Source organism: Puma concolor, chromosome F2, assembly GCF_028749965.1.
Source record: "Puma concolor isolate L17-30 chromosome F2, mPumCon1.1.hap2, whole genome shotgun sequence".
NCBI classification, from domain to species: domain Eukaryota; kingdom Metazoa; phylum Chordata; class Mammalia; order Carnivora; family Felidae; genus Puma; species Puma concolor.
The window spans coordinates 52884965-53819802 of NC_141684.1; the positions used below are offsets into that span (position 1 = coordinate 52884965).

General features: G+C 36.0%; 6 protein-coding genes, 3 long non-coding RNA genes, 1 other non-coding gene and 1 pseudogene across 19 annotated transcripts; 8 read left to right on the plus strand and 3 right to left on the minus strand.

Annotated features, from left to right (window-relative positions):
• Positions 1-210700: 210700 nt before the first annotated feature.
• On the minus strand, positions 210701-757575 carry LOC147572015 (uncharacterized). 2 transcript variants are annotated; one of them, XR_015247038.1, is made up of 8 exons: positions 757299-757575; positions 742175-742392; positions 609175-609255; positions 521398-521540; positions 516952-517110; positions 514155-514320; positions 436164-436609; positions 210701-210791 (listed from the first exon to the last, which is right to left on the minus strand). It is a non-coding gene; the product is annotated as an uncharacterized LOC147572015 (long non-coding RNA). The 2 variants fall into 2 exon arrangements; XR_015247039.1 differs by having other exon boundaries at positions 516952-519230; positions 519262-521540.
• On the plus strand, positions 422922-886689 carry LOC147572016 (uncharacterized). Its single transcript, XR_015247040.1, has 3 exons — positions 422922-422946; positions 883448-883648; positions 883876-886689. It is a non-coding gene; the product is annotated as an uncharacterized LOC147572016 (long non-coding RNA).
• LOC112859557 (non-histone chromosomal protein HMG-17-like) lies at positions 470014-470715 on the plus strand. The gene is given in 2 exon segments (XM_086694938.1): positions 470014-470166; positions 470169-470715. Coding segments are annotated over 2 exon segments (261 nt in total). The 5' UTR covers positions 470014-470045; the 3' UTR covers positions 470309-470715.
• LOC112859827 (U6 spliceosomal RNA) lies at positions 514583-514690 on the plus strand. Its single transcript, XR_003223559.1, has one exon. It is a non-coding gene; the product is annotated as a U6 spliceosomal RNA (small nuclear RNA).
• On the minus strand, positions 581488-582038 carry LOC112859568 (large ribosomal subunit protein uL23 pseudogene; annotated as a pseudogene).
• On the plus strand, positions 757525-800968 carry SNX16 (sorting nexin 16). Of its 2 annotated transcripts, XM_025922820.2 has the most exons (9): positions 757525-757647; positions 759393-759640; positions 759728-759867; positions 768519-768605; positions 771799-771947; positions 786323-786392; positions 796930-797066; positions 797811-797930; positions 798629-800968. In XM_025922820.2, exons 2-9 carry the CDS (start codon positions 759493-759495, stop codon positions 798723-798725), a joined length of 948 nt encoding a protein of 315 aa, XP_025778605.1. In that variant the 5' UTR covers positions 757525-757647; positions 759393-759492; the 3' UTR covers positions 798726-800968. The 2 variants fall into 2 exon arrangements, with proteins under 2 accessions (XP_025778605.1, XP_025778603.1); XM_025922818.2 differs by having other exon boundaries at positions 759393-759867.
• Positions 802004-811864, plus strand: LOC147572017 (uncharacterized). Its single transcript, XR_015247041.1, has 2 exons — positions 802004-804325; positions 804476-811864. It is a non-coding gene; the product is annotated as an uncharacterized LOC147572017 (long non-coding RNA).
• On the minus strand, positions 817985-844573 carry CHMP4C (charged multivesicular body protein 4C). The gene is made up of 5 exons (XM_025922866.2): positions 844206-844573; positions 825153-825330; positions 822191-822305; positions 819117-819282; positions 817985-818929 (listed from the first exon to the last, which is right to left on the minus strand). Exons 1-5 carry the CDS (start codon positions 844393-844395, stop codon positions 818865-818867), a joined length of 714 nt encoding a protein of 237 aa, XP_025778651.2. The 5' UTR covers positions 844396-844573; the 3' UTR covers positions 817985-818864.
• Positions 855411-879976, plus strand: ZFAND1 (zinc finger AN1-type containing 1). Of its 2 annotated transcripts, XM_086695982.1 has the most exons (9): positions 855411-855536; positions 863179-863221; positions 864138-864177; positions 866415-866542; positions 866628-866719; positions 867933-868054; positions 878563-878718; positions 878812-878986; positions 879307-879976. In XM_086695982.1, exons 1-8 carry the CDS (start codon positions 855482-855484, stop codon positions 878980-878982), a joined length of 807 nt encoding a protein of 268 aa, XP_086552108.1. In that variant the 5' UTR covers positions 855411-855481; the 3' UTR covers positions 878983-878986; positions 879307-879976. The 2 variants fall into 2 exon arrangements, with proteins under 2 accessions (XP_086552108.1, XP_086552106.1); XM_086695980.1 differs by having other exon boundaries at positions 878812-879976.
• On the plus strand, positions 881318-883414 carry SLC10A5 (solute carrier family 10 member 5). Its single transcript, XM_086695974.1, is given in 10 exon segments — positions 881318-881830; positions 881833-881910; positions 881913-881999; positions 882002-882055; positions 882058-882254; positions 882256-882423; positions 882426-882555; positions 882558-882611; positions 882614-882767; positions 882769-883414. Coding segments are annotated over 10 exon segments (1218 nt in total). The 5' UTR covers positions 881318-881724; the 3' UTR covers positions 882959-883414.
• Positions 886690-886979: 290 nt separating the features above from the next.
• IMPA1 (inositol monophosphatase 1) lies at positions 886980-922697 on the plus strand. Of its 7 annotated transcripts, none has more exons than XM_086695977.1 (10): positions 886980-887720; positions 888203-888266; positions 891865-891980; positions 892359-892492; positions 894483-894587; positions 896350-896395; positions 898663-898771; positions 900092-900200; positions 919657-919808; positions 920712-922697. In XM_086695977.1, exons 3-10 carry the CDS (start codon positions 891918-891920, stop codon positions 920825-920827), a joined length of 834 nt encoding a protein of 277 aa, XP_086552103.1. In that variant the 5' UTR covers positions 886980-887720; positions 888203-888266; positions 891865-891917; the 3' UTR covers positions 920828-922697. The 7 variants fall into 7 exon arrangements, with proteins under 7 accessions (XP_086552103.1, XP_025778273.1, XP_086552102.1 ...); XM_086695976.1 differs by having other exon boundaries at positions 886981-887720; positions 891915-891980; XM_086695978.1 differs by having other exon boundaries at positions 886981-887720; positions 891918-891980.
• The last annotated feature ends 12141 nt before the right edge of the window (positions 922698-934838 follow it).

A 934838-nucleotide genomic window follows, 5' to 3' on the forward strand; every position in this document is an offset into this window, starting at 1 on the left:
AAAAAACTGAAAAAAGGAAAGAATGCTGTATTTTGTCAAATGCTTTTTCTGCATCTACTGACAGGATCATATGGTTCTTATCCTTTCTTCTATTTATGTTATGTGTTATGTTGACTGATTTGCAAATATTGAACCAGCTCTGCAGCCCAGGAATGAATCCCACTTGATCATGGTGATTAATTCTTTTAATATACCATTGAATTCTATTTGCTAATATCTTTTTGAGAATTTTTGCATCCATATTCATCAGGGATATTGGCCTGTAATTCTTTTTTAGTGGGGCCTTTGTCCGGTTTGGGAATCAAGGTAATGCTGGCTTCATAGAATGAGTTTGGAAGATGTTCTTCCATTTATTTTTTGAAACAGTTTGAGAAGAATAGGTATTAACTCTGTTTTAAATGTCTGGTATAATTCCCCCTGGGAAGCCATCTGGCCCAGGACTCATTTGTTAGGATATCTTTGATAACCAATTCAATTTCTTCACTGGTTATAGGTCTGTTCAAATTTTCTATTTCTTCCCATTTGAGTTTTGGTAGTGTGTATGTGTCTAGGAATTTGTCTCTTTCTTCCAGATTTTCCAGTTTGGTGGCATATAATTTTTCATAATATTCTCTAATAATTGTTTCTATTTCTCCTTCTATTCTGAATGACAACCTTGTTGGATAAAGGATTCTTGGCTGCATACTTTCCTATTCAGTACGTTTTATATTTCCTGCCACTCTCTGCTTGTCTGTCAAGTTTCAGTGGGCAGGTCTCCTACTACTCTTACGTGTCTACCCTTGTAGATTAAGGTCCATTTGACCCTACCTGCTTGCAGAATTCTGTCTTTATCTTTGTATTTTGCCAGTTTTGCTATGATATTTTGTGGTGTTGACCTGCTTTTGTTGATTTTGAAGGGAGTTATCTATGTCTCTTGGACTTGGATGCCAGTTTCCTTCCCCAGATTATGGAAGGTCTCAGCTTTAATTTGTTCAAATATACCTTCTGCCCCTTTCTCTCTCTTTCTTCTTCTTCTGGAACTCCTATGATACAGATGTTTTGTTTCATTGAATCCCTTAGGTCTCTAATTCTCCCTTCATAGACTAGTAATTTCCTTTCCCTCTTTTTTTCAGCTTCATCATTTTCCATAATTTTATCTTCTATTTCACTTATTCTCTCCTCTGCTTCTTCCATCCTCACTGTCACTGTATCTAGTTTACTTTGCATCTCATTTATAGCCTTTTTTAATTCATCATGACTATTTCTTAGGTCTTTGATCTCTGCAGCAATAGATTCTCTGCTGTCTTCTATGCTTTTTTTCAAGTCCTGCCATTTTTCTTATGACTGTTATTCTAAATTCTTGTTCAGATATGTTGTTTATGTCTGTTTGGAGCAATTTTCTTGCTGTCATTTGTTCCTGGAATTTCTTTTCAGAATTCTTCCATTTCATCATTTTGGCTAGGTTTCTGTCCTTTACATGTTTTCATAGCTTGTTATGTGTCCTGTACCTGTGAGAAGTACTATATTAAAAAAGGAGTCATACTTTGTCCAGGGCCTCACACTTCAGGAAGTGTTTTTGGTGTGTGTTGCGTGCACTCTGTTGTTGCACATTTGGCTGTTCTGTCCCACTGGTCAGTCTTCTACAAAGCTTCTCCTTACTGGTAGTGGTGGATTGTTTAGAGCTTCTTCCAGGTGTGCTTTGATTTCTTCAAAGGGAAAGGGCAGGGGGCCTGATTCCATACAAACAGAAAAATGAAAGGGGCAAAAAAAAAAAAAAAAAGACCAAGCAGAGACTCAAAGAAACTAACAGGCTTAATCTAGAGAGGGAGAAAGGAAAATAAAGAGGCAGATATAGAAAAGGTATAAAAAGAATAGAGTAAAAATTCATGATTAAATAGACAAAAAAAGAGAAAGAAAGAAAAAAATATGTAAATAATATGTGCATATGTTATATATAATTATTGAACATAAATCAAATCAGAAACTATGAGCCTGATTCCAAAGGAAAGAAAAATAGGGGGTAGAAAGAAAAAGAAGAGCAAAGAGAAGAGAAGGAAATAAAAGAGAAAAGAAAAAAGGATCAACAGACTAACATACTAAACCGCAGGATAGTTGTCTGTTGGTGCCTGGGACTGGTGGCTCTGGCGGTCCAGAGGAGAGGCAATCTGGTTCACTCAGTGTCAGTACTGCTCCAGTAGACAAGCAGTTGCCACGAACGGAGGGTGGCTGAATGGGTCCCACCTCCACTGGGGGCCGCTGTCCTGTTCCCTGAAGCCCCACCGTGTTGGTGATAGGGAGAAAAATGGCACATTATATTTTTTTTTTTTAATTTTTTTTTCAACGTTTATTTATTTTTGGGACAGAGAGAGACAGAGCATGAACGGGGGAGGGGCAGAGAGAGAGGAAGACACAGAATCGGAAACAGGCTCCAGGCTCTGAGCCATCAGCCCAGAGCCTGACGCGGGGCTCGAACTCACGGACCGCGAGATCGTGACCTGGCTGAAGTCGGACGCTTAACCGACTGCGCCACCCAGGCGCCCCGGCACATTATATTTTTATATATTAACATGCTAAATATTTAATATTAAAATATTTATGTATGTGTATTTCTATTTATATAAGTTTCCATAAAGAAGTTAAATCTCACATGCTGTCCCCTAACTTAATTTGAGCTCACACCTACATCATTCTCAATGTTCTAGTAGTCAATCTCAAATGAAAGCAATGACATAATGAAAAACTGATTCACTCACTATACCATTCTCTGCTCACTATAACTCTGCCTCTGGAGTTAGAAGCTATAAAGAAACACTGGCACTTTACCTTTACTATCAAGAGGGAGTTTTATCAGGCAGAACTTGCTTTAGAGATTTGCATTTTATTGGATGGACAAGTGACTTTGATAGTGACAGATGATATTGAGAGGTTTTCTACAAATGCTTTGTAACTGCCCCTCCACTACCAATAAATATTGTTTAACATTTTTATCTCTGTAGCAACATGCTTTACATAACATATTTAAAATATAAATATAACAATTTTAGTATGTAGGTTAACCAGTGTTTTCACAATTGCATTCCACAGATTAGCTATCTAGATAATACTAAGTACTTAAAACAGGAAACAGGAATAAAACCATGCCATAATTTGAAATTAAGGCAACTAAGGATAATTCAGGAATGAAAAGATAATCTCAGGTACAAAATACAAGACGGGAAAGAGCAAATGGAAAGCCCAATGACTGACATGAGACAGTGCCTAGAGAAAATACACAGCCAATGTGGTATCACCTTGTTTCTGGTACTGTTAACAGAAGCTGATAATCATTTAAGTCTTAAAGTGACAACATATTAGGCTGAGAAGAAAAACAGAATAGAGGAAAACTCTCAATAGCTTTGCTTTGTATTGTGTAATAATTTTTTCAACAGCAAAAAAAAAAAAAACTCAATATTGTCTATAGACCTAGCAGTATGTGGAGAAGAAGGTATAAAAATTCTGGTATCATGTTTACTTTTCTATACGGACTAAAAAGGAAGTGGATCATATTTGGATAAATACAAAGATATTTCAATACTAAGATAATTCTTCTCATTTCTCAATAACATTCCTGCTTTCCAGTGACACTTGACTTCAAGTTTTATTCAGCAAATTATCAACTATTAACTAAATTCCCAGTATGTGGAGATACAGAAAAAAAAAACACCTCTGCTTGTGGAGTTTATACTCTAGTGGAGAACTTAGTGTCTGGTGGGAAGGCATTTTCATTTCCTAGAATGCATCACACTTTCCCAGATTGCTGGTTTCTGAAACAGAGTTTCTCCTGTTTTCATAAACTACTACTGCCCATTCCTACTCATTTTCCAGTATCCCAAATATTACTTCTCCTGTAAGTTTTTATAATAGTACAAAACTGAGTTTAGTGTGCACAGTCATATGTCATGAGACTATCTGATGTTTAATTTATCAGTACTAATACATTTTATTGAAGATGAATTGACTTTCTTAATTAGATTTATAATTATTGTTGGGTCTACCTCAGTGCCTAAGAAAGTGATTGGTACGTAAAAAATGCTAAATTAAATCTATTTAATTGTGAGGCTGAGCAAGTATTGTACCATTATTATTAGGGAAATATTCTCTTGTTTATTCTAAAGTAGAGTAAGAGTAAGGGCTAGCTGTTTCTGAATGAAAAAAAAAATAACCAGACTAATTAATTGAAAAATTTGATTAAACCTCTTTCTAACATTAAAGAATTGGCTGTTTCTTTCCATTCTTGTTTTCATTTTGATATTATTGGGTCATATCAAACAAATAAGTTATGTTAGATGATTTGTCAAACATGCATGGAGAATATGGAGGCTTACACTGAGGAAAATATCTTACTACTTTATTAGAATATAATTAGTAAAACTGTTTCTGTTATGCTACATGTAATACTGCATATAGATTCACTTTAAAAATCAATTTAAACATATAAAGTATATTTATTAACCACATTGTAAAATAAGAAAATGGATGAACTGAGGAGGTAAAAATATGATAAAATTTCTAATTTTAAAATTCATACCTGCATGATCATGGCGAATTTCTTCATTTCTCTGAACCTCTACTCTATTTTTTTAAAAATCAATTTTCTTGTTGTTATGCTATCAAATGATACTATTTAAAATTTTTTTCCAACTTTATTGAGGTACAATTGACAATAAAATTGTATGTATTTAAGTTGTACAATATGATGATGAGATATATATATATATATATACACTGTGAAATGATTATGCCAATCAAGTTAATTAACACATCCATCACTTCACATAGCTGTCATTTTGTGTGTGTGTGTGTGTGTGCGTGTGTGTGTGTGTGTGAGTGTGTGGTGAGAACACTTAATATCTATTCTCTGAGTGGATTTCAAGTATATAATATAGTATTATTAATTATGCTATATATTGGATCCTCAGAACTTACTCATCTATAACTAAAAATGTGTAACCTTTCACTAACACTTCCCAATTTTCCCCATCTCCCATCATTATACTGTGTTTCTTTGAGTCAGCTTTTTTTAGATTGTACATATAAATTAGATCAGACACCATTTGTCTTCTCTGTCTAGCTTAATGCCCTCCAAGTTCATCCATGTTGTCACATGTAGTAGGGTTTCCTTCCCCTGGATATATACATATTGCATTTATTTATCCATTCATCCATTGAGAGACACTTAGGTTGTGTTTGAATCTTAGCTGTTGTGAATACACTGCAATGTAAGTGTAAGTGTAGTTATCTCTTTAGATACTTATTTTGTTTCCTTTGCATATATACCTAGAAGTGGTACTGCTGTGTCATAAATTAGTTCCATTTAAAAAAATATATTTATTTATTCTGAGAGAGAAAGAAAGTATAAGCAGGGGAAGGGAAGAGAGAGAGGGAGAGAGAGAATCCCAAGCAGGCTCTGCGCTGATGCAGGGTTCAGTCTCACAAACCGTGAGATCATGACCTGAGCTGAAATCATGAGTTGGACACTTAACCGACTAAGCCACCCAGGTGCCCCAAGTTAGTTCCATTTTTAATTTTTGAGGAACCTCCATACTGTTTTCCGTAGTTACTGCACCAATTTAAATTTCCAACTACAGTACACTGGGGTTCCCTTTTTTCCACATCCTCACTAACACTTGTCATCTCTGTCTTTAATAATAGCCATCTTAATTGGTATGAGGTGATTTTGATTTGATTTGTAGTTTTTCCCTGATTATTAGTGATGTTGACACCTTTTCATGTACTATGTGTCCTTGGAAAAATGTTTATTCTGGTTCTTTGCTCATTTTTAAATTGAATTACTTGCTATTTTGCTATTGATTTTCTTATATATTTTGAATATTAACCCCTTATCCGATACATGGCTTGTAGTATTTCACATATATAAGGACTAGAGCATTTAAAAGAAAATAAAGTCCTAATGCTTTCAACTTTATACTTGTGACAAACCTTGCTTCTTCTACAATTCTTTCTTTATTGCAATAATTCACAAACACCTTAACAAATTATTTATAAGATGGAAAAGAAGCAAATGGTATACCTTGATTTTTCCACTTCTATATACACTAGATTTGAATGAAAAACTATATTATGAATTGACCCTAAACAGTAATATTAAAATAATCTGATTGTTGTTCTTGTCATCACATTTATAAATGTAACATTACATATGGTATTTAATTAATTTTTCTTTGTTTAAAAAAATCATACTATGAAAAAGTCATTAATGATCTATATGTAAAGTTTCTTTTCTTGGCACTGAATATGCAATGGATAATTTGTGTTGAAAAGTGGTTACTCATAAGATAATGCTGAAATGAACTCTATAAAGGTCATTAGCCTTATTTATTAAAATAAAATTAGGGGTGCCGGAGTGACTCAGTTGTTTAAGTGTCTGACTTCAGCTCAGGTCATGATCTCATGGTTTGTGAGTTTGAACCCTGCATTGAGCTCTCTGCTGACAGCTCAGAGCCTGGAGCTTGCCTTGGATGCTGTGTCTCACTCTCTCTCTGTCCCTCCCCTGCTTATGCTCTGTCTCTCTCTCAAAAATGAGCAAACATCACTCATCATCAGGGAAATACAAATCAAAACCACTAGGAGATACCATCTCACACCTGTCAAAATGGATAGTATTAACAACTCAGGCAACAACAGATGTTGGCAAGGATGCGGAGAAAGATGATCTCTTTTGCATTGTTGGTGGCAATGTAAACTGGTGCAGCCACTCTGGAAAACAGTATGGAGGTTTCTCAAAAAAGCTAAAAATAGATCTACCCTATGACCCAGCAATTGCACTACTAGGCATTTATCCATGGGATACAGGTGTGCTGTTTTGAAGGGACACAAGCACCCCCATGTTTATAGCAGTACTATCAACAATAGTCCAAGTATGGAAAGAGTTCAAATGTCCATCGATGGATGAATGGATAAAGAAGATGTGATACACACACACACACACACACACACACACACACACCCTGGAGTATTACTCAGCAATCAAAAAGAATGAAATCTTGCCATTTGCAACTACATGGATGGAACTGGAGGGTATTATGCTAAGTGAAATTAGTCAGAGAAAGACAAAAATCATATGACTTCACTCATACGAGGACTTTTAGAGACAAAACAGATGAACATGAGGGAAGGGAAACAAAAATAATATAAAAACAGGGAGGAAGACAAAACAGAAGAGACTCATAAATATGGAGAACAAACTGAGGGTTGCTGGAGGGGTTGTGGAAGGGGGATGGGTTAAATGGGTAAGGGGCATTAAGGAATCTACTCCTGAAATTATTGTTTCACTATATGCTAACTAATTTTGATGCAAATTTTAAAAAATTAAAAATAAAATTAAAAATAAATGTTTTAAAAAATAAGTAAACATTAAAAAAACTTAATTTAAAATGCAGTATTCAATTTCTTTGGTTAATTCAAACAACTTCTGTTTCTGTAATAGTTTAGGGCAGATTACATATAAATAATATGAAAATACTCATTTATAAATTATAATGTGTTCAATATATTAGTATAATAATTTGTGATAGAAGCATTTATGCCTATTCCTCAATCTTTAGAATAATTTTAGTCATTGGACATTATTGTAAAAGTCACACCTCACTAAACTAATAACCACACTGCAACAAAATGATAGATTTGCTTGCAATCGCTTTTTGACCAAAGTCATGATTATGTACTAACAGAATGGAAGATAGACAGGATAAAAGGCTCTGATTGTTCAGACCACACACAATAACTGGTAATACACAACACCAAGTAAGAAACACATTATAGTCAGCATCTTATCTTTCTCCAATGTTTTTTATATAGCTGAGATTAATATGAAAAAACATAGTTTAAATTATGTTGGTTTTAAAATAGATAACCAGCTTTGGATCCAAAAAAGGATTTAAAATAACTACAATATTAATGATGAGCATCAGTATTTTCCACTGAACCTCTAAGTGAAGTACACCCAACCAGATTTCTTTCTTTCTTTCTCTTCCTTTCCCAGGAGTCTCCCTAATTTTTCACTGGCTCTGGATTAAAGAAGTATTTTGATGCTCTTTCATTTCCTAACAAACCTGGTGACTGATAAATGTTCACAGAGAGCTTTATGCTCTGGAGAACTTAGATCTGTATATATTAATCACAAGGTGGAAAGTTTATTCCTCTTTTTTTGTTCTGCTTCCCATTGTCAAAACTTGAGCTGATATATGGTATAAGAAAGAATGCAGCAACCTCAGTTCCATGCAATTTATATAACGTGAGCTTGAATTTTTGTTCTCAGGTTGTCCTTCTTGTCTTTGTATTTTGAAGAGGCTTTAAATCTCTCTCTTCTACTTTTTTGTCATTGTCACCATCTTTTGCAGTTTCTTTGGCAGCTTCCTCACCATTCTGTTCAGGTTGTAAAAAATCTTCCTATTATAAATGGCTTTTAACACATCCCCTCTCTTTTCTGCTTTTCATAGCATTCTAACCTTGCTTTGATCCTTTTTCTTCCCTTTCTTTTCATTTCTCCCCCTACCCCAGCTTTTTTTTTTTTTTTTCCCTTGGTTTTCATTCCTAATGTCTCCTTACAGTGACATCAGATTGCTCAGTAGGCAGTTCATATTGATTCGGCTACTGTTTGGAAAGCAGATTTCATTTTAAGTAGAGAAATAGGAATGTCTGAAGACGGACACACTTTGTAGAACAAAAGACTGGGCAGCTGCTTCCAGACTCTTCCTTTTTGGAATACTAAGGAGAGATCTATCTCTTCAAATCCTAACAGTTATTTCACCTATGGGATTTTTTTAAGACCCATAAAAACTTATCAGTAAAAAAACTTTCTGCATTTATTTTCAAGTAATTTTCTTTGAGAAATCGATTCCTTAGTACGTTAGAATTTCTGTAAAACAGAAAATACAAGGGGGGAGGGGCCAAAGCAGGGATTGCTATCAGATCAAATGGGGTGAAAATGTATTCCTTTGGAAGCATGTCCTCATTCTCTTTAATTGAGCCCCTACTTGTTTCTCAATTGTTCTCTGTTGTAGTCTGATAGCTTTCATCCTGACTGTTTTGTTTCTCTCCTATTCTCATTTATAGTGCCAACTTACATTTAGGGCAGTGAGAGTTAACTTGCTCACTGTGACACTGCAATCAATTAATCACCTTTAGCTTTCTTTTCTGCCTTCCTATTGGCTAGTTTATAATTGAGCCATGGGGCAAAAGCCATTTCCAGCCACAGTCTGTCAGCTTGTTCAGCAACTCATTTATTAGTTTGATAAGATAACCTTTTCACAGCAACATCTAATCAAAAGCACCAAATTTAACATACAGTGGAATTATTCAGAAATCCGTGTCTAGATTCTACTTGGGTCAGATTATAATGGTCAGAGAATTGTTCTCTCAGAATTAATTGGGAGTAGAAATGTAGTATGTAGTCCTCTAACCATTATGCTCTGGTTCAAGATGTTGATAATGACTACAGACTATGAGACAGTTGACAGCTAAGTACCTAGAATACAGAAATATTTTTTTCCCTAACTTTGAATTTCACTATGTAAACCTAAACTTACTAAGCCATACACATTTAAATTTTTTTATTAAACAACTATATTCTATGGCAAATTTTATCTTCTTCTGTATTTCATACTATTTAATAGGTAAACATTACCCTGATTTCCCTCTCTTTATATAATTATAATGTCACATAAGAAATACTCCATTTTCTTTAGATTCAAAAGAGATAGTGTAAATCTTCACTATAATCTTTAATTTGAATTATGGGGGAGATTCCACTTAGGCTAGCGGGTACAGCACCTGTACCACCTCACCATACAGATAGTTTCTACCAGGTAAAATCTGTTCCAGAGCACAACAGAATGAAGCACAACATCATGTATTCTCCAAAATCTAGGTTCCCACCTCCTTTACAGAGAAGTCATAGTCCCTTTGCTTATCTTATACAAATTTTGCTTGTTTTGACACATATATGAATTAATTAAAACTACTTTACTGTTATTTTTCACTTTACATTCCTTTCTCCCCTCCCCATGGAAAATATAAATTTTACTTAATTTTTATGTGTAACCAGAGATCCATTCTTATTTGCACTCTTTTCCTTTCTGTTGAGGCGTTAGTACTAAGAAAAGGAAGCTGTAATGATGCCTTTTCCAGATTCCCCTTCTAAAAAGTACTTGCTGCTCAAATACCCCCCTTTAATACAGTGTGTTCTCTCAGCTGCAAGAGATGTCATTGGCAGACAAACCTCAGCTGGCAGCACCCTCAGGGATGGCTTCAGCATCAGAGAACTTCCTCACTCAAGGTCATGCCCTTCAGGGGGTGACCAACATCAAATAACTGATGGAGAAGGGTATATAAATGCTTAGTCATTTCAGCCAATGAAGGACTATTCTAACAGGTTGTTCTGCAAGTGACTGGTTGAGGTTATCACTAGGCCAGGACCAGAACTCAAGTACTCCTGCTCTCAAACCTTGTTTCATGCCTCTCCTTCCACAAGTGTTGATAAATCTGAGTCCATCTCAGTCTCTTTCACAAAGAACACAATTTGTGATATAGGGTAAGTTTCTTTAATGCCTGTCACATTCTCAATCCTTGCACTCTATTTTACTATTCAAAATCAGGGGCGCCTGGGTGGCGCAGTCGGTTAAGCGTCCGACTTCAGCCAGGTCACGATCTCGCGGTCCGCGAGTTCGAGCCCCGCGTCAGGCTCTGGGCTGATGGCTCGGAGCCTGGAGCCTGTTTCCGATTCTGTGTCTCCCTCTCTCTCTGCCCCTCCCCCGTTCATGCTCTGTCTCTGTCTGTCCCATAAATAAATAAAAACGTTGAAAAAAAAAATTAAAAAAAAAATAAAAAAATAAATAAAAAAAAACAAAATCATATATGACTAAAATGCTATTAATTATTACTATAATCATAATCATATAAAATGAGTACTTATTTAGCCCATTAAATGCTCACAAGAGAAGATGTTTAGAATGAAAAAAAAAAGGTTATGCTACATTACTGAGTACTTATAATATGCTAAGCTTATTCTAAGTATTCTTGGGTACCAATTATTTTATGTAATTCTTCAACAGTGAAGCAAAGGGTCATTCGGCATTTAAAGTAACTTGAACAAAGTTGTATGGTTATAAGAAAGTATCAGAACCTAGATTTTAAATATGCAAATCTTGTCTCAGTCTTCCTAGTCTTACATTAACTTTGAGATGTTTAATCCAGGGGTCATCACATATGAGCATAAACATACATCAGAATTGTGGGGAATAAGTTTAGGATTCCCTGGGTTAACAAGGCATAAAGAATTACAAAGCCATAGGATGCTCACACTCAAGTTTGGGTAAACAAGATTAGGCGAATAAGGATAGAGAATGGGGGCAAAGTCCCCCAGGATGGGCGTGGGGCAAAGGCCCACAGAATAGAGAGAAGCAGGGCAAAGGCCCCAGTGCAAAGGTATATAAAGTAAGCAAGATTAGATATTCAGGGCAAAAATGCCCCCCAATTTAGTACTATAGCAGAAAGCTGCTTTCACAGAAAGGAAGGACCAACTTAGTTAAACAGGTAAATAGGGCTATAGACTGCTGCAGGTAAAGCTGCCCAGAGCAGAGCTGATAAGCAAAAGAAAGGTGCCTTATTAACCCTGAGGTTATGTCCTCTGTCTTATCTCCTAGGCCAACTAAGATAAACAGACACAGTGCCTCCTGTCTGCCATTAACAACCATCTGCCCATCTGCCTGGATTTTGTTTTATATTGACCCAAACCCCAAACACCATATATCTTCAAAACCCCCTTTTCCTCATGCCCATGAGTTAATATTCACAGATTCACTGTCTCTTTGTGCACACTCATCCCATTTGTAAGCCTTCTGATCTTAATAAATATGGAGTAAGGACCCTTATTCGGGGCTCTTGTCTTTTCCTGGACATTAGCCATCTCTCACATTTTAATCCTGCATCCACTCTCTTGATGGACAAGAGAGAACTTTAGACCCAGAGTCTATGACAGAAAATCACATGGAATGATTGGAGGAAAATACAGATTGCTGGGCCCCACTGCCAGAGATTTTCAATCAGCCAATCTGAGGTATGGCCAGAGAACTAACATTTCTATCAAATTCTCAGGTGATGTTGATACTGCTGTTCCCGAACCATACTTTCAGAAACATTGGTTTAAATGACAATACAGGCATCCTCTCAATTTATCTGGAAGTGATACTAGTTGAATCAATGATCTAGGAATCTACACTGTATATATGGTCACTAGCAAAATGAAGTAAATGGATATACTACTCTGTTTCTTTAGCTTCTTATGAAACTCCAACTTCTATTGTTTGTATGTAAACAATGGAGTTAAACTTGGATTAAAAATACACTTTGATTTTTATAACTTAATCTAGCTTTGGGGTAACAATTCAAAGATCTGAAAAAGTCTAAGGGATGAAGGCTTTGTGGTGGTGGAGTGCTTTCTTTTTAATATTTATTCTTTCTCTTTTAACACTACAAAGTTTTTTATTATAATTTTTTTAAAATTTTTAATGTTTATTTTTGAGAGAAAGAGAGAGAGATACAGAGCATGAGTGGGGGAGGGGCAGACAGAGAGAGAGGGAGACACAGATCCAAAGCAGGCTCCAGGCTCTGAGCTGTCTGCACAAAGACCAATGGGGGGCTCAAACTCAGAAACAGTGAGATCATGACCTGAGCCAAACTCGGACACTTAACCGACTGAGCCACCAAGGCGGCCCTATAAAAAAAGATTTTTAAACAAGCATTATTAATTTTATAACTAAAGAAAAGATAAAGGAGGAGGAGAAGTAGAAAGAAGAAAACAGAACAGTTAGGCCATTTTACCCAATGACCAAACATTCAAATATATACGCATTTCTGCTGAGATATATATATATATATATATATATATATATATATATATATATATAGTGATAATAATGTGACATATGATATATATAATGTGTAATGTGATATATCCAGTTTTAAAAATTGCCTCACTATACAAAATTGCAAAATAAAATCAGAGTGATTATGGACATATAGGGAAATAATACTCAAAATTTCCTCAGTGACACACTTTTTAAAAAGATAGAAATCTAATAAAAATGGGGGCGCCGGTGGCGCAGTCAGTTAAGCGTCCGACTTCAGCCAGGTCACGATCACTCGGTCCGTGAGTTCGAGCCCCGCGTCAGGCTCTGGGCTGATGGCTCGGAGCCTGGAGCCTGTTTCCGATTCTGTGTCTACCTCTCTCTCTGCCCCTCCCCCGTTCATGCTCTGTCTCTCTCTGTCCCAAAAATAAATTAAAACGTTGAAAAAAAAAAAAATGGTAGCACAGTTTAACATATGTTAAATGGTTAAAGGGGTACCCAGGTGGCTCATCTGGTTAAACTTCTTGATTTCAGCTCAGGTCAAGATCCCAGGGTTATGGGATCAAGTCCTGTGTTGGGCTCTGTGCTGAGCATGGAGCCTGCTTAAGATTATCTTTCTCTCGGGGCGCCTGGGTGGCTTAGTCGGTTGAGCATCCGATTTCGACCCAGGTCATGATCTCACAGCTCGTGAGTTTGAGCCCCGTGTCAGGCTCTGTGCTGACAGCTCAGGGCCTGGAGCCTGCTTCGGATTCTGTGTCTCCCTCTCTCTCTGCCCTCCCCAACTCATGCTCTGTCTCTCTCTGTCTCTTAAAAATGAATAAATGCTAAAAAAATTAAAAAAAAAAGATTATCTTTCTCTCTTAAAAGAAAAAAAAAAGAAAAAGTACATAAATACTATAATAAATATGTCAGTTAATCTTGAAAAAGACCTGATACTTGCTTATAGAAGGAGTGTCAGAATCAGGCAGCTTGTGAAGTATTGGAAGGAACATTATCTAAAATCAAATGTGAAGTTGTAAGACCTGATGTGGATAGGTGTGGCTTATGGTCTTCCGATCCACACAGGCACCAAACATCACAGTTATAAATTGATTGCAATCTTAATCCTAAAACATCTTTTTTCTTCCTTTGAAATGTGGATATTTTGAGGGATACATTTCTAGTAGATGCCTCTGTCATCAAAATTGAAAAGTTGATCTAATGTATAAACTTCTACTTCAAATAATTTTTGTACCATGGCTGGAAATTCCCCCCTGCTCAGATTTCTCATATGCACTAATGGTTTGGCTCAACAGCTAAAGACTTCGGAGATATACCAATGTTTGAAATCACTAAATCAGCCACAAAAGCACGAAAATGAACCACTTCCACAAGGTTTGGCAATTTAAGATCTCTACATATAGTGCTTCCTCTTTGATTGTGCAATACATTTCCAATTTTTTGTGGTTTGTTCTTCAATCCATATGCTCAACTATTCTTAACATTTTCTATCTATTTCTTAAAGTCCAGTTCTTATGACTTTACAACACTTTAAGTTTTTCTTTTGTTTTTGTAACATTGTTTGTGATGTTCTACCGTGTAGATTTCTTTACAGCTGAAGAGATAGCAAATGTTCTGTTGTTTCTTCCAAAATACTTTATTATTTCCATCTTCTCCTCAATACCTGAAGAGTTCCTGTTTCATTCACTATGGGTGTTTTGAGACAAGAAAAATTATTCATGTTTCGAATGTTGAATGGGATATACATATTTGTGTATATGTGTACATATATGCGTGTATATATATACACATGTACATATATATATAGGTATATGTATATATATATACTGGAATAGCAAAATAAAACCTAGTTGAATAACACATACAGTGAACTAAGACCAAGGTAGTTGGTTTGAAGTCTATGCACATGTGTTGTTTTATATGTTCCTAAACAACACAATTCAACTGGATGCAGTTATCTGTGTTTACTTCATGTTTTTCAGGAATGAAATTATACATAAGCAAACATGAAATTTCTATTATATTCAAAATGTTCACTAATGTATCAATTGTGTGGAATGGAATTTTTTTTCAAAGCAAGTATTATGGCAGAATTGACTATATATGCTGATGACTGGATATGATTACAAAATATAAAATCATGGAAATAATGCCTGTTGGAAAACAAATATTGAAGGCATGCCTTAGATTGGTTGTACAGGGTAGCATCTTACAGTTCAGTGACATTTATTTTAATATGTGTTCCATTCTGATGTCTTCTGATTGGATGACAGAGAATTATTTTCCAGATACATACTCAAAAGTTAAAGACTTGGATTTTTGCCTTCTTTTTGTGGTATTTCCTGAACATTTTACACCTTTGGTTGTCAGCAAGTATAAGCATCAATTGAAGGAATTTTGTTGACATCATTTAACAAATATATCCATTAACATGATTCTTATCTCTAATTTTATATTCAATATTTTATTCTAAAAATATTATGCTTTGTTCCACCTGCTTCCATGATTTTAGAGATTGTTAGAATCCTGCAGTTCATTACCCCATGTTATGTATGAGAGAACTCAGCTTCTGAGAGGTAAATTGCTCCCTTCATTCACAGGATTGTTCAAAGATACAGCAGGGCTTATAATATAGACCTTTCTATTTACATTGCTGTGGTTGTTTATATTAAATATAGTTTTGTTCCTTTTTGCAAGTTGCACTCTCTAATCACCATATACACTCTCTGGGATAAAATAACAAGCTTTATGGAAGTCTGGGGCAAAGTAAATCCTTTCTCAAACTCCCTGTCAATTTATCTGAGATGGCTTAACATAAAATCAATCCATTCTCAAGAACTTCTGCCTGACCTAGCCATGCCTAGCAGACAAGGAAAGATGTTTCTGCACACTGAAGTGTAATGTGCAAAAAAAAAAAAAAAAAAACCACACACACACACAACAACAACAAGCCATTTCTGGATTAAAAAAAAATCAACAGAACTGAAACAGCTGGGCATAACTGAAATACTTTGCTGTGGATTTTCACATTTTGCCTTCTTTCCTTCTATAGACCACATTTCCCAAATAGATCTCCCTGACCTGTCAAGTATACACATATCGAAGGGTTTTTCACTCATCACAAAAGGCATAAATAGGCTACTCCCTTGGAGTGAAAAAGACTGAGAGTTCAGTGGGAGTTCTGTCAGTTTGTAATAATGTGGCCAGTTAACTTCCCTGAGCATTTCATTTGTAGGCCAGAGATCCACTCTTGGATTATTGTAAAGATTAAGTAAAATAATATATTAAGAATGACTGTACACGGTAGGCTCTGAAATGTCATAGATATTATCGTCACTTCTACTGAAAATGTAGCATTGTACCTGCTGGTTAAGTATGTAAGATCCAGAGGTTGAGTACCTGAGTTTGTATCTAGACTGCCACTTACTAGATTAATATCTTTTCTCAAGCTCTTTAAACTTGTTGAACATCACCTTTTTTATCTACAAAATGGGGTGGTGGTAATCCTGGAAGTTATTCTATCAGGTTGTTGTAAGAATTAAATGAAATAACATAACATACTTAAAACAGTGTTCGTTATGATTATACCCTTCATCTACCCACCATAAAAATTCCTTACATGATTTTATATGTTTTTCTCAATGGGACAAAGAACACAGACAATCACGCTTAACGTTAGCTACAATTATGAGAGACAAACTCATAATAAAACAATAGAACAGAATACAAAGATCCAACATTTCTGACTACTTTCAATGCTATTTCTTCTCTTTTGTAGCTTAATCTTGATCTTACTATATGACAAAAACTATGATTTTTTAAAGTATAATAAATAAGGCTTAGAGTTCTTCTATGCAAAATCTTGACTATGTAATTTATAAATGCATTACATGCCTCACTGACCAAATATACCTCATACAAACAATTGCATTCGGGCACCTGGAGAATTCTAGAAAAAAAAAAGGAAATTGAAGCATAAAAGGATTTTGAAAGCTGCATAGTGAAACTGTGGGTGCATAAAGCTACACTCTCAGAGAGAGAGGCAGCTTTATGTCTGCAGTTAAAACTTAATCTACCATTATAACTCAAACCCAAGGTCTAATAGGAGAGAGGAGGTGCTGTGTAGTGAGGGTGAGACTTTTATTCATACACAAATAGTAGACGGGAAATACAATGCAATTATACAGAGAATTCCAGGCACAGTAAATAAATGCACTCTCTTGTTATATTTGCCTCAATGTGAAAGTAATATTTTAACATTCTGTTCTCAGCTTTTCAAATTGATTTCTTTTACTTGTCTTACATTTTTAAAGCAAACAAATGCACTTAACAAATAAGTCATTTCAGTTGTTGAGCAGTTAGTACTAATGTCCACCTTATTTGAAAGTGTCAAAACAAGGTTAATGCACATATGTTGACATCTTAATAGCTCTTTATGAGGTAACATCCTTAGGAAAAGTAAAAAATAAAGGGATGGACAGTACATAAAAATCTAATATAGCAGGATAAAATTATAGTAAACAAATGTTCTTTTAGGTTTTGAATTCAGACATAATAGCATAAAATATTTTTAGATAAAAGTTAATAAAAGTCATCAATATATTTAATCAGAAGTTAAACATAATTTTGATTAAAAATATCTTCAATAATATTAATACTAGTGGAACACCTGCATGGCTCAGTTAAGTGTCTGACTTAGGCTCAAGTCATGATCTCACGGCTCATGAGTTCGAGCCCTGCATCAGGCTCTGTGCTGACGATTCAGAGCCTGGAGCCTGCTTCAGATTCTGTGTCTTCCTCTCTCTCTGCTCCTCCCCTACTCATGCTCTGACTCTCTCTCTCTCTCTCTCAAAAATAAACATTAAAAAATTTTTAAAAATATTAACACTAGTGTGTATTAAAGGCAGTATAGATCAGGTAATATGCTAAGAAGTTGTACATTTTTTTTCTTTTAATCTCACAATGGCTTTAGTGATAGGTTTTATTTTTATCCCGATTTAGAAATGAAAACACTGCTAAAAGTTAAGAACCTTGACAAAGGTCACAGCAAAGTTAGAGGAAAAGCAGAAACAAAATATCCTAGTGTGTCTGATTTACTCTTAAACCCAACTATGGTCTAAATTTGTCCCCCCAAAATTCATATGTTCAAATTTAACCCAAAGATGACGGTATTAAGGAATAGGGCCTTTGGGAGGTGCTTAGGCCATGAAGTGGAATCCCCATGAATGAGATTAATGCCTTATAAAATAGGCTGCAGAGAGATTCCCCAGCCCTTCCCACCATGTGAAGCTGCCAGAAGTGAATCAGGAAAAGGGCCCTCACAGGACCATGCTAGCACCTTGATCCTGGAATTCTGGCCTCCAGAGCTATGAAAAATCACTTTCTATTGTTTAAAAGCTACCCAGTTGGAAGTATTTTGCTCTAGCAGCCCAAACAGACTGAAACAAACTCTAATGCATCTGAATTTTTCTTTTGTAGTGACTTTTAGTTGAATTATGCCAGAGAATATTTCAAACCCTCTTACCTATAGAGAAGCCTACTGATTAAACCCACTTTAACATTATTTTCCTTTTTTAAATACAATCTCTAAAACACCCAGATATAAACTTCCATTCCTCCTACTTGTTATTATAGTCAGCTTCAGTGGGTTGATGTACCTCTTAAGTGTCTGCAGGATATGAACTAGTTAAAGCAAGGTTTATGAATTTTCACTGATTCCTCTTCAACAACCAATCCAACCTAGTCTTAAAATAATCAACAGGAGTCTAGTCATTACTCAAAATTTTCAAAATATTCTAGGACTTGAGAAATTTCTTCTCTGATCAAAATCATGTATACTTTTACTTTTCTCACTTCTAACTCCTATCTAACATTCTGTTTGCACTTTATCTCCATTTTTTCTCATATTATAAGCTATCTTATGATTTCACTTGCTTTTCTATTCAGTGCAAAGTACATGAATGCAATTTCAGTGTTGCTCTGCCTGTGTTGCATCTGGATTTAGACAGAGAACTTTACAGACAGAATGTCCGGGTTTTGAGTCCAACTCTAAAACACGCTATGCTTGTAATCTTGGGCAGTTAAATAATTTTTGAAACTCACTTCCTTCACCTTTGAAAATGGATTAATAACAGTATATAAGGCTATTGAAAGCAATGTGTTGAGATAATCCAGGTGACATATGTTGGCTAGCAAATGATCTGTGCTAGTATTAGTATATAGAATACATTTACCAAGCTTAACCTTTACTAAATCTACTAGCTTGGGACAACTATCCTCTTTTTGTTCTATTATTTCAAGGATGCATCTGTATCCTCATTAACCATACTTTCCTTATTATCTTTGAGAGCCAGTTTGAACTATCTCAAAGGAATTTATTGAATACTCAAGAGATGAAGTTTTCCGTCTTCTTTCTCAGAAAGCACTCTAGAATTTAACACTTGACATTTTAGTCCTTAAAATTATTTTTTGCCTACAAGACCTGCTCATCTTTGGGTCTTCTTCCACCTCATCAATACTTTCAGGCCTTTATTGTTCTTCCTTCTATTCAATGAAACTCCAGTGACCTAAATATGTGATTTTTTTACCAAAAGGGTTTCATTGTCAAGGACGATTCATACAAATCATAGACCACACATAACAGCTAACTGTAACAATAATCTAAAACTCCAGGTGCACATGTTCCCCTCTAGAATTCTATATCTATAGGACACAGCTTCCAAACTGGTTTCAGAATAACAGAAGAGTTTTGAATAATGTGTATTAAGTTATCTTAATTCTTTCTAATTTCTTTTTTTCTTCTTGCTCCTTTCACTGGATGAATTCCACTGCCCTGTCTCCTCATCACTGCTCTTTTCTTCTGTTTGATTCAGTCTGTTCTTGAACCCCTCTACTGAACTTTTTGATTAATTTTTTAATGTTTATACAGTTTTGAGAGAGAACAGAGACAGAGAGACAGAGCATGAGCAGGAGAGAGGCAGAGAGAGACAGAGACAGGAGCTGAAGCAGGTTCCAGGCTCTGAGCTGTCAGAATAGAGCCCAATGTGGGGCTCAACTCACGAACAGTAGATCAAGACCTGAGCTGAAGTCAGAGGCTTAACTGACTGAGCCACCCAGGTGCCCCTTCATTCATTTCTTGTATTCTTCAGCTCTGTGATCTCTGTTTGGTACTTTTTAATATTTTCCATCTCTTTATTGAAATTCTCACCTTGTTCATGAATTTCTCCCCCAACCCCAATGAGCCTCTTTATTCCTACTATTTTAAAGTATCAAGTAAATCACTTGTCTCCATTTCATTAATATCTGTTTCTGGAGTTTTATCTTGTTCTTTTGATTGCAACATATTCCTTTTGTTTCTTCATTTTTCCTGACTCTGCTTTGGTTTCTATACATTAGATAAGATAGCCACCTCTCCCAGTATTGAGAAGGTGGTCTTGTGTACATGAACTTTGTCAATCAGCCCAGCCCAATCTTCTCATTGTTTCTCAGATCCTTCTCACTGTCCATGATGTCTTCCCTGTTCAACTCCCCAGCAAGTGACAGTGTGCCAAGACCTATCAGTGTCACAAAGAGGAGGGTCACATTCTGCACCTAGATGCAGGCTGATTAGAAGTGGGACCCTCAGGCATCAGCTGGGAGAGTATGTAGTTAAGCCCCTTCCATGGAGACCTGGGAGATGAGTGTTTTTTGCTTGCTCCCTATGCTGAGCTTGGGCATATAGCTGCAAGTGTTGTTCTTGCACCCATTAAGAACTTCTTCATTTGCTATAGTCATGGGAGACTCATAAATGCAAGTCCTGTTGGCTCTCAGAGCCAGGCAATACTGGAGCCTATCTCTTGGGCAGCAGGCACAAAAGCTGGAACACAAAACATGTATATAATCTTCCAGGGCAATACTGAAGACTTGGAGCAGGCTAGAGGGAGAAGTGGAGGTTGTTTCTGGCAGCTCCCTTGCTCTGTGGGGAGGACTGTAACCATCCACTACACATATGTTATAGATTAGAAGCCTAATCCTTAAGCAGTAACTTTTAAAGTATGTAGACTGATCTCTTTCAGGGAAAGATTGGGAGATGGGTGGTTTTCACTTGTTCCCTCTGCACTGAGCCCTAGGGTAATAGCTGGTTAAGAACTCCTCCTTGTTTGGTATAGTTCTAAGGAACCTGTGTATGCAAGCCACATTGGCTGTCAGAACCATGTGCTTAGGGGACCCATCTCTCAGGTGGCAGCACGAAAGTCAAGGCACAGATGTCTGTATATGCTCCTTTCAGGGAGATACTGGCAAAATAGATTGGACTAGAAGGATACCACATGGGAGGTGGGTGACTGGTTCCCCCAGTCTCCAGAGAGAATCACGCTCAGCCTCTCGATGCGTGCTAAATTAGAAGCATGACCCTCAGGCCTAAGCATCCAAAGTATGCAAATGGCTCCCTTTAGGAAAAGACTGGGAGTTGATCAATTTTGCTTGCCTCTGTGCTGAGCCCTGGTAGGCAGCAACAACTAGTACTTGTGTCCCATTAACTACTGCTTCTTTTTTGCTATAGTCTTGTGGGTTTCATAAATGCAAATCTCATTGACTTTTAGAGTGAGGTGTTTTGTGGGTCTGTCCCTCAGGTAGGAGTCTTGAAACTTGAGGTGCTAAATATGGAATCCAAACCTTTCACTCTTCAGGGAGAAACTCAGGTTTCCTCCCAACTGTATGGCATTGTGTCTGGGGTGGGAATTATGGGGAGGAGTGTGTGTCCCTGCCTTTCTTACCTGTTTCAATATGGATATTTTCTCTTTCACTTAATGTGTAGGAGTCTCTCAGCTAGTTTCTGGATTTCATTCAGAGGTAAAATGCTCTGTCGATAGTTGTACATTCAGTGTGTTTGTGGGAGGATGGGAGTTCAGGAATCTCCTATGTTGCCATCTTGTATGACCCCCAGAAAGCTATGTGGTTTTTTTTCTTTCTTTTTTTTAATCCAGTCTGCCAAATTCTACCTTTCAATGGAAGAATTTAATCCATTTTCATTTAATGTAGTTGATACGATTGAGCTTAAGTTTACTACTTACATTTGTTTTCTATCTAATCGATCCCTTCTTTGTTCCTATATGCCTTCATTCCTTACTTATTTTGGGTGATGTGATTATTTTTAATAATCTTTTTAATTAGAGTTTAATTAGTTATGTCTGTGTCTATTTAGATTTGCTCTACAGGTTATTATATTAATATTTAAAATCAGGTTCACCTTCAAAAGATATTATATGGCTTCAAAATTAATGTAAAAGCTTTCTGAACTGTAAGAGATTTCTGTTTTATATGCTATCGGCCTGCTTTTTCCATTGCTGGAGAGTTATCTTTGCTTTCCATTCCCGCCCTTTCTTTTTTGCCCCTTGCCACCCATCTTCACAGGACAGTTACACAATGTTCAATGAAAGCCCAGAATGTCTTGGGGAGAATTCCTCTTAGCCCTCTGACTTTCCCTCCACTTTTTGATACCCCTTCTTTTATTTCATGAGGACACAGTGTACCATGGAGATTCCAGTTCTTTTGCCATGTCTTTGGCCTTTGGCAACCATGCTGTCTTACACTATAGAGAGAGAGAGTCCCTGAATGCTTCAAAGAAGATCTTACTCAGATTTCAAGCCCTGTCTGCAGCCATCAGTGTACTACTGACGGGCATGGAACGAAAGTGAGAAAAATTGGGGAGGTGACTTTAGACTGATTCTGATACTTGAGTTCTTTGGGATTCCAACCCATTACACAAATCAACATACGGCTATTAATATTCTCTGGCTTTCCTATCAATGATATGTTTATCTTTGTAATCCTCTTGCATCCATGGGTAAAAGCAGCTGTGGGTCTCTACTAAAAATGGCTTGTTAGTGCTCAGAATTCAGCTCTTATAGTTTTCTTTATGCTTCCAACATTAGTTTTTAATGTTAAAATTCTGTGGCTTACATGGCGTGTTCTCTTTGTTCAGGTGGAAGTGACAGTCTTGTATTTCCCACATTATAACTGGTAATTGTCTTTTATATTTCACTTAACACTATATTTTCAGCTTCTTTTCACGAATGTACAATTAAATCTATTGTTCATGTTTGCTGCATAACCCATGTTATAATAATCCTCTTACCTAATTTTGGCCCCGTAAATTGACTCCAAATCTGTGCAACCACCCACAATGTTAAGTTGACTCTCCTTACATAAGTCTGCTTGTGAACTTTTTTTGTTAGCTTCATTGGGATGAAAATGTTTTCTATGATTTCTTTCCAAGGAAATTGTTATAAATAAAATCTGAGTTGACTTTTCTTATAACTCTTCTACTATACCTTTTGAGGGCTGTATTGGGCACATCTTAAGTGTCTCTTCAGATTTTGTTGATTTTACCTGGTTCCTAACTCCAAGCTCCTCACTTGGCCTCAGTCACTACCACAGCAGACCTCCTCTGGACAGACCCACTTGAGATGGCACGAAAATGTCTCTTATCTCTCTGGTTCACCTTCTACTTCATAATTCCACTGAGAATCAATACTGCAGGGCCTTATATCTGCCTTCTTAAGCATCTGCTAAACATTCTGAGTTAAGCAAACATTGCCCAATGGGAGACAAAAATGGGAAGAAGTGAAGAAGATAAGCTACATTTTCCCTTGAAGTGTTCCATGGCAGACTGTCTATGGCATTTGCCCAAAGATTGTAAAATTGCACCTGCTGAGTCACCTACTAAATCCTGTTTGTGGCTCATTATAAGGAAGTGACCAGTGTCCCAATTCAGCACCTTGCATTTGCCTCAAACTCTCATTGCTTTCTTTCTCCCTCACTTTCACTGTCCAGGATTTTATCTTCAAAATAAGGCTCTAGCATGTATTTTTTGCCTCTATTTCTAGGGAGCTAGAAAGACATAGTGGTTAATAGTGGATTCAGATCAGTTTCACTGACCAGCCTCTTCCTAATGGTATAGTTTTTGAAAATCATTTTATCTATGTAAACTTCCATTTATCATTCTGTAAAATGAAAATAATACTAATAAACACTTTCTTGATTAATATCAATGCAGTTGAGAAGTCCTAGATAGGAGGTAAGTAAGGCAGGCTGACTGGTCAGTCTCCAAGTACCACCTGCCTCCATTTCATATCCTTTATCCCAATTCTGTGAACTGAAAATCATAATAGATGGTGACAGACCCTAGGAAAGACCAATGCTTGAGGGTTGGTTGGGGAGAGGGGAATTGAGAGTAGATTGCAACACTAGTGCTCTCAGACAGCCAGCTATAAGGAGGGGAAAAGTCATACTTAAGGAAAATGAAGCAGACATGCAGAAAAAAATGTAGCTACAAGAGATCATGTGATGAAAATGATATCTGACACGATTGTCGATGGCTTATACTTTATAGTTTATGGTCCCAGCAAGAATCAGCTATTACTGCTCTGGTTTTCCATTTGTTAACCCAGTTTTCCCATTTTCCAGAAGCAAATTTGCAACAGTTTTCTATTATTTACAACCAGCATTTTAATTGATGTAATTTCTAATATTTTTCTAATCTTAACATCTTTTCCTCTCATTTGCCTAATTAGTTCATCTTGCATTTTATGTGCTTGGGACAATGTTTTTATAAAAGATTTTTCTTTTCATTTTAAGCACAAAGGCACAAACATACAGATATACAGTAATGGATTATTGCTAAGGTTTGTAAAGACAAACCTATATTTGGGTAGAATTGCCTTAGCATCTCTAAGCATAATGCCTGGCACACAATTGTGCTAAATAAAATATTGGTCTGATTGAATTGGATGGCATTTATAATATGAATATCGGAAAAACTCACAGAGTTCATTCACTATCGAATTTGCTAGAAAATGAATACATCTGGTAAATGCATCAGTAACTGAGATATGGAGGAAAATATATTTATGGGAACCTAATATGTGTATGTTTTTGATGATTTTGCCTGAAACTTTGATATCATCTCTAAAATATGAACAAATGTCAAAAAATGTTATGATAATTTTTATATTAACACTAAATAAAAACATCTTTCTCTCTTTCTCCAAAAGATCAATAATCTGAAAGGTTAACATGTACTTCTTTGCATAATAACAAAGCCAAAAGCACTGGCAAAACTTCAAAATCAATAAAGATATTGGAAAAGTGCTGAAACCCATAGCTACAAGAAAGAAAATGGAAGAAATGACATAAAAACCAATTATTGCTCTCAGGTTAAACAAGATAACATGGAAGAAAACAAAATTTATTGTGACTTAGTGGCTTAAAAACAGATCATACATTTTTTATAAGAACACATGTTGTTTCAATTTTTTCCTTTTTATCTTTGTCAATGCATATCTATTCTAATAAAAAGTTCATCAATCCTATGGTTGTATCATGTGTCCATTGTTAACTAATTCCTAAATTATTGTAAAGCAAAATGTTTTCATCAGCATTTCTATGTATTACATTTTATATTTTGTATTTAAAAATATGTTTATAATATCCCCATAATTACTTCATATTACATAAATAATCTTCTTGGCCATTAACAAACTACTGTTTCTTTCATATGCTTAACACTAGTGAATGCTAATTGCTGCATATTCCCCAAGAACCTGCCTCTTTTGTTCTTTTTTGATATGTATTCCTACATAACTGTGTCTAGGGGGGATGTATGTATGTGTATACTAAAGAGAATGTTTCATTTGTACACTTTTACTGTTGTAGACAGAACTCTTAGCCAGTGAATTCAACCTTATGATCCCATATTATGTATTCTAAACTATTTCTAGACTCTAGTTCTTCAAACATCACCAATTATTTTAAAATTACATACATGAAGAAAAATAATTGGTCATCTATGAGTGGAGAGACAAAATCACTATAGAAATTTTCTTTTCTTAAGTTATGAAATCTTTGTAATTTTTAAATTGCAGTTACAATGGCATTATAAACTTGCTGATAAATATGTGGATAAAAATTTCTGTAAAAAAAATCCTAGGAAGCAAGAATAAACTATGGAGCCTTTCATATGGCAAGAATTTTTTATCTACATGTTTTTAAAAATTGATTAAATTAATGCATTAAGGAATTAATACATGGCATGAATACATGGACATATGAATGAATAGATAAATGGTCATAGAAAACACCTGACTAAAACCATCCCAGGAGTTGAGGTCAAACCGGAACTCCATTTTTCCCCCCAGCTGAGAGATTTGATTTCAGAAAAGATAGACATATATAAAAAACTGATTGTACTGATATGATCAAAAGCATATTTTATATCTATGTATTAAATGCTAGTTACGGATTAAATTCATCACACAAAGAGAAGAGACAATTTTTGTCAAAAGACTTGTTGGCCTGACCAAAGAGGACTAAACTGAACTTAAAAGAACCCATATAAAATTGGTTCCAAATAAAATATCCAAATAAAAATGCAAAAGTTAATATTATGGAAACCATCTCCTCTATTATAGAAATTAGATTTAAAAAGAAGTTTTCTATTAATCCAAAAAACGAAAGACAGTAGGGGCTATTCAGTGATTCAGCACCAAATACAAAAATGGAAAATAAAGTTACTCTGATATTTTAACACGATAAGAATCCTAAAATGTGGCAGTATCATTTTCACACCCACGTTCCTTATGTGATTTTGAACAAAATCACATATTATTAGGTAAAGTGAATTTTCCTTTTACATTGAGAAGATATAATAAACATGTCTGGAATTCTATTATCCTGAGAATGAAATCTCTGTATGAGATACACTAGTGAAGAAAGATGAGAGGGAAAGAAACAATATAGTTGTATGATAATATTACAAACTGGCTGCAAAGAAGAGAACATTTACAACGTGGTCCAGATACAGATAAAAAACCTTAATATAGAAAACAACTAAAACAAACTAAAATATGGGAATTACAAATATACATGTTCTTCTGGAATTCTTATCCTACAAGAGCATATCTACTAAATTGCTCATATCAAATGTAAATGACACTATATCCATTTAGAGTATTTGGAAATGACAAAAATTCTAGAAAATAATCTTTAGATATTTAAATAACTATAGTTAAAGAGAGAGTTCAGCAATATTGAATACACAATACACCTCGACAAATAGAAAATAATAGTGTTCACAAAAAGGCTAGAGCATATTGATTACTTCTTCAATCTATGGTGAATTCCCAGCAGAGGAGTTCCTACATCTTAATGGACAGAAAGTACTCAACGCAATATCAGCTTGATCCCCGTTTATAAATTTTCACTGTTACTAATACTAACGCCAGTACCATTAATTATATTGCTACTACCGCTATCACAATTAGTCTTAGTATATATACAATAACCTCACAACTGCTATCAAAATCATTACAACCGATAATGATAAATATTATCAAATAAAATATGGATATTATATGAATAACAGTAATGAATAAATAGTAATATTTTTCCTGTTTGCCAAAGCTTCAGCTTAAAATTTTCAATATTTAGTCTTTAGATACTTATTGTGGAAATCTTTTTTTCCAAGAGAAAGGCAATACAGGTGGTGGTAGCTAAAAATATAGGCTCAGGAATCTGATGCATTATCTGTAGGATCCTGAGGGATGTATTACAAGCTGTACGTAAGCTTCCTCATATGTAAAAGAAGATAGTAATACCAATTTCTTCATAAGATTGTTATCACAATTAATTTTTATTTCTTAATGCATGTAAAGTTTTTGAGGTGACTAGTGCAGGTAATTGATCAGATTATTGTCATAAGCTTTAGGAAATTTACATGAGGTCTCCACTAATGTGTCTTCTATGTTATGATGTCTTCAATAAATTTGATAAAATTTCTGAGAATCCAAAATTTATAACAAGATCAGTATATCATTATTTTGAAAGATCTATCAAGAAAGAAATATTTTTACTATCTATGTTTCATCTATTTTAAACCACCATAAAATCCAATATTGGCATATCCTACAATATGATAAGAAAATCAATCATGATACTAATAAAGATATGACTGTTCTAATTATGGGAAGTATCTTTTAAAAACAAGTCAATTGTTGGGGCGCGTGAGTGGTTCAGTCAGTTAAGCATCCGACTTCGGTGCAGGTCATGATCTTACAGTTCGTGGGTTTGAGACTCGCATTGGACTCTGTGCTGACAGCTCATAGCCTGGAGAATCCTGCTTCCGATTCTGTCTCCCTCTCTTTCTGCCCCTGCTCTGCTTGTGTTCTGTTTCTTTCCCTCAAAAATGAATCAATGTTAAAAAATTTTAAAAACAAGTCCATTATTATTTATAGGAAAATTGAAACATGACAAAATGTAAAGATTTTCCTGTAAAATGTTAAAAAGGCATTTTCCTCTCGAATTAATAGATTCATTTTTGTGAACACCTTTGGTTTTACCATCCCAGCATCCCCTCTCTTAGAAAATTGTCCCTTCTTATTCTTATAATTGTGGTGAAATTATCACCCCTGGAAAGTACAGACTCCTTCCACGAAAGCAAAGTCCACTGAAACTGTTCTTATGAGCTGATCCACTTTGGCATGGAAAGTAATTGAAGCTTGTGTCAGCTCCATCAGGGGATTGTTTTAATGCCAATGCCCTTGAAAAACTGTGTTCAAGTTGCTGCTTCTTAGATCTCTGGACAATCCCTGGTTCCTTTTCTTCTGAAGGACTTATTTGTCATTTCCCATGGTGACTGGTGAGCTATCCAGGACCATTCTCATAAATTCTGTTTTCCTGCTTCAGTTAGTCAGTGTCAGTTACAAAAGATATCTAAAAGATTCACTTGCAGAAACTTTGTTCAACCTGTGATGATTTCTGCAGATGAATAAAAAATTAATTGGGCCAAGGAAACAACTTTTAACAATCTAATGTATGTAAGAGTAGATTTTTTGAGAGAGAGAGAGAGAGCACATGAGCAGAGAAGGAGCAGAGAGAGAAGGAGACATAGAATCGGAAGAGAGAAGGATCCAGGCTCTGTGCCGTCAGCACAGAGCCCTACGCAAGGCTTGAACTAATAAACCGTGAGATCATGACCCAAGTTGAGGTCGGATGCTTAACCAACTGAGCCACTCAGGTACCCTAAGTATTCTTACTTTTAAAACTACTTTCTATTTCTTTGAATCAATGATAGTTGGTTTGATAATTGCCTTTTTCATTTCATATTCTAACTTACCATTAACAAGATACATTATCTCTTCAGACCAAAAGACATATAAATTGCTCCAAAGTAAACTGTATCAAATGTTTTGAGTAGAATCTATAATTTAAAAGATGTCACTGATTTTCCTTTTTTGTTCATTATTTATTGAAATTTGATGACATGTGGTTAAAAGGCAAGACACAATGCATATATACACAATGCGTATATACCTTTATATATATGTATGTTATTACGATGTAATATGAAAGCATTTGATGTGACTTTGCCATAAAGAAAGAGATTTCTTTTTTTAAATTTTTTTAATGTTTATTATTTTTGAGAGACAGAGACAGAGTGTGAGCAGGGGAGGGGCAGAGAGCGAGGGAGACACAGAATCTGAAACAGGTTCCAGACTCCAAGCTGTCAGCACAGAGCCTGATGTGGGGGCTTGAACTCATGGACCATGAGATCATGACCTGGGCCAAAGTCAGACACCTACCGACTGAGCCACCCAGATGTCCCAAGAAAGAGCTTTAAGGGAAAACAACAACCCCCACCACAACAGACCTTAACTGAGAGGTGTAAATATTTGAAGCAGGCTCTGTATCAACTGTACACCAAAAGGATATGATGTAGAGTCTCCAAATTAGTGTGAAATCAAACACTTGGTCCAGTGAAAATATGCAATCCTAATTAAGGAAACATTTACTATACAGATTTGCAGTTCCTAATTGCAACTCAAAGAAGGAAATTCTGGCTAATGAAATGGAAAAGGAATTTAAATGTGTCGTAATCGAAGAACCAAGGTCAGGTGAAGGACAGCGAGAGCCTCAGTCAAAATGACACCCCAGAATCTATCCTTGAAATCATTGATGTGGTCTCTGCTGAGCTCTGGGCAAGTCATGGCTGCCAACACTGCAAGCACAGAGTACTGGAAACTGTTTCTGCTGCTTCTGTTGTCTACAATCCAGATGTTCTTGTGTAACTGCTACCACCTTCTTGCAGAGCAGATATTCCTATATTCTTTGAATCACCAGTAACGAATATAATGGTTGTATTTGTAGACTCAGACCAGGTTGTGTGTCTATGCTCTGGGTGCAAGAAAGGGTGGGGAAGTAAATATCTGGCAATTTCATCATCTATATTTAGCAGGTGGACTCCCCTCTGCAACAACTACAGGAAATATCCCTAAATATAGGAAGGGTGTTAGATACTGCACAACCAAAACAGTGAGAAGACAAGCTCATTAGGGCTGTGAGTACATAAGACTTACTCAAATTTTATTTTTCTTCTATTCCAATATGATATCTAATAATTACTAAACACCTTATGATCTTATGTATTTAATATAAAATTGCATATAGATATATACACATTAATTTAAAAGCTATATAGGTATACTTAAAATACATTTATATCTCTAATTAAAGTAATATTTATAATTTTATAATTTAAATTAACTAGATTTTTTACTAGATATCTACTAATTACCATAAAATCTATTAGATTTTGCCTTATATTTATAATACTAAATTAATGAATATTTAATAGGTTGAAAAAGATAGTACAGTTACATAAGTAATGCAATTTTCCATTTTACTAAAAAAAAGAGAAACAGCTAGATGAACCACTAAACCACTGAAGGTATTTAGTATTTTTTCCTCAAAGAACGGACTTGTGATGATACAATTTGCATGCATTTGATACAAATAAACTAAAAAGAAAAAGCATTTTCAACCTGTAATTTATATTTATGTTAAGTCTTCACTATAGGGAGAGGAGTGAGGAAGTGGTAACAAGGTGAGAGGATTACTTGGCACATATCTTCTTGGTTCAAACTTTAGGATTGCAATTACATAATATAAAATGTAATAAAGACTATGTAGTGGGAGGGGAATGGGTTACAGTTACCTTAGTAAGGGAAATACTGTATTTATATTGATGAATACAGTGTTGAAGACCAAATCTATATACTGACATAGACAAGGTCTGTTTAATAAACATGGATGGAGGCAGATTTCCTGCAGGCGTTTGGGAACCTGTCAGATATCATTATCTGTACTTAAAATATAACACCACTTTCCAAAGATAGGGAGGAGAATTATAAGAGACACTTAATTCCAGGAAGGGAAAGCTTTGGTGTGTTAAAGTAATCTGACAGCAGTAGGGTCAGTTAAACAAAAATAACCCATGTGAAATGACAGCTCAAGAATTTAACTAAGTTAAAAATAAAGGTACTGACTTTATTGCCAAAACTATAAACTTGACCAAGCACAGAGGTAGTGAAAGAAACAAAAACAAACAAATAAAAAACATCCAGAATTTCTAATGAATAAGTTTTAGTCTAAGACATTCTTTTGATATTTTATCATTTCTTTACCCAAAACACACTATCCTTTCATATTCAAACACACTTATGTAGCGTTCTTATACCAATTTACCCAATATTGAAAGCCCTCTGGCGATCAAAAGCAAGATGGGATTTATAGTGATTAACAACAACAATAAAATTGAGAAAGTTCATCTTAAATAATATAATCTACAGAGAGATTAGAGTGGCAATGGCACTGAGTATGCCTAAATTTTTTTTTTTTTTTACATTTATTTATTTTTGAGAGAAAGAGCATAAGCAGGGGAGGGGCAGAGAGAGAAGACACAGAATCTGAAGCAGGCTCCTGGCTCTGGGCAAACATTCAGCACAGAGCCTGATGTGGTGCTCAAACCCAGGAACTGTGAGATCATGACCTGAGCCAAAGTCAGACGCTCAACCAACTGAGCCACCTAGGCGCCCCTCTTTATTTTAAAATTTTTAATGTTTTTATTTATTTTTGACAGAGAGAGAGACAGAGCACGAGCAAGAGAGGGGCAGAGAGAGAGGGAGACACAGAATCAGAGACAGACACAGATCTGAGGCTGGCTCCAGTCTCTGAGCTGTTAGCACAGAGCCCGACATGGGGCTTGAACTCGTGAACTGTGAAATCATGACCTGAGCCAAAGTCAGACACTTAACCAACTGAGCCACCCAGGTGCCCCTACTTTTGATCCAAGTTCATTAATGCATCCATGTTCATTCATTTACTCAACAAATACTATTGATATAGCAGGAATTATGGATGCAAACAACAAATGAAATATTGTGTCTGCATTAGGGAATCTGTAACTCTTTGGAGAATAATTACATTAATTAACTTCAAATCAAATTTTAAAAAGCCCTTCCCATTAATATAATAACCATGATGACAGATTAGTTGTCTGTAATATTTTTTTCTAATATATGTAGATATAAATGCATGACTCTTACTTGTTTTATTCACATAACATTTATAATCATCTGATGTCCCAGATTTTGGATAACACTGGATTTGAAGGTGAAGAAAGTCATTCTGGTGAAAATTATATTCATAGTTGATACTGTAAATGAGAAAATGGAGTTGATTCATCAACAAATTTGGAGAAAGAGCTTTTAGGCAAAGAAACAATAGCAAGCTTGGAGGAGAATAAATGTGTAAGAGGTTATTTTGATGGGAAACAGCAAGGAGATAGATGTGGTAAGAACACATGTGGTTGGGAAGAGGCACAGGTAAGTCTAGGGGAATAGGAAACAATCAGAACTTAAAAGGTTCCTATATCTTTGTACTTTCCAAGACATCAGAAAATATTTTCTCTTGTATCTTAGAAAAAGTATTCTAACAGCAGTATATTAGAGGTGAGATATAGTATATATTAGATGCTTATTACATTAATATAGGTATAAACTGATGCATGATGTGGGTGTGAAGGAGACAGCTTCGTTAATCATTAATTATAGCATTGGAAGCTGCTGGATGTAGAAACTGACTAAATGTTGTGATAACATTTGTAGAGGTTAATAATAAATTTTCCTTTAAACACTCTGGGTTTGATATGCCTATAGAACATTTTCAGTGAAAAATTTTAGTAGACACATGTATCTATCCAGAGACCAGAAAAGAGGTACATGGTGGTGGCCCCAAACTGTGGGTGAGGTATTAGTGTTCATTTGAAACTAAGGAGATAAATTAAATGACTTCGACAGAGTGAGAAAAGTAAAGAAAAAGATTAAATTCCTCATTCTGCCTCTAGGAAGTTAGAAATAGCCTTCAAAATTACTACCTCCCTTGGCCAATTTTATGCTTATCAAGTATAAAACTTATCTGTGAAATTCACCTGTCCATCACTTCCCCTTGTTCTTTCAACAACAGAAGGCTACTCTGTCTCTCAAGGGAAATCTATTCCATGGAATTCAGGCAGGACCAACAGTGGTTATCTCTGCAGTGAGGGTCAACCAATGACACAGGCTTTAGGAATCATATTTCTGAATCCCTCTGACGATGACATTTAGTTCAGAGATGAAAAGATGAACCAGACCACATCAAGCTGAATTACATGAATGGAAAATCACGTCTAATTTTCTCTGGCAACCTTCTTTCCTCTTTATATTTATAACTGTTGCTATCTTCAGCACAGGTGTAGTTATGCATCATTTTAGATGTTGCTAAATATATGTTACAATGAAAAACAGGGGACAAACTATATCTCAGCTAGTATGGGGGTAAGTATACAATTTATATGTTCTTTCATGCAGGGGTCATGTAGGGTGGCTAATAACTGGACATGTAGGTTTACTAATCTGAGCTGACATGGAGGGTAAAGTTTCACTATTACAAAGTTTTAATTTTGTGTGTGTGTGTAATATAGTATTATCAAGGTATAATGTGATATGTTAAAAGATTTGTATTTTAAACTGAGAAACTGCTAAAATGGTTCAAGGGAGTATATCTCAAATTTCATACAGTAGTTAAAATCAAATGTTAAAAACATTGATTCATCAAGAGGAAGTAGAAAGGAAGAATATAAAACAGCAGCCCCAATAACTAAAAAGAACAGATGACATAAATTGAAAACAAATGCCAAGATAGCAGGCTTCCAGCCCTACCATTCATTACATTATATGTTAATAAATGATATTCTGTGATAAAAAACACAAAATTTTCTGACTGAATAAAAACAAGATTCAACTATATGTTATCATAAGTTATAAATAAAAATAAACCAAAACCACTAAAATTTACAAGCACTAGATCATATACTTATATTAAGGAAAATATCATAAATGAAGGACCTTAATATTAAAGAAACAGCAAAATTCCTACACAAGGCTGTTTTCTAAGGTATTATTTATAATTTGAAAAAATTAAAAACTAGCAAAATATCCCAGACTTTAGAAATTATAAAATTACATTATTGTATCTTGTATATTGTATATAATAGTCATTAACATCATGTGTTCAAATGATATTAATATAAGAAATAATTATAACAGGATAATATTCAAAGAAAAAAGCAGGATATATTATATACCATAATTTTGTTGAAATAGGGAAAACTATAATTATTTAAACTGAATGTCCAAAACATATGTGGGCTTTTCATTCTTTTCCATTATGTTTTTCTATTTTCCCTATGATTTTACAAACAAGTATTCCTTCTATGCAAACAGGAGAAAAAGTTATAAGTTAAATACTTATAGCCATTCTTCCCACATATGATAAGGAAAAAGGTTTCAGGGCAGTGTACCTATAAATTTATAAACTAAACAGATGTCAAAAAAGATCTTACGATTAAATTTTGTTACTATGGCTTGTGGATATGTATACAGATGGGCCATTAGATTGGGGTTGGATTTATTTCTTTTGGAGATTAGAAAACAGTTTTCAGGTCAATTTATCTATTTAAAAAATGTTTAAGGTAGACAATTGAAAGAGACAACTTTTGTTGATAGTCCTAAAGTATGAGAAACTCGTTCATATGAAACAAATACATTCATAAGAAGTATGTGAAACTCGTTTGTATGAAACACATTCGCAAAAATAATTCCATTGTTATCTAAGATTCACTGTTGATTCTTTTTTCCATTTTAAATTATGCTAATTGATATTGCCTACCACAGTACCCAAACAGGCATGACTTCCCATCTTAAAGTCTGAAATATTAAAGTGCAAAAGATGCCCTAACTTTTGATGTATTCAGTTCCAGACATTCAGAGACCTGGTGGAGTCTGTGTTCCTTTTTCACAGGCTACAGCTTGGTCCAAGGGAGGGTCCAAGTCCTAAGCGTGATATTTTCCAGATATTTTTATGGTACTTGCCCTAGGAATCTATACATGCTGAGTCCTGTCCCATTAAAACCACCCCCTTTCCATTATGATATTTCTGTGGATAATGACCACAAGAGATATATTCACTGCATATTTGTTAAAGTTGTATGTTCTTGCAATTTAGAAATGAAATCTCTGCTAAAGCTTGTTGTATTTCATCATTCCATCCCCTACCTAATCTAAAACTCAAGTCTGTACCACCCTTTATCTACTTAATGACACAATAGAGACATAGGTATGTGCAGAGAAATGTGTAAATAGGGATTTTTTTTTCCTGTCAGTACATGCAGTTATGCAATTTTCCTTGGAGGACAAGAATTTTTCTTCATTGAAAAGAAAAACTGGGGCACCTGAGCGGCTCAGTCCATTAAGCAGCGGACTCTTGATTTCAGCTCAGGTAATAATCTCACGGTTTGTAGAATCGAGCCCTGCATTGGGCTCTGCACTGACAGTGCAGGGCCTGCTTGGGATTCTCTCTCTCCCTATGCTCCTCCCCCATGCTCGCTCTCTCTCTCTCTCTCTCTCTCAAAATAAATAAGTAAACTTTAAAAATAAAAGAAAAACTAAAGATTCAAATATTATTGCCAGTTTGCATTTTCCAATAATTCCAGAACAATAACTGATAAAGTATTTGCACACTGATTTAATAATTGTTTTCTTAGTAATTGGAAAATATAGAGAATTAGGAATAATAACAGCTCTGGAACTCAACCCTTGCTTTAGGCAAATTTGTAGTGAAAAGCCAAACAATGGAACAGAAGACATAACTTATGGAAAGTGCTGTAGGCAAGTTGAAGGCACAACTACAAACATCTACTTCGCTTCTGAGGTAGATTGCCCTGCACTATGGGAACAGATGGTTTTCCAGCAATGAAAATGCACATTTACTGACTTTCTTATTTAGATTATATTTGGTTTATACAATTAACGATTCCTTATGCCTAAGATTTGCAATATACTATAATTAATGATATATAAATACATCTATTTAAACAATATAAAAGAACTTTGATAACACGTTTTTACTACCCCTGATTATAAGTGAAACAAAAAACTTTTAAGCAACATTTTACTTCAAGTGCTTATTCAGGGTAAATATTTTAACGACAAAATTACCATTGTGGTGTGGTTTTGAAAGTTCTGAGTAATTCAGCCTTTTTAAAAAACGTATTTAAAAAACCTAAATATAAGGGATTCCCTGTGTATTCAGAATTCCTTAGAGAAGAAAACCATTTGTAATGTAAAAGTCCAAAACATTTTTCTTTTCCACCCTCTGAAATAGCACTATTTTAATAGCATCTTAATAAATAGAATTTATTTTTTAAATGAATAGCAGGCTTAATAGTAGAATCATTTTTTCCTACAAATTTATATTATATATTTTCCTTCCAGTTTTGTCATTTAAAGTTACTTAGTTTTAACAAATTTAAATAATCAAGTAAACATTAAAAACTAGGTTCCGGTTCAGTCACAGGCAGATGAAGGGAGGCATTTGAGGTCTCTTTAAGCTGAAGGGTAATGATCTGATTTTGACTTCAAAAATCCCTATGGGGGCTATTTTGATAATAAACTACAGTAGAGCAAGACTAGAAGCAGGAGACCAGTAAGAAAACAAGAAAACTAAAAAAAAATAGATAAATTTTTGAGTTCCAAAACCACAATCATGATTTGCTTTTATTTTGTCAAAATTTTTTGACTTGAATATTACAGGGAAGGAAATGACTGCATGATTATCAAGAGTACAATATCAACACTAAAATGTCAGCCATCCACATTGTTTGTACACTAAAAAAAACCATGTTTTTCTTAGACATTTTTGGGAGTTAGAGTTGCACACTGAATTATTTATTTGAAATGATATTACTTCAACAATATATATTGTCTTAGATATTTGTTCTTCTTTTTATAGCATGCCTTTCAAGTGTATTTTAAGCACCAAGTGGTTCTGATTGGAAGGAATGAAATATTGGTTTTCTCCAAAATGAACTGCGATAAACACTTGGCTCTCAAAATTCAGTGACAGAAAAGCTTCTGGTTAATACTTTCTTTATTCCTTTTTGCTGGCTCCATAAGCCATCCTCTAAGTTGAGTTTAATGAAAAAGAATTGCTGCATTATGTTCCATTCACACAACAACACAATTGAAATCCCTTTGATTCAAGAGAAATAAATAAGAAAAGCTAATAAGAGTAAGGATATAATGTTATTTTAGGAAGGAAGCAAACTATAAGCACATAGTTAATGTAACTGTTTTCTCACTGAGAGTAACATGGCAATTACTAGGGAATTGCATCTTTTGGCATAACCTTCCTCATACTTTCCCTGAAAATTCAATTATTCATTTCTATACCTGCAGTTCACTGGAGACACAACTCTAATAAACCCAAGATTATAGAAGCTGGCATATTTAATCCTATTTGTCTTTAATGGTTTCAGACATGAGAAAGAAAATTAAACTTGAAAGTAAAGATAAAATGGTAGGCAATGGACATCTCAACTATTACCCTAATGAAGTATTATGTGGAAAAGCACATTCAGGATGTTAGGACTTAATAATGATTTAGCATTAATTTATATTTTCAAATTTTACCATGAGAGGCAGTCTTTAATTTTCCAGTTAACTTTCTAATCCACAGATGGGTAATTGAAAGAAATACGACCAACATGTAAAGTCCATTGTGAATACATATAGATGTGAGAGAATTCAATTTGCAAACACCCACTAACAATCACACAATAGCAGAGACAAGTGGTTAAATTTCAGAAATATTACGTATTAAACTTATGGATAAGACCAAAAATAACTTATTGCATTAACTCATAGAAGTAATAGAACTTTTTTTTCCAATCTCCATAAGAACTAATCATTATTAGTTTAAAGCCAATCAAAAGAAAAAAATTCCAAATGAAGAGTTATCTAAATGTGTTTAATCTGAATAAGCAATGAGGATAATTTTCATTTAGGAGTGAGTCTGCCTCCATTTGACCTCTAAAACTAAATTCTAAAGCTGATATATAAAATCATCAATGACAAACCAACATATTAAAATGATTTAAAATAGAGTGTAGCCAAGTCATAGCTTCTTTCTGTAAACTTAATGTGGCTATTAACAGTTTGTACTAAGAGAGTAAATTTTCTTAATGCATCAAGAATGATTACACATATGGAATAAGTGGCTTAACTGACTTGTGGGTAGATGTCAGAGAATTAACTCTGCAGTATAGGTGGAGAAATTGGAGTTCATAAGGAATCTAAAAAGAAAGTAGTGAAAAATAATTTATAATTATACATTATAAACTACATTTATAATAACAAAAAATAATTATAAGTGAGAAATGAGAGGGAACTAGCAAATTTGTTAGAAGATGAATATGGTACTTTGAAGCACTTTGGTCTGTGAGAAATTCCTGAAGACAGAATGTTCAGAGATTTCAACAAGCCAAATATTTAATGAGGAACTACAGCCATGCTATGCAGCACAGATATGAAACTTCTCTTCAACAGCACACAAATATTTAGCAAAACTTTACTGCATGTTATCCATTTCTATTTAAGTCTCCTGTGAGGATTGGCGAGGGTATGATGAATAGACAATTAAACAGCAGCTAAGAGAGACTAAGTCTAAGATTTGGAATGATACTAGATACAAATAAAGGACAGAAGAAAAATTTTAGAAATTTTGGAGCTACAGTTGCCTTTAAGAAAAAAGCTCTCCAGGACTCTTCAGAATAAATAATTTTAAGGTAATAAACATCAACTGATATATAAGTTACAATTTCAAATATTAAGGTGTGATAATATTGTAATATTAGAAATATTAAATAAGTAATATCTATTTGTCAGGCACTCAAGTAATCCATGTACTTACATGGATTACCTTATTTGACTTTCACAAATAAGATGTCAAATCAATAATACTGTGTCTTTTTTTGTGTGTGTGTCTTGGTGTTTTTTTTCCTTTTTTTTACTTATCAAGAAATTAATGCAGAGTATATTAGGGACACAGGTAAGTTAACAGTAAAATAATGGAATACATGTATTTCAAAGACTAGTAAAAAATAGCCTGGAGTAAACATATTAATATTAGCTGGAGTAGACTTCCACACAATGAGTATTATCAGGAATAAAGAGATATTATATAACAACAAATGGTTATTAATTCTTAAGAAAGATAGATTATTCTAAAGATATGTGCACCTAAAAACAGAGCTTCAGAATACATGAAGTAAAAGTTAATAGAACTAAAAAGAGGACAAGGCAAATTCACATGTAATTTGAGTCTTCAACACTCTTCTCTCAATAATAAATAAAACAAGTAGTCAGAAAATCAGTAAGGATATAGATAATCTGAAGAACAGTATCAACCTAACTGACATTATAGAACACTGCAACCAAGAAGAAATAAATGTATTTTTTTTCTCAGACTGAACCTGATACAGTCACCAAAATATATCATATTCTGAGCCATAAAGCACAAGTTAACAAATTTAAAAAGAACTCGTGTAAACTAAAGAAACACTATAGAATTAAAACCAGGCATATAATCAGAAAGGTATCTTGAAAATCTCAAATATTTTGAAAATAAAATACACAACTTAAATAACTCAGAAAATCTTATGGAAAATTAATTATTATTTGAAGTGTATGAAAACAAAAATACATATAAAAATGAATGATGCAGCTAAAGTAATACTTAGAGGGAAATTTATAGCATGAAAGAAATTTTAAAAAAATAGGAAGTTCTCAAAAGACCAAACAAAAATTCCAAAAAATTAGAAAAATAAGAGTAAATCAATAAACTCAAAATAAGAAAGACAAAGGAAAGGATAATGGTAAGATCAGAAAACACTGATGAAAGAAACTGAAGATGGCCATAAACAAATGGAAATATATACTATGGTCATGGATTGGAAGAATCAGTATTGTTAAAATGTCCATACTACCTAGCCAAGGAAATCTACAGATTCAATGTAATCCTTGTAAAAATACCAATAGCATTTTTCACAGAACTAGAAAAAAATAGTCCTAAAACTTGTATGGAACCATGAGAGACCCCGAATAGCCAAATCAATCTTGAGAAAGAAGACCAAGTCTAGAAGTATCACAATTTCAGATTTCAAGATATATTATAAAGCTGTAGTAAACAAAACAGTATGGTACTGACACAGAAATAGACACATGGATCAATGTAACAGAATAATAAGCCTAGAAACAAACCCATACATATATGGTCAATTAACCTCTAACAAAGGAGGAAGAACATACAGTGAGGAAAAGATAGTCTTTTCAATAAGTGGTGCTGGGTAATCTGCACAGCTAAATGCACAATAATGAAATTGATCGCTTTCTTATATGATATACAAAAATAAACTCAAAATGAATTAAAGACCTAAGTGTGAAACCTTAAGCTGTAGAACTCAGAAGAAAACATAGACAGTAATGTCTTCAATATTGGCTTTACCAACACTTTTCTAAATAGGTCTCTTTAGGTAACGGAAACAAAAGTAACAATAATCTGTTGGGACTACATCAGAATAAAAAACTTCTACACAGTGAAGGAAACCAACAAAACTAAAAGGTAACCTTTTGTATGGTAGAAAAATTTTCAAATGATACATCTAACAAGTAGTTAATATTCAAAATATATACAGAACTTACAGAAGTCAATACCAAAAAAAAAAAAAAAACCCAAAGTCAAAAACAAAAACAAAACAAAGAAACAAAACAAAACAAAACAAAACCAAATAACACAATTGAAATGGGAAGAGAACCTGAATAGACATTTTTCCAAAGAAGATGTACAGATAGCCAACAAACACATGAAAAAAAATGCTCAACACCATTAATCATAAGAAAAAATGCAAATCAGAACCACAATGAGATATCATGTCACACCAGTCAGAATGGCTAGTATCAAAAAGTTAAGAAATAACAAGGGGTGGCCAGGATGTGGAAAATAAAGAACACTAATGCAACCGAGGTGAAAACATAAAGTGGTGCAGTCATTGTGGAAAACAGTATGGAGATTACTCAAAAAATTAAAAATAGGAATACCATACAATCCAGTAATTCTACTCAGTATTTACCCAAAGAAAATAAAAACATTAATTGAAAAAGACATGCACCCTATGTTTATTGCAACATTGCTTATAATAGCCAAGATATGGGAGCAATGTTAAGAGTCCACTGTTAAACAAATAAAGATGATGTAGTGTGTGTGTGTGTGTGTATGTGTGTGTGGGTGTGTGTGTGTGTGTATGTGAATATTACTCAGCCATAAAAGAGAATGAGGTCTCACTATTTCCAATGACATGGATGGACCTAGAAAATATTATGCTATGTGGAATAAGTCAGATGGAGAGAGACTAATACCATGATTTCACTCCCATGTAGAATCTAAAAAAACAAAACAAGCAAAAGCAGAAACAGACCCATAAAGGCAGAGATTGGAATGGGGAGAAGGGAGAGATACAGAGAGATGGGCAAAATGGGTGAAGAGGAGTGGGAGGCACAGGCTATCAGTTATGAAGGAATAAGTCAAGGGGATGAAAGCAGTGACTCTAAAAGGAAAAATTAGACTTCATCAAAATTAAAAACATTTTTAATGCAAAACAAACAAACAAAAATACCATTGAGAGGACAAATAATATTTTCTAGTCATATTTTTGAAAAAGGTCTTATATCCAGAATATATGGTAACTCTCAAAACTCAACAGGAATGAAACATACAACCCAATAAATATATAGGCAAATGATTTAAATAGAAACTTCAACAAACAAGATATCTAGATCGTAAGTAAGCATATGAAAAGATAGCATCATTAACTTTTAGGGAAATGCAAATTAAAACCACAATACAATACCACTGCTCACCTATTAAATGTCATTCTTTCCCTCACCTTCATCCTCCACCTCCACCCCTTGCAAAATACCAAACAATACCAAGTGTTGGAGTGGATACAGAGCAACACTCATACACTGCTGTTGGGAATGCAAACTGGTGGAGCCATTTTGGAAAACAGAAGTTCAGCAGTTTCTCATAAATTAAACATACTTAATAAAACTACCACAATCCGAGATATTTAGCCCATAGAAATGAAAACTCACGTTCACCCGAAACTATATGTTAATGTTTATGGCATCTTTACTTACAATCACCCCAAACTGGAAACAACCTAGATGTCTTTCCACTGGTGAATGGATAAATGAATTGGTATATACATTCTGTGGAAGACTTGGAATACTACTGAGTAATAACAAAGAATATACTATTGATTCACAAAAACAAAACAAAACAAAACAAAACAAAACAAAACAAAACAAAAAAAACAAAAGAACAAAAAACAAAAACCATGGCTGGATCTCAAATGCATTTTGCTAAGTGGAAGAAGCCAGACTCAATTTACTAATATTGTTTGATTCCATTGATATGATGTCTGGAAAAGGCAAACAAAAAATGAAAACAAGTCAATGGTTAGCAGGGACTGGAACTAGGTCCAAAGAGTGACTACAAAGGGAAAAAAATGAGAATATTTGAATTGATGGGACTGTAGTGGTGCATACATGACTCTACGTACTTGCCAAAACAAGCAGCAAGTGTGTCTAGTGAGTATGGATGTGTGTCTAGTGAGTGTGGATGTGTGTTCAAACACTATTGAACTTTATCCTAGACACGGACACAGTTATTAAAAGCACAACTTAATATTCTCTACATCATATAGTCAGTAATTACTAGAACTGCCATTCAAACCCAGGTCTTTCAATTCTGCATCCAGAGTTCTTTTTTACACACCAAACTAAAGTAGCTCAAATCATTAAAGATACTGTATTGTACAGGATAATTCATATTTATAAATTCGCCTTAGTATTTTCCAATGATTTAAAGGACATTTATATTTGTCATCTTGACAAATGTTTGCTGTTTTCCTATATATTATTCAGAGTAGAAGATGCAGTTGGTGTACTATTGACTCCACAAATGTCTTGAAGTATTAACATCTAATTCAGCATTCACAACACATATTTTTAGGTAAGTATCATTAAATTATTTATCAGGGTGCAGTGGTCAAAATGGCTTTTACCATATTACTAAAAGCAGGCTTATAACATGATGTTACGTTTAATCATTTAGAAGGGTAAGCTGATAAAAGCAATTTTCGTTCCATAAAAATTAATTATTTAATGCAATACTGCATTAAAAAATAAATTATTTCTTATTTTTGCTTTGCAGTTATTTTCATATCTCCTAAAGATTTTGTTCTATACATTGTTATTATTACGTTATTGCCTATTCTGTTATTTTATCTATTATTTTGCACATGTTTTTGTGGGTGCCAACAATTGACAGTTTTTATGGTGTCAACTAGTTATAGTAATTTTTGGGTAATTCAAGTTAAAGAACTCACTAGAAGGAAAAGACAATTTCTTTTAAATGTATCCAGTTGAGATCCAGGTACTTTACAATGCATCATTCTTAGGGTCACTTTGATAACTAATCTCAGTATTTCTGAAAGTAGGTCATTTGTTTCCAGGATTATTACCATAATAAGCATGTGTGTGTGTATGCATATGTGGGTCTGTTAAGGTTCAAAACAATGGCATGAACTATTTTTTAGTACCAAGTTCACATCCAGTTAGTTCTTTCCTGTTCAAACAAGGACAAGGGCCCTGGCTCAGTCAGTAAGGTGGCCAACTGTTAATTTTGGCTCAGTTCATGATCTTGACTTCATGGGATCAAGTCTCACATCGGCTCTGTGTTGACAGCACGGAGCCTGCTTGGGATTCTCTGTCTCCCTCTCTCTTTGCCCCTCCCCTGCTTGTGCTCTCTCTCTCTCTCTCTCTCTCTCTCTCTCTCTCAAAATAAATAAATAAATATTAAAAAAATTTTTTTTTTAAATCAAGGAAAGATAAAACAATGAATAAATAAAAAAAGAAGACTGAGGTGATTTTTCTAGGTATTGAAAAACATAAGCAAATAATTGAGACAAAAGTTGATGCTCCTGTTCAACAAGGTTACTATAATTCTTTTTTATTACTAAACGTGTAAATGAAAGGATAAAGTGCTCAAAATTTTGACAGGAAATGGAAAAAGCTACCCTGGAGATTGCCAAGTATAGGATGATGAAATATTGTGGGAATAATCCAAGTAAGCAAGAAGTATTTCCTCAAGATAAATTCTTTCCCTAGTCTGTTAAGGAGTTTCTAAAATTCATTTTTTTCTCCTTTAATGCAGACATTACTGATAAACTTTCATAACAGTATTTCAAGACACGGTGGTTGACATTTCTTTAAATTAATCTGGACAAATGAAGGACAAAGAGTGTATTTTTCCTCTACTGGCATATACGAAGGATTTTGCTGTGCAATTCCTATGAATATTAACAATGCCGATTACTGATCCAGTAGACGATGACGGCTCATTCTCAGCAGTCACAGTCCATCACGTAGAGTCATATTTAGGGACTGTACCATTGCAGGTTATGGTTCTTGGGCACCCTTTAGCTTGCACATTCTTGACACAAAAGACAGTTACAGTGTATTTATAGCCTTTAAGGTCACTGATCATTGATATGATGGACCATTATGTCTCCGGAACGTGTCGGCTGTTGGAACTATTGGTCTATTAACAGAATCTCTCCTGCACTAACACACATGCACTATGAGTCCATCTGCCAAATACCCTTATGAAAGAATTGTTAGAATCTGTTCTGCATACCCACACTACAGTAATTTCAATCGACACAGTAATTCTTCCGTGTATCTATCATATCATACCTGAAAAAGTCCTTGAGTCTCTTTGCCACCTTCCTTATTAATGACCTGCAATATTCTAGTTAATTGTTTTGTAACTGGCTATTATAACCACCAATAAATAATGTTTATAAATCTCTTCATTTTAAGTTAGATTCCCAAAAGGGTCAGATAATTTCATTTAAAAATTTTTCCATTTTTATTAGAAAAGTTTGGGCAAAATAAAGGGCAGTTTTAGAAAAGTTTTGTAGTTTTTAAGGCTTTTTTGAGAGAGATGATTAGTGAGGCCCTATTGTTCTAAACCATTGTTTTCCCTTAGTTATTGCTGAATTTAGCTATTTCTTTTTATGTTTGAGATGCATTTGAATTTATAGAAAAGGTGCAAAAATAGTACACATGGTATATATAGGCTTTTGTCCTATTTTCTGCCTAGACTAATATCTTATACAGCAGCAAAATATTTATAGAATACAAGGAATTAACACTGCCTCATGCTATTTACTAAAGCACAAACTAAATCAAATTTCAGTGATTTTCCCATTAATGTATTTTTTTTTTCTGTTCTATGATCCAACCCAGGATTCCACGTTGCTCTTAGATGTCATATGTCCTAAGTATTCTCTAATCAGCAACACTTTATAGTCTTTCCTTATCTTTCTTGCCCTTTATACTCTTGAACGGTACTGGTCAGTTATTTCTTCATAAGTATCTTCCATTTTGGTTTTTCTAATGTTTTTCTCAAAATTAGATCGTGGTAATGCATTTCTGGAAAGAAGAGTAGAGCAGTTATATGCTCTGCTTGGCATATTGTATCAGAGAATGCATGATGTCTATTTATATTGTTGATGATATTAACCTTGATCATTTGGCTATGAATGGCATCTGTCAGAATTATCAATTTGATCTTACTATTCCTAACAATATAATTACTATGTATTTTGAAAGAATTATTTTGAGACTATGCAAATGTTGTTTCAATTTTTTTTTTTTAATTTTTAAAAAACTGTTTTAATGTTTTCATTTATTTTTGAGACAGAGAGAGACAGAGCATGAGCAGGGGAGGGGCAGAGAGAGAGGGAGACCCAGAATCTAAAGGAGGCTCCAGGCTCTGGGTTGTTAGCACAGAGCCCAATGTGGGGCTCGAACTCACGAACCGTGAAATCATTACCTGAGCTGAAGTCAGACGCTTAACCAACTGAGCCACCCAGGTGCCCTTTTTCTGTTTCAATTTAGACATTCACCTACTCATTTTAGTATCCATTGGAAGATACTTCCTGCAGCCATTTTGAGTGTAGTATGGTAATAGTGATTTTTCTATTTCTTTAATTAAAATCGACATTTCTTACATGAAATTTTTCATAAGGAAGAACTGTTACTTCTTCCCTATTTAGTTCTTTATTCAGTTATCTATCTCAGTACAGACTCACAGATGTTTATCTTAAATGGGGGTTTAAATCCTATTTTTTTTAAATAAAAAATAAAATAAATAAAAAATAAAAATCCTATTTATTTTTTAACTTAACTTACTCCAGTTTTGGCCCTTGGGAACTCTAAGGTCAGCTCTAGTGCATTTTTGATATGTCCATGTTTTTTCATATACCCAATTCCTTTTTTTCTGGCACCACAAATTGCTTGAATTAATTTTGTATTTTCCCTGCCCAGGTCTAGAATCAATCAATTCTCTAAGGAAACCCAATTCCTTTTATTGGTGAATTGTATTTAGGAGTTATGATCTTGGGTGCTAAGTGTGCCTTATACTCCTGAGATGGCACTGCTTTCACCTAGAGAACATGGATGTGTACAACGCCTCATGCTCACACACATACCTATATGTATTTATGATTCTATTTTTCTGTATTTATAGTAAACATTTTTAATCTTTATTTTTGAGAGAGAGACAGAGAGACAGTGTGCGACAGGGGAGGAACAGAGAGAGAGGGAGACGCAGAATCCGAAGCAGGCTCCAGGCTCTGAGCTGTCAGCACAGAGCCTGAGGTGGGTTTGAACTTATGAACTGCAAGATCATGACCTTAACTGAAGTCAGACCCTTAACCAACTGAGCCACCCAGGTGCCTCAGTATTTATATTTTAAAACAATAAGTCTATACTGATACCAATGACTCCAATCCAGCACCACAGGTTTCATTCTAGCCCATCCGCTTTCCTTATTTATAATCTATTTCTCCAAAAGCAGTTTCCAAATTTTTAACTGATACTTTTCTAATAAGCAAATTTACTAATTAGAATACAATATATGTACATCATTCTTTTTGTCTTTAGTCCTACAGTGTTCAGTCAAGTTCTGAATCATCTTGATTAAATTCCATCGCAAAATATAAGGGAGATAATTTATGTAATTTGCTATCTATTGTTGTCTAACAAATTATCCCAGATTTAGTGGTTTAAGAAAACAAGCTTAGTTTTTAACCTTACAGATTCTGTGGGTCAGACATCTGTACATAGCTTAGCTGGGTGCTACCGATTAGGGGCATCTAATGAGACTATAATCAAAATATCATTTGAAGCTGGTTATGTCAAGGTTCTGTGGGGCATAATCCACTTACCAGCTCACACTTAGGACTGTTGAAAGGTCTAAAAAATCCACTTCTATGATTCCTCACATGACTATTGGCAGGCTTCAGAAGATCCACTTCCAAACTCACTCATAGAGCTGCTTAAAGGACTTCAGGTCCAAACTGAATGTTGGCCAGAACTACTCACAACATGGTATCTTGTTTCCACTAGAACAAGAGCTTTGTGAGAGAGAGAGAAAGAGAATGAGACAGAAAGAGTGAGATCACAGTTTTTTGTTAGCTCAATCTCAGAAACATGTCCCATTACATTTGCTATATTCTATTTAAAAAAAAAAGTGACTCACAGGGTGCCTGGGTGGCTCAGTTGGTTAAGTATCTGACTTCTGATTTGGGCTCAGGTCACGATCTCACGTTTCGTGAGGTAAGGCTTCATGCTACCTGTTTGGGATTCTCATTCTCTCTCTCTCTCTCTCTCTCTGCCCCTCCCCTGCTCTTTCTCTCTCTCTCAAAATTAATAAATTAATTAAAAAAATAACACAAGTGATCTACTAAGGCAAAACTATACTCAAGGGGAGGGTGTGACATCAGGATATAAATATCAGAAGGTGGGTACCTTTCAGAGCCATTTTTACAACCTGCCTACCACAAATCACTTTCTGGCTCTCAATGATTCACGTTCATTCCATACAAAATACAATCATTTCCTCTACCGGTTCTCAAAAGTTTCATCCAACGACAGTATCAGTTCAGCTCAAAGTCTAAACTCTTATCAAGTTAAGTCCTGGTATTTATGAGGCTACATTATGAGAAATCTTTACATTTTTTTAATATTTATTCATTTTTGAGAGAGTGTGAGTGGGGGGAAGGGCAGAGAAAGAGAGGGAGACATAGAACCATAAGCAGGCTCCATGCTCCGCGCTGTCATTACAGAGCCCGATGTGGAGCTGGAACTCACAGAGTGTGAGATCATGACCTGAGCTGAAGTCGGTTGCCCGACCCATTGAGCCGCCCCTACATTATGAGAAATCTTAAAAAATATATTTTAGGAAGTAATAAAATAATACCAAGAGAAAATTTGGACCTACAGAAAGAAATGATGAGCACTGGAAGTGGCAAATTTGAGGGAAAATGTGAAAGATATATTAAATCCCACTTATAATCTTTTTAAAGTAGAAATTATAATCAAGTATTATGTGGTTTTCAAAATTTTTAAAAGTATGTATGACAACAACGTGTATGACAACAATTAGCATGAGCCATGGGAGCAGAAAAAGGAAGTATACTTTTATATGGTCTTACATTGTAATTGAAATGGTATAATTTGAAAATAGTGGTAAGTTAACACACACATACACATAAAACCCCAAAAAACCACAAAAATAGAAAGCAAAACAATGCAGTTTAGCTAATAAGCCAAGTGTAAACAAAAATAAATATTAAAGAAAAAAAAAGAAAGCATAAACAAAAAAGTACCAAGTATGGACAAGACAAATAGAAAGCAACCAGCAAAAATGTTATTTTAAACTTGCCCCTGTTGGGCAATGTAAATTTTCCAAATAATCCAATTAAAAGGCAGATGTTAAAAGGAAAAAAAAACAAAAACAAAAACAAGAGTCAACTATGTGTTGTCTATAAGAAATCAACTGAAATATAAAGACATTTGTGTGTTAAATGCAAAGAATGGAAAAGATATACAATGCAAACATTAAGTACACTGAAATTGGAGGGGCTATATTAATCTTAGACAAATTAGATTTAAAAACAAGGGATATAACAGTATTTTTCATAATATGAAAAGGCCAATTTTTATCTTCTTTCATTTGAAAATAGCTAACTCTATTGTCAGAAAAAAAGATAGGCACAAGGGGGATTCAAACTTGGTTAACTTTATTGAAATAACTTAATCCCAATAAAATAGAGCTAATTGTGTTTGTACCTAATAAAAATAATAGAGCTTTAGTTTATCTAAAGAAAAAAGAGAGAGAAAGAACTAAAAGAAGAAATAGACCAATGCTGTTTATAATCAGAAATTTCAACACTTCTCACTCAATAATTGATTAAAATGACTGAGAAATTCAGTAACGATACACAACTCTTGAATAAAACCGTCAAGCAACCTGCCCCAATTGATAATTATTGATAACTTCACCCCAAAACACTGGAATACACATTTGTTTTCACTGTGCAAGGAATATTCTACAAGACAGTACGCCTTCTGGATCTTAAAGTGATTCTTAATAAACAGGAAATACTTGAAATCACACAGAGCATACACCCTGAGAAAATGAAATTAAACTCGGTATTCATTACATACAGATTAACTGACAAAATCCTCAAATATTTGAAATTTAAAAGATATGAATGTAAAATAGTTCAAAAATCACGAAAGATATTTGAGAATATTTTGACTCAATGAAAATAAAAAACAAAGCATATAGAAATATGTGAAATCTGTGCTATAGTTAGATTACATTCTGGGTAAATGGATAGCTTCCTTTAGCACATCTCTATCTCTATCTAACCTAAAAAATACTGATGTTTTCTGCAACCTGCCAGGAAATATCCTCAGTCAGATCTACATGTACATTAAGTTTATTTTCTATTTTTCTATTTGTTCACATTATCTCAGGGTAAAATGTTGAATTTTCTGCCACAACTTAGCACTGTTTCTTTCCCTTCAGCTTCCAATTCATTGATTTTTTTTTCACTTGCTTTAAGCTTTCTTTCACCAAGAGTTCCTTGAAAACAAGCAGATTTCTTCTAAAATTCTCCTCCATGACCTTTCAGTCTCTACTCTACTCACTGTTCAGTATCAAACCAGTGTCACATATTCATGTTTTTTTGTGTGTCAGTGGCCCACTCCCAGTAACAACTTATGTTCAGTGTATCTTTTGCTGCATAATAAACGATCCCAACTTAGTGGTTTAAAACAACCTTTTTATCTTAACTCATGGATTCTCTGAGTCAGGGATATGAACAGAGCTCAGCTAAGTACTTATTTTTTTCTTCATGTAGTTAACTAGTACTAGGTTCTGATGCATTGGTCTGAAGGGTTTAAGATGTCATCACTCACATGTTCATTGTTTGAAAAGGATGACTGGGAAGGCTGGAATCAGCTAGGAACCACAACTGAAACTTCAATATGTGGCCCCTAAACTTACTGCTTTTAGGAAAATTGAAGTTTATTGAATTTCACTAGAGTGAGAATTTCAAGAGTGCTAGATGACAAGTTCCTGTCTTTTTTCTCACAGAACCTTTAGAGTCATCTAGTGTCATAAATACAGCATTCTATCGGTTTCAAGTGAATCAAACATATAACCCAGATTCATAGGTTGGGAATTATAAGCCATCATGGATGGGAGAATTATTGGCAATATGTAAGCAGAAATTACTTTTAAATTTTATTTTAATATATGTCTGATCTCTAGTCATTGACAGAATCCATGTCCCTGATTATTTTGTCCCCTAACCAACTATTTATATTTCAAGAAATGTGTTTACTTCAGAGCTAACAATAGGTAGCTTCTGATTTCATATAAAAACATACCTTTACAAATATGGTGGGTATTGTGGTAATGCTGATGATGATAAGGTAGACAAAGACAGGATATCTCTCCTAGGTGAGAGGCTGCTTTTTGTTCTACAGCTTGTGGAAAAAAAGGTAAAAATACTTCACTCATCAATTTAGATAAAGGGGTTTTAATTAAATGGCATAAAACCCAAGAAACAATAAAAAATAAGATCAGAAATCAATGAAATCTAAAATAAGTAAATAAAAGGTGGGGACAGTATTAAACAAAAGATTATCTTTGAATGTATGAATAAAAGAATATTTTATGACAAGATTAAAAAAAGAGATTGTGAAGACAAACAAAATAGAGAGAGACAATGGGAAAACACCAAGAACACATATACAAAATATATTAGACAATTATTTTGTAAATCACTATACACCAATAAGTTATAAAACTGGGATAAAATACATTTCTAGGAAAAATATTACATGTCAAAATAGTGTAATAAATAAAATACTGATGACAACAATAATTAGTGATGTTTACATATTAAAATTTCTTTAAAAATCCCCATACTAAGCAGATTTAGTCATCGATCTGTTCAAATTATCTAAACCCATGAAATCTCTATCTTATAATATCTTGTAAGAAAATAGGAAAAGAGGAAAGTATCTCCATTTCATTTTTAGCACCTACTAAAACCTTGGTTTCAAAATCGCATTTGAGAATATCTGAAATGAAATATGTTAAAGGCCCAACTCATACATGAAAATAAAATAAACAGGTATGCACACTTAGCTAACACGTGTTAATTATACTAGCAATCCATTATATAATTATAGTCAATTTACATAATTATAAATTAGGAAAAATCAAGAAGAATTGATTACAGAAATGTAAAGATAGATATATTATGGAAACTGTCAATATAGTGGAAACTGTCAATATAATTGATATTAATGGGCTAAAAGCAAAAAGAAATGTCATCTTAACAGTCAAAATAAATATTTGATAAAATATAATTCCTTTTATGGCTAAAACAACAATTTGGATTGTAAGGGAAATTCATACTCAAATTTGTTTTAAACTGTTCTAGAAAACCCACTGTTAAACAGAATATCTCTTAGTTTCATCGCAGAAATGAAACTATTCAGTAAATTGCATTTATACCACATTGCCAAAATATCCAACCAAGTTTTTCCTCTCCAGGTTTCTAGCATAATGCTACAAATAACACTTCTTTTTCTTATACTAATTAATTTCCTCTCCTTGATTTATACACCTCAGTTAATATCCCTATGCTTTTAAGTGCACCTAAACCAGTCCGTATTATCTTGTTTTTTTAATCATATCATTGGTCCACTTTAATACTCTGTTGCTTTTTTTTATTTGCTATTTACTGGGGTTCCTTCTTTACATCTGCATTAATTATGCATTAATTGCCATTTAGTGTTCAATTCTAACTAAGACTCACAGGACTTAGTTTTTACTCACAAAAGAGCTAAATCAGAAACAAATTAAATGAATATCAACAGCAGAAAAAAAAGGACACACATTGAAAATGGTCTGGAGATGTCAACTATGGACTTCTTTCTCTTCCACCACTGAGTTACACAGGACACATTTTATTTCTAGGTCTTGAAACACTTCTTTATCAGCAAACCCAAAGTCTCTTATAGTAAACTGTCACACAGCTACCTTATTACCAGCTTTAACAATAGTTCCACCAAAACCAGTTACAAATCCTGTTGTTATTAACAAACAATGCGTGCACTTGAATGCATGCTGCCTTCAAAATAAATCAGAATCATGATTACAGTACATCATTTACTTCCAGTTGGTATATTCTATAGCCTTGGCTGAGGGTCACCATCATGCTTCAGGCATATCTGAAGATAAGCATGCTATCTATCCAAACCAGCTGAAATTAACCCATGCTATTCAACATCTTTTAATATATGGTGTGCCTCAGGTAAAATTCAATATGTATTGACTTATGTGTCCATGCAGCAAGTAAGTCTATGAAGTTTTACACAGTTTATAATAAAGTGGTCATCTGGGGAAAAGGTCAAATAACTATCTCTCCAGTTTTCCAGTGCAATACCTTAGAAAATCTGACTACTTTAGGAAGACACTGGTATTTGTATGATTTAACCATAACATAATTTACAAATATTTGGTATTTTTTCCTTTCATAAGCTTTATTCCACATATTTAGTTTTTTAAGTTTATTTATTTTGAGAGAGAGAGAGCTGTGTGCACAAGTCGGAGAGGGGTAGAGAGAGAGGGAGAGAGAGAATCCCAAACAGGTTCCCTGCTGTCAGTGCGGAACTGGACACAGGACTAGATCCTGCCAACCACAAGACCATGACCTGAGCGGAAATCAAGAGTCTGTTGCTTAACCAACTGAGCCACCAAGTGCCCCAGATTTATTCCACAGATTTAAGCAAACGTTCATAATACTGCAGAGTCTCTATCTACATGAATATATTTTGGAGGGAATGATGGACTTTAAGACAAAATATAGGGAGAATAAAAAGGAAAGAACCAATCACCTGCAAAGAGCAAGCCTGCAGATATGTATTGCTAAACTTTGTTTGCAAAAGGCCATAGGGAGTTTTCTCAGGGAGGCTCAGGGAGACTGTTAAATTCAGTATAGTTACTCTTTGCTGTTTTTATTTATATTAGGAACACATTAAGAAAATATTACTATGCTGTCTATTCTTAGTACAAATTTAAATCTAAGGCAAGAGAAGGTAATTTCCAGTTTTCAGGACAGCACTAAACTTAGTTTTACCTACTGTTTAACCACCTCAGTGGACACCTGAGAATCCTAATCCCTTCTATGTCTCCAGTTGTGGGGAGGAAGCATACCTTACTAATAGTTAACAAAACACCACAACTCAGCAATTATTTTACCTTGACAATATGGGTATTCCTTTGTTTTGACTTTTTCCCTTGTTAACCTAGAAATTTGTATTTATCTTATTAACGATACTCCTCTTACATTTTTTTTCCTTTTGCAATATAAGACTAATATATGTGTATCCTGGAATATATGAAAAGTTCTCTCTTCTGAAAGCTAAAGGTACAGAAATAAGAATACTTAATTCTTTGTTAGCAAAAACATAATTTTCTTCTTGAACTTAAGTTTTTTTCCTCTTAATGCTAAAGTCACTCTTGATAGGAAACAAAGTCTCCTCACCACTGACTGTTCAAAGTATGAGAACCTGTGCTTCAAATAAAAAGTAATGTAAAAAAAATCATTTAGCTATGTAGTGATAACCAGATTTTTAAGATGGAAGCAGAAGAGTTATTGTCAATAGCCTTTTATAGAACTAGAGTTTTGATCCCTCTCATCATCCCCGTGACTATCCCTATGTAAGATGGAATTTAAGGGCAGTGGTCAATATCCATTTCAAAAGTAGAAGAAATACAGATGAGAACTGAAGCTGTAAAGGTCACTAGTCTCTTCTACAAAATAAGACAAGCCTCTGGGGATTCACAATTCTCTTTAATTCTTCATATCTTGATTTAAGAAACCAATCAATGGCTCAATCAACAATATTAAAGATCTACTATGTGTCTAGCATTATTTTTAGCAACTATTGGCACATCCATCTTACAGTATGTCTACATCAGCAGCCAAAGCATTTTCAGTTGCATGGCAATACAATATTTGCCAATAATAGCTAAATAAATAGCATTATTGAGTGAAATTCAGATTAAGCCTTTATATGTAGAATGTCAGATCACAGTAAATATAAAGTGAGCTGAAGGACAAAAACACTTATTTATGATGTGCCATCTCATGGGATCATTTTTCCCCAAAGTATCCAAAACTGCAATCATTCTTTAATCCTACATATAGGAAAAGTCTAAAATTGTCTTTTATTTTTTTAATGTTTTTTTTTAAAATTTACTTTTGAAGGAAAGAGAAACAGAGCATGAGCGAGGGAGGAGCAGAGAGAGAGGGAGACACAGAATTTGAAGCAGGCTCCAGGCTCTAAGCTGTCAGCCCAGAGCCCGATCGGGGCTTGAACTCACGAACTATGAGATCATGACCTGAGCCAAAGTCAGATGCTCAACCGACTGACTCACCCAGGCGCACCTAAAATTGTCTTTTAAAAGACTCTCATACATTAGCATCTTCTATCTCGAGATTTCTTAACTTGAAAAAAAATGTTATTTATAAAATGAAGCATGAGATTTTTAAAAATCATAGTGTAAATTCTCTGTAGGCTTCAACTATCAGTAAACATAACATTTAAATATTCACACACTAAGACCACTTTTCCCTTCACTTAGCACTACAGAACATATTAAACAAATGGCAAATAATTTAAAAAGCATTTCCAGAGTTTCAATGGGTAACCCATACACCATCTCCAAAGTTCTGTGCCACTTGTGTAATTTTAAAAAGAGGTCCATTATGTATGTAACCAGGTTGGAAAATACTATATACTTAGACCATATTCATTTGGCTATTTTTTGGCCCCTAGATTTAAGACTTTTTTTTTTTTTTTACTGTTACTACAGTTCTGTGGTTCTTCTGTTGGGCATTGAGTTAGCAATTTTTGGTGCAGAGTGCAATCTATCAGCTGCTTTCTTATATCACATTACAATTTAGGTTCTATTTTGTCAGTTTTGCAGCAGTATTTTGAATTCTGCTGGGGGATGTGATATCTCAAGACAATTCTGTACTTTTCCAAGCTATCTTGCCACTTTAAAAGTGTTGTCAGAAGAAGTATTATTTGGAGAAGTCAGTCTGAATTATGCTGCTGCAAATCTGTACCGCACAGCTAACACAAATTGATTTACCAGGAAGCTTGCTGCATTTCTAAGACATATAGCCAGTAGAGCAGCTTAGAGAAATCATTGTTCACAAACCACACATCCAGATACAGAATGAGAATCCCTGAAAACAAAGCTCCAAAAACATTTTAGTACATTTAAGATATATACATTTATTACTAATTTGGAAGGAAAAGAAATGTTCCTTGTTAAAGTAAGGTGCCACTATTACATTTCATGAACTACTTGAAATAATTGCTATGACAATGAGAGAAAACTGGTGTCTTAGGAGATACATGACTCTTTGGAAAAAGTACAGATGGGGCCAAGAAAATGATAGTAGAGCTGACAAGCAAAAAAAAAAAATTCTGTGTGTACGTTATTTCTTTTCTAGTCTGTATAGTCTCAACTCTAAAGACAACTGTGTAAAACACAGATGAAATTTCTTTAAAACACATTAACATTATATTTATAAATCATTGGGCAGTCACCTCAGGTGTCAAATATGGAAGGATTTGACTTCTAGCTAGAGCTTGCCATTGTCTGGTTGCCTGCCCCACTTATTTCATCCACTAAAAGGATGTGCAGGTGTGGATGCATTAAATCCAAGGAGATAATACACTCAAGCCGCTAGGGGGATGATCATTATTAGAAGAGTGTATAATAATTATTGCCTTTTTATTTTCATTTCTTTGTTTGTGGGCTCACTTTTCCTTGCTACAAGATTTGCAACATTTAAAGGAATTGGGTAAAAATGGCCAAGAGTTACTTAATTGGATTTTAGTGTTATCCTTAAGCATTGTTATTCTAGTAAATATTTAAAGATTCGTTATCCAAAATACTAATAGTAATGCTATAATTTGTAATATTTGTCATTTCTTGTGTAAATACATACACCATATGTACATTACCGACTCAATATCATTACCATGATTCTACACAACCAGTGAAAACAGAACACATTATAAAAATGGGCCTTGAGTCGACCTTTCCCCTGAAAAGGAAATGTGTTTTCTTATAATTCTAGATGTTTCAGACTGGCTCGTAGGACAATGCTTCTTTGTAGAGTACAAAAGCTTTACCTCAATCAAACCATTTAAAGACTGGATTAATATGGATGATCTAGTAGATTCTTGGTGAGAACAATGTGAAGATTATTTTTTCAGTTACATGAATATCCAATAGGACAATGATAATTTTTTGTTGTGTAGGTCTGTTCTGTACCATTCTTTAATGTTTGCTGAATTTTCAAATGTAAATTAAATAAGAGAACACTATACTCATTTTTGTTCATAATTTTTAATTAGAGTTTTTAACACATAGGAAAATAGCATCACCAAAGGCAACACTATTCCTGGCATTTTAGTTTCCAATAAAATTATAACTTTATCAGTCATTTATCTTGTCTTATATGCTCCTCTCCACAATACACTACACCAAACTCACATTTCATTCCCAGTGCTACCAAGAATGTGATCTTTTCCTTATTTAATCTCTCACTCTCCATGTTCCATGAGAAAAGCAAGGGGAAATAATCATTTTATTTACTCCATTTCCATTTCCTATTTACAGGCTATTGGTTTTTTTAGCCTTATTTTTAGAGAAGTTTTAGGTCTACATAAACTGTATCAGAAACTGGGGTGCCTGGGTGGCTCAGTCAGGTAAGCATCTGTCTTGACTTTGGCTCAGGTCATGATCTCATGGTGGTGAGATTGAGCCCTGCACTGAGCTCTGCACTGGCTGTAGAGCCTGCTTAAGATTCTCTCCCTCTCTCTCCCTGTGCCCCCCTTCTGTTTGCTGGCACACATACGTGCTCTCTCTCTCTCCAAAAATTTTTTTAAAAATGTTTAAAAATGAAATTACACAGGGGCGCCTGGGTGGCGCAGTCGGTTAAGCATCCGACTTCAGCCAGGTCACGATCTCCCGGTCCGTGAGTTCGAGCCCCGCGTCAGGCTCTGGGCTGATGGCTCAGAGCCTGGAGCCTGTTTCCAATTCTGTGTCTCCCTCTCTCTCTGCCCCTCCCCCGTTCATGCTCTGTCTCTCTCTGTCCCAAAAATAAATAAACGTTGAAAAAAAAAAATGAAATTACACAGAGTTCCCGTATATGTCTCCAAGCCCCACCCTCAGTTTCCTCTATCATTAACATTTTATATTAGGGTTGTACACTTGTGAAAACTGATGAAATATGACTGTATTATTATTAACTAAAGTACATAGTTTATATTAGGGCTCAGTTTCTATGTTGTATAATTCAATGAGTTTTGACAAATTCATAATGTCACTGCCCTTAAAATCCTCCATGTTCCACCTATTCATTGCTCCTTCCCTCCTCGAAACTCCTGGCAATCATCAATCTTTTAACTGTCTTCATAGTTTTGCCATTTCCGGAGTGTTATATGGTGGAAAAATACAATATGTAGATTTATGAACTGGTTTCTTTCATTTAGACATATGCTTTTAAGGTTCCTCCATGTCTTTTCATGGCTTTAAAGGCTCATTTCATTTTATCATTGAATAATACTGCCTTGGATTGGATATACCACAGTTATTTACCCATTCATCTATGGAAGGACATCTTGGGTGCTTCCAATTTTTGGCAAATTTGAATAAAGCAGCTATGAAACTTCATGTGTATACTTTTGTTTGGAAATAAGTTTTCAACTCATTCCAAAAAATACCAAGGAGTATAATTACTGGATAATATAGTAAACCTATATTTAACTTTGTAATGACTGTTAAAAACTGTCTTTTAAAATAGCTGTACCATTTTGCATTCCCAACATCAATGAATAAGAGTTTCTGTTGTTCCACATATTCAACAACATTCAATGTCATCAGTGGTTTGGATTTTGTCTGTTCTAATAGGTGTGTTTTAATATGCAATTCCCTACAACATATGATGTCGAGTATCTTTTCATATGCTTATTTACCATCTGTATATCTTCTTTGGTGAGGTGTCTGTTCAGACCTTTGGCTTATTGTTTAATTGGGTTGTTGTGTTCTTACTGTTGATATTTAAAAGGACAGTATATTTTGAATACCAGTGTTTTATCAGATACGTGTTTTGCAATTATTTTCTCCAATACTGTGGCTTGTCTTTTTATTCTCTTAACACTGTTTTTCATATAAATTTAGTTTTTGTGGGTTTTTTAAAAATTTTAATGAACTCCAACTTATTTTATTTTTGTGTCTCATGGATCATGATTGTTAAGGCTACTGCTTTTATGTTCCCATTTAACATATGCTCATTATGCTATATATAGTCACTTTTTATGTCTTTTTACATTTTGAAATGATTTTAGATTTTCAGAAAGGTTGTAAATATAATACAAGGTTTCCTCTGTATGTCCTTTACCCAGCTTCCCTTAATAAATAATATCTTCCATAACCATGATACATTTATTGAGATCAAGAGTTAGTTAACACCTGTATTACTACTATCAACTGGGATTATTACTACTATCAGCTGGGATTATAAGTTTTGGGGAAAAATGTAAGAGAGGTAAAGTGCCCTCCTCATCATACCAGAAGAAGGGTATATATCAAAGTAAGTTACTACTTGTCATTTTAATTACAATCATTTGATTATGTATGTGTCTGCCAGGTTCTTCTATTTTTCCCTTTTCATACTTTATTTATAGAGGTAACTAATACCTGTAGAGACAACATAAGGGGAGAGAAATAAGCTCTACCTTCTAAAGAAAAGAGTATCGAAAAGTCTGTGGACATATGTTACAATCCACAGTTAAGTTATAAGCACTTCAGGGAAAAGTCTTGGAAACTATGGATGTATCCTGTCTTTCTTTAAAGTTCCACCCACTAGCTTGCTTTAGCATTCATCAGGGGACCTTGCCTGAGGCAACTGTTACTGTGATGTTCTCAGAATAATTTTCTATTTCCTTCATCCTTTCTATATTTATTATTTGAAATTCTTCTGTAGGGATGGATACTCCCATTTATTTATTCATTTAATCACTAATTTATAGCAGGATGGGTTAATGGCTATTTATTTTATTATTTGGGTAGTAATCCAATTCTAAGGCTATTTATTTTGTTGCTTAAATCACACATTTTTAATTACAGAAATACCACACTCCTCAATGTTTAACGTTCTTGCACATTTTCATCCTTAACACTCCTGCTTCCTACTCACATCTCTTCATTCTTCAAGTCTCAACTCAAATGTTACCTTCACTAGTTAGCCAATCTAAATAATCCATTCTGGTTTAAAGGTCCCTTCTCTTTATCTTAATAGCATGAACTGGCATTTTTTTAAGTTATTGATCTATTTTTCTGTTTCTCTAAGGGAACCTGACTGTCTTTTATATGTGTGCCCTTGACACCTAGAACAGTGACTAGTGCAGCACAGGTACTCAATTTGTCTTTTTAGAACTCATGTAATTATTAATGACAGGCATGAAATACAAGCAATGAATTGGGACCATCCTTTCATGAAGCTTAGCTGTACAAAGCAAGAAGGAGTACACTCACAAGGGAGAGATTCAAGTTGGAAACATAATTCAGTTTTGTAAACAGAAATGAACTGAAAGTAATAAAGTGAAAGAATAATCCAGGGAGAAAAGAGGTTAGGATCCTGAAAAGTTCTGTCATGGCTAACAAAGTCAGTCTCCAGGGGAAGTAAAGGAAGCAAGATCACACACACGCGTGCACACACACACACACACACAAATCAAGAAGTCAAAGTAGAGATGTTAACCTTGGTCAGATGCACAGGTAAACGTGACTATGGATTTCCCTGTAAGTGGAAGATGACAGAGAAAGAGAACTGAGAAAGTTCAGAGCAATGATGTTTCTGTGAAATAGAGGAGATAACATGAAATTACAGAAATAAGGTAAGCTCTTGCTTCTCATAGTATAACTAAATACTTCAAGGTTGCCAAAGATGGAACCATAGGGAAAGACGGAGAGGTACTCACCTTTGCCAAACACAGTTTCCTGGTGTTGGAAAACATACCAGTACCTCTACTTAGAAATCTTGCTGGAAGAAATTTTACCATCTCAAACTGCTTTCACTTAAATTTCCCTCACCCCAGCCTACCCAATCCTTACGCGCGCGCGCACACACACACACACACACACACACACACACACACAAATTGACCCTTTCTAAAATCTCATGTTGCATTTGGGAAATTTCATTATAGAACATAATATTTGGTAACATAACACCATAGTACCCAGGTTATATCTAGCTTCCCAAGTAGATCTCTTAGTATTTTCCCCATCTGGACATGGCCCATATCTTACTCCTCTTTACATCAACAGCGCTAACACAGTACCCTGAATATGGTGGGTTGTAAGAATACTTTGCTGGATAAAAAATAACATAGATAATTACAGAGTACACACACATATACAATATTTTATATGTGACAGTATGGGCTTTGTTGTATCCTTAGTTCTTAGAACAGTGCATGAGGAAAAGCAGGTGCTAAATATCTATTTGTTAAATAAATGAGAGAAAATGATCAGGATTTTATGGAGGTCTTGAATTCATTTCTCAGAGGTATAAAGAGCTATTAACTCCCTTTCCCAACACTTAAAGCTAAACAATAAAATATTTCACTAAAGAAGAGAAAACCAATTTCATTTTAATGGGTGAGATTGAGAGACTTGGTAAATTTGAAAAACAGAATTAAATCCATTCCAAAACAATCAGGTAAGTTATTCTTAATGATTGAGAAAAGATTTACACAAGAGGAAAACCAGTCTTAAGAACTAATCAATAGCAAGTACACAAGCATCAGCTAAACAAAATAAACCACCAGGATTTTGAGTGTTGCCAAAGTTATTTTGTAGTAAAGAGTGAAAAATAGTATCAATCCATGTTTTAACAGCATATCAAATTCAAAAGCAGTCCTTAATTGGGGAGTGGGGGGATGGGGAAAACAAAACAAATCTACTATGAGTTAAGCAGGGTTTTATAGAAATCTTGAATAAGAAAGGGCTAAATAAAGCATTAAATCTTAAAAAAAGTAGAAAAAGTGCTGATTTCTCCTTGGCATAATCCATTTTGTCTTTCCAGGGTAGGATCAAAGGATTTGTGTAGACACAGAATATAGGTATGGTTTATGCCCATATGGTGGAATACAAGTATCACTTAGTCAAGATAACTCAACTCATGCACAGGATATTTTTCCTATAGAAAATGCTCTATTTTTTTCCCCAAAAGCGTCCTATATTTTTTTTTTATTTTTTTTAACGTTTATTTATTTTTGAGACAGAGAGAGACAGAGCATGAACGGGGAAGGGTCAGAGACAGGGAGACACAGAATCTGAAACAGGCTCCAGGCTCTAAGCTGTCATCACAGAGCCCCACGCGGGGCTCGAACTCACGGACCGTTAGATCATGACCTGAGCCGAAGCCGGCCGCTCAACCGACTGAGCCACCCAGGCGCCCATGTCCTATATATTTTAATACAATTTTTTGAGTTCCAGCAATAATGTAAAGTATATCTCCTATTAATTATATGTTTTCATATATCATAATTAAGGCTTAACTTTTTACCAAGGCTGAAAAATTGTGTTTTCATGGTATTATGTTTATTTTGTGTTAGAGTAATGTCTCTGGTACCTGTTTTGGTGATACCACTGAACCTGTATTTTTATTGTAAAACTGAGAAACTGCTTTTAAAGTCCATAGAAAGATTAAAATAATTATGTACATAGGACTCCTGGGTGGCTCAGTCTGTTAAGCCTCTGAGTCTTGATTTCGGCTCAGGTAATGATTTCATGGTTCATGGGTTCAAGCCTGTGTCAGGCTCTGCCCAGACAGTGCAGAGCCTGCTTGGGATTTTCTCTCTCCCTCTCTCTCTCTGCCCCTCCCCTGCTCACTCTTGATCTCTCTCTCTCAAAAAAAAAAAAAAAAAAAAAAAACGAATAAACTACAAACAATTATATACCTTAGAACAGTACTTTGTTCTTACTTGGCCATCAGCAAATATTAATCAATTTCTTTTCCCTTTTTATAAATAGACTATCAAAATGTTAATAAGGAATAATTTTGAGAAAGTTTCTAATCAAACAATGCAGTATCTTCTTTCTAGACTGCAACATAAAAATGTCTGGAATTACACAATTCATAATCTACCTATAAAATAGCTCACACTTAAACAATTTTTATTATGAAGAATCTCAATGTGTAATGATAGCATATAAAGTCCTTTAGGAGCTTTATGGTACAATCTGTCAATTTCAACTGTGATCAAACCATGACAATACATTTTTCATCTATATGCACCCATTCTTTTCATACTCAAATGATTTTGAAACAAATTCCAAATACTATGAAATCTTACCAAAAATATTTTAGCACATCTGTATAAAAAATAGTCTATATTAAAAACATCAGCACAAGTTCATCATCTTGTTAAAAAATAATGTTTATTCCTTTAACTAGTTTATTTAAATCTATTTTCAGATGTTTTATGTGTTATAAATGATGTATCCCTTAAGTATCCTTTTCTAAATTTTGGAGATATTTATTCAACTCTGAATTATATGCAATAAAATGCATTCATTCTGATTAGAGATTTTTGATGAATTTTGACAAATATATTCACTCATGTAATCCCAACATAATCAACACATAGATGTATTTCCAAATATGTCAACAGGTTGAATGATAGCATTATTTGTACTATTTTATCTTTACTCATTTTCTATTTATTTGATCTCTAAATTACTTGATCTATAAAATGATTTTCAGTATAGTTCTATATTGCATTTTGTTCATATACGCTTTAAGTCTCTTTTATTCTGTAGATACTACTTTTTAAATATTGAAGAAATTGGGTATTTTGTCCTATAGAATTTCCTAAAGTCTGTATTATTCTTATATTAATGAAATAATTTCATTCATCATGTTTCTTTATAGCTTGTGTTTCCTGAAAATATCCAGATTTGGGCTCATCTGAAAGAATTTTAGGCAGTGAGAAGAAATGATGCTATTTAAAACATTTTAACAAACATGTAAAGAAGGATAATATGAAAAATATTGATGAGGTTCATATATGACATCATATGGTATTAATTGAAAGCTGACCATGAGATCATGACCTGAGCCAAAGTCCAGCACTTACCTGAGTGAGCCACCCAGGTGCTTCTGAAATTCTCTGGTTCTTAATTAGGACATTAAGATGAGGTTGTATATATATCTACCATCTTAATATCTGTTTGTATTTTCTATCTGTTCCTTTTTTAATATTTTCCAATTTATTTTGTATTAACTAAGCATTCTTATGATTCCATTTTATTTATTGTGAATTGGGGAATGATATAACATAGTATTGTCGTTTTTATTATATCCTATGTGTATACCTTATATGTCATTCAACATTGCATATAGCATATATGTTGGAACAAATCAAACAGTAAATACACAAGATCCCACCATAAACACTCCAAACCATAATTGAGAAGGAAATTAAATAATACCTAAATTAACATATTAACATATGTTACATATTAGAACACCTGTGTTGTAAAGATGTGAATTACCATTAAGATAGGCTACAGATTAAATAATTCTGTAATTACTATCTTCTTTTTGACTTTTTAAAATTGAAATGTGTGGCTATTAATAATTATGCTAAGATAATAGAATACATTTTAAGTGTACCAGGCAAGCATGGTTATATGGTCACCCCCCACCTAAATTCAATCAATTTCCATTCAGCAACACAGCATGGTGTTTTGTAGAAACTGACATGATAGTCCTAAAATTTATGTGCAAATCTAACAGCCAAAATTAACCAACACTATCTTGAAGAAGAAAATTAGCGGACCTGCATAGTAAAGGCTTATTATAAAATAAACTACAGCAATTACAATGATGTTGTCTGAACACAAATATTAAGGAAGAGGCCAATGGAAAAATAGAGTCCAGAAACAAAATCACTCATGTATGTACACCTGCTACATGACAATGTTGAAAATGCAGCAAAGGGGGAAATGGCACTCTTTTCACAAAACTGTCATAGGCAACTGTTTATCTATATAAAGCTTATAATTTTGACTCCTGTTTCAATTGAAATGTGAATCTAATCTTGAAAGATAAAACAACAAAAAAATATAATGGATAAAACAGATGTGTATCTTCATAATCTTGTGACAGAAAGTATTTCTTAAGTAGGAAACATAAAACACTCATTTAAAAATTACACTGAATTAGGGCTACATTAAAATCAAAAGTTTGGGTTTATCAAAATAAAAATTTCAGAAATTAACAAATCCAACCAAAGAGCAGAAATATATATCTGGTATATATGACCAGATTCATATACTGAATAAGTAGAGAATTTTAAACTAACAGGTCAACACAAGAAAAATAGTAAGCTTCATAATAACTACTTCAGAGAAGATCTGATAGACGATGCACATATGAAAAGGTATCCAGCATAGCCTATCAGTCATCAGGGAAATGTAAATTAGAACCATACCACTCCACATCCACCAGAAGACTAAAATTAAACAACAACAACATGAAAATTGCAAAATATTTTAAGGAACAGAAGCAAATAAAACTTGTTTTTTGCAGTATAACTTGTTAAAAGCACTTCAGAATACTGTTGTGCTTATCAACTAAGCTGGACATGAACATACTTCTGACAGCAATTCCACTTCCCTGGAACTCTCTTTTTAATATATATTATTATATATAACACATATATTTTCATATAAATTGTTCACATCTATGATAAAATATGGGATTATACGTATGATTATATATAGCATACATATTTTACATATATATGATATATTCAAATAATCACAGGCACATTGTTTTCAATATCTATAAAATGAAAGTAATTACTCGGGGCGCCTGGGTGGCGCAGTCGGTTGAGCGTCCGACTTCAGCCAGGTCACGATCTCGCGCTCCGTGAGTTCGAGCCCCGCGTCAGGCTCTGGGCTGATGGCTCAGAGCCTGGAGCCTGTTTCCGATTCTGTGTCTCCCTCTCTCTCTACCCCTCCCCCGTTCATGCTCTGTCTCTCTCTGTCCCAAAAATAAATAAACGTTGAAAAAAAAAATTTAAAAAAAAAAATGAAAGTAATTACTCAACCACAAATAAGATAAATTGTTGTATATTCAAAAAGTAGAATATTATATAGAAAAATTCACTTAACACATTTAACACATATTTCTTTGTACATAACTTGAATAAATCTCATAAATATTTTCAGGGGAATATTGTCAGACACAAGAGAACATATACTCTGTAGTTTCATTTACATAAAGTGTAAACATAAGATAAATTACTATATACCAATGGGAATCAGAATAATGATTAGATTTAGGATAGTGACAGTTAGTAGGAAATCAATGAAGGCTTCTAAATGCTGTTAGTACTTTATTTCTATGGGTGGGGTGTGGCTTTATGCAAGTATTCATTTCATGACAATTTGCTAAACATCTTTTCTATATCAGACTTCAGTAAGGTAAAATCTTTTATTAAGTAAAATGTAAATATAACACAGCTCATATTCCAAAGCAATTTATGCCCTCAAAGGGCTATATAGAAGATAAATGATGGTAATGAACAAAGCTAATGTTTAGTAACTTGTGGGAACTTTTCTAAGCACTTTTCATATATTATCTCATTTGATCTTCACAAGTGTGTAATTTCTACATTGAAGGCGATTCGGGCCAGAGAGATTTAGTAACCTGTACAAAGTCTCATGTGGTTAATAACTGGTACAGACTACGAACTTGTGTTCTACCCTTTGTAAGGTTTTTTATAGTTAACGATACTCTCAAATATACCTTCTATTGTACCCAAAGTGAACATACATATCAGGATATGTTCTATTAAAGAGACTAGGTCATTCTATATATTCTTCAGTATAAAAATAGTAAACACATTAAAAGAAGCCTTCTGTACTTCTAAAGAATTTTCTTCCTCCTCCTAGACATTATTGGTGAGTAGAATGGGCATGAAAGAAGTAAACTAATATTAGTGTTGTAGAATTGTATGAAGAAATGTTTGCCCCCTTCCCTTTTTTTCTTGAGTGTTCCATAAGTCACCTTCCATATTTGGCATTGACAAATAGAATCTCTGCTTTTGTATCTCATTTTAAAACTTTTTTCTGTTGGGGCACCTGGGTGGATCAGTCAGTTAAGCATCCAACTCTTGGTTTTGGCTTAGGTCATGATTTCATGGTTTATGGGTTTGAGCCTGGCATCAGGCTCTGTCTGAACTGATGGTGCGGAGCCTGCTTGGGATTCCCTCTCTCTCTCTCTCTCTGCTCCTCCCCCACTTGCACTCTCTCTCTCTCAAAATTAAATAAACTTCAAAAAAATTCTGTTTTCATCAGTGCCGCAATTGTCCCATTCTATCCTTTCCCTCCATGAATGCATTATTGCTCTCATATTTCATTTCCCCTTAACTGAAAAAACTAAACTATATCACTGTACTAGAATATTATATTTTACATGTATAGATCCATAACTTTCCATCATTAACTGGGAATAATCTTAATGGGAATCGTCTTAATACTCTACATTTTAAATATGGTATAATACTACTGAGTCTGACTTGCTGATCGTAAATCAACAGTTGGGTCACACGTAATTCATTAAATGACTCTAGGTTATTATGTTGTATTCTTAGGATGACTCTCTACTTTTGAAAATCACCCCACTTGAAACAATAACGATTGTAGGTTTGATTTTTTGAAACTTCAGATTCTCCCACTGTTACTGATTTGCATTATGTGCCAAAAGACCTCTTGACTTCAAACAGTCAAAGAATATGTTAAATAATGAAAGAGTCGCCACAGTGATTTTTCTTTCTCTTCACTCTAAGTTGTCATATTCCACTTTTCTTTAATCTTTCAGTGTCTTTTGAAGTGCTGAATGCTTCATTCTACTTCAGAAGAACACTCACTAAAATATACCTCTGCAAAGATTAGCCACAAACCCCCCAAAGACACTGCAGGCTAATAGGATGCAATTCTTTCCCTTTCTCCTCCCACCCAGAATCTCTTACTTTTTTTTTTTTTTCATACCAAAGAATTTCACCTATACCAAGATCTGTCTGCATACCATGTATAGATTTTATGCTTTTCTGGTACTACCAATAAAAATAAGTAAACAAATTTTCCCATTAGGAGTGTGCAAGTGAATGATGATGTATCCTCTGCTTCTTCTATCACTAATTATAATTTAAGACATTCTTCTTTAAAAACTCATTTAAAAAGTTTCATTCAATGGGATAAAATATTGTATTTTACACATAATACCTGCCCTGTAAGTGAACTTTGGGGCCAATATAATGAAAACTGACCTAATTCGATGAATGTATCAAATTTAATTTTTTTGCCTATGGAATTCTCCATTTTGATGGAAAGAAAAAAATATAGGAAAACCAAAAATGAGCTTCTCAATTCTAAGGTCACGTATAAAAAATGAAGTATTCAGCCTCAATTAAGTAAGTAACTCAACTGGTATAGATCGAAGAAGCCCATTGAAGAGACCCATCAGTTTGTACAGTTGAATGGATGTGCAGTGATCCAGACTGGCATTGCCAGTTGTGAGCCACACTAAATAGTTCTGTCCATCCACAGATGTTTTCATGATAAATAAGGACAGATTCCAGCAAACTGCAAAAGCTGAGTGAAAAATATAAATTGCAAAATATAAAATTAAAGATGGTAAAATTTCTGAATTAAAACATCTAAAGGTTTTCCCCTAACCCAACATTGATTAAGATCTCAAGCAGGTAAGCCAAGATTACTTTAATTCTTGTCATTTAAAAATAGGGTTGGAAGACAAATGTGAATGGGTCTCTTATTTTTGTCCCTTTCACCCCTCACATGCAGGTGTTGTGAGGAAGACAGTTGGTCCCATTTATTTTAGACAATATTTTCAAAGCTATTTTTAGTGAGAAGCCTTGAAATTGAGAAACAGTGTCTCTTCCAAAAAAGACAGATTTCCTTGCAGTTTTGTAAGGATTACTGTCTCTTTCCAGAGCAAAGCCAGGCATTACCATCCAGAGTTATACAGATAATGCATCCCAAAGGCAAATGCACTGTCCACTTAAAAAGATTTGAGTTCTCTAAGATCAGAGTTCCTTTCCTGTAATGCAGCCTACCATGTGTGCAATATCAACTGGCTTTCATCACATAACTGAAAATAGGGCCTCAGGAAATAGAACAAAAATGCTGATTTCTGGCTCCTGCTATTGTTCTCTGACTCAGGAGTCTCATGTCTTCTACCAGCACTTATGAAGGTAAATTAGCATGTTAGTTGACTCTGGCTACATCATTATGGCCCTGGAAACTTCTTTTTGCCGTGTTTTTGGCTTTAAAGACTTTTTGTAGTATGACCATTTATTGCAAAAATCACACAATAATAAGCTGATAGTCAAGGTGTCTAACGGACTTCTCATGATTCCTACCATCCACAGCCATCTACATTCTGGAGTACTGGCATGGCTTTCTCAAAGACTGACTCAAAACAATTTCTGATTCTACCTCTTTTCTTTTCCTTCTGGTCCTTAAACCTTAGTATGGTAGGTTAGTCATTGACATTCAGAGTGTATGTTCTCAAAATGGTACAATCCCTATTGACTGATTTCTGAATAAAAATCAAAACAAAAGGGATGGGAGTTTACAAAGATCCATCTTATAAATTTGAGATCCTGCTCTGGGCATTTTTGGGGCATGATAAATCTTTCTTATCCCTAATAATAATACCTTAGTTAAACTGGTTGATAAACCCTCTGAGTGGCAGCCTAGCCAGAGAGAAGCCTAGAGGATTCTAACTGAATTCTTGCTTAGCTACCTGGATTCCCATGTTAGATTGGCATGGTCTTGTATCATAAGGATAATAATCACATATTTGACTACACTGTTATATCCCTCTACACTGGCCCACACTGATATTTATAAGTTTCGTAAAAAATTCCCTTGGGCGCCTGGGTGGCGCAGTCGGTTAAGCGTCTGACTTCAGCCAGGTCACTATCTCGCGATCCGTGAGTTCGAGCCCCGCGTCGGGCTCTGGGCTGATGGCTCAGAGCCTGGAGCCTGTTTCCGATTCTGTGTCTCCCTCTCTCTCTGCCCCTCCCCCGTTCATGCTCTGTCTCTCTCTGTCCCAAAAATAAATAAACGTTGAAAAAAAAATTCCCTTCACCTTCTTCCACCAGACATTTCTGTACAAAATGTGTGAGTGTATGTAGGAGGTGATTGGCAAGAGTGACAAATTTATTGCTACTAAAATGGAATACACTGACCTTTGGAGTCAAGGGAGAACACAAATTTCAACACTTGATAAAGGAACACCTCGGTTATGAGGGAGAGAAGGACATTTATGATACTTATCATTCAGAATTGCTAACTGCCTTAGAGCATTACTCGTGAAGGAAAATTACCTGGTGCATCTTTCTCAAATTGTTTCAACTGCTTTAAATTTAATTGACTTCTATGTTAGTTATCCCATGCCAGATTACTCTGATCACGATTTGATTATTACTTTAAACCTTTCTCATAGGTTTGAATCAGCAGCAGAGAGCCCTAAAACCTACACCTCCCAAGTAAACACCTTTCAACACTTGTAGATTTCTTCTCAAACTCAATTGCTACTCCTCATATTTCCATGAGGTGAACAAATGCCACTTTGGAAGATATAGAGAGATCTCTACTGGAGGCAAAGGATGTGTTTATTTACCATGTCAGAAGTTACCTATACTCTATCCCATTCCTTCTATTATAGGCAGAATTCTAAGATGATCTCCAATGACAGATTCTTTTTTATAGTCCCCTTCCCTTTGAATGTAGGTGGAACCCACATACATGTTTATCACTCCTATGACTATGTTACATTTTAAGGCAAAAGGAAGCTTATCCTGGGCAGGCCTGACTTAATCAGATTAGCCTGAATTAGTCCTTCAGAAGCAGAGATCACACGAAAGAACGGCAGAGAAATAAATCAGTTCACCTGAGATAATCCCCACATTCATGCTGTGAACTGCCTATGTAGATCACATGGTAAAAAAACTGTGAGTGGTGTCTAAGAGCTGAGTTAGCCTCACAAATCACTAACAGGAATATGGGGAACTCAATCCTACATCTGTAAGGAAATGAATTCTTCAACAACCAATAAGCTTGTAACAGGTTTCTGAACCTAGATGTTACCTTGGGTTCAACTACCCACAGCCACAGTGACACTGTGAGTTCAACCTGGTGAGACCCAGTACACAGAAGCCAACTATCCTGTTATGTACCCAAATTGAAGTGATAATTTATGTTGTTTTAAGCTGTTAAATGTGTGATAATTTGTTACACAAGTCACTGCCTATTATAAGCAAGTCACTGCCTATTATAAAAGATTTGGATTCCTGAAGTCAAGGAATATACCACCCACTTCTGTGTAAATATCATTTCACATCTCTTCCATTGTCTTATGAAGTTTGAGTCCCAGAGAGGTGGCACAAAAAGTTAAATCCATCGCTCTGGATAATCACTAAATCTTGCTCTATTTTCTATAATTGCATACCTGAATTCATTTCATTATGATTAAAAAGTCATTCTGCTTTTGTAGTCATTCAAAACAAATGTCATGATGTCCCATTTATTTTTATAAATAGAAATGTCCAGGGGACAGAAAATAGTAAGTTACAGGACTTCAGCTAAAATTAAGTTCTAAGGTTTCTTTTGCCCTCTTTTTCTCCATTCTATCCTTATTGCCATTTATTATTTATTTTTTTAATCCTCACCTTGAAGTCCTCAGGCATATCAATGACAATAAGGCAAATTGTGAGACTTGGAATTTTTTGGCCACTTTTGACTTTATTTAAATGTCAGATTTTTAAATCTTAGATTTTACTTTCCCTCAGATTTTAGACAGTGTTTTGGAATCATTTGGAGCTTTCTATTAGATGACTATTTGAGGTGAACTTTGAAAATTTGGTTTTTATTCCAGAACCTTTTTTTAATCTGGTGATTGGCCTCCCAGGATTTCTGCTTATCTGTGAAACAGTTAAAAACTAAATATTTCTTAGATAATAGAAAGGACTAAACACAAATTGTTTACCATATGTGGTTGTTAAGGTAATGTGTTAAACTAGTGTCTGAGATTCAAGAATACTAAAGCAGCAGCCAAGAAGTCAAAGTATTAATCCTTATGTGAAAATTAATTTCAATTAAGTAGATGCAGTTTTTGAAGTGAAAATTTAAAAGTCAAAAAGAGCCCTTTTACTAATAATGTAGTTTTTAGTGTAAAAATTAGTTCACTAATGCATAGAGAGATACAAAGACTTCTAAAAAAGTATGGCATTAATTTTAAGGAACCTCAATTTTTAGGCCTTAAATTTTATAGCAAAGGCCAAGTTTGAAAGTTTGCATCCATTACTCATTAGGAGACCACCTGAAACACATAGTTTTACAGAAAAAAATTTTTTATGTTTATTTATGTTCTTGAAAGAGACACACACAAGCATGAGCAGGAGAGGAGCAGAGAGAGAGGGAGACATACAATCTGAAGCAGGCTCCCGGCTCTGAGCTGCCAGCCCAAAGCCGGATGTGGGGCTCGAACCCACAAGCCATGAGATCATGACCCAAGCCGAAGTTGGATGCGTAACCAACTGAGCCACCCAGGCGCCCCAAGAAACACACATTTTAACTGTGATAACTTTGACTGGATTACTTGCACAGTTACTGTGTTCTGATTACTTTGACTACTTTAGCAATTAGTTATTGCTGCATACCAAACCACCCTAATCTTTGTGCCTTTAAGCAACAATAATTTAAGTAGCCTGTGATATTGTAAATTGGCAATCTAAGGTGGGTTCAGATGAATGGTTCTTCTGGTATCAGACATTCTGGGTGGGTTCACTCATCTGTCTACAGTTACTTGGTGACTCATCTGGGAACTGGCAAGTTTAGGATGGCCTCATTAACATGTCTTCTTATTGGCTGGGGGTCAGCTGGAGTGATAGGAATAACTGGGGAACTTGTCTCATTATCTAGTTGGGCTAGCCTGCACTTAGGCTTAAGATAGCTGGGCAGATTTCAAAAGAAAGAAGTACACAAGCCTTCCTTAAGGAAAAGCTCAAAACTAGCAGCCAGTTACTTTTACCACCTTGTATTGACCAAAACAAGGAGAGGGGAAGAGGTAATGCTACCTAACGAGAAGAGTCTCAGAATCATACTTTAGAGGATAAACAGCCATTTTTGCAATCAATCTTTCACACATGCATTATTTTGTTTAGTTCTCCAATTAACTTCTGAAGTTGGTGTTATTATCTCCTTCCTTCAACTGAGAAAACACAGGCTTGAAAGAATTAGTAACTGGGGTAAAGTCATAGTGCACAGCAAGTATTCCAGCAAAGGCCTGTCCTGAGGGTACTCAGCTATCAACTACTATTCTATGCACTCCAAAGTAAGTTTACATGTTTTGAATGGATTTTCATCTAACGTTTGCATCTGTGAGTGCTTACTCAGAAAGATGGAATAGCACAACTGAAATACTTTTGCTCTTTCCCATAAGATCCATTTCAGTATTATTTTTCACTGTTTGGGGGAGGGTTAGGTTATTTAACCTCCCAAATGTTTACTTCTTTCACAGCTATATCAAAAAATATACATATAGGTTAGGAGAGTAAAGAGGAAGGAGAAGAAAATCAGTTGCAGGTGAGGAATAAATCTAGAAATAAAAGTAAATGTAAAGCTATTGTTAAAAATATTCATATCTTAGGAACAGAATTTTCAAGGCTATTTCTCACAGATTTTAATCCAAAGGTTTATGCAATGTCATACATTTTCACAAAGTTTACCATCACTTTCCTTTCCTAATTTTGAGAGTCTCAAGAATAAAATGCCATAACTATTTTATTCTTGAACTTTCTGTCTTTGTTATACTGATTATTGTCTAAATAAGCACTCTTTTCCTGAGGTAGTGATTTCTTCCCTTGGCATTTTTTGCTGTCAACTTTAATCATAGTGATATATCAGAAATCATTCTTAAATGATCCAGGGGACAATGCAGTTTGCTTAATTTTTGGCAATGATAAATCCTATAAATCTCACTATTGTTTATGAATATCATTAAAGTCACATAGAAATGCCAGTATAAGAAAATTCAAACCAGAATTAGAGAAACTCTGTTTCCTGGAAAAGACCACACCACAGTGTGAAGGGAAGTAGTGAGAATGTAGTTGTAAAGCAGATAAAAGGAGGGAAATGATTACAATCCACATCTCATGGTGAGTATGCTAATTAGCAGGTATTCATAACAACAAACCATTCTAGAAAAAAAATATGTGTTAAGATGTAATCAGTCTTGGGGTGCCTGGGTGGCTCAGTTGCTTAAGTGTCCAACTCGATTTCGGCTCAGGTCATGGTCTCATGGTTTGTGAGTTCGAGTCCCACACTGGGCTCTGTGCTGACGGCATAGAGCCTACTTGGGATTCTCTCTCTCCTTCTTGCTTTCTGCCTCTCTCCCACCTATTCTGTCATATTCTCTCCTTTTCTCAAAAAAAATAAATAAATAAACTTAAAAAGGATTTAATCAGTCTTACAAAAGAGCAGATAATGGATTTGGAAACCATACTGATGGATTAGATAAATATTGAAATTAAAGTATAACAATGTAAGTGCTATAGAGCATAAGGGCTACACAACCAGGAAGTTTCAAAACTCATTTTTGGTTTAATAAAGCATATCATTTTTAAAACTCCCTTCCAACTTAGTCCATTTTGACCGAGGACAAACTATCATACTATGCTTGAGAAAAATTATTTTTTAAAAATTTGATATAGTTTATTCATATTTGGATAGACACACTTGAAATATCTACCAACCATGATAACCCTTCTTCATTGAAGGTGTTGCTTAGATGACCAAATGAAGCCACAAACCAAACACAGACTGATTGGACCTAGAGGGAGAAACTGCTGTGCTTATGTTTTCTCCCCCTTCTTTAACCAGAAATCAAAGAAATTCTTTATATTGAGAGAACTGAGAAACAAAATACTAATTAGCTGATGGCTGGAAATGCTAGTTCAGGGCACATAGTTCATTGGTGTGTAAGAAGAGAGGCAGTTTGGAGAGACTATCAATAAATAGAAATAGGGCTTCAGTTGACCTTTCAATAGTTTTCTTTGAAATCAGATCACCTTACCTAGAACACAATCCACTGAGTAGAGTCATGACTATCTAAATGGAAACTTGACAAAAGTAACCTCCCAATTTCTGGTACACATCACACTATTTAGTGAATAATGAAAAAGTAGTTTTGACCAACACTTTTTTGAGAAATTAAAGATATATTCTGTGTGTATGTAAACAATCTAACTGTGGAAAGATTCAGGGGAAAAAAATGCCTCAGCACTCTGATGTAATGACCTAATATCAAGTGTGAATATTGATTTTTTAAATAAGATTTATCAAGGTATCACATATCATAAAACCCACTCTTGTTTAAGTGTTCACTTGGATAATTTTCATGAAGAGTTATGCAAACATCACTATAATCTAATTGCAGAAAAACAAATATTGATTTTTGAAAGAGTAGAAATATCATCAGAGATAAGACACCATGTCATAAAAATAAAAATAAAACATCTAAATATATATATACACATACATAGTATGCATTATATAAAATATATAAAAAGTATATATAAGCATACATAGTATTTATATACATACACAGTACAAGTTCATAGAAGAAAAACAGAGCAGTAAATAAGGCTGGAAAGAGACTGGGAAGGGGGTATATTTCAGATAGTGGTTAGTGAACATGTCTCTGAAGTGATGACCATGGAGTAGAGGTTTGAATGAAGTGAAGGAATGAGCACTATGAATATCTGAGAAAAGAGTATTCAGGCAAAGGACTAAAAATGTGTGTGTGTGTGTGTATATATATATATATATATATATATATATATATATATATATATATAAAGATATACATATAAATAAGTGTATACTTATACACACACACATACACACACATATATAGTTCTTTTTTTCCTGAAAAAAAATATTTTTCAGTTTGTAAATGAAAAACTATAACATTAATCATGGCACATATAAAGGGAAATGAATATTGGTCTACAAACCAAAATGGAAGTCCAAATATAAATCGAAACCAAAAAAAAGGAAAGAATGGAATAAAAATGTAAGATCATTGGGCATAGGAATGAACTGAACAAAGAAGATGAGCTTATTCAGGTGATGGTAAACTAAATATTTGTAGTCAGCCTGATTGATGATGCTCCTGAGCTTTAAGGGGTGCTGTTTTCAGAAAGGATGAAGGTCAAAAAAATGTTACCAAGTATTACAAAAGTTAGTATCCTTTCCCAGTTATCCCTAACCCTCAATTCTCTTTAGCAAAACTTCCTTAATTGCTAGGCTACGTTGCTCAGAATATTCTTTTCTGTCAATGATCATCGAATTCATACATTCATTCACAAATACTTATCCAATTCCTGTTTTGTGGAAGACATCATTTTTTTAAATATATGAGATTTTACTTATTTATGATTTAATTTTAGAATATGTAATGCATTCATATATTTCAAAAGAAAAACAAATCCTGAAAATTATTCATCTCATCCCTGTCCTCCGTTTGCTCAGGGCCCACTCTGTCCCTAGCCTCATTACAGGTAATCAGTGCTGTTCGTTTCTTGGATTTTAGAAATTATTTCTATATTCATACACAAGTAAACACATAGTTTCATTTCCCCTTTTTACATGATGCTCTTTAACACAGTTATATTAGTTGATTAGGGCTGCCATAACAAATACCACACACAAAACAGTTTAGACGACAAAAATTTATGTTCTCCCAGGTCTGGAGGCTGGAAATCCAAGATCATGGTGCTAGCAGGATTAGATTCTCCTGAGGACTCTCTCCTTGGCTTGTAGATGATCTCCTTCACACTGTATCCTCACATGGCTGTTCGTACATCTTTGTTGTCTGTATTCTAATCTCCTCTTCTTATAAAGACATCAGTCAGACTGGATTAGGGTCTACCCCACTGACCTCATTTTAACTTGAGTATTTCTTTAAAGGCCCTATCTGCAAATACAGATTCTAAGGTACTGGGGAGGGCTACCACATATGAATTAAGGATGGGGGAACACAGTTCAGCCTGTAAAAACAGTTCCAAACTTTGCCTTGTTCATTTAACAATTTACCTTGATGGTATTTCCATTTCAGTTTATAGAAAGTTGCTCATTTCTGTTTTGAATTATAGAGTAATTTATTGTATGGATGAACCAGCCAATCAGTCCCCTATTGATGGACACTAGGGTTGTTTCTAATATTTTACTACTGTAAACAATGCTGCAATGAATAGCCTGCACCTATTTCATTTTATACCAGCAAGCATCTCTATAGACAAATTCCCAGAAGTGGAATTGTTGAGTCAAACGTTTTGTGTATATTTGTCATAATGTATTATCAAATGGTCCCTTCTCCACTCCAGCAATGTGCCTCTTCCCCACAGCCACATCAATAAGGTGTACTGTCAATTTTTTGGATGCTTGACAATCAAATAGGGGGGAAATGCTATCTTAAAGAAATTTAACTTGCATTTTTCTCTTAATGAGTGAGGTTGGATTTTTTTTCATATGATTAAGTGTGCAAGGTATCATTTTAAAAATAGGGGCTACAATACTGTAGAATGTCTTCCTTCATGGAGGTTACATCTCAGTGGGGGAGAGAGGCAATAAACAATTAAAGAATTAAATATCATATCAGATTGTGACAAGTTCATAGAAGAAAAATAGAACAGTAAATAAGGCTGAAAAGAGACTAGGAAGAGGATCTATTTCAGATAGAGTGGCTAGTGAACATGTCTCTGAAGTGATGACCATGGAGTAGAGGTTTAAATGAAGTGAAGGAATGAGTACTATGAATATCTGAGAAAAAAAAAAAAACATTCAGGCAAGGGAGTAAAAAAGTGAAAAGCTCCTGCGCTGTAAGCTATGTGAAGAACTGAAATAAAGCCAGAACTTTAGCAAAAAGTCAGATATACTTAGTAGCTAGATTATATTGGATTTTATGAGCCAAGGAAAGAATACTGTTCTAAGTGTGATGGGATTCTAAGCATTGATGAGTTTTGCTTAGAAGTCATGAAATCTGATTCTACACATAGGGCCACATGAATAAGCACATATGTGTATGTCTGCTTAAGCAATAAGCGTTGTTGTACTGGGATACACTGAGCTAAAGAAATAAGTTACCAAAATGTGGCCTGAAGGATTAGGCTTAGGGTAATTACCTACCTAGGTCACAGGCATCTATCTAGAGAGAAAAAAGCTAATTAAAAAGAAAACAAGATATAAATGAGATTGAGTCAGTTTCCTGGCAGCAGAGCAGGTGGTACTTTTTGTTGTCAAAATGAGGTTAAATTGATGAATACTAAAGTTGACAGTGAATATATTATTGACTAAATACACAAGTTTGAATTCAAGCCAGTAAGAACAGCATCCATAGTATACTTATTTTCATTAAAACACAACAATTTTAGGCCTTTATACTTCCCAAATGAATTGGTCATGTAAAACTGCATTTCACATGCCTATCCAGCAGATATACTCTAATGCAATATTTAAATTTTTCCATTACTTATATTTAGTATTTCGGGGGAAAAAGCAAAGAATACCAATATTTTATTCAGTTGTGCTAATAGTGCTGTTTTTTACTATGACTTTGAAAATTCTGATCCCTCTGCTTCAGAGCCTCTCTCATCTTTGGTTCACTCCTACTAATTTCTGGAGACTTAGCTTAGTATTACTTCTTCTCAGAAATGTTGTCTGATATTTCATATGAATTACCCATTCAGCTAAATAACAAATATTTATTGAGCATGAATTATGTGCTTATAGATTATGTATTTATTATACGTTTTTCTAGGCAATAAAAATAGAGTGAAAAACAAGACAGAGTGGACTTAATCAACACAAATTCCAGGGCTCTTAAGAAGCTTACATTCTAGGGTAAGAAACCAAACACTAACACAGCATTTCCTCCTATTCTAGTGTTAATTTCTGAGTGTGGTAGGAAGTAAATTAAAATAATATGACTGAGACCGTCTTCTGGGTGGAAGAGGGATGAGAAGCATGTTACAGTTTAGAAGTAAGAGCAAGTGGGAAAAGCCCTGATATGGAAGTAGGTTTGGCATGTTCAAGGACAGAAAGAACAGTGTGAGACTGGCTGAAATTGATGTTGGCATTTGGATGAAGTGAGAAAAGAAGAAAGGAGGCCAGTTAGAGGATGATTGTAGTAGCCTCAGTGAGAAGTATCGCTTTCTTTGACTTGGAATTTAACACTGAATATATTAAAAAAGTTAATATCTTTAACACTAAAGATATTAAAAAGATTCCAGACAGGTAACAAAGCAGGAAAAAAAATCAATGTGCTGAATATAGGGAATGAGGAAAGAAGTCTCAAAAATTAGTTCTAAATTTTCACTGCAGTGACTGAGTCAGTCATTGGTGGTAATAATAATAATGATGATAATAATAATAATAATAATAATAGAAAATAAGACTCAAAAAAGACTGACGTATTATTGCTCCAATGTGAAGCAGGGTTTTAATGCTAGAAGTAGACTTAAAAGTTCTGTTCCACTGAGTATATACCAGCGTTCTTTGTGCCCAGCCCAATAAGGAAAACTCATTTTCAGATTAATGTTATTAACCACTCAACAGCTTTTAAAAAGTAGCTATCCATATATGAAGAATTATGATGTCTTTTAAAACATAAATGTATTGGGCATAATAAGACTAAAGTTCAAAGAAAAGTATATCCTTATTGGACAAAGGGCTAACATCCAAAATATATAAAGATTCACCAAACTCCACACCCGAAAAACAAATAATCCAGTGAAGAAATGGGCAAACACATGAATAGACACTTCTCTAAAGAAGACATCCGGATGGCCAAAAGGCACATGAAAAGATGCTCAACGTCACTCCTCATCAGGGAAATACAAATCAAAACCACACTGAGATATCACCTCACACCAGTCAGAATGACTAAAATGAACAAATCAGGAGACCATAGATACTGGAGAGGATATGGAGAAACGGGAACCCTCTTGCACTGTTGGTGGGAATGCAAACTGGTGCAGCCACTCTGGAAAACAGTGTGGAGGTTCCTCAAAAAATTAAAAATAGATCTACCCTATGACCCAGCAATAGCACTGCTAGGAATTTACCCAAGGGATACAGGAGTGCTGATGCATTGGGGCACTTGTACCCCAATGTTTATAGCAGCACTTTCAACAATAGCCAAATTATGGAAAGAGCCTAAATTTCCATCAACTGACGAATGCATAAAGAAGTTGTGGTTTATATACACAATGGAATACTACTTGGCAATGAGAAAGAATGAAATATGGCCTTTTGTAGCAACGTGGATGGAACTGGAGAGTGTTATGCTAAGTGAAATAAGTCATATAGAGAAAGACATACCACATGTTTTCACTCTTATGTGGATCCTGAGAAAATTAACAAAAGACTGTGGAGGAGGGTAAGGGGAAAAAAAGTTACAGAGAGGGAAGGAGGCAAACCATAAGATACTCTTAAAAACTGAGACTAAACTGAGGGTTGATAGGAGGTGGGGGGGGGGGGAAGTGGGTGGTGGGCATTGAGGAGGGCACCTGTTGGGATGAGCCCTGGGTGTTGTATGGAAATAAATATGACAATAAATTTCATATTAATGCAAACAAACAAACAAAAAGGCAAAGAAAAGTATGTCTTTAAAGACAATCCAACAATCACAATTGGTAGAGAGGCCATCACAATACAAGTAGTTCTTAAAATTAGTAACAATTAATTATTTAGACATAATTATTTGGAAAAAAGAATCTCTAGACTTATTCTCTTTAGCTATAGCTATAACAACGGTAGTTGAGCATTTATTAGCATTTGTCAAACTGCTTATTTACAAGTGACTGGAAATGACTTTTAAGTGAATAAATACAGTAAATATATATTATAAGTCCCAGCGTTTCTGCATTTTCTTTGTTTCTGTGTTGCTCTTTGCATACCTTAGAAGTGGAATAATGCAATGCTGCTGCTGTAAGTCTACTGCTGAGATTTCCCAACATACCAGTCCACTGAAGGTAGAAATAAGCTTCAATTACAAATACACCTCCTCCACAAGCCTAGAACAATTACTGAGCAGAGTGGGCATTTGATAAGTTGTCAGTTTTCCAGTGCAGCCTACAAGTGTTTAAATAATTGAGTTAGCACTGGAAGAAACATGGCAGAGTGTATCTTTGGATATGATACCGTATTTAATGAATTTCTTACCACTATCATTTAATGAATGCTTCAACTAACATAATTATTTTGTGTTGCTCTGATCATATTCAATCACAATTATTTGTCAGGTATGTAGAATTTGAAATTCAGACGATGGATCGCTAAAATTGGCAAATGTAAGTGTTCTATTAAAATGCTTTCCATTAAACGTTATTTTCTACATTATATTCATTCATTAGGGACCTAATATTTGGATAATTTTTAAAGTTAAATCTAAAATACTCATATTGTGTCTGCTGAAAGAGAACTGGAAGAAACATGTCAAAACTATATTTAGATTATAGTGACAAGAGTGGCCATAAAGAATGTCTGGTCACAATTCTCATTTAATAGATAAACCATGAAGCCTTGTGATGTTAAATGACTTTGTCAAACTTGTATATCTAGTTTTGGTAGACTTGGGAAAAGAATCTGGCTTGCCTTCCTTACTTTCCATCTCTCTTCAGCTTCTTTCCAAGATATCACAGCAACTTACAATTATTATGATTGTACAAACTCTGTTGCCTTTATTTTAGAAAGCCTCAGGTTTGACATATAATATCTTAAGATACATGTTCTTTTACCCCCAATCAGGAAATTATTCTCACAATTCTGAGAGAGAATTTGGCAGGACTGGCAAAAGGCACATTATGTAGTAATTTCTCTTTAGTAAACAGTTCATCCCTAAAGAGTTTCTGAATTTTGTGATTTATTATACACCAGATTGTGGATACATCCCAAGTTCAAGCCTGACCCCTAACTTGGCATCCCATTTTATCCTTGAACCTTCTGGATACTGGGTTTTATATATGTTAAGAAGATACTATTGCAAAAGAATCCTTGACATTAAATATCTTGCTCTCTTGTTATGAATGACTGCAGTGTCCCATAAAATCCTAAGTATCTATATTCAAACAAAATCTTACATGTTATCTCTGTACTAAGTTATAGAGAAGTTCTCACTTCAGGTTTATCAAGGTATTCTCACTATAGTTTTTACACGGAACATTTGCAGATCAATTTTATCCAATACCACTGAAAAGCAAGTAACCAACTTTCATCATACAGAAGAATTTCACAGATTCTTTGGTTCAATCCCCGCCAAAGACAGATATTGATACTTTAGGCCAGAAAGTCTAATGGCAAACTCTAATTATGTAACTTTTCTTATCATAAAGAGATTTGCCTCTGAGGAAACAGACATGGCTGCAAAAGAACACTAGCAGATCAAAAAGAATAAGTCAGTTAGTCAGCCAGATTCATAGCCTGGGAAAGAATGAGAAGAAAGCAAAATCCCTTTATAAAAATCTAAAAGGAAGCCACAATTAGAATGTAAACTTATGCACCCAGTGGTATTATTTTGTTCACTTTGTATCCCACGTACCTAGAAGAGTGTTTTGCTTATATAAATGCTCAGAAAACAATTGTAAACAATTATCAAAAGAATGAATTAATAAAATGATATGATATAATATGAGAATAAAAACAGATCTTAATAGTCAAGGATGATAATTCATCACTGAGTGTGAGATTTCTAGTTGTTAATGCTTTCATTTCTCTATTTTACTAATGTATACTCTATATTATTAACCTCATTTTCCTCTTTTAAAAAAGGCAATTTAATTTTAACAGGAACTGAGGATCTTGCAGTTAATATTTCCCCTGAAATTGCATTCAAATAGCATCTGGGTAAATAAATCTCTCCAGAATGCACTACATTCTACCTAAGACTAAAGATTTTTTAAAGAACTTTAGTGAAAATTTGCACAAAAAGTCACAATTTGTGTCAAAACCCCAAATAAGCACATATCTATTAATAGACGAGACACTCATAACTTTTCTAAAAGCTAAAAATCTTACTGACAAAAAAACTAGTGATGGAAAATGAATAAAGCCTTTTTTTTTTATGCTGAGCTATTTGAATGCAAGCAAGGTTAAGGCAGTCTTTCAAATGAAAAGGTGACACTAACACACACATTCAATGTTTCTCTTTGTATTGGCCAAATTAATATATAAAACAAAAAAGAAATGAGTACAAGTACTATAAACTAGGGAAGAATGCCATTCAATTCCATATACTTCAAGAAATTTCTGCTAGATACTATAAGAATGAGATCAATTGAGTGAAATCTTGTCTTAGTCAATAACTTTTAGGTGACAATATGCTTAATGACAAAAACATGAAAAGTATTAGCATTAGTACTTGTAAGGTACCAGGCACTGTTCTATAAACTGCAGATGCATTAACTTGTTTAATTCTCCAAGCTTCACTCAGTGTCCCTCTAAGAAGAACAGAAACTTTCAGTTACTTAACTAGGAATTCACATTATCACTAATTTTCAGAGCTAGGATTCATCCTCAAGTAATTAAAGCCCAGAGCCAACATCCTTAACTACTCTGTTGTCTTGCTTATAAATTAATGGTTAAATAAATGATAATACATCTATGTACCTTAATTCTACACAGTCATAAAGTGTAATTTGGAAGAATGTTTAATTACATGTGTAAATATTTCCAACTCATAGCTGAGTTGGAAAAAAAGTCTAAATCAGTATGAATGGATGCACATACATACAATATGTTTGGCTAAGCATGGTAACAGCTACATTTGTTTTTTAGGAAGCAAGTGAATGATTTCTTCTCCATACCACTGTATGTGAGAATATTCCACTATTGCTTTCATTCATGAATAAAACTGTTGTATATACAGCAAGCCTGAACAACACAGCAGTTCAGGGTGCCAACCCCCTGCACAGCCCAAAATTCACATATAATTTTTTTTTTTAAGTAGGCTCTCACCCAGCATGGTACCCAATGCAGAGCTTGAACTCACAACCCTGAGCTGAGCTGAGATCACTTACGGACTAAGCCACCCAGGCAACCCTGGCATATAACTTCTGACTCCCAAAAAGACCAATGTTGACAGAAGCCTTACCAATAACAAACAGCTGATTAACACATATTTTATACATTTAATATATTATATACTGTATTCTTATAATGAAATAAGCTAGACCAAAGAAAATTTTAATTTACTACAAACTTTATTTGTATACTGTATTATCAAAAAAAGTCGGCCTAGTGGCACTTGGGTGACTCACTCAATTAAGTGACTTCAGCTCAGGTCATGATCTCTCACGGTTCTTGAGTTCAAGCCCCACATCAGACTCTGCACTGAGAGCTCAGAACCTGGAGCCTGCTTCAGATCCTGTGTCTCCCTGTCTCTCTGCACCTCCCCCACTCACACTCTCTCTCTGTCTCTCTCTCTCTCAAAAACAAATAAATATGTTTAAAAAGTTGACATATAAGTGGACCCATGCTAGTCGAACCTGTGTTGTTGAAAGTTCAACTATATAATATTTTAGTCACATGGTTTTATATTTGAAACAAAAGTAAGTATATGAAAGACAACTAGTGAACTTGAGATAAATAAAACATATATAGAGAGCAAAATATAGTGTTGTAGATAAGAGAACAAGCTTAAAGGAAAAATCCTACGATGATTTTTGATAATATCATTATAATAACATTTTCTACAAATCTAGATTAAAATAGTACAGACAGTAGGAAAGAGATAGAATTTAAGAGAAGATAAAATCATTCTGGCAGACATTTAGCAATTTTTCCTTAGATATCATTATTGGATAAAAACAAATTAAATTTAACTATTATACATATGAATATTAGTAGAATTATAAATAAGATGTCTACCATTCAAATTACATAAAATACAATCTTAATAAGTGTAAAAAGAGAAAAGTTGAAATAAAAAATAGAAATGTGTTGCTTAAAATAAAGCTGGCTAAAACTAAATAATAAATTTAATGATGAGATAATAAGGTAGGATTCTCTTAATGATTAGTTGGGTAATTGAGACCACTGTCTCATTAAAGACCTGGAATTTCAGTGCAGAGTTGGGAGTCATTTTTTACCCTTAGGGACTTCCAGAAATGGAAGGAAAGAGACCTTGAGAATGAACATTCTTGATTATATCAATGTTTAAGACAGTAAGATTGGTGTCTGAGTCTAACAAATGGGTGAGGATAGGAGAAAATAGATATAAAGCAATGCAATCTAGGAGTTCACTTGGGCTTCAAGGAAGATATCAAAGCATCCTCAGCTCTTCTCCAGTCATTTTAATCCATAGTGCTACTATAGCTGGGCTACTGAGAAAAGAAAACTGAATAATATCTAGAGAAATATAACATCATTCTAGACCTCACATAATTCCCCAAAACAATTTTTAAAATATAAATGTATGCTGTAACACATGCAAGAAAAAATAAAGCAACATCTAGCTATGGTGCAGTGAGGACACTCGCAAAGCTTTTCCTCAAAAATGTAAATATGAAGCTAAATACAAATGAAAGCAATCATTTCACTTCTTTGGTAACTGACCAAAGGCATAACATTTTGAGTATTTATGCTTGAAAAACTGCTGATCTTCAGGCAAGAACATTTGATTCTATGGCTTAAAACTGCTCCTGTCTCTCTTTCATCCCTACCATGTGGAAGCTCTATCAGACAGGAAAGGCCATAGAAGTGGTGGGTTTGCTGCTATTTGGGAAAAAAACAAAGTTACTGAAGCAGTAGGTAATAGTGACAGTCAGTGACATCATTGGTGGAAGTGACAACTTTGAGGCTAGGAAAGTGGAGAGTGTCAACAGGTTTTAACTACCTAAAGTTGCATGGTTGGAACAAGCATATGCCTTCCTGGGCCTGTGTACATGTGTAAAGAATGGAGAGAGCCCAAATCAGCTTCACATACCTGGTAAATCCTGAGGATATGCCCATGTGAATAGGAGATGGAATGGAGCCTAATGAAAGTAAAAGATAGAAAGATGTAAAATTGGCCTAAGCTTTCAATGTGTCCCCTAATGCACAACAGAGCCATTAGACAGAAGAAGCCTTGCTAGATTGAGGTAGATAATCACTAATTTCTAATATTTATCTGCCCACAAATCTACAAATGTCTACTAAGGTCTACAAATGTCTACTAATCTACAAATCTATATACTAATGACACCTATGGTCAGATTTAAAAATAAAAACAATACTTTTTTAATTAAAGATATCTGCAGTGATGCACTTCAATTGAGACTGATTTCACAAATTTAGTTTGACAAGTTATTAAAGAAAGAAACAAATAGAAAAATAAACACAAAATAACAAAACTAAATACCATAGGGGAAACTGCTACCACACACTATCTAAAGTATTCAATTTTGAAACAAACAAGAAGTAATCCATATCTTAAGTGTAAAATTACCCATAATATCAGTTTCCAAATGTTCTTATATGTAGTTTTAATAAACAATAGACGAACACTTCAAAACAGCTACTGTATTCAAAGAAGTAAGGGAAAGCAATCTTTAAAAATTAAGTGAAAGTGTGTGAACAATGGAGATAGAAATTATGAAAAAAGATCCAAATGGAATTTCTCAAGTTGAATAGTACAATAACAGTAATTAAAATTTAAAAATTTTACTCAGGTGAAGACAGCAGTGTAGTAGGTAAAACATAGGCTTGCTATGTCCCTTGAACACAGCTTGATAACTATGAAATCATTCAGAATACTCAAGAAATTGAACAGAGGAATGATAGAATAAACTGAAAAACTAGAAGGAAAGAAGAGGCCACCATGAGGAAGGTAGAAATTGCCAAGATGTAGTTTGGGGGAGAAACAGATCATGGGTGCTGTGAAGCGTGGGGAGGGGGGAGCCCTGGTCGCAAAGAAACGTGAGAGAGAGTGGAGCAAACAGGAATAAACATAAGGAAAATACTTCCCCAAAGCCATTGGCTCAGTAAAGGACAGGGGCTGAATTTTGTGAGTTTTTGCAACCACCAAGGCTCAAAGACTGGAGATTCAAAAGTCCCCAAGCTTGGCTGTGATAGAGACCTAAGGACACTGCCCTACTCCTGGAGTGAAAGCAGGCAAACAACACTGGGGTAGTGGGGGTCAACTGTTCTTACTTTTTGGAACATGTATGTAACAGGAAACATTGCCTCTCTAGGAAAAAAAGAACCAGCAGGTGCTTTTTACCTCCCCAGCCCTCAGCATAAACCAATTTCATTAAAAAGCACAGTGCCAACACTGGCTGCCCTATCTGCTTACGTGAAGTCCCACCTATCTGCACAGTATCCACAGGTACTGCTTTTCTCAGGCAAGTGTGCCTAAAGACCAGACCAGCAGGCACCACCCCCAGAAGATTGACACAAACCCCTGCATGCACCACGTCTACTGACACAGAGTTCTGCAATGCTTCAACTCTAGTGGAAACACCATCAAGTTTCTTTTAGCAAGCAGACCAAAGAACACCTAGTTAATAGTATCCACACTCTGGCCAACCTTCAAATACTCCCCACTGAAAGCAAGGAGAAACTCTGCAGAGGACTGACCTGAGAGACAGAGCAACCAACACAGCAGCGGAGTGCAGGCAGCACATACCAAGGCTACTGCCTGAAGTGCTAGGCCCTGGAAATTATATGACCTCTTCTTCATAAAGCCATTACTCAGGAGCAGGAAACATAACAGGCTTTCATAACACACAGAAGACAAAGACCTAGACAAAATACCAAGACAGAGGTTCATCCCAAAAGAAAGAACAAGAAAAGGTCATGGCCAGGGATCTAACTGAAATAGATATAAGTAATACACTTGATCCAGAATTTAAAGCAACAATCATAAGGTGACATGCTGGGCTGCAGAAAAGCATAGAAGACATCTGGAAATTCTTAACACAGAGATAAAAGAGCTAAAAATCAATCAGGCCAAAATGAAAAATGCAATAAACAAGAATGGAAACAAACTGATGTAATAATCACAAGGATAGAAGAAGCAGAGGAACTAATAAGTTATGGAATATAGAATTATGGAAAATGATGAAGCTGAATGAAAGAAGGAAAGAAAAATCTTGCATCATGAAAGTAGACTTAGTGAATTCAGTGACTCCATCAAGCATAATAACATTCATGTCATAGGGGTACCAGAAGAGAAGAGAGAAAAGTGGGAAGAAGGTTTACTTAAAGACATTATGGCTGAAAACATTCCTAATCTAGGGAAGGAAACAGACATCCAGATCCAGCAGGCAAAGAGAACTCTCATCAAAATCAACAAAGCAGACTAACATCAAGATATACTGTAGTTAACTTTAAAAAATACAGTGATAAAGAAAAAAATATGAAAAGCAGCAAGACAAAAGAAGCCTCTAACTTACAAGGGAAGACCCATAAGGTTAGCAGCAGATGTCTCCACAAAAGGCAAACCAGAAAGGAGTGGCATGATATATTCAACTTGCTGAATGGAAAAATTCAGCAGCCGAGAATACTCTATCCAGCAAGGCTATCATTCAGAATAGAAGGAGAAATAAAGAGTTTCCCACAAAACAAAACTAAAGGAATTTGTAACCACTAAACCACCCTGCAAGAAATATTAAAGGGGATTCTTTGAGTGGGAAAGAAAGACCAAAGGCGACAAAAACTAGAAAGGAACAGAGAGGAGAGAGCCAAGATGGCAGAACAGCATGGAAGTTTTTTATGTGTCTTGAGTCCATGAAATGCAGGCAGACCAACACTAAACCATGCTGCACACCTAGAAAACTGATCTGAGGATTAACACCACAATCTGCAAAACCTGAACCACAGAATTCAGCAGGTACATGGCTAGGAGAGGTGAACTTGGGGAGAGAGAAGCTGCGGAGGGCAGGGAGGTGCTTTTGCATGTAGAGAGAGGAGGGAGATGGTGGGGAGAATACGGGAAAAGCACCCCTCCTCAAAAGCAGCTGGAGAGAAAGTGGAAAATTAGAAACAGCTGCAGGGACTGAACTAAAAAGGGAGAAAGAAGAAAGGAGAAAGGACAGAGTTTAAATTCCATTAAGACTGTAAACAGGGAGAGCACAAGGTCTGCCATTCCATAGCTCGATACCTGGCGGTGCTCTGGTGGGAAGGGCGAATCCCCAGGAGCAGAGTGGGGTCTGGAAAGTTCTCAGGCCACATGGGGAGAAGTGGTTCCACTGCTGGAAGGACATTTGGTAGAGACTGTGAGGCAACCAGGGCCCAGCAGACCCCAGAGAATGGCCACATTCGCTGGTACTGGAACAAGGTCATTAAGGGTGAAGACTGGTGCCAGATGTGTGTTGTGATTTTCCGTAATCCCAGAAATGCCACTGCTATGCTATGTCGGGAACTTTTTCTGGGGTGGGCTGGCACCTGGCTGCAGTCTCTGGGCATTGGCAGCAACACAGTACCACGAACTCTTGGGTGCAGCTAGCATTCGGCCATTGCTCGGTGAGACCCTCTGCAGAGTGGGAGGGCGGGGGAGGGGTCAAAGCCGCAGTCCTTCAGAAGTAAGGGGCCAGGGAAAACAGCCGCATCTTAGACAAAACTCAGCAGAGAGGTACTACCTGGTCACTGTCGGTCACGAACAGTGTAAAAGCAGGGAGTGGACGAAAGCTGAAGACAAAGGATGGGTGCGTGATTGCTAATCACAAGAACAGAGTTCCAACACTAGGGACTGGGTAGCTGGGTCATGCCATTTTCACCACTCCCACACATGCACATACACACCTACAAGTGCCACAAGAATCCACCCCAGTAGGCTAGCAGCGCCATCTAGTGGAGAATGGAGATATTACACTAAGCCCCACCCAACTGGGCCAACCTCGCTCGTCAAGAACAGCAGTCTCACCGCCTGCTTAGTTTATGGACTATAAAGCACTTCATAGTCTGACTTCTAGGGGAAAAAGGAAGTAATTTCAGTCGTATTTCAGTCTGTTAGCAGGTCCATCTATTCAATTTTTGTTATTTTTCTTTTTTCTTTTTTCTCTTTTTCTTTTCTTTTCTTTTTCTTGAATACAGAAAGAGAAAAAAATTCATTTTTATTTTCCATTTTTATTAAAAATATTTTTCTTTAATTTTCTTATTACATTTTTTATTCTGTGCAAACTTTTTGAAATTCTATTTTACTTCCATCATTTTATTTTAGTCTACTTCAGTATATTCATTTTTTCAAATTTTCAAAAGATTTCCTTTTTTTCTTTTTTGTTTCTTTCCTTTTTTTGAATACAGAAAGAGAAAAAACTCATTTTTATTTTTAATTTTTATTAAAAATATTTTCTTTTTTTCTACCATATTTTTTACTCTTGTGTAAATTTTTTTCAAATTCTAGTTTACTTCCATCATTTCATTTTAGTCTACTTCAGTGTATTCATTTTTTCAAATATTCAAGTGATTTTTTTTTCTTCTTTCTCCTTTTTTCTCTAATCTATCAAGCCACTTTCAACACCCAGACAAAAACACACCTAGGATCTAGCATATTTATTCAATTTGTGTGTGTGTGTGTGTGTGTGTGTGTGTGTGTGTGTGTTTAATTTTTTAATTTTAATATTGTTAAATTTTAATATTTTTTAACTTTAATTTTTTCTACCTCATTAATTCCTTTTCTCCCTTCAAAATGACGAAAGGAAGGAATTCACCCCAAAAGAAAGAGCAGGAAGAAACAACAGCCAGGAACTTAACCAACACAGATACAAGCAAGATGTCTGAACCAGAATTTAAAATCACAATAATAAGAATACTAGCTGGAGTCAAAAATAGATTAGAATCCTTTTCTGCAGAGATAAAATAAGTAAAAACTAGTCAGAATGAAGTAAAAATGCTATAACTGAGCTGCAATCACGAATGGATGCCACGGCAGCAAGGATGGATGAGGCAGAACAGAGAATCAGCGATATAGAGGACAAATTTATGTAGAATAACGAAGCAGAAAATAAGAGAGAGATTAAGGAAAAAGAGCACAATTTAAGAATTAGAGAAATCAGTGACTCATTAAAAAGGAACAACATCAGAATCATAGGGGTCCCAGAAGTGGAAGAGAGAAATAGGGCTAGAAGGGTTATGTGAACAAATTATAGAGGAAAACTTTCCTAACCTGGGGAAAGACACAGACATCAAAATCAGGAAGCACAGAGGACCCCCATTAGATTCAACAAAAACCGACCATCAATAAGGCATATCATAGTCAAATTCACAAAAAAAAATCAGGCAAGGAGAGAATCATGAAAGTAGCACGGGAAAAAAAGTCCCTAACCTACAAGGGAAGATGGATCAGGTTTGCAGCAGACCTATCCACAGAAACTTGGCAGGCCAGAAAGGAGTGGCAGGATATATTCAGTGTGCTGAATCAGAAAAATATGCAGCCAAGAATTCTGTATCCAGCATGGCTGTCGTTCAAAATAGGAGGAGAGATTAAAAGTTTCCGAGACAAACAAAAATTAAAAGAGTTCATGACCACTAAACCAACCCTGCAAGAAATTTTAAGGGGGACTCTCTGAGGGGATAAAAGACAAAAAAAAAAAAAAAAGAGAGAGAGAGAGAGAGAGAGAGAGAGACCAAAAGCAACAAACATAGAAAGGACCAGAGAACACCACCAGAAACTCCAACTCTACAAGCATCATTATGGCAATAAATTCGTATCTTTCAGTACTCACTCTAAACATCAGTGGACTCAATGCTCCAATCAAAAGACATAGGGTAACAGAATGTATAAGAAAATAAGATGTATGCTGTTTACAAGAGACACACTTTAGACATAAAACACCTTCAGGTTGAAAATAAGGGGATATAGAACCATCTATCATGCTAATCGTCAACAAAAGAAAGATGGAATAGCCATACTTATATCAGACAATCTACACTTTAAAATAAAGACTGTATCAAGTGATTCAAAGGGCATTATATCATAATCAAGTGGTCTACCCACCAAAAAGACCTAACAATTATAAACATTTATGTGCCAAAAGTGGGAGCACCCAAATATATAAACCAATTAATCACAAACATAAAGAAATTCCTCGATAGTGATGCCATCATAGTAGGAGACTTCAACACCCCATTCACAGCAATGGACAGATCATCTAATCGAAAAATCAGCAAGGAAACAATGTCTTTGAATGACACACTGGACCAGATGCACTTAACAGATATATTCAGAACATTTCATCCTAAAGCAGCAGAATATACATTCTTCTCCAGTGCACATGGAACATTCTCCAGAATAGACCACATACTGGAACACAAAACAGCACTCAGCATGTACAAAAAGATCAAGATCATACTATGTGTATTCTCAGACCACAATGCTATGAAACTCGAAATCAACCACAAGAAAAAATTTGGAAAGGTAACAAATACTTGGAGACTAAAGAGCATCCTACTAAAGAATGAATGGGCTAACCAAGAAGTTAAAGAGGAAATTAAAAAGTATATGGAAGCCAATGAAAATGATAAAACCACAACCCAAAAACCTCTGGGATGCAGCAAAGCTAGTCATAAGAGGAAAGTATAGAGCAATCCAGGCCTTCCAAAAGAAGAAAGATCTTAGATACACAACCTAACCTTATGCCTTAAAGAGCTGGAAAAAGAACAGCAAATAAAACCCCAAACCAGTAGAAGACAGGAAATAATAAAGATTAGAGCAGAAATGAATGCTTGAAACCAAAAAAACAGTAGAACAGATCAATGAAACCAGAAGCTGGTTCTTTGAAAGAATTAACAAAATTGATAAACCACTAGCCAGTTTTATCAAAAAGAAAAAGGAAAAGACCCAAATATATAAAATCAAGAATGAAAGAGGAGAGATCACAACTAACACAGAAGAAATAATAACAACAAGAGAATGTTGTGAGCAATTATATGCCAATAAAAAGGGCAATCTGGAAGAAATAGACAAATTCCTAGAAATATATACACTACTAAAACTAAAACAGGAAGAAATAGAAAATTTGAATAGACCCATAACCAGTAAGGAAATCGAATTAGTAAAAAAAAATCTGCCAGAAAACAAAAGTCCTGGGCCAGATGGCTTTCCATGAGAATTCTACCAAACATTTAAGGAAGAGTTAACACCTATTCTCTTGAAGCTGTTCCAAAAAAATAGAAATGGAAGCAAAACTTCCAAACTCATTCTATGAAGCCAGCAATACCTTGATTCCAAAACCAGAGACCCTACTAAAAAAGAGAACTACAGACCAATTTCCCTGATGAACATGGATGTAAAAATCCTCAACAAGATATTAGCCAACAGGCTCCAACAAGACATTAAAAAAATTATTCACCACAACCAAGTGGGATTTATACCTGAGATTCAGGGCTTGTTCAATACCTGTAAAACAATTAATGTGATTCATCACATCAATAAAAAAAAGGACAAGAACCCTATGATCCTCTCAATAGATGCAGAGAAAGCATTTGACAAAATACAGCATCCTTTCTTGATAAAAACCATCAAGAAAGTAGGGATAGAAGGAGCATACCTTGAGTCATAAAAGCCATATATGAACGACCCAATGCTAATATCATCCTCAATGGGGAAAAACTGAGAGCTTTCCCCCTAGGGTCAGGAACGAGACAGGGATGTCCACTCTCACCACTGTTATTCAACATAGTATTGGAAGTCTTAGGCTCTGCAATCAGATAACACCAAAAAATAAAAGGCATCCAAATCAGCCACAAGGAGGTCAAACTTTCACTCTTCGCAGATGACATGATACTCTATATGGAAAAACCTTAAAGATTCCACCAAAAAACTGCTAGAACTGATTCATGAATTCAGCAAAGTTGCAGGATAAAAAATCAACACACAGGAATCGGTTGCATTCCTATACGCTAACAATGAACAACAGAAAGAAAAATCAAGGAAATTGATCCCATTTACTGTTGCACCAAAACCCATAAAATACCTAGGAATAAATGTAACCAAAGAGGTGAAAAATATATACACTGAAAACTATAGAAAGCTTATGAAAGAAATTGAAGAAGACACAAAAACATGGAAAAAGATTCCATGCTCCTGGATAGGAAGAACAAGTATTGTTACAATGTTGATACTACCTAAAACAATCTACATATTCAAAGCAATCCCTATCAAAATAACACCAGCATTCTTCACAGAGCTAGAACAAACAATCCTAAAATTTGTATGGAACCAGAAAAGACCCCGAATAGTCAAAGCAATCTTGAAACAGAAAACCAAAGCAGGAGGCATCACAATCCCATACTTCAAGCTATACTACAAAACTGTAATCATCAAGACAGTATGGTACTGGCACAAGAACAGACACTCAGATCAATGGAACAGAATAGAGAACGCAGAAATGGACCCACAAACATATAGCCAACTAATCTTTGACAAAGCAGGAAAGAATATCCAATGGAATAAAGACAGTCTCTTCAGCCAGTGGTGCTGGGAAAAAATGGACAGTGACATGCAGAAGACTGAACCTGGACCACTTTCTTACACCATACACAAAAATAAACTCAAAATGGATGAAAGACCTCAATGTAAGACAGGAAGCCATCAAAATCCTTGAGGAGAAAGCCGGCAAAAACCTCTTTGATCTTGGCTGCAGCAACTTCTTACTCAACACGTCTCTGGAGGTAAGGGAAACAAAAGCAAAAATGAACTACTGGGACCTGATCAAAATAAAAAGCTTCTGCACAGCGAAGGAAACAATCAGCAAAACTAAAGGGCAACCAACGGAATGAGAGAAGATATTTGCAAAGGACATATCAGATAAAGGTTTAGTATCTAAAATCTATAAAGAACTTATCAAACTCAACACCCAAAAAATAAATAATCCAGTGAAGAAATGGTCAGGGGATATGAATAGACACTTCTGCAAAGAAGACATCCAGATGGCCAACCAACACATGAAAAAATGCTCAAAATCACTCATCATCAGGGAAATACAAATCAAAGTCACAATGAGATACCACCTTACACTTGTCAAAATGGCTAACATTAACAACTCAGGCAACAACAGATGTTGGCAAGGATGTGGAGAAAGAGGATCTCTTTTGCATTGTTGGCAGCAATGCAAGCTGGTGCAGCCACTCTGGGAAACAGTATGGAGGTTCCTCAAAAAACTAAAAATAGAGCTATCGTATGACCCAGCAATGGCACTACTAGGTATTTATCCAGGGGATACAGGTGTGTTGTTTCAAAGGGACACGTGCACTCCAATGTTTACAGCAGCACTATCAACAATGGCCAAGGTACGTAAAGAGCCCAAATGTCCACTGATGGATGAATGGATAAGGAAGATGTGGTATATATATATACAATGGAGTGTTGCTCAGTGATCAAAAGGAATGGAATCTTGCCATTTGAACTACATGGATGGAACTGGAGGGTATTATGCGAAGTGAAATTGGTCAGAGACGGACAGATATCATATGACTTCACTCATATGAGGACTTTAAGAGACAAAACACATGAACATAAGGGAAGGGAAACAAAAATAATATAAAAACATGGAGGTGGACAAAGCATAAGAGACTCATAAATATGGCAAATAAACAGAGTTCTGGAGGGGGTGTGGGAGGGGGGATGGGCTAAGTGGGTAAGGGGCATTAAGGAATCTATTCCTGAAATCATTGTTGCACTATATGCTAACTAATTTGGATGTAAATTTAAAAAGTAAAATTAAAAAAAATAATAAACAAATCTAAGCCAAAAAAAGGAACACAGAAAATCTCCAGAAACAATGACATAACAGGTAATAAAATGTTATTAAATACAACTATCTACCATTATAGATTATGTATCTATTAAATACATTATCTAGCAATAAACTGTGAATGTAAATGGGGTAAATGCTTCAATGAAAAGATATAGGATATCAGAATGGATAAAAAAACAAGACTCATCAATATGCTGCCTACAGGAGACTCATTTTAGACCTAAAGAAACCTGCATATTGAAAGTGAGACCAAAGACTGTAACTAAAGATGAAGAAGGGCACTATATCATAATAAAGTAGAGTATCCAACAAAAAGATCTAACACTTATAAATATTTATGCCCCCAAATTAAAACACCCAAATATATAATTCAAATATAAAGAAACTCATTGATAATAATACAGCAACAGTAGGGAACTTTAACATCCCACTTACATCAATGGACAAATCATCCAAGCAAAAAATAACAAGGAAACAATGACTTTGAAAAACACAATGAACCAGATGGACTTAACCGGTATATTTGGAACATTCCATCTTAAAGCAGTAGAGTACACATTCTTGTCAAATGCTCATGTGACCTAGATCATATACTAGGTCACATATTAGGCTTCAACAAGTACAAAAAGATTGATATCATACCATACATCTTTTCTGACCACAAGACTATGAAACTTGAAGTCAACCACAAGAAAAAAATTGGAAAGACCACAAATACATGGAGGTTAAACAATATCCCACCAAAGAATGAATAGGTTAACCAAAAAATTAAATAAGAAACTAAAAAGTACATGGGAACAAATGAAAATAAAAACATGACAGTCCCAAATCTCTGGAATGCAGCAAAAGTGGTCCTAAGAGGGAAGTATATAGTGATAACAGGTCTACCCCAAAAGCAAGAATAATCCCAAATAAACAACATAACCTTATAGGAGCAGGAAAAAGAAAAATAAATGAAGCCTAAATCCAGCAGGAGAAAGGAAATAATAAAGATTAGAGCAGAAATAAATAATAGAAACCAACCAACTAACCAAACAACCAATCAACGAACCAACCAACAAACAATGAAACAGTAGAATAGATCAATGACACTGGGAATTGGTTCTTTGAAAAAAAATAATAAAATTGACAAATCCCTAGCCAAACATATCAAAAAGAAAGGAAGGAAAAATGACCCAAATATATGAAATCACAAATGAAAGAGGAGAAATAACAACCAGTACCAAACAAATACAAACAATTATAAGAGAATATTATGAAAAATTGTATGTCAACAAACTGGAAAACATGGAAGAAAAGGCTAAATTCCTAGAAACATATCCAACCAAAATTGAAACAGGAAGAAATAGAAAACAGACTGAAAACCAGCAAGAATATTGAATCAGTAATCAAAAATCTCCCAACAAACAAAAGTTCAAGTCCAGATGGCTTATGAAGAAAATTCTACCAAATGTTTAAAGAAGAGTGAACACCTTTTCTTCTCAAACTATTTCAACAAATAGAAATGGAAGGAAAACCTCTGAACTCATTCTATGAGGCCAGAATTACACTGATTCCAAAACCAAAAAAAGACTCCATGAAAAACAAAACTAGAGGCCTAAATCCCTGATGAACATGGATGCAAAAATTCTCAACAAAATAATAGCAAATTGTATCCAACAATAGATTAAAAGAATCATTCACCACAATCAATTGGGATTTATTCATGGGTTGCAAGCATGGTTCATATTCACAAATCAATCAACATGATACACCACATTAATTAAAAAAAAGATGAAATACATATGATCCTCTCAATAGGTGCAGAAAAAGCATTTGACAAAGTACAACATACAATCATGACAAAAACCCTCAACAAGGTAGGAATAGAGGGAAAATACCTCAACACCATAAAGGCTATATACAAAAGCCCCACAACTAATATCATTGTCAATGTGGAAAAACTGAGAGCTTTTCCTCCACACTCTGGAACAAGACAGGAATGTCTATTCTCACCACTGTTATTTAACATAGTACTGGAAGTCCTAGCCTCAGCCATCAGACAACAAAAAGAAATAAAAGAGGTATATAAATCAACAAAGAAGAAGTAAAACTTTCATTATTTGCAGATGATCTGAAACCGTATAGAAAACCCAAAAGACTCCACCAAAAAATTCCTAGAACTGATGCACAAATTCAGTAAATATGCAGGATACAAAATCAATGTACCCAAATCTGGTTCACTTCTATACACCAATAATGAAGCAACAGAAAGAGAAATCAAGAAATCAGTCACATTTACAAGTGCACCAAAAATCATAAGATACCTAGGAAGAAACCTAACAAAGCGGGCCAAAGACCTACACTCTGAAAACTATATGACTGATGAAAGAAATTGAATATGACACAAAGAAATAGAAAGACATTTAAAGAAATAAAAAAACTCAGACACGAACCCACAACTACATGGTTAATTAATCTTTGACAAAGCAGGGAAGAATATCCAATGGGAAAAAGACAGTCCCTTCAACAAATGGTATTGAGAAAACTGGACAGCAACATGCAAAAGAATGAACCTGGACCACTTTCTTACACCATACACAGAAATAAATTCAAAATAGATGAACAACCTAAATGTGAGACAGGAAACCATCAAAATCCTAAAGGAGAACACAAGCAGCAATCTGTTTGATCTAGCCAGAACAACTTCTTACTGGATACATCTCCTGAGGCAGGGAAACAAAAGCAAAAATAAACCATTGGGACTTCATCAAGATAAAAAGCTTCTGCGCAGCAAAGGGAAACAATCAACAAAACTAAAAGTCAACCTCTGAAATGGGAGAAGATACTTGCAAATGACATATATGATAAAGGGTTGGTATACAAAATCTAAGAACTTATCAAACTCAACACCTAAAAAACAAATAATCTAGTCAAAATAATAGGCAGAATTATGAATAGACTTTTCTTGAAAGAAGACATCCAAATGGTTAACAGACACATGAAAAGATGCTCAGCATCATGCATCATCAGGGAAATACAAATCAAAGTACAGTGAGATATCACCTCTCACCTGTAAGAATGGCTAAAATCAACAACAAACTTTACTACTTCCAAATTTATCCACTAACTCACTGTATTAGTAATCACTATGCTTAATGTATTTTGGAGATTATCAAACCAATTCTACAATTGATTTAGAAATACAAAGTAATGAGAATAATTTAGGACCATGGTGGATTAAATTAAAAAAAATAGCTGGAGCATTTCCTTGAACAGATTTTAAACAACCACATTTTGGTTGCTGGTGTTCAACAACCACAGATGTTGGTGAGGATGTAGAGAAAGGGAAACCCTCTTACACTGTTAGTAGGAATGTAAACTGGTGTAGCCACTCTGGAAAACAGTATGGAGATTCCTCCAAAAGTTAAAAATAGAACTACCCTATGATCCAGACTTGCACTACTAGGTATTTACCCAAAGAATACAAAAATACTGATTCAAAGAGATACATGCACCCTGATGTTTACAGTGGCATTAGCAATAATAGCCAAATTATGGAAACAGCCCAAATGGCCATCGACTGATGAATGGATAAGGAAGAGGTTGTGTGTGTGTGTGTGTGTGTGTGTGTGTGTGTGTATATGTGTGTGTGTGTATATATATATATATATATATATATATATATATATATATATATATTTGTGTGTGTGTGTGTGTAATGGAATGTCACTCATGAAAAAGAATGAAATCTTGCTATTTGCAATGATGGAGCTAGAGAGTATTATGCCAAGTAAAATAAGAAAAAGACAAATTTGTCATCAGAAAAAGACAAATACCATTTGATTGCACTCATATGTGGAATTTAAGAAACAAAACAGACAGATGGATATAGGGAGACCAAAAAAAGAGATGTAGGCAAACCATAAAACAGACTCTAACTGTAGAAAACACACTGAGGGTTCCTGGGGAGAGGGTAGTGGGAGGGGATGGTAAAAGGGCAATGAGCGTTAAGGAGGGCACTTGCTGCGATCAGCACTGAATGTTGTATGTAAGTGATGAATTACTAAATTTGACACCTGAAACTTATATTACACTGTATGTTAACTAATTGAAATTGAAATAAAAATTTGAAACAAAAGAAATAATTTTTACTAAGAAGGGCTCAGTTTGAATTGGCAGAAGAATTATTAAGCCCAGAGATAATTAAATAAAAATTATATACTCTCAAGAATATTTTAAAGATAGAGAAAAATAAATAGGCCTCAGAGACCTATAAGGTAACAATTCAGTGTATTAACATATGTGTAATGGTAATTAGAAAGAGGAGATAAAGAAAGGAAAAAAAAATGGGGCACCTGGGTGGTTCAGTTGGTTAAGTGTCTGGCTCTTGATTTTGGTGCAGGTCATAGTTTCACTGTTTATCAGATCGAGCCCCATGTCGGGCTCTGAGCTGTGTGGAGCCTGCTTGGGATTCTCTCTCTCTCCTCTCTCTGCCCCTCCTCTGCTTGTGTGCACAAGCAGTCTCTTTCTCTCTCTCAAAATAAATAAACATCCTAAAAAAATAAAGAAAAAAAAACCCTGAAGAAATAATGGCTGAAAACTTCTCAGATTTGATGAGAAACCTCTATAATTCTAAGAACCATACATAGATACATGATAGTCAACTGCTAAAAACAAAGGTAAATAAGAAAATATTGAAAATAGACAAAGAAAAATTGGTTTATCGTGTCCAAGAGAACATCAATACAATGAACATAGGATTTCTACTTTAAATAAATTAGAGACCAAAAGATAATCAAATGACATATTCAAGGTGCTAGAAGAAACACACACACACACACACACACACACACACACACACACACACACAAACCCTATGAACCAAGAATTCTATACTGCAAAAAATATTTATCTTTCTAAACCGAAGATAAAGTAAAACCATTTTCAGTTAATCACAGACTGAAAAATTTCATTGCTAACAAGGGATGAAACACTAAGGGATGTCCATCAAAATGAAAGACAATGTCTCCAGATGGTGACTCAAAAATAAAAGTCTTCAGTAATTGTAAACATGTGGTTAATATAAAAGACTGTATAGATTATTTTTAAAAATAATTTATTGTTTATATATATATATATATATATATATTTGAATATATAACATTGCTCAGGATAATAAATATAACAGTATATTCTTGGGTGACTAACATTTAAAAATATAGTATAAAATATAGTATATAAAAATATATTAGCAAAAAGAGAGGCACAGAATGAAGCTACATTTGAAAAGATTTCCATATTTTACCAGAATTAAGACAGTATTAATCCAAACTACTCTGTGAATCCTGAACATCCATAGCACTATCTCTTTTAACCCATCAATAAGCAAACAACTCCAAAATATATAGTTAAAATTAAAAAATAGAATTATAATGGTATGCTAAAAATTATTTACTTGACATATAAGAACAGTCAAGTAAGCAGAACAAAAAAGGAGATACATGAACATACAACAAAATAGCAAATATAAAACCAATTATATCAATAATCACACTAAATATAAATGGTCTGGACACTCCAATCAAAAGACATAGATTATTATACTGAATTAAAAAGCAAGATTTAAATATGTAACATATTTAAGAGTATACCTTAAATTCACTGACAAAATAGGTAGAAAGTGAAAAGAAAAAGTGTTCTACATAAACAGTATCAATAAGAGAGTTTAAGTGATTTTATTAATATCAGCAGAACAGACTTTAATGCAAATATTCTGAATGATAAAAAGAAATATCGCATAAAGATAAAATGGTCACTATATCAGAATGGTATAACAATTATAAATGTATACACATTTGAGAATAGAAACTTGAAATTCATCAATCAAAAACTCAAAAGATTTTAAAGAAATAAAAATTCCAACAATATTAGCTAGAGATGTCCTTTCTCCACTGAATAGTTGATAGAATAATTTAGGTGGAAAATCAGGAGGATATAGAAAACTCTAATAACACTATCAATCAGCTTAACTGACATTTATAAAACACTCCAAACAAACTGCATAATACATATTCTTCTAAATTGCGTATGAATCATTCTACAGGAGAGAACCTACAGTAAACCACAAAATAAATCTCAATGAATTTAAATAGATTTAATACAAAGGATATTTCCAGACAAAATTGGAATCAATAAAAAATAAAGAAAAAATGGAATTGAACTGAAAAATCAATCAAAATAAATCAATCATGAAAGTCTTCTCCAACATTTGAAAATTAAAAAAATTCATTTCTAAATCCTTCATTGGATAAGGAAGAAATCACAAAAGGATATTAGAAAACTTTATAGACTGAAGTAGAATTTAAAACATAATTGACCAAGCGAGAAACATGATATTTATACAAAAACAGTTAAGATAATCCCTAATAAATTATACAATGATACTTTTTCAGGTGAATAGCCTAGCAGGAAAATGCATGAAACATAATTGTCATACAATAGGAATTGAAAGAAACAACAACAAAAAGGGAGCATAGTTGAAAACTGTTTAGGATTCCCGGAAAACACAACTAAATTAATACTTGCACATTGACCCTATTTACCCTATATTGACCTATAGTGTTCAATATTTTCTATTACCCATATGTGGCTATTGAGCTCTTGAAATGAAGCTATTTTATAGCAAAGTGTGTTGTGATTGTAAAATACATACTGTATTATTACTACAAAAAACAAATATAAGATAACTAATAATGTACATTAACTGTTATAATATTTTAGAATTATGCTCGAATGTTTATGAATTATGAATAATAGGTGCCTTTTACCAAATTCTTCATATCTCTAAATGACTAAAATAAGCATGCCTTCTTTGGAAAGTTAAGAAAAAATAGGGATATTGAAATTAAAATAAATCAGAAAGATCAAGAGAACATACTTACAACTCCTGTTAGAGCCTCATTAAGGAATTCCACATAGCAATAAAATATTTTTTCATACTCTGGAACATTTATAACACATTATTCTAGACCTATAATATTCTAGACTTTATATGGCATATTTTTAATATTAATTTTTGAAAAAATTTTAATGTCTACTGTTGAGAGAGAGAGATTGCAGGTGGGGGTGGGGGCAGAGAAAGGGAGACAGAGAATCTGAATCAGGCTCTGCACTGTCAGAGTAAAGCCCAATGTGGGGCATGAACCTACTAACTGAAGTCGGATGCTCAACTGACTGAGCTACCCAGGCACCTCAATATTAATTTATTTATATTTTCTATTCCCTTGTTTGATTGTAAATCTATTAGGTCAGGGTTCATGTCTTATTCCTATTTGAATAACACATGCAACTTCCTCAGTGGGTGATTAATGCCACTATTGAAGGCTTTTGTTTTTTCATTTTTTTTTTAAAGTAATCTCTGTGCCCAAAGAAGGGCTCAAACTCATGAACTCAAGATCAAGAGTTTCAAGCTCTACTGACTGAGCCAGACAAATGCCTCAGAAGGCTTTTGATTAATAACTAATTTAAATGAAACATTACATTTCAAAGCCAATTGTTCATAAGTTTTAGATTATTATCACATAGCTCATTTACATTTAATAGATGAACATTGACTATATATCAAACTGATAAAAGCCTCATCTTTAGATAATTTTATTTTTAAATGTTTTATTGGAAAGAGATTCTGCACTGGCTGCCACAGAAAATGCCAAATTTAATAAAGCATTTGAAGGGTTAAAAATATATTTCTTTCCCAGTCTAAAGAAAGATTATATTTATTTCTAATGAATACAGGAAACTTGAGAACAGGTATACTGTCTGCAGTTGAAGCACCAAAAACACAGTTAATTTATTGTAATTCCAGTATAGCTAGCATACAGTGTTATATTAGTTTCAGATATACAATATAGCAATTAAACAGTTCTATATGTTACTTAGTGCTCATCAAGATAAGTGTAGCTAATGCCCTTCACCTATTTCACCCATTTAAAAAAAAAGATGAAACATTCTGCAAGCAATGAAAATGCAATAAAAGAGCAAAATCTGAAGTGTACCACTTATCACAGAATCTTGCATTTAATATGTGCTCTACGAATATTTGCTAAATGTTAATAGCCTTATACCAAATGTTATTTTTAAGAACAAGTTTTTGTTGTCCAAATAGAAACATTTGTATGACGAAGTGTGCCTAGGCAGGTTAAAAACAGGAAGAAGCATTTCTCTCTTCTAAAGACTGAAGAGTCTATAACTTGCTGGAGACAGAAAAATGCAAGAGTTATTTTATCATATGTTTTCTCATGTATGACTGTGATTTAAGTATATATTTCTTTTTAAATTTTAAATTTTTAAATTTTTTTTTAATCTTTATATTTATTTTTGAGAGAAAGAGACAGAATGTGAGTAGGGGAGGAGCAGAGAGAGAGGGAGATACAGAATCTGAAGCAGGCTCCAGGGTCTGAGCTGTCAGCACAGAGCCCGACACGGGTCTTGAACTCATGAACCCAGGAACTGTGAGATGATGACCTGAGCCCAAGTCAGACGTTCAATTGACTGAGCCACCCAGGCACCCCGTTAAGTGTATATTTCTTATTATGATAAGAGGACAGTGCTCAAGGAAAATATGGGCTCCTTTCCTTGTTAAAAAGGAATTAAAGTTACATAATGTATAATTCCAACAATATGACATTCTGTACAAGGCAACACAAAGGAGATAATAAAAAGATCAGTGGTTGCCAGAGGTTAAGAAGGGGAAAGTGATAAATAGGCAGAAAATACAGAAAAATTTGAAGGCAGTAAAACTACTCTGTATCATACTATAACAGTGATTATACTTCATCACATATTTGTCCAAACTCATAGGATATACAACACTAAGAGTGAACGCTAAGGTAAACTATGGACTTTGGGCCATAATAATGTGTCAGTATAGGTTCATCAATTGTAACAAATGTACCACTCAGCAGGAGGGAGGGATGTTAATAATTGAGGAACCACTTGCATGTGTAAGGATAGGGGCTATAGGGGAACTCTACCTTCTGCTCAAAATTACTGTGAATCAGCTTGGTTGGTGAAGCGTCCATCTTTGGCTCTGGTTATGATCTCACGGTTCATGAGTTCAAGCCACCCATTGGGTTCTGCACTGACAGCTTGGAGCCTGCTTCAGATTCTCTTTCTCCCCTCTCTCTCTGTCCCTCCCTGATTAGTCAGTCTCTCTCTCTCTCTCTCTCTCTCTCTCACCTCTCTCTCTCTCTTTCTCTTTCAAAAATAAATAAACATTTAAAAAAATTACTGTCAATCTAAAACTGCTCTATAAAATGGAGAATCTAGGAAGAATATCAACAAATATTTACTACCTCACATATTTTATTATCCTGGTATTATATTATGTTGGTTAAATTTATGTCTATTTTAATAGGCTAAGCAATGCCTAGATAGCAAGTTAAGTATTATTTCTGGGCGTACCTGTGAAGGTGTCTGAAAGAGATTAGCATTTCAATTGGTAGACTGGATAAAGAAGATGACCTTCATCACTGTGGGTGGGCACCAACCAATCTATTAAGAGCCTGAATAGAACAAAAAGGTGTAGGGAATATGAATTTTCTCGTTTTGCCTGAGCTGGGACATTCATTTTCCCCTATTTCAGACATCAGTGCTCCTGGTTCTCCAGCCTTGGGACTCAGATTGAATTACACCACCAACTTTCTTGGGTGTCCAGTTTACAGAAGCAGACCATAGCACTTCTCAATCACACTTCTATAATCATGTGAGCCAATTTCTATAATTAATTAATTTATAAATAAATCTATGTATTTTATTGGTATGTTTCTCTGGAGAACCCATATATATATATATATATATATATATATATATATATATATATATATATCTTAGTCACAAAACTAATTCAATTACCATATAAAAAATAACATTTGAGTATTGGAAAATATATGTTTTGTTCTAAATAATTTTGAGTAAATAAAACAATCTTATCTGTCGAGAGAAAAAAAATCATTTTTTCCCTTGTGACTATAATTTGTACACAATTTCTAGTATACTAGGTATCATGAGCTCTAAAATGTAATTCCCCAAATATAGTTATTTATCCAATTGACAATTTTATACCTATGGTGGTTTAATTTAAAAATAAGAAAAGATAATTACACTTTTAATTTTCTCATTTTCTATAAAATAAAATGTTCCTGACAATAATCTTTTTGCTCTTTGAAAGAAAATTACTATGAGAGAGATGCCACTTTGAGTGGCATTTAAACAGGGTTTTTATTATGTAACACATAGATTATTTAAGTATTATAATTATTATAATTTCTAAACTCATGTGGAAACTGATTTGATTATAAAATAAAGAAAAAAGGAACATGATTTTTTATTTGAATTAATTCAAAACTCTCATTTTCTGTATATATAATGTGGTTTTAGTTTCTATGCTTCTCTTACCTATAACTGCACAAAATGAATAGCTCACATTAAAATTTCTTTTTTAAGCAAAGAGAATCACTTTTCCCTTATCATTATATGACTACCATTTTCTCATCACACACTCTTCAAAATAGACCTTATAAGTTCCTCTGAAGCCTGCTTGTTGATTGCCATGAATTACTTCTCCTCAACAAATAACAACAAATCAAATCAGAGATTAAGTAGTAGCCTGAAAATGGTGTTCTCTGCCCATTTCCTTCTCTCCCTCACCACCTTCAGAGTCAATGCAAAGGGGAAATTCCTCCCACAGTGAGAAAACAATTGATTTAAAGTATAATTTTAATGTACTACACACTGCTCTTTTTCACTGTCTATAGAATACCAAGTAATAGGATGTGTGTTTGTGATGCATTTCTCAACTGCATTTACTGTTTTTTTTTTCATATTAAAATGCAGAGATGTGAAATCGTTTCCAATATAATAAATCAAGTATGTATTATATGTCTATAAGATAACCAAAACAAAGGCAGAATATGTTAGGAATGTAAAAGAGTATTGCAGAGCACTTATAATTGTAGATAAAGAAGTAGATTCTTAGCGGGAAAAGAGCTCTACATATAGGAAACAAATATTATTTGTAATGTTTTTTTTATTTATTTTGAGAGAGAGAGAAAGAGGGAGAACAAGTGGAGGAGGGGCAGAGAGAGAGGGAAGGAGAGAATCCCAAGCAGGCTCCCCACTGTCAGCACAGAGCCTGACCTGGGGATCAAATTCAAAAACTGTGAGATCATGACCTGAGCCAAAAGCAAGAGTCAGACATTAACGAACTGTGCCACTCAGGTGCCTCACAAATAAATAACTTGTAAATAAATCATGAAACACAGGACCAAATTCATTCCAAATTAATGTTTATCCTTCATATCTATCATATGAAGAGTTGCCTAATGGTTAAATGAAAATGTTTGTGTTAACTCTACTGGTGATATGGGTAGCCTAAAGACTATTTCCTTCTATACTACTGCTAATCTGTGGTTCCTGGAGTAATAAAACCCTTCATTCATTTATTCAACAAATATCAATGCCTACTGTTCTAGACATTCAATAAAGATATAGTCCTTGGCCTTATGGAGCTCAGATTATAATGGAGGGATGCACTTTAATCAAAGAAATCACAATACAGATTTAATTTAAGAAGGTAAGAATTATGAAAAAATAAAAAGGGGTAAGAAAATAAATAATAGTTTATTCTACTCATAACAGAAGAGTTTAGAGGAATACCCCTGAAGTAAATGATGCTTAATTTAGAAATTAGAATTTATAGAATGAAATTAAGAATGAAATTTGAGAAACTAAGAGCATGAAAATGAGTAACGCATAGAACTAGAAAGGGTGGGGAAGAGGAAGAGTTAATGCAAAGATTCTGAGGCCAAAAAAGCACAATGTGAAAAAATTATCAAGGATAAAATGCAGATTAGAGTTGAGAATGGAAGTGTTTTAGACAAACCTGGAGAAACAGACAAGAATCAGGTCAGAAGATCTTATGTTACATGTTATATTATATTTTTAATTATTAAAAAATAAAGTTATGGAAGTATTTTGGAGAAGAGTGTAAAAAGTAAAATTGTGCCTTAAATAGACTTGTTTTTTTAAGATTAAGAAGGAATTAGAGGAGTGGAGGAGTGTATTAATATTATAGCTTTATCAGAACTGATTATTTCTTCCTTGGTGGGAACAGAGATCCATTGTTTTACTTGGGAAAAAATTAAGTTATGGAATTAATAGCTACTTTGTTGAGAAGATTAGGTCAAGGCCATCATGGCCTTGACCATAATTTAGCTGATTATGAAATTTATCTTATAAATAACCTATAATAATAATATTAAAAGTTTTAAATATATTGTTATCAAACACTATTTAGTAATTATTCTGTTTGGATTATAGGAAAAAAAGGAAAGACTCTTCTGATAACACTGCCCACAAATACCTTACTGTTCTTAAACTCTTCCTGTGAGGAGTTGAAGATTGGTGACACAGAATCTCTTGTCGATCACACAGCTTTATGTTGGCTTCTCAGTAAGGAACTGAGAGAAATGTCCATGACTGTATTTCTATTTTTAGTAGAATTAATATTTCATAAGATTCTACCTCTGTCTATTGCATTAAACTATAATGAACTGAATTATGCCTGACAGCTGTTTTCCATTTGTGTTACTTTTTCCTCACATAAAAAAATAATAATAATTCACATTGCTTCAGGAACATAAGCTCTGCTTGACAGCTAGCTGATTTTCTGTCAGCAGGCTTGGAGTCTCAAGGAACATTTATGATGGATTAAGTTTAAAAAGCAAACAAATATCAATAAAATAAAAGAGTCTTCAGTCATCTATATTTAATTTTTCTTCACCTAAAGTATACATCTATTCTGGTCAAGTGTTAAATGGAGGAAGTATTTATCGAGCTGTGATTTAATTATTGGAATAGTTGGGCTATTTGTTAGCTGGATCTCCGAAATGGAATCAAAGTTTGGCTAATATTAAAAATATCCTGAAACAAACCTTGAATACTAACTAAATTTAATGAAGTGGTTCTCCAAGGAAATTCTATGTTTTTCATTTCAATTTTACTTTTGATAAAATAAGTAGGATTGTTCAACACTAAGAAACATGTCTATTCTTTCAGATTTTTCTGTTATTATCAAGCCTGAAGACATTTTCTTCAATCAGATTTCATTCCTAGACATTTCAGAGGGTGCAGTTAAAATTCTTTGGCTTACTAATGAGCAGGGTGGCAGCAGTGATGGCCATTGCTGCTGCTGCTGCTGCTGCTGCCTTTCCTCTTTCTCCTCTTCTTTCTTTTCCTTTTCCTCTTTCTTCTCCTCCTTCTCCTTATGACATATATTTATTTTTTTCATTTTTTTAATGTTTATTCACTTTTTTGAGAGAGCGTGTGAGCAGGGGAGGAGCAGAGAGAGAGAGGGGACAAGGGATCCAAAGCAGACTCTGCACTGACAGCAACAAGCCCAATGTGGGGCTTCAACTCACAAGCCAAGCTGTGAGATCATGACCTGAGCTGAAGTCCAACGCTCAACCAACTGAGCCACCCAGGCACCCATGACACATCTTTTTTTAGAGAACTAAATGAATTTTACAATTAAATATATTCACCCATTGTCTTTCTTAACACCCCAATAATTCAACATCTATGGAAGCCTGCCACAATGCATAATTCTAAGTGAAGGTAGTCGTATTAAAAGTTATATAACTTCTTGAAAATGCATTCACATGCACTCCTTGCTATGGCACCTGTAGGAATATCCAGAAATCTTTAAAATCTTTGACCACCTTGGAGTAACTGGGATAGGACTTGCTTTCCTACTAATACAGTAAAGAGATCAGTATTTAAGGGGCACCTGGGTGGCTCAGTCGGTAAAGTGTCCGACTTCGGCTCAGGTCATGATCTCGCGGTTTGTGAGTTTAACTCAGAGCCTAGAGCCTGCGTCAGATTCCGTGTCTCCCTCTCTCTCTGACCCTCTGCTGCTCACACTCTGTCTCTCTCTGTCTTTCAATAATAAATAAACGTTAAAAAAATAAAAAGAGGTCAGTATTAAAAAAACTGTAAAACAACTGTTTTTAGATATTAGAAAAGAGGTAGTACAGGACTGTGGTACATGAGCAAAGGGAACACATATGGAAAGCCCCACATTTGCCTCAAATTTCTGCCCCAAGGCACTTTCTGGACTGTGGTACAGATAAATGGAGTCCAAGCATTTGCATATGGCCTTGCTGAGTTGAAGACTAAGAATGGAGAGTAGGAATAATGAGGGGGCTGATTTGTGAAGTATGATGCAGTAGACAAAAGAGCTAAGCAGGAAGATAGCACCAGAAGTCTACATGACGGTTTCCAATCACCATTCTACTCTCTGTTTTTACAAGTTCAGTTTTTTGAGATTCCACTTATAAGTAACGTCATTCAACATCTGTCTTTCTCTGTCTGACATATCTCACCTAGCATAACGCCCTCAAGGTCCACCCATGTTATTGCAAGTGGCAAGATCTGCATCTTTCCCACGAATGAATAACATTCCATTTTATGTATAAACCACATATTCTTTATTCACTCATTCATTGACAGATGCCACTTATTTCCACGTCTTGGATATTGTAAATGACAGACACTGCAATTAACAGGGAAGTGTAGATATTTCTTTGATACTCTGTTTTCAATTGCATTGCTTTGTATATATACTCAGAAGTGGAATTCCTGGATCCACTTTGGTAAATTCTATTTTCCATACTGGCTGTATCAATTTATACTCTCACCAAAAGTGTCCCAGAGTTCCCTTTACCTCACATCTGTCAGCAACACTGTTATCGCTTGTCTTCTTGATGAGAGCCACTCTAGTAGGAGTGAGGTGATTTCTCATTGTGATTTTGATTTTCACGTTCTTGATAGTAATTATGTTGAGCATCTTTGCAGGTACCTGTTGGCAATCTGAATGTCTTCTTTTAAAAAAATGTCTATTTAGCTCCTCTGACCTTTTTTATTTGATTGTTTGATTTGTTATTAACTTACATAAGTTCTTTATATATTTTAGATATTAATCACATATCCAGTATATGGTTGGCAAAGATCTTCTACCATACATAGGTTGCCTTTTCATTTTGTTGATGATTTCTTTTGTTCAGAAACTTTTTAGTTTGATGTAGTCCCACTCTGATTTTTGCTTTTGCTGGCTGTGCTTTTGGAGTACACCAAAAAAAAAAAAATTGCCAAGACCAATGTCAAAGGGCTTCTTACCTATCTTTCCTTCTAGTTTTATGGTCAGGTCCTATGTTTAAGTCTTTAATCCTTTTGGAGTTAATTTTTTAAGTTGTATAAGGTAGTTATCCAGTTATCCAGTTTTCCCAACACCCTTTGTTGAAGAGACTATCTTTTCCCCATTGGATCTTCTTGGATCCCCTGTCAAATAGGAATTGACTATATACAATGATTTATTTCTGGCCTCTCCATTCTGTTTCGCTGGTCTCTGTGTCCATTTTTAGGCAAGTGCCATACTGTTTTAATTACTAAGGGTTTTTACTATAGTTTGAAATCAGGAAGTATGGTGCTCCATTCTAGCATTTATACCTACAGTGACAGATTGGCGTAACTATTTTTATAAATGTAACTGATGCCATTATGTAGTCAGAAAGTCCTCATTTGCAGGGCTTTTTAGACATTGGGCAATCAAATATAACAACACAAAGGAACAAAGACAATTTGTATTGCACTTAAGGTAATAATTTTGGAGCTCCAGGTAATATAATAATTAATAGAATATGTAAAACATCATTTTTTGTCTACAAGACAGTTTAAACTTTAATTTGTTCAAATGGCTGCACTGATATAATAAAAAATAATCTTGGATAAAATTTCACAATGAAATACATATCTTTTAGGAATGGTCATAAGCATTTATTTTAAATTTTAGAATTTTAAAATTCAGTACAACTGAACAAAGAAAATAAAATATGTCCTTGAATTAAAATAGGTCACATGTCTTTGAAGGATTATTCATCTGTAGTGTGTGATTGTTTATCATGATCAAGGAAAGGTATGAGTTGAATTAAAATTAATACACCTTGCCTTTTTTACACAGGGTTGAAATGTGCAGTCTTAGGTTTCATCTCAACTTATATTTATGTGCTGTAACTCTAAAAGTTTTTACCAATTTAGCTGTCATTCTATTTCACATTTATGGAATAATGAAAATGATAATCTACTTATAAAGTATTTGGAAATCCAGGTACAAAATTGCTGCAAAATAAAAACTATTACTTTAGTAAGATATTAAAAATATTGAATTCTGAGCATCTTGTTGAATATTTCATTTCAAAATATTTCATGTTAATATGTCTCCAGCTAATTTTTTTTTGGCTATACAGGATACACCTGCTTTATGTCTCTTCTGATAAATAACATTTTCCTACTTTTTTCTGTATTCTATAATTTGTATTATTGAAAATGTGTTATTGAAAAATGTAAATCTTGTAGAATAGAGGCCTGGCGATGGCTTTGCCAAAAAACTTTCAAATCTCTATCGACAAACCTTGAAAGTATTATTTGCAAAGTCAAGGTTGCATTTCCTCTAAATTAAATTTTGTTAGCCTATGTTACCAGCTCAGCCAAACTTGGTTTTACTTTCCCATTTTCTTTGAGAAAACTAATCACTTACTTTTGCATCTTTTAATATGCTTTTAAATTATTTCTGTGATTTAGCAAAGTCCTGAGAAGAAACTTGGAAAAGTATTCTTTTGTGTGCTACTACTATAGATGCCTTTCACTAACTTTACCTGTCACTATGACAATATTGTACAAAAACTCTACTGGCAGTATGAAAATTAGTATAATTCATTGAAACAGAGATGAAGTTGAGTTGGTCCTTAAGGAAAGGACCAGACGTCACTTTTTATTTCATTGAGATATACAACCTACAGGTAAGCTTCTTTGGGTTTCTAATGCATTCTTTAATTATTTTATCATTAATCTTCACAAAAAGACTTATTAAATCTGTTTATATATGCTTTGACAACTAACACGGGTGCTAATGATTCAGTCCATGTGTCATTAGATGGTATCTTTCATAATTCTTAGATTTACCCTATACTGTACTTATAAGGGAAGGTATAATAGGTAAAAGAATATGAGCATATATTCTGATATTAGAGAACAGTTAAATACAAATCCTTCATTTAAAAATATATTATTATGAACATATTTCTGATATCTTAATCATCAGGATAGGCTAATTTTTTTAACATGAAATTTATTGTCAAATTGGTTTCCATACAACACCCAGTGCTCATCCCAACAGGTGCCCTCCTCAATACCCCTCACCCACCCTCCCCTCCCTCCCACCCCCCATCAACCCTCAGTTTGTTCTCAGTTTTTAAGAGTCTCTTATGTTTTGGCTCCCTTCCTCTCTAACCTTTTTTTTTTCTTCCCCTCCCCCATGGTCTTCTGTTAAGTTTCTCACGATCCACCTAGGAGTGAAAACATATGGTATCTGTCTTTCTCTGTATGACTTATTTCACTTAGCATAACACTCCCCAGTTCCATCCACGTTGCTACAAAAGGCCATATTTCATTGTGACCAATGTAGTATTCTATTTGTGGAATTTCTTTCTCATTGCCAAGTAGTATTCCATTGTGTATATAAACCACAACTTCTTCATCCATTCATCAGTTGACGGACATTTAGGCTCTTTCCATAATTTGGCTGTTGTTGAAAGTGCTGCTATAAACATTGGGGTACAAGTGCCCCTATGCATCAGCACTCCTGTATCTCTTGGGTAAATTCCTAACAGTGCTATTGCTGGGTCACAGGGTAGATAGGATAGGCTAATTTAAGTCAAGGTAGCAAACGTCCCCTAATCCTAATGACTTAAAACAGTTTATTATTTTTGTTCTTATGCTATATGTGTATTGAGGTTTATTTAGGGAAATGTAAACGGTTCATTCAAGTAATTCATGGAAAAAGTTGAGTGGCAGCCAGAATTGAATATTCTCTGTAATTATTCCAGAAACCAAGGAGAGCTTTAGAAGATTTTGAACTTGCAGTTAAAACTAGTGAGTTAGTTAGGGGCGCCTGGGTGGCACAGTCGGTTAAGCGTCCGACTTCAGCCAGGTCACGATCTCGCGGTCCGTGAGTTCGAGCCCCGCGTCAGGCTCTGGGCTGTTGGCTCGGAGCCTGGAGCCTGTTTCCGATTCTGTGTCTCCCTCTCTCTCTGCCCCTCCCCCGTTCATGCTCTGTCTCTCTCTGTCCCAAAAATAAATAAAAACGTTGAAGAAAAAAAAAAAAAAAAAACTAGTGAGTTAGTTACAGTTAGTCACTTAGGAAGTACCTCTAACCTGTGTTCATATGGAAAACTGTTGCAAATATTTGATGAGAAGTTCTATTGACTACTACATTTATATATCTGAATCCTTTAAAGAAGAAATAATAATACCCATGCCATAGAACTGCTTCTAGGAGTTATTTAGATATTGAATGTAGAATTCTTATCATGATGTAAACTACTAAACTTAGCATTATTTTATCATAATCATTTTTATTTTCAATGATCTGGTAAAAAGAGAATGACTTGCCATTTATAGCACTGTCTTCTCTTATATTTTTTCCTGGAAAATACTGAAACCAATAGTAATTTATTTTTTCATATTGTGAGAAAAATTAAATATTCTTTTTACAAGGTTTCTGATAACATATGCTTTTTCTCACTTTTCCACATCCTTGATTCCATATTCACAACAAATATTACAGATTTAAAAAATAAAATTCCAAACCAAATTATAATATATATTAGAAAACAACTGTATTTTAGTATTGTTAGTCTTTTATCTCTAATTCTTGCAAAGTTAAGTATATTAACCTCAGCTAACAGATGGGGAAACATATGTTCACAAATAGAAAGATAGTTGCAACGTGCCACATAGGTAGCAAATGGCATAGTGAAGATTTGAAGATAAGTCTAACTCCAGAATTAAACTTTTCAAAATATACATCTCTCTGCCTAACAAACTGCTTAGTGCCTTATGGTTTATAGTTAAATTCAGTACACTTGTTTAATCTTTACAGTTCCCATGTTAGATAGGTATCATTTGCATGATACTCATTTTGTAGGATAAGCACATTGAAGTTCAAAGACATAAAAGTTACTGGCTAAGAATCAAACTAATAACTTTTGACATAGTTTTTTTTTAATTAATCAATATGCTCTGACCTGAGACTTGGGATTTATTTTTATTTTATGAGTGTTTTGAAAAGTGGCAATAATGCTTATAAAAAATAATGTGCAGAAGAAGGCTTATAGTTAAATAAGCTTAAAAAAGATTTAGCCTTACTACAGGCTCTCAGAGATTTTAATATCTCAGTGTATATTCTGACTCTCCAAGAAGTGAATATATAAAACAATATAAAGGTTTATGCATTTCCCCATTAGGAATTTCATACAAGCAACCACAGAGTATTTAACTATATATATATGTGTGTGTATATATATATGTGTGTGTGTGTATATATATATACACACACACACATATATATTTACTCTTTACATACAGTTAATCTTTCATTCTTAAAATCTTTCCTATTAGAGATTTTCTGTTTCTTCTTTTTCTTGCTTTCTTGCTTTTTTTTAAGAGGGGAAACAGATACCATTCTGATTAAACAGAATGGAATTATAAACTACTTTTTTATAACCTTATTTTTATTTAATGGATGGAAAAAAGTGTTTTTCCAGAAGAACCACGTTTTTTAATTAACAGAAAACTATTTGAAGATTCAGACATGATAAAAATAATGATTGTGATTATTTTACAGATTCCTATAGTTTATTTTTAAACAACCATTTCAGAGAACTTACTCCTTAGAGAACTATTTATGGTGTGTAAACATGACGCTAATTTAATGCAAAACTGAAGGTATAAATTATATAATTTATATTCCTCCTGAAGACGATATTCATGTTGACATTGCAAAATTCTTCTGGGGCATGCCTAAGAAAGGTTCCCAGGAATAAGTTTACACCAAATATTAATGTGTGCATGAATTATATAACATTTTAATGTAGAGAAGTGAACTTAACTTCCTTTGTGATTTAAAATTAAAATTAGGGCAGGGTGCCTGGGTGGCTCAGTCTGTTAAGCATCCAACTTCAGCTCAGGTCATGATCTCACATTTCGTGAGTTTCAGCCCCACATCAGGCTCTGTGCTGACAGTCCAGAGCCTGGAGCCTGCTTTGGATTCTGTGTCTCCCTCTGTCTCTGCCTCTCCCCTGCTTGTGCTCGCTCTCTCTCTCTCTCTCAAAAATAAATAACATTAAAAAAAAAATTTTAATTAAAATTAGGGCAAATTTAAAAGACCAAAGGGGCTAATGAGACAAAAATGTTAAGTCTTGACAGAGAGTGGAGAAGCAATGGAAGAAAAGGGGGGACGGGGAAGGCAGTAGTATAGTATTAGGCAGTGGAGGAAGAAACTAACTACAGAAACCAAATTTGCATTCAATATGGAGAAGAATTAGAATTAAGAGTAGCATATTTTGGAGCTGAACATATATTGAGGAAATGCAAAAAGAGAATATTGAGCCTATAATTAAAGAACCAAATGTCTGCAGATAAAGAAGCTGCAACAGAACTCAGGCCTCTGAAAACTGGTACGAAGGCCCTAGTTTTCAAGAGTGCATCTTAAGGAGGGTTGACTAGCTGCTACAATGAATCTGGCCATAATTTACAGGAAAAGCACATCTACTTAAAATGTGTTACCTCATTTGTTTTCCTGTTTATAATTTGTGCCCTTAGACCCTCAGATTATAAAAGTATTTTATGAATGAATAGAAGGCTCCAAGTGGGATGATTTGACAGATTCATTTTAGCGGCTTTTGTTATGGAAGTATCTATGCGGCTAGGTGGTTTTTCCTTCATCATGACAAGAATGGCTACATAAATCATGTGATCTCATTCATGTCATTACCAGGTGTGAAGCCAGTTAAAATAAATGATAAAAGACATTTTATGTCGAACAACTTGAGTTTGCTTTCATTTACATCAGATTTCACTGGCCTAAAAATGGAAGTTCAGAAAAGCACAAGTTAGGGTCTTCTATATCTTTCAAATTTATTTTATTCATTTAATTTAATTTTTCATATATATTTTAGCTTATTTACCTTCTGCTATCTATGGGACAACTTGAAGAAAATGCTTTCTGACTTCCTCAGAATCATGGAAGAATTTTATTTTGCAATTACCTAAGAGAGAAAACAAACATATCCTCAGTTCACCCAAATCCTTTATTAAACAACATTATAAGTGAAAAATCTGTTTCCCCTGCTATTATCTGAGTACTCTGCTTAAAGAAACAAATAAACACCCTGACAGTTGACTGACAGGAAATATGTTTTGTTTCCTTTTTTATTCCAGCTTCATTATTTGCCATGGAGATGAATTCTTGAAGTGACAGTTTGTGTTCATTTCAGTTCAGCTGCTCATTGACTTGTGCAACATCAAAATCTTTTCCAAAATGAAAAAAATAAAAAAAAAAAAAACACTGATACCTAGATATGATTCAGCACCAAGCAATTTACATGTTAGGCAAGGACTCTTGGTATTTAAAGATAAAGGCATTTTGAAAGTCCACTGCATAATCTCTAAAATTTTCATAATTCTGGTTTGGCGATATATCCTATTAAACTGCCACCACTTATTAATGGCAATCACAATCTAGAGTCCTTGAACACAGACACCCTGTATCTCATTAAGGCATCTCTTCCCATTCTTCCCGCAAACATGACATTTAGAAGACCATTATATGACTTACATAGATAATTGCTACAAGGTTCTAAGCCGCCTTGATCCTGCTCTGGCTTAGAGTTGTCAGCCTACTGTCAGCACATTCCAGTAGAGCTCTTATTAGTTAAATATTCTTGACAGTGCCTCACAAATACTATGTTTTTAAAATTCGAAAAGTTTAAACAGCTTGACATTTTAAAGGGTATCACTTTCTTTCCTAGAATAATTATTGCCAGTGTCAATAATGTATTTTTTTAAACCTGTGTATGGACAATAAAAATGTTAGGAGTTCATCTTCTACAGATTTATTTTTAAGAAATAATGTGTACTGTTATAAACAGTAGGTGATATAATTATAAATCTGGTCTTTTTTTTGCACATATAATTATTCCTCAATGCTTATTATTCTAAAATCATGTAACAAGAGACAAAACTTGAATAAAATAAAATTTAAAGGTCTGAAAGTTGAGATAAAAGCTAAATTCATGGCAAAACGGCAAGTCTTCACTTCGCTTTGAATGTTGAAAAAGGCTAATTAAAGTTTTAGTCACAGAGAGAGGTAAATCGGGTTGGAAAACTCCTTGTATTCTCACCCACCTTTGAATCCAGGCCTATGATTAGAAGAATAAGAGTGATTTCCATATCTCTTAAGTAAGTGTAGCAAACACAGGAAAATAAATGGAAGGGACACTGCAGAAAATATATATTTTTCAAATGTGAGTAGATTTCCAAATAAAACAGTAAAGGAAGGTAATAATTATTTAAAGGACCTTTAATGATGCTTAATCATATATATTTGAGAATTAAACTAAACACTTTGCAATAGACCTGCATGTAAGAATATTTATCTCTCAAAGTCCAAGAAATGGGCTTGTTTTTAAACTGTTCTGGGAAGCAGAGGAACTTTTTAAGGCAAATAAAATTCCAGCGTTGAACCAGTTTTTTCCTGAAAGTTCTTCATACTGAACAAAAGCTGTTTTTCTGAAACTCATATTTATGGTTGTGGCAGCAAAATGACCTTGCAAAAATATGCACACTCTAAATCTTGGAACCTGTGGATATAGCATGTTATATGGCAAAGAGTACTTTGCAGATGTGAATAAGGTTAAGGATTTTGAGATGGGGAGATTATCATAAACTAATAGGGTGTGATGAGTCTGTTAACATAAGGCCTTAAAAAGAAAAGAATTTTCTCCAGTCAGAGGTAAGAGACATTAAGCAGAAGTGAAGGTCAGAGAGACTTAAACGATGGATGAGAAGGACTCAACCCTGCCATTGCTGGCTTCGAAGATAAAGGCCACAGGCCTGGGGGCACAGGAGGCCTCTAGAAGCTGAGAACAATATTCTGTTGAAAACCAGTAAGGAAATAAGGCCTTAAGGCCTAAAGTGAATGGGGGTGAATTCTGACAACAAACTGAGGGAGTCTGAAAATGAATTCTCCTCCAGAAACACCAGATAAGAGTTCACTTATGCCCTCCAAAGCAAAGCAAACAACCAAGCCTACCTGGATTTCTAAAATACAGAATAGTGATAAATTTATAATAATAAATGTATAGTAATAATAATGACAGCAATATAAAATAATGCAATGTCCAATGGTTTTGTCTTCTGGCACTGCATAGAAACTCTGTAAATCTCAATCCAACTCCCTGGAATTATTTTAAGTTTTCAAAAACAACTTAATGTCTCTGAATCTGCCTTCTATTCCCCAAGCTATAACCCTAAATTCTTTGAATTATTCCTGCATTCCTCAAAAGCATTAATTAATCTCTCTTTGCATAAACTTTGTTTTGTCAGTGCCAATCATAAAGCACGGTGTTCTGAGGCGCCTGGGTGGCTCAGTTGGTTGAACGTCCGACTTTGGCTCAGGTCATGATCTCATGGCTCCTGAGTTCAAGCCCCACGTCGGGCTCTGTGCTGACAGCTCAGAGCCTGGAGTCTGCTTCTGCTTCTGTGTCTCCTTCTCTCGCTGTGCCCCTCCCTCATTCATGCTCTGTCTCTCTTTCTCTCAAGAATAAATAAAACATTTAAAAAATTTTTTTAAAAATAAAGCACAGTGCTCTGTATTAAAGACAATGATTGAGAAGTGAACTGACTGAAAAGCACACTTACTTAACGGTGGAAAGTTGTAACAATGCAAGATTTTTTTTTTTGGCAAACATTTCATACTGTTGGTGGTTTAGCTGTGGTCAATTTATATCTTTGGATATTTCTCACATAAATTTCTCTAATTTTATTTTATTTTCTCTAATTTCTCTATTTTATTTATATATCTCTAATTTATTTCTCACATAAATTTCTCTAATTTATATCTTTGGATATTTCTCACATAAATTTCTCTCTTTGCATCCATTCTTAAAATGATCAGTCAATTTTTTAAAGTCATACCCATATAAACACCAAACACTTCTGCCACCTATACACATACAACTATTTTTGGATCATACAATTTTCCTCTTATTAATTTTTGGTCCAAAACCAATGAGTCAAGACTACTTAAATTACTATACTTTTTTGATTCAAAGAAATAACCAATATATTTTAATAACATATTTTTAGGAAAAAAAATAATCAAATTAACTATGCACATCCATCATAGGTTATATTTCAATTTAGGAATGCTAAAACGTGAAATGAAAATATTCTTAGTAATGTAATATATAAATCATGTGTGTGTGTATGTGTGTGTGTGTGGCTTTACACATATAACTATATAGACACACATTTTATTTTATTTTATTTTATTTTAATTTTTTTTTTCAACATTTATTTATTTTTGGGATAGAGAGAGACAGAGCATGAACGGGCGAGGGGCAGAGAGAGAGGGAGACACAGAATCGGAAACAGGCTCCAGGCTCCGAGCCATCAGCCCAGAGCCCGACGCGGGGCTCGAACTCACGGACCGTGAGATCGTGACCTGGTTGAAGTCGGACGCTTAACTGACTGCGCCACCCAGGCGCCCCTAGACACACATTTTAAAACAATTATATATATTATATATATATAAATATATATATAATTGTTTTAATTTAATAATTTAATAATTAAAAATTAAATTAACAATTTAATAATTGTTATATACATATATATACTATATACACACACATTTAAAAACAATTATATATATTTATATATATTATATATATATTAATATTAATATAAATTTATATAATAATATATTATATTATATATATTATATATATGTTTATATATATAATATATATAATTGTTTTTAAATGTGTGTGTATATATATTATATATATTTATATTAATATAAATTTATATAATAATATATTATTTTATATATATAATATATATATTATATATATATAATATATATATTATATATATATAATATATATAATTGTTTTAAAATGTGTGTGTATATAGTATATATATGTATATATATGTATGTGTGTGTGTGTGTGTATATATATATATATATATATATATATATATATATGATTTGATGTAGTGAATATGACCTCATTTGGAAATAGTATCTTTGTAGGTATAATTAAGTTAAGGATGTCAGGATGAAGTCATCCTGGATTTAAGATGGGCCCTACATCCAATGACAAGTGTCCTTTTAAGAGAAAAGAGAAGATTTGAGGCAAAGAGGCACACAGAAAGGAGAAAGTCACATGAAGATGAAAACAGATTTGAGTGATGTGTCTATAAGCCAAGGCACACCAAGGATAAGATAGGCACAGAAGAGATTTTCTCTTAGAGCCTCCAGAAAGAACCAACCTGCCAACAGCGTGACTTTGGACTTCTGGCTCCAGAAGTGTGGGAGAATAATTTCTGTTACCAAGCTTGTAGTAATTTGTTATGGCAGTCCTAGGAAACTATAATACAGATTTTGTTACCCAGAAGGGTGAGCATCTATAACAAGTACCTAAAAATGTGGAGTGGCTTTGAAATTGGACAATACATAGAGGTTGGAAGAATTTTGAGGCACTTAAAAGAAAAAGCTTAGATTGCTTTCCAGGGTCTACTGGTGGAAATATAGATTTTATAAGTGCTTCTGCTGATGTATGAGAATAAAATGAATAACATGTTACTAGAAACTGAAAAGAGGGCATTCTTTATTATAAAATTGCAGAAAACTTGGATGAACTCTATTCTAGAGTTGTATGAAAAGCAAATCTTATAGGCAAGGAAGTTGGATATTTAACTGAGATTTTCTAGGAGTGTGTGTAAGGTGTCACAGGGTTTATTCTTGATACTTACAATAAAATGGATAACACTCTTGTTTAATAGTATGGGTCTCCTTGACGTGCACAGAAGATCCACAAAGTTTTGAGAATGTTATATCTGCTGAAAGCTTGCTAGGCTGGACTGAAAGATGCAGAGATGGGATAAAATAAAGGAAGACTGTCAGACTTCTAGGATTCTATAGTTGAGAAAAAGGCTGGTAGGGCTATCTGACTATGAGGATGTGCTAACTTTCAAGAAAAGGAATAATGACTTGACAGTAGGGACACCTAAGTGACTGAGTTGGTTGAGTGTCTGACTCTTGATTTCAGCTCAGGTCACAGTCTCACGGTTTGTGAGATCAAGCCCTGAGTCGGGCTTGCACTGACAGTGCAGTCTACTTGGGATTCTCCCTCTCCCTCTTTCTCTGACCCTCCCCTGCTTGCATGCACACAATCTCCCTCTAAAAAACAAATTAAATTTTAAAAAAAGACATAAAGGTCAAAACCAGAGAAACAGAGGCAAAGGTCAGACAATCATGCCCTGAAAATAAAGACCAAAGTAACATTTGTAGGCCCAGAAGATGGAGAATCAACCACAGAAGATTATTCTCTGTCAGTGAAACCTATAGGAATTTGTCCTGAGTTTTGAATCTGCTTATGACTAGGGACTCTTTCATTCCTTCTAATCTCTTTTTTGGAATGAGAATGTCTACCTTTTACCTACCATTCTATTTCAGAAGCACATAGCCTGTTTTCTAAATCACAGGTCTGCAGCTGAATAGGCATTTTGTCCCAAGATGAATCATAACCAGAAATTCAAATACCTGATTTAGATGATTTAGATAATGGCATATGAGACTTTTTGAGTTAATGATATTTATATGAGATTTCAGACTTAAGGTTGATGATGGAAGGTAATAGATTCATGGGAATATTGGGGTTAGTGAATTTATTTTACATACGGGTTGAATACGAATTATTAAAATTGTAGTTGGTTGAATAGTGCTTCCAAAAAATATGTCCAACTCCTAATTCCTGTGAATTCTGACATTTGAAGAAAGGATATTTGCAGATATAATTAATTAAAGGGTGTTGGGATGAGATCATCTTGGATATAAGATGCACCCTCAATCTAATAACTGGTGTCCTTACAAGAAAAAGGAGAGGAAATGTGAGACACACAGACATATTGAGGGGAGAAGGTCATATAAAGATGAAAGTAGATATTGTAGTGTATAATATGCACAGGCCAGGGAATACCAAAACTTGCTATCAGCCACCAGAAGCAAGGAGAGAGGCATGAGTAATGTTTTTTCCCTAGAGGTTCTAGAAGGAGTTTGTCTCCTTACTGACACTTTGATTTTGGACTTCTGGCCCCCAGAATTGTAAGACAATAAATTTATGTTGGTTTAAGCCATCAAGTTTTTGGTAACTTGTTATAGCAACTCTAGAAAAGTAATGCATACAAAAACACTACAGTTAAGTAGTTATAAATTAATTTTTAGGAATTCATTTATACATTAATTCACTAACATGTATTTATTAAAAATCCTTTCTGTGCCAGAAAACATGCTAATTCTGAAGATACCCAATTTTATGGAAAAAGAATCATGTTCCCTAAAATAACAAAATATTTGATGTATTAATGAAATGTCACAAGAACAAACATAAAACTGCAGTACTAATAAACACTTTGAGTGAGACTATATTTCTGAGTGTGTAAGTGGGGTGTTGAGATCATCACTATGATGTAGAGATAGCTGGGCTTCACTCTAAAGGGTCAACTGAGTTAACTAAGTATAAAAGGGGAAGGTGGAGCACTCAAAAAATGGAGACTTGAATTTGCAAAGCATTCGTGGCAATAAGCATCAAGTATGACAGGGACTAGAAGGTAGTAACAGGCTGGAAAGGAGATAATGTTGTTGTGCAATTGAAGGAAGAAGTGGATAAATTCACTAAGCATTTTTCAATCTTTTTCTGCCAACCAATAACCAATAAGAACACTCTCCCAATCTTCAAAATTCCATACAGTTACTTTCCCTATTCTCTCAAGTTAGAGTATAGTCTGTGGGTTAGGCTACACCAGTCAGCATTCATCACTAGTATTTAATCAGAAACCAGAGCAAGAAAAATTAGTAACCTCTCAGATACCTTTCCAGTTGGGAGAGTAAGGAAAACAGCAACAACTATATCTAGTTTCCAGGAGCAGTTTTGGAACCAGTGTCTAATGATTAGTGTCAATGGTATCTCGTGTCTAGAGGCAAAGTCTTTATGCTGAGTATCAGCAGAAAAGTATCTTCACGGAACCCATTTTATGGTTTGATTTGGGTCACTGTTCCTAGCTGTATGGCATCAGAGTGGTTCTCTGTCTCTCCAGAAAATTCTGTGAGCTATCGAATATATTTTAATACTTTGTTTTTGGCTAGAGTGTTTTCTCTGTTTTTAGAATTAAGGGACCAGACCATTTTGGGTGTAAGGACCACTCTAAGGTTGAACAACTTTATTCTAGTGTTGTACACAGAAAATATTGGCACTGAGATATGAAATGGTCATATCCGATTTTTGAAATATCACTCTGGTATAGTGCCAGAGATAATGTAATAGACCAACTGGGAGACCTTTTCAATTGTTCAGGCAAGAGAAAAGATAGTTTGTCAAGAACTGTGGTGGAGGACATGGAAAGAAGTACCTGCATTCAAAAAGTATTTGAAGGAAGAAACTGACAGAGTTTACAATGAATAGCAAAAGGGTCATGGATGACCTTACACTTTTTGGATTGCAGAACTGACATTAATTTAAATAGGACACATTGCGGGGGTGCCTGGTTGGCTCAGTCGGTTAAGCGGCCGACTTCGGCTCAGGTCATGATCTCGCGGTCCGTGAGTTCGAGCCCCGCGTCATGCTCTGTGCTGACAGCTCAGAGCCTGGAGCCTGTTTCAGATTCTGTGTCTCCCTCTCTCTGACCCTCCCCCGTTCATGCTCTGTCTCTCTCTCTCTCAAAAATAAATAAACGTTAAAAATTTTAAAAAATAAATAGGACATATTGGAAAATGACCCATTTGGGGGGATAAGAGAAGGGGATGACTAATGGATTTAGTCTGAGCAGGCTGCATTTGTTTTTGAGATACCCCACAGGAGCTGTCAAACTGAAAATTGAATAAAAAGACCTCAAAACCAGAGGAAATAGTCGGGCAGAAACAGTAAGTATAGGAATCATCTGTGTATAGATGGTAATTGAAGCCAGTGACATGCAAAGAAGAAAACATAGAATGAGAAGAATCTAAAGAATAGATTTGAATCTTGAGGAGTCTATAAAGGAACAGCCAGAGACATAAGATAGAAGAAATGAAAAGAAGGAAGTTGATATCTAGGCATATATATTTTCCTTTCTTTTCCTTTCTCCTTCCTTGTTTCCCTCCTTCCTTCCTCCCTCACTTCCACCTTCCCTCCCTCCCTCCTCCCTTATTCATTTCTTTCTAATATTTAATATCAACAAATGTTATTTTTTTGCTTACAGGAAGGAATTGGCTATTTTAAATAGATATAGAATTGAACTTACTACATTACTCTAAACTAAAATATCAAGAAGAAAAGTTAGAGCAAATCATTTGGTCTATTCCTGTTTATAAGTTCCTTAGTAAAATAGATCTAATAACTACTGCATTGTATATTTAGTAATAGCTGACATTAAATGAACACCACATTGCATTATCTTATTTAATGGTCACAATATTCCTATTTGCAGTGAATGGTTATTTTAAATTTTATAAATGAAGGAAGTAAGGCATAAGAAGAGATCCTTGAATCCAGTTCTGACTCACTTCAAAGATTATACTCTTACTTGTTGAATTGCTTTTTTTTAAATTAATTTATGTTGAGAGAGAGTGAGAAGGCAGAAAAGGGGCAGAGAGAGAGTGGGAGCGAGAGGATCCCAAGCAGGTTCCAAGCTGTCAGCACAAAGCTCAATCTCAATCTGTGAGATCATGACTTGAGTGGAAACCAAGAGTTAGTTGCTCAACCAACTGAGCCACTCAAGCACCCCTTGTGAAACTATTTTATCTCCCAATAAACCCCTTCTGCAACAATTATAAGGTATTCCTGTATACAAGGTCTTATATGTTTTATATACATAGAACTTCCTCTGGGCCTATAAAAAGTAAAATAAAGCCTTTTAAAGTTTTTTTCCACTAAAAATATAGAACTTCCCTACGACCCAGCAATTGCACTACTAGGCATTTATCCACGGGATACAGGTGTGCTGTTTCGAAGGAACAAATGCACCCCCATGTTTATAGCAGTACTATCAACAATAGCCAAAGTATGGAAAGAGCCCAAATGTCCATCGATGGATGAATGGATAAAGAAGGTGTGGTACATATATACAACGGAGTATTACTTGGCAATCAAAAAGAATGAAATCCTGCCATTTGCAACTACGTGGATGGAACTGGAGGGTATTATGCTAAGTGAAATTAGTCAGTCAGAGAAAGACGAAAATCATATGACTTCACTCACATGAGGACTTTAAGAGACAAAACAGATGAACATAAGGGAAGGGTAACAAAAATAATAAAAACAGGGAGGGGACAAAGTAGAAGAGACTCATAAGTATGGAGAAAAAACTGAGGGTTACGGGAGGGGTTGTGGGAGGGGGGATGGGCTAAATGGGTAAGGGGCACTAAGGAATCTACTCCTGAAATCATTGTTGCACTATATGCTAACTACTTTAGATGTAAATAAAAAAATAAAAAATAAAACAAGTTAATAAAAAATATAGAAGTAATATTTAGGGTAAACTGAGACCAATATTTAAAATATTAAATATTACACAATATTAACTATAACTAATCTTAAGTTCCCAGTATCGTGAGGGCAATATTATAAGAAATCTTTATTATTTGTCAGTTACTTGACAGCACATGCAAAAGAAATGTAGAATCACTAGGAGACATCGGAATGCAATAAAATCAAATTATGGAGATTGAACTTATTTATGTGCTTTTATGTATTTTATGTTCATAGTTATGCCAGAGAGAAAGTCTAGCCAGTTTTCAGCAGGAAATTCAACAATGTATCATGGGATAGTTTGTCAATGACTTAAATAAAATCACAGAGAGAATATTTTCTCCTTCTTCCTCCCTCCCTCCTCTCCCTTCCTCTCTCCTCCCCTATACACCCTTCCACCCTCCTTTCCTCTCTCTCTCTCTCTCTCTCTCTCTCTCTCTCTCTCTCTTTATCTGGTCAGTTAATTCCTTCACAAAACAGAACTGCCTCTCTCTAATAGATGCCGAATTGGACTACATTACTCCAAACTAAAATACTAAACAGAAGACATATGGAATAGCAATAAAGCTCAAGATGCTGACAAAACAGGCTATAGATATAAAATCTATAGATTTTATATATAAATATACATGTGTGTGTATATATATATGTATATATATATATGTGTGTGTATATGTATATATATATATATATACACACACATATACATATATATATACACACACACACACACACACACACACATACACACACAAGCATATATAGACATAGATAATGAAAACAGGAAATGTAAATTCCAAATCTGAGGATCAAATGACCAGCTGATGAAAAATGAACAGGAGCACTTTTTAAGAGTATTCTATATGGAGTGCATGAAAACAGTTTGTCAATGCAATAGAAGTTATTGATATGACTTGGATGCCCAATTAAAAAGTCTGTATTTCATGAGAGATAAAGGTAACATCACAACAGGTTTATACTTAGTACAGGCCTCCTATTCTTTTAGCATAATATTGACAAATTTAAATAGTTTTTCCTTGAAAAACTAAGAGAAAAAAAACAAACCAAATTCACTTACATTCTCCATGATTTCTTCTGCAAATTATGACTCTGACAATTGGAGTTAAAAAAAAAAAAAAAGAATTACAATAATGAAAAACAGGCAATAAATGATTCAAGGTGACTTCCAAATGAAGATGTGAGGGCTATTTAAGCATGATATAATAATAGCATTCAGATTTACAAAAGAATCCCATTTTATAATAACAGTGATTGTCTATGTTGAAGATACAATAACTGAAAATCAGTTTAATTTGAAGCAAATGTAATTCGAATTATATGAAAAGAATTACTAATGAATACCAAATATTTAAGCAGGAACAATAGATTTAAAGGTCAAGAATTCATCAGTGATGTTAAATTAAGCATTTTAACTTTATAATTATTCAGTTCAATTTTTCTTACTAAAAATTTCATAATTATGCCCAAATTATAAAGTATAGCAATACTATTTTAAGAATCCTAGCAGCAAATGCTAATGTGTCTTTATACCATTACCAACCTATTTTAAATGCAAAAAATTCCATTGAATTTGTCTTCTCATCAATGTTACTTGTGTCTTCTGAGTAAACAGAAGAAAATTATAACTTTGCACTTCCTCATCCTAAAAATCTATTAGCATGTTATAATCCTGGCACTATCAGCTTATGTTGAAATGGAGGCAAAATAATATTCTGAGGGAAGGGGTAGGTAAAATGGTAATACTTAACTTTCCTTTACAGCACTAGTAATTCTATTAATTTATGATCCTCCCCCCTCCACATTTCTGTTGTTATTAAAATTATCTCTTGGACATAACATCTACCCTTGCTGTTTCTTCTTCAACTTAATCAGATGCCAAATTTAGTTATGGAAGCTTATCTGAACCTTAAAACATAATAAAATGAAGCCAAACTCCAAAATAAAAATTTTCTGTGCTAAGATGCACATACAGACACTTAAGCATTTAAATTTTATCATAAATTCATATATCATACTGTGAATTATTAAATAAAAAGAGTAACTAAAAATTAGTGTCCAAGAATAAGAGTCATGTAGAAAAAAAGAACTTTTATTATAACCTATATATAGAAGCAACAGTTTGAAGAATTGTGAAGTATTTTTAGAAAACTAAGACAAAAATAGGTGAAAATTGAAAGCAACAACAACAAGTTTAGTTGTTTGGGGAAAGAACCAGAAGTGACAGTTTTCTGAAAAATATTACTCTCAGCTAGAGATTTAATTTAGTCTCAAGGGGAAAAAAAGGTACAAAGAAAAGCCATTGTTGTGCTAATTTAATGTTATCTGAGGAGGCATGATCATTTTTTTTCCTTCTTGAAATATATTGTCTCTTAAGGTTAAGATGCTTGTAGATTAAATGGAGAGATTAGCTTTCTTCAAGAAGGGAAGAGGCTAATAATAATGAAATTCACTGGCTTCCTTCATACTATTCTAGATTTTGGACAGTTGCCTAATTTATGCCTGAATGCAATGGAAGCTTTAGGTAGTGTGTACCTATAATATGTGGAACCTAAAAATAGCATATAAATGCAATGAACAGAATATTTACTTTATTTGTCTTTATTACCTAGACATAGAATAAAATATATGTACAATTAACTCCAGTTTAATTATGTTAAAGGTGACCTGCAAAAATATCATAAATTTCAATTGCCTCAGCTATGTGCTTCAGCAGTTAAATATCTCTTCCAACCAAGCCAATATAAGTCAGCAAATAAGCTGATAAATAGTGACCCTTCAAAGCATTTTTTAAAGTCCTTAAAGTCCAACTCTGCCATGTTTTAGTTTTGCCAGTAATATCAGGGCTCACATGTCAGGGACAAGAGCTAACCAGTGGAAAAGTCTGAAGATCTATAAGACCTTACCCAGTCAACTTTTCATTCAGGGAAAAATGGGTTGACGTAATTTTCTTGGTCCTTGCCACACCTAAAATATAGTCATTCTGAGTCACCAGATTCTAGTAAAAGATAATGATGGAATAGTGTGCTATGATACATATCTTAATATGAAATGTTAACTTCAATTTTTAAAAATTTTTAACTTTTAAAGCTAGTACATTTCTAATGCTGGGCCCACTATTTCCTGTTTTTTTTCCTCTTTATACTAGGCAGGATTTTTCAGATAAACATAGTCAATATAGAGAACTAACCAATATATACTGGGGGGTGGGGTGAGGAGAGTAGTTGGGAGGGGATTAAAATTAATCATCAAAACATCCCACATTACATATTCAGACTCCCAAATGTCAGAAAGCTGTAGCTTAACAAAAACTATACTTTTGTTTCCTGGCATAATGCTTTGAACCCACTAGAAAGAAATGTCAGCAGGGTGGACAGTTTCTCTGTATAAGATAAACTCAGCTCTACTTTATTCTGTAATAGAAACTGATTTGCTTCTTTGAAATCTACATATGGGAATTATTTTTAAAACTGCCACGTCATCATTAATATTGAATACTGAAGTCAGACACTGTACAAACAAGAACCCTAAGAAATTATATTATTTCTGTCATTCACATTGTGACACTAAAGATCAAGGTCAAATAACTTTTCCAAAGACAGATATATTGTAAATTCTAAAGCCAAAATGTAACACAGTCTGAGCTCCATCAGAGGCCCTGCTTTTTCTCTGCTTCCATTTGTATTCTTTATGTGTAGTTGCAATCCTACCTTCTCCACCCTAATTCAACTTTTAACATCTAGAGGTTATTTGCTGCTGCCTGCCTCCCCAGTCCTGCTCATAACCACAGCCTAAGAAATCCCTGTTGCCTTGCAATGTGTAGAGCCTTCCATATAGTAGCCACATGAAAAGCACCTCAGGAACAAATCAACACCTGCACTTCCTAGTGAATCCTCTTGTGATTTGATTTGGAGCTCATTTCTGAAACAACTGTGTCTTTCCTCTTCCAAGGTGGTTTTATAACTTATCTCTGGATCAGTGATTATATACCTTCCCCATGTACTTGGGAGTGATTCGGAGTATGATTCCAATTCACTCTGAAGTGCCCCAAAGTCTTCCAAAGGTAAATACAGTTACTAATACATCCTCCAAAACTTCCATTTAAATATTTCCATCCATTTTGTTTGGAGTGGTAACAGATAGATAGAAACTAGTCTTATTTATATATAGTCTTACACAGTTGTTCAATACACTGTTACTGGTCTTGCTTAACTCTTTTACATGTGACTATCTTCAGGCATCATATTGAATTAACTCTTCATTTTGTGTGGAAGAGATGTTCAACCAATACTGACTCGTTTATTTAACGAATGGGCAACAACAGCAGAAAAAGCCAAATTAAAGAAAGGATAATCTAAAAATGGAGAGCAAATATTAAAGACGGATCTTCACAGATGTGGAATGTGTGAGAATTCCACAGGTGGAAATGTAAATTGGTACAACTGCTGTGGAAAACAGTATGGAGGTTCCTCAGAAAATTAAAAACAGGATTCCCATATGACCTAGTCATTTTACTACTAGGTATTTATGCAAAGAAAATGAAAATACTAACTCAAAAAGATATATGCACCACTATGTTTAAAACTTGCAGCATTATTTACAATAGCCAAGACACACACACACACACACACACACACACACACACACACAGGAATTACTCAGCCACATAAATGAAATCTTGATATTTGCAATGACATGGATGGACCTAGAAGGTATAATGCTAAGTGAAATAAGTTAGTCAGAAAAAGACAAATACCATATTTCACTCATATGTGGAATTTAAGGAACAAAACAAAGAAGGAAAAACAAACCAGATTCTTAAATACAGAGAAGAAATCTGGTTGTCAGAGGGGAGATGGGTGTCGGGCGGGGGGATGAGAGATTTAGATAAAGTGGATTAAGGGCACACTTATCTTGATGAGCACTGAGGAATATGTAGAATTTTTGAATCATCATATTGCACACCTGAAACTAATATAACACTGCATGTTAATTATACTTCAATAAAAAAATAAATAAAAAGACAAATTTCCACAGATGTTAAAGACCAATAACTATACTTTTTAAGTGGGTTTTCATTGTGCAGTGCTTATAATCAGTTGATTCCAAAATTTAAAGTAGCCTAGACTTACTTAAATCAAAGCTGCATGCTTTTGTACATTTTATGATAATGCTCTGAAAAACACCAATCGTATTTCAGGAAAAATAAAAATGTTAGAGTTAAAAAATGAGAAAATTAAAATGGATTTACAACTCCAAGGATTTATGATATTCTTTATTTATGAGGGAAAGTCTTTTTGTGAGTAGGTAGCCCAGTTCCCACAGAATTCTTTTACCAGACCAATTCTTTGTCTTAAGGGTTCATACAGATTTGGAAAAAAAAATCTCTCCCACCAAACCAGAAAGGAATATGCTGCTTAATAATTGTGTGTTCAAATCCTCCACTACTGAAGGTGATGTTGCCAATCGTCTTTTAACAAGTTCAGTTTTCAGATGGATGAAGATGAAGAAGGTGGAGGGAAAGATTTTAATTCCTTATCCCATCTTGGTGGATGGTGGGAGATTTTCCTGCTTTCTAAATATTTTTCTCATTACAAAGAGCATATACTTTTTTTTACGAGGAGATATATATAAAGAACAGAATAAAATAATACTTACAGCCCCATAACAGAGAAATAATAATTTGGAACATTTTTATATATATTCTCTAGTCAAATCTCCTATTTCCTATGTGAGCTCAATTGACCTCCCCTCATGAGACTGAGATAAGACTATGCCAAATATTTTTCCCCTATCCTGTGAGAAATTCAATATCTTCTCCAAAAGCACAGTGAACTCACTGAGGCATATAATATGCAAACATATTTATAGTTATATATTTATTATGTTTATGTATTAAATAATATATTTATATTTACATATATAGTTTTAGCTATACATATTTGGGATGGCTAGTCATTTCTGGCTTTGGTTTCTGCTTTCTGCTGTATTCTTTTTCTCTGTTTTGCATTCTGTGATTAGTACTTTACCTATGCTCACCCCACCACTTACATGGAGACATTCATTTATTCAAAATATATTCAGCAAATGTGAACTCTGTGTTAGAGACTATTCAAGGCAATGGAGAAACAACAGTGAAAAAAATATGGAATCCTATTCTTATATTTCAAGGATGGTGAAGAGTACAAGGTGCAGACACATAGTATAACAGCTCATATGTCAGATGGCATTGAATGCTATGGAGAAAAATAAAGCAGGGGAGTAGGTTAAGGGGTTGCAAAGGTAGAGTTTGCAATTTCTAAAAAGTGGTCTGGGAAGACCTTATGGGGAAGGTAACACTTGATCAAACACCTGAAAAGGGTATTTAAAGTCTAAAGATACTTTTAATTGCTATCTCATCCAACCAATTAAAAAAGAAAACTAAAAAAAAAAAAAAAAAAAAAGCGAAAAACTAAGAGGCAGCTGTGTTTAGACGTTGACTAGAGTTTCAGGAGAAACGAAAGAGATTTGCTATAGCAACCACAAAACAAAAAATAAAATTAAATGCCAGATTATATTTTTCTTAAGAATTCTCATAATAAAAGGGTTTAATCCCTTGCAGTGTTAATGAGCCCTCTCTCCCTTGTCTTTCAATCTTCTGAATTTCCTTCTCTTTCACTCTCTATTCAGGATCCCACTTCATTTCCCCCCTTGTTTTTTCCCTTTCCTTGATGTCACTATTCTCTCACCCTAAAATTATGTTCATGAATGAAAGACTATATAGAACATTTACGTGTATAGGGATCTACCTTGTTATTTTTTGCAGTTTACCATCTAATGACATCAGTGTCTCATAATCTACATTTACAGAAATTATGAAGGTACTTTCCTGAAAAAAGACAATTCCATCTTGAAGGTAAATTCTAATTGCTAAAGATAATGTTTTTGCTACACTACATATGAATGTTTATAAGTAATTAGATGCATTTTAGATGCTTTGTAGTATCTTTTTTATTTCATGAAATATTAGCTCTTTGCTGTATCATTACAATTTCAAAAATAAGCTTTAATTACAGCATATCATTGTTTTATGTTCTAGTTCATGCAAAGAATTTCACTATTATAAAGCATTCTAGCTATTTCTATTATTATTATTATTATTATTATTATTATTACTACTACTACTACTACTCCTAAAAATAATGTAGATGTAACACCACATACTCTGGAACAATAATTGCCTGGGTGCTATGGAATCTGAGTACACTTCCAAATAACTGTGAGACTCTGGACAAGTTATTTAAAACCACCAGTCTTCAGTTTTCTTATAAGTAAGGATAATAATACAAATATCATATGATTGTTGTGATAATTAATGAGTTAATATAATGGAAAGCTTTAAGAAAAGGACTTGAAACATGACAATTAAATGTTACTTATCATTATTATTATTAGAATTATGATTACATTTTGGACAAATTTAGTGTCTGATTATTTCATTAGGATTAGAAGTGGCTCTGATGGCTAAAACAAATGTAAACATAATGAATTTAAAGTCATGGTCCTTATAAGAGACTGGTTTCTAGGTATGAATGAGAATACTAACCTAATTTTATTAGTACTGAATAATATGCTTTTAAAATATTTGATGAATTTATAGATATCAATGATACCACATTATAATTTCTATTTATTTTATGTTATTAGGTGCTATAAGCTGTTTTCATATGTTCGTTGGACATTTATATTTCTTCCACCAATAATTATCTATTTATATCTTTATCATTTTTCTATAAAGTTTTAGGTTTTTATAAAATATGTTTCTAATTAGGCAGAATAAATGTACATGTAAAAGGCATGTAAGAGCATCTGCAAACCTTTGATTTCAAGAGCCATTTGACACATAAATCTTTCCAGATAATGGAAATCAAGATGTCTAAATATCACCATCAAGAGAATTATGAAAATTCCTTTAGCAGTCCATTCTGATCTTAGAAAACTTTAATTAGATGTGGCTTTTTTTTATTATACAAAGGGATATCTTCACAAAGTTCCATTAAAAATTGATTTCTGAATGTAGGGTGACAGAAAAAAATTTAATAAAAAGACTGTATTTTTAGAAATTAGAATAATCCAGAACTGGATGTGTAAATGATAAAAGAAAGATTTTTCTCGCACTTACTTTGTAACTTCAATTTATGAAAATCCCAGCAGTGTTCTGTTTAAATTACGGGCTTTACAATGGCCAAATTGAATTCTGATAGCTTACCATTATAAGATCAGTCGGTCAGCCAATTGTTATAGATTATTGCCTCAGCAGCTGTGGATATCTATCAGGGCACTGTGGGAAGCTTAAAATTTAAGGCATATTTAGTTGCACCCTTGTGTGATATAAATGACTATCTTAATATTTAAATTTTCCTCTATTGTGATATAAAAGATATATCTCTATGTACCCTGTGCAAACAGAAAATAGATACATTCTGCAGTTTTAATTTTTCACATCTATTCATTGACGCACTCTGTCTTACAATAATAAGGTTTCTTTGGTTTTCCTTTTGTTATGGGACTCTGTTTATGTGTTGTATAAAGGCTCCATGGAAAACATGAATAGCCTTTCAGTATGAGCATTATTTCTGATGTTGAAAGGAATGCAAATTTGTGTATTAGAAGAGTCTCTGGGGTTCAAGTTTCCACCATTTCTAATTATTAACTTACGGGCACAGGTGAAACAAGTTCGGGATGTCGGGATTTGATTTTCAATTAGATTTCAATCATTTATTCAACCTGTGAGTATAAAAGAAAAATGAGACAACCAGAAGCATTTAAGGATTTCACCCAGACATGTGCCTAGTGAGAAACAGAACAAATTGAGTACTTAGGCTGGGGCATTTTCCAGAATAATATTCTCAAATATTCTAAACAGTAGGAGGACTACTGTGCAACTTGTTGAATCCTGCCAGGTTACGATAATCATTTTATTAAAGTTCCCATTTATCTTTATTTGATATAAAGACATCTATTTTCTTATATAACATAAACACTTGATGCTATTTCTATTTAAAAGGCACACAGCCATCCAAAATAGCATCTAACTACTAAACAGCATAATTATCTATGCAGTTTGATAATAATTTAAAGACAAATTTGACTTGTTGCCTTACTTTAGTTACATCTACAGAAGAATTTAACAGGATTTAAATATGCCCTCACATACAAATCTACTGTACTATTTTGGAGAAAACCACCCACATAGAAATGATTAATACAACAAATCCACTGTATCTTTTTATTTTGGTGATGCTTGTTAATGAAGTATATATGGGATCAGTTCCTGAAGCAAATGCAGTTCCTGAAGCAAAAGTTATTGTTTAGGCACAGAAATGTGTTTTAGTACTTTCCCAAGGGAAAAGAAGAGCATCTAGCAATGCCTGCTCAATTACAGGATACTTCCAAAATAAATTATAATGCAACCTGGTGTTAGAGCCCAATGTATTTACCTTGATTGGAAGATAGATTTTATGACTATTTACCACAGAGAAAAGCAAAGCAAAAATATTCAGCCAATTCCCTGATGGTGTTTCATTAAGTTACTGGTGGATAATTTTGTTTATCATATTATTGCACTCCTGATGATACTAACCAACTCTAAAAAAAATTAGCTATCTTGCTTAGGACTGCTTTGACATATGTTAGAAAAATTTCCATTGAGCCAAGGATAGACCGAATTGATCTTCACACTCCTTCCCAAAGCTGCTCTGAATCAGTCTGTTCCTTTCTAGTTGTCACCTTCAAAGAGACCTTATGTTCTTTCATGAGCAAAATGCTCTATGTTACTCAGGGAAATAAAATATATTGTTTTGTACTATCCTCACTCTTTCTTTTCTTTGAATTAATTGCCCCTTGCTAATTTTCTGGTACTATTTAAGTCTATTCCTTATTTCAAAAACAGTTAATGACTGTGTCAACAAGCAGTCTGAAGAAGGGTTGTATAGCACTGACCCCTATAGCTAAGAAAGCTCAACTCCTTCTACATGGTTCTAAAGGGGTCCTTTAAATTGAGGTATGAATATTAATATTGTTCTCTATTTAAAAGGACAGAAAACAATAGACAGTTAAAGGCCGAAAAAAATGTTTTTTAAAAACTGCAGGAAAGCAGTAATCATATTGGGTAAAGAACTCTTGTCTTAGAAAATCACCCCACTGTGAGCTTACATAAACAGTTGAAGCCACTGGATAGAGCTTAGATAGGTGTCTAAACAAAATAAATAGGGCAATAGAATTTGTAATTCAGATCCAATGCAATGGGGCGGCAGTGATGAGGGAGCATGGGGCAAGCTGAGGGCAAAGTACAGGCTAACAGCACTCCCCTTCCCAGGTGGGATATGTGTGATGGTCCGTGGACACTCCTGACTGCTCAAGAACAGGGGAAAGGAAAGAAAGCAAATGATTGATTGCTAGAGATTACAGTCATGCAGGACAGGAGTTTACAGATAACTTAGTAAACTGCAAGAGAAAGGCAATCTTATCCATAGCCTTATCTCTAGAAACCTGTAGACTCTGTTTTCTGGAGCACTAATATCACCCTCATCAAGATGTAAAGGGGTTTAAGTGCTTGTCATGGTAATGTGGGAAACAAAGGCAAATGAAAAATTAAATTCCCTGCAGCCCATTGACAAGGCCTTGAAACAGGCAGAGTAATCTTCCTCTAGAAGCTCAGCTGCCTCAATGATGACACTAGGGGCAAAAAGGAATCTTGGCTTAATATTATCCTAACCTTCCCAGGATCCTGTGAGTCTCCTTAAACACCTAAAAATTCCTTTGCAAACTTCCTTTATCTTTAACTCTCAAGTATATGTTGGCAATTACACTCCAAGCATATGGCCCCTGATAGACATCTGAAGGGTCTCATGACTGAGGTTTTACTAAACAGTAATAAATGATGTTTTCTTAACAACAGCTAGCCCCTCAAGGTCCTGGAAACCTTGCTTCCAAAATTCCTTGGAGACTTATGCTGTCTCTAACCCCCTCCCAACCTGAGGGTATATAATCTTCATAACCTCAGTGCAGCTCTTTCTGCCAGTGGTTCCTGTCCCTGTGCTTTCATACAATCACCTTTTGTGCACCAAAGATGTCTTCAAGAATTCTTTCTTGGCTATCGGCTCTGAACCCCTACCATCACCCCCAAGCCCCATCAGCAGGAGTTGAGAAAGTTTAGATTTAGGAAGGTATAAAGAGTTGAGGAAGAAAGATCTTTACTGAATGAGGAGTTTAAAAGGCCATGGCAGCCAGAAGAGGCCATGGCTGATGCTACTCCATATTTTCTGCTTGTTTTTTGTTTTTGTAGAACTAGGAAAGATGCCTTTCCATCAGATGAGAATAACACTGGGCCACAGCTCTGGGCTGAATTTTAGACTTCAGTCACCCCTTCAACTCAGCATCCCTGTGCAGGGCACAGTCTGCTGAACTGTGTGGCTATCTGGGACAGGGCTCTGGAGAAAGGGTGAACTGTCACTGATAAGAGTAATGGCCAGAGAACATAAGAACAGGATACCCAGCAGCCATTTTCCAGTCATTCTTTGACCTGTATTATAAAAGAGCTAATTCCCTCTTGTATTTGGTGAGATGATGAGCGAAGTAATGAAAACTTAACAAGAAATCTCGTGTGAGTTATGACCATGTGCAGGTAAGTCCCCTAAGAAACGTCAGAAATTGGGGTAAGGTGTCCTGATAAAATTAAATACAAGAGGATTTTGCAAGGTCGTAGAGGATCTGGGAACATCTAGTTAACAAATCTATAGATTGTTATATCTTAGACTTTTATATTTTAAGGGATTTTAGTTTTTTGTTACATTTAAATGATGAAAGAAACTGAAGTGACTTTAGGAAAATAACAGGGCAGAGGTTATAATTTCTTTTTAGATAATTTGATTTCTTAGCACTCTAATGAATTATCTCCCAAAATGTAAAAATTTCTTTACATTTATTAGTGAATTATTTAAAAGAATATATAACATCTATGGAGAAATAGTGACAACTTCCCCTAATAGGAATATCACAATCTTCTATTCTCATGCCCTCAATGTTACTGAGGAACTCTAAACATTGCAACATTTCAACGTTAATGAATTGAGGCCAACTGATGTCCTTCTCTTTAAATTCTTAATAAATTCACTTATGTTTTACTTCTTTCCTCTTAATTTTTCTAAGAGGATACCCTCCTTCACTTTGACATTTGGCTTTGTCATTTCCTGTGTTTTGTATTTGACTTATTTTTTTTTCTTTTTGTATGTTTATATTTTTTCAAGGAGAGTGGCATAAACTTTTTCCTCCAAGAATTTGTCTTCCTTGGCCTAACCTAAATATTTTCAAGTTTCTCTGATGGTTAAAACATAGGCAAACATAGAAGGAAACCAATACCTCTCCCAAAATCAAACTTCAAAAAGCTTTCAAGGCCTTGCTCCGTTATCTCTTCTGTTGCAATTTGTTAAAGGAAAGAAGTTCCAAACACTAGTTCACCTTCTTTCGCTTCTTAAAAATTTGCATTCTGGATTAAATCTGCCAATATATTGCTGCTAAAATTTCTGTGCCTCCTCATCAATGTATTTTAGTTTCATTCATTAAATACATCACATTGTGTTGTCCTCATATTTTTTACTTCCAAGCATTTGATGTTACTGCTCTTCTCTTTGCTGAATCTCTCTGTTCTTGAATTTACTATTGTACACATATATTACCAATCCCCCTATCTATCTGACTGATATTTATCAATCCCCCTCTGTGGATTTTTTCCTTTATATATTCTGCGTTACACAGTTCATTTCTTTCTTTTACTACTCAGTTTATTTTTGGGCTTTTCTTTTTCACAGATTTTCTTTTATCACCTAAGTGTAAGTGCTATTTGTCCACATTGACAGTCTCGATATTTCCAAATGTCTACTGATACTTTTTCTTAGAAATATTTATCACTTAAGTGAGAATTGTTAAAATAAATTTGTTATCCTATTATCTGTATATCTTTCTCCTTCAGTACATTGTTCTTAAATTCATGGTTCATTCATACTAAAAACACCTATGTAAATTTCAGGAACTTTTCCTTCATATGTCAACTAGATATACGTTTTTCTAGTTTTCCTTGTTATCAATGAAAGATTTGTCCATGAAAACCAAAAAAAGAAGCATACACTGCCTGTGATAATGAATCCAATAATATACATCGTTTATAATCTTGGTCATGGTTTCGTAGCAAGGTTCTTACAAGTTCACATTATTTAGCCATTGTCCTGACTGTTCCATAATACCATTGTTTTCATTTTCCATATCTTATATAAGCAAAATATATCTTTAAAAGGGGACTTCTCCCTAGATATATATGTGTGTCTTCCTTTTCCATAAACTTTTACTAAACAAATGATTACTTTTCACAAGAAGTAGCTGTGGAATAAAAATTTCCATACTCACTTTCAGTACCTGAGATATGTAAAGAGTGTATCTATCCATTTTTCATGTCATATAATGACAAAAATTAATTTTCTCACTTTCAGGCAATTTAGGTCTTTTATGTTTGTCAAATTTGAGACCAATTCTTTATGAGATACATTGTGAGTAATTTTAGTAAATAATTTTAAATGTATTGATATGCTACTCACAATTTATATGTTGAAATATGGAATTATCCTTTTAAAGATTATGACATTTCATACAAATTGAATATATATTATTATAGAAGCTATAACTGACTTATGTGTAGCATAACTCTCCAAAAAGCTTTAACCTATGAAAATATTGGCCCTAGTTTCCAGGGAACATTTAGTAGAACATGAGATTTGATACCCTGATCCAAGTGGCAAATACTGATCCAAAGCATGGAGCCATGAATTTATATGTGAATTTTGTGAATTTTTTTCAAATGTAAAAGAACATATATATTCACATTGTTTTAATTTAAAAGTAAAAAATACCAAATGAAAAAAGAAACTTAAGAAAAAATATGCTTTCATTGGAATTAATCTCATAAACTACTGTCTTATGACATTATTTTTACCAAAGACTATGATACTGAAAATGAACTAACACAGGCATTTTACTTTTAGGATAGACAATTTTGGTTGTATCTGTATTAATATAAAAAAATGCTCTGTAATCTCTAGTTTGTATAATTATTGTAAAAAATGCCTATTTCCCCAGTTCTGTACAGTTCCATATTTGGAAAACTCATCCCTATTGCAAAATAACAAGGCAAACTGTCATAAATACAAGAGAAAATTGACACTATAAAATAGACTTAAACATGTATATATCATGTGTGTAAATATGTTTGTGTATAACATGTAGATAGACATAACTTTACAGACGTAGATATATCTATTTGTGTGTGTGTGTGTGTGTGTGTGTGTGTGTGTAAAATACAATTAAACAATACAATAGACACTGAAGTGGTCTGCCTTATATCTAGGGTCAGCTATTTGTAAAATCTTACTTTTAAGTATCTGCACAAAGTATATTTGTCATGAGCTCATATTTCATTTATCTTATACTCATATCCCTGTTACCTTACTGTAGTGTGATGAAAGTGAAGCACTCTTCTGCTTCCTTGTCCATGTAGGTAAGTCGATCCTAATTTCTATCTTCTTTACTGAAAGTATTGTACTATATCATATAAGGGAACAAAACTTAAATATATACTATATTACTGCTCTTAAGTTTCTTTTTTTTTTAATTAATGTTTATTTTTGAGAGAGACAGAGAATGAGCAGGGGAGGGGAAGAGAGAGAGGGAAACACAGAATCTGAAGCAGGTTCCAGGCTCTGAGCTGCCAGCACAGAGCTCACCACGGGGCTTGAACTCACAAATTGTGGGATCATGACCTGAGCTGAAGTCAGATGCTTAACCGACTGAGCCACCCAGGCACCCCTGCTTGTAAGTTTCTTAAAGCTTAGTACATGTATAGTGAGATAATATGGTAAAGTGGGAAGAGCATCTTCCAAGGAGGATAAAACCTAGTATTATCTGAGTTAACATTTCTAGCAGTATAGCTTTAGGTATCATACATATAAAGCATGTTACTGGGGCCAGATGAAATCTTAGATCATTCCTAGCAACAAAGTCTGACCTTAGCATGTAAGGATAAGTATAAAAGGAATATTAAACCCTTGATGAAGAGGAATTTAAGGATTGCTAAAGACAACGATGCACGTGTAGTAATCATGAACCTCGCAAAATGCCCTTCCCAAATAATATGAAATAATTCACAACTATGAAAATTCTATACAAAATCACACCCTCATCATTATTTGAGGACAATGAATGCCAAAACTTCAAATCAACTGTTAGTGAAAAGAAAATTCAAAACCCCTAGCATTTTGGTCCAACAAGTGCCAGCTCCCACTCTGCTCTCTGTAAGGCCTTGAGGTAAACAAAAGCTGACAGAGGAAAAAAACACAAGGAAGACAAAGAAGGGATACTAGTAAATGGTCCTATGGGAGAACTGAAGCAAGCACCAAAAATATTAAAACTACCCTAAAGTTTAAAATACTAAAAGAGTAACCAGGAAGAGTCAGAGCACAGATATAGAGAAGGGATTTCAAAGTATGTGTTATTTAAAAATACCAGATGTCATGGGCGCCTGAGAGGCTCAGTCAGATACTTAACTTCAGTTCAGGTCATGACCTCATGGCTCATGAGTTTGAGCCCTGCATCAGGTGCCTGGAGACTGCTTCAAATTCTGTGTCTCTGTCTCTCTCTGCCCTTTCCTTGCTCATGCTCTGTCTCTCTCTGTCTCAAAAAAAAATATTTAACTTTTTTTTTTTAAAAATTAGATGTCATAGCAAGGACGAGGCATACAATTTAAAGGGACAGGTTTAGCTTAAAGGGATGGATGAGGTATAAAAACATAGGACCCCAAATGCATAACTTGTATGAAACTAAAAAGGCAAATATGAAGGAAAAGTGTCTTTTAGCATTGAGGTGGTGGAGGGAGAAAGAAGAAAAATGGAGAGATTAAAATCTTGCAAGGCCAAAGTCAACAAGAAACCTCACACACTCAAAATTGAAAGACTTACAACCTACCCAGCCCACCAAAGCAAAATAAAAGAGACAATTAATTCTTCTAATGTGCCCAAACTTTTCCTAGTCTTGTAGAAAATGATACCATTCAAATGAAGATCTAGTAATATTCCCCCTTAAATGAACAAAAGCCGTGTGATGTTAAGAGAAAATATTTTTTAAACGAGGAAAAAATTTCATGCATATCAACTGAGTAAACCTATCCTGAAAACAAAAAAGCATGAAAAAATTATGAGTCTCCACCGTACAGAGAATTAAATATACTCAGATAAGCATTTGACGATATGAAAAACCACCTTGAATAAAAATGTAAGAATTTAGTAAAGAAATTTTAAAAACTGAAAAAGTTGATTTAAGTCAGAAAAAAACTTGCAAAGTGTGATTAGGTTATTTCAAAAACAAACAAATCTATAATTTTCAAGGTGCCTTAGAGAAAATAGACTCAAATTAAAATTCAATAAAAATACAATAAATTAATATAGGAGAATAACCCACATAATGAAAATAGCATAATGAAGCGAAATATTAGGAAGTAGTGGAATTGGAAGACAGACAAAAAAAGAATAATATTCACATAATTGAAGTCCCTGAAAAAGAAAAAAAATAATTAAATATATTTAAAACTATAAAACAAGAACACTTTCAAAGATAGAAAAAATGTTAATCTACACATTGAAAAGGCTTACCAAACACTTGAGAAAAATTAATCCAAAATAATCAATGTCTAAAGATTTTTCCAGTAGAACTATTACATTTCAAAGATAAAGTAAAAATATTCAAGGTTCCCAGACAAAAAGATCAAATATTTCACAAGGGCAAAAAATTAGACAAGCATCAGTCTTTGCAAAATCAATATACAAATCAAGATACCAATGGAGTAGTGTTTTTTTTTCTAAAACTCAGTAAAAGAAAGTTTGAACCCAAGAGTTTATGTCTAGACAAGATGTTCTTCAAAATCAAATATATTAAAAGAGAGTTTTTAAAACAAGAGCTTAGGGAATTTTGCACCTAATAGTCTTTCTTACATAATCTTATGGAGGTTGATGTCATCCAAATAAAAACGGAAAACTTTTGCAAAAGACTGATAATGAGCATTTAATAATGTATGAATGTACATAATACAATTTAAAAATGACAAGGATGAAGGTGGATAATTAATGTTACATTATCTAACTAAGGAGAAATAGTTCAGCTAAACTAACAAATGAGAAGAAAGGAGAAAATAGGAAGAAAGGTTATTGTATAAAGACAAGAAATAGTTTAAAAGATATTAAAGAGTCAAATTAGAAAATACAGCACTAAAGGCATCAATGAATATATAAATCCAAAGATATCACTAGAGCAAAACATACACTTTCTTAAATACTAAAAAGAGTTTAAAAAGAGAGAGATGAGAGACAGAGACAGAGAGAGAATGCAAAGAATATCAACCTAGTTCCAAAGAATAAATTCTAAAATTAATGATGAAAATTTGGGGAGAATCAGGATTTGCATATCTTCAAAATTTCTCTCCTAATATATAGTTACTATTTACAAAGGCCAAGATAATAATTTTACATTGGGGAAACCCGGCAGACCTCACCTTAATTAAGAGATCAAGGTAAAAATCTCTAGTGTTTGACATGATTCACTGAAGATATAATATTATTTCTGTGCTACTTTTACAAAATAATGCATAATTTTATACCAGTTATGAGACAACATCATATAAACTCAAGTTGAAGGACATTACCACATAACTGATCACTACGCTTCAACCAAAGTGTGTTAAAAGTGCCAGAGTCATGAAAAACAAAGCAAGGCTTGAACACCTATTACCGGTACAAGGAGATTAAGGACAACTTGAAGACATAATGCAATATGTGATGACTGACAGTTTCTCGCAAAAGAAAAAGTTGGTGAAATGTGGGTAAGTCTGTAGTTCAGTTAATAGTAATACATCAATGTTAATTTCCTAATTTTGACACAATTTTGAAGTGAATAATCTTTGTAAGTCTAAAATTAGAAAATTTAAATTGAAAAAAATTCATAGAAAAAAATTAACACGAGTTTGGTAAAAAGCTCTTTAAGAATGAAGAGAAAATGAGTGATCTGAGCAAGGTATCATTTCCATAACAAAGGGGAAAATACAATGAATATATTCCATTCTTAAATTTAATCTAAGAGTTAAAAAGACACTTTGCTAATTAGACCATCAAGTAAATGTTAGTTTAGGGAGTCTGCCAAATTTGAGATTAGGAACAAAATCCAATATCCTATTTAAATTAACTACAGATAAATCCATGTTTATTAATTTTTCAAAAGCCAGGGTCAGCAGTGACTACCTAAGCAAGGCACCCCAAATCTGGACAGGAGCCTGTATGGAGCTGGTCCCTGTTTCTCTTCTTTACTATACTCTTCAACTTTCCAGAGTTGCTCCCAGTTCCAGTACTGCTTCCCTTCAGTACTACCAAAACCACCAACGGCTGGCAGTATTTCCTTCATGAATTCACTCAGTTTGTAAGAATACCAAAACGATTGTTGACACCCTGATTTGGGGTGATTCCTACTCATTGTTGGACATGGACTGGGTTAAGGACACTGGGTTACCACTGTCTAGTTTTAAGCTAGAGCTACTTCTGTGGGACCATGAAAAAGGCTTGTTCAGCTCCCTCTTCCAACCACACTCTCACCTCTGGTCTAGAAGACCCTAAAGAGGCAGAACACGGAGTTAGCGTCAGCACCTAATTAATACTGGTTCTATAGTATCTGACTAAATGGCTCATAGATGCAAGGAGATTTTTATGGTATTATTTTCCATCCAAAGCCAAAGTAAATATGTTTGTGACTAGCAGTAATGAATGTATATATCTGTCACAAATATGATAATTTATCAAGTGTTACCTAGGAACAACATTAGAACATAAGACTTCCCAGGTTGCATGCTCTCCAGTTTTCAACATTTGAATTCATTCTATATCAAAGAAACTTCTTGTTCAGTACTTGGAAAGGACCAAAGAAGGGCCTTTTCTCCTTCAGTGTTTCTAATAATGATTTTTAAATGTTGGCATTTATGCATGAGCAGAAGCCACTTTTCACAGGATAATGGAACTGAATTCATCATCTTCTTTTGACCTTTAAATGACTTTTTGGTCTTGCCTCACTTATCTATCTTACTTCTTGGTTTTGTCATTCTCTCTCATCTTCTGAGATCATTGAGTCAGGGCTTCAGGGTGACCCTTTTCAAAGGAAGATGCCTTGGTATTAAGGCCTTGTCTGTTTTGGATCAAGGCTTTAGAGCTTGCTCCCACATAATATTAGAAGTAATATATCAGTTATATAATTACTTTTTTAAAATCCTTAAAATGTGGACTTTCCTATTTCTCAGGTAATGACCTGTGTAGATATCATTTGATGTTTTAATATTTTCCCATGGAGTAATATGTTTTTAATAAAGCTTTCAAAATTCTAACTTTTTACCTAAATTTAATCAAGCAAAGCAGTACTTAGAGAAGGATTCAAAACATAATGGATATACTTCTTTCATATATGTATTATAAGTGAAGAAAATTACCAAATGAGAAATACAAACCATGAAATGTAGAATAGAATTTTTAGAGTCAACTTTATACCTGGAATTTCATACTTAAGACCATCAGAGTGAGAAGGCTACTGGTCTATAAAAAGAAAAAGAAAAAAAAAATCAACCACAAAAATCCTCATGGCCTTTGTAATGCTTTCTTTTTAAAGGTCACATTATATATGTGTATATTTATGTGTATAAATGTATATATTTATATGTTATATATATTCATTGTACAAAGAATGACAATATTTCTGACAATCATTGAATTGTTGCTGTTCCAATAAAATTACAGCTAAGTTACTATCATTTTTATAATTGTACAGTAGGAAATATCGATATAAAAGGATATATAGAGTACCTTAGCAGTACAAATTCTTTTATTTTACATTTAACACAGATAAAGCCTTTTATTTAATGTTAAATTTGGGTATGTAAATTTAAATTTTTGAAGTTGTTTTTCAAGCTTTATAGAGTTATCCTAAAAGTGACTTAATTATCTATTTCACTTTGTATCAGTACAATCTTCAATGAAAACAGAAATTCTATAAATTCATGTTTTCAAGAAATGAGCCCTTTTTTTGTTATACAGTATGGACTGAACTAAAAAAAAATTCTAAAGTAAATGAAATGAGATGGTTATTAGAGGAATTACAGGGTTGTAATTTCAACAAATTAGAGTGTTATAGCATAAAATATAATTTACCCCAATATTTTAAAAGACTATATGTTTTTCTAGATTTATATGGGTTTTAGAAAATTTTAAACACAATTAACCAAAATGAACTTCATGCGTGTGTGGATAAATGTGTGTTTACATCCAAAGCGACCATAACTGTATAAAATATTCACTAAATTTCAACAAGTGGCCCATTAATTATACAATTTTTGAGTGTTACACTTTCTTTAGTTTTTCCTGTGTGTTTGCCAGAGTATGTGTGTGAAGGATTCTGCCACTGTGCCATAAGGTTCATTGAAATTTAAGCTTTCAGTAGCATTCAAAAACATTACTGCCAGCTTACAATGTATTAGTCATTTTGCTAAATGCTGACAAAGTAGACTAATGGTTCCTTATTCAGAAGAGTACACAGTCTGATGAAGGAAACTTTCTTGTATGTGACTGAATAAAGTACAACATACTAAGTGTCAGGAGATTTCAGAGCGAGAGGTGATTTACATTGTCTGGGGAGAGTGCATACTCATTTTCAAAGAACTGGCATTGAATTGGGCTATGTGCAATATTCTTAGCTTTTTACCTCTGAATTCTATATTACCTCAACAAGGGTTCAACCCTGTTATTTTATAATTCTGTAATTCCATTTTGCTCACATGCTTTCATAGTTTTAGAGCCAGAAGATATATAAAGCAGTAATGCATGATGAGGCATCTCCCTGATGATTAGTCTCCTACATATTGGGAATTTATTACAGAATATCAGCCAGCAGATTTCTGATAGCAGAAAACTGGTAAACGCCTCTAGGGAACTTATTTTATTGAGTCTTCTCATTTAACATATGGTGAAACCTGGTACCAGCAGGATATGTTACTTTTTCAAGGTCACAGAGTTAAACAGTGATAAATCAGGACTAAAATTCAGACATTTAGCTTTCGAGTTTGAGTGCTTAGCTTGGTTTACTTTTGTTTTCTAGGCTAGATCAATATTCTGCCAAATTTCATCTAGCTTAGGAAATAGGAGTACCTCTCTCCATTATGCTTGTTAGCTTACTGTCTTCATTAATATTTCTAGAGTAAATTCAGAGAAAAAGAATGATCCACATGTGAACTTTATAGACCGGAGATTTGCAATAATATTCATTCATTTTTTTGTTGTTAGTGAGGTTATGTTTTTGTCACTTCTTCACAATAAGAATTATTTAATATTCTCTGGCCTAATTTCTTTATCTATGAAGCAATTACAAATATTAAGGCACTTGAAATATTTTACATATTATTCTCAGGTTTTTTTATATTTAATTGTGGGTAGTGCTATACTGACATGCTTATATAGATTTTTCTATGAAAATATTACCTAACCACTTTTGCACCTTGAATAGACTTTTAGAATTTTTATTTTGAAAAAAAAAAAATCCTTATCTCATGTTGTCCACAGATTTACACTAGTTCATTTTCACTCTTCCCCTCTAGATTTTTTTGCACAGCCATTTTTGTGAGAAAAAGCTACGCAAGTAGCACATTCAAATGACACCTTTAAAAACTGACAAACATTATTATTTCCCTGATGTTTCCTGTTTGTGACTTTATTTTATTTATTTATTTATTTAGTTTATTTTGAGAGAGAGAGTGCAAAGTGGGAAGAAGGGCGGAGGGAGAGAGAATCTCATGCAAGCCCCAGAGGCCATGCGGAGCCTGATGCGGGGCTGGAACCCACAACTCTGAGTCAGAATCAAGAGTCTGATGCTCAGCTGACTGAACCACCCAGGTACACCTCTTCTGTTCATGATTTTAAAATGTGATCATAAAAGTAAAGCAGTTATTAAAGAGCAACACAACCTCTTCTAACCCTCCCAAATCTCTCCTTACGCTGCACTTGGCATATTGTTACACAATTAAACTACGTGCCACTAATATTGTTCTAAATATTTAGCATAAATAAGTACATCCATTTTAAAAGCAGACCATTTTAATTATATTGGATTAATAACAAGAAGATTCTAAATTATACCAACTTTTTCACGTTTGTCTTTAAATCCTTCTTTTTAAAAATATTTTTAAATGTTTATTTATTTTTGAAAGAGAGATAGAGACACAGAGGGTAAGTGGGGGATGGGCACAGACACACACACACACACACACACACACACACACACACACACACAGAATCTCAAGCAGGGTCCAGGCTCTAAGCTGTCAGCACAGAGCCCGACACAGGTCTCAAACTCACCCACCACGAGATCAGGAGCTGAGCTGAAGTCGGACACTTAACTGACTGAGCCACTCAGATGCCCCTTTAAATCCTTCTTTAATTCAGTTTTCTTTAATCCTTATTTTCTTCTACTTAATCTCATATGTTCTCTTGTATCTTAAGACAGCTTAACTTATTCCTTTATATTACTCATATTCAACATTCTTTAGGCAACGCAAAAATGTTTGTTTTACACAATTTAAAAATGAAGAAGGAAAATGAAAGAAAAAGTGGAAAATTAATAATTTAATAAATAACTGCATTCACTAAAATATTATAGCCCCATGTGTCAGTCTCTGTGCTATTTTCCCATTATCTTGCTGAATATTTTCAATAACTCCATGAGCCATGAATTCTTGTTCACGATTCACAGAAGACAAACTTCAGACTCAGAAAAGTGAAACATCTTGGCCAAAATACCACACACCTTGTCTGTTGGGGAACCCCGGCCTTGCTTTATGCTGCTGCCCAGTTTCATTAAATATAAAGTCTAGAATTTGAATCATGTTCTTTCTTATTCTGTGTTCTATTTCCCAATGTTTAGTTCTTCGTGGTACCCATGGAGTTGAGCAGATTATTTTTATGGTCATAAAAATGAAATTTCTCACTCAACAAGTATTGATCACCTACTCACAGGGGTCTAACTCCCATAAAGAACACAACATATCTTTCTAACATATAAAATAACCACATTTTAAAATATAGTTTCCCAAATATTTAGTATTACTTAAATCTTTAAAGTTTTTTTCTACTTGGATTTTCATCTTATAAAATCCAAAGCATCATTAAATATAACAGATATACAACTGAGAATGAAAATTCTGAAACACTGTGAATAGACAGCAAGTCTAAAATTATACAAAAGTCAGTTAAATGCCTTTGACAGCATCCTGAAGACTGATGAAATCATGCTCCATCAGTTCATAAATGAGTGGGAAATTCAGATCGATGGCCTTCCCCTGAAACACCTTGCCCTGGGCCTAGAGAACAATTCTCCATCCTCTTACTCTCAGCAGAAACTACTTTGTTAACCTCAGCTGCCTGAGGGAAATTTCAGGTAGAGAAGCATTCACAAGCTGGTTCTCATTAGTTTGCTTTCCAGTGTCTGCTATGATACATGTATGTTTTTGCACTTTGTAACAAAGAGAAGGTAGCTATTCTTTCCATTTGCTTCCTCAGGTTGCTAAGCAGACAGACAGAGAGGTACTGAGGCAACAGCACTGAGCAGAGTACTCAGGTCTAAGTTCTACTATTGGTTCTTCCACTGACTGTGTAATGCTTTTAGAAAAACCACAGAACCTCTTGGGGCCTTTGCCCATTGGTGAGCTAAAATTCTTAGACCATTCCTAATCCTTCTGTAAGTCTATGTTTTAAGGATACCATAACTCTGCAAAGTGAACCACAGGCCTGGATTTCAGTGCCTAAGGTATCTCTGGGCACAAAAGAAAAACCCACACAGTAAATAATGTATAACAGTTACTCTGAAAAATGTCATTAAGTGCTTTCAAAACTATAATAAAATACAACATTGAGTATTTAAATAATTATATGAGTTTGAATCAACAGGTAAGACAGGAAACCTAAAATATTGTAAAGTAGTCTTCCTAATAAGTTGTAGAATGTCTTGGGTTCATGCTTTATCTAGAACTAATGATTAATGCATGGGGGAGAAATGAAGTTAACAATAATAATAATGCTAACAGTGAATATTTCTGTCATGTTAAATTCTCATTGTAGTCTCCGGACTTTCAAGACAAGCCCAAGTGGCATTAACATGGTAAAATTGTTTAATAATCCTATAACTGTTGTAACACAATATATCTAAAATTGCTACTGTTAGCCTTTTCAAATGCAGTAAAAGGAATTATTTTTCCTTTTAATTCAATGATGTTGATAGAATACTTAATCATATTCTATTACCCTGAAACATATATTTCCTCAACCGTAATTTATCAAAGATAAAAGCTGTGAATTCCATACCATTTTACTAAAACTACGATCATTGTTTAAGCAGGATAGTAAATTGTTACTGAGAAAAACTACCAAATCATTTATTATGTTATGTTTTTACTGACTTGTATTACATATTTTATGTAAAAACAGCTTTAAAATTTTCTCTAACAATTGTGTTAGGTTTCTGGAAATATTCACAGGTATAATCCCGGAAAGAGCCATTCATTTCACTAAAAATAATAAAGCCATCATCATTTAGAAAATAACTTTAGGGGCTCCTGGATGGCTCAGTCGGTTGAGCAGCCAACTTTTTATTTTGACTCAGGTCATGATTCCACGGTCATGGGATGGAGCCCTTCATCTGGCTCCACACTGGGCATGGAGCCTGGTTAAGGTTATCTCTCTCTCTCCCTCTTCCCCTCCCCTGCTCGCACTCTCTAAAATAAAAAATAAAATTTTTTTTCTTTCTCTAAAATAAAAAAAAATTAAATTAAAAAAAAATTTTAAATAGAAAACGTGGGAAGATTCTTATCTCATTGCTATCGTATAATCTCTTTCAAGAGTAAGCTAACCAGCATAGCATAACATATAGAGTTGGCGAATCATTATATTGCACACCTGAAACTAATATAACATTGTGTGTCAACTACACTTCAATCAAAAAAAAAAAAAACCTAGAGAAAAAGCCACTGGAATTGGGTCTACAAATCAACAGAATATCCATATGACAAACACAGTGTGAAAGGGTCCAAAACAAAGGCCCATGAGAAAAAGAGACACAGATCGTCACCTTGCCTTCAAAGTTTAATAATCTACCTGCAAATTTACTCCATGGAGTGAAGACTATCTTGCACCCATCTCTACCCAAGGCCTGATCAGTGACTAGAATACTAAATGCTATAAAAGAGGGGGAGCCAAGAAGGAAAGCAAGTCTGTGGGCTGGTGAGAGGGAGGTAAAAGAAATCTTACAGAGGTGGGACTTGTGCTGGGTCCTTGGAATCCAGAGAAAGGTGAAGAGAAGTGATCTCAGAACCAACATTGTAACTCAAATGACATTTTCAGGTATCTGAATCATGGATTTTAATTATTCAAGCGAGGGGTATAGCACAGTAATTTACTGAAGCTCGAGCTGGCTCACATAGTAGTTTTCATTAAACTATGAATTGACTTAAAAAAAAAAAAAAGATTTGCTAACCAGTTACCAACGTAGGAATGCCTTTTTAACTCAATACTTTTTCTAGTTAAGAAGAAACATTTCCAAAAAGTAGTCAACTGTAAGACCACACTGTTATTGGTTCCTCCTTGTCACTGGTTCTAATTGTGTGGTCCAAGGACCAGAAGCATTAGCATCACCTGTGAACTTATTAGAAAGACTAATTATTATGCCTCATTCAAACCTACTAAATGAGACAATGTAGGTAGGGGTGCGCCACAGATTGTGCTTTAACAAACCCTCCAGGGATTGTGATGCATAGTAAAAGTGGAGAACCACTGCTCTATGTATATGTGGGTTTGTTTCCATTTTTTTTAAATAGACTTTATTTTTCAGAGCAGTTTTAAGTCCACAACAAAATTGAGCATAAAGTATAAAGAGTTCCTATTTTGTACTCAAGTTGTGCATTTGTTACAGTTGGTGAACCTTTATATATGATTTTAAAAATAAAAAAAAATGTTTTCCTCTGGAAATCATATTTTTGTACCTTTAGAGTTTTTCTTTAAAGATTAGTTTTAAAATAATTTAAAGCATTAAATGGCATATTCATTGTGCCTATGTTTTGTTCATCTCATTTGATAGAATTTATATAGTGATAAAATTGAAGTTTTCATGATCATTTATTGGCATAGGGTGTAATAATGATTGTAAAGGATTCACTGGGGCTCTGAGAATTCATGACATTCCCCCAAGATCCTTTTTTTCCTTGTAGCATCCCATAGCAATCAAAAGTCAAGAAAAAGCAATTAGCAAAAAGCAAAATCAAAAAGCAATCAAATAGCTTTAATGAACTAAGGTGTTATAAAATTTTAAAGTTACCTTTTCAGTCAAAATCTTCCTAAATTATCATTTAGTCACTTGTAGTTGTGTGCCTCTATTACTTGTGGGATAGCTGTGATATATGCATATTCCTGTGGTGTTTAGTATGTTTTAATTTATCTCTTGTTCAAATATTAGAATTTCTGGTAGGTGTCAGACATTATGCCAGGCAATGAGGAGAAACAGAGTTCCAGAAGAACTCTTCAAGAATCTGTCTCACTTATACAAAAAGGAGTAACTTTCTTTTAAATCACTTGCTGCCTAAGTATGTATCTTACAATTCCAGTTTCTCAAAGGCAGAGAGATGAATCTTTAAATTAAGAAATACTTAAGGAGAGAGAGGGAAGATGGCGGCGTAGGAGGACGCTGGGCTCACCGCGCGTCCTGCTGATCACTTAGATTCCACCTACACCTGCCTAAATAACCCAGAAAACCACCAGAGGATTAGCAGAACGGAGTCGCCGGAGCCAAGCGCGGACGAGAGGCCCACGGAAGAGGGTAGGAAGGGCGGCGAGGTGGTGCGCGCTCCACGGACTGGCGGGAGGGAGCCGGGGCGGAGGGGCGGCTCGCCGGCCAAGCAGAGCCCCGGAGTCTGGCTTGCAAAAAGCGGAGGGGCCTGATGGACTGAGTTCTGACAGCAAGCGCGACTTAGCGTCTGGGAGGTCATAAGTTAACAGCTCTGCTCAGAAAGCGGGAAGGCTGGAGGACAAAGGGAAGGAGAGCTGCTGAGCCCCCGGATGACAGAGCTCAGTTTGGTGGGGAACAAAGGTGCTCGCCAGCGCCATCTCCCCCGCCCATCCCCCAGCCAAAATCCCAAAGAGAACCAGTTCCTGCCAGGGAACTTGCTGGCTCCGCGCAAACACCCAACTCTGCGCTTCTGCGGAGCCAAACCTCCGGCAGCGGATCTGACTCCCTCCTGCTGCCACAGGGCCCCTCCTGAAGTGGATCACCTAAGGAGAAGCAAGCTAAGCCTGCCCCCCCTGCCCCTGTGCACCTTGCCTACCCACCCCAGCTAAGACGCCAGATCCCCAGCATCACAAGCCTGGCAGTGTGCAAGTAGCCCAGACAGGCCACCCCACCCCACAGTGAATCCCGCCCCTAGGAGAGGGGAAGAGAAGGCACGCACCAGTCTGACTGTGGCCCCAGCGGTGGGCTGGGGGCAGACATCAGGTCTGCCTGCGGCTCCGCCCACCAACTCCAGTTATACACCACAGCACAGGGGAAGTGCCCTGCAGGTCCTCACCACGCCAGGGACTATCCAAAATGACCAAGTGGAAGAATTCCCCTCAGAAGAATCTCCAGGAAATAACAACAGCTAATGAGCTGATCAAAAAGGATTTAAATAATATAACAGAAAGTGAATTTAGAATAACAGTCATAAAATTAATCGCTGGGCTTGAAAACAGTATAGCTGACAGCAGAGAATCTCTTGCTACAGAGATCAAGGGACTAAGGAACAGTCACGAGGAGCTGAAAAACGCTTTAAACGAAATGCATAACAAAATGGAAACCACCAAGGCTCGGATTGAAGAGGCAGAGGAGAGAATAGGTGAACTAGAAGATAAAGTTATGGAAAAAGAGGAAGCTGAGAAAAAGAGAGATAAAAAAATTCAGGAGTATGAGGGGAAAATTAGAGACTAAGTGATACACTAAAAAGAAATAATATACGCATAATTGGTATCCCAGAGGAGGAAGAGAGAGGGAAAGGTGCTGAAGGGGTACTTGAAGAAATTATAGCTGAGAACTTCCCTGAACTGGGGAAGGAAAAAGGCATTGAAATCCAAGAGGCACAGAGAACTCCCTTCAGACGTAACTTGAATCGATCTTCTGCACGACATATCATAGTGAAACTGGCCAAATACAAAGATAAAGAGAAAATTCTGAAAGCAGCAAGGGGTAAACGTGCTCTCACATATAAAGGGAGACCTATAAGACTCGTGACTGATCTCTCTTTTGAAACTTGGCAGGCCAGAAAGAATTGGCACGAGATTTTCAGTGTGCTAGACAGAAAAAATATGCAGCCGAGAATCCTTTATCCAGCAAGTCTGTCATTTAGAATAGAAGGAGAGATAAAGGTCTTCCCAAACAAACAAAAACTGAAGGAATTTGTCACCACTAAACCAGCCCTCCAAGAGATCCTAAGGGGGACCCTGTGAGACAAAGTACCAGAGACATCACTACAAGCATAAAACATACAGACATCACAATGACTCTAAACCCATATCTTTCTATAATAACACTGAATGTAAATGGATTAAATGCGCCAACCAAAAGACATAGGGTATCAGAATGGATAAAAAAAACAAGACCCATCTATTTGCTGTCTACAAGAGACTCATTTTAGACCTGAGGACACCTTTAGATTGAGAGTGAGGGGATGGAGATCTATTTATCATGCTACTGGAAGCCAAAAGAAAGCTGGAGTAGCCATCCTTATATCAGACAAACTAGACTTTAAATTAAAGGCTGTAACAAGAGATGAAGAAGGACATTATATAATAGTGACAGGGTCTATCCATCAGGAAGAGCTAACAATTATAAATGTCTATGCGCCGAATACTGGAGCGCCCAAATATATAAAACAATTACTCATAAACATAAGCAACCTTATTGATAAGAATGTGGTAATTGCAGGGGACTTTAACACCCCACTTACAGAAATGGATAGATCATCTAGACACACGGTCAATAAAGAAACAAGGGCCCTGAATGAGACATTGGATCAGATGGACTTGACAGATATATTTAGAACTCTGCATCCCAAAGCAACAGAATATACTTTCTTCTCGAGTGCACATGGAACATTCTCCAAGATAGATCATATACTGGGTCACAAAACAGCCCTTCATAAGTTTACAAGAATTGAAATCATACCATGCATACTTTCAGACCACAACGCTATGAAGCTTGAAATCAACCACAGAAAAAAGTCTGGAAAACCTCCAAAAGCATGGAGGTTAAAGAACACCCTACTAACGAATGAGTGGGTCAACCAGGCAATTAGAGAAGAAATTAAAAAATATATGGAAACAAACGAAAATGAAAATACAACAATCCAAACGCTTTGGGACGCAGCAAAGGCAGTCCTGAGAGGAAAATACATTGCAATACAGGCCTATCTCAAGAAACAAGAAAAATCCCAAATACAAAATCTAACAGCACACCTAAAGGAAATAGAAGCAGAACAGCAAAGGCAGCCTAAACCCAGCAGAAGAAGAGAAATAATAAAGATCAGAGCAGAAATAAACAATATAGAATCTAAAAAAACTGTAGAGCAGATCAATGAAACCAAGAGTTGGTTTTTTGAAAAAATCAACAAAATTGACAAACCTCTAGCCAGGCTTCTCAAAAAGAAAAGGGAGATGACCCAAATAGATAAAATCATGAATGAAAATGGAATTATTACAACCAATCCCTCAGAGATACAAACAATTATCAGGGAATACTATGAAAAATTATATGCCAACAAATTGGACAACCTGGAAGAAATGGACAAATTCCTGAACACCCACACTCTTCCAAAACTCAATCAGGAGGAAATAGAAAGCTTGAACAGACCCATCACCAGCGAAGAAATTGAATCGGTTATCAAAAATCTCCCAACAAATAAGAGTCCAGGACCAGATGGCTTCCCAGGGGAGTTCTACCAGACGTTTAAAGCAGAGATAATACCTATCCTTCTCAAGCTATTCCAAGAAATAGAAAGGGAAGGAAAACTTCCAGACTCATTCTATGAAGCCAGTATTACTTTGATTCCTAAACCAGACAGAGACCCAGTAAAAAAAGAGAACTACAGGCCAATATCCCTGATGAATATGGATACAAAAATTCTCAATAAGATACTAGCAAATCGAATTCAACGGCATATAAAAAGAATTATTCACCATGATCAAGTGGGATTCATTCCTGGGATGCAGGGCTGGTTCAACATTCGCAAATCAATCAACGTGATACATCACATTAACAAAAAAAAAGAGAACAACCATATGATCCTGTCAATCGATGCAGAAAAGGCCTTTGACAAAATCCAGCACCCTTTCTTAATAAAAACTCTTGAGAAAGTCGGGATAGAAGGAACATACTTAAAGATCATAAAAGCCATTTATGAAAAGCCCACAGCTAACATCATCCTCAACGGGGAAAAACTGAGAGCTTTTTCCTTGAGATCAGGAACACGACAGGGATGCCCACTCTCACCGCTGTTGTTTAACATAGTGCTGGAAGTTCTAGCATCAGCAATCAGACAACAAAAGGAAATCAAAGGCGTCAAAATTGGCAAAGATGAAGTCAAGCTTTCGCTCTTTGCAGATGACATGATATTATACATGGAAAATCCGATAGACTCCACCAAAAGTCTGCTAGAATTGATACACGAATTCAGCAAAGTTGCAGGATACAAAATCAATGTACAGAAATCAGTTGCATTCTTATACACTAACAATGAAGCAACAGAAAGACAAATAAAGAAACTGATCCCATTCACAATTGCACCAAGAAGCATAAAATACCTAGGAATAAATCTAACCAAAGATGTAAAGGATCTGTATGCTGAAAACTATAGAAAGCTTATGAAGGTAATTGAAGAAGATTTAAAGAAATGGAAAGACATTCCCTGTTCATGGATTGGAAGAATAAATATTATCAAAATGTCAATACTACCCAAAGCTATCTACACATTCAATGCAATCCCAATCAAAATTGCACCAGCATTCTTCTCGAAACTAGAACAAGCAATCCTAAAATTCATATGGAACCAAAAAGGCCCCGAATAGCCAAAGGAATTTTGAAGAAGAAGACCAAAGCAGGAGGCATCACAATCCCAGACTTTAGCCTCTACTACAAAGCTGTCATCATCAAGACAGCATGGTATTGGCACAAAAACAGACACATAGACCAATGGAATAGAATAGAAACCCCGGAACTAGACCCACAAAAGTACGGCCAACTCATCTTTGACAAAGCAGGAAAGAACATCCAATGGAAAAAAGACAGTCTCTTTAACAAATGGTGCTGGGAGAACTGGACAGCAACATGCAGAAGGTTGAAACTAGACCACTTTCTCACACCATTCACAAAAATAAACTCAAAATGGATAAAGGACCTGAATGTGAGACAGGAAACCATCAAAACCTTAGAGGAGAAAGCAGGAAAAGACCTCTCTGACCTCAGCCGTAGCAATCTCTTACTCGACACATCCCCAAAGGCAAGGGAATTAAAAGCAAAAGTGAATTACTGGGACCTTATGAAGATCAAAAGCTTCTGCACAGCAAAGGAAACAACCAACAAAACTAAAAGGCAACCAACGGAATGGGAAAAGATATTTGCAAATGACATATCGGACAAAGGGCTAGTATCCAAAATCTATAAAGAGCTCACCAAACTCCACGCCCGAAAAGCAAATAACCCAGTGAAGAAATGGGCAGAAAACATGAATAGACACTTCTCTAAAGAAGACATCCGGATGGCCAACAGGCACATGAAAAGATGTTCAGCGTCGCTCCTTATCAGGGAAATACAAATCAAAACCACACTCAGGTATCACCTCACGCCAGTCAGAGTGGCCAAAATGAACAAAGCAGGAGACTATAGATGCTGGAGAGGATGTGGAGAAACGGGAACCCTCTTGCACTGTTGGTGGGAATGCAAATTGGTGCAGCCGCTCTGGAAAGCAGTGTGGAGGTTCCTCAGAAAATTAAAAATAGACCTACCCTATGACCCAGCAATAGCACTGCTAGGAATTTATCCAAGGGACACAGGAGTACTGATGCATAGGGGCACTTGTACCCCAATGTTCATAGCAGCACTCTCAACAATAGCCAAATTATGGAAAGAGCCTAAATGTCCATCAACTGATGAATGGATAAAGAAATTGTGGTTTATATACACAATGGAGTACTACGTGGCAATGAGAAAAAATGAAATATGGCCTTTTGTAGCAACGTGGATGGAACTGGAGAGTGTGATGCTAAGTGAAATAAGCCATACAGAGAAAGACAGATACCATATGGTTTCACTCTTATGTGGATCCTGAGAAACTTAAGAGAAACCCATGGGGGAGGGGAACAAAAAAAAAAAAAAAGAGGTTAGAGTGGGAGAGAGCCAAAGCATAAGAGACTGTTGAGAACTGAGAACAAACTAAGGGTTGATGGGGGGTGGGAGGGAGGAGAGGGTGGGTGACGGGTACTGAGGAGGGCACCTTTTGGGATGAGCACTGGGTGTTGTATGGAAACCAATTTGACAATAAATTTCATATATAAATAAAAAATAAATAAATAAATAAATAAATAAATAAATAAATAAATAAAAGAAATACTTAAAAAATATATTTTTGGGGTGCCTGGCTGCCTTAGTCCAAACAGCATGCAGCTCTTCATTTGGGGGTCATGAGTCCATACCCTATGCTGCATGTAGAGATTACAAAAAAGATAAATAAAAATGTTTTAAAGAAACTAAAAAAAAATAAAATATTTAAGTATTTTTATTGAAGTCTAACATATGTAGAAAAATGTGAAAAATAATAAATGTATGGCTCAATGAATCTCTACAAAATAAACATACTCATGTAATATCCATTCAGATAAGGATAGAGAACATTATTGGTACCCCAGATATCTCTCCCAGGTGCCCTTCCAGGCATTAACTCTCTGTTGGATGAGTACTAGCCCAGTTTGTATCACTAGATTGCCGGATTTTACCCTTATGCTTTTCAATTGGCAATTAAAAGTAGTATCGAAAACTAATTTTTCTGTGTTTATGCATTTTACATATTCTGCTATGTATTTGTTATACTTAAAAAAATGCTCCAAAACCCAATTATATCTCCATTTTTATTTCTAATTTTGTGTATGTATACATTTTATTGTACTGATAGTTTCACCTATTATTGGTTTGATCTATAACAAATTATCTATGGGGATCATTTATCAATTCTATTGCTTTACACAGTTTTAAAAAATATCAGTATTTACTTCTTTCATCTTTGTTAATTCTAGTCTCTTATTTCTTTACTTATTATTAAACATTTTGGGGGAGCCTGGGTGGCTCAGTCGGTTAAGCGTCCGACTTCAGTTCAGGTCATGATCTCACGGTTCCTGGGTTCGAGCCCCGCATCAGGCTCTGTGCTAACAGCTCAGAGCCTGGAGCCTGTTTCAGATTCTGTGTCTCCCTCTCTCTCTGCCTCTCCCCTACTCGCGCTCTGTCTCTCTCTGTCTCAAAAATAAATAAACATTAAAAAAAATTTAAAAAATTTTTTTTTATTTAAATTCCAGTTAGTTAATGTACAATGTAATATTAGTTTCAGGTGTACAATATACACCTGATTCAACACTTCTATAAAATACCTGGCTCATCACAACAAGTACACTACTTAATACCCATCATCTACTTTACCCACCCACCCCGACTTCCCCTCTGGTAACCATCAGATTGTTTTGTATAGTTTAAAGTCTGTTTCTTGGTTTGCCTCCTCTGTCTTTTTTTTTTTTTAACCCTTTGTGTGTTTCTTAAATTCCATTTATGACTGAAATCATATGATATTTGTGTTTCTCTGACTGACTTATTTCACCTAGCATAATACTCCCTAGCTCCATCCATGTTATTGCAAACAGCATCATTTATTTCATTCTTTTTTCTGGCTAACATATATATATGTATATGTATATGTATGTATATGTATATATACACACACACATACATATGTATGAATTAGTATTTTTTGTATTTTTTGGGTAAATACTTAGTAGTGCAATTGCTGTATTGTAGGGTGGTTCTATTTTTAACTTTTTAAGAGGAATCTCCATACTGTTTTTGAGTGGCTGCTGGAAGTTGGCATTCCCATCAACAGTACATAAGATTTCCCCTTTCTCCACATCCTTGCCAACACCTGTTGTATCTTGTGTAGTTGATTTTTGCCATTCTGACAGGTGTGATGTTGAGCACTGATGAGTGATGTTGAGCATCTTTTCATGTGTTTGTTGGCCATATGTATGTCTTCTTTGGAAAAATGTCTATTCATGTCTTCTACACATTTTTAGTTGGATTATTCATTTTTGGGGGTGTTGCTGAGTTTTACAATTCCAGACTTTTAAGTTATATTGAAAAAGCTGTAGTGATCAATACAGTATGGTACTGGTACAAAAACAGACACATAGATCAATGGAACAGAAGAGAAAAGCCAAAAATGGACCCACAACTATATGGTCAACTAATCTTTGACAATGCAGGAAAGAATATCCAATGGGAAAAAGCCCCTTGAACAAATGGTGTTGAGAAAACTGGACAGCAATATGCAAAAGAATAAAACTTAAGCACTTTTTTACCCATACACAAAAATAAATTCAAAATGGATGAACAACCTAAATTTGAGACAGGAAACCATCACAATTCTAGAGGACAACACAGGCAGCAACCTCTCTGACATTGGCTGTAGCATCTTCTTTCTAGATATGTCTCCTGAGGCAAGTGAAACAAAAGCACAAATGAACTATTGGGACTTCTTCAAACTAAAATGCTTCTGCACAGTTTAGGAAACCATCAACAAAACTAAAAGGCAACCTATGGAATGGGAGAAGATATTTGCAAGTGAAATATCCAGTAAAGGAGTGTACGAAACAGTTGAATCACTATGTTGTACACCTAAAAGTAATATTACACTGTATGTTAACTAACTGGAATTTAAATAAAAACTTTTTAAAAAGGTTAGTATCTAAATATATAAATTAAGATATACTTCAAAAGTGTAAGAGATGCTATCTATGATGTCTATGCTTTTAACTCAGAGGCAAATTGTGCTAATTGTCAAGATGAGATACACAGCCACTGTATCAAAAGCATTTGATTTTTAAATTTTCCTTTATATTTTTAAAAAATTTTTTTAAACATTTTATTTATTTTTGAGAGAGGGAGAGACAGAGCATGAACAGGGGAGGGTCAGAGAGAGGGAGATACAGAATCTGAAACAGGCTCCAGGCTCTGAGCTGTCAGCACAGAGCCCGACGCGGGGCTCGAACTCACGGACCGTGAGATCAGGACCTGAGATCATGGCCGCTTAACCGACTGAGCCACCCAGGTGCCCCATATTTTTTCTGTTTCATAATTTTTGACTGTTAGTATCAGGTTATGCTACATAGTGACCATTGGTCAGACAATATTAATCTATTTTATATAACCTCTGGTAGTGTTTTCATCTTCTCAAGTGGAAAACTAACACAAGAAATGTGGGAACTATTTGTTTCCAGAAACCTTCTGCATTTGTTTTTGTTTATCTCTCCTCCCACTAGATTATGTATTCCTTTAACTGACATCAGTGTGTTAGCTTGGCCAGATGGTATCCTCTACATTGCGCTGTACTTGTTATTTTGTTTGCTGAAATGATCAAACTAATTGAACTCAGTTCACGTTTTAGACACATGGAGTCAACTTTATCTCTTCCAGTATTGGAGAACTCTTTCCTGAATTGATGCTGCCATGTTTACATAGATCATAGGAGAGTAAACAAAGGGAGGTAATTTTTTTTAACTTGTAAAATAATTGTATTTGGAATCTTACATTCTAGAAGAATATACTCTCTCGTATACATAGAATGTAAATTCTCTATTTAGAGAATGGTAATTAGACTCCAAAAATGAGAAGAGAAGGAAGAGGTTAGAGACGGTGACTGAATGAAAAGATAACCTTTTACTTAAAAAAAGAGCACACCTTGTGTAACCCGTAAAATAATGAATATAGTGTTATGTTCATATAGAGGTATTTTTAATTAATACTTGTAACTGAAATCTTTTTTACAATATAACTTTATTTTATTGGTATGATTCTATAATGAAACAATATGAGATGGAGAAAGGGAAAATGATGGTAAAGGCAATGGTTTGAGTTTTTTGTTTTTGTTTTAATTTTGCTTTGCATAAAAGAACCATTAATTGAAGGTCTGTTTATCACATTCCTGTTGTATTACTTATCTCTGATACACAGGGAGGTTTCCTTAAGAAATACAGAAGAGAATCCTGGGCAAAGGATTATAAGTACTGATTTTGCAAGGACACTTTGATCTACCAAAATTATATGTCCTTTGTTGGAAAAGTCACAAATTTTCCATTTTACAATCCCACTTGCCAGTGTATACTTTTGTTTCTAAATTAGGGGCAGACACAACAGTTTCTAAGGAGTTCAGGGCTGGCTGTAATGTAATAAAATTGCAAGCTCTCCTTATCAATGCAGAGCCATCTGACATTCTTACAGGACATGTTCAGAATAGAGAATGCCTAGCACAATGTTTCTGTTTTCCCTTGACAGAACATATGAATGATTATTTGTGTGAGGGTTCCTTGTGCACTCTGCTCAACTGACCACTCTAGTAGATTGCTCTAAATTAACTCCATGCTCTTCTATGTTCTTCTAGTCCAGGGGTCAGCAAACTTTTTTCTGTAAAGGGCCACATAGTAAATATTTTAGATTTTGCATGTCCTATGGTCTCCATTGCAACCATTCAACTTGACCTCTCATAGCGCAAAAACAGTCATAAGCAGCACAGTAAGAAATAAGTGTCAGTATGTTCAATAAACAAAAATGCATTAAGAATGAAATTTGAATTTCATGTACTTTCCATGTGTCATGTACACTAGTTTTCTTCAACATTTTCAACTACTTAAAAAATGTAAAAGTTATTTTAATCTTTTGGGTTGTATAGAAACAGGCAGTGGGATGGATTTGATTCATGGCCCATAGTTTACTAACCTTTATTCTAGTCAAACATATCATATGTTATGATTTAATTAACAATTTTACCACTGTCCTATAAACTCTCAGGAATTTTGCCCTTCATCTGAATCTCTTTTTGCTTCTTTGCTATTCAGTGAATAAATGAATGAATGAACCAACCCATTGAGGAAAAATATGTTCATAGTTGTGTAAATAGTTAATACATGTCAGTGGCAGACTCCAGAGCTGGAAAGTATGTTTGTGCTATCTGATTAGGATGTTGCTATCCCAGAAGAGTCTTCAACTACTGTTTTGTAGAGAAGTATTATTGAATTTATGTTCATTCTCTGTGTTTATATGCAAGTTAAATTTTGTTAATAAAATAGCATTCTCCCAGTGGAAAATGCTGAGAAAACTGTGGTGAGGAACAAAGAAGAGTTGAGTTCAAAACAAATTAGTCAACGGATTTGAAATGATGCACTGCATTGATTTGTCTCTTAAGTTCTGAGAACCTATCAATTTAATTCTTTCAATGTAGCAAATTGCTCTTTTACATTATTTTTCAGACTTTCCACAGGGAAAAACATAGCAAGTGTGTGTGTGAGAGAGAGATTAGACTTTAGTAGCCTACATGCCTTTTTAATTCTTTTATTTTTCTAATAAAGGAGAACAATAGTATATTTCTAATGCTTTATTTCTGTTGATTAATGCTATTATACTCTTAGTTCCTTTCTTTCTCAAATCATTTATGTTTGATAAGATTTTTTTCTTTCTCTTAAATTAATGTAATAAGTGTTAAAGATATTTTCTCTTACTCTTAAATATTAAAAATATGTTGAGACAGAGAAACATTAACCTTTGTTGGAATATCTTATCCTTGAATATACTCATTGTTATAAAACCAATTTATAAACGTGGTCTAGTTTCCCAAGAATGCTTTTCATGCATCTGGAATGCTCATGTAAATGCTGCTATGTTCACAACATCTTGGGAACAATTCTTTGTTACATAGATTTGGACAAATAGAAAACACAACAAGCATCCACATTTCAAATACCCAGTACATAAAGTATTCTGTGTCCTCCAATTATGTACCCTATAGACAGATTGAAAATGCTCTCAGAACCTCATTCCAAAAGGCTTGTGCCCACATGATTGCTTCTAAAAGACAAACATTTTAGTTGAACCTTTTCAAAAAGCCAGGCAACAAATTATACTTTTCTCTCCATTATGCCTCTACAATTGTGTGAATTTCAGTGATATATTTATATCCTTCTCTTTGTGATGATTTGTCAAAGAGATTAAAGTCCTCATCATGCCTAATGCATGCCTAAAATAAAGATGGAGTCACTAAAAGGCTTTAGATAAGGCCAAAATATGAATGTATTGAATAATTTCTAGACCTAGCAATGCCCTCCCACTTCATGGAACACCTTAGGAATGCCGTGGAAAGTCGGGGTTTATAATCATCCTCTTCTCCACACATGGCATCCGCCAAATATCAACATCCCAAATCATTTATAGGAATGGTCCAACTCAAGACTGATGAATAGGGAGAGTGGTGATGTACTGGCTTAGATTTATTGCTTGAGCTCTTCTGGCTCACCTTTATTCTCCTTCTCATATCTTTTGACCTCTCCCTTGAGTTTTTATAATTCTGCTTTGGGTTGTGGTTTTTTTTTTTCATGCTTAAAGATTTAAGTTCAAGTTAGTTAATGTACAGTATAATATTAGTTTCAGGAGTAGAATTTAGTGATTCATCACTTACATGTAACAGTGCTCATCACAACAAGTGCCATCCTTAATTAATACCCATCAGCCATTTAGTCCATCCCCCTGCCCATATCCCCTCCCCAACCCTCAGTTTGTTCTCTACAGTTAAGAATGTTTTATGAGCCTGGAAGACTCAGTTGGTTATGCATCCGACTTCAGCTCAGGTCATGATCTCATGGTCCATGAGTTTCAGCCTGCATTAGGCTCTGTGCTGACAGCTCAGAGCCTGGAGCCTGCTTCGGATTCTGTGTCTCCCTCTCTCTCTGCCTCTCAAAAATGAATAAAAGTTAAAAAATTTTTTACAAAAGAATGTTTTATGGTTTTCTTCACTTTTCCCCCTCCATGTTTATCTGTTTTGTTTCTTAAGGTCCACATATGAATGAAATCATATGGCATTTGCCTTTCTCTGACTGACTTATTTTACTTAGCATAAGACACTCTAGCTCCATCCACATCATTGCAAATGGCAAGATTTCTTTTTATGGCTAATATTCCATTGTGTGTGTGTGTGTGTGTGTGTGTGTGTGTGTGTGTGTGTGTGTGTATCTGTTTTATCCATTCACCAATTGATTGTGGGATCTTGCTTCAAAACCTTCATTAAATGTGTTTAAACAATTTTCCAAAAACAATTTCAGAGGGGAAGGAGGTGGGGGATGGACAAAATGGGGGAAAAGGAGTAAAAGATCTAGACTTCCAGTTATGGAATAAATAAATCACAAGGATGAAAGATAAAATGTAGGGAATATAGTCAATGGTACTGTAATAGCATTGTATGATGACAGATGGTAGCTACACTTGTGGTGAGCACAGTGTAACATATAGAGTTGCCAAATCACCATGCTGTATATCTGAAACTAATGTAACATTATATGTCAAACATACTTTGACTAATTAATTAAAAACAAACCCCAAAACAATTGCACCTAATTTTTATCTTTTCCTTCTTTTATTTGCTATTCTTCATCTGCCATCCATTTATCTTTTACTTTCTCCTTTTTTTGTAACATTATGCAGATCTTGTATTGATTTCTTTGGGATTACTCATAGGTGAAGAACCAGTGATTTAGGGGTTCATGTGCAAAACAGTGTTTCAAGCTAAGAAGGATTCCCTTCATGACCAAAGACTTTTTTGCCTGTAAGCTATTAGTTTTTAGTCTCCCTAGATAATGGAGATAGGCAGATTATCATTGTTCACAATAAAAAGTCTGTCTTCTTTCCAATGCCAAAGGGACACATTCATACGATTCCTTGGTTTGCACCCCCATACTGGTCATCATAGCTAATAAACCTGCTTCAAGTAAGCTCCTACCATCAATCAGCAGACTATATTCTCTTTGTTATAAACACATGGTTTACAACTTGCTTTTCATGGTAAGTCTTTCACCTGTGAGAAATATGCATCAGTAGGCATTTTCTAATATGAGAAGCACCAGAAATTTCTTTTGGTTTCTACCTATAGGAAACTCGAAGTGAATGTTCTTTTGCCAAATATCCCTAATTTATGCTTTAACATGTTAGGTGTCTTCTAAATTACATTTTGTTTCTTTTTTTCTTTTCTTTATAAATAATTTCCTCTAAAAGCAGACATACCAAGTTAACACCATCATTAAACCGGAAGTCTTCCACTCAGCTCTTCTGGCACAAATGTTGGAATTCTTTTGTCAAAATTTACAGCTTATTTTGGATAGTATTGACTTTGCTATCTTTCAAAGAATGATACATACCAGCTTTTTGAAAGTGCAGAATCTGCCTCTGAGATTATAGGACTAAAATACATATTAAAATGCATCCACAAACTCTGAACATATATTCTCTTTTCTTGTAGGATTTTTAAAACTTTATTGAAAAATAACTAATAGGTGTATGGTATATATTTAAAATGCACAGCATAATGATTTGATATATATACACATTATGGAATGATTTCCAAGATGCAGATATTTAACTAATCCATCATCTTACATAGTTAATTCTTGTGTGTGTGTGTGATGAGAATTCCTAAGACCAACTCTCAGCAACTTTCAAGTATGTAATACTATATTATTAACTATAGTCACCATACTGTACATTAAATACTCAGACCTTACTCTTCACATAACTGAAAATTTGTACATCACCCTATCCCCCCTGATCCCCTGCCATGGTAACCATGATTATATTTTGTTTTTCTATGAAATCAGCTGTTTTTGTTTTGTTTTTGTTTGTTCATTTTGTTTGTTTTTTAAGGGTCTTCATGTAAGTGATACAGTACAGTACATTGTGTATATATGGCACATTTTCTCTGTCCATTCATCTGCCAGTGGACAATTTGGTAGTTTCCATATATTGGCTATTGTGAATAATGATGCAATGAACATGGGAGTACAGATATCTCTTCAAGGTATTTTGTTTCCTTTGGATATATACCCAGAAGTAGGATTGCTGACTATATAGTAGTTCAATTTTTAGTTTAAAAAAAAAAAAAAACTACCATACTGTTTTTCCATAGTGATTACACCAACTTATATTCTCATGTTATGTCAGAAATTGTTTTGTCATTTTCTAGAATTTCTTAAAATGAGGCAAGCTCATATAACATACACTTAACCATCTTAATGTGAGCAACTCAGTGCCATTTAGTAAATTCAATATCCAGCCAACACCACAATACAGACAAAACATCTTTATCATGCCTCAAAAAACTCTCTGTATTCATTAAACAGTCACTATTCATTTCCCCCTTATCCTCCAGACTCTAGGAGCATCAATCTGCTTTCTGTGCCTATGGGTTTACCTTTTTTGCATATTTATGTAAATGAAACTGTATAATTATATTATTTTGAAAATGATTTAATGAAAATGGTGTCAACATGGGTGTTAGAATCCCTGAATTTAACTCTTTATTATACCACATAAATTTACACAAATGATAATTTCATTAAAATTTAATTTCTTTTCAGCTTTAAAAACTGTGTATCCTCATTAATCAATAAGAATCATTTGTAGATACCCAGTACACCTCAGTTCTCTATTGGTAAAAATACATCAATCAAGTTTCTCAAGCATGGTCTTATTCTTTACATAAAATGGTGTTATTTATTCCTTTATTAGATTGAAAAGGTAAATTAAAAATGATGATCATATCACTACTTTCATGGCACACAGTATTAAAATAGTTCTGAGGGAAGTCAACAACTCTATGAAACATAATAAAACTTGTGTAGGAGTCCCAGAAGAAGAGAGAGCAAAGCCGGCAAAAAAATTTATTTAAAAAATAGCTTGGGGTGCCTGGGTGACTCAGTTGGTTAAATGTCTGACTTCGGCTCAGGTCGTGATCTCACAGTCCATGAGTTCGAGCCCCACGTCAGGCTCTGTGCTGGCAGCTTAGAGCCTGGAGCCTGCTTCAGATTCTGTGTCTCCCTCTCTCTCTCAATCTCTTTTTCTATCCTTCCCCCACTCATGCTCTGTCTCTGTCTCTCAAAAATGATTAAACATTAAAAAAATTTTTTTTTTAAATAGCTCAAAATATCCCTATTCTGGGGGAAGGAAACAAATATTCAGATTCAGCGGGCACACAAAAATCCCATCAAAATGAACAAAAAGCAGGCCAACACCAACACATATTGTAATTAAATTTGCAAAATACAGTGATAAAAAAAATATCTTAAAAGCAGCAAGACAAAAGTAGTCCTTAACTTACAAGGGAAAACTCATATGGCTAGCTAGGGATTTCTCAAGGGAAAACTGGCAAGCCAGAAGGGTGTGGCATGATATATTCAATGTGCTGCATGGGAAAAATCTGCACCCAAGAATACTGTATCCAACAGGACTATTATTCAGAATAGAAGGAGAGATATAGATGTTTCCAGACAAATAAAAACTAAAGAAGTTAGTGATCACTAAACCAATCCTGCAAAAATATTAAAGATGACTCTGAGTGCAAAGGAAATGCCAAAAATGACAAAGACAGAAAGGATCAGAGAAAATATCCAAAAACAACAACAAAACAAGTAATAGAATGTTAATAAATACAGATCTATCAATAATTACTTTGAATGTAAATGGACTAAATGCTCCAATTAAAAGACATGTGGTGCCCGAATGGATAAAAGTCAAGACTCATCTATATGTTGCTTTCAAGTCAAGTGATGCATTTTAGACCTAAAGATGCCTTCAGATATAAAGTGAGGGAAAGGAGAAACTTTTGCTTTTAGTTTCTCCAGTTTTTACTTAAATTCCAGGTAGTTAACATACAGTGTAATATTACTTTGGGGTATAGAATTTAGTGATTCAACATTTACAAACAAAATTTGGTGCTCAAAACAAGTGCCTTCCTTAATCCCCATGACCTTTAACCCATCCCCCCCATGAAAGTGAGGGGGTAGAGAAACATTTAACACACAGATGGATGCCAAAAAAAGCCAAAGTAACAATACTTATATGAGGCCAATTAGACATTAAAACAAAGAGTTTAAAAAGAGATAAAGAAGGGCATTATATATTCATAGAGGGGACAATCCAACAAGAAGATATAACAATTGTAAATATTTATGCACCCAACATAGAAGCACCCAAATACATAAGCAGTTCATAACAAACTTAAGAAAACTAATTGATAATAATACAAAAATAGTAGGGCACTTCAAAACCCCACTTATATTGACTAAACACAAAATAAACAAGGAAACAATTGCTTTGAATGACACACTGGACCAGATGGACTTAATAGATACATTAGAACATTCTATCCTAAAACAGCAGAATACACATTTTTTTCAAGTACACATAGAATATCCTCCAGAGTAGATCACATATTGAGGTCACAAAATGGCCTCAACAAATACAAAAAGACTGAAGTCATACCATGCATCTTTTCAGACCACAACGCTATGACTAGAAGTCAACCCAAGGGAAAATTTGGAAAGACCACAAATACACAGAGGTTAAACAACTTGCTACTAATTATTATTGTGAAAAATTATATGCCAACAAATTGGACAACCTGGAAGAAATGGATAAATTTCTAGAAACATATAAACTACCAAAACTTGGTAATAAACAACAAGGAAGAAATAGAAAACTTGAACAGACCAATAACAAGCAAAGAAATTGAATCAGTAATCAAAAATCACCCAATAAACAAAAGTCCAGGGCCAGATGGCTTCAGAGGGAAATTCTACCAAACATTTAAAGAAAAGTTAGTACTATTCTTCTCAAGCTATTCCAAAAAATAGAAAAGGAAAGAAAAGTTCCAAATTTATTCTATGTGGCCAGCATTATTACCCTAATTCCAAAACAAGACAAAGACTCTACTAGAAAATAGAACTACAGGCTAGTATCCCTGATGAACATAGATCTAAATATTCTCAATAAAATACTAGCAAATCAAATCTAACAATACATTAAAAGAATCATTCACCACAATCAAGTGGGATTTATTTATGGGATGAAAGCGTGGTTCAATATTCACAAATCAATCAATGTGATAACACCACATTAATAAAAGAAAAGAGCCACAGGATCATTTGAAAAGATGGAGAGAGAGTATTTCACAAAGTACAACATCCATTTATGAATAAAACCTCAATAAAGTAGGGATAGAGGTAACATACTTAAGATAATAAAGTCAATATATGGAAATCCCACAACTAATTTCATTCTCAATGGGGAAAAACACAAAGCTTTTCCTCTATGGTCAGGAAGAAGACAGGGATATCCACTCTCACCACTGATATTTAACATAGTACTGGAAGTCCTAGCCTCAGCAATCAGATAACAAAAAGAAATAAAAGGCATTGAAATTGGCAAGGAAGATTTGCAGATAATAAGATACTCTGTATAGAAAACCCAAAGACCACCAAAAACTTGCTAGAACTGTTACATGAATTCAGTAAAATTACAGGATACAATATCAATGTACAGAAATCTGTTGCATTTCTATACACCAATAATGAAGCAGCAAAAAGAGAAATCAAAGACTCAGTCTCATTTATAATTGCATCAATTACCAGAAGATATCTAGGAATAAACCCAACCAAAGTGGTGAAAGACATATACTCTAAAAACTTTAAAACACTGATAAGAGAAATTGAGGGACACCTGGGTGGTTCAGTCAATTAAGCAAGTGACTTTTGATTCTGACTCAGGTCGTGATCTCACAGTTTGTGGGATTGAGCCCATATCAGGCTCTGTGCTGATGGCACAGAGTCTGCTTGGGATTCTCTCTCTCTCTCTTTCTCTCTCTCTCTCTCTCTCTCTCTGTCTCTCTCACTCTCTCTGTCCTCCTCCCCCACTCATTTTCTCTTTCTCTCTCAAAATAAATAAATAAACATTTAAAAAAAATGAATATGACACAAAGAAATGGTAAAAAATTACAGGCTCATGGATTGGAAGAACAATATTGTTAACACGTCTATACTACCCAAACCAATGTACACATTTAATGCAATAATAACAGCAGCATTTTTCACAGAGCTAGGACAAACATTCCTAAAATGTGTATGGAACCACAAAAGACCCTGAATAGCCAAAGCAGCCTTGAAAATGAAACACAAAGCTGGAGGCATCACAATTCTAGACTTAAACTTACATTACACAGCTGTAGTGACCAAAACAGTATGGTACTGGCACAAAAACAGACACATAGATCAATGGAACAGAACAGAAAACCCAGAAATGGACCCACAACCATCTAACCAACTAATATTTGACAAAGCAGGAAAGAATATCTAATGGGAAAAAGACAATCTCTTCAACAAATAGTGCTGGGAAAACTGGACAGAAACATGAAAAAAAATGAAATTGGACCACTGCACTATGAAGGAAACAATCAACAAAACTAAAAAGCAGGGCACCTGGGTGGCTCAGTAATTGAGCATCTGACTCTTGATTTCAGCTCAGGTCATGATTCCAGAGTCATGGGATTGAGCCCTGCATTGTCACTAAATGTGGAGCCCTTAAGATTCTCTCTCCCTCACTGTCTCTCTCCCAGTTTTCCGCCCCCTCTCTAAAATAAAATAAAATAAAAAACTAGAATCCATCCAAAGTCCTTTTTTTGGTACTAAATTAGTTTATTTGAAGGAATGGTACAAATGAAAGAAGTTAAGTAGATGTTTGGTACAACTTACAGAAAAGGGAATGGTTACCCTGGCATGCATGCACTGTCTTGGTGACCAGGGAAGTCACCCTTGTGGCTATTGCAAGACAATATAAAGCTTAGCTCCCATTATCACTGTTTCCCAAGGTGTGCTTGTCAAATAGGTACTCTGTCATGCCAGTTTCAGAAGTCCTCATCTTGCACAGGTTGGTTACATGGTCACCCAATTCTTTGATGTATTTCATCTGCTCATTCAGGTAATGAGTTTCAATGAAGTCACACAAATGGGGGTCATTTTTATCAGTGGCCAGTTGGGAGAAGATATTTGCAAATGACATACCTAAGAAAGGGTTAATATACAAAATATACAAAAAACTTATAAAATTCAACAACCCAAAAATGAAGAATCCAATTAAAAAAATGGGCAGAAGATATGAACAGGCATTTCTCCAAAGACATTCAGATGGCTAACAAACACATGAAAGATGCTCAACATGACTCATCACCAGGCAAATACAAATCAAAACTACAATGAGATACCACCTCACACCTGTCAGTATGGCTAAAATCAACAACACAAGAAACAACAAGAGTTGGCGAGGATGTGGAGAAAGGGAACCCTCTTACACTGTTGATTTCCACCAACAAACTGGCTGCAAACTGGTGCAGCCATTCTGGAAAACAGTATGGAGATTTCTCAAAAAGTTAAAAATAAAACTACCCTATGATCCAGCAATTTCACTACTAGGTATTTACCCAAAGAATACAAAACACTAATTAAAGGGATACTTGTACCCTGATGTTTATATCAGCATTATCTACGATAGACAAATTACAGAAATATCCTGTGACCATCAACTGATGAATGGATAGAGGTGGAAATGGAAAACTAGCCATAAAAAAAGTTGAAATCTTGCCATTTGCAATGACATGGATGGAACTAGAGACTACTATGCTAAGAAAAATAAGTCAGTCAGAGAAAGACAAATAACATATTTCACTCATATGTAGGATTTAAAAACAAAACAAAGAAAGAGGAAAAAGAGAGGAGGCAAACCAAGAAACAGACTCATAACTACAGAGAACAAACTGATGGTGGTGGGCAGGATTCAGGTTAAATAGGTGATGGCGATTAAGGCATGTGCTTGCTGTGATGAGCACAGGGTATTGTATGGAAGTTTTGAATCATTGTATTTTACAACTAAAAGTATTATTACACTTTATGGTAACTAAGTGGAATTTAAATTAAAACTTAAAAATATAGAAATTAAAAATAAATAAGTTCTGTTTTCTAAACATTTCTGTGTGTCAGATGAATTAATTATCTTTATAATTCTTACAAAAATTCTTCCAGTTCAGTGTGAATATTACTAACATACAGATTAGTAACTCTAGTTTATAAAATCTTCCTAAGCTTGCACAATTAAGAGGTAGCAGATTCAGAATTCCAACTCAAGTCTTCCTAGGAATAATGCAAAAACTAAGCAATATTAAACACTTCCCTTTTATTGTTACCCACTAGAAACCTTTAGAGACCTAAAGAAAATGAATACAAATAGAGCTGTGGTAATATTCAGAACCCATCTTTCTCTAGAGAAGTCAGCCTTTGGACTCCAAGCCTCCAAATAATGCATCTCCCTGTATTTAGAACAAAGTAATGTAATGATATTGATGGTAATCATAGTATACTAATAAACACTGACATTCAATTGACATATTATATATTACAAACAAATATATGTATATATACAAAACACTTTAAGACTTGTAGAGGGGAACCTGGCTGGCTCAGTCAGTAGAGCATGTAACTCTTGATCTTGGGGTCATGTTCCAGCACTTGCTCTTTTTTAGAGATTACTTAAAAAAAAAAAAAAAAAAAAAAAAAAAAAAAAATATATATATATATATATATATATATATATGGAAGGTAAGACTTCTAGAAATAAATTGCATTTTAAAATATTTTGAATAAATAACTTATTTTGTGTTTAAAAATTATCATAATTAAAATCGAACAAAAAGCAGGAGATAATATAGGATGTTGTTTCTACGCAGAAAATAGTTGAAACGATGCCTGTATATATTAATTGACAAAAGAAAATGATATAAAAATTATAAGGAATTTAAAATCTTCTCTTAAAATATTTTTACATGTGATATTTTTAATTTCAGATGTCACATCATATTTATTAAAACTCAATATTAAATTGTATTTTTATCAAATCTCTTGAAAAAGTTTAACATATTGAATTATGTTTTGATATTTTTTGGTAAAATTTGGTTTTTAAAACTTGATCCAGATTGTTTTGTTTGTTGCTATTGTTTTTATTGCTTTTTTCTTGTTAAAGTGACAATTTATTCTAAATCTCCTGAGAATCTTCCAAAGAGATACCTCTATTTCCAAAAATATAATTTGCCCCTTCATTCTTTGTGATAACTTTTTTTCTGTTCATCTTATAAAAATGATACTACATAATTCTTTTTATTTTAGACAGATAAACTGAAGTACAGTGAAAAATCAAAACAATAAAGCTATAATTTGATCACAGATTTGCATAATTTAATTGCTAAAAGAGTAACACCTATATTCTCCAAAGATGAGAGATTTATCTGTTCATGTCCCTTGAAGTACATAGGTAATCACAAAATAATATCAATAATTCAAAACAAAGTCATTCAGAAAATATGCAATTTAGAGGAAAAACAAAGACTTCAGGGACATGTAATACATGAAATATACAGAATTATGTCAACAATCCTCATGGTAAGTAGTCTAAATATATTGAATTTTATAAAATAAAAAATTATATTAAAATATTAATGACAGCCACCACATTAGAGATGTTGATTATAATTGGATATTCCACGGTAAGGCTTGAATTCCTTTGATGACCAACAAATAAAATACAATGTATCCAGGTTATTTAGCCAAAAATTTTCAGCAAATGAACTGTTAAATTTACTTAGCTACAAAATTAATATTTGCCTGCACTCCAAATCACACCCTTCAAGATGCCAGTGTTTAACCCTGCTATTCAGAAGTAGCCTGTTTTAGTAAATCTCTGTGCTTTCTTTTTATTAATAAAAATGACCACAAATTGACATTTGAAAGTTTAACAAATTCAACCTCTAACAACTCTTCTCTTCAGAACTCAGAAAGAAGTTAATGATGTTTAAAGTCATATGATAAGAGGGATGTAAGATTTTAAGTCTTGCAACATATTACAGCCTGCTTATTATTACAATTGTTGCAACTCATGCCTTATTTTCTCTACTAAGCCAAAGTCCCTGGGTCATGCCTAACTCATTTTCATATAACCTGTGCTGCCTCCTATGGAGTTTAGCACATTATAGTCACTTAGAATTCACTAATTGATTTTCGTGTTTGTGCCCTACTGAGTTCAAAATGTTCAATAAACCTGTTATCAAGTTTTATATGGAATCTGCCTAGGAAAGGAATGATTTTTAAATTATAGTTTTAGATAAGCAATTTTGTAGTGGTATCAAGGGAGTTAAAAACACCTCTTAAATGCTATTAAAAACAGTTCAGCTCAGGTAATTCACATTCCAAATTTCTGAAAGCATCCCGATTATTGGCACTAGGGAATTTGATTCCCAAGCTTCTTGATTTCAAGGCTGAGCCACTGTTGCCTTGACTGGCAATAACTTAGGAGAAAAGAAAACCTTCTTATTCCTTTTAGTCAGCAGGACTTTACCATGAACGGCTTACTGTGAAGTCTATGTCCTTGGCCTTGTCCTTTATGGATGAGTTTGCAGTGACTTCCAGAGATCAGAGAGTTATGAATATATATTAAAGCAATTTTCTCATAAACGTTGTGCAAGTCAGATTTCAGAGAGTTTAACCTATCCTTTTCTAGTTTTAGCTGTTGCTCTTCACACACACATATACACACACAAAGGGGCTTGCTGATGAAAAGACCATAAGTTAACACTGAAAAAGATGGGATATAAATAAATTCAATCTATAAAAAATCTTTCTCCAGAATTCAGAAAGAAACATAATTTTTAATGGCATATGACACTGTGATATAAGATTCTAACAGCATGTGGCATATTACAATCTATTTTATATTTTAATTTTGAAACCCAATGCCTTATTTCCTCTATAGGCTAAGTGTATTAAGCCTAGTGCCACATCTTTTAAAAGTCTAAATCCTTTGTTTAGTGTATTGATTCAACCTAGCTAAGTTAAACTATCTTTCTCCAAATCTTCCTGTTATGGTCCCAGGTTGGGTAGGGTTGGAAGAGTGAGAGAGTACCATTTTGCTCTAAAGGCAACAGGGGCTCTTGAAATTCATGCTTTTGGCCCTGATCTGCCTTCTTGCCTTGGGGCACTGGGAAGCAGTCAGGTAGAATTCTTCCAGATCCCACTGGATTGCCTCCTTTAATAATGTTCCGGGACAAGTTGGCATGCAGCACTGAGGCAAAGGGTGCCTGCTCCTTCTGCAGGCCACCTTCATCATTGATGTTGTGAAAATGTGTTAAGGAAAGGAGTCAAAATTGGAGTTGGGAAGCCATGAGGGAAGGACTCTCAGATATGTCTCACACTTGGAAGCTTGCATAGTCCAGCAGGAGAAAGGAAGATTTCCTCTCCCCTGGCAACAGAAAGTTGTCCATGCCTGCAGCCATGGACAAGCTACCACTACTTCGAACTCTCATTTTCTTCCAATGAACTTTTATTCAAAATAACCCCTCCCAAATTCCTCCTTTCTTTTATAAAAAGATGCTTCTACTCCTTTGTTCTCTGCACTTCCCTATGGTTTTCTATAGCTTGCTTGTCCCAAATTGCATTTCCTGTGTGATTCCTGAATAAACTTGATTTTGCTGGCTAATCACTTAAATTTTTCTTTTAAAAGACTGACGGTGTAAAAGACACAGCTCCTATTTTATCTTCACTGGTCCCATTTTATCCTCATTCTCCTTTGATTCATTGATCTTCTTCTTCTTCTTCTTCTTCTTCTTCTTCTTCTTCTTCTTCTTCTTCTCCTTCTTCTTCTTCTTCTTCTTCTTCTTCTTCTTCTTCTTCTTCTCCTTCTTCTTCTTCTTCTTTAGAGAGACGGGGGGGGGCACAAGTGTGAGAGAGAGACAGACAGAATCCCATGTGGGGCAGAAGTAGAGAGAGAGAGAGAGAGAAGCGGGGTTCACCCGAAGCAGGACTTGTGTTCACCTGAAATGGAGCTCGAGTTCACCCTATGTAGTACTCAAATTCATGAACTATGAGATCATGACCTGGGCCAAAGTTAGATGCTTAACTGACCAAGCTACCCAGGCACCCTGGAGCTTTTCTTCTTCATTGCTGTTCTTTTTTTTTTTTTTTTTTTTTTTTTTTTTAAAAAAATTTTTTTTTTTTTTTCAACGTTTATTTATTTTTGGGACAGAGAGAGACAGAGCATGAACGGGGGAGGGGCAGAGAGAGAGGGAGACACAGAATCGGAAACAGGCTCCAGGCTCTGAGCCATCAGCCCAGAGCCCGACGCGGGGCTCGAACTCACGGAGTGCGAGATCGTGACCTGGCTGAAGTCGGACGCTTAACCGACTGCGCCACCCAGGCGCCCCTTCATTGCTGTTCTAAAGCAACTTCAGGTCCACCACCAGATACAAAAGCAAAATTTTCCATAGTGTTTTTTAACCAACATTAAAATTCTACACTCACTAATAAATTCCATATTTCATATCATTCATGGTGGTTCTACTTCCCCACTCAAACCCATATGTTGGAAAGCACAAATTCTAATACCCAAATATACTTTTCTAATACTGAAATATGCTAGTTTTGTACTAATACAATCATAGCCAATTGAAAAATGCCTACTACTTCACTTAAAGGAAATTTATGAAAAATACTGTTTCTTAAGCACAAATAATTAACAGAAAGCTCATATAGAAAAGTGAATTTCAGACAACATGTAAGTTTTAACTGAGAAATTGCTCAATGTCTATGTTATTCTTTATTTTTAAGCTAATTTTGCTTAAGTCTATCTTTAAGCTATGTTTTCATAAATATTCTAGGGAAATAAAGTTTCTGATACTTGACTTGCTTTAAAATATCTTTGATTTCATGACTGTAATAATTTTGGTGGGGATAGAGTTCTTTGTTTAAAATCATTTTAACCTCAGAATGTTCAAGAGCTTATGCAATTACTTTTTAATAAACATTCCTTTTTTAATGTTTTATACTTATTTTTGAGAGAGAGAGAGAGAGAGAGAGAGAGAGAGAGAGAGAGAGCAGGGAGGCACAGAGAGAGAAGAGGATAGAGGATCCAAAGCAGGCTGTACACTGACAGCAGTGAGCCCAATTTGGGGCTCAAACTCACAAACCATGACCATGACCTGAGCCGAAGTTGGACCCGCAACTGACTGAGCCACCCAGGTGCCCCTAATAAACATTCTTAGTGGTGAAAATAATAGTGTGAATCATTTTGTCATTGTGGTTTCCCTGTGTATGGTGCCTTGAAGTCACTTAGAATTCTCTCTCGTTTCTCGGTATCCTAAATTCTTCCTATGACTTGTCAGGTATGTCTCTCTTCATTCTTCCTTGCCATTTGATAGGCTCCTTCAATTAAAAGCTCCTGTATTTAGGATGTTTTCTTCTTTTATGAATTTATTTAATCATTATTTTCCTTTATTTTTTAACTCTATTACTTCTTTTTGGAATTTTTATTATTTAGCTGTTTGATCCTTGAATTAAACATTTAAGTATTTTATCTTTCCTTCCCTATTTTCCATGACTGTTGGTTTTTGTTCTGTAAGATTTACTCAACACTTTTTCTAACTCTTTTTAGGTTCTAAAGAACTTTTTAAAATTTTCTGCCTGTTTAACCTACTGAAAAGGAGAAGATATGTCTTCAAATGATATGTTTGATAAGGGGTTAGTATCCAAAATATATATAGAACTTATCAAACTCAATATCCAAAATAATAGAGTTAAAAAATGGACAGAAGACCTGAATAAACATTTTTTTCCAAAGAAGACATACATATGGCCAATAGATACATAAAAATATGTTCAACATCACTAATCATGAGAAATGCAAATCATAAACACAATGAAATAGAACCTCATACCACTCAGAATGGCTAGTATCAAAGACAAGAAATAACAAGTGTTACTGAGAATGTAGAGAAAAGGGAATCCTTGTGCACTGTTGGTAGGAATGTAAATTGATGCAACCACTGAAGAGTATGGAGGTTCCTCAAAAAATTAAAAATAGAGTTACCATGTGATCCAGTAATTCCACTACTGAGTATTTGCCCAAAGAAAACTAAAACACTAATTCCAAAAGATACATGCACTCTTATGTTTACTGCAATATTATTTATAATAGCCAAGATATGGAAGAAACCCAACTTTCCATCCATACATGAATGAATAAAGAAGATGTGGTATGTATATACACAATGGAATATTAGCCCTAAAAAAAGGAATGAGATCTTACCATTTGTAACAACATGGATACACACAGAGGGTATTACGCTAAATGAATTAAGTAAGACAGAGATTTCCCTTATATTAACTAAGTCAGACCATATTATTTCACTTATATGTGGAATTTAAAAAAAAAGAACAAATAAACAGACTCTTAAATACAGAGAACGAAGTGGTGGTTGTCAGGAGGAAGGTGTGTGGGGGGAGTGGCAAAATAGGTAAAGGGGATTCAGATATGCAAACTTCCAGTTATAAAATAAGTCACAGAGATGAAAAGTACAGCATAGGAAATACAGTCAATAATATTGTTAACAATGGTGACTACACTTAATTGTGGTGAGCACTGAGCAATGTACAGAATTGTGGAATCACTATGTTGTGCACCTGAAACTAATATAACATTGCATGTCAATGATACTTCAATAATAAATTTAAAACATTCTGCCTATTACTTTTTGTGACACTTCTTTATAGGTAGTCAGTATCTTTTCTAATCTCACTCAGGATATTAATCAGTCTTTTAGGCTTATGTTTTGCTCCATTATATAGACTTGTTTCCTTCAGAAGTAGATGTTCTCTTTTGTTTCATTTGTTTTTAAACTTATGCATTCAGTTTTCCTTAGAATTTTGTATTCTTCAGTTCTCATGTGCTATAGACTGAATGTTTGTGTCCCATCCCCCCCAAACTCATATATTGAAATCCTAACCCCAACATGATGGTATTAGAAAGTGGGTTCTTTGGAAGGTAATTAGGTCATGGGGGTAGGGCCCTCATTAAAGGGATTAGTGCCTTTGTAAGAAGAAATACCAAAGTCTGATCTTTCTGCTACATGCCATGTGAGGATACAACCAGAAGACAAAGATCTGCAAATGAAGAAGTGTGTTGTCACTAGACACTGAATTTACTGGCACCTTGCTGTTGGACTTCTCAACCTCCAGAACTGTGAGATATGAATGTTTGTTGTTTAAGCCACCCAGTCTATGGTATTCTGTTATAGCAGCCCAAATTTACTAAGATACCGCTAACACTTGAGAATGAAAGAAAAGAAAATCTACCTAGTTGCTATATAGATATAAGAAAATTCACTGACAGGTACATTTTACCTTAGCATGATTGGTGGCAATATGGCTGCTATTTATGCGTGGAGTACCCAAACTGCCATTAGAAGCAGAGAAAGACTTAACTTGATGGTATCAACACTAGCTTAGCTGGCCCTAGTTTCCCTGGATACATTTTTTAAATACTCCTTTTCAGAAAAAGCTTGCTTTGTTGCTTTGTCTTCATTAAAATATAGTTTGAACATTATGTTCCAACTTGATTACAGCCATTCCAGTCATTACATCTGCAATCCAAGCTGGCATAAGAAGGAAGAGAGGAGAAAGACACTCCTCTCACTAACATGCACCACCAGAAATTACACACACCACCTTTACATCTCACTGACCACATGTCTTCACATGGCCACACCTTACTAAAAGAAGGCTGGCAATTTAGTAATTACTCTAGATGTTTTTTGGGTCAGCTAAATTTCAGGGATGCCATTGCTGATTAAGAAAGGGAAATGACTATTAGAAGGTAATTTCTAATTCCTATCACATCAAAGAACTAATTATTATGAGCCATTAGGAAGTGTAGAAAAAAAAAGAAGCTAACATTTAAAAAATATCCAGCATAAACTGCATATTCATATCCAATAGTGTCCTAGAAAATTACATAAATGGTATCTCAATTGATCTTTACAGCAACTCTGTGTCAAAGGTATTACCATTCACCAAATCAATAAATTGTTACCTTGATTTGAATGTTAGTCTGATTCTTTTATTTTTTATTTTTATTTTTATTTTTAGAGGGAGAGAAATCAGGAGAGAGGGGCAGAAGAAGAGAAAGAATCTTATGCAGGCTCCACGCTCAGTATGGAGCCCTATATGGGACTCGATCCCACGTCCCTGGAATCATGACCTGAGTCGAAATCAAGAGTCAGATACTCAACTAACTGATCTACCCAGGCACCCCAAACAGTCTGATTCTTAATCCTATATTCATTTTTATGTGATGGTTTATAGTCCAGCAGTTAGACATTTTAAATATTAGAAAAAAAGGTGAAAAATATTGTAAACTACCTCAATCAAATGTGTATTGTACTTAACCAAATATACACTATGATACTATGACAATGTCTTAAACCATATTTCCATCAAGTAACACTCCTAACACATAATTACATAGTTTAATTCATGACATATGAGAATGAAAAATAATATTCACTATATGCAGATAAGATGCATATTTTATTCCAATTATATACGTAAACATAAATTTTCTTAATGATAGATTAATATATCCATGACAAAATTTGTCATACACATTAAAATTCATAGAAGTATGATTTCTTGAAAAGATGTACAAATGGAAAATTTTGCTATGAAAAATGAGATTTTGAAATGGATGCATGTATTCCAATATCTTCATTTAATTTCCAAAGTCTTTTTAATTTTTTTCCTTTTTTTAAGTTTTTAATTAAATACCAGTTAGTTAACATACAATGCAATATTAATTTCAGGTGTACAATACAGTGATTCAGTACTTCCATATAACACCCAGTGCTCATCACAATGAATGCACTCCTTAATCCCCACCATAAGGCAAATATTTTTATTCTTAAAAAAGTTTTCTGCATACATGACATGTCTACATACATCATAATAAAAAGGTGTTTTTATTTTGTTGTTTTGTTTATAAATTTAGAGCTGACTGATATTTACAGTTTGCTACGTTTTCTTCAGTCACACTTTAAATTTGACAATACCTATTTTATTTTATTTTTTTTTATTTTTTTTTTTATTTTTTTTTTCAACGTTTTTATTTATTTTTGGGACAGAGAGAGACAGAGCATGAACGGGGGAGGGGCAGAGAGAGAGGGAGACACAGAATCGGAAACAGGCTCCAGGCTCTGAGCCATCAGCCCAGAGCCCGACGCGGGGCTCGAACTCACGGACCGTGAGATCGTGACCTGGCTGAAGTCGGACGCTTAACCGACTGCGCCACCCAGGCGCCCCGACAATACCTATTTTAAAATGAGTGATGTGATACTTTTATTGGTTTCATTCAGACAAAGAGTAACTTTGCAGTGAGATATAGTAAGTATTAAACAGAAAGCTTACTTCAAAAGGCCATTAAAAACTGTAATCATGAAACAGGTGTAACAGACTCAAATAAGCAGCAGTGTCCTCACTGATTGGTACCAGTTGTAAATTACTGAACAACAGTGAATCATTCTCCTTCATTCCTTTCAACAGTATGAAGTTAGCAAGCACTTTTAGGCCTCAGTAATGAAAGGGAAGGAAGAACACACTATCAACTTGTTGGCACCCTGAATGCTGTTTAATGCAGCACACGGCCATTTGGCAGCCACTTCTATTTGTGACAGTCTATACTCAGGCATGTGTTTGATCCTTCAGGGTGTATGTTCAATATCAATATTAGTTTCTAATATTAGTTTCAGGTAGAGAACTTAGTGATTCATCACTTACATATAACACTCAGTGCTCATCTCCATAAGTGCTCTCCTTAATAGCCATCACTCATTTAAATCATCTCCCTCACCCACCTCCCCTCCAACAACCCTCATTTTGTTCTCTATAGTTAAGAGTCTGTTCTCTGGTTTCCCTCTCTGTTTCTTATTATCCCCCTATGTTCATCTGATTTGTTTTTAAATTCCACATATGAGTGAAATCATATGGTATCTATTTTTCTCTGACTTATTTCACTTAGCATAATACACCCTAACTCCATCCATGTTGTTGCAAATGGCAAGATTACATTCTTTTTAAAGGCTGAGTAATATTCCATTACATATATATAACATTCATATATATACATACACACACACACACACACACACACACACACACATATACAAATACACATATCAACTCTTTATCCATTCATCAGTCAATGGACATTTGGACTATTTCCATAATTTGGCTATTGTTGATAGTGCTGCTATAAGCTGCTATAAGCATATCCATTCATGAATCAGTATTTTTGTATCCTTTGGGTAAATATCTAATACTGCAATTGCTGGATCATAGGGTAGTTTTACTTTTAACTTTTTGATAAATATCCACACTTTATTTCAGAATGGCTGCACCAGTTTGCATTCCCACCAGCAGTGCAAGAGGATTCTCCTTTCACCACAATATCGTCCACATCTGTTGTTTCTTGTATTGTTGATTTTAGCTATTCTGACAAGTGTGAGGAGATACTTCATTGTAGTTTTGATTTGTATTTCCCTGATGATGAGTGATGTTGAGCATCTTTTCATATGTCTGTTAGCTATCTGTATATCTTCTTTGGAAAAATGTCTATTCATGTCTTCTGCCATTTTTTATTATCTTTTTTTTTGGTGTGTTTTTTATAAATTCTTTATATATTTTGGATATGAACCCTTTATCTGATATGTCATTTGCAAATATCTTCTTCCATTCTAAAGATTGCCTTTTAGTTTTGTTGTTTCCTTCACTATATAGAAGCTTTCTATCTTGATGAAGTCCCAAGTTTATTTTTGTTTTTGTTTCCCTTAACTCAGGAGACGTATCTAGAGAGCAGTTGCTATGGCTGATGTTAAAGAGGTTATTCCTGTGTTCTCCTGTAATATTTTGATGGCTTCTTCTCTCACATTTCAGTCTTTCACCTGTTTTGAATTTATTTTTTTTTTTATTCTTTCCTGCTTTGTCAAAGATTAGTTGATTAGATAGTTGTGGGTCCATTTCTGGGTTTTCTAGTCTGTTCCATTGATCTATGTCTGTTTTTGTGCCAGTACCATACTGTTTTGATCACTAAGCTTTCTAATGTAAGATGGAAGTCCAGAATTGTGATGCCTCCAGCTTTGCTTTTCTTTTTCAAGGTTGCTTTGGTTATTCAGGGTCTTTGTGATTCCATAAAAATTTTATGATTGTTCTAGCTCTGTGAAAAATGCTGCTGGTACTTTGATAGGGACTGCATTAAATGTGTACAGTGCTTTGGGTAGTATAGCCATTTTAACAATATTTGTTTTTCCAATCCATGAGCCTGGAATGTTTTGCGTTTTCTTTGTGTCATCTTCAATTTCATTTGTCAGTATTTTATAGTTTTCAGAGTACAGGTCTTTGACCTCTTTAGTTAGCTTTATTCCTATGTATCATGGTTTTTTTGTGTGTGTGCAATTGCAAATGGAATCACTTCCTTGATTGCTCTTTCTTCTGCTTCATTATTGGTGTATAGAAATGCAACAGATTTCTACACATTGATTTTGCATCTTGAGTCTTCACTGAATTTGTGCATCAGTTCTAGCAATATTTTAGTGGAGTCTTTGGTTTTCTGTGTAGAGTATCATGTTGTCTTCGAATAATGGAAGTTTGACTTCTTCTTTGATGACTTGGATGCCTTTTATTTCTTCTTTTGTCTGATTAATGAGGCTAGGACTTCCAGTACTATGTTAAATAACAGTGGTGAGAGTGGACATCCCTGTCTTGTTCCTGACCATGGAGGAAAAACCCTCTGTTTTCCTCCACTGAGGGTGATATTAGCTGTGGGTTTTTCATATATGATCTTTATTATGCTGAGGTATGGTCCCTACAACCTTACTTTGTTGAGGGTATTTATCACGAATAGATGTTGTACTTTAATGCTTTTTCTGGATCTATTGAGATGATCATATGGTTTTCATCCTTTCTTTTATTAATATGGTATATAAAGTTGATTATTTTCCTTATATTGAACCACACTTGCCATCTAGGAATAAATTTCACTTGACTGTGGTGAATAAGTCTTTAATGTACTGTTGGATTTGATTTGCTAATATTTTGTTGAAAATATTTAGATCTATGTTCATCGGAGATATTGGCCTGTAGGTTTGTTTTCTAGTGGAGTTTGTCTTGTTTTGGAATTAGGGCAATGCTGGCCTCATAGAATGAGTTTGGAAGTTTTCCTTCCATTTCTAATTTTTGGAATTGTTTGAGAGAATAGATATTCATCTTATTATTCTTCTTTAAATGTTAGGCAGAATTCCCCTGGGAAACCATTTGGCCATACACATTCATTTGTTGGGAGATTTTTGAATACTCATTCACTTTCTTTGCTGGTTATCAGTCTGTTCAAGTTTTCTATTTCTTCTCATTTCAGTTTTGGTAGTTATATGTTTCTAGAAATTTATCCATTTCTTCCATATTGCCCAATTTGTTACAATATAATTTTTATAATATTCTCTTAGAATTGTTTGTATTTCTGTGGTGTTGGCTGTTATTTCTCTTCTCTCATTTGTGATTTCACTTATTTGGGTCCTTTCTATTTTCTTTTTGATTAATCTGGCTAGGGTTTTATCAATTTTACTAATCTTTTCAAAGAACTAGCGCCTGTTTTCATTGATATGTTCTTCTCAGGGTTTATTTGTTTGTTTCTATTTCATTTATTTCTTTTTAAAAAAAAAAGTTTATTTACTTATTTTTAGAGAGAAAGAGAGTGTGTGTGTGACGGAGGAACGGAGAGAGAGGGAGTCAAGCAGGCTCCACACTCTCAGTGCAGAGCCTGATGCTGGGCTCGATCACAAACTATGAGATCATGACCTGAGCTGAAATCAAGAGTCGGATGCTTAACCAACTGAGCCACCCAGGTTTCCCTCTATATCATTTATTTCTGCTCTAATCTTTATTAGTCTTTATTAATCTTCTTCTGGCTTTAGGCTTCATTTGTTGTTCTTTTTCTAGTTCCTGCAAGTGTAAGTTTAGGTTTTTTATTTGAGTTTTTTCTTGCTTTTTGAGGTAAGCCTGTATTGCTATGTACTTCTCTCTTATGACTATTTTTGCTGTATCCCAAAGGTTGGACCGTCATGTTTTCATTTTCTTTGTTTCAATGTATTTTTTAAATTTTTTCTTTGATATCCTGTTTGACCCATTCATTCTATAGTAGGATGTTCTTTAACTTCCATGTATTTGTGGTTTTTCGAATTTTTTTCATATGGTTGACTTAAGTTTCACAGCATTGTGGTCAGAAAAATGCATGGTATGTTCTCAATCTTTTTGTACTTGTTGAGGCCTAATTTGTCACCTACTGTGTAATCTATTCTGGAGAATGTCCCATATGTCCAAATAATTTTTAAATTTGAATGGCAGCTAAATTGAAATGCTTCAAGTAGTCCACAATGTAAAGATAAAGACTTGGGTGTAGTTACTTGGTAAGCATATTTAAAATATATAAAAAATTGTATTTTCTTTAGAAAATAGCCCTGAATCTTACAAAATGAAAAACTGTATTAGATTTTTTTTTCCAGTATCTGTTATTCAACACTGGTTTGTCATGAATGCATCTTCTTTTACCACATGAGTTTTGGCATGAATAAAATAAAATTAATCCAGAAAAGGATAAAAATTTATGTTTATGTAAAAATATAGATCTAAAATAATTGAGCATGAGTGTCTCAGAACAGTGGTAAAGTGCTATTTTCAAGTATTCAGGAAGAATATTTATGTAAGAGATCAAGGGAATAAATAAAAGCCTCATGTGAGTCAAGGTGAAAGTTACATAAAAATTATATATATTCAACCATCGTTAATGTCATTGCCATATTTGGAGCACTTTTTAAACAAATTCAATGTATTTAAGAAAACATACTCTTGACTTAGTTATGTCACTGAAACAAGTCATCCCTTGAGGTCTTTATTAAAATTAAAATAATCTAAAACATTGACTTTTATATCAAAAAGCTAAAATTACCCTTTCTAGTCAATTTGTTTACTGACCTTTAGAAAAGTCCATATACTGTTAAATATAGGTGCAGTATTAATCCTAATTTAGTAAGTAAAACAAAAGATATGGGGTATTATCAGGAACAATATCACCTATAGAAGATAAACTTCAGAGGTCTACATTTTCTTGCAATTTTATGTGAATTAGATGTAAAAGTGAAAAATAAAAGAGACATAATTCTGCACACATTCCTATTCTTTTATCTTGATTCTGAGACAGCCCATATACATAATCATTCACTAATCAGCACCTGACTATAGATCTTCAAGTCTAAAAGAAATATTACATTCAATGAACTAACTGAAATTAAAACAAAGCCATTGATGTATAGCATTAATTATGCTTTTAACAAATAATTTACTAAATACTGACATTTATTATAATCTTGTTTTCTTTGCTTACTTTGGAAGTGTAATGTGTTATTAATCATAAATATTATGCTAAAAGAATTTCTATCCTGAAAATATAAGAAGTGTTGATATTTATACCTCTTAAAATAAACTACCTTTTGTTCTTGTGTTTAAGAATATAGCCTTTTAAGGGGCGCCTGGGTGGCGCAGTCGGTTAAGCGTCCGACTTCAGCCAGGTCACGATCTCGCGGTCCGTGAGTTCGAGCCCCGCGTCGGGCTCTGGGCTGATGGCTCGGAGCCTGGAGCCTGTTTCCGATTCTGTGTCTCCCTCTCTCTCTGCCCCTCCCCCGTTCATGCTCTGTCTCTCTGTGTCCCAAAAATAAATAAACGTTGAAAAAAAAATTTAAAAAAAAAGAATATTGCCTTTTAAAATAGATGTAATAAATCTGAAAACAAAACTGATTATTTTCACATCATGACTTGCATGTTCAAACCTGAAGGAAGAGTTCTCAGATTAATGAAATATCTTCCCTTTAAGCACTCAAGATACTTTACAAGTAGTCTCATTAAACATTATATTATCCTTGTGTGGAAGATGATGGGTATGATAATGACATTTCCTTTACGGTAAGAATAATCCAGTCGAAGGGATTCTAAATGATGCGTTCTTCTCAGAGTACAAATCAGGATTGGAATTAATATAAACCTCATTGACTTCCAGTTTGGTTTGTTTTGTTTTGTTTCAGTCCATTTAACTCTTGACACCTTGTAATTTTGATTATTGATCCATAATTTTCTGGTATAATTATTTTTGGTAATTTTTTATCTCCTCAAATGATCATGAAAAAATAAAATGAAGCTAAATAAAAAAACCCTTTATTTTGATGTATTATGGGTAAATTTTTCACTGTTTGTGAATACAGATATAAAGGAAGGATTATATAGACAACAAAACTTTGATCATAGTTTAATTTTTTTTCACGAAAAATATGTCCAAGTTACCATTTTAACATTACAATGAAGCAGTAATTGAAGTCAGTATCATTAGTCATGGAAACTATTGTTTAGTTTATTCAGTAGCTATGAATAAGGAGGAAAATTATTAATTTGTACGTTACATGAAACAAAAAGGAATCAGTTAACAATGGCTTTGGTTTCAGGCTTTCTTAGTACACAATTACTTATATATTTCATATTTTAAAGGGCTTAAACAAAGGTATAAATAATACTACTATTTTCTATGAGTACTGGGTACTTACAGAGCATTCAATCCCACAATTTTTTAGATTGAAATAATGGCAAGTGTAGTGTAAGTACACTTTTTCAGTCATTTATCAGTCCAAGGCTGCATAATACTATAAAGTCCTTGACATGAAATACTATCAAGGAACTTGTACAGATATACCTATATGACAGGTAAACAAAATTCATCAGATTTTATATATATTTCTTGATCTGGCTTCTGAAGGTTCAGAGTAATGTGCTGTTCATATTGAGGTTTCTGAACTAAGGAATAAAATCAAACTTTGCTGCTCTTAAAATAAAATACAAAACAAACAAAAAAGCACACAAAACCCTTTAACTTTTACTTTTTACGTAATTCATAAAAAATGCTGATATTAATACTGAATTTATCATGTAGTCTCAGAACACTTATATTCTGTTATATTGGGTTTATTTTGTGGTCCTGCTTCTCTGCACTGTGATTCACTAAAGTGGGGGGATTACAGAGATCCTCAACGACATAGGTGTTAATGTTACTCTATCAACTGCCATTAGTAAGTCCTTGAATGACTGGTTTGATAATCAAAATTACACATTAATAGTTTAACATCCTAGTTTCTAGCAAGGGTATATGCTTGCTGGTGAAGCTCTCATATGAAATATTCAGAACTTTTCCAGAATGCTTATTTTAAAAAGTATTTTTCTGTTTCTTTTTTTTTCTCAAATTCACCATTACTCTGTCTCTCTTAGGCTTGTCCCAGAGAATAGGGTCAATAAATTCCAACCTTTTCTCTTAAACTTCAGGTCTGCAATATTTTAATAACTGCAAATCTAAGATACCAGCAATCATGATTATAAATGTTCTCACTAACTTAATTTCCACTGGGAAGTAAGAGTTGATCATTACTATCTAATTTAAATATATATGTACACATATATATGTAATACACACATATATAAAAATACATAATATATATAAAATATGTAAGAACTTAAGACTTTAGCAACCTGTATGAGTTTCAAGAATTTGCATTTTCTTGACTGCTACTGAATTGGAGCACCATCTAATATATACATTCTGAATGTATATAATATACATTGCCCATTTATTTAATGGGTTATTGTCCTTTTCTTACCAATATGTAAGGTTCCTCATATATTACAATATCAGTCCTTTGCCTCTTGCCTTATGACTATTGCCATCACCATTTGTAACATGCCCCATCTTTATATCTTTTGCTAGACACAAAATTCATCCATTTCCAATGTTAATGCCCAGTGTTAGAGACCAGTAATTGTGCTGCCTTGCTGGGAATTACTGTCCCAGAATCAGTTTCCCAAAAGAGTTGCTGGTAATGCAGTATTTCTCAAAATAGCCCATTAACTCATTTCCCTTGCTGAAAACATAGTAATATTTTAATGCAAGTCTGAGCATGATGATCCATTTTAAAATCCCTCTATGGTTTTCCATTGTTATTATGATGAAGACCCAAATTCACAATTGTTCACAAATTCTGACTCAATCTGTTCCCCTGTATAATGCTCCAGCTTCTCATAGAAATCTTTTCTTTACTCTCTGGTCTACCACCTTGCTCCCTTCCCCTCAGACATGCTTTTCTTCCAACTTCCTTACTTAAGCTCCCAACTTAAATGCCACTTTCTCAAAGAAGGCTTTATTTCTCTCTGGGCAGGTACTTCACTAAACTCTCTCAGAACACACTTAAGACTTTCTCATCTCAACTGGGATTGCCTAATCATTCATGCAATATCTTTTCATGATTTTTGTTTCTTTTAGGTCGTCAGTATGAGGGCAGGAACATCACCTGTCTTGTGCATTCTTGAATCTCTTTTGCCAGCATGAAACCTAGTACATGGTCAATACTTAATGGAATAAGTAAAGGGATAGTCAATGTTATGCAGCAGAATGCCAAATCAGATTAAGGACTTTTCTCTACTGCAAGAATGTTGAAGAGACTTAATATTCAAACTTGTATTTTGGTTTTCAAAGGGAAGGGAAATAATGTTAAGTCTACATTTCCTTGACTGCAATTCCAAAATCCAGAAATGAAATCAAAACTGCTTTGCGATAACTGACTTGGTAATAAGTTCTTGCCTTGACCGAGGTGAGGCAATCTATAGGCTTTCTTTGTCTCACATTTAGTGTGGATACTCATACACAGGTGTAGGGAACTGTCTCATATATAGTATAAAAACTGCATTCTCTTTCAAAAAAAATCAAAGAAAATACCCTAATTCGAACTAACTCATCTCACCCTCCAAAGTTTCAGTTAAGGTATTTTGGGGCTGCACACAGAATTGTGTAACCTTGTTCACAGGACTCTTTTTATTTTTCCAGCCATTCATCTTACTCTTTCCAAGAAGTGCTTATTCCAAGGAATGTCTTAGAGAAACAGAAAATATTGAAAGATAATGTGTGGGGATAGGAGAGAGGTGGGCAGGATTGAAACAGGACCAGATTCCTTCAACTGTAACTCCTGAATCAGGGAGGTGGGTAGAATTAGCCTTTTCACACGAGGTGGACTGACATTCTGCCTCTGTGCTTTGATTGATGGGGATCCTTTTGTTTTTATTCTTTGTGATTTCTGGCAGGTTGTTCATCAATAACACCGTTTTATTATATTATACTACATTTACTTTACTTGAAATATTTTCATGAGAATCTCCAAGGGAAAATGTGGAATATGAATCAGTAACAGCAAGGTTTCACCATCTCTATTCAGAATCTTTTTAATATAGTTATCTGATTTTCTAACCTAGTATAGGCATTTGATGGTCATTACTAATCTAATCTAATAGAAATAATTTAATAGACACTTATTGATAAGGTTATCTTTCCTTTACAAGTATCTTCTCTGTCCCAACTATTTGACAGATGTGTTGCATTCTATATTTCCTTATTTTTTTAAGCAAAAATATGTAGTAGGTGTTATCTCCATGTTTACAAATAAGGAAATTAAAAGTCAGAAAGATTGACTGACTTTCCTAAGGTTGTACTACATGGAGATTCAACTGCAACAGAGGATATTGTGACTTCAAAATCTATCTCACCTAAAAGCACAATGATTTTTTTTCCCTATGTTAAAAAATAAAGATGAAAAGATTAAATATTAGAAAATGCAAGTGAATCAACTTTCAAGATGTGTTAACAAATGGGAGCAGTCACCTGTATCAAATAGTTTCATAAAGAAAATACTTAAGCAAAGAATATACCATAAATCACTTACCATCACATCCCATAGTAAATTAAGAGCTCAATGACAAGCTACCTAATTTAATTTAAGACACAGTGGTATAAAATGAATTGATCTGTAGGTATTGATACAGAGTATGGGTTGTATATTCGGCCAGACTATATGGATTTGAGTCCTACAGCTGTTGCTTATCACCTCTACAAACTCTTGAAATTAATGTTCTGTTCTCTTATTTGTAAACTGGAGGTAATAACTATCCATACATTATAGGATTGTTTTTAGGATTAAATGAAACAACAAAGAAAGTGCTTAAGACCATGATCAGCACCTAAAAGTATTACCCACATTGTTAGCTTTGGTGAATTTGGCTAGTCATTTAAGACATATGTAGAATATATGGAGCATCCATGACCCTTTATTAAAGCAATACCATTTTACCTAATCTGGGTCCTTCTAATGTAAATTCAAAACTAGTAAGACCATACAGATTTATTTATGACAGTTATTTGCTGTAATTATTAATGTGTGCTCTAAATATTTTAGTCAATAAAACATCCTTATAACATTTTATATGACCATTAACCAAGGATTAATATGTATATACAAGGAAAAAATATATACAGATATAAAAAGTATTCACTTAATTTAATAAAAGAAAAAAAACCCTAAACATCTGATTTAGTAGTCTTTATATTCAGATCCTGATAAAAAAAAACATTTGTTTACACTTAAGTTGGAATTATTTCAAATTTTGTGTAATACTAGGTTGAAATGTCTTCAATTAAATGGAATAAAGTAAAAGAAACATGGACATTTTACTAAACATTATTATACAATGTTTGGATATGGTTTGAAATCAGCTTATAAAAGGTTTCTTATGTTCATGAAGCATTCTGTTAAAGTGGTATGATTCACACAAACTTTGATGCAGACTTAACTTAGATGAAGTTTAGCATCCTACTATTTAGCAAAGACCTACAGTTCTTTGAAATTTGCCTTGTTTAGAAAATTATGCTATTTATCATCATTATATTGAAGGATCACTGAGAGTATGTGATGGTACTAAATGCTGCTAGAATTCAAGGGTATAGTTTAAAAAGGGGCCCTGCCCTTGAAATGACTGATTTCCTTAGTCCTTTTCATTAAATTTAAGATCATTGTCCATAATTTGGCTATTGTTGACAATGCTGCTATAAACATTGGCATGCATATGCTCCTTCAAATCAGCACTTTTGTATCCTTTGGATAAATACTTAGAAATGCAATTCCTGGGTCATGGGGTAGTTCTACTTTAAAAATTTTGACGAACCTACATACTGTTTTCCCGAGAGCTCCAGTTTGCATTCCTTCCAACAGTGCAAAAAGGGTTCCCCTTTCTCCACATCCTCGCCACATCTATTGTTTCCTGAGTTGTTAATTTTAGCCATTCTAATAGGTGTGAGGTGGTATCTCCATGTGGTTTTGATTTGTATTTCCCTGATGATGAGTGATGTTGAACAACTTTTCATGTGTCTGTTAGTCATCTGGATGTCTTCTTTGGTGTCTATTCATATCTTCTGCCCATTTCTTCACTGGATTATTTGTTTTTTTTTTTTGTGGGGGGTGCTGAGTTAGCTAAGTTCTTTACAGATTTTGGATACTAACCCTTTACCCAATACACCATTTGCAAATATCTTCTCCTATTCTGTTGGTTGCTTTTTAGTTTTGTTGATTGTTTTCTTTGCTGTGCAGAAGCTTTGTATATTTATGAGGTCCCAATAGTTCATTTTTGCTTTTATTTCCCTAGCTTCTGGAGACATGTCAAGTAAGACGTTGCTGTGGCCGAGGTTGAAGAAGTTGCTGCCTGTTTTCTTCTGTAGGAATTTGATGGTTTCATGTCTCACATTTAGGGATTTCATCCATTTTGAATTTATTTTTGTGTACGGTGTAAGAAAGTGGTCCAGTTTCATTCTTCTGCATGTTGCTGTCCAGTTTTCCCAGCACCATTTGCTGAAGAGACTGTCTTTTTTCCATTAGATACTCTTTCCTGCTTTGTTGAAGATCAGTTGGCCATATGTGTATATGTACATTGAATGTGTATATTGCTTTGGGTAGTATTGACATTTTAACAATATTTATTCTTCCAATCCATCAGCATGGAATATTTTCTCATTTCTTTGTGTCTTCTTAAAATTCTTTTATAAGCTTCTATAGTTTTCAGCATACAGATATTTTATCTCTTTGTTTAGGTTTATTCCTAGGTATCTTACGGTTTTGGGTGCAATTGGAAAGGGGAATGATTCCTCTATATCTCTTTCTGCTGCTTCATTATTGGTGTATAGAAATACATCTGATTCTGTGCATTTATTTTATGTCCTATGTCTTGAAAGAGCCCAATTTCCATTGACCGATGAAGGATAAAGAAGATGTGGTATATATATACCATGGAATACTATTCGGTGATCAAAAAGAATGTAATCTTTCCATTTGCAACTCCATGGATGGAACTAGAGGATATTATGCTAAGCGAAATAAGTCAGAGTAAGACAGATATCATATGATTTCACCCATATGTGGCATTTGAGAAACAGATAAACAAAAGGTGAAGGGAAGGAAAAATAAGATAATAACACAGAGGGAGGTGAATCACAAGAGACTTGTAAATACAGAAAACAAACTGAGGGTTAGTGGAGGGGAGATGGGTGGCAGGATGGGTTAAATATGTGTTGAGCACTTAAGTAGGGCATTTTTTTGAGATGAGCACTGGGTGTTATATGTAATAGATCAATCACTGGGTTCTACTCCTGAAGCCATGTTTACACGGTATGTTAACCAACTTGAATTTCAATTTTAAAAAATCTGATAAAAAAAGATTATTGTCCAAAGGGAAAAATGTTAGATCATAACACAATATTTAGGTTAATTTATTTTAATTCTTCACAAAGAAATATTGATGTTATATCCAATTTCAAATAAATTTTTCAAAACATATTTTCTCATTATAGGACATAAATTTAGAATAAATTCATGTGATTACCTCAGACAAATCAATTTACCTCTCTGAGCTGCAGTTTCCTCATTTCTCCATCAAGTTACTCTTTCATTTTTTATTCATTCTTTCCCTCATTTATAAACATCTGAGTCGTTATCAGATGCCAGGCACTGCTCTAGAATTCTGGGATACCTGAAAGAAAAAAAATTACCTGGTACTTTCATTCTATTGGGAATAATAAAAATACCTAATTAATATTAATTTAATATAGAGCAAATAAGGTGTTAAGTATGGAGAATAATCTGTCTCTGCTCCCTACCCCAATAATTTTCTTTCTTGGTTTTCTGATAGTTTTCTTCATACAAACTTTTAAATTTGTAATTAGATTTAGTTTTTTATGTACTGGAGCCAAGAAGCTGTATCATTTAGCTCCACATTTCTAGTCAGCATTTGAATGAATAAAGTAATGAATGATGCAGAGTAGGCATTCAATTCTAGGACTGAAAATAGGATTCTGTCCAAACAGGTACACATGCAAGAATGATGCATTTTCACCTATCAAACCAGTATACTCTCTGTGTAATTTCTGATAGAGTCTAAAACAAAAGTAGGGATGAATCCAAAGTTTGATTTATGCTATACCATTAAAGGCTCACTCTTTATCAATAGGTGGTATTTTACATCAGACACCAAATTTAACAAGAATGTATTTCTTTTCATTATGGTATAGACTATTTGAGCAGCAGACCTGTCTGCAATTTGGAATTCAGCACTGTGTAGATGAAGTATCCTATTTAAGATAAATTGATATATTTATCAATATGCATTCTATTGTGATTACCTAAAAGATTAATCTGGTATCAATTACCAGGAATTTTACTATGCCACATGCTTAGTGTTCCTATTATTTCCCCTTTGAGAAAGAGAAGCATATACTTTATTAATAAGCAAAACTTAAAGAATGGTGACTTAGAAAATATGCAATAAAATATGAAAGAATTTTATAGCACCAACTTTTCATTTCATTGGTTATCTCTATATCTGTTCTATTCTCTACTTTGTGTTATTTATTTTCTATTCTTGTCTAATCTTCATATTTACTTTCTTCTACCAGCTTTGGGTTTAGTTTGCTTTTCTTTTTCTAGTTCCTTGGGGAGTGGCTAGGTTATTGATTTGAGATCTTTTTTAATACAGGCACAGACAGCTAAAATTTCTCTGAGCATGTCTTTGCTGCATGCCATAAGTATTGGTATGTTATGTATTCATCTGCTTTCATTTCTAAATATTTTCCATTTTCACTTGTGATCTCTTCATTGACCCACTGAGTGTCTAAGAATACACTGTTTACCTTCCACATATTTGAGAATTTTCCAATTTTCCTTCTGTTACTCATTTCTAACTTCGTCTGTTGTGCTCAGAGAAGATATTTTGAATGATGTTTATCTTTGAGACTTGTTCCGTGTAACATATGATCTATTCTGGAGAATGTTCCATGTACACTTGAGAAGAATGTGCATTCAGCTGCCATTAGATAGAGGATTCTATATATGTCCATTAGGTGTAGTTGCTTTCTGGTGCTATTCAAGTCCTCTATTTTCTATTGATCCTCTGTCTAGATGTTGTATCTGTTATTGAAAGTGATGCATTAGAGTCTCAACTCTTATTGTAGAACTATTTCTCCCTTTACTTCTGTCAATGTTTAGTTCATATATTTTTGGATTCTGTTGTTTTGGCATGCATGTTTATAATTATTATGGTATATGATAAATTGACCCTGTCATCAATATATAATATCCTTTGTCTTTTGTAACACTGCAGCCACCCCAACTCTCCTTTTGTTACTACTTTTTGCATGGAATATCTTTTTCCATCCTTTCAGTTTCAAGCTATTTGTGTCTTTTTGTAGTGAATTTTAATTCACTCCTCATTATGTAGAAATACATATATTATTTTTGTGGTTTTTATCGTATTTAACATCTGAAATTTATAAAATTCCAGTTTAACTTGATACCAATTTAGCTTGAAAAGCATATGAAAAATGTGGCTTTCATACAGCTCTACCTCACCCCACTTTATGCTTTGTTGTACAAACACTTCTATATACATTTTGTGGCCAATAGTAAAGATTTGTAATTATTTTTATTCCTTTGTCTTTTCAATCTTGTATTAAATAAAAAGTGGAGTTATAAACCACAAATACAATAATACTGGTGTTTATATTTGCCTGATGTATTTATCTTTTAACAGAGATCCCTGGGTTACTAACTAGTGTCTAGTTTCCTATGATTTCAACCAAAGGACTCTGTATAGCATTTCATATAGGGCAGATCTAGTGACAATTAATTCCTGCAGCTATTATTTATCTCAAACAGTCTTAATCTCTCCCTCATATTTGAAGGACAGTTATAAGTGAAAGAATTGCTGGTTAACATGTTTTCTGTTGTTTTCTCTCAGCACTTTCAATATGTCATGCACTATCTTCTGGCTTCCATAGTCTGATCAGAAATCAGCTGTTAATCTTTTTGAGGATCCTTATACATGATGAGTCGCTTCTCCCTTGCTTTAATGATTGAAGGCTTATAGTGTCCATTTCGTTCAGGATTTTCAGTATTATTTTTTGCAAAGACTGTATTCCTTACCATGTATGGACACTGAAGCCTCATCTTCTTTTTTTTTTTAATTTTTTTTTTCAACGTTTATTTATTTTTGGGACAGAGAGAGACAGAGCATGAATAGGCGAGGGGCAGAGAGAGAGGGAGACACAGAATCGGAAACAGGCTCCAGGCTCTGAGCCATCAGCCCAGAGCCCGACGCGGGGCTCGAACTCACGGACCGCGAGATCGTGACCTGGCTGAAGTCGGACGCTTAACCGACTGCGCCACCCAGGCGCCCCGTGAAGCCTCATCTTCTAAGTTTTTGTTCAGCTAGTACATTGCTAGAGATTTTCTTGAACACAAGTAACTAAAAATAACTAAACAAATAACACCTCCCCCAGCTTTTACAGATGGCTGAGTGACCAGGCACTCTTTCAACACTTAGCCAGGCTTATACTGAGCTTAGGAATCAGGTAGAGGTGGAAAAATCAGTCTTCTCACATCCTTTTTGAGAATGCTTCCTGCTGTAAGTGCATGAACTTCCAAACTCCGCCATACAGAATAGTACTTTGAATGTTCTAATTCCCCAAAGAAATTCTTCCCAGGTTTTTCTTCTGGGCCTTAGGCAATTAAGACATACTACAACCTTTTGTCCCAGGCATCTGTGAACTGTCATTTCATTTGCAATGTTTCCAAGTGATTCTCACCACTTTTCTGGCCTGAGGTCTGAGTTGAATGAAACAGACACAAATGCCTTGTGTTAGTCTTTTAGATAGGTTAGAAAATACACAGGCAATAATTTGTGAACAGGGTGTGGTCTGCTTCTTCTGGAACCAAGGAAGACACTCCTGCACTGGGAAAGCAGGCTTCTCTCTTCAAGACTGGAGGGGGTAGGGCAAAGTCAAGTAAAAACACCACAAAGTTTTCCTACGAGATTGCAAGTTGCTTTTTCCGTGGTCCATCATTCATTTGGTTGCTCTACATCTTTGATGGTTTTCCCGAGTTCTGACAAAGGTGGCCCAAACAGTTTTTGCTTACCTTTCAATGTTTCTCTGAGGAGGAAGAGAGCTTAGAGCTGCCCACTCCTCCATTTTGCTGGCATAATACTTTATTTTAGGAAGAAAAGCTAAACAGGAGAAAAACATGGGAGAGTATACTATCAGAAGGCAGTCCCAGTCAGAAGGCACGGTGACAATTAGCACAACTGACTTGCTCAAAGGTGTCTTTAAGACCAAATTATGGTATATTGTATTTTAGGGGAGAGTAAATTAATGCTACTTTTGTGTTCTGTTTGTCCATTACTCTGAGAAGATTACCCTGGTGTAAATTATGTCCTAGTGATACACACTTTATTTTGATTACGTTGATGGGCTAAAGACTACTTGTAAATTATTTAACACAATAATTTCACTGTTTCCTGACATGTACTGTGCCTGATATATTCTGTTTGCCTCTCAGATTCACCCTGCACTTATGTCTCTGAAGCTTAACTTTTATAAGTCACATCACAGGACACCCATGAGCTCAGGTTCCTGAAAATAGGGAAATCCTTTCCAAAGACCCATGGGAGCAGATACTAGAACATTTATTTCCTTGCTTCCTTACTTTAAGTCTGCCTATGACCTTCAACCAAATGAAACTTTGCTTTCCAAGTTAGCCCTCTCTATTTCCTTTTGAGGTTCCAGAAATGTCCTCTCCTCAAGCTCATCAAAAAGGGCTAGGGGAGATAAAAACCACTCTTATTAGCTTGGGAGTCCTGTTTTCTCATGTAGTTTTCTTGTATCTTCCCTATTTTATATTTAGTCCCTTTATTAAACTCTCCTTCAATTATCTTAATTTTAACTTGCTGTCTGTTTCCAGCTGAGACCATGACTGATAAACATACTAAGTACAAGTCTTTGAAACTTAATATTTTAATTATCCATAAAGATAGCTCCAGGAATAAAAACATCAAAAAGATAAATACCCAGCATTCCTTTTAGGAGAGCCTTATAAAGTTGTTTAGTAACAAAATTATAAAACACATTCTAAACCTCATCAAGACTATACATTCTCTATCTCCCTAAATGCAAATGTGTCTAATTAAACATTTATATTTATAGCTACACTGTAATTATATTACCCATAACTGTATTTGCTGATTTAACAAGATATACTATACCCCGCCAGCATATTAAAAACAGTTTCAAATTAATAAAATAATTGTATTTTTCTAGTTGAATAGTATATAGAAATACCTGTAAAATATATTTTCTGTAAGTGATATTATACTTTGAGCAATAATAAAAATCTATTAAACAAATACAGATCAGGCATGTGGAATATTACTTCTAAATTAAAATAAAAAGAAAGAAACATAACTTCATTCTACACTGGGGTTTTTAAGGTCACATAAGTTTATCTCAGTTTAATTAGAATTTGAGATCCAATTTCAGGGTATATTTGGCAGGTTTAAAATCATATTTGGAGAAACGATAAAATGAACATTTGAGAAATATCTTGAGATAATCATCTTAAAAGTGTGTAAAATAAGATACAAGATGAAGTTACTGACAACTGTATAAGTGATGCTATTTTATTTAAAATAACTAAGGATGTGGGGTGCCTGGATGGCTCAGTCAGTTAAGCGCCTTCCTTCAGCTCAGGTCATGATCTTGCAGCCCATGAGTTCAAGCTCCGTGTCAGGCTCTGTGTTGACACCTTGGAGCCTGCTTGGGATTCTCTCTCTCCTCTCTCTCCTTTCTCCTCTCTCCTCTCTCTGCCCCTACCCTGTTTGTGCTTTCTCTCAAAATAAATAAACTTCAAATAAAATAAAATAAAAACTAAGGATAGGGGCATCTGGGTGGCTCAGTTGGTTAGGCAAGTGAGTCTTGATTTCAGCTCAGGTCATGATCTCATGGTTCCTGAGTCGAGCCCCAGGTTGGACTCTGAGCAGACAGTGCAGAGTCTGCTTGGGATTTTCTCTACCCACCACCCTGCCCCCCGTCTGTCCCTCCCCTGCTCACTTATGCATGCTCTCTCTCTCAAAATAAAATGAACTTTAAGTAAATAAGTAAATAAATAAATAAAATAACTAAGGATAAGCTGACTGAGTTCTAAGGACAAATTAAAGTAACAGAGACAGGTAGGGAATCAAAAATAACATTGTGGGCTTAAACAATGTCTGAAAATAAACTGTAAGAATAATGATAATTATTAAGACTGTTAATCATATACAAGAATTAACTAGTATAAAACTTGAGAAGGATACATGCCCAGTGGAGTTCAGAAAACTGATCACCACTTTGTGTACTCTAAATTTTCTTGGGCATTTCTTGTATTTTATTTCACCAATTATAGATTTCAGGACTGGGCAACATATGCTTAAATTTTACAGGCAAAAAAAAAAAAATAGGTACTGTTTGAAAAGTACCAAGATATTAAAGTTTCAACTCACATTCTCAATCATTTAATGATTATTAAAAATAATCATTAATTATTTTTTTCTGGCATGCTTCACCATGGATTCCCACTTCCATTTTGGCAGCATCTATGGTAGACCTGCAATTATAGCTATTGAAAAGCATGTGTAACTCTATTCTAAGGCGGAAGGTTCCTTATGGGAAGCACCTAACTCAATTATCTTTGCTTGGCCCCAGTACTCAACACATGGTTTGTACAGAGAAAGCAGTCAATAAATTGTTAAATTGAAACATCATGTTGCTAAAAGAGTGAAAATCATCATAAAATAAAGATATCAAATCTATTATTTTTGGAATATTTCCCCTTTCATTTAATATTCCCTGTCACTTGCCAGAAATAAAACTGATCTACTAGTAGATGAGAGAGAATAGTGGGTTTAAAATACAATGATAGATGGTAATCCTTCCTCAACTACTATATAATTTAAAAAATGTAGATAAACCACAATATTTGATTTGCTGAGATGACGTTTCTTTACTTACAAAATTAAGGAATCCAGAATTAGACTGGGACTGAATATTTGTAAAATGTTTGCTTGATAGTATTAAGGTAATATATTTTTTTTTCAACGTTTATTTATTTTTGGGACAGAGAGAGACAGAGCATGAACGGGGGAGGAGCAGAGAGAGAGGGAGACACAGAATCGGAAACAGGCTCCAGGCTCTCAGCCATCAGCCCAGAGCCCGACGCGGGGCTCGAACTCACGGACCGTGAGATCGTGACCTGGCTGAAGTCGGACGCTTAACCGACTGCGCCACCCAGGCGCCCCTAAGGTAATATATTTTAATGAATGCAAATCAATTCATAACATTTTAATTCTAATATATGCATTTGAGGTCATATTTTACAGGTTTGTGGTAATTTTATGAACTATATATTTGCATGTTTAGCATATATTACATGATATTGTTGACTTGTTGCTAAAGTTAAAATCCTGATAAGAAAATAATAAAACATAAATCTGATTACATTGGATGAAAGGATATGTGTATTTAAAGATTAAATATATATATAAATAATTAAAAATGAATTGTTTTAACTTAATGTAATCTGTTTTAACATAATTCATTTTTAATAGATGATCTAGAAGTCCTTCCAATACTGATTCCTGATATCAAGTATAGTGCCTTTACCTAGATAACTTATGCATACATTAAAAAACTGGTTTCTTCACAAAGACTGTGTGTTCAACATGAACATTAAAAATCAAGTTTTTTAAAAAAACCCTAAAAAACTGTATATTTAAAATCTACTTCAGGGGCGCCTGGGTGGCGCAGTCGGTTAAGCGTCCGACTTCAGCCAGGTCACGATCTCACGGTCCGTGAGTTCGAGCCCCGCGTCGGGCTCTGGGCTGATGGCTCAGAGCCTGGAGCCTGTTTCCGATTCTGTGTCTCCCTCTCTCTCTGCCCCTCCCCCGTTCATGCTCTGTCTCTCTCTGTCCCAAAAATAAATAAATGTTGAAAAAAAAAAATTAAAAAAAAAAAATAAAATCTACTTCACCTTATTCACCACCACTTCAAATACAAATATACATTGCTTTCACTAGCCACTTGGTAATATCCCAAATTAAAACGAGCAAACAATTATTACATATTCTATATATTATCTATTATGCATTCTTCTTTTAGTGTTTGCCTTCTAGAACAGACAGGAACCATGACTATAACTCACACTTTATAGTCTAAGATCATCAACTAGAACTCTAATTGTTCTTACCACCAGAACTTAGGTTTTCTCTGTCTGAAGAGACTTATCATCTCTGAGTAAAATAACAACAGAATGAATTTGGGGGGTGGGGGTGGTCAAGAGTCAGTTTTTATTTTTAGTTTACCAGGTAGGTGTACTCTATGTTTGATGAGACAGTTAATAAACACTGTTCTTACCCTCTTCATATCTGTTTCCATCATATTAGAAAAAGAGGGATCTCAAAATATTGTGGAAAGCTATACAATTACTTCCTCAACATTCTTGAAGAAAACTAATATTTAAATTTTTAAGCCTGCTAATAATACATTTGTCTTAGGCTCTTTGGGCTGCTATAACAAAATGCCATAGATTGGGTAGCTTTATAAATAACATAAGTTAATTTCTCACAGTTCTGGAGGCTGGGAAGTCCAAGATCAAGGCATTGGCAGATTTGGTGCCTGGTGAGAGCCTACTTCCTGGTTCATAGGCAGTTGTCTTCTCTCTGTACCTTCACATGGTGCAAGAGGCAAGGGAGCTCTCTGAAGTTTCTTTTTTAAGGGCACTAATCTCATTCATGAAGGGTCCATCCTAATGAACTAATCACATCCCAAAGGTTCCGATACCATCACATTGGGAGTTACGATTTGACAGAGTAATTTGGAGGGAACACAAACATTCAGTCTATAGCAATATTTTAATAAGAACCACAGCACATTTTGGAGGAAAAACTTCTTTGATTAAGTATCATAAATCATTTTTGTGGAAAACAAAGAATGGCTTCAAAAAGTGATCCTTTACTTCTACAGTGAACACTGGACTTCCTGCTGAAGAGCCCCTTGACTTTCTCCATTTGTGTGCATCAGTGAGCAATTTTAAATGAGATAAAATCTAGTCCATATAACAATATCGCACTGAGTTCAAAGACCTATCAAGGCTGGGTGGAATTCAAGTGCCAGTGTCTAATAAGAGGATGGGATATCAAACTAGCAGGTGAACTGCAGCCAAAGAGTTAATTGCCTGGGCACTGGCAGAATTGATCCTGGATTACTCCAAAGAGTATACAGAATACAGGAAAGACACAAGGAACAGAACACTAGTTCACTTGTTAGAAAAATAATCTTTTTATGGTTTGGACAATTTAAACTCCCTTATAATGGGAATTCTTTTTTTTTTTTTTAATATAGGTATCATAAAATACTTTCAAATGTTCACTGGCATCTTCAGAACTCTTTCAAAACTATTTTTGGTTCACTAAATGTGAAGTAGATAAATCAGAACATAGAGTTCATGGGTCAAAACACATTTCTTGAACTATAAAAATGGGATTCTAACCAAAAGTATTAAACGTCAAAGACCATTATTCTGTATTCATAGAGTGATTCAACAGATAATATAGTTATACGATATCTATGAAGAACTAGTGAGATGATGCTTTATTCTTATGTATCTAAAATAGAGTCATGGCTAATTTACAGTGCCATATTTCTTATAAATATGGAAAAAAATTAACAGATCATGTAATATTGTTTAATCACTGTTCTGTATTCTATAAAAGTGCAAATTCATTAAGTAGATATTGGATATTTTCCCTTCACTGCTAATACATATCATCATTTACATTAATTCCTCAGGGATATTATCAAGTAGTTGTTTGGAAGGCATCTTCAATTTTTTGAAAGTATTATGCTTAAAATAACCCAACAATTAAAAGAGCCTGAAACTCACTTGAATACCAAAAGGTTCAGACTTAATTCTCTCCAATGTGTGGAAGTTGTGAATTTAATTTAGTTAAAGCACTGAACTGCATGATTTTCTTTTTCTAAAATGATGGGTACCTTTAGTTGAACTGGACAAATACCCATAAAATTCAAAATTATAAAATTATTTACCTATTATTTATAGATTTTTCATGAAAAAAAAGTAAATGCATGTAAATTCATTAAGATGTAGGAGATTCCTTCCTGTTATGGGTTTAATAGGGGTTTGGGGGAATTCTGAACTTACAGCAGAGCACAAATAAAGATATTCAACACTTTGAGATGTCTTCTACTTAAGTTTACTATGTATCTAAATGAGTCTCATAAGTGCATGTTTTTTTCATAAGTATCAACAGGGCCTCTCACACTCCACAGCCAGAAGAGGACTTCCCTGGACACTCAAAGCTTCCTGGCCTCTTTCACTCATTAAATGAAACCCCATAGGCTTCTCTAGTGGAAGCAGATTCTTTTCAAATATATCAGCTTAACAATGCCCTTAAACTTAAACTTCCTCACTGATTACTTACAAAAATCTAGCACTTCAAGAGAAGCTACTAGTATTTGTCTTTTATAGAGCCTTAACTCTTCTGATGTCCATATCTACAGAACTTGTCTCAGACTATCTTTTTTAAATAAATTCTTTTTAATGTTTATTTATTTTTGAGAGCGAGAGACAGAGCAAGAATAGGGGACACACAGAAAGACTGGGAGAAAGAATTTGAAGCAGGCTCCAGGCTCTAAGCTGTCAGCACAGAGCCTGACGTGGGGCTCGAACCGATGGAGTGGACTGGGAGATCATGGCCTGAGCCGAAGTCTGACGTTTAACCGACTGAGCCACTCAGACACCCCTCAGACTGTCCTTCAATCCTGTACTTTACCTCTTCCAATACATTCTGCTTAATGTTACTGTGGATACTCCAAGAACACTACTGGGCACTTAATGCTTTCTTGCAAACCACAAGCACTAAATGCTTTTTCTTTGGAAAAAGGCTCCAAAGAGCTTTGTTGGCAACTTCACAGAGAGTAAATCATCTGGACTGTCAAATCTGTTGAACAAGTTCCTCAGGTCATTCACAGACACTAAGAAACAGCAAGTTACCCCCGTTTCAACTCTTCTCACTCTGGCCCATAGCTTCTCTGCTGTTGCTGAGGTGCAAGCTTCAGCAGGTAATGCTCATGATCACACACATACCAGACACCCAGCTCCTTCCCTCTCCCTGTGTGTCATGCCTTGCTTTAGGAACCAGCCTCCTTTGAAGGAGCCAAGTAACCATATGGAGGAGAATACAGCTGATGCCTCAAGAATAACTTTGCGAAAAGAAGATATACATCTGGATGTCTTCTTTAGAGAAGTGTCTATTCATGTCTTTTGTCCATTTCTTCACTGGATTGTTTTTCGGGTGTGGAGTTTGGTGAGCTCTTTATAGATTTTGGATACTAGACCTTTGTCTGATATGTCATTTGCAAATACCTTTTCCCATTCCGTCGGTTGCCTTTTAGTTTTGTTGATTGTTTCCTTTGCAGTGCAGAAGCTTTTTTATCTTCTTGAGGTCCCAATAGTTCATTTTTGCTTTTAATTCCCTTGCCTTTGGAGATGTGTCCAGTAAGAAATTGCTGCAGCTGAGGTCAGAGAGGTTTTTTTCCTGCTTTATCCTCTAGGGTTTTGATGGTTTCCTGTCTCACATTCAGGTCCTTTATCCATTTGGAGTTTATTTTTGTGAATGGTGTAAGAAAGTGGTCTAGTTTCATTCTTCTGCATGTTGCTGTCCAGTTCTCCCAGCACCATTTGTTAAAGAGACTGTCTTTTTTCCATTGAATATTCTTTCCTGCTTTGTCAAAGATTAGTTGGTCATACTTTTGTGGTACAATTCTGGAGTCTCTATTTTATTTCATTGGTTTATGTGTCTGTTTTTATGCCAATACCATGTTGTCTTGGTTATTACAGCTTTGTAGTAGTGGCTAAAGTCTGGGATTGTGATGCCTCCCACTTTGGTCTTCGTCTTCAATATTACCTTGGCTATTTGGGGTCTTTTGTGGTTTCATACAAATTTTAGGATTGCTTATTCTAGCTTTGAGAAGAATGCTGGTGCAATTTTGATTGGGATTGCATTGAATGTGTAGGCTGCTTTGGGTAGTATTGACATTTTAACAATATTTATTCTTCCAATCCATGAGCAAATAGATCTACCCTATGACCCAGCAATAGCACTGCTAGGAATTGACCCAAGGGATCCAGGAGTGATGATGCATAGGGGCACTTGTACCCCAATGTTTATAGCAGCACTTTCAACAATAGCCAAATTATGGAAAGAGCCTAAATGTCCATCAACTGATGAATGGACAAAGAAATTGTGGTTTATATACACAATGGAATACTACATGCCAATGAGAAAGAATGAAATATGGCCTTTTGTAGCAATGTGGATGGAACTAGAGAGTGTTATACTAAGTGAAATAAGTCATATAGAGAAAGACATACCATATGTTTTCACTCTTATGTGGATCCTGAGAAACTTAACAGAAGACCATGTGGAGGGGAAGGAAAAAAAAAAGTTAGAGAGGGAGGGAGCCAAACCATAAGAGACTCTTAAAAACTGAGAATAAACTGATGGTTGATGGGGGGGTGGGAGGGAGGGGAAAGTGGGGGATGGGCATTGAGGAAGGCACCTGTTGGGATGAGCATTGGGTGTTGTATGGAAACAATTTGACAATAAATTTCATGTTAAAAAATAAAAATAAAAATAAAAATAAAGAAGATATACAAATGATAGTCTTTTCTCTCCTTTGTCCAACTATTTATAAAATGAAGAAATTTCCTTTGCCTCTATCAAGACTTCTCATGAGATCAACCACCAGTTAACCTGTTCTAAAACTGTGACCAGCTGAATAATGTACTCCCTTAAATAGCTGCTATTTTTCTTCTCTGCTTCACCCTAAAGGTATCTTCTCCCCTACTTCCCTGGTATTGTGCTCCCTACTGAAGTATTAGCACCCAAGTTTTAGCATGGGCTGAAAAATGCACCCAACCAGTAAGTTATTTTTTTTAAATACATCAGTAATGTATTTATAGATTATATAATACATACTACTACTTTCAGTGAAAAGTATTAAATATACGTAAATATTATGTGCTATTGAGAATCCAATCTCTTTCTGTTCTCTCACCCAAGGTTCTCTCATCCTCAAGGTTTAGTTTCAATACATCATGTCCTAGTGTGTATATTATAGCTTATGATATCATTTGTACATTTCAGCTAATGGAAAGGAAATGAGTGGGAAAGAATTAACACAACTATTCTCATAAACATGAATGAGACGTTACATACATACCTTTCTCTCATATCCCATAACCGGCCCTTAGTCATAATGCTTTACTTATCTGCAAGAAAATTTGAAAATACAGTCTTCCAATGCATATACTGTCAACTTATCTCTGAAAGGGCACCAAGAATACACAATGGGGAAAAGATAGTCTATTCAATAAATGTTATTGGAAAAACTGGTTATCTCCACATGAGAAACAAAGCAAGGAAGGAAGGGAGGGAAAGGAGGGAGAGAGAGAAGGAAGGGAAAGAAATTGGACCCTTATCTTACACCATACACAAAAATCAACTCAAAATGGATTAGAGATTTAAATGTAAGATTCGAGCTGTAAAACTCCTACAAGAAAACATATAGAGAAAGCTCTTTGATACTGGTCTTGGCACAGTTTTTAGGATATGATACCATAAGTAGAGGCAACCAAAGTAAGTAAGTAGGACTACATCAGATTAAAAAGCTTCTGCACAACTACTGGTGGAAATGTAAACTGGTACAGCCATTGTGGAAAACAGTATGAAGTTTCCTCAAAAACTTAGAATAGAAATACCATATAGTCCAATAATTCTAATACTGGGTATTTATGTAAAAAAACAAAAACACTATTTTGAAAAGATATATGCACCTCTATGTCTATTGCAGCATTATACTACATCCAAGATATAGAAGCAGTCTAAGTGTCCATTGATAGACAAATGGATAATGAAAACTTGCTATACACACACACACACACACACACACACACACACACACACACACACACACGGGAATATTACACAGCTATAAAAAAGGATGTAATCTTGCCATTTGTGACAACATGGATGGATCTAGAGGGTGTTATGCTAAGTAATATAAATCAGACCCAAAAAGATAAATACCATATGATTTCATTCATACGTGGAACCTAAAAAAAACCAGAATAAATAAATAAACAAACAAACAAGCAAAAGGCAAAATCAGAATTACAAATACAGAGAACAGACTGATAATTGCCAGGAGATGGGTGGGTGGGCAAAATGGATGAAGGGGAATAGGAGATACAAGCTTCCAGTTATGGAATGAATAAGTCACAGGAATAAAAGTCATAACATAAGGAATATAGTCAATGATATTGTAAGAACTTTTTGGTAACAGATGATAGCTACACTTGTAGGAAGCATAGCATAACATATATAGAAACTGAATCACAACGTTGTACACCTGCAACTAATGTAATATTGTATTTTAGCTATGTTCAATATTAAAATTAAAAAGCACAGCAAAGAAAATAATCAACAAAATGAAAGACAACCTACAGAATGAAAGAAAATATTTGCAAATAATGCTTCATATAAAGGGTTAAATTCAAGATATATTAAAAAACTCATGTAACTCAATAACAAAAAATAACCCAAATAAAAAATTCACAAAGTATCTGAAACATTTTTCTGAAAAAAGCATATAAATAGCCAACACATATATGCAAAGGTACTCAGGGAAATGTAAATCAAAACTACAATGAGATATCCCCTCATACTGTTAGAATCGCTATTATTGAAAAACCAAAAGATACTAAGCATTGGTGAGGATGTGGAGAAAACAGAACCAACCTTACATGTTAGTGGGAATGTATGCATTAGTGCGAATGTAAACTGGTACCACCATTATGGAAAACATTAGGGAGATTTTTCAAAAAATTAAAAATAGAACTACCATATGATCCAGCAATCCTACCTCCAGATGTTTATTCAAAGGAATTAAAGTCAAGATCTTGAAGAGACACCTGCTCTCCTATGTTTATTACAGCATTATTCACAATAGGCAAGACATATACAGTATATATACACATACGATGGAATATTATCCACCCTTAAAAAATGAAGGAAATCCTACCATTTGTGACATGGATGGTCCTGGAGGACATCATTCTAACTGTAATAACCTATGCAAAAAAAGGCAAATGCTGTATGATCTCACTTATCTGTGGAATCTAAAATAGTTATAGTCATAGAAGCAAAGAGTAGAATGGTAATTATCAGGGTTTGGGGAGTGGGAGAAATGGAGAGATGGTCAAAGAATAAAAATATCAGTTCTGTAAAATGAGTAAGTTCTGGAAATCTATTGCACATAGCATAGTGACTTTAGATAATAATACTGTATCCTATACTTGAAATTTGCTGAAAGTATATCCTATGTATTCTCGCCACACTCACATACAAGACACACACACACACACACACACACACACACACACACACACACACACAGTAACTATGTGAGATAACAGATTTGCTAACTAGCTTGATTGTGGGGATTATTTCAGAATGTATATGTATATCAAATCATTAATGTGTATACTTTAAATACGTACAATAAAAAAAGAAAATGTACCTTTAGCTGAGAGGAGACATGCCCAACTGAAATGTGTAAATCCTTTTAATAGTGAAAGAAAGTGAAATTACTGTAAAGAGATAAAGTACCTCTGCCATAGTCTCCACCAACCACCCTTATACCCATACACATATTTTCCCTAGGGAGTCCATCCAAAGTCCTACCAAATAATGGTGTCCAGGTCAGAGTCCAAGATTTCTGGACCTTCTGATCAGTCTGGATGTGGTTTCTTGTGGTCTGATTACCTAAAAACAAGCAAACAAAAAATGATAAACACAATAATTAATTCCAATGATTATTATACAGAATGAATAACACACAACAGTGAATGGTCGCAAACAGTTACAAAATCTCGCCAAGCAGTTACTGTGAAAACTGCCTGCTTTGACAGTGGTTAGGTTTCCTTAGTGAACACATCTGCCACAATCTTGTTCTGCTCTTTGCAAGGAATGTCTTTGCCCATTGTTTTCCAAACCATTTGCCTTTGCTCTCAGAATTTTAATTTTATAAAACAGTTTGGAAAAAACATCTACATAATAAGAGTACCATTGAAATGTAAAATGCATTAAATAATTTATTCTGAATGAGAAAGAGAAAAAAAAGGTCATTAGGGAAACACTGGTTTTTCAAAATTCTTTGGAAAGCACTATAAAACAAAGTAGAATTAAAATTGCTTTAAGTTAGTTCCCTTTAGAGAAGTTATCCAAATTTGTTTCTGTATTTCAATTTTAAGCTTTCTCCTGTCCCAAATCAGGCATTATCAACCCCATTTAGAGATTATACAATGATCAATAGTTTCTCTCTATATTAGAAAGCTCAATTTAGAAAAAATTGCGTAAAATTCCTATACAAATAGCAAAAATATATAAAAAAAAACATACAATGAAAATTTTAAAACCTAACTGAAACACATAAAAAGCCATAAATTAGTTGGCAGATATTTTTAGGAAGCAGAAATAGCAATGAAGCAATGGAGATATCAAATTTCTCCAAATTAAACCATGTTCAATCAAAATCATAAAAGAATTTCTATGGGCTGGTTCAATGACGTTTTTTAAAATTCATCTTGAAACAAAAATTCTAGAAGTATCTAAAGCAAACATATTTGAAGACATTTTTGAAAAATATGGAAATAAATATCTCTGCAGTTAAGAAGTCCATAAAATGTACAAAGGAGGTTGAAGACTTAAAAGAACAGATCTTAGTTGCAGAACATTAGGCTAACAAGGATGGGTGATTAATGAATTTTTTTTCTGGACACATGGAAAATAATTACTCATCTGTGATTTAGCAGACAATGCATAAACACCAGATGTTTCTATCCTGCTGTACACCATACAAATGACGTTCTTTATTGAAATACCTTAAATGGAATTAAACTTAAAGAATTTAATAGGGTGATTTCATCTTTACATTAAAAATAAAAAAAATCCTGCCATAACGGTAGCATTTTGAATATGAACAGATCAATTCACTGTTTTACACCATTAAGTTTTGAAAAGACTATTATCAGTTAATTCTTACTTAATTCTATTTTTATTATATCTTTAATATATCTTATATTTAAGGTGCTTCGATGAGATAACACGAAGAGCCCTGAGAATAAAAATATGTAGATTATAGATTTGTCTGAAAGCAAGTTCAATGGCTTCTAATCAAAAATAACTTTTTGAGTTTACAATGTCATATATTTAAGATCTATATATCCTATTATAGACAACTCAATTAAATGGCATTAGTATGATATGTTCAAATATGATTTTCAAAGTATACATCACCTCTTAGGAATTTGGTTTATAATGATGGTATATCACTGTCACCATCACCATTAATGCTTTGAGGCACACATCTTACTTTCTAAAGTCCAAAAGCAACTCATTGCTAAATAGTAAGTATCACAATCTGCTCTATATTACTGATATACTTACATATTTTATTCTTTTTATTATCCTTTGAATAATTGATATATGCAAAAGTATACACAACACACAATTAATTGTTAAAGTAAAAAAAATGAACACTTGTGAACACATCACTTAATACAAAAACAAAATATTATCAAATACAATATGCTTCTTAGCTTTGCTTGTTTTCAAGCTTCATAATAATTGTGTATGCAGTATGCAGTGTTTTGGGACTTACGTCTTTACAAGCTCCATTATTTTTTCATGATTCATATATGTTACTGTATAGTGGGGTAGACAGTAACGTTATTATATGTTTACTTATTTTTTCACATACACTTAAAGACTTTCTTTTTTGACATAAAATGGACATACATTACACTGGACATATTTAAACTATATAATTTGATAAGCTTCAATGTATGGACACAATCCTGGAACAATCATCTCATTGTGATAGAACAGGAATGACTCTCAGACGGCTGATCCAAGAACCATGGAGAACAATGGACTGTAGAGTCACTCCTTGGAGAAGAATTGGAGCTTAAATCAAGAAACATTCCCCAACCTAAGAGTAGTAGAACCTGGCAGCCTTAATGCAGGTGGATTTTATAACTACTACAGACTAGTGCTATATATTTCCAACTCTGTCCCCTGTGGATGGCAGTGTGTCTAAGAGCTAAATCATAAAACTACTGTCCATTATTTGTGTGGAAAGCAGAAAACTTATCTTTTAATTTTATAGGTCCCCTGATAAGTAAGAGTAACTTCCAAGGAGACCCATTTGGACCTGATAAGATAGTCAAGTCTTTGAGCCTGACACCATGATTGGATGATTCATCTGAGTACCTTAAAAGATAATAAATTTTTAAATTTCTTTCATATTACATTTGGGAGACGAATAATTAACGTCAAAGAACTGACTACGGTACATTGAGTGACATTAATGGCCCCAGTTGCTATCTCCCCACATCCTTGTCCTTTGTCCTCTAATTCTGTAGTCTTTCCCAAATGTTTTCACTTGGTTTTCTATGCTTGTTGTGAGTATATAGTCAGAAAACCTACTGGAAGGAGCTAGACTTCTGAAGGAAGGTATTCTCTCTCCCTAGCAAAGCCAAGCTATCCTGGCTGAGAATATCTTAGCCATCCAGCCCTAAATTCAACACTCTGGCAGACTTTAAATGATCTAATACACAACATACAAAAAGACAACACTCAAATTTTTAGAAAAAAATGCAGAAAAACATTTTCATAAACTTAGGATAAGAAAAGAATGTTTGAACAGGTTATAATTTATGCTAATCATAAAAGAAGTAACTAATAAATTGGACAGTATTAGAATTTAAAACTTTTGTTCATCACAGAACACTATTAAGGTAGTGAAAAAGCAAGCCACAGCCTGGGAGAAGGTATTTTCCTGGGAGAAGGTATTTGCCTGGGAGAAGGTATTTCAATTTCTTCAGTTATCAATAAAATGCAACAAAAATTAAAAGCACAAAAAATATCACCAGAAAGACTAAAACCAAAAAAATAAAAATTAGTCAATACTGTTTTGATAAGGATCTGGAGCAACTTTTATAATGGTTGGTGGGATAATAAATAAGTGTTTTGGAAAACTGCTTTTCATTAGTTTTGTAAACTGATCATAGTATACTCCATGACACAGAGATTCCTCTTCCTAGACATACATACAATGTTTTAACAATGTTTCTCATAAAAAGTCTAATATGTACATAATAGAAATGTCTATCAACAAATGATGAATATTTTTATATTATCCATAAAGTAAAACACAGCACTGAAAATTACGAGGCTACTAATGCATACACCAACATGATGAATCTCACAGACATTTTTTGAATGAAACAAAGCTGATACAAAGTAATGTAAATTGCACGATTCCACTTATGTAAATAGAAAAATTATTTATGTGTATATATATATGTTTATGTATGTTATATAATAGAAAAAAATTTAATCCCCAATAATAGAAATCACAAGGGTGGACCTTTAGCAATAATAACTCTGAGGCAGTGATAACTTTGAGGGGTCATAAAAGGAATTTATAATTTTTGGCAAACCTTTAAACAGATGGCAGCTGTAGAAGTTCAGTTAAATTTGTGAAAATTTACTGAAATCCACACTACGGGTTTCTGGGTTTCTGCATGGCTCTGTATATTGTACCTGAATAAAACAGAATATAAATAGCCCCATTAATACCTGTGCATTTACTATCTAAGAGAACTCAGGCAATTTATTAAAGTGTTCATTGAAAATCGGTTTCTTCATCTTTAAAAAGTAAACAAGAACATCTATTTCACAGTACTGCTAAAAAGATGAAGTGGATAACCCATAAAAGCACTTATTCTGATTCCCTATGAAAATACAGATGTTTATAACAGTAAAATAAAATGTTATACATTCTTATTGAGTGACATTTATTTTCTTATTTTCTTCCATATTAAAATGTGAAATATATGAAATTCAATTTAATAGGGACATTAATGCTTACAAATAACTCTTCAAGAAAACATAATCATATATTCTTGGATGCACATTTTATCCTGTATCCTTATGAGCAAGGAAGGCCTGAGACTCTCATCCATTGTTCCACAGTGTGTATGAAAGCACATTAAGAACTGCTGAGCAAAAGTGTTACATAGACTATTCCTGTTAAATTTACTGACCCTAAAGCCATCTGTCCTGAATTGAAATGCTCAGAATTGTCAGTATGTAGTTTATGTGATAATGAATGATGTACCATATAAACTAAACCAAATAGATAGAGTAAGTGGTCCCAAATTCATCAAACGGGACCCTTCTTTCTTCCAGTTTTGGGGCATAATAAAATCTGCTTAGCTGCTGAAAAGATCGATTAACCAGATGTGTTTTGAATCTCAGACCCTAAAATGTGACTGCAGAAAATGAACTATATTAATTCAAAATTTAATGTGTTGTTATGACACATATATTCTAATGTCCTTAAATTATTAGTAAATATTTAGGATATTAAAAATATATAAAGAATAACTTTTAAAAATCACCTGTGTAGGTACCATCTAGTTTAAGATGTAAAACATTATCAATAGAGCCAAAGATGTGTTATGGCTATCACCTACTGTATCCCCCTTTATTTCTACACAGAGATAATCTCTTAAGTACTTTTGTTGATTAGCATTCACATGCAACATTTTTACATTCAGTAATTATATATATATATATATATATGACATATATATTATATATTTAATGACATTTACTGAGCTGAAAGCATAAGTTGTTTATTTTGCTTTTTGCTAGTTTTGAAATATAACTGATTACAGCTATATTATCAGAGTACTGCTGTGGTCACAGCTCATCGATTATGACTACTTACTTTTGCATTTTTATGATACTTTAAATATTCTGAAAGTATGTGTTTATATTTTTTACCTAAGACTTTATATTTTTCATTTGGATTGGAGTAGTTGTTTTCTATATTTATTATTAATTTCTTATTTACTGTATTATTTCACTGTATTCAGCAGTTTAAGGTGTATATTATTTCTATGACAAATATATAAGGGTCCTTTGTATATAATATAGAATAATTTTAATATTTGTCTCTATAGGCAATTGAAAAAGAATAATTTTAGTTTTCACCATTTAAAATTAAATACATCTCAATCAATTCTATCTAACTGTGCTGTTGCAACTAGGTAACAAAATGAGCCTGCTCAACACAAGAAAATGAGAGAGAAGTGTCAAAAGCAAAACTGAAAGTTTTTCCCCAAACTATTTTCCCACTAAGACTCTATCCACCCATATCAGTTCAAAAAGCCTTAGTTCCTCTAAGGGTTTCTAATACTGGTTATGACAGTTCTAAATCCATACTTTACTCTTCTCTTTTTCAGGACTGATTTTGGTGGAAGAAACCAGCAACCTGAGTTAAGTCACGATGTTGGCATTTTCTGACTTTTTCACTATTAGATTTTCAAATATTGAACCATCCTTGTAATTACTGAATGAAACCAACTTTGTTAAGACTGAGTTTTTAATGCATTGATGGATTTAATTTCATGATAATTTACTTGAAGTTTTGCACCTAGATTCATAGAGAAGATTGGCACACAGCTTTCCCTGCCCCTTCCCCTTTTCCTCTGCATGCTTATGTTGTACAATGCTTCAAAAATGATCATACACTTCCTTTTCTCCATTTTGAGGAAAAGCTTTAGAAAGTGGATATTTTTTCTCTTTTTAAATTGTTTCATTTATTAATATGTGTATTGATTTTTTACCAGTAATTTTTGTGGCTACTGATAAATTCAGAGTTCTAGTTATGTTTAAATAATTTTAAGTAATAATTTTCTAGAATATTACTTATTACACTGAAGTTTTCAAATGTATTATCATTAATTATTCAAAACATTGTTCAAAAGATTTTATGATATTTTAAACTCCTTCTTCATCTACAGATAAATCTTTAAAATTATTCCTAATACTGTTTGCACTCCTCATTTCTCATCTTGACCATTGAGACTTAAACTTTCTGTTTGGTAGTATTCCCAGAGGTATTTTTAAAATTTAATCTCTACCATTTGTGTATGTGTTTTGGACTGGATTTTGTACCAAATCCTGGCTTAATTCTATGGGCATTTTTCTCTTGCTTGTTTCCAAAATTCTTGGGCTAAATGATTTTCTAACCTATTTTTAAACTTTCTTTACATTTCAATAAATGTAAGTATGATATAAACATTCATTTAATTGCCAGTCTAGCTCCATCTCACATGCTATAATATTTTAAAATTTAATTATAGTTTAATAATTTTACTGATTTTAAAAATTTAGTAATTTAAACTGTGATTTTATCTATAAATTTATGAATTTACTGGACTACATTTATTCTTTTATTTCTAATTTTTTATCATATTCACACAATGGGATTTGCATGATTCTCTTTCTGTGGAATAATTAATTTTTGCAATATTCTAAAAATGCTTTAAAAGTATAGCTCTTTACTTGATAGAATACTGTTTGTGCATAATCCTGTAAGCAGTCTTATGAAGTATGTTGTTACTAAATTTTGTCTTTACTATTCTGGCCTGTTTGAGCTTTCATCAGAAATTTTTCTTTTCTTTTCTTTTCTTTTTTTTTTCAAAATACCCCACATAAATTTCTTTATGTGATTATTCCATTTACTTGCTTTTATACAGGTTGATATTATGTGCTACATGTCAAGTTAACTTAGAATAATACTTAAGGAGCCTGGAATTAAACTGCATGGGTTCAGAGCATGACCACTGCTCTCTAGTTGTGTGATCTTCAGCAGGTTACTTAAACTCTCTATCCCTCAGTTTTCTCATGCATAAAAGGAGTTTAAAAAGAATATCTAAAGTTTGTTAAGTGGATTACACAAATGTAATGGGATTAAATACTGCCTGGAATACAATAGGTGCTGTATTCAAGCTTAACCTATATTGTGTTATTATACACATATACACACATAAATATGTATGTGTATATGATATGTATTTTGTATGTATACATGAAAGTAAGTTCCTGATTTTTTATATTTTTGATAAATTTTCTTTTTTCATTATTTAACACTTATTCTCTATTAATTTTTCAGCTTTGCTGAAGTATAATTAATACATAAAATTTTAATATATTTAACATATACTACATGATGATCTAATACACTTCTACATTGTGAAAGGATTCCTACCATTGAATTAATCAACACATTCATCACCTCGTATATTTACCTTTTTCCTCTTTTTGATGAGAAGAATTATGTTCTATTCTAATATCAAATTTCAATTACACAAAACAGTATTATCAACTATGGCCACCATGTTATACATGAGATCCTCAGATCTTATTCATCTTATAACTAAAAATGTGTACCCTTTCACCAACCTATCCCTATTTCTCTCATCCTTGAGTCCCTGGCAATCTCCATACTACTATATATATATATATACATGTCAGTTCATATTCTTTTTTTAGTTCCACAAGTGATATCATGCAGAGTGTTTTTCTCTGAATTATTTCCCTTTACAAAATGCTCTCAAGTTTCATCCATGTTGTCAAAAATAGCAGAATGTCCTTTTTTTTTAAGGCCAAGTAATATTCTACTGTGTGTGTACAGTGTGTATTTTGTTTTCTTTAAACTTTACTTATTTATTTTGAGAGACAGAGACAGAGACAGAGAAAGTTGGGGAGGGCCAGAGAGAGAGGGAGACATAGAAATCCCAAGCAGGCTCTGCATCCGCAGAGCCTGATGAGGGGCTCAAACTAACAAACCATGAGATCATGACCTGCAGAAGTTAGACACTTAACCAACTAAGCCACCCAGGTGCCCCCACCATTTTCTTTACCCATTCATCTGCCAACACACACTTTGGATGTTTCCATACAACTACTGGCTATTATGGATAATACTGCAATGAACACAAGAGTACAGATATCTCTTTGAAATAGTGATTTCTTTTCTAAGGATATATACCCAGAAGTGGAACTGCTGAATCACATGGCAGCTTTATTTTTAATTTCCTGAGGAACCTTCATACTGTTCCCAAGTGGGGTATTGAAGTGTTTTACTCTTGTATGCTATTTCTCCCTTCAGATCTGTTATGTTTGCTGTACATATTTAAGAACTGTGATGTTGACTGCAAAAATATTTACAATGATTATATTCTCTTCATGAATTGACCTCTTTATCATTATATATTGACCTTGTCTTTTTTTACAGTTTTTGGCTTAAAGTCTATTTTTGTCTATGTATAACTACCCCTTCTTTCTTTGGATTTCTATTTGTATGGAATATCTTTTTCCATATCCTCATTTTCAGTCTCTCTTTCTTCTTTTATTTTTAAGTTTATTATTTATCTTGATAGAAAGAGAGCATGAGCAAGGGAGGGGCAGAGAGAGGGAGAGTGAAAATCCCAAGCGGGTTTCATGCTGTGAGTGCAGAGCCAGACTCAGGACTCAAACTCACGAACCGTGTGACCATGACCTGAGCTGAAATCCAGTCAGACTCTTAACTGACTGGGCCACCAAGCACCCTCAGTATCTGTTTCTTCTTAAGGCTGAAGTGAGTCTTTTTAGGTAATATACCATTCAGTCTTGTCTTTCTATCTATTCATCCCCTCAACGTCTTTTAATTGAACAATGTAGTAGGGCCTTTGATATTTCCACTTAAAATAATTATTGATAGGCATGGACTTACAATTGCCATTTTCTTAATTGTTTTCTGGATGTTTTGTAATTCTTTTTTGCTTTTTTCCCTCTCTTACTCTCTTCCTTTGTGATTTGATGATTTTCTATAGTGGTACACTTTGATTCCTTTCTCTTTACCTTTTGTGTATCTACTACAGGATTTTGTTTTATGGTTATCATGAGGCTTACATAAAACATCTTATAGTTATAAGTCTATTTTAAGCTAATAACAACTTGCTTTAGATACACCAAAAGCTCTACATTTTTACACCTCAGTCCAAATTTTATGTTTCGATGGCACAATTTACATCTTTTTATACCATTTATCCATTAACAGTATTGGATATAATTAATATCCATTAGAGTTACATTCTTATCACTAGTGTCTTTTAACCTTTATACTAGTTATAAGTGATTTATCCACCACCATTATAATATTAGAATACTCTGACTTTAACAAGTTACTTCTAAAGAGATGCTGGTGACTTCATTTTATTGTTGGAGTGAACTGGAGGGAGAAGGCAAGAAATGCCCAGGAGCTCCCCTAGGCTCTGGGGAGCATTACAGCTAGTCCCTAGATACATGCTAATTAGAAGAGGGACCTTCAGGCAGCACCTTGCAGTGCAGTTAGTTTCTTCCAGGGAAAGACTGAGAGGTGAGTGTTTTTGCCTACCCCCTCATCACTGAACCCAGGGTTATAGCCACAGGGAGTGCTCCCACACCACTTGAGAATTACTTCTTTGTTTGCTATAGTGCTATAGGACCCTTGCACACAAATCTCACAGGCTTTCAGAACTAGGTGTTTTGCTCCTCAGGGGGAAACTGGCAGTTAGGTGTTCCTCCTGAGTGTATAAAGCAATAAGGGGAATGAGATTTATGGTGGGAATGCCTCTCAGCCTTTCCTACATGTTCAGCGTGGGTATTTTCTCATTTTCCCTATGCATAGTAGTTACTCAGTTAGCTCCTAGATTTCTCTTAGAGGAAACTGCCCTGTGTGTAGCCATATATTTGGTGTGTCCATGGGAAGAGGGAAGTTCAGGAGTCTCCTATGTCACCATCTTGGTCCCTCAAACATCTCTGTTAATTTTAGTTCATATTAATATTCATTAACTTGGTTTTATTTTAGATATTATTGGCCTGATATATGCTTTTCCACCATTTATTTTATAGTATTTTTATTGGAATGATGAATCATAGTATATATGCTTCTAAGGAATGAAATGAAAGAATGAGCAAAGAAAAAGAATGAGGTTAATGGATAAGCATCTATGACCTAGTTTGGAAGAACATGCTCATCACAAAAGGGAATTTTACCAAAAGTGACATGTTTGGATTAGTCATTTTGGAGGTAAAATAAGATGATGAAATGTTCTCATTGGTAACAACATGAATGAGTGATTAAAACCAAAGAAGTAATTCTTAGTAAGGAAACTGATGAACTGAGAGTCCATTATTTTGAACACATAAGCCTTGTAGAGAATTTAAACTTCTTAGGGCTACCACAATAAAGTACCAGAGACTGGGTACTTTAAACAACACAAATATATTTTCTCACAGTTCTAGAAGCTAGAAGTCTGAGACAAAGTGTCAGCAGTCTGAGGCTGTGAGGGAAATTCCTACTCCATGCCTATCTCCCAGGTTCTAATAATTTGGTAGCAATTTTGGAAGTGGTTGGCTTGCAGAGTCATCACCTCGATCTCTACTTTCATGTTCACATGTGTTTCCTTATGTGCATGTCTGTGTCTAAAATTTCTCTTTTTATAAGGATACCATTCATATTTGATTAGAGGCCAACTCTTCTCCAGTAAGAAGACCTCATCTTAACTGATTACACTTGCAATGGCACTATTTCCATATAAGAACACATTCTGAGGTACTTGAGGTTCAGACTTCAACATACAAATTTTGGTAACACACAGTTCAATCTATAACATAGATGATTTTCTATAATGATCATGGCAGAGACTATGGTACAGAGGAAGTCCATAAACAAGGACAAAGTATTTAATAAATGAGGGAGAGTAAATAAGAAAATACATTTGGATAATTCAATAGGGGAAACAGCAATGGAAGAAAGATAATAGTATACATGCATGTCATTATGCTCAATGCATCAAGTTGTTTATGTTTCTTTGTTTTTATAAAGTTCATAATAGAGCAAGGGAAAGCAAGTGGGATATACATTATTGTGTTATTATTTGGAAAATACTGCCATTGTTCCCAATGACAGATAAGCTGAAGACAATGAAGAGTAACTAGAAAAGCAAGACAAAAAGTCTTGAAAGGCACTGGGAATACAACAAGGTAGGAAGTTCTTAAGAATCAAGAAAAAAATCTAAATAAAATAATAATAACATTGAAATACATAAACAATTGTATATCAATATGGTAGAGCCACTCCCTAAGGAATGTGGTGAAAACCTCAAGACAAGGGAAGGCAACCTGGCTATGTGCATGTGTGCAACATTCTTCACAACTGTAACATAGGCCGCCTATTCTGACTGTATGTTACCATATATGGGAGACAAAGGAACAAAAATTTTACAAAAGGCAACACACCCACCCCCTCCGCCACACACACACACACACACACACACACACACACACTGTGCTCAGGGCTCAGTGTTTTGGGGTCTTAGCCCACTGAGCCCATGCTGTCACGAATAAAGCTGCTTCCTGGAAAGAAAATCTTTGATGTCCCAACTCTCTGTGTGTGACTGGCTGCTACATCAAGACTTACAAAAATACACAGTAATTAAGACAGTGTTGCAATGGCACAAGGGTTGACGTACTGTTAAATGAAAGAAACTAGAATTCAGAAATAGATGACCTTTAAAAAAGAATCTATTAATTTAACAAAGTTTTTTAAGACTTTATTAAAGTTTATGTATTTTGAGAGAAAGAGAGAGAATGTGAGTAGAGGGGCAAGTGAGAAAGAGACAGAGAGAGAGGGAAAGAGAATCTCAGGCCAACTCTGCGCTATCAGCCCAGAGCCGGATGCGGGGCTCAATCCCACGAACTGTGAGATCATGACCTGAGATGAAATCAAGAGTCAGATGCTTAACTGACTGAGACACCCATGTGCTCCAACAAAAAGTTTAATTTAAAGAGTCAGACAACATTTAAACAGTGGAAAACCAGCTAAGAAGATACTTTTATTACATACACTTGACATGCATAAATCCTATAAAAGAGCGACTCCAGTTTTGAATGTACATCCAAGAAAAAGCATACATGTGTCCTTTGAAAGTCATATACAATAATATTCAGAGGAACAATAATAATAATACATCAAATATTTATTTATAATAATGCATCAAATATCAAACAAGAATAGAATGAATATATACATTGAGATCTGGTAATACAATGGATTATTCCATAGGAGTGGAATGAACAATTTACTGTTATACACAGCACTAATGATAAATCTCACAAATGTAACATTAAACACAAGCAGTTGGCTTTAAAAGAACACTGTTGCCTCTAAGAAGATGGGTGGAAGTAGTAACTGGATATGGGCCTGATAGGAGCTTCTGACTTGATACTATTCAATCTCTTGGCCAGGGAGATGGCTAAATGGATGTTCACTTTGTAGTGATACACTGAGCTAAACACTTATGACCCATGTACTCTCCTGTAAGTATGTTACAGTTCAAATTAAGTTTATTTTTAAAAGTTAAACACAGATGAACTACATCATCCAAGTTTATCCTATTAATGGAAACTCAACCCAGAATAGCAAAACCATTTCAATGTGTCATGTAAATTCCAATGAATTGGTTTTGACACCTTCACTGATATATTCACAAAAACTATAAGGATGAAATCTAGACTTAAACAAGAATGTCCAGAGTACTTAGTGTTTTGCAGTGGCAAAGGAGATTTGAGAATCAGTGTGTCTGTGGTAAATAATATGTCATATTTTAACTAGTTCTTTTTTCTTAATTCTTTACAGGAAACTTACTTTTGATGGCCATATAGGATGTTAGAAGGGCCTGTATTGTAATTTTTGATTCACTGTCTGCTTTTCTCCTTGACAGGGAAGAAGAGAATGTGTCTTACTCATTGTGATGTTGCAATGTCTTGGCAATGTCCAGGTTTAGCATACAGTCTTGAATAAAATTTTAATATCATGGCATTTACCTTGGAAAATTCTTTACCAAGTTCTATGTGTTTTTTGAAATTATATGCTGATAATTTTAAAAAATCACATTAGTTAAGCCAAGTTAAACATGGTTGACATAATTCTAGTATGAGTATAGAAATAGTCTCCCTAACTAGTATTGGTTTCTATCATCCTTTGTTAATATTTTAGTTTCAATGTGAACTCATATAAAAATTACCCATACTAATCAAATTTTCTTCACATCCTGCATGTGCCACTCCTGACAAGTAAAAATGATCAAGAATCTGAGAAAACTCACTAAAGCCTTCTAAAGATCCTATAGACAAGCCTCTAAAGAATTCTTGAATAAGCAAGCATCTCATTAATAATCTTACCAATTTATTTATTGGTTAGTTCATTAAGTTTATGCATGAGCAGTCCTGCTGTTCCTGCAAACCATTTACAAAAGTTGTTCTAACGAAGCACTTCAAATTAGTAAGGCATTCATCAATTAAAAAAAAACTCCACCACTTTCTATAGATTGACATGAACTCTGAATGCCTTACCTAGCCACAAAATTTTGTAAATTTAAGTCCAAGTAAATGAAATAATTTTTTTTGCCTCTCCAGTATTCGTTATTATCACTTATCCTACAATAGTTGATGTGTGCCTGCTCTATAACATGCATTATACTACAATTAATATATATAAGCACACTGCTATTAATCAATTATTGTGATTGCATAAAAATAATGTTACTGATAAGAATTAAATATTAACGTGTGTTTAATATGCCTAAGCCATCATGTTTTGTTTTACATTTAAATTTTACATCTTCATATTGTAGATGAAGTAACTGAGGCTCACCTAATGTAGTAACTTCATCAACCTTATGCAACAAGAAAGTGGCAGAGCTGGAATCTGATTGCAGATCCATTCATCCCGTATATTCATTCACAGTTACCACTGTCTAGTAGCAATACCACCACTATTAGTACTATTTTTCCACGAAATTAACTGAATAATAAAATGCAACTATTATAATACACGTATGTACAACTTTTTCACAGTGTTAATACTTTTCCTGATTGTGATCACCTCTTGAATGGTTAATGTAACTGAAGAAAGATAAGCTATTTCCACATTCATTTAGCGTATATGAAGAGACTCCCTGTTAAAGCTCAGTGGTTGTTCTGCATAGAGCCTGAATCCTCAGTCTCTCCTACGGACGCAAGATAAGGATGAATACCTTTGTTCAAAAATAACTCCTATCCCTTCCCTCCATCTTTTTTCCTTTTACCTTTCTACTTTAAATGACCATAAAACCCAATATAAAAAACTGTTTTGGCCATCCAATTTATATGTACTCTATACATTTAGCACTCCCTAGGTCTTGAGGAAAATCTGAAAGGGAATTTCTTTTCCATGACTGTGCGTTTTTGGATAAAAATCTTACTGAAAATAATGAAAATAAATTCCTTAATAATACCTCGTTATATTTTTTTTAATAACATAGAGAATGATGCATGTAATTGTCCTGACCTATTTATCTCTTATCAGCTTTGGAAATGTGTTTTATTGTTTTTACTTGCAAATTTACTAAAAGGTAATTTTTAATAGTTTCAGAAGATTTATAGACATGCAAATTTAGTACTGAAATATTATTTTTCCCTGAGGAGAGAGGAGAACAAGACGATTATAAATTGTAATAAAACTTAATAGACTTTTATTCTGTTTTTTTATTAAATGGTTTAATGCAGGCTTATTTAGGCTTTGAAAATGCATCTAAATCTATTTTTGTATTAAATAGTTTAATGCAGGCTTATTTAAGCTTTGAAAATGCATCTAGGGGCGCCTGGGTGTCGCAGTCGGTTAAGCGTCCGGCTTCAGCCAGGTCACGATCTCGCGGACCGTGAGTTCGAGCCCCGCGTCAGGCTCTGGGCTGATGGCTCGGAGCCTGGAGCCTGTTTCCGATTCTGTGTCTCCCTCTCTCTCTGCCCCTCCCCCGTTCATGCTCTGTCTCTCTCTGTCCCAAAAATAAATAAAAACGTTGAAAAAAAAAATTAAAAAAAGAAAATGCATCTAAATCTTCAAACCTACCAAGTACATCTGTGATTCCAACTGTTTGATTTTTCTTGCTAAATTTTATTTATGAATTCTGAATTTCTAGCTTTTCAGATCAATGGAAGAAATGGAGTTGAATGTTTGATAAATAGAGATTAAATGTGTTAGGTGACTTGGTCTGTCTGACTTCATTCCTAGCCAAAATGAACATGTACATTCCGGCAGAATTAAAATCCATAAATGCTCCACCAACACACAGTAAAACTGTTTGATTTTCTCATCTGATGGAGCAAAGCTCAGCTTGATCAAACAACTACCCAGCAGGCTCCCCTTTCCCCTCCCCCAACCAATCCTCTTTGATTTTTCTAGGTCCATTTCTATAGCTCAGCCACAAATTGGAAGTTGGATTGATTCATTTCACCCTAGGATTGTTCAGATAGGTCACACAGGTGGCTTAGCTTTGATTCTTCCTTTTATTTTTGGCACTGGGATTAGTTCTTTTCTGTTCCTATCACCACTGGTTATCTCCCCCACTGAGTTTCTCTTTCTTCTGAAGCTCAGATACTTAAAGCAGGATAAGACTTTTTTTTTAACTTCACTGTTTTTATCATCCCAACAATATATCTATTTGTAATGGGAGCCCACCTGTGATTTACACCACCAGAACTAAAACTTAACTGTCCATGAAATTTATTGTATATTGTTTGATTCATTTACACCATGCTATGCAGACTCCGAGCTAAATTGTAAATTTACCCTCACATTGTTTTCAGAGTGAATCATTGGTCATAGTTCATATGCAAATATGAAGTTAGCTGGCTCTTTGAGAATTTTTTATTGCTTCATAAAATGTAAAGTTTCAGATGCTCAGAAACTCCTTTCACCCTCCTGAAGGGTCGTGTTTAATTCTTCACTAGGGAAATATGTTTGGTTATTCTAGTCAAATTCTAGTAAGATAGTTATGTTCACAATCTCTTAATTTTTTTTTAAATGAAAAAGTTTCCTGCCATATATCATGCTAATAATAAGTTGATCAAGCAACATGAAATCTCCAACTAGGCAGAAATTCAGGTGTGGCCTATTTCAGAGTTGAATCCTCTTTTGAGGCTTGCTTAGATTGATGTCTGGAACAACCAGTGCTTCACCCTGCGGCTACTCTAAGAACTTGCTAATTGGTATACATCACCCCAGTCTAGCTTCCTTTCTATCCTGTTGTTCAATAGCCCATTAGCAACTATTGTATTCCATTAATATCTATTTTAGTAAAGAACTTTAAAAAAGCCCTGTTGTGGATAGCCTGTAGTTTCTTAGAGCACTTGCTCTGGAAAATATATGGCTGGCTGTATTTTCAAGTAAAAAATATATAGCTATTTGAATTGAATTTGAGGGTAGATTATCTTAGCATACTTATGCACTTGTATTTTCCCTTGCTTATTATTGTCATCATAGGAAAACTACATTCTTGCAAATGTACTTATTAAATGCAAATCAATTCAAATTAAGGAAAATATGTTTAGGTTCTGTCTGATACATGGCTCTGTAATAGATCGGTTGTATAATTGAGTTTTTAAATATATTAAGCTTTGGGGGTGTCTGGGTGGCTCAGTTGGTTAAGAGCCTGGCTCTTGATTTCAGCTCAGGTCATGATCTCAAGGTTTGTGAGATCAAGCCCAGTATTGGGCTCATGTTGGCAGCCTGAAGCCTGCTTGGGATTCTCTCTTTCTCTCTCTCTGCCCCTCCCCTACTCATTCTCTCTCTCTCCTCTCTCTCTCCCTCTCTCTCTCTCAAAATAAATAAATAACTTTGAAAAATATAGTAAGCTTTAGATAAAGACCAGGCATACACTTATCAACTAAAAGGAAAATACTGTCAGAGGACACAGTGTATTTGTTCTAAAGTTTAATACTGGAATAGGAAGTATTCACACCATAGATCAATCTTGATGTATATAAACTGAATAAACATTGATATTTGTTAGCCATGCTATATCTACAGTGTTTACCTTAAAATGTGGGTCATACTCTATTATTAAATCACTTAGAAAACTCATCATTTCCCTAGTTTAGAGTATGTTCTTGATCAGTATGATTCCTTCATATTCATTATAATTTTTCAGTATGGGTTTTATTTGAATATTTTTAAGTATCATGTAAAATACTGGAGTTCTAAGAGTTTGAAGATGGATGATTGTTATGTTGTAAATGCAAATACACAAAAACTCTTATTATGAATACTGCCTACACATCTGTCCACCTTTTTAGCTTTAATTCTCAGCACTCCTGAACAGGTCTTGAGGATTACAGAGATTCAGAAGAGTGCAAAATGATCATGATCACGCTGGTGTGAATGTTCTATTATAAGTTTTTAATAGTGGTCCTATGCTATATTTCAGGTTCAAAAATACTACCAGAATCCTCTACTTCTGTTCATTTCTCATATTCTTAGAGATCAAGGCAGTTTCTTTAAATATAAGTAATTGAGTCTTTGGCTACCAACTGTTTCACACTCTTTACTACCATACCTAATTTGCCCTTGGTTTTGAGTGCTGGTCATTGACATGAAATTAAAAAAAAAAAAATGTGTGAAGTTGTTTCTAGAAATCTTCACAGCTGAATATATTTTTCAATAGGCATTTTAGAATGTTATATATTACCAAGTTGATGCCTAATATTGGAAGCTATTGTAAAAGGATTTTGATTTTGAAGGAGAAAAATCTTTCTTGTAAATAATAAGTAGTATTATTGGCTTAATTTTATTTAGAAATCATTAATGTGACTTCAAAATAAGTAAAGTAATGACATGTTAGGTTTGCAGAGAGTTAGAATGGAGGGAGGTGAAAGTTAAGTTTATGGTGAATCTTTGCAAAACAAAGTAAAGGTATCTAGCTTATAAGCCACTGATTTTACCAATAATGGGAGGATCTCAATCCATTTTAACCATTTCTTTCTGATGAGAAGAATTTTAACTTTCTTGACTTCCACAATTCAGAATGATCACAAAAATGAATACAGAATTGAGAATCATATTTCTAGATTAAGTTCACACTTGGAATAATACATCAATGTTACCCTATGGAGTAGGTGCTATTAATACTCCTGGTTTATAGACATGGAAACTGAGTCATAGAAATACAAAGTAATGTGACTAAACCTGATGTGTCTCTTTCTCAATGCCCATTAACTAACAATAGATTTAAGAAATATGGAAAAACCGACCTTCATAAAACAGTAAGATTTATCTACATCAGCATTAAGCAGTACAAAAATATAATATATAATATTAAAATAACAAAAAGATATGATAATAATAGACACAAAATCTATTTGAAAACCCAGAATTAGTTTAACCAAGAATACACAAGTCTTCAGGTTTAATAAAAAAAAACATACAAAAGAATGTGAACAAATTCATTGACATTTCATGATTTAGAATGGAATACTATAACCTGAAATCTCTCTATTAGTAGACAAAATTTTCATGTTATAGTTAAAGGAAAGCAAGGAGAGGAAGGAATATAATTTTTGAGTGCTTAAAGACTGTTTTAAATTTCTTATGCTACCCAAAACTATATGCTTAGCTAATCTTCAAGAAAGCAGGAAAAAATATCCAACAGAAAAAAGACAGTCTCTTCAACAAATGGTATTGGAAAAACTGGACAGCAACATGCAAAAGAATGAAACTGGACCACTTTCTTACACCATACACAAAAAAAATTCAAAGTGGACAAAATGTAAGACAGGAATCCATCCTAAAATCCTAGAAAAGAACACAGGCAACAGACTCTTTGACCTCAGCCAGAGCAACTTCTTACTAGACACATTGCCAGAGGCAAGGGAAACAAAAGCAAAAAAGAACTATTGGGACTTCATCAGGATAAAAAGATCCCATACAGCAAAGGAAACAATCAACAAAACTAAAAGCAGCCTATGGAATGGTAGAAGATATCTGCAAATGACCTATCAGATAAAGGGTTAGTATCCAAAATCTATCAAGAACTTCTAAAACTCAATACCCAATAAACAAGTAACTCAGTTAAGAAATAGGCAGAAGACATGAATAGACATTTTTCCAGAGAAGACATCCAGATGGCTAACAGACACATGAAAAGATCCTCAACATCACTCACCATCAGGGAAATGCAAATCAAAATCATTATGAGATACTGCCTCACACTGGTCAGAATGGTGAAAATTAACAACGTAAGAAACAACGGATGTTGGCAAGGATGTAGAGGAAGGGAACCCTCTTGCACTGCTGGTGCAGCCACTATGGAAAACAGTATGAAAATTCTTCAAGAAGCTTAAAATAGAACTACCCTATGATCCAACAATTGTGCTACCAGGTATTTACCCAAAAGATACAAAAATACCGATTCAGATGTTTACATGCACCCCGATGTTTACAGCAGGTTTATCAACAATAGTCAAACTATGGAAAGAGCCCAAATGTCCATCAACTAAGGAATGGATAAAGAAGAGGTGGCATATATATACAATGGAATATTACTCAGCCATTAAAAAAGAATGAAATCTTGCCATTTGCAATGACGTGGATGGAGCTACAGTGTATTATTCTAAGCAAAATAAGTCAGAGAAAGACAAATATCATATGATTTCACTCATATGAAATTTAAGAAACAAAACAGGTGAACATATGGCAGGGGGAGGAAAAAGAGAGAGGGAAACAAACCATAAGAGACTCTTAAAAACAGACAACAAACTGAGGGTTTAGAGGGAGGTAGGTGGGGATATGGGCTAGAGAGAGGGCACTTGTTATGATGGCACTGGGTGTTATATGTAAGTGATGAATCACTGCATTATGCTCCTGAAACCAATATTGCACTGTGTGTTAACTAAATTTAAATAAAAATTTGAAATGAAAAAAATTCCTATAATAGATTCTGTTAGAGATTATTAAAATCAATAATTTGTGTAGGCAATACAAATGACATATGACTACTCTATGCCTCAGGTATTCCAAAAGTCCAGTAAAGAATTTCAAAATAAAGTAATAGATATCTGATCTCACACACCCTTAATTATCTACATAACACTGTTCCATATCTTCATTTCTACTATGTATCATTTGCTAAATAGTATAGTCACACTTTAAATGTCATCATCATCCTGAATCTCCACATCAAGACTAAAATTCAATATTCTTCTCTCTGACTATTCTTTGTCTCCCCTCTTTTGGTTCAGCATTCTGTAAAATCTACCTTCACAGCCAACATTCTTTCTTATTTATATATCCATTTCTCTCCTTGCTACACTCATAGTTCTTCTAACCAGTCTGGATATTCATCTGGCATTTTAGCAACATACATTTAGTACATAAAACCACTCACCTTTCTATCATTTTAATACTTCCCAGTTTGCTCCATTCTCTCCATTTCTATTCTAGATTACATAAGAATGTTAGAAAAAGATGTAAAGTTGGTTTTGCCAAAAGACAATCTTGATGACAGAGAGCATCAGTCTTATGGGAGGAGGCAAATCTAAAGGTTGAATAGTAGAACTAAGAATTGACTTAGTAAATCCAGGAATAACAGAATAGATAAGCCAGGATATAATGGATAGAAGAAATGAGGCGAGAGAAAGAGAAAATAAATAAGCAAAGGAAACAAACAGAGAAAATAGACAGAACCTTATTTTCTCAACCTCAGCATGAAAAAAGCCAAGATCAATATTTGGATCTATATCAAAGGTGGTCTGCTCATATTCCACTTCTGGCTATCACCCCTGTATGATCCATGCTGAAGCTTTAATAAAGTATTAGTTCAGTAAAAAGTATTAGGTACAATTAGGTGCAGAGTTGTATGTGTTTTAAATAGTCTGGGTAGAAAGTTTGGGAGAAAGTTTAGAAATTATTTTGGGAAGAAGTTATGCTGCAGAAAATAAATGTGATTCATGAAGGGTATGAATATGATTTATGTATAAATGAGCTAACTTCAACCTGTTCTCTAAAAGAATATCCTAGTGCTGCTATCTAATTGCTTATGGGATTATTTTTGCATAGAGCCAGTGTATGATATAACCATTTTAACTTGCCTCTATCAGCACTGATGCTCAAAAGGAAACTCAAAATTAGGAAAAAGCAAATAGATACTCCTTTAGTATTACAGGCAATTGAAGTATAGGCAATGTGCTAACTGGATTAATCTCCCTGTTCCTATCATCACCATGGAAGATTGGTCTTGCTCAGAAGAATGTTCTATCCATTTTTGCTATCACTTGGCACTCCCTTCTCACTCTTGACAACTCCCTGTTGAGAAACAGTTTTGTTTCATTTATATATTTTATTCATTCATTCATTCATTCATTCATTCATTCAAAAGACCTTCCAAAGCTTCTACCAAGTTTCAAGTAATATGCCAGATTCTAAAGAAGACAGTAATAAAGGCACAGTCCCTGCCCACAAATGACTCACATTTCAAAGAGCAGAGAGAAGAATCAATAAGACACAATTTACTGTCCATACAGTAACAAGAGTAATTTTTAATTTTTTAATGTTTATTTATTTTTGAGAGAGAGAGAGAGACAGCATAAGTGGGAGATAGGCAGAGAAAGGGAGACAAAGGATCTAAAGTGGGCTCTGTGCTGATGGCAGAGAGCCTGATGTGGGGCTTGAACCCATGAACTGTGAGATCGTGACTTGAGCCGAAGTAGGACACTTAACTGACTGAGCCACCCAGGTGCCCCAGGAGTGATTAAAAACAAACAAACAACAACAACAAAAAAAAACCATATAAATTAGGTCATGTTACTATTTGTCAAAACTTGTTAACTGCTATTCATCCTACTCTGATGAAAACTTGAAACTTTAATCATCATCTCCTGGCTTACAGAGAGCCCTGTGGTACCTGACTCCTTACCTCTTAAACATATCCTTCACTCTTCCCCTCACTACCAAGATCCAGACCTACAGCCCTTCTTAATACTCCACAAAGTTGTTATATTTGTTCCTACTTCAGAGTGAGGGGAGACATTTCTCAGTCTACACAGATTTACAAGGCTAGCTTAATACCAATGAAGTATCTGCTAATGTGACTTTTCAAAAAGATTTCTTCTTGACCAACAAATCTAAATGAGTAACTTCTCCCAATAACATTTTAACATATCATACTTTTATATTTTCTTTGGCACATACGACACTATTTATTCATTTGTGTTCATTTTTCATGTTGCCCACCAAACAGAGAGAATACCAAAGTTTGGAACTGTTTCCATCCATTTCCATATACACATTTTACCTTTGCTAATGAGGCCTAAATCTCAACCTTGGAGGATGCTCTTCTCCAAGTTTGTTCCTTCCTTGAGTACTCTGCTTTAACCACAGAGGTAGCAGCTGCCCCCTCTAATATGCGATTCTTAGATTCTTTAGAGATCTTGTGGCAGCCGAAAAAAATCCCTTTAAAGATGTCTATACCTAATCCCTGGAACCAGAGATATGCTACTTTACATGGAACAGGGAAACTTATAATTGTGATTTAAGGTTCTCAATTTTGAGGTGGGGAGATTATCCTGTATTATCTGGGTATGTCCAAAGTAATTACATGAGTCCTTAAAAATGAAGAACCTTTCTCAGCTGTAGTCAAAGGGAGATATGATGATGGAAGAAGGACCAGAAAAATGCAACATAAAAAGGATTAAACCACAGCTGGCTTTGAAGATGAAGGAAGGGGGTCATGAAGCAGATTGCAAGTGGTCTTTAGAAGCTGGAGAAAGCAAGGAAATGGATTCTCCACTAGGGAACACAGCCCTTCCGACATTTTAGTTTTAGATCAATAAAATACAGGTCAGACTTTAGACAAACAGAACTATAACATTATAAATTTGTATTGTTTTAAGTCACTAAGTTGGTGGTAATTTGTTATAGCAATAACAAAAAACTCAATACAATTTACTGCTTAGTTGTAATTCCCCTTTTAGAGTTAATAGGTCTTTTATTAAATTAAATTCTTTATATCCTTTACATTAATTTTTCCCTATTCAAATTAGTAGTGCAATTTCTGTTTCTTGACTGGACAGAAGTGGTACTGAGAATATTTTCAGGAGATAGACCTTCAAAGATGGGATTTTAGTACTGGTTTGATTGTAGTTTTGGTTTTGAGCTCAAGTCCTAGATCCTTTCCAAGAGTAAATAGGATTGATATAATCCACAGCATACAGTGGGATAAAAATGAATGAAACTGCCCCCTGTCACTGATCATGATAATGTGCCAACAAAAACAAGCATCTTTGGACTCAAATGTTTGCTGCACTCAATTGTGATGGCAGTGGTAGTGACTACAAATCTATATAGTATCTTCACTGGAGCATTTACTGAAAGAAAATGCTAAGCTTATGTCCTTCAGTTCTCAGCTAAAACCACAGTCTGAAAACTGGAGAGCTGGGTCTTCTATTTACTGATTCTCAGAAATCTTACTGGTATCTCACTGATTTCTCAGATGGGTATCATATTAATATCTCATTGATATTGGTGCACTTAGAGATTCCAGATTAAAGCTGTCACTTCATGGAGGTGAAGGTGGCACTACCAGATTATTTAGTTGACTGAAACTTGAATTCATTTGTGGCCTACGGTAGGTGAGATGCATATTCCTAAACTCTCAGTAATGATGTGATGAGGGAATTAAAAAGTCTTAAGGATATAGGGATTAAATTTTATAATAATTAAAGTCTTAAGGATATAGGAATGTTGGCATGGATTTATCACACATGACCTGCAAACTCATACCAAATACACCCTCAAAAGAAGCACATGAGATACTCCTTTCACTAAGGCATGAAGAAATACATAAGTGAATTGAGTATTTCTACTTTTTTTTTTGAGAGAGAGAGAGACAGAGGGGGGTGGGAAGAGAGAGAGAGAAAGAGAGAGAGAGAGAGAGAGAGAGAGAGAATCTTAAGCAGGCTCCACACTCAGCTTAGAGCCTGACCTGGGATCTCATGACCCTGGGATCTCATGACCCTGGGATCATGACCTGAGCCAAAATCAAGAGTCAGATGATCAACCAACTGAGCCACACAGGCACTCCAAGCATTTCTATTTCTGGTAGATATTCTCTTTTATAAGGCTTATGTAGGTATTAAAATACCATCATTGAGATAATCTTTCTAATTTCAGTGGATGTTATGCACTCCATATAATATAGGCCAAGTGGCAACATTTAGCCATCAAAGACAAGATGAACACATCATCCATCAAGGACAGTAATGGTATACCAGTGATCAGAACAAAATAGATACAAAGTGCAGTCAACACTGAAGGGGCTCATGATAATCAGGCAGACAATATAATGTGCTCTGTAGATGTTGATCAACTTCTTTCCCAGAAACCCCAGTACTTTCTGAGCAAGCCCCAAAGTGAAGTGTCCATAAGAGCATAAATGGAGACTGCAGATGGGCTCAACATCACGGACATACATGCCCTTAGCAACTCTAACCTGGCAATTGTTCCTACTAAGTGCCTAATCTACAAAAAGCAGAGATCAACACTAAACTGCTGATATGGCATCAATTCCCAGGGCACTAGCCAGCCACCTGACAGATTGATTATACTGAATCTAATTCATAATAAAAGGGTCAAAAGCCCATCTCACTTGGAATAGACACATACTCTGACTATGGAATTGCTTGCCATGCCAGCAATTCATCTCCCAGCACAAATATCCACAAACTCCTAGATGAATTTCTTATCCATCATCATGGCATTCTTCACAGCATTTATTTTTGGTAAAGGAACTCATTTCAAGGCAAATGTCATACAGCAAAATTTCAAGGCTATGGAAATAATTGATCTTACCATATACTCCATCACCTGGAGGCAAGTGGTCTAATTGGAAGGTGTAATGACTTAGTAAAACCCCAGATTTAGTGCCAGTTGGGAAGCAACTGAATTGTCTTAGAGGATGGTAAATATCTTTGAACTGGAGATCATATTATAGTGCTGTCTCCACTAGATCCAGAATCCATGAGTCCTAGTATCAAAGAAAGGGTAATCACTGAACTTGCTCCTCTCACTCTTCAACCTAATAAGGCACTCCCATAACTTCTGTGGTCTCTCCTGAAAACTTTGAGCTCTGCTGGTTTAGAGGTTTAGTCACCAACGGAAGAACGCTTTCACCATGAAACACAACAATGGTTCCATTAAATTGTAATGTGGGTCTGCCTCATGATCATCAGGGGCTCTTGATGCTTCTGAATCAACAGGCAGATAAAAGGAGTTATCTTCTGGAGTATTGATCCCAATTACCAAGGAAAAACTGAGTAAATGCTACACAACTGAGGGAAAAGAACACTATGTCTAAAACCCAGAAACTTCTCTGAGATGAATTTTAGTACTTAAAAGAAAATTTTAAAAACTAAAGCAAGGGGCACCTGGGTGGCTCAGTCGGTTGAGCGTCCGACTTCAGCTCAGGTGACGATCTCGCGGTCCGTGAGTTCGAGCCCCGTGTCAGGCTCTGGGCTGATGGCTCAGAGCCTGGAGCCTGTTTCCGATTCTGTGTCTCCCTCTCTCTCTGCCCCTCCCCCGTTCATGCTCTGTCTCTCTCTGTCTCAAAAATAAATAAATGTTAAAAAAAATTAATTATAAAAACTAAAGCAAGACAATAAAGGGCTGTTGAACAATCAGATCCTTTGGGAATGAGTGTTTGAGTAACTTCAACAAGTAAAAACCCTAACCAAATGAGGTTTCTGTTGCGAGCAAGGTAATATAGAATGGTAGTAGAAAAGGTAGCCATATGCCAATTATAGACCAATTACAGACTTGTGACCAGTTATGGAATCAAGATATATAGTAGTTTTATTTTCTCTTTGCTTGTCTATATGTGTTTTTATATGCTAGTTATTTTCTTCTACATCCCTGTATTCATTATTAATTTATATACAAATTGTCATAGGTTAACCTTACAATACTTTATATACAAGTTGTTACAGGTTAACCTTAAATTTGTTTTTTTAGGTAACATAATATTCAATAAGACTGTGACAGAATTTGAGGAATAATTTAGTATAGCTAGCAATGGATAAAACGACTCTTGGGAATCAGTTTCTTCACATTTCAAGGAATACTTGACAACTTTACTTACAATAATTGTATCTCTATCTGGTTAAATGGAAACATAGAGTTGTTTTGTTATTACAACCAAAGAAGTAGACTGTGTTACTTAACAACCATTTGCCTCTCAGCTACAAATTCTTCCTTCTTTGTCTTGTTTCTGATACTGAATCTGAATCTTATAAACATTTCTACTTTGCCAGTTGGCACAATGTTAAACTTTGTAAGTAAAAGAGCACAAGAACACTGCAAGAGGAATGGTTCTAGCCCTGGTGTGCTTTTGCTCCTGTTCCAGTGCATAGCCAGCAGTGGTATGCCGGACATCCAGTGGCATTTACTCTCCAGTGAGTTTCATAGGTAGACTAGGCAAGGTGGAGGGACTCCTAGGGAATTTCAAAGCACTCCAGCAGGTGGCTTGTCAAAAAGATTTACCAGATACCCAGTGAAAAGTTTCCCAGCAAGTCTTGGTGGCATTCCAGCAGGAAGCATCCCAGGATGTTTTGCTGGTGCCCCAATGGGGGGCTTCTAAGCACATCATTCCCCAGCAGGCAGTTTCCTGTTTGCCAGCCCTTCCCAGTAACTCCTCAGGCAAATCCTCTACTATCCAATGGGACTACAAGCAGATTCTTTCCAATGGGACTACAAGCAGATTCTTTCCAGTAAGATCTGAGTCTCAGTCTTTGGAGTGGGAAGTCTTTTCTAACTTTGTTTCTTCCTTTGGTTGTGCTCTCAGCCCTAGTAGTAGCTGGTCTGTGTATCTACTATTCTTGCATTCTATAGGGTTCTCTTTATCCCTTAATAGTTAGTTGCTTATAACTAGTCAATAATTCTTTAAATTAAAAGTTCTATGTTCATTTCTGTGTTCTGACTGCACCCTAATACATACACACATTCATATAAGCTCTGCAAAAACAAGGACTTTGCTTTGTTTCCTGCTGTATGCCAAAAGTCTAGAACATTATCTGATATAGAGCAGCATATCAATAAATGTTTGTTGAAGTTATCAAAGTATTGGCTCATTAGATGTAAATTTAAGAAAATAAGTAAGTCAAACATGGCACCCATGTTGTTGCTATAAGAACCTGATTGGATGGTGAGATAATTCTTTGAGAGAAAATAGAAGAGTCAAATTGGGTTCAGATGAACATAAAAAGTTACAGACTTAAAATATTAGTCAGCAAAAGTTTATAGGATATTGGCTAACTATCTAGAAGGTGTAAAATGAGGAGTTTAACCTGGGAAATATCACATAAAGTATTAAGAGTAGAAATAAAAATTTTATGAGCAGTAGCTAGAATCAAAAACATAAGGAAATGGTGATTTGGAAATCAAATATTCCCCATGCTCTTTATGCTCAACTGCCACTCAGTGCCAACTCACCATGGATAAATGTGTTTCTTGTGTCAATGAAATAAATATCATTTATAACAATCTCTTGGCTCTGTACATAATTTTCTTACAATACAACAATAGGTAATTATAAGCATATTTTCCTATAGTTTAAAAAGTAAATACCTACAAGGATATGCATATGCAAGTCACTAAGTTGAGACACAGAAAGGCTAATAAAAATTAGTTATCAAATCACTATAAAATATCACAAATATAAGCAATTCCCTATAAATCACATTTAAAAATTCAAATGGAGTAAAAAAAAATAAAACACAATTTTTGACTACCATATTTACAGAGATTTTTGAAAAATGGTAATTTCTTTACATATGGAGATACTGTGAAATGGTCATACTCTCACATAGCTCACAGAGGTACAGATTGGCTTAACAGTTACCAATATGGATCAAAAATATTTTAAGATGTGTTTTGTTTTATATTCAGAAATATTTCTGAAAACTTTTCCTATGAAAATAAATAAATATTAAGATTGAAATATATTTAGGAAATTGAAATATCTAAAAATAAGGAAGTAAAAATAAATTATGACATACAGAAGATACGATGTCATGATTAAAATGTGGTTATAGAAACACATTTTATGTATAGTCTGCTCAGGTTGCCTTAACAAAACACCACAGTCTAAGTGACTTAAACAAAAGAAATTTATTTTCTCATAGTTCTGGAGGCTGGAAGTCCAAGATCAAGGTGCCAGAAGGGTTGCTTTCTGGTGAGAACTGTTTCCTAAGCTTGCAGAGGAAGCTTCTGGAGGGTGCCTTCTCATATGTCTCACACAAACTGTTCTGTGTGCTCAGATGGAGATCACTGTTGCCTCTTCCTCTTCTAAGGAGGAAACTAAGCCTATCAGATTGGAGTCACACCCTTATGACTTCTTTTAACTTTAGTACCTTCTCTAGAGACCCTATTTCCAAATATAGTAACATTAGGGGTTGGGACTTCAACATGAATGGGGGGAAGGGCACAATTCGGTCCATAACAATATGCAAATATGATCAATGATATATCAGTAAATATAAAGGGAGGTTATAAATTATGTAAAAAGAACAAGCTCATTTTTTAACAATAAAAGCAAAAGACACACTTCAATGTTAATAGAGTCCAAGAGTATTGAGTTATGGATCACTTTAATATTCCTATTTTGTTCTTAATATTTTCTATTTCTTAATATAAGGAACTTCTGCTTACTGTGTAGTAAGAAACAATGGTATTTAAAATTGAATAAATGCACACTGTTTAAATAAGCATGTCGGTATGCCGCGTCATCATATTTCACTAATTCTTCTTGTTTAGGTTAGTTGGAGAAATATGCAAATACATAAAAGAGCATACATAGTATCATACATAAAACCAACCTGAGTGAAATAAATCTCAGTGGAAAGTAGCTCTGGAAAATTGCAGATTAGAGATGGGTGTTAAGGAAACACATTACTAAAAATTTTGAAGAGATAAGAATGTCCGTGGGAGACACCTGGTATTTGTTCTTGCCTAGTATGGACTAGCCACACATGGCTGTGAGGAGGTAGATGAAAGATATTTGGATTCTTTATCTGACAGTCTGCAGCTAGTCATTACAAGCTGGCTTTTATGAGAAAGGTCACCATAACTGTTTTACTACTCACTATTATTTAATGACATTCTTCCTGTTTAACCTTACTGTCCCAGGAGCTTCCAAAAAAAAAAAAAAAAAAAAAAGGCAAACTTTGGGGAAATACCATTTTCCTACATTTGTATTTAGGTGTCTCTATATTCCCAGGAGAAAATTCTAGAGAGAAATCCACAACTTTTGGTAAAACAGTGTTTAACCATTATCTCAACAGACTCAATTCATTTTCAGAGTAGAGGACAAATTCCACTCTTACCTTGGTAACTATTTCTGTAGAAGTTTGCAAAGAAACACTTAGTGCCCAATGTAAACCTAGAAACCCTAATGTGCAAATAATGAGGCAGATTTTTAGAAAATTTTTTCAGAAGATATATTTTTAGAGAAAGTTATTTTCTCCTAGCAGTTTCCACTTATGACAATAAAATTTCTTGTTGCCATAACCTTCTGGTACATTTCTCTGCACACAGTGGGTGCTCAGCAAATGTTGCTGACTAAATCGCATTAAGGATTGAAGTGAAGTCTGGTGATTATTTTCATTTGGTTGCCATGGAAACAGCAGAAAAACCTATTGTTGAACTCAACCTCTTTTGATGATCTCCCCTAGGTAGATGAGAAAACCTGAGGTGTAGGAAGGAGAGAAGCTGGCTGAACCCACACTGAGAAATCCTTCACTGACCTTGACCACATTGCATTAGAATTAACTATTTTGTTTTTCCCTGCTTTGGCTTCTTAATTAGATTATATATTTCTGCAGGAAAAATAACATTTTTAATTGTCTAGTCTGAGCCAGTGATTTGCACACATTCTCCCTCAAATCCTGCAAATAAGTGACGTTAGTTTCCATTTTTACAAAAGGAAAGTTTTTAAAGTAGTGCAAAGTGTCATGCCAGGCAGTAGACCCTGGTGTGTTGATTCCAGCAATCTAGAAAGAACTCGAAGTTGTCACTTTGTACATTCCTCTTTATTGCTCAATACAATCAGCATTCAAAGATAAACAACAACAAAATACTCAACTCTTGAACTGGTATAATGTCAAATTTGCAAGCAATCTTTCAGAGTGTCTAAATTAAACTTTCTCATTTTATGGTTACATGTCTACATTTTAAACTTAAGCTAATAAATAGAACTTTACACACCTTCTCAATATCTCAGCATTATTTTCAGTGATCAGGTAACAGAGATTTCTAGAGATTCTTTGGTCAGATCATAAATAGACTTAAACATATGGGCTTTTAAGGATTAATTACAGAACAGTGACTCCAAAACCAGGATGGACACGTATACTAAAAGGATTTTTTGAAAATTACAGATATTAAATCCCACCTTAAATCTATTTCATACAAATCTCCAGCAATGGAATAACAATTAAAACCAGATAAATAGAAAACTATTGTAACATTGTGTATTACATACTCAAGTAAAAGAGGTTCTTTTAACAAAATAAAACAAGTAAACACAGCTTGATTCATCTGCTTCTGATAGATGTGTATAAATTTTTTGCTTGTAATTCTTTAAGTTCTTACCTTATACATGGTTGTGGATTTGTCCTTTTTGGTTTATAACTCTACAAGTTTTATTTTATACATTTCCAAACCATATTGCTAGATATATCTAGGTAAATTAATTGTTATGTATTGTTGGTGTTATCGTCTCTCTTACAATTGTGTAGTATATTTCCCCCCTATAATTAACATGAAAATAAAATTTTAAAAAAGGACTTAAAAATAGAAATTATAAACCACTATAAAAATAAACAACAAAGCTCCCTATTTTGATTGTAATAATCAGTTAAAAGAAAGAATATACTGGGGCGCCTGGGTGGCTCAGTCGGTTAAGCGGCCGACTTCAGCTCAGGTCATGATCTCGCGGTCCGTGAGTTCGAGCCCCGCGTCGGGCTCTGTGCTGACAGCTCAGAGCCTGGAGCCTGTTTCAGATTCTGTGTCTCCCTCTCTCTCTCTGACCCTCCCCCGTTCATGCTCTCTCTCTGTCTCAAAAATAAATAAATGTTAAAAAAATTAAAAAAAAAAAAAAAGAAAGAATATACTGCTCTAGGATACTGATTAGATATAAGTAAATGTAAGAGATTTTAAGTATTAGGTGAAAATATCTCTTCAATTGTTTTGACCTAATGTATAGATTTTTTAAATCTCATTTGCCATCAAAGAATGAAGGGGAAAATGGCCTACTCACAGGAATCATATGCTAAAAGAAGGGAGGATTGAAATGTCTTTGCCACTCCTGTGTATGTCTATCTACAGTGTCTTAACCTCTTTAAACCTCATCCAGGTTCCTAAATTCCAAAAATAAGAAAATTTCATTCACCTCACAGAGATATTATAAGGATTAAATGAGATAAAAAATATAAAGCACTTAACATAGTACTTGGAAAATCAAGAGTATTACAAGTTAATATTGGCTAATATTTTTAATATTTTAATAATCAGTTAGTAGTACTAATATTTGAGGAGAGTAAATTCATATCTTCAAGGCATGTCAGAACATAAATTAAAGAAAGATGGTACAAAAATTCTTGTTCTAGCTTTAATATTTATTCACTTTTTAATATCTCTCTTAAGACAACCAAATTGCCCACACATGTCTCACCCAATCTCTGAAGAACCAAGAACCAAACAATGATATATTAGTTAGCCTCAGACTACTGCCTCTGCCAACATTCCTGCTGGGAATGGTGCCCTATCCTGCCCTAACCCTCTTACCAATTTTGGTTGTCAAGCGTCAAAGTAGCTCCTGCTTACCACTTTCTACTAAGAACTAGATCTTTTCCTTACCCAAGAATACCCAGCTGCTGACTAGAATAACTTTCTTCAACCTACATAGACCTTCTAGCAAACAATTCTAAATCCACCTGACTTCAAGTATCTCTGCCTTATAAACTGCTCATCCCTGCTTCAGTCTAGATCAGACTAAAAAATGCAGATGTCTGTTTGGACACAATGATTGGGAAAGATAGACTCAGGGACATTGCCAATAAAATGTCATCTTTTTAAGAGTTAGAAAAAGACAATTACTGTGAAAAACTCCTATAAGGTAAAAAGGATTTCTTTTCTGGGCTGAGGATACCTGTGCCTGTGTATGCAGACTGACAAACAGAGCACACACAGGTTTTCATGCTCACCTTCAACTCCTGGATCAGCAGTATGCAGAGCACAGTTTGTGTAACTGTAAGTAGTTGCCCAGGCTGATCATTCTTGGCTAGCACTGCCACAGCATCAGGTCTTCTTGCTCTTTCTGGAGCATATTTCCATCCCCATTACCTGACACACCTTTTGACCAGAACTCTTGGGTTTTGATGAGTAAAGATTCTAAATGAATTTAGCATAAGAAATCTTCAAGTACAATTGATGTCTGTGTTTTCTCCTAACTATCAATATCATGAGATATTAAACTTTCCTACGGTAATTGGTGTGTGCCTTTAGGGGTCAATCTGATAGGATTAATTTCCAAGGTAAAACCATGAAATAGTGGCAGGGACAAAACATGATTATCTTTCATTTAGTGCATGGATAAAGGTGACCCTTTCACTCATAATTGCAAATAGTCTGAACAAGCCATCCCGAAATGGAAAGGTTACCTCAGTTTAATTGTAACTGTGTCCATTTGAAGTGATAAAAAATAGTCACCTAATGAATATCTTATATGAAGATTCAGTCAATTAAAATCTTTGATGGTACGTAAACACTTTCACTACCTATTCAGTATTTTGGTATTTATCAATTTCTGAATGGAGATTTAATATCTTCATATTTTCTGAGAAAGTTATCTAAACTTTTTAAATTTCTAAACTTTAAAAATTACATGCCACATCTAGCTGTAAGCACTCTCTTGACTGTAGGTTGGTGTTTTGGTGGAAAATGAAGACTTTTTTGGTCATTTTCTTCCCTTGGTAAAATTTTAGTGTCTTCTATCATGGGACCTAAGGAAAATCATTAATTTCATTAATTAGTACGAGATTAGGGTAAAATATAACACTAGTTCTTTGTGTTTTATGCTTTATTTCCTTAAAGTATTCAAACTGAGACAGACCTTCAGACGGTCTTACATGGTCAGTATTTAAGGCAGGCAGTTGGACAAAGCAAATGCCATTATGAGTTATAATTATCCTGTAATTAAAGGTAATATGTCATTAGGAAGAAACACAACGTTGTTACATCACAGAGAGAGTGTTCTTTAGCCAGTCAATTGTAATCAATACATCTATCAATAAGATTTTTGTTGTTGTTAATACTGAGGTCTTTTCCTAATTTCACATTTAAATGTTTGTTCTATTGGTTCCTACCCTTAGTCTGCCTAGCTGCTTAGTTATTCTCGTCCCCCTGCCCCCCCCCCAAAAAAAAGAGATTTCTTAGTCTTTATTTTTAGGATATGCACATATATTCTTTCCAATAAATGTAGTTTATTACATTAAAAAATCAAATTCAAAATGAGCATTTCTTCTAGTTATCTATTGTGTGACAAATTGCTCCAAATTTTCGTGATGAAAATCAACAATTTTAATATCTCACAATTTGGGGGGCCAAGAATTTAAGCAGGGATGATTCTTCTGTTCCATGTATTATTGACTCTGACCACTCAGTGATATTCAACTAGAAGCTCCACTTGTCTTGACTGTTCATGATAGCTTCATTCATATCCTTGGTGTCTTGGCACAGATAGCTAGAAGCCTGGATTTGGCTAGTGCCCTCTTCCCATCAAAACTTGGAGCTTCTCCATTTGTTTACTCACAGGAAAGACTGACTTCTTACATGATAGTCTAGGATTCCAAAAGGCCAAGGGAGACTCCAGTCTTCTTAAAAGCAAGGCCTGGATGTATCATAGCTACACATTCACCATACTGCATTGGTCAATGCAGTCATATGAACACCCACATTCAAGGAGGAAAAAAAAAAAAAAAAAAGAATCCACCTCTGGATAGGAGAAATGTCAAATAGCTTTTGGCTATGTTTAGTAGTCTGATGATATCCACACATTTTACACTGCAGAATGACACTTCCTGCAAGTTTCTATTTGTTTTGGGCTGTGCATTTAAGCATAACTGAGCCACAAGAATGGTTCTTGATAGACTCTATGGCCATAGGGTCACTTTTGAGGGGCACACTATGTGATAAAGTTTTACCTTAACCTTTAGAAAATTCTTTACCTAGAAGCAAATTCAATGAACAATTGCTCTGTCATGTTTCTTGAAAGCCACTGTTGATGTGTTCAATCGCAGGGTGATTCTCTGCCTTTGTCCTCTTACTTTTGAGCACAGCAGGAAAGAGGATCACAATCTCTACTGCCTAATCAATGGAATCAGCCAGGCTCCCTGAGTGATCAGATAAACCTGGGTCTTGATGTCACTCTACTGTTACTTGAATCTTTGTATTCACCTACTTAGCTCATAAACCAATAGTTCAAAGACTGATTTGATCTGTAGGCCTTATCAAGTTACTGCCAATTGGAGTTAGTAGTGATTGATTGGCTTTTATCTCTACTACCAATATTTACATGACCATAAGTCATTTGTTCAATGTATGGTCTCAAAAATGTTGTCAAAACTTTTGCCCAAATTTTCCAAGATTTTGCTCAACTGTTGCTTCTTCGCTTCAATAAAAACAAGTACGTAACATACCAATATTACTGGGAAGATATTAGCTTTTATTATTTAAAATAAATTGAATTAAATCTGTTTTTAGTTATGTTGATGATCTGTGGCAATTAACTGAAACTAAATGAACTCAATAGAAGAATAAATATATATAAATAGATTCTCATTCTGTTAATAGCATATTTAACTCCCTGAATCTGAGAATACTTGTTTTGTCATTTTTTCTTTTATTTTTCTTTTCTTACTTTTTTGCCTTCCTCAAAAAATTAAAGATCACATATAAAAAGATATAAAGGTTAAAGGTTGATCACCTTTGTAACATTTGAATAATGCGTACTGAAAGAAAATAGGTGGTGTCATCCATATACAGTAAAGTTTTATATTATACTGTAATACTTTAATATGAGTAAAAATTTCTGAAAATAGTTTCTTCCTCATTTTTATGATGATGCATTTTTAAGCACCTTTTCTATAGACATGACCCCTTGCCCTTCATTAAACAGATGTATTTTCCAGAATGAATGCCAATGCTCCCTTATTCCTGCAATTCAAACGAGTGCCTGATAAATGACGAATGTAAGTGGACATTAAATTTAAATTAATTGGATTGGGCAATCAGATATGGCTAAATAACTGGATGACAGTTGCATGGAATATAAGCTATAAGTTGGGCAATAATTTTTAGTCCTTAATTTCAAATATATGTGATATGATATCCAAAGCAGAATTACATCATGTTAAGACAGTCACAGTAATAATTTCATCTGGATTTTAGAATTGCAAGTTATGTTTCCTGAAGACTATTCATTTTGGAGCAGTGTCATTACTTAATCAATTTTCAAACCAGTATAGTACATTAGCACAGGCTTAATTAATTTAATAAATTTTCTTTATTGATTTATATTAGCTCTTCTAATGTTTGTAAAATGTGTATTAATCACCAGATAAAACATAAATTTAGTTGTTTACATTTGCATGTTCTTAGAATTTCCAATATTTATGTAAACATGTAAATGAAGAAATCATAATTTCAATTTTATAAGATGGTTTCTATAAATATTAATGGAACAACTGACTAATACCATTTAAAGTCCTTAAAAAATGTCAGTTCTTGATCCAGTAGAAATGACATGGTTTACAAAATTAAAAATGCAACTTCCATAAGTCACTGAGCCTTGACTTTACAACATGTACTGACATGATTTTAATTTTTTGAACTTTTGATAAGACCTAAAAAGTTATTTGCACTAAGCAGTCTACTAAGAGAAATATAAAATAAATAGATTAATTAATAAAAGATAAAAGGCAAAGACAATTATAAAGCTGTCTATGTACCTAGGGTTTTAGTTTGGCTTTGCCACTACCTTTCTGGATAATTTGGAACAAAATTCATAATCTCAGTTGCTTCATGCTTAATATTAAGGGCAAAGAATCTTAAGGCCTCCTCCCATACCAGTTTTCTGATTCCAGAAGTTTGTCCTAATTTTATTAACCTACTTTTACACTCTGGCTTGGAGGTGATTACAATGAAAGTACATATGAACAACTATAAAGTAAAAAATGTGTATCTTTAATAATCCCTCATCAGTCTGCCTCTGACATTCTGAGAAGCAGGATAAAAGATTTTTAAAAAGCCCATGCACCATATATCTAAATACTGAAGTTATAAATCAAACTATCAAACTGTTAAATAGAATATGTTCTTTATTCCTATATTGTTAAAATAACTTCAAATTGACCTCAAGGGTCAAATCCCACGCCTGATGGTAAAGGCACTACCTCCATCCTCTTCTCACTATAGATCCATTCCATCCCATGAAGGATCCTATGAGCATTTGTGCAGACTGCTGTATGCTTCCAAGCTCTGTTCACACCTTCCACAAAGAACTCCTGCCCATGTATGTTGGGCCACAGTGGCACCTTTAAGGAGGACAAACGTATTTAAATATGGTCGTCCAAGGACGACTAACTATTGATATAAGGACTCTTGGGAACATAATATCTTGACTCAAATGAAAAAAAAAAAAAATCTCTATTTTGAGGATCCATGATAGAATGTCAGAGAGAAATAAAATTCCCCCAAACATTTATGGATTTATATAAATTTAAATCTACTTAATACTGATGTATACTGTCCTTAGAATGTGGAAGCTTCCTTTCATGAGGGAAGGGCACTGTTAAAGAGTGGTTATACTTAATATTTTTAAGAATACTAGTGATAATGATAATGGTTAAAAGACTCAAAATTTATAATATCCCAATTCATCTCTTGTTTTATGTTTAAGAACTTTACAAAGCAAATATTTTCAAAATTTTGAGAATTTCAGGCCCTCTTTAAATCACAGAGGTTACTATAAATAGTATAAGTATTTATCTTCTATGCAGCTGTTCTATCCATTATTGAGACTGGGGTATTGAAGTTTCCAACTGCTATTGTAGAACTATCTTTTTTTCTTTCAATCCTGTCAGGTTTTGGTTCACATTATTTTGATGGTCTGTCATTAGATGCTACATCATACAAACCCAAATATTTAAATGTTTATAATAGTTATATCTTTCTGCTGTATTGAAACTTTTATTAATATATAATATACTTCTTTGTCTCTTATAACCATTTTTTACTTAAAATCTATTTTGTCTCCTGAAGTGCTCATATAGTATGGACTGAAGATTTTTGTCATATATGGGCACTGAAAATATTTTCTCTACATCTGAGACTTAGTTTTCTACTTTCTTAATATCTATTGAAAAAGAAATATTTTTCATCTTATGAGGCCCAACTTGTAATTTTTGTTTGGTGCTTTTTACTACCCTGCCTAAGAAATCTTTAACTACCACACAGTTGTAAAGATTTTGTTCAGTGTTTCCTTATTTCACCCTTCAGAGTAGTTATCTTCTAAAATATTAGGTTGAACAAAATATTCCATGCCCGTAAAGTTCCTCGTAAATCTTAGTGACTTTTTGGGGTGCCTGGGTGGCTCAGTCATTTAAGCATCTGACTTCGACTCAGGTCATGATCTCAGGTCAGGGTTCATGAGTTCAAGCCCTGCATTGGGCTCTGTGCAGACTGCTCAGAGCCTAAAGCCTACTTCAGATTATGTGTCTCCCTCTCTCTCTGCTCCTCCCCAGTTTGTTTTCTGTCTGTCTGTTTCTTTCTCTCAAAAATAAGCATTAAAAGCATAGTGACTCTAGGGGAAAAAATAAGAATGAGGTTGATTAGGAGGAAGAAGAAGAGGAAGAGGTGGAGGTAGGGCAGTAGGAGGAGAAAGTGAAGACTTTCATACTTCAAACATGTAATTAAATCAACTCTCTAGGAACTTGTTTTTTCTGAGATGGACACAGAATAATTGGCCTTAGTTAACATTAACATTAAGGTTAAAGTACTCCCAGGATTTAAAACAATCTAACCAATCCCTTTATTTTGGAAAACTAAAATGTAATTAATTATCTAGGTACTTAGAATCAATCCACCAGACTTTCCATTCCTTTTAAAATGAATAGCTTTCTGAATATATTAGAGTTAAAAAACAAGTACCTCAAATACTATAATATATAACTAAGAAGCTAAAATAATGTTATTTATTATTACAATGTTAATACAGAAATGATTCAACAGTAGGTGAGGATTTAAAATACAAAATTGTGTTTTCTGTGTTCTCTTCCCTCGATTATCAAAGTAAAAGGTGTACAAGCAAGAAGCCTCCTCAACCGCCAGCTCTCAAAATCTTGTTGCACTTCATTATTTTTAAGGAGATAAATTTAAAGACACATTTTAAAAAAAATTTAATGATTTATTTATGTTTGAGAGACAGAGAGACAGAGTACGAGTGGGGGAGAGGCAGAGAGAGGTAGACACAGAATTCGAAGCAGGCTCCAGGCTCTGAGCTGTCAGCACAGAGCCCAACATAGGGCTCAAACTGGTGAATCATGAGATCCTGACCTGAGCCAAAGTCAGATGCTTAACTGACTGAGCCACCCAGGCGCCCCAAAGACAAAAGTTTTTAATCAAACAGACAGGCAAGACTAAATGATGCTATATTATTTTCTATGGCATGATTCCCAGAAATAACATTCCCTGGTAAGTTAGAGTCAGATTACATATTTCCTAACTGAAATGGAGAGCAAATGAGTTTATAATATATACCTTAAGTGAAAAGAAATCTTTAGAAAACTTTTGAAACCTATTGGGAAAGTGAATTAATGTAAGGCAAAGAAAAGAATGTTACTGCAGTAAGGAACCACAGGGGAAAATGTTCTCACAATGACTTAGGACATTAGAACATTGTCTTTTGGAACATACAATTGTCTAAAACTATTTTTTTATATATGAGTTGTGACAAAAAGCAATACTTTCATCTTCTCAGCTATTGCTATGTGAGAGCAGTGATGGCATCTACAACTATGAGTCAGTGCTTCATTTAGAACACCCATCCTTATTGAAAAACTTATGTCTTTAAAGAAATAGACAGTGCTGGGTAATTTTTTCCCAAAATATTTAACTTATTATCATGCTCACATGCTTTATTTTTCCGAAACAGCAGTTCTTAACAATGCCAGAATATTAAAATCACCCAAGGAGTGATGACAATATTATTAATATTAACAATATTATACTTGGGGCGCCACCCCCAGAGATCATGCTTTTATTTCCTCAAGGGTGAATCCCAAGTACTAGTCTATATAAACCTTCTCTAGGTAATTCTAGTGGGCAGCCAGGATTGAGATCCATTATTGTATCTTTTTTTATTCTCCCCTGAGTTTTCCTTCTAATATCTTAAATTTAAGAGGAAAAAAAAAAGTCTATTCCAATCACCCACAATGAACATAAAATGTATTACTCTATCTAATCTTTATGCAATCATTCATTTATTCAGTTATTAAATACTGAATATTGTTCATATCATATGGTTCCTAATATCAGAATGACATAATGGGAGAAGTCTCTCAGATTCATATTTCAAAGTTGTAAATCTAAACACTTTGCTCTATACTATTGAGATTTCTCCTTTATTATTATTTTTATTTTTTATTATTTTTGGTGTTTATTTTATTTTTGAGAGAGAGAGAGAGAGAGAGAGAGAGAGAGAGTGAGTATGAGCTGGGGAGGGGCAAAGAGAGAGGGAGACACAGAATCTGAAGCAGGCCCCAGGCTCTGAGTTGTCAGCACAGAGCCCGACGTGGGGCTTGAACTCACAGACTGTGAGATCATGACCTGAGCCAAAATCAAGAGTGGGACGCTGACATTTCTCCTTTATTTAAAAGTAAATATGAGTCTATGGGGAGCTTGGGTGGTTCAGTTGGTTAAGTGTCTGACTTCAGCTCAGGGTCATAATCTCATGGTTTATGAGTTCAAGCCCCACATCAAGCTCAGCACTGACAGTGTGGAGCCCACTTATAATTCTCTCTCTCCCCCTCTCTCTCGGCCACCCTCAAGTCGGACCCTCTTTCTCTCTCAAAATAAATAAACTTAAAAAAAAGTGTGATTTAAAAAATATATAAGAATTATACACCACAGCCAAGTGAAACTTATCACAGGTATGCACAGCCAGTTCAACATTTAAAAATCAATTAATGCAACCATAAAATCAACAGATTGAAAAAGAAAAATCACATGATCATATCCATAGATGCAGAAAAAGCATTTGACAAAATCCAACGATTCATTATAAAAATTCTGAATAAATTAAGAATAGAAGGGAACTTCCTCAACTTGATCAAGAATATCTAGGAAAAAAATCTACAGGTAACATCTAAGCATCTGAGTATGAAAAATTTGAAGGTTCTCCATTATGATCAGGAACAAGGCAAGGATGTTCCTCCCACCACTATATTTCAATATCATACTAGAAATCTCAGCTAATGCAATATAACAAAAAATAAAATATCCACAGATTTATAAGAAGGAAATAAAACCATCTTTGTAGATGCCATGATTGTCTATGTAGAAAATCCAAATGAATCAACAAAAGAACCTTCTAGAGTTAATAAGTAATTATAGTAACATGGCAGGATATAAAGTTAATACACAAAAACAATCACTTTCCTATGTACTAGCAATGCATAAGTGGAACTTAAAATAAAAAGCACACATCAGTTGCATTAGCACTTTCAAACATGAAATACTTAGGTATAAATCTAGAAAAATATGTACAAGATCTACATGAGAAAAATTATAAAACTCTGATGAGTGAATTAAAGTAACTAAATAAATGTAGAACTAAATAAATGCTTCTGGATAGAAGTCTCAATATATCAACATGTTATTTCTTCTCCAGTTTATTAATAGTTTCAATAGAATCCCAATCAAAATCTCAACAAGTTAGTTTGTGGATATTGATAAACCAATTCTAAAGTTTGTATGGAGAGGCAAAAGATCCAAAGTATCTGATACAATTTTGAAGGAAAAGAACAAAGTTGGAGGACTGAAACCACCCTACTTCAATACTTACTATAAAGCTAAGGTAATCAAGACTGTGTGTTACTGATGAAAGAATGGACAAACAGATAAACAGGATCAAATAGAATAGACAGCCCTAGAAATAGGTTCAAGCAGATACAGTCAACTGATCTTAGACAGAGGATTAAAGGCAATATAATGGAACAAAAACAATCTTTTAAACAAGTGTTGCTGAAACAACTGGACAGCCTGGATAACCTTGGCTATGGCAATGACTTTTCAGATACACCATCACAAACCACCAAAGAAGTAACTGATAAGCTAGACTTCATTAAAATTATAAACTTTTGCTCTGTGAAATGCAATGCCAAGAGAATGAGAAGACAAGCCACTGACTGGGAGAAAATATCAGCAAAAAGAGCAAAAAGACACATCTGATAAAAGACTGTAACCCAAGATATACACAGAATTCTTAAAATTCAACAATGAGAAAACAAGCAACCTGATCAAAGAATGGGTCAAAAAGATCTTAACAGGCACCTTGCCAAAGAAGATACACATATGGCTAATAATCATTTGGAAAGATGTTCTACATATTTTATCAGCAGGGAAATGCAAATTAAAACAAAAATTAGATATTATTACACATTTATTAAAATGGCCAAAATCCAGAACACTGACAACACCACATGCTGGCAAGGATGTGGATCAATGAAGCTCTCAGTCACTGCTGACAGCAATGGGGAACAGCCACTTTGGAAGACAATATGGTGACTTCTTACAAAAATAAACATAATACTTCCCATGCAATCCAGCAATCATGCTTCTTGGTATTTACCAAAAGGAGTTGAAAACTTATGTCCACACATAAATCTTCACACAGATGTTCATAAAAGCAGCTTTATTGACAATTGCCAAAATTTGGAAGCAACCAAGATGTCCTTCAGTAGGTGAATGGATAAGCTGTGTACATCCAGACAATGGAATATTATTCAGTGCTAATAAGTAACAAGGCTATCAAACCATGAAAAGACATGGAAGAAACTTAAATATTACTTAGTAAAAGAAGCAAATCTTAAAAGACTGCATACTATCCAAATCTAACTATTTGACTTCTATAAAAGACAAAACTATAAGAGGCAGTGAAAATATTAGTGATTGTCAGGGATTTTGTGTGTGGAAGGAGAAATGAATAGTAGGAACACAAAGGTTATTAGGGCAGTAAAAATACTTTGTATGATACTATAATGGTCGATACATATGATACATATGAGTTTGTCCAAACTCACAGAACCCATAATACCAAGAATGAACTGTAACATAAACTATAAACTTTGGGTAATTATGATGTGCCAATGTAGGTTCATCACTGTAACAAATATACAACTCTGGTATGGGATGTTGATAATAAGGTAGGCTATACATATGTGGAAGCAAGGGGTATATGGTAAATCTCTGCATTTTCTTCTCAATTTTTACTATGAACCAAAAAACTGCCATTAGAAAAAATAGTCTTAAAAATCAGTGTCCCTTTTTTCTTTATTTTTATTCTTCTATCTTAAATATGACATTTACAATAGTATTTGTGGCTATATTTAAATGATTATTTTGTTACCCTACTTTTGATTTTGACCTTTATAATATTTTGAAGGATTAAATTTGGAATATACTGAGCAAAAAAACAAAACAAAACAATTTTTAAGCCATAAACACACACACACACACACACACACACACACACACACACACACACACACACTGAAAAAGCCAAATTCTACTATTTGTTTTGATAGATAGGTAAAGAAATGGATAGGTCTCCCTGCCTTTCTTCTAAGCTAAGCATTTTTTCCTTAAAATAAGACTATTATTTTAAAAGACAAAATAATTTAGCTCCTTAAGCCTTAGATAATGATCAGGAAAATGAAGAAACTTCATGAGCAAATTTCAATAACACTCTAGTGAAGATTTGAAAAAAATTTATAATAATTCAAGCCTCTTACAAGCATCTATTAGAAATGTCTTTTAAGCTTATATTGATAATAAAATCAAAACACAATCTGACATGATACTCCATTTCAATTTCTCCAGATTCTCTGAAAAGATGTTCTTTTGTTCATCTTGTTTCAGATGTATGCTTTTTTAACTTTCTATATTTGCCCCTACATGGACATATTAACACTAATATAAGGAACACAGAGAGAGAAAAATGAATAACCAGCAATACAAGACACTCTGTGATATGTTAAATTTATGACTTTGGAAGAGGGCTTTTATAACAAGATAGATCTTTAGAACTAATTCAACGAGATGTCTCAGAGAAGGTGGGGTTACATGGAGGCAAGATTCTCTAGATAGATGTTATGAAGGATATCCCCACAAGGATGACAGCTGAGCAAAGGCAGAGAAGAAGAATGTACAAAGTGTGCTATGATACAATGAACAAAGCATCTGCTCAGAGCAGTGTTTATGTAATGGGAAGAAGGTGCTACCTATAATAGTGTGCCCATTATTCATGGTTCTGTTTTCCAAGGTTTCAGGTACCCATGGTCAACTGTGGTCAGGAAACAGATGATCCTCCTTCTGACATATCATCAGAAGGTCAATAATAGCCTAATGTTACTTCACAATGCCTATATCATTCCTTACTTCATCTCATCAAATAGGCATTTTATCATCTCACATCATCTCACAAGAAGAAAAAGGGTGAGTACAGTACAAGGTATTTTGAGAGGGAGAGAGAGATACTACATGCACATAGCTACTATTATAGTTTATTACTATACTTGTTCTATCATTAGTTATTGTTGTTAATATCTCTCTTACTGTGGCTGATTTATAAGTTAAACTTTATCATAGGTATGTACGTATAGGGAAAAACAGTATATCTAGGGTTTGGTAGTATCCATGTTTTCAGGCAACCACCAGGAGTCCTGGGACATATTCCTTTGTGGATAACTGGGGGACTACTGTATAGTAGTTTCAGATGTTCATTTAAAAAGCATAAAATATAAGAGAGAAGACTTGTCATCTAATGCTGAGGTAACAGGATACCACAGAGATATGTTGGCAGTTATTTGAGCAGATAATTGAAAACTGAAGATATGTGATGGAAGAGGCAGGTTAAGGATACTAATACGGCCTTAACAGGAATTATAGTTTGTTAGCTGAATAGTTGTATTAGTTATCAATTTGAAACCAGACAAAATGCTAGATGATAGAAATACAAAAGGACATAGTCCTGTCCTCAAGCTGCATTTAGGGAATGTATTAGGTTTACAGAGAAAAAGAGCAAGAAGATACATGATAGATGATAGATAGATAGATAGATAGATAGATAGATAGAGATTAGACAGATAGATGATAGATACATTTTTTTAATTGGTTCATATGATTGTGGAGGTTTGACAAAGCCAAACTCTGAAGCATGGGCCAACAGGATGGAGACCCATGGGAGTGTTGTAGTGTGAGTCCAAAAATGGACTGCTAGAAAAATTCCCTCTTCTTCTAGGGAGATCAGTCTTTTTCTACTAAGGCCTTCAACTAATTGGATGAGGCCCACTCCATCCACATTATGCAGGGTAATCTACTTTACTCAGTCTACTGATTTAATATTAACCTTTTCTAAAAAATACTTTCACACAAACCACTAGAATAACATTTGACCAAATATCTGGATATCATGTCCCATACAAGTTGACACATAAAATTAACAACAGAAATCAAAAGGGAAAAACAAAAGGCAGAAGAAAGTGCTTTGTGAACCATTTGTATAAAATATGGCTGAAGCTCAGAGGTTTTAGTGGCCAAGCCTATGGATGGGTACACCATGCTAGAGAGAAAAAAATACCAATAAGCAGCGGTGCAAGTGAAGTCTCAAAAGGTAATTATTCAGTCCTCAGATTAGCCTATAAACCAGTCCAGACAATACTTCATGCCTGGCTCACAACTTAGCACCACAATATCCCTATACCATACTTCTCTACTGTGCACACACTCATTAATCACAACTCAGACACCCAACCAGGTTCATTCCTGTCAGCATTCCAAGCACAGGGAGAAGAATGACCAAAATCTCAGAGTCATTAGAACACATAGATCCTATTCGGGAAACTAAATGTAATTCCCAAAGAAGGAAAACACACTTGGGAATAAGACTGATAAGTGGAAACTAATCAATAGTCATTTAGTTTTATATACTAAGGTGTTTTTACCTTATCATATAATTTTTGAACTATGAAATATTTTTAAAAATATTTACAGGAGAGTAACTTGATCAGGAAGGCATTTGCAAAACCACTATGACAAGAGTTTAGTGAACAGAATGAAAGTGCAAAATTGCCAATAGCAAAACCATTAGTTGTCTGTTGCAATAGTAAGGATGAAGAAGAGATGACAAAGTATTATGAGAATATAGGAACATTTATCAAAGTAAAGCTGAAGATGATAGGATGATAGCCTGGTTGTAATGTCTGGCCTTGAGATTAATGTCTGGGTCAGAACGAAGCCAGAGTCATGTGGGAAAACTGAGAAAATGTAGGGCATCAATTATGATGATGTTGTAATAAACCAGGCATGAAGCATGCTTAAAAATGGTTTATGGACTATTCTAGGGAATTTTTAGAAGGCTTATTTCAATCCCACCTATCTCACTCATGCATAAAAATAAAAGCATACATGATGCTCAATTAAAAATATCAAAAAGAGAAAAAAATAGCATATTTATTTACATCATCAATAATAATATTAAAAATAACATAAATGAAATAAAACAGAGTAATGGTGCCAACAACATCTGCCCCTAGACCTCTACCTCAGGAGGAGATTTTTTAACCTGTAGATTTTCTTTCTCCATATAAATGTAACTGGTAATAAAGATGATATTAATAATTCTACCTGGGCCAGAACTTAGCCTCTGCAGTGACCCCATATTCAACTGCTTAGCTTATGCTTATAAGAGAAAAGTTAGAAGTGTCAAGTTTGTATTCAGATTACCATTTGAATAAACCCAATAAACACTGCAGCAGTCCCAAACCTCGGATGAGATTCAATCTTCTTTAATCAAGCCTGTGCCCCACCTCTAGTCTCTATCTATTTAGAATGGGATGATTTCTCATTGACTTATTTCTTCCTAAGTTTAAAAACTGAGGTCCTATTACCATTATTTCAACTTCTTTATTTAATTTTCAGAAATGTAGTTAATAATAGCTAATCATTTATTATTTCCCAATGCCAGATATTCTTATATTACATAAGTACTATTTAATAGGTAGAATTATCTCTATATTACACAAGAGTAAAGGGAGGTTGTTATAAGTTAATTAATTTGCCTCAAATCATACAGCTAGGAAATGGTGTGGCTGGGATGTGAGACCCCAGCACTCTGATCCTAGAGTTTCATTGCTTAAGTGCATAACTGTGTCAAACCTTTTATCTGGCCAAACTGTGCAGGCCAACGTAAAATATATCTGATCTATGAAACATTTAGAACAAAAGAAGTAGCCATGCTATCAAAAAATTAATATGGAATGTGTTCCTATTTTTTAAATGGGGCCACAAAATCATTATTCTTTAGAAGAAAATTCTCAACACATCAACTAGCACTTTTTTTTAAAGCTTTCACCCTAATCATAATCAGATAATTAGAAAAAGAACTTTCCATGATAATCTCTGCAAGGTGAGAATAACAGCTGAAATTAAAAAGAGAATTTGAGGATTTGTGAAATAGGTAGAAAAGAATTTACTCGTAAATAATGTAGATTGGCAAAGGGAAAGTAGGTATCAAATCAAAGGAAGTTTAAACCTTCTTTAAAGGATATATGTGTAAGAGAAAACGCATACTTGTTTCACAGTTTACAATCTAGACAAGGAGACAAAGCACATGTAAAATCAGTGGTAGACTGTCACTTCTCACCATATTTTCAAATATGGCAGTACTGTGATCATCCTTATTGTAGCTTTGGAGCACATAATTTTTCATTTCCCCAAGCAATTTCACTGTGAACATTTGAGTTGGCACTGAGTGGAATAAAATATATGATCCATTTCTATTCACTTCCCACACTACTCCAAGTTTGGCCAAAGCATCCATATATAATTTTACTAATATTTTATCATAAATCATTCCCCCTGGTCCTTTTCCTTTTTCCACCTCTCTACATTTATTGGGCCTCAGAGAATAACACGACACTGGCAGTCAGAGGTTTCCACTTACACTCGCATAATAAAATGTTCTATCTTTATATTCATACCTTATTCGTTCATGCATTTCTGACTGAACAACAAATCAGTCTTTAGCTGACAGAGCATGTTACAATCTATGAGGGAAGAAGCCCACTCCTAGTCAATGATTTCATAGTAGAATTGAAAAGCACTTCTGCCCCTTTATCTTTCCACACCATTCTTACTATTCCCTAGTTTTCCACAGCCTGTATTTGAGGGTAGGAAGCACTTCCTCACAAAGAATGGGCACTAATTGGGAATTTACATGAAAGAAACAAAGGCTATATTTCCATCAAACTAATGAAAAACAGAATGGAAAGTTCATACACTACACATAGAATATAGCAAATCTAAAGATTCATTTTTCATAGAAGGACTACAAAACATCCAAATAAATAATGAACTTGATAATAAACACCCAGAAGTGGAAATACTTGATTAAATAGTATTTATATTTTTAATTTTTTAAGGAGCCACCAAACTGTTTTCCATAATGAATGTACTAATGTACATTCCCACCTTTATGTTAGAAATGTGTTATTATTTATTAGGAATGTGAGGAATGGCCATTTATGTTTATCAGATTTATCCCTTTTACACATGTCAATCTGATTTGTTGGGATACAACTGTTAACAATACTCTCTTATAATTCTTTTTACTTCTGTAGAATTGGTATTAATGTCCCACTTTTATTTCAGATTTAGTAATTTGAGTCTTCTCTCCCTTTTTTCTTAAACAATTTTGCTAAATGTTTTTCTCACTTTGTTGATATTTTCAAAGAAGCAACTTTTGGTTTTGTTGATTTTCGCTATTTTTCCATTCTCTATATCATTTTCTACTTTAATCTTTATTATTTCTTTCATTCTGCTGGCTTTAGGTTTATTTTTATTATTTTTGTAGTTTGTTAAGTTACAAAGATATGCCCTTGATTTGAGATCTTACATTGTTTTTTGATGTAAGCATTTATAAATTTCTATTTTATTTTACTTTATTTACTCCAAGTTTGTTAGCACATAGTGCAATAATGATTTCAGAAGTAGATTCCAGTGATTCATCCCCTATGTATAACACCCAGTGCTCATCCCAACAAGTGTCTTCCTTCATGCCCCTTACCCATTTAGCCCATCTCCCCACCCACAACTCCTCCAGAAACCCTCAATTTGTTCCTGTATTTAAGAGTCTGTTATGTTTTGTTCCCTCCTTGTTTTTACATTATTTTTGCTTCCCCTCCCTTATGTTCATCTGCTTTGCATATTAAATTCCACATAAGTGGAGTCATATTTTTCTTTAACTAGTTTCACTTAGCATAATACCCTCTAGTTACATCCACGTAGTTGCAAATGGTAAGATTTCTTTTTTTTTTGATTGCCAAGTAATACTCCATTTTATATGCATATCACATCTTCTTTATCCATTCATCTGTTGATAGACATTTGGTCTCTTTCCATACTTTGGCTATTGTTGATAGTGCTGCTATAAACATTGGGATGCATGTGCCCCTTCGAAACAGCATACCTGTATCCCTTAGATAAACACCTAGTAATGCAATTGCTGGGTCATAGGGTAGTTCTATTTTTAACTTTTTGAGGAACCTCCATATTGTTTTCCAGAGTGGCTGCACCAGTTTGCATTCCCACCAGTAGTGCAAAAGAGATGCTCTTTCTCCACATCCTTGCCAACATCTGTTGTTGCCTGAGTTGTTAATTTTAGCCATTCTGACTGATGTGAGGTGATATATTATTGTAGTTTTAATTTGTATTTCAGTGATGGTGAGAATTTTTTCATGTGTCTCAGCCATCTGGATGAATTCTTTGGAAATGTGTCTATTCAGGTCTTTTGCCCATTTCTTCACTGGATTGTTTTTTGGGTGATGAGTTTGAGAAGTTCTTTATAGATTTTGGACTAACCCTTTATCTGATATGTCATTTGCAAATATCTTCTCCATTCTGTTGGTTGTTGTTTAGTTTTGCTGATTGTTTCCTTCACTGTTTAGAAGCTTTTTATCTTGATGAGGTCCCAATAGTTCATTATTGCTTTTGTTTCCCTTGCCTCAGAGACATGTTGAGTAAGAAGCTGCTGTATAAATTTCCATTTTAGCACTGCCTTCTTTGCATCCCATACATTTTGATATGTTATGCTTTCATTTTCATTCATCTCTAAGTACAGTATTTTCTATTTTCTCTTGTTATTTCTTCTTTGATTCATTGATTGCTTAAGAATGTGTTCTTTAATCTCCACAAATTTGCTAATTTTACAATTTTCCTTCTCTGTGGTCAGAGAAGATATTTTGTATGTTATCTATCCTTTTACACATATTAAGACTTAATTTGTGAACTAACAGATTGTCTATCCTGGAGAATGTCCCATGTGTACCTAAGAAGGATTATATACTATGGTTGTTGGGTAGAGTGGTTGTTCTATATAGGTCTGTCAGGTGTAGCTGGTTTATTGTGTTGTTCAAGTCCTCTATTTCCTTATTTATAGGTCTGGTTGTTCTATCTATTATTGAAAGTGGGATACTGACTTTTCTATTATTATAGAAATGTCTATCTCTTCCTCCAATCCTTCAATTTTTGCTTTATATATTTTAATAGTCCATTATGTGTATAAATGGTTATAATTGTATCTTCTTGCTGTATTGAATCTTTCATTAATATATAATGTCCTTATTTGAACTTTTCTTATTTAAAGTATATTTTGCTTAATATTATGATAGCTACCTCTGCTCTCTTTTGGTTACTCTTTGCATGGAATATTTTTTTTCCATCCTTTTACTTTCAACCTATTTCTTTCTTTCGTCTAAAGGGAGCCTCTCGTAGATAACATATAGGTCTGTCATTTTTCTTATCCTTCTAACCAATACCTGTCTCTGTTTAATTTATTTACATCTAAAGTAATTACTGATATAGAGGCATTTGCTTCTGTCATTTGCTTTTTGTTTTCTATAGGTCTTATAGCTTTGTGCTCCTCATTTCCTGCATTACTATCTCTTTTGTGTGGTTGATTTTTTACAGTGAAACACTGTAATTCCTTTCTCATTTCTTCATTTGCAAAATTTTTGTGTGTATATTCTAGAACTATTCTCTTTATGGTTACCATGGGGATTACATTTAATATTCTAAAGTTACAAGACTCTAATTTTAATTTTATCAGCTTAACTTTTTTACCAGCTTTTACATCTTAACATACATGATTCTGATCATTTAAAGCTGTTCCAACTCCTTTCGATTATTGACATCACAAAATTATATCTTTGTACATTGGTGTCGAAACCATAAGGTAATAATTGTTTTTTAATGCATTATAAAAGATGATTTTTTAATGCTTGCAATTTCTGAAACAGTGTCAACAAGTGAAAATACATTGCCTTCTTAGTTGACATTGAACTGCTGATGGTATTTATTAGTCAGGGGTAAATATATGGTTCACCAATTATGAACAATCAATCACCAGGCTTTACTAACAGTCTAGTCTGGGTTTTTTTAGGGTTTCATTTTACATTTGATATTTACTTATCATTATTTCATAATTGTTATCTCCTGATCACAGTAAATTTTGAGTTTGGTTCCTATACATGTTACCTACAAAGTTAAGAATCACTGTTTTCTAAACTGCTCCATTTTGAAGTGAATTAAAAGGCAAGGACTTTTTTTAACAACCTTCATTTTCCACCTCCACAGCTTTTCTTTCATATGTATGGCCATACTTTCCTCCCTTCCCCATTTTAATTTTTCTTGTGTTAAAATGTCTGTGCCATGTTTTATAAATAACCAAAGTAATTCTGTGGTAGCAAAGTTACTATTAGTTTGTTTCAATATAAAAAATGGTGAATAATGGGGCGCCTGGGTGGCACAGTCAGTTAAGCGTCCGACTTCAGCCAGGTCACGATCTCGTGGTCCGGGAGTTCGAGCCCCGCGTCAGGCTCTGGGCTGATGGCTCAGAGCCTGGAGCCTGTTTCCGATTCTGTGTCTCCCTCTCTCTCTGCCCCTCCCTGGTTCATGCTCTGTCTCTCTCTGTCCCAAAAATAAATAAATGTTGGAAAAAAAAAGGTGAATAATATGTGAACTATAGTGAGTAATGAGTGAAATAGTGTAAAAATGCTATGTAAACTCTAAATTACATATTCTATAGTTATTAAGGACCACAATATGCCACATGTTAGGATAGAATATAAATAAACACTTAGATCAATTCTCTCCATTTGTAATAATAAAAGCTAATTTTCTTTTGAGCCTTTATTTCTATGCCAAGCAAGATGGGACTTTACCTAAAACATTAAAACACTTTGCTGAGGACTAGTACCTAAATAAATAAATTTTGCAAATGAAGAAAGGGGCTCAGAGCAATTCCTCCTTTACAAGGGATGGCTTGATGTTAATGTGTTCTAGAATTACTATGTTAAACCTATTCAGGTTATGAACGCTAAGAAGAAGCTACTTCTAAATGCTAGCAGGATGCGTTCAGTTCTTTAGGACAGATAAATTCAGAATATTCTTAAAGAGAACAAAAGCTACACCAGATTAATCATTTTTTTTCTTTCTCACTGTAGAAATCTTGGTGGGAAAAGTGGTTGTTATGTGTTGGAGAATTCCCACCATATTCTTAGCTTATGCATTTGCTCCATAAACAATTGAGTATTTATAGTCCCTGAACCCTGTTTTAGGAGCTGGGGGTCTTAGGTTTATTGTAAATCTCTGTTCTTGAGAATATGTATTTTATACCCAGAGGCATACTATAAGAAGGTATAAACAAATAAGATAAGCTCAAGGATTCATAATGCAGACTCCAAATTTGTAATCCACTTATACAGCTAAATAAAAGCTTTGTTACAGAAAACAAAAGAGATGAAAATTTATTGAAATTGTGATACATCTGCAAATGTTTGGGAGTTTGGCAAGGCTTGTTTCTTGCCTTATTTTAAGAATTCATATTATGACAGGTTGATATAAAAGGCATACTATGCTTTGTAACACTTTATTCCTTCAGTCTCAGTTTCTCTCCCTCTGTTCCATATATATCTTAAGAAGATGGCATGTAAAATGCCACTTTGGGAAAGAGAAGAAAAACCAGGCAGGAGAAGATGAGGGAAACCTGGCCTTGATAAACTGATAGTGAGAAGAAGGTAAAGAAAGAAGTATGCTTTGACCTCCCTGGCCAGACCAAGATTCCCACTGGAAGAGATTTGTGAGATAGCTTGAAGGAAGAAATAAAAGCAAAGGGACTTTGGCTACACTTCCCATTTGAGACCCAGAGAAGAGAGTGTTTTGCAAAGGGTCCCTTTCTTAAGAATCTGAAAGAGGTAATTATATGTTGGCAATTGTCCAAAGTTGCCATACCAGAGACACAAACACACAGAGGCAAAGGCTTAAAGTAGACCACCAAGGCTAGAGGTTAATGAAAACCAGGTTTTAGTAATATGAAGCACCAGGGAAAGAGAGTTGCGGAGCTGAGTCAGTGGAGAGAACTACTAGGTCCTGACTAGGTAGAGAAAAGGAGAAACAAGGAGACAGTTTGCAGACTTTCTTCAGTTTGTAGGATAAGGCCAGGCTGACACATAATACTGGTACATTAAAAGTCATAGACAGAAGACCCAGAAAGTTTCCCAATAATATCCAATCAGACCTGAGACCCCTCTTACTGTGCTGCAAGAACTCCATAGCTCCTCATGCATGGAGAAGCTAACGGGGAAGAAAGAGGGATAAAAAAAAAAAAAGACTGGAAAACTATAAATAGAAAACAAGTCATTTCAATAAGAAAAGTTTTAGAAAACAAATACCAATTTTGTTCTCCATCCCTGGTGGTCTTTGAGATGAACAGTTATGAGGAAACTCAGTCAATTATAAGAAATATAGTTTGAATCATTCTGCATATCTGAGAAGTACTTTCTTTAAAAATTTTTAAACGTTTATTTATTATTGAGAGATAGAACGTGAACAGGGGAGGGGCAGAGAGAGAGGAAGACACAGAATCGAAAGCAGGCTCCAGGCTCTGAGCTGTCAGCACAGAGCCCGATGCAGGGCTTGAACTCACAAACTGCAAGATCATGACCTGAGCTGAAGCTGAAGGCTTAATTGAATGAGCCACCCAGGCATCCCTGAGAAGTACTTTTTCTAAGGGACATTTGATCCAGTAATAGTCAGTTTTTCATATTTCTGTGATAATTTCTATCTGCTATGAATGGGGAACTCAAAATTATTTATGTCCTGAATACAAAAGTTTGCCTATATTTTGGTACTAATTAAATGCTATAAATGGTATTAAAATAGTGATTTTTTTTCTGCTATAACATTACTGTATAAAATGCTGGTTATTGGGAACTTATTAATTTATAGAAAATATATACAAATTCTCTTTTTGAAGTTTTAATATATTTGAAATTAATATCTAAGTAGTATAAATTAATTTCCTTTAAGCAATGTATACACACAATTTAAGAATTCTGACGGTGACATCAACAAAACATCCTTCACTTAGATCTTGTTCAAGATCATCCTGAATTTACCCCTTCCATGGACACACTGAGTCTGCAGCTACATATGGAACAATTTCCTCTGAAAAAAACCTAAAGTCTGTCTGAGCAACAACTACACACTGGGAAAAATGAGAAGAAACCACACTGAAACAGGTAGGAGAGGCCAAGACACAATTTCGCCATAAAAACAATCCTTGATGGAGTGTCTCACAATCAGAAGAAAACTCAAAACCTGGAGCTTCCCTCTGGAGGGAAGGGTTTGTACCCTATATCGAGCACTCCAACTTTTAATAACTGTACCTGAGAGATAAGGCCCCTGCCAATATCTAGCTTTGAAAAACAATGGGGTTCACATCCACAAGACCCACAAAATTAGCCATCTGAGAAACGGCTCCTGAAGAGCTCGTAAGCTTGGACTCACCTGCCCCAGGGCCCAGCTCACAGGCATCTGACTGCACCTAGACTTTAAGCCTCTTTCAAGAGGCTCATTTGCTTAAATTAAAGTGCAGGGCTGAGGGGCAGGCATCTAATTTAAGACACATGTATAGAAGCCTGCTGGAATACTCCAGGATGAAGACTGGCAGGGGTCATCTTCACATTCTCCCTCTGCCTTATTATAGCCAATGGGCATCATTTCTCTTTTTATTTTTCTTTTTTCATTTTCTAATTTTCTTTTTCTTTCTCCTTTTTCCATAGACTACCGTCTTTATACTCCCCCTCTGTCTTGCTATAACCAGCTGGTGCAATCTTCATGCTTTCCCTCTGTCATGCTTGAAAGCACCATTGTCTCCTGAAAGGGAGCTTTTACATGCATCTGATGCCCTGATTTTTGTGGATGCAGTAGAGGACATCCCTTGATCACTTGACTCTGAAGACCAAGGGAGTTTATGTTATTGGGTCCCATGGGGGTATAACAATCAGAGACAGTTCTTCGCAGGCTACCACCCCAGGGCACTGCACAGATAGCAAACTAAAACACACCACCTGTCTTTCTATGTAAGAGGCATATCTGCTTGTCCAGGAGCTTTGGCCAGAGGGGCAGTCTTCTGATTTGATACATATGTAGTGGCCTATGAAAGTGCTGTCTGGGACCATAGGCTGGTAGATCCCATCTTCATGCTCTCTCTGCCTCACTATAGCTCACCAGTATCTCCCAGAAATTAGCTTATATACCCTTGTCTGGCACCTGATTTGTGTGTCTGCCACCAGGGGACATCTTTACATGGCCTGGTTTTGGTTGCCAGCTGGGCTTACACTCACAGGTCCCACAAGATTGTACACAAAGAAAGAGTTCTTAAACAGTTACCACCTCCAGGGCACAGCAAGAGGCAACACACCCAAGAACTCAGCCTTTCTGCAAAAAAAGGCCTATTAGTTAATCACAGTTGCAGCCTGAAGGGCAGGATTCTAATTAAACACACAACTAAGGGTTGACTGTAATCCTTTCCAGAGACTTCAGAGGGTGCCCATTATCTTTGGCTTTCCCATTGCTGCACTCCAGAGTGCCAGTATCTCCCAAACTTGGAGCTCTTAAGTGCATCTTGTGCCTCAGTTTTTGTGCCTGCCACCAGTGGATGCCCCTGGGTTACCTAGTTTTTGTGACCAAGGGGGCTTGTGTTCCTGGGTCCCCTGATACTGTAATAATTACAGAAACCATTCTTGACAGGCTACTACCCCCAGGGCACTACATAGATAGCAGTGAAACACCATCCTATTCTATTTATGAAAGAGGCCTATTTGCTTGTCCTGGAGCTTCAGCCTGAGGGACAGACTTCAAGTTTGGTGCATATCTAGGGGCCTTAAGGAATCACTCTTGGGAACATAGGCTGGTAATGCCATCCTATTGCTCTCCTTCTGCTTCACTACACCTCACCAGTATCTCCCAGAAAAGAGTTTATACACTCATCTGGAACCCTGATTTTTTTTAACTGCCACTCAGATCACTTGTCCATAGTGGTCAGTGGAACTTACACTTGCAGTCCCATAGGACTACATACATTTGCATTATTTAATAACTAATGCCTGAGGTCTTGGCTTCCAATCAACCTGAATTTAGGTTTTCACTGAGATGCACCCCTTTGAGAAACTGGCAGGTCTTAGTGTCTCTTCAACTACTGGGAGATATTTAAAAAAAAACAATAGGACTCTGGGACAAGCACTAGGTTTAAGAGACAACCAAGAGGTAGGGAAAGGTTGAACAACAAGGTTCATCTCCTACACATGACCACCCCTTAAAGAAACCAAAACAGAGAGTCAAGCAAATGAAGAAACAGAGGAAAGTGTTCCAAATGAAAGAACAAGATACAACTTCAGGAAAAAAAAACCTAAATGAAACAGATAAGTGATTTTCCTGATAAAAAGTTCAACATAATAATCATAAAGATGCTCATGATCAAACTTGAGAGAACAAAGTGAGAATTTCAACAAAAAGATAGAAAATATAAGGATGTACCAAATAGAAATCACAGAACTGAGGAATACAATAACTGAACTGAAAAATACACAAAAGGGATTCAACAGCAGACTAGATGTAGCAGAAGAAAATACCAGTGAATTCAAAGACAAGGCTGTGGAACTCACCCACTCAGAGTAGCAAAATGAAATGGCCTGCTTTTATTGATTCTGATGGGAGTTCTCCATGCCTCCTGCATTTGGAAGTCTGTTTTCTTCCCCAGATTAGGGAAGCCATAATTTCTTCAAGTCAACCTTGTGCTCCCTTCTCTTTCCCTCCTTCTTCTGGGACTCCTATGATATAAATGTTATTATGTTTCGTGGAGTTACTGAGTTCCATAAGACTACTTTCAAAATGCAAGATTTTTCTTTCCCTCTTTTGTGCAGCTTCATTATTATCCATAATTCTGTCTTCCATATTACTTTTTCATTCCTCTGCTTGTTCTGTCCTTGTGGTCATTACAGTCAGTCAGTTTCGATTCTTGGTTATTATATTTTTCATTTGGGCCTGATTGGTTATAAATTCTTTAATCTCTGCAGTAAGGGACTCCCTGGTGTCTTCTATGCTTTTTTTCAAGTCCAGCTAGTATCCTTATAATTGTTGCTTTAGATTCTGGATCAAGCATATTATATCTGTTTCGATTAGATCTCTGGCCATGAGTTTTTCTTGTACTTTCTTTTGGGATGAATTCCTCCATCTTTGCATTTTGCCTAGGTCTCCATCTTCTTCTCTATGTTAGGAAAGCCTGTTATGTTTCCTGCTCCTGAGAGTAATGGCTTTATGAAGAAGAGGTCATGTAATGTCCAAGGCCTGGCACTTCAGGAATTGTCTCTGGTGTATGCTGCATGCATTCTGCTGCTATGTTTTCTCTGATCTATCTCTCAGGTCATTCCTCTGCAGAATTTCTCCTTACCTGCAATTGGGAGTATTTGGACCTTGGCCAGAGAGTGGTGAATTTTAACTACGCATATTCTGGTCTGCTTGTTAAAGGAGACCTGATGGCATCTCCACTAGAGCTGAGGTTTTGTATAACTCACATGATGTTCAGGATGCTTGCCTGCCTGGAGACACACAATGCACTTTGGGCTCTATCCCAGTCAGAACGGCTGAATTTTAAAATTCCAAGCTTTGTGAACCTGGTGTGGCAGGGACCTGCACTTGTCTTCTGGGAGAGGGTCACACTGTGCTGTGACTGATACAGGTTTGACCCAGAAGGGCAGTCACAGCAGAGCTCAGGAGCATAGATATGGAGCAAAGCACACTAAGAGGTCAGTGTCCAGGTTAGCTGCCCTCATCAGGTGTCCCTGCACTGATGCTGAGGGGTGAGGGAGGGAAATGTCATCCGCTGGCTATTTTGTCCCTTGTGAGTCAATGATACCTCTCTCAGATGTGTTCCAAGAAGGGGGAGTTGTCTCAACCACTGCATCTCAGGAGATCCTCAGATCCTGCCATCTGTTGCCAGGTTACCTGCCTGCCTTCTCTACAGGGGCATGGCAGTGTCTTCAGGGCTCTATATCAGTCATGCCATGAACCCCTAAAACACTAGTCTTTGAGTCTTGCTGGTTCAAAAAACACAAAAATCAGCCCCTCTTGTTTTCCCAGTCAATGGCTTTGGGGAAGTGTTTTCCTTGTGGGATCTGCATGCTCCTTTCTCACATACACCTCTCTCTATGATCTGGGCTTCTTCCTCTCTATAGCAGTCACAGTTCATTTCTACCGCAAACCATAACTATACCCCTCCTACCTTCCATGATGTGTCCTCCGCTCCCCTTCTAGTTGTGTAGTTTGTTCTGTCAGTCCTCAGATTGATTTCTTGGTTTTTAAGATTGATTTTATATTTATCTAGCTATGTTCAAGGGAATATGCAAGTCTAAGGTCCTCTTACTACCCTGCCATCTTAACTCTACCCCCTAATCCTTGAGATTGTTAAACAAAGGTGAAATCTCCCTTGTTCTAAAAAACAGAAGCATTTTGTTGGCTGATAAAATGACTTAAAGAAATGTAACCCAAAAACCTCTGGACTGGGTATGAACAGTCCAGGTCATTATAGGCCCCATTATTTCTTGATATATTAACCCTGTCTTATTAACCTATTTATGTTACTTGTTAAGCCACTCTAAGTATTTACATTTTTGTTCCTTCTTGTAGAAATCTCCTTAAGTTCATAAACAATTGATAGTAAAATCAAGGGCAGGATATTTTTTCCCTTTTGTTTACTACTGTTTTTCCATCATGGAAAAAAAAATGCCTGGGATATAGCAGGTCTCTGAATTCTTTTTAGAAAGAATCATAATAATACTTATTTTCCACTATAAATCTTTGCATAAAGACTATTTCAACTGCTATTATTAACAATGGTGATGATGTGTTTTCTCACAGAAATGACTCAATTTAGCTGAAAAAAAATGTTATACAATGGAATACCACTTGGCCATAAAAAAGAATGAAGTCTTATAACTTGCAATGACATGGATGGAGCTAGACAGTATTATGCTAAGTAAAATAAGTCAGTCAGACAAAGACAAATACCATATAGTTTCACTCATATGTGGAATTTAAGAAATAAAACCAATGAACATAGGGGGGAAAAAAAGAGAGGCAAACCAAGAAACAGACTCTTAACTACAGAGAACAAACTGACGGTTACTGGGGCGGTGGGGAGGATGGGTTAAATAGGTGATGGGAATTAAGGAGTACACATGTCATGATGAATACCAGGTGTTGTATATAAGTATCAAGTCACTAAATTCTACACCTAAAACTAATATTACACTGTATGTTAGCTAACTGGAATTTAAATTAAAAAATTAAAAAAAGGCTCTGGGCTGATGGCTCGGAGCCTGGAGCCTGTTTCCGATTCTGTGTCTCCCTCTCTCTCTGCCCCTCCCCCGTTCATGCTCTGTCTCTCTCTGTCCCAAAAATAAATAAATGTTGAAAAAAAAAAATTAAAAAAAAAAAAATTAAAAAAAAAACTAAAAAAGAGTAAATGAACTGCTTTTCAAATAAAAATGTGTGGATCTCCTCAGATATCACCTCACGCCAGTCAGAGTGGCCAAAATGAACAAATCAGGAGACTATAGATGCTGGAAGAGGATGTGGAGAAACAGGAACCCTCTTGCACTGTTGGTGGGAATGCAAACTGGTGCAGCCACTCTGGAAAACAGTGTGGAGGTTCCTCAGAAAATTAAAAATAGACTTACCCTATGACCCAGCAATAGCACTGCTAGGAATTTACCCAAGGGATACAGGAGTACTGATGCATAGGGGCACTTGGACCCCAATGTTTATAGCAGCACTCTCAACAATAGCCAAATTATGGAAAGAGCCTAAATGTCCATCAACTGATGAATGGATAAAGAAGTTGTGGTTTATATACACAATGGAGTACTACGTGGCAATGAGAAAGAATGAAATATGGCCCTTTGTAGCAACATGGATGGAACTGGACAGTGTGATGCTAAGTGAAATAAGCCATACAGAGAAAGACAGATACCATATGGTTTCACTCTTATGTGGATCCTGAGAAACTTAACAGAAACCCATGGGGGAGGGGAAGGAAAAACAAAAAAGAGGTTAGAGTGGGAGAGAGCCAAAGCATAAGAGACTCTTAAAAACTGAGAACAAACTGAGGGTTGATGGGGGGTGGGAGGAAGGGGAGGGTGGGTGATAGGTATTGAGGAGGGCACCTTTTGGGATGAGCAGTCGGTTAAGCATCCGACTTCAGCCAGGTCACGATCTCGCAGTCTGTGAATTTGAGCCCCGCATCAGGCTCTGGGCTGATGGCTCAGAGCCTGGAGCCTGTTTCCGATTCTGTGTCTCCCTCTCTCTCTGCCCCTCCCCCGTTCATGCTCTGTCTCTCTCTGTCCCAAAAATAAATAAACGTTGAAAAAAAAAATTTTTTAAAAATAAAAAATAAAAAAATAAATAAATAAAAATAAAGAAACAAAAACAAAAAAACATTGGATTTAACTGAGTGACTGCATTATTAGATTATGACTTCTGTCTGTTAACTAAAAACGCACTCTTAGAAAGTTGTAAATAATGTCAGTGTCTGACCCAGTCTGGCTTCTTTGGGTATGTTTTCCTGAATGTTTCTACATGAACTTTTCGTAAAGGTCTAATGCTACTATTGGTAGATAAGATCTGTAAATATTTAAAGGAATATTATGTTTTCACATTTTGCCAATCTGAAACAAAACTGCCTGTGGTTGAACCACCATTTCTCTATTTAAGTAGATGTGTGACTTTGACAATTACTTAACTATTCTGTGTCTGTTTCTTCATCTATAAAATAAGGTTAATGACAGGCTCTATCTCATAGAGTTACCATGAGAATTAAATGAGTTAATACATTGAAGGAACAAAGAATAGTGCCTAATACATTGTAAATACCTAATGAACATTCTCTATTATTATAAAACAGACTTTAAAAATGGAAACATATGGTTTACTGATTACATCAGTTTACAGAAATACTTTTAAACACATCTTAATACGCTTCCTAAAATGTGCCTCCAAAAACTGTAACTCAGTGTGCCATGTTGATGTAGATTCCTATTCATATGGTAAGCAGTGATTGAACATAGTAGGTGGAGTATTAAGGCCAATTCAAATTTGTTCTTTCAAATAACTGAAATCTACTTCATCACCCAGGTCAGAATATCAATCTGTCACTCAAGTCATAATGTCAACCTTTGTTTAAAAACTACTAAGTACAGCTTATTGTACATCTTGATTAGAATATAAAGTGTACTTATACTCATTTCTTAAATGATTTATTATCTAATTTTAAATGTTTCAAAGCTGAGTTAAGAAAGAATGTAATTACTTCCACAAAATCTACTATCAGGGAATGTGACCAAGTGAAATATTCAAAAGAGAAAAACAGAAAGATTTTAAATGATGAACTGTTTTGAACTCAGAATCATTGTGGAAGATCTTTGCTTCTCTTATTCAATCATTCATCAGAGAAATTACATCTTTTATATGAAACACTTGCAAATGAATTCTTAATAACCAAAGACAAACCACAAAAGTAGGACCAACTGGACTATCAAAGTATCTCTGGACTTCTTTTAAATACAATCTATTTTCAATGAAATTACCTATCTCTAAGAGATTATTTCTGATAGCAATTTTTATAGTTTTAGAAACATCAAAGTTGGAGAGAGAGCAAGTCTACCTGAAAGTGAATAATAAATTTGATTAAAAAGCGATGATCAAAAACTCTAATTTCTCTTGGAACAGCCAAGTATAAGCCTAAAACCTGCTCTCTTACCAATTTGGAAATTTCCACTCCCATTTCTAAATATCCACAGCAACTATATCATTTTGAGGCAAGTTAGGCTTTCAATATTACCGTCATTGAAAAAATAGTATTCAGTGATTAAGAGAAAGCTGACAAACATCTCTCTGCTGTTAACACAACATTTTGGATACTAAACTCTAAAAAGGGACTAGAGAGGGGCGCCTAGGTGAGTCTGAGCCCCATTTTGGGCTCTGTGCTGATAGAGTGGAGCCTGCTTGGGATTCTCTGTCTTCTCTCTCTCTCTCTCTCTCTCTCCCTTTGCTCCTTCCTCTCTCTTCCTTGCTTTCTCTCAAAAATAAAATAAACATTTTAAAAAATAAATAAATAAAACATAAAAAGGGACTAGAGAATGAAGGTGTACAATGGTTCAAGATAAAATAGAAAAATAACCCTCCTTTAGTAACATAAAAAGACAAATGAAATATATATCATTTTATTAATTTACTTATTTATCTATAGCAAAGGAAATATAGTTTTTTCTTTTATTATTTTTTAAATTAAATCCAAGTTAGTTAACATATAGTGTAACAATGATTTCAGGAATAGGTTTTAGTGATTCATCATATAACACCTAGTGCTCATCCCAGCAAGTGCCTTCTTTAAATGCCCATCACCCATTTAACCCATCCCCCCACTCAACACCCTTCCAGCAACTCTCAGTTTATTATCTGTATTTTAGAGTCCCTTATGGCTTGTCTCCCTCTCTGTGGCAATATAATTTATATTGGTCATTTTGAAATGGAAATCTTTTTAGAAAAAATTAAGAAATGTAACCTAGCTTACTTATAATGTGACCTTTATTTTTGGATCATTATGTTTGACTGATTTAATAATGGGCAGACATTTTAGATTAAAATAATAATAGTCTCCATATTTTGGCTATAGAGTTGATATATTGCCATGTACAATAACGTTTATCAATGTAAGTATCACTATCAAAAACAAAGCAGAATAGACTCAATTCTAAGCTCCATAGGGTTAGTTAATACCTTCATCATGTCACATAATTACCATTGCTTTTTTGTGGTGAGATCATTTAAGATTATTCTCTTAAGAACTTTCGAGTATATAGTACATCGCTGTTAACTATAATCACAGTGCTGTGCATTACATCCCCAGAATTTATCTTTTAACTGGAAGTTTGTGCCCTTTAACCAATATCTCTACATTCCGTCCCTGCCACAGCCACTGGTAATCATCTAACTTTCTTTTTCTACAAGTTTGGGGTTTTTTTAGATTCCACCTATAATTAAGACCATACAGTATCTACATTTCTCTGACTTATTTCACTTAGCATAATGTCCTCAAGGTTCATCGGTGTAGTTGCAAAGAGCAGAATGCTCCTTTTTCATGACCAAATAATATTACATTGCATACAGGTGCCACATCTTCATCCATTCATCTGTTGACAGACACTCAGGTTGTTTCCATATCTTGTCTATTTTGAATAGTACTGAAGTAAACATGAGAGTATAGATGTCTCTTTGATACCCTGTTTTCATTTCCTCTGGATATACGCACAGAAGTGGAATTGCTGGATCAATAGCATAGAGGTTCCTCAGAAAATTAAAAATAGAACTATCTAAGCTTCTTCATACACAATCTTTATAATAACAAAATAATCCCAAATCCCATCTCCCCTCCCTGTATCATTGCTGCCACTCATTTTATTCACATAAAGCATACATAAGCACAGTTGCATACAAAAGCATACATAATTAGATAACTTATTGCTATTATTTGGAACAAACTGTTATCCATTCAACCAATAAGAATAACAAAAATAAAGGATTTTTGTCTACTTTCATTTATTCCTTCTCTGATACTTTTCATTTCTTTACAAAGATCCAAATATTTGATCTATATCATTTTCCTTCTCTCTATAATACTTTTTTCTTGTAGTATAGGTCTACTGACAACAAAGCCCAATTTATGTTTGAAAAAGTCTTTATTTCTCTTTCACTTTTTAAGGATAATTTCACAGGGTACTAGACCTATGGGTTTTTCTATCAATACTTTAAGTATTTCACCCCTCTCTCTTCTTGCTTGCATGGTTTCTAAGAAGACAAATATAATTCTTATTTTTCCTCTAATATAGGTAAGGTTTCCTCCCCCCCTTCTAGCTTCTTTCAATGTTTTTTTATCTTTGGTTATCTGTAGTTTGAAAATGATATGTCTAGACATATACACAGATATAGATACATATATTAATGGATAGATATTTTTAGCATTTATCCTCCTTAGTGTTCTCTGAGTTTTCTCAATCTTTGGTTTGGTGCCTGACATTAATTTGCAGAAATGTTCAGTCATTATTGTTTCAAATACTTCTTTTGTCCCCTTCTCTCTGCCTTCACCTTCTGGTATTTCAAGTGTACAGATGTTCTAACACCTTTTGTATTGTCCCACAGTTCCTGAATGTCCTACTTTGACTTTTTTCAGTCTGCTTTTCAGTATGGGAGCTTCTATTAAGATATCTTCAAGCTCAGAGTTTTTTCTCAGCTGTGTCCAGTCTACTAATAAATCCACTGAAGACATTCTTCATTTTTGTTACAGCATTTGTGATATCTAGCATTTTGTTTTGGTTCTTTCTTAGGATCTCCATCTCTCTACTTTCATTGCCAATTAATTCTTACATGGTACTTTATCCATCAGAGCATTCGGCGCATTAATCATAGTTGTTTTAAACCTCTAGTCTGATAATTCTAACATCTTTGCCATGTCTGGTTCAGATGCTTCCCCTGTCTCCTACAACTATGTTTTTTGCCTTTAAATATGCCTTGTAATTTTTCCTGGATAGCTGGGCATAATGTACTGGGTAAAATGAACTGCTATAAATAGGCCTTTATTAATGTGGTGGTGATATATAAAAGGAGAATAATAGTCCTATTATTAGGTCTCAGACTTTTAGTGACCCTGTACCTCCACACTGTGAACATTACACATGCTTCTCAGTTTTCCACCCTGCCTCTTCAATGGGACAAGATGCCTAGATTAGGTTGGGGTTGGGTATTTCCCTTCTCCTAGTCAGTTAGGTTCTGATAAAACCCCAGCAGGTTAGCCTCTGGTTAACTAGTTTCTCCTGGGGGCAGATGTCATTAGATGAAAAAAATGCTCTGGCATATTTCAAAATGGTTCCTTTCCTCTTACCTCCTGCAGATGCATCAGGGGATTTTTCTCCAATTACAGTTAGAACCTGGTAGAACCCCAGGAAGTGAAAGTCCCAAAAGTGTGGCCTTCTCCAACCTCCACTCACTGGTTCTCCTGGAGTTTTTGAGTCTGAGTTGTCCACTCTAAGCTTCCAGTAATTCTTCAATTACTATTCAGTTTCTCTACCCTCTGGGTACAAGTTCCCTTGAAGGTTCTAAGTTCCACTTAGGATTCTCTCTATTTTTCTATCAGTCTCTGATTTGGGGGACAGGGCTCAAACCTAAGAAGCGTTGTTGATCTTTCAGTTTAACTTTTCATTTCTTATAGAACAAAGTAGTGACTTCCAAGCTTCTTAAAAGCCAAACCAGAAACAAAACTTACACAATTCTTTTAAATGATTTTAATGACTTTCATTCCATTAAAAAAAAAAAAACACATTTTCAGAATTTGATAAAGATCTAATGAAGAAAGATCTATCAAATCTTATCATACATATGAAAAGATTGAACTTGGAAATTTAGCAACTTCTCCAAGCCATACTGCTAAGAGTTAGCAGAGATAGAATTTAAAATCAAATCTTTCAGGTGTACCTGGGTAGCTCAGTTGGTTAAGCGTTGGACTTTGGCTCAGGCCATGATCTCATGGTTCACAAGTTCAAGCCCCATGTCAGGCTCTGTGCTGACAGCTCACAGCCTGAAGCCTGCTTCAAATTCTGTGTCTCCCTCTCTCTCTGCCTCTCCATTGCTTGCATTCTGTTTCTCTCTCAAGAAAAAAAAATCTTTTTAATTAAAACCTAATCTTTCAGACTCCAAAATCTACATTCTTTCCACTATTTTGTTAATTTGAAAGTCAGAAACTTCTAATCCCATTAGATCTTGTAATTTCTAAGAATAAAATCCCCAATTAATTATGCTACATCTATTTGAACACCATTACTGATGGAAAACTTGCCTCCTACTAAGTCAATTCATTTCACTGTATTAAAAGAAGTTTTCTATTGCTAAAATCAATATCTTCTTACTTTTAACTTTTGACATTATTTTTAATTCTGTTTTCTGGATCAAAAGGTAATACTTTATATTACAGTAAAGTAATTTACATTAAATATGTAAAGAAAATTACCTGTGCCGACCTCTCTTTTTCAGGTTAAACACATTAGTTCTAAAAATGATTTTTATATTCATGATTTGTTCATTCAAAATAGCACAGGTGTTTTTCATTAGGCACAATGCATTTTTCAAAGGCTCTCTTAAATTTTTGGACTGAGAACTGATTTGACCTGTCATAGAATAGAAGGTATTACCTTCTTCTAGACACATGCTCTTATTAACATACCCAATTATATGCCTTTCTTCTGTTTTGAAAGACATATAATACCATTTATTGAACTTAGATTAATTCCTCTAACCTGTTTCACATGTACTACGTAATATAGTTGGTATTTTATATTTCATACTGGGTTTACCTTTGACATTATTAAATTGTATCTTCTTAAATTCAAACTTATTGTCCAAATAAGTTGTATAATATATATACAATCCATACAGTCTTTTTTGACTGGCTTCTTTCATTTAGCATAATGTTTTCGAGGTTCATCCATGTTGTAGAGTACATCAGTATTTCACTTCTTTTTTTAATGGCTGAATAATATACCATTCTGTGAATATACTAATTTTACTTGTGCAAATATACTAATTTTACTTGTCCACTTAACAACTTATTATCCAAAATAAAATTTAAAAATCCATATATATATAATACATTATATTCTCCCCTCCTGGAAGCATCATGCCTTTCTATTTTGTCACCATGTTACCAATGTCTTCATAATTTTTAATAGGTCTAGTGAGATATATCAAATGATGGACATTTTGGTTGTTTTCTGATTTTTGCTATGTGAATAATGTTGCTATAAATATTCACAAGCCTGTGTGTTGGTGTGTATTTTGATTTTGCTGGAGTATTTCTCTAGGAGGAGGTGCTGTATCATTTGGTAACTCTATGTTTCATACTTTAAGGAAATACCAAACTATTCTCTAGTTGGTGGGAATGCAAACTGGTGTAGCCACTCTGGAAAACAGTATGGAGGTTCTTCAAAAAGTGAAAAATATAACTGCCCTATGACTCGGCAATTGCATTGCTAGGTATTTACCCAAAGGATACCAAAATACAGCTTTGAAGGGGCACATGCACTTGGATGTTTATTGTTGATGCTTTATCAACAACAGCCAAACTATGGAAAAGAGCCCCTGTCCATCAAGTGATGAATGGATAAAAAAGATGGGGGAGAAATATTATATATATATATATATATATATATATATATATATATATATATACACATATATATGTATATATATATTAGAATATTAGTCATAAAAAAGAATGAAATCTTGCCATTTGCAATAACATGGATGGAGCTATAGAATATTATGCTAAGCGAAATAAGTCAGTGAGAGAAAGACAAATACCATATGATTTTACTCATATGTGGAATTTAAGAAACAAAACAGAAGAACATATGGGAAGGGGGAAAAAAGAGAGGGAAACAAACCATAAGAGACTCTTAATGATAAAGAACAAACTGAGGGTTGATGGAGGGAGATGGGTGGGAGATGGGCTTGATGAGTGATGGATATTAAGGAGGGCACTTGTTATGACGAGCACTGGGTGTTGTAAGTGATGAATCACTGAATTCTACTCCTGAAACCACTATTGTACTGTATATTAACTAAAATTTAAATAAAAATTTAAAAAGAAAAAAAAAAAAAGAAAATGTCTCCACCATTTCACATTCCTGTCAATAATATATGAGGTTTCCAATTTCTCCACAGTCTTATCAGACTTGTTATTGTCTTTTTTGTTATTAGCCATCCTGGTGGATGTGAAGTGATATATAATTTTGGTGTCTTGTTTTTTGTTGTGCATTTTTCTAGTAACTGGTAAGGTAATGTTGAGTATCTTTTCCTGTATTTGGGTATCATCTTTGAAGAGATATCTGTATTCAGAAATTCTGCCCATTTTAATCAGATAATTTGTCTGTTATTAAATTGTTATAATTCATTATATATTCTGGATATAAGTGCCTCATCAAATATGCAATTTGCAAATACAATTCTACCCAGTCCGTGGGTCTTTTCACTTTCTTCATAATAATACTTACAGCACAAATGTATTCAGTTTTGATGAACTGAAAAATTCCTATGGTTGGTACCTGTGCTTTGGTTTCATATCTGATGATACAATGCCTAACTCAAGGTCACAAAGGTGAATATTTATGCTTATGCTTTCTTCTGAGAGTTTTATAGTTTTAGCTCTTACATTTAGGTTAAAGATCCATTTTGAGTTCATTTTTGTGTATGGTGTGAAGACAATGTTCAACTTTATTCTTTGGCATGTGTATGTCTAGTTATCCCAGAGCCATTTTTTTTTTAATTTTTTTTTCAACGTTTATTTATTTTTGGGACAGAGAGAGACAGAGCATGAACGGGGGAGGGGCAGAGAGAGAGGGAGACACAGAATCGGAAACAGGCTCCAGGCTCTGAGCCATCAGCCCAGAGCCCGACGCGGGGCTCGAACTCACGGACCTTGAGATCGTGACCTGGCTGAAGTCGGACGCTCAACCGACTGCGCCACCCAGGCGCCCCACCAGAGCCATTTGTTAAATAGACTATTCATTACCCATTGGATTGCCTTAACACCCCTGTTCAAAATTAATTAACCATAAATTTATGTGCATATTTTTTGACTCTCAATTATATTTCACTGATCTATATACATCTTTCTTTATTGCCAGTAATATACTGTGTGACTACTAGCTTGGTAGGAAGTTTTGAAATAAGGCAGTGTGACTCCTCCACAATGAACAAATTTGAACAAATTCTTCATGATCATTTTAGCTCTTATTGAATTCCCAAACAAATTATTATGGCCAGTTTATTAATTTCTGCCAATAGAGAGCTAGAATTTTGATAGAGATTGTACTGCATTCATAGATTAATTTTGGTGTCTTGCCATCTTAACAATATTAAGTTTTTCAACTCATGAACACAGGATGTGTTTTCCATTCATTTAGGTCTTCTTTAATTTCTTTCAATGACATTTTGTAGTTTGCAGTAAAGAATTACTGCACTTCTTTGTTAAATTTATTCCAAAGTACTTTATTCCTTATGAGGCTATTATAAATGGAATTGTTTTCATATTTCATCTTCAGACTGTTCATTGTTAGTTTACATATATACAATTGATTTGAATGTATTGAACGTATATCCTGAACCCTTGCTGAACTCATTTATTAAACAGAACATTTTTTTGTTTGTGTGTGTATGGTTTCTGTGACATTTTCCACATACAATTTTATCTAAGAACAGAGATTATGTTTACTTCTTCCCTTCCAGTATGGATTCTTTTTCTTTGTCCTGTCTAATTAACATGGGTAGGACTTCCATACAATACTGAATAGAAGTGATGATAATGGACATCCTTTTCTTTACTCTTGATCTTATTGGGAAAGCTTTCAGTCTTTTACCATTATCTCTGAGTATTGTTTTTATTTTTGTAGATACATCTTATCAGAACAAGACTTCAAGTTCAACTTTACTGGATGAGTGTATGTGTGTATATGTATGCATGTACTGAAAAAATCATGCAACTTTTGTCCTCAATTCAATCAATATGATGTGATGGTCAGTTCTATCCGTCAACTTGGCTAAGCTACAGTCCTCAATTAATCAATAGAACACTAATGTAGGCGTTGCTGTGGAAGTTATTTTGTAAATGTGATTAGCATCATTAATCAGTTGACTGTAAGTAAAGGAGATTAGCCCAGGGGCACCTGGGTGGCTCAGTTCGTTGGGCAACCAACTTTGGCTCAGGTCATGATCTCGCAGTTTGTGAGTTCAAGCCCCATGTTGGCTCTGTGCTGACAGCTCAGAGCCTGGAGCCTACTTCAGATTCTGTGTCTCCCCCTGTCTCTAGCCCTCCCCTGCTCATGCTCTGTGTCTCTCTGTCTCTCAATAATGAACAAACATTAAAAAAAATTAAAAACAAAAAAAAGAGATTCGCCTGGATAATTAGGGTGGGTCTGATCCAATCCGTTGAAAGGCTTTAAGAGCAGAACTGAGGTTTCCTTGAAGAAAATGAAATTCCACCTGTGGGCTACAATTTACCCAGCAGATTTCAGAGTTGTCTAGCTAACTCCCACAATCACATAAGCCAACTCATTACAATAAATATTAATAAACCAGCACTGGTATAAAGGACCTCATGTTAGTCTTCTTGCATCTAGTTTAATCAAAAGAATCTTTCTAAGTAATCCAGGATATCTCACTGCACGTGAGGGTATTCCATATTTTTTATACCTGACATGGATCTCATCTATCTATTTAGCTGAATGCCTTATAAGAAGAGTGGCAAGTATATGTGGTGTATAGAGATCTGATAATCTTCCTTATCTGTCATGCCACAAATCACAAACATTTTCCTTTTTGACAGAAAAATGAATACAATCTAGAGGTGGGTGGTTTTGCTTTTTCTCCATCTCAAATTATAAACAATGAATTCAAGTATTCACATAAAAACACACAAACAATTATTCTTCCACAAAACTTCACTGAATTGACATTCAAGGTCCAAATTGCTTTAATTTCTTTGTCTAATTTCCTTTTCCTTTGATATATTTTTATGTCACATTCAAAATAATTCAAACTAGAATTATTGAGTTCCTGTTTGGTATGGAGCTACTATATATGAAAAACAATCTATTGATATTTGTTATGCAAACCATGAGGGGCGGGGTGGGAGGGGGAAGGATTCCAGAATTACAGTGACATCTTTGGTCTTCTTAAGGCTGTCCCTCTAAACTCCTCAGCAATTTGAAGACCTACCCTCACAGTAAAACTCCTTGTGACTTCCAAAAATGTGGACTATAATAATCATCAATTTAATTCTATCACTTGGTTGCTGTATGATTTGGGAAAAGTAGCTTCCTAAATTGAGAATTGTCACATAGGATTGTTCTGAAGGTAAACTGAGATAAGCCTAGGTAGTTTTTAAATTTTGCTTTACCTTTATCTTAATTGACTTCATGCTCATGCCTTGTCAATTTAAAATCAATTTAAATAATTTTACTCTCAAGTTAATAAATTCCAGAGTCCTCTTGCAAAGGTGTGATATCCATCCATCCCTGTCCCCAACACACACCAGCAGCCTATTATCTGCCAAGTATTTTAGAACCTGAATTTATGCATAATATGAATTAAGCCTTTAAGGGATTTAACAGTTTAACAACACTCAGCTTTAGTGAACACACAACACTTGAATACACTTTTATTTTATTTATTTTATTTTAACGGGGTTTGCAGAATGCCAGGCCTATTTGTTCTGTCTCTTGGCTCACTAAATTAAATCTAGGTTAGAAACTATAGTACTCAGTTACTCTTAGTCTCCAGAAAGAAGTTCCATAAACACTGACCTACTTTATTGATGACTTTGTCAAATGAGAGTCATAGGATATACCACAAATAGATTATTTTCTGTTCTTGTGACATGCACAACTCAAATCCGATTCAAAATTTTAATTATATGATTCAGTCTTTATCATCATTAATACTGACCATACTTACAGCTCCCTTGGGTGATGGATCAGACAGATGACCTCAAGAGTAGGGCTCCTTACATATGTTCTAAGTCTTAGCAAGGCTCAGTTCCTTAGAGCTCAAAGAAAGACATCCTCCATTTAATAGGAACACTGATTCAGGAAGGTGAGGGTGAATGACTGCATGGTAGTTAGACTGAAAGCTAATGAACAGATGTGTTATAGTCTTGGCTTCTCAGGCTTTCTAAAAGACTTTTCAAATTACCTCCCACGTAAATTGGTGTTAATGATTGTACAAGACTTTTTAAGAAGCACTATGCTTAGACTAGAAGAGAATTTTCAATACTTTTGGGGAAACATTTCTCATCTATATTAAGAATAATTCTTTTCACACCTATGCTCTAGCTCTGCCTCTCAGCAAAAGAAAATGAGCTGCTCTGCATTTGTTTCTCAATGCAAAGAAAGACATTTAATTTTTCGGGCAATGCACGGTAACTTAGAGCAATGTGTAGAATCTAAAACGGAAAATGCATACAACTACAAGATGAGTGGACTCATCTGTGGTCTCACCCACAGACAATAACCCATCCCTAATGACTCATTTTCCTCTATATAAATTGAGAAATGTGACAAGGGTACAGAATGTTTTTCCCTCACAAGGAAAAAAATTTACCTGCAAAGATATGCTAATCATATTAGGCTGATGCATCCATTCGTAGCACATCATTCTTTTTTCTATATTAGGAATCTGCCTTCTTATTGCTACTGTGCAACTGAGAGAAAGAAATGAAGAAGAATTTTTTAATAAAAACATTTTATCTTTACTTTGCTGGAAGGAGGCTGGATGTGAGCTCTCTAACTACAAATTCAAAACCAAATGACAAGAATATAAATAAGAATCTGCTGTGTATATTAACTTTCTATTGTTAATGCTTTTACTAGGGTGTTAGAAGATTATTGCTAGATATAATTAGGAATGAAGAGTTTTGTTTTTTTCAGGTCATAAATTTATTTAATTCTCTTATTTTGTATGTGAGTCAAGCTTTAATCTTTTATCTGTTTTCTTAAAACACTTGCCCTGAGAATCAAGGATTAAATACAAGATATTCTTCTCTGTTTCTCTTCATTCCCATCTGCACAAAGAGTATTCTTTGATGTGTACTCTAAAGCTGATTCCTTTGATTATTTTTTAAACTCCCAGTCTACACTCTAATCAGGTTTTAAAACTATACTCCTGCATTAACATTATGTATGCGTGCACCAGTGCTGAGCTAATGGGCTAGGATGAGTCAGATCTCCATATATTTTTATGTTTTTTCCCCTTAGTTTGTCTTCATTTCAGATTGAAAACTCCCTTTACTTAGCCAATTTTTTAAATGAACTTCATAAATCTCCTCACGTAAAGCACAAGCAGCAGAATTTATTTAAAGTGGAAAACTTTTTCTCCCAATGCACTTTTGTAGATTTTGCTGTAAAGGGAAATCAGTTTTAAACAGGCAGGACTGCTTTACACTGAAAGAAAATTAAATTCTTGCATCCCTGTGCATACTGCACGCATGATATGCTTTCCATATGATTTCTACCTACGTGATCATCACTCAGCACTGAAAAAGCTCAGGGGCAAAGGAAGGTCAGAAAGGTATGAAGAGAGCAACAAAAATCAAGATGAAGTAAAAATGACTTAATTTCCATACATATTTCATCTGAAGTGCAGGCTCAAAAGAGAAAAGTGCTCACTCATCTTCCTCTTCACCAAAGCCTTCCCTGCAGCCACACTTCAGTTAAGTGAGGGTAAAACAGCGTTCTGCACTGAGTTCAGTTAACTTTCTCAGATCTGTTATCACAAGGAATTCTGGTTGCTAGAGGCTCATTTGTCAATGGGAGATACTAGACAGTAATAGTAATGGATAAGTGAAGAGCATTTTATGGTTACCAGGCATATTACCACATTTGTGTCGTTTAATCCTTTCAAAAAACACTCCCAAACAATATTAGTTGAATTATAACTGATGAGTAAACAGTGGCTGAGAGGTTAACTGATGTGAACAAGATCTAGTAATGACCAAGAAGTAGGTAACTGGTTTTTCTGACTCCAAACCCATGTTATTCCCAATACATGAAACTACTTTGAAAGAAGCCTTTGAATATCTTAATGGATAAATATTCTTCTATAAACTGAAAGACACAAATGTCTTTCCTGAAGCCCTACACCTCATAGGGATTGTTTGTTAATGAGCCAATTCTTTAGGGCTGTTCTCTATGTGTGTTCTTGTAGCAGGAGTGTTGTGCCTCCGTGATTGAGCCAGGCCTTTTTTTAATTATTTAACCTATTTATTTATTTATTTATTTATTTATTTATTTATTTATTTGAGAGAGAAAGAGAGAGATGGAGAGCGTGCGCACACAAGCAGGGCACAGGGATAGAGGAAAAGAGAGACAGAATCTCAAGTAGGCTCCCAACAAAGGGCTCAATCTGACAACTGTGACATCATGACCTGAGTCAAAATCAAGAGTCCATTATTGAACCTACTGAGCCACTCAGGCACCCCTATTATTTAACCTTTTTATTTAAATAAAAAATTAATACATACATAATCATTACCAACAAAAAATACAGATAAACAAAAGGAAGGAAATTTAAAATATACATAATCCTATACCGGTGTTTCCTGTTGTTCTTGTTAACTTTAAAAAACTTTAGACTTAAAAGTAGCACAAATAGCACAAACAAGCTCCCGTATAACCTCACTACTTTTCTCTAATATTAACATCGTATATAATCACAGTATAATTATCAACATCAGAAAATCAACTTTGTCCCAATATTACTAACTAAAATGCAAGTTTTATTTTCCACTAATGACATTTTTTGTTCCAGATTCTGATCAGGAGCCCCACACTGAAATCTTTTCATGTCTCCCTAACTCTCTCAGAGTCTGTGATGGTTTCCCAGTCTTTCCTTGTCTTTAATAAACTAAACTCTGAACAGTATTGGCCAAATGCCTCATTTGGTGTGTCTGACATTTTTTCATGATTAGGATGAAGAAATGAATTTTTGACAGGAACATAACAGAAGTATTGTGTCCTTCTCTTGAATCACATTACAGTGTATATGATGTTATGTATCTTAATGGGAAGTTAATCTTGATCCACTGGTGAAAGTGGTGTCTGCTAGGTTTCTACAAAGTAAAGTTACTATTTTCCCTTTGTATTAATACATACATTGAAGATTATTTTGAAACTATGCAAATATTATCTTTGGCTCACTAATTTTAGCATCCATTAGTGGATCTTGCTTGCAACAATCATTAGTCTGGTGCTTTTGTTTCCCCCATTACTTCTATCTTTATCAATTGGAATTCTGCTGTAATGAAGACATATCCCTCTTTCCCACTTATGTATTTATTAAATTATTTATGTGTATAAGCATAGACTCATGGATAATTCTTTTATTTGATAGCATTATCGAAAAAATAATCGCCCCCAAAGAATCCCTAGAATTTATGAACATGTTCCCTTGCATGAAAAAAGATACTGTGCAGACATAATTTAGGTAATGACTGAGCTTGAGATGGGGAGGTTATCCTCATTTATCTAGTGGGTACAATCTAATCACAGGAATCCTTAAAAGTAGAGAACAAAGGAAGAAGAATGGGTCAGGGGGATGTGACAGGAGAAAAGATTTGACCAATTGTTGTTGGTTTTGAAGATGAAAAAGAAGGCCACAAGCACTCATGAAGTGGCCTCTAGAAGCTGTAATCACCTTCTAACATCATCAGTAAAATGGGCACCCCAGCCCTATAATGACAAGGAAGTGAATTCTGTTAACAAAATAAAAGAGCAAAGAAATGGATTCTCCCCTAGAGTCATTAGAAAGGCAAGCAGCAATGTGACCACTTTGCTGTAACCTGCAGAGATCTGAGTCAGACTTTTGACCTACAGAATTTTAAGATACAAATTTGTGCTAAGTCACTAGATTTGTGGTAATCTCTTAACAATAGCAATAGAAAACAAATAAAATCATCTTTTCCTTTTTTCCTCAAATTGTTCCAGCTTTGGTCATTGGAAGCTTTTCATTTGAACTAGGTCTTTGGATCATCTTGATAATTAGTAGCATTTTTCGCATTTGAATTTACTATGCAGTCAGTCAACCTCATCAACAGGAGGATGAAATAAAAAGTCTGATGATTTCATACAAACAGAACTCAGATTACCTCTACAAGTTCAGAAGAAATCCAAGAAGGGCTACAGACAGTCATTGTAATTTTTAAAAACTTAATTTGAATTACTGAAGTATGGAGGCCATGGGTCTTGGCCTCATTTCTCCAATTTATTAAAACCAGAGTATGTGTGTGCATGTGTATTTCTACTTTTACTAGGTCTGAAACCAGTTGGAAAACCAGGAGTAAGCCAGAACTCAAAACAGAAAATAGTTTAAGGAATGTTTTAAAAGGCGGGGAATAAGTCACATGCCTGCTCCTACCTGGCTTGGTTTACAAAGGTTACAGTTAGTAAAATTTTAGGCCTGCCCTAAAGCTTCCCTACCTAATTGGGATAATCAACATTTCTTTAATGGTGATTAATGATTAAATTTCTGCAGTTTGAGATTTGGCTTAAAAAGTAGTATTCTTAGAAAAAGAATGCATTGGTATCAGTCATTCTAAATAACTTATGAATGATATCTACTCCTTCTGAAAAATCAGGTTTTTCATAGGACAATATATTGAGGAAGGTACACTGAACATTTAAATAGGAAGAGGTGCCACAGAGTGAGAAAAGGGGGAATCTATAAAAGTAAAATAATAGACATACAGATCAGAAATTTTATATATTGCAATTTGACTGATTCAGCCTTACTTAATAGGATCTCATATGCCTCCAGACTGGTCTTACAGAACTTAACTATGTTGACAAAAATATATTCCTTAAATTTCTTGAGAACAGACACTATCTTATTTAACTCTGATTTCCTAGCTCAGTTCCTCACACATAATACATTCTCTGTATATGTTTGTGTAATAAATAAATGGATAAAAGACTGAATAATAAAAGAGTCTGGGGTAAATGTAGCAATTGTACTACAGTAAATATTCTCTATAATAACTTAAGTACCTGAGGATGAAGAATTCATGTTTTATAATGCCAATTATCTATAGAAAAATACCCCATATGCAAAACTTTGTGTTTTATTTTTCATTTTTTCTCATAATTGTGCTGGTACAATAATTAAGTATAGTAAGTAAATAAGTGTATATACACACACATATATATATATATACATGTACATGTATATATATATTTATGTACATGTATATATATATGTGTGTGTGTGTATGTATATATATATATATATATATATATGTAGTATATAGATATACTACAGAACAAATCATCTCCATGATGTTAAGAAAGAATACAGAAAAGTAAAAAGAATGAGAGCAAAATTCAACAGGGGAATTATAAAGATATTTTCACTCTAAGAAACATAGTAGATGTGAAATGATGATTAATAAAAACTGATACTACAGGCACCACACGAAAAATAATTTATGTCAACTTGATGTCAGAGCAGTATGCTACCTATGGTCGTTTTTGACAGGGGCTTAAAGAAAGTCTAATCTGAAAGGTTCAGTTAAACCTCTAGATTCAACAGTTCATTAATTTTCTAGGATTTCTTTTTCTTTTATTTTTTTAAATGTTTACTTATTTTTGAGAGAGAGAGAGAGACAGAGAGACAGAGAAAACACAGGTGGAGGAGGGGCAGAGAGGCAGAGAGAGAGGGAGACAGAAACAGAAGCAGGCTCCAGGCTCTGAACTGTTAGCACAGAACCTGATGCAGGGCTCAAACTCAGGAATCGCAGATCATGACTTAAGCCAAAGTCAAAAGCTTAACCAACTGAGCCACCCAGGCACCCTGAGGATTACTTTTCCTTAATATCTTTTTCCCTCTATCTTTTTCTTTCTTTCTTTTTGTTAGACTATTTTTCTTGTTAACAGATTCTACAGAAAGTGTTTGAAAGAAATCATCCATAAATATATTTGCTTTTTTCAGTCCACATATTTTTAGGAATTTGAATGGGGAAAAAACCATTACCTTATGGAAAAAGTCAGAGCTGGACAATACTTTATCAATCTCAGTATTGTTTTCAGGTGATTATTGGATCTGTTTTGCTCCCAAAGTAGCAATCTAATTTCAATAGTCTGTCCCAAAAGCAAAACATCAATAATAATTTTAATCTGTTATTTTGTGTCTGGACCAGAAACAAGTATATAAATTTCAGATTAGCACTGAGGAATTCATATGAGTTGCTAACACCTATCACTTTAAATATTACTTTCCCTTCTTCAATAATCTCCTTTTTTCTTTATTTCTATTTTGTGTATAAATTCCACTGTTGTTTGCATAACAGCAGCTAACATATATATTTCAACTCCTTTTTCTGTGACCATATTGTATAATAAGTTATAAATCTGTCCTCATATGTTAATATTTCAATCTGTTGGTGACCCAAACAACATTATTAACTTTAAGATTCCCGCCTCCATTTCATAGAATATAACTTGCCAGAGTTTGTTATCCATGAAATTTCCTAAGATACATATTTTCCTACAGCAATCACTTGCTGCATAAAATACAGATTTAAGTACACAAAAGAAACAGAATGAAGAAAGACAGGGACATAATTTATGAGATATTAAAATGAAGTCTTTATATTCCACATTTTATCTGGAGTCTAACATCTATAAGAAGTCCTAACATTCTGCAATAGCCTCTCTGAGGGTCTGCAGCACAATTGCTCTGTTCCCTATTCCCAATGAAAGCAGTGTGGAGAAATAGAAGACTGGTATTCACTTAACCAGAAAAGATTTAAAAATATTAAAGATACCTCAAAGTTGTAAAAGTATTGCTAAAGATCCCCCAATGTATGCTGCTCAAGGCATAAATACAAAGCAATTTAGTGATGTAAATCATGACCCTCTAAAACAGTTAAATTTTTACATGATAGATTTAAATACAGAATTATTTACTCAGAAAATAATCCTGAAATAAGTTAAAAAAGCCCAGCATATACCAAACAATATTTGAAATATTAATTATAGCCTATATTGGAAACAAATTAAATGTCCATTTTCAGCTGATCTTGAAGTATGATTTATCCATTAAATGCAGTATTATGCCACCATTATATATATCTACCAAATGTTTGTTTACATAAATGCATGCCATACAATAGTAATTGTATTATTGTAATATTTCAATTAGAATATTAAAATTATTTGTTGAATATGGTTACAATTCTGTTTTTTTAAAGCCACGTGGAGTAAAAAAAAGAAAAAAACTGCTCTAAAAAGTCTTTAGTGATAAGTGGTTTCTTCTTCCTCTTTTTTCACAACTAACTTTTAAATAACTTCTGCCATGACTTTTCCTCAAGCTCTCTTTCTTCACCTTTTCATAGAATTAATTAAGGTAAGTATTTCTCTCTTGGTTTCTGAATAAATATCTTTCTTGGTTTTATTCTGGTTTACTTTTTCTTTTAAGTTTATTTATTTATTTTGAGAGACAGTGCATGAACAGGGGACACACAGAAAGAGGAGAGAGAGAATTCCAAGCAGGCTGCATGCTGACAGCACTGAGCCCAGTGTGGGGCTTGAACTCACAAACCAAGAGATCATAACCTGAGCCAAAAGTCAGACACTTAACCAACTGAGCCATCCAGGCGCCCCTTTTCTGGTTTACTCTTATCCTCTATTCCACTTCCTAATTTAGGTGTATAATCTAAAAATGGAGCTTCCAAATCTAGAGAGTTCAACTATATCTGTAAAAGAGAGACTTCAACTCTATTTTAAGCTCTACTATGTATTTTCTTTTCTCCCCAACTTTGTTGATACACTGTTGATGCTTGAATAATTTAGGGGTTGGGGCACCCTACACCCAACTCTGTGAAATCAAAAATCCACATGTAAATCTGACTCCCCAAAAACCTAACTACTCATAGTTTACTAATGACCAGAAGCATAAACAGTCAATTAACACATATTTTTATGTTATATATATATACATATATATATATATTATACATACTGTATCCTTACAATAAAGTAAGCTAGAGAAAATAAAATGTTATTAAGAAAATCATAAGGAAAAGAAAATACACTTATACTACTGTATTTTACTTCTTGAAAAAAATCTGTGTATAAATGACTCTGTGAAGTTCAAACCCATGGTGTTCAAGGGTCAACTCTCACTGACGTATAATCTTATGTACATTTAAGGTGTACAATGTGTTGATTTGATAAACTTATATATTGCAGAATGATTACCACCATATTATTAGCTGGCATCTGAATCACATCATATAATTTTCATTTTTCTTTTGTGATGAGAACATTTAAGATCAACTCTCTTGTTGATCAGCAACTTTCAAGTATATAATGCAGTATGATGAACTATTATCATTATGCTATATGTTAAATCCCCAGAACTTACTTATCTTATAACTGGACATTTTTACTCTTTGGCTACAAACTCTCCTTCTCCCCAGTCCTCCCTGCACCCTGTAATCACCAGTAGGGTCATTGTTTCTATGAGTTCCAATTTTTTAGATTCCACAGAAAAGATCATATAGTATTTGTCTTTCCCATCTTACTTATTTCACTTAGCATAATGCCATCAAAGTCCTTCATGTTGTCACAAATGGCAAGATGTTCTCTTTTATGGCTGGATAATATTTCATCATGTATATATACACCACATCTCCTTTATCTATTCATTCACAGATGGACACTTAGGTAGTTTCTCTATCTTAGCTATTATGAATAATGCTGTAATGAGAATGGGGTCCAGATATCTCCTTGAAATTCTGTTTTCATTTTTTGGGGAAATACCCAGAAGTGGGGTTGCTGAATCCCATGGTAATTTTATTTTTAATTTTTTGAGGAATTACCATACTATTTTCCATAGTGGCTGAACCAATTTACATTTCCAAAAACAATGCAAGAGAGTTCTTTTTTGTCCACATCCTCTCCAACACTTATCTTTTGTCTCTCTGATGACAATCATTCTAACAAGTATGAGGTGATATCTCATTGTGGTTTTGATTTGCATTTCCCTGTAGACTAGTGAAACTGAGCACCTTTCCATGTACCTTTTGGCCTTTTGTATGTCTTCTTTAGAAAAATGTCTACACAGATCCTCTGCCCATTTTTTTAATTGTGTTTGGTTTTTGCTACAAAGTTATTAAAATGTCCATACTACCCAAAGCAATCTGCAGATTTAATGTAATCCCTATCAAACCCCCAATGGCATTTTTCACAAAATCAGAACAGTCCTAAAATTTGTATGGAACTACAAAAGACCCTGAATAGCCAAAGCAATCTTAAGAAAAAAGAACAAAACTTGAGGCATCACACTTCCTGATTTCAAAGTATATTATAAAGCTATAGTAATCAAAACAGTGCATGGCATTGACACAAAAACAGAGAATAAAATAGAGACTCCAGAAATAAACACATGCATGTATAATTAATTAATTTATAACAAAAGATTAAAGAATATACAATGGGGAAAAGACAGTCTCTTCAGTAAATGCACCTGAAACTAACATGTTATATGTTAATTATATCACACACACACACACACACACACACACACAAATACCCTACAAAAGATCATCAGCAAAAGCAATCCCAGTCCCATAATCTGAAACATCCTCAATTGTGCTTTACCATGGACTTGAAATTTAACCTTCCTCAAAACATCTATGGACTTTCAACCTGGAAGTTTTCAAGAATCATCTCAACCTCAAAACCCACCTCCAAGTTTGAAAAATCCCTAATGGTGTCTGATGAGCAGCTAGGTTTACAAATCACTTCTCTTGTATTTCTTGCTTCAATTTCCTCTTGTCACAGGTTCTAATTAATTTTATTAGTATACCTATATATAATGGAAACTTGAATCCTCTTTTCACTCCATATTCATAAAAGTGTATGGATGGGTCAAATACAATGACATTGAATGAGTGAAAGTAATAAGAAAAAAGATGTGCCTTTATTTTTTTTAAGTTTATTTATTGATTTTTGAGAGAGAGGCAGAGAAAGCAAGGAATGGGTAAAAAAAGAAGGAGAGAGAGAATTCCAAGCAGGCTCTACACTGACAGACAGATGTGGGGCTCAAACTCTTCAACCATGAGATCATGACCTGAGCCAAAATCAAGAGCCAGAAGCTTAACCAACTGAGCCAACGAGGTACCCCAAAAGATGTGCCTTTAGTAATAATCAGGTCTATTTTTTGTCTATACCTTTCAAAATTAACCTTTTTTTATTGATTCCCTATTACTGTAAATCTCATATAACAATGTGGTATGTGGAAGCCTCCTACTCAGGAAGAGTCCCTTACCTGAGAAATCTTTCAGGACTAATTTCACAAGGCCTAATTTGTAAAATTAATACTTGATGTGGTACACTCTGATGTGGTACACTATAGATCACCAGGAGTAATATGGTCCCAATCAAGATTGTAAAGCCAAATCCAAGCTAGTTATATAATCTTCTTTTGATCTTTTAAGCATTTATCTTTCTCAAGAGATATCTGTAATCATGGTAGTTAACAGATCACAATTTAGAGATTGTGAACCATAGCTATATAAGTTTGCATCTTACTAATGAAATAACTACAGAGTAACCCAGCTGCACTGAGACTGAGGCCTTTTATATGACCTTGACCTGGCCAAGATTGTTTCAGGAATTGCCTCCTGTTATACAATATCATGGACAACAGGAATTAACATAATTTTCAAATAATGCCTATCAACACATAGAATACTGTGTGTATTTGTGGTTTTCATTCCTTAAGAAATAGAACAGAGTTTGAAAATAATAATATATGATTAACTAAAATAATAAAATATTGTTACTGCTTTATGAAGTGATATTTAAAAGATGAGAATCATCTTTTCATTCTGTAAAACAAAAGCTACCAAAAAAACTAAAACTGTGAGGAAACCCTGAACTATGTAAATGTGAATTTATTTACCAAATCACCAAATAATGTAATGTAAACTTCACTTCCAAAATACCTGTTGAATCGTACACATTTCTTCATCTCCACAGAAGCCAGTCTAATTTAACACACCATCATTTCATCTGGACTAGCCCTCACTCTCCATTCTTCCTTTACTCTAGTCCACATTCCATACACATAATGTTTTAAAACTAAACTTGGGTCAAGATCAAGATGGACATATGTATATGTATATGTATATTCTACATACTCTAACTCCCCTGAGACACTAATTAAAATTAATATACATTTTTTAATGTTTATTTTTGAAAGAGACAAGGAGACAGAGCACAAGCAGAGGAGGGGCAGAAAGCAAGGCAGAGACACAGAATCCAAAGAAGGCTCCAGGCTCTGAGCTGTCAGCACAGAGCCGCACACGGGACTTGAACTCACGAGCTGCGAGATTATGACCTGAGCTGAAGTCGTACACTTAGCTGACTGAGCCACCCAGGCGCTCCCTAATTAAAATTATTATAAATAAGTGTGCAAAGAACAAATGTGCAAATAATCCTAAAATAAAGAAAACAGAATGAAAGTCACCAATGGAGGAGAGATTTCAACTAATTCTAGTGAAGCATAGTTAACAGACATCACCTAGAATTCTGGGAGGCAATCAGCCCACCTAGTAGATGCCTAAGGAAACTACAAATTCAAAGACAAAGTCTAACAGAAGTTAAGAGTGAGGAATGGAAATGAAAAAAAGGTATTATTTGAAAGTTTAAAAAGAAAAGAGGCAATGATCCCACTACTCTCCTAGACTCTGGCGAAAAATGAAATCCACTAGGCATCTTGATCCCTGCTAAAACAATTGATGGTTATCTTCTAAAGAAACCCAAGAAAATAAAACAAACTGTACTAACTATAAGGAGAGAGCTAAGGCAGTTTCGGTACTCCAGTGTAAAATATTCTGAATTCTTGCACTTAATAGCCTTTTTAAAATAGCCTGTTTGTTCCAGAGTGAGGCAGTCTGTTGAAAATTCTATCTACAAACACATGAATTATAATCATCCTTTGTATCACCTTATATTAAGTATGAATGAATGAATGAGCAAGAATTACTAGATATTTAAGGAAAGCCTGTATTCTGAAAAAAGATGATCAAAACACACACACACAAAAAAGACTGGGGGAGGTGCACGTATTTCAACAAAAAAAGAAAAATTTGAGGGAAACTAATTAGTAAACTCAATGCTGTGAGAAATACATTTAGAGACCAAGAAGAATTTCTTAAAAAATAAAAAGTGCAATTACCTAAATAAAAAGAAACTGATTACAAAATTATTATAAAATAAATCTAAAAAAACCTCTTTAATATAAGCCTATATACCATTTACCACATTATATATATTGTATATATCACATTATATGTATCATATCATATATATCATTTATCATGTTATATATTATATATGTATAACATACATATCAAGTGAATTACCTTTACTTGAGAGATACCATTTGGCTAATGGGAGTTCAAGAAAAAAATAAGAGTGAGAGAATAATAGAAGATAATTTATCAAAGCTGATAGGAGGCATTCATAATCAAAATAAAGACTCTATAAATTATTAAGCAGGGTGAATAAAAATAAGTGACCCACACTCTGAAATTCGGTATTACCAATGATAAAAATAAGATTCCTAAAAGATTCTCAAAAGAAAAAAAAACAGCCTACAAATTAACCTTTTTAAGACTGCAAATAGACCTCTCATCATCAAAGGCAGCTATTAGAAGGGAAAAAAATGCCTTAAAAAAATCAGAGGGAAAATAAAAGAAAACCTTTAGCTAACAGATTAGCAATTAAAAGTGAGAAGAGAATAAAGACTTTTCAAACCACAAAGGCCCTATGAATTTACGTCATACACAATACCTTCTTGTAGTTTTAAAGATGTACTTCAGTAAAATGAAGGGCAATAAAAAAAGGACCACTGAGGATCTTATATACAAAATCTAAGAGGAAAGTTCCAGATGGCCATTAGTCTGCAGGCATATGTCACAATTTTTTTCAATACTGGGCAAGAGAACAGAAGACTCCAGGAGAAATTGTTAGAAAAAATTTTTATCTACATCTATATGACTTATAAAATACTATATGATTTGAGAAACTGAAAGAATATACCATAATAAAGGCAGAATCATAGCAAATACTCTTAGAGTGTTTACTGTGTGTCAGGCATTGTTCTAGGCATTTTATGTATATTAACCCATAAATCATCACAATAATTCTACAAAGGATATAGTGGTAATATCACTATTTACAGACCACGAAATTAAATTCATATAGCTAGGATGTGATTAAGTTTGGTTTCAAATCAGGCAGTCTGACTCCAGAGGAGATGCAGGAAAATTCAAAAGAAGAAATAAAAACAAAATAAACACAAATTTTAAAAGGTATAAAGAAAAGAACACATTCATAGTATACTTCTTGATTCTGCATCAAACAATATTTACATACTCATAGTGTCTAGACATCACTAACTTTTAACTTTGTAACTGCTTAGAGGGACATATCCCCATTTCTAATGTTGCCGTAGAGGAATAGAAATTCTCATTTGACTTCTTCAATGTGAAAAATAAGAGAGAAACACTCCAAGATTCTCTTTTTTCACCACTCTCCTCCCTCTCCCTTTCAAAATTAATAACCAATCTTGATTGTCTCTCTCCCCATGTTGTTTGCTTATATAAGCAGTCTCTGTCTCTTCAGGGAAGGTCTGTAGTTGTTCTGTTCAGTCTGTTCTGAGTTAATTAGCTTTGGTCTCCTACTTTCCAGTTCAATTTTTATTAGCAGTAAAGCAAAGAAGACTTTTAAGTCTCCTCCTCCTCCTCCGCTCCCCACCCCCTCCTTCTTTCCGTCTCTCCCTTTCACTATTCCTCTCTCTCTCTCTCTCTCTTAATTCCAAACTCAGGAGAGCAATAAAAGAGTTCTAACTGCTCATTATTTAGTATCCCAAGAAGCACCATCTTGTATGTCATAACATACAAGTACAAAGATGAAATTCAAATATAAAAAAGTGCAATATGAAGTACAATATAATCACGAGCAAATCCTACCAGACATTTAAAGAAGAGTTAAGATCTATTCTCCTCAAACTATTCCAAAAAACAGAAGAGGAAGGAAGGCTTCCAAATATATTCTATGAGATCAGCATTACCTGGATACCAAAACCAGACAAAGATACCATTTAAAAAAAAATACTACAGGACAATATCCCTGAAGAACATAGATGCAAAATTCCCCAACAACAAAATATTAGCAAACTGCATACAATAAAGGATTATTCACCATGATCAGGATGCAAGGATGGTTCAATATTTGCAGATCAATCAATATCATACACCACATCAATACCACAAAGGATAAAAATGATATAATCATCTCAATATGCAGAAAAAGCATTTGACAAAGTACAACATCCATTCATGATAAAAACACTCAACAGAATGGGTTTAGAGAGAACATACCTCAACATAATAAAGGCCAAATATAAAAAAACCCACAACTAACATATTCCTCAGTGGTGAAAAACTGAGACCTTTTCCTCAAGTCAGGAACAAGACAAGGATGTCCACTCTTGCCACTTTTATTAAGAAGTCCTAGCCACAGCAATGAGACAAGAAAAAGAAATAAGAGGCATCCATATTGGTAAAGAAGAAGTTAAACTGTTACTACTTGTAAATCACATATTATTCATAAAAAATCCTAAAGACTCCACAAAAAATTATTAGAAGTAATGAGTAAAATGGCAGGATACAAAATTAATAACCAGAAATTGGTAGTGTTTCTGTATACTAACAAAGAAGTTGCAGAAAGAGAAATAAAAAAAAATAATAATTTCATTTACAACTGCACCAAAAAGAATAAAACTCCTAGGAATAAACTTAACAAAAGAGGTGAAAGATCTGTACTCTATAAACTATAAAACACTAATGAAAGAAATTGAAAAAAACAAAACACAAAAAATGGAAACAAATGGAAAGATATTCCATGCTCAGAGATTAGAAGAATTAGTACTGTCAAAATTTCCACATTACCCAAAGCAATCCACAGATTCAACGCAACCTTTATCAAAATACCAACAGTATTTTTCATAGAACTAGAAAAAATAATACTAAAATTTGTATAGAACCACAGAATGCCCCAAATAGCCAAATCAATCCTGAGAAAGAAGAACAAAGTTCAAGGTAACACAATTCCATATTTCAAAATATACTACAAAACTATAGTCATCAAAACAGTAAGGTACAGAACAAAAACAGACACATAGATCAATAGAACAGAAAGCCCAGAAATAAATCCATAATTACATGGTCAATTAATCTATGACAAAAAAAAAAAAAACATCAACAAAACAAAAATACAATCTACTGAATGGGAGAAGATAATTGCAAATGATACATACAATAAGCGGCTAATATCCAATATATATATAAAGAACTTACACAACTCCACACACACACACACACACACACACACACACAAAATCCAATTAAAAAATGGGCAGAGGACCTGAATAGACATTTTTCCAAAGAATACATACAGATGGCCAACAGAGACATGAAAAGATGCTCAACATCACTAATCATCAGGGAAATGCAAACCAATGCTACAATGAGATATTACCTCACACCTGTTAAAATGACTAAAATCAAGTAGACAAGAAGCAACAAGTGTTGGGGAGGATGTGGAGAAAAAGGAACCCTTGTTCAATGTTGGTAGGAATGTAAACTGGTATAGCCACTGGGCAAAACAGTATGGAGGTGTCTAAATAAATTAAAAATAGACATACCATATGATCCAATAATTCCACTATTGTGTATTTACCAAGGGAAAGCACTAACTTGAAAAGATAGATGCACCCCAATGTTTACTGCAGCATTATTTACAATAGCCAAGACCAACCTAAGTGTCCATAAGTAGATGAATGGATAAGGAAAATGTACACACACACACACACACACACACACAGATGAATATTACACAACTATAAAAAAGGATGAGATTTTTGAGATTGTGCCATTTACAACAACATGGATGGACATAGAAGGTATTATTCTAATTGAAATAAGTCAGACTGAGAAAGACAAATTTGGAATAAACAAACAAAAAGCAGAATCAGAACCATAACTAAGAGGACAAACTGATAGCTTAAGAGGGGAGGGGAGTGGGGAAAATGGGTGAAGGGGAGAGGAAGATACAGGTCTCTAGTTATAGAATCAGTAACTCATGAGAATAAAAATCAGAGCATAAGGAATACAGTTAATGATATTGTTGCAGCACTGTAATGGGACAAATGGTAGCTATATTTGTGGTGAACACAGCATGATGTATAAACTTGCCAAATCACTAATGTAACAATGTGTGTCAACTATACTCAAAAAAATTGTAGCTATCTCATGAAAAGAAAATCTAAATATGTTCCTGTTCTTTAAAAGTATAATAGTAAAAGACAAGGAAAAAAGTACAACATAAAAGTACCAATTTGAGATGCGAAGGTGCAAAATGTAGGTGCAAGAAAGGATAGAGTTGGTAATGTTTTTATCACAGAAAGTGGGAAGTCAAGAAACACTGATTGTAGGTAATGCCATGCAAATGTATAGCTATATTTTCACCAATATTACTATTTTTCTGAGCTTTTAATAGTCCCACTTTCAGGGTTTTGTCCTCACCATCCACATATCTATTGCTTTACTGTGGGATACAAGCTTCTCAGAATAAGCAGTCCTTTTCAGAATCCTGTCCCTCCTTCCTTCCAACCCATGTATACTCTAGGACATAGGGTTTTTGTACTGATAAATAAAAAATGGAGGTTAAGGAGAGGTGAGGGTTAGGGGCAAAGGCAAATGCTTACTGCCACTTCTCAGAGAGATTCTCTGTCCAGATCTCTCATGTAATTGACACATGCAGGGAGACTTTCATTATGACAAGATGGTGGGGATGGTAAAAAAAAAAAAAAAAGCATATCCTGTCATTCTTCAGGTAATCACTACTTTATACAGTAAAGCTAATTATGTCACACTTATTTCTTACCTTAGTTGAACTTAGCTGGATAAAAATAACTGTCGCATTTCTAATTTATTACATTTGATATTAGTATAATTCTTCAATTTAATAGTATATGGAGTTTCTTTTATGAAACCTCTTCAATTAGTAAGGATTTGAGAGAAGCCCTAACTTCCCTACAATTTCTAGAATTTAGTGGTATAATTTGGGATTTTATAACTGGTATGATAACTTCAATTTGTTTACATTATATATTTTTTCCTTTGAAAAATAATTTTATCAAAAAAATACTTTTAGTTCTGCTTTTCAACCACATTTAAGCACATTTATAAACTTATACATTGAGGATATCTGGATATAGAATGCTTAATTCAATATTTTTAACCTAAAACATGTATGCCTATTGCTAAATTACATACTTTTAATTAATGTTTGATAGACTGTGTTATATATTGTATGTACTTAGTGCAACTTGCTTGAGAGCTAATTATATTTTTGCTTGAGAGCTAATTATATATTTCAGGCTTGGCTATGTGGCTTACATGGCCAGTGAAATGTTAGGGGGAACTCTGAAGATTCAACATGTGAGTTGTGCTTCAAGCCTGGATCTTAGAGTAAAGGGTCATTTATATTTATGTTCATACTCATATATATAAATACACAGAGATCATGTGTATATACATACATATATAAATATAACCTACACACAAAAATATTACATATGCATAGACACACGCATAAATATGCTCACTTACAAATGTCATGGAACAAAATAGATTAGAACAAAAGCAACATAAACAGTGCCTGTTACTGTTTGGTAGGTGTTTCACTCTTTTGTCAGAGTCCACAAGCTGTGATCTTCTTTTTAAATGTAGAGCTATCCCATTCACAGGCTTAGGACTGCATTAGACAGGTTTTTACAGAATAGAGCAGGACCATCCTACATAGGATACAGTGTTCTTTTGTGGGCAACATCTTTCTCAGTTAAGCTGTTCAACCATAGCAGCAATGGTATTAATGAAGAGCATTCTATAGTCCTTTTTCCAGTCCCTTGGTTGGCTGCTGTTGCCTTTTCCCAACTTATGTTTTAGAAAATGCAGGGGGTGTGGGGGAGAAAACTGAAATCTTTGGAATGACTGATTCCTAGGCATCGTTCTTTCAGTTTGCCCGGATTATTAAAATTGCATCAAAATATCATTAACAGGATCATTCCTTATTTTTTGTTAGCATAACTCTGTGCAGCTACAGTTTTGATAATAATTTGTGGTTAAAAGATAAAATTGATTTCAAATTATACTTTTTATGACAGTATTGAATATCCCCTCAGTAGAATAAATTTAATATTAGATAGATGTGTTCTTAAAATTATTGAGCTATTCCCCAATGAGAAGTTTCTTATTGGTTATATTTCCTCTCTTTGAATCTCTCTACTTCACCCGAGACAATGTTCTGTGCCCCCCATCCTGTCCTCTCTTGCTAAGACAGCTATTTATCTCTCCATTTTGTTACCAGAATTTACCAGAAGTTAAATTCTAGTCTCAAATCTGCATTCCCCTTATTCATTAAAGCTCCTTTACTAAATAACATAAACCCTTTTGCAGGTTTTCTACATTGGGCTAATACCAACGACTACAGGAAAGCTAAATTAACATCTTTCCTTTAAATGATCAAATACTTAGTCAGGGCCCTCTAAAGCCCTAGTCTCTACAGACAGAAGCAGCCCCATTTAAAAATGTATTCTCTTCACCCAGAGAAAGCACAAGGAGTCCTTAGTTCATTCTTTTTTCTTTAATTACACATAGATAAGAAAACCTGCCAAGGATGCATAAATAATCTTTAATAGTAATAATAGCTACCAGTATTCAGTATATACACCATGTGACCATGCATTTAAAAACAAATTATCAACCCTTCTCATATTTTTTCCATCCTTCACAGATGAGGAAACTTTTGTTCTGTATGGTTTAGGAAAATGCTCATGGTCTCTAAAACACTGGATGGTAGACGTGATATTCTAATTTAGATATTTCTGGCCAGAAAAACATGTGGGGAACAGAAGAATGGGTGACATTCTTGGTTCTGTCACCATCTAGCTTTGTGACCACTGGCAATTCTAACAACTCTGAACTTCAGTTTAAGCATCTAGAAAATGCAGGGATTAAAATAATCTCTAAAGTCTATTTAAATTTCAAAAATCTATGATTTTTCCAGGGAGACCTGTTGCAAGTATCCCCACTGTAATATGTGCAGAAGTTTATCTATTGCTTTATATTTTTTAACTATACTCATTGCTTATCAATACTTACTAAACTATTTAAATATGCTAACTTAATCAGCTCATAATATTAAGGAAACTCGCTAAATGTACCTGGCATCACTCTTCCACAGAGTACATTATTATGATACTCAGACTTCGATCTTCTCTAAGTTTGCTGCTATATAAAATTGTAAAATGCTCTTTCCACTTAGGAATGATTTCTTGAACACTAAATTTTATTTTATTTTATTTTTTCAGTATATGAAGTTTATTGTCAAATTGGTTTCCATACAACACCCAGTGCTCATCCCAAAAGGTGCCCTCCTCAGTACCTATCACCCACCCTCCCCGCCCTCCCACCCCCGTCAACCCTCAGTTTGTTCTCAGTTTTTAAGAGTCTCTTATGCTTTGGCTCTCTTCCACTCTAACCTCTTTTTTTTTTTTTTCATTCCCCTCTCCCATGGGTTTCTGTTAGTTTCTCAGGATCCACATAAGAGTGAAACCATATGGTATCTGTCTTTCTCTGTATGGCTTATTTCACTTAGCATCACACTCTCCAGTTCCATCCACGTTGCTACAAAGGGCCATATTTCGTTCTTTCTCATTGCCATGTAGTACTCCATTGTGTATATAAACCACAATTTCTTTTTTTTTTTTTTTAATGTTTATTTATTTTGGGGACAGAGAGAGAGACAGAGCATGAATGGGGGAGGGGCAGAGAGAGAGGGAGACACAGAATCGGAAGCAGGCTCCAGGCTCCGAGCCATCAGCCCAGAGCCTGACGTGGGGCTCGAACTCATAGACTGCGAGATCGTGACCTGAGCTGAAGTCGGACGCTCAACCGACTGAGCCACCCAGGCGCTGCTAAACCACAATTTCTTTATCCATTCATCAGTTGATGGACATTTAGGCTCTTTCCACAATTTGGCTATTGTTGAAAGTGCTGCTATAAACATTGGGGTCCAAGTGCCCCTATGCATCAGTACTCCTGTATCCCTTGGGTAAATTCCTAGCAGTGCTATTGCTGGGTCATAGGGTAGGTCTATTTTTAATTTTCTGAGGAACCTCCACACTGTTTTCCAGAGTGGCTGCACCAGTTTGCATTCCCACCAACAGTGCAAGAGGGTTCCCGTTTCTCCACATCCTCTCCAGCATCTATAGTCTCCTGATTTGTTCATTTTGGCCACTCTGACTGGCGTGAGGTGATATCTGAGTGTGGTTTTGATTTGTATTTCCCTGATGAGGAGCAACGTTGAGCATCTTTTAATGTGCCTGTTGGCCATCCAGATGTTTTCTTTAGAGAAGTGTCTATTCATGTTTTCTGCCCATTTCTTCACTGGGTTATTTGTTTTTCGGGTGTGGAGTTTGGTGAGCTCTTTATAGATTTTGGATACTAGCCCTTTGTCCGATATGTCATTTGCAAATATCTTTTCCCATTCCATTGGTTGCCTTTTAGTTTTGTTGGTTGTTTCCTTTGCCGTGCAGAAGCTTTTTATCTTCATAAGGTCCCAGTAATTCATTTTTGCTTTTAATTCCCTTGCCTTTGGGGATGTGTCGAGTAAGAGATTGCTACGGCTGAGGTCAGAGAGGTCTTTTCCTGCTTTCTCCTCTAGGGTTTTGATGGTTTCCTGTCTCACATTCAGGTCCTTTATCCATTTTGAGTTTATTTTTGTGAATGGTGTGAGAAAGTGGTCTAGTTTCAACCTTCTGCATGTTGCTGTCCAGTTCTCCCAGCACCATTTGTTAAAGACACTGTCTTTTTCCATTGGATGTTCTTTCCTGCTTTGTCAAAGATTAGTTGGCTATACGTTTGTGGGTCTAGTTCTGGGGTTTCTATTCTATTCCATTGGTCTATGTGTCTGTTTTTGTGCCAATACCATGCTGTCTTGACGATGACAGCTTTGTAGTAGAGGCTAAAGTCTGGGATTGTGATGCTTCCTGCTTTGGTCTTCTTCTTCAAAATTACTTTGGCTATTCGGGGCCTTTTGTGGTTCCATATGAATTTTAGGATTGCTTGTTCTAGTTTTGAGAAGAATGCTCGTGCAATTTTGATTGGGATTGCATTGAATGGAACACTAAATTTTAAAGACTAACCTTTAAAATCCTTCCAAGCTTTTAACATAAACATATGATTTCAAACCTTTGATTATATTTTCCAGAGTGATATAAAGGATTAAAATGATGAAACATTCAGACTCCACTTCTTCTTACAGTGGGGGAAAAAAAAAAAAAAAGTCAAATGCTCCAGGGTTAAAAGCCACATTTAGTAGCTTTTTAAACACAAATAAATTTCTTTAATATAATGAAGCCATGAACATGTCATTTTCGTACAAGGGGAGATAATCTCCAAATCAAACATAATGTTTACTAAATGTACATAATTATTCATATATATTTTTGATGAATGGAAATAAATATACCTCTTCTTTCCATCTATTTTTTTAAGCCAATGCCTAACCAATTTCAAATAATTTGCTACTATCCTGCTGATTGGCAGTAGATTCAAAAGATTGGTGCACACCCTATCATACTGCGGGATGTGATGGAATGGGAAGTTCTTCATTATTTCCAAGTAAGTGATTGCAGTGATAGCCTCTTAAAAATTGTGTAATTGAAATACTAGCTGTATATTGCTTCAAGCAGGCATGCTTTGAACTGAATGCAATAAAAATCCTTTCAAAACCGAAAAGTGTATTTCCTGATCTCTTCCCTTCCAGTCATCTCACATGATTATGATTATTATAATTTAGCAATTATAGAACTTTTAAAACAGATTGTGCTTAAGCTAAGAACTATTATTACCACCATATTCTGAATTAAGAATTAAGCAAAAAGATTTTATCAGTGAGGCCTCTCAGCCACTCTACCTTCTGTTAATCTGAACACTAGAAGATGAAAAGGTCAGGCCCAACAACTATACATACTGAAAAGCTGTTTAACACAGCAAGAGACACTATTATAGGCTGGATACCAAGTTTGCAGCGTGAAAATGCTGAGCCACTGGCAGTTGTAGAAGTGAACCTTTCCAGATTTAATTAAAACTATACATGAAGATACTATGGACAATGAATCGGACACCATGACAATTACCACAGGCTTTTTGTACTTGGATGACAAAGGAAAGCTATCATTCGGAAAAAGATATTAATTCAGAAGATAATGCTGTAGAGCAAGTTTTTACTGAATAAAAACTGAATGCCTTTTTGCCATTTTCTGAATGTCTTTTGCCAGGATGGGAATAGATGGTAGTTTAAGCATATTTTTACTTTCAAGTTCGTATTTTCTAAATATTTTTATAGCATTTAACAGGGGATGTATATATTCTGAAGCATTTGATAATAATGAAATTTTAATGTATATCTAACAACTTCATTCTCTAGGCTTTGAGAAAGGCTTCTAAATTACTATTCGTAATATTTATGAAAGTACTTTTTAAAAGACTATTTCTAAATAATCACCAATGACTGTGTGGCTACAATTAGTTTTGAGTCTGAAAGTGCAGTAAAGTGTAATTCTCTATAATACATATTTTCAGAAGTTATAAGTGATAGTAAGAACAGCTTTTAAATTCATTCCTCTGATGAGCTACTCTGTTCCTATTTCCAATAATTTTAATATATTTAAATTATAAGAGGTGAAAGAAAAACACAATTAAAATAGAATTGGTATCCACCTAATCCCATTTCAGTTATTTCAGCTGATCTAAAAGACAAAGTAAGAGCAACTCATTTCACAGAACATTCAAAGATCAACATTATATTGACTTTAGTATTATTACTGGTTAAAAGAAAAATCATTTATGTTTTACAGTTAGGCAATATTATGAACAAAGTTTTATTAGAATTATTTTTAACACACAAAAATGTGGAAGAAGAAATTGTGCAAATTTATGCATATGCAAACAAATTATTTTCTTTTGAACCAGTCATAATCTGTGACAAAAATATAATCAACCACTATTCTTGTATCAGGCCTCTCTCACTGGCTTGTACATGTCCATCTTCATGTTCACACAGTGTGCCCTGTGTATGTGTGTCTGTCTCCAAATTTTTCCATTCTATAAAGACACTAGTCATATTGGATTAAGGCCCAGACTAATGACCTCATTCTAACTTGAATACCTCTAGAAAGACCCAATCTCTAAATGAGGTCACATTCTGAGGTCCTGGGAGATGGAACTTCAAAATGAATTTTGGAGGGCCACAATTCAATCCATAATAAACAGGTTCAAGATCTTAACTGGAAATCTGGGATTTCTTTATGTAGACGGTTATGTCCACATTACTCTTCTCCTGTCTTAAAAACATGACAGAATAGTAAATAGCATTTCTGGAGGTCTGCTGATGCCCTTTTACTTTACAGAACCCCTCTCTTACATCTCATTTAGAATGTTATGTAATGAATTCCTTACATGTTATCTGTTTTGTAATTGGGTTTTTTTTTACAGATATGCTTCAATATTAGGCATGTGCTCTTAAACACCAGGAAATGCTTAATGTTCAAAATGTAAATAATATCAATAATGAAAAATAAATGGTTTACTATCTCAGGGATTTTTGGAAAAATTTACAAACTAAAAATCTTTTCATATAACCAGGAAACTTCTTTGCACATATTCACCACAAGAAAACTACAAAGTCATGAACAATATATTTACTTTTATTTTTAATGTTTTTAAATTTGGTTTTGTGAGAGAATAATAGAGCATGAGTAGGGGAGGGACAGAGACAGACAGACAGACAGACAGACAGACAGAATCTGAGCAGGCTCCAGGCTCTGAGCTGTCAGCACTGAGCCTGACGTGCGACTCTAACTCATGAACCACAAGATCATGACCTGATCTGAAGTTGGATGCTTAACCAACTGACCAACCCAGGCACCCCCAACCATATATTTACTTTAAAAAAGTCAACGCATAAGGGGCGCCTGGGTGTCTCATTCAGTTAGTCTGACTTCGGCTCAGGTCATGGTCTCACAGTTCGTGGGTTTGAGCCCCGCGTCGGGCTCTGTGCTGACAGTTCAGAGCCTGGAGCCTGCTTCACATCCTATGTCTCCCTCTCTCTCTGCCCCTCTCCTGCTTGTACTCTGTCTCTTAGTCTCTCAAATAAACATTAAAAAAAATTTTTTTACTTTAAAAAAGTCAACACATAATAACAAACTTTTACAGAACTTTGATAAAAGTTGCATAAAGTAGAATGGTACAAATGTTATTTACACGCTATTAAAATTCTTCTGAATTTCATGTGAATTATATCCCTAGTTTTTAAAATACTCCATTTATCTAGTTTTTGTGCTTTCTGTGGATAGGAAAGTCAGTATTTAAAGCAACATTTGAAAATAGTATAGCATAGACATAAGATGTCAGAGTCTATAAACTAACACATATGTTCAACCTCTAACTCCATCGCCTAATTCCTGGATGACCTGTGGTAGTCATTTAGTTTCTCTGAACTTCAGTTCATCTTGTGCCAACTTAAGTAATGACATATTTAAAGTATTTAGAAGAGTGTTTGGTACATTGTAAGAACTCAACATGTCAATTTTTTACTCTTGAGATAAAGCTTGATTTTATTTTATCTCATTAGTCTACAATTTTGTTTCTCCTTTCAATTTTATGGAGAGCACATACAATTGTAGCATGACTATACGAAGTAAAACTTTTCTACATGAATATAATTTTTGAGATGGCCTTGAGAACATATTTTCTGACAATAACAAAAAACAGCAGAAAATGATAAGAATTAGATGCCTGTAGGGAGAAGTTTCCTTTCTTAATTTTTTAAAGGAAACCAGTTACAAGAAAGAAAAAAAACTGTTTTGTTAAAGCTTAAGTGTCAACAATATGTGGTATGAGACAAGGTCAAGTTTTCTCCTAAAGAAAAAACATAGGCAATAAATTCTGTGGTTTATTGGAAAGATAAGAACCTTGCCAGAAAGGGGTTGTGTAGCTTGAATGTAAGTATCACTTGTTTTATTTTAAGCTCATCTATTGTACCTGATATAAATGTCAAAGACATGACATGAATGCAAAGACTCTAAGAGCTCTAGTAACATAATATCAGAGCTGGACAGGATTAGAGAGCTGGATCAAGCTTTCAATGCCTATAACGCTTATGGCAGAAATAATATTTGGATATAGAATTTAGAGGGTTTATCTTAGAATAGAGAGTTAAAATCAGCTCATCAAATTAGTATTAAAATTAATAGTATAATTCTAACAGGATGGCAAATGATATTTCTACCTTGAATTGAGAACATAAATCAAATCAAATTCAAAACAAAATCATCTCATTTCCCTTAGACAAAGCATGAGAGCAGCTAAACGCTTTTTACTGTGATTGTACTTCCTTCTTACTTCTCAAATCATGACAGTAGCATACTCTTTGAATAATGAAAATAAGGTCTTCCTGTTGCTGTCAATGTTGCTGTTTTCATTTCTCTAGCATTTGTCAGTTTGTTGATGAAAACACTCAGATTTTTATGTTTCTGTATCATAAACACAAATATGATGGATACAGACTTTTCACAGGTAGATGCACAGAATAAACTTTTTAAAAAAATATTGCACTGTATGTTGGCTAAAATTTAAATTAATGAAAAAAAAAAGAAAATGCCTTAGCCTTGCTGATTAGTATTTAGGTCAATAAGTCCTCTTGATTATATGTTGAATGTTTCAGCAAATCAAAATGAAAAGTAAATTGGTGGCATAAAAGTTAACATGCAAGAGTCCAACAAATGTTTTTGAATATATAAAATTACTGGGTATAACATATATGGTATATGCTGAGTTGCAGTATCTATTATCTTATTGATCGCCATGTTAATTTGAATGAACATATTATCTTAGATGATTTGCATTGATTAATAATTGTCATAAATTATTTCAATTAATTTCATGACTTACGTGCTGTTGGTTGACGTTTCAATCTAAGAACTATGTTGTTTTAATATGGAAGCTAGTTTTGATGGCTGACTTTTTTCATCCTCCTTTTTTAGTATTTCTTACTGGTGACCATTAGATTAAAACTGACCAACTGAGAGATCACTTGCCTAATGCAGATTTTTATGAGCGCTCAAATCTGTCCTAACAATCTATGAAAAGATACACTGTTTCATACCTGTGGAGAGTTATCCTGACTTTTCTGGACAGCTACTGTTCCTCAGCTTTCTAAAAGGATGGATTACACAACTTCCCTCTTACCTGGCTACCATACTTGACATTGTCTAGACATTACCCTTCCTGCTCTCACAGCCTTCTGGTGGTCATCATACACACGTCAACTTCAATCCAGGATATAAACTGTGAGGGGCAAACCCTTTATTAAAACAACAAACAGTATTAATTATCAAGAAATTGTAGGTGAGTTCTGTAAGGGAAAAACAACAACAACAACAACAACAACAACAACAACAACAACAACAACAACTGTGGAAGTCATAGACCATTTTGGATGGTAACACTGTTAAAGCAAAGGACCAAAGAGTCACTAATCTGAAAAGAAACCAAATTCATGGTCTTTAAGAAAAGGTTTCTAGCAACTCTTCTTCCACTATTTATTCACTTGACTTTGATCCTACATAGCTTTCCCTTACTTCCTCTTTCTGATGGAAACCTTCTTGGAAGAACATTCAATTTGACACCCCTTGTGTACAGTCATCACTAATTTCCCTCATGGTATTTTCTCACTTCACACAATCCTAAGCAACCCCAGCACATGTCTCTGTAACCAGCCTCCACCCAAAGGAGACACATGGTGATGAACCCCATAAACTCCTTTCAGCTTCCATGAGAATGGGACCCAAATCATAATAACTCTTATGGTTATAGCTAACATTTATTATGCTATTCTTAAAATATCTTGAAGTAGTTATGCTTCTCCTCACCCATTGTACCCTTTGACCAGTTAAAAAGTGAAGAATACAGAACTCCGAAATTATCACTCACTCTTCACTCACTCCTACATTGATATTTGAGTAACTCTACTTTGATGCACAGAAAAAAAAATGTTTCCAAACTGTAAAACTCTTTTAAGTGGACTTTAAGATGGACTTAAGTCCAAAATAGAGTATTATCTGAAATTTGATAGTAATTAGACTGAATTACAGAAAAAAATTTCCATGATTATAAATTTAAACCATGTGCATTGAAGAAAATATGTATTCCTTTTCTTTGTCTTCTATATATGGACATATATAACATACATATTTCTTGTAGTTGTATAGAAAATTCTGCAACTTTCATTTTCATTTCATATTATATTGCAAGTGTTTTCTGATGTTATTTAAAACTTTCATAAAACTTTCCTTAATAGCAATGCCTCTTGATGGCTATGGATTCTGCTGAAAATGGCTATGTAGTTACCTGGTGGCAGAATCCAGAAGCTCTTCTCTCTGCACTAACAGTGGCTTCAGGAACTTAGCAACAGAACTTTGAGGGATTTGTTTCTCTCTAGTGTCTCTAGCCATGTGAAGCAGTACCTAATTCTCTTGGTTTGATTTCCCAGTGTCACCACTCACTGCTTCCTCTCTAGCCAATTGCTTCTACTGGCAAGTGCTAATGCTATGCATTTCTTTCAAATCCCTAAGAGCATATCCAGGAAACCTTTTGCATAATGATACAAAATTATATATTCTTACTTACTTTCTCTGTTTCTATTTGACCTGTTTAAATTTAAATCTTGGCTCAATACTATTTTTAGCTCATGGTGAAATTTCCTATCCCTTTAAGTGTGTCTTCCCAAGTCTTTCATTGTAGAGCCAACAATGATCTCGTGGAGATCTCCAGACTGAGATTTTACATGGATTTGGCAATACTCCCACATTTATCTTCCCCTGAACTATTTCCTATCTTCCTGATGAAGTACTATATACAAATGGAATTCAAAATATATCCATAATTTTCTCACAGTTCCCCAAACTAGATATGTAAAGTAATGTCTATGAATTGCCTGGTTTTACAACTAGCTTATCTCGCAAAAAACAAACACACAAAAAAACAAAAAAAAAATGGTACCCTAGAAGTATCAGCACTTTAATGACAGTTTCATACGTTCTCTGGAGCAGCACTGCCATGGGTTTTTGTAAGTGATCTTGCACTGAAAAATGTAGGGATTTACAAGCACTCTGCTCTCAATATTTGAGAGAACAAGCGAATTGAATGAGTAAGTAGATGCAAAGGAGAGGCATAAATACACATCAAATTTTGCACATTGCTGGTAAGAGCTGCCAAGCATTTATGATGCGTTTTAATTAAGTATAGAAAAATGGACTTATGAAAAAGTTTAAGCTCAACAAGAGCAGGGATATTTGTCTGTTTCATTCACTAATGTATTCTGAACACCTAGAAGAATACCTGGAACACAACAGGAATACCCAATAAATACTTGTTCAATGAACAAATAGTGATTTAAAGAATTTAGTTACCTAGAATCATTCAAAGAACCATGGCAACTGTTCTTTCCAACCCCTCCTCTTATCACCTGTTTTTATGTCATTTGAAATATGGTCTAGGTCCTCTTTGCTTAAAGGAGAACAGAAAAATGCCCCCTTTTGGACAACCAAATAGGACCAATAGCCATCCACAAACATGTATAGAGTAATCCCTATATCATCTAAGCATTATTTTTTCTCTATATGTAGTCTACCTTGGCATGAAATATCTTTAAAAGGAAATATATACAAAATAATGGAAAAACAAATTGTATCCATTTTCCAATAGAAAAATCCATTGGCCCCTTCCAAATATGCTGTTTGTTATTTCTAATTAGACTTTTATTACATAGAGACAACCTCAGAAATTGCTGTCACATTTTATATTAATACTAAAGAAATAATCACATGCAGAGCCCCCAAAACTAGTAATTCTTTCATACTATTACTATAGAATTATTACTTAAATGCATTAGATCCACTGTTTATAAATGTTATGAATTGTCTTGACATTCTTATACAATACTCACATATGATTGTGGTCTATAAGAATCTTGGGAATAATCACCTTCCTAGTTATCTAAGGCAAGCAAAAACTTTGGTTTAAATTATTTTACTATTAGTGCTCTTTCATGAAGAAGAAAAGATTAAGTTATTTGTGAAAGATAGAATCAATTTCTCTTACTTCTGTGTAAGTTCATTATATTTCTATTCACATTGAAAATTATTGCAGCAGAGTTTTATTAAATAAAACTGAATAATGTATAATTTTCACATACCTAAATCACAGTGACTCAGTGAGATATTTGTCCTCAACAACAAAAGCAACAAACAAATAAAAATGACAACAAAACTTACAAGTTTCCACTAGGAAAAACTAAACTGCTTAAAAGAGATAAAAATGAACTAGAATACAGCTTTTCTTTTTTACAAGATGTTGTGAAATAATATAAAATCCACAACTTGCAATGGAAATAGGATTTTGAACCTAGAGTCTTATGTCTATTCAATCAAAAGGATATGATAAAGACCTTTTCAGTCATACAAAGACACAGACTCCTGCACACTTCTGTTTCTCAATCCACATCTGTTTCATTTTCCTCCCAGGGACTTGCTTCTTCTCTAAGGCTTTTATTTTCCGCTTCCACATTAAGTGTCACTTGTAAGACACCATGACACTTCATAGCAGTAATTCTGGCTTTACCTCATCATTTATAAATCCAATTACCAACATCAGCTCAACTTATCACTGTGTATCTTAGTTCGAATTCCTATAGTGAGAGAAACTATTTGACTCAACCTAGATCAGGTACCTGCCTTTGGTTCCATCAACTGTCAGCTAAGATACAGGGGCACCTGGTATCAACATGCCCATCTGAGCTATGGGAAACAGGAGAGCAGAGAGTGCATATTATTTTAGAAGGAGGTAGAAGAAAGATGAATACCTTGAACATACCTAACCAAGGACAGTTTGGTGTGGCACTTTGAATATAAAAGAAAGCACAGACTTTGGAATTAAAGAAGTCTGAATATGCTTAATAACATGCTTCTAATGTCCCTGATTACAAATGTTCAATGATAAAAACACCTAACTCCAGGCACTGGTGTGAAGAATTATATGATAAAACACATGATGTGTCTAACGTATAATAGTGATAGCTTGCTTTCCATACATCAACCAACTAGTTAATTTTTAAGACCAAAGAAAAATGCTCTGTTCTTATATAAATTATTTAAGTGGTTAAGAACACCAGGCTTTAGGGCACCTGGGTAGCTCAGTCAGTTAAGCATCCAACTCTTGATTTCTGCTCAGGTCATTATCTCAAGGTCATAAGATTGAGCCCTGCATCAGGTACCATACTGGGTATGGAGCCTAAGAGTCTGTCTCTCTCTCTTCCTCTGCCCCTTCCCTGCCCACATACACATGTCTGTGCACACTTTCTCTCTAAAAATAAAATAAAATAAAATAAAATAAAATAAAATAAAATAAAATAAAATAAAATAAAATCACTAAGTGGCTAATTATTAAAATTAGTAATAAAAAAAAGAACACCAGGTTTTAGGTGGAGAGGCTATGTTCTTGGAGGGAAAATATATTGAAATCAAACCTACCATCATGTCATTGCTACCCAAAACACGCTCAATTCACAAAAGCATTTTCATTATTGATCTAGAGATTCAAGAGCTTCTGAATTGGAATAAATAAATAGGTGATAGATAGAGGGATGGATAGATAAATAATGGAGATTTTTAGATATCTGTTCCGTAGTTTTCAAAGCCTTCACCTCATTCCACTTAGTTGACTTGTTTTCTCACTGAGAACCAATGTTTCCTCCACCCTTTGGTTCCTTTAGCACAAAAAACCACATCCAACTCATATGTACGTGCTCTTGACATTCTACAAATCCAGAATGGACATTTCTTTATTTACCTAAACTTTACCCAGGCTGCCACCTCAATTCATATTTAAACTGTTTACAAGAGATCTTCAAATTCTGCTAAAGCCTCTACTCACCTCACCTTTTTCTGAACTTCTGTATTGAATTACTATGTGATTTATTAACTTAATTGTCTCCTTTCTCTAGTTACTTTTCATGCATTATTTCTGTCTTCTCAACTATAAGATTAGAATGACAACTACACATTGCACCCAACTTGTATACCATAGAGCCCCTAGTTTAATGTAAGGTGCACCACAGGTAAAGTATTCAATAAATTCTTACTTATTATTTAATCCATACTTTAATTTTTAAAAAAAAATTTTGATAAGCAACACTTGATATGGTACTGACAGTAATAATGCACACATAGATACACCCACACATATGTATACACACACACACACACACACACACACACACAATTCATCTTACAGTACAAAGAAAATATCATGGCATCACTCTTGTAATAACTAGACAACCTAGAACCTAGAAATAAGTATATAATGTTGATTCCCAGTGTGTCACAACTACTGAAATGTAATTTTGATAAAAGCTTCCTCAACATTTAATAGCCCAAAATAGTTGATAGATTTTTACATGTTATAGCAAGCAAACCACTATGTTTAGTTCATCGTACAAAGGGCATACAAGTATTCAGAGAAAATGTTTCATAGAGTTTACTTAATTAAGAACTATTTTCCTAATGACTACAAATAATCATAATACTTTAACAAATAGAAATGAATCTGCTAACATTGTAACCACAAGAAGTAACTTGAATAACAGCTCATTACCCTATAAGTCAGAATAGTAATTGCGAAAATTTGAGCGTACTGTATGCACAATAGTATAGCATCACTTCAAATGAATTACACTATTTTCTCTTAAGAATTTGTAATAATGTTCAATAATAAATAATAACCTGTAGGGCAAGTATAAATGGAGGTGGAATGTAGAGCCGTATTTTACCAGAAACTCAACTCCACAGGCTAAATTGATCTATGCTGATTGCTTTTGCCTGTACAATTTGCTTCTGCAGATAATAGCATAAACTCCAACCCTACTCTCCCAACCTGCCAACCTCAATTGACTTCTCTGTTTACACTGCTTGTTATTAGACACTAAAAAGAGAAACTCTATACTCAACCAACACTTCAATCTGTAGTACAAGCACCTTCCCAAAACAAAGCAATCTATTGAGAGAAAAACATTACTATTGCATGTATTTAAAGGCATTGTGATAATAGGTAAGAGATTAGTTTAGTAGCATTTAAATCTTTTTGTAATTATATGCATATTAGGTGGTACAACCAATAAAACTGAACATTCACACCTCACAGGAAAATTTGTGTGTGTGTGTGCGTATGTGCGTGCAACTGCCACTTATAAGGCAACTTCTAAAGCTCACTTCCCCCATTTCGCTATTTAATCATTTATTTTTATTTTTAATTATTTTTTTGAGAGAGAGAGAGAGAGCGAGAGAGCGAGAACGAGTACGTGCATGCCTGGAGGTGGGGTAGAGGGAGAGGAAAACAGAATCTTAAGCAGGCTCCATGCCCAGGGTGGGGTTGAACACGGAGCTCCATTTCACAACCATGAGATCATGACCTGAGCCAAAATCAAGAGTAGACTGCTTAACTGACTGAGCCACCCAGGTGCCCTATCACTATTTAATAATTTAAAGTGATCCTATTCATGACTGAAACTGGATACAGAACAACAGAGAATAATATTCAAGAGGAGAGAAAACTCCCAAGCTGATGTCCCAGCTCGCAATTTTTTATTAAAGTATATTACAATTTAACTTCCTTTCTTTTTTTAATATTTCCCCCTACCTAGCACTGCCAAGTCTCTTCATATATTTTAAATGCAGACACCATCTTATTATAACCACCATAAGATCTAACATACGCATATTTATTTAGAAATCACCCATTATATTTTGAATGCTAAATGAATGACATGAACCTCAACAATGGATACCCTCTATATTCACTATATCTGGACAGGAAACTGTTGCTGTAATAACCACCTCCAGGCTTCAGTGGTTTAACAGAGTGAGTGTTATTTTCCAACACGGAGCAATCCAGTGCGGGTGTTCCTGATTGCAGTGGGATGTGAGACTTTAGCTTTATACTTGTACAGGGACAAGTGATGCAAAATTGTATGATGTCCATCTCTGCTACATACTTCAACTTTCATCCTTGTTGCCCTTAGTAAGTTTAGTCCAATCTCTTAGTGTCTCTCATGAAGCTGTCATCTGGCTTTTTTTTTTTTTTTTTTTTTTTTTTTGGCCTCTACCTTGTGATTCTCTTCATATTCTTTGCACAGACCACACTGATGTTTTTCCAGCTTCTGAATAATCAATGCTCTTTCTCGTACTTTCTGCAATTTCTTCTTTGCTTCTAGGTGACATGTTTAAAGGCATGGAATATGTCCTATATATGCCACTTTATCCCTAAGACACAGCACATGACTAGCCAACAATAGCTATCAGCATAAAGATATCCAAAAAATGAATGAGGAAAATTATTTTGTACTGTGCCCTGACAACATAAGTCTCAGACTGATTAGAGTTCATAATAAAAGCAAAAAACACAGAAGAAATAGCATATACAACTTTTTCAACTTAATTCTAAATGAAAATGGAAAAGGCATATCACTAATTAAAGAAAAACACAAAAGAAATGAAAAATAGAATGGTTTACATTAACATTTAATACCAAATATCCCTTTATAAAGTTACACATAAAACGAATAAGTAGAAGGCAAATGAAGAACATTTTTGCAACAAATTTCATGGACAAGCCATATTTTTAATGTACATAAAGATTTTATAAAGCATTAAAAACACATTAGAAAAAATGGACATTTTCTTTTAAAAAAATCATTACAAATTGAAAAAAACCTTTTTTTCAAAGTTGCATCTTTTCAGTAATAAAAATATAAATTAAAATAACTGTGTAAGCTTTTGCCCATTAAATTGGCAAAAAAAAAAAAAAAAGGGAGGCAGAGAAGATAATGGTAGTAGAAGTACAGTGAGATAACCACTTCATACATTCTGTGTTGGATTCAAAATTACCAAAACTTTTCCAGAAAGAGATATCTCATATGCATTAAGAGGCTTAAAAAAATATATATCTTTTTAGGGGCGCTTAGGTGGCTCAGTCGGTTAAGCATCCAATTTTGGCTCAGGTCATGATCTCATAGTTGATGAGTTTGAGCCCTGCAACTGGCTCTGTGTTGACAGCTCAGAGCCTGGAACCTGCTTCGGATTCTGTGTCTCCTTCTCTCTCTGACCATCCCCGACTTGTACTCTATCAAAAATAAATAGATATATAGATATATATATGTTTTTACTCTAGACTTCCAAAGGAAAAATTTACTCTAAGTAAACAATTGAGGCTGTGTTTGAAAATAAATATATAAATCATATTTTATAGTAGTGTTTATTATAATACACATTGGACATCAACTAAATTTTCAAAAAAAGGTATATGATTGAAAAAATAAAATATAGTGTGTAATATGAAAAATTATTATTCAGTTTCAAAAAATACTTTTTCCATATTTGGGCTGGGAAACCAGCATTTCTTTTTCCTTTGTGGTATCTACTTTTGTTTATTGCCTAAGCTGCCTGAAAATTCTACTCCATCATAGAGTTTTGCCAGCTCTCCAGAACAGTGCCATAGGCCTGGGCTAAGAGCTAAGGCAACAAGTAATGAGGTAAGATGGTTCCACCTTTCTTTTCTCCTCCTCCAATAACTGTCCATGTTTACACTTGGACTTTGGCCTTGAAAGAAAAAAAGCAATCCAAAAATAGATGTGGTCTATTTCTATGTTTTGGTGTGCCACAATCCTTATGAAAATAATGAAGTAGAGAGCTAGCTTTCTGTTCGGTATGCTTGATGGAAAAGGATGAAATTCAGAGAAGGGAAAAAAAAGGATAATATCCTATAACATTACATGCATCCACATTTTCGAAGGATTTCCCACAACCAATATCAAATAGACATTATTTTTTTCTATTTTGTGGCACCATTAGGACAAATTATAATTTATTTGAGATTTTTTTTGATATATCATGAGGAAATTATTGAATTTACTTTTGAGAAAATTAGCTTTCCAAAGCAGTTATTAAATAATCACACTTGCCATTAATTTAAAATGTCAAACTTAACATATACCAAATACCTAGTACAAAGCATAATACTTTTAGTTATAAATTTTAATTAGGTTACACAATGAAGAAATAGATCAATTTCTTCATTATTTCCATATGGCATTCATTAGTAATTCTTTACGATATGTTTTTTATTAATTATTACAAGTTAACATAATTATACAGTTCGGCATATTACAAATGTTTTGTTAATGGTGATAACAAATAAGATTGTATTTTTTGCTCATCAAATTATGACACGGAGATTTTCGGAGAAAGGAGTTTAGATATGCTGTTTTATCATTATAATGACTATTACTGATGTTCTCTCTCTTTGGTTTATAGTAATCTTTCATTTTAATATGCGCTGCAATTAACATAACATCATGGAAACCACAATAAATGTTATCTTCTTCCTTTTTTTCTGGGTACAGCTTTTATGCAGTCCTTCCTGGTAAATCATATTCTTATTTTAAATCTACAGAGTTTGTTCATTTCAATGCAGGGCCTCTGTGACAGCTGTTCTGAGACCCTAGCAAGTGAATTCATTCATTTAGATGCAGCTACTTCTGAGTAACTTAAGTTGCCTGAGGTTGCCAATGGTCTAAAATGTAACTCTTACTCACTTGGACTGGCCTGAAACTTTTACCATTAAACTAAGCTTGAGGGCTTCAGGAAATCATAGACTGGTCAAGTACTTTGCAATAATCCACTTAGGAGGTAGCTTCCTAGGACCACTAAGGTTAAAGGCAATTTTGTAAGAATTCTCAATTTATAAAGCAGCACTCACTCTTATATGTGTGCCACACTGGACAACATGTGCCTGCTTCCAACATACCTTTTTGAAAAGATGTGAGAACTGCTTTCAAATGAGAGCTACACATATTTTCCAGTGATAGCAAGACCATATTCTAATTTTAATACACTGAACTAAAAATCTCAGTCACGATTCTTTCTTCCCAACTCCATGTCTACTAAATAAAGTGTGCCTGGCAAACTAGCATAATTGAGCCAATCAGTAAAAATAACAAAAGAATAGAGTCAACAGCATTTCACATGGCACTAAACATTTTAGTTGCATTTATTAATCACATGAATCCAAACAGGTAGACACTGTTATCACCACCCTGCCCATCTAGAGATGAGGTAATGGAGGCTTAAGAGGTTTGTCATGGTCACACTGCTAACCTGTTGTGGACCTAGCCTTGAAATGCTAATCCCTCTGAATCTAAATACCAAATACTGCTTAAATATTTAACCAAACATTTCAGGAAGATGGCAGTTAGATACCCTATCTCTGAGCTTAATTTGCTTTCAACGATTTCAGAAAAATAATTTTTTTTTCTGTTTTGTAATATTTCTTAAATGTCTCTTTCTCAATAGCACTAATGCCTTGCAATTTTAATATTTGTTACAATATCTAATATCAAGTGTTGTTGTTGAGCTTTAGGCCTATTTTGTTTTTAGGGAGTACCAAATAGATGCTTGTCAGGAAACATATAATGTCTATGGGTAGCTATTAAGAGGTAGGTAACTCTATCTCAAGTGACAAATACTCTAAATTCCCCTGGAAAAATATGTGCTGAGGTTAACACTATTCCCCTTCCTTTTACAGGCCACTAATAAACAATATAGAAGAGGTGCCATACTTTCCAAGATATCTCATTAAATTCAGAACAGTTTCAGGGACAAAACTTTAGGGCCACATATAGGAGATGTTACTTCAGAGTTCTGGTCTCTCTGGATTGTCAAAAGCTGAGAGAAAAAGAAAGCTTGGCTCTCAATGTTTGGCAGGTCTAGTTTTATTTACAATAAAAGCAGACCCTTGAACTGGGGCCATACACTAGAGCACTTATTGTCTTAGTGTAGAACTGAGAAACAGATCACTGGTAAAAAATGGAGAAATTAAAACTAAAAACTCAAAAGAAAAAATAGAAAAAGGAAAATAAAGAAAAAATAAATTGAAATACAGCAGTTTAAACTCATTGTCCAATAGTTTAATATGTTTGCAATTTTTTTTAAGCAAAGGATATTAGAATATGTGAGTCACTGCAGATCACTACTCTGTTAAGAGTCATACGGAGGTTTGTTATCTGTGTGCATTTGGTCTCACATGTTAAACACTTTGTGATTTGGGGAGCACATTGGTTCCTTTTCCTTCTACTCTTGTAATCCTCCTGCAAATATGAGTATTTTTTTTCTTTTTTAATGTCACTTTCCTCTACCCCATTCTTTTCCGTTCTCAACAATGCCTTAATTGAGTCATATGTTATTTCATTTATGACATATTGCTATGGCATCCTAAGCTGTCTTAGTACTTTGAATCTCATCCTGCCCTCAGCTCTTCAAGCCAATCTGAAATCTTCCTGGAATCATATTGTCGTGGCTCTTTCCAATTCTGATCTGCTCTAGCCTTGACTGTATCTTCACCTGGCTCCAAAGCATCTACCACCAAGAACCCTATCTTGGGTGCAATTGGATTTGGTATCTCCAGTTGCATTACCAATCTTCAGATTTTTTTCAATAGACTTTAACTTCAATTGTTACTCTGATTCCTCAGGTCCCTTGTTTTAGCAGGAATCCTTATACTCCATGTCCAGTATATAAAACTGAGTCTCAAACTTTTCATTGAATTAGTTTAACATTCCAGTCAGGTTGCCTCTAACACACATTCTCCCTGAAATCTACCCTGTGCACTACCATTAGATTTAGTCATTGTTTATGAAAGCCCCACTTTTCACAATAACATCTTCCTACTAAAACATTAAAATATTTTCCCATTACACCTCCCCCCTCAAATCTATTTGTTGTGACATTTTATGTCAGTCAGGGTCCCAAAAAGAGAAGCAGAATAAGTATGAGATAATAAGAGATTTTGCGTTACATTATTGTAGAGCTGGCTGGGTAAGTCAGAAATCTGAAATTGGACATTAGGAAGGATAGGCTGGAATTCTCAGGCATACACTGAAGCTGCTATCTGGAGGCAGAATTTCTTCATCCTCTGGGAAGTCATAGTTCTGCTATTAAGGCATTTCACCTAACTGAATTAGGTCTGCCCAGATTAGCTAAGATAGTCTTGCTTATTTACAGTTAACTCATTATAAACTTTAATCACATCTACAAAATGCCTTCATAGCAACACCAAGATTAGTGTTTGATTGAATAAATGGGGACTATAGTCTAGCCAAGACTGACACATAAAACATACCATTATATCATCCAAATTGAATGAATGAATAAATGAATGAAAAACCATTCACTTGCTACCTTTATAATTTCAGAAGGTAAACCATTATGAGTAGGAAGAAAAGGGAATTTGGAGAAGCTAAAACTAACCAACTCTAACCAAACACAAGAAATACCAGTTTCTTGTCCAGAAGAATTCCTCTGCTACACCAAAATGATCAGCTCATTATCTTCAAGAGTTTGCCTACATATTATATTTTCAGACCTTTACTCAGTATTACATCTCCACTGGTAGGCTCTCCTACCCTACAATCTAAATAACTGAATTCCTTCAAGGTTGAACTAAGCACCACTTGCACAGTGAAGCTTGCTTAAGTGACAACTTGCTCAGTACTTCCATAGCAGGTAAGGTTTACAGTACTAATTTAGCAATTCCCATCCATACCTTGTATTCCTCCAACTAAACTACAATAATGGGTCCATCTGCAATTTTGTTTTCTCTAGATACATAATAGGTCAAAAATGATTATGACCACACTGGTCCCTGTCAAACAAAGAGAACAGTTTCATAAACTCCTCTATTTTTATTAAAAGACTATCTCAATGGCAAAGAAAGCAGAAATAGGTGGAGAGACTAAAATATTCACTGTAGTCCAGTGCAACTGTCTCTTGGTGTGCAGTTTTGGCTGCAGCTGGTTTACTTCCATTTACTTTTGCAGTTCTTTTCCTTTCCTCTCCTCATCACATATGACCATTCTCCAAGAAGCCATACTAATAGCTTTCAACAGATACATCATGTGCAGTTCTTACCCAACATTCTTAACTCTGCTGCACTGCCTGACACTATGCTTTAGTAGGACTCATAATAGCAAGACCCAACTAGGTTCCTGTTACCTCATACTGTTTATGTGCTTCTCCAGAAACATGCTTAATTCCTTTTGATGTTGCTGAGAGTTATTTATAAAGGTGGGACTGAGAAATCATTTCCTAAAGGCATTACAAATGACACTTGCTTTTCAAAATGTTTTTTTTTGTTTGTTCATTTAGTGATTTAATCAAACACTTCTCTCAATTTAAGTATCATAGATTCTAGGACATTAAAGCAGAAAAATGCTATTTACATCTTTTTTTTTTTTCAACGTTTATTTATTTTATTTTTGGGACAGAGAGAGACAGAGCATGAACGGGGGAGGGGCAGAGAGAGAGGGAGACACAGAATCGGAAACAGGCTCCAGGCTCTGAGCCATCAGCCCAGAGCCCGACGCGGGGCTCAAACTCCCGGACCGCGAGATCGTGACCTGGCTGAAGTCGGCCACTTAACCGACTGCGCCACCCAGGCGCCCCTACATCTTTTTTTTATCCCTGCGATAACATGATGATTTTGGTGGTCTATCTCTTAGAATAGCTAGGCTCTAACTTACAAGTTGTATTACAAAATTAAACTTGGTCATTTGTCTAGAACCTGGAATGTCTTCTCCCATTGAAAGATGTTATTAAAGATGTTAATTCCCTGAAATAGGCTAAAAATCTCAAAGTAGACTTAATTCATTGACTTATGCTCAGCATATTATCAATATTTGGGTTTTTTGCTTGTTTCCAGCAAACTCAATTGAAAATGTGGCCATTGTTTTTAGCACAAATTTCACTTTGGGACTCTAGGAACTTCTCTCCCTACTAGGGAAGGCACTGGATAGCTATGTGGACATCCACTGGATGTTTATATGAAGCATGGCCAATCCTGTATGTTTTCTGAATGAATAAATACATGAATGAATAAGCAGGTATTTTTTCTCCAATATTACCATTACAGAGGGCAAAAAGGTTAATAATTCCTTTTTTGGTATCAAGTAGCAAGAACCACATGGAATTTGGGGTTACCTCCTCTTATTGAACATCTTCCTTTGCTGAAATAAATTAAAAAAAAAAAAAACAAAAAAACAAAAAAAAACTAACCTTTCCTTGACATTGCACGGGTAAACTCGCCCAAACTTCAGGCAATTAAAGATGAGGTGTTGGTATGATGGAAGCTGTCTGTATTTAAATAGTTCATTCAAATGAAGACTAGCATTAAAGATTCTACCAGGAGAGCTGACCCTGTTTGTCCTTCCAAAAATCTCAGATCTCTTTCTGTTCCCTTTTTAGAAGATTTGAATAAAAATTGCAGAGCACTTAAAAATATACACTCAGCTGGAAAAAGAAGATAGAGAAAACAAGGGAAAGTTTCTTTGTTTGGTACAAGGGGAAAGAAATGCCTGTCTTTTACATATAAAGTCCATAAACTAATTACATTAAAGGCATACTCAGTAATATCATTTAATAATTTTCCAGGATACTTATGAGTAATTTTAATATATACCTTTTAACCTATACCTCATGTTCCATTATACATAATTATTCTGCTTGCTTATTATAACCTTTAAATTACAATGATTAATCATACATATTGCATAATTAAATTGTGAAAAATGATTAATCATCATTGTATTATTTTTTAATTATATTACATATTTCACTTTAACTAGAAAATGCAAAGTGTTTTAACTCATGGGGTAACTACATTGTTATATGGGTAATAAGCCTGGATTTTATTATAGGTAAAGAAATTAAGGTCCAAGTTAAGTGACTTATCCAAGGTGAAACAACAACATTCCTTGTCCTTGGTCTGACTGAAGAAGAGCTTAGAATGCAAAACTTTAAGCCATTAAAGTTTTTTCAAAACCAAACCAAGGAAAAGCAAAAGGTTTTTCTTTCCAATGAATAATACGATTACTCTTAAAGAATACGTGTTCTTCTTTTCCAGAATCATATGGTTCATATAGGGTTTCAGAGAACAGGACCCTTGAGTATGTCAGCTAAGCACCTATTGACATTAAGCCTGGTTCAATACAGCTGAAACAGCCCCAGCCTCTGACCCTACACAATTCCATAGCATCCTAGGATTGCTCCAGAATGTCTTATTTCATAATGGACTCCATAATTGTCCATATGGCAGTTATCAGAGACCTGTGATCCAAAACACAAATATACCATCTTTTCTATTATAATATCCATCCATAATATAAAATGGAGAGAGAAAAAGAATTTGGAGTTATTTTAAATCACAAAGCAGCTATCTCTGCTCCCTAAAAAAGTAGTTAGGGCACCTGGGTGGCTCAGTTGGTTAAGCTCAATGGTTAACCTGATTTCGGCTTAGGTTATGATCTCTCAGTAATGAGAATTGAGCCCCACATCAGCTCCACACCCAGCCTGCTTACGATTCTCTGTCTCCCCCTCCCTCTGGCTCTCTCTCCCTCAAGCAAACAAAATAAACAAAAAAGTATTTAAATCTCCTCTTCAGTGAACTGCATCTGGTTTAGTTAAACCCATTGGTAGACCTTTTGGTTATTTTAAAAATTAAAACTCAAATGGGGTCCCTGGGTGGCTCAGTGGTTAACTGTCAGGCTCTTGGTTTCAGCTCAGGTCATGATCTCCTGGCCCATGGGTCGGTGTCAGACTCTGCACTAACAGTTTAGTGCAGAGCCTGCTTGGGATTCTCTCTCTCCCTCTCCCTCTCTCTGCCCCTCCCCTGCTCGTTCTCTCTCTCTCTCTCTCTCTCTCTGTCAAAATAAATAAACATTTAAAAAATGATAAATACAAAATAAAAATAAAAACTCAGGCCTCAACTAGGGAAAAAAACCAGGAAAACAAGTGAATGAACAGCAACAACAAATCAGTCTGTTTTAATCTCTTATATAAAGTCATATTCATAATTCCTGAGAAAGTCTTATTGCTGAAGATTAGAATATAGTCCTGCTTACCCCACAGGTTTAGTTGTAGGGAGGGAGGGTTAGGCAGTTAATATGAGATACTTGGCTGGAGGAGTTCACAAGAACTCTGCTAGTTTCTGTTGATTGTAGGCAGAGCACCTTGACTAATTTCCCACCAAAACTACACAGTGAGTGGAAAACATTCCTAAGTAGGTTGGAAAGTTGTAAGAAAGGGAAAATAAATGCTGAGCAGGAAAAATTAAAAACAGATGTCCACTATGGAATCTATTCAACATACTGAGATTTCTAAAAAATGCTTTGGTATCTAGAAGTTAATATGATTTCAAAAATGTAGAGTTATATGTTTACATGTATATGTACCAAAATTTACACACTGGAAAGATACAGCTCAGTTATTCCTCACACTACCTCTTAATAAAGAAACATGGGAAAATCCAGCTAATTATTTTTATTTGAAAAGAAACTTTAAAAAATAAGGATCATATGTAGAGTAGACTAACTTGATGGTAACTTTTTTCCTGGTAAGTATTTCAAATAACAAATTCCCTAAGGTGAATATTTTTTAAAATATCAAAAAACCTTTATTACGCGTAGTCTTCTTACATGCTCTCACAATTTGCCCAATTTACAGTTCTGACTATGAGACTCAAGAAATAATCTTTCTATTTGATGTTTCTGGATCTGACATCTAACTGCAGATACCATGGTTACAATGCCAAGTGTTAGGCATAAAATTGTAGGTTTTAAAGTGCAGCAAAATTGATATATTGGCTTTTTAGGACACTCAGCCACATCTGCACCAGATCCATATTTGTTTATGAAGAAATAGTTGTCTGTAAGATAAGGTGATGTAAACCATTAATTATAGATGGAAGCCAGGAGATAAGGAAAAAGATGATTATTTATATAACCCAGTTCCTTACCAGAATACTGCACAGTGCAAGAGCTAATAAAACTGCTCTAATAACTTTAAACCCAAAAGGTAATTTACATTTTATTAGGTGGAAGAGATTTGAAATTGTTTGTTGCAGAAGATTAAAAAAAAAGGTGGGGGAAATAAAGAGAGAGAAAGAGACTGAAGCTTGAATTAGAAATGAGATTCATGATTTTCCTTTTGATCCACAGAATAACAACTGTCTGTACTGAATTACAACTTCATACAATTTCCCATCAGGTTGTCTGAAAATTGACTCTTTAAATGTGATGATGCTGAAAAATGGTGTCTAAGAAAAGAAAGATTTATTTTTTTAACATTACTATCTCCTGCAGCATTTTACTAATGAGATACACAATAAAATTACATTGCTCATGCATTATTTAACATCACCCCCCACCCCACACACACACAAAGATTTCCATCTCTTGATTTTAGATGACTCACATGCCTGAAAATGGCCCCAGGCATTTTAAATTTTGAATATAAATCACCTATATAGCTTAAGAATATTATTTTAAATAAAACATGCAATTCTCTGGCCTCAATGATATGTGAAAGAAAATACATATTTTTTCATAATTATCATTTCATTTACATATTGTAACATTTCATTTGTTCATTGAACAAATTTTTGAGTTGAGTCAATTGGTACAAGGTCCCATGACCTTGATGTATGATATTGTTTAATTAAATAAAGAAATCATGGGGCTCCTGGGTGGCTCAGTCGGTTAAGCTTCCAACTTCTGCTCAGTTCATGATCTCACAGTTCGTGAGTTCGAGCCCCACATCAGGCTCTGTGCTGACAGCTCAGAGCCTGGAGCCTGCTTGGAATTCTGTCTCCCCCTCTCTCTCTCTGCCCCTCCCCTGCTGGCTCGTTCTCTCTCTCTCTCTCTCTCTCACAAAATAAACATTAAAAAAATTAAATAAAGAAATCATTACTCCTGCATATTCCATACCTCCCATGCAGGGAATTGACAGAAATACTTTGATAACTTGTTGGCATAAATTAAAATATTTATAGGGGCGCCTGGGTGGCTCAGTCGGTTAAGCGTCCGACTTCAGCTCAGGTCATGATCTCGCGGTCCGTGAGTTCGAGCCCCGCGTTGGGCTCTGGGCTGATGTCTCAGAGCCTGGAGCCTGCTTCCGATTCTGTGTCTCCCTCTCTCTCTGCCCCTCCCCCGTTCATGCTCTGTCTCTATCTCAAAAATAAATAAAAAACATTAAAAAAATTTAAAAAATAAAAAATAAATATTTATAGAAATAAGTTACCCATTCCACACTTAAAAGGACCCCGGAGGGGCGCCTGGGTGGCGCAGTCGGTTAAGCGTCGACTTCAGCCAGGTCACGATCTCGCGGTCCGTGAGTTCGAGCCCCGTGTCAGGCTCTGGGCTGATGGCTCAGAGCCTGGAGCTTGCTTAGAATTCTGTGTCTCCCTCTCTCTCTGCCCCTCCCCTGTTCGTGCTCTGTCTCTCTCTGTCCCCAAAATAAATAAACGTTGAAAAAAAAAATTAAAAAAAAAGGCTTAAAAAAAAAAAGGACCCCGGACTTTAACATTTGAGTTACAGAGGAAATATATATTTATGTGCCTAAGTCATGTAATTAGGTATTTATACACTGTGCTGGAGTCAGCTTATTCTGGCTCAAGAGACATGTATAAGCACCTCTTTTCAAATCCATGTTGTTACTAATGTCAAATTTCTGGCTTCAAACTGGTCATGGTGGAAGTATTTACACCAGAGAAATTGTAAATGCAGCTAACCAATGCTTTCTTTGTGGTTTCTTTTGTTTTGTGGTTTTCAGAGAGCCAGCTGGCAAACATCTACCAGCACACCACACCAATTTTGTTTACAGAGTTACGCACACACAAATAAAGTGGTCTTATAAGAGCAACAATCTTTTTGAAATTTTTAATGTTGTAGTAAATGTGGTAAAGTAATGTTGTATTTAGAAAAATCATAAATTATATTTGGCATTTATTTTAAAATAATACGATCCCCCTAAAAAATGAGTTGGCAGGAGAATACAGTACAGATTTTGAAAACTGGCAAAAATATATTTCTAAAGTTGTTGATACAAGTAAGTTCACTTGTATTTTGTTTTATTCATGAGGCTTTCCATTAAAAGATGTTTAGAATAACAAACAAAAAGCAAATGTTTGTATATTTATGTATTTACTTATACTTGTAAGATTTATTAGGGTAGAATTGACATACAATATATTAATTGCAGGTGTACAACACAGTGATTTGACTTCTGTATACATTGTGAAGTGGTCACCACAATATATCCAGTTACCATCTGTTATTTTAAATAGTTGATACAATGCTACTGACTATATTCTTCATGGTGTATATTACATCCCCCAGACTTCTTTATTTTATAACTGGAAGTTTGTACATCTTGATTCTCTTCACCTGTTTCACCCCCACCCCCACCAACACCTCTTTCCTCTGGAAAACACTAATCTGTTCTCTGTATCTATTGGTCTGGTTTTGCTTTCTTGTGTTTTATTTTTTAGATTTGCATGTAAGTAAAATCATGCTGTATCTGTCTTTCTCTGTCTTATTGCACTGCACATAACACCCTCAAGGTCCATCCATGTTGTCACAAGATTTAATTATTTTCATGGCTGAGTAACATTCCACTGAATATATATACCACATTTTCTTTATCCATTCATCTTAGGAACATTTAGATTGTTTCCATATGTTATATGTAAATAATGCAATTAACATAAGGGTGGCATACCTGTTTTCAAATTAGTGTTTTCGTTTTCTTTGAATAGATACCAAGTAGTGGAATTACTGGATCATATGATAGCTCTATTTTTAATTTTTTGAGGGGTGCCGAGGTGGCTCAGTCGGGTAAGCATCTGACTTCTGCTCAGGTCATGATCTTGTGGTTCATGGGTTCAAGCCCTGCATTGGGCTCTGTGCTGACAGCTCAGAGCCTGGAGCTTGCTTAGAATTCTGTGTCTCCCTCTCTCTCTGCCCCTCCCCTACTCATGCTCTCTCTCTCTCTTTCTCTCTCTCAAAAATAAACATTAGAAAAAAATTTTAATATTTTGAGAAATTTCCATATTATTTTCCACAGTGGCTGCACCAATTTACATTCTCACCAACAGTGCACAGTTTGTTTTTCTCCACATCCTTAGCAACACTTGTTATTTCTTACATTTTTTATAACAGCCATTCTGACAGGTATAAGGTAATATCTCATTGTGCTTTGATTTGTATTTCCTTGATGATTAGTGATGTTGAGTATCTTTTCATGTGCCTGTTAGCCATCTGTATGTCTTTTTGAGGAAAAAATGTCTATCGAGACTCTCTCTCATTTTCAAAGCCCATGAAGGCAATTGACAGATACTTTGAGAATACTGAGATTTTTGTTGTTGTTGTTATTGAGTTGTATGAGTTCTTTATATATTTTGGATATTAACTCATTAAAGGATATAGGATTTGCAAGTAGCTTCTCCCACTCGGTAGGTTGTCTTTTCTTTTAGTTGATGGGTTTCCTTCACTATGCCAAAGATTTTTGGTTTGATGCAGTCTCATTTGCTTGTTTTTGCTTTTGTTTCCCTTGCCAGGGGAGACAGATTTTTTTAAAAAATCACTAAGACCAGCTTACTGCCTATGTTTACAGTTTCATGTCTTATTTTCCAAGTCTTATTCAAGTCTTAAACTGATATTGACTTGGTTTTTGTGTATGCTGTAACACAGTTGTCCAGTTTCATTCTTGACATGTGGCTGTCTAGTTTTCTCAGAATCATTTATTGAAGAGACAGTCCTTTCTCCACTGTATAATCCTTGCCCCCTTTATCATAGATAAATTAACTATATATGCATGGGGTTTATTTTAGGGTTTTCTACTCTGTTCCATTCACCTATGCATCTGTTTTAATGCCAAAACCATACTGTTTTGATTACTATGGCTTTGCACTATAGTTTTAAATAAGAGTGCATGATACCTCCAGCTTGTCTTTTCTCAAGACTGTTTTGGCTCCTTAGGGTCTTTTGTTGGTTGCATACAAAGTTTAGAATCATACGTTCTAGTTCTGTGAAAAATGCCATTGGCATGTTGATAAGGATTTCACTCAATCTGTAGACTGCTTTGGATAATATGGAATTTTAATAATATTAATTCTCCCTATCCATGAGCAGAATACATTTCTACTTATTTGTGTCTTCAATCTTTTTTTTTTTTACCAATATTTTATAGTTCTCAGTGTACAAGGTTTTTATCTCCTTGGTTATGTTTATTCTTAGGTATTTTATTGTTTTTTTATGTGATTATAGATTTCCTTTCTCTGATAGTTTGTTATTAGTGTATAGAAACACAACAGATTTTTATATGGCAATTTTATGTCCTGCCATTATATGAGTTCATTTATTAGTTCTAACAGTTTTTGGTTGGAGCCTTTAGAGTTTTCTATATATAATATCATGTCATCTACAAATAGTAAAACTGTTAGATCCCTTCCAATTTACATGACTTTTATTTCTTTTTCTTGCTTAATTGCATACTTCCAATACTACGTTGAAGTGGGAGAGTGGGCATTCTTCTCTTGTTCCTGAACTTTGAGGAAAAGATTTTAGCTTTTCAGCAGTGACTATGATATTAGCTGTGGGTCTGTCATATATGACCTTGATTATGTTGAGGTACATTCCCTCTATACTCACCCAACATCATAAATGGATGTTGAATTTTGTCAAATGCTTTTCTGAATCTATTGAAATGATATGATTTTTATCTTTCATTTGTTAATGTGGTATACCACACTGATTGACTTGCTGATGTTGAAACATCCTTGAATCCCTGGAGTAACTCTCACTAGATTGTGGTGAAAGATCCTTTTAATGTATTGCTGAATTTGGTTTGGTAATATTTTGTTGAGGAATTTTGGGTCTATGTTTGTCAGGGATATTGGCCTATAATTTTCTTTTCTTGTGGTGTCTTTGTCTGGTTTTGGTTTCAGGGTAATGCTGGCCTCATAAGACAAGTGTGGAATCTTTCCCTTCTGTTCAATTCTTTGGAAGAGCTTGAGAAGAACAAGTGTATTAAATCTTTGAAAATTTGGTATAATTCACCAGTGAAGCCATCTGGTCCTGGACTTTGCTTGTTGGGAGGTTTTTGTTAGTGATTCAGTCCCCTTTCTAGTAATAAAACTATTCAGGCTTTCTATTCATGACTCATTCTTGGAAGATTGTGAATTTCTAGGAATTTATCCATTTCTTCCAGGTTGTCCAATTTGTTGGCATATAATTGTTCATAGCAGCCTGTTATGAGCCTGGCATTTTCTTCGTATCAATTGCAACTTCTCTTTCATTTCTGATTTTGAGCCCACGCTCCTTTTTTCTTGGTGAGTCTAGTAAAGGTTTGTCAATTTTTTTTTTATCTGTTCAGAGAACCAGCTCTTAGTTTCACTGATCTTTTGTAATGTCTTTTTAGTGTCTATTTCATTTATTTCTGCTCTGATCTTTATTATATCCTTCCTTCTACAAACTTTGGGCTTTGCCTGTTCTTCTTTTTCTAGGTGTAAAGTTAAATTGTTCAGGTGTAAAGTTAAATTGTTTGAAATTTCTCTTCTTTCTTGAGGTAGGCCTGTATTGCTATAATCTCCCTCCCAGAACCACTTTTGCTATATCCCACAGATTTAAATTTGTCATATCTCTGTTTTAATTTTTCTCTAGGTATTTTTTAATTTCACCTTTGATTTCTTCTATGACCAGTAACATGTTAATTATCATGTCTTTTGTAGTTTTTCTAGTTTTTTTTTCTTGTAATTGATTCATACTATTATGGTTGGAAGAGATGCTTGATACAATTTCAACCTTCTTGAATTTATTGAGATTTTTTTTGTGTGTGTCCTAATATGTGATCTATCCTGGAGAATGTTCCATGTGCCCTTGAGAAGAATATGTATTCTGATAATTTTAGATGTAATGTTCTGTATGTATCTACTAAGCCCATCTGATCTAATGTGTAATTTAAGGCCATTGTTTCTTTATTGATGTTCTGTCTCAATGATCTATTCATTGATGTAAGCGGGGTGTTAAAATCCCCTACGATTATTATTTCTGTTAATTTTTCCCTTTAGGTCTGTTAATATTTGCTTCAGAAATTTTGGTGCTCTTATGTTGTGCATATATTTTTATAAATTTAATCCATTTACATTTAAAGTAAGTAATGATAGATATGTACTAACTAACCTTTGGTAAACTGTTTTCTGTTTTTGTAGTTCCTCTCTTTCTTTCCTTTCTCTTCCCTTTAGTTTCATGGCTGTATTTAGTGTTATGTTTGGATTCTTTTCTCATTAAATTTTTGCTTTGTGGTTACCATAAGGTTCACATATATCACTCTGTGTGTAAATGATAGTCTATTTTAAGTTGATAACAACTTAAAGTTGAACACATTCCAAAACTCTACATTTCTACTCCCCCTTCATGTTTTATGTTTTTGATATCACCTTTTATATCTTTTTATTTTATATATCCTGAGCTACTTATCATAGTTTTAGTTAATTTTACTTCTTTTGTCTTTTAACCTTTCTTTGTTGTGAAGAGTTCATCTACTTCTCCGATCTTTTCCAGAGGGAAAGGATTCATATGTAGCTGTGATTTGGTGGATCCATGGAAAGAAATGAGTTCAGGATTTCCTACACTACTCTCCTACTCACACCCCATCACTTATTTACTTTTATATGTGTAATATATATATATTACACAGATAAGTACCATATTCTTAAAAATAAAGATGATATGTATGTACAAAGCATTTGGTGCACAGAAATTCAATTATTTTCTTAGTATGCCTCTGTAATAGGAAGTTATGGTTTGTAGTTTAATTATAAAAAAGGAAATCTTTCATTAATTTCAAATATTTCCTTAACTGTGACTCAAACTTCATCTGGGGCATGAAAAGGAGTATGGGAACAAATTCTTTTAAGTAAATTTATGACAAAATCACCAAAGGACAGAGTTTAATATATTTTAATAGAGGTATTGAGGGCTTTTACAATCCAAAACATTGTAAGATTGACGAGATCCCTTGCATACTTGTCAGTCCAACCATTTTATTTTGTAAATTAAAAACAAAAACAAAAACAAAAACTCAAAATGAATGAGGAACTTCTTCAAAGTTAGTTAAGCAAGTTCTTGCTACAGAAAATGTGGACCAGCATCAACATTGCCTAATAACCTGTAGGAAATTCTCAATCTTAGTCCCTACCCCAGAATTATTGAAAGAGAATGTGTAGTTTTACAAGACCCCCCACATGATTTATAATGCACTGAATGGGGTTTCTGGGTGGTTCAGTTGGTTGAGCATCTGATTCAATTTAGCTCAGATCAGGATCCCATTGTTGTGTGATCGAGCCCCACGATTCATTCTCTCTCTCTCTCTCTCTCTCTCTCACTCTCACTCTCCCTCTCTCCCCCACACATACTCTGTCTCTCTAAAATAATTTTTTTAATGAGAAACACCAAAATAAGCAGTAACAAGTTTGAGCTAAAAAGGAGACCTGTTCTTACTCTTTGTCTGATTCCTCCACCTCATTATACCACACTCTAGCAAGAGGATGAATTTGTAATAACAGAAAGATAAGCTTTCCTTATTCTATTTGTATTTTCCCTCATGTAGGTTATGTTTGTATATACATATACACATACTGCAGAGACATAAAAAGACTTCTTCCAAGTTGTGCCTCCTTTTTTCAATCTTAGACTGGCCATTTCATAAAAGGACCAGGTTGATATTCTGAAATTCTGTAAAAGTTATCAAAGACAAGAAGAATCAGCAATAGATACAGAAGTGATCTATGATGAAGATGATGATGGTGGTGGTGGTAATAAAGATGTCTGTATTCTGTATAACATGGAGTCACATAAATTCATGAAGATTCATATAGTAATGAGTTTGAGAAGAACTAAAAATGCTGTGCTAATAGCCCTATGCTGCCCTTAAATGAGTGCATAACTTTTCCTCTGACCTGAGTAGTATGTCATTGGAAGAAAAATACACGTGAAATACATTTAGGATCAAGAACAGCAGAGCTTCTCGGACAGCATGTCTCTGCAGTAATGCAGATGGGAGGAAGCTGCCACAGGTTAAACCAATTACCCTACACTAAACTTAATTGAGGAATAATTTATAGAAGGCAAGAAATGTTAATTGAACAATGAATCACTTAGACTGAAGGATAAAATACATGTGGATTGATCACTAGAAAGCAAACAAAAGATTGAAAAGAGCTTAGGAGGGCTTGAGTACCTTGAAACTTAAAGCCACTAAATAAAGAACTTCATGACAGGACTATCAAACATTAGAGCAAGAAACTAAAAGAGGTTGTCAAATCCCAGTGCATGGCCTGGATGTAACAGATGTTTGTGTTTATGTTCAATTATTTCATGTAAGTAGAGTACTGGACTAGGAGAATTCTACAGTACTTTTTTTTTAACAATGTTCTTTAAATACTTTTTCCCCCTTAGGCACATTATGCACAAGAAACTAATACAGCTGTCATTTCAATGGTTGATACATACTAGTGTGGTGGGCATTAGTTAATTTCTTACAGGGCACTCGAAGCTATTCAGGCTACATTTAAGGAGATGGCTGATGAGAGACAGAGTTATGCCTGGTCCTCAGCTCAACAGATATTGGTATAGAATTAAACACAAATCTAGTGCAATGTCAGAAGGGAATTCTGGTCAAATAGTGTTTATGTCACACTAAATTGTGTTACAAGACTAGGAGAAGGAGAGCTAATAGCAAAACACTCAGTTGACTTAAGATCTGTCATCATACCTGTATGCCATTGAAAATATAATTGTATTTATTGAACAGAAATCTTTATTATTTTTTGAAGCAGAGACTTATTTAGAAACTTTGATATTTTTTGTTCATTTTTAAGTAATATGGTGTGACTTGGTCACCATCTTCTAGTTCCCCAACTCTCTAAATTCTATGGCTCCTGGTAAAATAATCTGACAGCCTGACTTTAGCCTTTAGTTGATGTTAGAATGGAAGATTTCCCGAACCTTGTATTTCCCCTGGGAGACAGCACAGAGTAGTAGAGAGGGCTTGGCAGTCAGACAAAATTCTGACTCTGCCCCTTCTTAGCTCCTAACCACAAGCAATACTACATCTAATTTTCAGCTTCCTCATCCTCTTTGCATCTCAGATTATCCTTCATCAGTTTGTTGTAGAGATTAAGTGGAGTAATCAAAGTAAACTGTACAGTGCCTGTACATAAAAGGAAGAAAAAAAAATAGCTGGGAGCTCTTTTCTCCCTTCTAATCTGTGATACTAGATTTCTTCAAACAAAAATCTAAAGTGGCTACACTATGTAATTTATGGGAAAACAATAACTTTTTCCATTTTGAATAATTTACTATTATAAATTGTTGAGAATGAATCACTAGGACCATCTAGCTAACTCTTCCTGAACAGAAGGGGACATATGCACCCCCATTAAAAATTTTAAAAAGTAAAAAAAAAAAATCCAATAAAAAAAATTCCAAAAGAAACAAAAACCAAAATCACAGAAAATGTAATTTCTAATTGTGTAGTTTTCTTAACTTTCAAACTTTGGTCTTCCCACACCTCACCCCATTATATTTTTCTGTAAGGTTGGACTCAATTTAGTGACTGTTCTTACTCTGGGATATGATGACCTTATTTTTATGGAAAATTGCTTTGAATTTTCTTAAGGTAACAGCCATTCAAGTGTAAACACACACTGTAATTTGTTTTTGGTTTTGTTTTGCCAGGAGAGGTTGTGCATGTTTTCAGAAAGCATCTTTCCCTTTCACTGCTTGTTTTTCCTAAGAGATCAGACTGGCGGTGTTATTTTATGTGTTACTTTATGCTTTGTGATTTTTCTGTGATTGACTTCTTGCACTTAAAGCTAAAGGGATTTACTGATGTTAACTCAGGTTTTTTCTTTCCCATGAAAGCTCAAGCTTTAACTAGGCAAATCACAGATGGATAAGGATGCTTCACATTCTATACTGCATCAGGATATGCATAGGACTTTGCAGCAAGAATTTTGGAAATCAGTCAGGAAAAGTTAAACACACATTTGTTAACACCATTCTTCAGCTTGCTACAGATTTCCAGAGTTTGTTGAGAATATACCTCTTGACCCCTAAGAACTATAATGAATTGGCTAGTTTTCCTTGTGCCATTGTTGCTTCGTTCTAACATGAAAGATCTAAACTAGATGAGAAAATGACTTAATAAATGTGAAAACTTTTATCTAATATAAAGTGTCTTTAATATGTACTATGCAGCCTCCAAAATGGCCCCATAATCCCTGTTTCCTGGTATTCATGTCCCTGTGTAGTGTCCTCTCATATTAAATAGGACTGGCTTATTTAACCTACAGGATATTATGGAAATGATGGTGTGTGATTTCCAAGGTTAGATGATAAAATATACTACACTTTATGTGTTGATCTCTTCAGGATAATCTGCTCTATAGGAAGCCAGCTTCTATGACAGGAGCACACACAAGAAGTCCTTAGAAGATATACAGAAATCTTGATTGTAACCTCCTAAGAGACTGAGCCAGAATCACCCAGTTAACCCATTCTCAAATTTATGACCCACAGAAACTGTCCAAGATAATAAATCACTATTTTTGGCATAAGCCAGTAAGTTTTGGAGCAATTTTTTATAGTTAACAAACAGAAAATGGTGGTTCATTCACTTATTCATCCAGTGTTTACAGATTATCTTGTACCATGCACTGTACTAGAAGGTTGAATACAAAGACAAAGAAGCATGCAATTTACAGACCAAAAAAAATGCAAAAATAAAACAAAAAAATACTTTTCTTGGCAAACTGTGTTGTAATGACTTTGACTGTAAAAGCATCATTGCTATAATTCTTTAATCTATGATTAAGTAGCATTTATAAAATCCTTGGGCAAACACAAAGTGGAAGGAAAGAAATTTCCCTCAGCAACCTGGATAAATGCACTGTGATTATTATAACTTTCATTTTCTTTCAAAATGAATCCACGCTAAGTAATTAATTTGATTAAAAACATGTCTCATGATCAGAATCAAATGTCCAAACTTTGACCAGAGGGTTTTGACCTTAGATTCCTTCTTCACCAGAGAGACAGTCCAAGAGAAGGTATCATAATTAGTTAGCAGGAATAGTAAAAGTAAATGCAAATAAAACAAAACACAGAGAACAAAGCTATCATTATATAAATGATGAATGTCTTACCAAAATTTGAAAACATCCACAACAAGTCAGAATAGTTATATAAATCTGAGTTTCAAGAATTACAGAGCGTTATGCTCTAGACACCAAGTTGATCACTAGTCTAATACATTTTACAGATATAGCAAAAGCTGCGGATAAATTACTTTAAGTCACAGAATTAGTTAATTCAAGAAGCAGAAATACAACACAGAGTTTCAATGCAGATTATTTTCCAAACTCCTTAAGTGGCATCTTTGGCTGCTTAAGATCACAAATAACAGAAATGAGGCTGAACTCACTGCTCTGTAAATTCTCATTTATGTTGATGCCATAAACTTTCTGTTGTTTCCTTAGTAGGAATGTCAAATGTCTATTTGATACACAATATACAAAAAGTAAAATAACTTTTCTTATCTCACAAAAAAGAGATAATCTTGTGAATCTGAAAATGTCACTTCAGAAACCTGTATATTCCTTCAAAACTACACTTTAGAGAGCATAAAGAATAGAGATCTTGCCACAGGGCAATAAGGCCCTAAAGTATAACTTTTCAAACAGCAGTTGTTCCCATGTTTAGAGTAAAAAAAACAAGATCTATAAAGCTGCTAAAAATGAGGTGCTAGAACTGGGTGTACTTTGATATTCAAAACTTTTTCACAGGAAAAACTGAGAGAGTCTGACAATAGCATCTGTCAGAATCTTTTACTATCTGACATTGCTCGGAAGGTAAGAACTCAAAGCCTGGAATACCCAGGTTTCGCATACTTGTTTCATAATAAAATTTTAGGCCATAACATAGTGTCAAAATGAATTTCATGATGTTCATTATTGTTTTATTCTTAGTACTATTTACTGTTTCTTAGGTTTAAAATTAATATTCAAGATGTTAAAGAAAATTTGGAAACAATACTTTGTTTATAATTTCAGTGCACAAATAGCGTTATTCCATGTATTAATCTAATAAAAAAGATAATAATCTTCACTTCATCTTTAAAATAAACAAACTAGGGGCGCCTGGGTGGCGCAGTCGGTTAAGCGTCCGACTTCAGCCAGGTCACGATCTCGCAGTCCGTGAGTTCGAGCCCCGCGTCAGGCTCTGGGCTGATGGCTCAGAGCCTGGAGCCTGTTTCCGATTCTGTGTCTGCCTCTCTCTCTGCCCTTCCCCCGTTCATGCTCTGTCTCTCTCTGTCCCAAAAATAAATAAAAACGTTGAAAAAAAATTAAAAAAAAAATAAATAAAATAAACAAACTAAACCACCCTCAGGGTAGTTTTATTACTGCCCAATTATAATTCACCTTAAGTCCACTTAAAATTTAAAAATTCTACTTTATGTTTATATTCATGTATGTTTATATTCATATATTAAGTATGACTTAATAAGCAAAAGGTTTCCAAGTTCTCAAAAATAATTTTGGGGAATCTAGTAAATTAAATTTATATAGTTACTCAAATTATTTTGATTACTTCAATATAGTTTAGGGTGTTGCCCAAACTCCTTTACATTTTTTATATTGAAATCACAAGTCTAAAGTCAATTGTGTATTTTAAATTATAAATTTTAATCTAATAAAATCTCAGCTACTCTAATATGTCAAATTCTCTTAAATATTATGAACATTTAAATGCCAATTACATATATTACTCTTAACCCTACCACCAAAGTATGAATACCTTTGGTTTGATTTATTTTCTCATTTCTATTTTCTTAAAAATTTTTTTTTTTTAACGTTTATTTATTTTTTTGGGACAGAGAGAGACAGAGCATGAACGGGGGAGGGGCAGAGAGAGAGGGAGACACAGAATCAGAAACAGGCTCCAGGCTCTGAGCCATCAGCCCAGAGCCCGACGCGGGGCTCGAACTCACGGACCGCAAGATCGTGACCTGCCTGAAGTCGGACGCTTAACCGACTGCGCCACCCAGGCGCCCCTTTTTTTTTTTTTTTTTTTAATTTTTTTTTTTTTTTTTTTTTTTTTTTTTAATTTTCAATTCTAACTATTCCATACTGAAAAGATACTTATCCAATAAGGAAACATTTTGATGCGTTGTTTGTTATCACACTAATCTGGGGTTACTTATCAGTCATTAAATGGTAGGATATTGGGAGGGAAGGGCTACATATATCTAGAGTGATACTTTCTCCATCAAAGACAGATACACTGAGCCATTTTTCATCTTCACTTTCCTAACTAAGGAGTCAAAGTCCATACTTTTCTCTAAGATAGGATGTTAACTTTCATGAGTTAAGATTTTATAATCCAATATCTTATTTCCTATATAATTACATACTGCTAATATTGCAAATAACTGTCTTTACTGAATTTCTCAGTTCATTTTTCATATTTACTTATGTTCATTTTTCATATTTACAATTAAGGTTATGTTAATGACATTCAATTGTATTTTCCATGTGCTTCATAACTTTGGTGATACACAACTCTGATGTCAGCAAATGAAAGGTGGAAGAGAGATTTGTAAAAGAATCTATACAGAAGTGCAGAAAACAATTTTACAATTGTAAGGTTTGTGGTACATTTAATACTATAATTGGGCCCCACCTCCTGGAATGGTTGAGCAGAGTTGGCTACCTGTGGATGTTTAAGAAACACTTTGCCACAATTAGATCTATCAGAGTGAGGACATGTTTCATACATTCTTTGTATCATTCCTTTTGACTGGATATATTTCCTTATTTACAATTTTCATAATTATCATAAAAAAGCATATTTATTTAGCTTGTGAATTTAACCTTTTATTGAAAGGAATCTTTATAAAGTCGAATACTGTCTCCGTGGTAAGAAGAAAAAATTGGAAATTAAATTATAGACAATAGAAAAGTTTTATTTCTGGTGCCATGTCAGTGACAAGGAACAATTTCTTAAAAGAGATAGTCATGGCAAGAATGTTATCCTGAGAAATAAGACACTTTAAATACCAACCAAGTTGTGTACTTCCGTCTCATATTAGTTTGTTAGGGCCATCGTAATAAAGTAACACAAACTGAGGACTTAAAGAGCAGAAATTTCCTTGTGGTTCTGAAGACAAGAAGTCTGAGATCAAGGTATCAGCAGGGTCATGATCCCTCTGAAAGTACTAAGGAAGGATGTTCTAGGTCTGTCTCCCAAATTGTGGTAGCTCCTTGACTGTGGCAGCATAGCTGCAATGGAATTTTCCCTGTGTGCTTGTCTATCTCTATGTCCAAAATTTCCCTTTTCATAAGAACACCAGTCATATTGGATTAGGGCCCATCCTAAAGACATCATCTTCACTAATTACATCTGCAACAACCTTATCCAAAACAGGTCACGTTCTGAGGTTCTGACAGTCAGGACTTCAACATAACAACTTTGTGGGGGACACAATTCAAGTCTAACAGCAGAACAACTTCAGTGCTATTTATGACTGTTTTCCATAGTGGCTGTACCAATTTACATTTCCTACTAACACTGTATAAGTCACAAGTCATCATTATTCTGGGAGTATAATGGCCTGAGACTTGAGATTTAAAAGTTTTTCCTGGTGGTGAAAAATCTAATTCAGGGGTGCTGGAGATGCTATTGAGAAACAAGTCACTGACTCACACGTAAGGGAATATTTAAGATTCCTAGTAGCAGTAATTCAAAATACTTTTTCCATAAAGCAGAGTAAATTACAAGTATTACAACATTATACTCTTCTGTGCAGCAGTAAAATCTCTAGTGTCATGGATTGGGAAGGGTTCAATGCTCATGGACTGGAAGAATTAGTGTTGTTAAAATGTTTATGCTACCTAAAGCAATCTACAGATTCAATGAAATCCCTATCTAAATCCCAAAAGCATTTTTCATAGAACTAGAACAAATGATTCTAAATTTTTATGGAACCACAAAGGACCCTGCACAGTCAAAACAGTCTTGAGAAAGAACAAAGCTGGAGGTATCACATTCTCTGATTACAAACTGCACTACAAAGCTATAGCAACCAAAACAGTATGGTACTGGCATAAAAGCAGACACACATCAATATAATAGAATAGAGAACTCAGCAATAAATCCATACTTATTTGGTCAATAAATTTACAACAAATGAGGCAAGAATATATAGTGGAGAAAGGACAGCCTCCTCAATTATTTACGTTGGGAAAAATGGACAGCTACATGCAAAAAAGTAAAACTAGACCACTACCTTACACCATACAGAAAAATCAACTCAAAATGGATTAAAGACTTGAATTTAAAACCTTAAACTATAAAAATCCTCAAAGAAAACATGGTAGGCTCCTTGACACCAGTCTCATTGACTGTTTTTAATCCATCTTCCAAAGCAAGAGAAACAAAAGCAAAAATAAATGTTAGTAGATCAAAGACAATTTATTGAATGGGAGAAAATATTTGTAAATCATGTATCTGGATAAGGGTTTACTATCTAAAATATATAAAGAACTCCCACAAGTAAAAAGAAAAAAAAAACACCCCAATTAAAACATGGGCAGAAGATAGATCTGAAAAGACATTTTTCCAAAGAAAACATACAGATGGCACATGAAAAGATGCCCAACATCACTAATCATCAGGGAAATGAAAATCAAAACCACAATGAAATATAACTTCACATCTGGTAGAATGGCTACTGTCAAAAAGATAAGAAACAATAAGTGCTAGGGAGGATGCAGAGGAAAGGGAAGGAACCCTTTTACAATGTTAGTAGGAATGTAAATTGGTACAACCACTATGGAAAACAGTATGGAGGTTCCTCAAACAATTAAAAATAAAACTACCATATTATCCAGCTATTCAACTTCTGGGTATTTATCTAAAGAATACAAAAATAGTAATTTGAAAAGATATGCACCCCTATGTGCACTGCAGCATTATTTACAATAGCCAAGACATAGAAACAACCAAGTATCTATGGATGTACAGACAAAGAAAATGTGATACACACACACAGTTATATATATATATATATATATATATATATATATATATATATATATATTACACACAAACACACACACACACACACACACACCTGCACACAATGGAATACTACTCAACTATAAAAAAGAGGGAAATCTTGCCATTTGTGACAACACAGATGATTCTTGAGGGAATTACATTAAGAGAAATGAGTCAGACAGAGAAAGACAAATACTATATGATTTAACTTATTTGTGGTATCTAAACAAAACAAAACTAATAAAAAAAGAGAACAGTTGATAGCTACCAGAAGGGAAGAGTTTGGGGTGTGGGCAATATGGGTGAAGAGATTCAAATTACATGTTGATAGATGGTAACTAGATTTATGGTAGTGATCACTCTGCAGTGTATACATATACAGAATTATACTGTTGTACACTTGAAACTTAAATAATGTTATATGCCAATTTTATGTCAATAAAAAAACTATCAAAACAAATAAAGTTAAAATATTATGAAAAAAATTATGTGCAAAGTAGAAGCTTTACCCAGAGAAACATAAATTAAATTTTGCTCATCTCTAGGTGTGACAACTTCTATGGAACTCATTCTATTGGGTTTTCTTTAAAAGTTTGTAAATAATTGAAATGGCTATATTAATAAAATTTATAACAAAATTTTGAGAATTTCTAAAGAACTTCTGAAAAACTAAGTAGTATGTGTTAACCATCTAGTCTGTATTAAATCTGATCCTTTTAAGGTCTAAAAAAAAAAAAAAATGACCTAGAAGTCTATGATTCTCCTCAGGGTGTCCCAACTTATCACCTAATTTTACTGATAATCCTTTAGTAAGTGCAATAACCATTCCAAACCTAAAGCACCTTACCGGATAGGCTGACTCGAAGAACTCTGACATATTGAAGAATCCAACAGCCATGTCCTCAATACAGCAAAGTGGAGCCCTATTTTAGAAACAGATATAGGCTCTTCCATTACAAGAATCTTCTTCCCAAGAACTGAGAATCTGATCACATCAACTTCAATTTCATTCCTACCTCTTGTTAACTATTTTTATGACTTTATTTTGCAACTGGATGAGGCTTAGCTGACCTACTGTTTATTTGAGTTGGCTTTCCAGTCTTTGGTTTGATGTCTGCTTTGCCAAGTGTTAGACTGCAGTTGTGTAAGTACATTTACTACAGATTTAGCTCTTCTGTCCTTTCTGGATCCCTAGGAAATCAAGGCTTTGTCTCACCTGCACTGTAAAACGAGGCTACCAGAATTTTGGATTTGGGATTGGTGCTCTGCTGCCCCCTACTGGCCCTAGGCCACACTTTACATAGAAAAACAATCTTGTCAAAAGCCAAGCATTTCTCAAGGGACTATTCTTTTAAGAGCTCAATCAAAGATCTACAAAGTTGACTAATAAAGAGAAAAGTTCTCAATAATATGTATTGAGAACTTATATTCCCAAGCACTATTCTTGGCCTTTTGTACATATTTATGATTTAATCATCTTGACTTCTTTGTGAGATAACTGTTATAAGTAACTAGATAAACTGTTTGAAGCGAGAATTGGAGACATTAAATGATGTGCCTAATAAATTACACATATGTCATGCCTGGGTTTTAATTTTTTTACAGATGTTTGTGCCTGATTTGCTCTGACTCAGGACACATTTTCACTAACTCCCTTGGCTCTGAGTAAATTCTCAAATGCTCAAAATATCATTTTATTCTCAGCAACAGGGTTAAAATTCAGGTTCTGGTAGCAGTTCAAATTATGTTTTCTCTACTGTTCTTAAGACATAGAGCAACGCTACAACAGAAAATGAACATTGGATGTAAAGTTCAAAAGTCTGGATATAAATTTCAGGGCTGCTCCTTGGGCAAGTCATCTAACCGGCTGGAGTCAGTTTCCTCGAATGTAAAAGGAGGACACTGCTCTTTCTATCCCAGCGGGGAGTTGTGTGCATTGTATACACAGCACTGAGAATTTAGCTCTACAGAAGTACCTGGACCTCTCTCACATATCCCATTCTAGATTCCCTAATGCATACACACGTATTGATTTTATTAAGGATCGCAGATTACACATGAAAGAAAGAACACTAATATTTCCCAATGAACAACAGTGTTTATATTTTAAAATTCAAATAATGACTATATTATTATAGTATGTTATATTATTATATTAATCAATACACAAAGAAAGATGTAAACAGGAGAAAAAAATAACTATTGATGCAGGAGCTTACTCAAATGAAAAGACATGAACCTAAATGCTTTTTAATTTTATTATTTTAATTCAAATATAATCCATACTCCCTACCAAATAAGTTATAAGACCACTACTACTGCCACCACTGTTACTACTACAATTATTAAAAGATAGAAAAAGAAAGAAATGATGTTATTACTTTTACTTCAAGATGTATAATTATCACACAGGATGTTTACAAACTTCCTACAAAAGCACACAGAAATCATTGTAATCTTTATATAATATGTAGTCAACTTTTTTTCTGGGAAATATTATCAGTAACAACACCAACTTTCTTCTCCTATTTATGCTATTCCCATGAGAATTAGTTCACCTGTGGTTAATATTTTTTCTTTTCATTTACATTTTAAAACATAAACTAAGTAAGGAAAATAAGTAATATTATTTCAAACACAGAATACTTGTAAATTAATACTTATGACTATCAAACAACTTAAGAGAATCACATGCAAAATCCAATCTAACCAATTCACTCCCTTTTTAAAATTTTTATTTTTTAAAGTTTTTTTTTTTGAGCCCCAACATGGGGCTTAAACTCTAGATCAAGAGCCACATGCTCTCCCGACGGAGCCAGGTAGTTGCCTCTTACCCCTTTTTTAAAAACCACTTTTAATTTACATATATCACTTACAAGGTAAAGTCAAATCTCCTTCAAGGGACATAAAAATCTTTTCATGATCAAGTTCCTGCTTATCTGTTTGTGTTTCTTATCCATTCCCTACCTCATACTTTACAATTCCATCATATAAAACCTATAAAATTTCAAAATTAGAACATTACATCCTTGTCAACTGCTCATCACTCTCCATTCCTGGGTTTCTCTGTAATCCCTTTCTTCATTTAGAGAAGTTTTATTTAGTCTTCAAGAGCCACTATTATTTGTGTAAAAAAAAACCTTTCCAGGAAATCATCCCTAACCTTTCTCACCAATCCAGGCAATAACCAATCTAGTCACAATGATAAATTATATTTAGTTAACAATATAATTCTAGCTCTAGGCTAAGCATGTAACATATTAATTATGTAATCTGTACAATAACCGTATAAAGTAGTTTGTATTATTTCTTTATGCATAATGAAATAAAAACACAGAAAGGTTAATTAACTTACCAAAGACCACACAGCTAGTCAGTTGCAAAGCTGAGAATCCAAATTCAATTAGTCTGGCTCCAGAGTCCATTAGCTTTAACATCTCTGCAAATACTATTTCTCATGTACAACAACACTCTGCTCAAATGATCCCTTCAAATATTCATTTCCAGCCAAGTTTTACCAGGGGAAAAAATGTAGTCATTCATATTTCTATCTATAGCATATTACATGTTAGAGTTATCAATATATGTTTGCTGAACATAACCATGTCTTATTTTTTAAATTAGGTTATTTTTTGGATAAAGGACCTGAATGTGAGACAGGAAACCATCAAAACCCTAGAGGAGAAAGCAGGAAAAGACCTCTCTGACCTCAGCCGTAGCAATCTCTTACTCGACACATCCCCAAAGGCAAGGGAATTAAAAGCAAAAGTGAATTACTGGGACCTTATGAAGATAAAAAGCTTCTGCACAGCAAAGGAAACAACCAACAAAACTAAAAGACAACCAACGGAATGGGAAAAGATATTTGCAAATGACATATCGGACAAAGGGCTAGTATCCAAAATCTATAAAGAGCTCACCAAACTCCACACCCGAAAAACAAATAACCCAGTGAAGAAATGGGCAGAAAACATGAATAGACACTTCTCTAAAGAAGACATCCAGATGGCCAACAGGCACATGCAAAGATGCTCAACGTCGCTCATCAGGGAAATACAAATCAAAACCACACTCAGATATCACCTCACGCCAGTCAGAGTGGCCAAAATGAAAAAATCAGGAGACTATAGATGCTGGAGAGGATGTGGAGAAACGGGAACCCTCTTGCACTGTTGGTGGGAATGCAAACTGGTGCAGCCACTCTGGAAAACAGTGTGGAGGTTCCTCAGAAAATTAAAAATAGACCTACCCTATGACCCAGCAATAGCACTGCTAGGAATTTACCCAAGGGATACAGGACTACTGATGCATAGGGGCACTTGGACCCCAATGTTTATAGCAGCACTCTCAACAATAGCCAAATTGTGGAAAGAGCCTAAATGTCCATCAACTGATGAATGGATAAAGAAATTGTGGTTTATATACACAATGGAGTACTACATGGCAATGAGAAAGAATGAAATATGGCCCTTTGTAGCAACGTGGATGGAACTGGAGAGTGTGATGCTAAGTGAAATAAGCCATACAGAAAAAGACAGATACCATATGTTTTCACTCTCATGTGGATCCTGAGAAACTTAACAGAAACCCATGGGGGAGGGGAATGAAAAAAACAAAAAAGAGGTTAGAGTGGGAGAGAGCCAAAGCATAAGAGACTCTTAAAAACTGAGAACAAACTGAGGGTTGATGGGGGGTGGGAGGGAGGGGGGGTGGGTGATGGGTATTGAGGAGGGCACCTTTTGGGATGAGCACTGGGTGTTGTATGGAAACCAATTTGACAATAAACTTCATATATTGAAAAAAAAATTTAAAAAAAATAATAAAATTTAAAAAATAAAAAAAAATTAGGTTATTTTTTTAACTACATCAAACTTTTTAAGGGGGAAAATGTATACTTACTGGAATAAAGAATATATAATAAAAATTGTTCTTCTGAAAAGAAGTTAGATAACTTAATAAAAGCTATATATAATAATTTAATAAAAATTAAATTTGCAGATAATAAAACATACAATTTTTTCAACATTTTTATAAACCCATGCAATAATATGATGACAAATTTTATGAACACAGAGACTCTAACACACCTTCCTAGGGGAAGGTTGTCTTTCCTTGGCTATTTAGAATCAATGGCACAGACTAAGCAAATATATCACTAAGACTCATGATTAAACATTAAGTCTAACTCTGAACTTCCTAGTAACAAGCAAAAGTATGAAATATAATATGTACCTGTGTGTTTCCACTATAATTAGTCTTAATTAAAATCATAATTTTAATAGTAATTTAAATAGTAACCATAATCACATTTCAACAGCAGATATCTGTATTGGTTTTTAAATTATATAGTAATATATTTCCAAATTATTTGAAGAGAGCAAAACTCTCACAAATTGAGATCATGACCAGAGCAGAGATCAAGAGTTGGATGCTTAACCGACTGAGTCACCCATGCACCTCTAGATTACAGATTTATACTTGTTTGCTTTTGTTCACTTGAAGCAGATATGTCTAGAGTTATTCCAAATATCTAGCTGTGAACACAAGGTAAATAAGTTCATTGGATATTGTTCTTGTGTTGACTATGTTTAACATTTCCAAATTATTTAGATAGAAAACATAATGTTGATGTCTAACAAATAATATACGTATAAGTATTTTAAAATCCTGCCATAAATAATATTATGTAGTTTTCTACATTGTTAATATGCTCTGTTACAGAATTATATCAAGATTTTTAAGATTTCTGAGCACTCAGACCAAGTATGCTTATATGCTGCAACTCTGAATGCCAGGAAAAAGTAAAACTTAACTTCAATATAATTCTTACATTGGAATCAAGCACTTAACCTGTTCATCTTTATAATGAACCAAAACAAAGGAATGGTTTCCTCTGAGTTGCAAACATCTGTTGCTATAATAAAAAGAGAGAGAGACAGAGAGAGATCATTGTAGAGGCCTGAGCACAGTTTCTTTATCTGACCAAAATAGTCTAAACATTCCTCTCAGCATGACTAAACTTTAGACAAGTTTCCTTCTGACTACAGACCCCTGACCTCCCTTTCCTTAGAGCATTTATTTTGGACAACTTGTGATGAGCATTAAATGGAGGGCACTTGTTGGGATGAGCACTGGGTGTTACATGTAAATGATGAATCACTGAATTCTACTCCTGAAACCAATATTACACTGTATGTTAACTATCTTGAATTTAAATTAAAAACAAATAAATAAATAATAAATAAAGTCAGATTATAAATCCTTCCTAAACTCCTTTGAGATATAAATCTTGGACTCTTGCCATTTTTACAACTCAAGAATATCTTTCAAGGCCCTGGAAGCCAAACCCTAAAAATGTAAACATCAAGAATGATAAAGCCCCTATCAACCTATCCCTGGAGGGTAGGAGCCTAAATCTCAAGGGCAACAAGGAGCAGAGATGGTGTAATTACTGTCAACCTACTCCCAAAAGCCCTGTAGTACTTTTCTGTAATTTTTTTTTAATGTTTATTTTTTTGAGAGAGAGCAAGAGACAGAGCTCGAGAGGGGAAGGGTAGAGAGAGAGGGAGACACAGAATCTGAAGCAGACTCCAGGCTCCAAGCTGTCAGCTCAGGGCCCGATATGGGGCTAGAACACAGGAACTGTGAGATCATGACCTGAGCCGAAGTCAGATGCTTAACCAACTGAGCGCGGCCCGTCCTGTAGTACTTTTCTACTAGTGGACCTCAGCATGCTTAAAAACTCTCCCACGTTTTTTCAGTAGAATTCAGCTCAATCTCTCTCCCCTACTGCAATAACCATGAATCTTCTTTGCCTATTTAACTTGTCTATTGCAATTATTCTTGGACATATCAAACACTGTCCATACAAATAAAGTACTTTAATTTTTCTTTCTTCATATCATTCCTTCTAGAGTTAGCAATTGTATAGAGTACTTTTTTTCAAAAAGCAACTTCTTTGAGCTCTCTTACTTAACCAAGTTAGTTTATAGGAATGCTGGATATAGTATAATTATAAATATCGTGGGCAGTCATGTTGAAAATGCCTAATACATTAGCGCAACGTAATCTTTTTTTAAAATACATATTTTATAAGACAAGCTAATTTCTGTTTCTCTGCATTCCATTAATTTTTTTCTAGCTTGATTCAGTAATTTCTCTGATTTGTTTTGCTGATTTTTAGTGGCCTTTTGTAGCAACTTATATAAGGTTTTCTCTCCCAACTGCTCTCTCATTCTTAGTTGTTCTGATGTAATAATATTATTGCTATTTCTATCATTTTATTGATGAAAATATTAATATAAATTGGGATGCAAGGTAACAAACTATTTAAATAATTGCCTTAATTTTGCCTTGCCTCCCAGAAAATAATACCAGGAAAAGCAGTAAATAAAAATAAATGCAAATAAATACATACTATGTTAGAAGGTTTTACGTACCATGTAAAACAACAACAAAGTAAATCAGGGTAAGATATCTTGAGAGAGGGAGGGAGAGATATTTTGAAAGAGAGAGAGATTGATTCATCTTTGTCAAGGACATTTTTGGCAGTGGAGCAACTACTGCCATATCCTTGCCCTCATGTATCCAGTTGAAGAACGCACAGCAGTTCTTCACATTTTAGATGAAGAAAATTATTATAAACCAGAACTCCACAATATTCTTTATTAGTAAAAAGCCTTTGCATTATATACACCAAATAGATGGAATTTTAGTCCACATGATATGGTATTTAAAAGAGAAAAATCAAAATGAGTAACTAACAAGACATGATATTAAGTCAATACAATTAATTATATACTCTTTTTGACAAAACAAAGACATCTTAGAAACAAAGACATCAATATGCAAAGGCAGGGTCCTAAATCACTGAAGAACCAAGTTCTAGAAGAAAAATGTCAAATTAAGAACTGTTCTATGTTTTTATTTTGATAACAAGTGAATGGCATTAATATTTTCAGGTTTTAAAATGTATCAGACAGTCTTTAATTTAAATGACAGAATAACTTTAGGTTTGTGGTAAATTTTCTCTTTTTTTTTCTAACAAACTAAAGATAATTCTCCTTTTGATTATTCCCAGGTCTTAGGTATAGTGATATTTTTTCCCTGAAATTTAATACATTCACCTTTATGCACAGATGGAACTAGTTAACATTTCTTCCATTTCTTATACTCTTCAAACCAATTTAATTTAAAAATATTGAAAGAATTCAAATTACTTACAGTGAATAATTCTGAAGAGAGTCTGGCTTTATCCTTTTAAAACAAAAAATATAAAGAATTATAAATTCATAGATATCACTGAAGAGAAAGTACAGAATGAGAGTCTAAGTCAAATAGGAATCTTTGCATGTATTCATGAGCACGTGTGTGTGTGTGCATGCTAGGTAGAGAAAAACTGGAGATTTCTGGAACACATTCACAGTGAAACAACTCAGTCAATGAGGGAAAGGATGCTCAACAAGAAACCATGACATTGTTGTTACCATAAGCAGCTCGCTCAGGAATCAGGAAGGCCGTTAATAAAAAACTGAATTTCAGGGGGGCTGTCACCAATTAGCTACAGTCTTGGAGGTCAGCTGAGTCACCCGCAAAAGCAGAGGCCTAACACAGAAAAGATGGAAAAAAGGAAAAACTGTAAAAAATAGAAAGGTTTTGGCAGACCAAAAAGTACTGAAACCACCGGGATAATGGTCGTTGATGGTGTCTCTCTGCTTGATTGTCTTGGACTCCTTAAATCTACTTCACTTTGATACCTCTCTTAATTTTGGCAATTGATTAATAAAAAGAATTCTAAAGACATGTGAATCAAAAACTTATCAAACAGGAGTGCCTAGGTGGCTCAGTCCGTTAAGCATCTGACTCTTGATTTCAGCTCAGGTCGTGATCTCATGGTTTGTGGGGTCAAGCCTAGTGACAGGCTCTGTGCTGACAGTGCAGAGCCTGCTTGGGATTCTTCCTCTCTCCCTCTCTCTGTCCCACCCCTGCTCGTGTTCTCTCTCTCTCTTTCTCTCTGTTAAATAAATAAACACTAAAAAAAATTACTTATCAAACAACTAAACTTTTTGCAAAATACACGAGGGCAATTAGGTATCCTATAAGAATTATTCTATGTAATTTAAATTCCTCTGATAGTCTAAGGTAATTAGTCCATTTTTATCAGATTCGTTTATTCATATGAGCCAGATGAAATTTCCTGGAAATTCATATATGAGGACACAATGAGACTGATGACCATGATGCTATGTGGTAGAGAATAAAATGCATGCATTTAATCACATGACCCTTTAGAAAGAGGAAAAATTTGAAAATGTGTGGGAAGACATTTCCTCTAGTTTTTGTATTTTGCCCACACAGACACTAGCTCAAACTTTTATCAAGAGGTTCATAATCTTTTCTTTTATCACAAAAGAAGCAATGAAAACAGTAAGATTAAAGCAGTGTATTACCACTTCCCTGAGCTAGATAGGGTCAATCAGTGTCAAAAGTGACAAGAAAAGACACCAAGGCAATATAGCTTATCAGAGGGAATCTATGGGGCCCTCAAATGAGAAAACCTTGTGAGAGCAATGAAAGAGAGAGAGGTAAAGTGACACACAAAGTAGAGGAAATCACAGTATCGATTTTAATTTTTTTAAATTTTTTTAATGTTTACTTATTTTTGAGAGACAGAGAGAGAGACAGGGAGAGATAGAGCATGAGCGGGGGAGGGGCAAAGAGAGAGGGAGACACAGAATTTGAAGCGGGCTCCAGGCTCTGAGCTGTCAGCACAGAGCCCAATACAGGGCTCGAACTCACAAACCATGAGATCATGACCTGAGCCAAAGTCAGACGCTTAACTGACTGAGCCACCCAGGCGCCCCTGAATTTTTTTTAAGTAAATAATTTGTCTGTGATATGAAACTTAGTAGAAACACAGGGACAATGAGTCTAATTTTTCTGGCTTATTGTATGTTAATCTTAATTATCTGAATATTTAATTTTCTTTACCCGTTTGATCAACACTTGACACAGCTGTGCCCTTATCCAATAAGGTCAAAAGACTTTTACAACCAATTTACTGAAGTATGACTGACATACAAAAAGCTGTACATATTTAATGTATATGGCTTGATCAGTTTGGAGATAAGACATACCTATGAAACCATCACTGTAATCTATTCCATAAACGTATCTATCACCTCCAAAAGTTTCTTACTGCCCTCTGTACTTAATTTTTGTGTGATAAGAATACTTAATATAAGACTTAACCCCTTAGCAATTTTTAAGCATACGATATAGTATCATTAAATACAGATAATAATTATTAATCTTCCTCCCCCTATCTGCTGGTAACTAGCATTCTGCTTTCTGGTTCTGAGTTCAACTATTTTAGATTCCTCATATAAGTGGTATCATACAGTATTTATCCTTCTGAAATGGCTTATTTCACTTAGTAGAATGTCCTCTAGGTTCATCTATGTTGCTGCAAATAGCATAATTTCCTTCTTTTTTTTTAAGGCTGAGTAACATTCCACTGAATGTAGACATCACATTTTCTTTATCCATTAATGTCCATCAATGAACATTAACGGTGCATCTGTATTTTGGCTGGCCTGATTAAAGCTACAATAAACATGGGATTATATATAATCTCTTTAAGATCTTTCCTATTAGTAAGTGCTTAAATGTAAAAGAAAATAAACTGTCAAAGAAGAGGATATGAAAAGGAATATGTAACCTGATACATAAACCTATAAAACGAAATTTCTAAAATTCAAAAATAGGGGTGCCTGGGTGGCTCAGTTGGTTGAGTATTTGACTTTGGCTCAGGTCATGATCTTGTGGTTCATGGGTTCAAGCCCCATGTCTGGCTCTGTGAAGGACAGCTGAGAGCCTGAGCCTGCTTCAGATTCTGTGTCTCCCTCTGTCTCTGCCCCCCCCCCCACACACTCATGCTCTGTCTCTCAAAAAATAAATAAAAAACATCAAAAAAATTTTTTAATTCAAAAATATACTTTGGAATATTTACCCTGGAAATTTTGACAAATATTCCATTTTGCTATTACAAAAAGGGTGGATTATTAAATAAAGTAAATAAATGTCAATCCTCATCTCATACTAGCACAAAAGTAAAATGCAGATCAATTAACATTGTTGATGCAAAATTGAAAATATTTTTTAAAATCTAAAAAGAATAGGATAATTAGATGAGAACCTTTTCAGCAAGGGGAAAAAATACCAAATAAATGTGACAGAGAAATGATTGTTGTATGTGAATATGTATGTACTTTTTCCTAAGTTATAAAATAGATGACATAATATAAAAGGCAAATAACTGGCTAGAGAAAATTGCATAAAATATAATGGATGAACGACCAGTATCTTTCAAAGACTTTACATAAATCTATAATAGATGCAAACCCTGGTAAAAATGTATAAAGAGGGGTGCCTGGGTAGTTCAGTCTGTTAAGCATCCAACTCTTGATTTTGGCTCAGGTCATGATCTCAAGCTGGTGAGATCGAGCACCTTGGCAGGCTCTGCTCCCAAGTACAGGAGCCTTCTTGGGATTCTCTGTCTCCTAATCTCTCTGCCCTTCTCCTGCATGTTCACATGTGTGCACACACATGCACGTGCTCAATCTCTCTCTCTCTCTCAAAATAAATAAATAAAACATCTTTAAAAAACAAAAATATAAAAACATGTTGAACGTGTATAAAGATGTATAAAGGATATTATTAGAAAATATTAAATATGGAGTAAATGAAAATAAATGTTTAACTTCATGTTTACTTAAATCAATGTTAATTTAAATGTTTTTGAAACGATTTCTCATGCTAATATCAAAATTTGGGAAGTGTCTGTGGAAAAAACAGTCTCTTATACTGCTGGTGACAGTGCAGTTTTCCAGGAGAGTAATTTGGAAATACGTATCAACTGATATATTTAACAATATGTGTCTATATATATATATATATATATATATATATATATATATATATATATATGTTAAAAGGTGTTTTGCCTGATGATTACACTTTACACTACACTGATTACTAGAAATCAATCCCAGGGAAATAATCACAAATATACCAAAGTGTTATTAGCTACAAGAATATATATTGGTACACTATAGATAATAGTAAAATATTAAAAACAGCTATTCAACCAAAACTGTGGGGTTTTATAAATCAACTATAATATAGTCAGGTAGTGCAGTTATAAAAAAGAAAACTGTAAATAATAAATGTGTCCTCTCCTTTCTCTTTCTATGTCTGCCTCTCTCTCTGTCTGCCTCTCTCTCTCCCTCTAAACACATTATATGTATTTATCTACAAAGAATGGATTGTATATTACTAATTTTAAGAGGAATCGGTTTTGGGTAGTAGAGTTATAAAAGACTTTACTTTGCTTCGTTATCTTATGCATATTTTCAAAAGCGTTCTGCAATAAATGTGGATTTACTGTATGATACGTAAAATATAAGTTATAAAAGCAAATCTAAGAGAGCTTTCTCTCATATGTTAGTGAGGGAGGATTAAACTAATTAAATGGTCTAAACCTTCTAAAAACTAATGGAAAAAAGCCACTTTGCCATACTGGCTTTCTAAGACCACCACCTCACAATTTAAAATCGTGCTTCAGCATTCCATTTGACAAATCTACGTACTTGTCTAATGATTGCTGAAGAATTGCAACAATCATTGCTGGGAACATTTCTGACTGATGAATCACTCTCTTACAAGTAAGTGCTATTTGCAAACTGAGAGAGTAAAATGATTCTTCCTTATGATGTACTAAATAATAAAATAAAATGTATGTTTCTTAAATCTAAGATGCAGGATTCTGCTTCTTGGTGAAATGCCTTCCTTTCACTCATATGTATGTGTGCATATATTTATGAATTTTCTTTATTAACAAGAACAATGGATTTGGAAAGGGAAAAATATACTGGGAATATCTATAGTATTTTTGCATGCCAAGAGACAAAAAAAATTGGGGTGCCTGGGTGGCTCAGTCAGTTAAAGGTCCAACTCTTGGTATGGGCTCAGGTCATGATCTCAGCGTTCCATGGGTTCGAAACCCACACTGGGCTCAGAGCCTGCTTGGAATTCTCTCTCTCCCTCTCTCTCTTCTCTCAAAATAAATAGATAAACTTTATAACTTCACAAAGATAACTTGAAGGATAATATATATGTATATATAATAATATATATTTAAACTTCTAAATATTTATCAGATCAAATCTTCTATGCCCTATTTTAATCACTTTATTTCACTACTCAGATTTGTTTTCATAACTATTATGTTATCTCCCTAATTGGAAGCGTTCCATTCAAGTGTTTGTACCAAATAAAAACACTCAACCATATGTTACTAAACTTCATCTCTGGTTTTATTACACCTTTGCCCAATTTTTTTCAGATATTTTCCTGAGATGATAGTCTAAGCTCTTTACATGTTATTCAAGGCCTTTCATAATGCAACTCCTACCTGTTTCTCCAACTTCTCTACCACACATCCAAATTTACAGTTTAATCTCAAGCAAATCATGCTGCTTATAAATTTTCCTACATCCACCGTCCCTTCTACCTCTACAGGTTATCCTTTTTACATGGAATTATCATTGCCTAAATTCATCATCAGCTAATTCTACTGAATTCTACTGAAGCATCATTCAGTTGAAGCAACACTACCATTTCCCATAGCAGTCTCCCTCAGTATGACCTAGACAGCATTCTTTGGAGTCCTGTGATGTCCTCTGAAGAAGTCTACCATTTTTCATATCATATTAAGTTGCACTTTTCTATTCATAGGTCTGAATAGGGACATTTGGAAAGCAGGATAACTTTCTTATTTTAATTGTATTCACTGTATGCTTCAGTACATACATAGGTGATAAGTGTTTTTTAAGTCAAAATGGTCCATTTGGGGGGTTCAAATGAAAACACACTTGTTACTTTTTAGCTCTTAGGAATTGAGAAAAAAAGAATGAGAGACAGAAAACTTTAAAGTTTCTATTTTTGGATAATTAGAGTATGATATTACCATATTCTGAGTTGAGAAATATAGAAGGAAGATCATATCTAGGTAACTGTATGAAAAAGTCAGTTTAATAAGAGATATCTGCACTGTGCCAAAATGGAGATGTGCAATAGAAAGTGAGGTAGAGAAGCCTAAACACCAAAGAAAATAAAGGGAAAGACTGTCTCGAGATATAAATGTAAGACTTTTCATTATAAAGTTAAGATTAGAAATATTTTGTAGGATGGGAGGACTTTCATAATTCAATCCTATTTGTTTTCAAGACAGGAACACCATTAGTTAAGAGAAGTATGGTAGATGAGAAGTTTAGGTAAGAACTCAAAATAAACAACCCAAGAGGTGCCTGGCTGGCTCAGTTGGTTAAGCATCCAACTCTTGATTTCAACTCAAATCATGATCTCACATGCCCTGCATCAGGCTCTGTGCTGACAGCATGGAGCCTGCTTGGAATTCTCTCTCCTTCTCCCTCTGTCCCTCCCCCCCTCAAAATAAATAAACATTTAAAAAAAATAATAATAAAATTTAAAAAATAATAAATAAACAACCCAAAAGTATTAGTAAGTAATGCAATCGGGAGTCCCAAGTCAATTGCCTATAGTCGTCAGGCTTGTAACACGAAGGAGCAGAGTGAGACTTAGGTAACAATTCTGGTAATAGAGTGTCATCATGTCTTGTTCTTAGTTCTTCAGCTGAAACTCTGCCTCAGTGTCAGAAAGACACAAGGATTGGATTACTGAAAACAGAGTATCTTATATTAAGGAGACAGCAACTCTTTTAGCAGTCTTTGATGATTTGCACAGAGACATAAAATCTTTGTTACCCAGTATTCCCACTTTTCAAAAGAAGGTGGGAATCCAGATTTTTATGCTAATTCCCTATTTTTAACTATTAAACAGTGCATGAGACAAACAAAAGACATCTCCAGGCTACATCCAGCTGCTGACCACAATTTTGGATCCTCTGTACTATTTGGATAAAGTCGATGTCAAAGATGGTATAGAAATATCTCATTTAAACAAATAAAGCTCCAAACACAGGCAATGATTTCACTTAATTTCAGTGAAACACTAAAATATATTAACAGCAATGTAACTGCAAGTTGGCCAGATTGGGTTTCAGAAAAAACTGTTCTTTCATCCTGATCATATTACCTAATACATATATATGAACATCATTCACTCATCATCTACTAGATGAAAATAAAATGAGAAAAAGAAATGCTTGAGAAATCATAAGATATTTTAAAAATTCATAGCATTATTATTAAAGTATACTAATAATATGGTTGAATTGAAATCAGTAACTTCAATATCATTATTTGTAAATCAGGTCAATTTACATATAGTAAACATAGGGTATATAGAAGTATACAACAAAAATTAATCTCTTCCTACCCTCCTTTTTAAGCAGCAGTCCCAACATGATGCTTCTCACTTCACATCACCACTTAATGAAGAGAGACAACATTTTGGGGGGTGGAGGCAAGGGTGGTTACGGCAGGTAATTTGTAATAAATACTCTCCTAGATATAATAATTTATATTAATATACTTAATTCTAAATAAGTCACATATACCATTGATCAATTAGAAAAATGAAGATGACTCACATTTGATAATTTCTACTAGATATTTAGAAGTATGATACATTCTTTGAACTATAGTTAGTCACCTACCAACCAAAATCCCCAAATCATAGAAGAATGAATTCTGCATGACCTCAATGTCATGTTTAGTAAGGTAGAGCTGGATGGAGAAATATTTTCAAGTTTCATAAAAATTAAAAAAAAAAAAACTTCAAAGAGAAAACATAATCATCTGAAAAAGTGTGATAAAGTATGCTCACTGGAATTGAAATGGTCCTTGGTTAAAAAGTTAAGAAAGTAAATTAAAACACCAAGCACAACGGATAACTTCAGCAATAAAGAATGTTTCACTCCCCCTCACACTGTAAAAGGAAAAGAGTTCAGTCCAATTAAATATTCATTAAACAAAAGATCAAGGCTTTAACTCTTAGATCAAGTTCAAGACGGGGCATGAACTAATGATCCAATAGTTTATATGAATATTAAACACTAAGTAAAAAAATAACTCAGAACTACACCATGGAATGGATTTCATTTTAACTTAATTAACTTATAGTTAATTTTACAATTCTAGGTAAGAAACTGACTGACATTTAACATAATCATATCCAAAATCACATACTGAGGGTTAGTCAATTGATGAGCTGCCCTAAGTTTCAGTAGTTAATAGATGTACTGTGTATTTTTATTATATTGTGGTAATAGTTGTTCTTTACCCAAATCTTTTAGCTTCTTACACATATGAAAATTAAATATGAGCTGATAGTCAAAAATCCATATGTGAATTTAGTTACTATACTTTGCCCTCAAACTTGTGCAAACTTATTTTAATATGTCTATGTATTATTCTTAGAATTTAATTGTTAGTGAGGAAGACACTGCATGTATTAATGATTTGAAATGAAAACTCCCTCCTGAAACCTGTCCAGAAACAAGTGTAAGAAATTTCATTTCAAAAGATTGATGGAATAGAAATACACCCAAGGAAGCTTTGACCAATTTGACATCTTCCTTTTAAAGATTCAGGAAAAAGCAAGGTTAATCCAGCCACAGGCAGATTGCCTCCTCTGAGTTTATACAAACTGGTGAAATGTGCAGGAGGCCTGAGAAGCAGCTGAGAGGTCCAGCGAAAATAATCACCTGCTCTTCATGCCAAGAGGCAACAAGCACTCCAGGTAAGATAAAGTTCCAGACTTTAAATCTATCCTCAGCGCAGCAGGCCTGCGGCCATACCTCCCTCGAGAAGCTGCCTTGTCCATCACAACAATCAGTTCAACCAAAGCATTTTATCCATTTATTTATTTTCAAGTTGTCAACAACATTTTAGAAGGCAAAGGCCGACAAATCTTCTTCCATAAAAGCCGAAGGGATTTGCTACTCCTTTTGAGTAAAATGACCTGCAGACATTTTTGCAAAACTGCTAATAAAAAAGCTGAGTGTTAATATGTTGGCTAAACCAAAAATAAAGCCGTTTAAGTATGTACCAGTATAATATGATGAAATACAGTGCAATTCAGAAAAGAAAAAACTAATAGGAGTAGAGAGGTTAAGCAGAATATAATAATTATTACATGAACTCATTCTCATTTGCCCAGCCTACTGTTTATTCAGGATATCAGGAACTTCTACATTGTAAAAAATGGTATTTGAAATTAGATATGTGCACTTGCACTAAAACACTCAAAGAAAGAATAAGAATTCATATATTCTCCTCAACAGTCTCATGTACCATATTTTAACAACTGCATTAGCTTATGTTTCATACTATGAGCACTTAGAGTTCAACGGTTTCAATGTGCTCTTTTCTATACACACAGTATATTTCAGTCACTGCCATATGATGGGTAGTCAATAACTGTTGAACGTTGTAATAAATAAAACTATTTTAGATCAAAAGATCTTAATTTTGAGTCAATTGAGGGTATTTAACAGACTTATGAGCCCTCAAAATTGTACACAAAATGCCTTTGCTGATGTACAAAAAGTCCATTTTATCCCTGTGGAGAAAATCCACAAAATTCATCATACTTCCAAAGAGCATCATGACTTCCATCCCACAAATGATTAACTCTCTTTTCTTTAAAAAATGTAAAGATATAATCTTTCAAGGCGTATGGTATAATAGAAAGGTCTGAGACTTACCAAAACCCTCAGAAAACCTCATACTTTCACAGTGATTTGTTAGAAACATGTCTATTAAAAAAGGAAACAAAGATGTTGATTAGGACCATTTTTTAAGCACTGTAATGAGGTTTTATCCAATACAGAAATTAAAAAACTATTTTAAACAGCAATAAGAGGTGTAAAGTTTGGAAAGAACTGTAAAGAATGTTATTATGTATAGAAGATATTATCATCTATATAACAAACATAAGATAACACACAGACAATAATTGGAATTAGGGGTGCCTGAGTGGCTCAGTCAGTTAAGTGTCCCACTCTTGATTTTGGCTCAGGCCATGATCTCATCACTCATGAGTTTGAGCCCTGCACTAGGCTCTGTGCTGAGAGCAGAGCCTGCTTGGGATTCTCTGTCTCCCTTTCTCTCTGCCCCCTCCCCATGTGCCTGCGTGTACTCACTCTCTCTCTCTCTCTCTCTCTGTCTCTCTCTCTCTCTCAAAATAAATAAATAAACATTTAAATAATACTAACAGGGCACCTAAGTAGCTCAGTCAGATGAGCGTCTGATACCAGCTCAGGTCATGATCTTCGCGGTTCATTGAGTTCAATCCCTGCTTGATCCGCTTTGGATCCTCTGTGCTCCTCTCTTACCTCCCCCCAACTTGCTCTCTTTCCCTCAAATAAATAAGTGCTTAAAAATAAATAATAATAATAACTTTTAATTAATATAAGAATTCAACAAGATTGCCAGATAACAAGATCAATATTTTAAAACAATGGGAGTTTCAATAAATTAGGGGGAACAAAGTAAAGAACACATAACTTAAAAGATTCATTTACTTCTTAAGAAGCTCAAGTTACAAGAACTCTGGAATATATATAGCATATTTTATAGAAAAATATAAAACTATATTAAAGAACATAAATATTGAATAAGTAGAAATTTCATAAAATAAGTACTAAATAAATAGAAAAGTTCATATAGTTTCTTTTAACAAGGCACAAAAGCATCAATTCTAAAAGAAAATGATAATAAAACTGATTATATTGAAATTTATGTTGCTTTTAACAAATGACACATAAGAGACGGTCTACCCAAAGGAATCAGATATTTTCAGTGTATATAACTAGTAAAGACATAGTATCTAGAAGATGTTCAAAATGTTTACAAACCAAAATTTTTAAAACACACATGAACATAATATAAAGTAGTACTGGGAATAGGCATAGAAGTCAGAGTAGAAGTAGTTATAACTATTGCTAGCATTAGCATCATCATTACTATGGTTATTTAACCAGAACTTTATTTAAGCAATCTTTTCTTCTAGTCCCTTCATTAGATCAGGTTATCATAGTCCTGAGAGGTCTCACCCCAAATCACAAAGACTGCCAAAACTAAAGTGCTTTTTTAAAATCCCAAATCTAAATTTCAGTCTATTAGCACAATACTTAATCCACTGACTCCAATTATTACAAATGCTTTTCTATGCAACGCAATAATTAAGATTTGACCACATGGTGAATAAGGGAAAACATATACTCATAGGATTCAGTATAAAAAGAATTAGCTCGGCCTCAGAGTAGCTGAGTAAGACGCGACCAGTCATTATAGCAATGGCAAAAGAAACTACAACTAAAACTGTGTGGCAAGCTTGGTTATCATTTTAATCAAATTTTATCATTTTATAATTTTGTGGTTGACATCTATAAATAATAGACATTTTAATGTTTATTTATTGTGGGGAGAGAGCAGGTGGGGGACAGAGAGAAGGAGACAGAAAATCCAAAGCAGATTCTGCATGGTCAGCACAGAACCCAACGTGGGGCTCAAACTCACAAACTGAGATCATGACCTGAGCTGAAATCAATAGTCAGACACTTACTTAACCTACTGAGCCACCCAGGCACCCCTCCATTTAAAAATTAAATAGTAGGGGTTTTCATCATATTTTCTAGCAATAAGATTAATGATGCATCTCATAAAGCTCTGAAGAAACCTGGAAGTTTCAAATTATAATTATTATACATGGAAAAAATGCATTTTCATTTATATGCCACAACTCCAATTCAAAACAGTTTACAAGGTATTGGTCTGTCAATCAAAACTTCCAAGGTTGTTATAAGATCCATACATTAAAATTTTTTATATATTTCTAATTATTTGAATTTTTTTCTCCTTATAACATGACTTTCTTGATATCTAATAATGATTTTTGCTTTAAATCTATTTTGGATCATATTAACATAGTCTCACCGAGATAGCACTGTATTATTTTTCACCTTTTTACTTTGAAGTATCTCATTTCTGATATTTTAGAAATGATCTTTTAAATAGTATATAATTAGAATTCATATATTTTTTAAATATTTTATTATTTTTGAGAGAGAGACAGAGCATGAGCAGGGGAGGGGCAGAGAGAGAGGGAGACACAGAAACTGAAGCAGGTTCCAGCCTCTGAGCTGTCAGCATGGAGCCTGATGTGGGGCTGGAAGCCATGAACTGTGAGATCATGACCTGAGCCGAAGTCAGATGTTTACCTGACTGAGCCACCCAGGTGCCCCTAGAATTCATATTTTTATGCATTGTTTATATTTTATATTTTCAAATGGAGCATTTATTCCATTCACATTTAATTTACTACAGATATACTGGGTCTGTATCTACCAACTTCTCACTTCTATTTTTTTTCTTCTCTTCTACGTTCTTTCTTCTCTCCATTATTGTCTTGGGTGTCGTTTGTTTGAATAGGTATATTTTCTCAAATTCTATTATTTTTTCCGTAACTAATTGGACTGTATGCTCTCTATTCTATTCCTTTTTCTATTCCCTATTTCTATTCCCTATTCTAGACTATGAAGATTAGTCTAGAAATAACAACACACATATATAATTGATCGATGCTGAAAATTAATCAGTACATTTATTCTCTTCTTCAATCATATAAGAACCTCAATTACTACTGTTCCTCACTTATATATTATTGTTGTTTGTTTTAGTTCTATTTTGTGCCCCTAAAACTCACAAAACAATATGTTTTGCTTTTAAAAGATTAACGTTCCCTTAGATTTACTACATATTTGCCTCTTCTTTTACTATTCATCCTTTCTCACAATCTCCAATGTCTTCTTTGGTATCACTTCTGCCTCAAATGTATCTTTTAGATATTCTCTTTTTTATGTATCAAGTTTTTATTTAAGTTCTAGTTAGTTAACATATAATGTAGTATTGGTTTCAGGAATAGAATTTAGTGATTCATCACATACATACAATACCCAGTGCTTACCACAAGTGCCCTCTTAAATACCCGTCAGCCATTAATGAGGATCTACTTATTGGTGGAAACATTTTTTATTTTGTCGCCTTTAAGATGTCTTTTTTTTTAAACCCAAATTCTAGAAACTTACTTTCACTTAGAATAGAATTCTAGGTTGGAACTTATTTTCTTTTAGCACATTGAATATATCATGTGTTCTTTGGCTTCTGTTGTTTCTATTGTTAACACTGAGAAGTAAGTTGTCAGTTTGTTATTTCTGAAATCTACAGATTGGTGTCTTTATTTCCAAAAATATCCCAAGCGTTATTTATTCCAATACTATTTACATCCCATTTTTCTCTTTCCTCTCTTTCTAGAACTCCAGTTAGACATATGTTGACCTTTCTTATACCAATATTCCATGGGTTTTTCTTTTATGGTTTCCTTCTCTTATTATCTCTGTTGTATATTTTAGATAACTTCTACTCTTCAATCCTGTAGTTCACTAATTTTCTTACTGCTCATCTAATTAACTGCTAAATGCATCCATTAAGTAATTCAATTTTATTTTGAATTGTTCTATCTTTTATTTCTTAGATATTCTTTTTGGTTATTTTTTAAATCTGTTGGTCCTTTTTTATAAAGTTTCCTGTACTCTGAAAATGTTTTCAAGCTTGCCTTCTTTCAAAGATACTAAATATACAAAGATATTATAATTCAATTATATATGTCTGATAGCTCCAATAGTTGAAGTTTTTGCAGATCACTTCCCCTTTCTAGTGTTTTTATTTTGTTTTTTGATTCTTACATATGGTCAGCTATTCTTTTTTGTTGGCTGTTACTTGTAGAAATTCTTTGAGGTCTAGGATTAGTGGGCTTTCTTCCAGAGAGCATTGGCATTTGCTTTTGCAAGATACCTTGGGAAGAAGACAAGTCCAAATGGACTTAGTTATTATTTATGCCATCACAAGCAATATTAGCTCACATCACACTGGTTATTCTTGCTCTCCCATGTTCCATGAGATAATGCAGAGGCAGGGCAAGGTGAGTACCACATACATAAGAGTCTTTGTCATAGCTAAGGAACTTCAAAATTAAGAAAACTTAATCTTTTAAAGATTTTAAAACCTTCCCAACTTTTCCTATCGGGAATTATTATCTTTACATTCCTGGTCAGAAAAAATAAAATCTTCCCTCTGACCTAGAGAAAGAAATGCTCTTGCTTCTAAATGTCTGCATTTCAGATATAACTGACAAAACCTGTCAGTACCCTTGGTTCAGGAAATATACAAATAAAACAGAATTGTCTCACAACAGAAGTCCCAATACCTAGCCAGCCATATTAATGAGAATAGAAAGCATCTTTTGTAAAATATAATATATGCTATATATATATATATATACTAAAGAAAGTATGTAATAACATGTGTCTAAAAACAAAATAAAATAAGAAACACTCATGTATCCACCATCAGCCCAGAATTCTGAAGGAAAAATATATGTTCTTACAGAAAAGAGAGCAACTTCTTTGAATCCAGAAATAATCATTTTTTTAAGTTTTATTCTTTTATTTTGAGAGAGAAAGAGAAAGCACAAACCAGGAGGGGCAGAGAGGGAGAGAGAGTGAATCCCAAGCAGACTCTGCACCAAGCCAGACTGGGGGCTCGATCTCATGACCATGAGATCATAACCTGAGCCAAAATCAAGAGTCAGACACTTAACAGACTGAGTCACCCAGGCAACCCTGGGAGCAATAACCCATGTTTAATCATTCATAAAGTTAAACATCATTTATTCAGTCCCTACACTGTACAGATTCTGGTGACAAAGGCTTTACAGAAAAGGACTTATTATCAAATAAATATACAAATGAGCATTTAATTACAACAAAGAGAAGAAACATGATTCTTTGAAAATACAATAAAAAATAAATAAAACCTGACCTATACTGGGAGGGTAATGAGGTTATTAGGGAAGACTCCTCTGGAGAAATGAGGCTTCTGTTCAGAGCTATAGGCTAAGTAGGAAAAAAAAAAAGTTTTAATTCTTCACCTATTACTCTGGAAATATAGAACTTATCACAACATTGTTAAATGGAAGTATCAAACTGGGAAGTATGACAATTCAATGACCATACCGTCACTTTTTGAAAGTCAACATTTTGATATATTATAATACTGTTCCATGATACCATTGGTCCTGGGCTCTTCATACTCAATAATCTTTCTGATTATTCTCCCTCAGCCACCCACCCACCCACACCCACACACACACCCACACACACACACAATGAGATCAACTTGCACTCAGCAGCATCTTCTCTTCAGACCAATGGGATGACATCCATACTTAACATTTGATATTCTGACCTATTCTTCAAAGCTGAATCTCGTCTGATTTATTCTAATTTAATAATTTCATAATAAAAAGGGTGAATTGTGCATATTTAATGAATAAAATAACTTATGTAGGGTTTAATAAGCAAAATGAAGTAATAATCCAAGACCAAAGACAAATACCATGCAGTATCTAAAAGGAAAAATATAAATACCACAGAATTTGAATAGTATTTAGGCATGCCTTAAAAACAAACCTTACTGGAATATGTGTGTGTGCATTGCAAAACAAATAAATGTTTTTCAACAAATGTATTTATCTTTCGTTTGTTTCTTTAAAAAAAATCTACTTAGCTAATTCAGGCAAGTTAGATTGAGCCAAAGAATGACCTCAAAATCTTAAAATATATAATCCAAATCATAGAAAGATTTTTTACAGAGAAAAATAATGGAATTTTTTAGTGTACTCCAAAATAATTAATTCATATTTACAGAGATAATTGAAAACATTTATGTACTTTTTTTATGTTCTAAATTTTTAATCATTGCCTTTTCAATCCTTATGAGGTGTATGTGCCTGATATCTGCATGATCTGGAAATACTGACTTGGGCCTCTGCATAGAAAATTTGAGTCTACAAAAAAACCATTTGAATTGCTGTGCTGGAGTGATGGCTCTATACAAGATGTTTCCTCTTTTCTGCCCAATGAAAATCTGGGCACATTATATAATTTTTATTAAGGGCCATGATATGTCACGAATCAGTGAGGATGCTTGACAGATTTTATGAATCATTCTGCAACTGTTCACCAGGCCATACTATCTCCTTTATATTCCAAAGAGGAAAAGAGAATGAGAGAGTTCTACACATTTGTTCTTGTTAACCTAATGCCAAAACAAGTAGGCAGTTAAATTAATAGCTATGCAGAAGAATGAAGTATGTGTGGAAGAATCCATCTCTGTCTCATATTTTAATGTCATATAGACAGGACATCCTGATGTTTGTGTTACTTTATCACACTTCAACCAGTTTTTTATTTATATCCACATTTTATGATTTGCTACATAATTGTTAATTTCAGAGTGGCTTTCAAAAATATAAGTAGCATACAATCCCAAATGAATTTAAACTAGCTGAAAATCTGAGGCAAAGAAAAATATGGTTGAACAAGTAGGACTGAAAAAATTTGAAAGAGAAGACTCTATACTATATACTAAATAATATTAACAACTCAAAATAAGTGCAACAATGACCTTTACAGAGAAGTTTCTTCTAATGTCTCTTAGTATAAAATGATGACAACTCACCAAACACTTCAATAATAGGCAGTTGGGTGGAAAACCAATGTGATCCACATATATACAACTCTCTGAAGCTCTTGACAGGTACTTAGCATGTCTAGAGACATAGGTAGAACAGCTACACTTAAGCAAATAAAGTTGTTTTCAATGTGATTTTTATAGCTATTGAGCAACTCTCAGGTCCAGATTTTACTCTCTGGCAAGTATCTGAAATACAATTATATTTCCTATCATGTACACTGCCATGTGCATCAACAATCTGAAAAGACAGATATTTTCTTGGGGAAAATGAAGAGTATAACAAGTGTTTAAAAAAAAAAGTTTACAAGTGTAGTTTATTCCTAAAGTAGCCTCAGGAAATGTTTTTTCCTACTTTGACACTGACCAAAACAATCATCAACAATTTTAAATATTTTTATTTTTTTAATTTATTTTTTATTTTTTTAATGTTTTTATTTATTTTTGAGACAGAGAGAGACAGAGTATGAGCAGGGGAGGGGCAGAGGGAGAGGGAGACACAGAATCTGAAGCAGGCTCCAGGCTCTGAGCTGTCAGCACAGAGCCTGACACGGGGCTCAAACTCACAGACTATGAGATCATGACCCACGCCGAAGTCAGACGCTCAACTGACTGAGCCACCCAGGTGCCCCAACAATTTTAAATACTTTTAGAATGTAAGTTTTGTATTGTACTGTTGGTTGTCCTAAAGCTCCATATACCAATGAAGGGGCACACAGAACTTACTCAAATTCTTTTCAGAAATTTCCTAGAACTCTTCTATAAAGTGTTCAGTAGACACAGAACTCATGTATTTGACTTTAGTATTCTAGGCAATAGACTATATAATCTTGAACTTTGTGTTTCTAAAATGGGTAAAAAAAAAATAAGATACCCATATCTATAATTTATATTGATAGATGCAATTAACAAATGAAGTAAGAACAGACTACTAAGATTAATGCTTTCAGGATGGTGTCAGGCTTGGATAAATTTCCAAATGTAGAAACTACAAAGAGAGGCACACACTGATTGAGGCTATATTTTATCATGAAACATATATCAAGAATATCAATAAAGAATTAAATCTATAATGTGCTGAATGAGGGAAATGTTCACTGTCCCAACCTTTCTCATTCTAAAAATATATCCTTCATATAGACATACATGTTGTAACTACTACCACAAAATACTCTGTAACAAACCATTCTAAAATTCAGTCACTTAAAACAATAATAATTTACTCTCATCCATCTGTTAACTGGTATAGGCTAAGTTTATCTGGGCAGCTCTACTGATGAAGACGAGGCTTACTCCTGCATCTGAGGGTCTCCTTGTCTGATCTAGGCTGGATTTATTAGCTACAGAGGTTTGGCTCTGCTCCACGTGTCTTATCCTTTCCTCCTGGACCCAGAGTACTAGTCTTGCCATATTCCTTCCAGGTTGAAAACAGAAGCTCCAGAGAGCAAGCAGAAATATGCAGGTCTACTTAGGGCCTGGGCTGGGAATTGGCAAACAGTTACTTCTACTCATTCTACTGACTAAAGCAAGTCACATGACTGAACCCAAAATTAAAGAGAAGGAAACATGCTGAGCCCATAAAGATAAGAGGAAGAGAGTAAATATTTCAACAATAAAATAATCAAATATAGTTAAATATAAAACACACTGCAGCAGTTTCTGTTAACAAATACTTGAGATGTCCATCAAAGAAAAACATTCTATAAAATGGAGTGTTTTCATATAATAGGCAAACTCTATAACCATTTTAAAAAGTATTCTTTCTGTGGGTTCTGTTAACAAACATATCTTAAATAGAATAAAAGAAATGTGTGAGCAGTGAAATAAGAATTACAGCAACAGATCTTCAATCCACTTATATTCTGTTCCCGGAGGGGAATTTTGGTGGGGAACACTCCTAGAAAAGAGAGAAAGCATGTGTTCCTTCTTACAATCTGCTTGTTAATATGATAAATGTTTTCTGCTAGCAGTAGATTCATTTTCTTCTGTATGCTTTTATCAGAACATACCTGGTTTTCAAAGACTGATATGGTGAACAAACCTATAATCTAGAAATGCATTGGCCGTGGCTCCCTAGAAAGCATCCCCAAAGCAGCATAACTATATAAACATGTCTTAGCCTCCTATAGCTGCTGTAACAAACACTATAGACTGAGTGGCTTAAACAACAGATACTTATTTTCTCACAGCTCTGGAGGCCAGAAGTCCATGACCATTGGTGCCAGCAGATACAGCATTTGCTGAGAGCTCTCTTCCTGACTTGTAGTTGGCCTCCCTTTGCTGGGTTCTCACATGACCTTTCGTCAATGTGTACATGCAGATAGAGTTCTCTGGTATCTCATCTTATAAGGACACTAATCCTACTGAATCAGATCCACCATTTTGACTTCATTTAACCTTAATTGGTTCCTCAGAGGACTCATCTCCAAATATAGCTATACTGAGGGCTGGCTTCAACATATGAATTTGAAGAAGACATTCAGTCTATAACAGATCATAAAATTAAGATCTTTCCTGACTTAAAATGTTCTTCCTTTCTTAGTAAGGCATTTATGTACTTCATTTGTTAACCTAACTCAGACTCCCCTCAAGTGAGGGGACAAAGGGCTTGGGAATCATACTGGGAGATCTGAACATCTTCTTGCTTCACCTGTGCCTCTTTGCTATTGAATAACTATTAATAAAGCATAGCCTGAGTAAGATCTTCATTTTGTGTATTTATGACTTGACAAAAGAATCCTCTCATTCTCTCCAGCGTGTACAGTGCTTCAAGAACAATGGAGGATTTAAAATTTTTTTTTTAATGTTTATCTATTTTTGAGAGACAGAGTGTAAGCGGGGGGAGAGGCAGAGAGAGAGACACATATAGAAACTGAAGCAGTCTCCAGGCTCTGAGCTGTCAGCACAGAGCCCAACGCATGGCTCAAACTCATGACCTTAGCCCAAGTCGGATGCTTAACTGCCTGAGCCACCTAGGCTCAGTGCCCCTATTTTTAAATAAAACAAAGAAAATGATGAATAATAACATAAATTGCTTATCATATTTAGTCAGCTGTTTAAAGATATTCAAATTTACTAAGGAGTAAGATCTAACATCAAAATTCAACTTCCCATAGGGGTGCCTGGGTGGCTCACTTGGTTAGGCGACTGACTTTGGCTCAGGTCATGATCTCACAGTTTGTGAGTTCAAGCCCCGTGTCGGGTTCTGTGCTGACAGCTCAGATCCTGGAGCCTACTTCAGATTCTGTTCTCCCCCTCTCTCTACCCCCCCCCCCCCCCGCTCACGCTCTGTGTCTCCCTCTGTCTCTCAATAATAATAAATAAATGTTTAAAAAAAATTTTTTTTAATTCAACTTCCCACAGAATGCTTGTACAGAAAGGGCCTAGAAGAATTAATTTTATTAATCTTAAATTAACAAAATTAAATTTATAATTTAAAAATATAGTGTCTAGCACATAAGTGTTAAAAGGAAATAAAAATTAAAACATATAATTGAAAAATAATGAAAAACAGACTGAGAAAGAATCATAATGGAAATTATAATCTTTGTTTTTAATTAGATTTTATAATGCATGGCATGATCTAAGCCCCTCCATCCACAAAATGACAGGGTTACAATTGTGTTTGTTATATTTATTCTCACCAACTGTGATATTTTGGCAAGTGCTAGTATCATAGCCAAGTATTAATTAATAAATCATAATTCTCACTGTGGGATGCATTTCTTGACACATATACTAATTCCTAAGAAAAATATAAAAAATGTAAAATCTTTTCAAATCTGTAAGCTGGAACTTCTAATTATAATTTCTACAATATGTTCCATAATGTGAAGGTCTCCCAAAGTCTTTGTATTTATGGGTTGAAGGATGCAAAGCTCTTGTTGATGAAAAATTCTGGTCTCTGCCACAGGTGGCATTTATACAGATCAGCACATCAAACTAAAAATAGAAGTTTGTCTTTTAAGCTGTCAAAATAGAGTGACAATTTTTCTCTTATTTTTGATAATATAAGCATATGACCCTTGCTCAGTACAACGTTTAGGATATTTTCTCCTACATTTTAAATATTCACTGGACAATTCAGTCCTGAGATATTTTTAATCTAGCCCCTGAAAATTCTTATTGGGTCATATTAACATACACAAATTACAATATAGTAATTTATACTTCAAGTTTTATATTTTTTTAATCTAACCCCCTAGAGAATCATTCTTTTCTTGAAACATTTTCTCAAAACATCATTCACCATAACTCAATGTACTAACATAAAACCCATTTTATGAATTGCTTAGTTCAGAATTCTCTTCCCACATGCTTCCTCCAATTCACATCCTTTGTAACAATATTAGTTTTTTTTTTTTTTTTTTGAGAGAGAGAGAGAGAGAGACTGAGCACGTGTGTGCACAAGCAGGGGAGGGGCAAAAGGGGAGGGAGAGAGAGGATCTCAAGCAGGCTCTACACCCAGCGCAGAGTCCAATGTGGGGCTCGATCTCACAACTGTGGGATCATGACCTGAGACTGAATCAAAAGTCAGACACTTAACCGACTGAGCCACCCAGAATATAAGCTTTTTGAATCCACAGACAATCAAACAAAACTGTGTAACTTCTTGCCTATATTCCCAAAACTAATAAATTGTGCAAATAATGACCTCACCTTATATAGACCTTTAAAGTGATCTAGAATTTACTTTTGCTTATTTACTAAAATTGCAATGTATATATGCCACTTAAAATATTTTTTTTCAAGTGCAAGCAAAATCAAGGTATAGACGTAATTTTGCTTTGTTTAACATTCGGGTACAAAATCTAACTTGCTCTGATACAGAAGGAGACCACTTGGCTTGAGGGATGTGACTCAGAAATGCAACTCTGCTCTATGATTATCAATGGTAATAAGATAGGCTCCTGTTGAAGAATGTTTTTAACCCATAACAAGTCTATTACTTCCTAACAATCCACAGTGAGCCTGTAATTTATTTACCAAAAAACATTGATTTATATGCAAAAACCCCTTTACATCACAAAAAAATAAATAGCAATCAAATTTAAAGAGTACTTTCCCTTCCCAGTTAGTTCCAAAAAATAGCTCCAGTCTGAACCCAAGCCCCTCCTAGACACTTTGAAGACTCTATTGAAGAGTAGCCCCACAAGTGCTTCTCTCTATAACCCTGATAAAATAATGTAATCTCAGACCCTTTGCCTCTGAGAACAGTAAGAGCTGGTTTTCTGGCAGAGCTGTTATTTTCCTTGAAACTCTACTTCCTGAATCTAAAAATATAAAGTAGCATCTCCTCTGCCAATAAACTTCAATTTTAAAGGGTAACAAAGTGAGTTTGTCTAAGTAAAAATTGTTGCTAATTCATTGAAATTATAATTCTAGCTGTTTAAAAATGTAAATTGGGTGATAATATAATAAATCATCAATGAAGAAGCATCCTATATTTTAATGCCAGCCTGTGGAATCTGGGTACCATAGCCACTAAAGCACTTAAGATAAAATTTATTCTGATCTAGGGATATTCCTGGAAGCAACATAATACAAAACAAAAGGGAGAAATGTTAACACCTTTCATTGCTCTTCATTCACTTTTTTGTGGACTTTTAAAAATAATTTTGATATCTGTCTTTGATATATCATATGGAGATTATTAGTTGCAAATTCTCAGTGAAAGAAAATATTTGGATAAGGTGGTTGGGAATCTCTTCCCCTTTATGATCCAGTGTGCATCAAGAAGAATTTTCTTAGCCCCAGACAGAGGACGGAATAAGAAGCAGCAGGAATCAAGAGAGGTAAAGCAATGGAATGGAATAAAAATAAACAATGCTTTGAAGAAATGTTTTGGATTCGAAGAAGGGAACTATAAATTTATATAGTGGATTTCAACTCATTTTCATATACACAAAGTATTTTTAAGAAGAAATACTATTTGGTTTGATGTTTCCATTTAGCTTTACCTAATTTCCAAAATTCTAATAGAATTAATATTAAAACAGTTAAAAGAAACAAGCATCATGTGTCATCATTACATGTTGACTTAATACAAATATTTATGTGTATATTCCTAATTAGCAATACTTGTGTTTAATGACATTAAATTATATACATTGAATATTTAAATAACTCCTCCCTTTGAGATATAAATAATATATACAGTAATATTTACCTCTTATGTACCTCATCTTGATACATATTTATATCTCAAAGGGGAAAACTAAGGGGAATTAAGGAATTATTATAGGTGAAAGAAATAGGATGGGGAAAGATCTTTAAAGGATCATTTACAGGCTTAGAAATTTACCAAATCAAAAGCATTTACAACCCTGACAAAGCAAAATTCAAATTCTGGTTGAAATAAACCACTTAAGATCATCTTACAATTTTTACTACTCCCAGAAGATGGAAAAATCCAGTATGATCATCAATCGATTTTTTACAGTTTTTTGCATGTAGCATTTGAGGAAACTTCATCAAAATCATGTTTCTGAGTTTATTATTTCAACAAGAAGGAATGCTTCCACAAGGTTTTTTTTATTAAATAATGTGCTTATAGTATGATAATTTATGTCTAGTTCATTAAGCAGGTGTTCTGGGCAAGATAATATAGGGGAAATGGCAAATATGACACACTGTTTTCCATTAACCCCTCTGGCACGGACAGTCTGAAACTCCCCTGTGAAGACTAATCCATTTTGCTTAATGCTTACCATTTTCAGATCCTAGCTCTGGGTGCCAGAAAGGTTTTATGTTTGAAGTACAAGAAAAGTATGTGGCAATTTTGAGCACCTAGTTAGTTAACCCATATGACAATCAATTGATAAAAGCCAAAAGCATCAAAAGTACAAAGGTTCTTTGTACAACTGGTATACACCAAACCAGGATGCTTTATACTCTGTCATTGGAGCAGATGCTATAAATTCCTTTTCATCAAATTAAAGGAAAGATTTTTTAAAAAAAAAATATGACTGCTATTACATTTCAGAAGGCTCCTTAACTCCCACTTACATTCACTTCAGAGGCTATTATTTTTAAAAAGTGGGATTAAAACAAAGAAAGATAATGAATATGATTATCACAATATCTAAACTAGGGGTTACAGGATCACAAACTTCCTCCCCTCTGTGGCCCAATTTAGCTCACAAATTTGCTTTATCACTTTGGATTTAAATGGATTTGCACATTGTACATGAGGTACAGTTTGCCATAACTTCCACCAATCTTGCTATAATGATTCCTAATCTGCTTTATTCATTTATTTGATCTGCTTAATTCTCGTAGGCAATTTAAATTCCATGTAAACATTCATCTCCCAAAGGTAGGGTCTGCTTTCTCCTTTGGTTTTATTTTTTCTAGGATTCAATATTGCAGAATTTAGTATTGTTCACAGTTAGAGGCACTGTAGTCTCAGATTACCTAGATTCAAATCTGAATCAACTTCTATTTGGCTAATTACTTAACCTCTCAAAACCTCACTTTTCATCTTGGAATGGCAATCATATCTGCAGCAATATCTACCTCCTATATGCCAGATTAACAACCAGTGCCAGCTTCACAGGCATGCAACCTATGTACAGAGGCCGACACTCAGAAGGGCTACATGCTTGGGTAAGCATACTGTTGTCTCTGGCTTTAAATTCCTGAGCATTTTTGAACAAAGAGCCTAGCGTTTTCACTTACTAGGCTCTGCAAATCATAGACCCAATTGTGCTAACCATAGAGACTGAACTCTTAACCATTTAGTTATAGAGCTTACTCCATATTACATCTTAAAATAGATCAGTGTGATATCAAAATAAACTTACAATGATATGTAAAGATCCACTTCCCATGACTCATTTTTTTCTTTTTATTGGTTCCATTTTCTCAGTTGTATTTTTCTCATTTATATATTGACTCAAAATTATTGACATTTTTATTCTATAACATTTGGAAATATTTAACGAATTCCTTTGAGTTGCCAGACTGAACAAATAAAAATACAGGATGCACAGTTATATTTGGATTTCAGATAAACAGTAACTTTTTATAAATACATTCCATGTAATACAGTAAAACCATGGATTGTGAGTAACTTGCTTTGTGAGTGTTTCACAAGATGAACAAACATTTCTAATAAATTTAACATGATAAATGAGTGATGTCTTGCAATTCGAGTAGTACATGATGCCAAACCTCACATAATCACACCTGAGCCAATGGTTCTTGAAATTCACTTTGATATCTAAAGGCTTTGGATTATAAGCATGTTTCTGGAACAAATTATGCTCACAATCCAAGGTTTTACTGTATTTGGGAAACACTTGTGTAAAAAAACAATTTAACCTGCATCAGAATTAATAAAAAATGATATTGCATTGCATTTAATCAAAAATGACGGGAAAATTCTGGAATATTACACCAGATTTTTAAGGAAAAAAACACATGAAAATGAAGAATTATGTGGATATACACAAACAGATCTAAAAAAAGAGATAAAGTTATACTAATATGCATTCTTGAAAATACTGACCAGTTCATTATGCCCCATAAAATATTTATGCATGTGCTTCTACAAATAGAGGGGGTACTGTTTTACTATTAGTCTCCAGGGTACACATCAGTGGTCAGATTACTATCTCCCCATGTTTCAAGCAGAAGAATTAGACATACGCTCTTAGACTTATGAACTTAGACTTCCTGGTTATATCTTCTAACTAGCCATTTTGCCTTTCTCCATGAGCAAGGAATATGTTTACTATTTATCTCCACTACATTAAGTAAGGAAAGTCACAGCCTCCTATTTTTTTTTAAAAATCTAAAGTATGTCCGCAAATCTCCAAGGTATATAAGACTGATGTATCAAGAAAGTAATGGAAATCAAGGCTTCAAATTTTGGCTTCACATGATTGTGGATGGTTCTAATTCCATAAAGCCTTGGGAAGACAGCCAAGATGAAATGACAGGTCTCTCATCTTTTAATCTAGACCTACAAAAGCAAAATGAAGCAGCTAATTACTGAAATTATTCAAAGTATTCAGCCAAATATTCCCAAATAATCTGAATTTATCAATGAAAATGTTTTCCTATAAACACTGGTTAATATCTTTCTAAAAATATTGTATTACCTTAATTTCTAGAGATGTTACACAAGTAATTCAAACATGACACATAGTTCCTTCCACTTACTCCCCAGAGTTAAAAGTAAGTTATCTCAAGTCCATATTACAATTTGATTAAGTAAACTGTCATTATATGAATACTCTAAGTTGCCGAAAATGGAAAAAAAAAGTCAAATTTTGGAGTGCCTGGGTGGCTCAGTTGGTTAAGCATCCTACTGGCTCAGGTCATGATCCCATGGTTCATCGGTTGAAGCCCCGCATCAGGCTCTCTGTTGTCAGCATAGAGCCCTCTTTGGATCCTCTGTCCCCCTCTCTCTGCCTCTCCCCTAGTCTGTCTGTCTCTCTCTCTCTCTCTCTCTCTCTCTCTCTCTCCCAAAAATAAATACAATAAACATTAAAATATTTTAAATGACCACCTTCCCACTGTTTCCTCACACAGTTGAGATAGAGAGAGAAAGTAAGCTTTCTGGTATGTCTTCTAAAAAAACCACTAATCCTATGATCTCATCTAAACCTAATCACCTCCCAAAGGCCCTGCCTCCAGACACGATCATATCACACTCGGGTTAGGATTTCAACATGTAAATTCTGAAGGAGTAATTCAATCCACGGCACTAAAGTTTATACTGTGAAACAGAACAGAAACAGCTTTAAAATGATAGGAAAATGTTTTGCACATTTTTCACAACATAGCCCCTAAGTCAAAGATGTACGTACATACAAGAAAACAGAGCAGCTCCTTTCTAGATCCCTGTAAAGCTTTTTGTGGTTAAGACAGAATGTTATTTCTCTGACCTTTACTCCACAAAGCCAACCTATCCTTCTTCTCTCCCTAATAATTTTCACTATCAATATTTTCCATGTAAAACCATCAAATCCAGAAAACACCTGCCGAGATCTTAGAAAACACCTTCCAGTGTCCTAATACATATTGACAGGTACATTCTAAGAAACAGATCTTACAGTGGTTAAAAGCCTACATTCCAGGGGTGCCTGGGTGGCTCAGTCAGTTGAGTATCTGACTTCGGCTGAGGTCATGATCTCACAGTTTGTGGGTTCGAGTCCCACGTCAGGCTCTGTGCTGACAGCTCAGAGCCTGAAGCCTGCTTCAGATTCTGTGTCTCCTTCTCTCTCTGCTCTCTCTCTCTCTCTCTCTCTCTCTCTCTCTCTCTCTCTCTTTCCCCCTCCCTAACTCTCTCCCTCCCTCCCTCCTCCTCAAAAATGAGTAAATATTAAAACAAAGAAAAGCCTACATTCCTGAATTGGCCTGCCAAGGTGTAGAGCCAAGCTCCACCACTTATGACTGTGTGAAAAGTAGTATGTCAGTTCTCCCCCATGTAAAATAGGAAGTAATGGTAGTAACAGCAGTGTTGATTTGTAGGACCTGAGGATTCAATGAGTTAAAGTGTCTAAAGTGTATAGGACAATGCCTGTACACGGTAAATAAATCTACTGGTTCGTACAGGTATCATCTGCAAAGGCTGTGAAGATTACGTCCTATGTCCAAGTCCCATCCAGAGATACTAAATTAAAAACACCCAAGTAGGGTCTAGGACTGTATGTTAGTAAAATCAAGGTGCTGGTGGTTAGTACTGTTTGGGAATTGTTCGTGTATTCTCCAAACAAGAAGCTTATTCAGGGCTTAGTGAAACAGATAACACTTGTAGCAGTGTTTGTTGTTATTTTTTTTACTATATTTACACTTAAAATTGGATAGGAAAAGCATACAGACATTCAACTGTAGTAAAGTGCATGTAATAGTATTTAACTACTGTATCATTAAACAGAGCAGAATCCATCACAAAAAAAAAATCAAACCAAAATAAAAGTTCATAATATAAACAATGTAGTTTTATTCAAATTTCGCCAAAAGAAATAAATGTAGCTTTAGAAAGAACATGGGAAAACAAGGGATAAAGAGCGCTCAAAATACTAAAATGAGAGGAAATTGTTGAAATGAGCAGAAATTCTCAAAAAAAGTACATGGAAATGGTTAAATAAAGCATTGTACAACTAAATAAAAAGATTCTATGTAATTGTCAAAATCAATACTAGATTAGTATATGCATTAATGAAAACATAAAATAAAGTTGTACAAAGGAATATTTTTTTCAAACTGTGATTCAACAACCCTATACTATGCTATGCTCCCCATGGGTGTAGCTATCATTTGTCACCATACACTATTACAACACCACTGACTAGATTTTCTATGTCCATACCTTTCAGCCCCATGACTTGTTCATTCCACAGCTGGAAGCCTGTATAATCTGTTAAATAAAGTTATATTTCATTTTCACACATATAATAACTATCATGGTAAAACCAGAATATAAAAATAAGTAAAAATAAATAACCTCTTATTATACTACCACTCAGAAGAAATTGACACTGAACTTTGTTTGTATTTATGTACATAGATGTATGTATTTATGTTTATATTTATATACATATATGTATTTGTATATGTATACTTACATATATACACTTAAAATATCTTCTGCACTAGTATCATGGTATCCTCATTTGATCTATTGTCACACTTACAAACTCATCTTTCCTCCACTATGTAACTAAAAAGATTATTAAAATATATAAATCTGATTATACTACTCCACTGTTTAAAATACTTCAGTATCTTCTCATATCTCAGAGGATCAAGTCTTAAATCCTTAACATGTCTATGAGGCCACCTGTGCTCAAGTTATGTCTATTTTACTACTTCCTCCTTCTCTAACTACTTTATAATCATACTTACTCTACTTGGTTAAGTCTCTAAGATGTGGCACAATTTTTCTTCCTTTCAGGACTGTAGAACTAACCTCCAAGACCTTACCTACCTGCTGCTTTCCTATCCCTAGATAAGTTACTCATTTTTCAACTCTGTGATATTTTCAACTGAATGGAAATAATGGTTCTAATACTTAAAAAGAGGCAGCAGAATTTCAACTGTTTTTTTTTCTCAAAACCCAAAATAATAGATTAGGCATGGCACTTTGTGAGATTAACGATGAATAAAACAATCCCAACCTCCAGACATGAAGGGAAAAGTAAGCAGAATAAACATTTATAAAGCATTCAATATGTTCTATACACTTTACAGACAAAATCTCATGTAATTACCAAACAACCTACAAAAATATATATTTACTCTATTTTGCAAATGAAGAAAGTAAAGGTCAAAGAGATTGCAAAAGATTCTTAACATCAGAATGGATCTGAACCCAGCAATGTCTAAATCCAAGACATGTACTTTTTCCATCACTCCCAGAACCACAGCTCAGCATCTTATAGTCCACAAATAACTCTAACACAAAGCACAATATAACTGCCATGACAATAAAAGGTGTTGTGGTGGTGCTTGGAAAGAAGTATCTTGTAGGGGCACCTGGGTGGTTCAGTTGGTTAAGCTGTTAAGCGTCTGATTTTAGCTCGGGTCATGATCTCCTGGTTCATGGGTTCAGGCCTGGCGTCGTGCTCTTGCTGACAGCTCAGAGCCAGGAAACTGCTTTGGATTCTGTGTCTCTCTCTCTCTCTCTGCCCCTCCCCCCCTCACTGTCTCTTTCTCTCTCTCTCTCTCAAAAATAAATAAACATTTTTAAAAAAAGAAAGAAGTATCTTTCAGTAGAACTTTAATTGGTTGTTAAAAAACAATGTTAGAGAGGCACAGAAGAGGAATCAAGAAACCTTCCCAAAGGAGGTGGTATTTGAATTGGACCTTATATATCAAGATTTTGAAATGATACAGAAAACATTTAGAAATTAATCATAAGTAGCAAACCCCAAAAGGATAATATTAGAAACAAAAGGCCATAAAACGTAACATTTTACACTTTGATAGGTTTCATACATCCCACCCAGTCCTCCTATACAACATTCCAATTTTCACAGATGATTGGCAGAGAAGGTAAAAGGAAAAGTAGTTAATCAAATTCTTATAGCCTAAGATCTAATAAGTCCCTGAGAAGTTTCCTCGGGGAGATGGAGTATACACTGTCTGTATGTCATATCTACTGAGGACAGAAAGCTGCACTTAAGTAAGATGGTAGCAATGAATGATAATGTTAAGGTAAATGAAAACTAAGGATAGGATAGACTGCCACATATTGATATAGACTGAAAAGAGAGGCTGAGGAGTATCTTTGTTATTCTGAATTAAAATTCTGTAACTTCTGGGAACTCCTGGGTGGCCCAGTCTGTTAAGTGTCCCACTCTTGGTTTCAGCTCAGGTCACGATCTCATGGTTCATGAGTTCAAGCCCTGCGTCAGGCTCTACCCTGACAGTGTGGAGCCTGGCTGGGATTCTCTCTCCCTCTCTCTCTGCCCCTCCCTGGCTTGCACTCTTTCTCTCTCAAAATAAATAAAACTTAAAAAGAAAAACAGTTTTAAAAATTCTGATACCAAGAGTATATCTAAATACACATGGTTTTTGTAGACTTTTTAAATTTTTTTTTTTCAACGTTTCTTTATTTTTGGGACAGAGAGAGACAGAGCATGAACGGGGGAGGGGCAGAGAGAGAGGGAGACACAGAATCGGAAACAGGCTCCAGGCTCTGAGCCATCAGCCCAGAGCCCGACGCGGGGCTCGAACTCACGGACTGCGAGATCGTGACCTGGCTGAAGTCGGACGCTTAACCGACTTCGCCACCCAGGCGCCCCTGTAGACTTTTTAAAGAGAGATCAATAATAAATGTTCTCATGAAAAGATTCTAGAGATACGGAACAAGTAAATTTAGGTAGATCATGAATACAAAATAAATTATGCTTCCAGAAACATTTTCTCAGCTATGTCCTAGAATAAAAGATACTTGGAAATCCTGCTACTTATTTGAATAATAGATGCAGGTTCTACCTGAGAATTTCTTAAAGAGAAATAACTATTCATAATTGTACAAAAAACTTATTTGACAGAAATACATATATAGCTAATTCTAACAAATGATCTTTCCCATATTCACAAGTGAAAAATAACGTTCTGATTGGTTAATTACTATATATACCTCAATAACTATTTTGTTTTTATTGAGTTGAGAAAAAATGGCCATGAATACACCTTGCAATTTAAATCTTCCATGTTAGTAGAAAAAGAAACAGGGAACATCTACATCCCCTAGACTCCACAGGCAGGAACACAATAGCAATTAGTAAACTAGCAATATGGTAAAGTCATATTCCTTGTTCTGTCAAACTTTTAATTAAAAACTGAAGTCATTTCAAGTGACTGAAATTGACAAAGGTGTCTTTCTATGAAGAGATTATCTAATTATCTGAATAAGCTGATAATGCAGACTCCTCATCTCCTCCCTGCTCAGGGGACCAGACGTGGGTGCTCCTTTTGAAGACAAGGTTCTTCTCCAAGGTGGCCAAATGACTGGCTCCTCTTTGAACTCAGCCATCAGTTCAAAGTTTACTTCTTCAGAGAAGTACCACCTTATATAGAATACTACCCGAATACACACACACACACACACACACACACACACACACACACACACACACACTTATAATGCTCTACTATATTAGCATATTTTATTAAGTCAGGGTTCTCAAAGTATATAATCAAAGAACTTCTTGGGGACCATCAGACTTTCTCAAGGGGACTGAAATTCAGGTATATTTTCATAACAATATTAAGATATTATTTTGTCTTTTAAACTCTCATTCCCCATGACTGTACAAAGTATTAAAGTTCAGACTCCATTTAGCAACTAACCTTCAATTTAAAAGCATCTTTTTATGTTATAAAACACACTTGTTTTATTTATTCAAGATATGCTAACATACATGCTCTTAAAAACTTTAACTGCTACATGTAGACCCATGTATGTAACATACAAAATGTATATACTTGAAATGTTCACATACATATCCAAATATATATGCATGTGTGCATAAACACATGAACATTTAAGGTTCTTTAAAGAATGTAGAAAGCATATTAAGAATTTGAGTGAATTCAGATAATACTAGGATGAACCACATGAAGTTGCCAATACTAGACTATGCCTGACCTACAAAAACTGATGTTTATTATGATTCAACAGTAAGAAAAAAGCTTATAGGAAGAAAAGGTAATGGGAAAAGTTTACCTTTTCATATAAATGGGTATATCCATTATAATCAAACCTACTGTCCACGTCTTTTTTCCCCAGGAATTTAACCTTGGACAGGTAGTTCAATCAAACATCTGCCATAAGACCTTAAAACAAATGTTGATGGAAAATCAGCAGTCTTTTCAGCCAATGGGACAGGTGTACCAAGAAGAGCAAGGTAGTTAGTTCTATCAGCTCAGGAAATAGATTGATCCCAAAGGTAATGAAAGGGAGTCTTGACCATCTGCAGTTCCCAAGAAGATAAATAAATCAGATTCAGATGTCTGCTGCAACTCCGGATATGATCAGAATGTCCCTTAATTCTTTATAGCATGGAACACTGGCATATAAGATACTGTTGCCAACTGGCACAAACTGCTCTATTTGGCAGTCAGTCAAGAGAAAGAAGAGGGTTTTTTCCCCCTTACATGTCTTCAATGATGCTTTTATTTTAGAAAATAAAATAAGCAAGGAAGGGTAAGTATTATTTGCATATTAAAGGGCATGATGTAAATATTATTAGTTAAAATAATGAAGTGTTGCATTTAAGATAGAATATCCTATTTGGGGATCATTTCAACATGCATGGGTATGTGGGAAGTGCCCTATTTCTAATATTTCTCTCCATGGGAAGACTTCATTAGCTGCAAAAACCTGCCCTAGCTCAACTCCCTCTCTGACATTTCACCCAATTATGGGTTTGAAAGGAGAACTGCACGAGAATAAATCTTGCTTCTGGTCTTCAAAGTGAGATGCTTTCAGGAAACACATATCCCAATCTGCTTCTCCATGCCACCAATTTTTTTAAGTTTATTTATTTTATTTTACAAGGGAGAGAGCATCAGAGGGGAAAGGGCAGAGAGAGAGAAAGAGAGAGAGGATCCCAAGCAGGCAGGCTCTGAGCCGTCAGTGCAGAGCCCTACACAGGGCTTGATCTCATGAACAGTGAGATAATTACCTGAGCCAAAATCAAGAGCTGGAGGCTTAACTGCTTGACCGACTGAGCCACCCAGGCACCCCTCCATGCCACCACGCCACTCCTCCCTGAGTGGCTAGGGAAAGGTCTGCTCTGGTCCAGCCTTGTTGTTTAGCTATGCTACTTCTCGGGTTCAGTATTGCCCATAAATATATAACTTCCACAAAAATAAAGGTGAATATTCTGACCTCCGTGCACTAACCTTTTCATATTATTTCTCAATTGGCTCATGATCTCAATAGAGAAGAAAAATATTAAGGGCCCCAAGGACCTCAACATTTTGACATAATCAATTTCACTGGAAAGAAACACTCATTTACAAGTCAATTTTTTGAGCACTATTTTGTCTTGAATCTGTACAGGCTTGGAATTAAAGAGGTTGCTGGCCATCACCTTGCACTGCTGCCCAGTGAGCCTGGGAAAAAAGAAAATTAGGAAACCGCTGGCTTACAGATGTTAAACAGTGACTTGCTTCCTCTTCTCCTTTCTAACAGATAAACTGAGGACCTACCTATCTTCTGACAAACAAGCAAACAAATAGGCTAAAACAAACAAAAAACCCATAGAGCTATCCTGCCTTTTCACACCAGGTGAATTCTAATGGATTAATACAAATAAAGGTTGCTGAAATCTGTCTACAATGCCTGGGGCCACCAAACTATAGTGAGAAAACCGAATGCATCCAGGAAAATTGCAGCCAAGACTAGAGTTACAAGAACACAAAACTTCCCTTTACTTAATTTTGCTATTGTAAGACAGTTATGAAGAGTAACTTTGTTCAAATTAAACAGCACTCTATTTTTACATAAGATAGATGATCATAATAGTCGATGACACTTTTTAAGGGAAATGCTGCTGGAAAAATTACAAAGCGAAGCAGGCCTAAACAGCTGCATCTGTTGGACTGGGTCTTTGCAGCTGCACAGAACCCAGGATAAATGACAAGCAATTCTTCTCACTCATTCCTCTATTATTTCTAAATCTTCAGACTCATATTTCATACTTCAATGTCATATTATTCTTCTTACTGAGCTGCCAGGGGAAAAAAAGATAATTTCACTAAAGATGATAAAATAAAGGGGGCGGACTCTGTCATAGGTATGAGAGAGAGAGAGAGAGAGAGAGAGAAATGTCATCTGATTTTAATCCCTGGTTCAAGAAGTATTTTGAAGAGTTTTACCTGGGTCAGCATGTGACCTCTGGAAGAGATAACAGAAGTAAGGTTTCATAACCAAAAAATGAATTGAGAGGTCACATTAACACTGTCAAAGCAGTAAGGTCATATTATAAAAGTGGTACTGCTGTTTCCAGAGTTCCTCATTTCCAAAAATTAAGCAATAAAACGGACCATAGTCACATGAACCTGTCTACAAACAGCAGACAACCCTCACTACAACATAAACTCCTGGAATGCAAGTACCATTATCTGTAAAATAAAGCTGTGAGAATTGCTGAAATTTAAGGTTTTTTTAACTATAAGATTTTCTGTGTCTATTATCTATGTTTATTGTAAGAGAAACAGATGGGTAACAGGCACTTCTGCTGAAGGAAATGTGAAAGAAAACAAAAAGTCAGTACTAATGACAGCTGAATGTTTTATAGAAGAAGGAAATCTACTTATTCTGCTTTTGATTCTGTGCTATTTCTTTTAAGTGATTATACTATTAGCTGTTGATTCTAAAACACTCATTTTCATTGCTTTTCTTTAAATGTGGCAATTAAAAAGATCCATTTTTTAAAAAGCATTTATTATTTTTCCTTATTAGAAAATTGCTAAATGTTCATTGTTTGAAATATAAAAATTCACAAAAGGAAAATAAAAATGATCTATAATTCTATCATCTAGACATAACCATAGTTTACATTTTCTATATAAGAATGTATGTGAAATGTGAAATAAGTTCCCAGATATTGGCTTATCAAGTAGTACTGAAGAGCTTTAAGAATCAGTCCCTGTTTAGAACCAATCAACTACATATTCTCAGTGGTCAAATTGAAACTGGTACCACGAGAATAAAAAATAACTTTCAAACGAGTAATTACTGAGGTCCAAGAACCCATACTGGGAAAACTGGTATAGTGAGGGAAGAAAAAAATTAACTCCTACCCTACAATTTGCTGAGCAGAATGGACCAAGAAACTGAGTGCCCCAATTAAGAGAGTTCCACTTATTCATTACCTTACTAAATGGCATGCCTGCTTAATTGGAATAATCAGCAAGACAGAGACTTAGTTCAGTGCATTTGAATGAGTCCTAATAATAGTTAACTGGCTTGCCCATCTCATTTAAATGGAACACCTGGTGTTATCTCTCAGCCCTGTTTCCAGGAGTTGGCTCTACGATATTTACTAACATAAATGTCTATGGGGCAAGGTTTTTATTGTTTCCTTACTGCTACACCTTAAGGATTGCTAAAAAAGTTTTATCAGTATCCTCACAGACCTTTATCAAGTAACTGCACATCTGACACTGAAAATCCAGAGTGGTAGGCTGAGGATAATGACACACTTGGAGGTTTACTAAAAAGTATATTCCTAAAGAGAGTACGTTCAATTTTATGAAGTACCTATTTTGCAGCCTTATAATTATATATTTATGTCACAGTCAGCTATCACAGTAAAATTTCATTGATAAGAATAAGGAAACATAAAATGTCAACTTCAAATGAGTTTAGTTCAAATTATACAATAAATTTTAACTGCTGGAAAACAGATTCTCTCCTAAACCTGCTTCTTTAGGCAAATAACCATTAAGATTACTGTTCTGGTGGGGATAAACAGTGTAGAAATTTCATTCAATTCAAATCTTACAACCTAAAATTTTTTTTTTAATTTATCTCAATACCATGATCAGAAAAGTCCTTAGTATTTTTATGATTGAAGTACAAAATACATGAAGGCATACTGGTACCTAATAATCACTGAAAGATATGCAGCACTCAATCACTTTTTAATATCCCACAAATAGTTTTTTGGCAAGATGGTGAACTAATGCAGACTACTGGCTCTCTCACCTAAATCTAACCTAGTGAAGTGACAGAATCAACAAAGAAAATGTTGGAACTGAGAAATTAATTGTCAACTTTTAGTAAATTGTTATTTGTGTCCCTTTGTTGGGAAATGGCAGTCTGGAGTGGAGTTCAAAAAGGAAAACTTCTATTATGTTCTTTTCCTTCTCCACATTGCACCAAACTGCACATTGCTCAATGCAATGTGGGAAATGGCAGTCTGGAGTGGAGTTCAAAAAGGAAAACTTCTATTATGTTCTTTTCCTTCTCCACATTGCACCAAACTGCACATTGCTCAATGCACTAATACTATGAGCCATGAACACACAAGTACAACAGGTAATAATACCAGGATAGTTGTCATAGATGGGGTTTTTCTGAGGCAGATGCTGAGGTAGAGTTTCAGGTAGAATGCATTTATTAGAGACCAATACTTAAGAAGAAGGATAAAGCAGGCTTTGACAGGAGAAGTTAAAATATGATACAGGCCTAACACACTTTAGACTTAATGAGCAGATAGTCTGGGAGAAAGTTTTATATCCTGCAACAAGATGAAATGGCCAGGAATTTACATACCCCTGACTTGCTCATTAACAGCTGTGAATTTCTCTAGAAAAAGCACAAACTGGGGGCGCCTGGGTGGCGCAGTCGGTTAAGCGTCCGACTTCAGCCAGGTCACGATCTCCCGGTCCTTGAGTTCGAGCCCCGCGTCGGGCTCTGGGCTGATGGCTCAGAGCCTGGAGCCTGTTTCCGGTTCTGTGTCTCCCTCTCTCTCTGCCCCTCCCCCGTTCATGCTCTGTCTCTCTCTGTCCCAAAAATTTAAAAAAAAACCAAAAAACAAAAAACGTTGAAAAAAAAAAAAAAAGCACAAACTGGTTGAGGCAGCTCTGTGCTTCTGATGAAGACCAGGAAGGAGCAGAACACTGAAGGCTCACCATACTCCTAACAGTTGGACAGTATGTCCTTCCTTCAAGTGAGGTCTGAATGGTACGTCTCATGTCTACCACAGTGGTCTAGCGGCCAACAAGGATGATGAGTAGATAACAGTATCTTCAGAGAGACAGACCCATAGTCACTTAGCTCTTCTAATTTGATCCTTATTCTTTATACTCGGAGGATTAAATTATCATAGTTAAAAAAGATTTGGAAAAGAAAAGTATAGATCAATTTCACTAAAGATTATGAAAGCAACAATTATAAATAAAATATTAGTAAATCAAATATGTGTGTCTATGTATTTCATTTTTGTGAATGAACGCTAAGTGTTAGAACTATTGGTACACAATAACCAAGTGACTTCTCCGGCATTTCCCCATGATGGCTATCTAGGCTCCCCAGTGATGCGAAATTCATGTGGCAGTCGTATTTCTTGTGGGGTGATTCCTCAAAGCATTAAGTTAACAGCAAAGCTTAAAAACATAAGTAAACAAACAGATAACTCTAGGAGCTGCTTGGCTATAATAGACTTACTGTTTGTATTTTACAGTGGTTTTAAATGTCTATGACATGTAGTTACTTGCAGTTTTGCTTGCTGTGCATAGATTTGAAAAAATACACATGGCAAACAGGCAAGTGTGATAAGCTGATGGCCAAAAATCACCACACAATGAGGTTGTAGTAGTAGTCAGAATATTTGGAATTGTAAATATTTATTCATATTGGAAATCCTTGCAAACATAATTTGTTTATATAACATGTAAAATGGTTTGGAAATAAAACCCACTGTGAGAGTGGATATAGAAGTGAAAAATATTTGATAAGGCCAAAGAGAGCAGTGATTATAAACCATAAAATAGTAGTCCTGTGAAGAAATTACATGTTGTCTTAGTGTTCAACGCTGGGGTTACTGAGGAGCCCTCAAGATATGTTCCTTTGTGTCAAAACCTATTCCATTACTGGCCTATTTGACAAGGAAAGTCATAGGTTTTGAGGCACAGGATTTGAGGACAGATTTCTTCAACCACTGCCACTGTACGATCTTGTTCAACTTACCGAGCCTTCTTCAGTTTCAAGTTCCTTATTTGTAAAACTGTTAAGTAGCATACATTTAGAATTTTATGATTACTAAATTAGGTAATCAGTGTTACTCCACATATCCCTATCCATGCCACTTCCTCCTGCTCCCCAATCACTTGCAAAATTGTATTCTTTACTTGATCATACTGCAATTATACTATTACTATTTATTTATTTATGTGTATTATTTCAATGTCTTCCTAGATATATCTTAGCCAATTCTGAGCAAATTTTTTCAAGTTCTTAGATTATTACCATTTAATAGAAAAGGAGGTATAGAAAGATAAGAGTCTTAGCAAAACTCAGCAGTATATTATGTAAGGAAAAAAATATCTAAAATCTGCATCTAAATCCAGTAGAGCTAAAATTATACCTCAAAAGTCTAAGGAAAGCTTTTTAGTGAAGGATTATTGAGAAATTAATATTTCTAATGACTCCATTAGATTCATGAAATGTAGGATGTTTGCATTCTGTTATACTTTTAGGAGAGTAGCATGAAATAAATCATTTTAATAATTTGAAATTCACTTTCATATGTAAAATAGGCCCAAAGACAGAATACCGAATCCAGTTTTATTTACCTTAAAAGACCCAGAAAATGTATCAGCTATATCTAAGTTGAAGCACTGAGTGTAAAACTAACAAAGTCTGTACAACAAAACAGCAATAAAATTTTCTTTTCTCATCAAAGATTGAGTTATTAATGACTAATGTTAAATATAAATTAAAATTGTCTTTGCATTTATATGTCAGTGTATTTCTTCTTTACTTCTTAATAAGCTGTCACTTGAAGTTATTCCAAAATAAATAGCAAATGGACCTCCAGTATTAGAATAATGAGACAGCAATCCAACTTTCTAGGCAAATATATAACACCATTTTCCAATAACAGAAGAAGCCTAAAGAGCAATGGAAATAGATTTCCCTAGCAATATGTGTCACTCAAATCCATTATTAATTTTGTGCCTTACCCAGCACATAGGGGTGTAGTTAAGATTAGAGCTCATTGGATAATTTAAAATTCATAAAGTTTCCTGAGCTTCTCAGAGTAAGGTGCTCTATAAATATTAAATAGTAATAATCATGATAATGATGAAATTATTATTCTAATCTTCATCTTGCACATGCTGTAAGTAATTCTCAGCCACTTTATCATTTGCCTGTGTGCACGTACACACAGCCAGCGAGGTTTTGGGGGGTATTCCCTTTGAAATCAATGGGAGCTCTGCAATCAATTCAACTCAGCAGGGGACTGAGGGAGGTAGAGAAGAAAGAAAAATTGCAGTGTAACACTGAATAAAATCAAAGCAAACAGAAAAAAATAATACAGTTCAATGGTTTCAAAATTAAGAATAAATGAGGCAAGGCTGCTGGTTTTAATTAAAAGAAATAAAATTGTAAATATTATTTTATAGGAAAAAATAAGTATACAAATAATAAATTTAAAAAAAATTTAAAACATCCATGCAATTTCTTGTATAAGAAATGAAAACTCTCCATTCTTTTAAATAAGACCCAAATATGTTCATTTATGTTTCTTGGAAGTTCCTAAACCTTATTTTGGATTTGAAAATATCTCTTCTGTATCATATTTTAAAATCCTCTTTGTGTCTGCTAAAATTGGTTGCTGTAATAGTCCTGCAAAGAAGGTAATAGATTATATTTAAAAAGACAGCCTTCTGCATTACTGAGAACTACATCAGCACCTGTGGCCAGGAAAATCACAAAAATGGATGCCTTCAGAAAAGATGTGATAAAATTTATTTCTTTACAATTAGAATAGCAGAAACTACAATTAGGGTCATGTTTAATATTGAAAACCTGGTACAAGATGCAGGGATGGTATCTTTATGAACTGCTATTTATACAGCTTAAAAGCTGTCTCTTCCCTAATTTTATCTTCAGATCCATATTTAGCCTAGAGATGGAAACCATATTTATAGAAACAATCTTCTTCAGATTCTTTAAGAGGCCACAAACCAACACCTACAAATTTATAGTTTACTCAGCCAGCCTGTAACCATGGAAACAGATTGACCATTTACACAGAGCTAGCCCTTGCAAATTCAACCCTGCCTCCCTGTCTTGAAAACTGCTAACAATGTAATCTGATTACTTTGTCTAAGAATGCATTATCATTCAACCAACCAACCACTCAAGAATGTATATTAAAAAGTTCTTGTTACATTATTGTATAAAGAGGCTTAAAACATGTCTAACACAAAAGTTTAACAAGATCCTTTCTTACAGAATCTTCTTTTAGTGGAGAAAGATGCTGCATCAATAAGACTCTTGATTATGTGCCATCTGCCCGTATTATTCTCCACTTATTTTATCCCACACTTTGTTGTTCCGTGCATCTTCAAAACTGCAACTCTGCCATGCACATGTCCTTTATAACACTGACTTCACATCATCCTCAGCCTCCATGTAAATGTGTGAAGAATGACTATTGACAATTCTTTAAGAGATGAGACACATCATGAGTCTTTGCTGTTAAACAGTGACAATTACTTATTTTTATTTGGTATCATCATTATAAATAACCATAGGATTACACTTGGTACTTTGGTATATCTTAGAGTTAAAATGAAGTCTCACACATATAAATATTGAATCTCCTAACAGTCCTGACAGAAAGAGATCATCATTGCTGCCTGAACAGAGAGAGTTCAAGTGAATTCCAAAAGAATTCAAATATCTTATGCAAGATAAAAGTACATAAATAAATATAAAGTTAGTTTATAGCAGAGTCAAGATTCACTTTGATCTTTTGACTCTAACCATGTCTTTCACTCTACCTAAAATTATTTAATTCCCAGATAATATCCTAAGACAAACTAAACTTTTCTAATTAATCATACTTCGAAAAAATCAAAGTTTTTCTGTACATCTACCTCTCACCATACGTCATTTATTTTTCTCATATGGCCCGTGATGATTACAAAATTTTTTATTATGGCAAAAGCTATGTGATCACATATCAAAGGTTAAAAGATCGTACTAACAAATATCACATGTTTCTTTTTATTGTTACAATCTCCTGCTGAGATAAAATGTATATAAAAAAACATCCTCAACACTTTCTGCCCATGATAAAAAGGTATAATTGACATATTGGAAAAATTAATTACTTAATATTTCTACATACTATAAATCGAGTGCTGTTTTTTTCACTATTTCAAAAATCACAAAACATAAATAGATGAATGAAGAGTAATATACTTGCTCCAGTTTTTATTGGAGAGCATTAAAAATTAAATTTGTTGTTTATAATGAAGATGGAATTCAGGAAAGTATTGCCTGAGGCATTTAAAAAAATATACCAAAAATAAAATCCCTTTAGTATCCCCTCAACTATTATTTATTTCTATATGCAGTGAAACAAAATTCTCTATTACCCTGCCATATTTCTTATATAATTTATCACATTTTATGATTCTCATCTGTTTCTATGTAACTCCTGAAAGGTGCAGAGCATAACTTATTCAGCATATACATAAAATCACAGCACAGGTCATGGCACTTACTTGACAACAGATGAAAAAATAAGTGAATGATATAATTTATTAATATGTCATAAATGTTAGCCAAGGCCAAAGATGCCCATGAGGTTGAGATTACAGTTGACCCTTAGAAAACATGGGTTTGAACTGTGTAAGTCCACTTATATGAGAATTTCTACAGTACAGTACTGTAAGTATATTTTCTATAAAATCTTTTTTCTTAATTTTCTTTAATTTTTTAAATTTATTTTTGAGAGAGAGAGACAGAGTGAGAGTGGGGGAAGGGAAGAGAGAGAGGGAGACACAGAATCTGAAGCAGGCTCCAGGCTCTGAGCTGTTAGTACAGAGCTGGATGCAGAGCTCAAACTCATGAATCGCAAGATCATGACCTCAACCGAAGTCCGACGCTTAACTGACTGAGCCACCCAGGCACCCCTATATTATCTTCTTAATACCATTTTCTTTTATCTACCTTTATTGTAAAAATACAGTTTATAATAGATACAGTATACATAAAGCATGTTTATGTTATTGGTAAACCTTCTAGTCAACAGCAGGCTATTAATAGTTAAGTTTGGGGAGAGTCAAAGGTTATATACACATTTTGACTATGTAGAGAATCAGTGCCCCCACCCCCCATGTTGTTCAAGGGTCAACTGTACTTCAAAGTCTATAACAGATTACACACATTTATGTATATAGATTACATATACACAGAATATATGAACATGACTATATTTAACATGAGGAAAAAACATCTCCCTTGATATCACCTAAGTAAATAAATTTTTATTGGAATATTAATTCCAGACTTTTTAATTTTTTTGATGTTTTAGTGATTTTTGAGAGAAAGAGAGACTGTGTGTGAGAGGGGGAGGGGCAGAGAGAGGGAGACACAGAATCCAAAGCAGGCTCCAGGCTCTGAGATATCAGCACAGAGCCCGGCGTGGGGCTCAAACTCACAAGCTCATGACCTGAGCCGAAGTCAGATGCTCAACCAGCTGAGCCACCCAAGTGCCCCCAGACTTTTTAAAATAAAGTTGAAAGTTTAGAAATGTAAAGAATTTCAGAACTCTATAGGCATAACATTGGAAGTTATTTACAATTCTGATTGATATTAAGCCAGTGGTAAACCAATCCCACATGTGAAATGAGTCAAACTCTTTTAAAACATTAAAAGTGTATTAAAGGAGAGGAAACGGTACTAAATAGTTCATGCTGCTCTACAAGATTTAATTTTTCACAGTGGGAAAAATTTATTTCCTCCAGGAGAGCGACTTACTTGTCAACGCTCACTATATTATCAGATATATTTGTATTGGACCTAAGCCTAGAAATATGGTTTAAGAACTTAAGTTTATAGAAACTGCCTCATATGTCCCCTTGTATATCCACGGCCCTTTACAGAGGCTCTTAAAAAAAAAAAAACGACTTTTACTGCCTATTATGTAAAACCAAAATAGATATTTAAAAAGATATTAAATTGTTTAGAACACTTTCATTAGTTAAAAAGAAAATTTTTTTATGATTTTTATGTTTAATATCATATTAGTTTTCTATCACTGTATAACATTACCACAAATGTAGCACTTACAAAACCATTTCTTATTTTGCTGCTGTAAAGGTCACAAGTTTGAGCGGGTTTCACTGGGTTCACTGTTTAGGGTCTCAAAGGCCAAAATCAAGGTGTCAGCTGACTGGCTCATATCTAGAAATTCTGGACAAAATCAACTCCCAGGTTCATGCAGACTGTTGGCAAAATCTTGTTACATGTGGTTGTAGGACTGAAGTACCCATTTCTTGGTGGCTATCAAGGAGAAGAAGGAGTGTCTCTCAGCTTTTAGAAGATATATTTCCCTCTTGCCATATAATGTGATAACATATTCATGGAAATAATACCAAAAGATGAGAGTCATGGGACCCATTTTAAAATTCTGATTACCACAAATATGTTATTAAAATCTCAGTAGTTAAAAGGGCAAATGATAAAAAAATAACTATATTAATATATGCTGGTTTTAAACAATAACAGGTTTAGTTTAAAAATAAAACCCAGAGGTGCCTGGGTGGCTCAGTCAGTTAAGCATCTGACTCTTGATTCTGGCTCAGGTCATGATCTCATGGTTCATGAGTTCAAGCCCTGTGTTGGGCTCTGCACTGACAGTACCAAAACTGCTTAGGATTCTGTCCCTCTCTCTGCCCCTCCACTGCTCGCTCTCTATCTCTCTCTCTCTCAAAATAAATAAATAAATAAACATTTTAAAAAATTAAAATAAAACCCAAATGAAAACAAAAAGCTATTAACAGTAATTTTAATGATGTGCAAAATTTCAACATACAACAATACACATACAACATAACAATGGTAATGGATTTATACTAAAGATAAAGATTAAAGATACTGATTTACATAGCTAATAATCTAAATAAACCATCAGAACAGTAACCCATAAGACAAATATTGTGGATAAAAGCATAAAAGTAAAAATGATTTCACCACATTAATTTTTTAAATTATTGGAAAGTGTGAGTTATATTTAACACTAACCATGCCAAGATAAATGAGTGTTGAGGTAAAATTTATATATAAGAAAATCTAAACAGATTATAACCTGCCTTTCTTTAAAAGCTGTCAAAATCTTTTTCACCCTGAAATGACATGGATGGATCTAGAGAATATAATGCTAAGTGAAATAAATCAGTCACAGAAAGACAAATACCATATGATTTCACTCATATGTGGGCGTTAAGGAATAAAAAACAAGCAAAGAAAAAAAGGAGACAAAGAAACACACCTTTTTTTAAGTTTTTATTTAAATTCTAGTTAGTTAAGATATAGTATAACATCGTCAGGAGTAGAATTTAGTGATTTATCACTTACATACAATACCCAGTGCTAAACACAAATGTCCTCCTTAATACCCATCACCCATTTAGCCAATTCTCCACAAAACTTCCCTTCCATCAACCCTCAGTTTGTTCTCTATACTTAAGAGTCTCTTATGGTTTGCCTCCCTCTCTTCCCATCCCCCTTCCCTATGTTCATCTATTTTGTTTTCCATAGTCTGGCTATTGTTGATACTGCTGCTATAAACATTGGGGCACATGCATCCCTTCAAATCAGTATGTTTGTATCCTTTGGGTAAATACCTAGTAGTGCAATTGCTGGGTCCTAGCATAATTCTATTTTTAACTTTTTGAGTAACCTCCACACTGCTTTCCAGAGTGACTGCACCAGTTTGCATTCCCACCAACAGTACAAGAGGGTTCCCCTTTCTCTACATCCTCACCATCATCTGTTGTTTCCTATGTTGTTAATTTTAGCCATTCTGACCAGTGTGAGGCGATATCTCATCATAGTTATTTCCCTGATGATGAGTGATGTTGAGCATCTTTTCATGTGTCTGTTAACCATCTGGATGTCTTCTTTGGAAAAATGTCAATTCATGTTTCTGCCCTTTTTTTAACTGGACTATTTGTTTTGGGGGGGTTGAGTTTTATATGTTATTTATAGATTTTGGATACTAACCCTTTATCAGATAGGTCATTTGCAAATATCTTCTCCTATTTTGTCAGTTGCCTTTTAGTTGTGTTGACTGTTTTCTTCACTGTGCAGAAGCTTTTTATCTTCATGAAGTCTCAATAGTTCATTTTTACTTTTGTTTCCCGAGCCTCTGGAGATGTGTCTAGTAATAAGTTGCTACAACCAATGTCAAAGAGGTGGTTGCTTGTGTTCTCCTCTAGCATTTTGATGGTTTCTGATCTCACATTTAGGCCTTTCATACATTTTAAATTCATTTTTGTGTATGGTGTAAGTAAGTGGTCCAGGTTCATTCTTTTGCATGTACCTGCCCAGTTTTTCCAACATTGTTTGTTGAAGACACTATTTTTTTCCACTGGATATGCTTTCCTGTTTCATCTGAAAGATTAGTTAACCATATAGTTGTGGGTCCATTTCTGGATTTTAAATTCTGTTCCATTTATCTGTCTGTTTTTGTGAAAGTACCAAACTATCTTGATGACCACAGCTTTGTAATATAGCTTGGAGTCCAGAACTGTGATCGCTCCAGCTTTGCTTTTCTTTTTCAAGATTGCTTTGGCTATCTGGGGTCCTCTGTGGTTCCATACAAATTTTAGGATTGTTTGTTCTAGCTCTGTGAAAAATGCTGGTGATATTTTGATAGGGACTGCATTAAATGTGTGAACTGCTTTGGGTAGTATGGACATTTTAACAATGTTTGTTCTTCCAATCCATGAGCATGGAATGCTTTTTCATTTCTTTGTGTTCTCTTCCATTTATTTCATAAGTGTTCTATAGTTTTCCAGGTATAGATCTTTTGCCTCTTTGGTTAGGTGTTTCCTAAATATCTTATGGTTTTGGTGCAACTGTAAATGGTATCAGTTCCTGATTTCTCTTCTGCTGTTTCATTATTTGTACACAGAAATACAACAGATTTCTGTATACTGATTTTGTATCCTGTGATGTTGCTGAATTTGTGTATCAGTTCTAGCAAATTTTTGGTGGACTCTCAGATTTTTTGCTTAAGAATATCATGTCATCTACAATGAGTGAAAGTTTGACTTCTTCCTTGCTGATTAGGATACCTTTTATTTGTTTTTATTGTCTGATTGCTGAGGCCAAAACTTCCAGTACTACATTAAACAACAATGGTGAAAGTGGACATCTTGTCTTGTTCCTGGCTGCAGAGGAAAAGCTCTCAGTTTTTCCCTACTGAGGATTATATTAGCTGTGGATCTTTCATATGTGTCTTTATGATGTTGAGGAACATTCCATCTATCCCTACTTTGTTAAGGATTTTTATCAAAAATGGATGCTGTACTTTGTCAAACGGTTTTTCTGCATCTAATGAGGTATCATACTATTCTTATTATTTCTTTTATTAATGTGGTGTATCACATTGATTGATTTGTGAACATGGAACCACCTGTGCAGCCTAGGAATAAAATCCCACTTGATCGTGGTGAATAATTCGTTTAATGTGTTGTTGCATCGACTTGCTAATAACTTGTTAAGAATTTTTGCATCCATGTTCATCAAGGATATTGGCCTGTAGTTCTTTTTAGTGCAGCCTTTGTCTGGCTTTGGAATCAAGGTAATGTTAGCCTCGTAGAAGGAGTATGGAAGTTTTCCTCACCTTTCTATTTTTTTGAAACAGTTTTGAGATGGACAGATATTCACTTTTCTTTTAATGTCTGGTAGGATTCCCTGGGAAGCCATCTGGCCTTGGTCTTTTGTTTGTTGGGAGAATTTTGAATACTAATTCAATTTCCTTGCTGGTTATCAGTCTGTTCAAGTGTCCTATTTCTTCCTATTTCAATTTTCATAGTTTGTATGTTTCCAGGAATGTGTCCATTTCTTCCAGATTGCCCAGTTTGTTGGCATATAATTTTTCATAATATTCTCTTATGATTATTTGTATTCCTGTGGTGCGGGTTGTGATCTCTCCTCTTTCACTCATGATTTTATTTGGGTCCCTTCTCTTTTCTTTTTGGTAAGTCCAGCTATAGGTTTATCAATTTTATTAATTCTTTCAAGAAACAGCTCCTAGTTTCACTGATCTGTTTTCTGGGGTTTTTTGTTTCTATATCATTTATTTCTGCTCTAATCTTTATTATTTGCCTTCTCTGCTGGTTTTAGGATGGATGTGCTATTCTTATTCTAGCTCCTTTAGGTATAAGGTTAGGTTGTATATTTGAGACTTTTCTTTCTTATTGAGGTAAACCTGTATTACCGTGTACTTTCCTCTTAAGACCACTTTTGCGGTATCCCAAGGTTTTGAACTATCGTGTTTTCACTTTCATTTGCTTCCGTATTTTTTTTTAATTTCTTCTTTAATTTCCTGGAGAACTCATTCATTCTTTAGTAGGATGTTCTTTAACCTCCATGTATTTGTGGTCTAAGTTTTCTTGTTATTAACTTCAAGTTTCATAGTATTTTGGTCTGAAAATATGTATTATATGATTTAAATCATTTTGTGCTTGTTAAGGCCTGATTTGTGACCCAATATTTTACCTTTTCTGGAGAATGCTCCATGTGCACTTGAAAAGAATGTGCAATCTGCTGCTTTAGGATGACATGTTCTGAATACATCTGTTAGGTCCCCCTGGTCCAGTGTGTCAGTGAAAGCCATTGTTTTCTCATTGATTTTCTGCTTAGATGATTTTCTGTCCATTGCTATAAATGGGATGTTAAAGTCCCTACTATTACAGTGTGTTCTCAATGAATTTCTTTAGGTTTGTTATTATTTACATATTTGGTTTCTTTCAAGATGAGGGCATAAATATTTACAATTCTTAGATCTCCTTGTCAGTTAGACCCATTTATTATGATATTGGGCCCTTCTTTATCTCTTGTGACAGTCTGGTTTAAAATCCAGTTTGTCCGATATAAGTATTGCTACTCTTGCTTTCTTTTGATGTCCATTTGCATGATAAATGGTTCTCTATACCCTCACTTTCAATATGCAGGTTGTCTTTAGGTCTAAAATGGATCTCTTGTAGCAGCATATAGATGGGTTTGTTTTTTAACCCATTCTGATACCCTATGTCTTTTGATTGGACCATTTAGTCCATTTACATTCAGAATGATTATTGATAGATATGAATTTAGTGCCATTGTATTACCCGTAAAATCAATGTTTCTGGAGATGTTCTCTGTTCCAGTTTTTGTTGCTTCTGGTCTTTCTTTCCCTCTCAAAGGGTCCCCTTTAATATTTTTTGCAGGGCTAGTTTAGTATTCACAAACTCCTTTAGTTTATGTTTGTCTGGGAAACTCTTTATCTCTCCTTCTATTCTGAATGACAGCCTTGTTGGATAAAGTACTTTTGGCTGCAGATTTTCACATTCAGCACACTGAATATATCATGCCACTCTATTCTGGCATGCCAAGTTTCTGTGGACAGATATGTTGTGAAACTTATTTGTCTTCTCTTGTAGTTTAGGGTTTTCTTTATCCTTGCTGCTTTCAGGATTCCTTTCTTATCTCTGTATATTACAAACTTTACTATGATATGTCTTGGTGTTGGCCTGCTTTTATTGATTTTGATGCTCTGGAGTTGGATGTCTGTTTCCATCCCCAGATTAGAGAAGTTTTCAGCTATAATTTGCACAAATAAACCTTTTGCCCTTTTCCCCTCTCTTCTGGGACTCTTATGATACAAATGTTACTATGCTTTATGGAGTCACTGAGTTCCCTAAGTCTACATTCATGATCCAATATTTTTCTTTCCCTGTTCTTTCAGCTTCATCATTTTCTGTAAATTTATTTTCTATTTCACTTATCCATTCCTCTACTTCTTCCATCCTTGTGGTCATTACATCCAGTCAGTTTTGCATCTCAGCTATAGCATTTCTTATTCCAGCCTGACTAGTTTTTAGGTTTTTTATCTCTGCACTAAGGGAATCCCTGGTGTCTTCTATGCTTTTCTCATACCTGGCTAGTATCCTTATGATTATTGTTTTAAATTCTGGTTCAGGCATATTGCTTACATGTGTTTTGATTAGATTCCTGGCTGTAAACTCTTCTTGTTCTTTTTTTTGGAGTGAATTTCTCCAATTTGACATTTTGTCTAGGTTTCTGTCTACTATATGTTAGGAAATCCTTTATGTTTCCTGCTCCTGAGAGTAATGGCTGAGTCAAGAAGTCCTATACTGTCTGAGGCCTGGTGCTTCAGGAAGTGTTTCTGGTGTATGCTGTGTGCATTCTGCTGTTGTGTTGTGGCTGCTCTTTCCCTCATGTCAGTCCTCTGCAGAGTTTCTCCTTGCTTGCAGTGGGTGGTGTTTGGACCTTGTCCAGTGTGTGGTGGGTTTTAACTAAGTGGGTTTTGGTCTGCATGTTAAAAGAGGCTAGATCCTATTTCCCCTAGAGCTGAAGCTTTGAAGCACTCTATTGTCAGCAGACTTGGTATATGTGGGTGGGTTTGTACTGGTCTTCTGGAGGAGGGGACCGCTGATGATGTGACTTTCCAGCATACTTGCCCTAGTTGAGAAGCCCATGCAGAGTGCAGGTGGGCAGGGCTTGGCGTAGGTGGCTCAAGCTTCCACTGTGGGGTACTGAGCTGCTCATTCAAATCAGGCTATCCTGATGGGCAGGGTTAAAAATGGCATCAGCCAGGACTCTTATTCCTAGAGAAGGTAATTCATACCCACCACTATTCAAGAAGTTCTCACAGAGGAGAGGACAACCTCCCCTCATCTGTTCCAGGCTTCCCTAAAGTCCCTGCTGCACTCTGTGTCCAATCCTTCTGCTCACCCCGTGGTGCAGTGCTTCTGTTTTCTATCTCAGGTGCACAGGCTTGACTTCAAATTCCAAATTTTAGAGACCAGGCCCAGGGAAGAACTGTGATGATCCTCTGGGTGAGGGTCTCACCACACTGTAGCTCGTGCTGGTTTGTCCCAGAAGGGCAGTCACACAAACACACAGGGGCTTCGAGTTTATGGTAAAGTGCAGCAAAAAGCCAGCATCCTGGTTAGCTGCCCTCAGCAGGTGTCTCTACTTCTATGTTAATGAACAGGGTAGCAAACCAGCTCCCACAGGCTCTTTTGTCCCTGGAGAGGTAGTGCCACCTTTCCCAAGTGCACTTCAAGAAAGGGAACTGTCTTTCCCAGTGAAACCCAAGGGATCCTCAGACTACGCTGTCCACTCTCACACCTCTGCCCTACTTCTCCACAGGAACACCTCTTTGCCTGCCAGGTTCCACCTAGCAATGGCACAACTTCTAAAACTTTAGTCTTTCAGCTCTGCAAATTTACAATAATCAGCCTGTCTTATTTTCCCTGTCAATGATTTTGGGAAGTGTTTTTCTTATGCAATCCCCTGCATGATGCTTTATTGTGGTCTTTCCTTCTCTCCTCTCTCCCTGATCAGGACTCCCTCTCTCCACAGCACCAGCTATTCTTTTCTCCCCTAAATCACATCTCCACATTTCCTATCTTCCACAATGTGGCCTCTTTTCTTCCTCTAGTTGTGCAGTTTGATCTCTTAGTCTTCAGATTGATTTCATGGGTGTCCAGAATGAGTTGATATTATCTGTGTTCAAGGGAAAAGGCAAGCATAGGGTCCTCCTACTATACCTCCATCTTAACTCCTCCCCTGCCCCAGACTCTTTGAGTGTAGAGAACAAAGTGATGGTTACCATAGAGGAAGGAAGTGAGGGGATAGGCGAAACTGGTGATGAGGATTCAGGAGTGTGCTTTTGATGAGCACGAGGTAATGTATGGAATTGCTGAATCACTCTATTGTATACCTGAAACTAATATACATTGTACATCAACTATACCAGAATTTAAAAATAATAATAATAATAAAGGAGAAGTCAAACAAGAATCAAAAAATTTTTTTTCACTCATTTCCTTCTTGGCATCCTCAAAAATCATCAATAAAATTAAAAAATAAATTTAAAAAACTTATCTTTAATTTAATTATGCAACAGACTCTATCTGCAATTATAATAATAGGACTATCTACAAAGTGGAATGGAGTACAGCCCAAATCCAGAAAACACCAACTACCACATATACTAGTCAATATGTCTGACGAGATACATTATTCTTAAATATTATCAGCTAAAAATAATTTACATAATCCTTAAAAACTCTAAGAATATCCCTTTTATTGAAGCCATGTACAAACATCATTGACAGAAAAATGGCAAAATCAGGGAAGATTCCCACTGGTCCTTAGGAAAAGTGGAGCAAAGGTGATAAAACTCACACATGCAGTCTTTTTCAATTTTCTGTGACTCTCCCTGCAACCAAGGGAAGTAGCAAGAACTTAAAGAATGAAAGAGAGAGGAGAAGCCACAGTTACCATATAGCTACTAACTAAAGTCAGTTCAGCAGAAATAAGCACAAAATCAACAGATCAAAACACTGTTGGCTATCCGATAAAGTCAAAAGAAATATCTGCTTGAGATACTCTTCTAAATCTTTATTTTTTTTATTATTCATGTCATTCAAATCTCTGCTCATATATTCAACAAAGACTCATGCCATTCAAATCTCTGCTAATAACTACCTTCCCTTACCAACTTATCAACAACAGTACCCTTCATAAACACATATACCGACATCTCATCACCTTTTATTCCTTTATTTGCTTTAATTCACATACCTCTAATTATTCCTAAAATCATGTTTACCACCTTTCCTACTAGAATATAAGCTCTATATGAAATATAAAGAATAAATAAATAAATAAATAAATAAAAATATGTGTGTGTGTATATATATATGTATATTTTACTATTTATATCTAACATTTAGAATAATGCCTAGTGTTTGTTGGGCATTCAATATATATTTAATGAGTAAATAAATAGGTGACAAATACTAAAATATTTTTAAATGTATACTTGAAAAAGAAACATCAAATTCATAATAAGAGCTACTTCTGAGAAAAGATCAGAGAGATAGGTAGATACATAGGTAGTAGATAGATTAGGAGGGGAGAGAGACAGAGACAGAGAAGGAAGGGAAAGAAATGGAGACAAAAAGTGAGACAGAGAGACAGAGATAGCAAAAATGTTCTCACAGGCTATGGTTTGCCTTTTTATTTTCTAATGGGAAAGGTCCAAAGAGAACTATAACTTTGGGACAAAATTACATTTCTTTTATGAAAAATTTGAGCTAAAAATGATAAAATATTGACAAATGTTCATTCTGAATGGTAGCCACACAATATTCTCTATGCTGTTTGGCAGTTATAAAAAATTCAAACTTTAAATGTTTCATCGTTTTAAATATGCACAGCAAAACAAAACATCAGCAAAACAAAAAGGCAATGTAATGAACTGCAGAAGGTATTTGTAAATGAAATATTCATTAAATATATAATTAGTATATAATATCCAAAAGACAAAGAACTTACACAACTCAACACCAAAAAACAATCCAATTAAAAAATGGTCAGCGGACCTGAATAGATATTTTTCCAAAGAAGATATTCAGATGGCCAACAGACACATTAAAAAGGATGCCCAACATCATTCATCACTAGGGAAATTCAAATCAAAACAATGAGATAGCACCTAACACCAGTCAGAATAGTTGGTATAAAAAACACACAAAATAACAGGCAAGAATATGGAGCAAAAGGAATGCTCATACACTGTTTATGGAAATGTAAATTGGTACAGCCACTGAGGAAAACATTATGGAGGTTCCTCAAAAAATTAAAAATACCACATTATCAAGTAATTCCATCACTGGGTATTTACCCAAAGAAAATGAAAATGCCAACTCAAAAAGATATATGCACCCCAAGTTTATTGCAGCATTATTTACAATAGCAAGATACAGATGCACTCTAAGTGTCCAATGATAAATAGGTAAAGACTATGTGGTATATATACACAATAAAATATTAGTCATAAAAAAGAATGAAATCTTGCTGCTTGCAACCACATGGAAGGACCTAGAGGGTATCATACAAAGTGAAACAGTCAACAAAACTAAAACACAACTCATGGTATAGGAGAAGATATCTGCAAATGACATAATGATAAGAGGTTAATATCCAAAATCTGTAAAGAACTTATAAAACTCAACACCTAAAAAACAAACAGTCCAGTTAAAAAATGGGCAGAAGACATGAATAGACATCTTTCCAAAGAAAACATCCAGATGAGTAACAGACATGAGAAGATGCTCAACATCACTCATCATAAGGGAAATACAAATCCAAACTACGATGACATACCACCTTACACCTGTCAGAATGGCCAAAATCAACAACACAGGAAACAACAGATGTTGGTGAGGATGCAGAGAAAGGGGAACCCTCTTACACTGTTGGTGGGAATGTTAACTGGTACAGTCACTCTGGAAAACAGTGTAGAGGTTACTCAAAAAGTTATAAATAGAACTATGCTAGGATCCAGCAATTGCACTACTAGGTATTTACCCAAAAGATACAAACATACTGATTTGAAGGGGCACATGTGCCCCAATATTTATAGCAGCAGTATCAATAATAGCCAAATTATGGAAAGAGCCCAAATGTCCATTGACTGGTGAATGGATAAAGAAGTGAGATAGATAGATAGATAGATAGATAGATAGATAGATGATATATATAGATTAGATATAGATATAGATATGTGTATGTGTGTGTGTATGTGTGTGTGTGTATATATATACACACACACATACGCATTTACTCAGCCATCAAAAAGAATTAAATTTTGCCATTTGCAATGACATGGATGGACCTAGAATGTATTGTGCTAAGCAAAATAAGTCAGTCAGAAAAAGACAAATATTACATAATTTTACTCATATGTGAAATTTAAGAAACAAAACAGATGAGCCTGGAGGAAGGGCAGAGGGAAGAGGGAGATAAACCATAAGAGACTCTTAACTACAGAGAACAAACTGAGGGTTGATGGAGGAAAGGTGGGTGGGGGATGGGTTAAACAGGTGATGGGCATTAAGGAGGACACTTGTGATGAGCACTGGGTGTTGTGTGTAAATGATAAATCACTAAATTCTGCTCCTGAAACCAATATTATACTACATGCAACTAGAATTTAAATAAAAACTTGAAACAAAAAAAGTAAAATATTTTTTTAAAAAAAGAAGAAGTCAAAGACAAATACCATAAGATTTCACTTATATGTGGAAACTAAAATAAAACAAATCAGGGGTACCTGGGTGGCTAAGTTGGTTGAGTGTCCAACTTCGGCTCAGGTCATGATCTCGCGGTTTGTGGGTTCGAGCCCCATATCAGGCTCTGTGCTTATAGCTCAGAGCCTGGAGCCTGCTTCAGATTGTGTCTCCCTCTCTCTCTCTGCCTCTCCTACTCACTCTGTCTCTCTCTCAAAAATAAAAACATTTAAAAATTTTAAAATAAAACAAATGAATAAACAAAACGGACTCTTAAACTGGTGGTTGCCAGAGGAATGGTGGGTGGGGGATGGATGAAATAAAGGGATAAGGTATAAACTTCCAATTATAAAATAAATAATTCATAAACATGGAAAGTACAGCATAGGGAATATAGTTAATAATACTGTAATAAGATTGTATGGTGATAGATGGTGACTGCACTTATTGTGGAGAGTACTGAGTAATGTACAGAACTGTCAAATCAGTATGTTGTATATCTGAAACTTAACATTGTATATTAATTATATTTCAATTTAAAAAAATATTTCAAGCATATAAATTTAACTAGAAAATAACAAAAAATTGTTTTTTCACAGATTAAAGATTAATGAAAAACACACACACATATATATATACAATAATAGCAATAACAACAATAAATAGACAATATAGGAGACAGTGAAAGGATCCTTAAAATAAAAATACATACAAAATAAGTGACCGCTACAAGAATATGTATTACATAATGTTTAATACATTGTAATATATAGTATCATATTTGTTACATATAGTAAGATACATTATGAATGGGAAGAACAAAACAGAAGGACTTATAGCTTCCAATTTCAAAGCTTACTACAAATCTCCAGTAATCAAGACAGTGTGATATAGTCATAAAGCTAGACATGTATATCACTACAATAGACATAAGAGCCCAGAAATAAATTTGTACACTTAGGATCAACAAGGATATCAAGACAATTCAATGCAGAAAATGCAATTTTTTCAATTAAAAACTCAGGTATATCTATACAGTCATAAATATACATATTTGTATACATATATAAATATACATATATACATATAAATATACATAATGTAAATATATTTATATAAATATAAATATAAATTAAATATATTTATATAAATATACATATATATATGGCCTATATATATCATAGACCTATATGTAAAAACTAAAATTAGAATATTATTATATAACATAGGCTTAAATCCTTGTGATCCTGGATTAGGCAAAGCTTTCTTACAGATAACACTAGAAACTCAGATTACAAAAGAAAAAAAATAGAAACTGGACTTTATCAAAATAAATCATGTCACAGTGATCATGTCACCAAGGACATGAAAAGACAATCCATAGAATGAGATAAAATATTTACAAATCATATATGTGATAAGGAACCTGTATCCATAATATGTCAAGAACTCTTACAATTCAATAATAAAAAAATTCAATTTAAAAATGGGCAGAGAGGGGTGCCTGGGTGGCTCAGTTGGTTCAGCGACCGACTTCAGCTCAGGTCATGATCTCACGGTGTGTGAGTTCGAGCCCTACATTGGACTCTGTGCTGACAGCTCAGAGCCTGGAGCCCGCTTCGGATTCTGTGTCTCCCTCTCTCTCTGCCCCTGCTCTCATGCTCTCTCTCTCTCTGTCTCAGGAATAAACATTAAAAATTTTTCTTTAAAAAAATGAGCAGAGATGTGAATAAATATTTCTCCAAAGAAGAGACACAGTGGTCAATAACCACATGAAGTTGCTCAATGTCATTAGTCACTTAGAAAATGCAAATAAGACCCAAATGAAATTCCATGGCCACTTAATGCCTATAACTAAAAAGACAGATGACAAGTATTAACAAAAATGTGGAGAAATAGGAACTCTGATATATTGCTAGAGGGAATATAAACTGGTATAGCTGTTTTATAAAACAGTTTGAGAAGTGCCTGGGAGGCTCAGTCAGTTAAACATCTGACTTCAGCTCAGGTCATGATCTCGTGACTCATGGGTTTGAGCCCTGTGTTGGGCTCTGTGCTGATAGCTCAGAGCCTGGAGCCTACTTTGGATTCTATCTCTGTCTCTTTCTGCACCTCCCCTTCTCGCTCTCTCTCACTCTCCCAAAATAAATAAACATTTTAAAAATTTTTTTAAATAAATAAAGCAGTTTGGAAGTTCCTCAAAATATTGAACATAATTATGTTTAACAAATTGTTACCTTATGATCCAGCAATTCCAGGTATACAGGATTGCTGTAGGTATGCAGCCAAAAGAAATGAAAACATACATCCATATAAAAACTTATACATGAACATTCTATGCAGCCTTCAACGTGTTTTGTTTTGTTTTAATTTTTGGGACAGAGAGAGACAGAGCATGAACGGGGGAGGGGAAGAGAGAGAGGGAGACACAGAATCGGAAACAGGCTCCAGGCTCCGAGCCATCAGCCCAGAGCCTGACGCGGGGCTCGAACTCCCGGACCGCGAGATCGTGACCTGGCTGAAGTCGGACGCTTAACCGACTGCGCCACCCAGGCGCCCCTCTATGCAGCCTTCAAAAGAGCGATTTAAAAAAGTGGAAACAACCCAAATGTCTAGCAACTTATAAACAGGTAACTAAAACATGTCCATTAAAATGGAATATTATCTGGAAATGAAAGGGAATGAAGTGAGGATATATACTAATGTGGATGAACCTAAAAACATTATGATAAGTGAAAGAACCCAAACAGAAAAGACAAGATACAGTAAGATTTCATTTACATGAAATGTCCAGAATTGACAATCCCTAATGAGACAGAAATTAAGAGCAATGTTTTCTGGCAGTGAAGGTACTGGTGGGAAAAAAATGAAAACTGTAAAGAGGTACAGAGTTTCTTTTTTGAAGGGCAAATATATTTTAATGTTAGATTGTTTGGTGATGGCTGCATATACTATGAATGAATGCTAAAAAATATTGAATCATATACATTAAATGAGTGATTTTAAATTGGAAATTTAAGATATATAAATTGTATTTCAATGAAGCTGTGGAAAAATTTAAATAGGATCAACCCATCTATTTATTGGAAGGAAAAATGGATGCCAGAGTGAATCAAGAAACAATATCCATTTTTTTAAATTTTTTTAACGTTTATTTATTTTTGAGACTGAGAGAGACAGAGCATGAATGGGGGAGGGTCAGAGAGAGGGAGACACAGAATCTGAAACAGGCTCCAGGCTCTGAGCTGCAGCACAGAGCCCGACGCGGGGCTCAAACTCACGGACCGCGAGATCATGACCTGAGCCGAAATCGGCCGCTTAACCGACTGAGCCACCCAGGCGACCCAACAATATCCATTTTTATGTAGTATTTTGTTTTACTTTTTAAATTTTTTCTTTTTGAGAGACAGAGTGAGAGCGAGAGAGGGGCAGAGAGAAATGAAGACGCAGAACCCAAAGCAGGCTCTGTGCTGTTAATGCAAAGCCTGATGTGGGGCTAGAACTCACAAATCATGAGATCATGACCTGAGCCGCAAGCAAGAGTTGGATTTTTAACTGACTGAGCCACTCAGGCACCCCATGCAGTATTTTAAAACTGCATATAAGAGAAAACTGTTCAGAAATGTCACAAAGAACAGATTATGCAATGTACATCAGAAAGGAACAGAAAGAGTTCATGATATCAATACCATGTAAGAATGAACTCCAGGCAAAGAGCTTTAAGAAAACACGAAGCTCAAAAAAACAAAAGAAAAAGAAAAGAAAGAAAAGAAAACAAGAAACTCTTATATATGAAAATATCATGTAGTATAATATAATGAACAGTTTTATGCCCTCCACCCAACTTTTGCAAATTTAACTTTATGCTATATTTGTTTCAGATTTTTACCTACTGTTCGTTATAAAACTCCATGTGTCCTTCCCTCATCCTATTTCTCTGCTTCCCTCCTTTACCTTCCTACATACCTTGTCTCTAGAGTAAACCAGATGCAATGTCCTATCACAACAGTATTTATAGTTACAATTTTCATAAAAGGAAAAAAAACTATAAACAATATAAATTTATATCAATATGTATGTTGAGAAATATCCTTGCAACTCAATATGTTAGGGAAATTAAAAATGAATGAACTAATAAGACTACATCTACCATCTTAAAAAATACAAATACATTATTAAGTGAAAAAAACCAAGTTAGGATGATATTATTTATGAAATGTTCAAATTCTGCAAAATAATATACAATGCTGGAAAATCTATAAATATATAATAAAGTATTAAAAACAAGTTGAGGAATAATAAAAAATAAAGTCATGTGAATATCTTTAGCTGTGCAGAAGACTTAAATGAAGTCAGTGCATCAATTTGTTCCTTTATGGAGTATGCTTTTTTCTCCTCTTTGAAATTATCCTGGTCAACCACTACATCATAATATGATAATCAATAGTTTCTTCTGAAAGTTTTTAAAGGTTTGCTTTTTTGTATTAAGGTTTTTTTTTTAACATAGCTAGAATTGACCTTGTGCACAGTGCAGTTAAAATCTAAATTTATTTTTTTTCTATAAAGGTTTGTCATTGTCCCAGAACTATTTACTACTGTTGTGGAATGCCCTATTTGTCATGTATCAGGGGTCCATATATTAAATGACTGTTTTGGAGCTATTTTGTTTTACCTATTTTTATTTATCTCCATCCTAATACTACTCTGTATTATCACATATTTATAGTAAGCTTACATATGATATGGAAAGTTCCTCCCAACAACTTCAAAAATGTTTTGGCTCTTCTTGGCCCTTAGATCTTATGTGTAGATATTAAGATTAGCTTGTTAAAATTTCATGAATCTCATAATCTCTAAATAGCATATCCTTCATATTTCAGATATTCTTTTCTACTGAAAAGAAATACTGTTCTATAATTTTCTCCATATACACATTACCATCTTTTATTAAGTTTATTCTGCACACTTCTTCATACCTTCCTTGGGAATATGTAAAGCCTTAATCAAAATACTAGGCAAACAAGTGAAATAAGTCAAACTAAGAAAGACAAATACCATATGATTTCACTCATAAGTGGAACCTAAAAAAAAATGAATAAACAAACAAGCAGAATCAGACCTATTAATACAGAGAAAAAAAACCTGATGGTTGCAGAGGGAGGAAAGTAGGCTTGGGAAAAATGTATGAAGAGAGAGATAGGCTTCCAGCTATAAAATGAGTAAGTCATAAAAATAAAAGGCACAGTATAAAGAATACAGTCAATGATGTAATAGCGTTGTATGGGGACAGATGGTAACTACACTGTAGTGAGCACAGTATAATGTATAGAGTTCCTGAATCACTATGTTGTACACCTGAAACTAACATATCGTTGTGTGTCCGCTACACTCAAAAATTTTAAAAATATGATATAGTTTTTACTAAAAAAACAGTACTGGGCAAACAATACTCATAAACTGTTAGCTTCCATTATTAATGTATATTTTAGTATATTCTGTTAGTTTTTTTAAATATTTAGTTATTTTGAGAGGGAGAGAGTGTGTGTGAGCATGCGCACAAGCAGGGGAAGCACAGAGGCAGAGAGAGGGAGAGAGAGCATACCAAGCACATTCCTCACTGTCAGCACGTGGCCAGATGCTGGCTCAATCTCACAATCTGTGAGATCATGACCTGAGCCGAAATCAAGTCGGACGCTCAACCCACTGAGCCACCTAGGCGCCCCTATACTCCGTTAGTTTTTAACATTGTACAGGAATGCTTTTGAGCCTTTGCATGTTGTTTTTCTACATAAGAAAACTTGCTTCACTTTCTTTTGAGTTCCAGTGCTCTTTGGATTTTCTTAGATTTGTTTCTAGTTTTAATATATTTTATTACTTCAAGAATATACTCTTCAAATTCTAATTTCCTAAATATATCTTGAATAAATGTTTAATTATTTAAATGTTTTCCCTGTATATTCTTCTTTAATATATTAATATTATTCCATCACTAGTAAGGTTTTCCAGGATACAGAATGTGAAGTAGAAAGCTGATTGAGAATCAAATGTTGGGATCACCATCTGTGGAAGCAATGGGTAAGAAACAGGACTGGAAAGAGGGAATAACTAGGCGGTATTGAAATCTCAGTGGAAACACCAGCCACCATCACAAAAAGCTCCAAAGCTAAGATGGGATAGTATATCAGACTTTTCTTAAATTGGCAGGAGGGGTTCATGTATTTAAACTTCCGGATGGACCAGTCATTTGATGCAAGCTGTCCGGGAAAAGGGTCTTGAACTTGAACAAGGGGACTCTCTTTATCCAGTCATTCCTTGAAAATGACCAGTAGCTAGCCGCATTCCCAGGCAGTAGGACCACAGTTTTTAAATCCAGAAGTAATATCTAATGGGACATCACAGTATCAACTAAATATATACTGAAGTAATAGATTTTGTGTTCAACTTCCTTACACTATCAGGATAAACCATATTTGATAATAATGCTATGTTTATATACATATATACACTGATAAATTCAGTTTGCTAATATTTTATAGTTTTATATAATAAAACTGCTGTTTTACTTGCTAATACTTCCTTTCCTATCTCTAAACTTATATTCATAAGTGACACTGCTCTATACTTTTTGTTCATTTACCCATGGAATATTTATTGAGTGCTTACTATGTATCATATACTGTTAGAGGTATTTAGGATATACTTTTCAAGAGTATAATTCTTGGGGCGCCTGGGTGGCACAGTCGGTTGAGCGTCCGACTTCGGCCAGGTCACGATCTCGCGGTCCGTGAGTTCGAGCCCCGCATCAGGCTCTGGGCTGATGGCTCAGAGCCTGGAGCCTGTTTCACATTCTGTGTCTCCCTCTCTCTCTGCCCCTCCCCCGTTCATGCTCTGTCTCTCTCTGTCCCAAAAATAAATAAACGTTGAAAAAAAAATTAAAAAAAAAAAGTATAATTTTTTATTCTGTTTATGGAGAAGCTAAGTATTAATTTCACTTGTTTAACAGCCACAACATACTTCAAAATCTTTATCAGATTATTGTTGAAAATTGTTTTCATCCAGAATAAATTGTTTTGTCTTCTTTTTTTAAAGTTTTTATTTATTTGTTTTAGTAAACTCTACACCCAACATGGGGCTTGAACTCACAGTCCTAAGATCAAGAGTTACGTGCTCTTCTGCCTGCGCCAGCCAATCACCCCAACTGCTTTGTCCTCTTTAGCATGGTATTAAATGTGCCTTAAAATTTGCTTCTAGACTCACATTGGATGGAAGATTTGTTGTTATTAATATGCGTATGTTGTTATTAATACTCCTCCCCACTCTTCTTTCTGTGTGTGATCCTCCTTTGTCTAGCTCTTTTAATAATGCTTTAGCTGACCCTGTCAGATGGTGACTACACTTATCATGGAAGGCGCTAAATAAAGTATAGAATTGTTGAATCACTATGTTGTACACCTGAAACTAATATAATATGGTATGTTAATTATACTTACAATTAAAAAAAAAGAATATGGATTTACTCCCAGTGTGTTGAGGGAAATGGCAGATCCGATCAAGATACCTTGGGCTCTGGGAGGTCAGCGTAACCCCAAGATGAACTTGGAGGCGGTTTTTTTCAGCCATATTTTGTGAATAGGGTGCCACATCTTAATCTCTGTTTTCAAACAATTAAATACATTATTTGAAAACCACTTCTAAGGCTCTTTACTGATAGCAGCTAAATTTCTGGCTTCCACCACTCCTCTATTTACCCAAAGGCTGGCAGGTCCACAAAATCATCTCTGCTCATTGCTGTTCACATTCTGCTCTGTGGAGATGTGCCTCATATTTGAGCCTGGCTGTATCTCTATTTGTTCTTACTATGTTACCTATCATTAGCACTTAGATTTGAATTTAAGCACTAAATTTACCATCTTGTCTTAAAATATCTGAGGGGTACATTAAATGATAAATAATGTAGTACTGCCTTGAACTTCAGGGCAACAATTAATAGCACCTATAATCAGACAAAAAGTTATTTATATAAAGAAAGGAAGAATATATATGAATCTAATAAAATTAATAAAATAATGTAATAATTAGTTCTCCATCTCTGCAGTTTGGAAAGGCAATTCCTTTCATAAACACATAGAACATTTATATTAGTGTTTCAGGCACTTTTTTTTTCATACAAGGTGTATTTTTTTACACTTCGTTTTCATTGCAGTACAAATAACATACTGGAATAGTATTATATTGGTTTAAGGTATACAATATAGTGATTCAACAATTCCATATATCACCCCGTGCTCATCATGAGAAGTGCACTCCTTAATCCCCATCACCTATTTCACCCACCTCCCCTCATTAGTTTGTTCTTTATAGTTAAGAATCTGTTCCTTGGTCTGTCTTTTTTCCCCTTTGCCCATTTCTTTTGTGTCTTAAGTTCCACATATAAGTGAAATCACATGGTATTTGTCCTTGTCTGACTTATTCCACTTAGCATAATACTCTCTAGCTCCACCAATGTCACTGAAAATGGCAAGATTTCATTTGCATGGCTGAGTAATATTTCACTGTACATAAATATTACATCTTCTTTATCCATGCATCTACAAATGGACATGGGCTGCTTCCATAATTTGGCTGTCCTAAGTAACACTGCAATAAACACAGGGGTGCATGTATCTTTTTGAAATAGTGTGGGGTTTTTGTGGGGAGGGGGTAAATACCCAGTATTGTAGTTACTGATCATAGGGTAGTTCTACTTTTAACTTTTTGAGGAACCTCCAAATATTTTCCACAGTAGCTGCACAGTTTGCATTCCCACCAACAGTGCAAGAAGGTTCCTTTTTATCCACATCCTTGCCAACACTTGTTGTTTCTTTTGTTTTTGATTTTAGCTATTCTGACAGGTAGGAGGTAATATCTCATTGTAGCTTTTACTTGTATTTCCCTAATGATGAGTGATGCTGAGCATCTTTTCATGTATCTGTTGACTATCTGGATGTCTTCTTTGGAGAACTGTCTGTTTATTTCTTCTTAGGCACTTTTATATAGTACTTTATTTATGCCTCAAAACCACCTTATGATGTATATGCCATTATTTTATCATTTTAGAGATAAGGAAACCAAAACACATAGAAATTAATTCTAAATAATATCTTCAACTAATACGCAACTGGTAAATTGTGACGAAAGGATTCAAACCTAGATTATCTAACTTTAGAACCAAACTATTCATCATGAGATGTCTGGGGGGAGATCAGCTAGAGATATCTAATCCCCAAATCATCATGTTCTGAAGATGAAGACATAAGGGTCGTATTACTGATGATAATTACACTACAGGAATGAATGAGGTTACACAAGAAGGCATTTGCATGAAGAGCTGAGGTCAAGACTTGGAAAGCAACAGATGTTAAGTAGTGGTTAGAGAAAAAGAAGCCAGCAAAGGAGATGAATCAACTCAAATGAAAGAAGAGACCAAGATATGTGTCTTCCAAGGATCCAAAGTATCCTGCATATAATACAAAATATTTTGTTTCAGGGTTAGAGAAATCATATGATGTTTTTTAAATTCCCTATTAGACCAAACAGAGATAATTTACATGATAATAAAATTCTGCAAAAGCAAATTAGCAATTAAATAGACCAGATGATTCTAGTAAAGTTTAGAAAGTAGTATTTTTCAAATATCATTTAGAATTAATTACATTGACCAAGATTTTTACTACACATAAAAATTCAAATAAATAAATGAAAACCCAAATGAATTAAAACCAGGAAAATTATGACTCATATATTCAGATTCTGGTGAATTACATTAGAACAAGATTTAATCACAAACTTCACTCATCTGGAGCAGCATTTAGTTTAAATTCTTAGTGTAATACTGTTTACATTATTTCAAAAAATGGTGAAATTAGATTCTCAAGAACTGCACATGCTAATTTTTTATAGACTATAGATAAAGATGAATATCTTTCTCCACTTTATTTTTTTTTATTTTTTTTTTTTATAAAATTTTTTTTTCAACGTTTATTTATTTTTGGGACAGAGAGAGACAGAGCATGAACGGGGGAGGGGCAGAGAGAGAGAGAGACACAGAATCAGAAACAGGCTCCAGGTCTGAGCCATCAGCCCAGAGCCCGACGCGGGGCTCGAACTCACGGACCGCGAGATCGTGACCTGGCTGAAGTCGGACGCTTAACCGACTGCGCCACCCAGGCGCCCCTCTTTCTCCACTTTATACTCACATAGTACAATGAAAGTTTCCTTCACATCACTGATCAATATTTGTGATTAAAAAATTATATTTTGTGATAAATTGATAATTGGCTCTGACACTAATCAGTCAGTTCCCCAAGTGCAAAGTCTGCTTTTTTATTTTTATTTTTATTTTTATTTTTTGAGAGAGAGGGAGAGCAAGCAGGGGAAGAGCAGAGAGAGAAGGAGAAAGAGAAAGAATCCCAAGCAGGCTCTGCATTGCCAGCACAGAGCTCAGCATGGGGCTCAAGCTCACAAACCATGAAATCATGACCTGAGCAGAAATCAAGAGTCAGATTCTTAACCAACTGAGGTACCCAGGTGCCTCTGCATCTTTTTTAACTTGCATTTTTATGTCTAGGTGCAGTATAGTGCCCCAATCAGATGAAGAACTCAATCACTACTTTTGAACAAATGAATCATTATAGACAGAATTCTCAGTGTATTTCAAAACTGCTTTGGGGGCAAAATTTGCTGCTGCTGAACAATATACCTTTGTCTCCCTCCTGCCACAGTTTACTTAGATGAAGCCAAAGTGAATGAAGCTCAAAGAAACAAACATCAGATATGCTTTTATGAGGGATAATTCCTGATCTGTCTACACATGCTAAATCAACTAAGTAAAAATGAAAAACTGCATATATTAATCTAGCCACCCAAACAATCTAATTCTTAGCAACTGATTTGAATAAATCATTCTAGTGGCTGAAGGAGTCATTTTGACATGATATCACCTCAGCCTTGAAAAAGGAGTCTTGAATAGAACTGCTGAACTTACTGCTGACTCCTTAGTAAAGCTAGTGATTTGTATACATAAATATATTAAACATTTTCTCTTCCCTCCCAAATTGCTGGTTCTCCTCTTCTCTGGCTCAGTTAAAAACTCCCTCCTCCAAAAAAAACAAAAAACAAAAAACAAAACAAAAAAAAAACAAACAAAAACAAAACCCTCTTCCTTCCTGTCATTCAAACAGGAATCCAAAAATGTTCTCCTTCATTCCCCACATTTAATGACTTTCCAAATCCTGTCATATACACCTTTCAATGCCCTTTTCATGTGTCAGTTTATTCTTATTCTCACTACCCCAGTTCAAGCAATCATCTCTTCTCACTTAGACTATTCAATAGATTGCTACCGATTCTTATTCTAGATTTAGAGAAAAGATTCCTTGGGTTAAAAATTCAGAGACCTGGTTTCTGAATTTCCTGTGCTGTCAACTGATAGGAGCCTCTTTTATCATGTATTATATAAGGGGACTGGACATTCTCAAAATTCCCCTTAAGTCATATTATTTTCCCCAGTTAAATCCTCCCTTCACATTTCCTCCAACTGCATTCTCAAAACAGATCAAATGTCAACTTCCTACTGACATCCTTCCACAGGAACTCAATGGTGCAAGAGAAAGATCCAAATTACTTAGAATTCAACACTATCAAGCACCTGAACTCAACCTACCTTTCCATCATTTCCTACCATTTTCCTTCTAAGCACATGCAATCACAAAATCCCTGATCTGCTGATTCTCAAATTTGCCTTACACTTTCCTTCTTCCATACATTAGCCTCTCTGAGGGACCCTCGCATATAAAACTATGTGTCAGTATATTATCTGTCTTTCAAGAGCTATGCCAAATGCTATTTCCTCCAGGATTCTTGATTCTTGGCTACACGTAGATTCTTCCTCCCCTTTGGATACATCAAGATTTGTTTAAACCTGTATTTACTTTTATTTACATTTTGTTTGGTATTATCAACTAAATTTTTATTTTAGTAGGGACAAAATTTAATTTATTTTGTACTTCTCACAGTACTTATTGCTTTACAATGAAAATAGTATCCAACTGAAAAGTACCTTTAGAAAGAAATATTGCAACTCCTAATTTATTTCCCCCTCCTCCTTTTTTCTTTTCATCATTTATTACCTCTAACTATACACTAAAACATATTTTTTCCTTTTTAAAATAAAGGTTATTTGGAGTACCTGGGTGACTCAGTTGGTTGAGTGCCCAACTCTTGATTTTGCCTCAGGTCATGATCTCACAGTTCAAGGGATTGAGCCCTGCATCGGGCTCTTCACTGAAAGCATAGAGCCTACTTGGGTTTCTGTCTCTCTCTCTCTGTCTCTGTCTCCTCTGTCCCTTCCCTGCTCACACACACGTGCTCTCAAAATTAATAAATAAACATTAAAAAATAAAACATAAAATGAAAGTTATTTGTGTAGTACTTAAATATATTATTTCCTCAGGATACTATATATCCAAAAAAAAGTGCTAAAATCATATATGCTATGATCGTTAATGAATTTTCAAAGAATAAATAGTATTCCTTCATGTTATTGTGAATAGTTCAATATTTTTCACCGATATATATTTGCCAAAATCTACTCGATAAATATTTGAATAGTTTCTAATTGAGAGACATTATGAACAACAAACTGCAATGTACATTGTTGCATACACATTTTGGTACATTCATTTCTCTTTGCAAAATACCTAGAATAGATACAAACGACAGAATTGTTGGATGAGAAGGTTAAGTTGATGTTCAACTTCAGCTAATATTGCCAGACAGTTTTCCAGAGGGGTTATACCAATTTACAGTCCTGCCAGGGGTAAAGGAGACTTCCACTTGCTTTACATTCTTGCTAAAGCTGTGTGGCATACCAGTCTTTTAGATTTTAGCCATTTAGATGGCAGCTTTTGCATCTGCCACCCAAGGGATGGTTCCAGGATCACCTGCACTGAAAACCAATGGGACTTGCATTTTGTAATCATAGAAGAATGTAGCACACAAATAAGCAGTTTTACAGGTTTGTTTATAAGCACTCAATTAGATTATTCCTCCCAAGTCTCAGTGCAGAGGAAGCATACAAAAATACCCATCCCTCAGTCTTTCCCCGAAAGGGACTTGACTATATACACAAACTGCTGCCTGAGTGTCCAGCTTCTAACTAGTCAGTGAGTGCTTCCACTGCCTTCTCCCTCCAGCTCACTGAAACTCTAAAAACAGGTCAACAGGTCTCTGGAAGGAGTTTGTACAAATGACTAGAGATCTAGTTTTTGTGGCTATTGCCACACACACAGACACACACACACACACACACACACACACACACACACACACACACACAATTTTTCCCCTGATGTTCTGTGCTATTACCTTTGTCAACCTGCTTCTGGATTCCATACTTTGTTCCATCAGTCTGTATTTGGACCAATCCCATACTGTTTTCCTTAATGTAGCTTCACTAAACATTTGGATATCTTGCTGTTATTCTTCAAGATTTTCTTGGCTACAGCTGGCCCAAAATTTCTTAGTCCACATAAAATTAAAACTCAGCCTTCAATTTTCACACTCAAAAAAGCATGATGTGGTACTAATAGAGATTACACTGAATTTATAGATCTACCAGGGAATAGTGGACATCTTTACAATATTGAGTCTTTATAAAACTAAGTACAATTTATAAACCTCTGAGTCAAAGGAAGTGAAATAAATTAGCAGACCAGAAAGGAACAAAAAGGATGAATTTAAAATGAGAAATAATCAGTCCTGAACATATCAAGATGAAAAAGTTATTATGAAAAGAATATGAAGTTGCATTCTTTATATCTCCTGTATTAATTGATAATCTCTGGTTAGATATTTAGCTAATTCAGCAATCATAAAGAAATGAATTAACTAGAAGAAATCTGGAGATGAAAAATTGGTAAAAGTCAACACATAAAAATAAAGGAAGTACACTAAATATATACCAATTAATTAAAAATGGTATCAATTTGAAGAACAAAGCACCTGAAATGTTTACATATTGAAATGTGTTTGGTTAAGAAAAAGAGGGTTTGTTTCAAGATAGTTGGCTGATTGGTTTAAGAAGATCACTTGAAATTGAATAAATATGTGGTCAATATTTTAAAAATCTGTAGTATAAGGAATTGTTTTGATTCACATGATCTTCTCAAGCAAAATGCAGAAGTCCAATACCTAAATCAGTTAAAATTATAAACGTTTAATGTGACAAGAATTTTATGGGTATAATCTTAATATCAGTGTCTGTATTTTCTTTGCATCCTTTTCTATGGAAAGGCTTCCAACTGGAACAACTGTGATAAAAGTTTGAACTTAATGATATCTATAATAGCTCCATTCATAGTGAAGCATACGACATAACTTAGATGCAAAACACATCTTAACTCAAGCATAATTAAAATACTTCTAAAACTAAAAGCCCTAAGAAGTGAATTGTCTCATTAATGAAATGCCTAAATAGTCCAAGAAGAGAACAAAACATTCCACCAGAGCATGAGTAAATATAAAATAAATGTTACTGAAGATACACTTCCTCCTAATGAAGTTGCTTTTCAGTACCCTCAATGTGTCAATGGAAGATGACTTTCTGGTTTCAATAGAAAATCAGTCATAATATTTTCCAGATACCCTTACATTGGAGAGCATAATGCTTATAAAAATTATAAACCCAAAAACATTCCCCAAAATGTTATATTTTCCACTAATACACATATGTTCTTCAAAAATACATAGGATAAGAACAAACAAATATAAATATGTTAATATAGAACACAGGGATTTTCATTAGTCTTTCCAGAAAGGAACTTTAAAAAATTTATTATGTAACTTATGAAAATTATGATGAAAATTGTCATGTGGGAACCTGAGGGGAAAATACCTCCCTCAGTCTAAATGTTCAACTCAAAATAAAATATTAAATACAGTTTTCTCTTGAGAGAGAGAGAGCATGCACAAGCAGGGACAAAGGACACAGGGAGAGAGAGAATCTCAAGCAGGCTCCACACTGTAAGTGCAGAGCCTGACACAGGGCTCAAACTCATGACAGTGAGATCATGACCTGAGCTGAAATCAAGTCAGACGCTTAACCAACTAAGCCACCCAGGCTCCCCTTAAATACATTTTTTATACCAAAGACTTTCATAGGCTCAAAGGATCAAATCTTTGTTACAACCTCCAGGAACTACTGTTCCAATATCCTCTCATTTCCGTCTCACTCTTTTCTTACCACATTCTGAAAACTTGGAACCCTTTTAGTCTCTTAATTCACCAAGTATACTCTGACCTCAGAGTTTTTGCACATGCTTTTCCTTTACCTGATTATTCCTCAACACTCTCAATCTAGCTAAGTACTACCTACTTTCCTGGTCTCAGAAAATACCTCTTAAATATCAGCTGCTCAGCAGTATCACCTTATCTATGGTCTCTTTAAATGGTCTCTTTAAAATTCCCTTCGCTTGGGGTGCCTGGGTGGCTCTGTCGGTTAAGCAGCCAACTTCAGCTCAGGTCATGATCTCGCAGCTCAAGAGTTCAAGTCTCGCGTCGGGCTCTGTGCTGACAGCTCAGAGCCTGGATCTTGCTTCGGATTCTGTGTCTCCCTCTCTCTCTGCCCCTCCCCTGCTCACACTCGGTCTCTCTCTTGAAAAATAAATAAATAAATAAATAAATAAATAAATAAATAAATAAATAAATAAATAAATAAATTTCCCTTAAGTATTACAATAAATAATGGTGCATTTATGTTCATTATTTCTCAAGCAAAAAAAAAAATTTTTTTTTAACAAAAGACAACTAGAATTACCAAGAGACAGAGAAAATATAAAATGGATGAGGATTTTCACCTGGAATGATAACCATTGAGAGGTAACAGGAAGTTATAAATTGAGATTGGTAGGAAAAGATGAGAAACATCCATCCAGAGTTCATCTATTTCTTCACCACCAAAAGGCCACATACTTCACTTGTGGAATCAAAACAACTCTAAGATATGGATAAGTAGAAACTGTTTAAAAAGTAACTTCTTGTAATTTTAAATATATTCTAACTTTAACATTAGTATCAAAATGGCCTGTCCATTTCAGAAGATTCCAAATATCTCTTTTAGAAACAAGGTATGGCATGAATGATTGTAGAAATATTAGTATTCTTGACCCCTTTTTTGGAGTAATAAATTCTAGCAGAGATTTGCTTCTCTTTGCTTCATATATTTACTATATATTATAATTACCAGAAACTTAACAGCATATAGTGATAGAGAACAAAATGTTCATGGTTTGCAAAATACAGAAAATTACACCAAAACTTAGAAAAATATAAAAAATTCTACTTGTGTGTTATAACTGTTTCCTTGAAGTACAAATAAAAGAGAAAAAGCACAAATATTCCACTGAAATACAAATAACTCATGCATTTTAAATATGAAAGACATGAGAGAGAATAACCATAAAACATTCAAAACAATGTTAAGACGTTTTAATATGCATAAATGTTAAAGAAAAAAATACCCACTATCTTCAAAATTACTAGACGCTAAACAATTGTATTGTCTTTTAAATAACTAAGAAATTGTGGTAAGAAAAATATGTTTTGCAGAAACCTGTTCTATTTCTCTAAGATGTACATATGGAATTTCCTATATATATGAATTTTCTTGGACCAATTTTAGTAGTTTTAGTATATTTAGCATTCTGGTTTTCAGAAACATAATAAATTTAGAAAAATAGGAAACTAAAACAGAAACACTTAAGTATGAAAAAAGTGCCCACTTCCAGTCTAAGGTCAATGGAGTCACTATATATATAAGAATAATTTCAGAGATCACAATAAAATATTGCTAAGCAATGCAGTACTGCATAACTTCTTAAGAATTCTGTATAGGATGGGTATAGAAGAGAGAAATGTCATGGTGATATACAGATGCTAAGTACCAACTGAGGACATTCAGGGGCTAGATGGCAGTTCTTACAGTGCAAATGATTTGATTTTGCCTAAATAAAATTCCAGAGATCTTAAAGTCAACTGTAAAAATTACCCAATTAGTGAACGAAGGCAACACAACTGATGTACATGCATACTCAAAATCCTAAAAGTTTTTTGGTTCTTGTTGAGTTTCCCACAGTAACCTATAATTGCAATATCACTGCAGTATCGAGGACTCTAAATTTTCTTTTCCTGCATTAACAGAAACAGCCTCCACCCTCTGATTATTAGATGCTCACTAAGTCATCATCAATCAAGTCATACAAATGTATGAATTCTTTCAGGACATTGCCTTGGCTAATAGTCTTCAGACCACAGAGATGGTCTTAAATATTCCAAATTAATTCTTAAGTGTTCCTGACTTTATGTCTGAAATTTATCAGTTAAAACTTAATTTATATTATCTACTGTGTAAATTACTTGAGAAGTAATATTTCAACTGCTAATCATATTATATCACATGTGAACAGAAGATCAAATAAATGGCTTGTTAACAAATAGAGGGGGGAAAATTATGGATTCCTAGGAATAGATAAAGGAGGGATTTTTGAAGGCTGGAATATTATAGAAGTTAATCTTCAGCTACTTCACAAATATATCTGTGACTGAACCCATTATCAAATATTCAGCAAAGAAAACCAGAAGGGAAAAAAATTATTCTGCATTTGAGGTTTAATTTTTTTTGTTTTTATTTGCAGTGGGGGTGGTTGAGAGATATTTTCCTGATAAGCTAGAAAGTTTGCCCACTCTCTTCAGGTAGCTGAGAGATCAAAGAAACTTCAAAGCAAAGAGGAAAAAATTAAGGAGCTGTTGAAAAATCTCACAGCAGCATTAGAACAGGAGGCACTTACTGCTTCCAGGGATGTGTGGCACCTAAGGCCATCCTGTGCTGAGCCAAGATTAAGAATTCGTCACAAGTCAAGATTCAATTTTCAGGTAACTGAGACTGAAAAAGACCTGTGCCTTCACATTCTGCAACATGATCAGCCATTTCCAGCAACATGGCCATTGTTCAGAATCTGAATCAAATCAAATGAGGTATGAAAACTATTCAATAATTTAATGCAAAAAGCTCTACAGCTTTCTTTTTTCCTATGGATTGCTGAAACATTCATTAGGAAATTTTAAATCACCAAATTCATCTCTTCCAAAGTTCACATTGGAACTCTAGAGCCTTGCTAACTCAGTGTGTTCCATAGACCAACAGCTTCAAAATCACCTGGAACCTGCTAGAAATGCAGAATACTGAGTCCCACTCCAGACCTATATGAGAATATATACTTTAAGATTAAAGTGCATTAGATTTGAATAAATAAAAGTTTGAAATACGTTAATCTAAAATCTGCTTGAGAGGTTAACTTAAGTCTATGGGTACTTCCCTTGGAGAACACAGACCACCGATTATTTATGCACAGCACAATGACATAATTGAACATAACCTTAATGGCATGTTTAGTGATCCTTCAAATTTTGTGTTTCTATTGATTCAGAATTTGAGTGAAAGGAGCAAAAGTGGTCCAACATTCTCTTTGGTATTTAATGTTATTTATCCTCCTTCCCAGCTTTTCTCTCTTTCTTAAATCACTTTCTATTACCAAAGTTTTAACACTCAAACACACTCCAGCCAATGATGAGTATTTATATACTAAAGTATTTATATACTAAATATAAATACTAAAGTATTTATATACTAAATTCCTTACCAATATATGAAATATTTTATAATTATAAATAACATTATAAAAGGTATAGCTAGTATTATTAATATTCAAAATATTGAGGTGTATATACAAGATAGAATTTTGGATATGAAATTTGTCTTAACTAGAATATACTGCTGCCAGCTTGCATTTCCACATTAAACTCCTCCCACAACACATATTAAACATAGCCAAAGCTAAAAGCAAAAAGCTTTCTTTACACCAGAAACTCCTTTTTAAACTACGTTCACTTTTTTTTTTATTAATGGCATCACCACCCCACCAGTCATTCTGAATAATGAAGTCACGTCCAGTTCTATCATTCCCATCTAATCAATAAATTCTACTTCTTTTCCACTTCTTCTTCCAATAGCCTAGTTCAGACCCATTTCACAAATCGAATGAACTATGGTAATAGCTTACTACTTGGAGCTTTAAATCTTTAATCTCTACCTTTTCCCAAAATTACTCCACAATAGCAACCATTATTAAAATAAAGCACAAGTTATATCTTGGTCCTCAAAACATTTTATCATACTCTACTACTTATAGGGTAAAGTTTAAACTCCTTATGCTAGTGTTTAAGGCTCTTCACAATTACATATCTCCAGACTCATCTCTTGCCACTGCTTTCATGTACTCTATTTTCCAGCCACTTTGAATTTCTCAACATCTTTCAATGTTCAAATATATTTTCATTCTTTTATCTGTGTGACTTTATCCTGTTCTTTCAAACTGGACTTTCCTTTCTTCCTTCATTCTTTATCTGTCTGTAAACATTTGTCCATGTTTTTCAAGACTGAGCTTAATGATGATGCCCGTATTTGTTTTGTTTTTTTGTTTTCTTCCCTCGTTTATGTTAAATTTCATTATTCTTGGACAATCTCACCCAGTCAACTGTAAAGTCCTTGAAAAAAGAGTTTTTAAATAAATCTCTTCGTTAAATAAGATGTAACACAGTAACATTCATTTAAAATATTTGTTAAACTTAACTGAATATTCAATTTGTTACACAGAGAGAACATTTACAGCTCGTTGAGAGACAAAGGATATTTTAAAAAAGAATGTATAGATACTATAATTAGTATAAGAAAACTGGTCTTGGAAATACAGATTTATGGTTGAATTTGCTAAGCTAAATCTGACACAGGTCATGCATTGTTTTTAAATTATTTTCTGTTGCACAGGGATAGTTCTATGTAATAAGAAGTACGGGAAGACATTTAAAATATCTAAACAGGACCACTACTGGCAAAGTAATATTGATTTCTTCTGATGAGAAATTTTCACATATACCAAAATTTATTTTTCTAATCTACATAATTCCCAGGAATCATACACCTGCAATATAAGGAAATTACCACTAGAATATAGGCCACAGAAAGTCAGAAAGTAAGTTTTGTTCACTAATGTATTCCAATCATCTAGTAGAATGCCTGACATTGAGTAGGTACTCAGTACATATTTGTTATGAGAATGAATAAACAAGTGGATGAATGAATTAAAGGTCATTTTTGTTCATTCAGACTATTGAATCAGGAAGAATAAAATCAATTTCAAATACTAAAAGCATATCTGTGAAGTAGCATATATAAAATTAAAGGAAAATGAAACAGTGAATAGTATGAAGATTTGTATTGGACTTCCTTCTAATATGCTTATACATTGCGTATTTGAATGAAATCACAACTGGAAATTGATTCATATTTCAGGAGGTATTCACATTCTCCTAGCCTTACAGCATCAATGCACTGAACTAGGAGGTCCCAGAGTTGTGATTCTTTAATTCTTCAACAATTGTTAATGATGATGCTGGTACAAACGTATTTAGCACAACCAAAATCAATTAGTCATCCCAATTCTCCACAAATTGTTAGACACTAATTAAAAGTTTGTGGGCAAAAAAAAAATGATAACAAGTCATATTTTTAGTCAATTAGGACTTTCAAGTCAGTCAAGGTGTCTTTTTGTTATTATTCTGTTACCTTAATTTGTTTTCCTACATGTGTTAAGACAGAATTTGTGGGATTACTTTTCTGATAGTATGATGACAACTATATTTTCATGTTTTCATAAATAAAAAAAAAGGATGCTGAATTCAATGGTTTGGGTTTTTTTTTTTAATTAAGACTGGATATTACTAGCATAAAATGAATTTACTGATTCTTTTAGATCTACTTCATATTTGTTATTCTATGTATCCTAAAACAACAATAACAATAAACAGCTTCCGCACTCACACTGTGCCTATGTGTGGTGTTTGAGTGTGTAATCTCATTTTACCCTTTCAAAATAAAGAACTGGTGCAAATGGCATGTCCATTTGAACCTACACAAAATGAGATTTAGTCAAGTTGATCTATTATCCAACGTTAAACAACTGTCGAGGGTGGCAAATAGCCCAGCTAAATGTCAGACCTCAAAGACACGCTCATCATCGTATATACTACATGTCTTCTTTCAGTTTTCTTGATGGTTTTGTTGCCCAAAGATACATAGATAATTGGTCTGTAAGTAATAAAACAATTACCTCTGCTTAAAAACATTTATACATATTAATTTGTGCTAAATGAACTATCCAATTAAACAGATTAACATTACACATGAAGCATGGTGCAGGTTTAGAGTCCGAAATATATATATATATATATATATATATATATATATATATATATATATAGTTTTATTGAGTCAAGGCAAAAATTCTAGTATTTTATTTTGAGCCAGAAATGATAATTATACTCCATCAAATTTTACATGAGGACAGTTAAATATATTCCCATTTAGATCTGGTAATATGAAGAATATGATCAATAGATTTCCTAGTACTGATCCATTCTTGCTTTCATAAAATGAACCCCACTGGTCATGATGGATTAAATACAGTTGGATATCATTTACTGATAATTTACTTGCTATTTTTATATCTATATTCATAATTGAGATTGATTTTTCTATATTCTCTTTGTTAGGCTCTGTTATCAGCATTATAGGGTAGCTTTTTCCCTTTCTCTAGGTTCTAGAAACATTTAAACAGGCTGAAAATTAACTGTTCCTTGAGGATTTGAAAAAAAGTATCTTATAAGATAATCCAAATCTACTCCCTTAAGGTGATAAAGCAACATTCTCATTTACTTCAGCTTTCTCAGGTTTCCATAATGACTTTGTCAACTTTGTTAATTTCCTGATGACTCATTTATTTCACAAAAGGACCCTGAAATTAATAAGATTTTTACACAACACATTTATTTTCATAATTCTTCCATATGCACTTTTAAAGACTTTCTGTCTTCTGTGACTGCCTAAAATAGTTTGAACATCTTTCCCACAGTTGATAGTTCCCGACAAATGAATCACACCTTCCAAAAAGCTTTAAAAACTATATTTTTTCACATCTGTGTCACTCTGGTGCTGACACTAGATTTCAGCTCTGCCACTGAAGGGACCCATAGTATTCTTGTGTTTAGAAGTCAGTTGCATGATAATACTGGTTAGACATGGAAATTCCATCCTACTAGATGATTACGGACTTAATGTTTCCGCTCCTGTTCCCAAAACTCATAAGTTGAAGCTGTAATCCCCCAGTATGGCTGTATTTTGGAAATGGGGATCCTAAGGAGATAATTAAGGTTAAATGAGGTCATAATTGTGAGACCCCAATCTGACAGGATTAGTATTTTTGTAAGACACATCAGAAAGTCTGCTAACCCCCGTCCACCCTAGCACAAGAAGGGGGTCATTTGAACACACTAAACACACAGGGAGAAGGTTTCTATCTGCAAGCAAGGAAGAGACCCTCACCAAAACTTGACGATGCTGACACCATGGCATGACCATACTGACACACTGATCTTGGAATTCTCCAGCCTCCAGAACTGTGAGAAATCAATTTCTGCTATTTAAGTCTATGGTATTGTATAATAGAAGCCCAAGCGGACAGGCAGAGTAAAAAAGAAGCAGAGTAGCATGGTCTGGAGTCAGCAGTAGCTTCAGGCAGCTTCTATACCAGAGAGATAAAGCAACTCCTTTAGGTCAATTCTGTGTTTGGTTATATTGTTGTAGTCCCCCCATTAAGGTTCTATGAGCAAGATACATGCCCTACTAAATTCTTCTCTACTTGAATAAGTTAGAGTGTCTTCTGCTAAGAAACATTTTAAGCATATTTATTGCAGTAGACCACTCGAGGCTGTCTACACCCTAATCTCCAGAATCTGTGAATGTATTATGTAATATGACCAAGGGAAATTAAGGTTGCAGATAGAATTCATTGAGTTTAAAATAGGGATATCATATTAGATTATCTGGGTGGGCCAAATGTAATGAGAAGGTTCCTTACAGGTGGAAGACAGGGTCAGAACAGTATCAGAGTAATGCTGTGTGAGACTCAGTCAGCCATTGCTGACTTTGGAGATGGAAGGGAGCCAAGTGCCAAGAAATGCAGCAGCCTCTAGAAGCTGAAAAGCAAAGGAAATAAATTGCCTTCTAGATCCCCCCCAAGAAACACAGCTCTACTGACACGTTGATTCTAGCATAATGAGAACCATTCTAAACTTCTGAACAATAAGATCATAAATTTGTGTTGTTCATAATGCCAAGTTTGTGAAATCAGAGACAATAGTGATCAAATTACAACCTATAAACTATGCACTCTTACACAAGAAATTTAATTTCTCTTAAGGCTTTGATTCCTTATCTATAAAATGATGTAATAATAATTTAATAATCTATAAAGTTGTGTAATAACTGCCTCAGGGTGGTTGTGAGGATTAATTTACACAATCTATGTTACATACTTAGCAAATATTGAACATATAATACCCCTTGAAAAAATATTTACAAGAATTAACTTTCCATTTATCTATTTTGTCATAATTTCCTTTCATATCATTCTTTCCCTAGCTTTCCCTAGTTCTATTTTTTTTAATGTACTGTAGGCTAATTGCTTGAACTATTGATTGGCTACTCTACCTTCTTTCTTACTTACTAATGAAAGATTTTAAAGTTACTGCCTTTCTCCTAAGTATAGCCTTGGTTGTATGATGTAAGTTTTGGTAAGTAGTGTCCTCATTGTATTTAATTGTTTTTAAGTTGCTTTAATTTCTACTACTACTCCAAAATTGTTTGGGAGGGTTTTGTATTTTGTTTTAATTTTTTTTAATGTTTTATTTATTTTTGAGAGAAAGAGAGAGAAACAGCGTGAGCAGGGGAGGGGCAGAAAGAGAGGGAGATACAGAATCTGAAGCAGGCTCCAGGCTTTGAGCTGTCAGCACAGAGCCCAACGCAGGACTCGAACTCACCAACCATGAGATCAGGATCTGAGCCAAAGCCGGATGCTTAACCAACTGAGCCACCCAGGTGCCCCTTGTATTGTTTTTAAGAATGATTGTAATTTGTTGCTGTTATTGTTATTTGTTATCGATAATTTCTAAATCTTCAACAATAATTTCCATCTGTGTGGAACACAAATCAGATAATATGTCCTGTATCATTTGACTTTTTTGTATTTATAGGATTCGCTTGAGATCCTGTTAAATGGATATTCAACCTCTGTTTCCACAATAATTAACCTTTTTAATAGGTAATCCATAATCCTGCATACTTACTTATAAATTTATGTCTGCTTATTGTCATAAAGGCTACAATTTTTAATATATTAAAATTGTCTCAATTATTTTTCCTCAGATTTCTAGAAGGTATCTTTGTATATATTGTTTTTCTCTGCTATTTACTATTAAAGCATACCATCTCATCATGAAAGCCTATATATTTTTTCTATTTAAAATTTATTTCTTTTCCCTTCCAGGACATTCAATTTGATGACAATTTTGCCTTAACGAACACTGAATTTTTTTTTAATGTTTATTTATTCATTTTGAGAGAGAAGGTGTGCCTACACTGCAAGCAAGCAGGGGAGGGGCAGAAAGAGAGGGAGAGAGAATACCAGAGCCCAATGTGAAACTCAGTCTCAGGAACCTGGAGATCATGACCTGAGCCGAAATCAAGAATCAGACCCTTTCCTGACTAAGCCACCCAGGCACCCCAGACACTTAATTTTTTTAAATTTCCATTTGCCATTTCAACTTTTGCCCATTCTTTGTGTGTGTGTGTGTGTGTGTGTGTGTGTGTGTGTGTGTGTGTGTGTGTGCGCTTATTCTTACGTATACTGGAATTTTATTACCTTTACTAAACCTGAGAGTCTTATCAACATAATAGTTTAAGCGTTTACATTTTTAAGAGATTTTAAAATATGTTAAAATATTTTAACATATGTTTTGACATACACACACACATATTATTCTGTTTTAATTATACATTCCACATCACAGTGGTGTTAATCTTATGGCTGGTTACTTTTTTAAAGTTTTTAACACATCACTGAGGCTGTGACTTAGACAAACCTGAAGGCCAACTATATCAACATGATTTAGTCATTTGTTCCAAAAAAAACTCGGTCCATGAAAGATAAGGTTGTAAACCACTATAGAACTTCACTATTTCATTCAGAAAATGCCCATGACCAATTTGTCAAAGACAAATCTGGTCATCTGGACAAACATTTTGTTTATCTGTCAAGACTCAGTTCAAGATTCCTGCTTTGTTGTGTCCACTCCTAAACTATATCATCACGAATTTAGCCTTATCCCCATCAGATCCCCACCGTGATCCTTCATTCTAAGTCTACAAAACTCCCACCTTAGATTTACACTTTTGAGATAGCAGTAAGACTTTGCAGTATTACCCCTTATTAAAGAAAGTTCTAATAAATGTAACTTTAAAGTCTATAGTGTGAAACATTAAATAGTATTAGAATAAACATGAAGTGTCAACTCTTTTTGAGGATAAGGAATTTAACACTTTAATTTTCCCCTACCCATTCCTACATTACAACACTTTCTAATGTAATATGATTCATGTCAAGGTCATTGTAATTCATTTTACATTTCATGTATTCTCTTTAATAATGATACAGGCTTAGTTTCTAATAGTTGTTACATTTTTATACCTGAATTCTCTCATTTTGAGAGTTTATTTTGGGATTATTTCATAATTAGTCAGAATATTACTGAAATGTGTACCAAAAACTTTTAAACACTTTTCAAAGTAACCTGTAAATGAATCCCTTATTTATTTGAATATTGGTTCTATTTCTAAGGAAATTTATTTGGGTAAAAATTATTTCAAGTCTCCATAAACATTCCCCTCTGATTTCTGGTATTTAGTGTTATAATTTGGGGATTAGATTACTTCCATAGGTAATCTTTTATTCTTCTTTTTATCTGTGTCTTATAGATTTTTTCCCCATGTGTATAGTTGACTTTTCTTTCTGCAATAGAGGTTATTTTTTTTTAAGTCTTACCTGAAGTGGGTGGTAAAATTTTTCCTGAAGTTATTTCATTCTGTATATGTTAAATTTTTTTTTCTGAAGAAACATTTCTCCAACAATAATTTAATGTCTTCAACAATAAATCTAATTATTTTTTATTTTTTTCTCCTGCTGAAACAACTGTTATTCTATTCTCTGTCATTCCTCTTCATTTTCCTTTCTCCCTGCTATGTAGAAAAGTATCTATAGTCAATCTTCTATATCATTATATCAATCTCTTCTTTGGGAATCCTGTTCTTTATTTGGGGGGGGGGGGGGTGAAAAGTTAATTTAGACATTGGATGTTTTGTTTCCTTGGTAACTTCTTTATCTTCTCCCTTTTTATCTTACCCTGTTCAATCTTGAGGTTTTCCATATCAAGGATGTCACAGAGCTTTCAAAAGTAATTTTTACAGTTTCTATAATAGCAGCTCATTTGCAGAGACATTGTCTTTTTCTGAACCTTCATCTTGCTATTTTCTTTCCTTTGATCTACATTTTTTTTTACACTTCTCATATTAAATTTTGTAGGAGTTTTCGAGAGTTGATGTTTACCAAGAGATTTGGTGTTGGTTTGCTTTAGCACTGCTTAATTCTTGGGTGGTGGCTAAATCCTCATTTTGGACTCAGTTGAAAAGCAAGTTAATATACAGAAGTCTCAATCTATTACCAATTTTCAGCAAGTATTCTGCATAGAGCAAAACTTCTTTACTTTCTGTGCCATGTAATAGTTTAGCAATATAACACAACATAAGGAAACCTTAAAAAGCAAATAGACTCCCAAGGAAACAAATTTTATTGAAATACAGAGAGCAATAATCTACTTTAAAAATAAAATATACACTACACATGAATATATGTACTTCTTTATTAGTCATTGATACCAGATCTATTGACAGCTTTCATAACTCCCATAGATTCAAAATATTAATGAGAATAAAAAATACTTTGAGACACCTGAAGTCACTGAAACATGATATCAAAATATTAATGACCTCCACTGGGGAGAAAGTCACAAGTCCTGCTAATATAACTGGTTTATTGCCTACATTCAAATTTAAAAGGAATGCATTTCCATTATAGATTAATGAAATAAAGATTTACTTTTTCCTATCCAATTTCATACACCTCCTGAATTTGGACCCCAGGTTAGGGAACCTGCTCTACGGCTCCAGATTTGCCCTCATAGCTTACTTGAGGGGATTTGGGGCCCTAAATGTTGTGAGAGGGAAAAGACTGCACCCTGCAGCTAGAAAATAATAACAAAAGAACAGAATATATTTCTACTGTCCATCAGGTGATAAGGGCTGTTCCTGGGTTTCTTGAAGTGTATCATACACAGGTTACCTACCAATGGTGTATCTTCAAAGACTTCTGCCATCAATTTTCTCGCCTCTTTTTCTGTATAAGAACCTTGACATATTTGGAGGTAATCTGAAGGTAATAGCTACATCAGGGCTACTATCCAGATGCCAAATTAAACCAAAGGTATATAAAACTATTTTAATTTTACACACAACTACAACATAATTTTCAAGGTATAGCTTGCTTTTTGGAACACCATTCCAAATCTGTATTATATTACAGCTTCATAAGAAAAATTAAATAACTTCCATGAATAAAATGAATCAGAGCTATCCTTGAGTATAGAATCCTGAGAATACCTTTTCTCCAAAGACATTCAATTTTTTTATTTGTTGGAAATACCTTATGTCAAAATACACATTGGTAAACTGAATTTTCTTTTAAAACACACACACATGCACAGACACACATAAGCTCTGATACTGTACTTGAACTACTCCTTGCTTCTTGAAAATCTCAACTATATGAATGAGTACATTCTTTTAGCCATACATTCTATATAAACAGATAAACAGATAATCAATATAGTTACACTTTTGAGTCTTCTCATTCTTGTTCCTATGACATTACCAAACAAGCAGTTAGTGTTGAGGAAAAGCCCCAAGGTACTTTTTTTTTTTATAATTGTAACCTTAAAACTGTGTATCTTCTAAACTGCTGCATGGCCATCAACTAAAGAAACTATCTCAGTTTCTGCCTCATTATAATGACACTCTAGCCTTGTTGATTTCCCATCCAGCTCTGCACAGAACCAAAGAGCATAGGACTAACAACAAGTAACCATAGAAACCAAACTCCATTATGTGTTTGCACAGAATGAAAGAGGTTATACTGCCGTAGAATTTCATTTAAATGAATTTTTCTGATTGTTTTATGAGTTCAGATTCTCTAGAAAAACAAAATGTTCCTCAAGTCAATGGGTTATCTGTCAAGTGCAGGAACTGTGCTATCAGGGAAAATGATAGAATTCCATAAGACAAATATTTTCAAGGTTTTACAACAATGAAACAGGGCAAGCTATCCCAGTTGAAAATACTTGGCAAGGAGCAAAGAAAAGGCTCTCTACTTATTACTGAGCTGGAGAAGGTAATCCTGAGAAAAGGACAACCATTCTAGAATGAAGAAAACTTTATACTCCATTACTGAATTGACTCATTAATGTGACTTTGCTACTCATTTTCAAAAGGAACTAGTAACTAAACAAAACCCACAGAGGGAATCTTTGAATGTCGAATTAATTCCAAAATTAAATATTGCCCTGTTGTTTGTGTCCACTATAAATGTATCAAAATGGTATTTGCAAAACTAAACCAAATATATTCAGCTGAATATAACAGAAAATATTTGGGGAGGCAAAAATATTTCCGCCAAATGATTTTCTTAGTAGAGTTAGGGTAGTCAAAGCTAAGAAGGGTAGTTACTAAGGAATATTATTGGCAACTTGTAGATTCCCACATATTAATTTTTTTTAAATATCTAAGGAAGAAGGTGCTATATCTCTTTCCCCTCAAAATTTTTGCTCTAAATTCCCATCTCCTTTTGATTCTTTTGGGCAAAGTTGGTCTATGTATAAATATTTCTCCACTGACATTTTTTGGTTGTTATAACCGTCTTTGACAAAGAAGGTGCTATACTAAAATTACCTCTCAGTTCCCACACAGAGAAATATATGAGATTAAAAGTTTGAATTATGTATTTGACAATTGTGCAACAGCCAACAATAGAAATAAAGAGATCCATGATGGCTTCCAGAAGACCATGATGCCTCAGTTATAACACCAGGCAGCAACTACCCCATAGCTTATCAACCTATGACTATCTCAAATATATTCTCTTAGAAATTGTTCAGACAGGTTTGGCTGTGAGATATAGCCAACTGGCTCTGATTACTGCATATGATTCCTTGGTATGAACTTTGAAGACCATAAAGTTCTTACCAACATGATAAGGTTGCAAGAGATAGTTTTGTTACTCAAAGCCAACTAAGATAATCAACTATCTTTGAAACACTTGCTCTATCTATTTCTGACACTATTGAAGGGATGTATAAAAGTAAGGTTCTCATCCTCAAGGATCTTAAAGTGTAACTGGCTTACTGTCATACAAAAGTGAAGAGTACATGAAACTACACAAGGGGAACAGAGGAAGCAAGATAGATATAGGAATTCAGAACAGAAGATATCAGTGTAGGATAGAAAAAAACAGGACACTTGAAGAAGGAAGTAGAACTTGACATGTGTTTTAATGGATAAGTAATATTTCAAGAGGAAAAGCATGTATTATTTCCTAATATTCAAATAAAGATGTGATTTCAAAAGTATGGTTATTAAACAGTAAGGTATTCAAAAGAGCACATAAATTCAAAATGAACAGTAATGAATTTGAATTATCTCCAAGCCTGTGATATTTTACAGATGATCTAGGAAACCGGATTTTATTGAAAAAGAAACAGATGTTAAAACAATTATTTTTGTTATGATGTTTTAAAAAATGCTAGCATAACAGTTGAATACTTTAGTGTTTGGTGCCCAGATTTGTTTTCAAAAGCAAGACAATGACAAAAAGAAGTAAACATGTTAGGAAAAGTATAATTATACATTGCACTTTTTTGCTGATACTATTTTTATAAATCTTAAATTAGAAGGCCAGTTAAGTTTTTAATGCTTCTTTCAGTTTTAACCAGAAAAAGTGCAGAGCTGTTAATTTAAGCATCTTTGTTACCTTACAATTCTTGCAATAAATCAAAGAGACCTAAATTAGACACTATTGTCTTTGCAAAGTAACATGGTTGCAGATTTCACAACAATTTTCATAAAATTCTTATTGAATCTCTGAATATTTTATCCCATTTAACAAACTCTTAAGAAGATTTTAAGAAATAAATCACCTCCTTTAATATATATAATGCTTTCTGAAATTTGCTTCATTGGAAAATAGATTAAAAATTACCAATTAATAATTTATAATTACCCCTTAAATTTAGTCAGCATATTTCTTCCTTCTTATAAAGTCGCAACCTCCATTTGACTGAATTGACAGTGCCCATCAACGAATTTATCAGCTCCAGGAATTAACAGAATATTGGCCCTGGGGATGAAGAATTGGTGTAATTGTTCAGGTAACCCACCATTTGTGCTCTGAATGTAGATGAAAACATCATTTTGGATTTGGATATGGCTAGGGATACTTACTGACACCTATGTCATTTTCAGATGTACTTTAAAAAAATTTTTTTTAATGTTTATTTATTTTTGAGACAGAGAGAAAAAGAGCATGCAGGGGAGGGTCAGAGAGAGGGAGACACAGAATTTGAAACAGGCTCCGGGCTGTGAGCTGTCAGCACAGAGCCCCACACGGGGCTCGAACTCACGGACCATGAGATCACGACCTGAGCCGAAGTCGGACGTTTAACCGACTGAGCCACCCAGGTGCCCCATCAGATGTACTTTTGAGTCCCGTTGCAGAACGATGTATTTGACATAACTTGACACAATCTCTAGTGTCTCTCTCAAGCCTTTTATTCATCACAACATGTCCTCTACTGATAACTGGTGTGGAGCAAACAAGATAACAAGTGTGGAAAAGCTCTGAGGTTGATATATCTGCCACTTCTTGTTTCCCCTATTTCCATTACATTCTCTTACAACTGGAAAATTCCTCCACTTTTGTTTAAAAAGATGAAGAACTTTAAATATATAGTTTCAATAATTCTAAATCTTGATTCCCATCCCAGACAAACATTATTCCTATTCTTTGGGTACCTTGCTGCAAGGTGTTGAAGGTGTGGTACAAAGACAAGGTAACCCATGTGCTTTGTGTTTTGAGTTAAGCACATTAAAATGTATATCTACATACTTGTATTAAAATATAGCAAAAAATTAAATCACTAAAAATAAATATTTAAACTAAAACATGGCAAAAAAAAATGACAACTGATCCAGATGCTAGAAAAAAAGATCTTTTTGAAATGTTTCTTTCAAAAATTGGTTGATATTCATTGATAAGCTGCCTTTGATTCTTAAATTAATCTGAATTCATCTATCCATATTACGTTGATTTATAAGTCATCTCAAGTTTCTTTGGGAGCTCAAATTTCAAAAACTATACATAATACAAGTTTATAATTTCTAAATAAAATCTAAAAAAATAACGAGAATCATGTCAAAGATGAACTATTACTATCATGCAAGAACAATTTTTTTTAAATATGAAAACTTAAAAAAACCTTAATTCCACTTTCAACCATGACAGAACCTGCCTTGATACTAGCCTTCTTTCCATAAAAGCAAGAACACTGGAAAAGCACGGAACAACTCTTTACAGATACTGAGAAAACACACAATGCATGGCTGTGATCCTTAAGAAAAAAAAGAAGAAAACACTAAAATCTCCCACTTTTTATAGGCGGACATTTACCAAACTCTGAGCAGAGAGGAGGACCTAAGCAAGTATTGCAGTCTTGCTAGACTATGGGATACAAAGATAGGAGCTGAAGGAGACGGAGTCTGAATTCTAGCCACCTGTCCTGAGAAGCTTAGAAAGTTACATCTCGAGGGAGTGCTCATGTTCTTCAAATCCAGGTGATGTGGCAGAACCAAACTCTATTTTTTGTCTCTTCAGATCTGAAAAATCATTTAAAGCAATGCTGACTTCTTTGCCTTGTAGGAGCTTCTCTATACCAATTTTGTCTCCTCTCCTACTGAGAATAAGCAAACATCCCCTAGTTCATAGGAGGTAAAAGAGAAAACAACCTGCAGAATGTTGAGGCCCAACTCAATTGGTTTGCCTCCTCTTTGGAAACGCAGCCTCTCATCGTTGCCTTAATTTTCATTTTCCTCCTAATAGATATCAATTTTATACAATTAAGTTTCTCCCCAAAATACACTAGTAACATGTGACAGAGAAAATCCTTGAGTTGTCTAATTCTCAAATTTAAAAAATCTGAGGGTCTGGACCAAAAGAAGAGGCGGAATATCAACTTGGAGTCGAGATAACACACACACTGACAGTAACGACTAAATCCAAAGGCGGCTTCACTGAAGAGAAAGCATTTTAAGATTTTAAAAAAATCCCATAAGATCCCAAAAACGTCCTAAGTGTCACTAGCAGTTAATAAAGTTATTCACGCAGAAGTGTATACAACAGAGCACTGCACTTTTTATATTTTGTTTTCACTTTTTGGCGTGGGATGTGACACGGTATCAGCTTCATTAAACAAAATATTTGTAAAAAACATTAAAAAAAAAAAAAGTCTGTACCTTTCATGCTACTTGAGGGGGATGAAGCGGGAGTGGGTGCACGGATGCGTCTTGCTTCCAGGGTTGATGGAGAACTCACCCTGGTTGTGGCCGATAATCTCAGACATGATTCCCATAATGCTGAAGGTCCCTTACAGACGCCCACCAGGTTGTCCACCAAACTAAGCAGGGGGAACACGTCCCTCAGCTGCCTCCTCACCACGGGGCGCTTGCCCCTCAGCTGCCGCCACTTCTTGGCTTTGCGCAGGCGCTTTCGTAGGGAGCGCCGCGCCGGCCGCCAGGCGAGGTCCAGTCGCCGCCGCCTGAGGGCGGTACAGCTGCATCCGGGGCTCTTGGGCTTGTCAGTAACCTATGGAGGTCTGCCCTGCCTCAGGTGAGCTCGCAGGTGTGCTTCTTCTGCTTCACTTTTGCCATGTTGTCAGGTTTGTTTTCGAATGTTAGTTTTCCTATATATATAAAGGAGGAAAGTGCATGAACGTATTCTCTATATATACTTCTAATCTTAACAACGAATTTATTTTTTTTAAGTTTATTTATTTATTTTTGAGAGAGAGGGCAAGCAGGGAAGGGACAGAGATAGGGAGAGAGAGAATCCCAATCCCTGCACTGTTAGTGCAGAGCCTGAGGCAGGGCTCGAATTCACAAACCAACCAACCAACCGTGAGATCATGACCTGAGCTGAGATCGAGTCAGAGGCTTACCCGACTGAGCCACCCAGGAGCCCTTTCAATGTTTTTATTTACTTTTGAGAGAGAGAGAGAACGAGCAGGGAAACGGCAGAGAGAGAGATAGAGGATCCGAAACGGTCTCTGCGCTGAGAGCAGGTGAATGTATTATTTTTACATTCAAAAAGTCAACTATGATCGATCAAACTCTAAACTAGCTGTAGCCAATAGAAATATAACACATCTATGTAATTTTCAAACTTTTAGTAGCCAAATTTTAAAGAAACGGGTGAAATTCATTTTAATGATGTATTTTATTTAACCCAACATATCCAAAATATTATCATTTACACAATATAAAATGATTAATGAGACATTATTAATCAAATACATCTGTCATGTTCTCTACAACACAGTTATGTTGATGCAGTGGTTAAAGTGAAATGTAGTCCCATTAAAGCAATACTTAATAAGGGAAAGTTTTTTAGAGTGGTTTAGTTTTTCAATTGAAGTTAGAACTAAATAAAATTTAAACTTCAGTTCCTTCAGTGTTATTACTCGCATTGGAAGTGCTTCATGGCTGCATGTGATCAGGAGCTACCATCCTGAACAACACAGTTCTAACCTCCCTTGATGATGGAAATTAGTGATTTTCAACAGTCAGTACGTCACTTTTCGAGACGTGTCTATCAGAGAAATGTCTCCCTCAACAGAGAGACACTGTTGAGAATCACCAGTCAAAATGAATTTTCAGTTGTATATCAGAAATTTTTATTAATTTTCAAAACAATAAATAAGTTAATTAAAATAATTAGGAATAATTCTGCAAATCTTTTTTTTTTAATTTTTGTTAACGTTTATTTATGTTTGAGACAGAGAGAGACAGAGCATGAACGGGGGAGGATCAGAGAGAGAGGGAGACACAGAATCGGAAACAGGATCCGGGCTCTGAGCTGTCAGCACAGAGCCCGACGCGGGGCTCGAACCCACATACCGCGAGATCGTGACCTGAGCCAAAGTCGGATGCTCAACCGACTTAGCCACCCAGGCTCCCCAATTCTGCAAATCTTAAAGTCAATTCTCTTGTCATTCTGCCAAATATCAGTACTTCAAAAACCTTTGAGTTTAAAAACCCTATTTTATTTAAAAACATTTACCTTGTACACACTTTGGGTTTCATATTCTCACTATACCAATTATTGAATTTCATCAAGACCCCAGAACATTGGCCATTTCATCTATTCTGGATGATCAGCCTCCTAGTGACTGCATTTTTATCCTTGTTTGAACCAGACTCTGGTCCATTACTTTTAAGTACTCTCTATCTACAACCCACATACCACTTTGTTATCTTATCTTCTATTACACTGGATCCATATGTTACCACCAGAAAATCACTCCATGCATTTGCTTTCTCTGCTTCTATATGCACACTATTAAGCACTGCTGGGAAAAATTGTATCTCTGTGCCAAAACAAGTCTCTGTTCATGTTCAGTCAATGATCCTTCTATTTGTTCTCATCTGTAAATTCTATCGGCCCTTCCACATCGCAGGGTTTTCATCCCTTTAACATTTTCCTCTTTCTGCACTCCATCCCCACACTCATGCACACCTCCATGCCCTTCCTTGACAGAGAAAATGTATCTCCTTAAATTACAGCAAATTTAGAAACCAAGTAGCAGAGAAATTCCAACCTCTTACCTTTACCCACAAATGAATTTATCTTCGTATACCTCTTTACCTCCTTTTAGATCTCACTGAAAGAAGTGCCAAGTTATCTGTTCAAAGTTTACTTTGAACTTCAGTAAAACTCTTAACCCTTTCAGAGACGTTTTTCCTAAGTATCTTATCCCTTTTGTTTTCTAACCTTCCAATCATCTCTGCTGTGTTCAACAAAACATAACAAAAATTCCCATTTTTATGTGTATATTATCCTTTCTCCTTTTCTTCACAATTGGGCCCCAAGGGGGAAAAAAATATTCTCCCTGTATTGTATGACTCTCTTTATCTCCTCTTGATTCCTAGCTACCTTTCCACCTAGCTTATATCCCCACAACTCCACTGAATCTGCTCTCAGTGAGGTCAAGGTTATTGTCCCTTGTGCCAGATGCATCACACGCTTCTGAGTACTTACTCCACCTGACCTGTCTGTGCCATCCGATTAACTCCTCATTTCTCCTTTGGCCTTCCTGACACTGCTTTTTGCTAGATTTTTCTCAAATATCCTGGCCACTTCTTTTCAGTCTTTGGTATTAAATCTTTTTATGATTTCATATTTTAAAAGTTATGAATTTTATTAATGTAAATTTGAAATAACATCCTCAATAGTATAATATGAAAAGAGAACATGGTGGTTTTCTTCTCAAAATCATTCAGCCTATTGACTCGATGAAGAAAATTCACCAAGCCAAATGAACTGATTTGCTTTACCAAGAACTTATACTCTTGGAAATAAAAACTCTATTCTTCAAATGTGTCCTGAGAGAAAGTTATGTAAAAATCTTAATAGCGATATAATCAGACTATTACTACACAATTGCACCATAAAGAATACCAGTCATGGATATAATCATAGAAAATTGCCAGACAATTGCAACATTAAAATGCATCAATCATAGATACAATCACACAAATGACTACAATCAGTAGTAAAACTTAAAGCAATTACAACTTTTTAAGGAATTATTGTGTGGGAAAATTATTTAAATAGCAATACCATGTTTCTAACTTTTAAATAAATGCAAAAGAATGTCTCTGATACATGAATGCATCACCAACAGAAGGGCACTTCTGTGGTAACCTCCAATTTCTTTCAAATGTCCTGGCCACTTAAATATCAACGTATCTAAATGTCAAATCTCAATTTCAAAGAAAAGATAGATGCTAAAATGTAAGAAATAATGTGCGTTGGTATTAAACAATTGTAATTGTGTCCTATAAAAAATGATTTGTAAATTCATTCAGGAGATGCCATCAAAATTATAAGTCATTTAAATTCGTTTTCTAAAAGTGACTTTCTAACTGTTGCAAATAGATATGAGAAATTAATAATACTGTATAAAAAGGAAAAATGTAACTTAAGAGAAAATTAAATGACCAGAAGCTTATAAAGGGGGGGGGGGGGAAGTATGCAAATCACCCTATCTATTCACATTTTAGATGTCTTAAATATTTTTCCTTTTAATTTATTTGTTTGCTGCTTTTGGTCCTCTTCATCCCTACTGACAGAAGTATAACAAACTTAGCTATGTTTGATTTGAGCCTCGTTGGTTAAATGAAAATTCTATTCTGTTGAAATTACCCAGTGCAAAGTTGCTATGAACCTATTCTAGCCAGATAGTAGGTCAGTGTGAGAGCCATTCACTTGTTTTAATGTAAATATGGAAAATTTAAATAAATGTAAGGAATCCAAAATTCCTTACTGATGGAGTAATTTTCCCTAAATATATCTGAATTCTTTACCCAAGAGGAAAGGAGAGTTGTATGTGACTATGCATGGCAGAAAAAGCCACAACAGAATTGTCACATCTTACAAGCTTAAGACTACCAGGACCAGAGGATCACCAGGAAGTGGAATTTATGGCCAGAAAGTCTCATGAAAGGTTGCAAATAGATACAACTTAGATCAAGATAATTCATGATATCAGTCCTGCATCAAGCAATAAGCTAAAAATGTGTATTTTCTTCCCTTTCATATGTCTCCTGCTTTGAATGAATCCCTGTTCCCACAGACTAAATAGAAACTTACTTTTATTGTCAATTCAGCTACTTTGATAGCTAAATAGGCTTTCTTGATCCACCTTGAGAAAATACTATTATGTAAGTAAATAAGCATGTAAATAATATATAGCATATAAGAAAATACACAATTCGTTTCAAATGGGCAAATTACTAGTAAATCCTTGTTTTAAATTCTACACTATCAGAAAGAAATTCCCTTAGCTATGATTTTTATTTCAAAAGAAAATATATTAGACACATAAACTGGGATATCTTGCTTTGGAAAATTAAATATAAAGCCTTATACACTGAAAAATGAGATATTAAAAAAGACCCAACATTGGAACCTGGAAACATAAATGCGTCAAAGGACTTCAGATGAAAAAGGCAATTTCACTCACTTTCCTCCTCTCCTGAATATCAGTGCTATCATTTATTTAATGCCACTAAACTAGCTTGTCAGTTTTTTCTTGTTACTTTATATTGGCAAACATAATAATGTACCCAATTCTTTATGGAGTTTTGTTTATGTGCCAGGCACTTTACCAAATGCTTTGCGTATGTTACCTCATTTAATCCTTCCAGCAACCCCTTTGAGAATTCATCATTTTCCCTATTTTACAGATTAGGAAATTGCAGCTTGGAGAAGATGAGTAAAACTAATTGTCAGAAAAGGTAGAAAGCAAATCTAAATCTGTCTGACTCTGAAGCCTGAATTCTTAACCTGTACAGTAGATGTCCTTCATGAATGACTAAGTTATATCAGCTTAGTTACTGGGAAAAAGTAATTCAACTTTCAAAAGAATATTGCAATGTAATTAAATATAGGAATTTCTAATAATTTGAAAGCATTAATAATCCAAAATTGAGGGTTTTACAAAATAACTAGCAAATTCTCTTCAAAAATGTCAAAGTTATGAAATGCAAAGAAATTCTAAGGAAGTACACGTTAAAAAAAGTAATAAAAAAATGTTAGGATGTCCTTGGAACCACAGTAGAGGGGACAGCCATCTTGCCAGCGCAACCCAACAAAAAGTCCCTAGTAGTAGCGTTCCAGAAGGAATTGGAGGTCAACCAATCACCAAGCGACAGCACGACCTGACGCGAAAAAACCCGGACCTAAACCCGGAACCACAGCAGCTTAAAAACCCCACCCCACCACACCTGGGTGCGACTTCCCTGACTCTCTCTCTCTCTCTCTCTCTCTCTCTCTCTCTCTCTCTCTCTCTCTCTCTCTCTTCTCTCTCCCTGAGTGACGGAACCTCGCCCGAGACCTTAGTTCCCAGATAAATCCTTGGCTGCTAAAATTTTTTAGCCTCTGACTCCTATCTTTACCCTGCCTTACGCCTGACCCGAGAGAAAGAGAGAAAGAAAGAGAGAAAGAAAGAAAGAGAGAGAGAGAGAGAGAGAGAGAGAGAGAAAGAAAGAAAGAAAGAAAGAAAGAAAGAAAGAAAGAAAGAAAAAAAGAAAGAAAGAAAGAAAGATGGATGACAACTTCAGGAGTTATCCTGAATGGATTTGTGACAGAGGGAGAAAAAAGTACCTATTAAGAACACTGTTAGGACAATGGAAGAAATTTAAATATGGACTGTGGATTAGATAGTAGTCTTATGTCAATGTTAAGATTTGTTTTTTATAATTGTCCTGTAATGTATAGGAGTATTGCAACTCTAAGTTTGAAATTATTCCCAATTATATCAAAATTAAAAGTGGCTGATAAATAAAAGTAACCAAAGTAAGGCAAATAGGAAGAAAACAATAGAATGATTGATAAAACTTTATAATTTTTATATTCTGATAATTATATACACTAGGTGATTAAGGAAGAAAATTAGTAAGTATTTTACTATTTGATAAAAGAATAGTATGGATTCCTTGTAGCATATCTCCAGGGGCATCATAGTTGATTAGTATTATTTTTTTTTTTTTTAAATTAAAGAGAATCTCTCAGGGTCTTGCATAAGAAGATTTGGCTAATACTTTAAGAGTTTATTAACTTATGCTCAAACTAATCTTGAATTACAATATAAATCCTTTGAAAGAATATGGATAGTCATGTAAATTCTGTATAAATTCATTGCCACTGTATTTTAAATATTCTCCCTTGATATCCTTAATCCCCGTGTATTATAGACCAATGCTGATGTCTTAACAAGAATGGAAAGAATACTGATTGTTAGTGGTTTTGAATGATACCTAGCTTCAAGCAAAGGTGCAAGATGAGAAAAGGTAGGAAAGCTAAAACTAAAGACTATTTTCCAAAATGATAAAAAATATACAAATATAAAATTATAAAGATGTACCTCAATCTGTTGCTAGTAAAGTACATCTAAGGATATTCAGTATCATATCTTTTTAATTTTGGGATGAATATGAAATTATTTTCAGTTAAAAGAAAAAAGTGACATGAATCCCCTGTTGGTAATGTACTTTAAATATTGCTATTTGGGAAACTTAGAAAACAATTAGACTGTGTAATCATATCTGAATTTAGTAGAGGATCTGAGTTTAGTAGGAGGTAATTTATAAAAGTTCACATACTAGACTACTTCCTCTAAAGTTATCTTTTAGGGGCTCCTGGGTGGCTCAGTTGATTAAGTGCCCAACTTTGGCTCAGGCCATGATCTCACAGTTTGTGGGTTCAAGTGCCGCGTCAGGCTCTGTGCTGACAGTTTGGAGCCTGGAGCCTGCTTCGGGTTCTGTGTTTGCCTCTCACTCTGCCTCTCCCCAATTCATGCTCTGTCTCTCTCTCTCTCTCTTAAAAATAAATAAACATTTAAAAAAACTTTTTGGGAGGTACCTGAATGGCTCAGTTGGTTGAGTGCCTGACTTTGGCTCAGGTCATGATCTCGTGGTTTGTGGGTTCAAGCCCTGCATCAGGCTCTGTGCTGATAGCTCTGGAGCCTGCTTCAGATTCTGTCTCCTTCTCTCTCTGCCCTCCCCCTACTTGTGTTCTGTCTCTCTCTCTCAAAAATAAATAAACACTAAAAAATTTTAAAAAACATTTTTTTAAATACTTATCTTTTAAAACAGTTTTGAGTAGATTTTGACCATATCTTTAAAAAAGATACATGAAGCAAATATGTCAAAATGTCTGGTATATCTGGGTGCGAAAATAGAAATGTCTATTTTCAAACCCATAGAAATGGGTTTCTTTTAAAATTAAAAATTGTTTTGGGTCGCGTGGGTGGCTCAGTCAGTTAAGCCTCTCACTTTGGCTCTGGTCATGATCTCACAGTTGTGAGTTCGAGCCCCACATTGGGCTCTTTGCTGACAGCTTGGAGCCTGGAGCCTGCTTCAAATTCTGTGTCTTCCTCTCTCTCTCTGCCCCTTCCCCGCTCACACTCTGTCTCTCTCTCTCAAAATATAAATAAACATTAAAAAAAACTTAAAAAAATTAAAAATTGTTTAATTTCAAATAATAGTTTCTTAGAAGAGTATCACACTGAAAAATGAGCTGGTATTAGGAGAAAAGCAAAAAGTGATTATCTATTCCCAATCCTTGTTTTAATTTCCTATAAAATGCTGGTATTTGTGAAATCAGGAATCCAAGGATCAGTCAGGACCTTCAATTATCTATGTAATATTTTAACCTCCCTAGACTTGCAAATCTACAAAATTATGATATCTTAGATTCCTTTTAACACTGAAATTGATTCTCACACATACCATAGAAACATTAGCAAGAGAACATGGTTAAAGACAGGATTGTTGGATTGGTATCAGCAGAAATTTGCCAAAACTAACTTAAGTCAAAATAAAATGGAGAGACAGGAAAGGCAGAAAGTTTCAGCATCATTAAGTGAATTGTAACCAGGACCTACCTGAAGAGCAAAGACCACACTAAGCCTTCCCCCCACCCTCTCTTTTAGACTATATACTTTCATCTTTTCTTCTCTGTGTATGTCTACTTCATTTTTATCTTTCTCAGCAGACTGCCTTTCTCTTCTTTTTCATCTACCTGACCAAATACGGCCTCTACAACTTCATCCTAACATTAATCATTGATTGAATAGCCAAGTATACAATCATATCAGGAATAGCAAGTCTTGTCTGACCATCTATTACAATGCAATTATGGTCTCTTGGGCCATGGCCCAGTCATCAAGGCTGCGGAAGCACAATTTCTAATTGCCAGATTCTCCCAAAAAGAGGTCCAGAATTTGGGAGAAAATAAGGCTCAATTCTCTTGCCTCTTCATATGTGATTCCCAATAAATAAGGATACAATTAAATGATTTTTAATATTTCCTTGGACACTATGATTTGTAAGGGAAAAATTTGCATGAGCTTTGTAAGTTTGTAGACTCAGAGGATCACCATTAACTGATGATTGATATTAACTATCCACAGATGTAAGATCCTAAAATTGAGGAGTTGAGCTTTTAGAAATAAGTAAAGGGCTAAATTCTCTACGCTGTAAATTTCTTCTCAAAGACTCTCTGCAGGTATTCTCATCTAAAGAGAAAAATCATTAAGACCTCTGCTGAATGTTCTGAGAATATTATCTTTCAGATACTTGTTCTAAGATTATTCTATGATTCTTATATTATTCTAAGATATTTTCAAGGTTGTTATCCTTTAGATTCCTAGATTGTTCTTGTTTATTATTTTATCTGCAATTAAATGCACTTAAGTTTTAGTTTTAGAATTTATTATGCCTATTAAACCATATCAGAAACTGTTGGTGCCTTAATCAACAATCATCTCATACCCTTTCTTCCTTTAAAAAAGAACAGAGTTTAAATATCTGATGCTTCAGGGCAAGAAAATATTGATTTATCTAAAATACATCTTGATAAAATTACATATGATCTTATGAAATTTGGACAAGGACATGAAGGAAAAACAGTAGGTTTGGGGCAGAGAGGAAAATGTAAAGGACCTGAGAAAGTTTACCTCACTCTAAAAAGGGGACACAAGAAAAGGACATTCTTCTGGCCTTGATCATTTCTTACTTAGAAATATTCTCCAAGTGTGTTTAGACTATGAAGGGGTAAATCCGAAAACAAAATTCAATATGGAAATGTTAAGTTTAAAATAACCTGTGCCTTTGAGAATAATAAGTCATGGGAGTAACCCAACTTAGCCTTTTTGTAGTGAGAGATAGCAAATCTAACTCATGTTTAACCCAGCCTAAGTTGTGTTATCTGTTATTTGAGCCTCATCATTCTATCAATTTTACCGAAGTAGTATTCTTAGTAGTTTTTGCTTATTTGTTTCTTGTACAATATTTTATTTTATTCCATTAATTTTATATCACAACTTCTGGAGGAGTAAAGTGAATGGGAAAGGGGGAGGCACACATTGGAGACTCCATTGTGAAGGGCAAGAATGTAGAAAATTTGTTTTTCTAAAGAAAGAAAAAAAAGAGATGACAGAGTCAGAAGTCAAATCAAAACCTTTTTCCTTGAAATTAGCGCTATCCATTAAATAAACTGTACTTCAATATATTAATAGAAAAGAGAATAATGCCTCAGTGCCAATCCAGAGTAATTTTTTAAAAACATTGAATCAACAGAAAATTGTAGATTTACTTCCATACAGAGCCAATATAAAAAGAAAATAAACAAGGAGAATCAGAACATCTCAGATTATAAAAATTCTCTCTAAAAAAGTCAATAAGCAACTTAATTAATTTACTAATTAATTGAAGTAAAACTTCAACACTCCAAACTCACCTAAACAACCTTAAGTAAATGCTTTAAAAAACTTGAATTATGAATTCTGAAATTCAGAACAGAAATGGACACCTAGGTTAATTCACTAAGAAAATATTTTTAATATTAGGATAAATATTAACATGTCAGCATGTGAAATGAGACTTGATCAAGCTCGGGCAATAAATTAAAGAAAAAGACAAAATCATCTTAAAATACAAACTAAATTATATAGTCACCAAGAGAGAAAAGCTTAAACTCCAAAGTTAATAAGGAACATTTAGGGAAGTCATGATAATACTGAGAGAAAGATCAGAATAATGAAAGAAACATGTTCAGAGAGAAATTGATGAAATAGAAAGAGGCAAAAAAAGATAAAAGGCACAATTGGAGATAATAAAGAATAAAATGAAATAATTGAAAATGTTTTAAACCATAATTCAAAAATTGAATCTATCACCAAGTATCTAAAAAAATCTGCCCTTTAATGTTTAACTCCAATATCTTTCTTTAAAAATAAAGAAAATTATCCTCAGAAAATTCATTCAAAAAGACCGTCTGAAGTCAGTGAAGGAAAATTCCGATGACATGAGAATTTTAGACAAAGATATCTAAACCAAGACAAAGGCAGGACAGGTTATGTTTCATAATTCAAGGAAAGAAAGTGTGAGCCAAAGGCTTTAAATCCAGCAAAAGTGTTTTTAAAGTGTCAAGTCTATACAAAACTGTGTAATCATGGGGTGCCTGGGTGGCTCAGTCAGTTGAGGATCCGCTTTCAGCTCAGGTCATAATCTTGTGGTTTGTAGATTTGAGCCCTGTGTTGGGCTCTGTGCTCACAGCTCAGTGCCTGCAGCCTGCTTCAGATTCTTTGTCTCCATCTCTCTCTGCCCCTCCCCCACTCATGCTCTGTCTGTCTCTATCAAAAAATAAATCAGCATTAAAAAAATTTTTGTTTTAAAAAGAAAGAAAGAAAACTATGTAATCATAAAAGAACTCCAGGAATACTCTATGAGCCTTCCTACACAATCCTTTACCAGTTCACTACAGTCAAGAGATGATTGGAGCAAAATAAGTCAGTCACAGAAAAACAAATACCATATGACTTCACTTATACGTGGAATTTAAGAAACAAAACAAATGAGCAAAAGAAAAAAAAGAAAAAGAGAGAGGGAGGCAAACCAAGAAATATACTCTTAACTATATACAAAACAAACTGATGTTACCTGAGGAGAGGTGGGTAGAGGGATGGGAATGGGTGATGGAGATTAAGGAGTGCACTTGCTGTGATGAGTACTAGGTATTGTATGAAGTGTCAAATCACTACATTTGAACTATAGTACACCTGGAACTAATAACACACTGTATGTTAGCCAACTGAAATTTAAATAAAAACTTAAAAAAAATAAAATTAGTGATAAAAAAGGGCTGAATTAAAGCACCTTTTAAAATGTGAATTGTTATCTTTTAAGAAATCATTGCATAGGAAAAAATTAAACTGTAACATCTTTGAAAGAATGTATGAAACATTGTTAGGGATATTTATTTTTGATTATAATTATTATTATTGAATTATTATTCTTATTTTTTGTTGTGGGCAGAGGCTGTGGTGAGAAAAGATTGTAACAGGACCTAATTGAAAGGTAATGGAAAAAAATCATCTATTATTATAAAGTAGTCTTACTCCTTGAAACATGTAACCCCATTATACTAATGAAATAATGATAACACATTTCATATAGTAGACTCTTTTGCTGAGAAAAAAAATGATTGAAGAAGCTTTAGCAAAAGGCCTGATTTTGAGCTCTAAATATATTTAGTTGTAGATCTAAGATTAAAACAAATTGGGATAGTTGAAGAACAAGATAAAATAGCCATTGAAACAGAAGGATTTAATAATGTTATAAAAACCCTTTACACAACCTTATGCAAATAAATGCCCAAACTTTGATGAAACAAATAACAACTCAGCAATATATAATTTATCACACTTGATAATAATAGAAAGATTAAACAGATAATTTCCATAAAATCAGACAGGGAGAAAGAGAAAGACACAGGGAAAGACAGAGACAGAGTAGAAGAAGAAGCAGAGATACAGAAAAAGTGAGAATTATTAAAGAACTACCCTTGGAAAAAGTTACTAGGTACAAATGATTCTATACAAAATAATATTACATTAAGAAAATAATATATTGGGGCGCCTGGGTGGCGCAGTCGGTTAAGCGTCCGACTTCAGCCAGGTCACGATCTTGTGGTCCGTGAGTTCGAGCCCCGCGTCGGGCTCTGGGCTGATGGCTCAGAGCCTGGAGCCTGTTTCCGATTCTGTGTCTCCCTCTCTCTCTGCCCCTCCCCCGTTCATGCTCTGTCTCTCTCTGTCCCAAATATAAATAAACGTTGAAAAAAAAAATTAAAAAAAAAAAAAAAAGAAAAGAATATATTATGACTAATTAAAGTTTAATAATTGTGAAGATAAAAAATGTTTTATGATACTATATTGATAGATATAAAAAGAAAAGATATATAGGGGCGCCTGGGTGGCGCAGTCGGTTAAGCGTCCGACTCCAGCCAGGTCATGATCTCGCACTCCGTGAGTTCGAGCCCCGCGTCGGGCTCTGGGCTGATGGCTCAGAGCCTGGAGCCTGTTTCGGATTCTGTGTCTCCCTCTCTCTCTGCCCTTCCCCCGTTCATGCTCTGTCTCTCTCTGTCCCAAAAATAAGTAAACGTTGAAAAAAAAAATTAAAAAAAAAAAAAAGAAAAGATATATAACTATCTCTATAGATTAAAGCCTGTGATAAAATTCAACATCCATTCTTGAATAAAATTTACTCAATATTATAGAAATATATACATGTACATATAATACTGTATACTCAGCCCTAAAGCCAGCATCTTAATGTGGAAGAAATAGAGGCATGACTATCAAATTCAAGAACAAGGCAAGAATACTATCTATTTCCCCTCTTACTTCACAATATATTGCAAGTATTGACCATGAAATTAGATGAGAAGAAATAATTAAGACCCATAAGAATCGGAAAAGAAAAAGTCTAAAAAAATAAACTCCAAATGGATCAGTGATATAAATATAGAAAATCCATACAATTACTAGAGAAAAAACACAAGTGTATTCTTTATAAGCTATATTTTTTTAAATGTCTAAGTATAACTTAAAATTCCAATACAATAAAAGGAAATACTGAAAAAAATTCTGCATGCTGTACCCCAACACCCCCCCAAAAAAAAAACCACTGAAACAAAACAGATATCCTAGAAGGGAAAATACTTGCCATATATATCACAGCTAAAACGTGATCATTCAGGGGAAAATAAAAAAAATAAAAATAAGAGCAAAAAAGTATTTTTTTTAATTTTTTAAATATTTATTTTTGAGAGACAGAGTATGAACAGGGGAGGGGCAGAGAGAGAGGGAGACACAGAATCTGAAGAAGGCTCCAGGTTCTGAGCTGTCAGCACAGAGCCTGACACAGGACTTGAACCCATCAACTGGGATATTATGACCTGAGCTGAAGTAGGACACTTAACTGACTGAGCCACCCAGACGCCCCAAGTGCAAAAAATATAAATAGCTTACAAAAAGAGACATAAGAGACATACAGGTGACCTTTAAACATACAAAAAGATATTTAATCATCCATGATTTTTGTTTGTTTCAGAGAGAGAGAGAGAGAGCGCGCGCGCGCGCGTGTGAGTGCAGGCAGGGGAGGGGCAAGGGAAAGGGAGAGAGAGAATCCCAATCCGGCTCCATGCCTAGCACAGAGTTGCAAGATAACCTGAGTTGAAACACAAAAGTTTGAAAACACACTCTGTTTGAAGGCTGTAGGAAATAAATACTTTCATGTATTACTGGTGTGAATACAAAATAGATCTAGCTCTATGGGAAGACTTTGGCAGTATCCAAAAAAACTTCCTACATGTTTACCCTTTCTCATAAAGAATTCACTTTAGGAATTTACCCTTAAGAAACACAAAAATACAACTTAAAAACATAACTCATAAATAGGAGATTGATTCTGCAGCTTTAAACAAAACTATGAAAAAAGTTTCTATGAACTCATGTTGTGATTTTCAGTATAGGCTCTTTTGTGAGAAATTAAGTTCCATAAAGTATAATGTACTACTTTTTTGGATAAAAAAGAAGTGTAGAAATATTTAATAAGTAATGCCTTAATTAAAAAAAAAAATACCGGAAGTGAAAACCTGAAGCCAGTGAAATTAACTTCCTGCCAATATGGGGGACAATGGCAGCATGGAAATGGATACAAAGAAAGAACTTGTCACTTGGAGAAATCCTGATTGCAAGGCTAAGGCAGGAAAAGTATAAGGTAAGACTAGATGGTCTCCTTGTTTACAGAGAGTAAGAAATTTCTTTAGAAAATCATGGGAATATATCTAAAAGATCCTGAAGCCAGCTTGAATAGGCTCCCACTGGCCAAATGTGGAACTGTTTGGGTATCAATATGAATAAGAACATGATTCACTGAAATGAGAAAGGAACCTAAAGTCTATATTGTTGTTAAATAATAACAATTACAAAGTGAAGAGAAGGGAAAGCTCTTCCTTATGGACTAATATCAATTAACAAATGCTGAAAAAATTATAGAACTTAAAATGTATTCTTTTTCACCTATCAAAATAATAACAGAACTAATGGGTGCTGATTATGTAAGTGAATATATGCAGAACATGATATTCATACCCTCATAAAGTTGTTCCCTACAGATTATTTATTAAAAAGAACTTGTGGGGGTGCCTGGGTGGCTCAGTTGGTAAAGTGTCCTGCTTCAGCTCAGGTCATGATCTCACAGTTGATGAGTTCGAGCCCTGCATCCAGCTCTCTGCTGTCTGCACAGAGCCCACTTCAGATCCTAGGAAAAAAATTCACATTGAACTGCATTCCTCCAGTTTAGAACCATTTGAGCTTCATTGTCTAAGATACTGCTAAGATGCTGTCAAGATGGTGTCTCTCTTACTTCAACTAGTTGTAATAAATTTAGCTTTCATATAAATTAATAATTAACAAAGCTTTGCTTTATTAACAGACTAAAGGGAATTTAGTTGTTAAACTAAACACAATGTGTTTAACTAAATACAATGTGTTATTCTTAATATACTCTGGATTAAAACATCTATTAAGGATTTTATTTGGACAATTGGAGGAATTTTAATATGGACTATATATTAAATAATTGTATTTTTCAGTGTTAAATTTCCTGATTGTGATAATTTTATTAAAGTGGGAGAATATCCTCATTTTTTGAAGGTACATTCTCAAATATTTGAGAAAACAAGCAAATGTGATTAAATGTTATCCTTTGGTGAATGTGCTATTCTTATAACTCTTAAATCGATTTGAATTTTTCAAAATAAAAAATTGTGAAAAGTGATGCAAAAAACTTGATAGTGATATGAATATAACTGTACTTTAAAATTCTGGTTTTAAAATTCCTTAATTAGAAGATTTCTAACATTTGAGTTCTTTTGTTTTTATTCTTTTGTTTTTACACTTTATTTCTATATTAATTGGCAAATTTAAATGATTTTTCTTATTTTTCAAAATTTATGTTAAAACTGGCATCTCAACTTAAAAGTGATTCTTAAGTAGTCTTGGGAAAAATACCCATAGCTATTTTTGAGTTGTTTTAAAAATTTGTATTAAAAATATTGAGATTTTGTTACCTAACAAGTGAACCAAAATACTTCCAGCTTAGCAGATGTTAAAACATTTATGAGAAATAATCTTTGACCAAAATGTAAAAATATCCCTTATAAGCATCAGCAAGTCTCTCTTTTCCTGGCCTTATATGACTCACTTAATGGATAAATTGCTCATGCCCTGGGTTTCCTGCTGATTAGAAGTTGCTACTAGCACGATGCACATGAGAAAAATTGCAAATGTTTCTCAGAGACCCACAGAGCAATGTTTTTCCAACTTTGCAGAACATTGCCAAAAATATCTACCTGAATTATAGGCGCCTGGGATGGATATCATCAGAACACATCGCAAAATTTTAAATTAATATCATTTCATTTGTCATGTCGTTACAGAAACTGCCCACTGTGAGGTGGTCAGTCGAGGAGCATAACTACTAAGACCATCTAAGCAAACAGAATATCTAGTTAGATGTGATTTTTAAGCTGAAGAAGTTTATATAAAAATGTAGAGACTGGCTTTTGTTCTGCACAGACCATGATTGGGAGGACAAAAAGTTTTAGAGCTTTATTATCTTTAGCTTTATCCAAAAAAAAAAAAAAAAAAAAAGATTCACAGTTATTCCTTAGCATACACAAAATTTGACCTAAGATACTATATATGCCTGTGAAAAGAGACGCAACTAAGAAAAATATCAGAGACAATATTAAAAAATGGAGTGGTAAGAGGCATAAGAAATAGAGGAGTTAAGAAACCAAAATGAAGAAATGTGCCTATTCCTTCCGAGTATTTTAGAATTCACACTTTATGAATCTCATGATCTATTTAAATAAACCCAAAGAAGGATTCAGTAGATGATGGCAGGTAGTTTTCCAAAATATTCTGCAAATTTATTTTCTCTCATGTCTGAGCTTCAGTCACTATTCTCTCTGCCATGAAAACATTCTTCTAACATCTACTCCTTTACCACTCAGGTTTTGGCCTAGATCTGAGAAATCTCTGAATAATCTTGATTGCCCATCCAAATAATCTTATATTACAAAGGGCATTCCATTTTCATAATGTCCTGGAAATACTGATCTACTTGTCTGTTTGGTCCAACACTTCCATGAATAAAGAGGTTTGCATTCCTCATTTAAATTCTTAGTATATTGTCTGCAACCCCAATAAATCTTTGTTGAATGAGTGCATGAATGAATGAGTGGACAAATGCCTCTTTGTTTTAATTCTAGTACAATTAACATACAGTGTTACATTAGTTTCAGTATAGTGTTTCAGTATATTGGTTTCAATATGGTGATTCAACAATTCTGTACATCTCTCAGTGCTGATCACCCTAAGTGTACTCTTAATCCCTTTCACCTATTTCACTCATCCCCTACCCACCTCCCTTCTGGTGACCATCAGTTTGTTCTCTATAGTTAAGAGTGTATTTGTTTGTTTCTTTTTTCTTTATTCATTTGTTTTGTTTCTTAAATTCCACATATGAGTGAAAACATATGATATTTGTGTCTCTCCAATGGATTTATTTCACTTAGCATAATGTCCTCTAGATCTATGCATACTGGTATAAAGGGCAAAATTTCTTTCTTTTTATGGCTGAGTAACATTACATTATAGATACATACCACATCTTCTTTATCCATTCATCTATTGAGACACTTGGGCTGTTTCCATAATTTAGCTATTGTAAATAATGCTACAGTAAACACAGGGGTGCATATATCTTTTCAAATTAGTGGTTTTGTATTCTTTGGGTAAATACCCAGTAGTGGAATTACTGAATCATATGGCAATTCTATTTTTAATTTTTTGAGGAAACTCCATACTGTTTTCTACAGTGGCTGCATCACTTTGCATTCCCACCAAGAGTGAACAAAGGTTCCTTTATCTCCAGATCTTCACCAACACTTGTTTTTCATATTTTTGATTTTAGCTCTTCTGACAGGTGTGAGGTGATATCTCACTGTGGTTTTGATTTGCATTTCCCCGATGATGAGTGTTGTCAAGCATCTTTCCATGTGTCTATTGGCCATCTGTATATCTCTTTGGAGAAATACCTTTTTGTTTTTAATTGGATTATTTGGGTTTTTAGGTAATGAGATGTATAAGTTCTTTGTATAATTTGTATACTAACCTCTTATTGGATATATCATTTGCAAATATCTTCTCCCATTCGGTAGGTTTTCCTTTATTTTTTTCTTTTGCTGTGCAGAAGCTTTTTATTTTCATGTAGTTCCAGTGGTTTAGTTTGGCTCTGTTTCCCTTGTATCGGGAGACATATCTAGAAAAATGTTGCTATGTATGGCTAATGTCAGAGAAATTACTGCCTGTGTTCGTTTCTAGGATTTTAATGGTTTCAGGTCTCACATTTAGGTCTTTAATCCATTTTGAGTTTATTTTTGTGTGCAGTGTAAGTAAGTGGTCCAGTTTCATTCTTTTGCATGTAGCTGTCCAGTTTCCCCATCACCGTTTGTTGAAGAGACTTTTTACCATTGCATATTCTTTCTTCCTTTGTCATAGATTAATTGACCATATATTTGTAGGTTTATTTCAGAGCTCTCTACCATTCTGTTCTATTGATTTATGTGTCTATTTTTGTGCCAGGACCATACTGTTTTGATTACTACAGCTTTGTAGTGTATCTTAAAATATGGAATTGTGATGCCTCCAATTTTGTTCTTCTCAAGATTACTTTAGCTATTCAGCATTTTTTATGGTTCTGCATAAATTTTAGGGTTATTTGTTCTAGTTCTGTGAAAAATGCAGTTGGTATTTTGACAGGGATTGCATTAAATGTGTAGATTGCTTTGGGTAGTTTGAACATTTTAACAAAGAAAAATTTTAACAATGACAAATACCTCTCTTTAATTGCCATACTCCTGTACCAAAAGGGTCTCCATTGCTGATGCCACCAGTAAATAGTCTAGGGTCCAAGATGTCTAAAAGGTGGCTTCATTGTGATAAGGGTTCTCTGCACAAATAAATAACATCACTGACCCTCTTTTCACATTTCTCCTACATGGATTCCAGAATATTGCTGATTTATGATACCAATGCCATTTTAATGAAGTCACTATTTCAAATATTTTTATTTAATTGGTATTATTCTGTACTCTTGCAAAAAAAAAAAAGGAGAGAAAGAGAAAGAGAGGGGAAGTGGAAACGTTTAAGGCTAAAGGTTAATATGATCAACACAGGCCCCAAATTGCCAATCTTCTTTAATCCTACCCTATTCTAAGATTTATTTTCCTGACTTTCTCTTTGTTAGAATGAGCTTTTGCTTAGAAGTTTCCTGAATCTTATACAAATAGACTCCCACGTCCTCCAATCATAACCATACTTAAGTGACCTTGTATGACTATTATTTAGGTTCATATACAAATTCTACTATCAGAGATGGTATTATTAAATACTGTTGTTACCTTTACAGTTAGCACAGTACTCTCATTATAAGATTTACATTTATATTTCTCCCTTCACGATAAAAAAAATACCTGAAAAAGAGCTTAGAAAGATTTTAGCAATAAAGAATGTGATATTTACAAATGACATTCATCCATTCATTTGTTCATTCAGCTATTCACTCAGCAATGGCCATCAATTTGTTAGAAGTGTTTCAGAATAGAGGAATCATGTGTTGACTAGCAAATAGTGCACCATAGGGAAAGTTACACTACATAGCAGAAGCTTGTTGAAGTGTGAAGTAGTTAACGATCCCATGCCAAGGGCCCTTCCTGATTCCACTTGCTTCTTGGAAATCAACAATTATTTTATGACTAAAGTACCCATTCCATTAATATGGAAGTTACCTCCAATACAGCAATAAAAGGGTAAGGTTAAACCATTTTTTATTTTTCTTTCAGTAGATTTAACATCAGTAAAAACTTTTATAGTATACGGAATGTGGCATGGCTCCTTCTATGTGCAAACCAGAATGTAATTGTAAGAATTATTTACTATAGGAATATTTTTAAAACTAAGGACAAAATCCTTTCTCCAAATGAAATATTGCCCCTGTATCCCAGATTCCAGTTGGGTACTTTAAAACTGTTGATTCAACACTTCCAACCCCTAAAATTCTATGCCCAGAGGAAGTCAGACTCTCTTCTTAGATTTATACAAATTTCTGTGATGACATTTTTATAGATTCCTCTACCTCACTGCCCCTTTTCTAAGAGAACTGCTTCTAAGTACATTGTCAAGCATCTTCTAAGCTCTCTGAGCAATATAAATTGTAAGAAGCATTCATGACTCGATAAACTACAGTCACAGCTCCCGAAACCCTTGGAATTTCTGAAGTATTGAGTGGCAAAGGTATTTCTTGTTATGTTTATGAGGTGTTTTTGGACCCCACTTAAGGAAGTAGGGTGATTACTAGGAGAACAAAGCAGGGTTAAGGTGTTGGAAGTTTCAGTCTCTGGCAGCAAGCAACCCCCACCTCCATGGGAGAGGAGACGGCCTGGAAGATAAATCAATCACCACTAGCTAATGTTTTTCATCAATCACCACAATGTGTTGAAGCCTCCATAAAACCCCAAGAGGACAAGTAGCTTCGGGGTTGGTGACTGGCATGTGGAAATTTGGGGAGAATGGATCACCTGGAGAGGACATGGAGGTTCCTCTTACTTTTCTCCATACCTTGTCCAAGAAATCTCTTCCATCTGGCTGTTCCTGAGTTATATCTTTTTTATTATAAACCTGTGATCTAGTAAGTAAAATGTTTCTTTAAGTTCTGTGAGCTGCTCTAGCAATTTTTAAAAAAATGTTTATTAACTTTTGAGAGAGATAGAGAGCACAACTGGAGTAGTGACAGAGAGAGAGAGAGGAAGACACAGAATCTGGAGCAGGCTCCAAGCTGTCAGCGCAGAGCCCAAGGTGGGGCTCCAGTTCACAAACCAGGAGATCATGACCTGAGCTGAACTCAGACACTTAACCAACTGAGCCACCCAGGTGCCCTGCTCTAGCAAATTAATTGAACCCAAGGAAGTCATTGTAACCTCTGATTTCTATCCAACTGGGAACAAACTGAACTTTGGACTGGGTTCTGAAGTCCAAGCAGGAGGCCATGGGGACCTCTAATCTCTAACTCATCAGTCGGAAGCAGAGACAACTGGGCTTGTGCCTGAAGTCTGAAGTAGGGGCCAGGGGGAGGGGCAGTCTTGTAGACTGAAGCCTTAACCTCTGGGTAGGTAGTGTCAGAATTGAGCTGAATTGTAGGACACCCAGCTGGAGTTCCAAGAATTATTTGTTGGTATGGTGAGAACCTCCAGACCAAAGTGGGAATTGGGTCCAGGAACAGGATGGACTCTCTCTCTCCTTCCTTCCCTTCTCACCATTCTTAGCAGATTGCTCTACAGTACAAAAGTATTTTGTTCTTTATTATACAGAACAATTAAGCATACCTCTTCTCTTACCGCTGGATGTAGCCTAAACAAATCATTAAAACGTTCCTACAATTAACTAAGTCCATTCTTAAAAGCAGCTGTGGCTAAGAAAGTAATATCCCCCCCAACCCCTTTTTCTATTATGTAAAGAAGCTTAACGTATGAACAGTTAAATAAATGAATAATTGCAGCTGAACTGGAAGTGCCCTGAGAACTCTTCCCTCTCATCTCAAACTCCTCCCCACCCAGTGTCAAAATGAAATTCACAGAACTTCTGGGATTACTGTTTCAAAATAACTTCCCAAGAGGCTCTTCCACAGGACATTACATTTATAAATCTGAAAGCTTCTATTACATAACCTTGCTGCCATCTGGGGTAAAGCATTTAGCCAGTAACATAGTTGGTTACAAACTGGTTAAAGCTCAAGATCTACTGATCCATCCAATCACACCAATATAGCCAAAAAACCTCAAAACACAACAACCTATAACTCTTTACTGAAATGTCAATATGAGTTAGATCAAACCTCTTTAAGACTTGAGAAACAAAAAGTGAAATCAAAACTAGAGAAAAAATAGCCAATAAAAGATGGCTTTTTTTTTTTTAATTTTTTTTTCAACGTTTATTTAATTTTTTGGGGACAGAGAGAGACAGAGCATGAACGGGGGAGGGGCAGAGAGAGAGGGAGACACAGAACCGGAAACAGGCTCCAGGCTCTGAGCCATCAGCCCAGAGCCTGACGCGGGGCTCAAACTCACGGACCGCGAGATCGTGACCTGGCTGAAGTCGGACGCTTAACCGACTGCGCCACCCAGGCGCCCCAAAAGATGGCTTTTTCTATGCATATATTGAATGTTTATAAGTTCTAATAAGGTATATTTTAGAGTTGAGTATAGTATATTTTTTTATGATGCCTGGGAATCTATACTCAATACGACAAGATATTTCTGGGTTTATTGTTTGTTTATTTACTGACTGACACTTTTCTTCATTTAATGAACCTGAAAATGTAAAACATTTTATGACACTCATCTCTACCTCTACAAACAGTATAAAACTAGTATTTGTTGAATGCTTATAATATGCTAGACACACTATCTCTATTTTAGAAAGGAGAAAAAAAATAGAGACTCAGAGTTAATAAGTGACTTGACATAAATCATACTCCTCGTGAGTTACAAAACTGGAATTTGAACCAAGTTTGAAATCCAGGCACCTAAACATGACACTGGTAAGTAGTCCTTCAGAGACTTGCACTGTTGCTGACTTTCACTTTGTTTTGTTGTTGTTTTGTTTTGTTTTGAGAGAGAGACAGCACGAGTGGGGGCGAAGAGCAGAGGGAGAGAGAGAAAAAATCCTAAGCAAGCTCCATACTCAGCACAGAGCCCAACACAAGGCTCCATCCCACAACCCTGGGATCATGACCTGAGCTGAAATAAAGAGTTGTATGCTCAACAGACTGAGCCACCCAGGCACCCCCACTTTGTTTTTTACTGAAGCAAAATTTTGTTTTGTCTCCTGCAAGGTTTAATAAAATAAGAAAATGTTTTAAGTATTTACAAATTATTTGATTCAATCAACTTTTAAGCACTCACAGTATGCAAAATTCTATAATTACACTGTGATGAATAGTAAAATAAAGTAACACCATGGGTTTTCTGTTTTTAAAATATAATCACTTTAATTTCATACTTAAAATAACCTTGTGAAATAGATATTACTGTCTTTATTTTAGAAGTAAGTAAACTGAGGCCTATTCAAAATCACTGGGTCCTAAGGTATATACATATTCAACTTTATAGCTACAACCAATTTTCCAAAGTGGTTGTACTAATTTATTTTCCTATCAATAGTGTAAGAGTTCTAGTTGCTTCACATTATTTCCAACACTTGTATATCTTTTTCATTTTAACCAATGTAATACGCATGCAGTGGTAGCTCGCTGTGGTTGTAGCTTTCCATGAACTTACAACTAGTAAAATAAGCACTTTCATATGCTTTTTTGAACATTTAGAAATCCCCTTTGGAGCACCCTTTTGTCAATTTTTCTATTAGCTTTTCTATCTTTTGTGATTAACTTATAGAAGTTCTTTATATATCCTGAATCTAATCCTTTTCCAGATATATGTATTGCAAATGTATTTCCAAATATATGTATTCCTCTACTATGTACCTTGTCTTTTTACTCTCTTAATGGTGTCTCTAATTGAACAAGAATTTTTAACTTTAATGGAATCCAGTGTTTCACACTTCTCTTTATGTTCTGTTTAATAAATCTTTGTCAACTCCAAGGTCATGAAGATATTCTACTATGTTTTCTTTCAAAAATCTTATTGTTTTACCTTTTACATATTAGATTAATTCTGAAATTGAAGTTTATATATGGGGTGAAGTAGATGTCAGGATATAATTTTTCCATATGGATATCCAATTGACTTAGTACCTTCTCTATATCTCTGCAATGTCACTTTTGTCATAAATCAATAGACTATATAAGTTCAATCTGTTTCTCTATTTTATTGGTCTCATTGGTCTATTTTATGCCAACACTACAATTTTTTAAATCATTTATTTTAGAGAGACAGCCCACAAGCAGGGTAGAGGGGCAGAGGAGAGAGAGAGAGCGAGAGCAAGAGAGAGAGAGAGAGAGAATCCTCAGCAGGCTCCACACTCAGCACACAGCCCCACTCGGGCCAGCTTGATCTCACAACCCTGGGATCATGACCTGAGCTGAAAAGAGTCAGATGCTCAAACGACTGAGCCACCCAGGTTCCCCTAACACTACCATTTCATCTTGCTTCACACATCTTACCTCTGAGTTCATTTCACTTCTTTTTGAATATTCTTACAGTAGGTAAGGTGCCTTGCTGGCTTAGTTGGTAGAGCATGTGACATTTGATCTTGGGGTTGTGAGTTCATACCCCATGTTGGGTATAGAGATTACTTTTAAAAAAATCCTTCAGTGGGTTTTGTTAGTGGAAAACTCTGCTTGTGTCTAAATTTTTTTTATTGAGATATAACTAACATAACATTATCTTCAGTTGTACAACATAACGATTCAATATTTGTTTATATTGTAAAATAATAACCACGAGAAATCTAGTTAACATCCATTACCATTGTTACAGATTTTTTTTCTCCTAATGAGAACTTTTAAGATCTTGCAGTTTTTTTTTTTTTTATGATTATTTTTTTATTTTTGAGAGAGACAGAGCATGAGCAGGGAGGAGCAGAGAGAGAGGGAGACACAGAATCCGAAGCAGGCTCCAGGCTCTGAGCTGTCAGCACAGAGCCCGACACGGGGCTCAAACCCATGAACCATGAGATCATGACTTGAGCTGAAGTCAGACACTTAACTGACTGAGCCACCCAGGCGCCCCAATATCTTGCAGCTTTTAAATATATAATATAGCATAAACATTTTTTTCTTTATCCTAACAGATAACTTTAGCTACCTAGATTTACAATTGTATCCTCCCAGTATTCTGAACATATTATATTCTGGCTTCTTTTAATGCTACCGATCTAACTGCTGTTCTTTTATAAATAATGTATTTTTCTTCATCTTTCAGACCTTCTCCTTCCTTTCAACTTCTCTTGCCTCCAATGTGTCCTATATCAGAGGATGTCTGTCATTCATCAATACTGAAATTATCAGACATTATCTTTTGAACAGGCAATTTTACTTTCTGTCTTCAGGTGAAGAACGTTTACAAATTGCATGTTGAATTTCTCAAATGGATAGGTGTCTTAGGTTTTCAATATCTTTATCTCTATATTTCTCTTCCTGAGTAATATATTTGAGTGTATAATACCACAAATAACCATCTATCAATACACACAATTTCAAAGAAAATATCTTTTAATTTCTCAACAACTATTTGATATTTTTCAAAGTTGTCTATCTTTTGGTCATGGTATTTTCCTCAATTTCTATTTTAATAAATTATTTTCTTATGATTTTTGTCATTTTAAAATTATTTCATAGTCACTTTCCAATATTTCTATTATGTGACAAGATAGGGGACAGTGCTACTCTCGATGTACTGACTCTTATTCATATTGCATTGTTTCTTTGTGTCTTTTCATATAATTTTGGAATGAACTAATCCTCACTGGGGCTTTACCTTTTGGGCTCTTTAATAGCTTTGTTGAAAACACAAACTATTGGGGTTTTTTTTCCCATGGGCATTATGGGACTTGCAACACTTTTATGTCAATTCCTTATCTGAATGTTCCCAGATTACACAGGTAGGATCAATTTAAATCCCAAACCCATATTTATGAATTATCACAGGAAGACAATTCAACCTACAGAACACTCCAAAATGGCAATGTTTCAAGTCATCTCTTTTTCCAGGGGATGGATTTTTTCCTAGTCCACCACTTCCCTACGCGTAGCTAGTTGAGAGTTCTGGCATTATTAGGTAAACTAAACTGAGTCTCAGTTACAACTCTCTTCTGTGCTTCTTGGGTGTTAAGACTCCATCTCCTAGTTACTCAGACTGGCTAGTTCCCTCAGAATGGCAAGCAGTGGCAAGGCTCAGCATCAGCTTACACCTTTTCTTCTCAAGGCATTTTCTTTTTCTTTTTTATCCTTAAGGCCTTTTTTCCTAGTAAAGTCAGCCATGAGTTTCATTTAAATGTTAGTGTATTGCACTTTATTTCATTTTGTGTGTATTACATATTATGTTTTATGTATCATTCTTTCTTCCTGTTAAGGTCTCTATAGGTAGTCTAGTTTGCCATATTGCTGGAACTAGAAATTTCTTCCTAATCCAAACTTTATATATTATCAGATTCACTGCGCATTTACTTTTTAAAAGAATTTTTATTTATTTTTATTTATTTTCGAGAGGGAGAGAGAGCACAGTGGGGAGAAGGGCAGAGGAAGAGGGAGGGGGAGAGGGAGAGGGAGGGAGAGAGAGAGAGAGAGAGAGAGAGTGTCTTATGCAGGCTCCATGCTCAGCACAGAGGCTGATGCAGAGCTCGATCCCACAACCCAGGAACCATTACCTGAGTCGAAATCAAGAAGTCAGATGCTCAATCAACTAAGCCAGCCAGGCGCCCCATTGCATACTTACTTTTTATTAAAAAATTATTTGTTATTTTAAACAAAGCCAAGATATCATAGCTAACATTTATAGCTTATCCTTTGTTATAAGCAATAAGGAATACCTCATGCTAAAGTTAAGAAAAAAAAGTTGAACCTTTGTTTTTACAGTATACTTAAAAATTTGATCAGTATCATTCCAGGTCCAAAGTGACCAGGTAGCATGTTCTAAATATCCACATAGCACTGCCTAGCTCCTGTCACTTTCTCACCAAGAAAATACCAACCAAAAGAAGGCAGTCTAGTTATGAGCACTGTTTTACCCATTATCAAGGTACTCTATTGTGATTCCAAACAGATTTATATAGCCAAGGGCAAAGTATGTGTGAAATAACAAATGCAGTTTAACATATAAATGTGAACAAGCTGCACACGCGAGGAAACAAAATCTCCAATAATTTTCATTCTGAAGATTTCCTTTGACTACTTTGTTTACTTTGTTACTACTTTGGTTACTTTGACTACAGTAATAACCAAACGCCACCTTGTCAAAATAGCTTCATATGAATCCCAAAGATTTATTCAGTGTTGACTGACTATAAACTCTTTTCTGATCACTGACGATACAAAGATGAATAACATTTCAGTGCCTAGGCACAATGTTCATAGTCCATAGTCATGATGTTCAAAGAGCAGATGTGTAGCCAGAAAAATACATTACATTGTGAAACACACAGTATTGGGGGACTAGCTTTGACAAGCGTTGGGCATTAATCAAAAGTGGGATATGAAAGATAGGCTGGTTTTGGGGAGGGAGATAGATAAGAGGTTTTATAAAGGAAATGACACTATGCTGAGTCTTTAAGAACAATCATACATTTGCATGATTGGGAAGGGCACTTCAGATAGAAGCAATAGCATATGAAGAGTTCTTTGAAACTAGGAACTATGAATCTGGAATTCTGTTTGTACTTTGTTCTTGATAATAGTGATGAATTTTAATTTCCCAGAATGCCTACTCTGTTGACAGTAATAGATGGTCTTGGGTATTACGGAAAGACATTAGAGAATTTCTGTTAATGTTTATGAATGTATAAAATGAATAGTTGATATCCATACATTCACAAAGTTTTTATTCAAATCAGGGATAAAAACGTAACTATGGGGACACCTGGGTGGCTCAGTTGGTTAGGCATCTGACTTCAGCTCAGGTCATGATCTCACGGCTCGTGAGTTCGAGCCCCTGCATTAGGCTCTGTGCTGACAGCTCAGAGTCTGGAGCCTTTCAGATTCTGTGTCTCCCTTCTCTCTGCTCCTCCTCTGCTAGCAATCTGTGTCTCTCTCTCTCTCAAAAATAAATAAGCATTAAAAAATTTTTTTAAGAAAAAAATTAACTATGAAGAATACAAATTATATAGCAACAGCTCCAGTGTCAGATAGAACCCCATTATGCTAAAGTATAGAGGTATTAGAGATACATTTGGGTGATATATAATAGAATAAATACTTAATAAAGTATAAAAACCTTAGGAATATTTATGAACAAGAGATGAATAGGAAATATTCAAATAACTGAAAAAGAAAAGAAAGCGAGAAACTGAACAATGGGAATTGAAACTATAGACAAAACAATTAGCACTGCAGAGCAGAATCATATAAAGATATTAAGATAGGAAAGATTTATTTGTTATATTATAAAGTATTTTCCTATCACAAAAAACAGTTCTTAATATTGTTCAGACCAACTGAGTTGGAACGAAGAGTGATGAGTACAGAATAAAGGTAAAGGAAATGATACAAAGGTCAAACCAGAACAAGCCATGAATTGGGCTTTTTTAATAGGAATGCACCAAATATGCAAATTATATCTCTGTGTAAACTGTGGAGATAAATCTTAATTTTACTAGTTAAAAAATGTTCATCAAAATTATTAAAATTGAATCTTCCATAATAAATAATGAATCAAAAAGGTGAAATGGATCAATAGAGTAAGATCACAATGGACTCTTATTAACCAGGGATTCTTTCTGTAGAAAATGAGACTAGAAGTAGATTTGGTATAATTACATGACATGGATTGATGGACAGAAGTAGGGAGAAAGAAATATGCGAGTATGTGAAAAACAAAATCCTGAACTAGATCATTGTGCAGAGAGCAGGACCCTGTAAGTAATAAATGTCAGTACATTCACTTGACTCCATTAAAACTGGAATGCTAGAAAGGAGTTTAAATAGAGGGGGAGAAAGTTTCATTAGGTTCTTTAATGCCAACCTAAGTGAGAAATAGTATGAAAAACAAAGACCAATGTAGATTTTAAAACTTCAAGCAAAAGGGTGGAACTGAAAGGGGAGTAATAGGCGAGAAAGAAAGATGTGACCAAAAAAGAATATATGACAACTATTTTAAGTTCCACAATAAAGAATATGCTTTTCAAAGACACCCGTTGCACACAGAAATGAGTAAATACATACTGCGTGAAAGTACACCATGATAGCTTGAGTCAAATATGCATTTCATGACATTTTCAAAATAGAATACCTCACGACTAAGCCAAGTTTTAAAAACGCGAAGATTGTGTGATATTAAAAATTAATCAGAAAAGTATTAATGTGCTTTCTTTTTTACATTTCTGTGTATTTGACTTTGACTTTGTTGGCCTAAGGCATCCTCTATCTATAAGGAGAACAGAATTTCTTACAGGAGAAATGAAAAGAGAAAGAAAATATTAATATTTAATTTCTGGGAAGCAGATAGGTACTCAGTGAAACTGTAATTGTCTTGCACATTAGTTTATTGTATTGATACTTTTCCTGCCCAAATATCCTGGTAGCCGTTTTGCCTTCTTTCACATATGAAAGCCCAAGACTGGCTAGTGTTACTAGATCTCCTTTGCAAGAGTTATTATCTCTTCCACCTAGGACCTATAAGGCAGAAGCCTTGCAGCTCGATAGCTGAAGGAAGACAATATAAAGAAGAGACTGTGCTTCTTCTAGCCTGAAAGTTGGTAAGAAGAATAGGGACAAGGAGAACAAGAGAGTGATAGGTGTCCCTAATTTCCTCTCCCGAGACTTTGGCTCCAACAGGTCCCTACCAACCAGTAGACAAGGAAGATAGCCATTTACCCAAAGATGCCACTTGGGTCCCGGATTGGCAGTTCCCTCTGATGTCATAGTCATTTAAGCCACGTCCACTGGCCTATGTACCTATGTGCTATCATAAGAGGGGAAGAGAAGGTAAGCAGACAGCTTGACCACAGCATGAAGGGACAGATTATAATATTGCATTGGAAAAGTTAAAATAGATTGAGCATTTACTTAAATTTCCTCCCAGGAAGAAATCCAAATTAGCTTAAATACACAATAAGCTAGATTTTTCTCTGCACATTTGAATATGGTATGAACTAAATGTTATGACCCAGCTTTAAATGTAGTAAAAACTACAAGATCACCATGCCCAAGATGTTCGACTTCAACAAATCATCTGAGAATATCATTTGTCAGATCAATAACTAAGGATCAGCTTATAGCAAGACACATTATGGTATTAAAATATTAATGATTATTATTATGACTATATTTACATTCCGCTTTTCTTCTGAGAACTCCAAGACATTCACACACTTAGCTCATTATTGCCTTCCTATTAAGTAGAAAAAACCTCCAAACTCATTTAGTCAGGAAAATAATTTACTTATACTACCAGTTAGTAGCTTAGTAATAGGAAACAACAGTTTTTCTGATCTGATAGCAGTGTCTGATACTTTTATCAGTTCATGTTTTTCATTGTATTCTTTTTTGTAAACAATTTGCAAATGGGAGGGTTCAATTAAATAAAGTATAAAATACTTAGTTTGAGCAGTATTTCTACTGCTACACACTAAAAGAAACTCACAACTGATCTTCTTAAAATGTTCATGCTGATGGGATTTATTTCTAAGTCTTATAGGAATGTCAGATTGAAAGTAGCAGCTAAGTTCATTTATATGCCTAATTGTATATAAGAATCTTTGTCAAAGTGTGGTCCAGGGCTTAAGCTTATTTCATCTGCAAGGTCCTTCTGGCCACTCTAAAATTGATACTTCCTTGTAAATACGGTTTGTATAAATGGTAATGACTATTCCAGTTTAACCCTAATTTACTTTTAATAGGAAGAAATAAATCAAACATCATCTATTCAGTTTTTCAACTAAATTGTGACAGCCTTTTCCACTCACTTCTTTGAAAGGTCTCTGTGTTCATACAGTGTAATTAATGGGGGCACAAGTGGGAGAGTGTTCAGTGCAGAGCCTTTTGTGCCCTTGATGTGGCTTATGGATTGGAATAATGAAGGACAGGTATCCAGGCCAATTCTTAATTTCCTTTTTATTTCAACATTTTATTTGAATGGTGGTAGGAACTATTACTCTAATTTACTAAGTCTTTTCTTTCAGATAGTTATTTTGAAGGTAATTATTAGAAGAGATAAGATATACATCTGTACAGAGAAATTTTCTAATTGCATACAGGGGCTTCTTTAGAATGTTTTATACATATATTTGAACTTTTTATGATCAGTAAATTCACCAATTAAAAAAGCACATACACACAAAAATCAGTCCTAGTCCCAGCCCAATCATTCTGCTGGACACATGCAGAGAGGAAAAGTCCAGTAAGTACTAACTCAGGCAAGGGGTTCATTGTGAGCCTTGCGGAACTTGACCCGCTGACTCATGCTGTGGGGTGCATTCAAGTCTCATAACAGCTTTTCGGCCCATCAGAATCAGCGCTCAATAACTAAAACCTTATTTTACTTTTCTTCTGAGTTCTTGGTTACCCAGCATCAGCAGGGCTATTAATGCTTTCATAGGGATAAAAGATAGTTTAGGAGCAAGAGATGTCCTCCTAAAATAGTTTAAGCAAAGAGTGAAATGGAGTTTGGTGCAAGAATCCAGAATTGTTTTAACCTTCAGAAATAGCAGAAGGCTTCACCAATTTGTGTTCTAAGAGAAAGAAAACTTTAAACATGAAGCTGTATCACACGCCATATAATCTCAGATACAGGGCAAGATAGCTGGTCTATGGTTTTCCTTTACTATCACTTGGAGTCTTACAATCTCTCTACCATACTGTAGGCTATGTAAGGGCAAAGACTTCCTTATTCACCTTTAAATCCTGAACCCCAGGCTTAATGCTGGCACCTTGTCACTCCGTGAATGTTTTATGAATTAATAATTATGTACTTTGAGCCCATAGCAAAGCAAAGAATTGTCTCCTCAGGGAGCACTCCTAACTACTTCTGGTTTAAGTACTCCGGACAACTGCTCAATTTGAATCGATTGTTGCTCAAATGAACTCTTAAAATTCTTAATATGCTTCAGTTTATCTTTTAACAGTTCAGGGGTCAGAAGCAGGAACCAAAGGAGACACCCCAGTGGCCCCCAGGAGCAGTGAGCAACCTTGTGTAGATACCTCTTATGCCCGTGAGCTTGCTGCTTTCTCACCATCTCTGGAGGTCATGAGTAAGTCCTTCTCAGATCCTGGATCCTACCTCTGTGGCTTTTGCATTTTGAGCTTTCAGACTTTATTTAAGCATTTCTCTTTCTGGACGCAGTCAGATTGGGTCCAGATGAGACTGTTTCTGACTTAGAAACCACACTGCATCCAGTGTGAGGCATCAGGTGAATAAAATTTTGAGGCTGAATAAGTAAGGTTAACCTTACCAAAGATAATCCTGAACTACAGTGGCCATAGAACAGAACTTTTAACCATTGTAGATAAGTTTATCCATTTACAAGGTGCCCTAGAGAAAAGGAGGTTTCTGGAGCGCCTGGGTGGCCCAGTCGGTTGAGCATCCGACTTCGGCTCAGGTCATGATCTCACAGCTTGTGAGTTCGAGCCCCACACTGGGCTCTGTGCTGACAGCTCAGAGCCTGGAGCCTGCTTCTGCTTCTATGTCTCACTCTCTCTCTACCCCTAACCCACTCACATTCTGTCTCTGTCTCTCTCAAAAATAAATAAACATTAAAAAATTAAAAAAAAAAAAAAAAGAGAAGAGGTTTCAGCGAGGCATTCAATATAAAAAGTAAAAGGAAACTTATTTTTCCTCCTCTAAAGGTTTTGGTGACCAGGATGAGACCTAATGGGACACCCAACTGTCTCCTAAGCCTGTAGACGGCATCCTGGGAAAATTGGCAGAAGCCAGCAAAGGCTAAGAATTCTTGCCAAAGTCCTCTTTCCCAGATCTTTGATGCCAGGATGACAAAGGAAGGTAAAATGTCACATTGTCCTTTCCTTTTCAAATTCAGATTGTCAGGAAAAAACACTGGTTGGGATCCTTTCCCTTCCAGGAGTAGCTATTGCCTTCTTGCTTGTCACACTTTGTGTCCTGATAATTTGGTTTGGCAACCATTAATTTGGGTGCCCCAATATATGGCCAGACAGAAATATGGGTAGCACCCCATTTGTGGCGAGACATGGCTGGGCAGAAATGTGGGTTGCCCTTCAAATCCCGTCATAACTGTTTTTAATATCTTATATCCTTCAGGCATATAAACTACCATGAATTCTTCCAGATTCTATAGACCGTTATAAAGAGTAATTAACTTGAGGGGCGCCTGGGTGGCTCAATCAGTTAAGCCACTGACTCGATTTCAGCTCAGGTCATGATCTCACAGTCTGTGATCCTCTCTCTCTCTCTCTGTCCTTTTCCTGCTCATGCATGCTCTCTCTCTCAAGTTAGATAAACATTTTTTAAAAGACTAATTAACTTGAAATTCAAGAAAATTTAAATATAAAGATGCATAAAATCAAATATGTAATCCAATTGTTTTTTATCGCTTGCAAAATTGCATCCTATTTTTACATACTCAGCTGTACATATACGTGTATTCATTTTTGAATGATCATATATGTCATATATATATATCTATATCTGTCTCCAGCATAACACTGATATATTCCAGGGAAAAAAACCATTTTCTCCAATACAGTCTTTTCTAAATAAAATCTTCAATCTTTTTCAGAGTTGCCTTTTATTAATAAAAATGTAAAGTTCTTGACATATTGATTTCTATGAATCATATTTTTATTTAATTATCTTTTAATAAAGATATACTTGACATATAATATTATATTAGTTTCATGTACAAAAAATAATGATTCAATATTTGTATATATTGCAAAATGATCACCACAAGTGTAGTTAAAATCCATTACCATACACAGTACAAAATTTTTTTTCTTGTGATGAAAACTTTTAAGACCTATTCTCTTAACAACTTTCAAATATACAATACAGTACTATTAACTACAGTCACCATGTTGCACATTATATCCTTATGACTTATTTATTTTATAATTAGAAATTTGTACCTTTTGACTGTTTTTACCCATTTCACCCACTCCCACCTCCCTGTATTATTATTATTTAGTGATAAAAATCCAGGTATTAATTTATCTTCCCTTACTTTTCTCACATAAGAAATTACTGTGATTCACTCATTTTATTTATATATGTTCTCAATCATATTTATGTTAGGATCATTATGAAAATATTTAAATTATGACAACTTACTGATAAGCTATTAATGGTGGATAAATCATCGAAACTAGAAAGAAAAATATAAGTACTGAAAGTCAGTACAAGCAGTGTGAAGAAGAAGAGGCAAGAATGACTCCCGGACCTACCAAAGCCCATGCACCAGGGCATCCTGCGTCCGGCACCTATGGCCTGCCACTGTCGCCACCATGCCCAAGAGAAAGGCTGAAGGGAATGCTAAAGGAGATAAAGCCAAGGTGAAGGATGAGCCACAGAGCAGATCTGCAAGTTTATCTGCTAAACCTGCTCCTCCAAAGCCAGAGCCTAAGCCCCTGCAAAGAAGGGAGACAAGGAACCCGAAGGGGGAAAGGGGAAAGCTGATGCTGGCAAGGATGCGAATGACCCTGCAGAAAATGGAGATGCCAAAACAGCCCAGGCACAGAAAGCTGAAGGTGCTGGAGATGCCAAGTGAAGTGTGTGCACTTCTGGTGACTGTACAGTTTGAAATACTATTTTTTATCAACTTTTATAAAAATGCAGAATCTTCTTTTAATTATTTTTAAACTATAGTATTAGCACACAGAACACTCCCTTGATGTTTTGAGGGAAGGGTCTATGTAACCAATAGAATATCTCTGAAACTCGATTGATATAGGGGGAACACCTTTCCCTGCTAGTTTTCAGAAAATTCCTCTTGGTTTCCAGGAAGAGGGATTCCTTGATGTTAGCAGACATTAACCATCTTGGCACAAATGTCTTGTGGTGTGGAAAAACTAAAATTCATTTTTTGTGTCTTTTCTTCCCTCTCTGCTTCAACATAGACTTGACCTCTTTAAACCCAGAGACCTGTTGGAACCTGACCCCCTCTCCACAGTGGTTCTCAGTATGTCAGGCATTCTGGACTTTACAGTGTCCCTGGAGATGGTATCTCTCAAAAAAGAGTTCCTTTTTTAGCTTGTGGATCTTCAGATTAATAATTCTGCCATTTTCATTTCATTTCCTAAAAGTCAAGGTCAACTTGTGAAAAGTTATTAAGCAACATGCTAAATGTGAAATGTCAACCCTCCCTCTAAACTTTCCCTGCTCAGAGCATCAAATGAAGACTTCATTGGGTTTTATAGTGGCTTTCTAATTTTGGTAGTCTATTTAAGAAAGCAGTTTGAAAGTTGTATACTGTTAAGATTGTCTCCCCATGTCCTGCCTGAAACACCATGATTGTTTATGAAAAGTAGCTTTAATAAAGCTGGATACAGTTTGTCTGTATCCAATAAATAAAATAAGTCAATATACAATACAGGGAAAGAACTGTAACAGTACATGCAAATTTTCTTTTCATTTATTTTTCCCTGATAAACCTCATGTTAACAGACTAATTGTTGTTTATTCAGCTAAGTGTTCTCCCTGCACTAAAAATATGCATTTACAGAGAGAGGAATATAGAAGAAATTTCCCTTCTCATTTGCCATTGTCTCCTTCTGTGGCACTCCCCAGATTCTCTCCTATAAAGAATTCATTCTATAACTCTAGTCCTTGCAATTCATTGCTTTGAAAGTTAAATAATGCACAGAGGGACTCTACATTTTCAAAAAATACAAGTCCTACACACTCAGCAAAACTACATAACATCTTGCAGAACCTGTTTCTTTAGTATTTTTGTGATTACTGATAGTATTTTCTGATATATTCATTGAATATTCTTGTTATACATTAAGTTTTCTATTTTATCATGTATATCTATATACATGAATAGATTTATAGCATTTACAGTAGAAACTAGAAATTTAGCCCAACATACTTTATCACATGTTATTTAACTGATACATTGGGTCATATTATTTATATCAGAATAAATATCTCAATATATATTCTGTTTAAGAAATCTCTTTTAATTTTTGGTATACACACACACACATACACACACCAAACACACCCAGATAGAGGGATTTTTTTTATGTTATATTTATTTTATTCATTTACATAAATACATGCAGTTTTAACTGCATGCCATCCTATTCCTGCTTGCATATGTGCTTGCAGTTAGCCGAATTTTAAAGTCCATTTGGGATCATTTGAAAGCATTAGCTCTGACCAGAAGTAAGCAGAATAAGCAAAACAGGAAAAAATTAAAACACATTTGCTGACTTTTCTCTATCCTCTAAAGTCACCAAAGTAAAGTTCTCCAAGCTTGGACACTTATCCTTATTTTTTAAATAGTTTTGTGGCTATGCTTCTTCTTCTAAACTAAAGACTGTTATAATTTTATATTCACCTCATATCCAGGTCATTTGGGAATGGAACATGAAGATAGTAAAGAAAAGAATTTCCTTTTCTTGAAGAACTGCATTGGACACTCTCTATATAATGTCTCATTTCACCATTATAAAGTCTGTTGATTCTGAAATTGTTTTTGAAAGATGCAATTAATATTGCATTTGGACTAAGTGATATATTGGGGAAGGAAATAAGACTATGAAGGAGACAGAAGTATGCCATCAAGAACTTGAAAGAACCTCAAACCTTTTATGATATAATGTAGTCCTTATTCCCTTTGCCAATTTATTTTATACTTTAGTGAAATTACTTTCTGATTTGAATCTTTTCTTTTTCCTTCCTATCTTCCATACACATAATAAAGACATCTTTCAAATCTCTAGGTCTGACTATGTCATTGCTTTCTTAAAACCTTTTAATGGTCCTTTCCAGCATATGGACAAGATAAAATGTGTCAACATGACCCTCTATTATATGTGGCACTTGCCAATCTGCACTTTTTCTTCATTCATTCATTCAATAAGTAAGTGACTTAAATGTCTAAACTGAGAGAAAAATATAGCATAGTGATTTAGAACACAGGCTCAGGAAGCAGACCGCCTAGAAGATCAGACTCTGCATGACAGCTGTTTGAAATTGGCCAAGCTACCAAAACCTTCTAAGTCTTGGTTTCTTCCTTTATAAAATGAAATAGGAATAGACCCTACAATATAGTGCTATAGGAAACTAAATTAGATAATCAACACAATGTATGTAGAATAATGCCTAGGGGTGCCTGGGTGGTTCAGTTGGTTAAGCATCTGACTCTTGATTTCAGCTCAGGTCATGATCTCACAGTCATGAGATTGAGCCTTGCATGGTATCACTCTCCACACTGGGCATGGAGCCTGCTTGAGATTCATTCTCTCTCTCTCTCTCTCTCTCTCTCTCTCTCTGTCTCTCTCTGTCTCTCTCTGTCTCTCTCTCTCCCCGTCTGCCTCTCTCCCCTACTTGCACTCACTGTCTCTTTGTCTCTCTCTCTCTCACCCTCCCTCCCTCCATCTCTCTATCTCTCTCCCACGCACACACATGCACACACACACACACACACACACACACACACACAGAGAGAATAATGCCTAGGACTTTGTGAGGACACAATACAATAAAGGCAGACTAGCATAGTGGTAATGATCCTGTATCTAATGGATAACTGTATATAACAGATTGAAGACAGGCAAAAATGGATAGCAAGAGGAGAGATGAGTTAGGTGCCTATTGTGCTATCATCTGACAGTAGATGATGTTAGTCTGGAGTAGAGTGGTAGAGCTGAAATGGAACAAAATGAACATTGTGCTATCATCTGACAGTAGATGATGTTAGTCTGGAGTAGAGTGGTAGAGCTGAAATGGAACAAAATGAACATATTCAAGAAAAATTTGAACTTAGTATGTGTAAGATTTAGTGATATATTAGTTTTGCGGAATTAGAGATGTCAAGGATTATTTCCATTTGTGTGTGTGTGTGTGTGTGTGTGTGTGTGTGTGTGTGTGTAATAGGATGAAGGAAGACTAGGTTTGAAGTAGGACAAGGGCCAGGAAGCAGAATGGAAGATGCTGGAGTTGGTTTTGTATAAGTTGAATTTGATATGTCTTTGAGCAGAGGATAAATGTCAAGTAGGCAACTGAATATACTGGAAAGTATAACTGAGGATGTCTTTGCACAATCTTCAGCTGGGTACTAGGCTCACATCTTTAAGGTCCAGCCTGATGAAATCTCCAAACGCTGTGTGTAAGCAGGCTAGTCAGTCAACAAACTTCTTTTCGCTACTCCTAGTTCACAGCTTTCCTTGAGGTTAAATGTGGCCATATAACTAAATTGTGGTCAACAGACCATGTCTTACTTCTTGGCCTGGCCCATAAAAAATGGACCTCAAGTCTTCCTCATCCCTAGCTGCCTGTCTGATGCCCAGGATCCAGCAATGGACGCAGCCCTTTGGAGATGCCACAACCATAGGATGGAGGCCTTTGAAACACCAAATGAAAGGGGCTCTACCATGTACACCAAATATATAGAAATGAATGAGCAAGAAAAAGTCTACTCTATTAAACCTCTGATATTTTAGAACTGTTTAGTAATTAGCCTCACCTGAAATATTCCTAATTCTCCATGAAATATTAAATGTCCCTCTATGTTCACAAAGCCTCATGACATATTTGAATCATTATACTTTTCATATGAAGTACCATATTGGCTTATAAGCCTGTGTCTCAAAAACAGTAAGTTCTATGACAGCAAAGTCCATGTATTTCTCTTCTTTTTATCCCTAGATCCTAACATGATTCCTAAAACAACTGGTTTTTGGTGAACATTTTAAGCATGAGAAAATGAAATTATTCAGTTCATTCACCCAAATTTTCATTATACTTTCCCCAGGCCAAGTTCAAAGCATACACTAACACCTGTACATTACTAAGGCCCCAATTCCTTAATTGTTTATTAATTTCTTATTTGTATTTGTCTTCCTTGACTTTGTTCCCTAATACTCACAATCGTCTTGAGTTGTCACAAAAATTGAATTATCTTCCACTATATAGTTATTAAATAGACTTTGAAGTGTTAAAATTTACTTTTAGGACCATAACTCTTCCTTATGAAATATCTTCATTTTGTTGCTGCTGTTTTCCTTTCTGTTGTTTCTATTTCAGCCAAAGTAATGAGCCTTTTATTTTATCCTTTAGTTAAAGCCGTCTCCTTTAATATTTCCAAAACTATTCCAATTAATTTAAAAAAAAAAGAACAACAAAAAATTTGGTCAAAAATATTGAATACAAAAAAGTACATTCTGTTTTTTCTTAGCCCTGATGCCTTGCTGTTTTCTAAATTCAGCTTGGCATCTTAAAGTGCCATGAAATAATTAGAGAGATCACAGAAGGCTACCCCTCTCCTTGGCTAGGGAACAAAACATGTCAGATCACCATATGCTACCCCTACTTCAGTGCAACCTTCTGAAAACTCATAAATTTCCAACTTCAGCGTTTCTAAGCAACCACTTTAATATTTTCAACCACGAATTGGATGAAGGCCCCAGTGAAAGCACACAAGGAAAATTCATGGAAATAACCCTAGGAAATGCCATGTGCACTCAAACAAAAGAGAAGGGAAAGTGTGCTTCCTCAAAGGATGTCTGCATGTGGCAGGTGGGTTCTGGTCTTCACAATTAGTGAGCATTGTCCTGTAATAGCAAATGCTTTAATCATCAATAATTTAAAAATGAAGCTTAATGATAAGCTTTCCTCACATCCTGTTGGTGTATTTTGTTTTAGTACATTTAAAAGTATAAGTGACTTAAACATTTTTGTATAAAAGAATAATTTGGCCCTTAGATCTGACTAATATTTTTCAAAGATGCAATTTTATATTTAAGCATTTAATATTTTGTGTTCATTTACTTATATAATCAGTATGGTATAAAGATGTCTGAATTTCATAAATAGGAAATTTACTACAAAATGACAGAATATCCAACTTTTAGTTGTCCAAGATTTATCAAACACATAGTCATGAATTCCTCTGAAAGATATTCAGTAAACCAGTGAAAATTTTGACATAAAGAAACACTGGTTTAATGACTGGTCTTTGGGAATGAAGCATGGAAACAATGAACATGACATCTAGATTTAGAATCACCTAGGTCCAAATTCTAATCCACCACCTACTAGCTATGCGACACTAGTCTAGGCATGTAAACCCACCCAGCTCTAAAATGGATTTTAATACCTATTTGGATTACTATAATGATTAAATGAAAATATACATGAATTCTGAGCTATTGTTATTAAGAGCTATCATTATTGTTTATTTATTATTGACCTGTATCACCCTTCCTAATTAAATGTCCCTTGGGGAAAATCGTGTGAAAGTGTTTTATTCCTCCAAGAAATTAACTCTATCTTTCTGAAAATGCCAGTGTGAAATTCTTCATGCGGTGGAAGAACTTGTCAGGGCGTGTGCTAACCATTTATTCTCCCACAGCCCTCAGACAATGGTTTACTTCCTGCTGTCATTTATTGTACTCTAATATATCAAAGGTTTTTGGCTCATCTATTTTCTTTTTGTTTTTTTTTTTTTTTTGTTTTTTTTTTCAGAGACTCTCTGGCCACAGCAGTAATCAAACTTACCAAGTGGGCGAGTAATGAACAGAAATGTCACATATCCAGCAGGAATCTACACACAAAGCAATCTCCTTATCCTTTGCCAAAATCATATTCCACTGTGGACTGCATGCATTCCCAGAGCAACACAGTAATGCCTCGGGCCCTAAGTGCTTTGCCTCTGGCTCCTCTTTTCATGCCTGCAATTGTATTATTAGAGGTGTCCTCCAGTAGATGTTAGCTTTACTCTCTATTTATTATCACCCAGAAGCCAACAGCTTATACATTCAGGAACAAGGGAATACTTTCCTGGGCTTCTAATATAGTTTATATTTAGTTTGCAGCTTTGCTCTGAAAATTTTATAACTCCACTGAATATATTTTGTTAGTAACTAACACCTATGGCTTGTAATACTTTGGACTTTCAATATGTTTTCACACAAATTTCATTTGATTCTCAGAACCATCCTGCAAATTAGACTGGACAGGTACTATCATAGCTCAAGAGAATGTGATTGAAACTTGAATAACTTACCCAAGGCCACAAAGTGTATTAATGTCTGACTCAGGAGTCCTTTGACAGTAAGTGTCTTTCCTTACATATTACTATAAATTTTTGTAATACAATAGCATGTGATCAATAATGGACAGATAAATGTCCATGTTCCATGACTGAAACATCTGATATATTGTGAGTTTTGTTTTATTTATAGTATTTAATAATTTGACTTTCTTTGTAATCTCAAGTTATGTGCAAAGACGGTAAACAATTGGATTGTAGCCAGCAAATACTAATTTTGATTGTTGTCATGAGAACTATATATCATTGAAAACAATTGTGATGAATCACATAGCTGTACAACTTGTGATATATAATATAAGAAATATATAGTTGACCTTTTTCCCTGTTTCTGACACATAGGTCCTAAAGCCCTTGGAATTTCCTAAGTGGTAATAACACTAGAAGTGTCTTTTTATTTATTTATTTTAGAGAGAGAAGGAGAGAGAACATAGATGGGGGGAGGGAACATAGAGGGGGAGAGAGAGAGAATAAGAGAGAGAGACAGAGAGACAGAGAGAGACAGACAGAGACAGAGAGGATCAGAAATAGGCTCCACACTGAGTGCAGAGCCCAACACAGGATTCAATCCCTGGGATCATGACCTGAGCTGAAATCAAGAGTCAGATGCTCAATCAACTAAGCCACCAGTTGCCCCAATAAAAGTGTCTTGATATTCACAACAAGCTCCTTTCAACTACATCTGAGTTTATGTTAATGAAGTGACATTCTGTAAGCACCTAAGCATGAGGGCTGATTGCCTTGTCAGTACCACCCCTAGACCTCAGGGAGGGAGAGGGACTGGAGGTTGGGTTCAATCACCACTGACCAGTGATTTAATCAATGCTGCCCATGTAGTAAAGCCTCCTTAAAAACCCAAAAGGAGGGGATTTCAAGGGCTTCCTGGTTGGCGTACACATGGTAATTTGGGGAGAGTGGCACACTCAGAGAACATGGAATCTCGGTATCCTTTCCCTATACCTTGCCCTATGCATCTCTTCCATCTGGCTTATAAACCAGTTGTCCAGTAAGTCAAATGCTTCTCTTGCATACTGTGCACACCCTAGCAAATTAACTGAACCCAAGAAGCTGGTTGTTTGAACCTCTGATCTATAGCTGGTTGGTCAGAAGCACATGTGAGAACCTAGGCTTGCAATTGGCATCTGAAGAGAAGAAGCAGTCTTGCAGGAATGAGCCCTACCTGTGAGATCTCCAGGTAGATAGTTTCAGAGCTGAGTTGAATTTTAGGATACCCAACTGACATCAGATAATTGCATGGTAGTGTAAAAACCACCCCTCCATACACATTTTAATTGGAGTCAAAATTTTATATCTATACATTTGAATAATTGAAAAAAACGTTCATAATCATTATCATTTCATTCGGAAAATAACCATAATATTGTGTGAGAAAGGTAGAGCAATTATTGTTCCTATGATAAATATTCAGGAAATCTATATGAAGTGGCAAATGAGTGAACACAGTCCATTTTTTATGAGGAAATTGACTGCTATGCACTGAACCTATTTCTTCTTGAGGCCAGTTCTTCTGACTAGGTGGGAAAGATACTTTCCATTACCCCAAATTCCATTTTGGTTTAAACACAGTCACTACCTAATTCAGGCATTTAACACTGACTTTATTTTATGACACTATGGAAGACAAAAGAGGTAGATTTGGTTTCTGCAATCCAGAAACTTATATTCTAACTGGAATATATTGAGGCAAGAATATGAGTGCAAAAAAGCACAGAGGCATGCAGAATATTTAAAACAATGAATTACTGAGACATATGGATGCCCAGTTCTGTTTATGGCTAGAAACATTTTCATGTGGAATTCTGAAAATTTAGAAGATTAATTGTCTGTGAATGCCCATCAATAGTCAACACAAAAAAGAAGTTGTGAGAAAGCTATGTTCTAACCTGGCAAGAGTTTGAAAGAGGTAAAAACTTGAGGCCACATAGATAAACGTAGAGAAGCTAGAGAGGAGAAAAAAAGAGAAGAAACTAGAGTAAGAGTAAGCTACTTCTAAAAGAATGGAGCAAAGAACTTGGTGGATCTTTTCTCCAGAAAAGCAATTCAAGTGGTGAAAAATATTAAAAAAATTATTTAAAGTCTCTAAAAATTGTCATAAGGATACACAGAAAATGCATAAAAATTCATTTAATAAAAATTATTAAATATTGCTAAGAACAATGAGAGTCTATGGAATTTGAGCCAACATAATTTCTTTAGCTATCTTTAGTCCTCAGCTCCACATTATAAAAGGTCTACCCTAGGCACTTGCAGCCAAGAAAATGGGGCTCCCTCTTTCCCAGAACATATGGTATCATCCCAGGAGGGGCAGGTGCTAGGATTTCTCATCCACAGTCCCCCCCCTCCCCTGGCCCCTGAAGAAGTTCTATTCCAGGCAGGTATTGCAAAGAAGACCCTGGTCTCTCTTTTCCCATCTCACTCCTTCTCTACCCCAGGAGGAGAAAGTAGTGGATACTAGGCTCCGTGACTTCTGCCCCACGACACTGACAGGGTGAAGATTTCAAGCTCAGAAAGGCAAGCCAAGAAGACCAAGGGGTACCATACACACATTCTGGTGTTGACTAGTTAACTACAGATGTCACTCCATGAAAAAAAATGATTTCTACCCCAAGCTCCAGTGCAGTAGCACAGTAGTTCTGCCCAGGTAGAAATGTATATCATAAGGATGAAGAGCTCCTCAGCTCTGCCTATGGAGACTGACCTTATTTGTAACAGGAAATTTGAGAATTTAATGACTAAGAGTGTTGCTAAAACAATGAATATCTTTATGGCAAGCAATTATAAGGAGGCTGGTAACTCCAGTACAAGCAAAATTATAGAGAGGCCAGATGTTTAAAAGAAAGAACCAAGGACATAGAGAGCCCAGAAGAGTCTTCTTATAATCACAGTCAACTTTCAGGGATAGGGAGGCTTTGCACATGCACTAGGTTGCACCCACTCAGAGCAAACAGCAGAATGTAGGGAGGCAGCTTGAAGGCATTCCCAGATGACACACAGACTCATCAATACAGTGCAAAAGTCTGAATGGTAACAGGGGCAGACAAGTTTGACTTTTACTGAAGTCCTCTGATCCTGGAAACAGTCATGGTTAAAGAAATTCTCCACCTTTTGTGTTCTGCAAATGGCTTACTGCAAAGAAACACCCTTTCCCATATTGACACAGTTGTTTACTTTTGACAAGATCAGACACTCTAAATTCCCATTCTGCACCTCATAAATATTTATGCTTGTCCTCATTGATTAATCCAGAACAAAATACTTGTTAACCAACTTTGGTTAAATTTCTCTCCTTACCACCTACTCCTGAACCCCTGGCTCAGACTGAGTCAGCATACAAGTTCTCCTAAACCTGCCCTCCTGAAAATAGGTTGACATCAGGATAATTCCTTTATCTGCTCTCTCAGTGCTCTACCCTTTCATCCCACCTATCCACATTCACTTTTTTCTAGCCTTGTTTCCTCTTCCCGATAAAAGAAAAATTCTTTTTTTTTTTTTTAGTTTTTATTTTATTATTTATTTATTTACATGTAAATATAAATTTACATCCAAGTTAGTTGGCATATAGTGCAATGATTTCAGGAGTAGAATCCAGTGATTCATTCCCTACATATAATACCCAGTGTTCATCCCTACAAGTGTCCTCCTTAATGCCCCTTGCCCATTTAGCCCATCCTCCCACCCACAACCCTTCCAGCAACCCTCTGTTTGTTCTATATATTTAAGTCTCTTATGTTTTGTCCCCCTCCCTGTTTTTATATTATTTTTGCTTCCCTTCCCTTATGTTCATCTGTTTTGTATCTTAAATTCCACGAAGTCATATGATAGTTGTCTCTCTATCACTGACTAATTTCGCTTAGCATAATACCCTCTAGTTCCATCCACGTAGTTGCAAATGGCAAGATTACATTCTTTTGGATTGACGAGTAATACTTCACTGTATATATATACACCAGATCTTCTTTATCCATTCATTATCAATGGACATTTGGACTCTTTCCAAACTTTGACTATTGTTGATAGCGCCGCTATAAATATTGGTGTACATATGCCTTCTAAACAGCAAACCTGTATCCTTTGGACAAATACCTAGTAGTGCAATTTCTGGGTTGTAGGTTAGTTCTATTTTTAATTTTTTGAGGAACCTCCATACTATTTTCCAGAGAGGCTACACCAGTTTGCATTCCCACCAGCAGTGCAAAAGGGTTCCTCTTTCTCCTCATCTTCATCAACATCTGTTGTTGCCTGAGTTGTTAATTTTAGCCATTCTGATGGGTGTGAGGTGGTATCTCATTGTGGTTTTAATTTGTATTTCCCTGATGATGAGTGATGTTGAGCAATTTTTCATGTGTATGTTAGCCATCTGGATGTCTTCTTTGGAAAAGTGTCTATTCATGTCTTTTGCCCATTTCTTCACTAGATTGTTTTTTGGGTGTTGAATTTGGTAAGTTCTTTATAGATTTTCGGTACTAACCCTTTATCTAATATTTCCGTCGGTTGCCTTGTTTCCTTTGCTGATTGTTTCCTTTGCCACGCAGAAGATTCATATCTTAATGAGGTCCCAATAGTTCATTTTTGCTTTTGTTTCCTTTGCCTCTGGAGACATGTTGGGTAAGAAGTTGCTGTGGCTGAGGTCAATTCTTTTTAACCAACCCTTGTTGATGTAGTTGTTGCATTCTCCCTATTAAGTCCCTTTCCTCCCCTTTGCAATAATCCCTTCAAAAAAGTCTCTCTGTACCAAACTGTTTTTTTTTTTTTTTCTTTTTGGCTGTGCTTAAATACAATTTTTGACTAAACTCTGAATGAGCAATAATCTACTCTGACCCAAGAGTAACACCAAAAAAGTCAGAATTTAAAACAGTATCACAGTCATCCTGGAAGACTGTGTGCATGCCCAAAGCTGTGCTTTCCCATGAGAAATCAGAGAAGTATTCTCCAAGCCACTAGTCCCAGACTAAACAGGGGACAAAGGAGCATAAAAAGTCCCTGAACTGATGTAGCTGCCTTTAAGCACACATGTATACCAACAGTAAAGGATAAAAGTATATAACTAAGGGGGCCTAAGCACAATCTTAATCAATAAAATTTTATGCCATACCAGAAGTTTCTCCTAGGTAGTTCAGATAAAAGATAAACAAAAAGCAATCATCATCATCATCATCATCATTAGCATCTTAGCTGGGATGTCAGAGGCTGTACGTGGCAGGGGGAAAAGGCTTTACAGAACTTGTTAATTTGATAAATAAACAAATGACTAACCCTAAACATCTAAGGGACCAGTTACCAAAATATCTAAAATGTTTAGTTTTCAACAAAATATTAGGAAATATGCAAGGATCAGGAAAATGTGACCCATACTCAGGGGCATAAAGCAGAAAATAGAAATTACCTTTGAAAAAGTCCAGATGGTGAACTTAACAGATGAGGATTTCACCTATTATAAATATGTTCATAGAACTAAAGGAAATCATGCACAAAGAATCAAAAAGCTATATATAGTAACAATTTACCATCAAACAGAGAATACTGATGAAGAGATAGAAATTATTTTAAAAAAACAGAAGGCAGTTATGGAAGGCCGTTATTGAAAGTACAATAACTGAAATGAACACTTTGCTAGAGGAGCTCAAAAGCAGATGAACTGGCAGAAGAAAGAATCAACAAACACTAAAAGAGATCAAAGGAGATGATGCAATATGAAGAACAGAAAGCAGAAACAATGAAGAAAATTGCACACAGCCTCAATGAGATGTGGGATACCATGAAACACACCAACATATATGAATAGGAATACCAAAAACAATTTTAAAGGAAGAAAGAAAAAAACAATATTTAAATAAATAATGTCTGAAAGATTTCCTTAATTTGATGGAGAATGTTACTTGACAACTTTTTCTCTAAAATGTTCATTTTTTATTATTTATTTTGAGAGAGAGAGAGGAAGAGAGAGAATAAGCAGGGTGGGGCAGAGAGAGGGAGAGAGAGAAGACCATGCAGGCTCTGTGCTGTCAGCACAGAGCCCAATGTGGAGCTTGAACTCAAGAACCATGAGATCATGACCTGGGCCAATATCAAGAGTCAGATAGATGTTCAACTGACTGAGCCATCCAGGCACCCCAGAATGTTACTTCACAACCTTTGATTAAAATAAATTCATAGGGATCCATAGTTGAATTATTAAAAAACAAAGAGAAAATCTTGAAAGCAACAAGAGAAAGCCAACTCATCATGTACCAGGGAGTGCAATAAGATTTATATTTGACTTCTTATCAAAAACAATGGAGAACACAAGACAGTGGGATCGCACTTTCAGAGTGCAAAAAGTCAACCAAGTATCTTACATTTAGCAAAATTATCATTCAAAACAGAAGGTGAAATAAAGCTATTCTTAGATAGCATCAAATAATAAGGTTGCTAGCAGATATTCCTTACAAGAACTACTAAATGAAGTTATTCATGCTGGAAGCAATCAGTATCAGCCAGTAATTGGAATCGACACACACTTAAAAAAAAAAAAAAAGTGTTCGTAAACGTGATTATGTATGTAATCAAAAAATCAGTATAATTGCATATTTCTTCATCTAAAGAGTCCTTTGGACTAATTTAAGAAGAAGCCACATAAATCAATGTGAATAAAATTGAATAGACTTTTGAAAGGGTGATTGGCATAATTATGTCCCCTCTCCCAAGATGTCATGATCCCATGATCCCTGAACCTGTGACTACCTTACATGAAAAAGGAGGTTTTGCAAATGTGATTAAGACAAAGGATTTGAGACAGGAAGATTATCTGGGATTAACCAAATGGGCCCAACCTAATTACGTGAGTCGTTAAAAGAAGAGACCCTTTCCCAGTTGAGGTTGATTAATGGGAATGTGATTATGGAAGGAAGATCAAAAGGTTGCAATGTAAAAAGAACTTAATATGCCAAGACTGGTTTCAAAGTTGAAAGAAAGGAACCATGAGCAAATGTAGGCATTCTCTAGAATCTGGAAAAGGCAAGGAAACTTACTCTCCCCCAGAGCCTACAGAAAGGAACACAGCTTTGCCTATGCCTTGAATTTGGCTCAGTGAGACCTGTCTCAAACTTCTTACCTACAGAGCCATTAAAGATATAAATTTGTTTCATTTCAAGCCACGATCTTAATGGTAATAAGTTATAGTAGCACTAGATAACTTTGAAAATGGTGGAATCTAGTTAGTAATTTTAGAATACCACAGAGTAAGATAGAACTCAGATAGACTCAGATTGCTTCACCGGTGAATTCTATCAAACATCCAAAGAGAATTCATATCAATCATTCTCAAATTCTTCCAAAAAATTGAGTAAAGGGAACACTTCTCAATTCACTCCAAAAAGCTAGTATTACCTTAATACAAAAATCAGACAAAATATCACAAGAAATGTAACTATAGAACAATATCTCTTAAGAATACAGATGGAAACGTCCTCAACAATATACAAGCATCTTCAGGAATATATAAGAATTATAAGACCAAATAGGACCTTCCAGGAATGTAAGGGTGTTTCAATATAAAATCATTCATATTAAAAGGAGAAAGGAAAAAAACAAACCTAATTATCTCAATGGAAGAAGAAAAAGTAACAAAAATCGAACTCCCTTTTATGATAAAAACACTCGACAAACTTAGAAAAGAACTTCAACTGATAAAAGTCATCTATGTGAAACTCACAGCTAACATCATTCTTGGTGGTGAAAGACTAAATACTTTTCCCCTAAGATCAGGAACAAGACAAAGATGTCTGTTGTCACTTTTATTTAGCACTGTACTGTAGGTTCTAACAAGAGAGATTAAAGAAGAAAAAATAAAGTGCATCCATATTGTACTGAAAGAAAGCTGCCTCTATTTTCAAACTTTATTTGAGATATACTCATCCAGATTCAGGATATACAGTCAATATACAGAATTTAATTGTATTTCTCTACATTAACAAAGAGCATTCTTAAAATGAAATTAAGTAACCAATTCATTTAAAATAGTACCAAAAAGAATAAAATACTTAGGTATAAATTTAACAAAATAAGTACAAAGTTTATATAATAAAAACTACAAAACATTGCTGAAAAAAGAGAATACTTAAATAGAAAAACAATCCATGTTTACAGATCAGAACACTTATTGTTAAGAAGCCCCAATTAATCGACAGATTCAGAGCTATCCCAGTTAAAATCCCTGCTGATATTTTTGTGAAACTATATGGAAATAAAAGGGAACAAGCATAGATATAGAATATATAGAAAAATAAGAATATATTAGGATGACTTAGACTTTCCAATTTCAGAATTTGCTGCAAACTACATTAATCAATATATTAGTGTGGTATGGGCATAAGATAAATGTATATATCAATGGAATAGAATGGAGTCCAGAAATAAACCCTTGACTTTATCATCAATTTTTGTTGTTATTTTTTCATTTTTTAAATGTTTATTTTTGAGAGACAGAGCACTAGCAGGGGAGGGATAGAGAGAGAGGGAGACACAGAATCTGATGCAGGCTCCAGGCTCCAAGCTGTTAGTACAGAGCCTGACATGGGGCTCGAACCCACAAATCATGAGATCATGACGTTAGCTGAAGCTGGATGCTTAACTGACTGAGCCCCCTGGCTGCCCCTATCATCAATGTTTGAAAAGTGTACCAAGACAATTCAATGGTAAAAGAACAGTCTTCCAACACATGGTACTGGAACAAGATAGCCACATGCAAAACAGTGTGGTGGGACCTCCTCCTCACACCATAAACAAAATTATTCAAATTGGATTATAGACCTCAAGGCAAAATAAAGCAAAATCTAAAACCCTCAGAAAAAAACATTAGAGTAAATCTTTATGATCTTGGGTTAGACAAGGTTTCTTAGGTACAACAAAGCACAAATGATAAAAGAAAAAAGATAAATAAAACTACATTGAAATTAAAATCCAAACTTTTATGCTGTAAATGATACCATCAAGAAATACAAAGATAATCCACAAAATGGGAAAAAATATTTGCATACCATATGGTTGCAAGAGATTGAGATAAGAGATTTGATAAGAGATTTGATAAGAGATTGATGAGATGAGATAAGAGATTGATAAGAGATTGGTAAGAGATTTACATACAGAATATAGAGCTTATACAACTCAATAATAAAAAGACAAATAATCTAATTAAAATGGGTAAAGGGGATGGCTGGGCGGCTCAGTTGGTTAAGTGTCCGACTTTGGCTCGGGTCAGGATCTCGCAGTTCATGGTTTGAGCTCCATGTCAGGCTCTGTGCTGACAGCTCAGAGCCTGGAGCCTGCTTTGGGTTCTGTGTTTCCCTCTCTCACAGCCTCCCCCACCCCCCACCACTCACACTCTGTCTCCTTCTCTCTGAAATAAACATCAACAAAATTATTTTTTAAATAGGTACAGGATTTCAATAAATGTTTGTCCAAAGAAGTCATACAAATGGCAAATACAGCAATGAAAAAAATGTTAAATGTCATTAATCATCATAGAAGTACAAATCAAAACCACAAGATATTACTTTATACTCAATATTATGGCTATAATAAAAAAGACAGACAATAACAAGTATTTATCAAGAACAGGAGAAATTGGAACCCTTACCCATTGCTGGGTGGGAATGCAAAACGGTGCAGCCACTGTGGAAAACAGTTTGGTGGTTCCTTAAAAAGTTAAACATAGTTACCATATAACCCAGTTATTCCACTCCCAGGTATACATCCGAGAGAAATGAAAACCTGTACATAGCATTATTCATAATAGCCCAAGTTTGAAAATAACCCCAACATCCATCACCTGATGAATAGATAAATAAAAGGTATGTTATAACCATGTGATGGAATAGTATACAATGACAAAGAAGGGAAGACTGAAACATGCGACAACACGGATTAGGATTAAGTGAAAGAGGTTTATCACAAAAGACTAAAAACTAGATTTCATTTACATGAAATGTTCAGAGTATGCAAATCTATACAGACAAAAGATAAGTGATTGCTTAGGACATCCATAACAGCATAACAAAGGTATGGGCAGCATAACAAATTGACTGCTAATGAAGTTACTTTGGGGGGAGACAAAATATTTTAAGATTATATTGTGGTGACAGTTGTACAGCCCTGTGACTAAAAAGCATTGAATTGTGTACTTAAAATGGGTGAATTGTATAGCATACAAATTATATTTCAATGAAGCTCTCATTAAAAAGGGCATGCTGCTGCTTTGAGAAATGATTAAGGGTCCTTTATTTTTTTTAACTTTATTAATTTTGAGAGAGACAGAGAGAGCACACAACCATGTATGTGCATCAGTGTGGGGAGGGGGCAGAGAGAGGAAAGAATCTCAAGCAGGCTTGGTGCTGTTGGCACAGAGACTGATGTGTGGTTCCATCTCACCAACAATGAAATCATGAGTTGAGCCAAAATCAAGAGTCGAAGTTTGACTGAGCACCCAAGGCACCCCCTGGTTAAAGGTCCTTTGACTAAAAGAGACAGAGGAAGATCAACTCTCTGTAAAATAAGCAGAAAGAAGGAAGGAAGGAAGGAAGGAAGGAAGGAAGGAAGGAAGGAAGGAAGGAAGGAAGGAAGGAAGGAAGGAAGGAAGGAGGGAAGGAAGAAAGAAAAGAAAGAAAGAAAGAAAGAAAGAAAGAAAGAAAGAAAGAAAGAAAGAAAGAAAGAAAGAAAGAAAAGAAAGACTCTTAATTGAAAAAAATGGGGCATTTTATTGAAATAAATAGGAGTGCCTGGGTTGCTCAGTTGATTAAGCATCTGACTTTGGCTCAGATCATGATCTCACGGTTTGTGAGTTCAAGCCCCACGTTGGGCTCTGTGCTGGCAGCTCCAGCCTGGAGACTGCTTCAGATTCTGCGTCTCCCTCTCTCTCTGCCCCTCCCCTGCTCGTTCTCTCTCTCTCTCTCTCTCTCTCTCTCTCAAACAAATAAACATTAAGAAAATGAAAGAAAGAAAGAAAGAAAGAAAGAAAGAAAGAAAGAAAGAAAGAAAGAAAGAAAGAAAGAAAGAAAGAAAGGATGTATAACCAAGGCTTACAAAGGGAAAGGACAATCTCTCCGGAGTTTTGATGGGCAACTTTATAGACATTCTCCAGGTGCTACCATCCTGTGCTTTAGATCTCAGCCTTCCCAGTCTCTGTGCCCCTTTGTTTACCTTGAGATGAGCCAGCTTTGATCACATGCTCAAGGAGATTTTTTTCCCAAAGAGCAGAATTATTTATCTTTTAATTTCCAAACACATTTCACACACAAAAAACAATTTTTCTTAATGTTAAATTCCTGTAATAATCAATCTACCAATACTTATCTGGAAAATAGTTTCAAGTAGGCCACCAATAATCATTTTATCAGCTATTTCCTCTGATTGGCCAAATTCATTCTGTAGTAGTTTTTCTTTGCTTTCTATCAGTGGCTTTGGGGGAACAAAATCTTCCTCTGTATTTGAAAGTTCAGGTATTTTACTTCTCTCGATTGTAAGGGAAGTTATTAACAATAGGACAGGTTTCTCTCTTTCAGCACCAGTGCCTCTTATTTATTTTCTATTAAAAGAAATACCTGCAGAAAGTAATAAACTAAAACAAACAAATAAAACCCAAAGGATATAAAATGTAAAGTTAAGTCTTTTTATTCAATCCAGTTGAACTACCCAGAGGAAATTATTTTTTAATAACAATTTTTCCATTAAAAAATAGAGCTCTATCTAAAGACACTATAAAATGGCTCATAATTTCATCACCCAGGTAACTACCATTATTGTTTTAAGTGAATATATAGTTAATATATGCATTTGGTCATAAAATGATACAAAAAGAAAAAAATTATATATTTTTGATTCTCCTTCCAGACATTTTAACTTCTATTCCCCAATAGTAATCTGTCCCAATTATTTATTTGCTTTTGAAATTGAAAACTTATATATCAATATTTTCAGATTTAGTGCATTCATTTTTTTATTATTAAATATTTAATTTTTATTAGAGAATAGCAATAAATTAATATTTATGTATTCCCCTCTTAGCTTTAAAAGATTTACAAATACCTCTAGCCACATTAGGGACAGTTTACATTTATATATGTTTAGGTAAAAATATTTTTTCCCTTCAACTTACAAACAAAGGCCATAAACATCATATTTCATTGGCAGGGTGGAATTTTCTTTTTATCTGTTAACTTACATATGCATGTTTGTTTTATCTATTTCACTACGTTGAGTTCCTGCAGATGTCTCCAATCTAATGACTTACTATTGTGCTTGAGCCCTAGATTTTGTATTCCATTTTTTGCAGAGTAAAGATCTATTTGAAATGAAGCTCTGGGCCAACAGGTATCCAAGAGGCTACTGAACTCACTTATCAGAATGTTCTGTTCTTTTTCAGCTTACAGAATTTTCTATACTTTCTTGCCTTCTCCCCCAGTAACTTTATAAAACATGTTTTTAATGCTTAATTTCTTATATTTGTTCTTGCTCACTATCTATTCATTCCCTGAACAATATAAATATTTTTCACTTGGCTTTGAACTTTGTATAAATGGAATCATATAATATGAATTCCTTTGTGTAAAGCTTCTTTTGCTCAACATTGTGATTGTAGGAGTTCTGTTGCTGTATAAAGTGTAATTCATCCAGTTTCACTGCTGTATAATAGTCCATTGTACAATTATACAAATACATTTATTTTGTATACTGTAGATGAATATTTTGGATATGGAAGTTATAGGTTATTTCAAAAAAATGTTGCTATGAAAAATTTTACACATGTATCCTCCAACATATGTGTATGCATTTCCTCAAGATATTCATAAGAGTTGAATTGCTGGTTTTACAGTATGTTTTACATATTATGTGTTGGCAAACTGCTTACCAACATGGACTTCCCAGTTTCTATCGTCACCAGCAATATGCAAGAATTTCTCTTGCTCCACATTTTCACCAGCATTTGATTCTATCACAGATTTTTTAATGTTACTAATTTGGTGAGTACATAGTAATCTCTCTATGGTGTTTTTGTTTGTTTGTTTGTTTGTTTGTTTGTTTAATTTAAGTTAGTTCACATACAGTGTAGTCTTGGCTTCAGGAGTAGAACTTGATTCATCTCTTACATATGACACCTAGTGCTCATCCCAAAATGTGTCCTTCCTAATGCTCATCATTCCACCCACCTCCCCTCCAGAAGCTCTCTTTGTTCTCTGTATGTAAGAGTCTCCTATGGTTTACCTCCCTCTCTGTTTTTCTCTTATTTTTCCTTCCCTTCCCATATGGTCACCTGTTGAGTTTCTCAAATTCCACAAATCAGTGAAATCATATGCAACTAGCATTCTCTTATTGGCAATGTGGTTGAACATCTTTTCTTTCATTGTCTCCTCTGCTTCTTTTCTTCTGTTAATTGAATTTTTAGTATCTTGCCCATATTTCTATTGGTTGTCCAAGAGGCTTTTTTTTTTCCTTTTTGAGTGTAGATTTTCATTATTTCTTAAAACTCACCTGGAAGGACACAAACGAGGCTGGCTGGAAATTTTTCTCCCCCCCCCATACATATATATGTGTTTATTATGTTGACATTTCTAGGGAATACCTACCTGGGGAAAAATAAGGAGATATCTAAGAAGCACCAGCAGGAAAATTCTCAAGGAAAAGGAAAATATTAAAGTTAAGATATAAAAAACATAGATGTAGAAGTGTTATCCCACATCTGGAAGCTCATATGGAAAGAAAAAAAATAAAAGAGGTGATGAAATCACGATTAAGACTGTCCTAGAATTAAAAAAAGAAAAAGATGATGTAAGTCTACAAAATGAAAGTTTTCCTCACAAAAAAAAAATAGAATAGAAAAGAAAAAAATAGAGAGATGTGTTTTTTTTTTTTATAAGACCACAATCAAAGAGACAGCAAAAGAAACCAAATAAGTAAATTATAAAGGAACATAAATTGACTCTGGATACAAGATTAAATGGAGCAATATTCTCAAAGTGCTGAAGGAAGAATATTTGAACCTAAAATGTTAATGTCCAGCTAAACTTCATTTAAATGCAAAAACAAGACAAAGTGGGTCTCAGACATATTAGACCCAATTTAAAAATGTTTTTTGAGAAAAAATTCAAAATAAATAGTATGTAATCTCTACCATAGCAATATAATTATTTATTTAGATTAATAGATATGCATCAATAAGCAAAAATATAGATCTTTTAAGGATGTATGCATATCCATAAATACATATTTAATACACCAGAGTGGATGTCCATGGTGGAGGTAGGGATGAATGTAGGAGTGGAAATGGGGAATGAAAAGGAAAAAATACATAAAAATTTTAAAACAGAATTGAGTTGCATAAATTGTTGATGCTGCTGTGCTGTTTGTGTACCTGAAATCCTCCCTCACCCACTGCCAAAAAAAAAAAAAAGAAGGAAAAAAATGTTGCCGTAGAGCACAAAAACAAGCAAACTACAAGGAGACTTTGAATTACACAATTACAATTAGAGAACTGATCACATCACTTTCAGAAACAGATAAAGCTTAATGCAAAATAGGCAAAAACAGAAAATGTTTATTTTTTTTATTTTTATTTTTTTTTTGTTTTTCCAAATTTTTATTCAAATTCTAGTTGGTTAACATACAGTATAATATTGGTCTCAGGAGAATTTAGCAATTCATAACTTACACGTAACACCCAGTGCTCATCATAACAAGTGCCCTCCTTAATACCCATCCCCCCACCCCCATCCCACTGCCCACTTCTAGCCCATCCCCCACCCTCTTCCCTCCATCAACACTCAATTTGTTCTCTCTTGTGAAGCGTCTCTTATGGTTGTTTCCCTCCCTCTCTCTCTTCCACCCTTTCCATATGTTTATGTTTTGTTTCTTAAATTCCACATATTAGTGAAACAACATGGTATTTGTCTTTCCCTGACTTACTTCACTTAGCATAGTACACTCTAGCTCCTTCCACGTCATTGCAAATGGCAAGATTTCATTCTTGTTGATGGCTGAATAGTATTCTATTGAATATATATACACCAAATCTTCTTTATCCATTCATCAGCCAATGGACACTCAGGCAACAGAAAATGTTTAAACAACTAAATCAACAACCATGATTGTTGATTAAGTTAATAATAGATATACACAAGCTACATGTAACCAATGCATCTTTTCAAACACTCAAAACAATAAACAAAATTATGACTACATTGAAGTTAACATTTCAGTTCAAAAAAAAGAGCACCACATACAAAGCTGATAGACATTGCCAGATGGGAAATGGCTTTTTCGGTGTCTCAACCCATCAAGTAATCATATCAGGAAGAAAAAGATACTGTTGATAATATACAACAAACAGAAAATGAAATAGAAATCAAAAATAGCCAACAATGAAACAGCCTACAAAACAAGGAAATCCAAATGACCTAAAAATACATAAAGATATACTCAGCCTCACAGATAATCAGAGAATAATTGAAACAATGAGACATTACTGGCCACCCTTAAGTTTGGCAAAAATAATTATATTCAGGTAATTCCAAGGATTATCAAACATGTGAGAAAGCAGGATCCTTTATTCTCTGCTGAGAGGCCAAACCATTAAGTCATTTTGAAGAGCATTATGCTAGCATTCAGGAGAAATTATGGAGGCATATACACAATGACTCAATACTATGTGAGTCAGAGGAACTATAAGCAGATCCAATAGGGTACAGGTATGAGGCTGCTCATCTCTGCACTGTTTGAGGTAAATAGGAACTGAAGCAACTAAGGAGAACATCACTTGGGAAATGGTAAAGTCAAAGATGACAGATACAGAAAACAGAAAATTATACAGGAGTCAAAAGCAAAGTAATATATACCACACCACATCTCTCTCTCTCTCTCTCTCTCTCTCTCTCTCTCTCTCTCTCTGTCTCTCTCTCTCTCTCTCTCTCTCCAACACTCCATTAGGGATGGATTGAAAATGCAGTGCCTTAACTTGTTCTTATCTGCTATGGCCTTTCTCATTCCCCTACCCACAACACCACTAGATTTGTGGTCTAGAATTTTTAGTTCTTGACTGACGTGGGTTTTTTCCTTAAAAAAAAACAGACTGTGGTTAATCATGAAAAAATTGTATACCTTTCTGACTCACCATTATTTTCCATATTTCTTTTGAATCATCTGGCAAAAAGAAGTTGACTAGATCAAGGTTACTTGATCATGATGAAAGTCTGGACTAGGAAAGTGACAGTGTAAGTACTAAAACCCTTCTCTGATTGGTCATAGAATTTCAGGGTCACTGGAGTGTCTGAGATTAAACCTTTCAAAGGATGATCAGTTCAGCATTACTTGACATGTGTTCTGCCCAAACTTGGACATCATTAGGAGCAGCCCAGCCTGCTACTCTACTCAAAATGTACAGAGTCCTTCTCATCACCACCCCATTTTCCATTCTTCGTGGAAAAACTAATCTTGTCCCAATATTGCTTTAAAATAAGAACAGCTGTTTCCCCACAACCAGTGCTTCCCAGTCTAGAACTTTTTAATATGTGTAGTTATGTCATAGTAGTCCTTTTAGAGTAGAGGAAGAAGGTTGTCTACAAATGCAAGAGTCTGAGCATCCATATCTATGTTAGTTTTACCATGGTGAATCTAGTATAGAAGTCAGCAGTGCAGCTCCAACTAATCCAAAAATTTTAACCTCTTCAGTTGTTTCTGCTTTCAAACTTGTTTGGTCACTTGTTAAGTCTGTATAGTCTTCATGCTGGAATTAGAGATTTTCACCTCATTTACCTGATTTAGCTACCTTTATCTCTTCATTCTAGTACAAATTAATTCCATCAAGCAGTCATCAAATGCAGAAGGTCGAAATGGAGAAGGTAAATGAGTACTGCTTTAAAGTGATGAGGAAATGGGGATATTATTATAGTCCGTACTTTAAAAAATAAATTGATATACTACATCAGCATGCTAAATGACAATTGTAGGTGAACAGTTTTGCAGACTAGCTCCTTTACAGACTAAATGCTTAAACCAGAAGCATCCCTGTACTTCAAGAGTGTTCCTCATTTTTTCCTATTAATTTAAGAGTTCTGTCTTTGATACTAGCATTTACACATTTTTTGAAAAGGGGGGAAATGTATATATTCTGAAGTTGAAATATCTCCCAGCTTTTGACGCCCAGTCAAACAGAGACAATACTCTCAAAAACACCAAAACTTGGGGCGCCTGGGTGGCGCAGTCGGTTGAGCGTCCGACTTCAGCCAGGTCACGATCTCGCGGTCGTGAGTTCGAGCCCCGCGTCAGGCTCTGGGCTGATGGCTCAGAGCTTGGAGCCTGTTTCCGATTCTGTGTCTCCCTCTCTCTCTCTGCCCCTCCCCCGTTCATGCTCTGTCTCTCTCTGTCCCAAAAAAAATAAATAAACGTTGAAAAAAAAATTTTTTTAAAAATAAAAAAAAAAACAAAACAAAACAAAACAAAAAACACCAAAACTTCTGTTTTTTTGTGGAGCAATTGAGACTGTATCACTAGTCCAGTATCACATTTCTCTTGTAATAGATTTCAAGTACAAACCCAGTTCATTCCAGGCATTTTCCAATATTATCACAAGGCAGACATACGAGATTTGAGTTTGCTCTCCGAGTTTTCTTACGGACATGTACTTCTATCCTTTCCCAAAAGTATGCTGGAAGAAACGTCTCTAAGTTAAGCAAATGATTTTCTTCCCAATTTAAAGCTCACACTTATCAAGTCTTAGAAGCAATCAGAATGTATCACCTGATCTGTCTGGTTGAATGCAACCGTATTTTCTGTCTTTGCCCTCTCAGTATTTACGTTGCCATAACATTAGCTCCCACATTATAGGAATTGACATATCACAGTGAATCTATTGCCTGCCTGACTTACTCTTTACTAGCACACAAGTCATCAGTTTGGTCTCAGCAATGGTTACCATGTGTCAGTGGTGGTGTGGTGGCTTCCATCTGTATCTATAGATTTGACAATCTCTCAAACATTGCGATTTTTTTAAAAATTAGAATGCCATAACCTCTCTCTCTACTTTTCTCTCTACTCAATGTTTTATAGTCAATTCTTTCTATTACACACACATAACTTAGAGAAATATGTGGATGCATACAAGTAGGTACATAACCATATATATATTTACGTATCTACAGCCAGAAAAATACTCTAAATCATTTCATTCAATTCCACTTACATTGTATGTATATAATTTCTTTTATCACATCTCGGGAAAGAGCTCATTAAATCTCTTCTTAAATATCCCTAAAAACGTACAATTGATTAACATTTACAATTCTGACAGCTGTAACTACATGTGTTAATTCCCATAATAAATTTAACTTTTTCTATATGTAATATTTACCCACTGGTTCTAGTTTTCCTCTCCAGAACCATTATGAATCACATGCAGTTTTTCATGGCAACTTTATTATGTGCATTTTTGTTTCCAAGACAAACTAAGAACAAAGACAAAATACTTGAACAAAACTGACCAGCCACCAAGCATAGCTTCCCTGCTTTATAATTATCTGAACAATAATGATATGGGAATAAGTTTTTGAAAAACTTATGATAGTATCAATGGAACTGTTTCTAAAGTACCAAAACAGAAAGCAGAGAGCCATTATTAAAAGTAGGATAAACATTCTAGCAGCTTCCTGAAAAATGTCTGAAAAATAAACTATTTTTAATAACAGGGCAAATCCTTAAAAAGAAAAACTGGAAAATAAAAGTCACTAACAGTAGGGAGCAACACGTAAAGACAGATGTGACCTTTCGGTTTTGTTTCAAAGGAGAGTTTAAAAGTTACATAACTCTTTGGATAATAAGAATTCTAAGAAAAAGCTAGATTGAAAGCTGTGACAGATGCTATCACAAAATAAATACCTAAATTATTCTTTTTCCCAAGGGAATGAGTATTAGGAAGAGGAGTCATGTTTCTTTACATTACCTGGGGATACATCTTAGTGACATTTTTAAAAACAGGTTTAAGCATAACATTTAAAAGAGGAATCCTGGATCAATGGTAGCAGCAGGGATTAGGGAGGTAAATTATAACTGAAAATCTATGACTTCTCCTCCCTGGGGCTTTTTTTTTTTTTTAACCTAACTCTTGGTTATTCAAATAGACCTAATTATGCTCTCAACTGAATTCAGTATACTAAAAAAAATGAACAAATAAACAGTGATTGATGATGTTTTTTGAAAAGAACAAAACTTAAAGTCTCAGAATGAAAATATATTTGGTCTGGCAACACATAGTTGATAGCAAAAGTCCATAGTGTTATACAAATAATCTTCTAATGTCTTAAATTTCTTTCCTTCAATTCTGATCTGCCCCCTCTATCATCATCCTGGGCCAGGGAAGCTGGTTTTGTTCCATATGATTACCTAATCAAGAGTCCCCAGAACAATTCAGTTTATTCGTATTCAGATCTTTTAAATCACTTCCACTAATATTATTTGAGCATCTAAATGCCAGGCAGTCTAATTGTTCCTCAAGATATAAAAATCAATAAATATGACCACTGCCCAACAACAGGCAAATATTTATTCACATAATTATCAAGACATTTAAAATCCATCAAGCAATTTTGCCATATTCTGCTTCATTTTAGTTCTGCAAGACTATCCAGGAAGTGTGTGTGTGTGTGTGTGTGTGTGTGTGTGTGTGTGTGTGTGATCCTCAGACATATGATCCCCATCACCAGCACTTATGACTTGGAACATGTTACTATGTCTCCCTGAAACTCATTCCCTTCTCTCTAAAACAGAGTAGTCATGATTCCTCATGAATTGTTGAGGGAGCACGTGATAAAATGTATATGTACACATGCTTAGACCATAAGAATTATTCAATAAATATTAGTTATTATGTTTCAACCATTATTAATTATTTGAATGAATGAAACTTTCTAGAATCATATAATTTTAGAGTTCATGTATTTCAATAGTTCCTTCATAGTGTTCTATGGGTAAAATGGGTACCCTAGGCAATGAATCATTGACAATGCCAAAAATATAACCTAGGATTCTTCATCCCAAGATCTTTTAATTAAAATTTTTGTGTAGTTCCTTAACCTAAGCTTTATGTCCTCACCTCTTTCATCTCTAAGGTGCTTATATATTTTGAAGAGGTTGTCTATAATTTAGACTGCATAGATTGCCCAAGTTTTTATAAATATTTCTAGCAGAAGCAGGAAAAGAATTCAGATACTGACTCCTAATTAACTGCTTTTTAGTAGATAGTACAGACAGGCTCTAAGTAACTACCTACCTAGCTAACTAAATATATATATATATATATATATATATATATATATATATATATATATGTTGGCCTTGGCCAGTTGAAAACACCACAGCAATTAGAACTGTGTTGCAGTGTGAGTAGAATTTATATTGATAGCTTTAAAAAATTTTTTAAGGTTTATTTTTGAGAGAGAGAGAGAGAGCGCACGCACATGCGTGAGAGCATGAGCAGGGGAGGGGCAGAGAGCGAAGGAGACACAGAATCTGAAGCTGGCTCCAGGCTCCCAGCTGTCCACACAGAGCCAGATGCAGGGTTCAAACTCATGCACTGGAAGATCATGCCTGAGCCGAAGTTGGAAATTCAACTGACTGAGCCACCCGGGCGCCCCTGATTTCTTAAAATACATATAGACTTTTATTTTCCAGTTATTGTGACAAAGACATAAAACATCACTGACTATTAGTGACATTGACTTAATGCATAAGAGTCAGGAAGAAAATTTATCTTATCCAGGGTGAATATTTCTATCATTACCAATATAAGTAAAACTCACACATCTTCCCTTGGGGTGGGACCATTCTCAGAAAACATTTTAACAGTGCCATATATTCTTGCAAGATATATGTTATAAGAAAAAAGGTACTATTCCAACATGGAAAAAGACTGGCCTGTGATTGTTAGGTCAAAAAAGACCATGATGCTCAAGATGGCCTTTTTTTTTCTCTTGAACAAACCTCGTATTTCCCCTTCCTCTCTCTCCTTAGCAGAGCTTTCATTCAGATGCACAATGTGACTACCAGGTAACAACCTACTTCAGTCTCTCTTTACTGCAGGGCAATCCTTCATTCTGTCACTGTCAGCATCACATTTTTAAATCCCCAAGTCAAATAATCTTCTCCTCAGGGGCCCACTCCTTTGTTATTGAGCCACTCAGCCTTTCTCATAATTTCTCAAACAATGTATTATTTTACTTTGTGTTTTGCTTCTTTTGAAACAATTTTACTTTTCATCGCATCAGGATGAACATTTCTTCATATCAGGATGAACATTTCCCCAAAAGAAAAACATCCCCACTCCCTGCTCCTTAAACACCAGTTACATTTTTTTCTGTCTTCTCCAGCAGACTAACTTCCTCAAGGACTGTTGGTCAACTTTGTATCCTCCTCTATGATCCAAACCTTGGCAGAGTACCCAACACATAGTATGCACTCAAGGAATGCTTGTTGAATAAATGATTGAATTGAATATTGTGCTGCATTTTGTGTACTACAGAATAAAATTTTGTCATAATGTGGATTCAGTATTTGAATATTAAAATTTTCTTCCTACATGAGTTGGTATATTTTTCTCCCTGATTCAAAATGTGATATAGTTGTGAAACTATGCACATAATGATACTGAAATCATGGCAAATAAGAAGGAAGGAGGACAATTGCTCCTACCTTGAGTTAGATTCAAGTATAGATGATTATGTAGATTCTTTGATCTAATGACCATGCGAAGGGAAACTGACATGTAGTTTTTAAATCAATTCAATAATTTTTGTAATGTTCAGAGGAGAAATTAGCCTCTTAAAAAGTAAAAAAGCATTACCTATCAAAACACAAAAAACAACAACAAATTAGAAATATAAAACTTCAGTAAAGCATGACTGTTACCCCCGAGTGCTATTTAATAAATGCTGCCTAAGATCTTACTCATCAATTATCTTTGCTTTAGTCTCCATTGGTTCATTTCTTTATTTAATAAGCATGTATTAAAAGATAAAGTGGTGGAGAAGTGCCCGGGTGGCTCAGTTAAGCATGTGACTCTTGATTTCGGCTTAGGTCATGATTTCATGGTCATGAGGTTGTGTAATCGAGCCCAGCATCGGGCTCCACGCTGGGCACGGAACCTGCTTAGAATTCATTCTCTCTCTCTCTTCCTCCCCCTCTATCCTACCCCCATTAATGCACTTGCACACCTGTGCGCTCTCTCTCTCTCTCTCTCTCAAAAAAAAAAAAAAAGTAAAATGGTAAGTTGATAAAAGCTTAGATTCAAGCTCTAATGACAGCCTAAAGCTTCCATCCCACTTCCACCCTCTCATTTACAGTGAGAAGCAAGGTGTCATAATTCCAAAACATGAACTATTTCTTAGAGCAGGATAGGAGCAGAAGGGAGAAAAGGAACTAGTCACTTGACTTGAGATCTTAGAGTAAGAATGTGAGTAATGAAGGGAGGGGGGGAAAGCCCAGGAGTTAAGATGAGAGAATGCTACAAATAACTAACCCATTTCATAAATGCTTGAAAATGCATGAATTAATTAAATCTGAATTTGAAGTTTCCACAAACATCACTTAGGGAAAAAAATAGCCAAAGTCACAAGAGTCGTATAGGATCAAGAAAAGTAGGGCATTTTTCACTACCAAAGGCAAGAACTGACTTTCCAACCATTTGAATTGCCAAGCAATAGAGAAGATTCTAGGTAAAAAGTATTACAGAAGACTCCAACAAAGACACTGAAAACTCAAACCAATTCACTCAAACCAATTCATCTTCTTCAAAGATAAATCTGTTCAATCCAACTTAGTATTCATTCAGTATTTTTAAATAATTGATGATGTGCCAATCACTACATTCATCATAGAGTATACAAACATTCATAGTAGACATAATTTTTGCCCTAACAAAGCTTACAGTAAAGTAATGGAAACACATAAATTGATCAGTTAACCAAAATAAATGTAAAATTACATTCTATTGCTATTAATTGAACATATAATCACACTTAGTGAAGGTCACCAGTAGTTTAACGGATAAAAATGCAGAAAGTGGGCTGAGTTAAATAAGGAAAACTTTTCATTTATTTAACAAAATTAGTTAAATGTCTACTATATGTCACAAAAAGCAATGGAGAAAGAAAAAAGTGTGTAAATGTGTATAAGACATACCTCCCCATTGACGGATGAATGGATAAAGAAAATACACACACACACACACACACACACACACACACACACACACACACACACAGTGGAATATTATTCAGCCATAGAAATCAAGTAAATGTTGTCATTTGCAAAAATATGGATGGACTTTGAAGGCATTATGTTAAGTGAAATAAGTCAGACAAAGACAAATACTACTCTCTCACTTAAATGTGGGATGTAAAAAAACAAAACTCATAGATACAAAGACCATTTTGGTGGTTGCCACGGGAGGTGATAGGGGTGGGCAAAAATGGGTGAAGGTGGTCAAAAAGTACAAACTTCTAGTTATAAAATAAATGTCACGGGGATGTAATGTATAGCATGATGACTACAGTTCATAACACCTGTATTGCATATTTGAAAGTTGCTAAGAAAGTAGATCTTAAAAGTTCTCAACACAAGAAGAAAGTTTGTAACTAAGTGTGGTGATGGATGTTAACTAGATTTATTGTGGTGATAATTTTTCAAAATATACAAATACAGAATCATTGTGTGGTATAACTGAAATTAATGTTATATGTGAATTCTATTTCAATTAAAAAAATTACAATCAGAAAAAGAAGACATAGTCCTGAGTCCTTCAAAAAGCATACGACTTAATAGGGAAAATAGGTATATAACCAAATAAATATCGACACACATACAATATGATGTAATAGAAAATATATATAATAGAGATAAGCCTTTGCACATATCTCCATTATATGCACATATAAAAAAGCAATCAGAACACAGAGAAGGAAATGATTATTTCTTTCTTTCCTTTTTTTTTAAGTGTGTGTTTATTTTTGAGAGAAAGAGACAGAGTGTGAGTGGGAGAGGGGCAGAGAGAGAGGGAGACACAGAATCGGAAGCAGGCTCCAGGCTCCAAGCTGTCAGCACAGAGCCTGATGTGACACTCCACCTCACAAGAGGTGAGATCATGACCTGAGCTGAAGTCGGATGCTTAACCAACTGAGTCACTCAGGCACCCTGGAAATGAGTATTTCTTTCAAATATTATTTAAACACTACTTTCAAATGTTTAAATTATTTGTAAGATAGTCCTGATATTAGCTTAGACCCTGTCAAAACTGGGCTATGTGCTTCTCTTATTCTCACCTTCATCCTTCACTGTAACTTCAGTAAGTCCTTCCCACTAATCCAGTTTTGATATAGGCCTACAATCGCATCTCAAAACCCCCATCTGCTAACCCGCCATCGGAGACCAAACTCTAATCCTTGGTCCCACCAAAAATTTAACTCAGTTTACCCTTCACTAACTTGGCTATCCCATTATATAAGTCCCCTCCCCCTGTACCCAGCAACTACTCTAGTCCTATATACTAAACGAAGGTCCCATAAATCTGTCCTCTCCTACTATAGTTAGCTTGTTAGAAATGCATGTTGAGTCCATCTATTAAATAAATATTTGTTTGAGCACCTATAATAAACTGAGCTTGAGAAGTGGTACAAAGGTGAGCAAAATAAAACTCCTATCCTTCATATTCTGAGGAAACAGACACTCAAAAAGGATTAATTTCAGTACCCCATTGAAAGCAAATCACATTAATAAGATGCAGGCAGAGAAAGGAATGCCTAATTCAAATTAGAAGAGATGAGGAGACAGACCTTCAGTCAATGAGGTGACCACAAGTTCCAGTTTGCCCTGAGAAATGCTGGGCTACACTTGTTATGTTGACATACCTCTTTTCCCCAGGCTTTCATTTAAATTACAGGTAGTTAACATACAGTTAATATGTTAATACAGACAATTTCCTTAGAACTGTGCCTGGAACATGGTAAGCATATTCTGTTCACATGTTTTGCTCAAGATTTATTCACAAAGAAATAGTTATTTGTTGAAAAATTTTATAACTGTTTTAAGTTAAAAGTTTGGTGACATAATGTTTATGGAAAATTTAAGACATGGCTTAAGAAGAAAAGAAAATTTTCTCTTTATCCTTGTATTTTGCCAGTTTCACTATGATATGTCGTGCAGAAGATCGATTCAAGTTACGTCTGAAGGGAGTTCTCTGTGCCTCTTGGATTTCAATGCCTTTTTCCTTCCCCAGTTCAGGGAAGTTATCAGCTATTATTTCTTCAAGTACCCCTTCAGCACCTTTCCCTCTCTCTTCCTCCTCTGGGATACCAATTATGCGTAGATTATTTCTTTTTAGTGTATCACTTAGTTCTCTAATTTTCCCCTCATACTCCTGGATTTTTTTATCTCTCTTTTTCTCAGCTTCCTCTTTTTCCATAACTTTATCTTCTAGTTCACCTATTCTCTCCTCTGCCTCTTCAATCCGAGCCGTGGTGGTTTCCATTTTGTTATGCATTTCGTTTAAAGCGTTTTTCAGCTCCTCGTGACTGTTCCTTAGTCCCTTGATCTCTGTAGCAAGAGATTCTCTGCTGTTAGCTATACTGTTTTCAAGCCCAGCGATTAATTTTATGACTATTATTCTAAATTCACTTTCTGTTATATTATTTAAATCCTTTTTGATCAGCTCATTAGCTGTTGTTATTTCCTGGAGATTCTTCTGAGGGGAATTCTTCCGCTTGGTCATTTTGGATAGTCCCTGGCATGGTGAGGACCTGCAGGGCACTTCCCCTGTGCTGTGGTGTATAACTGGAGTTGGTGGGCAGAGCCGCAGTCAGACCTGATGTCTGCCCCCAGCCCACCGCTGTGTCCACAGTCAGTCTGGTGCGTGCCTTCTCTTCCCCTCTCCTATGGGCGGGATTCACTGTGGGGTGGGGTGGCCTGTCTGGGCTACTTGCACACTGCCAGGCTTGTGATGCTGGGGATCTGGCGTCTTAGCTGGGGTGGGTAGGCAAGGTGCACAGGGGCAGGAGGGGCAGTCTTAGCTTGCTTCTCCTTAGGTGATCCTCTTCAGGAGGGGCCCTGTGGCAGCAGGAGGGAGTCAGATCCCCTGCCGGAGGTTTGGCTCCGCAGAAGCGCAGAGTTGGGTGTTTGCGCGGAGCGAGCAAGTTCCCTGGCAGGAACTGGTTCTCTTTGGGATTTTGGCTGGGGGATGGGCGGGGGAGATGGCGCTGGCGAGCGCCTTTGTTCCCCACCAAACTGAGCTCTGTCGTCCGGGGGCTCAGCAGCTCTCCTTCCCTTTGTCCTCCAGCCTTCCCGCTTTCTGAGCAGAGCTGTTAACTTATGACCTCCCAGACGCTAAGTCGCGCTTGCTGTCGGAACACAGTCCGTCAGGCCCCTCCGCTTTTTGCAAGCCAGACTCGGGGGCTCTGCTTGGCCGGCGAGCCGCCCCTCCGCCCCAGCTCCCTCCCACCAGTCCGTGGAGCGCGCACCGCCTCACCGCCCTTCCTACTCTCTTCTGTGGGCCTCTGGTCTGCGCTTGGCTCCGGCGACTCCGTTCTGGTAATCCTCTGGTGGTTTTCTGGGTTATTTAGACAGGTGTAGGTGGAATCTAAGTGATCAGCAGGACGCGCGGTAAGCCCAGCGTCCTCCTACGCCGCCAAGGATAAAGAGAAAATTCTGAAAGCAGCAAGGGGTAAACGTGCCCTCACATATAAAGGGAGACCTATAAGACTCGTGACTGATCTCTCTTTTGAAACTTGGCAGGCCAGAAAGAATTGGCACGAGATTTTCAGTGTGCTAGACAGAAAAAATATGCAGCCGAGAATCCTTTATCCAGCAAGTCTGTCATTTAGAATAAAAGGAGAGATAAAGGTCTTCCCAAACAAACAAAAACTGAAGGAATTTGTCACCACTAAACCAGCCCTACAAGAGATCCTAAGGGGGACCCTGTGAGACAAAGTACCAGAGACATCACTACAAGCATAAAACATACAGACATCACAATGACTCTAAACCCATACCTTTCTATAATAACACTGAATGTCAATGGATTAAATGCGCCAACCAAAAGACATAGGGTATCAGAATGGATAAAAAAACAAGACCCATCTATTTGCTGTCTACAAGAGACTCATTTTAGACCTGAGGACACCTTTAGATTGAGAGTGAGGGGATGGAGATCTATTTATCATGCTACTGGAAGCCAAAAGAAAGCTGGAGTAGCCATCCTTATATCAGACAAACTAGACTTTAAATTAAAGGCTGTAACAAGAGATGAAGAAGGACATTATATAATAGTGACAGGGTCTATCCATCAGGAAGAGCTAACAATTATAAATGTCTATGCGCCGAATACCGGAGCGCCCAAATATATAAAACAATTACTCATAAACATAAGCAACCTTATTGATAAGAATGTGGTAATTGCAGGGGACTTTAACACCCCACTTACAGAAATGGATAGATCATCTAGACACACGGTCAATAAAGAAACAAGGGCCCTGAATGAGACATTGGATCAGATGGACTTGACAGATATATTTAGAACTCTGCATCCCAAAGCAACAGAATATACTTTCTTCTCGAGTGCACATGGAACATTCTCCAAGATAGATCATATACTGGGTCACAAAACAGCCCTTCATAAGTTTACAAGAATTGAAATCATACCATGCATACTTTCAGACCACAATGCTATGAAGCTTGAAATCAACCACAGAAAAAAGTCTGGAAAACCTCCAAAGCGTGGAGGTTAAAGAACACCCTACTAACGAATGAGTGGGTCAAAGAAATTAAAAAATATATGGAAACAAACGAAAATGAAAATACAACAATCCAAACGCTTTGGGACGCAGCAAAGGCAGTCCTGAGAGGAAAATACATTGCAATCCAGGCCTATCTCAAGAAACAAGAAAAATCCCAAATACAAAATCTAACAGCACACCTAAAGGAAATAGAAGCAGAACAGCAAAGGCAGCCTAAACCCAGCAGAAGAAGAGAAATCATAAAGATCAGAGCAGAAATAAACAATATAGAATCTAAAAAAACTGTAGAGCAGATCAACGAAACCAAGAGTTGGTTTTTTGAAAAAATAAACAAAATTGACAAACCTCTAGCCAGGCTTCTCAAAAAGAAAAGGGAGAGGACCCAAATAGATAAAATCATGAATGAAAATGGAATGATTACAACCAATCCGTCAGAGATACAAACAATTATCAGGGAATACTATGAAAAATTATATGCCAACAAATTGGACAACCTGGAAGAAATGGACAAATTCCTGAACACCCACACTCTTCCAAAACTCAATCAGGAGGAAATAGAAAGCTTGAACAGACCCATAACCAGCGAAGAAATTGAATCGGTTATCAAAAAATCTCCCAACAAATAAGAGTCCAGGACCAGATGGCTTCCCAGGGGAGTTCTACCAGACGTTTAAAGCAGAGATAATACCTATCCTTCTCAAGCTATTCCAAGAAATAGAAAGGGAAGGAAAACTTCCAGACTCATTCTATGAAGCCAGGATTACTTTGATTCCTAAACCAGACAGAGACCCAGTAAAAAAAGAGAACTACAGGCCAATATCCCTGATGAATATGGATGCAAAAATTCTCAATAAGATACTAGCAAATCGAATTCAACGGCATATAAAAAGAATTATTCACCATGATCAAGTGGGATTCATTCCTGGGATGCAGGGCTGGTTCAACATTCGCAAATCAATCAACATGATACATCACATTAACAAAAAAAAAGAGAAGAACCATATGATCCTGTCAATCGATGCAGAAAAGGCCTTTGACAAAATCCAGCACCCTTTCTTAATAAAAACTCTTGAGAAAGTCGGGATAGAAGGAACATACTTAAAGATCATAAAAGCCATTTATGAAAAGCCCACAGCTAACATCATCCTCAACAGGGAAAAACTGAGAGCTTTTTCCCTGAGATCAGGAACACGACAGGGATGCCCACTCTCACCGCTGTTGTTTAACATAGTGCTGGAAGTTCTAGCAACAGCAATCAGACAACAAAAGGAAATCAAAGGCGTCAAAATTGGCAAAGATGAAGTCAAGCTTTCGCTCTTTGCAGATGACATGATATTATACATGGAAAATCCGATAGACTCCACCAAAAGTCTGCTAGAACTGATACATGAATTCAGCAAAGTTGCAGGATACAAAATCAATGTACAGAAATCAGTTGCATTCTTATACACTAACAATGAAGCAACAGAAAGACAAATAAAGAAACTGATCCCATTCACAATTGCACCAAGAAGCATAAAATACCTAGGAATCAATCTAACCAAAGATGTAAAGGATCTGTATGCTGAAAACTATAGAAAGCTTATGAAGGTAATTGAAGAAGATTTAAAGAAATGGAAAGACATTCCCTGCTCGTGGATTGGAAGAATAAATATTATCAAAATGTCAATACTACCCAAAGCTATCTACACATTCAATGCAATCCCAATCAAAATTGCACCAGCATTCTTCTCGAAACTAGAACAAGCAATCCTAAAATTCATATGGAACCACAAAAGGCCCCGAATAGCCAAAGTAATTTTGAAGAAGAAGACCAAAGCAGGAGGCATCACAATCCCAGACTTTAGCCTCTACTACAAAGCTGTCATCATCAAGACAGCATGGTATTGGCAGAAAAACAGACACATAGACCAATGGAATAGAATAGAAACCCCAGAACTAGACCCACAAACGTATGGCCAACTCATCTTTGACAAAGCAGGAAAGAACATCCAATGGAAAAAAGACAGTCTCTTTAACAAATGGTGCTGGGAGAACTGGACAGCAACATGCAGAAGGTTGAAACTAGACCACTTTCTCACACCATTCACAAAAATAAACTCAAAATGGATAAAGGACCTGAATGTGAGACAGGAAACCATCCAAACCTTAGAGGAGAAAGCAGGAAAAGACCTCTCTGACCTCAGCCATAGCAATCTCTTCCTCGACACATCCCCAAAGGCAAGGGAATTAAAAGCAAAAGTGAATTACTGGGACCTTATGAAGATAAAAAGCTTCTGCACAGCAAAGGAAACAACCAACAAAACTAAAAGGCAACCAACGGAATGGGAAAAGATATTTGCAAATGACATATCGGACAAGGGGCTAGTATCCAAAATCTATAAAGAGCTCACCAAACTCCACACCCGAAAAGCAAATAACCCAGTGAAGAAATGGGCAGAAAACATGAATAGACACTTCTCTAAAGAAGACATCCGGATGGCCAACAGGCACATGAAAAGATGTTCAGCGTCGCTCCTTATCAGGGAAATACAAATCAAAACCACACTCAGGTATCACCTCACGCCAGTCAGAGTGGCCAAAATGAACAAATCAGGAGACTATAGATGCTGGAGAGGATGTGGAGAAATGGGAACCCTCTTGCACTGTTGGTGGGAATGCAAATTGGTGCAGCCGCTCTGGAAAGCAGTGTGGAGGTTCCTCAGAAAATTAAAAATAGACCTACCCTATGACCCAGCAATAGCACTGCTAGGAATTTATCCAAGGGACACAGGAGTACTGATGCATAGGGGCACTTGTACCCCAATGTTCATAGCAGCACTCTCAACAATAGCCAAATTATGGAAAGAGCCGAAATGTCCATCAACTGATGAATGGATAAAGAAATTGTGGTTTATATACACAATGGAGTACTACGTGGCAATGAGAAAAAATGAAATATGGCCTTTTGTAGCAACGTGGATGGAACTGGAGAGTGTGATGCTAAGTGAAATAAGCCATACAGAGAAAGACAGATACCATATGGTTTCACTCTTATGTGGATCCTGAGAAACTTAAGAGAAACCCATGGGGGAGGGGAAAAAAAAAAAAAAAGAGGTTAGAGTGGGAGAGAGCCAAAGCATAAGAGACTGTTGAGAACTGAGAACAAACTAAGGGTTGATGGGGGGTGGGAGGGAGGAGAGGGTGGGTGATGGGTACTGAGGAAGGCACCTTTTGGGATGAGCACTGGGTGTTGTATGGAAACCAATTTGACAATAAATTTCATATATAAAAAAAAAAAAAAAAAAAAGAAGAAAAGAAAAGAAAAATTAGTTCCTACATGTAACAAATCTGCTCCTACATATAACAAAAGGATGAAATGGTAGATACTCTTTTAAATGTCAGAAGTTTTTTTTTTTCCTCATTTTATTAACATACTCTACTCAAAAGAAAAAGTTTTAAGGAATAACAAGAAGAGAATTTCATTAGAATGATATCTTCATAATTACATACAGCAGAATTATCTCTAGCCCACTAGTAAGAGCCACAAGAAGACGACAGAATGTACCTACCATGTATGTATCATGACTAGCACATCATGACTTTTCCAAATTTCGCTTAAATTTTGCAAGTTTTTATTTATTTTTTATTTATTTTTTTTTTCAACGTTTATTTATTTTTGGGACAGAGAAAGACAGAGCATGAACGGGGGAGGGGCAGAGAGAGAGGGAGACACAGAATCGGAAACAGGCTCCAGGCTCTGAGCCATCAGCCCAGAGCCCGACGCGGGGCTCGAACTCACGGACCGCGAGATCGTGACCTGGCTGAAGTCGGAGGCTTAACCGACTGCGCCACCCAGGCGCCCCATATTTTGCAAGTTTTTAAATACTGCGTTATTTTCTTCAGGTTATTTCCTATCTTTTAAAGCAATTAAATAACAAAAATACACATATTCATATTTAAAGTAGTTGCTGGAGAAATTATAAATTAAATTCAAATGCACACGTAACATTGGACACTGTTGGGGCCCCATACCACACTCCCTAGGCCAGCTCTACCTTCAGTTGTAGCTGTAATGGACAGTTCTTGCATATACCGTATGCTTCCCTCCCCAAGTTCCCAGGGCATCTTACTCTAAAGGCACAGTCCTTAAGTGCAGCAGATACACATCTCTAGGAGCAAACTTCAGTCAGTGAGAGATAAGTGTCAGTGGATAGATGTCCCAGTCTCACATTCATTGGAGGGACAGCTCTGAGGTTTATTCTACATGGTTTCCCACAAGATTCCTAGCAAGATTGAACTCACTTGCCTAGAGTTATAACTAGTTCAAGAACCCACTTTTAACTCGCTTCCCCTCATCCTTGCTTTCCTCTCCACTGCATTCTCTCTTTACCTCAGCATTCTGGGAACACCACACAAATAAGTGATCTGTGCCTAAATCAAAATCTAAGAATTTGCTCTTGGGAGACCCAAACTATGACAAGAATCCTATTATACTAAAACTTTAATCTGATCATCTTTGTAATAAATTTTTGATAAGTTGAGTGGATAATTACATCAGTTGGTCGACACGCTAATAATCCTAATCTGTTTTTAATTTCATGACTTCTTTCTGTTATCATGAGAACTGTGCTGCTCATATGAAAATAATTGCATGTGTCTTAATATTTCTATTACCATACCTAACTCTTTTCATTATTAGAAAGAAAATAATCTTTTGTAACATCTACTCACACGTTCTATTGTAGAAAAGGGGGTAATATTAATGATACTGCAATAATTTTCAAATTTGAAAGAAAATGTATCTCAACAAAAGAATTACAGCTTCTTCACATTTGCATGGCCCTACCTCTCAATCAATACAGCTCACACAATACTTTGCTCAAGATTTATTCAACAAAATAGATATTTTTTGAAAAGTATTGTTCACTTTCTTTCCCTGTCAGAATGTCTGTTGACATACTAGTGAATTGTTTATAAAATGAACGCTGAATCTTCCTTTCAGCTGACAGGTCCCTGTGGTTTGCTGTTTATTAGTTTTGTTTGTTGTGATTCAAAATGCAGGATCTATTTTTCCCCAGTGTTGCTGTCTTTTTTTTTTTCTTTTCTTTTCTTAGTGAAGTAGAAGAAGATAAACAGAATGTTCTTATTTACAAGTAACTACTCAGATGTCTTTCAAACCCACTTTGAATTTCCATTAAGCTCTCCTTTCACGTATCAAATCTTAAAAATGTAAAAGAATCTAATGCAAAACTTGAGAATTTTTTTTTTAGCTCTTTGTGTCTGAGTTGTAAAATATAGAAATTTATTTCCAGGGTCAGAAAAGTCATGTCATTGAAATCTCTTTAAACTGTTGGCATTGAAATGTGAGCAAGACGAATGGTATACTCAAAGCAATTATTTTTAGAAAGAGGCAAATTTTTGTCATTCATCTCCTTACCCATCTATCCATTCATCAAATTTGTATTAAATACCTAATATGCCGGGCACTGAGCTGGGTGCCAGAAATAGCAGAAATGAATATCTCAGTCCCTGACTTGAATAAGTTCAATCGACCTGAGTAAACAAACATGTAAAAGATGATTGAATTTTAATGTGACAGGTGGTATAATAGAGGTATTTTCTGGAGGCTGAGGGAATGTGGGAGCATAGAGTAGAATTTAATTCTCTCAGAAAAACTTCACTGAGGTTATACTTTAGATGAGTCTTGAAGGATGAGTTAGGCAGACAAGAGAAGGTGGACATTTAAGGCACATGCAAAGACAGTAATAAATAACGATTTTCATATTGTATTTTGTTTAGATTTTCTTGGAGAATCCAAATTCTTTGTCCTCTGCAGTACAGAAGTGAATAGGAAATAATCCATGCTGGCCAAGAAGGCAAAGGTATGCCTTGAAGGAATTTGGATTTTATATCATAGGTAACTGGAATTCTAAATTTGACCATTTTAGCAATTTGTGTGTTTTAGGACCTGTGTTGGATCTTAAGTCACTGTGGAGAATGGACGATGGGAAGCATCATTGGAGGGGAGAGAAGATGTGAGAATAGTTAGGCTCCCGCTCATCTTCCCATTATCGCTGCTATAAATGTTACCACATGAGAAGGCTTCCCTGACTATCTCCCTGGTATAGTGACTGCCTCATAATATGATTTTAAGAATAGATAGATAGATAGATAGATAGATAGATAGATAGATAGATAGATAAAAAGAAATATGATAAGGGGTGCAAAAGGTAATAAAGATTTGAAAAGCGGCGATCAGAATGGAATGCAATAAGAAGACATTCAGAAAATATTTTCAATATAAAATCAAAATGATTTGGTGATAAATTTAGAGAAAGTTACGATCATTTTGATATTTTTTAAAGTGAAAGTTAAAAGTTTAAAAATGGGGGTGTGTGGGGAGGGAACTGAAAAGACCTTGGATCTACTAGTTGGGAAACTGGTTTGATGATACTGCTGTTAACTGACAGAAGTAGTAGATTCAGAGGTTGTTGTTGGATGCATTGTGCATGTTGTAGGGAGTAAATAGGGAGTGCCTTTGCATAGAGAAGACTATAAATAAGGTTAGTTTGTAACATGGCGAGTTTTAGATACCTTCCAAGATATTCAGGCAGACATATCCAGTAAAACAGCTGGCAATAAGATAGATAGATAGGTAGATAGAGAGATAGATAGGTAGATAGATAGATAGATAGATAGATAGATAGATAGATAGATGATAGATAGGGATAGATAGATGCATAGAGATAGAGATAAACACTTTAGGAAACAGATCTGAGCAGGGTATACAGGATAATAGCTATTAGTGTTTTCTAGTGATGAATCTGTTTCTAGATGAATCTGTTGTGGATAAGTTTTCCCCAAAAAAGATATAGAGTAAAAAGAATCAAAGGGCATAAGAAGATCTAACAATACAGGACAATAAAAAAACTAGGAAAAGAGCAAAAATTGGGAGTTCAAAAAAAAGTTCTATAGAAAATGTTGTCAAATGTGACAAATGTTAAAGAGATCAAGCAAGGTAAGAAAAACGTGCAATATACAGTTTCTAAATCCATATACTATTTTAGCTGTGGCAATTGATAAATTATGTAAAAATATTCATGTTTTCATTCATTCATTCAAGTGAAAACTAAAAATTCTAAAAGTTAATGACATTAAACACAAAATGTTTCCAATGCTACTATAGACATGGTAATAGGTCATAATAAAGTCATAGCTCCTGTAAGTTGAGACGATAATGTTTTGAATAGAGAAAATGAAATTCGAAGGGTGAATTGGCCACTGTTCATATACTTATATATCCCTTTTTTCTTAAACAGACGACCTTTAGTGTATATTTCTGGTCATTTTATTTAATGTACAAAGTCTCAGAATTATCCCCGAGCATATAGTGATAAATGACTTAGAACTTCAAAGAGAAGCAAGGTTCTTCTACTCTCAAAGGTAATAATCATCTAGCATTCTGTTAGCTAGAATTAATTTTTGTCTGACTAAGGAAGCAGAAATGTAGTGAATAACAAGGCCCTTTGCCTAGGATATATGTACTTATACATGTATGTATAAGACATAAAAACAAAATATTTATTAGAATATATTTTTATATATTAGAATTATATAATATGTATACTAAAAGATAATTATGTAAGCTGAAAGCTGCTTTTATATTTCAAATATATATTATATTCAGCAGTATTTCCTTTTAAAAAACTATATAAATAAAAAATGTTTATCTATAGAAAAGAAATATAGAACCCCAGTGAAATAATTTGTTAATAAAATATTATATTATGCATAGGCATTATAAAAATTGGAAATATTCTCTTGAAGGAAAATATTACCCCTGTTATAACATAAAAATAATATATAATGTTACATGCAACAACTATTTTAAGTATATTTATACAAAAACAAGTTTTACTGTTCTATCTTTATATTTGCATCACTTATGATACTGTAGGCCTCAATCAATACTTCATAATGACAGTGATCATACCAATAATATAAACCAAGTAACCCATACTGCTCTGTCTCTATCAGGATCTTACTATTACCTAAGAAAAAATAGTCATTAGTATTCATTAAGCACTTAACATGGAATGTATTCTATGCTAAATGTCAATCCTTTGTCATCTCAATTAGTAGTTTGAATGATTGTACTCTTGAGGTAACCGTGGTGAAGTGAAGTATTTGGTTAAAGTGACTAGTAAGTGGTAGAGCTGGTTTGAAACAAGTCTTTTTAAGTTTATGTTCTTCAACACTACACTGAAATCAGTAAACTCAAAAGATACTTAACCAATCCATCTCTCTTTAAAAAATGAGTCAATGCTTTCACTTCCAACTTAAGATGAAGGCTGGAAACATGTGTTTGCTTTTTATCCACCTTTCCAATTACTCTTGAAAGATTCTGAAGTACAAAATAAATAATTTCATGCCAGAAAAAAGAGTGAGAGGTGCATTACATTATAAAAGAGATTCCAACAAACTTTTCAAAGATGAAGTTGTATGTGAACAGACTGACAAAGGAAAAACTACAGGGGAAAAAACTATAGGCTAGAATATGCCATAAAAATACTGCTGACTCGGTGTGAAAACATTCACTTGAAAGTAACCTGGGGAGGATTTGGGCTTAAAGTCAACTGATGTAACAAAGCACCAAAGTGAGAAATAAGACTGAAAACAGGAGATTCATTAAAAATATTACATAAAATAAATTTACCAGTCAGCAACCTAACTTCCCTTCCAGAACCTCTCCACAGACAGCCAGACTTTACCCCAGTCATGACACCAGATAGTATACTTTAAAACTATTGAAATAATTCGTTTGAAGAAAGCGAAAGTGGGACTCTAAAGTAAGCTTCAGAGGCAGAAGACCACCGTGATTAAGTCTCTGTTGTTTTAATCCAGACATTCTAATTTGAATCCTAACATGGCCACTTACTAGTTTTGTAATCTTGAGACTATTGCCTAACTTGTCAGTTGCACAAGTTTCTTATCTGTAAAATGGGTACAATAAGAATATCTCAGAGCTATTGCAAGAATTCAATGAATATATACATATAGAAATAAAATATATTTTTAGACCAAGGCATAGACATAGATAGAGATACAGTGCTAAGAATGTTTCTGGCACAAATTAAACACTTTTTCCATCTTTCCTAGATCATTCCCACTGACTTACAAACATATAAATTCTCTCATCCTAATGAAACAAATTAAAACAAAAGCCTTTCTCAACCACACATCCCTCTAATTACAGATCTTTTTTCCAGTCCCCTTTAGAGCTAAACTCCACAAAATTGACAATACAGTAGTGGTATACATCCCGACCCTCACGGGATGCCTGAAGCCGCAGATAATACCGAGCTCTCTGTATATAGTTTTTTCCTATATGTAGATACCTATGATAAAGTTATTTATAAGTTAGGCACAGTAAGAGATTAACAAAAAACCAAAAATAAAATACCACAATTATTAACAACATGCTACGTGAATGTGGTCTCTCTCTCTCTCAACATATCTTAACCAACTGTACTCACCCTTCTTGTGATGATGTGACACGATAAAATGCCTGTGTGATCAGATGAAGTGAGGGGAATGATGTAGGGGTGGTGACGTAGATGTCGATGACTACTGACGTTCAGATAATCCGTCAGGAGTAGGAGCACCTGTTTCACCACTGCCTTTGACTTTGTGTAACTGAAGCTGTGGAAAGCAAAACCACGGCTAAGGACTGCGTTGTCTCTGACTCCCTTGTGCCTATTCCCTCTCCACCTGATTCCAAGCTAATTTTTGCCCCAACCTGTACTCTCAGAATAATGTCTGAAAAGTAACAGGTAAGGTAAAAATGACTTTTCATATTAAACAATCAATACTTTATTAAGCTGGTAAAGCAAAGAATAGAGATCTGATCATATTATCTAGTTAAGATCACTAACAGAACAACAATTTAAAAAGATTTCCTCTGGTGCTTGCTTCAGCAGCACACATACTAAAAACTGGAACCATGAAGGGAAGATTAGCATAGCTCCTGTACAAGGATGATGTGCAAATTTGTGAAGCATTCCCATTTTTTTAATTTAAAAATAAAAAAATTAAAAATTAAAATAGAATAAAAAGATTTCCTCTGACCCACGGACCAGGATTAGGACAGAAGAGGTTAGTGAACTTTGCTTTTCATCACAAACTTCCGACGTACTTAATTGGTACACATATGATTTGAGAAAGTAATTTAAATTTATAACAGCACAAGTCGTTCACTTTCTGCTATTTGTTAGCTACAGAAGCTTCATATTTCCACACAGGAACCTATGAGCTACCTTTCAAAAGAATGAGCTACCTTTCAAAAGACAGTCGCTGGTCTTTTTTATTTTTCAAAGTATAGACTTCAGGAATGCCTGGGTGGTTCAGTCAGTTAAGGGTGGGACGTTGGCTCAGGTCATGATCTCACAGTTTGTGGGTTTGTGGGTTCATGGGCTCGAGCCAGGCATCGGGCTGTCTGCTGTCAGCACAGACCCTGCTTCAGATCTTAAGAATCCTGTCTCCCTCTGTCTCTCTGCCCCTTCCCTATGTGCGCGTGCGTGTGTGTGCGTGCGTGTATGTGCGTGTGCGTGCACGTACGCGCGCACACTCTCTCTCAAAAATAAATATTTAAAAAATATAATAAAAATAAAAGTATAGGGGCGCCTGGGTGGCGCAGTCGGTTAAGCGTCCGACTTCAGCCAGGTCACGATCTCGCGGTCCGTGAGTTCGAGCCCCGCGTCGGGCTCTGGGCTGATGGCTCGGAGCCTGGAGCCTGTTTCCGATTCTGTGTCTCCCTCTCTCTCTGCCCCTCCCCCGTTCATGCTCTGTCTCTCTCTGTCCCAAAAATAAATAAACGTTGAAAAAAATAAATAAATAAATAAATAAGTATAGACTTCAATTATAATTGGATACTTTTATTCAGGGGAACACTTTTTGAATGTTTGGGGACCTGATTTTTGCATAAAGGTCCTGAACAAAGCAACAACCACAGCATTCCAAACTTATGCAATTCCCAGTGACATAATCAGTACATTTAAAAATCATTACATTAATGATATAAAAAACACACAAGAACTTTGCAATAACCATAATAACCAACATTAGCCAATGGACACCCTGTGGCAGGACATGGATCAGAAAATGACCAGAATGTGATATTGCACAGGCTGTCTGTTTTTTTGCAGCCAAACACACTGCAGGTAAAGGAGAGCAAGTGAGAGCCCCACCTGCCTGTCTCGGTCAGCTGAAGTACAGGAAAAGATTGATTAACTCACATGTATGACCCAGGAACAGAGAGTTCCTGTAGCCTGAATTAAACACATACATGCGTGGTTACTTACACACACACACACACACACACACACACACACACACCACATACCCTCCTACATATTTTTTATCTGAAATGATTTCATGTCTTTTCAAGTTGAGACAGAATCAAAAAGGATCCAACACAGGATCTATGTCAAAAACTTATAGTACATAGAAGGAAGAAACAAGAATAAAAAAGCAAATGAAGAAAATTTGCTATGGAGAAACTGAAAATTGAGACAAGGATTTTCCCGATCATATAAAAAAAATATATCTTTATTTTAAAAGAGCTCAAAGCAGTAGGAGCTCAGCAAAGAATGACAGAAAGATGATATATGAGCTGGAATGAAGAGTGAGCCTGTACACTACAGTTCGAATTGATCATGTCTAGATTTTTTTTTCAACTTCCATCCTCAACACAAAGAACTCTGGACAAGTCTCCTGCTCCATGGAACAGATTCCATAAAATGGCTTTCACTCCCTCATTTTACTTCCTGTAAAATATATAAGAAATAAAATCATAGTTCTCATTTTGTAATCATACCACAAAAGGTTTGAGCCAGCAATTTACACAAACCTGTATTTTTCTTGTCTGCAAAACTGCTGATGAGAACATTTTTACCTTGTCTAGACAGCCTTAGATGATATGATGATCAGCACTGGGTTATTTTAACCTTGACTCTAATTTGGAAGACTCTAATTTGGAATCCATGAGGAGTAAGATCAGTTTTCAGTGCCCATTCCAACCAATCATGTTACTTTTGAGTTTTGTAAAAATAATGTAGCAGTGTGTGCTCTTAGAGCAAGAGAGACAATAAACAAAGCTAGAGTTAGCTCACAATGTGACATTACTGTTTCTCTTGCCTGTTAGCTGGAGTGCTTACTTTGAGGTGGGGGGATGAGCCCCCAAGTTGTCCTAGACACCAAGAGAAAAAGCTTAAGACCCTGCTTCTGGACTTTATGGTCTAGAAGAGAGAAGACAATAAGCATTCACCCACTCACCTTTAGACAGCTGCCTCAGAACCTCCTTCCTGCAGGCAGTGCTGAGCTCGATGTGCAGTATTTTGAGATTTAAGTATCTGGTGTCAAGTATTTCTAAATCCTCCAGGAAATTGAAAACGGACTGCAGCGATTTACTTCTACTTTTCTGGGGGAAAGGTGCTAAAACCAAAACATGAATTTTGAAAAGAGAAGAGATCTTAAATGTAAACACATTAGCCTAAATATGTAAAGGAAAAGACTCCTAGATAAAACACCCATTTTAAGCATCTTTGGGGAAATTACCTTCTCTCCATAGCAATATCTCTATTATCTCCTCAAATTTCTAGAAAATAGTCACATGAAAATGTGATTCCTCGATGGCTTTTTGATGAAACAGTGGTGGCCCTAACCCAGAAATTCCTTACTCTCATGATGCCCTATCATCATCTGTCCCTATACTCACTCCTTTGGTCAGCAAAAAGTGGGCAGAAAGAATTACAAAACTAAGTGCAAAGTAGAGAAAATTGTTTATATATTTAATAATAGCAAAAAATGATATGAATCAAAACGATGAATTCTACTGGACAAAGTACAAGCACATGCTAATACCGATAAAAATACTAGGTTTTTTTTTTCTCCCACATTCTTTCTTACTTATGTTAAACAGCAAAATAATAATCATAGCAAATTTTAATGAAGGTGAGATATAAAGAAAAATATTTTCAAAAATAACGTAGACAGTGATATCTTAACAAAGTTTATTTTAAAAGAATAAAGATGGATCTGATAGATATTTGGCTAATGTAATATATTGCAATATGCACATTCCACAGTAGATTATCTAGATTTTGCTCTGGATTTATTCCATGAACATTCACAATAGACCAGATTGAGTGCCTATGCAATTTAGGTAGAAGAAAAATATAGATTAGAAGTAACAATTGACATAAGGTAATTTACACATGTGCATTTCATTATATTTTTGTACTGTGTGTTTCTGATATTTATATAAACTAAAACAAACAAAAAAACCCCACTCAGTTCTATCTAAAAAAGCATAGGCGAAGAGAAGGATAGCTCCCTGGGGGAAAGTGGAATATCACACAGATTACCATTCCTTAAGCTCAACAACTATTTATTTAGTTGTGATTTTTAAAAGTAGGATAAGAATCCATTAACTCCTGTTCCTTCTGGGAAAAAACATCTGATAACTACAGATAAGAAATGTTAATTTTCGTGCTCTAAGCATAAACCAGTGCAAAGATACAGGTCCTGTTTGGTTTTTAAATGCCATTTAAATGTGCCTTTGCATCTGAAATTTCTGCTTAAAATTTATCAACAATGTTGAATGATAAAATAGTAAGGAATAATTTATATTTCATGATCTAAGAAATAATGTCCCCAAAATGAAATTTTGCAACATTTTAGTACATGGAAATTTTGGGTATAGTATTTTGTTGGGAAAAAAATAAAAACAAAAACTGATTGGGAATTAAAGGTTTAAAAGACTCTATTTAGCTGGGGCCTCTGGGTAGCTCAGTCGGCTAAGTGTCCCACTCTTGGCTTCCGGTCATGATCTAATGGCTCGTAGGTTTGAGCCCCGCATCAGGCTCTGTGCTGACAGCTGGGAGCCTGGAGCCTGCTTCAGATTCTGTGTCTCCCTCTCTCTGCCCCTCCCCCACTTATGCAAGTGCTTTCTCTCTCTCTCTCTCCCTCTCTCTCTCTCTCTCTCTCAAAAATAAACATTAAAAAAAACTAAAATAAAAAGGCCTCTATTGAACAAATATTTTTATTTGATATTACATGAAATGTCTGTCTAATACTATATAACACAGCAGATTAAGGGTAGAAGTCAGATAAATTATTCATTTTTTTCTATTTCAAGTGTGGGAATACTGGGAGTTCTATATCTGGTAATACTGTATTCCATATGTTTCAATATTAAACACATATACACCAACATGACCTTTAGGCCATAATATGAAGTGAACCAAATTTATATTTCTCTTCCTAGTTGTTTAATGTATCTTCCCCCCTTCTTTTGGAAAATTTATTTCAGGAAAAGCCAAGAGTACCTGTATGAAATTATTATGTTACTTTTCCCAGAGGAATGCCCATTTTTTGTTATCTCTACTTAAAGAATAAAAATTAACTGAACTTGAGTAATCAGAGGTATCATGTATATAGTACAAAGGGCATGGGCTTTGGAGTAAGACAATGTATGTTTGCACCCCTTACTTAGCTATGCAAACTTAAGTAAGGTATTTAACTCCTCTGAACCACAATTTCCTATTATGTACCTAGATTATGATACCATTTCCTATTATGTACCTAGATTATGATACCATTCTTTTAGTATCACAGGCAAGATTAGCTGGGAAACAAAGCACTTAGCACAGAGCCTAGCACTCGGTGGGGGACAGCTGCCTAGCTATTTATAAGTGTATATGTGTGCATATATGTAATAAGAAAAATCAAAGGATTTTCTCTACCTTTCTTCTTCTCCCCCTTCCCCTCTTCCTCTCTCCCCCACCTCACTTCCTTCTTTTCTGCAACAGGTAAAGCTATATGAGCCATAAAAGAAAAGGTATTGTGTGAAAGTATCTCTTTTTTCCCTTCAACTATAGGACAGCTGTGGTTTTAAAAGCCATGGCCTTATGAACTAGCTCCCTGTATCCTCCAGGAAGGTAAACATATTTGTTTTGTTAACATCTGGTCTTTTTCAATGCCTCACCAAGTTCTGTTATGGGGCAGGGGGAGGGGGGAAAGAAAAATTGAGCTTTGGCTTAGATGGGGTTAAGAAGGGGATATTAAGAGGATACTAGATTTCAGACCCCAGGAATGATTGACTTTCCTAAAAGGAATTGCAGAGTATAATGGTTGGTCCGAAAATTTTGCAGTGAAAGATTCTGGGGGGAGGAAGACTTCTTTAAGGGACACTATTCAAATGCTTAGGACCCATAATGTTTCCAGAAAACTGATGCAGCTGGTCATTTCATGAATCATTTAAGTGAGAACACTTGGTAGCCACATAGAGCTATTTCTGCCAACTCAATTCGTGAATAGGAGTATTTCCCTGACTTTATACAGAAGCTTCTTCTGTCATCTGCCCATTAACCATAACGATGAATATGAGACTTCCCATTCTATATCATTCAGGTACTCAATGCAGACATCTCCCAGCAACTCTTGAGAATTTAAAATACCAACAAAGGTCACAAGACTCCCAACTAAATTCAGAGGAGAAACTCCTGAATCTACATTTTAAGATAGGATTGGGCACAATAGGACACTGGAGAGTGAACACCCTTTATGTATGTATGTATGTATGTATGTATGTATGTATGTATCGCGAGCACGAGCAGGGGAGGAGCAGAGAGAGAGGCAGAAAAAGAATCCCAGTGCAGGGCTGAACTCACAAACTATGAGACCATGACCTGAGCTGAAACCAAGAGTTAGATGCTCAACTGACTGAGCCATCCAGGCGTCCCAAACACCCATTTTTTTTTTTAAATTTTTTTAAACGTTATTTTTGAGACAGAGAGAGACAGAGCATGAATGGGGGAGGGTCAGAGAGAGAGGGAGACACAGAATCCGAAAGAGGCTCCAGGCTCTGAGCTGTCCGCACAGAGCCCGACGCGGGGCTCGAACTCACAGACCGCGAGATCATGACCCGAGCCGAAGTCGGACGCTCAACCGACTGAGCCACCCAGGCGCCCCCAAACACCCATTTTTAATACATACCTTATAATAGCTAACATCTATTTAGCTCCATGTGCCATGTACTGAGCTAATTAATTACATGCACTGATTGTAATTCTGTGGGGTAGGCACTACACTCTTCTGTATTTTACAGATGACAAAACAGAAGCCTAATTTGTTCAGTAAACTGCAAGTGCTTCTCTTGTGTCAGCAAATGACAGAGTCAAAACTCTATTCCAGGTGAGTCTGATCCCAATGCCCATGCATTTAACCACTATTAATGGATTAAAAGAGACTATTACTCCAGAAAGCCAAAAGTGGAAAAGGGACGAAGGTGGGGAAATGGAGAAGTGGGAAGTGGTGCTTACCTTTCCTGAACTCAAACCAGTTAGACAGTTGTTAACCAAGAAGTGAATTCTCTTGTATGATATAAATGAATGTAATTCTCTTGTTAAAAAAGCAGGACTGGACACATATACTTCTGGCAGGATTGGTGTGAGTGTATTTCCCAAATGCACTCTTTTCATTTAGTTGCTTGGTAGGCAATTCCTGCTTTAGCTGCTGTGTTCTCCAAACCACAGATGCACATATGTAGATCTCCATGAGTTTCTTGTGAAGTGCCTCTTCAGAGATTTGAGACAAGGAGATAATCCCCCACCGTAAAATGCACACACACACTCTTGACCCTGGGGAGTGGGAAGAACACAGAGCGTACCCACTTTGAAGAATCTACCTCCCACCACCCAGCTTCTCCGACTTGAATACCTTTATTTCTTTTGATGGGTGAGGGACAAAGTTTCCAATACCAGTTTCAAGCTATCTCCTTTGTAAGTCGTATGTCAGTAGTTTTCCTCAGTTCATTGTATACAGGGAATAGGTAGAATCTCTCCTCAGAGATCTGGCCAAACCTGAGATCATAACAGTTCTATGTTTACAACTATCCCAGAACAAAAAGAAACTTTAAACTCTTTTATTCAACAATAAATCCATCTTCTCATCTCTAAACCTTCATAAGCTTCACTTTTTCGTTGCTGGCTATACAACAGTAGATCTGTGATGAGGGTAATGACTTCCATTGTAAAGCTATGCAAATGAATTCCAAGTGTGCTGTCAAATGATGAAAGGAAAAATGATGATAATTTTATTCTACTTGTTCTAGAGTAAACATTGGTAAACTAATTACACGATACACCTCCACTGAATATCTATGAATGGAGCAAGAGTCTCTGATTACCGGTTTTGTCTTTATTTCTATTTGATAAATTACATTTAATTATAGTGTAATTAGATAACACCTTTAGCATTAAAAAAAATAAGCCATGTAATAAGGTATAATTTCTGAAAACAGCATAAATTCTAAAGATTGTAAATAAAGAGACCACATGATAACTGTGAATTCATCAGAACATTTTGGTTTATATATTTTTAAAAAATATTGCTTTGCATAATATGGAACTTTATTCAGTGTCAATTCTAGAATTCTTCATGAAAAAGCAACTGAAGAAACCAGTCTTACATGCAAATGCATTTTATTTTTTATTTATTTATTTATTTTTCAACGTTTATTAATTTTTGGGACAGAGAGAGACAGAGCATGAACGGGGGAGGGGCAGAGAGAGAGGGAGACACAGAATCGGAAACAGGCTCCAGGCTCTGAGCCATCAGCCCAGAGCCCGACGCGGGGCTGGAACTCACGGACCGCGAGATCGTGACCTGGCTGAAGTCGGACGCTTAACCGACTGCGCCACCCAGGCGCCCCGCAAATGCATTTTATAAGAGGTAAAATTTACCTAGCTAGAAATGAAGCCTTGAAAATTGAAAAAAATAACCCACCAAATTCTCCTCTAATTGACGCTACTAGTTAAATCAAGTAATTAACTAATTAATCACAATTAAACAGTGAATTTCAAAGCCTCTCCTAGTTGACATTTACCAGAAATTATTTACTTTTCTCTCTTCAGTCACCTCCCAACAACCACTGTTTTCCTGCATTTCACATCGAAATCAGCAGGGTGAGATATCTGGAAACCACTTTCAGCCGGGTCCTTTTGTCCAAGGATGTATTTCAATATGTCCTTGTGATGAAAATACAAGAAAATGACAGTGGCTGCTTTCATAACTCACTTCCCTATTCTGTTATGTAAATGCCAGCAGACATGGCTATTGGCAGTAACAGTAGTGAGTCCAAATCTGCTGACTACCAGATTAGAGACAAAGGGACAGAGGAGGGAAGGGCATTTTGGTACCTTTCATCCAACTACTCAAGTATACTATTCCTACCTGTTATCTATTTGGAAGAAAATATTTACCGCATGCCACAGTGACATTTGGGGGACAAAGATAAAACTTCCAGAATACATCAGAAATTATACCTTCTATAGCAAGTTTTGGCATGAAAGTTCTAACATTGTTCTTTTTGATCACTCTCTAGTTATAAATTCCTCTTTGCATGCAACTTATAAAAAGCATCTATACTATATTTTCTCCCTTCAATTTTATTCTAGGGTGATCAGAGTCTCTACTAAAAATGATATTTAAAATCGATTTACCACAGCCATCTGGAATACTGGCCTCATTAAGTGAAGATTCTGGATCATGGTCTCTATCTCCATTCCAACTCCCACGCTTGTCTTAGATGATTCCAAATCAATGTTGATGACCCAAACTACACACCAGTCTTTCATTACTACCTTGTGGCCTCCAAGATCACCAGTTTATCTCATCTAACATCTCCTTAGGCATACTCTGGACATTGCCACCTACAAAACTTCCCCAGCTTTGGAATACTAAATTCAGACATACCTTCCCTAAGTACATCTTCCTACCCTTCCATCTTGTTTCCTGAGCCATTTCTGCTCCATTGGTTTTCCTACCACATTGGGACCATTAATCCATCCACCCCTCTATTTATTTCTATTATAGCAGCTCCCCTTTTCACAATATTGTTCCTGCATAAAGAAAATGATGTCATGTGGCAGTAGTTCCTATTCAGACAAGACACTGAGGTAAGCATTTCTGGCTAGAGAAGTGGCCAAGGAAAAAGAGAAAATGAGAAGAATAAGGACAAAAAGTACACTTAACTGCCCTTTTCCCCCAACCAACTGGTGTTGGACTTCTTTATCAACAGGCCATCAGAGAAAAAAGAAATGAAGACAAGACACCTTTAGATGATGAGAAACATTCATAAAAAGAATTTTGAGCTTTGAACTAATGGAATATTTGCTCCTAGAGACTATGTTAAAATACAAGATTCGGTTATCTTTGTCAAAGTTGTGCTTCTACCCTCAGCGGAAATGGGAGGTCCACCTCAAATGAGTTCAGAACTAAAAAAATTCAGATACACTTTTGCACTTTAAGTCATCGTATGTAATTCCAATCTATGAATTAGTGTTCGTGGTCCATTAGGTTAGTCATTCTTTTGCTAATACATTGAATGCAATTTTCCTGTTGTCCTTTAGTTATATCTCTCACAACATCCTAATCCAGGATGCATCCAGCCAACCATCTATCTCCCCTGTGCAAGCTATGGGGCTAAGAGGAAAATTCACACATACAAGGAGATTAAAACCATTAAAAACTAAATTAGGACATCAATCCTGCTTAGAAATACTGCTAGTTTTCTCTTGTTGACTGTTTCGCCTCCTTACCATTTCTTTTTCTCCTGAGATTATCTCACTGTTTATCTATATATGTCGAAGAGAATGTGGAAGCCTTCAAAGATAACCAACTCAACTTTGCACTACCATACCCATAAGCCTACCTAAAATGTCTCCCTTCCTTTCTACTTTCTCTCTCATTATCATACATCTACTTTCTCTCTCAATATTATAGGAGATATGCAGAGGATGTGTCTGCTGGTTGACTCTCCAGCTGGATCCAGGAAATTCGAGGCTCATTACCTCCTCTCCTGATCTTGGAATGTACATTCTACATTCTGCCCACTGTTCTCACACTAGGAGCCATTTCAAGGATGCAGCATTAAGAGAACACTGTATTACTGAGACCATCTGGACTGTATACATGATTGAACCCCCTTAAGGCCTCTACATAAACTTTTAAGATCCTTGGTGGGCAGATGTAGAGATCTACTTATTTTGTAGTTACTCAAGACAAACCTTGTATGTAAATTCCCTTGCTTACTAAGACTGCCATCTACCAATCTGGAGTGGCCTGTCTCTTTCTTTGGTCTTCTTGCCCTAAGGTGTACAATGTCCAGATTTGAATTTCATCCAGGGAACTCCTGAGGTTGCAAACCAACAGGTATCTCCATTCCTTAAGAAAAGGAATACTTCCTTGATTTCAAACCTAGCTTCTCCTTCTCTTCATAGGCGATCCTCTTTAAGGAGTTTTCTATTTTTAATCGTCTTCAGGGCACCTGGGCGGCTCAGTCAATTAAGCATCCGACTTGGGCTCAGGTCACGAATTCGTGGTTCATGAGTTCAAACTCCGTTTTGGGCTCTGCACTAACAGCTCAGAGCCTGGAATCTGCTTCAGATTCTGTGTCTCCTCTCTCTCCATTCCCCTCTCTCTCAAAAATAAATAAAGATTTTAAAAAATAGTCTTCAGTACTTTTCTTTCTCTCTTGTATCTGCTTTAACCTAAAAATCTGTCACATCACACAATTGATTAACAGCTTCCCTGTGTTCTGCAACTTCAGAGACCAGGTCTAAGGCAACTAAGAAAAGTATCACCTATTTTGTTCCCTGTAGGAAAACCCTACATAACCATCCAAGGAAAACACTACAACTTGATGAGCATGGAAAGGAGAGGGAGGCCCAGTATATGTACATCTTGTACAATGACAGCCTCTTCTCTCTTCATCCTTCCACTCTCCATGCCTCCAACTCCTCCTCATTCTCCAACCACCACAAAACGTTCTTTGTGCTGTTAGAAGGCCCTCCTTACTTTACTGTCTTCTTCACTGTGTTACAGTTCTTCTCTTTTGCATATCCTAATGCAATGGAAAAGTAGCCTTCACAGTTGACAAACTTCCAGCCTCAGACTTAGAGGGCCAAGCTGTAATTTTAGGCTAGGCTTTTAACTACCCCAAAATGGGAACATTATCTTAAAACCATGTTAGATGGTGAATTTCACCTAATCATAGATCAAATACAATTTAAGTCACATGATTATAACCCTTACACATTCCACTATAGAGATCAACTTTCGTAAGGTCACCACCAACATTCATGCTATCTCAGTCCAGAAGGAACTTTTATTATTACTACCTTACTTGACTTCACAAAGGTTTTTGATATGGTTTATTACCCATTCTTATATACTCATCACTTTATAAGCAAACAAAACACTTCAATCCTGTGACCATAAGACCACATTCTCTCCTGATTTTCTCCTCTGTCTTAGGCTACTCTTTTCAGCCTCCTTTCTCAGTTCTTCCTCCTCACTTTGGTTACTAATATTTGATTTGCACAAGGCTCCAAACTAAATTTCATTTTCTTTTCACTCTATCTTCACTTACCGGATGCTCTCAGTCAGTCTATAGGCTTTAATTTTTACATATGTGTTAATTACTCCCAAATGTTTTATCTGTAGTCCAAGTAATTCTTCTGACCTCAGATCCATATAGAACGAAACATCTAAAGTTCATGATCAAACTCAAAATCAAACTCATTATCATCCAATATTTCTCCTCCAAAAAACCAGACTTCTCCATTATTCTTTTAGTTTATAGCACTAGCCTTTACCTCATTATTAACCCAGCAATCTGAGAGGTGCTGTTTCATAAAAACATGTGCATATAGGATAACATAAAATAGAATGTTTTTTACATTCAGAAAAATTTTAGAAAGCCAAATATAACATATAAATTGCTTAGCAAAGTGTCTGACATTGTAACTATTCTAAAATGTAATTACTACCACTATTGTCTTTCACCCACCATTCTCCCTCACTGCCTCTCCAAAACCAATCCATCACCAAATCCTCCAAATACAGATTCACTCATATCACCCTCCCACTCTGCCAATATATTCCAGCTTCACTATTCCTTCTCTCAAATATCCTGAACTCACCAAACACCTTTCCAATTCTGCATGGGCTTCTACACCCTCTGATTTCTCTGAAATCAGAACACAATTGTACACTGCCTCCCATGCCCTACTTTTTGTTAGCTACCTTCCACTTATTTTTTCAGTCCAAGTTTACAGTTTAAAGTTATATTCTATGGAAGCATTATCTGATACCTTCCAATCAGTAATTTCCAAACTGTAAATCATGGCCCACACTGTATTGTGAAATCAATTCAGTGTGTCTATAACCACTGTAATTTTAAACTGGTGGAATGTTTTGTCAGGGCATAAAGTGGGATGGGATGGAATATATAATGCATTGCTTGCAGTGAAGGTAAAGTACTATTTTTTTTTTAATTTTTTTCAACGTTTTTTATTTATGTAAAGTACTATTTTATAAATGTGTGTGTGTGTGTGTGTGTCTGTGTGTGTTTGATGAAAGTATGTTTTTCGTATGGTGAGTCACATCCAAACGTAAGTTTGAAAGCACAAATTGGTAAACCACTCTTCTAACATTAGTATGTTTTCATAATACCAGCATTTGTTTTTTTAGTAAATTTAGTTTCCTTTAGTAAAATGAACACATTCTAGCTGTTATGTGTATATCTGCAATGGAAGTATTTGTCTTACATAAGATTTAGGCAATAAAGTAAGCTAAGGTTTAACTTCCATTAAATAATGTGTCAAAACATAATCTCCATTAAATAATCAATTATCTTCTAAAGTTGAGCCTGCGTCACTGAGGGTTTCTTTTTTTCCACATCTGTCAGGAAGCTATAAAATGAGAAACATAATGATGGACCTTTGGCTACAGGTGCTACCACTGCTAATTTCAGGTTCAGCAACCATTATAAACATGGGCTTAGCAGGCAGACATACCTGTGTTCTAACACCTTCTCTCTTGGGTCCCAGTTTTAAAAGTTTTGCAGAAAAAAAGTCTCCTGACAAAAAGGTCTTACACAGCTCCTTGAAGTTTGTTTTTCCTCATCTTTCTGTTGGAGATAACACTCCCTACCTTACTGGCTTATAAATGTTAAATGGTATAACATACGTCTAGAATAGTGTCTGTCAAGTGGCAGGCGTTTGATAAATGTCCCATTCTTCTTCTCTATTCCTTTTCCTTTTCCAATCCCAGAGGCAATTCCTTTTCTATGTGCAATAAGCATCCTGAGACTCTTGTCTTGGTCTCCTAAGAAAGGCTTTTCTAACATACTTATTTTATAATGTTATTATATTATAATTGAAATTAATTTTAAGTACACTGCAAGTCAAACTAATAGTTTCATGAAGTGTTTCTTAATTTTTTCATCTTATTCATCTTTTCTTCTATTGTCTTATTCATAGCTGAGCAGGCCACCTGTTTGGACCAGACTCAGTAATTCCAGAATTCACATTCAAATATTCCAAGTCAAGTTTGGAAATCTTCTGTATAAGTGGGACTGTTTGCTATCTGATGTAGGTATGCTGTCAGTTTTTAGATTATGTCCATAGGCTGGGAGAAAATAAAGTGTGTCTCAAAAGGAAGATCCTATTAATGGCTCCACCAAAATATGCTTTATGAAATACTTGGAATGGATGTCATGATTCGATTGACCTAACAAAAATATACTATTTTACTCCACTTCAATCCAAGACTGAAGAGTCTATAACATTTCTTAGAATGTCCATGAAATTCTATAAAGATTATCTATTAAAGAAATGAAATGGGGGGGGGGGGATGCTGGGTGGCTCAGTTGGTTGAGCATCTGACTTCAACCCAGGTCATGATCTCATAGTTCATGGGTTCAAGCCCCATGAACTGTGAGATCCCATGAGCACTGGGCTTTGTGCTGACAGCTCAGAGCCTGGAGACTGCTTCAGATTCTGTCTCCCGCTCTCTGCCCCTCCCCAACTTGTGCTCCATCTCTCCCTCTCTGTCTGTCTCTCTGTCTCTCTCTCAAAAATAAATAAGACATTAAAATTTTTTTTAAATAAAAGAAATGAGATGGGAAAAAACAGGGATTTAACAACAATGGAAGTTGTAAGAAAAGAAGCATTTCCAATACTAATAAAAGTCTCATTATTATACAGATAACTGTGGTTAGCAATTTAGGGGAGGTGGGATGTTACAGTTTGATTCTCTTCTCTAACTCTGGAGCCATTGATTTCACATGTCCCTCGATGTGGCAGACAACTATAAGAAAGGAACAGAGGTGAATTAACCATACTACCCACCAAAATGTGCTCAGAAATTCATATTAAAGCATCAAGAATCTATACTAATTCTTTAAAGGTTTTTTTCTTGCTTTTTAAGTGAAACTCTTTTCATCCAGACATGTCTCTGTTTCTGGATGTCAAAAATAAAAAGGAAATTGAGCATAATAGTTTCAAGAGACATAACTTTGAAAGCAGCATCACCTTTTGAGCAATCTAGTCCTCAATTTGTAACAACTCTGATTTTCTAAATGTGCTTATTTCATAACATGTTGAAACATTTTTAAAACCTGGTAACAATATTTATCTGAGTATATTTTTTATTTTAGAATGTGTTAGGCAGACAGTTTGCTCTTGAACAAGGTTACATATTTTTAAAGCTGTTGCACAGAGAATACATAATAAACATAATCACAATTTTCTTTGTTAGACATAGTCATAAATAACTTGATGCTTCATAATTTAATTTAATTTTATTATTATTTTGTTATTTATCACCAGCAAATTCACGTGAGGTCTGAAGTCCTTTATACATGAAGAATATAAAGATATATTCCTTGGATGATTTTCCCAAGAAATAAAATAAATTCTGGCTGTTTTTTAAGCCTATAATAACTAGGCAGGTGTCTGCTGTGTGAACGGAATACAGAAATCACGATTATATAAACTTAAAATTTGGTTGAAATTAGAAAAAAATTATGCTATTTTTTAGTTGATTTGTTAAATCATTGTCACTATACAACTCCACCTGATTCATCTACCTTATGTATTTGATTTTAATTAAGTTCTCTAAGTTCTGTTAGCTAATAGTAAAAATCAGAGAGGCACTAGAATCATAATCTAGATAGAAATTTGACAAAATTCTCTTTTGTAAAAATGTCGAATTTAAATATATTTCTTCTGTTTTTTATCTCACCCCAACAACTGAAAATTCACTGGAAAAATCTCTTAATTTGTGAAAGATGGCATCGAATTATTAAAAAAACCCAAAATATTGGTTATGCTAAACTCTGAATTAAATTTTTCCAATGAAAAACTAAACTAATCAAAATTAATTTTTTTAATGATTTTTGCCACAACTCCTCATTTGGGGCGTAAAAACCAGATCTCTGAAATATATGCTTTAAAAAATATGTTTGAAAACAAATGATTAAATAATATATTTTTGTTTCCTGGACATCTAATAGATAATTTTGGTTGTTTCCTCTTGGGTCCATTTGCAATGAACCATCCTTAACCAAACCCAAAATTCTCACCTTGTATGTCAATTATTAAGAAGAAGAGTAAAAAGAGGGAGAGAGGAACTAACATCATTGGAATTTATAAGTAGGATATAAGCATTATACTCAATACTTTATATTTATTATATTTTATATCATATTATCATATTTATTATCATATTATATGTAACAAAATGAAAATTAATCGAGTAATATATAATACTAAATAGTAGTTTAAAATAGTCATTTGCAATGAATTAGACTTTCACCCTAGATTTTTAAAATGTGGTCTCTCAACATCATTTCCATCACTGGTGACATAATTGGTTTTGTACTAGAATCATGTAGTATAAGTTACTTTCATTTCTTGTCCTCAGTGGCTTTGAAATGTGTATATTTTAAATTAATTATATTTCAATTAATTTTGATTTGCAGCTTCTTTTCAATCATAATGAATTTAGAAAATTAATTAACAAGATGACAACATACAAAAACAGGATTAGGTGAAAGACCCACATCTGAAACCACATAAGAAATAAAATGTCAGCTGTCATTTTAATTTATTGTCCCTTATCACTTAACTATCAAAAGACATAGTTCTGGCATTTAGAAAAATGACAATGTGCATAATAAATGTCAAGACTTTATCCCCCCTCCAAAAACAACTTTATTTTAAAAAGCATAATGACAAAAATGCAGGTATCATGTAATTTGTTCTTCTTTTCACACTATAAGCTTTGCCTAGAAACATGCATCAGCCAAACCTGATATCTGTTGCCTAGCAACCATCTGACAATTGTATGACTTAGATGACCTGGATATATTTCTGACTGTTAACCCTTATACAACTGAGTTAATTAAACACTTAGAAACTCATAGTGTTCCTAGGTAAACAATATTGAAGTGGAATTTAATTTTAACCTTCAACAATTTAATTAGGCTGATTTTCTTATTGAAGGAATTAAAGAATTGGAATAAACATGGTAAAGAATTTTTAAATTAGCAATTATGAAGAAAACAGAATAATGGCTTGAATCTTCTCATCTAGTAGACGTAAGAATAAAAATACACTGCATAACTCTTGTAATTGAAATGAAGCCTCAGTTTCTACAATTATCATCCAATTTATATGCATGCTTATTTATTCAAAATTTCAATGTCAAAAAATCCTGAAAAATAAGATCACTGACATTAGCTCAGTTTTGTCAATGACAGACTTCTCCAGTGCTTAAACAAAAAATCATAAAGTTAAACAAAGAGATGTTAATCTGCCAAGCATTCAGGCAAACATATTAATCTCTAACATAAATATGGAACAATAAAATTAATGATTCCATCTGTTAAAAATAGTTATACTTCCAAAAATACACTTACTGGATTTATTATGTAAACATTCACAAATGAAGGATAAAAAAACAAAGAAGAGAGAGACTAAAAGTTTTTGCAAAACAGTGACATTTAAATAAGTACAATTTTGCCACTTCTTGAGGCTAAAAAAATAATCAAATGCTTTGCTGAACTCTCTGACAACACTGTAATCGTTAAAATGATTATTTCCACTAGGAGCCAAGTGTTCGAAGTTCTTCCAAAAAATTCAAAGTAATTATAAATAGAATAATTTTCATCACATTGGTCAAACTACTATTAAATTTTATGAGTTGAAGTCGGCAAAAAAAAAAAAAAATCTTTGTGTGTGTTTGTATATGTACAGTTACTAAGAACAAAACTAACTGGGTACTAATATATTTAAATTTTTTAATTATCAACATTTATCATTAAGAGTATATTCTATTATAAATAAATAAATTTATTATAAAAAATCAATTTACTGAACCCTGAGTGAAAAAGCAGACTCAGTTGTAAATGGGCCCATGTTGCAATCTTGAAGGACGATCTCTACTAATTGCACAGAAAAACTCTGATTCTCCCAGGATAAAATATAATACAGGTCAAGGGTGCCTGGGTGGCTCAGTCGGTTGAGCATCTGACTTCAGCTCCAATCATGATCTTGTGGGTTCATGAGTTCAGGCCCCACATTGGGGTTTGCTGCTCTCAATGCAGAGCCTGCTTCAGATCATTTGTCCCTCTCCGTTTCTCCCTGCTTGCACTCTCTCTCTCTCAAAACTAAACATTTTTTTAAAAATTTAAATATATATAATACAACTGGATTATATATTGTATATATTGTATCATTGTAAGTACTTACTTGAATATATAAAGTATCAGAGTTTTTTTTAATATGAAATTTATTGTCAAATTGGTTTCCATACAACTCCCAGTGCTCATCCCAACAGGTGCCCTCCTCAATACCCCTCAGCCACCCTCCCCTCCCTCCCACTCCCCGTCAACCCTCAGTCTGTTCTCAGTTTTTTTTCCATTTAGTTTCTCTTTTATTTTTTTTATTTTTTTTCAATATATGAAATTTATTGTCAAATTGGTTTCCATACAACACCGTCACTGCTCATCCCAAAAGGTGCCCTCCTCAATACCCATCACCCACCCTCCCCTCCCTCCCACCCCCCATCAACCCTCAGTTTGTTCTCAGTTTTTAACAGTCTCTTATGCTTTGGCTCTCTTCCACTCTGACCTCTTTTTTTTTTCCTTCCCCTCCCCCATGGGTTTCTGTTAAGTTTCTCAAGATCTACATAAGAGTGAAAACATATGGCATCTGTCTTTCTCTGTATGGCTTATTTCACTTAGCATCACACTCTCCACTTCCATCCACGTTGATACAAAGGCCATATTTCGTTCTTTCTCATTGCCATGTAGTACTCCATTGTGTATATAAACCACAATTTCTTTATCCATGCATCAGTTGATGGACATTTAGGCTCTTTCCACAATTTGGCTATTGTTGAGAGTGCTGCTATAAACATTGGGGTCCAAGTGCCCCTATGCATCAGTACTCCTGTATCCCTTGGGTAAATTCCTAGCAGTGCTATTGCTGGGTCATAGGGTAGGTCTATTTTTAATTTTCTGAGGAACCTCCACACTGTTTTCCAGAGTGGCTGCACCAGTTTGCATTCCCACCAACAGTGCAAGAGGGTTCCCGTTTCTCCACATCCTCTCCAGCATCTATAGTCTCCTGATTTGTTCATTTTGGCCACTCTGACTGGCGTGAGGTGATATCTGAGTGTGGTTTTGATTTGTATTTCCCTGATAAGGAGCGACGTTGAGCATCTTTGCATGTGCCTGTTGGCCATCCGGATGTCTTCTTTACAGAAGTGTCTATTCATGTTTTCTGCCCATTTCTTCACTGGGTTAGCAGTTTGATTATTAGCTACCCAGAGAGGCCTTCCTTGACCATTCCTGCAGCCATTATCACAGCCTTGTTTTGTGTCTCCTGAGACTTTATTGCTGTTAAGAAATCACACTGCTGAGAAAACCGCCAGAGGATTAGCAGAACGGAGTCGCCGGAGCCAAGCGCAGACCAGAGGCCCATGGAAGAGGGTAGGAAGGGCAGCGAGGTGGTGCGCGCTCCACGGACTGGCGGGAGGGAGCCGGGGCGGAGGGGCGGCTCGCCAGCCAAGCAGAGCCCCCGAGTCTGGCTTGCAAAAAGCGGAGGGGCCTGACGGACTGTGTTCCCACAGCAAGCGCGACTTAGCGTCTGGGAGGTCATAAGTTAACAGCTCTGCTCAGAAAGCGGGAAGGCTGGAGGACAAAGGGAAGGAGAGCTGCTGAGCCCCCGGACGACAGAGCTCAGTTTGGTGGGGAACAAAGGCGCTCGCCAGCGCCATCTCCCCCGCCCATCCCCCAGCCAAAATCCCAAAGAGAACCAGTTCCTGCCAGGGAACTTGCTCGCTCCGCGCAAACACCCAACTCTGAGCTTCTACGGAGCCAAACCTCCGGCAGCGGATCTGACTCCCTCCTGCTGCCACAGGGCCCCTCCTGAAGTGAATCACCTAAGGAGAAGCAAGCTAAGCCTGCCCCTCCAGCCCCTGTGCACCTTGCCTACCCACCCCAGCTAAGACGCCAGATCCCCAGCATCACAAGCCTGGCAGTGTGCAAGTAGCCCAGACAGGCCACCCCACCCCACAGTGAATCCCGCCCCTAGGAGAGGGGAAGAGAAGGCACACATCAGTCTGACTGTGGCCCCAGCGGTGGGCTGGGGGCAGACATCAGGTCTGACTGCGGCTCCGCCCACCAACTCCAGTTATACACCACAGCACAGGGGAAGTGCCCTGCAGGTCCTCACCACGCCAGGGACTATCCAAAATGACCAAGCGGAAGAATTCCCCTCAGAAGAATCTCCAGGAAATAACAACAGCTAATGAGCTGATCAAAAAGGATTTAAATAATATAACAGAAAGTGAATTTAGAATAATAGTCATAAAATTAATCGCTGGGCTTGAAAACAGTATAGCGGACAGCAGAGAATCTCTTGCTACAGAGATCAAGGGACTAAGGAACAGTCACGAGGAGCTGAAAAACGCTTTAAACGAAATGCATAACAAAATGGAAACCACCACGGCTTGGATTGAAGAGGCAGAGGAGAGAATAGGTGAACTAGAAGATAAAGTTATGGAAAAAGAGGAAGCTGAGAAAAAGAGAGATAAAAAAATCCAGGAGTATGAGGGGAAAATTAGAGAACTAAGTGATACACTAAAAAGAAATAATCTACGCATAATTGGTATCCCAGAGGAGGAAGAGAGAGGGAAAGGTGCTGAAGGGGTACTTGAAGAAATAATAGCTGAGAACTTCCCTGAACTGGGGAAGGAAAAAGGCATTGAAATCCAAGAGGCACAGAGAACTCCCTTCAGACGTAACTTGAATCGATCTTCTGCACAACATATCATAGTGGAACTGGCAAAATACAAGGATAAAGAGAAAATTCTGAAAGCAGCAAGGGGTAAACGTGCCCTCACATATAAAGGGAGACCTATAAGACTCGTGACTGATCTCTCTTTTGAAACTTGGCAGGCCAGAAAGAATTGGCACGAGATTTTCAGTGTGCTAGACAGAAAAAATATGCAGCCGAGAATCCTTTATCCAGCATGTCTGTCATTTAGAATAGAAGGAGAGATAAAGGTCTTCCCAAACAAACAAAAACTGAAGGAATTCGTCACCACTAAACCAGCCCTACAAGAGAACCTAAGGGGGACCCTGTGAGACAAAGTACCAGAGACATCACTAAAAGCATAACACATACAGACATCACAATGACTCTAAACCCATATCTTTCTATAATAACACTGAATGTAAATGGATTAAATGCGCCAAACAAAAGACATAGGGTATCAGAATGGATAAAAAGACAAGACCCATCTATTTGCTGTCTACAAGAGACTCATTTTAGACCTGAGGACACCTTTAGATTGAGAGTGAGGGGATGGAGAACTATTTATGCTACTGGAAGCCAAAAGAAAGCTGGAGTAGACATACTTATATCAGACAAACTAGACTTTAAATTAAAGGCTGTAACAAGAGATGAAGAAGGACATTATATAATAGTGATAGGGTCTATCCATCAGGAAGAGCTAACAATTATAAATGTCTATGCGCCGAATACCGGAGCGCCCAAATATATAAAACAATTACTCATAAACATAAGCAACCTTATTGAGAAGAATGTGGTAATTGCAGGGGACTTTAACACCCCACTTACAGAAATGGATAGATCATCTAGACACACGGTCAATAAAGAAACAAGGGCCCTGAATGAGACATTGGATCAGATGGACTTGACAGATATATTTAGAACTCTGCATCCCAAAGCAACAGAATATACTTTCTTCTCGAGTGCACATGGAACATTCTCCAAGATAGATCATATACTGGGTCACAAAACAGCCCTTCATAAGTTTACAAGAATTGAAATCATACCATGCATACTTTCAGACCACAATGCTATGAAGCTTGAAATCAACCACAGAAAAAAGTCTGGAAAACCTCCAAAAGCATGGAGGTTAAAGAACACCCTACTAACGAATGAGTGGGTCAACCAGGCAATTAGAGAAGATATTAAAAAATATATGGAAACAAACGAAAATGAAAATACAACAATCCAAACGCTCTGGGACGCAGCGAAGGCAGTCCTGAGAGGAAAATACATTGCAATCTAGGCCTATCTCAAGAAACAAGAAAAATCCCAAATACAAAATCTAACAGCACACCTAAAGGAAATAGAAGCAGAACAGCAAAGGCAGCCTAAACCCAGCAGAAGAAGAAAAATAATAAAGATCAGAGCAGAAATAAACAATATAGAATCTAAAAAAACTGTAGAGCAGATCCACGAAACCAAGAGTTGGTTTTTTGAAAAAATAAACAAAATTGACAAACCTCTAGCCAGGCTTCTCAAAAAGAAAAGGGAGATGACCCAAATAAATAAAATCATGAATGAAAATGGAATGATTACAACCAATCCCTCAGAGATACAAACAATTATCAGGGAATACTATGAAAAATTATATGCCAACAAATTGGACAACCTGGAAGAAATGGACAAATTCCTGAACACCCACACTCTTCCAAAACTCAATCAGGAGGAAATAGAAAGCTTGAACAGACCCATCACCAGCGAAGAAATTGAATCGGTTATCAAAAATCTCCCAACAAATAAGAGTCCAGGACCAGATGGCTTCCCAGGGGAGTTCTACCAGACGTTTAAAGCAGAGATAATACCTATCCTTCTCAAGCTATTCCAAGAAATAGAAAGGGAAGGAAAACTTCCAGACTCATTCTATGAAGCCAGGATTACTTTGATTCCTAAACCAGACAGAGACCCAGTAAAAAAAGAGAACTACAGGCCAATATCCCTGATGAATATGGATGCAAAAATTCTCAATAAGATACTAGCAAATCGAATTCAACGGCATATAAAAAGAATTATTCACCATGATCAAGTGGGATTCATTTCTGGGGTGCAGGGCTGGTTCAACATTCGCAAATCAATCAACGTGATACATCACATTAACAAAAAAAAAGAGAAAAACCATATGATCCTGTCAATCGATGCAGAAAAGGCCTTTGACAAAATCCAGCACCCTTTCTTAATAAAAACCCTTGAGAAAGTCGGGATAGAAGGAACATACTTAAAGATCATAAAAGCCATTTATGAAAAGCCCACAGCTAACATCATCCTCAACGGGGAAAAACTGAGAGCTTTTTCCCTGAGATCAGGAACACGACAGGGATGCCCACTCTCACCGCTGTTGTTTAACATTGTGCTGGAAGTTCTAGCATCAGCAGACAACAACAGGAAATCAAAGGCATCCAAATTGGCAAAGATGAAGTCAAGCTTTCACTTTTTGCAGATGACATGATATTATACATGGAAAATCCGATAGACTCCACCAAAAGTCTGCTAGAACTGATACATGAATTCAGCAAAGTTGCAGGATACAAAATCAATGTACAGAAATCAGTTGCATTCTTATACACTAACAATGAAGCAACAGAAAGACAAATAAAGAAACTGATCCCATTCACAATTGCACCAAGAAGCATAAAATACCTAGGAATAAATCTTCACTGGGTTATTTGTTTTTTGGGTGTGGAGTTTAGTGAGCTCTTTATAGATTTTGGATACCAGCCCTTTGTCCGATATGTCATTTGCAAGTATCTTTTCCCATTCCATTGGTTGCCTTTTAGTTTTGTTGGTTGTTTCCTTTGCTGTGCAGAAGCTTTTGATCTTCATAAGGTCCCAGTAATTCATTTTTGCTTTTAATTCCCTTGCCTTTGGGGATGTGTCGAGTAAGAGATTGCTACGGCTGAGGTCAGAGAGGTCTTTTCCTGCTTTCTCCTCTAGGGTTTTGATGGTTTCCTGTCTCACATTCAGGTCCTTTATCCATTTTGAGTTTATTTTTGTGAATGGTGTGAGAAAGTGGTCTAGTTTCATTCTTTTGCATGTTGCTGTCCAGTTCTCCCAGCACCATTTGTTAAAGAGACTGTCTTTTTTCCATTGGATGTTCTTTCCTGCTTTGTCAAAGATGAGTTGGCCATACGTTTGTGGGTCTAGTTCTGGGGTTTCTATTCTATTCCATTGGTCTATGTGTCTGTTTTTGTGCCAATACCATGCTGTCTTGATGATGACAGCTTTGTAGTAGAGGCTAAAGTCTGGGATTGTGATCCCTCTGCTTTGGTCTTCTTCTTCAAAATTACTTTGGCTATTTGGGGCCTTTAGTGGTTCCATATGAATTTTAGGATTGCTTGTTCTAGTTTCGAGAAGAATGCTGGTGCAATTTGATTAGGATTGCATTGAATGTGTAGATAGCTTTGGGTAGTATTGACATTTTGACAATATTTATTCTTCCAATTCATGAGCAGGGGATGTCTTTCCATTTCTTTAAATCTTCTTCAATTACCTTCATAAGCTTTATATAGGTTTCAGCATACAGATCTGTTACATCTTTGGTTAGGTTTATTCCTAGGTATTTTATGCTTCTTGGTGCAATTGTGAATGGGATCAGTTTATTTGTCTTTCTGTTGCTTCATTGTTAGTGTATAAGAATGCAACTGACTTCTATACATTGATTTTGTATCCTACAACTTTGCTGAATTCATGTATCAGTTCTAGCAGACTTTTGGTGGAGTCTATCGGATTTTCCATGTATAGTATCATGTCATCCTCTTCCGTGGGCCTCTCGTCTGCGCTTGGCTCCGGAGACTCCGTTATGCTAGTCTTCTGGCGGTTTTCTGGGTTATTTAGGCAGGTGTAGGTGGAATCTAAGTGATCAGCAGGACGCACGGTGAGCCCAGCATCCTCCTACGCCACCATCTTCTGCCGGTCCTCTCTGTTCTCAGTTTTTAAGAGTCTCTTATGTGATGGCTCCCTCCCTAACCGTTTTTTTTCCTTCCCCTCCCCCATGGTCTTCTGTTAAGTTTCTCAGGATCCACATAGGAGTGAAAACATATGGTATCTCTTTCTCTGTATGACTTATTTCACTTAGCGTAACACTCTCCAGCTCCATCCATGTTGCTACAAAAGGCCATATTTCATTCTTTCTCATTGCTAAGTATTATTCCATTGTGTATATAAACCACAATTTCTCTATCCATTCATCAGTTGATGGACATTTAGGCTCTTTCTGTAATTTGACTATTGTTAAAAGTGCTGGTATAAATACTGGGGTACAAGCGCTCCTATGCATTAGTACTCCTGGATCCCTTGGGTAAATTCCTAGCAGTGCTATTTCTGGGTCGTAGGGTAGATCTATTTTTAATTTTCTGAGGACACTCCACACTGTTTTCCAGAGTGGCTGCACCAATTTGCATTCCCACCAACAGTGCAAGAGGGTTCCCATTTCTCCACATCCTCTCCAGCATCTAGTCTCCTGATTTGTTCATTTTGGCCACTCTGACTGGCGTGAGGCGATATCTGAGTGTGGTTTTGATTTGTATTTCCCTGATGAGGAGCGACGTTGAGCATCTTTGCATGTGCCTGTTGGCCATCCGGATGTCTTCTTTACAGAAGTGTCTATTCATGTTTTCTGCCCATTTCTTCACTGGGTTATTTGTTTTTCGGGTATGGAGTTTGGTGAGCTTTTTATAGATTCAGATTGGTTTCCATACAACACCCAGTGCTTATCCCAACAGCTGCCCTCAGTTTAAAATCAATGAAATTTGGGTGCCCTGGTGGCTTAGTTGGTTAAGCATCCAACTCCTGATCTTGGCTCAGTCACGATCTCATGATCTGGGCGTTCAAGCCCCGCTTTAGGCTCTGCTCTGATGGTGCAAAGCCTCCTTGTGATTCTCTCTCTTCCTCTCTCTCTGCCCCTCCCCTATTCTCATTGTTTTTCCTCTTTCTCTCTCTCTCAAAATAAATAAACTTCAAAAAATAAAACCAATGAAATCAATTTGTATCATTCAATTAATATATAAAGTTGTAAATGTAATTCAGTTGATGGTTTTTAACCCAATGAAATCTCTTAGTAGGGTTCTTCTAACAAAATTTAAATTGTAGAATTTGGAAGGTGATAGGAGAAAATCAAGATAACCTGATGTTCTAGGAGTTTTGCATCAAATTGAAAAAGAAAACATAACTTAAAAAAATCAGAATCAAGATAATAAAAAGAAAAAAGAATATTCTTGAAGCTAGAGAAGACGAACAAGGGCAATAATAACAGTGAAGGAAAAGACACGAGTGATGCATTAGGAGAATAATTATTATGGAAGTTAATTCTGAAAAGAGAAAGGAAGGGAAAGGTTCCAAAATACAGGTGGAAGTATAGCATCTGTTATTGGGATTAAGGAGTGAAAGTTAATTTAGGGAGTCAATTTATAAACTGGGCTAAACAATGAATGTGTAGGGAGAAGTAGAGAGATGTAAGGTAAATTTCATCTTTGCTTTTTCCTTTTACCTGAATGTAGACAGCTGGGGATTTTCTGACCTTAAAGATGAAGGAAAGACAAACAACCTTCCCATGACAAATTCTCCAGTACAGTCTGACCAAAGTCTGTCCAGGGAGGACATCTGCCGCTGCCAGGGCCATGTTCCAGCTCTGCCCAGGGTATGAATGCCCATGTGTGGGAGGGGGAGGAATCAATATAAATGAGAAGGAGCCAAGAGCAGTTGGAACAAGCATCTTTGCATGCCGTGGTAGAAATGACTTTAAATTTCCCTACCACGCTCTCCTAAACATTATACCCTCTGTGCATGTGCAAATATAAAGGGCACAGAACAGTGGAATGCTGATCCTGTAGGATAAGAAGGGAAAAAGTAATTAACTTTTAATAGATTCAGATTTTATTTTGCTTTATTTATTTTATTTTACTTTACATTATATTATTTTATTTGTTTTAGAGCGAGCACACAAGCTGAAGAGAGGGGCAGAGGGAGAGAGAAAGAGAATCCCAAGCAGACTCCAGGCTCAGTGTGGAGGCCCAAGTCGGGCTGGATCCCACCACTCTTGAAACGTGACCTGAGCCGAAATCAAGAGCAGGATGCTCAACTCACTGAGCCACCCACATGCCCTGCAGACTTTATTTTGCTTTAAAATTGAATAGTTATGACCATTGGATTTTGGTATCAGATAAACCCAGATGCAATACTTTGCATCTTTGCAATCCCTTAGCTGTGTAAACTTGGGCAAATTGTTCAATCTCTATGAAATGAGATTTTCCTTGTCAATTAAGGAGACAAATACTTTAGTAAAATGAAATTAAATGATGTATGCAAAACACTTAGGATAATGCCTGGTGCATATTAAGTGCTTAGAAATAAAGGGGAAAAGGGCACGGTTGGGGACTGCAGGATGAAACAAATATTTTGCACTTATAAACATATTTGCACATTTTCTGATGCTATGTAAATAAGAAATACAAGAGATTTTCATTTTGCATCTACTCTGTACTCAATTTGAGTACATCAATTGAGTTATAGTCTTAAAAATCTTTCTGAAGCCAATACAGTTACTATCACTTACTAAATGAGAAGCCTATCGTTAGAGTAGGCAGTTAGTTAGGTTCTAACAGGATATCTGGAGGCCAGCAAGGAGGAAGTCATGGTCAGCCACTGGGTAAATCAGAGGCCTGTCCTGGCAGCACTCCACAAGAAGCAGGATCAAACCAGACAGGCCCAACATCCAGGCGCCATGGCAGGAAACCCGTGACAAAGCCATTTGCAACAATGTGGATGGAACTAGAGGGTATTTTGCCAAGTGAAATCAGTCAGAGAGGAAGACAAACATCATATGATTTCACTTATATGTGGAATTTAAGAAACACAACAGATGAACATTAGGGGAAGGGAAGGAAAAAAAGATAAAAACACAAAAGGAGGCAAACCATAAGAGACTCTTAAATACAGAGAATAAACTGAGGGTTGATGGAGGGAGAACAGTCGCGGGATGCGCTAACTGGGTAATGGGGACTAAGGAGGGCACTTGGGATGAGCACTGGTTGTTATATGTAAGTGATGAATCACTGGGTTCTACTCCTGAAACCAATACTACACTGTATGTTAACTAACTTGAATTTAAATAAATCAATTTTTAAGAACTACAAATAGAAAAGTAAAAGTAAAAACAAAAAGTGCAAATTCTGCATCCCTAGCCCAGGTAATAAATATTCTGCCTCTTAGTTAACAACTGTCAATGAAAGATAAAAACCCAACCTCCAGGACAGGCAGCTCTACCTCTCTCTCTCTCTCTCTCTCTCTCTTCCTATCTCTCTCTCTCTCTCTCTCTCTTCCTATCTCTCTCTCTCTCTCTCTCTCTCTCTCTCTCTCTCCCTCTCTCCTTCTCTCTTTCTCTGTTAAGCTCTCCAAGTCTCCTATCTTGAGAGTGTACTTTTGCTTTAATAAACTTTTCCCACTTGTGTCGGTCCTATGTTGTGTGTCTGTCCTTGAATTCTTTCTCGTGACAAAACCAAAAACTTTCGGCGACAACTTTCAGAGGGGCTGGGTTGAGGCCCCATGACCTGGCATCTCACTAGTTCACCTGACAACACCATGACTAAAATAATTTTTGTAGTTTTATCAAAGTTGCCTCATCTATCAATTTTTAGAACCTACTTTTGGGTTATGTACTTTTCTAGATGCTTAGTATACAGAACTCAATAATTAAGACAGAATGAAGGCAATCAGCACGAGTCTAACCTGGACTTTGTTTTATTCCAAAGCCTATGCTCCTTTCCTATGCTACTTTATAATTCAAAACAGCTAAACTGAATGCCCTTTTCCCTGGTGGTGAGCAACAAAGAGAATTCTAACAAGGTAGCCACAGTTTTAATCAGCATAAAATATCTAAACCACAGATTGAGTGGATTTAGTGTATAAATCCCAGAGGAAAGTTAATGAAACCAGAATGTTGAATGTTGTTACGTATATATTCAGCCATAATTGGCCAGGAGTAAATGTTAGTTTTATATAAGTGACCAAGCTAAAATAATTATATTGTTTTAATGTTAGCAAGAATTCAAGTTAAAGGTTAATAGAATAGCTCATGCATTCAGTGAATATTCATTGAACACCTCCTAAGTACCAAAGTGTAATTCCTAACTCCTAAAGTAGGAATTATAGAGGTAAAGATTAGCGAGATTAGGAGTCTTACATGAGACATAAGTAAGTAGGTAACGATGACAGAGTGTGGTAGGTGCCACAAGGGAGGAAGACAAGTTATAGAAGCAGATAAGAGAGTAAGAATAGAAACTCATCAGGATTTGAGGGGTTGGGGGGCTGGAATTTTTCTTGACAAAAGGGTATCTAGAATGAGACCAGAAGGGTGTGATGATTAATTGTCTGTCAACCTGACTGGGCTACAGAGAGCTCATATGTTTGGTTAAACGTTATTTTGGGTGTGTCTGGGAAGGTACTTCAGGATGAGCTTAACATTTGAATTCGTAGACTGAATGAAGCCATGTGCTCTTCCCAGTGTGAGTGGGCCTCACCTAATCCTTTGAAGCCCTGAATAGAACAAACAAGCAGAGTAAAGGAGAGTTCATTCACTCTTTCTGCCTGTCTTTCAGCTGGACATTGGTTTTCTCTTGCTTTTGGACTTGGACTCAGACTGAAATTTATACCATATGTATCCTATTGATTCTGTTTCTCTGTAGAGAACCCTAACTAATACAAAGAGTGAATAATAAAGATGGACTAAGGAAAGAAGTGTCTCAGGCACAGAAAATAGCAGGACAAAATCTCAGAAGCAGGACAGTGAGTAATCCATTCCAGAAACAGGAAGTGGTTCGGGGGAACTGCAGCAGGAAATGCTGGGAAGAAGAACTGAGAGATGAGGCTGGAGTAAACAGCTGGAGTAACAAGATCTTAAAAGAAGGAAGATGCGAACCAAGTTAAGGAGCTTAAACTTTAATTTTAGGGTGGTGAGGAGCCATTCACATGTTTTTGGCACAGGGGTGACCTACAAGTAACTCTGTGTCTGCATTCGCATCTATGCAAGAAACAGGCTAACAAAATAGGACGCTTCTGCCATACGGTGGGTAAATGATGCTGATGGCCTAAAAGGTGGGAGGGCTACAGAGCTGAAGAGAACAAACTGGATTCAGTTCAGGAGGTAGGTTTGAGAAGATGCAGTGATTGGCTGGATCCAGGGTCTGTTTATGGAGAAGGAAGAATTTGGCTGATACCCAGTTTTTTCAGAAAATAAGCAACAGTATGGGTGGTGATGCCTTTCATTAAGATTTGTGTGGAGGAAAATTAATGAGTTGAACTCTTCATAATTGTTGTTTAACTGTCTATAGCAAGGAACAGTAGGCAGTTTAGAATGCAGACATGGAATTCAGTTAAAAGACCTAAGTTGGTAGTATAGATCCAGAAGTCTTTGGAAAAATTTGCACTTTGTAATTATAGCCCTTGGAGAGAAAGAGATCCCTCCAGGTGAGAGCACTCACACAGCATTCATATACAGTAAACTCAATGAATATTAAAAACATGTAGAAGGGTCAGTAAGGCACTTTGTATATCTGCTTTCATTTTTAATACAACCCAGCTGTTGCTACAAGTTGTATTAAAGGTAAGGAGAGGATTTTATAGTAAACTGGAATCAAATGCTGAAAGCCATTCTGTGACAACAGGTCATATAGAAAAAAAAATTAGAGAAGGGAATAGCCACCATTGATAAGAAGATATAAAAATTTATTATAACTAGTATTGCTTAGGGCAGCTATTCAAGAAGATACTGATATCAAAGAAGATGTATTTTCAAAGAAAGTACCCATATGTTAACTTCATATAATTTAATGAACACACAAGTGGCCATGATATATTCCTTTTCTGTAAAATGTATTTGAACAATACATCTAGTTACCTGTAGTGAAACATGACTACACATTTTATCTCAAGGTGAAATGTGAAGTTCCCATTTCAAAAAACTTCATCATTCATGAAATAAAATCGTGTCTTGATGGTAATCACACAGCAGATTTCATGCATCATGTCACATTCAATTACTGTTAAATTGGTCAAACACCAGTATGCACTATTAATACAATGGACCAGTCAAAAGGCCAAATGGTGAGTCTAAAAATATCAATATCATAACAATTCATTATCGTGTGCATTTGCTTTTGAAAAATTGTATTTTTTAAATACTATCCCAATAAGACAAATATAGCTTCATTTTCTTCCATTCCAACTTTCCCTTGTTATTTGAAGCTGTGGTTTGCTCCCACTTACCCTTTCTCCCCCTCTTTTCACCTTTAGGTACTTAGTCTCTTGAGAATTACATTAAACAAGCCAATTCCTAGACAAGAATTTTCTCAGCATATATTTAGAGGTGAACAATAAATATATTTGCTATTAAAGTATAAAGAACTTCATGAGAAATGGAGTAAGGAAAAATTGAGATGGAAATATAAGGGTAATAATGTTAATAATGACTAGTATTTGTCACATGATAGTATATGACAGACATTCTGCTAAATACTTTACTTGCTAATTAAAACCAAAAATACAGGGGCACCTGGGTGGCTCAGTTGGTTAAGCATCCAACTTTGGCTCAGGTCATGATCTCGTGGTTTGTGAGTTCAAGCCCTGCATCAGGCTCTGTGCTGACAGCTCGGAGACTAGAGCCTGCTTTGGATTCTGTGTCTCCTTCTCTCTCCGCCTCTCCCCCACTTGTGCTCTGTCTCTCTCTATCAAAAATAAATAAATGTAAAATAAAAAAATTTCTAAACCAAAAATACATATAATAAAATGGTTCAGAAGAAATGGTGGCCAGAAATAGATAGGAAATAATATTTTTTGAACACTAATATTGTGCCAGAATTTTTGTGTATATTACTAAATTTACTCCTCTCTACAACCTTCTCGAGCAAAAATAAGATTCAAAGATGGACATATTTGGCCAACAAATCCGCACGCTTTCCTCTGACTGCTGCTTTTGTCTGTGTCCTGAAGCTTCATGTGGAGGGAGACACTAGTCCTAGGTAGCTCTAAATCCTGCTCTAGGGAAACTAACCAAAGACAAAAAAGACTTTGGAATTAAAAAGCAAAGATAGATTTAAAACAAAATGCAACAAAGATGTCAGAATTGAAGGCCTACTACATAAAGGAAAACAAAAAAAAGACCTAGTCAATGATATAGTCAATGGATATCCAAATTAAGAGCCAGTAAGGAATTTCAGGTAGAGAAAAATGAGGTGCTACTGTTTTGAACTGAAGAGTAAATGTGCTCATATAACTTGGGACACAGAAGATCATCTTTTTTGACAAGAGCCTACAGAAAGAAAGCACATGAAAGACACATTCCTAGATAGCCTCTTTCTGAAAGAGTGAAATATTGTTAGTATTATAAAATACTGAAGCTTTCAACAAAATCTTCCATATATATTTTAAATGATCTGGTAGCAGTTTGAAATATAATGTGAAAATATGGTTACATTTCATTGCATTTAAAGAGTAAATTGTTAGAGAACTTGGACTAAAATAAAAAATATCATTGAAAGTCAAGGTCTTGTCTTACATACATGTAGAAATAAACAACACAGCTATAATTCCAGGACTTTGAGGAAAGACCAAATCAGAAGGTCATTAAGAACTACCTTCTGTGACATAGATCAAAAGAACCTTATTTTGAGACCCACTATATTGTGAAAGAACCTTTCATGAGAAGACATGATTCTAATAATTGTTACTGGATTTTAAAAATATGTCTCATGAAATAAAGGTATAGGCCAAAACCTCTCCCACGACAAATCTATAGAGAAAAATGGCACTGAACATTATGGCTAGGAAGAGAGATAATCAGTAATTCCCATTAGTGGCAGATATAAAGTCCAGAATTTTTGTCAAGGATATGGGGCAAAACACAGGCACTTTACTGACTCATTCTTTCATTGTGGGGGAAAATAAAATTGCAACCTGAAACTGCTTGTCTCTCATTCTAGTTAAAATAGGATTACCACTGAGGTTTCTTTCTTTCTTTCTTTCTTTCTTTCTTTCTTTCTTTCTTTCTTTCTTTCTTTCTTTCTTTCTTTCTTTCTTTCTTTCTTTCTTTTTTAACTGGGGTTTCATTTTAAAAGACTAGAAGTTGACAGCTGGGGGGATGAGATGAAAAATTCTGCTTGACTCTGATAGTGCAATGAGCTAGAACACAATGTTAAAGAATCACCAAAAGAAAGGACCAGTTTTAGTTGGCTCTTCTCATTCACTTGTTAGCAAATACAAAAATCATATCTGCACAACGATCTACTACCCTACACACATCTAGTTGAAGAAAAACAGACCATTAATAATGATACCATTAAACTGCAACTGCAGTACACTCTTCCATTATTCCATTAATTTCCCTTAAATTTGCAGAAGTGTAATTTAACTACCCTTAAATTTATAATCTTTTTTTTTTTAAGTAGAATCCACACCCAGCATGGAGCCCAACATGGGGCATGAACTCATGACCTGGAGATCAAGACCTAAGCTAAGATCAAGATTCCAGAGCTTAACCAACTGAACCACTCAGGTGCCCCTAAATTTATAATCTTAATAAATATTAAAGATTTTTTTCTTTTCAAATTTTTTATTTAAATTCTAGTTAGTTAACAGACAGTGCAATATTGCACTGTCAGGAATAGAATTCAGATTCATCACTTACATACAACACCCAGCACTCATCATAACAAGTGCCTTCCTAATACTCATCACCCATCTAGCTCATCTCCCTTCCACCTCCTTCCATCAACCCTCAGTTTTGTTCTCTATCTTTAAGAGTCTCTCATGGTTTGTTTCCCATTCTCCTTTCTTTTCTTTTTCCCCCCTCCCATATGTTAATCTGTTTTGTTTCTTAAATTCCACATATGAGTGAAATCATATGGTGTTTCTCTTTCTCAGACTGATTCATTTTGCTTGGAAAAATACCCTCTAGGTCCATCCATGTTGTTGCAAAAGGCAACATTTCATTTTTTTGATGGTTGAGTAATATTCCATTGTGTGTGTGTGTGTGTGTGTGTGTGTGTGTGTGTGTGTGTGTGTGTGTATGTGTGTGTGTATACACCCACACCACCCCCACACACACACACACCACACCTTCTTTATCCATTCATCAGTTGATGGACATTTGGCTCTCTCCATAGTTTGGCTATTGGTGATAGTGCTGCTATAAACCTCTGGGTGCACATAACCTCTCAAATCTGTATTTTTGTATCCTTTGGGTCAATACCTAGTAATGCCAATTGCTGGATTGGATTATAGGGTAGTTCTATTTTTAACTTTTTGAGGAACCTGCATAGTATTTTCCAGAGTGTTGCATCAGTTTGCACTCTCAACAACAGTGTAAGAGAGTTTCCTTTTCTCTGCATTCTCACCAATCAGTTGTTTCTTGTGTTATCTTAGCCATTCTGACAGATGTGAAGTGGTATCTCATCGTGGTTTCGATTTAAATTTCCCTGATGAGGAGTGATGTTGAGCATCTTTTTATGTGTCTGTTAGCCATCTGAATGTCTTCTTTAGAAAAAAGGTCTACTCATGTCTTCTGACCATTTCTTAACTAGATGATTTGTTTTTTGGGTGTTCAATGTTGTAAGTTCTTTGTATATACTGGATACTAACCCTTTACCAGATATGTCATTTGCAAATATCTTCTCCCATTCCATAGGCTGCCTTTTAGTTTTGTTGACTGATTCCTTTTCTGTGCAGAAGATTTTATCTTGATGAAGTCCCAATAGTTCATGTTTGCTTTTGTTTCCCTTGCCTCTGGAGACATTTCTAGTAAGATGAGGCTCCGGTCAAGATGAAGAGTTGCTGCCTATGTTCTCCTCTAGGAGTTTGATGGTTTTTTATCTCACATTTAGGTCTTTCATCCACTCTGAATTTATTTTTGTGTATGGTGTAAGGAAGTGGTCCAGTTCCATTCTTCTGCATGTTGCTGCCCAGTTTTCCCAGCGTCATTTTTTGAAGAGACTTTTTTCCATTGGATATTCTTTGTTGCTATACTGAAGGTTGGTTGGCAACCCATTTACAGGTTTTCTATTATGTTCCATTGATCTATGTGTCTGTTTTTATGCAAGTACCATACTATCTTTGATGACTATAGCTTGTAGTATAGCTTGAAGTCTGGAATCGTGATGCCTCCATCTTTTCTTTTCTTTTTCAGTATTGCTTTGGCAATCTGGAGTCTTACTTATGTGGTTCCATAAAACTTTAAGGATTGTTTGTTATATAGCTCTATGAAAAGTACTGGTGGTATTTTGACAGGGATTACATTAAGTATGTAGATTGCTTTGGGTCATATAGACATTTTAACAATTCCATGAGCATGGAATGCTTTCCCATTTCTTTGTGTCCTCTTCAAACTCCCTCACAAGTTTTCTATATTTTCAGAATACAGATCTTTTACCTCTTTGGTAAGGTTTATTCCTAGGCATCTCATGGTTTTTGTTGCAATTGTAAATGGGATTGAGTCCTTGATTCCTCTTTCTTTTGCTTTATTATTGGTGTATAGAAATACAGAAACAGATTTCTGTACATTGATTTTATATCCTGCGACTTTGCTGAATTCATGTATTAGTTCTAGCAATTTTTTGGTGAAGTCTTTTGAGTTTTCTACAAAGTATCATGTCATCTGCAAACAGTGAAAGTATTTGAGTTCTTCATTGCTGATGTGGATGCCTTTTATTTCTTTTTGTTGTTTGATTGCTGAGGCTAAGATTTCCAGTACTATATTAAATAGTAATGATGAAAGTGGACATCCTTGTCTTGTTCCTGACCATAGAGGAAAAGTTCTCAATTTTTTCCCCATTGAGGATGATATTAGCTGTGGGTCTTTCATATATGGCCTTTTTGATGTTGAGATATCCATCTATCCCTACTTTGTTGAGGGTTTTTATCAAGAATGGATGCTGTATTTTGTCAAATACTTTTTCTGCATCTATTGAGAGGATTGTATATTTCTCATCCTTTCTTTTATTAATGTAGTGTATCATGTTGATTGATTTGCAAATATTGAACCAACCCTGCAGCCTAGGACCACGGTGAATAATTCTTTTAATGTACTGTTGGATTTGATTTGCTAGTATCTTGTTGAAAATTTTTGCATCCATGTTCATTGGGATATTGGCCTGTAATTCTCCTCCTCAGTGGGGTCTTTGATTTTTGGAATCAAGGTAATGCTAGCCTCATAGAATGCATTTGGAAGTTTTCCTTCTATTTCTGTTTTGGCATGGTTTGAGAAGAATAGGTACTAACTCTTCTTTAAATGTCTGGCAGAATTCCCCTTGGAAGCCATCTTTCTTTGGACTTTTGTTTGTTGGGAGATTTTAGATTACTGATTTAATTTATTTGCTGATTATGGGCCTGTTCAAATTTTCTGTTTCTTCATGTTACAGTTTTGGTAGTTTGTATGTTTCTAACAATTTGTCCATTTCCTCCTTATTGCCTGTTTGTTGGCATACAATTTTTCATATTATATGAATTTTATTTGTATTTCTGTGATGTTGGTTGTGCTCTCTCCTCTTTCATTTGTGATTTTATTGATTTGGGTCCTTTCTCTCTTCTTTCTGATGTCTGCTAGAGGTTTATCAATTTTATTAATTCTTTCAGAGGACCAGCTCTTAGTTTTGTTGATCTGTAATATTGTTTTTTGACGCCCTTGGCCAGATCCCATCGAAGCAGCACCACAAGCCTGGCAGTGTGCAAGTAGCCCAGACAGGGACCACACCATTCCACAGTGAGTCCTGCCCCTGGCAGAGGGGAATATAAGGTGCACACCAGTCTGACTGTGGCCCCAGCAGTGGGCTGGGGGCTGACATCGGGTCTGACTGCGGCCCCGCCCACCAACACAAGTTACTCTGGACAGCACAGGGGAAGTGCCCTGCAGTTTGAAGCTACCACAGGGACAAGCCACAATGACAAAACGGAAGAATTCTCCTCAAAATAAACTCTAGGAAGTAGTGACAGTTAACAAATTGATCAAAAACTATTTAAGCAATGTAACAGAAAATGAATTTAAAATAATAGTCATAAAATTAATCTCTGGGCTTGAAAAAAGCATAGAGGACAGCAGAGAATCTATTGCTACAGAGATCAAGGAACTAAGAAATAGTCATGAGGAACTAAAAAATGCTACAAATGAGGTGCAAAATACAATGGAGGTGGCCATAGCATGGAGTGAAGAGGCAGGGGAGAGAATAGGTGAATTAGAAGATAAAATTATGGAAAGAGAAGGAAAGCTAAGAAAAAGAGATTAAAAAAAACAGGAGTATGAAGGGAGAATTAGAGAACTAAGTGATGCAGTCGAACGGAACAATATCCATATCATAGGAATTCCAGAAGAAGAAAAGAGAGAGAAAGGGGCTGAAGGTGTACTTGAACAAATCATAGCTGAGAACTTCCCTGATCTGGGGAAGGAAAAAGTCATTGAAATCCAAAAGGCACAGAGAACCCCCTTCAGATGTAACTTGAATCGATCTTCTGCACAACATAGCATAGTGAAACTGGCAAAATACAAGGATAAAGAGAAAATTCTGAAAGCACCTAGGGATAAACACACTCTAACTTACAAAGGTAGACACATAAGAATAGTAGCAGACCTATCTACTGAAACTTGCCAGGCCAGAAATCTTCAATGTGATGAACAGAAAAAATATGCAGCCGAGAATCCTTTATCCAGCAAGTCTGTCATTCAGAATAGAAGGAGAGATAAAGGTTTCCCCAAACAAACAAAAACTGAAGGAATTCATCACCATTAAACCAGCCCTACAAGAAATACTAAGGGGGATTCTGTGAGTGAAATGTTGCAAGGACCACAAAGTACCAGAGACATCACTACAAGCATGAAACCTACAGACATAATGACTCTAAACCCATATCTTTCAATAATAACACTGAATGTAAATGGACTAAATGCTCCAACCAAAAGACATTGGATAAAAAAATGGATAAAAAAAAAAAAAAACAAAAAACAAGACCCATCTATTTGCTGTCTACAGGAAACTCATTTTATTTTTTTTATTTTTATTTATTTTTGAGACAGAGAGAGACAGAGCATGAACGGGGGAGGGGCAGAGAGAGAGGGAGACACAGAATCGGAAACAGGCTCCAGGCTCTGAGCCATCAAGCCCAGAGCCCGACGCGGGGCTCGAACTCACGGACCGCGAGATCGTGACCTGGCTGAAGTCGGACGCTTACCGGACTGCGCCACCCAGGCGCCCCAGGAAACTCATTTTAGACCTGAGGACACCTTCAGATTGAAAGTGAGGGGATGGAGAACTATCTAGCCTGCTACTGGAACTCAAAAGAAAGCTAGAGTAGCCATACTTATATCAGACAAACTAGACTTTAAATTAAAGGCTGTAACAAGAGATGAAGAAGGACATTATATAATAATTATAGGGTCTATCCATCAGGAAGAGCTAACAACTATAAATGTCTATGCGCCGAATATGGGAGTCCCCAAATATATAAAACAATTAATCACAAACATAAGCAACCTTATTGATAAGAATGTGGTAATTGCAGGGGACTTTAATACTCCACTTACAACAATGGATAGATCATCTAGACACAGGATTAATAAAGAAACAAGGGCCCTGAATGATACATTGGATCAGATGGACTTGTTAGATATATTTAGAACTCTGCATCCCAAAGTAACAGAATATACTTTCTTCTCAAGTGGACATGGAACATTCTCCAAGATAGATCACATACTGGGTCACAAAACAGCCCTTTATAAGTATACAAGAATTGAAATCATACCATGCCTACTTTCAGACCACAATGCTATGAAACTTGAAATCAACCACAGGAAAAAGTCTGGAAAACCTCCAAAAAGCATGGAGGTTAAAGAACACCCTACTAAAGAATGAATGGGTCAACCAGGCAATTAGAGAAGAAATTAAAAAATATATGGAAACAAATGAAAATGAAAACACAACAATCCAAAAACTTTGGGATGCAGCGAAGGCAGTCCTGAGAGGAAAATATATTGCAATCCAGGCCTATCTCAAGAAACAAGAAAAATCCCAAATACAAAATTTAACGGCACACCTAAAGGAAAACAGAACAGCAGAGACACCCCAAACTCAACAGAAGAAGAGAAATAATAAAGATCAGAGCAGAAATAAACAATATAGAATCTAAAAAAACTGTAATATTGTTTTTTGTTTGCTTTGTTTCTATATCATTTAGTACTGCCCTAATCTTCATTATTTTCCTTCTGATGGCTTTAGGCTTTATTTGTGGATCCTTTTCTAGCTCCTATAGGTGTAAAGTTAGGTTGCGTATTTGAGACTTTTATTGCTTCTTGAAGTAGGTCTGTATCGCAATACACTTCCCTCTTAGGACTGGCTTTGCTGATTCCCAAAGATTTTGCACTGCTGTGGCTTCATTTTCATTTGCTTCCATGTATTTTTTTGTTTTATTTCTTCTTTAATTTCCTGGTTAACCCATTCATTCTTTAGTAGGATGTTCTTTAACCTTCATGTATTTGTGGTCTTTGCAAATTTTTTCTTGTCACTGATTTCAAGTTTCATAGACTTGTGGTCTGAAAATACGCATGGAATGATCTCGATCTTTTTGTACTTCTTGAGGGCTATTAAAGATTTTTTTATGCAAAAATAAAATTTGTCAATTTCCTCAAGGTTTTCATAATTTTTTTAAAGAAACACAAGGACAAAATTATTTAAAATAGAGAACATTTAAATAACTGTACCTATGTATATCTGCAATTATCTAGAGCTGCATGTATCTTACATAATGAATTGGTTCTTACCCTAGCTTTCCCTTATTTTAATTCATTCCATGTTCCTTCTCCATCACCTGATGTAAATGCCCAGAATTTTACTGTGTTTATATTAAAGATCTCTTGACATTATGCCTTTGACTAAGTGACATGCATAACACACACCCACAAAAAATTTTTAAAAAGGATATCAAAGAAAATCACATGATAACATCAAAGTTTAATATCCTTTTGATAATTTCAAATTTTCAAACTCCATGAAATTTGCTTTGTTTCTGACAGTTTAACCTTGTGAACTACAGCATGTTCTTTTTTTTTAACTATAGAAATTTTCAAACATAAACAAATGTGAGAAAATAGTATAATGGCTACACATTTTATCTACTACTTACCCTAACAATTAACATTTATTAATCTCAGCTTGCCAAAATTACATGCCCTGATTAAAGAAAATAAACTCTGAACCACAAATAAACATACTACTATAGTTTACCTTATACATTATAATTTAGGTTTAAACTGAATCCCAGAAACCCAACAGTTTAATATATTTCCCTTTCATTAAACCACAGAGTTTATGGGATCCAGTTTAAGTCTAAATTTTATGTATGTATACACATACATAATTATACATTATATAACATATATATTAATTATACATACATATATACTATATATACATATACATATATACATACATATCTGTGTGTATATATCCTCTACTCTCTCTTTTAAAAAATGAAATACTTAGTGGATTCTGACTATAAAACATAGTGGAATTCTAGTTCTGGGTCTACCATACCAAACCAGATAAACCCATACAAGTCACTTACATTTTACACTTTCTAGCATCAGTTTCCTCCTTTCTAGGGTTAAGAGGTTAAAATCACCTTCTCCAGCTCTAAGATGTTTTCTCAAGACAACACATTTCAGTTGTGTGCATACCAAATTTATAATTATTATTTGAGATCCTTCTCTAATTTATGTGGCTTTGCCACAAAACATGTATCTTTCTTTCGTTAAAAGATGCAAATTAACTGTTCAAATGTACGGAATATACGTAAAACTAAAGGAAAAGCAACTGATAACCAGGATATATGTTTTACACTGCATCTGTAATTAAATCTTTCTTGAAAATTATTTCAGTATGTCATGAGAAGAATTTTTCAAGAATGTGGTAGAAATTTCTGCAAACTCTCCTAACAGCAATCTGAGACTGCAAAAAAATATATATAAATGAGTAAGATTGAACATACAAATGAATAAGATGAAAAAAAACATTGACTGAGTATTCCCCGATCTAAGGATAGTAAAGAGCCTCATCCCCAGATTAAAAGAAAATACTTCAATTTTGAAGACCCCAATATAACTCAGAACTGGACAGGAATTTGCATTCATTATCTGTGTTCCAGTAACCACAGATTTAGTGGCTTAAAACAACATGAATTTATTATCTTATAGTTCTCTAGGTACAAAGACTGATACAGATCTCACAGGGCTAAAATCAAGGTGTTCACATGGCTGCTTTCCTTTTTGTAGTCTCAGGAGAGATTTGATTTTCTGCTCATTCTAGGGTTGGCAGAATTCATTTCTATATGATTGTAGGACTGATGACTAGTGCCCTGGTTGTCAACAGCTGGGGCCACACTTAGGTCCCAGAGACCTCTTCCTAATTCCTTGCACATAAACCACCACATGTCTGAACCAGCAATGGGGTATCAAATCTTTCTCACATGGCCATTTCTCTTGTACAGAGCCAGGAAAAATTCTCTGACTTTAAAGACACATGTGATAAGATTGTGCATACCTGGATAACTTAGGATAATCTCCCTATCTCAAGGTCAATAATATGAATCACATCTGCAATGAAGAGTCACAGGTACTGAGGATTAGGGCATGGACATCATTGGGAACCATTATTCCACCTACCATAGAACTGCATCTTCAAAAACAGCAGTAATTGGTCTGTTCCTCAAATTCCAAACTCAGTAATAGCACCCTGCATTGCACAAAACTTAAAATAGCTTACCATATTATTTTTGGCTTCCAAATATTTAGGAAAAAAATTGGGAAAAATTCTGACTTCATGGAGATATTGCCACTCATTCATTTGTCTATTTGTTCACCTATTCATTCATCCATTAAATGTTTATTATGTGCTAGGCACTATACCAGGTGATAAGAAAACAGCTATAAATAAAAAAGACATCATGCCAACAACTGCCATGGAACTTATGTCTAGAATTTAGTACACTGGTGCATTATACCCTATATAAGTTTAAGTACTGTGAGTATGTGCTATGAAGGAAAACATACTAGGGTTTTCAAGGCCTTTACTGAGGGAACTACCATAGCATGTGCTGTTAAAAGTGTCTCTGAAGAAGCAACATTAAGTTAAGAAAAGAAAAGATTAAAATGTTGCCTGAAATGTTGATGACCAGGGAATTAAGAAATTGAGGATAAAGAGAAGCCATGCAAGACAAAGAGAATAGCATGTGAACAGGCTCTGAGTTATAAAGGAACATTCTCTACTCCAGGTATAAATAAAAAACAAGAGATAATACAAAGACCAGGACTTCCTGAATATTTGCAGAGTCCAGGTTAGAGTACCAATGTAGACGCCTACAACTCTCCTCCCCACCCCAGATCCATCATGCCCTTTGCAGTTTTCACACACGTGAGTATGGACATCCCACTCTTCATGACCAAGTTCCGTCTATCCTCCCCATCCTTTCATGTTTAAGGATCAGAAAATTTGCTATTGTCAAATGGCAACACTCTCAAATTTGATCCTTGGATTCAACAGAATTGCTAACAAAATGCCAATTAGTGAGATTTTGGCAGAAATTGACAAATAGATCTTAATGCTCATAGGGGAATTCAAGGGACCCAGAATAGCCAAAATAACCTAGAAAAAATAATAGAGTTAGAGGACTCACACTTCCCGATTTCACAGTTTACTATAAAGCAGAGTTATTAAGACACTGTGCTATTTCCATAAGGTAGAAATACAGATCAGTGGAAAAATTTTTAGGTCCAGAAATCAACGGTCACATTTATGATCAACTGATTTGTGACACAGATACCAACACAATACAATGGGGAAAAATTATCTTTTAAAGAAATGGCCAAATGGTGCTGGAACAACTAGATACCCACATACTAAAAAAAGAAAAAAAGAAAAGAAAAGAATTTGGACAACTTACTCAGATCATAGACAAAATTAACTCAACATAAAATAAATGTGAGAGCTAAAGCACTTAAACTCTTAGAATAAAATATAGAAGTAAATCTTCATAACTTTGGACTAGGTGATGGATTCTTAAGATATGACTCAAAAACACAACAAAAGCAAAAGATAAATTGGATTTCATCAAAATTAAAAACTTCTGCTCTGCAAGGAACACCATCAAGAAGATGAAAATACAATCCATAAAATTGGAGAAAATATTTTGAAATCATATATCGGATAAGGGACTTGCATTCAGAATATATGAAGAACTCTCATAAGCCAACAACAAGAAGATAAATAAACCAATTAAAAATAGGCAAAGGATTTGAATAGACATTTGTCCATAGATCATATACAAGTAGCTGATAAGCTTATGAAAATAGGTGCCATCACTATTAGCCATCAGAGATAACACAAATCAAAACCAGCAGACATCACTTCATACCTACTAGATTAACAATGATCAAATAGATAAAAGTCTTCAGTGAGGCTGCAGAGAAATTGGAAATTTCATATACTGATGGTGGGTATAGAAAACAGTCTGGCAACTCCTCAAATGGTTAAACACAGAATTACCTATAACCCAGCAATTCCTCCTAGCTAAGAGAAATAAAAACATAACCACCACACAAGAACTTGTATATGAATATTTATAGCAGCATTATCCATAATAGCCAAAATGTGGCAACAACCCATCTACTTATTAAAAGATAATAAAATCTGGCTTATATATATAGTAGAATATTATTTGGCAATAAAAAGTAAAAAGTAATGAAATACTGATGGAAAACAGTCTGGCAGTTCCTCAAATGGGTAAACATGGAGTTTGTCATCATTAGATTATGATGATGGTTATACAATTGTGAATATACAAAAATTAATATAAAACATTCATTGAATTGTACACTTTAAATAAGGTTGAATTGCATGGTATGTAAATGGTATCTCATGAGAGCTATTTAGAATAGTGTCTATTAGGGGCGCCTGGGTGGCTCAGTCGGTTGAGCGTCTGACTTCTTCTCAGGTCATGATCTCACAGTTAGTGAGTTCCAGCCCTGCGTTGGAATCCATGCTGACAGCTCAGAGCCCGGAGCTGCTCCAGATTCCTTGTCTCCCTCTCTGTCTGCCCCTCTCCTGCTCATCGCTCTGTCTCTCTCTCTCTCTCAAAAATAAATAAATCCTAAAAAATTTTTTTTTAAAAGAATAGTGTCTATTATAAATTTGTGTCTACTATCCTGGCTGTTTTGCATGTTGCTTTCAAATTCATATTAATCTTAGTATGTTTACAAGGATCCCTAGCCTAATGTTAAATGGAAACAGTCATAATGACTATACTTTGTCTCATTACTCATTTTAGAGGAAAGTTTCTAACCCTTTATCATTAAGTATTATGTTTGCAATAGATTTTAGGAGATCCTCGACCCATATCTTATGTCTTCCATAAAGAATTTTCAGACTACCCTAGCCTTTAATCATGTCTTCCTCTTTGAGTGCCTGTGGTATTTATTATCTGCCTCATGGATGTACAGATAATAATCTTTTCTATTCTAATACTGCTTAACACAAAATTACCTTTGAAAAGTAAACTAAATGCCCATAAAACTTGCCAGACCAGGCCGGACCAGCACAAAATGAGCTACTTCACCTCTGAATAACCCACACCAGCCATTTAGCATGTAGCACTGAACAGATTTAAAGTAGCTTTTGTGTGATTATTAATTAAGTTTTATGTACCTTTTATGACTGGATCTTATTTCTCTGATTAAGGTCCTGGTGGCACAGACTGTGTTTATATGTAGTTCCATGGAGTCCTCAAAAAATATTCGTCAAATTGATGTAATACAGTTCTTTTAAAGGCCTGTACTATCATTGCCACCCCAGTGTTTTATATTGTATCCATCACTTCCATTTCTTTATAGGACACACATGATTTTCAGAGATGAAGGAATATAAATTGAGGGCATTGATTTAACCAGTGTGAGCCTAAGGTGGGAGATTCTGCTGTATTTATCAATTAGCACAACTTCAAAATTAGCAGCAAAATAGTTTCGTCGATGAGGCCCTGCAGAATGCCAGTCCATCTGGAAGTGAGGCACATCCTTGTTTACCTCTTATGTTGATTTTTTAAGAAATTTCACTATTCTGCTTTAATGGTCAACTGCTTCAGCTCCAATTCGGCGCAACCACAGAATCAAAACAATTCTAAGGAGCTATTCTTGAGGTAATTCAGGCCTATACTTCTCATTTTGAGGGTAAACAAAGAAGAGAATAAATCATTCAACAAGTTCTTGTAGTGTACTGATATTAGTACTGACTGCAGTTAAACCTTCCCAGTTGTGATCTATTGATTGGACAACGAAACTACGACCTACTTGTTTTGCTTTCCCTTTCTCATTCAAGGTTTTCACTTAATGAACTTGCTGGTGAGATATGAATTGTTACCATTCCTTGGGCTGCTGAGTTAAAAATATCCAGGAATATCAACAGGAATTATAGAGTTAGATTTTTAAAGTCTGCCAGGATCACCATAAAAATGTGAATAACATCTTTAGATCAAATAGTACATAAAAGAAACTTTAGCAATAAAAATTAATAGTGTATCCATTTACTGCCTTATGGTCTGCTGCTTATTGAATTAGTCCAGTTGCTGAGGATAAAATCATAAAGCTTACTAAAGAAAAATAACATAAAAATGTATTTGTTTATGATCTTTCAGTACCAAGAGAGGAATCAAATCTGTGATTTGAAAACCATTTTTCAAAAATATAACAGAATACAGAATAAAAAGCAATTTACCTTTACTCAGTAGGGTATGTTAAGACTGCAGGAATAAAGTGAAGAAACTCTCCACTATGTGCAGTTTTTCAAGGTGAAATAAAATCCTTGTCAAATCCCAGCAGTGAAAGGAAATGAGAAACGATGATTAATAACACTGTTGGCAGGACAAAATAAACCTTGAAATCTAAACAATCTTCCATCACACCGAAAGCACATGAATCTATTATCTCTTCGCATTTTAATTGTCGGTTATTTCTTAAGTACTGTTGAGCTCTGTTTAAAAGTGTGCAAAGATTTTTCAATATTAAAGTAGAATTACAGAAATTATTAGTGAGCCAAATAAATGCCTGATAGTGCCTATTGCTTTTAAGTACGTAGAAATCCCTTAGCTTCTCTGGTAGTCACTTAGCAATTCCTAGATCAACATTGCTTACACACTGTGTCTGACACACTTATAAATGTGCTGGGTAAAGTTTCTAACTACATAAACTAAATTTCATTGTTGTTTGGAATGTCCTATTCTGGAGCCTTACTTGGATTATCAAGCCTATCTTTAAACAAACAACCAAACACAATGACAAATATCCTCCTCTAGAATTTTTCACCTGATTAACAATCTCTTAAAAGTTATTTTTCTTTTTTACCTTTGATTCATAGGTTTTCATCATAAATTGTGCCCACTCTGAAACTGGATACTTCTGTTCCATTTGGGATTGCTCAATGTGAATATTCATTTTCCCAATAAAAAAATTATAGTACTATCAAACTATATGAATTAGCTGTTCTTAACAAATGTATCTCCAAGTGACCCAAATACTTTAGATTATTTTGTTTTTCACACACCATTACTGGAAAGGCGAATGTACTGGCAGGGTACTTGTATCCATGTATTAATTCAGAGATCCAGGTTCACAGCAGCTCTGCAATCTTTTTCTTTTTTTTTTTAATATTTTTATTCATTTTTCAAGGAGAGAGAGAGAGAGACAGAGACAGAGACAGAGACAGAGACAGAGCATGAGAGGGAGAGGGGCAGAGAGAGAGGGAGACACAGAATCCAAAGCAGGCTCCAGGCTCCAAGCTGTTAGCACAGAGCCTGATGCAGGACTTGAACTCACAAACTGTGAGATCAGGACCTGAGCCAAAGTCAGACAGTTAACCGACTGAGCCACCCAGGCACCCCAGCAGCTCTGCAATCTTTAAGGTCACCACTGACTGTGTCCAGGCCCACGAGCCTGAAGGGGAATGAAACACTGACTGCGCACAAGGGGTCCTTAGGAACCAGGACTGGAAATGGCATTCAATACCTCCTCTCACATTACACTGGCTCAAATTTATTCACGAAGCCACAAATATCTCCAAGGGAGGCTGAGAAATAAAATCTTTACTATGTACCCAGAAAGCAAACACAATTTTTGATGAATAACTAGTTACTTCTCTCAGAGTTACATAACTTAAAACTTTGATATTTTTTTAGCTGGATGGAAAGTGTTTGTATTTCATTAAAATCTGACCAATTAGGTCACTTATAAGTTAGTCGTAAATTCTTAATACTTTAGCTGATGTAAAATTTTTATGATGCACTATACCCATTTTTTTGAGATAAGAAAACCTGGACTCAAAATGAGTCATATGACTTAATCTAAGGTCATAAGCTTATCTCATCTTTAACTACAAATCTAACTTTTCTACCAGATGTTTTCAGCATCCTCACTGAAATATAAAGATTACTAACAAAGTAGTGTCTAGTTTGAATCAAATACCTCATGCTAACTTAGGTTAAAACTTGTTGTATTTACTGAAATTGAGAAAGTGTGTGAGAAAGTAATCAATATTTCAGATACATAATAGGTACTCAGTTTCATGTTTTAAACATTATTCTCACATTTTAACAAAGATAAATCTAGGCCCAAATGGTTTCCATAGTGAGTTCTTCCAAACATTTAAGGAAGAAGTAATACCAATTATACACAAGATCTTCCCCCCAAAATGAAGACAGATCACTTTCCATCTCATTTTGTGAGATCAGCATTACATCAATACTAAAAGCAGACAATAACATTATTAGAAAAGAAACTACAGACCAATATCCTCACAAATGTAGACACAAAAATTAGCAACAAAATACAACAAATTAAACACAGAAATACATAAAAAGATGATATGTTAGAACAAAGTGGTTGTATCCTGGAAATTCAAGACGGTTCTGCAACATTCAAAAATCAATCGGTATAATTCATCATATAAACATATTAAAAAAGAAAAACCGTATGATCTTGTAAAAAGATGCAGAAAAAGCATTTTAGAAAGCTCCATATCCATTCATAGTAAAAAACCCAATAAATAGCATTTTTTCTAAAACACTTAGAGCAAACATCATAATTAATGGCAAAAAACTGAGTATTTTCCCCCAAACTGTGGAAAAGCAAGGATGATCACTTGATCCTATTCAGCATCACACCAATAAGGAGTGAAAAGAAATAGGCATACAGATGAGAATGGAAGAGATAATCCTACCACTATTTACAAACTGCATGATTTTCTACTTAGAAAGTCTTTATGGAATCTAAAAACAGGCAGAATTATCAGAGAGTTACAAAGTCACAAATTACAGGGGCGCCTGGATGGCTAGTCAGTTAAGTGTCTGACTTTGGCTCAGGTCATGATATCACAACTTGTGGATTCAAGCCCCGCATCGGGCTCTGTGCTGACAGCTCAGAGCCTGGAGCCTGCTTTGGATTCTGTGTCTCCCTCTCTCTCTGCCGCTTCCTGCTCACGCTCTCTCTTTCTCTCTCTCTCTGTCTCTCTCTCAAAAATAAATGAACAGTAAAAAAAATTTTTTTAAAGTCACAAATTACAGAGTCAATATGAAAATTCAATCATTTTTCAATATGCTAGCAATAAAAATTAGAATTGAAGTTTAAAAAGCAATATTTATAATAACACTAAACAATGAAATATATATACCTATAAATTTAGCAAAATATGTTCAGGATATGCATGCTAAAAACACAAAGCACTGATAAAAGAAATCAAAGGGAACCTAAATTAATTAAGAGAAAGAACAAAGCTGGAGGTATCACAACTCAAGATTTCAACACACACTACAAAGCAGTAGTGGTAATCAAAACAGTATGGTACTGGCCCCAAAATAGACACATAAAGCAATGGAACACAAAAGAAACCACTCTTGGTCAACTAACCTACAACCAAAGAGGCAAGAATATACAATTTATTGAAGATAGTCTCTTCAATATATGATGCTGGAAAACTGGACAGCTACATGTAAAAGAATGAAACTAGACCACTTTCCAACACCACACACAAGAACAAATTCAAGATGGATTAAATATCTAAGTGTGAAACCCGAAACCATGAAAATCCGAGAAGAGAAAACGACAGTAATTTCTCTGACATGGATTATGGCAACATTTTTCTGAATATGTCTCCTAAGGCATGGGAGACAAAAGCAAAAATCTAACAAAATAAAAAGCTTTTGCGCAGCAAAAGAATCAATCAACAAAACAAAAGGCAACCTAATGAATAGGAGATATTTGCAAATAATACATCTGATGACAAGCTAATATCTAAAATATATAAAGAACTTATATAACTCAACACCAAAAAAACCACAATCTGATTTAAAAATGGGCAGATAATCTAAATGAACATTTTTTCCACAGAAGACACACAGATGGCTAACAGACACATGAAAAGATGCTCAACATGACTGATCATCTAGGGGGTTCCTGGGTGGTTCAGTTGGTTAAGTGTCCAACTCTTGATTTTGGCTCAGGTCATGATCTCATGGTTCATGAGATTAAGCTCCACATTGGTCGCTGCTGTCAGCGCAGAGCCTGCTTCAGATCCTGTGTCTGTCCCCCTCTTTTTCTGCCCCTCCCCTGCTCATGCTTTCTCTCTCAAAGAAAAAAAAAAAGCTACACTAATTAAATACTGTGGTTCTGGAGAAAATAGTGACACCCAGGTCAATGGAATAAAGTCCAAAATTAGATCAATACATACATGCTTAATTTATATTTTACAAAGATGTAAGAGCAATTCTACTGAGAAATGATAGTCTTTCAATGCATTGCTCTGAAACAACTGGATATTTTATCTATCTACATTTCAATTTATATCTTATACCCTTCACAAAAATTAATTCAAAATGAATCACAGACCTACATGTAAAGTGTAAAACTATACAATTTCTAGAAGAAAGCATAAGAGAAAATCTGCATTATTTTATGTTAGACAAAAAGATTTTAGATCCAACACTAAAAGCATGACCCATAAAAGAAAACATTAATAAATTAGACTTTGTTAAAACGTAAAACATTTGCTTTGCCAAACATACTCTTAAGAGAGTGAAGAGACAAGCCATAAACTAGGAAGAAAAATTTGCAAGTCACACATATCACAAAGGATTTACACCCAGAATATAGGAAAAATTCTCAAATTCAATAATGGGAAATCAAACAACCCAATTTTTTAAGAGATTTTTTAATTTTACTTTTTAAGTAACTTCTACACCAAACATGGGGCTTGAACCAACAACCCCAAGATCAAGAGTTACACACTCCATCGAGTGAGCCAGGCGTGCACCCCTCAAACAACCCAATTTTTAATAAATGAGCAAAATATTTGAACAACAATATCTTCACCAAAGAAGATATAGGAATGCCAAATAAGTAGATGAAAAGATGCTCAGAATCATCAGTTATTATGGAAATGTAAATTACAATCTCAGTGAGTTACCACTACATATAGATACCACTACATATCTCTTGGAATAGCTAACGTCAGAAAAGCTGACAATATAGTAATTACTGTGAGGGAGTGGGCAACTAAAATTCTCATACATTGCTAGTGAGAGTACAAAATGGTACAGTGACTTCGGAAAATAGTTTGGCATTTTCTTATAAAGGTAAACATACACTCACCACATGCTCTGATAATACAATCAATCCTCATTATTCACATCTGTTTTTGTGAACTTTACCACTTGATGAAGTTTATTTATAACCCTAAATCAATACTTGAGAGGCTTTTGCAGTCATTCAATGGCATGTGCAGAACAATGAAAAATTTGACTAACTCAACATTCATGTTCCCAGTTGAGAATGAACAAGGCAGTGCTCTGGATTCTTGTTTTTACTCTCATAATTGTAAATAAATGTTCTTTTCTTGGTTTATTTAGTTGTGTGGTTTTTTGTTTGATTGGTTTTTTTTTTCCGGTGGGCGTTTTTTTTTTTAATTTTTGTGCTTTTTGTTGTTAATTTTGTTTAAAATGGCATCCAAGTATGTAATTCTTTGTTGCTGTTTAGTATTTCCAAACACACGAGAAGGCTATGATGTGCCTTATAGAAAAAATACATATGTTAGATCAGTTTCATTTAGCCATGAGTTACAATGCTGTTGGCTCTGAGTTCAAGGTTAATGAATCAACAATATATATTAAATAAGGTGTTTTTAACACACATATAACAAGGTTATGTATTGATCAGTTGACAAAAATGTTATTGTGGCCAGAGGCTTGCAGGAACGTAACTCTGCATTTGTCCTAGGAGCAATGTCTCATTATTTGCTAATTCAATGTTGAAGGTGACTTTATAGAGAACATTACTACCACAAGTAATGAGAATTGATTGTGACACTCCTAGGTATTTTCCCAAGGTAAATGAACACTCAGGTTTAAATAAAAACATATACATTTAAGTTTTATAACATCTTTTTTCATAATTGTCCCAAACTAGAAACTCCCTATATTATTTCCATTATTGTCATAACTAATTACAACAAAAGTAGCTGTTTAAGCAACACAAATTATCTCAGTTTCCATAGGTCAGAAGTAAAGCAGATTCAGCTTAGTTTCTGCTTAGAATCTCACAACGCTGAAATCAAGGTGTTGATAAAGCTAACTTCCTTTCTGGAGGTTCTGAGGAAAATATATTTCCTTATACATTTAAGTTGTTGGAAGAATTCAATTCATTGCAGTTGTAGGACTGAGATTCTTGGTTTTTGTTGGTTATTAGCTGAGGGCCATTACCAGCTTCTAGAGACTATCCCATGCCTTAGCTCATATTTCCCTTCCTCTATCTTCAAAGCCAACAACAACAAGTCAAATTCTTCTCACACTGCATCTATTTGACTCGCTTCTGCCTTCCTCAGTAACCTTTAAGGATCTGTGATTACACTGGACTCACAGGGATAATCTTATTTCAAAGTCAGCTAATTATCAACCTTAATTCCATCTGCAATCTACAGTCCTGATTCCATCTACAAACATAATTCCCTTTTATCATGTAATATAACATATTTACCAGCATAATACGAGGGAACAAAGATCAGGGGACCCCAAATCCTGCCTACCACACTATCCAAATGTCCTCCACCTTGTGAATAAATAAACTCCATACAGTGGAGTACTACTCAGGAATAGAAAGGAAAAAGCTATTGATACATTCGACAATATGGATGAATTTCAAATGCATTATGCTAAGTGAAAGAAGCCAGATTGAAAGAGGTTACACAGCGTAGTGCCTATTTATATAGAAAGCTAAAAAGAAGATCAGTTGTTACCTGGTTGAAGGTAAGTTTGACTACAAAGGGGCAGCATGAAGGAGTTTGGGGAGGGAACTGTTACTATCTTGATATAATTTTGTCAAAACTCAAAGAATTGTAAACCAAAAGAATAATTTTCTTCTGTATGAAAATTTAAAAACGAATTTTAATAATTATTCCATTTGGTTATTGGTACTCTTCCTTTGCTTTCAAAGTCCTTACCATTTGACTTAGTAGGTACAATACCAGTATAAGACATATAATATAAGAGAGTGAGTTTTGTTACTAGAACGATGGGGGTTTTTTGGCTTAGAGACAAATCATACTAGAAGAAGGGCCACTTTTCCTCAGTTTCTTTTTCATAGGACTCACATTTTTCACCAAATGATTCAAACCAGTCCATCGAACTGTTCTCATTTAAATGTCCACGTCACGCAAAGAATCTGCGTAATTCTAATCAACTTTGGTCTTCTCTAGATTTTCCCTCTTTTCAACCCATACAACACTTACTTGGGCTTGACCAGAAATAACTCTTGGTAGCCAGGCTCCAAGCACTCTCTAAAAATCAAAACGAATATGTGGTGAAAGTAGCCTATTCTGACAGTAGGTTAAGTTCACAGCCACCAAGAACCTTTCCATTCCTCTGTAAATGGTAGTGTGCTACAAAAGAGCAGGAGTGGTCAGATTTTAGGCAGGGACTAAATGAAATTCCTATGATGTGACTCAACAGCTAACTCCTCAGATTCTCACCTGCCAGGGAGGGCATCATTATCCTGATGGCACAAACCTCTATGTGGATAGTGGTTGTGCTGTTTGCTGGCCGCAAGATTTCTACTCTCAGACTATTTTATATCATGCTTGACTCGATGAGGGGAAGACAAATATAAAGAAAATGAAAACTCAGCTACAAATATCCATGATTGAAATGTCTTCATTATTACTGAAAGGGTGGTGTCCTCACAAAGAAGGAAAGCTGAAATGGAGTTCTGGAGTTACAGGGCTTACACATATATGGCTGCCAGAAGAAATTTATCTGAAATTTCCTAAACCTTGATTAGAATTTCCCTCCATTCAATCTTTATTAACTCATTCTGAAACTTCCAATATTTTCTGTAGCATTTTCTGTACATATATAGGAGACAGAGATATTGGGTCTATAATTAATGGCTGCTTCAAAATTTGCAAAAAGGCTAACATTAGATCCACACTGTCCTCAGCTTCCATATCCCCCCTCACTCCCATATCGGAAACCAAAACCTCTACTGAGAAATAGTCCTTAGCTAACTCCAGCTTCATTTTCTGGGAGTCAGAAGCATCATCCTTGTTCTTAAAATAACCTTAATGCAGGATCTCAGTTCTGATAATTGTGTTTCTTCCTGTTCCTAAGCATCATTCTAGTTTGTATGGCTCCATTTCTTACATTCTAGTTTGTATGGCTCTGTCTTTCTAGCTTAGCTACTGTTCCTAAATTCCTCCTCTGTAATCTGCTCCATACACTAATCACCTACTAATATAAGGGTATTTTTCCTAAGTGCCAGGTTAGTATTTAAAGACCCTTGGGGCGCCTGGGTGGCGCAGTCGGTTAAGCGTCCGACTTCAGCCAGGTCACGATCTCGCGCTCCGTGAGTTCGAGCCCTGCGTCGGGCTCTGGGCTGATGGCTCAGAGCCTGGAGCCTGTTTCCGATTCTGTGTCTCCCTCTCTCTCTGCCCCTCCCCCGTTCATGCTCTGTCTCTCTCTGTCCCAAAAATAAACGTTGAAAAAAAAATTAAAAAAAAAAAAAGACCCTTCTATCCAGTGATAGATATTTTGGGTGCTTGCTGCAAGAGCTTCTCTTCTCTTCTGCTTTTGCTAGATTTTCATTGCCAGATCTCACCCTTGTTCCCAATGGATTGCTCTTCTTCATTTTGCCCCATTTTCCATTTCCCTTTCCAACTGTTTACCTGCAGTTTATCATCACCATTAGATCTTGTTGAAGAGGAGATTAGGGCACTTTAGGGAATCAATGGAATGTGATGAACCTAGTAAGATCACTACCAGAATGAGGATGGGGCTCTATGTGCTAAGCCTAGATGAGACTGTGACCAAAATGAACACAGCTGAGATGGCACTGAGCAATGATGTCTTCGGTAAGCACCCATCTCCCACCTCTGAATAAATTAATATAAAGGCACACATTTCCCCCATCCTTTTCCCTCCAAGTCTTCCCAATCTCTCTAGGTACTTAGTCTCTACTTGACAATTCCATTTGTTCCACTCTCAAAAATAAATAAATAAATAATGTATTACAAAGTTGCATTTTTTCTTATAGATCCATTTTTACTAGGTAAGCTCAAGGAGCTCAGAAAGGAGATGTGCTCAATTTAAACTCTGGGATAAGTACAAACTTTGCCTCCTATGTAGGATAAATCTTCACTTCACCCCTGCAATTGTATCACACTTGTCCAAGGATATAAGTAGGTACCAAAATAAATCCTAGAAAACTAAGATGAAAGGTTCATCACTCATGCCCAATCCATGTGATTATTTGTATACGTACATTTATGTGTGTGTGAAGTACTAAACCTTGAACACATCACCATGGTCCCAGATATTTACCACAATGTAACGACAGTTATGATATAGAAGTTCTTGAATACAGAATGTTTAACTCATGACTCATTTATATCAATCCCCACAGTGAGAGGAAAGCTTCCTATATCTTCATCCATCCATCTACATGATCCCCTGGCCATTGCATCACTTTACCCATTCCTCTGTATAGCCCCAAATGGTAATCAATACCGTCAGATGGAAATCTCTACCATTATCTGTGTACTCTTTCAGAATCAAAGCCTTGGTCTTTCTCTACTGACCACTGCCCCTCTGGCTTTATCAATTCTAGCAGTTTCACTGTTTGTTTAATGACACAAACTAAAAAATTTTTTAAGTTTATTTATTTATTTTTAGAGAGAGAGGGAGAGAGCATGTGGGGGTGGGCCACAGACAGAAAGGGAAAGAGACTCCCAAGCAGGCTCTGCGCTGTCAGCTCAGAACCTAATGTGGGACTAAAACTCATGAAAATGAGATCATGACCTTAGCCGAAATCAAGAGTTGGATGCTTAACCGACTGAACCACCCAGCACCCCCCACCTTTTTTTTTAAACAAACTAAAATTCTTGAATCGTCTGTCATTTCTTTCTTTTGCCTATCCCACATACAAACACTCAGTCAACTTTAAAAAAATGTTTCTCAGTCCATTCTTTATTTTTATTCACATTCCCACTACCTTGGTCTAGGTTCTTTGTAGTCCATTTTTTGGCTATTGAATAACTGCCAAATCAGTCTCCCTGGCCTCAGTTTTATTTCACTCCCCCATCAATCATCCCAGTTTACCATAGGCAGAATGGCTTTCCTTCCTAATAAATGGAAGGGATTTAGTTTTTACCCTACAGAAAGCTTCCAGTGACTCACAACAGAAAATACTCAATATATATCTGTGAAATGAAAGAATAAATATTACTCAGAACATCTACCATGGTACTTTGCACATGAGAGGCACTCAATAATTAGAATAAGTTTTCCAATTGATGTTAATTTTAATAGATCTTAAAAGAGAAGAGTGTACAGAAATCTAAATATTTTCCTCATAAAGAAGGTAATCAGAATCAGCTCTTGAAACATGTCTAAACAATATCCCTGCAATGCTCCTAGATCTTTAACATGATCCTTTTAGAGCAATTTAGTTCTAACTTTATCATTTTCAATGAGCTCATGGTCTGCTTAGTTTCATCAAAGTTTCGCAAAGTGAAATTTCCCATAGGTTCAAGTGTTTCCTCCTAACTCCTGATTCTTTCTGTAAAATTTCAGGCATGTAACCATCACAGCCTGTTTTAAATACAGATATACAAATATGTATGCACACATACATGAAGTTAACAAAGAAATTAATTTAAAAAAATTTTAGTGTTTATATTTGAAGGAGACAAAGTGTGTGAGCAGGGGAGGGGCAGAGAGAGGGAGACACTGAAGCTGAAGCAGGCTCCAGGCTCTGAGCTGTCAGCCCAGAGCCCAATGCAGGGCTTGGACTCACAAACCGCGATGACCTGAGCCGAAGTTGGATGCTTAACCAACTGAGCCACACAGGCGCCCCACAAAAGAATTAGTTTTAAAACATAAAAGTAAAGATTTATTCTTATTGCAATATTTCATTTCTTAAGTAAGTATTCTTTAAAATTCAAAAGTTGAATCGTTTTACTTATTCTTAGGGTAAATTAGGACAGAAATCCCTCATTAGAATTCTAAGTTCCTAAAAGTCAAAAAATACAAAAATGGCACTAAGACATTTAGTCTGTTAGGCAGTTTAATAATTCCTAAAGCATATTACCTGGGTAATATAAATCCCCCAAAGTGAGTATCAAGCACAAAAACAGAGGAAACAATAAAACTACACAGCAAGGATAGAGAGTGCTTTTTTAAAAATTCTTTTTCTTCATTTTTAATGTTACAGGTTATGCCAGTCATGTGTGATAGGTAATTTTATATCTCTAACTGGCAATACTATTTTTTGCAGTGGAGATGGTATATAAGGCGAAAAACAGTATGAATGGTTTTATACGAAAAAGTTCTTTGAACAAAGTTCACTTAAGACCATTTACTACCACAGAGGTAGAAAACTGTTTCCATCATCCACATGAACCCGCACGGCTGCTGTAAGTCCAAAGCACCGTTGCCAAGAGTGATGTGAGTCATTAAGCCTCAAGCAGATGCTAAGACTTGGAAGATCCAGGGCGTTGCACACTGTTCCAGCGTACCACAGCCCATAACTTCTAGGCAATCAAAGGTCAAATGAAGAGAACGCGAGCCTACTATTATGGAAGATTATTTGGCACACACTCTCAATTTTTCTGTCTTCCCTGATGATCAATAGCATTAACCTGAAATGCAATGCATTTTATACAGAACTTGCCATAGGAAGCGCAATTTCTTTAGACAAAACTGGAAAGAAGTGCCTATAACATGAATAAGTTGCTATTGCAAGCCAATTACTCCTTTGGGATGACCGCGGGTGCTCTATTTTTAGTGAAAAGAGACCTAATAATTTCACTAGTCCCAACCTTCACATCAGCACAATCGGGTCCCTGTACGATCAATATGAACATAGAGAACATCCGGTCAGAAAGAAACACAGCAACTGGCATTGCCACCTCACACGCGGAGCCACAAGGGATGGGATACGAAACGGAGAACCATAGACTTCTTTTTGCAAGCTGCATCCTAAATGTGAGCCAGAGGAATGAATATTTATTACATGGACTTTCAAAAGGAAATATTTAAAATTTAAGAGGTGATGAGACAGAAACAGAATGGCAAACATACTAAAATCCATCACATAATTTAATGGTTTTCTAGTATCCTCAGTCTATCCCTCTATAACTTTTCCCTTTCTCCCTTCAAACAGGTTAATTACTACTTTATTGAAAAAACAACTTCAACTCATGCTACTGACTACAGTCTTCTTGAATTCTGCCTTCTTCCCTCACTGTTTTCCCTCAGGACTCCATGCTCCAGCCACACCAGACTAGAGACAATCTCCCAATGGGGCCCACTCTTCCTGGCCTTTGCAGATGATGCTCTCCACTTGAAAGGTTTTCCGTGCTCATCTTCATTTTTTAACTAATTCATAATCTAATCACTTCCTTATGACTCTCCAGTTAGATTCAACTTCTCTATGCTTCTGTTGTTCCTGTTCTTACTTCTATTTCATCATTTTTCATGCTGTATTTTACTTGTCATATTATTTGATTCAAGATTATTCTCTCCTTGAGAATGAGAATTGTGCCTTTTATCTCGCTATCCCTGTCCTGAGCATAGTCCCCTGCATATAACACTTATTGAATAAATAAGTACAAATAAATAAAACGTATCCAAAGCAATGCTTTCACTGTGCTTTCAATCCAGAAATTTAGTTTCTAGGAATTCACCTAACAATTTTAAAATAAATTTCAAAATCAGGAGAGTCTTGGGGTGCCTGGATGGCTCAGTTAGTTGAGTGTTCGGCTCTTGATTTTGGCTCAGGTAACGCCTCCAGGGTTGTGGGATCGAGGCCCATGTCAGGCTAACACTCAGCACAGAGCCTGCTTAAGATTCTCTCTCTCTCTCTCTCTCTCTCTCTCTCTCTCCCCAACCCAGATCTTCTCCCCACATCATGCACACACTCTCTCTCTCAGATAAAAATAATAACAATAACAATAATAATAATAAATTAAAAATAAATACAATCACGAGATTCTTTATAACTTCAGACAGGCATAGGCAATTTCTTACAACTTGTCTTTAAAAAGGCTTTTTTTTTTAAGGTGAATCCCAGATTCAGATACAGAAATGCAGATGTGAACACCTGCACCCAAGTTTTAACAATGATAGAAGATACGAGCATAGCAGGTTTATGGTAGACGACATTTATTAAATGGAATTTTGTCAAGCCAAGCTTTGTGATCTTGAAAGCCTGGGTTTCCCATAACTTAGTGCTGAAAACATTAGAAGGAGAAGCCACATGGGGCAGTTGGGGAAGACGGTTTGAGGTATGAGGAAAAGACAGAGGAACAAGGTGGAAGAACAAAGGAGAACACGGTTTAATTGCTTGAACCGTCTCACCTTTAATCAGAATTTAATCTTTTTGAAAATTGAAAGGGAAAGTAGACAACCTTGCAGAATGACATCTGCAGGCTAACTTCAAGAATTTACATCTAAAGAACTGTTGTCAATTTTTATTCATACTGTAACCTAAAGAACTAAAAGTTTGTATGTTATGTAACAAACTTTTTATGTACACAGTTTGTTAATTCTGTCTATAACTTATCTATTCTTCCTCCAGTGTCCCCCATTGTTTATGTAAGTAAATATCCAATCTAACCTAAAGTTTAGTCTGTTATCAAAAATAGCACTTTGAAATATATTCAGTCTCTTAAATAAAAATGCTTAGTCTTGCAAAAAACTCCTCCAGCTGCTTCTCTCCTTAAGACATTTGCATTGTTCACATGCCCCAGACCAGAGGTAGAGGAGGACAGTCTACAATTCTGGAATGCAGATTCCTTAGCAACCTGCTATAAAGCTCCTTTAGTCTCCAATACAAAAACTGATCCCTTATAAACTTTGGTACACTCTTCTTTGCTTGGACCCATGTTTCTGCTCACGGTTCAGGTCCTGAGGACCTCATCTTACCTCCTACTGGTACTAAAGATAGTTCTAAGGCTTGACTTTGATCCTACTCCTTCCTGGCACAGAGAGTCCATCCTATGGCCATGACTGAAGAGCCATGCTGCTAGACCAGTGCTTTTGGGTCTCCCTAACTATGTTTTCAGTGATGTGGCATGGGTCAGTCTGCCAAGTGCAAATCTAAATTCATCCCAGAGTTGCAAGCAAGGGCATGAAGAACAACTGCCCCCTCTGTACTTGGTGATATTCTTATTTATCTGACATACCACCACTCTAGGTTGAATTCTGAAGAACAGAAAGAGAGACCCCTGCATTTGACTACATCACATACTACTTTGTCTCTTTCATCTGTCTGTTCCCACAAGCATTCAAGACTGGGAAAGGAAGTTCTCCCTTTTTCCTTCTACCTCCCAAAACTTCCCCTAAAACCCAGTGATCTAGCTTGCCAAACAACATTTATCCCATGATCAAAGGGATGTAAACTTTAAACAATTCAGCAAACAATAGCAATGCTTATATGGCAAAGGATAGATGCAAACACCCTCTTTTTGAATTTCAGAGTGAAATCTCTTCCTGGATTTCATGGATGCTTAGGTGAACGAGAGTGAAGGAAGGCTCAGAAGGACAAAATAGGAATCATAAGAAATTTAATCTATTAACATTGTTCTACATATTAACTCTCCCTGGTCCACCTGCACAATTAAATAAAGCACCCTTTGGTAGCAAAAGTTAATTTATAGTAAGCATTGACAAAAAGTAATACGTAGAAGTGATACCAGCACCTGTCCCCTTTTCTACTTTCTTACCCCTGGCTCCAAAGTATGCTGGGATGGATGCCATACACAGCTAAAGCAAAGATCATTGTTTCTCCTGAAACAGTTCAACTTCTAACACTCTCAATTCTGGGTGAAGACCCAGTGGAATTGTGTTGAGTCTCAGGGCACCACCTTGACTAGAGGCAGAGGAACAATTAACACTATTTGAATTAGCCTCAGCCAATGTACAAAATTATACAGTCCCTCTCCCAGTGTCTGCCCATCAGAGTGGAACCTGTTTTTATAGTTCTCTCTCTCCTAAGGCTCTTACAGAGAATTATTTCCTTCTGAGACTCAGAAAGAAGAGACTTATATTGTCGATTAGCTCAACTACTTTATCTTACTTAGAAAGACAAGTTTAATAAATCAGAACATTCTTCTATCTGAATCCTGTCTACCAACATTATGTTATCTTTAATTCATGAGTGTATGTACTATCTGAACTTTGAACAGTAGGATGGCCTTGACTCTTTTTTTTTAATCTCTAGGGGGAAATTCGCATACACAAATTAAAATCTTGTTTCACCTTTTTCATCCCAACTCTCAAGCTGATATATACACACCTCGAGTCTTTAGAAATCAAAAGTAGGTAAAAGAGATTAATGGTGGGGAGCAGAGAAAAAGAAGGCAAAGTTCAAGTCTACTTCTCTAACCACCCTAGGAAAACTGGATGTTCTGTGAAGGATGACATTTGAGAACATAGTGAGAATGAAAAAAACTATTTGCAGCTGTTGAGAATTGGGGCTGAGAGATGCTCCTATACATGCCTAATAGTGACTGGGAAGAAGAAATATTTATTCTGGGTCAGAGTATGATGGAAAACATTTTCAGGGGGTATATGTTATCCGTTTGAGCTGCTATAACAAACCATTATACAGACTGGGTAGCTTATAAACAACAGAAATTTATTTCTGACAGTTCTGGAGGCTGGGAAGTCCAAGATCAAGGCACTGGTAGATTTGGTGTCTTGTGAGAGTCTACCTCCTCAAAGATGGCTATCTTTTTACTGTAACATCACATGACAGAAGGGGAGAGAAATCCCTCTAGAATCTCTTTTATAAGGAAATTAACACCTACTCATAAGGGCTAGTCACCTCCCAAAGGCCCTGCCTCCTAATACCATCACATTGGGGATTAGGTTTCAACATACAAATTTAGGGGAACACAGACATTCACTCTATGGCAGGATATTGGAGAAAAGAGATTCCAACTTGCTAGGATATGTTTTCCAAATTGATCATCACACCCAGAGATTTTGCTCCACAGTAATAGTGTTGCCATATAATGAGGTAAGTTGCCTGGCTCCTATTTAAGGATTCTTTCAAAATAATTAAACTTTTCACTGTCTTTCTCACTAAATCCTGTGAGAATTATTCAATTTAATCTTTGCAAGGTATTATTTCATAAAATTTCTGAAAACACAAAACTCTCTAAATCCCCTCAAGTGTTGGTGAGCTAACTGAAGGCACGTTAAGAGGTGTGCTTTATCACTGGTCAACACTAAATGTTACACTTCACATATACTTGGGGAGAGAAGGAGTGGAGAGCAAGGGAGAGAAAAAGGAAGGAAAGAACCAAAGAATGGAAAGAGAGGGAAGGAGAAAGGAAAGAAGAAACAAAAGAACCGGGCGAGAGGAAGAATAAGTAAATATTAGACAGCATAGCAATACTTTCTTCTTGACTTACATGAAATAGTAAATCTTATACAATTGACGATAGAGAACTCCTCAGGGAGTAACTGAAGGGACAGTGTGCAAAACAAATCTTTAAGCCAATAGAATTCTGAATACTGGTCAGATCTGGGTATTAAGAAAAACCCTCAGATAACAGATTTGCCCATAGCAGACCAAATCTCTCTTCACCAAGTAGTCCCAAATGTCTTCTATGGCTCATGGGGTTGGGGAATGCAAGCTAAAAATTGTCCAAATATTCCACATTTGCTACAGATGCTGTAGTTCTGGAAGCCAATCACTTCACAGTTAATGCTGAAAGAACTGATACTACAAAACAAAGACATCTGTACCCTGGGAGGTGTGTGTGTGTGTGTGTGTGTGTGTGTGTGTGTGTGTGTGTGTGTGTGTATACGTGTGCACAACTATGCGCTCACGTAAGTGTATGGAAGCAAAAGGATAGTTCTTGTTTTTATCAACTTTTGTCTATAATATTGACTTTGAATAGATTCCTTCTGATTACAAAAACAAAACCATCATTAAGAAACTTTGAAAAATACAGAAAATCACTACAAAAAAGAAATAAAAATTACTCATAATGCCATATGTAAGAAATAAGAAATATTAATATTTCAGCATGTATTTCCTAAGATTTTTTTCCACTGGGATTACACTATGCTTAATATTTTTTTTAATGTTTTTATTAATTTATTTTTGAGACAGAGAGAGACAGAGCATGAGCAGGGGAGGGACAGAGAGAGGGAGACACAGAATCTGAAACAGGCTCCAGGCTCTGAGCTGACAGCACAGAGCCCGATGCGGGGCTCGAACTCACAGAGTGTGAGATCATGACCTGAGCTGAAGTCGGACACTCAACCGACTGAGCCACCCAGGCGCCCCACACTATGCTTAATATTTTATAAACTACTCATTCACATAATATTAATCACCCTGAATATTATTATTGTCTGTCATGAAGTATATATTCTTTCACCATGTGTTATTAATGCCTACAAATATTACCATCATACAGATTTAAGGTGCTTTAATAATATTCTTTGGCTGTAAATGCAGTTGTTCATATATTTTTTTTATGTTTGCAATAAAACATTAATGCTCTAATTCACATCCATCATTATTTACTTAGGGACAATTTTAGGAGACAAAATTAGAGATCAAAGATATTTTCATTTAAAGTATTTTGATACAAATTACCAAATTATTCTACACATGTATTCTACATATGTCGTGTTACTTTTACCCTCCTCTATAATGCATAAGTCCCATTTACCTGACTATTGACAACACTGGCTATCGTTTTTCTTTCATTTTTCAAATTTTAAAATACAAAATACATAGATTTTTATTTTCTTTAATCAATTGTGAGGTTAAATAACTCCCATTCTTTTTTTTTTTTATTTTGTATTCTTTTGTTGGTTCGTGTCCTAATCAGTTCTGTTATTTATGTATTTATTGCTCATTCTTTCATTATTTTTGTAAAGGCTCTTTATTTAATAAGAATTTTCACTTTCAAGGGATTTTTGAAGAAAAAAATTTCTGGAAAATACCTCATCAAGGTTTTTTTTTAAGTTTATTTATTTTGAGACAGAGAGAGAGAATAGGCAGAGGAGGGGCAGAGAGAGAGAGAGAGAGAGAGAAAATCCCAAGCAGGCTCCATGCTCTGTGCTAAACCCAACATGCAGCTTGATCTCACGACCCTGAGATCATGATCTGAGCAGAAATCAAGAGTCAGACACTCAACTGACTGAGCCATCCAGGTGCCCCAAGTTGTTTTTCATTGTAGTAAGGACACTTAATGTGACAAATTTAACAAACTTTTAAAGTGTAAATATAGTGCTGTTAATTACAGGCACGATATTGTACAGCAGATCTCTAGAATTTATCATTCTGCCTAACTGAAACTTACATTTTTTAACTTTTATTCATAATATGTTTACATACAAAAATTTTTAGTTTTATGTAGGCAAATATGTCAATTACCATTGTTTTTATTTATTATGGTTTATAATTTGACATAGAGTTCTTATTTTTACTATTAATAATGCTTCCATGGGGCACCTGGGTGGCTCAGTCGGTTAAGTGTCTGACTTCAGCTCAGGTCATGATCTCACAGTCTGTGGGTTTGAGCCCCGTGTCGGGGTCTGTGCTGCAGCTCAGAGCCTGGAGCCTGCTTTAGATTTTGTGTCTCCCTCTCTCTCTGCCCCTCCCCCAACTTGCACTCCATCTCTCAAAATAAAATAAAGACATAAAAAAAATTTTAAGTAATGCTTCCAGCATCAGTATTTAAATAAATGAATTTTTCTACTGGTTTGAAAATTTAACATATTTCATATTCTGATTACATTAAAGTCTGTTCTTGACATTTTTATTCAGATTTATTAATCTAACTGATTTGGTGCCAATCACATGCCGTTTTGGTTATCATGGCTTTGTTTTAAATTCAAGTCTTCAGTAGTGTCTGCATATCTTACTCTTGTTTTTAAAAAAGAAACGAATACCATTACCCCCTTTTTTGTTCTTCCATCACACTTTCGTATGACTTTAAGTTCCAAAAACTGTTTTGAAGTCACATAATGGAACTGAAGTAAACATTTAAATTAATAGGATAAAATTAGCGTCTTCACAATATTCACAGTTCCCATCCTGGAACATGGTATACATTTATTTAATCAACACCCTTTATTATGTCTCAAGTAAAGTGTATTGGCTGTTCACATAGGTTCTACACTCTTCTGGTTCATTTTTATTAGTCTATGAACATCCAGAATTTTTTTTTCTTTTTTTTAATTAGGTAGGCTCCATGCCCAATACATGGGGCTAAAACTCATGAGCCTGAGATCAAGAGTTGCATGCTCCATCGACTGAGCCAGCTATGCATCCCCTGAACATCCAGAAAATATTTTTGAGACACTTTCATGGACCAGGCAATGAGCTAATATATTCCTGGATAAAGTTTTGCTACTAATGTGTATGAAAACTGTTCTCTACAATATATTGTGATCATTGCTGATAAACAACAGAGTTCCTTATTTTTATATGCATTTTAAACATATTTAATTTGTTAATCTTAATACTTTTGAGTTATCTCAAGTTATCTGGATTACAAATCAAGTTATCTATAAATAATGTTAATTTTGCACCATTCTTTCAAATATTGTAACTTCAAATTTGTATGTCTTTATTTTTTTTCAAGTTTATGTATTTTGAGAGAGAGGGAGTACAAGTGGGAGAGGGCTAGAAGGAGAGGGAGAGAGACACAGAGAGACAGAGAGAGAGAGAGAGAGAGAGAGAGAGAGAGAGAGAGAGTCCCAAGCAGGCTCTGCAGTGACAGCGCAGAGCTGGATGCAGGGCTTGAACCCACAAACAGAGATAATGATCTGAGCCAAAACCAAGAGTTGGACACTTAACCGACTGAGACACCTAGGCACCCCAAATTTGTATTTCTTTATAGAATTTGGTAATGGATTTCAGAATAGGATAATATATTAGTAAGCCTAGAATTAACCTTTAATTCAAATTTTCATTATATTATGTATGTGTTTTCTCTATTTTACTTGATTTTTAATTATGAGAGCTTTATTTCATTAGACTTTTCAAGGAAGCAACTTTTGATATTAACCTATCATTTTTGTGATGGTTTTTCAAACTGTTAAACTCTCCCTTTGCCTTATTATTTATGCCTATGTTTTCCTTAGTAGTTATTCTGTGCACTTAAAAAATATTTCAAATAGGACACTTAATGATTTCATTTTCTTTCTTCCTATTTTAATAGTGAAGGTTTTTAAGGGATGAATTTTCTAATTATATGTATGGATACATTACCTAAATTTGGGGTGTTCAAAATGACATAGTTTTTTTAATTTCTAATAACAGATTTCATCTCTGACCATGAGCTACCAGCCTTCTTTGTACAAACAAATTTTTTCAAATTCCTTTCTGTGTTAGAAATTACACTGGTGGCTCCTAATGAATCATGCTCCCAGGATTGAAGCTTGGGATGGTTCTCTCCCATATTGATTCTGGGCTTGCACATGAACTTTGGCCATGCATCAACATGCATGATGTGAACAGAAGGTTGACAAGCAATTGTACACTGGGACTCATCTTCTTGGAACTCAGTCTCCATTCTGTTCTCCTGAAGGGAGAGGACACATGGAAATACATTCCCTGAAGGATAAGATACCACATGGAGGGCAAAGGTAGCCTGGCCACGTTCCCAGCTGACACTATGTGGAGTAATGAGCCAGCCAGTCAACCAAAAGAATCATAAAAAATAATAAATGCTGTTATTTTAAGCCAGTAAGTGTTGAGAGTGTTTGCTATGGAACAATAGAAAACAGAAATTTTTTTCTGTTTAAACTTGATCTGACTCAATGATATTTTTCTACTTAGCCAAGTTTCAGAGAAGAGTTTTGAGAAGGAAGATACTTTTGTCTCCATGTATCAAACATGCCACCCCACCAAGAAGGCAGTAATGTCTACAGTTAAATGTGCATTGGAAAGGCTTTTTTTCCTCTTTTGTTTTCTGGTGCAAATGAATCTTTGCATCATTTCAGTATCATTTTGTTACTGAGCCAATAGAAACATAGGACATGATTTATTAAATATCAATATTCTCAGCATCCTCATATGTAATTTCTAACTCATATCTACTTTTGAAAATACAAGATAACATGCATAACATTTAACCAATGGGTGATTAATTTGTTGTGAGTTACAGACCTTTGTAAATAAACAAGAAATTTGTGCACCCTCTCCTCAGAAAAACACAACCTCACAAAGAAATTATTACATACAATTTCAGCAGTTTCATGGACTCATTAAGGAAAACATGTAGTGATTTTCAAATACAGTTTAACCAACTGATCTGTCCTCAGATAAAAGCTTACCGGGAAGCAACAAAAACAGAGCTTCAACTCTGTTGAAGCAACAGTGGTGCCTGATAACCCACCTGTTGCCTACATTCTTCCATTTGCCTACCCCACACCACAACCCTCCACAGAGCATAGTTTATAAATCAATGTCTTAAAATGACACGATAAAATTAAATACCTAGAAGAAAGATAAATAAATATGAAGGGGCTGGAGCCAGAGAATTTCTGACACAAACTAAGAGCAAGTATACAATAAGGAGAGACTGGATTCATTGTTGCAGTAAAGGTAAAAGAAAATACTGTGTGAATCACTGTGGCCAGAGGCTCAACATGAGACAGCAAATTACCTGCCACTTTAAAAGAAGTTGGATGGCTACTCCAATTAGTTTTATGTGTCAACTTGGCTAAACCATGGAAAGCCCAGATATTTGGTTATACTTTTTTCTGGATGTTTCTGTGAGGGTGGTTTTGGAGGAGATTCACATTTAAATTGTTAGACTAAGTAAAGCAGTTGAACTCATCCAATCAGTTGAAGGTTTAAATAGAACAATAGGCTGGCCCTCCCAGAGTGTGAGAGATTTCTGCCTGACAACCTTCAAACTGGGACCTTAGTTCTTCATGGTGTTTTATTGGGTTTTGAGTGTGTGTGTGTGGGGGGAGGGGTGGGGGGTGTTTGTGGGTTGTTGTTGTTGTTGTTGTTGTTGTTGTCGTTGTTGTTGTTTTGGTGAAAAAATTTATATTTAGATTTAGCCAGCTGGACACAGTTTAGATGATCCCAATTTTGTTGGCAACATCCAAAGCATCACAGTCAGGAGCAGGTCAAACATATGCCCTCTTTCCTCCATGGGGCTTGATCAGAGTGTTGACCTTGGCCATGTCAATGTCATAGCGCTTCTTCACAGCCTGTTTGATCTGGTGCTTGTTGGCCTTGACATCCACAATGAACACAAGAGTGTTGTTGTCTTCTATTTTCTTCGCGGCTGACTCAGTAGTCAGGGGAAATTTGATGATGCCATAGTGGTCAAGCTTATTTCTCCTGGGGGCACGTCCAAAATATTTGGGATGCCTTCTTAGATACAGTGTCTCTGAAGGAATGTAGGTGACAGGAAGATCTTTTTTTGTGTGACTGTGGATGCCTTCCAGGACTGCTTTCTTGGCCTTCAAAGCCTTTGCTTTGGCTTCAGCTTTGGGAGGGGCAGGGGCTTCCTACTTTGCTTTCCGCACCATCTTCATGAAAGCCACTCTTCCTGGTTTTATGGAGGCTTCCAGCCTTTGGACTGGAATGGGCTTTACAGATTTTGGATTTGCTAGCTTCTATAATCTCATGAGCCAATTTCTTATCAGAAATCTCTGGGGCGCCTGGGTGGCGCAGTCGGTTAAGCGTCCGACTTCAGCCAGGTCACGATCTCGCGCTCCGTGAGTTCGAGCCCCGCGTCGGGCTCTGGGCTGATGGCTCAGAGCCTGGAGCCTGTTTCCGATTCTGTGTCTCCCTCTCTCTCTGCCCCTCCCCCGTTCATGCTCTGTCTCTCTCTGTCCCCAAAATAAATAAACGTTGAAAAAAAAAATTAAAAAAGAAATCTCCTTGTATATACTACATACTATACATATGCAGATATAAAATAAAGAGCCCTGGAGAACCCTAATACAACCATATATCCCAGTGTCCAGGACAGACTAGGTTTGTGCCTGTGCTCCAACTATAAATATTAATAGCTCCCCTTTTCACTCACATACGCATCTAGGTTTTGTGGGTTTTTTTAATTTCATCTTTGGTTTTTGTTTTGTTTTCACAAAGCAGGGAGAGATCGTGTTTGTCTGAAATGTGTTACAAAAGGGGACCAGTGTGGGCCCCGCCCTGGTGGGTCATCTGTTTGTTGAGGGCTGTCTTGAGCACAGCAAGCGGCAAACCCCCTGGGGACTGGAGACAAAAGCACCAGTGGGTGTGGAAGCACCTGGGATGTCAGCGTGGACACACGAAAGGGTTCGCTGGCTGAGAAGAGGTGGTTGCTCACCCAGGCCGGGCTATTCCTTCCAGAGCCAGTGGAGGCTGGTGGGGGCCGGTGCCAGCATGGCCTGATTTCGTGCCCCCTTCCAGCTTCGCCCTGCCCCTCGGGCCTGTGGAGGATAAATTATCTGGGCATCCATGGGAAGTCCTGGCTCTCACGAGGTTTGTTCTGTGGGCACAGCAGTATCAAAATGTCCTTGTTTCTCTTAAGGTCAGTAGGTTACACCTTAAGTAACCTGGCAGCACTAGTAACCCCCGAGTAAGCCACAAGGGTGACGGGACGTGGTACTTAAATAACCAGAAAAAGAAAACATATTAGGTCAAGGCAGGAGTTCTTGTTAAATTAACAAAATTCTCAAAATCATTTCTTTCTCAAAGTCAGACTAACCACAATGGTTTAATGAAAATGCTTCACCTCAGATAGACGGAAAAGCAAACTTTGTCTCACATTCACCTTTTCCTCCACACAAGTGGATCTAAAGTTCTAAAGCCTTAAAATATATTACCATTTAAGTTCCATCCTATAGGATTATATCTTCACACTTTGGTTCTTTTTCCAATTAATGGTCCATTTGTGAAATGCATATGTAGTTATTTCGGCTCTGTATGGCTCATTAGAGAGCCTTCTCAGTGATGGGTTTCATTCCCCTTGGTCTGATATGAATGAATTCATTAAGGACATACTATAAAATAACTAATAAAGTAAATTTTGAACATTTAAAAAGAAGTAATATAGCACAACTTACCTTCCTTAAAAAATAATTTAATCTGTTGTGGCTGTTTTAAAGATTTGAATTCAGGAGAAAATTCTTTACAAGTGGTTTTTATTATAACTTGGAACCTGACTCCTCATTCAAATGTGCATATTAATGTCTAATGCATATCAGAGTAACTCCTGTGGGAAGAATAAATGTGTTAGACTGTGCAAGTATAAAGAAGTAAGAATAAACATGAAAACTGGCAGAGGGTCAGATGGGAGGAACCTCCATTCTATTTATCCTTCCCTGAGTAATTTCCCAGTTTGCAAGAAACTATTTTCCCATTTAAATAGTAGAGCTGATCATGATTTAGTCTGACTTGTGGATAAAATCCTGTGTAAATGTGTTGCTCATTTGAATTGAATCAACTGAATCAATTGAAAAATTCAGTCCTTTTTTACTTTTACTTTTCTGTTGTTTCAAGGAGGGGCCAGATTGCACTGATTAAAGAGGGATTTCTTTAGCAAAACTCTCCTACTTTAGACACACTGACAGTTTAATATTGAGAAAAAAAATCCAGATTTTTCATTGGCAAGCAAAAATTAGTTTTTTTCCTCCTCTATTAACAACAAGAAGGTAACAGTAATTAACAGAAAAATATTAAATAAAAAAAAGTAACTGCCATAAGTGCTACCTATACATATGAATTGTATAAGACACATTAAAGCAAGCTTAGGTTGTTAGTTGACAAGTCGTGAGACTGCTCATTTGACCACCAGCGCTATCACTTCCAGGTAAATAATTCAACTGTGTACCAAGACCTGGAGATGCCTTTCACTGCTTTAGACCATAAAACACGATTACCAAGGTGTCGATTGTAAGGCAAACTCCCTCAAATTCACATACGTGCTGTTAGATCAAGCTTCACATCAATCTAACATCTAAAATTCAAGTTCAAACCATATAGACAATAGTAAACAAAACCAGGCATATCATCTTAAAGTACAATGCTAACAAACTTTTGAAGAAATTACCATTTCCAACTTATATTTTACTGTCTTATTGCTACTGAGCTCAGATAGATATTTTTTAAATGAGTATTTCAGTATTGATGATAGGTTCTCTTGTTTTCATATTGCCAAATCACATGTAATTGAAAGAGAGACATGAGATATAGATGAAAAAGTCTATTATTCTTAGCTGAATACTATGATGGTTGTGGAAGAATGTAATAACAAAATATAACAACATATTAGTAATTCCATGATTTTTATGAAATATGCATCAAAACAGACTTCAAAAGGTCTAAAGTAGACCATAAATAAACAACATGAGATAGTTTTCAATTTGTTCAGGTGGCATTAGGTTTTTAATTGATAGGATGGTGAGTTATAAAGTTATAAAGACTCATTTAAGGAGGGAGTTAAGTTGGCCATTTAAAAACATTGTCAGATTTTTTAATCTCTAAATTCGTGTGTGTTTTCTCTGTCTTACATTTCTCATCTTCTCTTTCAGCTATTTACAGCAAGGCATCCAGTCTTGTGTGGCATGAATAAACTATACTCCTAGCAATGCATTACATAACTCTTGCACGGAAGCATATTTTAAAAATATTTAAAATACTTATATTCTAAGTATTTATTACTATATTATTTACTTATTTACTTGTAAATAAGTATTTATTATTATAAAATACTTATATTCTAAGTATATAATCGGCCAGCAAGAAGGCCGATTCATGGATGTAAGAATCAGGGACAGTTGATAAAGTGGGGTCACTCCTAATATTAGCCAACTGGGGCAAGATAGAATGCAATAGGGAAGGTCTTTGTTTAAAAGTAAAAATGCATACTAACTTGATACTTTGTTTATAGAAACAGGAACACAATGGCAAAAAGAAAAGAAAAATGACTGATGGCTTGGCTTTGGAGCTCACTGCAAAGGATTCCTCAAATTGAGTAATCTCTCAAAGGAAAATCTATAAAATCAGCTAAAAAAAATAGCTGAACTTACTCCAAGTATTAGTGTTAAACAAGGTGGTACAAGTATAACATGGCTCTATTTACCACACCCGAGAAAGTCGCCAGGTGATTTAGTCCAAGTGTCTTACATAGAGGGATGTGGCTAGGGAGCAGAGCTTTCAACCCCCAATTTTTACTCACAAATGTTCTTGGGATTTGTAGTAAGCAAATGCAGTGGATGGGGAGTTGACAAAACAGTAAAATAAATAGGAACAAAGCAAGTCCTAGGGCAAGGGCAAGCATCTCTCTTGCTGGGCTAAAATAGCATAGGACCCTGAACTATGGGGAAGTGAGGTCCTCATGAAACACTGACAGAAAGAACTGCTAAGACTGATTCTAGTTAGAGAAAGCCCAGGAAGGTGCATGTAAGTTCAGCAGCGTTTGCAATGGCTCAGTTCCTGTGTGAAGCCAGGAAACCTAATAATGACTCTGCATTGATCATTTGTAGGTCCTTTTACTGGCTTTTCCCAGATATCAGGCTTCTTCTTGGGAAACTTTTCTTGGGATCAGCTGTCAGAGATTATTCTTTTTGAAAACCCTCTCCTTTATATATTTTTGTCCTAAAACCATATACATATACACACACATAGAGAGAAAGGTATTTTCCATATTATTTTTCCATATTTCTATAAGCATCTATGGAAATATTTGCTTCTGCCAAAGACAGAAGACAACGTATCAAAGTCTTTGACCCATCAAATGACAAGTTTCGTCTTGTGTTTCATCTATTCTGCAAACCTACTTCTCCTTTCTCATTTCTGTGCAAACTCTTTTCTGTCTACTCATATCCTTTAAGAAATAGTGCTTATTGGCCCTTAAAATTCAGTATGAATGAAGGAAGATAAATTCCCTTTTGGCTTAATATTCAAATCCAACTAAGACGAAGAAATAGTTGCATTCCTCTAATGCAACAGAGAGAGAGAGGAAGAGAGAGAGAGAAATATGAACATCGATAACCTGCCACTAATTTACTCAAGTCTCCATAGCGCCTACATGCAATAAATATTAAAGCAATAGATAATATTCTATGTTTGAGAACCCAAACTTTGCTTCCCTGGGTTGTCATCCAGAACAGAATAGAGCCATGGTCTTCATAGTACATTTCCAAAGTTAAATTCAGACTCCTGGGGGCGCCTGGGTGGCTCAGTTGGTTAAGCGGCCGACTTCGGCTCAGGTCATGATCTCGCTGTCAGTGAGTTCGAGCCCCACGTCGGGCTCTGTGCTGACAGCTCAGAGCCTGGAGCCTGTTTCAGATTCTGTGTCTCCATCTCTCTGACCCTCCCCCGCTCATGCTCTGTCTGTCTCTGTCTCAAAAACAAATAAACGTTAAAAAAAAAATTTTTTTAATAAAAAAAAATTCAGACTTTTTGTTCATAGGTGAAAACATGTTTCTCTGTAAGTTTGCATATCTTTTATCTCCCTATCTACCCTGTAACCACAGTACCAAAGTGAATCACACTTAGTACAAAGCATTACAGTGTGACTTTGAGAGCCAAAAGTGTCCTTGAGTCCTCCACATAGAATGGCCGCAGTAGTGATAAGGATTTTTTAAACCTCCAAAGGGGGAATGAAACTCAGGAGCCTGAAGTATGGACTGCTAGAGTCCTTTCAACCTGTGCTTTCATTTAGTACATTTGCCTCTCAGCCAACACCAAAGAGGTAACAGTAAGACAATTTATCAAAGCTCTTACCCATCAAATGGCAAGTTTTAGAAAGAGCTTTATACCTCTTTGACAATTTTGCTCTAAATTTCTAAAACCATTTGTATGTCTCCCATGGGGAAGATAGGTCACTTACTTGATCCCTACTTTCAATGTTTCTGAGTTATCCAAGGCTTCTCAATTTTCTTAGACCTTCAGAGTTCTGTAACTCTGATGGTCCAATGGCCCTGTGCCTCTGTAGCTGCTGAAGCCAATTTGCTACCACATTCCATTTCTCCCCTGACATCATCTTTGGTAAGTTTTCCTAAATTTAAAGCTCCATCATCTCACTGAGCTATAGCAAAAATAAAAAGACTAAATAATAATAATAATAATAATTATTATTATTAATTAATTTAAAGTAAACAAAGCTGTACCACTCTCCTGTCCCACCTACTTCATTCCCCCCGAATTTCAATATCCACTAGAAAAAGACTAGATTTGGGGCGCCTGGGTGGCGCAGTCGGTTAAGCGTCCGACTTCAGCCAGGTCACGATCTCGCGGTCCGTGAGTTCGAGCCCCGCGTCAGGCTCTGTGCTGTCAGCTCAGAGCTTGGAGCCTGTTTCTGATTCTGTGTCTCCCTCTCTCTCTGCTCCTCCCCCATTCATGCTCTGTCTCTCTCTGTCCCAAAAATAAAAAAATAAAAATAAAAAAAAAAAACGTTGAAAAAAAAAAAAAAAAAGAAAAAGACTAGATTTGAAAACTCCCTGACTGAACTGGATCTATGAAACTCTTGGCCCACTGACAGTAGACTTCATCCCATCTCTTCTGCACCGTTGCTTTCCACTAACTCTCCTCCCTCACTTTGTCCACATTTGTTTACTGCATAAAACACATTTATTTTCATTAACAGTCTCTGCCCTCTAGAATTAGGCTCAGATAACTGCAAAGTAAAATTAAGATATATTCAAGTTTTCAAAAACTATCAGCACTGCTCTCCTCTTTCACAAGAGATTGAGTGGAGAGTTTGGCAATATGAGGGTTATATACAATTAGGGTAGAAACACAGGTGTTGCCAAACATTAGTGCTGCAAAGTATCATTTTTTAACAGTATCACCTATAGCCCTAGAGTGATATTATTTCCTTGTAAGCAAACATTTTTTTCAGTTAATCCCATACCGGATCATACCTCTGTCAATGTTTGTAATAAAGGTGAGCAGTTTGTTTTTGGCCCCAGGACGTGCTATAAGAAATAAAATGTGCAACCTCCACTGTGCCTTAGGGAAGCATTTAGACATCTGTACATTTTACATAGTCTTTCCTGTGTTGCTATACAAAGTATCACCTTGTCTTCTTCTTTGGTAGCTCTGGGGTAATATACAAAGCTGGTTTTAAGTTACGAAATGCCAACTGGAGACCTCTCAAAGTGTTCTCAAATATAATTCAGTTCTTTGGAAATAGCGATATCAGTTCTTCCAAAATGTGATTTAATTACATACTTACATAAAATGTCATCATCCTAGTACACTTGACATTTTTAACACATATTCTATTCCTGTCATCTATATCAATGACAAATGACAGAATAAAGGCATACTTAAAAATTATATCATCTGAGACATTTCATATAATTATGGGCAATTAGAATTTGTAAAACATTTAAATGAATTTAGCTTTTCTTTAAGAGCCCAGTAAGCTCATAACAAAGCTAAAGCAAGCACTGAACACTCAATCTATCAATCAAAAGGCGTGGTGAGGAGAAGTAGGCACTAGACTGAGTCACGGCACTGCCACTACGTCATCCTCCTCAAGATTATTTCTTCATCAGCAAGACTGGAGGGCTACATTAGAAGCTTTCTGATTCATAACCTCTTAATATTTACTGGGTATCCATGTGTCCAGAACTTACTAGATGCTATGAGGAGTCCAGACACCACTCTCATCTCGAGTTGCTTATAGTCTGTTTTTGTAAGAAAGAAGAAAAACAATAAAGGGCAATTCATAAACAATTACCAGAGTATTTACTATACAATGGATGGTAGCTGACCAGTTATCGGAACTTGAAAAAGGAGACAAAGAAGCAGCGGAAGCTTAAGAACATCCAGATTCTCTTCAGCTTAACCACAGCCTACTTTTCTTAGAAAACCCACTAGTAGATGAAATTACATCCAATTTGATATATATTTATTGCATATTTTCCACATGGCTAGTTAACGTATTTCAACATATGATTTTCCATCCTACTGAATTTCATCACTGTCAGTACTTCTAAACTTTGAATCTCAAGCTCTTTGGAGCCGTTCTTTAGACCTCTCTCCAGTGGTCTGGGCAGTCACTCAAGGTTACCCAGCAACAGAGTGGTGGAGGAGAGTTGGGATGCAGTTTCCTGACTCTTGGTTGAATTCTCCCCTAGGCCTGTGGCCTCTATTGCAACAGCCTCCCAGGTGAGCTCCCTCTTGGCAGTGTTTCCTGCATATCCTGCCACAATAAACCTCCTCAAATCAACTCCTCTCCCACAGATCCCATCAGACTGTACCAAGCAGCCTACGCAGTGAAGAACCTTAGAAATCATCTGATCCTATTCCTTTCCACCATGCAGAGACACAGCCAGTAGCAGGTGCAGAATGACAGGCTCCAGTGCTGGGAAGTGATTACTTAGTGTACTGACACTGGTGGGACTTCATTGCAAATTGGGACTTTTCCCACAATCAACCAACATAAATTCCCTCATTTATGAAATCGAAACATAATTCCTATCTTACAGGTTGTCATGCAAACTAAATCAGACAACATCTGTGCCTGGTATATAATAAGTGTTTAATATGATATTAGCCATATCTTTTTTATTCTATATTTTGATGCTTTGGCATCTGAGACCTTGCTGACCTGGGAGGGGCTGCCCCTCCCAGGGTGAGCTAATTCCCACAGGTAGCAACTACTTGCCTGTAAGGGCACCTTTCAGATGCAAACACAGTGCACACCCCACAAATCTAACCACTTTCTTTATCAGCTTCTCACATTTCAGGCCGCCTTTCACTACCTGCTAGAGCCAAATACCAATGTATGAGGGAGAACCTCTATGCCCCAAAGCCTGCTGACATCCAACTAACCAATCCTAAGGCTGCTTATCTCGCCTTACTCATCCCTTCCCACAATAAAGGATCTTGTCCATATTTCCCTCTTACTCCCTCTGACTTCTGACCAACCCTGGTACTTCCCCATGTGACTCCGTGTTGTATGCCATGTCTCCCATTTCTAAGGATCTATGCCTACAATAAACTGCTTCCTTTATGACAGTCACTTTCGTACCTGCATGTCTTACCATACCTGATTAAAACAAATCCCAGCTACCCTTAAAACAAATGCATGTTTGTTTTCCCTTTTCTGAGCCTTTCCAAGTAATGGTATGTCTTATCCTGAAACTTCAGCATTCCCCAACTGTGACTCCTGGAATTCTCTCTTGCCCTAGTAAATCGATGGCTGATATATATTATGCTTTATGTACCTGTGGCCTGGCTATCTTCCCTGTCCCTCTTTCAGTACATACATTCAACCTCAGGGACAGTTTGCCACATCTCAAGTCCTTTCTCTCTTTGATCTGATGTTCTGGCCTATCTTCTAGCTTTTCCCTGTGCAGTTTTCTTTCCTTAGAATAACCAAAACTTGATTTCAGTCACAAGCCTAGAAGCTTTACCTGTGTAGGTGCTCCAAAACTCTCATTGTACCAAATCTAAACCTCTTAACACATCCAAAAATGAAAGGCAGACATGTGTTAAGAGTAAGAACAATGAATTGAAAACAATTTAATTTGCAAAACTGACTCAGACTATCTGCAGTTCTCGGAAAAATTGCTTAGCCTCTCTGAGACTCAATTTTTCACTGTAAAAGTGCAGATAATAATAGTATCCACATCATAGGGTGGGTATAAAAATTAAATGAGATAATATATGTAAAGTGCCTGATATGTAATATGTCCTAAAAATAGTAATTATTATTGCTGTGATTGTAATTGTGGTTGTTATGATGATAATGTCACTAGTAGTGGTTATTATAAAAATAAGACAATCTCTGAAAACAAACTTTGGAAGCATTTAAAATGTTCCTGTCACTTTGGAAAAGTGTGGCTTAATATCTGGTTTTAAAGTGAAATTATATTTTGGGGCGCTTAGGTGGCTCAGTCGGTTGAGTGGCCGACTTCAGCTCATGTCATGATTTCAAGGCTTGTGAGTTCGAGCCTTATGTCAGGCTCTGTGCAGACAGCTCAGAGCCTGGAGCCTGCTTCAGATTCTGTGTCTCCGCCTCTCTCTGTCCCTCCCCCACCTCCCCTCCTCAGAAATAAACATTAAAAAATTTAAAAAATAATAAAATAAATTCTATTTTTGCAGATCTCCATTTCTATTTAAAAACAAATCTAACTATTTAAATATCTACGACGCAGGGGCAATTCTTATTGGCTTAAACTTATTTATTAAAGGAATAAGTATCCAAGCATTGGATGAATGAGTGTGTATTTGCTTAAAAAATATCCACCTCCAAATATATAAAAGAAAAATAGGGGCGCCTGTGTGGCTCAGTTGGTTAAGCATCCGACTTCGGCTCAGGTCATGATCTCGCAGTTCATGAGTTCAAGCTCCACATCGGGCTCTGTGCTGACAGCTTAGAGCCTGGAGCCTGCTTCGAATTCTGTGTCTCCCTCTCCCTCTGCTCCTCCTCTGCTCATGCTCTGTCTCTCTCTCTCTCCTTCAAAAATAAATAAAAACATTAAAAAAATTTTAAAGAAGAATATTGTGTTCATTTGTATAACTCTGCATAGGTCATCTTTTTTTATGCATTGTCATTTGATCCTTACAAAAATCTAGTAATATAAGAGTAAACGGAGTATTGTGGACATAAAAACACCATTATCATCATTTTACACATGAAGAAACTGAGGGAGGGAAAAGTAATTTGAAATTAGGAGAATGCCTAACTTCATATATAAATGATTTTCATAATAACTCTGACTACTCCAGTGAAATGACTTTTGTGAAGGATGCTTAATACCTCCAAATTACCGAATCCATTAGTCAAGTCTATGTCTTTATCTTACTAAAATACTTGACAACACTGAACACATCTCCCTTCTGAAATATTTTCTTCATTTAGTTTCTTTAATGCTAAATTACCTAATTTTCGTCCTGACTTTGGCCTGCTCCTTCTTGGTCTCTTTTTGCTGGATGTATCTCCTATTCCTGACTTTAAAATTATGGAGTAGCTCAGATCCTTCTCTTCTCTGTCTGTAATTTCCCTTTACATGAGTCCTACTGTTTTAAACATCATCTAAATGTTGGTGATGCCCAGGTTTATACTGTAGCACCTGCCCTGAATCCCAGGAGCTCAGGAATCAGACATTTACTACTTATAGTACCTCTCCATGAATATTTTACACTCAAAACTTAACTTATCTAAAACAAATATATTTAATTTCTGACCCCAATTCTAATGCAATCTCCTCTCCCAATCTTCTCATGTCTAAAATGGTTCTCATCATCCAGTCTATATCTGAAATAGATTAATTTTTCCTAACCTCACAGAAACAATCCTTTGGAAAATCTTGCCTGCTCAAACTGCAAAGTGTATCTTCAGTCTATAACTTCTTTTTTCCACAGCTGCCTCTCAAGTTCAAGTTTCACTATTTCTTACTTGAACTACCAAAATAACTTTTTAAGTGGTGTCCCAGCTTCTATTTTTGCTTTCCCACATTCCATTTCCTACAAAACAGCTAAAATAATTATTATAAAACATACATAAATTATATCACTTTTCTGTTTAAAACCTTAAAGACATCCCATTATTGACAGAATAAAACTGAGCTCAGTATCATGGCCAAAGCCCCCACATAATCAGTTTCTCATTTACCTTCCTGATCACTTTGGCACAATATTCCTCTTCATTTACAACATTCTAACCATAGTGGACATGTTTCTCTGTTCCTTGATCTTGTCAAGAATCTTCCCACTTCAGACCACTTTTTTATAGTGTTCCCCAGCCTGGAATGCTATCCTATCACATTTTCAAATGGCTAGGGCCCTCTCATCTTTCAAGTCTTTGTTCAAGTATATACCCAGGGGTGCCTGGGCAACTCAGTCAGTTAAACATCTGGCACCTGATTTCGGCTCAGGTCATGATCTCGCAGTGCAATTAATGAGATGGAGCCCCACCATGTTGGGCTTTGTGCTGTGACAGAGCCTGCTTGGGATTCTCTCTCTGTCTCTCCCTGCCCCTCCCCCACTCACTTATGTGCTTTCTCTCTAAATAAATAAATAAACAAAATAAATACATAAATACATAAACATTTAAAACAAATACACACACAAACACACACCTACCCAGGACCTACTAAGAGCTCAATTAATGTGACTAAATCAGTGGAACGAATGAAATGTCATCCCCTGAGAGAGACCTTCCCTGAGTATCTGAAGTGTGCTCATCTAAGTACCCATCTCAGTCACTCTCTAGCATACCATGTTTTATTTTTCTCATAGAACTGATCTCTCTCTCGAGTTATTTATTTTTGCACCTCCTGTTGATTAGCTGGGTATGCCACCAGAACAAAGAGTCATGAGAACAGGAATCTTACCTTTCTTACACTCCCCTGAATCTCATGCCTAGAACAGTGACTAGCTTAGAGTAAGATCGGAATGACAGACATTCTGATGAATGAATAAAAAGCGAATGAATAAATGAGTGGTCTCCGTTTTACACATGAAGAAAATGAGGCTTGGAGAAATTAAATAAGTTTTCTAAGATCATCAAGGTCATATGAACTAGTGGCCCAACAAAAATTCCAGGCTGTAACTGACTCAAATTCCTTTCTTTTTTCAATATGCCATGGTAGGTGGCAATTTGAGATCCAGACAAGTTGTATAGCATCATTTCTCCCTGCTTCTTCACATTAAGTTTAAGTTCTGGAAATAATATAAAAGGCAATCAAAGAAAAACTCTGGAAGGTGAGGGGCGCCCAGGTGGCTCAGTCAGTTAAGCGTCTGACTTTGGCTCAGGTCATGATCTCACGGTTCACAGGTTCAAGCCATGCCTCGGGCTCTGTGCTAATGGCTTGGAGCCTGGAGCCTGCTTTAGATTCTGTGTCTCCCTCTCTCTCTGCCTCTCTCCCTCCCCTGCTGGCAATGCTGGCATGCTCTATCTTTCAAAAAAAAAAAAAACAAAAAACAAAAAAAACCTCTGGAAGGTGAAAGAGGAAGGTAAACTGGTTGCAATCTCAGGACTAGAAAAAGAATTCAAGAGGAGGGCAATTTACATGCACTCTCTTCCCAACCTAGCAATAGGAGACAGCCAAGAGAGGCTCTTTTCTTCTGCCAATTAAATGGGAGTCCTTCTGATAATACCAGCCAGTTGTAAGGGGGGGTGGACAGGGAATCTCACTAACAACAAGCTGCCAAGGGAAGTGCTCTACTTCCTTGCACAACCTAAGACGCTTACCAAGAGACACAGTGCAGCTAAGCAACACTGGCAAGAGGGATCCTGCCACAACCCCACCTGGCCCAGGAATCCTAAGTCCCTATGGGCTGAGACTCTCCCACCCCCACCCAGAGACATCTGCTTCCCAACCTTGGGAAATGGCTTTTGCCTCACTTAGGCAGCACCGGCAAGGACCAATAACAACCACATCAGTTCCTAATAAACCAAATGGACCAAAATAACACTGCAAATACTCTAAAAATTAAACTACAGCCCAAAACTATAAGCCAGGACCTAGGTACTAAACAACAGGTATCAGTTTGTTAAATATAAGATTCAAATAATATCCAGACTCTCCTCTCATAATAGATGGAATGTCCAGGATTATATAAGAAAGATCCCTCCTCATGCCAAGGATAAAGAAATAACAACTTGCACGAGAAAGAACAATCAACTGATGTTGACAACAAGATGGTTCAGGTAATGAAATTACTGAAAAGGATTTTAAGGCAGTCATTATAAAAATGCTTCAATAATAAATGATAAATTGTCTTCAAACAAATGGAAAAAATAGACAATTTCAGAAAAGAAATGGAAATAATAAAAATTAACTAAGTGGAAGTCATAGAACTGAAAAATGTCATAGGAAAAATAAACCTGATGGATGTTCCCAATAGTAGTGGAGATAACAGAGAACTGAATCAGTGAACTTAAGGAAAGATCAATAGAATTTACTCAGTATATAAAAAAAAGAGAGAGAGAGAAAATCAACTGGAAAAAAAATTAACAGAGACTGTGGGGTATATAACAAAAAGTTCCAACATTCATATCATCAGAGCCCCAGAAGGCAAGGAGAATGAGAGTAGGACTGAAAAGGTTATTCACAGAAATAATGAGTGAAAGCATCCCAAATTTAGCAAAAGACACAAACCTACAGATCCAAGAAACTAAGTGAACTGTAAAGACCCTGGGGCACCTGGATGACTCAGTAGGTTAAGCATCGGACTCTTGATCTCGGCTCAGAACATGATCTCACAGTTCATGATTTCAGACCGCAAGTCTGGCTCTGCACTGACAACACTGAGCCTGCTTGGGATTCTGTCTCTCCCTTTCTCTGCCCCTCCCTTGCTTGCGTGTGTGTGCATGTGTGTGTACATGTCCTCTCTCTCCCTCTCTTTCAAATAAACTTTAAAAAAACACAAAGAAATCCTTGGCAAGACCCATCATAATTAAGTTTCTGAAAATTAACACAAAATGAAAACCTTGAGGGCAGTCAGAGAAGTGATGCATTACTTACAGGAGAATACTCAAACTAATGACAATGGTCTCTCTCATATGAAACTCTACAGATCAGAAGGAAGTAGCTAAATTTCAATATTATGCTTTCTCTGCAACAAATAGGAAGAATCATTAGCTATCACTGGATATACAGATAAATGTCTGGTGCTACTCACCTAGAAGCAAATTAGATCAAGCTGCAAAATGTGAGAAACAGCTCTGTGCAAATCAATGCCTGAAGTTCCACTGGAGGCATTTCTTTGAGGAGTCTCCTGGGTCTTCTCTAAGTGAATTTCTTATTTAATACATAGCCTACATAATAAATCGTAAGAAGGCTTTCTAAATTTCAGAAAATCTATCCAAACATTTTCACTATATGCAGTAGGCATCAGAGAGAAACTTAATTTTATTTGTATAGATCAGTCAGGATAGCAATGCTAGCTTGGTGTTTCATGCATTTCATAGATGCACGCTCAATTTCCTATGTCGTACTAAAATCCTAAGTTTAGTCTCACCATGCACTGCCTCTGAAAAGGGATAGTCATGCTAGAAATGTACACAGTATTTCTTTTTGTGGATACATATCAAATAGAGTTTTCAGACTTCCTTATAAGATTAGAAACCGCAATGAAAGGCTGCTCAGTATTTAAATGATAGGGAGCTACTATTAAAGACTATGGGGGCAAATGGGATTGCTAATTGTAGCTTCTTTAAAAGTAACTGCCATTATGTGGCCTTGGCATTCATTTTATTTAAAATATGCTTGTTTTATATATACAAAACTCTTTTGATATGATTATTAGGCAGTTAATAAGTCTTTTGAGAACTAAAGCCAGTCTTTTAAATGTCCAGGATATTCCAGCTTTGCCCCTGATAGTATATCCTCAATGAAATGTAACTCGAAAATGGATTTTCTTATCATCCATGAAAAAGTATAAACTTAATCTAGTTTCAATTTCTTTATCTCAATACCCTTTTAATTGGCACTTTGCCTCACCTAATGAAAAAACACCCTCTGTACAATCACAACTATTAGAATCTTATTTTGGCCTTGTCAAGACTAACTGACAGCAAGTTGAGGCTTAAACACTGATAGTTGAAAATCTTCTAATCCAAAAGCCAGTAAAAATCTTCAGTATCCTGACTGAATATATATCTATTATTCTTTATACCTTACTTCAAGAGGATTTAAAATGACAGATAACAAGATTCAAGACAGCCTTAATGCACTTTAATTCTAGCTTGAAAAGTCTTAGGTACTGTGAATTTTTTCCCTCTAAAATATATTTAAATGTAGAAAAGGAGCTAAAGGTAAGTTATACAGACTTCTTAAAGCATACCATTTACTGCCCTTTAAAAAATAATTCAATTTGTCCACCATCCATGGAAAAAAAAAATGTATGAGCCCAAAGCTATGACTGAGCATATCAAAATTCCAGACCTCAAAGAATATATACTCAAAATATGGAGCATATCCACTGGGATATAGCTGATTAGAACTCTCCATTAGCAGCAAAAGCAAAGTAAATCCACAAACAAGTGAGCCTACAACCTTCTGAAACACCCAATCCTATTTTGTTAAAGAGCATAAAATCATGATGCTGGTAGTGAAATCAGAGTTCTGCTGGTAGAGAACATATTAAATAGCACATAACTCACCTAAATGATACAATACCATAGTTCTATTACAAACCACAGTATATACAAGGGTGGGAAAATGCTTATGCTATTTTGCTAAGAAAAAACAAAATATGAAACAGTACTTTTAGCAGCATCCAGATTTTTAATATATCTCTTATGCTCATTCATTGCTTTGTATTAACACGATTCAAGTAAACATACATATAAACCCGGAGTGTGAGTCACAGCAGAGTTTTCATCAGTTTATCCAAATGACCAGTGGTCACATTTTGCTGAGTTTATCATAGTGTATTTTGCCTCTAGTGATGACTTTCGTTTAGTATACTCAAAAGACAGAATTTACAAGGGACATCACCAAGAGGGATGAATGTCCTTTGATGGATGAATGGATTTTGAAATGTGGTTTATATGTACACACACACACACACACACACACACACACACACACACTGGAGTATTATTCAGCCATAAAAAAGAAGGAAACTCTGCTGTATCTGACAATGTGGACAGACCTTGAGGGCATTACAAAGTCAAACAAGTAGAAGGAGTAGGAGACCACAGCCTCTATTCCCCCAACAAAGATCAAGAATTAAACAGCTACCCATGAACAAGACTATCCCTGCAAAAGTTCTAGAGACCACTTAAGAAATATTGGCAACACACTGGAACAAAACATGTGAGAATAACCACATAAAGAGCAAAGGAAGACAGCTGCCTTTTGCCTGTACCATCCCATCTCCCTCACCAGTACTGCTCAGCACCAAGACGGAACTCCTGAGCTAGAAAAATTCCCTCCTGGGAAAGGAGGAGAAGAGAGAGCGTCTAGCTTCCCCAGCCTTTCAGGGTACTGCATGAAAATCCCTCTTCTGTTTCACTCACCCAGAGACCTACAAAGCTGAGTTGCATAGAAATGACTAAGAACAAGGAAGACAAACCAGGGCTATCAATAGCAGCCACACCGCTGGAGAAACTGGGCTTCCCATTGGCCTGCTCTGGAGACAAACCCAGCTGATTTTGCCAGTGAAGAAGGCAATGGTGGCACAGCAGCCGCCACTGGCCTCCACTGCCCTGTGAGCAGAGCAAGACCCAGCGGCCACAGCACTGCACACGGCCAGCCAGGTGCACTGTTGGTGGGAATGTAAACTGGTGCAGCCACTAGGAAAAACAGTATGGAAGTTCCTCAGAAAATTAAAACTAGAACTACCATATGATCCAGACCCCCCATTCTGGGTATATATCTGAAGATGATGAAATCACTATCTCAAAGCATTATCTGGATTCCCATGTTCAGTGCAGCATTATTCACAATAGACAAGACATGGAAACAACTTAAGTGTCCTCTGATAGGTGAATGGATTTTAATGAATTTTAAAATGTGATACACACACACACATACACACACACACACACACACACACACACACACACACACACAGTGGAATATTATTCAGCTATAAAAAGGAAATCCTGCCATCCTCAAGGATGGACCTTGATGTATTATGATAAGTGAACTAAGTCAAACAGAGAAAGAAAAATACTGCATGACCTCACTTATATGTGGATTCTAAAAACATCAATTTCATCCAAACAGTAGAATGGTGGTTGCCAGGAGCTGCAGGGTGAGGGAAGTAGAGAAATGTTGCTCACATGGTACTAACATTCACTTAAGGGATGAATAAGGTGTGGGGATCTAATGTACAGCACGGTAACTACAGTTAACAATACTGTATGATAGACCTGAAAGTTGCTATGAGAGTAAAGCTTTAATGTTCTCATCATAACAACAACAACAAAATGGTAATTATGTGATGCAAATGATGTATTATCCAATCTTATTGTAATATTTCATATAATACACATGTTTCAAATCATTGCATTATATACCTTATGCCAATTATGTCTCAATAGAGCTGAGGGGAAAAAGGAAGACACATAACCTGGCCAGGTTGGAAGAACATGTTGGTGATGTTGTTGTGAGCTGTGAGTTGATAAACTAGAGAAACGTTTGTTCTTAAGAAGTAAATTCAAATGGCCATCACAGTTCAAGACAGGCTTATCTTCAAATAGATGTTATAAAAATCTTCAGAGTCCTCCATCATTTCAGATAAAATCTACTAAACTGAGCATGAGTGACAACCTTGATTAGTGGCATCTAAATCATAAGAATTAAGTCCTATGGTAATGGCCAGAATATAGCTGAGGAAGGTCTGAACTCGTATGTGTTTGAGGAACTGTGCTCTTATTACATACAGATCCTCCGCCATGTACATTCATAATCTCTAATGCTTCATTCACAAATTAGAAACTTGAGGTCACAAAATCTATGTATATTTCCCACTGCTCAAAGGTGTTGAAGGGCAGAGCTTAAATGTTTCAATATCAACTCTTCACTACACAAGACTGATTATGAGATCACATATCAAAATGCCTGAGAGAGTTATAAAGGAAGAATGGGTATGTGACAGGTCATTGCCAGGCACCTACATCTGGGTAAACAGCATCACCAATCTGCCTGCTGCTCAAGATGTACATTCTTTATGCTACTCTCTCCCTCAATAGCTTTATCAATCTATCAGCAAATCTTGTCTAGTCTACCTTGAAATCACATTTCAAACCCCATACTTTGCTCTGTGCCCACTAACCATCACTCCGGTCCAAGGCATAACCATCTCTTGCTTGGCCAATGCAACAGACCCCTAACTGGGCATCCTAAAATTATTCTAGTACATTCTTTGCATAGCAGTCAAAAAATAGAAATTAAATAAAATAACACCACTCCTTACCTACAAACTTACTTGGGTTTACAAGTATTACTTGCAAAAACCTTCATGGTTTAGCCCCTGCTTTTATCATTTCCGTGTCCTCTCACCTATTATAATACTAATCTTCTCACAATACTGACCTTTTTTTGATTCATCAAATGACCAAGCTCATCCTCAGACTTAGGGTCTTTGCACTGAACTGTTCCCTTCTCTCACAATGTTCTTCCTTCCCCCGATCTTTGCATAGCTGCCTTCTGGTCAATCAATTGCATGCTTAAATGTTACCTTTTCAGAGAGACATTTCCTAACCTCCTAAGACCCAGTGACCCGACAGACACTGTCTATCATATCTTCCTATTAAATATCTCTTTGTAACACTTATCATTATTTTATTAGTAGTATTTATTTATTATTTCTTTGTTAATTATTCATCATTCTCTCTCTTCCCATCAGTATGAATCTAATCCAGATGAGCAAAGACCTGTCCTCTTTTGTTTACCTCTCTCATCAGAACAGACTGATATAAATGCCCCCCAAATAATTGTTGACTTCATCAATGATCCTCATTAGTTTTTAGCAGCAGATCCTTCTTTTCTTCTCATCCTACAATCTCCTACAAATATGCAAAATTCAGAGGTAGTTTTGTCTTCTAGTGTTCTATCACAATATCTCCTATTGTCAGAGTTAGCCAAGTGACAATAGACTCATTCTTGTTACCACTTTATTTTCTGTTCTATATATGTTCAGGAAATCCATTTGACTCTTGTTAAGGTAAAGCCATCTGTAGTCACTGAAGATCAAAGTAGATAGAGCCAATGATTTAAGCTCAGAAATTAATAAACAGTAACTCAAAAGAGTAATGGCATGTTGAATGTGGCAAGCAGACATATGGTAAAACAGTTCTAGGGACAACACATGCTAACAGCACAGCAGCACTGTGTTCATGGCTCAAAAAAAAATTAGCAAACAGAATGAATAGCAGGCTAAATGCAAAATAATGAAGGAGAGGAGAGAGGAAAAGGAAGAGAAGAAGGGAAAAGATATTACAAAAACTCAACTATAAACAAAAAAAAATCATGAGCAGTTGGTACTTGTACAAGTATCATAATGTCTGTTCCAATGGTTTCCAAATCAGAACTACCTAGGAAATACACAGTCTAAGGTCCAAGCCACTCATATTCATATCTCAAAAGCTTAGAGTGGAGCCCTAGAATTTTTTTTAAGTTTATTTATTTATTTTGAGAGAGAGGGAGGGAGGGACAGACAGAGAATGTGGGGGAGGGGCAGAAAAAGGAGACAGAGAATCCCAAGCAGGCTCTGTGCTGTGAGTGCAGAGCCCAACACAGGGCTTCATCTCATAACTGTGAGATCATGACCTGAGGAGAAATCAAGAGTAATATGCTTAACTGAATAAGCCACCCAGGCACCCCTAGAATCTATATTTTTGACAAATGTTCCATGTTATTCTGAGTTTGAAAAGCTCTGATTTTGTTCCACAACTTGCATCTTGCAGAGAAAGCAAAGAGCCACAAAAATTCTTGATGCCCTATCCAATAAATACTGAATATTAAGTACCCATGGATTGTTTTAGATACTGAAAGATCTCCTTAAAAGAATTTTAAATACTTCAAAAAACAGATGAGTGAAATGGGTTGGTAGTGCAATTAATACAGAAAGCTGAATATACTCTATAGACATATTTCCCAAGGAGCATTTTACTGTTTGAAAGCACCTCACATCAAGCAAGTGCCACTTCATAACTTAAATGTTTGTTTCTTCTACTTGGGTTCTAGGTAGTTAATGGAGTAAATGAAACTCATAGTGCTCAGTTATGGAACTATTGTAGAAATTAAGTAAGAAATGACTATCTTAAATTCATGGGACTGCTATGTGAGGTCATAGAGGTTGAGTCTAGAGGCGCCTGCGTGGCTCCTGTGGCTGAATGTCCAACTCTTGATTACGGCTCAGATCATGACCCCAGAGTCATGTGATCAAGCCCCATGTTGGGCTCTGTGCTGAGCCCCTCTCCCTCACTTTGCCCCTCTCCCTCTCTTGCTGTCTCTAAAATAAAATTTAAAAAAAGATTGAGCACAGCATAACTCTAGAGAGCTACAGTCACAGAGATTGCAGCATGAATGATTCACCTGAATTGATACAAGGAAACAAACCTGTAGGCTAAAATGGAGAGAGGAAGGGAGAGCCTGAGCGAGAGAGGTAAAGAGCTGAGACTGAGATATATTTAGGATATAAAATGCATATGATTTACATATACAAGTGAATCATGAGCTCATGTGAAGTTGCAGTTACATAGTTGCCATTTCTAATATTGTATGTTCCTAGGATTAGATTCTCTACCTTTACACTTAAATTTCTCTATTATCATTTACACAAACCATATCCTATATACCTGACCCAGATAGTGGGAAAAAAAGGCAAGAGAACTTCAACTTATTAAAAGGATTTATGGCCTTTTTTGAATAAATGTTCTTCTACACATTTTCCAGTGATTCCTGTAGAAATAAAGATATTCTACCAACTTCACTTCTAAAATACCTCAAAAAGAAGAAAGCTTTTAGTAATCAACTAATAAATCATGGAGTAGGCAGTATAAAATAATTATTTCCAAAAAAAACCTTTTTAAAGACTTTTTCAAAAAAGTAGTATTTGCTGTTTCATTTCTGCTGAATTCCAAATCACCATTAAGTATTTTCTACTTAACTTGATTTGACAAAAAAAAAAGAAACTACTGATATAAATAGCAGTGTCCTTTAAAAAAAAAATACTTGAGAATCTATTATCGGTATTCAGAAAGTCAGAAAAGCAAGGAAAAACATTGTTACACTGAAGCATCACCTAAATTAATTTTGTTTATGGTCTCTCTGCTAATGTAGACCAGCTAAGAGAAGCTCCAAATTTAGTATACACAACATAGTCTTCACAGTCCCTAATTTAGTATCTCTAGGAAAAACAACAATCAGTTTTGCATGCATTGATTTTTTTTTCCACCAGACTCTCATGTAGTTTACTGTTCATGACTTAATTATCCATAGTTCTATAACTTTAATAAAAGCTTACTCAATTAAGGAAGTTTAAATTTATTCCAAATCATCTTGCAACTCTTGCAAAAAAGAGTTTACCAGAAAAAAGCTAACAAGGCAAAGGTTGTCCTGTAAGAAGAATTTTTAGTTGTTAATTCAAAATTTTTAAAAGGCAAATTAAAGGTCATTTGTAAAATAGATGACAAGAAAAAATTTTGATGCTTGTGAGAATGAGCAAGTGTTATAAACTACTAATTAAGGAGGGGCGCCTCGGTGGCTCAGTCAGTTAAGCATCCAACTTCAGCTCAGGTCACCGATCTCACAGCTCATGAGTTCAAGCTCTGCTGGGCCCTGCTCCATGTCGGGCTCCATGTCGGGCTCCATGTCAGGCTTTGTCCTGACAGCTCAGAGGCTGGAGCCTCCTTCAGATTCTGTGTCTCCCTCTCTCTCTGCCCCTCCCCTGCTTGCTCTCTCTCTCTCTCTCTCTCTCTCTCAAAAATAAATAAAATTTAAAAATATAAATAAACACAAAAGAACTAATTAAGGAAACATTCTTATAAAAAGAATGAATTAAATCCATGCCTTATGCCAACAACTACATGCTCGAAGAGAGGCCCTATTATATGTTTGGCAGTATTATCATACATCCAGTCGGTCAACCTGAAAACTGAGTCAGAGGTCACTCAAAAGAGCATTGACTAGACTCTGGACCAAGATGGTGACATAAGAGGGTCCCGAACTTCCCTCTTCCCATTACACACCAAATGTACAAGCTACACATGAAGCAGTTATCTCTAAGAGAAATCCAGAAACTAGCTGAGGGATGGGAGTCACAGGGGGCAAAAAAGAAAACATGCATATTGAAATGAGTTAGAAAGGCTGACACAATCTCTTGCCATAAACCCCACCCCCAGCACAGCCACATACAATTGCGATGGAAGCCCAACTCCCAAATTCTCCCTGAGGAGAGGAGTCTGGACTGCACATCTAGTGCCCCAACACCAGCTGCCCCATCTGAGGGATTAACCCCCCCCCACCTCTGAAAACCAAAGAGACATTCACAAGTCCCAGTGGACTGCAGCCAACAAGCACTCACTGAGGCTGTCTCCACAGGGCTCGACACAGAGAAAACAGGTAAAAATCCATAACTCTCAGTGTCTCCCTGGAAGACTGCACACTTTACAAGCTGCTGCCTGAAGGTCTGACTTCCAATTAGCAAGCACCATGGCTGACTGCAATACTGGGGGAGCTGATGGGCACATCCTGTCTTCTCCCTACAGCTCACTGTAACAGTAATACCTAGTCGCCAGCATCCCCCTGGAAGTAGCTTGTTCACACATCTAAAGCCCCAACGTTAGGGGCGCCTGGGTGGCGCAGTCGGTTAAGCGTCCGACTTCAACCAGGTCACGATCTCGCGGTCTGTGAGTTCGAGCCTTGCGTCGGGCTCTGGGCTGATGGCTCAGAGCCTGGAGCCTGTTTCCGATTCTGTGTCTCCCTCTCTCTCTGCCCCTCCCCCGTTCATGCTCTGTCTCTCTCTGTCCCAAAAATAAATAAACGTTGGAAAAAAAAAAAAAAATTAAAGCCCCAACTTTTAGAGCTGCTTTAGGAGAGCATTACGTGTTCCACAGCAAATAAAGGAGAAGTTGCTAAAGTGCAAGCAAGCACTCCCAGTGGCTATTCCCCAAGGGCTCAGTGCAGAGGGAGCAGGCAAAACCCTTCTCCTGGTTTCTCCCTATAAGGGGCTTAACCACATTCTTGTAGATGGCCATCTTTCAACATCTTCACAAGGTCTGCCCTCTCTGTGCGTCTGCATCCTTATCTCCTCTTCTTATAAAGATACTGGTCACGTTGTGGGGCGCCTGGGTGGCTCAGTCCGGTAAGCGTCCAACTTCGGCTCAGGTCATGATCTCTCGGTTTGTGGGTTCGAGCCCCGCGTTGGGCTCTGTGCTGACAGCTAGGAGCCTGGAGCCTGCTTCCGATTCTGTGTCTCCCTCTCTCTCTGTCCCTCCCCTGCTCATCCTCTGTCTCTCTCTCTCTCTGTCTCTGTCTCTGTGTGTCTCTCTTTGTCAAAAATAAATAAACATTAAAAAAAATTTAAAAAAAAAAGATACTGGTCATGTTGGATCAAGCCTATACCAATGACCTCTGTCTTTTGAAGTTTTCTTAAATTTAAATTCCAGTTAACATACAGTGTAATATTAGCTTCAGACATACAATTTAGTGATGCAGCACTTACATACAACACCTGGTGCTCATCACAAGTGCCCTCCTTAATCCCCATCACCTAGTTCATCTCCTTCTCCCCTCTGGTAACCATCAGTCTGTTCTCTATAGTTAAGCATCTGTTGGGGTGCCTGGATAGCTCAGTCAGTTAAGCATCTCACTTCAGCCCAGGTCATGATCTCACAGTTTGTGAGTTTGAGCCCCACATCAGGCTCTCTGCTGTCAGGACAGAGCTCACTTCAGATCTTCTGTCTCTTTCTCTCTGTCCCTTCCCCATTCATGCTCTGTCTAGTTCAAAAATAAATAAACACTTTTTTTAAAAGCCCGTTTCTTACTTTGTCTCTATCATTTTCCCCCTTTGCTCATTTGTTTTGTTTCTTAAAAACTACACATGAGTGAAATATGGTATTTGTCTCTTTCTGACTGACTCATTTTGTTTAGCATATTACTCTCTAGACCCATCCACATCATTGCAAATGTCAAGATTTCATTTCTTCTTCATCTCTGAGTAATATTCCTGTGTGTGTGTGTGTGTGTGTGTGTGTATGTACACAACATCTTCTTTATCCATTCATCAGTCAATGAACACTTGGTTGCTTCCATAATTTGTTATTGTACCCAATGATCTCCTTTAATCTTAATTACCTCTTTAAACACCCCATCTCCAAAATACTGTCACATTCTGAGACACCAGGGTTTAGGACTTCAACATATGAATTTGGGAAGGAACACGTTTTAGTGAGTAACAGCATCTGAAGCCCTCTTCCACATTGCTACTATCAGAGTTCTAGTTGAAAGCCTGTCTCGTGATGTATAACCTGGAATTTCAACCCCAGTCTAATCTGCCTCCCTTATATCTTCCATACTACCCTCATTCTTGCTTTAATTCCCTACCAGGATTTTAAAACAGGATAAAATAGAGCCCTCAGAATAAGATATTTATTGCTGCACATAGTGTAACTCTGAAGAAAGAGTCTACATATGTTTACGAGCAGGTCAAATCCTGGATAAAATAACAATAAAAATAACGGCTTAATAATGGGCTACTTACTATGTGTCAGACATTAAGTGTTTTACAAACATCATTTGATTTAATCATCATCACAACACCATGAATTAAATATTATTACCCTTATTTTACATATGGATAACCCAACACTTAGAAGAATTAGGTAACTAGCAAATGTAAGCCACTATGAAGTGATGGAGTTCATTTACAAACTCCAAAATATAACTGATATTAGGATTCACTGCCTCCCATCTCCCACTTTTTTCAAGGCCACATTCCCTTCAAGTCTATGTTATTCTCATTCTTTTCCTCTCTCTCATTCAGGACTCAAGAGTTTAATCAATTCACCTTGCAGTGTTGAGTAATTTTGTACCATTTCCAAGAGTCTTTGAATTTACAAGAAGACAGCTAAAAGAAACAATGATTAATCAATAACAGTGGTATTCAAAGTGTGGGCTAGGAACCCATGAGAGTCCCTTAGATCTTTTAAAGTGACCTATGAGGTCAAGATTTATTTTATAACATATCTAAGATATTCATTGATTTTTTTACTGTCATTATTTTACAAGTGTATAGTGGACTTTTCCAGAAGCTACATGATAGTTACTATCTCAACAAATGAATGCAGAAGCAGATAAGAAAATCTAGCTGTCTTCTATGAAGCTAGGCATTAATAAGATTTGCAAAAATGAGGCAGAAGAGGAGGAATTCCATTCTTCTCAGAGTTTTTTTTTTTTATTTTGGAAAATGGAATTCTTTTTCATGGAAATATTATTTATGTTAACATACGATGGTCTTATATTTTAAATTTGTTCTCAATTTTAATACAGCAATATCAATAAATTTAACTCACAAAAACAAGAACTTTCCAGGGTGCCCAGTCATTTTTAAAAGTATGACAATGTCCTGAGACAAAAAAAGTTTGAGAATCACTGAACTACACACATCATTCAGTAATGATGAAGTCCCTGTTAGTGGCTCTAGGTCAGTAAAGAAAACATTTTGGAGGAGGTGACATTTCTAGCAGCTTAAGTCTTTTCCACAACAGGAACACCTGCTCAAGCTAAGTTTGTTTTCAAGTTCTCATCACTCTTTCAAGATCTTAAAAAAAAAAGTGTAGTCTACTGAAATTATACCCAACCCTGATGTTCAGGGGCTAAAAACTCATTTGTTTTTAAATCTAACATTTTTAGGGTACCTACCTGAATCAAATTTTTAACACAATCAATATTTGGCAGCACTAGGACATAAACCTAATTTTTCTTATTCCAACTCAAGTGCTCTTTCCCCTACATTGCCACGAAATAATGTTTTAAAGCAATCAATTTAAGCACACCCAGGAAGGAACATCACACCCATTGTGCCAGTGTATTCTCTATCTTTTCACAAACACACACACACACACACTTCCCTACTAATAGAAACGGACAGAAATTTTTATTTTCTGAAATAAAAAGAAAAATCACTGTTTTGACCTCTGCATTCTCGTAGCAAAATAGTCAATTAAAACAATGACAAAAAGTTTCTTGTTTCATTTCCACTGATAATAGCATTATTGAACTACTGAGCCATTACCTTGCACTCACTGTTCTTGGTGTTTTTCATTCAGTGTCTCAATCTTTACAATAACCTGCGAGTTAAGTATTATAATCCCCATTTTACAAATGAGCAGATGCTTTGACAGAGTAAATAACTTGGCACAGATCACATGGCTATTCCACTGCAGAGCTGGGATTCATACCCTAGTTTCTCTATGTATAATGCCTATTCTCCTTCATAATTTTTCTTATTAATAATTCTCTACATGATACATGGATAGAATTACTTGCAGGCTGTTACATGATTTGATAGCCCAAAGTAAGGATGGTGGCTGGAGATTGTGCACAAAGACATGGAGAAAATCAAGTTTTCTTCCTATTATCTACTAGCAGACTTTTTCTTTTAAGACGGTTTTAGTTCCTACTGTGTTATGGTTCCTCAAAAGTTTAAACAATAGGTCGAAGCAAACGAAATTATTGGTAGCAGTATTCATTCACCCAGCTATTCTGAGTTCAGTGAAAAATAATAAATTGACTCTCCTTTTTTAATGTTAACTGAAGCACTAGAGAGACCTCATGCAATTTAGAGAGTATGGAAAGAAATATGGACAGTGGCAAGTACGGTTAATTGAACATTTTATAGAACATTGAGAGAGTTCAGGGAAAGTGCGTTTCCCATTTTTTATCTTCCCATGTTTAATGAAAATCCACCTATTATGACTGCATAGAAAAAGAAGAAATAAAAGAGAATTATCATTTTTATTTCTACTTAGTAGCTCATCCAAGCATTTGAGTTTGTTGGGGCTAGAGGCAAAACATGTGGAGAGTCAGCTGAAAGACAGGAGAGAAAGCAAAGACAGCTGCCTTCAATCTCCCTCACACAAACTAAAACCTTCCTTTGTCTGGCTTCCCAGTTTAGCCTTTAAAGTATATTTTGAAATAGGCAAAGATTTCCCTTCAGTTCCCAGGACTCCTGTTTAATGCTTTATTTCTCTTCTGTCTTTCCAGTTAGGTGCCCCACTCCATTCTCCCTAGAGTATGTACTCTATGCCCAAATGAACTAAAAATGTACCTGATCAGCTCCGGTGGAATACGGTGTCGGATGGCACTTACATTTCATTGACGATAAAAATTGATAGGTTAGAATGAAGCCCTAGGATAAAATTTCAGAGAAGGTGATTATTAATTAGCAGCTGGGTTTTTTGAAAAGCAAGTACAGTCACAGTTACTACCTTTTTAACCTAATCATTACATCTTCAAATCAAATTTTCAGTAGCAAATTGTGTATAAATCTTATCAGTGATTTCATTTTATGCATATTCACTTTCTGATAATTAGGTAACTCTTCCATGAAACATTTTAGAGGACATTTTATTTAATTTTGTGTAGCTTATACATATTAGACCTTAAATGCATATTAGTAAGGAAAAAGAAAAATAGAGGAAGAATCCAAGGGAGGAAGAGAGAAACACTGAACTTTTAACAAGAAAAAACACTTTCAAGGGATTTCACCATTAAAGAATACTGAGATCCACCACCCTTCACCTCAGGAACCCCAGGTCCTAAAAAGAATAACAAAAGTAAAAACCTGATAGGCAGAACTCCTATTGGCCAGAATACTTTTCTGAATGTCAGACCACAATGCAGGGGCATACGGATAGAATCTTGGAAAAAGCATATTTTATTGATAGAACTCTGCTCACCAACACGCACGAAATGTTGAACATAAAAGGAATCTCAGGAGCATCCTGTCCAATCCTCAAACTTACCACTCAAGGAAGAAAGGAAGGGAGGGGTGGGGGGGGGGGGAGGCAGGAAGGGTACTGATGTTCACAATGATAAGGACTTGTTCAAGAACAGATAGCTAGGGTAACACTGAAACAACTCTATAGTCTCCATTTTATTCTCAGTCCAGAATTTTTTTCCCCATAGCTTCACTAGGATTTACTCTGCTTCAGTGATTTGGGCTTAAGCCCACTCATTTTCTAGATACACTCTCTGGAGAAGTTTGGCTGTCCTCACATCCATATGTTCTCTTACTACCTTCCCCCCCGCCCTTTTCTTAAGTTTATTTACTTGAGAGAGAGAGAGAGAGAGGCAGAAGAGAGGGAGAGAGAGAATCCCAAACAGGCTCTGCAATGTCAGCATGGAGCTGACCGCAGGGCTCGAACTCCGAACCATGAGATCATGAACAGAGCTGAAATAAAGAGTGGAACACTTAACCAACTGAGCCACCCAAGGACCCCTACCTTTTTTTTTTCTTAACCAAACAAGGCATCCACATCTCTATGATATTTGATTTCCAAGAATAAATAAAAATGTCAACACCACATGTCCTGGCCATTCTGCTTCTTCTCAGCTCCATTCTCGGCCCTTTTATTGCTCTGTTCTGCATACCGAGATAACTAATCCCCTAAATCACCTAGACACCCTTGCCAACTGACTTCTACCTGGGTTTGGCTAATGGAAGGAAAAAGTAAAAGATTAGAGAATGAGAGGAACACAGAAACAATGTTGTTTCCACAAAGTCCTCCTGCCCACAGCCCAGAGTGGCATCTATAACTACCTCTCCCAATGGCTCCAGCTCACTCAGAACAGCTCATCTCTTCTTAGACACAGAATAGTCCTCACCACAGATCTGGCTCCTACCTAATACATGGGTTTAAGAGCTCTGGTAACACATCTGTATAGAATGATTTCACAAAGTTGGAATAACTCTGACTTTGCCTTAATATCTTATACAATTTGGCAGTAGCTCAATATACCTAGTGTTTGACAAATTACAAGCCAGACAACTGTAGACATGTATGTGCCAACTTTAAGATGATATGTGTAGATCAAGACTATTCAGTAAGCTTGATTACCAATTGATTTGTCTTACAAAATAATTCCATATTATTCCTTCAAATATCAAGCATCCCTAGCATATTTAAAACATGATTTACCAAAACTTGTATTATGCTAGCAAACATTTCTTACCATGAGAAAAAATATCAACATTTGACATGTCATGTTTTAATTTATTAGGCTCCAGTTTTCTTGAGTTTGGAATGCCAAAATCTATAATGGAGGCTCTCCTACTGAAAGCATTATTCAGGTTAATATAGAATAAATAGCAAATATTTGGGTTATATTCTACTGTGGAGCATTTGCCTCATAAGTTTTCTTTCTCTCTTTTTTTAAGCTTATTTATTTATTTTGAGAGAGACAGAGAGAGAGAGACAGAGAGAGAGAGAGAATGAGTGGGGGAGGGGAAGAAAAAGAGGGAGAGAGAGAATCCTAAGCAGGCTCTATGCTGCCAGTACAGAGACCGATGTGGCTCGAACTCATGAACAGTGAAATCATGACTGAGCCAAAATCAAGAGTTAGACGCTTAACCAATTGAGCCACCCAGGTGCCCCTGCCTCGTTGATGTTCTTTTAAAATACTTATGTCAAGGACATTTAAAGAAGGAGGTATTCTAAAATAGTCAGAAGTGTGGAGAACAAAGATAGGACCTACAGATAGATTTAGGGCACCCCATTAGGTGTTTTCCTTTGCATCAATATAGCAGTCATAGGAAGCTATAGCTGAAAGTATTTGCCTTCTCATTATAATAAATGAAAAGTGTTTGACAAACTACACTCAACACTTCAGTCAAATCTGATAAATGTGCACTAATTTATTGACAGTGGTAGAGGAAAATAAAGGGAGAAGTATAAGGAACTTCGTCACCTCATTGTTACCTCTGTGTTGGCTCTGCTGAAAAAGCAGGGGGCGTCCTGTTGAGGGAACTACATCCATAAACACCTGGCAACAAACAGCCCAAGGCAGTTCTAGGAAGGACTCTAGAGAAGTAGCTTCGACAGGAATGACTTTCTGAAGTGAAGACGAAATAAAACCCCTACTTCCCAATAAATACTAAAGCAAAGTGACCTGTGGAAGTTTGGGAGTAAGGGAGGAGGGATTGGCGGAGGAGGCCGGAAATTAAATGACATAAGGTTTTGTCATATCTGTGCAAAAACATCAGAATTCTATTTGTCCATACAAGACAATCCATGTTTTTCCATGAAAACACATTAACAGTAAAATATTTACAAGGGTAATGAATGATTATAAATTTTGGTAAATTTCTCTTAGGAGAAAATCAAAGGTGCCAATTAATATTTAAGGTACATTCAAAAGTGAAAGAGGGGCACCTTGGTGGCTCAGTCAGTTAAGCATCTGACTTCAGCTCTGGTCATGACCCCACGGCTTGTGGGTTCAAGTCCCGCATAGGACTCTGTGCTGACAGCTTCAGATTCTGTGTCTCCCTCTCTTTCTGTCTTTCCTCCACGCCTGCTGTCTCTCTCTTAAAAATAAAATAAAGATTTTTTTTTTTTTTTTAAATGAAAGGAGGGCACCTGGGTGGTTCAGTCAGTTAAGCGTCTGACTCCTGATTTAGGCTCAGGTCATGATCTCACGGTTCGTGGCTTCAAGCCCCGCATCAAGTTTGCACTGACAGTGTGGAGCCTGCTTGGGATTCTCACTCTCCCTTTCTCTCTGTCCCTCCCCTGTGCTCACTCTCCCTTTCTCTCTCTCTCAAAAAATAAACTAAAAAAAATAAATAAATAATAAAAGAAGAGGAGACATAGCTTGGAGAAACATTATTGTAATGCCACTGGTTCACTAGGGGTGATTAGGTATATTTGTGGATACATGTTGCAGTGTATGCTATTTTCTCTTTTTTTTCAACGCGGCTGTCACCTTATCAACTACAGAGTTTGTAAAGGTTTGAATTCACATACACACCTATATGCACACACACTCATTGGTTTGTATAATTCAGTTTAATTTTCTGATGAAACTGACCTAGATAAAAATGCGATTTACAAAATACAAGATATAATTTTATTTTTTATTGCCTTCACTTCCCTGTTGACACTTAAGTTCTAAAACTCTGATTTTGGATATTTCTGTGTTACTTTTTCATTTACATTTCAAACACGTTAACAACTTTGTTAATTATTTGCAAATAGAAAGATGCAACACTAGAAATAGTAATCAGAGGGCAAGTCTGGAACTTGGAGATAATCATGATAATGAGAGAAATGAAATAATTCTCTAGTTTTATCCCTGTAGCTCCATCAAATGAACTCAATAGCAAAGGAGATGATAGTCCTCACCCTACCACAATTTGTAAATTTGAGTTGGTGAATTTAAATCCAGTAAGATATCTTTACATGCTTGTTTATCACACTGGTTTTTGTTACCAGGGAAAATCCAATGAGTCTAAACCCTGTATCTTTTACATGAAAGCTCTGCACCATAAGTGCAGTGGGCCATCTCACAACATCTACAATCCAACATGTAGGAAAATTTGCAATCAAATCACCAGAATGCTTTGCCAAGAGCTAAGCAGGGGAGGGGTTTGGAATAACATAAATGGAAATTACAATCAAGTGAGTAAATTAAAATTGCTTAAAGTTTCCTTCAAAGTCAACTTCAAAGTTATCTTGGAGAGTAAAACTCATATAGTAAGAGAAAGTGGGTAAAGATCTCAGATGAGAAACAGCCAATCTGATACCTTATCACATGTTCCAGGTCTGTTTATATGCTTACTACATAAAAGAAACAATGTGTTAGGCAAGAATACAGAATGATTTTATATATATATATATATATATATATATATATATATATATATGTATGTATACGTATATATACATATATATGTATACATATATCAGAACTCTGCACTGATTATATACATATACATATGTATATACATATACATATACATATACATATACATATACATATACATATACATATACATATACATGTTATATATATATGTAGATCATGGTATACTATATCTAGTGATGATGTCGGTAAAAGTACGTAGAAATTAAAGAGATTAACAGTGAAATAATGGTTTAACAGCTTTTCAACAATCTATCTGATGATTTTTACAAGAAGGAATACTTTTCAATAGAAAAAAAAAAGGTGAATATGGATGGAGCCAAATTTCTGAGAGTCACAACCACAGGAAAGCTAGCTTGCATCAAATTCATCAGGCTCCCAGCAGCTATGATGTCATATACTGAGAACTATGAACAATTTAACTCAAAAAATTTGCTTCTAGACCATCTCAGTATATTCAATAAGGTGGTAGAGATGGTAAATATGGGAATAGAGACTGATTTAAATAATTTATAAAGTTTCACCCATATCAAAACATGCAAGTTGAACACAAAAAATTGTTTTACTATAAAGATTTTTCCTATGGTTCAGGAAGGCATTGATTAGGCTTCTAATTTACTGCTGAAGTGTATTATATTTTCTGTGGAGGAAACAAAACTAAAATGACAAAGTTGATAATTTGTTAGTAACCTTATTAATGGAGTAATTCATATTATATGTTAACTAACTGGAATTAAAATAAAAACATAAAAAAATAGAGTAATTCATAAACCTAGTGTATCAAGCAAATATTCTCCCAAGACTGAATTCTCCCAATTGCTGAACCAATGGCATGCAAAAGTATTAATATTTTTTACTGCAAAACAGATGATTGTTAGGGTGAAAATGAAGTTTGAGAATTGGACATAGAGAGTTACTTGAGTCAGTATTAAAAATTAAGTGAGCAATTAAGAATCTAATTTTCCTTTTTTTTAATGTTCATTTTTGAGAGAGAGCGCACATGCAAGTGGGGGAGGGGCAGAGAGAGAGGGAACAGAGATTTTAAAGTGAGATCTGTGCTGATTATCAGTGAGCCTGATGTGGGGCTCAAACTCAGGAACTGAATCGTGAGATCATGACCTGAGCCGAAGTCAGATGCTCAACGGACTGAGCCACCCAGGGGCCCCTAAGAATCTTATTCTCACTAAAAAAAGTCCTTTGACAATCATTGTCCTGAATCAATAAAAGAGCCAGAGCTCAAATAACCTTTCAATTCACCATATAAAAAGTGGGTCTGATGTCTCAATAAGATGATAAAGATAGAAAAATTTCCACGAAGAACAGCTTTAAAACTTTGCATCATACCATTCTGGGTAGCTGTCTTCAGTGACTGAAGTGGTGAATCTGTTATCTGTATCTGTATTTTTATGGGAGTCTGGAATAAGGTGAAAAAATTACCTCAGGGGTGAATTTTAGATGTGGCTTCATTTCTTTATAATTCAGCCTAACAATCATAATGTGATAGACTCACCATAGAGTAGCATCCACAGTGAACTATCAAATGCAGGTAAAAGATCATTATTTTTCCTAATGGAGAACAATAAAATACTGCTTTATGTTGAAACACATTTAAATATATTTTGGAGTAGAACCAAACTAATGAGACTTACTGTGAAAGAAAGTGTTTCATGGGAATGCAAGCTGGTGCAGCCACTCTGGAAAACAGTATGGAGATTCCTCGAAAAACTAAAAATAGAACTACCCTACGACCCAGCAATTGCACTACTAGACATTTATCTACGGGATACAGGTGTGCTGTTTTGAAGGGACCCATGCACCCCCACGTTTGTAGCAGTACTATCAACAATAGCCAAAGTATGGGAAGAGCCCAAATGTCCATCGATGGATGAATGGATAAAGAAGATGTGGTATATATATACAATGGAGTATTACTCGGCAAGCAAAAAGAATGAAATCTTGCCATTTGCAACTATGCGGATGGAACTGGAGGGTATTATGCTAAGTGAAATTAGTCAGAGAAAGACAAAAATCATATGACTTCACTCATATAAGGACTTTAAGAGACAAAACAGATGAACCTAAGGAAAGGGAAGCAAAAATAATATAAAAACAGGGAGGGGACAAAACAGAAGAGACTCATAAATATGGAGAACAAACTGAGGGTTACGGGAGGGGTTGTGGGAGGGGGAATGGACTAAATGGGTAAGGGGCATTAAAGAATCTACTCCTGAAACCATTGTTGCACTATATACTAACTAATTTGGATGTAAATTTAAAAAATTAAAAATTAAATTAAAAATAAGTAAAGTAAAAAAAGGTGCTTCAAATGAATATGTGCTTATATTGCGTTACTTCAGGCAAAATCTCCAGATGTCGTTCTCTACCCTTACATATCTTTGACCATGAGGAGGTATTTTGTCAAAGCATGTGAAACATTAATGCAGTTGATGCAAAGTTGGATTAAAGCCCTATCTATGTTATTGACCAGTTCTGTGACTTTGGAAATACTAAACTCAGAATCTCAATTTCTCCATCTTCAGTAAAAGATAACATCTAATTCACAGAAATATTTTAACGATTAAATGTAACTGCAATATAAAAGTCAGGAAGCTTGCTAGGGAACAAGCACTGAGGCAAATAATGCCTATAGAATATGGTGAGTGCTGCATATAAATGACTTCAAAACTCTCTAAAAGTACCCAAGAAAGATGGCTGAATTTTTCACTGGGGATAAAGAAGTTACACAGAGAATGCATAATAAAGCACGTGGCCAGAGAAGTTCAGTAAGAAAGAACACAAGTAACCAAACAAAGGGAGTCATATAATGATGAGAGGATTTTCAGTAGGTGATGGTGACAAAATGTTGGATGAGGATTACAGATGAAGGTTCAGCTAATATGTCTTGTATGCATTTTGACTTTACATTATATAAAATAGAGAGTCGGTGGGAAAATATTTAAATTGAGAAATAATTGACATATAACACTATACATTTAAGGTGCACAAGGTGTTAATTTCATACATTCATGTATTGTAATATGATTACCACCTTAGTGCTGGCTAAATTTAACAGCCTTATCATATCACATAATTATCATTTCTTTTTTGTGGTGAGAACAATTAAGATCTAGTCTCTTAGCAACCTAGCTTCTTTGAAGCTTATAATACAGCATTGTTGACTACAGTCATTATGCTGTACATTAGATCTTTAATACTTCTTTATCTACTAGTCACAAGTTTGTACCCTTCAGCAACATCCATTGAGGACAGAATATTGCTTTTAGCAGTCTGGAGCATGGTGTAATAGGGAGACTTACAGATAAAGGAAACTGCCACAATAACCAATAGTCAAGAGAAGAAATGATGATAAAATGATAAAACAACAATTTAGATAATATTAGGGTCAAAAAACACTTTTCTAAAATTTAAGAACACATAAGAAAATGAGAAAAATGTAAGGCAATACACCAAATATAAGCAAAGATACACTCAGAAGAAAATTTATTACAAATTCATAATCTAGCTTTTTAAAAATAAGGTAATCATTGACCTAGGGAAATTATAAAAATAATTAAGTTAAAAAAATAAGAGTAAAGGGGCACTTGGGTGGCTCAGTCAGTTAAACTTCCTCAGATAGGTCATGATCTCATGGTTTGTAGGTTCGAGCCTCACATCGGGCTCTGTGCTGACAGCTCAGAGCCTGGAGCCTGCTTTGGATTCTATGTCTCCCTTTCTCTCTGCTCCTCCCACGCTCACACTCTGTCTCTCTCTCTCAAAAATAAATAAAAAATATTTTTAAAAATAAGAGTAAAACTAAATTTGATTCAAAATGAAAATAAAATGAATCCAAGAGCTTATATTTTCTTTAAAAAATAATGTTGTTAATAAATCTCTAGAAACTCTAGTCAAAAATAAAAGGTAAATAAAATTAAACATGGAAAAGTTTGTCTGATAAGTAGAAGGATTGTTCTTTCAAATTACCAGTATATTAAATGCAAAATTGTATGTTAATATATTTGAAAAGAAATTCATGAAGTAGATAATTTTCTGGGAAAAAAAGTATAAAAGCAACCCAAGTGTCCATCAAAAGTCCATCAATACATGAATGCATAAAGATGTGGCATATTACACACACATACATACACACACATACACACAAATATTACTCAGCCATAAAAAAGAATGAGATCTTGCCATTTGAAAAAACATGGATGGACCTACAGAGTATAATGGTAAGTGAAATAAGTCAGACAAAGACAAACACATGATTTCACTCAGATGTGGAATTTAAGAAACAAAACAGATGAGCAAAGAAAAAAAGACACAAACAAAAATGCAGACCTTTAAATACAGAGAACAAACTGGTGGTTGCCAGACAGAAGGTGGATGGGGAGGTGGACGAAATAGAGGATTAAGAGTACACTTACTGTGATGAGAACTGAGTAATATACGGAATTGTCGAATCATTATATTGTACACCTGAAACTAATATAGCACTGTATGCTATGTATACCTCACATTTAAAAAAGAGAACTAATACAGTTGACATACAGAATGCAAAAAAAAAAAACTTTCAGGGCACCTGGGCGGCTTAGTCAGTTAAGCAGCCTACTCTTGATTTCAGCTCAGGTCATGATCTTGCAGTTAGCGGGAATGAGCCCTGCATGGGCTTCTCTCTCTCTCCTTCTCTCTTGCCCTCCCCTGCTGGTGCGCTACTCTCTCTCTCTCTCTCTCTCAAAATAAATAAAGGTTTAAAAATGCAATAAAAAAAAAAGATTTCATTTATAATGAACTACCAAAGCATATAAAAAAGCTACCAAAAACTGCATAAAATATCTAAGAATAATGCTAATAATAAATATGTGGCCCCATCGAAAGCTCCCAAACGTTACTGAGAATAAATCTAAATAAAATCATTCTAGAGGCATCTAATGGGACTAAAAATAACAGGGAATGAGCTAACTTTGCCAAATCTTATCCAAGTAGAAATATTAGATTATTTGAAACTCACAGATTATTGAAAATGGAAAATAACTGAAAATAATAACAGTATTACGTAGTGCTTACTTTGTGTGTCGGCACTTTTACATATATAACCCACATAATCTTCATCTCTGTCACAGAGGTGCATATAATACTTTTCTGCATTTTATGCAGCAGGAAATGAAAACTCATAAAAGGGAATTGTTCAAGATCACATAGCTAGTAGATTTTGGAACCAGGAATTAAATCCCTGACTCTAAAACCCACACTCTGACCTGCTATGATGGGGACCTCAATCCCCAAAATCAGAGACAGGTCGAATAAGGATGAACATGTCTTTGAAATATGGAAAATGCTTATAATGTTAAATGAAAAGAAACAAGTACTACATTATAAACAATATAATCACAATTTTATTATTTTTGCCCATTTGTATGTTTGTATGAAGAAAGGACACATTAGAAAATATTGGACAAGGATGCCTGGGTAACTCTGTAGGTTAAGCAATCGGCTCTTGATTTTGTGTCAGGTGATGATCTCAGGGTCGTGAGATGGGCCCCTCAGAGGGCCGGGCACTGGGTATGGAGACTACTTGAGATTCTCTCTTTGCCCCTCCCCCACATATTCTCTCTCTCTCTCTCTCTCTCAAAAAAAAATTGGACAGAACTACATCAAACATGTTAACTGTGGTTTGAGGTAAGATTCTACCTAATTTTGAGCTTTTTAAAATACATTCCAAGTTTTTAGTAAGCAACAGGTAGTATCTGTATTAGAAAATAAACAATAAGGCTGAATGTTAAAAATAGGGATAAATGGTGACCATAGATATAAAAAGGTAAAAATGTTTTAAAAATATATTTTATGGGGTGCCTGGGTGACTCAGTCAGTTAAGCCTCTGACTCTTAATTTCAGCTCAGATCATGATCTCATGGCTTGTGAGTTCAAACCTTGCATTGGGCTCCACGCTGACATCGTGGAGCCTGCTTGGGATTCTCTCTCCCTCTTTCTTTGCTCCTCCCTGGCTCCAGCTCATGCTCTCTCTCTCTCTCTCTCTAAAATAAATAAACCTTAAATTAAAAAAAATAAAATAATATTTCACTTTCACTTAACTGAGTCATTCAGACATAGAATGTTTCCCTCTTTAACATTTGCAAAGCATATGAAATCAACTAACAGCCAATCATAACCAAAGCTAAAAATACCCCCCCAATCCAATTCTCACCGGACTCTCCCCTCCTGCTCCCAGACATATGATGCTATAAGCTAAGAGGAATTAAATTTATGAAATATATATTTAGAGGAAAACTCCAAAAAGTTACATATTTACACATTTCAAATAGTATAAAAAGTCTGTTTTAGCCTTTTATTATTCAATTAGTATACACAAATCAGCAAATTATGCACCAATCTGTCCAATTATAGATTGCATAATCCTAGGGCTCACTGCAGGCTTTTTCTAAGCATATTTCTCCAGTGTGGGAAATGAAAGAAAATAAAGCAACTCAAAAACCTTTATATTGTTTTATAACTAAATGGAAACAACAAATAAGCTAGAATATTTTATCTTTTTATTCAAATACTAAAATCTTATTTTTATTATTAAAAGTGCAATATTACTGAAATTTTAATCTAATGAACACTCCACGATAATGATTGATTTAAGCGCCCCTTCAGTACCCTTCTTGGCCTCAAAAACAAAGCCCCCTCAAAAAACATGGATGTTTAACTGTATAATTATCTGGTTGGGTATCCCTTCCAAGGTCCACTTCTCCTAACTCACAGGTCTCGAGTGAAACCTGGAAACCACAAATTGTTCTGCAGTAATAGAATCTTGCCATAATGAAAGTGTCAGTGCCGGCCTGTATCTGCAACCACAGCCACTTTCAGCTTTCAGTTTTTATTTAAAAGGCTTAATTGGAAGTTTTTATTACTCCCAATTAGGCTTTTTAATTAAAAGGAAAAGTTGAAAGAGGCTGCAGGCAAATACGGCGGAAACCCATATCAGCATAAAATCAAAGGAAATAAAAACAAAACGACGCTACTGTAAAACTGCACTAACGGGCGAAGCTTTCAATAATGTTTACCTCTGGTCATATTTAATGTTATGATGATTAGCACATTGACAGTGATGAAGTGGACATGACTGATTGGAAAACCAGAGTGTGTCTAGTGTAACAATAAAATTCATCAAAATGATACTTAAAACACCACATTAGCATTCAAGGCAAAAATCTAACCAAAATGCACAGTTGACAATTCAAGTAGTTAGCAACTCTAATTCACCAACATGGTACTAACTCTACACACTAATGCAGACTCTTAAAATCTCTTTAACAAGCGGAATACTACGTAGAAACAATGTGGATAAGTGTTTATTGTTGTAAGATGATTAGCTTTTGAATGTCTTAAAGTATTTTTTCTTCTGTATAAAACCTTAGCTTGTCATGATTGTCGAGTTTTGCCCTAGTGATGGTTTTTTAATTCAAAATGAAATTACAAGTTGCATTCACTTCTATTTTTGCCATCTTTTAAATTTCACGTAATGTCTTTAGAGCAAAATAAGCTTCTTATATGAAGGTGAGTTCATCCTCAGAGGTAACAAGAGTATGTAGAGATATTAGATCCATATAAGACATGATTTTATAACCAATAAACTTGGCTATTTATCCTGAATTTTATAAATGGTACCAAGAGTCGGAAGAAGATATTTAAAATGACTCTTATGTAAGCTGCGATACTAAAGAAGTTATTTCTTCATATGTCAGCTTTCCAACTCACAGATTAGGTTAATATTTGCTCCCAAATCACACCTACCAAATTCTCCCCAAATTTGGGGGAATAAAATACAAATGTCTATGCAGATGGGGTAAATTTTAGTATGACATCAAGGCTGACAGAAATCTTTGTGATTTATGTCCAGTCATTTAGGGAGCTCCTATTTGGGCAGTTGAAATCTTGACTGAAAGGTAACGCCTTGTAAGGCAGCCCCCTCTGCCTTTTTCTAGAGACAATAATCACGTATAATCTCTTTTAGGAGAAGACATGCACTAAACTTGTGCAAGACTGAAAAGAAGCAGTGGGTATCATTACTGTGTATGTCATGGATTATAGACCTCTTTGCCTCCCTGCCTCGACTTTTGTCCCCCACAATTCATTCTCCACATATCAAATTTTTGTAAGGCATAAATCAAGTCAGGTAATTCCCTCGCTTTACAAACTCTTTTATAGCTACTTATAGTGGCTAGAATAAAATACAAACTCATAAGCATGGCCTATAAAAGCCCTGACTGATCTGGCTCATGATTTTAACCTTATCTTGAGTCTACTCTTTAGGTTGTTTATTTGAGAGATTTCTATTCATCCCTATGAACTTCCCTGTTAGAAGTGCTTTTGTTGCATCCTATTAGTTCAGGTATTATTGTTTTCCCATTTTTGTTTGTTTCAGTATTTTTCATATCAACTTTGACTCACTGGTTGTTGAGGAGTGTATTATTTAATCTCCACATATTTGTGAATTTTACACTGTTTTTCCAGGTATTGAATTCTGATTTCATATCTCTGTGGCCAGAAAAAGTACTTGGTATAAATTCAATCTTTTTAAATGATAATACTTGTTTTGTTACCTAACATATGACCTTACCCTGGAGACGGTTCGTGCTTTAAAAGAATGTGTATTCAGGGGCGCCTGGGTGGCTCCGTTGGTTGAGCATCTGACTTCAGCTCAGGTCATGATCTCACGGTTCATGAGTTTCAGCCCTGCATCGGGCTCTGTGCTGACAGCTTGGAGCCTGGAGCCTGCTTCAGATTTTGTGTCTCCCTCTCTCTCTGCCCCTCCCCTGCTCACACTCTGTCTCTGTCTCTCTCAAAAATAAATAAAACGTTAAAAAAAATTTTAAAAAAAGAATGTGTATTCAGATGCTATGGGAAGGAATGTTCTGTATATGTCTGTTTGGTCCATTTGATCAAAAGTATAGTTCAAGTCCAACATTTCCATTCTGATTTTCTCTCTGAATGATCTATCCATTATTGAGGGTGGGATATTAAAATCCCTTAGTATTACTGTAGTGTTGTCTATTTCCCCTTTCAGATCTGTTATTATTTGCTTAATACATTTAGATGTTTCAATGTTGGGTGTATATATTTACAATTGTTATAGACTCTTGATAATTTGGCCCATTTATCATCATAAAATGACCTTTTTCACTCTTACTACTACTGTCTTTGTCTTAAAGTCTATTTTGTCTGATGTTATGTCTGATGTCTATAGTTACCCCTGCTCTCTTTTGGTTGCCACCTGCATGGAATATCTTTTTCCTTCCCTTCACTTTGAGCCTATGCGTGTCCTTAATTCTGAAGTTAGTGTGTTATTGGCAGCATGTAGTTGGGTCTTATATTTTATCCATCCAGCTGCCCTGTGACTTTTGATTGGATGATTCAATCCACTTATACTTAGAGCAATTATTGATAGATGAGGACTTACCAAAGCCACTATATTGGGTTTTGGCAGTTTTGTAGTTTCCTTGTTCTTTTCTTCTTCTCTTGCTGTCTTCCTTTGTGAACTGACAATTTTCCATAGTGGTATGCTTTGATCCTCTTTATCTTTTGTGTATCTACTGTAGTTTTGCTTTGTAGTTACCATGATGCTTACATAAAAAAGCTTATTAGATGTTAACAGTCTACTTTATGCTTTTAACAACTTTGATCATGCACAAAAATTCTACTCTGCTAGCCCCCTTTTTATGTTTTTAATGTCACACTTTACCTATTTTATATTGGTGTGCTTTAACAAATTATTGTAGTTATAGTTATTTTTAATGTGTATTTATTTATTTTGAGAGAGAGAGAGAGCATGAGCTAGGTAGGGGCAGAGAAAGAGGGAGAGAGAGTGAAGGAGGTGGGAGAGAATCCCCAGCAGGCTCCGCACTAACAGTGCAGAGCCTGATGCAGGGCTCCATCCCACGAACTGTAAGACCATGACCTGAGTCAAAATCAAGAGTTGGACACTCAACTGCCTGAGCCACCCAGGTGCCCTGATAGTTTTTTTATTTTTTTTATGTTTATTCATTTTTTTTTTTAACGTTTATTTATTTTTGAGACAGAGAGAGACAGAGCATGAACGGGGGAGGGTCAGAGAGAGGGAGACACAGAATCTGAAACAGACTCCAGTCTCTGAGCTGTCAGCACAGAGCCCGACGCGGGGCTCGAACTCACAGACCGCGAGATCATGACCTGAGCCGAAGTCGGCCGCTTAACCGCCTGAGCCACCCAGGCGCCCCTGTTTATTCATTTTTGAAAGACAGAGGGAGACAGAGCACAAACAGGGGTGGGGCGGAGAGAGAAGGGGACACAGAATCTGAAGCAGGCTCCAGGCTCTGAGCTGTCAGCACAGAGCCCAACGCGGGGCTTGAACTCACAAACCGCGAGATCATGACCTGAGCCAAAGTCGGACGCTCACCTGACTGAGCCACCCAGGTGCCCCTCTGATAGTTATTTTTAATACTTTTATCTTTTAACCTTTTTACTAGAGTTATGTGGTTAACACATCACCATATTACAGTAGTAGAGTATTCTGAATTTAAATATATACTTACCTTTCTCAATATGTTGTATATTTTGCCTTCATGTTACTGATTAGCATTCTTTCATGTTAACTTGAAGAACTCCTTTCAGCATTTCTTATAAGACAGGTCTAGTGGTGATGAACTCCCTTAGCTTTTTTTGTCAGGGAGGATCTACACGGAGGATCTAACTACAAAGCAAAACTACAGTAGATACACATAGATAAAGAGGATCAAATGTCTCCTTCATTTCTGAAGGACCACTTTGACAGATAAAGTATTCCTTTTTGGCAGTTTTTCTCCTTCAGCATTTTGAATGTATCTTCCCACTCTCTCGTGGCCTAGCTTAAGGTTTCTGCTGAGAAACTCACTGATAGCCTTATGCAGATTCCAATGTAAGTGACAAGCTTCTTTTCTCTTGCTGCTTTTATGATTCTTTATCTTTGATTTTCACCAGTTTTATTGTAATGTGTCTTGGAGAAGATCTCTTTAAGTTGAGATCGGGGATCAGTAAACCTCATGAACTTGGATGTCCATATCTATCCCTAGATTTGGGAAGGTCTCAGCCATTATTTTTTTAAGTAAGTTTTCTGTCCCCTTCTCTCTTTTCCTGGGACTCCAATAATTCAGATTGCTTCTCTTGATGGTATCCATAGTTCACATGGCTATCTTCACTCTTTTTCACTCTTTTCCCTTTGTTCTCTCATGACTTCAAAGTTCTTGTCTTCTACTTTGCACATTCTTTTTACATTTGATGCGTTCTGTTACCGATGCCCTCTATTGAATTTATCATTTCATGTATTATAGTCTTCAACTCCAGAATTTCTGTTTGGTTCCTTTTCGTTATTTCTATATCTCTGTTAAACTTCTCATTTTGCTCATCTATTGTTTCCCTAATTTTGTTTAATTGTCTTTCTGTGTGTCTTTTTTTTTTTTTTTTTGTAGTATATTGAGCTTCCTTAAAACAGCTATTTTTATCAGATAAATTGCAGATATTTATGAACTTGGGGTTAGTTACTGGCAAATTGTTGTGATCCTTTTGCAGTGTCATTTCCTTGATTTTTCATGTTCCTTGAAGTCTTGAGCTGCTGCCTTCACGTTTGAGGTAGCATCCACCTCCTCCAATCTTTACTGACTGGTCTTGGAGAGAAATACCTTTTGTCAGTCCTGCTAGGGATTCTGAGGCTTTCTCAGGTCTTCTACAGATATAAATAGTATTACTGTCTTAATTTTCTAATGTTGTAACAAATTACCACAAACGTAGTGACTCAAAACAACACATTTATTACCTTACAATTCTAGGAGGTTCAGAAGTCTGACATAGCTCTCAGAGAAGTAAAATCAGAATGTTTGCAATGCTCTGTTCCTTTCTAAATGTTTGTATCCTCCAAAAATTTCTATGTTGAAATCCTAATGTGATGCAATTTGGAAGTGGAGCTTTTTGGAGGTGCTTAGGTCATGAAGGTAGAGCCCTCATGAATAGGACCAGTGCTTTTATGAAAGGAACCCTACAGAGCTCTGTAGGCCCTTCTGCCATATGAGGTTATAACAAGAAGTCTATGGCCCTCACTTGATCATGCTGGTATCCTGATCTTAGTCTTTCATCCTCCAGAACTGTGAGAAATACATTTCTGTCATTTATAAGTGTTTTGTCTTAGCAACCTAAACAAACTAAAACACTTTCTGAACCCTCTAGAAGAGAATCTGTTTCCTTGTATTTTCCAGTTTCTAGAGGATACCTACTTTTCAGCTCACAGCCCCCTTCTTCTATCTTCAAAGCCATAATTTCAAATTTCTTTGACCCTTCTTCCATCATCACATTTGTATCTTTAACCACAGCCAGGAAAAATGCTCCTCCTTTTATTTATTTTTTTTTTTTATTTATTTTTTTTTTTTTATTTTAAATTTTTTTTTTCAACGTTTATTTATTTTTGCGACAGAGAGAGACAGAGCATGAACGGGGGAGGGGCAGAGAGAGAGGGAGACACAGAATCGGAAACAGGCTCCAGGCTCTGAGCCATCAGCCCAGAGCCTGACGCGGGGCTCGAACTTGCGGACGGCAAGATCGTGACCTGGCTGAAGTCGGACGCTTAACCGACTGCGCCACCCAGGCGCCCCTGCTCCTCCTTTTAAAGACTGATGTGATGAGGATGGAGCCACCCCAATAAGCCAGGATAACCAAAACCCAGTCCCAAGATCTTTAATCTCAATCACATCTGAAAAATCTCATTTCATGGTAAGATAATACATACACAGGTTCCAGAGATTCAATGTAGGTGTATTCTGTCTTCCCTAATTATCTTCTTGAGTCTCAATTCTCTCACTTTTGTAACAGGAGAAATAATACTTCCTACTTTATAGGGTTATAAGGATAAAATGTGATTATACAAAAGAAGCAATTGGCCCAGAATCTACATATAACTGTGGCTTTAAAACTGTTAGCTACTTTCATAAATAATAACTTGTCCCCGCCATGCCCACTCACTTCTAACAAAATCTACTTTCTCCTACCACAAAATAGTCAGTGTCATTGATTTTGAAACTTTACCTATGACAGATTCTTTTCTACTCTCAGAAGACAATTTTTTTTCTGCTTCTATAGGTTAATCTTAAATCTTTCACAAGCATTTCCCCCCTAAATAAGCAGGAGAGGTGGTACCAGGGGTTATAACTCTACAAATGAAATTTTCAAAAACCACTGCTCACTAATGGGTCCTAAACCCCTGAAAAACATCTTTTATGACAATTCATGGCTACTTTTCAATCCAAATAAACCTCACACTAAAATTCATCATTAACACATGTCTCTTTCCCCTAGGCCCAGAGCTGAAAGCAGTGAGGCAGACAGCCAATCACCAGCTACTTTCGGAGGGCCTGGTGTTACAGTATAACCAGATTGTCAAGGTTCACCTAGAGGATTACCTGCTAAATCACAAGTTTAAAGAAAACAATTTGGAGTTACCCAAGAGGAAACAACACACTTACTTATCTCCAGACTCTCCACACAGACTGTATTAAATTTTCCATAACCAAATTTACTGCAGGACTGAGAACAAGCATGTGATATCTCTGCTGAAAGTTCTTGATATTTGAAACTGCCTTTTATAAAGAAGCTTAAGACGTAAGGTGCAATTCCCTATCTCTTTGGCAAAACTCATTTTTCCCATTGGGGAAAATTGCTTGACCATCTAATTGTTCCAGAGTACAAGGTAAAAATAAGTTCAAAACACAGGACCTAAATTAAACTAGATGATACCGCTCACTGTCAAGATTTTTTTTGAACACTATATTTGCAACGTTTATTTATTTTTGGGACAGGGAGAGACAGAACATGAATGGGGGAGGGTCAGAGAGAGAGGGAGACAGAGAGTCGGAAACAGGCTCCAGGCTCTGAGCCATCAGCCCAGAGCCCGACGCGGGGCTCGAACTCACGGACCGCAAGATCGTGACCTGGCTGAAGTCGGACGCTTAACCGACTGCGCCACCCAGGCGCCCCGAACACTATATTTGATATCATCAAACTGTTCAAGAGTACTTTTAGCACCAATATCTGTGACATTTCTAAATCCATAAAATACAAGTACTCAAACAAGTGGAGGAAAAAAGAAATAAAAGATGGCATAAAAATTGCTTTCTTAACAATTTCCTAATTAAATATACATTGGAATATAGCGATCATTGAGCCAAACTGGTAATGAACTCTTAGGGAACTACTCAGCATTTTTCCAACACTCGGTAGGCACAGCATTAGGTGTATGGTGTAGGAATTTAGAAAACGATAGAATTCAGTGAGATAGATTTGTTGTAGTCAACATTCACAGATGCTAAAAAAGAAAGCATACTGTGTTTGAAAAGGGCACCTCAATTCCCATCCCTGCCTATCAAGTGAAAGGGAAAATATATGAGGATATCAATTGTGAAATGTCAGCATACTAAGTAGGGTATATAGCTCATGTTTCTTGATATGAAAGGGAAAGACCTCAGTGAATGCTATTTGAAAGTCCATCTGCCAGTTATACTGTACCTTCCCATGTTCTATAAAGCCACTCAGGGGAGATGTGCAGAGTGGAGAAGAGCTATCGCAATACATCACCCATCACCACCCACAGCAGTTCATGGGAGTGCTGGAGAAAACTGGATGTACTAGAAAAAATGAATTTAGAAATAAAAAAGAAGAGCTTCAGAATTTCCACAAGAAAAGGAAAAGAACAGAAGTAAATGATAGGGCTACCTTATCCAATGAGATAAGCACGCATGAATGAATGCATATATTACAAGATTTTTTACTAAGCCTAAAACATTGTGATGAAATATAAAAAGGGCCTATATCTTTTGTTGTCCCAATCAAAGTGGGGGGGGGTGGGGATGGGGAGAGAAATGAGCTAGTCCAAAGTGACAGTGCTAGCAGCAGATAATGAAAGCTTGAAATTGAAATGGTGATAAAAACTGTGTGTAAATCCTATAGATTAGATGCATATTTATTTCAGTTACATTTCAGATTCTACTGAAGAGCATGTAACATCTTAAGAATAATTTAAAAATCCCTCATCTTTTCATTTCAAAAGAAAAAAAGGGAGGAATAATCTCCATGGATGAATCTGAATTCATGAATGGCAATAGTTATATCTTAACGTGTTTCTCAAACCAAAGGACCCCCTAATCACTTCCGAGATTTAACAAGATGACATCAAGCTATGAACAGGATCATTTCACACACAACAATATCACAGTCTACCTCTGGGGAGAAAGTGCAGCAACATTATACAATTTAAAAGTGCATGTGAAAAGGGAAAGTGTAACCAAACTACCCAGAGTATGTGACTGAACATCATAAGGTTAATAATGTGTAAAATTTAGCCAAAATCCTGCTGCCCATAGCAGGTATTTTATCTTTTCTTAGAATGTTTAGATGGCTGGAAACTTTTAAAGATAGGACACTGTCATTTGAAATGGATTTTTCTTTAAAAAGATGGTTTTGATATATCACTACACAGCTCCAAAAGTAAATGGGCACCCAAGTGCAAAAAGGGCTCCCAGGAAGACACATTTTCAATACTGACCTGGCCAAGTGTAAGACTGTGGAAAATATATTGAAGTTTGATTTGATGGTCGTCTCCAAAAAAAAAAAAAAAATCCTCTCTCATTGTATCAATGCAAGATAGTGGCATTTGTTTACACTCAATCAATGGAGTGATTTCTTATACTGTAGTATATATCTCATTACCCTGTCTTATTAGGCTAATGATAATTTGGACTAAAATTTACATCTATGAAGTACAGTGGCTTGAGACAGTATAAAAAATATACCTAGTTAATGAAACTCAAAACTTTTATTTGTTTTCTCTTAATCATTTGGATAAGTTGTCTAAAATACTGTCCTCTTCTACTCCATCTTTTGAAATAAATCTGACTGAATACATTTGATTCATTTTTCAGTTGTGTCTCCCCTACCATTTCATATTAATCTGCCATCCTATTTATAGAATAGAGAAATAAAAAAATACACCCCATATTTTAATAATATAAAATGATGGCAGAAAAACATTAGAGGGCAAAATATGTTTCTTTTTTTCATTCCTTCCTTTTAACCAGTTTGGGGGGGGTGGGGGGGGGAGTCTGTCTTGATTGAGCTTTTAATTAGTTAATCTCCCAAACAGGTAAGTCAGTGCTGTTAAGTGCTATTCTGGTTTCAAATAATTACCTGAAAATGAGTGCCTGGGGTTGGATTAACTATAGCCTCATTAGCATTCATCACTATTGCTATAGCACGAAGTGAAAGAAAAATAAAATGAAGAGAGGAGATAAAACTACAAAACCAAAATGAACACAATTTTTTAAAAATCCTGGCACTAGCCATCTTCTCCTTGAACACTTACTCACTGTATAGACTGTCATGGTCACATAAAAGCCCATTCTTGAAACAGACTCATCTGGCACAAATTTTGTACTTGTTTCTGTCTTACATGCAGAGATTCTCACACTTTAGTGGGCACCAGAACCACCTGGGGAGCTTATTAAAAGTTAAGATTCCCAGGACTCAAAAGATTCTGAGGCAGCATGTATACTTTGGGGTCAGAAATTTCCAAACACTGCAGCTGATTCTCATGAGGGCATCAATACATCATATATGGAAAAATACTACCCTAGGGCCTATGGACTATATGTAGCCTCTTCTATACACCTAAAGAAAGAAAGATTTTCTACATATACTCTACATTTCTGTAAGGTAGAAATACAGTCACAATTTCATCTCACCATCTACTACATGAACGATGCTAATGCCACCTACCCTAAGCTGAGCCTCCCAGTGACAGGTCCTCAGTACCTCTGGAAATTATTCATTCCATCTTTGACAACTCCGACTCTTCCTATATTCCTATGTTTGCATATAGATTTTTGTTCTAACCTTTGGAACCATATTCTGTAACAACTATTTTGCTACAATAAACCCTCAAGATGACAGTGTAGGCACCCTGTAGACAGTCCTACCCAGAGGTCATCAGTGAACATGAACACATGAACCCAGTGAAAATGCTCTAGAAGTCACATGAGAGGGCTCATTCTTACAGAGAGATGGGGAGATTTAAGCTATTTGAGATTTAGGTAAAGCTGCTTATGATTATAAAAGATATAGACAGAACAGAGAATGGAAATGCCAAAGAGGAGTATCTTTTCTAAAGGTAAGGATCCACGTGAAAAAATAAATTAAAATGATACGGAAGTTAAGAGTAAAAAGGCAAGGCCTTTTTTCCCCCAGATATGACCTTCCAGCCCTATACTCCCAAAGTAAGTACTTCAACGTTTTCATTTTTAGTTTTGTAACTCGTTACTATCACTACAACATATGTATATATCCCTCTTTATTCATAAATGCCTGAGAGTCTCCCTTGTCTCCTCATCATGAGAGATGAAGAATTTGGTACCTTGCTCTCTTCTCCCTTTCTCCCTTCCACCTACTATTCATTTGAATTATCCCAGTGATTGCCTCTATGACTTTAAGTTATGTAGTTAAATTTCTAGTTCTGAATTAATCGTCTTGGGCAGTACCTAAAAATACTATGAGAAAAGGAAATTAGCACACATCCTTCCTAAAAGTAAGATGTCAAAAATGTTTTCTTAATCACTAACTTACGAGTTCGGTAACTAACCTGAGGCAAACCTATTGAAACAATTCTCTCTTCTCTTCACAGGCAGTAGTAGTGCTGACATGTATACTGTGGAGAATTGTTATCAAGTTTCTAAAACCTTATGTTTGACACAGGTATGAATTTGTGGAACACATACACGTACTAGACTGACTGCATACGTTTTCATTCCAACAGACACTCCTATCTTCTTAAAACTTTGATATGACACATGGTTTTAACTCACAACGTGACTCTAATCTGTTCCTAAAGAGTTTACATGTATCTTAAGGCTTCCTGAGTAACACATTCTATTTCAATCCCATAGAAACCCTTCTTTACTTGACAGGGTCCTGGATTTCTAATCAAACTTCATCAATATGATCCAAGAGTAACAAAACACTTATTGCAAAAAAGGTCACCAACTAATGTCCTAGAACAAAGCAGAGCTATCGATTATGAAAGGATGATTGCTTCTACACAGCCCCACTGGGTTAGTCATGGCTAGAGAAAAAAAATGACAGAAATTGACTCAAAAGCTAACATTAATGAAAGAAATGGCAGAGCCATAGCAGGTACTTAACGAATCACAACTGTAAAAGATTGGAACAGTTGTAACATTGTTACTAAACCACAATGGCAGACTCGCCTGTCAGTCACACACTATTATTCCTAATGGGAATGTGACTATTTTCACCCTTGCTATTTTGAGTAACAACTGAATGAATGAATCAAAGATGAAAAAAATAATACTAAAAACAAACCAAAGAACAACTTTCACAAGAATTTGATGTCATATACAAGAGACAGAATTGTCATTTTTCCTACCACACTCCCACTATGCAGAGCAATCACCTTCAGTATCTTCATTAAGACTAATTGTTGGAGGAGGTTATCAAGAAGACATGACCACCAGTTGACCCTCTAGCTGAACCTGGGCAACTGGAGCCTCCCCTCCACAACTTTTGTCCTTCGAACGTGTCCTGCTTGCCTTTCCCACTCCCAGAAGCTGCTCCAAGGATACAGCCTTGAGACAGAAATGTGGTGTCGAGGCTATGTGGACTAGGTTTGTGACTGAACCAAGTTGAGATTTTTATATAAATTTATAAGATTCTGACGGGTGGATGTGAAGATCTATGTGTCTTGCAGCCATCTAAGACAAGCCTCTTGTTTGTAAATTCTCTTCCTTATTAAAACTGCTACCTATCAATATGGAGGAATCTACCTCTTTCTTCAGTTTCTCCCTACCCTGTGTGTACAAGGACCAGTTTGAAAACCAACATTAATTTATGTAGGTAGGTCAAACTTTGATTTTCCTAGAAATGATTGTTCAATTTTCCCCATAGGAAGTTAGTGTCTCTTAGAAAACACAACTAACTGTACATTTCTCTGAAAGAATTTATGGTAAGGCTTTTTGGAAAAATGTAAATTTTTAGACATGTTTGTAAAATCATGTGCGGTTATGATGTCCATAATGATGTTACAAATAAATATCCTAAAGTAGGCTATTTAATGTCAAAGTAACTACTTAATAGTAGGTATTATATCATGTTATCATAATATAAAACTTTAAATAGATAGGATTTACTTTCTAAAGATAATTAGCCAACAGAACACTCCAAGAGTGCAAGACAAAAAAAATATCCAGTGAGTTTGAGTCAAATATTTCATTAGTACCCATTCAATGGGTATAATGCAGAGAGAAAAAGTCACATTAGCAAACAAACAACAACTAAGACATAACGGGTGGGAAAGTTGAAGGTAAAATATATGTTTAATAAAAATATATATGTAGTTAGGTTCAAAATATTTTGCAAGGCAAAAGGAAACATTTTTTACATATATATTATATACAATATATTATGTATAACATTTGGTGGTAAATAGGCAGAAACAAATAACATTTTAAAGGTTTTATATATTGTTGGCTGTGTAGGCAGAAGACAGGATTATAATAATTGAATTTTTTGAAGTTAAATATTAGTGGCTTTAAAAGAGAAAAACCATTTTAAAAAGTATAATCCATACCTTGATGGTTTCAGATTAGTTACTATGTAAAGAAGAATGACCTGATTATGTGATAGAAAAGTTGTTAAATTCAAGCTTTGTCTTGGGTTTTAGATTTTCCCGAAAGGGAGAAAAAAAAATAATAGCTAACGTAATTCAAAACCCTAATTCTAACTGAATCATTTCACCTCCCTATCTATTCATGAATCAGAAATCTACTACTAGAATATATTCCAGTAGAAAACACTTCCGTGCTCCAAAGACTATTTGATACAACAGTTTTTCATTATTCATAGCACAAACAGGTTCCAAATGGTGAAGAATTCCACAGTTGCAGGTTATTACCAAAATACCAAGAAATCACAATTTATAAATATAAATGATTATGGCTGATTCAACATCTCATCAGAACAATTATTATAAGCGTGAAAAAACAATGGACCCTCTTGTTTAGCACAGAATTTATACTAGCTCCTGGTGAACAACATTTTGTAGATGCTAATTTTTTAGATGCTAACAGGGGCGCCTGGGTGGCGCAGTCGGTTGAGCGTCCGACTTCAGCCAGGTCACGATCTCGCGGTCCGTGAGTTCGAGCCCCGCGTCGGGCTCTGGGCTGATGGCTCGGAGCCTGGAGCCTGTTTCCGATGCTGTGTCTCCCTCTCTCTCTGCCCCTCCCCCGTTCATGCTCTGTCTCTATCTGTCCCATAAATAAATAAAAACGTTGAAAAAAAAAAAAAAATTTAAAAAAAAAAAAAAAAAAAATAGATGCTAACATTCTTGGTTTCAGCAATTTTCACTGCATCCTCTATATTGTTAACTGGCTTGCTAATTGTAGCTACCATTTATTGTGTAATGTAATCCTAAACAGTAGGCCAGAGTTATCACTTAGTGGTTACCACAGATACGTTTAAGCCAACGTTAATTAAGGTTATTTATAATTGCTTCACAAGATTTAAAGTTAAGTTCCCACAGAGGTAATTCTTCTAGTTGCTAGTACTATTCAATTTTCCAGTTCTTACCATTTTCAATGTTTTGTTCCAAAGATCAGGAAAACATAGATGGTCCAAAGAACAAAGGGAGAAAGGCAGAAATATTATAATCATGAAGGTACTGAACTGTATCTCAGTACAGCTCTGAAGGTTCAACATATACTTTCCAAAGCCAGTTTAAGAAGAAAGCCAAGAATCAAACTGATATTCTTTTTTTTTTTTTTTTATTGTTTATTTTTGAGAGAGAGAGACAGAGACAGAGAGTGAGGGGCAGGGAAGAGGGAGACACAGAATCTGAAGCAGGCTCCGGGCTCTGAGCTGTCAGTACAGAGCCCTACAGGGGGCTCACACTCAGGAAGCATGAGATCATGACCAGAGCTGAAGTCGGACGCTTTACTGACCGAGCCACCCAGCTGTCCCCAGATTGATATTCTAATCTAAGATGTGTCACTATCTCTTACATAATTAAGTTCTCTGAGCTTCAGATACTACTACACCTTTGTTAATACTACTTCCCCTTTGACCTGCAACCAAAGTTTATCAGTCCTTCAGGGGTCAAAAAATGTCCATCTTCCTCCATTAAGTCCTTTCTGATTATTTAACCCAATATTGATATATTTCTCCTTTGAATATTTAGAGTTTTGATAACCAAATTTAGCACAGAATGATGTACACCTTATTTCTTTAGAGTAGCTTTAGGTTCAGAGCAAAATTGAACAGAAAGTACAGAGGTTTCCCATATGTCCCTGCCCTATACATGCAGAGCCACCCCACTGTCAACATTCCCCCACCAGAGTGGTACATTTGTTATAGCTGAAGAACTAAACTGATACATCATCACCCAGACTCCACTGTTTACACTAGAGTTCACTCTTGGTATTGTACATGCTATGGGTTTGGACAGATTTATAATGACATGTATCTACCATCATACTATCATAGTCAGTAATTGCACTGCCCTAAAAATCCTTTGTGTTCCGCCTATTTATCCTTCCCTCTTCCACAACTCCTGACAACCACTGATATTTTTTTTTACTGTCTCCATAGTTTTGCCTTCTCCAGAATGTCATATAGTTGAAATCACAGAGTATATGTAGACTTCTTAGATTAATTTTTCTTACTTAGTAAAATGTATTTAAGGTTCTCCCATCATGGCTTGGCAGCTCATTTCTTTTTAGTGTTGAATGATATTCCAATGTCTGGATATACCACACAGTTTATTCATTCACTTACTAAAGGCCATCTTGGTTGCTTCCAAATTTGGGCAATTATGAATAAAGCTGCTATAAGCATATGTGTACAAGTTTCTGGTGGACAAAAGTTTTCAATTCCTTTGGGTAAATGCCAAAAAGTATGATTACTGGATTGTATGGTAAGAATACGCTTAGTTTTGTAAGAAACCACAGAACTGTCTCCCAAAGTGGCTGCAGTATTTTACAGCACTACTAGCAATGAATGAGGTTCCATTGTTCCACATCCTCGGTGCTGTCAGTGTTCCAGATTCTAGCCATTCTAATATGTGTGAAATGAGTGGTATCTCATTGTTGTTTATTTTTAAGTTTATGTATTTATTTTTGAGAGAGAGAGAGCACAAGCAGGAGAGGGACAGAGAGAGGGAGAGAGAATCCCAAGCAGGCTCCGCACCATCAGCACAGAACGTGATGCAGGGTTCTTACTCCCGAACCTTGAGATCATGACCTGAGCCAAAATCAAGAGTCAGATGCTTAACCAACTGAGCCACCCAGGCACCCATGATTGTTGTTTTCATTTACATTACTCTGAAGACAAATGATGTGGAGCATCTTTTCATATGCATATTTGCCATTGATCTATCATCTTTGGCAAAGGATCTGTTCATATCTTTGGCCAAATTTTAATCAAGTTGTTTGTTTTCTTATTGAGTTTTAAGGGTTCTTTGTATATTTGCACTTAGCTTAATGCCCTTCCAAGTTCATTCATGTTGTTTCAAATAGCAAGATTTCCTTGTTTATATGGCTGAGTAATAGTCCATCACACACACACACGCAAACACACACACACACACACACACACACACACACACACACACACACACAATCTAGGCAAGAGTGCCTTCATGGTTTCCTAGATGTTAAGAATGTTTCCAATCCTTTCCTCTAAATCATTTCATTTCAATGTAAGTCCAGTAGGTTCACATAGAATCTAGAGGAAAATCAAGTTCCCTGGTTAAATGGAGGGAGGGGGAACAAAATAAAAACCAACAGGTATTGTGTGACCCTGCTGATGGGAAATACTTCTCCATATTTGATGTGCATTTCCAGTTAAGGGGAACTAATTTGTGTAATGCACATTCTCTTGGCCCTGCTAGTTAACTAGATGATAAATGTGGAAAGACTGACTGGACATGCTCTGCCTAGCTCCCCTCTCTTCCTCCTAAGAAGGAACTTTCTTGCAGAGAACACAAATTTTCCTCTTTTCTATGTGGTTAAGTTTTACCTGGGCAGGTTTCTTGCATGGGCAAGCCCCAGTTCAGAACAATGTGGGGCCAGATGGGGAAATCTGCATAATCCCGGAATTTCCTATTAGCAAGCCTATTTGGCTGACAGATGTAAAGCTACCTGCTCCGCCTAACCTCTGTTGGTATTAAACTTTTTTTTTTTTTGGCCTTGATAGTACTTTGGGGTTTTTTCCCAAAAAAATGTGAATAAAGAATGCTATTAGTTGGACTTCCCGTGAGACGCTCACAAACCCATTTTTGTAAAACTTTGTATGTATGTTTACTTAAAAATCTGAAAAATAATTAAACCAAAGTGATAGAATTACAGACAATTTGGGTTTGCATCTTTGCATATTCTAAACTTGTACTTTATGAAGATGTATTGTAATTATGAAAAAAGGTTAAATCTACATTTTTTAATATAGTGCTGACCTCCTCAGAAAAAGTCCTTTCAGTAGATGTTGTGTGTAGATCCTGAATATTTTAGACATTTAATAGTATTTTAATAACAAACCACCAAATGGACCGTACAGTTGGAGAAGGTCACAAGAAGTCTCAGGCCTCCTATATTACTAAGCACCCTTTCTAATCAGTTAACAGACTCTTGGAGTAATCAAAGAAAATTGTCCTTATTTCTTAGCAGTTACAGATCCACATGACTCTTCAAAAACACATCACTGCATTGCATTCTCACGGTAGATACAGAATCCCTTTGGTCCAGTAGAAGCTATAGTATGCTTTAATGGTGACATTTTCCTCCAAATATCACTAACTTTCATAGAAGCCAGCAGCTTCAAAGTGCTGGGTGCAGCAGGCTTGGAATCAGGAGACATTTATTCCCTCCTCTGTCACTATATTTCTGCTCACTTAGCCTTGTTCCATTTTGCCCATCCACAAAATGAGAAAAATAACTCTTGCTTGTTTCTTAACAAGAGTAGGAAGGAATTAAATGGGAATCTATGCATGAATGCTATGATTTGAGATTCTTACAAATAAAGAAAATATATACACATAAACTTCAGAACTGCCATCAGCGTAATTAATTTTAGCAGTCCATTAGTGTAGACTATGTATTTTGTTTGTTTTTTAACTCAACACGAGTTTAAATATGTGACATTTTCCTCCAAATATCACTAACTTTCACAAAAGCCAGTAGCTTCAACACGGTAGAGGCTGGATAGGTATCAAAATGGCAGAGGAGCCAGCTCTCTGTGTCTAGGAGGAAAACTGGTATTCGACAAGAAATACATTGCCCCTGAGAGTTTCTTTCTCCAATCAAGAAATGAAAAATCACTTGTATGTGGCAAGTTAACCAAATAACAGTGGAAGAATGCCAGTTCTAGGAAAAGACATTTTGATGGATGTGGAAGGAATGAAATGAGATGCCTGCTTTATTAAACAGCAGCTGATCTGTGTTCTACCCACAAGAGGAAGTTTACAAAGGACTAGGACAGTTGTGTCAGGGAACAGAAACCCACAATCATCTGCAGTAGTTTGAAAAGGACAAAAGCACAAAGTACATAAAGCATAAAGAGCATAAAAACAAGTGACATCTGATAAAACACAAGAGACTCAGTAGAAGGGCATTACAGCTTGAAGACAGAAAGCAGCAAATTAGGGTCAAGGAAAGAGCTTGTTTCTATGAATTTGAAAACACTGAAAAGACCAGGGAGGCAGAAAACCCCTTGCAACTTAGCAGGGCTACAGACGTCAAATAGCTGGGAAAGGTTATCTTAAATAGTTTCTTTGCAAGAGTTTTGCTTTTCTTTTTTTAATAAATTGAATTAATGAGCTGAAGCTCAGTGCCCTTTTAAAAAGGAGGCAAAGGAAATAAACCATTGTTGACAAACATAGCATTAGAAGATTGCTCAAATGTTCTGCAATAGTTAAGCTTTCAGCTTGCCACTAAACCCAGCTGTTGACTTAGGGTAACAGCTGCAGGAAGCACAGAGGGTTAAAAGGATCATTTGAAATTGGGAATTAGGTTGTGAGGGTTTGTGTTCTCTTTTTGAAGTGATCATTTGCCCGATTGCATCAGAGGCTTAAAGAAGATCAAAAGCTCCAGATGCTGTAACCTGCTTTGTTGGAAAGACTTCTAATTGAATCAGGCATGGACAGAATATAATTACATAAAAAGTAATAAATCTATGACCAAGATTATTTGGAGCTGCAATGTTTGGACTGCTCTAATTCCTTTACTGTCTCTTTTACAAATCATTGGTAATTAGAGACATGCATTATTTCCAAACACCCAATAACTCCCGTCTTGGATAAGAGAAAAGGTGGTCAGAAAAAATTCTTAGGGACTTATTCTATATTTATATTTTTGTTACAAAAATTATATTCGCATAAGGAGAGAGTGGGTACAGCATGGATATATGGTTATAATGAAAGGGGATAAACATGGCTTCATATTTGAATTTATGACAAAGCATTTGGACAGATCTGGCAAAGCCTAATCCCCAACAAAACCAGATGGAACAGCATATCCATCACAGAGAGAAACTCACAGGAGTTCTTCTCTAGAATTGCAGAAACAAATACTGATTTCTGAATATTTTTTAGACAGTATGCCTGTATATTTGTTCTTCATATCTTGGCCAACACTCTTCAGATAACTTCTGTGCTCCAATTTTGAAAAACGTAAAATGATAGAACAGTTGAGATGTTTACTTCCAACTCAGTATTGACAGTCAGTCAGTCAAAAAATATTCCTTAATATCCACAGGGCTCATAACACTGCCGTGGATACTTGGAGGTACGTATTAAAGAACAGATATTGTTCTGAACCAAAGAAAATGCACAGTAATGATTTCAGTGATATAGGGCATGTATGTTCAGAGATTCAAACCAGAGACCGGCATTAGAAGAAGAAAAAGAAACTAAATGCAGGAGATGCAAGAAGACATTTCTGACAAGAAACTGAATTTCTTTTCTTTTTACTTTTTGTTGTGAGAGAGCCTACCCAGCAACTATTACAGCCAGCGTCTCCTTGCTACATACTGCCACCTAAAGGACAGCTGGTAATTGCTGGATAATAACTTGTTTTCTTTCTTATAGCTAAAAGTAAATGTCCTAATTAATTTCATGATGCCCCTATTTTTCATGCAGCATTAAAGTTAAGTATGCAAATGTACATTCGATCTTATGTCTATTATCATAAAATTAAAGTGTTGCCTAGTGTTTGAGATTGGTTTAAAAAAACTAAAAAAGTCCCTCCTTGTACATAACATTTCATAGCAAGGCAAATTTTTATTCCTGTTCTATTTCACTTCGGGAAGCAGATTATCAGGACTAGGTGGTCAAAAGATTCTGAATAAAGAATCTTCTAGAATGTGATAAACCTAATGTTCAAATGCAGCATTTAAGGGATGTTTTTGATGATGGTGCTGGCTGGCAGTGAGTACTTTTAACTAAATGTCTCATGAACTGTGATGCAATTAGCCATTGTTTCTCAAGGAAAATGTCACTATGTTTATGCTAAAAAGATTTGGAATTTTAAGATAATCTTTTTGATAAGCATAACAAAAGGAAATTAAAAGTAAAAAGACTTTTTAACAAAGCCCTTAAAAATACATAAACTCAACTCTCAGTACCTGCTGAATGTAATAAAATGACCAAACTATCATGGTTATTAGGAGGAGACCTTTATGAATTAAAAGAAACAATTCGGTTCTTCCAATTTGGTAACAAGAACATTATGACATTCTTTCTCTAGAAAGAATTATCAAATTACTTGCTTGAATAGAAATTGATCACATCAGGCCAGAAGAGCAGCTTCCATGGCAACTGATGCATTAGAAGATCCTAGATGTTCTATATCCTCATTTAGCATCCTGACTGATATGATTCAGAAAGATTCAGTAAGCCCTAGATGAACCGAAAGCTAAATTCGATCCCACTGATTGGCGAAAGCTACAGTAAGATTTCTGGTGAAAAAGATCAACAGACTCCCAAAGATGGACTGAGATTTTGTTCAATGGTTTAAATTCATCTTGAAAACAAATTAATCAGAAACACTTTTATATTGAAAAAGAATCTTATTTTGTTCCATGGTAAATGTGTGACTGGAAAGTTCTGCATACATATTTCTGTTATTCAATTCGCATTCTTAAATGCACTAGAGAAGCTGCTTATTTATAGGAATCATGCAGAGTGTCATTTTGTAAAACAGAATATTCTTATAGTACAAATAGTAACAATTTTCTCTCCTCCCTGTATTTGGTAAATAGTGATTTTTAGATATTGAATTTTCTTAAAGTAATACAGCCATAATTTGCAAATAACAAAATGCCAGGAGACACTTTCAGAAGTTACTCCTTGAGAATTCAGAATTCAAAGATACAGCACTGCAAGAAGGAATTTTTACAAGCTGATTATCTCTTCTTTTCTTGTATTATAAATAACAAGCATTTGTGAATTAATCAGGCCTACTGTCAGAAAATAGACATCCTGAAATTCAGGTTCTCAGGTTAAGTTTAACACAGCAAAAATCCAATGGTCTGCCTATATGGTATGCGCCAACTTGGCACCCCAGAGGGAGGAAAATAATACATCAAATTTTGTGGTTAATAAGCTTTATTGTAGCTAAATTAAATTTTTTCCTTTAGTGCTAATTCAAACCTTCAAAATGTGTATCATTTTGGATTGGTGTATATATATTTGTGTGGCTTGCCTTTTGCATCTAGCCATAGACCTAATGAAAGACCCCCTAAAGAAGGATCTTATTTTTAAAACTACAGACAAAGCCCATTTGGGGGTGAGGATTTCTCGCCATACAGTTCCAAGATGTGGTTTGGCAGTAGACATTTTAGTAGGGGATACAACACAGTACAAAACTACTAACCTGGATTCTTTATTCTTTCACAGAATTACTGTCGCTAAGAAGGTCTTTAATCTCCTTGTTTTATTTCTCAGAAAGGTAGTAGTATTTTACTCCAAATAATTTTAAATATCTTTAAATGTTGTATGTAAGGTTCTGCAAGCCAAAAATCACTTTTGCCTGAGATACTAATTCCCACAGAAGAAACCTAGGATGATTTCATCTGCCAAATAACGCGTGGAAAGTGTTTTGCTCAATTTTACTTCCATTTTACCACTGACTTTCACAATTGTAAGAAAAGCCTCATAATAGTTGTGAGTGTTAAAGAAAACATAGAAACTTGTATGCCTACATTACAGGGGAGAAAATACCCATTTTGTGTAATAGCATCTGATCCTTATGGTGCCTATGACAGGCTCTTTACATTTTAATAAGGCATTTATATAACACACTGTTTTTTGAATAGATATATTACAACACTACAAGAATCATGTCACTAGTTTTTACATCATCCCTAACTGACAGACAGAATATCCATCCTGAACCCAGCAGGTAAGGGAAAATGAAATGATGGCCAAAGTCCCAAGTCTGTTCTAAAACTAACTACTATAAGCTCCTTGAGGGTAAGCATAATATCTTATTATCTCATATCCCCTGCTGAGGAGGCTGCTTTGTACAATTTGAAAAACTAAAATAAATCATGGCCTTTGTACCTTCACATCTCCATTATCTTCACACAGTGCTATCTAATTCCACTGTAACAGAAATCGCCATTACGTATTTGCAAATAGTTAAATTTCTGAATTAGAATTAAATGTGGTTAAGGACTATATATATATATATATATATATATATATATATATATATATAGGTTCATCTTCCAGGTGGTTATTGTCTGTATTTAACAAGAGCATTCATTCTCCTGATTCTCCGAAAACTATAAAATGAAATCATCTCAAATGAATAGTTCAAAAGTTTAGATCATCCCAAACAGATGATAAAGCTAATGACAATATGCTAATTTAGTGAAAATTTACCTAAAATTAACCAGAGGACCCAAAAAGGCTCCTATTCTCAGTTTCCTATCACTATTTAATTAATTTCCACAGAAATTACTAATTCCTTCAGAAGAAACCTAGGGTGCTTCCAAGTGAAGGTCTGGATGAGAAACTGTAAGACGCTGTACCAGTAGTTACTCTTGAAAGTGGTCCCAGTGATCTGCATCTCCTGCTTCGCACACCCTACGGAGTCCCCTCCCACCTTGAGCCAGGGATGTGCTGTGTGACCAAAAGCATATGGCAGAAAGAATGGTTGTCACTTCTGAGATTAGTTACAGATAACTGCTGTTTCCCCCTTGGGCATGCTCTCCCTGTGCTCTCCCTTTCTCTCTCTCTCCTTTTCTCTCTCTCTCTCTCTCTCTCTCTCTGAGATATACAGATGGATAGAGAGAGAGAGAGAGAGAGACAGATATATCTCCTTGAAGTCTCCAATTAAAAACTAGCAAGGAGCATGGCTTCCCAACAACCACATGAGCCAATTTCAAAGCGACTCTGCAGCCCTAGGAGAGTCTTGAGCCCACAGTTCGGCTGCAATCTCTTAATTCAGACCCACCAGCTAAGCTGCTCTCTGATTCTCATGACTATCACAGGAATAATTATTTATACATTATCACAGGATAATTTAATATCTCCCAGAAATTGTCAGATAATAAAAGCTTGTTGTTTTAAGCTGTTAAGCTTGGGGATAATTTGTTATACAGAAATTGATAACTACTACAGATATGCAGGCATATCTAGGGGTTTTACGTTTTCTATCAGTGAAAGTATGATTATAGAAGTAAAATTTTAAGACAGCACAAAAAGTAAACATCTAATGACATAAAAGATGATGATCATGATTTGGTTTTCTAGGCTAAGGTTTAAGACTCCTACATTATGGACTATTGGGAAAGGCTGGAAATCTAAAAAAAGGTTGTGATGAATATTTTTTGCTATGATAAAGAAAGTTTTTAAGACCTGAGAGAGGGAAGAAAATGCCCAGATCAAAAGATTGAACTGACAGTATAAACAGTAAAAATAAATTTGACATAAAAAGAATAATGATGAAAGTGATATTAAATAATTCACAGGGAAAGAGTTTGGCAATAAAACCAAGGTCTCTCATGGGTTTGGTTATGGTCTATCTCTAGAACAGTTAAAAATAAGGATGTCCTACAAATTAAGATTTAAAATGTAACCTAAAGAAGTAAGTTGATCTCACGGATATCAGTGAAATATTCATGAGAGATATCTGGTGGGAGATAGAACGTCTGCCCAGAAAAGGAATCAATCTAAAACACAGATGTCACTGAAGAGGAAAGACAAAGAAAAAAATGCCTGGAGAGAAATCCACAGACCTAAGAGCAGAAGCATAATTGGGAACAAACAGGTAAGATTAGGAGGAGTCAAAGGAACAACATCAGTAGGCATGTGGCCTACAGAGTACTTAGCCATATCAAAGTTGGGGATTTCAAAACTGCACAGATGACAAAATAGAGAACGTATAAAGAACTTCAAGTATAATGGTATCTGGAAATGTTATTTTTTCCTAAATGCAAAATATCTGGTAAATTCTAGACTTTCCTTGTTGACAAGTTCATGTTTCACATTTCATAATACCCAAAATACTAACAAGATTTAGAAATGCTTCCATACTGGAGTCTTGGGTGGCAGGGTAGGGGGAGGGTGTGGAGGGATAGGGTGGAGATTAATGAGGAAGGAATCTAGTTTATGTAAGAAATTCCAAACATTAAGGACCAATATTATTCAGTGACTTTTCAAAAAGGAGGGGAAAATTATCCAATGAATATACTAATGATGTAGATCCCTAGAAGAATATGAGAAGATTCTTAGAAAGCAGTTATTTCCAGAAATAACCCAGAGTCACCAAGAAAATTTCCTTAGTTATAATATCCTGATCTCCGTTTTTTTGATAGTATTATAAGACAAATGATCTAGAATATCACTTTTTAAAAGGATATATCCTTATTTAACATATCTTTTGATAAAGTCTCCCCTGAAATACCTATGGAAAACAAAAGAACTATCTGGTTGATAACACAGTTAAGTGGAATGATCATTAGTACTAAAGTATGTTGATTATTAGATTGATTAAATTTTAGTAAGGTTCTAGTGATCTATTAAAAGTGGCCCATTAATTTTGGAGGATATATTAAGGACAGATTTACCATACTATTCATAGCATAGTCAGGAAAAATAAATTTGATGACAGAACTAATTTTTTTTATTAAAAAAGTAAATAACAGGACACATTTAAGGTCCTGGATTTAGATTAAATGAACTGTATACATACAGATTGGGAGACAACGGTTAATTAGTCAACTGAAAAGCATTCTTACTGTATTTGACTAAAATCTCAATATTAGTACACAGAGTGATATACTGAAGAAACCTGTATCCAATATTGTTTAAAATGAAGATTATCTGGGGCGCCTGGGTGGCTCGGTCAGTTAAGCCTCTGACTTCGGCTCAGGTCATGATCTCACAGTCCGTGAGTTCGAGCCCCACGTCGGGCTCTGTGCTGACCACTCAGAGCTTGAGCCTGTTTCAGATTCTGTGTCTCCCTCTCTCTCTGGCCCTCCCCTGTTCATGCTCTGTCTCTCTCTGTCTCAAAAATAAATAAACGTTAAAAAAATTTTTTTTAAAAATAAAATGAGGATTATCCAACTTCTGAAAGGTAAAAGCCACTGTATTCTGCACTGACCAGATAACCTTATGGATATGTTTAGATTTGGGCACTACTTTTATTTTATTTTATTTTATTTTATTTTATTTTATTTTATTTTTTTAACGTTTATTTATTTCTGAGACAGAGAGAGACAGAGCATGAACGGGGGAGGGGCAGAGAGAGAGGGAGACACAGAATTGGAAGCAGGCTCCAGGCTCTGAGCCATCAGCCCAGAGCCCAACGCGGGGCTCGAACTCCCGGACCGTGAGATCGTGACCTGAGCTGAAGTCGGACGCTTAACCGACTGAGCCACCCAGGCGCCCCTGGGCACTACTTTTAAAGGGACAACTGGGGGGAAAAATATAGAAAGCTCAGTGGTGACTGATCACTCATTCTTCTAGTAAGACTTCTGGATATAAGCTTTTAATTGTCTAATCTGTTCTAGACATTATGCTGGGACTGGACATAATAAGATTAAAAATTATCTTATCCTTGTCCACATGAGCATATGACCCAATAGGGAGGAAAGCAAATATGCAGTGTGCATCTGTGAAGACTGTAATGCAAGAGAAATCTGAAATAATTGGAATGCTCTGCCTGGAGGACGGAGTTAGGGGAAAATGAGAGAGGTCTTCAAACACTTGAAAATATGGCTTAAGGGACACGTCTATATTCATGTGTCATACCAAAGGGCAAGGAGGAAAATTACAGAAAGGCAAAATTTGGCCTCAGAACTTTTCAACAATTAGAAAGGTGTAGCAAGAGAGTAGACTTCATATAAAGTGGTAAAACTTTATCTTAGAAAATTTCTGATCAAAGGTAAATGAAAGTTGAAAAAATATCATAAGGATTTGTGCCTCAAGGCATGGCTGATGGTGGTGGTGTTGGCGCGTTTAAATGTATTTAACAAGGAAAGGAGAAGTAGGGCAAAGCGATTTACTCTGTCTCTAAGATTCTTTGATTTCATGTACAAAAACTATGAATCTTTACCTTTATAAAATAAGATTTTCATTTTGGTTGCATGTCAAAAATGTGTAATGCTTCAAGAATCGCCGTAATTTAGGCAGCATATTTATGTAAGGGAAAATGTGTCCGATGTTTAAGAGATTGATTCTGGTGTGCTGTGCCTAACGTGTTTCCTAAAATAAAGCAACTTTTAGAAAAGGTATAGTTAATAGTTTCGTGTCCAAGAGCCTTATAAATCTAAATTAACTCGGATTTAGGATTGTTTTATTTCACATTTATATATAAAATTGAAAGAAATTATGCTATCTAGGAAATCTATTCATTTTTATATAGCTTTTCAGAATTTCTTTCAAAAGATTTTCTCTTGCAGAAAGCATATTCTTTTCATCTTATTCAATGATTCTTAATACTACCTGAGCTATAAGAAGGTGACTGATATTTTCTTTTGAGATTAATTCAAACATCCTCTCAGGGGATTAATAACACAAATTCTAAGCCATTTAGTACCCACCCCCTGCCATGTGCTGCTAGGTCAGCTAAAGGAACCAAAACCTTCAAAACACATGACTTATTTTTCTATTATCAAACACATTGTTTTGACCTATAGTTTAAAAAAGACACTAGCCCATTTACTTCTTGCACAACATAACCATGACACAGATTAAATAAAAGATAACTAAATATTAGAAATCATCCAAAAGAAAACATTAATTAGGGTGCTAATTTTTAAATGATTAAGTAGTAGGTATTTGTTCATTTGACCCGTAAAGTAATATTTTAAATAATTCTTCCATTCTCTGTGAAACTCCTCGGGCAATCCTTCATATCAGTGTTTTCCATGGGGATTTTTCTGTGTAGGCTGTCTCACTTTCCTAAGAATCCTACGTTTACAGTATTTATTGATTGCAGAGAGCCAAGAGAAATACATTGGATGGCAGAACTAATTTTTTTAAGTATATTTAACAGGAAGCATTTAAGGTCAAATTTTACAGACTGCCTCCTGGATTAGTAAGATTTAATTTATGTAACCCAAATTCTTGCCAAATAGCAGAAACACACATACCAGCCTTTCTTATGTAAGGCTCAGCTGTGATAAACCACCTGTATGGAAAACTGCCAACTACTCCTCTAGATCAATGTTTCTCAAATTACGATCTTTGGACCATGGGCACCAGGAATCAACTGCAGTGCTTTTCAATAACACAGGTTCCTGAACCTCATCCTTGATCTGCTAAGTCAGAATCTTCCCAGGTAATCCTTTAAGCAACCTAAAACTTGAAAACCCACATTAAATGTGCCTTATTATATATTTTTTGAAGTTTATTTTTGAGCGAGACAGAGACAGCGTGAGTGGGGGAGGGGCAGAGAGAGGGGGGAGAGAGAGAATCCCAAGCAGGCTGTCCGATGTGGGGCTTGAACCCATGAAACCATGAGATCATGACCTGAGCCGAGACCAAGAGTCCATCGCCTAACCGACTGAGCCACCCAGGCACCCCTATGCCTTATTATATTTTGATCAAGCTAGACAACCAAAGAGCTAGAGCAAGAAAAAGACATATGAGCTCAATGTTGTATTTATTTTACAAACTTTTTAGTTGGACATTGACCATTATATCACATAATTTCCTTTCTGTGAGAACATACAGAGTCTAACTTTCAGGAAAAGGTGTTTTTTTTTTTTTTTTGAAGTTTATTTATTTATTTTGAAAGAGAGAGAGAGAGGAGGGGCAGACAGAGAAGGAGAGAGAGAGAACCCCAAGCAGGCTCCCCACTGTGTGTGCAGAGCCTGACACAGTGCTGGAACCCACGAACCATGAGATGATGACCTGAGCCAAGTCAGACGTTCAACCAACGGAACTGCCCAGGCACCCCACTTTCAGGAAAAGGTTTGATTTTTTCCTGGAAAAAGCTTTACTTTTATCTGATTCATGATTCTTACTTCTTGCTTTGCTCTGGTCACTAAACAGCTCAGAAACAAATTTTAGACCTAGCTCTTACAATACTGTAATACGTAATAAGATGCACTTAGCCAGCTACAAGTTTATTGTTATTTTTACAGATATATAGACAGTAAACTGACTCAAATCCAGTTTTGTAGAAAAGTGGAATATAAATTCATAGATAGGTCAGGGTGCCTGGGTAGCTCAGTCGCTTAAGTGTCATTTCGGCTCCAGTCATGATCTCACATTTTGTGAGATTCAGCCTGAACCAGGCTCTCTGCTGACAGCGTGGAGACTACTTGGGATTCTCTCTCTCTCTCTCTCTCTCTCTCTCTCTCTCTCTGCCCATCTCCCATTTGCAATCTCTCTCTTGTTTGTTCTCAAAATAAATAAGTTAACATTAAAAAAGATAAATTCATATATAGGTCAATAAATCTAGTAATGCAATCTAAGATTACTTTCATTATCTTGATAGCCAAATTACAGTTAACTCTGTCGACTGAAATATACATGCTTTATTGCATACACTTTACCTAGGCCTCCCCCACCTTTTCCTTTAAAATGTTAAAAATTATTTTATTTTTCCCATTCTCCACATCTCAGAAGTGGTGCAAAGGTATCACTGAAAAACCAGGGATTACAAACGTAGGGAGAAATTGGGTCATAGCCACCAAAGGTGAAGTAGAGTTTTCAGGAACAGTGGAGGGGTAACTGAAGAGGTAGACAGACTCATAAACTGGAGCTCTTGTATATAATCGTTTCACCAACAACCTACTTAAAGTCAGTGCCTAACCCAGATTTCAAAACCTTTTTCCAAAAAGCATATCATGAGAAAATTATACAGTGCCAAAATCCATACACACTAAATATACTGTGTTTTTCCCACACTACTAGATTAGTCAGCTGTTAACAAGAAAAAATATATGCTGTCTGATATTAGCTGCTATCTTAATAAATCAACACATGCTAATTTCCAGTGATCACTTTCTTTCATTTTCTTTAGTAAGTTCTCAAACCAGTACTGTACAAATGATCTGTGGCAATGGACCAGTCTGTTGTTTCTTAAATTTCCAATAATCTATGTTGGACTGAATACATTTCACAAAATATCTATTTCACAAAATACAACAAAAATGACATTCTAGAAAAATGAAATAACAAAAAGCAAGATACAACATGCAACTGCATTTTAATAATTTTAAATATTTAAAAATTATTACACGTAACATTCCCAGGCAAATGTCTACAAAGGTTTCTAAAGGCTTACTCTATTTCTGTTCATATCATGCGGAGCAGTAACAGTCTGCAGATGAGCGCCTGTGTGGGGGCCACGCTTTACCTAACTTTCGATAAACAGCTGCTGCAACACTCTACTGGTTTATAACTTACACACTGCCTTTCCCATAAATTACTAGAAAAAGAATTATGCTAGCCCCTCTCAATTTCCCTTAACCTTCTTCTACCCCCCACAATCAGTCAATAACCAGTAAAAGTGAATTAGCAATCCTAGGGCCAAATCCTTTCAGCAATGTGTGACATAACAGAACCAAAACTAATGAGAGTAGCTAAAGGCTCTTTCTCAACTTTGGCCCTAATCTGGGACATCATTTCCTTCTCACCATTATTTCTTCTAAGGATTCCAGTTCAAAGACAGTTACCTTCACCCACCAATATCAGGTTCTTCTGTCAGGGCACAAGGAAAACTGCATTTCTCAATCCTGTTCAAGTTGGGTAAGACTATGTGACTGTATAGCCAACGGACAGGGAGAGGACCTGGCGTCATTCTCCTATTTCTCTTCCCTGGACCAACCAAGTAGCCCAAAACAAACAAATGAACAAATAAAAGAAACAAATTAACCCCCCACTTCCCCCCCAAAAAAATGTTTTCTAGCAGGTTCACTCTAATGTATGATAGAGCCTGTCTCCATTGTTCTGAGTCTCTAAAATATTGTGTAAACCTGAACCCACTGCTGACCTGCACTAAAAATAAAGCATAAGCAAGAAATGAACCTTTGCTGTATTAATTACCTGAGATTTCAGAATTGTTACTATAACGTTATCTGGACTACTGTGGTTAACAGTCTGTTTAAAAAGGAGAGTGGAGAAAGAAAAACAGGTATCACACAAATATTTAGAAATAGGGTATCTATAGTAAAAGTGAAAAGAAAAGGGAAACAAATAATGGCATACCCATATATCAGGAAGACTTAATTTACTCTAGGCTAGGGAGTCAAGGAAAGTCTCCCCGAAGATGTGAAACTTAAATTGAGACTTTAAGTATGACACGGAGTTATTTAGGAGAAGAGGGAAGATGAGCATTTCAGGCAAAATAAACTGTGTATGGTGGTCTGCAAGCTGGAAAACGTGATGTCCAAAATGTGGAAAGGGACCAAGCTTCCCTTCATAAGCTTGGGGACATTCGTGACCATGAGATACCCACCTCAACACGATGTCTTCACCTCATGCTCCTGCAATCCAGTGTTAGACTTCTCTATGATTTTAGGTCTAGTAAGACACCTGTACAAAAGCACACATTCTTTTGTAGCAGTTCTGATTCACCCATTGCTTGAAGAACCTCATGTTCACTGCATGCCTGACACATAGATGTGCCTAATAAATAGCTGATAACTGACGGAATGAATAAATAATGAAGGAATAATTGAAAGAAAATAGTTTGCATGTAGCCTCTTCTCAAGCAAAAATGAAAGCTAAAACTCATATTAGAGCTATTCTAAATTTTATGGTTTTCTAAATTGTGTTCATATTGCTTCTCTCCCAAGGATAGAGAATATCAAATTGACTCTAATACGATATGGAGAAAGGCAACATGAATTATTGAAAAAAATCAATTTTTAAAGAGTAAAAAAAAAAGCCATTTTATTATTGCCTAATACAATAAACACAAATTCATAGAATACTAGCAATGTTAGGGAGGCATTCTACTACTAGCCCTGTTTTTTTTTTTTAAGTTCATTTATTTACTTAAGAGAGGGAGAGAGAGCACAAGCAGGGGAGGGGCACAGAGACAGGAAGAGACAGAATCCCAAGCAGGCTCCACGCTGCCAGCGCAGAGCCCGATGCAGGGCTGAACTCACGAACTGTGAGATTATTACCTGAGCCAAAATCCAGAGTCAGACACTTACCTGACTCACCCACCCAGGTGTCCCTCTACTGGTCCCTTTTTAATGAATCAGTCTCTCTACTATCTACTGGATATCACCTGTATGCCTAGATTTGGAGGAATAGTAAGTAGTCTCTAGAATCTGTGCTACAGATCTTGAAAAACATAAAATCATTTAAAAAAAAAAAAAATCACTGTCCTCAACATGATTAGCTAGATAGACCAGAAGTTACTGGAGATTACCACTGAATCAAAAAAGTGTCTGTTGATGAAAGTTAACATATTTGCATTAACATACTCTTTTATTTTTATTAAAATACATGAAACAAAATTAATTGAAAACAAGTTACTTTCTAAAATTCACACATTTTACTCCCAAATCTTTCTCTGTATTACTATTGTGTATAATAAAATTCCTCTTTGTGAAAGGTACTTACAAATAAAATTGACTTAAATTTGGATATACTCCATGTGAAGAACAAAAAAGTCGAGAAAACATGTAAACAAAGATAGGCTCTTTTTCCTAGACATACTTTAAAGTTTCTGCTCTTCACAAACTAGTCTCTATGACCTTTTAAGTTCCCTTTTTCCATTGGATGATAAGCATTTATGGGACAGCCACCTTAACATTCCATCCATCTCTGACTCAAGAACCATCTCCAGTTTAAGGAAGGTACTAGTATAATGGTAACAGAACAGATCCCAACTGCTCCTTTTTGTAACACTATCACCCTTGCCCTTTCCAACAAACTACCTTTTTAAAATTCTGCTCTTTAAACTGAGAACAAACTGAGGGTTGATGGGGGGTGGGAGGGAGGGGAGGGTAGGTGATGGGCATTGAAGAGGGCATCTTTTGGGATGAGCACTGGGTGTTGTATGGAAACCAATTTGACAATAAATTTCATATATTAAAAAAAATAAAATAAAATAAATAAAATTCTGCTCTTTACTATCTTAGTTTATTTATGGATAACCAGTAATACAATCTGTTTTCAACCTTTAGAAGTTAAGTCATTCAGTTTGAGATTGTCCTGGATATTACTTCCTGATTCTCCTTGTTGATAATTAACAAGACAGTTTCCATGATTATATTTTATATTGATCCATTTAACATTTCAACCTAATGAAGTCATCCTCACTATGGGTACTGTTCCTTTAGGAATCAGTATCAGATTAGTCACTTATGTAATCTTCAAAATCAAGCCAATGTCTCTGCTTGTTGCAACATCTCATCTACCATAAACATGCTCCTCTGAGACAAAATCACTTGAAATAATTATAATTACTTTACCTGTTTTCATCAAAATCCATGATTTTGACCAACTTTATAGTTGCAGTAATGCTGAATCATATTCTGATAAATTATTCTTAATTTGTATACTTAGCTCTGCAAGGCTAGACTCCAGCTGCACAAAGGCAAAGATGGATGGATGCATTCCTCAGCATGAATACGTCTGGAGCATAAGCACTGGGTCCAGTGCCACTAACATCTGAGAGTCACAGTTTCCCATATAGGCTGGGGAGTCAAATGCATCAGTTACCCTCTAGGCTTTCAACTCTTATGTTCCTTTTCCTTCTAGCTACAAATTACCCACATCAGGGAATTATCTCACAAAACACTGCTGAAAACATTAGCAGAATTCCATCTCTAAAAATCTGCCATATTTAATAACACGGCATTCATTTATTCCAACAATGGAGACTTCTATCCTGTTCTGTATTCAAGGAACAATATTTAAAAGCAGCTGATACATACATATGGATTCTCAGAGTAATATTCAGCTTTTTAAAAAATCTACTCCCTCTGAAAGAAAAATCCTTAGTAATGTTAGGGGACAGAGTTAATAAAAAGATTCTAAGAAATCATCTTGTGAGAGGATGACTTTCACTTGAAGTCCTCAAGGGTCTTTCCATCTTCCCTATGGACTACAGTTTAAGCTGATAAATAGACAGGTTCTGCCTCAGCCTGAAAGCCTGTAATTTACTTCTGTGTAGAGAAGTTTAAATAGATTTTTCTTTAACTTAAACAACCTTTTTCATCAGCATTTTCTTCTCATAATATTCACGCATCAATAATGTAAGATGGCTGAGAGTGGAAAGATAACTTCTGCATCTGACAATGCAGCGGACACTCCACCTTTTTAGAGTAGGTCATTGGCATCTTTACAAGGTATAGTGAACGATCAGCAGTGACCTTAAAAGGCAATTTTTGCCCGAAGTAAAATAGTCTGGGGTTACATTCACCTACAACCAAATGCAACTTTAAGGCCCAGAGATCAAAGAGTTCCCATAAATACAAAGAAAACTAACACCTTAGCTCATATCCACTCCGAGTCACATATGAAACTCGGGATCAGAAAGAACTCCAATAATGCTTCTTGTTTTGTACCATGCCTTCAGGAGAAAGGTTTCATCACAAGTAAATTGCAGCCCCTACCCTTCCTATGCCTGTGTCTACTGATGACAGAAGGAGAGAGAATTTGAATTATTACTTTTTTTAAATTTATTTCTTTAAATTTAAGTTACTTAACATACAGAGTAGCACTGGTTTCGGGAGTAGAACCCAGTGATTCATCATTTACCCATAACACCCAGTACTCATCCCAACAATTATTACTTCTGTAATTACTTAAAATTAAGATATAGTAATGTCTATAATTGTATAGTGACTTTCATTTGCAAAGTGGTTTAGCACACATATCTCACACAAGATGGATTTAAAACTAGCAGATACTCAACTTAGAGTTTCAACAATCACTGTGCCTGCTGCCTCTTTCTAAAATCAACATACATCTTGGGGTGTCCGGGTGGCTCAGTTGGTTAAGCGTCCACCTTCAGCTCAGGTCATGATCTAATGGTTCATGGGTTTGAGCCCCATGTCGGGCTCTGTGCTGACAGCTTGGAGCCTGGAGCCTGCTTCAATTCTGTGTCTCCCTCTCTCTCTGCCCCTCCCCCCCTCAAAAATAAACATTAAAAAAATTTTTAAATCAACATACATCCTTACTTGAATGTAAAAAGTATAAATGAAAAATTCTCTCCACATAATCATCTTACATCATTACAGACACTAAACATAGAGTAGTAATAAAGCAAGACAAATGTTAATTCCTTTTATTGGCCCAGACATAATCTCTGGAATCTCTGTCAGGAATACCAAAATGGGGTGAAGGCCAAAGGGCTGGGGTGACGTGAACTAGAGTATAGAAAAAGCCACTCCCATGAGAGGCTAGAGTTAAGAGTGATATGAAGTAATGCACCAACTGCAGCCAGACATTGACATCTTGTGCAATGGGACTGGGAATCCTCTAGAAAAATGAGCACGAAGTATCTGTGGTTAAGTGGACATGCAACAAGTTGGGCAACTGTATCCAAAGAGTGCTGAAAACCACATCAGTGTCTAAGAGAAACAAACGTCCAAACATAAACCATGACTTCAACTTTAGACTTACGTTGGGATTAAAGCATACAAGAGACATACTTAACAATTTTTCAGATGAAATATACCTGAAAGGAACAGCTCAACATGTCAAGACTTAAAATAACTTCCCAGAAATGAAATTTTGGGGTAAAAGTGAATCAAATTTTAATAGGAATGTGTATACTTTCTCATTTTTATTATTTTTAAAAAAATTTATGTTTTATTTATTTTTAAGAGAGTGTGAGTGAGGGAGGGGCAGAGAGAGAGGAGGGAAGAGGATCCTAAGTGGGCTCTGCACTGACAGCAGTGAGCCTGATGCGGGTTCAAACTCACGAACCACGAGATCCTGACCTGAGCTGAATGAAGTCAGATGTTCAACTGACTGAGCCACCCAGGCGCCCCTATTATTATTATTATTTTAACCACGCAGTAGGGAGGCTAAGAACAAACTAATTTGACAGCATTCAATGTGAAAAGCCTTAATGACATTAGTTGACCAAAATTTCAATGAATCAGCAGGACAGTGCAAATACCAAAAAAGGCTGATGTGGTTATGGGCTATATTCCAAAGACTATTTCAAAAGAAGAAGAACACAGTGTTCACATCTTTGAAAGAAAAAAAGTCTGAATCCAGCACATATAAGTTGGCATTTGGAATGTTGCATTTTCTTCCCTATGCCTGACATTTAAAGAGGGATGCTGGTAACGCACAACAGTACTTCCCAAAATGCGTTCAATGGAATATTAATATGTCACAGAAAATAAGGCTACTGTGATCAATTAAGTTTGAAAAATACCAACATCTGCCATTTCAAAGACAGTTTTCTTTAACCCAAGTTCCCTTGGGAAATGCCTATGCTAGTGTGTACAGTGAAGCTCTAAGAAGGGATGGTTTTCAGCCTTTCACAGACGAATATGACCATGGGATCCCTTTTAAAAATGTACCTCTCAGAAGTAGTATCACGAAGGGTGAGCTTTGGGAAACGCTGATCTAAAGTATCTTCAAAAGGTCATGTATCCAGTAAGAAATTTGAAAACCATGTTCTTTGAGGTTTATTTGCAAAAACAAGGCCATTTTAGTTTTGAAAAGAAAAGACTGGCAAGTATAATTAGTGAATTAAAATAGAAGACATTGATTTCCTTCAGTATTGTTTTAATTTAATTGCAATCACTGAGTGGAAAATACAGGGGCATGCTTTGGCTTGGTATAAGAAAGATTTCTATCACCATTTTCTAGGAGTCTTCCACGAGCAGCAGTAAGGCTTCCTAAAAGACTTCAGATTTTCTCTAACACTCATCAGTTAGGAAATCTGTGGAAGAAATATTGTATGGATACAAGCTTTAAATTAAAATGATGTCCAAATTAAGTCCAACTCTATGGCTTGTATTTATGTATAACCATTTGTTCTCACCAATCCACCAATGTAACTTCACCATATTAATAACCATCTTAAAACATATCACTTCCTAGTTCATATCACTCCCTAATTAAAACTTCCAGGGACTCTTAGAGTTAGTGGTTATCAAATAAACTCATTTCCTTAGACTATCCATTAGTCATGTCGTTAAGCATACACATAGGAAAAGTCTAGTGTTGTGTGACAAGACAGAAGTGTTGACTGTGTGATACTGAAAAGACACTGCCTTGGAGATGAGTGGTTCCCAAATGTATCAAAATGGTTGGATGATGATGATGATGATGATGATGATGATGATGATGATGATGGCTTTTTTAAAAGTTAAAGATTTCAGGGGTCTCTGCCCAGAAATTCTGAATCAGGTCTGGTGTACAGCCCCTGCTTTTTAGAAGCCCCCCAGTTGATTCTGATATACTAACTGGTTTTGAATCTACTCTCCTAGATTCAGCTACCATTTGTTTGGAGGGTACTGTGAGCACATATCCTCAGGTCACTTGTCACTATTACATTTATGCCTCTAAAGTGAAAAGTGGTAACACACAGGTAAAAGCTAGGACTCCCAAATCCTATATCCTCAAACTTGTTTCTACTCGAGGTTTGGCCCCAAACCCTCATATGATGAACTGAGCTGGCTTTCTTTTAAATTGCAAGGACTTCATCCAGGCTAGACCAATTTAAGTGGCCTAGATGATGCCTCCTTAAACCTGGGCTAGACTTTGGTTCTGAAATGGATTTCCCTTGGCAAGAAACCCCTCCCATGCTGGCAGACAATCCTAGGCCTATCTTTCCATACCTATTGCAAGGCATTCCAAATATTCATAATCCCAAAGATGAGCTAAAGAATACAGAATATGACTCTATCATACTCTCTTTTCCTGAAGAGAAAGCTCTTTTTTTTTTGGAAACTGCTCTCAAGTAGGGCATTTCCCCCTTAAAAGCTGAGTTGGATGATGAATGGATAAAGAAATTGCGGTTTATATACACAATGGAGTACTACGTGGCAATGAGAAAGAATGAAATATGGCCCTTTGTAGCAACATGGATGGAACTGGAGAGTGTGATGCTAAGTGAAATAAGCCATACGGAGAAAGACAGATACCATATGGTTTCACTCTTATATGGATCCTTAGAAAGTTAACAGAAACCCATGGGGGAGGGGAAGGAAAAAAAAAAAAAAAAAGAGGTTAGAGTGGAAGAGAGCCAAAGCATAAGAGACTCTTAAAAACTGAGAACAAACTGAGGGTTGATGGGGGGTGGGAGGGAGGGGAGGGTGGGTGATGGGTATTGAGGAGGGCACCTTTTGGGATGAGCACTGGGTGTTATATGGAAACCAATTTGACAATAAACTTCATATATTGAAAAATAAAAAAGAAAAATAAATAAAATAAAATAAAATAAAATAAAATAAAATAAAATAAAATAAAATAAAATAAAAAAATAAAAGCTGAGTTGGAGAACTATAAACACTCCCCAGAAGTCAGTGTTGTGTTCACCTTATGGTTTCAGAAGTGTCACCAACATTTAAAATCTTCTATACTTTTGGTTCAAACTACCTTTCTACCTTTATTCCTCTGTTACACTTACCAAAGAGACCTGCTTGTTCTCTCCTGAACACTTAGTCTTTATTCTAATTATCCATGTTCTCTTATCATATCCCTAAGCCTCTAGACATGCCACCTTTTCTAACCTTGGTCCCTGTAAAGCCAACCTTTATTACACCAGGTGTCAACAAACATTTTCCATAAAGGACCAGAGAGTAAGTATTTTTGGCTTTGCCAGTCATACTGTAACTATCATAACAACTTCCCAACTCTGCTGTTATGTAGCATGAAAGTAGGCAAAGACACTGTGTTAACTGAATGGGTATACCTGTGTTCTTACAAAACTTTATTTACAGAAGCAGACATGAACAGATTTGGTCTGCAGGTCATAGCTTGCAAAGTCCTATTTCAGATTCAGATTAGAAGTTATCGTCTCTGTACCTTTCATGAAACTTCGCTCCCTTTCACCCCAATCAAGTAGAGAGAATTTCTACTCTTATGCTCACCTAAAATTTGTACATATTTTTATTATAGCCATTTTCTCATTATACTATGTAAATAATTTACATGTTCAGTTGCTTCTCTAAACAGTGAGTCCATCAAGGATAAAGAGCATGTTTTATTAATCAGCATCAAACAAAACAGCTAGCACCCCACAGGTATTCGATAAATGTTGACTAGTTGAATGAATAAATAAATGAATGAATGAATAATTGAACGACTGAGTAGATGATGACTATAAACGTTAATCTGTGGTGAATCTTGAAAAACGGATAGGATTTAGCAGATGACCCTTGAAATATGTGTTAAGTACTTTTAAATCTAGGAAGAAACAGTTTGTTTTTCTCCCTGAACAACCCCCTTCATTCATTCTATAAATATTGATTGAAGAGTGCCTGCTAGGGGCAAAGCCCTTGAGAATTAACATTCTGCAAAGCAGTGCTTCACAGAGTCGAAGACTATAAAGTCCACTAAGTCATTGTGCCCACTAAATGTGCCTATTATCGTCTGTGCATGAAAGTCCTTTTAAAAGTTAATGGGATCCAAATGCGTATAGCAGAATAAAAGAGAGGAAATACCCAGACCAAATTACACAAGAATTTATGACACTCTATCCTTGTATGTTGAATCAAGGGATTTGGGTTATTGAAGATAGCATTCTAATGAAGTCTTTTCATCTGTTCTACACATCACTGTCCTTTCATTAGCAACACATTGGAGAGGGGAGCATGGCATAGCACCAACATACTAATCCTTTGTTTGAGAAGGTCCCTAGGTCTTTATGGTCCCTGTAAGTACCCTTAATCTTCTTTAATTAACTGTGAATTTCTTAATTTGTATTTTTTTTTATTCTGTCCAATTGGCTCTCCTCATAGCCATCTGCTCTAATGTATATTTCATAAGTAATTTTCATATATTTTAGATGCTATACTATTCTGGCCAATCATTTATGCAATTATTGCTAAAAGGACTGAACAACAATTTCTGTTGGCTGAAAACTTAATATTTAAATGATGATAATCTAAAGATTTTCTTCAAACATCTGTATATCTCAGCTTGGAACAAACACCAGATCACATTAAATTCCTAGCTCCAGATTTTTGGCAAGCGGGCTTCACGTATGTATTAGAATTCTGAGTTTCTACAATGTTCTGTTGAGGCCAGATTAATTGTAATAACTGAAATTTCACTGGCTCTAGGACTATTTGCCAAGGCTGAACTTCCACCCATTGAAAAGTTTCCCAGAGCCAACCTGAGGTAGTTGAAGAATTCCCAGATGTTTTCCATATTCTCATGAGGAAATCCATTCTCACTTGGTGTTAGTCCTTCTCTCCCATCTCTTGGTAGAAAACATGATCAAATTATAAAGCCCTCAAAGTTTACTGCCATGGTAATAGAGGGGAGGAAGTAAGCCACCCTCTTTGTCATACTTGGTGGGGCAGTTTGGGGGACCTATGCCACAACAGTCTACATATTTTCATGAAACAAGTCTATTTTTCATTATAATGCTTTTAAAAACATGTTTATTTTTGAGAGAGAGAGAGAGAGAGAGAGAGAGTGCAAGCAGGGGAGAAGCAGAGAGAGCGAGACACAGAATCTGAAGCAGGCTCCAGGCTCGGAGCTGTCAGCACAGAGCAGGACACAGGGATCAAACCCATGAACCAGGAGATCATGACCTGAGCTGAAGTTGGATGCTTAACCAACTGAGCCACCCATCATTATAGTGCTTTTTATTCTTAACACAGACACGTACATATATGTCCATGGATCAGGAATGGGATCAAAGAGAATTTGCAAACTGCCTTCAGAATAAGCTCTTTCCTCTGATGCCATAGTTTGTTTCTGGGAGAAGTTACTTCCCTGATGCATGTCCACAGGGCCAGTTCTTTCCAAGGGTTCATTTCACTTCCTTAATTAATATAATCAGACGTCTCCCACATTGGCCCTTGCCCCACTCCTGTTTGCCACACTGAAATGCCAGCTTATGCTCAAGATAGAATCCTTGCTACAATATAATGCATTTATCCTGAATGCCTTCTTTAAATTAGTAAAGACTATTCATAAAAGTTATGAATTTAAAAGTATTTACTGAGCACTTATTCTATGGGAGTATTCTAGAAGCTGGAAATATAAAGTTTCAAAAAAGTTAATCCACTTCTTTCTGAATAAAAATGACAAAATATAGGTCACATATATTTATATTACCAATATCTTGCCAGAAAGCACTGCTTCATGAGGAAAAGTCTTTATATTTTAGAGCTGGGAAAGATCTTGATAATGCCCTCAGTGGCAATGTTCTACAAATGAGAATACTTAGGCACAGAAAAATTAAAGGAATTTTGAAAGTCACACAGCTACAAAGTTGAATATTTATTACTGCAGTCACTTAGAAAGACTAGAAAAGTAAAAGTTTGAAGAAAAGGCTGAAAGGTTCATCATGAACTTCAATGTATGTGACAATAACGGGCCCTGGGAGCCACCAGCACCAAGCCAGTAACAAGCACCAAGCCAGTAACAGCAGCATGTGTTAGGCAGGATAATGTCAACCTAATGTATATCATGTTTATATTATTTTCCCAGGGAAAACTTGTAACAAGAGGACGTTGGTCACCAAAAAGCATGCCCAGTCGTCCATGACCTTATTCTCTGCCCTGCACCAAAATCTTAAAGCTCTTAGACAATAAAGTTATTGTCATGCAGTATAATTTCTGTATGCCCACTCCCCTTCTCCAAACTGTAATCTTAAGGAGGTGTTGGAGTTTTTCCTATATTTATTGTACAGTGTCAAAAGATAGGTCAAAGGACATCTTTGAAATTCTCGTAGGCTAAGAAAAGAGGACATATTTCAGTGTCTTCCAAAAACAAAAGGACTCTGGGAATAGGAGCAATGAATTTGGTCTCTGACAGCTCCTCTGTTTGTGATGGTTATTGGTTACAGGGCTTTACTGCTACCTGGAAGTGTAAATTGCACCCTTGGGATTGTTCTGCACGTAACCTTTAACTCACACTTGATAGCAAACAAATGAAAGAGAGGCAATACCATCAGATGTGATGATTTATTTTTAAAGCACGAGTTTTTTGTTTAATATAAATGTAAAAACATAACTTTCCCTTCAAGCCAGCCAGGTAGTTTAGGCAATTTATCAAACTAGAAGCACTGAAGCTCTGCAGTAAGAAAGGAATAAAATGCATTTGTGCCCGAGTAATTGTCTTTCTCTTCCTGAAATCTAGGAAGATAGATTTGGGGTATAGGTGATTCCAAAGAATGATTACAGTCACACAAAGAAACTCCCTCATGCAATTAGTCTAATTTCATTTCATCTTTAATTTTCAGAGGCACTACCACGTAACTAATGCTAAGTCTCCTTTTGCTCTTTGAAAATTCACTGTTTTGTGAATTATTACTTCTTCAAGAACACTCTTGTCAGCTCCTCATTCACATAACGAATGCAGTCCTTTCAAAAGCCATTTTTTTCCTTTTGTCTCCGTTGATGAAAGCTATTTTACGACCTCTGCACAAATCCTGCCCAAACACAAAGCTGATCCACATAGTCACTCTGTAAAGTGTAAATTGTGTTGTGACTACTCTACCCACTCTTTCCCTCAACTATTTACCGAGCACTTATTCTATGGAAGTATTCTAGAAGCTAGAAATATAAAGATTAACATAAATTATAAGCACCTTGACCTCATGGAACCTAATATAATGAGGAGAAGACAGCAAGGGGAGAAGAATAAATAAGCAAGATCATTTTCTTTTTTTTTTAATTTTTTTTTTCAACGTTTATTTATTTTTGGGACAGAGAGAGACAGAGCATGAACGGGGGAGGGGCAGAGAGAGAGGGAGACACAGAATCGGAAACAGGCTCCAGGCTCTGAGCCATCAGCCCAGAGCCTGACGCGGGGCTCGAACTCACGGACCGCGAGATCGTGACCTGGCTGAAGTTGGACGCTTAACCGACTGCGCCACCCAGGCGCCCCAAGCAAGATCGTTTTCAATAACAAAGTGATCTGTAGTAGGGAGGGCAGTTACTTTAAAGTAGGTGTAGAGATATAATCCCCTGAGAAAGTAATATTTGAGCTGAAACATGATTGGTAAGAAGGACTCAGGCATTAAAAGATCTAAGGGAAGGGGCACCTGGGTGGCTCAGTCAGTTAAGTGCCCTTGATTTTGACTCAGGTCAGGATCTCGCAGTTCCTAAGATGGAGCCCCAAGTTGGGCTCTGTGCTGACAGCACAGAGCCTGCTTGGGATTCTCTCTCACTCTCTCTCTCTCTCCGTCCCTCCCCTGCTCACGCTCTTTCTGTCTCTCTCAAACTAAATAAATAAACTTTTTTTAAAAAATCTAAGGGAAAACATTTTGTGTAGAAAAAATAACCAATGCCAAGACACTGAGTCAGGAAAGAGCTCAGCACATTTAGGGAACAGAAAGTGGGCCAGTGTGTTGAACAGAGTGAGTGATGGGGAAATCACAGAGGTAAGTTCTAAGAGGCAGACATGGGCCAGATCAGAGAGCCTTGCAGGTCACTGTAAAGGACTGGATTAGATCATTTCAAGGTGCAGTGGGCAAATATTTTAAGATTCAAAACAAACAAAGACTTGATATGGAAGTCTTCAGGAGGAAAGAAAAGAGAAAGAATGCAGTAATTTATTCTATATTTTGGAATGAGTTTGCCCGTTTGCACAGACATTTTGAAGTTTCAGAATTCAGTGGAATGTTGGTGTAGTACAGCCATTCTACAGACTGAATGCTTTCTGACTGTTTTCAGTTAATTAAGCTTTGATGTATAATCTTGTTCTGAAGATGCATAAAAGTGAAGAGATTATAGCTACCTAGCACATACACTTCCAAATGTTTAGTGGAGACTTCAATGAATAGAAAAAATAACCTAAAAGAACAACTTGAACCCCAGAAACAGGGGCAAATCAGCATAAATGTTTTAAACCTGAAGTATCTTTTGAATCATCAGGGAAATCAAATTGGCAATTAGACCTTCCATTCTCCAACAAATACAGAAGACCCCAGGCTGATTTTCATTATCAACATGACAATCAAATTTCAGAACAAGATATACTTTAAGCTGTCTTGCCTTTGTCTTCTTCAAACACATACTCACAATAGAAAGAAAGTCAAATGAGAGGGCTGTTACATTTAAATTAAAATTTTATATATCACACTTCAGAATCTGGAGTAGATGTAATGTTAAGACATTTCAAAGCACAAAAACATTAAGGAGATAGACTATACACTAAATCCTTTCATCTGTTAAATTCTGCACCATTTTCCACATACTGTCAGAACAATGGGAGAAAACACACAGGAAATTATTTCCAGAATCAGATCAGAAAAATTAAGGACCACTTTCTGTGTAATTTACTGTACACTTTGGAAACAAAGTTCTTAGGCCCCTGAAAGCCTATTTTTTTTTAATGGTTTTTAATGTTTTATTTATTTTTGAGAGAGAGAGAGAGACAGCGTGAGTGGGGCAGAGAGGGACGTAGAATCCAAAGCAGGTTCCAGGCTCCGAGCTGTCAGCACAGAGCCCGATGTGGGACTCAAACCAGCGAACCACAGCGAAATCATGACCTGAGCCAAAGTAGTATGCTTACCCAACTGAGCCACCCAGGAGCCCAACCTCTGAAAGCCTTAATAAACTTTGAGCTACATTTTATGATGCTAAAGGCAATGGAGCTCAAGGCAAATCTCTACTCAAAGATAAAGCTGATCTGATGCACATTTTGAGTGTCCACTATATCACAAGAATTAGAACAGAGAGAAGAACTAGGCTCAAAGTAAGCAAAACTAGTCAACTGAATGCGTACTGCATGAGATACCCCTGCAAATATGGTCCATGTGTCTTTAAAAAGAACTGGAAATTCAACCTGATTCTCCTTGAGAAGAATCCCTCTGTACCCTCTGCCCACTCAGAATATCCTGCCATGTTCCTTCCTTTTTGGTCTTTTCAACTCTAAGACATCTTAGCAGTTTAGATGAGACTCTTGGCACATCATGGTCACTGGTGTGTTTAGGCTTGGCAGAGACTGGGCCTGATGATTCTGTCTTTCTAGTACTTAAATTCTGTTCCGCCTTTTGATCTGAAAGATCAGAGACCCAGAGAAAGATGCAAATACCAAACACCGGCAAAGCCCAAGAATCCCTCAATAGTTTTACCATTACTTTCAGTCAACATTAGGTAAATGTGAACTGAATTTGAATGTTTACTGAATACCTATAGTAGAATATATATATATATATAATTCACAAAATATATATGCAAAAGAAGCAAAACACCAAAGATAATTTAAATATTTGTTTCTGTTTCAAAATTTAAATACTTAAATTCAGTTCCTCTCTGACAATGTTCCTCTGATTGGTCTTATTATTTTTTGTGGGAAATGGAAACTGGAATTAAGTTGAAATATTCCTGAAGAAAAAAATGTAAGATTAGGTAGCCTGCTAATTAGGAAAGAGCAAGATAGCATAGAAGTTTAGCATGTACACTCTGGAAGTAGGTTACCTGGGCTTGATTCTGGCTCTTCTACTTAGTAATCATTAACCTCCATTGCCTCAGTTTCCTTATTTGTAAAACAGGGATAATAATCATACCTGCATCATAGTGCCTGGCAGGTAATTAAATGAAACGATATATATAAAGTCTTGAAAACTGTTTCTGGCATGTAGTTAAAACCATATATACCTGTTAGCCATTATTTTTAAAGTTACAAATGATCAGCAGATGTTGAAGATAATTAAAAGTCAATTTTGGAGACCAAATTTAATGAAGTGTGGGTAAATTACAAGTGATATTATTTAAAAAGTAGTTATGAGACAATATAAGGTAAGAAAATATTATTTTTTCTTAATTTTAACTATAGTAGGGAAAGAAATGCAAATAACAAAAAAAAACATAAAATGGTCTATTAATAAACTGATGATAAACATCTAATAAAACAGGAAATACATTCCTAGCAAAATGGTAACATGAAAAATCATGAACAGAGTTAAAAATAGTTGATATCAAATTGAGGCTCCATCACTGATAGTTAGGGAATCTCTCTGATATTCAGGGGGTTTTTTGCTATAAAATGGGAATATTAAAAAACATTCTCATAAGCTTGAAATAAATATTCATTGAAAGGATGATTGTAAATAGCCCTCAGTGTCTGGCACATAATAAGCATTCAATAAAAGTTTTCTATTCTTTCAATAATGAGGTCATCAAGATCAGCCCAACCTTTCTACAATACCAACCCGCGGTACCATAGTCTGGGGTAGAGTTGGAGATTGAGTCTACAATTGATCTACCCTAGGAAAGCATTGACTGTCCCAAACATGTATCTTAGCAGGTAAGAGCAACTGAAATAAATTTGAAGTCCAAAGAAGAAGAAGAAGAAGAACAAGAAGAAGGGGGAGGAGCACCTAGGTGGCTCAGTCGGTTAAGTGTCTGACTTTGGCTCAGGTCGTGATCTCATGGTTTGTGAGTTCGAGCCCCACATCAGGCTCTGTGCTGACAGCTTGGAGACTGGAGCCTGCTTCAGATTCTGTGTCTCCCTCTCTCTCTGCTGCTCCCTGGCTCACACTCTCTCTCTCTCTCTCAAAAATAAGCAAACATTAAAAAATAAAATTAAAAAAAAAAACAAGAAGAAAAGGAAGATTCTCCTCTCTACAGCTTTATAGCCCAAGATTGTTTTATTACCAAGATTATGCAGATCAATGTACCTTGCCCAAGATTTATTGAGTTTAGTGAAATGTGATGGCCCTTAGCAGACTGGGTTGTCCTCAAGGATAGCCACAGACCTCAAATTATTGAACTGAGACAGATCTGGCAAGACAGAGCAAGCACAAGTCAATTAAAAATAAATCAGTGAGTCTTTATAAACAGTGGGAATCTCTGCCTCTCCTTCCTGTGTTTAACTGCTTGGTGTTCACAGAAGTACACATTTGTACTTCAAGCAGATGCTTCTGCTCTTTCACTTAATGATAAGGGGGATCGCTGGGGTAGGATTGTGGGAAGGTGGACTCCAACAAATGTGGCATTTCACTGTAGTCAAAGGAAAAGGAAATCTGGCAAATAGAATTTTCATAGGCCTACTCATCTGTGCAACTACTTGCAAGAATATTTAAACTAATACTGTCATGTAAAAATATGTGAGCTATATGTTTAAGATTTTCTAGTAGCTAAAGAAAAAATAAACAGATGAAATAATTTTAATAGTATCTTTTTAACTAGATATTTCAAAAATATTACTTCAAGATGTAATCAGTACAATTATTAATGAATATTTTACATTCCTTTATTTTGTATTAATATTCAAAACGTAGTGTATATACATACTACATGTCAATTCAGACCAGCCACATTTGAGTATATTAGCTGGCATATTAGCTCGGATCTAGAGAGTATACATGAAACAAGAACAGTAGACTGGGTTTTACTACTCCTCTTTAATGAACATATTATGTGAGTCTAGCAAAAAACAAAAAACAAAAACCAAAAACCCCCTAGGAATATACCACCACTTGAGATAACAAAACCTAACTTTTTTTTGAGTAAGTTTTTAATCTATTTCAATTCCTAAGTATAACCTAGGTGAGATATATGGCTGCAACCATCTTATTTGGGATTACTCGTAAGAATTTTGAAGTAGTGGGCTCTAAGGGGAACTCATAAATACAAGGTCAAAACCCACATTGATCTACCCTTCAAAGTCATTCTGAAATTCTTTATCAATGTTAATTACAAGTACCTAAGAAGATAGATATTTGCTGAATGAATGAGCAAATGGACGAAGATGAAGAACATATAAGTGGGTAAATTCATAATTTGTATTTTTGCTGATAAAGATTAATTCTATGTTTGTTGAATGATTTTATAGCTATGGAAAGATGATAGGGAGACAGATATTAATATGGGTATCTAAACTTCCTCTTTCAAGTAAAAATTACAGAAAACCTAAAATTACTTCCAAATCAGTTAAGGGCAGGGACTGCATAATCAAGACACAGGCATAGCATAAAGAAATCCAGGATGGACAAAGGAAGATGAAAATTAGAAGAATATTAAACTCATTACTTAAATTTTCTCAAGACTGTCTAAATCTGTTTTCCAAGTGTTCAAAAGTTGAAGAAAAATACTATTTTTACCTTCAGCTATATTCCACTTAAGCCGAAAAAAATCTTAAAATAATCATTAAAACCTCATTATCACCTGTCTGTATTATTATGACTTGTTCTTGCTTCCTATTTTTTCCCATGTTAGCTTATCCAAGACATTAGAGCAAGGTCTTCATACAAGATGCAGTTTTCATTACACTATTTCCATACTCAAGGTCTTCTTGTCTGCTATCAGATCAACTCCAAACTCCTTGGCATCCTAAATCTTCTGTCAGATGCCCACATCTAATAATGTCTCCTGACTCACTACCTCATCAGCCACTCCTCTTTATATTTCTGCACATTCTGTTCCTAACAAATTATTTATGCCCAGAGTCTATGAGAAATGGTGGAGAAAGACATGCCAAAGTGTTCTATGAAATTTCACTCTGTCCTTTCTGAGGCCAGTCATAGTGCCCATGAATCAGCTGCAACAGACAGATACCCAAACCTGGCCAGGGAACAGCTATAAATGTGAAAGAAGAAATTATGGGATCAAAAACACAGGTATGGGCAATCTGATTTTATGAGATCAAAAACACAGAATGGGAAATATGTTCAGCTGACATGTTAGAAACTCTTGCCAAAAATCGAATAAGTAACTAAATCCTGAATCACTGAAGAGTTGCCCAGTGCTAAGGATTCTTAGTAATATTTGAAGGTCTGTTTTGTCAAGGCCAGTAAAATATGCCAAATTAAATGACCTGTCCAGCATGCGAATCAGCCTTGGAAATTTTAAGGAAAGAAGTTTTTTGACATACACAGAAACTCTGCAAATTAACCAAAATCATGGCTAGATGATAATTCTTATTACTTTAACAGGAAGTCAGACCTCAGAATTATTAAGATGAAGTTAAAAATATAATACAGATAACTTGAATCACAGGCTGCTGTGCTACCTTTATTCAGAGAGATGTAATGTCAGTTACATAACTAAATGTAGGAGAAACTCCGTGAAAGTTGATTTGACAATACCATAAACTCCATAAAAGTGGGATTATGTCTGATTCATCCCCCGCTCGATTCCCAGAACCTACAACAGCAGACACCTTAGAATCTGTTTTTCAATTCTTTTAGCTATTCATGACTGCTCAGTGAATACTCTGGGTATCAGAAGTGTGTTGTTAAATGCATCTCAGTCCAGAACCATCTACAGTATATTCTATGGCCCAACAAATTACTCTACTTCCAAGAGTCAAACAATACTCTGGAGATCTGAGTCCTTTATGCACAAAGCTGTGACTCTGAATGAGAAAGAGAATATTTTTTACAGGGAATGCCAATATAATTGTACCCAAACAAATTAAAAAATAATATCATGCAGTTTTTAGAATTTTAGTCTAGAGCTACATAACTGTATGGATTTCGCTGATATGTAGTTTGCTAATTTGTTAGAGTTGAGTTTTTCTTTCTCTTAGAAATATCCAAAAAGCCATGTTGTTTAACAGTGTCAAATACATGGAAAGGGCTATATAAGTTTTATTTAGTATCATTATTGCTCTTTCTAATATAAAATTTTATATAAAAGAGGCATTCTTTTACTTAGGGGAAAAATAAACAATTTATAATTTATAATTAATTATAATTTAATTTTGAAAAATTTAAAGTGTGTTAAAGTTGGCAAATAAGAGGTCTACTACAAGGTAATCATATTAGAACCTCATAAGCTCAATGTATGTCTGATATAATTATGGTCCAAAAAAAAATTCTGGCCAACACTGGTGTAACTACTTTTTTCCACTGTTCTCCTATCCTTAATATGCCTTAATATGCCTCAACTACACCAGGATCATTTGTTATAAAATACTTATAAAAGTCACATTGCATACTAGTCAAAGCAATGTGATATATAGCGCCCCTTTCCCCTACACCCATGCATACATATGCATACATACACAAATGCACAGACACATCTTATTATAGAAAACGGAAGTCACCTAAAATGGTAGAGTCCTACCATTATTAGGTACATATTATAGTATGGGCTGTCTCATTGACTCATAAAGAAGAAATATTAGTATTTCCACTTTACAGATGTGGAAAATGAGTCTCAGATACATAAGATGATTCTCTTGCAGGAAGGTGGAATCAGGATAAGAATCCAAGTGCTTTGCTTCTTTAAGCTCTTTCTTTCTACTCTGTGACTCCACTTTTTCTAGATCTCTGTCCTTGAAATAACATTTCAGGAAATTAGCAAAGCCTCACATTTTCCCTCAAATTAGTTCTGGTACAGAAACACAGGCACACACACAATTGCATATAAAAAGTTTTGAAATGAGGGTATCTAGTCACGTGTGGTGGACATCTGCCCATGTATGAGGCATACCCACTGCGAAGACACAATGAGAGGAGCTAGATAGTTGAAGTGCTTACAAACATATTTTAGAGTCCAAGCCCGATCCCTCCACTTAACAGCTGTGTGAGCTTGAGCAAGCTGTAATTTCTCTAAGCCTCAGATTCCTTGCCTATAAAATGGGTCTAAGAATACTACCACGCACTTCATAAGGCTGTCCCATGGAGCCCTTAGCTCAGTGCCCAGCACTCAGAGCAGTTAAAACAGGCTGTCTCTACAGGTTCAAACAGAATGAGCAGAAGAGCCATTTCTTGGTCCCTAAAACTGCTGTCTAGTTTTTGGAAGCAATGTTTCCCACCACTAACTGTGGAGTGTTTTGCAAAGTGAACTTTGCAGGCTTTCACAATGAGAACCAATTAACTCCCATGCTGGGCTATCGTATACTGGCTGTTGAGAGGACTGTATGGTTGAAGAGGCTAAGTTGCCAAAGTTCAAAAAGCAACTCCCTCAGCTGAGCTACATAAAAGGAGAAAAGGTCACCTTTGACTGACTTTTGCTCTTGGCTATCAAAGGTGAACAGTTTTTTGCAGCATATTCCCCATGTGCTTTAACAGCCCCCCCATGGATGCTTTTGATAGAAGGTTGGAAAGAAATGTTAAAGAAGTGAAATGTCTAAACTAAGCTTCCTCTCTGCAAGAAGCTGCCACTACCTTCTGTTAGAACTACTTCTAGCTCCACTGTGGTGCACCTTGAAAAGGACCCCTTACAAAGCCAAAGATACAAATAAAGAACAAAAATCTCTGCTACAACTCTCCCTTAAAATGCTTTTAGAATATCTTTGAAGGTTTTTGCAAACATTTAGGGACTCATCTGGAAGATTATTCAGGAAGGGATGCCCAGATTTCAAGTGCATGTTGATAAGTTATTAGCGTTTACCTCACACAAGATTTCAAAATCACATAGTTTGAAGGTTAAATAACATATAAGCATTACTAATGTGCACAGTCTCTACAAACTAACCACTGTCTGCATGAAGCCATTATAACCATCTGAAATGAAACCACTCAACCAAAAGAAGTATTTTGGTATGTATAGGGCAAAATAGTTTGTTGGATCGTATTGGTTTTTTGATTTTAATGAACCAACACGGTGCTTTCCTTTCATATAGAAAAGCTTAAGAGGTAATGTTCATTATTATAGAAACATCCACATGGACAAGAAATTAGCAGTTATGGGAAGGGGGTGAGGAGTACATACATCTAGGAACTACAAAGAGATCCAACTTGGACACAGATGGTAGCATTTAAACTTAATTTTATATTCTTCAAAGAGAAATGCATGGAAGTAGAAGTAGACAATGTGCCTTTGCACTTTCCAGTTAACTAGAAAATTCAGTGGCATCCGTTTTTCAAGCATGTATTAAGATCTAATATTTTGTGTGATGCAGCTCTTCATTTAGAAAGAGCTTTCCAAACCACCACCAATGGATAATATAGTTACAATGACTCTTTCAAAACTGATACATTTCAATAGGAAAGCAGTGTGGTGCAGTATTGTGATAAATTGGGTTATTGTATTCAATTCTTTGCTCCTTCCCTATTATGAAATTATTAATCTATTCCCTTAGCCATGTAGTCTCAACAGTTCTTCCCACTTTGAGGATGCTTCCTCACCCCCATTTACATTGGGCTTGGCCATGTGACTTTCTTTGAACTGTTTGTAGATATGACATGAACAGAGGCATTAAAAAGTGTCTGTGACCTTCCAGGGCACCTCCAATAGCCATGACAAAAGTAGACCCCTAGCACACCCAAAATGAGATACATAAGCACACGTACACCCAACACAAATCCGGAGTCAAACCCGGCTGACCCACAGCCTGAAGCAGTTCTGCTCCTGCAGACCCACACATACAGAAGTGAGAAAAATAGACAGGTATTTTAAATTGAAAGCCTGTGAATTCTGGGGTGATTTGTGTAGCATTATTGAAGCCATAGCCCGTCTTTTTTTTTTTTTGTTTCTTTGTTTGTTTTTTCATGAAATTTATTGTCACATTGGTTTCCATACAACACCCAGTGCTCATCCCAAAAAAATGCCCTCTTCAATACCCATCACCCACCCTTCCCCTCCCTCCCACCCCCCATCAAACCCTCAGATTGTTCCCAGTTTTTAAGAGTCTCTTATACTTTAAGCCATAGCTGCCTTAACAAGTATTTAGAATGTGTACTTCAAAGTCAGAGGTCTAGATCTGAACAGCCATTCTGTAGCCTGTGTAACCTTGGGCAAACTTCTTAACATAAACTGTATATGCCTGAGATATGATCACTCTATAAATAGTTGCTGTCCTCATTGACATCACCATCATCATCTTTATAATCAAGCCCTTCCTTCTATATCTAGGCTTCACTGAGTCAATGGTAGCTTGTATGAAAATAACTTGCGTAAAGCAATTACAATAGTGTCTCACACAGAGTAGACCCAATAAATATTTCTTTCCTAAACAATCTTTCCCAAAAGGTAAATGCAGAAATGAGACTCATGATTTTTGTTTCAGGAGCATCCTATGCCAAATAACCACAGTGACCAAAAATACATTATTATTTTTCTTTGCAAAAAGTGATGCATTTAAAGCTACCCTCTTAGTCCACCCCAGACTGAGTCCACCAAACCCCTTATATTTCTCTGGTTCTTAAATCCATCTAATATTTTGAACCCAATAGTCTGTGTAGTACACACACACACACACACACACACACACACACACACACACACGCTATAAGTACTGCTATGAGTCCTCAGCGGGAATTTCATAAATATCTTGGGATATACTATCTTAGGCTGTTTGGACTGCTATCACAAAGTACCATAAAATGAAACGAATGGCTTAAACAAAAAAAACATTTATTTCTCACAGGTCTGGAGGCTACAACTTTGAGATCAGGGTGCCAGCATGCTCAGGATGCTGGTGAAGGCCATCTTCCAGTTTTATATGTGGCCATTTTTTCATTGTGTCTCCCATGGGTGGAAAAACAGATTCTGTTTCTTACGTTTCATCTTATTAAGAACACTAATCCTATTCCTGAGGGATCTACTCTCAACACCTAATTATAGCCCAAAGGCCCTACTTCCTAAAATCATCACACTGGAGCAGGGTGGGGAGTGAAGATTTCAACATGAGTTTGAGGGGGACACATTCAGTCTATAACATCTACCTTGTGGTTGGCACCACTGTGTCTGTTAGACTCTGCTACCACTTCCACTGGGTACCACCATACCACAGTCCTCAGGTCCCCTGCACTGACACGGCTGCTAATTCCATACCATGGCCTTTGCTGGTGCTACGAATGCGGCGAATACCAAAGTACCAAGCTACCCAGTGCTCTATACTAATGGGAGAAACTGATCCCTTCTCTCATTCTTCACAATGTCACAAATAAACCAATGTAATAATCTCTTCTTAGTATCTTACAGAGGTTTTGGTAAAGGTAGTTCTTTCACTCTTTATTCACAATGCTCGCTCTCCTAATACCCAAAATTGAGTCTGTCATAGAAGGAATAGGGAGGGAAGAAGCTGGACTAGAACCAAATCTGAAAGATGGACACCATTCTGTGACTAGTACTGCCCCTCTGGTTTGACAGCTAAAGCTCTGCTTTTGGGTCAACCTTGTTTTCTTTGCCTCTTCCTGTAACAGGAGTTATTTTCTGTAAAGTCCTTTAGTCCCTCTTTGCAAATTATCTTTTACTATACGTAGTCTCACTGATCTACAAAGTCAGACTTATAATAATATTGCCTAGAGCCCCCTGCTATAAACATAGTGCTGTTTAGTCGGTGTAAAACAAAATGAATAAAAGATGAGGACAAAAACTTGAGTCCAAAGAAGTTAGATCGAGATAGTCAGCATTATTTTATTTTTTTAACCACTTGGTTATCTAATAAATATCTCAAACTTAGCATATCACAAATTAAACTCTTGATTCTTCAGGCCACCCCCAAAACCTGCTATTCTATAGTCGTCCCCGTTTGATAAAAAGCAATTCCATCCTACTACTTGCTCAGGCCAAGAGTCTTCAAGTCACCTTTGACTCTTCTGTTTCTAACATTTCACGCGTGAAACATCAACAAATCTTTTTGGCTCTACATGCAAAATATATTGAGAGTCTAGCCACTTCTCATCTTTTCCCTCACTAACTTTGTTGATTCAGGCCCCCATCACCTCTCAGCTGGATGGCTGTAAAAGCTGTCAAAGCGATCTCTGCTTCCAAACTAGACCACTTACTATCTATTCTCAGTAGAAGCCTGAGTGATTCTTTAAAATTGTTAAGTCAGGAAATACCTTTGCTCTGCTCTTAGCCTATTACTCCTTTCCATCTCGCTCACAGTAAAAGCTAATGTTCTTATAACATAATTCTTATAAGACCCTTCATCACCTGACACCCAAGTCCTTCTCTTGCTCACTGTTCCAGCCTATTGATCTCCTTGCTATTTCTTCATTTCTCCAGGTCTGCTCCTATCTTAGGGATTTTATCCTCTGCCTGGAATGCCTTTCTTCTAAATATACTCTTGGCTAACTGCCTAACCTCCTACAAACATGTGGTCAGATCTCATTTTCTCAGAAGTCCTATCTTCACACTACTAACTGCCGTCTCCCAACCCCACTTCCCCATTTCCCTTACCTTGATTCTATTCCTTCATTTTTTTTTCAGAGTATTATCGGTACCTATCATAGTAAATAATGTATCCATTTATTGTTTCACTGTCTTTTGTCTATCTCCCCTCCCTCGTGTAAGCTCCATGAGGGCAAGGTGCTTTACCTACTTTGTTCATTAAACACTGCTAGTCATGAATGAGCATATGAATGAGCATATACTAAAAGGAGGAAAATCAAAATTATTTCATAAAGTAATTAATGTTTATTTATATCAAATAGTCCTTGCCACATCGGTGCTTTGCAGAGGGCCAAAGAGAGTTTTGAAATCTTACAAAACAGTTTTCTCTCTTCAATTCTAGAGTTATTTTTAAAAATATTCTGTCTACACACCAACCATCCTTTTGCACCCACACACGTTCTAATTATTTTATCCATTTCAAATGTCTTACAGATACAAACTTCACATTTGTTGATTCTCTACCTAGTCTCCTGGAACCTAAGAGGTATAAACGAATATGCAAATACCAATTAGTTCAAATGGTTACATCATGATATAATTTTCAGTAGCAGGAAAATGTCAAACACAGCTAATGTAAAAATGATATAGATGACATATGCCACAGAAAGAGGAAGACATTTTTGAACAAATAAAAGTAAAGTTACATATGAGCTTCACAAGAATGTCTTATTTACATTCTCTCTAAAACAGCATGTGCTTCTTCAAGTTCACACATATATCCCAAACATAACATGTCAAAAACAAAATGCTTTTCTCCCCATTCCCCAAACTTTCTTCTTCCTTAAGAAGAAAACCAGCAGTGACATCTAACCAGTTATACCTTCACCTTCACACCTGTTTAATACCAAGTTCTGCCAATTCTACTCCATAAATGTCTCTTAAAACCACACCCTTTTCTTTGTAGTTATTATATGCTTCTGTTATCACACTCGGCCACCATTTCTTGCCTGGACTACAGGGACACACTCTTAAGTGAATATCCACCCCAGGTCTTGCCTTTCTCAAATTCATCTTGCACAAAGCATATTTGATCTTGCCATTCCACTGCTGGAAAACCCTTCAGTAATTTCCCTTTGCTTTAAAAATCAAGTTTTTTTTTTTTTTAAGTCTTAAACATGGCTTACCAAAAAACCTTTGATATCTTAATATTGCCTGCCTCTTAAGATACAAGTAAAGGAAAACTTTTATGTTTGAGTGCAAAGTATACAGTAGGCTATTTTAAGAGAGGTGATTTAAGTTAGGTTTCCCCAGAAGCAAACCATGAGGCTAAGATTTGAGGGCAAGGAGAGAATACTGGAAAAGACTTGGGAAGCACCAGAAAGTCCTTACCAAGCACCGCAGGTGCCTGCCGTAGGATACCTGTTACGAATGAGAACTACAAGTGCCTAAGGGATATGGTGGGGTACCAGCAGCACCTGCTAAAAGGGTATAAACAAAATGAGTCTTTTTCCTAGTAAAACAACCGGGTCAATAAAGGATCTTGAACTACATAACATATGACTAATGGTTGAAGGAATGAAGAATGTTCTACCTAGGGGGAAAAAATTATATATACATACTAAATATATATATAAATAAATATACTAAATATATATATATATATATACATATATATAAAATCAGAAATTTAACTCTCCCCTAAAGAACAGTTAATATTGAGTGGAGGGAAACTGAAAAGCAAATCACTTGGACCTAAAAGTTCTCGTTTATTCAGTTTCTATATTGTAATTCGTTTCCCTTGTGCTCATAAAAAGATGAGATCCGGAATATTTATGACATAGGGAATTATATGAAGGACATGTTTGCTAACTAATCAGTTAGCCTAAAATAAAATTAAATTTGGATATGATCCAAACTCTAGGCTGTGTTTTCCATTTACTATAAAGATATAAAGATTCTCTTGTGATTAAGACATTCTAGTATGTATCTAAAACCTAAACTTGTAATTTTTACGAACTGTGAAACGTTTTAATTAGTTACAAAATATAATGAAACATGGTTATGTAGGAGATAAATAATATTTCTCAAATTATACTTTTTAATCACTTCAAATATTTATTAGTTATTAATGCATGTTTTTGAAGTTCCTGGCCTTAAAGTTCTGCCTTTTGTTCTCAAAACATACTTTTAAAACAGAATTTAAACAGCTAGGACAGTTTTGGGTTCAGAGATGGCTGGAACATTTCACTATCTTCTTTCTCTAGAAGTATGCAATAAACATGATTAAAAATAACAGTGCTCCTGACAGTTTCTAAACACTAACTCAGTGGAGAGCTTTTATACTTTGACACAGAATAACTACCTACAAATTTTGAAATTCTGATCTGTGGTAGAGGGATCAGACTTTCTGTATGGCCATAGGGACAGACTTAAGACAAAAGTGGGAGAAGGATTTCAGTTCAAATGAAAACCGGTGGAGGAAAAAGAGGAAGAGGGAGAGCAGGAGGAGGAGGAGGAGCAGGAGGGAAGGGAGGAAAGAAAATAAAATACTTAAAAATAGCTAGGTTATTTTTAAAAGACTGGCTAAGGCTAGCAGGAGAGTTATCTAAGCATAGTTTTGGTTTGGGAATTAAAAATAACTAGCGAACATCCAGGTGATTGGACCAGATCACTTTCCTAGTCTGTTTCTAGTTCTGAGATCTAGGATTCTAAGATTCTAGGGTTTATTTAACAGTAAATGTGTAAGATGAATCAGAGGAGAGTATGAAGACAGGGAAATCAGTTAAGAAGTATCCCAATAATATGGTAAGAGGTAAAGTATTACTATATAATGATCCTGGAAATAGAGAAGAGCAAAAGACATTAAAACTTTGAGTGTTTACTCCGATGAGAAGGGCAAGAGAGTAAGGATTCAAAGATGACATGAAGGTTTGGAGCCTCTGCCTAAGGAGGTTAGCAACAACTAACAGAAACAAGAATAGAGAAGGAAGAGTAGATCTGGGGGGAAATGACAGATCCGCTGTGAGTTTAAGTTCAGACTTGAAATAGATATAACCAGCAGGTAACTGGAAGTATGAAACTGGAACTTGGAGGAGAGGTCAGGACTGGGCATACAGAAGTGGAAATGCCTGCACATCAATTGTCAAAGCCATCACATTAGAAAAGACTATCTGCTGAGAGAGACTATCGAGAGAAAAGAAAACAAACAATGAAGGATCTTTTCATGCTATCTCAGTTTAAGAAATCATAGGAAGAGGGAAAGAGAAAGAGAGAAGGAGGAGGAGGAGGAAGAAGACAGGAAATGAGGGAAGGAAGGACAATAAAGAAGGGAGGAGAAGCAAGGGAGAAAAGCAGAAAGGGAGGGAAGAGGAAGGAGGGAGAAAGGAGGGAGGGAGGCCACCTCAAGCACAACCTTTGCAGATAATGAGCCAGTAAAATATTTTATATAAAAGAGTAATATAATACTCCTAATTGTAACTAACAAATGAATAATTCTGAAAACTTTATATGCACCATAATGGAATATTCTAATTGGAAAAACTCTCACTGGCAGAATTATTTTCTACTTTCCATATTAAGTGCTTGTGGCAACCTCCTAGTCATATAAGCCTGAAAGTAATGATATGCTGCTTAGTGACGAGGAAGCATCTATTGCTCATTTCAAGTTAAAATGAGATGCCAGTTCAAAATACTGTTGTTGCCATCTTTGCTTATTTGATTTAATTCCTGGGATTTGTAATTGCTGCATTGCTTTACTTCACCTAATGACACTGGATCACAATTATACAGTTTTATGGATTTGAAAAGTGTTTTCGCATGCTTCATCTCTTTCAACTCCGATGAACATCCTGTGAACTAGACAAGGAAGGTCTAATTACCAAAAGGCTTAAGTGACTTGCCCCAACTGAGTTACTGATGGAGCCAGTCCACTACTCCTTTGCTCCAGGGTCAAAACCCTCTGCCTCTGTAGGAAATCGTGGTCTCTTGTTTGTAAATTTGGTTGTGCAGTTGCAGGATTCCTTTCTGAACATTCATACTCATAGAAACACAGAACATAACAGTAAGCTACCTTATATCAACTGATTTGTCCCTTCAAGCAGCAGATGAGAAAAGAAGACAAAGGAGATGTGGGGGCTTGTCCTAGACACAATCAGTTCATTACGACAGCAGCAAGCAGGCTATGAACAAGTTATCTGTTATGTATCTATAAAGGATAAAGATGAAACTAATTTGCAATAAAAGTAACTTTGGGGGTGCCTGGGTGGCTCAGTCGGTTAAGCGTTGATTCTTGGTTTCGGCTCAGGTGACGATCTCATGGCTCGTGGGTTCAAGCCCTGCGTTGGGGTCTGCGCTGACAGTGTGAAGCCTGCTCAGGATTTTCTCTCTCACCCTTTCTGTCCCTCTCTTTCTGTCCCTCCCCTGCTTATCTCTCTCTCTCTCTCTCTCTCTCTCTCTCTCTCTCTCAAAATGGATACATGAACTTTAAAAAAAAAAGTAACTTTGGTTTTTTGTTTGATTTCTTTTTACACTAAATAAAGACATCTGTTGACAAAGGTGAATAAAATTATAAAGAAGTTTTCAGAATCTCTATTTTACAGACTTATAAAATTTTAAACATACTTAATATGAGTCAGCCTCCTCCCTCTTTACTTCTCCCTTTCCATTTCCTGTAAATAACTGGAAGTAGAGAGTGAAACAGTCGGCATCCTAAAGTAACTTCCCGATCTTTAGTCTTACCATTCCATCATCTTCTTACACGTTTTCTTTAACCTATAAAAGTTTCATTCCTGCCTTTAGTTATTGCTCACAATGATCTACTTTGGTTGTTCTCCTCTTCTATCAGAGGCACTCAGCATCACTTCTTATGGAATAATGCAACATGCAGGGATCTGAAGACATCTTCAAGCCATGCACTACTCAACCATTATGTTTCCTTCAACAAGTTAGTGATTCACCAATGGTCAGTTGTGGCGCTGTCTTAAGTAATTTTAATACAATGTATAAAAATGTATTTACCCTTTAAAAATAAACTGGATAATATTCAAGATTATTTCTGGAACACTGCAACTATAATTTTCACACATTTTGATACGCTTTCTTGAATGAGAGATGGAAGACTGTTGTACATCTAGAGATATGAGTTTCAGAAATTATGTTTATACCTTAGGACTGAGTTTCTGTGACTGTTCTGAGCCATATACCATGGTGACAAGAAAGGCTGATAATCATTCTTTAACCTATGCACCGAATCTTCTCTCATGAAACCCAAAATACATTTGTTTGTATGTTTGTTTGTTTGGGGGGGTATAATAATATTTGGCACCATATATCAAACAATTGCTATATGCCAAAAGCTTCACCACAACCTTGTAAACTGGGTCTTACAGAATCCAATTTGTAATTCAGAAAACCAAAGCTCAGTAAAATTAAGTAACTTGTATAATATCACACAGCTAATAAGCAGTAGAACTGGGAATCAGCCAGGATCATCTCACTCTGAAGCCTGTGCTCACGTCACAAGAATAATGATATCTTGGCATCAAGATATATTTCATACATCCTAGGGAGTACCCATAACTGTCCTAGGCTCTCCCTGAGCAAAGACTAACTCAGAGTCAGGTCAGCTAAGTCAGGAATTTAAGTTGAAATGCTGAAGGAAAGAAAGGGGGGAGAGATGGAGACAGGGAGAAGCAGGGGCAGGGAACAGGGTTGGAATGGAAGGATTCAGAAGACAAACAACTTCTCTCTCCCCCACCCCCACTTCCCTTACCCTGGGTGCATCTCAAGTTCAAAATAACTCCATGGTGGCAGCAATTAAATTCTAACAAATGAGGCAGGTGTGTTCTTTTCTAGGAAGTGCATAGGTGGGAGCCAATGTAATAGTTCAATTTCTCTCTTCCACTTTATTGAATATGCCATGCTGTGCACATCACAGTTCTTTAGGACAAATGCATTTCCAAAGAAAAATTAGTCTTGAACATTGAAACTTGCAACTGTGTATATTTTACCAAATGTCAATCTCTATTTGCTAGGTGATTTGAGTTAGTCTGGTTCATTATGCAATTCTAAGCCTGAGAAAGTTATTTCAGATAGAAAAAAAAAAAAATGACTTGTCCCAAATCTTGGACTACATGCAGTTTTCAAAAGTACAACTTAAGCCATTTTCCATCATTCAGTTATAATTTTGCTTTCTATTCCCCTGCTTCCAGCTAGGTTGCAACCTCCTGGCCATAAGAAAAATTGCCTCAACTCTTACCTTAATTCTTCCATTTTCAGATAATTTCAGGTAACAGCACATACTTATTCAAGAGTCTACCATACTATTCTTCTCTCTTCTTAAAAGCGAGTCTGATTTTTTTAAAGTTTCTCTTCAATCTTGTATCACTCTTCATTAAGGATCAAGTGCAACATTATTTATGATCATGTAAAAGAGTACTTCTAGATACAAAAATTTCCCACGAATGGGTATTTTGATTGTCAAATTTTTCCCTGAAACCTGTTTTAATATAATGTGGCAGATTAAATTTAAACCTTTGTTATTCTCTTTACCACGATATTCTAAATGGCTGCTACTGGAAGTGACTTTTGAACACGGTTTATGCCATTTGTGCCAATAATCATAATAATCATAATAATAACATTCATTATGTGCTTATATGTACCAGTGTTTCAAATTAATTATTTCACCAAAGTAACCCAAAGAAGACCATTTCATTCTATAGTTCAGATTATTTCCTTAGCTAAAATTCCAAGTGGAGGGATTCCTAGGTCCTTGAATGTCAGCAATTTATAAACCCAATATATGATTATATCCATAAAGATTCCTTTAAGTATGCTCCTCCCCCCCCCCCCCCAGCAATGCACGAAAACTCTTTTTATTCAATACCTTTGTCGGCATTAGGTAGTCTGACTATATTCTTTTTTCAAAAATTTCCTAATTTGACAAGCAAAAAATGAGACCTCACTGTCATTTTCATTTGCATACTGATAACTCTGTTAGACTATTTTATTTCCTAATTATCTATTAATGTCACTCTGTTATCTACGAGGATCTTCCTAGTGCTGTTGTTCCCAATTTGAAAGAACTCTTTAAATACTGAACCGATTAACCTTTGTCACATTTATTATAAATGGTTATCCCAGTTTAGCTTGCTTCTTAATTTTAGTCATTTTTATTTTGGACCTGCAGCCTTTTTATGTTCAAATAATTAAATGTATTGATCTTTGTCTTTATAAATTCTTCTGTTATAAAGCCATCTTAATAAAAGGTAAATTGTTCATGTCACTCCCCTATTTTTTTGACGTTAAGTGCTGCACTCCTCAGCATAACAAACATGACCTTTGGTGATTTAGTTCGCACAATCTCTTACAAATCATCTTTCCTCACTCTCACCCTTCAACCCTTGATCTAACCTCACCAACTTCCTTCTGTAGAGGCAACCGCTTTCTTCCCACTTCTCATTTGTGGCTCTGTCTAGTCCTTTCTTTTCCTTCCAATACCCACCATCCTCAGCTGCATCCCTTTCTCCTGATCACCTCCTCCTTGTAACTTCAAGACTCAAATCTGTGTTCTTTTCCAGGACGCCCTTCTGAAGCCACTTGCTCTGTAGACACTGGATGATTTCCCCAAATGTGCCATAGCATTCCAAGCTCATCTCCTTCACAACACTTACAGCACTGTGTTGTGCTGTCTCTTCCTCAACTAGATGCCAGACACTCTGCATGGGCCAATATTTACCTCATAGCATTTCCACATTATTTCACACATACTATATGTCAGTCATTATATGTTAAACAAATGAATTAATGACAAAGTTGATGGTGAAGGCTACTGGCATGTGTGGGTACATTTTATTTGTAAAATTATGCAATTTTTTTCATAACACTTGTGTAAAGAGCAGTAATTTGGGAAAACCTAAATGACTTTCAAATCCTTTTACTACTAGAAAACATTTCCTATGGAGTACCAAAGAAAGAGCAATGCTATGTCAAGTAGCAGAAACACCGGCCATCTAAATTATGCCACAGCATCTGGTTGAAGTGTCAATAAAGACAATTGATTATGGCCTTTTGGAAGATGTGCATTTTTTCTTTCTCAATACTACATTTCCTATTTTACTCAATATTAAGGCTTAAATGTTACATCAAGGTAGAACCAAGAGACAACACCATAATAGAGACTTTTAAGGAAAAAATAAAATAAAAGAAAAGCTAACAAGAAAAATCTTGGAATACTGCAGTGTAATGTCAGATAAAAGGTAATTTTAAGGAAATCAGAATAATAGATAAACAGATAGACAGATGATAGATAAAAAGGTTCCATTTCATTAGATACATAAATCATTTCAGAGTGAAGACCACTGATGAGAATTATAAACTTTCCCAATGACTGCCAAGTAAAGAAGTCACTGATCTTTATTTTTCTCACTCCGCCTCATGAATTTCAGCCTGATGAAAATGTTGATTCATTTTCTGAACCTATTCACAAATCACTAACTTAAAAATACAATGGGTGGGTGTGGCAGGGGGAAGGAGGTCCTGGATCCCTTATTGCACCAAGTTTCAAGTTTAAATAAAGTGCTTTGTGAAAAGTGAATATTATTGCTCTATACAATAAAAGTGGTCTCAATAAAACAAAAAATTGATCTTATCTCAATGAAAAACAAACTATGAAATCAAATAAGCATTTTGTATTCTAAGTGTAAAAACATAGTCAGGATTTCTTTTGTATTTTAATGATATGTTTCTAGAATTAGTAAAGCAGAGATAAATACAATAAATCTTAAAAAAAAAATCCAGTCCAAAATATCCTATGACTTCACTCATATGAGGACTTTTAGATACAAAACAGATGAACATAAGGGAAGCAAAAATAATATAAAAACAGGGAGGGGGACAAAACATAAGCGACTCTTAAATGCGAAGAACAAACAGAAGGTTACTGGAGGGGTTATGGGAGGGGAGATGGAATAAATGGGTAAGGGCATTAAGAAATCTACTCCTGAAATCACTGTTGCACTATATTCTAACTTAGATGTAAATTATAAGGAAAGAAAGAAAGAAAGAAAGAAAGAAAGAAAGAAAGAAAGAAAGAAAGAAAGAGAAAAGAAAGAAAAATCCAGTCCAACAGACGAAAATATCCAGCACACATCACTAAATATCTGCTTATCTTCAACAACTTTTGTCCATGTTAATTAAACCTCAGGTCTTCACTTATTTTTTTCTTTAACATAAATGTTGGGTCTTTGGGCTGAATAACACACTTTACTGAAGACTTCAGTAAAGTAACTCACACAACTGAATAAGACATATGCTCTCTTTAAGGAGCTTCTAATTTAATAAAAGTATGAAAGTAAAGTGATAGACACCTTAACTTCAAAATCACAATGGGGGAGAATGATAAACAAATTCAATAATTTTACTCTGCTTAAACTAATATTACAAAACCAATCATTTAACTCACATATTAAAAATGCAAAATGTCTACAGCCATTTAAAAGAGCAATTAATTTTACCAATAAGATTAATGAAATTTGAAACAAGCTAGTTTGTTTCATCTATCAAATTGGAAAAGATTAAAAAAAAAATAATACCCATAGTGAGTGAGAGTTTGGGGAAACAGACTTTCCACTCTTCTGATGAGTGAGTAAATTAATCTAATTTTTACTGAAGGCCATCTAACAATATGAATTTTCAGTATATACATCCTGTATCTTCAACCTTTTTCTTTGCATTTTTTTTTTTTTTTTACCTCTTTGATGCAAGGGAAACCTGACTATTTTCTAACGATAGTTTAAGTCCTAGAAGTAAGGCAGATTTTTTTCTCTCATAACTCCACACTCAGGAGCTAGAAGTGGTTTGGGTATTCTCTTTTATTTCCCCATGCCACTTCCAACTACTACTCTAGTCATAGTTACAAAACACACGCGCGCGCGCGCACGCACACACACACACACGCACGCACACACACACACACACACACACCGTACTATTTGAAGATCAGACTTCACCACGTACCATCCCTTTCTGATGCTGTCACTCTTTTCTGAAACCGTATGGAGCATATCCAGACTAGGCCAGAGACAGTATTTCCATTTGAGTAAGTTCTGACCACCAGGTTGTGAGTGATATTAAACTGTACAACCTCTGGATGTCATTAAAGCACATTTACTTCCACTTATTCCCTTTCTCTTTCTGTAGTCTGCAAGGCAGATGTTGTGGTGCCAGAGTCAATCTCTGGAGGAGGACACTACCCTAGGGGATGATGGAGCAAGGAGGTAGAAAGAGCTTGGCCCTGGAGGATCTTCTGGGGCACAGCTGCCTCCCTACCTATACCACACTACATGACAGAAACATAAGTCCCTATTCTATGCTATTTGAGTCCTGTACTTTAGATGTCTCTCTCTCTCTCTCTCTCTCATCTCGTCTCTAACTTCTATCTCCATGTCTTTATCTCTTTACATTATCTTAGTTTTAGTCTTACCAATCTGTTACTGAACAAGTTGGAGATCACATAGCTAAAGATGGAGCAAGGACTTGATTCCTAATCCTGACTCCAGAGCCAATATCCTTCCCATTTACATTAGGTAAATAAATTCTCAGGGTAACAAGCAACTACTGCTGCAAAGAAATGTGTTATAGTGATCTTCTGGGTCTTCTTGTTCTCCTTACACCCTGTGGGACAGAGAACATTGAAAGTAATATGTTCTTCTTTTTCAGTCCATTTTATCAGACTAAGAAAAACAATACAATAGGCAGAATGGTAAGTCTCTTTCCACTTTCCACAGAAACAGCCTTCTGTCTAACAGAGGGAACATGGCCAAGTCCACAGTGGACCTGGCTATGTTCCAGACAAGGAGTCAAGCTGACTGGCAGCACTGGAAGACTCTTGCTGTGGGACATCCTCGTGATATAACTTCTGACCTCAGTCACGGCCACTTCCCCTTCTTCACGATTCCACTACTGCATCCTTCCCTGCGCAAATCTTAATTTCGCTACGACAAGCTCCTCATGCATTTTTATGCCTCTATTCTCTTCCCTTATTCTTTTTCCACTCATAGATTTTTTTTTACAAAAGTTTATGTGCCTTTTGCTGATTTATTTCTTGCTCTCTGGTAAACGAAATACAATTTGCTTTTAAAGACACACATGGATACCTATATACACTTAAACATATTAAATAAAAGCTCACTAACCCCCCCTCACATACCCAACTATACGTGATAAAGTAAAAATATAACAAAGTTAACATCTAATATAATTGTCTTAATATTTAAATACAACAAAGCAAATAATTTCCAATATAAAAAATTTGGAATTATTTTACTGAATATCATGGATATGCTTTCCTATTTTTTAGTTTAATCCCATGTGGAACATACACAGACAGGGATACATGCTTATCTGATTCACTATGGAGTGAATATGGAGTCTATTTTTTTGTTGTTTTTAATGAAGTCATGGTTGAAAATCCTAATTTACACAAATAGTTTATTGTGAATAGTAGTAATAGCAATGCATTCTATAAAGCAAGAAAATTCTTTAGAGTTCATCAAAATTTATGGTAAAATTAAAATGTCATGACCATTCTTCAGTGTATTTAGAGAATAATGCTATTATATTTCATTTGTATCTTCAAGAACCAAGATTAACTCAATTATTTGTTCAGGACTTCAAAAATTAAGTATATGCTTCATCTCAGTGTTTCTCTTAATCTTTCAAATATCTCTTTTGGATCCTAGAGGAGAAAGCAGGCAAAAACCACTTTGACCTCAGACGCAGCAACGTCTTACTCAAAACACCTCCGTAGGCAAGGGAAACAAAAGCAAAAATGAACTATTGGGACCTCATCAAAATAAAAAGCTTCTGCACAGTGAAGGAAATAATCAGCAAAACTAAAAGGCAACTGATGGAATGGAAGAAGGTATTTGCAAATAACATATCAGATAAAGGGTTAGTATCCAAAATCTATATAGAACATACCAAACTTAACACCCAAAAAGAACAAATAATCCAGTGAAGAAATGGGCAATACATAGACACTTCTCTGAAGAAGACATCCAGATGGCTAACATACACATGAAAAATTGCTCAACATCACTCATCATCAGGGAAATACAAATCAAAACCACAATGAGATACCGCCTCACACTTGTGAGAATGGCTAACATTAACACTCAGGCAACCACAGATGTTGGCACGGATGTGGAGAAAGAGGATCTCTTTTGCACTGCTGGTGGGAATGCAAACTGGTGTGGCCACTCTGGAAAACAGTATGGAGGTTCTTCAAAAAATTAAAAACAGAACTACCCTACAACCCAGCAATTGCACTAGTAGGTATGTATCCAAGGGATACAGGTATGCTGTTTCGAAGGGACAGATGCTCCCAATGTTTATAGCAGCACTATCAACAATAGTCAAAGTATGGAAAGAGACCAAATGTTCATCGATGGATGAATGGATAAAGAAGATGTGGTACATATATACAATAGAGTATTACTCGGCAATCAAAAAGAATGAAATCTTACCATTTGCAACTACGTGGATGGAACTGGAGGGTATTATCAGTCAGAGAAAGACAAATATCATACAACGTCACGCATATGAGGACTTTAAGATACAAAACAGATGAACATAAGGGAAGCAAAAATAATATAAAAACAGGAAGAGAGACAAAACATAAGAGACTCTTAAATATACAGAACAAACAGGGCTGCTAGAGGGGTTGTGGGAGGGGCGATGGGCTAAATGGGTAAGGGGCTTAAGGAATCTACTCCTGAAATCATTGCTACACCATGTGCCAACTAACTTGGATGTAAATTATAAAAAATAAATAAATTATAGAAAGTAAAAAAAAAAAAAAAAAAGAAGAAGAAGAAGAAAGAATAATGTGCTCCTGGGCATAAATGAAATCTTGGGTGAGGAGTTGGAAGCAGACCAGAGTTCAGATCCATCTACCAAAAAAATCCCTTGTGATCTGAATGTATGAATTTGTTGAGATTTCCTGATGGCTAATCATATGCCTTCATGTTAGCAATGACAAAAAAACTAATAGCTGGACACAGTATTAAAAAAAAAAAAAAGGGCCTCTTTTTCATGTAATTGAATTATTCAATCTTGCACTGCATTCATTGAGAAGAACTCCTGGGATGAATTTCTTTGAAATCTATGCTACTGACTTTATTTTCTGATATGTTGACCTTCTTCATCTTGAGACATGTTGCAAGATTGGCAGGCTTCATTTTCTGTGCATCAGATACGGTGAAAGCTGTGTTAAGGCTCCTGTTGTTCAAATGTATTCAGTGTGGATGCCAATGAAGAATTTTAAAGAAATATATATATATATATATATATATATATACATATATATATGCATATATATATATGCATATATATATATATAGGAAGGAATAATTAAAAGCTTGAGAAACAGAAGTGAAATGTAATAACTAATTTTATTTTTTCAAATTGTCATTAAAAGTTACAATGCTGAGACAAAGTAGCTCTGGTGATCACTTGTAACTCTCACTTACTATAACAATTATTTCTCTTGTTATCTCATATATATCTGATTTGTTTAGGTATGTCTTTTCGTTTCAAATTTAGTTTACTAAGAATGCCAAAAATATTATTTAAATATACTAAGTCTCTTACCTAAATTATCACCTTTAGATTTTTTGATATGACAAACAATACTGATACTGGGGCTTCTGATATTTTTAAATAACTCCACTATATTTGCCAGTTATATCTGTGCCCCACCAACTTCTGATTCCTTTATAGTCTTTCCACTTTACTTATATTAATGAAAAGTGCATTGTCCTAATACTGTAGATATGTCTCATCCAGCTGTGGGCGCATTAAATTTAACACAACAACTTTCATAAAATCATCTTGCCATACATCTCTAGCCTAAAATTTTGTAACCTGCAAAACTGGTGCTGTCATCAACTTGGAGCATGAAATCTACATCAGCTGTTAGTCATGTAAGAGTATTGCTTTTAAATATATAGGTCATATTTGACAGGACAGTGGGTTATTAAAAAATAATATAGTCTAAACCTGTAATTTATCACCAGAAAGCCCAAGTACTTCACCCATACCTGTTCAAAGAAAGCTTTTTTTAGCATCTTGGTTGAGACATTGCTTTATGACACGCAATATACAACTAAATTTGTCTCCACTAAGGATTTCTTACTAACAATTATTTTTGAAAATCTACAAACATTTTGGTAATAATTTTTCTTTCCTCGAAAAACTGCAAGTTTCACAAGCTGTTTCTATGTCTTTTAAATTTTGAACGTCTTAAGCTTCTTTCTGTATGCAAGAATATACTGACCTATAATATACAGACCTGTCATTTCCATTGGTTTTCATTCTTTGGCAAAATCATGTATGAAATAACATTCATTTTAAAGTCTTGCACTTAATTTTGTCTCTTGGACAAAGAGCTTAAAAGAAATCAAACTTACCAGTTGGAATTGTGGTGACTCTGTACTGTATCAATTAAGCTAAAACTGAAACTACATTTCCTAGATTTCCCTTCTTATATGGTTCAGCTGGGATTCGTCACATTAAAAATTTGCATGACATTTGGAAAACAGAAGGAAGCAACTCTTCTCTCCCATCTCCATTTTTCTTCTTTCCTTTCTGTTTTGTTTTGTTTTGTGTTTTGTTTTTTGTTTTTCATTTTGAAGGTCAGTGTAAGGATGCCAGGAAACACAGCAGCTCATTCACCTTATTGCTGATCTGCCTTACAGGTGGAAGACAGAAGCCAGGTCCACAGCATCTCTCTCCAGTTGCCACTGGCTTTCCTCCTGCTTTTCCACAAGCTGGGCCAGGTATGTGTGTAGCTCTACGGAAAAGGGTGCCAGCTGCCCTTGCAGGACACCCACATCATCTCACCAGGGGTGGAGATGACATGAGAAAGGCTAGTGTTCAGTATGTCCTTGTTCTTATCTACTTCATCTCCTATCCTCCTCTCCAACAGCTAGTCTGGCTGACCTCTAGCAACACCAGAACCAACACCAGACTCAAGAGACCTTGCACACACACACACACACACACACACACACACACACACACACACACTCATTTCCATTAGGTTACATACACATTTCCATTAGGTTACATAATTATAAAAGGTCTAATCCATACCATAAATACCTTCTTCCATACCACTCATACTGGTTCTGTTTTTCTGACCAAGCGCTTCAATAGTGAACATTTTCTCAATGTTGACTATTTATGTTTCCATACCCAACAGCTAAACATGAACATGCCTCTATAATTTTTTTCACCTCATCCTTCTGCTTCTTCTAATAATAAAAAATACTTATCTAGGGGTGCCTGGGTGGCTCAGTCAGTTAAGCACCCAACTTTGGTTTAGGTCATGATCTCACGGTTCATGAGTTCCAGCCCCACAGCAGGCTCAGAGCCCAGAGCCTGCTTCAGATTTTGTGTCTCCTTCTCTCTCTCTGCCCCTCCCCAACTCGTGCTCTCTCTCTCTCTCTCTCTCTCTCTCTCTCTCTCTCAAAAATAAAAACATTAAAAGAAAATACTTATCTAAAGGCAATCATGTTACTTCAATTAAAATGCCACATTGTCCTAAACTCTAAAAATGTTTTGTTCCATGTTCTCTTATAACACACACACACACACACACACACACACACACACACAGAAACTCCGTTGAAAATCTCAACACTTTGCCAACTGTGAGTCAGTATCTCCTGCATTCTGTTTCTCAATTAAGTGTAAACTGTGTTCATATAAAATTAATTCATTCAATATTGATGCCCTAATTGTGTGATGGTCAGGATAGCATCACGATCATGAGTACAGACTTGTAGAGCCTAACAGCCTGGCACTCAACCCAAGCTCCTCCTATTTGCTGTGGATCTTGGACATGTTACTTAACTCTCTACCCCTCATCCCTTTGTTGTAAAATGGGACTAGGAAGAGTCCTTAAATAACAAACTTCCTGTAATGATTACAAAATAAATGTATGCCAAGTTATCAGAACAGTCCCTGGCATAGAATAAGGGTGTTCTAGGCAATAATTAGTTGCCATTATTATTATTAGCCACAAATTCAGATAAGGCACCAGGGAACACAAGATCAAAGCTCTTTCCAGCCAATGTATTGCATTCGTAACACTTTTTCCACTTGTTTTCTGTCTCATACAAATTACCAGGAGCCACAGCATTAGATGTAATATGCCCTGTTTGTGGTAAGAATCCCTGTGACACATTTTAATATTTTCTACTCCTTTCTATTTGATTTTATTAACATGCTAGCCACATAATTCTTCCTCTACAGAATCTCATGGGCCGCTTGACTTAGGCCCGGGAGCCTGAAACAATTATGATGGGAATGCTAGGGGAAGTTAAAATGAATAGCTCAAATTAATGAGTTTTTGTCCCTGTAGCTTTGATAATCCCCCAAACTGCATGCTGCTACACAATAGGGGAGGAACGAGGTGGCTGCTGAGGAGATTTCCCCAATATCCACTATCATATGTATATTACCACATACTCAGGAGTAAACACTTTGGGAAATTCTCTTTTTCCTCTTTGGACTTTAACACTGTTTAACTCCCATAATACGGGTTATGATATATTTTAATAAAATATCCTAACAGTGTGCCCAAACCCACCAAATGCTGCTCATAATCTGCTAAACTGACCTCATGACCTACTAATAAGTTATAATTTACAGTTTAAAAAACCCTGTATTACCTACAATAGTTAAGGCATCATACCATGCTTGCTCCTGGCTCAGCCACACCAAAAAGAAGGAAAAACAAAAACAAAAAACAATGAAAAGGCCAGGATCATTTCCCAGCGTCCTCATTTTATCCCTTCCTGGCCTTCACCCCCCTGTAATGCCTCTATCAGTGCCTAGCATTTTTATTGTTTAATTCCCCTCTTTCTGGGGCTCCTGGCTCAGTTGGAGGAGCATCTGACTTCGGCTCAGGTCATGATCTGACAGTTTGTGAGTTCGAGCCCCGTGTCAGGCTCTGCACTGACAGCTCAGAGCCTGGAACCTGTTTCAGATTCTGTGTCTCCCTCTCTCTCTGCCCCTCCCCTGCTCACTCTCACTCTCTCTCTTTCAAAAATAAACATTAAAAAAAAACCCTCTTTCTAACATCATAGTTAGCATTTAAGAATACAAACACTGGAGTCAGAGACTGGACTGGAGCCTTAGCTTTATGTCTTATTAGCTCTCTAACCTTGAACTTACTTCTTTGAGCTTCAGTTTTCCCACCTGCAAAAATTGGAATACAATTAACACATCCATAATATTCAAGTGAGAATGAAATGAGATGAGAAATGAAGTACTTGGAATATGGTAAAGGACTCAATACATATGAGCCAAAATCACTGCCATAAAAACTGACTCAAATATAAGATAAACTAATCACTTGTCATTAGAAATGAGTACTCAGTGTTTTCACTTCCAGAGCACTAGATGCCTACAACTAAAGCAAAGAATTTCTATCTACAAAATGCCAAAGATTAGTTACACAGTAAAGCGGGAATTTTTTTTAAATTTTTTTTTTAACGTTTATTTATTTTTGAGACAGAGAGAGACAGAGCATGAACAGGGGAGGGTCAGAGAGAGAGGGAGACACAGAATCCGAAACAGGCTCCGGGCTCTGAGCTGTCAGCACAGAGCCCGACACGGGGCTCGAACCCACGGGCCGCGAGATCATGACCTGAGCCGAAGTCGGACGCTTAACCAACTGAGCCACCCAGGCGCCCCTGTAAAGCGGGAATTTTTATGGCCAAAGAGTGCTTTTCAACATGTCCTAAAGTCATATTACAGATAGCTATATATTTGACTCTACACTTGATGAAAAGAATGAAAAGAAAAAAAAAAAAGAAAAAAAAGCTGAGTTTTCCTAAAGAGTACTAGCAAAATTGCTCTTTGCCTCTGAGTTAGCCTGAAAATATTCAGGGTTAGATCCAAGGAGGTAAATTCTATAACTTTCTTCTTTTAAGACTAATATTTTAGAAAAACAATTCTTGAGAAATGATTACACACTGAGCTCTTTGGAAAACAAGTGAGTTAAGGAGTGAATTAGCTGAATGAAAACCATTTTTAGAATCATTAACAATCTGTATGACCCTCCCAACCCTTCCCCAATGAATCTTCCAATTTGCCACATGCTATTTTATACTTTTGTTAAAATCTATTTATGCATTCACATTACTTATTCACAGCCAGGAGATCAGAGCCCTAAAACAGAAATCACATTAAATGCTGCAGACAGAATGTGGAAAGGCTGTAAAATTACCCATCCATAGTTATGGAGCTGTTATTAACCCTATGGCAAGAGGCCAATTTACAGAAGTTATTTAAAGTTGTCATTCAGAGAATGTTAGCACTCCATTGTGATCCCATATTTTCCACATCAATTACATTTGATTTATAAGTTTTCCCTTTTGTAATGCCTAACATTTAGCCATTGTTAGTATGGCCTTTTGCAGCTACTTGTAACTAAATAGAAATTATACTGTATATTTTGACAATAAAAGCATTGGGTAGATTTGTGTTCTTGTGTTTGATTTTACATTATTCCTGAAAATTCAATTTCCCCAAAATCAACTCCAGTGGGCTCAGCTGCTACCCTTGAGCTTGGTTAGGAGCTAAACTGAGGCACTTACTACTTGGGGACAGGGAAGAGGTAAAGGAAGAAAAGATGAATAACTTATAGAGATGTAAAAAGAAGAGTCAGAATTTAATCCTTCAGGTTTTTCCTTTCTTTTGCTGTTTTGTTATAGGGGTATCTTATGAGTGAACAAAATTTCACTAAGCTAACCAGCCATGGATTCATTCTTAATTCTTGCAAGTTACTATAATAATATATCACTCTTTATTTTTATTTATTTTTTTAAATATATCACTCTTTAAATTGACATTTCAGAACACTGATCATTACACTGAACTGAAATGGTTAAAGAAGACCTAAATTATAACTGGGATAAAACAGGAGCATGACAAGAAAATGTAAACTTGCACATATCTAGCTAATTATGGATGAACTTTTTTGTGTAATTATTTGTTTTAAGATGAACTTAGTATACTAAAAAAAATCCATCCCGTTCCATTGTGATTATTGTTCCTTCTAATGTGTTTGTTAAAAAAAATTATTCAATATATTTTAATGGATTAAAACCAAGCTAAAATAAACAGCAAAAGGAAATCAAATGCAAAGATGTAAGGAGGCAATTACTACTGAATAATTTTTATCATTTAGCAACTCCTAAAAATGCTTTCATAATTTACCATGTTTTCACAATAACACTTATACAATTTTATAAAGTTCAAATCCAAAGAAAATTAAATAACATATTATTTATCTAACAAAAATTGGTCATAAAACTTTATTTTTTTAAAGTTTATTTATTTATTTTTAGAGAGAGATGTAGTGTGCAAGCAGAGGAAGGGCAGAGAAAGAGGGAGAGAGAGAATCCCAAGCAGGCTCCACACTGTCAACGTGGAGCATGATGTGGGGCTCAAACTCACGAACCATGAGATCACGAACTGAGCTGATATCAAGAGTCAGATGCTTAACCAACCAAGCCACCCAGGCCCCCCTTAAACTTTATTTTTAAAAAGCAAATAAATGATACACATTTATTTATAACTAAATGGAAATTACAAATAGAACTATGAATAGTGATTACCACTAGGGGAGAGGCAGGTATATGAGGTAAAGGAAGCATTCAAAGAAAAATGAATGCTCCTGCTGGTTTCTAGGGCAGGGATTGACAAACTATGGCCCATATGCCAAATCCAGCTTCCACTTGTTGGATAAATAAAAATTTATTGGTACACAGCCATGCCCATTTGTTTATGTATTGTCAGTGGATGCTTTTGTGCCAGAACAGCAGAGTTGACAAGTTGTAAAAGAGACCATATGGCCTACAAATCCAAAAATATTTACTATCTGGGTCTTTACAGAAAAATTATGCTGACTCCTGATCTAGTCTACAAAAATAAAGAAGCCCTGGGGCGCCTGGGTGGCTCAGTCGGTTAAGCGTCCAACTGCGGCTCAGGTCATGATCTCATGGTTTGTGAGTTCGAGCCCTGCATCGGGCTCTGTGTTGACAGCTCAGGGCCTGGAGTCTGTTTTGGATTCTGTGTCTCCCTCTCTCTGTCCCTCCCCCACTCACGAGCTGTTTCTCTCTCTCTCTCTCTCTCAAAAATAAATAAACATTAAAAAGATTCTTTAAAAAATAAAGAAGCCCTATAGTAATTATTATTTATGTGTGGAATGATAGGATTTGTTAACCCACTCATTCTCGTCAGCTTTACTCATCCTCATCCCTAATGAGAAATTATTCATTCAGTACAAAATTATATAGAAACAGTGAAAAGAAGGGCAATTGGTATTCAAAGGATTAAGTTGTTTGTTTTAGAGGTTCTCCAACCTGAAGAAAGTAAGAATCCAACATAGTCATTTTAGCATGAATCTTAATTTTGACTACAATAGAATAATAAAATAATTTTGTAGTCACCCATTGAGGCCAACAATATATAAACTGAAAGAGAATTGGGTGCCTGTGTGGCTCAGTTGGTTGAGCACCTGACTCTTGATTTTGGCTCAGGTCATGATCTCGAAGTTGTGGATCAAGCCCCACATCAGGAGCATGAAGCCTGCTTGAGATTCTCTCTCTCTCTCAAAGTAAATAAATATCAGAAAAAGAGAATTTGATGGAAATAGAGTTATTTTATACCATCCTCTAGATTCTAATTAACTTCTTAATTAGATACCAGTGAAATACAATGGTACTTTTTGGTGCTTAACTGTCCCTTCCAGAAAATACAGATCATAACAGTAAGCTTAAATATAAACCACTTGTTTTCAACCCCTGATTTTGACACCCTATCATGCCTTATAAGGGACATTTGGCAAAATCTGGGGACATTTTTGGTTGTCATTCCCAAGGCATCTAGTGAGTAGAGGTCAGGGATGCTGTGAAACATCCTATAATGCACAGGGCAGCCCAGCACTCAATACTGCTGAGGCTGAGACTCTGGATTGGATATGTTGACAATTAGAGTCTATCTTCTGCCAGTAAGGCCAAATTTCAGATAGGTAACACTCTACAAAATTCCTTCTGGATTTGGTACACATGATGCATCATACACAGACACAAAGCCAAGCACATCCTACTCCATTGCTCTATAACAAGAATACTTGAGGCAACTCCCTATAATTCAAACTTCTTGTGTATACATTTTTTCAAGTTAAAAATACTGAAGTACCCACACAATTTGCCTCAGTTCTTTAGTATATTCTGCGTGCAAGGAGACGTGCACAGATATAATTTTTTAAATTATACTAGTTTTCACTCTATCATTTCATGTACATAATGGCTATCTTTAAACAATACGAATGGCAAAAGAAACTTTCATGAGTATGGCTTCAGCATCTACACATGCCTTGATCTATGCCCAAATGATATTAATGAGCACTCTAAGCAGAGTTTCTGGAAAATTACTTGAGCTTAAACAGTTTGGTTGTCACCACCAGGAGAAAAAGAGTGGTTTCAGTAAATGTTTCAGATGTATCCCAAAGAGGCTGTGAACATTTTCACTGAAATAAAGAATCTGTTTTATAATTAGTATTCCATATGTAACCATTCCTTTTTTTAATTTCAGTGAATTAATGGGTATTTCTAATCTTCACAAGAAGATATATGACAGCTTTGTTGTTCATTAAGTGTCTCATTAGTAGGCTCTAGAAAAGTAGGATTCCAAACAACCAAAATCAGTAAATGTTAAGAGACATTTCTGAAACTTTTAAAACGCATGTTATGATGTTCATAATCACAGCTAGCATGTCCATCATTATTTATTTATAGATGTTATTAGTAAAGATCTAGTAGAAACACTTAGGAAAGAAATTGAAATAGTGTCTCCACAAATGAATAAATCAATGTCTTATTCTGTGTGGCCTACTTTAAAAGTATTAGGATTTACAATGTGCCTTAATATTGTATAGTTCATCAGGTGAGATAGGAGACATTCGCAGAATTAATCTTAATCATATCTACCATTGCTCTATCCAGGATTAGCCTAAACAAAATTACGAAACAGAGAATATTCATCTCACCCTGCTTTCTACCCAATATATTTAGAGGCTAAAAGCCCTCTTTTTATTTTTTTATTTTATTTTTAACAAACTCCATACCTTTTGGTCCAAGTTGTTCATGTTTCCAACAGCACAATTATTAAAAACATTGTGTGGCTGACTCTAATATTAGATGAAAACCACATCCACAAATCTAGACAAATAATTCCTTCTCTACTCTGAGCTGCCTGTAAGACTACTGGGACCATACCTGTAAAAGTCCTATTCTTTAAAGGCAATAATTTGCATGGCACGCTTTTAAGATTTTTAAAAGCATGCTTTTCTGTTTGAGGTTCCACCTTAATCTTACATCTTATGTAAACTAATAAAACATTAATTTTAAGTATAGTGTGAAGCTAAGAATGTGTACTGTAATTCCTAGAGCAAGCACTTAAAAAGTAACGCAGAAACGTATGGCTAAAATGCCAGTACCTAAATTAAAATTGAAATTAAAAACATTCCATGAGTCAAATGTTGGCAAGAAAGGAAGAATAAAGGAACCAAAAGCAGAGATGCAAAGAGAAAACAAATAATAAACTGACTGAATAAATCCAACAATATCAGTAATTACATGAAATATTAATGGACTACACATGCCAACAACAGAAATAAATTGTCAAATTGGATTTCAGAAACAAAACAAAGGAGCAAAGGGGAAGAAAAGAGAGAATGCCAAGCCAAGAAACAAATCCTTAACTACAGAGAACAAAGTGATAGTTCCCTGGGGAGGTGGGTTGGGGGATGGGTGAAATAGGCGATGGGGATTAAGGAGGGCACTTCTGATGAGCAACAGGTATTGTATGTAAGTGTTGAGTCACTAAATTGTACAACTGAAACTAACATTATGCTGTATGTTAACTAGCTGGAATTTAACGTTTAAAAACAATAAATAAATGAATGAATGCATGTATGCATGCAAACCCCAACTATATGCTGACTCTTGGCAAAGAGGTACTTCAAAAAGAAAGGACAATTAGGTTGAAAGTAAATAGATCAGGTGCGCCTGGGTGGCTCAGTCAGATGCAGTAGAGCATCCGACTTCGGCTCAGGTCATGATCTCACGGTTCTGGAGTTTGAGCCCTGCGTTGGGCATTGGGCTTTGTGCTGACAGCTCAGAGCCTGGAGCAGGCTTCGGATTCTATGTCTCTCTCTCTCTCTGTCTCTTTCTCTCTCTCTGCTCTATCCCTGCTCACGCTCCGTCTCTCTCTTTCAAAAGTAAATAAACATCAAAAAATTGTTTTAAAAACAAAGAAAGTAAATAGATGGAAAACATAATGCTGGGCTAACAGCATAAAAAGACTGAGTTATGTTACATTAATATCAGATAAGACAGACTTCAAGACAAAATGTAATGTAACCTATGACCTGAGTGATAATGAAAATACAACATGTAAAATATGTGAGATACAAATGAAACCATGTATATAGGGAAATGTATAGCTTTAACTGCTAATATTAAAAAATAAAAAAAGTTTTAATCCAATGGCTTAAACTTCCACCTGAAGAAGCTACCAAAAGAAAAGTAAACTTTTACTATTTACTAAGAGTAAATAGGAAGAAAATAAGAGCAGAAATTTTAAAAAAAGAAAACTGATGATTCAGAAAATGTGAAAAGCCAAAATCTGTTTCTTTGAAAAGATCAACAAAATTGATAAATCACTGACTATACTGATCTAGAAAGAGTGAAAGAGAGAGAGAATGCAAATTACCAACATCAGTGTTGAACAAAGGGTTGTCACAACATATCTTACAGACATTAAAAAGACAATAAGGAAACAATTTGAATAAATAAATGGCAACAATTCTCATTGCTTAATAATAATATCTACTGTGAGGAGCTGTTAAAAAATAATGTACATAAAGATAAAGTAAATAAAATGCTTATGTTACATTGGTGCCAACAATAAACCAGGCCTTATAAATATTGTGTCTCATATAGCCTTGTAATGCCATGGGTAGGAACAATTCATTATGCTTAGTGGATAAGGAAACTGGAGCTTAGAAGTAATAACTAACTTTTCAAGGTTTGCACAGACAATAAAGAGTTGTTATCTGAACCCACTATCTACTTGGCTCCAAACACATACGTCTTTTAAATGATATATAACATGTTGCTTTATTAATACAGATATATTTTACCTCAAACGATCCTTGTAAAACACTGTATCTAAATATTGCCCTCTGTTTTCTTATCATCCCTCACATTCCAAATGTCAAAATTGTATGTGTTGAAAAAAAAATTAGTTGATTTTTTTCCTTTAAATTAAAAAAAAATGCTACAAAGTAGTGGGATAATAATTTGCACCCTAAAAATTCTGAAAGAAATCACAAGTAAATTTCAAGTAGTATGAACACAATATAAAATAACTATAATCAAAATAACCTCTAACATCCCTGGATTAGGAAGCATATTTTACACAACTTAATATCCTCCATAGGAACTAATTCAGTACCTTACAAATTATTTTTAATCAAATTATTTTTAAATTTTTACTAAAAGCTATATTTATACCCCTCAAATTTATGTAAATTAAGTGGATATAATAGAAAAACCATAAAATAAAATTATTAAGAATCATATGAAAATGTAATTATAGTTAGTTAAATTAAAATTTCTAAAGCATCAGACCAAAACATCATCTGGCCTCAGGTCTCTTATCTTCAACAAGATACTAAATAACAATGAAGCAATGTTTCAAATTTCTATAGGAAATTATAATAGATCCTCACTTCTACACATGGAAAATTATAAGTCGACTATGAGTCCAAATCAAAGATATTTCCTGATACTCAAGGACTCAAAACATTCATTCACTATTCTTTCTAGTGTATTTGAATACATATATTTAAACAAGAATGCATACCAATAGATTAAAGTGCTAATATGACAGCTCTGTGCAAAAAGTCAAGAAAACAACTGGTCCAAATGTGAAGACGAAGTCACTGGGCTCCAAGAAGTATTCGTCATAAAGAATGCCATAAGAAACAACACAAAAATATATTTCATTAAAAACTCAGAGTTCACATATGAAGCAAATTACAATGTGGCATGATTTCCAGCAATTAATGAAGAGTTAGAAAAGATAATTCATTTCACCTTAATTCTACAGTTTTCTTCTTCTAACAGCGAAGTCTTAATTAAACAGAGGATCTTTAGGAAGGGAATGCTAGCACACTACTTGGTTCTGAAGCCAAAAATATTGAAATAATAAAATGTATTGAGAATCAACCTATAAAATACTGACATATTTATTTAAATATGATAATGCATTAGTATTTATGTAGATATGGATGTAGATAATGCATAAGATATTTATATCAAATCAATGTAGAGATTAATAATGAAAGACCCAATTATGTTTGCAAAACCAAATGTAAATATTACCAATATTAAAAATGTAAAATTATAGATGGCAAAATTCGAAAACAAATGGCAGGCATGCTAATCATGTCTTACATTAAGGCACAATCAACAGTTTCTGAATTTGATAAAATAATAAATGTTTACATATAATGCTTCATGTTACAAAAAGAATAAAAGAATATTAATAATGTTTGACAATTGAAAGGGTAGAAATGTATTGAATAATATACTTAGCTTTCATAATAGAAGCAATAAAGTTGACATTTCAAGAAATAGATTATTATTTAGATGTATGGGATAAGCCAACAAAAGACCTAACACTAACAGTTGGAAATGATTGCTTGTGACAAGTAAGCATAAAAGACGAAGCTTTCCATCATAAGCCCTTCTGTATTTGAATTCTTAGCGTGTCCTTTGTGTTTGGATAAAAATAAAATAATTTTAAATAAAACATAAAACAAAAAGAAAGAATATTTCATAGATAATAGCAGGTAACCTTTTCTAATAAATGAATACGCTGAATATATTGCCATTGACACGGGCAAAAAGGCATAAAACCCAAGAATAAATTACGTAAAGAGGTAGACAATGGCTGTAATTTATGTAAAATTATTCTATATGCGCTATCATTAGCAATAAAGTAAATATTGATACAAGAATAATTTTACTTCTAAATATTCTGTAGGCAATGCTCTTGTACAAGTTAAAACAAATACAAAGTATCAAAATACTGCTAAGCATTTGTGGTTATAAGTTACTACTGAAAAGATCCAGGCCACCAATAAATCAAGGACTTCAATAAAATTCTTAAAAGCGTAAGAATGTTTAACTATAATCCAGTAATGAGAAATATAAATAATGAAAAATGTTGGCCAGAATAGTCTCCAACAGAATTTCGGAGCAATTCACAAGGCTTCCATTAATGTTAGGTTGTCACCAATTAAGACAATAAAAAATACTACTCCTTCAAAGACAAGGTCTTCGGATTCACAAGCCTTTCTCTCTATTTGTAGTCTCACCCTGTGCCACCCAGAAGCCCAGGCTACTGTCACATAGTTTCAGAAATCTCAGACCTTAAGCTATGTAAGGAAGATGTAATTTAAAAGCTCACAATTACATAATAAGCTTAAATCTTGAAAACGTGTCTTGTAGCCTTCCTAGCTTCAACCCTCCTCTAGGTAGACTGGGGTCACTTTCACTTATGAACACATTCCTTGAATCACCAGGTGCTTTAAAGTACACACTGATTTCCACTGGTAACCTAAGAGTACTCTCTTTCTGAACAAAACCTTGAAAACTAAGTACATTTTCTGTCGGTACTCTGTATCTATAACTTCATTTCATGAAGAATCTACTCTTCTCTCATAGCCACCTGGGGGCTGCTCAATATCTTATGGTAGTGTGGTCTCAAGAATCTTTTTGCTCTAAAATGCATTTCTGACAATTATGATTTTTCAAGTAGATTCTGCTATATTAGTGACGGCTGGATTGTAGGACCAAGTAGTTTATATGGCTTCTGCTATAACTGGGAAATGAAACAGGCAATCTCTATAGGTAGGTTTTTTCAAAGATTTAAGGAGCCGGGCATTCTTAAAATTATTACAAGGAGGCAGCAAGAAGAGATCAGTACACTCCACTGAGTGTTAGGTTAAAGGGGGAGCTGTAATTCATAGTGATCTAAAGAGATAGTTTTACTTCTCTTAAGCCACCATCCATATAGTGCAATTTCAGAACTCAAACAAGAAACATAAAGCAGAAATGCTTTCCAGAAATCCTGAAAAGCACAGGCAATAATATCAATAATGAATCACAAGTATTGACTAGTCACTTTGTGTCAGATACTTCACCTATATTATCTCATTTAAACCTCAAAGAATCCTTTATGCTATGTGCTACTACAATCCTCATTTTGTAGATGAAGAAATTGAGACTTAGAAAGGATACTTAACTTGCCCATATCCAGCAAGGGATTTAAACCAAACAGTCTTGATTCCAAAGTTGATACGCTTAAGCAGTCTGCTACACAGCTCAAGACAGAGATCCACACATAAAAAATAGGAGTGGCAGACAGATTTTACTAGAGCTCAGCTTAAAAGATAGGTATCGATGAAAAAGGGTAATTGCTGGTACTATAAAGGAATATAAGGAAAAAAGAGATTAACAATCTGTTGGATCAGTACTAAATGAAATTGAAAGGTGCGTTAATCTCTTCTGGAAATATCTCCCAAAACTCAAGACTAATAATGGAAGTAATTAGGCATAAATGATAACTAACAAAACATATTAAAGGCAAAGCTAAGAGTGAACACATTTTAAGAGTTTACTTGAAAGTGATTTATATTCAATGAGTACATTTTAATCAAGTTTAAGTCTATTTCTATACATGAATAAAGCATTATAAAGGAAAAAAAAATGACATATAAAAATATCCACTAGATCTAATCTAAAAAATAGACTGATACAGAGATTTGCAAGGAAAATGAAGATGATGGAATAATGAGGTTCAATATTATATTGGTATTAAAGAGTCATGGGGCGCCTGGGTGGCGCAGTCGGTTAAGCGTCCGACTTCAGCCAGGTCACGATCTCGCGGTCCGTGAGTTCGAGCCCCGCGTCGGGCTCTGGGCTGATGGCTCAGAGCCTGGAGCCTGTTTCCGATTCTGTGTCTCCCTCTCTCTCTGCCCCTCCCCCGTTCATGCTCTGTCTCTCTCTGTCCCAAAAATAAATAAACCTTGAAAAAAAAAATTAAAAAAAAAGAGTCATTAATACTCATTTCTGTGTTCAACCTGCCATCTATTTTTCTCTTTTCTAGAAGTGTTATGATTGCAATTACACTGTCCCTACTTGCTAACCTCTGAACCAGATATCCAATGAGACTCTCAGCAGTCTGGCCCAGAGGAAGAAATTATATAGCCTTTGGGGAATATAGAGTAGAATCAACCTAACTGAAAAAAGATTCAAAATTCTACAACTCTAGGTCTACATTGGGATAGAAATTTTCAGGACCCTTTGGAATTGAAATACTATCTTCTTGGAGAATTCTGTTTTCTAGTGTTGTCAATACATTTAAATATTAGGTTAGTAGATAGGTGGAAAGACAGATAAGTGGATGGGTATGTAGGTGGAAAGATAAATAGATTCTAAGAGAAACTGTGGTGAATATGCAATGTAAACTATGATGTAAAAAACAGCGTAGTCAAGGGGCACCTGGGTGGCTCAGTTGTTTAAGCATCTGACTCTTGCTTTTGGCTCAGGTCATGATCTCACAGTTCATGAGACTGAGCCTTGCATCAGACTCTGTGCTGACAGTGTTGAGCCTGCTTGGGATATTATCTCCTCCTCCTCCTCCTCCTCCTCCTCTTCTTCTTCTTCTTCTTCTTCTTCTTCTTCTTCTTCTTCTTCTTCTCCTTCTTCTCCTTCTCCTCCTCCTCCTCCTCCTCCTCCTCCTCCTCCTCCTCCTCCCCCACTTATGCTGTTCTCTCTCTCTCTCTCTCTCAAAAGAAGTAAATAAACATTTTTTTAAAGTTTAAAAAAACAGCATAGTCAAAAAGAATGAATTAAATTTAGAATTTCATCCAATATAATACACTTTTGAGATTCTATCAATAAATTTGTTGCCCAACTTACACAGAAATGTCTGTAGGACATTTTATGGCTTGTCATCTACATATGTAAATACAACTCTGACTCTCTTATTCTCTGAGTTAGCTCAGTTTTTCAAGTTTCTCTCTGGTACGGCCTTTCAACACTGCGAATGCTACACGTAATATAGTATGACAAGATTGTCCATTAACGTGTTCTCTAAAATACCCTTAAGTAACTCACTTAGTACAATATTTAGAATGGTGCAATCAGGTGGGAAATCTTGCTCTTAACTATAGTGACTGCTGAGCACAGACTACAGCAGTTTCCCTACCGCCTTTTATCTGCGTGTTTTCAGTGGCAATTTGTTCCTCCTGGAATTAGGTGCTCCAAATCAAATAAAAATTTTTAAAACAATGTTTTCGTCTTTAGAGAACAGACTTTATAACAAAGAGTATTCTTCTGTTTGCTTTACTGTTTTATTCCTATTATTTATGAAAATGTTCATCACACTTAATCCCCATTAACCGCACAACTATAAAGTTTATTTGAAACTTTAAAATTAATGTAGTAGACGTGGGTTCTTTATTTCAGAAGAGATTTTTCACATGTTACTCTTTCAAGCTTCACTTTTTCTTCATCTAGTCAAAGTGCAACTGTAGGATATACTGTTAAACTACCTTTCTCTAGCCACTTTAAGGAGCCAATGTTTTCTTGCAATGGAACATAAATGTTTGTTTCTCTCCAAACATTATCTATCATGTACAACAAATCTCCTGGGTTTTGTTTTGTATTTATTTTAGGAGGAGGAGAGGGACAGAGGGAGGAAGAGAGACAGAGAGAAAATCTTAAGCAGTCTCCACATTCAGCATGGAGCCCAAAACAGGGCTCTATCTGCCGATCCTAGGATCATGACCTGAGCAGAAATCAAGAGTCAGATGCTTAACCCACTGAAACACCCTGGTGTCCCTGGGGTTATTTTTTAAATGAAGATTTATGAGCTGTTATCCAGATTATTCTGAATCAGAACCTCTGGAAGTAAAGCAAGGTGAACTTTAACAAGCCCCATAAAAGCTCTTTGGACATATTAAAATTTGATGACATTGAATTATAAATTCCATAATTCTTCATCTGGAATCCTAGACTTATTCACTGAAGCTTCATGAGGAAATGAAGAATAAATCAATATATATATATATATATATATATATATATATATATATATGTACATCAAATAAGTTACCAAAATATTATATTCAGACTTTATACTTAGACTCATTAACTATAACATATTTTTATTTTCAAATAAAGAAATAAGCCACACTAAATGAAATTTATGGGAAATTGGATTCTTGTTATTATTAATGATATCCATATGAAAGTTTCAAATGCAGACCCAAAGTCAGATCAGTGAAGTCATCACTTATTCATTCCTCAACAAATCTTGTGCCAATCCTTCTACTAAGTGCTAGGGATATAAATATAAATTAGATTTATTCCTTCCAGTAGAACAAACAGACTAAAAATAGATCTCTGTAATACACTGGCTTAATGCAGGAGTAGAGATATGCAGAGGCATTTTGGGAGCACTGATGAGTATAACTATCCCTAGTTGGGTGGAAATTGAAAGGAAGTGTCAAAAAAGGCTTCTTGGAGATGACTCTTGAGTTGAGACTTTAAATAGAATTATGCCCTAGATGGCTCAGGGAGTTTCTTCATACATCTGTACAGCTTAGTATTTAGGAACAAACTTGAGGGGACATCTTTTATTTTTTTAATGTTTATTTATTTTGAGAGAGAGACAGAGAACGTGAGCAGAGGAAGGACAGAGAGAGAGAGGGACAGACAGACAGAATCTGAACTCTGAGCTGTCAGCACAGGGCCCAATCCAGGGCTCGAACCCATGAGCGATGAGATCATGATCATGATCAGATCATGATCATGATCATGATCGGAGCTGAAGGGGGCGCCTGGGTGGCTCAGTTGGTTGAACATCCCACTTCGGCTGAGGTCTCACTTCGGCTCGGGTCATGATCTCGCAGTTTGTGAGTCTGAGCAGCACATAGGGTTCTGTGCTGATAGCAGATTCTGTGCTGATAGCTCGGAGCCTGGAAACTACCTTGGATTCTGTGTCTCCATCTCTCTCTGCCCCTTCCCCACTCTCACTGTCAATCTCTCTTTAAATTTTTTTTTTAATGTTTATTTATTTTGAGAGAGACAGAGTGCGAGTTGGGGAGGAACAGAGAGAGAGGAAGACACAGAATCTGAAGCAGATTCCAGGCTCTGAGCTGTCAGCACAGAACCCGAGACGGGGCTTGAACCCATGAACCATGAGATCATGATCCAAGCTGACGTTAATAGCTCAACCGACTGAGCCACTCAGATGCCCCTGTCAATCTCTCTCTCAAAAATAAATAAACACTAAAAAAAATTTTTTAAGAGACAAAAGAATAAAGTAGAGAAGGTCAAGTCTTGAGAAATGAAGAGAACCAGGAGACTGCAGAGTTGTAAAGTATGTAAAGCATGATTTCAAATAGGAGCTCCAGCAAAATAAAAGCTAAAAGAATGGCCACTGGCTTAGGCAATTAAGAAGAAACAAGTAGCCTTTCACTCACTCAGTAGGTGAGTGTAGTTGAAAGACAAATGCCAGCAGGTAGAGAAAGTGAGGGAAAACAAATAGCAAGTATAGTTTACTCTTCCAAAGGATGAAAGAAGGAAGAGGGCTGACTAAATTAAAGCTGAAGAAAGATATAGGTTAAGACCATTTCCTTTAGTACATGAGACTTAAATTCTTGAAAGCTGAAGATCTTAAAAATACAAGAGGCAGGGAAAAATAAATGGATTAAGGTCCCAGAACAGAGAGGCCAAGATGAAGTCAAGAACACAGAAGGGTTATTTAGCCTCGGTCAAGAATCCTGACCACCACTGGTATTAGAGGAAAGAACACAGAATCAGTAACCAAACCAACAAGGAAGGCTTGTTCTGAGCAAGGATTCCTACCTGGTTTCCAGAACATAGCAGGACATTGATCTGAGAATGGACTGCCCAGTTTTGGGAAGGGAGAGCAAGGGTGTCAGAAACTGAGAGCAAGGCCCCCATCCAGACCTTTCAGCAGTGACAAAGACCCTGACTAGGGGATTGTCACTGAAGACCTTGTTTTCAGTGTGAGCTGTTATGTCACATTCAGCACACTTACACGAAAGGAAATAAAAATGAGGACGCTGATTATAATGACGATGATTAAAAGAGATGCTCTGATATGTCCCCCAGGTACTTCCCTCAGAACTGTATTCCCCTGGCTGCTAGGAATACTGCTGGCTGACAGCCCTCTCAGCAAGTTAATCTCAGCTGAAGAGGACTGCCTTCCCCACCCTGCACCCCATGACTAGTCAATGCAAGGGTGCAGAAATCTAGCCTCCCTGGGACAAGCTGAAGAGCCTTCCCAGTTTCACTTCCCTACAGGGTCACCTGAGGCCTCTGTTGCTACTAAATAGCAAGCAGTCCAACCTCTCTCTGGGTCCACTCCAACGTTCTTCCCTTCCTCCATAAATGTGGTTGTCAGATAAAATGCAGGACATCCAGGTAAATTTGAAATCTCAGATGATTATATCCCAAACAGTACATTTTATATAAAGAATTAGTCACTGTTTACCAGAAATTTAAATTTAACAATGCATCCTCTATTTTTACTTGCTAAATCTGGCAACCCTACCCACAGGTATTAATTTGAGAGGACTCCCTAGAAAACTCCCTTCACACTAGTCTATCTCACAGTTGGCCTCCTAGGGATTCCCACTTTTAAAATAGTAAATTCTGGAATCTAACCACCTGCTGGATGGGTGGCAATGAGGAACACATGTCTTGGAATAGGTGGAATATAAACAGTTCCCAGCAGTGTAGCAGTATAAATATTAAAACGTTGGTGATGAACTGGGTTGGCCCATAGTGGAAGGAGATGCACTAGTATACGGAATTCATTACTAGTTTGAGAAATAGTAGGGAAATGGTAAATTACAATGACAGTAGAATTGGATGGTTATTGTTGGAGACAACTGATGCTTTAGAAAAAAGATAAATAGCTGAGAGTGCTAAATAGCAATTAAAGGCTAAATATGAAAGGCAGAGGATTTCAAGGAGAACAAGGAGATACCTGGTGTCGTCACCTCTTCTGCGCTGGAGGGGCAATGTATTTATTGGTCTGCTAAGACATATATATTATAGCATATAAATTAAGGCATATTTAAGGTTTCCCTTTCCTTCCCATTGGGCCTTAGCCTAAAAAAGCTTCAAGAGTATTTGATCCATTGACATGAATTTCACATAAAATCACATAGAACAATAGAGGTGTAGCAATAGGCACATGAACTTGAAATTCAGTGGTCGTCTCACATATTGTACCACTCAAAACCTGCCAGCCTGATAGGGCAAAGAAAAGCCTGCTGAAGATATAGCTAAGGCTCCAGCTCAGAGACAATATCCTACAAGAATGGGACACTATTCTCCAGAACACAATATGCACACACATATACACATACACATCTATATATGTACAATGGCACAGCGTTCTCAAGAGATAAATTCATGGATCCGATAAGAGATGAATGAAGAGACAGTCTCACTTGTATCACTACCTGGGAACCACCTGGGCAATTTCTGCTTCCTGCCTCACAATCTGGGGATCTTTGGATTGAGAAATCCTGACTCCCAAAGGAGAAATACTTCTACTAGGGAAACTGCACAAGTGCCACTGAACTTTAAGCTGTAAGTGTCATCCTGGCACTTTGGGATTTATATGAAAAAGGACTAGCAGGCAAGGAGAGAAGTCACCATGCTGGACAGAGGAATGGAACCTGATAAATAGGAAGAGGTAAAGCCACTAGTATGTAATGGAGGCAGGAAGAAATATGTTTGGCACACAGGTAAGCCACTTAGACATTGCTTGTCACTCCCAATTTTGATGGTAAACAGACAAGTACAGAAGCCATGGCCTGAGAAGGGCATGGTGACCAAGGACTTGAGTAGACTTCCTAAGAAGTACTACAGCAGGACAAGAAAAGAATATAAAGACAAAAGAATTCAATAGAAAATATAGAGGTCTGAACAAGCTTTCTCTAAGTTCAGAGTATATTTATTTTTCTGATAGTCTTCTCCTGATTCTCTAAGAATTATGATCTATTGTCATGAAACACAATTACTACATTACAGAGAATGCAAATTAGTGTTTATTGAAAACCTACTATGTGTCAGGTAGCTTTCTCGTATTATTTCACATTAATTCTCATAAAACACCTGTAAATTAAGTCTTGCTCTGTACAGATTAAGAAATTTAGTTTTTTTAAGGTTGATATGTATTTTATTTATAACATACATTAACCACACACATCAAGACCAAAACAAACAACTATAAACATCTGAAGTATAAGGGGGAAAGGCTGGAGAACAGATGCTAGTATTAAGTAGGGGGGGAAGGTGAGGTAAAGAACAAACATGGGAGGGAGTTGCTCCTAATCTTCAAAGTGGTCAGTTGATTTAAGAATTATTCTTGAGGTGCCTGTTTGGCTTAATCAGTTGTTCATGCATCTCTTGATTTCAGCTCAGGTCATGATCTTGAGGTTCATGGGATCAGGCCCCACGTCAGGCTCTGCTCTGAGATCACAGAACCTGCTTGGGATTGTCTCTTGCGCTCTCTCTGCCCCTCCCCTGCTCCTGCTTGTTCTCGCTCTCTCTCTCTCTCTCAAAATAAATAAATAGACATTAAAAAAAAGACTTATTCTTAGATTTAGGTAACTTTTGCTTCAGTGTAACCTTGTAACTGTAGGGATTTGTAAGATTCAGGTAAGTAAGACTTCTTATACATTCCTCTCATGGCTGTGAGGATTCTCTGAGATGTTTGAAAAATACTTAGCTCAGTACCTAACCACATCATTAACCTTCCAAATGTAGTTCCTAATTATATTAGTAAATATTTGACCATTATTTGGTTTTTTTTAGAATATATTTTATTTATTTTTAATGTATGAAATGTATTGTCAAATTGGTTTCCATACAACACCCAGTGCTCATCCCAAAAGGTGCCCTCTTCAATGCCCATCACCTACACTTCCCTCCCTCCCACCCCCCCATCAACCCTCAGTTTGTTCTCAGTGTTTAAGAGTCTCTTACTTATGCTTTCGCTCTCTCCCACTCTAACCTCTTTTTTTTTTCCTTCCCCTCCCCCATGGGTTTCTGTTAAGTTTCTCAGGATCCACATAAGAGTGAAAACATATGGTATCTGTCTTTCTCTGTATGGCTTATTTCACTTAGCATCACACTCTCCAGTTCCAACCACGTTGCTACAAAGGGCCATATTTCGTTCTTTCTCATTGCCACGTAGTACTCCATTGTGTATATAAACCACAATTTCTTTATCCATTCATCAGTTGATGGACATTTAGGCTTTTTCCATAATTTGGATATTGTTGAGAGTGCTGCTATAAACATTGGGGTATAAGTGCCCCTATGCATCAGCACTCCTGTATCCCTTGGGTAAATTCCTAGCAGTGCTACTGCTGGGTCATAGGGTAGGTCTATTTTTAATTTTTTGAGGAACCTCCACACTGTTTTCCAGAGTGGCTGCACCAGTTTGCATTCCCACCAACAGTGCAAGAGGGTTCCCCTTTCTCTGCCTCCCCACCAACACCTGTTGTTAATTGTGTTGTTAATTTTAGTCATTCTGACAGGTGTGAGGTGGTATCTTCTTGTGGTTTTGATTTGTAGGAACCTGTATCTTAAGAAGTGAATAGTGAAAGATATTTTTAATATAATATGTCCACAAAGAAAACTAACAGGACATATGGGCTTAAGAAAGACTGAACAGGGGACTGACTGACAACAGCACTGAAAGGTCCAAATATAAAATTCAAGAGCAGCACTCCACAATACAACTTTCTGAGATGCTGGAAATGTTCAGTATCTGTCTGTTCTGCCCATGATGGTAGCCACCAGGCACAAATGGCCAATAAGCATGTGAAATATGGTTAATGCAACTGAAGAATTAAATTTCTGATTTTAATTAATTTAAACCTGAATTTAAATAGCCACTTGTACTGAACAGCATAGGTCTAAAGTACCCCTGGATTTCTCCTGTGCCTCTATTAAAATGTACCCAGGGGTTAAGATGGCTATTACAAGAAAAACAATGCAATTCTTAATTTCCAGTATAGGACTTCTAGTTCCCTAGCCAGAATTTTCTTCTCTCTCAAGTTCTGACAAAATTGAACCCATTGTATGTCAAGATCTAATTTTTGTTTTTAATTCCAGTATAGTTAACATACGGTGTTACTTTCAGGTATACAATATAGTGACTCAGAAATCATATACATCAGCCAGTGCTCATCACAAGTGCACTCCTTAACACCCATTTCCTATTTTACCCATCCCCCCATGCACCTCCCATCTGATAACCATGAGTTTGTCTCTATAATTAAGAGTCTATTTCTTGGTTTTTCATTCTCTCCATTTTTTTTTCCTTTGCTCCTTTGTTTCTTTTTTTTTAAGTTTATTTATTTATTTTGAGAGAGAGAGACAGAGAGAGTGGGGGAGGGGCAGAGAGAGGGAGAGAGAATTGGAAGCAGGCCCTGAGCTGTCAGTGTGGAGCCCGATGCAGGGCTCAAACCCAGGAACCGTGAGAGCATGACCTGAGCTGAAACCGAGAGTCAGACACTTAACTGACTGAGCCACCCAGGTGCCCCATTGTTTGGTTTCTTAAATTCTACATATGAGTGAAATTATATAGTATTTGTCTTTCTCTGACTGACTTATTTCACTTAGCATTATATTCTCTAGCTCCATCCATGTCACTGCAAATGGCAAGATTTCAATTTCTCTCTGGCTGAATAATATTCCATTGTATATATGTATAGCACATCTTCTTTAACCTTTCATCAATCAATGGGCACTTGGGCTGTTTGCATAATTTAGCTATTTTAAATAATGCTGCTATAAACACACGGGTGTCTGTATCCCTTGAATTAGTGTTTTTGTATTTTGGGGGTAAATACCAGCAATGCGATTACTGGATTGTACCAAACTCTAACACTTTTTTTTATAAGCTGTAATTCTTAAATAGAGCAAATATGCCACAGACATTGACTAAAGACTTTTAGCAGCCCCTGCAAAATACAGAGAGACCCTATTATATAGAAACACTCAGAACCACTTTTCATTTTTCAAAACTTCTTGGCTGGAAGAAGTCTAACTTTCTCAAAAATAATGTAGTGATAATATTAACTTAAACAGTCATTTTCTCTGTTGTTGTTGTTGTTGTTGTTGTTGTTATTTTCTACCTGTTTTTGTTAGGAGGAGCTGTTTTGGTTTTGGTTTTCTCTGTCAGACTCATTTTTGAATGTCTCCAGTTTATTTGTTTACTGTCTGTGCAACCTCCTTCTCTAGAGATTTAGGCCAAATAGATTTTTCCTGATTAGGTTGCTCATCATTATTTTCTGAGCTTCCAATTAAGTATCATCTGGCAATCTGGCAATTTTGTGAAACATTAAAGCAGGCTGTATTTCAATTTTGCCGTTTAACTTTTAACTTTCATTAAAGAGAATCTATTTTGAGGCCACTGCTGAATTGAGACTTCCAAATATTTCATAAGTCTTGACATCATGCCAAACCTATAAAAATCTACAGACTTCTTAAAAGGATCTGTTAAATCAAATTCTATGACAGGTCATTTACCAAATTGAGTATATATAACTAATTTTCTGGCTTCTCTCATTCAAATCCTTGAATTCTGGCCATTTCACAACTTCCCACAAATATTTCATAATTAACACTGTTTTTCTTCAGGGAAAGTATGAAGTGAAAGAAAGACCTCATAGAGAGTATTCACAAGGTATCCATCCCTAACTTCACACTGTTCTCACCTGCTTCTTTGCTGAGATGAAAAAGAAGATGCATCTTTAATGCCCAGAGTGGACTAAGCATAAAAACACCTCTGTCATACGGAGGGGCCAAACCTTTACTTTCAAATTATTATGGCTTTCAAGTAACTAGCTAGATGTTGGAAGCCATACAAAGAGAACCTGAGCAAATATTTAACTCTTCAAAACCAAAGAGCCTGAGTTGAATCTTGATTCCATTGGTGAACATTAGACAAGTATTTAATATATATACGTACCTTTATTTCTTCATCTATAAAATGTGGATGATAATACCTATTTCATAATGTTCTGCTAATTAAATAAGTTAATACTTATAAAGCACTAAGAACAGTACCTGGTATACTAGCATAAGTTCATAGAATTCCAATAAAGATTCTTGAATGGGACTTCAGATGTTATTTTTTTCTATGTGTATACTTAACACTTGCATGATTTTATAAACACTTTTTACACATACCTTTGGGACTTTAGTATTTAGATTCTAAAAGCAGCAATAAAATGTTAAACATTCATTTACAACTTGATATAAGCAGAATTCACAGAAAAGGGGTTTTTCATGCAATCTGGAAATTGGTAATAGTTCTTGAAAATGTGATAGTTCTGTCACTGATATAGATATGAACGTTTTACTAAAACCTAATGGAAATTATGCCTACAATTCTCATAGAGATAACAGTTACAGGAATTGCTATACCTATGGATGTATGTTATTCATTTTGAGCAGACTTACTTATTCAACCAACCAATATTAATTAATCACCTTTATTTCACCTCTTTTTGTTATTTTATTCACCTCTATGTCTAGGTATGGGCAATAAAATTATAACAAAACACCTTTCACAACATTTATTCTAGTAAAATATAAGGACATTAAATCAAAAGAAATCATACAAATGTGAAAATTCAGCTGATGTACATGAATTTATTAGAGCATATTAACTGAAGAATTTGACCTAGTCAATGAGATCATGGAGTTTTCCCTGAAGAAGAAAGAATTGGACTGATAGCCAAAGGGCGAGAAAAGGTTAACTAAGTGAACAGAATAAGGTAAATGAGATTCTCAACAGAACAGGAATGGTAGGTAAGGAATAGATCATACAGAGACTATAAAACCATGTTAAGGAGTTTTACTCACATCATACAGAATCCACTGGAAGATTATGACCAGGAGGTGGGGACGAAACCAACATAATCAGGTTTGCTTTTACACATGATCAATGGGGATACAATGAGAAGATAGATTGGGGGAGGCAATAGTTAAATAACTTAGTTCAAAGGCTATTTCAGCATATCTTGGTCTATCAGGTGAGCAGTGGAGATAGAAGGAGGCATAAATTCAAAAGATATTTAGGGATCTTGATGATTCACTGGATATGGGAGGTGAGAAAGAGGGAGGTATCAAAGATAACTTCTGCATTTCTACTTGTATAACCTGACGAGACTGAGGGAGAGAAGACAAGAAATTTTAAAAAAATTTTTTAATGTTTATTTGTTTTTGAGAGAGAGAGAGAGAGAGAGAGAGAGAGAGAGAGAGAGCGCAAGCAGGGGAGGGGCAGAGAAACAGAGGGAGATACAGAATCTGAAGTCAGCTCCAGGCTCTGAGCTGTCAGTACAGAGCCCGACGCGGGGCTTGAACTCACAAACCGTGAGATCATGACCTGAGCCAAAGTTGGCGAAACTGGTGCCATCCAGGCACCCCAGTTCTAGGAAAGAGAAGAATTTTTTATGGACATGTTGTATTTAAAATGTCTTTGAGGATGGCTTAGTCGGTTAAGCGTCTGACTTCGGCTCAGGTCATGATCTCACAGTTCATGAGTTGAGCCTCACGTTGGGCTCTGTGTTGAGAGTTCAGAGCTTGGAGCCTGCTTCGGATTCTGTCTCCCTCTCTCCCTGCCCCTCCCCTGCTCGTGCTCTGTCTCTCACTTTCTCAAAAATAAATAAACATTAAAAAAAATTTTTTTTTTATTATCTTTGAGGGGCTCGTGGCTGGCTCAGTTGGCTGAGAGTCCACTCTTGATATCAGGTCAAGTCATGAACATGCAGTCATGGAATGAATCCCCACTTCAGGCTCCACACGGAGCGCGAGCCTACTTGGGATTCTCTCTCTCCTTCTCCTTCTGTCCCTCTCCCATTCATGCTCTCTCTCTCTCTCAAAATAAATAAGCCTAAAAAAATTAAAAATAAATAAAATGTCTTTGAAATATTCAAAGGGGATATCAAGTTCACAGTCAGAGAATGCCTTATTTCAAATATAATAAAGTAACTGGTACTATACTACTCTTCTCATAGCAAATGACTATAAAACTGGACAAAATATATAAAACAATATTTTTGGACCTTAGTCAAAAGGTAGCACTTAACTCTGATTTTTGAGAAAGGGGAAACACATAAGGTAAGCCCCATAATAGCCCTAAATTTCTGCCCAGGAAAATTTCTGGACTGCAATGGAGGGGGATAAAGTCAAGCAGAGCACAGCAGTATCACTGAGTTGAGAAGGCAGAGATCAAAACCTGGAGCTGCTGAAGGGGACTAAAGTTTGTGGAACTGGAGACTGTAGACAAGGAAGCCGCACTGAAAAAGATCTCACAAATTTACATAAGTATCTTCTTAACACTTTGGCTAAATTATAAAGACTCAAAAGGGAGTGGTAGTAAACTACTTCTAAGAATTTGTAAAATAAAATGGATATTTTGGTGATTGCAAGCTGCTTGAAAAATAGAAATTCTGACCAGCCATAATAGACCTCACTGAACTCAGGGACTCAGCTAACACCTCGTAGGAAGGTCGTATCATAATGGATAAAGAAGATATGGTATATATACACAATGGAGTATTACTCGGCGATTAAAAAGAATGAAATCTTGCCATTTGCAACTATGTGGCTGGAACTAGAGGGTATTATGCTAAGCTAAATTAGTCAGTCAGAGAAAAACAAATATCATATGACTTCACTCATATGAGGACTTTAAGATACTAAACAGTGACCATAAGGGAAGGGAAGTAAAAATAATATTAAAAACAGGGAGGGGGACAAAACAGAAGAGACTCATAAATATGGAGAACAAACTGAGGGTTACTGGAGAGGTTGTGGGGGGGGGTGCGCTAAATGGGTAAGGGGCACTGAGGAATCTACTCCTGAAATCATTGTTGCACTACAAGCTAACTAAATTGGATGTAAATTTTAAAAATAAATAAACATTTAGAAGGAAAGAAAGAAAGAAAGAAAGAAAGAAAGAAAGAAAGAAAGAAAGATTGTATCATAGGAATAGAGCTACTCTAGCTAAGGTGTGTACTCTAGACCTTTGATAAAGTCAGTAACACTTAAAAACAGGCTCCAAAGAATGAAGATGATCCACTAGCAAATCATCTGTCTGCCAGCTCCAAACCCAATATTTCTTACAGGCAAAGTTTTAAAAGTCAGACTTTCAAAAACATTTTAGAACATCTAGTATACCATCAACAATTAGTTGACTGATATGAAGAAAGAAGACCACGGCAGCAGAGAGTACTTCCCAATTCTATAAGAGTTTGGACTCTCTAAGATATCCCAGTGGCTTAACCTAAACCCCAATGGAAATTAAAAGTGACAAAACAACAATACAATGAAGGAAGGCAAAAATAAATACAGGTATACATATATAATCATATAAATGGCAATAAATAGAAAGAAGAAAAAGAAAACAAGGAGAACATCAACACTACTAGATCAGACAAACAGCAACCCAAAATAATAATTAAATCATCTGTGATCACACTATATTAAGAAAAATATTTCTGGACATTAAAAAAAAACCTCAATATTTTTAATTGAAAATTAAATAGTTTGGGGCGCCTGGATGGCGCAGTCGGTTAAGCGTCCGACTTCAGCCAGGTCACGATCTCGCGGTCCGGGAGTTCGAGCCCCGCGTCAGGCTCTGGGCTGATGGCTCAGAGCCTGGAGCCTGTTTCCGATTCTGTGTCTCCCTCTCTCTCTGCCCCTCCCCCGTTCATGCTCTGTCTCTCTCTGTCCCAAAAATAAATAAACGTTGAAAAAAAAAAATTAAAAAAAAAAAAAAAGAAAGAAAATTAAATAGTTTAATTGAAGTAAGGAATGGTTCTGAGAACCAAATTAATGTCTTTGAAGATCCAGAGGAAGAAATATCTAAAAAGAAAGAAAAAATATGAAGACAGGGTAATCATGAGGGAAAAGAAAAATGAATGATTTAGGATACCTAATAAATAAATCATGAAATTTCAGAAGAAAAAAAGTAACAAAGGAAAAATTATATAAATTGTAAAGGAATATTTATCTCATTTTGGTAAAGATTTGAATCTACCAATTTAAGGTCCTTACTCAGATTCAAGGAGACTTTAGAAGACACAGCCAGAGGGGCGCCTGGATGGCTCAGTTGGTTAAGCGGCCAACTTCGGCTCAGGTCACGATCTCGCGGTCCGTGAGTTCGAGCCCCGCGTCAGGCTCTGTGCTGACAGCTCAGAGCCTGGAGCTTGTTTCAGATTCTGTGTCTCCCTCTCTCTGATCCTCCCCTGTTCATGTTCTGTCTCTCCCTGTCTCAAAAATAAATAAAACATTAAAAAAAATGAAAAAAAAAGAAGACACAGCCAGGGCGTACCTGGCAATGATGCTAGAATTCCATGGTTTAGTAGGGATAATAGATCCTAATCACTGAAATCCATGAATGTTGCTTTATGCTAAAGTCTGAAGATGTGATTAGGAGCGTGAGATGGTGAGACTACCCTGGATTATTTGGGTAGGCCCTCAATGCCATGGTAAATGTCCTTATAAGAGAGAGGCAGATAATACACACAAATGAAAGAGGACAGTGGCAGAGATTAGAGTGATACAGATTCAGACCAGAAATGCTGGCAGCCTCCAGAAGCTGGAAAACAAGATGTTCTCTAAATGCTCTCCATTACTCATCTATTCTGAAGTTCCTCTAAACATCTAGAGCAAACATTTGTAGCATATTTAGAAACTGGAAGAGGCAAGAAATGGAATCTCCCCTAGAGCCTCCAGTGGGAGTGTGGGACTGCTGACACCTTGATTTCAGCCCAGTGGTACTTATCTAAGGCTCCTGAACCGTAAAGAATAAATTTTTGTTGTTTGAGCCACACAGTTTGGGGTAATTTGTTACAGAAACCACAGAACACTAATAAAAAAGGTAAAGAGAAAATTTTATAAGTTCTCATGTGGTAAGAACAAGTTACTGCAAAAGGTAAAAGAATCAGACTAACACCAGACTTCTCTTTTACAACTCTGGAAACTAGAAAACAACAGAAAAATATCTATGGACAATTGATAAGTTAGAACTGAAAACCAAGAATCCCAAAGTTAGCCAAGATATCAATTACCTGTCAGAGTGAAAGAAAAGCATTTCAGATATTCAAGGATTCAGACAATATATAACCAACATGACACATCTGAAGAAAATGTTTGAGAAACTAAGCATAGGAGTAAAAATAAATAAAGATAAGGAGGAGGGAAAGAGTGGAAGATATGAGCTTTTCAATACATTATAATTAAATCTAAATGGACAAAGGGAATGTGTAATATAAAGGATATTATTAATATTTATTTATTTTGAGAGACAGCGAGCGCACCTGTGCTCATGAGTGGAAGAGGGACAGAGAGAGAGAGGGAGAGGGAGAATTCCAAGCAGGCTCCATGCCGAAGGGATATTTAAAAGAAAACTTAATAGCTGCCTTAAAAGTCATAAACTTTTTCAGCAAAATGTAGGTATTATAGGGAGAGAAAAGATAAAAGCATTTCAAATTTATCATTGTACTGGAAAGAAAGGAGTGGTGAAATATAAAGCATGGGAGAGAAGATCATTAGTATCCTGTTTTCATATAACAGTAAAGACATACATCTTACTAGAATCATGGAATGGAAATTATGATATAAAACACACAGTAGAATTTCTAAATTAACAAGAGGAAAAGAGGAATTAAATATAAATTCAACAAGTCTGTAAAAAGAAAGAGAAAAAGGAAACAGTATATTTAAAGAAATAGTTATCTTAAATAAGATGGAAAAAAATTATACAGCAACTTTTACACTAAATGGAAATGAGCTGGATTCTCCTATTATAAACAGCATGGTCAGCAATGTGTTGGGTTTTCTTAAAGAAACAAATTAACTCAAAATGATTAGGAAAAAAGTTTTCAAATTTTTTTTAAGGTTTTTTGTTTTGTTTTGTTTTTTAAGAGACAGAGAGCACACTCATGACAGTAGGGGAGAGGCAACAGAGAGCGCGAGAGAGAATCCCAAACAGGCTCCATGCTGTCAGTGCAGAGCCCGATGCGGGGCTTGAACTCACGAAGCATGATATCATGACCTGAGCCAAAATCAAGAGTCAGATGTTTAACCAACTGAATCACCCAGATGCCCCAAAAGTTTTCATTTTTCAAATGGGCCATGATACCAAAGACATGCCAAATTCCAGAGTCTAGGAAAGTACACTGCTATCATGGGCTGTTGCAAAGAGTGAAGCAATATGATCTGTCAATCATTTCTTTCTTTTTTTTTTTTAATGTTTCTTCATTTTTGAGATAGAGAGAAAGACAGAGGAGCAGGGGAGGGGAAGAGAGAGAGTGAGACACAGAATCTGAAGCAGGCTCCAGGCTCTGAGCTGTCAGCACAGAGCCCAATGCGGGTCTCAAACTCATCAATTGCAAGATCATGACCTGAGGCGAAGTCAGACACTCAACCGACTGAGCCACCCAGGCGCCCCTCTGTCAATCATTTCTTAAGGACAGAGAAAAGCTCCAGTTGTGACTCACACCTGCCTGTAAAGGTCTGTAAATCACATTTCCAATCCAATAATTTCTATAAAGGGGGTAATAATATGGGAATTCCACTTCAACACGATTTTATATCTATTCCCAAACTCCTCAAAATTGACAGTAATGAATGAAAAGACACAATTCCACAGGAACAAAGAGAACAGAAGAGTAGAGACAGCAAATAAAGATGTCAACAAATTACTGTAAAGGACATAAAACATAACTGTGGTACAGGGCATACATTGTTCAGCAGTCAAAACATTGTAAACACTGATAGTGAAAACTGAAAATATGATAAAACTACATGGAGAAGCAGTGGGAATGGGAAACTTAATATAGGTAAGGTAAATTCTTAACTACAGTGACAAAATCCAGTGTGTATCTAAAATCAGTAAATTAAAACCCAGCAGTAGAAGCAGCTTCTTTAGATATGTGAAGGAAGTTAAAGAAGACAGATAAAGAAGGACATGCAGTTCACTTTCCCTCTAAAGGGTAGGATCTAGGGCAGACAGAAGTGGAGTAGAAAAGTAGTGTGTTTTGTCATAAACTTTTAAACTGCTTGATATTTAAGCTTTGTTACATATATTGGATTCATTAAAATTTCAATTATTTTTCTAAAGCTCAATGAGGCACAAAATAAATTCAGTAAATTTATAAGATGTAACTTTTATTTTTTTAAATGTCAGTCTTTATTAAAAGGTGCACCTGGGGTGCCTGGGTGGCTCAGTCAGTTGAGCGTCCAACTCTTGATTTCAGCTCAGGTCATGATCTCACGGTTGTAAGATTGAGCCCTACATTGGGCTCTGTGCTAAGCGTGGATGGAGCCTGCTTGTGATTCTCTCTACCTCTCTCAAAATAAATAAACATTAAAAAAAAAAAAAGGTGCTCCAGTTTTCTCCAAAGATCAGTATTATCATTTTTGTGACATCGATCTCCTACGTGTACTATTGTTAAAGGTTGGTGTATATTAATGACTGCCATGTGGCACTAGACAGAACTGTACATTTATCTTTCTTCCATGTCTTACCCACTTTCTAAAAATTCTTTGCCCTGTAAACCTCCACTTGGTCACCCTTTGATGTGAATATTTGAAGAAATGTAGTGAACTGGGAAGAGTATGGAATTTGAAGCCAGATAGACCTAACTTTGAATTCTAGTTTTCCAACATTCTAGATTAAGTGTATTTACTAATTGATCTAACCTACATTTTCTCATCCATACAATGGAGTAGTAATTCCATTTTTACATAAAAGAAACATGTAAAATACCTTTTAGTGTGTATGGCATACAACAGGTATTCAATAAATGATGCATACTCTATTACATAGGTTCCCATGGTATTTTAATCAGGATTTTGTAATCCAAGTGATCATAAATTCACAGGCCTACAAAACAAGGTCACATTTCCTTTCAAAGTTTAAACTATCATGGCATAACTCTCCACAAGCCTAATCACCCAAAAAATGGCACCCCCAAAATGTTCCCAGTTATTTTGGGATATTTCAAAAAGTCCTGACAGTTGTCCAGAAACCAGTTATTCCAAACATCTGCTCAATTTCCTGTTCTGCCCCCTATGTCTCCATGGTTGCTGCCTGTGAGGCACCTTGAGAAGCCTCCTAGACCAACCCCACCACCACCTAGTATGACAACTGAGATCTGAGGAAAGCTGATGCCTGGAGAGGCAACCCAGCCAGAGCACTGCAGGATAAAAGAGAAAAGACTCCTTCCTAATTTTGCATTATGCTATAGACAAGAGTTGTTAACGTTTCTGAGGGGAGAATTTAAGTGTAGGAATTGGGACTTAATTTTTTTTTTCGGTCTATGTATGGAAATTACTGCAGGTAGTTTTTCTGCCCTTGGTAAAAGAGGATACAAACTGATCCTAATGCTCAAGACTCAGGTGGTATGCATGTTCTGAATCAAAAAATTTCATGAATCAAAAAAAACATGGTACCAGTCAACATCACCCAGCCTGGAGAATACTGTTGATCCTCAGTATTTTGAATTTCTTATTTGTGAATTTGCCTGCTTACTGAAATTTATTTGTAACCCCAAAATTGGTACCCGTGGCGCTTTCATGGAAATTCACAAACATGGACATGCAGAGAGTGGTGAAAAATTCCCAGCTGCAGTCAAACAAGGCAACACTCTGCCTTCTTGTTTTATTTCTCATAGTATAAATAAGTGTCCTTCTAAATAAGTATCCTTTTCAGTATATTTAGTGCCATTTTCCACATTTTTGTGGGTTTGTTTTTTTTTTTTTTTGGTAATGTAACTGTTTAAATACTCCAAGCATAGAGCTGAAGTACTACTGTCTAGTGTTCCTGAGCACCAGAAGGTTGTGCAGTGTCTTTTGGAGAAAATAAGTGTGTTACATAATCTTCCTCTGGCAGAAGTCATAGTGCTGTTAGATGTTAGTTTAATGTGAATAAGTCATCAATATATATTAGAATTTTTTTTAACAGAAACACAAATAAAACAAGGTTATATATTGACTGGTTGATGAACATGTTGGAGGATCAAAGGCACCTAATCTTGGAACGATGATTCAGTAATTCACTGATTTGCTAATTCAGTGCTCCCCAGAATACCCAGATAATTGCTGTGAATAATGAGCATCTACTGTATTCTGATTTGTTAGAGTAGCTGAGGCCCCTCTTCTCTGTCTGGGTACTCGGAAGAAATAAGCCAATGAGACATAAACTTATTGTGACAGGCTTGGGAGACAGGAACCAGTGAGATCTGGTTCTGCTCTGAGAGAAGTTCCTGGAATGCAGTGGAGGAAAAAGATCCAAAGGTCTGAGCTCCACTCACCAAAAGGTTTGCTATAGTTGGTATTACCCATCATCCATCAGAATGGACCCTTCTTCAACTCTCCCAGGACTGGGAAGAAGGGCATCCATGCCACTCAACTGTGGTCCAGGGGAAGCCATCCACATTGGAGCTACCCCAAGTAACCTATGCCCAGGAGAAAAATATCCTGTCACTGGGGATCAGCACTGGAGCAGCAGTGGGAGCACTGGGCCTGAAAAGCTACACAATCTTAGATTTTCCTATTTGGAACATGCACCTACTAAATGGGTTTCTTTTGTTTGTTTGTTTAAGTGGCCAGTGTTAAAAGGGTATTGATTTACTTGAACTAGGCAGCTAGACTAGAGTGAAGTGGAATAAGTGATGGTAAATCAATAGAAGTCAGTCTTTGAAAGCTGTTCTGCAACACTTCAAAGTAACTGTTTGCTCTTCACAAAGTCTCACTTGAGAGTTCTCTCCGCTGCTGACCATCACTTGTGCCTGGCATCTCCCAGATTTCTTTTAGAGCACTAGTTCTGTCCATCTTTAAACATGACCATTCAAATCCAGTCCGTGGGCCTGACTGAAAACAGATACCACTGGCATCATTCTCAGCTCTTTCTCTTTCGAACACAATACACACAAGACCATATCAATCGGTGCAAATACTAGGAGAGGCATTTTCTCCGTTATTTTTGGAGTTCAGCTCAATGAGCCCAAAATGCATGTAGCATGGAGAAATGAGACAAGAAGAGACAAAAACATTCCCTGCCAATTAATTAATGATAATAGCAAACACAAAGAGTGCTTACTATGTGCCAAGCAAAAAGCATTTTACCCATATTAAATCTTATTCTCACAACTACATGAGGTAGTGATTTTCATAATCCTCATTTAAGATATAGAGAAACTGAAGGATAGAAAAGTAAAGTAACTTGCCCAAGGTTGCACACCGAGTAAGTGATAAAAGAGGGATTTGAATTCAGGCAGTCTGACTCTAGAGTCTGTTCTTAATCATAATACTATACTGCCTCTCAAGCTATTTATAAAGTCATTAAAGTGAGAGACCATGCTTGGCTTCTTTCTAGTGTTTCCTAGCACATGTGATTATACCACTGGCTCACAAACAGAAGTGTCAAAAGGAGAACTTCTCAGGGGGTTGGGTAATTTCTCTAATACCAAAGTACCTTGAAAGTTTTCAAATAGTGATGTCCACTGTGATATCATTATCAAGGACAAGATTATTGTTACAGTTAGCTGGTGCTGCTGCTTCTCCCTTTCTAGAAAAACACAAGCTAATCTGAAAAACAACAGGCCTTTGCCCAGTTTCCTACAAGGATAACCCAGTTCTGAGTCAAGGGCATGAAGATATGGGTTGGAAAATACGGTTATGGTTTTGTGGGCTTAGGGACATGATAACTTTTCTTGATTTGCTGACTACTGGAATATGAGATGAGAAAAAGGTAAGGTGAATCTAAGATTATATGCTCAGAGGAGATGCTACAGTGTTTATGACTAAGGGTGACAGAAAACTGAGGAAGAGAGGAAAGCATGTAAATAGTGACAAGTACGTCCGCCTTTGCTATATTGAGACTGCCAACAAAGACATCTGTTAGCCTAGTAGCTGTGTGTCCTGTCAGTCAAGAATTTATTGACTGTTTCCCAGGAAGATGCTCAGTGACAAACATTCTACAAAGACAAACACATTATATAAATGCCATAAAACGTATTGGAGAGATTTCTAGCCACCGCTAACCTCAACTGAGTAAATCTGAACAGTTCATTAACATCCAGAGAAACATTCAGATCTGACACTCCAGTCATTTTAAATCTTTCAAAAGTGAGAAGATTCAATAAAAGTTATCCAAAATAAAATGTTTCCTACTATTTTGATAAATCAGTACCGCTGTGTTTTTCACAAACATGATTCTCGCCAGGATTTTAATGTAACAATCTAAACAAACTTGGTAGCAACACATTATTTCATTTATTTGAGGATAACCAGTGATCTCTCATATGCAAAGCTCCCTACTCCATTTATTTATTTGTAGGTAATCTGGAACACCATTTTAAACTAAACTACCTTTCTTTCATATGCTACTCTTCTTCAGACATAGAATTTAATATCTATTAATTAGGAAACAACAATTTATTATTTTTGTGTGTGTGTGAATACAAGTCCCACATTGGGCTCCACACTCAGCGTGGAGCCTACTTAAAAAAGAAGAAGAAGGAGAAAGAGAAAGAGAAGGAGAAGGAGAAGGAGAAGGAGAAGGAGAAGGAGAAGGAGAAGGAGAAGGAGAAGGAGAAGGAGAAGAAGAAGAAGAAAAGAAAGAAAGAAAGAAAGAAAAGAAAAAGAAAGTTCAGTAAGTAATATTATCTATGTCAAAATCAGTCATGCTGTAAAAAGTTAGTGTTGCCATTCATATACATACAAATTACTTTATACAATAAGGTAGTGATTTTCAAACCACTCTTCTGATGCCCAGGATTCCAGGGTGTATAATATAAGAAGCCTTGAAGGGTGAAAAAAAGGAAGAGAACTAAATGGTCAAGGGAATTGGGCTCAGGGCTCACCAGCACATTCTAATCAATTTTTAAATCTATCATAAATTACAGTTTTACATATGATGTTGTTTGGGGGAAAAAATTTCTGGCTAAAAATATATATAAACTACCTCTAATGGAATTCCATTGTGCACAAGAAAAATACTGCAAATTCATTCTAGTCTTCACCTTATAAAAATGATTATTATGTTTTTTGTGGGTTCCAAAACAGTATGCTTCAACTATGCTCAGCTAATGATTTAAGTAATTCAATATTAAGTAAAATCTCAAATGCTATCGAATTTTACAAAATATTTAAGTCACAATTTAAGATAAAATCTTCAATCTGAAAAAAGTAAAATATTTAGATACTTTTCCTAAAACAAATATATTACCTTTCAAGATAATTATCAAAATGAGATAGTTTTTTTTCTTTTTCACACCTATCAGTAACCTTTTTAGTTATCTGTACTTAAACTATTTTCTGTCCAAAGTATTCTACTATATACACTAGTTTATCGTTCTATTCTTCCACATGAATAGAAATGAAGCATTTGTAATATACGATAAAATTAAATTTAGTTCATATGCTTGAAGTTGAAAGATAATTTAATTTCAGATTTATTCATTTATGGTATTTCTGAATCTATTTGAAGTGCTGTGGTATTCTACAGGATTTTTTTCACCTTTATAATGAAATAAAATATTTGTTATTTCATCAGGATTCTACAAAACCTATGTAAAGCTATATAGAAAAGGAATAGTCAAAACTTCCTAATACAATTCCTTCATAAATGTCAGTATATGCCCAAGTGGAAACTAGATATACATGAGAATCATTCTGTTCAAAATTAAACTATAAATTCTTTACTATTTTTCATCACCTCCTTAAACTAAGAGAAACCAATAGATTCATAACACTGGAATAAAATTGAAATTATTTTAGCTAACACATCTTTTCATCATTTAATGTGAAGAAACTAAGACCCAGAAAAGAGAAATAACTTCTTATTTAATAGCAAAATTGTGACCAAATCCTAGTCATCTAAGGCCCTTTCAACTAAATCATTACGGAATGTGTTGAATCACTATGTCGTATACCTGAAACCAATGTAATATTTTGTGTCAACTCCACCTCAATTTTTTTTCAACAGGGAAATAATTAAATTTCCCATCTTTAGAATGTCTCTCAGTTCAGCCAAAATGACTAGAAAGCAAACAGCTTCTTGGCTTCCCTTCCACACTGGCACAAGGAGGCAATAACTTTTTCCTGGGGCACTCCTGGCTCTCTCATCTTTCTTAGTGTTTCAGTTGAAAGAATCAGGTCTAACTTTCAAACAATGTGCTGAAATCTGCAACGTGGGTGCATTCTCTTTGGAGTACTGACTCCCCACTCCATCCTTACAAGGAAAAATTTTTTTGCATCATGCCCTCTTCTGGTTACTCCATGATAGCCATGTATTTTCCCAACACGAATAAATATGTGTATGGTTCTGTGTGTTTCTGTTGCTGTGACTGGATATATTTTTTTCAACAAACTGGGGTACGGTTACAAAGTCTAATTTAGTAAATAGGCAAGATAGCATATACAAAATTTACCTGGGATATGAAAACTAATAAGGAAAAACATAATTTTGAAAAGCTAACAAAAATGTTAATCTGAAGATTTTGTTCAGAATTGGAAAAGACATCCTACAGTAGTATTTAAGATGAAGAACTTTTGAGCACCTTAAACAATAGGCAATCATTGGGGCACTTGGGTGGTTCAGTCGGTTAAGGGTCTAACTTTGGCTCAGGTCATGGTCTTGCGGTTTGTGGGTTTGAGCCCTGAGTCAGGCTCTGAGCTATAAACTCAGAGCCTGGAGCCTGCTTTGGATTCTATCTCTCCCTCTCTCTCTGCCCCTCCCCTGCTTGTGTGCTCTCTCTCTCTCATTTTTTTTTAAATAGCAATCATTTGGAGGCACTCAAAACACTGACTATAGATCAAGAGAGAAATATTTGTTCATGGAGATGAAATTGAGACTAGGCACTGGAGATATAGGCTAGCTATTAAAATGTCATGGACAGAGAATATATTGGTTTCAAAATTAAACCCAAATCAATTAGGCTAGCATAGTGGGATTATAAAATAAATAAATATTACTACCATATGTGAAAATTAAAACAAATCTAATCTTTTCTATGAACTACACTCTAATGAGTTACAGTGAAATTTAAACTATCCAATTAATATTCTCTGTCACTTAGGGTTTAACCAGTCTCTTTTTAGTGAACAACACTCCCTTTCAAATAAGTATGTTCCAAGGATTCTCCCTGTACTCTCCCAAAATTGCCAGAACTTTATCTTCCACTCCACTCGTTCTTCTGCTATGCAACCTTGCCATTTCCCATCAAGAAATAGGGTCTCAGTCCCTCCCCCTCAAATCTAGATGAACTTGCAATTGTTCCAAATAAAAGACCATGGCCAAAGTAACATTATGTGACTTCCAAAGCTACGTCATAAAAAATAATAAAGCCGCCATCTTGACTACTGGGACACTTGCTGTTAGAACTCTGACCTACCACCTAAAGAGTCCAACTACTCTAAGGCTCTCATGTTTTGAAAACCAGCTCACAAGGCCAGGTCGAGGTATTCTGACTGGCAGTCCCAGATGAGGTCTTAGCCAACAACCAACACTGACTACCAGACATGTACCTCCCAATGATTCCAGCCCCTGCAATCAAATTACTTTCAATCACTGAGTGTTTAGATAAGGCTTTACACATTATGTGTTGGAGAGAGTATCCTTGAATTTCTGATTATAAAATCTATGAGCATAATAAATCAGTTGTTTTACACCAGTAAGTGTTAGAATTATTTATTATGTAGCAGTGGGAATTGGAGTATTCTCTCTCCTGGCTCTACCCCTATATGGTGTCTGGGACTATCAGGGGTTCATGGGGTTATGGCAAAAGGTGATAACTACATTTCTGCAGTGTCCTCTGGATCCTTTCTAGTTTCTGTTATGTGACTGGTCTGATTTAATTCCCGAATTAAATCAGGAATTAAATCAGACCAGTCCTACTATTGTGTGATGTGATGAAGCATCATGATGGCATCCATCATGAGAGTTTGTGATCTTAGATCTGTGAATCTGTGGTTCACTGAGACCTCTTTGCTTTAATTTTGGCCCTCTGATGGTCCATTCCTACTATCAGCCCCTCCACATCCTCTCACCAGGAGATAAGGAAATTTCTTAATCCCTTCATACTCTGTGCATACCTTTGGAGACAAGAATGCTGCCTCATGCCATCTATTAGATAATTCCCTTCATCATACTTATGCTTTCATCTTTGCCATATTGGATAAGGTCGAATATAAGATTCTCTGAGTTTTGCAGTCTCTGAGCTTGCTTCCACTAGACCCTATTATATGGATGCTTCTACTGCATACACTAGGTTCTATTCTCTAGAGGTGGAAAATGACAGCATGGAAATCTGACCTCTTTGCCACATCTTTCTCTCTTCTCATTTCCCAAACCCACGTGTTCAGAAAAGAAGGCCATCCCTTCTGCTTCTCTGTTATAGCTTTCTCCTTTCCGGCAGACATTAAACCTCAATTCCTAGTCTCAATAATAGAAGAGGTATCTTCCTTACACTAAAGAATAAATAGTATAATCTGAGCTACCAGGCATGGCTTTTCATCTGAAAGCCAGAAAGTTACTTGGGGAAAAAAATCCATATCAGTTTAATACCATGGAAATATTCCTGTTACACTATGGAATATTACAATTTTCCAATCTTCAAATAGAAAAGTGAGCTAAAGGGCACCTGCTTTATCATTGACTTGTTTATCGCATACCTCTTCGCTTAGTAGAAATATAATATGGCTGCAATGCATTGAGTTCATATTTTTTAAAGTACAGTGGCAGGTTTTCCGATTCTAAAGACCAGTTCTTTGGATATGATCACAGTCTGACAGTGAAAACATCTCTCATGGTATTAACAAATATATACTTAAGGAATTAAAAATAAAAATCACTTATAATATGGATTCAAAATCGTTATCTTCCTCTGAGTATCTTTATGTCATTCTGGCTAATCCCTAAAACTTTTATGGGACAGATTTATTAAGACAGTAAATATTTGCTTATTTCTTTGAACTTGTTATTCATCATCCATTGTCCATTTTAAGTGGGCTAAATAATGCATATTTTAAACCAGTTGTCCCCTCTGCACAACACTTAACGGAATAAAAAAATGTCCTGTCCCCATTACCAAGTCATGCAAGGCCATAGACAATAATGCCAATCTATAAGTGGGTAAGAGTCAGTGTACAAAGTGAAATCTCTATAAGGCACTCAGTTTGGGAATTAAAGTGCCTAAGTCTGACTAACCCCTAGTCTATGTGTGGTCAATACATTGACCAATTTTCTGTTGTTTTAAAGTCAAGAGCCAATTACTACACAAAACAGTGGCAATATGTTTATTGAAATTCAACCATTAAAACTTGTCTTCTGATGACAATTTTTTTTTTACCATATAAACATCAGTAAAATGTGCTCCTGAATAAAAAAGCAAAAAGGGGGGGGGGGGAGCAAATGTGGATAATGTCTCACTATCCATCTCATTTAATTTATACCATCATGTCATGTTTATGAAACCCTTAAAGGGAAAAAACATTTTAATTCACCTATGTTTAAGTTGCTAAAAGACAAGAACCCTATCCATTTTGCTCATCTTTATATTTCCAACACTAGCATCTAGCACACAGCATTCTGAATAAATGAATGAGCCTATTCCAACGCTTTATTTTACAACCAAGTAAACTGAGACCCAAGAGAGGTCATACATCTTCTCCCCTCTTTCAGTAAAAACAGCTAAGTTGCTAAAATGAATCTGTACTCACTATGAATGTTTCATTAATGTTGCTTACATATGTCTGTGGTTTATCAGCAACATACACATTTTTAGCATTATGTTCTAGCAATTTTGTTCAAAACTGACAAGTACACTCAACTGCATTTAGGTTATTTTTGTTTTTATTGGTCATTTTCACTTCTGATTAAAAGAGTTGACAATAAAACGAAAATCAGAAAACAAGAAGAAATAATGCATATAAAACATATTCAACCAGTTTGGGACTTATGACTTCACAATAAGCTAAAACTTTTCTTTGGAGCTACTGATATAAGAGACCCTTGGGTCAATAACACAATTTAAGTAATTCTGCATATTACAACCCTTTTGATAAAGACCAAAATCTTAAAAATGTCACGATATTGAAAATCAGGTTGTACCAAGGCTGTTACTTTAATTTATATTATCTGTTATATGTTGTTTAGAATGTGTTTCTTATTTGTTGAATAAAAATATATATGTTAAAAGAGAAATACATATTAGTGGTGGTTATTCCTAGACTCCTTTCCTATGCTATCTTTAAATTTTCACTTAAATTCAATAATATTTGTTATATGACAACCATAATTTCTTACCCTATTGGAATTTATAATCAAAAGGAACAAAGGCACACAGAGAAAAAATTAAAACATAATTGAAGAGTGCTTCCTATGTTTTAGGAGCAAATATTAGAAATGATTAACTCTGCCTGGAAAACCTTAGCGGTCCTTTTAGAGGAGACGATTTTCAGCCAGGCTTTAAAGAATATGGAGGAAGTTAACAGATGAAGGAAAGCAGAAAGAAGAAATAGAACACAAATCCTAGAGAAAAACATTCACAATTACACAGATAAGTGAAACAACCTGCAAGTATAAGGTGTGACTAAAACAGATGACAGAAAGAGAGCGAGTTTTACTGGTATGATTCTCAAGACAGGTTGAAGTCAGATTATAAAGGACTTTTACTTCATCATAATGAGCTTTAACTTCATCTTATAAGTGATGGAAAGTAATTTCTAAGCAAGAGAGTAATATAATTTGGCTTATAGATTAGAAAAATAATCAATTGGAATAATGAAGAAACTAAAGCCAAAATATTGTCACAAGGCTATTTAAATGGGTCAAATTTGATGACAAGAGCAGTATTAGAAAGAATGGAAAGGAGGGAATAGATACTGAATATCTTTGAATAGTACATTCTAAAGCACTTGATGACTGATTAACTATGGACCACAAAGGAAAGAGATCGATCAAAATTTCTAGGCTGGGCAACTGAATAGATGCTGACTGACAATTTTAACAAAATAGAAATGCACTAAAAAGAAAGAATCGGGAGATGATAACATTTGTAAGATACAATAGCAATTACTTGAAATCTGAAATTTAAAAATTGAATAACAGATTTTTTATTCAACTGGTTAAATTAGTCAGCTATACCTTCTCACCACAAGGAAAAGCTATATAAAGGCACACCAAGGGCCTGCTCAAAATTTGGCCCCTGGCAACTATTAAGACATATTTTAATGTGGACATATTTGAAGCAGACAAAAGATTGGATATACTCTAACCTCCCAAACTTCTCTTAATAAAACTGTTAGGATTGCAGCTTATTTCCCAATCTTGACATCATATTCCAGGTGGAGGAATATTTATTAGCTTCACACCCTTTTTTAATGTTTATTTTTGAGGAAGGGAGAGTGCCAGTGGGGGAGGGGCAGAAAGAGAGGGAGACAGAGGATCTGAAACAGGCTTTGCCCGGATAGCACTGAGCCAGACGGGGGGCTCGAGCTCAGGAACTGATGAGATCATGACCTGAACCAAAGTCAGATGCTTAACCAACTGAGCCACCCAGGCATCCCTAGCTTCACACTTTTGTCTCTCTTCCCTCTCAGTCAGTCCTAGGGCAGAGGTGTGGAATTACCTAACAACTGGATGAGTTTGGAAGGCGCGTTACTTCAGGTTTTCTGAGAAGCAGATGCAAAATGCAGTTGGACATGCAAGACATGTATTGGGGGAAATGCCTGTGAAGGTTGAGGGAAAGGGAGCCAAGGAAGGAGGAAGAGAGTCTTCACAGAGATGCAAGTGTGACACCTGCTAAAGAGAACTGGTAAGAAGAGTCTCAGACTAACGTGTCCTTCCAAGACAGATTTGGCAAGGCCAACAGGACCTCGGGCTAAGGCTGCCCATTAATGGAGTCTGCAGGAATGGGCTGGAACCAGCTCCCAAGCTCTTCTATCACGGACTGGGAGCAGCTTGCAGGTGGCTTCAGAACAACTGCAGTTTGGTTCCAGAAGGGTAAAAATGTGGGCAATTAGTTATGCTCCTTGCTGCAGAAGAGGTTAAGCAGTGCATGTTTATGGTTGCTAAAGAATGAGAAACTGAGCATGGGTCACCTAGCTCCTTAGTCTCTCCTTTCTCTTGGGAGTCAAACTCCCCTCAAAAAGATTATACTCCAGGTCCAGGTCAGGATAGAAGATTTACTCCACGGTGGGTAAGGAGGACTGCATTTGTTTTTGAGGGAGGAAATATCTTTGTAACAGAAAGGAGAATTAAAATTTGGGGACTGACATACACCAGGAGTGACAGAGACTGCTGGGGTAAACAGAATACATAGCTTCAATTTTTTTACTTGACCTTATAACTTATAACAGGCTATCTTAAAGTTTACAATTATGCCATTAGACTTGAAGCCTTAAGCCCCATAGCAATTTTTTTTCACTAGGGGGTGACCACATTTTATGGAGGCTCTTCATTTGGGGGCAGTGCCACCAAAGGAACGTGGGGCTGTGGGTTTCACCAAAGAACTGATCTACAGCTGATTCTGGAAAGGTTCAGGATGGGAGATACTACTGCTTGACCCTGAACCACACAGGTGCAACTTCCTAAGAGGTGTGGCTGAGGCAAAATTCAACTACCAGCAGCAGTTGTTTTATACATAGACCTATCAGACAGGAGACAGGACATATGCTTCTATTATTCTGAAAGTAGCACATGTTACACCTGAGTTTCACCGATGCTACACCACACTAGTAAGGTTCTAGCTTTAGATTATCAATGTCAGGCACAGATAAACTGTACAAAAAAGAAATGCAAAATGAAGAGGCTGTGAAAATGGGATGGGAAAGAGGGTCTCCTCAAATAAGAGTCTCTGTCTGGAGTTTCCATCATTTAAACTTTTTAAACTTTGAAAACCAACAGCAGTGTCTCAAATGCCACTACATGGATGAGGAGGCAGCACACAGATGTAGATTTTTCCCCATATGTGCACAATGCAACAATGAACCTCTTGCTGATTTCTCCCACTTGTGTTTATGAATTCGGAACCAAGTGGCATAAACTGACTGGCATGATAGCAACGCTCAATCAAGAATATTTTCTCTGCCTCAACTCCTTCGAAACTCAGATATTATCAAGCCTATACTGTCGTCTTTGGCAAACAATATTGGGTTAGACTAAGCCCTGGGTTCTGATTCTGGGAACATGACTTTGCCCTGTGGAACTATTCTAGGGACTGAGCATTGGCTCATTTGAAATCTGCTGCCTGTGTGCCTAGGGCTGTGATAGTCTGATATGTCCTATTTATCATTTAGTCTCTTTGAAAGTGTAGCTCAGAAAACACTTGACATTAAGCTGATACAACTCCTGAGGCCTCGGAAGATCTAGCCCCATTCCAGGACAAGACAGCCCAGCCTGCAGCTTGTAAAATAAAACCCAGGTTTGCCAACCACTGAGAAATTACTCTAGCTGAGACTAAATAGAAAATTAAGTTACGAAGAATGGATTTTGGACTTAAATTTCTTCTGGCATTTTACAACACAAGGGCAACAGAATTTGATTTTGGACTTTATTTCCTTCACACTTCTTCTTAAACTTGAATTTATGAGCTGATTGCCTTCTTCCTGCTCCTCCCGATCACTCTCCACGCTGTGTGCTGCAAATGCTGCACAGGCTCCTTACCCTCTGACTCCCGACTGGATTCTCCCAGTGGAAAGCACCAGGAAGACAGGAGAAAAATTAGGTCAGGGAGTTTATTCCCTTGGCTCCTTCCCTCCTGGATCACTGTGGGTTGGCTGCATCCTCCTATTTAAGGTAGCCCTCTTCATGGAACTACTTTCTGCAGATTCTGAGGATCTGTCTCTCCTTGCCCCTCCGCAGGCCTAGGGTGGTGACAGGTACTCCCTCTCAGTAATCCCCGAATAGTGTCCATCCTTGTTAGTTTCCCCACACCCCATCTGCTCTGATATGAATAGTACCTTTTAATAAAGGGTTTGTTTGGGGTCTTTTTTAGTTTCTAATGTTTTTATTATTTTAATTTTAGTTAGCTAACACACTGAGTGCAATATTGGTTTCAGGAGTAGAATTCAGTGATTCATCACTTACATACAACACCCACTGTTCATCACAAGTGCCCTCCTTAATACCCATCACCCATCTAGCCCATCTCCCACCCACCTCCCTCTCTCCCTCCCTCCATTAACCCTAAGTTTGTTCTCTATCATTAAGAATCTCTTGTGGTTTCCCTTTCTTAAAAAAATGACTTTTTTTTAATAAAATAAAAACTCTTCTCAACCACCCAGTTTGAGTGTACCATCCACTTCTCCTGCTAGAACTCGACAGCTACAACTTGAAAGGGGAATTAAGTTTACAACTTTAGCTTCTTCCTAGGAATTTGATGATAAGAAGGGGATTATATTTTATGAGTTGTCATCTGCTCTCTTTGAAGAACCTCTGATAGGCCATTTTGGATATGTGGTTGGATACAGTTGGGGTATAAAGTAACATACAAGTGAACTTCAGTCTTAAATGCAGAGCTGCCTTGGAGGAGTTAATGTAATTGGTTATTGTTATTTATTTTTAGCGCCTTTGGGGTGTAAATTCTGTGCTGCCCACTAGTGGTCCGAGTAGGAAGTCAATAAAGCAGTGACTAGTATTTGCAGAGCAGACTCTAAGGTCACCGTGAGAGACTGCTGCCCTTTTTCCCACTGGTATGACCATAACTTTGGTTGACCAAAGATTTAATAGTTAAACCCAATGGATTAACTCAGATTGTTGAATGCAAAAACCTCAGAAATGTTAGTAGTGACAGATACTGATTGCCCACTCCTACCGTTTCCTTTGATGCAGAGGGAACTGCATCACCCCTAACCTCCCTCTACCCCCTCACTCATGATCCCCTAAATGATTTATATGACTGGTGAGTCTGGAAGGAGAAAGTAGACACAAAAGCCCTTTCCTCTAGACTTTCCATTCTCTCAGCAAGGGCCTGCTTACACTGAGTGGGCAGTCCACTCAGCTCCAGACTCGGATTCCTGCCCTTTGGTTTGTGGTATGTGTACAGGGAGCTGCTTGAATTCAGACACTTATGACTTGGTGAGAAAATTGGCCTAATTCCAGAATTCTGTATTGAGAAACACATATATATGTAGATACAGGCCACATTTTGAAATATTAGCTTTATGTGAAATAAAGATAATATCTGGACTTCCATCTGCCTTGTTTTTGGGGAAGAGAGGTAGTATTTATTTGTCCCCTTCAATGGTCCCCAACAGATACTCAGTTAAAAACTTCTCAGACTAAATTCCATATCTTGCCAAAATAACTCCCTAGAGTTTACTGCACAGTGTATAAAGTAGAAGATAACTACTACCATTAACCTACTACCAAAGACCAACTTGTGATTTTATCTCTTATTTCACAAACCAGGTAGAAAATATAATGCCCATCAAAATGCACAGCATTAAAATTATATGACAGTGACTAAAATAATGAAAATAACAGATCTGCCGTTGTTTGGAAGACTTCAATATGCTTAGCTAAAATGAGTATGTAATTTTAAAAAACATTCTTAAAACTAAATTATAATAAATGGCAGAATTTTTTACTCAGTGCTACCTTTACTGACTCTTCCATCATTTTCTGTTCAGATGAAGTATCATTTTTTTTCTTCTTCTTTGTCCTCAGTATCTAGAACAAAGGTCAAAATCTGGGAATACATCTCTGTGGTTAACTGTAAGTACTGATGATGGTGTCTGTGAAATAGCTGCTGACACCAGGTCAGCATGAATGATAGAAGAAAACATTGCACTGATAAAAGAGTAAGACCTTTCCTTGTTTTGTGTCATGTTTGATATCCAATGGAGCACACACGAAAATGTTGGTTGACAAAGATATATTATTATGTGAGAACTATTAGAGTTGAAAAGAGGAAAATTTATACTTGAGAGAAATATTTCTGTATTACACAATTGAATAGTTGCCAGAGCAAGCTACTGAAGGTCTGTTCAGAAGAAGATAACGCTGGTGAGGGAATTTCCTAACACAAATCACCAGGAGCCCCGCGTTAATACTGGTGATTTTGTGACTCCTATCTCTGGTAGATCTCACTTCATAACTCTCCTTTCACCAAGGTTTGAGTTCTGTGCTTGATGCTAAGAATATAAGACTAACTTAGCCCAAAAGGAAAGCTATGTTACAGTGTAAGCAGTACGGGCCAGAAAAATGGGTTGAATAGACCAGTACACAACACAGCACTACCAAGAGAACCCAGAGATTCATAGAAAGGTGTTCTACACATAAACTACTGTCCAAAAGGAAGAAACAATACATGAGGAAGGAGTAGGTATTTCATATGTTAGCAGTGTTTTCTATTACCTCTTCACCTCACACTCATTTAACACAAACTTTTCATTGAACACCATTTCTGTGTCTGGAACTTTGCCAGGGAAAGGACACACCTACTCCCAAGGAACACGCAATCTAGTTAAGGCTATAGAATGTATTTATAAAGATACAAGTAGCAAAGTAGCAAATACTATGTAATAGGTAATGATGAATAATGCTAAATATCCCAGTTTTATAGAAATATACCAATGTCAGTCTCTTACAATTACCTTATCAAGAGCATAGAACCAAACCACATCCTTGAGGATCAGGGTGGAGTTTCCCCAGACAGGAGGAGTTTTCCTATCGTCAGTCATCCTAAAAGACATTAAACAAGAGGGCTGGGTTCCGGAGAGTGAGGGGTGAGAAACCTGTGTATAGAGAAACTTGTCTCTTTTTGGGTGGGAGCATTTGACACATGAAAAAGACTATGAATTCTGGAGTGTTTCAAATGGTAGGGTTTGAGCTGTCCCGAGTCAGCGGAGATAGGCTAAAAGCAAGGCAAAGAATGAGCCTCTGAGCAACCAGAATGTGCATAGGTGTAGGCAGTGGTTGTTAGGAATTCTCTGACTTAAATGCCTCTTCTTTCAACCATGATGGATCAATGAAGCCTAAGCAAGAATTATCATAGGTGTCAGTTGTATTGTGGGTTATTAAGAAAGGCTTGGTGCATGCATTTTGGGAAGGAACAATACAAGTGGGAGTAGTTCCTCCTTTCCAGAGCCTAGAGAAGGATGAGTGTGGAGACTAAGGAGGGGAAGGTGGGGAGTCAGTGGAGCTGGGCAGTGCAAGGACTACCAGGTAGAGTGACTGTCTCATAAGGATCAGTGGTCAGGAAGGCAGAAGAATGAGGATCAAATGAAGACCGAAGAGAAGAGGTATTTGTGCCTAACAGATGAGAAGTAGTACTCTGGGAATGGCCAGGAACAGGTGAGGTTCATTTTGATGAACCTCATTTCCTGACAATTAAGTTAATAGGAGATCTGCCGTAACAATTTGCATATAAAGATAAGGTTTGCTTTGATTTGATAATAACAGATTTGATAACTTAAGGCTCTACTATTCAGAGGATAACCATCTGCCCCTTTGCCCAGGTCAGTCAATTTATGCCAGTTGTCCCAGTGTAATTACCAAAAGTACTCATTTTCCTATTAAAAGAGTCCCCACTCGAATAATAATGTGGTCACCCTAACTAAGCACTGCATCAATGACACAGAAAAGAAACACAGTTTCAGAAGGGAAGGCATCACTGAAGGATGCGAAAGATTACATCTGAAATGTGTTTTGAAGGAAGGGAGGGCTTAAAGACAAAACAGTCAAGATTTTATAGGAAAAACGAATAGTATATGAAAATAAACTCAATGAGGCATATCGCCATTCTTTGCTAATATATACTGAATTCTTTTCACGTGTCATGCACAATTTTCTGGGATTTTATATGTATGAATAGTTTTACTCCTCCTAATAACCTATGAAGTAGATACTATGACCAGTCCTTTTTTAGTGAGACACATCACCCAAACTAAACAGTGAGATGGTGGCAAAGCAAGAAGTGAAACAACCTAGGGGTGCCTGGGTGGCTCAGCTGGTTAAGCGTCCAACTTCAGCTCAGGTCATGATCTCGCGGTTCATGAGTTCGAGGCCCGCGTCAGGCTCTGTGCTGATAGCTTGGAGCCTGCTTCGGATTCTGTGTATCCCTCTTTATCTGCCTCTCCTCCACACTCACTCTCTTTCTCTCTGTCTCTCAAAAATAAACACTAAAAAAAAATTTTTTTTTTTAAAGTAAAACAGCCTGGCCTCTGTACAATACACTATCAGAGAGCAATAAGCAGATTTATTTTGCTAAAGTTTCTGGTGAAAGAACAGTTGAAAATAGTGCTGGCAAGATGGATTAAAGGGTCTGCAATGACTCGATACAGCATTTACACATCATCTCTTACACAGTATAGAGTTAGGGAAGGGTTTTGAAATACTAATTTGAGTGACATTCATTTTTAGAAGGTTTATCTTTGAGAACAGCATACAGAAAGAATGAGAATTAGACTTAAGAGAAATCACACTGGTTGATAATCTCAAATTTATTTTACTTATTACCCTCACTCTGCATATAGATAGGTCGGAACATAGGTGATAACTCTTAGAATTGTTTGTCACTAAAATCTGAGAGTAAGATTAATAATCAGAGTACAGAAAAAGAAAGTAACCAGAGAGGGATATATACATATATTTGTACATACAAATATTACAAAATATTTCCTGTCTAGAGCCTCAAAGTGGAGTGTAAAAGACTGCAGAAAGGAACTGAGTTGAAGGGAAAAGGGGAAAGGAACCATAGGGTTATCAAATGAAATCAGAAATTTCAGTTCAAAACAAGAAAGATTTTCAAACAGTTACAACTATTTAAGAGTGAACAGGCTTGATGTGATTCTATGAGCATTTGATTCCAAATGCCTCTATTCTAAAAGTTCAACCTACTGAATTTTATACAAAAATTGGAAAGAAAAGAAGTATAACTGACACAGTAATATATATGTGTGTGTGTATGTGTGTGTGTGTGTATATATATATATATATATATATATATATATACACACACATATAAATAAAAGAAGAGAGTACCTACTTAAGAGAAAAAAGAGTAACATGCAGAGTATGTATACTGTAAATTGGTATACATACTGGTATACAGATGGACAGATAGGTAAAAATAGGTATTGACTAGATATTGACAGGCAGATTAGTATTATCACATTGTTTTACCAAATGTGATAATTTTTCAATTTCCAAAATGTGGAAACCCAAGCAACACAAGACTCCAAGAGTTTTAAGGACTATGCCTCATAATGAATTGCATGGTCCACATATCAGTACAGACTGATATGTACAGACTGGCTAGCTCAGTCTGTACAGTGTGTAACTCTTGATTTTGGGGTTGTGAGCTTGAGCCCCACAATGGGGGTTTCCTTTACTTAAAAAGGAAAAAAAAATTTAATATATTTATACCTATATAGCATATGTATAGTTTCAGTTCCTTTTTAGGTAGTTTGCATCATGATAGCAAAAATGAAAATTCCAGAAAGGAATCAGACACCTATCTTCTAATGCTTATACATTATTTTGAAAAACAATGAATTCTGCAGATGAACAATAAACATATTTTCATTTTTAACTCATTTGTTTCAGCAGAAAGACAACCAAAAAGTTTTTTTTTTACGTATATTTTTAGGTTATATAATGAACTCATTATTTCCAGAGAATAATTCTTCTTTCCAATTGCTTGAAACCACTGTCATAATAATTTGATTTAGATTGGAAAGTAACAGTCTTTTCAATTAAGAGACACACTTCATTTTCCAATACCTCCATTCTCTTCATTTCTTCTAAAACTCATTACAAACCAAATAATTTTATTCAGCCCAAGTAATTTCTGGAAACACAATCAAGGGTTACAGTATAATTGTGAAGTTTTGATGTCCTTTATCTTTTTCTTAGGAACATTTGATATTAATAGGTAGAAACTCCAACTTTTAAAAAATATTTCCTTAAGGTATAACATCAGCTCTGAAAATAAAAATAGGAAAACTAGCTTTCCTCCAGGATTAGCATGACACAGCACTACTAAAGCACATATTTTAGGACACAAATGTGTCAAGAAGCAATGATTATTATTATATAGCCAAAGAGAGCAATTAAAAGAAAGTTTTAAAAAACTACAGTGCCAGGTGTATGGCTTTTTAAAGTCAGCAGAATCAAAATGCATTTTTCCAAGTATATATTTTTTGAAATTTAATCTATAATTTCAGAAGAAATTATATTTCTGAAAATTTAGTTATTTAAGCTGGACTTTGTAATAAGATATGTAAGGGCCCAAACAGGACTTATATTTTGAGGTATTAGATTTAAATAAAAATTTGATGAAGGAAAGGAAAAATAATTGAACATTATATAAGACTTAGCTCGTAGAAGTTCACCACACACTTTACATATGTAGTTGTCTTATTTATTACTCTTTCAACAATCCAGGAAGGTTGCTATCATTGCCTATATTTTATGGATGAAGAAAATGGAGGCTGAAAAAGAACAAGTAATTTAACCCAAGATCATACAACAAGTAAGTAGCAGAGTAAGAATTTCAAACCAGAGGTCAATTCAAAATCCTTCATTTATTGACATGGGGATTCTTTGACGTAATATACTATAATTTTCCTAGATCAATCACATCAAAGTCGGCATTAAAAACATACAGAGAAATATTGGTAGGAGTATATCCACATAGCCATTTTAGAGAATAATTTGCCAATATCTATCAAAATTTTAAACATTAAAAAGTATATCCTTTCATCCAGTAATTCACTTTCAGGAATCCATCCTCTAGAAATTCCGGCTCTGGAGCACCTGGGTGGCTCAGTTGGTTAAGAGTCCGACTCTTGATTCCAGCTCAGGTCAAAATCTCACAGTTTGTGAGTTCGAGCCCCATGTTGGGCTCTGCAGGGACAGGGTGGAGCCTGCTTGGGATTCTCTCTCTCTCCCTCTCTCTCTGCCCCTCCCCTACTTGTGTGCTCGCTCTCTCTCTGTCTCAAAATAAAATAAACTTAAAAGGAAAAAAGAAATTCTGGCCATCCACTAGTATGTCAATGCAACACTATAATTTCAAAAAAAGAAAAAAATAGGATCAATGTCCATGAATAGGGAATTGTTTCAATACAGTGTGCCCATACCACAGAACTATGGATAGTAATATAAGACTGTGGTAAATCTATATGTACTTACATGGAAAGATCTCTAAGACATATTTTTGAGAGTAAAAGCAAAATAAAATATTACAAGTAGCATAATATTAGTTATGAGTTATATTAAAATTATAATAGAGTGACATATTGAGGAGATTTTTCCTACCATGCAATGCTATATTTATTTTGACCTTGTGACCATGATTTACATTTATTCCTAGAAAACCAACCCATGCCACAGGTTAAAGACCAAAAATTAAACATCTCTATGTTTTCCTCACAGGTCTATCAGAATTCCAGGACCAAAGCCACCATTACCCTTTTAATCACAAAGCACATTTGACATTTTAAACACTTTCACTTGAATTACCTAATCTGGTCCTCACAATACCCATAATCCAAGTATCCCAGAGCAGTTCAACAATAACAAAGTCACACTATTCTGCTATTTTATGCTAGTATGAACTGCTATTTTTAATTCAATTGCCAAGCATTTATTGAGAGTTTATTGTGAGCCAGCTTCTCATAATAGGTGTTATCAGGGTAGAAAGATGAATCAAATTAGACAAGATCCTACCCTGAATAAAATAAGCAGGGTAGTTATGTTGGTGGAGGGAGTAAGTTGTAAGACACATGCACAAATAACATAATTAAAGGAAAAAGTGAATAGGTAACATTAGAAAGGTACAAAAATAGGCACAAACCATTATCTTGGTGATCTGCAAATCTGGAAGCCTGGGGGTCTTCTGAAAGGTTCTAAACTCTGAATTAAAGTTGTTCATATAACTATTTTTGCTTATTTACATATAGTTTATAAGTAGTTCTTTTAAGCATATATATATATATACATATGTATATGTATACATATGTATACACGTATATATATATATATATATATGCTTATTTATATATAGTTCTTTTAAGATCTTAATGATCTGGTAGCATTCTACAATGTGATCAAGTGGCAAGCACAGAAAGTTAGAGACAAGTAAATCTAATCTCCCATTGGAGCTGCTCCATTTACAAGCTGTTTGGGAGACTCATTTAAACTCTCTGAGGCTTTGTGTAGTCAACTGTATTTTCCAAAAGTGGCTACATTGATATTTATGCTTCAGAACCTTGTGTCTCCTCTATCAAGAGAAGTCAGTTTCATCGCCTCTTGAAACTGGGCATTCTACATAGTCACACAGTCACTTAATAAACAGAATATGGCAGAAGTTAACACTGCTATAACGTCCAAGGCTAATCATAGAAGTGATTTCTCTCTCTCCCCTCTCTCAACGCTTACCTTTAAAATCCATCTGTCATGCTCTTAGGACTGCAAATTAGTCCACATGAAAATAGCAAGGAAGTACTTACCATCCACCAGCATCAATGCCTGGACGTGTGAGCAGATGAGTCTTCAGGTGATGACAGACGCAGCCTTCAAGTGCTCCACCTGAGGCCTCAGACATTGTGAAGTGGAGATAAGTCATCCCCGTTTGAATCCCTGATCCACAAATCCATGAGCATAACAAATGTTCATTTTGGTGTATTTGTAGAAAAGACATAGTAATGTGAACACTCAATTTCCTCATCTGGAAAAACAGAATAAGAACAGTATCTGAAGAGTTATTTTGAGGATTAAATAAGACAATATAAAGTGTTTAGTTTAGTATAGAGCCAGACACACTGCAGATTCTAAAAAAGTGGACATTACTATTACCATGTTAGTCTCTCTCAAAGACTGCCCCCCTCTACTACATTACACATTACCTGGCCTCCTCTTTTCAACTCTCTGGCAAAAAAAGTTCCCATTCTGAAATTGCACTCCTAGAAATACTCAAGAACTACATCATGAGTTCTTATGAGGAACTAGGTAGCTTTTAGCAAGCAGTTTGTATATTCCTAATCCCTTCCAGCAAACTTGAACTCTGAAGGCGGGAATTAGCAGGATGAAAGGAATGGTTGGAATAGCCAAGAGGGGGCAAAGTAAACAAAAACTCCTCTGTGATGAACCTGCTTTCTAATTTTTTCTGTTGTCACTTCAGGCAGTAAGTACTTGTGTAATAACACACACATACACAAATACACATGCAAATTCACCATTTGAAATGAGCACTTCTGTGATAGTGATAGAATTTATGTGATAGAATTCTGTGATAGAATTCATGATAGTTGGTATCCAGAGCATCAACTTAACATTTTATTTTTATATCCATTCATTCACTCATCCATTGGACAGACCTTCACTTAGCAACTTGTACATGCCAGATGCTGTGCAGGTACTAGTAATTCAAGAATATATTCCACATGGCTTCTGCCCTTGAAGATCTATAGTTTAAAGATATACACATAGAAGTTCTTTTTGTTTTTTTGAGTTCTTTCTGCCTCACAAAAAAACCCTTAATATTGTGCTTATGTAAAAATGTGTTTTAGTGAAAAGAGTAAAAATTTATTTATTTTTTAATATGAAATTTATTGGCAAATTGGTTTCCATACAACACCCAGTGCTCATCCCAACAGGTGCCCTCCTCAATGCCTATCACCCACTTTCCCCTCCCTTCCACCCTCCATCAACCCTCAGTTTATTCTCAGTTTTTAAGAGTCTCTTATGGTTTGCCTCCTTCCCTCTCTGTAACTTTTTTCCCCCTTCCCCTCCCCCATGGTCTTGTGTTAAGTTTCTCAGGATCCACATAAGAGTGAAAACATACGGTATCTGTCTTTCTCTGTAAGACTTATTTCACTTAGCATAACAAGAAGTAAAAATTTAAAACAAATAAGTTATATATTAATGCATTTTCAAGTTATATCGATATTCTCCTCCAGTTTTCACATTATCTTCACTTATCACTGTCTTCATCATTGGGATATACATCAACCAATATATATTTCAAGTATATGTGAATAAAATTAAGTAATCACAGTATTGTTATATGGGTACGGATGTTACAGTGCACATGAAGTTATAAAGAGTATTTATATGTAGTATACTACACGTAAGAGTATGACAAGCAATTCATCCAGTATGTGGACTGAAGAGAGAGAAACACAAAATGAGGAATAAGGCTAGAGTGGTAGGCAGGGACCAGATCACAAAGGTTGTTGGGTGCCACTTGCAAGGCTAAAGAGTTTTGCATTTTATCTTCTAAGTGACTGAGCAATAATAAAGGATTTTCAGTAGGTGAATTATAATGCATCCAGATTTGTGTTCCAGAAGGCTCACTCTAGTAGCAAAAGTAGAGAATGAACATCCTGTGTCAAGGATACCAATCTGGGGCTAATTGCATTGGTCCAAGGCAATATCTGTGCATGCCCGAAGGAAGGTATTTGTTTGTAGTGGTAATGGAAGAGAAAACAGTTTTGAAAAGTATTTGGAAAACAAAGGACTGCTTCTGACAGGGTGTAAAGAACAGGATAAGTGGAAATATGGGACAATTCTCAAGTTTTCTGCTTTGGGTGATCTGGTAGGTAAGAATATCATCACCAATGAAAGTAGAGAGGGGAAGAAACATCAAGATGGGAGGAGGAAGGACATTGAAGAAATGGTAGCTTTACAGTGCTGGCAGGACATTCAAGTAGAAATAGTCAGCCAACTTTTAGAAATAAACGTAAGTGGTGTGCCCCATCTTTTTCTGTTCCGCAGAGTATATTTCTTCACTTTTAAGGAAGAGAAAACCTGGGGTGGAGATCAACTTTCCCACATTTCCAGCTGGACTGCTGTGAAGAGGTAGATGTTCCTCATCACTAAACAGCCACAGTGAAGTTGATGCCTCTCCCTCTGATTGGCTAGAGAGGGACATGCACTTCCTGTCTGTATGAGGCACCACCTAACAGAACTCTCCACAATTGAATACAGTTCACAGTGGAAATATAAACTGATCTTTATTGATACAGAATTCTTCAAAACCATCCCAACCTTTCTCTAAAAGCTATATATCTTTACCTATTCACTGGGACACAATCTAAGTTCTTCGACCTCTTATCTAGGATTTGCATGTATCTCCATCAATGAACACCCCTCATTGTGTCATTAACTCTCTTTGTAGAAAATACTATTTTTCAGCATTCCTGTTCCATTCTCTCTCCCTAACAGCATCCAGATTTTTCAGATAAACACCCCATCCCTCATCCAATCCATGTACTTGGGGTAAAGATAATTCAAGGTCTACCAGAGGTAGACTTAAGCCAGCAAACAGGTTTCATTCCCCTGGCTGCTGTCACTGGTGTATTGTCGATCACGTGACTTAAACAGCCCAATCAGAATAAATCTCAGGAATCTTGCTTAGAACATTTAGATGGAAGTTCTTTTTCCCACAAGAATAAACAAGGAAACATATATACACTTGATTACTATTGGCAGCCATCCTACGTTGTAAGGCTAATTTGCCTAATACCACAGAAGACAAAACAGAATTATTAAGTCATCAGATCACCCTAAACCTACAATCTGTCCTGCTTCTGGATTTTCTGGTAATTGTGCCAATACGTTTTCTTATTAATGTTTCAGCAAGCGTGAGCCATATTTTCTACTAGTCCCACAAGTCATATTAACTATACTTGGTATTAAAATGTGAAACAAGCTGAATGAGAGAAGCATGGGTACATGGCATATCCTAAGCTAAGGAGTTGACCATCCTGATAAGGTTGAAAAACTGTTGATGAAACTGTTAGCTCTTGTGATGGGAAAGGAACAGCCTCTCTTCACAAACACCACATTCTCCACACCATCCTCTCTCTTTAGGCCTCTTCTAATACCACCTGAGTGAATCTGATGACTGGACCACTTCTTTGAACTAGCACCCCTCAATGAAAATTTTGAAGATTCCTGACTCCAGCTACTTGTGCACTGTACCCTTAGGACATGGAATACTTAGCAACTGGCATCCTCAGCTTTGGGATTTAGCTGCCATAGGTGATAAATCTCATTTATCATTTAGTTACATATCTTCATCTTTATGTATATCTCTATCTACACCCAAAGCCATAACCATCATCACATCTATACCACACACATGCTTATATCTGTATCTATATACATTTATACAGGCCTATACCTATGCATTGTCTAAATTTAAGTCAATACATCCACCTGCATACACAACACTATGCTATTGTAACATTTAGGTTGTTATAGCAATTAAATGAGTTAACATATGTAGGTGCTCAATGAATATTTACTGAGTGAATGCAAAGTGCCCACAACATGTTAAGTTCTCAATAAAAGCTAGGCATTATTATTTGCATTCATTGTACTAAAGGTAGCAACAACTGAAAATCCCAACTTAAGCTTGTTTATCGAGAAGTAAATTTATTATCTCAGAAAATTTTAAGATCAGAAGTAAAACAGGTTCTAGATAAAGTAAAATCAAAGGTTCAGTGATATCATCGAGATGCTTTACCCCTCTTCATTCTGCCACCTCATATGGGGATGCATCATCCCAAAGTGATTCCCTTGCAGTTGCAAGATAACCGTGGATGGCAATCGGGACTCTGTGCCTCCTTGTTCATACCCAGTTGAAGAGAAGAAGAGAATATTTTCCCCCAAGCACGGGAGTTATGTCTTTCCTTTTTCTTGGCCTTTCTTTTGGCCCTTCTCTTCACTTCCCTATGTGGCAGGCAGCCAAAAGTGGCTCCATCCAATTTAAGAATAAAGAAATTTCAAAAAGAGATTGACAGCTCACAGACCATCCGGGAAGCCTGGGGACAATGCAGCCAAGGAAAAAAAAAAGCATAAAACTAGTCTTGTGAGGAAGCTGCTACCACTGAGCATTAGACTGTGTACCTTGGACCACCAACATGGAAGGCAGAGGAAAGGATTCATGTGATTAGCAATGCCTAGAGCATGTATCCATACGTTAGGAGCAAGGGAGGCTGAGAAAGCAGCTATCTGGCAGTTTAGCATTTTATGGTGGGAAGTCAACTCTGAACTCTCACTTAGATACATAAAGCAGGCATTCCCAGACACAGAGAGATTCAGATAGCTGGCAACTACTAAGGTCCACTATTGACAGAGCTATATTATAGGAGCACGCAGCCACCCACATGGTATGGTTCTCCCTGGGGAAAAGAGACTTTGTGAACAACACTGAAAGGGCTTGCTCACCAAACTCTGTAACACTTCAGGATCCAAGCAAAAATAGAAGAGTTCTCCATTTCAAATGGCACCCTGCTGCACCGTGGGTCCCCAGTCCAACAGACAGGCAGCATTACTGGAAGACCTCCAGTTTGCATTCGTGGTATGAAGAATTTGACTCAAGAGACACTGAATTAATCTCTGTTAGTGGAAAGGATGGTGTGAGGCTGTCAAGGCGAGCATGACTCAGCCAGCGGCAAAAGCAGTGACAGCAACTCATCCAACAACGGTGACAGGGAGCAATAACCAGAACAGATTCCCTGGAGCACAGAAGGTACCCCTTGAGGACTCTAATGGTATGTAGGAAAGAATTCCTTACAACGAAAAGGGAGCTTAAAATGAGCAAGATTTCGGTGCTAATGTTAAAATCCAAGGTCTCAGAGACATGTGGATCACACATGTGATTAAAGAAACAAATGACATCTTATTTCCTGGAATCGGAGCTCTTAGAAGGAAAAGGAAGCAGTTTTGCTAACTGGTTTCCTTTTTCCTCCAACTGATCATGTGAGGCAGCTTTCCTGGAATGCTCTGACACCCACTTGGTTCAACGCTGTTTTCTTCTAGACGTTCAAATCTCAGCAATCAAGACACGTTCTCAGAGACGTCTGCTTTGATGCCTCAGTGTACAATTGCTGCACTTCTCCCTGGCCCCGGCCCAACCACTCTGATCATATTAGTTTATTTTCTTCAAAGAACATGAACCCAGCTAAATTCTTAAAACTTATTTCTTGTTTTGTTTATCGTCTGTCCCCATATAAACATTCACCAGAATGCGAACTCCAGGAGAAGAGTGGCTTTGCATATTACTGTTACTGACAACTACCTGTATGCGTAGGACAGTACCTGGCACGTATGGTAGGCACTCAACAAATACTTGCTGAATGAGCATGAGTATCTGGCTCCTCAGAGTTGAGGCTATTTGACACCATATAAAAATTAAAACTTTAGGAGCGCCTGGGTGGCTCAGTCGGTTAAGCCTCCAACTTCAGCTCAGGTCATGATCTCATGGTTCATCAGTTTGAGCCCCACATTGGGCTCTGTGCTGACAGCTTGGAGCCTGGAGCCTGCTTCGGATTCTGTGTCTCCCTCTCTCTCTGCCCTTCCCCTGCTTGTGCGCGCTCTCTCTCTCTGTCTCTCTCTCTCTCAAAAATAAATAAACATTAAAAAAATTAAAACTTGGGGCGCCTGGGTGGCGCAGTCGGTTAAGCGTCCGACTTCAGCCAGGTCACGATCTCGCGGTCCGGGAGTTCGAGCCCCGCGTCAGGCTCTGGGCTGATGGCTCAGAGCCTGGAGCCTGTTTCCGATTCTGTGTCTCCCTCTCTCTCTGCCCCTCCCCCGTTCATGCTCTGTCTCTCTCTGTCCCAAAAATAAATAAACGTTGAAAAAAAAAAAAAATTAAAAAAAAAAAAATTAAAACTTTATGTCTACAAGTCTAATTCAATTCAAACAACTTTGTCTCTCATTGTTAAGCAGTCTCTATATAAAATCCTCAACACCTTATCTGCCTGGGATACACCTTTTCCCAACTACATTCCTCACTTCCCCTCCAGACACATGCTTCGCATGGCTAACTCCTTCCCAATGCCTCTGGTTTACACAGTCTTTCAATGAGGACTCTGAAAGAAGTGAAACATCAAAATCAATAATGCCAGAGAGTAAATCAGACTAACAACAGAGAAGCTGAGGATAGAACAGGCACAGGAAAACATTGGTTTATCAAGATCAATTATTTTAGGAGTGAAACCTAGGGTGCATACATTATACTAGAACTAGGTAATGGTCAAAGAGAAAAGAAAAAAAGAAATGAAATTACTTAAGCTAGCTACCGTAGTGTGACATGGGATGAAGACCCCAGGAGTTCCTAAAACTAAACCCAAAGACTTTGTTTTCAACCAACGTCTTGCCAAGTGTGGCTCTTTGAGGGTCTGGGATCTACCTGCGGCAATGACAGAGAATGCATGGCATGGTAGAAATCTGAGCATGGGCTTTGAAGACAAATAGAACTAAGCTTGAGTCCTAACCTTGCCAACCAAGACAACCCCTCAGAGAGTAACTGTCCATATAAAAAGGACAAGCTCATCAGCCTTTCGGAGATGCAATCTGTAAAGTATCACTTATAATAGTACCTGTTTCATGGGATTATTGTGAGGATTAAATAAATTATTGCACATAAAATCAATAGTGCAATTCTCTGCCCACAGTTAACTGCTGTTCATTCATTCAGCAAATATCTGCACACGCTATTATTAATATTGTCTATCTTTAAGCTATCTAGTTGACTCAAGAGATAATAATAGTTATTGTTTGCCAGGCACTGGACTAAGCACTTAAGAAGCATGATAATTTTTATTTTCCACAACTATAGAAAATAGGAAAAAATATTATTGTTGCATGTTATGGATAAAAAAAAAAGGTGGAAGTAATCCAAACAAAAGACCAGAGGTAACCTAGATGATTTAAGCCCTCCATGAAATGGTAAGAAGCTCACCTACAAGGTGAGCAGGAATCCTGGTGCTGATGTAGGAGACTTGCTACTTCTTCTAAGGCTTTATTTTTCCCCTGAAGATGTTATCTTTTTTAGAAAGATCCCTTACACACTAGGATGTTGAAATTTGGCACTGTGACCTCAGAAAACAGAATTCCTTCCCCATATTTATACCAGGAGTTGAAGCATATCTCAAACATAATTAAGATACAGACTTAAACGTACAATAATATCGATTCATTGGTCTATTTAACTTCAGGAGTTTAGCTTTTTTTTTTTCCATTCTATTTTTGCTCAGCCTAATGCCTTTTATAGATCTTAGCACTGTTAACCAGGTTGTGATATTTGTTCAGTTATCTACTTCAGGTTTCAAATGACACACATAAATTTATCAAACATTAGACCTTAAGTGGACCTTAGAAATCATCTAATCCAGCAGTCTACAAATTACTCTGAACAAATGAAGGAATCCTTTCTCTTTAACCAAATGTTTCACTTTGTTTACAGAGCAAGTGTCACTTCTTTGAAATCAAATTCCACTGAGACTGGATGCATTTGTTTGTTTTACATTAAACCACCAAGCTAATCCAATGAGAAAACTTTGGATTTTCATTCATTTATTCATTCAGTTTGGCCCCATATATGCCAGAGTTTCTGCCAACCAGTGAAGAAGAAAAGGACACAGTCTCTGATTCAAGGAGCACATGTTCTACTCAGGAAGGCAGACACACAGGGACAATCATATCCAATAGGAGTAAGGCCACAGCAGAAGCTTGCAGGGGGAAGTGTGAGGCCATGGGTGAGGGGGTTTCACAGAAGCTTCTGGAATGGTGGTCACCTAGAAATGGGACTCAGAAATGGGATGAGAGAAGTAAGATAATTCCCAGGCAAAAGCAACAACAAATGCTAGCAAGAGAGAAAATGAAGAGCTCAGAATGGGAAATAATTGATATGGCTGGACTTTGAGATTCACTGCATGTGATAGGTACTCAATAAATGGCTGGTTCGTTGATTAACTAATTAATTAAACTGGAGGAAATAGGCTATAAAAGTAGATAGAAGTCAGTTCACGAAGGGGCTCATAGGCTGACTCAAAGAATTAGATTTTATTCCCTAAAATAGAAGTTGAAAATGCAAATGTCTGAAGGGATTTTATAAGAAATGTGAATAAGTGGGCCAGGTTTAAAAATATATATATAGCAATTATGGGGACTATGCATGAAGTAACTGCCTTATTCAGGTACAATATAAGGTACTGTCAGCACACAGATCTAATATATGATCCTGGCCCTTAGGCTGCACATATAAATACATACGCAAAATATAATGTGATGATTACCTCTACAATAGGATACAATAGGATCATTGAGGAGAGGCTTACTTAATTCCATCCGAGGAAATCAGATAGGTTTTACTGATGAGATTCTATATGAGACAACTTGAGGAATGAATATGAGCTCAACTTTCTACTTTTGGACTTTCAGTCCAATCACGTTGGTCTCCTCCTCACTGTCCCACAACACTCTACACTGCGTTAAGTCCTCTCTCAAGTCTTTGACTCTGTCTGGTGTCCCTTACATTCCTTCTTTACTTAACCAATTCCTGCCAACTGTTAAAGGCCCATTGCAGGCCTTCCTCATGCATAAAATCCAGGAAGACTTCCCAGGCATCAAATGTTAATGGAGAATGTACCAGAGGCAAGAAACTATTGGAGGGCTGAAAGACATTAGGACCCAACAGAGTGTAGAAGTGTTCAGGAAACGGTGTCTTATTATTATGTGTGATGAGAAGCTTACTAGTTTGGGACTCCAGGATTCATGGGGTCTGTGATTACAGGCAGATCTTTTAGCATGTTTTCTTCAGTAGTCTTACCTCTAAAATGGAGGTTTATCCCCATTATCTTTATGGTCTCTTTCAGTTCTAAAATTATAACCGTGATTTTGTGAAGGAATGTGATCTCTTTGTTGTATTTCCAGTAGGACTTCCACATCTGCCTTCAAATTTTTCTTTATATAATATGATGAGTAGAAATCATTAATCAATGGTAGTAGTACTGAAGAGGATCTTCTCTCTGCCATTATAAATGCCATATAATTCCTACCATAGATTTAGGTGATTCCATAAGTCACAGGTTAACCACAATAAAGTTGGTTATTGTGTTCCCCTGTTACTACTTTGGTCACCACCTATTAATTTAAGAATAGATCACTTGTTAGGGTGCCTGGGTGGCTCAGTCGGTTAAGCGTCCAACTTCAGCTCAGGTCATGATCTCGCAGTCCGTGGATTCAAGCCCCACGTCAGGCTCTGTGCTGACAGCTCAGAGCCTGGAGCCTGCTTCGGATTCTGTGTCTCCCTCTCTTTCTGCCCCTCCCCCACTCACGCTCGGTCTCTCTTTCAGAAATGAATAAACATTAAAAATAAAAAATTAGAATAGGTCACTTGTGGTTCTTTCTCTGGACCCTTACAATTTCATGGCAGTGAGAAAATAGAAAATAGATTACAGATCCTGAATATTAAATCACAGAAACACTGCCTATGAAAAAGAACATTCATGAATTAGGGAAGTCATGAGATTATGCCAAAATAATAACTGAAAAGGAGTTGTTGTTTTATATTATTTTAGTTATTATAAATCTCTTAGAAAGAAGTGTTTGCATTTTATCCACTTTTAAAATTCATATTTAGTTTGCCTCATTCCAACTTGCCCTATTAGTTTGTACTTTTGGGTATGAGCAGAATAAGCAACTCTGGCCAGGTGTAAGCAAAAAGCAAATCGGGGCGCCTGGGTGGCTCAGTCGGTTGAGCAGCCGACTTCGGCTCAGGTCGCTATCTCGCCACTCTGTGAGTTCGAGCCCCGCGTCGGGCTCTGTGCTGACAGCTCGGAGCCTGGAGCCTGTTTCAAATTCTGTGTCTCCCTCTCTCTGACCCTCCCCCGTTCATGCTCTGTCTCTCTCTGTCTCAAAAATAAATAAGCATTAAAAAAAAAAAAAAAACTTTAAAAAAGCAAATCTATTGAAAGTACACTAGGGTATCTCATGAACTCCAGGTAAAAGTCAAGAATGGGGGGAACCAGCTCAACTCTAGTGACCTCAGCAGTGGGACTTCACTGACCCTCTTACCATAGAATTTCCTTTATCTGACTTCACCTCCTAGGACTTTCAGTCTGCATCTTCCTCCTACTTCTTTTAATTGCTAGGAGAGAGCATCCATTGGACACAATTTAGGTCAAATGTCCTCCTCAGACACAATCAACCATGACAACACATTGTAAGACTAACATATTACAAAGATGGCCACCAGGGGCCCAACCTTATAGAAGCAGAGAGTTCCAGAGAAGGGGGAAATGTGAGACTCTAGGAAGCCACCTCAAGAGATGTTTGCCTATTGCACATACTTTTTTCTGCTGTTCCTTTTTGTTTTTGTTTTTGTTTTTGTTGTTGCCATTCTTCCCTCTCTCCCTAAACTCACCCCTTGCCCCATCATTACAAATATCTATACGAGATTGTATAAAATTGTATCTAGAATGGGCTCAAAATATCCTGCTAGATGTATACATTTTACATAAAATTAAAGAAAGGGAAGGAAAATAGGCTGTTGTTACTCTGCAAACTAAAATGTATACAAATCAATTTGCTTGTATGTGCTGTATACAGTCATCCAAACTTAACTAAAATATTGCACAGAGACTAACCATTACATATGCACTATGATGATGTGACTTTTACTCTGACAACCACAGGACATTCTTTCATGATTAGTAAAGACATTCAGGAGCCCAGAAATAAAACCATATTTACACAATCAATTAATTTACAACAAAGAAACCAAGAATATACAATGGAGAAACGATAGTCTCTTCAATAAATGGTGTTGGGAAAACTTGACAGCCACATGTAAAAGAATAAAACTGGACCACTGTCTTACACCATACACAAAAATTAACTCAAACTGGATTAAAAATTTGAATGTAAAACCCGAAACCATAACACTACTAAAAAAAAAAAAAAAAACAACCCAAAAAACAAAAAACAAAAACATAGGTGGTAAGCTCCTTGACATGAGTCTTGGCAATGATTTTTTTGTAACCAGCCTCAAAAGCAAAGGCAACAAAAGCAAAAATAAACAAGTGGGCCTGTATCAAACTAAAAACCTTCTGCACGGCAAAGGAAATTATCGATGAAACGAAGAGGCAATTTACTGAGTGGGAGAAAATATTTGCAAATCATGTGGGATTTGTTAAGTGGTTAATATCCAAAATATATAAAGAACTCATACAACTCAATAACAACAACAAATCCAATTAAAAACAGGGCAGAGGATCTGAATAGACATTTTTCCAAATAAGGCATACAGATGGCCAACAGGCATATGCAGAAATACTCAGTTGTCACTAATCCTCATAGAAATGCACTTCAAAATCACAATGAAAGCAGGGCGATGGGGGAATGAGTTAAATAGGTGATGGGGATTAAGGAGTGAACTTGTGATGAGCACTGGGTGTTGTATGGAAGTATTGAATCACTATATTGTATATCTGAAATTAATATTACACTGCATGCTAACTGGAATTTAGATTAAGACCTAAAAATAAAAATAAAAAAAAATTAAAGAAAAACCACAGTGAGATATCACCTCACACTTGCCAGAATGGCTATTATCAAAAACACAAGAAATAAGGGCGCCTGACTGGTTCAGTCAGTAGAGCATGAGACTCTTAATCTCAAGGCTCTGAGTACAAGTCCTACACTGGGTATAAAAATTACTTTAAAAAATTAAACTACACTCATGCATTACTGAAAAAAAAAACAAAAAAGACAAGAAATGGCAAATGTCAGTGAGGATGTGGAGAAAAGGGAACTCTCATGCCCTGTTGGTGGGAATGTAAATTGGTGCAGGCACTGTGGAAAACAGTATGGAGAGTCCCCTGGGTAGCTCAGTTGGTTGAGCGTCTTTTTTCTTTTTTTTTTTTTAAGTTTATTTATTTATATTTGAGAAAGCCAGAGACAGTGTGACTGGGGGAGGGGAAGGAAGAGGGAGAGAATCCCAAGCAAGCTGCACACTGACAGCACAGAGCCTGATGTGGGGCTCAAACTCATAAAACCATGAGATCATGACTTGAGCCAAAAACAAGAATCCTACACTTAACCAACTGAGCCACCCAAGTGTCCTGAGCATCTGACTCTTGATTTCAGCTCCGTCATGATCCCAGGATTGTGGGATTGAGCCCCGTGTCAAACTCCGTGTTGAGCATGGAGCCTGCTTGAGATTCTCTCTCTTTCCGTCTGCCCTTCTCTCCCACTCATGCTCTCTCTTAAGAAAAAAAAAAAAAAAAAAAAAAAAAGGATAAGGGCGCCTAGGAGGCTCAGTTGGTTGAGCATCCAACTTCAGCTCAGGTCACAAACTCATTGTATGTGAGTTCAACTCCCACATCAGGCCCTCTACTGTCAGCACAGAGCCCACTTTGGATCTTCTCTCCCTTCTCTCTCTGCCCCTCCCCTACTCCTGTGCTAGCTCACATGTGCATACTCTCTCAAAAATAAATAAATAGGGGCACCTGGGTGGCTCAGTCAGTTAAGCAGCCGACTTTTGATTTTGGTTCTGGTCATGATCTCACGGTTTGTAAGTTCAGGCCCACATTGTGCTCTGCACTGACAGTGCAAAGCCTGCTTGGGATTCTCTCTCTACTTCTCTCTGCCCCTGTCTTTCCCCGTCTCTCTCTCTCTCTCTCTCTCTCTCTCTCTCTCTCTCTCTCTCAATAAATAAATAAACTTTAAAAAAAGAAAGTGTCTTTAAATAAACATTTTTTTAAAAAAATGAAAAAAAAACAATATGGAGTTTCCTCAAAAAAATTAAAAATAGAATTACCATACAATCCAGCAAATCCACTACGGATATTTATCCAAAGAAAATGAAGATACTAACTCAGTAAGTATGGACTCCCATGTTCACTGCAGCATTATTTACAATAGCCAAGATTTGGAAACAACTAAAATGTCCATCAACACATAAATGGATAAAGAAGATGCACAGGATACTATGCAGCCATAAAAAAAAGAATGAAATCTTGCCATTTGTGACAACATGGATGGACCTAGGAGGCATTATGCTAAGTGAAATAAGTCAGAGAAAGACAAATACCATATGATCTCACTCACATACAGAATACACATGGAATTTAAAAAACAAAACAAACAAAATGCTCATAGATACAGAGAACAGACTGGTGGTTGCCAAAGGTGGGAGGGGAGATGAGCAAAATGAGTAAAGGAAGTCAAAAGGTAAGGTATAAATTTCTAGTTATAAAGTAAGTCATGATAATATAATGTACAGTATGGTAACTATGACAACTAATACTGTATTGCATATTTGAAAGTTACTAAGGGGCACCTGGGTGGCTCAGTTGGTTAAGCATCCGACTTCAGCTCAGGTCATGATCTCACAGTTCATGAGTTCCAACCCCACATCAGGCTCGGTGCTGACAGCTCAGGGCCTGGAACCTGCTTTGGATTCTGCGTCTCTTTCTGTGTGTCTCTCTCTCTGTCCCTCCCCCATTCATGCTGTGTCTGTCTCTCTCTCTCAAGAATAAATAAACATTAAAAAAATTAAAAAAAAAAAAAAAAGAAAGTTGCCAAGAAAGTAAATCTTAAAAATCCTCATCATATGAAAAAAAAGCTTGGATCTATGTATGGAGATGATTGTAGCAATCATTTTCTCAATATACACAAATGTCAATTATGTTGCACACGTGAAGCTAATACAATATGTAAATTATACCTTCAATTTAAAAAATTATTTCATTTTAGGGGTGCCTGGGTGCCTCAGTCGTTTAAGCACCCAATTTCAGTTCAGGTCATGATCTCACGACTCGTGAGTTCTAGCCCCGCATTGGGCTCTGACCTAACAGCATGGAGCATGCTTCAGATTCCCCCTCTCTCTCTCTCTCTCTCTCTCTCTCTCTCTCTCTCTCTCTCTGCCCCTCCCCTGCTCACGTGCTTGCTCTTCTCTCAAAAATAAACATTAAAAAAATAATAAAAATGAAGTATTTTATATTAAAAAAAGATGTTCAGATTGTTTTCTGTAAGTAAAATGTAGACATTTATCAATACCAAATAGATAAAGAACACATGGTATCTATATCCTGTATGCTCCTTTCAATAATCCGTGAAGGAAGTTCTTCCTGGACAGTTTCAATAAACTTTTCTAGATCCTTCCTCCTCTTAACTGTGGTATTTGTACACCTTTGCTTCTTGAAAGTTTAATTTGCCTTGGCTTCCTTGATATTGGACTGTCAGGTTTTTCTCATCATAAGTAACTTTTGCTACCACCTGCAGACCTATCCACAGGTGAAGGAATTACTCCAAGGTTCATTTTTTTTTTCTCTCTATACCCCTATTCACTTACAGAACCCATGAATATAACTGGCACTTCAGGGCCAAGACTGCCAACTCTATCCTGAAAACTACTTCATGTTTTAGTCTACTGTTTCCATACAATTCTCTTTTTATGTCACACTCGCACAAGAAGAGAAATATCAACCCAAAACCCTTTATTACACCACAAACTATATTATCTTCCTATGGTCATTTTGAAATTACAACTATCAATTTCTCCCAGTCTTGGGAATGTTCCAAAACCTTAGAAATCAAGGAATGATCTTAGCTCCACTAATTTCAGAAAACAATTTATAATCTATTAGAACCAGCCCAAGCTAGTGATGACTACAAGTCCCAGGATGCAAAGCTGGTGCCTGGACCAATGCTGACTGTAGTTCCTCCACGGAACTGAAATCTGATCCCCTGTGCGGCAAACTAGGCGTCTTTGCCTCCATTTCTCAAAGTTAGTTTATAAAAATAAAGCTAGGGAAGAGAAAGTAGAATTCTTACCACAACACTAGGTCCAACCCAGCTGCCAAAGAGCCCTAGCCGCACGCACAATTCGAATTAGTGCCTCCGGGGGGGTAGGGGGCTGAGGAGGAGGGAGAAAAAGCTCTTTGCGTGACGTCACTTCCTGGAGAGGCGGCCCGGATTGGCCCCTCCCTCCACCTCGCAGGGATCCTGGGCCCCGCGGCAGCCGGGTAAAGCCGGGCTGAGGCAGAGAGCGGCTGCTTTAGGGGACGGAAGGTCACGTGAGGCTTCTTGGTCCCGTGGGTGGAGACAAAAAGCTGCGGTTAAGGAGGGTCGGATTTAACCGTCACGGGGAAGCGCGCTCTACGGGATCGCGGAGGGGGCTGAGGTAGGGACGAGGCGGCGGGCGCTTTCCCCGGCGCTCTTTCGAGTGACACCTGCGCCCCCTTGGCTGGCGGGCGTCTGGCGGACTCCACTGGAGGGTGGACGGGCCCCGCAGGAACCTTCGGGCCACCCTCAGGCCACCGCCGACTCTGCCGCGCGTCTGGAGGCGCTGGCCTCGCGCGGGGCGGCGGAGTTGGGACCGTCTTGGGGCCCCTGGGAGCTCCGGAGAGCGGTGGGTCTTCCCACCCAATGAGCCGAAATCCCGTGGCCTGCTCACCCTGACAAGGCACTCCTGAGGTCGAACTGCCCCTGGGTTCTCCACTTTTCCTCTCGCCACCCACTTCTCTCTCCTACCTCGTTGCTCAGGCTCGGGCCACCTCACCTGCCTAAGGTTTTTACAGCGTAGGACTAAGATGTCAGGCTTCGGAGCATCTCCATGCCAAGGCAAAAGTGAACACGCTATTAATGAGCCCAGTACGTTTTCTTAAAGTTTGGGTAGCGCTCACTTCTTTGCATGTCAGTGATTGTGTTGATACGCGCGTCCTTCCCCCAGCCCTGTGGCCTCAGGTAGTTGAGTAGCAAGGGGCAGGGCTATCCCACGGGCTTTGAAAAGGATAAGATTTCAGACTTTTATTTACTTCTTGGGAGTGTGGGGGGAGCACCAGGCAGAACCGAGGAGCAGTGAATCAGCAACTCGAGTTTCTTGAACCTTTGATGATGAGGAAGGTTGCCCAGAGCCACGTGCTGAATTAATCTTACATCAGCATCTTTTCCAAGCCCAAGCAGCTCCATTCCTACCTTTCTCACTAGTAGAGTTGCATAGATGTAGTTAAGATAGGCAGACCCTTTGTTATGTGCCATTTCACAGGTCTGTAGTTATTACAGTTTCTTAGTTTATTATTTAACAACTTAGTGGTAAACCTTTTCTTCATTGTATAATTATGAGATTATTCTGAGACAAGATAAATTGGTCCTTTTGACAACAGAGATTATGGAGTATGAGTTGTAAAGATTTGTTGACTACCCTCAGTTTATAGCATAGCAGGATTACTGATGATCTGGAGACTGAAGAACATTTTCACTTTCAACCTTTTCATATTTTAGGATATAAGTTTAATGTTCATTGGGTTTTATTTGATTAGTTTAAATTGACCAGGAGTTTTTCCAGTACATTTCATCCTGTATTTAGTAAGCTAAAATTTTAAGAGCAGTTGATGTTTGCTTTGTAACATCTAAGCTTCTGGTTCACTGTTATTACTCAGGGTAATTCTTTAGAGTTTTGCTAATTAAATCAAACGGAAATATGAATAACTCTCCTCCCTTTCTTTTCTTCCCTCCTTCCCTCCTTGTATGTAGAGCTGTCAGGACCATGAGCAGACAATTAAGTTTCAGAAAGGGCTTTATTTACCAGTCGTCCTGTTTCCAACTCTTCTATGTAGGTGAAATCACGTTAAAATGAACATTACAGAAATCTATCACAAGGAAATGAAGTAGAGATTGAAAAGAACCTGTAGTATGAAAGTCAAGAAAAAGACAATGGAGTAGTTTTACTCTCTTTACCTTGCAAATGAGAGTCCTTAGAGATGATATTTTGGGATTAAAGAAAGAGGTTTGGGGCATGTTTTCATTCCACATAAAGTAACCCGAGTGTCACAAAATCAAAAGAAATGAATGTGAACATTCTGGGGGTTTTTGGGATAACGTTCCAAATTAAAGACTAACCTTTCAATATGTTCTTCTCATTTTTAGATAGTGAACTCCCAAGAAGAAAATAATGGATTTCATATTAGTTATTCTCTAAATGTTTGGACTCAGCAGCGTATAGGTTTGTTGCAAAAGCTGAAAGAAGATGGCAACTCCTTATGTCCCAGTTCCTATGCCCATAGGGAACTCTGCTTCCACTTTTACAACCAACAGAAACCAAAGAAGTTCTTCTTTTGGGAGTATCTCAACAAGTTCAAACTCTTCCAAAGGCCAGTTAGAGGACTCAAATATGGGTAATTTTAAACAGACAAGTGTACCTGATCAAATGGATAGTACTTCATCTGTCTGTAGCAGTCCCCTCATTAGGACTAAATTTACAGGTGCAGATTCTTCCATTGAGTATTCTACTAGACCAAGAGAAAGTGAGGAACAAAATCCTGAAACAGTGTGTTTGGAAGATAGACCTTCTACACCTACTATATTGGGTTATGAGGTGATGGAAGAAAGAGCCAAATTTACCGTGAGTATTAACTTCTGCTATACGTCAGTAGAAAGTGAAAAATTGGGTTTAATTGTTACCTATACTTGTAATTTCTTGAACATAAAATTCAAGTGGTTTTTACAACTCTAAATACTGTCATGCTGTAGTAAACCTTTGTTTTATTTGAATGAATTTTCACAAACCAGAAATTTCTGTGAAATTAGCACACAGATCAAGAAACAGAACAAGCATCCAAAATGCACCTCCGCCATGCTCTGTCAGTCAATACCCACTCTTCCTGATAGCCTGCATTAATTTTGCCTATTTTTGTACCTTATGTAAATGGAATTGCAGAGTATGTACTCTTTGAAGTGTGGTCTTTTCAATATTATGTTTGTAAGATTTATCCTTAAACTTGCGTGTAATTATAGGTAGCTCATTTTTGTTACTGATCGTATTCCTTTTTTGTGAACATACTACAATTTATTAAACCATTCTACTGTTGAAGCATTTGTAGAATTTCCAGTTTGGGGCTCTTACAAATGCTACTGCAATGAACCTTTTGGTACTTGTCACTCAGTAAACACATGTACATGTTTCTGTTTGGTATCTGCCCAGGAGTAAAACTGCTAGATTATATGCCTAGCTTTAGAAGATATTGATGAACAATGTGCCAGAGTGGTTGTACTAATTTATACTCCTGTAAGCAGGTGAGAGTTCTAGTTACTCTACATTTTCCCAATGTGTGGTATTTTTCATCTTTTTCATTTTACCTATTCTGGTGGATAGAGTAATATCACATTATGTTCTTAATTTGCATTTTTTAAATGGCTAGTTAAATTGAAGATGTTTTTGGCCATTGGATGGATGGCCAAAACATTCCTGTTGTGAAGTATTTGTTCCAGACCTTTATTCCTTTTTCTTTGGGAAAGTTTTTTCTACTTGATTTATAGTTTTCTCTGCATTTTGGACATAAGTTTTTTCTTACAGCATGCATTGTGTTATCTCTCACTCTGTGGCTTGCCGTTTCACTTTCTTAATGATGCATTAGATAAACAAAAGTTCATAGTAATAAATATGCTTTATTAATTTATTAATATGCTTTATATATACTATACGAATATAAATATATTAATACTTGTTCTTTTACGGTTAACACTTTTTTTTAACTTTTCTTTTTAATGTGTTTTTAATTTATTTTTGAGAGTGAGAGAGACAGAGCACAGGCATGGGAGGGGCAGAGAGAGAGGGAGACACAGAATCTGAAGTAGGCTCCAGGCTCTGAGCCCCACATGGGGCTTGAATTTGTGAACCATGAGATCATAACCTGAGCTGAAGTCAGATGCTTAACCAGCTGAGCCACCCAGGCATCCTAACACTTTTAAAATCTACCTATTCCCAGCTTACAAAGATGTTGGCCTATGTTTTCTTCAAAAACTTTATTGTTGGACCTTTCACATTTAGATCTGTAAAGCATCTGGAATTTATTTTTGTCTGTGGTGTGAGATAAGGGTCAAGACATTTTTTTCCCCTCCGTATAGGATAAAGTAGTCCGGTTTTTATTGAAAAGACAACTCTGTCCACATTTGCACAGTTGCTTATGTCATAAATCAGGCAATCATGAACATATGGGTTTCTGTGTTCCATTTTTCCTTCATTTACCAATTCCACATTGTCCTTAATTACTAATGCAGTATGAGAGGCCTGGCTACCTGCTGTCTTAAGTAGTCTAGCTTTGTTCTTATTGACTGTCTTGGTTATCCTTGGCTCTTTGCACTGCAGTTGTATCGAATCTATAGACTGGAGAGAACTGACATCTGTACACCACTGAGTCTCTGCATCTATGAGCCTAATCCATACACGGAAGTCATTAACTTCTTTTAATGTTTTGTACTTTTCAGAGCGGAGGCCTTTCATTTTTTAGTGTTTTTTTTTTCTTTTTAAGTAATCTCTATGCCCAACGTGGGACTCAAACTCACAACCCCAAGATCAAGAGTCACATACTCTACCAACTGAGCCAGCCAGGTGCCCCTAGTTTTATTTCTGAATACTGAGAAATATGTTGTTTGATGTTCTTGTTACCTTGTTTTGTTTTCTTTTTGTTAATTGCTAGTTTATATGTTATGGTCTTGTGTGTCAATGTGTTTCTGTATCTGGAGACCTTGCTGAATATACTTATAATTGAAATAGTTCTTCTTGGATTTTCTTGATACAAAGTTTTTATGTTTACTTCAACATTTCATGCTATAAACTTATGACAGTATAGTAGGACCTCCAAGAAAAAAGTTGTTGTGATAATTTTTGTTGTTAGGGATATGTTTAATTTTTTTCTAAGTTTTTTATCAGTATAGTTGACATGCAGTGTTATGTTTGTTTCAGGTGTACAACATAGTGATTCAACTTTTCTACACATTATGCTATGTTCACCATAAGTGTAGCCACCCTTTGTCACCACACAACACTGTTGCGGTGTCATTGACTATTTTCCTTATGCTGTACCTTTTTCCCATGACTTATTCATCCATAACCGGAGACCTGTATCTCCCTTTACCCATTTTGCACTTTTACCTACCCCTCTTTCCTTCAACAACCATCAATTCTCTATATTTATAGATCTGATTCTGCTTTTTGTTTATTCATTTGTTTTTTTAAATTCCACATAGTGATATCATATGCTATTTGTCTTTCTCAGTCTGACTTATTTTGCTTAGCATAATACCCTCTAGGGTTCATCCATGTTGTCACATACGGCAAGATCTCATCCTTTTTTATGGCTGTGTAATACTCAGTTTTGTATATGTGTCTATTTGTATGTCTATATATGTGTGTGTATGTGTTTATATACACACCACATCTTCTTTATCCATTCATCTATTAGTGGACACTTAGGTTGCTTCCATATCTTGGCTACTATAAATAGTAATGCTGCAGTAAACAAAGGGGTATATCTTTTTGAATTATTGCTTTCATATTCTTTGGGTAAATACCCAGTATTTATGGTAATGCTATTTTTAAATTTTTGAAGAACCTCCATACTGTTTTCCACAGTGACTGTACAAATTTACATACCCACCAACAAATGTACAAGGGTTCCTTTTTCTCCACATCCTTGGCAACACTTACTATTTCTTACCATTTTTATTTTAGCCACTCTGATAGATACAAGGTGATATCTCGTTCTGGTTTTGATTTGCATGTCCCTTATAGTTAATGAAGTTGAACATCTTCTATTCATGTGTCTATTTGTCAGCTGTATGTCTTCTTTGAAAAATCCGTTCAGGTCTTCTGCCCATTTCTTTTTAATGTTTATTATTTATTTTTGAGAGACAGATTACAAATGGGGGAGGTACAAAGAGAGAGGGAGACACAGAATCCAAAGCAGGCTCCAGGCTCTGAGTGTCAGCACAGAGCCCGATGCGGGGCTTGAACCCATAAACAGTGAGATCATGACCTGAGCCAGAGTCAGACGCTTAACTGACTGAGCCATCCAGGTGCCCCATAATACCCATTTTTAATTGGATTACTTGTGGGTATTCTTGATGTGGAGTTGTATAAGTTCTTTATATATTTTGGATATTAGCCCCTTATCAGATACATTGCTTGCAAGTAATTTCTACCGTTCAGTAGGTTGTCTTTTAGTTTTTTTTGATGGTTTCCTTCATTTTGCAAAAGCTTTTTATTTTTATGTAGTCCCAATAGTTTATTTTTGCTTTTGTTTCCCTTGCCTTGGGAGACATATCTAGAAAAATGTTGCTAAGGCTGATGTCAAAAACTTTGTTGCTTGGATTCTCTTTTTTTATTGTTTCAGGTCTCACATTTAGGTCTTCAATCCATTTTGAGTCTATTTTTGTGTAAGGTGTTAGAAAGTGATCCAGGTTCACTTTCCAGTTTTCCCAGCACCATTTATTGAAGAGACTGTCTTTTTCCTATTGTATGTTCTTGCCTCCTTTGTCATAGATTAATTGACTGTATAAGTAAGCATGGGTTTATTTCTGGGCTGTCTATTCTATTCCATTGATCTGTGTATCTATTTTAGTGCCATTACCTTACTGTTTTGATTAGTATAGCTTTGTAGTATATCTTGAAATCTGGGAATATTGATACCTACAGATTTGTTCTTGTTTCTCAAGAGTGCTTTGGCTATGCAGGGTTTTTTGTGGTTCCAATTTTAGGATTATTCTAGTTCTATGGAAAATGGCTGTTGATATTTCAATAAGGATTGCATTGAATCTGTAGATTGCTTTGGGTAGGATGGACATTTTAACACCATTCTTCCAGTCCATGAGAATGGAATGTCTTTCCAATTGTTTGTGTTGTCTTCAATTTCTTTTATCCTTGTTTTGTAGTTTTTTTTTAATTTTTTTTTTCAACGTTTATTTATTTTTGGGACAGAGAGAGACAGAGCATGAACGGGGGAGGGGCAGAGAGAGAGGGAGACACAGAATCGGAAACAGGCTCCAGGCTCTGAGCCATCAGCCCAGAGCCTGACGCGGGGCTCGAACTCACGGACCACAAGATCGTGACCTGGCTGAAGTCGGACGCTTAACCGACTGCGCCACCCAGGCGCCCCCTTGTTTTGTAGTTTTGAGAGTACAGGTCTTTCACCTCTATGGTTAAGTTTATTCTTAGGTATTTTATTCTTTTTGACACAAATGTAAATGGAATTGTGTTCTTAATTTCTCTTTCTGCTACTTTGTTACTAGTATGTAGAAATGCAACCAATTTCTGTGTATATATTTTATATTCTGCAACTTTACATAACTCATTAATTCTAATAGTTTTTTGGTGGCGTCTAAGATTTTTTGTGTACAGTATCATATCATCTGCAAATAGTGATGGTTTAACTCTTCCTTACAGAAATGGATACCTCTTATTTCTTTTTCTTATCTGATTGCTGTGGCTAGGACTTTCAGTACTATGTTGAATTAAAGTGGCAAGAGTGGACATCCTTGTCTTGTTCCTGATCTTAGAGGAAAAACTCTCAGTTTTTCCCCACTAAGTATGATGTTAACTGTGGGCTTTTCATATATGGCCTTTATTATGTTGAGATATCTTTTTTCTAAATGTATTTTGTTGAGAATTTTTTCATGAACAGATGTTGGATTTTGTCAGATGCTTTTTCTGCATCTATTGAAGTGATCATATGATTTTTATCCTTTGTATTGTTGATGTGGTGTATCATGTTGATTGCTTTGTAGATGTTGAACCATTCTTGCATTCCCAGAATAAGTTCCACTTGATTGTGGTGAATGATCCTTGTAATGTATTGTTGAATGCAGTTTGTTAATATTTTGTTGAGGATTTTTGCATCTATGTTCACCAGGGTATTGAGATAATTTATGAAGAGAGACAATCTTTAGGGTTAAATTTTCATGAGACTGGTGATGTGTTGGGAAATCTGCATGGACCTGACTTTTTTTGGAAATTAAAATAAAGTGGGAACTCATTTTCTAGAGGGAAAGAAGTAAGTAACAGTTGTAAAGTTATTTTTATTCATTAATTCAACATTTTGGGGGTACAGCAACCCAAATGAGTGAATGATAAAGTAAGCTTTTTTAAATGCTGGTATGTCATATGGTGATAAGTGCTATAGAGGAAAATAAAAGAGTGAAGGAAGTTCCCCCACAACTGGAGTTGCAATTTAAATGACATTGTCAATCATGGCCTCATAGAAAAGATGTTAGCACTAAGAGACAGCGAACCATGAGAGTATATGGGGAAAGAACTTTCCTGACAGGTGAGACAACTACAGAGACCCTAGTGGCTGATAGCAAAGAAGCCATGGGGAGAGATGTAGGAACTGAAATAACAAGTAAAGACAAGGGAGTGTGACACACAGATCAAGTAGAGCATGTAGCCATTGTAAGGCCATTAGATTTTACTCTGCACAAGATGAAAATCTTTGAAAATGTTTTAAAGGATTTAAATGTTTAAATTTAAGAAGTTTTAAAGTCACATGATCTGACTTAATTTTTAAAAAAGATTGATCTGGCTGCTGAGTTGAAACTAGATTTTGTGGGGGAATAATGGAAACGGGGGGTATTAGGTTCTTGCAGTAATCCACGGTAGACGACATGATGGTGGCATGGACAGGGTGGTGGGAGAATTTCTAACAAGTGATCAGATTCTGATACATTTTGAAGATAGAACCTTGAGATGTGGGAGAAAAATCAAAGATGATCCCAAAGTTTTTGGGTAAACAATGAGAAGAATAGGGTTGCCATTTAATTAGATATCAGATTATGAGGGCAAGATCAGGATTTGGTTTTGGACATGCTAGGTTTGGGATACCTAGTAGACATCAAAATGGAGATGTCATGTACGTGTCTGTGTACATACACGTAGTGTGTACGCAAGCATGTATTATGTATATGTATATTAATATAAGTTGAATTTAGGGGAGAGGTCTGAGCTGGAAATACAAGCTTGGGAGGAATCTTAGGTTTGTAAGATAATGTTTCCTACATATATTTCTTTTGATTGATCTCTTAACTAAACAAGTATTAAGAATGACTGGTAAGATCTGGTAAAATAGAGAGCATCAAGTCTTTGAAAATTGTTTAAGAGGAAAAGTGGGTGTGCCTGGGTGGCTCAGTCAGCTAAGCGTCCAACTCTGATCTAGGCTCAGGTCATGATTTCCCAGTTCTTGAGTTAGAGCCCTGCATTGGGCTGTGCACTGACAATGCAGAGCCTGCTTGGAATTCTCCTTCTCTCCCCCTCTCTCTGACCCTACGCGATTCATGTGTGTGTGCTCTCTCTCTCTCGCTCTCTCTCGCGCTCTCTCTCTCTCTCTCTCTCAAAATAAATAGGAAAAAAAATTTTTTTTATTTTAAAAATACAAAGAACAAAAGTGACTAGGAGGAGTGATGAGTCAGATTGGGAAGGATTGGGCTTCTTCAGTTGGTAATGTTTTCTTTCCTGCACTTGGTACTAGTTACCTGAGTGTGTGTGTTTGTGAAAATTCATCAAGTTGTATACTTATAATTTCTGTGCTTTTCTATGTGTATTTTGTAATTAAGTATATGCTTCTGCATAATTTACTTACAACGTAAATATGTACAAAGTTGTATATACTAAATTTCCAGTAAAGAGTAGAAACCATAAATGCTATTAAAACATAGAGGAGGGAATGATCGGTAGTGTCCATAAAGTTTTCATTGAAAGCACTACTTAAACAAATAGAAACATGGGAGAGCTTTCTAGAGAAGACAAAGCACAAAAATCTGTACTTTGTCTTTCTTAGAGAAGCAGAAGTGCTCAGGGGCCACTGTGGAGAGCAACTTAGAAAGGAGTGTTCATTTTTTAAAACAGGAAAATAAAGACAATATGGATTATGTGTAGGTAAGACTTATTACCATATGAGGTTGACTTTTATTATGCATCAGTTGTTCATACTCACAAGTTTGGAAGCTAAGTTATCCCTTTTGTTTTGATTAGTAACTCCTAAAAAATGTTTCTTTAGTATCTCCTTTACAACCATCTTAGATCAGGACTTTCTGCAGACCTTAAAGGGTATCCGAATAATCTTCATCATCCTTATATGTTACCTTGAGATGTGGGACAGTTCAACCCTAATCCTTGCTGATTCCTCATTCCCCCCTTAAAAGCTGAAAGAGAAGTCTGGTAAGGGAGAAAATTCAAATGGTAAGGATGATCTAGCCCCTAAATAACGAGTCTTCTCTACAGCAACCAGTAGGACTCTGTGAGCCACAGAAGTAAAAAGCAGATGAAATTATATTTAATAATATAGTTTATTTAACCTGAAACCATTTATGAACCTTTTTTTTTTTCATTCTAAGTCTTTGAAATTTGGTGTTTATTTTACACTCATATCACCTGTCATTTGGGACTTGTCAGCATTTCACGTGTTCAGTAGCCACCTGTGGCTCAAGTGCAGCTCTAGAGCTCCAGCTGAACGTTATTCCACAGCTGACTTCAGGAAAAAAAGTTACTCATTATTAAGAGGGTTTCACTGGTTCAGCAGGTGGGTATTTAGTACTTCACATGCGTCATGTATTTAGTTTAGCCCAAAATACTGTGCCAAAACTATCAGGAGATGTTCTCTGAGATTCTCTTATACATAGTACTTCCTCATAATAAGTTCTAAAATTATATTTACAAAAAATAGAATTGAGTTTGCTTATAATATGTTTTTTAAAAATATTGACTTGCCTCAACCAAGTTTTTTTTTGAAGCCTAGATAATTGTGCATAATTATAGAAATGTAAACTTTTATATAATATGGATATTTTTTTACCTGCATTTCAGCCTTGAAGATTGAAACAACATCAAATGTATTTGAAAACTTTGCTTAATAGTTATTGAATTTAGAAGTTAAATTGATTGTATAGGGCAAGAGTGGCTATTTTTCAAGCATGATTAAGTCTTTCATCAATTTTAGAATATTTTATCATAAAACATATTTTGGAACTGATGAGTTTATTTAGCGTGTGCCAGAAAAGCATTTGTCTCAAATTTGTCACACTCATGTTTCTTAAGACCTGAATCTTGCTTTTGATGCCTGCATTGTAATAATTTGTATATTTGATGGTCCAAGTGACTTCTGATATTTTTTACATACTATTTGTTATCCGGGTTTTCAAATAAAAGTTTTAAAAATATTTGATTTGAAGTTTTAAATATCTTATATACATTTTTTTTTCAGTCTCTCTCTCTCTTTCTCTGCACAGGTATATAAAATACTAGTAAAGAAAACCCCAGAAGAAAGCTGGGTGGTTTTCAGAAGATACACTGACTTCTCTAGGCTTAATGATAAAGTAAGTCCTTAGATAAATCTAAAATGGACTTTTCAGTTTTGCATTATTAACTGTTACTGACAGTTAAATTTGTGGTTTTTCCTCCTCATGAGTTACTTGAGTGAAGTCAAATCTTTGCTAGTTCCTAAGAAAATTAACTATTTCACTTAATTTTAATAGCCTAAAGACCCATCTCTACACACAACTTCCTTATTTTGGAAAAAAAAATTATTTTTAGTATAAAAATGTGAAAACCTTAAAATTGCTAACAGAAATATAAATGATTATATAACCTTGTGAATTTGAAAAAGGTATGTGTATATAAGATCTCCTAAACCATGTGACAATAAGAGAATGAACAAAAAAAGTATTTCTACCATGTTGTATTAGTTTTCTATTGCTGTTTACCAATACCACAAACTTTATGACCTAAAACATACCTTTTTATTATCTAGTGATGTAGGATCACTTCTCAGCCTTTTGGCTAAGATCAAGTGTAGTGATTTAGGTGGGCTCAGCTGGGTTTGCCACTTGGGGTCAGACAATGTCAAAATCAAGCTGTTGCCTAGACTGGGCTCTTACATGGAGGCTCTAAGAAAGTATCAGCTTCCAGGCTCATTCAGGTTGTTAGCCGAGTTCAGTTTCTTAACACTTGTAAGACCAAGCTCCCTATTTCCTTGCGGTTGTCAAGCAGAGGTGTTCTGAGCTCATAAAGAGTGCTGTCCAGCCCTTGTACCTGGCCTCTCCACCTTTAAAGTCAGCAATAGCCAGGTCAGGTCCTTTTTGTGCTTTGAATCTCTGACTTTCTCTTCTGCAGTCAGCAAGGAATAAAGCTGTACTTTTAGAGGACTCGTATGATAAGATTAGGTTTACCCAGATAATCCCATTTTAAGACCAATTAAAGAGTAACCCTAATTACATCTGCATACAAATCTCTTTTGTGTAACATAACAAAATCACAACACCAGGAGCAAAGGTCATGAGACCATCTAGAATTCTGCCTACTGCATTTATGAAACAGAATAATAATAAAAACCCTCAATATATTAAAAACTGTTGGGGCACCTGGATGGCTCCGGTCAGTTAAGCATCTGACTTCAGCTCAGGTCACGATCTCACGCTCAGAGCCTGGAACCTGCTTCGGATTCTGGGTCTCCCTCTCTCTCTCTGCCCCTCCCCCACTCACACTCTGTCTCTCAAAAAATGAATAAATATTAAAAATAAAAAATTAAGGGGCGCCCTGGGTGGCTCAGTCAGTTAAGTATCCGACTTCGGCTCAGGTCATGATCACTCACTCTGTGAGTTCCAGCCCCATATCGGGCTCTGTGCTGACAGCTCGGAGCCTGGAGCCTGCTTCGGATTCTGTGTCTCCCTCTCTCTCTACCCCTCCCCCGCTCATGCTGTGTCTCTCTCTCTGTCAAAAATAAACATTAAAAAAATTTTTTTTAATTAAAAAAAACTCTTGAAAATAAAACAAAGTAAACCAAAAAGTAGAAAATACTATAAATGGTGTGAACAAGGCAAGCCATAGAAGAAATATAAAGGACCAATAAAGGTAGAAAACATTTAATATCACAAAGTACTCCAAAGAAAATTAAGGAACTATTTTGTACCCATCAGGTTGACAGACATTTAAGTGGTGTTATCCGTTGTTGGAAATACGAATCTTCCTAGGGTACATGGCTTCCTAAAGTTGTGCTTAATCACATTTCTGGGATATGAGAAATCATGGATGTGGGCAGGCAATATTTAGTTCAAAGGATACTTTTCACCGTGTTTTGTTCATTGTTATTTTCTTTGTGTTTTAATTTGTTTTTAATACTTAAAAATTAGAACCAACCTAGATTTCCAGTAGGGAATTGATTGAGCAAATGGCAGTAAGAATGTAATAGAGGAAGAAAAGCTGAGCTGTGTCCACAGGGCTAGAGGGAAATTAGAGGAGGTAGATGAGGGGAGTGATATTTAAAGTATTATTTGTAATGTAGTCCTGCCATTATATATGAATTTTATTTATTGTTCCTGAGTTCTTATATTACTGTAATATAAGAATTATAAAAGCTATAATTATAATTTTATAATTTAAAATAATTTAAATTTATTATATAACATACATAATATATTATATATTATAGTTATAATTATAATATATATTGTTATATTATACATAACATATATAATATATAATATATAAATTTATAATTTATAATTATAAAACCTATAATTATAAACCCAGAATTATAAAACCTATAATTTTCTACCTCTGTTGATTTTTTTAAAATAATTAAGCAAGCAAGAAGATCAAAGTAATTTGTGAAGTTACCAGATACCAAAATGGAATTCTTAGCTTTCTTATGAAATTGTTATAATTTTTGTTCATGAAGACTAATTTCTAACAGTTTCTCTTTAGAGCTATATAATCCTTTATGACTTGCTATTTTTCTTTTCAGGGTTCAACTATTTAGTGTTTATTTCTCTTCATCTCTCTAGGTGCATCTTTATATTGCTGTGTTATTTGTTAGGCAAGTTGAGATTTAGATAACTCTTAAGTTTTTAAAGAAAGATTAGTAAGAATTTAATTTAAATTAGTAAATATCTCCTTGATATTCCAACTTGGGCACCTAAAATTAATAAGTGTCTATGTCACTGTTCCTAGGTACCAGAAATAGCTCTACCCATCACCTGCTTTTACTTGCAAGAATCAAAAAATGAGTGTAAAAGTCAAGCCACAGCCTGGGAGAAAATATTTGTCATACCTGTATCTGACAAAGGACTTGTATCAGGAATATATAAAGAACTCTTGTAACTTAATAATAAAAGATAAATAATCCAGTTTTTTTAAGTGGAGGGGTTAAAAGATTTAAATAGATAATTCACCAAAGATATGCAGATCCAAATAAGCACAGAGAAGATAGTTAACACTATTTGTCAACAGAGGAATGCATATTAAAGCCACAGTAAAGTACTACTATGTACTCACCAGAATGGCTAACATTAAAAGGATGGACAAGGCCTAGTATTAGCAAGGATGTGGAGCAGTTGTAACGCGTATGTACCCACAACTGGTATAGAAATTAATAAGTAAAACACTTGAAGTAAGAAAAACTTAGCTGGATTTTATTCTTTATTTAAGTTTATTTCATGTAGTTAACAGGATAGATTTTGTAGAATTGCTATGATTGAGTTGAACACTGTGTTTTCTTTTTTTCTTTTTCAGTTAAAAGAGATGTTTCCAGGCTTTCGATTAGCACTTCCACCAAAACGCTGGTTCAAAGATAATTACAATGCCGACTTTTTAGAAGATAGACAATTAGGATTGCAAGCGTTTCTTCAAAATTTAGTGGCTCACAAGGACATTGCTAACTGGTATGTGACAAACTTAAATAAGAGGTTATAGGTGCATTCCAACAACTTGTTTAAACTCAAGAACAAACACAGACCATAGTTAATTGAAGCACAAAAAAATAGGGTAGGAATATAATTACTTAGCCTCTCCAATACAGCACTATTTGGAATTTTCTTGCTTTTTATTGGTAAGAATTTTATCTGGTGGGACGGACTCAGTTGGTTAAGCATCCAACTCTTGATTTTGGCTCAGGTCATGATCTGATTGTTCGTGAGATCAAGCTCTGCATTGGGCTCTGTGCTGACAGTACAGAGCCTGCTTGGGATTCTCTCTCTCTCTCTGTGTCCCTTCCCCACTCGCACACGCTCTCTCTCTCTCAAAATAAATAAATAAACATTAAATTAAAAAAAGAATTTTATTTGGCATTTGATTTGTATTAACACTTGTAAAAAGTCAGCAAAGTTAAAAATTTTTCAGTGTAAAAAAATTTTCTAAGTTAAAAATTCAGTGTACCATATACTCAACCCAACTGTAAACTTGATTTTAGTATTTAGTATTTTAGCAATCATTTAAACAAAGTGGCCCACATATTAGAATTTTGGTTAATATGAAACTATATAATTATATTTCTCCAAAGTAGTGCAAAAATATGAAGGTTGGGAAGTTGGGTTAATTTATAAATTATATATATGCAATCATATATGCAATTCCCTCTTGACAAGGATATCTTTCAGATATCTCAAAGTGATCTCAAACCGGGTAAAAGCTTACTCTCTAGACTTTTTTCCCAATGTTCAGCAACATCATTTATCCAGCACCTGGTACTTATCGTTGATACAATCCTCCTACCCTTATCCCTTCCTTTATGTTTTAAATTCCATTCAAATCTGTCTACTTTTCTCCATTTCTACCATCACCACCCTGATCTAAGCAGTTATCTCTCACCTGAATTACTGCAAAAGCTTTCCCTCTGGTTTGCTTGATCCACTCATATTTCTGTAGCCCATTGGAGCCACAGTGCTCTTCAGCTATATTGGTCTTTTAATTTTCCAAAGTCACATTGCTCCTTGGTCCCTTAGGGCCTTCAAGTATCGTGTTCCCTGGAAAGACAATGTTTCACACTACTATCCCACCCAGCCATGGCCTAGATAACACCTATATGTCCTTCACATTTCAGTTAAAAACTTCACTTCCTCACATAACTGGTTTTCCTGACCCAATTCCTCATGCACCACCACCACCACCAAAGACTAGTTTAGTTCTATTTCATAATACCTGTACCAGTCCCTCTCAACTGGTTCTGAAAGTCAAATCCTAATGCCTTAAGTAAGACACACATTGTATCTATGAATTAACTTCTCTAGGCTGATACTAGTTATGTGCCAGTCTTAAGGGAACTGAGAAAATAGTCAAATCATTGCCTTTAGCATCTAAGTCTCTCCTGGAATCCCAGCTAAGAAAGGCTGGTTGGTACTTGAATTTCATAGCATTTCAGTTTGTGACTATTTATCTGATTATTTGATTTTCGCCCACCTGGTTGTAAGGTAAATATGTAATAGTAGGTTATGTGGCTGTTTTACTCACCATTCAGTGTGCAGTGCTTAATACAGTGGTAACACAAGGTGTGTGCTCAATAAGTACTTGTTAAACAAATGGCTGAAATGTTGATAATTGCTACTGTATTATTATTACAAGAAAAATATTTTGGGGGTGCCTAGGTGCCTCAGGTGTCCAATTCTTGATTTCGACTCAGGTTATGATCCCAGGGTTGTGGCCTTGAGCCCCACATCAGGCTCCATGCTGAGCTTGGAGCCTGCTTGAGATTCTCTCTCTCAGGGCAACCTGGGCTCACTCTGTTAAGTAGCTGACTCTTGATTTCAGCTCAGGTCATAATCTCACAATTCGTGAGTTGAAGTCCCACATTGGGCTCTGTGCTGACAGTGCGGAGCCTGCTTTGGATTCTCTCCCTGTCTCTCTGCCCCTCCCCTGCTCATGCTCACTCTCTCCTCTCTCTCTCTGTCTCTCTCTCTCCGTCCCTCCTTCCCTCCTTCCCTCCTTCCCTCTTTCTCTCTTTCTCCTTTTGCCCCTCTCTACCACTTGTGTTCTCTCTCTCTCAAAAAAAAAAAAAGAAAGGAAAAAAAAGAAAAAAGTTTGAAGTATATATGTTAACTCAGTGATTGTACACTCTAGGTAGTAGGAACACGGAGTTCCCTAATTCTCAAAATTTGTACATCTCAAAAGCAAAAAGGAAGTTAGTGTTAATTCAGACACACAGAGAAAGAATAAAAACCAAAAAACTCTCAAATCATAAAGATTTTGAAGAAAATATATTTTATATGATACCATAAAAGAAAATAAGAAGTCAACATATCTTATCCCCTTTTTCTTTTAGTCAGTAAACCTTTATGTCTTAGTATTGAAAATATCAGGGTGACTTAAAATCACATTTATTCTATAAATAACTATACTCTATATAATGAAATATTAAATAACATAAATCATATTAATAAGCTGATTTTGTGATATCTTGATTTTTTAGTGAAAGTGTATCTTAGTTTTATTGCATTTTTTAAAAATGATTGGTAGTAATGGGACACTGGGTTGGCTCAGTTGTTTCAGTGTCCTATTTTGGCTCAGGTCATGATCTTATGACTCATGGGTTCAAGCCCCGCGTCAGGCTTTGTGCTGACAGCATGAAGCCTGCTTCGGATTCTCTGTCACCCTCTCTCTCGGCCCATCCCCTGCTTGTGTGCATGCTCTCTCTCTGTCTCTCTCTCTCAAAAAAAAAAAAAAAAAAAAAAAAAAAAATGGGGCACCTGGGTGGCTCAGTCAGTTAAGCATCCTACTCTTGGTTTCAGCTCAGGTCACGATCCCACAGTTTGTAAGTTTAAGCCCCGCATTGGGCTCCGTGCCGATGGTGCGAAGCCTGCTTGGGATTCTCTCTCTTGCCCTCTGTCAATGCCCCTCCCCTGCTTGTGCGCACTCTCTTTCAAAAAAAAAATAAACTAAAAAAAAAAAAATTCCTAGAACAACATAGGGGAATGCTTAACTTTGGACCAAAGAAAAATTCACAGTAGAATTTATAATTCTACCATAGAAAAAGAAAAGACATACTTCCTGAAGTTATCCATGGCCAAGATTATTGTCTCATAACCTTCCTCTTAAAAGAAGTAGGAGGTTAGGGGCACTTGGGTGGCTCAGTTGGTTCAGCATCAACTCTTGGTTTGGGTTCAAGTCATGATCTCACAGCTGGTGAGTTCAAGCTGTGCATCAGGCTCTGTGCTGACGGCAGAGAGCCTGCTTGGGATTCTGTCCCCCCCCCCCTTTCTGCCCCTCCACTGCTCTTGCTTTCTCTCTCTCAAAAATAAACACTAAAAAATATTTTTTAAAAATCTGTACTTTAAAAAACTGATTGATGATAGATTTTTGTCTCTGAGGTAGGCATATATGGGACGTTTGCGATCCTTTTGTTTCTAAACTGTGTACTTCAGTACAGTGGTAGTAGTCTTGCTCAATTCATAAGTAGGTATTTCAGGAAAACAAAGATTTCTTGGCCAAATAATTTGGGAAAGGTTTCACGTGACATTCCTAGAATACTAGAAGTTCTAAGAAGTCTTGCATTAAAAAATGTAGTGTATCAGGTGTTGTCTACTTGATTTTGTCATGTAAATCATCATTTAGGGACTACTGTTAGATAAATTGAACTCAGAATGAAGTATTTATGCCTTATTTATTCTAGAGTACACTCTGTCTTTTTTGTGGGTTATGGGTAGCATTCTTTATTTCACAGTTTAACAAGTTTCTTAATAAGTTTTTGTTTAAACCATGAATGAAGGGAAGGAAAGAAATTATTTATCTGTATTATCTTCAGCATTTGCTCTGTGTCATGCTAGGAAGGTTATGAAGGAAGCTAAGGTTGTAGTCACTGGTCTTAAAATTCATTTGAAGAAATGAGGCTTCAGGATGAACAAAATAAGGGAGTTTATGAAATGCTTCTTGGTATGATACATGTTACCTGTTGATATACTTGTTAGCTTCCTTTTATAGTTGTAATGGGAAAATAGAAAAATTGCTGTCTTTATATGGCCAAATAATTATTTGATATTCTTTATAGATTTATAATTACACTTTTTTCAACGTTTATTTATTTTTGGGACAGAGAGAGACAGAGCATGAACAGGGGAGGGGCAGAGAGAGAGGGAGACACAGAATCGGAAACAGGCTCCAGGCTCCGAGCCATCAGCCCAGAGCCTGACGCGGGGCTCGAACTCCCGGACCGCGAGATCGTGACCTGGCTGAAGTCGGACGCTTAACCGACTGCGCCACCCAGGCGCCCCTAATTACACTTTTTTTTACTTTCTTTTTTTATATCCTTAGCACTTCACAACACAGTTACTTCTTAACCTTCATGTTGGCTAAGAGCTTTTCATTATACAACAGGCTGGTGGAGGCTTTTAATATTATTACCTCTGTAACTGTAACAAAGCAGAAGTAGAAGAAAGTAAGAACTGAAAGGACACTAAGGATAGTTGATCTGAAAGCTTTAAGATAATATTTTCAGATGCATTTAGAAAATACAAAGGAAACATAAAAAAAAAGTTAATATTTTCATGATTTCAAAAAATCAAAGGATTTCTTATTGATTTTCTCTGTTCCATAAATATTTATGTAGGTCTTACTGCATATAAGGTATTGTAGTACACAAAGGTGCTTTAGATACTGATCCTTTATTTAAGAAAACTGAATAGGAGGAAGATTCACCAAAAACAACTATGATGAGTAGAGCTAGATCTCTTTCAGAGGAGAAAGAGGGAACTTTTGACTAGGAGAATTGCAGGAAGCTTCCTAGAGGGTGACATTTGAGCTGGATTTTAAAGAATTAGTGATATTCAGACCAACAAGAGAAGGTAAAGAAGGACCTTACAAATGAGAGGGAGTATTCTATCAAAATGCAGAAGCAAGACGCAGATCCTGTACCAGCAGCATGTGACTGTCAAGGTGAAGGCCACCTAAAGATGGATGGAGAGGGAAAGTCTTACATTACACAATTTGTTATAGTTATTTACTACATAGTTATATTATTTATAAATTATTTCTATAAATGATTCAATGTATTTATAAATTGTATGTTATAAATTATATATAATTATAAATATATTTTATACTATCTTATGCTACTTTGAAATTGTTGCATCATTTAATCAGCACAGCAATTTTTTTACTGTTCTTTTTTTTTTTTTTTTTTTTAACGTTTATTTATTTTTGAGACAGAGAGAGACAGAGCATGAACGGGGGAGGGGCAGAGAGAGAGGGAGACAGAATCAGAAGCAGGCTCCAGGCTCTGAGCCATCAGCCCAGAGCCCGATGCGGGGCTCGAACTCACAGACCGCGAGATCGTGACCCGGGCTGAAGTCGGACGCTTAACCGACTGAGCCACCCAGGCGCCCCGTTCTCTTTTTTCATAAACATTACACATATATCATAAGTTACCAAATTTTTTCTCTTTTTTTAATTCTTTAAAATAGAGGGGTTGGGGCGCCTGGGTGGCGCAGTCGGTTAAGCGTCCGACTTCAGCCAGGTCACGATCTCGCGGTCCGTGAGTTCGAGCCCCGCGTCGGGCTCTGGGCTGATGGCTCAGAGCCTGGAGCCTGTTTCCGATTCTGTGTCTCCCTCTCTCTCTGCCCCTCCCCCGTTCATGCTCTGTCTCTCTCTGTCCCAAAAATAAAAAAAAATAAAAAAAAAAATAAATAAAAAAATAAAATAAAATAGAGGGGTTAAATTATATAGGGTTTTTTTTTTTTCATATTACCATCCATCTATAAGGACTTCAATAACAAAGTTCATGTTTTAAATTCTTTTTCATTTTCTTTTTAAAAAATATTTATTTATTTTTGAGAGACAGAGAGAGACAGAGCATGAGCAGGGGAGGGGCACGAGAGAGGAAGACCCAGAATTCAAAGCAGGCTCCAGGCTCTGAGCTGTTAGCATAGAGCCCAATACGAGGCTCGAACCCACGAACCATGAGATCATGACCTGAGTTGAGGTCAGATGCTTAACTGACTGAGCCACCCAGGTGCCCCATCATGTTTTAAATTCTATATGTGTTAAAAAAAAAAAAAAAAAAAATTCAGGATGGATTTGCATTAACAGTTAATAGTAAACAAACAAAATAAAGTATAGAAGTATTTACATAAAGGAGGAGCTGAAAAAAATGATAATATTTACCCTTTAAAAAACAAAAGTCCTTGGTGGGGGGGAGGGGGCGACACCTGGCTGGCTCAGTAGGTTGAGCATCTAACCCTTGATTTCAGCTCAGGTCATGATCTCATAGTCATGAGATCCAGCCTCACATCAGGCTCTGTGCTGGGCATGGAGCCTGCTTGAGATTCTCTCTCCCCCTCCCTCTCCCGTCCCTCTGTCTCTCTTTCAAAAATAAAAATAAATACACAAAAAAATTTTTTCAAATTTAGAAAAACACAAAAGTACTTGGGGGATAACAGAGCCATCTTCACATATTTGAAAGATTATGAGGGGGAGAAAGATTAATCAAATAATACTTTAAAGCAGTGCTTCTTTAACTGTAGTGTAGCTTATTAAAGTGCAGATCCTGAATCAGCAGGTCTGGAGTGAAGATTCTTCATTTCTAACAAGTTTTTAGGTGATGCTGATACTGCTGATCTAAAGACCTCATTTTTAATAGCAAGACTAACATGTAAAACTAGGAATAGTAGTGAAAAGTTAGAGGAAGACCCTATCAGCTGAGATAAGAAAGAGTTACATATCATTTCAGGCTATCTACTGTAAAAATATTCTGGGGTGCCTGGATGGCTCAGTCTGTTAAGTGTCTGACTTAGGCTCAGGTCACAGTCTCACAGTTTGTGAGTTCGAGCCCTGCATCAGGCTCTGTGCTGACAGCTCAGAGCCTGGAGCCTGCTTCGGATTCTGTGTCTCCCTCTCTTTCTGCCCCTCCTCTGCTCTCAGTCTCTCTCTCTCTCTCTCTCTCTCTGAAAAATAAACATTAAAAATATATATAATATAAAAAATATTCTGCCTTTTGAGAAAGTGAGTTTCTCTTTACATAAGTATTTGAAAAGGCTAGATAACCATCAGTGGTATTGAAAGGGGAATTATTAAGTGGAATATATTGGATTAGATAGCTCCTTAGGTTTCTTTTAATTGTAAAATTCAGTAATTCCATAATTCTTGAACAAGATACTTAAAACTATTTTTTACACATTTTCAGCCTGAACTATCTTCTCACAGTAAATTTTTAATGTATCTAAGTTGTTTTTATATATTAAGATATCATCAGGAGAAGCTAGATTAGTCTTAGTATTTTTATAAAATGAAAGAATTCAGTTACATATTCAATAGCTCATATAATGCCAGCTTGTGAGAACCAACACATTATTGCTAAGTTTGGTCAAGTGGTTTTCATCACTAATGTTGGTTTGGTAGACATTCAATTAAGGACACTTTTTTAAAATGCAATAAAGCCAAGTATTTTGTATTCAGATCTGTGTAAACTCTTACCTAACTAAATTGGGTCTCAGAGATCTTCTGTAAAATTCAGTTTTCTGGGCTTAATAGTGAAGTAATTTTAGTTATGTGATTTTAATCAGTATCTTCATTAGGAAAATTAAGTATTTGAGCTAAGAGGCCTCTAAAAGATCTCTTTCAACTCTAAATTTCTTATATCCTATTCTTTTTATTGTGCTTCTTCATGAATCTTGAAGTCAAACCATCAGAAACAACCAGATTCTGACCTTTTAACTAAGACTTTTGGTCTTGTTGCTGTCCAAAGTCTACCTTCTTATGAAAGTAAGATCAACTTATAGGGCAAATTTGCTCTGATAATAAAAAATGCTGAGGGATACTGTCTGAGGTCTCCTTATCTTCATGTTAAGTCAACAACTGATCTCAATTTTAAAGTAGAGTTTTCCCAGGTGCATGGCTGGCTCATTCTGTTAAGCGTCCAGCTCTTGATTTCAGCTCAGGTCGTGATCTCACATGTTCTGCACTGACAGCACAGAACCTGCTTGGGATTCTCTTTCTTCCTCTCTCTCTGTTAAGACGTCTGTTAAAACCTAAAATCCTTCTCAAATTAGAGAATTGTAGTATAGTGTTTACCTACAATGGTGGATAGAAATTTGTTATGATCCTTATAAAAAAAGTCATTAACTTTTTTTTCTAACTGCATAACTCTTACAAATAAAGTCATTATTTGTGGGATGCTTATTCTGTACTGTGCTAATTGGTGTGGATATGGTCTATATAGTCCAGAAATTTGTCATCTACCTTTTGGTGAAACAGTCTGCTTGGTAAACACAATACTAGTAATACAGTATAGTAAGTCCTATGAAAGGATCTCTTCAAGGTGCTGTGGTAATACTGAACCTAACATAGGGTAGGGGAAGAGGGTCTAGTCAGAGAAGTCTCCATGAGGAGATAACAGATGAGCCGAGTCATGAAGAATAAATATGAGTTAGCCAGGGAAAGGTGGGAAGGATGGGCCAGGCTAATAGCAGCAAACATGACTAAAGGCATGGAGGCATGAAATAGACATGAGGTGTACCATCTTTGAAGTGTCAGGAAAGACAGAATTGGAATGTAGGCAGATGCTTCATGCCAACACTAAGATCTTGGCTTTGTTCCCTCTTGCCAGAGGAAGCATAGATGGGTTTTAAGCTGGGTTTTACCTAAAACACTTAAGCACTCTAGATTAGAGGGTATAAAACTGAACATAGGAACACACCCGGGCTAGTAACTAGGCAAGAGAGCAGCAAGGTCTAAACTAGACCTCCACTGCCAGGCCTTCACATCTATCATAGGGATGTAAACGTGAGCCCTTCAACCTCACACCTAGTCAGCCCGTCTCCTCCAGTGTGACCCTCACCATCACCAGCCTTGATTCCTGAGTCCTTATCCTTCAGGTTGTATTTAACATCTAGTTTCTGTTACTGTCTTTTAGCTGGTAGGGAACACTGAAGAGAAATACTAACTGATTGAACATTTCTATCCCAAATCCCTCAGTAATGTTTTCATTCAATGACTTTATGTGCTTAATTTGATTTTGGCAGAATTGGTATCTAGTATTTTTAGTACATTTTTCACTTGGTTCTCGATTGACCTTTTAGTGAATTGTAGGCATTAGTTTTAAGGGTTTTTTTCCTTTTAAAATACACATTTTGAGGGGGGCCTGGTGGCTCAGTCGGTTAAGCATCCAATTTCAGCTCAGGTCATGATCTCATGGTTCAGGAGTTCCAGCCCCATGTCGGGCTCTGTGCTGACAGTTCAGAGCCTGGAGCCTGCTTCAGATTCTGTGTCTCCCTCTCTCTCTGCCCCTCCCCCCACTCGCGCTCTGTCTCTGTCTCTTAAAAATAAACATTGAAAAAAATTTTAAATATACATTTCGAGATAAATGGCACATTTAGCTATTAAATTACTAGTTTTTTTTTTTAAATTGTGAAATGTAAACAGATACATAACTATGAAAGAATGTAAAATATAATAGTAAATAGAAGATGAAAGGTCAGCCAATGAAATAATTTTTTTATAAGTTTGAAAATACAGTAAAACGCTTAAAGCTTTTTTTAGAGTATCGGAGGAAGACATCAAGTTATAGGGCAAATTTGCTCTAATAATAAAAAATGCTGAGGGATACTGTCTGTGGTCTCTGTATCTTCATGTTAAGTCAACAACTGATCTCAATTTTAAAATAGAGTTTTCCCAGGTGCATGGTTGGCTCATTCACAAGCATCCATCTCTTGATTTCAGCTCAGGTCATGATCTCACAAATGAGATTGAGTTCTGCACTGACAGCACGGAACCTGCTTGGGATTCTCTTTCTTCCTCTTTTTCTGCCTCTCCCCCACTCGAGTGCTCTCTGTCTCAAAATAAATAAATGGATATTTTAAAAAAATAAAATAGAGTTTTCCCAAACATACCTGAAAGCTATTCTAGATAATAAAGGGAATAGAAAGGTACAGAGTCTTTTTTTTTTAATTTTTATTTTTTTAACGTTTATTGATTATTGACAGACAGAGAGTGAGCAGAGGAGGGGTAGAGAAAGAGGGAGACACAGAATCTGAAGCAGGCTCCAGGCTCTGAGCTGTCCTCACAGAGCCCGACACAGGGCTCAAACTCACAAACTGTGAGATCATGACCTGAGCTGAAGTTGGACGCTTAACCCACTGAGCCACCCAGGCGCCCCTGTACAGAGTCTTTCTTTACCTTTTAATTCCAGATTGTTGCATTTTTCTTAGTCAAATAGATTTCTCTCTTTAAGTTTATTTATTTGAGAGAGAGCACAAGTAGGAGAGGAGCAAAGAGAGAGGGAGAGAAAGAGAAACGCAAGCAGGCTCTGCACTGTGCCAATGCACAGCTCAAACTCACTAACTGTGAGATCATGACCTGATCTGATATCAGACAGTTAACTGGCTGAGCCACCCAGGCACCCCCAAATAGGTTTCTCTTTTATCCTAATGTTTGTCCTACCTTTATTACCATGGCCAAATGGAAGCAAAAGTAGTAAAGATTGAATACAGGTTGGGAGCTGTATTGAACCTATCAGTCCATGAACAAGGAGGGGGAAAAGTAAAATTTTTTTCCTTGGAAACTGACTTCTATTTTATTTATAAGCATTTAATAATATAGACTCTTTGATATTTATGTTTTATTTGAATTCATTTGATTCATTCACGAATCATACATTGATGGGGTGCCTGGGTGGCTCAGTGGGTGGCTCAGGTGGCTTAGAAACTCCCTGGGTGGCTCACTGAGACTTTTGACCTCTCAGTCCCAAGATCAACTTATTTCGGTTGAGCATCCCAACTCTTGATTTTGGATTAGGTCGTGATCCCAGGGTCATGGAATCAAGCCTCATGTGATTCGCTCTCTTGCTCTCTTTCTCTCTTTCTCTCTTTCTGTCTGCCCCTCTCCCCAACTTGAATGCGTTCTCTGTCTCTCTCTAAAAAAATAAAGTAATAAAATAAAAATTATAGAGAAAACAAATCTTGGTTTATAACATGTAGGAAATCGCTGAGCAGAACCATGACACACATAGGCAGTCAACTATTTATCAAATCTAAAGGTCTCTAGTCAGTGATTCTCAAGCAGGGGTAAGGGTTTCCTTTTCCAGAGGGAAAAGAAAAAGGTATCTGAATGCCTGAGAAGAATTGTTTTCCCAAATACTACCATCTCCCAGAGATTCTTGTGTGTCCCTCTTCCATGCAATAGTGTTTGAGCATATTGACTCCTTCTCCAACACCTGAGTCCCATTGAAACAGAAGAATTGGAGTGAACAACTGAAAAAGTATTTTATAAATCAGAGTCATAAAGCCAGTTTTAAATTTCATTTTTCTGCTACAGATTAAAGAAAGTAGGGCATAGAATATAACCTTGAACTACACTGAAAAATAACTTAGGGGATCCATTGGATTTCGTTTGAGTAGAACTCTAGAGAGCTAGAGATCATAAAGATTTTTCTCTTTTTACTGAACTGTATAAATGGACATACAATACCCCATTAGTTTCAGGTGTATATCATAGTGATTCAGTATTTTTATACATTGTTAAATGATTCCCACAATAAGTCTGGCTACCATCTGTCACTACAAAGTTACTGCATTGTTACTGACCATATTCCCTATGGTGTACATTAGGTGAAGGGGATTAAGAGGTACAAATTTTCAGTTATAAAATAAGTCATGGGGATGTACTATAGATCATAAAGATGTTTAGGGAAGGAGAATGAAATAGAATAGCCACTCCGAAAAAGATTTCTACAGCTGGGTACATTGTCAACATCACTGTTGATCTTGGGCTAAATTTCTACTATAAACCAAAGGTATAAAAAGAGATACATATATTCCCTTACCTACTTTTTCTTTCCTAGCAGCAGCATTTCAGTAATTAATTTGTAATGTTACTAAAGAATGAGAAAATCTGGCTATAAGCCTATAAGAAAACAATGTCTCACATTGGGTTATCATATACTGAAAGCATTAAAAAGAAAAAAGACCCTTCTATAAACTTACGTGTACTTTCCTTATCAGTCTTAAAGGCTATTCTCAGGGTTTCATCCAGACTTTTGACCTCTCGGTCCCAAGATCAACTTATTTCCTGTGGCTCATTTTTGCCTAATAGTTGGTTCTCTAATACAAATAATAGCTGGATAGAAGTATATCTAAACCAAAAGAATCTATAGTGGTCCTATTCTCTTTTCTGTTAGACCAACTGCAATATTCTAGAGGCCTTGGTTAAAGGATGACAGACAAATTGAATGCGGTCTGAGAGAAGTGACCAGCAAGGGGAAAGAATCCAAATGAACCAAAACATAACTAGGAAAGAATTTAAATGTAGAAAAAGGCACATATATTCACTCAGAAGACAGATTTAAGGTCTTGTGACCTTGTATGAGTCATTTTAACTCTCTGAACTTTGGTATCATTTATAAAATGGAAATGCAATGCCTGTCCTCACCTCAAATGATTATTGTGAAAATTAAACAAAACAGAGTATGAGAGAGCCCTGCGTGTGCAATGTACTTTGAAAGTATTAGGAATGATAACCATGTGGCATGATGGGTATGTTAATTAGCTTGATTGTAGTTCGCAATTCACAATGTGTACTTAAATCGAGTTGTCCACCTTAAATATATACAGTTAGTTGTCAGTTATACCTCAGTAAAATGGAGGAAAAAATGTTGCCTCCATGAATGCAGAGACCATATAGGCTTTAAGTACTCAATAAATTGTGTACAGGTTAAAAGAAAAGAAGATATTAGTGTATTAGTATTGTTTTGGAAAAATATAAGGTTAGAGGAAAGATAACATTTTTTACATTCTGTTAGTGTTATCATGTGAAAGAGGACTTAGATTTACCCTGAATGGCTCAAAAGCACAACTGCGATTCATTGAATAGAAGCTGCAGGGAGTAAAAGCCCAGCTCAGGGAAAAAAAAAAAATTCTCTAATTTTCAGTATTTTTCAAGCATAAGATGGTTTATTCTAAGAGGTGGAACGTTCTCTAAACCTGGAGGTGTTTAGGTATACTCCTGGCTGAACACATGTAAAGGATAGAAAGCATACTATGGATCACATCTTTTAGAAAGCAACTAGATCACATTTAAGATCCTTTCCATCTGTATGATTTCATGATTATGAGTACTCAGCTTTTTTTCTCCGTTTCCCTGAATGTGTGTCCTTTACTACCTGTATGGTCAAGATTTTATACTCCACAAATTTACTCCTCTTTGGAGTCTTCTGGATCATTTTCTTAACACCACTTCTTTATATTAATTCATAGTGCTTTTTCTTTTGGAAAGCTTTCACTGTTCCATTTAGCTCTTCATGACCATCCCCTGTCATCAACCTGTCTCACCTGCATGAACCCCAGCATTCCATTCCCTTCTCAGTATATGGGTGACATCTCCTGACATCTCCTTTATGCAGCACATCAAAAAATCATATTTTCCATATTACAGTTGCCTCTTGAGCAACACGGGTTTGAACTACATAGATCCTCTTATATGCAGATTCTTTACAGCATAGTACTATAAATGTATTTTCCTTATGATTTTCTTAATAACATTTTCCTTTCTCTAGCTTTATTGTAAAAATATAGTATATAATATAATATACAATGTATGTGTCAATTGACCATTTATGTTATTGGTAAAGCTTCCAGTCAACAGTAGGCTATTAGTAGTTAAGTTTTTGGAGAGTCAAAAGATACGTGCAGATTTTCATCTGCACAGGGAGTCAGCACCCTTAACCCCTGTATGATTGAAGGGTCAACTGTATTTCATTATTTTGAAATTTATGGTAATTCAAAAATGAGTTCAGAGTTTTTTTCTCTTAAACTCTTTAGGGAAAATATTTAACTAAATTAGTGTAGTAAACATGATTGCAACAAAAATCTTTAACTTGTTTTAGAGTAAATACTTTTTAGTTGCTTTAGAAGCATCTCCTGAGGAAGAAACAAAGTATAAATTAGAAATAGTATTTCTTCATAACAAGATCATGACATTTTTAGACTACTTTAAATTGATATTGTTTTGGAAGTAATACTGTTTCTATTCATCATTTAGGTTGGTCTCTTATACCATTATTTTGACTTATATTTTATGTCTTGCAGTTTTTATATAGCATGAATTCATAATCTCTACCTTCATAAGATCTTAGAAAATGACTTAAAGTCTTTGTATCTTTTATAGATTTTATGTTTGTATTTGGTGTTTATGTAAAAACACATAAACCAACTTGCTGCTTTTAGTATATACGCAAAACCGATTTGTTTAAAACACTGTAATGGCTTCAAAGTAACACTTGCTTTTTGCTCTCTTTTGTAAACTTATTTGTACCCCAGCTTATTTTTTTTTCCCCTTTGAAAAGCCTCGCAGTGAGAGAATTTCTTTGTCTGGATGATCCGCCAGGTCCATTTGATAGCCTAGAAGAAAGCAGGGTAAGTGGTGTATTACATATCACATGGAAAGAGGAACAAATAATACAGTACAATAACCACATTGTTTCTTGAATGGAATAGCAAATAGCAAAATATTATAATTTCAGACCTTTGTAGTTTTAACACAGAAAGCTTTTAATGTTTGAGTCAAAGGTTTCTTTCATTGAAATACATGAACCAGTTCAGTGAAAAAATAAAAATTCATACATGCCATGCCATCAATGAAGCTCTAAAACTAAACGTTGCATTTTTCTCCTTATTTTTACTATTTCAAAAGAAAAGAAAATCATCCAGAAATTTATTTTACTACATTTAAAAGTACTATTTGTATGCCAAGCTTCTAAATATCAAAAATAAAGAACCTACAACTAAAATCAATTAAAACTTACCTTCAGAAGTAGAAGTTATTCTCTGTTGTCAATTCAACTCAAGCTTGATGCTACTCAAATTACTTTAATTCATGTGTTAGATAGCAGCCTATTTCTTGAAGCAATTGGCCAGATGCACAAAATAGATATGGTAATAATAGATTAGGAAGGACTTTATGCAAGTTTTTTTCCCCAACTGTTCAATGGCACTTAAATGGAACAGATTTAATTGGTAGATTTGTAATGTTTTTTGGTTAAACTGAGTCTGTTCTTTATATTAAAGTGAATGCCATAGCTTTTTGGAAACAGCTTTATTGAGGTAAAAGTTTCAGGATAAAATTAACTATTTGCTATTCCATTGTAAATGTACAATTTAATAATTTTTAGTACATTTATAGAAGTATGCCACCATCTCCATATCCAATTTCAGAAATTCCCATCTTTTTGACAAAAATTCCCTACAAGCCATTTTGCAGTCAGTCCATACTCCCAGCTCCAGACAACTATTGATCTGATTTCAGTTTCTACAACTTTATCTGTTCTGGATATTTTTTATGTGAATAGAGTCATAGTGTGTGTGTGTGTGTGTGTGTGTGTGTGTGTGTGTGTGTGTGTGTGTGAGTGATCAGTATTCAATGTACATAATCTTTTACAAATACAGTATGCATAACATATATTATAATCTTTACATCTACTTTCTTTCACTAGTGTCGTGTTTTTGAGGGTCAACTATGATATAGCCTCTGTGAATATTTCATTACTTGTTATTGCTGAATGATTTTCCATTGTATGCACATACCACATTTGTTTATCCAGTGACCAGTTATGGGACATTTAAGTAGTTTCCAGTTTTGTGCTATTTTGAATAATGCTGCTGTGAACAATCTCATAGAGGCTTTGTGTGCATTTGTTTCCATTTCTCTTGGATTGATCTCTAGAGGTGGAAGGTTTGCTTATATGGCAAATAAAGTTTAACTTTTTAAAGAAACTCACGGTTTTCTAAAGTAGCTATACCATTTGACATTCCCACCACTAGTATATGAGAACTCCAGTTTATCCATGTCCTTATAAATATTTGATTTATCTGTCTTTTGGAGTGTAGCCATTCTTGTGAGTGTGTAGTGTGGTATTTCACTATAGTTTTAATTCACATTTCCATAATGACATGTTGGTCACTTTTTTAATATATTGATCACTTCTTCATGTGTTTTTTAGCCATTCCTATGTTTTCTTTGATGAATTGTCTATTTACGTCTTTTGCCCATTTTTTTCCAAGTTTGGTTGTTTGTCTTACTGAGTTATAAGTGTTCTTTATTTTGGATATAAGTCCTTTATCAGATATCTGATTTTCCTATATTTTCTCCTGATCTGTATTCATCTTCTTAATGGTGCCTTTTAAAGTACTAATGTTTTTCATTTTAATGAAGTTCATTTTATCACTTTTATTTTTATTTTTTAATTTTTTTAATGCTTATTTTTGAAAGAGAGGGAGAGGCAGAGCGCAAGCAGGGGAGGGGCAGAGAGAGAGGGAGACACAGAATCTGAAGCAGGCTCCAGGCTCTGAGCTGTCAGCACAGAGTCTGACACGGGGCTCAAACTCCAAACCATGAGACCATGACCTGAGCTGAAGTCAGATGCTTAACCTACTGAGCCTCCCAGTTTATCACTGCCCCCATTTTATCACTTTTTTTAAATGGCTCATGCTTTTAGTGTTGTGTCATTAAGAACTCTTTCCCCAGTAGCATCTGGCTGGCTCAGTCAGTAGAGCATCTGACTCTTGATGTCAGGGTTGTGGTTCAAGCCTCACGTTGGGTATGGACCTACTTAAAAAACAAAAATAAAAAATAAAAAATTCTTTACCTTATACAGGGTCACAAAAGTTTTCTCCCTTTTTTCCTAGGAGTTTTATAGTTTTAGTTCTTACACGTAGGCCTGTAATCCATCCTGACCTGATATTTTTGTAACAAGGTATGAGGTAAAGGTCTTAAGTTCCTACCGATATCTAATTGTGTCTGTACCTTTATTGAGTTGGCACCTTTATCAAAAGTCAAGTAAACATAAAAGAATGGGTTTGTTTCTGGGATCTTCATACTCTTCCATTGGTCTAGGTACCTATCCTTGTGCTAGTACCACACAGTCTTATTTATTACAGCTCTCTTATGGTTACTGTTTGCCTAGTATATGTCTTTCCATCTTTTTGCTTTCAGTTTGTGTCTTTCGGCCTTAGGTTCTGTTTCTTGTATATAGCATGTAGTTAGGTCTTGGTCTTTTGTTTAGTCTGACATCTTTACCCTTTACATCTGCCATTTTGCAATTTATTTTCTATCTGTCTCATCTCTTTTGGTCCTCTTTCTCCTTTACTGCTTACTCTTGTGCAAAAGAAGTATTTTTAGTATGCCAGTTTGATTCCTCTGTAGAAATTTTTATGTTTTTTATTTTTTAGTGGTTTCTGTAGTATGCATTATAGTATGCATCTTAACACAGTCCACTTCAGAATAATACGTGATTCCAGTAAATTATAAACTTGATGTCCATATATCTTCCCCCCCTCCTTTGTATTGCTGTTATTACATATTTTTTAAAGTAAGCTCTAGGCCCGATTTGGGGCTCAAACTCATGTTCCTGAGCCAGCCAGACACCCTATTATTACATATTTTAAGTCTATGTTATAACCCCAGTAATACAGTGTAATAACTACTTCTATGTACAGTCTTTTCTCTTATAAAGAAATTAAGAAATGGGAAAAAGATGTTATAAACTCTTATATTTATCTATTTATTTACTATTAACAGCCCTCTTGATTCCTTCCTGTGAATTGATGTTATCATCAGGCATTACATTCTTTCAGCTTCAACATCTTCCTTTAATATTTTTTGTAAGGCAGGTCTGAGGGCAACAAATTCTCAGTCTTTGTTTATCTGGGAATGCTCATTTTTGAAGGATGGTTTTATTGACAGGTTTTTTTCTTTCGGTACTTTGTGTCATTCCTGTCTTCTGACCTCCATCATTTCTGATGAAAAGTCAACCTTTAATTACATTGTTCCCGTGAACATGATGAGCTATTCCACCCTTGCTATTTTCAAGACTTTTTTTTTTTTTACTTTCCTTTTTTTTATTAACATTTATTTATTTTGAGAGAGACCGTGCACGTGTGAGCTGGGAGGGAGGGGCAGAGAGAGAGAGAGAGAGAGGGAGAGAGAGAATCTCAAGCAGGCTCCACGCTATCAGCTCAGTGCCCAATGTAGGGCTTGATCCCATGAACCATGAGATCATGACCTGAACCAAAATCAAGAGTCAGATGCTTAACCGACTGAGCCACCCAGGTGCCCCTTGACTTTCAGCAGTTTGATTATGATGTGTCAAGGTGTTTATCCTAATTTGGCTTCATTGAGCTTCTTGGATTTGGCAAATTAATGCTTTATGTAACATTTATGAAATTGTTGGCCATTATTTCTTCAAATAATTTTTCAGTCTTGTTCTTTTGCCCTTCTCCTTCTGGCATTACCATTACCCACGTTTGTATATTTCATATTGTACTACATGTTTCTGGATACTGGTTTGGTTTTTTTTGTTATGTCTTTCGTTTTTTGTTTTTTTCCCCAATCATTTTTCCTCAGCTCTTGAGATTAAATAATTTCTATTGGTCTATCTTCTAGCTCACAGACTCATTTTTGTATCATTTCCAATCTGCTGTTGAGCCCCTTTTGTTAATTTTTCACTTTGGGTATTGTGCTTTTCCAATTCCAGAGTTTCTATTTTCTTTTATTACTATTATTATTGTTCTATCTCTTTATTAAGTCTGTACTGTGTTAATTAATTATTATGGCTTTATAATCTTTGTATCTGGCAAGGCAAGGTTTCCCTTCCTTGTTCTTCAAAATTGACTATTTGTTTTCCCATATGAAATTTAAAATCAGCTTGTGAGTTTTATGAAAGATCCTGGTGGCATTTTGTTTTGAATTATAATAAATTTACTGATTAATTTTGAAGATCAGAGTCATTATTACAGAATTGAATCTTTCTATCAATAGATCTTTTTAAAAGTCTTTAATGAAGGTGATTTTTTTTTTCCTTAAACTTGTAGGGAAAGCTGTAGAATACTTTATGGATTTTCTTATCATAATTGGCATTTTCTAATTTGTTACTGTTATTATTTTCTATATATTTTATGTTACATCTTTGATGAAATCTTTCATTAGTTTGTAGATCCTTTTAGATTTCTATATACATAATCACATCCTCTGAAATATTAACAGCTATGTTTTTTCTTTTTTAATCCTTAATACCTTTCATTTCATTTTCATATTTTTTGTGTGCTAAGTAGAAACTTTGGAGTTAAGTAGGAGCATTTATGGTGAGCATCCTTTTCCTCTCTCCCTAACTTTAAAGGAAATGATTTTGTATTTCACCATTAGTTACATATGGTGTGTCCTACAAGCTGTTGGTAATTGTGGGTTATGTTTGTTTGTCTGTGTTTTTAGGCTAATGAAGTTCTATTCCTAGTTTGTTGAAAGGTTGTGGTATGTGTATATTATTAATGCTTTTGCTTACATCTTTCAAGATAATCATATGGGTTTTTTTTAATCTGTTGGTGTGGTAAATCACATTCTCAGATTCTTAAATGCTAAAACATTATTCATTTCTGAAATTAACTCATTCAGCATTTTTTTTAATTGCTGGATTTGGATCGTAATGATTTTATTTAGAGTTTTTGCAGTATAATTTTCCTCCCTGTTATTGTTGTTGGATCTGGCACCAGGATTATACAGGTCTTACATAGGTTGAGGAATAGTCTCTTTTTCTTTTCTCCAGAATCATTTGAGTAAGATTAGTATTGTTGGTTCCCTGAGTATTCATTAGAACTCACCTATTAAACAACCTGAGTCTGATATTTTCTTTGGTTTGTTCAATAGTTTTATGCATAGATTTTCAACAACTGATTACGTTTCTTTAATGAGTAGAGTTTATTTGACTGTTTCTTTAGGGATCAAGTTTGATGTATTTTCTTAGAGGATTGCCAATTTGTACAGATTTTAAACTACATTGATGTAAGGCTGTTTTCTCATGATTTTTAAAAATATCTTAACATCTTAATTACCAAAAGTAGTATACTTAATTCCCTCATTATGATTTGTTGTTAATTTTTTTCTTTAGAATTCTGTAGTTGAAATATCCCTAGTGAATCATTCCTTTTATTATTAGATAGTGACTGTTTTTGTGCCTGATGTTTTCCACTTGAAATGCATTGCTCTGATATTCATAGAACTATACCTTTTGTGGGGAAGAAAGAGCAGATTTGCCTGTTGCCTTATAAGTATTTTTCTATCTTTGTATTTAAAGTGTGTTTCTTGTCAGCATCATAGAGGTAGATTTTTGGGTTTTGATGTAAACAGAAAAATATGTTATTTAACTGGTGAATTTATGTTATAATGTGTCCAGTAATTACCAATATACTTGTATTTATTCCTCTCATTTTATTTTGTGCTTTTTATTTACCCTGCTTCTCCTTCCCTTCCTTTTATATACGTAATGTGTTTTCTTTCTTCCCTTTTTTCCTCTATTCTTGGCTTCTAAGCTCTGTATTCACTGTCTTTTATTTAATGGTCATATGTTGTTCTCATCAGATAGTTTAGAACCAGGTTGTTTCCAGCATTCCCAAAGTGAGCCAGTGCTTCCTTTGATTTACCTGCCACTTTCTTTGTTCACCATTCCAAGTTCTTTCACCTCACTCTTTCCACTGGGGCTCAGTTAACTGCTCCTTGAAATACGTCATTTAATAGTTCTCTTTTAGTGAATGTGTGTTGGTAATAGATAGGTATTTAATGTCTGAAATTTTTAAAATCTTGCTCTCATTCTCGAAGTATGATATAACTGGGCCTAGAATTCTACCTTGATATCATTTTTCTTGGTGCTTTGAGGTCTTTTCCACTGCCTCTGCTGTAGACCGTTGCTGTGAACCATCTATTCTCAGTTCATTGTTGTCCCTTTAGAGTAAACTTTTTCTTTCCTAGTATTTTAGAGATCTTCTCTAAAGATCTAAATGATCTAAATGATTTTGGCATTTGCAATTTTACTATCTTGTGTGTGGGTGGTTTCTATTTTTGGTTTCCTTAGGATGCATTATTCTTCCCAAATCTGAAAGTGCTAGTATTTAATCAGTTGTGAAAATTTTCTGCTGTTTTCCCACGAAGTGTTGCTTCTTCTTATTCTCTCTGTTCTCTTTTTTAGGAACTCTATGTATAAATGTGTGTGTTAGTTTCTTTTTTTTTTTCCTTTTCCATCTGTCTTAACCTTTCCTTCATATTCTCTATCTCCATCTCTCTTTATTCTTCAATTTATAAATTCTGCAATTTTCTTTGTTCTCCCTCCCAGTTTATTGTATTGTCTTTAGACAGGATTATACTACTGTTTGATACTTCCATTAAGATTTTAATAATATTGACTATATTTCTCATGTCTTGACATTCCGTTTGTTTTGTCTCAGTTATACCTGATGTTTTTTTGATAGTGGCTTTTAAAAAATATTTTCAGGGTGCCTGGGTGGCTCAGTTGGTTAAGCGTCGAACTTCGGCTCAGGTCATGATCTCGCGGTTTGTGAGTTCGAGCCCCACGTCGGGCTCAGTGCTGACAGCTCAGAGCCTGGAGCCTGTTTCAGATTCTGTGTCTCCCTCTCCCTCTGCCCCTCCCCTGCTCACACTCTGACTGTCTCGGTCTTTCAATAATTAACATTAAAAAAAATAAAAAATAAAATAAAAAATATTTTCAAGTCATTATACTTGTTCATATTTTATGGTCTTTAGTAATATCTGAAATTTATGGAATTCTAATTTTTCTGTTTTTGGGGTCTGTTCACTTTCTTTTATGTTGGATGATTTCCTAGTGTGTTTTGTAATTTTGGATTATAAATTTACTTTGATTAGAAGTTTGTCTACAGGAAACCTTAACAGCCAAAGTTGAGGGTATATTCTTCCATGGAAATTTGTTTGCTTCTGCTGAGATACCTTGAGTATTGTTGATCCTGGACCATTTTTTATGCTGATTTCTAGACTTGGGTGTTTCTGGCTAATTGTGATAGTTATAAATTCAGTGCAAAATCCACATGAGGCATTATTAGCTCATGGTTGTAGATTCTTCCAGAAGACTTTAGCTCTCCCACCTAAAAGCCAAGATGAGACAGTCTTCCTTGATGCATTCCTATTTTGATGAGTGATTTTTATTAATGACTTAGCTTTTTAAAGTCCTTGTTTTATTCCTGAGTGTCTCATTTTTTGGTCACTAGCCCTTAAAATGTGCCTGACTCCTCATCTCTTGTCCCATCTTGGTGTTTAAGGTTCAAAATGACCAAAAAATAACCTCTCTTCAACCCTCCTCCCACTGTCCAAAGACATAGTGTCGGTGCTCGTGGCACTTGTTTTCATTTCTCTTGATTTTTGTTCCCTGAGACTTACCTCTATTTCTTGCCCACATAGCTATTTTAAAAGTTGGGTTTCTAGCTAGGTATTTTATAGCCAGAGGCCTTATTTTGTTTAGTCACCCCCGTGCTGTGATCAATGGAAGTTATGTGTGGTTCATTTTTTTTCTTCTTGTCTGTGTTCCTGGTTCTATTTCCATTATAGTTGAAAAGTATTCGGTTTTTTCATAATGTGAATATACCCAAGGTATATTCTGGGAATATTCTGGGTAAATCTGGGAATGTTTATAAGGTTCATCTTATGTCATTAGGTACAAATGCAAGCCACAGAATGTTAGGTATTATATACTTCACTTATATAAAGACAAATATTTGAGAAACTGAAAGTAATTCAGTTAGGTGGAACATGGGGTATGAGGAGGATTAGAAGACAAGAAAAGGAAATAGAGCAAAAGCTATGAAGTTGGGGTGAAAGACATATGTCACATAATACTTCATTTGTCAAGGTAAGATATTTGACCTTATTATTTAGGCAGTAGTGAGTCAGAGGTAGCATTATCAGATCTGTTTTTTAAAAAGCCAGCTTAGGGGCACGTGGCTGGCTCAGTCAGTTCAGTGTCTCACTTTGTTTGGCTCAGGTCATGATCTTGCGTTCCCCAGTATAAGCCCCGCGTCGGGCTCTGTGCTGATGGCTCCTCGGAGCTTGGAGCCTGCTTCAGATTCTGTGTCTCCCTCTTTCTCTGTCCTTCTCCCACTCACGCTGTGTCTCTCTCAAAAAATAAATAACGTTTAAAAAAATTTAAAACACAACAGAAAAAAAGAAAGCCAGTTTAGATTAGCAGAGTGCCTAAGTGAACATAGGTAAACCAATTAGTTTACTGGTGGTGTAGTTTGGTTAACAATTAAAGACTGTAGAAATGAGAACAAATGACAAAAATACAAGCAGTGTTGATGAGGCAGTGGGGGGTAAGGGGAAGGGAGAGTAGAAAAACTGAGTTATCCTTGGGTCGTAGAAAGTAAGTAGGGAAATGGAGTGATCTAAGATGCCTGCCCGGTGGCTTGGAAGATGAGGAGGTAGAGTAGGTATTCCTTTGTGAACACCATTTGACTTGCCATTGGTACATCTAATTCTTCTGAAGAGGACCAGTAGGTATATGAATGATGTCCATGCACTCAGGAAAGGTGTGGGCTTTCAACAGCAACAACAAACCACATTGGAAGTTAGATAGAATAAACATGAGAGCTGACATGTTAACAGTAAGTGCAATTGCCTAGGGATGGCATATAGAGCAAGAGATTATGTAACCAAGGGCAAAACTTTAATGAATGCCCACATGCAAAGAGCAAATAGAAAACTAAGAAGTAACTGTCAAAGTTAAGAGGCCAGCCAGGAACTTTTATGGAGGCCAGTGAAAGAGGTTTCCATTAATTTTTTTTTTTTAATTAAGTCACTGGTGAGTGACATTCAGTGTAGTTAATAAAAACAGTACTTTGGATTTTCCAGTTAGAAGGTCATTGTTAGCCTTTGCCTGGGCATGGTTAGTAGAGAAAAAGAGAGCAAAACTTCTCTAATTTAGTGATTTTAGAGGTAAATTGGGGGCTCAATTTGAGTGAGAAGTACTTTTTTTTGTGGAAAACTTCTTTGTTTTGAAATGAAGGAGATTGCGTTAGTAGCTAGAGAGACTCTTGATCAAGTAGGCGGTGGAGATAAATTTTTTTTAATATGGAGAAATTTTTAGGCTTCATCAACTTGAGTCAACTTTATCAAGTAAATGCAGGGTCCAGAGGAAGGGGAAAAGTTGAAAATTTAAGAGAAAGTATGTGATAGAGCATGCTTCCAGAGGAGGTAGGGGTACATAGGATAGAGCATGTTTCCAGAGGAGGTAGGGTACACAAGATGACTTGAGTCATTCAAGGACATTCTTGAGGACAAGTGCAGGATGCTAATGTAGTTGAGAATCGGGGAGTCAGGGATTTGGTTTTTCCTGGTATAGGAATCAGGATCATCTGGGTTTGGAATCAGCAATAGTAACATGTCGTAAGTGGACTTGCCAAGAGTGAAGGTTTAAAATAGTCACGGAGAAGACAGGGAATGATATAGACAACTAGGAATAATTAGAAGCATTGATCAGTTTCACTGAAAGCCTCATCAAGATAAGTGACCCACATTTTTTCATGACATTTTTTATGGTAGTATGATTTTGTTTATTTGTTTTAATCTTTATTTCAGCAGGATTTAGCATCTGGGTATGATGGGTAGAATGTCAGTTTTGAATGAATATGGTAAAAGGAGAAGCAAGAGGAAAGCAATGTTGGGGAAAAATAAATAGGTGCTATTGAGGAGGTTGTTATAATAATATACCTGCTGAGCTAATACAAATGAATAGCCACATTTTTCAAAACATATTCATCTAGGACCAGGCAAAAATAGATGAAGGAGAGTAGAAACTTTAACAGTGGTTACTGGTTATTTTTTCCCAGTCCTACACTAGAGGGTTATCACATACTCATTTCAAGCACCATGGCCTACTACTTAACAATTCTCAGGATAAGGGACTTGTAATTATAAGTCCACAAGGTAGGTGAGGATTGAGTGTCAAGATAGCAAAGACCAAAAAAAAAAAATGCGGGAAGAGAACAAATTGTTTGGGCTGCATACATATTATTTTGATTATGTTCTTTGACTCTTTAGTAATGCTCTTGAGGGAGATACTGCATAAGTAATTAATTTTTTCTTCATTTTTTGTTTGTTTTCAAGGCTTTCTGTGAAACTTTAGAAGAGACAAATTACCGTTTTCAAAAAGAACTACTTGAAAAACAAAAAGAGGTGGAATCACTGAAGAAACTGCTCAATGAAAAGCAACTTCATATAGATACTCTAGAGAACAGAATTAGGTATATTGTGATACTTGCATTTTTGGCCTTACTAATTCAACTCAATACTCTGGGCTAAATGCCCTTTGTATTTTAATATGATTTAGGAAATTTCTGATTCCAAAAGTCTTAGACTCTTGGTATACTTCCTTGTAGGTTGGAAAAGTTGCCTTTTGATAATTTATTTAGGAGGCTGAACATTTGAAGGATGGGAAACATCAGAAAAATAAGCCTCTAGTTCAACAAGATAAACATTATTCGCTTTACCCTATTTAAGTGGCGTCTTTGTTTCAAGGCACTTACACTAATTTTTCACATGTGAAAGTTGTAGTTTGCGTTCCCATCAGCATATATTGAATTGATGTTGAAATCACTTTACATTAATCATAAGTACTAATTTCTCTGTTGACTCCCAGAGTCAGCACTTTATTAGCCATTTTAAGAATAGCTGAAGACTGGGGCACCTGGGTGGCTCAGTCAGTTGAGCATCCAACTTTGGCTCAGGTCATGATCTCACGTTCATGGGTTCAAGCCTCGCATCAGGGTCTGTGCTGATAGCTCACAGCCTGAAGCCTGCTTCAGATTCGGTGCCTCCTTCTCTCTCTACCCCTCCCCCGCTCGTGCTCTGTCTCTCTGTCTCTCAAAAATAAATGTTAAAAAGAAAAAAAAAAAAAAGAATAGCTGAAGACTGCTAAAGCTACATGTATTTACAAAAACAAACCAGTATTTATTTGTAGAAAATAACTTGTTATAATTTACTTTTAGAACATTGTCTTTAGAACCTGAAGAATCACTGCTCATGTGTGGAACGGAAGGTGGACACATCCCAAAGGTGGAGTCCTCTGCACCTGAGGTTGATGGAGATGATTTACATGAAGAATCTAGGTAAATAATATTTGGTTTATTGTAGCCCAATCATCTGAATAACTAGACGCAAATAGGCACTAATACTCTATAGAGTATTTTTTATGAACCCAATGTTACTGTATCATAAATCTCAGCAGAGAAAGACTTACAGATATTCTAAGCTGTGCCTAAAAATGAGTGTTTACAATCCAGGTTGTAAATGTTATTACTTACTTTGAAGATATATCTAAATTAAGTACTCAGTTAATTTATTAATTTTGTAAAGCTTGACAAATTAATCTCTCTCAGTCTTTTTCCATTCAAAAAGTGGGATACTGTAATAGCAACCAGCCTGCCTACCTACAGGAATGATAAAAAGATAGTATATTTGAAAGCACATAGAATATTTATTACTTATAAATCCAAAGTCATCATTAATACTTTAGTGGTAGCAGGTAAGCTGTAATTAGGAGAACAAATTTTATATTGGTGAAAGTCACTATATTTTATTGATAAATGATAGTTGAAAGAGCTGAAAGAATTAAAAATATATCTCCAAAGGTGTTGTAACAACAACTTAAAAATGATTAAATTTCTGATCAAATATTTGAATATTCTTTTCCATGAAATATTTCCCATTAATATTTAAATATTCTTTAGGTAAAATTTGAAAGGTGATAGTGAAGGGAAACAGCATGTATCTAATCCCTTTATTGACATGTTTCTCTTTTTTGCAGAGCTGATGATAAGCCATGCTTAAGTTTGAGTGAACCTGAAAATTCTGTATCAGACATAGAAGTAGCAGAAGTGGCATACAGTGCTGAGGACGACTAACTGCGAGCAGTTCCTTCCATTTCTATGTTTCGGCAAATTTAGAATAGAGTGGGAAATAGTTAAAAATAAAAGAAAGACTGAAGCATTTACAGAAAACAAAAAGATTGCACATGTATACAGTTTACATAAAGAAAAGTTTTTTAAGTTATTGGGATAGGAAATGTATTCATTGCTGCTTTAAACTATCTTTTATCCAACCTTTGTATTTAATACACCAAAAAAAAATCTAGTTAGAATTCTGTTATCAAAACTAAATTCTTAATGTGCATAAATTATTTTGGCTTTTTGCCAATATATTGCTCCAAACTAATGTGTGTATGTGCGCGCACGCGCGCGCGTGTGTGTGTGTGTGTGTGTGTGCGTGTCTCTGTTTGTGTTTAAATTGCCAATTATATCAGTTAAGTGGACATTAAATGCATGTTGCTATCTGGTTGATATATACTTCTTTGTATCTCTGACATGATATATTTTCATTAGTGGTTTAAATCAGTGGTAAAGATGAATTAAGTTTTAAATATTGACATGTTTGCCATCTGTAAATAAAAATTGCCTGTTGCAATGTTATTGCTATTTAAAAAGAAGAAAACTTTCTAATACCAAAGGAAAACTATTTGAAAGAGCTATAGTAACATATAATAGCATAGCTAAAGTGATAAAATAGCCTTGATTTTAAAAGCTAACTCATTATCAGAATATTATAAGTGTCCTAGTTTATTATAATATGTTGTACTGATTTTCCAGTAATCTTTATCTTAAATCTCTACCTGTAGAATCAGTGAGTTTGCCTCTTTCAGAATACTACCTCTTTTTGCTAATCAAAATATACTCTTTTGAAAATATTGATTCTAAGCAAAAGGGAGTTATAAAAAAAAAACACAAAATAAAAAGCCATATATACTATAAAGTTCCTAACTATGTTGACTCCTGGGATTGTATTTTTATCTCTGCATATGTGAATATGTTGCTATAATGTATTAAGGCTGATTTTCCTTTTAATATATTTAGCCAAGTGATGCACTTTATGATAATTAAACTCTTTTGTGCCAAGTTTAATTGGTGAATTTCTTTAGTAAGTGGAGTTAGTAAAAACTTATGTAGTGCCTTCACTGTTTCACTTTTATACACCAGTCTGCTAGAATCTGTGTCAGCTTTATGAAAAAGTGTTTATTTCAGATTTGCTTATAGTTGTTCAAAGTGCCTTGTTTCGTTTTTATAATATGTAGTTACTCATTTATTTTCTATTTCCACTGCTTTGCATATTGCTGTTAATAAGTACTGTGATCATGCTAGCATTCTGAAATTCCACTTGGTTTTTTGAACTGCATGTGCTTTCTAAAAGCTGAGGGAAACTTACTAGGGAAATAGAATAACGATCTCCAGTTTTGTTTTCTTCACTATCTAAAAGTTTATCGGTATCTTGATGTACATATTAAAATGTGGTTGTTTAAAATTCTACTTAAGTAGATAAAAGATCAATTGGCTATTGTCAACTTTTGATCTAAAAAGGGACTGCTTTTTACCAAAGGACCAAAAATTGTAAAAAAAAAAAAAAAAACCTTTGTCCAAATGCACAGGTATGTTTTGTCTCAAAATATATTCCACAAAGTATACTAGAAATGTGTTTACTATCTTGGGAGATAGAAAGAATGTAATAAACTATTCTATCTGTTCATTTCAAATATTCTAGGCCTAAAAAGGCGTAAAAAGAACAATCATTTAAATTAATATCATTTTTAGTCGAATAAAACAAGATGATCTTTGCTGAATTTTAGACGTTATAGTGCTATATTCATGTCTGCTTTAAAGTGAACCATACATTTTCAAAATCTAGCCTTTAAGAACATTGTATGTAAAGTTTTGGATGAGTAAAGAAAAACCCTTGTTGATAAGCCACTATTATTTATATTTAGAATTTACTTTTTTTTTTTTTACTTTTGTGATGCATTTTATTCCCAGTATTATATTCATTTAATAAATTATTTTTTCAGTACAGCAGTAGCTATGTTGTTTAGATCTTGAATACCATTTTCCCCCTTCAATTTCAATGTTCTCTCTATCCCTTACAATTATTGTAAATTTAATTATACTTAACTGCTGCATTTCACAGACATGGAATGAGTTTATGATTTTTTTAAGTTTATACTTCATATTACTGATAATTTTAAGTCTTTGTGAATAGGTGCAGTACACTTCATATGTAACCAATATTAATAAAAAAAATTGAACATAATTCAAGCAGAAAATACTTTTGTGGATAATCTTTTAACTTAAGCTTCTAAAAATTAAGTTCCTGTATAGGTAGTAAAACCATAAAACTTAGCATTTTAAAATGCATTTTATTTGTCTACTATCCTGAGATTACACATTTAAAGCACATTTATTTAGAAAATCATGTTCCTCAGATAAATTATGTATGTAGTCTACTCTAACCATCTGTGATATCAGAAGGGAACAGTGGCCTTCAGTCTGCAAATAATTTGTCTGGTTTTGAAATGAGTTTTGTTACTTACAGGAATAGAGGAGTTTGGGGATTATGTTAAAAACAAGTCTGTATTCCTAACTAGTAAGGAGAAGAATCTAAATTTTATCCTCTGGAAGATTTTCAAAGAGCCACATAGATTATCCACATTTTACTTCTTCCTAAAGATAATAGAATTATCTTTACTGTATTGCACTTTGCTTCTGTGCTGTTGGCTTCTACTAGCAAAACAATCATTAGAACTTGTACAACACAAGTGTTTTTAAGGTTGATGTCTGCTATACTACATAGTGTACCCTTTATGAGGACTCATGGGAGAAAATTCTCTTAGGTCTCAGTAGCAGTAAAGCCTGTTCTTAAAGAATTGGTTTGTTTTTATCCTAAAGACTGTTACTGTGTTTCTCTTTTTTGATTTGTTTTTGGAGCAGCCTTAAGCCAAATTGTAGGTCACCTGTAACTACCATATAGAACCTTAGGAGTTGTGCTTTTGTGTAGTAAACATGATTTTATTTTTTTTTTCTTTCTCAACTCCAGTTTTCCTCCCTGTTTAAGGTCTTCAGTTAGGACAGATGTATATTTCTGTTCTGATAAAGTCTCAGATTTGAATGATATTTTAGGCTACATTAGATAAGAACTTGTCATAGTCTGTGCTAACAAAATTACTGCACCAGTATGGATGGCAGTTCTTAGGGTGCCTGGTGGCTCCGTTGAGCATTAGACTCTGTGCTCACAGTGCAGAGCCTGCTTGGGATTCTCTCTCTCTCTTTCTCTCTGCCCCTCCCCCACTTACACACATGCACTCTCTCTTGAAACAAACATTTTTTTTTTAAAGGATGGCAGTAATTACACAAAGCTAAATTATTCTTCCCTTTAAAAGATGTCTTGAAGTAGAACATGTGAATATGGAATGTAAACTTAGACAAGCTAGCCAAGGGCAATCTATGGGTATGTTCGTGGCTAAAGCACAATATTAATTAACTCAGATTATGGTTTTAACCATAACCTTAAATTAGAAGACCCACTTGCCACTTTCTTATTTATCATTGACAGAAAAGTTAGAATAGTGTCATTAGCTCCACACAAAACAATAATAAAAATCAATACAGGTAATATATACTCAATAGCCAAAGGTAGTGTTTTATTGTAATAGATACAGGGTAAGACCTGGTATACGTCTAATGGAATGTTTGCAACCTAGCTAATTGTAATCAAAGAAGTATTAGATGCTGGCTAAAGTGCTTTGCTAAGGTGTGAAATGAAAAGCACACCTTGGAGTGATTAAGCTTATATCTGGAAGATTTCTTAGAATTAGGTCATATGCAGAGGCTCCTGGGTGGCTCAGTCGGTTGAGCCTCCGACTTCGGTTCAGGTCATGATCTCATGGTCTGTGAGTTCGAGCCCCGCATCGGGCTCTGTGCTGACAGCTCAGAGCCTGGAGCCTGCTTGGGATTCTGTATCTCCCTCTCTCTCTGCCCCTTCCCCGCTCATGCTCTCGCTCTCACTCTCTCTCTCTCTCTCTCTCTGTGTCAAAAATAAATTCTAAAAAAAAAAATTTTTTTTAATTAAAAAAAAAAAAAGAATTAGGTCATATGCCAGTCCTGTCTTCCAGTTCCCTGTATAGCAAATACCATTCATTGACTAACCCGAAAGATTCTTTGCCCCCTCCAAAGTAGGAATGAGATAAACTGAATACTTATTTTCTCAGCTCCCCTTGCAACTAGGTTTGAACTTCTGACCCAATTATGGGCAGTGAGATGGATAGAAGTATGCTGGCAATCCACTTCTGGAAATCACTTGCTTTTCCTGTAAGAAGGTAAGCATACTGCTGATACAGCCTCTCCTCCCTCACTTCCCCCCCCCCCCCACCTTGTTTTGATCTCAAGGAATGCCTGGAGGTGCTATGAAAACCATCTTGCAAATACAGTGTGGCAAGTGTGAGTGAAGGGTAAGGGAATCACAGAGAGTCTAGCCACTTGTTAAACCACTAAAAATTGTTTTTTGTTAGTTGTACCATGATAAAACCTATTTTTTTAATTTGAGCTGTAGGTTTAACCACAGGATAAAAAGCTTATCAAACAAAAAGGCTTTTCTTCCTGTGAAGATATTGTATATTTTGTTAGTAAAGAAAAAAGATTAAAGGAGAAAATTTTTTTTCTTGAAACCTGAAAGGGAGAGAACCATCTATTAGACATACCAAAGATCGCTTACTTCTGAGGCTCCTTTAGGCAAACCAAATACGAAAGAGAAGGCAGCCTGTTGTTCTACACATGTGGACTAGTCTTCTCAGACTGCTAGAACAAAATAACTGCAGACTGGATGGCTGAAACAGGAATTTGTGTTCCCAAGGTGCCAGCAGAGTGGGTGGTGTCTGCTGAGGGCGCTTTCTGGTGTCTCATTAGGACATCAGTCCTGTTGGATCAGGACACTACCCCTGTCTCATTTAACCTTCATCACTTCCTTGGAGGCCCCATTTCCAAATACAGCCACACTCGGGGGTTAGAGCTTCAACATAGGAATTTGAGGGGGACACAGACATTCAGTCCCTAACAGTATAGGACAGATGTAACATCATTCTATGGTTACAAAGATATTTTGCGGTTCGAAAGGTTAAAGTACATAGTGTATTCCTTCATTTGTCCATTGGACAAACATTGAGCACCTACTGTGTGTCAGCTCTGGGTTATAAAAATTGTTGAGAAGCACATGATCCCTTCAAGTAGTTCACTGATACAGTTTTTTATACAGGCTGATCTGTATGCTGTACGGCATTGTGGTGAGCGTGGTGATAGACATAGCAGTTGTGATGAATTACAGGGACGAGAGGGCTGGAAAGGAGGACAAGTATTGGCCAGTGTAGAAGTATATAGCTTTAGCTGCTTCTTAAAAGTAGAATAGAAGGGCATGCCAGGCAGAAGAGGGAGTCCACTTCAGGCTGTGCAAGTGGCAGGGATCATTATTATCCATAATTCCTTTTTCCATCCAGCACGTTAATTCTACCTCCAAAGTCGAAGCCACTTACTTACCTGATGTGATAGGTCGAAAAGGCACACACAAACCACACTACATACCTTAAACATTTTAACTTGATGCACGTATATTCATTGCCAATGTTTAAATAGAGGTGCAAAGCTCTGGGCTGATGGCTCAGAGCCTGGAGCCTGTTTCCAATTCTGTGTCTCCCTCTCTCTCTGCCCCTCCCCCGTTCATGCTCTGTCTCTCTCTGTCCCAAAAATAAATAAACGTTGAAAAAATAAAATAAAAATAAATAGAGGTGCAAAGCCTTTCTTTGGTATGCTTTTACTAATGAGCACTCTGGTTTTCCCTCCAGCTAAGCCATACCCCTGATGCATTTTCTGATACCTAGCTTTAGTTTCTGTAGAGTGAAGGCATGAGATATGTATGAAGGAATCTATGACAGCACATTTTTACCATTTTGTTTGCAGTCCTGTATTGCTATCTTGCCTATACTGTTACGAAGTCTTTCCAAATCATCTGACCTAGTTTTCCCTAGAAATGATCATTAATAGTCATATTTCATTGTTTCATATAATATTAATAGCCTTATTTACATTTAATTTTAAATACAGCTGTTATATACAAATTTGGAAGCAAACTGATGCTTGGTAATCACACAATTCTCTTGGGAGGAAACAGGAGTGTGCAGATGTTCTAAGAAGGAACCAACTAGCCACAAGCATTCAGGGTGTCCTGGATGTCAGTGAGCGCATTTTATACAGAAGATGCAGAACTTTGGCAGATCAATTATGAATTCTAGAGTTGGGGTGGAGGGCAAGGGGATGAGTTACCCTATACTTTGTCCAATTCTCTTTATCTTCACTGCCAGTCACCCTGGTCCAGATCACAAGGATCTCCCCGCTTCCACCTTCACCCCTACAATCCAGTCTCCCAAGGCAGCCATGGTTTTCTTTTTGAGAAACATAAATCACTGCATGTTTGTTCTCCACTTAAAAACTTTCAGAGGTTTCCCATTATGTTCAACATTGTAACATTCTTTTTTTTTATTTATTTTTTTATTTTATTTATTTTTGAGACAGAGAGAGACAGAGCATGAATGGGGGAGGGTCAAAGAGAGGGAGACACAGAATCCGAAACAGGCTCCAGGCTCTGAGCCGTCAGCACAGAGCCCGACGCGGGGCTCGTACTCACGGACCGCGAGATCATGACCTGAGCGAAGTCGGCCGCTCAACCGACTGAGCCACCCAGGCGCCCCCAACATTGTAACATTCAGATATCTATATGGCCTACAAACATGATTTCACTCTGCCAGTTACTCTGCCTGATGCCAGCCCGCATGGCCCCCTTTCGTTTCCTTGAGTCTTCTGCCTTCTAACCTGGCTGTATCTCCTCTCTAGATTGTTACTCCCAGAATCCTATCAGGCTCTTGTCTTAAATCACAGGTTACACGTTACCTCCATAGGCAACCTGAAATAGTACCCAAAACAATCACCTCCATCTTAGATTTCTTACTTTTTTATTGTCTGTTTCACCTGCCTACCTCCTCCGTGCTTCCCCTAAAAGGCAAGGCGTTATCTTTTTCTCCCTCTCATCCTTGCTCTTCTCCACCACCACCGAGCTTAGGAGAAGATCTGGCACATAGTAGGTACTCAAAAATGTTTATTGAATGATTAAGATAAAGGCCTAAATTACAGAAATATTAGAGAAAATAGAGGTATTTGAAGGAAAAGTAAGTCTTGTAGATTGATAATCTCTGGGTAGATTGATATGCTACTAACTGAGGAAAAGAACAGTGAGAAGCTTTAGGGAGGCAGGGGGTACATTCAGTTTGGGACATGCTGGATTTGAAATACTGTAGGCAATCCCAAGTGGAGATCTCCAGCAGGCAGGTGTATACAATCATCCAAAAATGAGGGGAGGGGTCTGCTTTATAGAACTCAAGTCAGATTAATTAAGATGTATTATATCTCTTGTTCTTCATATCCCTTGCCCATAATTCAATGGTCTAAAACCTATTAGGAACTCCCGTGTTAGGAACTCCAGTAATGCATGACCCCATGTGTACTATGGTGACAAGCGTCATGGAAATATGTCTGATGGGCCCAGGTGTCTCATTCAGTTAATTTGTTTTTCATTCCAGGAGTAATTTGTTATTGGAGAAGATCATGTTTTTCTTTTTCCTTTGAGGAGATACAGTAATGGCACAATATCACAAAGGTGGTCTTTTTTCATTTATTTTAATATTTCACATTTAAAGCAAAGTTTAAGAAAAAGAAATGCAGGTAGACAAAGAATGGAAAAGTTTTATTCCACTAGTAATCAAAGAAATATAGTTGCAATATATACTTTTTTTTAAAATAACTTTTCATGTTTATTTATTTTTGAGAGATAGACTGTGAGCAGGGAAGGAACAGAGAAAGAGGGGGACACAGAATCCCAAGCAGGCTCCAGGCTCTGAGCTGTCAACACAGAGCCCGACAGGGGGCTCGAACTCACAACGGTAAGATCATGACCTGAGCCAAAGTTGGACACTCAACCAACTGAGCCACCCAGGCGCCCTGCATTGGTGGTGGGAATGAGAACTGGTTTAAGAATATTTCTGGAGCTGATGTGGCTACATATGTGATGTGTAAAGATTTACTCGAAGGATGTACATCACGTTTATCACAGATACTTCAACCAAAGTTTCTAGTGTCAAGGGGATTTATTAAATGGTGTATTAAGAAGTGGACTCTCTTGTATTCAATAAAGTGTGATGTTGCAAACAAGACTTGAGGATATTTATGATATACTACTGATTGCAGAAAGCAACTTATAAAACAGTATTATCTCACTTTTATAAGTGAAAAGTCATGCATTTATGCATTTGTATACAGAAAGAATAAATACAGTAAAATAATAGCCATGGTTGTCTACTTGATGGAATTATCAAGGAATTTTATTTTCACGAATCTGTCAATTTTCTACCACAAGCATATATTACTTTAACTTTTAAAATTATTTTTTTAATTTTTTTTTTTTTATGTTTATTTTCAAAAGAGAGACAGACTGTGAGTTGGGGAGGGACTGAGAGAGACACACACACACACACACAGAATCTGAAGCAAGCTCTAGGCTCTGAGCTGTCAGCACAGAGTTCAGTGCAGGGCTCAAGCCCAGGAACTGTGAGATCATGACCTTAGCTAAAGTCAGACGCTTAGCCAACCAAGCCACCCAGGTGCCCCAAAATTATTTTTAAGCTAACAATAACTACTATGTGTATTGCCCCACCATCTGCTCTTTGTTTGACTCACTGCAAATTCCTCAACCTCTCTGTCTCCTGTAAGAGGAAGATAATGCCTTCCAAACTACAATATTTTTGTGGCCTAAATGGAGTACGAAAATGCTAAGCCCAGTCTATCACATAGTAGACATTCATAAATGAGCAGAATCTAACATCCAGTCTCCTGACCTAAATACCATCATCCTTGGCCATTCAGAAATCTATCTGTTAACCTAAAATACAGTGGAAATCTTTTATTAAAAAGTGACTTTGGGGGGGCACCTAGGCGGATCAGTCAGTTAAGTGTCTGACTCTTGATTTCGACTCAGGTCATGATCTCGCAGTTCACGGGATCACGCCCCACATCAGGCTCTGTGCTTACAGCCTGAAGCCTGCTTGGGATTCTCTCTCTGCCCTTCACTGCTCACATGCCCGTGCATGCTCTGTCTTGGTCTCTCTATAAATATAAACGTAAAAAAAAATGGACTTTGGGGAAGCCTTGGTAACTCAGTTGGTTGATCATACAACTTTGACTCAGATCATGATCTCACAGTTTGTGTTCGAGCCCCACATCAGGCTCGCTGCTGTCAGTGCAGAGCCTGCTTCAGATCCTCTGTCCTCCTCTCTACCCCTCCCCCACTCATGCTGTCTCAAAAATAAACAAACATTTTTAAAAAATGACTTTGGTGGACAGACTGAATTCATTAACCACGTTATTCCATCATCTACCCTTTATTTTAAATCTCAAAGGCTTGAATGGGCTTTATCCAATTTACAAATGGTTTTTGTTCTAACTATATTTCCAAGTGGTGCATCAAATAAATGGTGGTTTATCAAACTAAACTTAAAATTCCTTTTTAATCCGGGGTGCCTGGGTGGCTCATTCAATTAAGAGTCTAACTCTTGGTTTCAGCTCGTATCATGATCTCACGGTTTGTGGGTTCAAGCCCCTTGCCAGGCTCTGTGCTGACGTAAGTGCGGGGCCTGCTGGGATTCTCTCTGTCTTAAAAAAAAGTAAACTTTTAAAAGTAAAACATTAAAAAAATTCCTTTTTAATCTATAATACACTAAAAATTTGTATAATGTTTGCAATAGGACAAAATGGTTTTGAGCTTGTAATGAAACAACATAGTAACAGATATTTACCTGGACACAGGGCTTGAGAGAAGCAATTTAACCAGTGATGTAAGTGGAGACTTTTGTAAAGAATATAGTCAGAGATTTCAAAGTGAACCGGGCCAAACACAAAGAGATGATGCAGTTTTGAAGTGTGCTAAAAAATGTCAGCTCTGACCACCTCAACTAAACAGGCCAAAAAGCAGTGCAAAAGATGTATGCCATTAGGATATAAGTGAGCGGGGAGATCGCCCCCCCCCCCAGGCCTCCCCAGTTCCTCATGAAGGCCAGTCTCCCATGTGGTAGTTCATGCACACACATGGGACGATTAAGTGCACCAGGTCACAAGAGCAGAGAAAGCACTGGCTTCCTCCTGGCCTTCTGTGCCGCTAGGCTGGAGTGGGACCATGTCAAGCCCTGAAGGCCTAACTAATGCCACATGAAGAAATTCCTTGCCATTCCGAAATACCTGACAATTCTATTTTTTTTAAGTGTCTTCTTGCATGCAATGGGCCAAGTCCTGACCCACCACAAATGAGCTCGTAAGAAGGTGGCTGGCACTGGATTTTTTCGTTTGACATTAGTCTGTCAATCATCACCTCTCATCTTATGCTTATGAATCAAAATAAGGTCTGTGTTTTTGCTTAAAACGGTATAATGATTTTCCTGTGATAACTGAACAGGAATTAGAAGACAGAGAAGAAATGAGAGTTGGCCCACATTCGGATTAATTAAAGTTTACCTGGTAAAAGAAGACGAAGCGACAACAGCACATGGACTCAAGCCCCTGAAGGTGAAGAAAGGTGACCAGAGGAGTGTGGTGGATGAAGCCGGACCACAGGAAAGCAGCCAGGCAGTCTGGAAGCTCCATTATCCGGTATGTTGCAGACATCTACCCCTCAAATACTCAGTCAGTGATTTATTTAATTGGGTCTCAGAGAAATTGGTTTTATAATATGCAAACAACTTTATGTTCAAAATAAGACTTTTACCGTATGTGCTGGAAGAGAAATACATTTAGAAACACCTTTCATTTTTAAGCTAGATAATACATGAATGCCTCACTAAGAGTTGATGTAGCTTACCTGGATATATATTTACAACGCCTTCCTCAAAATATTTTTTAAAAATCTGTTGGGTTTTGCTTTTCTGAGCATTCCACATCTATAAAACATTTCATAATTTTCTCCAGTGCTAGTTAAGAATATACTTTAAAATTGAACAGACTTAAGTTTTAGTTTTGGTTCTGCTTCTTACCAAGTGGGAGAATTACTTTGCCTCTCTGAGCCTTGGTGCTCATTTAAAAGGGAGATAATGATAGCGTTCACCGATCTGATATGCTGAGAGGAGTACACGCGTAAGCATGTGTCAGGTGCTCAGAAACATTTCAGGCATTGCACTCAATTACCCGACACGTTGTAATGTGTATACATTCAGGCATTAATCAGCAAACATTGTCAGCCATCCACTGCGTGGTAGGGCATGTGCTCGACATGCTGCAATGAACTAGGCTCTCATAACCCAGCTCTTTATGTGACATTCCTCCTGGGGTGCCCAGGAAGTTAGACCCACGGCATCTGGTGCATTCCTCTAGCAGAGTACTCAGTACTTTGAGTTGTACTTTAAGTCCACCCACCAGATAGATCCTAAGCAGCCCTTGACTGTCTATGTCATAGTGCTGACATATACACATCAAGGGCTCAATGTATTTGTTGCACAGGAATGCATTGTGACCAACTTTGGATATAACATTTCAAAATAAGGTATTTGGAACTCTTAGCCCCCAGGCAATTAATACTTTATAAACTACTCACAAGTAATATGGACCCAGGGGATCTATTCTAACTAGAAGTACTTTAGAAATTATCTGGTCCGAAGAGCCTCAGACACAAATCCCCTTCATAGAAGGTCTGCCATGCCCACAGAAGCAACTGGGATTAGGAAAGCTCTCCTGCAGTGGTTGTTGGGTGGCAGTTTGTAGACTGCCTCTACTTACCTAGATACAAATCCTAGAATGTCTATGCCTGTGAGCTCATCAAGTCGTCTGCTCCAAACCTCTCATTTTGCAGACAAAACCTCAAACCAGAAAGATTATATGAATACACCGAGCAAGTGTTGGGGCATCATGGAAAACAAGCCTCTTTGGCTCCCAGTCTAGTGCTTCTCTTTCCTGTGTTTGGTTACATCCACAAAGCCTCCATGAATGATGGATCATAGCCATTGTCTGTGAATTTTTCTTCTCCACAGCCAGTGAAGGAAGAGTTCTCAATTTTTATCCCTGATCCCAGGTTCCAGCTGTACCTCTTGGGGTTAGGTTGACAAAGGAGGTTAGGGAAGAAGGCTCACGAGTCACACTTTAAAACCAACAGCCACGATGAACGACTTCTGGCATGGGTGTAGCTGCATGCATTATAACAACCTCCCAAAAGTCGTCAAAAATCGCTGCCCATTCCAATGCCTGGAACCTCATAAGTAAAGAGAGACCTGCTTCTTCGAATTAATGGAAATGTGAGCCCCCTCAGTCACTGCTACAATCATGCAGTCTTCCTTTCTGCCAGTGAGCAGTGAAAACACTTCCCTCTGAGGCTGCTTGTTAGACAAATTACCTCTGTTGTGCATATGGCTGAGCAAGGTTGTTGGGTCCTCTAAATTCCTTGAGTAGACCAAAGCATCTCCTGAGGGCCACCCCAGGCATCACTGCAACCCCAATATTATCCCTGGCAATCTTTGCCTTACTGGTCCGCAAGACGCACTGGAGTGTGAGAGGAGGCAAGAGCAGGGATTCCAAAGACTGCTTACTTTCAGTTAAACCATATGGCCTATCCTGTTGTCTCATTTATAAGAAACCATTTTCAATTCTAAAGTTTCAATTAATAAAATCCAAACTGCTATCAATTTCCCACAAACGGAGCAGCCTGCGGCAGATTTCAGCAGGCGCCTCGTCTTTGCCTTTCCCATGAGCTTAGAGTGTCGCCTAGTGGGAAGAATGTGAAGTAGCACTTGATAATATTCCCGTAGAGGAAAAAGCTACCAGGGGAGATGTCAGGAAGGCAACTAATTGAAAATACCAACGGTCTTGGTATTTGGCTGCTGTTTTACCGATTTGTCAGACCTAAAGTAGATACGTTCGAAGCTTTATCTCAACTGACTATGTCATCTAAGAAAGTGTACTACCCGAATGAGGGTATTCATCCCACTAGATGTCAACTAGCATAAAGAGGAGTGTATTCCATTTCCCTCCACATTTACCGTAGAATTCTTTCATGAATGTTTGTTTAACTTCATAAAACAGGAACATGAAATTGACCCTCGCCTTTCCCATTTTTATATCTGAAATTCGAAAAAGGCATTATCAACTGTTTTTGAATTTCAATAAACTTTTTAATTTATTCATTTCTATTATTTTACCTATTTATCCCTGGTATACCAGCTATACAACACTGAAAGTTTCCTATTTCTTTAAGTTCTCAATAGTTCTGTACCAGAACTACTCTCTACATTACCCTTTTCATTTTCTCACATTCTCTTTATTCCTTCACAAAACCTTTTTCTTTCTTTTTTTTTTTTTTTTTTTTTTTTTTTTTTTTTACTTCAGCTAGTTTTCTAAAAGTGGCAGGCCTGATTTTTTGCCATCTAATTTTGAAAAAATGAATTTTTTCTCTTACTCCATATCTTCCTTTTGAGGAGTTTGACAATCTGAGAGAAGTGGTTTTATTCAAATAATTAAAAATGGAAAGTTGCTGCTTGACTGGATAGAAATTGGATATTTTTCCATACTGTCAAAACATATCACAGAAGCCAGAAAACCTCCTAGATTTTCTACTATTTATCCCACTCCTTCTTCAGTTGAATTTCCACTAACTGGAAGTTAGCCTCCCACTTCTCTCCACAGCTGCAATTTTTTTACTCCAAACTCTGATTCTTCTACACATTATCCTTTGTTCTACTGCACTATAATGATGAAGTGGCTCTCAACACCTCAACCTTGATGTCCAAAGCCAAGATGATCCTTTTCTTCCCCAATCCACACCCCACATCTGCTCCTGCTCCTGATAGCCTTATCTCATAGAAAATGGCACAACTCTGTGCCAAGTCACTCAAACAAGCAATCAGGGAGTATCAATGATTCCTTTGTCCCCTTTGATTTCCCTCCACATCTAAACCCCATCACCATGCTCTCAGCTCATGCCAGCCTCTCAGTAGATGTCCCCGTGTTCGCTTTGTCCTTCTCCAGTCTGTTCTTTGTTATTTTGATAGATTAAACTTTGTAATATGAAAATTGATAGACATATAAGAATCCTCCATTGCTCCCCAATACTTTCAGCATAAATCCAAAGTCCTACACAAGGGTACTTAAAACCTTCATTTGGTTCCTAGCAGCCTCACTATCTTACACCCAATGCTCCAGCCATCCTAGATGCCAGCTTACCCTTTCCTACCTTCCTGCCTTAGCTATACTGCTCACTTCCTCCTCAGAGAAGTACTCAGTACTCAACTCAGGGAACAGGTTGTCCAGAAGGCCAGAACAGGATGTCCTAAGGCATCCATGCAACACTGAAACACTTATCACATTGCATTGCACTGTCTTTTCATGTGCTGACCCTCCCCAGCTAGACTTCTTGAGGACAGGAACAGTTGTTATCCATTTTTGAAAACCTAATGCCCTACAGAATAATCATTATATTGGAAAAATTGTGAACAAGATAATAATGGGGAAACTTTGTGACTTCTTACCATGTGCGGCCAGGCATGACGTGGATGTTACATGTACTGTTGTATTTAATCTTCATATTGGCTCCATAAAGATATTTTTTAAATACTTGTTTTACAAATGAAGAAAATGAGGGTCAACAAAGTTAAAAAAAATTACCTAAGGTCACTGTGTGGAAGGTGCAGTGTACCTTCCAAATCCCCCTTTAGGAAAGGACTTACTCCCTCATTGCTTAAGGAGTTGTCTATGGCACTGCTCACCCAAGACTATTCAGTCTTTTCAAGGCAACCGCATTTATCGATCCCCATGGGGGATCGCCTCCACTCGGGCATCACTTCAGATTGTCTCATGGGGTCAGCGAAGGCCTCCTTTGAGACTGCACTGCAGCTCAACTTCTACTCATTCTTTCTTTCTCTCCCTTCTTTCCTTGGGTGTTGATGCCACAAGCATTCCCAAATTAACCTCTTGTAGTTTACTCTCCATCTCAGAGTCAGCCTCCCGGGGAACCTGGCTGGTACCAGTCACACAGATAGACAATCAGCAGCTGTGCTCTGAACCCACTAGGCCATACCACCTCCTGTGATACTTACCTTTATATCCCTGGTACTAAGCGTAGGTGCTCAATAAATATTTGTCAGTTCACTTTTTCATCTGACTCTGGGGGGCAGGGTTGGTTAGTGTGGGTCATCTGTTTGTAGTTCTTGCCCTCAATAACTTCACAATCTAGTCTACTGCCATGAAGTCTACTTCTCAGTCGGAAGAGCATGTGACTCTTGATCTCAGGGTCATGAGTTCGAGCCCCATGTTGAGTGTAGAGATTCCTAAAAGCAAGTGGGCTTAAAAAGCCATCCTGGGTCTACAGGCAGTGTCCATGTCATACATTTAGCTTCCCTGCACTTTAAAATCTACAGTGGATGACTTCAAGCACTGCAGCCATCAGAACTCTTTGGTTATGGCAGAATGCTCTAGATCCTGCCAACATTTTCAGGAAAGAGACCAGAGTAAAGACAGCTCAGATTCCTTTAAATTTTAGTTTTAAGATAGGATCTTGAACTCTTCATTCTTGACTAAGAGCTAAGCTACAGAAGGGCTAACGTTTCAAATAGGGACTTAGGGGAGCACTCTTTACAAGTATTTGAACTATTATTGGCTTAATCTTTTCCTGGCTGAGGTTTGCTTTCTTTCTCTGCAAAAAAGAGGAATGTTATTTTTTTTAAAAACTATCAGAAAAGTAAATAGATAGATTAGATAGATAAAATTTCAGAAAGCTATCTGGCTCACTTTCCTAGTCATACACAGTTTTAGACCTCTGTGATTTTTTTTTATTGTCTAAATTAAAATAACCTTTTAGGAGAAATACCAGTAGAGAAGAGTCTAATGTTATATTATGAAGTGCTCCCCCCTTTCAGTCTGGCTCTTTGCTGCCCTCTACAGCCAAGGAAAGCAAGAAATGGTCCTTTCTTCAGTTCTACTGGCCTGGAACTAATTCCGTAAAGATTTTATGCCTGTGTCATCTTGTGAGGAAAGCACTACTATCAGCAGAGATGTAGGAAAGAGGTTAAGGAGATAGGTATTAAACTAAAGGAAACCTGCATCCAAAAATTTTTTTAAATTTATTTCATGTTTGTTTATTTTTGAGAGACAGAGCATGAGCAGGGGAGGGGCGGAAAAAGAGGAGACAAAGAGTATGAAGTAGGCTCCAGGCTCTGAGCTGTCTGCACAGAGCCCAAAGCGCAGCTCAAACTCTCGTACCATGAGATCATGACCTGAGCCCAAGTCGGACACTTAACTGACTGAGCCACCGAGGTGCCCTCCTGCATTCAAATTCTTAATCTTAATTTAGCAACTGTATGTGGCCTCACGAAGTTGCTTAATGTCTTTGAGCCACTTTCAATTTTACTATTAATGGCTACTTATGTTAATACCTACTATAATACCTATTTCATAGCCATGTTTTATAAACTAAATGAAATATTAAATAAGACCCTTTGCACTTGGTTGGCATATAAATAGCATATGACAGATGGTGATAATTGTTATTTATGGTACCTCAGTTGCTCTGAAAATTGACAAGAGCATGAAGAAAGCATTTATTAAGCATTAACTTTGCACCAAGTACTGCACTAGCTTTACAAACGTATTCCCATTTAATTCTCATGACAACCCAATGAGATTAATGATAGTATTCCAATTATATCATTAAAGAATTAAAGAATTTCAACCTCAGAAAGATTAAGAAACTTTCCCAAGGTCACACTGCTAGACTGGGACCTATGTAAGAACAGGATCTGTGTCTTGTTTAAATTCACAATATCTATCAAGTGGTCTGGTGAATGAAAGAAGAACAAATGAACGAATGGACTGAGCATTGCAGAAATGAAATATAAGCCTTATTTTCCATGTGGTGCAGACTATGCATATGTCACATTCAAGGAAATAAGTCTTACAGAAATATTAAGAAATCATGTAGATTGTTATGGATTCATAAAAGGTACAGAGTATTATATACTACTTTAGGCTGAATATTTTGGTCTATACAATATATTTTGGTTCCAGGTGCTTAAGGAAATCTGTTTCCAATTATTAGCTGACCACTAATGGAATAGAGACTTCAGGGGGCACACAAAAATAATACAGATTTCATAAAATTAGTTCAATAAAGTAACTAAACAAACAGGTATAAGAATCAACAACAACAAACACTAAAAGTGGGTTATACTATTCAAATATATAATATTCAAAATGTCCTGTTTTCAACAAAAAATATGAGACACAAAAGGAAACAAAAAAGTATGATCCACACACGGGGGGAAAAAACCCCACAATACTATTGAATAGAAACTGTTCTTTAAAAAAGCTCATATGTTAAACTTACTAGACAAAGACTTTACATTGGCTATTTTAAATATGTTCAAAGAGCTAAAACAATTTCTAAAGTACCAAAGGAAATGATTAAACTCTTTAATTAAAAGGCAGAGATTTGTAAATGGATTCTTAAAAGCAATATCCAATTACATGCTGTTTACAAAAGACTAATTTTATTTTATATTTTTAATGTTTACTTATTAGAGAGAGCACGAGCCAGGGAAGGACAGAGAGAGAGAGAGAGAGAGAGAGAGAGAAAGAGAGAGAGAGAGAGAGAGAGAGAGAGAGAGAGAGAGAGAGAATCCCAAGCAAGCTCCGTGCTCAGTGTGGAGTCCACTGTGGAGCTTAATCCCATGACTGTGAGATCATGACCTGAGCCAAATTCAGGAGTCAGACGCTTAACCAATTGTGCCACCCAGAAGCCCCTAAAAGACTCACTTTAGATTCAAGCACAGATATAGACTGAGAATAAAAAGATGGAAAAAGATATTCCATGTAAATAGTAACCAAAAGAGAGCTGGAGTGGCTATACCAATATCAAACAAAATAGGCTTTAAGACAAAGATGTTGATATTGAAGAGATGGCAGGGAAACCAAAAGAAACCTCTAACTTCTACTTGACTGGAGCTTGGGATAGAACTTATGGCAAGAAATATACTTGATGACAAGACCATATTTTATTAAATTCTGTGTGTGTGTGCATAAACACGCCAGAATCTTCTCCATGCATTTCCTCTACCCAGTAAGGTACCAGACTATGTTTGGGTTCCCCATCCCTGTGAAGGCAGTGAGTGGGGGCACTGGAAGTACTCTCTTCCTTTGTTTCCCTCTCAAGAATCACAGTCCAGTGCTGCCTGTTGTTCAAGCCCTGTAAACTACTATTGTGCATATTTTGTCCAGTTTTCTAGTTGTTTGAGCATGGAAGGTAAATCCAGTTCCTGTTATTCTATCATGACCCAAAATATGTAAAAAGTACAAAAGTCAGGGCGCCTGGGTGGCTCAGTTGGTGAAGTGTCCAACTCTTGGTTTCGGCTCAAGTCATGATCTCATGATTAATGAGTTCAAGCCCTGCATCAGGCTCTGTGCTGACAGTGTGGAACCTGCCTGGGATTCTCTCTCTCTCTCTCTCTCTCTCTCTCTCTCTCTCCCCCTGCTCTTTCAAAATAAATAGACTTTTTAAAAAAATTCATAGTCATTCATTTAGTAAATATTTATCAAACATTTCTGTATGTAAGGAACTGTGCAGAGTCCTGGGGATACACTATGGAACTGGAAGACGTACGGTCCATGCCTTCATGGTTATCCAGCCCAGTAGAGAAAACAATAATAATTAAGTAATAATTCAAGAAATATAAATCCTGGTAGGTGATTAGAGAGAGAGTAGAGTCCTATGAAAGCATATAACAAGGAGACTTGATTTAGTCTTTGCAATCAAGAAAAGTTTCCCAAAACAAAGAACGTTTTAACTAAGATTTAAGGAAAAGTAAGATTTGGTATCTGTGTGTGTGGATGGTGGGAAGACTGCTAAGAGGAACAGCATTGCAAAAGGCCTGTGGCAAGACAGACCCATTAGAGATCAAGTCCAACCCTTCGAGTTCCCAATGAGGAAACAAAGGTTCAGAGTTTATGACATGCCTGGTCATACTACATTAATGGCAGAGCAGAGGCTAGAATCCAGGACTCTTACCTCCAGGTTTAGTGTTCTTCACATTCCACTATGTACCCTAGCAAATAGAGGGAATACTAGAACATTTTATATAATAACATTTGTCATTTTATGGCCCGTGACATATTATGGGCAATCCATCATTTTGTAATTTATTTTCATTTAAAAATAATTATAGCCAAAATTTTATTCATGATATACTTTTAATTGCCTTTATGTTTATGTATATACAAGGAATGTGCCATAAATTGTAAATAAACATACAAGAGAGCACAAAATAGGAAAGAATGAACATTCACACATTTCGCACGCAGAAGCCACAACAGCGTCATAATGGCCTGGGAGTGTTAACGTGGCTTCCTAAGTGGCTAAATTACACCCCGGAGATTCTCGCTCAGCAGTGTAAGCTGTTAGTGCTTTCAAACATTTTGGGAAATGCATCCATTGCTCCATTCCAAGCTTAATTGGCATAATAAATGTCAATTAAAGCTCTTTTAAGATTTAAACTGTGAAACTGAAGTGAAACTATGTATAGACTCACATAAGACTTCTCTACGTGAAGTCTCTCCCACAAGAGGCATGGTGTATTTGCATTTACCATGGGGTAGATACGTTCTAACATGGATACACATAGCAAACTTGCTTCATGTAGAAAAGAAAGATACTTTCTCTAGCTATTATCCTCAACGCATCACTCTTACATGGCCTATAAACTGTTATACATTTTTACGCGTACATAGAATTCCGTTTTCTTTCAACAAGTGTATAGAGGGCACCAAGTATGTGCCAAGACTAGAAATACAGGAGTGAACAAGATAGAATGCCCCCTCCCATCAGCATGGAAAGATCCTCTGAGATGCTACCAGGAAGCCTCTTCCCATCCTTCATTCTATGTCTACATGCGATTCTTTGCAACTTTTACCTACAAGCCTTAAAAGACAATTACTCATCCAGTGTAAATATAAAACAAGGTCTTTGTTAACTTCTAAACATTGCAAAAACATGTTTTTTGTGTGTCTAATGTACAGTTCATTAATTTAGATGTCAACAAATTCCACTGTAATTTAAGTAGCCCAAGCTGCCAATTGTTTGATATCATCATCCTCTTCTTCTGCCCTCCTGGAAGATGCTGGAACATAAAATAGATAAAAATTAGTAAGCGGCGACATTCCCACTTTCACCAGAGAAAACAGGTATGAATACAGGTATTAAAAGTTATACATCTATGAAGTAAAAAGTAAGTGTTAAAAGGGATGGACCTGGGTAATTATTTTAGGCAAGTATCTGACTATAGGTAGTTGAGGTGTGCAACAGACCTGCTCGGGATCGATGTGCAGCAGAAGACATGCCTGACGTTCGACTCGGCATTCTAGCCGGCTGTGCGGGGAGGGAGGAAGAAGGCACATTTGGAAGGTGGATATTTGTCATCTTCTTATTTAATTCTTCCTGCTCCAGTTCTTCAAGTTCTGCCATCAACTCATCCTGAACATAGGAGAAAGAAAGAATTATGAAGTTAACGTTTCAAGAAGTGGGTTTCCTCAAACACAATAATAAGAACATCTGCTACCCAATTGATATGTGAGAACCCAGTGAAACGGAATATTTATTTTAAGACTAAGTCTTTTTTTGCAACACTGAGCAATGATTAAAAACTGAATATTTTGGTTTGTGCAAATTTGTTGTAGTTAATCTTATAATACTTCAGTAAACAGTTATTCAAGTAATTTGTGTTAACTGAATTTATAACTTCCACAGTTTCTAGGAAATTTGCACCTTGCCTGTCATTTTTTCCACTGTATCTTTCCTATTGTAAAAAAGTAAGAATCTGTAAAACTTTAATTGGAGCAAATAAGTACTTCCATCTGGGCTAATGCTTTTGAAAACATAACAACAGGTATAGCAGAGCCATAATGTACAGAAAGTAAAAAGAATCAAAGATACTATGGTGTCTTTGTTAAATTACCAAAGCCAATATAAATCATGCTGTGTGTTTGGGTAAAGAAAACTGCACCTCAAGGTAGGTACACTGTACTTCTTTCTTTTAGCTATAGTCTCAGAGAATCTGGCTTAATCCTAAACTATTCTCTGTCCTAAGAAGCTTAGAGAGGCAAGACTAGTTTGAGACTTTAACAGCATAAGTCACCTTATAGCAGATATGACTATGGTAGTTCAGATATAACTGGCTCCATGAATACTCAGGTAGAGTCCAATCCCCACTCAAAGAGCTTGAGAGTCAAAACTAAATTTGTCATCATTTGAATTCTGAGGTTGTCACCATCAGAAATGACCTAAGACACTCATGTTTATTTGACCAAAGAGAGTCTTCATTTATTCATTCATTCATCATTGAACAAATTTATTGAGAGCTCACTCATGGCCAGGTATTGAACTCAATGCTGGGGATGCAAAGTTGAATCAACAGTCCCTACATTTAAGAAGTTCATTATTGAATGTGGGAGAAAGATACATAAATAAATCACCATCTCGTATTAAAATGAGAGTAACAATACTACGGGCCAAGACAGGAGGTACTTAAGCCAACCACAACATTTGACCAAGTCAATGTATATCAGATATGCAGCAAGCCTAATGATTAACCACTGGTAAATCTACCTCATGAAAAGGAAATAAATCATGAAAGTGTATGTCAACAGGCCATGTGAAATAGTATGGCCAGTGTACTTGTGAGCTTTCTGGTTTCCCACAAGCTATATGAATAAAGGGCTTACAGATTGAATACTCTGAGGCCTATTTTTGCTCACAAAACAATTAGGAACAAATATAGTAAACATAGTAATGGCAGAACACACTATTCCACATTGAAGGTGTGCCCAGAATTGTCAATAGCGCTTGAGAGCTATCAACAGTACAAAGAAGATATTGATATTTTCTTTAATAAGTATGATGACAGAATAATCATCTCCTCCATCGTTTACAGCCTTTGAATACCAAACACTCATCCACTGATAAAATAATTTTAGAATTAAGAAACTTCAGAGATAATCTAGCAATCCAGTAATTTTCATTTTATAGATGAGAAAACTAAGGGTCAGAAAAGTGAAGGGGCTTACACAAAGTTTAGTAACAAATGGCAGAACCCAGATGTCCTTATGAGCCCAGAGTCCTTTCCACCATATCATAATGCACTCAATAGGTGCCTATTGGGCTAACCAGGGGTAGGCAACCTTTCTTTAACGGGCCAGATAGCAGTATTTTAGGTGTGCTGGCCACATACAGTCTCTGTTGCATAGTCTTCTTTGTTTCTATTGTTACTACTGTTATTTTCTGCAGTCCTTCAAACATGTGATATCCTTAGCTCACGTGCCATACAAAAAGACTATGGGAAGGATTTGGCCTGAAAGCCGAAGTTTCTAACCACTCATCTACACCATTTTGGTGGGGGGAGGCATATTTTTTATTTTAACTCCAGTATAATTAACCCACAGTATTATATTAATATCAGATGTACAATATAGTGATTCAACAATTCTATACATTACCCAGTGCTCACCATGATAAGAGTACTCTTCAATCCCCATCACTGTTTCACGCATCCTCTCATCTACCTCCCCTATGGCAACCACCAGTTTGTTTTCTATATTTAAGAGCCTGACTTTTTTGGTCTCTTTTTTTATTTTGTTTGTTTTGTTTCATAAATTCCACATATGGTGGTCTACGCTATTTTTAAAAGTTGATAACACTCAGTTCTCATTTCCTAGGCCTCCATGGAACCACATCTTACTTAGTAGAAAGTCAGGAAGTCAGATTCTTTCTCATACTAATCAGACAACTGGAAACATTTCAAAACATATACTAGTCCTACTTACGTGTGCTTTGAGTAGAACAATTGAAATTCACAGTGCAGACACCACCATTATAATTATAGTCTCTATTATTGGACTGATTAATCTAAATGGAATGTGTGTGTTAATAATGCCACTCCACACTTATTTTGTTTCATGGCCTGAGTAATAAACAGAGGCAGACTAACCTCTAATTTAACAGCTACAGAGCATGATACGTCTGTTCCTTGCAGAGCGACACAGTCTGCTTTGCTTTGCCCAGATGTGCGAGCACTTGATTCCTTGTAATGGTGCTATTTAGGCTTCAACCATTAAAAGTCACTAACTTTACATAATCACATACTGCCTTTCCTTAATAGCTGAAAACTTAATTAGGGGGTGGTTTGCTAGACTATATTAATCTTTCTTTTAAATCAGAGCTACCAACACTTTCATTCCCCCCTTGTAAGAAGCACATCACTAACAAATATCACTTATTCTTTAGTGATGTTTAAGAAAATATTTATGAAAACCCACCTGCTATATATGAGAGGAAGCTATCCTTTTTAGTACCCACAATACTCCATTCTTTACACTGTGTTACCTACCTCATCAAAGTCATCACCAAATCCAGCCCGTTGAGAAAAGGCTTCTGAGATTTCTTGGGCAATATCCTGCTGCTCTGTGATTTCTTGCATCAAATCATCTATTTTGTTCAGATCCCTGGGAAATAATATGTTGTTGAAATATTTTCTTTTCTTTTCTTTTAAATGTTTGTTTATTTATTTTGAGAGAGAGAGAGAGAGAGAAGATGCGAGCCAGGGAAGGGCAGAGAGAGAGAGGAAGAGAGAGAATCCCAAGCAGGCTCTCTGCTGTCAGGGCAGAGGCCGATGTGGGCCTCAAACTCACGAGCCATAAGATCATGATCTGAGCTGAAATCAAGAGTCAGATGTTTAACCAACTGAGCCACCCAGGCACCTCTAAATATTTTATAATTTTACTTTAAAATTATGAATTCGGGGGCACCTGGGTGGCTCAGTCAGTTGAGCATCCGACTCTTGATTTTGGCTCAGGTCGTGATCCCAGGTTTGTGAGATCAAGCCCCACATTGGGCCCACACTGAGTGTGGAGGCTGCTTAAGATTCTCTCTCTCTCTCTCTCTCTCTCTCTCTCTCTCTGCCCCTCTCCCCCCACTTATACACACACACTCTCTCTCTCTCTAAAATAAAAATAATAATAAAATGAATTCAGCTATAATCCCATATGAAAAATGAGTCAATTTAATGTGAACTCTTAGTTATTTCAGTAAGATAATAAAAATTTCTGGTGATAGCATTTATCAACTTTAAAAACAACTTGCATTTTGTGAAAATTAATAAACCTGCATACACGCATATATTATAAATATTTGATAAATGGCCATTACATTTGGGACTCACTAGAGACTATAACAACATTTGTCGATGCATTTTGAAATTTTGTCTGGTAGAACATATGTTGAATTTAATATATGCTGCCATGTATCAGTTCAGCAGGAAATGGTCCCATGGACCACCAAGGACCACCATGACCAATATAAGCTGTGGCAACTCTCACCAGTAACTATCCGACAGCAGCCTTTTAGAGAAGCTAAACTCTGGAACTAGAGATCTTCTAGAATGCTTAGTGGCTCTGAGATCCTGACTCCCTGAGAGCTTTCCCATGGCTGCTGATGCCCAGGGAGAATACTAATGAGAGCAGGATGAGGCCTCCGAAGCTCTCAGAAGAATCCTCAACCTCAGCACAGGAATCCAGGTAGCCACAGGCCCACAACGGACAGCTGCTTTGAAGACAGCTTCTGGCACCTGAACCCCACCGGCCTCTAACCACCAGCCTAAGCAGGCAGTGTCTGAAGGCCAGGATCTGAACTGCGTCACTACCATTCTGTCTCTGAATCATTCCTCCAACTCTGAAACTAGGGCAAACTGATTGAATACCAGAGAAGTGACAATTTACCTCATTATTAAGCAAACTGAACACTGAAATTTTGACTCCCAGTGGAATAAATATTGTGCAAGTTTTCCAGACTCTACATATGGGAAGACAAGTATTTTTACATTAAAAAGTTTTCTTTTAGCATCCTCCTATCACCCCTCATTTCCAATTATTATCATTATAACAAATATACAGTGAGCTTATTTATAAAAAGGAGTATGAGAAAGGCACAACTGAAGTTTGGGCCTGAGGTTGAACTTTACTCCAAAGGAATACAGTGGCATACTGCTGCTCAGCTACCTGGAGAGAGAGGCCATGATTCTGTACTACAGTTTAGACCCAGCTTTACAGCAATGATAGATTTTTGACTCTGACAGTGACTCTAGTGATCTTTCCGAAGCTATCAAAATGACAGCTGATTATCAATGAATTATCAAGGCAAGAAAATGTTAGCAAAGATGTCTTCACTGACCCCAGCCTCCCCCTCTCCCATTTTTCCCATCCACAGACACTTCTCTACATCCTTCAGGCATTTTTGCTCTTATACATCTTTGACCTAGACCTCACTGTCATATCTAATCTCAGGAAAGAATCAGGTCTCAGTCACTGATTTCCCAACGTGAATGTAAAGCAAATTATCACCAGCCCCACTACCACTATGAATATTGGTACTAAGTGCTTACTTTGTGCCAGAAACTATGCTAAGTGCATTGTATCTAGTATCTCATTGAATCTCACAATAACTACATGAGGTAAGTACTATTATGATCTCCAATTTACAGCTAAAGAAATTGAATCAGGGAGAAGCAAAGTAATTTACTCAAGGACAGTTGGCAATGAAACTGGGATTAAATGTAACTCAGCAAATCTAACCTCAAATTCAAGCTCAAAGCTATTATTCTAGGTCAATATTTCTCAAACACTGGTTAGTATCAGAATCACCTGGAGAATGTGGTTAAAAACAAAAAGGCTCAATCCCTACCCTTCTTCAAGGATCCTGGCCATCTGTGTTCTCTTTTGTAGTTTTCTGGGTTTGACAACCGCTGGTTCAGTAATTCTAACACTCTCACAGGTGTTGACATTTAGACCTTTTTAAAACAACAGCATGGGGGTGCCTGGGTGGCTCAGTTGGTTAAGCGTCTGACTCTTGGTTTTGGCTCAAGTCATGATCTTAAGGTTTGGTGGGTCTGAGCCCCCCATCGGTCTCTGTGCGTGGAGCCTGCTTAGAATTCTGTCTCCCTCTCTTTCTGCCTCTCCCTCGCTCACACACTTTCTGTCTCTTTCAAAATAAATAAATAAACAACAACAACAAAAAAAACAACTGCTGTGTGAAAGCATTTACATGTGGAGTGTCAGACAATATTGAGGCAACTGGGAAACATTAAGAGCAAAGTGAACATCTTCATTTTTTCATGGTCTTTTTTTTTTTTTTCCCTACTCTAACTTCTAATCTTTCTCCAAGGGGGCGTTCCATTCCAACATGTCAAAAAGCCTGAAATGAGTAACTCCATTCCTGCCAAAATCATCACATAATTCCAAAGGCTCTTCCCAACATTGAGGGAACTTATGACTTGGAGGGAGACCAAATTCACTCACATGTTTTCATGAACTGCTTTCATTGCTTTTGCCGCAAAGCCCATGTTTCTTAACACCTCGGTGTTGGTGTGTGAGTTTTCCAGGGCTTCTCTCTGGAACTCAATGGTGGAAAGTGTGCCATCAATCTGAGTGAGCTGCTTCTCAAACCTCTTCTTTCTCTTTAGTGCCTGTAATGCAGCTAAATAAGGGAGAAGCCACATTTATCAGCAGAAAGCCCAAGCCACAAACTCAAGAGACATCTGCCCAACACCAACCATAGACTCAGCATTGTCAATCCCTACAGACAATGAGGGTGCCAAATAAAGCTGAGAAACACTAACATCTGCCCTTTCAATCACCTGCAACAACTACTACTCATCAAACATCTTGTTATTCTTTTCTTCCAAAGATCTGGCAAGTGTAAGAGGATGAAAAGTCAGTTTTCATATTTCATAAAATATATCACAGCAGTGTTTCTATCAGTATAGAGTTTTAGGGAAAAGATGGATAAAAATATCTTTTATAGATTTTGAAAGTATGATCCTTTATATGTTTTGGGGAGCTATGATAAGTTTCATGGCAAACAGTTGGAATTGTTAGCTTTTTATTGTCATCAAAGTACATAAAAATCCTATTAATTCCCTTATTCTTCTACTTCCCTTAACTCTGGTATACACCAAAAAGAAATTTTTATTTTCCTTCTTTTATCATTATAAAATAATAAAAGTATTTTGCTAGTATGGAAAAAAATGAATAAAAATCATGCAGTAGAAAAACAAAACTTTAGAGGAAGAAAAGAATCTTAATAACTGTCTATTCTAGCCTAATTTCCTTATTTTAAAGACAAACTAATTGAGATCCAGAGAAGTTATGTGACTTTCTTGAAGGTAGATGGTGAGTGGCAGTTGGAACCCAAACCTAGGTTGATGAGCTTCATGTCTTGCTCTAAAATAATTATGAGCTGTCAGCAAGGTTACATCTAACCATGAGCACCCATGAAATCAACACTGCTAGAGTCAAATTCAAGAATTAGTAGCAAGCTGGTGAGAGAAAGAAATGTTGCCTTCAGAAAAATATCCAAACACCCTCCCATCAGCTCTTAAACAAATACCCACTTCATTTGAAAATCACAAAATCACAAAACTTAACGAAGTTTTGACTATGGCACCCTCCCCAAAATAAGACCCTAAAATATGAGCTTTGATAAGCCATTTAGGGAACGTGCAGGAAAAGAGAAGCAGAAGGATGTTAATATAAAGATAATTAAATGGAACTGACAAAAGAACTCAAGTAGTTTTATGGTTTCAGAGCGAAGCATGTAAGTTATTGCCACAGAGATTTTTAAGAGAAGGCTCTCTTCTAACTCTGTTTTCGTCAATTCATTCTTGTAATCCCAACAGATTTAGTTTGCTTACTCTATGCTTTTTGTTTGGTACACAAAGACTCATAGTCATTATAGTTTGCTAGATTTTACTGGCTATCAGTGTAAAATATTACTGTCTGTCCCATTTAAACCTCTTTGCTCTAAATTCCATTTTGCTTTATATTAATGTTTCAGCTTTCCTTTTGTTACAATTTGCCTGTAATAATTTTATGGGGACCTATATTTCATAATTGTTTTCTATTTGCTCTTTTTTGGTATACCTATTTCAAATAGCATATACTTGGATACGTAGTTTGTGTGACTGTTTTCAACCATTCATATAGTCTCTTTTAATATAAGATTTTAACTCATGTTTATTTATTGTGATAACTGGTATCTAATATGGTCTTTCTATTATCATCTTTTTTGTGTTTTCTGTTATATTTTTGTTTACTTTTTGCTGTCTTTTCTTTATGTATATTGATCAGTTTTTTTTGTTCATTTCCCCCCTTTAATTTGTTAGACCATTATATATACTAAATGTATTCCCCTAAGTATGCTCTTATATTTAAAATATACACATACAGGGCACCTCGGTGGCTCAGTCGATTGAGTGTTTGACTTCAACTCAGGTCATGATCTCGAGGTTCATGGGTTCAAGCCCCACATCTGTCTCTGTGCTGACAGCTTGGAGCCTGCTTCAGATCCTCTGTCTCCCTCTCTCTCTGCCCCTCCCCCACTCATATTCTCTCTCTCTCTCTCTCTCTCTCTCTCAAAAATAAATAAAATTTTAAAATTTTTAAAAAATTAAACTATACACATACAATTAAGTTTTCTATGTTGAAAATTAATCAAAATTTATAATTTATTGTTCCCAAATAAGATTCATTGCTCACCCCAGACCTTCCAATGTTTGAGTGAAATAATCTTCAGTTTTATTAGTTACAGATGATTACTGGTTGTTTTACTATCCTTTCAATTTTGAAGGAAACTTAATTCTTAACAATTGCATTAAGTTTGACAGACACAATTTCAACAGTTTACAATAAACTATAGAATTTGCTGGCTTAATTCCTTACTATTGACTCTTGTATCCTACATCATCCTTTCACGGAGTATTTGTACTTTACTAGAATAAATCTTAAAGGTTTTTTTTTTCCAGAAAGGTGCATAGATATGAATTCTCTAAATACCTATAGGCTTGAAAACGTCTTCATTTTGTTTCAAACTTGAATAATAGTTTGGATTTTTTATAGAACTCTCAGTTCAAAATATTTCAAAAATTCTGAGTATTCCATTGTCATTAGGTAATCAATATTTGAAAAGTTAGATGACAATATTATTTGTATCCCTTTGTAGAAAATTTGTTAGCTTATTTCCTCTTTGGAAATGTTTAAGATTTACTTTCTTACCTTAGAGTTATGAAATTTCACCAGCCTAGGTGTAAGCATGTGCCTTTTTTTTTTTGCTTCTCCCAACTAAGCATTCAGTGGGTTTTTTTTTATTCTGAAGAATTAAGTCTTCCTTCAGTTGGGGAAACTATATGCTTAAATTTTTTTTTTTTTATACTTCTTTCACCAAACCATTCTCTGTTTTCTCTCTTTTGAAATCTCTATATGATGGATGTGGGATTCCTTGGCTCTATCCTTCAATCTGTTAGTTTATCTCTTTTTGTTCTGTGTTCTAGGAGAATTACTTAACTTTATATTCTGGATTACCAATTAGTCTTCAGCTAGATTTATTCTACATTTTACCCTTTTGTTTATTTATTTTTAATTATGCTTTTTAACTTCTAAGAATTTTTTTCTTCTAGCTACTCATTTTTATGGCAGCCCATTCTTGCCTTATAATTCAATAGCCTCTTGAATCTCCCTGAAGATACCAAAACAAGTTTTGTGTTAACATATCTTATTTCCTACATCATCTCTTTTCTCTTGAGTTTGGTTGTTTGCTTATCTTAACCCTTCTCTTTCTTGCAATTATCTTTCACTGAATTTCTTCTGAGTCTGTGTTAAAAGCTCATATTTATAAATGAAAGACTAGAATAGTTAGTATAAATAGCTGGGCCTCTTGTAGTTACATAAGTGTGTTTTCCCGTGAGGCCTCTCTCTTGAAAGGCAAGGCTGCCCAAAGCTCTGCAAAAGAAGTGGGTGTGGTATGCCATCAGGCAGGTTTCCTTCCATGGGAGGGAGCAAGTAGACAGGCTTGACAAAGAAAGGCTTTATTTTAGGTGTGGAACATTGTTCTATATTTCCCTGGTAAGTGGTAATTTTCTTCCCCCACGCCTCCCTGCCCACCGTGGAGGTCCAGGGTTATCAGGCTCTGCTCTGCTTCCCTCTCCAGGTGCAACATCACAATTCAAGTCCCTGCTGAACAGTGCTTACACGTCATTCATGAAAGAGTTTTTATTTGTTTAACCTGTCCTTTAGGAAAGAACTAAAACAATTTTTAAAAAATTACCTGGCATACAGACCTTTCTATGATATTACACAATATCACCCTGTACAGAGGCTCATCACATTAATGACCAGAGCTGTGTGAAAGTTTTCCCCCCAACATGGGGAGAATTACCAGTTGGTGCTCTGTACTAACACCGCGTATGGATCCATTTCTACTTCTACATTTATCACACTGCATTATAATTATTTGTAAAACCTTTTCTACCCCACTTCCACTACACCAGTCATAAGCCCTTTGAAGAAAGATGTAGTATCCTATTCTCCTGTTTCCCCAGTTCCTGGCCCATGGCCAATAAAATACATAACAAAAACTAACTTTGAGTATTTGTTACATGCCAAACTGCTGCTAAGTGCTTTGTGTGAATTATGCCATTAACTCACAAAAACTCCAAGAGTAGGTACTATTATTGACCTACTTTACAGTAGATAAAATGAATGAATATTAAATAAATAAACTTGACAATTTTGTGTACACGGTATAATGACAGCATGGCATAATAGAAAAAGTATGGCCTTCAAGGCCAGAGTGAGACTTCTTCTTCCATAGATACATACGTCTGGGTAACACACTTGCTTTCTTTGAGCTTCAGTTTGCTGTTCTGCAAATGGGGATATAATCCCCATGATGCTAGGTGATTGTCTTAAGAATTAGGGATAATTTATGGAAAACAGCTCATATAGTGCCTATGCAAGGTAGACACTTAGAAATTACATATTATCATTACTAATAGCAATATATAACATTCATTAATTTATGCAATTGTGTATCTTATTTCTGAGACCAATGAGCAAGAAGTTCCCTGGCTTTTTTGCCATAACTCACCATAACCAGAACATAATACTAGAATACATTTAAAAATCTTAGAAATATCAGAAAATCTTAGGAAGCTAAACTTCAAATACACATCTCCACCCAACATACCCAGAAATGGAATGTTCCAAGTATGTCTCCTCCCTATCTTGTTGGGCTGGTTCAGTGTCTATACTTATTTGGAATATAACTGGTATCCATCGGCCCAAAAGCATTTTCCTTTTTTTTTTTTTAAGAAAAAATTTAAAGTTCTCTATTAAAAAATGCACTGTGTTTCCTAGTTAGAATTAATTTTAGAATACTTTCTGAAAATAAAAAAAAATGCAATTTGATATAAAGGATGAGACTTTGGAGTCACTAGAGTGACATTTTAATACTATTCTACCAATTAATAACTGTGCATAATAACCTTGGTGTGTGACTTAACTCTTAAGTGATGTTCCCTACTTGGGTAATAATAATAGTAACAACAATAATATGTAGATGACAATAGAACATTGTGCACTGGAGTCAAGTTGCCTACTTTCAAACCTAGGCTCCATCTATCCATACCTATGTGACCTATGTGCAACATAAGTTGCTTATTGGAAAATGAAGATATAACTCATTCAGTGGTAAAGGATTAAATGAAATAACATATACAGAGTATTTAGTGCAGTGCCTGACACATCATGAGTGATTACTAAATACAAGGGAGCTTCATAATCGTCATCTCCTTCACAGGATTGTCAGAACCATATGGTGGGAGCCACATGGTATAATGCCCAACTTTGCAAATGGTTGTTGTTAATAATAATGAGTTCTGGCTTGGACACAATTTTAAATGCCTATGTTAACATATGGCTTCTGACCTTCAAAATACTCGGGAAAAAATTTGAAAATTCACTAAGAGTTCAGATCTCAACCTATACTTTAATTCCCATACCACACACTACAGATTGGCCTACACCAGTGTTCTAATCTCAGAGGGACCCAAGCAGGTAATGAAAGTTAAGTGAAGCAGAGAGAGGTTAGGGAGAAAGGCCTTTTTTGTTTTCTCACCTGTGAGAGAGAAAAAGATAGAGGAATATTAGTCTATATGATAAGAAATAGTACAAGAGCGATAATAAATGGCAGTGGACCCTGGCCCCTGCATCAGGGAGTCAACAGCAAGAAGCAGGGACTCTGGTGACCAGCAGAGCATAAACCTTACTGGAAGCCACACTGCTGAGCTCCAGTCCACCGTGACCATGCCCAGCCTTCCACAAACTCAAAAGAAGCAAGAAATCTGGATTTGCATGCAAAATCCTCCAAATTTAAAAGCTGATTCACATTTTTCCAAACACCTTGTGTGAGCAAACCCAGTGATTTCTGCATGGCTGGATCTGGCCCCAGGACGTCTGACACTTGCTGTGACTTCTGCCTGGCACGGTACGCTTCTCCCAAACACTAAGACAAGAGGCTTATGTTCCAAACGCCAAGAAGTGTATGTGAGGAGTCTCCCCGTGAGCTTGCACAGGAAATGATGATGCCTCAGACCCACCATGAGTTAGACAGGCTTTGATTTTGTTTTCTAACACATGATTTGGGGAAAAAAACAGCTGCATATTTTTAAAGACATGGAACAAATACTGCAAATTAAACTTTGATCCTGATTTGGCAAAGAAGGATGTTTTTAGAGCCATGTAATTTAACCGGTATAGAAGGTGCAATTCAATCTTCCAACTCCTGTATGTGCTTTTAAGCAGCTGTATAACATTCTTTCTAAAACAAAGGGATCTACTATATTCCTTTGCAGTGGAGAGACAGCCAGGAGTTTTGTCTCTTCACTTAACAGTGACGTTCCTTCAGCAATGGAGATACAGAACCGTGACCTGTATATTCTGCTGCTGGGAGACACAGCAAGAGTTACTACAGCCCATTCAGGACTGCGGCTGAAATTTAAGAATTACTCACTTGAACCAAAATTCCACTAGCCTTAAGCAACTTTACTCAACTACTACTTTGCCAGAGGAGGAAGTCTTCCAGTCATCTATGAAAAACAAATAAAAACAGAAAAAAGTTACAGTTTCATTGTTCGTATAATGTACAGGGCATCGTGGTTGTAAAGGTCAGTCTGTTCTTCACTCATTCAGAGTGCACAAATGTGTGCATCGCTAATCCACTAGTTTTCAAAAAAGGAAGAACATTATAGAAACCTTCATATCCAGTGACTATAGACAAAACTGTTTGTGAAATATGAAGCTGCATTATGACAGCTCTTCTCTCTACCAGGAATGGATGGTCTTTAGAGAAGGCCTAAAAGACGGGGCTTGGAAGAGAAATCCCAGAGAGTGCTGAAGATATACATGTCCTATCAGATGAAAGGCTAATATCCAAAATCTATTAAGAACTTATCAAACTCAACACCCAAAAAATAAATAATCCAGTTAAGAAATGGGCAGAAGACATGATCAGACACTTCTCCAAAGAAAACATACAAAATGGCTAACAGACACATGAAAAACTGCTCAGCATCACTCATCATCAGGGAAATAGAAATCAAAACCACAAAGAAATACCGCCTCACACCTGTCAGAATGCCTACCTAAAATTAATAACTCAGGAAACAACAGGTGTTGGCGAGGATGTAGAGAAAGGGGAACCTTCTTACACTGCTGGTAGGAAGGCAAACTGGTGCAGCCACTCTGGAGAACAGTGTGGAGGTTCCTCCAAAAGTTAAAGATAGAACCAGCAACTGTGCTAATAGTGCGTGTGTCAGAGGGCACACACCCCAATGTTTACCGCAGTGCTATCGACACTAGCCAAACTATGGGAAAAGCCCAAATATCCATCAACTGATGAATGGATAAAGAGGATGTGGAATATATATACAATGGAATATTGCTCGGCAATCAAAAAGAATGAAATCTTGCCATTTGCAACAATGCGGAGTGTTGCAATACACTCAGAGAAAGACAAATCAGAGAAAGGCTCCATCAGAGGAAGACAAATATCATATGATTTCACTCATATATGGAATTTAAGAAACAAAGTATATGAACAAAGGGGAAGGGAAGGAAAAATAAAATAACAGAGATGGAAGCAAACCATAAGAAACTCTTAAATATAGAGAACAAACTGAGGATTGCTGGGGGGTGGGGTGGGTGAGGGAATGGGCTGAATGGGTGATGGGCATTAAGGAGGGCACTTGTTGTGATGAGCACTGGGTGTTGTATGTAAGTGATGAATCACTAAACTCTACTCCTGCAACCAATACCACACTATATGTTAACTAACTTGAATGTAAATAAAACCTTGGAAAGAAAAAAAAAGAGATACATGTCACACATAATTGGTCATGTCCTCTTTTGCTTTTAACTAGGAAGTATCATAATCATGTTGTTTTATTTGAGAAACTTTAAAGTAAGCCCTGTTCTTACTCACATACAAATCATTTCATTAATTAAATAATACTTTCTATTTATGTCACCTTGTTTTAGTTCTTGAAAAACACAGTCTGAATAAGCATCCTGATAAGTACAAATGGAATAAAAGCAAAATGTTTCTGTTCAAAGTCACAGGTTAGATAGAAAGTAGCTGGGAGAATACTAGAAAATTCCAAGGTTCGTTTGGCCAGGACCGCCCCATTATGAATTTCCCTGGCCTTCTTCAGTTTAAAAAAATATTCTTTGTCCACTCATTTCAGCCGCTCCACAAGCATATACTGTAGATCTACCACACTGCAGGGAAAAGAAATGAGGCTATAATCTCAGAGGATGCAGATATGAAGTGGGCATTCAAACAGCTATTCATCAGTGAACAAGCATTTATTAAACACCCACTAGCTTACAGAAATTGTGACCACAGATACTAACATGTGTAAGTTACATTTCAAGTAGCAGAGGAGACATAGAGGGAGAATGACAAGAGACATGTACAAGGTACAGTGGATGCGCAGAGAAATGTACACACTCTCCCTGGAGGGTGAGGTCAGACATCAGAAAGGAGGCGATGTAAATGAAGTCACGGTAACAGTCTACACTTATAATCACCCACACTAGTCAGGAAGGCACATGAATGATAAAGTGTCACACAAAGGATTCCTCCTAGCCCCCAACCTTCTTCCTGATGCAAATCTCCTACTAAACCATGTGAAGTTTCTGGCAGAGATATATTAGAAGCCAGAATCTATAAACCCCAAAATAGAGCAAATCACACCGGCTTGCCACATTAGCTGGGTCTTATAAGCAACCTCCATATTTTCAGAGGTCTCACCAATAGTAAATGTCATCAGGACATAAGCTGACGAAAGGACATTTGCAAGTGGGATACTGCTGTAAGCAAGCCAGTAATGTTGGAATGAATTTTATATAAAAAACAAGAGAAATGGTGATTAATATTATAAAGTATAAAAGATTAGAAAGTGGATAATTAGTGCCCTCTTCCATCTCCAGAAAGATAGGAAATGGGCAAAGGATATTAAAGTTATTTTCCAACAGAAATGATGCTACTCTCCTCTTTCTAAAAAGCTCACAGCTTCTTTTGGAGATGAAGCAGTTCTTACCGCCAGGACGTTACACAAGAGATTCTTAAATCTGAGAGTGAAAGGTCATGTCCAAAAAGTGCTATCAGCCTTGAGTTGCCAAAAAAAGGAAGAAATGCTTGCAGAAGACTCATTTTGAATATCCACTGAAATTCTTATTTCTTATAATTAATTGCTTCAGAGGTCAACTGCCAAGCAAGTCGAATTAACCTGCTATTGGAACAACATACCAATGTAGTAATTAAAATGTACTTGATATTCCTTGTAAAAACCCAGTTACTGTTTGACCAGGCAGAATATATAACTAATTGAGTGGATGAGTTTTCTACCTGCCACTAGTATTATTAGTAACCTCACGCACTGGTAACCTCTATGAGCTTGCTATTGCCTAGAATGTAGGGAAAACAGTATGAATATGAAACCAGCAAATATTAAACAGAAAAACTCAGAAATAGCTGATTATGATTAATTCTACAGGATAAGCACATGTACCTATAGATGAAATTCTATATTGCATGTGTATATATGTATACATGTATACAGATGTGCATATATCTGTATATATATGTGTACATGTGTGCACAGGTGTTTATATTTACATGTATGTATTTGTGTATGAATATGTGTATGTATATGTATAACATAGTTTACTTGTAGCATATTCCTTGCTCACATGATGTGCCAATATTTCCTACTACTGTGTCCGTGATTTGCAGGTGCTCCTGAGGACCAACAAACTATATCTGTATAGTGCCTTTCAGCTCTCACTGTCTAGGATTCTATGATTATTCCCTTGGGATCCTAAGATCAACACATCTTGAAAAACATATAGCTCCTATCCTTAAGATCACTATTTCTATTTGAAATTCTTTATGAATAGGTTAACCTTGCAATTGGTGATGAGCTGCACTATTCTTTAACTTTTCAAGTGTAAGTGGGAGAACGATGCTCAACAAAGGAAGATAGTTTACATAAATACAATTTTTCAAATTGCTTACAAAAAGATAAACCAAAGGCTCTTACATATGTGATCTTTAATATGTATAAATTGGTTTAACATAATCATAGCATTTTTTCTTGCTGCGGTGAACAAAGTATAAATTTTAATTAGGATAATATCTTTGTTCAAACTCCAAGGCTATATTCACTTTCACTTACATGTACTAAATATATGGCAACAAATGGTCATGGGGGGCACGCCTGGGTGGCTCAGTCAGTTAAGCAGCTGCCTTCGACTCAGGTCACGATCTCGTGGTTTGTTAGTTCAAGCCCCATGTTGAGCTCTGTGCTGACAGCTCAGAGCCTGGAGCCTGCTTCGGATTCTGTGTCTGCCTCTTTCTGCCCCTCCCCTGCTCACACTCTGTCTCTTTCTCTCTCTCAAAAACGAATAAACACTTAAAAATTTTAAAAACAAAAGACCTTCAAATTAAAAAAAATTGGTCATGGAATTAGCACTGCTCACTGAGAAAGGCCTTTTGAACAATGTAACTGCTAAAGCAAATAAGACACACCTGTAACAGATATGTAGCATATCGCACTGAGTGAAAGAATCAAAGGGATTCAACAGAAATTCATGTTTAAATAGAGAATGAAGTATCAAAAGTGTTCAGTATTTGGTTGCATAATTATATTCCTCTAAATTTATATGAAAGACAAACATAAAAGTATAAACTTTATTTCATTTAAGCCAGATGGCTAACATTCAATTTTATTTTTTAAGTTTTTATTTATTTTATTATTTTTAATATTATTTATTTAGTTATTTATTTTGAGAGAGAAAGAATGCATACCTGACAGTGGGGGAAGGGCAGAGAGAGAGAGAGAGAGAGAGAGAGAGAGAATCCAAACAGGCTCTCTGCCTGGAGAATAATAATAAAAATGACTATTCCATAATATATAATGCTGCTCCAAGTTCACAAAGGGGGAAAAAATAGATGTAGTTACATAACACAAGGAATGGTACCAATTACCCTACGAGAAGTAGCTACAAACTGGTGATGTTGACATCACCAAACTGTCAACATCTGTGCCATGGATCCTTGAAAGAATCATTCTAGAAGAGAAACACCCTACACTCCAGTTCTCCAGTTTCTGGGAGATTAGAAAAGAAGACAATGATAACTAGAAGCCAATATGAGCTCCCAAAGATGAAAAATACCAAAGTAATCTCATTGGCTTGTTTTCTTTGGGTGACTAGATGCTGACTCAAGGAAAAACCATAGACCACCCACTAGCCTTCTAACATTATGCACATCAAAATCAACCAGAAAGCCTTGAATATCACAATCCTAAACTTATCCCAGATTTCTTGAAACAGAATTTCCTGATGTGGCATTTTAAAAAGCTCTCCAGATAAATCTGATGAAGCTATCAGTTCATAAATGGGCATTTGTGAAGCAGAGTATATGCATATAGTTTGGTTTCAGGAATAGAACCCACAAGGTATACTGAAGCATCCTTAGGGGAAAGAGAAAAAAATGGAGAAAAAAGATGATATGGGCTAAAAATGTAGATCAGGTCTATTTATAGCTAGATAAATAACTGAATTCATTGAGCGTTGATCTGTCAAATTGGTAATCATGCCTTAGCCCAATATTAGATGAAACATTGTTACTGTAATGCAGAGGTATCCTGGAATGAAATCTTTAGAGGCATGCCATGAGGCTCTGTCCTTGGGTTCTGTCTTATTCAATATATTTTAACAAAGTCTTTGTCAGGGAGGGAAAAAAAAAAAAAAAAAAAAGCCTACTGATCAAATTTGCAACCAGTTCAACTAAAAGAAATAGCTCACATATAAGACAATAAAATTAGAATTTTAAGACTTAATTAAAAATAAGATGATATGTAACAAATAAATGTAAAATACTGAATGCAAGCTTAACACATTGATTTAAATGGGGAGAGGATAAATCTGGCTGGGACTTTTAACTCCGAATCCACTGGGGAGAAGCAACTGATCTACCTATGAAAAAGCATATGCAAACTGAGGCAGTATTAACAGAATAAAGGAGATAAAAAGCCCAGGGCATTCTGCCACTCGTACCTAAGTGTGTGAATAAGGGTGTAGGTCCACTAGGATCCCTGCCAGGGCTCAGAGGGGGGAAGGCAGGTAGTACGAAAGTGAGAAGTTTTAATACCACAACTTCAGTGAATAGGCTCCCAGGGCTGGTTCAGATGTTTTAGTTTCCTCCACCATGGAATGAAAGCCCAGGAGAAGCTCCTGAGGTGGGAGAGAAACTGGGGGTGAAAATGGAGGAAGGGTCACATTTCCATTGATCTATGTTTGCCAGAAGAGAGAAGACCAGTTGACTGGAGAAAAAGACCTGACCCCCATGTGGGTGCTGAATGCCCCAGGAATAAAACTATTTCTTTTCTCTGGTGCCAGAATACACAGGGTATGGTACAAAATATCAAATAATCAGAGGAATGCAGAACACTTTATGATGGTGCTTGGTTGTAATTTGAATATTAGAGAACTCTGAGACCCTTCAAAAGGATTATGGAGTAGTATGCACTTCCCTAAAGAAAACAAATTCAGATGGCGAATGAGGATCTGTCAAAGCTTTGGAAATGTTTCTTCAGCAGTCAACAGGAGGGAGGTAGGTAGAAATTTCTCATCTGGGTCTCGGGGTGATGGAGGAGGAAAGAAGAAACAGGAGGAATGTTGAGGGAAGAAACAGAGTAGAGAATAGAAGCTTCCAGCTTAGCAGCTCATCGAACAATAAACACGTCCTATGTTCCCAAGCTGTAGTCGGCATCAGAATCATTGAGTTATCTGTTCAAAGTTCAGCTTTCTGGGCACTACACTCGACATACTAAATGTGAATTTTGAGGGGGTCCTTGTGAGTCTACATTTTGACAAACATCCTCAGAGAATCCTCACGTAGGTGATCTGAGGGCCACATTTTGAGAAACTCTCTTAAGAAAGGAGGTCACAAGGTAAGTAATATCTCCCAAGGGAGCTCCCATCCATCAGGGCCCTGCATTCTGTATCAGTCTCGTATTACGTGAGCCATGCATGCTCTTGCCCTCACTACTTTGGCAAAAAAAGCTGACACACAGCTGACACAGATGTGATTCTTTTTATACAGAAGTCCTTCTGGTCCCTCGTGTCTGAGATTGCAGAATTCAGCTCCATGACAACTATATAATAAAAAGCAAACTCAAGAGCCCCAGGAGGTTCATACACTGGGCCAAACCAGTGGGATCGTGCATGCACCCCAACTCCAAGGAAGACCAAGTCTCAGTCATGACTCTGGAAGCAAATTCATCCTTGGCAATAAACAGTACAGGCTTCAAAGTGCGCTGGCTCACTCAAATAAAAGACTCTCTGCCCTAGGGTCCCATTCACCAAACAGATACCTGATGAAGAGGTAGAATGGCCCCAGAGCCAAGTTTCCCTGGAATCATGTGTAATGATACTGAGGAGGGATTGTGGCCAAATTTGCTCCTTCCTAGTCTCCACCTTTCATCTCTATCTGCCCACTTCCCACAGCCTGAGGCCTGGGGATAATCCCAGACTGGATCCGGATCTCTCCACATAATTATATATTTGAAGTTCCTGCTCAGCTTGGGACAAGGTGAGCAACAGAGCCAGGCTGGGGGGAGAGGAATGAGAGGCACTTAGGGTACAAATTTAAGGGGGCACTCACTCTCAAGGTCACCGTAGACCCGGCCCTGGTTAGCAAACCTCAGCACAGTAAGGGGTGACTGAGGAAGTGACTGAGGAAGGTGAAGTTGAGGAACAGGAGACACAGAGAAATGGCTAATGTCCTCAAATACATGAAAGGTCTTCACATGGCAGATGGAGTAGATTTATTCGAAGTTATTCCAGAAGACAAAATTTGAGGCAGTAAGTAGAACTTAGCAGGAAGCCAATATCAGCTTAAAAAAAAAAAAATGCTACTGTTATCACAATGACTGATATTTATAGAGCATTGAATTAAGGACTTTACACAATAATGTCATTTATCCTCACAACCGTGAACATCAATCTTATCCTTGCCATCGATAGACAGGCCTCATAAATGGTGTAAGGTCACACAGTGTCTAAGTGGCAAGGCAGAGCTAGGAATCAAACCCAGGTTTGTCTGCTTTGAAGCCGAACTCCTAACTAAGACACTAAGTTACTCTCTATCAAATGTGTAAAAACTGGATCATGACCTTACATTTAAGCACATTATAACTATGGCCATCTCTTAGGGATATTATTTTCTAAGAGACCTCATAAGGGAGGTTAGAGTAGTGACCCCTCATGGGATGGAGCCCTGCATCAGGCTCTATGCTGACAGCACAGAGCCTGCTTGGGATTCTCTCTGTCTGTACCCCCCCAAAATAAAAAAAATAAATAAACGTTAAAAAAAAAAAAAGAATATCGACCCCTAAAGTGTTCCACCAGACCAGTGTGGCAGGAAGGCAGTTGCAGTATGCTGAGATACGGATTCCTTCAGCTACAGAGGCCATAGCCTGGGGCGTCAAGAGTCCCCAAGCTGTTAGCCCCTGGTTATCCCAGTGAAGCACACAAATACTATCAGTGTCATAGATGTCCATATAGATGCCATCATGTGAAAACAGGAAGCATTCAAGACGAAAGGACCTTGTATTTCTAACTCATTAACATTACTATAGATTTAAGTTACTCATCCTTAATCAGGCACTTTTAAAAATATTGATGACCGAGCCCCACTCTATTCAATTATATCAGAATCTATGGGTGTGGGACCTGGGCATCAGGGTGACTTAACATTAAAAACTGCTCCAACTGGAGAGTGTGATGCTAAGTGAAACAAGCCATACAGAGAAAGACAGATACCATATGTGTTCACTCTTATGTGGACCCTGAGAAACTTAACAGAAACCCATGGGGGAGGGGAAGGAAAAAAAAAAAAAAAAAAGAGGTTTGAGTGGAAGAGAGCCAAAGCATAAGAGACTCTTAAAAACCGAGAACAAACTGAGGGTTGACGGGGTGTGGGAGGGAAGGGAGGGTGGGTGATGGCTATTGAGGAGGGCATCTTTCGGGATGAGCACTGGGTGTTGTATGGAAACCAATTTGACAATAAATTTCATAAAATAAATAAATAAATAAAAACTGCTCCAGATGATAGGGCTCAAAACAGAAAAATTGAGGCACCTGGGTGGCTCAGTTGGGTGAGCGTACAACTCTTGATCTTTTGGTTGGTGGGATTCAGCCCTAAGTGGGGCTCTGTGCTGATAGCATGGAGACTGCTTGGGATTCTCTCTCTCCCTCTCTCTCTGCCCCTCCCCTGCTCAAGCGCTCACACTCTCTCTCTCTCTCTCTCAAAATACATAAATAAACTTTAAAGAAAGAAAATAAAAAAGAATAAAAGTTAGTGGTATGTAAAAAGTTTGCTTTTCCGTACAGGAGATTACCAGCTATGAAGCAGGGGTAATCTACATAAGCTACATCAAGTAATCTCAGACCTCCTAAAATTTATTTTTATTTTTATTTTTTTAAGTTTATTTATTTTGAGAGAGGGGTGGGGGGAGAGAGAGAATGAGAGGGATAGGGGCAGAGAGAGAGGTAGAAAGGATTCCAAGCAGGCTCTGTACTGACATAGCACAGAGCCCAATGTGGGGCTCAAACTCACAAACTGTGAGAGCATGACCTGAGTCGAAATAAAGGGTTGGATGCTTAACCATCTGAACCACCCAAGCACCCTCAGACCTAAAATTTCAACCAAATTATAAATCTTGCTCCAAGTGTTAATCTTAAAGATCAACAGGGCCTTGAATATCATGGGTGTTGCGAAAACAATTTGGTGGTGCACATTCAGGTTCTTTTTGGTAGATTATGGTAACTACCAAAGAAGTTTGAGGTGAGAATTAGCTATGCCTGCACAACCTTGGCATAAGATACAGTGAGAGCAAGTTTCAGACTAAATGCTGCATAAACAAACATACACCGCAAGCAGGCAAAAACTCAGGATTCCATGAGTTCAATGAAGTCCCAAGTGTATGTCTCTTCAGGGCCTCCAATATACCTTGTATGAAAGGCTCCCTGAAGGCAGTAACATCCCCTAGTAAGGTGCTGTGCCCTGTGGGAGGTGCGCTCGGGCAGAAATACACGTGATCCAAGGACTTTTTTTTTTATGTTTTTTATTTATTTATTTATTTATTTATTTATTTATTTATTTATTTATTTATTTTTATTTTTGAGACAGAGAGAGGCAGAGCATGAGCAGGGGAGGGGCAGAGAGAGAGGGAGGCACAGAATCCGAAGCAGGCTCCAGGCTCCACACTGTCAGCACAGAGCCCGACGTGGGGCTGGAACCCACGGACTGCAAGATCATGACCTGAGCGGAAGCTGGACGCTTAACCAACTGAGCCACCCAGGCGCCCCAACACGTGATCCAAGGACTTGACATGGCACTGATCTGAGATCAAGCCTCAGGTAGCATTCTAAGTTGGTTATACCTCTAGTAGATTCTTATCACCTGTTCTTACAATGGGAAGCAAGGAAGTGTCTCAAACTATTTTATTCAATCCACATATTTAGGATATCTATAATTTCCCCAATGAGATCTCATTTCTAACATTCATTGCGCTAATTTAAAAGTTACTCATTTTACCCATAAAACCCACTTTTGACATTCAGAATGCTGGCAAAGCTTCTGTTGTAGAGAAATAGATTACTGAAGAATTTGTAGTCGCTAGGAGTGTGGTTCTTTCTGATACAATGCTAGCTGACCAGCCATGTCTAGAAGTAAAACTTTACTGCACATACATTATATCACTCAGGTTATAATGTAAACTACAGCTCTTATACCACAATATACGGCCCTGTATTATATACAGCCTTGTATAGCACAAGGTCCATTTTGTACTAATTATATTGGGCCTGATTACACTATGTGTGTGAAAATATTTCTTGGTAGCTAATGGAAAACAGAAACTATTGTGTATATGAAGCTATCTGGTTTATTTGGAAGATGCTGATATTGACAGGGTTTCTGATGCAGAGGCCCATGAATTCTTTCCATAGTTTAGAGTACAGAAGAACTCATGCTAACTCCCCTGTTTCTACTCTCAGAATCACTGTAAAATCAGGTGTGGGCTAACACCAGTGAATTTTCCAAGGATAAATGACAAAGAATAAGTGAATTTTCAAACCCCAATTGATTATTTGCACATAATACTTGCATCTGTAACTTCTCTGATTTAAGAAAGTTATATTGATGCTCTTAATTAATGTTGTCTTTAATTTTGCGGGTGGGTCTTTATATAGTCAACCTGTAACGCACTTTAGTGCATTACCAATTGGAGACCATTTCTGAAAAAAAAATCAATAAAACCTATATTATCTTACATTTTTTATCTTCTGAAAGCAAAACCTACATTTTCACCACTTCTTAAGAACAGATGTTCGATTTTTAAGATTTCTAAAACCAGTATTTACTGAGCAACCACTGTAGATAAAGCGATATACAGACCCAAAAGGATGACAGACAGAAAGACATCCCTTGACAGATGTTATGCAAATTTCAGAGTGCACATCAAACTGAAGAGGAAGAGCAGAGAAACAGAACTACCAATGACTTTTTAGCAAGCCATAATGGCATGGTATTCTCTTTAGAAATTGCCATTTAATAGCTTCCCAAAGTATTTTCAGACATAAAGTAAAAATAGAAACCAGCATTTAACTCTAAAACAGGCTATAATGTAGACGAAAGTTATATGCAGTAGCAGAGAAAAATGAAACTTGGCCGTTTTATGGTTGGTAATAAGTGGACACAAATGTATCAGGCACATTTTTATGGGAAGCAGCAGAGTTTTTCAAGGTCAACTCCAGAAGACATTATTCCTTTCCTGCATTAAACAATGGCAGCATCATTCAGGGCTAAGTAAATCTTCCCAAGGCTTTGTTATGACTAAAGAAGCCTGACTTGCGGATACAAGTTCAGGGTTAGGTGGTGGACACAGTTCTGTATTACCGCTTCTGTTTCTGAGGTGGCCATTACAAGACCACTTTCATTTCTAGTGTTACCACACCAAATCACTTCAGCTTCTCCCTGGGCTTTTATATATGTGCTGTTTAGGTCTATTCTCTATAAAGAGAGCAGTACACTGAAGAAACCAATTAACTCTGGACAATAACAAGGGTTCAAGGTGTGACAGGAGCACCAAGAATCATTACTGGTTCAAAGTCCCTTGTGTAGTAAAAACCAGTAATAAGAAATATAATATTTAATTCCCTGCTTTTTTTAAAAAAAAAGTAATGTCTCAACTGCACAGCAGCCAACTAAACTTTTCAATGGCTGAGGAGCCAGGTAAACCAGAACATACCAGAAAATACTCCACTAGAGATTTCCATGCAAATTAAAATGTATGATTTGATATTTATAAACACACAGCAGAAAACCTGATATTTGAAGTCTGCAGGGCTGGACTAGGGTAAGTCAGAACAGGAGTAAAATTTAAAGGGTACCAAAAGTTAGTAATCAAGATAAATAATATTTTAATGCAATGTTTTTAAAAATAAAAATCAATACAAAAAATTCATGATGGACAAAACATTACATTTCTAAAAAAAGAATGTTAAATAAAAAAGTGCTTTATAGGACGACATAAGAGCCAGAGGCAAAAAGAAAAAGAAATCAACAATACCAATTGTCTTTATTTAAAATTTTTGGTATTTTGTTCATCATGAGGTTTTTGCATTAATTCTGAACTTTTAAAATATTGCATTAAAATACTGTTCATCTTGATTGGAACTATCTAACATTTTGCTATCTAGGATTATGCCTGGCTCAGCTCACTCCAGTTTTGGCCCTGGGGGGGTCAATACCAGTTCCTAGAAAGGCTGTGGGAGCAAATCTGGCCTCCTGGGATACAGGTGCTGTGGGCAGATTTTCCCCCAAGGAAAGGGCTGGGGACAGAAGGGGGACAGCTCACGTCTGCGGCCAGATCCCAAGCCTACCTCGCTTATTCTGAGTGCCGTGCTTCTTGGCCAGGGCGAGTTCTCTCTGGATTCGATTTTCCAGGTACTCTTGTTTCTTGCTCAGCATCTCCTCTGTCTCCCGAAGTCGGGCCAGGGCCTCCTGGGGGCTGGGAGCAGCTCGGCTCTTAGAAGAGCCTCCCCCTTTAAAGAATTTGCCCAACTTGCTCATGGCTGTGGATCTGAGGGGCGAGGGGTCCCGGGAGAGTCTCAGGAGCGCCCGGGGCCGCGCCCGGGGAACAGGTGAGCGAGATCGTCCTCTGGTCTCGGGGGCCCAGAAACTGAAAGGCAGCGCTCCCAGCGAGTCAACAAGCCGTCGGGGGCAGGTGACACACACTCCTGGGCATTTCCTGGCAGCCGGCTGGGCCCCGCCCCTCCGCGCGGTTAGGGCGGGGAGGCCACTGGAGTAGGACGTGGCTGTCCGGTCCGGCGCCGCCCGGCCGTCTGGGAGTTAAGGAAGAGCACAGCAAAGAGTTGAAAAGATTGCCGAGACTGCAACAAAGTTGCCGTTTGATCCACGCTGAGGACACACCTCAGGGGGAAGGACTGCCCCGTTTGTGAATGGCTCCGAGAAAAGCCCTTTTCCAGGGGACTCCAGCGGGGCCTCGAAGTGTGTGATAAGAGCGCTTTGCCGACCCAGATTTTTGAAAAGTGCTTTATTCCACGTATGTGTTTTTGTTTGTGACTGCTGTGAGCACAGTGTTTCTGTATTCAGATCTCTGACTATTCAGATGTGTTCGTCTAAGTGTATACCGTGTGGGTGTGAGTGTGCAAAGGCACGGGCTTCCAGGACGTTTTTCTGCCACTCGGAGGCAGGTGTGTGGCCAAGCGGCTTCTTCTAGAAGCCACGAGGCTGACTGGGCTTTCCCCTGCAGATGTAGACTCTGGCCAGGTTGGTATGTGCCTGGATGCCCGTTGGCATGGGTCGGTTCTGGATCATCCTCACATGGCTTGAAGTGGCTGAAAGGTGGTATTCATCTCTTTTCCTATCTAAGGTCAGGACACAGTGTGTTGCATTCAATTCTGTAATTAGGCGTCTGAAGCTTTCAGTGTGGATGCTGGCATATCAAAACCTTTAATGGAGTGCCATTGTGTTTGGATCTAAGTCAAACATCTTTATGAAGACACCCAAGTAACAAAAAGGAGAGAGGGTCCTAGAGAAAAGAAACGCTCTTCTGTTCATGCTCACCGATCTCAGTCCCATTTATTAGAGCTATAAGCAGAGAGTGGTGAGATGAAAGGACAGCAGTAGGTATTGATTATGGATGATGTCATACAATTGAACACCTGTGCTGAGCATGCTGCAAAGAAGTGGAATATGGAATGGAGTCTCTGTTCTAGTTTTTAAGAGCTAGTATATACTCCCACGTAATACACCCCTATTTGAGACACATTACCCAACATCATCAGAACCTATTTGTGATGTTAGCTAACCACTGATTGTTAAAGCAGGGGAAAAAAGCATCCATTACTATAACAAAGACACCTTGATACCCAGGATCAATAACCCAATTTTGCCCGCCATTATAGTAACACAGAAGCGGCAGGTTAATCCCTTTTATCCAACATTGGTGTAGCCAGCATCAAATTTTGACAAAGAAATACATTTTCACAGGAGGCTCACTCGTGTAGATCTCACACACACCAACATGTGAACGTATCATTTTCCAATAACTCCAGCTAGCCACCCCTTATCTTTTCCTGCCTGGCCATGCAAAGCACTTATGGTTGTAACACATATGTTACTATAATTTCATATGAATTATAAACTATAGGAAGTATTATATTTCATTATTATGTAAATATTTCATGAATATGTCTTGGAACTTACTTTCTTGCTTAGACTCTAAGACCGATGAGAGTTGAGAAGGAGCATATATTCTGCCACAGTTCCCATTGTTGGTCAGTTTAACCAATCTTTATTAAGAGTATTCGGTATGTAAGATACTAGAAATGCAAGTGTAATCTGCCCTCTAGGAGCTTACCTTCTAGTGACAGTAGTAACAACTGCTATCTTTTGAGCACTTACTATGTGACATGCATACTACATGCATCATTAATAACCACTACATAAACCACACAAAATATGAATTGCTATTTCTGTTTGACAGATAGAGAACCAAAAGCTTAACTGGTAACTTTGCCAGGCTCACACAGGCAGTTAGAGGGTAAGAGAGCTTTATATTTTAAAGCTTATGGTCTTTGCATTATTTACATGACCTTCTTTCCCTCTATATGGCTTGGTCTAGAGGAGAAACACATTAAATATTTATTTAGTTAAATAAAGTGGGGGGGTGAAGAGGCTGGTATGATGCATTAACTTTAAGGGATCCTACAAGCATTAATGAATTCATTGAGGGGTATATTTAAATAAGATCTGTTCCAGTATAGCAAAACATTCCTTTGTGGTTCACTAACAACTAGTTTTTGTTGGGAGAGCATTCAACAAGTGGAACAGAGGACTGAAAGTTATAATGAGGTATTGCTTAATCATTCTTCCATCCATGTTTCATTTAACAGATATTTATAGAGCATCCCTTTGTCCCAGGCATTATGCTAGATGTCGGAGAGACCATTAAGAACAAGATAGAAGCACACTTGGTGGCTCAGTTGGTTAAGTGTCCAACTTTGGCTCAGGTCAACATCTCATGGTTCGTGGGTTCTCCCCATGTCCGGCTCTGTGCCGACAGCTCAGAGCCGGGAGCCTGCTTTGGATTCTGTGTCTCCCTCTCTCTGTGTGCCCCTCACCCACTCACGTGCACGTGCTGTCTCTCTCCCTCTCTCTCAAAAATAAATAAACATTTAAAATTTTTTAAAAAACAAGAAAAGGAGATATTTTACAGTTTAGGGGAGAAGACAGGAGTTAAGCAAATGATCTCACAAAAAGTAGAGTTTATAAGCTAAAATCCTAGGAAGTTCTATGGAGAACTTAGAAATATAGAGAATTGTAAGAACAAATAATAGAGAAAGCTGATCTTTTCTTAGGAGGGTCAAAAAAAGGTAGACTGAAAAGGTGATATTTAAGCTGGAATTAGGATGATGAAGACAAGTTACCTAGGTTTAGAGAAGGGAAATTGGTATACCAGGATAAGGAATCATTCATTCATTCATCATCTTTTTCTGAGTGCATACTATATACCCAACACAATTCTAGATGCTAGAGATTCAGCAGTGAAGAAAGAAAGATGAAAATCCATGTATTTTTTGCAGCCTACTTTCTAGTTAGGGGAAGATAGGCAATTGAGTAAGTAAGTAATGTACTATTTGTGTTATGCAGGAAAAATAAAGCAGGCAGTGTTAAAGAACTAAAATTTTAGACAATATGTGCAAAAATCTGGAATGTAAAATAGTAGGATTTGAAAGAAGACCAGGGTAGCTGGGGATTACCTTTAAAGGTAGGCAGAATGCAGATCACTTAAGGGTCCACATGATGTGCTAAGCGTCTTGTATTTTATGCAAAAAGCAAACGAAAATCAATCAGAAATTAAAACAAAGGACTTAGTCATTAATTTATCATTCAATTAAAAAAATCAATTTTATGCAATTTAATGTGTAGAAATGTATGTGGTATGCAAAGCAAGATACACTGAAATTAAAAAGCATTCCCTTCCATTAATACAGAACCTCAATGGGGAAAAGATAATTCTTGCAAGCAAGTAAACTGTCCAAATAAATATTAGTGTTTAATCCAGCAGTGGGATATAGAGAATAAATTTTTAAATCAATGATGTGGGAGCTGAAAATAACCCATTTATCTTCATTCAATCCTCACCCTACAAATGTGGTTTCATAAAGAGTTCTCAGCATCTAGTGTATTTTTCATTTTCTAATCTCAATTGATCTCAGTTAATAAGGAGGCTGTTGTTCAAAAGAATGATCTTGTTCAGGATGATTTACCATGGTTAAGATGGCAAAGGAAATTGGAAATTTATAGATCTGTTAAAAAGACCTACATGTCAGGCTAATTGATACATTTTGGCCACTGCTTGAAATTACATCCATTTTTAGAATGCCAAATGAATTCTCTAAAGCAACAGAAGAAGAATTACCCTTTAAACATACTGCAGAATCATCATCAAATAGTTATTTATTAGGCAGCCCAACAAGCATGTACACATTCTTTTCATCAGCAGTTCTTTTTGTTTCTTAGAACCAAATATTCATTGGACATAATAATCACAATAATGAGTACAAAACTAGCCCTTATGAAAAAATAATAATTTTGCAAAAATAACTTTTATTCCCCTAATTCATAATGAAGATATGTGGTGCCTGTGGTTGAGTTTTGCCTGCATAGCTCTTTACCCATGTTTTCCCATATCTCTGTCTATCCTTGATCAGAAAGCAGTTAAAGAATCTAAGGGTTATCAGATTTGGCTATAGAATGTTTTTGATACCAACCACTTAATGAATATAAAATGAGATGTAGCCCTCTGCCTCAAGATCACCCTTATTACATAATCTACCCAAAGGTGATTCTTACACCTCCCTTTATCTCCAGAATTTGGTTATACCTGAGTGCAATCACAAGAGATTTTGTGCTTCATCGAGGAACACACAAATGGTTTCCTTCTCTTCTTAATTAACAATACCTATAGCCTTCCTTTTGTTCAGATCAAAAACCCTGGTCATCCTTCACACCTCCCTTTCTCTCACCTCCATGCAATCCATTTGCAAGCCCCATGTGCTCTAACTCCTACAAAAACCCGGTCACTCGCCACCACCAACACTGCTCCGGGCCACTCTCACCTCTCAGCTATCTATCACAGACTTCTAACTCACCTCCCTGTGATCATCTTGACCTTGCTGCTATTTCCCTACATTGCAGCCAGAGTGAGCCTGGGTCAGACTTCCCCACCCCAAACTGACTTCCCATCTCCCTTCAGTAAAAAGCCAAGCCCTTCGCAAATGTCTTTAAGTCCCTACAGGGAGTGCTACCTACCCCCACCGTCACATCACCAGTACCTCCCTGTCCACATATCCTCCTCCACTGGCCTCCAGCCACACTGGCCTCCTCCCTCTGGCTGGACTTTAACCAGATGCACTCTCCCTTCAGAGCCTGGGCACTGCTCTTCTGTCCAGAAACCTGACCAGACATTGGTGTTCACTCCTTCACGTTCTGTAGCTCTCCATTTAAGTCTCCCGTACTCAATCCACCCGATTTGAAATTGCAGGCCTCTCCTCTCACCATCCTACTCCTGCAGGACTCCTATCCACTTTCCCAGCTTTGCTTTTCTCCGTAGCACTTACCGCTGTCTATCATATGCTGTTTTGATTTTGTTATTCTGTTTATTTTCCACGCCTCTCCCCACTAGAATGCTCCCCATGAGGGCAGGGATCTTTATTTGTTTCGTTTACCAGTGTATTCCCAGTTCCTAGAACAGATCCTGGCACATCAAAGGCTCTATATCATTATTTGCTGAATAAATGAATGAAGAAATATAAGTGATAAAATATTCAAACAGTGATGTAAAATATGAAACTATTGGGAAGCACATTCTCTACATCCACTAATCTGTGTCATCATCATTCTGATACAGAAGAGAAAGTATACTTTGAAGCTTCAAATCTCTGAGACCAGTATGCAAAAAAATTCCTGGCCGTATTAATCGGGGCAACGGAAAAACTTTGGACAGATGTTGCATCTAGCGTCTGAGAAGGAGGTAACCACTTTCTCATATTTTAAAAATATACTCTAGGAACTAATTCATATTTTAAAATATTTGTTTCCTTTTTTGTTGTTGGGAATTTCAAGGAGTAAAGTTAATAGTAGCTGCTATTACACTTAAAAAAAAAATCTTATAGTTAGCGCCCTGCAAGCCAACATAGAGGGGCCCTTCCCTTCCAGCTCTGCCTGAGAGGTACGGGTGTCTATTAAGAAATGATTCCCAGGGCACCTGGGTGGCTCAGTCTGTTAAGTGTCCAACTTCAGCTCAGGTCAGGATCTCGCAGTCCGTGAGTTCAAGCCCTGTGTCAGGCTCTGTGCTGACTGCTCGGAGCCTGGAGCCTGCTTCAGAGTCTGTGTCTCCTGTCTCTGCCCCTTGTGCTCTCATGCTCTCCCTCTGTCTTTCTCCCTCTGCCTCTATCCATCTCTTTCTCTCTCTTTCAGAAATAAACATTAAGAAGGAAGGAAGGAAGGAAGGAAGGAAGGAAGGAAGGAAGGAAGGAAGGAAGGAAGGAAGGAAGGAAGGAAGAAAGAAAGAAAGAAAGAAAGAAAGAAAGAAAGAAAGAAAGAAAGAAAGAAAGAAAGAAAGAAAGAAAGAAAATGCTTCCCCATTTGGGTCTGAAGGGACCTGAAGGGACCTGCTGCTGGGCCAGGCTTGGAAATTTGGACTTGTTTTGGAGGAAAATAAAGCCTCATGAATGAACAAACAAACAAACAAACAAACAAACAAACAAACTTACAGTGAATTAATAACATGTGAGTATCCAATTTGTGCCAAACAAAATTTAAGTCATTTCAAAATAATTTTATGTATGCTTATGAGGACAACTAAATTACCTCCTAAAGAGTAATTATTTATGAAAATGTTACAAAGTCTCCTTCTGGAACAAACTGTTGCTAAAAAGGCTTGCTTTCCAAAATGCACACATGCCTTGCACCCACACACGTGCACACTGGCTGCTGTAATAGTGGTGTCATGGTAGGTCTTGATGGGGGGGGGGTCTTCACTTCACACTTTTCTTCAATTCTGCTGATTAAGCCCCAAACGTTATAAGTGCTCTTTTACATAATACTGTTTCTCATTCTCCACCATCCTGTTGCCTTCCTTTAAACCTGCCCCAATCTACCTCTTCCACACTTGAAGTATAGAACCGAGCACGATATTCCAGGTGTTTTTTGACCTGTCAAGCAGAGTGAAACAAGCTATTATGTTGATGTTCCTTGTTGTGAAGATTCCATTTTTATTAATGCTGATTAAGATTAAGAATGCTCTTGGAGGGTCTGTCTGTCAATGTTAATTTGTTCATTCCCTGATTCAGTAGACAGGTATTTTTTGAGGCCTTACCATGTGTCAGTTCTGGGAGGTATGAGAACATATATTGGAGTAGTTAATATAATGATCCCCCAAAGTTGTCCACATTATAATCCCTGAAACCTAGAACTGTTTCTTTATATGGCAAAAGGGATTTTACAGGTGTGATTGAGTTAAGGCTCTTGAGCTAGGGAGAGCCCCAGGTGGGCTCAATGTACCCGCAAGCCTTCTTAAAAGAGGAAGGCAGATGGGTCAGAGCAAGAGAAAGTGGTTGGTGGAAGGACAGGAAAAGAGATATTTGAGGATGCCATTTTGCTGTCCTTGAAGACGGAGGAAGGGGTTGTCGTGAGCCAAGGAACACAGGTAGTCTTTAGGAGATGAAAACACGAGTTGGATTCTCCCTTTGAACCTTCAGGAGGAACACGGCCATGCCAACACATGGGCTTTATGACTTCTGACCTCCAGTACAGTAAGGTAAAAAATTTTGTGTTGTTTAAAGCTACTAAATGAGTGGTAATTTGTCACAGTAACAATAGGAAACCAGGGAAAAGGTCCTAAAAGCCTTTTTTTGAGAGCTGAAAGATGAGGATGAGATGAGGAGGCTAGGTAAATTTGGGGAAAGGAGAAGGAATTCCAGATGAAGAGATTACTTCATGAGGTTCACCAGGAAGACAGGTGGTAAGTACAATTAAGTCAGGCGATGAAGAGGGAGCGCAGTTTCTGATACTGGGGACAAGGAGGTAGGAGTTGGATTATTCTTATAGGCCATTCGATGAAAGGAGAACAATAATATTGATCTTAAAGCGTTTTTTAAAAATGTTTATTTATTTTGAGAGAGAAAGAGCGTGTGTATGCATGGAAACAGGGCAGAGAGAGGGAATCCCAAGAGGCTCTGTCCTGTCAGCTGGGAGCCCAACGTGGGGCTACGAATGGTGAGAGATCATGACCTGAGCTGAAATCCAGAGTCAGGCACTTAAGCTTAACTAACTGAGCCACTCAGGCACCCCATCTTAAAAGTGTTTTTGTGAAGATAAAATGATCCATTTAAGTGCCTGGCATGTAATAAAGTAATCAGAGAGTTTAGCTGTTATAACTGTTAACGTTTGAACTTCTAGTGTTCAAAGACTTGATACAGAATATGTAAGATAAATTTCTTTGGAGATATAACAAATATATAGACGAGTGTATAGACATGAAGACAGATTAACCAGAATTCTACAGTGAATGTCTATATAACCACAAAATCAGGCCCCTGTCCTCACGGAGCTTACAGCTTGGAGGGGGAGACCAACATTAATCAAATAATCATACAAATACAAAATCAAGTCTGGGACAAATGCTTTGAAGAAGATACAAAGTGAATGTAATAACAGCAGGACTTGTCCTAGTCGGGAGAACAAAGAAGAGTTTCCTAAGGAAAAGATATTTGAGGTGACTGCTAAAGAAAAAGCAGAAACCAGGTGGAGAGTAAGGAGCATTCCTAGTAAAAGGAACAACACCTGGAAAGGGTCTGAGGCTACAGCAAGCACATCCTGTAGAAAGGTCTTTGAGCGATAACAAGAAAGGGAGGTTGGGATATTCCTTCCTAGACTTTGTGAGCTCCTTGAGGTCAGAGATTGTGTCGTACTCAATTTTGTATCAAATCTAGAATGGGTTGTTAAATTGACTTGGGTGCAGATTTTATTTTGTAGCTACTGGAAGCCACTGAAAGTGTTTTTTGGATCAGGTAAATTATAATACTGCCTGGTTAGTGCTAGTAAGGAGAGTATGTAGTGGCTGCTACCACAGCATGTGCCTGATACCCTGGAGGACTGAATTTTGCCTATGTACTCAGCTTTCTCAGTCGAAAGGGTAACCGAATAATATTCTGAAGGTGGAGTAAAAGAGAAACCTGTGTTTTAAACTGATCCAACAAGAATGAATGTGAGAGGACTTGTTAAAGATCGAGCTTCCCAGGACCCATTCCAGACCTTCCAAATTAGACCCAGGGAGGGATATGGACAACGGTGTTTACTAACAAGCACCCCACCTGATTCTTATTTTCAAAGTTTGGAAAACCCTGGCATAGAGAAAATTCAAGGGAAAAGGAAAGGCATGTGTAAAAGTATGAGCCTATGAAAGAAACAGAAGATGTATTTAGGAAATTATTGGAGAGTGGGGCGCTTGAGGGGAAGTAGTTATTGCTGAGGCTGGAGATTCCTCATTAAGTTAATAAATCTTGTGAATGGAGAATCATTGGAGTATCTTAGGTAAGGAAGGGAGTCATTTGAGAGGAAGCAACCTGAGAAATTGAAGAGCACAGGTTTGCAACACTTCTGAGGCATAATTGATAGAGCTTAATGGCGACTTCCATGAGAGAAATAAGAAAGGGGTAAAGAGCCAACTCAAGGTTTCTAATGTGATAGACTGCCTTTGTTAGAGAGGGAATGATATGGTAAGAAAGCATCCCATTTTGGCTCAAGTTTTATATGACAGATGACACCAAGTGAATATGCCAACAGATCGAAATAGAGACTTTCAGTTTGGGGAAAAAGTTCTCAGGATAGAGAATATGGTTATGGGAGTCATTTCAAATCAGGAGAATCTCACTTGTATGAGGATGTAAGCTGATAAATGGACTACACACAAAATTAAGAGAAACTGACATATTGAAGTAGCACCTAGAGGAGAAATCCACAAAGGAGAACAGAGATGAAAAAGCTAGCAACTGCAATCTTGATTAGTCTAATCATCTAATGCTCCCTACAATTCCAGAGGAAGTGAGCTGAAAAAGTAAGAATATTTTAATTTTTTGGTTGGACTGATAAAATATTTGCCACCTATCTAGAACATTCTAAACACTTAGTAAAATTCTAGAAAACCTGCTATTGATTGACCCAAGCAGCTAAAAGAAACATACAAAATCAAGTTGCTGATTCTTAGATTCAAGAATACCAGAAGTCATTGATACTTGAATTTTAGTCCTGGCTTTTCCACTAATTTGGGCAAATCATTCATTTATTTTTAAATGGCTATTTATATTGAGAGAGAGGCCACATGAGTGGGGGAATGGGGGGAGAGAGAGAGAAAGAGAGGGGGAGGGGTGGAGAAAGAGCATCCCATGCAGATGCCATGCTGTCAGCCCAGACCCTGACTCAGGCCTCCATCCCACAAACCTTGAGATCATGCCCTGAGCAAAAATCCAGAGTTGGATGCTTAATCAACTGAGCCACCTAGGCGCCCCTGGGCAAATCACTTAAATGCTATAAATCCATTTCCCCATCTTAAACAAACAAAGACACTGGGATAACTGATGTCTTAGGTTGCTTCCAGCTGTAAAATCTGAAGTTTTTCCAGAGACACAAGCAAATCTGAGATGGAGATCTTAAACAGATTTATTCAAGAGCAAATCTTGAAGTAATGATAATTGTTTCCCAATCTCACCCTTCCCCCATCCTTAATGAATATTGATTTGGATATACCCAGTTATAGACGAAGCACTGAATACTTTTCTAGTTCCTGTCATGAGTACATTTTTGATTGTCACTCATCCTACTCTGAGTCGTGTCTGATGTCACCTCAGTGGAATGGTATCCATTTGTACCCCACCTAGAAGAACCTCTACTTCCTTGGTACCTTTTAAAGTGGCTCATCAAGTCTGAAACTCCCCTTTTCCCCAATGGAATCACAAGCTTACTTCAGGGAGTTGGGAGATGGGACTCTCTAAACTGAGGGACTCAGTGCAGTTTAGTATACACTTGGGACCTCAAGAGCTAGACTTAAAAAAAAAAAAAGATTGGGGGAAAAAAACTTTAAAAAGCCTCATGACTCCCTTGCAAGAGGCATTTACTTTATATCCACTGGTGTAGAACGCATACGGAATTGGATAACCAGTGTCCTCCTTCTCTTGATTACTGCAAATACTTGTGCCTGCCACAGTGCTGGTTTCCAGAGTTACATTAATTTTAAAAAGACAGTCCTTGTGAGGTCGGCCCCGATTTGAGTTGCTGCACAGAGGGAATTTCAGCATGCAATATTTTAGAAAAGCAATTGGGCATATCCATAAGGACTGGGCTCGAAGACGTCTGCCTAGGAAAAAGACAAACAGACCAACTCCTCTTTCTTTGCGCCGCCTCCCTAGGCGCAAGAAGTGCATATACACTGGTCACTCCAGGCACTCACAACCGGATGACTGCTTCCGGTGAATGCACCAACCCACCTGCAGGCTCCGCCCCGAGGTCCGCCACCCTCCCAGCAGGCGCTGCGCGTGAGTTGTAGCCCCGCCTCTTGCGGCGCTGTGCTATGGCGGAATTGGACATAGGACAGCACTGCCAGGTGGAGCATTGCCGGCAGCGAGGTGATCTAGCTGTCCTTAACTCTAGGCGTGGTAGATGTGTACCCTGCTGAGCCTCCACGGGTAGTGGCGGTGGGTGAGGGGAGGTCGTGGGGCGCGGTCGAGTCTGAGGAGGCAGGGCGGGTACGTCCCTCCTGGGTCGGCAGTGAGATGTGTTGGTATTTTTGTTGCCCCTGAGCCTTTGGCAGTCTGGCGGTCTCTTTGGAAGGGAACTATGCAATTTCTGGAAACATGGCTTGCAGTGTTCATTTTGGGTTTCGAGTGCGCTTTGCCAAGAAGTTGCGTCGCTCCCAGTCCTTTCTGACACTTAGGTCTGGGAGTGTGGAGACCTGTGTTCCCCTCTGGTCCTGCCACTGCGGCCTTGGGCAAGACACCTTTCCCAAACTATTTATCTGTTCCTCATCTGTCAGATGAAGGAGTTGAGCGAGATCCGTTTTAAACCTGGTCTTCGCAGCTTCTAGTGAGAACGCCCTTAGCTTTGATCAGACTCTCCTCCTCGGGTTTCTACTAGGATGATCACCATGCTCACTCAGTTATGTCATTCTTTGAATCTCACTGACTCAACATTTATTGAGCATCAGTTTTGGTGCTGGAACTGCATAGGAGGGTGTAAAACACGATCTTTTCCATAGAAAAGCTTTCAGAATAATCGGCAGTTTGGAGCATTAATAAGGTGATGTTCTCTCTATGCGGAACTGAGAGATGATGTGATATACACACAGTCCAATGTAATAGTCAGTGGTAGTATGGCACAGGCCTTAGGATGGCCTGCGTCTGGAGCAGGCAAATTCCCAAAGCATTACAGCCGTATAGAATGCTCAGTCTTTGGTACCCAAGTTTCACTCCCAAATGTGTGCTATGACTGTTGGCCACTGTTTGCCTGGGTGGCAAACAGGTTTCATCTCTCATTGCAGCCTTGGTTATTGGTAGTAGGTACCTGGTGAATGGAGTACTCTTGACATTTAGCCCAGATTTCATGGGAATGTTACAACTGATTCGTGATACCTGTTGTGGTTAGTGGGCAAAAGGGCACAATCCCTGGTAGGTTCTTGTTACCTACAGCACTCTATGTATCTTTTACCACTAGCTGTCATGGCCAGCCGTTCAGGAAACCTATTTCCTTGCACATCTTTCACAGAGAACCTTAGCCAATTGGGTTTTGACTGTAAGTTATGTTTATGTCTTGTATACCTGATTACCAAATCCATGGTATCTACCAACTTCTGATAGCTCTTAAAGTATAAATATATATGAAATGAGACCAGGGTGTAGCTCTTTTGGACTAGCGGAGAGGGGTTTTTAGAGGGTATTATGTGAGTATCCTAAATTTTGTTTAGCTTTTGGTTGGATAGAGGGATGGTGTCAGGAAATTACCTTCATCTTAACTCTTCCCTCTGGGTCCTCTTGGTTTGCATTTAATTTTTAGTTCATCACCAAAAGTGCAAGCATGTACAATTTCTCCAATTTAAAAGAGGCATAAAAGTTGAACAGTATTTTATGGTTCAGTTTCTTGTTGACAAATGAATACATACTTCCTTGGCCTGAAACATGCTCACAGTGTCGTACTTCAGAACAATGGTGTCAATTCACTTAGGCTACTTCTGAGGTGTAAGAAGAGCTTTGTTCAGTCTCTTGTTCCACAAACTGAATTATCCAGGGATCCCTGTGGATTATAATAGGACCTCTTCTTTCTGTTTTGGATAAGGTATCCTGTAGGATGAGATCTTTTGCAAGGCAATTGTAGTCTTTCTGTAAAGTGTGGTGCCTTTTGTTTTCACTTTGTAAAAGTGGTGTGATTGGACATTTGCAGCTTCACTTGGCTGTATACTGTAATACGAGGTCAAAATAGTTTAAACAGTCAATAATTTGGAGAGTGATTGTATCTAGTGAGAGTGGATACTTTTGTGTGCTTTTCAAAAATTCATTTCCTAACTTAGTTGTTCCTCAACAGAAAGGAAAAACAATTCAGGACTAAATATGGCAGTATCAATTTATCTATTGGATTTCTGAAGTATCTTTGAACACATTTCCCCATAGTCACCACAGGATTTTTCTGAGTTCAGTGTATTCAAAACAAGTTAATTGTTGCAGTTATTACTAATTAGTTACTTCCTATTCTTATCTTTTACATCTATCTCATTTGGTTTTTGCAATTAACCTGTGAAGTACGTGTGACATACAGTATAGAAACATGTACACACATATAAACATGTACATACAGAAGACATGATATGCCTGTACCTAATATCTATTTATGTCTATACTACCTGATAATAGAGCTTTGGTTTTGTGTGCATACACACACACACACAGAGTACTATATTCTATATCAAATATATATCCAAAGCCCTATTTTTTTTAAATATTTTACTGAGTAATACAAATGGTTCATTTTATTTCCCTATAACTTTTTAATTGGCATAGTTAACATACAATGTTATTAGTTTCAGGTGTGTAATATATAGATTCAGCAATTCCATATGTATTACTCAGTGCTTACCATGATCAATGTAGTCACGATTGTCACCATACAATGTTGTTATAATATTATTGATTATATTCACTATGCTGTACCTTTCATTTCTGTGACTTAATTACTTTATACCTGGAAGTTTGTACCTCTTAATCCCCTTTATCTTTTTCTCCTATCTCACCCACCTGTCCTCTGGCAACCAGCAGTTTGTTTTATGTAGTTGTCAGCTTTTTGGTTTCTCTGTTTTGTTTTTTAGGTTCCACGTACAAGTGAAATCATATGGTATTTCATTTATGATACTCTTCTGGTTCATTTATGTTGTCACAAATGGCAAGATCTCATTCTTTACGACTGAGTAATATTCCATAGTATGTATACATACCACCTCTTTCTCCATTCCTTTATTGATGGACACTTGGGCTGCTTCCGTATCTTGGCTATTGTAAATACTGCTGCAGTAAACACAGGGATGCATAGAACTTTTTGAATTACTGTTTTTATTTTCTTTGGGTCAATAATGAGTAGTGAGATTATTGGATCATATGGTATTTCTATTTTTAACTTTTTGAGGAACCTCCATACTGTTTTTCACAGTGACTGAACCAATTTACATTCTTACCAACAGTGTATGAGGGTCTCTTTTCTCCACATCTTTACAGACACTTATTATTTCTTGTGTTTTTGATTTTAGCCGTTCTGATAGGTGTAAGGTGATATTTCATTGTGGTTTTGATTTGCATTTTCTTGAGGATTAGTGATTTAAACATGTTTTCATAGTTCTATTGGCCATTTCTATATCTTTGGAAAAAGGTATATTTAGGTCCTCTGCTCATTTTTTTTTTAATGGAGTTATTTGTGTTTTTTTGGTTTTTGAGTTGTATAAGCTTTTTATTTGTTTATTATTTTTTTATATTTAGGATATTCACCCCTTGTCAGATCATTTGCAAATATCTTCTCCCATTCAGTAGATTGCCTTTTGTTAATGTTTTCCTTCGGTGCACAAAAGCTTTTTATTAGCTGTAGTCCCAAGTTTGTTTTTGTTACCCTTACCTAAGTTTTCTAGGAGTTTTATGTTTTCAGGTCTCACATGGAAGTCTTTAATCCATTTTGAGTTTATTTTTGTGTATGGTGTAAGAAATTTATTCAGTTTCATTCTTTTACATGTTCAGTTTTCCAAACACCATTTATTGAAGAGACTCTTTTTCCATTGCATATTCTTGCCTCCTATTTTGTAGGTTATTTGACCATGTAAGATTTTAGACCATTGTGTTTTCATTTTCATTTATCTTCATGTATTTTTGATTTCCTCTGTTGATTCATTATTTGATAGCATGTTGTTTAGCCTCCAAGTATTTATGGTCTTTCCAGACTTTTTCTTGTAATGGATTTCTCGTTTCATACCATCATAGTTGGACAGTCTTCCTAAATTTATTGAGACTAGTTTTGTGGCCTAATATGTGATCTGTCTTAGAGAATGTATTCTGTTTTTGGATGGAATGTCCTGTATATGTCTGTTAGGTCCATTTGGTCTAATGTTTCATTCAAAATCACTGTTTCCATATTGATTTTCTGTTTGGATGATTTATCCATTGATGCAAGTGGATTGTTAAAGTGCCCCACTATTTTTATATTGCTGTCAGTTTCTCCCTTTATGTCTGTTAGTAATTGCTTTATGTATCTGAGTTCTTCTATGTTGGGTACATAGATATTTACAATTGTTATATCTTCATGTTGGATTGTTACTTTTTGTCTTCATGTAGTAGGCTTTGTCTCTTGTTACAGTGTTTGTTGCCTTGGCCTTTTTTGGGCTTCCATTTGCATGTTAGGTTTTTTTCAGCCCTTTACTTTCAGTCTGTTTGTGTGTCTTTAGGTCTGAAGTAAGTCCCTTATAGGTAGCATATAGATGGGTCTCGTTTTTTAATCCATTCAGTTGCCCTATGTCTTTTGATTGGAGCATTTAGTCCATTTACATTTAAAGTAATTATTGACAAGTATGTAGTTATTGCCATTTTGTTACTTGTTTCATGGTTGTTTTTGTAGTGCTCAAGTTCCTTTTTCTCTTCTCTTGTGGTTTGATGGCTTTCTTTAGTGTTATGCTTGGATTTCTTTCTCTTTATTATTTGTGTATGTCTTACAGGTTTTTGATTTATGGTTACTGTGAGGTTCATATATAACATCTTATGCATACAGCAGTTTATATTAATGTGATGGTTACTTAAACTTGAACATTTTATTTTTTTTAAATTTTTGTTTTTTTCAGCGTTTATTTATTTTTGGGACAGAGAGAGACAGAGCATGAACGGGGGAGGGGCAGAGAGAGAGGGAGACACAGAATCGGAAACAGGCTCCAGGCTCCGAGCCATCAGCCCAGAGCCTGACGCGGGGCTCGAACTCACGGACCGCGAGATCGTGACCTGGCTGAGGTCGGACGCTTAACCGACTGCGCCACCCAGGCGCCCCTAAACTTGAACATTTTAAAAAGCACTAAATTTTTACTCTCCACCCCCCACCCATGTTTTATGTATATATCATGTTTTACCTAATTTTAGGACTCATTTTTGTAGATATCCTTAATTACTGCTTTTTAATTTCCATGCTGGTTTTATAAGTGATTTATCTACTACCTTTATTATATGTTTGCTTTTACCTGTGGAATATTTTCCTTTCGTAAGTTTCTTCTACTTAAGGTGTTTTCTTTCCACTCAGAATTCCCTTCAACGTCTTGTGTAGGGCTGGTTTAGTGTTGATGAACTCCTTTAACTTTCGCTTATCTGGGAAACTTTATCTCTCCTTCTATACCGAGTGATAACCTTGATGGGTAGAGTATTTTTGTTTGCAGGTTTTTTCCTTTTAGTACTTTGAATATATCATGCCACTACCTTCTGGCCTAAAAAGTTTTTGCTGGTAGCCTTATGGAGTTTTCCTTATATATATGCCTGGTTTTTTTTTTTTTTTCTTGCTGCTTTGAAAATTGTCTTTTTGCCATGTTAATTATAATCGGTATGAACCTTCTTGAGTACATCTTGTTATAGGTTGTCTTCACTTCTTAGATATGGATGGCTGTTTCCTTCCTCAGATTTGGGTATGTTTGTTATTATTTCTTCAAGTAATTTTTCTGCCCCCTTCTCTCTCTTCTTCTGGGCTCCCTATCACGTGCTTATTAGTACGCTTGATGATGTTGCTGAGTTCCCTTATCCTATTCTCATTTATTGTTTTTTCTTTTTGTTCTCCAGCTTGGTTGCTTTTCATTATCCTGTCTTCTAGATTGCTGATCTGTTCCTCTGCCTTTCCTAATCTCTTGTTCTCTCTAGTGTGTTTATTTCAGTTATTGAATTCTTCATCTCTGACTGGTTCTGTTTTACATTTTCTGTCTATGTGTTGAAGTTCTCACTGATTTCATCCATTCTTTTCTCAAGTCCATTGAGTATCTTTGTGACTAATACTTGCTTTTTCGGGCATAGTGCTTATCTCCGTTTCTTTTAGCTCTTTTCTGTGACTTTGCCCTGTTCTTTCATTTGGGACCTATTCCTGCCTCTGCATACTGTGTAACTCTCCGTGTTTGTATTTGGGAGATCTGCTATGTGTCTTGGTGGTGAAAGTTAGTGTACTTCTGTAGAAGAGGTCCTGTGGTGCCTTGTAGCACAGTACCCTCTGGTTGCTAGAACCATCTGTTCCAGGGATGTCTTCTGGATGGGCTGTGTGCACACTGTTGTGCCTGAGCCTCCTTTGCCTTCATCCCTGTTGGCTGCAAGACCTACTTTGCCTGCTACTGGGTGGAGTTTGGTTCCTATATTGTTGAGAGACCCTGGTGGGCCTGTAGGTGAGTGGGCCAGCAATCAGACTAGGTGTCTGCCATCAGCCTCTGTGGTCCCACTGAACGGCAGGGCTTTCCCTGCTGCGTGGCCTGCTAAAAGTTGCTGGAACTTTGGGCAGACTGGTGTGTGGGATTATCTCCATCTCTCCCCAGGGCAGGAGTCGCTTTGGAGTGACACTGGTCCCTGCTGGGACTGCTTGTAGTGTGACAGGAGAGGAGCCACTCTGGAGGGAGTCTGCTGAAGTGAGCGGGTTGGATGTGGTGGAAACGTAGGTGAATACATGGGCAGACACAGGGTGCTGGCAAGGTGGTCGGTAGTTAGTGCTCGTTTCTCCAAGCGTACAGCTATCTGGCCTGGGAGAGGAGAAGAGAAATGGTGCCTCCTAGCACTTTTGTTCTTGGAGAGGTCTGCTGGAGATCCCTGTCTCTCTAGTGCACACTCTGAGATTAGTAAATGAATTGCTTTCATGAATACCCCAGGTGTTTTTCAAACTGCTGCTTCTGTGCTAGTCTCCAGCAGTTTTTTATCATGTTGGCCCTTTAAGGGTCAGGACTCAATTTACTATTGCCTCCAGCTCTTGGAGATTTTTGAAGTACCTGGAGTTAAGCCCCGCTGATTTTAGAAATTTGCCAAGTTTAGCCTCCCTGGTTTTCAAAGCCAGATGTTCTGGGACTTCCTGTTCCCAGTGACTGGGGTGCACGGTATGGGCTCTGATCCTCTAGCTTTTCCGTGTTTTGTGGTGTCTCTTCCATTGATGGGAAGTCTTACACAGGTTTGGTTCCTAACTGTCTGCACCCCTCCTACACTTCTAGTGTGGCCTCTCTCGGTAGGATTAAGTGTGGAAAGTCTGTTCTAGCTGTCTTCAGGTGGTTTTCAGATGTAGCTGTTATCTTGGTTTGCTGATGGGAGGAGGTGAGCTCAGAATCCTCCTACTCTGCCTTCTTCTTTCCACCCCCTCCCACAAAGCTCTACTGTTAAACAGTTTGTAGTGTTGCTAGATTAATAAACTGTGGAATCATAATCGAAACCCAGGATTTTCACTTCAAATGCAGGACTTCTGCAGTATAAGGTACTCAGAAATAACACATAGTAAATCTGGTCAACCATAACAACCCAGAACTTTTTTCTGATTTAGCACACTACAAGTAACATTTATCTTCTGATAATCCAGTTACTCTCCGTGCTTGAGGTTTTGATAGCTTTTGTTTAGCTACTTGTTACACTAGGATATTGGTCAAAAAGGAAGGTTCTCCAATAGATGTAGTTCAGTACTTCTAAAAATCTTTTTAAGGAAACTAAATCAAAATTGGATACTGACCAGTGCATATAACATTATAACATTTTCCCTCAATTTTAGATTTTCTCCCATTTGTTTGTGATGGTTGTTCAGGAGTATTTTGGTAAGTTAAATCTTTATGCAGCATTTGGGAATAATTTTAGTGTTTGTAATAAGACATTTATTTCTGAAAAGCAGAATGATTTAAAATAGTTCTTACTTCAGCCATTGATATTTTATATTCATAATTAGAAAAAAGATTAGGCATAGGCTCTGATTACTTGTGGATAGTGGCTAAACTTCAAACTTTCAGAAATGGATTTATGTGTGTGATTTGTGTGTGTGTGTGTGTGTGTGTGTGTGTGTGTGTGTGTAAAAGTTGTATTTGTGTCTTAATCGTAAGGGGAGAACATATCCACAATTCAAAGAATACGGTAGAAAAAAAAATCCAGGTATTGTTACTACTCTTCATCTTAATCAAATGAAGAGCCCAACCTATACATCTCTTAAGTTGGCTATCACATGTTCTTCGTACACATATCACATGCAAAGTAAAACCTGGGACCTAACCAAAGATTTTTGGAAAATGTGTTTTCTTTGTAATTAAACTTTCATGTTTTAGGCATTTCACTGATTAAATAGAACACTGAAAGAATTATTTTCAGAAGATCACTCAAAGATTTATTAGGATTAAATAAAAGTAATGCATATTTTTAAGTCCTTTAGAACAAGAGCACTTCTTTGACATTTTATTTCTGATGGTCTTTGAGAAATACAAAGAATCTTTTAACTCCTTCTATTTGCACACACCTTGGAGCACTCAAAGGTATCTTAGAGTGGTGAATCGTATTTGTGTACGTTCAACAGTTGGGTTTTGAGACTCTAGATGCTCTACCTTTTTGCCATTTCAGCTTATATGCAGAGTTTTAATGTAGTGTAACTAATCTTAAGGATACTAACCACTAAAATATCTCCAATTAACTGTAGTTATATTTGATTGTTTGTATTTAAATAAACACTTTTTTTTTTAATTATTTAAGCCTTGAACACAGAAGCAAGGAGTCACACAGCTGTCGTGAGGTATGTTAATAGTTCTCCTAATAAAACATGTTTCTTTTTATGTCCTTTGATTTTGAATTCGATTCAGTTTAAAACCAGTCAGTGTACCACAGATTAAAATTTGGCATACTAAACTGATGATGTAAAGAGGCTCTTACTTCATTTTGTTATTTTTCATAGTTTGCTTTAAAGAAAAATTGGTCTCCTTAGTGATGACAAATCGTTAGAATTCTTGTATATTTCAGTTATGTTAACTTAGCCCACTTACAGCTTTAGGCTCTATATTTATAAATATACAGTGGAATTAACAGCCTCATCATATGCTCCTTCCAGTTCACCTTCACTGTTTTGTTCATTTTCCCTGGATCCTGGTGTTAGGATTGTGTGGTTGCAGATTGTTCTGACTCGATTGGCCTTAGATCACCAAGAACAAACTTGTAGTCCGATAAAAATCCCCACACCAATTCTGACCAAATTGAGACATTAATAAGGGCTGTTAAATAGAAGCCAAAGTATCCTCTTTATTACTCATAAAGGATAAACTGAATGAAGCTTGGTGTAGAGCCTACTAGGGTGCAAAGGAGATTCAGAATTAGGCAGATTTTCCCACCAATCACACAGTGCTTCACCAGGTTAGGCCTCGAAGAGAAAGCTGAGCCCAGCATGCCAAATGTAATTTTCTCCAACTCATAATAAGTGGCTCCACCTCCTTTGGTCCGAGAAAGGCAGAAAGTTAAACTGAGCTCACTCCATTTAGAAAGAAGCATTTGACCCACACTTTTCAGTTAGTATTTATTCCTGACCAGCAATTACCAAGCACTTTACTGAGGATTTTTATATCTTTTCTCTCAGTTATAGAAAATTCGAGTTAAATGAACTTCAGTTCAAATCTGGTCCTTTGAGGTTGAGGTGATTTATGTGATGAAAATAAAAATTAGCATATTGGTATTATGCAGGATTAGTTGGAGAGAAATAGTCATATAGTAAACATATTAATGTTTCTTATGCAGCTTGTAAATCCTCGTACTTTCCTTTTTCTTACAATATTTGACTTCTATGAACGTCTCTTGTGCAATGTCAATTAGATCTCATTAATTAAATAATGAATTGAAAATCGTTTTACCAGTGGACCATTAGAACAAATTTGGAAAAGTAGTTAAGAAGTTAACCCCAAGGGGCGCCTAGGTGGCTCAGTCAGTTAAGTGTCTGACTGGATTTCAGCTCAGGTCATGATCTCATGATCTCCTCCTAACAGCATGGAGGAGCCTGCTTGGGATTTTCTCTCTTCCTCTCCCTCTGCATGTCCCCTGCTGCTGCTGCTGCTGCTGCTGCTCCTGCTCCTCCTCCTCTCCCCCCTTCCCTTCCCCCCTCCCCCTCCCTATTCCCTCCTTCTCCCCCCCTTCCCTCCCTCTCCCCTCTTGTGCTTGTGTGCTCTCTCTTCCTCTCAAAATGAATATTAAAATTAATTCCAACAAGGTATAACTACCATTTATATAGAGGAATGCCCTTTGGTTGTAGATTTTAAGAAATTATCTTGGGGCACCCGGGTGGCTCAGGTGATTGAGCGTCTGTCTGACTCTTGATTTTGGCTCACCTCCTGATCAGAGGGTTGATGAGATCCAGCTCTACGTGAGGCTCTGGGTTGACATCACGGAGCCTGCAAAAGTTCATTCAACTCTATAAACATGGTTATTTAAAACTCAAACTATCCTGACCTGGATGTATATATTTTTTAATCTTGTAACATCTCTTCTTCTGATGTAATATTTGCTGGTAATACAATAATACATGCGGAATAGAGAATGTATCATTACAGAAACTGTCTTTAATCTTCTGTATCAAACATAATTTTAAGTGTTCTTTCATATATATACGTATTAAACTAAAGTCAGCGTAGAAAGTAGTTATGACTTGCTCTTTGAGGGTTGATGAGATGGTCACCTAAGCATATTATTATGGGGGCATCTTTGTTTAGGACTGGTACAGAGTAGAACTCTAAAATTATGAAGAGTAACTGAATAGTCATTTTAACTTGACTTAGAAGATAAATACACCATAGTAAGAAAGTTATGAAAATGTAGAACAGTCAGCACAGTAATCATTTATCACACAAACATTTATTATAATCTGTTAGGTGGGAAAATGTAAGTTGCTCTAACAAGTTTAAGCAAAAATGTTACATATGTTGCCTTCCAAAATAGATGATTTGTGTTATATATGAACTCTATAATGCCATTTCTTCCTTTTTCCATTTTCAGGTGACCATAATCAATGAGAGACTGAAGTCGAATAAGCCCACGTCTTACCCATGCTCATTCAGGGACTGTGCTGAAAGAGAGCTTGTGCCAGTTAAATGTCCTTACTGTGAGAAGAATTTTTGCCTGAGGTGATCACTCAGACCATTCAAATTCTATGTATCTGTTTAAGTCTTGCAAATACGTGAACTAGTGTCACTCTTCTGTTGCTTATAGGCACCGTCATCAGTCTGATCATGAATGTGAAAAACTGGAAATTCCTAAGCCTCGTATGGCTGCCACTCAGAAACTTGTTAAAGACATTATTGGCAAGTATCTAGAAAGTTTGGTTGTTTCCTTACTGCTGTATATCTGTTAGTTATGGAGTCCTGCTTCTTATGTCAGCTTGCCACTTAAGGAAGGTTTTTTTTTTTTTTTTTTTTTTTTTTTAATGTTAATTTTTGAGAGAAAGAGAGTGAGCAGGGGAGAGGCAGAGAGAGAGAGAGAGACCGACAGACAGACAGCCAGAATCTGAAGCAGGCTCCGGGCTCTGAGCTGTCAGCACAGAGTCCAACATGGGGCTTGAACTCATGAATTGTGAGATCATGACCTGAGCCAAAGTTGGATGCTTAACCAATGGAGCCACCCAGGCACCCCTGGAAGGTGTTTTTAATGGCCCCAATGGTTGCAACCTGGTATAGATTTTGATGGCATTTATGTGCCCATATTTCTTAGAATGCTGACTAATGAAAGATTGGAAATTCTATGGAAGTACTTACCCGATATTCTCTTTTACTGGGCCACTTAGATCAGCTGGTCAAGTATCATGGCTGGAAATAGTATTCATAAGGCCAGCGCAGTGGTTTGCTTTCTCTAAAGACTAATCATTAAGTCTCATCAGCTGTTCTGTGAATGCTGCTGATAATCTGAGGTGCTGGGAAGAATGTATCTGTTGCTTAAACCAGTCTCTCTGCCAACATGTTCAGAATTTTCATTCTGTATTAAGGATAGTACCTTTATTAAAATCTATGACCAAATCTTAAAAGTTTTCTGCAGGGGTACCTGGGTGGCTCAGTCGGTTAAGTGTCCGACTTCAGCTCAGGTCACGATCTCACAGTTCATGAGTTCAATCCCTACATCGGGCTCTGTGCGGACAGCTCAGAGCCTGGAGTCTGCTTCAGATTCTGTGTCTCCCTCTCTTTCTGCTCCTCCCCAACTCATGCTCTGTCTCTCTCTCAAAAATAAATAAATATTAAAAAAAAAAAAAGTTTTCTGTAGGAATGTTAGTGATTTGTTTTGGATTAAATAGGCTTAAATTGGAAAGGAAAGCACATAACAGTGAGTTTTTTCATGTAGAGATTGCTTAGATCAACCTTGATGATATTTTTATAATAGTCATGTATGATACCAACAAAAAAAAATGTGGTTCTGTATAACTATTATGTGTTATTTGTGTATATTTCAAAACTATAACAAATAATAGAACTCTGGAAATTTTACTTAAAAATTCTATGTGCTTATATGCTTATACTTATTTCTTAGATTCTAAGACAGGAGGGACAGCAAGTAAACGAAGGAAAGGTGCAAAAAACAGTGAAACGGCTGCAAAGGTAGCGCTGATGAAATTAAAGATGCATGCTGATGGAGATAAGTCATTACCACAGGTTGGTCTCAGATTTTGAAAAACAAAAATGTTTCAAATATAGCCCCCTTTTGACTCCTCCCACCCAACAAGTAACAACTAATCTGAACTTGAAATGTATTGTTACTGGTATATGGTATATATCTGCGTAGATAATAATTTTGACTTTTTCACTTTGAGAAGTTACAGTGAACCAGATCAACTCTTTTTTTCACTTGGCATCATATTTTTAACATTTGTCCATGCTGATACATTTAGTTCATTCATTGTAGTAGGTATACATTATTCCATAGTATGAATATGCCACAAATTATCCATTTTCCTAATGAAGATTCAGATGTTTTTCAGATATTTTGCTATTATAAACTGTTACAACAGTGAACATCCTTGTGTATATGTGGGAATGTTTTTCTAGGGTGGTCCCTTTAAAACTCCATAATATCCATTATATTTTATAGAACATTCCAGTAGGTACTTGTGTACGTACATACTACATACCTATATACATAGCTTAACACATTATCAGTAATACGTAGCCTTACATGTTACATACTAGCCTTATGAGTTATATACTCTGATGTTTTTTTATTCTGTTTTATTTTAAACACTGTTTTTATAACCCCTAAAGGATTGAGACCATCAGATTGAAAAATGCTACTTTAGGGAATATACCTAGAAATAGACAAGCTGGGTCATGGAGTTTGCTTATCTTCAGCTTTATTAGACTGTTGTCAGTTGTTGTACTGATTTATCTCATTCCTACAGTGTCTGAGAGTTGGTGTTTCTTGTTTCTAAATTTACTGAAGTTTAAAGTTGAATTTCCTTTGTGACTAATAAGGTTCAGCTACTTTGCATTGACTTATTGGCCATTTTACCTGTGTAAATTATTCATATCCTTTGCACAATTTTTCTGTTGGGTTTTTTTTTTTTTTGGTACTGCTAAAAATTATAGGGTTGTTCATATATTCTGAATTCTGATGTTTTCTTGAGTAAATGGATGTCACATATCTTCTCAGTCTATGGCTTGTTTTCACTTTGCTTTTAATCTCTTTAGTAGTTCAGACTTCAGAATGTTAATGTACTCAAACTTATCGTTTTCCTTAATTTGTATGTTTGGAAATGAGATTTTCTTATATTTTCTTTCAGAAGTTAAAAAAAAATTAACTCTTTGTTCCATTTCGAATTTAGTTGTAAATAGAGATTTTTTTCCCCCAGTAGGGATTTCCTGTTGTCATAACATAAGATCATGAGTTCCTCCTTATAATGATACCTTTGTCATACACCATATTGTTCTAGACATGTAAGACTAATTTAGGGATCTCAGTTCAGTTCCTTTGGTCTGTTTTTCTGTCTTTGCATTAATATCAAACTGTCTTAATTATCATAGCTTTATAATAAGGACAAGTCTGTCCATGTTATTCTTTCAGTCACATCTATTCTTGGCAATTTATTCATTTGTAAAAAAAAAAAAACCAAAAACCTACGACCACTTTGTCCCGTTCTTTGAAATTGCAATTTTGATAGGAATTAATGCTAAATTTTAAACTAGAGACAGTTGACATCTTTAGAATTTTGATTCTTCCCATCTAGGTCTATGATTGATCTTTCCAACTTTTCTTTAGGTCTTTTTTTAGATCGTTAACATTTTATAATGCATATATATATTACATATATATTTATATATCTTAGTCTGCTAATTGTTTTTGCTGCCATTGTAAATAACTTAAAAATTTTTTTTTCTAAATGTTTATTTTTGAGAGAGACAGCATGCGAGTGCAGGAGGGGCAGAGGGAGAGGGAAACACAGAATCTGAAGCAGGCTCTAGGCTCTGAGCTGTCAGCACAGAGCCGATGCCAGGCTCAAACTCACGAACTTTGAGATCATGACCTGAAGTCAGACGCTTAACCGACTGAGCCACCCATTGTAAATAACTTAAATGGCGCCCCCATTGTAAATAACTTAAAAAAAAATTTACTTTCATGACTGATTATTCCTCATTGTTTGTTGTATGTTGTCCTTCTATCCAGCAAATAATCTTCCTAGGAGTACCCATAGTTAGATTTTCTGGGATGTTTTCTGTGTAGCCTTATCTTCTGCAAATGACAGTTTTGTGGGTGTGTGTGTGCTTATTTGCCAAATTTTCTTTTCTCCTTCTCATTATTATTGTCTTAGTGTATTGGCTGAGATCTCCAGAACATCTTGAATAATGTGAGTGATAGTAGGCATCTTCATCATTTCTGACTTTAATGCAAATGATTTTAAAGTTTCATCAGTAAATACTACATTTGCTGTAAATTTTCAGTAGAAGCCTTTATCAGGTGAGCAGTACTTCTTTCTGTTCCTAGTTTGCTAGGACTTTATATCATGAATATGTATAAATTCTTACTGTAAGTTTTTTTTCTACCTCTAGTAGGATGATCAGGTATCTTTTCTTTCCTTATGAATGTTTTCAATTACATTAATCTATTTTTCTGTAAAATCACCCACATCTTCCAAAACAAACTACTTGACTCTGGTATATAATTCTTTTAAAATGCACTGCTAAATTGATTAGCTAATATATTATTGTTTGTGCTATTAGTAGCGAGACTATGCACGTAAAATTTGTTGAGTAGCTTTCTCTCTTCTATTCTTTGAAATCTTTGTAGAGGATGGGGATTATTTGTTCCTGAAGGGTTGGTAAAGGGTGTTACAACGTTTGAATCTGTTGCCATTTTTGAGGGGAGAATCTTGAATATGGTTCAATGTGTTAAATAGTTCTTGGTTTATTTGGATAGTCACTTCTCCTGAAATTTTGGTAAATATTAATTGGTCTTAAAACTTACTACTTGATGTAGCTTTTCCAGTTTATTGTTCAAGTTTTTCTCTTATGTTCCAAGATCTCTATTGTGTCTTGAGTAGTCATTCCATTTCATTGTTAATATGTTTCATTTGTACTTTATTTTCTCCTTGAACAGTCTTGTTAGAGGTGTGTGTGTGTGTGTGTGTGTGTGTGTGTGTGTGTGTGTGTGTGTTTATATTTTAGTTGTAAGAAGCATATCTTGGTTTGACCTTTCTACTGGTTTTCTGCTTTCTATGTCACTAAATTCTGATTTTTATATTTCCTTTTATGTTGGATTTTCTGATCTTTTTCCATCTTCTCACCTTGACAGTGAATTTATTTTCAACCTACTTGTTTGAGTGTGGGTTTTTTATTTGGTAACTTGATACAGTTTTAAACACAGAAGTTACAAAAGTAGTACAATGATTTTTTTTCCACATCCTTTATCCAAATGTACCAGTTACTTACATTTTGCTCATTTTGCTTTGTCATTTGCAGTCTTTCTCCTGCCACCCCTCCCGTTCGTATGTATTGATATGCATGTCTGTGTGTACGTGTGTGCGTACTAATTTTTGGTCTGCTTGATCTATTGGTTTCTGAGACTGAGGGTGTTAAAATCTCCTGCTACAACTGATTTTGTCAGATTTCTTTCTTGTAATTCTAATGTTTTTTCTAAATAATATTATCAGGTACATGAAATTTTTTCATCGTTGTATCTTTATGAATTTTACCTTAAATCCTATTGTGAATTATAATACTGTTTCACTAGCTTTCTTTTAGTGAATGCTTAACTGTTACGTCCTTTTAAAATCCCTTTTATATTCAACTTTTCTGTGTTTTGTTTTAGGGTGTCTTTTGTAAGCAGCATATAGCTGGACTTTCTTTTTTTAATCCAGGTTGATAATATCTCTTTTATAGGTGAGTTGAATCCATTTGTATTTATGGTGATCACTGATACATTTGAACATACTTCTTCCATCTTAAGCTTTCTGCTTATCATCCTTTTCCTTGATTTATTTCTCTCTCCTCACATCCTTCATGTTGATTGCATTTTCTATATTCCCTTTTATTCTGCTGGTTTAGAAACCATTGATTACAGTCTTCTTTTGTTAGTGATTGTTCTTAATATTTTCCTTTTTTTTTTTTTTTGAAAACTTCATTTGTTGGTTTTAAAATTGCAAATGTAGTACATGCCTTTACAAGTGTAACTTTTAACAGATCTGTAAGGAGAAAAACCAAACACACGCTCCTGTGTCCATGTCCCTCCCACTAAAGCAGTTGTTTTCAACTGAAGGTGATTTTGATCACAACTGGGCATGGGGATGCTATGAAATCTAGCGGGCATAGGCCAGAGATTAACTATACATAGGACAGTGCCCACAATAAAAGTTTTCTGACATTCCCAAATGTCAACAGTGACAAAGTTGAGAAGGGCTGCCCTAAAGTATCCAATAATATTGCTCAAATTGTTTTGCAATTATTTTATTCCTTAGGCATAATAGTAAAAACTTGCATAGCACTTACTTTGTTCTAGGCCCTCTTCTAACACATTTAATCCTCACAACATGCTTATGAGATAGGAACTGTTATCTCTGCCTAACAGGTAAGAAAACTCAGGCACAAAATGGTTAAGCATAGCTAGTAAGTGGTGAATTACAAATTGAAACCAAGTAGGCTGGCCTCAGAAAACAGATTCGTGATGCACTTAATAGTTCATCATGGAGCATGACACATGTCTGTAGCTATAACTTTTCCCCTTGCATTAATGTGTGTCTTTATACACATATATATTTATACATATACATGGATGCATACATATATATGTGTGTATACCTGTGTATAATTTACATAAATGGATGTTTACTTGTATATGTATGCAAGCGCATAAAGAATGCTTTTTGGTCATTATTTTAAAAAAATGGCATCATCTCATTTAGTCAATACTTTTTTTTTGAGCCCCTACTATATATCAGGCCCTGGGTATACAAGAGTAAATAGAAGTCCTTGCCAACATGGAATTTATATTCCAATGCGGTGAGTTAACTGTTAAATACATACTGCCATGTCAAATAGTGATTATAGCTGTAAGTGAAAATAAAGCAGGTTTTAGGTAGATTATTACCTGTATATATCCTTATTAATGCCCAGCAGAAATTTTCTCAAGGGAGCTGGTATAGCTCTAACTCATTCTTTAAAAACTAGATAAATATTCCGTAGTGTGGATGTACAGGTCTGTAGATTCTTACTTTGCCATTTTCCTATTGATGAACATTCACTTTGTTTCCAGTTTTGTCTACTGTGCTAAGTAGTCTTGGTCTGGTTTCTTCTTTTTGTGAGATAAATTCCCAGGAGTGTGTTTGTTGGGTCAAAGGATACGTGTATTTTAAATCTTCATAGATGTTGCTAAGCTGCTTTATAAAGAAGTTGCAACAATTCACATTTCTACTGGCAATAGTTATAATAGCCTTTATTGACGGATTACACTATGCCAGCCATTGATTTTTGGCTTTAAATTTTTTTTACCTCCCTTAATACAACCTCCTGGTATATTATATATCCTCATTTCACACATGAATGATTTGAAGTTATTTAAGATCACTCGGGTGATAACCCTGCCATCTTACCCAGTTTAATATACTGCCTCTTGTGGCCAGATATGAGGTACGCTTCCCCTCCTCCCATGGTTTCTAGTAGCTGTTATATGTTTTAATGTGTTCCAGTCTAATGGCTATAAAAAGATACCTTCTAATTGCTTTAATTCGCATGTTCAGTTTGAGCATCTTTTATTATGTTTGTTAGCCATGTGTAGTTGTTCTTTCAATCACCCTTTGATCATTTTTCTTTTTGGTTGCCTGTTAACCCATACTCCTGTCTTTTTATTTTGTTTGGACAACTTCTTATGGAAACTCTTGGAATATAATAGATATTCTTTTTCCAAATCAGATTGATTATAGATATGTTTTCAAAATATATCAAATATATTGATTTCACTTATGTATCTTGTTGACATGTGTTTTAATTTTTTCTAAGGTGTGCCTTTTTCTGCTTCCCTGCACCCCCCACTTTGGTTTCTTTAGGATTTTTATTTTTTGGCATTTTGCATTTGTCTTTAATCCATCTGGAATTTGTTTGTAGCATGTAATAGGAGCTGAGGACCCAATCTTATTTTCTTCCAGTTTTTTAGCTAGTTTTGCCATCACCAATTATTAAATCAGTTTTCCTTTTGAAGATGATAGTTGGTATTCCAATTCATGACAAGTTTAAGATTTATTTTTACTGGATCTATTTTTGGATTTCCTATTCTATTCCACTCATATTTTTTTTTTACTCCCAGGTCAGTACCAAATTGATTTGATGCAATAACTCTATAGAATGTTCTAATATATGATAATGTAAGTTCACCTATATTTTTTTCTTAGCAGTTTTTTTCTTCATATTTATTCATGCTTATTCTATTTAAACTAAAACTTTCTCTGAGATGGGGGGATGGGCAAATCAGGTGAAGGGTAGTGGGACATACAGGCTTTTAGTTACGGAATGAAGAAGTCATGGGAATAAGAGACATAGCATTAGGAATATAGTCAATGACATTGTAATAGCATTGTATAGAGACAGATGGTAGCTATACTTGTGAGCATAGCATAATTGTATAAACTTGTTAAATGACTGCTTTACACCAAAACTAATATAACCTTGTGTATTAATTATACTTTAAAAAAAAAAAAAAACAAACCTAGGATTTTTATAGTTATCCTAATGGGACAAGGTTTTAAGTGACAGACTCCAGCAACTAACGTTAAAGATCATAGGCTCTTTAAAGGAGAAATGGAGAAACTGAGAGAAATCATTATAAATAGCATGAGAACACAGTATAGTCTTTAGAAATGTGGCTTTCTGTGTCCCCCAGTTCCCACAAGGATGTAAGCTGTGAATAATGGTGCCGACAGGAGGTAAAGATTTGGCCATGTATGAGAAGCCCCCTTGGCTATTCTCAAGAGGATTTTTACCCTCTTGATACCTTCCTCTTTATCGTGGAGATTCTGGCCTCTCCCTGCTCACTAGGTATAAGTAACTGATGGAAAACCTCAATACATTATCTAGGGATTTCTGTAAAGTTAAAGTAAAATTCAGTCTCCCAACAAGTTCTGACTATTAGCAAGTCCTGACTGAGTATCATTCCTGAAGGATTCACTTTGGGTTTGTGCTATAGAACATTGTCTTCCTGTCTAATAACCTTGTATGCCTTTTCATCTATTTAAATCGTGTTTTAGTGACTTCTGTAACATTTTATGTTTTTCATTTAAGTCTTATTCCTTCTCATCCCTAATTATCTCCTGGGTTTTGTTTTGTTGTGAACATAATGTTTCCCCCAACCTCTATATCTAGGTACTTTTAATATAGAGAAAAAAGATGTTCAGTCACATTACCAAATACTTTTCTTTGCCTTCAATTTCCAGGTAAACAGTCACACCCCATTAACATAAGGGTAGTTTTAATTTTTTTAATAATTATACTAGCTGGTTCCCTTTTTTGTACTGTATTATCTAGACTCTCCATTGTAATGTTTTATAATGTGGTAATAGACATGTGCTAACAATTTTAATTTTTAACATATATAACTAAATACCAATTTGTCTCTCAGAATTTAAAGTTACTTGGTATTGTATCCTCTTGAATGAGACTGGAGTTTGACATGCTTTCTCAAGTTGAATATGTCCTATCCCATCATCCTTGTTCACACATGATTTTTAAGTCAGTACTATAGCTATTTAAATTTGCCAACGTATTTTTTTGAATTTTTCCTTTCCTTAGGACTCACTTTTATTTTGGCTAAACTACTGGTAGTTCTTTCGTTAAGAGTCTTCATTGGTGAACTCTTTGAGTCTTTTTTTTGTCTGAAAGCGCCCTTATTTTGCCCTCACTTGAGCTGGATTGTCCATTAGACTCTCTCAACTCTCTTAATATACTATTCATTGTTCCCTGTTGTCTATTATTGGGGAAACATCTGTCAATCTTATTGCTTTATGAGTAATCAGTCTTTCTCTAGTAGCTTTTAAGAGTTTGGTATTTTCCAATTTCAGTGCAATGTTTCTACATCTGGATTTATTTTAATTACCCAGCTTGGGCCTGGAGGTACATCTTTAATTCCACTTATTTCTTCACTTTTGGAAAATTACAGTCATTTTCTCTGAATATTGCTTCCTTCTGAAATCTTGTTAGACCTATTTTTGGGATGTATAATTTCTATCTTTGTATCTATTTGTGCGGCATTCTAGAGGACTTCCTCAAATCCATCTTCAGATCAATTAAGCCTTTTTATTGAAGATTATCAAAATTTCTCCTGTTTGAGTTTATTTCAGAAACTGTACTTAAAAATTTTTATATTTCTCATTGGATCTTCATAGCTTGTCTTATTTCATTTGTTTTTGTTTCACACCTTCTTGTTCCATTTGTATGGATATTTCATAATTTAAAAAACTTCTAGGGGTCCCTGGGTGGCTGTTGGTTAAGCGTCCAACTCTTGATTTTTGGCTCAGGTCCTGATCTCATAGTTGTGAGATCAAGCCCCACTTTGGGCTCTGTGCTGATAGCCTGTTTGGGTTTCTCTCTCTCCCTCTTCCTCTGCCCCTTTCCCCACCAAATAAATAAACTTTTTAAAAATAAAAAAAAATAATAACTTTTTATAATGTCTTTTTGAATTCAGTTCATCTGCCCATAGTAAGGTTAACTTTTGAATTTCCATTTGTAGATTCTGCACGTTCATCTTGAGTAGGAGGTTCTTAACTGTATCTCACTGTTGTCACTCACCTCTTCCTTTGGAGCAATTTTGCATTTTCTTCCACTGGCCTTACTCAGGACTTCCATTCCAATCCAAGTTTCAGATTGGCAGTTTGGGCTTTTGCCCTCCAGAGGTTTTCAGATTATTGTGGATCCATTTACTGACTTGGAAGATGCTGGCTTTGTTTGCTGTCAAGAGGTTTTATCCGTGCTTCTCTGCCTTTCCTAAATATTACTTTCTGTAAGCAGTAGTCAGCATTCAGCAGCACCTTCTTCAACTTTCTTTCCTAGAGCACAAGTCCACACTAGCCTCTCCTTCCAAGCAGTGAGCCGGAGCCAGATACTTCACCTCCATGCAGCACTGTGGTCTCCCATTAACCCACAAGCTGAACTCTTGGCTCCTACTTTGTCTTCTGGAACCTTGAAAGTCTGTGGCTCAGCCTACCTATCACTTGTTTGCATTTGTTATGTTTTTGATCCTCAAGCATATTTTGCTTGCGCCTTCCTGCCCACCTTCCTTCCTTTCAGTGAGGCTATAACTTTTACATTCTTTCCTTTTGTATTTTTGCTCTTGTTACCTTGCTTTGGAGCAGGAACTATTAAGTTATAGAATTGGCCCAAGGCTTGAATTTCTGATAATTTTTTTTTTCTTTTAATACTTGTTACCTGTTATGACACATTTCACTGGTTTTCAACAAATCTAAATTCCTTTGTGTTTAGATGGAAATCGTGTTGAATCTATTATTTCTTACCATAATTGTGATATTTCCCCTATAATTAAGAAATAATCCAATTATAACAAAATATTTATTGTAGCAGGAATTGGTCTGTAAAGCCACACTTTGTTAAAGCAATTGTTAGGAATCGGGGAAGATCAGGGGCCAAACACCTTTGCTCCTCTTTATTTTTCCTCCTGCATTTGTTAACTTAGCAAGAAAATACAATGTAAGGAAGCATATAGGGCATAAAATACTAGAGGAACCATCTCCAAATCTCTGAATCGTTCTGTTTTGTTATGGTTCTTATTTTATTGATTGTTTGGACCTTTTGTTCTCGAGAGCCCTGCTGCAACTAAATATGTAGTAAGGTCTTTCAGGTGAAATGTTGCTATGTATCAGGAAACTTTAAATTGCAAGTGACAGAAATTTGATAACAATAACTTAATGAAAACAATTTTTTTTATCCTATAATGGGGAGTGATGCATTGATCTGATCTCAAGGGATGACTGGATTCCAGGACTCATCCTCTTGAAAGAGTCCATCTGTTTCCTTGACTTTTCTCTCTGTGTTGGAGTCCTTTCCCATTTAAGGAAACTTTTCCACATTAGTTCAGGAACAGCTAAGAGGGTTTGGAGGGGGATAGATAGGTAACTTCAGGTTTAATTCAATAAGACTTAAAAAAAAAAAACAAAAAAAAACAAAAAAAAAAAAAAACAAACAACCAGATTGCTCTTCCCTCCTTCTAGCTTTTGAACATAAAAAAATCCCAGGAGGGGTGCCTGGGTGGCTCAGTCGGTTAAGCATCTGACTTCAGCTCAGGTCATGATCTCACGATTTGTGAGTTTGAGCCCCACATTGGGCCCTATGCTGACAGCTCATAGCCTGGAGCCTGCCCCTTTCCTACTCATGCTCTGTCTCTGTCTCTCAAAAATAAACATTAAAAAATTTTTTAAAAATCTCAGGAAAAGGCTTTGCTTGGCCTGTTTTACATTACATGCTTCTGTTTGCACAGACCACCCTAGCTAGGGTCTTCAGTCCTATGCCCATGCATTTAGGTGGATTCATGGGTACTATGATTGGTATTCCTACTAAAAGTTGTATCATTAGAGGGTAGTCCTCTAACCAGGAGAAGACAGGAAGAGAGGTCATGAGACAAAAAGAGATGCCTGTGTCATATACATAATCTATATTTTAACTTTTTATTTTTACAGAAAGAAAGAGTTTACCTTCAGGTTTTCTTACCTAAGGGGAGCAAAGAGAAGAGCAAACCAATGTTCTTTTGCCAACGATGGAGCATCGGAAAAGCCATAGACTTTGCGGCTTCTTTAACCAGTCTTAAAAATGACAATAATAAATTAACAGCTAAGGTAACAACTGGTCATAATTTTTTCGTAAAAGTTTTAGGATACTCTTTTACCAGCATGTTTGTTTATTACAGTATGATTTATTTCCCTTAACAGAAATTAAGGTTATGTCACGTTACTTCAGGAGAAGTCTTACCCTTGGATCATACTTTGGAAACCTGGATCGCTAAGGAGGATTGCCCTTTGTATAATGGTGGAAATATTATCTTGGAATATCTTAATGATGAAGAACAGTTTTTAAAAAATGTTGATTCCTATTTGGATTAGTCATGTAAGGATTCAAGCCAGAAATGATGAGGAAAATTCTCTGTTAAGTCCATTTCTTTTACTACACATATCACATATGTTTATTCCTAAAAGTTCCCTTTTAATTTATTTCCATTATGTCATTTCCATTATCAATTTTCAGTTAAATTGAATTTGAGTTTTTGTGTTTTAAGCTATGAACTGACATTCAATTATTAGCAAATTTTTGTATTTAACTAGCTTTTATTAGGTTATGGTTAGTAACAACAAAAAAGGTATATTTCATTTATTTTAATGTCAGCTGTTGATTGGTTGTGACTCTGCTGCATATCACCGTTACTCTAGGATCTAAGCTGAAGGAAGGAATGACTGCATTTTGGATATTGCTACTTTTACGACAGAGGAAGAAAGAGCTGACTTTTAGAAGATACACGTAACATGGCTAAGCCTAGCATCATGAGGCCAGGAAGTATAGCCTTAACTGTATGTCAATATGTGTAAATTGATGTGTGTACATGAATCATAGAAACTTACAAGAGTGAATGAGATGGTCTCCAAGTTTTTGGATGAGAGGAATCTCAGGCTTAGGAAGAGGAAATGGTTTTTCTTGGTGTCCCCTAACTGCTTTGGGGCATATCTCTCTGATAAAGATCCTCTTGCAATAGGATTCACCTTTATTTATGTAAATGTATTACAAATGAGAGGAAAGGTGAGGTAGCACAACTTCATTACAGTGTCTTTATATCAATGCAAAATACATGCCTAACTATTTTTAAAATGATGTGTCTGATTGGGGCGCCTACGTGGCTCAGTCAGTTAAGTGTCCCACTTTGGCTCAGGTCACCATCTCACCATTCATGAATTCGAGCCCCACGTTGGGCTCTGTGCTGACAGCCCAGAGCCTGGAGCCCGCTTCAGATTCTGTGTCTCCCTCTCTCTCTGCCCCTCCCCTGCTCATGCTTGCTCGCGCTCACTCTCTCACTCTCAAAAATAAACTTAAAAAAATATATTTAAAGTGATGTGTCTGACTGATATATTCCATCAGTACTCAACAAAGTACTACCACATGGAAGGAATAGAAATAATTTCTATTTGTTTTTGTCCCTTGTTGGGGAAGGCTTTGTCCCTTTTCTATTTTAATTATCATGGACACATATAGTGGTTTTAGGTGTAATTAAATAAAGGAATAAACTCAGAATATTCATTTTCTCTCTTCATCTTTCATGCAAGGAATAGAGGTAACTTCTGACTGCTGTCAACTACTGACACATTTGTTTGGTAGGCACTCAAATAACTACTTTAACAAACAAGAATATGATTATAATTGTGGCAGTGAATATGATGAGATATATACATTCTTATAACTATAATACAAAACTCTGTAGCAGGTGCCAAATGAGTAAGCAGACAGTAAATATAGCTATGTTCCAGTGGCCCTCTTATCAGAAACTACAGGACCAGAAGTAGAAATAATCCTTAAATATATTCCCAAATACCAGAAAGTTTTAACACAGACTAAATACCTTAGCATCTGTTATAATTACTTACACATAGTAGGTGATCAACACATGCCTCATAAATTGAACTAAAGCTAAATATACCAGGAAAAATAGCAATGAGTGCTGAGAAAAGGGGAAGTAAGGCTGGCAGAGATTGAGGGGGAAAATGAAGAAGAGGTCCTATCCTTGATTAGAGAAGAGACAGCAGCATGGAGGGACTTGTGTCAATAGTGATACTGGTGGTAAGTTAGGTCAGGTCCCAGATAGTGGAGCAGACCAGTCTGGAAGAGACACAGGTACCAGCATCCTCAGACTCTAGGGACCAGGAGTTCCAGCATGAGTAGTCCCCTAAAGAGAACAAGACTGTGGGGAAGAGAGAAAGTCTCTCTAGCTTCTCATTTCTAAACTACCCTGAAATCAGACAGCCTTCTCAAGCTTTCTTTTTAGGGTTTTTAGTTGAGTAAGCCTGGAGGAAAGAGATTAGATTTCGGCTTGATAAATCCAATCTGTTAAAGCTGTGGCTTTTACATTTTCATAACTACAAGTTCAACAGGTTGTGTTACTCACTAGATACCTTTGTTTTGTTTTTTGTTTTTACCTTTGTTTAAATTTTTTTTTAATGTTGGGGCGCCTGGGTGGCGCAGTCGGTTAAGCGTCCGACTTCAGCCAGGTCACGATCTCGCGGTCCGTGAGTTCGAGCCCCGCGTCGGGCTCTGGGCTGATGGCTTGGAGCCTGGAGCCTGTTTCCGATTCTGTGTCTCCCTCTCTCTCTGCCCCTCCCCCATTCATGCTCTGTCTCTCTCTGTCCCAAAAATAAAAAAAAAAAACAAAAACAAAAAAAGTTGAAAAAAAAATTTTTTTTTTAATGTTTATTCATTTTTGAGAAACAGCATGAGCAGGGGAGGGGCAGAGAGAGGGAGACAATCTGAAGCAGGCTCCAGGTTCTGAGCTGTCAGCAAGGAGCCCAATGTGGGGCTTAAACCCACAAACCGTGAGCTCATGACCTGAGCTGAAGTCATACACTTAACCAACTGAGCCACCCAGGCGCCCCTCACTAGATACCTTTGTATTTTGAAAAGCTTGATAGTCATGCTCCTACTGGACTTTGATCCAGCAAAACAATTGTTACCTAAGTCCTATCACTTGAAAAGAATGTTCTGTAGCTTTTTTAAAAAACAGTTTTGCTGCATATGTGATTTATTTAAACTTTCAGAATGATTAGCAAACTTGTTATTTCCCTGCCTTAGTCCTGCTTTTGTGGTTTATGACTCTGGGAGAGGCAAGGAAGTCATTTCTCAGTGTTCTGAATAGAGCAAAGACTGAAAAACTATTTTTCACAAAGAATGAAGAAATGGTCATCAGAAGATCAAGTTAGGAGCTAAGTGGCCAGACTCCAGCCATCTCTTTTTGCAATTAGATGATCTTAAACTGCTTCAAGTGGTGACTGTGACAAAAACCTTATGACAGGTGAAGATGGAGACATAAATTTGAACATTCAACTATGGGATTCTGAAGGTAGGCAAGAAAGACTCATTCAAGAGGTAATGTTAAAGTCAAAGTGCCTAAACAAAGCAAAGATGGTCTTCAAGGCATTAATGCGTATTGATTGAAATACCCTAGTGCTTATTCTATCAAAGTGCTTTTGGTTGCAATATTGAATTGCAGATGTTTCAAACAGTATGAAAGACTCTTTTGCCAGTAATTCTTGGCAAATTGGGGCAATTACACAATTTTTTTCTTAGGCCATTTTATGGATTTCTTTGGACACAGAATTTGGTGTTAAAAGAGGCACAACATACGCTTTGGATTTGTAATGACCTACACATGCCCAGGAGGAGTGGGGTCTATTTCTTTGATCTGCTTCTAGATGGAGATCTCATTTTTTGCCATTTTGATAACTTCAACATTATTGGCCCTGATGATACTTGCCAATTCTTATATATATAGTAGGCTGTTAGGGTTACATCACGTACATTTCATGTTGCTGTTTCTAAAATTGTATCCATACTCCTTTTCATCATTCCAACATCAGTTGGAATAGTCCTCAAGTGTAGCATACCTGAAAAAGCAAACTTCCTGGAGGGAATAATTAGACCTGAGTTTTTATTTTAATGTTTGCAGGGATTTATTTGACTTTCAGAATGTTTCTAGAAATAACCTAGAGGAGCTTTCATGGGATGTCTTAGTTCCTGCTTTGGGTTTGTTATTTGGGTACAACTTTGTTAAAATTTTTGTGCTGCCTGTTCTTGTTTGTAAAATTGTTGCTATTGAAAGTCGGATACCGTTTCTTAGCTCTGCCATTATTCAATTCTTTTTCACAGTCCAAGGCCGACTTAGCTTCTGTGGCTCCTTTTATAGTGGCCATGTATTCTGGATGTGAAATGTTACTGATCTTTCTGCTTTACAAGGCTAAGAAAAGATGTATTCTTATCATAGAAGGTAAAAGGAAAAAGAAATCCCCTGGCCAAACTGCATTACTGAATTCCCACTCTGAATGAGGTACTGTGGGAGATTCCAAGAATATCAAAAAATGATGCCTGTTTTCAGTTCACTACAGACCATTAATGTACAGAAATTCAGAGGAAGGTGCCCATTTTTTCAAACATGTTGGTTTGGAAATGTTTTAGATAACTGGATTTGAATAGGACACTTTATTGTCTCTTAAACGGGGACGAGCAATAAGAAAATATTCCTTCTGTAGTGATTGTGATCTATCCCAAGTATTTAGGGAAGGGATCTCCATTGAATAGGCGGACAGTAAATGCTCACACAGTGAATGAATATGTAAATTCCTATCTGGGTCTCTCATTGGCTCATCAGAATCAGTACGTCTTAAATGTAGCACCTCTGCTGTCATAACTGTACTTACCTGGTCTTGCACATCTCCCGCTCAAGACATTACCATTTGCCCTGAAACACAGGGTCATCTCTTCCTCTTCTCCTTTCTTCATTCTTTCCTTTTTAGTCAAATTATTTCCTACAAAAAGTTTCCTATAATATCTTTTCACCAATCTCTTCATTCCCAGTAATATCACTTTTGTTCTGCCCTATGTTGTTGCTTCCCTAAACCTTTAACTCGCTTTTGGTCCTTCTGTCCACTTTCCAATCACTATCAGGTTAATTTTAAAATCTAACTTTGATCATGTATCTTCCCTGCTACAAGCTTCTCTGCCTTTTGAATAAAGTTTGTATTTCTTTTTTTTTTTTTCTAACATTTATTTATTTTTGGGACAGAGAGAGACAGAGCATGAACGGGGGAGGAGCAGAGAGAGAGGGAGACACAGAATCGGAAACAGGCTCCAGGCTCCGAGCCATCAGCCCGGAGCCCGACGCGGGGCTCGAACTCACGGACCGCGAGATCGTGACCTGGCTGAAGTCGGACGCTTAACCGACTGCGCCACCCAGGCGCCCCAAGTTTGTATTTCTTAGTGAGGTGTTTATTATACTCCCTGACTTCACTCTCTCTTTCCAGTTTTATCTCCACTCCCACTTCTTACACACAACCTTGCTCCATTCAAACTGGATGACTTGGTATCTCATGAATATGCCTGTGTTCATGCTATTCCTACAACCTACAAGGAGGCCTACCTCCTCTTTACCTCGATTTTGACTATTCCTACAGACCCGGCTCCAATGTCACCCTCTCCATGAAGCTTCTGCTAATCCCACTTAGCAACCTGTAAGTGAGATTTTCTCTAAGTTTTCCTCACAATTGTTTATATTTCATATTTAGCCAACTTGGCTTGTTTTACAGCTGTTTATATTCCTGTCATATTCTGTTTGCTATAAATTCTTGAACATGAGAATTACAAACACAATATATAAACAACACGATAGTGTAAGCAGTATTCATTTTGATACTCCCCATGTCTAGCACATTTCCTGCATGCTTATTCAAATAAAGGGCTGAAGTACAGACTAGGCCCCAAATGAATAGTGTGCTTGTTTTATAACACTTCTCAATTTTCAGTGGCAGTTTTTAGCATCTAGTTCATTTGTACTCCTCTCCAAAGATCATGCAGGCATCAATATTGAGAAATATTTCTGTAATCCTGCTCCTCACATTTCCTAGCCCTGGAGTAGGCAAGTTAATCTTTCTATAGTCCAGTATCCTCACCTAAAAAAATGGAGGTGGTAATGTGAACTCTGTCGAATTTTGTGAGAATTGTCAACTAAGAAAAAGAGGCAAAACTAAAGAAAAAATAAAGGTCTTTTCTTTGGAGTGTCGCAGTTGCAATTCAGAGAACACAGATTCTGTTAGCAACCAGAAAAGTGCCCCACTCATGTGGGCAAAGCAAGAGTTTATTCTGAGAAAGAATTGTGTTGCTTACGTGATTTTGATAAAGAGAAAAAAAAGACAAAACTTAATTGGTCCCCACCAGTTGAGCTGCTTTCGATTATTCTGACTTTTATTGGTGCTATCAAATGCAACTAATCTTACTATGTTTTAGTTAACTATTCTGCCTTCATGAAGTTCAAACCAACAGTTTTATGGTCCTAATGCCAGTTCTTTTTAGCAACTACCTATAAAACAGTTGCCACTTTGGACCCAGTTCACGAATTCACTAGTTAGAAAGGAAAATGGAGCTTCAAAATGGGATCTCTCATGTTCGGAAATTTTATTTCACAGAATTAAATGAGATCGTATGTACTTAGAGTAGTACCAGCACATGGTACATGTTCAGTGTTAGCTGCTGCTTTTTTTATCCTGGTTTAAACTTTGACCCTGAGATAGCTGTTGGTTTGAAATGTTAATCTGGTATCTCTGTATGGAGCCTAAAACTTTGAACATTTTCCTCTGTGATAGTCACTGTCGTACCCATAGTATTAGGGAAATTTTATTTAGTTTGGCAGCTAATACGACAACTCAAATTCTTTTTTTCTAATTTCACCAAACCCAGTATATGAATACCAAGATTTATAAAAGACCTGGTGTGGCATAGTGATGGATGGTTATTTATTCACCTTATAAAATGATAATTGCCTACATGGAATATTTTACTATTGACCCCTTTAAACAGAAATCTCTGCTTAGGAAGTTTATAATTAAGCTTATATAAATTTAACTTACATACATTTTCATGCACACACGTTACTGATTGGGAGACAAGAAATTGCCTTTCTAGTTACACTTTGTCATTAATCTTTATCATTGCATTGTGACCTCAAATAAGACACTTCTCTGCATTTCATTTTTCAAATCTGTAAAATGAACATATTCAAATGAGGTTTACGATCTTGCTCAATTCCTTAAGTCTGTGGTTCTGGCCTAAAACTCTAGGACCTAACATCATAGGCAAGGTGATGGGGTGATGTGAAGAAGATTCAGGTTGGTGGGAATTAACCACTCATAGATGCTGTTAAGGCAAAAACAAAAATAAGAGCTTCTTGAGAGCAGGGACAAATGCTATTCTTTGAATTCCCTACCATGTTTACCTCAATGCCTTGAATAGAGATCTCATTAAACATTGAATTAATTAATGAGCAATATCTATAAATGTCAAGATCATATACTGTGGAACCAGACAATGCCTGGGTCTGCAGTTCCCGTTCTGTCACCAGTTCAGTGACATTGGTCAAGTTACTTAATCTCTCTAGGCCTAAATTCATGTGCAAAGTGGGGATAATGACACTACAATGATATTGTTGTGAAGGTTAAGTGAGTTAATATTAGTCAAAGGTCCTCAGGACAATGCTTAGCCCATAGTAGACTCTATTATTATTACTCTGTACATACTTGAATGATCTTTAACCTTAAAAGCAGCTGAATGTACACGGATGGAATTTGGAATATATTTTCTCTTACAGATGTATCCTGGAAGACAGATTTTTACATGGTAAAATTTATCTAATATGGATGGGGATGAAGTTATTCAAGTTACCTTTTTTTAAAAAAATGAGGGGCATAGAGCATGCTGTCTGATTGCTTGGATTCATACCATTTTATATAGCCTTGATTGGTTAGACAAAAAGATCCAGAGATAGAGGGGTAAGATGCTTTTTTTATAAAGTTTCTTTCCAACCTTCAGGAGGGGGTGATTCCATGATACATTGTTCCAAGAATAAAAATTCTATCTGCAATTCCAACCTGTTTGTCAAAACACAAAAGCTTGTTAGAGATCCTGGAGACTGCATCCCTGAGGACCTGTACACTGTATGTAAATCTTTCATTTTAAAATCAAAGTCCACTAAATAATTAACTAATAAAGTCTTGGTATGTGGAATCTGATTTTTCCCCCCAGTAAAAGGAGTTGCTATTTAAAAGAAGTCAGCTCGGGGCGCCTGGGTGGCGCAGTCGGTTAAGCGTCCGACTTCAGCCAGGTCACGATCTCGCGGTCCGTGAGTTCGAGCCCCGCGTCGGGCTCTGGGCTGATGGCTCAGAGCCTGGAGCCTGTTTCCGATTCTGTGTCTCCCTCTCTCTCTGCCCCTCCCCCGTTCATGCTCTGTCTCTCTCTGTCCCAAAAACAAATAAATTAAAAAAAACGTTGGAAAAAAAATTTTTTAAAAAGAAGTCAGCTCCAGAGACTTAAGTAGAGTTAACAAGATACCCAAGATTGCTGGGAAAAGAATCACCAAGTTGGTCCCTCTTTTTTCAAATATAGGGTAATTGGGCACTATTACTCCTGCCCATGGGTGACCTTGGCACCTTGTGGCTGGGCAAAGGCCATTCCCCAAACCCCCTCCTTGTATAGTCAGGTGTCTGGGAAAGTATCAGGGGCATTGAGTCTCACCTCTTTTCCATTTTGAGGTTTAGTAGAATTAGAACTCTCATGGATGGAAGTCAGCTGGTAGGACAGGATATCAGAGACCCTGAAGAGGGAACTCGCATTTAGGGAAGTCTGGAATGGTGACCTGGCAGGCACATCAGAAGCAGATTTTGTCCTGACATATTATGTTGCTGATACTGGAACCTGCCTGACCCCCAACCACCATGGAATAGCCAGATGATTTGGGACTTGGAAAAATGGCTGCAGATAGGGCTGTAGGTTTCAAAACTGTTCCTTTGGGGAAGCCGAGAGCAATGTACCAGGTACTGAGGTCTCTGCAGCCATCTGAACTACTCAGAGCACTGGACAAAAATCTTTTGGATTGTGTGGGGGACCAGTTTCCAGCACTGCCAAAACCAGATATGCGCGCTAAAAGATTATCCAATTTTGGGTGTTTGGAAGACAGACAGTCACTGAAGCAACACTGACTTGAACAATTGTGAAGTAGCATCTGAGGCCCCTAGAAAAAGATTGGACTTCCTGCTCATTTGAGGTAGGTAGCCTGAAGTGTTATTTGAATAAGAAGTAAGATTTGATCTTCTGACTTAACGTTGCTTACACTGACTTTTAGCAGCTTTGCCAAATCAGTGAGACCATGCTCATTTAAAGGAGGTATAAACAGGACTCTGGTGACATTTTCTGCAAATGCCTGGAAAATTTCATTTGGTTACAAATCAACACTAGTTGCTATGTAGTTGGCAAGATTATCATAGCTGTCAACGAAGAACCAGAAACCTAATTTCTCAAGTTTTCCTGAATTCCTGAAGACAGCACAGGCTGCAGAAAGGAGGTTAGAACAAAAAATAAAAAGAGGCCAAATCTCCAATGCCTAAGCAGTTCTGGATCCAGCGGTCAGGACAGGGCTAGAGCCTCAAACGCCGCAATCTGGGCGGATCTATCCCAGACGGAGTCCCGCCTATGTGGGCGGGGCCGCAGGGGTGGGACTTCCTGTCCGGAACATTTTTTCACTCACAGGAAGAACACAGCCACGGATCCTGCCGGTAGTCTAGTGATAGAGTCTGACCTCTTCCAACTTAAGGTACGTCCTGCGTTCCTTCTACCCCATACCGGCTCTCAGGCGGTCTTGGCGGGAGCTTCGAGCCTGGGTGCTGCGGAGCGGCCCTCCGCGGGCGGGAGTGGGTGGGCGCGGTCAGTCGTGCAGGGGTTGGCGCCCAGGGACAGAGGCCGCAGCTGGGGCCGCTATTATCTCTGCAGTGTTGTCCTTAACCCCCGCCGCGGAGTGACCCCACAGCGTGTAGCGATTTCGCTCGCGGGCTCTCTCTGCACCTTTGCGGCGGCTTATGTCGCGTAAGTTCTTTTAAATTTTACTGATTCCAAGGCAGCTCAGAGACCTGGCATATTCCCAGGGTCATGCAGTCCCAGTGTAACCCCCTGATCCTGTCCTGTGCAGTCGTGCTGCTGGGAACTGGTGACAGGAAGGTGGCTGTGTTCCCACTGTCAGGAAGGCTGTGACCAGCACAGAAACAGTTGAAAATGTTTCAGGTGTGTTTGTCTTTAGGAAAATGAAAGTGAATAAAATACTTCTCTCTTCGGTCGAGAAGTCTGCTCAAAGTGGTTTGGAGTATAAGGCACTTAACACAAATAATCAAAACCTATGGAAGATATTCCTGAGTACCCTAAGTGTGATACACCAAGTTTTATGAGCTCTTCCAGGCCAAGGCATCTTCCCAGCTTCTCCCTGCATATTCCTTCCTAAGGAATGTCATTGAGATTCAGGACTCGGTTGTTGCCTACTCAGGTGACTTCTATAGTATTTATGTCTATAGGCCACACCTCTTCTATGAGTTCAGGATCCATACGTTCAACTGCCTAGTGATGTCTCCTTTTGGTTTCATAAAGTCTCTTCCGGACCTCTACTAATTAAACTTTTGATCTCCCTACCTCCTACCCAAATTCCCAAATTGACTCTTTTCTGTTATTCTCTGTTTCAAAAGATGTCGCTATTATCCATTCAGTTGTTAAAGTGGAAAATCTGGGCATCATTGAACTCTTCCTCTTCTTCCTAACCTATATCCAAATTATTGCTAAATGTCCCCAACTTTACCTCTCAAAGCAAGTATCTCTTGATTATCTCAACTTCTGTCTATATATCTCTCCCTCCATTCTCCCAAGTTCAAGCCAACTGTCAGGTCTTCTCTGGACTACTGCATTCTAATTCTAAATCTCCAATCCAGTCTGCCTAGCATCCACTCTCCACTCTAACCTCCACCCTCCAATCTGTTATCATCAGTAGCCAAGGTGAAATGATTCTTCAGGGCTCTCAAATCAAATGTTACCTCTAAGGCTCTGATTGGGATGATCCCTACTATCACCCCAGTCTCATTTCTCCTGCCTTTCTTTGAGATCTGGGCTGTCACATTTAAGCCTTTTAGTTACTTTTCACTTACATCCCATAGTCTAGTCCAATTAGTTAATACCTGTTCATTTGTCCTTTAGATCTTGGTTTAATCAGTCATCAGGGCAACCTTATCTGATACTGAAAGCCAGGTTAAAGCTTTCCTGTTCCATGCTTCTCATTGCATTTCTTCTCCTTAGCCTTTATTTTTTTTTTCTGGTGTTTTGTTTGTTTGTTTGGTTTTGGTTTTAATAACACCTAAGGGCACCTGGGTGGCTCAGGTCATGATCACCTGGTTCATGGGTTTGAGCCTCACATCGGGTTCTGTGCTGACATTGCGGAGCCTGCTTGGGATTCTCTTTCTTTCTCTCTCTGCCTCTTCCCTGCTCGTGCGCTCTTTCTCTCTCTCTCTCTTTAAATAAATAAATGGACTTAAAAAAAATATATGTCTACCCGCTAGCGAGTAAGTATGAACTGGGCCTGTTTTTCCTCACCATGACACAGTATATAATAGGTATTCAGCAAGTAGCTATCAAATGATTAAATAATGAATTCTGAATAGAGAATCCGTAGAAGGAAGGGTAGCTTTTGAAATGGGCATTAAAGGATTGGTGGGAGTTATAGCCATGCTGTTAGAAGGTAGAGATATGAGTGGCTTGAGCAGTTTCTGACAAGGAAGCAGATGCATTGTGAGAACATCTAGATCTGTTAAGCCTGGAAGAGCGGAATAGGAGTAAGAATGGGGGGGGGGAGTTTGAAAACAGTTCTTGAGACACTCTAAGCAGTTACTTGTGTAACTCAAAAAGTGGCTTCCCTTTTATATTAAAAAAAGTTCTTAGGAAGAAAAAGGGACTACAAGCAGAAACCGCTCACTGTATATGCCCTTTGCCCTTTCTTCTTTTTCCTACACTGGGAATGCCATGGTAGGGAATTGTGAGTAGTCTTTCAGGTGAAACTGTGTGTCAGTTATTCTCAATTATAAAGGTGATACAATTGGAGTTGCTTTATAAATGATGACACATTTTTCTGAGTCTGACCCCTCGAAAAGCTTCACTGTCCCAGGTACCGATTTTAGAGTGTGGTCAAGCCAGTGGTGAGTTATTTTGGTATTCTTTTCAGAAGTCAGTAGAAAACTAGACAGAAGACAAAAATATGTTGGCTTTTTCTGGGAAATAAATTTCTTCATTATTTTTTTAGTCCCAAAATTTTCTTTCCCTCAGATTTTGTAATAGAAGATCAGAGGACTTTAAAATCAGAAATGAATTCAACTTCTGTGTCATCTGTCCGTATAACCTTGGACAAATTATCATCTCTGAGCTTAAAGTTCTATATCTTTACAACCTCATTAAAAAACGTCATATGTAAAACCCCAAACTGCCTGATGTTCATTAGTACATGTACCTTCTGTGCCTTCCTTTCAAAGCTTCTCTAATTTCAGTATTCCCAGTGTTCTTTTTTCACTTTATTCTCCACTCAAGCATGCACCTATCTTTTAAAATACTTAATGTGCCTCTTTCTCCATCCCCCAAACCAATGTTGTTTTTTAATTTACTTTTTAAGTTTTATTTTTAGAGAGAGCTCGAGCAAGGGAGAGGAGTAAAGGGAAGGAGGAGGGGAGGGAGGGAGAGAGAGAGAGAGAGAGGGAGAGACAGAGAGGGAGAGAGAGAATCTTAAGCAGGCTCCACGCTCAGTGCAGAGCCTGACATGGGCCTCAATTGCATGATCCTAGTATCAAGACCTGAGCTGAAATCAGGACACTCAACTGACTGAGCCCCCCAACCAGCTGAGCCACCCAGGTGCCCCTGATTGTTTTTTTTTTTTAATTTTTAATGGTTTTTTTTTTGTTTTTTTTTTTTTTTTTTGAGAGAGAGACACACAGTGAGTGGGGAAAGGTCAGAGAGAGAGGGAGACATAGAATCCAAAGCAGGCTCCAGGCTCTGAGCTGTCAGCACAGAGCCCGATGTGGGGCTCGAACTCACAAACCATGAGATCAGACCTGAGCCCAAGTCGGACGCCTAACCGACTGAGCCATCCAGGTGCCCCTGTTTTTTTTTTTTTTTAATGTGATGTTGTGGGCACTTTAGGAAACACTTTTATGGAGTATTTTTTTGTTATGTAAATGATTCTACAATGTAAGAGATTGAGGTTAAGAATACTTCTTAATGGACCTTGAGTGAATCTTGAGAAATATTGAACTCTAAGATACGGAAGAAGGCAAATCCAAAATGAAAGTATTTTGCTAACTGAGTTGTTTTTGTGAACTAACTATTCTGTAATTAAGACTTAGGGATTTTTAACTGCTTTGTCCTGACTCCTGTTAAATCTGCTCAGAAGATGGCTGATCCTTGGCAGGAATGCATGGACTATGCAGTAACCCTAGCAAGACAGGCTGGAGAGGTATGAACGGAAATCTTGTTGGCCATTGTGTGTCGGATGTGGACAGCATGTGGTTGTTGTGTGAAATAAAACATGTATCTTGATCTGCACTTGTTTTCATTTTACTAAACATTTTAAACGGAGTCAATACTCTGATTTTATGTCACTAAACTTTTTGTGATGACAATTGTGAATCTAAAATAGGATGTATGATTTTATGACTTTCTACCTAGGTCCTAACCACTAAAGGTTTATTTTGTGTACATTGTGGTAAGACATTTTTAAGAACATCATTTAAGACTAGATTGAATGTTTTAAACCATTTCTATATTTCACCTTTTAGTTTAATTTAAAATGACATGCATTTTCTATTTGCTTATCAAAAAAAAATCTTTTCAGGTGGTTCGTGAAGCTATAAAAAATGAAATGAATGTCATGGTCAAAAGTTCTCCAGCTGATTTGGTAACAGCTACTGACCAAAAAATTGAAAAAATGCTTCTCTCTTCCATAAAGGAAAAGTATCCATCTCACAGGTATTTTTTATTTTAGTCTCACATGATAAATTAAAATGTAGTTAGAGTCCATGTACTAGACAAAAATTTTGAATCTAGACACAGAAATTGACTTTGGTTGACTTAAGCTGCAAAGCAATTTATTTGGAGGGTGGTGGGTGGCTCAGAAACCCTGAGATCAGGGCTTAGGCAGAAACCAGGAAGGAAGACAGAGCTGAGATGCCACAGGAGCCATTGCTTCACATGCCACCAGTAGCCTCATTGTTGACTCTGCTATAGCTTTGGATGTCTTTGCCTCATTATCTTAAGATTACAAATCCTGGGAAGGAACATCTTGCTGAACTCGGGTTGTTTGCCCAAACTCAAGCTGCCAGGAAGTAGCAAATGGGCTATTTGGATTCCTACATAGTAGGAGTAGTGTTTGGATGCTGGGAAGCTAAGGTCACAAATGTCTGCCATAGGCACGATTTAGAAGTTGAGTTTTATTCTCTATATTGCAAACTTTTTTACATTGTAGAGTGGTGGTAACTCTAACGATTTTGAGAGAAAAATACCAAAATCAGGGCTCTCTTACACACAGACATATTGTAGACACATCATCATCACTTTAAAATTTTTTATTTTTGAGGAAGAGAGTGCGCAAGTGAGCGTGAGCAGGGGAGGGGCAGAGAGCAAGGGAGACACAGAATCTGAAGCAGGCTCCAGGCTCTGAGCTGTCAGCACAGAGCCCGACACAGGGCTCAAACTCGTGAACTGTGAGATCATGGCCCAAGCCAAAGTTGGACGCTTAACCAAATGAGTCACCCAGACGTCCCACCACTTTAAAGTTTTAACATTGTCATTCTCTCCTTCTTGTTCATGCCATTGACTATTCCTGGTATTTTAGCCATTGAGAAGAAAAAATGTTTTAAGCTGTGGCTAAATATACTTCCTCTCAATAAAAAAGGTTTTACAGCTAAGTGAAAAAGGGATAAAAGAAAACCATAATTATAGGACAGTTCAGTATTGAATAAAGGAAATAAAATAATCAATAAAGGGAAAAAAAAGCCAATGAACTCAGACACCATTTACAAATTCACCTGGGATTTATTACCTAGCATGCTTAAGGAAGGCATGCAGACACAGTAATTTTGGTGGGTAATTTGCTTTCTCATTGACTTATTTAATGATCTCTATGTTACTTATTGCTGCATTAATTACCCTAAAAACTTTGGGGCTCTAGACAAGCATTTATTATCTGAGTTTGCTAGAGTCGGTAATATGGAAGTAGCTTGGCTGCATGCTTCTGGTCAGAGTCTCATAAAGTTAGAGTGAAACTGTCGGTCAGGGCTGCAGGCATTTCAAGACTCACCTAGGGCCAAAGGATAAGTTCCCTTATGTGATTGTTGGTGACTTCAGTTCCTCATGGGTTGTCTACTAACAGCTTTCCTTAGTTCCTTGCCATGTGGGCCTCTCCATAGCGCACCTTATAACATGGTGGCTGCCTCCCCTGCCCTGGAGCAAGAGAGGGAAGGCGAGAGAGGGAGAAAATAAATAAGATAGAAACCACAGTACCATTTGGTGAATGAGTCTTCAGAGTTGCATATTATAACTGCTGCTTTGTTCTGTTGGTTAGAAGGGAGTCACTCAATTCAAATTCACACTCAGGGAGAGGGGTGGTTAGGTTCTCCTCTTAGAAGAGCGTAAGAGAACTTGTAGATTTATTTTTAAAACCACATTTCCTTAATAAGTCCTCATCTGCGAGAAATGTGTGTGCGTACACATGTGTGTACCTTTGTTTTTCCTGGTATTCCATCTGAGAATTTTGAATTTTATTTTTCACATGACTTTGTTCCAGGAGAAATAAAGTTTTCTCATTTTACCGGTCTGAAGGAAGAAGGAACAACAATAGAAAAGTGGTACATGGACTTTTGTTATGTATTCTAGTCGTCTCTGAATATAAGGAAATGTAAAAGTTTGAAAATTGTTGAAAGCAGTATAAAGATTTTGAATTTTTCATTCTTGGTTTTAGTTTCATTGGTGAGGAATCTGTGGCAGCTGGGGAAAAAAGTGTCTTAACCGACAGCCCTACATGGATCATTGACCCTATTGATGGAACAACTAATTTTGTCCATAGGTATGTTTTTAAAATGTTAATACTGTAGTTACTGTTTGTATACTAACTGAATGGACCTTTAGAATATTCTGTTCACAGACCTCGATGCTTTAGAGAATTGTATAATTTGTAGAGTGAAATGTATTATGCAGAATTTTCATGAGATGTGGAAGAGGTGACAAAATATTCATGTCATGGACTTGTGCAGTGAAGTGCCCTGTTCACCATTCTTTTTCTCACTATTGGAGCCATATAAAATGTAAGCAAGTAACATTGCTGCTTTGAGATTAAGGAGCTAGTGGGATCAGTATGGGGGGGTGGGGGTCATATAAAATGTTGTCTATATAGAGTGGGTTCAATCCAGGAGAGAAACTATTGAGCATGGGTTGCATGATCAACAGCCTTGGGTTTGAATCCAGATGCCTTTTTTTTAAGTTTATTTATTTTGAGAGAGTGTGTGCATGTATACGCATGAGCAGGGGAGGGGCAGAGAGAGAGGAAGGAGAGAATCTCAAGCTGACAGCATTGAGCCCAATGCAGAGCTCCATCCCACAAACTGTGAGATCATGACCTGTGCTGAAATCAAGAGTTGGATGCTTAACCGACTAAGCCACCCAGGTGCCCCCATATGCTCTTTTATAGGCTTTGTGACCTTGGGCAAGCTATTTAATCTTCCTAAGTTTCAGTTGTTGTTGTTTAATGTATAAAATGGACATATTAATGGTACGGTACCTGCCTCATAGAACTGTTTGTTCTTGAGATTCAGTGAGTAGTACTTTGAATTTAGTGTAGTGCCTGGCACAAAGTAAGTCTGCATCTCTGTGTAGTAGCACTGAAAGAGAGCCCAAGGGTATTGCCAGTGACCGTTAAAATGGGTAGTCTAGTTTGGTGGACTTACATAGATGTTATATTTGAAGTTGCCATGTAGGTATACGTATGTTTACTAATTCAGAGTTGTTAAAGTCTGTAAAGCTAAGATTTCAAATCTGTATGTGGAGTGTTAACATGGAAAGATGTTGTGGTATAACCTATAGAAGACTATAATACAGAGGGTATATGCTACGATCCCATTTTTGTTACAATGAAAACTCAAATATTTCTTAAACTTTTTATTTTCAATAGTTGAACACATTTTTTCATATTTTCTTCGTCTTGATTCTGGAGTAGAAATTACAACCTATGTGTTCAAAACCCTCATGCAGCCACAGCAATAACTGTGGTTAACAGTTTACTTTTCAGATGTGAAGCTCCAAATTTGGTGTTAAAGACAAGAAACAGTTTATTCTGTACAATTTAATACCTATGTTTATAGGTCCCCTGTGGGAGAAATGACCAAAAAAGACTTTTTTTAACCATGGTCAATTAAAATTTTTTTGCATTTGTTTTTATTTTTGGAAAAATTATTTTATATAGTTACTATATTCATGACATATGACATTCCAGAGATCTAAAATGGCAGGCAGTGCAAGGTGTCCTTCCCACTTCTGACCCCAGTTTCTCAGGACCAGTTTCTGGAGGTGGCCACTGTTGCCACATTCTTGGGAATTCTTTCAGAGATGTTTCATGCCTATAGAAGCATCCTTTATGTATGTATGTGTATGTATGTATACACCTCTCCCCTCACTATTTACACAAAGATTACATACTACTCACACTGTTCTGGGGGAGGAGGGATGAGACTATATGAAAAAGTATGTAGTCAATTATGTTATGAAAGAACATGTTTATTGAAAGTAATACTTATCTTGATAAATATGTATATGTGTGTGTGTTTTTTTTTAAGGTTTCCTTTTGTAGCTGTTTCAATTGGCTTTACTGTAAATAAAAAGGTATGCTGTTTAAATGTATGATTGGTAAAATGCCTTGCTCTCATTTTCTGAGAAAGAGTAAATGTGTCTTTGTAATAAATTTAGGTTTGTCTCTACATTCAATTTACATAGATGCATTATTTCAAAATACACTACGGAACTCTTAAAGTTGGCATGATACCTTTTCCAGTAAGAATAAAAATTTAATGTCTTCTGAGAAGCAAGAATTGAAAAAAACCTCGCAAGTAACTGAAATACAATTCAGTGTTTAATCACCATGATCTATTGTGATAGAGTCAGATATGATGGGTGTTGTGATCTAAATGCTTAACAGAAGTGGTAGGATTGGAGCTAGGAATGCCTTACTAGGCGTCAGTGAAGGGAGACTTGGAAAGACCAGAAAGCGGCAGTGGCCAAAGCATGGTTGGAAAATGCTGAGTGTGTTCAGGAACTCAATTACTTGCTATATCTAAAACCCAATAGAATATAATCTCTAGCTATTATGTTTCCTTGTTTGGCTATTTGGTCAAACAGTGATGTGTACTAACATCTTCTTCAAGGAGCTTGTGATAAATTTGACCAGCATGTATACAAGAGAGTCAAGAAATCTGTGAAAATAAAAATGCATCTTAGGCACAAAGTGTGTTAATTAGTGAGAACATCCAAAAGAAGCTAAAGGAGCCTTGAGCATATAATCGGCCCTGGGCTGTGTGCTGTCCCTGCCACTGAACTAGCTCACACTTCGTGCAAAAGTTAGATGTGTAAACAGATAAATATGTGCTGGGACTATGAAAAAAGGCTGTGAGAACATGAAGAAGGTATATCCAGTTATGCCTAGAGTGGTTTGGGGAGGCCTTCGTAACAGAAGGGGTCTTAGGAAGTCAGTCATGTGAGTTTGGTCTTAGCAACTTAGGAGTTTGCCAGATAAGAAAAGGAGGAAAGCATTTGAATCAGAACAGCTTGGAGAAGAGCATGATGTGTATGGGGAACAAGATGCTCATCGTGAATGAAACTCTGAAAGTGGCAGGGGCAGAATTGATGAGGTGAGTTAGTTGTGATTTTGTTGTGAGGCACTGTGGCCTGTCTGTGCCAGAACATTTGGGTTTTGTTTTAAGGCAGTAGGAAATCAATAGAGGTTTTAAAGTACAGAGTGACAGATAATTCCAGCAATGTAGAGATCATACCAGAGGGGTGCAAAGGGTGATTCTGAACTAAGATGGGGCAGTGAGGATGGCTGAGGAAATGCCAAAATCAAGAAGTACTTTCAAGATAAAATTTGCAGAGGGAGACACACGGGGAAGGAATGAGGTGTGATCAGATAATGAGTGATTTTTGACCTCGGGCTGAGGCTGCTGCAAGACTAACTCAAACCTGGCTTCCTACCTCTGATAATGGGGTTATAAGTGGCACAGGCCAAAGTTAAAAGTGGTAGTTGAATTTATAGACTGGAAAGAACGAACTTACAAGAATATAGAGAGCTAAAAGGGAAATGGAAGAAATGGAAGAATGAGCAAATCCTGAGCCACATCACTTTTAAGGGTTGGACACAGAACAAGGTCCTTAAAAAAACTGACCCCAAGATAGATTAGTGAGTGAAGTAGGACTAAGAGTACTGCCAGAAACCTGGAGGTGCTGGATTAAGTAATGAAGAAGTGTGGATAATTGTCAGCAGGCTGCAGTTCTTCAGGGAAGGCATTTGGTCAATAGGAGTTCATGGGTAATTTCTTTGCAAGAAGTTTGAGGAGAGTGCATGATTAGGGCAGAAGCCAAATTGTAATTTTTCTTACTAGAAGAACAGGAGAAGCAAGGTATAGACTGCCCTTTAGCGGTGAAGAGAAAAGGAGAAGATAACATTTTGAAAGTTGTGCAAGGGAACTAGAAATTGAGTGTGAAAGTACACCAGCATGGAAATCTGAGAGAAGAAGAATCAGTTGATGAAAGAATTTTTCAGAGAAGCTTGAGAGAGGGTAGGAATCATAATACAGAAGGAAGTACTCACCTTAGAAAGTAGGAAATACTTGTCTTTATCTGAGGCAGGAGGGCAGGAGGTCAAGGCGGGTGCTCTTAAATTGAGAAATAGATGGGACAAGAGTCAAGGATTCAAGTCTGATGACCTCTTTCCTCTGTTTAAGCTGGAAATTAGCATTAAGTATCCCACAGTAGTTATTTGAACACATTCTTAGCATACCTGATTTTTTTTTTTTTTTATTGTCACTGCCTTAGAAAAAGTACTCATTTGATGATGAAAAACACTCAGGTTTGATAAAGGAAAATTTTTCCTTCTGCAGATGGAATTTGGAGTTGTATACAGTTGCCTGGAGGATAAGATGTATACCGGCAGGAAAGGAAAGGGAGCCTTTTGTAATGGTCAAAAACTACAGGTTTCACAACAAGAAGGTAGGTTTATCCTCTGATTTTTGATGTGATTGATATTACATACGTGTGCTTTGAATTTTTTGAGTTAACATGTAGAGTTCACTCAGTTAACAGATTCATAAATTGTGTATACTTTCCTATTACTTCTTAATTTCCACTGCAGTTTTGAATGTGGTAGTAGAAGCAAGGATCTCGAGTATAGTCCAGAAACACCCCTTCAGCCCCAGCAGCTTGCTAAGTGCTGGGATAGGAAGATAAATAAGAAGGGCTCCCCGCCGCCATGGAGTTCACGGCTCATTGTTTCAGCCACTGCATCTCAAATTCTTTGTCAAAGTCCTCTGATCTGATGCCACTGGGGCCGGTTGTCAGACCATAAACGTGGGAGAATAAAAGTCTGTTACAGTTGGGAATCATTAAAAATGACATGACACATACACATTTTTCATGACCTTGATGACTGGCGTTTTGTCTTTTATGTGACGGCTCATTGAGGTGGGAGTGTCCCCTTTTTTCCATAAACCGTGTCCAGCACTTCCCTGGTGGTTCTTTCAGGTGCAGCAAGAACTTAGACGCTTCAGAATCCCCCTCCACCTGCGTAATCTTTCTCCTCAGACACTTAATTTGAGAGCAGATTTTTAGTTCATTTAGTTCGCTTTTAGTTCAGTTTAGTTTATTGAACTCGAAGACCCCAAAGATTGGAAGATGCGTCCTGATTTTTCAAGATGTTAACGTGAAAGAAGTGCATCTTAGAATCAAAGTAATATAGTTTTTAATTAGCTTATGTGGTATTAGAGGAAACAAAAGTAAACACATTCGGAACAAGCTGGTAAGCGTCCGTCTCCACTGGTGGGAGCAGATGACGCGTAGGGTACACGAGGGAGCCTGTTAGCCAAGAGGGTTGCGTGTGTCATGAGCTTCAGTCATGTTGTTTCAAAGAGGGCACAGATAGCATTGGATAAGCTGTCAGGTTAGTAAATGGAGGTCAGCCACCACTTAACTTTCGTTTTATTTCAAATCTATATTTAAATTTCCCCAAGTTTTACTTTTTAAATATTTAAGGTATTTGCTTGTTTCCCACGAAACATACCATGCATGCAAGCAAATTGGTTATATTCTACACTTTGGGGGGATGATCTAAGAAGCAGATTCTTTTGATGATTATAAAACAACCACTTTGAGGATAATAAATTTATCAGAATTTTAAATACTTCAAGGCTTAGAAATTTGATACAACCAGGAAGAGGGATAAAAATGTCCTATTTTGTTCTAAATTATAAGTATCACATTTTTTATCAGAATTCTTATTAAACTCTAGTGATTATTTAAAACATTCTCTTTCAGATATTACCAAATCACTCTTGGTGACAGAGTTTGGCTCTTCTAGAACACCAGAGACTGTAAGAATTATTCTTTCTAATCTGGAAAGGCTTTTGTGTGTTCCCATTCATGGGTAAGCTCTTTTCATTTATTCCCTGAAGTTCCAGAGAATTTAACATCTTAAAGAATGAATTTTCCTTAAACTTTTTTTTTTTTTTTTAACATTTATTCATTTTGGGGAGAGAGAGAAAGCGTGCGTGCGTGCGAGCAAGTGGGGGTGGGGCAGAGAGAGGGATACACAGAATCCGAAGCAGGCTCGAGGCTCTGAGCTGTCAGCACAGAGCCCGACTTGGGGCTCAAACTCATGAACTGTGAGATCATGACCTGAACCAAAGTCAGGCGCTTAACCTACTGAGCCACCCAGGCACTTCGAATTTTCTTTTAGAAGTTAAATTTTTTTATTAATAGGCTTGGGGTCAGTACCATAATTCTAATTTTGTAATGTAACTAAAAAACCTTTTTATTTGAGAACAATTTCATATGTGACAAAATTTGCTGAAATAATTAAAAAAAAATCCCTTTACTCAGATTCACCTGTTGTTAACATTTTACCCTATTTGCTTTATTTTTTCATTCCTTCTGTGTGTGTGTGTGTGTGTGTGTGTGTGCGCGCACGCGCGCATGCATACATGCAGTTTTTTCCCCCAAACTAATTTAGGGTCAATTACTTACATCATGACTCTTTATCCCTAAATACTTCAGTTTATTTCTTGAGATTGATGAGAGATATTTTCTTCTATGATCACAGTACAATTACTGACTTTATAAATTTATTTTTTATCTGATGTACCATCTGTATTTAATTTTGTCACTTGATATAATGTCCTTTGTAGCCCTTTTTTTTTTTTTTTTTTTAAACGAATGTAAGATTCAGTCTGGGGTCAGGCATTACATTTAGTTATTATGTCTGGTTAGCCACCTTTAATCTGGAGTGTTTCCGCAACCTAAGAAATTACCCATTTCCTCTCAGTTTTCAAATTATTTGCATGAATGGATACAAGGTAGACTCTTATAATTTATTTCTGGTTTCTCTGTATCGATGGTTGTCTTCCCTTGTCACTTCTTATTTTTTATATTTGTGCTTTGTTTTTGTAAATCTTGATTAAAGTACTTACGTGGCTTGTCTTTTTTTTTTTTTTTTAATGTTTATTTTTGAGAGAGAGAGAGAGAGAGAGAGAGCAATCGCAAGTGCGTAAGCGAGGGAGGGGCAGAGAGAGAGGGAGACACAGAATCCGAAGTAAGCTCCAGGCTCTGAGCTGTCAGCATAGAGCCTGATGCGGGGCTCGAACCCACGAACAGCGAGATCATGACCTGAGCCAAAGTCAGACGCTTAACCGATTGAGCCACCCAGGCGCCCCTCTTTTTGTTTTTGTTTTTGTTTTGTTTTTTTTTTGTTTTATCAAAGAACCAGGATTATGATTTATTAATCTGATCTATAGTTTTTCTCCTCTCTGCCTTATTATTTTCATCCTTGTGCCTTTCTTGGTTCCTTTTTAAGTAGAGAGTTTGCTTTTATTCTTTCACTTTTATTAATATAAATATCTAGGCTATGAATTTCTGTCTTACCTCTGTGTTAAATGGTTCCGTAGATTCTGATACATAGGGTTTTCATTCTAATTATTTTCATAAAATCAGTAATTTGTTTGTATTTCCTCTTTCACTTAAGAGTTCTATTCTTAAATTTCTACAAAGAAAGTTTCTTTAAATTTCATTTTTTAATTTTAGTAGTTTTGTTACATTGTAACAAATCTGCTATGGAACTTACTAATGTTTTGTTTGTGCATTCTATAATTAATGTTTGTTACAGTTCCATATGCACTGAGTTAAAGTATATGCTCCATTATCAGGGTATAATGTTTGATATATAGCCTAAGGATTGACCTTATTGTGTTTATTTTTCTACTTCACCTGTCTCATACTGAGTGATATGTTAAATTCTTCTGTTATTAGTGTGTTTCTCAGTATTTCTCCTTGGAAATCATAAAGTTTTTTTTTTAATGTTTATTGATTTATTTTGAGAGAACATAAGCAGAGGAGGGTGAGAGGGAGGGAGGGAGGGAGGGAGGGAGAGAATAGAGAGAATAGAGGGAGGGAGAGAAGCAGGCTCCACACTCAGGGGGAGTCCGATGCAGGGCTCTGTCTCACGACCATGAGATGACCTGAGCTGAAATCAGGAGTTGGACATGTAACCCACTGAGCCACCCAGGCACTCCTACAACTCTTAGAGCTTTTATCTTATATAAGGTGGAAGCAGTATTATTTGATGCCTATACATAACTGTTACACCTTCTTGTATCATTTTAACTTTACTTACAGTATCCTTTGTTTTGTTTCATCCTTTTGGACTTAGTCTACTTTGACATCAAAAATGAAAACTCTGCCTCCTAACTACTATTGCCATTTGCTTGGTACATGTTGGTCCACTTTTATTTGTAGCCCTTTTGAATCATTGTTTCAAGTGTGTCTCTTGAATACAGCCTGGAATGGAGTTTTGTTTTATAATGAATTTAATTTTTTTTCTTTTAACAAAACGGGCCTGTTCAAATGTTAATATGACAGTTTAGTCTCAATTCTACCCTTTAGTCTTAGTTTTTTGTTGGACTTAACAAAAGGACTGCTACAGGCGTCTTATAAAGTTTTCCCGGTCACCTTAAGATTGTATGAAGCTCATCCTTTATGGGTTCCTTGGGAAGGGCACATGTGCATAAAGTTCCATGAGTTCTGGCACGTTCCAAACTCTTCTTCTGTGGCTTTGAAACTTGAACAGCTTGGCTGGATGTAATATCCTTAAGAAACAAAGTATGGACTAAATTTCTTGAAAATGCTATTTTACTGTTGCCTTGCTTTGTATGTTGCTTTTGAGAAATCTGATGCCATTCTAATTTTTTTGGCTTTTTAATTCATGTTTTACTTGGAGGCTCTTTTTGTTTTGTTTTGCTTTTTTGTTTTTTAATCTTTCTAATTGTACAATGATCTTGGAATTGCTCATTCTGGCAGTTTTCTCCTTTAACATGTACACTCATGTCTTTTTTTATTCAGGAAAATCTTTGAATTATAGTTTTAAAAATTTTTTATATTTATTTATTATTGAGAGAAAGAGAGACACAGAGCGTGAGCAGGGGAGGGTTAAAGAGAGGGGGGAGACACAGAATCCGAAGTAGGCCCCAGGCCCTGAGCTGTCAGCACAGAGCCTGTCGCGGGGCTCGAACTCACAAACTGTGAGATCATGCCCTGAGCCGAAGTCGGTCGCCCAACCGACTGAGCCACCCAGGCACCCCTGAATTATAGTTTTAAATACTAATTCAGTTCTCATTTTCATTTTCTGTTCTGTTTTCATTTCTTCAGGACACTAGTAGTAATGTTCAATCTGCTTTGTGTCATCTTTTTCAACGACTTTCTCTCTGACCCTTTTTACTTCTTTCCTTTATTGCTTTTCCTCATTGCCCTTCATTAGGTTTTTATTGGCATCTGTTCTCCTAAGGGTACCTTGTAATCTACTTTTCATTCATGATACGATTTTGTCTCCCCCCTCCCCCATCTTCTTTTCTGAGGTTTATGCATCTTTTATTTCTTCCTTTTCCCACCCCATTTCTACAGCAGTTTTTTTGAATTTCTGATTTAACTCCCTCCCCCACCCCCGTATTTACAAACATTTGTTTGAGGGTATTTAATTCAGGTTGGATTGATTTCATTTTCAGTTTTTTTCAGTCTCATTGTGGACTTTTTGGGGGAGACTTTATCAGGCAAAAAAAACAAAAACAAAAACAAAAACAAAACACTTTCATTAGCAAATGTCTGATATTTTATAGTAGTTCTGTATGGATGTGGTCTCCTTTTTTTCTATTTCTGTTCATTTTGTGATCAGTGTTCCTGCTTTCAGAACTTTTTATTCCCAGTTCTGCCCTTCTGTGCAGTTTCTTTTATGATAATCTATTAAGTTGTGGTGGGGATTGGGGGTTGGCCTATGTTTCACTTTTATTTCTGTAGGATCCTTAATTTTTCACTAATTCTTTTCCTTCACTTCCTAGTCTAAAAGGGGTGGCACTTTTCTTAAAATTTTTCTTGAGCTATAATTGACATATAACATTCCTTTCTTTTCTTTTTTTTTTTTTTTTTGAGAGAGAGAGAGAGACAGCACGAGTGGGGGAGGGGCGGAGAGAGAGGGAGACACAGAATCAGAAGCAGGCCCCAGGCTCTGAGCTGTCAGCACAGAACCGGACGGAGGGCTGCCACCCATGAACCAGGACATCATGACCTGAGCCGAGGAAGTCAGATGCTAAACTGACTGAACCACTCAGGCACCCCAGACATATAACATTATTTTAATTTCAGGTATACAGTATAATGATTTCATATTTGGATATATTGTGAAATGATCACCACAATAAGTCTAGTGAATATCTATCATCACATAATAGAGTTTTTTTCTTCTTGTAGTGAGCACTTTTAAGATCTACTTTCTTAGCAACTTTGAAATATGGGATACAGAATTATTTTTTTTACATTTAATAACTTGTTTTATTATTTTATTTTTTTAAATTTACATCCAAATTAGTTAGCATATAGTGCAACAATGATTTCAGGAGTAGATTCCTTAATGCACCTTACCCAGTTAGCCCATCCCCCCTCCCACAACCCCTCCAGCAACCCTCAGTTTGTTCTCTGCATTTAAGAGTCTCTCATGTTTTGTTCCCCTCCCTGTCTTTTTATTATTTTTGTTTCCCTTCCCTTATGTTCATCTGTTTTGTCTCTTAAAGTCCTCATATGAGTGAAGTCATATGATTTTTGTCTTTGACTAATTTTGCTTATTATGATACCCTCCAGCTCCATCCATGTAGTTGCAAATGGCAAGATTTCATTCTTTTTGATTGCCGAGTGATATTCCATTGTATATATATACACCACTTCTTTATCCATTCATCCATCGATGGACATTTGGGCTCTTTCCATACTTTGGCTATTGTTGATAGTGCTGCTATAAACATGGGGGTGCATGTGTCTCTTCAAAACAGCACACCTGTATCCCTTGGATAAATGCCTAGTAGTGAAATTAATTGCTGGGTCATAGGGTAGTTCTACTTTTAATTTTTTAAGGAACCTCCATACTGTTTTCCAGAGTGGCTGCACCAGCTTGCATTCCCACCAGCAATGCAAAAGAGAACCTCTTTCTCCACATCCTCACCAACATCTGTTGTTGCCTGAGTTGTTAATGTGAGCCATTCTGACAGGTGTGAGGTGGTATCTCATTGTGGTTTTGATTTGTATTTCCTTGTTGATGAGTGATGTTGAGCATTTTTTCATGCGTCGGTTGGCCATCTGGATGTCTTCTTTGGAGAAGTGTCTATTCATGTCCCCTGAACATTTCTTCACTGGATTATTTGTTTTTTGGGTGTTGAGTTTGATAAGTTCTTTATAGATTTTAGATACTAACCCTTTATCTGACATGTCATTTGCAAATATCTTCTCCCATTCTGTTGGTTGCCCTTTAGTTTTGCTGTTTGTTTCCTTCGCTGTGCAGAAGCTTTTTATCTTGATGAGGTCCCAGTACTTCATTTTTGCTTTTGTTTCCCTTGCTTCTGGAGATGTGTTAAGTAAGAAGTTGCTGTAGCCAAGATCAAAGAAGTTTTTGCCTGCTTTCCTTGAGGATTTTGATGGCTTCCTGTTTTACATTGAGGTCTTTCATCCATTTTGAGTTTATTTTTGTGTATGGTGTAAGAAAGTGGTCCAGGTTTAGTCTTCTGCATGTTGCTGTCCAGTTTCCCAGCACCACTTGCTGAAGAGACTGTCTTTATTCCATTGGATATTCTTTCCTGCTTTGTCAAAGATTAGTTGGCTATATGTTTGTGGGTCCATTTCTGGGTTCTCTATTCTGTTCTATTGATCTGAGTGTCTGTTCTTGTGCCAGTACCATGCTGTCTTGATGATTACAGCTGTGTAGTATAGCTTGAAGTCTGGGATTGTGATGCCTCCTGCTTTGGTTTTCTTTTTCAAGATTGCTTTGGCTATTCGGGGTCCTTTCTGGTTCCATACAAATTTTAGGATTATTTGTTCTAGCTCTGTGAAGAATGCTGGTGTTATTTTGATAGGGATTGCTTTGAATATGTAAATTGCTTTGGGTAGTGTTGACATGTTAACAATATTTGTTCTTCCTATCCAGAAGCATGGAATCTTTTTCCATTTTTTGTGTCTTCTTCAATTTCATAAGCTTTCTATAGTTTTCAGTGTATAGATTACCTCTTTGGTTAGATTTATTCCTAGGTATTTTATGGTTTTTGGTGCAACAGTAAATGGGATCAATTCCTTGATTTCTCTTTCTGTCGCTTCATTGTTGGTGTATAGGATTGCAACCATTTTCTGTGCGTTGATTTTATATCCTGCAACTTTGCTGAATTCATGAATCAGTTCTAGCAGTTTTTTGTGTGGAATCTTTTGGGTTTTCCATATAGAGTATCATGTTGTCTGTGAAGAGTGAAAGTTTGACCTCCTCCTGGCTGATTTGGATGCTTTTTATTTCTTTGTGTTGTCTGATTGCAGAGGCTAAGACTTGTAATACTATGTTGAATAACAGTGGAGAGAGTGGACATCTCTGTCTTTTTCCTGACCTTAGGGGGAAAGCTCTCAGTTTTTCTCCATTGAGGATGATATTAGCATTGGGTCGTTCATATATGGCTTTTATGATCTTGAGGTATGCTCCTTCTATCCCTACCTTCTTGAGGGTTTTTATCAAGAAAGGATGCTGTATTTTGTCAAATGCTTTCTCTGCATCTATTGAGAGTATCATATGGTTCTTGTCCTTTCTTTTATTGATGTGATGGATCACATTGATTGTTTTGCGGATATTGAACCAGCCCTGCATCCCAGGTATAAATCCCGCTGGGTCGTGGTGAATAATGTTTTTAATGTATTGTTGGATCCAGTTGGCTAATAATATCTTGTTGAGGGTTTTTGCATCCATTTCGTCAGGGAAATTGGTCTATAGTTCTCCTTTTTAGTGGGGTTTCTGGTTTTGGGATCAAGGTAATGCTGGCTTCATAGAAAGAGTTTGGAAGTTTTCCTTCCATTTCTATTTTTTTGGAACACCTTCAAGAGAATAGGTGTTAACTCTTCCTTAAATGTTTGGTAGAATTTCCCTGAAAGCCATCTGGCCCTGGACTCTTGTTTTTTGGCAGATTTTTGATTGCTAATTTGATTTCCTTACTGGTTATGGGTCTGTTCAAATTTTCTATTTCTTCCTGTTTCAGTTTTGGTAGTGTATTTGTTTCTAGGAATTTGTCCATTTCTTCCAGATTGCCCATTTTATTGGCATATAATTGCTCATAATATTCTCTTATTATTTTTATTTCTGCTGTGTTGGCTGTGCTCTCTCCTCTTTCATTCTTGATTTTATTTATTTGGGTCCTTTCCTTTTTCTTCTTGATCAAACTGGCTAGTGGTTTATCAATTTTGTTAATTCTTTCAGAGAACCAGCTTTTGGTTTCATTGATCTGGTTTTTGGTTTTTTTTTTGGTTTTGATAGCATTAATTTCTGCTCTAATCTTTATTATTTCCTGTCTTCTGCTGTTTTTGGGTTTTATTTGCTGTTCTTTTTCCAGCTCCTTAAGGCATAAGGTTACGTTGTATATCTGTGATCTTTCTTCCTTCTTTAGGGAGGCCTAGATTGCTATATACTTTCCTCTTATGATCCCCTTTGCTGCATCCCAGAGGTTTTGGGTTGTGGTGTTTATCATTTTCATTGGCTTCCATATACTTTTTAATTTCCTCTTTAACTTCTTGGTTGGCCCATTCATTCTTTAGTAGGATGTTCTTGAGTCTCCAAGTATTTATCTTTCCAAATTTTTTCTTGTGGTTGATTTTGAGTTTCATAGCATTGTGGTCCGAAAATATGCACGGTATGATCTCAATCTTTTTGTACTTACTTAGGGCTGATTTGTGTCCCTATATGTGGTCTATTTTGGAGAACGTTCCATGTGCACTGGAGAAGACTGTTATATTCTGCTGCTTTATGATGAACTGTTCTGAATATATCTGTTAAGTCCATCTGGTCCAGTGTGTCATTCAAAGCCATTGTTTCCTTGTTGATTTTTTGATTAGATGATCTGTCCGTTGTTGTAAGTGGGGTGTTGAAGTCTCCTACTATTATGGTATTACTATCGATGAGTCTCTTTATGTTTGTGATTGATTTATATATTTGGGTGCTCCCACATTTGGCACATAAATGTTTACAATTGTTAGGTCTTCTTGGTGGATAGACCCCTTGATTATGATATAATGCCCTTCTGCATCTCTTGATACAGTCTTTAAAGTCTAATTGTCTAATATAAGTATGGCTACTCTGACTTTCTTGTGTTGAGAATTAGCATGATAGCTGGTTCTCCATCCCCTTATTTTCAATCTGAAGGTGTCTTTAGGTCTAAAGTGAGTCTCTTATAAACAGCATATAGATGGATCTTGTTTTCTTATCCATTCTGTTACCCTATGTCTTTTGATTGGAGCATTGAGTCCATTGACGTTTAGAGTGAGTACTGAAAGATATGAATTGATTGCCATTATGATGCTTGTAGAGTTGGAGTTTCTGGTGGTGGTCTCTGGTCCTTTATAATCTTTGTTGCTTTTGGTATTTATTTATATATATATATTTTTTCATCTTTTCTCCCTTCAGAGAGTCCCCCTTAAAATTTCTTGCAGGGCTGGTTTAGTGGTCACAAACTCCTTTAATTTTTGTTTGGGAAACTTTTTATCTTTTCTTCTATTTTGAATGAAAGTCTTGCTGGATAAAGAATTCTTGGCTGCATATTTTTCTGTTTCAGCACACTGAATATGGGATACAGAATTATTAACTATAGTTACCATGTAATATATTATATCCCCATGAATTATTTTATAACTGGAAATTTAAACCTTTGGACCCCCTTTATCCATCTTGTTCACCCTCAACCCCTGGCACCCACCAATCTGTTTTCTGTATCTAAGCTTGGTTGTTGTTTTGTTTTGTTTTAATGTTTATTTTAGAAGGAGAGAGAGCACGCGCACGCAAGCACAGGGGAGGGGCAGAGAGAGGGAGACACAGAATCTGAAGCTGGCTCTAGGCTCTGAGCTTTCAGCACAGAGCCTGATGCCGGGTTTGAACTCAAGAACTGCAAGATCATGCCCTGAGCCGAAGCCAGATGCTTAACCAACTGAGCTACCCAAATGCTCCATATTTTGTTTTGTTTTTACATTGCACATATACACGGAATAACCAGTCTTATTGGACTCTCCCCAAGAAGTACAGCTTCCTTGAAGCTGTGCGGTTAGGTTCTACTTTTTTTCTAGTGCCTTCTCTGTAAAGAGAAGTCTTTACATACATAATCTTGCAGGACTATGAATTACCAAATTCTTACCTGTTTTCAGAATTTTTGTATTTGTTGTCTCACTTTTTCTTTCTTAGGGTAGTTAGCTTCCCTGGGGCTGCCAGGTTAGGGTCTGCATATTTTCCAGTTCCTTCCATAGTAGGGCTATGAATTACCAAATCCTTATATGTGTTCAACATATTTGTATTTGTTGTCTCACTTCCTGTTTAAGGTAGTTTTGTCTGTGTTCCTTCTGGGTCCTCTCTTCCCTTCTTGTGACAGTCTTTTCTGCCTCCTCTCCCCAACTTAGCAGCTACAAGCTTTCGATGCTCTGTTAGGATTTTGTTTGTTTGTTTGTTTGTTTTTCCCTTTACTTACAGGTAGTTTGAAAATTTGTGTTTTCTGGATCCTAGAACTGCTGAAGGAATTGATCCTGTGGGTTTTATTTGTCCTTGTTGATTTTTATTTTGCTTTTTGTGGAAAGATAATATGGGGTTTTAAAATCAGAATGCCAGGAGCACCTGAGTGGCTCAGTTGGTTGAGTGTCTGACTTCAGCTCAGGTCATGATCCCACAGTTTGTGGGTTTGAACCTCGCAGCAGGCTCGTTGCTGTCAGTGCGGAGTCCATTTTGGATCCTCTGTTCCCTGCCCCCCCCCCCGCCCCCGTCTCTGCCCCTCCCCTGCTCATGCTCTCTCTGTCAAAAATAAATAATAAACATTAAGAAATAGAAATCAGGATGCCACTATTATTCCCCAAACCGGAGTACTTCTTTAATGGAAGTTTTGTAAATGAAGAAATTCAAAGCAAATATTACAGTTATATACATTTGTCCTTAAAAGAGAAGCTAGAGTTTTGAGATTCCTAAATTTAATGTAGTTAATGTCTATGTTAAGTACCATTTCTCTGACCTTTATTGTAGTTGTTATCATGAAAAAAAAGACTTAATAATAACCACAGATTTTTGTATTTTATTTCACTATCAATTGTTTGTACCTTTTTCCTTCTGAAAATATCATTCTGAGAACTGACCAAAGAACATCTGAAAATGCAGACTTATTTGTAGGTGAGTTGACTAAGGTTCAGAGAGATGTGAGATAAGGTAGATGGGGTATAAGGTAGATGGAGATGTGACTAGAACCCTGACTTCCAGACCATTTCTCTTTCTTCAACATTAGACTTTTCTTTTTAGGAGTCAAGACATTCCATGTATAGTTTGGCCATTGTACAAAGTATAATTCTAGGCTGTAAATCTGTGATCTATATAGTAATAAAATAGAAGAGAAGAGTTTGTCAAGAAGGTATAGGACCAGGGCGCCTGGGTGGCTCAGTCGGTTAAGCGTCCAACTTCAGCTCAGGTCATGATCTCACAGTCCATGAGTTCGAGCCCCACGTCGGGCTCTGTGCTGATAGCTCAGAGCCTGGAGCCTGTTTCAGATTCTGTGTCTGCCTTGCTCTCTGACCCTTCCCCATTCATGCTCTCTTTCTGTCTCAAAAATAAATGTTAAAAAAGAAAAAAGAAGGTATAGGACCTAGGGGTGCCTGGCTGGCTCAGTCTGTAGAGCATGTGATTCTTGATCTTGGGGTTGCGAGTTCAAGCCCCATGTTGGACATGGAGCCTACTTAGAAAAAAAAGCTATAAAACCTCCCAGAATGATGTCCTTGAGGGAAGAGCAGTAGGATTTTAAAAAAGCTTGCAGCTACGATGTGCTGTTTTAAAGCAAGGACTTTAACTGTGGGAAAATAAAATGGTTATGTTATTCATAAAGGAGCTGCAAGCACTCTACAACTTTAACCTTTTATGTTTCCATTGAAGTCAAAAGTAAACAGTGTGACCTTTTAGTTTTGGATTTTCTTAAAATTATAAAGAAATATGCCAGGAAAATATTACCAAGGAGAAATGCTAATTTATTGATTTTTTTTCTGTGATCTTTTGTATTTTGCTGATTCTTGAGTTTTTCAATGTGAATTCAGAAGGGTTACACACACACACACACACACACACACACACACACACACACACACAAAACTAAAGGGAGTCATAATTTGAGTGCATGCCTTAAACAAGTAGGAACAGTCTAATAGGTTCCTAATTAGGAAATGACATTTATGAGGCAAAGTTAAATCCTTATGGGTCTGTTTCCTTTAATTTTGGGAGACTTACTTAGGTGAAATGCACTGTTTGTTTACTGCTGTGTTTTCTGGCATCATGGTTTAGGGAATAATTTCTTCTTAAATATAGTCTATGAGGTCCTTTTATATGCTCGGCACTCTCCCAGGTGCTTTACATCAGTTTATTATGACTATTAAAACAGTGGTTCAAAATAAGTTGGTATCCCCATTTTGATGACAAGAAGAGTAAAACATGAAAAGGAAACTTTTTCAAGATTATAGTTTTAAGCAGTGGCACAAACTCAAATCTCTAAGAAGAACTATCTTCAGTATCACAATTCTATAGAAGCATCAGACTAAGATAGGATTCAGAACACATTTGTACAATGTAGACCATAGCCTTAATTATTTGGTAATTGAGTACTCTCTGGTAATATTTGTCTGGAAAAGAATGTTCTTTCTGACTATAAGACTCCTTGCCTGAGAGCCCATTGTATTTATTAGAAATGGACAGAAGCATTACCAGTATGTATTGCTATTGTTCTTCCAGCCTACAATTCTATCTGAATAGAATACCAAGGGGTTATTCATGAAAGATCTTGGTATTTGCTTTCTAGGACATGAGCTATGGACCATCACATGTACCGTGGGACAAGGGAGAAAATATGCCATTCTTCATATAAACTAACAAAAGCGACTAAAGTTAATTTGGTTTTATGTATTTGGAAAGCAAACATCCGTTTAACATTTGTTACTAGTTCTTTCTTAAATTTGATATACAGTAAGACAAAGGCAGTAAAACCTTTGACATCAAATTTTAATCATTTTTAAATTGCTTTGGTACAAAGGATGTACTGAGGTACAATGTTATTTTTTTCATATTTTAGATACAAAATAAATACATTAGTCATAAATTCCTGTTTCTTTTTAAAATTTTTGTGTTTTTTTAATTGAAGTATAAACGTATGGTAATAGATTAGCTTCAGGTGTACAACATAATGATTCATCAATTCTGTATCTTAGTGCTCACCATGGTAAGTGTAGTCACCATTTGTCACCAAACAATGTACAAAATTATTGATTTTGTTCCCTATGCTGTACTTTTCATTTCCGTGAGTTATTTCATAACTGTAAACCTGTTTTCTTAATCCCTTTTATCTATTTCAGCCATCCCTCCACCCACCTCCCCTCTGGCAACCATTATTTTATTCTCTATATCTAAGAATCTATTTTTGTTCATTTGTTTTGTTTTTTAGATTCCACATATATTGAAATCATATGGTATTTGTCTTTCTCTAGCTTATTTTGCTTTGTGTAATACCTTCTAGGTCCATGCATATTATCACAAATGTCAAGTCTCATTCTTTTTTATGGCTGAATAATATTCCATTATGTCTGTCTATTCTATTTCCCATCTTCTTTATCCATTCACCTGTTGAAAGACCCTTGGGTTGCATCTGTATCTTGGCTATTGTAAATAATGCTGCAGTAAACATAAGGGTACATACATCTTTTTGAATTAGCGTTTTCATTTTCTTTAGGTAGTGCATCCAGTAGTGCAGTTGCTGGGTTGTATGCTATTTCTATTTTAATTTTTTTGAGGACCTCCCATACTGTTTTCCACAGTAGCTGTGCCAATTTAAATGCACGAGAGTTCCTTTTATGTGAATGCTGCAGCTAGGACTCCTAGTAGCATGTTCAAGAAAAGTGGTCTTGTTCCTGTGCTCAGAAGAAAAGCTTTCTCAGGGGTGCCTGGATGGCTTAGTCAGTTAAGCATCCAAATTTGGCTCAGGTTAGGATCTCACGGCTTGTGGATTCAAGCCCTGTGTCGGGCTCTGTGCTGACAGCTTGGATCCTGGAGCCTGCTTTAGATTCTATGTCTCCCTCTCTCTCTCTGCCCCTCCTCTGCTCATGCTCTGTCTTCCTCTCTCTCTCAAAAATAAACATTAAATTTTTTAAGAAGAAAAGCAGGGCATCAGTATTTCACCACAGTATGATGTTATCTGTAGGCTTTTCATATATGGCCTTTATTATGTTGAGGTATGTTCCCTGTAAACCGATTTCGCTGAAGATTTTTAACATGAACAGATGTTGAAAATTGTCACGTGCTTTTTCTGCATCTGTTGGGATGATCATGTGATTTTTATCTTTCATTTTGTGGATGTGCTGTATCACATTGATTGATTTGCAAATATTAAACCATCTTTGCATCCTTGGAATGAATCCCACTTGGTCATGGTGAATGATCATTTTAATGTATTGTTGAATGTGGTTTGCTAATATATTGAGGATTTTTGCATGTTCATCAGCGATAATCGCCTATAGTGTTCTTCTTTTATAATGTCTTTGTCTAGTTTTGGTATCAGAGTAATGCTGGCCTCACAGAATGAATTTGGGAGCTTTCCTCCTTCTGTTCTTTAGACTACTTTGAGAAGAATATGTATTGTGTGTGTGTGTGTGTATTTTCTTTTAGTATTGACTCTTCTTTAAATATTTGGTACAATTCACCTGTGACTGCATCTGGTTCTAGACTTTTGTTTGTTGGGAGTTTGATTACTGATTCAATTTCGTTGCTAGTTACTGGTGTGTTCAAATTTTCTATTTCTTCCTCATTTAGGTATGGAAGTTTATAGGTTTCTAAGAATTTATTCATCTAGGTCGCCCAGTTTGTTGGCATATGATTTTTCATAATATTCTTATAATCTGTTGTATTTCTGTGCTATAAGTTGTTTATCCACCTTCATTTCTGATTGAGTCCTTTGTTTTTGTTGATGAATCTGGCTAAAGGTTTATCGGTTTTGCCTTTGTGGAAAACCAGTTTGGTGTCATTGAACTTTTCCATGGTTATTTTTAGTCTCTGTTTTATTTCTGCTCTAGTCTTAATATTTCCTTCTATTAGCTTTGGGCCATATTCTTTGTCTAGATTTCTTAATTTAAGGGTTTGTAAGGTGTTTGAGATTTTTGTTTCTTGAGTTAGACCTGTATTGCTATAAATTTCCCTCTTAAAATTCATTTTTGCTGCATCCCAAAGATTTTGTACAGTTGTATTTCTCATTTATCTCCATGTATTTTTACTTCCTCTTTGATTTCTTGGTTGACCTATTGATTATTTAGTAGCATATTGTTTAGTCTCTGTGTATTTGTATTCTTTGCAGGTTTTTTCTTGTAATTGATTTCTAGTTTCATACTGTTGTAGCCAGAAAAGATGCTTGATAGTATTTCAATCTTGAATTTATAGACATTTGTTTTATGGTCTAACATGTCCTGGAGAATGTTCTATGTGCACTTGAAAACAACGTGTATTCTGTTTTCAGATGAAATGTTTCGTATATATGTTAGGTCCACTGGTCCAATGTGCCATTCAGGATACTGTTTCCCATTAACTTTCTGTCTGGATGGCATATACATTGATGTAAGTGTTGTGTTAAAGGCCCCTACCATTATTGTATTACTGTCAAATTCTCCGTTTAGGTCTGTTAGTAATTGCTTTATATATTTGGATGTTCCAATGATGGGTGCATAGATATTTACAATTATTAACCCTGTTTTTAAATTTTTCCCTTTATCATTATATGATGCCCTTCTTTGTCTTTTGTTACAGTCTTTGTTTTAAAGTCTGTTTTGTGGGATATAAATATTGCTGCTCAGGCTTTTTTTCCACTTCTGTTTGCATGGAACCTTTTTCCATTCTTTAAGTGGTCTAAAGTGAGCCTCTTACAGGTGGCAAAAGGATAGGTCTTTTTTTTTTTTTTTTTAATCTGTTCATTTACCTTGTATCTTTTGATTGTAACATTTAGTCCTTTTATATTAAAAGTAACTATCCATAGGTATCTACTTATTGCCGTTTTTTGTGCCTTATTTTCTGGTTCTTCAATATTCTTCTCTTGCTCTCTCTTGTGGTTTGATGGCCTTTAGTATTATGCTTGGATTCGTTCCTCTTTTTTTGTGTTTTCCTATTTATTATAGGTTTTTGATTTGTGGTTGCCATTAGATTCCTATATAAAATCTTATGGGTGTAGCAGTTTATATAAAGTTGATGATTGCTTAAGTTTAAACATATTCTAAAAGCACTAAATATTTACTTCCCCACCCTTGTTTTATGAATGTCATATATATATATGATATATATATGAATATTTTTTTTTAAAGTTTATTCATTCATTTTGAGAGAGAGAGAGAGAGAGCAAGAGCATGAGCAGGGGAGGGGCAGAGAGAGAGAGAGAGAATCTTAAGCAGGCCCTACACTCTCAGTGTAGAGCCCAGTGTGGGGCTCGAACTCCCGAACCGTGAGGTCATGGCCTGAGCTGAAATCAAGTCAGACACTTAACTGACTGAGCCACCCACGCACCCCACGAATGTCATATTTTATGTCATTTTATGTGTATCCCTTGACTCATTTTGTATATTTTACTACTTTCATGTGTTTTTTTTACCTCCATACTGGTTTTATAAGTGATTTACCTGCCTTTATTATATGTTTGCATTTATCTGTGAAATTTTTTCTTTCATAATTTTCTTATTATTATGGCCTTTTCTTTCCAGTCAGGATTCCCTTCAACATTTTGTGTAAGTCAAGTTTGGTGGTGATAAACTCCTTTAACTTCTGTTTGTCTAGGAAACTCTTTATCTCTCCTGTTCCAAACAGTTCTGTTGCTGGGTAGAATATTCTGGTTACAGATACTTTCCTGTAAGCACTTTGACTGTATCATGACACTACCTTCTGGCCTGCAAGTTTCTGCCAAAAAGTCAGCCAGTAGCCTTATGGAGTTCCCCTTGTATGCAACTGTTTTTTGCTCTTGCTTTTAAAATTCTTTTAATAATTAACATGGCAAGGGGCACCTAGTTGGCTCAGTCAGTTGAGTGTCTGACTTCCGCTCAGGTCATGATCTCCCAGCTCGTGAGTTCGAGCCCCGCATCAGCCTCTGTGCTGACAGCTCAGAGCCTAGAGCCTGTTTCAGATTCTGGGTCTCCCTCTCTGCCCCTCCCTCACTCATTCTCCCTCTCTCCCTCTCTCAAAAATAAATAAACTTTAAAAAAAATTTAAAAAATAACATGGCAAAAATGATGTAGGGAGGTGTGGACTTCCTTGGGTTCATCTTGTTGGAGGGTCTCTGCTTCCTGTATATGGATGTCTGTTTCTTTCAGGTTATGGAAGTTTTCAGCTGTAATTTATTCAAATAAGTTTTCTGCCCCTTCTTGCTTCTCCTTCAGAGAACTAATGTTATTATGCCTGATGAAATCGTTGAGGGAAATGAAATGCTTTCCATTTCCCTGTCTTCCAGATCACCAGTCTGTTCTTGTGCATCCTCCATTGTGTCGTTGATTCCCTCTAGCATGGATTGAGTTCTTCATCTCTGATTGGTCGTTTTTATATTTTTTCTCTGTCAAAGATCTCAGGGATCTTCTACTTTTTTTTTCTCCCAAGTCCAGTGAGTATCTTTATGGCCATTACTTTGTATTCTTTATCAGGCATATTGTTTATCTCCATTTCATTTAGCCTTTTTGCTGTGATTTTTTTTTTCCTTGTCCTTTCATTTGGAACATAGACAAAATGAGGAGACGGGACTAACTCTCTGTGTTTATTTCTGTGTATGAGGAAGGTCTGTTTCCTGCTCTTGAGAGAAGTGGCCTTGCGAAGGGAAGTTTGTGGTGCCATGTAGCACAATGCCCCTTGGTCACCAGAACCAGGCACTCCTGGGATATCTTCTCTGGGGGCTGTGCACACCCTACTGTTGTGGCTGAGTCACGTTTGCCTTTAGTCCAGTTGGCTGCAATAACCTATTGTGTGTGCTGTGGGCACACCGTGCTGGGTTTGGTCACTGCATGCTTGTATGTGGGAGGTGTCTGCACCTACTCTGCCCTAGCTGTGGGCAGAACACTCTCTCTGTGGGGCTCCCTGAGAGGCTTTCTTCGGAAGGGGTGAGCAGCCATACTAGATGTCTATACCCAGTCTTGTCTGCTGTAGCTGTAGGCTCACCAGGTGCAGGGCACCCTTCCTGGGTGGTCAGCTAAAAGGTTTGGCTGCTGGAACTGTGGGTGTGCTGGTGTATGGGGTTATCTACCCCTCTATCCAAGGGAGAGTCACTTGGTCCCTGCCCAGGCTGCTTGCAGGATGTGGTGGGGCAGGAGCTGCATTTGGGGAATGCCTGTCGAGTTGTGGGAGGAATTGTATGGGGTGGGTCTGCAGGTGAATGTGGGGGTGGGGCAGGTGGTTCTAGCAAAATAGAAGGAGAATGTACAAGTTCGCACATGTATCTGGCTATTTAAGCTGGGGGAGATGAAGGGAAGTGGTGCCTGCCTTCACTTTTGTTCTTGGAGAAGTTTCCTGAAGATGTGTCATTGCACCACATGTTTTGTGATAGTAAATAAATCTATCTTTCCACATATACCACAGGCACTTTTCAAGCTACTGCTTCTATGCTGTGTCTAGGCTGCGATATTTATTATGGGTTACTTATTTTGGGTTGTTTTAGGGTAGAGACTGTTTCCTGTTGTCCTCCAGCTCTTCCAGAACTAAGCCTGCTCATTTTAAAAGTACCTGGGGTTAAACCCCACTGATTTTAAAAACTTGTGAAGTTAAGCCCCACTCATCTTCAGGGCCAAATGTTACAGGGACTTGTCTTCCCGGTGTGTTTCCACAATGCCTAGGGTACATGGCACAGAGCCTGATCATCTCACTTCTCCATGCTTGTGGTGACCTTCCTGTTTGTGGTGACCTTCCCGTTTGTGGTTAGTCTCACCAGAGGGCTTTGGTTCCCAACTGCATGTCTGCCCCTTTTACCCTTTTGGTCTGGTCTCTCTATGATTAAGCTCTGTTCTGCCAGACTCTGGGTCCTTGTTCAGTTCGTTGCACAAATGTAGCTGTTGGCTTGGTGTGTCTGTAGGGAAGGTTGAGCTCAGGATCCTCCTAGTGTGCCATCTTCCAGCTCTCCCCCAACTCCTGTTATTTCCTTTTCTGTGAACAGATAGCATTGCCTTATATTCAGAAATTTAAACAATTACAAAAGGAATTTGAGGAAAAACCATTTGAAAATTACTTGCAGACATGATGAACCCTTTTTCTTAAACATTTCAGTGTGTGTTCCTTTAATAAGGGGGATACTCCCTAACATAACTACAGTTATAAAAATCAGGAAATTAATGGCGATATATTACCTAATATAGTGGCCTTACGCAAATTTTGAAAAATAGATCCAAGATCCAATCTAGGATCAAACATTGCACTTAATTGTCATTTCTCATCAATTGTCTTTAATCTGGAACTATTGCTTAGTCTTTGTCTTTTATGATCTTGCTATTTTTGAAGAATGTAGGCCAGTTATTTTGTAGTATGTCCCTTGATTTGGGTTTGTCTGGCTTTCTCAAGATGAAAGTTACATAGGGACATCTGGGTGGCTCAGTTGATCGTCTGACTTTGGCTCAGGTCATGATCTCATAGTTTGTGGGTTCAGGCCCTGCATTGGGCTTTGTGCTGACACTCTCTGCTCCTTCCCCACTTGTGCGCTCTCTCTCTCTCTCTCAAGAATAAATATTTAAAAAAAATTTTTTTTGAGAAAACAAAAGATTAGAGTTACATTTTTGTCAGGAATGCCAGACAAGCAATGTTGTCTCTCAGTGCATCATAGGAAGAGGTACTTGATACCTTTTGTCCCATTGGTGATAATAAATTATATCACTTGATAGTGGTAGACCATTATAAAGAAGGTTTCCCATTATAAATGCAGGCATATCACAGAGATATTGCAGGTTTGGTCCTAGACCATAGCAAAAAGGCCAGTCAGATGAATTTCTTGTTTTTTTCCGGTGCATATAAATTATGTGTTTATTTTACCATGGTATATTAAGTGTACAACAGCATTATGTCTAAAAAGGCAGTGTGCATACCTTAATACTTTATTGCTAAAAAATGCTAATCATCTGAGCTCATCATAATCACTGATCACCATAACAAATGATGAAACAAATCATGAAATAATTTTTTTTTAACATTCTCCATATTCACTCAAATTCTCTCAATCAACCCTTAAACTAAAGGAGGAACCTGTTTGAAAGTTTTTTATTCAATCTTATTTTTAAATGTTATTTGGTAGGATCCGAGGTGTTGGAACAGCAGCTATTAATATGTGCCTTGTGGCAACTGGCGTTGCAGATGCATATTATGAAATGGGAATTCACTGCTGGGATATGGCAGGAGCTGGCATCATTGTTACCGAAGCTGGTGGAGTGCTAATGGACGTGACAGGTAAAATGATGGGACGCTGAAGCATTTTTCTCTCTGTTGGACCTTCCTTTAGTTACAGCTTTTTTCTTTTAATGTTTAACATATACTATACTTCACCTGTTGAAGGCAAAACAAAAACAAGCCATGTGATTTTCTGCCAAATCAGGATATCAAATTTTGACAGGCAAGGAGGATAAAAAGCTAATTGTGATGTGGGACTAATAATGATAGATGGCTAAGCCTTTTTAAAGGTACCAGGAACTCTTGAGAAGCTATTAGAAAAGTAGAGAAGGTCACTGAATCTGAGGATTGTACCAAGAGCTCTTTGAATGGTGATCATGGTGGTAGTTGACAGTGAACTGTCTCCACCATCACTTTGTGCCTTGGGCCTAGAGATGCTGACTGCTTGCTTTGAACTGATGAAGTTTTTTACAGTGAACAGTGAACCAGGCCCAGAAGTATTCACCAGTGATCTGGGAGAAAGGCAACGAAGAAGGGAATGGAAGAAGAGTGGTATGAAATGCTTTGGAGGCAAATTTCATGAACATAGGTTCCCAAACATTAAAGAGGTAGTGAGAGTAATAAAAAGAATTGAAAAAGAACACACAAAAGAAGGAATAGATGAAACTAATATTACACTGATGTTAACTGGAATTTAAATAAAGACTAAAAACTATAAAGATAACATTTTTCAAACTGTATGACAGACACCACAACCCCCTCAAAAAAAACCTGGTACTTATTAAAGTACTCTTAAAACTCATTTATGCATCGCCAGAGCTTAAACATTATGGTTCTGCGATAGAGTAAAGGAAACTGAAAGTATTAAAATACTATGATTGACCATAGTACATATTGCTGTACTAGTTTTACAGGAATTCTTGTAGGAGATATAACCATTTTCCATATTTGGTTTGATTTTAGGTGAGCCATTTGACTTGATGTCACGAAGAATAATTGCTGCAAATAGTAAAACATTAGCAGAAAGGATAGCCAAAGAAATTCAAGTAGTACCGTTTCAAAGAGATGATGAAGATTAACTGCAACAGCCTCGCGTATTCAGTCACGGTTCCATCGCCCCTGTATTTGCTGACACACTGATGATGTTATAAAATTTAGGACGTTTATTTCAGATGTATAATATGATTGGCTTAAGTTGTCTTTGATATCCAGATTAAAAAATTGCAGTTTGTTGTATATTTTACTAAGACTAGGTATGCGAGAATACATGAAATGTTGCATTGTTTTAACAAACTTTGCTTGTGAGAGTGCACTTTGGGAAAGATCTACAGGTAGTTGATAAGACAAAGTATCATTGACTGAAATAGCAGTTTAGAGTTTCTAAGTATATATGAGCCTCTGAAATTCTGACTGTGTACATAAGCATTCTTAACTACAAAGTTAACTTTTTGGAAAAAATTTTCTTTAGTTCCCAAAGCCATATTTAATTAAATTTGTAAGAATTAATGGGTCCTTCCTAGACCAAGGTTTTTTTTCTTTGCAGAGAACCTTGTTTTATTCATCAGTGTACACGTAGCACCTAGCAGAGTATTTGTTAAATATGGGCAGTCTAAAAATAAGCATTCAAAAGATATTTTGAAGGTAGCAATTCCTAGTTATACATAAAGCAATGAGCTCACCCTTTATTTTTACTTCAGGTGTTAAAGATGATCTCATCCTTTTCATATTTTACGGTATCATTCCTTTTAACTCTTCACATTGCCATATCATTTCAATTCCTGTACCATCAGGTATCCTTTCTACTTGTGGGCATTTCTGCAGTTAATGTTTTCCAAGACACTACAGTATTTGTTTGGAATCTTTTAAAGTCCCAATGTTTAAAAAAAAAAAGTTTCAAAACATTATCAGGCATCTAATTTAAATTCTATAGTTAGAGTATAAAATTGTACTAAATTCAGGGGCTCCTGGGTGACTCAGTTGGTTAAGTGTCTGACCTCGGCTCAGGTCGTGATCTCACGGTTCGTGGGTTCGAGCCCCGCAGCGGGCTCTGTGCTGACAGCTCAGAGCCTAGAGCCTGCTACAGATTCTGTGTCTCCCTCATGCACTCTCTCAAAAACAACCAAACATTTAAAAAAACTGTACTAAATTCAATATTAATGTTTGAAAGTTGTTCCTACTGATCTTGTTGCGCACAGGAGACCTACAATCTGGCAGGTAAACTGTATTATTAATTGGTGTTTTTTTCCCCAAACTCCTTAATTTTGTTGCCACTGGATTCTATTCAGTCTTTAAATATTCCTTACTAGTCTTTGTCTTAGGAAACTCAAAGAAAATTGTTCTGGTTCATAAACATTTTAAATAAGGTCAATTGACTGCTTAGCCTTGTCCTTTGACACTTGAATAGACTATTAATTTTTGTTAGTCTCATGTGAACCTTGTATTTGATAAAAGGAAAAGTACATTTATAAAGTTTAAGGTAGGGGATTATTGTGCACTTCATTATACTAAGATTTGAGTATTGTAATTATTTACTGTTGGTCATGTGCAGTAAAAATATACTGTATTCTGTAGTTAATTTTGCAATTAAATTTATTTAAGATTCATAAAATTTTAAGTATAACTGAACATTGTTAAAGTTTATAGTTTATGTTTGAGATTTGTGTTGAGTTGTGAATGTTGACACTTGCAGTTGTGGCTGAATATATGTTCTTGGGTTTTTTTGTCTACAGTTTTCTCAACTTTTCTAAAAGTCTTTTAGAATAATTTTCCAAAGAGTAGCTTTTTTTCCCCTAAATGCAATTAATTAATTTGTGGTTGAAATTTCTTTAGACATTGAAAAAAAGAGGTTTGACGAGTTATCTGCCAATAGTTTGTAAACCTTCTAGCAGTTCCTTCTAGTATTTACCTTCATCATTTTAAAGGTATATTAAAGGATATTTAAAGGATATATTTAAAGGCTATATTCTGCTATATATTTGACTTTATTCATTATTTAAACTTGCTGTTATGGAAGATGGGGATTTTGTACTTCTAACTCCCCCTTGAGCTACCTTTACATCCTCCTTTTCATCCTCTTATAGTAATTACTAATTTAATATAATCTTTGTTATTAAGTTTATATTCAGTGTTCAAGGACTTTTCACTGATTAACCAACTAGTATGTTATAATTATATCTTCTTACCTGTGTAAATTTTTTTTACACAGGGGAGATTAACACATCGTCTCCAAGATTATAAAACCTCTTTATTAACTGCTTTCTTTTCCTCCTGTAGATACATCTTTTGGGGCCCTTTTCCATCTCTTCCAGTCTGAATTGGTTACTAAGTGTGTTCACAGTAGTCCTCCTGGGGCTTCTCTTTGCTTCTCTTATGTTCAGTCATCTGTGTCCTTGATTTTTTTTTGTGGCAGTCCCTTATTTTGCTGAGCCAATCTTCCAGGGGTTTTCTCTGAAAATGCACTTGAGAGGGAAAGTTTTGAAATCTCACAAGAAAATGTCTATTCCTTCATTGATAGTTTGGCTAGGTCTAGAATGCTAGGTTGAAAACAGTTTTCCCTCAGAATTTGCCTCGCTTTTGTTCAAAATTATTGATGAACAGTCTTTGAATTTGCAATCCATTAACAAGTAGTCCTTTTCTTTTTTTTAAGTACATTTATTTTGAGAGTGTATGAGCAGGGGAGGGGTGGAGAGAGAGAATCCCAATGAGGGGCTCCATCTCACTAATTGTGAGATCATGACCTGAGCTGAAACCAAGAGGCAGGTGCTTAACTGAGCCAACCAGGTGCCCCACAAGTCTTTTTTTTGAAGATCTTAGAAAACTCCAGAAATCAAAAGAAAATCCTGAATTTCCTGGTGATAAGATTTGTCTTTTTTTTTTCTTCCCCCCATCCATTGTGCTAATTATTCACATCCTTTCATTCTGGAAAGTTTAAGTCCTTTACTGTTTGGCTGCTTTAATACTTTCCTCTCTTCCTCATACTCTGTCCTCTTTTTCTGGAATTTCTCATATTTAGGTATTGGACCTCCTATGTTCATTGTCTTCTCTAACTTCTTTGCTTTTGTTTCCAAAGGATTTCCTTATCTTCCAGTCCTTCTATTAGCTTTTTTTTTTTTTTTAATGTTACTCTATCCCTTTATTCCCTACATTGTCCCTTTCAAGTTCCTCTGTTTTCAGGGTTTTTTTTTTTTTTTTGTTATAAAAATATTAAAATTTGTGGGTTGCATGTCAAGCACTGCTGATAGGGAAATCTATAGTCAAATACAAGGCAAGAAAACAGTATAAGGATTGAGTGGAGAAATAAAATTAATTCACAGTCAATGGGATGGAAGATCCTTTTGGATTTTCTAAGTAGACAAAACTTTCTAATTAGTGTTTTTGGTGGTGTTACTAGAGGTAAGGTCAATGTAAAATCAATGTAAGGTAATCCTATGTATAAGCCACACCTAAGATAATATTTAATGAAATACATAATATTTTAAAAACTATCAGCTACCTAGGAATTAGTCTCATTAGACTAATGAAAGATGTGCAAGAGCTCTACACAGAAAAAATTGAGAAATTTCTGAACTCTGAATAGAGTAATAATACACATTGGTTTGAACACTAGTTTTTAGATATTCTTGTTAAATTGATGTAGATTCAGTGAAATCGACCAAAATCCTAATATTTTGGTGAGGACATAAGGTGGGAGGGTTAACAACTTACATGGAAATATAGAGAGCCAAAAATAGCAAAGACCATCTTTTTTTTTTTTTTTAATTTTTTTTTTTCAACGTTTATTTATTTTTTTTGGGACAGAGAGAGACAGAGCATGAACGGGGGAGGGGCAGAGAGAGAGGGAGACACAGAATCGGAAACAGGCTCCAGGCTCTGAGCCATCAGCCCAGAGCCCGACGCGGGGCTCGAACTCACGGACCGCGAGATCGTGACCTGGCTGAAGTCGGACGCTTAACCGACTGCGCCACCCAGGCGCCCCGCAAAGACCATCTTAAAGCATAATAGTGAAGTTAGAAGACTACACCACTAGGTATCAAAACTTGTTACAGAGCTACTGTAATTAGTGATATTAGCACAAGGATAGACAAATAGGAAATGGAATAGTGTTCAGAAATAGACTCAAACACAAACTAGATAGCTCTATGATAATTGTCAATGTAGTACAGGAAGGAAAGGATGATCTTTTCAGTAAGTGTATGGAATCAATATGAGCATCCAAAGGGGGAAAAAGCTTGATCACATCATGCACAAAAATCATAAATATGAAAAATAAAGCTTCTTAGAAGATAGAATATTTTCCTGTCCTTGGTAAGTAATGATTTGGTAAACAGGACACACAACATTAGCCATACAGGAAGATTGATTAATTGGGCCACATTAGGAACTTTTATCATCTAAACATACTAGTAGATTCAGAGGGCAACCTCCAAAGTTTTCAATAATATGTCTGACAGATTCTTTCCAGATTATATAAATAACTCCTACTTATCAATGAAAAAGTGTAATTGGGACTCTGGTACAAGATAGCTATATAGGAAGACCCTGAACTCCCCTCTTCCACATACCATATCTATACCTATATGTAAACCAATTCCTCGTGAAGAACTGAGGGCTGACTAAACAGCTTCTGCACAACAAAAGATAGACCACCTAGAGAATGGCAAGAGAGAGACACGGTAACGAAGGGACCCTAACCCCACCCCCACCCCCCGCCTCCACCCCCAGGCACACACTGAGGTGGGGAGGGATAGTACTGAGGGACTATGAGCAGGTTTTCTGCCGGGGCGGGCAGAAAATAAACAACAATGGTTTAAAAGAGCAACTAGAATAGAACTAGCCCTAGAATCCTGCCAGATACCAGGGTTGCTACTGGAACTCTCCAGGTCAAAGGGGCTGGTGAGCACCATGATTCATCTTCTCCTTTCACCTTGATAGGATGGAGGAGAAGCAGTATCTAGGTGCCAGAGCTGGCCTACTCCCTCATGTGCTCCTAGTCCCTAGCCTGTACCAGCCCTAGGTGTCCCACCAATGTGTGTACCAGCAGGATACACACTGGGACACCCCTGGTAAGTGCTTATAGCTCTGGCTGCTAGACCAAGGTGCAACAGGCACAAGCTACCCCAGAACTCTCTAGAGACCACTTTGACTCTAAGTGGCCTCCTAGGGCATCTCTGGCACAGTACTTTGGGACTTCCTTGCTCACCTCTGCTTCAGCCACCCCGCCAAGTAGTCCCTTACACACCTGATTGGCACTGGCCTTGGCTCCACTCTGCCTGGGCATCCTCTTGTGCTGAGCGCACTCTGGCTGGCACCCACTTCAGCTTCAGCTGTATTCCCAGGTTCCCCCCCCCACACACACACAGTATGGAGTGCCCCAGGACCCTCCAGTCTATGCCCCCCTCAGTTTCAGCTAACCCACTAGGGTACCCCTGTGGTACGTGCCAAGAACTTCCTGTCCTGGGCCTCACCTTGGCTCCAACTGACCTGCCAGGGTGCCCTGTGTGTGGAGAACCCTGGGAAAACCTGGGTTGCACCCACTTCAGCTATCCTGCCAGACTGTCTTCTACACAGAGAACCCAGAGAGTGCCCCATCCCATGCCCACCTTAGCTTTAGCTGTCCTACAAGAGCACTCCCTATGCAGAGAGCCCCAGAATCGCCCAAGTTCATGCCCACTTAAGCTCTGGCCATCCCACCAGGGCAGTGCCAGCAGAGTATGCAGGGACCCCTATGCCAGTCACAGCTCTAGCCAGCCAGCCAAAGTTACCAGGCACACAATATGCACAGGGGATGACCATACACAAGACCATTCCTTCAAGTTTAGGAGAAATAGCTATGTTTCATAGAAACAACCACAGTCAAGCAAAATGGGGAGACAGGAGAATATGCTCCAAATGAAAGAACAAGATAACCTCCCGCAGAAAATTAAAAAAAAAATTGTTTTATTTATTCTTGAGAGAGCGAGAGCATGGGTAGGGGAGGAACAGAGAGGGGACACAGAATCTGAAGGAGGCTCCAGGCTCTGAGCTGTCAGCAAAAGCACAGAGCCTGACACGGGCTTGAACTCACAAGCCGTGACATCATGACCTGAGCCCAAGTTGAAAGCTTTACTGACTGAGCCATCCAGGCACCCCAAGCCCCCCTCCCCCAGAAAACTAAATGAAACAAGGATAAACAATATGCCTGCTCAGAGTTAAAATAATGATTTTAAAGATGCTCACAAGATTGGAAAAGAATGTAAGAACAACGTGAGAACTTCAACAAAGAGATAAAAAAATATAAGAACCAGGGTTGAAGAATACAATAATTGAAAAATACACTAAAGGGAATCAACAGATTAGTGGATGCAGAAGAGTGGAACATCAATTTGGAAGACAGGGTAATGGAAAGCACCAAACCTGAACAGCAAAAAGAAAAAAGTCTAAAAACTGAGATTAGGTTAAGGGAGCTTTTGGACAACATCAACTGAACATTTACATTTTGGGGTCCCAGAAGGAAAAAAGAGAGAGAAAGGGGCAGAAAACTTATTTGAAAGAAATAATGGCTGAAAACTTCCCTAACCTAGGGAAGGAAATAGATATCCAGTTCAGGAAGCACAAAGAGTTCCAAACAAGATGAGCCCTAGGAGGTCCACACCACAAACATAATAGTTAAAATAGCAAAGGTTAAAGGCAAACCAAGAATTTTTAGAGCATCAAGAGAGAGGCAAAAATGTATAGACAGGGAAATTCCATAAGGCTATCAGGATATTTTTAAGCAGAAATTTTACAAACCAGAAGGGAGTGGCATGATATATTCAAATCGCTGAAAGGAAAAAAACCTACAACCTTCTACCTGGAAGCTTATTCAGAATTGAAAGAAAGGTAAGTTTCACAAATAAAGGTTAAAGGAATTCATCACCACTAAATAAGTCTTATAAGATGTTAGAGGGAATTCTTCAAGTGGAAAAGAAGAGGCCATAATTAAAAGAAAATTATGAACAAAAAGATACAAAATATGAAAACATATATACATAAAATGTGGAGGAGGGAGGAAAAAGTTCTTTTAGAATAAGTTCAAACTTAAATGACCATCAACTTAATATAGACTGCTGTATACTTAGGATCCCATATATGAACCTCATTGTAACCACAAACCCAAAACCTATAGTAGGTACACAAAAGGTAAAGTGAAAGAAAGCCAAACAAAACACTATAGAAAGTTATCAATTACAAGGGAGGAAAGCAAAGAAGAAAGGAAAAGACTATAGAAAAGAAAGAAAAAACAGAAAATAACAACATGTCAATAAATACATACCTATGAATAATTATTTTAAATGTAAGTGGTCCAAATGCTTCAGTCAAAAGATATAAGTGGCAGAATACATTACAACACAAGACCCATTTATGCCTACAAGAGACTTACTTCAGACCTAAAGACACATACAAACTGAAAGTAAAAGGATGGAAAAAGATATACCAAGTAAATAGAAGCAGAAATAGGAAAAAAAAACAAACAATAACAAAACCACGCCAGGGTAGCACTACTTACATCACACAAAGTAGACTTCAAAACAAAGACTGTAGCAAGAGACAAAGGAAGGGCATTACATAATGATAAAGGAATTAATCCAACAATGGAATATAATAGGTGTAAATATGCGCCCAATATTGGAGCATAAAGCAATTATTAACAGACCTATAAAGGAAGAAATTCACATTAATATAATAATAGTAGGGGACTTTAACACCCTACTTACATCAATGAATAGATGATACAGGCAGAAAATCAATAAGGAAACAGTGTCTTTGAATGACACATTAGAACTGCTGGAATTAACAGATATAGACAGAACATTCCATCAAAAACAACAGAATACACATTCTTCTGAAGTGCACATAGAACATTCCCCATCATAGATCACACATTAGGCCACAAAATAAATATCAATAAATTGAAGAATATTGAAATCATATTTTGAAATCATATTATGAAATCATATTTTGCAACTTTTCTTCCCACAGTGGTATGAAAAAATCTAGGGGAAAAAAAAAACACACATGAAGGCTAAACAACATGCTATTAAATAGGAGATGGGTCAAAGAAATCTAAGAGGAAATCAAAAGATACATGGAGACAAATAAAAATAAAAACAGTCCAGGGGTGCCTGGATGGGTCAGTAGGTTAAGCGTCCAACTTCGGCTCAGGTCATGATCTGTGCATGGTTCATGAGTTCAAACTCCACCTCAGAGCCTGGAGCCTGCTTCCGATTCTGTGTCTCCCTCTCTCTCTGCCCCTCCCTTGTTTGTGCATTCTCTCTCTCAAATAAATAAATAAATAAATAAGCATTTTAAAAAAGTAATTAATTTAAAAACTTACAAAAAGTCCAAAGTATTTGGGATACAGAGAAACAGTTGTAAAAGGGAAACTTGTAGTGATACAGGCCTACCTCATGAAACAAGAAAAATCTCAAATAAACAAACCAAGGAAGGAAATAATAAGGATCAGAGCAGAAATAAATGAAATAAAGAATAAAAAACTAGGTCAATGAAACCAAGAGTTGGTTCTTTGGAAAGACAAACAAAATTGATAAATCTTTAGCCAGACCAAGAAAAAAAGGGATAGGACACAAGTAAAATCAGAAATGAGAGGAGAAGTAACAACCAACACAACAAAATACAAAAGATTATGAGACTGATGTATAATTTTATGTTAACAAGTTGGGCAACCTAGAAAATAGAAACATGCAATCTTCCAAAACTGGGAAAAAACAGAAAATCTGAACAAGCCAATTACTAGTAATGAAATCAAATCAGTAATCAAAAAACTGCAAACAAACAAAAGTCCAAGACCAAATGGGAGGGAAGAGTGGAGTAGGAGGACCCTAAGCTCACCCTGTTCCAGAGAGCAATCCAAAGACTGGAAGAACAAACTTCACAAATAAATGTAGAGAAGAAACCACATTGGAGAGGTGGTGACTGGGAGCTGCCTGCAGGAGGGAGGGAGCTGTGGGCATGGAGAGGGGAAAGCACCAGGGAGCCCATACAGGGAAAACAAATGTCCAAGATGTCTGGCCTTGAAACCAGAGGGGCTGAATTCTGGGAGTTTGTGTAATCAGCAGGACTTAGAGCCTGGAGCTTTAAAAGTCAGCTGACTTGATAGTGGGAGAGCCAAGAGGGCAAGTGATAACTGGGTCACCACTCTTAAAGAGACAATAGCCCACAGAAAGGCAACATAGAATCAACAGTTTGCACAACGCCTGGGACAAATGGGAGGGATATCTGTTTATAAGGATTTTGGAGCATGTTGAGGGACTTCTTCAGGAACAAAGAAGCTGGTAAGTGCCATTTTATTCCCCCACGCCCCCAGCATAAACACAGAACCACCTGCAGGAGGCAACCCTCTACAGACACTTGCTACTTAATCTGCTAGCAGTGTACCCCACCCATGAGTTCTCCCAAGGACTTGCCCACTCTAAACTGGCTGGCCTTGACCCTAGGCTCAGTGCAAAAAAAATTTTTTTAACACCAAGCACATCTCACATAGCCACTCCCTCCATGCTCCATGCTCCTGGTGGCCATTGCAATCTGGGGCATCTGGCCTAGGACTAGCAGCTCAGCACAAATTTTGCTAACATGGCCAGCCCACCCCTGAGCCCTTCTGCAGTCTCCTGCCTCAGAACCAGCCTGCTTGGGTCTTACTAACATCAGAAAGAGCAAGCATGGCCCACAACAGGCAGAGAGTCAGTGCAGAAGTCTACACTGAATAGAAAAGAGACTCCTACACCAAGATGCAGGCAACACACATAGGAGATTCCCCTGAAGTGTCAGGTTCTGGTGAACAGGGGACCCTGCGTTGTAGGACTCTACAGAACCTCTTCTCCATAAAGCCACTACTCTCAAGATCAGAAGATATAGCCTGACTTTCCTAACACAAAGAAACAGACACAAAAAGGAATACAAAATGAGAGAGAGAGAAGTATATCCTAAATGAAAGAACATGACAAAAATCAGAGTAGGAGATCTAAGCAAAACAGAAATAAGTAGAATGCTTAATAGAGAATTTAAAGTTATGATCATAAAGATTCTCACTGGACGTCAGAGGAGAGTGGACATCAGAGAGGCCCTTGACAAAGAGATAAAAAAAAAAAAGAGAGATAGAGATGAAGAACTCAATAATTGAAACTAAAAATACAATAGATGAAATAAACAGTAGGCTACAGAAAGCAGAGGAACATTATCAGTGACCTGACCTGGAGGATAGAGTAATGGAGAACACTCAAGCTGAACAGATGAGAGACAAATACTGAATAATAAGAAAAGACTTAGAGAACTCAGTGACTCCATCAGGCATAACATTCACGTTATAGGGATCCCAGAAGAAGAGAGAAAGAGGGGCAGAAAATATATTTGAAGAAATAATAGCTGAAAATGTCCTGAATCTGGGGAGGGAAACAGAGATCAAGATTCAGATGGCACAGAGATCGCTAAACAAATTCAACTAACAGAAGTCCACACCAAGATACATGGTAATTAAAATGGCAATAATAATGATGATGATGATGATGATGATGATGATGATGATAAGGAAGAATTTTAAAGGTTGCCAGAGAAAAAAAGACAGTTACATACTAAGGAAATCCCAAAGGATATCAGCTGATTTTTTCAGCAGAAACTTTGCAGGTCAGAAGGGAATGACAATATATTCATAGTGCTAAAAAGGTAAAATCTGCAGCCAAGAATACTCTATTCAACAAAGCTATCATTAAGAATAGAAGGAGAGATAGAGTTTCTCAGACAAACAAAAACTAAAGGAATTCATGACCACTAAACCAGCCCTACAAGAATTAGAGGAGTCTTTGTGTGGAAAGACCATAGGTGAGATTATAAAAAGTAAAAGACACAAAAGCATATAAAAACATTTCTGTAAAGATCAGTCAAGGGATTCATAAAATAACAGGATATAAAACAGGATACCAAATATCTGAAACATTGAGGGGAGAGGAGTAAAGAAGTTCAAAAGTAAACAACCATGAGCTTAATATAGACTGCTATTCACAGAAGATGTTAATAAGCCCAATGGTAACCACGAGTCCAGAAACTGTAATAATATAAAAAATAAACAAACAAATAAATAAAAAGAGTAAGGAATCCAAGTGTATGACTAAAGAAAACCAACAAACTATGAAGGAGAAAGAGAGGAAAGGATCAGAAAGAAACTACAAAAACAACCACAAAAGGGGTTAAACTGGGTAGCTCAGTCAGTTAAGCATCCAATTTTGGCTCAGGTCATGAACCCACCACTAGTGGGTTCAAGCCCTGTGTTGGGTTCTGTGCTGACAGCTCAGAAACTGAGCCTGCTTCAGATTCTGTGTCTCCCTCTCCCTCTGTCTCTCCCCTGCTCACTTACTCTCTCTCAAAAATAAATAAAAATATTTTTAAAAACCCACAAAACAAGTAAAAAAAAAAAGGCAAATGCATATCTATCAATAATTACTTTGAATATAAATGGACTAAATTCTCTAATCAAAAGACATAGCATGACAGAATTGATAAAAAAAAAAAAAGAGCCATCCATATATTGCCTTCAAGAGACTCATTTCAGATCTAAAGATAACTTGCAGATTGTAAGTGAGGGAATGAGAAGTATTTATCATGCAAATGGATGTGAAAAGAAAGCAGGAGTAGCAAAACTTACACTGGACAAAATAGACTTTAAAACAAAGTCTGTAAAAAAAGACAAAGACACTATATAATAATAGAGGGAACAGACTGACAAGAATATGAAACAATTGTAAATATTTATGCATCCAACATGGAAGCACCCAAACACATAAAACAGTTAATAACAAACATAAAGAAACTAATCACTAGTAATACAATAATAGTAGGGAAATTTAACCGCTCCCCCTCCCTCCCAATTACATCAATGGACAGATCATCCAAACAGAAAATCAGCAGTAAGGAAAGAGTGGCTTTGAATGGCACACTGGACCAGATAGAGTTAACAGATAAATTCAGAACATTCGATCCTAAAACAGCAGAATACACATTCTTTTCAAGTGTACATAAAACATTCTCCAGAATAAATCACTTATTAGTCCACATAACAAGCCTCAATAAATTAAAAAAGAGAAGCCATACCATGCATCTTTTCTGACCACAATGCTATGAAACTACAAATCAACCACAAAAAACAAAAACAAAGACAAAAAAACAAAAACAAATCTGGAAGAAGCACAAATCTATGGAGATTAAGTAATATGCTACTAAACACTAAATGGGTCAACCAAGAAATCAAAGAAGAAATTAAAAGTACATGGGAACAAACAAAAATGAAAACACAATAGTCCAAAACCTTTGGCATGTAGCAAAAGCTATTCTATGAGGGATGTTTATAGCAATAGAGTGCTACATCAAGAAGCAAGAAAAATCTCAAATAAACAACCTAAGCTTACACCTAAAGGAGCTAGAAAAACAACAAACAAAACCCCAAACAAGCAGAAGGAAAGAAATAATAAATATTAGAACAGAAATAAATGATATAGAAACAAAGAAACAAACAAAAACCCAACCCAATAGATCAATGAAACCAGGAAATGGTTCTTTGAAAGGTCACAAAATTGATGCACGTTTAGCCAGACTCATCAGAGAGAGAGAGAGAGAGAGAGAGAGAGAGAGAGAGAGAGAAAGGACCGTTTCAAGATCAAATCAAATCACAAATCACAAATGAAAAGGGATAAATAACAACCAACACCACAGAAATACAAGTAATTGTAAAAGAATATTATGAAAAACTATATGCCAAAAAATTGGGCAATATAGAAGAAATGGATAAATTCCTAGAAACATATAACCTACCAAAACTGATGCAGGAAGAAATAGGAAATATGAGCAAACTGATTACCAGCAAGGAGACTGAATCAGTAATCAACAGACTCCCAACAAACAAAAGTCCAGGACCAGACAACTTCATAGGCAGAAGCTACCAAACATTTAAAAAAGAGTTAATACCTATTCTTCTCAAAATATTCCAAAAAACAGAAGAGGAACAAAGACTTCTGAATTCATTCTGTGAGGCCGGTATCACCCTGATACCAAAACCAGATAAAGACACTACAAAAAAAAGATCTACAGGCAAATATTTCTGATAATCATAGATGCAAAAATCCTCAACAAACTACTAAGAAATTGAATTCAGCTATACATTAAAAAAAATTATTCTCCATGATCAAGTGGGATTTAATTCCAGGATGCAAGTGTGGTCAATATTCACAAATCAATCAGTGTGATACATAACATCAATAAGAGAAAGAATAAAAAACATATCACCACTTTAGTAGATGCAGAATATGCATTTGTCAAAGTATAGCATGAAAATAAAAGCCCTCAACAAAGTAGGTGTAGGGGGAACATACCTCAACACGATAAAAGTCATATTATGTAAAATTCACAGTTCATACTCCATTAAAAAAACAGATCTTTCCCCCTAAGGTCAGGAACAAGACCAAGATGTTCACTCTCGCCACATTTAACCAACATAGTACTAGAAATCCTAGCCACAGCAATCAGACCACCACCACAACAACAGATCCAAATTGCTAAGAAAGAAGTAAGACTTTCACTATTTGCAGATAACATGATACCATATATAGAAAGCCCTAATTACTCCACCAAAAAAAAAAAAAAAAAAAAAATACTATGATAAATGAACTCAGTAAAGTCACAGGATACAAAATCAATATGCAGAAATCTGTTGTATTTCTATACACCAATAATGAAGCAGCAGAAAGAGAAATTGAGAAAACAATCCCATTTACAACTACACCAAAAATACTAAGATACCTAGGAATAAACTTAACCCAAGAGGTGAAAGACCTGTACTCTGAAAACTATAAAATATTGATAAAAGAAATTGAAGATGACACACACAAATGGAAAGACTTTCCATTCTGATGGATTGGAAGCATATTATTAAAATGTTTATACTATGCAAAGCAATCTACACATTTAACACAATTTATAAAAATATCAATAGCTTTTTTTTTGCAGAACTAGAACAAACAATCCTGAAATTTATATGTAACCACAAAAGACCCCAATAAGCCAAAAACAATT

Bases quoted from the DNA above. Each gene is read 5' to 3' on its own strand.
- CHMP4C (XM_025922866.2), bottom strand. From the start codon at position 844,395: ATGAGCAAGTTGGGCAAATTCTTTAAAGGGGGAGGCTCTTCTAAGAGC. The intron at 822,306-825,152 runs GTGAGTGAATTT...ATTATTTCCCAG, and splicing joins AAAGCAGTTCATGAAAACAT to GGATCTGAACAAAATAGATG. The intron at 819,283-822,190 runs GTAGGTAACACA...TCCTATGTTCAG, and splicing joins TTGGTGATGACTTTGATGAG to GATGAGTTGATGGCAGAACT.
- IMPA1 (XM_025922488.2), top strand. From the start codon at position 891,918: ATGGCTGATCCTTGGCAGGAATGCATGGACTATGCAGTAACCCTAGCA. The intron at 894,588-896,349 runs GTATGTTTTTAA...TTTTTTTTTAAG, and splicing joins ACAACTAATTTTGTCCATAG to GTTTCCTTTTGTAGCTGTTT. The intron at 919,809-920,711 runs GTAAAATGATGG...GTTTGATTTTAG, and splicing joins AGTGCTAATGGACGTGACAG to GTGAGCCATTTGACTTGATG.
- SNX16 (XM_025922818.2), top strand. From the start codon at position 759,493: ATGGCAACTCCTTATGTCCCAGTTCCTATGCCCATAGGGAACTCTGCT. The intron at 768,606-771,798 runs GTAAGTCCTTAG...TTTCTTTTTCAG, and splicing joins TCTCTAGGCTTAATGATAAA to TTAAAAGAGATGTTTCCAGG. The intron at 797,931-798,628 runs GTAAATAATATT...TCTTTTTTGCAG, and splicing joins GATTTACATGAAGAATCTAG to AGCTGATGATAAGCCATGCT.
- ZFAND1 (XM_086695980.1), top strand. From the start codon at position 855,482: ATGGCGGAATTGGACATAGGACAGCACTGCCAGGTGGAGCATTGCCGG. The intron at 866,543-866,627 runs GTGATCACTCAG...TGTTGCTTATAG, and splicing joins GAGAAGAATTTTTGCCTGAG to GCACCGTCATCAGTCTGATC. The intron at 878,719-878,811 runs GTAACAACTGGT...TTCCCTTAACAG, and splicing joins ATAATAAATTAACAGCTAAG to AAATTAAGGTTATGTCACGT.